The sequence below is a fragment of the Halictus rubicundus genome, chromosome 6, assembly GCF_050948215.1.
Source record: "Halictus rubicundus isolate RS-2024b chromosome 6, iyHalRubi1_principal, whole genome shotgun sequence".
In the NCBI taxonomy this organism is placed as follows: domain Eukaryota; kingdom Metazoa; phylum Arthropoda; class Insecta; order Hymenoptera; family Halictidae; genus Halictus; species Halictus rubicundus.
Genome location: NC_135154.1, coordinates 18,362,353 through 19,230,651, shown reverse-complemented (window position 1 = coordinate 19,230,651; position 868,299 = coordinate 18,362,353). Strand labels below are relative to the sequence as shown.

At 41.4% G+C, this 868,299-nt stretch overlaps 20 protein-coding genes and 1 long non-coding RNA gene across 65 annotated transcripts; 9 read left to right on the top strand and 12 right to left on the bottom strand.

The window, feature by feature from the left end:
- Positions 1-30,869: 30,869 nt before the first annotated feature.
- Positions 30,870-35,222, top strand: LOC143354801 (sorting nexin-29). Of its 3 annotated transcripts, XM_076789142.1 has the most exons (13): positions 30,870-31,215; positions 31,665-31,927; positions 32,164-32,306; positions 32,409-32,465; positions 32,546-32,671; positions 32,862-33,120; positions 33,225-33,354; positions 33,539-33,780; positions 33,860-34,075; positions 34,146-34,302; positions 34,551-34,691; positions 34,761-34,900; positions 35,009-35,222. In XM_076789142.1, the coding sequence occupies exons 1-13, from the start codon at positions 31,213-31,215 to the stop codon at positions 35,091-35,093; spliced, it is 1,962 nt and encodes a 653-aa protein (XP_076645257.1). In that variant the 5' UTR covers positions 30,870-31,212; the 3' UTR covers positions 35,094-35,222. The 3 variants fall into 3 exon arrangements, with proteins under 3 accessions (XP_076645257.1, XP_076645255.1, XP_076645256.1); XM_076789140.1 differs by having other exon boundaries at positions 32,164-32,465; XM_076789141.1 differs by having other exon boundaries at positions 30,871-31,215; positions 32,164-32,465; positions 32,865-33,120.
- A 462-nt stretch (positions 35,223-35,684) lies between these two features.
- On the top strand, positions 35,685-39,709 carry LOC143354814 (uncharacterized). The gene is made up of 2 exons (XR_013082389.1): positions 35,685-37,985; positions 38,270-39,709. It is a non-coding gene; the product is annotated as an uncharacterized LOC143354814 (long non-coding RNA).
- A 514-nt stretch (positions 39,710-40,223) lies between these two features.
- Positions 40,224-49,113, bottom strand: LOC143354804 (glucocorticoid-induced transcript 1 protein). Of its 2 annotated transcripts, XM_076789146.1 has the most exons (9): positions 48,763-49,113; positions 46,844-47,004; positions 46,663-46,760; positions 46,328-46,470; positions 45,670-45,836; positions 45,448-45,577; positions 45,011-45,091; positions 43,827-43,962; positions 40,224-43,205 (listed from the first exon to the last, which is right to left on the bottom strand). In XM_076789146.1, exons 1-9 carry the CDS (start codon positions 49,001-49,003, stop codon positions 43,025-43,027), a joined length of 1,338 nt encoding a protein of 445 aa, XP_076645261.1. In that variant the 5' UTR covers positions 49,004-49,113; the 3' UTR covers positions 40,224-43,024. The 2 variants fall into 2 exon arrangements, with proteins under 2 accessions (XP_076645261.1, XP_076645262.1); XM_076789147.1 differs by lacking the exon at positions 45,011-45,091.
- A 2,970-nt stretch (positions 49,114-52,083) lies between these two features.
- Positions 52,084-62,867, bottom strand: LOC143354799 (tripartite motif-containing protein 2). Of its 2 annotated transcripts, none has more exons than XM_076789139.1 (11): positions 62,728-62,867; positions 56,902-57,064; positions 56,659-56,832; positions 56,374-56,577; positions 55,755-56,003; positions 55,486-55,672; positions 54,911-55,347; positions 54,500-54,682; positions 54,200-54,307; positions 53,987-54,125; positions 52,084-53,519 (listed from the first exon to the last, which is right to left on the bottom strand). In XM_076789139.1, the coding sequence occupies exons 1-11, from the start codon at positions 62,745-62,747 to the stop codon at positions 53,281-53,283; spliced, it is 2,103 nt and encodes a 700-aa protein (XP_076645254.1). In that variant the 5' UTR covers positions 62,748-62,867; the 3' UTR covers positions 52,084-53,280. The 2 variants fall into 2 exon arrangements, with proteins under 2 accessions (XP_076645254.1, XP_076645253.1); XM_076789138.1 differs by lacking the exon at positions 62,728-62,867 and adding an exon at positions 57,615-58,458.
- A 2,133-nt stretch (positions 62,868-65,000) lies between these two features.
- On the bottom strand, positions 65,001-67,058 carry LOC143354876 (chymotrypsin-1-like). The gene is made up of 6 exons (XM_076789251.1): positions 67,044-67,058; positions 66,903-66,975; positions 66,653-66,812; positions 66,333-66,582; positions 66,045-66,182; positions 65,001-65,153 (listed from the first exon to the last, which is right to left on the bottom strand). Exons 1-6 carry the CDS (start codon positions 67,056-67,058, stop codon positions 65,001-65,003), a joined length of 789 nt encoding a protein of 262 aa, XP_076645366.1.
- A 2,165-nt stretch (positions 67,059-69,223) lies between these two features.
- On the bottom strand, positions 69,224-73,060 carry Poli (DNA polymerase iota). 3 transcript variants are annotated; one of them, XM_076789110.1, is made up of 3 exons: positions 72,543-73,060; positions 72,295-72,473; positions 69,224-72,175 (listed from the first exon to the last, which is right to left on the bottom strand). In XM_076789110.1, the coding sequence occupies exon 3, from the start codon at positions 72,082-72,084 to the stop codon at positions 70,387-70,389; it is 1,698 nt and encodes a 565-aa protein (XP_076645225.1). In that variant the 5' UTR covers positions 72,085-72,175; positions 72,295-72,473; positions 72,543-73,060; the 3' UTR covers positions 69,224-70,386. The 3 variants fall into 3 exon arrangements, with proteins under 3 accessions (XP_076645225.1, XP_076645224.1, XP_076645226.1); XM_076789109.1 differs by having other exon boundaries at positions 72,674-73,060; XM_076789111.1 differs by lacking the exon at positions 72,295-72,473 and having other exon boundaries at positions 72,674-73,060.
- A 545-nt stretch (positions 73,061-73,605) lies between these two features.
- Su(var)2-10 (E3 SUMO-protein ligase Su(var)2-10) lies at positions 73,606-78,503 on the top strand. 7 transcript variants are annotated; one of them, XM_076789100.1, is made up of 10 exons: positions 73,606-73,922; positions 74,253-74,400; positions 75,243-75,409; positions 75,630-75,728; positions 75,809-75,947; positions 75,998-76,312; positions 76,405-76,506; positions 76,758-76,998; positions 77,443-77,859; positions 78,281-78,503. In XM_076789100.1, the coding sequence occupies exons 2-10, from the start codon at positions 74,377-74,379 to the stop codon at positions 78,487-78,489; spliced, it is 1,713 nt and encodes a 570-aa protein (XP_076645215.1). In that variant the 5' UTR covers positions 73,606-73,922; positions 74,253-74,376; the 3' UTR covers positions 78,490-78,503. The 7 variants fall into 7 exon arrangements, with proteins under 7 accessions (XP_076645215.1, XP_076645218.1, XP_076645214.1 ...); XM_076789101.1 differs by having other exon boundaries at positions 73,703-73,722; XM_076789103.1 differs by lacking the exon at positions 74,253-74,400.
- Positions 78,504-78,805: 302 nt separating this feature from the next.
- Nachrbeta2 (nicotinic acetylcholine receptor beta2) lies at positions 78,806-83,878 on the bottom strand. Of its 4 annotated transcripts, none has more exons than XM_076789106.1 (12): positions 83,088-83,858; positions 82,822-82,979; positions 82,688-82,732; positions 82,481-82,590; positions 82,100-82,280; positions 81,794-81,950; positions 81,603-81,730; positions 81,355-81,530; positions 81,017-81,169; positions 80,557-80,669; positions 80,023-80,135; positions 78,806-79,318 (listed from the first exon to the last, which is right to left on the bottom strand). In XM_076789106.1, the coding sequence occupies exons 1-12, from the start codon at positions 83,137-83,139 to the stop codon at positions 79,103-79,105; spliced, it is 1,602 nt and encodes a 533-aa protein (XP_076645221.1). In that variant the 5' UTR covers positions 83,140-83,858; the 3' UTR covers positions 78,806-79,102. The 4 variants fall into 4 exon arrangements, 3 of the variants coding, with proteins under 3 accessions (XP_076645221.1, XP_076645222.1, XP_076645223.1); XM_076789107.1 differs by having other exon boundaries at positions 82,822-82,976; positions 83,088-83,851; XM_076789108.1 differs by lacking the exon at positions 78,806-79,318 and having other exon boundaries at positions 79,658-80,174; positions 83,088-83,873.
- A 161,209-nt stretch (positions 83,879-245,087) lies between these two features.
- Positions 245,088-717,639, top strand: LOC143354794 (neural cell adhesion molecule 2). Of its 3 annotated transcripts, none has more exons than XM_076789121.1 (16): positions 245,088-245,211; positions 611,437-611,569; positions 626,692-626,900; positions 631,323-631,439; positions 642,523-642,726; positions 643,255-643,406; positions 644,457-644,601; positions 651,812-651,942; positions 656,814-656,973; positions 680,463-680,756; positions 686,518-686,844; positions 696,033-696,347; positions 710,039-710,326; positions 713,073-713,167; positions 714,673-714,945; positions 716,293-717,639. In XM_076789121.1, exons 1-16 carry the CDS (start codon positions 245,109-245,111, stop codon positions 716,368-716,370), a joined length of 3,024 nt encoding a protein of 1,007 aa, XP_076645236.1. In that variant the 5' UTR covers positions 245,088-245,108; the 3' UTR covers positions 716,371-717,639. The 3 variants fall into 3 exon arrangements, with proteins under 3 accessions (XP_076645236.1, XP_076645235.1, XP_076645237.1); XM_076789120.1 differs by having other exon boundaries at positions 696,033-696,377; XM_076789122.1 differs by lacking the exon at positions 696,033-696,347.
- A 5,654-nt stretch (positions 717,640-723,293) lies between these two features.
- Cysrs-m (cysteine--tRNA ligase-like protein, mitochondrial) lies at positions 723,294-726,156 on the top strand. 3 transcript variants are annotated; one of them, XR_013082387.1, is made up of 9 exons: positions 723,294-723,756; positions 723,835-724,130; positions 724,205-724,403; positions 724,501-724,763; positions 724,833-724,969; positions 725,043-725,165; positions 725,229-725,483; positions 725,760-725,852; positions 726,139-726,156. XR_013082387.1 is itself a non-coding variant. In XM_076789145.1 (8 exons), exons 1-8 carry the CDS (start codon positions 723,515-723,517, stop codon positions 725,799-725,801), a joined length of 1,554 nt encoding a protein of 517 aa, XP_076645260.1. In that variant the 5' UTR covers positions 723,294-723,514; the 3' UTR covers positions 725,802-725,867. The 3 variants fall into 3 exon arrangements, 2 of the variants coding, with proteins under 2 accessions (XP_076645260.1, XP_076645259.1); XM_076789145.1 differs by lacking the exon at positions 726,139-726,156 and having other exon boundaries at positions 725,232-725,483; positions 725,760-725,867; XM_076789144.1 differs by lacking the exon at positions 726,139-726,156 and having other exon boundaries at positions 725,760-725,867.
- Positions 725,858-727,585, bottom strand: Non3 (Ribosome production factor 2-like protein Non3). The gene is made up of 4 exons (XM_076789150.1): positions 727,249-727,585; positions 726,873-727,005; positions 726,335-726,774; positions 725,858-726,258 (listed from the first exon to the last, which is right to left on the bottom strand). Exons 1-4 carry the CDS (start codon positions 727,269-727,271, stop codon positions 725,892-725,894), a joined length of 963 nt encoding a protein of 320 aa, XP_076645265.1. The 5' UTR covers positions 727,272-727,585; the 3' UTR covers positions 725,858-725,891.
- Positions 727,586-727,724: 139 nt separating this feature from the next.
- On the bottom strand, positions 727,725-730,829 carry LOC143354805 (uncharacterized). 3 transcript variants are annotated; one of them, XR_013082388.1, is made up of 8 exons: positions 730,655-730,829; positions 730,441-730,591; positions 730,206-730,354; positions 729,904-730,126; positions 729,691-729,837; positions 729,514-729,633; positions 728,896-729,010; positions 728,673-728,808 (listed from the first exon to the last, which is right to left on the bottom strand). XR_013082388.1 is itself a non-coding variant. In XM_076789149.1 (4 exons), the coding sequence occupies exons 2-4, from the start codon at positions 728,996-728,998 to the stop codon at positions 727,856-727,858; spliced, it is 978 nt and encodes a 325-aa protein (XP_076645264.1). In that variant the 5' UTR covers positions 728,999-729,010; positions 729,514-729,635; the 3' UTR covers positions 727,725-727,855. The 3 variants fall into 3 exon arrangements, 2 of the variants coding, with proteins under 2 accessions (XP_076645264.1, XP_076645263.1); XM_076789149.1 differs by lacking the exons at positions 729,691-729,837; positions 729,904-730,126; positions 730,206-730,354; positions 730,441-730,591; positions 730,655-730,829 and adding an exon at positions 727,725-728,363 and having other exon boundaries at positions 728,442-728,808; positions 729,514-729,635; XM_076789148.1 differs by lacking the exons at positions 729,514-729,633; positions 729,691-729,837; positions 729,904-730,126; ... (1 more) ...; positions 730,441-730,591; positions 730,655-730,829 and adding exons at positions 727,725-728,363; positions 729,080-729,500 and having other exon boundaries at positions 728,442-728,808.
- A 350-nt stretch (positions 730,830-731,179) lies between these two features.
- Positions 731,180-813,245, bottom strand: LOC143354797 (low-density lipoprotein receptor 2). 9 transcript variants are annotated; one of them, XM_076789126.1, is made up of 14 exons: positions 812,507-813,242; positions 800,032-800,154; positions 770,310-770,432; positions 752,052-752,171; positions 748,986-749,108; positions 738,629-738,864; positions 737,428-737,632; positions 736,849-737,160; positions 736,146-736,446; positions 735,779-736,070; positions 734,965-735,445; positions 734,552-734,638; positions 733,573-733,841; positions 731,180-733,262 (listed from the first exon to the last, which is right to left on the bottom strand). In XM_076789126.1, exons 1-14 carry the CDS (start codon positions 812,598-812,600, stop codon positions 733,218-733,220), a joined length of 2,811 nt encoding a protein of 936 aa, XP_076645241.1. In that variant the 5' UTR covers positions 812,601-813,242; the 3' UTR covers positions 731,180-733,217. The 9 variants fall into 9 exon arrangements, with proteins under 9 accessions (XP_076645241.1, XP_076645242.1, XP_076645246.1 ...); XM_076789127.1 differs by lacking the exon at positions 734,552-734,638 and having other exon boundaries at positions 812,507-813,245; XM_076789131.1 differs by lacking the exon at positions 800,032-800,154.
- A 1,085-nt stretch (positions 813,246-814,330) lies between these two features.
- LOC143354808 (WD repeat domain-containing protein 83) lies at positions 814,331-819,644 on the bottom strand. 2 transcript variants are annotated; one of them, XM_076789151.1, is made up of 6 exons: positions 819,609-819,644; positions 815,724-815,776; positions 815,475-815,631; positions 815,154-815,397; positions 814,856-815,082; positions 814,331-814,778 (listed from the first exon to the last, which is right to left on the bottom strand). In XM_076789151.1, the coding sequence occupies exons 3-6, from the start codon at positions 815,569-815,571 to the stop codon at positions 814,408-814,410; spliced, it is 939 nt and encodes a 312-aa protein (XP_076645266.1). In that variant the 5' UTR covers positions 815,572-815,631; positions 815,724-815,776; positions 819,609-819,644; the 3' UTR covers positions 814,331-814,407. The 2 variants fall into 2 exon arrangements, with proteins under 2 accessions (XP_076645266.1, XP_076645267.1); XM_076789152.1 differs by lacking the exon at positions 819,609-819,644 and having other exon boundaries at positions 815,475-815,610; positions 815,724-815,880.
- Josd (Josephin domain containing) lies at positions 816,009-817,840 on the top strand. Of its 3 annotated transcripts, none has more exons than XM_076789156.1 (6): positions 816,009-816,183; positions 816,271-816,468; positions 816,540-816,754; positions 816,918-817,098; positions 817,359-817,609; positions 817,708-817,840. In XM_076789156.1, the coding sequence occupies exons 2-6, from the start codon at positions 816,415-816,417 to the stop codon at positions 817,715-817,717; spliced, it is 711 nt and encodes a 236-aa protein (XP_076645271.1). In that variant the 5' UTR covers positions 816,009-816,183; positions 816,271-816,414; the 3' UTR covers positions 817,718-817,840. The 3 variants fall into 3 exon arrangements, with proteins under 3 accessions (XP_076645271.1, XP_076645272.1, XP_076645273.1); XM_076789157.1 differs by having other exon boundaries at positions 816,009-816,198; XM_076789158.1 differs by having other exon boundaries at positions 816,016-816,183; positions 817,359-817,840.
- Mrpl28 (mitochondrial ribosomal protein L28) lies at positions 819,200-820,923 on the top strand. Its single transcript, XM_076789153.1, has 6 exons — positions 819,200-819,379; positions 819,593-819,759; positions 819,834-820,092; positions 820,163-820,306; positions 820,479-820,660; positions 820,728-820,923. Exons 1-6 carry the CDS (start codon positions 819,356-819,358, stop codon positions 820,783-820,785), a joined length of 834 nt encoding a protein of 277 aa, XP_076645268.1. The 5' UTR covers positions 819,200-819,355; the 3' UTR covers positions 820,786-820,923.
- On the bottom strand, positions 820,844-827,324 carry LOC143354793 (putative phosphorylase b kinase regulatory subunit alpha). Of its 4 annotated transcripts, none has more exons than XM_076789116.1 (16): positions 827,148-827,324; positions 826,512-827,016; positions 825,745-826,190; positions 825,344-825,659; positions 825,067-825,280; positions 824,876-824,985; positions 824,636-824,783; positions 823,536-823,714; positions 823,249-823,399; positions 823,104-823,130; positions 822,677-822,969; positions 822,049-822,604; positions 821,922-821,974; positions 821,690-821,848; positions 821,360-821,617; positions 820,844-821,300 (listed from the first exon to the last, which is right to left on the bottom strand). In XM_076789116.1, exons 2-16 carry the CDS (start codon positions 826,992-826,994, stop codon positions 821,073-821,075), a joined length of 3,621 nt encoding a protein of 1,206 aa, XP_076645231.1. In that variant the 5' UTR covers positions 826,995-827,016; positions 827,148-827,324; the 3' UTR covers positions 820,844-821,072. The 4 variants fall into 4 exon arrangements, with proteins under 4 accessions (XP_076645231.1, XP_076645232.1, XP_076645233.1 ...); XM_076789117.1 differs by lacking the exon at positions 824,636-824,783 and adding an exon at positions 823,905-824,052; XM_076789118.1 differs by lacking the exon at positions 823,104-823,130.
- Positions 827,325-827,471: 147 nt separating this feature from the next.
- Positions 827,472-830,259, bottom strand: Ns2 (nucleostemin 2). 2 transcript variants are annotated; one of them, XM_076789136.1, is made up of 2 exons: positions 829,879-830,259; positions 827,472-829,743 (listed from the first exon to the last, which is right to left on the bottom strand). In XM_076789136.1, exon 2 carries the CDS (start codon positions 829,736-829,738, stop codon positions 827,612-827,614), a length of 2,127 nt encoding a protein of 708 aa, XP_076645251.1. In that variant the 5' UTR covers positions 829,739-829,743; positions 829,879-830,259; the 3' UTR covers positions 827,472-827,611. The 2 variants fall into 2 exon arrangements, with proteins under 2 accessions (XP_076645251.1, XP_076645252.1); XM_076789137.1 differs by lacking the exon at positions 829,879-830,259 and having other exon boundaries at positions 827,472-829,429; positions 829,513-829,639.
- A 188-nt stretch (positions 830,260-830,447) lies between these two features.
- Positions 830,448-832,124, bottom strand: Rps6 (ribosomal protein S6). Its single transcript, XM_076789154.1, has 5 exons — positions 832,033-832,124; positions 831,435-831,639; positions 831,217-831,362; positions 830,773-830,973; positions 830,448-830,693 (listed from the first exon to the last, which is right to left on the bottom strand). Exons 1-5 carry the CDS (start codon positions 832,036-832,038, stop codon positions 830,496-830,498), a joined length of 756 nt encoding a protein of 251 aa, XP_076645269.1. The 5' UTR covers positions 832,039-832,124; the 3' UTR covers positions 830,448-830,495.
- Positions 832,125-833,371: 1,247 nt separating this feature from the next.
- Impbeta11 (importin beta11) lies at positions 833,372-838,853 on the top strand. 3 transcript variants are annotated; one of them, XM_076789124.1, is made up of 17 exons: positions 833,372-833,548; positions 833,896-834,024; positions 834,539-834,639; positions 834,719-834,832; positions 834,908-835,314; positions 835,392-835,802; positions 835,880-835,920; positions 836,020-836,202; positions 836,279-836,390; positions 836,697-836,917; positions 836,982-837,146; positions 837,228-837,420; positions 837,498-837,735; positions 837,812-837,908; positions 837,989-838,266; positions 838,530-838,656; positions 838,745-838,853. In XM_076789124.1, exons 1-17 carry the CDS (start codon positions 833,504-833,506, stop codon positions 838,847-838,849), a joined length of 2,967 nt encoding a protein of 988 aa, XP_076645239.1. In that variant the 5' UTR covers positions 833,372-833,503; the 3' UTR covers positions 838,850-838,853. The 3 variants fall into 3 exon arrangements, with proteins under 3 accessions (XP_076645239.1, XP_076645238.1, XP_076645240.1); XM_076789123.1 differs by having other exon boundaries at positions 838,515-838,656; XM_076789125.1 differs by having other exon boundaries at positions 833,389-833,548; positions 833,893-834,024; positions 838,515-838,656.
- Positions 838,854-839,691: 838 nt separating this feature from the next.
- Endoa (SH3 domain containing GRB2 like, endophilin-A) lies at positions 839,692-867,111 on the top strand. 7 transcript variants are annotated; one of them, XM_076789094.1, is made up of 13 exons: positions 839,692-839,789; positions 845,743-845,827; positions 852,341-852,409; positions 852,681-852,897; positions 853,612-853,745; positions 853,881-853,947; positions 855,303-855,368; positions 856,596-856,681; positions 856,907-857,010; positions 857,085-857,182; positions 858,519-858,611; positions 859,080-859,195; positions 860,570-867,111. In XM_076789094.1, exons 2-13 carry the CDS (start codon positions 845,783-845,785, stop codon positions 860,687-860,689), a joined length of 1,215 nt encoding a protein of 404 aa, XP_076645209.1. In that variant the 5' UTR covers positions 839,692-839,789; positions 845,743-845,782; the 3' UTR covers positions 860,690-867,111. The 7 variants fall into 7 exon arrangements, with proteins under 7 accessions (XP_076645209.1, XP_076645206.1, XP_076645211.1 ...); XM_076789091.1 differs by having other exon boundaries at positions 857,085-857,203; XM_076789092.1 differs by lacking the exon at positions 839,692-839,789 and adding an exon at positions 843,382-843,569 and having other exon boundaries at positions 857,085-857,203.
- Positions 867,112-868,299: the final 1,188 nt, after the last annotated feature.

The following is an 868,299-nucleotide window of genomic DNA, read 5'->3' as shown; positions in this document are numbered from 1 at the left end:
CCCCAGGGAGTCGGGGTATGCGTAAAGTCATTTTCCCCACGAAAAAAAAAAAAAAAAAAAGCCACAGTACCTTGTCTAATCATCACGGGGGGATTCGAACTACACTTGCATCGTCGATGATGTCAATTGCTTTTGGTCCTTTTTGTACCTTTCGTAATTGATTTAATTCCACTCGCTCGATTATTATACCTCTCTATCGAGCGTCCGGAGGCATTGTGCACTTTTTTTCCTTTTTTGTACCATATTTTAATTTTATTATGCCGAGGGCGGTCTTCGAGACGTGCTCCGTCGAGTTCTTAATCCCAAAACGATAAAAAAAAATGTCATACATATTAATATATAATAGATATTTGTTGCGAACTCTTCGGATCTTTCACGGTGCTGAAAGATTTCCGTCAGTTCGCAGAAACGGGGTGGCAGGAAAAAGTCCGACGAAACGAGGATCGCAAGGAATACAGAGAGAAACACGCTTGAGACCTGTCGATTGTCGATAATACAGAAGACTGCGTCGATCGGCCGTTAGATCGATCGCTCCTGACGCCCGTCCCCCGCGCGGCCCGCGAGGGCCGTCGAGCTGCTCGATCCATCCGGGACTCGCGGGGCGCGGGAGGGGACGCAGGAACGACCCAGCAAACGCCGCAAGTTAGACACCGGTGTACTAACGGAACTGGCGCGAAGTTTGAAAGATTGAATTTACAAGAAAGGCGTATTAATATAGCAGAATAATACGAACTACTTGTATGAACGTTAAAATTAAAAAAAATTGGTTGCAAAAAATGATATTCATGAAAATAGTGAAATAAATATATAAATATAATGTAAAAGAAACAGAAGCAATGATTATTGAGGTTCGCAGAAAGTGAATAGTAATTTTAAAAATGTTTCTAAACATTATTAACATTTACTTCACTGTTATAAATAAAGGAAGTGGGGGTATGTATTTTTTACGTTTTAAGAGAAGCAGTAAATGAAATTAAATTCATAATAATACTGAAAGAAATTTATTAATTACTTTATAAACAAGTAATACATACGATATAGATTTCTTTTATGTACAATTATATGTTATAATAATATATAAAGTATAAATGTATGTACAATTGAACAGAATGTATTCAATGTTATTCTTTTATGTCCGATCATGAACCTTTGTGAATCTTTGTGATCCAAGAAGCTGGCCATAATAGTTTCCTTGCTATTTATCATACTTTTCTTTCTAATATTCAATACATACCTGCTAACTCCGAAAGTTCACTAAATATCAAAAAAGACGATCATAGAATACGCCAAAACACGCTATAAAACAAACTGCTCCCTAACGCGCAACTGTGTAGGGATATTGACGCTGCCGCGCCATTCCCCTAGGCACGCGCCTAGAGAATATGCTCCGACGAGGTTGGCACTGTCAACCTCGGGCAATGCAGGCGAGAGAACCGCCTATGTGCTCTCTCGCTGCCTGACTCTCGATCGAGACAGACGTCTCGATCCAACGCTCTCGAACCAGAGTCGTGTAGCGTGGCCAGTTGACCACGCGAACATAGCTAGATATATATATATAGCATCGATTAATGGCGCGGAGAGGGAAATTTAAATATAAGATGTAATCGCGTATTTCATACATACGTATTTTATTTGGGCGCGATAGTTTAGAGTAGGTAAAGAAAGACCGGGAGAGTTCCATAGAGATCCTTGACGAAATTCGAGTCGGCGAGACTAATTGAGGAATTTAGAGAAAGTCACGCAGCCTCTTAGAGTAGCTTCTCCAATTCTACATAAATTAGGGATAGTCGAAGTCCGGAATCAGTTAAGGACAAGAGGTCATAAATTCCGAGTCAAGGACCTCTTGGAACTCCCTCGGACCTCTCGCTCGTTCGGTCCCACATGGCCCCACGTCCCTTGTTTTGGCGGGGGTTCACCCTCATGCGTACCCCACTCCGTGAGCTCGGCAATATGGAGCTCGCGCGCGCCAGTCTTGAACACACGTGTTAGTCACTATTGGTAGAAAGTCTCCGGAAATTCCGCGTCATTATTGTAAACGAACGCGACCACCGCGCGGTACCTCGTAGCGAAAATAACGACGAAGCCATTTTCGTATGCCAGTTGATTCGACCGCATCGCGACCTTCGCGTAGTTGTGTTTATGCCGTGTCGATCCCCCCGTCGAGTCGCGTGGCCGCTACGATACCGGGTAGTTCGTGTTTACCGCGTCGCGCCGTGCCTTTGCGAAACTGCGTACATCTGCGCAGAGCGCGCGTTACGAATAATTCGCGGCCGGTTCGAACACACGCGTGTTTGCAAAATCGCGCAATATGACTATCCCCGCGTCGCTCACTCAGGATGAACTCCTTCAGGCGTTGTTACAGGGTCGCGTCGATTCATACCGGCAACCAAAGGTGCCCGATTTCTTCAAAGAAGATCCGGCACTTTGGTTCGCCCAAGTCGAGTCATCCTTCTCCGCGGCAAGGATTCACAATAAAAAAACAATGGCTGATATATTGGGTGGCCACGTTAAAGTACGACGTTTGTTCAGGATTCAAGCTGTAAAATTCGGTGTCTATTGTCTTTACTGGCGACCGCTGTTTCATACGGTTTTTGTCGCGTATGTCAACACGCGGCAAGAGCGCGTGTCGCCGTTGCTCGACACCGCGTAGCAACAGTTTTCGCTCTCATTCGCCGAATTTCACCGCTTGAATCCTTCAAATCATGACAAACAAGGATCATCCTATTCGCGAGCTCCAATCACGGTGCTCCAAATTCGACGGTCTTTGTTATTCAAGGCACCTGCGCGTGCCTTCTCGTTCTCTTAACGCTCTTAACGGAAACTATTAATAGGAAAGGAATGCACAGAAATTTGGATCTACAATTTGTAAAAATCAGCTTCACTGTATTTCACAAGAATTTCTCAGAAGAATATAACTATTGAAATGTACAGTTAATAAAACCGTTAGATGAACAAGATAAGAGCTGTTTGACACGTCCTTTCTAGGAAACGGTTGTACACAGAGAGAGAGAGAGAGAGAGAGAGAGAGAGAGCGCCGTCGGTTGTCTCTCTCTTTTATTGTTTCGATCCTTCTGGAACGTTCGACACGCACCGGGGCTTCCGTTTGTCGAATCGAGAGTGTTCCAGAAGGATCGAGACGCATCGCGACCAATTACGTGGTCGATCGGTTGCCCGCGTAATTTTCGGTGACGCTGATTGCTCGCGTTTTGGCGAGATCGCACCGCGTGAGCTCGGCAATATGGCGCTCGCACGCGCCAGTCTTGAACACACATGTTAGTCATTATTGGTAGAAAGTCTCCGGAAATTCCGCGTCATTATTGTAAACGAACGCGATCACCGCACGGTACCTCGTAGCGAAAGTAACGACGAAGCCGTTTTCGTATGCCAGTTGATTCGACCGCATCGCGACCTTCGCGTAGTTGTGTTTATGCCGTGTCGATCCCCCCGACGACTCGCGTGGCCGCTACGATACCGGCTGTTTCTCGAACAGCTGCCGTCGCATGTCCGTGCCGTCCTGGCCAAGGCGAACGTTTCCGAGCCACGGAAGCTTGCCGAATTAACCGACAAAATGTCTGCGGAGAAAGTTATCATTTTCGGAGGGGAACAAGCCTTTGTAAATGAAAGTCATCTCAAGGTCATACTTTCCGAGATCTTACGAACAGTAATGTTTTCTCAAGTGATCTTTTTTGTCGTGAATCGATAGCAAATTCTGTGTACAAACATACTTCATATGTCCTAATAAAAGAAGAATGTAAAGAATGTCAGTTTAAAATAGTGGAAATTATTGAGAGCGAGAAAAGGTTGAAAATAATTTCCAATATCGATAAAGCCCATTTCACCGGAGACGCAAAAAATTCTGCAGTGTACTTGTCCGTCGAAAAATGCGAGTATAGCATTGTGTGCATTGAAACGTGAACGTTGTCGCAGCGTTATCCTATAACTATATTATAACGATAATATTTCGCTGAACCGGGTACACCGGAAGTGCGCCGGGCCACGTTCGAAGGGAGAGAAAGTCATCTATTGAACGGTCCCTGGTGCCGACGCGGGGAAACTTTCGAGATAGGGGGGACGATCGGGATCGTGTTTGTTGCGCCGCGTTCAGGTAAGTGGAACGGCACTGCGTTTTTACAGAATATACATATTTACAACTTAATGCTAATTAAATCTAACTTACAACTAAACGCGGTATGTACAATTATACAGGAGGCACGTGGCGTCACGTGCTAGTCGAGGCTCTTCGCTCGCCTCGTTTATCGCGACCGGGAGGAAACAGAGTTTCGAGATCGGGCGTTTGAATTCGGCATGGGCTGTTTTCACGGTGACGACCCGAACCAGCCCATCGTCGCCCGGATGGCACCCTACGATCCTGCCCAGTCCCCACGTGCTCGGAGGAGTGTTGGCGTTGCGTACCAGGACGATCTGGCCGACTCTGGTAAGTTTTTGCTTGGCCTTCGATTTGGGACGCTGGTGAAGTGTCTGCAGGTAGTCGTTTGTCCAGGCTCTCGAGAAGGTCTCCGTGAGTCGTTGGATGAGCTGCTATCGGGACAGCCGATTCTCCGCCAGGTGAAGGACGCTGGGTTCCGGACTCGCGACGAGGGCGGCACCGATTAAGAAATGCCCCGGTGTAAGGACGGAATAATCGTCGAAGCGATCGGGCGGGAGTTGAGGCAGGCCTCGACGCGGCAGAGGAACGTCGACAACACCTCGAAGGTGAGAGTATGTGCACCGATGCACCGGTTTAAGTGGTGCTTGACACTTTTGACCGCTGCCTCCCACAGTCCTCCAAAGTGAGGGGCTGTGGGGGGTAGAAAGTGCCAAGATACACCGTCGATCGCGAGTTTATATTGTAATTCGGTATCGCGAGTGGCGGTACGGTATGCGGTGGTTAATTCGCGGTTCGCCCCGTGGGAGGTGCTGCCGTTATCGGAGGTCATAGAGCGCGGTAGGCCTCTTCGGGAGACAAACCGGTGATAAGCGGCGAGAAATGCTGCGGATAAGTAATCCGAGACAACTTCTAAGTGAATTGCCTTCGTGGTGAGGCATACGAACACGGCTATGTACGCCTTCTGCGCTTTATGTCCCCTTCCACGAACGGTACGAACCTGGATCGGGCCTGCGTAGTCGACGCCGGTGTGTATGAACGCTCTTTCGGTCCTAGTGGTGCGAGAGGCCGGCAGGTGCCCCATGAGCTGGTGTGGGATGGCGGCCTGCTCCCGGGTGTATGGAACGCACCCATACAAGACAGCTCGTACTTTCGCACGTGCTCGCAGAATCCAGTATTCATGTCGAAGGCATGCGAGGGTGAGCTGAGGGCCTGCATCAAGGTGAGTGTGGTGGATGTGGTGTATGAGGAGGGACAGGAGAGGATGGGAGCGGAGGATGATGGGTTCTTTTGTGGTTGTAGGGAGCTGCGCTTTCGACAGCCGTCCTTTGGCTCGGATGAGACCGTGAGAAGCGAGGTACGGGTTCAGTAAGGACAACGGACTCCATTTTGGAACGGTCCCGTGAGCTGCGAGTATGCGCAGTTCCTGAGGAGACGTGTCGGCTTGAATGCGCTTTAGCCAGTGGATTTTTGCGCTTGCGACCTCGTTCGGAAGAAGCGCCGTCGTTGTGCAGCCGCGGGGTGGTGACCGCAGCCTCTTGATGATCCTTCGGCCACGAGGAGTAGCGCGATGCCACATCGAATTGGTCGGGAACCGAGACCAGGCTGGTGTCGGAGACGGGTCGCGCTTCGCATTGTGGTTGGGAGTGTGGGTCGAAGGTGCGACTCGGCCAAACCTCGGGGGTTTCTTCAAGCCATGCTGGCCCGTGCCACCAGAGAGTGTGAGTCTGGAGTTGGCGTGGGGAGATACCTTTTGACGCACAATCGGCGGGCTTGTCCTGCGTTGGAACATGGTGCCAGTGCGCGTCAGGAAGAGTCGTTTGAATTTTGGCGACTCGGTTGGCGACGAAAGTCTTCCATTTCGCCGGAGACTGGCTGAGCCAGGTGAGTACGATGCTCGAATCGGTCCAGCAGACAGGACCGCTCTCTTTGTATTGGTCGGCTCGATGGGGTTATGGAGCCGAATCTGGAAGCGGTCGAGCACGGGGATCCACGCTATCCCGAGGATCGGGATCGTGTCGGCGACCGAGATTGGTTTGGTCGATGCCAGGCCGTGATCGGAGGGGTCGATGTCGTCGAGCAGGGACGGTGTATTACTCGCCCACTTCCGCAGACGAAACCCGCCTGCTTGGAGCAGCGCGATCAGCTGATCGCGAATTCGTCGCAGAAGATCAGGGATGTCGGCACCGAACAGGCAGTCGTCGACATATGTTTGGTCTTGCAAGACCGGAGCAGCGAGAGGGTCAGCTGCTTGATGACTCGCAGCGCTTGGAAGGGAGCTGAGGATGTCCCGTAAGTAACGGTTCGGAGCTGGTATTCTGTGACCGGTTCGGTTGGCGAAGTGCGCCACAAGATCCGTTGATAATTTAGATCATGTTCATTGACTTGGATTTGTCTGTACATTTTAGCGATGTCGGCCGCGTAAACGTACGGGGATTGCCTCTAGCGAAGCAGGATGGCGATCAAATCGCCTTGGAGTTTCGGCCCTGATGAAAGGTGGTCGTTCAGAGACTGGCCATTGGTGGTTCGACAGGACGCGTTGAAGACCACGCGGAGACTCGTCGTGGAGCTACTCTCTCGGAAGACCGCGTGATGCGGAATGTAGTACGACTGGCCGGAGGAATGAAGTTGTTCCGCCGGGAGTTTCCTCATGTGACCTAGGACTTCATACTCGAGCATGGAGAGGATGCGATGGGACCGGATAGGATCCACCCGAGAGTGGTATTCTGGGCAACCGGAGTTGCAGGTAAGCCCCTTCGTATGCCTCCGACGATGAATTGGCTATATAAATCGGTCGCGATGATCAGGTCGATCGGCTCCGAGCTCATGGGGTTTCTGTCGGCCAACTCCAGGTCTGAAATATGAGACCAATTATTTTCTGCTCGTTTCCTAGGTGGGACGTAATTTGTGAGCGTTTTTAATATCACCGCCGTCGTCGAGTACGCAGGAAGCGCGGGAAGCGCGGTACGGTTCGGAAACACGGCTCAACGAAAGAGGGTTTGGTGTTACGTGGTGTGACTCAGACAGTTCGCGGAAAAAGAAGAAGGATTCCGGGAATCGCACGCGAATGTTGGTGGCTCGCGAGCGCGGTAATTGGTTCACGTGCTGTGGGCCGATTCGCGGAGAGGTACGTGCTCGTCAACTAATTAACGCAGCGCTTGAGCGCGCGCTGGTTTAAATGTTGCGAAACCGCGGGATCGGCGCGCTGCGCGTACAGCTCGGAGCGAATCGTCGCCGATTCCGGAACAGTGGTTGTCGCGAACAACGATTCTAAGGCAAACGGTGCGCCGTCATTACCGCGGAGCGGTTTTTAGCACGCACGAACAGTTTCGCGAGTGAGCATCGGAATACCGAATTCTTGAGAGGCCACGGCCGAGGCAAAAGTATTTATTAACGCTCCGGATGGTTCCGTTCGGTGGAAATTATCTTGCGGAACGGTCGGCGCATAAATATTGAAGCTATATGAAGCTTCTACTTACACAATTTTTCTAATCTTTTCGCAGACGATAGAAATTGCAATTACAGCTTAACAAATCGACGGCGAAAGCAATCAAGTTGATCAAGTTTCGGGGGATCGTTGTAAAGAGGAAACCTCGATCTCTAAATCTATGGTGGACTCGCGAAAACCGCAAGACACTCGCGGAATCGTGGAGAAACTCGACGCTCGCATAAGAATATTCATCATTCCCGAATGGCAGCGGTGGATTTCCGGTTTATCCGGCTCGATGTAGTACACGGGATACAATTTTTATTTTTATCACTCGGCAACCGTGTTATACTTGTTCCCGTTCGTCTTAGCTTCTCGACACGGCGGCGTTTCTGTTCGATGGGATTTATGCGAGCGCCGCAATGGCGGCCGATCGCGGCGAAGACGCCCGATTTAATTTACTGTCGGTGTATCTACCGGCGGGGTGGGTTTCCTTCCTGTAACTATGTCGTTTTCGGAAATTGACGTCGCAAGATAACCGGGGGAGGGGGGGGGGAATAAAGGGAAAATGAGGAAATATAACGGCGAAACCGAGGGAATAATGTCGTCGCGGCTCGAGGAGGCCACCGACGATTTTTCTCACTCCTCCGCTGAGATATCGCCCGATTTATGGTGTTCCCTCGCGGACTCTGTGATCGAGGGCCTCGATCCTACGTCCCCAGATCGTCCTCGAAATATTACACCAGAGAATAACGATATTTATACAGCGACGAGCCCGGCAATTGGCTCCGACAACTTCCCCTTTGGTGAAACACCTTGGAAAAAACTTCAGGTGGTTTCATTCTGGTCATCAGTGGATCTCATTCTATGAAAATGGCGAATCCATTATAATATCCATAATAATATATATTACTATAATATATTACTACAATATATTATTATATTAATAATTAACATTAATATGCAGCATGGTATTCAGAAAGTTTACAATTTTCTGTGACAATATCTTTTGTCATATTTTATAAGAAGATACACTGCATTTAATCAAATATTGTAATAGCTATTGCTGAAATGAATGCTGATAGCAAACGTGTTGATGCTCTCATGATTAAATGTTTCGCCTCGGGTTTCTAGATCACATCGTATTTCATGAAAATTGCGTTTTGTTGGAAATTTTGTTGCCGGACCATTCGAGCAGAATTTTGGAGTAGATGCGTGTACCGGGACTCCCGTGCTTTTAATTCTCGTAAATGGACCGCGGATGTTCATGCATTCGTTATTAGAATCACAAAAGCAGGGTGGGATAGAGTTAAAACGAAATTTGCTGCAGCTTTTTCGGTATCCTTGATATTCGGAAATTTTGCGGGAGGCGAATTTGTGTCTGGCACCGAAGAATCTAATTATTTGTTTTTCGAAAACGAAAAGTTTACTTTCATCTGTGCTGTTGATCTCTCCAGAGAACTGTCTGTCTGAATTGTTTTTAGTTTGTGAGAATTTACATTTTAGTATGAAATGGAAAGGAGTGCTTTATTGTCGAATATCAGTACCAATTTCGTTACGTTTTCATAAATTTCGCAATATGAACATAAAATTGTACACACGCACACATTAAGTATTTATAACGCAGCTGACATTTCCCGAAGCCATTGTTATCGCTTTTAATTAACCAAACAGTACACACATTTGCCCACGTTCGCCTGTTACACGTTCGCTCGGGCTTTTTTCCGTGATTAAATTTTTATGTGAAACAGCGAACAAACGAAACGTTTCGTCGAAATGGTTTTCATTTAACAATCTCGATGACCTCCAATCTGCAGCGGCCATGTTAATATACCGTGATCAATAGAAATTGTATATTCTTGAGAACGTCGATATTCTGGTTTATTTTTCGATTGAATCGCGATCAAAGATGTAATCATCACAGTTGCAAAAAAAAATGAAAAAATCATAAAACAACGGAGTTGAAGGATGAAACAATTTTGACTGACCGGTGACATTAAGTATCGTGACCCGAAAGGAACAGTCGAAACTTTCGGAACCATTTAATCGCACTTCCGCCAACACAGTGCTATCGCTGCCAAAGAGACGAGTAGCATAAAGTTGGCGCTCGCTCTTCAGGATCGCCTCTCAACGGTGAACCTTCCGGAAAATCTGGTAAATGGATTCTTTTGGTTACAGGTGCCATTGTTCAATGGATCCTCGTACCTCGCCTACCCGGGTTTGGGAGACACATCCATTGACTTCCTCGAATTTTCCATGGTATTTAAAGCAACTTCGCCGGAGGGTGTAATCCTCTATAACGGCGATCATGACGATGGCACCGGCGACTTCGTCGCCCTATATCTTCACAGATCATTCCTATTCTTTACATTTGACCTGGGAACCGGATCAGCCAGTGTAAGGTAAGACAAATTCCTTCAAATGTTAGCCTCAAAACACTGCTAAACTCTTAAGCACGGCGCGCTCGTCCGCAACTCTGTCTCCCAGGGACGGCGCGCCTGGTCGCCAAAGGCACAAAAGCCACTATAGTGGTTCATACCGTTGAAACTGATGCTTTCCACGAAAGCCACTATAGTGGTGTACAGTGCTAGGTCACTGTAGTGGCGTACAGGTTAACATCCCAGTTCGACATGTATATTTTAAGCCTTTGCAGATGGCCATTTTCTCAGGGTCATTTATCGGCAGACTGTGGATCTTTATGCAAAATTAAAAAAAATATGAGCTAAAGAAAAATTTGTCTCTTCTTCTACTAAACATGTATGTCATTAATTGTCTGTAAATAGAAATAAAATTCTATTTTATAAACGAACGATGAACGACAAAGAAATAAAAAGAATAAATCGTAGTGGGGTTATTTTCATTCTTTGCATTCGAGTCGAATTTTGACTCCAACTCGGACACTTCTTTCGTTTTTATATTTCCACGAGTATCGGACAAGCTGAAAAGTTGTGTTGATTTGCACGGATTCTAGTCACTTTTATCTCGATACCTGGACTTTTCGCACCTAGGTCCGCGATCGCGAAATTTCGCGAATCAAACTGTAAACAGTCCGCCATAATATTCTCGAGCAAGAACCATCCCCGCAAGGGGTATAGGTGTTCCCTGCCCTCTTCCTTTCAATTTCCTCGTTAATCCTTTCGAGCCGGAGCCTCTATTTGATTCGTTTGCATGCCGGCCCCTGGCGAACGGATAAGAGACGTGAACGGATATTGTAATTTTATTGGGAACGCGCATACGGCAACTGAGGTGGAAAAGGGAAGGGTGGGTCGGTCGGATTATGCCTGCTTCGTTTGCGCTTGATTAAACGGGGAAATGTTTTTTAATTCGTTGAAAGTTCAGGGGGGTCTGATCAAGTTCACCGTCGGGTTCGGCCGGGGTACGTGAAACCGAAATCACCCTTTGTCCCCTTTTTAAGAGGGAGAATCAAGATTTCTATGGGTTCACCCTTTGAGCCCGTTCCTGGGATTATTATTCGACAGGGGTTTTTTTAAACGGACACTGGGGGATGAATGTGAACGTTTGTTCTTCTAGGCTGAGACTGTTGCAGAATGTTGCGAGTGTTTCTTATGTTTAGGTAATTTACAATGCAGAAGGTTAGTGAAGTGAGTACTTGTTAGAAGATAGGAGATATTGTACAATCGAACATCGAAACTGCTTACTTTTTAGAATATTTATGACTAATCAATGGAGTTTGTGTATTTACGACAAAAATGAGTAGGTGTAAATTAAAACAGTAACGACTTGAGAAGAATTTAAAAATACTGTAATATTATTTTCAACTTATTAAGTATATTAAGAAGTAACCATAGAAAAACGACTGAAGCTGTCAAAATAATAATAAACCACAGTAAGTAAAAGTAAAATTTTCTTAAAAACCTGAGAGTAGTGCTAACAAAAGGAAACCAATGGCTTCTTGCGAGGGCTATTCAAGAAAATAAAAAATTGAATGAAACTTTCACAATGGACAGACGAGATTCGACCACAAAGTAAAATCAAATATTTAAAAAAAAAAAACTTTAGGGTAGCTCACCGGAAAAAAACGGGCAGTGCACAGTGAGGTTCGGTTCAATATCGGAAAAATGTTCCGAGCCGACGCGACACGACGCGCGGTACGTGATCCCGTTGATTACGTCTCTTGTTACGCGTTGTAACGAGTTTATGCGGGGTGCGATCGATTAACGATCGGGGCGTCGAAAGAACCAGGCCCGATCGTTTAATCCGTGCGATCGCCGGTAACGATGTATCGGCGTCGATCGGTCTCATCGTGAATTAAGCCTTTGAATATTCATGACGGAAAATCAGTAGGTGCGTCCTCGAGGAAGAAGAGCACGGGTCTCCCTCGAGCCGAGATGTGATGTGGCTCTCTCCTCCAGCTCTCTCTCTCTCTCTCTCTCTCTCTCTCTCTCTCTCTCTCTCTCTCTCTCTCTCTCTCTCTCTCTCTCTCTCCCTCCCTCCCTCCCTCCCTCCCTCACTGTTCCGATCGGCTCCCTCCAATTTGTTCTCCCCATTTTCGATCGCCAGGATTAACCCTTTGCCCAAGGGAAATGCATGCTGCAGCCGTGGGAAACCTTTGAGAATATTCTGACGCGGTTTTCTTCTTGTTTGCTTGATAATTTGACGAGACTCACGTTGTCGTGTTTCGGTTTCCTGCGATCAAGTGCAAAATTGAACAACGAGACTGTTAGAAAAATCCTGAGTATGTTGAAAAATCAGTTTCCTGTTGTTTTATTGTCTCTAACTTCTTGATGCAACAATCCCAATTTTCGAATTTTTTTCTTCATGCAGAGCAAAAATTTTCTGCAGCAATTGCGAAACAGAAGAGCCGAATAAAAAATTCTTTTCTTCAATGATTCTAAAAATGATGCTCCTAAATTTTCACAATATTCTTATTTTAAATTGCACCCAAAAAATGTTTGTCATACATGCATAAAATCCAGTAATGGAAATTGGCGGAGACTGTTTTTATTTTTGCATAGAAATCCGCAATCTAACCATAATATACACGTTGTTGCTTCCACGATCTTTTTCCTTCCATTTTCAAAGTCCCTCACTATCACATTTTGGATTGTCCTAATTTCATATCTGTTTCCTCTTTCTTTATCTATCCACATAAACATTGAAAACACACACACACACACACACACTCTCTCTCTCTCTCTCTCTCTCGCTCTAGTTCTTGTTCTTTGGTTTCGTTTTTTCTGATATTCCACCGTTTACAGTTTTTGTTTTTCATTTCCCCGGACGAGTTTTCCCAGCGTTCTCTCCTCCTTTGTGCATTGTGTATCCCCACCGGTGTTTACACAGTCGCCTCGGAAAGTAAGTTAACGGATCTCCAAACATATCGCCGTCTATTATTACTGAAAATTTCGAATTTTCTTTCGGCCACCGCTCGGCATAACGAAGTTTCGCGCTTCCGCGGATTCTCGTTTGCATGTTCGTATCGGAACTTTAATCGTGGCTCCGCGTTAATTTTTCAAAGAGTTTGTTGGGAACTTTCACCCCCCCCCCCCCTCTCTCTCTCTCTTTCTCTACCTCCGATTTTTCTTCTTCCGATATTTATCTTTGCCGTAGTTTTAAGCGAAAATTCCTCGAGGCAGACTAACTATTCTTTTGCTCCCGGAAGCTCGATAAAAAACAGTTGGACAATTTTATGAAGCAAATTATTCGATATAAGTTGATCGAATGCTTTCAGAGTTAGCGTGCTTGAAATTTTCGATATAAATTGCGGTCGTTCGTTAGAAATATGTAAAATAGGTAAAGCATGCATGCACGAACAAATTTAAGGGCTGCCGAAAATCGAACGTTGGAATAATTATGTGTACAACATTCGGTGCCACTATTTATTCCTTTAAAATCGTAAATCAAAGTTTGAAGAAGATTGCTGTCGTTTGAAGAAGACTAATAGAGAGAAATTGCTGAATAAATATGTTTCTTTTAAAGATCTCTAAAAGACACGTGCAATTTCACAAATTTTCAAAAACCTCGCATTTCCAGTACTCCAAGCGAATTTCGCTATCCAAAGATGTGAAACAGAAATCGCAATTAGCGACGGACGCGATTATCGATTGTCTTGGGGTTTTGCTGACTAGATGTAGAGGAGGGTTTTGTTATTAGTGATCGAAGCAAGGTTGTTTCGTGGAAGTTTCGTGCAATCCGATAGGTGACGTTATCGATCGTTGTTGCAGAAGCCAGCGTCGAGTTCGACTCGACAAATGGCAAGAAGTCCGGGTTTCGAGAACCGGACGCATGGCTACGTTACACCTGGAACAGGAAGGAACTGAAGAAATATTGACACCTGGCGCATTCACGAACCTGGTGGTATCCCTAGACCTTTACGTGGGCGGCGCACCGTCCACTGTTGAATACACTCCTAAAATACGAACGACCACAGGATTTGTTGGATGCGTCCAACAATTCATACTAAATGGACGTGAGGTGAGAAACTCGCATAATTCATGAAATTAAATCCCCGTACGCTGGGCGGCGCGAGCTTTCGCGCGGCGACCCCGGGAACGATAAATTTAATTATGCTAATTCCCGGACGAATCAAAATTAAATTGCATGGATTTGTTCGTTTTCCCTCGGAAAAAATGATACTGTACCGACGAATCTTTTTCCATTGGAAATACGCGTCAATGTACATACGATACAATGAAAAGGTATCATACACACGTGTGCATGAACTGGAACTGGACTGGGCTTGGAAAAACCCCTACTTCACCGCTTAAGAGGGCCGGCAGGAATTTGGCCTTGACTGTCACGCTATGTTATCCTGTGCCTTTTTTCTAGACATTTTACGTCTTAAATAAGTAAGTAATCAATTAAAAATGCATACCACCGTGTTTGTACATGTCTTTGCTACGTCTGTATAGAGCCCAAATTGCGAATTTCTACCTCATCGTGGAGTAATTTGTAATATTCGGCAGAAAATTCGAATTCTGAAGCAAGTATGACGTCACAAGATGGCTGCCGCTGAGAGATTCTCTTAATTTCGAGAGATTTAGTGTTCGTATCGAAAAAAGGCTCTATACAGACGTAGCAAAGACATGTACAAACACGGTGGTATGCATTTTTAATTGATTACTTACTTATTTAAGACGTAAAATGTCTAGAAAAAAAAGGCATAGCGTAACATAGCGTGACAGTCAAGGCCAAATGCCTGCCGGCCCTCTTAAGGATCATCAGAAGGGTAGACCGTCCCGTGCGGGAAGTAACTCACTTAGCCGTTTCTCCGTCGGTGTGGTTCGAGAAGCCACATCGCCGTAGAAACGTTTCCTGCGGGGGCCACGGGGAGGCGGAGTTACCAGCTTGTCGCTCGGTCTCTTGCAGGCTTGCGCAGCGTGCTGCACAAGAGTTCGACGGCTGTTATAATATAACCGTCCCCCGTCGCAACACACTTCCACCCTGAGGTAGTCGTGCCTGCGAGGTTGCGGCGGGGTATGTTTGACTTCTGTTGTACTTAACTTTGATTGTTGTTTTCAAGTCTTCGACTCCTCCTGAAGACTTGCTGCTGGTTGTCTCTGGTGTTTGGCGTTTGTTGTTGTTCTTGGTTGCTTGTTGTTGCAGTCCTGGTTTGGTTCGGAATCTCGTTGTCCTCTCGTTCTTTGAGTGATATTGTCGTGTAATCGTGTAGTATTTCATTGGATTTTTCTTGCACTGGGTCGCTTAGTTGGCACGGCCATCTAATTCCCAGTGCCTGCAGTTTCTGTATCATCTGTTGCCGAGCTTCTTGTGTTCGAGGGCAGCTGTACACTACATGTTTTACTGTGTCCATTGCTCCGCATTGGCATTTGTCTGTTTCTTTCAGTCCGAGAGAGGCAAGTTTCTCGTTGAAGTTTCCGTGTACTCTCAGAGTCTGTGATGTGTAATAGTTGGACCTGATCCATGTTGCCTTTCTTCTGTCTTCTACGTTTCTGAAGAAGCAGATGGTCAGTCGTCCTTTGGTTGAGTTTGTCCACTGTTCCTGCCATGTCCTCATGGTTGATTCCTTTATGCGCACTCCTATTTCTATCAGTTGCTCTTCGTCGATTTCTTCTTGTGGAAGGTGGCTGAGTTCTCCGATTTGGAATGGGAGTGTTGGAGAATGTGTATAATACATTTGTATTTGGCGGTCTGAAGGTGGCGGACTCTGGTGAGTGAGGAAAGTATTGTGTGTGAAACCGAACTTGTACAAGATGAGTTTTTTTGGTATATGGCAGATTGTTACAAGGCGTGAATGCGAGACCAAAGATTATTTAGAATAAAAATATTAAAGGTTGTTTATTAATAAGTGAAGACTTGATAGTTATTTTTCCCACATGGTAGCAGAGCGTGGTTCAGTAATCCGGAAAGAGGTAAAGAGAAAAGAACTGAAAAAGAAAATTCAAGCACGTGGAAAGAGAACAAAGGAAAAATGATGAAGAACGAAGATATTAAAATACCCATATTTGATGGATCTGAATATTGCAATTGGAAGAGACGAATGCTGAAGTTCTTGGAATTTAAGAAATGCAAATGTGCTGTATCGCGAGAAAGAACACAACTGGATGGGCAAGAGGAATGGCAAGAAATGGACGTAAAGGCAGTTAACTATATCTATAGTGCAATAACAAATAGACAACTGGAATATATCAGTGAGTTGGATACAGCTTATGAAATTATTAAAAAGTTTGATAAGATGTACCTAAATGAATCGACAGCACTGCAAATTATATGTAGAAGTAGCCTGGATAATATAAAGCTTCAGAATTATAAGGATGTTACGACCTTTTTCGATGCGTTTGAAAAAGCAGTGAACGATCTGAAGGCGTCTGGTGCAAAAGTGTCAGAACAAGAGAAATTAAATTATATGATCAAAGCCCTACCGAGATCATATAGTTATATAGGAGATTTGGTTGATGTACTACCTGAAATTGAAAGAACGGTGGAGTATTTAAAAGGAAAAATAAAGATAAAGACAATGGAAGGAAATATTGATGGGGAAACGAGTGAAGAAGTACCTTCAAAAACACATGCATTTGCTGCTATGGGGTCAGCGTCAACAGAAAGAAAATATCCTATAAAATGTTATAGCTGTGGTAGAATTGGACATGTAAAAAGTCAATGTCGACTAGGAAACATGAATAGCGAATGTCAAGGAGGTGGACAGTATCCTCCTGGTAGAGGTAGATTTCAAACTAGTAGAGGACGTCAGTATGGAAATAGAGCTAATTATCATCAAGGGATACGATGGAATAGAAATGGGCCCGATAGGGAAACCAAAGAAGGAAATTGTTTCAGTGCAATGATATCAGAATCAAAAATGGACAGTAATACGCAACTAAACGAAGGTGAAATAGTGTGGTTATTGGACAGCGGGTGTACTAACCACATTGTCAATAGTGACAAGATATTTCACAAGAGCGTAACATTAAAGAAACCAGTATGTGTCAAAGTAGGAGATGGTCGCAAGTTGTTAGCGACAAAAGTTGGTGATATTAGAGCATTATTTCAAAACATTCAAGGGAAATCAGAAGTGATGTTGAAAAATGTGTTTTATGTTGAAGACATGGAAATGAATTTAATTAGTTACACCAAGATAACAGACAATAATAAAATTGTGTCAGTAGGAAATTGTACGCGAATATACAACAAGTACAATGAAGTGATTGCTATAGCTAATAAGGTAGGCAATTTACTAAAAATGAGAAGTTATATTAATACTGAGGAGAGTGGAATATGTGCGAATGTAACTAATAACGATGTGGAACGCAAAATCAGGGACACATTAATTTTCATTATTTGGACACCCTGTGCAAAGAAGAATTGTTGGATGGTATACCCAAGGAAATAGAAAGAGAGTATTACAAATGTGCTCTCTGTATTGAAAACAAGATGCACAATGTGCCTTTCAAGAACAACAGGGCTCGAGCAAAGGAAGTTTTAGAGATCATCCATACAGATGTCAATGGTCCCCACAGAACAGTTGGCAGTAGAGGTGAGAAATATTTTATGTCTGTTATCGATGACTATAGCAGATTGTCTAAAGTATACTGTATTAGGTCTAAAGAAGAAGTTTATGATTGTCTCTGTGAATATATAAATGAAGTAGAAAATATAACAGGGAAGAAAGTTAAGAAAATTAGATGTGACAATGGAAAAGAATATCTAAACTCTAGAATTTATCAGTTCACAAGAAGCAAGGGAATTCAGATAAATGCATGTCCACCATATGTGCATGAATTAAATGGAGTAGCAGAAAGGTTCAATCGAACAATAATGGATATGGCCAGGTGTCTATTGGCAGAAGCAAATATGTCTTTCATCTGTTCACGGGGTAGTTTCACCACGCGAAGATATACCCTGGCCAGAATAGGTGATCTTCGTGTGGAAGACCACTTTTCATTTATTTTTTCCATTAATTTAAATGGCCTTGCTCGCTTTTAATATGTAATTAATCTTGTACATAATTTCCGTAGGATTAGAATTCTTATTTGATTCGATTAGCGAGAAGGCCAAGTTAATCGTGTAATATAGTTTTTCGATAAATGTTTTTAGATAAATGTCTATTACTAAATGTTATTTAATGTACTATAGATATATTTATTCGAACATAAATTTTAAATAGCACACAGAGTCTCATTTTCTTTGATCCCTCCAGATTTCCTTATTAGTTTCAGACTGAAAAGTAACGAAAGTCTCTCTGTTATACAGAAAGAAAATTCTTCGGTCTATTCAAAGCGAAACTTCATCCCTTAAAAACGTTCTACAGCAAGAAAAAAAGATAAGGTAGTAAAGACGAAGTAATCTACCTGAACGCGAAAAGGTTAGGACACACGAAGATCTCTCAGTCTTGCTATGGTATGTCTATTGTTCAATGTCACTCGCTGTGTAACAGGTAAATTCATTCAAAGATAAATCTCTACTCTACCCCACCCCACCACCCAGCCCACCGCCACACCCACGCCACCCGAGACCACCACCACCCCCACCCCACGCTAACTTTTTCCCGAAATTCGAGCGAAATGGCCGCGTGAAAGATCAACCGTTTTCCAGGCGAGACGGCTTGAAAAGCGTAGATCCCGCGTGAAAGGGCGTTTATATCGTAGCGACGCGGCGATTCCGGCCGCAAGGATGAACATGTAATCCGTGAATCGAAATTGTCAATTAAAACCGTCAATTTCCCCCTCTACAGATTGGAATCCTTGTCGAAGCGGTAAGCGGCTCTAATGTCGCTAACTGCGGACATGCCTGTGAAGCGAGGCCTTGCGGCGACGCGGAGTGTCGTCCGCACGGGGACCGCTTCACGTGCCGGTGCCAAGCGGGTGGGCAGCACCCGTGCCCGGCACCCGACCGCACGAAAACATCCGACCCCTCGGCCGGGATGGCCAATCCCGCATCGAAAATTACAAGATCCGTGCAGGCGTTCGCAGGTAGCGAAAGCTACCTGCATTTCAACGATGCAGATACAATGAAAAGGTATCATACACACGTGTGCATGAACTGGAACTGGACTGGGCTTGGAAAAACCCCTACTTCACCGCTTAAGAGGGCCGGCAGGAATTTGGCCTTGACTGTCACGCTATGTTATCCTGTGCCTTTTTTCTAGACATTTTACGTCTTAAATAAGTAAGTAATCAATTAAAAATGCATACCACCGTGTTTGTACATGTCTTTGCTACGTCTGTATAGAGCCCAAATTGCGAATTTCTACCTCATCGTGGAGTAATTTGTAATATTCGGCAGAAAATTCGAATTCTGAAGCAAGTATGACGTCACAAGATGGCTGCCGCTGAGAGATTCTCTTAATTTCGAGAGATTTAGTGTTCGTATCGAAAAAAGGCTCTATACAGACGTAGCAAAGACATGTACAAACACGGTGGTATGCATTTTTAATTGATTACTTACTTATTTAAGACGTAAAATGTCTAGAAAAAAAAGGCATAGCGTAACATAGCGTGACAGTCAAGGCCAAATGCCTGCCGGCCCTCTTAAGGATCATCAGAAGGGTAGACCGTCCCGTGCGGGAAGTAACTCACTTAGCCGTTTCTCCGTCGGTGTGGTTCGAGAAGCCACATCGCCGTAGAAACGTTTCCTGCGGGGGCCACGGGGAGGCGGAGTTACCAGCTTGTCGCTCGGTCTCTTGCAGGCTTGCGCAGCGTGCTGCACAAGAGTTCGACGGCTGTTATAATATAACCGTCCCCCGTCGCAACACACTTCCACCCTGAGGTAGTCGTGCCTGCGAGGTTGCGGCGGGGTATGTTTGACTTCTGTTGTACTTAACTTTGATTGTTGTTTTCAAGTCTTCGACTCCTCCTGAAGACTTGCTGCTGGTTGTCTCTGGTGTTTGGCGTTTGTTGTTGTTCTTGGTTGCTTGTTGTTGCAGTCCTGGTTTGGTTCGGAATCTCGTTGTCCTCTCGTTCTTTGAGTGATATTGTCGTGTAATCGTGTAGTATTTCATTGGATTTTTCTTGCACTGGGTCGCTTAGTTGGCACGGCCATCTAATTCCCAGTGCCTGCAGTTTCTGTATCATCTGTTGCCGAGCTTCTTGTGTTCGAGGGCAGCTGTACACTACATGTTTTACTGTGTCCATTGCTCCGCATTGGCATTTGTCTGTTTCTTTCAGTCCGAGAGAGGCAAGTTTCTCGTTGAAGTTTCCGTGTACTCTCAGAGTCTGTGATGTGTAATAGTTGGACCTGATCCATGTTGCCTTTCTTCTGTCTTCTACGTTTCTGAAGAAGCAGATGGTCAGTCGTCCTTTGGTTGAGTTTGTCCACTGTTCCTGCCATGTCCTCATGGTTGATTCCTTTATGCGCACTCCTATTTCTATCAGTTGCTCTTCGTCGATTTCTTCTTGTGGAAGGTGGCTGAGTTCTCCGATTTGGAATGGGAGTGTTGGAGAATGTGTATAATACATTTGTATTTGGCGGTCTGAAGGTGGCGGACTCTGGTGAGTGAGGAAAGTATTGTGTGTGAAACCGAACTTGTACAAGATGAGTTTTTTTGGTATATGGCAGATTGTTACAAGGCGTGAATGCGAGACCAAAGATTATTTAGAATAAAAATATTAAAGGTTGTTTATTAATAAGTGAAGACTTGATAGTTATTTTTCCCACATGGTAGCAGAGCGTGGTTCAGTAATCCGGAAAGAGGTAAAGAGAAAAGAACTGAAAAAGAAAATTCAAGCACGTGGAAAGAGAACAAAGGAAAAATGATGAAGAACGAAGATATTAAAATACCCATATTTGATGGATCTGAATATTGCAATTGGAAGAGACGAATGCTGAAGTTCTTGGAATTTAAGAAATGCAAATGTGCTGTATCGCGAGAAAGAACACAACTGGATGGGCAAGAGGAATGGCAAGAAATGGACGTAAAGGCAGTTAACTATATCTATAGTGCAATAACAAATAGACAACTGGAATATATCAGTGAGTTGGATACAGCTTATGAAATTATTAAAAAGTTTGATAAGATGTACCTAAAAGAATCGACAGCACTGCAAATTATATGTAGAAGTAGCCTGGATAATATAAAGCTTCAGAATTATAAGGATGTTACGACCTTTTTCGATGCGTTTGAAAAAGCAGTGAACGATCTGAAGGCGTCTGGTGCAAAAGTGTCAGAACAAGAGAAATTAAATTATATGATCAAAGCCCTACCGAGATCATGTAGTTATATAGGAGATTTGGTTGATGTACTACCTGAAATTGAAAGAACGGTGGAGTATTTAAAAGGAAAAATAAAGATAAAGACAATGGAAGGAAATATTGATGGGGAAACGAGTGAAGAAGTACCTTCAAAAACACATGCATTTGCTGCTATAGGGTCAGCGTCAACAGAAAGAAAATATCCTATAAAATGTTGTAGCTGTGGTAGAATTGGACATGTAAAAAGTCAATGTCGACTAGGAAACATGAATAGCGAATGTCAAAGAGGTGGACAGTATCCTCCTGGTAGAGGTAGATTTCAAACTAGTAGAGGACGTCAGTATGGAAATAGAGCTAATTATCATCAAGGGATACGATGGAATAGAAATGGGCCCGATAGGGAAACCAAAGAAGGAAATTGTTTCAGTGCAATGATATCAGAATCAAAAATGGACAGTAATACGCAACTAAACGAAGGTGAAATAGTGTGGTTATTGGACAGCGGGTGTACTAACCACATTGTTAATAGTGACAAGATATTTCACAAGAGCGTAACATTAAAGAAACCAGTATGTGTCAAAGTAGGAGATGGTCGCAAGTTGTTAGCGACAAAAGTTGGTGATATTAGAGCATTATTTCAAAACATTCAAGGGAAATCAGAAGTGATGTTGAAAAATGTGTTTTATGTTGAAGACATGGAAATGAATTTAATTAGTTACACCAAGATAACAGACAATAATAAAATTGTGTCAGTAGGAAATTGTACGCGAATATACAACAAGTACAATGAAGTGATTGCTATAGCTAATAAGGTAGGCAATTTACTAAAAATGAGAAGTTATATTAATACTGAGGAGAGTGGAATATGTGCGAATGTAACTAATAACGATGTGGAACGCAAAATCAGGGACACATTAATTTTCATTATTTGGACACCCTGTGCAAAGAAGAATTGTTGGATGGTATACCCAAGGAAATAGAAAGAGAGTATTACAAATGTGCTCTCTGTATTGAAAACAAGATGCACAATGTGCCTTTCAAGAACAACAGGGCTCGAGCAAAGGAAGTTTTAGAGATCATCCATACAGATGTCAATGGTCCCCACAGAACAGTTGGCAGTAGAGGTGAGAAATATTTTATGTCTGTTATCGATGACTATAGCAGATTGTCTAAAGTATACTGTATTAGGTCTAAAGAAGAAGTTTATGATTGTCTCTGTGAATATATAAATGAAGTAGAAAATATAACAGGGAAGAAAGTTAAGAAAATTAGATGTGACAATGGAAAAGAATATCTAAACTCTAGAATTTATCAGTTCACAAGAAGCAAGGGAATTCAGATAAATGCATGTCCACCATATGTGCATGAATTAAATGGAGTAGCAGAAAGGTTCAATCGAACAATAATGGATATGGCCAGGTGTCTATTGGCAGAAGCAAATATGTCTTTCATCTGTTCACGGGGTAGTTTCACCACGCGAAGATATACCCTGGCCAGAATAGGTGATCTTCGTGTGGAAGACCACTTTTCATTTATTTTTTCCGTTAATTTAAATGGCCTTGCTCGCTTTTAATATGTAATTAATCTTGTACATAATTTCCGTAGGATTAGAATTCTTATTTGATTCGATTAGCGAGAAGGCCAAGTTAATCGTGTAATATAGTTTTTCGATAAATGTTTTTAGATAAATGTCTATTACTAAATGTTATTTAATGTACTATAGATATATTTATTCGAACATAAATTTTAAATAGCACACAGAGTCTCATTTTCTTTGATCCCTCCAGATTTCCTTATTAGTTTCAGACTGAAAAGTAACGAAAGTCTCTCTGTTATACAGAAAGAAAATTCTTCGGTCTATTCAAAGCGAAACTTCATCCCTTAAAAACGTTCTACAGCAAGAAAAAAAGATAAGGTAGTAAAGACGAAGTAATCTACCTGAACGCGAAAAGGTTAGGACACACGAAGATCTCTCAGTCTTGCTATGGTATGTCTATTGTTCAATGTCACTCGCTGTGTAACAGGTAAATTCATTCAAAGATAAATCTCTACTCTACCCCACCCCACCACCCAGCCCACCGCCACACCCACGCCACCCGAGACCACCACCACCCCCACCCCACGCTAACTTTTTCCCGAAATTCGAGCGAAATGGCCGCGTGAAAGATCAACCGTTTTCCAGGCGAGACGGCTTGAAAAGCGTAGATCCCGCGTGAAAGGGCGTTTATATCGTAGCGACGCGGCGATTCCGGCCGCAAGGATGAACATGTAATCCGTGAATCGAAATTGTCAATTAAAACCGTCAATTTCCCCCTCTACAGATTGGAATCCTTGTCGAAGCGGTAAGCGGCTCTAATGTCGCTAACTGCGGACATGCCTGTGAAGCGAGGCCTTGCGGCGACGCGGAGTGTCGTCCGCACGGGGACCGCTTCACGTGCCGGTGCCAAGCGGGTGGGCAGCACCCGTGCCCGGCACCCGACCGCACGAAAACATCCGACCCCTCGGCCGGGATGGCCAATCCCGCATCGAAAATTACAAGATCCGTGCAGGCGTTCGCAGGTAGCGAAAGCTACCTGCATTTCAACGATGCAGATACAATGAAAAGGTATCATACACACGTGTGCATGAACTGGAACTGGACTGGGCTTGGAAAAACCCCTACTTCACCGCTTAAGAGGGCCGGCAGGAATTTGGCCTTGACTGTCACGCTATGTTATCCTGTGCCTTTTTTCTAGACATTTTACGTCTTAAATAAGTAAGTAATCAATTAAAAATGCATACCACCGTGTTTGTACATGTCTTTGCTACGTCTGTATAGAGCCCAAATTGCGAATTTCTACCTCATCGTGGAGTAATTTGTAATATTCGGCAGAAAATTCGAATTCTGAAGCAAGTATGACGTCACAAGATGGCTGCCGCTGAGAGATTCTCTTAATTTCGAGAGATTTAGTGTTCGTATCGAAAAAAGGCTCTATACAGACGTAGCAAAGACATGTACAAACACGGTGGTATGCATTTTTAATTGATTACTTACTTATTTAAGACGTAAAATGTCTAGAAAAAAAAGGCATAGCGTAACATAGCGTGACAGTCAAGGCCAAATGCCTGCCGGCCCTCTTAAGGATCATCAGAAGGGTAGACCGTCCCGTGCGGGAAGTAACTCACTTAGCCGTTTCTCCGTCGGTGTGGTTCGAGAAGCCACATCGCCGTAGAAACGTTTCCTGCGGGGGCCACGGGGAGGCGGAGTTACCAGCTTGTCGCTCGGTCTCTTGCAGGCTTGCGCAGCGTGCTGCACAAGAGTTCGACGGCTGTTATAATATAACCGTCCCCCGTCGCAACACACTTCCACCCTGAGGTAGTCGTGCCTGCGAGGTTGCGGCGGGGTATGTTTGACTTCTGTTGTACTTAACTTTGATTGTTGTTTTCAAGTCTTCGACTCCTCCTGAAGACTTGCTGCTGGTTGTCTCTGGTGTTTGGCGTTTGTTGTTGTTCTTGGTTGCTTGTTGTTGCAGTCCTGGTTTGGTTCGGAATCTCGTTGTCCTCTCGTTCTTTGAGTGATATTGTCGTGTAATCGTGTAGTATTTCATTGGATTTTTCTTGCACTGGGTCGCTTAGTTGGCACGGCCATCTAATTCCCAGTGCCTGCAGTTTCTGTATCATCTGTTGCCGGGCTTCTTGTGTTGGCAACGGCGACCACGATGACGGCACCGGCGACTTCGTCGCCCTCTCTCTATTTCGATCATTTCTATTTTTCACGTTCGACCTAGGAACTGGCTCTGCCAGCGTAAGGTAAGACAAAAACAACGTGTACATGAACCTCGAACTCCGAAATTTCCCTCCTACATTTTAAACTGCGAATCAGTTTTCCATCAATCATTTTCAACACCACCCCCAGCCCACCCCACCCCACCCCACAACACCCCCCACCGCAGACCACCCCCACCCCACCCCATACTAACTTTTTCCCGAAATTCGAGCGAAAAGGCCGCGTGAAAGATCAACCGTTTTCCAGGCGAGACGGCTTGGAAAGCGTAGATCCCGCGTGAAAGGGCGTTTTTGTGGCAGCGGCGCACAGTAGGCAATTTGGACAAAATCGGATTCAAAATCAAAGAACTTTCGATAGAAATGAGGTAGAGCGATGACATTTTTTTTTAAATTAAAGCTGAAACTTTGTAGATCGTTGTTGCAGAAGCAAGCGTCGAGTTCGACTCGGCAAGTGGTCAGAAGTCCGGGTATCCAGAACCGGACGAATGGCTTCTTTGGAAATCGAACATGACCGACCACAACAAATTCTAACACCGGGCGCATTCACGAACCTGGTAGTATCTCTGGACCTCTACTTGGGCGGCGCACCGTCCACGGTCCAATACACCTCGAAGATACGGACCACCGAAGGATTTGTGGGATGCGTCCAGAAATTCGTACTAAATGGACGTGAGGTGAGAAACTCGCATAATTCATGAAATTAAATCCCCGTACGCTGGGCGGCGCGAGCTTTCGCGCGGCGACCCCGGGAACGATAAATTTAATTATGCTAATTCCCGGACGAATCAAAATTAAATTGCATGGATTTGTTCGTTTTCCCTCGGAAAAAATGATACTGTACCGACGAATCTTTTTCCATTGGAAAGTACGATTCCAGAATTTTGTGTAAGCGTGCTCACTCAACCGCCCCCCCCCCCGCCGTTAACCACCCCACCTCCCACCCCCGCCGCCACGCCCCGGCCCACCACCAACCCCACCCCACCCAACCCCCAGCCCACCGCCACCCCCCCAAACCCCAGCCCACCACCAACCCCACCCCACCCAAACCCCAGCCCCCATCCCACCCCCACCCCACCCGAGCACACCACCACCTACACCCCCACACTAACTTTTTCCCGAAATTCCGGAGTGCCGCATCCTTGTCCAGCACCCGATGATAATACGATTCTCGACTCCTCGCCGGCGAAATCGAACGTTGGGACGCGATACGAGTGATCCGTGCCGAGCTTTTCTGGCAACGAGAGCTACCTTCATTACAACGACGCTGACACGATGAAAAGGTTTCATACACACGTGTACAGGGTAGTTTCACCACGCGAAGATATACTATGGCAACAATGAGTGATCTTCTCGCCCAGGATTTGAATACTGCCGATTCAAACTGTCGGCCCTGATCGATGGTTGCCCCGAGGGGTAGCCGTACCGCGCAATCCAGCCCGCGAACAGCGTTCGCGCGACGGTCTCCGCGGTGATGTCCTGTACTGGGAGGACCTCCGGCCATCTGGAGAAACGGTCCACGACGGTTATACAACGCGCGTACGCTCTGGAGTGCGGCAGCGGTCTAACGATGTCCACGAGTATGTGGTAGAAACGCGCGGTGGGAGTCACGAACTCCCCGACCGGCGTCGACACGTGTCGTGTGATTTTGGCTCGTTGGCACAGCAGGCAACACTTTGCCCAGATTCGGCAGTCCCTCTTGACTGACGGCCAAACAAAGCGCTGGGTGATTAATTTCACCGTCGCCTTGGGTCCGGCGGGCGCCAGGTTGTGCAGGCTGTCGAACACGGCCTTCCGGAAGTCCGGTGGTATCAGCGGGCGAGCGTGGCCAGTGGAGATGTTACGAAACACGTCCACGCTGGGCTGCAGGAGAAACTGGGCTTTCTGATGACCATACCCCTGGGACCTGCGATCATCCGACGAAGCTCGTCATCCGACTTCTGTGCCTCGGCAAGCGCCTGGTAGTCCACCGGCGCGATCACCTCCTCAATGCGTGACAGGGCGTCGGCGGTGGAGTTGTCCTTGCCCTTGACGTGTCGTATGTCCGACGAAAACTACGCAATGTAATTCACGTCCTCGGGCTTCTACTGGAGGGCGAAGGTGAGCGGCCTGTGATCTCTAAATATGGTAAACGCTCTCCCTTCGACGGCATACCGAAAGTACTTAACCGCCGAGTACATTGCGTCGTAGGCGCTGTACTTTTGCTGGGCCGCACTGAGCTTCTTCGAGAAGAAGGCTAGCCGGTCTGTAGTCAGGCGTCGCGGTTTCTGCGAAACTGGAGGGCCGGGTGTCGTGAGGATATGGTGTTTCACGTTGTGTTTGACCGCGCCACCGCACGCCGCGGGTCGCGCGATGCACTCGTACCGCTTGAGCAGAGCATAGACCGCACCGTCTGCCGCCGGCGCCACGCACTAAGCCGATTCGACCCCGCCCGTAATGGGTAATGTTCCAGGCACTGAAAGTCCGGTGACCTTGTCGATCAGTCGGCGCTCCTGAACATCGGGCAGGAGGCCGAATCGCGCGAGAAAGTCCGCACCGATAACCGGACGCTCAATGTCCGCGATGATAAATGTCCACGGGAATGCCCGGCGTAACCTTAAATCTACACTTATCACTATTTGTCCATACGTGTTGACGAACGACCCGTTCGCCGCCGCTAGTAGAAAAGTCGACTTCGACTCACTAACCGTCGCGGGTACACGCTTACCTCAGCCCCGGTGTCGACCAGGTACTGGGTTTTTGTTGTCGCGTCGATCACGAAAAGGCGACGTACTTGTTGTCTAGGGCCGCTTGCCGCCATCAGCGACTCTATTTGCCGTTTCCCGGTGTGTAAGAGCACGGCTGGGTGCATTTTCTGGCTTTGTGGTTGAACCGCCAGTGGTACCAGCAGACGCCTTTCGGGCGCTCCTGTGACCGCGCCCTGGATCGCTTACGGTACCGGTCGCCGGATGCGCTTCGCCCCCTGCCTTCTAGCTTGGTTGTTACCAATGCCGCGATCTGTTCTACGAGGGTGTTGATGTCGCCGACCGCCGCGACATTGTTCACCGACGCCGTTGGGTGGGCCTGTGCCGGCGCGACCTCGCTGATCCTGTCCGCTAGGACCGCCATTTTTTCAAGCTCGACGCCATCTTGTGTGGCCAGCACCGACTGCATGGCTACCGGCAAGCTGCTCGTCCACAGGGTTCGGATGTATAGATATTTGTACAGAAATTATATCTATAATACGGTTCCATTAACTGTTGTATATGTATCTCGTTACATTGTATCTCGCGGTGTCTTTAGGTATCGAATCAAAGACAGAGCCGCGCATCTTTTTGGTCCGCCGACGTGTCCCATTCAGATGTTTTATTTTTCTCCAACGTATCGACGAGCTGCCGAAGTCGTTCAGTAAAAGCCTAGCCTTAGTAGAGGAAACATCGATCAAATATCGTTCATGATCATATCTGTGTTTTTTTTTTATTCTTTCTAAATAAGTAAATACCTTGCTTCCCAAAACCAACAGGATGAAATCTTCCGGCACATCGTTGCCCGCTAGGCTCCTCATGTGCCGCAAGAGCTGCGACGGCGTCCTGTCTCCTCTTTTCCCGTGTTCGAGGAGTTGCTTAATCTTCCTTTGTTCAGAAGTGGAAAGCCGCGCGATCAACTCCTCCTGGAGCCTCGTGTACTTATTCTCCGCTGGCGGGTTCAGCAAGATGTCTTCCACCTCTTGCGCGGATTTGGCGTCGAGTTGCGCCACAACGTGGTGGAACTTTGTATCTTCCTGCGTTATCCCACGCAAACTGAACTGGGCGTCCAACTGCGTAAACCATAGCGCTGGTTTTTCCGGCCAGAATTTTGCCACGGGCACGGCTACGGCCCAGTTTTGCGCGATCGCTTCCATTTCAAATGACGTAGGGGTCACCAAATGTAGCGAGGACGCGAGGGAACTAGAGAAAATGGTTGCACACGTAGTTGGCGTTATAACTCTCTTTATGGCTCAGACACGACTGCCGCTCTGGTGAGGACGCCGAGAGTGCCTCGCACTGATATATATACTATGGATACGAGATTCCCATAAGCCAGCCGTACAGCGGTTGAAACGAATCGATACTGGCTTTACCAGCAAACGCCGCAAGTTAGACACCGGTGTACTAACGGAACTGGCGCGAAGTTTGAAAGATTGAATTTACAAGAAAGGCGTATTAATATAGCAGAATAATACGAACTACTTGTATGAACGTTAAAATTAAAAAAAATTGGTTGCAAAAAATTATATTCATGAAAATAGTGAAATAAATATATAAATATAATGTAAAAGAAACAGAAGCAATGATTATTGAGGTTCGCAGAAAGTGAATAGTAATTTTAAAAATGTTTCTAAACATTATTATCATTTACTTCACTGTTATAAATAAAGGAAGTGGGGGTATGTATTTTTTACGTTTTAAGAGAAGCAGTAAATGAAATTAGATTCATAATAATACTGAAAGAAATTTATTAATTACTTTATAAACAAGTAATACATACGATATAGATTTCTTTTATGTACAATTATATGTTATAATAATATATAAAGTATAAATGTAAGTACAATTGAACAGAATGTATTCAATGTTATTCTTTTATGTCCGATCATGAACCTTTGTGAATCTTTGTGATCCAAGAAGCTGTCCATAATAGTTTCCTTGCAATTTATCATACTTTTCTTTCTAATATTCAATACATACCTGCTAACTCCGAAAGTTCACTAAATATCAAAAAAGACGATCATAGAATACGCAAAAACACGCTATAAAACTGTAGCGTGGCCAGTTGACCACGCGAACATAGCTAGATACATATATATAGCATCGATTAATGGCGCGGAGAGGGAAATTTAAATATAAGATGCAATCGCGTATTTAATACATATGTATTCTATTTGGACGCGATAGTTTAGAGTAGGTAAAGAAAGACCGGGGGAGTTCCATAGAGATCCTTGACGAAATTCGAGTCGGCGAGACTAATTGAGGAATTTAGAGAAAGTCACGCAGCCTCTTAGAGTAGCTTCTCCAATTCAACATAAATTAGGGATAGTCGAAGTCCGGAATCAGTTAAGGACAAGAGGTCATAAATTCTCAGTCAAGGACCTCTTGGAACTCCCTCGGACCTCTCGCTCGTTCGGTCCCACATGGCCCCACGTCCCTTGTTTTGGCGGGGCTTCACCCTCATGCGTAACCCACTCCCGTGCGTGCGCTATTAAGATCCATCCACTGCCAATCACCATCAAGCAGCAACCGGAAGACGAGTGATCCGACGAATCAACGCCTAGCCAGAAGATCCCAATTTTCCTATTGGCTAAGGAAGCGAGAAGGAAGAAGCTAAAAAAGGGATTCGAAGCTCCAGGACGACACAGAACTCATTATAGAACCGAGGGAGTTACATCTCCAAGAATTTCCAAATAAATCTTTAACAATTATTTTCTCCATTTTACTCTGTGTACGAAGTTATTTGTGAACCTGCACGAGCAGAGCGCTTCAGCGCTCCACGGGCACCCGAACCCACAACAAAAATCCCCATCCCACCACACTGCGACGCAATAAAACAAACTGCTCCCTAACGCGCAACTGTGTAGGGATATTGACGCTGCCGTGCCATTCCCCTAGGCACGCGCCTAGAGAATATGCTCCGACGAGGTTGGCACTGCCAACCTCGGGCAACGCAGGCGAGAGAACCGCCATGTACTCTCTCACTGTCTGACTCTCGCTCGAGACAGACGTCTCGATCCAACGCTCTCGAACCAGAGTCGAATAAAGTTGTTTCGTTACATACACGTGTTAGTCATTATTGGTAGAAATAAGAGAGCACTCATGCTCCCTACACATCTGCTAGCAGAGAGCTGCTAGCTTTGTTGCTCTACTTAATCTATGGCCAAATTACCACCGATGGTAAAAGCAAACGAATGCGTTCCTAAATAAATCAAATTAGTGTGCGACATCAACGCGCCTAAGTTGCGCCGCGAACAACGGCATTTTTTCTATGCCTGTTTTGTATCACTCTTATGACAGATCTGTGATCGAGGAAAAGCATCGAGGATGGAGGAGGCCAAGTTCCGCCCCTGAATTTTTCCTGCTATGTAAATTCATTTACCAGTTTGTCAGGGAGGACTAACAGTCTGGTTTTCACTTGTCATGGAGCAGCCACAATGTTGCTACGTTCTCGATGAAAAACCTTCTACATATAACAATTGCTAGAAGTGATTGTATATTTATGTACGTCTTTTGTACGACTTTTTTTAATGACGGCCGTAATTTGAAAGGAAATAGACGGTGATCATCACTGATTCGTATCCATGGTGTGTATCTCGATTTTACACGACAGAAGTCGCTGTGTTGCTTGAACTTCTCATTGCCAGTGTCAACCTACATATATATCCTGTTAATGAGGAACTTGTTACATGACAGGCCTAACAAAGTACATAATACAAGCGATAATTAAACGTCTCGTTGACCGCCGAAAGAAGATGTAAACTCTGCTTCCTATACCGGAACAGATCACATAGAAATTGCGCATTAGAAAGCGTTTAATACATACACTGTTTTTGTACACTCGAGAATTACACGCGTCTAGCTTTACAAACAAAGAAATGACTGTTCTCGTGTTTGTACATATGCCGCGAATGAAGTCATTGAAAATATGTAATACGTCTTTATCAGATTAATGTTCAGACACGAATTTATCATTACATAATTATTTTTTAAACGATATTTTAATATTTACATTATTAACACGTATACGTTTCAGGCTTTGCGTATGATGTCAGCAATAGTGCCAGGCACGCATAATGTAATCGATGCTAATCATACTTATGATCATGCAATCGAGAGACAGAAACTATTGGAGGATTTATTGGCAACCGCTAAAAAGTGTCATGTTAGGTTCGGTGGGCGTACAGAATTGGCAACTGAGTCAGACATATGCGTGAAACAGCTGTGCCAAATATTCGAATCGATCTTCAGTCATGGATTACGTGTAAATTACATAGAGAAACTGAACTCGGCTCTAAGGTATTGCAGAACAATTATACTCCCACTTCACTGTACACATTTCACATTTATTTTTATTCCAAAATTGTAACAATAAATTTTATTTGTTTCCACATTATTCAAAATATTGCATAATACATAGAAAGTATTTATCAACAGCTTCTTTTATCAACTTGAGTGATAATACAATGGCATGACTAATAGGTTTGTCATTTTGCAGATCACGGTATTGACTCATGTTTCCTTTGTTTTTACAGGCATGTGTCCGACATAGTGTCCGGTGCCAATTTAAAATCAGGCAACACGTCCGACGTAGCATTTTGGCCATGTATAAAGGAGCAATTAACATGGCACGAACAAGAACGTTTTAGCATACTACAGAAAGTTCACACAGATTATGGTAGGGGCAGAGCATGGCTAAGAGCTGTTTTAAATGAACGTTCTCTCGAACGTCATTTACATGCTATACTTGACCCTAACATATTATCTTCTTTTTACGAAGATTGGGCATTTTTACTTGACCAAGAACGAAGTGCAGTATTGCCAAATGTAGCTGCAGGTATACATAAAAGTGGTAAATGTGCTTTGTACTTTGTATTTGATCTCTTCAAATTAATCAAACGTTATCTTTATTCTTAGGACTTGGTAGCATTTTATTCGCCATTAGGGTAGATAATGAAGAATTAGATAACAATTCCAGAGGAAAAGAAGCTGATAGTCAAAAAGTTTCACTGTCTGAACCAATCATATCGACCACAATACCAGGTAATTAAATATTTAACACTGGGTTTACAGAGCACTAAAAGTGACTATTTTCTATTACTTTATAAAAATACCATGAATGTGTCTATCCAAATTTTTAAACTATGAAAAATAATAGAACGTCTCCCTAAAACCTAGTGTTAATAGCCGAATATAAATTTGTACACCATAGTAATTGCTACACTGTTGAAAGTAGGGCCTATTTCGAACCAGTCGAAACAGAGAAAGAAAGTACCAACTATAATTTCGTTTGATAATGAAACTGACGAGCAAGAGACCATGGAAGTGAACGTTTCAGTCAGCGCTCCTCCAACATGTTTGAATTCTCCCGTAGTAACTTCCACGAAGGATACCCCGTCGTCTTCTTTATCGGTATCTGAAACTCAGACAAATAACGTATCAAACGATGAGAACGTAGAAGTCAGTAAAGAAGGTTCGGAATGGGAGAAATGGTAGGTAAATATAGTGGTAGGTGAATATAGTAAATATAGTTCCAGTTATGAAATCAATTAATCTCCCGATTTATATTTCGTACTAATACCTTTTAAATTTTCAGCGAACCTTTCGAAGAGGAGAAAGTATTAACTCCGGTCACAGATTCCGGTAACATGGGTGGTCTTGTTCCTGTTTCGCCTTTAGATCGAACGTTAGACGATATGTTAATAGCGTTGCCAAACTACTTAGATGTATGTACTGTATATTCAGGTAATTAACTGTCCGATCGAGACGAGAAGTTTGCGTTGGACAGTGTAATTAATTAGTCAAAAGTTAATACCTTATCTACCTGAAGTCGAAAATTATGAAATAATCGCTGGTAGATAATGTGTTAAAACCATTAAATATTTATGTAAGTTGATTTGTTTCTCTCAGAATTCATCCGAAATCACGGAAGCTGCAATGGAAGCCACAGAACCGTTAGTAGGCTTGGATGCTCACGTAGACGATGAAAGTTTAGATGTAGAAACACTGAGAGTGAAAATGTTAGCAATGAATGAGATACTAGAACAAGCTAGGGAGGATGCTGTGGCTAGTAGATCCCAGCTTGCTCGGTTGCAAAGACAGCACCAAAACTATCTCGAGAGACACGAATTGCAGATACAAGCATTGAACAGGTAATACTTTTCTGATATTTATTTTGTGCTACTTATCTACAGGAAGTAATTAATATTCAGTGTGTTAATATAAATATAGAGAGAATGAACTATTGAGGCAACAGTTACGCAAATATGTAACAGCAGTACAAATGTTAAGAAGAGATTCGGATGCTACCACAGTGTCAGAAGAGGATCCGTCATTAGATTACCATAACGAAGCTCAGCTATACGAAGAGAAATTAATACAGGTTGCAGACATGCATGCAGAGCTGATGGAATTTAATGCTAGATTAACTCTTCAATTAACTGATAGGTATGACTAATTTACCTGTGTACAGATCATATAGACGGATTATGTCAATGTTGAAAATTAAAATATTTAGGGACAGACTAGTGAAGTTATTGCAAGCAGAATTAGAGTGTCTTCGTGGCCCCATAAATGAGGATGACTTACCATCGGAACCACCATGCCTCATACACATTTGGATTCCATCCGCGTTCCTTACTGGCCAATCTTCCGATATACATCACGTCTATCAGGTACTCTAAACTGACTCATAAATGATCATTTTGAACCCTTGGAAGGCGAACATTTTCAACCATTTCAATTCACGAGCAATTGTTTTAAATATATTTCTAAAAGCTTCTTTGAAAAATAATTCCGAAAGAAATTCTTACACTATGTTACACAGTGTTAAGTATAAAATACTTGCAAACACCGCTGTCCAATGGTTAAAAAATAAATGTACAATAATGTAAGAAATTATAAATTATATTACTCGTTGCAGATATATGTGCGCATTAGAGACACTGAATGGAATATTTATAGGCGTTACGCGCAATTTTACGCGCTTTATAGGGAACTGAAGAAACATGACACCGTGGTTACTACTTTTGATTTTCCGCCAAAGAAAACGATAGGCAATAAGGTATTTATAGACAGCGGTAAACGCTTCGAAATTGCAACTCGTTATTAAATTTTTATCTTTCGTTTTTAGGACGCTAAGTTTGTTGAAGAGAGACGGCAAAAGTTACAGCAATGGTTGAGGAGAGTTGTCGGGAGATTAGCTCAATGTTCACCCGCATTCTCATCCAGACCAAGCAGGCAGACGCTTATATCTCTGATGCCGTTCTTCGGGTAAATAGTCGAAACATTATAATTCGCAGCTGGAATACGCGAATTTTGTTTTGAAAGATTAAAGATAAAATTTATTTCGATTAAAATAGATAATGGTTTTGTTTTTAGCGATAACCCTAACACTGAGGATTCGAGGAAAAATAATTCTACAAGAAACACATTTTCTTCTTCCCCTCAATACATGGGTTTATAATTATTAACGTTTTTATAGACAATTTGTACATACATGAAGCCTTTTTAGTTTAATGTATAAAATACTTATGTTGTTCTATATATGTATATAGAACATATATATATATATATATATATGTGTGTTTATATACATAATTGTTAATTATATATATATATATATATATATAATTATTATCATTATTATATGTATATATAATAATATGTATGTATGTATGTATGTATATATATATATATTGTTGACAATTAAAGAGGTGAGCATATGCCTGTATGTAAACAGCCATAATTAACATACATCCACACATATGCTGTTTATATATGATAATCTGTATAAAAATTAATATGTAGCCAAAATAATTAAAAGTTATTCCTTTTTTTTTACAAAAGTATGCATTATTTTTTTACAAATGTCTATGTATATGTAATTATCGTTTAAAAGTCTAATTCATGCTCAGAGAGAAATTCTAATCCTACCTCCAACCTTTCAGTCAGTTAAAAAAATATATTTCTTATATACTATATAAATTTGTTGTATATATATATATATATATATATATATATATATATATATATTATAATATATATTGAAATAGTTTATAATAAACATACGAAAAATAATTTTTAATGTAGTTCGTAAAAATGAAAAAAAGATTGTAACGAATCGAATTGTGTGTACGCACAAACGAAAAATAGAGATTGTGAAACGGAATACAAAGAACAAAACGAAAGTATTGTAAAATATCTGTTACACCATTAAATTGTACGATATCAAGTTAAATCTCATTTTCTAAAAATTTTATTCATATAAGGCGCCTTAACAGTAATATAAAAAGGTACACTTTTCCATTTATACTTTATGATAAAAATAAAAGTGCATATTGTTATTGGAACAAGTACATACAGTATTATGCTGGTAAATAATACAACTAATTCGCATATAAGATTCACAGGTTTAACAAGTTTGCATAGGAGTCTCACTATGGAGAGGTAAGACAAGAAAGAATTCCCCAAGCCAACCAATTTGTCGAAGAACGAGTCTTACACGTCGATCATTGTCCCTCAAGTCTATCGGAACTTGCTCGAACAATGGTACGCGCGCGCGTCTTTCAAGTATAATTTCACAAAATTGTTAATTCGAATTAGTTATTTGTACTGACCAATAAACACACGGGCCGCGTTCGCTCTTTTACCTTTCCATATTGAGATGTAAAAGTTTCTTGTAATAGCAAAGTTTATCGAGTCATTAATGATAATCATCGTTAATACCTTGACCGCCGAGAGTGTGTGGAACCGTAATGCATTTCTCTGTTACAAAGGAACCAACGGTATTATTATTGTTAATGTAGGTGTGTGTTCGACGATGGCGCGTGACGAACCTCATCTGTTTTGTATTTATTTATTTATTTTTTGCCCCGGCAGAGCAACAAAGCAGACGACAAACCTCGACAGATCGACATTTGTCTGTTTGACAGAGTTTAAAAACGTCGCTTACGTTTCATTCAATACGGACGTATCGAAATAAGTAAGACTGCGTGGCAGTCAATGTATTAATTGTAATTACATACGCTTTAAACGAATCTATGGAATCTATGTTATTAGCGCGTCGCAATCATAGCATCATAATCATAGTAAGTCCCGTAACGTAACCATACGCGTTTACATTACTTAGAAAATCGATTACAAATCAGACACATTCATTGCCAAATATTATACAATACAAGATGTCTCAATATTTATGGTACAATTAGAAAGACAATTTTTTTTTAAATGGCGCCTAATTCATTACATACTTCAGTTTCATTTTTGAAATTTCAAATACTAGTCATAAATTACAGGGTTGCAATTTAGAGCTCTTATTATTGCACGGATCTACTCAAGTACTGACATACTCATTCCATAGGGATCCGAGTCCTTGAATACTTACTCAATTTAAATACAAGTAGTCAAATACATCCAAGAACTTGAATACTCCCTCAATTCCAAATTGAGTGCCTCCGAGAACCTCTTAAATTAGGGAGAATAGATATATTTTTACAGAAACATTTACTCATTAACGATTTTAATCTACTTAAAAATATTGCTCTTCTTTTCTAAGTACTTGTTGAATATATGTTTAAATATTTTATCCCATCTCCGGTGAACGAACAAAGCCAACAATACAGAACAAAATTTTATCATATTTCGTTTTCGAGAAGATCAAAGATTTAAAGATTCTTACACGAGCAAGTAGAAACAGTTAACCATGGTCAGAATTCATATTTTTTCAAATTCATTTTTCTCGACAACGAAGGCTCGTACCTAAAAATTTCGTCCTACATTTTCGATTTGTTTTGTTTTTTTCACGTTGAATACATAAACCTTTCCGATTGTACCATAATTATTGGTCACGCTGTATAATAGGTTGTCCTGCGAGAGGGTGAGAAAATCATCGAACGAATCCGTTGTTCAATCAGTTCGTTATGGTGAATCGATACTTAACGATCGATAGAAACAAGGAGACACTAATACAAAATTATTTTCTTTTCTAAAAAAGAACGTAAAAAAACAGGAGAATGGTAAGGAAAAAGTCAGAGTAGATTAAACGTATTTTAAAAATATTTCTAAATATACGAATCGTTAAAACATTTGAATATCAAATATAAATAATGTATAATAAATGATAAGAATACTCGAAAATAAGGCAATAATATTCGTACGTACTAAACCTTACACTTTAATCTGCCTTTATATTTCGAGATTCGATAATGCATGAAAAAATACAATGTATAAACTTATCGCTTAAAAAACAAGAGAAAAATAGATAGACAGATAGATAGATAGATAGATAGATAGATAGATAGATAGATAGAGAGAGAGAGAGAGAGAGAGAGAGAGAGAGAGAGAGAGAGAGAGAGAAGTAAAAGAGTATTTTTAAACCACAGAAAAATATGAGTTTATCTACATAAAAATGTTCGACGTTTCATGAAAAAATCCATTCGGATCGAAGTGAAAATGAAGTCTCGACCGTGTGAAAATTAGGATACTTTACAATACTGATACATAAACGACCCGTCCGTTGAAACGTATCGATCTAAATTCAATACCAACGTCGTCCAAAATACGAATACAAATACGAAATACAAAATTTAAGAAATACGAGAGAGAGAGAGAGAGAGAGAGAGAGAGAGAGGGAGGGAGAAGAAAAAAACAAAACTCCACGTCCATAAAATTTCGACTGCGAATAAAAAAGATAACAAAAATGACCTTAGGACTTCGAATTAATATGTACAGAATTAGAAAGGAAAAAAGCCAACGCTTTACTATGATTTTGATAATTGCATTGTGCTGTTCGGAAAAAGGAGTCTAATCTCAGTTGACTATGGACAGGCCAGTGTTTCGTGATAATATCTTTGTTTGTTTGTTTGTTTGTTTGTTTTTATACACATTCTTAAAAGTTCGCATTGATCCACAAGTTTGCCTTTCCTATCGTTCAACGAACTTCCGCGAGAGACACACGAAAAGTACAGAATTCGTTGGCCTTAGTCACTACGTTCCGTACAAAGGTTTCATCGTCAAACGGCGTTAAATTATTATTTACATTCACCAGCTCACTTCGCTGACTAATTTTGATTTAGCCCTAGGACAGATTCGAGATAGATCCTTATAATGTATTTATTTAAGTTTATTGATTTTCGATGTACCGTTGCGAATCTTCTAGCAGCATTGCCTTTTTCTATCGCTATACATTGTAAGATACTCCGCGTCGCAATTAACAAATAAAACAATTCGGATCAACCAAGAAAACTCTTGTCTCCCCCCCCCCCCACCGCTCCAATAAACATCCGAAAATCAGCTATAAAAAATTCTTTCCCCTCTCGTCATAAAGCATTAAAAAAAAAATAGAAAAACAATCGAACGTTAACATATAATATATATAAAATCCTTAATTAATAATCGAATCCCCACCACGTTTTGTCAATTTTCTATGTACAACGTCATTTACATGAAATCGTTAAACTCGATAGAAAAAGGTTGAGTCAGCCAGAATAAAGAAAACAATAAATAATAATTTCATATATTTATTATAAAAACAATTGGATAAAAGCTGCGTTTAACTTCACCAAATATATAAAAATCTGTACTCGTTTTTTTTTCGTTTCCCTTTCGTTTGTCATATATTTTTTTCTTTCTTTTGTCTTTTCGTTTCTTCCGCGCGATATCATTCACTGTACAACGTGTTATGTGTACGTGTTGTCTTTATGCACTAAAAAACGTTTGCACAAGTGTCATTCATGAGCATCTTACAAATTACAATGTACAATCCCAAACAATCGGTTTGTTGTTTGTTGCGTTCTTTTTTTTTTCTTTTGGTGGTTTTAGGAGAGACACTACAACGATACGTTTGGACAGTCCTAGGGATAAATGAACTCGTAATTGACATAATCATTTTGCCATTTCTGAAGCCTGCTCAGATTTTAGATATGTAGAAAGAATGTACCGAACAGTAGTCACGTAAGGATTATTTAGTTAACGAATCGTTTTTTTTTAGAGTAATTATCCCCTATATCGTTTCATAAGTAACCGGAGAGAGATAGAGAGAAAGAGAGAGAGAGAGAAAGAAAGAGAGATTACGAATTTGAGCCTAATTCCCCGAATTTCGCATTAATTTTTTTTTTTTCGTCAATTTTCGGTTCCTATATCCAAACAACAGGTAATCTTTAGTGTTAGCAGTCTTTACACGCATTCCTCTCTGTTTTCTTTTCTTTCCTTTTTTTCCCAGGAGAACTCACAACAAAAGCTTAACAATGATAACACATTACGCAAGTATATGAAGGTTAAAAAGTGGAGCCTTACGAGTGTAGTTAAAAAATAATAAGGCTAGCCTTTCTCTCTAAAGTAATTCTTTTTTTTCCTCCTCTGCTTATTTAGTAAAAGTATGAAACGTTCTTTTTCCTTTTATTCACTATGATTAATACAATGTCTGTTTACGTGTTAAAACATCCTCCTTTGTTATCGCCACTTGGTTTCTTTATCTTTTCTTGTTTTTTTTTCTTTTTACATACTCGTTTTCCTCCGTTGAAGTGAAAATATGCCAACAGATGAAACGCGTGATCGATAAGTTTTTCTTTTCTTCTCTTCTTCTATAATCTGTCGGTTTCCTTTCTTTTTTTTCTATTTCCTGGAGCACTTTGTAAACTCGACGACGCGTTTACAAATTTCACGTAATAATCCTTACAGCGATGAGATAATGTCATTTAGGTCCATAGCGAAAATAAATAGAAAAAAAAAAGGATTCTTCTTAAGCTAGTAGATAGCAGATTAGTTTTTTTTCTTGTATTGTATACTCGTTAACTAGCCAGTGCATATTTCTTTTTTTTTTTTTCTTTATATATCCTGACTCTCTGATTAACCTTCCTGTCTATTTAGCACACTTTGCCACGCATTCTAAGGCATGAACTTCCTAGTGAGCTGGATAAAAGACAGCATAGACCAGTGTGCCAGGTACTTTATGTGTTAACATCTCATTTTTTTTCCTTGCCTTCCACTTCCCTTCACTGTCGTAGCTAGATACATTACAATATTAGAAAGTATATTACTATTGTATTTAAGAAAAAAAAAAAACTTGTTCTTCCCTGCTCTCGATCTTATATTTTTTTTCATTTCAAGATCCTTATCCGTCGGACTGTAACTATTAAATTCGTCGCAGGAAACCGTTTCCTTTCTGCGCGCGTTTAGTCAAAGCAAAAAAAAAAAAATAAATTGAACTTCTTGAGTGGCTATGTTCTGCGTATACTAAACAATAAAGTTAAACCCATCGCACGAATAACTCTCTCTCTTCCGTCTTTTCGCTTCTCTCGCATCTTCTTCTCGTTCTCTTCTTCGTCACACTTCGTTTCTTTCTTTCTTCTTTTTTCTTTTTGTCGTTTTTCTTTGTTCTTTTTTTTTTTAAATAGAGAGTATAGTAGTTCATATCAAAATATCTCCTACAATATTTGATATTCCTTTGATTATTCTTATCCATAAGAAAGAAATTTAAAAAGTCGCTTGCTAATCCGTTGTCGGTAGATTTTTTATTCGGAGTAAAATCGTTTCTACAGGCCGCGCGCGTTAAAAATATTTTTAAAATGCTATAGCGTTAGTTTGAGTGGTTAAATTAGTTCCTAAGTTTCCATCGTGTCTGTTCGTTACGTTCGTACAAAATCGGTATTATTCTTTTTTTCTTCTTCTCTTTGTCTCTCGGTATGTTAGTTACGACGAGTCTCCGTATTTGTGTGTTATTCGTGGATGGTTTAAACAGGATTCTGATATTACGCAACACATGCATACTGTCATTTGTATAGAACGTAGATTGATAAAACCTTTTCTCTCAATCATTTCTTCGCTTCCGCGTTTAATACAAAAACCTACAGTCACACCAATACTGTGCCAAATTAGGGAGCCATTCCGTTCTGCACATCTGATACACCGCACTGGCTTTAAAGCACGCGTCGTCCACTTGTTGCCTCAATCAAAAATTGTTTAAATCTTACCGCTCTCCATATTATTACTCATTACATTTCCACCTTGTATCGTTTAGGTTCACTCTTATTTATCATATATCCGTCAACCTGTCATTACATGTTGTATTGGTTGTACATATTCAGATAGTCAACTAACATAATACAAGTTAAACCAAAAATCTTGTAGCCCTATGGTATAGTCCCTATAAACGTTATCGATTAATAAAATATACTCTTGCTTGATTAACTTAAGTTCCATAAGTTTGCTTTTTTATGACACTGAACACTATAGTCTCGAGTAAAGTGTTCTTCTTTTTTCCGTTCTTTTACCAGTCGAAAAAAAGTAGAAATCTTACGGCCTAAGAGAAATCACTATAAAAGGAAGGAGAAGAAGCTATGCGAGAAAAAAAAAGTAGTGCACGGTTGTGTACACGTAATACAAAATAAAAACTATTGTGACAATTAATTTATGCCTTTATCTTACATATGCGACGTTAAAAAAAAAACGAAATGAAAAGACGGGTAAAGAATGTGTCTGTGTGTGTGTGTATGTATGTATGTATCAATGTGTGTACATATATAAATCTAGAGAACGTAATTCTAAAAGAAAAAAAAATGAAACGAAATAATGCACCATAGGGATACACTATTTTCGAGCTCTTCGTGTAATAATAACTTGAATATTCTCAACGTACGAGTAATAATACAAAACAATACAAAATTCTAACAGGTGCTTCGTTTCCTTTTCCTTCCTCATTTCGCTATGCAAAAATCGAATCATCTCGAAAGTGATAAAGATCTAATGAGAATATTATAGAGGGGGGCACATAATGTACATAAATCCAGGCACATGTACCCATTCGTTTCTTCTTCTTTTCTTTTCTCTTTGTATCAGTAGAATTTTGCCTTTCCCAACAATCAAATTTAATACTTTTTTCGACATTTTGAATATTTCTTTTTATCCCTGTATACAAAACTAAAGTCGTTTAGCACACTTTTAGCACTAAATTTAGAATACACAATTTTTATTAGTCTTTTTCCCTGTAGAACACAATGTTCATTCCTAAATGTCGTTTTTTTCCTCTTTCGTCATCGTTTTTTCCCCTTTTTAGTTTATCACAAATTATTGTTTCTCGTATTTTTTTTTATTTATTGTTTCGAACGTTTTAAAAGGAGCTCGCTCGGGTGCCATTCGATATATTCTCGTGTGTATGTCGACGTAATTATTAGAACTTCCATTTAATTACACAATCACGAACTACCCGAAAGTTGGGGAGTGTGTGTCTGTCGCACTGAAAACAGGCTGCTTTTCGGTAACTTTTTTTCTTCTCTCATTGTCGGTGTATATGCTTTCGTGTCAAAGTAAACCACTTTCTACCCATCAGGTCGGTAAAAAAAAATATATATATATACCAATCGGGTTTATAAACATTACTCCGTAAGGTGGAGAGCAGGACTATGGATTTGGAGGAGGTGTAGTTGGTGTTGTATGCGAAGAGGGTGATGCACTTGCAACCATCGTTGGACTGGCTGGCTGTTGTAATGGCAGGAACGCTGATCCCAAGCTAGGTTTTAACTGGAATGCTACACACGGCTTTGGGCAATAGTCTAGTTTGCTCAAGTCTATCATGGGTCGCCTATGCATAGAAATATTATTGCTTCAGTGACGCTGAAGTGCATCTGCAGACACTTATTACAGTATATTCCAAAATTCTAATCACAGCCACGCACACGAAACACACTCGGTCTCAATTGAAATCAATTTACGTTGTCCCTACTCGACTCAAAGAACGTGTGGAACTTGCACGCACGTGCTCAATAGATTAATTCAAGACACGACGTTTAGATTCGTGTTCAGCGCATCAAATTAAAATTTGTTGGACAGTACGAATACACCGAGTCAAGAAGAATTTCCATCATTCTGTTTTATCTTAATGCGGTAATGTACACCTGTTCCCCGATCTACACGGTTTTCAAAATAAAATTGGTTAAAAACGAAAATCTGGTAATAATTTCCTATAAAATGACTCCAATGTTGAACGGGCTCTCTGGTCCCAACGAAATATTATACCTTCGCACTCGCAGCTACTTTAGCCAAATAATGAATTGAATAGAATTTTTAGCTAAGAGTGCATCCAAACAAAACATCTACACGGTATTCTTCGTAAATCGATGGATAGTATTTTAATTTATTATTTTAAATGGAAATTCTTGTCGAATCATCTCGTACGTGAAAATGAACATGCAAATGAAATTACCTGGCATCCTCTACAAATTTGAGATTGACTTTCTCACAGCCATCAGGTGGTTCTCTTGCTAGGAACCTGTTAATGTGAGGAGAGGTGCCGAGACGTCCTTCTCTATCTTGTTCAGGGGTTGAACCACGACTTCCACCTTAAAGATGAATCACAACAACGAGATTAGTGGTTTAGTAAAAGCAACGTGTAATTATACTGTTTACATCGATTGAAAAACAAAATCTCGTAAGCTCATGCTAACAAAAATCACTCAATGCATCGATATGAACGTACGTTTGTGTAAAATAGAAATAAATTCATACACCAAAATGAAACTTCATTCCACTTCACTAAAAATACAAATATGTATAAATAAATATAAGCATGTACACTTATCGTTCTAAGAAAATTATATGTATCATGTATGAACAATGATGATAAAACGAGATGAGATTAATTCAGCAGTTGTGTAATAATTTACAGTGTTTCGACATGCAAATTTGAAATATCTCAATCGCAGTAATGTTTCTCAATCGTAATCGAAGTTTATTACATTCTAGTGAATAAAATATGTTAAGTGAAGTTATTCGGTGGTGGACTACATTGATAATGATTGAACAAAGAAAAAAAGAATTCGTAAAATATATAATAGTATATAAACAAAGCTATACAAAATAAAGCCTGCATGCAGCCACGAATGTATTAATAAACGATAATATTAATATACATCGTAATTGATAAAGAACAGATTAATTTACCATGTAATGTCATAATGTATAGTGTACATTCAATTTGGCATTTAGTATTCCATGAAAAGATAAAATCTTTTAGTCAGTGTGATATGCTACGATTTACTATGTAAAATTAGAAAATAATTCCAGATGTATATAATCGATAGAAAATTGAAACTTTCACCGTCCATAAAACGTATACACCTTTTATATTCTCAATGAAAACAGTGCATGCACATACTTCAGAATTAAATATACATGTATTCACGTGTAGATATTTTGCAAAAAATATATATATATATATTTACGAAAGAGATAAAATATTTGTGGATAGACGTATATAAGATATCCCATTTAAACTATCTGGACAAAGGGCATTCAGTGAAAATAAGTTCGATAAGAAACAAATTCGATCGAATGAATCTCAGAAACAAAAAACAGACAAAAGCAACATTTCCGCAAATATGAGCCAACCTTGTAAGAGATCGCTAGGCGGACGGGAGGCATCCATAAGACCAGGAATCAGCGGAGACTCAGAATTCCTAGATGGAGGGCCTGTCTCAACAGGCACACACCATAGTTAGTCTGTTATTTATAGTATTTCCAGTAACCAGAAATAATTCACACACACACACACACACACGCGCGCGCGCGTATATATATATACACTCCTAATTAATATGTACATTTAAATAATTATATATTCACCAAAGAAATTATCTTGTTACGAAGTTATTAAGAAGATACGGAGATTATCTTGCTATCTTGTTACGTAAAATTATCATTTTGATTAGAAACCTCGCACAACTTAAACATAAAGTTTCCGTAAGTACAAGTGGTGTGAAAGAACATTGGCAACTAGCTCACGTGTCTAGAAACTCTTCGCGGATTAATAAGCAGCTTGAAATTACCTGAAGAATAAGAACTGGATGGAAGGTCTGTAGCTGGTGTTTGTGTATTAACGCTGCGAGTAGCCCTCAGTAAGTCTGCTAACGGCGCACGATGTCCTTCCGGCGTAATTTGTTCACGATACCGTGCATACTGAAACGAAAAATAAATGTTTCAATAAAATCAACTTTCCACTGTACATACATTAAATATTCCACTGCTTGGGCGTTAAATATATCGCATACTTTGTCTTCCACTGGGTGATCAGGATCACTAGGGTTTGTTGCAGATTTAAGAACAAGTCCTTCGATTTCTTGGTTTAATCCTTCGATAGAAGAACGCATCGGGGGCCTCATTGGTTTCATAGGGATGTTCATAGGACTTGCCTTTGTACTCATGCTAAATTGATTGTCTAACGAAACAAGACAAATAATATGTATACCGAGGTTCGCAAAGAGAAATACTTTGCACACATTATTGTGAATAGAGCTCTTACTGATCGGATATTCGAATAAATAAATGTACTATTTCTCACATTCTTTGATCGCGATCCTTCTTCGAAATTTTATTTTTATAATAACTAGACTGCGGATTTTATGCATTTATAATAAATAGATGAAACACAAAACTGTGAAAACATTTGAGTAATCTAAAAATCTTACTGTATTGCTTCCAGCTCGTTAAAATTATTGGAAAAAGAAATGAATGCGTAACTCCTGTGTCTTGCAATTAATGCAGGCAATTTTTATTTTGCATAAAAATCCGCAGTCTAACACTGACTACTTCGAGTACTCGGATATCCAGAGAGAAAAGGCTTGCCGACTATTCGGACTTGAATTACATAATCATCCAAATACTCAAGCTTGGTAAGAGCCCTAACTATAAGGCAATACATGAACTTACGTATTGATGTTTGTGAAGCAATACTGGGTAGATGTACTGTGTGGTCTGCAGGAAAAGCCGGTGGTGGTGCACCAGGCATTATGAGTCCAAATGCAGCTGTCCTCTCTCTACTACTAGTGCCTTCCTTATTTGTACGCTGTAACCTGTATAATTACTTTAATAAATCATTGTGTGCATATTAAGTCTTATATTATATGTTAACATACAATGTTCATTGCACAAATTTGAAAATTTCAATCCTAAGTTGAGCTATAGCATTTTTATACGTTAATGTCCCTCGTGGAAATTATTTAAAAAATTCCTAAATATAGATGTATGAGAAAATGTCTATGTACCGATGCCTAAAGTACTTTTCCAACTTCTCATCTGTGGTGGTTTGTTCCGTAGGATGACGTGTATGTAATTTCCTTGGTTCGTTGGACCATTCTTCTGTCTGTAAATAAAAATATGTTAAAATAAACATCTTGGAAAGTTTGTCATTGGAGATTAGAGTACTGAAAAGAGTGCCATAGCTACCTGTGTAGATTTATCAACCAAAAGGAGACTGGAATGAATATAGTATGAATCGCGGGGCCATTGTCCTTTTAAGTAGATAGTATCTAACGATGCTGTCCTCCGGATATTTTGGTTTCCGCTTAAACTTTCGCTGCATCTTCCGCTTAATGTTTTTGATTTTGCTGTAGAGAACAATATTTATAAATAGAAATACAGCTATAGAAAAACGAAATTAGCTTGTGATATTGTGTAGATGTCAACCAGAACCGGACTACTAAAAATATTTTCGGTTGCTGGATAAAATGAACAGATCAAATAAAAATCGAACTAAACAATAGTGTGAAAGGGTCAAGGATGAAAAGTCAATTTTGTAATTGTTTCTTGTGGAACCGATCTAATAATGAGTGTTCGGTTACCGAGTTGATTGATCCAAGAGATTACAGAGTGCTAGAGAGAAGATATTACAAGAGAATGATTATCAACTATCTTTAGATAATAATATAGAAATCCATGATATGTCACCTTTAATGAAACATTTACTGTTAAACACACTAAAAGCATATGTAACATTGACAACAGCTAGAAACCGAATAAATTTACAACATCCACAGTATACAAGAAAGAACATTACTCTTCAATCTTCAACTCTCTCACGAGAATCATCATGTTTATGTCTGATAGAAGACGCTACAGCTCGCATTCATTGACAACAGTGACAATTCAACGACAAGTGACTTTTATTAGACTTTTAAATCAATTCCCATTCCAAACATTGACAAATACAGATGACAACGATACAATTACAAACATGAGGTAACAGATTCATGAAAAACAAATGAAAGAGGAAAGAGGAAAGGAAACCTTCGACACTGGACCATTCTGGTCCAGTGATTTCTCAAACTACATCATCATCATCATCATCATCATCATCATCATCATCATCATCATCATCATCATCACCACCACTGTATTATCTGACAAATAATTTCAATTGCTAGCTGTTCGATTAAATACAGTGGAAAGATCAAGAAATACTTTCAAGAAAAATTGATCGGCCACGGATAAGAGCAACAGCAACACGTAAACATGTTACTCGTAAAAACACTAAAAGCACGGTAAGTAACATTTACGACCAGAAGCCCAATAAAAACATAACATCCAGAGTATACAAAACTTGTGCTTACGTAGAAACGAGATATACTTAATTGTTCTTCCATTGATCATCGAGTTCTAAAGAAATATCAGGTCGGTGCAAAAGTTGTAACCCGATTTCATCTTAAAACACGACGAGGAATCGGGCATAAACTTTCAGGCACTGGCCCAATATATACCAAGTAACAATAATATTTATCAACAACGATTTTCGCGAAACGTTCACCGAAAACTCGGATTTCTGTAGATTGACAAACAACAGGACCGCCGATATACAAACGGGACAAACAAACATAATACGAGATCCACAAGACAGATAGAGAGATAGAGAGAGAGAGAGAGAGAGAGAGAGAGAGAGAGAGAGAGAGAGAGAGAGAGCCGAGCGAGTAAGCATCCGTACGTCGCTGTGTACACCAGCGTCGTGGAAAACGAAAGGAAAGAGGGGGAGGAAGGAAGGAGTACGTATCTGCTGTTAGTCGAGGATCCGAGCGAACGGTTTGGAAAACGAAAAATGACAGACACAACAAAGAAGTCGATTGGGAGATAAAACAGTGTGTATGGAGCGAGCACGACAGCGTGTACGGGACATGTAAACGACATGTACACACAGAGTCGTATAGTAATCTCTCTCTCTCTCTCTCTCTCTCGTGCGCGAGAGAGAGAGAGAGAGAGAGAGAGATGGGAAAACAGAAGGGGGTTTGAAAGAGAGAGGAGGGTGATGGAGGAGGGGGAGCTCGGAAGGCAAAGGGTAGGGGGAGGGACATAGTAGTAGCAGCAGCAGTAAATACCTTTGTAAGAGAGAGAGCCGGGGCTTCGTTGTCCCGAGGAAGAGGTCTCCGGCGAGATGCGGGCCCGCCACGCACTCGCGTTTGTAGGGGACACGGTGGGACTGTTGCTGTTGCTTTTCCTGAGGCTGCTGCCTTGCCGGCCCTGTCGTAACAGCGAACTTACAGGCAGGGTCGCGCGCATTGGGCCTTGCTTCGACGTCGAGCATGGCGAGGACTTTCGCATCCGCTGTGATCCCGACATTTTCTCATGTAGACGGTCGCCGCTCGGGCTCGCGTGTACGTTGCCTCGGTCGGCAGAGAGCGACGACGCGGCTGCACCTCGTATCCGAACGATAGGAACGAGGTGGGGGGAGGGGGAGGATAACGGTGTGTGTGTGTGTGTGGTGTTGCACTAAAAGGACGGGGCGCCGCGGGCACCGTTCAGGGCACGAGGCCTCCGAGCACCCGCGACTTTGTCGCGCACACGCGCCGACAGTGGCGATAGTGCCGACACTAACCCAACCAAACCGAGGACAGACTCCCGAATCCGTTCTCAGGCGTTGAGCCCTATTCAGGTGTCTCTGTCGCGCGTCTCACGGCGACGGCGGCGGCCGAGATCTCATCAACGACGGCTGCGACGACGACGACGACGACGACGATAACGACGACGACGACGACGACAACGCGACGACGGTTTCACCAACAACGACGGGAACTGTGGCAGCGGCGGCGCGACGACAATGCCCTACGCGTCTTGTCATTTGCAATGTTCTGCTGCTGGCTCGGCACGCACGTCACGTGACCGGCCGTCCCGGCTGGTCATTGGTGCAACGCTGGCCCGTGGAGCGTCGTACTACGCTCACCCGTGGGGGCCGCGTTCCATTCACTACCACCGTAGCACCGTAGCTAGCGTCCTATCGTTCTCTCCGTCTCTCCACTAAAGATTCTCTCTCTCCTCTTCGCGCTTGTGCAGTGACACTCAAATTCACCCTTTTTTTCCCGGAATATCACCGTGTCGACGATTATCTACCGAACACCGCTTTTACAACGGTTTGTTTATCGAGCACTAACCGTTTCACCGTTCCGTAACCCCGAATCCGAATATATATATATATATATATTATATATATGTATAGATATATGTACACGTATATCCGATGTAGACTTTGTACGTTTTCTCTGTTAAGTCTCTTCCAGCTCGTTCCTCGCGAGGAAACAACACGCGGGCCGATCTCTTGTGATCTGGTTCGTTAGTAGCCTCTCTCTCTTCGGGTTTTCCGATGCAGCTCACAGCCCGGACCGTTTCAATCGAAAGTATGTTTTGGTATACGTGTACTATACACCGTCGACGTTCTCGTGTGCAACGACGCTTGTGTATACACCTGGCACCGCCGCGACACACGTACAGGCCAGTATGTAGCGTCTTACGTTTCACGTTATGTACGTACGTAATGGAGGAGCACAAGCCGATGAATAGCGTGCGTGAATAACTTTCGTGTACGGGGGCACGTACTAGCACAGGCGTAGTATTCGCGAGCTTACGTTTCCCAGCCACGGCGCGTGCACGCTATATACTCGTTCATTCGATACTCTCGCGAGGAGAAATCTCGAACGGCGTATACGATCGGTTGAATTGCCGCGGATCGAGTCAATATTACGCGCGAGCTTGATTTCGATAGTATTGACGCCGAGGAATTTTTATGGGTATTTCGATCCGCCTCTAAACGCCCGCCGATTTCACTGCTTCCCATGGGGGAATCCTCTTAATTTCTTTTCTTTCTTTCTTTCCTTCTTTCTTTTCTCCTGTGCAATCTCATTTACCTATGAGAATTTTCGTGAGATTTTTTTTTTTTTATAGAATTGAGAAGAATTTTGTGTATATATATATACAAATAGTACATAGTGTGTATATATATATATATATATATAAATTAAGCTCGTATATTTATTTACAATTTTATGTTACACTGTTTCGTTACATTACAATATTCCGTTCTGCATATGTAGTATCGATAACGTACGACTAGATTTGAATTCGCTTTGCTTTGCGTTCGAAATGTTCAAATTATGTATTATATCGTGTAGTACAAATTTTGAGCATCGAGTAATTTGTAAAGTATGACGAACGTGGCATTAATTGTGTTACACTCTAAATCTTATCGCGAAACTTTATGTTAATGTATAAACAATAAAACCAGGTCTTGATAACATCGATACATTATTTGCTCTTATTGAGTTAATAATATTTAATTCCTGTTTTGTAAAGGCACTGGTGCCCTTTCCATAAAAGGCTAATTCAGTGGTGTAAGTATTGTTTGCGTAACTTATCTACTCGCGCGATTATACGTGTGTTTATAATCGCATTTTTGTTAGGTATTGATGAGTTATTGTATCAAGCATTTTATAAGGAATGTTCTGTGTTAATTAAGGAACTAGGGTAAGAGACCCAATTACTGTTCCTATATATATTAATTATGCTTATTTTTAAAGCATAATTGGGCGTCGCTTACCCTTATTTAATGCTTATGGTTCTTCGGCCTTTTTTAACAATTTCTATTATTGCTGTTTACAATAGTACTTGCTACTATGTAAATCTAAACTTATGAACATTATTTTGTAACCACAAGTTCTCGTATCTCGGTTTATTTTTGAGGGTGTGAACACAACACTGAGCATATACTTTACCTAGTAATATATATATCTAATTTTTGTATATTGTAATTTTCCCTCCTATCCGCTCAAATTGTCGAGCATGTTATTATGTAATCATAAATAAGTAGAAAACGGGACTCCATCAACTGGGAAATATTATGAATGAACACAATTAGTATACACCTGGAACTAATACGTTTCTATAGGCAATAACAGTTGTGTAACAGATAAAATGTAAATGCTAAAAGTATCTAGAATTATTTCTCTATACATGAATAAAAAAAGAAATATGTTAACGACATAGACACAATAGAAGATTATTGCACAAACTACAATCGAGCTTTCTGCATATGCGAACATTTGTTTACAATACAATCATAATTTATGCATAGAAAAATTGAATAGCAAACAAAATATATTATAACATCGATCTGCACTGACACAAGACAAATATTAGCACAAACTTTAATTTATTTTTTATTTTACGTATTTACAATACACTAGTTATAGTTTGCATTTACGAATGAAATCGCAACTAAAAACTGTAATGAGTATGTGATGGAAATACAAAATGCTTTGTATGACAATTAAAAATAGTCAACATGTTGAGAATTTTTATAATAAAATGAACTCCGAAAACGTTCTCGAAATGTTCATAGAAAGCATTTTAAATTAATTCTAGGATCAAAATAAGTACAGAAGTATTTATTTTTAACATTTTAATGTCCACAAATGAAAATTTCTGCGTTTTTTGTTGTGGAAACGTATTCGAGTACCACAAAAAAGATATAAAATGTGAAAACACGATGATATGTTACCTAAGAACGTTTGTCGATAAAAAAGAAATGAGAAGACTGTACATAAGAACACAAAACGTTTTCGATCAAATTCCTTTGGTAATCGTAGTCGAATCCTTTGATGCAACATATGTATCTCTACGAGCTTCTTTTGTGGAAAGAAAATATTAAGTATCATGTTTATAACATAACTTGATATTATACTTAATATTTAAAGTATTTGCTTTACACACAATATTTGTTTACAGGACAAAAACAATTACAAAAATTTCATTAAGTCATTGTAATTATGAAACTAGTCCATTATAATTTTGTTAGTGCGAAATAATGACACTAATAAGCATAAAATAGTCCATTACGTCAATAGCAATCGAGTATAATAAAGATACCAAAAATGTATTGACTATAACATTTACGACATGTTTATCGGGGGTCTTGTAAACTTGGAATTCTGTGACCCCAACACGTTCCAGTGAAAATTTGATTGTAAAATAAACCTCTCGTATGAACTTTCATCTTTCAACTATGAGATATGTAGGTAGGATCTCAGTATAACTGTTCTGATCTTTACGTATCGGACTATGGCAATTCGAAATGCTTATTATAGTACATTTGGACAACAATCAAGATAAGTAGTAAGAAATTAAAGGATCACTTTTACTGGATTTAAGTAATAAATTAAATTAACGAACGATGACACAAAATACTATAAATTACATTATACTAATCAAGTCTCTTCCGTTTTTTAGGAGCGCGACGCGCACGTCGCTAAGTCTAGCACATAAATAAACTTACACACCGTTTTCTTTTCTATAAGTATTACACATACGTATACACGTGTTACATATATATATATATATATATATGTATATGTTGCACTTATAATGTCAAATACGATCAACACCATTCTCTACACCAATAAAATTATTTTGATTGATCCTAAAGCTTGTAAGTCGTAAAAATTGCATATAAAAAATTTATATAAACATAGACACGGTTAAAATTATGCGTAGGATTATAACAAAAGTTTCATGAAAGCAAGTAATTCAAGCTACATCCAACTCTGCTTTTCTTTTCTTTTTTTCTTTTTTTACCAATATCTATATTTTTTTGTACAATCGTTTCCCAGATCTACAACTACCAAGTGATTGTCAGGTAGTACTGCAATACCTGAAGGACGTCGTAATTTTGAACTATGCGAGTCGATTTCAGTCAAAATATTACCCCCACCTAATTTCAACACTTGGATCGTACTGCGACCTTTATCGGTGCGTGTACCAATTATTCTACCTTCTGCGTCGACAGCTAAACCTCCGTAAGCGCCTTTACCTATAAACAAATTACGCTTAATATCCGCACAGGCAAAGTAGCAGCCACTTTACGTACAATCGCTGGCACTAATATTCGGACACTGTTAAAAAGTCGATAACTTTTTTAATACTGGACCGTACGACTTGAATTTTTTGTAGTGTACTACACGAAAAAATTTTTACAAAGATTGCACTCGGTCCAAATACATAAATTTAAGAATTCAAAATTTAAATTTAAATTTAAAAAATTCTTAGTTCTAAAATTTTTTTAAATACGTTTCGTGCTAATTCTCAGGATATGCATAATACACAAATCTACAAAATGTACTTTTTAAATTTTCGACATAGACTCGCATGAAAAAGTTGTAAAAAGCAACTTTTAGTATTTTCTCTGCAATTTGGACCAATTGCAATCTTTCGTCCGACATTAAAAGAGTTATCCCGAATATTAATGGCAGTGATTGTACACGCAAAACGAGAATTTACCTTTGCCTTCTGAATATATCTCCTCGGAGAAGTCTCCTTTAGCAGTGAACACTAGAATATGATCATCGGCAACTACAATTTCACCGTTACGCCCAACAGTAACGGCTCTAATTAGTTTTAACGTTACCATTTTTCCGACCTTGATAATCATTAACAGAATTTTAGAACGATTCACCATGTATAAAGTATTAATGACTGTAAATATTATCCAACCTGGAAGAGCAATTTGCCGTCAGAATCGAATACAAAAACACAATTTTCACCGTTGTCGGCCACAAGTATATGTCCGTAATTTCTATCTACTGCGACATCGATTGGCTCCTGAATATCAAAATGGTAAACATGATTAATAAAAGCGACACTCCATTGTACAATTTTTAAACTATGTCCACACTGAAGCTACATCGAGCAACTTTTTCTCCCCTCTTGTTGCCTTCTTCTTTTTTTTTTTACTGAATCATTTGCTCAATGTTGCTACAGCGTGGGCATAGCTGTAGAATGAGAAATACTAACTCGAAACGCGTAATGAGTGAAGGACTTAATTGTATCGCCTAAAGAGCTCATTTCCGTAATTTTTCGTGTTCTCCAATTGACGACAACGATACCTTGCTGCGATATACTTATTCCTGTACAACTACGGCCTTCCAGACCTTCGTTAGTTAAATGCCTTTGAAATTCTAAATCACAATTGAGTACCTAGGAACACAATATTATCTATAAATATGATCGTCACTTGAATGCTTCGACGATGGTCGTTTTCTTTAATACTAGGTTTACGGGACGCGTTCTAATATTGTCCATGAGAAATTATTCAACAAATTTATTTCTTTGGGTATATGCAATGACACATTCTTGTTATTTTTAAAGTCGTCACTTTCAGGGCTCTGTGAACCTAGTGTCAAGAAATTCGTGAATTCGTTGTACCTTTACTCGGGAGTTCCCGGTATCTAGAACGTAAATCATGCCGTCGTCGTCGACGGCAACTGCAACTGGCTGGTGAAACTCGTCCTTTCCGCTTCCTCGGCTCCCATATACTTTAACTGGCTCATTATGTACAGTCGCGTCAAAAAATAAAGGATAATCTTTAATAGGCCGCTCGAAAACTGATAATTTCAGGACGAAGCGTGTCGCAACCGGAGGTCTGAACAGTATCTCGTATGTACCGTTCTCTAAATCTACTATTTCAGTTTCGACTCTGGAACTTTGGTTGTCTGAGTGGATACTATCCGCTAACGTTAATTCGGCAGTGATAAGATCTCCTCCAACGTTTCTAGGATGCCCATGGTAATCGACGGTCTCTAGTACGACGGTCGCTTGTAACTTAACTATTGCAGGATCCTTTAACCTGGCTCTGCACAAACCTATTCGCAAAACGTGATTGATTACGCTAAATATCGTACATCTTTTTTTAAGACGATAACGTGAACGAGTAAAGCAATCGAACGATTAATAACAATGTTAAAGCAGGTACTTTACTGTATTATCAATCCTCAGGATACCTGGCAATGTTGTACTAGAACGTACTCGTCCCAAATTATGAATAGCTTCCTCTAATTGAGAAAGAGCATGATTGTGGTTAAATTCGAATGTAATGAAGGCATTTTCTTTAGGTTCACTAAGTGCTGATGCCGCGTCTAGTTGATCAGATAAACTACCAATCCTCTGCGTGATGTTCCGTACTTCGACCTTGAATCAGAATAACTAGTTATCTACGGCATAAACAGGAAGCATAGAAATTTAGTATTAAAAGATATCGTGAATTATATACTTGATATTGTAAGCCTTCGCATTCTTGTTGCACTTTATTTTTCTCGGCTTCTATGAGAGCGTGTTGCTCTTCTAACACGTGCTTCTTGTCTCTCGCAGCTGCAGTTACCGCTGCTTGCAATTCCGAACGTCTCATCTCGAACTTTGCGATAATTTCTGCAAACTCGTTGTCCACAGCGTTCAAACACCTCTCTTTAGAAGCTTCCAAACGTTGCAGCTCTGTACTCACAGAATCCTGGGCCTGTGTCAACTAGAACCACAGTTAGATGAATTTACGTCGATTACTACAAACTAATGAAAAATGTTTTCTTGAAATATACTAATAACTTTGTCGTTTGGACAGACACAAAAAATCTCAAGGTCATATGTTTCAAGATTTTACGAAAAGTAATGTTTTTTTTCAATGGAATTAACCAGCTTTTGTATTGTCAATTGATAAAATATCAAATTCTGCGTAAAAATGTATTGACCTCCATATGTCCTGAACCTACTACTAAAATAAATAAAAAAACTTTCTCTCCGGACATTTTTTTATATCTGTATAAACAACAAAGTTATTAGGGGTGGCAAAGTTAAATGAGGCAGCCTGTACACCATAATGCGGGCAGGGGGATTGTTACCTTGGATATACATTCATTGGCTTTGTAGAGTAAAATTTCAGACATTCTTTTAATCGCAATGCTGAAAGGTATGATGGTGTGCTCTGTACAACCCGGTGATGTCCCAGCATGATTCCCACCCATGCATACTGTACAAAAGACTGTATCGCACGTTTCACAGAACAATAGCTCCTGGTTTATGTGAACCGAACATTTTGGAATCACCTGCAGTGAAAACAAATATTTAGTATATTACATTTAATGGCACATATGTAGAGAAATATTGTAAGAAGCATTAGTTCGAACCTCTCTTCTCTGTCTGGACATAAGATCAAGAAGTTGGTTCACGAGGAAGCTAGGTGGTAATGCAGGAACGCCACCGCGAGGAATTGTTATTAGTTCTCTGCAAATAGGACAACGAAAGGCACCAGGTTCGCGGGTTTCGGATGCAGCAATCCTTGTTAAACAATGTAAACATACCTGCGAACATGAAATTAATTAATCATACATTTAATCATTTTATATGAAGTATTTATACGAAATACTCACTGTGTGCGAACACGGTAGTAACTTAGGAGTGTGTTCCCCACCATCATAAACAAAAAGACAAGTACCACACGTTAGAAAGCTCTCGTTAAAATCTTCATAGTTTATACTGACTGTCTCCACGAGCCTTGAGCTCATGCTGACCATCCTCTCCCCTAGCCGTGTCCTGAAAAAAATTAATAACAAACACGTTACTGTCTGTAATGTATATTAAAAAATATTTCTCTTAAAAATACTGACTATAAAGCAATAACATTCATAAGAAACATTGATACATTTATTCAATTATAGATAATATTCTTTGTAAATACATAGATAAAACTTGCAACGGCTAACTGTTATTTAATTATGCGAACAGTAATTAAACCAAGATTATCTGTATAATAATTTGCTTCATTATTATTTAATTATTACGATAACATTCTCACAGATCTGTACATTCTTTCAATTAGTAATTACATTTTCGACGATTATTAATATTCGTTTTCGATTTTTTATTTTTTATTTTTTATTTTTTATTTGCGATTTTCCCGATTAATTCCTCCCAATCACTCAACCGATCAAATTAAAATTTGTAATCGCGCAATTCTGAACTTATCTGCCGCGATACCGCAAGCGTGACAAGTGAACGTACCCTAACAATAGCCTGTAACAATGCGCGCGTTGCTAAGCACAGAGGTGTTCGCGTAGTAATATTTATGAATTAATAAACTCACTGTATAGCCAAACGCAGTGCCTCCATAATGAATCTAGCCCCGCTGTACTTTTCAGAAACGTATACATCCGTTACATCGCACAGGCTTTATCGGGGCATCTACACGAGCGTGGAGCATCATACCTCGGTTCTTTCGCATAAATTTTCATCACGGTATAAGCTGGGCCGACACTAACGGGTTCGTCGGATAACTTCCCCCTAAATCGCATCTCCTAATGCCACGCGGTACCGAACCACCAAACACAAACATCCAGTTGCATCGCATACAAACAATCAAAACATCAAAAATTCTCACGCACCGTGCGGCCGAGTAACTTTCTATTTACAATTCTTTTGTCATACATCCGCGTATGAAATCACCCGACGCATTTTATACATTCCCGGCAATCGATCACCTATCGCAACCAACAACGTTCACTATATCAATTTTTACGATACTTTCGAACGTTTAATAGACGACGACGACTGTTTCGAAGGAGGATCGACGCGTCCGAGAAAGTCACGATCGCGAATATAAATAAAGGAATCAAGATGAGGCAAAGCTTCAGTCCTGGGAAACTCGCGTCCCGAGAGGAAGGTTTAGATGTTCCCGTCGCCGCAGAAGCCACCGCGAACACAAAGCATATGCCGACTCTTTGTCTATCTTTCCTCCTTCGTTTCCTAGGACGAGCCTGTGCGCTTCGCGGCGTCCGCTTGGCATAGTTCTCGCATCGTCTGCGAAGTCGAAAAAAGAAGAGCAAGCGTTTATCAACCGTTCAGGACTGTCTCCGTTTCACTTTCGAGGCTGCGCGTGTCTTCGGGTATCTCTTGGTTGTCATTTTTCGAACCTGTTCCCGTCCCTGTCCCGTCTCGTACTTTAGTGTCACTATCACTCGCGATATAATTGCGGATATTCACCAGCGGATGGACAAGCGATACCGTTGCCTCGACACTGTCGAAATTCCGCGTGGCGTTGTCGCATTTTTCCAAAGAAAACACAGACCGACGGATCACGACGGGCCGCATCAGCTGCGGAGCGCGGCGACTCACGTTTTACAGCTGCGCACGTTCTCGCCTGCATCCGCAGCCGGCACCACTGCCAGGGACGAAATGAATAGGCGCACTATGCGGGCGCCCGCGGCCACGATTCGCTACGATGCATCATATCATCTCTTCCCTCGATCCAACTCGTCGCGGCGCATAGTGGACAATTTCGACGAAATCGGATTCGAAATTAAAGAACTTTCGATAGAAATCAGGTAGAGCGATGAAATTTTTTTTAAATTAAAGCTGAAACTTTGTAGAATATAGGAAAAATAGGGAGATTATGGTACGAACGGTTTTTAACCTTGAGAAAATTTGTTAAACTTGTACAATTTCAAGAAAATTGTGGTTTTTCCAATACCACGCGCGGAAAACATTTTTTTTTAACATGCTATGCATCAATTTCCATAGATTTTTGCACGCTGATTTCAAATCTGGTCTCAAAATTTGTCTACCCCCTCAGGATTTTGCAAAAAATAGATTTTTATGAGAAAAACTAATGAAATCGTTTATTCGTTGAAATGATTGGATGGTAATAATCGCCCTATTTTTCCCATATTCTACAAAGTTTCAGCTTTAATTTAAACAGAATTTCATCGCTCTACCTCCTTTCTATCGAAAGTTCTTTGATTTTGAATCCGATTTCGTTCAAATTGCCCACTGTGCGTCGCACAAATGCATTGTGCGTTGCCAAATGGCCAAAAAGCGGCAAAAAATCTGTAAAAACGAAGCTATCCAACGAATTTGTTTGAAAATTTGTGGAGAGATTGCCACAGGTACAACGCTTATTTGGCAAACAAAATTTTTGTAAAAAGTTGTTAACATTAAGCAATATGGGCTAATCAAAAATCTCTGTTTTCTGCCCATTTTTTATTTATGGAAGCATACAACAGATCCTTTAATAGATTTTGGTCTGGAACTAATCGTTTTGGCAAGGTGTAATATTGATCTAACTTTGTGCAAAAAATCATGAAACCCTTCGAGACCCTTTCGCCACAATTTAAGTTTAAATATCAACTTTCAGAATTTCCAAGAGTGAATCGTGCGGAAGTTACGATTATTTGATGTTCCAGGTGAAATTTTTTAGGAATATTTCTAAATAATACAGAAAAATGTGAAGTGCATCTGATTTATTTATTTTTTATGTATAAAAAAATATTTAATAACAATTTTTTTTAGCTTACATAAATTATTTTTATAGCGTTCATTGGAGCACTACCAAAAAATACCTGTTGCATTTTTGCGACAGTGGTCCAGTGAACGAAAACTTTGTTTATTTAACATCAAAAATTGTTATTAAATATTTTTTTATATGTATGAATGTCACATTTTTTTTTATTATCTTATATGTATCCCTTAAAAATTTCACCTGAAACATCAAATAATCGTGACTTCCGCGCGATTCATTCTTGGAAATTCCGAAAGTTGATATTTAAACTTAAATTGCGGCGAAAGCATCTGGAAGTATCTCATGAAATTTTAACAAAGCTGGATCAATATTATAACTTGCCAAAACGATTAGTTCCAGATCGAAGCTATTCAAAGGATTTCTTTTGGAAAATTTTTTTGCCAGTTAATAGTTGAAGCCATTTGCAATAACCCATATGATTTGTAGACCCCTAAGTATTCAATTATAGGCGGAGTAATTACATAACTATCGCACTGAAAACTGATGAATTCCCAGGAGCGAGGAAATGGTTGTTTACCATGCGTATATCTCCGTAAAAAAATGTTTTTTCAAAAATCTGACTTTGGCACACCATGCACGCACTATTAGGCTATACAAAAATAATTTTTTTTTTATAAAAATCGAAAATTTATAAAAAGGATTTTTTGCCGCCTTGGCACCACTGTGCGTCGCGCTGCTGCACACCAAATCTCGGAATTCGCAGCGGAACTCTCTTTGATCCATTTTCATTCCAGAATTTGAACATTTCATTTAGAATATTTTCGTCACGTTGTGTGGCTCCCATATGATCTGTTTCACTTTGTCGAGATGAAATCGAGCATGTCTCGTACTCACACTTGAACGTTTAACAATTGATCAAATACAAAGCAGGAGTTTTTTTTTGAATAATAGTAATTTTTAGTGACGCCTCAAAGGTTACAGTCGAATGCAAAGGGTTCAACGATTATTGCCAGAGTCGAGTAGTTAATTGTTAACTCTTAACTGCACGACTCAAAAATATCGATAGGCTGACCACTAGGGTCCAAAACAAGATACATTTACTCTACCGTTCGTGTAAACATAAAATACAATGTAATCCACTGTTACGCGAATTTGCATAGATTAGAAGATAAGAATTAATACCGCAAAATACCGGTTTGACTTAACTCAAATTAAAGCCTAGCAATTGACGATTTAGGATCAACCCTTTGAACTAGCAATTTCCGATCAAGATGTACCAGCCAATTCTTTTCAACCGTAAAAATCAATGATGTGATCAAAATTAAACTGAATCGATTAATTCTAGTACTTGGTTAAAAATAATCGAGGGTACTTCGAGTTTGGTGTGAACGATAAGCCGATTTTTGCGGAGAGTGTCGTGCATCGTATGCATAGATAAGAGAGACGCGTCATGTTTTGCGTGGAAAATTTTATTATGTTGTTATTTAGCATCAAGATTCCATATACGAATGGAGCAAGGTAGTGCGAGGTTTAGCGTTTCGGTTGTTTGTTGGACGCGAGATGTTTGTAACAGTTTCGGTGGAGCGGCGTGTAATACGTCCCTGAGTATTGGCGCACCGTCAAGCGTTTGCCAGGAGAGCGAGAGGCAAGACAGCGGGTAAATCGATGTTGAAGAAAGAGGGACGGTAGAGCCCGCCGAAGGGTAAGGAGACGAGGAACACCAACGCCGGTACAAAGACGGAGAAATGCCTGGTATGCTTGCGCGAGGTATACCGCCATATAGACGGCTGAATTGTCTACTGCGCAGTCGCCCGTTAAAAGGTGTAGCGCCTGATATGTGTACGCTTTGCTTACTTCCATGCACTTGCTACAGCCGGCCCTACGGACAGCTGTACATTTCCTATAGTCACGAATTTCATGTTTCCATCAGGCTCTCTCATCTGTATGCCGTACACTGTACACCTTACTCTACAGAGAACCTGTTTTTTCCTCGACCACTTTTCCGGTGTACAATCATTACTAAACAAACTTTGCCGCGGAAGGAATCGTGCGGTGTTCGCGCCGATAAAAGTGAAACTTTATTGTCGAGCGTAAACTTTGCTTGAGAATTAACGCTGCTCTCGTGCGTATCGATAAAAGCGAGGCACTTTAATTATCTTTATCGTATGAGGTATAAATATAGCGATTATAATCGATATAAAATGAAAATGTCTTGTCTTCCTAAACTTATTAAATCAAAACATATTCGAGTCTTAAAAATAACTCCCATCCTTTACCGTACAGTTACACCACTTTACAAGTGGCTGATGAACCGAGTAAAATGTTTGGACATAAAACAAAGTCACGCGTAGTTGATTGCCAGGGTCGCGAAATAATTTGTACACTTAATAATATACTAAACGTACTATGAAATGCAAAGGGACAAAAATAGCAATGATAAACCTTGTTCCCTTGGATTTCAGTCTGTTAAATTTAGGTGAATTTCAGTCCAACCACATTGACCTATTTTTATCAGCTAAAAATCTGTCGATATATTGAATGTTTAAAATTGTATAAAATCCTGTGAAACATAAAGACACGAACATAGCGATAACTATGATAAATCTCGTTTCCTTAATTCTCAGCGTGTCAATTTCATTGAATCTAAGCCCAACCACACTGACCCATTTTCATCACCCGAAACTCCAGTAGTAATTAAAGAAAGGATTACAGAAAGATAACATTTATATACGAGATGATATAACAAAAATTATTATATGTTTCCTATTCGCGAGAAGAGCCGAAAAAAGCGTGCCATTACACCAAGTCCCCTCAGATCGAGCAAATACACATTTTTATCGCCATTTTTATCAACCCCTAAAATGCGAGTCACGTATCGCTGTGTAAACCGCGTAAGCGTTCCATTGAACGTGCGTGTATGTGTACGGTGGGTGTCTGTTAGGAAAGCTTGTCACATACTCACATGAATGGACAGCAGCTCATGAAGGTTCCTTTGATAAATTCAGACGATAACTTATTTTTATACAGGCAATGTGTCGGCGCGTTATATTATTTATGGCGTTGCAAGGATCTCAACTGGGCGTGATGCGCACACTAACAAGGCACCATGATGCATCGAGCCGACTGCGACAGGATCGACGTGGTATACCATACGACTGTTTACAACATCATCTTCCAGCGGACAATCTTCAAACACCGTGCACAAGATTCTTTCCCACGAGCCCGAAACGTTGAGGTATGATAGAGCATGTGTGTATGCGTGTTCCCCTTGATTATTGTAAACACCTTGCGGAAAGGGGCGAGAGAGCTGCGTGCATCGACGTAAACAGGTGTATCTTCAGCGTTGTCACGATCCTCGGACGTAAACAATGGCCTGGATGCACACGAATGCAACCCCGACGTATGCCATGGGTCGGAACTCGAGTTTTTCTCTTGCTACGCCCACGCTGATAACGTATAGCGCGTTTGTCGGTGCGTTAAGGCTGCGGATGGCTTGGTCGACGGGCACACCAACATTCCGTGCGCACGAACTTCCTCGAAGTTTGCGACGAAGTTTTAGGTTGGGGACGTTGCTCAAATGGTCTTCCTCAACGGCGATCTATCCAGAAAGGGGGATGGACTGGTAGCAAAAATCCAATAAAACAATGGCAGGTGAATCGCTCGGTGTTTTCTCGCGGCGCGACGCACAAAAGAACTACCACTCCGAATACAATCCCCCGTGTACAGTTTCCATCGCGCTCGTATTTCACCCCTAAGCTGCTAGAGCGACTATGCCGAAGACGAGGAACAAGGACGGCGATATCGATTTCAGACGATGTGCGTTAAGCTCCAGCAGGTGGCACGGCCACCGCACCGGTCCTCATCTTTCACGACACGCTGCATTTTCCCGCAAAACGACGAAGAGAGAGCGAGAGAGAGAGAGAGAGAGAGAGAGAGAGAGAGAGAGAGAGAGAGTGTGGCCCTGCAACGGTGCTGAGAAATTCGCGACACGGCCAGAAACAGGGGATGAAAACACACCCTCGAAACTGGCCTTGCCCGAGCCGAGCATGCGCGTCCCGGATTTAGGTCATGCGTTGCTTGACAAATGAATAGTTGTCCCGTGCACCGCGGGCTTCTTCTTGTTGTTCCCCGGTTCTCGATTCGGATCCGATTCCCGTTCTAATTTCAGGACACGTTGATACGCTCCTGGGGATCGTGTATGATATTTTTTCGGTATGCTGCGAGCTACCATGATCGATCCGCAGAACGATTTTTCAGACGTTGACGAGGTCGGGGTAGCTGCGTGCATCCTTGGCCCCGTTGCACGCAATCTTCGAATAAGTGCCCGCTGCACCACAGCCAGGAGGGTTTGCATAGGTGTCGTAATCTTTGCGAGATTCGAATCGCAAATAACCGTCTGCCATCTTGATTAACTACCTCTGCTCTTTTGCCCGGTTTTTTGGAACGATGGTTGGAGGAGGTTTTCGGTGGTCTAATTTTAGAGGGATTGCCCGAGGTCCTCGGCCCTTTGTCCTGGGACGCATTACTAGGGCTTGCATCCTTCTTACACCCGAAACGATTTTCGATGCACGTGATCCGAGCATGCGCCATCGAATTCGGGTCGTCTGCCACTTGACCGAAACCGCAATTGAGGATTTTTTAAAAAGACGTGATCGCGATCCGCTGTCGGTAAATAATTAATACAAAATGAACAAAGGATATTTATCACAAATGATTACAATCTTTTAAACGTTGATTTCTGCTTTTTATAGTACTGTTTAAGATTTTACAAAGACAGTTACACGTTAACAGAGCGCGCAGTTAAGCGCTATTGAACTGGTGCTCGCAGCACAAATTACTTTATTTATCTCTGGAGATAATGTTACCCACCACCTAAATGTTCTATCTAATTTAGCGCATTAGGCGCGTGTGGCATTAATTCGCGAATATGAGCCGTAAAATTGGTGTCACCTTAAAGTGCATTTGCATAAGCGTAGGTCGCTTTGTTACGTGTGCAACTAAACGTGCAACGAGGAGAAGTTGCAACACCGGGTTCGAGGAAAAATAAAATTATTCATATTTTGGTCGAACCTCGGAACTGGGTGTCGGATTCAGGCACGTTTGTTTTGTCTTGTTTGGCGAGTTCCGTTTTAATGGTTCTTTCGGTGCCGTTTCTTTTGCCGTGTCGGGTTTTAAGATTGAAAGTTGAATACGCGAAGCAGAAGATTTATTTAGTAAGAATTCGAAGTACATTGTTTAAATGCTCTGGTCTTCGAACTGCTGGTTTATCCACGAAGTGTAGCTGTAGACACGAGTAAAGACGTCCGGACGTCCTCTGGCACACGGTATTCCCCAGGAGACCACTCCGATTTGCTTCGAATCGGCAACCAAGGGACCTCCAGAATCACCCTGTGTAATCATCATTAATTAAATAGCTTTAATCGGTAAAGCATTGAACGGCACGGTGGTCACCAGTGACCACTGGCACCATTGTATTCCTTAAGAATGATTACCATAAAAGCAATAGCATCGAATATCCATTTTTCACTGCCGAAATCAACTAGATTACAGTGTAAGGTCATTACCCGGTAACTAACAACTGTCCTTAACATTAGGTTTACGGAGTATTAAAAGTGAGTATTTTACATTACTTTATAAAAATAAGAGGAATGTGTCTATCCAAGTTTTCAGCCATTTTTTAAATAACATATACCTAAGGAAATAAGTTTGTTGAGTAATTCCACGTAGATAGATCTTCACAATCTCAATAATCGTGAATTAAAAATATTAGAACCCGTCATTTTCACGGGTCCCGTAAACCTAGTGTTAATAACGTTGATCACTTCTATGAACGAAGTAAATGAAACTTGTACGTAAACCACGCAAAATTCGCGCGGTATTCGACGTGTTAATGATTTGCCGAAGACCCTGTACAGCTAATTGTAAAAGGATGTGACGGAGTTTATAGCCGGGCTAAACGTGCTCCAATATCGCAATCTCGGGTCGGCACTTCGTAAATTGGATTATCCGCGGCTCGATAAGAAAGTGGAAGCCAAACCGTGCGCGCGCGGTGGAGCAATTCTTTCGATCTAGCATAAGTGAGGCTGAATGGCGTTCATTGTCACGCACTTGCCGGCACGATTTCCTCGGACTACAAATAAGAAAAAAGAGCGAGAGAGAGAGAGAGAGAGAGAGAGAGAGAGAGAGAGGGAGAAGAGAGAGGTGCTGCTTTCGCTGAGGGTCCCTTTGACGCGAAAGGGCCCTCTTCTCGAGCACTCGACTAGACCTGAATGCACTTACGTGACAAGCGCCTTCGCCCCTCTTGTTAAGTGTGCAGATATTGTCGTTGGTGATACGAAAGCTGGCATTTAAACATTGTTTTTGATCGATCACGCTCAGCTCGATGTGCTGCAGCTCGTTCGGGGCCTCTCCCGGGTACTTAACACGATTTAGGGTAGTACGCGCGGGCCGTTGTTGTGCCCAATTAAGGGCATATGGAACAGAGAGATAACCAGACAGAAATAAATGAAAAAGAACATATGTACGTGGAATTAATTGTTACTCGGCTATTTCGTTTGAAATACTCACGCTGGTGGTTCCCCAGCCGGACAACGTGGCCGGGTAATCAATTTTGCTGAAGTTCTCGTTTGGCAGTTCGACGGGCATCACTTTGTCCCCGAAGACGATCTTCTTGGACACTTTGATCACCCCGATGTCGTTTCTGATCAACGCTGAACTGTATTTAGGATGGACGACTATCTTTTCGGATTGGTACATGTCACCGCCGTCGTCTAACTTGTTGGTGCCCAGCACGACGGTAATTCCATTGTCGTTAAAGCTAAAAGAACCATCGTGATAGCTGACAAAATACAGAGAATTTTTTAAGAAAAATAATTCTAATAAGAAACCCTGATAAACAGTGGGCCGCAGTTAGTATCCATCTCTCGTTTAGGACAGATCCTCCGCAAAAATGGCGGCCCCTGTAGCGCAGAGAAGCTTGGTACGGATACTGTCCCTCTTCAGCTGGACTACCTCCGACGATTTTTGGAATTTCATTTATGCTGGCCGCTGTATTTATTAATTGTTTTAATATATTAGTCAACATTGAATCATAATGTTCAGTGATTACTGTTCAAACAGGATAGGTAGGATAATTACCGGATGCTCGCAGCACCGTAACAATGGCGAACGTCAAGACCAACAACAGCATTTTAGAAGATTGTTCCTGGTGCTAACTATCACGAGTGAAGTATCAATCTGACATTCCCGAAACATTCGAAGTGTATTTATACCAAGTACCTTCCCAATGTCCATGGGAATTAAACGTACACCTGGTCTCGATTTAAATTTGGGTCGGATATTACCTATGAAAAGGCTGGTTTCGATGTATCTCACGTGCGCAGTGATAGGGCCTAAGAAAAACCCTGGCCGAACAAGTACCCTTATCGTTCAAGAGCCGAACGATGCTAGACTAACAATTCAGCCGTTTGCAAATACTTGACTATCCTGGGAATTTCGATCACTATGCACGAAGAAAACAAGGTGTTTAAAATTCGTATAGTTGAAAATATCGATTCTTCTTAACAAATTGATGTTCAAAACTCTACTTCGTATCCGAATCGTTGTTTCGCGTACTACATACATGTATACCTTCATTTACGTGCGCGCAAACGAAATACACCGCGAAACACCGAATCGCTACGCGAAAACGCGAGTTAGAAGAGTTTTTATTGGAGATTCTTCGTGCCAAAACTCTATTCCGTATCCGGATGGTTGTTTCGCGTGCTAGATCCCTTCATTCGCATGCATACAGACGAAATACACCGTGAAACACCGAATCCCGGGGCTGTTGTTCAAGCCCCCTATGGTAACGTTCCGAAGTCATGGCTTTGGCTAGACGTATATTTCACAATCTAAAAACGCGTAACCGATTATTGGACGATCAGATTAGCGTCGTCTTGTCGATCAGTGACTCGAAGAAGATTATTCGGGAGGAGGCTTATTAAACGAGGGCGCAGGACAATTTAAAAAGTCACAAAGCTGCACAATTCATTCCATTATAACGTGACTCACCCTGATTATGTCCCATTCAGAGACGGTGGCTGGGTGATTGGCCTCATTCAAATTGTATAGTAGTGGCAAGGGTCTAATTCTGGCGTCATGCTTGAACGCGCTGCGCTTTCTGATATTGCTCTGAAATATCGCTTTGCGAAGATTCGGGTGCAACGATTCGGTGCAATCAATCGGACACAAAGAGACCAATTCTTTTTACGATTTATTGAAACATGACCAATTTGTTGCGCACGCTCTCTATTTAATTATTGAGAATGACTCGAGCTGTGCGAGGATCATTGTGCTGCATTAAAATCATTTCAGCGCAGCCATTTTGTAAATAAAAAGAAAAATACACGAACATTCTTTAAGACTTGCGTAATGAAGGCTGTACCCTAAATTTTTCCTTAAATTTATTATTTGATAAGAAAAATTTGCAGAAGATCGCTATGAGTTTAACATATGTAGAATGGTCCAATTTCACCATTTGCCAATAAGAATGTAGACAAATTGAAAATAGATAGAATTTTGAAAATTGAACAATAATCCACGCTTTCGAAAATTCTTTTTCAGGAAGGATGGAGCACACAGGATTGTAATTGAGAAAGGAAGGGGGCAAGAAAATAACGCATAGCGTACAACTCGAACTTTCTTTATTTAAACGGGTCGGGGACAGTATGCGCCGTTGATGGCGCATAGCTTGTACAAAGTCAAAGTCAATTTGGTCACGCGTCCCCACGGTTGATTCACGCGCGAAATATCAACACAATTATCTGAAGAAGCGCTGCATGTTATTCTAATTAATCGGAACTTGGACGACGACAAGCGCTCGTATTTCGCAACCGCTCATACCATCCCCAACGTCGTGTGTGTGTGTATACGTATAAAATATTCATATTCTCACAACCAGAAGTTAATAGTCAAAATGGTCGCCGCTTCTCCCATGCAGTACGGTAAATAAATAAACATAGACAGAGAGGGCTATAAAATAAAAGGAAGAGAAGAGAAGGAAAGAAAACTCGCTCTTTAACTAATCTCCGATTTTCCCGCCTTGGTCGTTAATTAACGCTTAACGTATAAATCTTCCGTACCCTTATATATATACACACATACACATGGATATGTATATATATATACACATACGTATATACATGTGTGTGTATATATATATATATAAGTATTTTTTTATTGTTTACAAAAGCTACTGTTTCAGTATCACTTGCCGCTGGCCACGCTGTAATGTACGTACGTTCTCATTTACCATTAATTGTTTTGTTTCTTAAGTAACCGTGTAGACGCGCACATATATGTGCATGCATGTCGTATGTGTGTTTTTATGCGTGACAGAAATAATTTCGAAATCGCGTGGATCGTTGGCTCATATTCTTATCTCATGTATGCTTAACGGATACATATATTTATATATATATATATATATATATATATATATATATATAAATATATATATAAATTTATATATATATATAATATATTATAATTATTCACCTTGTACCGTATCGAACCAATAAAGTTTTTATGATTGTCTAATAGTCTAGATAATTATACAATGTACATATAGAGACTGTTCGTCATAATTCGTGTGAAGCTCCATATCAGTTGCACGGTAGGGTCGATCGAGTATTTTCCGTTTCGGTGTATAGTTATGCGCAACACCCGTTACATTCGTAGCATAAGATCGTCGGTACTAAAAATATAAACACTTCCCACCATTTTTTTCCTTCGGTTTCAAATCAATACAACCACGAATCAGCCGTTGGAGTATACGTACAAAATCAAATGCCAGCACACCATTAAAAAAGAAAAGGAAACGACAGTGTCCTCTCTATCCTCCGCAAAATGCTTACTGAACCAGCTTTCCCATCGAACGCAAATGGAAACGCTTTGTGTAGCGAATGATCTTTTTGTTTTGCAATGAAGATGGAAACGATCGTGATAACATAATTTTATTCTGAACATCTTTTCGTTTACTATTTTACGTAGATATTTCTATATTCTATGCATTCGTAGCTTGTTTGCTCGCCTCAGAATCATGGTGCTAGACGCGCGCGTTCGATGCATCGTGAGAAACTTATTTTTAAAACTCTCCGGAATACTTGTTCTCGTTGATCGTCTTAATACATTCTCTCGAACGCCTCTTCAAAAATACAACGATAATACATAGCTTTTGTAAATGCAGGGTCCAACCAAACGTCCGTCTACCCTAAACGCTCAAAAATAAAAAAAAAAAGAAAATACAAACGATGCTCTCGGATATCATTTAAGATAAATAAATAAGGTATATGTATTTATGCGAATTTATTCATAGACTCTGGTAGAGATTTATACGGTGACGTCACCTCACGTGTTTAACAAATTCAATCGATGTAAATGCCGTAGAAAATATATATATATATATGTATATGTGTATGCGTAGAAGAAGTTTTAATACCCAAAAACGATTGCAAATGAGCTCGCGGCATCTGTAACTTAAAGTCATAATATCACATGGTGCTGCCATCCAATATTGTAACCCGCGGAGATGTGTACAGAAAAGTGATGGCTATGTTGCGATCTAAGCCACGGAACTCCGTCACTTATTAGCTATGAAGTATTTCAATATATTATTCGGTTTTGGTTTACTAGTCGTCGGCCAGGAGCGGGTCACTTCCCTTTGAATGTCGATGGGTAGGGACTTGAGGACCGCCGCGTCTATTTTCGGTGACAACTGCATTGGTGACGAAGGACTGAGTCGAAGATCGGCCATCTCGTTGCTGGGAGATTCTCTGCGACCGTTCAGCCACACCTCCAGCCTGGTCTTCTTCGGCAGAGGCTCTATCTCGCTCAGCAAATCATCTTCAATTCCCGGATTCGCAGGTCCCACCGCTTTTGAAATAGGGGAGGACGTGGTGCTCATCGCAGAGCCATCGTTGCTGTCCTGGTTGACGCTCATGGGCGACCCGAGGCTCACATCCGAAATACCTTCCTCGGAGCTGATGTCTAGAACAGACTGAACGGCGACTTGTTTTCGCAAGAAAGATGTAATACTATTTTTCCCGGAGGACCTCTCCTCGAACTTCGTGAAAGCGACTCCCAGTAGAGTCAAGTGGAATGGTTTGGACACATCAACGGTTCGGTGGAACAGTTTCATAGCTAGCGACAGCATCTTAGCGTGGTCATAAACGCCGCACTTCGTGGAGGGCAGTAAATGTTTTGGTAATGCGCATTGCCGAGTCTCTCTCTTGCCGGAGGCTGGCTTGTTGAAATCGTGCTTCCTCACTGTTATTCTCATCGCGATGGGGATCCTCCCATCCTCCATCGCCAGCTCTGTTAGTCGTCTTAACAGCGCGCCGAGTCTTGATTCTACTTCAGCTACCAGAGAGACACTTTTGAAACCGTCCTCCAAGCCGATGGACTGCTTCTTGCCTGTGGGCTTCACGATCGTCTCGTCGATGCCTTCGGCATTGTCTTTTAATTTCCTTGCCAGGTCGATGCCTATCTTCATCTCCAGAGTCTCCAGAGATGTCTTGCGCAGATCGTCCACCGTTTTTATGTTGTTCGACATTAGCAGCTGCGTGGTTTTCTGACCAACACCTGGGATTTTTGTTACAGACTTTATCGTAGACAAGAGCATTGGTCCGCTGCATGGAAAGATCACTGTCTGCTGATTTGGTTTGTGCAATGACCCGGCTAGTTTTGCTAGAAGCTTGTTGTGTGCTATGCCAGCGCTGCAGGTAACGCGCAACTCTTTGTGAATTCGTTTTCTTATTTCAGCTGCTATTTTGGAAGCAATGACTAACCGAGCATGACAGCCGCATGGACATTCCTCGTCCGAGGTGCCGAATATCTCGCCAATTGGGTTTTGATCCTCCATCGAAATGTCTATATTCGATTCGGAATCATTGCCAGAGTTCATGCATTTCTGCACAAGAGATGTGACATCCATGAAATTGTCGTCGAAGCCCAATCTTTCGACTAAAGGTGTGAACTGATGTAGTATCTCTAATATTTTGGCAGAAAAATGACGGTAATTTGTTAGGTCTTCCCCGTTTACCAAGGCCAGCTCTGGACACAACTGTAAAGCTTCTTGGACAGGCATACATTTTTTAATTCCATATTCTCTGGCCAGATAGTTGCTCGTCACCACTATATTCTTTTGCTTTACTCCGAGCGGCTTGCCTTCCAACTCTGGATGCCTCAGCATCTCCACTTGAGCGTAAAAACAATCCACATCTACGTGAATGATAGTTCGTGGATGTCGTATAATTGTATCAAAATCAATGGAATCCATTGATGTCAGTTTATAAATAATGCAGCACAGTATTATACATAGATTCTTTATTGTACAAGTTGTCTTGCTTAATGTCTTAACATATTATAATCTGCAACAATAATAACACACACACATATATATATATATATAACAATGCACTCAGAGTACAATAAAATGATTTTATGCAAAGACATATCTAAAAATTTCAGTCTACTAAAAGTATATTACCTTTTTAGAGAATAGATTTATTTAAAAACAAACTTTCGAATGAATCACGTTTAGCGGTCGTGCATGTTAATAAAGTACAAGTTTCTTCATGGCATTAACAGATTTTAACATAGCATCTCTTAACTCATGGATATACAATTATATACTTGTTGATATGTTTAATTGTAAATATAGTGTATCTAAAAAATAGGTTAAGTTATATACACACATGAAATGTACGGATAGTACGCCGATCCTAAATTACGTACAGCTATTTACAATCGTGTAATCGATTATTGTGGTTTTCTTTCGTAATGAGTGAAACTAATACACATTTGTAAAATTCTATCGTTTCCTTATGAGATATTCGAAGTTTCTCCAGATTAAAAAGTAAGGTTACCAGTATTCAACACTCCTTCGTGAAATCTATTGCCACGGAATCGTGCGGAATATTCGAACGCAGATGAATTTGTATCCCTCATAAATCCGTTAGGTCATTCGATAGACATTAAAAATGCAGCCGTAACTGTTAAAAACACTAATGTTTCACTCGTTGAATCCGCGCCAACACTTTGCAAGTTTTCATCAAAGCTGCGTACTCTTTACGACTAACTAGTTTCGCTGGTACCGTGAAACAAAATTATCGTAAAAACTAAACAAAGTCTTGTTTGTAGACGGTAATGCGACCAATTTATTTTTCACATGGTAGCCATGTTTTTAAATTGTCATAGATATGTCCATATATACATACATATTTATAATTACACTCGAAATTTTAGTGGTTACTAATGTCTTAAGATGGACGCACGCATATCCTATTTACTTCGTGATGCGTGCTAACAGATTTTTCCACTAGTAGATAACACAATTTTCATAACAGTAGCTCATAACATCTGCAACGCCATTGGAGAATTACCAAGACGAAAAGATAGTAATCTAAAAGTAGATCATTACTAGTCGTGATCCAATCTTCCGATCGAACGCCTAGAAAAATTTTCACATTTATATAACGAAAATGAACTGGGACTATTATAAACAGTTTTAAACGCTGTAAATATTAGTAATTCGTGTTGATACATTTTTCCAACAGAAAATAACATAATCGTTTATTTTTATGACATTTTTATGACAGAAACTAGTGAACTTTGTAACATCACTGGGAAATTACCAGAACGAAAAGATAATAATCTAAAATGTGTTTTTCCCCTAGGTGTGAACCAATAGCTTGACTGAACACCTAGTAAACTTATCACATTGATATAGTGGAGATTATCTATTATCTAGTTTTGCAAAGATAAGGCCGCCATAAAGGGTTATAGAGGTTGATGTTGCATTGTATATTCGTGTTTCCAATATACGACCGTGCTATATTATTGTAAGATACATTTAAATAAAACATTATTGCAATATTTAAATGCAACTTTGTGTTTTCAAAAGTGAATAGTCGAGGTATAGAACGGATAATATTTTATATTTGTAATATAGTCCTCATAGATATAGCGGGATGTAAATTGTTTAGTACGATACATGCAATCTAATAGATGAAACATAACCAGTATGTGTACGTAAAGATTTTCCATTATCGTGTAGATTTGTTAAAACGGTGAAAAATATAGAGCGAATTTAAACAAACGACCTTAATGTAAGATGTGAGTATCTTATTTTGCGCATGTTTAAGAAAGTAAACGTCACACCACGAACGATTTTGCTCAGTTCCTTCAAAATTACCGAATTTACAAATTAAGCTGCAATTCAGTGCAGGCGGCCATCTTGGAAAATCCCTTTTCGTATTTCGAACGAACGAAGTGTTCAATATCGATATTTGCTTCGTCTTTATGCCGTTGAATAGAAAATTTTTCAGAGGAACTGAGCTGTCCGAGAAAAGCCACATTTTTCGCAGCTACCGCAAAATTAGAACATAAAAAATCGATTTCGCGCCCTTTAAACGATATTATTTAATAGCTACATTTAAACTCAAGAAAACTATAGAAACGGGTTGCGATTGAAACAGCTTGTATAAGAACCGGGTAGGAGAATTTTTCTGTCAAAACGGTTGGAAATAATATAAGCAAAACGGCTTCGCAAAAAAAATCGTCTAAGAAGATGGCGGAGACCAAAGAATTAGAGGTGAGTGAAGTATTAAAAGTGGTGCAGTGCAGGTAGATTGCGTGTGAAATTTTAAAGAAATGTCGGCGGGTCTGCATTGTGAATTTATCGTGGTTATATCCGGGTTATTAGCGATTTACGATTCGTGTCAGTAAATTGTATTAACAGACGTTTAGTGCACCGCCGTACAAGTTTGTACACCATTGTTGCAATCATTGTTTTACTATCTCAGTGAGATATCAGGATAATTATTACGTTTTTTTTTTCAATTACATTCGTACCGTTAATCATGTTCTATCAGCCGCACAGTGCTACGAAAGACAGGCAATATCCACCTAATTATAGGTAACCTTAATTTTTACCTCGTTCCCTTTAAAAACATTTTGTAAATGTTTGTGATCATTTCGACTCCATTTTCGAAAATCAAGTGTCATTAAAAACGTACGTGTTTTGTCATAAGTATATCATGAAATACATAATGTTCATTTCAATCGTAAAAGAAAAAAATGTGTTATCATACTTTATTGTATTTGTCCTAATACAGTATGGGTACTGGTTAAAAAAAAAGTTCGATGTTAATTTTTTGTAGAATAGAAAAACTTGAAGTATGATTTTTATGCCTAGTATTTTCAAATTTCATTTCGTATTTCTGCGATTACGTTTGTATACTTTGAAGCAGTAAATGGAACATATGTATATATAAATCAGTTGTCTGATAAAGGCTGACAATGTATTTGAGGCATCAACTTTCGATTACTTTTTGTTTTATATATATATTTTTTTTCTAATATAGGTAAACATTTTTAGGAAAGTTGCATGTACAGTAGCTAAAATACATGAATATTTTCATTGTGTGATTACAGAATATGGTATTGAGTTTTCGAGTATCTGAACTTCAGATGCTTCTTGGTTTTGCTGGTAGAAATAAATCCGGTAGAAAAACAGAGTTACAAACACGTGCGCTAGAATTGTTACGTTTGAGATCCCATCCTGTACAGCTCAAAATACGTGAACTATATAAAACCATACAGTGAGTATAATATTAATGTGAATACAAGTATACGTTCGAAATTCTGTTAATTTCTAAAAATTATTACTATCATTTAACAAATACATAAATATATTATTTCAACCATGTATGTTCTTTTATATGTACTATGGCATACTATTATACTTTAAGTATACTATACACATTAAAGTATATCACTATGAAGCACAAGTACCATTATTCTTTTCACTACTTTGTTTAGAGCTGATCAACTTGCCGCACACCAAATGTACGGTCAAACAGGTGGTTCTGGGGAACCACAAATTGATCAAAACATGCATTCCAGAAATTATTACACAAGGTAAATCTATTTAACTTTCAGCCATACATTAAAGTAAATAATTATATTTCATGGTATTATTATCTGTATTTAATTCAAAGGCAGATCAGCCAGCAACAGCAGTCACAATCCGCAGTTTCCAGCGGGAAAGAACTTCCCCCAGCACATCAGGCATCGCTACCAACACCTAGAACTAATCCAGTTTATCAGACCACAGGATACACTAGCGTAACACCACAAGTTAGTTCAAGAATTTCAATGCAGAACATTTGGAAACTTTTATTCATTAGCTTACATATGATTTACAATTTCAGCAGACAACAAGTGCCGCCTATAATCCCTACCCGTATCCTCCGAAAGTTTTGCCATCTCCGTTACAAATACAACCTAGAAGTCAGTATCCTGTTCATCCGGATGTTAGACTCAAAAAGCTCCCATTTTACGACTTACTAGCAGAATTATTGAAGCCATCTAGCTTGATGCCTCAGGGAACTATGAGACTTCAGGAGAATACGTTTATGTTTCATTTAACTCCGCAACAGTCCACAGACATAGCTAGTTCACGGGATTGTCGGGCGGGAAGTAAAATCGACTATAGTGTACAGGTATCATTGGTTAATTCGGTTCTTGGCCGATTTGCATTCTTTTAATTTACACCTCGCGACGATTAAAATGCATTTTACATTGTGCATCGCAGGTACAAATGCGATTTTGTTTACAAGAAACGTCGTGTGAACAAGAAGACTGTTTTCCACCCAGTATTGCAGTGAAAGTTAATGGAAAACTGTGTCCTCTACCTGTGAGTAAACCAACGATAATATATTACTAGAGATGCACGAGAACCTGAAAATGTCGGACACCTGATGGTCGTGACGGGTTGGGGTATTCCCGGGAATATTCGAGAATCCCGAAATTTTCAAAAACTCGTCCCGATCCCGAACAAAATTCTCAATCCGTCTCGACCCACTTTCGGGTTCTGGTACACCTCTGTATATCACTCTTTCGAAATAAAATGTAGGACTATCGTTTCATTGAATTTGTTTCGAACAGAATCCAATACCTACGAACAAACCAGGAGTAGAACCAAAGAGGCCGCCGAGGCCTGTGCAGATTAGCGCTTTAGTTAAGTTATCCCCAACAGTAGCGAACCATATACAGGTTACATGGTCGGCCGACTATGGAAGACGCTACGCAATCGCGGTATACCTCGTTAGAAAACTATCAAGTGCCGAGCTCTTATCAAGATTAAAAAGTAGAGGCGTGCGACACTCGGATTACACGAGGGGCTTGAGTAAGTAGCGGGGGTTCATCTTCAGAATCTCCGACAATCTTTAACTTCAACGAGCTTTTGTACGATACATATCTCTTTATTCATTACGAGTGTCAACTTCGACAACTGAAGTGCGAAGAGAGCACTCTAACACTGTGCGATAAAAAATAGGATGTTCTGCTTATCTAAATCAGGTTGACCATGGCGCGATTTTCACCATTTACCCAAGGTCAAACAAATATGATCGCCAAATCTGAATGGAATATGATTATCCGTGTACAAAAGCCCGTTCGGGAGGAGGGGTATTCTTATTTTCGAGGCCGTATTCTTGTACTTAAAGAAAATGCGAAAAACAAAAACGATTTTTGAAGAGACGAAAAACCAGAATACCCTTTAAATCGAACTGGAACAATTGGGTGTACGTCTTGCGAAAGTTATTGTTACGAGAATTATTTCCTTGTGCAGTTAAGGAGAAACTCAACGAGGACGCGGACAGTGAAATAGCAACGACGTCGCTTAGAGTGTCGTTAGCGTGTCCATTAGGGAAAATGCGGATGGCCACACCTTGCCGCGCGTCCACGTGCTCACACTTGCAATGCTTTGACGCGTCGCTGTTCCTGCAAATGAACGAGAGGAAGCCTACGTGGAGTTGTCCGGTTTGTGACAAGCCGGCGTTGTACGATAATCTCGTTATCGACGGCTATTTCCAAGAGGTTCTCAATTCCAAGAAGCTGCTGCCGGACGTGAACGAAATTCAGCTTCTGCAAGACGGTTCCTGGGAAAATCTGGTCTTGAAGAAAGAGAAGGACAAGGACAAAACGGAATCGAAAGTGGTCACCAACTCGCAAGATCGCAAAATCGACGTGGATACGGTGGACCTCGGTGAGATACTTTTCTTATCAATAACATGTCTCTTTCAGATTTTCACCGAAGACTTCATTGGTTTTCTTAATCACGTCTGTTTTGAGTTGGTTTTGATGCTTCAGGTCACATGAAGGTCATGGTATTATAGATCATTGGATTCGATTTGTCCTTGGCTAGTAAAAATATACAGGGTGGTCTGTTTCAAGTGCTCCACCCAGTACCGTTCCAAAAAGTCAATGTTTATGAACAGAGACATCGATGACCTTAGAATGTGACCTTCAGAGAAATTGTTTACTTACCGCAACGTTTTCTAATCACGTTCATCTGTTTCATTTCTTTTGCGTCATCAACAATGAGATATTTAAGGTGCACAAGTTAGGCATAAAAAGCGCTCGATTATTTTTGTCTAATATATATATATTGGTTTGCAATGGTTTAGACGAAAGCAACCCAGCACCGCCGAAAGAAAAGAAACGAGCCGTTGTAATCGACTTGATATCAGACAGCGACGACGACGACGAACACAGTACACCGACACAGAGTACAAAGAAGCTAGCTTGCGGTACATCCTCGCCAAAAAAATCGCAGACCAGCTCCATTAGCAGTACTAGCGATTCGCCAGAGTTGATGATTATTGATTTAGAATAAAGGACAATTTTTTTTATATTTATCTTTGTAAACATACTGCCAAACTTTTAATTGATCGTACGAGTCGTCTGCAGAACAAATGAGAACCAAACACGTGGATTAGTTCTGCGATTAGATGACGTAAAACCGTTGTTGTTAGGGACTAACGTATACTGCGTGCCTTACAAGAAGTACCCTGGCTGGATCGCGGATGCAAGCCGTCCCGCCTAACTACTTGCGAGGCACGAAGAGTATGTAGGACGTAGGTGTATCGTCACGATGTTTTTACTTTTGGTACTGAAAGAGAACAAGCGGCTAGCAAGCGGGAATCCGAACGTTCTTTTCTTTTCTAGACTATTGACCCTTTATTGATTTTCGTTTGGCTGATCAGGGTTAATAAAACCGCTTAGACTATGTTTATTATTAGATTTTCGTTTCTTATAAAATCAACATCGATTTACGGAATAAAATGAGGGAGAGAGAGAGAGAGAGAGAGAGAGAGAGAGAGAGAGAGAGAGAGAGAGAGAGAGAGAGAGAGAGAGAGAGAGAGAGAGAGAGAGAGAGAGAGAGAGAGAAAGTCGATGTAAATATAATTTGAACGGTCTCTGGAGCTCGATGGGTTCCTAGTGTGTGTTTACTCTTTCGTCATGTTCTCTTGATTGTCTAAATTCGGATACATGAAAGTACGAAATGATATTCCAGAGAGTTGTTGGTCCACGGGTTCTCTTGTATCATATAGACTAGGTGCCTGGAATATTATACCGAGCGTTCCTCCGATACACGCAAAAGTGAAAACCCAAAGAAACAATCTGTCCAACACCATAGCTACGAACTTCCAATCTTCTATCACCTGGAAGACGTTAGAAACCCGTTAGTCGTGATAGTTGTGATTTTATTTATTAGTTCGTCGACTGCCTGGTCTGAATTCTCAAAAATTAACGTATCGAATCAATTTAATCCTCGTACGTTCCTCAGTGTGAAAAGCCCTTTTTGCGTTCTAAAATTCGTGATTCCGTAACACCAACTTTATGGGACCCATCAATATGAATTTAATTTCCGATTATTGTGTAATTGCATTCGTGACGAATTACTCAACTAATTTATTTCTTTGAGCGTATGTTATGAAAAAAATGACGAAACATTTGGATAACAAGTTCTCGTTATTTTTATAAAACAACGTAAAATCCGCGAGCCTAGTGTTAAAATGTGGAATTATCATGGTATTTACTTTTACGAATACGATCTTGGAGAATTATTAATTAGAATTATTGATTATTGATTGCATAGCAATGCTGCAATGATGCAACTATGAAGTCTAACAACTACAATGTAGAAGATTTGGGGTATTTGGAGAGAGTAGGCTCTTTTTTGTTGCAGCAGGTGTATGTAATTTTAATTTTGCATTAAAATTCGCGGTCTAACGACCTGGCAGTCAACGTACGGAGCACAACATCGGTTCTAATCGATTCCGATGGTTACTGTCGGAATGAGATAGCAGAGGTGAAACAGGAACTGTGTGCTGTGGGAGAAATCAAATCAATAATTTTAGCTCACCTCGTTATCTTTGTCTGCGTCTTTTATATGTTGAGCAATGAAACGCACACCCTTCAGGGCTGATATGACGTCCGGAGACAAGTGTCTTGGCATCGTATTCTCACTGTCAGTAACTGTAAATCACATCTCTCATTGTTAGCGCATCGTTTCGCCTAAACAGCATTACACGATGTTGTCTCACTGCGCGAGTCACTATTTTTTTTTTTTATGTACCCGCGGATCGCGAGGAATGACAGTGTTAATTCTGATATTCGTTTAGCTGTTTGCGATGTTCACGCGTGAATGAATTGTATTGTCGTATTTTCGAGAGAAATCAAAGTATATTGCGAACTTGAGGATTTGTTTGTAACTGCTCTCGTGGACGCCGGGAGAGAGAGAGAGAGAGAGAGAGAGAGAGAGAGAGAGAGAGAGAGAGAGAGAGAGAGAGAGATAGATAGATAGATAGATAGATCGATAGATAGAGAGAGAGAGATAGAGAGATGATAAAGATGACAAATAAAAACTTTTATACAGAGTACGGGGACGATGATTTACCTGATGCGTGCGGAAAGTGGCGAGCGTCGTCCTCACGGATATTTTTGAACGGGGAGGTGATGCTCTCGAAACCGTCAGGACTTGCTTTCAGTTCCAGTGGATAATCGCTTACGCTGTGAAAAATAGCGATTAGGCGCCTCTGGATTGCAGATAAATTTTTGTGATATTACATTGAATTGATACAGCGCTGTAAATAGGGGATGCAGAGTTGATTTAATTCTGTAAATGAGGCATACGGAGTTGATAAAATTTTATTCAACTCTGAATTTGATCTACTTAACACTTTATTTTCTGGCTAAGTGTTGTAATAGTCTTTTCAGACTCACGCATTGATTGAAGGCTTCTTAATTAGTTTTTGAACAGCGATTTTATTTGTAAATCAAAAAACTATTTCAACACTACTCGGTTTGATTCCCAGAGGTTTAATAATGGTAACAGAATATTTTATTGAAGTACTTACCTAAAATCTATTTCATTAGTATAACCGCTGTCCATGTAAGTGTCGTCGTATTCAGGGGTTGAGTATGGCGTCCGACGCATCATCAACATGCGAGGCATCCAATTTAAAAATACTTGTCTGACCCATGCAGACATATTGTGCGTGGACGGAGATCTATGAAAGAACAGCACGGATTTCAGAATTTTCTCGATATCAGTCTTACGTCGATTGGTCTATCTTGTGAATATTAAAAGGGGACGATTAGGTCAAGAAACCAGGTGAACTGTTGCTTAAAATCTGTCAGAATCTTAAGAAAGATATTTAAGCCACTATAAATTGTTAATCGAGGTTGAGATTACCGGAAATGGACGTTCAGAACGCATACGGTGATCCATATTGACAGAGTGACCAATATCATAGTGAACAGTAAGTATTTCCCTAAAAGTGGTATGGCCAGCGACGTCGGTGGTATAATTTCGGCTAATAGTAAAAAGAACACCGTAAGCGAGAGCAGAATCGAGGAACACAGTGAGACCTAGGAACAATAAATATTTAATAAAATACACAAAAAGAGGAAATTATGAAATTAGTATTTTTTAGTATTTACTTTTTCGCCCGAGTCACTTGGCAGGTAAAAAACGAGTACAGTGAGGAAGGTGATGCCCACGCAGGGGATGATTAGGTTGACCGTGTAGAACAATGTCTTCCTTCGCATTGTGATGTTGAATGTGATATCTGCATCAAATTTAATCGACAAGGTTCAAAGAAAGTATTTGATTGAATTAATTGGTGACTTACCAGAATATGGTTCTGTGCAGCAAGGATAATACTCCTCGTTTCTGGACGCCGGCACTTCCAGAATGTCCCATTCTACTGACAAATAGAAGTCGCTTAAATCGATCCCTGTTTGCACTAAATTGTTCCCTTGTATTTGTTTCATGTGCTTGAGGTCTACCTGTTGGGAAAAGTCTTTACAAAGCATTTTTTCGAAGGACTCTATTGACACTAATTATTTGGACCTTTCTGCGGCGACAAACACGAACTATCTTCAGCTTATCATTAGCACAGTAGTTATTGGTTAAGGTATCATTTTGGAGTTATCACCTGAGCGCCGTTGTACGTCCAAGATCCGAATTTCATGATGCACGATTGCTCGTCGAAGGGGAAATACTCCACGTTGATCTCGCAGGACGATTTATAGATCGCAGGTGGCTTCCAAGACACTTCGCCATTGTACCTCAACGTCGCCTTCGTCATCAGCGTTACTTCATAATTGCCGTCTGCACTGGTGAACGAGATGGCGAACGTAGAAATAAAATTAAAACTTTTACTTGATCAATAGTGAGTTCTAATTTTACTTTTGGTTTGGAGAAGAAACATGATCTTATGATCGTATGATTTTCATATGGAACTTTATACGAAAGTTGAATTGTTATGTCTGAATTACTAAAATGCTTCGACGTAGCTATTTTAATTGTAATTTACTTATTATACAACACGATGTCTGGCAGCCAAATGTTCTCAGAAGGCACGTAAAGCATCTCCACGCCGCCATACTCGTCTGGATCCCATCGCAATTTGTAATCAAACCATTTCTGCGAAATACGAATATAACATTGCGTAAAGTACAACAACGTAAAGGACACTCATACGAATAATTAATGGGAGAAAGACTCTCTAAGTAGATTGTACCTGTTCCACCCAGACATTCGTGGTCATCACCTGGTTTTTCAAGTTCTGCAAAAATTTCAACACCATTATTCAAACAATTCTATCGACGCTTTAAAAAAAAAAAAAAACAAATAATAGACTGAATCATTTGCTACCATTTCGATTAACTGCGACAATTTTAGACCGAGCCGAACGGTCAACGTTTCGGTGTTATTAATAACAGGGCGGATGAGTCTGTTGTAATTAGACAGTAAGTCATCGTAAAGCCTCTTCGTATCAGGATTTGCTTCGAATGTACTCGATCCCGCGGCTACTAGAATCGAAAAGACAAGTTGAGATAACAACACACCCTCTCAGGGTGGCAACAGAGTTCGACACGAGTGATGGTGACGATACACAGAGAATTATAGATCAGACTCACCGTAAACGATGCTAACGTAATTCAGAATTATCCCGAGCACAGATATTCGCATTTTAATCCCAACTATTTACAAACGTGCGTAGGGGCGTGATGGCAGGCGACCACTCCCAGTGCGATAATCACGCGTGTTCACTTGCTGACACCGCACACCACGATTCCGCGACTTGACATTATCACGGCGAGAGAGTGTTTAGCGCGAGAGAACGGTTCCCTGCTGTAAAATAACAGTGAGAATCGCGATTAATAGCACGCGACCGTTCTGCATCCCACTGGACCAAAATCGATATCCGAAGTTAGCGCCATCGTATCCCCTGGTTTTAGCGTCTCATCGACCCCTGTGCGCTTGCGTGGATTCCCAGCGCGGAAATGCATTTTCAAATTCCTCAGCTAGCTGTAATAATCATCGATCAAAACTTTCAGAGACTCTAGTTGCCTCTAAAAATGATTAAGCATCGTTAAAATCGATTAAACGAAGTTGAATCTTTTCGAGGCTCGATTATTGATTAGTGTCACAGGTTCCGATGACGAGGGTAGTTTCCAAGGGGTTGAAATTCACGCTTTACCATCGGGGAATTCGGGGTCGGCAGCTGGCGCACTCTGCGTTAGGTTTACATCAACTGTACGTTCGCACCCCCTTCATTATTCTGCAGGAATTAATTAAAAAATTTCTACTTGAAAACATTAAATTTTCGTTACAAAGTTAAAGAGGCTCTTTACGAATTAGTGTAACTTCGAAGTCACATACTGATGTGCCGATGTTATATCCAATGTGAGTCTACTTCTATGGTTAGCCAATAAGAAAAGAAAATAAGGTAAGAAAAGAAAAGAAAATAAGGTAAGAAAAGAAAAGAAAATAAGAAGCCAAGAAAAGCATCTTATTCTGTTATGTCTCCGTCATAACCAAGGGAGTTCTACATCGCTATCATCAACTCTTACGCATCGGAGATCCAATTATCTAGTATCCAAGTACGTAGAGGATGTTTTGACCTAGCGTTAGTGGATGCTTCAATCTACCGTTTAATCTAATGTGTGTATCTAGAGGATGTTGCAAGTTACACCAATTTTTCTTCTTTCACGGTAAAAATTCAGGGGAGCGTCAAACAATCCTTTTTCTCAAAGGAACCACCCCTTCAGGTATTATTTAATTTGTATCTAGACGATGTTACAAGTTGCATACATTTTTCACATTCACAGTAAAGACTCGAGCTAATATCAGGCTACCGTCGAACAATTCTTTCCCTCGCGAAGAACCAGCCGTTCAGGGTGCGCTATAGTGAGCGCATTGGAATTTCTCGCAACGAGCGCTCACGCGATAGGATGTGCGGCGTGTCGGCTCGTTCCGAAAGCGTGGTAATTATGTCAAACGAGTGACGTCGGTGGAAGTGCAAAGCACACGGGATAGTTTGTATTCGGAAGCACCCCCGGAACGGAGATATATTCGGAAAAGTGGCGGGTCGTCGGTCGTAGACGGGGCCCGAGGAACGATCGATCCGTTGTCACACGATGTTTCGCGCACGATTATCGATCAAGGATACGTAAACAGTGAAAGAGAGAGCCAGAAAGTGGGAGAGAGAGAGAGAGTGAGATAGATAGACAGATAGATAGATAGAGAAAGATGGAGGATGGTTACGCGCGCACACGCGCCGGCCACTTAGCGTATGTTTGTTTAGTACCTTTTACGACTATATTGTGCGGGGCATGTGTTAGGTTACCGAGAGGAGCCAGTGTCTGGCGCATAGTTGAGGGTTGGGTGGCGCGGCGCCGCACTTCGAGAGGGTCATTTATAACTGTTATCGCGAGACTTACTAGCCCACTTACTACCCTACGCTGTCTATTCTCCGCCCGCACTTCTATTTCGCCTTTCTAAGAAACGCCGGAGAAAGGAAGAGAAAGGAGGACAAAGAGAGAGAGAGAGAGAGAGAGAGAGAGAGAGAGAGAGAGAGAGGGAGAGGGAGAGATTGTCTTCCACTGGTCCACTAGATCCCGCTGGTCATTCTGTCACGGTTTTTCACCCGGTCCGTACTGTGTATCGCCACCAGCCCAGACAGCCCTTTGAGTAACGACACCTCTGAAACCGATAGATTCCGAATGGATATCGTGTTTTCGCGCGTCGAACTTTGGCGCCACTCGATGAGAACAATTTAGCTACCCCTTCGCAGTCCTTTCGTCCAAGAACGTATTTTACCCCCTGACAAATTTAGATATTGTTGCGCCGGGAAGAGACCCGGACCTCCTTTACGGCACACTGGATTCGCTAGCGTGAAATATGGGGCTTGCTCTTCTCGGTACTGACCGCGTATGGTCCCTTTATCTTCTTTCCTGTCGTTTCTTCGGATCTGCAATCTTAACACTTCAAACTTGCTACAACATGAGTCAATTCTATTACCGTACAGTGGTTTGATATCTGTGAAAACTTCTGGACCAAATTGTCACATCAATTGATCTCTTGTCGCCAGCCTTAAACCAGCTTATCGGCGAAGACGATACTAACTCGGCGACAGAACCTTTTTATTTTTCATCACTTTTTCCGAGACTTTTGCCAACATATTCGTAACACTTTCCCGATTAAAATGACACCCAACGCGACACAGTTTGGATCGTATTTACTCGTTTAATCGACCAAACAGCAGAACCTCGGTTATCCGAACTAGTCCGGGCATGTATGTAGACGTTCAGATGAGTTACCTAGCTATTCTGTTAGACGAAAGCTTCAGGATTCGTTGTACGTGGTTTGCTTTAAATTGAACGGTGAACACAAATGATTAAAATTGCACCGTGTTCGGTCCCGTTGCAATCAGAAAAATTTGGCCTCAATTCCAAGACACCGTAGACATTTCAAATGAAATGGTTGTCCAACAGTTTCTACAGGCTGTTGTTCAGTAATAGAACAGCTTTCAGGGACTCTGCCTGGAAAAGCTCGTAGGAGTTTCATTAATCGCTGTGCTAGACAGCGTCGCGACAGTGTTACCACCAGTCGGGTTTTTGTCTGTTGTTGATAGATAGAGAAAGAACACTTAATCCTAATATGGAAATATGTCGGCCGATTCCGCGGGCCGACGATTAATGCGAGCGAATCGATTTTTGGCGTACGCGGGGCGCCACGGTTTGCCGCCAAATCCTGGAAGCCACGCCAAGTGGCGGAAACACGGGAATTCCATCTGGATTTACTAAGATCAGTGCCATTTAATGTGGAGCTCGATAAATCCCTTAAAAGCTGCCCCGGCCCGCAAGAAGACGGCGCATTACAATTTTCTGAGAGCGAGAGGAGAAAAGAGAGAGGAAGAGAGACAGACAGAGAGAGAGAGAGAGAGAGAGAGAGAGAGAGAGAGAGAGAGAGAGAGAGAGAGAGAGAGAGAGAGAGAGAGAGAGAGAGAGAGAGAGAGAGATAGGTCGAACGTCTAGAAGAGACGGGGACAAATCTGCAAATGCGAGGCTTCAGGTGCCAAATGCTTTCGTCGTATAACGTGAGCAACCGCCTTCCTGGCTTTCTATTCAACATTGATCACGATCTATGGCCAGACGCGGAAACCACTCGCACTCCCAGGATGCACCGTCGAGAGTGGCCTTCCACGCGACGCCATTTTGGTAACCGCTGATGCATCTCCTTAAGAGGCCACCCTCGGCAAAATAAAATGATCCAATTTTCGAAATTGGACCCTAAAGTTTCATTTGGAAGTTTCCAAAACTGACGGATTTATCACTCGGATTGTGCAGTCACGTTGCACAATGGTTACAGATACAGGGATTTCTCTATATATGTCGCAAATGCCTGGCCGGTAAACGTCGCGGAACTATCCCCACTACCGCGGAGTATACACCATGGGGGGCCTCGAAGCTCGAGAGGCCTCTAACAAAACTGTTTTATTTTTTATGGGACTTTCACCAACATATTTTTGATATGCATGGTGTAAGACAGGTATGTTTGCATTCCTCTGTTGTTGACATATATCGAGAATTCGCTGTAATTGAAACTTGAAAGTTTTAGGAAAATAACGCGTCCTAGTTTCTGATTCTTAGCTCAATTTTTCAGCAAATACTAGTTAAACGTGACACAATAGTATGTGCATATTGATTTTTTAAAGAGAAATAATTTTATATATATATGTTACAGTGAAACACCGAAATCTGGAGAATGTCGACTTTCACCGGTGAATGTCAACATTCACATAGTCGCTTGGTGTATGTCCGAAATATTTGCTAAATACCCTTATTTCTGACTTACACCGGTAAATGTTGACATTCACCATGCACTAATGGTGAATGTTGAACATGTTGGAGATTTATATTTTCTTCTCCGTAATTCAGTCGCTATAAAACGTCACGCCAAGTCGTGATTAATTTCGGGTTATGTGCGTTACGTTACATTTCCTCATAAAAAAGGTTTAGGGTTAGGGTTAGGGTTAGGATTAGGGAATCACTTGGGGGAAGAAGGGGGTGAATCGACTTTCGTTTTTTTGACTCTTCTGTTTTGGACCTCCACCAGAGCATATCTGTGATTGTCGACATACACCGGACAGGGTCCGAATATACAACAATGTAATAAAATATTCGATCTTTCACGGACGTATTTGGTATCTGTTGACATTCACCGGTGAAAGTCGACATTCTCCAATTTCGGTCATTCACGGTAACATATATATAAAGACTGGTTAAACTTCTCGAGTCTTGCAACCATTCGTAAAAATGCGTCCAACTAACGTCTAGCAACAACTCGGAATCTAATCGAGATTTGCGATAACTACGAACGTAATCGTAATCAACGTTTAAATGAGGTGTATTTGTGAAACAATAAATGAACGGTTCGGTGCGTTCTTCGCGAGGATCGTGACGCGTGCTGGTTCGAGCCGAACCAGAAACAATTTGCAGGTGCGCAGGTGTATCCGGAATACTGCAGATTATTATTGTTATTCCCTGGCAAAATCCGCGCTGGTTATAGTATTAAACGCGAAAGTTTACCCATAGTTATCACGCAGATTTATGTAATGCCGCCATATTACCGTCCGTAAACACGGTATGTCTAAAGTTCGCATTCAGTTGAGTCAGTCCACCGCTCAAAGTGGCTTTGCGAGAACAAAGGATTAGAACTATGTGCACGGCTATTACAGTTACAAGTCCCGAAGCTAATGAAAACAGAATTGTAATTGACGTCGCGACAATTACACGTTTTACGTAAAATACCTTCCACGGTTTCGCTGCGGTCGCGCAACTACGAACTCCGCTGTGCAGCGTGCAGCGAAGAAGATTTAGGATCGAATTGCATTCTTGTAACGAAATACACTTCGTTGTTGCAATCAATGATTAACCCTTTGTTTTATAATGTTGAGTCGAACTCGCGACGTCCTGCAGAATTTATTAAATATACAATTCGGTTTAGACGATGATTCGACCGCGGATCTTTATGCATTTGTATACCTATGATTAAAAATTAATAACACTTTTATTCCATTTAAATTAATAACACTTTTATTTTTACCAAGAAGACGTTTTTACTCGATAAACAAAGTATTTCATTTATTGTAATCTCCATAAAATTAGACACAAAGATGGCAATTTTATTTTTGTGTTGATAATATTTAGCTATTGGAGAAAATAGTTAGTTTCAATCCATCCTATAACAAACTCCGAGAAGCGCAGTTAATTTTCCTTGTTTCTGGGTTAATCTAAAATGTTTGTAGATCCTAAAATTTTTCGGAAGGCTCCATAAAATCTTTCACCGACTCCAGACGTAACGCCTAACGTGCTCGATGGATGAAAAGTGTTCGGCTGCACTAAATAGGACTATAAAAGAATCTGCTCCGCGAAGAGTTAACCTAAAACGTTTATAGGATCTAAAATTTTTGCTGGGGACTCCATCAAATGTTCTCAGGGCCCAGACAGTGTGCAGCTAACGCGTTCAACGCATTGGACGTATTTCGCCTGCACCGGGTAAAACTGTAAAACAATCTAGTCCGTAAACGGTGAATACAAACTGTCTCGCAGATTCTAAAATTCCTCTTGTATCCCCATAACATTTTCTCAGTGTTTCGCGACAGGAGACAAACGTACAGGATGATATGGTGTCCAGGCGATTCCTAAAAGGAATTCGCACATGTTGGGTCCGCGGAAATCCTCTTGTAGCCAATCTCGGTCGTCCAAGGACGTCCACGATTCGCGGATTGTGCCGGCGCAACTGTTAAACGTCGTTGCTTGCTTATGATTTCCATAATTCCGCGTACTTCGTGCGTAGTCCGGGGCTCTAAAGAGCCAATATCGAGCAAAGTAGGTGTGTACTTTAATTACTAGAGATAATTACGTCGTCACCGGGTTCGGTGAGGGGTGGAGGTTTACTATGATAACAGAGTATCCAATATCCTGCTGAGTTACGTACCGGGCAGGGGCATGGGCGCAACGGTGCGACGGTGCAATGGTGCACCGATGTGCATGTATATTCCGCACGTACGCATCTCCCTTACGTCGTAACCCCCCTCGATGTATTTACCAGGCGCATGCACGCCGGGCACATGCCGAGCGGTCGCGTTTGACCTCCATCCGTTATTAATATAATTATCCTCCCGATTATTGTCTTACGGTTGCTGCATTTAACTGCGGCCGCTGCGCTCGCTACATCCCGCCGGCGATTCGTGCCACTTCGCGATGGGATTGCATACCGTTTCCGGTAACCATCAAAGCCCCGCATCTCTCCGGACCTCTGCGATGCTCCGCGGAATCGTTTGTTTAAACATCTAGCGCCAATCTTGCCCAATGGTTCTTATCCCATCTTCGCACCCTTCTGCAGTCCGGAGTCTGTGAACTTTGATTCAGCCGACTGTTACAATGGGTTGACGTCGATTGTGCACAGCGACCTGGTTCGGTATCTGTTTGTTTATTTAATTATGTTAATGGGCCGACAGCGAGATGTCTCTTCTCTTGGTCTGTCCGTTGGTTAACGCGTGCGGTACCATGTTTAGAGCTTGAGGAAATTCTCTACGGCCTCCTGAACAAATTTTTAACACCTTCAGGAGTTGCCGGACACTGCCATTTTTCCAGGTTAGACTGTTTTTGATAGTTCCGCTTCGAACAATGTTTGTAGTTTGCGAGTGGATTTAATGGTATTGCCCTCAAATCGATACACGAGTTCTTCGTGATCGTTATTAACAGTGAATTGTAATTGATTCTGACGATTAATTCCTGCCTCCAGCCACGATGCACTGCTGTGTTTAGAATCCATATTATCGAGTTTAGTAATTTATCGTAATCAATGGTTTATGCTCATTTATGCTTATGGACAAGTAAATCTCTTGAACGTGGCGTGGTTGTGTTGCTGTGGCCAGTAAATTCTCGAAAATACGGTGCAATTGATGTCCTGGGCGAGCCATTAAAAGTCGCAATTCAAATGGCAACCCCTAACACTACTTTTGCGTTTCACACCTTCAATGACAATAATAACCCTACTAGCTATTGTTGTTTAATTCATCATATTCGATCTACGACGATTTTCCCTTCATACTTCATTCATTCTTCATCCTCCCGATTTTTGTAGTTTGCTCTGGTCCGTGGTTGAACAACGCATTTGAAATATTGTTGACTAGAGGAGGTGTTAGACCAACAAGTAGACCGCGGATCTTTATGCAAGATAACAATCGTCTGCGGAAATTTCACGCGGCTGGAGCGAAATAAGCACTTCGTTCTTACTTGCACGATCCTGGGAGTTCAGAAATCGCCTGACCGGGGGCAATAATGACGTCAACGTGGAAGGATCATGCGTCCCGGTAACGTTCCGGGCCTGATACAGTTTCCGCGCGTGCGGCGATAGGACGAAAGCCACGGGGTGGCAGGCCGGAATAATTTATTTAGCTCGAGCAATGTAATAATGGCGGGGTTGCGCCGAGTGCAAACTGCAGAACGCGTTCATTACTACTTTAGTTGAAAGTGTATGGTGTGGACAAACCGGAGGTCGGCCGGCCGTGCGCGCGGATACACGGGGGTTGGTCGTGGGTGTTTCGGGGGCTGCTGTTTGCGGGGGTGGTGTCGGAGAGCTCGCCGCGGGTGGAGACACATATATACAGGGTGGTTAACATCGTACTGGATCGGCGAGTCGCAATGTGCGGTTCACCAGACGGCGATATTACCAACGTTAGGTACACTGCCCTCTCCACCCTCGAAACTCGACGGGGGATGGGCGCGGGGACGACCATAATTTTCGATTCCTGTTACCCCGTTTTCAACTATTTTCACTGTTTCCCCGACGCAACCCACACCCCCACGAAACGTTGTTTCATAGGAGCGAGTAAGTAAAAGGATCCCGTACACTCGACCAGAATTGTTCGTTGTAAATACCGGCTCCTGGAAGATGCAGTTTTATTTCTGCAACGTGTAGAACGTGTTAACACGTTGCTTCCTAACTGCTATTTAACACTTTGTACTCGTTGAGGGTCGATCGGCATTTTTAAATCGACAGTTTAAATGTTCATTGTATTTTGTAATATTAATTTTTCTTTTTATTTGGACAAGCACTTGTATTTAGTGGGTTGCTGCGTATGAAATGTCTGATTTCAGAAAGCAAACTTTATGAAGCATTTGAATTAAGAAATAAAGTGATTTCTCTATTATCCCCCCACTACCGCGGGGTATACCCCGTGAGGGGCCTAGAAGCTCGAGAGACCTCGGACGCCGAGCAGTGTAAACATAACACTCCTCGACGATAAATGACGCTCGCAAGACCCGTGGTGTTGACATATACCGAGAATTCACTGTACTATTATAGCCTGCAGGTTTCTCAACACTAGATTTACCGGACCCGTCAAAATGACGGGTTTTGTGTTCTTTAATTTACAATTATCATGATTGTAAAAATGCATTTATAGGAAATTTATTTAACACATTTATTCCTTGGAACGTATATTATAGTAAAAGCCTGCTAAAAAGCTGCCTGAATATATTCTTGGTATTTTTATAAAATAATCCAAACTAGCCACTTTCGGTGCTCCGTAAATCTAGTGTTAAGTACCATTTTAAGCTACGAAGCTGAACCTTTAGGGTTTAACATTTAGGTTTTATTTAGATATCTAATTTCACTAAAAATTTCACTAAAAATTGCCATGCCATTATTTAAAGCAGTTTTAATATTACTAAAGAGAAAAGAGGTTCAATTTGATGTGCATAATGTAGAAAAGATTATATAGAATGAAAATGTTCTGGGTTGAAGGAAATATCTTGATTTTGCAATGAAAATTGCTTCGAGCGCAAAGGGTTAATATCATCGTTGAACATCTTTTCCAGTATTTTCCAGTGAATTTATTTCAGAAGACTAGAAATCAGAGCTCACGAGTCCGGTTAAGGGTTGAACTGAAATTAGTGGTTCACTGCGTTCGACATATCGGAATTAGCTAGTGACGAGTGACTGGCTCGTTGTTTTTTCGTGGAACTAAAGTAAAACATCGGGGGGAAACGGATCGACTGCGATTGTTAGTTATGAGTACACAGACCGGGATGAGGTCGTCTCTCGGGAGTCGCGTCTGAAAATTGGAGAGCAATGGTTGTCGAGCTGGTTCACATCCCGGGGACGAGAGCCCTTCGATCAATTTACTTTTTGCGGGAATTAGTACCTGTCATCGGGATACCGTCCGTTTCTTTCGATTGCGCCGACGACGACGACGACACGGGGAACGATATTTTTAATCGTTAAACGCTGCCATCTTGAAGTCCCGCCGACATGTTAGGTAAGCTTCTTACGCGGAAAAAAAGCATAAATTTTTCTCGCCCGTGGAATTTAAGTTAAATACGTTTTCCACCCGGGAAAATCTAGGAACGTTCTCAGTTGTAAAAACAAATCGAAAATTAATTCATGCGTGGATAAAATTGTTGGCACGTTAAAGTCATAGGGATCTTCTGGAACGTTTTCTCACAAAAGCATGAAGTTGAAGGTAAAATTTAGAACATGACCTTAATCGCACAAGCCTTGAGCAGTATTTGTGTAATTTTCTTTTTAAAAATTGGCTGGACTGTTCTGAATGCAGTAGTGATGCAGTGGTCTTGGTGCAGCTCGAGTCTATTAATTCTCGATAATTGAATAAAAGTGTGTGTTGAGTTCATGACAGGCTTTGCAAGTTTTTCTCATAAAAGAATGAAGGTTAAGGAAAAATTTGGAACATGACAGTAATTACTAGACTGCGGATGTTTGGAATTTCTGTTGGAATTTTCAATTTTTGTAGGAAAATTTTAGGAAAGTGGAAACCAATAAAATCTAATTTTTAGTGGTAGTAGCCTTCGTCGATCTGGAATACATAAAAATAGTACTAAATTCTGTGGAATTTTATATTATAACATTTTTTGAAAATTTTCAGAACCCATGAATGCATCAAGATCCGCAGTCTAGTAATTACACAAGCCTTAAACAACATTCGTACATTTTTGTTTTAAACAGTGACTGAAGCAGTACGAATTCAATACAAATTTTTCTTAAAGCAGTACAAATTATAAATGCTCAATAATTAAATAGAAAGTGTGCCCCCACAAATTAACCCTTTGCCTCATACAATACTTACATATTCAATAATTGATTAAATATACAGAAACTTAATATTCTGAAGAATATTTTGACTAATGCTATAGTAATTTTTAGTGGCGCCTCAGAGTCGTCATTCGAGTGGTAAGGGTTAATTACGTTTCAGGCCCGTTAACTTACGGTTCGACCCAGTAAATACAAAATCGTCCAAAGGATTTTACTGCAACTAAAAAACTAAACGAACACAAGATCAACGTTCACGAAACGTACCGGAAGTATAGTGAAGTCCTCCTTTAACCGTTCCAACAACCCCCAAACAAACATCCAAATCGTATATAACAGTGGCAGTTCGGTTCGGTTTTTTCGTTAAATCCACTTAGTCTGCGGGTGTCTTTGCCTACCCTCCGTGCAATTTGTACGGTTTCACCCGGGGGGGGGGGGGGAGGTTCCCCACAATAAACCTTCGGTTAAAAAACAATTATTTATCCGGTGCGCCGGTTGCTCCGTGGGGGTGAGGGTAAAATGAGTCGAAGTTATAAATAGCAGCGCGGCGGGCAGCGGCGACCGTATTTCTGGCCGGTGTGTACGAAGGATAAAGGGGGAAGATCTATGAGAGAAGAGGAGTCCACGGACACGGAAAGAAAAATAAATCTGTTTTTTCAGTTTCTACCGTGAACCATCCCCGCGCCGGCTTTTGTCTCGGCGAGCGGTCGCGTTGCCGGAAGAGTTACAGGCTCGCTCCTAAGTTACCGGATGTGATTAGAGGGAGACTCGCAGAAACGCGATCCTCTCGTGATCTACCCTTCTGGACAACAGCGACAGCACGCCTGATCCATTTCCATCGGACTTTAAACGCCGCCTCTTCCTCCTCCTCGTTCCCCTCCCCCTGTGTTTGTCCGCGAGGAATTTTTGCATTACGACCGGTTTTCTTGCAGCTTTTAGCTCGTCGAAATTTATCGTTGCTCTACGCTCTGTTTCAGTTCTACAACTTCGTTTGCACATGGAGATGGAAAGGAATTAATTTTGACGCACATGGATTTCGACCCTTCCAGGACTATGATATTTTTGCAATTTTTTCTGTGCTACATTCTGTGCGGTTTCTCAGGGAAACGAGTAGAAGGGTAATTTTAATTACCATTGTGTTCGTGTTAACTCTGCCCTAAGTATTTCCTTCCATATTTCAATGTACAGGATAAAATATGGGAGGCCAATGATCGCAATCTCATTTAAAAAGCAAAGAGTCGATGTTCTTAGGGGAACGTGCAGAAGCGGTTCAATTAGCTCTGTTTTCGATGCCGCACTCGTTTCCCCGTAAGTCGAAGTATTACCATAAATTAGCGGAGCGGCGGACCCATTTGCGCGCCCGTTGTTCCTTGAAAAATAAATCCGACTGTCGAATGTCTGAAGCGGGCCTCGTAACAACGAGCAACGGGTATTAACGATGTAAACGATAATGTAGAACATTGTCCTCTGATTCTGTTCCGTGCCCATTTGCATGCAGCTTAATGCGGCCCCGCCGATCGTTGTTTTACTGCAGACAATGAATTTCAAATCAATTTATGCGAGTACAATCGCAACCTTCGTGTAACCCATTGACGGCTGCTCAATAAACCATCGATGTTTATCGGGCTAATGACAACAACTATCGCACAATTTTAGCCAACTAATGTACTGTTTGCCGAACGGCATACACAATATCATAGTAATCGCTCTGCTGTCCAACACGTTCCGTTTTCCCAGACGATTACCTCATTTTCCCAGACGATACTTCATTCCTACAAACTTTCTGTTGTCAGACATTGTTGAAAACGTTTATGCAAGTTTTATGGGGTAACTAACAGCTTATAAAGATTTTAAAACTTACAAGGGAACATATTCAGTTGATACAAGCCGATTTTGATGAAACTTATGTGAAATATAGTTCTTCGAAAAATATTTGACACCTGTTTCTTTTTTATCGGCAACTATTAACTTTGAAGGGGTGAAAACAGCCCTCGAATTTGGGGGTCAGAACCACATTTTTTGAGACATCTTGGAAACCAGATGTCGAAAAAACTAAATTTTTGTTAAATTCTGTGTTTCCTAATGGGAGAAAATTTTGACAAAAGTTTTTCGTTTAAACAATATATTGAAAATTCAATTTTTTTTCCGCAGTCTCTCTTATTTATTGTTAGTTCAGTTTAACGTAAACTCGGGTGTGTGATCTGTTACAGAGTTAGAGTATATCGAGTATAGACCCATGTTAGAGTATATCGAATAAGATGAAATAAAATTTTTCAAAATTACATTTTGACGAAGCACTGTCAGTGAAAAATTAATTTGTATACGTTCCACTGAATACTTTCCCAAAAGAATGGGAAGAGGAATTACTATGACGAACGCCAAGCCTTGATCGAATAAGTCGCGGAATATTTCGCGACGTTGGCCCGGCAGCCGCGTTAATTATGAATACGGGTTGTCCTCGTTCGAAAACACTCTTGTGTGCAGTATCACCGGGATTTGGCTTGACGGTGGCATGAAAATTCAAGGCGATCGGAGAAGCGGTCGTTACCGGGAGTCTGTTGGTAGCGCGACGAAAGTTACATAAACGGACTGGTCCGACACGACTTTGTACTTGTGCAGTAGGGGCTGACGGTAAAGAGTCGCCTGCCAAATCTTTCCGATCGTGCACAGGCAAATTTTTGCCCCCTGCTCCCTCCGATCATAACGGGTTCGGAATATGGAGCGAATGCGAACGATCACGCGGAAACTTATGCAGTTCAGCGGGCGGATGGCCGGGCGGAATTTTTGGCATCGTGAACGTGATGCTCACGACGTGTGTACATACATATGTATGTCTGCGAGGGTGTTCGACGCGATCCCATCCGCCATTCTACTACGTCTCGCGATCATTTTACTCGGAAATCTTCCGTTACCGTGTAATACTAATGCCCCTTGAAAGGTTCGTGTCAATTAATCTTCGTACGGCGTCCGTCTGCAATCTTTGCCGCAAGATTGAATTTTTAGTTGAGGAAGAACTATGAGAATGATTCGAGATTCGTTCCCTTTGATTGACAATAGAAGAACGAATTTTATGCGTGTGCTCAAGAATTGTTTGACAGTATGTGTTACGCTAATGTTCTTTCAAGGTTCGATGTCTTGTATTTAAACATCGAATTTTCATATGGGAGAAACTATCAGAATAATTTGATCGAATATTTATTTTGATTTTGAAGAGATTATGAAACAAGTTCTAGAAAGCTAAAGCGTTATTTCGACTTTTAGATGCACAGAATATAAACATGCCTGTGACCATAAGAATGCTAAGTAGAAACGGTACGCAATGGACAGACACCGTCAGTCGAGTCCTATACAGCAGCCACGTCCATCAGACTTTCAAAACCTATTTTCTCGGAAACTTCATCCCGAACGAAAAATTTCAATCTAAACTTCCTATCGACTTTTTTTTTGTTGCAAGAAATAACCCGCACACGATGTACACCAAAAATTTCAATATATTTTTACTGAAGTGTCTTTTTTAAACCATCGCTCTTTCACTTTTTGGAGACCATCCAAAAATCGAGATACGATTTATCCTTTTGGGATGAGTGAACAAATAAATACTCGTATCGCCAAGCAATAAAGTGTACCCTTTCTATAGAAACAGGGGAAACAAGATAAATATTCTTCATCTGCCTGTCGTATTAATTTGATGCACGCTACACTAATTTCCAACAAATGCTTTGTGCATACTATGTTGTGCACATCGTTTCATTTGTCGTAGCAAAACAATTTTAATCCTTGACAGAAGTTAAATTTTGGAACTTTCTTTTTAGCAGCAAGTAGAGGGAAACAAAAAATTAGAAAAACCTTTTAACCCTATATGACTTTTTTCATTTTATGCGTATGGAACTTTTGACATTTACTCGTACAATATTCGAATGTTTAGTAATTTATTAAATATGAATAAATTGATGTATAAAATATTTTGAACAATAATATAGCAATTTTTAGTGGCGCTTCAGAGTCGCCACTCGGGGGCTAAGGGTTAATAATAATAACAATAATAATATTGCTTTATTCAGCCTTACGGCCAAGAATTGGACTCGGTTTACAATAACCTATGATTACAAAAAATAACTATCTTATCCACGCATTAATTATCTCTCTCTCTCTCTCTCTCCCCTTCTCTCTTCGACTCACCCATCCCTACCCTGACTACTCTACCTATATTCTGCCTGTTCCTATTCTTATTCCGATTATTGCACCATTTCCTACTCTGTTATCTTTGGGCTAAGGGTTAATCAGTTCCTTCCTCACAGTAGAATTTGGAACCACAAAGCTTGCAAATGAAACAGTCTTCAAAATAACAGAGAAACTGTTCGTTTAATCAATATAGTGCTGCACTTATCGTAAAATCGTATAAATAAGGAACGATAAAGGGTAAGAGTTCTTGTGACGAAAGAAGCTGATACCGGCGTAAATATAAAATCGAGGTCCCAGAAGAACTTAAGAACATCGATACCCGATCCGTACGTTTCCACGTGGCGTCCTGTGTTCCCAGCGGCCTCTTTAGGATGCCTCCCGCAGTAAATGTTACATCGGGGGTAACATTCTTAAGCGTCGCTTTGCATCGAACGTGTGCCGTGTGTTCGAGGGACACGGACACGAAACGGGATGAAACGGGACGGGGAATCCTTCTCAGGGATCACGGTTTGCGCATTCGGAAAGGTATCCCTCCGTCGAGTCGAAAAATCTCAGTCGCGGCCGCGTCATCGGCACAAGGAATCCTCGAATTTCATTATTCAGATGAGCATCGTTCCGTGACTGATCGATCGCGAGGCAAAGTGAGTGCAGAATTACATGAATAATCTATGTCACCCTGAGTGCCGGATCCTCCTCTTTCGGGCTTTCAGACCATATCGCCTTTGAGCCAATTCATCCACTTCCGGTGGAGCGCGGCGAAGCTTCCTTGCACACCTTTACCTCGATGCCTTTTCCCTTTTTCAAGGCCCTTTTTCGGCTCGCCCCTTTGCCAGTAGCTACGCCACCCTGCACATGCACAATCACGCCGGCGAACGAAACTTCCGATACGCTTATTAACGAGCACGGATACCCTAAATCGTTTCAGTCCCCTCTATCATGCTCCGGAGCCGAGCGAGAGTTCAACGTTCCTGGATTTCTGCCGATAATTTATACTTTACTTCGTGATTCGCGTTTGTACTCGCTCGTGGAAATGTTTGTATCAAGGAGACGTGATCCATTAATCTGAAGTTCGAGTAAAAATATTGATTATCGTCAGACTTTGGTTCTTTATGCAAAATAAACATTCTATAGAACACTCGCAAGAAACTAGACCCGGATAGACATTTATTTCTTCTTTTAATCATTTTTACGAGTCAGGATATAATCGTGTTCTTAAAATTGTCTGACTATAATTCTACTATTACGTTTACACGTTTTATTAGAATTGCATCAATCTATTAAAATTATTAAGGGAAGAAAGAACGGTTAGGTGAATGAAGGTAGCTCGAGGTAGCCCTAGATACTTATCACAGTTAGGGTTACCTTCAGGCTGTCCAAGAGTGATCTAAATCTTCTAAAGGGTGGTCTAAAACTATTCACCCTTCGGTAGCTCGAGGTAGCTCAAGGTAGCCCTAGCTAGTTATTATAATTAGGGCTACCTCGAGGTACCTAGGTCTACCTTCAGCTAGCTTAAGATGGTCCAAGGATGATCTAAAACTACTTCACCTTGCGGTCATTCAAGGTAACTCGAGGTAGCCGTAACTGCAATATCGGGACTGCCGATCTTTATGCAATTTCTAAATTTCCAGGTTGAGGAACAAGTTCAATTTGTCAATTAAAAATTTCCTTACGATGAGCATAGAGCATTTTAAAAATATGTGCATGCTATAAATGCATAAAGACCCGCAATCTAGTAACAACCACCTAGGGCTATCTTGAGCTACCTTGAGCCACCTTGATCTCCTGAAGGCTGAAGTAGTTGTTATAGTTAAGAAATTATTGCAGAAGGGAGCCGACCGAAAAAGTATAATGTTCGCATACGTAATATGCGACTTTTTCTTAGCAGAATTTTTGGCTAATCACCGAGTTCATTCTTGAACGACACAGAGGCGTCGAGGGTCAAATGTCTGGGCAATGACTTACAGAGCGCAGACCGGCCAATGCATTCGCCTAAGTCGGAGTATCGCGAATTCGGCTCGCAGCTCGTCAGCGGTAATGTCGTTTCCCAAGGAAATGAGCCCATCATTTCGGTTGTATTCCGCCGATACGCTTACTTTATCCGTGTACGTTCTAACGTTCCATCAGCGTCCTCCGTTCTCTGCGGCTCCGGAATTAAGTTTACCCCGCACTTTGATGTTGCCCCTTAACAAGGTTCGGTGCCGGGCGCGCTTTTGTTAGGCGACCGACGTTCGCACGATTGCACCCGCGCAGCCGGACGCTCGAGAACTTTTCTTTGTCTCGGCATCCACCCCCCCCCCTCCACGCTAACAAAGAGAATCTCTGGCCCGGGGAGAGAGAGAAAAAAAAAGAAGTGAAAACCCGCCACATACCGGGAACATGATCGATCGTACGTGTGCCGATCGAATAAATGATACCGATTCCTCTTCCAAACGTCCCTCCACGGCTATGCAGCGTGAAAACGCGGTTACACACCTGCTTCCCCGGGAACCATACGTGACCATCCTCCTATCGGTGCCGCCATTTCTCTTGGTGCACCCCTACTTCACTCTAAACAAGGGAAATTTGATCAAATTTGAAACTCCAGATCAATGGGACTGTCTTTTTCACGTTAGAATCAGCGAGAAGAAGAATTAATTATGTTACCCTGATCTCATTAAAACTGTTACGGAGAAGAAATACATTCTCACTGAATCTTAGCTTCGCGTGATCGATGCAGACAATTTTTATTTTACAGATCCACTTGTAATCACCAGATTGCGGATTTCATTAAATTGTATAAGGAATACATTGATATTCTTCGATTCTCGCGTACAAAATTACTCCTACCGATTTTTGCCATGAACGCACAAAATCCTTATCGAAGTCCAGGGATCGCGAAACGGGGCGTAAATTATTTCAATAAAGGGGACATTGTTGTAATTCAGCGAGCACCATGGCGGATTAAGCCGGCGCTAAAGTTTTTTTCTTAATTAGAACAATTAGCCCACGTCTTGCTAAACACGTTAAATAAGGGATTAGGAGCAATTACGCTCGGGAGACCGGAGGACAAAGAGAAAAGGAGGAAGGCGGTTCTCCATTGTGTCGTCTACCTGTATTCAAGGCATTGGTGGGACAACGTTGGAGGTGACTCGCGAAGCTACCGGGTGCTAGCAAAAATCGTGACGGGGCCGCGTTCAGCAACGTTTTTCCTCGAGTTCCTCGCCACGCGGAACCTTGCAGACGGACTCCGGGGCTCGAGGAATTTCATTGGCTCCTGGGACACCTGGCTATAAAACCTTGTTGCTACTTCGTCCTTGGAAACGGGCGCCGGCCAAGAACTGAGCAAACGGTTATTACACCGTGAAACAGTCCTCCGTGAGCCGGGAGGACTTATCATACCGAGGGGAGTCGCGGAATAAGTTGAACCCGGGGCCACGGTAGTCGGACACCTTGGGATTTTGCGTGAAGAAATAAGCTTTCTCCGTTACATCCGCTTTCCCCTTTTAATTACGCACCTGATCCGTTTAGGGAATATGTCTCTCGGCTTGCTTGCTTGCGAGGACGTCCACTGCGAAAGAGAATCAAGTTTAATTCTGAAGTAGACGTTGGAACACCTGGGATAACGTTGCCAGCATCGATCCTTCCATGTAATAATTCTTAGTATTTTTGTAGCCATCCTTAATGAAATATTGTAGGATCAAATAGTCCAGAGAGTGCTCGTCAACATTGGTTACAAAAGGAATTGCGATGCATTGAACAGCTACGGATAATAAATTTATTAATGAAATCTTGTTCGTTCATTAACGGAACGTGATTTAAGGGTATTGGGATAACTTCCGGTGAAACAAACGTTCTTCTATACCACCAGAACTTACCATGGCTCGTTTGAATATGTTCATATGTATGAAGAACTAATCCAACGCGAAATTTCTGTTTCAGAAAACCTGTTCATTCGATGAACATTCAATAATGTTTATATCCTCGATCGACTTCCTTCTACGATAACTTAATTTTGGGTCTCTCGTGCAGCAACCTCCTCGTGGTGAGACCCGGGCAATCGGTATGATCCTCGACCTATGAAATAACTATCTATGTAGATTTTATGCATTTGTAACGAAAGTGGCTAGAAAAAATATGAAACGATGATAGGATTAAAAGAATTCACATCAATATGTTATCATTAACTTATTAAAATTTTTAGAGAAAGAAACAAATGTTTACTTGGCCCCAGTACCTTGCAATCGATGCGAACATTTTTTATTTTGCATACAAATACGCAGTCACAAGTCATAAGTAGACTGCGGATCTTTATGCATTTAACACTAGGTTTACGGAGCACTAAAAGTGAGTATTTTACATTACTTTATAAAAATAAAAAGAATGTGCCTATTCAAGTTTTTGGCCATTTTTAAAATAATATATACCCAAAGAAATAGATTTCTGAATAATTCCACGTAGATGGATCTTCGCAATTTCAATAACCGTAAATTAAAAATATTAGAACCCGTCATTTTGACGGGTCCCGTAAACCTAGTGTCAAAGCTTATGAAAATTTTCGAAAAATGCTATAATACAAGATTCGATGGAATTTAGTACGATTTTTATTTGTTTCGCATCTAAAGAGGCTGTTCCTCTGAAAAATAAGATTCCATTTCGCTTCTCTTTCTTAAAATTTGTCTACGAAAATTGGAAATTGCATAAACATCCGCAGCCTAGTGACAAGTCACAATATCCAATGGATCGAGGATCATATCGAGCTGATAGCTGCACAGTCGGAATTCTTAGAACACGAAGACTACGAAGACGAAGGACTGCAAGGACTCGAAACCAATCCGACTCGACTGAAGTCAACCCTGCCCAATTTCGGAAAGCAGAAGTAGCTTTGCACCGAGAACTCTCGCAACGGTGTACCCCTCGCGTTATCGGATTTCGGAACCTGGCACTGTACACAGCCCACCATCGTATCGAAGTATCGTGTTATGGCTGGAGCTCTTTTTCCCGGAGTTCCATCAGAACCGCGGCCAGGGCTGTCGGTCGAGGCCCCGACTGTGTAAATGACAAGAGAGCGACGGACATTAATCTTTCGCACTATCCAGCTGATGAAGTGGCAATTTCCTCCTGATAGTAAGAGGAAATAGGGTCTGCAGACCAGTTGATCAAACCCTGAACAGTAACCTCTCGGCTCCTCTCCTGTTCCGTACCGGCGGCGCCTCAGTTATCCAATGGCTATACTGCATCCACCAATCGATGGTGTGCACTGTATGCACCCTCAACCCCATCTCCCAACTCTCTCCCCCTCCTCTTTCCACCCCGTTCCAACCCCCCAGAGTCAGAGGAGTGTATAGCTGCGGGATGGAAAGTGCTCTCGGAGTGGATTCGGTTCTCTGTCTGTTCTCTCCCACCCCTCCCGTTTCTGCACCCTTCTCTCTCACCCCTTCTCGGAGTTCCCAGCCCTGCTATCAACCCCGGATCCCGCGTTTCGGCTAAGAAGCTGCGCCAACCTCATCCCGCCCCGAAAGAAGATGATCGTTTAGAAGATACTCAGGCGCCGGCTAATGGTCGCCTTTTATTAGCGTCGATTGGCATTAAGCGAACCCCCTGCTACTCACCCGACATCGTCTCGCTACGTAAGGAACCGGGAACGCGCGAGGAAACAAGCGAGAACCCCGAAGATATAGGGGATAGGGCGCACAGAAAAGAGCACCGCGAAATTTCCAGTCCACGGGCCATCCGGTTATTACACGACCCCGCCAGCCTTCGGTTCTTTAGGGGCACGGTTTTTATAACTTGTTTAAGATTATGGCACGCTGCGGGGTGTAACTGAACCACTCGATCCGTGAACAACCGTGCCAAGTTGTAATTTTGCGTTCCCAGTCGCTTTTTGTTTGGGGCGTTGGTGGTGATGGTGAGGGGGGTGAGGAGAGAGTTGTAATTTTGTGGAGAGGTAGTGTTTTTGGCTCCGGGGGTCTTTAGGATCCGGAGTTATGGTCCGTCGTGGTTTATTTCGGTTTCCGAGAGCTGCGAGTACTCGGAGGGCCCAAGATGCAAATTGTGCAGAGGTGTGTTTACAATTTGGATGTTTTGGTTCTTTGCAAACGAATCGTATCGACGTTTAACCCTTTGCACACGGCGCTAATTTCAATCTGAAACTAAATTTGTCTTCCGTCTTACAATATTTTCATTTTATTCGTACGAAACTGATCCGATTTCTACATATAATATTTAAATGTTTAGTAATCTATTAAATACAAATTTTGTAATATTTTTTGTAATTTCTTCGAAATAATGCCACAACAATTTCTAGTGATGCTTCAGAGTCGCCACTCGAGTGCAAAGGGTTGATATTGGGCCCGATACGGAAGTCCCATGTCTGAAATCTGAATAAATTCAACCCTGTTACGAACGTGTAGGTTCTGTGAAAGAGTCAAGTTCCAAATGATTGAGCGATATAGCATAGATCGTCGAACACAGTTCGTAGCTCTGGCGAGACAGGTGCCGGTCGTAATATATTAATGTTGTTAAGCCGTATTAAAAGCCATATTTTATTACGAGCATTCCGCGGCCGTCGCCGTGCGCCATCGAAACTTCTCCCCTTGATTTACACGCTGCCAATAACTGTTCGCGATACCGCCGGTCGTGTCATAAAGATTATAATATAATCGCTCAAAAAAGTTCCTCGGGGAAACGAATGATCATTCTCGAGCAGAAGTGATATCCGGCAATCTGATATATACATATATATATATTATCGGTGGGGCACAAGCTAACGCGCCTCAATTTTTGTGATCGATGGGGTCGTTTACATATTAAACGCGCAATTTACGTGGGCGGCTCGTATTTCTGACTCTTGATATCGCGATATACCAGTCACCTCGTAATTTGCACGCAGGTGCTTTTGATTCTTGCGGCGTGAACACACGAGGCACTGTTGTGCTACGGCTGTAGAGTACGCTAGCTATTCCATAGTTTATGCTTTTTCTACTTGCGTATATCGGATTTTATTTTGGCGTGTTTACACCGTTCCACTTGTCTAAACGCGATAAAAACCCTTTCCATGGTCGCGTCGCGCCGCTGCACTATGTTGAAAGCCTGACGTACTCGGAAGCCATGGGACTGAGAGCGTAACAGAGTTGGCAAACGCCGGCTAACTTATGGCTGCGACCCGGCACAAAGCAGTACGAGATGTTACAGTGGTTAATTATGACTGCTGTTTATGGGACAGACAATCCCTCGCAGGTTAAAACTGGTTAAAACTGCTTCGCGAATCTTCCGATGGAAACGCCACGAGGAAGTTTTCGTCTGTCACGAAGAATCGAAATTTCCGATTACAGTAACACCTCGATCTGTGTCAAAGAGATGCGCGTGATACTTGTTCAACATTTGCCCCCATTATCTCAGTCTAAGTGACGGATACTATTTTCAATTCACGATTATTTATGTTGTACAGACGCATTCGTGAGGAATTATTCAACGGAGTCTAGCTGGATTAAGATAAGAAATGCCCTTGAGCCGATTTTGACCTGAGATGGCTCGTTCGATAGCTTATCATGGAAGAACCCTTACCGTCAAGTTTCAGCCCTACACCTCGTCTGTAAGGGTAGTTACAGGGAGCAAAGAAACTCCAGTTTTTGCTTCATTTTAAAAATTCTTAAAAAAGTCTGGCATATTTGGCATATCAAACCACATACTCGAGAATTTTTCACGATTTTTTAGTTGCAAACTCTGGTTGTAAGAAATGAGAAACCAGAATATCTCCTGAACATGTTCGCTACCAGCAATTTTTCGTTTTGCTCAGCTTCAATCTAAAAATATTTTAATAAAATGCAACGTCCTCCCTTCATAAAATATTGAACCAGTTTAGCAGGAGATAGATTATGCTATGCGCTATGACTTTCAATACATAAGCGGATCAAATTAATTTGACTATGTTTGAGCAAACTGTAGTTCAGTGAATTCTTTATGTCGCCAAGGCCTGGATGATAAACGTCGCAGAATTATCGCCATTACCGCGGAGTGTACCACGAGAGGCCTCGGACGCCGAGGAGTGTAAACATAACATGACGCTGGCAAGACCCGTGTTGTTGACATATATCGAGAAGATTCACTGTATTGTGAACGTCGCATATCTGTGACGCTGGTAGCGAACGTGTTGAGTGTTACGGGGTAACGTGGATTTTGGTGGAGTCTGTAACCTGTACACAGGACGGCGATAATTTAGGAGGCATCCGAACGAGATTCCTCTAGATATCGAGGGTCCGTGAGCGAAGATCGATGAAAGCAAAACACGCCGTTCGCTGGAGAGCCGATTTTTTCTCAGCTTCCTTCCCCCCCTCCTGGCTTCCTTCCTGGTGGCGAACGTGTCGGTGGTGCTTAAAGAACAATATTTTCACTGGATCTATATAACCGGAGGAATACGTTTATCGAATTCCCGTACTCCATTTTCCGGGTTTCGTTTGAAGTTTCACCGCCGTCGCCGCTGCCGCCTTCTCGGCATAGTGCTGCGTCCGAAGAAATAACTTTCCTGTTTTCTTGGACGATGCCGGAAAACACGAGCCCTCCTGAAACGGATGCCAACGGGTCTCTTCTATTAAAAAGCCGTCCTCGTGCTAAGCCTTCGAAGCTCTCCTTGCACCAGCCACCCAATTACGGCCACTTCCGTCCGCCATTATACCCCCTCGGTTGTCCTCGAAGAAATCGCTTATCCCCTGCCGACCCTGCGGACGATAATGCTCGCGATACTCTTTTATTAAGACGGTCACCAATCGGTTATCCCCGATTCCAGATGTTATTCCGTTCGTTTGTGAATCCGGGGGTCCCCGTTATTACGGACTTCGTCAATGCACGCTTAGCAGCAACTAAACAGCGAGCTTAATGTTTAATTGAGGGGAGCATTGTTGTTTGTCCGACAAGGAGAATATCAATGCAGTTCCTTCTGTTGTATTATTCAGTCGGAACGGAGAGCAGGTCTTTGGGCTTCCAGCCGCTTTGGTACGCCTTCAAGGCTCCGTTACACTTTTTAAGATAATTGGCGTGGTTCAAGAATTAAAGGTATGCAAACGCTCGCTTTACTTAATTCGGTGATCTCGATTTGCTCGAAGATCCCCGAGTCGACGAAGTTCTTCCATCTTGTGTTTGCTGGGAAAATCGTGTGAAAATTGCGGATAATGAGAAAAACATTTTATCAACCCCTAGAGAGCCTTTAATCTGTCGTTTCTTATTATTTACACTGATAAGGGAGAATTAACTTTTTCTGTTTCATTAAGGGGGAAACCTTGTGTAAATGGCCAGTTTTCAAGAATTTATTTTGAAAAATGTAATGCGTTCATTGATTTAAAATTTGAGGTATCGTTTATTAATGTTATAATGTAAACAAAAGTATTTTTTATAAATTTGAATTGTTAATATCAATGGTGCTGTGGCGGCTTGTAAATGGCATCCAGCACATGCGCTGAAACAGAAAAATCAAAATGGAATCGTTAGTTTATGCAACAACCCATGACGTTCCTCTTTTATTAAATTTTGCAAAATTGAAAAAATGGCGAAGTTTTGATAAAAAAAAAACGGATTTTCTGTTACGAAAAGTTCTGTTATGACAATGTTCTAAATAAAAAATTAAAAAATCGGAGCTCGTCGTGTTGTGGCCAATTATTTATAGAATATATGAACCAACTTTCGTGACGATCAAGTAATCGGGTTTTGAGCTAGGTTGCACACAGCGTGCGAAATTTTGCGTTTCGAGAAAAATGCGTTGAAAGTTTGAGTAACAGAAAAATCGTGAGAAAATCTTAATTTATTTTAACTTAACGCGGTCTTTTGCTAATATGCGATTCCAAGGCCACAGAACAGATCTTCCTCTTCCACAAAAAGTTGTTCTCTCGTTGATAACTGTATGAGCGATCGAAACAGTTTTTCTTCATCGATAACAGTTATCGAGGAGGATCCAATTTTTTGGATCCTAATAACTGTTATTTGCAACCAAAAAGTATAAAAATCGGTATTTTTTAATAATTTTGTTCATCGAATTTGTTTCTTTGTATTCTGTGTAGATTATCTTAAATTTCAGTCACAATCAACTTTTTATTAATGACCTTTATCATAGAAAATTATATCGAGCTAACGTCTGCTCAGGCAGAATCAATTTTTCAAGACAACCTTAACAATTTCTTCAAAAAATATTTTCGAAACTTACAGAACCACTAGTTAAGGATAGAAGGTAATACGGTAATAATTTGCAAAACTTTATCAAGCAAAACTGCACAGAACAAACACGTCCCTATAAATTCCTACAAAATTCCCAGCAGAGGAAAGCGAGTAAAAATCGCGACGCTACAAGGCTATCGTTCGATTTCCCGCGGAAAACCCGGCGTAGGTGAAATTATACGGCTAGCGGTTTTATTTATACGGCTGGCAACTATTTGATTTTTAATGTCAATCTCGCGTAACGCGACTTCGTTGCATGCTGTGTTTCATTAGACCGCGTTGTGCAGCAGCGTTTCGGTATTTCCCGAAACGCGAGCGTAATAGGAAACCGGGGGTCCTGGAAGTATCGCGCCCATTCAAAAAGTAGCCGGACCGAGTCGAAATTAAAAACATGTTTTACAAAGGGGGCGGAATCGGGAACACGTAACGAAATCGATCGAGCCTCGCGGTATTGCTTGGCGTACCGGCCGAGGGCGAACGCGGATGAACAAAAAAATAAAAAGATTCGACGCAGCGTGCTATGAATTATCGGTGCGCGGGGACGCAACGAAAGCCAAAGAGAAGAACAACGTCCACCGTGATCTACAGAGACGAAAAATCGTTCTGGTTCCTATCGAAGAGATCTAACTTCTGCTCACTTTGGACGAGCGTGGCTTACAATCGAATAGCGAACGAGTCGCTGCACACAGTTTCGTTGGAATAAATAATTAAAAGGAAGAGAAGTGCGCGCACTGCGATCTACGAAAAATCCGATTCCGGTCGACGATCCGACGAGCATTGTTCAGATGGAATAGTGAACGTTGCGTGCAGTCGGATCGCGTCGCAGTTGCGTTAGATTTGCGTGCGGTCGCAGTTGCAGTTGCAGCGGCATGGCGGTGTGCACGGGCCGCGCGATTCAAATATTTATTCGGGGTAGTGGCGTTGTGGGCCGCGTCTGGAAAAATGAGTTCATCGACACTGACGAGCGATAGCTTTTAATCTCGCGTTGTAGCCACGGCCGTTTTTCTGCCGGTTCGATGTAATATCCGTTGTAAATGCACTCCCGGGAAAATGTTACTCGATGAGCACTCGCGCGCACGCTCCGCACACGCGTCCCGTGTACACTGTAATTTAGTATCCGCCGGTATGAACGCCGTTGCCATTCGCCTGCACACACACCGGGCCCCAACGGTGTTGTCCCGGCCGATAAAACTTTTTCAGAGCAATCCTAAAACGCAGGGCCGGCCGCGACGACAAGAAAATTCTTTTACCGCGATGAGAGGACTCCGAACGATTTCGGTGGCAGCTCGTTTGTCTTGTCAACGGCGATTGCCGATCAGATTTGTATCCCGTATTTTCTGGTCTGTACATTTTCCGAACAGCGGCGTCACTGCGAATTAACCAAATTCATGCTTCTATTTGCTTGCGTTACATTTTGAAATTTGTCTTTACCCTGTGTAAATGAAATTTTCATGAAAGTTTGTGTATATATTCTATAAATAATTGGCCACAACACGACGAGCTCCGATTTTTAAATCTTTTATTTAGAACATTGCCATAACAGAACTTTTCATAACAGAAAATCCGTTTATTTTCAAAGCTTCGCCATTTTAGCAATTTTTCAAATTTCAATAAAAGAAGAATGTCATGTTGTGCTTTTTGGCATAAGCTAACGATTCCATTGTGATTTTTCTGTTTCAGATCATTTTTGTGCATTGCACGCTGCACGGCGCATGTACTGGATGCCATTTTCAAGCCGCCATTGCACCATTAATATTAACAATTAAAATTTATAAAGAATAAGTTTGTTTACATTATAACATTAATAAACGATACCTCAAATTTGAAATCAATCTACGTATTACACTAAAAAAAAAAGTTCTTAAAAAACAGGCCATTTACACAAGATTCCCCCCTTAACGTGGAGGAAAAAATTCGAAAAAATTATTCAGAGGTTCATGAATGGGTTTTGGCCTTGCGGATGGTATGGATTTATAGTAAGTAATTGCCCAATGAAAATCATTCGCAAGTTCAAAATCTCACCTGGCCGTGTTGTTGTCATCGTAGTCATTCTCCACAGAAATCAGCGAAGGGTTAATAACAAGACAAAGGAGTTGACTTGAAATCCAATGACAAAAACAAAAATACATACTCAGACCCACGAAACTACTCTCAATCCATTCCTCACCTTCTCCAGCATTAGCACTCCTCCGAAAAGCAAGCACCTCCGCGCGAGTCTAGAAACCACCCTAAAAATCGCAGGGGATCAACTGGCAGGGGTTAAAGGTAGCAATCGCGGGAAGTCCCCGCAGCCTGGTCTCTGGTATAATAAATTGCGCCCTCAGGGTGACGCCGAGTATACTATCCCGCGCGTACGCAGACTATCCTCCGATCGCGGGTACGCGTTCTCTGTTAGGGGTTGAAAACGCGTCGGGCCCTCGACTGGCGCATTAGCGTGGGCGTAGTAACGGCGTTATAACAGGTATAGCTGCTCCCCGGGCGTGTCCCCCTGTTCGAGGTTGTTCCTCGGCGTCGCGTGAACGAGCTCCGCGAACCGTTTTATCCCTGTCTGGCATTCAATGGAACCCGTACGCGCTATAGATTTCATGCTGCCGCACGAATGTCGGCCTCGAAGCCGCAGACTCGTGCTCGTTAATTGCGATCTTTTTATTCCCACTTGTCCCGGGACGCGTCTTCGTCGGCTGTGCACGTACAGGTGGGTGTGCACTTGTGTCAGAACCCGGTAGAAAGAGAGAAAGAGAGAGAGAGAGAGAGAGGGAGAGAGGGAGAAGCTCTTCTGTGGCTTTTTGTTCCGCGTCGCGGCGAAGACACGGACACACAGCATTAGGAGCGAGCACGACGACGACGACGAAGCTTTTCGCGGCAAGTGGTATGTGAAAGACCACGCGTCCGCGCTCCTCGAAAAAAGCGAGTCGTTCGTTAGGGATTCTGAGCGTTCAACGAGTTGAAACGAAATTAATGCTCTCTCGTGCCGAGCGGAACACGGCCGAGTGCCGGCTCGGCGCGCGCTTATCGGCATCGGGTCTCGAGTCCTCGGTTATACACACCCGCCCGAAAATATACGGACTGTTGTTATTTCGTCAGAGTCGATGACGGGAGTCTTTATCATTAACATTCTTCATTGATTTTACCGTGAGTTTTACAATATGCGGATCCAACTTGACCCGAGTATCCAACGCATGCAACTTTTATTTCGCATTACAACCCGCAGTATAATTATTATACGAAACTAGGAAATTACCTGTACATTTGCGGAGAACGATGGAATACATTTCCTCGTCCAAGCCTCTACCGTATTGAAAGTCACGGACACTCTGAGTAAATGTAGCGTTGCCATTTTTGTAAGGCAACGTTTACCAGACTTTTACGTTCCCCGCCGGGTGTACAAACAGAGTGGGACTCGATAGCTCACCGAAAAACTACTGCGCCCCGAAAAGATCGTTCCACGATTCAGATTCACCGAAGCATCGCCATAAATTAGCCTTGGACCGTTTCCCCAACAAATTCTAGGTCCTCGATTCCAACTCACCCGTTACATCGCACCCCCGGATGGGTTCTATAGCTCGGCCGCTATATCACGTTCGCGATTATAAATCGACGCGGCGGCCACTAAAAGTTCAAGTGAAGCAATCTGAAACAAGTAACGTTTCCACGTTCGCAATAAGTACAAGTATAATACAGCCGTAGAGGATCGTATTTCAGAAAGCGGCCAGATCGCTGGTGTAGAGAGAGAGAGAGAGAGAGAGAGAGAGAGAGAGAGGGAGGAAGAGGGAGTGAAACGAGTATAAAAGAGAGGGGAGAAGGAAACAAGTAAAAAGAGAGTCGGTGGGAAGGAAACGTCGAAAAACGAGAGATTCAACGCGCCAGAAGAAGAGAAGAGAACCGAGGGAGGAAAACCTGTAGAGAGACACGGCGATGTATACGAAAGAGAGAGAAAGAGGGAGAGAGAGAGATTGAGAGACAGGGGTTGGACGTGGGAAAAAGGGTGTAGGTGAAAAACAGAAACTATATACACCTGGTACGTACATCGCCGCTCAAAAGTATGTGGACACATTCTTAATTGCGATCAAACAAAAATAACCAGGAACTGTAACTGTTATAACCAAGAAAAAAGTCATGGAATAACAAGTATTCCATCGACTAAAATCGTATTGGTCACAAATAAGGATTATAAGTAACCGAAAAATTTTTCTCTTGTATGTTACCGTTGAGAGAAATTCACTTCGATCACTTATAACAGTTATCAACGAGAGAAATTTATTTCGATCGCTCATAATAGTTCGATCGAAATGAACTCCTCTCATCGATAACTGCTTTGAGCAATCGAAACAGTTTTTCTTCATCGAAAAACAGCTATAGATAACAGTTGTCGAGGAGGATCCAATTTTTTGGACCCTAATAACTGTTATTTGTAACCAAAAAGTATAAAAATCGGAATTTTTTAATCATTTTGTTCATCGAATTTGTTTCTTTGTATTCTGTGTAGATCGTCTTAAATTTCAATAAGAATCAACTTTTTATTCATGACTTTTATCGTAGAGAATTTTAGAATAACTGTTGTTTTTGGTCCCTGAAAATAACGAATGCAAAAATTGTCTACATCGATTGCAAGTCGCACGAGTCGCTTAGGAATTGTTTCTTTCTGCAACAATTTTAATACTCATCAACGTTATACTCATTTTCAACGCAGTTTAATGACCACCTTATGGTTTCTTTATGGATTTATTTTACCTCGGGGATTTTTATTTGTAATATATAAGCCGTTGGTTTGCCCAATCCGATTAACTGCGCCAGATCAAAAGCAGAGAAAATCGATGAAATTGTATGCGTTCTTTCAACTGTTTCAGGCTTTCAGAATATCTAAAAAAATTCTGAAATACGCATTGAAGCCTCTATTTTAATATGTTGGAACGCCAAACGTTTGAAGGGTTAGTGGAAGAAAATAAATATTGGAAAGAAAGAAATTCAAGGGTGAAATTTCACTCCGGACGGAAAGGGTGTAGGAGAGTTGTGTGCGGAGCTCGGAAAATGCCACGAACCGGTTCGAAAAATTCAAAGTCCAGGTGAAAAGTTGTAATCCGTGTGATCGACGGAAGATGGAAAGCGTCGGGAAAAAAGAAGGGGACGCAGGATTTGAGGAACGGTCGGCATTAATTTGGCGAGACGTGGTAGCGCTCGATCGGTCGCGATATTTTATTAAATCCCGTGCCGGGCGTAGGAGGCACTAAATTTCCTTATTAAATGTAAATACCGATGCAAGATAAATTCTGTAACGTAATGGGGCGCCGCGATTTTCAGAGAACGCCTGAATGTGATTTATCTGCCGGCCGGGGGCCAATAAATTCCGCGGGGCGAACGCGTCCGATCAGCGGATAGGCCGAAATAACTAATCAAGATGTCGGTTTCATTAACAAAGGCCTTCATCGCCGTATCGGAAGGGCCGAATTACCCCCACCCCGCTCCTCCCGGGTTGAAATACAGCTGCGCCGATCGTAAAACAATTTACACGTTATAAAACGCGCGGCCAGTTTTATATTCGCCCGGGGAATAAATTAGCGACGAGAGAATGTATCGATTGCTACGGCTAGAAATTCTACATATTAAATTGTTAATGCCTCGATATAAATCTTCTAGCGGCTTATCCCTCCGTACGTCGTGCCGCCCGAGCGAAAACAACGCGTCAGTTTTATAGCGCGACGGATTTTTGAATATTCAATTATTTATGCATTAGATCGTCGCGAGCGCGCCGCCGCGAATTTACGGCCGATTCTTTATGCACAAGGATTAATAACGATGCTCGTTATCTGCGTGAGTGTCTTGGCAAAATTGCTCCGTTCTTGAATTTTATCTCCCTCGGAGTTTAACTGGTTGCTCCTGATGAATTCGATTTTCGGATTGATCCGATTACGCTGTGGCGTGGCGAAACGAGCTTTAATATTTTTAATCTGATTCTCAAATGGATGTGCTAGAGATTTAAGGATTTATTTAGTTTAACGTCGATTCTATCTCGCGAAGTTTGTTTAACGCGTGAGAATATACAGGGCACAGTGATTTAATTTGAAAAACCTCTGACCTCTCGGATCAGACTCAGTATGTCGTTAATAAACCGTGGATTTTATGTATTTATGATACAGAACACGAGAACCATTAGCGAACACAGTCATAATTTCTGTCGGCTTGTTAAAATGGTCGAAACGACAAATAAATCTGTATTTAATCCTCGATTCTTGAAATGAACGGAGATTTTATCGTCTCCATTTTTTAGACAGTAAAAAAGATCCGATTAAATTCATCAGGAATTGTACTGGCATTGTCGCGTCAATTTTTCGTCTAATCAGATATCGAGGAGATTTTGATTATTTTTAATGGATTGGTTTAAAAACAGCGTATTTATTGTGCTAGGAAAACAATAATAAAATTCGACGCACGAATTCGCAGCACCGATTGCACGCTTGTAATCCCTTTCTCTGTTCTTTCGGTTGCAGCGAGATAGGTCAGACGGCCAGGCCGCTCGAATCCGCAGGGTGCATTCATGGTCACGATTAATCATCGATATTTATAACGGATATAAATTTTGCCGCGATTTCAGCCAGCGGCGTTCAACCATCGTTGAAGAAAGGGATGACAGTCCCGCGAGTGGAGGAGAACGTAGAATATAAAGTAAATGGAAAAACGCGGATAGGAGATCGTATTGTGCGATTCGATATTTTCTACACCCCTGACTTTTGCAAATCACCTAACAATTTTACTTTGTCTGTTACGCTGTTCACCTCCGTTTCGGAACGGAACTTGTCAGGAACGTGGTTTCGAGAATCGTCACCAATTTTCAGCTAATTTTCGCACGGTTTTCCGGTGGCACTCTAAATTGCGAGATACTTCGAAGCTCGCTAATCAATTATCATTAGCGGCTCCGTTAATAATCGAAAACGAACGAAAGTCGGACAGGCGACACCGTCGGCTGCCGGACGTCGCGCTATGCGGAAAGTTATGGTTGGCGAATACTTCTGACAGTCGACGCAACGTGTCCACGACAGCCCACGGGCCCCACGAATGATCGTTCTGTTGTCGCGAACTTTAGCTCCTTGAACGATGTTAATGTGTTCCCGCGCGCTTTTAATGAGAAAACGACGGAAACCTGAACTTAATGTTTCCTTTCCCATTCTTTCCCGATTGTTCCCTTTAACTTTAATGACTTTCTTTTGTTTCGCTTTCACGCGCAAATTCATATTTTCGCGGACACGCGTTTAATCTTGCGAGAATTACTTAACTCTTTTGCTTAACTTTGCTGAATCGCGTTATAATGAATACTGCGACCCTTCCATCCGGCCGTACCAAAAATGAATTTACAATCACATAAATTTATTCAATTTTCGCCTTTCATGGCACTTTCATCCCTTTGCAACGGCAAAAAATGCTGAGTAAAAATTACTATTCAAAATATTTTTTACATTATTAAATTTGTATGTAACCCCTTGCCTTGCAATTCAACCCCACGGCTTCAGATTAAAATATACTGTATCATGTCGCTTCTATGATTTTTATTAATAAATCGTACAATATTCGTTTGTAGAACTAATTGGTAAAAGTAATGGTCACCCGTCCTAAGGGTGAATCTACGCCTCTGGATCGGTGGACGTTTGTGAAAGAAATTTGCCGCAAAATTGTTTATAACAAAGAAAATTGTTAAAGTTTTTTATCAACACCTTCTACTCGTCGAGAAGAGAAGAAGCTTGAAACGAACCATGTGTCGCAAACAAATAGTTATTGAGATATAAGCTGTTCAAATTTTTGGTTTCGTAAGGGTTTAATAAATTGCTAAACTCTTAAATATTAAATGTCACGAGGGAAAAATCGTACAGGATGGAAACGTTTTAGATCGGAAAGAATGTTTGCAGAGCGAAAACCGTTCCAAGTGCAAAGGGTAAAAAAATAGATAATAATCCAACAATGAAAAGGCGATTTATCAGCCGAGGAAAATCGGGAAGAAGACGGAAGCGAGAGATTAATTTTGCGACTCAACTGCGCATCAGGATGACAAAGATTTCCGGTGCACGCGGGGTCGCTGGCGAAACTGTCGCGAATCACGTTACGCCACCTGTGCAATCGTCTCTGTGAGGTATCTCATCTCGTAAATACATGGAATCGCGTCGGCAAGCAATCAATTTTATCCTCGGTGTCTCGAGAGTGCGGCCCTCGGAGTCGTTCGCCGGGAAAGGAATAAAATGGAGACTCTCCTCCGCGTCGATGGGACGCCGGCATGCTGCGCGAATCACCTGGCGCCTTATTTACCTGGCTGCGTCGCGCGTCACCTCGGGTAATTACAGGTGGTTCGATAAGCCGGTGCCGCGAGAGCTGTTCACCTGTCAAACTAATCGGTGCGTCCCGGAACAAAACCGACCGAGCAAACCGCACCGCTGGGAGACATACGTTTTTTCCCCATCTAGCTTTTTCGAAAACCGGTGACTGGCGGAAACGATTGTTTCCCCGGCCGGTGCGAAACATCGTTTTGAAATTTCGAAGCTGGAACTGACACTGGCCGGCCAGCAGCAAACGCTATAAAAATCTTTTATGTGACGCGCGAGACTTTTTCCTCACGAAACGTTGACGAATACCGGAACGAAAATAAAAGGGATAGAGGTTTCCGTGGATCATGGCTTCTCCTGGGGGAAACCTTGTGGTTATTTATGCTGAAAAGCACGAGGCGGTGAAATGGAACAGGGACTCGCACTACGTCCGCGAAAGACTCACGGTCCCGTTCCGTACACGACATCCCGTTTTAGGGACACCGGTTTTCATAGTGAAACTGATAAAACCGAAATTTCAGCCGTCGCTCTTTCTCTCTCTCCCGAGCGCCGGGACATTGCCGAATCAAATATTTCTGAAGAAGGTCGTACCCAGGTGTGAAAGAGGTCTCCGCGGTCGCAAAAAAAATTTTACGAGTTCACTATACCTTGTCCGCGAGCAGTATGCGACCGGGATTGCTTGAGGGTTGTTCGTAAACTGGAATCCGCCTAACACCGTCGACCCTTCTCCTCTCGCAACTTCCTCGATGATGCGGCCAAATTTATTGCAATCTGCTCAAACGCCTCCTGCGAGACTCTTTCACTTTTCCGCGAGATTTTCGGCAGACGGAAACTATTCCGGAACGGGGACGAGAGAACCAGACTTTTTCAATTTTTTTTTCTCCTGACGCGAAGTTTACAACAACGTAACGCGATCATATTCGATGCAATCTGCTCAGGATTTTCTTCCCGTGCAGGTTTCTTTCACTTCTCTGCAAGATTTTTGGTGAAATAAAATTACTTATAGGCGTTTTTCAATTATTTCCTAACACGAAGGATTGTGCGGTGGAATTGCATTAACAATTACTCCACAGACCAAATAGCTAGGACAGAGTATCGTCGACACAATTTCCTGTCGAATCAGTAATTATTATGCAATCCACTTAGGGTATTAATCGCATCGCATGGGATCGCGGGGGATATAATTGACCCGAGGCGAAAGAGTTGAAGAGTCGCAAAGAAAGAGAAAGGGCTGATAGGAAATAATACGAGGAAACGAAATGCGTCCGCGTGAATGCGAAGTTTCAGGCGGTTCGCGGATCAATTTCGGCTCGCGCACCGTTGTACATATGTGTACGTATGACGCAGTACTTTTCTAGTTTCCCATCGTTACTATCACGCTCTCCATTAGCATGCATCAGTATTATTACTTTAGCGGGCATTATCCACGGCGGCGTTACCAGCGCAACGGGCATACAGACCGAAATACGTAAAGCAGCGAACGAAGGAACAGAGTCTGGATCATGGATAAATGGAAGCGGAGCGATGCGAGGCTTTTGATGAATAACGCGGAGCCGAAAGGGCGGCAACCTAGGGGTCGACGATACGTGGGGGGGAGTTGAACCCCCATACTCGCCTGCACGAACCCATGCTCGCCTCTACGCTCATCGTTAACCGCTTTTCACGGCGATTAAGTAAATTGTCCTGATCGTGGCTCGCTATTCGCCGGCTGTCTAATGATCGAGCCGCTTCCCTTCCTCATACTTCGGCCGTCTGTCGATTAAACTACCGTTACCTTGACCCATTCATCGCGGCTACCAATGCGAATCGAAAACTTCGTTACCCCGCGAATCTACAAAGGGATCCGCAACCTTAACCGCGGTAACTTCGTTTTGTCCCGAGGCCATGCTACTGTCTAACGGCACGGGGAAGTTTTTACGCCACTTAACTGTCGCCAGGAGGATTTTGTGATGGCCGTGGATAGATCTAGACGTTTCTTTGACGCATACGTTTTAACGGATTTTTGAACCTATCTTTTCTAAGGGGAGACACTTTCCATGGTAGCTAGGTTAATTTTCTTCTTTGAGCCACCATCTTTCTTAATATACTTTTCAACCTACTGTTTTTAAGGGAAGACACTTTTAGCTGTGGATCATTCTATTCTTTGTCACAATTTTTCTTATTACACGATGGTGAACCTTCTTCTTAAAGGGAAGACATTTTTTGTTATAATCGGGGTCTATAGTGAATTCTCGATAATGTCGACAACACGGCTCTTGCCAGCGTCGTGTATCGTCCAGGAGAACTTTTTTGTAATTCGTAATTTCCTAAAAAACACGGGAAAATTTGTATCTATTGTATGGCTATATATTCTTCCAAATCTGTACATTAACAATGACAAAATAGAATTTTATTTCGGTTTAAATGAAATTAATAACATACATGTTTATTAGATTCTGTTCAGAATCTTAATCACTGACTCGATATTGTAGGGCAATTGCTCGTTGAAATTTTGCGTATCATCGATTTTGCAGACACACGTTTATGGCAATTCATTTTATAAGTCGTGTTTTTTTTTGGCGTTTTAAGTGTGGGATGTTTCTACGCGATATTAATGTGCAGGGAGTGGTTCATTCGGGATATAATCGAACAGAGGTGGTTCTGCGGGGTAAAATGAGTCGAAAATGTGAAGCAGCATTTTTTATTGTAGCGGGTTCCATTTTGTAGAAAAACGAGTTTGAAAATGCACGGAAGGTAGTGGCTAACGCGTCTGCTTACGGCGTACATTTTCTACTTATTGTGTGTACTAATGCAGGCGTGCTTTGCGAATCTTCAAACTCGATTTTCTCGAAAGCAGGGTTTCGTACGAGAACATTTTATTCTATATTTTTATGCTCTCGTCTTACCGCGGTTTTCCATTTTCGCGAAAGAAAGTTACAAATTTAATGATCAATGTTTTCATAATATTGACTTTTACCATCGTGTTAATCGGACATAGAAGAAAATGGGGAGCGAATGAGTGTTAAATAACGAACGATACATTAGAGACACTAGAGTCAATTAAAAGCAGATTCAAGTCTCACAGGATCTATTTTATCAGTGATAATTAAACCGTGGTGATCCTACAGGAAAAAATGAACTAAAAATTTTTCCGTGGCGAGGTTCATTTTTGAAAAAGAGAAAACGAAGTTGAAAATGCGGAAGGCAAGCTTTCTACTTCTTGTGTGCATAGACTAATGCAAGCGTGCTTCGCGAATTTTCAAACTCGATTTTCTTGAAAGCTTCCTACGAAAAAAATGTACACTATATGTATTTTCGGTTCACTTTTTCGCGGAGAACCACCCCATATCAATTTTATTTAATTCAATATTGGAATAACCTGTACTTCAATAATTTTTTAAAAATTGCATCATCACAGAATTGTACTTCATGTCAGCACGATTTAAATAAACTGCAATTTTTATACCACATCAATTATTTCACTGGTTGATAGTGAATAGAAACCTACGCTTTTACAAACAGAAAAGGTGAACAATTCTGGTAAAAATAAAGGTCTTCATGTAGTTGTCATATTAAAATAGATTCATCTTTGTTGTCAACACAATTGCAAAAGATGTTGATTGTTTAACCAACCTGTGATTGGTGTTACACAGAAATTGGTCCTTTTACAAACACAATGAAAGCAGCAATTTTACTAAAAGATAATTTTTGCACTCGTATTAAAAGAGTCTCACGAGCATGGTTCAAGTTTCAACGAATTGCAAACATTTATGCAGCGTCAGTTTTGAATTAGCACGTGATTCACATTAAATTGAACCTTGTTCTCTGAAAAAGCCCAGTGAAACGAACAACTTTCCCGAAACTGAATTCAATTTTTCACTGTCGTTGCAACAGAAAACCCAACAGAAGAAGTGCATTTTTATTCAGAGTTTGCGAACGCGGTGTGCAGAAAATTGCCATGTTCTTCCCGCGTGAACGGCGCGACGCGATCAAATAGTTTTATGCGCCGCGCATTTAGCGTGCACAACTGTTCCCGTTTTTGTCAGCATTTCGTTCGCAGCAGGACGAAACGAAAAGGTGGAAAATATTCCGTCGCAACGGATAACGCAGATGGGAGCGTAAGTAAGCTCGCGATTATGGAAGTAGTAACAGATTACACATGCCAGACTACTCGCTGGTCGGACGACCGGGCAGCGATAAGATCGCCGCGATTCTCGGCGAAGTCGGCGACTTGTAGCAAAAACACTTTCGCGGGGAATCTCTGCGCTCCGTGCCGGGCCGGGTCGGGCCGGGCCACCTGAAGTTTAAATCTTCTCGAGATGAAATTCAACGAATCCACCGATATAAGTAGAATTTATGTCCGCCGGTGTCTGACACGGCGAACGAGACCGGAGAATGAGCGTTGCGCATAACTTAGAACTTGTATAAGACATGCAATGTGCATACATTACCAATGAAAACGGGATAAACTTTGAATGTTCCATGAATAACGAGAGGGCCTCGCTTCCCACTTTTTGCGAATAAATTATCATTTCACTGACCAGACTTCTGTTCGCAAACGCCGCGAAAAATCTGACACACACTTTCGTTCGCATTAATGCGTGGAACAAGACACAATCTTAAAGTGTCCACTTTTTCGAAACTACATTCGCTGTCCATTCTTTAACACCAGGTTTACGGGGTACGAAGAGTGACCGTTTTACATTACTTTATAAATATAACAGGAATGTGTCTATCCAAATTATTGGTCGTTGTTTAAATAATATATACCCAAAGAAATAAATTTGTTAAATAATTCCTCATGGATGCATCATTACAATCTCAATAATGACGGGCCCCGTAAACCTAGTGTTAAGGGTCCAAGAGTTCATTCTTTAGGGTCCACTTTTCGAAGCCACATTCTTCAAGTGTTCATTTGTTGTCCATTCTTTAGTGTCCATTTTTTAAGTTACACTTATTGTCCATTACAGACTTACGTCAGTTCATTATTGACTAATTCAAACGATCAATTGAAGAAATACATTTTTATTTGGCTAATTTGGCTTTTATATCGTCCCCACGATAGACTTGAAAGTTTTGTATTTTGCGCAAAGATCCGCAGTTCGATAATAATGTAAACAATAGAAAAGGTGAATGTAAGTCCCGTCGAAGATTTTGTGAGCGGCCAGAACTTGTCCATCTGTGTAATAACAAAAATGCGCTCGCGTGAACTGGCAGCGATGATCGATTGCGTTGCATTTTAATTTCGCTCGGCGGCATTTCGCAAACAATGATAATAACACGGTCGACCGGTGCGGCGGCGCGCAAATAAGCACGGGACCACTTCAATCTACTTCTTCAGTGGCGGTCGAAAAACATTTTTCATGCGAATGATTCTCGCGGCGGACACGCTGGTTTGCACGGGCAAACAGTTTTTGCTGGGTTGTTTGGGCAAACAGCGGATCCATCCAACAATAATTAGCTGCAAGAACCCGTCGGGCAAGAAAATAGAGGATTAAACGGCGAGCAGAAAATCGATGGTAAGAAAATGTTAGCGGGCGCTAAAAAATGATACGACTGTAAACAAAACCGGGTAGAGAAGGTGGATGATTACGGGACGGTGTCTTCGGGGTGAACTGAGAAACTGAGGAAGAACGTAGATGCGTTGGAGGTTAGGGGTTGGAGGGCATCGGAGGTTGGCTTACGTGATCAGAATTAATCACGGTTATTTATTGGCCGAATAAATTTCCCAGTCGATCGGCGAATCTTGCGCGTCAGCCGCGCGCATTTCGATGCAGCTGCGCCACTAAAAATGAGGGGACGCAAGATGGCCGGAGCTAAGGGGGAAAACATTAATTTCATTCAGCCGGCTAAACGCGAGCAACGACGCGACGTCGCGTTCGTTCGTTCGTTCGTTCGTTTCTCGTGTCGTTAACATTCCATTCAACGCGAATCACGCAGCCAGGTTGAGATCGTCGAGGCTCATTTCGGATTCAAGACGGTGTGAAAAGAGACACGAGATGCTACACGCGTGGACAGCTGTTAATGGCCGCGGATTCACCCGGACCAAGAGCCGCGTTAACTTCTTCTTTTTGCTAATGAAAAGCTGTCTGCGAAAAACCGCGGAAGTTTACTACTCCCACCCTGCGCGGTTTTAATCTTGGCCACAGGATTTTTTGAGGTTTTTCTAGGATGGTCTGGGAACATTTTAGACTTTTACGACACCTTGTTGGTAGTCGTCATCCTTGTTACATTGTTGTTTAACTTAACCATCGGGCGCCGGTATTCAGGCCCATTTTCACTCGCTACTTTAACGCTAAACCTACCAAGCATTAAAAGCAGAGACCAAAAATAACAGTTATTCTAAAATTTTCTACGATAAGGATCATGAATAAAAAGTTGATTGTTATTGAGATTTAAGATAATCTACACGAAATACGAAGAACAAAATTTGAAAAACAAAATGACTGAAAAATATCAATTTTTATACTTAAGATCAAAAACTGTTTCGATTGCTCAAACCAGTTATCGATGAGAGAAGTTCATTTCGATCGTAATTTTCAATATATTAGATGCTTGGTCATTGAAATTTATTTATTTATTTATTATCTTCTATAAACGAATTTTTACAATTTCAATAATTCAATAATTGTTGTATTGTTGTTATAATATCGATTATTTGACCGTGGCAGGTTCAGTGTTAAGAACGTCTTAGCTTCTAGGATATAATTTAAATTGGTAGTAATACCGATCACGGACCAAGTCTAATTAATTTTTATGTGGCAAAGTTGTGTAGATTAAATCGGTTTAGGGTATGAAGGATGCAGAGTTAAGGGGGTATGACAAATTTTGTCTTTCGAATTTTGGCTTCATTAATTACATTCGTTTGATTTTGTGGTAGATTTTTAGGATCATGATCCGGCTGACAACGCGTTAACTAAGTGCAATAGGACGTATGTCTCAGAAAAGATGCATTTCTTACTTTTCAACGATTATGTGGTCATAATATTTTCTTGGTACGTTCTTTCTCCTTCCGCTCTTCTTGGGAAACCATAATTGAAGGCAGATGCCACAAACGAGACAGTTAGTGGGTAACGTCTCGTGTCCTCAATATAGAGACTTTATACGGCTGTTTAATTGGAAAAAACAGTCATCAAGCCTGCAATTTCCTTTGAAGTCTGGCGATCTCGAGGATTTATAGCTTTATAATGCCCCAATCACCATTAAGAGACGGAAATAAACTCTTTGGGTCCAGCTTTTCTAAGGCTGTCTCAGAATCACAGCTTTCGCGGGCCATAAACATTTTATTTAATAAGGTATTTAATTTTCTCCGACTTATTCCGTCGATTATGTGTTCAATTTACTTCCTCAAAAATTGTTTATTGCGTTGAGAATTTGTCCTCAATTGCTTTGTACATTAACCTTTAAGTGGACTGCTGCGACTCTTTTAAAATTTATTCTGACAATTTTTTAACCATATTTTAATACATTTCCCCGTGTTATCTTCACATTGTGAATTTTATAAAAATCATTAAAACAAATATTTTCATAGATACCACAGATTAAACACTCTGATCCTCACTTACTTCGCTTCTGGGCTAAACAATGGAAGGGTCGAAGTACATTTTGAATTGACGTATTGGAATCGGGATGTATTGAAAGTACGAAGCATTTAGCAGAGATTAACCTTAAACTCAAATTACCCGCGCTAATTGGGGAAGTTGGTACCCGCACTTTTCTGAACAACAATTCCACAGGGAAACCTATTGCATTATTTCGCATCAGAACCGCCGAAGTGAAAGCAACTCATCTTCAATCCTTTGTAAAAATTGCAAGAGTACATTAACAATAGACCACCAGCAATATCTGCGCAAGCGAACGAATTTATTTAACAATTTTCCGCAAAAATATGTTCACAATTCCGAACCCAATATAATAAAAAATCTAGAATGATTTCATTTCAACTCGTTCGGTAGTTCCTCCGATTGAGTGAAACATATAACAATTTTCAAAAAAAAAAAAAAATCCATAAATTTTCCATTCTATCGACAACCCACCTACCGTCCTCCCAATTCCCTAATTACTTTCGTCAGTGTATTAAAAATCAACCGCGTTCGAATCAAACATCCGTGGCTCGGTTTTCAACAATTTGTTAACGAATTCCCGGCCGGTTCAATTGCACCCAGCGCTAACCAGTAACAATTTCACGTCGGTCGAGATCGATATCGTCGTTTGAATAACACCTGTTCAATAGAGATATTTCGTCGTACAGGGTCGTTCATTAATTGCGACTCGCGGGAATAGCACTCCTTCGAGAAGGATTTAATGAGACGCCGGCTGTTTTTCAGGTTTACAACGGTTTACAATGGGACCGGGCTGATCTCGGGGTCGTGTCGCTCGTTAGTATAGCGTATTCGTGAAGAATTTACGGTCCCGTTTAATTACTGTCGCCGCGTTCTTCTTATAACGGTGTCTCGCGGTTCGAATCGGCGGGGTTTCCGTCGAATGAAGACATCAAGTCGGTTTCCAGTCGAAACACGCTCGTTCAAAATTTAAATAGTGATCTAACCTAACGAGAACCTCCATTGCCGTGCGCGCTCTTTTGTTGGAATGCTATAATACTCGGCCAGGAGCTAATAATTCCGCCATTTAGCGAATAATTACACGCGAGACGGCACGACCTCGTCTCCATCGGTGAATTAAGGCGTTCCACGGGTGGCTAGTTGCAATTTACATCGGTTATAAATAAAAAATAACGGCTCTGCAATTTACGGGCTCGCTGCAGGAAGTGCAATGAACACGATTTAGGTCTTCGTGCAAAATGAAAATTTTATGCACCGATCATACGGAACAGGAGTTAAGTAAACGATTCTTTCTTTCTTTAAACATTTCAGTAAGTTGAAAATAATACATCGGCATTTCTAAATTCTCTTAGTCTTTTAAATTGTACCTAAAAAAATAAATGCTTGCGGAAAATAAAATAAATAGAATAAATACCTGTTTTGTATTTTTGATCAGGTGTGTATGTATCTTGGAACATAAACAAATTGTAGGTTTTTTAAGTACCTGAATTCGTAATTTTGTAGGAGTTAAGGGGTTAAATTTTTACCTGTTCACATGGGGATCTAAAAAATACTGATCTAAAAAAAAATAGATTTATGAAGGAAGACTGATGCGTACGGATTTTAGTGGATTTAGCCCTGACTGCCATGCAACTTTAAAAATGTAATTCGAAATTACTGTTTTAAATTGTAGGCACTCATGTTCATTAAAAATGCACGAAATCCGCAGTCCATTTGTGTCACTGTGTGTATTTTGAAATTGCGCATGACTTTATTTTTTCGTCGATGTAATTATTTTTTAAAGTGTTTTTAGGTTCCTGGTGGAGAGTTCTTGAGATTTTGTAATTTTGGGTGCTGCATGTTCATTTTTTAAGAAGCGAAAACTCGCTCCTCCGTTTTCGTCGGCGATATTACTCTCATTAGTCGCCATTGCGCGAGTTGAATCCAGTAAATTACAATTTTATAACTTTAATCACTTACTGACCGAGCGAGCGCTGCGAGCGGCGCGCGTTTAATGCTCGTTCGTGTTTGGAACTGTGCAATTCGCAACGGAAACGATCGTTGCAACATTTCTGACAGAAAGATTACACATTGCTCTATTCTTTTCCCATTCCGTAGTTAGACGTCATCAAAAAGCAAGGAATGAGTTGCTCGTTGACCTTTCTAGTAATCGTCTTATGAATCATTCGATAGGGCGTCAAGGAGAAACATGTTCTGTTAAATTTTATCTTTATATCTCCACCGGAAGCGTAGTTATGGGATAAAATGGAAAAATTAGTTTTTGCCCTACTTTCTCTATTTGGTCATACGCGAGAATTCCGAAAAAGATACTACCAAGATACATATGTCCCAATTAATTCGGATTTTTAGCTTGAAAATCCTGCTTGAAAAAAATAGAAAATCTCAAAAAAAATGAGAAAAATGCAGATTTCGCGCTACAGTTTAACAGCGACAGCATTTATCTTTTCCACAGTGTCGCTGTATAGGTTTAAGCATTGTTCATGCATTTTTTCAGATTTTTTGGTGAGGTGGCGAAAAGAAATGAAAACTGCTTTCTGTCTCGAAAAACTAATGCAGAATTAAAGTTTTCAGATTACAAAATAAAAGCCACGTGCATTAATTGAGAAACTTCTTCTTTCGAACATTTGAATAAATTAGCGTCTTCAGTTGGACATTTAAACGCTGTTCTAGTATTTTAGATTAGTCAAAATTCTGGAATTCTGACTAATTCCCCTTTTCTCCGTATTTCACGTGACTTTTCAACCTTTGTGTCACTTATGCCGAACAAGGGTGCCCTAAACTCACCGACGCGGCGCGCGGCGAGTTGCAGATAGCGACATGAAGTATTCAAGAGCGGAGCGCACAAATTCCGTGACACGCGTGGCACACCGGCCACTCGAGGCTCAATTGTAAATTCTATTAAGTAACGTCCTTTACCGCGACGTAGCTCGATCGTGGTGGCGATCGGCCATCAAAAATTCAGCCTTCGATTCCGTCGAAGATCTCGTGATCCTGTTCGTGTTGTGCTGGAACACCGAACGCGTAGCCGAGCAACGGGCCAAATGAAAACAAGGCGTAATGAGAGGCGTTATCGATTCGCCGGTAATTTATAATTTACGAAATCGGTCTCGCCGGGCGAGATTCAAGCAGATCCTTTCGAACGAGCGAGAACCGGTCGGAGCCGGGCCGAGATCCGCGCGCGATAACGAATTTGCATGCATAATTGGATAACGCATAGTCATTTTTACGAACAAAACGAAGCAGGTGGCGAGAGCTGCCGCGTTCCTGCCACTTCTTTACAGCGAATAAACATTTTTGTATGCGCATCGTCGCGCTGCTGCTCGTCACCGTGATTATTCGATAACACGATTCAACGGGCTTCTAATTAACGAATTAGCCCGTCGACCGCAGCTGGGAAGATCACTTTGTCACGGGCCGCGATATCAGAGCACGCTTAGGTCTCCGGGTTTTAATCCGATTCGAATCCGCGGTCTAATTTGAATAGATGGCCCGCGATTGCATCTACGCGCTTGTCTAAACGCGACGTTCCGATACCACCGTACGCTAAATCGAGCAAATTAGGCGTGTGGGATCCAGAATTGAAACGCGAATCGAGGCTCACGTGTCGGCGCAATAAATTACCTGCATCGTGTTTTACATTGTGAACAAGACTCGTTGGTTCGACACAATCATTTCTCTGTATATGTCGCCAAGGCCTGGATGATAAATGTCAGGGAATTATCCCCACTACCGGGGCCATGAAGCTCGAGAGACCTCGGACGAGTGTAAACTTTTAACACGGCTCGAGTATGTCACCTGAACGATACACGTCGCTGACAAGACCCGTGTTGTTGACATATATCGAGAATGCAATGTATTGTTTTCTAGCACGTTGCTTAACCCTTCGTGGGAAATGCTGGGTCATTCATGTTCAAGATTGATTTATTTACTGTTCCAGGCTTTAAAAAAGCTAGAAAAGTTCTGGAACACATATTGAAACAGTAACGAGTTGTAGAAATTTTTTGGTGTACTTCTTTATTCAAATATGTACCATAAAAATTCGATGAAATCTGAATGAATTCAATTCTGTTATTACTATGGAGAATTATACGTTAGACTCGTTCAGGGCTCGGTAGCTGTTGTGTATATGTAAACTCTGTACATATGAAATTGATACATTACCCCATACAATATTTAAATCTTTAGTCATTTATTAAATACAAACAAATTTGACAATGCGAACAATATTTTGAATAATGGTACAGCAATTTTTAGTGGCGTCTCGGAGTCGCAATTCGAGTGCTAAGGGTTAAGTTCGAACTATTTCTTCTTCATTTGAGAAAACTAATGATTTGTCAGGGTATCAAGAGGAAGGGTAAGGAAAATGGTACCTGCGAAATGTCCGTCAACATAATTCGTTCTTGCTAGTAGCAAATTTGGTGAAATTTCGCTGCGATGTACACGCAGAAAGGAGCATAAATTCGGTAAAAATGAAAAGAATCGCTCTTTTAGCGAGCGAGCTAAAATTTCAGTTCACGTGACACGATGGACCGTGCCGTTCGCAAAGCGCGAAGATTCGTCACGGGGCTTTTCTTGTCGGCAGTTAGGCGAGTTCGTGGCTGGTTCGAAAAGTACCGTGTGTTACGGGGCATTATGAGTTTCGGATTCCATGGAAATTTCGCGGAAACGTCTACGGCGAAAGAGTGAGAGAGGGGGCGGGGAAGAGAGGGGAAGAGAGAGAGTGAGAGAGAGAGAGAGAGAGAGAGAGAGAGAGAGATATTTCTCTTGGGAGCCACGGTGTAACGAGCCGAGCTGTAAGAGGAAGCACTTCGGGGTCGATCGTGTTTCTAAGTTTACCCGCCTTCAATTATGTTCCCGCGGTCACCGCGTTTATCGGATTTGCGAATTCCGCGATGAGATTATACCGGGGGGTCGATAACTCGCGATTGTACGGGAATGTTGCACCATTGACTCTCCCTCGAAGCAAGTTGCGTTTACAATGCCGTTAAATGGTAACTTCAGACATTATCGCGTGCTCGTTGGATCCTCCACTGTTTTAGTGTTGCCGTTTACGTTCGCGAAAAACACAGATAGTCCATTGGAAATGATTAAGTTGCAAGAAACATTTTATGGGAAGTAGAAATTGCCTGTCTGCATTGTAACAAAATACAAACTTCTTTCTTTTCTCTTAAAATATTACACCTACTCATTTTTATTTTGTAAAATGCGCAGTCTGTCTATAAACATTTGTGACAAAAATGGAACAAAACAGTAAAAATATCTAAAGAATTTTAAATTCAATAGGTATACAATATATATAGCCACACAATAATTACAAAAAAGTTCTAATCACTGAAACCGTAAAATAAACCCTAATGCAAGGAGTTCAAATTCTCAAAAGATGAAACAGATTTGTAGGGATTCCAAATAAAAGCAGATTTGTAAATGAAACACAGTGTAGGGATTGCAAATGAAAGCAGATTTAGGATCATCGAGATCGTGGAACTTGATCCTAGTGTTATTCATTTCCTAGGATGAGAAACTACCCTAACAAGGGGCGTCAAAAGTTGTCCAATTTATTTGGAACGCAACTTTAAACACGCGACGAATATAATCGCAGAAATGTTTGTATTAATTTAGGCTGTTTGTTTCGAGCCATGTGGGTGGGAAAATGGGCCGTTGGATATTGTGGGAACGCGAGGGTATTCATTTTTATCGCTTATCGTCTGCTCGTCGTATGAAAAGAAGGATTAACGCATTCGCAGCCCGTGAGGTAATATTACTGGGTTTTTCTAGCCCGCGGCTGATTGTTGCTGACGCGATATTGTAGCGAGTATCTTTTTGTAGGCCGGCTGCCCTCGTTTCATGTCCTTTGCGACTGTGACGCCGGAGATCATGTCAAATGTGTGCGCTCCGTCTGGAATCCACGATCGCGGCTTGTCTGAATAGAAATAGCGCAGTTCGAATTAACCTTTCGCACAAACCTTTCGAATTTATGAAAATAGTTTCACACCTCTCAGCCCAGAAAATGTTCACAGACATCAGCACAGTTGCAGGTTGAACAATAGCCATTTCCAAGACGAAAGAAGCACAATTATTCGTTTCCTTCGTACGATGGAATCGACAATCTGCTCGGACAACTTCCCCGTCTCTCATTAACAAGCGGATCTGTACGCAAAATGAAAATTGTCTTCGTCAATGGTAATGTGCAGAATCTAAATACAAATTTCCTCTTTTCTTCAAGAATTGTATAAAGTTGGAAATATATCAACATCCTCAAATTGTTTTAATCTCTCGGTTGTGTTTTACCTTCTCTTTCCGCAAATGCGTAAAATCCGCAGTCTGCTTACCCATTAACAACTACCGCAATTTTCAATGGAACGTCTTATAAAAAATTGTGCTACCAGCCGAAACACGCGCGAACACACCCGCAAAATTGCTGCTTGCCAATCGCCACCATCTTCTCGATATTAATTCGCAAACATCATCGTTTCAGACAAGAATACTCTCTCGGGTATATGAGGTACCAACTCGCAGCGTGAAAAATGAATGAGTTGAAAGAATTCGGTGTTAAGTCTCGGTACGTTGTTTCCCAGGGGTGCTGAGGAGTTGGACGAACGGCACAGGCATTCCCTTCGACCGGTGTGCCACCGAAGGGAATTTGTAACTTTATAACCCGGGCCGGTCGTCGAGCGGTGCGCGAAAGTATTAAGTACGGTGATATATATCGGTAATACACTTTCCGGCGATGTCTGCCGGGATTTTAGGACCGACGATCGAATCAACGCCGGTCTCAAAGGGAAGGTTGCCGCCCTACTTACAGCCCTTGCTCGTCACCCCCGCGCAACTCCGCGCACACCCGCTAGGGGTTCAATCCCGACGGCACGCCGCCGTATGCCCGAAACTCAATATCATCCCGGGAAAGTAAAGTCGCGGCAGTTTGTAAACTCGATTATTCGAGCGCTTGGACATAATCGCGTCAAAATACACGATCCCTGACCTCGGACCTGGGAACAGCCCTTTATCCGTCCCTTCGATACCGCCTTCGGAACTACCGCGGTTCTTACGCACCCGCGAAACTGTTCTGCGAACCGCACGGTCCAACAGCGCCGAGAAGCTGAAGAGAACTCGGATTTCTCTTATTCATAGACATCCATCGCTTTTAACACGTTGACTGCCATGTCATCCATATGTGGGTGACGGAATTATTTTTCTAGATTTTAAAATGAATTTGTACGTTAATAGATTCATTGTACCAAATTCGATTAGGGTCTGTAAAATGCAAGAAAGTTGGAGGACTACTCAAGATCATGCATTTAATTTTTTTAATTTTTATTTTATCAAGTGGCTTACCTTGATTTTATGGAATTTTTGAGGTTTCTATTTTGCCAGTCAAAGTGTTAAGTACAGTGATTTCTTTATACTTGGTGGTCCCGTTATTGTGATGCAAATATTTGCTACGTAATGTGCATCGTGCCAATGGATCAAATATCTCGCAAGAATTTTTCGGAGTTATCAAGGTCATCGGTAAAATACATTCAGATATGTATAATAACATGACCCTGAGATGACCTTGATCTTCGAAAATTCAAGTTTTACCTAGAACCGATGTCTATCGAGATCGTAGGCTTTGACCAAAACTCTACAACCAAGAGAGTGAATGTAAATAAACATGTTTACTGTCGCAATACTGATGATACCTAACGGTTTGAACCACCGCGGAGTATACAAGGCTCGGGTATGTCACCTGGACGATACACGTCACTGACAAGACCCGTGTTGATGACATATATCGAGAAGTCGCTGTATTGACTTGATCGCGTCAATAATTTCGGAATAAGATGTCACCGAGGATGGAAGTGGTTGCTTAGCTAAATCGTTCAACGGACACTTTCTACCGATTTTAGAATATGATTTTTTCGATCGCATTTCCAGCCACACCTCGAAGGTCTCCATTTCTTCCCCGTCGCCTGAAATATGGACTACCGTACTTTAGTTGCCAGCCGATTCATTTTTCTCGAGCAACCGACCCGATTCCTTCTAGGATTTTACGAGCCGAACCTTTCGGTGGTAGCGGCTCGTTTCTGACCTTGCTCGTAAAGACTCGCGCGGAGTGTACAGGGTGGTGAGAACGTTCCGGTATATTTGTCGGTAGAATATCGGGGCTGTCGGACAGTTTTTCTGGAGCTTGATGTCCGGTGATATCGAGAAATGGGGGATGAACTCTTGGGGATTCGGGAAATCCTACGCAAACGGCACTGAAATTCTGTTCTCCTAACGATGAGAAATTGTTGACTCTATTCGGCGTCCAGAAAGCACAAAGGATTCTATAAACATTCAATCTGTGTACTTATAAACAGGAGAAAAGCATTAAAATATTTTCCTACCGTTCATAATGTTGCAATTTTTCAATTTAGTCGGATTCTCGATTCTTCAGAGATGGTTTTCTGCTTGAGAGAAGTAAGACTGTTGCTAATTATTTCAAAAGTACAGTTTATTCGGGACCACGGTTAGGAAAGATGGTTTCGTGTTCGAGGAAATCTGAAGAGATTGTTCCTGATCGTTTTACGAGTACAGTTCATTCGATAGCTGCACCAAGGATAGGAAATCGATGAAATGTTTCTTGATTTTAAGAAATTTTAAGTACCCCCAAAATGGCGACATCGATGCGGTTCTGTTGCACTAATTCGATCCCGTTCCACCGAAATGGAGCCACCAGAATGGTCGTCATGTGCATTTGCTAACAGCTACTGTTTCGATTTGCTGAACCTATTACAGATAACTACGCTACAGCGCACCCTTGCACGTATGCTCCTAATTAACCCTTTCGCGGTCAAATTATCTCCTTCAAAGGTCCGCTTTTTATCTGCTAATCATCCCATTAGTTCAAGTACTCGAGCGGAATCTAACCATTGTATTCATTACACTGTTAATCTTTTAACACCGTGCAGAAACTTTTCATCCGATAAAGCCTTCACTTTACTGCGCCATAGTGTCCATACATATCAAATTTTGTGAAAATGAAAAATAGGTTCTGGAAACCTTTTTGGGAGTCCAGATACTCGAATGCGTTGTCACCGACGAAGATTAGTTTATTAGACGAGGCGAAAACAATTTTTGAAAAAGAAATTTGAATCAGTCGGAATCACGAAAGAAACAGTACAAATTGATTTTTCCAACTTTTTTATCTGAGCCTGTGTTGAAAATTTAAAACGCGTGTTTTATTCACTCGAATAAATTATATCCATGCTGGAAATTTCACAAATTATTGATAACTCGTAAACGAATTAACCAGTGTCGGTGAAATTTTCAGCATGGATATAATTTATCCGAGTGAATAAAACACATTTTTCAAATTTTTAATACTGGCTCAGATAGAGAGGTGTAAAAAAGAACTTTTACTGTTCCTTTCGCGATTCCGACCAATTCAACATTGTTTACACCTCGTCTAATAAACTCAAGTAATTTGATCTAATTTTAAAAAAGTTAAAAAAGTCATGCCGATTCAATTCAGTTATGCTGATGAGTTATGCTGTTTTGATTGCAGCGAAATTTCAGCTGTCTCAACGTCAATCTCATTGTTCTGAGCGTAGGTCCGCAATTAAAAAGATACCGAGTGAGAGGGGTCAAACTCCGTGAGCTATGCGTCAGCTCATTCTCGACGCGAATCGGCCATATCGAAGCTCTTGAAAATAAGGGATAGGGTTGCGAAGGTGTCGCAATCGCAACGGGACAATCTTCATCCGGTAGTAAAGTCTTCCCGGAAGATCAAGCATCCGGACGCCGGGCGTTTCGTTTGAATCTTTCCACGGGGCAGTCGCGCTATTTCCTTAAAGCTTCAATTTATATAGTTTACAGTCTCGCCGGGCTAGTCGTTAGCTTCCATGTCGGCTCGTTTCCGTTTGTATTACTGTCCTCCACACGTACAGGGTGTCCCGTAACTTCAAAGGGCCACTTCGGTACTTGACGTTGACATTCAATCCTGGCACATATCTGTACGATGCTTCTTAACTCGCGTGCAATACAAACGTATAAACTGGCAACTAATGTCGTGTATTGTGCCTGCTTTTGTTCATAAAAACCACATTTGCAAGTTCTACCGAGCAATTGATAAATTGTCCGAATTGCAAAAAAGATTATCGTATCCAATGAAGCACGTTTCAATTGAAAATTGTTGACTGCCACTTTTTCGTGTACAGTGAATTCTCCGCGGTAGTGGGGATAATTCCGCGACGTTTATCGTCCAGGCCTTGACGACATATGTAGAGAAATCGCTGTACCTCCAAAAATTAATTTTATTCATAATACAGCTGGTCCAACCAAATTTCATTGAGATTTGCACGATCTGAAACAGTTCAAGAAACAATAAGCTTCTTAGCTTATCCGTGATAAGCTTTAGCTCAGTGTTAAATAATTTCGTTCAAGAAAATATGGTGAAGTTATACCGACGCAGTGACGTGGAACAAACTAGCCTGAACATCAGTGTTAAAACAAAAAATTGCGGATGAAACTTGTTTCGGGGTAAACACAGAGACGAACGAGCGATGCTCAACTACCGAATTTTACAGAGCATATGAAGATCAAAGACTAAATTTTCATGACTCGAGAGAGAGAGCAAGGTTCAACAGGGTTCACTTTTGCGCGATCATTCGCGAGTTTCCACGTGCGAAAATCCTCGTCCGAATCGGTTCCCCGAAGCTACGGGACACCCTGTACACATATATACATTTCACCCTCGATTCCTCCCTTTATGTACCCTACATGCTCGCCGCGCAGCTATCTCGTTCTGTCTCTGTGCGCGTGCACACACCGAGCACACACACGCGTGTTCCTTAGCCGGGCACACCATCTACCGTCGGCGTATTCCCAGTCACGGTCCTGATTAGCCTAATAGAAAACACAAACACAGCCTTAATGTATACCGTCGATATATCATCCTTACATTCACCACTCTGCAATCCGGCAGCAAGCGTTACTATACCGGCCGTTCTCTGCCATGCCACGCTATGCCGCGCGTTCGAAGCGCCAGCGCCGAGCTTCGCAAAAAGAAACGAAACGAAAGAAACACGAGTGTGGGGGAGGGGTGGCGGGGTGTGGGGTGGGGGGAAATCTACCGAAACTGGGTTAATACAGGATGAGACGTCCGTTCCTACCATTGACACGTATGGAGGCGCACGTTTCTACACATAGTCGTCGGTGAAAAAGTGTTGACTGCTGCGCGAAGCTCTGGAAAAGCGGTGTTATTCAACCCCCTCCCCTCCCCGAGAGGGAAAGAGATAGAACGGGGTAAAAACACCCGGGGAAACGAAGGTGCTTCGCGTGATTGTGAACCGTTTCGGGGGTGGCTGGATTCGACGGTTCCATGGATGCCCTTCTGCCATGATAGAATCGCCGGAACATTGATAGTTCAGCGCGGGATGGGGTAACAAGCTGCGCGACGACCAGTTTCCGATCGCCTTTGTAATGTCGATTTTTGAGGCTGGAAATAGGGCCAGTTTTTCGTTACTTTATTATGAACGTTGTTCTTCATCCTTGGATAGTGGGCCATGAGTCTATCTTGACCTTAAAGGTCAACTCCTCGGCAATTTAGGTAATTATTACAAAAACACTTGTGAAACATACTTTTCTATATTTTGCGTCGGGTGTGTAAATATTTCAGAACATGACGAAGTTGTAGATCTTTTGTTCAATACCCCAATTTGTAAATTGTGTGACCAAGTTTCAGCCCTACAGCTCGTCTGTAAGGGTAGTTACAGGGAGCAAAGAGAATCTAGTTTTTGCCCCATTTTCCCCATTCAGTCGCACCTAAAAATTTTTTTAAAAATCTGGTATAGTTAGCTTATCGAACCACATACTCGAGAATTTTTTCCGATTTTTTAGTTGCAAACTCTGGTTGTAGCAATGAAAAACCTGAATGCCTCTTGAACATGTTCGCTTTTTCGTTGCTCAGCTTCAATGTTAAAATATTTTAATAAAATATTGAACCAGTTTAGCAGGAGATGGATTATGCTATGCGCTATGACTTTCAATACATAAGTGGATCAAATTAATTTGACTATCTTTGAGCAAACTGTAGCTCAGTGAATTCTTTATACGCGTCGCCATGTTGTTGACATACATCGGGAATTCACTGTATAGCCAAGGGATAAATTGAGATGGCAAAATGGAGGATGAATTTTAACATTGACCATCAATATTTTTCTCTAGGATTACGCACAATTATTGTACATTGATTTATCGGTTACCTGTGCACAACACGATTCTTTCAATTTTTCCTTATCACAGCACAGTGACGTTTCCAAGGTACAAATTGAGACACGAAAATAAGGGACGGTCAAAGGGTTATCGCGATCTCCTTGCACCCAGAATTCTCCTCGAGAAAAACTCCAGCGAGCGGAGAAAGTTAGATCGTCGTCGGGCAGCAAAGGGGTTGCACTCTCGCGCCGATAATGTTTGAAACAGCGTAATTCACGCTTCCATCTATTATCATAGTAGTTCCTTCGGGATTCATATTTACGATACGAGCGTGCAGGTGGGTACAATGGTTTCGCCGGACCATTGTGACCAATTCTCTTTAGCACGCCGCCGTCGAAATAATTTCATACCTTCGGAGGGCGGTAAATTGTTACGATGTAGCATTATCCGTCCACGAGGATTATTATGATTATTATTATTATTATATTCGAATTATATACGCCTACCGCGGTGGTTCTTCCACCTTTTCTTTCCCTTATATCCGACCATTGTCTCGAGCCGGCCGGTCCCATTGTTTCGCAACAATGCCGGGGCTGTGTATTCGCGGAAAGTACGTAATGCATTTTTATTTCTCCGATATTACTCATTTTGAGGGGGTTGGAGGAGAGAGGGTCGTTTTGGAACGGGGTCAAAAGAGAGGGTGCCGGAGAAGGGTTGCAGGAGAGGGTGCGTTTCCAACCGGCGGCAAACAATTTATCATTCTGAAAAATCACGTAATGATGCTTTTATGCGGCACGTCGTGACCCGACCGGGCCCGCGGAACTAAATAAATATGTGCCGCGCGATATTAGCACGCGTTATTAAATAAAGCTGTAAATATTCACCGGAGCATTCACTATCCCGCAGAAGTTTACTTTAAACGCGGCTGCAGCGAGAAACTGCAACGCACGCTCTCCGCGAATCAGCAACTTAAATGTCTCCTTCAGTCGCGATCATTTCGAACATGTTTCGCATAGTTACAAAGATATTTCATATTTAATTGCACTTTTTATCTCTGCAAGATTGCCATTGATCCCTTTTGTCGTGTAATACTGTTAAATTATGTTCAACCAAAATTAAGTTCTATTTTCCCGTCCAGTCGTTGGAACGCAGATATGCAATAAGCACTAACACGTTCGCCACCAGCTATTATTTAATTGTTAAAATATTTCCTCCTGTGTGTCCTGTATGATGTGTCTCCTTTATGAAGTATTAAAACAATTAAGCAGAACAACGTCATGGATTTTCTGTGTACAATGACTGTAAACAAGAAAGTGTACAAAATTAATTTGTTACGAACGTGAACGTGTTAATATTATTTCGTTCTTCGAGGAAATCATCAAGTTCGGCTCAATACCAGAGAAAAAAATCAGTTTGGAAAAATCGACGCGTCCGGAGAATTGCTTCGCGGCGCTTTTGAAGAAGCAGAATATTTCTACCGGGCTGTTAATTAGTGGGAAAAATTGGTGCACCGATATTCCACGAAACGGAGCATCGTGCGTTGTGCATTCTTCGCAGTTTTATTTGACGGAACGTTCGACGGTCGAACATGGATGCTCGGTTAATCAGAGTTTCACTTCCGGTGGGAGCACGTTCGCGAAAATGACCGGTGGTCACCGATAAAGGGCGATGTAATGGTGCAACGGTGCAACGGTGCAACGGTAGAACGGTGCACACGCGATATTTTGTATTCTGGAGAGTAACGGGGAAACTTTTCGAAAATATTCCGAAACACATCCATTTCTCATTACAGTTCGGCCGGGGTTATTAACGACGGACTGTCGCGAAAGTCATAAAAACCGAAATTTCGTTGTATTTATTACAAACGAGCAGAACTTTCCCTCCCGCAATTTCGCGAATTCTTTGTCGCCACGTACTGCCACACGTGTACAGGCTACCATCTAAAGATGCCCTACGATCTCCTTCGATTCGGATATTATTTTTGTATTTGGCATTCGCACTGCACGAGCAATTAATATCTAAATTGAAACCTGGCTGCACCCGATATTAATTATTAGACTGCGGATTTTCTGTATTCGCAAGAACGAGTAGGTGAACATGGAGACGATGGTGGGATTCAAAGAATTTAAGAAATTATTTAAGTTACAATTAATAATTAATTAACTGTGAATCTTTGTGCAAAAGAAAAGTTATCTGTATAAATTGTACGGAACAGAAGCCAAACAGAAATTTCATTCCTTCTTTAATGATTTTAATCTGCTCGGACTAACACGTTGGTATTTTTAAATCTCTTTAATCCTGCATTAAATTGCATTCACTCGTGTTCGTCATAAATGCATAAAATCCTCAGCAGGTACAATGACCAATTTATTCAGATTACCAGAGGAGAAGAAACATTTTTACTCAGCTCCTGTTTTCATCCGAAACTTTTAAACAGACGTCTTCATCGAAGCACACATTACAATTTCTATAAATTCTGAACAGACGCAGGTTTATCATCCTCACAAAACACATCAATCATACTTATTACTGGACTGCGAGTTTTTGCATTGATATTAAAAATAGGTGGGCGCAATTCGAAACAGTGGAAAGAATTTCAGAATATCAACGGATTTCTTGTGCCCGAATAAAACTACAGAAGAGAAATAAATCTATATTGTAGGATGAACGTAAACAATTATCATTTAGCAAAAAACAGTCCACTGCTGTAGTATTAAACGTCACCGAAAATGATGAGCATCGGGGTTGGTCTAAACGAAGAAGAATAGCACGCGAACCTGGAAGTTGTGTTCGACCGTAATCCCAACAATGACGAGTTAAACGAACAGAAAAGAGGATTAGGCGATTCAGAATAGATTTTGGAAGCTGACGATAGGGTTATTTCCGTAGATCCTCGTGTTGTAGTAGGCGAGTGAGGTAATTTTGGAAAACGGCGCGGCGGTGTCCCTTTGACGCGTTTCCGAGGAAGGGTCAACTTGGACGGGCTCTGCCCACCACTTCGGGTCGCTTAGGCTAATAACAGAGGGCCGGGACGTCAGCGAAGGAAATGAAACTACCGGAGAGCTGTCGTCGCGGAAGAGGACGCCTGCAGATTTGGCCGGGGCTTGCGGGATTCTTGGACGAGCCCGTTGTTTTTACGCGTCCCGCGAGACTTTAAATGCGGCATTATTATGACACGGTACGGAAACGCTCGGGCGAGCCACTATGGCTTTAGTAAGATTTCACGAAGCGCGGCCGGTTCGCTGGTTTCGGAAGTTTAACCGCCGCTGTTTAGAACTTCCATGGAGTGTTGGACGGCTTGTCGCCGTTTGATTTGTGTGTAATGGGTTTATGATTGGTGGGAGACTGGTAAACGTTGCGCTCCGAGTTCAAGAGGACGCCGGCGAGATTGTCCTATGCGGATTATGCGAATTCATTGTAGACTATACTCCGTTTGTTACAAAATCGAGACGTTCATTTACAAGTATTACTAATTTTCGTCAGTGCGCAGTACAGTGATTTCTCTATATACAGCGTGTCCCACGAACTCTGTCCGCTTGAACAGAAGTTTTAGGGTTTAAGAAACTACGTAATATGGTATTGGGGGGGGGGGGGGGGAATCAATTATTTTGAAACCTAGAACAAACGTGGTAAATTATAAAGTAGTAAAAAAGTAGCAAATTCAGGTTTTTATTTCTTGATTTATTATATAATCTCCATCATTGTCAAGGGCAGTTTGCCATCTTTCCTGCAAATTTTCAATCCTCCTCTTATAGAAATTATTTTCGGTTTGTGAAGCAAAATATTAGTGACGAAGTTCTTGTATACTTAATTTTGGATCAGCTTCCACTAGAGATTTTAGGGTGTCATTATCAAATTCAACTGGTCTTCCACTTCGAGTCTGCTTGTCAGAGAGATCATAATCACCAGCAGCAAACCTTCTGAACCAACGTTGACACTTGTTGACCTTCGATACATCTCCGTAAACATCGCAAATTTTCTTTGTTGTTACCGTTGCATTAAATCCCGCATGAAAATGAAAAAGTATGCAATGACGAATATGATGAAGGTACGGACGCCGCTATTTTATTACAGGGTTGTAAAAAAAATTATACTTTATAGAATATTTTGAACACAGGCTGCTTTACCGAAAACTGTAAAAGAATACGCGTTTCCCACGATCGGTACAGAACTAAAGGCAAAACAAATTCTTTGCAAATAATTGATTACTTATGGGTAACCATAAATAAATGATATTCTTGCAAGTGGAGGCGTACAGAAAATATAGAGGTCAGCTTTGTTTTTTCTTTTTAATGGAATGTCCAATTTTTTATGCTCGATTTCGATAGATTGGCGTACTCTGAGTATAAAAGTACTAAAGCGTATTTGTCCTAAAACTTACCGTGGCTGAGATATTATTTGAATTTACTGAAACTTTGTACGATTTTCATTATAGTATATGCTTAACACTAGGTTTACGGAGCACTAAAAATTACTATTTTACATTACTTTATAAAAATAACATGAATGTATCGATCAAAGCTTGTAGCCATTGTTTAAAATAATACATACCCAAAGAAATCAATTTGTTGAATAATTGCTCACGGATGCATTTTTACAATCTCAATATTCGCAATTTAAGAATATTAGAATCCGTCATTTTGACGGGTCCCGTAAATCTAGTGTGAAATAAAGAAGTTAATTCAGTGGTTTCACATTTTCATAATTTCAACAATTGTGAAACAGAAAACCGGGCATTTTGACCGTGATAGGTTTAGTATTAAATTTCAAACAAACCAAGTCTGCGACAATGACACTGTTTCGCAACAATCTGAAGCGGACAGTGGTCCAGGTCGATCATGCGACGTCAGATCGGACCAATCACGCGTTCCATACTTCCGACAGTGGAGGTTCCGGCGAGAAAATCCACTTCCATCTGATTACGGGGTTGTTAAGAGTAGGGGGGTGGAATAATTTTTGCGGAACACGTGGTGAAACGCGATCGGTTTGCGATGGCAGGTTTACAGGGTTCCCGAGGGGGCACGAGGGGGTGGGGTTCCATAAACGGAGGGTAGCTTGTTCCTCATGCGGCGGCGATTGCAATCAGAGCTATGAGCGGCGTATATCAGGCGAGTTCGTTTCGCGCTGTTGCAATCGGACCAAAAAATCCGCGCGGCGAATTGCGGCGCGCCTTAAATTTCATCGGGAGCAAGGGAGAAGAAAAGACGTTCGCTTTTGTGTGCGCGTGTTCTCGGCACGCAGGAACACAGGATCGTGCGTGTGCACGTGTGTGTGTTGGGAATCGGTTCCGGTAGCGAAACGCGGCAGTGCCTCAGCCGAGAACTCGTCGATGCGGAAAAAGGAGTGGGACCGTGCTGGGACGCAGGGAAATAAAGGAAACGTAGACGGGGCGGTCCAGTGTTTTCCAGCACTCTTCGAAAATTGCATGGCAGAGCCAGCATAAGTATTTTATATCAAATAGTTCAATGTTTGCCGAGCAACCAGAGCCAATTCGCCCGATGGCCATTCGACGCCAAGTTCAAAAATTTATGGTAAAATTATTCCCGAATATTTGAATAGTAAGAAACGTATCGACGATGCGCCAGAGCGGGCGCGGGCAGGAGTGCACGATGGGAGAAGATCGTACCGCCGCGCCGTAATAATGCGCGCATCAAACTGGCTCCGCGGGGAACATGGCAGTGATTGATTAATGGAATTCTTTTGAATTCCGCCGGCATTCTTGCTCGTCAATTTTGACGTTCATTTGTTCCGCTTTCAATAAGAGTTACCCGACCGACGGGCCAAGATCGAGCGCTTTGTTGCACCGCCGAGGAAACGCGAGGATCCGTGTTTCCGATGCTGCTAATTGATGCATTATACCGTGTCTGCTCCGCTATCGAGTCGCGGAATACACCGCGCAAACTGACACACTCGACAGCGCGCGTTGTTTAACGATCGGGGAAAAATTCCGTGCATCATGGAAAAACCAATGGACCATTTCCGAACACGACTGACCCATTTAAAGCGTTACCAAACATTTCTATTTTCTAGCACTGTCTTCATCATAACAACAATGATTTACAACAAGTTTGGAAGCCAGTTCGAGTGGTGGAATCCAACAAGTTGACCGCGAGCGACGATTGCAGAACCGGACGCGCCTGCACGGCCAAAGTCGAGAATCGTTCCGGTGGCATAAGTGTTCTTATATCACCGTGGATAGCGTCATTAATAATATAGCAGTGGTACCCTCCGGGGAACAATGGGCATTCATTCTGTCGGGTTAGAGCGCGGCGGTGATAGAGAGGGACCGTTGCCAATAGTAATTAGGCGACAATTGTGTACACAAAGGCGCGGGAGTTACTTGCATACGAAAAAGACGAAACTGGATAAAAAATGACGGTCCGGGGAAAAAGTTTTTCAGTGGCCCGGTCTTATTTCAGCGCCCGGGTGTACCGGTTGCCTCACACTCGCCGGTTCGGTCCATTTTTATTGGCGCCCGGCCATGAATTTAAAATTACGCCAATGGGGTACATTTAGCTCTTTGCCAGGCCCCGCTAATTTACTTCATGACGGTGTCCCACCGCCGCCAAATATTCTTACGCATTCTGGTTAAGTGCAGTCGTTCGCGTGTCGAACCCCGAGCTCGGTGCGAATTTCTCGAGTTTACCGGTCATTCATTAATTTTCTTAAAGCACGCGCCTTTTGAAAATATGTGATGACCATTTAAGAAGCAACATACATTCGATAAACATCGATTAGAGCAAGTTGCATTTTTATAAAATGAACAGCCAATTCCTCGATCTGGACCACAGCGCGTCGCGTCGATCGGTGAAATCGATCGTCTAAATAGCGTTTTTCTAACCTTATGCAATTGCCATCCATCGGAATAATTTCGTTGTACAATCCTGCAGCGACATCGTTCCGGTATGATAACGGCGAGACATAATTAACGCTACACGGGCAATAACTCGGAGCGGTCATTTCTAATTTAACGATTCGCTGTGTCTGGACGCTGGCGTCGCGACGCCGGGCTTCATTCCGCTCGGGCCGATGTTTAATACGGCTGAAATTGCATTTAGCGTTAAGAATGGTCTCGCGCCGTTTCGAAATATCGTCTGACACCGAGCGTTTAATCCTTTTAATCCTCCCGGAGTCCTAATCTCCTTAGGACCGTCAAACTCCGACGGCGTTAATTTATGCATCCGGCTCGATTATCTACACCTCCCTTACTTCGCGACAACGAAATAATGAAAGCAACTACAGTACTGCACGATTAAATTTATACGAGTGATCCTTCTCCCACCACTCAGAAATTTTTCAAGCTTTTTCGGCAGACAAGTATAGAGAATTAATACAATATACAAAAAAGTCACGAAAAAGTAAACGTGGAATGAAATTTTATTTTCTATAATTGTCGTCTTACTTTCGTGATTGTAACACCAATGCGCGGCTGAGATTCTTCCGGTTAAAACGAGTATAAACACGAGGTAGGCAATTATTTACAAAAGTAGTAACTTACTGGGCGAATTCGTATTCCCCTTTCGAGCGGTGGTGGGGGTAGCTGCTCAAGCGTTGGCCCAATCAGTTGCTCAGGCCTGACATAAGTCTCAGCTATGCACCTAAATCGATAGAAACAGTGGGATTTACGTCGTGTTTGGACTCATTTGAATCGGAAGAATCTTGGCTATCTATTGGTACTGCAATTGTACAGGTGAAACGACAATTGCTGAAAGCAACATTTCATTTATTGTATATTTATTAGGTCAGTTGCGGCCTCCCTCTGAAGTACCACGTTTATCTCGCTTCCGCTAGATATACTGATTCTCTCGCTTCGGCGAGTACTTCGGAAAAAGATGTCTCGCTCGCGAGAATCCAACTGTTGTAAATTTAACCGTGCACCGCTGTATTCCGTTCGCTGTGTTCTCGTTCGTCCTCTAATTACGCGTTTTTTTTCCTGGCGCGGTCGGATTCGTTTTCAACTTTGAACTTTATTGGCGCGTTTATTGAACGGTAATGACGTTTAATTAAGGTTGCCGATAAATTCGCGGGAAAATAGGCGGCCCGGTGTTCGGTGAACCGTTTTATTCTCGCCGTTACGCTTCATTCCGACCAAAAAATACGACGGGGCGAGCATATTTCCGCGGGCTTGTTACAAATGCAAAGTGCCATTTGGACGCAACAGCGTCAATCGCGTGGCACTGCGCCGCAGAAAGCCAAATTGGCTTACTTAGGAATTCGCGGGAAACGAATACACGCGGCCCTTTCGCGCGTGACGCCACCAACTCGTTCGTAACTTCTGTTCCCTGCCATTCTGTCATTCTGTTTCGCTCGCACTTTACTGATAGTCAGCGGGCCGATTCCGGCAGTCTTGTCGCGACGGAATTCTCCCCGCAGACCCCTCGCGGACCTTGCCAATTTTTCATTAATATTCCCTCGTAATTCCCTCCCCGCCCCTCGTTAATCGCATTACTCTCCAACTTCCGCGACACCGTGAATAAAAACTGCCGCGAATCTGTCAGCCCCCGAAGTTCCCCTAAGCACAACACGCTTCCGGCCCGTTTTCACATCCAATTAAACGATCGTTGAAATCACCGTGGGATTCGCGACGCCTTTTTACCGCGATGTCGTCGACGACCGTGACGATTGGACAGAATTCTTATGCGTTTATGGCATTCCTACCGCCGCAGAACGTAATATGCAGTTTTGCATTCTTCGGGGAGACATTAAAATTCTTTTTCACCCTCTCTAACCCAATTTCCGTCGAGTCTGAACAAAATGTATTACTTGAAGAGGGGTTGAAAGATGTGGAACGTAATTGGAATCGTACAAATTGCGAAATTGCAAAATGCGGCAATTCTTTAGTTAGCTAGGGGTGGACGGACAATAAAATGTTTAGGGAAAAAACGAAATCGAGCTTGAAAAAAACGACATAATATTTTAGAGAATTAATTACATTTAATAACATTAAAAATGAATAGTCTATTAAAATTCATCTCCACAGCTGAGGATTTTTTAATTAATTTCTCAACAGTAATATAAGAAGTCGTTCCCAGTAATAATACTATGTTATAATTTGTTCTGGGATTATTGTTAGAAAATAAACTTTTAAAGTGGCTGTATTCTATCGACAAATCTGCTTTATCAAATTTACATTCGTTGCTTGATTAAAATTTCATTTACTAAAATGATAGTAAGAATATATTGAACATAGACATAGAGTACATATAATGAATTGCACATTTTACATATCACATTTGCAGTCGTAGCTTCATAAAAATTTTAATCAAATTCACTAAAAATCAGAGACTGCATAAATGAAATGAATTAAACATTTTTCGTGTCACATTGAAATTCATTGCTTCACATGCATTAAATAAATTGAATATTGTACGTACTTTTGGCTTCAACATCAACACACTAAATTCACAAACTGTGGAAACACAGACTTCACTGTAACCGGTCTTTCTACACCAAGAAAATATTGCACAAAGATCTGCGGTCGTATTATTACAATAAACCAAACGAGATGTAATTTCACTAGTCTGCAAGTTTGAAATAGAATATTATCACAGTCGGTGGTGGAGTTGAAATAGCATTATCGAACGATAATTACATTTTAGATGATTTTCCCGCGAGTCTACACCCTCGTGAATTCGATTTGTAGGAATTGTGAGCGTAAAAAAAAAGTGAATTGTTTGCGTTCATTTTTAGGTAAACTGTATATTCATTTCAGTATGCGGGAAAGTATTGAAGTTTAGTTGGAGTATTTTTTTTTCCAACTGTTTCCGAGTCAGCGCTTTGGGGGTTCGAATTTAGAGGGTGGTTTCATTCCTCGAACTACAGTTACCATTGCCAAATCTTTTATTTATTGTATTCTGTTAAACTTACCGCTATTCTGCGGAATTTTTCTACTAAACAAAACTGTTCAGATTGCAATTTACTGTAAAAATGTTTTTTAAATTATCCCCAAGTCTCCATAGGTTTTTATTTTAGTTACTTATAAATTCATAAAATTTGCCGTCAAATTATTAATTGTCAAACCATAAATTTAGTACCTCATTTAGTAACTCAAAATTTTATTTCCAAAATTTAGTTTTATGGAACTTTTACATTTTCGCATTAATTTTTTTACGAAGTATTGGCGTTAGCAAGTACACATTTAGCACCACCGTAGGCAACATTATTGATCATTAAACTGCGAACATTTTTCGGACTGTGATTTTAATAGTTCCGTTGCATTTCAACTCTGCTACTGTTCTTTCTGCAGATTTAAAAAGGTCCAAAACCACTTCCATGAGGATTTAATTTGATCCAAAGCCGTTATAAAATTGCGATATCATGTCTGTAGAATATCCGTAAAAATCGTAGCTAAGGCGCAGGTTATTTCGCTTTGAAGGAGAAAAGCGTCGTTATTCGCAAAATCTCGGGAACTTTCGCGTTCCGTTGATCAATGCGAAACTTTCGCGAGCAACAGCAGCAACGGTAGACGCGACGTTTCGAATTTCCAAGCATGTTCGACCAGAGATAGAACATCGGATGAATAGTCCGATCCCGGTGCGAATCGAATGGCAACGAGCATGAATAAACGCGAACGCGTGACGTAGAGAATAGAGAGTCGTGAAAAGTAGAGGAGAAGAAGAGCCACGAGAAAGCCAAAAAATCGTGGGATGTTGGTCGCGATGATTTAATTAACGTTTCCCCGCGAAATTGTTGTCGGTAAGAAAACCAACCAGACGTTGGACTCGTTTGTCGCCGAACGATGTTTTTGCTTGTTAACTGTGCAAACCAGCGGCAAGGTGCAGGCGTCTCGGGAACAACGGCCGGCCTTGTTAACCGGTTATGGTTGTAAATCTCACCCCGAGAAAGTCAGTTTACTGGTGGTCGGGGGAGCTGGCCGAACTCCGCAGTTCGGCCGGCCGAGCCCGCCGCCAGTATGCCCGCGCCCGTCGCCGCCATTTTCTGGGCGGCGACGCGGAGCCGAGGGTCGCCGAGCTGTACAGGGAGTACAGATCGGCGGCCGTGGCCCTCAAGCGTGCGATTGCCGCTGCTAAGGCCAAGGCCTGGGATGAGCTCCTGCTCACCCTCCGTGAGGATCCGTGGGGACGCCCGTATAAGGCGGTGCTTGGGAAGCTCCGCCCCTGGGCGTCCCCGGTCACGGAGCGGTTAGACCCGGAACTTCTGGGGCGCGTAGTGGATACCCTCTTCCCCCTGAGTGAGGGGGGGAGGGAACGCGCCCCGGGTCCGGCCATTGAATGGTCGGACGAATTCCGGGTCACCGAGTGGGAGCTGTACCAGGCCGTCCGGGAGCTCCGGGCCAGGGGCAAGAAGGCCCCTGGCCCCGATGGGGTTCCCGGTGGTATAATGGCCTTAGCTATGGAGGTCCTCGCCCCGGCGTTCAGGAGCGTCATGGACGCGAGCCTGCGCCGGGGAGTCTTCCCCACGGTGTGGAAAGAGGCGTGCCTGGTTCTCCTCCAAAAGGAGGGGAAACCCGCAGAGTCTCCCTCTGCATACCGGCCGGTTTGTTTACTCGACGAGGCGGGCAAACTATTCGAAAGGATAATTGCCGCCCGCCTCGTCGAGCACCTGTCGCGGGGTGGTCCCGACCTGAGCGACAGCCAGTATGGGTTCCGGAGGGGGCGCTCCACTATAGACGCCCTGGAGCGTCTGCGCCTCCTCCGTGAACGGGCTGTCGCTCGGGGCAGGGTGTTGATTGCGGTGTCGTTAGACATATCTAACGCCTTCAACGCCCTGCCCTGGTCGGAGATAATGGGGGCGCTGGACTATTTCCAGGTGCCCCCTTATCTCCGGGAGGTGGTCGGCGACTATCTCCGCGACAGAGAGGTGGTATTTACCGGCCGGTATGGTACTGTGCACTCGAGGGAGACGCACCGCGGCGTTCCACAGGGGTCGGTCCTCGGACCGCTCCTGTGGAACTTGGCGTACGACGCGGTGCTGCGGGTTGTCCTCCCCCCGGATACGGGTGTCATCTGCTATGCGGATGACACCCTGGTTTATGCCGAGGGGGAGGATTGGAGGAGGACCAGGCACCTCGGAGAGGCCGCCCTGGACTGCGTGATCGGGCGAATCCGGAGAATGGGGTTGACCGTGGCCGCCACAAAAACCGAGGCGATTTGGTTGCATTCGCCTCGGAAGTGGCGGCTACCCCGCGGTCAGGATCTCCGGATTCGCGTCGCTGAAACCTCCGTCGCGATCGGGCCCAGGATGAGGTACCTGGGCCTGATCATAGACGGCCGCTGGCGATTTGATGGACACTTCGAGCTCCTCGCCCCCCGACTAGAGAGGACGGCAGCCGCATTGGCGCGGCTGCTGCCGAATGTCGGGGGGCCGGATGTGAAAGTACGCCGCCTCTATGTGGAGGTGGTGCGGTCTATAGCCCTGTATGGGGCCCCCGTATGGCACCGCTCGCTCGAGGCCAGCACGCCTAGCCGCAAACTCTTAGAAAGAGTGCGGCGGCGGCTGGCCTTGCGGGTCATACGGGGGTACCGCACCATCTCCACCGAGGCGGCGGGACTCCTCGCCGTGATTCCACCCTTCACTGTGGTGGCGGCGGAGCGGGCGAAGCTATACCACATCGCCCGCTCCTTCCGCCGCCCGCCGGGGGTGGAACTCACGCGCGAGGAGGAGGAGGAGCTCGAGGGCCAGAATCGCCAGGCCCGGACGGAAAGTTTATCGGAGTGGAGGGCGCTGTTAACGCCCTCCACACGTCCGATTGTCCGGGCCCTCCTGCCCATATTTCATATATGGTGCGGGAGGCGGGGAAGGTTGACCTTCCGCCTCACGCAGGTGCTCTCCGGCCACGGTTGCTTCGGAGAGTACCTGCATAGAATGGGGCGGGAGCCGACTACGCAGTGCCACCACTGCGGCGAAGATGTGGACACGGCGCGGCACACTCTGGAGGAGTGCCCTGCTTGGGCCGGGCCGCGCCGTGTCCTGCGAGCCGCAGTGGGCGGGTGGGACCTCGCGCTGCCGACCGTGGTCGACCACATGGTCGGCAGCGTGGGGTCGTGGAAGGCGGTGGCCTCCTTCTGCGAGGATGTTATGAAGCAGAAGGAGGCCGCCGAGCGGGCCCGGGAGCGGGACCCGGGCTCCGCGAGGAGGGTGTGGGCGCGGGGACGACCCCCGCGCCGACGTGTGCCCCCCCGGATGGGGGCGGAGAGGGTAGGGAGGGCGCGGGGGTCTCCCCCGCGTCAACGTGTGCCCCCGGTTGTGGGGGGCGGAGTGGGGCTGGCGCGGGGAGTCTCCCCGCGCCCTGTTATGCCCCCACAACTGGGGGCGGTGAACTCGGGGGCCCGGGGTGTGAGCTGACCCGGGCCCCCGGGGGGAGCATAGCTCCCCCCGTGATAGGCCGACACCCCCCGGGTTAATTTCCCGGTTTGGGGGGGTGTCGGTCCGTCCCTCCCGTTAGGGGAGGGGGATTCGTGGGGGGATTTGGGAGAGGAAGGGTCGGGGCGTGCCGGATCGCGCCTCCGACGGCCCTTCCTTCCGGTGGCGGCGTCCTCTTGCTCTGGCCGGGGCTGGTTCCTTCGGGACACTGGCCCCGAGCGGGGCACGAGGACTCCGGGAGCTGTGGGTGGACCGAGCTGGGGCTCGGGAAGCCCAATCCGAAGGCTCCAGGGATGGGGACACCGGGCGGGTCCCTCCGCCCGGGGTCTTATAGCGTAGGCAGTGGGGGAGGCTAACCCCCTCCCCCGGGGTATGATGATAGCTGGGGGGTGTCCTGTTGAGTACTCGCGTGATCCAGGCACCTCCCGTGTAGCTTAGGTGGGCGTGAGGTTTTAGTGGGTAGTCTCCGGGGGCTCCGCCCCCCGGAGAGAATCCCACATAACCCCGGCTTCCCCCAGGGAGCCGGGGTATGTATAAAACATTTCCTCACGATAAAAAAAAAAAAAAAAAAATGGTTGTAAATCTCATCTGTTCTGCTTGGCTCACTAGTGCCAGTGTAGTCATGCAAAGCGGGCCTGTATCGATGAGTATCGACGGACTCGGGGCATCCGGTTCGAATACTTGTTTACAATCATTTTTACGATTCGGAGGCTTCCGAAGATTTTTCTGTGGACCGTTTCGAGGAAGCTTGGTTTCTTTGTGATAGGGGATTAGGCGGTGCGATTTATTTGCTTCGGGGAATGCTTGTTTATGGCGTGAGGGGCCCGGAGAGACATTGCTTTCGAGATTTTTGCGAGCAGTTTCATTCTTAGTATTAGGTTGTTGCAATTGAAATGACCATTCTTCACGTCTTTGTAGCTTAGTTTTTCCACGGCAGATACCGTTGAAGTTGTACAATATGAAAAGTACATATCTCGTACATGAATTTGCGTGTATAAGTTTATTGATATTGTAACAGTGCACGTGATTCCAAATCGATGTTCTTTCACCATGGATAAAAAGGAAATTCGGATAATTTACTTGTACGAGTTCAAACTTGGACATACTGCGACCGAAGCAGCGAAAGACATAAATGCTGCTATTGGTGAAGGTGTAGCAAGCGATCGGACCGTAAGGCGTTGGTTTGTAAAATAAAAGTTTATGTTAAGGATTCAATAACGGCCATTTCGTTTGCAACATAGATCTCTCTGTGTAGGTGTAAATTTGTAAGAAGTAAGTTTTCGAAGTAGATAGATGAATGACGAAGGAGTTTGTTCTAACGAACAGAATATAGTAAATTAAATAAACTAAAATTTGCTCTACGATTTCTTTTCGATCGCTTCACGGGGCAAATCTCCCAACATCCCCTAAGGGCTACTCGGCGGATAGCATCCTAGTCGAAATTTGACAATTTCCTCTGGTCTACGACCGATTTCACAACGAAATCAAGGTGTAGCCGTGTTGTTGAAGGCGTGGGCGTGATAAAAAATGGCGGACGTGTGGTATGGAGAGCGTTGAATGAGACCGTGGGTGTGCAACGGCGGGGGAAAAAAAAGCGGCAGCGGACCTGGTCGGGCAGCCCAGGGCCATTTCCTAGATGTCACGGAATTGTTTGGAGTCACGCGTGCTGCATATTGGCAGAGGCGTCGGCCGCCGGTAGCCGTCGAGTAAAATATAGCTGCAAATTGAAGCCGGCCGGACAATGAGGCACGGTTTAACAATGCGTTTGATTTGAATCGAAACGTCACGAAAATAATCACATCGACGCGGCCGGCCGTTTCTGACGATCGAGAGGAGGCGAGAGGTGTGTCCCGTCGAGGATGCAGGGGTGTCAGGAGGCGGAGGAGGACACTCCAATTAATAGCCGCGCGAGACCTGCACACCGTCCACGTTCGCTCGTTGCCCCTCTTTGTTCCCTTTCTGGCCTACCGTCCGTCCCTCTCCTCTCTTATCTTCGCGTTATCGGCCCGAACCCCGGCTTTCTCTTCCACTTGCGAACAGACGACGAATTTATCGGAGGTGGCCGTGCAGAATAGCCATGCAACCCAGGCCCCCGTTGCGTCCCCGTTGCATCCCCGTTGCATCCCCGTTGCACCATCGACAACGGCAGCGCCCGCGGCTTTTTGTTCAAAAGGCAAACACGGAAAATGAAGCGTTCATTCGACAAGCGCTACGAAAATTCTACACGCGTCCTTCCTCTGCCTCGATTCCTGCTCGATTTTCTGCTTCCCACCGCTGGCTCGCTTTTCTCACCCTCCTCGCTGCGCCGCTCTTCAACCCCCCCCCCCGAACTTCGGCCAAGTGTTTATCACAGTCGGAAAAGTTTGAAACGGTCGCGCGAGAGACCGACAGCCGAGACGGCCGCGAACAATGGCCCGATGCTCGGCCTTCGATCGCTGTTTCATCAAATGGCCATCCACTGCCTCTGCACCCCGACAATTTAGATGCTCGTCCGATGAAAGGTACGCTTCTTCGTTGCATGCTCGGCGTGCTTAGTTCGCCTGTTGAATCACTGACAATCGAAAACGAATTTCAGGTTTCGTTAATTGGTACCGTTTTTCAGCGCGAGAAGGTAACCCGAGCTGAAATTCACTGAACTTCCTACTTGGTTTCTGTCTCTTGCACAGTATAAAGAACAACGCTCGCTTTGCATAAAGATCCATAATCTGATAAATACAAAACTTCAATGTTCTTTATCATGCTGACAAGTTTGACATTGTTACTGAACGGCAGGTGATGGGATAAATATGGTACGACACTGTTATCATCATTTTTTATGTAGTATGTCACCGTGATAAACAAATTTTTGATCTCCAATTTGTTCAAGGTCATGCCAAGGTCATCTTGTGTTCTTCAGATGGAATGATACAGTTTTGTTTCGGTATTATGCAAGTACCGAGAAAAAAGGAGTTCGCGAGATTACCTTGAAATTACCTTCAGCTTTAAGGCAACACAAATCGAAGAAGGTTATGTACACGAACAACATATCACGTAAAATTCCCAAGTTTGACCCTGGCCACTATAGTCCAGGCACGGTAAAGGTTAACATAGCACCGAATTTATGAAGTCCAGCGATTCTGACATCGTCGAGCATTATAGGAAATTTGATGTATTTTAATGTGTGAGGGTTTGAAAGATTGATTAGTAGAGAGGGACAGCTCGCGGAGGGAAAAGGTTTGAACTCCCGTGAAGAGGGTCGCGGAGCACGAACCGAATGTTCGAATTGTCGGCTTCAAGTCGGCTGCATCCACCCTCCCTCGTTCGTTTTCCGGTTTACGGTCGTTATAACACTATACTCGGCGAGTCCTTTCAACGGAATCCAATTATTTCCCGGCCGGTTCTCTCTTCCGGCGTCCAACTGCCGCGAAGCCTTTTTTTAAAAGTGTCCCGTCTACCGATCGAAGGAGCAGAAACGATCGAGGATCTCTCGACGACGACAAACGACTCCGCGTCCACCGGAAACTCGATTACTCTTCGCCCGGTTAGTTCCTGAAGGTATCCGCCTGGCGCGCACAACGGCAACGGACTCATTACCGATGAGTTCAAGGGGCTATAAAAGGACTGAACGTTATGCAGAACGTCCGAGAATGTCTCTAATGCTCCGGTGGGGGGGGGGGGCGAAAGAAATTGGTGAAGCAGTCTGATTATAGCAACAAGCTGCGCGCTTCTGTTAATTTCCAACGAAACTGGAGCAGCTGCCCCTTCTTTTCGAGTCTTTCAAGTACTTTCAAGGAGACTCGACGTGTTTGACCCTATTTTCACGGTTCACGATCATTGGAGGTGCCCCAAAAAATCTAGCAAAAACATAACATCAGTGTTAACACTATTTTCACCGGAGGTGTCAAAAGACACCTTTCAAGCTATCGAGCTATTTTAATTTCAAAGTCAAAGTTCCGACCTAGAATATTTCCATTCTATATTTCTTTCATTTCATGGATACGAAACTGGTGCAATGTATTCGTAAAATACTGAAATGTTTGCTAATTTGATTCTGTAAATACTATTTCGAACGAGGGCCCTGAGAGATGCTTTTGCCTAGTTCCTTCGCGCGCAATTGTCGCAAGACGATAAATGCGATCATTCACAGCTCCTTCAGAGTGCAATTAGATGTGTAGAATTTTGAGACAGTTCCTTCGAAGAACTATGGATCCCTGTAAGACGAGCACGATCATGCTCCGTTCTATCGCGGCACGCACGCAGAACCCGTTCCAGGAGCGAGACAGCAGCAATCGATAAAAGTCGCAGCAGTTTCCGCTCGCGAGGATAATAACTCACATGGACCGCTCAATACGCTCGAGATCCGCTTCCCTACACTTTCAAATCTGTGTGCAATTTGATCGGTAGGTTCAGAGTTGAACAAAGACTGCGAGGAATTTGATGTAAAAATCGATGACAGAACAATTTGACAATTAACGCGTCGCTGGCCAAGGATTTCCATCGATCCGAGAATCCCACGGTCTTGATCCCCGCGTGTAAGGAATATCCCTGGTGATCTGGCGGATTCCGAGCCGCGGTTTTAAAACGCGATCCCGAAGAAGGAAGTGGGAATAAGCGGCTTTCGTCGTGACGAGACTTTAAGCCGCGTAGGATCAGTAATAGTGTCTTGTAAGTCGAGGAGGACTGCATTTTTGTTTCGTCGTTTATCGCTGCTCGTCACGGTCGTACAAACGATCGGGCATTTACAAGATTTCCGGTTGTCCGCGGACCCGGTCCCGTCGACAGGCGGGGAACGGGGATGAAAAGAAGCAAAAAGATCGGGAAAGGGGATGATACAGAGAACCCCCGATGGAATCGTCGAGCAGCGGTCTCGATTACGATCAGAATAAGAGGACACGCGGAACGGGGCGTTGATCACCGGTGAAGTCGTGGCCGAGCATCCTCGCCCCCTTGTCCCTAAGTACTACTGGCAGCTCGGACCAGTAACTAAGGCCACCTGACTACGCTGCCTGCAACCGACAGGTAAAAAAGGACGCGACCGGACCCCGAAGTCGACCAAAAACCGAGTCGCGGAACCCTCTCCTGGAAATAATTGGATTATCTTTGCAATCAGTGCTCTCCTAGCGTGATTGGTAGGGCGGCAGGAGGTTTTGCTGCCGAGGGCTATTCTACTAGTTTGATCGGGATCCCGGTGCCCCCTGTGCAACGAACTAATCGGTTTCGGAGCGTTTTACCCAAGGACCACGAAATACGGCGGAATCGGGCCGTCGCATTGTGGTCGCACCGTGACATTAATTTTTTGTTTGAAAATAGAATTTTTTGACATTTTTTATATTGAACTTTACAGAAGAGCAAAGTAATTGATTAATTTTTGTTAGGAACATTTTCTTGTCAAAGTTCTGGAAATGCCCGAAAAATTGCGATAACATGTGAATAATGAATGATAGTATATTATTGAAAGAAATAGTGATATTTGAAATCTGTCTGCGCAGGTGTGTTTCTTGTAAAAAGACACTCAATTTTGCCATGTACACCATTTTCCTATCTGCAGTAGTTTCCAAGATATTCGTGGAAAATGTTTTCTACCCTCGATTTTCAGTTTTTGACCTGTTATCAGGTTTTGAAATAACAAAATAATCTTTGGTTATGGAGATACTGTGTTTTTTTAATCTTAAATTGCGATTATTTGGCCATCTTATCTTAAAATCTGCGATCAATATCTGCGCCCCGCGCATTTCCGGTCACGGAGGCGCTCTAAACAATAATAACTTTTGTACCGGAATGGGATGTGAATCTTGCATGATTTTATATGGAACTCAAAAGATATCCTTTAACAATGATAGAAAACTTTGAAGATTCTCTTTAGCTCTCTAAGCATTGTTATTTCGATAAATTATAAATATTAAATCTGAGTACGCAAGATATGCTCTCAATATAGACAAATACTATTCATTTGAAACAAGAATGGACACACAATACTAAATAGATTCTTCAGGATATAAATAAGAAATGAGGTAATTTTTTCGCTGAAAAATTGGAGTCATAAAGTGTTGATTTTTAAATTTCTAATCACAATTTCTAATCACGAATTCATTCGTGAATGCTTTTGTTCGCAAACAGCGAGATTGCTTTAGGTTTCTACTTTCTTCGATAATTCGTAAATTGTTTTACTTCGAGGCACGAGACCACGTAGAGAATTTTGGATTTGAATTTCAAGAGCACCATAGGAATCAAAAAGGTTCAAAAAAGAAAATAGATGTTTGTGCAGCCCCTGTAGCCTGAAATGAATGCAGACAATTTTTATTTTACATAAAAATCGGCAGTCTCTTGGCAAAATTTTGACTTTACAGTTCGAGTCTCCTTAAATAAATTTCGTTAATTTTTCAGGATGCTTGATTGGCAGTTAACGTATCAGTGATCCTAATGTTCATGTCCGTTGAACTACGAACAATCTTAAGTTTGCTGAAGCTGCGTGTCCCATTGCATTTTTCAGGTACAGATTTATTTCAAATGTATACAATTCATAGTCTGATGGTAAAAATAGAGGATGCTCAGCGAAAAAAAAGGTTCGTACAGTGGTTCAGACAGTGATTCCTGTTTTCCCGGGGTGGTATAGCTTTAGCCGAGACAGCGGAGGTGAGATTGGACACCAAAAAATGGTGGGATTACGGGAGGAGTTCTCCCGGTCGACGATTCGAGAGGATTTAAAGGTCCTTTTAATTCACCGTAAAACACGACCGGGCGAAGTTGCCCTGTTCTTGATGTCAAACTCTTCAATCCCGAACTGATCGAAGGACGATGGGGGAGCGGACCCAATAACGAGGGAGGCGAGAAAAACAGGGATGAAAGAGTTCCCGAACGTTGATGCTCTAGTTTAAGGAATCTCGGGCACCTTTCATTGCGAGCGTCGCTATAGTTGTTCCACTATTTTGCAAATGAAGAGCCATCGAAGAATCGATTTACTCTTTTCCCGGGGACGCGGAACTTCCTCAACCTGAGCCTTCTCCTACCGTAAGCTCTTGGGAAGCGTCTCCTTCTTGTACAATTTATTATTTGTAGCAGAAATCGATCCACTACATCTAAAGCAAATGTCCACATTCAAATTCCTCGCTTTCCCCACCGCTTAAAAAATTTTTAACACCTGTACATTTTTTTTAATTTTTTCATCGTGCCGAAGACCGAACAATATAAGAAAAATCGGCAAATCGACTTGAAAATTCCGTCATTTTGTAAATAATCAGGATTTTCATATGGTTCGGAACATAACTACATTCGTACTGATTAATAAACAACTTCATTCTTTCGTTCCCGGTCAGTAGGAAGATCGGCATAATGGCAGGTGGACCTGTGTTTTTCGAAACATACTCGATAAAAAAGTATATAACTCTCGTAATTTTGAATATTTTCACTAGAAAATAATCGCACGTGTGCTTCAAATGCCAATGAACGTGGGTGAAAAATTTTAGTGTGAAAGGCTCGATAGGTTTCCCGAAGAAAATTCCTAAAGCTTCGTGGAAAATGGTTACGAAAACCCCAGAACACCCTCTTAACGGCGCATCGCGTGACTAGAAACAGAAACGTTGGTAATTGAAATCTCGAACCGCTTAATCCGATGTATCGCGAGTTATCGACATTATCCAGTGGGGATTAGGCGAAGCAACCCTCGTTTCCGTTCCACGCGAGAAGCCCCGTAGGATGCTGCGGCAGGCCGGTGTTCCTGTTCTTGTTCTTTTCTTCGGATTTTATTAGACGAGTTTTTCGAACTCGCCTCCTCCCACCTCGTAAACTCGCTTTATGAACTCAGGATCGACTGGTCGTTCGGGTTGTCGGGCCACCGCAAGGATTGCCGGGCCGATCCCGGGGCTTTAATCCATTCATTTCACGCCTCTTCCTCCGAGACGGTAACTTTCTCGATGATCGCGATCTTCTCGGAAGCGAAAAAGCCGTGTGCGCGAACCGCTCGCAAAACCGACGCGAGTTTCGAAACGATCGGCGTTCGCGAAATCGGATCTCGTTGGCTCCAAGACCTCCAGCCCGCCGTCGCGTCGAGGCACTTCATTAATCACCGATAAAAGGGAACCCGGCAGCTTTTCCGCGGAGCGTATTAAATATGTAACCGGGTAACTTCCTTTGAAACTCGCTGTACAACCATCCCCGCGCGCCCCCATAGCCGATACGCTCTCCGGACTCTTCGCCTAAACTCTCCAACTCTCTAAACTCGCCTGCTCCTCTCTCGAAAACCTCTCGGGAACGCTCGCTATCACTCGTCCCAACTACTTCTCGCTCTTTTCCCGGTCTGGATATCTCCTTAATGCTCGATCCGGACGCAATTTACAGACTTCTTCGCTGATTTTTAAACTAATAGCGAAAATTCCGCCATTTTTCCAGTGGCTCCAAGAATCTCTGCGTTCGGTTCTTCAATTTCTGTCTTCGCAAGAATTATTCGACTCGATAATTGCTATTCTACTGCAAGTCGAAAATGTGGAACAAAATTTTCGAGGAAATCGAGTTTGAAAATTCGGCGAACACGCGCGCTATTGAATAGGAATCGTCTGGCGCGTCTGTTCACGAACTACCGATTCCACTTCGTACGAATGCTGAGCACGCGAACTTGGCGGATCTCCAAAAACCATTTTCTCGAAGACAAAGCCTCGCATAAACAAATTGTATTCTATATTTTGCACTTTCAAGTTTTACGCAGAATCGCCCCCGTTCCGGTTGTACCACCAGTTACAGTCATTTCCTTATACAACATGGGAGTAGTAGTATACCCCGCAGTAGTGGGGATAATTCCGCGACGTTTATCACCCAGGCCTTGGCGACATATATAGAGAAATCGTTGTATCTAGGTAACATCTTTGAAATTCAGGGTCAGTATGGTCCCAAGGCTCTCCACCAAGAGTCAATAATCTTGAAATTCATCGAATACCTCCGAAAATTTCGGCACAAATTTATCGACACGACGCTGCTTCGATCGGATCGCGAAAAACGTTGATCGGCGAGAATAATTGGATTCCATCGGAGCGATAATAATTAGGGTGCCCGGAGGGGGTAGGATCAAACCAGAAGCAAGGGAATAAAGGACGGAAAGCTAGAATGAAAGAGAGAGAGAGAGAGAGAGAGAGAGAGAGAATGTCCATCCGAAAACAGTCGCTTACCTTTTCATTATCTCCGGTAAGAGCAAGCCGAGATAATCGAACCTGTTCGACGTCGCGTAATGGTTGCGGAACGATGCTGCGAGGGAACTGTACGGGTTCAAGATGGTCCTGGGATAGGAAGGGATAGGAGCTGTAAATAATTGGACTTAACCAGGCCGGAACCGGTACCCGCCGCGTAGTGTTATAATGATCGAGGGAAAAAGGAGAGAAAGAGGAGAACTGGTAGCTGGGTCTTGATTTCAGGCTGACGTCGCGGGACGATCGGGATAGACGGAGGAGGAACGGTAAGATAAGGGGTGGGGCGAGACGGTGAGGGGGAGGGGAGAGCGTAGAAAAGGAGGAAGAAGAGCCCCGAGGCGGTTCGGAACGCTGAATGCAACGCTCAGTCGACTGCACGCTCTCATTCGAGATTCTTCAGTGGTCGCTTTTTTCCCCACCTGTCCTTTTCCCCGTCGTCTCTCCCTTCCACGTCCGCTCGCCACTCTTCCTCTCTCCTTCTTTCTCTGAAATTCCTCTCTCCTCCCCTCTCTCACTCTTTCGTTTCTCCCCGCTTGTTTGCTCACGAGCCTTTTTTCTCACGCGGTAAACCCCGGCCGCTCCACCCCGTCAAATTAGTTGATTTTCTCGCGGCGATGGCGCCGGCCCCGCGGAAATCGGCCCATTACCATCCCCCACCCGCGCGTTTCATTCCCATTGCGAGATACAACAGGGGAATTACTCGCCTACTACTCCTTACTCCCTCCTCCCCCCCGTTACGTCTCGAGCCCGAACCAACCCGCGTTTCAATTTACCGGATGCCATTTATATTATATTTAAAGCGCGCGCAACAGCCGATTTTAATCGCTTGTTCCGAACGGACGTTTGATTACTCGCTGATGGCTCCGCTGTCGATGCGCCGTCCATTTTGCCAGTAATCGGGCATTTTCGTACCTCCGACACAAAGCCCCGATTCCTTGCTTTACCCGGCTATCGATAACCGAAATTCTGTGCCTGCCGGAAATTCGACGGGCTCGACACTTTTCGCGGGCATTTTTCCTGTGCACGGAAGAATTCGTCGGAAGTTGGCCACGTTGGGTTTCGAAAAGCTTTCTCAGAATTTTCTGCCTAACGAGCTTCGAATTTCTATACCTGAAATTGTAGGAATTTCTGTTTGTGCTGGACATGGGAATCCTTGAAGTGTCTGTCGAAAAATCGGGTTCCAAAATGGGTTTGCAAAGTGTTCCGCATTTAATAAATTCGCAGCCGCTAAAGTTGGCATAAAATAATTTCAGGCTCATATTTTTGCACCGCAGATAGAAATCCACGGAGGATGAACTGAAAAATGGAGAATCAGAGTGGTTTTGGAAAATTTTCAATTATTAATGAATTTGGAGCGGTCGTATTTTGGGCAATTTTAAAATTGAAGCTGGCATTGTCAGCGTTTTAGATCTCTGTCGGTAAAAGCACGAACATTTTGTCCGTTCGATAAACTCGAAACACATATTCGATTCGCTAACAATTTTCAGCAGAAATGTTCACGTTCGAAATATAAACCACTGCCACTGTTTATTTGAGTGAGCACCAAAAGCGGTTTGCAATTTTTCAACGGGAATATAAACAACATTTTATGCGCAAGTTGGAAGAGGATAGGTATCCGGTTATTGACACCAGGTTTAAATATTGGCTAACTTCTCGGCTGTTGGGTACGGTAAAGTGGGAAACGTGGAGTGTATTGGAAGAAACGTCAATAGACAGGTCACGATAATTTTTTTTCCTAGCTTTCGTAAGACTCGAGGTTTATGTCGAAAGAAAGCTTACAATTTGTCGTGGTTTTAGAACGGTAGAGAAGCTTCAGCAAAATATTCATGCACACAATAATTCTTCTAGCTTTTAATAGAAAATACTATATGGGGTCGCGACCGCCAATAACTGGTAGTCGTCTATTTATATTTATTCTCCTGATCAAAATTGAAACCTTTCAAATTTTATATTCGAACGTGTGCTTTGGTAGTGTCTGTTTGCTCTGTACATACAAAACGAGTTTCAACTATCTTTTTCCATAGAGCGATATGTTCAAACGAGTCCGAAATCATTTCCGCTGCAGTACGTTTTATTTATGTATAACACGATTTTGTTCAAGTATATCAACCCAATTTATCGGATAACTTGTTACCATTCATCAGATAGCTCTAGCATGATACTATCGCTAATCGTATGATGGTAAATGCATATTTTAGTTCCAGGACAAGATGTTAGTTGTGCATCGAGCTAAAATTTATACTGTTTTTAACACTAGGTTTACGGAGCATTAAAAGTGAGCATTTTACATTACATTATAAAAATAAGAAGAATGTGTCTACCCAAGTTTTCAGCCATTTTTTAAATAATATATACCTAAGGAAATAAGTATGTTGAAGTAATTCCACGTAGATGGATCTTCACAATCTCAATAATCGTAAATTAAAAATATTAGAACCCGTCATTTTCACGGTTCCCGTAAACCTAGTGTTAAACGTAGAACAATCTTGAAAAATGTAAGCATAACCAAACAAAAAGAAATATACAATCAATATTGTACGAAGAATTACAGTGTGCCTGAGAAGAATTCTTCTTTTTCTCAAAGCATAGCTACGTCAATCCACAAATCCACGATAAAACTATCCACGCGGTAAAAGAAATATACAATCAAGAAAATAACGTATGCCAGAAAAGGCCCCAAAGCGTAGAATATTTCTTCCGTCAATTGTCCTATCTTTCGGGACGCAGTCCCGTCGATTTCCAATTCCAAAACAAAAGTATCGATGAAAAATCGTGAATACTAAATCTTGAAGTTTGTGTATGCAGTTCGACGGTGCCCCAAAGGGTTCGGAATAAACAGCGAAATAAAGAGTATCGAGTGTCCCAGGAAAAAAAGCGAGCTAGACGAGGGCGTGTTTCATTCTTGCCGGGGTATTTTTTTTTTGGAACGATAAGAATCGCCGGTATAAAATGATACCACGATCGATACACCAATCAGACGTGTTTTTTTTCGGCGGGCTTTTTCGCCGGGCCGGTTTCCACCGGGCACGTTCGCAATTTCCAATTGAATGGGCGTCGCGTCGTCGTTCGCGTCGCCCTATAATTAATCGCATTCATCGGGAGTTTTTATACGGTCGCGACGTGACCCCGTCGGATTCCGCGCACAATACACGCGAATGGGCGAAGACCGACGGGCTGTATTATCGCAACAATGAACCCAACGCTCACCCCTTTTATTACAATAGATAATGAGTTTGATATAGGGACCCCCTTCTTCACCCCCCGAGAGAGAGAGAGAGAGGGAGAGAGAGAGAGAATCTTCCTTCCACGGTTTTTCTAAAATCCCGCCGGATTTTCTGCCGCGAGGGAGCAGAAAGGAAAAGAAACTTATGACCGCTATGAATACCAGCTGTGGGAATATCCTAAGGGTGGCCCGGGGGTGGTTAAGGGTTTGTATCGCGGTTGATGTAACCGCCCTCGCATTCATCAAGATTACAAGAGGTTTTAATGTTCCTTCCCGTCGAAATATCCGCTCCATTCCGAGCAACTGGCTTCTACACCCCGAAACTAGCAAGCGATTCAGTCACTTCAATTATCGACGAAACCTAGCAATTTATAATTTCATCCAACAAGGAAACATATTCAGTCGGTACAAGCCGATTTTGATGAAACTCATGTGAGATATAGTTCTTCGAAAAATATTCGACACGTGTTTTTTTTTATCGGCAACCATCCACTTTGAAGGGGTGAAAACAGCCCTCAAAGTTCCGGGACAAAACCATATTTTTTGATATCTCGGAAACCAGAGGTCGAAAAAATCAAATTTTTTTAAATTGCGTGTTTTCTAATGGGAAATGTAGTTTCTCTTATTTATTGTTAGTTCATTTGAATGTAAACTCGGGTACGTGATCTTTGATCCAAAATAGGGGATACGTGTTTTAGGATTTTTCTTCTTTTCACCATTTAACAATAATTATGCATAATGATAGATAGTCTTGCACCTGGCGCGCGGAGGAAGGAATTCTAGCCTGTTTTGTAGAAGTATAAGCATTTAGTATAAACGCGCATAGTATTTCGATTTCAAAATCGACCCCACCGACGTTAAAAATTTTTTTTGAGAATCGAAACCACCTTTAAAGATCAGAGTCCCCTCTCCACAATTTTTTGTCACCGTTTTATCGGACTTTGAATGAACAGACTACCGTAACTAAAAACATTATTCCACATGATATAGAATCGTTATTGAAAAAAAAACTAATTATGGCTCGGAAAGTAGAAGCTTTAAAACGAGCCCGGAATTATTGTCGCACGATTTTCGGTCACGAAGTTTCTACAAAAACTGTTCTCATTGAATTATTGAGGACGTTCGGGAAATTGGTGGTATCAAATGTTTATGGGTAAATAAATGCGCAAAGTTTCGTCATAATGCTGATGGACGCTTGGCCGGTGTTCCTTGTAGGTCAGACGTAAACCGGAAGAAAGATGATACTCCTTGCCGCCAATGATTCGAAACGACATAATAAATCAGCGCCGCGCTCTGGTGCCTCTTGAAAAGCCATACTCGCAGGAACACTGGTTGTTCAGAGTGAAACGAGTCGTTGTGAGATAGCTGTTACTACTCCGTTCTTGTTGGCCGCCGGGGAAGTATTGGCAGCTTCCAAGTTTTGACGGTAAGTCAATTCGCTCTATTGTTCCGTTTAATCAATGTGCGACGTCCGTTTCTTCTGCTCGGAAACTTGATTCATCTTAGCGTTTATTAGCCTGTCAAAACGTTACCCGGCGCTATTACCTTTCGCTTGGCAAGAAACGATTAGTAGATCGCGGATTCTTATGCGAAATAAAAATCGTCCTCATTCATTTCTATGCGCATACGTGAACTACATAAACGTTCATTTTCTGAATAATTTTCAATAATTCTTTAAATTCATTAAATGTTATCTATTCGTTTCTGTCGTACGTGCATAGGATGTGCAGTCTAATGCAATTTTTATTTTACACGAAGTCTAGAAATTAGCACCGTCGCCGCACCGCACGATAGCTCACTTATCAAGCTCGGTGCTCGTTTCGACTACATTTTGTCGTTCGAAATAATTAAGAGACATCAAATTAGGTAAACGTTTTTCTCTTTCGATATTTTATTCGTTCAACCCACCTACTTTTCGCACTCCGCAAACATTCGACGGCACCGGCATGGCAGCGTTCGCCGCGTTAATATTCGCAATCGGTTAGCACAATCGCGGATCGCTAATTATTCCGTCTGTCTGTGTTACAAATAGACCGGGGTACAATGCCTACACCCACGTTCCATCGTCAAAGACTAATTATTTGGCAGCACGGATCTTGAACAGCGAACGATTCCCGGGAGCGAGGCTGTGAATCAGGATGAATCCTGGTAGCATTAAGGGCCCTAAACAGTGGCAACAGCTGCGATTAATGAACACGGCAGCCTTCGAGGGATATTCAATAATTTATCTACCATGAAATGAAGTCCTGCCGGGGCCGATCCGGGGGCCGGGCCGATTAATATTCACCGACGTGTAAATAACTTGACAGACGGACACCTTAATTTCGGGGGTCGGGCGCCGTCAATCTGCTTGGTGAAAAAAAAAGAAGTTCGACTAAATCAATGCTCGGGGGGCTTCGTCTTGAACTTCCGAATATATGAAATATTCATTAACGTCGCGGAATCTGAGGAACCGCCTCGACTTTTCATCCTCGAAGCGCGTCCCGTTCCGCGGACCGTAATTTTCGTTCTGCCGTGAATTATATCCACGTCCCTAATGAGCCACGCATAATGGAATAACCAATCCGCCCTTGATATTTTTTCCTCCCCTCTCCCTCTCTCTCTCTCTGTCTCTCTCTCTCTTTCTCTTCCATTTGCTTCTTCTTTCTCTGTTTCGCCGCATCCTCTACTTTCTCAATCCTCATCCCACCCCGACGCTGAATCGCTCGACACAACTAATGAACATCCTTCTGTTTACTTTTTTACCGGCAACGATGAGCATTATACTTTGTCCGGTGCTCGAGAAACATTCTTGAAATTACACGTTGCACCGGACGGGCCGAAGATCCTGCTGCAGTGATGTATTGCGACTCCACTTTTTGCGTTTTGTTTCTTCTACCGTTGTTGGCCGGCGGAGGCTGCAACTCTAATATTCTTGACAGCAAGGTTGCCATTAGGCCTGGTCACGGTTCATCCTTCACTTTGTACGGAAAGTGTCCGACTGATTTAAACAGTTTCTTTTCCGCTGATGTGCAGGCGGAGCTTAAAGTTGAATTTTAAGAAGGCAACAGCTTAATTTGTTCAACCCTCCTTTTGTATGTACAATACACAGGGTGCCTCGCCTAACTCGTCGATAACATTAGTTGGTTCAGAGGGGCAAATATTATGATAGGCAAAAAAATTTGTTCAAGGTTACATTTCTTGAGATTTCAAGGTCGTCGAAGTTCTTTTAAATGGAATGATATATTTTTATTATCGCTGTACGATAGCCGAGGTCACGACGGATCCAACGACCTGCAATATTATAACCTTCGCGTGACCTTGAGTATGAAAAATTCATAAAAATGGGGCACTTGATGTAAATAGTGAAACAGACATGATGCTTTAATGTTTACGGTTATTTTCTACTTCATTGGATTGAAATAGATTAAATACAAGTCTTATCTATTCTACTTCAAGGACGTTCTGCAGTCTTGCAACGTCTTTATTTTGTTATCACTCGGTAGTGGATTTTTATGCAAAGTAAAAATTTCTTTTGCATCGAATACTATGAACTGGGGCCAAAGAAATATTACTTTGTTCCTCTAATAATTTTGAGAAGCTGGAACTAGTACATCGAAGCTCTTAAATTCTTTTTATCTATTTCCTGCTTTATGTTGCACCTATTTATTTTTACCATAAACTACGCAGTCTATATATAACATTTATTCTTTCAATCAATACCGTCAATATTTAAAAGTACTGTTGTATTGGTTTTAAATCGTTAAAATAATTGAAATTAATGCTCCCGTATCTTGCAATTAATGCAAACAATTTTGAAGTATCTCTTAACAATAAGAGCTACAATAATAATTCTGCACAAATAGGGCTGAATACGTTATGTTGAGGGTGAAGTACTGTACCAAGACACAATACGCGTATGAGCAAGGGTCTCCACAGACCCGGGCATCGTCGAAGAAAGGGTAATCCTCATTCGAACCAGGCCAGATCCAGCCAAGATCAATTTCTCCGACCTATAATTTAATTAGTGCTCCAAATCGGACCTCCTAGTTTCTTCCAACAGGTCCAACAGGGTAAACACAACCCACTCACCTCCGTTCCCCTAAACGCGTGGTGCCGGAGCAATCTCGTCCCGAAGACACCGCAACCCAACAAAGCGGAACTGTCGCGCAATTAAGTGCAGCCCCATGGCATCCTACGTGCTTCTCGGATCCATTTGTCCGCTTAATAATAAAGTACCAGACCCGGCATTGTCTTAGTTCGGCTAGGAACCGTTTAAATAGGTAATCGCAATAGCTATTGAATCTCGCGAACGTCGCCGGAAGATGGCTGCGGAAACATCGAACATCGGAAATCACCAAAATAATAATAACAACACGCGATACTTCCTCACAACCGAGATACGAACGGAAACGATGAGTTTCAAAGATACCATTAATTCCGTTCGTAATTCTTAGTTCTGTAATTCTACTGGACGTGTCTGGTCATGACACGCTGTTTCTACTTGTTCCTCACACTAAACTCTCACGAGCAGATTACAGACTAGACGGCGAATTTTCATGCGAAATAAGAATGCTCCAGATCCATTGTGAGAAACCAAAGTTCCATGAAAATGTATTTTCTCTTCCAAAAAAAAAACTGAAAGTAGAATAGCGTTCTTGATTTCTCCTAGTATCTTTTCAGTTTTCTATAAACGTATAAAACCTAACAGAGACCTACATTTATTTTTGTAACAAATGCATAAAATCCTCAGTCTAAATATGACTTTATTAAGTTATAAATAGATTGCGGATCTTCATGCAAAATAAAAACTTTCTGCCCGAATTGCAACAAGCTCGGGTAAAATAAATATTTCACTTCTCGCTAAATATGTTCGACAGATTGAAAATAATATGTTTTCACTGTCTCAAATTAGACCTATCCATTTTGATCATACACGCATAAAATCCGCAGTATAGTTACAAATCATTCTTTCAGATGAGACGCGTCTGATGATGACACAGCGTTTCTACTTGTCCGCGCTAAATCCTCGCACAAAAAAGTCCAAATACGCAATCGATCGTCGATCTTCGTAGAATCGCGTGTCCCCGACGCGCAAATGGCATCGCAGACGTCGATCCCAGAGAAACGTCCTAATCCCCGAGCGGGCCATCGCGGTGGTGGAGCGCGTGTGACGCGATAATGCGTCGCGGAGAGCCGTGGTCCGCAGCCATGAAATCGTTGGTCATTTAACGGGGTATCGTTATTGGCCAGCCCCGGGATTATAATGAGGTAGCATATCGAGATTAAACGTATTACCTTGCCGTGTAACTGTGTAATGCCTGAGGGGCGGGCCGCGAGGGGTTGGCGTGTCCGCCGCGTGCCGTTGGGGTGGAGAAGGGTGAAGAAGAGTAGCCGAAACACAAGCTGACAAACAACGGGAACAGGACCGAGCAACACGGTTCGGCAATCCGGTGCCGATAGAGCGCGCACGGGAGCCGGAACCGACGGACTTCCAACGGATTAATATAACGAACAATTTACCGTGAATTCGAGCCAGGTATGTAGAACAGGCTGACACGCGTGTACTATGTTAGCGGCGACGATAACGCCGCCACGGGGCTCGTTATCGCGACTTCAACGGTGACTTCGCCAAATAGACGGATATTCGCACGCGAGGCTACCTACACACTCCCCTGCAACCTTTGTTTACCCACGTAGGATCTCAACATTAACGTTCGCTTCCGGTTCGAAGACTTTTTCCGAGTTTCCTTGGCGATGCCAGTCTGTACTATTCTCGTTAACTGTCCAGTGATCGACGTGTGCTGTCAGTGGTCGGATGTACGATACATCCGTCCAGGCTGTGTTTCGTGACGATTGAATCCTGTCATGTTTCTGAATAATCTGAATGAACGCTTATAGCAGTATAGCTGGGAACTTTAGGCATTCGAGGCGTTGATCTTTTATTAGGTGGAGAAATTAATTCGAAGCTCTTTGTTCTTGAATTTATTGCTTGCTTATGAACAAGTAGAATATGCAGGATGTGTCACCTAATTCGACCACCTAAAATGTCTCGCTTGTTTTTTTTATGATAGAAGACAATTTCATTGGAAAGCATTAGCTGGTTCAGAGGGACAAATATTGTGACAGGCAACAAAATTTGTTCTGGGTTATATTTTTTGAGATATCTAGGTTATCGAAGTTTCTTTAAATGGAATGATGTATTTTTATTGAATGGCGACTGTAAGGCGCCACTAAAAATTGCTGTATCATTATTCAAAATATTTTTTACATTATTCATTTGTTTGTATTTAATACATTACTAAACTGGTAAATTGCACCATTTTCATATGTATAGCATGAAAAAATATATATAGAAGGGAAATATTCTAGGTCGGAAGAAATGTTTCGTTTTAGAGTTAAAATGGCTTCGAGTGCAAAGGGTTAATCCATCTTAGAAGTCTTATAAGTAGACTGCGTATGGATTTATGGCAAAAATTAGTGGATGAAATACAAAACAGTGAACATTTTATTCTTTTATCTTACTGATATTATTAACAGAGGAAATACATTTTTATTGAACCTTTGCTTGTAATAATTGAAGAAAACAATATTCTTTTTGTGGTTACATATACAACATGATGGTTGAAAACTTTGGATTAGAAATAAGGTTACAATTAATTCATTGAAAGATCACAATCTTTCCGATCACAATTTCTCTAGCTTAACATAAAAATGGTCGATCTTGTGGGGTTGGAGTCATCATCCATCAAAGCCCAATAGTATTTCCAACATTTCCATGGACCACCTCGAGACATACTAACAAAATTGTATTATCCCGAACGCCAGAGTTACAAAGCGGGCCCATTAACCACGAAACTCGTTCGACTGAGGATCTTCGATCAATTTCTCCCGTGTCATTTTGGAGAATTTTCACGTTGGCAGAGATGGGGCCTCGGGGGCTCGGGTTTGATCGTCGTCTGAACAGAACGGAAGCCCGTATATGCATATGAACTATCCATATCTCGATCTGAACAGGACGCTCATTGGACGGGAACTCATTTTCCTGATAAAGGCAGCGCCGCGCCGGCCACGGACAAGACGCCGTTTAATGTATCCATAAATAAAGCGATGACTGATCCGTTCACGATAACTTCGAACGTTGCTGCGCACACTGACGCGACGCGGCCCGATGCGATCGCCTCCAGCTTTTAATTTCGTCCGTGTCCAGCCGGCGAGCACGGATCGTTATTTATTTCGCGGGGGTGGATGGGGCCGGGGGCTTGGTCCACGGTAAATTATGTTGAAAAGCGGCACGCGATACGCCGCCCGCGCGGATACGTTTTAATCTACAGAGTAAACTGTAAAATGTGGCCGCAACTTTCGAAATAATTTCAACACCTCCTCCGACGCTGCAATGAAACTTCCCCAGCCTGGTAGATTGCGAAGGGTGGATTCATCCCTCCTTATGTTCGCCTGGAATTGCTTGTTATTGCTTTCTGCTTCGGTATAGGCTTGGGAGGGGAACGGGCCCGAGGTAAATTCCGTTGTTGCTGCTAGACGAAAATGGGTTAGTGAAATATTTGAGATACTGGAGACATTGTTTTTAGCTTAACGAAATTATTAATACATATTTCATTCGTGGAAGAGATCAGAGTTGTTAATAACAACCGTTGGTTACTTGATAATGAAGTTTCCATTCTACACTATAGTCTACTTAACCCCTTAAGTACCGTGCGTCACTGTAGCACTTGTAGCACTTTTCCGTGAAAAGCATCCGTTTGAACGGTACGAACCACTATAGTGGCTTTTGTGCCTTTGGCGACCAGGCTCGCCGTCCCTGGGAGACAGAGTCGCGGACGAGCTCGCCGTACTTAATTCCAACATTAATACATTGATATTAAGTGGCACTAATTTTATCGGTGACTACCGTGGCATTCAAAGTGTTAAATGAAGACACATACGGGTAAATGAAATACAATCCTGTGACGACATTATAAAACAGAATATAATTTTAGGACACTGATGTATTATTTTTAGGAAATTATTAAACGAAGACATATATGGGTAAATAAAGTACAATCCTGTGAAGACATTATAGAAGACTTCGAATAACCATATACCTCAATTGATTCGCACCGCTATATGCACAACCAACGATTTACAAAAATGCTCACGCCTAAGCCACATACTATTTGAACAATTACTTCCAACAAAAATGTCCCCAACTAGTGAAACTGACACGATTGCAGATACAAATGGTTCACCAGTCGCAAAGCATCTGAAATGGCCAGGAATAACGTAAACACACGGAACGAAGTCAGAAACAGTAAATTGCCATGCATTCGTTGCACCTGTTTGAACAGTGTGTTAAATAAGAACGGGTAGGTACAGGTACGCACGCAGGCGAACGCAAATTGTGCGGAAACGGGCCCGTATAATATCCGAAAGCGTTTCACACAGTCCCGGAGACAATTCTTTAATGGAGCTCCTCGATTTATTCGGGCAGTTTGACAGTTTCCATTTAAATCACGTTCGAATGGACGTACCTCTAATTACCTGACAGCGGCAGTAAAATTAGGTACACGTGGGTAGCGTGTGTGCGTCTGCGTCGCGCCAAACGAACCAACCGGTCAGCGTTGTTCTGCCACTGACAACGGAGCCGGTGAAAAAATGCGACCGAAAACAACGGGACCAGCGAGAAGAATAAAAGGGACGAGCAAATAGGGTTGCCGGACGAAAACTATGCGGATCCTGGCTCGCTAACTCCGTCGCATATTTCGTGAAAGGTCCACCTATGCTTAAACGACCGGCTCCGGACTTTTTATTTTACTGAAATCATAAGAACACATCCAGTAAAAATTAATAGACACACTTCCTTGTTAACAGTAGGTTTACGGTGCACTAAAAGTGACTATTTTACATGTTACATATATTTGTAACATGAATGTATCTATCAAAATTAGTAGCCCTTTCTTCAGTGATATATATCCAAAGAAATCAATTTATTAAATTCCTCACGGATGCATCTTTACAATCTGAATATTCACGTATTGGAATGAGGATAAAATTATCTGGAACTTTAAAAATGGTTAGAAACTTGCTGGATGTTGAACAATTTCTTCACTGCTTAAATATGTTCAGTTTATAATAACCCTTTGCAATATTTTCATCAGGAAAGAATGAAGTTAACGAATATCGTATAATATCATAAAATATAAATACGAAGTTAACGTTTTTCTTTTTCTTCGGTTTCACGAAACGGCTGGGCTTTCCTTTTTATTATACACGAGATTTTTATCAATTCCTTTCAAGAAGACAATTAACAATATTATAATAAAATTCCTTAGGGTGTATAGATAAATCCTTCGGCTACAAGAACATATTTTCTCCAGTCTCATTTGTCCATTTAATAGCAAGTGATTAATTGTCTCCAAAACGTGACATAATCTGTCGGAGGTAGTTGTCCACAGCAAGTGTGCTCGTCCGTTCACCTTGCGGTTTTCCCTCTCTGGCTGTGTCCAGCAACGATTTCGATTCGACATCGGTCGCTTGAAGCACTAATGCCGCCTCGCCTCGTAATATCGTAATTAGCGGGGCATTCTGGGCCGAGTCGTTTCAACTTCCAGGATCGTGGCCGGCTTTGTGCCCCGGAAACCGGCTGCAGCTCTCTGTCTCGCGCGCGCGGAATTGTCTACGCGGTGGGAAGTGGCTCGATAATTCTGTGAATGGATGTCGTGCGGCGCGGTATTATAATTTCTTTAATCCCCCGGGTCTCGTTTAGGGCGCAATTCAACCCCTGCGTAAGAGGATTTTGTTTCTCGGCCCCCGGAGTTACGCCGCGCCGGGGAGAGTTGGCCGGCGAATATTTGCTTATGAATGTTCTACGAAGTTTGCCGCGAAGATCCCCGGGAATTATCGGAAACGTTCGTTTTGCGCGGGGCTCGCCCTCCTCAAAATTCGCAACTCTTCGGTTCGTTGATTTTTTGAATTATTAGGCTTCATGCTCTTATAGTACAGCGATTGTTAGTTAATTTATAATCAGACTGCCGATTTTATCCACTTATGATAAGAATATTTATTCATGATACGATTGCAGATTTAAAGCGGTAGATTCAGCCTATTAAAAGTATAAGAGAACGAAACTACTATTTTCCTTCTGATTGTTGCAACTCGTGTAAGTAATTTTTATCCCCAGCCTGTTTACTGAAAAATAATACCTGACTCTCTGCGCAATCAGATTCGAAATAGCTAAAGGAAGCAGTTTAAAATCCCAGATTATTATTAAATCGCCAGTTCCAGCACGAGAAATGGCCACGGACCTAGAAGAACAGTAAACAGTACTCTCCGTGCAATCAGATTCAAACCAGCCACTTCGCACACTTTTCCGAGGCACATTTACGCATCGTTTATGGGAAAACCACAGCAGCGTTACGCAAGTATCGGTACCATTTGGCCCGGTCGTTGTATAATTGTCGCGTTACGCTGTCTCAGGATGGCGAGAACGTGCGCAGGGGGTTTCAGAGATTTGCGATTGGTCGCCGTCGAAAAGGAACCATTTTCATCGGGGGCACGAGGGGGCCGGGGGACTTCTAAAGAGAAGAATGTTGACTTTAAATGATCCTGGGGAACTGGATAGAGGTACGTGTAGATGGCGAGATAGCGGTACGCTTGATATACGCACACACGCGTGCAGGGAGGTTGCTGTACGTGTACCCCAACCCCCTACGAACTCGTCGGGTTCTTCTTCAGCTTCCTTTTCGTCTTGTCTTGTTCTTTCCATCGTTTCTTCCTGTCGTCGGATTCCCCCCTCTCTGCACCGTCGAATCTGCTGGAAATTTTCGCCGAAACCACCTTCACACCCTCCAAAATAAAATTTGTATTTTACACTTATCTTTAAACATTCGACCTAGAAATGATTCATGTGGTTGAGCAACATTTTTCTGTACGTTTTGTACTCTAGTAATAATTTGAATATGTTGAAACCGACAGAAAAGCGTTTTTGTACGTATTGTACTCTAGTAATAACTTGAATATGTTGAAACCGACAGAAAAGCGTTTTTGTACGTATTGTACTCTAGTAATAACTTGAATATGTTGAAACCGACACAGAAAAGCGTTTTTGTACGTTTTGTACTCTAGTAATAATTTGAATATGTTGAAACCGACAGAAAAGCGTTTTTGTACGTTTTGTACTCTAGTAAAAATTTGAATATGTTGAAACCGACAGAAAAGCGTTTAGAAATTGCTCTGAACTGTCCACTGTTTTGTATTTGATCCGCCCATTTTTGCCATAAATGCACAAGATCAGTCTAGTAATTAATCCAGTGAGATGATGATTCCTTAAAAAGGAGGCTGTTGTCTAGTTTCTTTTTTTCTCCGAATTCGCTTCTCTCATCGCTCTGTAGAGCGTCGATGGTCTCTCCGCAGGAAATTCCCAGCAAAACCAGCCCTGATCCCCAGCACCCTCCACTCTGTTCAACCCCGAATCTTTTCGCCCGTTCACGAGCGCGGGAAAGACCGTTTTCCTCGGTGCCGCTTGTACACACGGTCTGCGTAGCCGGATTCTTAGAGACGTCTTATCGGATTCCTAGCACGCTGAACGAAACGGCGCATCTCGTTCCACGTTTTCTCTATGACGATCCCCATCCCCGTCAAACCACCTCCCGCAAACCGCCGCGCAAGAATTCGAGCCGTTTCAGCGGTTGATCGCGCGCCGGTATCGATTCCGATGGAGTTCTTTGTTTCTATTTCTTTCCGACATTTTTTTGCCGACAGCCGTCGCCGCCACGACGCGTTCCTACGAACGTCTCCGCAATTTCTACCGTGTCTTCGTGGCTCGACTTCGCACACTGGCTCAGCGGATTTTGTGGACCATGGTTCGATCGATCCATGGGAAACTAATTTTCGATGGAAAAGTTCGAGACGATCAACTGGATCGTCTGTCCCTCCGATTTTTCTGGAAATTTTTTACAGTTTAACCCTTAAATGCATGAGTGGGGTCTGCAAAGGACCCCGGTGTTGGATTTTGTGTTAACATTTTTAGCCGCGCCATTTGTGAACTGAGAGTTCAACTATTTGCTTCTGTCAATATTTAGGTTATGTTTAATGTGTTTACAGAAATAAATTGTTGCTGTAATCAAAGTTAGCAAGGAATTAGGTAAGTGGGGTCCTCAATGGACCCCATGTATGCATTCATGTTCCTAATATTTAGTTTACCTATGCACTTAAGGGTTAATGGGATCAACACTTCCGGATATATGTTTTCAATATTTTTAGTTCTTTTTTCGAAATTGTGTTGCTTGATTGAAAAATAATTATTTTTCTTTGGTCGACCTGACCAAAGAGAGGAAAATGAGCGGGAATTTGATTCGAAGATGATTGTAAGATTATTCTGGTTCAGTTAAAATGTGGCTAAGATAAAAGAGTGTCTCAAAATGGACCCTGTTGCTTGTACGAAATATTTTGCTGATTCTTTTAGTGTTAGCTTTATGTACAAATGTCTAGAACGTTGTGTCGCAGCAGCTTGAGAATGTACAAAGCATTAGTTCGAAATCCTATAAAAGCACAGTTCAAAGTTAATAAGAGAGAATCGTATTATATGCATCACGATGTAATAAAACTTTTTCAGTCGGCGGTTATACGAGATATTTTCGTGTTCCATTGTGGTGCGCTGGTTTCGTTAAACTTTTGCAGAATAACATTTTTCTTCTTCGTTAGCGCACCTGGCAGACCGTACGCTAATGTGTCAACTAACAAACACTGGGTAAAAATATCTTTCTGCTTCCTCCGTATAGGAGTATCATAATCATGTTTCTGTGCGAGCTTGCTTTTAATTGGAACTATTTGCGTACGCGCTCTGAGAGTTCTCAAAAAGCTCGTAACCACCTTCTCTGCTAATAAAAATCTTCCCTTACATTTTCTAATGTGAACATTTCTCACAGTAGTACGTCATATAAATTATTTATAAGAAGTTTCTACAAAATATTTTCAAAATCAAGTGTATAAGAATCTAGGCTTCCGTAGAATGTTAAAATTGTGGTCAATTTTATGCATTCATGAAAAAATATCAGTAGAAGAAATACAGGGTGCCTCACCTAACACGACTATCTAAAATATCCCGCTTGTTTTTCATGGTAGAAGAAAATTTCAGAGGAAAACATTAGTTGGTTCGGAGGGGCAAATATTATGATAGGCAAAAAACTTTGTTCAAGGTTATATTTCTTGAGATTTCTTGAGTGTACTTTCATGATCTCGTATTTTCGAGAAATCCATCGAATTGCAAACACGACAGTACAGAAACGACTGCTAGAGTGAATTAAGACTATGCTGGAGCAGAACGTTCAGCATCAAAAATTGAATTTCTGTTTGACTCTCGCAGCCCGAGATCGCAGCAAAGGGGCCCAGCGATCGATATCGCTGCGAACGACAAGCAAATTGGGTATTTTCCCGTTTAATTCTGTGCTCCGCCTGCACCGTTTTCCCCGGTCATTCGAAACTGGAATGTATGCTACGATAAAGAGCACGAAACCCTCGCGGATGGACGATCGTTTCCAATTTCCGACGTAAACGGAGATCGGGACACAGTCTCGCATAACTCTCCCCCCCCCCTCCTCCACCCCAAGAAATGCTAGAACCCCGTTTGTTCGTGGCGAATTAAACGAATCCGCCGAAATCCTTTAACCATCCGCAGAATTACAATCGCCGTGCTCCTTTGAATTTCATCCCCCGGCCCGGCCAGCGAGTCTCTATCCGTTTCCGTTGTTACCGGCGAAATGTCGTAACTTGAAATAGATTAACAAACGAGGATGACGTTTTCCGTACCGTTGAAGTCTCCTAAAGGAGGATCCTCTCTGTCGCAAAAACTGTCGCGCTATTATCTCTATGACGATGGTCAAAAGGCTTTTGCGTTTCCGAACTAATAGCGTGCGCCGTGATTAAAGTTCTCAATGTTACTCTCCCCCGCGGTGATTAAAAACGAAATTTGTGTTCTGCCGGAGACAGAGTAGTCGCGCAGTCGGAAAACGGAATAAAACGGTCGCGTAATTTATTCGCGGCGATGAACACGCTCTCGCGAAAATATATAAGCCGGAGGAAAATTGCGACGACATACGAACGTCTAACAAAAAACCGCGAATTAATTCGTCTATCTGCTCGGTGAGAAAAACGGACTCACCTTCGTGCACATTTGCCGTGTGCGCAAACGTCTGATAAAGACGATACATTCGCTTATCGGGTCAGCGATGAAAATGGACTGCGACAGTCTTAGAAATGCCATTAAATTTTCTAAATTCCTTGTATCATTTGGCGCTTCTCCCAATCATTGAGCATCGCATGCACACAGATCATAAAACGTCTTTCCTCTTTTCCGACTCGTAAACGTCGTTTACATAAAGTCGAAGCACACGAAGTTGTCTGAAAAATTAAACAACAAGGATCGCGCGAGGTAATATTTAATTTAGCGGAACGCTGCTCGCTCGCGACCATCAGCGGTTAATTTATGCTATCTGAGCGCCGGATCGAAGACGTAGGACTATAATATCGGTCACGGGCTCAATGTAGCCTTTTCCGTCGACAATTGCGAAGTAAACGAGCGGAGGCTCGAATGCCGTGGTAAATCGAGTCGCAGGGGAACGCGGGGTATTTTAACGAAGTATTTATCGGCTGGATCGCGGCGATCGAGCGATTGCGTCCCGATTCTCTCGATCGTCGGGCCGTAAAACCGGAGGCTGTGCGTTGCTTCGCGCGCTCCCCGAATTACAGAGACTCGAGGAAATTAAGTAGTCTTGAGTGGGTATAATTTGCGCGGATTTTTTCGCGATAACAATGCCAACGTGGATGAAAGCGCAATTCCAAGATGGCGCGTGATCTACGCTAGCCGATTGGCAGTGTTTCGATTGTGCTTCTTATTTTTCGCCCGATATTCTGTCGCTCCTTTCTTCTTTGCCTCGTAATTATTGCACCGTTAATTCCGCGCATCCATAAAGGAGCACAAGCTCTCGCGAAGTTTAATACAACTTTTAATTCACATTAAGCTCACCGAGGCCATTAATTAGGCGGAATAAACTTCCGATTCAGAAAGCCGGAAAGAAATATGAAGAAACACGTCTCGAAAGTTTTTAATCAGCGTGTAATGAACCGAGGCGCGGGGAGATCCGCCATTATAGCGTTCGACGTTGTTCGAGGCTCCAATGTTATTCGTTATAATATTATTCCAAGATTTGCGCGCACTTATGCTCGCGACCGCCCATTTATCTCCGCGATATTATTATTCACTTCCGGAATTCATGCTATCCTAGCATTCATCGACTTCCGACGCTCGAAACTATCGCGCGCAATAAATTATTCATCCTATCCAAGATGGCTGACGCTGATCCTCGCCGGCTCGGTTTAATGTAATATAATATTAAGCTACAGTCTGTTTGGAATGCTTGTGGGGGACTTAGCACGTACACACAGTTGATCATATCATGTTTTAATGTTTCAATATTATACGAAGCTTGGCGTTAAATGTTTTAACCTAATGGCGACCCAAAGTGTCCCTATCTGTTTCTTCGGCACTTGCAACACGAATTCAATTTCACATCTGCAATTTTACTGACTTTAGAACGGCTGAGAAACAGTACAATTGTGCTTACAAGTAACTGTGCCGTTATGAATCAGTAAATCAGTAAAATAATGGTGCAAAAATTCATTCTTCAGAAAAGTGAATTCAGTCGGGCGGCGAAACTGTAAACATTTCTTTTAATTACAGGCGAAATTGATTTTCGTGCACAATAACTCGATTTGTGTCACATTTTCCGGGAACAAAGATGTCGAAAATGTGCAGCGACATTGTTCGCACAAAAATAAATTCCCAAACAAATTGGCGTCACGCATTTTTGCAGAGGTACAATCAATACACAGCGAACAACGCACAGCGCCATAATGTTAACGGTGAACGAGCCGTGAAAAGGACGTGGAACTTTTCTCGAAAGAAATTGAAAGGTTGTCCAGAGTAAAACTGGAGGACCCAGCACGCGAATCGCACGCGATCGAAGCCACTGGCTGCGAGCTACGCGAGAGGTTATATTCATCCCCTTGGAAAAGAAGAGAACAGCGTCAGCTCTGGCAAGAACGCCGGCCATAGTCGTGCAGATAAAAGTGAAACCTTCTGTCCCCCCCCCCCCGTTCTCCCCCTCTTTTATTTCCCTTCAGCTACCCTCCGACAATGTTTACGAGCAGATAAGCATTTACATTTCACCCCGGCGAATGCGATTTACTTATTGCGATGGTTCATCGCTGCTCAGTAGCCGCGCTTCGAGTCACTCGTAATCTCGCGCGGAAATATGGGCTGGTTACACCTGAAAGGGGCCGGATCTCCATGAAAAAGCGAGTCAATTCTAAAAGGAACTTCCTGGCAAGTGTCTGCGAGAAACGCCATTGTGAAGCCTTTCTGGATTCAACGGAGCCGAACAGTTTGCATCCTTGCAGATCGATGCAAACTGTTGTCTTCCGTTTTCGGAGAAACATTCTCCGTTCAGTGTTTAACGACTACGCAAGCGACACGATTATCAGTGTAGCTTGAAACGTTAATGTTTGTAGACTGCGGATTTTACGCGTTTCTGGCGCAAATCGATCAACGAAAACAAATCGGTGAATATATTGCAAGCGTTTAAGCATGATGTAACATTATTTTCGATTTATCAAGATTTAAAGAAGAAGTACATTACCATTTAGTTGTCAAAAAGTTTAGCTTACAAGGGAACGTGTTGAGTTTATGTGAGATACAATTCTTCGAAAAATAGTTGACACGTGTCTTTTTTTATCGGCAACCATCCACTTTGAACGGGTGAAAACAGCCCTCAAATTTGGGGGTCAAAACTACATTTTTTGAGATATCTCGGTCAAAACTACATTTTTTGAGATATCTCGGTCAAAACTACATTTTTTGAGATAAAAACTTTCGTCAAATTTTTCTTGCACAACTACATTTCTCATTACAAAACACACAATTTAACCAAAAAATGTGGTTTTCACCTCCAACTTTGAGGGCTGTTTTCAGCCATTCACAGTGGATGGTTGTCGATAAAATAAAAAATACGTGTCAAATATTTCTCGAAGAACTACATCTCACATAAGTTTGATCAAAATCGGCTAGTATCGACTATGTTCCCTTATGAAACTGAATAGTTCAAACAATTTTTGTGAAGTTGGCAGAACGTGTTCACCAGTCAATGTAAAACTAAACGGAACGGAGACGAAATTCTTCCGAAGTAAAAGGAACGGCTTGAAACCCCGTACAAAAATAAATAGAGCTGTTGAAAAACCGCGTCGAAGAACAATTTTTGCCATACAAAAGCGAACCCCGGTAGCTGACCGTTGACAGGCACCCGCGTAAAATGTATCGAGGAGGAATTTGCAAAATTGCGAGCCCGCGGCGAATAATTCAACGTTTCCCCAGTGTTAACTGCGATTCCGGCGACGGTCGCTGGGAAAGAATGGATCCGACGAGATTAACATAAGACGAGATAGCTCGGAGGTAAGAGGATTTCCAATTCGAGTAATGAAAGTACTCGATGCCAGATAAATAGACGTCAAAGCGGAGTGGGATGAGCACGAGGACGTAGAGGCAAGAGTCCTCGCGTATGTTCACCCGGTAACTGAATGTCAAAGGTTTCTTCGACGATCCATTGATACATTCGAAGATGAGCACACGGCAACGGGGGGACCGGCTTCCTCCTCCGTCTGAAACGTTATAGAAATACAGGGTCGGGGTGGGATAGTCATTTTTAGCGATTGGAAATCTTGAAATTGAGCCTGCATTCACCGGGATTCTATTCCGCGATTAGACTGTTTATCTTCCTGAGAGTTCCCGGGGAAAGGGGCATCCCGGCCCCCGCGTCGAAACGAGAAATATTTCCTCGGAGAATCGCGGCCAGAGGCAACCGTCTGGCTCTCCTTTGAACAATCATCCGCCGGCAACCGTTCTCTGTTCCATTCAAATATTATTTTGTTCCCGCCCGGTGAAAAATTCTTCTTCCGAGATTTCGCTCATTCGAGAACCTGCGAAACCAACTTTAAAAACTTCTCGCGAGTTTAACGAAGTCTACCGTTCTACTCGTGTTTGGTGTCTTTAATAAAGGTAACGGGAACTGTTCGGCGAAAGCAGCTTTTTGCAAATCGCGCATTGAAATTGAGCTTGGAAGTTACGCAATTTTCGGAATTAATCGAAGGAATTTTTTGAACGATACTAAACTTGACAAGATAAAACTTGAAACACTGAACATATTAGCACGGAAATTCATTTTATGCCTTTATTGATTTATTTCATGCACGTCTAATAGAAACAAATAAGCGAAGCCATTCAAAGAGCATTTAAGAATATTATTACATAATTTTCTTCCTAAAAGAAGAAAAATCGTTCTAACTCATCGTTAATAATCATCGTGACTGACTTAGAAACATAATTTTCTATCAATGTCCACAGTGGGTTATTAATTAAATATAATGTTGGTAGAGAAAAATGCGACGGTATGATTAATGCTGCAGTATTTTTTAATACAGTATCATTCTCGCAATTTTTGCCCCGACCATCGTCGCTTCGTGAAAATATAAATTTCCATAAATAGTCTCCGGGGGTCCGTCGGGTATCAGCGCTAAGAAGCATCGTTAAATAAATAAATGGCACAAAGAGATAAACGGCGCGAAATGCAGAGCAATAGAGTCCCCCAATATGAACAGTAACATAAATCCGCGCGAGCTCGCAACGCGTCCTGACGGATGAACACAATTCCGAGTCGTATAGATCCTGGCGGAGCGACGCGGTCAAATCTACATTCCGAAAGATTAAGCAAACACATTTCTCCCCGTGATCAAGACCGATCCACCTATTTTTTCATTTTGCCGTACGCTGGAAACACGGACCACAGTGATTCCCTTAAGTCGCTCACGAGTGTACACTACACTTAACAACCACCCGCTACCTTATTTTTGGCAAGAAAATGTCCAATCACCGAAATTTATAATTCATCTGAAAGATCCATTTATTCGTCTTTCTCAAACTTCACCTCCCGAGACCAAATTTTTTTAACTTTTTTAGATATAATCTTGTATGTCTTGATGAGAAAATGCCAAAAGTCGCAGTTTTAATGCGAGGAATTCACTGTTTCACAAGTTATGCGTGTTTGAAAATGAGCGATCTTAAGCTTTTTCGATAGACAAGGGCGTCGCACAGTGGGCAATTTGGACGAAATCGGATTCAAAATCAAAGAAATTTTTTTTAAATTAAAGCTGAAACTTTGTAGAATATAGGAAAAATAGGGAGATTATGGTACGAACGCTTTTTAACCTTCAGAAAATTGGTTGAACTTGCACAATTTCAAGAAAATTGTGGTTTTTCCCATACCACGCGCGGAAAAAATTTCTTTTTAAAATGCTATACATCATTTCCCATAGATTGTTTCACGCTGATTTCAAATCTGATCTCAAAATTTGTCTACGATCTCAGGATTTTGCAAAAAATAGATTTTTGTGACAAGAACTAATGAAATCATTTTTTCGTTGAAATGATTGGATGGTAATAATCTCCCTATTTTTCCCATGTTTTTCACTGTGCGTCGTCCGTAGAGTGGAGGCGCTGGAGGCAGCTTCGTCTTCAGCAACCAAACATAACAAACCTGTAATTTGTTGACAGAGTGCACTAATATTTTTGAACAAGTACATTTCAAAAGACTCGATCGTCTGATAATTTTCCGAAACTTACGTTAGCTGGTTTCTGTGTAATTATTTCTTCGACGAAAATTCGATTCGAATAACGCGCAACACGAGCAAAGTTGCATGACACTCGCATTATAGATAGGACTTTGCATTCGTGTGGCAACGGTGCCAGAACTATGTTGCGAGTTTTGCGAATGCGAACGCGCCCCGGAGGCTTCTAAGGTATCAGTTGGTAGCTGGTTCCATTATGTAGCCACGTCGTCTGAAACTTTTACGAATTAAACGGTTCTCGGCCCGGGCTTCTACTCGCGAGACAAGCACCGTGCGCTGATTGATTCTCGTCCGCGCGTCGATGACTCCGGCAAACATCAATTACCGATATGTGCACGTATACAGGGGCATATACCGGAGTCGGTGTCCTGCGGCGGAAGTTCCGCGACGCGGTGATTAAATCTCCCTTTCCACGGTGCCCGGCAACTATTTTCGGATACAATATGAATCCGCGAGATTTATATTCGAAACGCGGCCAGCCGCGCCGCACCGGTTAGTTTTATTTACCGCGCGCGTTGCCGATGAATATTGCCGGATAAACAACGGCACTGGGAAATGAGTGGTAATACCGTACAACAATTAAACGTCGCGGTAATCGCGCTGCGAGAAAAGCTGACACCGTCTTCTGTCTTCTCTCGAGATTTTCTATTTGTTCTGCTGATACGTTGTTATAAATATCTGTGGTATTTTTTGTCCGTTCGATTCGTGGTTATTGATCCTTCGATATTTATTGTGGCTGTGCGAATGAGTAATGTAAGTAACTGAACCGTGAAGGCGAATTCAATTTTTTGTAAGTTATTTTGTGAAGGGTGGAATGAGGGAAAATTTTTCTGAAACGATCGGAGAGTTTCGAACGGTTTAAGAATAACGTAGAAACGTTGCCGATGGTTCTGCTTCGTTTTTAACACATTTTTTATGCAAAATGAAAGCACTAACTTCCAGGTACAGGAGCAACGTAGGCATTTATTTCTGTTCTTAATTATTCTCACGAGTTGAAAACAAAAGTATTTTCAAATCCTTTAAATGCCTTCACAGTTTTGCTGGATCCGTTCATTTTTGTTACGAGTTCATTAAATTGGCAGTCTAGTTGACAGTCTACCAGCAGATTAAGTGTTAAGAGCCAAGGGTAGTCGCGTGACTTTTGCAGAGGCAGCAGATCGGTAACTGCTGTATAATTTCCGTTCACAGCCTTTAGCCATTGACTTAAGATCCGACGGGTCTTAAGTCTGTGACTAAACTTGTCACATTTTTTACTCTGTATTACCGACATTATGAATTCTGACGCCAGAAGCGTGCTTCAAATATTTGGCTTTATTTCGCAGAGAATCAAGACAAAATATAGCTCAATTTGTAGCTGGAAAACTCATCCAATGGTATAAAAATGCTTGGATTCCACGGCATGCACATCCTCAATTTTTGGCCTACTTCTACCTATTATATTACCAAATATCTGCATAATCTCGTCAGCTCACGATCAGCGCGCGCTAGACTGAACCTTCCTCTTTCGAATGAGCCCTTTCCCAGCGAAAAATATTCTCATATAATTAACGAAAAGTTAAGGCACGTAAAACCATTTTTCGCCGATTTTTGTCGGTAACGTGGTCACTCTACCTTATCGCGAATCTACGGAGTCTTGGCTTTTAGCTAGCCTTATCTACTGTAGCAATTTGAAAAAAGGGGGGAAAATGATTTGTTCGATTGAACAGATCGTATTCGGTAATTTCTGCTTCACGGTAGAACGGATAGTCAACTAGACAATAGCTAAACCTCGGGTCCTCGGATAAGCGAGCAGAATAGCGCGAACAAGTTCATAGATAGAGAGAGAGAGAGAGAGAGAGAGAGAGAGAGAGAGAGAGAGAGAGAGAGAGAGAGAGAGAGAGAAGGTAGAGAGATTGCAGAAGCGGCTGTATTTATCGTCGGGATGCTGTATGGTAACTGTGTCCCGTTCCACCAGCAAAAGGATTCGTCGCTGCAGGTATAACACTTGCGCAGAGCCGGCGCCGCGGGAATAGATGGTAGGTGATGATTACAGGTTTGAAAAGGAGAAGCGCGGCGGACGCATAACAACAAGCACCGGCATCGACACGCGCACGGGTTATAAAATATACGGAACGAGCTGTTATTCCTGACAGTTATCCCTCGTCGACGACCAGCAGGGGGAACAAGAATGCGGATCGGCGTGTATGTGTGCGTGGATTTTGAAAGGTGGACGCCGCCGAGCCGCTCGGCCCTAGCTTCCTCGCATAGCGCCGCATTGTCAGCCGACTATACTATTTACCTATTATCCTGTTGTCGAATTAATTAAACGTAATTCCTTCGCCTAATTGGGGAGTGGCCTGTTTGGCCGAGGATCTAGCGAGTCGACTCTCTAATGAGCTATGTGTTAATAATGGTTGTTGGATTTCTGATGTTTGCGCGAATGTTCCGAAGAGAGCTCCGAGGAACGCACCGAGCATTAGATTTGATTAGGGTAAGGAATCAATCACGTTTTTACCGAATTTAGGTCCCCTTTGTCCATTCCTCAAACCTTATTCTTTTATCTAATTTGAAATTCTGCGTTCATATGCAATAAATTCAGTTTTGCTACATTTTCGAATCTAGTGTAACTGGAATTTCAGTTCAGTATAATTTTGGAACGATTGTTACAGAGAGAAGAAAGTGTCGGGGTAATCTCATGGAATTCTTATATTGATCTTAATTAACCTCGCACAGTCTTTAGCCGCGGGTAATTAACCTGAACTTAAACTACTCTTACGCAGGCGAGGAACGAAGCTTCCATTAAACAGATTAATTTTATCCTGCAAATAACTTCAACACTCCCTTTGAAAAGTACCTCTATCCACTCTGGGATCTTAGAATCGTTTATGGAATACTATGTTTTAAAAATAATTCAACCCCTTTCCAATTTCTTTTTCTTCTGGAAAATTATGGACAACCAAGTTAAACCATACTTCGGTTTGAAGGAAATTAATAACATACATAGTTACTAGTGGATTACGGATCTTTAGGGAAAATAAAAATTTGCTGTATAAATTGCAAGAGATGGAGGCCAGATACTCATTTAATTCTTTTCTTTTGGACTTTTTTTTTAGCATTTAGAAGAATTGGTTTACCGAACGACGTGCAAAAAAGATTTTGAAAAAATTGCAATTGCTAGGAATGATAACGGCAAATAACAAAGGCTCTATCCAAAACTTTTTTATTTGAGCCTGTAATGAAAATTTAAAGTATACGTTGTGCATACTTTACTGAAAAAACCACGGTTTCCACCACTTTTAACTATTTGTAGCTCGCGTGTATATTAATCGATTTCGATGAAATTTTCATCACGCGTACAACTAACATAGGACTACGAAACGCAAGTATTTTAAACTTTCATTACAGGCTCGAATAAAAAGGTTGTAAAAAGTGCCATTTTTATTTTCCCATGTAATTCTGACCAATTGCAATTTTCTCAAAATCTTTCCTGCACATCATTTGGAAAACCAATTCTCCTAATCGCTCAAAAAAAGTCAGCTCCTTTGATGCAATTTTACAAAAGTTGTACTTTTCTATAGAGCGTTCGAATGCTTCGGTGGACCTGTGTATATGAATAAGTTTTCTCCCGCTGGGGAGTTATAAATAAAGAAGGAGATCACAGGACAAGTGGCTGGAGCGTCCAAGTTCCAGAGAGCCACTTCCCGATAAATCGGAAAAATTCATTTCTCCCCGTAGCGGTTCGTAATTACACGCGGTGTGAAAGCATGGTGCGAATCATTCGCGATCGTATCGATGCAACAGATATACTCGGCCGTAAACGCGCGGAAAAGGACGCGAATAGGATAATTCTTAAAGGAAGCGGGACCACGAGGGAGAACGGCAGACACACCGGGGGAAAAGCATTTTCCGCAAAGTCGTAAACTGCGAGCATAGAATGGACCGGTTTTTTCCCGGGAGATCTTCTTCTTCTTTTTTATTGACCCGGTTTGCTGGATCCACGACGGGTGGTGGTGGATGGGAGGCTGTATCTTCGCCTTCTTTTCGCCACTTTATTATTCCGAGATCGGTGTGGCTGTATTTATCGCTGACGGAAGTTCGACGAGGAGCGACGAGGCGCGAAGCTGAAACTGATTGCGTTGGCGAAACAAAACCGTGGGAAACAAAGAACATTGGTGGAGGGGGGTGGACGCCGCGAGAAGAGAGAGGGGAAACGGCAACAGAGGGAGAGATAGAGGGGGTGGGGGTGGGAGGGAGGTTGGATCGGCCAGAAAATTATCAGCCCGGAATCTAACGCGTTATGAAAGTCAGGTTAAATTCGGACGGGGACAATGAATCACCATCGAGGTGTTAAACTAATAGACTGGTCAAATGCACAGGACGCGCCCGGTGTCAAATAAATTTTCCTTTGGCGCACGGATACCTCTGTCAACTGGCAGAGGCGAACGTGCTCTGCACGGCAGCGTGCGCCATTATTCGAATCCTTTGGATACAAACGCGTCTAATATAACATTTCCACCGGTGCTCTGCACGCGGAGTGATTTATCGTCCGGTATTTATGCGTTTACGTTCCTTGGAAGTTTCGTTTACATCCACTGCGGATTAATGCAATCGTGATAACGTGATCGGAGAAGTAATGGACTCTGCGAGCTATGTTTTACGGGAACTCCGATTCTGTTTCTCTGTACAATAATTAGGTTCAACTTTGTCACTGGTCTGCGGATTTTATGCATTTATGACAAAAATGTGTTAATCGAGCACAGAACGGTATATTGGAAACGTTTAACACTTTCACTGCTAAACTGGAAACCTGAAAAATTCCCTGAAATCAAAGTAAGTGATTTGATGAAATAAAAATTGAAAAAATTAAATGTATGATATCGCGTGGTCCTCCAACTCTCTTGTATTTTACAGATCCTAATCACATTTGGTACGATGAATATATTAATGTACAAATTCATTTTAAAACCTGGACGAATAATTCCGTCACCCACATATGGATGGCAGTCAACGTGTTAAGAGAAAAGTTAGTTTATTTCCAGCTTATTAAAGTAATCGAAGGATGAAATCTTTTTATTCTGAACTCCTGTTTCCTGCAGACCATTGTTATTCCGCGTGAAGGTCCGTAACCTAGTTACCGCCAATCCCAATACCGACCCCTAAACAATCAGAAGGATAAATTGTACCGTTCTACAACATCGAGTGTTAGTTTTCGAGGCCCGAGGAGCCGTTAAACGTATCGATCTCGGTCGAGAGCGATCACCGATCCTCGCTGACGAGGATTAAGGAGCCGGCAACAGGATAGCGACAAAAACAGGCTGGCCCGGCGCGAACGTGCAATCATCTAGCGCCGCGAGTAGGCTGTCAAAAGCAGGGACCCGATGTAATCGAACGGTCGTCGGCCACGGTCGAAATTACACGCCAGATACCAAGAAGTAGTCAGCTCCGGATCGATGACGGGCATCAACGGGCAAAGAGAGAGAGAGAGAGAGAGAGAGAGAGAGAGAGAGAGAGAGAGAGAGAGAGAGAGAGAGAGAAAATGGGGGGGGGGGGGAGGGGTCGTTTCCGTTCCAAGGGATATCCGCCGATGTCTGACAACCTTTCATTCACGGGCCGCGTTTCCTTCGAGCTCGAAGAGATACGCTCTCGTTCCGTCCGTTGCGGCCATTTAGCCTATCAAACGGAACAGATCTGACCGCGTGACACGTAAACGATCCGGCAATTAGCGAGTATCAGCAGCGGTGGCCGCGAAGGCACGATCCACCACGATAATCCACCGTACCCGAAATTCCATTAGAACCCGGCCCACGGCCGTGATATTATCGTCGAGCTGCTCGTTCGACGGAAATTTCTTAGTGGCCGCTCATTAATAGGTGGCTCGCACCAACTTCAAGGACTGTCCGTCGAAACCATCTTTCTCTTTGGTGGTTGTCGCCAAACGGTCGATCGTCGTACATCCTGTATCGGTAACTGCTTAATTGCGCAAAAAAATTTGTTCAAGGTTGTATTTTTTGAGATTTCAAGGTCAACGAAGTTAATTTTGAATGGAATGATATATTCTTGTTATCGCTATATGATAGCCGAGGTGGAGAAGAATCCAGCGACCTGTAATATTATGACCTCGACGCGACCTTGAGTATGAAAACAACAAGAGCACCAAATTACGTAACATTTAGATGGAAGTAAAGAACTTTGTGAGATCTAAAACATAAAATGGACGTGTAAGCGTCAAATTACAATTTCTTGTAGAAGTGCAGTTAAAAACGACAAAATTCTTCTGGGTCCATTCACCCGTCTGCATCACGAGAAAAATGATCTCGGAGAGGTACTATCAGAAACAAAGAAAAGCAGATTCATTCGTGAGGACTTGAACGGTTTCATTCGTGCGAGGACTAACAATCACCCAACCAAGCGCTGGAAGTAAGTACGTTCAGTATTAATTAAATAAACCCCAGAGTCGATTTCCGAACGAATTTTCTTCCGAAACACAGAGTCCAATTTCTCGAATATCCTGTCATTTATCCGGACAATAATTTCCAGCAAAGTTTGAACCGATTTCCAGCAGTTCCCGCGACCAGATATTCGCAGAAATCATCGAGCGCGTCATTCCGTTCGAACAAACGGCATTACACCCGCTCCCTCTTCATCGCCTAATAGTTAGAATATCATCGGAGCTGAGGCAGCTCGCTCGCAGCCAGCTCATTCGCAGCGCTAAGGATCCGATTACAATTTCACACTCTCTCTCTCCCCCCCCCCCTCCCCCAATTTAAATTTACCATCAAGTTGCAAATTGTTCCAATTCCGGTGGATCCGCGGGAATGAAAACATCACGCGGCGGGCTACATAGAAATTCGCTGTATTACACGGCATTCGACAGGGGCGAGCATGGAGGATTGCCGGAGCGCGAGTGCTAACGAGCGGCCGATTGTTGCTCGCTCGTGATACATACACTCGCGAGCGTGTGGAGATAGTGGTTCGTTCCGTAACACTGTCAAAAAATTTCGCGTTCTAAAGTGACGGCGTACGAAGAAGCCTGCGGGACGAGTATGCTCGTCCGGTAAATACAGGTATCTCGTGTGGCTAGAAAGTGGGTGGAGAACAGATATCGCGTCAGCGTTTCATTCTTTTTTTTTTTTCACTGCCACGCGGAATTTACATCTCCGGCAGAAGCATTTAATCAGCTGGTGCCCAGGGCAAAATGGAATTTAGTGGTGCTTTAAAAGGCCGTTTTCGCTTGGAGGGGGCGAGGGAAGAGGGAGAGAGGAGCCAGTCGAAACGAGGCCGGGGCTGAATGAAGAGGAGAAGAGGGAATGCTTCGCCGCGCGAGAAGAGAGCCACGCCGGAGTTTCGAACACTGGCCTGTCGCTTGGCCACGGATATTCGTGATCGGCGGTAGCCAATGCCACTCAACAGCTTTGTTGAATTTCACGCCATTTGAGTAAATGGGGGAGCAGATCAAACAGTTCCCGATATTTTGTAGACCCATCCTCGCGCCGCTGCGCACACACACCCCCGGCCACCTGGAACGCAAATGACGACGGCATCAATGCCACCAGCTACAGCATCAACGACACAATGTGCAGCCCCCCCCCCCTCTTGTTGACGTTTTCCCTCTCGCGTGTGCTGCTCCCCCGACGGTACGCAATGCAACGCAACGCCACCCAACGCGACGCGATGCGACAGTATGCCTCGCACCATCGACACCTCGATAACCACATACCAATCGGTCCTCTTTTTATCTGGTTCGGTCCACTTTGTACCTGGAACCATCCACCAGCCTGACACTCCACGGCCAGTTTCACCGAGTCCAGTCATAATTACTAGTACCATCTCCTGCGTAGCCTTGGCCGATCCAGGCCAATCTGCAATCAACGCGTCGGCAAATAACGGAGACGCGATTTCGCGGACAAACGCGCCACCGATAGCGAGGCCGCTTTTTTCATCGGAAACTATCGGACTCGGTCGTGTTTCTTTTGATCCAGCCCATTTCTGATTGCCCGTTCTCCGCGTTCTGTGCAAAATGTAATTCCGTCATATGGTGTGCTTCCTGATAGAGGAGTGTCTCGCAGTGACAGTGGAAGCAGGAATAATTAGGTAGCGTAACTTTAGAATGGCGGAGAAAATGTTTCAGGGACTTGGAGACGACTGGTAGGATTTGGAGACGACTTGGAGGACCCTGGTGGACTTCGTTGGATTAGGTGAACAAGGGACCCAGTGGACCTTCACCCTTGCACTTCCTTCCCTTGGAGCACTTCCTTCCCTGGAACCTTCCTCTTCCAAGAAGCCTTCCTTCTACCTGGAACAGTCCCTGCTCTGAATCATCCCCTTCTCCTGGACCCCTCCCATCCTATGGACTCCACCCTACCCTGGATTTTTCCCCTCCCTGAATCCCTGCTTTCCCTACACCGTAGCCTAGTCCCTTCCCTAATCTCAAGACCCTTTCCCAGTCCCTGAAGCCTACTTTTCCCCGATACCTGCACCTCCCTGATTCACCCCCTTCTCCTGGACCCTTCCCATCGCATGGACTCCTCCCTGCCCTGCATTTTCCCTTTCCTGAATCCCTACTTTCCCTAAACCGTAGCCTAGTCCCTTCCCTAATCTCAAGACCCTTTCCCAGTCCCTGAAGCCTACTTTTCCCCGATACCTGCACCTCCCTGATTCACCCCCTTCTCCTGGACCCTTCCCATTCCATGGACTCCTACCTGCCCTGCATTTTCCCCTTCCTGAATCCCTGCTTTCCCTAAACCGTAGCCTAGTCCCTTCCCTAATCTCACGACCCTTTCCCAGTCCCTGAAGCCTACTTTTCCCCGATACCTCCACCTCCCTGATTCACCCCCTTCTCCTGGACCCTTCCCATCGCATGGACTCCACCCTGTCGTGGATTTTTCCCCTCCCTGATTCCCTGCTTTCCCTAAACCGTAGCCTAGTCCCTTCCCTAATCTCAAGACCCTTCCCCAGTCCTTGATTCCATCCCTGTCCGCTTCTTAGCTTCCTTCGGCATTTTATTCTCCAAGTTCATGGTCTTAATTCCTTCCCTAGTGCTTTCTGATCCCCTATGCCCTTATTCATCTACTCTTTCTGCTCCGCCTAGTCTTCCTGTCATTCTCTCTCGTGTACTCGATCATATCTTAGACAGATTACTTTATCTTCTAGCGTGTTCCTGCTAGCTTCCGCCTCGGAATACATCGGCTCTCCTTAAAAATTGAACTGAAAACATAAAAGAATGAAATAGAAAAGACAAGATCCGTACATCTGATGGCGCACCATCTATCCACTTGGTAGCTAAGTTTCTCCAGCTCGTTTTCTTTCGTGTTCCAGCAATAAGCGACGGCGGATCGTTATCAGGATAAACGGGGGGTCGCGAGCGTGACGCTGATCGAAGACCGATTTACGATCGACCGGTGATTAATACTCGTGGCGCGGCGCCTCCGCGTCGTGCCCGAGGTTCGAAACGGTTACCAAACCGCTTCGCGCCCCGGCTGTTGGACACGTAATATCCGGTGACCGGTGACACATTATACGTTTCCGCGTGATTTAAATAATGACAATAATGTCGACTAATTACGGCGCATAATTGCCGGGGCATTGTTCCGTTGATAATATAATAGAGGTGGCGCCCCCGGTGCCGTATGCCTCGAATCGGTACCGATTCGTTGTGATGTATTAGTTTTCATAAACACGTCGCAACGTGCTCGGTTATTGCGACGTTAAAGGAGGTCGTTCCGGATAAATCAGCCATAGGACATGATTTCATTTGTTTTGTGATCCATGGGACGCTGGGTACTCCTCCCCCCCCCATGTAACGGTATTGTAAAATACATATCTGGCTCGAGGATGGACGAGTCCGTTTCCTATTACCTCCATCGAACGGCAATACACTATTGCTTTGATGAATCGATAGCATAGTTTCACAGTGGAAATCTCCTGGAATTTTCACGTCCCTCAAATTATAATGATCATCAGACTGCACACATTTCTATGAATATTATACAGCAAGAAAACCTGTAATAGGTACATATATAGAATTAATCAAACATTTTGTCCAGATCCATCTCACTTCTCTCTGCAAAATGTTAATTTCGATTTGCCGAATTAGCAACGAATGTAAAGTTCTTCAAATTCGGCTACAAACATTTGCGTGAAATTGACGTATTTAAATTTCCAAAGGTACGAACACGGAATTTCACAGTCCACAACAGTACATCGGTAATTGGTACATTGAATTTCTAACAAGCTCTGAACAGCAACGGAATGAAAATATATTCCCCCACCCCCAGAAAAGCAGATTAAAAAATTAAACAGAGAAACAAACAGCGGAACTCTTGTAACTGGAATTAAACTCCATCTGTTCCCTCATGTTTTTCAACACTGGCGAATGGTGTTGCGGAATAAGGGCAAAAATTACTAAAGCTGCACGCTCCTGAAACGCAACGGAGTGTATATAATATATTGAACAATGCAGAATGTTGCTGATTAAATCTTAGTACCTCTGAACGAGATTACGTCCAACTAGTCATTCCATAAATTTTTGTACAGTGAATTCTTGATATATGTCAACAACACGGGTCTTGCCAGCGACATATGTCGTCCAGGAGACATAACCGAGCTGTGTTATATTTACCGATGCCTCTCGAGCTTCGCGGCCCCTCACGAGGAATACCCCGCGGTAGTGGGGATAATTCCGCGACGTTTATCATCTAGGCCATGGCGACATATATAGAGAAATGACTGTCGCCGATAGAAAAGAAATAACAGAAACTGCATATTTTTAATACGCGACAACAACCACACAATTTGTAAAAGAGTGTAAAACGCCGTCTACTTTATCGTAACATGTATCACTCGAATAAAATAACGTTCCCTGTTTGTCACCTATATTTTCGAGATGCAAAGAAAGTTACAAAAGCTGCATATTTTTAATACGCGACAACAACCACACAATTTGTAAAAGAGTGTAAAACGCCGCCTACTTTATCGTAACATGTATCACTCGAATAAAATAACGTTCCCTGTTTATCACCTATATTTTCGAGATGCAAAGAAAGTTACAAAAGCTGCATATTTTTAATACGCGACAACAACCACACAATTTGTAAAAGAGTGTAAAATGCCGTCTACTTTATCGTAACATGTATCACTCGAATAAAATAACGTTCACTGTTTATCACCTATTTTTTCGAGATGCAAAGAAAGTTACAAAAGCTGCATATTTTAAGAATGTAACGACGAGAACATGATTTGCAAAAGAGTGTTACACGCTGCTTATTAAATCGTAGCGCATATCACTCGAATAAAATAACGTGCACCGTTTATCATTGATCATGCCTGTCGTTCCGTAGATTTTTGCGGCCGATACCTTCGCCGGAGTATTTTCGCAGTAATTAACATGGACACGCTTATACAGATTTTATCGCGGACGCGACAGCGGTCTACGCGTTCCCGGCAAAGCTACATTTCACGATGATCTACGTTCCATTTAATCGAATTAAATAACGTTCGCGATTTCGTAGAGTGAGAGAGAGAGAGAGGGAGAGAGAGAGAGAGAGAGAGAGAGAGAGAAGAGAGAGAGAGAGGATAGTACGGGCAAATTTATCGAATTCGAATAAGCGAATCGATTAATTTCCATAATTATTTCTTCATTATGAAAACAGTTACGTTCACGGGGAAACGTAAACCTTTGCGTTCGATCGGCTGTACTTACATATTTCTCACCGTTTTGTATGAATCTAACATTTTAAGGTTATGTACAAAATACTGTACATATACTTACTTCGAGAATACACAGATGTCAGAAATAGACAGTATTGATTATAATTTACTATATAACATACTTCAAGATTTTTTAGTGAAAGCTTAAGAAATTCTTCAAAATTTGTTATAGATAGGACACATGTTTCAAAATAATAATTTTTAACTAATAAGTTTTAATTTTATATAATGATTATTTTAATTTATATTGATGAGTGTTTCTACTTTACGCTACTAATTTTTGTTTTTAATTATATTAACAAGTAAGGTAAACAAGAAATGAAACTTGTCAGTCACTGGGACGTTTACCTTAAATGTCTTGTTTAAATCCTGTTTCGATAGACCTGGATCTGATTTGTCTGGTTTTATTTTAACACGTTGATGGTTGTGATGATGGTAACCACAGAAATTAGATGAATTCAGGATTCAAAAGAGTTGATCAAACTTATCGGAATCGGAATTTATTAAAATTATTAAATTTCCACGAGGAGACATTAGAGTCACTGGTTGCAGCAACCTCTACGTGGTGTGACACGGGAAATTTGCATTGCTTTACACTTAAAGCGATGCAAATTTGCGATTAGCTGCAAGATTAATAGTATCCTTTAATATGTCGTATTATCTTAATATTTCACTGATGTTCGTGTTCACAACCTATGCAACGCTGACTCTTTTACAGTGTACTAAATCCTTCTAACAAAGTGGATTACAGAAAACAATCATTTTATTCTTTAACATCGAAAATATGCAATTCGTAACTGGCAGAAAGTAATAACCAGATCGTCGATATTGATACACTCGCAGTATGTTTAACTGCGTGAAACAAATTAAAAAGAATGTTTTTATTACTTCGAATATATCGATGTTATTTATATAAAAAAATAAATTTCCATTTGACGTCGACCTTTGGGAATTTATTTATTCAAACTAGACGCTGTGTCGGTATCAACGACTTTAATAATTCTGGCAAAAATGTTTATAAAAATCGTGTGACGGATGTCCGCACGATATATACTAGTATGCTATACAAGTTGCAAACGTAGTTAGTATACGAGCACTGTGTGTAATAAAATAAAAGTAGACGCAGCCGTACATTACGGTTTGTTGGCAGCTGTTACTTTAAAGTGTGTTGGAATTAGGAAAATAACCTTTTGGATTTTCACACACAGCGTTTATTTAACTAAGTTAATTTAAACACGACTCGACAGCACACACATAGAATAGACAGTGAGAGAGTACATAGAGTGTGAAAAATAGATAGGGGACCTTGTCCGTAGAAACGAAGAAAAGAAAAGAGCCCAAAAGAGCATCATCTCTTGGGTCATGAATAAAGTGGGGGGGATCGCGATTGCTATTCCAACAAAATGTAATCGCTTATGTTTTATTTACAAGTCGAACTTTTGCGATCATCCAATACTTATGTTACGACCAAATATTCTACGTAAAACGTGTTTTACAATATTTCAGAATCGAAAATCCAAAAAATTAAGGAGAAAAAGGCCGGTACATAAAGAACCATTCCAGAATGAGGCAATTCGTTTCAGTAGCTTCGAGAGAGATACCTGTTTTCCCATAGATTCTCCGCTCTAATGAGCCATCAGGTTCGTTCGAAGCCTAGGATTCGATGAAATGATGAATATTAACTCCAGACCGGATTCCACGGATCCATAGCAATTCGGTTCCAAACCGGCTGTCACGCATAAATCAGGAAAATCGTCGGGGTAAACCGCTCCTCCTTTCAGTTAGCCTAATAACGAACCACGTGTACAGTATACACTGTAAAGTAGCCAATAACAATCCGTCAAAGGCACCGACGCTTATAGGAAACACGAATAGTTCTCTTATCTGGCCGATGACTAGAAATCGACGTGGATCTCTCCTCTACATCACTTTTTATGGATCCCGAACGAGCCGGTTAAGATTCTTTAATTAAATCGTTCCACGTTTATACCGCTAATAGACTGACTAACCGATGGCCACGCTGATAATCACGGAATTAAATTGTCGTACATAATTATATACTAATTGCCGTGCCTTACCATTCGCCGCGCAATTGACATTATCGTAAACGTATGGTAATGCGTGTAATTCTGGCTGAACTGTTTCGTCTCGTTTATGGACGATTTTGGGATGCATTAATGCAATTATTGTTGTCATTGTAATTGATGAAGAGCCGTATATCTTCTCTGGTATCTTCATTCGATCGGTTCTAGTGTTGAAAATTGGGATCTCATGGTTTTCCATTGTTGAAATATTGTTTAATGCCTCTGTTGAATATTACGGAGCTGTAGAGAATTAATTTACATTTTTTTAATTATTCTCATTCAATCAGGTGTTTTATTAAAATTTTTCACCTGGTAGTTTGCAATTTCGTATTACGTTTTAAAGCCTTTGTCGATTATTATGGAGCTGTAGAGAATTAATTTATATTTTTTAATATTGCCATTCCATCAGGTGTTTTATTAAAATTTTTCACCCGGCGGGTCGTATGATATTTTAAATTATTTAGCGATCGTAATGAAGTTATTGAGAAACAGCTGCCTCTTTTAATATTGTCATTCGAGCAATTGTAATATTGAAATTTTTGATCTGATAGTTTATGATATTCGATTTAGAAGAATTTGATCACTCTGAGCAATTAAAAAAATACCTACCTTTCGAGATACTGCTTTGTTTAAACTTTAAAAAAATTGACACTCGTCACGATATCAATGAGAAACAACTACAGCAACTATCTTCGACGACGTCTTCGCTCAGTAATTTTTCTAAAATTACTGCTCTGGTGTCCATTACAGTGCATTTCATTCTGGATAATCGAGACTTCGAGAACAACGATCATTAGAAAAATGCCCGGCTCGGATATTTTCCAGTTAAAAAAGTCTGAAAGATCGACAGTAACAAATGGAACTGAAGATCGAGTCGTTTGTCTCTCGCTCTACCGTTCGAATCGATGGTCGATGGTACGTAAACTGCTAAACCGCTTACACTCAAGTCATTACAAAGGATAATAGCTGCCAGGCTGGAACAGTCAAAGCATGAATTATGGGTTATCCAGCGGAATCATTGATGCGATTACACCGGGCCTTTGCTAACCGGGCACGATACATCTGTGGCCCTTAGGTCGAAGTCTTCCGACTTGGTTACTTTGATGGAACCTCGGAGAATTTGGCAAGCAGTTAACCGCACTTAGTGTTCCCATCTTGTTCCTCCACGGCGATCCACTTAATTGTCGATTATAACATTACTGTGGATGCTTGACAAAAAAAAAAAAAAAAAAAAAATAAAACACACAGGCAATAATCCCGAGGACAAAAGACAAAGCTGTTGATAACTGTTGAGAAACGCATAATCGAGCCCATTAGAATATTTGTTGCTGGCGCGGATATGATTGATAGCTAGGAGCAAAGTTGGCCGATGGCACGCGACTAATCACCTCTTTCACGAACGTCGACCAAGACTTATGCCTGCGAGATTACTTTCGACACAGACGTCCTGTAAGATAGAGCAGCCATTCTGCGAGCTTCAGCACTCGATGGAATTTTGAAAATAGAGCGATCAAATTGATTGGCGCTTTGCCAGAACTTGCTTTGTTTTGCGTCGTTAGATAGGACGTGGGTTGACTTTAAGGCGTCTGCAACAAGCGCGAGTCACCCTGACGTAATCTCTTTTGCTCGAGTATGTCCTGAATACGTGTCCCAGCATTTTTACATATTGAGAATCAAGAGGCAAAGCTTACTAGCTTTTTAGGCTGCTAAAGCCTTCAAAATAATGAATTTAGGTGACCATCTAATGAAGAAAGAGACCCCCATCTAATGAGGGACTGATAGTACTAGATTGGTCCAGGTTGTGGTACCCAAGAATCATTGGACCATAAAGCTGGGAACTTAGGAATTCAAGTAGACTTGCGTCGGTGAGTCTCAGAGACAAGATTTCTTCTGATCAGTCTGTAACAAGTCATTCATTGAGTCACAAGAGGCAATGATGATGTAAATTGCAACAGTCTATGGCACCATGGTACTGACCTGTAGAAAATTAGTTTACGTCAGATTTTAGAGTTTTAGGCAGTAGGTCTCTATTAATTAGAACCTCTAGTGACCCAATACATGAAGAAAAAACGATATGAATGGTTCCAAATTGGTTCAGACTATGGTGGCAAGGTACCTATTAGTAGAAAGTTGGTTATTATTAATGTTTAAAGTTCTAGGGAGTAGGTCTCACTAGATTGAAGCCTCTAGTGAACCAACCAATGGAGTAAAAACGATATAGATGGTACCAAATTGGTCCAGACTATGGTACCAAGGCGCCCAATAGCAGAAACATCGTTAATGTTATAGTTTAGGATCTTAGGTACTAGGTCTCTCCTGATTGTAGCCTCTAGTGAACCAGCCAGTGGAGTAAAAACGATATAAATGGTACCAAATTGGTCCAGACTATGGTACCAAGACGCCCAATAGCAGAAAGATCGTTAATATTACAGCTTAGGATCTTAGGTACTAGGTCTCTCCTGATTGTAGCATCTAGTGAACCAGCCAGTGGAGTAAAAACGATATAGACGGTACCAAATTGGTCCAGACTATGATACCAAGGTTCCCAATAGTAGAAAGTTGGTTAACATTAAAATTTGAGGTTCTTGGTAGTAAATCTCTCTCGATTGAAGGTTCTAGTGAGTCACTCAATGAAGTAAACTGAATATTAATGGTACCAAACGGGCCCAGACTATGATACCAAGGTACTCAACAGCAAAAACTGAATATCCATTGGAGGATAGCTTCGATCTAGCTGTTTATCTAAAAGTATCTTAATGCTTCTTGCAGCTATTGACTTAATAATAATATAATAATAGTACTATTTTATTATTTTCGAAATTTATCAGCTACTTGGACCTAGCTAGATAATATAACTCTTCAGCAAACTCTTCAGCAAAGATTGGTAAGTTCCTCAGCCGATTCGGTGAAAAGACCGAAATATTCGATAAAAGCGTTAGGGGAAGAAAAGGGAACTAGGGACTAAAGTTCCTAGGGACTCCATTCTTTTGTCACCATCAGTAACACAGCCAGCAATTCTCCCGTGACACGCAAGTCCCGCGGAACGACTGTTTCAATGTCCAATCTTCCCGTAATCTGAAGCTGCACGTGTTGCAACGCGGCCGAAAGAAACGGCGAGTTTCTCGTTCGTTTATTAGCTGGCGCCGCGGCGCGGCGCGGCGCGGCGCGACGAAGCACCTCTTCGGGGTTATAAAGTGCTCCCTTGTCAGGGCGCAACGTGACTCCAATAAGTTCCGCGCGAGGCCCGCGGAATGAAACAAACGATCGCGGCCTTTATCGAGCGAGATAACAGCTCGCCACGCTCGCTGGCATCCCGCGTATTCTCGGAAAGTTACCGTCGCCGAGGAAAACGGTTCGAGCCTTCGGGACCCATGCGAGACAGGTGGTAATATGCTAATCAGCCTGCCGTCTAAACCTGTTTAAAGGCTATCGCGGCCCGAACTGATAAACAGATAGGGAACTTGTACGCTAACGATTCGGCCCCGTGGAAGAAAGGCGCCTCAGGAAAGCTTGCGCTTCGTGCTCGCCTTATTTTCTCTCCCCCATCCGCCCCGATGGACCGGTTCCCGGACCCACTGAAAAATATCCCTGCCTCGATTTAGATAATTTCGTAGATAGAACCAGCGATGCGGCCTAATGGCGCTAAGATTTTCATTACGGCGATCATTACCCGCGCGATTTTTCTCCTCGCGAAAACCGGCTAGGTCGCGTGGAAAACGCCTATCGTGAAACATCGAATTCACTTTTTGCGGATTTCGTTCAGCGTGGGACTGATCGTGCTCTGAGGAATTCTAATCGACGGCGATAATGGGCTTGAATTATCCCCCTCTGCTACAGGATTTTGTTACATGTCGTTCCCGATGTTGCGACAGGCTCGTAGTTCGCTTTCATATTCATGTTTTATGGGCGAAAGGTGTACTCGAGAATTTCTTAGTGGCGATATCGTGGCGAAAGAGGTTGAACAAACTTATTTTGAAAGACGCTGCTTAGAATGGATGTTTCATGTACGAAGAAACTTGTTCGCGCGATTCGAGAGCTTCTTAGGAGATCCTCGGCTGTTAATCATCGATTTTTTAAGAGATTAATGAACAAGTTCTGGTAGGGACCGTGTAGACGTGTAATTAGAAGAGGTTGGAAAAGGTGTAAATAAATCTATCACAGGAATTCTATTAATGAATTTATTTATGACTGTATTACATCGAAAAGGAACTTGATAATTTTTATTCTTGATCTGAAAAAAAAAATATCAGAGTTTGTTGTATAAGATGGTTGTCTGTGATTGGCGATTGAAGTCGTTACTGCAATTTTAAAGGATTAAAATTGTTACTGGAATTTGTGGAATTCGTAAGAAATACTCAGCTCCGAGGGATTTTTAGAAGATTGTTCAACATCTATCAGGAAAGTTGTCTTCCCGTTATGGAGGTTAATCTTACGTGCAATTATAGGCTGTTTATAATGGTCTATTTACGCACAGCAAGTGGTCCGAGTATCATTGCCAGACAGGATGCAAAGATACATGCTAAAGGAAGTCTATTAACGTGTCTCCTAACGACTCCATTATATCAAGAGGGAACCCTGAAACAAAGATAACAAAATATATTGCCGAGGACGACGTAATGGTTCATTAATGACGGAAGCTGCTGTTACAATTTTACAAGAAACTCTTTGCCATTAATTATAACCGGTGGGAAAATCGCTTGTGCCGTTTTATGTGCAAATAGAAGCACCTCGGACTAGTTTATTCGCAAACAGCAGGTGGCGCAAGTGTGCTCCTGCCCATAAAAATGTTTCTCAATGACTACAGTGAATTCTCGATATATGTCAACGACACGGGTCTAGCCAGCGTCGTTTATCGTCCAGAAGACATAACCGAGCAGTGTTATTCGCAGTCCCTCACGGGATATACCCCTCGATGATGGGGATAATTCCGCGACGTTTGTCATCCAGGCCTCGGCGACATATATAGAGAAATCACTGTATATCATTTCAAAAATCAGCACCAAGCTCTGTAATTTCAAAAATAGAATACTGAAGAACATTGCTACCACATAATCCCCGATTGAATTGATTGCAATTTTGGGCTTTCCTAAAAATTCGATTTCTAAAATGGCTTTGAACAGTCCATAGAAAACCACGGCCTCGCGTGCAACTGGGAGCCGTTCCTAATAGTCCCTTTACGAACGCATAGTCGAATGGGATGTAAAGAAGCCCATCAAAGGGTCCGACAGTCCCAGGACCGTCAGTAAAGGATTTGAAGTAGCAAGGACGAGGATGTTCTCGCGGTAGAATTGCTTGCTCACTGCGCAGCCGATTCACAGGAGGAAGAAAACAAGAAGAAGAAGAAGAAGAAGAAGAGGAAGAAGAAGAAAAGAAGGAGCAAAAGGCCATTTGAATGGTCCAAAGGGGGCCCGAACCTTTCTACCTCTCGGCAGATCGGACCCTAGATAGCCGGGATCTTAGTGATGTAGCTGTCAGATCGTTTAATTAAGGAATCTTAAGAGTATCGCTCGGTACTGGATCCGAGTGATAGGCTGACGTTTGGGGACTCGGCTTACAAACCGATCAGATCGACGACCTTCTGCCGGACCAGCCTGATGGGGAATTATGTCCGTTTCCCGTGATCACTTTCGGATCGGCGCGGCGGCTGCCCTACGCGGTACACGTGTAATTTATTGGCCGTATTCTCGACAATTAGGGCCGGGTACCCAACTCCATTCCGCGGGATCTCGAAATTACTGAGATGTCTGCGATCCTCAACCGAGAGACTCGTCGATCGAGTGGATCCAGCCCTCGATCCATGAAATCACCGGAACCTTTCGGACAGAGACGAACTCTGAGAAAGTAACGGATAATGGACACCAAGGGTGGTCTTCAATCGCTAAATTCTGTTTTATGCTCGCGATTGTAGATTCGTGATTATGCTAGGGGGTGAAACGATGTTAAACGTTTCAGCATTTTTTCATTTTCTTTTATGATCATGATCTTGAGTGGACTTGCACGACTATACTTGCTAGAATTAGGACTGGATTTTTCGAAATGTGTGGACACATACCTTCATTTTCTATATTTTTATAGAATTAATTTTTATAGATTAATGAACAAATGTTCATTAATCTATCGAAATGTGAAATTGATAATTTTTCAGGCACGCTTATGTTTGCGTCGAGGCCAAAGACATTGCACGATTTAAACAATTTCCACAGCTGATGACGTATAAATATATTTCACATCGCTTTTAACAGGAGAAAAGTATTCTTTAATTTTCACTGATTAGTTCCTTGTGCTTATCAAATAAGATTGCTGCCCAAAAGCATAGCAAAGAGGAAAATGATATGTTAAAAGAGTATTCAGTCAAACAGAGTCGTTCGCCTCGATTTACTCGCCCGTCCCGTCGTTGTGTCTGTGTAACAAGCAAAAACGGATTAATAAAGCGGGAAGCGCGCGAGCGTGCATCGACGCGAAGTATTTCTCGCGTCGTTCCCCGTTAATTATGCGAAATTAATTCCTTTCTAGCCTGACCGAGCACGCAGCCGTGTTGAATTATCGGCGGGGCGATTAACTCTTGTCGATTGCGTTACATGGTTCACGGTTTAGGCCAATTGTCACGGTAATGCGAATATCGTCGGGGATTTTATTCTCGCCGGCCGGCCGGCCCTGTCCTGGTACTATTCCAAAACGAAAACGTGCGCCGGTGAAAATGCAGTTAGCAGGCCACGGGTTTTCACTTTGCTCTGTCCCGAAACAATAGTTAGAAATAGAAAGGAGAGAGAGTGAGAGAGAGAGAGAGAGAGGCGGGGAATGAGAGATGGAGGAAGAAACAGACAGACGGACCGGAAGGGAAAAATGGAAAAAAGGAATTCGGTTTGCCTACCGTGTTTTGGTCAATAGCCGCCGACGCGGTCACCGGGCCAGATATACGGCCACGGTAACTGGCAGATTCATTGTTTCGACATTTTTCATCGCATATTTTAATTGACACTCCAGAATCGACGCTGCACAATAACTTCCTTTATTGTCGCCCCAGCGCCGGATGCGACACTGCTAGGGTTTGATTCGAATTCCGTGTTGTTTCACGAATCTGCTGCGATTTTCACATCTGAGCTACTCTTCGCTGGCCCGAAATTCCGTTCGGTTCAACCGAAGCGAATTTTTATTTTTTCGATTCGTATTCGGGCACAATATTGATCCTCGAACGAAGTGTTAAAAGTGATTGGTTTGTAAGCGAAGAGAAAGCAGAATTGATGTCGATTTCTCTACGGTTCTTATTATTTTTAATTTTATTCAATCCATTTTTCTTTCGGGGCGTCTCACTGTGTTCCGAAAGATTTTAGCATTGTTTCAAGACTTAAAGCCATAGTGAAGTAGACCATTGGATTCGTCTTGACGTGAATTATAACATTATTAAGTAAAAAATATATAGTGACGGTTAAAAAATCAAGGTGACATTACTTTTTTATTTAACAAAGAAATTTTTTTTCAATTTTTTACATTGAACTTTATAGAAGAGTAATTACTGATGTTTGAAACATTTTCTTGTCAGAACACCGAAAAATGCCCGAAAAATTGCGATAACATGTGAATAATGAATGATAGTATATTATTGAAAGAAATAGTGATATTTGAAATCTGTCTTCGCAGGTGTATTTTTTATTATCAATTTACCAGGTTTTGGAATAACAAATTTCAATTTACCAATTTAGTTACCAGGTTTTGAAATAACAAAATAATCTTTAATTCTGGAGATAATGCGTTTTTGTATCTTAAATTGCGATTATTTGGCGATTATTTTGAATTGTCATGTTAACTCACAAATTCGTATTATACCTTTAATAAATTCTACGGACAATACACGAGCTTTTATTTCATCTCCAGTTTTGTACATATTAACTGTTATATGCGTCTCTCATTTTCGAAAACAAGAAAATGAAATTTCTGTGCTTCCAGGTGTGAAATCTTTCACATTGTTTGCGCAAAAAATGAAGCGGATTCTGCACGGTGTATTGTTTTTTATCGCGTCACCGGTGCGACAAAGGGGTGGTAAATTGACAGTACGGACGAGCGAAGGTTTATCCAAAAAAATGCAAATTGCGAGAGTGTTCAAATCATTGCATTCTCTTATACGCGATACGCTTTTGTTAGAGTACTTCTCGGTCATAATTTTAGTTCACCCTTTATGTCTAGGTAGTTGGTTTATCAATATTTGACGAACGGAATTATATTGAAATTACCATACATACGGTTTTCATATATGCATGAAGTGATCAATCGATTCATACATGTTTATTAATTTTGGTGAAAATGTACATAATGTATACTTTACCCGAATAATTTTATTAATATACACTTTAGTCTAACCATTTTATTAATATACGCTTTTAGTCCAATAATTTCATTAATATACACTTTAGTTATATTACTAATATGTATCTTTCCCTAATAATTTTATTAATATACACTGTACTCTAGTAATTTTATTAATACATACCTTTCCCTAATAATTTTATTAGTATAAATTTTACCCTCATCATTTTATCAATATACACTTTACTCTATAGTCCTTTTTTAAATATACACCTTTGCCTAATAATTACATACGCTTTACCTCATTAATATTGTACATTATATTCTTCACATGTTATCATTCTGTGGCACCAATCATTTCGTCACCCAATATATGCATCTTGGAGAAGAAAAATCGTACTAATGCCACCAATTAATTATCGTTTAAAAAATTGTCCATCCTACAATCAGGTCTAAATACTCTCTCTACTTATTCTGATCCAACGAATAAGATGTTTAACACTAGGTTTACGGAGCACTAAAAGTGACTATTTTACTTTACAAAAATAACATGATTGTATCTATCAAAATTTGTGGCCATCTTTTTAATAATATCTACCCAAAAGAAATCAATTTGTTAAATAATTCCTCGTGGATGCATCTTTACAACCTCAATACTCGTAAATTAAAAATATTAGAATCCGTCATTTTGACGGGTCCCGTAAATCTAGTGTTAAAAATGTCACACGAAATTTATACTTGAAGAAGTAGTTGGTATGCGGTCGCGAGTAGTTAGTATGCGAATATTTCGCGCGAGGAATGAGAGCACGATGGTTTCTCCGACAGTAAAGGAGTGCAAACGTCGAACCTAATGATTCGATGTCGAGCGGATTCGGTCTAGATGTGTTCCGCACGAGAGGAAAGAATTGTTTACGCGTTACGAATTTTCACCGGGTTGCAGAGAAGGGAATGCAACCGGCGCGGCAGCGGTGGTAAGGATGCAGTCGCATGTGCATCGGCGATATGGCTCACATCCCACCAGCCAGATAGCGAGATCACGGAAGCGAAACCAGAAGAATGGAGTTCGAAAATAGTGTCGCGGATCTGTTTTCGTGCGAAACTAGCTGGCTCGGCAGATGCGTTCCCACCGCCCGGAACACACACACACACACACACACACACATACACACACGAACGGTGAATATGGTCGCGTGATAAGAAACGTGCTTCGATTTAATACCGGAAAGATTCTGCGATTTCCGCAGAAATCAGCGAAGTGGCCGATTCCGATATGACGCTTCGCTCCACCACCGCCGGGGCCACTATACTAACTCACCGAGTCGTACGCGAGTACTATCACGAAAAACACCGTGTCTCGAACGATCGTGCCATCAATTTTTAATATATTCTCGTCGGTGATAAATTTTACCGTGCGCCTTTTTTTTCTACAGCTTTGGCTACGCCGATTAAGTGGAATCGAAATTTTTTGATGGACCGAAACACTGTTTTAGAGGACCGTACACCCTTGGTGAAATAAAAAAGTCGATTTTTTAAAATTCATGTATCCGTTAGGACCGCCATAGCCGGTTCGTACTCTTTCAATAATCTTTTAATGATTTTAGTCGAAGATATTTATGGCTCAGAATAAAACTAAAAGAAAGAACACAGTGACTGCGGATTTGTATGCGAAATAAAAATTGTTTTGATTAATTGCAAGATATACGAACCACGTAGACATTTAGATCTCTTTTTAATAATTTTAAGGAGTTGAAAATGATGCAGAAATATATTTAAATTCTTTAAATGTATTCACCGTTTTGTATTTGGTCTACCCATTTTTCTTTTCATGATTGTTTTCAAGTGATTTTTTCCTGTTGATATTTGCGAGAACAATTTAAACAACTTTTGTGTATAAAAATGTCTCTTTCTGTGCATCGTTGACAATATAAAGAACCTAAACAATTATTCTACTGTAGACCGAATGGCTTTTTATGTTTTAGAAACCTCTAAAATCGCACTGCAAATGTCTATTCGAGTTTACTCTTTTGAAATTCCTTTTACCCGTTTATAAAACAAAGCCGTGCTTGCTATCATGGATCTCCGTAATTCAAAATTTTATGGAAGCTTTTATACGTTATAAACGTCCAAAGTTTTACAATTTACTTTTATAATATTCTCCTCGTTACACGCGATAGTTAGTCGTGTTTAATTTGAGTTACAAAGTTCAGGAAATTATAACACAGTCTCGTGCAGCTTACAGATTATTTCTACCGCCGTTTTAAAATAAATAGTTCTTTGGAAAGTTTCCGGATCGGTGTCAAAAGTTTTTCGACCATCAACGAATAAAAAAGCTGAATAATAACACCAACGCCAAAGTACTGTTTAAATGAAATATTTGACTATCTCAATTTCGTACGGGAAAAACGTTAATCCCTAAAAAAAAAAATATGGATTCGATTCTACACTAGAAATTCCGAGTTCTCAAATATTTGCTGGCCCTCCGATACTTTTTGCAAATACTGTCCACCCTTCTATTGAATTTCGCACGTTCAATACAATGTCCCCTACCATAAAAAAATACGTAGAAGTAATTCTCACTCAACTTAGGGCAACTTTTAAATAATTTCTCCAAGGGTTCAGTGCAAAAATGGTGCAAGTTAATCATTTGATAACGAGGAATTAAATTAAACTTCTGTGAAACACGATAATATCAAAGTCTGCCACGCCACAATTGTATCACAATTATTATTTTCAATGACGGTTAACCCCTTGAGATATGGTGTCAGACCAAACCACTTTTGGCCGAGATTAAAAATTGTTTATGCCATCCTCGCATTGCCCAACATCCCGAACCTGCTCCACGTGCCGGGGGCCATCTTACTCCAGAAAGCCAGCCTAGCCATTACCACACCTCTCGAAAATTCTCGAAAATCTCATTCTTCATCCCCAATTCACTAATTCCGTTCCGATGGCAAAGTGATTAAAACCCGTGGCAACCAATAATTTCAAACACGTCGACCCATGTAATTACCGAAGCTCGATAAATCATTCCGCTCGCGTCAGCGCCATTTCACCCGATAAACACACAAACCGTGCCCCTTAAAAAAAGAATTCGAGCATCTCTGGAACGGATTCACTGGCAATAATCTTACAGCTCCGAAGAAACCATAGTACCAACCTGGTGTTCACGGGCCCAAGAGTTAGGCCCCCCTAGGACTCGAGAGGGGCCCTGTGTTTTTCGGCGAATGCCCCGCGGAGAAATTTTCGAGGCAAGAGAGAGCTATTGTCGTCTATTGGCAGTGGCCACTCTAACACGCGATCGCACGTTAATCTCGGTCCCGTCTGGAAACCGGTCTAACGACCGCGTGTAAACATAATTGTCCAATGATTGCCGGCCGGCACGAGGTGTTCCAGGGTTCGCTCGTTTAGGATTCAGACGTGTTCCGCCCCCTGGTAACGTAAGTTGTACTCATGTATATCTTTATGCGGCCCCGTCGTCTACGTAAGTATATCTACGAGCTGAAGGGGGGAATAAAATTTCTGCCACGCCGAAAATATGCACGCCCACATCTTCTTCTCCTTCTTCTTCTCCTTCTTCAACCCCCTCTTGCACGACGGGCCTCGGCAACCCCTCGATTCGCTAATCCTCCCGGCTCGATCCCCAGTCATCGATAAAATAGCAGAATAATCCTGGATCGTTCGATCCCATGCTCCCCGTGCACCGTTCAATCCCGCGGAATTCGATGCATCCCTCTAGTGCATACCTTTATTGTTTGTTCTAGCTTGCAGCTGAATTTTTGCAGTTTAGAACTCGCTTTGGGGAGAGTATTAGCTGTTGTAATGGACGATTCAGAAATTTGAACCTTTCCAACGTAAATCCGTAGCTCCAAACTGTAGAGAGCGATTAAATTATTACGAGCATTTCGGAACTTCTACTTACTCGAAGTTTCACAACAAACGGAATATTGTGCTATGATTTTCCATTATTTGGGAGTTAAAAATACTACTGCAATCAAGAGGCAGCTCCACTTTTGAGTAATTCGAACAAACGAATAAAAGACGAACTGTAACAACTGTTTTGAACGTGCTGTGAATTTATGGTCAATTAATATTCGTATTTATTCATGTTCGGATATGGAAGTTACACCCTTTTCCCTGTTCCAGTTCATGCAGTTTAAACGCTGGAGCTTTTTATCCCCCAAAATAAAAATTGCGTGCGTCGACTGCAAAAAATAAGAACCGAGTAGAATATTCTTTCTTAACCCTTAAACTGTTTTAATTTTCCAGCTACTTTAAGTTGTACGTACTTAACTTTATCATGACTTCATAAAATCCACAGTCTAGTAATCACTAGTTAAACCGATTTAGAAGAGAGTATACTTTACTTTAATTATTGGATACTAAATATTACAGTACTGTAATGTTTTACTACAGTCTTTTGCACTATTATAATCCAACGATCCTAGACAATTTGTGCAATTTTTCCAACTGTCCAGAATAATTTGATCATCCATCGTAGACGATTTCTGGAAAATATCTGGAGTACAAAATCGATACAAAATCAACATAATTCAAATTATATCGTGTCTTCGAGCGTTTCGATGATCGATCGGTGGTTTTTTTGTTGAGGTGCAGAAAATAGTCAATAGCCCGGCGACATTGGAGGGTAAACGGATTACGTACACACGGCTCGCGGTATTTCCGCGGCGCGGAGAATCAGGAATAACAGAGAAATATGAAAGCCACTGACGCGCGGCACAATACACTCAAACGTATTTTTTCGCTTGTCCTTTTGCATACTATTACTCCCCGGGAGTTTTTATGAACATTCTCGCCGGAGTAAACATTATTTTAACGCTTGCATATAAACGATCCGTTCCTGTTTTATCAGTATTCCCGCGGAGCAGACGAGAAATGCTTGCTTTTATTTTGCGCGGGGCATGCTTTCACGCTGTGGGCTGTGCAGGACCGATGACTTTTATTTTGTTCCCTCGTGACGTTACATCTTCGAAAAGCACGATACCGCGAGAGAAAACCAGCGCACAATCGAGATGTTATTAAATTTAGGGGACGGAGAGTTTAAATGACGGACCTCATACATAAATATTAATAATTCCCGTGTTCCCTCCAGTTTCCACGATACATTTGGAGCCACGCGAGGATATAGCTGACCCCGAATATTTTTAAGCTTGTTTGCCGTTCCATCTTCCTGTTTCGCGCGATAACCATTTGACCAACGTCAAAGTTACATTTTCTAATAATTTAAAAACCCGCGCCGCGGGCTTTGATGAGAACGATTTTATGAGCTCTGTAACTCGCTGGGATCGCGAACCCGATTTTTACGAAGCTGCATACTACGGAATTAAGTGTTTGAACGTTTCTGACCTGAAGAACAAATCATCTTACTGAGATATATATAACCGTATAAAAATCAACGCTTAACTTACACTCAATGTAATTCCGCTCTTTCGATTCTACCTTCGGATTGTACACGTTAAAACATGGGATTCAAAGGGTTAATACGTTTCTTATTACTCAAAATTTCGTAACCTGGCAAGTCCGCGAATTCTTCGGGCATCAACGTCGAGGGGTAGTTCGACGTTTTATAGGCGACATTAACCCTTAAACTTGCTCACCGGTCTCCTTCCGTTTTACCACGTCGTTAAAACAAAAAAGTTCCTATAAAAATATAATAAAAGAAAAACTACCGGAGCATCAAATATTTCCAACGCCCCAACAGGAATCAGCAACAAACAACATGCATGTAACAAACATGTACGGAGACGCGTGCGCTACATTTTCGTTATCAAACCGTACCACTTCGTCCGCAAGATTTGTCCCCGGTCCCCTGAAGACGAAGCCGAAGACACTGAGGGATGCTGCAGGATTTTTCAGTCTATACGTCACGTATCGAGGATTAACGAAACCACGGATCATGGTTGTCAGTGGGACACGAGCGGCCAGGATCCGTAACAAGTGACCGGGTCTTCTTTTTATCGGGACTCGGCCCTTCCCACGTCCGAATGAACTTCTCGGCTCATTAGACGAGAAGACGCCGTGCTCCCGGATACTCTGCCCACCTTGTTCGGATCGTTTCCCTGATTTTCCGTCCACGATTCCTCGATTTCCTTCGTCCAGCAGTCTTGGGAAACCCTTGGGAGGTTTGCTAAGTTTGATCCAAAACGACAGTCTAAAATAATGTTTCCACTATTTTTATCTTTGGAATAGTAGAAGTACTATTAGGAAAATTGCACTTGAAATAAAATTCAGCTTCAATTTGTTTACACCGTTCGGTCGAATTAGAATGAAAAGAAGAAACGAGCGAAGGATGCATTGAAAGATCCACGCAACCTGTTTAATTACATATTTAGAAAAGACGGAACAAGCAAAAGCATTGAAAGAGCCAAACATTATACAGCGAATGCTCGACATACAGTCAGTCCCATAAGTATCCGTACGCTCTTAAAAATCGCATAACTTTGTCAATATTGGACTATACTACTTGAATTTGTTTAAGAAGTTAGAACAATTGGAACACTACATAAAGTGAAAACATTTTTTTACAAAAATTGCAATTGATCGAAAGTGCAGAGAAAATACTGAAAGTTGTACTTCGCAACTTTTTTACGTGGACTTACATTGAAAATTTAGAAAGTACGATTTGTAGATCTGTATGAATTATACATGTTCTGAGAATTTCATCAAAATCGGTGAACGTTGCAATCGGTTGCAGATGCTCCAAAATGATCACATAAGGGCGAAATTCCCTGAGAAGGCCATAATTCTGCGACTTTCGCCCTTAAGTTTTCATCGTTAAATGCTTGTAGCTCAGTGCAATGTTGACCGATTTAGATGAAATATTCACAATATGTATAATTGATACGGATGTACAAAACGTACTTTTTAAATTTTTAATATAAGCCCGCATAAAAAAGTTGCAAAATACAACTTTTAGTACTTCCTCTGTAATTTCGACCAATTGCAATTCTAATCAAACATTTTTCTCGCGTTATGTAGTGATCCAATTGTTCTAACTTCTCAAAAAAATTCATGTAGTACAGTCCAATATTGACAAAGTTATGCGATTTTTAAGAGCGTACGAATACTTATGGGACTGACTGTATGTCAAAAACACGGGTCTTGCCAGCGTCGTGTATCGTCCAGGAGACATACCCTAAGCCGTGTTACGTTTACACTCCTCGGCGACCGAGGCCTCTCGAGATTCGAGGCTCCTCACGGGGTATACCTCGCGGTAGTGGGGACAATTCCGCGACGTTTATCTTCCAGGCGTTCGCGACATATACAGAGAAATCACTGTATTTAGTCGGCCTGTTCGAACGAGCTAAAATGAAAAGAGATTGTAGCATCGATACCCACGCATTATTCATCGACAGATTCGCATCCTTTATGATTGTACAATCATCGTCGGCGTGATCGAAGCGATTTCCCTCGACGTCCATCGTGGCAGCCCGGGGCGCAGAAACGCGCAGGGTCCGAAGAAAAGGGAGCCGATTCTTCGTCAATAATCCGTCAACCGCCATTGGCACATTGAACGTCCCGCGGAATCTCGTACCATCTGATATACACTTAATCCCTCGAGTGGAACAGTAACTGAGCCACCGATTCCGTTGGATTGCGGTGAAAGAGAGAGAGAGAGAGAGAGAGAGAGAGAGAGAGAGAGAGAGAGAGAGAGAGGGCCAGAGAGTGGAAGAGGGAGAGACAAGGCTGAAGAGAGCAAGACATAGAGAAGAAGAAGAGAGAGGTCCTGGCAAGACAAAGACGGAGGAACGGGGAATCTGTAAGCGTGATCGAGGGACGTCTTCGGGGGATGAGGACGGAGGAATGTCGAGCCAGAGAGAAGACGATGGGCAGACTGCAAGCGTGAAGCTGGGGATGGTTGGGAGAGAGAGAGAGAGGGAGAGAGAGAGAATTATATATATCTATGCTCTGAGCGAGAAAGAGGGAGCGGAGATCTCCAATAACAGTCGCCCTCGTATTTCCTTCCATTCGAAGTCGAAGGAAACTCACGTCGCTGAAACGGAATCTCAATCCCGACTAGAGACCTGCCGGCTGATATTTGCACCGACGATATTCGCGAAGATTGTTTAACGATACTCGCGATTCGGCTTCGCCACTGCTCCGGCTCTGTTTCGGCTCGGTTCGGCTCGGCTCGGCTCGCCTAAACGTGTTATAGACCGATTCGAGGAGGCTGGGCTTTTAACCGGATTTATTCGTAACCGGGAGACCGGAAGAGGGACACGTATTCCAGAGGATTCCGGGGTTTCTCCGTTGGCTGCCGGTTCTTTTTGCCGGGAATAGAATCTCGACGGGACACGCTGGGATTAGATCCTCGGTTGCTATCGTGATGCGGTAAGATGAATGGTAGGGAGCCGGACGACTGGTCACGATTGTTTGCGATAGACGATGTCTGGAAAGCGTGTTTGGCGTTCTGGCTCGTGGAGGATGTGTGTCAGCTTTGATATTTGTTTGGTTAGTGTATGGAAATATAGTTGGTTTGGTACAGTCTCTAGTGAGAGTTCGGCATGTGTTGTAAATGTAAAGATCGGTATATTAAAAGTTTGGGAATACTTGTGTGAAACAGTTTGTAGCTTGTATCGGTATCTTCAAGAATTCTTCTTTTATCGATTGTTGTATTGGACTGTTCCTGGTCAATTCATAAGTTTTCTTGCTCTATGTATGTACCACAAGTTATCGTATTATTGTCGAGGAAGTTTGTGTGTGTCCTGGGAGGTAGCGGGAGGTTATGAGGTAGTTCAGGTTAAGCGAGCTAGGTTGCGGTGCTTGTCGGAATGGGTGACAGCGGGTTTTTCTTCGGAAATTAATTTCGAATGCATTTGCTCTGCATATTGTCCCTTTAACGTGGTTGGCAGTGAATTGTTGAAGGCGTTTTTGAAAAAGGGTCCAATTCATCTTCAAGGTCGATTTGTGAGAGGTCATTCCAGGGTCAAGTGGACAATGCAAAGGTGTTCTGTTCTTTATCCAAGGTTTATGGGAATACAAAGAATATGCATTCAAAGGGTTCTGGGAATGAAAAGCAACCGTACTCCAAAGGTTCCTGGTAATTTAAAGGGCACAATATCCAAGAGTATCTATAGATACTCCTGAGAAGTCTAGGGAATGAATGCAAGGTTCAAAAATATTAAAGGGCTACTAAGAATGCCAAGGGCACACACGATATTGCGGAATCGGTTCAGAAATACAACAATGTCATAATGTTAAACGCATACTTGATACCCTAGGAATACAAAGGGCGCAAATATCCTAGGATATAACAAGGAATGCAAAAAGGGTCAGTACTGCGAGGATCCTTAGAACGTAGAAGGGTTACAGTTACCTAAGCAACCTTAGGAATGCAAAGGACGACCACTCTCAAGGTTTTGAAAGAACGCAAAGGACCATCGTCCTAAAGGGTCTCTTAGAGAAGCAGGTGAGGATTTATAAGGGATCCTAGGAATGTCAAGGACGCCACAATCCTTGAAGATCCTAGGAATGCAGAGAACGAGCATTCCAAGCACAATGGAAATGCAAAAAAGAAAAGAACTAGAATTCCAGAGACTTTCACAATAGAAAAGTGACAAATACAAAGGTCGCAGGGAATGCAAAGGGACAAATAATTCTGGAACATCCCGAGGGACTACGAAAGGGTTCTCCCAGTATTCCCAAGTATACAAAGGACAAATAACATGTCAAAGGATTATTAATGTTCGATGAACAAGATGTAATATCTTGCATAACATCTGCGTGCTGCGCTACGTACAAAGTTCGAAGGCTGATCTGCCATTAATTACGAACGAAAATGAAGTTCCCGTTCGATTATTTAGTATCGGTGGCGATAATGGCGCTTAATTCACAATAAGCCGGGCAACCGGCGGCGATCAAATATTTACCGAAGCGGCCGGCGGGTCTGGAACTTTGGAAGAGAATTTCTTTTTCGCCTGGATATAAGTTCGCCGCGGCGCGGCGCTATGCGGCGCGAGCGGAGAACGGGGGTCGTAAGCACCCTCCGGGGTGTCTATATCTCTTGAGGTTAAGCAGGCGTAACGGTTAATTAGCTCTCGTGTTGGCCGCTCTCGATCCACAAGATCAACAACGCGGCGAAGAAAAAATCTCGCTCACGAGCGTCTATCGCGCCGCGGCCAATCCGCGTTGCCCCGCACACAAATCATCCAAAGATATCACTCTGACTTCAAACGTCACTTTAATTGCAATATTAGCTAATTCAATTTCATTGCATGCTATTTAATCCTGCAGTGATAAAATTGCTGGTATTCCTGTCCGTTGCAATTCTGAAATTATGGTATTTTTGAAAGGGCTTAATTTTGTACGAGGAAAGTTGAATAGAAAGAGATTCGGTGTGACATTTTTAGTTTTAAGCTGCCTGGTCTCCAATGTGAAACTAAAATGTGTACTACGTGGAATTGCTAGACTGAAGTCGTTCCTGCGAATTTAGCATTCTCTGTATATTAAATCCTTTTGAATAAAAACGGTACTCCGTTCGGCAGAAGCATACACTAGCGGCTTACCAAATAAAAGCTGTCGGACGGACGCACCTAACAAATAAAAACGCGAGACACTTGACCCACATCCCGATGCACAGATTCCCCCGCTGGTCGGGACTGCTCGTATTATGAAATAAGTTTCAAGTTTCAAGCGGTCTTCCCTCGCCCTCGCGCTACTTAAATTTCTTCCGAGGCGAGTTGTAACCGTTAATTAAGCCGAGCAATCTTCTTTCTCGCGTTCCTCGGCAGGCCACTAAACAGTTGAATATTCTCCGCGGATAGGATCCTAGATCTCGATCCCCCTCTCCGCAAACAACCTCGCAACTCGATGAATATAACAAATGAGAATCGTCGGACAAATAAAAGTTACGCTGCGTCCGGAAAATGTTCAAGAAACGAGGCAGACAGGGAAATACAAAAGGGAGAGATCCTTTATGAAAAATAATGTGTGCAATAATCTTTTTTAACACGTTGAACGCCACGTCGGCCATATGTGGCTGACGGAATTATTTGTGCAGAATTCATTGTACTAAACTTAATTAGGATCTGTAACATGCAAGAAAGTTGGAGGATTACTCAGTATCGTACATTTAATTTTTTGCAATTTTTATTTCATTAAATAACTCACTTTGATTTTATGGAATTTTTCGGGTTTCTAGTTTGGCGTTCAAAGTGTTAACTGATCGAATTCTATATCTAAACAAGTTTCGGTCAAAAGAGAGAACTTCAATGCACTCCTGTCAAAACAAAAATAAACAATGAACCGAAAGATGTGCTGTTGCCTATTGTGCCTGATCTTTAGTGTCCAGTGGCAGGCTATAAATTCTGACTCATCGTAAAGGGTTGATGATTCCGCCGGTCAATCCGATGTCCATCAACGTGAACCCGCCCCACGGATCATAACAGATTAATTCTAAGATCCGGGGCGAAAATACAGCGTTGATGGTTTGGTAACCGTCGGGATAGGTGTGATCCGATCGGCTGATTGACCCGGATAACTCTTCTATAGGTCCCACGGCGCGCCTAATGCGCTTAGACTGATCCCCACTATGTAGACAGAGGTATTACCTCTTGGAGGAACGACGCTACGATCGGAATCCAAGCGACACGCACTAGTTCCGTTCGATTGCCGTCGCACGGAAGACGTTTGATCGACGATTTACGTTTCGTGTCAGCCGCCCCGTCGAATTTCGAGCCGAACGTCATCCGGAGCGTTCCATACCGGCGAATTCAGATGTTCTTGCTGCTAATTAACCCTTCTACGGTTTAATACTCGAGCGGAACGCGACGATGCACCGCCGAGGCGGAGAGAGATTCGAGCAAGGTGAAACTGTTTGCTGGTTCATTGGGTCGTCACTGTTCCGGAACAATTATACCCTTGAGAAATTATCCTCTGCTTGATCTATCAAAAATAAAAGGAACGTCTGGTATTACAGTTATCACGTTTGCTTATTATTTTTCCATGCTCGAACAAAGTACAGACCAGTGGAAATTGTGTCGTAAAACGAAACACTTTCTACGAAAACAACACAGTGGAGTTTGTTTAGTAACACTAAATAAAACGGAAACAGACTGAAATTTGTCAGTATTGAATACAGCTGAAATGGAGAATCGAAACAGAAGACGCAAGAAGCCGTTGTTCATTTAACCTGGAGCAGTGAGTGCACGCTGCTACGAGTTCCAGGAGGACTATAGCTCACAGCAGGCCGAAATAGCGCAGCTTATCCTATTACCACTATCTCGCCGCGCTATTCGTAACGTTTCCCGGACCGGTTCCGTACAGAAAACAGCGTCGCGTTTAATTCTCGTCGTTAGTCTCCCCGAAACGACTGTTTTAACGGTGGAAATTTTTCTTGCGCCGGTTACATTCGGTCGTAAACGGGTTTGATGGATGCGGGGCGATCGGGTTCGACGATGAAGCTGAACTTCTTCGGTCCTGTGGAACCGTGGCCGAATGTGGGTAATCGGTAAGAGACCGTGTTACGCGTACCAACACGCTTAAGCGTGTCTACAACAATGGGAGATCATGCGTGGAGAATGTCCGTGGGCTTCTTACGGGGCACTTCGAGGGAGCGGGGTCGGCAAACCGTAGAGCGGCAGGGGTTGCAGCACACACCACGGTGCCTGCACGAGCTGGCACAATAGGGACAATGACATGCATTCTCATAAACTCCGAACCGACGAGGCTGCAGGATATCCCGGGGCACCGACTCTCCCGACTGCCGAAACCGTATTCCTAGAAGCCGGAAGAAAAGAATTTCTCGACTTATTCCGGAACGATCGAGCTCCCTTTTTTCCGTGCTCAGCCACCGACAAAAGAGCACGGGGGCCCTCCGACGACGACGACTTTTCCACGATTGTCCGCGTTACAGGTCGGCAAATCTTCCCGCGATCCGCTCGGAACCACCGCCGACCGGAATCCTTAATCGATCGCTTAAAATCATTCCTCCCCTTGACCGTCTAACTGCCTTGACAATGTTGCCGAAGAAGGAAACTGCGTCACATTCTTTATGCGAGATCTTTATACGCATTCTTGACAAACACGAGTAATTTAACAGTAGAACTAACGAGTCTTAACACTAGGTTTACGGGTCCCGTTAAAATGACGGATTCTAATATTTTTAATTCACGAATATTGAGATTGCAAACATGGATCCGCGAGGAATTATTCAGCACATTGATTTCTCTAGGTATATGTTATTTAGAAAATGGTTACAGGTTTTGATAGATATGTTCATGTTATTTTTATAAGGAAATGTAACATAAGTCATTTTTAGTGCTCCGTAAACCTAGTGTTAAACGTGACTTCGACTTATCCCTTTATAATAACAGCAAGATTGAGTTTACTCGGGTTTCATACGATTTTTATGGTAACATGTACTCCAAAGAAGAGATATATTGAAAAATTTCTCGCGAAAACGTTTTCATAGTCTCACTAATCGTGAAAGAAACAATCATCCACCAGTCATTCTGACTGGTTCGGTAGTTCTAGTGTTAAAGTAGTGAAGACATTAGAAAGGCAAAAAAATGCTATTGTATTATTAAAGACATTAGAAGAACAAAAAAAAATGCTATTGTATTACTATTAGTTTGTTGAACATATTGAAAAAGAAAATGACTTTCTATTCCACTCCAGTTTGTCACAGTTCATAGTAGAGGGTTTTTATTTTGCATAAAGCTTGTAAAGAAGACGTAACAAAATGAAGTAATTCAATACATAGGTAAATTAATAACAAATTTATGGATTTAGAACCCACAGCATAAAATGAAAATCATTGCACACATCACTATACAGCGAATTCTCGATATATGCCAAGGACACGGGTCTTGCCAGCGTCATGTATCGTCCAGGAGACATACCCTAAACTCTCGAGCTTCGTGACCCCTTGCGGGGTATACTCCGCGGTAGTGGGGATAATTCCGCGACGTTTATCATCCAGGCCTTGGCGATATATATAGAGATTTTATGAAACGGGTCCAGGAGGGTCTCGAATTTCCTTTGCCAGCGATTCGCAGTCTTCGATCATCCTTCCTGGTCGTTTAGGCGATCTCATTCAGAGGAGTGCATCGGAACGTGCCAATGGATGAAACAATGAATCGTAGGCGCTGTTAAAATGGCGGTATCAGTTTGCCGAGGACGCCGAGATTCCCAGCGGGACTTAGCATGATTTAATTACATCGTAAAATAGAAAAACGCTCCAACGGTGGTCCAGTTTTCCCTGATAAGCTGCCGGTCTTTTACTGGAACGATTTCGAGCGGATCTTTTTCAGGCAGGCGAGTAAGAGAGTAGAATCGCAGGTTTCTCGGTGGTACAGGGACAAGAAAGCCGACTTGGCGAATATATATCATCGTGGCCGGGGCCGGCCTCGGATCATCCGGCTTCCCGTGATTCTTTATGTATGTATTCAATTATATTTGAATAATTGGCCACCCCGGCTACACGCGGATTAACCGGACGAACCGTACCTCCCTCCCTCGCCTCTCTCGCTCGCATAAATGACAGGACGTGGCCGGTTCCCCGTGTAATTCCGTGCTGAATTTATTTATTCACCTGCGCGTAGAAACGGCCCATAGAAAGGGGGAATAAGATTCGTGGATGCGCGTGTGTTTGCGCGTGTTCGTGCGTGCTCGAAGAAACAACGTCCGTTCCTTCGATGATGAATCGCTGGTGGGGATGCTGGCCGGGCTCCTTCCGAAAGATTAATTAGCCGGCTAACCTGTGTAGACGACTTAACTCACCGGTAGTAATCGACTTCACGTTTCGCTCGGTTCCACCGTTTCTTATTTATTTCGCTCATGATTTATGCATTTCTGTAATTTATTCCGCATTAAGAGCGCTGTTTCTTCCTTTTGGCGGGAAAAGCGATTTTTTCGTTGCCGAAGCTTGCGCGCTCGGCTCTTTGCGAAATATTGAAATTGCGGCTCGACGCGCGGCGCACTGTGGTCCAGATCGAGAAATTAGCTGTTGGTTTGATAAAAAAGCAATTTGCTCATATCGATGTTTATCGAATGTATGTTGCTTCTTAAATATCCATGACATTCGGAAACGGTGAAATTAACGAGATATATTAAAAACTGTGGTTAGACCAACTCCACAACACATTATCTCCACAATTAAAGATTATTTTGTTATTTCAAAACCTGGTAATAGCTAAGGTCGAAATCTGAAAGTCGACGGTAAAAAATATATTCCACGAATATCTTGAAAACTACTGCAAACTACTGAAATTTTTACTGTACCTATTGTCATTCAATATTTAATAAAAAGATTGCTTAGATTTCTTTTAACATGAAAAATATATATCATTTTTTGTAGTAAAATTGACTATTTTGCTTGGATGTAGTGTACTCCTAGTTTTTCTCGTAAACGCATAAAATCCGAAGTCGATCAACGACCATCTATTTGTTCCTCAAGTTTATATAAATTTTGGAAAACGACTTTTCCCATGCCGTGCTCCCCCTGTTTAGTATGATAGGTTTTGTTTACACGAATTAATTGCAGATAACGCGCGGCATCTTATGCCGAGGTTAGAAGATTAAAGTAAACACGCCGAGAGCATACATATGGATAAGCAGAACAGCCCTAAATACACTTCACATTAAGCGGCAGCCGCTCTAATCTGTAGACTAATTAATTTCTCATCATAAGAGCCGGTAAAAATATAAGTTTGAAGCACCAACACGAGTATACAGACCGATTAAATTATCTTGTTATTACAATTTTCTTGCAACAGACGTGGGAAATGTTTGCTCCAATAAAGAACGAAAACGGAACGATGGAGAAACTAACTGTAAGAAAACACAGCTAAAAAAAGACAAATATTAAGCTTCTGCAAAAATTCCGTCCCCTAATTGTTTTATCAAAGGAACAGAAAAAACGTCTATAGTCCCAAAAAATAGGAGAACTACAATTTTCAGTAGAATTTCTATATTTATTTTGCCTAAAACCGATATTTTTTCCAAGCAAATTGTCTGTTGAAGAATTCTCATCAAAATTCTTCTATTGTGGACATTGCTCTGTTCCATTTATTTTAACACCTGTCTGGATCACGCCATCACGAAGCGCATCAATGCACAGGCAGATCTTTATTCAAACACTTTCTGAAACATCAGAAGGAAAGAACAATTTTTTCCAATTCTGTGAAAACAAAAACTATGTCAGTCTTTGGAAAGATGTGAAAAAATGCTGACGTACTCATTACGATCTCCGATATGAAAATTACTCTGTAATAAAAATAAAAACTCGACAGAAAGGTCCAAAGAAATATCAAATTGCCAAAGGATTAATATCCACGTTTCATTCTATCAGCTCAAAAATTCGTACGTCCCTCGAATGCATAAAAATCCTCAGTTTACACACCAGCGTCGCTATCTCAAAAGAATGCTGCCCCGTATCTCAAAATTATTACAAAATATCGGGAACTGCTCGATATTATTTATCAAGAGAGGAAGTCAGTTCTTAATTTATCCATCTATCTGCAAAAGATGCAGCCCCGTATCCCAAAAATTACTGCAAAATATCGGGAATGCATCAGGCATTTATTAAAAATTGTGGAATCGAAGCAAGATCCAGGTTACGGGGATGGATTTTCGATTTATCGCGAGCGTAGTCGACCGATGTGCTTCCGCTGTATTCTTTATTGCGAACGGCGGCCCATGGAATGTCAATACTCATAATATCGATATCTCTTCGGGGAAGAGAGAGAGAGAGAGAGAAAAAGGGAGAGAGAGAGAAAGAGAGAGGGAGAGAGAGAGAGAGAGAGAAAGTAGGCACGGGCTCATAAGAGCCCTACAAGGAAATCTCACGGGAGCACCTGCTGCGTTGACACTCCGGATCTCAGGGCCAGCTTCTCGATCCTCCATCGTCTAGATCCCAGCCCCCATAATCTTCGTAGACCCCCGTGCCACTTGCGGCGACTTGTGTTCGCCTTTATTCATGGGAGAAAAAACACTGGTCGCCAACTGCCTCCCGCAGTAGTTTTCTTTTCGCCGCCCCCGAGAACAAGGGAAAAGAAGGAGAGGAAGAAAGAAGTCCCCCTCGAAGGTTGTAAAACCCTCGGCGAATTTAGGGAACTTAAATCCGGCAGGTGAATTTCGAAACTTTAATGGCGGCAGTCTAACTCGCTACTATTTCAGTTACTTTTTATGCTTCCGCCCGTTTCGCGCCGGCTATTGAAAGAGAGAGAGAGAGAGAGAGAGAGAGAGAGAGAGAGAGAGAGAAAAATGAGATTATTTTTACGACGGAAATCGGCGGAAAGTTGTTAGCTTTCGACAACCTGATCGGTTTCGCGCGAGACGAAATGAATTCGAAAAGTTATTCACTCGGTTGCGGAATTTTGCAACGAGCCTGTCACATGGATGCTGCTCTTCGGTAAATAGATTTTTTATTAAATCTTGGAAGATGCGATTAACACATTAGTTGACTGTGGATTTTATTTAAAGCATTATATGAAAATGTTTTAAGCATTTAATAATACTGTGTTATTATTTCCTATCTATTAAAATTGTTAAAGGAAATATATAAATACCTGCGTAGCCCCTGTCTCTTGCGTTTATTCCAGACAATTTTTATTGTGTATAAAAATCCGCATTATCTATTGGAAATTATTCTGTAATGATATAATTCTCTGCTAAGTTCCCCAACATATTTTCACAGAGTCACCTCTATATATTATAAAAACGATAAAGAACGCACTATAAGGATTCAGGATTGGCAGAAATACGTTCCAGAATCGACAGCAAAGAATAGCGTACAATAATGTAATACATTTCTGTGAGCTATTATGCGGCTGTTTACGCTGCGAAGCAAACTCGCGTTCGACAGCGGTCAGCCATGTAAAATCGCGAATGTAGCTAGTTGAGAATGAACTGAAAATATTATTTCGCTCGTAGCCAGGCTGGCCGCATTAGCAGCGAGATAACCAGTTTGTTACATTTATTTTATTCAAGCTTTTATTGTACGAAGGGGTGCGTTGCAGCGATGCAGCGGCGCAGCATCCCCCGTTACAAATGCATAAAATCTGCAGTCCGGTTATTACCATTACATCGCAGAAATTCAGGCAGCATGAAAACGACAGCGGGCGGCCGCTTCTCTCTCTCTCTCTCTCTCTCTCTCTCTCTCTCTCTCTCTCTCTCTCTCTCTCTCTCGTCAAGCAACAAAATAACGCTCGCCCCGGCGCGTTTCAACATATCATTATCGCCGTTTCAACATCGTTTAAAATTCAGTACACAGTGTCATCCATATTTGAAAAACGCCCCCGCGATAATGGAAACGCCGTCGTTGGTCCCTATAATTTCAGAAATAAACGAGACATCATTGACTCGCCGTTGCGCACCATTACCCCCATTTGCGGCCGAGAACACGAGTGACAATTATTAAAACTGTTAATTGAGAACGTCAGTCGGCTAATTGCTTTCGGTTTCGCGATTGTGCTTTTTATGCTGGTTTTCGGTGAATCATTGTCCGCCGAGTACCAATTTTGTAAGTGGCCACGTCGAAAATATGTCTAGAACCCGCTATAATTATCGTCGGCGACATTGATGTAACGTGTGATCACGGTTAAATGTAGGTTCGCTTCGATAACTTGGATAAACACAGGGAGTAAGTGAAATTAGGGGAGGAATTATAATTAGAATAGAACGCGGACGTTCGTATTTGGATCGACTGGTTTACGGAAGTTATAATTGGATGGGGAAAGATGTTTTCTTGCTGCTATACTTTGTGAATCGCGGACCAAATAAAAACTTTATTAAATTAGCCTGGAAACGATCATTTCCCTGCACGTCAAACGCTCGTGCATTGATCTATAAGTAGATCGGTACGAGGATCAAAATTAATTCAGTCTCTTTAGTTCTCTAAGGCAAAATGCATCGGGCACCTGCTTCGTTGGGTTACTGTTAATTCATATGTAAAATTGGGAATTTGCATACACGTCCAAAGTACAATCATCACCTGACTCTAGACGTTCATAATCAATTTTCGAACCAATTCTTCCACAATATTTTGTTTCAAATCTGAAAATGCATGAACGTTTTCAGTCAACATTCTACAGGGTGTCTCACCTAACTCGACCATCTAAAATATCTCGCTTGTTTTGTATGATAGAAGAAAATTTCAGTGGAAAACTTTACCTGGTTCAGAGTCGTTAGATTCGTCTTGACCTCGGCTATCGTGTAGCGATGATAAAAATATATCATTCCGTTTAAAAAAACTTGGATGACCTTGAAATCTCAAAAAATATAACCTGGAATAAATTCTTTTTCCTATCATAATATTTGCCTCTCGGAACCAACTAATACTTTCCTCTGAAATTTTCTTCTATCATAAAAAACAAGCGAGATATTTTAGATGGTTGAGTTAGGTGAGACACCCTGTATACAGGGTGGACCACGCAATTGTTTCAAGTCATAACTCCGTCATTATTACATTTACGAAAAAATGGTAAAGGAGAAAGATAAATGGTTCGAAGAGCACTACATCTGTAGGCCTTTAAATTTTTTTTAGATGCAGCAGTGCACGTGCAACTAACAATTGCATCGTTTCTTTAAATAGAAATGCATATTTTTTGTTGCACAGATCGATTCTTCCTTTCATTCTACGTAAAAAATGATTAGGGTACCATGGCAAAAAAATTATTAGATCTCGAGATATTTTCAAAAAATGTCTTTATTGAAGAAGATACTCAAACAGTTCATGACTATGTTGTAAAGGTAAACACCGTTTCGACATTGTTATCATAACAGAAACCGATTTGTACGAGTAAGCATTTCATCATTCAGTAGCAATTCACGTATCGTAACTCGAGTACGAAAACTAAGATTTTGAAGAAGTGTAGCTGCATTTCACTAAATACAAGAAAACGTATGACATTTTCTTTTATCTAAAATTGAAGATCGACCAGAACGTGCGAAATAAAGTGATCATCGAGATCGATCGCCAAGAATCATGTCGAGAAACAATCGTTCAGATTGCAATGATTCGCGTAAATCGCGACTCGCTGGTCGATGCAGAGTGGTGCATCGGTGAGTGCACGGGAGAGGGATGGATCGCATGCATTCTCATAAGCCGCGACAACCGAATCACGGGCGTATCCGTCGCGACGGCTGCGTCGTCGTCGTCCCTCCGTACGTGCCCGGGATCTCGAGAGAAGTCGCGAGCCGTCACGGCCACTGATCATGATATTTCGTGACTCTGACACGTGTAATCCGAACGACGATTTATTTATACGTATACTTGGTTCGGCGAGTCGCACGCCGCGCTTCCTTCCTTTCACGCCCATATGAATCTGCCAGCCCATGAATAAAAACGAGACACTTGGACGCGTGTCGCGGAATCAGAGCAACTCCACTGACGTGATAGTACTTAGGGGTTCCGGGCTTGACGTTTCGCTCCGACACTCGTTTTTAACGGACCGCCGTTGACGCCCGCTGCCTTCGATAACACGGTCCATTGCCACTTTCAGAAATGTTACTGCATTCAACCGAAAACCGTAAATCGTTTGCCTCTATCAGCCTCGGTTCTCGAGTATTTTAATTTTCACGGGGAAGAGAGATGAAGTTTCAACTTTGAGAATTTTTTATGCTCCAATCGTAAGTTCTAGGCGAATGAATTTGCTGTCGAACAATTCGGTAGACTCTCCTGAATGTACCAGTATACTTTTTTATTTCATTACGACCATCCGAGTATGTTTAAATAATTTTTAAAGAGAGCGAAGCGCCTGCGACGCACCGATTTCCTTGGATATCTTTCTATCCATTTTAGAAAGGAAAGGACACATGCAATATCTGTTAGTAGTTGTTGAAACGCAACAAAAGGAAAAAGTTTTTGGACGGTATAATTTACGCGACGGACAGGCTGCGAATTAAAGCGCTCTTTTAAATCGTTTCGCGGTGGCTTGTCGCTGTTAGGCGTTCCTGGCCGCATTATAGGGGTGTGAAATTTATTCATTGCGGTCTTCGCACGGAAATTTGACGCTTTCACGGCTTGTCGTCGTGAAGTTGTCACGGGATAGACGGATGTTTATGTTGATGCCGATTTTTATGCACCGAGACTCGACTTATAACGGAAAGGAAATTATGCAGTTTATGATTTACTGTTTTATTTTACAGGATCGACACGTTGATCGTCCAATTACAATCCGCAAGCAATCCAACAAGATGAAAGTGATTTAATCAACGATATGGAAACTGTGAAGCTAAAATTAGTCTTATTTTATTTACTAATCTTTAAGTAATATGTGTTCTCAAATACATTACGATAAAAATTAATGTCTGAATCTGACTAAAACATACTGTCACTCCGTTAGAAATATTATAAATTGCATGCAGTCGAGTGTTTCAGGCCTACCACGAATTTTAAATGCTTTCAGAAAAATTATCTATGCATTTTCTAATATTCAAAATGTGTAAGGAAAGCTTAAATGTTACAAATTGACGTCTTGAAGAGAGAAAGAAATTTTGTTTCACCATTCGAGTGGCTAGTTCGCCATTGTTTAGGGAAGAACTCTCAAAATCTTCAGCAGCTAGAATAAACTCGCATATTCACGGTCGCAGTCATACAAAATGCTCCATAGAGGAAAATCGAAGTGAGATCTCCATGCAGTAAAGGCAGATAGGCGGGCTTCAAATATCGAAGTCACCCTAGCAATTGAACTTCGATAATCTAAAAGTTCCGATTACTTCTGTACTCCGCAGGGTTGCAGGAGATCACCTCAATCGAAGTATCCAATCCTTTTTTAACCTGCAATTCTGTTTCTCGGGGTGAAAACATCCCCTAAACGTAATCGTGAATATTCTTGTTATCCTGTGCAAGTGCATTAAGAAAACTACGGTGAGTATAGAACGATTTTGAGCGAACAAAACCCGAAAAGTTGTCAAAAAATTGCCAGGGACTTTTAACAAAGTCAGAAAGTTTTAAGTAACCGGGGGTTTTAAGAAAATCAGAATTCTCGGGCGGAGTTCCAGTTTCCTTATTTTGCAGCGAGAAGCAGTTTTCATTTCTGATTACATAATGTTCTTTTGTCGTTACAGTGGAATATTGATGGTTAGATTAATTTTTTTAAAGCAAACAGGATCGTTAAATCAATCTGTATAGAATTTAGATCAGAATAAGGGTTTTGGGGGGGGGGGGGTGGAGAATTCTCAGAGTACAAAAATCGTCAAATAGGTACCGACAGATTTAAAATGCGTACAAAATTCAGTAAATTCTAATTTATACTGTTCATTACTAATATGGTGGACTCTAATATAATGGTTCTAAAAATGGGGGTTGAAAAATTCCCGGAACACAAAACTCGTGAAATAGGTATTGGCAAATTAAAACAGTATACAAAATTGACTAAACACTAATTTATACTGTTCACTGAACTCTAATGTAGTGGACTAGTTATAAAAATTACACTACAATCTAATACAGGGCTACACGCTAATTTTCAATTAATTACTAGCATCGAAAGGAGTCAGCTCTGACCCAATTTCTGTTTCCCTATGCCTCCCTACGCAAATAAAATAATTTATATGACGTTCCACAGCCTGTTACACATTAAATTTCACGCGCAGCTAAATTTCTCAGCGAACGGTTCATGTTAAATTGATAAAGTTAATAGAATATGGCAGGAGAGTCGGGCTTCCCGTTTGCAGTGTAGGAAGCCGAGCAATTTCCGTTTCTTTACGCCTTCCTATAAAACTAAAAAATTGATATAAAGTTTCACCAGTCTATTACACAATGAATTTTACGCGGAGCTAAATTTTTCAGCGAAAGGTTCAATTGATAAATTCAATAGAGTATGGCAGGAGTGTCGCGCCTCTAGTTCGCGATGTGGGAAACCCAGCGTCCGAGGGGTAAATAAAAATACACTGTTCAATAAAGCGAATCAATCGGTGATCGAGAGCATTCGCGATCGCCTGGCAGGCCTCAGCAGTTCGTTGGGACTGTAATAATTTCCCTGGAAGGGTCTTTTATCGCCGATTCCGCGTTGCGACGCAATGGCGGCCGCGGCATTACGGCCGGCCGTTTTTGGTTTTCGCGTGCCGGCCCGCCGCGAATGATAAAATAAAACATTTTATGGTACTTCCGGCTCGCTGATGCGACCACTAAAAAAAGAGGGAAAGAAGAGAAAAAAACAACAAAACGTCCGTGAACGTGTACGTGTTTAAGCGTGCACACACGTATACTACGTACACGGTACGGCGGGCGCCATCGTGGAAATACATCCGCGTAAATCGAACACATGTTCTGCATTAGCGCCGCCATTTTCGGCGTACACAGCCTCGCCGAAAAACATACATAACCGTCCCGTCGATATATTACCGCCGCCGTCGGACCACGCGAAATTTTTATTCCGTGAAATATCGAACCGGCACGCCGCGCGTATCTAAACGCGCCGATCGATGATCCAGCGAGGCTTTACAAATGATTTCTAAACCGCGCGACGGGAAATCGACGCCCCCGACAAGACCCTTTATCGATCACGCGTCCTTTGAACGATTGCGGCGAGCTACGTGCTCCGCCTCGAAGAACGCGTCGAAAAAAGAAAAGAAAAAAATAATAAATTAGACTCGGAATCGGTCTGTCTAATCTCTTTCCGTTTTCTCGGGTTTATTTTCAGAATTTTTTATTTTCGCAGGATCAGTGTAGATTGAAGTGGATGGAGGAGAATTTGTTTGAACTGTTTCGATCTTTATTGCATACTTTTTCTGTCGTTTGATTTTTCAACTATTTCAGAAGAAATAGTATTATTATATTGCTCGGCATAATTTGTTGGTTCACAAGTGAATTTGATGTTGCTTTTCGGAAATTTATTGAAATAAATATTGAACTGTAAGTCACTGATTTTTAGGGAGTATTAGTATTAATATTAAGTTCTTAAAAAGTTCTTAAATGGTTGTTGTTTTATATGGATACGATCGAAGAATTGAGGGATCGAGAATTGCAAATGGAGGGCAGTCTTGTCGCTCAAAAATTATGCTATTACCAACAACGTTGACTGCATACAAAGGTTTGTACGGCGGTGTGCATGGTCCGTTGTGCTTGAGGGGTTAACACGTTCGCCACCAAGGTTATTTTACTTGGTCGTCCCAACTCCGTTGCGGCTAATTCAGCTTATTCGGGGCTTAGATAGGTTATTTCACTCAATTGTAATATCCAACCGAATGAAATTATATTTTCCACCCCCGTGTTAATGCATTCAGGATTTGCCAGTGCGTCTCAACAGGTTCTGTAACTGACATGGATAAGTTTGTTGCATTATGCTCTCTGATAAAGCGATGTGCGCGATAAACTGAAAGCAATATTGACGCTTAACAACTACCGCGTAAGCAACCAATGTCTTACTTAACTTTGAAAAATTTTAAAGATGCCTCTATGCCAAAAGAATAAAAAGTTTCCTTTTTCGAGCATGTAATATAATAAAAATTGCACAGGATTTTAATTAAATTTTGTCATTTTTTTGACAAGGGAATACCGGGGGGGGGGGGGGGGTTAAATACTCTATTTTACAAATAGTATAGAAACTTTGTCGATTCTATGTTTCACAGATTTTCGTACAGAACAACACCAACGAAATTAGTAATTTCAGATTCTGTTTTCGTTCGGAGGTGTACGGCTCCGTTCACAATACTAGTACTAAAAAAAAAAAAAAAATAATATAGAAATAAAGTTGCTCGACAATGGTACAGCATCACGTTCGTTACTACCTTTTGTTTTCGTAACACTTTTCATAGTTACAATGTTTCAACTTTTAACAATGCAACGTAGTATATTCTGTGTACGAAATATTAAAAAACATGACAGGGGAATCTCATTAACTTCCCGTATGTTATACTGTGCGTAACGGGTTTAAATAACAACGCACGTAAAATTCATTTAGCTTTCTTTACGCAAAACACGAAACGGTGCTCGTCACAAATGTGTGATGCCCGGCCCGGCCCGGCCCGGTTCGGACCGACCCGGCGCGGCGGACGTGCTGGGAAAACACACCCAGTCAAGAACAGTGAAAATATCGCCATACGTCACTCCGTTAATAAATCAAAAATATAAAACGCCAGTATTTTAAATAACCACAAACAAGTTACCCACGGCGAGGCATCGAAAAATGAAAATATTGATCGGCAACCCCATTGAAAACCAACTCTAGACACACGGATCCCGGCGCGGCGCGCGAGGCAACGAGATACTCCGCGTTTTGATCATAATGGAAAAACTACCCCCTTCGACGGATAGAAAATACAGTCTTTTGAAAAACCTGGGAAAAATATCTACAAGGAAGATGGGATACAACAGGGGTTTCAGGTCAGAATTTCTTAATCATAAATTAGAAATATGCTTCTCATGTTAGGGGTTGATAAATTTCTAAATATCTTTAATATATTAAAAGTGGAAATATTTGAATTAGATACAAATAAGTTATTACGGGGCATTCAAATTAAATATTTTCTCACTGTGAGCGGATGAAATATTCTGCATTTCTCAAGCACCGGGGGTTAAACCACCTCAAAATTTTACGTTGTTAGTAGATATAAAATAAACAAATTCATTATATTCAAAACTGCTCACAACAAGATTTTAACTAAAGAAGCATCTACAATGCAAGAGAACAACACACCTCCCATTTCAATCATACGAGACCGTTAGAAAGGAAAAACTACCCCATTACCATACCACAAAGCGCCTCGTGTATACCTAGAACCAAAATAACAGTGATGCCTGGACTGCGAATTTTTATGCATTTACGGCAGAAACTAGTAAGAAGAACATAAAATATTAGAAGATTTCAAACATATTGTTACAATATTTTCAATCTACTGAGTCTATTAACACTAAATCTATCAAGCACTAAAAGTATTATAAATGGTGTCTTATAAAAATGGCGACACGGAATTCATTGAAATTGTCCATAATTTTCAATACAATAGATGCTTGGACAAGGAAATTCCATTATGTTCCATAAATGGATTTTCATAATGTCAATAATTGGCAAATATTCAAGCGGTCATTTGACAGTGGTAGCTATAATGTAAGGCGTCACTAAAAATTGCTAAATCATTATTCAAAATATTTCCTTTACACTAATAACTTTTATTTGTAACCAAACAGTATAAAAATCGACATTTTTTAATCATGCTGTTCTTCGCATCTTATTCTTTATATTAGGTTGGGGAAAAAGAAATCCATCATTTTCACGTGAACTTCAAGACTTTATTTAACATGTTTCGGATTGCCCGATTTGGGTCAAATATGCACCGTTTTGTTCTATAATTTGTTGCCATTTTAAAGGTAGCTTCATAAAGCCTCTCTCGTAGAAGTCTTGGTCCCTATTGGCGAAAAACTCTAGTAATCGATTTTCACAATCTTCTCTTGACGCCAATTTCTTATCACTAAGGAAGTTTTGCAATGCGAGAAAAACATGGTAATCGCTTGGTGCCAGGTTCGGACTATATGGTAGATGCATATTTTGTGTAGAAAATCTTACATTTCAATAATACTTATTCATGATTTTTATCGTAGAAAATTTTAGAACAACTGTTATTTTTGGTCTCTGCCAATCGTACCTGAAAAACCATCCGAACCTTCCTAGATTCATCTACATCAAAGGTGCCTTATCGAGAATCCTCTAGAAACCTTGAACCTCGAAAAATTGAACCACTCGCATCGTATGGGGTTCGGGCCACCGGCCCGCATGATTTCCTGGTCCCGCGTTGTCGGCGTCGAAGAGAGCGGATTGCCGATAGATCGGACTGCAGCCCGATGCATCGGATGCACCGCTCGGCGCAGCGCGGCGCGGCGCGCCGTTGGAGAGAGTACGAGTACATGCATCCTCGAAAGCCGCGACAAGGAAATCTCGTGGCTGGAGGCGGTCTGTCTGGCCGGTGGCCCATCGGTCTCTCGAATACAGCTCTCGGGCTCCGGTCCTCTCTCGGGCTGCGCTCTCGCGGCCGGCTCGTGGCCGCTCGTGCGTCGTCGGCGTTCTCCGGGCGTGCTCCATCGGGAGAGCGGCGCGCGCCTCGTGTCTCGCGGAACGAGGCTCTCAGTGATTACCGTGCAGTCCTTGGGACACGACCTCTGGCTTCCTGTCCTGCCTCCCGTAGGAAGCTGAGAGCGGCGCGCGCGCGCGACACACGCTCCCTGCACGATCTGCGACTGTGGGAAGCCCGGCCCGCGCGAATACGCTTCGTCCTAACAGGATCCTCCGCCGCGTGCAGTGCTCCGCGTCTTCGACATCCTCTTCGTATTCTTCAGCATCCTATCCGTCGTCTTCGGCGTCGTTTTATTCTCGAGTTACCTTCGTTTTTATTTAAACCAGCAACATTCGTCGAACTTTCCAAATCTGGGCAACATCTTCGAGCAGATCTCTGCACCCCCTGGTGAAGGGGGTAAGCTTGATTCAGCTGATCAGGGAGCCTCGAGGATCTGGTTCCTTAATAGCAACACTTGTCAGTGTTGACTTTGCACCTACATTTTTGCACCCTCTGGCGGAGGGGGGTTTGTTTCAGCTTATCAGAGAAGCTTGGAGTCTTGGTTCCCAAATAGCAATACCTGTCGGACTTTGCTCCCCCCCTGGTGACGGAGCAGGTTTGTTTCAGTCGATCAGAAAGGCTGAAGGACCTAGTTCCTGAATAGCAACACCTGTCGAACTCGCCAGGCCCGGACATTGCATCAACATCTTTGCAGAGGGGGGCAAGTTCGGTTCCGTTGACAGGAGAGAAGATTCTCGGTTCCTCGAGGTGTCCCGTAGACCGGGTGCCGTCCCCTTCTGCCCAGGGGATAATGGATTGCTCGCGTGGCGAGGGTCGACGGACAATAGCGCCTGGCCAGGGTGCTTGACGTCTCGTCTCCCGTCTCTCATCCCCGTCCGTCGACGGACTATGCGGAACACGCGGAGCCGTTCGTCAGGACTTCTCAACAAGTTGGAGGAACCCACCCTCTAACCGGCTACACCGTCTCACCCCCGCCCGGGCGAACGATCGCGCGTGTGTCTGCTGTGTGGTCGCGTGTGTGCTAAACCGTGCCTAAGCCGAATCAGACGAATCGGGATCGGTGACACCCGGGTTACAACCGTAGTGCGATCCGTTTCCCCAGTGAGTATAGGCGGGCGACTATCCGCCCCGGGGTGCTACGCTGTGATTAACGGCCCGCTAATTGGCCCGGAAAACACCCCCCGATACCCACGGATACCGTTGCCGCCCTCTGCAGAATCTCGAGGAGACCCGCTCCGATAAGTCGACGGGATCCTCGACCCGGGGACCTGGACCTGAGGGAGAACAGGTGAGCGTCTTGTTTACCTGGAGAACTCTGCGCCGGACGATTCCTTTCCGACTGATTGGACTTTTTGCCGGGTAAACGCAGGAAAAGCGACCCGGTTTTTGCGATCAGATAATGCGTCGGGTCTGTCGCGAGTTGATCGTCACGCGATTGCTTCCAGGATCAGGGAAATGTTGAGGACCTTGACGGATGGCAGTGGTTTGAATTATGCGGACTGTTAGGTTATAGGTAGACTACGGATCTTGATGCAAAATAAACGTTTTCGAAGTCTGTTGCAAGAAACAGGAGCTGTATGGATTATTCCTTCCCTTCGGAACTTCAATGAGTTACGAATGATATTTGTATATAAATAGAATTTTCGTTGAACTTGTACGGCTTAATAAAGCGAAGCAGTCAATTCAGTCGTTTCCCATGAAAATGGTTTTGTAATAATTGTGGAATAGAAAACCGGTCGTTCGACCGTGCTCGAGTTGTCTAATATTTTCATTGCTTCGCGTGCCACTTTTTTGGTCATAAACGCAGTGAAGTGCAACACTGTGCATTGCAAGAATTTAAGAATATTGTTCATCTTCGATTTGCTATAATTATTTATATTCGTATTATGTTCATATTCGAGTTGAAGACTTTTATTTTGCTTAATGAACCGCAGTCTTGTTATGAGGAATTCCAATCTGTATGTTTGTGGGCCGAAGTATAGAAGTCAGGGTAACTGTTTCAGTAGTATTTTCGAAATGTTTGATTTGGTTCCACGAAGCTGCACGTTGTAAACGCTTAATTAACATCTCCTGTGCTACGGTTTATTTTGTGATTACAGTGATTCCAATTTCTCTGTCGTTCTTTATGCCCTAAAAGAAAACAGAAATTGCACTTGACAATAACAGAATAGAATTATGTTCTGATTTAAAAGAAATTAGTAACGTATTCATTAGACCTTCTACAGGAAACTTGTATCACGAGTCTGCCTCGATGTCATAGTGAAAGGGGTTAAATCATGGCATTCGCAACAGATAAAATGACGCTCGGAATGTACAACTTATTCTCCGAATAAATGGAGATTGATACGAGGGCTAAGTTATGTTTCGCATTTTATCTAGTTTCAGTCTGATGATCGCAAAGACGGTTTTCATCTTCGGCATCGTTAATCTTTGCTAGAGCCGCCGGGCCGTCGGTTTTTCCGTTGACGAGGCGCGAGGGAGAGGGTGGTTTTAGGGTGGTTTTATTCTTTCGGTTGAGATAGAGGAAGAGAGAGAGAGAGAGAGAGAGAGAGAGAGAGGCGCGAGGCGGTAGATTCATCATATCGTTGCGGGGATCGATAAGGTGACTTTCTCTTTCCACGGCGACAGAATTTAATGGCTGGGTCGGGTCGCACGTCCTCTTCGGGTACCAGCGGATCCGTTTGCTTTGCGAGAGGACGTGCCCCGACTCGGACGGGTATCGATGACGAGACCGGGGATAGTTAGAGGCTTCGTCGAGCAGAAAGCGCAGATGGAACAATCCGCTAAGTTATGCTGTTCGCTTTAGCTGTGGTTTCGGCTGCTTCGACGAGTGGAATTGCTATGCGCGCGATGAACAGGCTGCGGATCGTTATGCAAAGCAAAAATTGTCTGCATCAATTACATGAAAAGGGAGCTCAATCAAAGTTGACTTCTTCGCTTAACCCCTAGCACTCGAATATTAGGCGTCACTAAAAATTGCTATATCATTGTTCAAAATGTTTTTCACATTATCAAATTTGTTTGTATTTAGTAAATTACTAAACATTTCAGAATTGTACGAGTAAATTCCACCATTTTCGTATGTGTAACATGAAACAAATATATATATAGAAGGGAAATATTCTAGGTCGCAAGAAATGTTTCGTTTTGGAGTGGAAATAGCTTCGAGTGCAAAGGGTTAATAATTTTAACTTGTTGTGGATTATGTATCCGTGATATTAAATTCATCTTAAATTTCTTTTATTTTATTTTTCCGATGTGAGCATAAAATCCGCAGTCTAGTGACGAGTAGACAGTTAACGAAGAAAATTTTATTTTATTAGCTGTAGAATTTGATTCGATTTTATATCGTGGAATATTCTAGAGTCCTCGTCATTTGATGGCAATTTTGTGAATGATCTGAGTTAACAAATAGTTGATTTGGTCACGACCGACCGTGTCGAACAGAAGCCGAAAATGGTATAATAGATCCGGCCATAGTGGGTCATATAGAGTCGATCATGGCAGTAAGTGGCAGCTAGGTGTGCCAGGGACGTCAGTGGGTCCTTAGGCTAGATGATCGCAGCGTGTGGAATCTTCGATCCTACCAGTGATGCAACGAGATTAGGCGAATAGGTATCGATGACCGCATCTGACGCTGCCAATGGCTTTATCACGCGGATAATGCTTGTTCTGCTATTGTCATTTGGCTCGGATTGGCTTAGGGATTGGACAGGTGACTAGCTCCGGCATGAATAGGATCCTCCGGGATCGTGTAAGATAATTTCCATGCTGCATTTTCATATCTAGATCGTATAACGATTATTATACAAACGTAGATTCATCAGTTACATTTTTATTATAATACAGTGTTGCAGTTTCTTCTATCGAAAGAAAAGAATGATTGAAGGCATTGAAATTGATGAACTCCCGGTTGGAAAGCTCTCGAGCAAAGATTGGCGTACGAGTCATTTGAAGTCATCAAGCCGGGTGAATCATTCTGTGCATTTGATCTCGCGGCACACGCTAATCTAAGAAAATGCGTATGCACCGCGCTATTGTCAGCGACAGGATATTGCCAGCGGAGTTAAATGCTGAATACTGATAAGAACAATGGTACTGGCACACTCGGGGGAATCCTTTTCAATGAATCCCACTCGTTCTGTTTCGGTGATTTCATCTAATCCTCGACTGGAGAAAATAAGAAAGCATTTCTGAATACTTTTGTTTGCAAGATAATCTCTCTCTGACAATGTATAATAATCTTTCGTTGACATTCTGAGGGTATGCTGCTCAAACTTAACCAATAGTTTGCAAACATTTGTACAGATCTACCGTCATCATTTTACGAGAACAAACAGCTCGGTAGGAGATAAATTCTTCTATTTAGATCGTCGAGAGGTCAGAAGTGAGCTGAAACTTTTCATATGTCTTTATTGAAGTTTAAACTCGTGTAGACTGTTAGTACAGCGATTGCACAATGTGCGGCAGACCGAAGGCGAAGATTGCGTAACTATAGAGCGTGCAACAAAGGGAGCAAATTTTTATTTTGCTATTCGGACAGTTTTCGCTTGGAACATCGTGAAAAGCCAAGAATGTTCGCGAACAGGTTGCAATCAGGAGTGGTTAGCATTCAAAAGACTCGCGTTGGACCTTAATGGTGCCACCTTTCATGCTCACGCATATCTCAATGGCAACGCCAGACGTACCAACTGATTTTGTTACCCAGATGGTACTAATAGTTTCAGTCCAACCATTCAGCACAACTTGGCCGTGAATGGTGTTAAAGCTCGGCGTACAGACTCAGACCCCAAATGTTCTTGGCTTTAGCAGCTTCGTAACCCAAACACCACGAGTGCAATAGTACTTTTCATCGATCGTAAATTTCAGTAATCACTAGACGCGGTCTCTCTAGTCAATCACAAATTGACATAATTGCTACGAGACGAAACAGCTTGTCCCCACACGGTGAAAAATTTGAAATGTTTTAGTCGCAATGCGGAGAAACATAAATTATGAACAGTCACGTTTAAACGAAATAAACACTCGAATGAAAGAGATGCGCAAGATCCGCAAGCCACTCGATTTATATTTTCGACGCGACACGGAGAATAAATAAACGTTTGTTTATTTCATTATCGATGTAATTTATTTTATACGATCGACTCGAATTTATTGAACGGTCGCTAACACGCGTGCTCAATTATTTATGAACGCGCGACCGACGTGAATATATTACAAATCAAGCGAAAACGTGCATATCGGCAAAGAGTATTATGCTTATTATTTTCGGTAATTGGATGAAACTGGAGTTACTAAAACATGGAATACATTTTTCTTTGAGTCAGAATTTGTGAAGAAATCTGTCAAGATTAATCGACAAACAATTTATAAACAGTTCTTAATATTCAAGATCACGTTTTATGAAGACACTGCTCACAATTTAAGAAGCATTTGAACAAAAAAAAAAAAACTAAACTAAAAATTATCTGCTTTAATTGCAAGGGACTGGAGGCAGGTGACAGTTTATTCTTAGCTTAATCTTAGCCAATTCTAAAATAATAATCAAATAATAAAATTATTTTTGCTATAAATGCGTAAAAATTATGCAATCTAAAGATCACATTTTACGCATAAATTTTGCAATAGACCTAATGAATCGTTTTCTTAATTGTCCGCCGAGTTGATAATTTTCTGTGGGTGATCGGGTTTGACTAAAAATTTGACAAACACTCGAACTAAGAAATTGTACTGTTGAAGATCATATTTTATTGATACATTGTTCATGTCTACCAACTTGATAATCCAACGCAGGCATTCCAGCGTTCAAAGATCCGAAATAGCTCGGACAATTTAAGGTGCATTGACACGAGAAAATCCTCGGCATTCCCGGACCGCGTTTCACGAAAACATTGTTCGTTCGGTCGGATCATTTTTCCGATTTTCGTCGAAAAAAATCTGCAGCATGACGCGTGTCGCATCGCTGCTGGTGCAAGGTGGATGACCTCGGTGTCTCTCTCATTCTCACCCGCGGGTGGCAGAAAAGCGCGAGGCTGCTCCCCAGGTGGAAACAGGAATATTAAAATAAGCGAAGTTCAGAACTCGCGAATCACATTTTTATAATAATGTACCGAAAGAATACCATCGGAATAATAAACGATACGACGCGACGCGACGCGACGCGACGCGCGCACCGGTGTCGTGTGCGAGCAACAACGGGTTGTTCGTGCTCGACGCGAGGCATTTTTCCATTCTTGGTGTCTCTCGTTGGCGAAAGCGCGAGAAGAAAAAAATGAGGAGCGAGAAAAACAAAAGAGAAAAATGAGACAGAGAGAGAGAGAGGGGGGTGGGGGATGGAAACGGAAAGAGACTAAATCATAATTACATCGAGACGTCGCTCGACTCTTTTAAACTGGGTCGTGAACATCTTTGCGCCCGGGTATCGGACGCAACTGCTGTAAAAATGAATAAGCGCGACAGAAAAGCGGAAGCGACGTCAGAAAGACCGACGTGAATTACAGCCATTCTCTCCCTTATTCAATTCGCCGGGCGCCGCTGAATGGAACACGCTCTCTTCGCTCTCGCGCTGTTATTATTCGCGCTGATTGTTTCCGATTGATCGACACCTTATTGTGCGAACGAACCGGCACGCCAGCCTTACTCCATTAACGACACCCTAATCGAGAAAAGCCCCCTTGTTTCAGGCAGGTGTTTCTGGCCCCCGCCACGAATAATTCCGTAATTAAAGTTTTCCCGGCCGTCGCCGCGCCGCGGCGTTAGGCGAACACCGTTAGTCTCATTCAAACGACGACGATGTTGACACTCCATTATCCTGATCTGTCGGCTACCTTAAAACTCGTACTCGCCTGATACTGGATCTAACCTGAAGGTTACTGTTTTAGATTAGTCGGCGATTAAACAAATTCGCGCCCCATTTTTAAAGACCTCCAGACCTAGGAGGCACTAAAAATTTCTGTTTTATATTGGTCGATCATTAAAAAATTGGTGCCCTATTTTCTGGGACCTTGAGACCTAGAGAGCACTAAAAGCTACTGTTTTATATTTAAATCGGTGATTAAAAAATATTCGTGCCCCAGTTTAAGTAACCTTGAAACTTTTTTACGTGTGTCTGCTGTTAATCGGTATATCCTGATAATTCTCGATAAATGTCAAACAAATTCTTACCAAATACTACTACTTTTCCACTACTACTTTTTTCATTTGTTTAAAATTTCCATCTTTTTTTTAATTTTCGTTTTTCAGAGGGAATAGATACGACTCGTTGAAATGCGTGTTAAAAATGGTTCATGTCGGCAAACGGTTAAAAAGGAACTTCGAGAGGCGATCGTAGAAAATAGCGATGACTATGTAATCGATTAAACTTTTAAATGTTAGTTTAGATTGTAACTGCTTGCGTTTTGTTTTATCGAACATCGTACGGTGAATTGGCAATTAACATGGTTGCGAGTGGAAGTACGATGAAGTAACTTTGAGGATCAACTTTATCTCGAAATCAAAACGATCTACCTCTTTGCACAGTGGCGCCTTTCGAACCGAACAATTCCCAAAGCCCGATCCGTTTATTAAATACCATCTCGCCACTCCGATCCATTTATAAATCTCGCGTCAGAGATTCCAATTTTCGCAAAGGAGAAAAAGCCGGGCAAAATTGAAATTAAACAGACCCGGTGGCTGTGCGAAGGAACCTCGTTAAAAAATTCATCAAACTTTCCCGCCTGTCGCTGCAAATTTCACCGATACTTCGAGATCCACCGGACGGTAGAAAAAAAAAAGGAAAAGATTTTTCCTCGCGTAGATCCGGCTGTTGGAAGTTCTCGAAATTAGCGATCGTAGGAAACGATCGAAAGTTTTATAGTGTGTGGCGTTTACGCGTAACGAGATAAACCCGTGGAGCAATCGGCGAGTGAGATCGTGTCCATACAGACGGGTCGTTGTTTAAACAAGGCGGGAAATCATACAGATAATTCGGCCACTTTTAAATACGGGTCCAATTAATGAACGAACGGCAAGCACGTTGCGCCGAATATTCGATAACCCGGCCGCGTCAGGACCAATAAAACGCGTTCGAACGGCCACGCGTTCTCTCGAGCATGGTTGTAAGCACCTCCATTATCCGAACTTGTCGTATCTGAAATCTCCAAGTTCCCAACATGCTTCACATGCGAGTAGCTCAATCTGAGAAGTTTCTATTATTGATCTGTTGTTTGAATACTCTCAATCTTCAGTAGTTTCTCTATATCACAAATATTTTTAATACTACACCTACCTAAATTCTACTTTGGCATTGTTAATGTACAGCTATTGAAGAAAATATAGGCGTACAATAGATATAAATTTTCTCCTTATTTTTAGGAAATTACGAATTACGAAAAAGTTCTAGTCACTGAAACCGTCAAATAAATCGTAGTGCAAGGGGTTAATTAAACGTAGATAATAGTCAGTTTGTTGGTGAACGAATTAGCAGACGAACAACTTCCATAACATGACGACACAAATTTATTTTCATATAATGTCAATTATGTAAAAAATACTGCGACCCTCTCTGCTCGATTTACCAAATTGTAGTGTAGTATACATACTTTATGAAAAGTCGTAAAGATAATTAGCGATGTGATAGCGTTGTATGTACGAAATTGTACACAGAAGTTTGAAAAGGTCAATTAGACCGACCGTGGTAGGTTTAGCGTTAATGGCGTCTTTGGCTACATTGTTTTTGCTTTTTAAATTCATACAGCATGGAACGTCGAAAATGATTTTGTTAAGACTCGTGCTTCGACTCTTCTAAGATGGAAACTATCATTCAAAATTCTTTGAATTTAATTTCTATGACGAAGAGAATGATTACGATACGAGTACATAAATCTTATTCATTTTGAGTATCGAATATTAATCGAAACCCATGGAATCTTGAGTATTGATATGGTAGGTGGAAGAAGAATTGATTGGCTCTCGTCTAATTATACGTTGATCAATTCGTGGAGATTGTTCAGCTCTATGGCAGATTTGCACGGGTTGACCGACACGATACCAAGAACCGTCGCAGTCACGCTCTCCGGGGACCTAAATTAGACACTTGTCACTCGTTAACCGGTAATTTTCTCGAAAGAGGTCTCGCGGCCGAGAAAACAATTTCGACGCTCGTCGAAGCGCTCTCTTGCGAAGGACACCGATCCGTCCGTTTGTCGGTGATTTTATATACCTGGACCAGTCGAATCACCGGTTATTTTCGGGTTTGCTCTTCCCTTTCTTTTGGACGTGAAATTGGTAAACGGGTCTCCTGTTCCCACGTTTATTTGCATTTATTAATCGGCGCCCTTTGTTGCACCTTTCCGGGAAGATTTTGGTCCTTGAGGGCTGACGGTCGCTAGTTGTGGTTTTTCAATTGACTTCTTTGGAATATTTCGTAGTAGAAAGTGGTAAATTGTGGGGCAAATCCGAGGCAATTTTTTGGTATCCTGAAATGTGAAATTGGAGGGGTAATTTTTAATATAATAGAAGTAGATACGTTTGTTTGGCGAAATAGTTTTGATGTTTTCAATTTTACCACGTTTTCATCGACTCGTTTTCTTGACTGTCAAACTTTTTAATTGATTTTAAACTAACTTCCCGATGAGCTAGACTTCAAACATTAAACATAGCTCAGAACTGGACGACAACACACACAAGACTGAAAGTAGAAAATAATTATTCAAATAAAAATAATTTAATATACCACGTTTTTAAGACGGACTAGGAAGTATAAAATAATTTTTCTCAGCCCCATACAGATTCCTAACCCCGTACAGATAGTCCTGAAAATTTGTGATTTACAAAATTTAAATTTGTGAAAATACTTGTAAGATTGAAAACGAAAAACGTGGGGTGCCAGATAATGGTAAGGAGTGTAGAGAGTAGTATCATTCGCATTGCACAATAAAATTGTTAGTGACCTAGGTGAACTATTCATGCATCAATTATCTATTGCATGCGCCCCACGTTTCTCGTTTTAAATCTTACAAGTATTTTCGTGGCTATTAAAAATTCACAATCACAAATTTTCAGGACTATCTGTATGGTACTAGAAAAAATTATTTCATACTCTTTGTCCGTCTTAAGAAACGTGGTATGTTAAACATTTTTTGTTATTTAAATAATTATTTCTGTAATGGGTACGCAGCTCTACGATGTTCTCAAGAGTCCTCTTGCAATTTGCAGAAACGCGTACGATTTTGTCCGACGATAGAAACGTTTCTTTTCTGGCGATAATTTATTTTATCGTCGCAGTTGATGCGAGAATCGACACGGGTTGTCGAGTGACGAAATATTTGCGAGGTAGTTCCACGATGTCCAAACTTTCCTCGCGACTAAATCGAGCTACTTCAACCCTGCATCGGTTGTCAAGGAAACCATGACGCTAAGTAGGACGCTATCCGCTGCCATCTGCGTCGGGATGCGACAATCTGAATTCCTCCGTCTTTTAACACTGTCTCTGTCTTTTCTATACCATGCGCAACAATTCAAATCTATCACGGACAAACAAAAACCAATTCTATAAATCTAACAATACGCCGGGAATATCTTTCGGTAGAAACGTGTTCAATAGTATCTAGCTCTATTCACATCACCCACAACAAATAAATTTTGAATCGCGTTTTCAATTCCGCTCGCAAACAACGCAGAGTCGATTCATTCAATTCATTCATTCAAACAGGCCTTATTCTAGTCCTTTAAACAGTCTGTACAATATTGTTATATTAGGAAACCAAGTTCACGATAATTTCGAATAAATAACACTATTCTTGCTCGACTCGGTGAACAAAAAAATTTTTCAGTTGATGCGATGTAAAACTAAATAAAACAAAATTTTTAACGCAAAGACAATTCGTCCCCATGGTACACGCTAAACCACCACGAACCAAACAACTTCTATACCACAATAAAACTCGAAAAAATCGTGCACCCAGATGGGTCAACTTTTACCCACCCTCCCCGAGGTATTCCATAAACACGATGGCTTGTGCGTGGGTGGAAAATCCGTTGGGGGTTTCACGAATCGAGGGTTTGGGCGGGGGTTGGTTCCGGCAGTCATTTGTATTCGTTTTAATCTGTATTCGGCGAACGTGCCGGCGAATTTGAGGCACGTCCTGCGTGCGTGGTGGCGTGCCAAGGAGCGTACCGACGCCCAGCGTCCATGAAACGACGCCGCGCCGGGGAGGCGTCCCTCCAGGATCCGCGTGAATGCGGATCGTCAAAAAGCGCATTAAAATTCCAAGAATATTCATAAAGCGCCTCCAAAGGGGTTCTGCTTACGATGGCTCGGGGCTTTTCCTGCCACGGATGAAAGACTGACGTTGCACTTCGAGTGCATAAAGTGCATATCTCCTAGCGATCGGCCCGCCAATGTCCTTTCTCACCACCAGCAAACCTTTCTCCATTGTCGAGCGGTGCTCTTATTGCGAACGGGCCGCGTTTATGACCGGCATAGCGATCGGTGAAGAGAGGATCGTTAGGCCCCCACACGATCCTCGGGAGCTGCGAGCTGACCGGTACGGAATAGCTGCACGCAAGTGCACCCCCGTTGCATTTACATGGAAATCTCGGGTTACCTAGTCGATTACATTCCCGGCATTATGCCGTCTCCTACGGAGATTCCGGATACGGCGGATCACCCCCTGAAGAATCCCCGGCATTTTGTTCGGGAATCCTGTTCGCGACGACGACGTCATTGTTTTATCTGTTTCGTTGATCTGCCGCGACCTGGTAGACGACACTGTCGAGATAATTGCGAGACTCATGCAAATGAGACGGCTCCACTGAGGTTCGACTTCGGGAGCCTCTTCTTCAAGGAATCTAAATTTTTGCGTTTTGTTGGGACGGGTGCCCAGCTTGTTTAGCAACGTTGATTAGCTCGACGAGTTTCATAAATGATCATTGGAGTTCGAGGAATTTATTTATCTCTCGTGGGTCTTTTTCGCAACTATGAAATTCGTGTTGATTGTTCACAGCTTCTTATATTTCTTAGTAGTATCGATGCTGTTTATAATGTAAAATTTTATTTCATGTTCAATTTATTTGTCAGACATTGATCGGTTAAATGTGGGATTTAATACTCTGGGTCAGAATACACTCATGCTCCGTTGTCGAGAGGTTAATGAGGTGGACGACGGATTTATCGAAGCGAATTAGTTAAATAGTTTTTGAGAACAGTTATAGTGAGACACTAGTAATGATGTCTGGTTGACTGGCGAGTTTGTTAAAATTAGGAAACAATAGAGGGAAAACTGATAATTGTGTATGGGTTCCTATGAAATTGTATGGATTCCTATGAAATTGTATGGATTTCTATGCAATTGAACTGTATGATCGAATTTCAGTGTAGCACTTCTCTAACAATTTTTCTGCAACGAGTTTTTCTACAACAGCATAAATATTATATAAATATTGGAAAAATCTCTCTCTCGGTCCATAACAAACTAACTTCGACGTTTCACCACGTAAAAAAAAAAACAAACCTGTACAAAACTCGGTCTTCAAAAGTGGTGCTATAGAGTGCAAGAGAATTATTCGTGAACACTTAAGCCGATACAGAATTCCTCGTTGAGCGCCAAGTTTCTCGCTCCGAAACATAGCAATCTCGCATTTCAAAAAAGAAAAAAAAAGGAAAAAAAGTGGAAAAATAGTAGAAGCGTCCCTAAATTCGAGAACGTCTGGTCGAGCAGCGTCGTTTTCGAAAAAACTCGGCTCTCGAGGATTGGACAGAAAAATCGGGTACGCGATTACAACGACCGCATAACGTCAGCAGGGTACGATCGGGGGGGTTGTAGAGGGTTTGAGGGGGTTCGAGGGGGTTCGAGGGGGTGGTTTAGAGCTTTCCGGAGAGTTTCGAGCGGCAGCGATGGGCGTGGGGAACCGGTGTTGGAAGTGAATACGAGGCAACGGGAATCGGCAGTATAGAGTACAAGAGTCGAAGGGAGAGGGAGAAAGTGACACAGAGAGAGAGAGAGAGAGAGAGAGAGAGAGAGGGGGGGGGGCGGGGGGGGGGGTGGGCGCGAAACGACGCGACGTCGACGAAAGACCACAGAGAGTGGGAAACATGAATGGTGGGCGCGATCGACTGAAATTCATGTGTTAACGCTCGCAGACGGTGCCGCCGCGATATTTCGCGGAAGAACGCGATGCCCGATCGCTACATGCTCGTGATAACGGCCTCTCGATGTACAAGGGTGCCTTTATACATCGAGTATGCCGATTTTCTATTTTATGCGCTACCCCGGGATTTGTGGAGCTGTGCGACAATTTTTGGATCTCGGGTTTCCGATCTCCGGCTCGGAAACTACCCCTCTGAATGATCTCAGAAAGAAAGAGATATTTTTATCGGGCCAATTAAGAAGAATTAAAAAGGCGTTATTATGATAATTGAAAATGTTTTATCAAATGCAGTGAAACATTTTTATTAAGTTCTTTACTTTTCAATTTTAATACAGTCAAGAATTCTCTGAATATTTTGTTGTGTACTACGACTTCAAACAACAAAGTGTATGAAATTAATTCGTACTAAATTATTCTTATTTTCTTGTGAAATTAATTGTTAATTCTTGACTGTTCTTAAGCACACTGCGAGACTGTGCACGTCACGTATCTGCGGCATTGGTCGCGAACGTGTTAAAGTGGTTGCTTAATCTTTTGGCTTAACACTGACTCGATACCGACCCTTCTATTAAAGTACTCGCTTCAAGTCCTGAATATACAAGCGAGTGACTCGTGGATGGCATATGTGTCTGTTTGCGAATATGGTTGCGAATGAAAGAAAATATAACACGAAAAGAATGTTGAAAAAACGATATATCAAAACTCCCCACTTAATACTATCCCAGCAGAACTTACAACTAAAATAGTCACCAAGGTTCAGTGATTCTAGTTTGATGGTACAATTCGGCAAAAGTCTTGATCGATCCTGAATCTTTCGAAATTGTCCAGTGCTAGACGCGCTGGAGGATCGATGAGAGGCTTTTGTAATATTTTCCCCGAGGTCCCTAAAAAGGCTGCCCCGGGTTGCATTCAGGATCCAGAATCCTCTGACCGAGCCGATTTTCTGTTCGAAGGTGGCGCGGCGTGAAGGAGCACGAGAAAACAAGCGAAGGGTTGCTTCCCTGCGGTTCGCTCGAGAAATCCAGAGGGTTGTTGGAGCCCCGGGCTTCAGAACGAGAAGGAACAACCCAGAGGAGGAACTACGAAGCAGCGAGAGAGGGAGAGAGAGAGAGAAAGGGAGGGAGCGAGCGTCGACGACCGTTGACAGGTTGGCAGCTAGCTAGAGGGAGAGCGAAAAGCCCCAGCAATCGACAGATGAGAGTTCGAGTCGCAGAAAGTGGTTTCGAGGGAGCGAGAACGGACCAGGCGGTGCGAAAGAGAGGAAGGGAGAGGAGGAGAGAAAGAGGAAGCGTGCCGGCGCGAGTTAGCTCGGCGAAAAGAGCCGGAGGAGAGCATCAGAAGCCCCGAGCCGGCTAGAAGAGGAGAGAGAGAGAGGGAGAGAGAGAGAGAGAGAGAGAGCCTCCTCCACAGCTCTCTGTCTGCGCTGGAGAAAGAAGAGCACCGGCAGAAAGAGGGTCTCAGCCACCCTCGCCGAAACAGAAAAGGACACCCTAAGGGACTCGACGGTGTTGCGTCAGGACTACTCGCTGACGTGACTACCAGTGACGTGACGTGACGTGACGTGACATCCGGCCGTCGAGATGTCGCGGGAAGAGCTGTCTGTCTCGGTTCGCGCGATCCTGTCGCTGATCCTCGTCCTTGCTGTATCCAGATGCAGAGCCAGGATCACCAACCAGGAAATAGGTGAGTGAACCGAATCCACTCTTTTTCTTCGACGGTTCGGCATGTGTCCGGACACCTTGGGACTCCCTTCTCGGGCTGCGCACTGATCCAGAATGTAGGTGGATGAATTGGGATGGGAGATGGCCTGCGTGGCCACAATTAAAATTTTTTCGTGGATTCAAGCCGTGTTGTATTTGTTGTATTGCTTCTTCAAGGTTGCAACAAATGAGAGAAATTATCTGGCTGTGGTTCTGTTTATGTACAGGGTGTCTCACCTAACTCGACCATCTAAAATATCTCGTTTGTTGTTTATGATAGAAGACAATTTCAGAGGAAAACATTAGTTGGTTCAGTATAACGGTATAAGGTTATATTTCAAGGTCATCGAAGTTTTTTTTAAATGGAACAATATATTTTTATTATCGCTATATGATAGCCGAGGTCGAGACGAATCCAACGACCTGTAAGGTTATGACCTTCACGGGACCTTGAGTATGAAAAATTCATAAAAGTAGGGCACTTGTAAATAATGAAATAACGATGACATGATTTCCCTAGGGTTTCAAGAAATGTTCTTGAACCTTGACGAATGACTGTAAATATATGATAAATTGTAAATATTGATACAAATTCTTCTCCTTCCGGTGACTCTAATCAGTACGTTTAACAAATTCATCGAGATTTATTCGATTGTGAAAGATAACGTTAGCTCTCTGAAACGATGGTGTACAGTGATGCAGGAAAGATAGAAATGATTTTAGTTTATGGTTAGGCTCGAAATAACTCAGTACAAGTATGCCAACTGTACGCAGAAAGATAACCTGAGAGAAATCATCATCAAATTAGGCGAGACACTCTGTATTTCAGCTAATATTATCTTTATATGGAATATTTAGCTTTCTACAATTTTATTGCAAAAATGAATTAGGACAATAGAGTCATTAGACAGTGTCCATACCCACTAAGAATATAATAGAATTTCATTAAAAATTGTCGGCTTGAATTGACCATTAGAAATGTTAGATCTAAACTACTGAACTATCACAATAAAACTAGAAATGTGCAATGAAGAAAATAGTTTTGAGTGTACATACATAACACAGTCATAGTGTCCAAGACCTACGACAAATAAATATTGTCGAATAATAAAGTGCTACGGTCCCGCACGACAGTGGGAAGAGTTAATTACGTGAAAATGTATATTGCGGATGAATCAAGACGTTTGGGCTTGGTGTAGGTCCGGTAGCCGCCACCCAGGAAATTGGTAGGGGATACTCGACCGCTCGTTGAACATAAATCCTCTTCTCCTCGTTGAACATATTACACGGAACCGCCAGCATCGCGTGAACTGTCGGTTACACGCGATTCTTTGTCGGTGTCTCGAGCCGACACTTAGTAATTCCAAAAGCACACGAGGTTGACGCCGAGTTTATGATACGTTACGTGCTGCTTTGTTGCACGTTCTTCATTAACCGCCGCATAGTGGATACACTATGTATGTATCTCAAGAAGCAACTTCATCATTTTCTTTGTAGCGTATATTTTCGTTCAAATTTAATTTCATTTATAAAAATACGCGATCGAATGTAGACCGGTGATATTTGTCAGATTTTTCTGTTGAATTAATTGATCGATATAAATTCATGGAAAAATGATTTATCCCGCTGGGAAATGAAATTTGTTTGTAGCGAACGTTTAATTCTGCGTACAAAAATAACTGGAATTTCGTTCTACAGAGAACCAGTGTGCTGAATTAATCGAGAACCCGTTCGGTAGTCTCGCGTGTCTGATCACTGACGACCGTTTCTACTTTGCCATTCTAAAAAAATTATTAGATCCTCATCATAATTTTCAACCTTATTAGATTCGGTGCAGGTTTATAAATTTAAAGTTCACAACTTATTAATAAGATATTCTTTAAAATTATAACACATTTAAAAATATTGAACAACAACAGACACTTTAAGAAAATGTCACGATTAACAATTCATCCCTCCTAGAAAGTTGAACAATCAATTACAGTAGTATTGTAGCGTAGTGTAGCCGCGTTTACCGTAAGTAGAATCGGTTAGCCACGGTCAGACGTATCGTACGAATGTAATTCGAGGGCATCCACTCGACGAATTTTCACTATCTCATTTTTCCATCACAAATTATGTGCAATTTCAGCCTTCACGCAGTCGTACAAGAAATTTGCCCAGAATTTGTTGCCCAGCTATTAAAAATCCAAGTTCGACGGATCTTGTACTATACCAGCTTCAACGATTACGACTCCGGCTGTTGAAACTTTTTAAATGAAAATCATGCGATTATATTTACGATCTCGGACGAACAATGTACGCCGAGCGTGTGCCGAGAATTTTCTGAATTATGTTCCTCCGTATCCGAGCGAGATGAACAAGGATTTCGCGTGAACGCGTCGCGTTAGGTCCACGATACGTCTCGGGATCGATGGAGTTACAAGGGAATGTAAATCGCCGGCTACTTTGCTTGTTCGCTTCGAGTGAAATTATCAGCACGATTACACCACCTTTAACGTTACTCCGAGTAACGTTCCGTTCATAATTTACACGTAATCGTTGCTTATCGTTTCGAATTACGCCGAGAGCAACGCGCAGCTGTGAATTATGCGCGCAAAATCTTTTCGCGTATACGTGTTATTTCGAAATGATAAATGCCTGCGACGGTGCTTTCTAATTATTTCAGCCTGGAATTCGACGGAGAGTGGAACATTTTTAAAATAATCTACGGCTGCTCCAGGTGTCGTACGCGTCCCGAAATGAAATCCTGCGTTCGCACGTTTTTATTAGCATGTAAGCTCGAAACCGAGCGAATTTATGAAATGCGCATTCGGGCGGTCCAAGGTTGCCGGCTAGCGGAAGTTAGTTAAACAGACCTGGAGACCCAAGATGCTTAACTCCGCTGTTTATTTGCAGGAAGTTTGCACGTCTGGGCTCTAACGTGCTCATTCCATGGTTCGGAGCGACTCGAAATTTGAAATATTCCCGGGTGGGCGACCTTGGCTCCAAACGAATATTTACTCGCAGGTTCTCGTACTTGGCTTATTCATTTCACCTTCCGTCTTTCCGGAAAGGAACAAGAAATCTTTGCGTATAAATGTTTAATACGGCATCAGTGTTTATTCACAATTGTTGCATGAAGATCACTGTAATTTGTTTGCTCAATAATCAGATCGCTCAACAAACATTTCTGTTCTCATGCTTTGCTTATTCACTTTCGCCTCATAATAAATAACAAAGCAGTACAAGATTGTTCGTAATGGATTAAATTGAAATCGCATCGAGATTAACCTCTCTGTACACCACTATAGTGGTTTCCGTGGAAAGCACCAGTTTGAACGGTATAAACCACTATAGTGGCTTTGTGCCATCTGCGGTCAGGTGCGCTGTCCCTCGGAGACAGAATTCTCGATATATGTCAATAATACGGGTCTTGCCAGCGACAGTTATCGTGCTGTAGACATACCCGAGCTCTGTTATGTTTACACTCCCCGACATATATGGAGAAATCGCTGTATTTAAGAGGTTAAACAAAAATTGTGCACGCGTTTCAAGAATTGCAGAACGTTCGAGAAAATATTAACCCTTTGCACTCGGCACTATTTTCAATGTAAAATTAAATTTTTCTTTCGTCTTACAATATTTTCAATTTATTCAAACGAAACTGATCCGATTTCTACATATAGTATTTGAATGTTTAGTAATCTATTAAATACAAATATTGTAATGTAACAAATATTTTGTAATATTTTTTCTAATTTCTTTGAAATAATGCCACAACAATTTCTGGTGGTGCTTCAGAGTCACCATTCGAGTGCTAAGGGTTAATTCTTTGAGGAATTCGCTTCTTTCAAGGTTTTATCAATTATGCGAAACGATTATTCGTCGCAGACGTCGATAATCGTCCGAATAGGGGCGAAATCGATCGAAGAATCACGGCAGGGGGTAAACAATGAAGGGGATGGAGTCGGATCAGAAAGAATTCCGCAGAGGCTGGTTCGTTTGCAGTTCTGCGGGGACGCACGCGAATTTTTTCAGGCCTTTTGTGACGCCGGCGTCCGTTCCAGTTGGCATAATTGCACGCATTGCGCGCGGAATCGCCGGAGGAGAAACGATGATTGCGGACGGACGGCGCGCGTCACGCGATAATTAATTAGATTTCACGTGATCCGCGCGCACTAACCGATACGGCGACGGCTCGCGAAATTGATTTTTCGGCGGATTATTTGTTCGACGAAATTGTTCGAACCCTGCGCAGGGGCGGAGAGGGGAACACGCCGAGCCACAGGTTGACACCGATTTCCAATTTCGCCCGCCAATTTTATTTAAACGCGCGGAACGCTACCGGAATTATTCTCCGTCGATCGTTGCCCGAACAGAGTACTCTAATTTTCCGTGAACATTTTTTGCCCGTCTGCTGAACGGAATTTTTGTTCGGTATTTTTGGGGTAAATATTGTAATGTGCCCGTCTGTTTGGCTTTTGTTCAATTTCTTCGAATAATTTTTTGAAAGTTTTGTATAGACTGGTTTCATTAATTATTGCTCGGACGGTTTGCAATTCTTGCGATCTGAATTTCATTCAATGCGAATCTAGTATATCGTTTAGTGTATTTTGCTACAATTTTTTATTCAATGCTGTCTCGCTTCGCTCTGTCAAAGGATGTGAATGAATACGCTAATAGGATCGGAACGTACCAGCAAAGTATCCTGCGTCTTTAGTCTTCAATCGAAGAAGCTCGTATTCGCGATAGTTTTCGATCCACTTTCGAAATTGGTAATCGGTTTCTGTGACGTAATTCTCGGGGAAGTTAATTGGAAAGCGTTTTATCGGTTTTATAAACGATACACCATAACGCAGGATAGTACAGTGTATTGTGACCGACAAAAGGAGCATAACTATTTCAGAACCAATTTAGGGAATAGTAGAACGTCGAGACTCTATTTCGTTCGTACTCGATAATTTTCTGGATCATCCCCTGCCCTAGACTAACAATCTACGAAAACTTTCATTTAAAGTCTACACAATATACGACCCCGATTCTATACAAATGGAGCTCAGGGCTCTTCAGCTGGTTGCCAAAAAATCTCCCGATCCGAACACTGCACGGCTCCCTCAATGAACTCATTTTAAGAAAGTATTTCTATTCGGAATATCCAAACAGTGGATCCTTTTAACTGGATCTGCATATTATACGGCACGTCATGCCGCAACCTGCAAAAACCTGCAATTTCCACCAGCTACATTTTTTATCCACTTCGAAATCGAAAAGATTTACAGAGTGAAATAAAAAGTGACAATACTTCCCCAAGCCTTTTGCTTGTCGCAGAGATTTGGTACAGGAGACCTCAAATAAATTTAGTCTTACACTTAATAATAACGTAAAAATTATTTTTCCATTAGCTCACATGCCTTTTTTAATTTTTCAGTTCATGTAAAATCGTTTTAAAGGAACATTCTAACTAGAGTACTTTTTTAAATCTAACTTTTTCGTTCTTTTGAAATTGTAAAATACTTCTACATCAGATATCGGTGGACGTTTTGGTCTATCTTTCAGGAGCATCCTAAAATTTTTATAGAAAGGAAAGATCAATATTGTGACATACACCAATATACCAATTTTGTGTCCAATATTCTTCGAGAGAATACAAATAAATCGTCTTCGAGGTATCCACAAAATACCTGCTCAAAGACATTAAAAAGTGCCCGAATGACAAAAAGCTAGCAAAGAAAGAAATGCAACAGAGTTCAGAGGCAGCTAAAAAATCGACAGCCAACCATCGTGAATACAGCGATTTCTCTATATACGTCGCCAAGGCCTGGACGATACACGACGCAGGCAAGACCCGCGTTGTTGACATAATTCGAGAATATTCACTGTACGGTTCCGCGCCAGCATAGTCATTTCGAATTGTGCTTCTCCGAATTGATGGTCTCGCAGGTGGGCGGCCTGCTGATGTCGCCGTGTCCGTTGGCTGGCTCTAATTTCTTTTTGTTCCGGTTTATTTAGAAGGGAACGATCCATTGCGCCGCGTTGCAGCTAATGCACAAATTGAATCGGCTGGCGCCAAAAGCCGCAGAGTATACCGACCGCGTAATTTCGTTGCTCGCGAGCGAAAATGCCGGGGGTTTTTAACTCGTTTACCCATTGCGGTTCTAACGAGGCCTGTGGGCGTTCTGTTTCCCATGGAATCGGGGTGTGTGCCGGTCACTGGTGGCCGGCACGAGAAAGAGGACGGCAACGGCGGCGGGGCGGGGAGAGGGGAGGGGGGTCTCGATTGTTTGGCAAATGATGTTATAGCCGCGAATCGAGGCCTCTACCCCCAACGGGACACGCAAAACCGCCTTTGATCCGGGAAATTCGCAAGCCGCAAATGACCGCGAGTCGATTCAATCCGCTCTGCGACCCTTAAGACCGCGTGAAACGCGCTCGTTAATAAACCTGCGGCGCCGATCAGTCGTGATTGCGAATCCAACGTTTGCGCGCGGATCCACGTAACAAGGGAGCAACCCTCTCCTCTCCTCTCTTCTGGAGGATCTACACGCATCCGCACACACGCACACACACGATGCCAGACCCCGTGGCATCGATTGCTTCGCGGTAATAGACCTACAAATTTCCTCGGTACACGCGCGCGCAGCGGAAATATAAATAATTTCTCGTAGCCTGTTTAACGATGATCGCTCAAGTGCTCGTTTACGGGCTCGTCCTCGTTCAGTTTGCTCAGGTGAGAGATATGGGATTAGAGCCGTGGATAATAAAAGCGGTGATTAGATCCCGGGGACCATCGTTGATTTTAGTGGTCTTCGAATGGGTTAGGATGTTCGGAGTAATGCTCTCCTTGGGTTCGTGTAACTTTGTTGGGGATCTTGATAGCACCGTTTTGGAGAGTGAAGATTGTTCTTATAGATCGTTTTAGATTTTCTAAACGATTTTCAAAACGACTGTTGTGTATTGAGAGACGCGCATTGTGCAGGCTAGTTGTGACTGTTGTGACTTTCTGAAAACAAAATCGGACAGTGACCTGTCCAGGCTCATTTTAAAGAGGAAATTACGTGCTATTGTCAGTTTTAATGCGAAATTTTTAAGTACACTTTTACAGCAAAAATTTCTCCTCAAAGATTCATTTAATTAATTTGACGAATTTGAACGTATCTACGAGGTTTATGAAATTCAAGCTGTTGTAACTACGCGGGAAAAAATCGCAGAACGATCTACTTAGGCCCGTTTTAAAGATCGAATTATTTTCTTTCGATACTCTTAATTTAAATTTTTTAAGTATAGTTTTACTCCAAAAATCGCTCACCAAAACAAAAGTGGTTTATTTAATTAATTTTAACGTATCTACGAAGTTCATGAAAATTCAGGTTGCTATAACTTTGCGATAAAAAATCATAGAACAATCTTTCTATGCTCATTTTAAAGGGCCAAGTCTGTACTTTTATGTCCTCGAAGTTACATTCGTCTACAACCCTTCTGTACCAAGAGACGCGCACGACAGTAAACGCAGTTCTTTCGTTTAATTCGACAAATTTAAACGTACCCACACAGTCTAAGAAATCCAGGTTGCTGCAACTTGGCAAAAAAAAAAAAAAAATAAAAAATCGTACTATCCACTTAGGCTCCTTGCGAAGAACGAAGCTTCTACTTTTTCAACTCTCTTAAGTTGTCTTCTTTAAGGACACTTTTGCGCTGGAAAACAGGCGCGGCAAGTAAAGTTTTCTTTTAATTTGACACATCCAAAAAGTGGCTACACGTTACTAGAAAAATTCCAGCTATTGTAACTTTGTGGAAGAAATCTGACAGCGTTCTACCCGGGCCCGTTTTAAACAGCGAGCTTTCTATTTTTATTCCCCTCAATTGTTTCTGCTTCATGAAAATCCCATTTCCACTGTGGAACAGATGGAAAAGTGAGAGGTGGATTTCTGTCGAAAATTGTACAGTCTCGAACATCTCTGTGAAGCTTAAACATTTTTTTATCGCGGCTCGAAATGCTGTGAATTTATAGATTAAAGTATCCGCTTTGCAACGAGTCCAAAAAATTTAGTGCACGATTTTTCCTTGTCGATTTATGCCATTTTTACTGAACAGTATACCACAATGACATGCGTAATCAAAGTACAGTGAATCTTCTCGATATATGTCCACAACACGGGTCTTGCCAGCGTCATGTATCGTCCAGGATACATTCCTGAGCCGTGTTATGGTTACACTCGGCGTCCGAGGCCTCTCGAGTTATACTTTACGGGATATACTCAGTGGGGATAATTTCGCGACGTTTATCATCCAGGCCTTGGCGACATATATAAATCACTGTATACTGCTATATTATTATTTGTCGTTGTTCTATGGCTTCCTGAAGTTCAAGCTTTCTAAAGGATGTATTTCTTAAACATGAAAAATTTCTCGAAGGTTTAAAAAGGAAAGTTGAACGTCCCGGTCACAGATCTTCTCGGTCCCGAAGCAAAGCCGCATTTTCTTTCGCGCAAGCATTTTCCCAGCATTTTCCGAGGACACCAGAAGACTTCTCGACGGAGGGCGAGAGCCGGAGAAGAGAAAGATCGTGTCAGCGTTCAGTGGATCGTGATATTCGAGCCGACGCGATTAATCGTCGCGTGAAATCGAGCGCCGTCGAGGCGTGTTGCGTTTCCCGACCGCGACGACTGCCGTCGTCGGCTCCTTAATTATTAACGTTGGAAAGGGACGGTAAGGAGGGGGGAGTAGGTCGGTTGATGCGATTTTAATCGACCCTTTAATTACCGAAATGCTTTCGGTTTGTGTTCGCGCGGTCAAGTTGTCTAACCACCTGCTCAATCAAGCACCAGTTTCCCTTCTCTGTACCGCTGTTCGACTCCCTCGGTTTCTCGGGGGCTGAACCTCGTAACCGCACCCTCTCGACCCTCCCCGCGGCCGAACGGGACCTTCCTTTACGCTTCGAGGAACCGTAATTACTTCCGTTTCACCTTCAACATTAAATAAAACACTCCGCGCGACTCGGCTAGGCTCGCAGCAACGGCACCGAGCGGAGAGGCGACGCTTAATCGTCCGCTCGAGCGTGCATAACGCGTCGAATCGACGTCGGCCCCACGTATTTAGCCAGTCGCCGTTGCTTAATCGCATCGACCGCGAGAATTATTATGTCAACGACCGTGCAACCCTTGTCCGCGACAGAAACTACCCGCCCCGAGACCCCTTTGTTCAGTCCCGAGGCGGAATTCTGAGGCTCCGGAGTCAATAAGCGACTGTTTTGAAAGTTCCAGAGAAGCGGAAGAAGTTGGATGCCGGATTAAAGATTATTATGCTTGACGCATTTAGAATTAGCGTACCACGGACGGGTACAGTTCGTCGAAGAGGATTTGTTGACGTGCTCGCTCGATTTTTTAATTTTGCTTGAGTCTATTTGTTGCGGGTCCGTTGTACCTTGTGTAAAAAATTGTCATGATCAATTTTGAGAATCAGGGATCCAATAAAAATGGGTTTCCTCTTTTAACAATTTTAATAAGTTCGAAACAGCAGGACGGTGTTCATTAATTGCACTAAAATCTTCACTGTTGCGTATTTCCTAACAATTACACTGTTGTGTAATTTCCAGCAACCCTCGCATGAATTTATTTTTCCTTTATTCTTTAACGATGCTTTTTTAACATCCTCAACAGTTCAAGTGCTGCGCAAATATAGGGGACGGAATTATTTGCAAATGAATTTTTCCACCAATGTGTTGAGTGTAGCAAATTTAGTTAGGTTTTACAGCTGGTAAAAGGGTGAAAGGATATTCTTAGTGTACATCTTAACTGCTAAATTTTTATTTCACTCGATAAATTATTATCATTTTATGGAATTTTTACGCTGCTGGACGTACACGGAAAGTATTAATTATATTTATAACGAAAAGTTGGGTTGCGAAATTGAATTCTCGAACCGCTACAGCAACACGACCACAGTGGACCGCCCCGATAATTGGCCTAACTTCGTTCCCCAATCCGCTGAAATTTTTTTTCAGCTTGCCACGGCTCGTTGCCCGGGCCTCGACACACTGTGATTATGCCACCGATAATGTCCTTTCGACAATGATCCTCTGGGAGCTCGTTGCGTCGAAGAGCTGAAGGAGTTTGAGAGATTATTTTCTTAGAAGTTCGCAGGATAATTGTTGATAGTTTTCGAGAAGATCTTGTTAGTGGAGCTCTGGTAATTCTAGTGTATTATTCGGGGAGTGGGTGATTAAATTATACTTTTGTTTCTGGAGGTATGCATTAATGTTTGTAAGTAGACATTTAGGTCTCCGAGTTTGATCTTCAGATCTTCAATTTTTATACAAATTTATACACCGTGGACTGCATAAGGTATTTGCATTGTATAAATTGTTTTCTGATAAAGGTGGATTACAGGCAAAAATTGTTAGGCCTTGTTATTAATAGTGGAAGTTGTGAACTTCTGCACAGGGATACTCATAACCCAAGTCATTTGTATCTCGATGACAAGTTTCCAGGTGAAACCTGCGACCAGTTAAGTATTATTAAGTTCAACGAGTTTAGTAATGTTTGAATTCTCAAAAAGTTATTAAAAAGACCAACTTCCATCTGATATCCTCTGCCTTGACGAGGAGAATTTTTCCTTTTTTCTTGAGAACACTAGATTTAATGAGAAATTAAATTATTTAGAACTTTTTAGTACCACAACGTTCCTTAAGGATGCATATTCCAATTTTATTTTTTAATGAAGTAATAATTCTCTTTTCAATTTAATGCCTTTAAAGTGAAAAGTTTTAACAAACCATCCCCTGAAAATTCCAGTCGAACAACCCTCGACCCTTAAAATTTCCAACAATTAGTTAGTTCGGTACACTTGGAGTAATGTAATGATCGAAATTCTATAATTGGGAATCCTATGGTTTGGTGAGAATATAATAAGTAAATATATATGGAATATAGCAATAAAAATATATTATTAATAAAATACCGATCAGATAAATGAAGACGAACCAAAATGTTACTGTACTATATTTTATTAGTCATTCTAAAATCGGGCTTTCAGAGTGTCCCTTAAAAATTCAACAAGTCAAAAAAGATATTTGATAGTCACTCTTATTCGCACACATGAAGCTGAACTTGAATTTCTTGACGTTGCCTGAATATTTTCTTGTTCTTGCAGTTGCTCGTGTTGAAAATCTTTTCTGCACACGTATAACATTGGAACTAGTGATCTGCTAGGATTGAAACTTGGATTTACGGCATTTCCTCGCCAAGATCTACAGGATTACATAAAAAAAAGTTAAAAATTTCAGGTTTCCTCAGGTGAAGTTTAACCATAGATTTAGTGTTAACAACGTAGTGCCTTATATATACAGTAAAGATAAATAACGTTAGCACAGTGTGAAGAGTACACAAAACTCGAAGATCTACCTTCACAAAATCATCCACTCACCGCAAAAGGCCAAAAAAAAAAACAGCCATCCCCATAAAAGAATTAATTCTCCACAGCTTCTTCTCGAAGCCCAACCCTGCACCAAAATTTTCTCTCTCCACGTGGTCATTCGGTGGACCAACTTGCAAATTACTTCAACGCGACGTGCCACGGGCACAGTGTCACCGTAGTTAGGGGTGGGGGGTGGGGGGCACGTCGGCGTGGGGATCATCGGGGTCAGACGAGCGAAGCTTTTTGATCGTAATCTTTTAATTACGCCAAAAGAGGGAGAAAGAGGGCCACGTGCTTTTAATCCGGCAGTGGTAACAGCCCGGAGGTCGGCTGAGAGGAAAAAAAAAGAAGAGAGAGAGAAAGAGCGAACGAACACGTCGACGACCACGAAGAAGAGGAAGAAGAAGAAGAAGAAGAAGAAGCGATAAAAAGAAAAAAAAAAAGAAGAAAAGGGCGGGAACGACGTCCGCGAATATCCCGCTCTAATATCCCACTCTTGTCGCTCTAATAGAAACCGTGACTGCGTCGTGAAGACGTCGCTATCCCCGTCCCGATCTCGAAGACGAGATCCGCGTTTGTGGATTTCAACGGAATGGCGAAAGCGAGTCGCGCGAAACCTAATCGAATTAATTCCTGTGTCCGCGGAGCTCCTCGGAGTCGAATGGAGGGGCCAGGGATGCCCGCTGGGGCCCCGGGGCAAAAACTCGTTATTCCCATGCAACTTGAGTCGTTTGGCAAGCGGCGCGGCGCAACCCCTTGGCACCCACCTCGACGACTCGGCGCGGCGTGTCGCGATGCACTTATTTTCCCCGCGACGAAACACTTCGTTCGGCTTGTACGAAACTTCCTTCTTCCGACACCATCCTCGACCAACCCCTCCTCCCCGCACGACCCTGAGAACTCGCAAAAAAGCTGCCGCAGTCGCCTGAGTAAACAAACCCCCGTTTCTGCGTCGCTTCGTACCACGGTGATTAATCGTCCAGTTTCCAGCAATGCTACGCCCCTGCACGTCGAACTGGACCACCCTCAATGTCTCTCCGGTTTTGTGGAACCTGGAGTGTCGGGCAGTTGCTGGGGAATGAGGGTAGTTTCGAGCGTTGTTGGGGAATGGGAGGTTGCGAACGATTTTTGGGAGGATTTTTCGTAAGCTTTATTGACGGTTACCGATTTGCGGGTGGTGGAGTTGTTTTGCGAATGTCTGTATAAAGTCAATTTTGTCTGAAACATTTACATATAATTCTACGTCCTACCTCTAACAATCCTGTTGTCATTGTAAAGGAACCGTCTCGTTCAGGGCTCGGTAGTTCTAGTGTTAACCCTTCGCACTCGAACGAAACATTTTTTCCAGTCCAGAATATTTCCCTTCTAAACAGACAGACAACAAGCACCAATTAAAGGAGATATCATAACATGCAGCAATCAAAAATATCACACCAATCCCCGTTTTCGCGAATAAAGCATATAAATAGATGAACTCTAGTTGCCGGTGAACGTTTCGAGGAAAGTCTACCGGTGCAAAGACAGAGTCGAATCGAAGGATTTTTTTAGTGAAAAATTGCGCAGAGGGTTAAGTTTCGCGGAAAGGGAACGCGTCGTTCTCGTCGGGGGCTCTTCGAGCCCCGAACTTGGCCCATAAAACCCACCGAGAGTTCAGAGGGAGAATTTTTATCGTGTTCGCAATCACGGACCGCGTTCACTTGCGCCGCTATTAATGGGCAATTGAACGGGGTATACCGTCGGGGCCATAAAACGCAGCCCCTTTCGCGGCTCCTCCGTCTGCGACGACGTTTCTACGTCTTCCTCTTGGTCGACCTCGCCCACCGACCTCCCGGCAGCCTGTTTTCCAAGTGTAATTCCGTATCGTAAAATTTTTCGGCCGAGTGAACGGCCAGCCCCGGTCTTCCCGTTGACCACAATCGGATACAGCTGGATGTATAAGTCATTGTCGGCCGACTAGAGTTACAGTCGAGGGGTTCAGAGCCCGTTCGAATGGCGCAAGTAGTCGTGCTCGAGGGCACGGTTCGTTGATTCCAACGGAACACGGATCCTCCTTCGACGAAAAGTCGCTACGGGATCGGCGAACCTCGAGCAGACCGGGAAAAATAACTCGATTCCTATTGGTAACTATTCTAAACCAGGGACCATAACTGTTAGAACCGAAAAGAAAAAAGTTATGGAATAACAAGTATTTCATCGACTAATATCGTAATGGTTACAAATCAGGATTACAAGTAATCGAAAATTTGTTTTGTTCCCGGCAAATGTTGTGGTCGAGAGAAATTCAATTCTCTTCATTTCATTTATAAGTGATCGATAACTATTGTGAGTGATCAAAATGAACTTCTCTCGGACACTAATAACTGTTATTTGTAACCAAAAGGTATAAAAATCGATATTTTTTAATCGTTTTGTTCTGCGAATTTTTGTCTTTATGTTTTGTGTAGATTATCGTAAATTTAGATTTTATCAATGATTTTTATCGTTGGAAATCTTAGAATAACTGTTACTTTTGGTCCCTGTTTTAAACCATTTTGCGTTTACTGCCGAATTTTAATAACGCTGTCTTCTTTGATACGCTGGATAGAATCGTCTGAAATGTTTCTAAAGAAAATTGAAACATTGGATAGTTGGAACTATTAGGGGTGGCTTTAATGTGCGAATCTGTGTCGAACAATTTTACACTTGTAGAAAAATTCCATTGATGCTTTATAAGATTTTAATAGTTCTGTTTAGTAATGTACAATTTCAGTTTGAAGAAAGTCTGGAAGAAGATTGAATATATTGGAAACCACTACGACAATTAGGGGTTGATTAACCCCCCTCCCCCATATCATTTTACTAGTGCTATTTATTTTATTGTATATGATTAATTAATTCCATTTTATTGTACAAGATTACTTAATTCCATTTTATTGTACAAGATTAATTATTTCCATTGAATACAATCTTGTGTCGATGAGATCAATACTTAGAACAATTCAGAAACCTCTGCCTTTCATAAATCAATTTGCAATAGATCAATGGGATGCAGTCAGTAGTAACCCCGAGTTGTATCTTCTAAGAATATTTACTAAACGGTGCCGATAAAGAGTTCTTACAAAATTCTATCAACAATCAACGCTATCCAACAACAACAACCTTAATATCAATGTTGGCTAACCACAACGCGACGAACGTTTAATCCAAACATTTCAGAAGCTTGGCGCCATTAACCACGGAAGTATCGTAATTTACGTCCGGATTTTACCTTCGGTTATCTCTAGGTGGAATTGGCAAACGTATATTTAATTAGCCGGGACCCGAGGTAGGTTGTCCGTTTCAGGATCATCGATAATTCCCGCGGACTGTTCAAATAAATAGAAAAGGCGCGCGGTAACAGCGAGCTCTCGCACTTGGCTCGCAACAATCGCAGAAATATTCGGTCGGTAAATTTGCGTGTTATTAAATCGCGTTACGTTACCGTAAAATATGCACGCGGTATTTAGCCGCGGTTTATTGTCCGGTAGGATTCGTATTTCATGATCGGCGAATTTTCCCACGGTGTTCCGTTCGGAAAATGGATATTTCTTCGTCGACAGAGTCAAAATACGAGGGTAGAGGAACACTCGGACGGCGACAACAGCCATATGAAAGTTCTCCGTTCGATTCGGGACAAGGAATCCACCTCCGAGCACGAAGCAATAGCGCTCGAATCGCAGCGGAATATAAATCGACGGAGACCTGCTAACATTTTTCGATATATGGATGGCAAAATACGAAGCGACCATTGCAATAACTGCGACGCCGCGACGGACTCCCCGAGAAATGAATAATGATCGAACCGCTGCCTACCCGAGCTTGGCTGCTTCATCAAAGTTATTATTTCCCGGCTGTCGACGACCGGCGCAATTAAACGTCCCGGCAAATTTAATTCGATGTTTTATCGAGCAGATTCTAGACGGTTAATAACACTGTCCGACACCCATACTGCGTTCCGATGACCTTTTGACACGTTCCTCGCAGATTTTCATTTCGTTGATTTGTTTTTTACTTGACACGTTCAATTTTCAGACAGTTGTTGAAATTTTCCTACTTCAGAATCGTTCGCGAGAAACAGAAAAAATTCTTGTAGTTGTCTACGTTGATTTGCACCAAGCGAATAAGCCTTTCATAAATCTTTATACAGATGCATTTCTGTTGCATATTTTCCATCGAAAAAATTCTTGCATGTTCCTTAAACGTGTGACAAATTACCCGAAAAATTTCAAAAAGATTCCCCTCGCAGTTCCTTTAAAAAAAAATCTCAAAGGTCGCCTTATCTTCAAACCCTTTCCTTTAATTTACAAAATCTAAGCATCACATAAAACCATTTTCTTCGGCAATTTTATTAAAATGCACTTACAACGAGTTTACGAAATACTAGAAAATTCCTCGCGGATTAATTTACGAAATAGCGGTACTTGGCAACTTCACAATTCTCGCGAACAACCGACAACTTCATTAAAACCTCTACAAAGTTTTCCGTTCTACAAATTCGCATTATGAAATGCGTTCGGCTTTTCAATAAATTCAGCAATAATCGAGCTTGTCGAAGGGTCTGGTCCGGGCTTCCGAAAATGTTTAAGCTCCCTCTTCCGAGCTCCGGGATAGCATGTGAGCGATCCTACGCATCGCGATGCGTCTCGGGATTGCAATAAACTCTGCATACAGGTGCGATGCCGCGTTGCATTCCACGTGTGCCGTTCGGAAGATTTTATATTATATAGTATTGTAGGGACGGACGTTCCCGTCGTGTTCCATTCTGATTTACCGAAAAGGAAATAACTTCGTCGGCAGGAAATCGCGTTGGGTATTGCGTCTGCGCACAACCGAACGTGAAATACAATGAGCAATTCCGTGGTGGACCATACTAAAACAGCGGGGCCTTGTTTTGCTTCTGGTATTGGATCGGGCACCACAATTGTAACGTGCCATGAATTAATTTCTGTTGTTCCAATTCGGTTGTTTCGTCTATTTTAACCCTTTGCATTCGAAGGGCCACTGAAAATCACAATGATTGTTACAGTTTGAAACAATTAGGAATTTCGTTGAATTTATTTGTATTTAATATATATGATTCCCAGAAAATGACATTAAAATTGCTAATTAATTCATTTTCATTTCCTTGATTGAATTGCTCTATTAAGGACAAAATAGTAATTGTATTATTACCTATTATTCGCTAGAACACGCTATTTTGTAATATAGTACGATTGTTGGGAAAGATGTGTTTAATAGAGGACTACGACATTGATTGTTGAAGTGTTTTAACCTAATTTTTTTCCTGCCCACAGTTCCACTGTGTTATGAAATCGTCAAAAATGACAATTTAAAAAAGAAAAGAGTGAAATCAATATTTGGTATGTTTGTCAGAATTGTACCAAAGATACTAGGTCATGATTTACATTTTGCAACACAGAAAGAAGGGACTAAATCTATTCGCAGTATTCCAAAACAGAAAATGGGTTTTACTATGACAAACTCGCGAGAGTTAATTTTGGAGCAGGAAGTAAAATCCAGTGAAACAAAGCTTTCGATCAACATTGTGGGGAAATGTCTGTGTCGCCAGCAATGCAACGCGTCAAGTTATTCCGCGAATCAAAATGTCGACAGCGGCGCGAGCCGATCGCGGAGTTTCTCGAATACTATGCTCGATCGCGTTCAACGACGGATAGTTCTGTAATTAAATATCTGCATCAATCGAGAGTGAAAAGCGGTGACCGGAAACGAATCTACATCTGTTGGAAAAGCTGGTGTGCGCAGAAAACCCGAGACCTGTGATTTCACAAAAATTCTATTCAGCGCACTCTTCATTTTCCGAAGAGCTGGAGAGCTCGAAGACTGTGAGAGTGAAATAAAATGCATGAATCAAAATCGCCGTTGTAATGTTGACATTACCTGACCCGGATGTAACCTAAAGACACGACTCCGCAAGAAATCCTGTTCAACAAATCGGTATTTTATCGAATATTTTTATCGAAGCAGACGGAATGTTTGAATTGCGTTTCTTGGCGTTGAAACACGAAAATTAGTCGTACAATAATATTTAAGGAGTATTTTATTGGTAGCAGCGGTGCTACTGTCTTCTTTTTACTGCTACCGGGTCTCGGGCAAAGTTTCCTCATTTTTCTGTGCAGTGAAATGGTAATAAAATAGTTTTATAATTGAACCACTTAAATTGCGAAGAAATTACGTTCGAGGTGGATTAACAGGGGAGATCGGAACTTCGGAAAATTATGATACTTCCGGCACGTGTAGAGGATACATGTATATTACACATTTTCATCAATTGCATAAATTCACTCTAAGGGGTTCAAATTAGGTCTAAAAAAACCATGGAATATTCAGCTACTTTTCAATTAGTTATATCGAATTTCCAGGTTGGAGACCGACCCTAGTTAATACTGAAACAAAAATCTTAATTATCGACTGTTAGCCGATATTTATAACGAAACTTCAACTTAAAATTCGTTAATCAGTGCGACTATTTAAAAATTAATTCTATACTGACAGATTTCGCTCACAGTACCAATTTCCTCTAGAAGTTGCTCGAAAGTTAAATACTGACTGGTACAGTCTCCCTCACTGGAATAAAAATAAAAATAAAAATCCGTGATAGATAGACCTCCATTTCGAGACGATCGAGGCTCGGGAGAATTTTTTCGGCAGATTCCGCCGCGGTATCGAGCACCGGGCGAGCATGATCGGCTCGCTATCAATCACCGGTTCTTCCCCGGCGGCTCTCAGCGGCTCTGTTTCCGTAGTGTCGTCGAATTAACTCGTTAATCTTCCGAGAAACGGTTTCGGTGGGATCGTGTGCTCGAGTACAAGCGGCGGAATAAACACCGAAACAGTCGGCGGGTACGTAACGGAGACACGTAACGATCGTGATTGAGATCCAGTTCCCGCTAAAAACGGTTCCCGTTGAACTTATCGAGCGGGAAACTTTTTCAATCGACCCTCCACCCACGCCCTCTCCTCCGCCCCTCTCCTCCGTCCTTCTTTTCCTCGTTTTCTGCCGCGAGTTTAACGATACGATCCGTGTCGAATGCCCGGAAACAGCATGAGCGAGCTTCCGCGTCGTCGAAACGACACAGCCGAGCGGCTTCCTCGTTCTCAAAAGCGACCCGCTGCAGTTAACGCTGTCTGTTTGCTCTTTCGCATCGGCGAAACGGATATTTGCCTAGAAAAATTCGTCTGTTATCGAAAACCACGGATTCCGAATTGCGAACGTAATTTTTTGCATCTTTCTCCCCATCGTTTCCACCGGTTAATTAACCCCTGCGTCAATATCTAGGTGCTCACCAGTTTGCAAATTGGTTTCCAAAATTTACAGAACGCTCTTGTCGACGAATAGCAAAATCGTTCTTCCTTCCCGCGGGTTGATTGATCCTTACGGCAATTTTTAGAAGCCCAGGTATCTGTTTTCAATTAGTTACTAACATTTACAGAGTGCTGTCGTCGACGAATAGCAAAATTCCCCTTTCTAGGTTGCAAATGTAATTGTTAATATTTTTCTCCTTCCTGTCCGCGGGTTAAATAATCTTTATGTCATTACCCAAAAGCTCAGGTACCTGCTTCTAAATAGATTATAAAATTTGGTCGACAAGTAGTAAGATTGTTATAGCTCTCCCCGATCTTGAAGAAGTATACATTACTATAGTTTTTCTAGCTTGAACAATTATAAACTGCTCTAGCTCTCCTATATCTGGAATAATTATAAATTGCTATAGCTCTCCCCCATCTCGAAAAAATTGCGTCAAAGAAATTTGAGCTGAAACTATGAATTTTTGATCGTAACAGAAAATGTTCTTGAACAATTTTAAATTGCTTCGAAAAAAATGAAGCTTGAATTTTTCGACGTCGTCGAAAATTTTATGCTTCGATGCAAGGGTTAAATTTGATCAGTATCGGATCATTAAGGGAGCCCGTTTTTCGCGACCTCCGCGTTCTAAATTAAACGAACCCAATTAAACCGAAGCTTAAATTTCAGATTAACCTTCCGATGAAATTTCAGGTTAAATTTTAGATTAAATTGACTGAGATTTGTCCTCCATTCGCAGCGCAAATAATCATTTTCAGCTACGAGACAAAGGTGGAATAATGTGACAAGCTGGAAAACTAGTTCGATAAGTATGAAATTAGTTTGTTGAATCAGCGATGCCTGCGAATATCGCGGTAGCGGTCCAATCCCGGGTTGGGATTGTTAATTAGAAGGGAAAATTTGCGCACGTCGACCAGGCGGCGATACGATATTTTTATCGAATATTTTTCTACCGTTTCAACACTTTGGGAACAATCGAAAACTCGCGTTATCAAGGACACTGGTACACGGGTATGATACGAAAGTTCTGATAATCGATTATCGGATAATTGGAACTGTACAGTAAATAGACAACAATGCGGAACGAAGTGTACAATCCTGTTCACGTAAACATGGCACACATCGCAAACAGAATCTGACAAGCTCCATATCGATTAGCGATTCTGCTCGTCAAAAGCTAGTTTTTCATATTTCTCGATTATGCGTTATTTTGCTTCGAAATTAAAGTGCCGACCGAAATGTTGTTTTATTCATTTATAAAATGACAGGAGTGTTCGATTTATTTTATGTAATTACACCATGAAGTAGAAGTCTCTTGATGCAATTTACTATATTATTCAATGTCTTTCAATTCTCGTCAAAGATTATTCCAGTGAAATTATCTATTGAAAGGTTTTCTTTGACGCTACGTACGAAGCAGAATTATTTGAATTGTAAATAATAAGAAAATACTTCTAATCTGTTCCAGCAAATAAATTCAAAAATTCGCAAATAATAGTGTACATCCTTTTCGTTCTATTTTCATTTATTTTCGTCGTAGATGGATCCAGTGAAAACATATAGGAAAAGTCAAAGATTATTCCATAATGAAATTATCTATTGAAAGGTTTTCTTTGACGCTTCGTACGAAGCAGAATTATTAAAATCGTAAATAATAAGAAAATACTTCTAATCTGTTCTCGCAAATAAATTAAAAAATTCGCAAAGAATACTGTACATCCTTTTCGTTCTAGTTTCATTTATTTTCTTCACAGATGGATCTAACGAAAATGTATAGGAAAAGTCCGAAAAATTCGCCGACTAAAATCTCAACCGCAATTGAGGCAGATTAACGACAAGAACACATCTATAATTTCTCCTAAATAGATTGAAAACAAAGTGCAGAACGATCTTTCGTCAAAGACGATCCCAGCAAAGCAGTAGAAGCGAAAGTTCCCTCGGGTGTTCCCGAGTAAAATTCGTTGGAATCACGGTGAATTCCGACCGCGAACGGTCCGAGATGCACGTCCAGAGAAAGGTGGAAGCTTCATTGGCCATAGTATGAAGGTTAGAGTAGTGCAGGAAGCAACAATGGGCATCAGCGCCGAAGCTGGATTGGCATCTGCCGGCTGAGGCAACTGGAAAGCTCTACTGATCGTTGCACTTCGACAAAATCCGATCAATCCTTCAGCCCCCCCCCGTGTTCCGTGCACTCTGTTCTCTTGTAATTAGCTCAGGGTTGCAGCAACGAGACGGAGAGTGCGTTTATTGGATTCCTTTTGCTGCAATCGGCCATAGCTGCCCACCCACAATCGCGTTTTCACGGTGGATTCCGTTCTTAGACGGCGGAGCTTCGATGATCTCAAAGAAAAGATATCTGTCGAGATTTTTTTATTTAACCTCGTCCATCTTTTTCTCTCTTCCTCTGTTCTCCACCACCTCTTCCCCCCCCCCCCCACCGTTCTTCGTCCCGTTTGTCGACCGAAATTTTCATTGGCTTTCGATTAATGGAATGCACTCCGCCTCCAACTTTTTAGAGCGTTCGCAGCACCATGCTTTGAGCAGGATATTAACGAAACGAGAGTATAGAAGGAATAATGGTATCGATAAGACTCTTTTGTGGCCCGGAGTAATGGGGCCACGATCGAATTTATGGAACCGACCGGACGTGTTTAATCTGATGTGAGTGATGGAATTCTTGTTTTATTCGCAGCAAATTTTTATGGATTCTGCCCGACGGGCTTGTCAGAGCCACATTCATTTCGCTGGGGCACTGAGTCCTGGCCTCGAGACGATTGGATCCACTTTCCCCGATTATTTGTTATAAAATACCCTTGCGAGAAATATTTAGAAAATTATTTGTTGCTGCTTTTGCTCTCAAGATTGATATTAAACAGTGTCAAATGCGCTACACTTAATTTTTCGAAGCTTGGAAGTATCTTCGGCTTTTCATTTGCTACGAGATAAAAATTGTTTTGTAAAAAAAGGGTTAGGACTTGTAAAAGCAGAAGCTTTACACTTTAACTCTAAACCTACCGAACCTTAAAAATGACTAATATTGACATATTAGAATGGCGTATTATTATTTTTTTTTCTTTCAAAGTGACATATTGTCTTATAAAAATGACGAGATTGAATTTATTTGGATTTTGTGCTCTCCTAAATATATCCATATAATCCTTCCCCACGAAAGCATTTTTACAATTTCGGAAATTGTAAAATAAAAAATCTGGAACGGTCATTTTCACCGGCGGTGGTAGGTTTAGTGTTAAAATGAGCTAGGACGGACTGTCATACGATTTCTCTTCTCTATAACAATTTCAATATTAAAGACGATTCTCCACGCATTATTTCAACAATGCCCCCACCATTCACAATAACTGTGCACCAATGCACAATAACTCTAACCACCGTGGAGTGTGCAAATGGTGAAAATCATATACGACATTACACCGGCATCAAACAGCAACACCAAGAGAATCCCGTTCCCTTCCGGACGCTAATTATCAACAGTTGAAATTGCCGCGCGCAACTAGCCTAATTATGCGTCGTTTGCAACTCTCGATCGTGGGAAAATGGCGGTGACCGCATTCGGCATTTCGCCTGAGACGTTAAGACGTCACACGTTAGTCGGTGGACACATCAAACGAGTCTGCTTTAAAACAACCCTTGGAACTCGGCGACGTTGGTGGCAACGTGATTCCGCATTTAGGCGAACGCGACCCGTCTTGGGACTCTGTCAAAGAAGCCGATTCCGTCCGCAATTAGCCAAATGCTTCGTACAATTATCAAGTACATTTATTAGATTTCCCAATGAACACACAGCGGTTCATTTTCCAATTACAGTGATTTCTCTATATATGTCGCCAAGGTCTCGATGATAAACGTCGCGGAATTATCCCCACTCCCGCTGGGCATACCCCGTGAAGGGCCACGAAGCTATTGGACGATACAAGACGCTGACACGTGTCGTGTTGATGACATATATCGAGAATTCACTGCATAGGTGGAATTAATTCGAAAATTTTTGGTTCACGAAATAACTTAATATTGGTGTCCTTGACAAGCTTATACGTTCCTGATAAGGGACCGGATGGTTTTGAGTTTCGTTTGTTTTATAACGAATTTTTGTGTTTCTCGTTTATTAACAATACGCATCAGCCTGTCCCGATTTTGTCTCAAGTACCATGTTTGTTACTTAGCGATTTCTATCTAGTGAAAGTTAGTATGGATTCTTATGCTACAGGTATTTATCTATTATTGTTTAAAAATTCGGAATTTCCAATTTCATATTTGACATTTACACTATTAGGTAAGGATGGTAGATTCTATTTCTTATGTAGGCTCACGATAAAAATGTTATAACTTTTTCGGTATGAGTAGGTATATTAAAATTTTGATAGTATCGTATTCGGTAAACATTATAGTTATGATTAAGTGAAAACTTATCTGCAGCGGCTTGCAGCTGTGAACGTGGGACAGTTTTTGTTTCAGAAAATCATTTGGTAATAAGTAGAAGGTTCCTATTTCATGACTTACAATTCTCAATTATTTATTCATATTAAGTTATTATCTAGTAATATCTCATTATTATATTATTTAAAATTATTATATTTGGGATTAAACAATTACTTATTTATACACAAGCTGTTCTTAACTTATCATTACCAAAGTACGTAAACGTAAACAAGAACATTAATTAAAACTTCAATCGTTATAATTAATTCCACCTACAATCCTAAAACAGACCCCTGTGGAACCGTTAGAAAAAATGTAGAAACCGCTGTACACGGTATTTTCAAAAATTTTCCGGTATGATTTTTCTTTACCGTAAAATCACTGTATCAACGCGAAACACTAACCAATAACAATTTCTCAATCAACAGAACTGAATTTTTCACCGGTCTTCGCTGTACATCCATACGCATAAAAATCACATCGTAACAAGCACAGCAATGAGTCGAAAGTATTCACGCGTCTGCCGCCTATCAAAAATGGCATTTAGCATAAACGCACCCTCGCGATTTCCCCTCGGTTTCCTCTCGCGAGGATTTGCATCGTCGCTGGCGTTGCACCTCGCTGGATTATTGCGCGGACGGAACAAGTATTGCGCTCTGCAAATGACAATTTGTTAGAGTTCCCTTCATCCTCCACCCGTACCACCCTTAAACCAGCCCTCACCCCTGCTTTGTCTGCAGGGGTTCGTTCAGACGGCGGGACCTGCCTGGAAATATTTCAGGAGCACAACCCGCGGGTTCTTGGCAGCGCGCGTTTTCGCGAAACCGGTTATGTTGTCGCTGCGACGGTTCCAAGGGGTGGATATAGGGTGGTTAGAGGGTGGCCCGGGTCGGCTGAGTGAACGCGAAAGCCTGGAACAGCAGCGCCGCCCGTTCGAATTGCATTCTTTTGTCTCGTTCCCGCGAATTGTTCGCGAAAACGCGTCGACCGGGACCAGCGACCGTGGAAGAAACGATCGCGGGTAGGTCGGGTAGGTCGGGTACGGTTTCTCCCCCTTTCCTTCCCCAGGATTCGACCTAGACATCGCAGCACCCTGGCCAATATGATAAGGACGTATTTTAAGGTTCGACGAGCATCGGGTTTCCCTCCGTACGCCTTGTACCACCGATATATACCGCATTCCTACGCCCGGTACCTCTCAATATCGCCGAGTTCAATTGATCGTAACCCATTTTATATATTGCCGCGGTAAAAATGTCGCGTTTCCTTTTTTAACCCCCTCCATTCCGGTGATCCCCCAGCCTCGTTATTCCTCGATCCGATCGTTCTCTTCTTTCTGCTCCGTTTCTCTTGATTCGCTCTTCCTTTTTCTCACCGGGCCCTTTCTAGTCGATTCGACTGTGGTCCGCGGTGAGAAACGCTAAGCTCTACAGCTTCGGTGACATTCAACCGTTACATTGCGCGTAGAAATTAATTCTTTCAAATTTCGCGTAATCGATAGCTGACTCGCTTTATGTCGCTTTCCGAACACTGCTACACTGATTTCTCTATATATGTCGCGAAGGCCTCGATGATAAACGTCGCGGAATTGTCCCCACTACCGCGGGGTATACCCCGCGAGGGGCCTCGGACCCGGAGTGTAAACGTAACAGGTCTCAGACCCGTGTTGATGACATATATCGAGACTTCAGGTGTAATTGCACGTATTTATGTCAGTCCAGCCGATCCGTGGTCCTCGGAAAATTCGAAAAGCCAGCAGTATCTGCATAAGCTCTCTGTATGTCGATGACACTTTATCGCGTCCACTTTGTCCACATACACGGGCGGCAGTTAGCGATGAGAAATGCAGTTCGGGTCCCCGCGTTCGTTGCATCGCCTTATCAGAAACCGGTGGCGTAATTTCAGCTGAAAACGCAAGTTTCACGGCCAAATTAGATGTCGCTGCACTCGTGAGATATACTTAACCGAGGTACGGGACGGGGGTTCTAGGTGTGCGCGCATGTGCTTGTAAATACGCTGATATCCGATGGAGGATGTAGGAGGGTATATGGTGGAGCCACGATAGCACCGGTATCTTACGAATGCGAGTTGGATGCGCGAAGCTAGTGCGAGAGCCACTTCTAGCTGGCTGAAGAGAATGAGCTAGCAAGAGAAAGAGAAAGAGAGGGAGAGGGAGAGGAAGAGAGAGAGAGAGAGAGAGAGAGGAAGTCCTTGTTTGAAACCGCGATTGTCGTTCCGCCGTTCGACCCGAGCAGCTCCGGTTACGATGTAATAATCTGAAAGGGGTCTCGCGGTACGTTACCCCCGCAGATACGGTTAAATTAACGCCGGCAAGAATTTTCCAGAAATTAAACGCAACAACCCGCGCCAACGGGGATCCCTCTCCTCCTCTCGTCGAAGACGGTTTGCGAGAGCCCGTTTCCTTCCGCGAGAGAGGAGATTCGGATAAGCTCGGGGGACTCGATCCTCGCAAGAAAGCTGCCGATAAGCCTATGCTAGAGGATTTTTTGTTTAAACGGAGCGATGGTTTTTCCCGGAGTCCCCGGAATCGCGATGGCTTTCGCGGATCTTGACTGTTCGCCTTTGAAGTTCCGAGATTCAGAGAGTCGAGGTCTTGCGTGGATTTGTTGGTTCGTGGGATCGAGAGAACGATTTTCGAGATCCCTGATCTGTATAGATTGTTATTTAGGTACAAGTTCGATCTTTTTCAGTTCATTCGTGAAAATGAATTTTACTCTGTACGATTTTTGAGGAAAACATAATTTGTCGTTTTTACTGTACAAATTGTGCTGCGTTTGTCACGATTATTTGGAAAAAGCAATTGTTCAATGTTAAGTAACATTTTACCAGGAAATACTTGTCATGCTACTAATGAGCTTGCTAGAATCTTTACTTTCTTCTACTAGTACCCTGTCGTTACATGACCTACGTATGGAAAATATTTTCTCTTTATCTAAGCGTTAAAATCATTTTTACTTCCTGTAATCGTATATACTGTGCGATTCTGTAACCCTTATTCCAATAGAATTTGTTTATCTGTCCTCGTGTTTTCAAGAAAATCGAGTTTAACTACACAGTGTGTCTGGTCATGACCGACCAATTCTACTTCTCGCTCAACCTGCTTTATATAGAACAGTAATATTAAACATAAAGGTAAATAAGCAACTAAATAAAATTGACAGTAGCTACAGGGAACCATTTTGACATTATCTACTTCTATTGTAAGTGTAAATAATTTTCATATATTAAATATATATGTCGATGAAGAATATCATGGCTGGACTGTTGACTTTATACATTTAAAACACAAAATAGAAGATTTATGAGTATAACGCCCAATAAAGTATACGATTTCATTGAAGTTTAAACAAACAGATTCCTATTTATGTTCATCTCTTCTGAACTGACCATAAACATTTGCATTATGACATTAAAAAACCAGCATAACCATACATCGTATAAATTATTCCTGCCCTTCTGCAGCTTATCGGCAACGATCGGAATTAATGCGCGTTCTCTACCAGCATTACACGCACATACACCCATAACTACGAAGAAGCTAAATTAACTAAATACGCAATTGGACCATACCTAAAAATATTCTTCACTCGTTACTTCCGGCAGCTATCCATAAGCAGGAATAAAACAGAATTTTAAATTCATTTCTAAAAAATTCAGTAGAAAAGAGCTTCCATAAATTTTTAAGATCCTATTAAAGCCAATCTGTAACGGATACATGGTACATAAAAGGATCATATCAATTTTCTCTCGGAAATATCTGTAAATTAAATGTAGCCGGAGCTTTCCTTCTGGCCCGACTATGAACGAAACACTTTAAGTATAAAACCGATCGCGTATCGGTGCGGATAACGACGTAAAAAATTAATTTTTCACCGGGGCTTTAATATCCCCTGGAATCGCTGACTGCCGCCCGCTAATAACCCCGCGAGCAAGAGTTAATTGGTTCGGCAGAGCGGCCCTATTGCCGTTTAAATAACTTATTAATTAATTCTAATAGATTCGGCCTCGCGTGGAAATGATATTTGTGCGAGTGTGTAGTTTGTTTTTGGCGTAGTCGGCGGAGATTTGGTTTACACGGGACATTGAATTTTCACTGTCGTTGCTATAATGCTGCAAACAAGAAAGAGAAACAGAGAGAACAAGAGAGAGAGAGGGAGAGAGGAGAGCTTTCGAATTATTTACTTCTAATGGGAGCACAGCATTTTAACCGAACGATCCTTTATCTTCAAACCACTGTAACTTCGTGCGAAAAAATCTGAAAATGTTCTACCTGCGCTCATTCCCCCAAAGTCTCGTTTTTATTTTAAAATCGAGAGGAGAACTGAAGCGGTAATTCGAAAATTCTTTTCTCTACAGTTTTAACAAATTACAATTTTCCATAAATCTGTTTCGGTAGTAAACCGACACTTTTAAACTCTGAGGGAAAATTCACGTCGTTTGATTCACTTTTAGAAAAGTTATGACGTCAAGCGGACATTAATTCCGGGCAATGGAAAATGTTTTCCATCGCGTTCGCGGCTGAATCGGCGGCGGTTTGCGGCAGTTATCGACGATCGTTTTCAATGCAAAATCGCGATCAACGATATCCGGTAATTCCGAGCCGGGGATGCGCTCGAGCATCCCCTGTTCTCTCGGAATATCTATGGAGACGCGAGTTTGCCGTCTGACGGAGATGAACGGAACCGTGCGACGATTCGTTACGCGAAACTCTCTCGGCCCGCTCTATGAATCTTTGTTTGAGTCCCTCGCGTGACTTTCCATTCAGGACACCGGCTCCTCATGCAAGTATAATAATTGCGTAATTCGGTTGCGGAGCGAACCCTCGCCCGACACTGTCTCGTTCCTGCATGGTAACGAGATGCTCCCAAAAATCAGGCTTGTTATCGTATTCCTTCACGCTGAAAGAATGGAACACTGATTCATATGTGGCTCCGTTTATGACTGTTCCGCGACCGGGAAATTTGGTTTGCAACAAGCGAATTTTATGCGGGCATCGAATTGTTTTGTTTCATTTTGTAAGTTCTTTAGAATCTTTTCACGTAATCCTTTACTTCCCTTTCTTAATTTATTCTATTTCTTACTGCGGATATTTATGCAATTTCTAATTTTCATGGACAAATTTTATGAAAATGGAGTGAAGTAAAATCTTATTTTTCAATGGAACAGCCTTTCTAGATGCAAAACAAATAAAAATCGTACTGAATTCTATCGAATCTTATGTTATAGCATTTTTAAAGAATTTTCATAAACCCTAAATGCGCAAAGATCTGCAGTCCAGTTATAATTTTCCTGCAGTAGCCTCCATTACATTTTTCTGCATTTTTATTTTGTTTTCTAATTCGTTGAATCACTGCTTCATTTTATTATTCTAATTTATATTTACTAGGTTTTCGAGTCATTGAAATTAATATTAAAAACCAATATTTTCACATGGTGCACTTCATTTCCACTCCATCAAATCTGTGGTTGATTGATGGCTGAATATTCTTGTGACTCGATTTTACATTTATTGCATTCACGAAAACATTGTAGTCGACCGTTCTACGCGAACATTTATATTGATTGCTATCAGAGTAATTCCGTAAATTAAAAACATTGTTAACTGCTGTCACCATTTATTTATTTATACCTAGCGAATTGAGTGGAATTTGCAGAGAATTGTGAGGTGTAGTGCTGCGGCGCACGAGTTCGCTGCAAGTAGAAACAGCAAGCACAAGTCAGACACGGTATTACCTCGCGGCGTGATCGATGCGAGAATCAGATTTGCGAAACAATGGCTCACTCGAACAAACGTCGTTCTATATATTTTTATTCTTTATTCTCTATTGAGTGTAGAATCACTTGCCGTGCCAAAACGTGAATTGTTTCGCCAGTCCAAAGTTTTATGGGCCAATTTATAAAAACAAACACTACTGGGACAATTTATTGCTTCGGTGCATGCGTTCGCTCGGAAAAAAGGCTTTTATCTCCTGCTGCTTCCAATGCATTAATACACAGTTTAATTATCATTCTTTTCTTTTTTCAGAAGAATTGCGAAATCGAGGTAGAACAATTCTTTTCTGGACCTCGGTCGTTCTACATAAATACTTTATTTTTAAATGTTCCATACATTCACTGCTTTGCGAACCACTTTATAACGGCGTCCATTCAAAAATTTATTATTGTTCTTCCACGATAGAACAATGGTTTATTTTATCCTATTTTGAACATATTAAGTCTATAGTTTAATTATAATTATTCTGTTTCATCAGCTGAAGAAGAGATTGATGACTGGGTTGATCGTCATAAATTTTTAATCAAACTGTTCCACAAATCCAAATGCTCGTGGACCATTTTATAAAAACAAATCCGACCGAAAAATCTATTGCAGCAACAAGCAAGTTAAAGATCTTTCACGCCACTATATTTTAAACACATTGTACGTGCAGTTCGATTATAATGGTCTTCTTCTTCCACAAAAGAAGACATTGAAGCACAATTCTAAATGTACAGTGCAATTACGATGTTCCTCTTTCTCCGTAAGAAAGAACGAACTAGAATTCTGAATCCACAGTTTAATTACGGTTATTTTCTTTTTTCCCAAACGAAAACATTTGAAGTAGAATTCTGAAGGTGCAGTGTAATTTTCTTCTTCCACGATACTGTAGACTGAACCAGATTTCCGAATGTGCGCTTTAATCACGATGCTCTCCTCGGACAAAAGAGGATCTCAAAGTAGAATTCTTCGGGAACCAACGACGGGCGTAATCGTTTCAAATTTTTAATTGAATCATTGTCGCGAAAGCTGCGCGGCCTCAAAGACGCGAGTTAATTGAAGAGAATCTGGGATTGAAGCTGACTTTTTCCCACTGATCCGGAAACTTCGCAGAGAGAGAGAGAGAGAGAGAGAGAGAGAGAGAGAGAGAGAGAGAGAGAGAGAGAGAGAGAGAGACCGGAGGAGGGAGTAAATTATAATCGGCGTATTGTGTCGAGAAATGCGGGGGATCGAGCGAGGATTTTCCTTCTCGATCCTCTCGACTTTAAGCCAGTTGATTGCGACGTATTGGCGGGACCGGTTTTTTCGGCTTTTGTTCGAGCGATAATTCTCATCTCGGCTCGCCGAGAAACTGAATCTGTCGATAAAACGAACCGTCCAATTCATTAAGTAAAATCTAATCCCCCGGCGAACGGATAAACAGTTTATTCGTCAACCGTATCCTACTCTGCGCAGATTATATGAATAAAAAAGGTTCGCGTACGATTTGCAAGCCACTTGACTGCGTTTTAATCCGGTTCCCGTGAGTTCGCATCGATGGAGACGCGTATTCGAAAGAGAATGCGTGGCTGTTGTACAAATTTGCGCTCTGCAGAATTTGTTTCACCGGAAACTTTTTGCTGGAGCATTCGCTTGGATTAATTGACGGCGATTTAATAAATAAATGAGAGGATCCGCGACGCGTTGATTCGTCTTCTTCGTTGATTCCGTGTTTGTTGAACGTGGCTGTTACATATTTGTGTTTGCTCTCAGTTATTATACAGTTCTACGAACGCAGTAAAATATTTATTCATGTTTTCAGAGAGAGAGATTCTTTTATCGTTTAATCTTTTAATTTATCGTGAAGGTGAACGGTTATTTATAATTGATCATCTTTGTGCACTATATTTCTTAATTAACAGCTCGAGTCCTTTATAATTAATAGTTGATTAAATACAAGTCGATCTTGACCTGTTGGATTGTTTGTATCGGTGGAGTTGACATGAACGTAATGGGCAGATGAAGACTTGTTCCCCCACTCTAATTTCCCCTTCCACCACGGCCCGGTCACGTGACGTGTCCGTGTCACAATGTCACGTGACTACTGACAGAGAGAGCGTAACTTTTCCCCTTCGAGGCCCCTCACGGGCTATACCCCGCGGTACTAGGGATAATTCTACGACGTTTATCATCCAGGCTTCGGCGACATATATAGAGAAACCACTGTATTATTATTCTGGAACTTTTTGAGTCGGTGGAATGAAATTGCGGTTTGAACTACCAGAATTTTGTGATCTACGCTTTTAGCACAGGATGGAACACAGGATTTTTTGGGATTGCAGGATTTTAGTACCCCGTGTCTTTTGTAGTAGATAAAACCAAAAAGGTTGTTTCGGAGTCGTGGGAATTGTGTATGGTACACGATGTTTGCACAGGATGGCGTCCACACAGGATTTTATTAGGTACCTGCGTCCTTCGATCTGATAGAATCCAAAGAATTGCGTGAACACAAACGTTTGTACGCAATCCTTATACGGGACGACCGTCAGGATTTATGGATTCGTAAAGTTTTATTACTCCGCGTCATTTTGTGTCGGCAGTACAAAAAAAAATTCAATTTCGATTCGCAAGAATTGCATCTGCACGTGAATCTCCTGCAAGATGAACCTAAAGATTTTACGGATTTGCAGATTTTTATGATCCCACGCCTCTTTGCGAACTAACAGAACCGAAAAATTCGATTCGGAATCGCCGGAATTTCTGTCTGCGCGTGATTCGTCCGCAAGATGACGCGAATTCATGCAGCTACAGACCTAACTCAGACCTGCCAGGTGTTTACGAATTCCGTGTCGTTTTGATCCGACCGAATGGAAAAGTTTATTTTCGGTGTTCCAAGAATTTGTGGATTTCTGTGGATGCGTGGTGGATTTCGAGTTTGAATTTTCGGAGCACGCGGAGTAATAAAAGCCTGCCGGTTCGTAAAATCTTATACGCCGTGCTGTGTGCGGAACATGCACGGAATAGCTCGTTCGAAAGTACTAAAACGTCGTGATTGAAATGACCGTGTGTCAACGCAAGCGAAAAGGTCCTCGGAACCGTGCGACACCTCCCAGAATTTACCGGAGAGCTGATTTTTTGGGGATGAAATCGGGAACGAGCCACCGTCTTGCGGATGACGTGAATATTTTCGGCAAACATTTCCCGGAGACGTTTATCTGTCCGTGGGAAATTTTATAGTGATGCAAATGTGGCGATAAAACTGCTAAAAAAAATGAATAACTGACCGACGCTTGGAATTGTTCATTGAGTTCGACAGGAACGTATTCTTATAATACTCTGAGCCAGCTAATGTTTTTCTCTGACATTTTGTTCTATCATAAAAAACAAGCGAGATATTTTAGATGCTCGAGTTAGGTGAGACACCCTGTATATGCACAGAATTCAGTTAAAACAGAACCACAGCCCGTAGAAAGTCGGTCGGCAGATAATTGGTAAATCCGAAACGTCGTATCAGAAATAAAATTAGAAAATCCGACGGGAGTTGGGCGGAAAAGTTTGGGCAAACAGTTTCGGGGGGATGGTGACGCGTTAAGCGCGCCACTCTGTGTATCCGGGGGTACCTGAAAGTTGCGTCGCTCGTGAGGATAAAACCATGAACCGAAAGGTGAGCGGGGAGAGAGAAAGAGAAAGGCAGAGACGCATTCAACGTTCATGGGAGCCGCGGCGAAATTAGTTTCGACTTTTAAATAGGAGCAACCGGTTAAATTCGCGTCGGGTTAATACGTGGCGACGCGTACATCGAATTACGTGGAAACGCATTTGCCGCGGTATTACCTGTGAATCGGAATTAATTTCCGTTCCGGCGACAGGCCGATCGCGCGCGCGACGCAAGCACCACGTTGCAAGGGTCAAGCCAAACCCGCTTAAACTGGGAGCATGGGCTTTGCCATAAGTATAATAAGGACTTTTCTGCGAAATGGACAGTCCGCGAATCGATTCCGAGCTGCAGAAATGATATGAAAATTATTGCATTCCCCCTTTTAATTATTTGAACGGGTGGGAATAATTTTTTCGTGATTTCATCGATTATTTACGAACAACCGAAATACATTCTATTCTTCAAAATCATCTCCAACATTTTCTATGTAATTGTTACATCTTACAGTTACCTGTATTCTGTACGATTGTAAGAAACAGAAATTAAATGAAAAAAATAGGTTCTGAAACGTTTTGTAATAAAGAGACTGTGGAACTGTATGCAAAATAAAAATTGTTGCATCGACTGCAACAAACAAGGGCCAAATCAAAATTTCTTTCTATCTTTGATAATGTTCACAAACTGCAACTATATTTATGTGCTTAAATTTTTTAAATCTGCCTACTCACTTAAATTGCAATTACCCATTTTTGTGATAAATGCATAAAATCCGCAGTCCAGTAGTCAATATATTAAGAGCTCGTTAACTTCATTGTTCAACATTGTTCTCGTTCATTCGTTGTTCACGTACGAATATTCACACGGCTTTAATTTCGCCATTCATCGTCATAACTTGCAATCAAATAGTTTAATTACATTGAATTAAGTGTACATTTTCAGAAACGATTGAACAGGTGTGCTATAGTAGAAGATACGATTTTTGGAAAAGCAAAAAAGCTTTTTTTTCCCCGATGGATAAAACCACGATTAAACGACTGAATTTTTGTTATTTATCAGCGGGTTTTGCCCGTAACGAGCACGAGCGGCACTGTGTTTGTTAAACGAAATTAAAATGGAATAATCGCGGGTTTAAATTTCATACCGGAAACGGATTTACAGTCCCCGATAATAGATACACACCGAAATTCATTCCCACTTGACTGAACTAATCATTCTTCTGTGAATCGAAAGAGAGAGAGCGAGGGGCGGGGAGGGGGCGGAGAATTTATTCGTGCGCTAATTCCGCTGACGTTTATGACGCTCGTATTTCACTGGGAAACAACGCGGAAACAACGAATCATTTTTCCATCTTTCGTGCGGAGCTATTGTCTTTGGACCCTCGAGCGATTCACGTGTCATTGGAAATCGCTTTGTCCGCAATTTTTTAGCCGAGAGACGGTTAAACAATCGTCGGATGACGTATTGAATTCGAGACAATGTATTAAATGTCCACAAAATATATTGGAAAAAGACAGAAGCTCAGCCAAATCTTTTTTGAAACGGAATAATTTTTACGGTTATTGGTCGTTAAATTTATAATTAGACTGTGCATTTTTGTGCGAAATGGAAATTTTCGGAAATTGTCAGAAATGGGATTTCAATATAAAATGATTCCTCCACTCAATAAGTTTGATAACCACTAGACTGCGGATCTTCTATATATATCACAACATTGAGTAAGTAGAGTGTAAAACAGTAGAAATATTTAACGAATTTTCTAACATTATTTTCAACTCATTAGAATTATTAAGGAAAGAAGTAAATATCGATGTGGCTCCTATATCTTGCAATTTATGCAAGATAAAAATTATTCTGCATAAAATCCACAATAATCATGGACGAATTTCTTTGGCATTCGGTGTTCATTTTCATCTTAAATCGGACAGTTCCACTTTGTTGTTACCCGCTAACAAACATAATGGCTCTCAACGATTTGAGAAAATCGCCCTAACAAAAGTTTAACACAGAGCCCGTTAAAATCCCGAAGGAACGAGGAACAAACGATCTTAAACGATTCTTGACCCACATCGATAATTGCTGATTACGCGAATAAGTGGCAGAAAAATTCCGTTCGGGCGGAAGAAGGAACGAAGAAATTTTTAAGACGAAAACTAAGGGGTGGTTTATCCATCGGCGCGGAATTCGGCGGCGGAATCCCCGAAGAAATTGAAAAGTCAAGGAGAAGAGGGTCGAAACTTCGAGAGGGTGGCTAATTATGGCGGTCGTTAGCGTTGCCGGGGGTTGATTCGCCCTCCAACCCCCGTAACTTTTGTCGCCGGCAAGTTTTTCGCCCTGTTTTCCCTGGCAAGGCACCGCGGCAGTGTATAACCGCATTATCCGCCGCATCTGAGGGTTTCGCCGCGCCCGAGATTAACACTTAATCGCGCCAGGCAATTTTCTGACCGAGCTTCCTCGCGGAGAGGATCCGTTTCGGGGCCCCCCGTAATCGGCGAAACCTCCCCGCTTGTTTATCAACACCATCATCTCCCGTGGATGGGCCACCGTTGAGAAAAACGAGCGTCGCCGAAGGAAATTGTTTTCTGACGTCGCCAACCCCGAAACTACCCCCTCGAGACCCGACGCGGTTTAATTAAGCATTAACTGATCGACATCGAGAGTCGCCGAAGCGATTTTTGCACTAGACCACATTTCTTTGAAAGATGGGGGAGGATGTTGGCGAGGTTAGTTGATTCATTTTTCCGGGCGCACGAAGCTATTTATTATCAGTTTGGTGGTTTATTTAACCTCTTAACACTAGGTTTACGGAGCATTAAAAGTGAGTATTTTACATTACTTTATAAAAATAAGAGGAACGTGTCTATCCAAGTTTTCAGCCATTTTTCAAATAATATATACCTAAGGAAATAAGTATGTTGAGTAATTCCACGTAGATGGATCTTCACAATCTCAATAATCGTAAATTAAAAATATTAGAACGCGTCATTTTGACGCGTCCTGTAAACCTAGTGTTAAGCACGGCTCGCTCGTCCGCAACTCTGTCTTCCAGGGACGGCGCGCCTGGCCGCCAAAGGCACGAAAGCCACTATAGTGGTTCATACCGCTCAAACTGATGCTTTCCACGGAAGCCACTATAGTGGCGTACAGTGCTTACGAGGTTAACGCACGATGTTCACTGTTTCGTGTGATTTTGTTCTGTACAAGCTTCTTAACACTAGGTATACGGAGCACTAAAAGTGACTATTTTTTTATAAATAGCATATACCCAAAGAAATAAATGTGTTGAATAATTCCTCACGGATGTATCTTTAGAATCTTAATCATTGTAAATTAAATATACCGGAACCCGTTATTTTGACGGGTCCCGTAAATCTAGTGTTAATTAGTGATCCCGCAATTAATAGGAAATTTTGAACAAGAAAATATGAAATAGAATGTCTTTCTCACTAACTCAGTGAATATTTTAAAAATATTCTCGTTCTCTCGCGTAAGAGATGTGAATTTTACCGAGTAGATTTACTTACTAAGAGTGAAAAATTAAACTGTCCGGATACTAGAACGACAAATCAAATTTCTCGGCTCTATCTACTCCAAAAAGACACGGGGTACTAAAATCCCGCAAATCCAAAAACTCCTGTGCACCACCGCATCACGAATCGAAAATTCAATTCTCGCGTCTCAAGGCCGAATCGTCGCGATAATTTTCGGCAGGTTCCCGTGACAATTCCTTGCGATTCCGAAGCGGTTCGAGGGCGCGCGGAACCGCGGGCTAATTAAAATCCGGAGCGCAAGTCTCGGGCGGCGGTCTCCGCGCGCGCAGCGTATAATTTAAATTTAACCAACTGCCACTCTTCGTTCCCTCTTCTCTCCCTCGGCGAGTTTTTGCTAGTGCCGGCGTCCCGGCATAAAGTAGCGGGCGTTTCTGAAAGGCAATAAACACTATTTACTCGGCCCGGCTGTTTGCGCGTCCGCATATTCAGCTCGCTGCGTTTTCAACCCCCGCGCCGGTGCAAAGTGCACCTTTCTCGAGCGTCTCCGACTGCTGATCTACAGGATGGTCCCTTTAATCTTGGAGAACGACACCCATAGACCCCGTTGATCCCTTTACACTGTTTACGAGCCTCTTCATCACCCGCTTACGCGGAGCCGGTCCAAAGTAATATGAAATGTGCAGGCACGCTCGCACGGAGCTCCGAAGGGAAAAACAATTTTCGCAACGGTACACGCGAATCGTCGGCGGCTTCGCGCTTTATGGGAGGACCCGCAACGTACTCGCTTACCTTTGGGCCAATCCGACCTACATGCGAACCGACCGCTTCTTATATGCTCCCGTTTTTGTTGCTGAAACGTTGGAATTCGTTTAAATGCAACTCGGCTGCTGTCGGTGGGTTTTCCCTCGCTTTTGAACGCTTGCTTCGGGATAATTGGTTTTGCGATGTATTACGACGAATGTTGGTTAGTTCGTACACAAAGAGCCGGACCACAATGTTGCAGGGAATTATTAAAGGAGACTGATTTTAGCGACGTAGATTGTTGTCCAGTTCTTGCGTTGAGCTTGCAATATTCGCCTTTGTGTGCAATCGTTCGTTTGCTAATGTCTAAATTACGAACCTCGTTGGTCACGTACCTCGTATGTCGCGTACAAATAAAATAAAATGTGGCTATTATTTAAAAAAAAAAATTCGATTTCATTGGCAGAATGACTTCATCAGCATCCGTGAAAGCTGAGAAAGTAGCTGCAGTGATCGTCGCTTTGTCGAGGTCCCCGGAGGGCGAGTAGGTGCATAAGATTCACGATGCTAGCATAACAATGCTTGCGCAGGGGGGTGGGGGGAAACTGCGGAAAGTTTTCTGCGACCCTTATTGTGCCGTCAGACCTTGGTCATTCGTGTCGGTGCTCCCTTTAAAGGCATTACTTCCGTTAAAGAAGGTCCTAAGGAAAGTTTTAAGATACTCCGAATGAAGTAGAGTTAACGCGAGTGCCTCGTAACGTCACTTTAGGGTTAATAGACCGGACCGTAGTTCGTGCGCCGTCCATAACCGGAAATATGAATGTTAAACTTCATCTCTCATCCTCTTCATTCCCCTCGCCGTCGCCGGAGGGGGCAAACATAAATTTCGCTATCCAAGATTCTACTAAACGAGTCCGTGCGAGATCGAGGTCGGAACTATACCCCGGCAACTGGGGAAACTATCGTAGGAAGAAGAAGAAAATGCATTGGCTCGAGCATTGGTCACGTTCGTGGGGGCGCGAAGCTCCCTTCACGTATCGTCAAAATGAATTTTCGCGAGAACGAAGACTCTCCCGGCCCGCTTTGATTTATGTTTTCGGTGGAAATCAGTTCCGGCGGGGCTCGATCGTGAATATCGTACTGCTCGAACACGTTTCGCCGCGGTGATGTTAATGTAGATACCGGACCGTGCGGAATAGAATCCCTCGAAAATACCGAGACAAAGAGAACAATACCACGAGAGTACGAAGATATTTCTTGTAAGTGCACAAACTCACATATTTTACACTTACATAACGTTATTCTATGCATTTATTGGAAGAACGAATGAAGTAGAATTTAAGATAGTTGCGAAATTAAATGAGTAGGATTATCGATACATTCCCAACTTATTTAGATAAGAAATTTCTTGTCTCGTGCTATTGATGCAGACAATTTATTTATTTTTCACAAGGAATCGTAATTTGAGGCTTAAGTTGCGGTGTAAACATTGGCTTTGTAATTGACCATTTCAAAATATTTTTTATTCTTGAACTTGTCTCTTTTTTCCTTCAATTTAACGTCCAATCGTCGTTTCGTGAATTTATGTTTCATTTTATCAATATCGTTATTTCTTTAACACTAGAACTACCGAATAAGTCGAAATGACTTGCTCCTAATTTTTTATGAAATTATAAATATGTTTCCACGAGAAAATTTTTTAATACACTTCTCTATCGAAGTAGATATTTAACCAAAACTGGGACGAAATCTAAACAAATTTGCAATTTTTTTTTTGGAATTTTCTTATTATAAGGCAATGTATGCCAGTTGCATTTAGTGCTTGGTAGTTCTAGTATTAAGCTGCTCCTAAGATTTATGCATGTAAGGAGCAACCACGTCAGTATGCAGTAAAAACGATTCGCATTGCTGAAATGAAATAAATAAAAATGAAATCCAAGTGTCATTGACGAAGGAGGGTTCGTAAGAACAATGCCAGCGGTACAGAAGCATTTGAACATTTTTAATCTCGCTGGAAAAGAAAATCAAAATTGACCAAACTGCAGGCTCTACACGGCTGCGGAAGACCGTACCTGGGCCGACTATGAAGAACCGTCTAATTATGAAAACTCACCTGGGAGGTTGAAAAGTCTTTGTGGAAAGGATAGAACAATTGCGTGCAATTGTTGGAGTCGCGTACAGTGCGATTCCTCGTGTTCGCGAGACTTATGTGTCCGCGAGCAGTTAGCAGCAAGCTTTCCCAGGGTTTGGCTACGAAAAGGAAGAGGAGAAGCAAAAGCAGAAGAAGAAGAAGAAGAAGAAGAAGAAGAAGAAGAAGAAAGTAAAGGAAGAGTTGCGCAGGCAGAAGGGAAGCGAAGAAGCGTGCGGGGGTGGTGTCGGGGTGCTGGTTTAACACACCGGCCGGGTTTCAGTTGCCGGCAAGCCACTCGAAAGATAAAGTTTGCTCGAGGCCTCCCACTGGAAATCTTTAGGCGGAAACTTCCGCGGAGTTACACGCACGCATACTATCGTCGCGATACATAATAGGAGGGGGCTGTGCAGGTGGCATAAGGGGTGGTTCACAAGGCTCCTCGGCATCGCGTATCGCGTATCGCGCAGTCCTCGGTTACAATGCTCGCGCCGGTAAACCAACGTCGAAGTGTGTTTAACTCGGCCCCGGCGCAGAAACTTGTTTGAAAATGTCGAATTTCAATTCCCCGCTGCTACGGCTCGGCTGACACGATCCCATCGCCCCGTGAAAAATAACCGGTCCCAGCCACCGGGAAACCGTTTTTGATTGGATTAGATTTGAATTCTGATTTATTGCGACACGCCGAGAGGTTTCCCGATCGGGGATCGGTCACGATGAATGGCAGCTTTGCGGAAACTCGACTGCCTCCGTAGGCAGTGATCGCTGTAAGGGACCGCGAGCGAGCTTGTAGAGAGGCAGGGCTGCGAATTCGCCTGGCTCTGTTAGGTCCTCGCGCGATTTTGTACATTTTCTTCGAGGCAAGATTAATTTAGTTTGTTCGTGTTTTATATTTCTGAGCTTTGAGCATCTTACCAATTTGTGGGTATTTAACGCAATTGCCACTTTAAACAATTCAATTCCGCTTTCCGATATAATTTCACGCGAATGCTTGAAATTGACAATTTGTTCACCCTTAGCACTCGAATGGCGACTGTAAGGCGACCCTAAAAATTCCTGTATCATTACTCGAAATATTTTTTACGTTATTAACCCCTTGCACTACGACTTATTTTACGGTTTCAGTGATTAGAATTTTTTGCAATTCGTAATTTCCTAAAAAAAAGGGGGGAAAATTTATACCTATATGTTCTTCAATAGCTGGACATTAACAACGCCAAAATAGAATTTTATTTCGGTTTGAAGGAAATTAATAACATACATATTTAGTAGACTCTGTTCAGAATCTTCATCGCGAGTCTGACTCGATATTGTAAGGCAAAGGGTTCAATTTGTTTGTATTTAATAAATTACTAAACACTTCGGTATTGTACGAGTAAATTGCACCATTTTCGTATGTGGCAAGAAAAAATATATGTAGAAAGGAAATATTCTAGGTCGGAAGAAATGTTTCGTTTCGGAGTTAAAGTGGCTTCGAGTGCAAAGGGTTAATCACTTGAGTTCTGTCAAAGTTTTTACAATTTTGTGCGTTCGATCAGTTCGAAGGAGATATTTACAGAAAATTGCCAGCATGAACAACGCGATTCCGCGTTTCAGCGAAATGCGAAATGCTTATCGATTCCCCTTGCAAACCGCGATACATCGCGACGATAGCGGCGCGCTGATCGATAAATGAAGGTTGATGTTTCATTTTCGAGATTTCTATCGGTTCCCGGTGCAATGATCGTTTTTTGCGTTCCCCGCAGATAGATTGTCAGTTATGTCGCGCGCTGACATAATTGTTTCCGGTGTTGTTCGGGAATCGAATCGAGTTGGACGCGATTGGAAGAGCGTCAGGCGTATCCGGCGAAATGGGAAGAAACGCGGCCGCGAGCAAAAAGGAACCAGATCCAAGAAGAACGGAATCATCTGGACAAATCTAATTTCGACGTGGCTCGTCGGTTCTTTACCGTGTGCCACGAAGCCGCTGAAATGCGCACACGTATGCCGCCCGCCCCGGTACCGGAAAGAAAATATGTTACTCGATATCACTCGAGAATACGTCTCTATTTTCACGGGAAACGACAACACGGCGCGGGGAAACAGAAAAATATCCTTCATCGTTAATAGAATGCAGATTTCCGCGCTCTTGGCCCGTCTGCGAATATTCGCGAAGCTCCAGAAAATAACACTCCTGTTTCGCCGCTATCGCAAGAAACGTTATTAAAAGAAATTTCTACCTCGTACCGATTTTCATGGAGTTCTCTGGAAAAGTAGGAGTATTCAATTACAGGCTCGGACGAATATGAAATTTATACTGTCGATATTTGCGCACTTGTATACTTACACGAAAGTATTCGAATGCCTTTTAAAACTGTATAAACTTTTTGAAAATTGGACCAAACGATCTGGCAGTTTTTGAGCAATTAGAAGAACCGGTTTACCGACTGACATGCAAAATTGATTTTGAAAAAATTGCAATTGCTACGAGTTATAAGAGCAAATAAAAAAGGCACTTTGCAAACCTTTTTTACTCGAGTCTGTAATGAAAGATTAAAATATGCGTTTTGTAGATCTATGTTATAGATCTGAATATTTCATCGAAATCGGTTGACGCAGATAAATACGGCACACGTCGAAAGATGTTAGAATCTGTGGATTTTAAGCAAAAATTTACCAAAAGTTGTAAAAAACTACAATTTTCACCACTTCTAACTACTTGTAGCTCGTGTGTATATACAAAACGCATATTTTCAATTTTCATTACAGGCTCGAATAAAAAAGTTGTAAAAAGTGCCATTTTTATTTTCTCATGTAATTCTTGGCAGTTGCAATTTTTTCAAAATCTTTTTAATAATATTATACAATTTTTATTACAGACATTTATGTACTTACATATTTCTATCGACTAACGTGAGAAATATGAACTTGAAAATCAATGAAAATAGGAATTTGTGGAAAGGTCCACAGTCATTAATATGAAATTTATACTGTGAATATTTGTGCAAGCTCAAATTTCTGTCGACTAATGTGGCGAATAAGAATTTGTGCAAACGCCCACAGTCATGAATATATAATTTATACCTTGAACATTTGTGCACATTTCAGTCGACTAATGCGGCGAACAGAAATTTGGTTGGTCCTCAGACATTAATACAAAATTTTGTGCACGTGCGGAAAGTTCGTGCCTCACTTCGTGAATTGTCCTCGAATTTTAGAACTCATTACAGAAGTTTGACTGCTTCACCTCTTACTATTTCGTTCTCTTTAATTAATAAAGAATGAATTCTGTCAGCACGATGATGGATGGCCGCAAATCACCGTAGAGCCCGTAATGATTAAAGTCCTTTCATCTTGCGCCATGATTTGCAAAACTGGAGCTTCGCGAGCGAAATAAAAATGTTATTAGACTGGCTAGATTTTTATTCCGTTAACCCCGGCCCCGAGGAAATATTAAATTGTCACTTTAACGATATTTTCATAAGGACTCCATCGATGCAATTTTTCGATGTTTAAAAATAATCCCTCAGAGTCAGCTCTTAATTAATGCAAGCTTCCCGAAGAAACTTTTCGGATGAGAAGAATCCCCACAGTTCAAACAATTATTAAACTTTTTTATTAACCACCGTGCGGTGAATTTTTTCTTTCGCGTGTACACGACGCCGCGCCGTCATGCTCCCGTTTGCTTTTTGTCCGCGCAAATAAGAGGGAGTTTAGGCGAAAGCAACTTCGAATGCCAGGGAAAACCGGGAACATGTTCCTGTTAATTTGAAAACTAGTTCTTCCCGGCGGAACATCTAATTTTCTATTTTCGCGGAACTTCGAAAAATTTTCCGAAATTTCCACGGGAGCAACCCTTCCGTGTTTTGCGCAACTAACTGCCTGCAATTAGCTGAACATTCCGCTTATAAACATTTCTCTCGGCCAGAACTTTTTAGGGAAAGATGCTCCGAGCAGTTGTTGTCCCTTAAAAATTCTTTGGATGTTTCCAAAGTTACTTAACAATTTACAAATTTTCTATTTAGTGTCACTTGTATTATCACTGGACTATACATTTCATTCGCACTGTAGGTGATATAATTTGCAAGAGCTACATGGGCGTTTATTTATTTTGCTAATAATTTGAATCAGCTGAAAACAGTACAACAGAATTCTCAAATTCCTGAAATGCTTTTACTGTTTTGCATTTATGACAGAAACGAGTACGTGAAATACAAAAGAGTAAGAACATCAGAAAAATCCAAGACTATCATTACATTATTTCGGACACATCAAAATTAATTAGAGGAGAGACAAATAAATATCCGCAGTCTAAATAATTATTTTGAACGTGCCTCGGTCGTGTTCGCGAAGGAACAAGAAAACGGAGAGAGGCCATGAATTAATTTGTACAGCTAATATATGCGCGTCATTATGCAGATTGTCAAATTATCACGGGACAAAGTTTGAAGAACGTCAAGAATCCGTACGCGTCTCCGAGGGATCATCCTCGGGTAAAAAATGCGGTTAGGTTGCCAAACGGGACCAGTTGAGCAGCTTTATCGCTCGCTCATCGATCTTGATACCGCGTCAACGATCATCGTCCCGGTCGGTGGAAAAAGTCGACGGACACGAAGAAAAATAGACGCGGCGCATGATCGTCGACTACTTTTTTTCAATTAGCCGACCGATTACGTCGATCACGTCGCAGACGGACGTGCCCCGTCGCTCAAAACTATTCGCCCCGCGGCCGTGTGTCTGTTGCTTCGACAGCACCACGTCGAAGGAGGCGTTTCACTCAAAATTCCGAAAAGTTTTCGACCAACTTGTAATCCCCCGGAAATCCCCCGCTGGCTCGACGAATATTAAAAAAGTTCCCGGCCGATGGATGCGTGGTAATTAATTAGGACTTGATGCCGAACGTGTCGTCGTCGACCGGTCCCATCAAAGTGGACCGAGCGAACGAAGAGTCTAATGAAAAGATTGCTCAACTGTGCGGTGGTAATCAAACCCCATGGGCACACTTATTTCTCGCAGCTTCCGTATGTCCGGGCCAATTTGTTAACTGTTTTTGCCGTCACTAGTGTACATATTCAAGTCACTACCTTGATACTGTCATCGGTAAAAAATTGTACGGATTAAATTCGGAAAAATGAGAGCTCCCTTTCCGTTTCTCTGGAAGGATTCAAAACTGAAATTTTCGCCTAGACATAAAGGGCAAACCAGTATGCGAGTGAATTAAATTGATAATGCAGAAATTGCACAGCTAAGAATAACTAAATATTTTCGATTAATGAACACTTACTGAAATTATAAAGATGATTTCGTGGAGATGATTGAATGAATATATCTAGTATAGTAAATTCTCGATATATACGAGCCGTGTTATGATTACAGTCCTTGGCTTCCCCCTCACGGGGTATACCCCGCGGTAGTGGGGACAATTCCTCGACGTTTATCGTGCAGGCCTTGGCGACATATATAGAGAAATCACTGTATGAGTGACTTGTAAGGCTCGGTAGGTTTGGTGTTAATTAATCTGAGTGTGAAGCTGAATGTACTGTAGCGATGTCCCAAGCCAGAACACACCAGTAGCATATTGGGCACTATTGAGATGTCTACATCTAGGAAAGACAATGTGCCTCCAACGATATTCTGTAGAAGCAAATATCTCGAACTATCCGAACTGTAGAATACCCTGCTGACATGTAGTGGCAAGACGTCTATAATCAGAAGATCCTAACACCATCCAACAGCACCGAACATTATTGAGCTATCCTCGCTCAAGAGGCTCAAGGATCGAAGACATTATCAAGGTTTCTATCCCAAATTACTGAACCCGTAGCCAATAAACAACTTTCGGTCCGTAAACTTCAACCCCTAGATTATCTTAGCTACTTCCTGACTCCTGGAATCAATAACCCTAACATCAATTGGCGTTCATCGCACCGCGCCCTAGCTCCATTGTTAAAGTCACAACCTGCAGTTGGAAGACAGAGTTATGCAAGATCTTATTCATCAGTCAAGTGCAACAAGGCTTGAGAGGGCTCAGCTTCTTGACCTATCGAATCCAAGTAGCATCGTCAAGGAAGAGAGGTTTCCGTGTTCGACGGTTGAACGAGCTGCATTTTCCTTGGAACTGCATCAGCCAGAATGCACGTAGTGTCGCGTGCGCGGCTGGTCAACGATCCCTAGGGATCGACGTAGTCCAATGTGTATCGATTTGAAAGTTCCTACGACGTAGACTGCTAATTGTAAGCCTAATCCGACGAGGAATCGTTGCTTGTCGCACGCTACGTTCTTATCTGCAAGTTTCTTTGATGAGCGCTGTGCGCGGGCTCTTGTTAGGCGAGTTTCATTCTTTCTTTGAGGAACGAATTAAAATGGAACGCAAATTCGCTGGGTCTTTCAGTCGTTAGGTGTATCGTGCCTGACGCTGTTTCAACTTTCGAACTGATCTGAAAGATAAATTGCAATGTTTAATGGTTCGCTCGTTATTGCGACCATACATTCTATAATTCTTCATCTTAAAGATGAAGTACGTCAGATTCGTCCTTTCTGTAAAGAAACAATTAAAACCAGGCGATAAATGAAGTAAAAATCGAAAGAATAATCACAATTTAATGGTTGGTTCGTTAGTTTGACCACGCATTCTATCATTCTTATCAACAGTCTCAAAAATAAACTATGTCAGCTCCGTTCTTTCTTTAAAGGGAACATTAAAACGAGCAGATAACTGAATTAAAGTGGAAAGAATAATTACAATTTAATGGTTGGTTCGTTACTGTGACCATGCATCCTATCATTCTTATCAACAGTCTTAAAAATAAAGCATGTCAGTTACATTCTTTTTAAAAATTTCTTGACAGCATTTTAAAAAATATAACATTTTTGTGCCAGTATCGATGAAACAGCGGATGGAATGTAGTTTCCTTCGTGAACAATTTCGACGAATGAAATTAACATGGAGCTGTGCATTAAACTTCATCGGACATTGTGTTCCAGTTAAATTGTGCTATTAGATTGTCCTAAAAATTCGTATCATTGTCGACCGATGCGCAAATTCAGAAGTATGAGAAAACTTCGGTAACAATGAAACATTATCGAACACGATCAAGTAGTTCGTCCATAACAACATTAAACGCGCATATTACGAAAAGCGCATATTACAACCAATTTCATATCACAGAAGATTTCCGATCGACTGCAACACATGAGAAGGCACGATTCCACGATCGAGAGATACACAATTCCCTCGCATACCGCCGTTGCGGTATGCACATATTTCAATAAAAATGCCTCGGAGTTGCGTGTCACCGTTCGCTCGCAATATTTCCTCGAAAGAATCCGCGACGAATCTCGCTATGCGATATCTGACAAGAATCCATCAATTAGCATGGCGGTTCTAGGGCACGATTTTCGCGTGTGCAACATATCGCGTTTCCGTTTCACGTTCGCGGTCGGTTAAACGTAAAATATACGGCGAGAGAGAGGTGGGGGGGGGGGGAGGAGGAGGAAACAAAAGTGTTCGCGCATTTCATAGATTATACACTGCGCGATCGTACATTACGAGGCAGCCCGGTGTCATTAACTTTTGTCCCGGCGAACTTTTTATTGCCGGGCCGCGGACTTTTTACTGCCGAGGAAAAAACAATAGGACGTTACCTCCGGAATAAAGAACCGGCAAGACAATGCCGTAGAAAAAATCCTGACCAGGACAAGATACAATCTACAACGTTATGGCGCGGTTTTCGCTGGTTTCTTAAACTGTTATTGGAAGCGATTCGGAAGTTTTTCGACGACGTGATTACGCGATGGTTCCCTCTGAGGAGGCAAAAATTACTATATTGTTATTATTCTGCACCTCATTTTCACCCGTGCAACTAATCATTTCTACGTCGAATAAATTTGCACCGAGCCAGTATAAGATTGGTATTTCGCCCAGGCTGTCGGTAATTTTGCAAAAATCCACATGCAGCTTTTTTTGTTAATTTCTATCATTTCGCGTGACGCGTACTGCATCATTATTCGAGGTCGCAGGGCGAGAAGGATTTTTGCTGGTTCCCGAGGCGAAAGAAATCTGACAACCTAATATGCCAGTGTCAGCGGGCCTGTCACGCTCCTAATTTGACTGTTTACTGTTACCTTACCGGCCGCCTTCATACATGCGTTTGCATAATAATGCGACGCAGAGACATTCCCGGAGAACCAAAACAGGACACGGGTCGAAAATGGCTGCGGGATTCGTCCTGCGGAATATACCGGGCACACGGTAATTTATAAAATTTCCTGGACACTCGGTAAACTCTCGCTCGCCTACGAAAAAAAAAAAAAAAAATTAAAACCATGGTTTCGCTGAAAATGTACTGGTTATTCATTTTGCGAACTCATCCTGCAGATTATTTTTTCGGTACCACGAGGAACACAAACTATGAACATATCAATAAGAAACGCACGGTCTTCTTCGACACAACGCATTCCACTGTTGCATAAATATCCGCAGTTTAATAGTGAGCAAATTATCCGCAATTTGTTTGCAATTTTACCAGTTTTATAATCGCCTGCAGAATCAATACTAAACCTACCGAGCATTAAAAACAACTGACATGTGTTGCTGCATGGGAATGTTAAGATTAGGTTCATTAACACTAGATTTACGGGACCCGTCAAAATGACGGATTCTAATATTTTTAATTCACGAATATTCAGACTGCAAACATGGATCCATGAGGAATTATTTAAGAAATTGATTTCTCTAGGTATATATTATTAAAAAAATGCCTACAGATTTTGACAGATATATTCATGTTATTTTTAGAAGGAAATGTAAAATAGTCATTTTTAGTGCTTCGTAAACCTAGCGTTAAGATTATTTGAAAATCTGTTGAAAATTTCCCAAAGAAAACGTTCACAATTTCAATAATAGTACAGTGAATTCTATGAAACGAAATGATGAATCCCACTCGAATTACAATACTTTAATCATCTCTCGAATGAACCTACCGCCCACTGTCAATCCTAAACTGAACCAGCTGGTTCCCAAAAGGGGCCACGCAATTAGTCAAGTTTCCAAAAGCCTGTCTAACAATTTTAGACAAGCCATCGTCTCCGGGCTTGTTCACTTAGGCGGTCGCGACGAAAGAATTGAGCAGCGCGATACTCGGGCCTGCGTAATTGTCCCAGGGAGGCAACTGCCGGCGACAATTCCCAGGTGCATTAATAATTTCCCGGTGAATTAAGAGCTCGGTGTCCCGGACAGGGTCTCGTGTGTCGCGTCATCGCGAATTCTTCGCCGCAAACATCGTCCCATCCGAGTCGTGGGGGTTGCGAAACTGGCGACGGTGTTGGGGTGACAACGCTTGCCATTTGTCTGTCTGGTGGGCGCGGGTTCGCCCCGTTCGTCGCGACACGCCCGAAACAATTCGTTACACTTGAAATCAATTAGCGCAAAGTGGCGGTAAGTGGGTAAAAGGTCTTACGCCGGAGGGGAAACGCAGGCGTTTTGAGAAATGACGGCCAACGGGGGCTCGCGCGTCCTTCGCGGTGAACGACGATCTATAGCTTAGCTTCGAGATCTGGTCCCCGGAAACGCTTATGGCAACGGGCGAAGCCAAGAAAACGGAACCGCTCCTGACAGACACATTCCGGAACGTTTTATTACACACTCCCGTTGCTCTCGTGATTTTTTAATGGAATTATCCTGGTCCACACAAATCCCTCGAACTAAATTTCAAGTTGAGGATATTTTTCAATTAGGTGCAGAGGGTTTATGCTAGACAAGACTACCTAGAAGCCTGTCTCATTTATTGTTCACTTCTCTTCCATCCTGATTTTTAGAAATAATTTTGTGGTCTTCAAGTAGCCCCGACCATGTAACGTCTTCAACACCTTCTTCGAGAATGGGGATGTTTTTCAGTTGCATACAGTGTTCAATTTTGTGTTGCAATTTTGAATTAATTTTTGTTGATTTTCTTCCATTCGGTTTTTCATGAAACAATTTAATCACCTTCGAATGACCTCGGGTGGACAATTATTAAAAGATTTTATCCAGCTTCATTTTGCTGGAACGTTTAACATGAAAAATATCTGTGAATTATTTCAATATTTTTCGTAGAAGACGTTCACTGTGGTTTTTGACATTTTACGATCAAACCATTTAATTGGTGCTTAATCTTTTCCATTTAAAATAAATTCCCTTACTTACGGACTCGCAATTAGCCACCACTGTAGTATTAAATACGAAACGAAATACATTTTCTTTTTCCTCCAGAGAAATGCTAAATGAGAAAGATGTTCTAATTGTTGTATGTACATCTAAGAAATTTATAGTGCATTTAGTATTTCGTTAGAGTTGAGAGACCGGGTTCTGGTCTCAGGGAAGACGTTTTTAATGGTTTTTAGGTCGGGTAAGGTTAGAACCTATCGAGCAGATGTTCACGGTAGGATCCTACGACCCTCGCAGAGTCTCTCCATATCTGTATAACGGGTCGGTGGTGTCGTTTGGCTCGGGCACTCGTCATTTAGGGGTTCGTGCTCAGTTTTATGGAGCCACGGGACCACGACGTCTGCTCGTCGCCGTTTATGTAACGCTCTCGACCTGCTCGTTTTGTTACCTGCATTTAATCTATTTACGCCCGTGGCATGCATTACACCCTTTAAATAAAAACTGTACACCGTGCGCGACGTTACTCGGATCCGCGCTGCAATACTTAACGCGACTTTGCGACGTAACCTGACAAATACGCTGGAACTTGAGACATTTTTGCAGGAACCAGCTGTTTAATATATTTTATCATCTTTCAGTGCAATCTTAATTGTTCGAGTTTCACAAATTTTTTTTCGCGGACAATTTGCAGATCATTGATCTAGACGCATATTAATTGACATAGATTTGAACAATTACAGTTTACTATTTTCTCTTAAAATTCGTAAAGTTCTTTCTTACAAAATATACCAAGAAATAGTACAGTATTCTTTAAAGTGAATTCGCGATATACAGGGTGTTCATTTGATAACTTTCCAGGTGAGTATCTCGAAAAGTATGAAAGATATTAAAAAAAAGTGTGAAACACGTGTCCAGGGAATTCGAGCGTGAAAGAGGGGGGCAGTATCAGCTTTTTATTTGCGTGGCGTTTTCAAGGTCATTTGAAGGTCAACTTTGTCTTTTCAAATGGAAACCCATTAGAAAGTTTTCAAATGAACACCCTGTATGTTAGCAACACGGGTGATGTCGCGAATTCGCTGTATAAACCGAGAAAGCATTATACTATTTTCTGGAACAATTAGTTGTTGATTTATCACGTCGTACCAGTAGACATTATGTCATTTTATAAATTGCCCGTACAATACTTTTGCGAAAAATCTTTAACTGCCACAAGGTTTTTAATTTTGTAATTAGGTGACGAATTATGTTTTCTTTGATTCATTCAGTGGAATAGAATGCTCCTGATGGAAATGGCAGCCGGTTCGACTCTATTGTCTCCCACGCTAGCTGTCGTTTTATCGCGAAACGATCGGCATCGAACTTTCCGAAAGTGGTATCGACACCGGCCTGGATTTCTCGGCTTGCTCATCAAAAACACAACCGGAATCTTAATTGCTGTTTGAATTACATTGTTTTCCAAGCGGAACCGGCGCGGAAAGATATCCCCAGTCGACGTCCATTGCTACGAAAATAAAAGTTCTTCTGCCGACAAGAATATGAACCCGCTGCTGCAGGAGAACGGGGGGAAGTTCGTTTGCACTGTTAACGCGGGCTATCTTGTAATTGTTCGCCGATTAAGGCGGTGTCGTTCTCTGAGACACTTTTCCAGGTACTTTCGCAAACTTTCGTTTTGACTTTGGATGTGTCCCATCCGGTTAAAGAAAGAAATCGTACTGCAATGCACCTGGGCTTAAAAAATATCGACTGTTAAAATTCTTATTTTATAGGACCGACATTCAAAGATTTTTCACAATTTATTAGGACTGTTTCACGCTGGAACTACGAGACGGAAATGGCGAATCATAAATTCTTCATTTTACGGTTATGGTGATCATAAATATACACTTATGGGGGACTGCTCAAAACATTAATTTCTTTTAATATATACATGTTCAGATAAAAATCTCTAAAAATCGGAATTGGTACTTGCCAGTTTCGATTCCTTCGTCTTTCAATCGATGCACGCAAATAATGCATTCGAGTAATCGCCAGTGAATAATTTGTCGAGAGAGGAACGAAAATTTCTGTTTGCATTTTGCAAACGATAAGCCCAAACGGCGCGCTGAAATAGTTCCGGGTAGATAATGTGTTGAACAAGAAATAAATTCAACATTTGGTTCCCGCACCTCGCGATCGATGCGCCGAATTTTTATTTCACAGAAGGATCCGCAGCCCGGCAATAAACGCGCGTATGCTTCGCCAACGACACATGCACTTGTGCATCGGTGTGCGCACGAGTTTACCGGGATCCGTCGACGTGCACATTACGCGAGTGCCATCGCGGCGGGCGTATCGCGGTGCACGCGCATTCAATTGCAGCTGCACGCCGTTCAATTCGAGCGAAACATAATTCCCCTGACGGTATCGGTCGCATCTCAATTATCAACGCGAAGATGCTCGCCGGTCGTGTAATGCGACATTAACTATAAGCGCGGCCGCGCGTTTACCGGTCCCCCGCGATCTGTAACAGACGTCTAATTACACTAATGCGGTAACGAGGCCGCATTGCTTCAGCGATCGCATTCCACCGGTAATTCCGCGCGCCGTTTAGGCTTCGAAAACAATGCGTCCGATACTACACAACTTCCTCTCCCGCTATTCCGAATCTGTATATCAGTATACCGGACCGTGTGTCGCGTTTCTAATCAGCACTCGCCGCGGATTACGCCTGTTCTCCGATATAGTCCGCGGAATTATGGCCGCGCTGCCTGTACCTGCAGTCTTTAGAGACTGCTCACCAAGGGACAACGCATTGTCCGCCACGGAACATCGATTCAAGGTCGAATTGTCGCTATCATTTCGATGATACTGGCCGATGCACGGTCTGGCTGTCTCATGAAGTCTAATCGGAAGTCTGAAAAATTCATCGTGCACTCTATACATTCATGGCTCGTGCAGTTACGTAAATAAATTTTAAATATGCAGGCGGTATTGTGAAGAATTTTTAAGAAATTTTTAAACCTTGATTCCACGATTCATTTTTGAAAATAATTACATGTCCTGAAGTAGGCAAGGTTTGAAATTGTTTGGCATTTTCCGAAGCTGATACTTTTCAAACAATTGTTACGCCGTCAAATTAGGTAGTGTACTGTACACAGAAAACGATGGGAAGTCACGGAAAAATTATGTCCTCCAGTTTTGTAAAAATAATTATTGCATTATTCGTGACCTGTATTTTTCAAATATTTTTCTATATTTTATTTTATTTCCTTTTATTTTCTATGGCCGGTCTAGTGATCGATGCTTTAGATTGGGTCTTCTGGAGTTCTACGATTTTTCGTGGCGTAGAGTTTTGGAGCGGGCTCGCCTAATCGCAGTTTGTCGACCCACTCATTGATCTCATCAAAGAAATGATCGTTTCCACGAACTTTCGCCGTTTCGACTGGCAGGCTACGAGCACATTGAGCACACGTGGCGAGCACTGAAACAATCGAGTTGGCAGAATGACAACAAGCAAATCGACCGCAAAATATTTTTCAAGTGTATCACGGCCGCTGGAACGCTTCGAGAGGCGAGGAGACAAAACCGTGTCACCAACATTTGTGACGATACAACGAACCGGCGCGAAACCTGAAATTCTTAAACCATCCATTCCCATTCTACGTTCACCGCGGCTTTCGTTTCTCTTTTACATTGAACCAAACCGCACTTATTCCTGTTATGATCGATGAATTGATCGAGAATTTGATAAAATGTAAGATTTCAATAATACGTTACTCGTCGAATTTTTCACCGCTGCAGGGAGAACCAAAATTCGCGGACGATGACATGCAGTTTCATTATTCGAAGTAACAAGATTCGAAATTGAAGTGGTCTTTAGAAATTGAAAATCTTTTTACCAAATTTAATCCGGGGAGAGAGAATTAAAAGCAGCGGAATGAAAATTGAATTTTTCTTTAGCGGGTGCAGCGGGGATCGTGGGATCGATTCATCTTATCTGTCGAACCCTAAGTGCATCGTTTTATCATTTCAATTAAATTCAGGACGGTAGGAGGAACCAAGACCGGGGAAGAATAAGAAAAATTATTTAAAGAAAGCGTTTATTGATGATGTTCTCGAATAATTTAGTAGAGGAAAATGAAAAGCGTTACGAACTTAATGGTGAGGAAACAATTTCTGTTATTTTATCGTTATCGCAGGTTGAATCGATGATTGATTCTATTCGCGATTGTCTGGCAGCAATTCTTTACACATGTAAATGATTACAAAATTCTCAGTGAATTTTTTATTGATTCTGTGACTGTTTGAGAATTTAATCAGCTGATCTACTACTCAGTACTCGTTTCCACCTAAAAAGCACACATATATTCATACTTTATTAATTTTGAAAAATGGGTAACTGCAATTTAAAACAGTGGACATAAAATTTACAAAACATTTTTGCAGTGCAAATATTTTTCCTTTCGCGGAAAAATCCCTAGTGCAATTATAAACATGACTAGATTGCGGATCTCTGTGTAAAATAAAAATTTTTTCAAGAATTACAACAAAACAGAAAGCAAATTTACAGTTACAGTTGCAGTTGCAGTTTTGTCTTTCTTTGATAATTTGAGTAGATGGAAACAATGTATTGAAATTCTTCAATCCTTTTAATCTTCTGCCTATTTTGAACTAGTTATTTCTATTTTTGGAATTAACTATTTTTGATAAAATCCGCAGTATGCATACGACCATAAAAAAATATTATGCAGGCAGACACACAGTATTGTGTTTTCCGCAATCCAGCAATGAGCCGCAGTAATCTTTAGGCGTCGCGCGTCTCATAATTCGTGGATTGAACCGATTCACCGATGGTTTCGCGAAGAATTGGTGAAATATTGTTGCGCGAGGTCCACTGACGGTGGAAATCGATCGGTACCCTGTCGCGATCGCGAACATCGGAAAAGGGTTTATGACCGATAGGACCGTTGTTATTCGAAGTGTGTTTCGAAAATCGACGGACGAAATGGAAGCCCGTGGAACTCGGATATTCCATTCCTAAATGCGGTGACACCGGGAGTTACTCTCCGGGAACAGGCTGTTTGCCATCATTCGATGGAAAACGCGCGAAAAATATGGCGCAGTCGAGGGACGCTGACAAGATGGTCCGGATGATTCGCGATCCACGAATTTTTCTGCGCAAAACCGCCGCGCCGCGACGAGTGCCCGTGCGCAATTTCGTTTATCAAACACGCGAAATTAAAGGCCGTTCCGCCCGGGCAAATATCGAATATTGAATTCGAATTAATTTGGAATATGTTCGAGATTATCGCACGGCGGAAATTAGTGGATAGAATTAACCGGGATCCGGGGAATGAACGAGTTCATACATACACTTCGTTTAATATATTTGCGGTCTGCACCCGCGATCCCCGGCGATATTTTTTACGGAAATTAAATGTCCCGGGAAATTTGGCTCTGTGACGATTCCATGCTGTCTTGGGATGATTTGGAAATTTAATTGGTTCATGATTTTTTTTTATATCGAGATTTCGAGATATAATCAATTTTTCGGCATTTAGTCTCTTCAGGTTTTATTAATTAGTAATAGGGTAGGATTAAATGCAAAAGAGGATACACATTTAGAGAATATAAAAATACTGTTGCACCGTTTCGAAACGGTTAAAATTATCAGGACAAGAAATATGTCGATGCAACATCCGTTGCCGTACAATTAACGCAATTTTTATTTCGCATAAAAATTCGCAGTCCAACATAAATTTCACTCCATGCACCGTATCAAAATCGTGACCAAATTCGCACGATTTCGTCAGACTAAAAATGTACGGACCGGTTTATTTTTCAGCGAGTTGTTTAGAAAAATTTGGTCAGCAGTCGATCGTAGGAATTATTTGCAGCGATTCGAAAAAAAAAAAAAAATGAAAAACAACGATTCAACCCGAACGAGGGAAACAAAAAAAAAAGCGGGTCACAAATAACCGCGCGTGTCGCGTTCGCTTTGAAATGTATCGACAGCTCAACGCGATTTCGCGAATTACAAAAAGGAACCTAGGCGCGATTAGGACAGATTCCGCCGCGTCGGCTGGGGGATGGAACGAGTATGGACGAATTATGAGCGTTTAATGTAACCCCGAAGAGCGGTGCTCGTAATGGATAATCTTCGCTGTCGCATTTAGCTGAAATTACCGGGAACCGTCCCGCGAAGAGTTTGCATTATCTCTGTTTAATTCGCAACGCTGAATGCTTTGAAATTAACCAGAAAATTAGTGCAGTGCGCGCGCGCACGCGCGCTGTTTCTGGAGTGCATCAAGCATTTCGTTGGCAGTTTTCAAACGGGAAAATAGAGGAACGACGATGTATAGTCGAGCTGTGGTACAACTTAACCTTGATCCATTCGAGAGTTATTCGATCTGCTTCGGACACAATTGAACCGGTTAATCGAGATCCAATTGTACCGTGGTCAATTGCGAGATCAGCAGATCTGTGCTGTGAAAGGTTGACGACAAACAGATTCATCGGAAAGATTACCACTTTGAATTTACTTGCAAAATAAAAAGTGTGCGCCTCTGTTACAACATACAGCAGTCATTCAGGAGTTTTTTCCTTTTTTTTTTTTTGCTAATTTTAATAGGTCGAAAAAAATATGTCGACGGACTACAATTCTTTAAATATTTCTGTTTCAAGTTACTCTAATTGCAACCAGACTTTTATGCGTTTATGACAAAAATCAGTAGGTATATTATTTTCCACCTATCACGCACGATAAATAAAAAAATAAATTTCCCGCAGTCTCAATTTCTTCATTCAAAGTCTCAAATTATCGAATCTGAAGATAACTTATTGTTCAAATCAACTGAGAAATGTCAAGATTAAAAAATATTAAAAAGAAAAGAGAAAGATTCTCTTAAAATAAATTCCCAATAAATCTGGAACGAAATCAAAAATTCTAGCTCGCAAATTTTCTTTTTAAAATCGCTATTTGCACAACTTCTCACAACCTCGTGACTCGCGGGGTTTCCGGGAGAGTTTACCCCTTTCTTTGAGAACCCTTCGGGATCGTCTTAGGGAAATGTGGAGATTCCGTCGCGCGAGTTGCCCGACTAATTTCGGTCCGGTCGACGGAATGTTTCTGCGGAAAACGGCAACAATCCCGCAACAGATCGCTACAGTTCCTCGGGAAATAGTTACAGGTTACGAGCGCCGGTCAGCTCTCGGTATCGAGCGGCAGCCGCGATTGTTTCCGGACAGGTATAGTGTAAGTGTGCGTAGGTATAGTGGTACAGTCGTTAAAGACTGGAGTCACGAGCATTCAATGACTTCGGAATCAGTTAAATTCGGGCGCGTGCTAACTGTGAAGGAGCTCGTTACCCTGATGCCGCGGTTACGCTTCGGATACTGTAACGGGAGCCACCGGGTTCCGCTGACTTACGACAAACTTCGCTTCAACTACGAACGACAGTGGGCCCCGTGACCAAGATCACGTGGCACGTTCAATTTTCGCCGATTGCCCGCGCCGAACCCACGGAATTCGTGTTGCGAGCTGTTCTGAACAGGGACCAAAAATAACAGTCATTCTAAAATTTCCTACGATAAGAATCATTAATGAAAAGTTCATTATTATTGAAATTTAAGATAATCCACACAAAATATAAAGACAAAAATTCGACGAACAAAATGATTAAAAAATATCGATTTTTATACTGTTTGATTACAAATAACAGTGCCGAAAAAATTGGATCCTTCTCGATAACTGTTATCGATGAAGGAAAATTGTTTCTTAAAGCAGTTATCGATGAGAGAAGTTCATTTCGATCGCTCATGACACTTATCAATGAGAGCAGTTCATTTCAATAAAGTTATCTCATTGATAACTGTTATGAGCGACCGAAATAAATGTCTCCCATCGATAACTGTTATTAGAGATCGAAATAAATTTGTCTCGTTGATAACTGTTATAAGTGATGGAGGAAATGAATTTCTCTCAACGATAACATTCACCAACAAGAGAAAATGGTTACTTATAATCCATATTTGTAACCAATACGATTTTAGTCGATGAAGTACTTGTTATTCCATGACATTTTTCTTTTTCGTTATAACAGTTATGGTCCCTGGTTCTAAGGAGGCTATTTTGAACATTTTTCTTTGACAATGATATTCGACATTGATCAATGCTGTTGATAAAATGAAAAAAATCGTATAGAATGGAAATATTCTAAAGAAATGTTATGGAGTTAGACTAGCTCGGAGTTGCAAAGGGTTAATTTTGAAGGTCCGTCCACGAGCAGAACTATTTCGGACGAGATTGCCAGCGTCTGGATTTTTTCGTTGAATGCTGGGCTCCGCGGGATTTGCATAAAATTCAATTTCGAGTGGAGGTAAAAACGTCCGAACGCCTTGTAAACTGATTCGCTATCGCAACGGTGGATTCGGAGCGATATCGAGGAGAATCAGTTGACGTTGTAGCGACGATATCGGGGTCGTTGTAAACGGCGATACAACGTTGTAACAACGGCCTCGATTGGCCGCGCCGAGCCCGTAATGGATGTCTAATCGTAGCGCACGTTGCCGAGTGCTTTGCTCGTCGATTGGAAACGTTCAGCTCTCTTTTTTTTTCTACGTTTTCAATCCGTAGGGGCCACATGTTGCGAATGATCTGAATTGTAAAAACCTGCGATCCCGAGGGCCACGGGATTACACGAATTCGAGAACGAAAACGATCTCGAACGCCTTATTTATTTCATCATCGATCAATATCAACGGGAGAAAATGATTATTCGCGTATAACGCGCGCGTCCGCGAAATAGATTTTCTATGGTATTGATATCAATTACTGGATATTGATGTTTATTAAATATAATTTGAAGCGACGGTTCAAAGGCAAATGAAAACGTTTTCATCCGATACGTTTCGCGAGAAACGTGAATACAATGCTATAGACGTAAACACGGTTGTCGTTGTGTAATTAATTAGGGAAACAAATTCAGGGAAACCGTCGAGAGGCTTTGTCCGATCATTACCCGCTGTTTCCACTTGAGAACAACGCCTCTCCTCCAGCAATAAGGCAATTTATATTAAATTTAAACTGTACCGAACGCACACTACCCGTAAACTACAAGCACGCTAAGCTCTCGTGCTAATCGCAAACTATAAATCTAACAAAATCTAACTTGCTTTATCCGAGCGGAAAAAAATCGCACATCAATTTTTAACAGCTCGATATAAAAATTTAAACTTTAATCTTCAATCCCGAGAAAAAATGTTTTAATTCCAACAGACAGGCTTCACTTTCCGGATTCGTAATTTTCAAAGAATAAAAGTGCCACTACCTCCTCACTCGCTACACTATGTCAACATTTCTGAACAGAAAAACAACCTAAGGTATTCAGAGTTGAGATTTCACGCTTCCAAACAAGCCGTGGTAGGTTACCCTACGATTTTTTTTCACAATGTTATACCACTCGGAAGATCGTCAATTTCCATCGACGGTTTCAGCCCGCACAGAGTTGCGCAGCGCGGAGATAATGAAAGGTGCAGAGGCCAGAGTTGAGAGAACTATGCAGAAGTGGGTGAGACATCGTGCGTAATCCCCGATAAAGCGACTCGCTCGCGAAATTAGGCGGAAGAGGCGAGAAGATGTCATCGGCCTCGGGCGCGAAAGGCGGAAAGGCGGCGCGCGGAAGAAGAGGATTAAGTCTTCCGGCGGCCTAAGTTCACGAGCCGCCATAAAGAAGGCGAAAGGCGTTCGCGCGGCTCGAAAAAATAAACCGAGACGCAGTTTCCCTCGGTGGCCCGGCGAAACCGACATTAGTGCCGGCTCCGGGCTTAACGATCGAAAGTCTCGAAAGAAAACGCGGCCCGCGCCTTTTTCACCGTCACGTCCCGCGATTTCACCTTTTTTCCCCAGCGCCGACGTCCCGGGCTGCCTAGCTTTGCGTCCCGGTTAATTCGATTAGGGGATACGCCGGTGCCTAGGATCGTTTTCCCTGAAAAATCGGCCCTCCTTAGCCGCCCGCTATTTTTCTCGAATTTTTGAAAGCATATTGTTGGTCTGCTCAGTGTTCGGTGGGTGTTGAAACCGTCTTTGAATTTTCTGAGGAAAAGTTGTTCCATGATTTGGTCGTTTAATGTGTTTCTTACATTTTGTAGTCTATGTACAAAAGACGATCGATTGATTTAATTAATTTATTATTGATTATATTGCTTGCCGAAAGCGAAGAAATAGAATTAGGAGAAATAGAATTCGTTTCATATAAAAAATCTGTTTTTCCTAGTGGCTTATTATTTTTTTTTCTCCAAATTTTCTACGTACCTATAGTCTTTATAGCGTTTCGAAAATGTTGGTCGCGTCTTGCACGTTTCTAATGCGAATTTATTCACGATTTGATGCGCCCAACATATGTACGACACCTTATATTTTATGTGTAGCCTATTAAATTGATTAGGTTAATTTCATTGGCTCCGTTGTGAGATAAAAGTATGACACGTGGCACACGATTCAGGAAGTTGATGAAACTTCTTTATTACACTTTCTAGAATTTTTGCAGAATATGCTTCGCGTTCAAGGAAGTTTTATAACCATGAAAATTGCTTGTGAAACGAATGGCGGCAGTTAACGTGTTAATTACATGATTATTAATAACCTCGGTGAAACTGGACCTAGCTATGTCGTGTAAGAAAATGTTTCTGATAAAAATAAAATGGACACGACCTGTTCAACCTCGTTCGTACCGATTAATAATAGACTCGAAATAACCTAGAAGTCTTGTTCCAATCGCGCCAGGAGATTTTATATTATTTTTTCAGTGAAACAAGAATCACGGGGCCGAGCAATAATAAGTCAGAAAAAGAAGCAAGAATGTTTAGATTGAGGAGAATAGTTGTTCCGAGGTTTTCGTGGAATTTTTTTCAGCGATACGGATCGTGTGCGTCGGAAGTTGGCCGCGACGGAACGAGTTCAACGGGGAAACATTTCCTCTGAATTAATCTGGATTTTCTTGGGACGAATAGGAGAGGTTAAAGAATACGCGAAGTTTCTGTCTCGGGGGGGAAGAATCGTAAGAGAATCTTAATCCTTTAATACGTTACAATGGCTTAACTTGTGCTTTACGATGTTCGAGGGTCGAAAATTCCCACGACGTCACTTTAATTACGTCCCCCGTTAAAGTTCACGACGCTTGAAATTTTTCCACCCACGTCCTGGGGACAGAAGCCGTCGAAACAAATTCCTCCCTCCACTAATCGTCTATCCGATACCATTCGTAATTATTTCGGAAACATCAATTTTCCAATAACACTTTTACGGAATATATTTACCAAATTCAATAGAAGTCAATGGAAGGATGAACAATTTTATGAACCACCACATATCCTTCCAAAAAAAAAATTAACAAAACATTGTTCCCCTCGAAACAAGTCTTTTCTTCCTTACGTCTTTCGAAGTCTCAACTTCTTGATTTTTATCCCGTTATTCTTCTCACAAATAATTACACGGAATTACTAATTCAAGCTCGGTGAAAGTTCTATAAAGCTCACCCAGCAAAGAAAAGAACGCGAACACGAACAGCACGTAATTGAATAGAAACGAGAGCATCGCTCGTCCACGTAGTCCCCCATAAAAATCAGCTATAACACGATCACTATAACCACAGTAATTCCGAAGGAAGCCATCCGCCGTTTTATTTCATCGAGAGGGTAGGACTGCTCGCCCCTCGAACGGTCTCGGGTGACTATTAATATTTAAGAGCGCTAACGAGCAGTCGTCAACGGTTGTCAGGATTCATGCTGCGGGCGAGTCTAAGTCGTCCCGGCAGTTTCGCATAATGCCAGGCCGCACGGGGTCGGCGCGTCGCTGCGGTAGGTGTCGGGAGTCGAACGTTAGAGTAAATATTATTAATGGAACGAAATCGATTGTTCGAAATTCGCGTAGCGTAAGTACAAAATCCATGGAAACCGGCCATTCATCTAAGTTGCAAAGCGCCCAGGTGATTAATAGATATTCCCGGGGCCGCATAGAGAAATTCGGCGAGGGGGTGAAAGTGGGAGGAGGAGTAGGAGTAGGAGAGAGGGTTGAAAGGGGGTAGTAAAGGGGTAGAACGGGTTTATTGCCGAGAACACCTGCCATTTGATTATTCGGCGTCGAAGTAGAGTGCGGGGTCCGCCGTTTTCCAACGGTGGCAATAGTGTGTCGCCTGTATGGACGTGTCTGATCGCCGCTCGCTCGGTTTCTGTGCCTCGAATAAACCCACCGGGGAATATCGCTGCCATTACGCTAGCAGCTCGCGAAACCTGCGCGTGACGTTCCTCCCGCATTTTCACGATTTATCAGCCCGGTATTTTGTGCTCTTTCGAAAAATCACGTATAATGGAGCTCTCGGGAAAAAAGTAGGAAGGGGTGGGCGACGCCAACCCTGGAAAAACCACGTCGTTTGCCACCCCCAATCTACCTCCTCTTGATTGCTCTTGGTCGCTTCGGACGATTCGTCGTGGTTGCGAAGCCGAGAACTGCACCGTGGGACCTCGATTATCCGAACATCCGGTTTTTCAAGCATTGTTCCGAGAATCCTTTTTCACGGAAAGAAACCCTTTTCTTTCAACACTGGGTTCACGGAGCACTAAAAATGACTATTTTACGTTACTTTATAAAAATAACATGAATGTATCGATCAAAGTTTGTGGCCATTTTTTTAATAATATATATCCAAAGAAATGAATTTGTTAAATAATTGCTCATGGATGCATTCTTACAATCTCAATGTTCGCAATTTAAAAATATTAGAATCCGTCATTTTCACGGGTCCCGTAAATCTAGTGTTGAATTGAGAATGTTCGTTAGATGTACGCGTCGAGGTCGAGGTGCAGATTTTGTTCGGAGGTTTTATCATCGCTCCGGCTTCCGTCAATAACGTCAAGTTAATGATTCATTTTCCGTCCCAGTTGCTGCCCTTTCGACCCTCCGCGCGCTGATTTCTCGTACACCTGTACATGCCGCCTAGCTGGATCTAATTTTAGACACTTTCTCCCATCGGCTGTGCTAAATTGCTATACGCGCTATAGCTACAAGTGCTAAGAAGACGCGCTAGGCAGAAGACGGTATTTGTTCGCCGCGAACGCGGAAACCACCCTCGAAAATTTCATCTCATGGTTCATTATTGACCCACGAGAGGTTTCATAAACCTAAGGAGAAGGAGTAGAGAGAGAGAGAGAGAGAGAGACTGAGAGAGGGAGAAAGAGAGACAGGAAACAGAGGGAACGGGGTAACTGTCTTCTGCGTTCTTGGCAAAGGGACGAGTTCTCTTGGAACTACTTAGGCCACAGAAAAACTTAATTCACCTGTCCTGGTTTCATTCTTCTCCGGTCCGTTCTCTTGCTTCGTCAATTTTCTAGAATTTATTTTCGGCCCGGTATTAAACATGCTGGTTACTCGATGATGAAGCTTCTTGTGCACGTGCTGCAGCCGGCTACGAACTAAGATCTCCAGGCTAAAGTTGTTGCAGGTATACCAAAAGTTATCGTAATGTAGTTGTGACAGTCCGTGGCTGGTTCAGGATGTAGCTAGTTACATGGTACCCTCAGGTTAAGCGAGCGTCGTCACCGGTTACCACTGGGATGGGTGCACCGCCGGATTTTTCTCCGAAATTAGTTTACCAAATTTAATTAGTTCTGGTTCTTACATTTGGTCAATGGATTGTTGGATGTTCTAAAGGGTTTTCGAGGGCGGAGAGCGACTCTCCCACCCTTTTCAAGGTCATTGGGAAACAGGGTCAGGGATTCCAAAGAATTTAAAAATGTATTCTGGAGGTGCTAGGAATGTTTAAAAGTGTTGAGTATTCCCCAAGGGTTTCATTCAAGAAAAAGATTCTGGAGAGTCTTGGGAGTATAATGGACTAAATTCCCCATGGGTTTTCAATTGAGAAAAAATCCCAAGGGTCCTAAGGACTTTAGGAATACAAAGAGAGCCAGTATTCGAAGGATATTTAGGAATGCACAAAAGGGACCAGTGTTCTCCAGAGCTATGAATATTATTCCCACAGGACTTAAAAGTTTATAACATATATAAATAAATATAAGAAAGTGTTGTCTTACAAATTGATGGGACGAACATGTCTGGCTATGCCTTGAAGTCAAAGTGTATAACATTTTCCTACCATTTTATCGTCCACACGACGACCAACTTCAACTCGGACGCTGTTTGAATTAAAAAGAGGAATTCAGATTCGAAGCATTAACCGCCATGGCAGTCTCCACCGACGCATCGTTTCCGTTTCCGTCACTTGAGCCCGAGGCAGGGCTTTTATCACGAGCTCCATCCCTTTTAATTGCCCCTGTCCGCTGGTCGTTTGCATTTTATTACGCGATTCCAGTTTAATTGGATCTTTACCTTTCCCTATTGAACCGCGAGGAAGTGAATCCGTGTTAACGACTGCAGCGTTTAATCGACTGGGTGACGTTCCCTCGCAAGATCCAGCGAAGGGACGCGAAATTTATCGTGTTCTACGCAAAGATCGTCACAGGATGTTTCATCCTCCATGGAACGCTTTCAGACCCTTAAAACGATCCCTACGTCCAACACATTTTAAAGGTAAACGTAGCATTTGCGTCAGAGTAATATTTAGAATAATTGTCTGCCTTTATTTCTGCTAATTTTTCCATCACTCCTTTTTAATTATTCGAATTTTTCCCTGATTCCACATTGAATTCTCTTTCACTAGATCTCACTTTGGATCCTTCATTGGACCTTATCCGATATAAAATATAAAGACTCGGCGAAGTTTCTATTTCAAGCAGAATAAAACGCTCGCCGAGGATAATGCACTTTCGTTTCTATTTCCCGTTCCGGTAAATTAGATTAAATTATTTTTTACCCGTTAGAGATTACACGAGCAACCTGGGGGAGCAGCGCGGCAGTCTCGGTAGAAAAGGGTCGGCAAAAATTCCGTAGTCCGGCGTAGTCGCCGCTCCCGTATAACATCCGGCCACGTCGTGCAAAAAGTCCGAGAATTATGAAAAAAATTAGAGGCAAACTAAGTGTCCGGGACAGGCGTGCGCCGGGAACAAGATCCCCCGGAGTTGCTGGGTTCCGTGTGGAATTGCGTTAGACGGGGCCGGACAAGTTGCAATTGGAAAAGTTCCGGTCGCCTCGCAAATCTTCCCGAAAAATAATGCGAGGAACCGCTGCTCGTCACCGTCCTAGCAAATTGTTAATTTCCAAGATCCTCGGCTTCTCGGATGTCCCTCGGTTGCCACTGACATCTCAAACTTTTTATTTTCTCATCTGGTAACGCAGTCGTTCGCCTCAGGCATTACGTAACATGTTGTAAGTTGCTAATACCGAAATAAAAAATCTGAAGTCCTGATTTTTGACGTTCGAGGTGATCCCAGAGCGGTAATAGCGATTTTCTAGCGCAAATCACGCTAGTGTTCCGTACGCGTTAAAGCCAGAATAGGCTCGTTACCATGACAGGGTACAATTCAACGGGTCAAGGCACTCTCGAAATGCTCCTTGAGCTTTACGAGGGCCTTTATCGTTCCCGTTGCAAGACACGGTCCTCGCACACCGTTTATTTGTAAAACGGCTACGAGTGTGCGATGCGCACACACCGCGTTAGATTTAAGCGCGATGTATAACCGGGGCTCAGCCCGCATTTACGACGGGCCCTCGGGTATTAGCGGGACGTTTCTTGACAGGATTTCAAATATTTCCGTCGCCGGGCCGTTTCTCGGATGTTATCGCGCGATCGCTCGCATCGCGTTGCGCTGGGCGCAGCTGGTTTGCTTTATCTCGTTCTCTTGATTGGACAAAGGGAATATTAAATAAAGCAGTCGTCCTTGAAGGGAAATAAGATCTCGGGACGGTCGCCTAATTCTATCGAACTGGCTGTATCGATTTCTTGGATCTCCTTCGAACATCCAACTCCGATGATCAGATTACGTTTCTTAAATCAAGAGCGGGTTTATTGGGTTAAAATTGGAGATGAAGTTGTATTGATGTCTCTGTGTGTTCCGGAAATTATTGTACACTGTGGACGCGTGAGATCTGTGGTATAGCGATGATGGTACACTGGTAATAGTGGAGGCAGTCGATTGAAACTTATGGAAATTTATAATAATTCTGGGCTCTGATAATTTTTGAATGAAAAATCACAAGGGGTTAGGACAGAGGGACCTTTAGCTGCTTTCACCAGAAGAGGGAAAGAGCGTTTCCCGCGGGAGACAATTTCTCCTGCGATAAATAGAGGAACGACCTGGCCTGGCCGTCGAAGATGAAGAAAGTTAAGCTATTTTTAAGGGAAAGCGAAGAAGTCGCTGTTAAAGTTTTCCCGGGCTTCGACAGCGAAAGAGAAACGTTTCCTTGAAAGGCCTGGAATACCGGCGTGCAAGGTTCGACTCGGCTGCGACCGGGGAAGATGAGCGAAACAACGGGGGCGAGCAACTACGGCGCTGTCGGGTCAAATTAATTGTAAACAATCAAGGGAAACTGCAGGAGTGCAGCGGGAGACGGTCGCTGCACAGCTGCACGTACACCGGCCGCTAACAACTCGTCGTAAATCGCCGATTGCCATCGTCACCGGAGTTCCATCGACGAGATCTCGGCTCGTGTGTCTCCATGCGAACGTTCCACACTTCGCTCGCATGAGTTTCCGCCGCGCGAGGGGAGTACGGTTGCCCCACCAACATATTTCATAGCGTTCGCCAACGATGTAGGACTGAGAGATTCATTTCGGTCGCCATCTTCCTCTCCACAGCAATATTCTTTTTATCAAATCGGCTGCCATGTTGGTCGTACACGAGCGGCATAATTCTTCGGCTGTTTTTAAACATCTATTTTGTTCGTAGTTACTTGAACCGAATTTTATTTGGTTTTGGATGCAAAATAGTTCAGGAACAGCACTCATGCTACGATTCTGCAGGTTTTATCAGAATTAATTTGATTTTGTCGAATTTTTTGGTTGCTGTGTTACATGTTAATGTTAATGGGAAAGATGATGAGTATGATGACGAGACCGGGCAATTATTCGCGCGATCACCGGAGCCGAATTTATTTATAGACGAGCGAACGCAGCTTATAGCCGCGGGCCACGGGGATTAGTTTACAAGGGGATTAATTAACGATTAATGAAAATTTGCCTAACCGTTAAATGCACGAAGTTTATAAACTTCGTGCACGTTCGAAGTGGGTCGAGCTGTCCGTGTTTAAAAAGTTCTCCTCGCGTGCCGTGTCAAAGTAGCTCGCGTTTTTTATTGTCTCGCGCGGGGTTATGTTTGCGCGCCGGGTCTTTTCTGGTCCGAGTGAAATGATTAGTGTGATTCAATTTTCTGATGCAGGAAAAAATGTGGAGTGATTCTTTCGCCGTCAACTTTCATTTAGAGGATACTGTTCCTGATGTAGCACAGAAGCTTGATTAAAAAATACTGCCAACTCTAGTTGCATGTTTCCTCGCAGTCTGCAGAAAAATAGTTTCTATGCTCGATTCACTGCTGGAAAGATTGCATCAAAATTTAATTCTCTGGTATGCTGAATCCCAGAAATGCATCTTTTGCATTGAGTACGATCTTGCTCACGAATTTAAGCAATTTCAATAATAATTCGAGTACAGAATTTAGTTTGCTAGGATGCCAAATCTCACGAATAAAAAAATATGCAACTGGGTCTCCATCGTATTTAATATAACGTGGTTCGCGAATGAAATTTAATAATTTGAATATGACGTATTAATAAAACATTCTCTGATCTGTTCGTTCCACGATATTTACGTACGAATGAATTAATGATTCAATCACACCTCGCTCGAACGATCGCATTAATATTTTATCTTCCGGGACGTAGAATCTCACACTGAATCTGAAAAAATCTCACTTCGAAAAAATATTGAATACAGTAAAGATGCGCTCGGATCGAATAGTAATTTGATGGATGCAGGATTGAATCGACTCAAAGGAAGCTCCAGTGAAAAGCACGAAACGAATTAGTTTAATCCACGATCTCCAGCAGTTAAAGTTCTATATTTAAACGAAATATTATTCGAATAAATTCGGATGTTTTCTCGTGCATCGTTTCCGACGAACCTTAAACGCGAAACCCCGGGCCCGTAGAAAACAGAGAAAAAGGAGCGTGCGCGCACGCCGAAAACGCTTTTCACGAAAATTCGCGGACTTTTTCCAGCGCGAGAGAAAGTTCCGGGGAAAATTGATGGCACGGTGTACTGCGGCAATGAGAGGGCACCAATCGCTCTCGGGAAATCCGGATGAAATCTCGAAAGACTCGATCCCTTAAACTTAAGACGCTTCTCGAATTGCCGCTGAAACTTTCCGCGGTCATTTTAATAAAACATGTTCCGCACTCGCGATAATCAGACTGCGCTAATTACGGTACAAATACGCGATCCTTCGTGTTGGAGTTCGGAAAGTCTCTGAAGGATGTGCTATTTTCATTCTTATCTTTTTACAAAATTTCCTGCAATCATTTACATACTACTTGTGGATGTTTGTGCAAACCCATTATTTCTCTTATGTCTGGCATCAGAGTTCAGTGTTCTGTTAACTGTGTCACTCCACTGGCAGCTTCCACTGACTTTCTATCACTAAAAAAAGAAATTACAACGTTTTCAGAGGAGCTTCAACTTCGAAAGAATGCGAAGATGTTTGCACAAACTCGTTATTTTTCTTGCGTTAGGTCCAGTAACGATACTGATTCATTATGTGGTTTACTGTTTGTTTGTACAACCCCTGTGAAGATGTTTGTACAAACTCATGAATGTGAAGATGTTTGTACAAACTCATGAATGTGAAGATGTTTGTACAAACTCATTATTTGTGTTACGTCATATCTAGTGACAATAAAGTGTTTTGCTAACTGTGTTACCCCACTGGCAGCATCTACTGACATTCCACCATTAACGAATATTATAATGTTTCTACAAACTCGTTATTTATCTTGCGTTGGGTCCAGTAACGTTGGATACTGATTCATTATGTGGTTTACTGTTTGTTTGTACGACCCCTGTGAAGATGTTTGTACAAACTCATGAATGTGAAGATATTTGTACAAACTCATTATTTGTGTTACGTCAGATCTAGTGACAATAAAGTGTTTTGCTAACTGTGTTACCCCACTGGCAGCATCTACTGACCATTAACAAATATTATAATGTTTGTACAAACTGATAGACACCCAACATCAGAAGAATCTTCGAATTCAAAAGAATTCAAAATTCTTCTAAGACTAATGTCTCACAAGCAGCAGCTGATAAAAGTTTGCACAAACTCGCGTCCCCAAAAATCCACCGAAGGTTTGCCGATCTCGTGGAGTCTGCAGGCCAGGGAACACCGTTTAAACATCGAAAAACAACAGCGTCCTGGATCTGGTGGGCGGGAAACGGAGGCCAGGGGTGATCTGGGAAAATAGCGGGCGCGGGTACGTGTGTGTTCACGTGAAGACTACTTTTAGGATCGTCGGGTACCTTTGGGAAATTGGTTCCGCGCCTCTCCCGGGCCGTCTTCTAACTTTTATTCTCTCCGAGGGACCGACGACAAGAAAATAGCGCAAACTGAGAGCCCTCAGTCTTTCTTATCTCGGTACACTTGCTTCGCCCGGTTCTCTGTCTCCTTTTCCCCGAGCTTTTTTCCTTCTCCTTCGCCGTGAACCCGGGCAGCCGTCTCTTTCCGCCATCGACGACCTGTTCTCCACCTTTTCCACCCACGCACCCCTTCGTCCCCCTCCTCCAGAACCCTGTCTACCTTTCCGCGATGCTCCTCCGTTCGACCTTTTACCTTCTCATCGACGGATCCCGCGTAAATCCCCCGGCAGTCTGGTTAGGTGCCGGTCGAAGCTACTCGAAAAGATTTCATCGGTCCGATCGGCGGCAAGTGTTCCCGCCCTGCCCGTCCGAGGCTCTCCCCTGAAATCACTTCGGAACTTCTGATTTCAGAGGAAATTCCCTGATTACTACGGAAATGCGATGCACCCGTCCTTGTCCCGCCGGCCTTTTCACGATTTTCTATTTTTTTTTCTTCTTCTTTTCATCCTTGTCGTTCACCGTCGCGTTGCAAGATTCAACTTCGATCGAGAAACGCTCACGACAGACACACTCGTTCTGCGGCTACTCCTTTCGAAGCTACCGCTTCGCTCCACGAGTGCCTGCTCGGACCTCGGTAATCTTTGCCTCATCGTCCTCTTTGTGTACACTGTACCCCGACCTTAGACGCCGGAACAAATTGAATTGTTCTGTCAATTCGTCCTGCCTCCTCCGCCCGGCCCCTGATCTACACGCCGCTGGGAAACCTGCGGCTGAGACTCCTTCCGCAGATCAGCTCCCGACCTGCTGGTCATGCTGGCTGCTGGTCGATAATGTACACCAGCTAATACGGGGACAATCATTTTCGAGAGACTGAGGGAAAGTTCGATTCCAACCTCCCTTTGTCACGGGCGTCCACAGCTGTGGGTTTGCGCAAACATTGGAATTTTCGTTGGGGTTAGGACGTCAGTGGAAGCTGCCAATAGGGTAACAGTCGGTAAAGCACTGCTAATAAATCTGATCTAAGAGAAATATGGAGTTTGTGCAAACATCTTCGCATTCTCTTGAATCGTGAGCTTCTTTTAAAACGTTGCAATTTTTGTTCACACTAGGTTTTGGGACCTGTCAAAACGACGAGTTCTAGTATTTTTAATTTAAAATTATATAGATTCTAAGGATGCATACGTGAGAAATTATTTAGCCAATTTATTTCTTTGGGTATATGTAACTTTAAATATATTGCTAAAAATGTGGGTAGCCTGTTCTTGTTATTTTTATAAAGTAATAGAAAAATACTCACTTTTAGTGCTCCGTAAACCTAGTGTTAACGATAAGTTTGCAAACAACATCTGGCATGAAACATTGAATGAATTAATATGTGAGGTAGAATGAACTGTACGAACTCCTTCAATCAAATAAAATTTTATTTTTTGTCGAATTTTATATTCTAGTATTTGTTGAAACTTTACGGAAAGAAATTTCTTTTTTCCTCTCGCACGTTCAGCAGGACTGGTTAAAAAAATGTTCAGGATCGCTATAAAATGTTCTTTTTAATCAATTATTAACAGTAATCATTGATGGATCAAGCACCACCAAAAAGACCCTCACAATTTTATGATCACATTTTATGAACCTGCGGTCACCGTGAGAGCCAGCGCCGCAGCAGCCCTTAAAAAATTAATTAAAAATTGCATGCAGCGGTTCTTAATGACCGTAGCTAATTTAATTTTTTTTTTACTGCGAAAGCGACGCGATCTTTTTGCAGCTGACAAGGATCGGCAAGAACTCGAGGACCCGTCGCGAGGTGTGCATTTCGCGGTGTCGTTTGACGAGAAAGCGCGCGCCAGCACGGAGCCAGCACAGTTCTCGAATGGAAATCAATTTTCGCGAGAACGCTTTGAGGAATTCGCAAGTTCCTCGGGGCAAACGGGCAAGAAGCCTGCAGTCTTGCGCGAACTATTAGGAAACAGAAGGGGATTTGGTTCCTTTTGCGTTGGTTTCGGGGAGTTGCTCTTTTTCGCGGGTCTGTGGGAGGAGGCGCGTTCACGCGGGACCCGCAAAACGTTTTAATTACCCTTTTTATTTATGGGTAATTTTCTTTTCTGGCAATTAAGCCGACCATCTTGAGATTAAATCTCCGTTTCTTCGAGTCCTCCACGCCCTCGCCCGCCGGCGGAGTGTTTCACGTCGGGGGAGATCGTGCTCGTTATGCAATTTTCTTCCGTTTGTTTGAAAAACACGAACCTGCGGGACCATTTCCCTGTTTCCTGCAGCTCCGTTCTCTTAATTAAAATCGGCCTTGTCTCTCTTACAGATCGCAAAAATTATTTTACCGCGGCCGCGATTTTTCTGGGCACTGCGACTTCACTCGAAAGTTTCATTCGCGTACACTTTCTCTTTGCAATTTATTAACACATTTCGACACGTCAGGAGTTGTGTAATATCGTATTTTCGAACATTCGTTAGTTAAAAACATTGAAACATTTTCACACGTAAAAATGAATAAAAGATATTTGTGGAAACGAATGGAATTTATTCGCATACAGCTGCATTTTATGAAAAATGCTGTATAAAAATTCATCGACATGGTTTCATCTCACCGAACACATTTCCAAAGGAAAATTGAGTGTATGGATTCCAGAACGTTTTTGCATATAAAAATTAATAACTACTCTCTAGTGAAACAAATCAAATTTGTCCATATGGAGCAACATTTTGTAGAGAATAACATACAACGATACATTAATATGGATTTAATCCACTGTCTGTTGGTCTGTGTAAATTAATTTAATTTTCTAAATGTCCAAATGCTGAATAGAAAATAGTACTAATAAATTGCAATTAATTTTGACACATCAGATAAACTGAATTTCTTGGGAAACAACTTGTTACACTGTAACCAAAGAGTGTGCATGCACACGATTACGATTTTTCTCAAAGGATGACTCGATTGAGTTTGATCAGGGTAAATAACTTTTCCGTTCGGTGAATTTATTTGCTCGAGTCCCCCCCCCCCCCGGACGATTGTTTCCCCGTGAAATGAATTTAATCTGTCAGAAATGAATTTTCGCCTGATTCTTCGTTATCGCAATACTTTTCATTGATGGGGGTGCCGGTGGAATCACGGGTATCATTTAATTCTCATCGCCAATACGTATATATGTATTATACTCGGCCGCGTTCTTCGTTAAATTCGTTTCGTTTAATTGAATCGAGCGGATCGGTTCAATATGGAAAAGCGGACGAATATTGCGGAAGAAGCTCGGCAATGAATAGAATCGAACGAGCGTCTCTCCTTCGGGTTTTTATTGGCAGCAGTATTTGCACAAAATAAAAATCCTTTGTTGCGACGGTGTACGTCGCGAACGATAAGAGGAGAGAATACTTCGAGTACATAATTGTATTAATTGAAAATTTTCCTCTTGTTCCAGGTAAGTCGACGGCAGCGCACTCGTTCAAGCTGATTAACTGTGAGTTATTTATTCGACGAAATATGTACGTCCCTTATCCAACGTCCCGTGCAAAGGCAACTAATTCGTTCGATATCTTCAAGGTTTTTCCGTTGTCATGAATGGCAATTATATTTGATCTGCATAGCAAAATGCTTTTCAAATGGACATTTTTATTACTGGGATGCAAATATTACCTGTCGGAAAAGTTAATTTGTTACCAGTAAAGAGAGTGTTATTCGAGAAGGATAAATGTTTGTTCGAAATTTAGGTCAATATAAACATTATCTATATATCAACATTATCAGAGTAAACAAGCTGTTACAAATTTAACTTAATTTATGTTCGCGCTGGAATATTACATTTCAAACGTTCCTGCTCCTCGAGTTTCTTCTTGGAAATGAAAATGAAAATGCTGTGACCCTCGGTGCACGAGGAATGTGATTAAATTTAAGAATCAAAGAATTTTTATGAAACCACAAAATGTAATTTTTACATGCTTCTTGTGTAACTTGTACAGTAGAAAATGGCCCAGTTAGAAATATTTTTAAATTTCCCTAAATATCTCAGACAACGATAACTGAATTTTTTATTAAAAAAACATCATCTACCAAATTAAACACTGGATTAACTAAATGATGTTCTGGACCTCTCGACGGAGCAGATTTAATTTTTCCAGGGCCAGAAATGGCCCCAGGGGGCCATAGTCTTGCGAATGTGCATTGCCGAGGCTGTTTAAAATTCTCAGCAGCCGGCCCCACTTAATTTCCTTGCCTATTTCCCATCGATTGGCCGCCCAGTCGTCGGATAACATTGATAGTCATAATGATAATGTATAATAACGGGTTGCTGGGGGCCCTTTACGCGAGCTAAGTTCCCCGTAATTTGGCATTACCGCCGAATGGATGTGGCCCGAGTGCTCTGTAGTCGTGACGACGCGACGGTGTAAAGGAGTTATGGTAACGTTATTGCGAGTAAAGTGGCTTTTTTACGCTGATCGTATGTTACGTGTGCCGCCTCGTCATAAAAGTAATCAGCCATCGCATTGATACACTGTACGAAAATTGGAATACACTGAAAACCAGCTATAAAACTGAGCATAGCCGTTTCACTGCCTTATTATCCCGCTTTTAGTAGGCTCGAGCGAAAATCCGTCATAAAACTGTGCTTAATCGATTCACCGCCTTATTATGGCTAATTCAACACGTTCGACTGCTGGAAGAATATTAGATAGCGTATACAAAGCTTCGAAATACTTAAGCGTATTTTTTCGTCTATCAGAAAAATCAGATTACTATAAAATTAATTAGAAATCGACAGAAATTCACTTTGGAGACGAACAAAAATTTTAAATTACTCGAATAGATTAATCTATGAATGTATGCTGAGCGTAGAATATTTTGAGATTGTTTGCTTGCGTGTACGTATCATTTTTATATGTTTTTGAGAATACTTATCGTGCTCTGTTCGAAGATGTTCCGCTTCCATCTTCTTTATTTGAATTCTTAAATAATTCTTAAAAAATTCTTAAATAATTCTTAAAAAATATGTAGATTACTTCGAAAATAAAATAGGATTAAATCAATGGGGACTTTAAATACCGTAAGCCGACGAAATACTTTTACGCTCAAATGACTGCGAACGTGAATCGATAAAGCAGTTAGGGAACACTTAGGGGAACGCAGCATTGCAAAATATTCAGATCCACTAAATAGTCCATCCTACTTCTCCCCTCCATAATCACACCAACAATCGCATTTCAAATAATTGTTGTACAACTCTTTTGCCCATCCGCGAAAAAATTAATAAATATAAAGTTACGCATCGACAATAAAATTCCACAATTCTTGCATGCAGTGCATCGATAAAGACTTCGCTTCCGCGCGTTTGTATTCAATTATTATCTCCGGGACTTCTGTATTATATAAAACATGACGATTTACGCTGCATTACGCTGTAATTCCATTTGAGCTTTAAATCGACAAAGAAAATCTGTTTCGATGAGTTCGTGACCATTTCGGTGTCCACTTCGAACGCGTTTATCTGTCGAAGCATGTAATTCACAAATAATTTACTGTCCACATTTTTAAAGCACAATATTATAGAATTTGATTACAGAAATCCGCCTGGGCTTTCAATTTCACTAGGAACGTTCCGAAAGGAAACAATTCGATGTTCTCGCGCAACTGAATGGCAAATAATATTCAATAATTAACAGCAACAAATCGTACACAGCAAAATTCGTTTCGACGAATTCGCAGCCAGTTCAGTATCCGACCATAAGCCGAGAACGGTTCTCGCCGTCTCGGTTCCCGTTCGCCTAAGCGCTGGTGGTAAATAGCAAATGGCCGAGCATTTTTCGCGAGGCCTGTAGAAAAATTCCCTCATTTTTTCCGGCGTTCGGAGGCGCGAATTAAATTCATTGTAAAAATGATCGTCGTTGAACGGTTCGAAAAAGATATATAGACAGCTATCCGGCACTGGCATAGTGGCACCGGGCGCGCGGTTTTCGGGTTGCGGCTGCATTGTGAAGAAAGATGAAGTTTGTTATCTCTCATCAGGCTGCCTCCGGGATCCTCGAGGCTCCAACTTTACCCTTTCCATCATGGCCCGTCCAGATTTTTCGCAGCCCGGCCTGTTTTTCTCTGTTTTTCACGGCGAGACCCGTCAACACCGGCAACTTTCGCGCACATCCGCTGCCCCCCGCTTCCTGTCTCTGGATCTCTGGATCTCTGGATATCTCCTACCACTGCCACCCCCTGCAACCCCCGCGCACCCTGGCCGCAAAACTTTCGAAAGCCGTTCGGCCGGCAACGGGCTGCACATCGGCTCGCAAATATTTCGAGCGCGCAAACGAGTGGAAAGACACCCGTCTCGGACATCTTCCGAACACTTCCGGACAATCCTCGAACTTCCAACTACCTCTCACAGCTAGGGAACTCGATCTTTAACCTGATTAGCGGATCTTTATGCAAAATAGAAATTGTTTGCATCGATTGCAAGAAATGGGAACCGAGTAGAATATTCTTTCGTCCTCTAATAATTTTCTCAGATCGGCAAAAATATATTGTCATCGCGTTTACGTAGCACTAAAAGTCACTGTTTTACGACACTTTATGATAATAACAGAAACTTGTGTGCTGCTGACATATATCGAGAATTTACTGTACTCAGAGAAATAAATTTAAAATCTCAATATTCATACATTAAAAATACTCGTCATTTTGACGGGTCTTGTAATCGTGGAGTTAAATTCCTTTAATTTTACAGCCGTTTGAAGTTCCACCTACTCAATTTTGTCATAAATGCATAACATCCGTAGTCCAGTGATAAATAGTCTTGTATTTGATCAATAATTTGCTCTGTATATTTTGAGATCGCAACGTTATGCAATTTTAATATACATGCTCGATTAGGACGTCCAATTTTACTGAGAATGTTAAAAATGCATTCTATCGTACATATTTATTCGTTTCTGATACAATTACGGTAGAACATTTCCATTTTGCATGGAAAATGTCTCCTTTCAGCAGCATTGGAAAGATTACTTTTAAAATTCAATAAAATTATTTGCTGCCTTTCAGTATGTTTACCATAAAGGACCCTTCAGCTGCAGAAATAATTTTCTTATTCATTCCGGCTGCTAAAATTTATTTATAGGAAACAAAGTTTGATTTAATAAGATTGTTTGTTCCCTCACAGCATTTTAATCGTAAAGAACCTTTTTCTTCGATGAAACAATATTATTCTTCATTCTGGCTTTCATAAAACAATTTACAAAAGTAATACTTGACATTCGAGATGAACAACATTATTATTACGGGAACAGTTTAAGAACGATTTCAAAATTCAATAAAACATCCCCTTCCTTGGTCTTCAATAAGAATGTCTTAAAGCAGTCTCTGGTCTTATTCTTTTACAAGGCAACTTATAAAAGTGAAGAATATTATGTCCACGAATTGTATACATTCAATGTGTTGCGAGGAGAATCAGTTACGATACGAAACAGTAATAAATGTACTGCGGATTTTATGCATTTATGGTAAAAATGGGTGGATGTAATTTCCAAAAGTAAACAGATTACAAGAATTTAAGAGTATCAATACATTCTTTACAACATCGTGAAAGAACTAAAGAGAGAAATAAATTACTATTTTATTCCCATGTCTTGCAATTAATACCTTTCTATTTTGCCTGAATATCTATAACCTAGTATTAAATAACAAAAGCTGATTCTACAGGGAAAGGATTGCTTTCACAATCTATGTTGACTAGACATTTTTTACTCCTCACTCTGAGTACAATAGGGCCTGTAAGTATCGAACCTTTTTTCCAAATCACCCTGTATAAATCCGCAGTCTACTGATTAGACTGCGGATCTTTATGCGTTTATGGCTTCTGAAGATGTTAAAAAAAATGCTGTAATATAAAATTTCACAGAATTTAGTACAATTTTTATCTATTTCAGATCTGCAAAGGTCCCTACCACTGAAAATTAGATTTCATTTGTTTCCGCTTTCCTAATATTGGCCTACAAAAATTGAAAGTTGTACAAACATTCGCAGTGTAATAGTGATAGTCGAATTTGGATAGAATTTCGTGTATGGGAGACGTGGCGGGGGAGTAACGCGACAAATGCCGACTACTCGAGTGTCTTCGAATCGGACACCTGTTTCGAATAACATGGCGGTTCGTCATCCCGTTGATTCCGTCGTCGCGGCCGCTAATAGCTGAGGAGCCCAGGCCCTCAGGAGGCATAACCCCGGTGAATTATGTACGGCCTCAAAGGCAGGTGATAATCCGGAGGCAGGGAATGCTAAAAGGCACGCCATTAAGCGTCCGTGTAACTTCTCGCCACGCCAAGGGATGAAAAGGGCCTGTGTGCCGGTGAATCGGCGCCGGCCACCCCCCGAAACTCGATTCGAAGTTTCCCTCTCGGCGTGTGCACCCTCGGCAAAGTGTACCGACCGCACAAAGTGCCGGCCCACACCGCGAATAATAAATAAATTGTTCGAGTTTCCCGCGTTTTTCCAAAGCCCCGACCCGCTCCGCACGGACCGCGACCCGTTTCGCTTAGGGTCGTTAAGATTCACCGCTGTTCCTCGCAGATAAACTGTTCCGTGCAATTTTCGAATGACTGCTGGCTGCCTTGTTGGCGAGGTGGGACATTTGTAACCAGACCGGAATGCAAATTTTCATTCTTACAAATTGTTTCGTGAAAGCTAGAATCGGGGGAGAAAATTCTGTTGGTTCAACGATCCCTTAACCCTTAAGTGCATAGGTGAACTAAATATTAGGAACATGAATGCATACATGGGGTCCATTGAGGACCCCACTTACCTAATTCCTTGCTAACTTTGATTACAGCAACAATTTATTTCTGTAAACTTTCTGTAAAACTGTAAAATTTCTGTAAACTATTATAAAAATGGCGCGGCTGAAAATGTTAACACAAAATCCAACACTGGGGTCCTTTGCGGACCCCACTCATGCATTTAAGGGTTAAGATGAACATTATATACCAATGTATACAATTTTATGACATTTTGAAATGTTTTTTACACTGCTTTCGTGGTAAAGCCTCGTTTTCATAAATTATTTTGTGAAAGCCACAACGGGGAGGAATTGCGATTCCTTCTCAACGAAAATTGTAATTATAAAATATTGCTATCTGGAGGAAGCAAAAATTCACCTGAAAGGAATATGAACATTTTTAAGTTTAGAGAACCCCGTGTCTGTAAGCCAAAATAAATTCGGATCTTTGTCGATATTTCACAGATCTCGCAAATACAACGTCTGGAAAAGTTTAGCTAGAGTTAGGCCACCGGCTGGGAAAGAATTCGACTTGTGTGCAGCCCCGGGACGAATATATACGTCTCCCCAGAGCAGTCACCTGCAATTCCCCGCACCTTGAACCACGAGGCTGGTTGCGTTTTTTCAGAGATTTCTCATTCGGATTCGCGGAAGCGATGAAATCGTTGGAAAACAGTTGGCCAATCATTCGTTTCACCGCTGTTCAGTCGAGTGTACGCTCTCGTGGAGGCAACGTGCACCGAGGGGCAACGCATAAATGAATCTTAGGTATCGCTTCCGGTGGCGGGTCCCCGCGGCCTCGGCGCACCTTCTCAAATTCATCCATTAAATTTGCATTTTCCCCATTACACGTTGCTTCACGTGCACACGCGAGCGGCTCTGACGGGAATTCTTTGTGACGTGTACACAGGGTGTCTCGGACGAGTTGCACTTGAACGCCTCCATCATCCTAAACCACAAGATAATGTGACAACAATTTTTAATATCCAAAAAGCGTTCATATGAATCATGGAACATTACAAAATCGGACATTTTTTCGATCATCTAAAATTTAGCCAGCATTTTCATTCAGAAAAGCACAATTCTTTTATGAGGGTACAGTAAAAACACCTTCAATTACAAGAAAATCAAAAATTGTCTTTAACGGGGATGTATATTAATTGTTTCAATGAAGCCAGTAGTTTTAGTTATTAAAACTTTTTTATTTAATAACATGCAGTATAAAATAAATACATGTCTATAGTATTTATTTATGAGTGCCCATTAAATAAAACCGTCAATCCACGATTCGAACAAACCCCTTCGAAACTATTTAAAACATGCATCAAGCATTTTCCAAAATGATTAAGGAAAAATTCATTTTTTTCAGTTCTCCCAAAGAAGTAATTGTTTTCCAAGTATTTTCTTAGTCAGGCCACCCCGTATATCGCACGGCATTATCTATCGACATCTTCGAGTCGTTTGCAAAGGGTGGACGGGGGAGGAAGAATGAACTATAAGGGAAAAACCACCGGCGACTTCTTCGCGAGTTCTTCTTGTAAGAGGAAGACGTCAGAGCTTCTAAACTCGGCAGAGGGGCTCGTTAGATTTGATTATCGATAGCAGTGCCGTCGCATAATTTACCGGCACGCTCCATGGCGGCTTATGATCGATCGGGCCAGCTATCTTCGTAACCCTGCGCGCAATTAAATTCCCTGAACGATACACCGTAAACGCGACACTAATTTCCTTGAGAACACCACTCCCCTAGATTATTTATAGAGCGATTCGGTCGCTGAACTCCGTACATTAGAGACGCTGCCGTCTGGTTAAGTCGGAAATCGCGAAATCGTTCTGAACCATTATTTCCGACGAGACGTGTGTGACTGACGTTAGGGAGAACGGTAGTGATATTGCCATATTTTCGCAGGCTGACATTTTGCCTGTGCTACGATTAAACTCTGTTGTTCAAGACCTAGAACAGTATTAGAGAAAATTTTAATCGACACAGTGGGTACATAATTGTGTAAATGTATAAAACTGTAAATATACAGGGTGTCTCACCTAACTCGACCATCGAAAATATCTCGCTTGATTTCTATGATAGAAGAAAATTTCAGCGGAAAACATTAGTTGGTTCAGAGGAGCAAACATTATGGTAATCAAAAAAATTTGTTCACTGTTATATTTTTTGAGATTTCAAGGTCACCGAAGTTTTTTTAAATGGAATGATATATTTTTTATTATCGCTATATGATAGCCGAGGATTATGACCTTCACGTGGTCTTGCGAACGAAAGATTCATATGTTATCACCAACGATTCCACACCATATATTTATACGCCATTTCGGGTTTTCAGTGCACCAATCTTCTATGATAGAAATCAAGCGAGACATTTTAGACGGTCGTGTTAGGTGAGACACCCTGTATATGTGTGTTCAATTTTGACGATTTTTCCTGAGCAGATATTAACTCGTTCGCTACCAGCATTTATTTCACTGGCCATGTGCAGAGGTGAATGTTTTTCACGGGTCCCCGAGGCGATCGGCGGTGAATCGGCACGATCTCAAACATAATTTCGTCCTGGTGGAGCAACGTTATTGCCACGGACATTGTTCATACACAATCGTGCGTCGCGTTACGGAACGCGGGAGCGTATCCATCAAGTGGCTGGTCCAGAGAGAAAGAGAAAGAGAGAGAGAGAGAGAGAGAGAGAGAGAGAGAGAGAGAGAGAGAGAAAGTGTGTGTGTTCGCGAATTGCGTGAACCGTATTTCCAGGCGGATTTTCTCTTGCCGATCTCCGTTCGCGCGTAAAACTGCGTGCGAGATCGTTTCACGATCGAGCACCTCCGGAAACCGTTGCTCGAATCAGTTTTTTCCCCTATCTCGCGACTACTTTCGCCGAAGCATATTTAACGGCAAATGAACTATTCACCGGTAACCAGCCCTCCCACGGGCGCACACGCACACGACCCCCTTTTCGCTTCTGTATGCGAGCCGAATTGGATATCGGATTCCTATTCAGCCCTTTTTCAGTAAACGATTCCATAATCAGCCGGAGCCGGTGTATCGGCTACGTGTACGGAATAATATCTAGTGTATTTCAATAACGCGCGCTCGACGCGACAACCGGGAATTAAACGGAAAATTAGCGCTTTTACGCTGCCGACAATGCCCGGGGCCAGCGGATCCGATGCATAAAGGTCTGTCCGACTCCCTTTCAAGGCAGGAGAGGTTAAATACTGGCAGACAGAGTGCTCGATAGATTGTGATCGCGTTTCGAAGCTGAATTACGCGTGTACAGGGTGGGCCGGAAATCTATAGCACAACCTGGTTGATGCCACGCGTAAAAATAACTTGAAAAAAACGAATAACATTTTCTCGTTCGACGCTTCGTTCTCGAGAAAGTCGAGTTTAGCCCGCAATCGCAGACGCCGAAATATTACGACGTTACCGCTGACGTGCGGTCTCAAAGATTATATATTAACTTCACAATTAACACTATTAACACGTTCCCGCCGGCGGTCTTATTTGTAGTTCTCGGCATCTGACGGCTATATATATATTTGTATGTTAAAATCGTTTAAATTTAAAGAATTGTTTTGATTCAGCTCATTTGCAAATTTTTTTTCTTTTTATTAAGGAAAAAGACACAAAATTGATTGCTTCATTTGTACCACTGGTGGTACATGCCGGCGGGAATGTGTTAAACTATTTTTTTTTACCATGTTTTCAATCTCTTCCACAATATAAATAGAAGTTTCAATGTACTCCAAATCAGAGTTACTCGTGTTTACATATTGACGTATTGTACGTTTACGTCAGTGTCAGTCTAGTAGAAACATTTATTGCTAAACGCGGTTAGTTTACGAAAATTCGAACGGACAAAGTTCAGCGAACTCTCGACTACAAAATTGTGAATCTCTTTCGCGTAATAAAATCGCGCGCACATTATAATCAAAAGGTTTCATAAAATTTGCTACGGGTTCGGCGAGGCTCGTAAAATATTATAGCGCGTTTGATGAACAACGCGATTTGCCAGTTAGCGAGGATCGTCGGAAAGTCGATAAGTAGCCTGGAATTCTGCGGAGACAATGGCCGACGTATTTTCTTGGGAATGCGAGCGGCGTCGAATGCCACGGATCCGCGAATGAATTATTGTTACATCGGACGATACCCGGCTGGTATTTGGAAGACAACTACAGCGGGTTTGAACGACGCTAGGTATACCGCTGAGAGTCGTACAATTATTTGAGGTTAAAGGACGACGCTGATATATTAGGGCGAGGTCTCCCGAGGAGACTGTCATCTACAGTAAGCCGGCAGTCGTCGAGCCATTATGTCTTCCAGATTATTGGACGCTGTTACGTTTCGTACGATTGCAGCGGCACTTTGTCCCGCCGGCGTGCCGCTGTTCGCAAATTTCATCAGCTTCTTGTTAACAAGCGAATTCTCCATTGCAACCGCAAAAATCATTTTCTACGTCGCTCGCCAATTTAACAAAAACGGTAATTTCGTGCAGTTCGTGACGGGAACAAATCAAAATTTTAAAAATCTTTTTTAAAAGAATAAACAAAATGGTAAAATCATTTTCAATACTCAGGAAAAATCGTCGGGATTAACCCTTCGCGAACCAGCTGGAATTAAATTAACCCCAGAGGTTTTAAAAGTGCTATTTTGAAATATACTAACCCATTTACTTCAGAGCTTGTTACAAAATTATATAGATTATTCATATTCGACATATATCGTCCAGGAGATACTATTATTCTTTCATACACGTGAACGTCGTACCCGACCCGCGGTAGTGGGGATAGTACTACGACTTTTATCAGCCAAATATTTGCGACATATATCGAGAAGTGACCGTACTCTCCTGTCCTGCTGAAAAATGTATTTTTATCGAAAAATATTCTTGCAAAATGAATTTTATTAAGATTTGCAATACGGAGAAGGTTCAAAGAAGATGTTGGAGTAATAAATGTTAAATTTCCCGTCTCAGTAACATTAATTAAATTACTATCACACCGCTGGAATTTTTTCAGCTATAATTCGCAACGTGTTAAGCATCCTCTTTAAACTATCAGGAATCGAACCTCGGTACCCGGGCATCAGTTTGATTAGGAAGTCTATAATCTAGACTCTAGAATTAGTATGATCAACCCGAAACATAGTAAGCGCTCGAGGGGGGTCCGCCATAAAAGTGCACGCTGCGGAAACGGCTTTATAAACTCAAAACCGGAGCATGAAAGATGGAGCATAAGGAAGCACGGGAATACGGTGAAGCTTTTTATGAAAGGAACGACGAGATTTTTGCACGGGGTGGACGGGGGAGGGGGGAAGAATCGTTTCGTACAGGACACCGGTAAACTGAAACGGTCGATGGAAAAACAGCGGCGGCCATATTCCATCATTTAGGACATGGTCGGGGAAAACAACAGCCGCCAACCGCTTTTTAAGCGTTGCTCTCCGACCACCAACCGATAATCTCAAGATGCTCATAAACCGAGTCCGCGGGGAAACCCTAGAGAAATCCGATAACCCATTCGAGACATACACAACCGTATCTCGAGACACGGAGAGTACTTCATCCGATTCTGTATATACCGGAATCCACTATAAAAAAAAAAAAAAAGAAGAAGGGGAGGAGGAAGAGAGGAGAAAAAGGGTAGAGGAAAAAGTAACCGATAAAACTTTACCGACTGCTCGAGTCGTAAAACAATGCAATTTTCAGGTGGATATCGGGTATTAATAACAAGAAACGAACGTACCTAACCGCATCCAGACGAGCAACGAGACGAGATCGATTTTTAATTATTTACAAAGTTGTTTTATGGATTGTTAGTTTTGTTTTAATTCGATTGTTGCCGAGGGTTGTTGTAGATTTTTTTCTTCAGAGCCATTTGTGCTTGAGATTTATGGCACTCGAGAAGGTAAAATGGTGCTTGGGGAACGTTTTATCGGGGACGTTGCACTTGTCTGATCAAGCGCGGACCTATTCTACTCAGAACTCGACGCGGTGAAATATGAACATGTTCATTGTGTTCTTGAGATAAAGTGGTTTGTACGTAGATGAGGAAGAATTAAGTGGCTCTAGGTTGATTGTCTCTGTGTGTATTTGTCGATCATAAATTGTGGACGGTTACTCAAATTGACAATTTTTTAGATTGACTTCAATATAGAATTGATTCAAGTATGCCTGCAATAATAACTTCTGGTAGGTAAAAAGTATCTCGATACAGGATTAAGTGTGTAATTTTGAATTGTGATATTGGTTATATATGTAAAATAACAATGCACTAAAGTCTACAGTCTAAGTTAATTGAATATGATTGAATAGCATTTTTCTTATCCAACAACGCATCGTGTTACCGTGTATAAATTGAACAATTTACAAAACATTTATCATTTTCCCGGTTACATATAGTTGTAATTTATTAATTTGATCAAGAATGCTATCAAATTTTACTTTGACTGTCTGTATTAATTTTGGCCATATTACTGTTGCATATTGATTTCGCTGTGTTAATTTGACCGAAAATAGTCGTAGAATGTTTTTAATTTTGTAGAAGTGCGTAGTGTTGCGGTTGAGTTAATTTTAGGTTTCTAATTGCCATCAATGGCAGTACTATATTACAAGGCAATTAGGTTACGAACCCCATTAAGTTTGCCGGGAATGCACGGAATGCATTTGCTTAGTAGAGTCAAATTCGATTCTACTTGACCGACGAAGGTACAGCTTGATTATGTGAACAGTAATGACTTTATTCTTCTGATCTGCACAATTACAATTGTATATTGTCATCCGATCTGTCTGATTACCAAAACTACACCTATGATCCTTTATAAATAAAGTATAAATCATTAATGGATTGTAAAAGATCATTGCACTTCAATATGCACGATCATTATTACTATCTCATTAATTTATATAATTTACGTGATTATACGCTATCAGTTCCATTTCAGTTTTACACAAAATCACAGTCATTTGATCCATCATCGAATTCGCATAATGTCATTCACTCCGTTATTTAATTCATTATTACTTTCGGTTCGAACGTCTGACCAGTGACAGGTACGTTCTACTGGTCCGTTCTCTAAACCAACAGTAATTCATCATAACCCTATTCCCAACGCTATAATCAATTTAATATCCTGAAATTCATACTTCAATCCGAGCAATTTGTATTTCAATCCCCTTGGCACATTCCCACACATCACAAAGCTAATCAAAATCACATTAAATTTTCCACAGAAAACTCATTTACTCGATCAAATATAATTCTGTTCCCTCCTGCATAAAACACTACTGTAAACAGCTGTTCTCTCGACCCACCGGTTATGCAAAATCAATACTGATCTAATTAAAATCAAATCAAGCTTCAACCGCAACCCCTTTGCTTCGTTAGGTTCATTGTTTTATTCTTTGGCTGCAATGTTGCATCTCCGAAGCCACCTCGACGTTTAATCTTTACTATAATCTAAATCAAACCTTCGTCGATCTCAACTCAAAAGCAAGATCTACGTTTTCAAATAACTATAAAAAATACTACAGCTACCACGTATCTAATTAAAATAATACGAAATATTCTACGTTCGCGAAATCAAAGAAGAATGATAATAGATAAATATATATAATTCTTAAAGGATCACACAAAATCAATGCTTTCTCGTCTAATTAAGCGCAGAACAAGGGTCCTAAACCGACAAAGATCAAAGAAAAATATAGCTCGGAGCTCTGATTAATTGGATCCCATTGAAAGCCTTATCAGTCGTACTTAACGAACAAGATCCACATCTCAGGGCCAATTCGCGAGCAGAAAAATCGCGGCGGTTTATCACAGCGACTGAAACCTTGCGCGGGTTGTTCCTGCCGTCGATCAGCCTCAAAAGCAGAGAAATTGGCCGCGTTAGTCCCGTGCAGCAGTTCACAAAAGGGGAGTCGCTCGTGGAAAGAGATCCCGTCGGTTTTTCTTTTTGTTTCCGGTCCTTCTTGGGGACACGCGCCTAGGAATCGAACGTTCGCCGCGCTTTCATCGTTCCCATCTCATTTCCGTGGGGGCCTATCCGATCGAGGGGCCATGGTCGCCAGGAAAGAATCGTTGCCATAAACCTCGTGTTTCTCTTCATTGTTGAGCGCACTACTCGACGTTCCACACAGTAGTAGCACACTCTTAACCCTTAGCACTCGAGTGGTGACTCTGAAGCACCACTAGAAATTGTTGTGGCAATATTTCAAGGAAATTACAAAAAATATTAGAAAATATTTGTTACATTACAAAATGTGTATTCAATAGATTACTAAACATTTAAATATTATATGTGGAAATCGAATCAGTTTCGTATGAATAAAACGAAAATATTCTAAGACGGAAGAAAAATTTAGTTTTAGAATGAAAATAGCGCCGAGTGCAAAAGGTTAATCCATCTACTTCATCAATTACACTTCCACTAATGAAGAATCGACAATTTGGTAAAATCTTCGAGGCATAAGGGGCAATGTATAATTTATTGAAATTTTTCAGAATAATAAAAATCCGATATTTTGCGTTTGAAAATTCGGGGATGGATCCCGGTACTTGCACTAGGGTTGAAAATTAAATCTTTACTTTTATAATATTTAAACTTCATTGTTCAAAGCTGTTCTAATATCCTATTTCATTACTTGAATAAATGACAAATTGCATTTATTTCAAAATCCTATTTATTTATCTATTTCGATTAATATTTTACGATTCTTTATTTTAGAATTATTGGCATTGTGAAGACGTTTTTCTGGACGCTGAGTACACTTATTCACTCAGACGATTTTTATGAAAAAATTGTGCAATGTCTTGATGAATGCAGTCTTCTCATTTTTAAAAAACAGTACAAAATCAATTTATCGCTCGGTAGTGTTAATAGAAATACAAGCTTGAAACTTTCGTATGGTTTTTAAAAGAATGTTGCATGTTAGGCATACGAAATTCAAGACGTTACCTCGCACTGTTTCTTGTGCGAGAATGATGGAACACACACTAAATGTATTCCACGGGAAGTTTACCTTGCAACGGCAGGTGTATGTTTTCTGACCCAGCAGCGTTTTTATATTTTCAACGTTACAGTTTGTTCCGACCTAACTGTTTGTTTATTGATTTATTTCTGCGCGGGCGGAGACCCATTGAAATACAACAATAACACGAAAAGTACGGGATACGAGAAACATCGAAAACCAACACGAGTGAAAGAAACGCTCGTTTCACTGTAATAATATGTCCCGTTCCTTTTTTCTGTGAACCGAGTGACGCACTACTTACTACATCACTAAAATTACCTATCGAAACTCATTGAAATAGTAATTGTAAAGAGATAGAAAGATTAAAATAATTCAAGAAATAATGTATCGCTCATAATTTAATAAACCCACCGAGCGAAAAAATAAATTCCTATTTGATTCCTATGTTTCGCAATCAACGGAAACAATTTTTACTTTGCATAAAATATTTCTGTAAATAACAAACAAATAAATGCGGTCGGATTGCTAGCAAGTTATAAGAATTTTAGTGCGACAGGGGTTGAAAGATGCTTTCTGAGCTTCTCAGCAAATATTTAAGAAGCTGTAAAAATTAGAAAAAAATTTATTTCGGCAAGATTGCAATGGCGACGATAGCTACGTGTATATTGAAGAAGCGTGCAAAATTTCAGTTCGATTGGCACAGTACTTTTTCAGATACCATGACAACCCTCTAAAAAAGCATTAAATCCTCCCCGGGACAGGCCTCCGAGACGTCAAACAAAATGATCTATAATTCCGTGAATATCTGAGGTACGATGATCAGATTTTGGGAGCATATTTTTCAAAATCTCCGCTTTCGATGCGGATGGTTAATTTCAGTCGATCCTGGTAGTTTTCGGGTTGAAAATCCTCGCGGAACGACTCGCTCGCGGGTACGGTGCCGCTCCGGATGCGCGCCACCATCGAAAACACGGTCCGCCGTGAAACGGGGGTTGCTCGCCGTGAAAACCGGAAGAGGGGGCGGGAGCAGAGTGGCGGCGGGGGGTTGGTACAGAGCGAGTCGGCCGGTATTAAAGATCCGAATCTTGCCGCAGTAAACCAGCGAAGAGTTAAACGGATCGAGGGGAATCCTCTCGGGTGGAATTTACCGGCGCGGCTGTTATTCGAATTTTCACCGGTATCGATTTATCAGGGCACGACGGGGGAGGGGAGGGATGGGTGGAGAGAAGATCGCAGGACATGGGACGAGTCCAGGGGGCTGATGGGAAACGGGGGTGTGTAACAGGGGGTTGGAACCGCGCGCGTATTCAGCCGGATCGCGCCGGCCGCTCGTGGTAAATCGGATGGATCGTGGCGGTGAGGCGATCCGGGCCGAAAGGTCATAATTTCTTTTAAAACCCTGCTTCCCTGCCGATAGCGGTGGCCATTCGCCGAAAGGAGAGTAAGGGAAAAAGTCGCAAGTCGGGAGGGTGTAACAGAGCCGAGGCTTTATTTACCGCCGCGAGGCGCACTCGGTCCAGATCAGCATTTCACAGGTCAGAATCGGTACATGTAACTTACTGCTAGACTGCGGATCTTTATGCAAAATAAAAATTGTCTGCATCGATTACCAACCGTAGAAACCATATAGAAAGTTCTTCATTTTTTAGTGATTTTAACCGCCGGTCAAAATGAAAGGTTCCAGATTTTTCACTGTACAATTACTGAAATTATAAAGGAGCTTTCGTGGGAAATGATTAATAAATATGTTTAGGAGAGCATGTATTATAATACGAACCGCTCAAACTCCAAGTAAATTCAATCTCGTCATTTTTATAAGACAACATGTATCAGTTGCTTTTAAGGCTCGGTAGGTTTAGTGTTAAAAGTAAAAAAACATTGGGGTGATTTCTCGTTTGTCCCGTTTTAAATTGCGCCGGTTCATTTTCATCATAAGTGCCTAAAATCCGCAGTCTAGCACTAAACTATATGAACGCTAGATTTACAATTTAGAATTACAATTTACAGCTTACGATTTACAATGTACAATTTAGAATTAAATTGCGAATATTAAGATTGTAAAAATGCATCCATGAGCAAGTATTTAACAAATTGATTTCTTTGGGTATGTATTATTTAAAAAATGGCTACAAATTTTCATAGATTCATTCGTGTTATTTTTATAAAGTAATGTAAAATAGTCATTTTTAGCGCTCCGTGAACCTAGTGTTACATTCGTTCATGTTTAATTGACTAAAGATTTCAGTATTGTCCGAGTACGTTGCATCAGTTTCATATGCATGAAATGGAACAAAAAATCGTACAGAATGGAAACGTTCTGGGTCGTACGAGATGTTGGGTTTTCGAGTTGAAAATTCGCGAGAAACAAACGAGTCTTCCCAGATCCTCGCGCGTCTCGCAAGAAAAATTTGCAAATCATTTGCATCCCCGCAGATGCTACGGTATCATTCGCAGCGTCGTTTTACATCGTTAGTTCGCTAAAAAAAAACTCGCTGCCGGGTTGTAATTTGTGTAACAATGCCGGCGGACGCCGGATATCCAAGGGGCGTGGGAACAATACCAGTACGGGTTGCCGATCAAGAGAAACTTTAATGCAGTTGACAGAACGGAACGGATTCGCCGTTTTATGTTGCCCGGATAATGGGTATTGTTCGTGTTCGGCTATTAGAAGGCCGACGTCTTCGCCAAGAGTCGAGAAACCCCCATGAACGAGGGTGGGGGGGGGGGGGGGAGGGGTCGCTCATCGATTCGCCGTGGAAACTTTTCGTTGATTTGCATCGGCCGACGGGGCGGGCCCCGTGTTTTCCCATGATTACCATCCTGTCGTGTGTACCTGTCATCCCGCAGGACGCGGCGCGCGGCGTCCCGACTTGTTTCCTTTGTTATTCTTGCGTCTTGCCTCCGCGAAACTTTCCTTCGAACAAAGTCTCTGGTACTGATCCCTCGACTTCGCGGGACGTCGCGCGCACGCCATCTTCCCGGAAATTTCAATGATTCCACGTTTCTGTTTTACGCGTTCTTCTTTTCGTCAAATTAGGCTGGCCGGGTTATCGAAATACGGTGGGCTGAGGATTTTATGCAAGCGTGGCAAAATTAAATAGGGCAATTCCGGGAGAGACGCATTTTGTTTTCCGTTTAACGCGTTAAGTGCCAAATATCAACCCCAGAGATTCTTACAAAATCAGAGTAATTTAATTAATGAAACCAAAACTAGACATTTAGAATGTATTATAGGGGACGCAGGCTTAACCCTTTTGAATTCGAAAGACTCGAGTAAAATTCGGTTTATCTGGATATCTTATAATGAAAATGAATTTCTAAACCCAGTGAAAAATTGCTGTCAGTCGTATGTGACTGACGTGGCGGTTAACGTGTTAATGAAAATTTTATTGCAAATAATTGAAGAAATAGGCAGGCATAGTTCAATTGTTTATTTCAATCTCGTTGAGAAAATATGTCGTAAGATGAGTAGAACTTTTATATTAATACATTAATATGCTGTTTAAAAATGTTCGAAAAAGTGCATCTCTCCCTGGGGCTAGATGCACTCCTCATTGGGTATGGATGCACTCCTTTCGTTTACACCTTCTGTTCCCTACTTGTATTCTTTTTTTTTTTCTCTACCACATATTACACAAAGGAGAATTCACTGTACATGTTTCATGGAGCCATTTGAGGCATTCTAAACAAGAAATCCAATCTGCTTTAGATGTGGTTGAAAATTGAACTGTTTAAAAAATTCGACTTATACAGGGAGTTAGGTGGTTCTCGTTTCAGACTGTGGATTTCATGTAACAGATTAGCAACGCAGTGACCGACGTTACGTGACCTTGCTCGACACAAAATCGATCACGAGACCAGTAACAAGACCGATAATAAAATATCGAGAAGATCCGTGCCTTCAATCTCCAAGTCCAAGGAGGAAGACCAAAGTATTTCACGGTAGCGTAAAAATAATGATCAGGCTCGCAATTTAAAAAAAAAAGAAAAAGAAAAGAAATCCCGTTGGAAATGGAAGTTCTCGAGCGAATCGGTCTGTGTCCTTTCAGTCGGGTGAAAAACAATCGGTTCAACGGTCGATGGGTTCCATCATCGAACAAACCGAGACCAACCATCGATCCTCCGACGAATGAAAGCTGCCGATCGATCGTTCGGCAACCCGACTCTGCGATTCAGCGAGTCGCCGCCGCCGCGCCGCGCCGCGCCGCGCCGCCGGGCAAACAGACGCGCCGCGGAATTACACCGGTCGTCGTTCCGCTAATTCGAGCTAAGGACATTAGCCGGGGCGAATTGGCTGTAAAATATGAAAATCATCTGGTTATACAGAGACGGAACGGGGGCGTGCAGGGGCTCGGGGACCGATCTTGGACGGCCGTTAAGCCGGCAACACGCGACACGCCAACATTATCGTGGCGGACGCGCACGCTAATTTCAGGCGGCCGGCAATCTGCATAATTCGGTTAGAGCAAACATCCAGCCAGCTTGGTGCCCGGCACCGGGACTCGCACCGATGCGATGCGTTATCTCTGACCGGGCGGAACAACCTGGTCAGAGGCGTTCTTATCGACTGATTGCTGGTCGATCGCCACGTCCCGATAAATTTCCGCGGTCCCGATCGAAACCCGGCGTCAGCCGATTTTTTTTTCGTTCCCCGAAATCGACACGGGCTAATGCCGCCCACCGCGCCCGCTCTCGATTTGTGGTTCGTTACCTGAACCGAATCGGCTGACCCGCAAACGCCAGAAAGGTGCGAGCCTCCTCTGCGATTCGCTGATGGACAATGGCTATTTAACGTGACGGCTAACGCTGCGAATAAATTCAATTTATCGTTGTATCTCCCTCGCGAAGAGCATAACAAAATGTAGACTGAAATTCAGTATGAATTACCGATCAGACATTGTTGATTGAAAGTTTTCGCGCAGAGGATTCCGATCACTTTTCAGCTTCGATACTATTTTTCCCGGTACGGTGCTGCCGTATGAGAACGTCGGGGTTAAATGACTCCACATATTTTTGCGAAAAGTGTGTCCGAGCAATGTTTCCGAGCGTGGACAAATTAATATCGCAATCAGAGCGGTAGAAGCTAATTCATTACCGCGAGAGGTAATACGGAACCGTAATATGAAACCGGCTATTATTTCCGAAATTCCGTGTAACATCTATCCGCAATAGCAGCAGCTATGACTATTAGGCTCCATTGCTGCTCATTTGTCGCAGTGCAGTCTGTATCAACTGTTTGCGGTCTGATGCAATTTTTCAGCCGGGAAATTCCGGGTCGAAATTAATACTGAACTCGCAAGAGCCCGTTTTACAAGACCATTACATCATTATGTGAAACACCAAAATATTTTAACCCTTAGCACTCGAATGGAGACTGTGAGGGGACACTAAAAATTTCTGTATCGTTGTTCAAAATATTTTTTACATTATTAAATTTGTTTGGATTTAACACTAGAACCGACCGAGCAATAAATGCGACTGACGTGTACTGCTTTGTGACAAGACTGTGCCCATTCAGACTTCGTACAACTTTGATTGTAATATGTGCTTCAATGAAGAGGTTCATTAAAAAATTTCCGATGAAAACATGTTTACAATTTCAGTAATTGTAAAAGAAAAAATTCGGAAGCAGTCATTTTGACTGCTCCGGTCGTTCTGGTGTTAATAAATTACTAAACATTTCAGTATTGTACGAGTAAATTGCACCATTTTCCTATGTATAACATGAAAAATATGTATATGGAAGGGAAATATTCTAGGTCGGAAGAAATGTTTCGTTTTGGTGTTAAAATAGCTTCGAGTGTAAAGGGTTAATAATAGTGGAGCTATTTTAAACCACTTTTAAAATGGGAAAGAAATTGCTATGAGTAGAAACAAAAGTTACATTTATTCATAGAAAGGAACCAGAGATACGTCTTTTCAAGGGGGGAACCTTGTGTAAAATGAAATTTTTTAGCAATTCGAAATCACCGCGAACGAACCGCTCTCGCGCAAAGATCGACGTTTCCGTGTCAAAAATCGATCTTGCCTCGCTGAACAGGATGACGGAGCGCATTTTGGAGGGAAAATCGCGATTACGCGAGCGCAAACACGTGTCTCGTCGTCGGACAGCCTCGTTTCGTTTCATTATCCGCAGGAACACGAACTTCCGAACATTTTCCGCGGCGAAACACGAGGAATTCGCCGTCGCGTGTCTGCGTTATTAATTATACTGGTCGGGAAATTGGCTTCCACCTCGATTAGAGGACTGGCTTGGTTCTATTAATTATGCCATTCTTTTTTCTCTGTCCCCTCCGCCGCGCCGGTCGACCCGGCATTTTCCGTCTAACTACATCCGGAATAATTATGCTTGACATCGAGCACGTGCGAACCTATTCGGGTTAGCTGGCGAAGTTATGACGCTTGTTAGACACGGTCCTCGGCGCTTCGGAAAATCGGATTGGTTGCACGTTGTTGGAGGAGAAATTCCCTACCGTCCAGACCAGACACTGATCAAATCGACTAATTAGGAGATATGGTTCGTAACGAACGGCCACGTTTTCGAGACCCGAAGAAATTGATTAGAATGATCTCGCGACATTGCGATCTTCGGTTCTATAGGAAATTGGCGTCTGTACAGTTTGCTGACCTTACATGATCTTGTGTGTTTCGTTACATGTTCATTGTGGTCCACCTAATTCGTGCACCTCGATTGTCTCGTTTACTAATCACAATAGAGTAAAATGTCATAAGAATACGTGTTTGTGAGAAAAGACGTGTTTGTAAACATCCCTATTTTTCAAGGTCATATTCTTCGTAGTTTTAAGGTTATTCACGCTTTTTGAAGGAAATGGTACATACCACAATAATGGTACTTTGAAATGGAATTTTATGGCGGATACAGTTATTCGATTTATTTGTTTAATGCATCATTATCACTAACAGAATTCCTTTCTTCATTTTTCAAACACTTTCTATTGCATTACGATTGATACGTGAATTTTCGTGTAGGTTGAAGACACGCAATCGATTCATTTCAAATCGACGGATTAATACGTCGAGTTCATTTCCAATGTACGAAGCATTATCCTGAACAATTGATCACCAATTTCAGTCATCTGGTAAGTGGAAAGTATCCTGTGGCTAATCCGACTTGCATTTTAATTCGCCGGTCGGAAACGATCGACGCTGGAGCGGGGACCGAGTAGTAACGTTAATAATAGCCGCATCGTAAATGAATGATAATTGCAGTCGGTGTGTAACGTGGTATTAATTGCAATCAAAATGCAATTTGACGGGAGTTGTTAGTCTCCGAGAGCCTGGAATGATAGTTCCATTCTCGCGATTGTAATTCGACGACATTTACTCTGGGCAAACCCGGTTGTAATTTAGCGCGTTGTCGGTCCGTTGCTGTTTCGACCGTCGCCGCCGCCGCAGCCGCGTTACATTTATATATTAATTATTATCGAGATTCGATCCGAGTGCGCTAAATGCTCGTTTACCGAGACGTTGAATTAATTACTTGCGCCGGGCAACGTCGGCTCGCGACGATATCAAAAAACGGCACATTACTCGCCAGAATGTCACTCTGAATACACCGAATTCTCGATATATGTCAACAACACGGGTCTTGCCAACGACATATATCCAGATCGTATCGAACCGTGTTATGTTTACACTTCTAATTCCTTACGGGGTATGCCCCGCGGTAGTGGATATAATTCCGCGACATTTATCGTGGAGGTCTTGGCGACATGTATAGAGAAATCACTGAATCACTATTAGGCTAGCTATACAAATTGACTTTTCCTTCAGGATTTCCATGTACGCGGTGCCGGGTCAATTTCAACTAAGACCATCAAAGTAGCTATTCAGCGCCTCATTTAATTAACTTGAATCGGTCTTGTCAGTAGCAGTACCAAAATTACTTCTCCCCAGAGGAAAGCCTTCGCAGATACGTTTAAAAAGTCGACAAATGAAGCTGTATGTCCATTACATTCATCAATAATGTCGTAATTACATGGTACCGAAGTAGCAGTGTTCCTCGTTTGCTATAAATAAGTCAACAGAGCCAGCAATGGGAATAATCGAACTATTTCGTAGCAAGTCCTAAAGTGAAACAGAGGGAATACAGTGAATTCTCGATATATGTCAACAAAACGGGTCTTGCCAGCGACATATGTCGTCGAGGTCGTATCGAACCGTGTTTTGTTTACACTCCTCGGCGTCCGGGGCCTCACGAGCTCATTGGCCCCTCACGGGGTATGCCCCGCGGTAATGGGGATAATTCCGCGACATTTATCATGGAGGTCGTGGCGACATATATAGAGAAAACACAAAAATCGAACACGTCTAAAAAATGGTTACTGGCAGAATCTACTGCAAGACACCCACATCCTGTCGCAGAATATCCGCGCTAACGAATCCCATCTAATTCAGTAAATTCCCATCGCGAGCACGGTCGCTGTTCCCCGTCTGTCGAACGAAGTAAGAGAAGCGCTAACAAGATTTCCGAAAGGAATTACGCGATAAGAAGGTAATCCTCGTTAAACCGTGTAACGTCTTCCGTGAATTTTTCCATCTCGCGAGCAAGGGAGAGAGAGAGAGAGAGAGAGAAAGAAAAAGGGTGAGAGAGAGAGAGAGAGAGAGAGAGAGAGACCGAAAAAATAGAGAAAGACGCGAGGGTAGAAAACGGGCGCCCCAGTTTCCCGCGCCATCGCTGTCCATTACAGTTTTGACGTCGTTTCGCGGGCAGAAAACAATCTCGCGATACCCGGCGTAGAAAGGAAAGTTGGCTCGATTTTTCTTCGGTCTTTGTACGCCGGGGATACGGTCGCCGGGGATCGGATATGATTTCGCGATGGAGCTGCACGTTAATAAGTATTGTTTGGCCGTTCCCCGGTGCACGGGGGAGGGGGGAGGAGGGCTGGTTCCAAGAACAAAGGCTGAGTCGCGAGATAGATGGATCGCGGCGAGTCACGGATCGAACAAAGATCCGTTGACGTTGATGAATTCCCTGGCTCCCCTCGATATGCGCCATTTCCATAAAAGTCGGAATCCATCGCCAAAATTTCCCTGTCGCGAAATAACACCACCCCCTAAACGCAATTATCCGAGTATCGGTGTCGTTAGGCTCGTCCATCCAACTCCTGATATGGCAAACAAATCGGTCAATTATTCGAGGGACGAGAGGTCTGTTTATATTTTTCTGCGTTCACTCGTTTCTTTACAAATAACCTTTTATTGATAATCCAACCCTTTGCACTATGATTTATTTTACGGTTTCAGTGACTAGGATATTTTTGTAACTCGTAATTTCTTAAAACAAAAAGGAGAAAATTTATATCCATTGTATGCCTGTATGTTCGTCAATAGCTGTACATTAATAACGGCAAAATAGATTTTTACTTCGGTTTAAAGGAAAAGTGTTTAACACTCTGATGTACAATTGAATTCTATGGTAAAACTATTTCTGATATTTTAACCCTTGAATGTTACCATGTAGCGCAATGCAAATAGCACGTATAATTGCAATGGAATGTTATAACAAAATTCAAATAACCGCCAAATAGAAATCATATTTGAAAATCCACAAATAAAAATCATACCCAGGAATTCTCGAATATAAATCGTATGCGAGAATTCGCGAATCGAGATCATATTTAAAAGTCCGGAAACGAGAAGCATGTACGAAAATGTCGAAATAAAAATCGCACGTGAAAGTACGTCAATAAAAATTGTGTTAAAAAGCCGGTTGAAATAAAAATCGCATGTGAAACCTCCGAAGTAAAAATCATATGCAAATAAGCGAATGAAAATTTTATGGGAAAGTCTGCAAACAAAAATCATGTGCAAGAGGATGCAAATAAGAATCACATTTGTACGTTCATACACAAAAATCATATAGCTCTATAAATAAAAGCATTTGCAGGAACATACAAATAAAATGCGTGCGTAAAAATAAAATTGGTAGTTTGAAAATGCACAAAGAAAAATTGCATTTAAAAACACACAGTGTGCCAATGAGTCGACGTGTCAAAAAGATAATATCCAGACTGACCGGCATCGTATACTGTTTATTAGGCTGCGATAATTTATACAATATTTTCGCAGAGAAATTTAAGAAAACAAAACTAGGAATAAAATCGTATTTTCTTTACGAATGGAGTCGGTTAATGAAAAATAAACTGAGGCTCCAGTAAATTTTAATTCAGTTTACATTCCATAAAGATATTCTGTCCGATAGCTACGAACGTTTATATATTTATATAAAATACGAACACAAATAGAAAACACAAAAGTAGGAACATTTTAAATTACAATTAAATTCAACGCTGTTCGTTCTATCATATCGCTGCTATTCATTGCAATTACCATCAGCTGTTACAATACATGCAAACGTACAATCAAGGTATACAGTGAATTCTCGATATATGTCCAAAACACGGGTCTTGCCAGCGTCATGTATCGTCCAGGAGACATACCCTAAGCCGTGTTATGTTTACACTCCTAGGCGTCCGAGGCCTCTCGAGCTTCGCGGGCCCTCACGGGGTATACCCCGCGTTAGTGGGGATAATTCCGCGACGTTTATCATGCAGACCTTGGCGACATATATAGAGAAATCACAGTACTTTCTTTCTCTTGCACGAAATTATTAACGATAACAAATTTCTAATAGTTCTCACTGCGGAATGAATTGTAGAAGAAGCGGGTTTGGAAATCATACAGATTTGTCTCTCTAAAAGCTAAACAACTTTTTGTTATTCTCTTTCGGAGACGAAAATTGCTTCTCCGCGAGGTAAACCGGAAGACAGAGGCAGCCTGTCGGCCGACAGTCGAGTCAGAATGCAAAATCGGAAGTCGGGAAGACAATTGATACCTTTCTGCCTCGATAAGGTCCCTCCTCGACCCCATGGAAACTCGTGCGATTCTGTTTCCCCGTTTTCGCTAAAAGGTTTATGGAAATCGTTCCTCCTCGCCGGGGGAAACCGGATTTCAGGGGATTACGTTGTCACGGAAGCAACGTCGGCCACGAAGACGTCCGACGAGGGAAAAAGAGAGGGCGAGAGAGAGAGAGAGAGAGAAAGAGAGAGAGAGAGAGAGAGAGAGAGAGAGAGAGAGAGAGGGAAAGAGGGGTTTGTGTTTCTCGAGGCAATCGCTTCATTCGTTATGAATTATTGTCGTCCGCCTTGATAGGCTTTTCATTTGTAACTGTCGCCAGCCGTGAAACTTTCCGCTCGAACGTTCCTCGCGACGTCGCGCGCGGATTATGTTAATAAACTGACGAAGCGAATCGGAATCTCCGATTGATAATTCGTTGTCAGTGATATTGTTAAACGAGGCTCGATCCTGTCGTCAAGTTAATAGGAACCGTAAAAAGCGGTTTCTTTCAACGCTGAGACAATGCTGAACTATGCTGGAATCTACTCGGTTTTCATTTTAATTGCATTCTTCGTTAGTCGAAGATCATGTTTCGCTGCGATGCTGTTGGCAATTTGCTCCGAACGAAACCTATGAAATTGTCGAATTGCAATTTCTGTTGAAAATAGAATTCGTACAGATGGTATTGTTGATATAATATTATTGTTTCATTTTTCGATGATAAAAATTGTCTACCGTAGACGAAAATGGTTTTAAAAATTGTCTAACGAATTGTTATAAATAAATAGCTGGAATGTTTACACTGTGGTGGTAGATTTACGATCGATTCGCCTATATTCGCATACATTTTGTGTTGTTACAATGAAAACCGTTCCGTGTATCAATATGGGCGTTATAAAATTTGTTTTATGAATATGAAATTGATGCTTCCATGAAATTTATGAAATTGCATGCAGCAAACGAGATTTTATATTTATACGTGCAACATTCAAAGAAACTAAAATTTCATATGATTTATAACGTTTGAATGCTTCAAGGGATAATTAATAAGCTGAAGAGTGGAGACAGCGATTTATAAGTACAATTATTTATTCGTTCATACCATGCTTTACATTGTTTATTTAGAATTAAATTTTCGTCGCGTATCCCCCGATTAGCGTACCGATTTGTCCCAAAACTGTGGCATTGAAAAAATGTTTAGAATGTGGGTTTAATATAAATTCACATTGCATTCAATGTTAACCGTGTCTCGTTGCTTTCTCAATATATTTATTTGTTCTGAATAAAATTCGGACTTCCCATGAATGAATAAATTGGATATACATTTTATGTTCATATTGCATGCGCTTTTCATTCTACACGAAACTATGCACAACTGTACGTAATAAAACGAATGAATAAAAATCCACAATATTAAATCAGCTTTTTGGTCAAAAGCACTGCTCATCGGAAAATAATTCGACCAAGAATCCGCGAAATGTTCGTATCGTAATTCAACAAAACAGCTGATCAAACAATCAATGAAAGGGTATCCTGCAAGTACAAAGGGCGAATTTTTCGAAACACGAGGCCGTAGCTCTCCCGCGCATTTAATTCACAATATTAAACGTATTGCTTCCCAAAAATTCGCAAATCAATCCAATCATAATTCAACAAAACTGAATGTGGATCACAGAGGAACAATGGGGAATTTTTCAGACCACGCGGCCAGAAGTTGTTCTTTGTCCCTAGAACGGCGATATTAGCAGTTAAATTTACGGTGCTCTTTGTAAAAGGAATAATCCGTAACTCTCTCTCTCTCTCACGCGCACGCGCGCATTTAATTTGCGAATTTACGTCGCGACATTACGTTAGCAGATCCAATTTGTCGAGGTACAAATTCGAGAGCCGGTTGGTTGCGCTAGCTGTCTGTGCCTCGGTTGTTTTCTTCATCCGCTCGGTCCCGGCGCGTTTCTGTTTCCGTTAAAACAATTTCCGCGGCCCTCGTATGCATAATAGGAGGCAGAAAGCGGGTGCAAGAACTGCCGAGAGAGAGAGAGAGAGAGAGAGAGAGAGAGAGAGAGAGAGAGAGGGCAGGGTTGAAAATAGCCGCGAAACCGAGTATATTTTCAACGGCTCGGAATCATGGGGGTCATTTTCGTTGCGAGAGAACTGCTAAACGGCCCATCGGCCATTCCGATGGCCGGACGTTCGTTCGTCGCTCGCTAATAAATTACAGGGTAATTCGTGAATAATCGCTTATTTCGCGCGAACATTTTCAGGCCGCGGACACTGGCCGCTCTGTTGCCACGCATTTAATTTGCATAATTCACTTACGGCCCGCGGAACACGACTCTTTCGCAAATATTCGCCGATACACCGAGCTCGCGCCCCGTGATTTCGCCCATCGTACCTCTCTCACCCTCTCTCCCTCTCTCTCTCTCTCTCTCTCTCTCTCTCTCTCTGCACCATTTTGTTCCGTTTTACAACGACCAGATTCCTTACCGGGAACACTAATTTAACTGCACGAGCAGGTGTACCCGACGCGACATTATCCTGTTGAATTTTGCACGGACAGTCTGCTAAATCTGCCTCCTAAACTGCAATGCCCGGAATTTATCGGCTACAGAAATTTGTTCTTTTCGATTAACTCGGAACGACCGATACATTTATCCAAATGAAAATGTTTTCCTGTTATTTCTCAGTTTTAAAGCATCATTGTATCGTTAAATAAAACCCCGATGAACAGTAAAATTCCCTAACATATTTATTGCGCTAGATCCACGCAAGCCCTTAGGTATCAATTTTCCTTTACGTATTTTTCAACGTTCTTTTTCGAGATTAATTCTCTTATTAGGTTTAATTTGGTTAGCAATGTAAATTTGGCTGGTAGAAAATGAGAATTTAGCACGTTGGCTGCCATTTCATCCATATATAGGTGACAGAATTATTTATTCAGATTTCAAAATGAATTTTTATGGTAATATATTCGTTAGACCAAAGGTCAACATCTGAAAAATGCAAAAAGGTTGAAGGATTCCACAGTATCATACTTTTCGTGTTATGGAACTTTTGAGGTTGCTGGATCGCCAGTGAAAATGTTAAATTTGTCTTAATTAGAAAAATCTGAGAGGCTACGGAAAACTATTTCAAGGAACGATATCATATTTCTTGCAACATTGAAAGTGCATCTTCACTCATTCAATGCAAGGTATATTAGGTCAAGATTTTCCAGAAATAATTAAAATAATAACAGTTTCATTTTTCCGTATTTTACGTTCAAACAGTTCTTTCCCGGCTAATTGCTAATTAAGAGAAACCATCAAGGAAGCAATAATATAACAACGTACCATAAAAAGCTCTTCTTCTGTCTACATTCCGACACAAATGAATTATTGCACCTCCCAAGTAAACATTTTACAATAATTTTAATGATCTAGTTTCGCGAAACTCTTCGAGCAATCACAGTTACATAAAAATACACAATGAACAATCAAAAAGAAGACCTCATTTTTTAAAACGATCACTGTATTACTAAAACATTCGCGTTAAATTCCAATGACTCTGGAACATCGTTAAAGTGTAAGTTGAATTAATTAGCAGTATGTCGGGAATGATTTTTTAATCCAATCAAACCGCGTTTCAGTATCTGAAGAGCAATCGAAGAGAGCCCATTGTGCTTTCGTTTCTGAGCCATCAAGCGTTAAATCGAAACCTCTTAATTTCCCGATTCCACGTTCCCGATCATTTTTTTCCCCCGGCCGTTCGGAAACAAATGTTCGCGAATAATTAATCGCCGGCGCGAAGTTGTTGAGCACATAAGAACTCGATGTTGCGAGCAGTTAATTATATCAACATCTCTCCGTGGCCGCAAGTACGGCTTTTGTCCGGGAAATGGATGGACCTGCGGCGTAGCACCATAGAAAAAACCATGGGGTTGTCAGTCGCGTTTCATATCGCGTTTCGTTTCCCTCTGGAAACACGTGGGGTTAGGCTCCTTCTGCTCCTGCGTTCCATTGATCTGTTTAATTTATTGCCACAACGTTTCCGAGAATAGGAAAATCTTTTCATCGCGAACGAAGAGCGCACGATGCTGGGAAATTGCTTCCATGTTTAATGAGTGCAGAATATCCGCGTTGAAAATTACCGCTTTTGTCCCTTGAATGTTTACAGAATGCATTACAAAATAATATCCCGTAATTCGCTTGTCAAATATTTGCGTACTGCAAATTTAACGGGCTTTGGGCTCAACGGATTAGGAAAAACGAGGGTAGGTCGACGGTGTAAAACATTGCATAGAATTTCTATTTATGAGATCCTTATTTATACTGTTCATTAAATGATTCTTTCTTAATCTCTTAAAAATTGAAGAGGAGAATATATTTATAAAATTCTCCATCTCTTATAATCAGTATGGATCAAACATTTATAATATTCATTAAACAATTCTTTCTTAATCTTTTAAAAATTGAAGAGGAGAATATATTTATAAAATTCTCCATCTCTTATAATCAGTATGGATCAAACATTTATAATATTCATTAAACAATTCTTTCTTAATTTTTTATTAATTGGAGAAAAGAACGTATTTCTAGGATCCATCCCTTAGAATTAAAATCAACTGATTGAAGAGTAGAATACATTTGCAATATTCTCCATCCTTTATGATCACTATGAATCAACCATTTATAATATTTATTATAAGATCCTTCATCCCTTACAATAAAAATGTGTAAATTGAAGAAAATATATCGTCCGTCCCTTATAGTAAATATAAATGAACCATTTTCATTGCATCAAACAGAAGCTCGTCCAATTTTTCGAAGACCAAAGTAGCGAACGAATGAAATACCGTGAATTCTCGATATATGTCAACAACACGGGTCTTGCCAGCGTCTTGTATCGTCCAGGAGACATACCCGAGCCGTGTTATGTTTACACTCCTCGGCGTCCGAGGCCTTTCGAGCTTCACGGCCCCTCACGCGGTATACCCCGCGGTAGCGACGTTTATCATCCAGGCCTTGGCGACATATATACAGAAGTCACTGTAATTCTTTTCCGAGGGAAGAAAAATTTGGTCGCATCGAACGGAAACTTTCCGAAGGCTTTCCGTCCACAAAAAATTTCCATGCGTCTAGTTTCATCCTGTCGGCGGAAAAATTTTCTTGGTGGAGAATTGAGAGAGTAGAAGGGAGAGAGGGAGAGAGAGAGAGAGAGAGGTATCTCGGGTCAAAGTGGACGCGGAAGATAAGAGGCCGTCGAGAAGGGAGCACGTACGATATACAGATAGAACGGGGCCAAGGAGAGAGCCCTGTCGATGGGACCGGATCGATGGGAACCAATTACCAGATTGAATTAATTGAATTAATCGACTCTTCTGGGCTGATGAACTGGACCCGTGCCTGCGATCGGCCGGCCGTATTGTTGGGGTTTTCGTGGGAAAGTTTCGCGGGGGTCAATCGAGGCTTAAAGTCTTAAGGTTTTCCCGGGGACGGACTGCCGATCGAGGAAACCTCGTCCACGGCCCGTTGGACCTTCGATCGAACTTTTTCCAACCGGGGGGATATTTAAACTATGCGCGGTTACTTCCACCACGACGGCCCGATAACTTGAATTGATGAACCCACCGGCTCCGCCGATAGAGCGAAGTGTTTCGCGCGAAACTCCGAACTTTCTGTCCCCCCTGCTCCGACGCGACGGCAACCACGAAAACTTTGATCTAAGTAGATGAGATGGCTTTTGACTTAATAAATCGAGAGGTTCACCGAGTTGAGTCATTGACACCTCCTGCTTGCGGGCGCATTGATTTTCCCGGGTGCCTGCTTTTTAACCGATGCGCCACCTTCTGTCTCTCATTCTAGAGTCTTCGAGTTTCTATACAGGCTGTCCCATTTGAAGTGTCGGGCGCAATTATTTACCAAACTTACTCTGTTTCGGGGGAGACATGTTGTGCTGGTCACAAACCTTCTCTAGGTGCCTCCGAGATTTCAAGGTGACCCCTCTTGTTTTATACGGTAATGTATGTTTTTATTAAGCCTGACCCGAGACGAATTCAATGACCTGTAACACTTTCGGCTCCCAAGGTCATTCAAGGTCATTTAGTGGGGTTCGAAATTCACCTTGAAATCTCGCAAGCGCGTCCACCTAGAGAAGATTTCTGAGTACCATTAGAGATCTCCCCCGAAACAGAGTAAATTTTATTTCAAATTTTTTTTATACAGCCACGGCCACCCTATATGGTTCAGAGTCTTCTTAAGAGTCTGCTTAAAATAGAACGATTTGATCAACGGAATGTCTAAAATAGTGTATTTCGGATGTAATATCTGAAATAACATTTAGAATAGAACAGATCAATCAAAATAGTTCATATAGAACGTGTCAAATAAAATACTTCGAGTGGAATATTTATAGTTCGATTTCTCAATTGAGGATTCCAAACAAAACGTTTCGAGTAGAATATCGCAAATAGATAGTTAGGAGAGGACATTTGCAATTAGCCGGTTGAAATGATATTCTCTGGGGGCGTAAATGAAACGGGGATCGGGATGAAAAAGTTTTCTCGTTGGTACGCGGGCAATTCGCGGGGCAAAATGCGGAGGATCCTCGAGCCGGTTGATTTACGAGACAAAACGCGGCCCGCGAAGAGTTTAATAGAGTGCCAAATGGGTTACAAGGACTCAATAATGGCGGTTTCTCGAATTCCATTTCGAGTCGCCGGGATCGATCGACCGGTTCCCGGTCCCGGCTGGTTTGCCCGATGAAAAAAGAGAACGAAACACTATGGCATCGAGTGGGGGGGGGGGGGCTGGAGAGGAGAGGAGAGGAGAAAGGTAATGCCGCCCACATCCAGCGAATTTGCAGGGACGCGCTTAATATCCTGTCCCGGGGCGAGTTCGCCATTTAGCGAAGCCGATTCCGATACCGGTGCGCGAAAACGTGCAAAGTAGCGTGCAAAATAATGACCGGTCGTTTGGATCGAGCCGCCCTGGGAATTCGGGGGATAAATCATCAGGGGTCTACGCGATCTACCTTCCAACTTTGTCGAATTCGCAACACGATTTTTCCTCGTCGTCGTTTTTTAAGATTGTTTATCGCCAGTTGGTTACTCATTTGCTGGTACACCGATGGGAGCTGAATTTATGCGATTAGAAATCGACGCTGGGATAATGAAAGCGATTATTTACTTTGAAAAATTGGGACACAGAACACCCCATTGGTGGTCTAATTGCAGAGGGTCGTGGCCGCCATTTTTAAAAATTGGAAATATATACACTAACGATCAAAACTGAGTCTACACTATTTGAAGCAACATAACTTTTTAAAAATTAGATCAAATGACTTGAATTTTATTTAGAAGTTAGAAGGATTAGTTTATTAGACGAGGTGTAAAAAATTTTTGAGAAAAGTTTGACGATTAAAAGTGCGATTTTAAGTCGAAAATCGTGAAAAAACGGCCATTTTTCCACTTTTAAGCGTTTATAACTCGTAAACGAATTAACCAATATCGGTGAAATTTTCAGCATGGATAGAATTTATTCAAGCAAATCAAACACATTTTTTAAATTTTCGATACAGGCTCAGATAAAAAAGCTACAAAAAAACCAACTTTTACTATATCTCTTTTGCGATTCCGACGAATACAAACTTTTTTCAAACATCTTTTAAACCTCGTCCAATAAACTAATCCTTCTAACTTCTCAATAAAATTCAAGTCATTTGATCTAATTTTTAAAAAGTTATGTTGCTTCAAATAGTGTAGACTCAGTTTTGCTCGTTAGTGTGAGTAAGAAGTAAGAAAATATAAAAGTAGATTATAGATTTCTTTGAAATCTTCGGAAATTAAAAGTACTGCAGAATTTGACTGTAGGAGAATTGCGAGATTGAGAATGAAGTAGATGAAAATTTTGATGACCCGTTTAAATTGCAATTTTCTTTGTTCGGAGTACTATTTAGAGTTGGTATTTTAATGGACGTCGTTTATTGGATTGAGAAAGGATTGCGTTTGGTAAAGTCGTTTCAGTTTTGACATAGGCTGATTCAGTGTTTGAAGATGCCGAGAGACGATCAAGCATCGCGGGCGGGCCATCGAATAACGAAGTCGATCTAATTATTTTAATTGAATCGCGCGTCGTTAGCCGCGAAACAAGTCCGGCGCAGCGCCGCTCAAACTTCTGATAGAATTTAAAACAGCTCTCTGATCAAATTTTCGAAGTTCCCCACCGCGAATATCCAAGTAGGTCTAGCCTTGTTACCTGGCAACTTATTTACAAAGGCGTTCGATAATCGGATCGAAATCACGGCCGCTTCGTGCCGCTTTCAGAATATCTCGATCCACCTTAAGATCATGATCCAATCAACATCCATTTCTTAAAAAAAAAGGACGACACATAGAAAAATCTAAAAAATTGTACCTAAAATTCAGACAATAAACTTGCGACATAATCTATATCACTTAGTTATTCATCCGTTTATCATAAATATATCATCAATTTACATATTTCTCCAGACAATTAACCCTTTCAAAATAAACGCTGACACATTGGCAAATCTATGTACTCTATGTTCCTGAAGTTGCCAACAAATAGTTCAACCACTTAAATTACAAAAGATCACTTCAAACCAGGGACCAAAAATAACAGTTGTAAAATTTTCTACGATAAAAATCATTAATAAAAAGTTGATTATTATTGAAATTTAAGGTAATCAAAGCAAAATATATAGAAAAGAATTGATTGAAATAAATTTCCCTCATTGATAACTGTTATAAGTGATCGAAATGAATTTCCCTCAACGTTAACGTTTACCAACAAGAGACAAAATTTTCGGTTACTTATAATCCTTATTTGCAACCAATACGATTTTAGTCGACGAAACACTTGTCATTCCATGACGTGTTTTCTTTTTCGTTATAACAGTTATGGTCCCTGTTTCTATTTTTCGCGTGTTTAACCCTTTTATTTAGTTCGTCGAGGGGAAAATGTTTGATATTTTGAAAAATCCTCTGGTGCAAAGGGTGTTGAGCGAGATGCAACGGACAGTGAGCAGAGCCTTATTATCGATCCCTCGGGGAAGACACCGTCAGAAGCCAGTTTTGCCGCGTGACGCGACGGTTCGAACGGTTCCCAATGATTGGCGATGGAAGACTTAATTGACGACGAAGGCGCGAAACGCAAACTGCGCTCTTTAATTGCCAACATCGGTAATTACGGCACTCGAGGGGATCGTGGGCATTTGCCAAGCCTCCGAGGGCTTTTATTCTCTTCAAATTCAACGTCGTCGTCGTTGTCGTCGACGTCGACGCCGGCGTCGCAGGCAACGGCAGTGTAGTCGACTCGTTGGAGATGATAGCTCCGTTGAATCCCCTTTCTCGGACCAATAGAACCCAGCACTCGAGGAGTAACCTAGATTTCAATGAAGCTCGCCTTAAAACAACTTTCACCGCATTCAACGGGAACGATTTCTTAATCGGATGGGTCGCGTTTCTTCTAATTACGTGGATCAAGAACGGAGACGAAGCTGCCAGCGATGGCACCAGCTATACCACCCCTAACAAATTTTCACAAACCTCAAAGAACTCGTTCTTACTCGAGAAATAAATACGAACAGCTTCAATCATTTCTGAAAAATTGTGTCGGATAATCCGCCTATTAACAGACGTCATTACATGTTGTCATTTTTTAAAAGCTGCGACCTTGGTATATAAGTGTTTGGCCTATGATGTGTTTAGTATTCATGTTTTCATTATAATGTTTATGTACCTTCAGTTTTCTATTCTGTAAAAATTTGTCTCTTGTTTGTAATCTTTGTATTGTATTCTTCCTCATGTTGAAATAAATCTCGTATGAGATTTTATAATAATAACAAAAAAGATATTAACAGATGTAATCAATTGACGGGTTGTAATATTTTTCATTTATAATTATTGAGATCCTAAAGATACATCCGTGATGAAATTATTAAACAAATTTATTTCTTTGAGTATATGCTATTTAAAGAAATGGCTAAAAATATGGGAAGCACATTCTTGTTATTTTTATAAAGTAATGTGAAATAGTCACTTCTAGTGCTCCGTAAACCTTATGTTAAAAATGGTTGTACGAAAGAACCTGTGATAGTACTTCATCAATTTTTGTGTCTTCTTACTGGGTTACGAGCTAACATATTTATTAGAATCACACGTTCATGCATAAATTCATGTATTAAACAAACGGTACAATCATGTAGGAAACCACGATACAATTGACAGAAAAATTCAACATTTTCGAATATTCTCTCAGAAACAAACATTTTTTCTCGAAGATCGTATGAGAAACTGGAGAGCAACGGTATAGAATGCTTCGATAAATGTTACGTTAAGAAATTAATGTTTAGAAGCCAATGAACCGTGTGTACCGAATTGATTGACGCCCGGTGTATATTATGCTTGGCGCCATCGCTAGCGGGAGGAACGACGACGCTGGCTTCTCGTCGCGTCGCGACGCCGCTTGTCGTCAAATGAAAAACCGTGGCACTCGTCGCCCCCCGTTCAGTTTGCCGAGCGTTTTTCAGGTTAAATTGCCGCGTAATTAAGCCGCCCCGGAGTCTTACGAGAAGTGCTCCCCAAGTGTTACGCTGACTTTTTAATGAGCCTTTGAAAGATTGTGGTACTCGTCAACCCGAGTACGAGCCGGTGCCCCCTTCTCGTCGCCAATGGCTAATAATTTAGAATTTATTTACAATGAATGGCGCGCCGTTCCTACCAGACGGTGATTTTCCCCGGGGGTTTCAATTCCTTCGAACGTTCCACCCCTTCTTTCCCACTCAACTTTTCAACCCCTAACGTTCGGAGCAACATACAACAAGTGACATCTCATTTGTCTGTCCCCACTCTGAAACCACAATACCAATATTGTTTTTCTGTGTCTAATTACAGTCAATTCTCGACATATGTCAACAACACATGTTATGTTTACACTCCTCGGCGTCCAACGCCGCTCGAGTTTCGCGGCCCCTCACGGGATACACCTCGCGGTAGTGGGGATAATTCCGCGACGTTTGTCATCTAGGTCTTGGCGACATATACAGAGAAGTCACTGTATTTCCAAGCAAATGCTATTCAGTGTTTCAGTTTCAAAGAACAGTTTCGGCTCTCGAAACTAGCTTGAGAAAAATTCTTGACTACTATTTTCGACTGGTGACATCCAGTTTGAAGCCGTCACGTATCGGTTGCAGCGTCCGTCCGTTGAAAGCTTGGTCACCGCGTAAATCCGCGAACCCCTAACTAACGGCGGTCACTTTGACGCAGCGAGCGCGATATCAGCGAAAGGCTGATTAAAAACTCGGAGCAACGGTCTCGCAAGCCCCTCTCTCGTTAGCGGGAACGAAACGATTCGGAGTCCTTCAGGGATTCGCGAGAGCAGGGGAATGGCCTGTTATTCAACTGGAACAACGTCGGATCACCGGCCGAACCGGAGAACAAGTACGTCTCACGGATTGTCTAACGACGTTAATCCGATTGCAGGTGGCTCGTTCCCTGCCTTCGGCGAAAGTAAAACGTCCTGCCCTCTCTCCTTCTCCTCCCTCCCCTTTCTCTTCTCCCCACCCTCCGGCCATCAGGAACCGTGTGTTTACGTCAGCCGGACTTTCGGCCTTTTAATTGGAAACGAAAGCGGACGGATATTAAACCTGGCAATCCTCTTTGTCAGCCGAGATTGTTATTCCGTCCAGGAGAGAGCTCTTCCGTGCAGCTTCTACTCTTCTCTCTGCCTGATCTCTTTCTCTCTTTCTCTTTCGCCCTATTCTTCTCCCGTCCCTCTATCTCTTCTTCTCGGGGGTTTTTTTTTGCCCCCGTTGTTGCGATAGCAGCCGGGAAATTGCAGAAAACCGGAAACGTTCGGTCTTTAATTCGAACGGGACGTATTTGTTAAGTTTCCCCCGTTTGCCTTGATCAGATTTACTCTCTCTCTGGCCCGCCAGGAAATGCCGGTTAATACGTATCCTTTTGTTTTATTCTTCTTTCTGTTCTGGTTTTTCTATTTTTTCTTTCTTTCTTTCTTTGTAGTTAGGAAGAATTGATTTATTTTTTTTCTGTTTTGTTTATACCACTGTCGGAGAATTCTTTTTAGGTTTTTTCATTTGTCGCTATTGTCAGGGACTTCTGGAATCAATTGATGTTTCGTTCCATTTAGCGCGACGCCCGCCGACACAATGGCGGGTGAATCGTTCGCGGATCGAGCAAGCGAGAAAATAATATTCCGTGTCGGTTTCGACGATAAACGAAACAACAGTTTACACGGTTTACACGGTGGAGGTACGCGTTCGAAATGGTATCAGAACAAGAACAATACGTTGGTTAATATGTTCACAAAATTTTCGAAAATATTCGACGTGACTAGGTAAAACATACGTTATACAATCATGATATTCGTGATGCTGACGAAGCCATACAAATGTGAATGGATCAAAGAAGATTCGAAAAACGCAACTCGTGTAACACTTACGTTGACCTTCAAAGTGTGCTTTCAAAATGCAGTGTGAAATAGTAAAATTTCATCTAAATCGACAAATAGTTATATTAGTAATAGTTACACTTTATGTAATTGCAGTGTCTACTCGATACATGTCCAAAACACGTGATGGGACTGTGAACTTCTAAAATAATTTATTCAATGCAACTGAAGATATTTACGAGGAAAATACCATTTTAATCGTGTCTCATCCAATGAATTCATTTGGGAGTGTTTCTGAAAGGAGCGTTCGTCATATTAAATAGAATACTAATAATGATGAGCTTCAAGCGAGCAAAGTGTCACTAATAGATCTCCTCGCAGTGCAACGAGTCACCGAACGAACGCGTAATATCAAGTTCCGTTGTCTCCAGAATTTTCGTTTATCTTATCTTCCGCAACGCTCGCTATTTACACAAGACGCCGAAGTTCCACGCTACTCAATATTCTACGTTCATGTCTAGTCCACCCAACATTCCCCCGGACTCGTAAAAATGCAATTCCATCGCGAAAGAGATGCAATTCTTCGGCGAGACAATCGTCGCCGAGGAAACTGGGCCACTCTATGCGTGCAATCTTAATTGCATAATCTGCGAACGTGAAGAATGAGAGCTGAAGCATCAGCGGGTCGAAGAAAAGAAAGAGGAGCACATCCATTCGAAATGGAATGCAGCTGAAGTTTCTCTCAAGATAGGGAATATTCTGATACATTCTGCAAAAATGTGCTTGGGCAATCCACAGTTCGAATAATTCACTTATGTTTCTCTTATGGTACTCCCATCGGACCTCCTTTAACACTTTGACTGCCAAACCTCACAAATTCCATAAAATCGAAGTAAGTTATTTAATGAAATAAAAATTGAAAAAAATTAAATGTACGATATTGAGTAGTGCTCCAACTTTCTTGCATTTTACAGATCCTAATTAAATTTGGTAGAATGAATATATTAACGTAAAAATTAATTTTCACCCACATATGGGTGACACGGCAGTCAACGTGTTAATAAACGTTCTGAAATAATTTGTTGGAAAAATTCTTGTTATGATAAACTTTTCGGCGTGGCGCTCGACGTGTTAAATGACAAATCAATTTTTACGTAACTCGTACATGCAGTTGCTAAAAAAATGTTTATTTTGCACAAAGATCTGCAGGCTAGTCTGCCATCGTTCTCTCTTTATCGTTCGCACAAGAGTTGTAGCTGTAATAAACTTTAATCGAGGTTTCATAAACTAGCCAAAAAACGAAAAAGGAAAAACAGAAAGAATAAGGACGATTTCCCAGATAGTATCATGGATCGCAATCGTGGGACAATACTTTTCAGCGGGACACCTTCGGTAAATCTCACTTGAAACAGTTCTCGGGGAAAAAAAGGGCGGGGTTGGCAGTCTGGTAATTGCCCGGAATTAGATCGCCTTCGCGTTGTCGGAGGAGAAACGAGAAACTGAGAAGGAAAAAAAGGGGCCGTGGGGAAAAGAAGAAGAAGAAGAAGAAGAAGAAGAGGAGAAGAAGAAAAAGTCACCGGCACACGTCCTCCCGCGTCGGCCGCGCGGCTTGAATGAACTTGTTAGCTCGTCGTTTCGACTGATTAAGCGTAATTAAGCCTATAATACGGTCGGACACGAAAGCGGCGCGGTGGAACGGCCGTCACTTTCATTCACACGAGACCGTTGGTCGCCGTTGTCGTCGTCGTCGTCGTCGTCGTCGTCGTCCGAACGGATTAAGAATTATTTCAAGTGACGTTCACTTAAGGCTCGTCGCCGCGGGGGACGAATTTCGCGTTGCCGCAATTATCGCAGCAAGTGGCGAAACGTATCGACCCGAGCGAAATTATCGCACACGGTCCGACGCGGTTCAAGGATTGAATGCGATCGAACGAGCCGTTGCACTGATCGACGAAAATTTTGGACGGATTTAACTCAGCTTTGTTTCGCTTCGTTGCAATTTTTGGTGCACAGTGAATTCTCGATACATGTCGACAACACGGATCATGCCGGCGTCGTGTTATGTTTACACTCCTCGGACCTTCCTACACCAGGAATTAACCAATATCGGTGAAATGTTCAGCATGGATATAATTTATTCAAGCGAATCAAACACATTTTTTAAATTTTCAATACAGGCTCGGATAAAAAAGCTGAAAAAACCAACTTTTACTATTTCTTTTGCGATTCCGACCAATTCAAACTTTTTTCAACAATTTTTTACACCTCGTCTAATAAACTAATCCTTCTAACTTCTCAATAACATTCAAGTCATTTGATCTAATTTTTAAAAAGTTATGTTGCTTCAAATAGTGTAGACTCAGTTTTGCTCGTTACTGTATATATATATATATCACTGTATCGACAATGTGCTTGGGAAGTGGTAAAATTGGTAGTCAATATGCCCTGAAATTAGTAGGGATAGATCTGGAATGCGATTTAGAATTTTACCATTTAGAATTTAGATCTTGTGTAATGTGCACAGTGGGCTGTCGAAGAAGAAAGAAAAATCTTTCCTTGCCACGACGAAAGTTTTAGTCGAATTTCACTGGACTTCATTTTGCTTCGTTGCAATTTTTGGTAAATCGACACTGTGATTTCGAATTTATATTCAGTATGCTCTGGAATTAGTAGGAACAGATTTGCACAGTGGACTGTTGGACAAGAATGAAGAATCTTCGTCCGCCATGACAGATAAAGATCCATCGCACTGTGTTCACGACTCCCGTCTAGATATACAATTATAACGAGCCGTAATTAGGGCACATTAAGGAACGAAGGTAAAAAACCAAACACCGCCGTGAAGTTTCTCGTGCAAAGTTCCACGATCTAAGAAATTTCGTCTCCCGGACGGAGACGTTAATTGCTTAATAAGGGGGACAAAGAAGATCGAGCTTTTGTCCTTCGCGGAGTTATACTTAACCCGGCGACGATGCTCAGTTTATTTAAGATGATCTTGTTGGGCTAACGACGTGGCCATTCATTTGTTGAACACTTACGTTCAACCCCGACTTCAATCGTCAACAATAATGTCATTTTAGATGATTATTTTGTAGGAATAGACAAATACTACGTCATTCGTTTGCGGCACGCCGCACTGTGGTCCAGATCGAGGAATTAGCTGTTCGCAAAGATTTTCAAGACTTAAAGCTATAGCAAAGGAGGTCATTGTATTCGTCTTAACGTTCCGCGCACAGTTCTGGTCACAGTGGCGCTTTAAACAATAATAACTTTTGTACCGCGACCGAATGAGATGTGAATCTTGCATGATTTTACAGAGAAAAATATACCGAAAATAATGCACTTTGATACGATGCGAAACAATAGAATTCTTTCAAGATTCTCTTTACTTCACCAGGCACTGTTATTTCAATAAATTATGAATATTAAATCTTAGTACACAAGATATACTCCCTACATAGACAAACACTATTCACTTGAAACAAAAGTGGACACACGATATTAAATAGATTCTCCAGGATATCAATGAGAAATGAGGTAATTCTTTCGGTGAAGAATAAATTAAAAAGTTCCGAAGCCCCTAGCACAAGCATTAAAATCCACTAAAATTTCCACGTCCACCAGGACTCCTAAGTAAACTAAAACCAGAAAAATTAAAAGGCTATCTCACGCCGGCTCGCCGATACGCGGCCAAACATCGCTCCCGAACAAAAATGCAACAGTGGCCTGTGACGCAAAAACTAGACGGATCGAATGGTTCGCATCCTAATTTCGCGCGGGGCATCCAGCTGGCCCCGGGGGCATAAATAAATCCGGTCGCAGCGTGTTTCGCTTCCTTTTCACTGGCTGCACAATGGCCGTGTGTCGGCGCGTAGCAAAACCACGCGGCTGATCTGCATCCAACGGCGTTCCTCTAATCTTCGCGCGCTTGTTCAAACGTTTTGCCTCGCTCTCCACCTTACAAACGCTCCAATTACAAGCGCGTCACCCAGCGACGAGGTTAAATGAACCACGCCGGCTGTCGGGTGAAATATTCAACGGGGGAACAGAGAGGGAGAGAGAAAGAGAGAGAGAGAGAGAGAGAGAGAGAAAGAGAGAGAGAGAGAGAGAAAGAGAGTGGAAAAAGGGAAAGACAGGAAAAAGGAAAGAAAAGCATGCCCTCCCCGCTGTTCCCCAGTTATGAGCTGGAACGACAGAACCCCGACCTCTCTCACCCCCGTCACGCTGAGCCGGTCGGAAAATTAACGGCGAACACCGGGGCAGAAAGGATTCGCGTAGGGTTAACCCAGATTTCAATGAAGCCCGCTTAAAGCCACCGTTTCAGCGTCCTCGTTCCCCGGTTTAGACGAACGGCGAACTTCTTCTAATTGCCGCGGATCCTGTTCGAGGATCAAAAACCGTGTTGCCATCGCGCGCCATCCACTCGTCCTTCCCGTTTCTTTGTCTCTCAGACCCTGGTAAACTCGCTGAGAGTCGCCTGGGAAGAGAGAAGCTCGTCACTTGGAATATTGATGCAACCTTTGCGCTCTGACTTCGTTTTACACTGAACCCACCGGCGTCGATCAAATGACCGATCCCGGATTTTTTATCGATGCAACTTTTGCGCTCTGATTTCGTTTTACACTGAACCTACCGGGGTCGATCAAATTACTGATCTCAGATTTTCTATTTTAGAATTATTGAGATTATTAAGATCTTTTCTGAGGAAATAATTCTGACATATTATAATCAAATCTTGACGATAAAATGTAACATGAAAGTCAGGTTTAATGCTCGGTGGGTTTACTGTTGATCCGAGGGTTCTTTGGGTCATGCTTTGAAGCTGATTTCTGGGTAATGGAAGCTGGAGGAGTTTAACCTCTTGCCCTACAATATCGAGTCATGCTCGTGATGAAGATTCTGAACAGAGTCTAACAAATCTGTATGTTATTAATTTCCTTTAAACCGAAATAAAATTCTATTTTGGCGTTGTTAATGTACAGCTATCGAAGAACATATAGGCATACGATGCATATAAATTTTCTCCTTTGTTTAGGAAATTACTGAAATCGTAAAATGAATCGTAGTGCAAGGGGTTAAGTTGATTTTAGTGAAGTGGTATTTGTGTGGAGGGTTGACAAGATTTTGTGTTGTCGAGGCTGAAAAGCTTGGTAATTGTCTTGCTGAAATTATGGGAGAGTTGGAAATTGTAGAAGTTGTACAGAAGTATGTTTGTGAAGATAGATGAAGTTGGGGAAGCTTGTTGCTTAGAATGTTGACGCATTCCTTTTATTCATAATTAGCTGAGACTCGACTATGGAAAGTACAGTGACCAGTTATATACGAGGAGTTCAAATAAACCATTCAATATTTATATGGTACATAGACACACACTGTGCTGAGTAAAAATGCCTTAGCAAACATAGGTCAGAAGGTCAACCGTTTCTGAGATATAAACATTTTTGTTTGCTAACATTATGACTCACTTTGCTACTGGCCTTTCGATATTTACTTGTTGATCATAATGCTAGCAAACAGAAATGTTCATACCTCAGAAACGTTTGACCTTTTGACCTATGTTTACTGAGGCTCTTTTACTCAGCACAGTGTGTTCTATATCCCATATAAATATTGAATGGTTTTTTTTAACACCCTGTATATGCCTCGGAAGAAAATGAAATTGAAAAATACCAATTTATAAGCCTCGGAAGACAATCTAATTCCGTGCATTTGAAATATTAACAGTACCGTTAACTAAAATCTTCTAAAAATACTAAACAAATTGAAAATATATCGTTCAAAATTTTTCTATGGATTTGAGCGATTTCCATTTAAGTTTTGCACGGATTCGAGCGGTGGCTTTTCCCAGATGCTTACCCAGTAAACGGCTTTCCCCCGGCTCAGGAATCCTGGACAGTCAAAAGCGAGGTAAGATCGCGTTTCTCGGCCACTGTCATTTCATTTCCCCATAAATCCCGCACGAATACCTTGATCCTTGGCCGCGGATCGTTTCAAAGCGTTCTCGGAACAATCAGGTTGAATCCGAAACCCGTCGCGACAATGCCGCTCGAGTTTTCTATTTAACAATCGATCGGCGATACACAGCGATCGGTTCAAAGGGCGATCGCGGGGCGCAAAGGATCGTTCAATTAGCCCAGAATCTTCCGATCGCAATGGCGCCGGGTCCCCTGGTTCCTTTGCCGCGACGACGAGGAAGCGGAGCCTCGATAAAGGGCGTCGTTCATGCAAATAACATTTCCTTTGCTCGTTGATCTCTTTTATCTGCGTCGGGACAGGCGCTCAATTAAAATGGAAACTCATAGCGGGAAACGAGGAACGATGGTGCCCCGTGCCTCCCGATACAAACGAGCCACTCTTTTCAACCCCTCCCCCATTTTCAAACCCCCACCCCCAGACTGTTCGACGAAATTTATATTCATGAAGTCTAAATTCGATGCAATACGAGGAACCAGTGAAGTTTCCCGATTGTTTGACAACGGAGACGAGGCAAAAGTGGGCTCGGGGGATGAACAGGGGGTGAAACGACTGTAGGGGTGAAGAAGGATCGCTGTGGCTCGAAAGACAACCGTTGCGAAAGGTAAGTTTTCCGTTTAAAGAGAACGGAAGGCTCGATCGTGCCGCAAAAATGGCTGTTGCTGTTATTTCTACGTTTCGGACTATTGCGCGTTTAGGGTACTTTCCTGGACACTAACGCCCGCTCGTTCCCTTTAACACCCGCGAAATTGACGGGATTGCTGGCCGAATTGGCTTGCGAACTTCCTCCGGTTCACTTCCTCTCGTTAAAAATATTAGGTGACGCAATTTTCAGTATTTTAGGGATGTTGATACGTTCATTGTGTCGACCTTGAAAATGTCGATCAATTTCTGAAGCGCTAATTAGCATTTTTATACGTTCAGTATCGTGTCTTTTAATGCGACAAATTCAGTTCGTATCTACAAAATGCAAGAGAGTGAAAAGTCTTAACTTTTCAATTTTTATTTTACCGAATGAACCATTTTTTGATTTTTTATAAACGTTCAGAATCATATTGTACTAAATTCTTAAGCCATACAGTGTTCCTATAATTCTGCATAAATTTTCTAAGATATCTTTAAGTATATAATTTCGAAGATATTTTCAATTTGCAAAACAGCAGCGAAAGCTAGTGTACAGAAATGTTGTTTCAATCGACACGAACCAGCGCTACTGTGGAATCTCTCAAATTCGATCCGAGTTTAGCATAACGGCCGAGCTAAATAGAAAATAACGGGACGATTAGCATCGTTTAATTGGCGCCACCGCAATTAAAGATTTGAACGTGCAAGGTCTCTATCGCAGCCGTTTTTCTTGAAGCTCCCATCGGTCCTCGTGTCCCGATAGGTGGCCCGGTTATTTCGTCATTTCGGCTAATTGTAAGCGATTAAGTTCTCGCGACTAACGAGCACGCCACTTTGAGCTGTTGTCGCCGCTCAGGCTTAAATAGCGTTAAGACTTCCTTGAATCGTGACCAGCCCGGCTGAACGAACGGTCGCGTTGCAATTCCAATGGCTGATCTGAAATTGAGATTAAGGACAGGTTTGCAGGGCTACATCGATTCGCTGTTGTCGTCCCGTGATCGAATCCCCGCATCTTTATTCCAATTGGGACCACTTGGCCCTCTGCTGGCCATTTGCATGCTATTAATCTATAAGCCGCCACGAAAAATCGCTCTTTAATGCGACGTCGGTTTCGGTGCGGACGCCAATTGGCCTGACACTCGCCAATTATGTCAACGCCGATACTGTAAACGTTCCATCAAATATTTCCCCTTCGACTTTCATTCACAATTTATTTTTATTCCGAGTTGGTCCCTGTTTCTACTATGATTCTGAATTAATTAGGTTAATTCCGGGAGAGACGCACTGTAGAGTGAGATGCACCAGTTAGTATTGTGGCAATACTGGACGATTCTCAACTGTTTTTCTGTTGTCATTTATAACATTTTAACATTTGTAAATAACCTCGAAACGAAGTACACGAGTACTATATTGTTTACGTGTAACAGAAGTATAATAACTTCTTAGTGCTCCAAACTTCAGATGAAATATTTTTGTAAGTGATCAGTACAAATGTTATTACCTTCTCACAGTATGGTTTCAAGTATCAGTATAGCTTTGAATAGTGACAATGGTTTCTCTTTTACGATTTTTCATCGTGTTTTCACAACATTTTTGTACCGGTCCTTGCTTTTGTATAGTGCTCCCTCAATTTAGGGAGAGACGCACCATTAATGTATGTAAATGTACCAGGCAGTCGTTTTTATAAAACATGAAGCACCCTTTTTTTTTTTAATTAATTAGAAAGCGATAAGTTGAACCTGAGACTTGTCCTTTATCACACTATTTGTTAACATCTTACACTTTAATTAATTAGAATCGATTAATTTATATTTATTGCTCTGTAATTAGGTAATTAAAAAGGAGATGCTTAATTTTTGGCAAAAACGACTGGCTAGTAGATTCTAATAATTATTGTACTGAATGTTTAGAAGATTATTATTCAACCACATCTAAAGTATCTAATGTACATCTAATGTACAGTGAATTCTTTTTTGTGTAAAATGTAGTGCGTCTCTCCCGGAATTATCCTACTGGGTACTAATTGTGGATTGAAACCAATTCGAAAAATCTTATTCAACTTCCACAAGAAATTTACTACTATTAATTAGGTTGAAATTGTACCGCGTTGCAAACGACCTCTGCAATTGTTGCATGGATCAATCATGGACCACGACGCGAAAGGAAGTCCTCGGATCGAGATCGCGATAAAAATGGCCAGTGATCGTTCCAGCGTCGAAATTAAAATCGAACGGAAATTTCGTCGGGCCCTTCATTTCCCGTGCAAGGGAAAAAAGCGTTTTCAAACAATCCGCGATGCGCGAGCAGGAACAACGCGCTGCTAATCGCCGCGCCGTACGAAATATTACCTTCGCTCATTTCCCAAGCGTACGCGGGGATCGCTGAACGTTAAAGGACTCGTTCCTGGGCTCATCGCTCAAGCGTGCTCGCAGAAAATTCGCAGACGATTTTCGCAGCCGGAAAATTCACGGCGGCCGGCGAGCGAGCCCGATATTTCCCGGCCCGTTCCGAGCGGAGTCGAATGAATATTCCGGTCCGCATTCGCGAGTTACTCGAGCATCTAAAGCATCGAGGATCTTAGCTCGACAATTAAAACGATCCCTTCGCGAAATACCGATACGAAAATGCCTTGATCGAATCGCTATCGCGCACGAGATTATCAGCCTGATTTCTCACATTATTTTAGCCACAGTGTGAAACGTTTTGGCGGAAATTGAATAACTTATGGGATTTCGTGCATTTCAGACAAAAATTAGTAGACGTAACATAAAACGATGAAAGGAAAATTAAAAAATACTGTTGTATTATTTTTAAATGTCCATTTCGCTCCAGTTTGGTGTAATGTAGGTACCAAATTTTTATTTGCAGAAAGATCCGCTGTCTACTTATGGAGGTCAATTTTGATTTTTTTTTTAAATAGAATTATGTAGCTTTTTACTGGGCTGATCGATGTAGTTCCCTACGAAAATGCAGATTTTTCAAGAATAATTTAGGAGAGTGAACTGTTGCACAGTTTTATGTTTAGTAAATGAATAAAGGTGTAAAAATATATAAATGCATAAACCCCACAACAAAATGGCGAAACAGGTGACGGTTATTATAGATTCCCGGGTCACAAAAGTGTCGCGGCGTCGGCTACGTTCCAAAACTTCAGAGTCAGGTCTAATGACCCAAACGGTAGTAATGGACTTCCCAAACAAAGTCGTAATGGTCCCTGTTTGGCTTACAAAGTTCTGATCAAACCTGTCTAAATCCGCTGGTGGGTTGTAAACTTCTCGGTTAACATAGTTCCCCGACACGCGTATGAGCCTTTCAGAAGACAAGCCTGATCAGCTCCGCGAACCGAACAGCTGAGAAAATTGATTATGCCATCACCTCTGGCCCCCATTACACTTCCATCACAAATATTGCAACATCGTCGCGCACCGGTGTTCTGTAAATTAACATCAAACTTCGCAGGAACACGTTTTTCACTGTGAAAGACTCCGAACTTCGTATAATAATATTTTAGCGGTCACAAGGACACTCGAAGGTCACTGTTTTCCAAAAATTCGTGGACCTTCCAAAAGCCGGTAGCGTTAATACAAAATATTTGTTGATCATGTCCTTCGTTACCGGACATCAAATTCTCGATCGCAACTGCTCGAAATTGTTGCCGGCACTCTGTACCGTGAAATTCCGCCGAGACCGGGGACAATTCCGCCGAAGTGTAACAGCATCGGCCATAAACGTTTATCCGGTCATCGAGCTTCGCGGAGCCGGTCTCAAAGAAGTCGTTTAATTAACAGTGTCTTTCCGGAAACAAGTTCCGGTCTTTGCTCGCGGCTTCCCGGGCGGTCAAAGCGCACCGGGACGGAGAAAAAGTGCCTGGAAACTGGAGAAGCCAGGAGAGAAACTAAAAGCCCAAGAAAAATAAGAACAAGTCGGAATTATTCATCTGTGTGATCCTTCGCGGAACTTCCCTTCGAGTATCATTCCTCTGTTCGACAAATATCACGGGGTAGATTCTAAACGGATTAAATGCACGAAAATAGACGATTCGAAATAGACACTTCGCATATAAAACTGGATTCCAAGTAGACTTTGTATATAAAAATATACCCTATTTCTTAAAATAAAATATTCGTTCACTTCACTGCTATGTTCAAAATCTGAACAAACGAGGTGGACAGCTATTTACACACACAGTGATATCTCTATACATGTTGCCTGCATGATAAACATCGCGGAAGTATCCCTGCCACCACGAGGTATACTGCGTGGGGAGTAAACATAACACGGCTGGACGATACATGACGCTGGCAAGACCCGTGTCGTTGACATGTATCGAGAAGATTCGCTGTATCTCTTTTGGGAAAATTGCAAGGTTCAGCGGGTTCGCCCGGTCATCGCCCAGGTGAAATAAAATAACGTCGACCGAAGGACGACACGGATGAAAGACAAGATCCTGAAAGTCCTCGAAGAGGAGACTGCGGTGACATCCGGACGCAGGTGCAGCGCGCTAAAGACGTGCGGGAAGAACTGCAGCAAAAACTTCGACCGGCTTGTGGCCGGGATAAAATCAAAGTTGAAAAAGAACCTGGAGGCTAGTCGCAAGTCGTGAGCAAGACGACGACGCGGAGCGGTTGAGAAGGGTAGCAAGGGCGGGTGACTTCACGGTAGAAAAGAGATCCGCTTTTCCGAGCGGCACGCTTAATCCGCAGCTAGGCAGCGTCTTAATTGGGGCTTAAGGGCAAAAGAAACCGCCGGTGACTGCATTACAATCGGACCCAGCTACACAATCGTCGTCGGTTTCATTAAACCGACCCGCCCCCCGCCTTTCCCGCTGGAAACCGACTGCGGGGGAGGGGGATGGAGGACGTTAGGGGGGGCGGGCGTAGAAAAGCGGGAAGAATGGAACCGTGCCCGCTCATAAATACCGCGTCTTCGAATTCTCGGGCAACGCAGGCCACTTCTCTGGTCCCTCTGTCCAGGTAACAATGCGCCCATTCATTCGGTGAATGGAGCTGGAAAGGGGGACGCAAAGGGGGGACGACAGTCTTCCTTTTTCGCGAACCGACACGGCCTGCCAAGTGGCGAGTTGGCACAGGTGTACCGGGGGGAGCTGCTATCCCCCGTGTCCCACAGGATGATGCACGGGCTCGCGGGGATCCGGCAATATCTCGCGGACCCCCTGTCTCCCCTTTCTCTCTTTCTCTCTTTCTCTCTCTCTCTCTCTTTACAGTCGTCTGACAACCGTGAATGGCCGAGCGAAATAGTGGAACGCTGCAATCCTCCGTACCGAGTCTCCCGGATTCTGATTCTTTCAGATGGATTCACCTCTTTCGATCTGCCGGGTTTTGTAGTTATTGTTTAGTAGCTGGTTGCGTTGTCTTAGGGTAGTTTGGAACGTGATGATTGGGGCAAGAGGGTATTTCTTGATGTAGAAGGGTTGCAGGATTATGATATGGGTTCCTAGAGAATTGACGGCCTGATCAGAAGGGGAGTTTCTTGATGAAGAGGGATTTTGCGAGTGAGGTGAATTTTCTTCCGGGTTTCTGCTAAATTAAATCGGAAATGTAGACACTATGTCCTTTTTTCCTATTTGTCGTGTTACCACGGTGTTAATCGCTATTTCATTTCTGTCACGAAACGTCTTTCATGCTGCAAACGTATTTGCTTATTTCGAGATTTGCGGAATGATGCAGGAGAGCGAGGATTCGCACAAAGATCAGCAGTCCATTTACATCATCTCGATCAGCGACGAGGGTCAGATTGACCCTTCGACGTTCGGTTATACCCTAATTCAAATGCTCGCTGCTACCGGCTCGGATATCTCAGAGGATGGATATATGGCTCGACCAAAGACGTATGAATATTCATTGTCGAACCGCAGACGTTCCAGCCGAACCGTAAATCTGCAAATGCCCTGCCGAGATGTGTTTGTTCGATTTTCCTTCCCCAAAAATGTTCCTATCAATCCACCACGCCAATACATCCCCACTGCGTACTTTAATAATCAACCGTCCGTCGTTTAACGCGCCGGCCCATTTTATCTCCGTCGATATTCATTAGAGTGATATTATACAATATCTATTCATCAGGTACATCACGATAAAGGGTAATTAAGGGCTATTAAACTGTCCTCTGTCAAATTCTCGCACTACACAAAATGAATTTCTCAATATGGAATCTGATGGCCTGTAAAGTTCAGCTACAAATTTGATTAGCCTCGTTACGGAGTTGTCTTTGTTCGGTAATAACTAAACATCAATTATATCGCACTATTCTGTCCCGTATATTTTGGAAATTTATCGGAACCCTGTCTGAGAAAGAACTTTCGACACTACACTGTTTTCTCTATATGTGTCGTCAAGACCTGGATGATAAATGTCGCGGAATGATCCCTACTACTGTTTTATAAGGGAACGGTTGAGTTGCGACCTACGGTTCCTTTGACAAGTTTGGTCCCCATGGCGAGTAGAATGCGATACAAGCATAAGAAAATTTGACCTTCAATTTCAAGGTCAAAGTCAATTTTGCGGCAATTTCTTTCAACAAATCTCCACCGATCCGAAGGTGTACAACCATCTGCCAAAACCATGACACTAAATTTTGTTACACCCTGTACCTAGGACCGATGCGTACACGCGTCGAAAATGATCAAGAGGCCGCACAAAGGTGCCAAAGAATTTTTCCCACTGGGCCAAGATGATCGAGTCGATTGTTTCGCTTCACAGTGCTGGTCAGTTAGAAAAGAATGAGCTGGCAATCAGCAGAACAGATCAGAGGGGCACAAAGGGGTGCCGATGAATCGATCAACGGCGAAACAGGACTCTCCCGAAGACCCGGGCCGAGTCGGTCGCCGAAGATACACCGGAGTATTCGGTCTCACGCGTTCCCTCCGATCCTCTTTCCCTTTTCTTTCTATCGGTTGGTGAGAAATTCTGTCCAGGACACCAAGGAAAGGATGCGGGTAGAGGATAGAATGAAAAGGGGAGTGTGACTGGTCAGGAGGAAGAGGAGCCAGAGGGGGGAAGATGAAGCGGTAGATCGAGAGATCGCGCAGGATCCGAGGAAGTTGTGAACTGAAGTTTGCGGGATAGGAACACGGGTGTTGGAGGAAGATGAGTTTAAGAAGGAGACAGGTTGTTCGGGGTGACGGAATATTGGAAAGGAGGGGAACCGGGAGCGTGGAGGGGAACGACACCGGAAGTCGATCGGCGCTGGGCAATATATCAAGGACGAAGGGAGCAACTGAATACTTAAGTGGGATGGGGACCGAGGGCTGGATGAGTGTGGGGAAAATGTGGGAGATTAACGATTCGGTGATTAAAAACTGATGGATTAACCCTTTCGTCCCGGGAAGCCGTGAAGGATGGGAGGCGTCGAAAAGGGGCGTGGCTAATTTCGAGGACGGCGGTAGCTCGAAAATTAGCGACTCGTTATTGAAAGATTAAAAAGGAAATTAAGAGATCGCCATATTGGCTTGTTTACCGTTTGTCCAATTTAAAATGCATTTTACATAGAGGTAGGCGTGCTGTGGTAATGTCGGAGCTGTTGAAAAGGGGCGGGGCTAATTTTGAACGTGGTACTTGACAGTTTTGAAATTGCCGCGTCGTTATTAACAGAATAAAAAGGGAAGGAATAATATTTTCTGCAATCAAGGTGTATTGTGTGTTAACGGTGTTGGAAAGGGGCGTGGCTAATTTTGTTGTGGACATTTGTCAATATTGAAACTGGTATCTACCTGTTAACAGAGACCGAGCATCGTACTTCCTACCTTATCTGTCCAGCAGAAAATGATTTTCCATCAGGAAGTACAATCTTCTATCATAGGGGTGTGGCTAATTTCATTCGTCCTGAGTGCAAAATTGAGCTACTTTCAAGATCAGGACTTGCTAGATGACGACCCCAAGGTTATCAATTACGCTTTCGCGAACGATCCTCGGGAAAATCGTAGTTCCCACGGACTCGTCCAGCGATAGGGGCAATAATATTTTTATGGGATAATCGGGGGGTGTATTACAGGAAATCCCGGGGGAATGAAACGCCGTGGAGAGTCGGTTGATGTATGAAGGCAACTTATCGTCGTTCCGTGAGAGTTCCTGATTGATTCCTACGCGTCGTACGTTTCCGGGGAAAGCTGGGCACGTTTGATCAAGGTACTCCGCCGCAGAAGTTCCGCGAGGGATGGGGATTATGGTCTGGGCTAGACGAGGGGTTCAAGGGGGTTTCCCCGAGGGATTTGAACGCGACTCGCCTGTACACGAGTCCAGGATTAATATGGATCGGCCGACACGGGACAGGAAAAATAACTTAGAGACCCTGGCACCCGTTGACACACATACGCCCCGTCACTGTCACGATTCACCCGACCGGGGGTGGGGGGAGGGCTCCCCATTATCAAGGGTTGACCTTTGTCGCTGGGATCGTTTTATTGTATCCGTTATATCGGCCGGTCTAGTTTCCCCGAAGTTCATAGATAGAGAAAATGATTTGTTCCCGGGATACGTCGATTATCGAGGCTCCCGTATCGCGCGAGGGCTGAAAAAGGGAGGAGACCGTCGTAAGTCGAGCAATATAGCACCCGCGGGAATTTTCGTCCCTCCGTACGTGCGCCGTCTGAATTTTAAGCTGTGCAATCCTGCCAGCACGTACGAACCTACTAGCGTCTACGGGAAATCCTCCTTGACAACTGGTAAGTAAGCAGGTAACGTGTATTCGCCTTTTCTCGAGCCTCTAATCATCGGTTTTTACTTATTTCTGTAACAGACACGCCCCTTATTCCACGCCCATGCCGTGGAGGAACGTACTTTTTCAGTGATAATCATTTTCTGGTGGATATTTGATAAGTCAGCGAGTGAGACATTCTGTCAGAGCTCATAGACAGTCACTTGTTTTCGTATTCATCGCTATCTACAGTGAATTTAGTCACGCCCCTTTTCCACGCCTCTTTTTCACGCCCTTTGGTACGAAATAATTTTGTGCTAGACAATTTTGATAAGGTAGTGAGAATGATAGCCTCTGTTAATAGTCACTTGCATATACTGGTTTTAACAATGGCAATTATCCTCAGTGAAATTAGTCACGCCCCTTTCCACGTCCTTGGATTGTAAGAATGTATTTTAGGTCGCACAAGAATCTTCTTTTTCAACTAGGAAGCACATAAAGAGCCAATACTCTGTATTAGTAGATAGTTATTATGTACTTTCAACGATTAGTAGAAGTATCACAATTCCAATTAGTAACGCCCATTTGCCCCGCCTCTGCTACGGAAGAATGCATCGTCCCATAGAAAAACCTCTTTGTTTTTATGTAAGTAATTATGTAATAAAAATTATTGACATCCTGAATAAAGGCACATCTGTAATATTTATAAAATAATGGAAAACAGTCGCTTTTATAGTGCTCCGTAGATCTGGTGTTAATGCAGGATTTTCTGATTCAGACTGAATCTAACGATGATAATTCAGCATCCCTTTGCCTCCAGGAAATTCCGTGTCTCGTCGACTGTTGCAACGCTGTAAACCACTTAATAAGTTGCATCAAGTTTGCGCGCGAAAGAGCTAAATTTCATTTTAGAACGGAATCCCCCGCGAAGTTTTAAACAAACCTATGCTATAACTTCTTACTTTGCTGCCAGAAAGCGGACGGGAAGTATGAAACGAAAAAACGGCGAACGAGCTCGGGCATTTTAAGTTGGTGCTAACTTGGACGTCGTTTCTGGAATCCCAGGTATAAATGCGTTAATATGCATATATTACTGTTACCAAGGCTACATGATTTTAGCAGTCCAGCTTGGATCCTTTGTGACCCTTTAAATTTTGTCTGTGCAGAAAATTGCTATGAACAATGTGCCCTAATATTTTCTCTGCGTTGAATACCGTGTAATGTCTATGAAACACGATGCAATTAATCATTTTTCTATGAACGATACTCTCCAATATTTTCAATGCAATGAATATCGTGTAACGTCTACGAAACGCGATGCAATTAATCATTTTTCTACGAACGATATTCCCTAATGTTTTATATGCAATAAATACCGGGTCGTGAAACATATTGTAATTAATCATTTTTCTATCAACGATTTTCCCCAATGTGTTCAATGCGATAAATATCGTGTAACGTGTACGAAACAAGATGCAATTAATCATTTTTCTATGAACGACTGTCCCTAAAATGTTCTTCGTGATAATATTTTCAGTGATGTCTTGCAAATCGAAACAAAAGTCGAAAAGCAACCAACCCGAAAATCTTATTTCTAGACTGCGGATCAAAGTAGAAATTTTCTTCATTAATTGCAACGAACAGGAGCAAGATTAAAAAGTGTCATTCTTTAATAATTTCGGTAAGTTGAAAATAATGTACGCATATTCTTAAATGCTCTCAATCTTTACAGCGTTTTAATTTCTATCATAAATGCATAAAATTCGCAGTAGACAAAACGTTCTTCGCAGTATTGTTAAAAATCGTCAGTGTCGAATCATCAACGTGCACCGAATTCCTCGAAACTCCAGCAAAAGTAATCTGGCATCCAAATCATCTTGATTTCCATGTCACCCGTTACACGCGTCGCCCAATTAACCAGAAGGCAGTCGGAGCTCATCAGTAACAAAACGGGAATGTTTAAAGGACCATTAAATCGTGCTGAACGGGATCAGGCTCGCCCATGCAAATCATATCACCTGTTTATCGGCGTCGGATCTCTGGCTCCTTAGAAGCTGTATCGCGGCGGGATGATCGAGCAATTAAGTAGCGGCCGGTTGGTCGGCAGACAGCCATAAATCTCTGTTGGACCCGTCGGAGTTAGGTTCGGGGGGCATTTCAATCGAAAGTTTCGCGTCGGTTGCGCGCTTGCTCTCCTATCAGATACTTCATAAATCGAGGCGGCAGCGTGGATCCTGATCCCGCGTCGGCCAAGATCGAGAGCGGGGGCTTGTATTCTCATGCTAAACAAAGTAATCATGCGAGCCATTCGTCAAGTACGAACAACAGCCCGCCGTCGAATTCCAAAAACAGCAGGCGACCACATTGGCCGGAATTCAACTCGGCAACCATCCAACCGAAGAAGTGAGATTGTAATGAGACTGAGAGAGGACGAGAGAGAGAGAGAGAGAGAGAGAGAGAGAGAGAGAGAGAGAGAGAGGAGAGAGTACAGAGGACGCGCGTGGAATGGCGGAGAAGAGGATTGCAGGATGGTGTACACGTCGATAGGAAAGCTCTCCAGGCTTCTTTGATTCATACCAACCGTCCCGCCCCGGTGTATTCGCGGCGAACGTTAACGTCGATGCAAACGAATAGCTAGTTGTTAATTAACCGGGTTAACGACCTCCTACGCTGGCTCTTTGTGGATCGTTATTCAGCCGGCGCTAAGGACGGTCACTGGCGAATCCTCCCTGCGAACCAGGGGGTTTACTGTTAGATCCGCCAATGAGTAATTAGGTTGATCCCTCCACCCCCCCCCTTTTTTTCAAATGCTACCGATCCCTTCGTTGTGCCCGGGCGTTTCCAGATTTTTCTGCAGCTCTGAGAGCTAGGCTCATGCGCTGCTTAGATCCATTGTACAACGTTTTGGGACAAAATGTTCTATTATGAAATCTAGATCATTTAATGCGATTAAAATGAAATTAGCTGTCTGGCCATATCAAAAAAGAAAATCCATATATAAAGAAAAAATGTCTTCTAAGATATAATTATGAGTACATCAGAACAGTCGGAAACTTGAGGAATGATGTTCTTAAATTGTTGAGATAAAAGAAATTTTTCTCTGATTCTAATCGGGCTGTAAATTTTTCTATGCATTTACAACAACGATTAATACTGTTTTCCTTTTATTTCAATATTGAGTAACTTCTCAGTCAGTGTTGCAGAAGAGACGGCTTTTCATATTCATACCGGAGCACGAAGTTCAAGACGATCGTATTCAACATATGTACGTCTATGCGCACATTTAAAACAAAAAAAAGATGGAATTTATCAACTACATATACGCAACTCCTCGTACATCTGCAATCCTCAGCAGACTAGGAAATGAGCGAGCACCGTGTAGCTCTAGAGAGTACGGGCCAGAACTGACGTTCGAACAAGTATGAACTTCGTACATGAACAAAATAGGTCTCCTCTAGGGGATCGACGAGAACTTTCAAACATTCGAACTGCTTGGTCTTCTTGAGTTCGCTTAATTCCTTCTTGATTTCGTTACACCGGTGCTTCGTAACCTCGTAACCCCTGATCCTGTCGAATTCGCGACCCTTCTCGACCCCTATTTCTAGCACAAACCTTACTTGCCTTGAACGGTCGTACAAGATCGTATTCGAACAAATGTATGAGAAAACGTATTTAAAAGTATTTAATGTCTAAAAAATTGAAAAATCAACTTGCCTCTTTTTACACTTGAATTTTAGCACCACTAGTTCAAGAAGAAAAATGAAACCCCCATCATTCCACCGTGGAAAATTGTGCAAATTTACAGTCTCGTGGGAAAGTGTACAGAAGGAGGTGAACATTTTGTTTCCAACAGGAATCGTAACAAAAAATTTCTATTAGAGCATTGGTTTTGAGAATGTTTTGAGACCCGTGTACCGTACACGTATAAAATTATGCATGCAAAAATAATTATGCATAAAATCCAATAATCTATGTTTTCATTTTCCTTTTCGTTATCTTTCTAATTTTTCTTGCTGAGATGTATCGATTAATTGAACGCTAACGCTTCGTATAAATTCCATGCAATGTTTTCACAGGTCAATATTAATCATACCTCAATTTAATTTTCAAAATATAGATGTTAAAATTCCTAACATAAATGCACATTAAAGTCTGTCAATAATTAGAAGTAAGTGTGGTGTATCATCCCCCCGTCTGGTTTTCATCGAACTAATAAATGGATAAATAATTACGCCCATGCGTCGAGAGCAGTATCGCCGACATAAGAAAATTAACGAGTGAAATTAAAAGGCGCCGAGCGAAGGGTGAAATTACGGATATCGCGTTCGTACGCTCAATTTCCCCCAATTTACATCGTTCTGGAGATAAACGCCATTTCCGTACCGGCTGAAAATAATTCGACAGGAAACCGTCGCGTCGGGTCCGCGATTTATCTTATCCGAGACATCATTAAGTTCGCCGGGCTTATCATCTCAATTAAACCCGTCGCCGATAGTGGCTGCGACGTTTCAATCAATAAACTATGCGACGCTCGAATTTATTCGTTTGGACGCCGCTGGAAAATGTTTCCTGCAAAATAATTGTCTATACAATTGTTTGGAAACAGGAGCGAGATAAAAATTGACTTTGTTGTTTACATCGGATAAACACAGTTTGAACATATACGATTTTTCTGAAACCAAAAATTTAACTCTCCGTCGACTAATTTTGTTACTGTTCTAGGCTCTCGAAAAAATCTGAAAAAGTTGTACATTATGTATTGAAGCCCATATTTTAATATTCGCTGGTGCGTCGAATGTCTAAAACGCTAATGAGAAAAAATCAATAAAGTAAATAAACGAGCCAGGTTACTCAGGGAGGGTTAAACATTGACAATTTTTCTGAAATCAGAGACACAGTGTTCGACCGTTCCTCGGAGCCAGTGTTTAGCAAAATATGTGCAAAAAGCGGAGCCGTGTTCTTATCGCGAGCCCTTCAATTGGAGATGCCGGCGTCCAATCGGCTCTCGCGCGACCATAAATTTATTAAGACGCGACAGCGCGTAATATCGACGAAGGACTGGGGATGAAATAGTCCGAATAAACGCGGAGAGGGATGGACAAATTTTCCGGAGGCTTTTCGCGAATGGCCCAGCAAGATATACAAGCTTTGTCCCTCCCTATTTTCGAGGCTCTTCTAACCCGAATATTTCTGGTCCACCCCTGTTTTTTATTTTCGTTTTTTGTCCGCCCGTTCTGTTTGCCGGTCCTGCGTGGATACTTGTAAATTTTTCCCGGGGATTTGTACACTCTTTTGATACGGTTGTGGGGGACGGTGGAGAAACGATGGCGGTGTGTGATATTTATTCAAATCAAAGGACGCGCGCACCCTTCGGACGCGAACGCTGCCTTTTGTAATCACAATTTTCGGGAGGGTTTTTCTGTTTACGGAGTCGTCGGGCTGTCACGATAACACTGGATTGGTCGGCGTGTTTTTCTTGTCCTTTTCCGAATCAACGGGAACGGCTCGAAGTGTTTTTCTTATCTGCGGATTGTGAATTTTGTGCAGCCGGGGATCAAGGGAGCAGGAAGTCGCTCCGACCTGCTGCTTCGAGTATCCACGTTCGAATTATTCTTGTAGTTGTCTTTTATGGAGGATTTCTAATCTTGCGTGGGCCTTTTCCCGTTCTGAAGACACGAGTTATAGTCGCATGTTCTCTATCCTGATGATTACACTGCAGATTTTACACGTTTATGAGAAAAGTAGTAAAAATGAAATATTTTCAACTTTTTAAAATTACTGAAGAATGAAGAAACTTTTCTAATAATGATATTTTCTCGTCGATTATTTGCATTCTTTAAAAATTGATTTTCCCTGTTGCTCTGCTTATTGTAAATGTAGAAAATATTTAATAGTATTTCTAGGGGGCTCATAGTGATTCTGAATTTTTTAACACTAGTACTACCGAGCAATAAATGCGACTGACGTATATTGCTTTGTAACAGTGACAAGACCGTGCCCATTCAGACTTCATACAACTTTCACAGTAATATGTGCTTCAATGAATTCAAAAATTTCCGACGAAAATATTTTTACAATTTCAGTCATTGTAAAAGAAAAAATTAGGAACCAGTCATTTTGAGTGGTCCGGTAGTTCCAGTGTTAATATAAACCAAAACCGAAGGGCGACTTAGGGAGGTTCCAGTGATTGCGCAGACTATTCTGGTTATCTACCTGGATGGCATCCTGGACAATGCAGCGGAGGTGCATTCGGTTCCGGTGCAGTGTGCCGGGACACGCGCCGCCGCTTTTTACGCACTAATCTACCGCGATCGATCGTTTAATCCGGATTAGAGTTACGAGTGACACGGCCAGAATAAGTAATCGAGCGCAAGCCCGCCAGCTGCAATTTAATTCGTACGGACCGTCTTCCCCGCCGCGGTCCAGGCCCTCCCCCCTCTTCCGACCTCCTAAAACTCACCCCCTTCTCTTGGCCGTTACCTTTCGCCCTTCCAACCATTTGCCCTTCCCTCCTTTCAACCCCATTCTTCGACCATGTCCGTATCAGACCACCCCTTGCCAAGGTTACAGCTCTCCCCACCGCGAAACGTCAAAAGGTTAATTAGATCGGTCTAATTCGTACAGGGGCCGGGGATACTTCTGGAAATCGTCTTGCAGATCGACGGATCTGCTGGATCTGGTGGGGTGGTTTTATTTCAGTTTTTTTTTTGTCTTTGCGGTTGTCCTCCTTTTGTTGGAATTTTTTTCGGAGAGTTTGTTTCTGTGAGGTTTTGTTTGAGAGAAAAGACTAAGGGATGATTCTAGAAAGAGGTTCACGTCAGTCTTTGAGAAAATAGCCTTTTGGTGAGTGTGATCTTTTTCTTGCGGGCTAAATATTTGTTTCTTTAAATTTTGTTTATTGGAGGATTCTTACTGATTTATTGTTTTGTGGTTCGCGAAGGAGTTTATACGTTCCATATTTATTTTTTGGTTATTCTGTTTTGGAATTTTAGGGAATTTGTTGGTTGAGGCTGTTTGATTGAATTTTTTATTTTCAGAGTAAATACTGCCGATTTTTGTAAAAATAGCTTCGCAGCGAAGGGTGTTCCGAAAAGTTTATCTTCTTTTTTGGAATTTTTTTATGATTTTCTAGATTGAGTTTTTCAATTCATTTTTTTTTTTTTATTATTATTTTGGGAGTGTGCGTCGACGATGTTTCGGGAAATAGTTTCACACCAATCCACTGAAAAACGATGCTTGCGAGAGTGATTTTTCCGCTGTTTTTTATTTTTTGGGAATTTCGCTTTTTCCTTGACAGGTTTTTTTTTAACCGGTTCCTTATTTTGAGAGTGAATACCGCTGGTATTTTGGCAAATCGTTTTACACAAATCTGCTGGAAAAAACGGGGGTTACTAAAAGTTGATTGATCTGTACTTCTATATTGTTTTTATAACTTTCCTTTTTCATTGATTGAGAGTGTTAAACTGGCATTTTGTTCTCACACTGTGCACCGACAACACTTTGAAAAATCGCCGTATACCACACAATGGATCTATTGAATTCACTAAAAAATCTTTAGTGTTTTTAGAATTGCCTTCCTATATTTTTTCAGAATTTTGCATTTTCGTCGACTGGAAATTATGAAATATTTGGCAGCTATTAAAACAGATTCGATGATATTTTTAGGTTGTGACTTACGAAGATTATTTTAACAATTTTTCTTTCTTGAGAATTTTCGTTTGACGTTGATTGGAGGTTATGATTTTGATTTTTGCTTTCTCTTTGATTGGAGGGTTCCGACTGATTTTTGGTTCTGGAGGTGCAATGGAGATTCGCCATGTACCTATGGATTTTGTGTGTTAGTCGAATGTTCAAAGGTAGAATAGATGACGTTCCATGTTGACTTCAATTTTTTAATCTAAAGCCCTCAGTCAAAGAATCTGAAAGCCAGATTGAATATTTTTTATATCAAAGTGCAGTGGTGAATTGACTAAAAATATGTTAGATTAAAATTCTCACGGTTATAGAAATTTCTTTTCATACCTCAGGGTTTCAACTTTTACATTTTCGAATAGAATATTATTTTTGTCTCCGATCGTCAGTTCAATTTTTATTTGTCCATTTCGCGATCGCAATTCGTAAGCCTGAAATTCGCCAGCTATTCTGTAAGCTATTCAAATTAATATCACACTTATTGTATATTACAGTTTAATAACTCCGTTAATAACGTCTTAATAACTCTTGTTCCAGGTAAGTCAAAGAGGCATCCACTTTCACCCCGTCATCCGGCCGTGAGTACAAAGTCGCCTTTTATTATCTCCGCGAGAGGCGAGCATAGTTAATTAATATTTTGCCCCGTGCAATCTATGGCTCCCCCACTCCCGGAAAACGTTTCGTACCCGGACGAGATAATTTAGGAATTTTCGTTCGCGAGGTTCGCTTTCTTCGTTCTACCGACGACAGGGACTGCTTAAAATCACAGACGAGAGAATTAATTAAGCACATTCTGTTGAACGCATCAATTACCCACTTCTGACCTGACGTGGAAAGAATCTTGGGAATTCTTGCTCGAAGATATTTCCCTCAGATCTCTTCAATTCCCCTCCCATCTAACGAATCCATTAATTCTCGAGCACAATATTAACGCGGGACGACACTTGTCGCGAATTCACTTTTATAATTTCATGTCGTTATATGCTACGTTTCTGTACGTACATTTCTATCATTGCTTTTTATCCGTGCAACGTGAAAATGCAACTTAGAACGCGACTTAAACATTATTTAAACAATGAGACCGAAAGAAATGATCTTGGAGTGGATTTATTTGTTCAACGACTGAAATTGCGATTTTTATCGAAGCATATATTAACATTTCAGCCACCGAAAGTCGATTATTAAAATGATCAACAGGCATACTGCATTAAAATCCGGATTGAAAATCTTTTAAATAGTGAGACGAACGAAATTCTTTGGGGATCCCATATTAGTTCACAATTGAAATTGCGATTAAAAAATTGCATAATATTTTAATTGAAGCAGACTTGTTACTAACATCTAGGTTTAATAGTTTCCTTTTAAATGACAATTTCGAAACAAATTATTAGATTGTATCATTCATGGCGATGTTGAGTTGCTTCACGAATTAAATTGCCACGAAACAATTGTTGTTCCCTGCGAAGTGCCCATCAAACAATCGATTAAGAAACTTTCAATTAATTTTGTTTCACGAGCAAGATAAATACTCCTTTAATATTGGAGTCAAGTGTTAGGGACCAGTTTGTAGATCTGTGAATGAAGGACAGGCGATTTCTAATTAAACCGGATGTTTTAAGGGGATGACGTGACAGGCTGTTGACGCTGAAGCACCGGTGGCGCTAAACTGATTTGCGGATTAATTCGGCTAGTTAGTTATTTGAGCAAACAGTTTGGGAAACAACACGTTCCACGGCTCCCTGATAATTACCGGATCCATCGAACGACATGTTACCAAGTAAATGAACGTCGCCACGGTATTTGACGGTGATGATAGCACGCGTAAAACGAGAGCGAGACAGAGAGAGAGAGAGAGGGGGGGGGGGGGGTTTTCTCTTAGGGGTAGTTACTCCAACCGTGGCAAAAGGGTTCAAACGTCGCGTTGAACGTTCCGAACGGTCGACGCGGCTGAAATTTTCATGAAATTTGCCAGCGGAAGGAACTATTAGCGAAATCACATTTTCGCCCACATTTATGCGGCCGCGATTTTTCCGCGCCGGTTAAATTATCTAATGCAATTAATCCCGCGGCCCCTCTCTCCCTTTCTCTCTCTCTCTCTCTCCGATTCCGAGTAATTCCCCCGGCCAGAAAAGAGGAAACGATTCTCTCGCGGAAATTACCGAGGTATCTCTGCCCCGGGAACACCTCGAAAAATCTTCGAAAACTTTGCAGCAAAGGGAATTTTTTATTTCTTCATCCAATCATAAAACAGTCCTTTTTTGTCATTAATTTTACACACCGTTTCATGTGGCTAAACAACGTTATTCGCGAGAAGTGAATGTGATGTTGCTTTGATCGATGAAAGTGCTTAAAACGATCCTGTTTCACGTTAGACTCTTATGAGTTTTTTTTTGTTTCTTTAATAGTGCCTACTCTTTTGAAAATTTTCGGGTAGTTTGTTTTTAAAAAGGATCATAAATAGACAACTGCAAGAGACAGGAGTCAAGTACATATTTTATTCTTTCAAGCCTTTTGAAAAAATACGGTAGAAACCATTGGATATTATTACGAAGTGAATGTGGAATGTGGAGCGAAACTACCCCTTTGCTAAAACTACTTGAAAATCATTAGAAATTGCTGTTAAACGATCACGGAATCAAAAAATCGGCATGACAAAATGGAATAACAAAACTACCCCTATAAAAAGACAGTCGTGCAACTTCATTAAGAAACGAACAGCAGGTCATAAACTACCCCCTCAAAAAACTCTGAAAAGTACTTGAAAATCATTAGAAATTGTTGTTAAACGAACGTCGAATCGGTCGTCGTTCATCGGTGTGATGAAATGGGAAACGAAACTGCCCGTATAAAAAGATAATCGCACAACTTTATTAAAAACTGAACCAGACCCACCCCTCTAAAAACCGTAAAAGATGATAAGAAATTGAAATGAGTATGAGATGGAAAGGAGGGTCGTCCTGTAGGCAAAAACAGAGGAGGAGAGAGATCGTAAGAAGTTATTACGAAGCGGCTGTCAATTAACTGTCAAGGCGGTGGAGGGTCGTGGCCTGGCGACCTCATAAATTGATCAGGGGTGGCACTGTCGAACAGTCTCGGGTTCCTGTTCGGTAACGCGACGATGTCGATGAAAAGACAACGTCTGGTTGGGGCAAGATAAATTTGTTCACGGTTGACGCGTTAATACGGTACGGTCCGACTCGATGCCGGCTCAATGCTGCATGCAACGCGATACGGGTCGACTGGCAGAGAGGAAAAAAAATAGAGAGAGAGAGAGAGAGAGAGAGAGAGAGAGAGAGAGAGAGAGAGAGAGAGAGAGAAAGGGAAAGGGAAAGAGATCCCACAGATCAATGTACCGTGATGACCGTCACTGTACCAAAACAGCCCTCTTCACGGTGATATTACGCGGAAAGGCGAGGGCCAACGACGGGATCCGGTTCGATGTACGCTCACCGATGTCAATCAGGTCAATATCTGAGACTCGTGTCGTTGGGCTCGATCGACACTCGTGAAAACAGCTTCGTGTATCTCGTGAGATCAGGTTCTGGCAGAGTTTTTCCGTAAAATCAACCCTGCAGTGTTCATTTCCATCAATGAACAGCCCCGACAGTGTTACAAAATATTTATTACCTTGTGAATGTAGAGAGTCGACGGTTAAAACTGAGTACTGAGTAAAAGATAAAATTAACCCCCCACTGAAAATACGTCAAAATTATTCATCAGAAATGAAATGTGAAGTACGAAGAATATTGAATCATTCATTGTGAGAACAGTTCTTAAACGGAAAGCATTCTATTATTTTGATGCTGTTCCTTTCATGTTTCTTCTTGAGTGAATGTATAGCAACCCTTGAGATGATCTATAGGTAATGTTTTATAAAATAAAATTTAGATGCACGAAGTCGTGAATTTTTTTGCTAGAAACAATCTTTTAAATCGCTGCAGTAGCTATGGAATGGATAAAAACTTTCGAAAGTCGTCGCAGCGGTGGCTCGCAGCGATGAATTTTAAAATTCGATTTTCCCGTAAACGAAGCCCCATACGAGCAAATGCCTCCGGACAATTTTGTTCTTCGGTTTCTGCATGAAAATTCATTTGTTTTCCGGTTTACAGACGACGATTTACCATGCACTCCGCGTATATGCAGGTTGAGGTCCTGATCTCTCTCTCTCTCTCTCTCTCTATCTCTCTCTCTCTCTCCTCCTATCACTGGTCTCTAGCCGCTGACTGTTAGCAGAACTCAACGCGTCAGCGGTGTGCATTTGCGCGATGAGCAATTAACGTGAGAGAAGCTGGAACCCCGGACCGAATGCATTTTTCGTCGGATTGCAGAAAAGAGAGAGAGAAAGATAGAGACAGAGAGAGAGGGAGAAGGGGACAATGCCACGAGGCGTTTGGATTAGGTGGGAAGGGTTTTAAAAATTAATTGAAAAACGGCCTCGGATAATAGGCTTTCGGATTGTTGTTTTTTCTTTCAATTTTCTTCTTTTTTTATAGGTTTATTAAGCATTCCGCACCCCCGATTATGAAAGATAGCGTTCGTGGATGGGGAGGCAGGGGGAATTAATAGGGGTGGTTGAAATTGTTTCGAAGAGGTCCGGAGGTGTGTCTCGTGAACGCCGTGCCTGAGATCCTCTTCCGGGTTTTAATTAAAATTTTTATCGCCGTATTTTTTTATTGTTTCGGCCGAAAGTGCGGTGCGAATTACTTTTTAGGCTGCGAATGACAAAATAATGTTGCGCTATGCGTTCCTCGCCTATTCTGCCTCTCTGGCTGTGCGAGTTAGCTCGATAAATGATTTAGTCGCGCAATGATCATAATTAGATACAGACAACATTTCTTTTGTAATAATTTCTGTCATTCGAAATTTTTTGGCACCGAGTTCTGGGCTTTAAGGGTCCCCCATATCTGTCACTCAACACTTTCTTAGGCTCAATTCCTAGCTTCCAAAATTTTCTTTGACTCAAATTTTCTCGCTTAACATTTTCTTACCCTCAAATTTTATCAATTAAATTTCTTAAGCATCAGATTCTATCACTCAAATTTTTTTAGCATCAAATTCTATCCGAATTTTCCTAGACTCAAATTTTCTTAGACTTAGTGCTTAGCTCTAAAAATGTTCTTACCCCCAATGTCTATAACTGAACATTTTCTCAGACCCAATTTCCATTCCTCGACATTCTCTCACCCACAACTTCCGCCTCGCAAAAATGTCTCTCATCAATTCCCACCAGCCTAAATCACCTCAGTAACTCCCATCACCTAAAATCACCTCATCGCCAATTTCCACCACCCTCGACTACCAGATCGTCGACTCTCATCTCCAAGAAACAAAAGCACAACGCACCGTCAACGTTCCCCGAGCGCCTTTCGTTCCCAAGTTCCATAGCTAGCATGCGAAATAAAGTCTTCAAAGCGATCCGGTGTTTCTCGGATCATGTTAAAACTCCTGCTGCCAACGGGAACCACCTGTCTGCGAGCGGTATCTCGGCGAGAGGGAGCTCGAAGCGTCTCAATTCCCAGCGCGCTACGTGTACCGTCGAAAAACCTGTGTCGCAGTGTTTCCGAACCGCTTCGCAATCAATTCCACGTGTTTACCTTCGTCACCTGTTGTACATCGTCTTACACGTGCTTCGAATACACGGTGGGTGGGATTGCAGCTTACCGGGGGACCAAAAGGAGGAGGAGTTCACAAAAAGAGACAGAAGGAAAGAGACTGAGACAGAGGAGTCTCGGACAGAATGAAACGGGGAGAAAGAAAAGAAAGGGTCAGAAAGAAAATGAGAACGACAGAGTCGGAGAGAAAATCAGCCGGAAAGAAAGGGAAAGGGTCATAGGGGGGACGAGACAGAGAGAAAGGGAAAAGGAGAGAGAGAGAGAAGGGTGGTTTTCTCAGCTCGCAGACAAAGGTAGTTGATCCAGCGTGTGTCGTCGCCCCGGAAAAATTGATGGCCGGCCCGTAAATTACGTCGGTACGTCCCCGCGGGTTACACTCGAGAAGCGGCTTTTGTCGAATGGGAAAGCGGACAAATCATGTTGTCGATAGGGACAGCTAGGTAGGTGGTGGTCTATCCCCCTGGCCGATGCGATGTCGCGAGCACCCTGTCGCTGGCACGAAACCTATAAAAGCAGTTGGCCTAAGTCCAGACGGGTCCCGGCGACGGCTACGTGCGAACTTATTGTCGGAAGGAGACGGAACGTGCTGGAGAGAGAACCCTGGTTCCACGGAAGTTGACCGTTCCGGGGGACGCGAGAGAAACGGAAACCGGGACACGCCGATACGCTCTTCGCCTCGTACCCTCTCCCGTACCCTTCCTTCGTGCTTTTCTGACGAGTTACGACCCGACTAAGTACGACCATCCTGCACCGGTTCCACCACCGAGAAACCCCCGGAAACGATATTTACAATCGTCGGGAAAAGATTGAGCTTCCCGCTCGAATCGGGACAGAAATATAATAGGCGAACGGTTCGCGGAAATTTTTTCTTTTGCGGAACGATGCGGGTGTGTGACTAAACACGCTTTCGAATGCAACTAGATTTTTTTAGTCAATTTTTGGTGGTCATAGCGACGAGAAAAATTAGGGGTATGTCGTAATTGAATCGTGCAAGGCGTATGATCGGTACTTGGTCCTTTGGGATTTTTTTGAAGAAGACTATCTGGCGTGTGATTGGAAATATTTTCTACAGTGATTGTACTACTAGTGTAGAATGTAACAAGATTTTTTAATTTAATTTTTTATGGTCGTGGTGACGAGGAAAATTAGGGGCACGTCCTAATTGTATCATGCAAGCAATAAGCGGGCACTTGGTTCTTTGGGATTTTTTTGGAGAAGATTATGCGGCGTGTGATTAGAAATATTTGCTAGGGCGATTGTACTACTAGTGTGGAATGTGACAAGATTTTTTAATTTAATTTTTTATGGTCGTGGTGACGAGGAAAATTAGGGGCACGTCCTAATTGTATCATGCAAGCAATAAGCGGGCACTTGGTTCTTTGGGATTTTTTTGGAGAAGATTATGTGGTGTGTGATTAGAAATATTTTCTATAGTGATTGTACTACTAGTGTAGAATGTAACAAGATTTTTTAATTTAATTTTTGATAGTCGTGGTGACGAGGAAAATTAGGGGCACGTCCTAATTGCGCCATGCAAGCAATAAGAAGGTACTTGGTTCTTCAGGATTTTTTTTTGGAGAGAGAATAGTGTAGTGTACGACCAAAAATGTGCATTAGGATGATTGTACTACTAGTGTAGAATGTAACAAGATTTTTGAATACCATTTTTAATGTTCGTAATAACGAAAAGAATTTTATGGAATTTAAAAGAAATGATTCGGAGATGTCTTTTTTAGGGGCGCATTGTAGAAGAACGTGTATTATACAGTGGCTTTAAATCTAACATTTTAGTCGAAGTACAGGAACGAATGTTCGATTTGGTCGAGGCTGTATTCGTTCGAGCATGAATTTTTTTACCCGAAGTTATTTCACGTCGATACAACGGCCAGGGGGTTGTTTCTGAGGATCGTTTTGAAGAAGTTGACAATTCCGAAGACGAATGTCCCGGGTCATGAATACGATTTTACGAATCGTTACCGATTTCCGGATAATGGGTTTGTTTTAATAACTCCTCTCCCGAGTCTCGTTTCGATCTAGAAATGCGTCGGAGTTATGCATAACTTCGCCGAGACGCAACGCGAACAGGAAACCCTCACGCCGTGCCAATTCCATAAAAGGAAATTTATGTTTAACTTGGCCGCGGGTCGTAAGGTGCTACGGTATACTCGATAAAAAGAAATGTATGCGCTCTGGGAGAGTCTTGAGTCTCTCCCTAACCCCCACCCCTCGCGATCTCAAAGTTCGACCTTAAAAAAGTATCGAAAAAATGTTCTTTACAGAAGTCATTCCAGATACCTGTAAAAGTAAATAGGACTTTCCGAACGATCGCTTTCGGAAGTATGCTGTGCACCCTGCGACTGCAGTAATGATGTAACTTCAAGAGCAATGAGACTTTCGTTATACTGATTAATCCTCCAGAATCTAATTTTTCGTTTACATGTTTCTTAAAAACTCTGAGCTTTTCATACGTTGAAATTAATCTTAGTAGAACAAGAATTCGTTACGGAATTATAAGGTAATCTAAAGAAAACTCAAACAGCATAAATTCATGGAACTCGGACGGAATCAGTACACTGGAGGATTAAACAGGGTAGTTTTAAATAAATACAATTTTAAGATGAATGCTTAAAAAGCTAGTCTCACAGTCAGACTATAAGAAAAGATTTGACTGCAATCCATTCTTAGAAAAGAGTAAATTAAACATTTTTTTTCTTAGAGTCTGTAAGGTGTCTTCGGGGTAGGTTTCGGTGAAAACAAGCAATGAGAGTATAAAATAAAAATTCGTTACTGTGCTTCGCTTAAAAAGCCAGATTCAGAGCCAGAATATAAAGAACAATTCCCTGGTGTCCCATCTTTAAAATAGAGGGGAATTAAAAACCTTTTATGCGGTGCAATCAAGTGTCCCCGAATTTTTCCCCAAAATTGTCTGTCGCGTGCATTAACAGGAAACCACCCTGGGAGAAATCGCAGGCTGGATCGAATGGCGGCTCGATCCCACACTAATTTCGCGTCGGTATCGTAAAAAGGAGTCGCCTAAAACGGAGAAACAGACAGAGACGTGTCGAATGATGTTCACGAGAGAATTTGATTGGAACACGACGAGAATCGTGGCACAGACTGTGCACAGAGAAACAAGCCGGTCGGCCAATCGACTGCGTCGATTCCGAATCGCAATCCCCGTTGAAATTAGGTTCCCGTCGTAGAATCGATGACGTCTACGCCGACAAAGAGGAAAAAGGGTGACGCGCGCGTGGGGGATGGAAAGGAACTGTGGACGGACAGTTCTAACAGACGTTTCGGGGGTGGCCGCATTGGAAAAAAGGGGTCCACGGATATAGAGAAAGGACGGAAAAACTCAATCTAGGCATAAATCATGCGATATCGATTCCGCTGCCAACTTTCCTCGCTCTGCCACTCCCCCCCTGCCACCCCGCTCGCCGTCTCGTATCAGAGATTCATCCTGTGACGCGGCAATAACATCTCTCGCCGGCATAAAAATTCAACTATACATCAAACTGTCATATATAGCGTCGTATTTGTACCTATCGCGCTGATATTTCCTCCGTTCGCCCCTCTCGATCCGTCTATCGGGAATCTTTCACCCCCGTTCCCCGTTTCTCTTCTTCTGCTCTCGATTGCCTCTCTCGATCTTCTACTCGCTTCCCGACTGCGATCCCAGTGTGCATGGTCATCCCGTTATGATCCTGGAACGGTATGCTACTGTTCAAAAGTGTACGTTGAATATTGTTAAAAAATTGGCGAGCAACTTCTCTGAACTTTTCGCACTACATTTTTCAAGTATTTAATGCACACGCTTCGATGATAATTTCATGGTACAATTATTGGTAACAGTGGAAGTCTTCTTGTTCGATCACTGTTGTTCAATATCACAATTTTTAATTATATTTCTAGGTACTGCCAACGCAGATACAGTCACTAAAGAAGCAACCCTCAAAAACTGCACGTTTTCAATTTTTAATCGTTTAAAGGGTCCATAGGATTCATTTTTTGGATATTACACTACTACATGATACCGTTAAATATTCGATGAATCCAATGAATTAATTTACTGAATGGATATAGTACCGTCGCATTGGTTGTATTGAACGAAATTGAGAAAAGAATTATCGAATGCCACTTCACCAACCTTGAACTACTTGGAATATTGTTATCAAGAGAATTAAAGAATCGAATGACCGAATTTAATATTATTACGCTAACAATATGAGTCAAAGATATGAATTGAATTATTGAACGTGATACTACTGGAATAGTATAGTAAATATTGTTTAGTGCTAGTAATTAATATTCTGCGTGTCATGGTTAAGAATTGCAATAGTCCGCACATTTTTCCGCAGCAGTGTACGACCGTCTGTGTACAGAGAAATATGTCTTGGTTCGTGTATTTGTTTCTGTGCGGGGGTGGATTCGTATATGCGCGATCCAGCCGCAGTCAACCCCCGGGCACACAGAACGTCTTTTCTCTCTTCGAGCAAACATCGCAACACCACCCCCGCCTCCATAGCTTCGACAACCCCTCTGCTCGTCAAACGCCGCGGGTTTCCTTTCCTCTAGGCAAGCTTTTGAATCCTCTTCGAATTGCGCGAATGAAGAAAACATTTTCGGGGGAGGGGAGTTGCGAAAATAAAACCGGGAAGATTTGAGAAATTGCGAAAATGCTAAAGTCTCAGAAAACTACAGGAGTGTAGAGAGTGAGGTTGGAAAAACTGTGAGAACGGTAGAATTTGCGACAATTGTGAAAATAGAAAGAGGCAAGCTGGAAAAATTGTGAAATGCTGGGAAAGCACTTGTAAAATGGACGGGGAGGGTTTGAAGAAATTCTGAACACGGATAGCAGAGAATTTGAGAGAATTGTGAAAACAAAGAAGTTGAAAAAATTGAGAAAATTGAAGTACTTGGAGAATGGAAGAGAAAGGTGGGAATTGGGAAAATTGTAAAAGTGGAGAAGCGAAAAGTAGTAAAAATTTGGAAAATGTTACCGGAGAGTTTAGGAAAATTGTGAGGATGTAGCAACCTCGGAAAAAGTTGTGAAAATGGAGTTTGGGAAAATTGAGAGAGTGCAAGAGAATGGTCTAGAAAATTTGTTAAATCTAGAGAATAGAGCGCGTAAAAGGAACAAAAATTGTGAGAATAATAGTAAATCAAAATCTAACCAAATTGTGAAAATAAAGACAGTAAAGCTTGGAAAAATTCTGAGAATGGTAGCAGAGATTTTTTTCGAGAAAATATCGTGCATCGGGAAAGAGAAGAATCGAAGAAATCGCGAAGCGGTAGAAAACAGTTGAAAAAATCCCAGATACGGAAGAACCTCGAACAAAAAAATAGTGAAAACGATCCTAGAGAGTTCGAGAAAACGACGAAAGTAGTAGCAGAAAAGTTCTGAAGCAAAACCCTCGAATTCCCCGAGATCGGTGCAGAACTTCGCGCATTTCCCGCAGCGAAACGGCTCGAAAAAATGCTCGCGAACAAACTCCATCGCCATCAATCACCCCGGCAGACTCTCCTCAATTAAAACCATTAATGTTTCATCTGAAATCATTAATCAAACAAGCAGGATGTCTGCAGCTCGGTACCTATCCAGAAATAGGAGCATCGAAGCGTGAATGCGCATGAACTTCTGCCGTTCGTCTACACTTGAACTTTCCGGCAGACCTGACATAACTATGTTTGCACTTTCGGTAATGACACCTATGCGCCTTTGTGGCGGTGCTCGGTTCGGCAACCTGTACAGCGAAACTAAGCGTGTCTCGTTAACTGCGCCAAACAGGAAAACAACCGCCTAATTCCCAGTTTTCGCGTTCTCCGGTTCGCTGGTCGTTCGATTCTGCGAATCCAAAAACCCCAAAACTGGCCGTTTCATGGTGGACTGCAGAATCCATTCGCGTTTCCTATGGCTTTAGGTAGCTGCACAATCGTTGGCATTAAGTCCCCGCGCATTGTCATGCTTATTTGCTGGTCAAACTTCCCCACTTACCTCTGCATCCTCACACCGCGCGCCGACCTGAAAGGGCTCGAATTCCTCAGTTTCCAATTGCTATTCAAACTATCAATAGCATTGATTCGACAATATTTACAAGGGTAACTGTCGGTTATGCGTCGGGGGAAGGTATCGAGATCGGTTTACGCGGTGAAACCGATTCGATCGATCGACGTCTCGTCCTTCGTTGGATACTCGAGCCTCGACTTGCGTGCTCGTCGATTTACATGCCGGAGATGCTCCTAATGCTTCAGAAATAACTGTCACATTGATAAGCAAATTTTTTGGCTTACTGAGTTTGCAGAAATCGACTCACTTTCGTCATAGTGAAGTTCACGAGAATTTTAAATAAAATCTAATCTAATTTATGAATATTATTGGTTTCCGTTCAATGAAGATGGACATTCCGCTATACGTACATCTACGAGCAAGATGAAAATTTTTTAAATATTTATTAAAGGTTGTAATTGTAAATACGTAACATCCATAAGCAATTAAGAAAATCTAACGCAAAGAAGATAGTTCCTACTATAATCAAATCTAACAGAGATTCGTATAAATTGAACATTATGATCCATGATAAACTGAAACTAAGAAATTTGTTAACTCTTTGCACTTAACTTCAAAATGAAACATTTCTTCCTACCTAGAATATTGCCCTTCTATATATTCTTTTTTATGTTATACATACGAAAATGGTGCAACTTACTCGTAAAATACCGAAATGTTTAGTAATTTATTAAATACAAACGAATGCAATAATGTACAAAATATTTTGAATAATATTTTCGAGTGCTAAGGGTTAATACTTGATCTTCATACCAGTATACGACAAAAATAGCAGACCAATTTTATCGTGTGAGCAACCAAATAACGTTTTTGAAATGATTGGTCTAACGTGACTCATCCTCCAATGTGCTTCTTTAAATTGTGGAATTATAAATTTACAATTTTCAACTGTAGAAATAAAACGAATGAAGTATTATCATTTCGTAGAATTAAAAGATCGTACATTGACGAAACATATTCGGTGAAAGAAGAAGAACACGAAATTCAGAATACCCACGAACGCAGATTCGCTCGATCAGGAAATGATTGTAGCAGTTTCTATGCTTCGGAAACGTTCTGGTGGTGGAGATCGAAATTTGGTAACTGTTGTGTTCACCGACGCATTCGCGAGGTCCATTCGCCGAGACTGTAGCGAACCTATAGCCAAGGCCGAAAGTTGGTGATTTACGCGATTATCCCGGGTGAGTCAATGGTCCGAAGAGGATCTGATAAGTTCTCAACACTTGCTGGGAAGAGGCTCGTTCCGGCGGCGATGCTGTTTCCTACTGTAAAAGATAAATTAAAAATTAGAGAACAGCCCCAGGGATAAATAGGTTACGGTTCTTGGCTTGGTCTCCCGTTGGTCTCTGGTAACTGCGCAAAAGTTTTCTCGGAGACCGATGCCCGGTGCCACAACAGAACCCGGCTCGACCAGAGATTTGGGAAATCGAGCGGACCAGCGCCGGTGTCCCTTTCGATTGTTTCCCGTTAAACAACTGCGAAACTTTTTCTTGCGTTTTTCAACCCCTCCGGCAGAATTGATTTCTCGAAGCAGATCTCGTCGATTACTCTTATACTGTTCGACGTTAATTATTTAGCGGGGAGAAGTGGAATTCTTTGCCGAGTATCTTCGCGACCATTACTTTCAAGATTAAATATTGATACTTCGAGTTCCGTGTCCTTCAGATATAGAAGACGGAATTACCTGTGCAGATTTAAGAACGAATTTTTGCGTTTATGCATTCTGTGTATCCAACTTGGAGTCTGAAAAATGCAAGGTGGAAAAAGTACTCAGAATTATATTTTTGTTTTGCTTGTGAAATTAGAAACTTTTTTCTAAAATTGTAACAGGTGTTCAAATAAGTATAGGCATCATCATACAATTCATGAAAGAAGTAAAACTAGGAATACATTTTTTTTAATTTCACCAGGCATTTAAAAATTTATAGACATTATTACACAGTAAAATGAAAATGATGCAAAAAGGGGTAGCTTGCAATCAAAATTCGCAACCAATATTAAAAATGAAAATTCGTTGGCGTGCTTCGCTCGAACAGCTATTTTTAAATCCGTAATATACCACATGATTTTTTTTTCCTAATGCATCCATTAAAGGTAAAAGCAAAAACCTACTTTCAAATATTTTGAGTTTAAATGTACAGAAACGTTAACAAACATTCAAATCTATTACACGCCCACAAGATAGTTAGATGGATTAATATAAAGAGTGTCATCGTACATCGTACAAATTGAGCATTCCACAATTCTCCCATGGAAAAATTCAGCTAAAAAATTTTTCATCGACACCGCAAAGTGTGCGTACACGAATCAACAATAATGTGCATTAAAAATTTCATCGAACCACGATAGGAAACTGAATGAAGAATCCAGAAATTAGCCACGAAGTCGCCGGCATGCTCTCCGAGTTATTAAAAAATATTCACCTAAATCGGAGACAGCCGGCAATATTTTTCCATTATACCGTGGCCATGATCGAGTTATTTTTCCAGACGAAGGTGCGCAGGTGCGAGGAATTAAGCCAATAACGACGGAATTACTTTTTCCCGCGAGTCTTCATCGTCGGGCCGTCACCGAAGCGGCGCGTTTTCGGAATGAAATTTCCACGGTAGGATTATTTTCAGGCAGGCTCTCTCGCAAGACTGGCCGCGCTGCCAGTACGTCGACGAATATAACGAAAGCCCTGGCAGTCACCGCTCTTCTACTCTGTCGATTCGTCGATATGATCAATGCGCGCAGCACCGGCTGCCTGTTTCGCTCCGGACAAAACACACACACGCTGCCGCTACCCGTTGTTCGTAATTTAATTCGGAAAATAGTACGTTTCCGCGGCGAACGGAAAAGCACGACGCATCACGCCCCCCCCCTTCGTTTTTTCCTCCCTTCTACTCATTTTGTTTTTATTCTCTTTCTCGTTCCCTCTCTCTCTCTCCGCACTATATTTTTTTTTAGTTTTTTTATTTCGGCGTAGCAGTTGAGAGAATTTTTTTCGCTCGTTGTGCACATTGCTCGCGCGACACAGGAACAGTTTCGAGACGCGGAAAAATTACAAGTCGGTTTATCCGGTTTTAGCCAGCATCCCCTGCTACACCCCCAACCCCCCACCCCGTCATGCTACGCGTTTCTCGTCCTGTTTTTTCGGCACTGCTGTAACGAAGGCGATGCCCGCAGCCATTTTTCCGCGCGAAATATCGCACGCTTTTGACGGATCCGCTTGTTTGTAAGATGGGTAGACTTTAATGTTCGATGAAACGAGATTGGTAGAGACGAATTTTTTTTAACCCCTGCAATGTGAAGGGTTTTTACGATTTTAGTGTAGCCTTCGTTAGATCTGTTTGGATTCTTAAGTAGCAATTTCATGTATTTATATATTTATTTTATGTATTTATATATTTATTTTATGTACTTATATATTTATTGTATATTTTTATACATTTATTTTATATTTCTGTATCCATTTTTCCGAGATTGACGTGGATCTCCTTACCGAACCTATCGATTCTGATCGGAAACATTGAAATGCTGTAATTTGACTGACATCTAATTTTAATCACGCATTAATTTTTTCACCATCGTCGCATATATGTATGTATACGACATTAACAATCTCGCAATCTACTTAAAAATAGTCGAATGATTTTCATACACTTTCCTATTTAAAGTGGTAGCATGACATTCAGAGACTCCATGACTTTCTCCTGTTAAATTGTTTTAATATTTCCAGAAGGAGGTGTGTTGCAAAAATAAAATATTTTAACAGTGAAGGTAGACGGCGAAACAAATGAATAGACATTTTACAAAATGTGTGTTAGGAAATAGCAAATACAAAGTAATATCCGTAACAGGAAACTGCATTACCAACCTGGTTACAAAGGATCTAATTACTAATTACCGTAACGATCAGCAGATGGATGGATGGCGTGTAAATAGACGCGCTCTTTTTCACTTTTATGATTGTTCCTTCTGTGTCCTTCCGCGGAGCTGTAAACAGCTTGTCTGTCGTGTGCTATCGTTGCAAAACTATTACGAGTTTGTTTAAATATACGTCTTATAGTCAATTGGCATTGTTCGCGAGTGCGTCAAATTATTTAATTACCCCTGCCACAATGTGGAATAGAATATATTACGAAAAATTGAATTTAAAAATTCGTCGAGAGATATTGAATACGACAATCGTCTGACGCGTCTGACCAAGGTTAACCAATTCTACTGCGCGCAACACTGCGTGCGAACTAGATGAATTTCCAAAATATATATTCTAGCTAACGAAGACAGATTTTAAAATATTGTATGCTATATATATTCAACATGCTTCTACCCGTAGAATGATTTATATGCACATTTACATGTAATAACTAGAATGCGGATTTTATGCATTTATGGTAAAAATGAGTAGGAGCAATTTAAAGCAGGCGACAGATGAAAAGAATTTGAAGCTTTCGAGTATTAATCCAAGCTTATAAAAATGATTAAAGGCAGACAAAAATTTCTGCTCGGCTCCTGTGCATTGTAATAATAACAAACAATTTTTATTTTGCATAAAAATTGGCAGTCTAATCGTGATATCAGCATACTAAAAATAAAATTAACAAGATCTCTATCAGTCGATGGTACTGAGCCTAGTTGATAAAGGGAGTGACTTTTTGTTCCTGTTCTGTGCAAACGCTGAAAGCACTTTTACAAATGAGTATCCACTATTTCGTCGTTTCTCTCTGCTTTTTATATTGCGGAGTGATTCGATTTGGCAAATGAGCAGCTCGTGTTCGGTAGAATGTTAAGTTAAGCACAAAAGTAAGCATGCTTGATTCGTCTGGGAGTGCGCTATGAATTCTCCAAATATGAGACATCAATTTCGAAGTGAACGATACGTCCAATTAGACGATTCGGGACGAGAGAAACGTTTCAAACAAAGTTTCCCGTGATTCGGAAGAGACTCGGTCGCTTCGGAGCCGGCATCCGCTCGAATAAATGGTTCCGTCGAGCGAAAACCGGTCTCGTTACCGTTCCCGCCGGTCGTTTCCCGATCGAACGAATTTCATCGGAGAGAAAATATCGCAAATACCGCGAATATCGCGAGGGGAGCGTCGCGTCCCGTGGTCGGATCGATGAATGCCGGTCGCGTGGACGCGTGGACGCGTGGGCGGCTCAAGGGTTGCTCGCCCGTTTATGAGAAGCCATTTACGCGATGACGGACGCGCTCGCGCGAGTTCGAAGCGGATCCGCTCGGGCCGATTGATTTATTTTTCACTCGTACACCGGGCCGGCTCGATATTTGCAATTTAACTTGATGCATCGCGCGCAATTCCCAGGACAGAGACGCGACGTGATCGTATCACCGGCGACAAAACTCCTCGGGATCATCCTCCGTGCTCTCCTTATTCTTCCTATCTCCCCTCTACTCGCTATCTCTCTCTCTATCTCTCTCTCTCTCTCACACACACACACGCTCACAAACTCTTTCTCCTTTTCTCTCTTGCTCTCTTTTCTCCCATCGGTATCGGCGGTCCGTTTCCTGCCCGCTTCCCGGAAATCGTTTCCCCGAGATGCCACTGGAAGATTCATGCGTTCGAAGTGGATCGATCGATCCCGCGATTTATCTAACCGAGATACCGGATTCCTGGCCTCTCGACGCCGCCGCCATCGTCCCGCCGAGGGACCAACGATGATCCTCTCTTCCACCTTCGCGCACAACCCCCCCACCCCTGATCCGTAGCCTCGTGCCACCATCATTGCTTTATTAATTTTTGCGCCGCTCGATTTTTACTTCCACGCGACGTTTTATCTCTTTCGTCTCGAGCACCGGGGAAATGGATTGCGTCCCGCTGTACAGGCGAGTGCTTTGTAAGTATAGCGTAATCCGTGTTAAGGGTTATAGGGCGTTTTATAGGGGTTATAGAACAGCGGTTTTACAAAACATTAAAAATATTTATTCCGGATAAATGTAGCGAAAAACCAAGTATACACGTTTAAATTTTCCAAGGAATTCAACGGAATTCTTTTGAGGACTAACTGTAACATCAGGATAAGCAGGATAGGCTCAAAATGGATTAAGAATAAAAATCACAGAGTCAAGGAAGTACCTTTACATTTTCGAAGAAATTGATTCGAATTCGTTTCAGAGCTGATTAAATCAGCAACGGTACAAGATTAGATCAAAATTAAGGATAAAAAACACAGAGTCAAGTAAGTACCTTTATATTTTCGATGAAATTTTCAAAGCTGATTGAATCAGCAATGGTACAAGATCAGCTCAAAATTGATTAGGAATGAAAGGCAAAGAGCGACGGTAAGTGCCTTTAAATTTGAGGAGGAATTGAATCGAATTCTTTTAAGATCCAAATGAATCAGCAATGGTGCAAGATCAGCCCAAAATTAAGTATAAAAATCACAGAGTCAAGTAAGTATCTATATATTTTCGATGAAATTTTCAAATCTGTTTGAATCAGCAATGGTACAAGATCAGCTCAAAATTAAGTATAAAATCACAGAGTCAAGTAAGTATCTATATATTTTCGATGAAATTTTCAAAGCTGTTTGAATCAGCAATGGTACAAGATCAGCTCAAAATTGATTAGGAATGAAAGGCAAAGAGCGACGGTAAGTGCCTTTAAATTCGAGGAGGAATTGAATCGAATTCTTTTAAGAGGCAATTGAATCAGCAACGGTACAAGATTAGCTCAAAATTGATGAAGAATAAAAAGCAAAGAGCGAGGTAAGTGCCTTTAAATTTCCGACGGAATTGAACGGAACTCTTTTAAGCGCGGGGAAATAATTAAAACGAAACACCGACTTTTATTCCCGGGGCTGGAACGCGATACACGTGCGACGGCGGCGGTGGCGGCGATGGCGGCGGCTAGAAAGTTTTTTTTACAGTCGGTCTTTTCCAGTTGTTTTCTTTGTTGGAGGCGGCGCTGGCTCGTCTTTTTGCGTTCCTCGATTCTCCCCACTCGATATTCGCGGACTCGAATTCAACCGAGAGACACAATTCTCTGATACGGTATCCGCGGAAACTTCGACGTCGCTTCGACCGTGTTCACTCTGTCGGCTTTGTACGCTATTATCACCGTTGCCGTTGTCAATCGAAGGAAAAATGCATCGGAGCGACGGCCGGACCGATCGGAATGCGTATTTCGTTCAAATTCATGATGACGTTTTTAAATCGGCGGCGAAATCGAATGGCTATCGATCATATCGACGTTCTAGGGACTTCCACGCATATATCGTCGCGGGACGCTCCCCTACGCGTTTCCCCGTTGTTTCCCTAACTCGTAAACACATGTTTTTATTCATGTTCTTGATAGCCCCGGATCTCGCTGACCGAAAAGTATTAATCTTTCGCAGTCCTGCGAATATTTTTTAACACGAGGCGCGACTCCACAGTGCAATTACAAACGTCCGAAAAAAGATTTACAACTCCTTTGTACTCTCATTCTGTTCGACACTCGAATCCACGTGAAATACAATTTTTATTCCATATAATTCACAGAGATTTTTATCAAAAATGAACTTGACATAAAAACAACGGCAGAACAAACGGAATCATAATCGAATGAAGCGACCTTTTACAACCGTACATAATCAGACGTTAATAAATTTTTAATTTAGCAGCAACATTCAATTTGAATCCGGAAGCTTGGAGTCTAATATTAAAATTACAGGCAGTACTAATTTCAGCAGTAATGAATGTCTATTAAATAAATTATGGCAGGACGAATTTCATTCACAGAACCATCAAAGTTATTTAATTTGATTTCGATCTACCTTTCGACGTGAACAATTTTGTACACGGTGGTATGTTGAATTTGATATTTTTTGTGAAAGTTGCAAGCAAAAATACACCCTCCACCTCGACAGCTTTGCAATTTTCCCATAGTTTCGTTAGAATTTTCGCTGATCCTTTTTCGCAGTTAAACATTTTAATCGCATGGCAGCCATTTCGCGGCGAATTTTCCGCTGAATCTCTGCAGGTTGCACCTACGTGCACTGCAGGGTCTAGAATGATTCAGAAATCGCGTCTCCGAGAGCGGAAGCGGATGTCGCAGGGTGCCGATTTTCGCAAAGAAGATTCGCGATCTTGTCCTAGGTGACGCGTCCGCATCAATCTTCTCGGTGTTCGTATTGCGTGCATCCGTTCGGTTTGCACCTTACTTCACCGTGGGAGATTATGTGCCCGACGATCGACGTCCTGGGCGCGTTTAGGCTGAATAGAAGTTTAAAGTAAAATTCAAAAATTCGAAATGCATTTAAAAGAGCCGTTTCGAATGCAGAGATTTAAACGGGTCTTAAGCAATTTTTAACGTCAAGAAATAATTCAAAGTTAACAATTCTACCTAGTCATGCAATTTTCCATTTTTGCTGCCAAATTTTAGAATAGTAGAATGTTATAAAATCTTGTTTTTAATGACATTTTCATGGATTCAATTTTTAAAGCAGAGATCTGGAGAGCCAGGCTGAGACAAAAGTTCAAAGTAAAATTGAAAATTTTAAAACGCGTTTAGAACAGAGATTTTAATGCATAAGCTCACAAGCAATTGTTAAAGACGTAGATTTTAAGCATTTCGACAGCAACCACAAGAAATAAGAATATTTTAGTGGTCCTGTTATCACGCTGTCACCGTTGCCCTGATCGTTTATCGCAGCTCGAACATAAACGCACCCTTCGAAGCTAGCGAAGCCGCGCAAGATGCTTCTCCCGTGTTTCTCCTCGCTCGCAAACCTCGTCCACGGTAATATAAAAAATAATGGGGTCCCCGGATGACGAAATTGAGGCAGCTCGTCCTCGCTAGGATATCGAACGGGAACGCTTCCCGTCGAGCAAAGTAAGGAACGAGCTGCAGAATGCGCCGGCTTTCCGACTGTCCGCTCATTCCGCTCCGCCGGGGATGGAAACTGCAATCGCCCACGGTATTTTCCGACTAGTTTAGCCGTCGCGCCTTTTACACGGAAAATTAGAATTTCTGGTCGAACGGGAAGCCATGACCTGACCGTCTTCCCCAGCAAAAAATCTTGCGCTCCGACGAGAAATCGAAGGAGATTGCCACTGTCTTTTTATTTCAGCTCCTTTCTTCAGGCTCCTTGTTTCTGGTCGCACAAATATTATCCGAATTTTTAGAAATCAATAGTTACTGCTAGCCGCCTGCAGACTGTACATTTGTATGCGAATTTCTATTCTTAAAGACGGCTTGGTCAATCTTTTAATAATTAGAATGGAGGAGAAGAATTTGTTTGGTGACCTGAAATTAAGAGTACTGATAAAATAGGAAATGCTACCAAATTTTTATTGTGACTATGTAAAATACTATTTCGAAGTTCTTGGGAATCAATAGAAACGTAAAGCATTGGATTCTCTGTGAAGAGAAGCTTAATAGGAATTTAATTTAGACTTTATTTTTCTCACGGGAATCTTAGAATTAGACTGCCATTAATCATATTTAGCAAGAAATTAAATATTTATTTCACCCAAGCTTGTTGCAATTCAGGCAGAAAGTTCTTAATTTGCACAAAGATAAAATAAAAAGGACTCTACTGAGCAAACGTCAATAATAATTTGTGTTTAGATGAACACTAACACTGCGTTCGTTATATTATTTTTACTGAATTAAAAGTTATCCTATTGGGAGGCTAAGAATTAGTATTTTGGAGGTACGAAGGTATGGTTCAAGGTCCAATATTTTTACCAAATTTTATACATTCGAAGTTTTATTACAATGGAATTTTTCAAGCATCCCGCTGCTTGATTTCAAGCGACACGTCAAGCAGATTAGAAATTGATGAAACCCTCCTGTCCATAAAGTCAATATGGCGCCCCTTCTTGCAGTCCAAGTAGAACGGCACCAGAAGAAAGAAATTTATGAGACTTCTTTCCCTGAATATTACTGCTCCTTCCTTAAAAATCATTGGAACTTCGATTTCTGCAGAGTATTTCGCATAAGAAACCCTTATTAAAAGTGCCAATTAAATAAAATCACCTGAAACGTTAAATAAAAATTCAGAAAACATCTTGCGAGAAATTCTCAAATCGATAAATTCTCTGACATCTGATTTTCATCTGAAAAGGAAATCCAATTTACAATTTTGCATACGGGAAGTCAAATGATAAACTAACACACAGGTTATCAACGTAGTTCGATCATTCTAATGTCAGTTCATTAAGTATAACAAATCCCCATACAGAAAATTACACGATAAAACAGAACACGATATAAACTATTGAAATTTCGAAAGAGCAGTGCAGATAACAACTTTCATTGGCAAGTAACGGGCGTCCGTGGCTCAAATCTTGGTGGCCGGCCCGATTGTATTGAAATCAGCGCGCAGTCGGCATAAATTTTTATGGATCAGTTTGCGGAAATTGGAATCCGACGGAAATATCTTTATTATACAAGTTCTGCCGATGAGGGCCTCCTTAAACTTTATTAAACTTTTCTCCGGTACAGGCTATTAGGCGATCGCGTATTACGCTACACGCGAGCATAAAACCGGCGCGGCGTGGCGTTGTTTTGGGAGCCAGAAATTAATTTCCAGGGAAACTTCACGAAAACAACGATTTAACGACTTAACGATTTTCCGATCGGTTCTGTTCGGTTTGTGGAAATAAAAATGACCGAAGACGTCGCGTTGCAGTATTGCCGACTCTCGTCCTCGGAAAATGATCTTTCGGGAACTGATTGCGTCACAACGGAGCCGTGTAACGTCCATAACAGAATGGCTAATTTTACTGCGTAATCGTCGCGCTCAAACGAGTTAAGTTGCGAACAAGTTCCCGCGAAAACGGACGGGATATAAAACTCGGCCGTTCCCCGGCCCGATAAATCATGTTGTTTTAGCGGAGTTCCTCGAGAACGTAAAACACGATCCGCGGCAACGACTCGGCTACCAAAGGAACGAATAAAATCTGCTAATTTGTGTACTTTATGCGCAGGCTTGTGTTTCGCAGCCGAAATTTGATTTCCGGTTTAGCGTTTTGCGAACGTCCAGCGCGTTTACTCCGTGCTAAACGTACAATCGAATTTGGATAGTCTGTGTGCTAATTTGCTCGCGAAATACAATTAATTTCTGTAGCATTGCAAAACGATTGCTTGTTAAGGAATCGTGAAAAAATTCGAAAACCCAAAAACTTCCAATACATTCAGAAATCTTGCTCGACAAGATATTTCTTTTAGTGGTTGCCTAAAAAGTAACTTCAACGGTTGAAGTTCCAATTCCACGAAAATTCAATCAACGTGTTCGTACATTCCTCCCCTACCGCGTCTAATCATTATTTACCGCTTCTACTTGCAACTAACAGTTTGTACCGCCGACTATTAATCGGTATGAAGTCGCGCGTAGAGTAATTAGAACTTCAAACTTAACTAATCTTCTCTGTTGCGAAGTTTTAAACAATGTACGTAATAGTAGAAAACCCTGTTGTCAATCCTTGGAACTGTGGACGGCGAAAATTAACCCCTTTCTATTTATATACAGAAGCTAATGTTTCACCCTGATCATGCAATTCTCCATTTTCGCGGAACAATTTTAAAATAGTCGAATGTAACGGAATCTTGTTACCAATGATAATAGCTTTTACGGACATGGAAATGGATCAAAATTGCATTACATTCTACCGAATTTGGTTAAATTCCACCCAATTTTTAAAGCAGAGCTTTCGAGAGTATAAGTAGCTTTTTCTCAGAATAGAAAATTGAAAATAATTGTGAAATGTCTGCTTTAATTTTTTTTTTAATCAATTTGTGTGATTGTAATTAACCCTTAATAGTAACCCTTACGGTTGCCCCTAGTAATATTATTACTTTCATCGATCAACAAACTATATGGATGTAATTTTTAAGAGCATTAAAAGCAATGTCAGGGTAAGAAGTATAAATGAATCACTGAACTCCAATTCGTTAAACGAAACACATTTCCAGGATCGTTCGGAGAGCCATTTCCGAGCACCGGACGAGAGTTAATTTTATCCGTCATAAACCGGAGCACACACGGGGACAAATAAATAATCCGCGGACAAACTGTAGAAGCGGGAACGATAGAAAGAGGATCTCTCGGCGCAGGGAAAAACCCGTGGTCGTTCCACTTTCCGGATCTTCTTCAAAATCGCTTATCGATTCTCGCGAACAGTTGGGGTGACACCCTATATCCGTAGCGGCCATTTATTTTATTACATTACGCGGCCGTAAAAGCGACATTACACGGTACCATTCCATCAGACTTTACGCCGCTTTATCACGCAACGGCCAGCAAGAGCAACACGGTCCCATCGCTAAAAAATCGTTAAAAAGTTATTTTATCATCGGCTGCCGCGGGGCCGTAAAGGAGCACCACGTAGAAGAATGGGAAAGGTACCGGTCACCCGGACGAGTTTTCACTTCCGGCAATCGCAAGATCGTCGGGCGATCTCGAAATCGACTACGGATCGACTAGAAATCGCAGTTACGCTGCGAGGTGTCGTTCGACGGCGGTGCACGGTTTTATGAAGAAAATGGAATTGGCAATATCAATAAAGCCGTGCACTGGCGCAGGTACGTTCTCACCTTAAGCGGGTCCATTTAATTTCGAGCGAGTACGAAAATACCCGGCAGATGCCGGCGATCGAGGCGGAATTGTTTCCATCATGCGACCCGCGAAGAACCAGGATGATCCTCCGGATCGAATCGCTATATCGAACTTCTCGCGCAGCACAGTGCGGAGCCTGAATGCACCAAACATCTTTGGGATAAGTTTTTCAGTATTCATAGAAATTTTTTTTCGGGAAAAATATTCAATCCCTTGCGTTAGATTTTTACACATGTATTTACTGGTGATTGAAGTACGTCTGTGATTTTTTAACAGTAATAATAATCAAAATCACCCGAGTTGTATATTTTTTTATTGAGTATGTTACAAAGCTAATTTTAGGGGTTGATTTTTAGTATTAACACTAGGTTTACGGGACCCGTCATAATGACGGGTTCTAATATTTTTAATTTACGGTTATTGAGATTGTGAAGATCCATCTACGTGGAATTACTCGACAAATTTATTTCTGTGGGTATATATTATTTTAAAAATGGCTAAAAACTTGAATAGACACATTCTGAAATTTTTATTTTTATAAAGTAATGTAAAATACTCACTTTTAGTGCTCCGTAAACCTAGTGTTAAAATCGCAATAGAACGGTTACAAAAAATCGTACAGCGACATCCAAGGGGTCATTTTAAAGAAAAATCTTCACTGTTCAAATCTACGTTGATTTCATCCGTGAGAACAATTTTCCTCGGAGAGACGTTTGAATTCCCAAAATCCTCCCCCTTTCTTCTCTACAATATTTCCTCAACCACTTAATGCGCAAACCTCACAGAAAAATGCTAGACGTTATGAAAGTATGTACACACAATCGTCAATGTTTAAAACAAGCCTAAGTACATACGACCATTTTTCGCAAACCACGTCAAACATCAACAATTTCCAATCAAGATTCCGCAATAGAAAAATGACTGGTACCGCAGCAACTAATATTCCGGGTCAGAACGCAGCCGATAACCTGTTGTTCGGGGCACGTTATCGGCAGGAGAAAAAATCAGCGTGGCGTTGGTCGGATCACAATCTGTCGCATCGCATCAAATGTTAACGGCGATTGAACGTAGGCGGATGCGCCGCAGCCAGAAGCACTATATCCCGACGGAGGCGATGGAAAACTGGGAGCGCGACAGAAAACCAAAAACCGTTATGTACACTTTCCTCGAGGCTTTTTGGTTTTCTATGCTGGGGTCCTGGCCAGTTCCGTTCCATCGGTTTGATTACATTTTCCTACCCTCGCTTAAACTCTTCCAAACCGCTCGGCTCGGCTCGGCTCTGCTCGGCTCTGCTCGCGACATCGCCGATTCGTGGCACGTTGAAATCTCCGATGATATATGTATATAATAGAATCGGTTTCGGGCACCGATGGCAGACGTGTTTTCCAGAACAAACCAGATGAAATATAGATTCGGGGAATGACCGAACACGCGGCTGTGCTTTCAGCGTTGTCAGGAAGGTTAATTTTTTAACGAGCGCGACCCCGTCTGCGAGACCGCCGTTGAAAAATGGCTCTCAGGTGTCATTCCACGACGATCAGAGGACTCTGATCGCACCGTTCACTCTGCGCGAGGATTTCCTTCCACACAGAAGGCTCTTTGCACTGTTAACCCTTTCGGTATCATCTACAGGCTGTTCCAATTCAAAGAACGCACTTAAATGCAGCAGGTGATCGAACTTGCCAGAGTCACGGAATTAATTTGTACAATTAGTATAATATTTTTTGTAGTAATATAAGACCAATATAAAATAAAACCAAATATAGATCAGATATAATATTGTATAGACCAGATACAAAATAAAATTCCCAAAGAGAATTTGTACAATTAGTATAATATTTTTGATAGTAATATAAGACCAATATAAAATAAGACCAAATATAGACCAGATATAATATAGTATAGACCAGACACAAAATAAAATTCCCAAAGAGAATTTTTATTAATGTGATTTTTTATTGGTTTCTTTAAGGGTTTAAATTTAGTGATAATTAAATATTTCTCACTTATATGTATTTAATTTTTTTATTACTGTATGCTATTGTAAATATTATTATGCATTTATTCATCTGTGAGTGTATGACCTCGAAATGACGTTGAACTCTAGAATATTTAAATTATCGTGCAACTTTCAATACGAAATATAAATACGTACGTATGGGATCCTTTTAAATTGCAATAAATGAATGCAGCAATTGTAATCTGGAATTTTTGAATTCGCGTTTACAAATGATTCAGGACAATCGTATTACCGATTCAATATAAATTGAATACGTATCAATCAGTCTTTTATATAGCCATAAATGGATCGGTACACTGTATCTGATCGATCCTCGCAAATGCCATTTAGCAAATTAAACACGCATTACTCCCGGTATTTTTAAACAAGTCTTCGTTAGTTCAATAAACGAGTTTGAAGTTCGAAATTATTTGTTGATGTCATCGTCGACGATCTCCGCACTATGGAAACAAGTTTTATTAAATCCAGATTGTCCACCGGATCGTAGAACATTCGCTCCCGCTAATCAGACCGTAATTATAAATTTCATGCAGTCGTTAATTCCTATCAATTCTCTTCGAACGGGGACGCGACAACGTGGCGATTTATTAAATTATTAAATTTATTTCATTGTCCGACGATCAAATGATCGTTTTTGTTGGCTCTGTTCTTCGGTTCGATTGATCCTTTGTCTTTATCTCTCGCCCCTTTAGCTTCTTTCATTCTGTCGTCGAACTCCGATTGATTCACAGATTGCGTTGTACGCGTATGAAACGAAAATAGAAAAACCAATTTCCCTGCTGGTGCTAATGGATCTTCACAGGTTGTTTTGAGTTAGGGTTGAAAAGCAGCTTTGTGAACGAACGGTCGAGCTTCGGCTGGAAGTTGCACGAATCTCAAAGTAGGAATTTTATTGTGAAAGGTGTGCACTGAGAATAATTACGGTTGTTGCACTGAAAAAATTCACATTTTTAATAAAATGCATTATTGAAAACACACCCTATATTTAATATTGACACTGTTTTCTTTTCTTCATTTTCTTAAGGTATCATATTGTTTTTTAAAGAATAACGAGACTGGGAAAGATGTTTGACTTTTTTCGAGAAAAATGAGATTCATACACTGTTTGATATCATCTTTTTCACGCTGTTATGGTTGTTAGTTTCGATTTAAATTTTTTAATAGGACAGTTTCAATACTCAGCTACATGTAAACAAATTTTGGACAACATTCTTCCATTGATAATCTGTTTAAAAATTGTCCAACTCAATTTCTCCAGGTGTTTATACTTGTTTAACATTTGACTCGCATTTGATTACTCTACACTTATTAGTGTCCTTGGGTACATGGGGTAGAACTCACCGTGGGAGGAGTAAAGATCATCAAGATTGGTACAGTGTTTAATTTCTATTTAAAAAATGGCGCGAAGAATTTATTTTGTCGAATAAAATAAATTAGATTACGTTAATCTGGATGAGCACATCGCAGAATCGGTTGCACCCCGAGCCGAGAGGCTCGCAAAAATCGCGATCCGAAAAGAGGACAGTCAAAAAGCTGAAATTGTAACAGGCTCCGTTCGTGACACCGCGTAAATTCCGCGGCGTGCGTAGATGGCAGCAGAATAACACTTAAACATGCATCAAGCGCACTCGACGAAACGTCCCGACCGCGTATTTATATTTTATCTGCGTATCACCAAGAACGAAAGAGAGAGAGAGAGAGAGAGAACACTCACTCATATTTTATGTATGGCAACGCACAACGTCGCGTGTGCGTTACGATGTCAGCGTGAAATTTCGCGGCCAACCTATTCGTTCCCCCTCTCCTATTTTTTTTTTTCGATTTTCTGGGATCCTCTTCGGAAATTTCGATAATCGACTTCTGCCCCCGTGCGCTCGAATTCGCCGATATTTCTCCTTTTGTGTTCGAGAAAATTGCTGTTTGACCGTAGTAATCAATGGTCAGGGTTTTCGCGTTATGTCCGGACAAAGGGTGCGATGGTGTTTGCGGCTCGTTTTTGTTTGATCTGGCTTAATTCGCCGATATTCCGGGACTTTGCCGGGCCGGGCCGGGTCGGGCCGGGCCGGGCCGGGGCGCCGTTTCTATTTGGCGGCCAGTCAGTTTTTGGCATAGCGGATCGGACAAAGCGACAGCCCGACCGAGGCAGGTTGATTTCGGTTGGTTGGCCGGAGTTTGAACAATCAACCGGCGCGGTCTCGAAAGTCTTTTATTAGTCCAGATTACAGTGCGGCCCGCTCCATCGACGTTTTCTAATATTGCGGCAAGCGACCGTGCATCTGCCGTTCCGGTTTGCTCTGGTTTGCCTCGGCTTCAGATTTATTTCCCACGGCTCTGCGACCCATCGAACCACCAACGAGTTGCTGAAACGCTTCCTCGCGCCACCACCGCAAATTTGATAAAAAATTTTGTGCTCGAATCGATTACCAATGGCTAATGTGCCTGGCGATTGTTGCGCATTATTGGGAGGCAGTTGAGAATTGTGTGAGACTGACGTTGTACCGATATCTAATTTGCCAGAGTTTTAATAGTGATGCAATCTCGTTTGTTCTCGTTTGTAAGAGTCGTGTTTGAACAAACGAGGGAAATAAGCTAGTGACAAATCTTGGTAATTTTATAGTCTCTCTGTCCCATAATAATAGCAGCAAGTGAATATTTAAACGGGAATTATTGGCGAATGCAGCTGCAAGTTGTGTTGTAGCGACTTTATAACTTAAATAATTTTAAGTTCAGCGAAGGGATCCTACCTACAAGTTTAAAATGCAGTAACGAAATTATTGAACAATCCGGAAACTATCTGAACACTCAAAATAAAAATTAGGAGTAATATTTTTAATTTAATCTAGTCTCTTGATAATAAATGTTCTGTATGTATTTTATTTTGCTACTATTATTGTGGGACAGAGGAAGTATCACAATTTTAAGAATTTTTCTTTTAATGCTTGTGGTTTGTAAGCTGTTGTTTGCAATGTGCAGTGGACTTGCAAATACAACAAATAGCATAAGTATTATGTTGTTCTGTGACAGGTCGAACGAACAGTAAATAAGAACGAATAATTGAATTGGCACTGTGAATATTTTCTGACGGTATCACAAGTGAAACTAGTACATAATTGATCAGACCAAGAAGTGTGAGGCATTTTGTTTGCATTAGGATATTTCATTTGACATCACAGATTAGTATGTGGTTGAAGATTGAATGAAAAGTTCGAACATTGCACACTGATCGAACAGCGAACAAAAGTGAAAAAGAGTGAATAAATACGCGGAATTACGCTCGGTCTCTATTTTTTCAACAGTATTGTAATCGGAACGGTATAATAGGTACCGGAATTTCCGCTGTAAACCATTGATATCGATATTGGAAATATTTTTATATGCTTTATTTGTGCCGACGATGTGCAATAACATTTGAATGGAATACGTCACTAAAAAAAAAAGAAAAAATTACAATTTCACCGTTCCTCGCAAATTACGGGTCGGCCACCGAACATTCTTTAAACTGCGCTATTGTGTGCCCGCCGAAAGGGAATGGAGAATATAATGAACAAAAAGGAGAAACATAACGAGCAAAGGCGAAAATATAAAAGCAGAGTAATAATAACGGCCACATTATATTATAATAAGGCAAGAGCCATTAAAGAAACGTAAGAACGAGAAGAAAGGAGGCGAATTTCTGAAAGGTAGAGAAAAGGTAGCGATCGTTGTAGTCTCTCTCTCTCTCTCTTTCTCTCTCTTTCTCTCTCTCATTTATATTCTTCGAGAGGTAGACAATCATTTGTGGCAACAAACTCGCGGCGAATGAATTCAATATAATGGGAGAAAATAAATTGTACGTGTGCACGGAAAAACCAATTAGACGTGTTCCCAAATCTAGCGGGGGCGTGAGGAATAATCGATTTTTCGCTGACGAATAATTATTTTCGACAGGTTTCCGACATCATTTTGTCAAGTAATTCCCAAATTGTTTGCTAAAAGAATAATCTATATTCAGAATAATTGTCATCTGTAAAATATTCTGCTGCCACAACACCCCTATGAATCAAATAGCAACGTTCGCAGTTCACAAGACTCGAAAATTCCACAAATATAGTATTCATACATTTTTAGAAATTCTACTGTCTAAAAACTCAATGCAGATAAAAATGATTTGAAGGTTGCAATATTTAAATTCACAATGCACCCGAAGTTCTACAAATAACGTATGTGCCTTTTTTAAAATTCTGCATATGCAAAATAGAATGAAACGAAATAGAGGTTGCAATATTTAGATACACAACGTCGCCAAAAATTGTACAAATAATATTTTTACTTTTTCCAAAAATTCTATGGCACGAAAACTAGATAAAATTGAATGGGGGTGGCAGTATTTAGATACACAAAGCCACCAAAATTCTACAAATAATATTTTTACTTTTTTCAAAAATTCTATGGCACGAAAACTAGATAAAATTGAATGGGGGTGGCAGTATTTAGATACACAAAGCCACCAAAATTCTACAAATAATATTTGTACTTTTCCTAAAATTCGGGGACTCTAAAATTAAATAAAATTAAATACGAGTGGCAATATTTCGCTACACCACGTCCCCAAAATTCTAGAAATAATATCTGTGCCTTTTTAAAAAATGTGCAGCTCAAAAATGAAACAAAATTAAATAAGGGGGTAGCAATATTCGACTGCCCAACGCACGCAGAATTCAGACAAAGGACATTTTGTTTCCATTGGAAAGCTGGTGGCTAGCTCGAAACGAAATCAGGAAGAGACAGTCTGCTCGTAGAAGAGCGAAATCGAATAAACAGGTTGCGTGGGAGGTCAGAAGGTGGCGTTCCACCGTGGAAGCGGCTGAAACAAGGGAGAAAAGGGTAAAAAAGAGACGTACGGGAAGGAATTTCGAGGAGACGGTAAAGAGAGCGTATAAAACGCAATCGAAAACGGAAACGCGAGAGGAGGGTGGTAATAAAAAGAAATAGGGATGAGTGAAAAGGGAGAAGCCGGCGAGACGGGGAGAGGGTCAGATGAGAGGGAACACTGCTCAATTGATTTTTCTGTCAGGAGTAATATCGAGAGAGCGTGTGCTGCACGACGCCCTTTCTATTATCGGGAGTTACGGAGTGCCTCTATCCTCTCGCTCTCTCTCCCTCTTTCTCCTCCCTCTCTCTCTCTCTCTCTCTCTCTCTCGGATGCATGGTCGATAGGTAACGCGATAACTCTAGCGATCGGCGTCCGCGTTACATAATATCGCAAGGGGTAACGCGGCTGCTGCATCCGTTGCATCCGCATGCAACGCGCCGATATTTTTCGCGAGCAGATGGGATTAAACGCGCGCGCGTCTCGCAGCGCCACTTTTAAATTTCCCGCTATCGCCGGCGAACAGCGCGGTCGGAGGGGCTGTTTATGCGCGAGCGAAAATTAACGGGGCTCCTCGATCGCTTAGGAAATCGAACTTTCGGAAACGAACCCTCCGCCCCCCCCCCCCCACCCACCGACAGCTTTGCGATCCCGCCTAAAACCGAAACCCCATTCCCCTTTTTTCCGTTCTTTATTGAACCCTGAAAAATGGAACCCTCGAGCCGTCGGAAACTTTCGAGAGGATGCTGATATTGCTCGCGAAACTTTTAGCACCCCCAGAATTTAAACACTCCTTTCCCTATCTAATTTCTATAGCGTGGAATTCTCATAGAGATGCAGGCTTCGTTTATACAATTTTGAGGAACAAAATCCACGAAATTAACTAAAAAATTCCTTACGGTGAGCATAGAGTACAGATGTCGTTAATGTTTATACGTGTCTCCTTCTATTTTAACCCTTTGCACTCGAGTGGTGATTCTGAAGCACCACTAGGAATTGTTGTGGCATTATTTCAAGGAAGTTACAGAAAATATTACAAAATATTTGTTACATTGCGAAATTTGTATTGAATAGATTACTAAACATTCGGATCAGTTTCGTATGAATGAAATGAAAATATTGTAAGACGAAAGAAAAATCTAGTTTTAGAATGAAAATAGCGCCGAGTGCGAAGGGTTAAAAATGCGCAAAGCTCTGCTGTCTAGTAGCTATGAATTAATTAAGAAAATGTACAAATCACTGATTGGTACGCCTACAGGATAAGATTTTCAATTTTAATAGCAGTAGGATATTTCAGATTTTGTGTTTTTTTTTAAGTGTTCAGTTGATTCAGAAAATACATGATGCACTCACTAGTACAGCTGGTGCAAATTTCCTGTGCCGAGTACCCAGAAAATTAAAGAACGCTTTCGCGTCCGTTTCCGGGCAATTACGAACGAATTAAGGAAATATATGAATCACCTCTCGGCCGGGTCAGAGGGTAAGTCTTTGGTTTCGGGTCTGTTTGTTCGGTTTCTCTCTCGATTCCTCTCGATTTGCCATTCCCCAGCCGGTCATTCCTCTCGAGGACTCCTTTTAGTGTCTCGTCAACGCCAACCCTCGCTCGGCACGTCTCCCCCTCGTCACAGCCTTTTCCCCATCGTCGGTTTTTGTTAGTCTGGAGAGCGTCTCTTTCGCTCGGACGAGCGCGTTTCAATTATGAACCGGAGCTCCGCCGTGCCACGGCACGGTAAACTCGCGGAATCATTCACGCGACATTTCCGTCGGGCGAAGCGACATCGACCCTGAAATCTCCAACGCAAATACATCGTATTAACGACATTAAGCTTCCGCAAACTGATTCATTTTTCTAATATACACACGATCCGGAATCGATTTCCGTCTCTGCAATCGAATCGATTTTTCGATCGCCCCGATTCTGTCGGCGTGGAATCTAATTAGACGAGAAATACTCGGCGAAATATTAATGGAGATTCACGGTTGAAACCTTAGTAATTGGACGTGTGTTGTTTTAATTGGCGGTATTTATCCTCCCGTGTATATTCTTCAATTTTAATGAGCCCTGAAAAATTGGAATGAGTGGCGAAAGAAGGAAAAGTAATTTAGTTTTGTCTGGGAATGGAGCACTTGTTAATTGAAATAGTTTATTCACTGCAACGGAAGTTGTTTAGTTCGTTCATATTATTAGTTAAACTATGTATAAATGTCCGACTACTGTTCATGTTTTCTTGAAGGATAAAGTTTGTAATTAGTAGACTATGGACTTTCGTACGTTTACGTCGGATACAAATGTGAGAAGCATAATAGAATTTCTATTGACAGAGAAAACAAGCTCGAAGTTCAATGTGAATTGCACATGGAAAATCTCGTCTCGCGAGGAAGACCCGATAATTAGTCTAATAATTAATGAGTGCCGAGTCTAGACGCTTTTAGACAACCTTTTAGTCACTCACAATTAGCCAGAGCCAGGGGAATCTAATTACGAATGATCGATCTGTCGAAACACGAGTCAAAGTTTCTTTGATTTTTAATTTAGTCGAGGAAGCTTGGAAACCATTAATCATCGGTGAAGTAATCTGTGTTTAACAGTCTTCTGCTTCTTGTTGTTTTATGTTTAACAAGTACGATGAACTGTAAAGGGTTGAAGCAAGGAGATGAAAAATAAATTGAGTGTCTCTTGATAAAAATGAGTTTCATTCATTTAGATCTGTCGCGCAGTAGAATTGGTCTGTATGTGGTCAGACATGCTATTACATCCCACGATTTTAACTGTATTAAAGACAATCTTGACTATATCAAATGTTTTATAATAATATCAAAATTAAAATACAATAATAGAATTATTTTTGACTGGGAATTGTTGTTAAAAAAAAATTAAAATTATTGGCGGTAAAAATCATTAATGTTTTAAAAAAATTCTCGCACTCGCATCATTTCAAATACTAACATCACACAACTAAAATCAAATAAAACAACTCTAAAGCTGTCAAAAATCAACGATGAAAGAATTATTTCCATAAAGATATCAATTCGCACCGACGGTTTCCATTGACAGTCCAGTTTCCGTAAATCAGCCATAAAAATTCAAGCGGGTGTAAACTCGCAGATTTTTGTGGCCGATGATTAAGTAACTGGTTTGCCCCGGTAGAACATAAATTCCTTAGATCGATGCGGTAACACACCACGGTCCATTGATCCCGGGTACACGCGACACAAGAAGCACGCCGTAAAATTGGTCAGGACGATCGTTTAGAGGAGTCGATCGTAAAATCCCATGGAAATCGTGCATCGACGGTCGTCACAACAAAAACGCATTAGGGGTGTGCGTGGGTGAGTTAATGCGAGGTAACAGCCCATTAAAGGATCGCCGACGTCGTTGCATTGATTTGCAAATATAAAACAGCGTCTCGCAATGAACCGCGGCGACCTCTAACCCGGTTTTTTCCGCTTTGCTTTTGTGCTGTATGCGATTTCGCTACGATGACCTCGCAAAACAAAAAAGAGCGGAGAGTCTACGGTTTCATCTTTGCGGCTTAATTGCACGGAAACATAATACGTTCGGATATTTTGGAAGCCTCAGCCGCGACACTGATATTTTGCTGTCCGCAGACAGCGAGTGCAGCGAGTGCAATTGCACGTTTCCCATGAAAAATGCAGATTCAGTGAAGCGTGTAATCAGGGAAATATCAGAGATTCAAGAAACTATAACATTAATAATATTAAAATTAAATCAATTTCTCTAAAGAGAAATAGAAGTAGCATGTGTGATTTTTATGCACGATAAAAATTGTATTAATTGCGAGATGGGCGGGCTACGTGTGCGTTTATTTTCTTGACAAAATGATGCAATAATTCAATTGGACAGTGTTTTTATTATCTCTTATCATTACAACCGTATATTAATTATCAAACGTTTTATGGAATATCAAATATTTTAATTGGCGTCGAAACAGATCACTGTGTTCGGCGTAAAACAACAAATGTGTCAATGTTAACGAGATTGTTATTGACCGTAAATATCACCGGGATTTCCGGAACAAATACGGTTCAATACGTAATTTGAACTGCACTGAATCGAATTGAAGGCCCTGGCCAGAGAATAATATTTAATTCTTGAAAAATCGAAGCATAGAACGACGCACAGTTGCATAAATATCAGAGTGGAGCGGCAGTTTCGCGAGCACCGTTTGTAAGCTGGTGCAGATCGATCATCGGGAGGATCGCGATCCTTTGCAGAAGATGTATTCCAGCTTGGCAGGACGTCCCGGGGGCGAGACACCATTAATATCGTGTACACGCGCAGTTAGTTTCGGCTCCGGGTAAAATGAGGCAATCGGAGTGCAGCGAGCTGCATAATTCCTTTTTTCTTTATCTTCCTCCTCCGCGGTCGCCGCTTCTATTTCGATTTTTTCACTTTCTTATCTATCTCTGCTCTTCCATATATTTTTCTCTTTTTTTTTTTCTTTTTATCTCTCGAGCTTCGCCCCGACTCAGATGGCCCGTGAAATATGTCTTTGTTCTCTTCCGCTGCCCCGGAATAAATTCGACGATCGCGTCAACGAGGAGGCGGCCCGGAGCTTTTATCTCGGTTCAGCCGCCATTAACCAGTCGCGAGTATTCTGCACGGTGTGCTTTATTTGCGCCGAATATTTAAAACGCCCGATGCACCTGCGCTGGATAACGAGCGTGCATCATCTTGCGGCCGCTTTTTCATCGGCCCCATCGCCGATAAACGTGTGTTTCATTAGCGATGGGAAAACCGATCGAACTATTCCCGATTTTCTTTCGTCGGCCACGGGCCGCGATCGGCGTCACGTTTCGCCGGGAAATAGATTCGATTCATTCGACGATTGAGACGACGGGTTTTCCGAACAGAGTAATTAACGGGTTTTCCAGCGAAATTAACCCTTTCCACTCTCGGAGCAAGTTTAACATCGAAGACCAGATGGATCTTTCGATTTGGAATATTTACATTCTAAATGATTTTTTTTATACATATGAAATCGACCCTAGTTTCATTCGCGAATTCGATATTTGAATTTTGAGCAATCTATTGAATAAGAAAATGTAGTAACGCAAATAGTGGTTTGAATATTGGTGTGGCAATTTTTCGAACTCTGTCAAAATCAGATTTCTACTGTTTTAAATGGCATCTACTCGTTTTTGTCATAAATCCATGAAATCTACTAAGAGTGCTCCAGACGTTTCTTCTTTTAATCCTTTGCACTACTATTTATTTTGTGATTATAATGATTAGAAATTCTGGATCGTTCAGAATTTCATAGAAAATACGTTCTTCAATAGTTGCACATTAACGACGCCAGAATAGAATTTTATTTCGGTTCAAAGAAAATTAATAGCATACATATTTATTAGAGTCTGTTCAGAATCTTCATCACGAGTCTGATTCGATTTCGTAGGGCAAAGGGTTAAACGAGTAGTGAGGACTTTTTCAGTATTGTAATATTTCATTAGCTGGTTTACCTAATTTCTAATAACTGTACTGTTTCTGAACGAGGCTCAATAATTTTCTTTTAAACGATCGGTTCGAGAAAAAGTATTACTAGACTACGAATTTTATAAATTTAATAAAAATTGAATAACCAATACGCGGGGGCTCGTAAGTCCCGTTCAGAACGACCACAAAATCAAAGATGAGATTACTCAGGGTCCTCGCAGGCCGATCATAGTGATTCACAAGCCCGCCAGTGTTACGGGGGTTAAACCTAATGCGCTCCGCGATCGAGCGAGCGTCAATTAATTAACCGAAACCGTTCGCGGATTCTCTTTAAGCGGCTGCAGTTTCACATTCGCGCTAATGAGAGCACGCGTAACAATCCTCAATGCGTTGCATAGTAGGTTGATCCGTGCCGTTCCGTTCCGCGTGTGCGGTTTTCCACGGTGTATAATCTGCTTTCGTTATCAATGTCTACACCGTGCTTCTTAATATTTCCCTCAAGTCCCTTCGCCGTGTCCGCGAGGAGGAGATCATGCAAATTTCTATTTTCCTAATTCGAGTCTAATTATTCACAGTCAATTTCGTCGGGGCCGAGTAGATTTTAATTACGATAACAGCGCCTTGTCACGGAATCCTTCCTGCCCCAAGAATGATGGGGTGCAGAGAACAGGGGGTGGGCATGGGGGTGAACAGCGGCACGGAATTTAAATAGTTCAAATTTTCCAGAGCTTCCCCCCCACTTCCCTCTCCCCACCCTCTCTTATTTACGGAATATTCATGACGGCCAATTGAAATTCCGCCGGATGTAAACTTCGCAGTGGGAAGGTGTAACTGCGACTGCAAACTGCATTATTTATAAACGGGACACACTTAATCCGCGAAGTGGGTACAGGTGACGCTAGGAAGGAAGGTCGCGATTTTGTTTGCGAAAATCGCTGCCATCCAAGAATCCTGTATCTTGACCGACTTCCGGTTTAGATTGGAGAGAAACGTGTTTTGTCATGGTGATGTTTCGATCCTTGGAGAAATGATTTTTATAATCGCTCGTCAAGTGAAGAAGCTAATTCACCGCTGTACATTTAAATTGAGACTATTAGTTTCAACTAGAATGGCAATTTCATGCAACTACGACAAACACGAGTTCGTGCAATTTAAAACAGCAAGGAAATTAATAATATCTAACGCCGGTATATTATTTTCAATTTATCAAGATTATTAAAGAAAAAATTTCAATATATTTTCTGCTTCTTCCAATCAATCCGAACAATTTTTATTTTGCATGAATAATTATTACTATTTTAAGGATTGCATCAGCTACTTCATGATATTGGATTTAATTTGGCAGGTGTAACGTGTAATATGCAGGTACGCACAGTGACCATGTCAATTATACGGAATTAAACATTCACCTCAATATCGACCTTTCACTACGAATTCAAAATATTTTCCGTAAAAATATAAAGTTATAACGTGAAGTAAATCCACATTCATATGAAAAATCGTAATCCTTTCGTTTTAATATAAATCAAGTAATTAAAAGTGCAGAGCAAGATACAGCAGAGATAAAATTAATCTCGAGAGCGGCGGCCATATCGTTGATGAACGCGTTATCTCGCTTTAGGAGCACTGATTTTTAAATCAAAATTAATGGAAAGCGAATTCGAAATGAGACAGTTCTTATGAGTCCGGGTTCTAGCACCGCGGACATTTTCTCTTTTAAATTTTCTGCGAGCAGGTCCAGACCGACACGTGTGGAAAAGTTTCTTGCGGTTTCTGAAAAAGATTTCACGAGCTCAGTGTACCTTGTTTCAGGGTCCAGGATCTATGAAGTTAATCACATTTAATCTGCTAATCCCGTTTAACCCTTCAATTAAGTGCAATCAGTCCCAATGGACAATTTCAAACACCCTGCAAACACAGCCAACGTACACATTAAGTTTCCATGGAGAAACTCGAGCTTCGAAAGAAAATGATCGTTTTTTAAGACGTTTTATTCAATCGTCTTGCGAATACCAACAATATTAACAGTATTTTATTCAACGGAATTCATTTTATTACATTCGTTTCTTAAAAAGTTCCTTCATTATATTTTCAATAAATTGCTTCAGTTTCGGGATATTTTTCTCCATCAAATTCTTTAAAAAACCGAACATAAAGCAATAACTAAATAATAATAATAATAACAGTGCCTACTTTGATTTCTAAAAAAACTTCCAATCTTGTAGATCCGGATTTAAAAAATCTACTAAACAGCTTCCAGACGAACTTACAAGTTTATACACTTTTAAACTATACTTAAAAAACTGGAATCTTTCATTTTTAATAATAATGTACCTCCACTTTTCGGTCCGTGTCCAAACAGCTTCCACACGAACTTACAAGTTTATACTCCTTTAAGCTAGAATTAAAGAACTGAAATCCTTCATTTTAAATAATAATGTACCTCCACTTTTCGGTGCATGTCGGGACGAATAAATTGAAGTAAATAGTTGCGGAGGACAACCGGCGCGAAAAGACGATCGATATGAAATAAAACGAGTAGGCGTTCAGCGGCCATTAATCCGGCGCGAAAAGCGTGTATTAATCCGCGGACAGCTGTAACGGAAAGCGCAAAAATTCGCGACGGAAGGCGGCGGAACAATGGGATCGTGTACAGCCGAGTGTCAACGTCGATGCGATGTATAATACGATTTTTAATGGAAACAGTAACGGCCGCGGGTTCGGATCGGCTCGGCTCGTCGGAGTTTAATAATATTCACATTTTCCCCGATGGCGTTTAGATACGTGTCACGTTGAATGTGGCCACAGGACTTAATCGTTTCAATGTGCTCTCTCTCTCCCTCTCTCCCTCCCCGCCGTGGGGAAAAAGGTGGATCACGTCGATCAAATAGCGCTGACGCGCGAACCCGCGAAAATGACGGCGGTCAAACACGTATTCGAGAGCCCCGGTTGCGAAACGTTTCGTTGAATCAACAGAATAATCCAACCCCGTCGACCATCGACAGCGAATCATGCACCCCCCGGTGTGCCCGCTCGATCGTGTGATCGATCATCGATCCGCGGATTTCCGACCCTCTTCGAACGATCTCTTTAATTCTTTTCTTGTCGAGCTATCGTCATGTATCGACGCCCGCAGCTGCGTCTGTCGAGCACGGAAATGATTTTCTGTTGCGATAATCATGCTGAAATGTTCGGAATGAATCTTACCGATGGAAACCAGGTGGTCGGCGCATTTTTCGAAAGTTTATTTCTGCTTGGTTTTTATTGTTCTAATTCATTGCGATGGACGGATTTGGTGGTGAGAAGTTGCGAGAAATGAGGGTGGTTTTTATTTATTTATTGAGAACGTGAACGAGGGACGTGGATGTTATACTTTGTAAAACATTTTACCATTTCGCTTAATTAATTTTGCTGTAAACGCATAAAATACACAGTTCAGTGATCGGAGTAATATTGTTGATTCCATGTACATTTATTGAAAGTTTGAATGTTTAAATTAGTTTCAGAAAACAGTGAAACACTGCGACACACTTGTGTCGTGTGACATGTGCTTGTGTAGTGTGTTTTATTTATGTAGGGAGTGAGGCAATTCATTTAAATAGGACAGACATGACAGACCACAGATTCGCCCTTCTCGTTTGAAGATCGATTCCCTCTGCCATTGGTAACAGCAACGACATAACGAGAGTGTCTACATGTAGTTCGAATTCTTCAGGAAACGATCGGTCATTTTTTACGATTTTTCCGAGAGCGACCCGACCCCTCTGTCTCTTTCTCTCTCGAGTAATCGCGATACCTTGTCGGAGGGTCGATTTTTCACGGCGTTCTACGTGTTTCTCGTGAACCCGCTATTTATACGCCCTTCTTTTTGACGCGTCTATCGAATTCCGGGGCGGGTCCAATTTTTCCACCGATATTGTACCCACGTTCCGCGCATTTGTAATCGAGGCTTCCACGTTGTCATGTGTCAACCAGATAAAATCGAGGCTGCGTCCGATCCTGAAGGGGTAATCATTCAGAAAGACTGCGTTACCGATCCTTCATACTACCCGCATAATGAGCAAACCTTTACGTTGCTCTTCTATCCACGGAACTGTTCTATCAAACGTATTTATCAAAATATTTACCCCCGCGAAATTTGATGACAGATGGCTCCTTTTATGACTGTAATTAATCTTTCTTTTTTCGATACTTTTATTTTTATTATTAGCTGAGACACTGATGACACGTACATACTGTAAATTAATAATTTCTTAAGTTCTTTCGCTTCGTATAACTCAGTCGAGCCCTATTCAACCACTGTTTTGTCATCTATGGAGGGAAATTTTTCCGAGCCTGGTAAAACAACCATAACTTTGGACTAGGTCGGTATCTCTACTTGAAAAAAATACTGTACCTTCACGAAATATGCATTGACAAACCCATAAAATTTCGACTTGATATATCCAACAGTCTTCGCTATAAAAACTCCCAAAAAATCAACCCCTATTTTATCATAAGAGGAGAACAATTTTTCCGGGTCTGATAAAATAACTGCAACTTTGGACTATATCAATATTTCTTCTCGAAAAAAAAACTGTATATTCTTGAAACATGCATTGACAAACCAGTCAATTTTCAAATCGATACATCCCGCAGCCATCGTTTAAAAAATTCCCAAATGTAACCGATCCATGTTCCATCTATGGACATCAGGTCCGACTCCAAAGAGAAACGTTCCTTCGAAGCAACAAAATAACAAGAATAAAAATTCAACAATAAAAATAAAAAAGAGCGCTGTCGCTCAGACAGGCGTCGCGACGCCCTCGGTCATCAGCACACGTGCTCCCTGCACAGCAAACAGTGAATTTGTTTGCAGTCCACCCCCGGTAACTCGTTTTTTCGATAAAGAAAGAGAGAGAGAGAGAGAGAGAGAGAGATTGTTCAAGTCGACCCGGTTTTGTATTCCGCTTGCGGCGTCGCGGAATGTCTTGATCGTGACCCGGTTCGGCGACTGATTGGAAAAGAAAATCGCACCGCGGTTCCGGATGATTTGGGAACAGTGGGGGATTGATTTTGTCAGTGGGGTGTTTTTATGTCGATTTTTCTGCGCAACCCCCGCCCCACCCCGTCCATCCCCCGAATCTTTCTCGCTCGACGGAGCACGCCGGACAAGCGGCGTTTCGTGCGGATTTGAGGTATTGTCGCGGGACAATGGGACCGAGGGACATCGTTAGTCGCCGGTAGATTGATAGAGAGGAGTTTGAGGATTTATTAGATGGTAATTTGAAGGGCGATTCGTTTTTACGGGTCTGGGGACTCGGTCGCGATGGGTTACACGGGTTAAAGGTTGTGAAAATGTATGGGCACCCGTGGAGAATAATACGAGGCCCGTGATGGATGCTGTTTCGAGTTATGGTTGGGTCGTGTTTGCGGAAATGGGGACACTGTGGAGTTTTACGAATGATTATTGCTGTTTGCGAAAGTTCCTCGAGCACGAATAATAATAGAAATTTATATTAGCTGTTTTATTAGTGAACTGTGTTTATAATGTGCGTAGCAGCTTCAATGGTAGGTAGAAATTGAGAAAATTGAAGTTGGAGGAGAAAGAGGATTGGGCAGGAAATAATTTTAGAAGAAACATTTATTTAGACAAAGAAAATAGAAGGAATGGAAAGAATTTGTTTAAACTTCCATAAGAAAAATAAATATCAGATTAAGTACTGCATTGTGAGCGTATAAATTTGAAAAATTAAGAAGTCGAAGAATGAAAATAAAAGACCAGAAAAGAACTTTGAGCTTTCTTAACGCTAGGTTTACTAGGTTTAGAATTATTCAACCAATTTATTCCTTAAAAAATTAATGGCTAAAAATTTGGGCAGCACATTCTTGTTATTTTTATCAAGTAAAATAAGATTGTTTCACAGATTAGTGCAGTGTAAATATATAAAATTGAGAGAATAAAGATATAATAAAGATAGTAAATGATGTGCAAATAATAGTAACCTCGTTCCATTAATATTTTTATTTATAGCGTAAGTAATGTACTGTTGACTGGTTGACAGGCGCTAATAAAAAATGGAGGAAGGAATAAGGGCAAGGGAAGAAAGGGAATTTTTCACGTGCCAAAAATGAGCAGATTTCCGACTGATTGCCCCGCCTCTAATACTTTATACGCATCTATACTGTAGCCGGGGTTTATCAGTGCAGTCTTCTGGCAAAATTGACTTTCAAAAATGAGGGTCATTTGTCTCGTGTCGTTTCGATAAGGAAGTACATTAATATCCTCGAGAGTAATGTTACGGTGGAGTTGCAAAATTGATCGATAGTCTTCAAAGAATTGTAATAATCTCCGATGCTATATTTTTATAAGAAGAGAACGTGATCGGGCGTACAATATTCTTAATCGATTCATTAATGACGTTGACGAAGCTGGCTTCTCGCTTTTTCAAAAGCCACCACTATATGTGGATAATGATAACATAATATTTATTTTGCGAGTATAATTTCGCAAGAGTTATTTGACAGTAATTTCGTTCGGTAATTATTTGCGCGTATTAAACCAGCGGCGATTTGGAAAATGGTCGCATTTTCTCATTAAATAATTATCGTTCATTAAACTAATTTAAAGGACGATGGCGGAGAACGTGCGGACAGTCGTGAAACTCAAAAATTACATAAAGAAATAATTAAATAATTTTGTAAAGGAAACAATGACCAGCGGATTTTACGGTGGCAGCAAATTTTCTTCGTTAGTGACGTAATAACCGAGGTAATTAAACGGACCGGTCTTTTCTGGGGTCGTCGACATTTCTATTATCCTCTCTTAACTTGTTCCAGAAAATAAACATTCCCACCCACGCCACGTGCATAAAAATATTTCAACCATTTTCACCAGACAGGTTCACTCAAGCTTATTCTCCCAGCTTTCGCGTAAAAATTTAAGAAAAACACACACACAGCGAATCGTTTATTAATGAACATGCAAAAAAAAGACAGTGATGCTTTCAATGAAACAATTGTTGAACGAAGTAATACTGATTTTGTTTTCAGTGCTGGGAAATGAAATAAACTGAATAGATCATTGTCTCTCGCGAGTATCGAATTGAATAATAAAAGAATATTGGAAAAAGATACTGATCAATAACCAAACACTCGGATTAAAAACGACTATGATTTTATAAACAGTGTTCGAAAATCGATATTACCAGCACAAACCGGCAGAAACGTAATAAAACTAATTGCTATTAAAGAATACACACTGTGCATATTTTTGCAATTGATGCGATTTTAAATACACTGTGTAATCGTGTTACGTGAACTAGTTTAATGATTCCCGCTGGTGAACCAGTAGCAAGATTTTTATTTAAAAGCGTATCGTTTTAATGTATTAGTTTCACAAAAAAAAAATTCGTATTAAACTCGCAACCAATTATTTTAGCTTTGTTTGGCAGTGTAATTTGTAACTTCGTCAACTATTTCTAAAATACAGTAAACATATTAGAAAATCATAAGCATTTTATTTTAAAATTTCTCGTTTAATTTACAAGGTGTACAAAATTAATTCGTAACCATCGCAAATGAATCATTTGAACTTTGTAATTTGTTACTTCTTCAAATGTGTGCAAGATGCAGAAAGTAATATTGTTGCCAAGATTTCAACGCATTTTTTGACCCAACGAATTAATCTGAAAATTCGAGTTCTTCAAAACGTCACCCGCTGCGTACGATGCATTTTTGAAATGTAGGAAATGTTTACCGAACAATTAGTGGTACAATTGTTGAGAAGAGGCTTGCACGGAACAGATATATGCAAAAATGGATAGGCTCGATTAGCGGCCGAAAACCGGAACCAATCAAACGGATCACTTTCACTTGCACCGCTAAATGCACTCGAGTGCAATGGCAACATCAAATCGGACAGTGTCGGTCGCAGAACGTCGGCCATCGCGACCGACCCATCGGGATTGTCTCTATCAATGCGAAATGTAAATTCACTGTAAATGACAGAAGCCCCGATAGTCAGTCAATGATAATTATATCGATCACGGGCCCCGTCCGTCGCAATTTCACTCCCCCTGCAATCCATTAAAATTATCCGTCGCTGCAATCAGCCACGTCCACCCCCGCGAAGGCGGCCGTTTCTTTGGTCACAGGCCGATCGCATGTGAAACGAACGCAATTAAACCGTGCACCTCTTTTATCTGATAACGAATTAACTCGGATGATACGCTTCCGATTGCCCCGCGAGTCTTAATAATTTGTTTATGACCGACAGAAATGGATCGCCTTCGTCCGATGCAATTCCGATCTTCATCCTTTAAGTGCCATTATGCTGCCCCGATGCACATTTGCAATTGAGATTGAATAATTCAAAGATGCAGTTCGTGCGAGGCTCGCGTTGTTGTAAATTTTGTTATTGTTGCCATTAATAAGAGCAAATAGCAGCTTTTATCTTGGGAAATTGCTTAGAAAGTGTGTAATGAATTTTTTAATATTTATGAGCTAGTAGATGTACAACTGTTATTATTTTTCTTGATGGTATTACTATTTATTAGATAGCAGCTATCAGTGTTGAGAATTGTTAAGAAAATGTGTAATGAATTTTTTAATATTTATGAGCTAGCATGTATTCAGAAATTATTATTGACTCTTATCGTCGTATCTTCGAATATTATTTATTATGAACCGTGTGCGGTGAATAATTTATTCTTGTGGGACAAGTGGACTGAAACAGTTAATTACCGAGGAAAAAAGCTTCACCTCGCGTATTCCTTTCAGGGAAATTCGCAACGAGAATGGCAACGTAACGAATATGGGATTGAAGTGGTGCTGAACGTTTCCATGTATATTTTTTTTTCAAATTCTTCTTACATGCCACAAGAGTTTTGCACATACCTCCTTCTAACAGAGTACGAGCACTCCTCCTGCTGCATTTAAGTGCACACTGCTTCGAGGATGCTTGCTGTTCAAGCCACATACTGCTCGACTTTGAGCAACACGAATCACAAGAGCACTGTGCAGATTTTCTATATTTTTTTCTTTCCGGTTCTTGCACGCATAAAATATATTCTCCCTGCTCTCGCATTTTATACGTATCGTGCAGACACTTGACGCGTGCCATTCCATTTCATAACCGTACAGACATTTCGCATGGGAGAAACTAAATTAAAAAATTGCCTTTTATACTCCTTTATAATATCTCCGATTTAAAACGTGTGTGTTCAAACCATCGATCATGTAAAATCTTCTGTATTTAAAACTCCAATGATTTAACGTTTTGTGCGTTTAAGACATTAAAATTTGGCGTGTTTAAAATATTAATGATTTAAAATTTGGCGCGTTTAAAACATTAAAGATTTAAAATTTGGTGCGCCGAAAAAATTAATGATTCGAAATCTCGTGTGTTTAAAACGTGAACGATGTGAATTCTTTCGTTTCTAAAATTTAATTTTCCAATTTGAGAATTTGCGTTGTTAGGTCTGTGTTATTAAATTGATAAAAATTGCAGTATTGTTTAAGGCTACGGGAACAGGAACAGCGTACAGCTTTCGAAAAGTATTATGGAATTCCGTCCACGGATTCTACTTCTACCCGCCACCTCCATTCTCAGTCTGACCGGTGATTTTAATCTCGCGGAAAATCTTATCTAACTTTTTAATGGTATATCGATGTTAGATACAGCAAAAACTTTGAAATTAAGACGAAGATTTTCTTCGCTCTTGTAATTTAGGAAAAGTTCCAGCGTCTTAAAGCAACCTAGCCGCGATCTGGCTCCCCGTCGCTGATAACAAAAGTGTCTTAACAAAAATTACTCCGGAAACGGTAAAACCTAGCAGGGTCCAACATTTATTTTAAATAATAAATTCTTAACAACGATTAACCAATTGAATGAATTCTTCCTTTAAAAGAAACCATGCATTGAGACGAGAGATGAAAGAATTACAAATTCTATTAAAGTTAATACAAGGAGAATTGATAGAAATTTTCTGTGTAACGTGTGGCACGGTATTTTCCATGGAATTGAGCACAGTTTCCACTAAACGATTCACAAAGAGACTAAAAACTCACGTAATTACAGTTTAATTTTTGAGTAACCAGGAGTAATATACCTAAGTATGAGTTCAGCGGGCTTGTTAAATAATGCCCTTTGAATGGAATTTCTCTTCGAGAAGTTTCAGATTTCTGCAGTTTTTCCTGAGGATAATACGCGGGTGTCATCCCCCAAGTTTACAAATGCTTTCCTCGATTACCGCCTGAGACGCGTGACATATTAAACAAGTTAAAAAAGTCTACAAACTTGGAGTAACAAAACTAGGAGTAACTAATTCATTTCAATGTCTATAGTTTCTGATGATCAACATACAATTATCTGCAACCCAAAATAATTCAACAAAAATTCAGTTCCAAAAAATCACAAAACATTCGTTCTAAACCAAGCAAGCGTTTCAACTAATTAAATATTTTCACAGCAGATTATGCTAAGCAGTAGACCGCAGATCTCCATGCGAAATAAACATTTTCCACACCGATTGTGCGAAGCAGAGAATAAATAGATTTCTAACATTAACTGTCTAGAATCTAGAATCTAGACTCTAGATAAATAAGAAATAAATAATAGCGATCTTTATATTAATCTTTGTATTAGCGATTGAACTTTATATTAATGATTTTTATCGTAGAAAATTTTAGAATGTCTGCTATTTTTGGTGCCTGGTTCTAATAAATGCATGAGATCCGCAGCCCGCTGATCAGACCCGGATCTTTTCAGAATATTGCCGCACTAATGAGCAAGAACGAATAAACGATCAACAGGCACCGCGTCCCGGCAGTTCGCCGATGAATAATTGAGAACGATTCATTCCCGAAAGCCGAGGTTCTGCGAGCCACTCGAGCGAAAACGCAGATATCACGAGTCGTCTGTTTGCGAGATCGTCTGGGAGCCGATCTTAATCTGCATTCGGGGCCGACTAGACTGTTCGGCCGGGGATGTTTTGATGCCACTCGAACGGCTGAAAATATTCGGAGCTCGGCCCGCTTGCTCTCGCGTTTACACGAATACTTTCAAAGTCCGCCGCCGCGCCGTATATCAGCCGCCTTCTAATTGAGCTGTAAACAAGCAACGGCGACATTCACATCGGAACCACCTGGGCTCGAGTGGTTCGGCCACTTTCTGCACCGCTCTGCCACTCCGGGAACCGTGATAGTTGAATAATAAGCCTACGCCGACGCCACTTCAGCTAGTCTCGGAGTTATTAGACCCACTCGAGGCTAGACTAAACGAAGACTAAATACACGGGAGGCCGTTTCAATGGGCTCCCGTGGAAACGATCCCTGGGTAATCCTTTTCTCAATTGTGCTGATTTGAAAGTTCCTTTCCTCATCGTTAGTAGACAGCTTTCTCATCAACGTGTGGCTTATCAATCATTTTTTCCTTTTTTCATTCAAGACGGGAAATTTCAGGAAGTGGAAAGAACCTGCATCTTTATTCGATCGATTTTTATCAACGTTGTCCACCGACTCCTTTATTCTTCTTTTCCTAGGAAACATATTCTGCGTGTAATATTTAATGCTTGATTTTCTTGAATGTTTAAAATGACAACTGTGGAGTTTGTATGGTGAGAAATTTGATTGTATTATTAAGAAATGCTGTATCTTAACATTCGATTAAACGAAGAACGAGAATATTATTGCTGGAATAATATTTTTATTTGGAACTGCTCATGCTCTACAGAATTATTTAACCATTGAGGAACGAACTCCTCATAGAAAAATTTCTATTAAATCAATCCATTATCATTGTTACTATCCACGAGAGAATTAAAATAAGCTTTAACCCTGCCGCTAAACTATTACACAGTTATAGTAATGTTAAAGGACTTTCAACGTGATTGGAACAAGAATGTCAAGAAACATATTTAAATAATTATGTGCAACAATGAAGGATGATCGACGGTCGCCAGTTAGAATGGACGTGAAAGGAGGGCAATTGGCTGATTTATAAAATATAGATTCCGAGAACCGGCACAGGGCATAGTCATTAATCTAGAAAATGGAAACGGCGAGGGTGGCGGGAAGAAGACGAACCGCTCGAGATTGCTTCATCTTTGAAATTGTTGATCGTAACGAGCCACTTTGAAAGTAAAATCGGTATCCCATGGAACATCATGTGGAACGCTTTTGATATGGTTGATATGCATAATCCAACCGCGGATCGTTCGACCGTGCACCGTGAGCGGGTTTTGGCGAATCGTTGCGAAACCTGACTCTGCTGTGGTCCCGCACGACTAGACCAAATTTCTCTACCCCTAAATTAACTACCGTTAATTATATCGATGCGCGCATCTTCGGGCGAGGTCCACGATTAAACCGTGAACTTGCCCAATTTGCAAATAAAAATAATCCTCTCGCAATGTTCCAGTCCACTGTTGTAATTCGATCTTTAGCCTTGATGTTTACAAAGTTCCTTATAAAGTGGAAAAATTATTGGTTTGCAACGTATTGATCCAGAATATTTAAATTTCGACCTGTAGCTTTGGTCTTTGCAAGATTCCTTATAAATTTGCAGAAACAAAATTATTGGCTTGCAACGTATTGATCTGGAATAATTAAACTTCGACCTTTAGCTTTGATCTGTACAAAATTCCTTATAAATTTACGGGAACAAAATTATTTGTTTGCAACGTATTGGTCCGGAATATTTAAATTTCGACCTGTAGCCTTGGTATTTGCAAAATTCCTTATAAATTTGCAGAAACAAAATTATTGGCTTGCAACGTATTGACCTGGAATAATTAAACTTCGACCTTTAGCTTTGATCTGTACAAAATTCTTCATAAATTTGTAAATAAAAATTATCGTCTCGCAACCTATCAGTTCAGAAATATTGAACTTCAATCTTCAACTTTCATGTTTGAAAATGATTCGGTCACCTTTTACATTCTCAACTATAACATTTTTCTTTTCCGTTGCTCCTTCTTACAGATGTAGTATACTGAGAGAATCTATCATGGCAGTACTCGGGTTTCCATTTAGAATTTGTCTATATAAAATGTTTTCTATACTGTATCGGCACAAATGTACAGTATGATTTAATTGAATTTTCGTATATAGGTATTGCGAAAATAATTGCAGTTTACGCATTGACAGTACAGTAACAAAGATTCCATTAGCTTGTTTCAATAAATTCTAATGAATTGTGTTTGAATGAACTGTTTCAGCATTGAATAAATTTTCGAATTAGATGGAATGAAGTGCATAATGAGGGAGAGTAAAACAATTACTTTTAACCAATTTTCCATTACCACTGTTACACCTCTATTAAACTACAATTCCCGATGTTAATGCAATTATTAACGATAATGGACCCGCGCGGCAGAATCTGATAATCAATGCTGTTTTGTACCCAAGCCCCTTTATTAGCAGTACTAACAATTCAAATAACATGTTCTAATCATCACTAAATCACCATTATGTAATACAAATCAAATACATAGAATGTATATCTGCTTCGAACGGTTTAGATCTAAAATACGTGCTCGATAATTACCACAACTGTAACGTAATTAACCATGCTAAATCGAATGTTTATGCATTCCCTAATCGTTTCCAATTCTTCTCATTGTCTACTGTCAACCAGGAATCGTTGAAAATGAATTGCAAGTCAGTTCTGGACTAATTAGGAAAGAGAATTATTACGCTTTACAATGAAACAGTTAATTAAATATTAGAAATTAAATCTAGTGAACCAGATAAAAAATATCGCAATACCACAGAATCAAACACAAGTAAAGGAGTGAATCATTTTTCCTGTCAAAGAATTTTAGATACAACGCAATTCTGAAGAAATTAAGAAAATCTTAAAAAAAGCATAATTAATAAAAGGTGAAATTTAATCATCTCGATAAAAAAATACTGTGATACCATCTATAGGATTTATGTCTCTCGACGAAGGGACGAACGTCCCGAAAAAATTAATTTTCCAGCCCTACGTGAAATTGTTAATTAAATTTCAACGAAATTCTTAATTTTTCTCATTCACAATCGATCGGAAATCACAGATAAATCGTCGACCACTGTCGTCGTCCGATATCGGAATCGCCGGCACCGATTGGTCTTTCGACCACCTGTTTTAATTAATAGTATCACGAAATTATCCGTAATACGAGATCGCGCGAGTTTCCGACTCACGTAATTAACGTAGTGCGCGGGATCCAGTGTGTGAAATGAAGCAGGGGGTCACGCGATTATGAATCTCGAGTCGAAATTCTAGGAAATTCGGCCTTCAGATCGTTTCAATTTGCACGCTATAAAACTATTCGCCAGCCGTATTATACGCCCATGCAAATTCGCATCGAAGCAATTGCTTGCGCGCATTGATGGAATAATTAACCTACGTGGCAACACTAACGTACCTGTAAGTACCACACACCTTCAAATTTACACGATCACTGCACACATATCAAAATTGATTTCAGTGCAATAATTCAACTCTCGTTTTGTATGTTAACAAATAAGCTGCAGATTTTATACTATTACACATACGAACTCTTTGAATGCCAATATTTTTTTGGAAACTTTGTGAATTTTTCTTAAACCTTCATACTCTCCAGTTTTCTCTAAAAAAAAATGTATAAAAGAGCTTTGACATTCAGTTACGTACAAAAAATTTTCAACAGTATCCTTCCACTAACAATGTTAAAAGAAAATTGTCCAATACCCTCATTGACTAAAAATCGCATTCACAGACGAAGCGATGTTGGACCGGTTGTAAAAATTATAACGGTAAACCAACGAATGTACTCACTTAACAAATTCTCACGGAGGTGCCGTCGTAATTCCAGCAACGTCAACTAAATAACAAACGGGTCGCAAAATTCGCTAGATCACGCCGTCTGAAATTGCGAAAAGAAATTCGCGGGTGGTTCGACGCAATCTTGGCTGTCGCGGCACGCCGAGGAGCGTGTAACAGGAATATCAATTAAGTTATGACGAATAAACTTTTCTAATTACGCAGGCGGACCGCAAGGGCGAGGCTGATGGGGAACGCCGGCCGTGGAGCTAATTGCAGGCCTCTGTTTCTGCACCTGTACGGGTGCAGGTATCTTGCATCCCAAACTAATCTGCTTTGCATGTTGCATCAGAGAGATGCCGGGCCAGGGCCAGCTCGAGGCGGCCTGGAGTCGAGGAGAGTGGCTGAATAGTGGCATGAATGAGAGAATGAGTAAGTGAGCGAATGAACCGGAGGCGATGGGGCAGAGTCGGTAAGCGAATGACTGGACCTGGGACGACGGTGAGAAAGCGAATCGGCTGGAGTAACGACCGAGATAAAAACTGGACGACGAAGAATGGCTGCGAGGACACGGGGAAACATAATTGACGTGTTCATCCGATCCAGGCGACATTGAAAAATTTTGCTATTGCTGGAACAGCTGCTTTCGAGATAGTTTCGAGCTTCCTTAAAAGACTGGATGGACGACTTAATTGTTTGGACTGGTTGTGGATCCTACTCGGTCGAGCGTTTGTATTAAAATAGTCATTCTTCGTCCCTATTTTCGTGATTAAAGCCAGGTGTAGTGCAGTCAGTGCAAAATATTCACAGTAATTAATTTGTATTTTTATGATATCGAATGATTAAACATTGGCGAAGTCATTTAAGTTAAACGATAAATATTGATCTTTTAACTGAGCGAGTTTTCAAGTAAAATTAATACTACAAATATTGTACCATAATTAACATAAATACTACGATACGATGAAGTTTAATCATCCCTCCCCCTCCAATTAAAAGGTGTTTGTCCATGGAACTATGCTTGAGGGAACAAACTTGCTCGCAATTAAAAAACGAACGAAAAGATCTTCCGCTGAAGATCGGACGTTATTTATACCATTTTTGCGATTCGAGGAGAAACAAAAGACACCAATTCCTCCGTAGAAATTATGCGGCCGGTTTCTGTCGCGAACAATGATCGCGAGTTTTCAATGGGAGATTCTAATTAGCGACGATCGAAATTTTTGCCCGCGGTGTTTGCGGAGCCCTCGAACCAGCGGTAACAATATTTCACGGTGAATTTGCCGCAGCGTGAAATACAATCGAGTAATTCGCGATAAGTGTGTTTGTCTCGGAAACACTCGAGACTTCCGGCCCGGGGGATCGTAACGAGAAACGCTTTCGTGGATTTTTAATTGCGCGCGGCCACTCCACCGGTAAATAAGCAAAATTATACTCGAAACGAGCACGTTGCGGAACATCAACGACCGACACAGTCCCCGCGAGTGCAATTCCGGATCGAGCCTCTGCTCAGAGGCGAATCAATATTCGCGGTAACCGAGTGCCAAGCTGATGGCGAATTCACAATTCAATCGCTCAGAAAACAGCTCTTTAATAAATATCACCTGTACCACCTCCAGCAATTACGTCTTTGCCGCCCAACAATTTTTTAATTTATTTTTCCTCGAAAACAACGAGCTCGAGAAAACTTACATTTTCCTATTTCAGAATTGTTTAATCTTGTGCGCAAAGTTATTCGTGCACGGCGTGCAACAATTTATGTTCTTATGATCTACAAAGAGAAGATTGACGGTGTTCTATGAATTTTTATTTTTATGGTAAATTGGTCCCCCCGTGTTTTATAGATCTTAATTTTTAAGTGAAATTCGTGCTTCGAAAGGTTAAAAGAAAATGCCAAAAGATTCATAATATAATTTCTAAACGATTTGCGAGAGTTAGAAGCAATTTCTCTTCGATTTAAATTTACCGAGGCCCTTTTGCTCTTGGAAAGAAAATCTCATTTAACTTCTATTTCTTCAAATTGCTTTTTAAAAGTTTAAGTTTGTAATATTTTGTAACTTTGTGCAATGCTACCCCCAAGGAAGTGGAAACTTGCATCAGACGTTTCTAAATCGTAGAATTTCAATTGTGAGATCATATGTGGTTGGATCGAAGGAATTTATTCGTTCGTCGTGTAGAAGAACTTTATAAGATACACAATGTAATTCGTAAATACTTGATTAAAATCTGCAAAGGTAAAAACTAGAGTGGCTTGAAAAAGTATTTAGTAATAAAATTGTAGAATACATTACGCATAATACATTATACATTTTTTTCGAAAATATTTTTGCACCATCTCGTAGGGGTAGGAAACCGATCACACACTTTCTCTAAAAAATACTAAAACTTCAAATGTCTCTCAATTGAACAAAAAATTTTTTTCACGACTGGATCCACCGGAGATTTGAAGATTGAAGTTTCCCCTTTACAACGAATTTAAAAAATTTGATATACGATTTTTTTAACTGTTTCACGGAACAGAAACTATGAACAGGCTTGATCATGCGAAGCCCCCATGTATGGCGATCTACCTTTCATTCAGAGCTTCATGAAACAGCTAAAAAAGTCGTACGTCAAGTTTTCTGAAGTCGTTGTAAAGGGGAAACTTCAATCTTCGAATCCGTGGTGGATTCAGTGGTGAAAAAATTTTTTTGATGATTTGAGGGACGTTTCAATTTGCTCATGTTCTGCCAGAAATGAACGCCGGGTTACGAAAGTGGAGTTTTCAAATTTTAAAATGAACTAAAGTTTGTTGCCATACGATATTTTTCACGAAGTTATAACAATTCATACGTTGACAATTTTTGAAAAAATCGGAAGCGTTCGTACAGTTCCCTGAGCTGCTGCATATTCAATTTATATTGGTAAGTATAGTAATTGGAACATTTTTCTCTTGTTTTAGCATGTATCCGTTGTCACCACTTGCCCAAGGTAATGAGCAATTATTCGACAGGATGAGCAATTACAAATTTCAACTCAATTTCCAAAATTAAAAATAAAAATTGAACAAACGCGTGGAACAAGAGAGCTGATTTTTCGATGGTTCTCGCGGCTCGTTAGCCTCATTATGATCAGGAGAGCCGTCGGGTCCGCAGCGACCCGTTTTTCCGGCGCATTCGGGTTCGTTAGCAGGCGCTTTTCATAACTTCGTTAATGTCGGTTTATTTACTTGCCGCGTTAAGTGATGGACGAGCTCGCAACGGCGAACAAAAGGCGGACAACGGGGCTCTCGGGTTCGGGTTCGGGCTCGGGCTCGGGCTCGGGCTCGGGCTCGGGCTCGGGCTCGGGTTCGACCGGTAAATTGGGTTGCGCGTCGCGCTCGTGTCCATTGTGTGGACCGCTGCGCGCCGTCACACGGAAAATCTGGGGGCACTTCGCAGCCGATTTTCAACGCGTCGCGACTCTGACCGGTCCATTTTCCACGGTTGCCCACCCTTTACCATTCTTAGCCGCTTTCTCATTTCACTTTGGAGATTTCACCCTTTACGTGGCGCGACAACGGAATTTTTCCCCTGATACACCTCAACCCTCGTCGAACGATTCCGTCGCGAAACAGCCGCTAGCCGGGGAGTTTAAATGGAACTCACACGTGGCCGAAAAATTTCCACCGAAATGTAGATTGTATTTTTGTGGGGAATGGAGCATGTCGACAAATTGATCAAAACTTGAACTTGAAACTTGAAACTTGAATTGAAGGCTGTGAATGGAACTTGAAATTAAGTTGATTTTGTTATAGTTCCCGTAGCAATTTTTAAACTTTCCAAGGCTTATATTAAAGGGGTGGGACAGATTTTATGACAGGTCTATTTAGATTTTTGGAGAAAATTCGAAATCACACGGAGAAATAAAAAAATCTCGACCGCTTCCTCCGAGAAAATGTGTCTGTTTTAAGTGGTTGCTCCGTCACCATTTTCAAATGTGTTCCTCCGGGAATTTTCGAATGTTCCAGGGCTTAAATTAAAGCGGAAGAAATGCACTTTGTGCTAGGAATACTTAGGTTTTAAAATAATCCCGAAATCAAATCGAGAAATCAGTACAAAATGAGAGGATCTTGAGATCTTAAATGAAATCGATTTCAAAATGTATTTTAAATGAAACATAATAAAATGGACATTTTCATTATACGTAAAACTTGCTGTCTAATAATAGACAGTATTCTCATTTGCAGACAAAGTTCAGTAAAATGGAGGTACAATGAAAATTAGCATCGAAAAAGTTTTAATAAAATGCAGCCCTTATTATGTCGAATCTAGGAACATCAAAAATATTGTAAGTATATGAATTTCACAGTCTAGTGGTTTTTGGTACACATGAAAAATTCAGAAAGGGGTACATTCACTAAAATCCAGCTCCGTTAGAATTTCTATAAAATGGAGAATTCTAAAAGTAGACACGTGGTATTAAAATGGTCAAAGTAAAAATTAAGAATTTTTTTAATTCTCTTTAATAAAATAAATCCTCTGATTCACAGCCAAAGAAATAGAGTCATTAATAGAATTATTTTCGTCCCCCTCTCGTTGACAGAGCAAATTATTCAGACTCGAATTGAAAAGTAGTTAATCCGTGGAAAGTATAGGGAACAAAGGGAAGAAGTAAATCATGATTTTCCGAGGAAAACGGGTTCCGATAAAGAAGGTCGAGCATCCATCGAGATAGAATCGCGTTGAAACGATTAACGACAAAATTGAGCACTCGATCGTCCGCGATCTTGGTGGATCGCGAGGGTTTTAAACGATCGTCCGCGTTTGCCAGTGACACCTTGTCATCGGACAAGCGCGTGAAATTTATTAAATTGCTTTCGGATCGTACGTCACGCCGGCACACGCGTCGCACACCGTTTACGCGAAGTGTGTTCGCGTGTCATATAATTCAACCGGGCTGCAGGACGACTTTTATGCACCTCTCAATTCCCGTCGTCCTTTTCGAGCCGATTTATTCCTTCCCGACGAATCGTTTCGTCCTTCGTTCTACAATGATTCCCTTCACTTGGCCCTTAGACACCCTAATCCCTGAAAAATCGTTCAATTCCAGTTTTAGTAGATTTTAACGCTGGCTCATTTTATGTTCTATTCGCTGAAAGTATTACCGAAAGGAGGAAAATTCATTATAATGTTTAGGAAATGATTGTCTTTATTTATTGGAAACCCAATGCAATCGAAGTTAAAAACGGACGTTTTCAAATTAATAGTATTATAAAATGAGAAAGGTGCGCATCCACTAATTGTACAAATTAATATTAATACGGTTCCATTATCCGCTTGAACATGTAAATGCATTATACAATTACACACTGCTAATTTAATGCTATCATGTTCGAGGTTTGGCAGCTGGGCTGTTATTTTAATCTGACGCCATAAATCATTTCTGTAACATTAATTTTTAGTTCATTGGCTTCATTAAATTCTCATGGGGTGACATGTGTACCACCGTTATTAATTTTCGTTTATTAGATCGTGCAACAATTGAGTAATAATTATTTACTTACAACGTTCCGTCCTAGTCAAGGTAGAGCAGGTGTTGCCTTTTTAAAATCATGTTTCAGTATTAGTGTCGCCACACAATTTAGGAAATCATTCCAACATGAAAATTGCTATACGATTCATACAATCATATTCTGATATTAGAATTGCTAGACAATTTATGAAATCGTATTTTGACGTTAAAATTGCTATACTATTTATGAAATCATACATTGGTATTAAAATTGCTATACAATTTAGGAAAGCATAGGGGAATCCCTTCGAAATTTTTAAAATCATTCAAGCACAAAATTGCATATGCTCACCACCTATAAACATGATTGCCAGCATCCTATGAAATGTATTTTAGTAACTCTTGCATTTTAAAATTCTCAAAAATCCGCATGAATTCCCCAAAAAGGTCTTTAATTTAATGACTGCATAGGATTCGGTGCAGCTGGGGAACTCGATGCATCTCTCGATCGCTACGTATGGCAACGCAACAGTCCTACAGGATCCGGCCAAGAATGTTTCGCTGCCATAATCCCCGGGCATCCCGAAAATCAAATTTCACGGGTTCCTTCGCCGGAAGCTTTATCGGGCAGCGGCGGTTCCGGATTCCGCGGGACGAATTAAACGGCGAACGTACCGCACCGGGGATGATTTACAAAATGCATTCCCGGGACCGAACTCCCTTGCATCCTGCCCTCCCCGCTGCCAGCAACCCCTTCGAAATTTCGCGTATCGATCGCGGAGCCACGGATTTATAGCGCAGCATTTTCGAAACCAAGCTGTTGCATTATTGCGCAATTTGCCGCGGTATAATTTACGACCGACGGCCGAGGCGCCTCAAAAAATCGAGAAATATCGACGACGGAAACCCCGACTGCCGATTGGGCGACGGAATCCGCGAGATATATTTTTCAATTCCTTCGGAAACCTGACTTTAAAACCACAGATCCGATGGCTGTGCTTTAAGACGTGTTTGGCTGGTGGTCTGTAAACGGTGTGACTTCTGGATTTTTTTCCATGAAATTTAATGGAGCTTTTTAAAAAACGGCTGGATTGTTTATAAGTATATATTTCGCAGTACTTGTAGCAATTTTCTGGTTGCGAAATCTCTAAAAATGTCTGCGTGGCAGCGTCTTTCTCAGGAGCTGTGACGGATCATCAGAAATAATTAGTTCATGAAGATAGTGTCAATATAATATAATTTTTTTTTCTAGCACGAAGAATTTTGTTGATACATAATTGTACCTAGCACACATACAAAGGATTTATCTTATCTACAACCATGCATTAACGTAATCTTCGCGAAATTTTTCTCTGTGATGATTCCAAAACGGTTTCTGGGGAAAAGCCTGTTGTTCGGTCATTTTTAAACATTTTCCGATAAAAAAAATTACCACAAGTTGCACAATACGTGCACTTTCGAACCAGCTAATTGTTGAAAAAAATATCCCCCTAAGTTTTTCCATAAAAAATTCCTGAAAATCACGTTGATCGAAAGAGTTGAACTACTTGCACTGAGATCGCGTTATGAGCTCGGGATATAAATTATGCGATCACCGGCGATTAGGGGTTAAAAACTGAGGAGTTATTGGCTGCGAAAGTGGTGTTATCTATGAAGACAAAGGAGGGGGGTGGGGGGAGGGGATTTACGGTCGTCGAGAAAAACCGGATGGGAATAGGAAAACGGGAAGTAACAATAACCGTGTTAATGGCGGGAACAAAACGCAATAACGTCGGACGTTGAACGGAAAATAAGAAAAGTTGGCCGACGTAGAAGATATCAGGATAATAACGAAGCTAACGAAGTTACCGGTGAGCGTCGTTAAGGCGACGATACGCTATTAAAATCCCATCACCGGCGCTAAGGATATTTTTAAGGAAAATGATAGCCTACTTTTTCGGCGGTCTAGCGGCCGATATTAGCCGGGCAAATTCACTGAATTTTTGAGAGAGACCGCTTCTCCGTTCTCGTAATTGGAGCAATTATAACAACAATAATTACACGATAGAATAGAGAGATTCGCTTGCTCGAGGTGACCAGGGAAAATGAATACGTTATTTGAAATAACTTAACTATCATCCCCCTTCTCGGATATCTTCATCAACAAAATTACTATAGTCCGGAGTTTCTCGATCGTCTTTTAATTGATCTTAATTCTGCGATCCTCAGATTTTTGGGCGATCAAGGAATTTCACTGGACACAAATTTAAGCATCATTACTTTCACCATTATTGGAGATCATGGGTGGCTTAACAGGAAATTAAATACTTCAGCTTGAAGTATACTTGTTAAACATTAATTACTCGCAGGAGGTCGACACGATTTTAAGACTTCGGGTTCCTCGTTTAAACTTGCGAATAATGATTTCAGGCGAGTAAATAAATGTTTATTGTGCTGAAACAGCCGCTTTATTGTATGAAAAATAGATTGTAGTTGACTGGAGGTTAAGATATATTCACAAATCACGAATCCACAAAATTTACAATCTTGATGTTAACTCCGCAAAATCAAAGTGGTTTATTCAATATAAAAATTGAAAAAATAATATGTATGTATGACACTGGTCCTGTAGCATTTTGCAAAAGGCCAAAAGTTTGATACACTGTCTACACTAGCACAAAACTTAGTTTCTAAATCTGCGCAAATAACTTCCGAGGGACCGCGCAAATAATTTCCGATGTGTTAATCATTTGTATCGTGGAATTTGAAGCGCGTCGACGTTTTCCGATGAAACACCATAATGTAAGACAATGTACAGGGCAACCCTGAAGCCAGAAATATGCCCGCCAGTGAATACAACGGAAGGAAGTGTTTCGTCGTTCTTGCGGCATAGAGCGCCGGTTAAAATTACTTACGCTTCGGCCCGGCCAGCCTGTTCCCTTTCATGTTCCATCTTTGACGATGGCGGGGAACGCGTTGTTCCGGAAGTTTAGCGAAATTCGGTTGCGCGCAATGTAACCGGCGCGGCGAACGAATGCTAAATCGGCGAAATAACCGCGGCCCCATGAAACGCGGCCGGGAAACTGGAACGATCGCGCCGCCGAATTAAACATTCAATAAACTGGGACCTTTGAAGCCCGACATTACCTCGGTTCCGATCCCCGTCGCGATAAAGACCGCGTTTTAATTTGTTTGCAACGGCTTGTCCATTAATCTCTGTCGATGCACCAAACAATTTGCAGTTTGAAAAAGCGGTACAAATTTTTTGAAATTATTCTTCCTCGCACGTTCGTTTCAAAACGCAAAACCGAGTCTGCTCGCAGACCCAAGCGAACGATCAAACGAATCAGCAAGCAACCTATGCTTGAAACGAGTCTCGTCAAAGATTCGATCTACTTAACAAATAAAGGAGAGAGGACAACAAAGTCTGCGGCAGGACAATGTCCGCTGAAAATAGCAAGCAGAACGACACAGGGACAATTTATCGCGGTCCCGGGCACAAAGCAGGAAACAAAGGTATCCGCGTAGCGTTCGTACTCGCGAATTATTTCAGAGGGGTTCTCGAGGCAAGAAAAATCCGTTTCGCGCTTCCTGGTAAACGTTCAACCTCCCAGGCTCACCCTGTTTTCCGTGGGGGACGTAAACCTCGCACATAAAGAAGAAGAAGAAGAAGAAGAAGAAGAAGAAGCAAGCAGCACAACAGCAGCTCGCCGCTTACATCGTTCTTAATACATATCTATAACGCGAGGTGGGAGCGGGGAGGGGAGGGTGGCTCGTAGACACAGAGTCGAGGAGAGTTTCTTCTGGCGAAAGCGAAAAACCGGGTTCAGAGAGCTCGAGAGAGACTCTGGCATCCAGAAACTCGGCTGAGAGATGGAAAAACTCGAGAGGGATGGGCGGGGATGAACCGGGAAACACGAAAAATATAAGGAGGAGGGTCGGTGGTTGGTGTATGCGAGTTTCAGGGTGCAACTCCGGGGGTTGAAGAGGATGGGGGCGGGGAGGGAAAAACGTTCGGACAAAGGGGTGGAGAAATGCGAGGAAGGGTGGGAGTCAAAGGGCATCGGCAGGGAAAACTGGTGAAACTGAAAGTAAGACGCGGTGGATCTTAAATGTACAAACACGGCAGAGGTAGGGTAAGTCAAAGGGAGAAGGGATTTGAGAGATCCGAGGAGGGGGGAGGATCGTGGAAAACCTGGGGACCTAGAAATCGGGTTGGAAATCTGAGAAAATGGCGGGAAATTGAAAACGCAGCCGCCAATGAGATTCGAATATTTTTTAGCCTGGTGTTCCTCAGTTTGTTTCCTGGGAAAATGTTTTTTTTTATCGTTTGACTTTAATGTTGAATCTGTAGGATTTTCTGAAGGGCTATTCGAAGATACGAATTAATTGAATAATTTTACGTCAATGTATCTGGGCGATTTTAATAGTCGTAAATTAAAATGTTTGGCAACAGAAATATCCCATAACGAAATTTATAAAATTTATGAAATAAACTATTTAGAACGGAATCTAGTGATCCGGAAAATAAATTGTACTGTATGATCGATAATTGTAGGACCAGTGCCAGAATTGCTTTTAAAGAGTGATATCAACGAATGTATGAAATAAATAGTCTGGAACAAAATCCAACAGTCCAATTGTACCTATGCTCGTATGGTTGTCAACAGAATTATTTTGAAGCACTGAGAGCAATGTGGTTCAGCCCAAAATTTGGTGAGCCAGTCCTGAAAATTACTTTCTCTACACTACACATGATTATCCATCCAGCATCAAAATTATTTTTAACCGATAAAACCATGAAATCACGCAAATAAATTATTTAGACCAAAATCTACTGATCTATTTTGGAAAATAAAATACTGTATTAGACACAAGCTCCTCGGACCAGCATCAAAATGAATTGAAACCCCCAGGGGCATTAATTCTACGGAACGACTGGTTCAAAACGCAGCAGAGAATAATTTGTTGAAATTCCGGTAGAAAAGGGGCGACACTGAAATTGTTAAAATACCTAATGACGAGGAACGGTCGCGCAGCTGTAAAGGACCGGCTCGAAACGAAAAATGGACGTGGAGCTGCGGAGAGTTCTGCGACAGAGAAACTATGGTCGTCGGATATAGAGGGTCGGGGGCGGGTGTGGGTGCCGCGCGAAGAGGAAAATAAATTGCGACCAACATCTGGTGATAACTGGAAAAGTTATCACACGTGCCGGCTCCACTCGAGGCGCCACGTATCCACCGAATTCCTCGGCTCCTCGCCCCCGGAAGTTTCCTTTGCTGCCGTTTTCGTCCGGTTGACATTGGTCACTGGCCTAGGCTAAGGATGTGGGGCGGGAGGGGTGGAAGAGCCGAGGGGTGGTTCTCGAGTGCCGAACAAATCCTCCGCGGGATGAGAATAGTTCGATTCCAGGGAAGAAAAACCGCCCGCACCCGAGGCACCCCGGACCCGGTTTTCACGGGAAAGAGGATTCCGACGGTCGAGGAATGTGTTTCGTGAAACACGTGGTTCCGTCAGGATTGCGGTCAGGATTGGTGATTAGAAAAACGATCGAAATCTGTCTCGACTCTGGAACTCCCCTCCCCGAGCACATTCTCCTCCATTCTTCCTCCTCTTTACAGAACTTCTTATTTGTTTTTTGAGAATCTTTTCTGAGAGGAAATATTCGCTGCAGAAATAAATTAGGATGAAGATTTATTGGAAATTAATGACAAGAACAGTGGGGTCATTCCATGCTAAAGCGATCACTTTTTGACTTCACCATCGGCGATTTTATTCCAATTGAAATATGTTGTAGTCCATATGAAATTAGGGGGACTCATCATTACAGGTCTTCGAAGTTTGCAATTTTTGCCCATTTTGGCGAAAATGGGCTTCACTTACGAATTTTTTTATCTTAGGAACTATTCGTCTGATCGAGCTAATTTTTTTTGTTTTATTCAAAAAGGATTGGGCTATTTTGAAGTAATTTAAAACTTTTTTGCGTTTTTTCGACGGGGGGCCAAGATTTCTCAAATTTTGAAAAATATATGATCATATTCCTTGAGGTTTTCCCATCAAAATGAGCCGCCCAAAAAGATGGAGACTTGAGAATTGATGTTACAATTTTGAAAAACCTTGGCCCCTTATCGAATTTCACATGGAATACAACATATTTCAATTAGAACAGAATCGTCGATGGTGAAGTCAAATAGTGATCGATTTGGCATGGACTGACCTATTGTGCAATTAATTTTGTGGATTGGATCTCTAGATTTTGTTCTAAACCATTTATTTTACGATGGCTTCAGGGCTTCAAAACAATTTTGCTGTTCGTTTCACATTACATACACAGTGTAATGAATTTTAAGGGGAGGATTGTTGGCTCTTGTTCCGAACTATTTATTTTACGCTAGTTTCAATATTTACAAATGATTTTGCTGTTGATTTGACGATCTCGTATGACTGGGGTAATCACTTAATTTATGAATTTATTAGTATCTGTTTTCAGTTTATTTAGTAATTAATTTTTTGGTCTAGTTAAGAAAGTTCCGTTCAATATTTTATTACAGAAAAAAAAATCATTTACTACAAAAGCTGTATCAAATTTTATTCGCAATGTTGCTTACTAAAATCCAGAAAAGTGTAGCTATTAATCACCCTATTGCACCTCCCGCGATCATAACATTCCATTTAATCATTTTCCCGGATTCTTTGAGCCCCATTTCGAGGCTCCTTTCAGTTTCTATAACCCTTTGACCCGCTTTATGATGGCTACCATGTACTTCCTCTTCTTTATGACTTCACCGGCTTTACTTTCTCTGCACCTACGCCACTGACTTCTCCCCCTCCCCTCTCTCTTCCCCCCTCTCTCTCACTTTCTGCTCTTTTTCTCTGTCTATCTTCTTTTTTGTTAGCCACAGGCTTCCAGCTTTACTTTTACAACAATCATCCGCTTTTCCCTCTCGATGCTTTTGCTTCACCACATTTTTAACCCTTTGATTCTTCCGTCTCCTCACTTTGTTTAATCCATCGTATCCCCGCGGTCCAGCACTCCGCAATTAAACTGGTTGCAATTAAACCGCACTCTCCTCGACCTTAATTATATGTGTAACGCGAGCTTTTCACTGCGTCAATTTTTGACATCCGCCTCTTTAATTCCGACGGTGGTTTCTGATCGACCACTGAACAAATTATCTTTGGCAATTCTTGCTACGGAAAAGGGAAAAGATTAAATTTCTACATCGGCCGATATCAATCGGCAATATTAACACTAGATTTACGGGACCCGTCAAAATGACGGATTCTAATATTTTTAATTCAGGAATATTGAGATTGCAAACATGGATCCATGAGGAATTATTTAACAAATTGATTTCTCTAGGTATACATTATTAAAAAAATGGCTACAGATTTTGATAGATATATTCATGGTATTTTTATAAGGAAATGTAAAATAGTCATTTTTAGTGCTCCGTAAACCTAGTGTTAAGCTCTGTCGACACTGTTTCTCTGGAAAATTAAATTGTTGGATTCCCCAACAAATTATTCTCGTCAAATCTTCTCAAGATAACGTTCTACTTCGTTATCCTTCAGTGCAAAACTAATCCAAACATTTTCTCGTTGTATTATTGAGTGGCTCAACAAATCCAGCGGAAGTGATGCATTTATGACAAAAATGTGTGGATCAAATGCAAAAGAGTAAAATCGTTAAAAAATTCAGTAATAATTTTAACGTCAATATTTTCAACTTTATACAATGATTCAGAAGAGGAATTTAGCTTCCTGTTTATTATATTCACCGAATAGACTATACTCGCTTCGATATCAGTCTATGTCAATGGCCCAACAACTTGCAACGTAGACGAACAAGTATGTTAGTAGAAATTTTCTGTACCAATTGTTTCTCCCCTTGAAACCGCATTTCCGGAATTTATTGTCAAGCGCACTTGGCACTCAACGACTGTTCCAATCCTTGTATGCATTTATAAAATCCTCTCGTTGCGAAACATCGAGTGGTAGCGTTTTCATGCCGCTCGCCAGCTGAAATTAAAAATAGGTTCAACAAATAAAAGCAACATGCTAGTTGCAAAATGTGTTGTATAATCTATTACAACGGAACGAGTGTTCCGTCGATGTCACAACTCTCACATTTCGTGGCTGATAATTTAAAGAAGATCAGATAGCAAGTTCGCCACCGATCATGTAACAGGTCCCGCGGGTTAAGAACGGATGAACGTGTTGGTAGCCATTGAAGGAATGTTTATACTTTTTGTGACGTTAATGGAAGCAGCAGGATGATTTATGAATGCGGTTCAACAGGGGGATGTTTCTTCGTTGTAAGGGGGCGAGTTAGGTTCGCGGAGGTCGATGTCGGCCGGATGAATGAAAGTTCGCGGAAAGTTTGAAGCATCGGGGATAATGGATAAGCGATGGAGTAATGAATCGGTTGCTTGGGACGCGCGGTTTGTTTTAGAAAATTGAGCGGAGGGCTGCTGCTGAAAATAAGCTGATGAAGCGTTGACGAAGCAGATACGGCCTGCTAATAAACTGCGAGAAGATGCCGCCGGGATCCTATTACTTTCCCATAATCATTTACCCTTACATTCACCCGATACTCCGACTATTATAATATCCCGTAGAGTGTCGCTATTTTAATCACCGAACACTTGAAACGTCGTTATCTCCTGAACTCTACTGCCCAAGACACTGGATTAACAAACACATAATAATTAATTTTTTAACCATGCTCAGGTACCCTGGTCTCTCAGGGTTTTAAAATTAATGCAATTTTCTTGACTTCTTTCGACACATTCAGATTTTGTGTTCTCAACACCTAGAAGCATTTTAGTTAATTTGTACGGAATGCTCGGGAAGCTTTCAGTGCAGCGCGTTATAGTCTAGGCGGTATACTATTCCAGGGATTTTTGGAATAGAAATTGAAAGCTTTAAAATATTTCTATTAAGTTTTCAAAAATAATCTCGAATTGGAGAGTTTTAATATAAAAATTTCGTTCTAGTGAAATTTATTGTTAGATTTCGCTCCTGTTCCTTGCAAACCATTTTTATTTTGCGCGTAGATCCGCAGTCTAAGTATTAGTCGAGGAAAATCTTCTCATTTGTTTCCATCGTTTTCCTCGATTTTCTTCTGAATTTTCACGATTACGTTAACAACTCCCAACTGTAATTCTAATTTCGACTCACCGTTGCTATAATAACTCTATTTTTTCTCTTGTTCCAGGTAAGTCCGCAGCCCAGCGATGCTCTGCTTTCATCCCCGGTAACGTAAACAATGCTTCAATTACGGCTCGGCTCAGATTTCTCATTCTTCTCCGTGTTTTTCTGCAAACCGAGAAGAAATGGTAAAAATTCGAGATCGCCGCTTCACTCTTCCATAAAACGACGAAAACTATTCCACATAGAAAACGGTTAGGTCGAACCACAGCGGCGAACAAGAATTTTTTAGAAACAACGTGTTGTTTTTGCGTCATTAAACCGCAGTTTCCAGTCGCAATGTTTCAAATGTCACAAAACAGTCGTTTTTTTTCTTTTTTTTTTTTTGGTTTTTCAGAATACAAGATACTCGCGCGCGCGTCAAAACGAGCATACACGCATCGGTCCCGTGGCCGAAGCAATAAAAGAGCGCAGCCGAAAGCACAAAAACAAAACCGGTGAAAAAGTTCTCGCTTTCGGTAATTCATAAAACAGTGCCGCCGCGTACGCCATTAAATAACAAAAAATCCCGATGTTTGAAGTTGAATATTCGGGAACGGCGAAACATTGCGTCGTTTACGACGCGAGCCGCTTCCCGGATAAATTTATTTCTCGCGTCGTCTCGTCGAGTCTCCTCGACGAGGATTTGCCCGGCCTGAATCGTGGGAAAATTTATCGAATATGGAAAAGCGACGCATTCGGTGCGAAACAGTGAATATTTAAAATGTATACAAATTTCTTAATTTAAAAAAACTGATCACAATAATTTCCCTTTCGAGGATGCGAAAATTGATCCAGTATTACAGGGTCTATTTGATTACATAATTATATAATATGTTCGTGGTTTAATACAATTTTATGTCATCTTTCTGTAAAACAACTTTTTAAACAAATCTTTAAACGAATTACAATTTTCGCGTATAATTTTTAACGAAAAAGTAATATCGTCGACCAAAATGTTCCTTCCGTTGAAAATGAATTCTAAATATTTGCAATTATCTTTCACGCGAATGTTTTGTCGTAGTTTACAAATATACAGGTCCCGATTGATCCAACAAATGATGGGAATGTTCGCTTTTTGGACGGATATTTCGCAGGCATGAAAAGTGAGTGTTTTACATTACTGTATAAAAATAAGAAGAATGTGTCTATCCAAGTTTTCAGCCATTTTTTAAATAATATATACCCAAGGAAATAAGTTTGTTGAGTAATTCCACGTAGATGGATCTTCACAATCGCAATAATCGTAACTTAAAAATATTAGAACCCGTCATTTTGACGGGTCCAGTAAACCTAGTGTTAAGAGGGGTGGTTTCTCTAAAGATTCAGCAAGGGTGGCTCGCACACGTGGGACAGCCATGATCTCGGGTATCAAATAAAAATAGCCGGCGATAAGTGGAAGCCTAGGCTGGTCACCGGGCTCGTAAAATAATCATTGATATCGGACGACAAACCGGTTGTTCCTTCGCCCCTTTTTACGAGCCGATTATGTCCGGATCAAGGCGGAGCTTTTACGCCTGTCGTTCGCTCCCCTGTCGATGGCTAACAGAGATTTGTCGGAAGTCCGTCGGCCCGACCGCTTTTATGATTGAAGTCTGCCCAACTGGTTAGGGGCGAGGAGCTCGGACCTTGCATAACGATCTTATCGTCCAATTATTCGCGAAACTGCCTCGGTACCCTCCATTTTACTCTTGGATCTCGAATTCCGGTGGTAGACATTTTTTTTTAATTTTTATCAATAATAAAATTTGTATTGATAATAAATTATAGCTTCAGTTACTTAACTAACGAAAGAACAACATATATCTTTTAATCATGATTCAAGCCATAGTAAAATTAGTTCACTCGAACAGTAGAATACAAGATGATCTTGAATTTCAACCCCTTCGACCATTTCAGAATCCAAAGATCCTCCTAGGTAGCAAAAAAATCAATAGAAAAAAAAAGACGAGAGGACACCGAAACCTCTATTGCTGACATCTTTTTTCAATTTTACATTGCATCCTACATGTTCCTCCAACTCTCATAACCTTCCCAATACCCACAACATCTTCCCGAAGCCCCGCATACCCCAAAGATCCAGCCAGACGACAAAGAAGAAAGTTAAACAAGACCGAAAGAAGAGAGCCGAAAGTTCGACTGCCAAAATTTTTGTCTACCTCTCCCTCGCGTTCTACAGCTGTCCCAACCCTTAGAATGTCCTCTATACACACGACTACCCCTCTCGGATCGTCGCAGATGGCAAAGAAAGTCATGCAAGAAAGCGAGGAGAAAAGAAGTGCGCGCAAGAAGTCCGGGAAGAGAGAGAACAGAGTAGAACACACTCGAGTAGCGACTGGTTGTTTGAAGGGTACGTGGTACGTGGTGTGAGGTATGGGGTGTGGGTAGGCATGGCAAGTTTATGGGGGGAAGCTGGCACGAGGCGGCAGTTGCCGGGGGTAATTGATGGTTTAGCATCAATGGGGGTCGATTCGCAAAGAACAGAAGTTTTTCGGCAGATCCATTGACTGCTTTCATCCCCTTTCCGCACAGCATCCTCCAACCCCCGTAAGAAAAATTCCCCGTCGTAAGAAACCTCTCAAGATTATGGGACTCGGTTTTTTTCTATGTCGCGGGCGCCAGGCCCTGTGCATTAATTTTCCTCCGCGCCCGTCCGGGATTTAGTTTTCGCGGTTTCCCGTCCTAAGGGAGGTGCAGGGGTGTCTCTAGGATAATTCGAACCCCTACTCTCTCGCTCAGGCGATCGGGACGGGGATAGGGGTGAGGATTTCTTCCATCCGGCCAGAAACTCCGGCCCTTTTTTCTCGCTGACTTTCGTCCAGCCCGCTTTGTTTCGCGGCTCCAGCAAAAAACCTCTCAGGAGTATGAAACCGACTTTTTCTCCGGTAAGAGGCACGCATTAATTTTACTCCCACGCTATGCCGAGCACGCCGGTCGACGAACGTCGATGAAACCGGCAATTTTTTACAACGGCAACGGGATTTATGAGCGGCAAATTTGTCCCAGTTTCTTGCGCACGGTCTGCACCCCCTCTTCGATCGGTTTTCTACCCCTCCACTTTCGCTTTTGCGGATGGAGATCCGTAAAATTGGTAGATCCGTATTTGGAATCATGCAGGTGGATCGAACTAAGGGATGGCATGAAAAAATACTAAACACATTCCAAGCGCTGCAATCCCCAAATGGAAATATTTTTCCAATTTATCGCAGCGGTAATTAATTTTTCAAATTTAACTTCACTGTTGGCGTAAATCGTCTGAAATACAGTGACTCCCACTAATATTCGGACGCTTTTAAAAATCGTATATCTTTGCCGATATTAGACCATACGACTTCGATTTTTTTCACAAGTTAGCACAATTGGTTGCTACATAAAGTGAACAAAAATTTTTACGAAAATTGCAATTGGTCGAAATTGCAGAGAAAATACTAAAAGTTATATTTTACAACTCTTTTATGTGGACTTACATTGAAAAGTTAGAAAGTATGATTTGTCGATCTGTATGAATTATACATATTCTGAGAATTTCATCGAAATGAGTCAACCTTGCAACAGATGTTTCAAAATGATCACACAAGGGCGAAATTCCCTGACGAGGCCAAAATTCGGCGACTTTCGCCCTTAAGCTCTCATCTTTGAACGTTTCTAGTTCATTGGAACGTTGATCGATTTAGATGAAATATTCAGAATATGTATAATTGATACAGATGTACAAAACGTACTTTATACATTTTCAATACAAGCCCGCACAAAAAAGTTGAAAAATATAATTTTTAGTACTTTCTTCATAATTTCGACCAGTTGCAATTTCAATCAAACATTTTTTCTTCACGTTATGTAGCGATCCAATTGTTCTAACTTCTCAAAAAAATTCAATTGGTATAGTCCAATATTGACAAAGTTATGCGATTTTTAAGAGCGTCAGAATATTAGTGGGAGTCACGGTATATAGATACTAATCATTTGGAGGAAAAATTTAAAAATAAAAATTTGGTACTTCATGAGTTACACAGTTTCGGAAGTTTGTTAGAAATTCGTCGGAGTTTGGCATAATTCGCAAATCTAGGAAATTACGAGGGGAAAAACGAGAGAGTGAGAGGGGGGGGGGGGATCTAATGGGAAATAAAAGCGACGCGTCCGTGTTCGTGTTCGGTTCCGGACGTTTCTCCTGGCCGAGCGTTTTTACGGCAGGTGAGTTGTTCCAGGTGGCCGTCGCGTCGGGCTGTTTTTCCTCGTCGGGGTTCTCGCCGTCGTCTGGACGTAAATAAAACGAACTTTCCGCGATCCTTATCCCTGTCCGCTGTGCCACCCCTTCTCGCAAGGGTGAAAGCTACCCTCTCGGTTTCTTTTCCGGCCGGTCAGGAACGCGGGTTAATTCCCTGTTCACAGAGAGAGAGAGAGGGAGAGAGCGAGAGCCTGTCCTGGATATCGAGTTTTACGATTCGTTAGCGCGAGTTTTTCCACCCCCTCACCGCGCCGCGACACCGCCGACCTCCATCGACTTCCGTTTTCCGTTTTATTTCCGTCATTTCAACCGTGTCTCTCGTCTTTCTGTCCGGTGAAACTGATGCCCCGTTCAATGCTGTGGAATTATTCTTCAATTTTTGTTTTCCGGTGGTCCCGGGGATCTCTCTGCAAAATCAACATTGCCTGTGACGTGTCTGCGATGATTTTTCTGCGAAGTCAAAATTCTCTGTGTGGGTCGTAGGACGTGGAAATCTGCAGATTTTTGTGCACAATAAAAATTGTCTGTATGTTTGCATGCTCGCTTTGAAAGTTCGATTTTTGGTATTTTCTCATCAAGATGTACATGGTTATATAGTGAAAAGTTAAAAATTTCTGGGCTGACAAGGTGTAAAAGAAATTTTGTATTTCACAATTATTGAAATTATAAAGGTGCTTTCACGGTCTCGAATAATAAAACAGCGTTTAGGAATTAAGTAAGAGTAAGTATTTTACATTACTTTATAAACGTAACGAGACTACTGTGCGTATCCAATTCTCAGCCATTTTATTATAATATATACACAAAGATATAAAATTGTTGAATAATTCCTCATGGATGCATGTTTAAAACCTCCATTTTCCAATAAAACATGAATTTTCTATTAACTATCTGCACACTGGCGCATTTACAGCTCAATGAAGAAGTAAAATAGACTCTAATTATGAGGAAGGTCTACTAGATTTTTCTGAAGCGAAAATATATTTCCAATTAAAAACTATTTCCCACTGTCTGGGGAGAACGGTGTAGAATTTTAATTTGCACAGAAATCCATCGTCGAGCAATGAATAAGTTTAATGAGCTTCGACGAAGTTCTCTTTTTGTTCCTTGTTGAATAAAGAAATTCCATAGCTTCCAAGAGGAGATTATTCTTTGTTATACGAGAAAGTTCGTTGTTCTTCTTGTACGTAATTTACAGCGCCAGTTGTGAACATTATTATGCGTACATTTGTTTACACCACCCATCGTATAATGATTTGTACGAATTCGACGTGTTTCCTTTGCGCATGCAGCAAGACAATCGTCTTCCTTTTATAAAGGCGTCTTTACATTTCATATTTTCCAGCTGGAAAGCGATATAACGTTTGAACTTCGCGGAACTTGTGCATGGAATAGCAATTTGTTCGAAAGTCGATATCGTACTTGTGTCAAAGGGAAATAAAAACTTTATTTCAAATCAAATGCAAGAGAAACATAAAAGAGGGTACGTCAAACCCGGGGATGTAGCGTGGAATAATAAATATCAGTCAAACATAAAAATAAGCAGGATGCATGCTGCAACGCCATCTCGTGCGTATCTTATTCACGGTGACACGGTTCGCGTTCGCGAAACGAGAAATAGCGAAACTGTTCATACGTTAAATTTTCTTCAACAAAACTATCGACGCATTAACTATTCATACAATAAATGTAAAAAATATTCTTCTGTACCTCGATTTATATTAATGAACTTCAAATAAGAAAAAATCTGTTCATATTTTTAAATAACTTTAAATTGAACACCGTGTGAAAAGAGGGAGACTATAAAATATCATGTTTAAAATTGTAGCAACAGTTGAGAATCATCAATGTACTTTTTCCAAGTTTCTAAAATTATTTTGCTCCTATCTTTTGTAGTGGCTGCAGAACATTTTTATTTTGCATAAAGATCCGCGGTCTGCTTATCATAATAAGAATTGATTTGAAAATTAGTCAAAATTAACGACACTGCTATTGTCTTTTCAATGCAAACAACTTTTGGAAGCGATTAAGCGAACGTGTCTCTTTTCTATTCTATTATAAAATAATTTATGAACCGCTGTTAAGGTTGCCACCCTACTTCAACGACCTTCCAGTGCATTCTCAGTGGTCACGCGAGCAGGTCATGCCAACTAGTCTCAGACTTGCTCGTGCCCGTTACTTTCCAGGCGTTTGTGGACAGTTCGAGGGGGTCATTCAGGTCATGGAGCATCGTGTCTCCGGTTTCCGTCCTCCGTCAGTCTCTATATATTTCCCGGTGACGTCGAGTGACATAATTCATGGTAAATAAACCCAGCAACCTCGCTCTTGACACCGAGGAAAGGGGAAAGTAGTATCACCGCGCACGTTCGAACGACCTCTGCATCCCTTCCACCAACTATCGCCGTGGAAAAAGGGTTCTCGCAGAATCGAAAGCCCCTTCCCTAAGTAACCAGAAAACACGGTTTAATTTCGGTAGAGGGTGAGCGTGTTCCGGTCATTAAGCGAGACGATAGGCGACGTACGATCGCTTTTTCCAACCTGTACACGCGGAAAACTCTATCGACCTTTTTCCCCCCATTCTCTCCCACCCCCGTTTTAGATCTTCTCCCACAGTGGCTTGCTACCCCTATTCTCCGTCTGCCTCTTTCTCGTTTCTACGGGCTTTCTTTCGCCCTCGGTCTCCGATTTCTGTCTATTCACTCGCGGCCCTGCATTGTTTTTCTACCACTCATCTATCTTCCTTACCAACTTCCCCATCTTCCCGGCCTCTCAATTTCCCTCGGCCTGGACCCGACACACTAACGTTGCAATCCTGATCAAAAGTTCCGACCAACCATCGCTCTGCCCCTAATCGCGCCCCGACGCCCCGGAAAATTTCGATCGATCTGCGAATTTTCTTTGACACAACGTATTCTGCCCTTTGTTACAAGTTCGCCATTTTCGATGATCATTTCACTGCTTTGTTGCACAAAATCTGTGAATTCTCGGCAGTGTAGACAAGTTTGCTAGATAACAGTTTCTGCAATTTGTTGTTCGACGATCGTTTATAAACGAAAATGGAACGGCGCGGAAATGATTTTGAGGTGCTTGTGAATATTGAACAATGCGAAAGAGGCTAAGAGTTTGCCCGAAACTCGTTACAAGGTACTTTGTACAATGAAAAATTAAACATCGTGTTCCAAGCTTCTGTTAAGACCGTATTTTATGATTTATCTCGTGACTAAGCTAGTAGAGGTAGCATTATCCTCAATCATTTTAAAGCAGGGATTTATACATTTAATATGAACATATGTTCAATATGAAAGTTCAATATTCATGAACACCGAATAATGTTTACTTTTAATTGACAAGAGGAATCATAATAATATTTATTTGATCCAGATCGAAGCCTTTCAAAATGGAAATGCCCTTAATAACCATTTGAATCATTTAAACATTTATTTTAGCATGTTTCGACATATTTAACATGCACAGAGGTGGGCTATAAATGTGGTAAACATTCACATTTTATCACTGTTACTAATCGTTTTTTTAATTGACGTTGATCTGGGACTGTTTCCTTCTGTTTGCCATTCGCTCGGTGATGGTATGCTATCTCTTTGCGCCATTTTCGCACACTTAGGGTACTGGAAAAATTCTGAAAAAATTCACTGGAATACTTTCGGGTACACTCTTTAACCCCGGCAAATTCAAAACTGTAACAAGAGCTGCGTACTCGCAATTATTAAAAGTGAAACTCGAATTCTCGAATGCTCCTCGATGCAACTCGATATTCCTGCGCGTAATTTTCGGTGAAACGGGGGTCGATCGAAAACGCTATTGTTTTACGATCGTCGCGCTGTGACAAAGAAAAATCGTGGATACCAAAAAAAAAAAAAAAAAAAAAAACAGGCAACACCGCAGGCACGCGTTCGACCGATTGGAAACCCGCTTAAAAACCGGGCGCGGAAAAGCTGTCCGCGCTTAGGTATATCGAGCCGTTTAATTCCGTTTCCGGTTTTTTAGTTGTGTGCACGAGAGAGATCGTTTCTTTCACGCTTCCGCGGGCCGAAAACAGGATTCGCGGGAATTTCTCGGCCGGGAATCTGCTAAACAAACATTCGGAAAGCCGCGGACAGAATAAATCGCGCGCGCGCGTTCATCTCGCTCGAGCGGATCGGCGCGCGTGACCGTTTCGCGAGAGATGCAACGCGATGCAACGCGCGAGCGCATACAGAAATGTTTATTTTACTCGACCCCGCGGGGAATGGTAATAACTCCGATCTGAATAATGCCCGGGCAATCGGCCGATATTTAGGGAATCGTTTGATATCGATCCTGGAAAGAGTACACTCCGTTCCAAAAATCCGCACGCTCTCCCGAAAATGTTGAACATTTCAAACGAGAATTCTGTGAAACGTTCTTCGCGTTCTACGAACCACAAACGAATTTTCTAGTTGAATTTAAACAGCCTCTGAAAAATGGTGCTGTTTAAAAAAAAAATTGAAACAAACGCGACTCTGAAAACATGACAATTCATGCACAGTCCGGGATGTATCAAAATGAATGACATTTCTTATTCCAATGAAGATAATAATCACACCAACGAATATTAGTGTGTAGGAATGTTAATATAATTCTCCTAACTGCGTAACAAGTAAACTTCGTGGTTTGTTCACATTGCCAGCCGAATAAACCTAAATTCTATCATCGTGACGTGTGTAATTTGATTTAACAAGGTTCGTTTGTACTGCAAACATTTTTATTTTCGTCCTTTTCGAGCGCACATAACTCGCAGACATTTTTATCACTGACATCTTTGCACAAATAATAAAGTTAGACGATTAAATATAATTAATTAAGTTTAAATATTATTAATTTCCGTGTCTCGGAAAAAATTGCCTTTAAAAATCGATTGGACAAATTTTATGTGTACTTGTGAAGTTCAAGGTCGAAACGTTAATATTAATACGTTTTTGCATGAAACGTACAGAATCATTTAAAATATCGGATACTATTACAGATTAAATAACGCTTTAACGATATCACGTCGCTAACCTGTGATGTACAATAAAGGATTTGATTGTTCCGAACGCGCGCTCGAAAATAATAATTTCCACACGAAATAAAGCAAACCGCTCGCTATTTGCTAATTGAAATAACATTTTACTGTTCATTGAGATTTATTAGCGCGTGCGGGTTTATTAGCGCTGTAACGATACTTGTAGCAGTAACAGTAACTGTTGAATTGCAGTCATTCGATCCTCCCCGGGTCTGGTTGTTCACTAAACAATGTCATTAGCGGCTCTCTCGGCAGCTCGCTTTTGCATCGATTTATTAATATAACAGGTGACTTTTTGGCGCAACGAGGAGATTCGACTAAACGATCTTTTTCGTTTGTATGTACGGAGTGTTTCGCGTGTTGCAATTGCGGCGCAATTATTTGTGGAACGGCCTGTACAAATTTACGATTTCCGGTGCGGCCGTGGACGAGGCTCGTAAAATCGAACGTCCGCGTAATAGTTCGTCGCGAATGTTCTCTCGGAAAACGCCGAATTGACACGTCGCTCAAGTTTTACACGTTGTACGCGACCGCGCAGCAACTCGCCGGCACGGTCATTCTTTTAATTAAACGCAATTTAATTAATTAAAGGGAGAGGCGCGAAGGCGGCCAAGCTCGGCTATAATTAACAGCCGCGGAACTGTTTCGGTTGTGTTTCAACGGGGAACTAACAATGATACGAGGGACCCTGGAGTGTATATGTGTGTGTGTATCGTCGAGAGCCGAGGTTTTACTTTGGAGAAAGATTTTTGACAATGTCCCGCGGCCTCAAACGCGGATCAAAAATGAAATTCGCGCCGCTATCTGTGCGCGATGCTCTCGCGTTATCCGGGCTCAAAGGATTAATTAACGCGCTGGCCACCGACGTTTGATCACAAAAATTTTATTGCGGATCGGTGGCCGACACCCGGAGGTTCTATTTAACACGTTGTCTGGGGGAAACGGGATTACAATTCTCGGTTAAAAATATGCTAACTATTGTTCGATGTAATAGGCGCAGGAGAAGGTGCAAGTGTTCTTCATTTTATATCGATTTTACAGTGATATTCGAATAGTTTAAACTCTCTGGATTTCCGGCATAATTATCTTGATACTGTGTACATCAAGATTTTAATACTGCAAGATCGGAAAGCTCAATAATTTGAGGACGATGTTGGTGGTTTCTTGAGGGGTGACTGACAAGGGTTTATTCGGTTACCCTGGCCACAATTTTCAAATTAACGCAAATTAATTAAACGCGAATGAAAGAGGCAGCCTCATAGAGTACGTGCATATTTTTTAAAAAATTTTATCTTCGGAAGCTTGATTTCCCAAAAAACCTGATTTGATTGCCATAAGGGTAGCTCTATGGAGCTTGGAGCAGCGTGTTACTAAGTGTCTTTGTCGGGTCTCAAATTAACTAAATGCACACGAAAGAAGACACTTCGTAGAGTATGAACAGATTTTTAAAAAATGTTTATCTTGCACGTTTAAATCAAGGAAAATCCGAGACCTGCACTGATAATCAGCAGGGTGTTTATGAGGGTATTTTAAATTAAATGAAAATCAATCAACTGCATTCGAAAGAACAAGGCTTCACAGACTAACATTTTTTGGAAACTTATTTGAGACACGCCCTTCTTCTGGAAATTATATTATCTATCACACGTGCATGATAAATCACGAGTTTCGAGGCACAGTCTAAATCCACAAACCAGCGTAATTTTGCGCTCGCAAATTGTCCCCTGCAATCAGCTAAAATCTTCAGCGGAAGAAACGAACGTTCCTCCCATTGTTGTCGAATATATGCTACTTCATGGATAATATATTACTTTATGAATATACTTTATTCGGGTAAAGCATTAAGCTCGCGGACACGGGGGCTGCAACAACGATGCGAATCGAGTTATTTGCTAATTAAATGATCAAAGAGTGTTTCCAGCAGGAAATGGCGAAAGGATCCGGGCGTTTTTGCCCCGCGACTTTTAAGGGGCATCGGGGACGCAGCAGGAGGACAAACGTTTTTTGCTGAGCGCCGCGCGAAAAGCACCATTCATCCCCGCGCTTTGTTTTCGCCGTCGTTACTCTCTTTCACTCTCGCCCGTGACAAGCTTTCCCCCGTGTAACCCGCGAAAACAAAAAAGAAAAAAGAAAAAGGAAAACTGCCACCGGTTACAGATTCTTTCTCCGGCTGGAACTGACTCAGACAATTCCATTCCTCGCCGCTAACACACTTCTGTCAAGCGGCCCTCCGCCAGATAGGAAAATTATCGTGTGAAACGAAGCTCGGTTATTGTCTTCGCCCGGGAAAAACCTCTAATCGATTTTCCGCGGAGGAGATTTTCCCCGGCGAAATACCGCGAACCGTTACTCCCCGAAAATCCCACCGGTATAATCCGGTATTAGATGGAAACCAATTGCAATTTTTTTCTCGACGACGTTGTACCGCGAAATCAGAAGTCAGTGTTCACCGTGATCGACCAGATTTCATTTAAAGCCATGAATCAATTTTTTCCGAGGTACACAATTTTCGAAAATGTGAAATTATTCGTTACATTTTTGGTGACAGTCAGAAGAGGAGAAGAAAGAATAAAAATTATCAGTCCCGACTTTTTAACAATTTTAGAACGATATCGGGCTAGGGCTAGGGCTAGGGCTTATGAAGCCAATTTTTAACGAACGTTTTACAACGAACAACTTCAGCCTATCGTCTTAGAAATAAGAATCCTTAGATACGGGATATTGTTGGCAAAACGATTCTAACGGGAGAATTGATCGGTGCATAGGGTGATTCACAGAATACACAAATGGCGTCCAATCGGGGACAACAGTGGGGGATAAAGATCCAGATTGATGTTGTCTGGCACAGAGAGAATCGAAATTTCTCGCGTCTCACGCACTAAGTAGAATCGGCCATCTCTCACCGCAGAAACCACGGGAAAGCTTTCACCGTGCCAGAATTTTCTCCGATGGCGTAGGTTAATCTTACTTCCATCGTGGGAAAACCCGCCGGATTCACGGAGTGACGCGTCAGAACGCGAGGAACGCCTTTTTTCGAAGCATCCCCTGTCAGCGCTGCCATTGTCTCACCGCATTTTTGCTTTTCCTTCTGCTTACTCCCAGACGCCTTTGATTCCTCTCGTCTTTCCTTTGTGTTTCCACCGGGAACAGGTATTCGAACGGTTTCAGGCTTGGGAATAACACTCTGCTCAGTTGAAAGACTGCTTTCGAGAATGCTATTTATTATCGTTTACTCTCCGACTTCGTTGTTCAGGCTAGCCAAACAGCCCTGAAATTAAAATATAAATATTGAGACTTCACTAGGCACATTATCTGTATTATCATCCGAGTTCAATATCTTTCCGACACCAACTCATCTTACAAAATTTTGTTCAAGGATGATTTCAAATAACACGTGTAATATGTTAATTGTGGGAGAAATATTTTCAAATAGAGTTTTAATCGTGCAAGAGATCTCTCGCAGCAAAATGTTAGCAATTGTGCTACCAAAGAGTCACAAACAAATCTCCTAAAAATAATAATAGTTGTAAAAGATCCTCCCAAATCGTTCTACGCGAAACAGAAAATAGAAGAGCGACGTATGAATATAAATTTGCCGAGAATATCAAGGAAAATGGTTGGAAAAGTTTCGGGCGCTGCTGGTGGAAAATCGCGTGTACGATTTCGATCATGTTGCCGAATCAACGGCGGGTATTTTCATATTTTCTCATGCTGTTGCGAGTTTCGCGGTGTATCCGGTTCGCCGGTTTCTCATGGGAAAACTTAGGAGTAGCCCGTTTGTCCCCGGGTTCGATTTTCGGTGGTCGCCTTGGTCCCCCGGGCTCGATTTTCGAAAATCCGTCGTGAGTCACCCGGCGTCGTGACCCGCGAAACTCTTCGACAACTATTTGGAACGAATTCCGAAACTGTCCGATTAACCGGAAGGACGTGCCGGAAGTACATTTCTGGGGAACTGATGCAGCGATCGTAACCCGTGCCCGGTATTCGTTCTGCGGTTTTGCGCGGAGAACTATTCAGAACTGGCGGCCACCGCGGCCGAAACTGTCAATTTGCCCGGAACAGTCAGTCTACCGTCAAAAATAGATCGAACTCCGCATACTCCGATCGCAGTCTTATCCGAGACACTGCAGGAAATCGACCGGCGCGCCGCACCGCCCCCCTTGGAATCGACTAACCATTTGTTTATACCTACCGTCTCGAGAAATGACCGTTCAGACGTTCGGTTTGCTGCATTCGAACAAAAACGTGCAGGCTGTATAAAAGTAATGCCTGTATAAATAAAGTTTGAAAACGTTTGAAAAGTTTGAAAAGTTTGAAAGGATCCGTATGTCGCAAACAAATAGTTATCGAGAGATAAGCCGTTAAAGTTTTTGCAAAATTTGATTGTGTGGAGTTATACGGGCACGGGCCTTACGACGAATGTCCCTTTAAACTTCGTTTGGCTCGAGGCACACGCACGATTATGTTCCATAGTAGGCTTTTGTCTATACGTATAACTCCACACAATGAAATTTTGCAAAAACTTTAACGGCTTATATCTCGATACCTATTTGTTTGCGACATATGGTTCCTTCCAAACTTTTCCATTTCTCCACGTATAGAAAATGTTGATATAAAAAAAACTTTCACAACAATTTTCTATGTTATAAACAATTTTGCGGCAAGTTTCTTTGACAAATGTCCACCGATCCAAAGGTGTATACTCACCCTTAGGGCGGATGACCATTGCTTTTTATACACCCTGTACAATAATAATTGCAACGCGGGGCACGCGATACACCATCCATTCTGACGAACAATTAAAATCGTCAGACGCGAAATAAAGTACTCGAAGCTATTTGCCGCCGATATTCACGTAGAAACGCGTAACAGGAAGCTATCAAACCACCGGCGAACAATTTTTCGCGTTTGATTCCCTCGACACGCTCGCAAAATATCGCATCCGCGTATCGAATAAATTTTCGAGACACGATACGCGCATTTTTTTTCTCGGGCTTAATCGAACGGTTCATTTGCGATGCTCGGTAAAACGGGTCAGGAGCGACCCGTGCGAAATATTTCCGTTCGCAGTTGCCTCGTTCGATCGAGTGTTGACCAACAAACGATTTATTTCGAGCAAACACTTGTGTCCTCGGTAACAATTTCATTCCTAAACTGTGCAAGACTGTGGATTTTGTGCATTTCTGACAAAAATAAGTAGGTGCAATTTAAAACAGTAGAGAGGTTAAAAGTGATTTAAAAATGCCGATCTATTATTTTCAGCTTGTAGAATGATTACAGTTAGAATGAAATGTCTCGCTCAAATTATGTAGCAACAAATTACCACATATTCTTTGTACAGAACAATCAATATTACAGAATGATTTGTACCGTATTTTTAAAATTTCGTTTTAAAGAAGACGAACAGTTTATAAATTGGAAATACAAAATTATGCGTACCATTGATTAAATAACCGCAAAAAAGGCGAGAGATACACACACAGCCTAATTTTTTATTTTCCAAGTAGTAATTTAGAAATTACATTATTGGATAATAAGATAAACATTCAATAATTTTTAAAATTTTTGTCCACTGCATGCGGCACGGTTACGGGCTGATGTACGAATGGTTCGTTTGCGCAGCAGAAAAGCGGGTCAGGGATGACCCGTGCGAATTAGGATGGCAGGGGGTGAACCTGGAATGTGAAGGGGGTTGCTGGAAATATTTCCGTTCGCAGGCCGAGCGGCAATTGTCCAAACAGGAGACACCGATCGGCGAGGCCGAAGTGGCCCCATCGAAAAACGAGTTTCCATCAAAACGGTCGTCGAGCCGGAAACGCGCAGCGCCGCTTGTATTTTTCCCATTTTGTCGCAGAGCAGGCGCGTTGTATCGCGACGGGCCGACACGAGGATCGTTTAGCAGTCCCCATTTTCACGCGATCCCCGTGGAAAAAGCAGCGATTCGCCGTTTTTCTCTCGTTCGAAACGCATCGACTGGGACGCGGGACACGACGACGGAAGGAATGGAAATTCCGCGGATCCCAAAAGCCGGCCAATTTGATCGGCACGAGCGGCCGGGATTAAAACGCGTTGATGAGGCGACGTCGGATGCACTTAAAAAAATTCCGACGATTCCGTCGGCCGTCATACCGGGCGTCGAACAAAAGCCCGAAATGTCGGCACCGCCGGATCGTCGGAAATGTCGGATCGTAAACGACTGGGATCGCGTAAATATTCGTTTGATCAGCCCCCTCCACCCCCCCCCCCCCCCCCACCACCGCCGCTTCTTTTTTCAGCGTGCCGTATCCCATCGGTAATCGACGATGAATCTCGATCCCGAACGTCGATCCTCGTTCCACCGCGTTTCTGTATTTAATTTTTTCCCGAAATTCCGCGATCGCCCCCGATCATTTCTCGCCCGTTATAAATGCAGAATTCCGCTTGTTCGCGCTGGCCGATCGGTCACGATTAAATCGACAAACGCTCGATTCCTGTTTTCATGGACTGGTAATTAGATTGCGCATTTTTCGCGAGTCGCGCCGATTTGTTCAGGGGAGGGTCAATTTTCATGAAGGGGTCTTTAGAATTTTTGTAATTGTAAAATAAAAAGTTTCGTGTTGAAGATCAACTTCCGTGTTTTTCGACGCGTAAAAATTACTGAAAACTCGAACAATATTTTTAGAACAATTTCGGGCTGTTGGTCTTTGGTATCTCGAGAAGTGACTAACAAACGTGTCTTTTTTCGGTTGCCCTGGTCACAACTTTAGAGCTAACACGAATTAATTAAACGCAAATAAAAGTGAACGCTTCCTAGAATATGCACACATTTTTTTTTAAATTTTTAACTTCAGAAGCTCGAAACACGAATTTGAGACCTGTTTTGGTCACCAAAAGACTGTTAACCCCAGATCAGTGGTGACCTTCATCTGACTATAATTTTAAACTGACTGTAGTTTAACCAACTGCATCTGATAAAGCAGGCTTCACAAAATACACATGATATAATTTTTAAGAAATGTATACTCTATATCATACTCATACTCTCGAAACACAATACAGTGTTTACTCGATTCTTGTCCAAAACATGGGTCCAGCCAGGGACATATATCGACCAGGAGATACTATTCTTTGATCCACGCCGAACGTAGAAAAGGATCCCTCACGGCAGTGGGGATAGTTCTGGGACTTTTATCGGCTAGGCATTTTTGACATATATAGAATAAACGGTGTACATAATCGCGAAATTGTTGTCAATTCGAATGATCAGGCTCGCGAATCCCATGGAAGGATAGTTTCTATCGAAGTACCGTAATTAGTTCATCTTCGAGAATGATATTAATTACGACGTTATGCCGCGTGATTCAACAACAAACCTCGACATGTTATTTTGATACATCATTAGAGGAGAAACGCTCGCGAATGATTCAAATTATTTTCATTTGGAGGACAATATAATTCGGTCGGCATGCGTGTATGAACGATAAACAATAAAGGAACAATATTCGATATCGTCGAGCAAAGAGGCGGGCCCTGCAACATTATACATTTAATTAAACTCGAACACAACGTGGTTGTTGTCGTGTCCGAAAGGGGTGGCCGAAAATTATGATCTCGTTTTATCATTAAATCAACCTTTTTAGAAGTCCCCGGTCCTCGGTGATTGATTTCATTGTAAAACGGAGCGGTCGCGCCATTTACCCGCGCCTCTTTCAGCGGGAAAATCGAGATTAATAATTGTTTACGTTTGTTACGTATCGATACGCTCATTTGTATTGCTCGTGCCACCAATATTAATGTAGCTTCCGTGAATTGCTTCTATATTCATACGTAAATATTAATAATAGCGGAATATTCATTTCGACTGTTTACGTTCAATTGATTGTTACCCGGTAAGAGAGTTATTTATTTCCAGTGCAAATATATTTCGGTTACTTTCGACGGCGTTCTATCAAATTTTCGGTCGCTGCGTTGCGCGCACGTTTCAGTCGTGTCTGCCCAGTTATTGGGTATTCTACTGGCTTGATTGTTTACACTCTCTTTAACGTAGCGCATGCTGTTATAATCATAGCCTGTGTATAATTAATTTCGTTCGACACTGGGCAATACGTGTGCCACGTGGAGTGGTTTAGAGACACATATAATACGGCAAACATCCCATTTGTAATTAAAAATGAACAGAAGTGTTTCAGGAAAATAAGCTAAACACTGCATTATGCAAGCGATTCTTCGCAACGTTACATTTCTTAAAATTACAAAATCAAGATCATCGATATTCTTCTTTTTAAAATGGGACCACATACTTGTACTACTGTCACGTGACAGCCAAGAACGACACACTGACAGGAACAATCATCTACATCATTTCCAGTAAGTAGAACCGGCATGTCATAGCCAGACGTTTCAGTAAATTTCTATTCAGTACCGCTGTATGTCAGCCGTCAACATCCTACAATGATTTTGCGATTTAAGTAATAACAAATGGAAGCAAGGTCGTCTCAACACGAAATTACTTTGCGAACAATCTATTAGATTTTCTCTGGAAACGGATTGCCAAATGAAAAATTGAACCATTTCATCTTCGATCGAATTCTTCAATTTCGCGACAACGAACCGGAAGATCAGCTTCAGCGAGTGTCCCGCGATTTTCTGCTCGAAGAAACCGAAGTCGAGGATTCTCGGTGTCAGGAGAAGAGTATGAATCATTCCCCTAGCCTCTCCGTCGTATCGACAGCGAAGGGACGTCACCGTCGGAATCCGGTTTTCACGTTTTATCGCGACTTCAATTAACAGCGGGCTCTTTGATAAGCGGCAAATAGCCGGTGCCCGGTCACGGGGCCGGTTCTCTGGATCCAAGGGGAGGTTGGTTTGTTCCGTTGCTTGCGAACGGTTAATCTCGTCCATGATCCGCGGCCGGGAATCCCGCTTCGCAAAAAGAGAGCCAGACGAGGGAGTAGCGTTTCGCAACCGAGGATTCGCGCGCGTGGAACAAGGCTTCCTCGACGGGGGGATGGGAGGGGGTCGGAAGAGAAGAAGCATTATTCCCCCGGCGGATCCCGGCCCCGGTTTTCCGTTAGTTAAGATCACAAAGTTGATTCTGGGATTAGCATGAAGTCCGGCTAGATCCCGCGGCTCTCCCGGTCTCGTGAAAACTGAACAAGCACGCTAATCCGCCGGATGAGTCCGCTTCTGAATGCATTACGGGGATCGATCCGCGACTTCCGGAGACTTTAATGCCCGACACGCGGTCCCCGAGCTCCCCTGCGATTGTTGATTCACCGAGGGGGAGCTGATTTTTCCGTCCTTAACGCGTTTTGATTTTTACTTCGATTTAGACCATTTCTTCGAGGATAATAAATCATTTTTTGAATAATTTTAACCAGAGACCACAACTGTTATAACAAAAGAAAAGGATTTCATCCATTAAAATCGTGTTGGTTACGAATAAGGATTATAAGTAATCGCAAATTTTTTCTCTTGTTGGTAAATGTTATCGTTGAGAGAAATTCATTTCGATCACTTATGACAGTTATCAATGAGAGAAATTGATTTCGATTGCCAATAACAGTTATCGATGACAGAAGTTCATTTCGATCGCTCATAACAGTTATTGATGAAGGACATTTGTAATAGTTATTATTAAACAGTACAACTTTCAAACGGTAGGCAATCAATTATTTAATTAATTCTTTATTAATAAAGTTAATTGCTACAATCACAATTTAATGTGAGAAACATGAGTTTTTCCAAATTTTCTCCTGACAAATTACATCGCAAATCATCTAAAGTTAATTTTAGACCAGAAAAAGTTCGTTCAACGTTGACCCGAGTTGCGGGCACAGTGCAAATTATGCACGCTAGTTTTAATAAATCCGGTTTAGTCTATATTTCTGATTTTCCCAGTTGAAAAAATTTTGAAAACTTTTTTTTCTTGTCTTATTGTACGAAAACTTCACAATGAATTTCACAGGTTTGTTCCATCCGAAAAAGAGTGGACAACTCAGTAATTAAATAAGCAACTGAAATGAATTTTCTCATCAATAATTATTATGAACAAGTGAAAAGAAATTTGATCATCGATAACTGTTATGTACAAATAAAACTCGTTCATTGCTAACTGTTATGAGTGATCGATATGAGCTTCTCTCATCGAAAACTGCTTTGAGCAATCGAAATAGTTTTTCTTCATCGATAACAGGTATCGAGGAGGATCCAATTTTTTGGACGTTAATAACTGTTATTTGTAACCGAAAAGTATAAAAATCGATATTTTATAATCATTTTGTTCTTCGAATTTTTTTCTTTATAGTGTAGATTACCTTAAATTTCAATATTATTCGACTTTTTATTAATGATTTTTATCGTAGACAATTTTAGAATAACTTTTATTTTTGTTCCCTGATTTTAACCTTTCATGGACGTTTTTATTACAAATGCATCAACATCCGTAGTCCAGTGATAAGTATTACAGTGATTTCTCTATATATGTCGTCAAGGTCTGGATGATAAACGTCGCGAAATTATCCCTCGAGGCCACTGTATACTAATGTAGTTAACGGTGACCTTGCGCGCAATCAAGTTTGAAACATTTTGTAGTACATTTTTCTAATTGTAACAGAGTAATCGAGCAATGCGATCCTGTGCAATAAATGAAATATTTTCGAGTCAGTGCATTTCTCTGATTGCACTAGAGTGACGTGTTAAAATGAATGTTCTTTGGATTATTGGAACGAGGGAATTGGAAAAATGTTTAAAAATTGATCGACTAAATTAAGTTTCAGCTGGTTGTCGCGTCTAGCATTTTAGAACATCCTGGTCCAGTTAGGTTACAGTTTGACCGTTGGATCGGATCGATTTCTTTCGGATGTCACGGTTCGTTAATCGTAGTCAGTTGCCTGGCAGTTACATCCAGCACGGAAACTTCGATCCGAGAACTGTGCCATGAATGCGCTATATCTGCGAGTAGGAGGGGGTCCTATAAAATTCAGCATCTGCTCTGCATTCGCCGCAGCGTTTTATCGCGACGGACAGGTGTAGTATTCCAGGGAGTTGTCATAAGTTGTCGTAAGTTGTTGGCAATTTCGTTTCCGCCACCTGACTGCCTCTCTCCTTCCTCGCCGAACGAACAAACGCACGAACATAGGAAACAGCGAGACGGAGAAGGAGAAAAAGGAGGAACCGAGAATGATGCGGAGACATTGATAGCTGGGTGGATATTCAGATGGCTAAAGTGGTAAGTAAAGAAACAGGGGAGCAGGATAAAATAGTTTGTAAGTTATGACAGCGTTCGAGGAACACGGTATTCCCCACTGTCACGCGAGATTCTCGTAACTGCAATTTTCTTTCTTAACCCTTCGTGGATCTTGCCTTCTTACTTCGTGGAGCGGCGACAAAATGGCGGACCAACAGATTGTTGGGGAGAGAAGAGGTAAAATGAGGAGCACGGTAATAGAAAGATGAAAAGTGGTGTGCAAATTAAATTAGGGATTAAAGAGGATTCTTGTAGATTTGAAATTTGCTCTTTGGAGCAAGTTGATGCAGTTGGAAACTCTTTCTCGCTGCTGCTAATTATTTTGTTGGCAATTGGGAAGCTGCGGTTGAGAAATTTCTCTTTGCGGTGCAATTATAAAATATGCGAAATAAATTTCGCAATTTATTAGCAGAATTGTATTCGTAATATTTGTACTTGCAAGATTATGCTTCAAAAATGCTCGTCGGGAATCGATGAAATCGATGTAGAAAAATTGTGAAATTCTATTATTGACAAAATTCTCATTGGACACTACGAGAGATTTAGTCTACCACCGTGGATTAAACGGACGTTCTCAGATTATTCATTTTACAATCACTGAAGCTATAAAGATGTTATAAGTTCATTCTTGTTATTTTTATGAGGCAACACACGGCACTTTAAATGCTCGATAGATGCTGAAAAATTCCCGAGGTAATTCTGTCCGCGATTTATAATCTGCAATAATTTTCTTACCATTCCGGAAATTAGAGTGCATTTCAATATCCTCTAGAAATCGGAAAGTATAGAAAGCACGTTTGAAAGTAAATTGAGAGTACAAAGAATTCCTCGATCGGTTTTACAGTTGTTTAAAATGTGCGCCGTCAGCGCGCAAAAGCTAATTAGATTGATCACTGCGCAGCGAGAGACTCGCGTCCGATTAGCCGGCAATTTGCTCGTCGAGCCAGGTCAATTAGAAGTGATCGAATCTGTCGTCGCGTCCAAAAAGGTCCATGTCCTTTTACTTTGCAGCCTCGGGAGGCACCCAAACTCGTTTGTACAGGTGACACAAGCGGGACTGACGCTAATATCACACTTGAGCCGATCATTCTACACGGGTATCAGTTTCTTGGACAACCGGTCGATATATTAACATCATCGCTGCCAAAGAACAACCTTCTGCGTGTACAGGGTGTTTCACTTATCTTGATCACGTAATAATGGACCAGAATGTCCTACGAAAACGTTGTGGCAAGCAAGCGCCTTTTCTTGGTATAAAATTTTTGGAAATTGCAAGGTCGAGACCATCGATATGTTTCTTTTTTTAAATGGGACTACATACTTTTATTATGGACATATGATAGCCAAGATAAGCAAAACGAATCATCTACATCATGACCTTCGTTTAACTTTCAGCACCAAAAATAAATGGAAAAGGACTGCAATATAAAAGACGATAAAACATATTTATTTTAGTATCGTCTGCAACAGTGTATCTAGAATAATGTAACGACAGTATTTTTGGTACTCAAGGTCGTATGAAGGTCATTATATAAACTGATGGATTCCTCTTGACTTTGGCTATTGCTTTAAATTAATGAATATGTACAGTCGCATTAAAAAAATAGTTACTGACCTTAGAAAATTAAAGAATGCTGAACGAGATTCGTCTTAACCGTGTCTACTATTTTACACTGTATAAGAAATATATAGTGCCACTGAGAAAATAAATGAGGACCTTCAACTTCGAAGAAGGCTTTAACTACCGCACCGCGTTGTTGTAAAATGTACAGTCTCATTAAAAAATTATTGAAGACTATGAAATCTGAAAGAGTGTAAACTTGATTAGCGTCCGTCACAACAATTTCCCCTTGAAAATTGATTGTACATTTCTGTGATAATCTTTTCTAGTGCCAATAACGTATCGCTGATGGCCGATCGAGGTGAAACAGTCTGTACTTACGTGGCATAATGGTCGATCGGTGTTCCGACTCGTTAGGAATTCAGCCGTACTGTTTCGCTTATGGTGAGAGTCCGTATCGCTGATCCAGCGTAGATCAGTTCTCCCTTTTTCCTTGTTTTCCCGTCGATCCTATAATCGGCAGGCTGATGGCGTCCGACAGCTGCGAATGGCGTCGCGCGTGTCCCCCTGGCGCCAGTTACCGGTTCTCAGGTGCGAAGAACGAGGTTTCACCACCGATGGATTTCCTCCTGCGCTTTCCCCCACCCCCACTTTTCCTCCTATCTTTTCATTCACTCGCCATCGAACATTTCTTCCGTGTTCCCGCGGTTCGATTGCTCGATGATTAGCAAAATAGAGGATCGAGCAAACGATCCACGAGCGAAACGCGCGGCAGGTTCGTTTGTCAGGTAATTTTCTTCGCGGATTGATTTATTCGATCCGATATACCGGCTCGACAGCTTCTCTCCCGGCATGGCTAATATTGGGAAATACCAGCTTTGGACGGATAATTGCAGTTTATGCGGATCGTCGAGCGCGGACGCCGATAGAGACCATCGCTATATATTTATTACGCCATGCTGCAACGTAAAATGACGAGCTGCAAAGGAAGCCGGGATATCCGAGGATCTTGATCATTCCGGGGGATGGTAATTAGGAAGTTCGTAAATGAGCACGATGACAGTGCCGGACAGTCCTCGGTGAGCACGCTGATTAGATGGGAAGAGACGTCAATTAGCCGAACGAGCATAAATTGGAATATCTATCAATGAATTTCAAATGTGGCGAGAGCCGACGCAAGTATAAATCAAACTCTGCTGGTCTTGTAGTCGGAAAATTGAAACCAAAATTTTAGGCTTACGAACCTAAAACTTTGAGTCCAAAATCCGAAATCTTAAACCCAGAACACGCAGTGGTTCCAAAAAATTTTTGAACACTGAGCTTCCAATCCTCGAAAAATTTTTGACATTTAACCTTCTAAGCACGGCGCACCTGACCGCGAATGACACAAAAGTCACTATAGTGGTTCGCAGCGTTCAAACTGATGCTTTCCACGGAAGCCACTATAGTGGCGCACAGTGCTCAAGAGGCTAAACAGAAAAATTTGTTCACTCTACAGACGTTTGAATTTGCAACATTTTCGACCAAAAAAGTGTGTTCAGTTTCTCAGTCGCTGTATCGTATCAAAGTCTTTTTAAAGTAGAGGCTTCAAGCTTTAAAAAGAGTTCAGGTATATCGTTGTACTATTTTTTCTAACGCAATGATCAAATATGCAATGTTCAAATATTGAACTGTGAATGCGCGCTCGCAATTCTTGAGGTGCGATTTCGAAAATTACGTACGCGTATCGCGATTCACCCTCGCTCGGTCTCTGTCTATATAATCACGCCCCCATTGTCCCTGTCCGTTCTCGATATTCAATTCCACGGTCTTCGGAGGCACGCTGCCATTGTAAATTCGATTTAGCGACGGTGACGCGGACCGATTCCCCTCGTCTAATTGCGTAATAAGGAACAATGCGTCGCGTAAATTAGGATCATAAAGCGGATACCTGGCAGGATGCTCGGCCGGCAATTACACGGGACCAGACGGCGATTTCTGAATTACACCTGGGAATTCGACGGCCGGTTGGCAGAGGAGCCAGGGAGTGGAGAGAGAAACGTTTAGCGAGAACGTGTGCTACCTAGCTTATGAATTACAGAGCGGCACGGTTGTCCGGTTAGATGGAATTTCGTCGTGACCGTTAACGGTCATCGATAGCCGGACACAGAAATTGGATCGCTTGTAAAAAAATCACCACTGTCCAACACCGAAAACGACTTTATCTCGGCTGGGCTACAAAACGGCCCCCACCGTTAATTTATATTCTCCGTCCACGGAGTGGTTTTGCGATTTTTTAATTCGATTTTCACCGCCTCAAGAATATCTTCGATGATACCGGACCTGTTAAAAGGGTTCCAGATTTTTTAATTTATGGTTATTGAGACAGGCGCGTTTGCGGAGAATTCAGTTCGTATTTATTTGGATTTGTGTGTTGTAAAAATGTCTCAGTTCTAAATAACAATCTAATATTTTGGTAAACGCGCTTGTCGGAATTAGTCGATCGAAACGAATAGCAATAGTAATTGGCTGGCGCGTCTGACCATGGCACGTTAATTCTACTTGCTGCAAACACTAGTGCGCACGAACGATCCCATCAAATTTTCATATTACATATTTAAATATATCGAAATATTTTATCTAAACGAAATAGATACTGCAAAAATATTCAGATCACGTTCGCGAAAAATCGGCCAACGAAAAGATAAATACACTCGGTCGCGCGGTGAAAAAAGCAGGAGAGAGTAGAATATCCTCTGGTGGAATAAAGAGGCGAATGACTCGCGGAAGGGAGGGGCCAGAGTGCATAAAATATCGTGGACGCATTCGAATCCATCAGCTCGGTAACCGTATCGCCGGTGGGATCATCGAAATCTCTCGAACACGGCTTAATCCCGGGGTGATCCACGATGCCGGTCACGCAACCGTTGCACGGCGTAAAATACTATCGCGACCCGTAATTCACAGGAGCAGGATAGTTGTAAGGTTCCGGGCAGGGCGGATTAAAAAATATAAATCGCGCGGACCCGCCTTGAAGCGCAGTCTCTATTTCGTTCCGTACTCGAACGTATTTCAAGGGGGAACCTGCGGCCGAATAAGAATTTCGTACGACTGCGATACGTATATTTTCCTCTCTCTTCTCCCCCCTCCATTTCGCTCCACATCTCTCGGTATAGAGCTGTCTTCTTCTTTCTATATCGCTCTCCCTGTAGAGCTTTCTCTCCATGGGGGGGGGGGGGGCTCTCTATCTGTCTTTCCATACCTCTCTATGGAGCTCTGTCACCATGTCCCTAATATCCCACCCTATATCTTTCTCCCCTTCTCTCAGCATCTCTGTTTTTACCTTTTCCCCTTTCGCTCTGTACCTCTTTCTACATCTTCCTCCCTTTCTCTCTGTATCTCCCTCTCTCTCTCTCTCTCTTTCTCTGTCTATTTCTCTCTCTCTCTCTCTCTCTCTCTCTCTCTCTCTCTCTCTCTCTCTCTCTCTGCTTCCCTGTTTTTCAGTTTGGTTTCGTCGCGTCCACAGCGTCTACGAGATTAAAACGGGACCGTGTTTACGGGCGATATCTGTTCCCCCGAAGTCTGGTTTTTTGCCGCATTTAAATTCGCCCTTAATGGCCCGCCAAAAACGATTGCGTTCGTGCTCCGCCATATTTTCGCGGAATCGCCGTTAATATTGTTAAGAGAATTGTGGGACCGTCGGCAAATTGGGCGCGCCGCGCCGCGCCGTGGCGAACTTCGGCTCGCAAAAGAAAAAAAACTGAAAAAGAGGTTTTAATACGGACCGGGTCGTGTTCAGGGAAATTACAAGCTACTGGCCTTTTATAGGCGGCGTTTATGATATCATTACCTGCAATCTTTATTCCGTGTCGCACTTCGTTCAGGGTCTGCCGGGGCTCGCTTCGCCCGTGGAATGAAAACGTGGACGAAATTCGGAAACAGTCTGCGAGATTGTTTCTTTCGGGGAGGTTCGCGAGGGTTGACATAATTTTGCGAGTTATTGTTCAGGATTGTAGCGCTGATTGTATATTTTTCGTAACCGTACTACAGCTGGCAGAATTTTTGTCTCGCCTCTATTGTGCTCGAACGGCGCAGCCGCATCAGCTGCAAGCTTTTAGAAAATCAGAAGCTGTAGAGATAGCACGCAATTAAAATTCTTTTTGCAGATTGTACTGCGAACCGGCTGCCGGAGCTTGGCCGTGTCAAGCTTCGCGCGGCCATCCAACGCATAAAAACTGTATTAATTTATTTGGAACAAAAAGCGAACGAACCGTATTTACAAGCCAAAGGGAGTCTCGCAGTTTTCACTCGAAAAAGTTCGCTCTCCGTTTGTGCTGGAACTACGTCCCATTAGGAGATTCATTCGAATTTCTATAGTTCATCCGCATTCTTGATACCACTTTTCAATTCTCTCGTTCATCCTCCTCATTGAAAATTACAACAATTACAGCTGCGTGTGTATTTTAATTCAGACTGCCACAATCTTCACTTGCTGCTCGAATGTTGAAAAATAAAAAGCGAAATAAAAGTTTCCTACCCCGGCAGCAACAGACTGTATAAATATTATTTTGAAAATATTATAACTCTCCCAAAACAAATTTTGCTATTCAATTATTTCAAGAACAGTGTACAACAGTGTTTCGTTTTTCCCAATTGGTTTGGCCATCGATGTACAATCTAGGTCTTTCATGTTTAATATTTTCGATTAATGTGGAGCTCGGGGCAATCTGTATAGGAAAAGCAAATAGATAAAAATAGGATCAAATCTCGACAGAACTCGATGGAACTGTATCTTCCGAATCCGGCGAGCCAGCCGCAGTCATCTGGACAGGATAACGAAGTTCCCGGTGCGCATTGCGAACAATGGGAAGCGCCGCCGTTACGTCTCTCCGGGTAGCGGGAATCGAATTCCGAAAAAAAATCTGCTCGCAGTCAGATTCAATAATAGAGGGAAAAGCAACGCGGAGCCACGCGCAGTATTGTATCGACAGAGAGGACTGTCTATTTCGTAAGAAGCTAGAGAGCGCGGAGGACTTCCCGTTGATCGTTGAATATACAGAGCGATTTCGCGATTCGCGCACGATCTTCTCGCGATAGAATTTCAATGAGGCCTGGGAACCGCTTCGACCCGGGCATATACGGGGTGGTTCGCCTAAACGTGTTCGTCTAAACATTTCCCACAGTCGAGATCGAGGAAAAATATTTTTTCCACAGCTGGGCTTTTACCTTAAAAATCATTTAGCTGATATCAATATTCTTGGCTTGTAATATCGACTCAGACTCGTGGTGAAAACTTTGAACACACTACATTAACAATAGGTTTACGAAGCACTAAAAGTGACTATTTTGCATTACTTTATAACAATAACAAGAACGTGCTACCCACATTTTTAGCAATACTTTTGAATAATATATACTCAAAGAAATAAATTTGCTAGATAATTTCTCATGTATGCATCCTTAGAATCTTCATAATATTAAATTAAAAATACTAGGACCCGTCATTTTGACGGGTCCCGTAAACCTAGTGTTAAATATGAGATAGAACATCACCTTAGTAGGCTGAGATTCTTCTGTCCCACTCTTCTACATTTTTCTCTCTCACTCTTTTACATTTATTCTTAAATATTTAAATTAATCGCATTCACGAACCAACAAGAAGTGCGTCTATGTAAGGATTTTTATGACTATATTAAATATATGGACCATTTATTTTGAAAGTGGTCTGAGTCCATTTTTTTTTTAATGAAATATCACACAATTTGCATATTTGTATTTTTTTATCAACAAAAATAGGATTTGCACCACTTTCAAAATAAACGGTCCATATATGTCATTAGTAGGCTGCTGATTTTATGCACTTATGACAAAAATGAATACATGAAATACAAAACATTAAAGTTATCAGAAGAATCATCATTGTTTTGCACACATTAATGTCCTTAGAGAATTCATAAAGAAACTCTTCGAGAAAATATAAGCGTAACATAAATATCAATTTTGGCTTTATTACAGATAATTCTGAACGACTAGGAAGTTCTAATTAGAGCCTAATCAGAAGCCTGAAAAAGAAGTTCTGTGTAATGAATGAAATAAAACCGAATTATTTAAAAATTCATTTATAAAAACGAAGAAGTTCCATAAAATGTTTTCAAAATCGTCGGAACCGAGGAAGATATTTTGTTGGTGCGTTTTCGAAGGAGCACCCAGTATATCGAAGTGGTTTCGTCGATGGAAAAGCTCGCGGAAATCGTTCGATGAGCAGCTCGACCTACTGGAAACGCGCTTGGAAAAAATCGGCCAGGTTCGTTTCTTTAATTCTGGAGTGGACCGATGTCGTGTCGCGTCGCTGCGGAACGAGTGGTTCTCCGGCGAATACTTAATTCGGCCTGGAAAAATTTCGGGGGGACGACCGAGGCGTCGGAGCAAACGATAATTAGGCTTTTTGCAGCAGCTTCTTGCCGCTTTGATATCCGGCGGCCCCCGGGAAACGCGAGCTTTTTATTGGAGGCGCGCCTTGCTCGCCGAATAATCCTCGGAATTCGTTAACACTGGAACTACGCCGTTCTGACGCGTTCCAAATTTTTTAATTTACGATTGTTGGGATCTCCGCGACGCTCACGCTGCGAGTTATTCGATAAATTATTCAAAAGAACGCACAAAGATTTTACCGGCGATTCTGCAGAGATGTCCCTGCAGAGCGTCAACAATTTTCTCGAATCCTTTCAAAGGACAACCCTTGTTTTTTCCAATTTAATTCGTAGCATTTTTAGTTTTTCTGATACCAGTATTACTTTAAGCGTCAGTATTAAACCAGAATTTTTCAGATTTTTGAAAGCCGAGAACAGTAAAAAAATAACCTCCGACGTGAACGACCCAGAGCGAAAAATAAATGTGTCCATTAACATATTAATTAAATAGCTGGCACTAAATACCAATTTATAAATGCAGAAATTAACTAGATGATAACGTAAGTTGCGAGCTCCACTATCAAGGAACCAGCAATTGTTATCAATAACGTTGACCGCTAGAATGATTGAAAGCTTAACACTGTGTTCACGGGACCCGACAAAATGACGGGTTCTAATATTTTTAATTTACAATTATTAATATTCTAAAGATACATCCATGAGGAATTATTCAACAAATTTATTTCTTTGGGTATATGTTATTTAAAAAAGTGGCTAAAAATTTGGGCAGCACATGCTCTTATTATTTTTATAAAGTAACGTAAAATAATCACTTTTAGTTCCCCGTAAACCTAAATATAGAATTTTTTCAAGAAAATGCTCAGAAAATCGTCGGAAGAGGGATCTTGAAGGGAACAGGACGGCTTTAAAGGGTTTGTAGCGCCCCGTTCGAGAACTATAGTTGCGTCTATAGTTGGCGCGAGCATGGCACCGCAGGATGGACTCGCGGGCAGCTCGATGGCGTTTCGTTGGGCCGAGGGTTGGTCGGTTTAACGACATTGTCGCGACAGAAACCAAAGCGCGACTAGCCTGTCGGACACAGCAGCCTTGATCTACGCGGCCCGGTCAGCCCCGGGAACCTAACAAAAACATTCTCCGTGTTTGGCGTGAACGCCGGCCACCCCCGCGGTTTTGTCGGCACGTATCAATGCCCGTGGAAATCCCGCGAACACGTATTTCAGCGGTCGTCCGGTCCGCGCCAGCCAAAAGGAGCGGCCAGGCTTCGCTTAGCCCGTTTCCGGATGCATTTCCCAGCAGTCGCTGCGAGAAATACATGGAAATGTTGCTGCACACCCCTTCCCGAGACTGCAGGTTATTTACGCGGAACGGGAGTAAGATTGCGGGATGGGAAAGTGCGGGGAAACACTGGGAAAATAGGAGATCCTCTAGCGTCTTGATCCAGGTCTAAAGGAAACTAGAAGCTGGTGGAACCAGAGACTTTTAGCGTTGCTGCTGCGATTTTGTTCTGCGATGTTTTCGGCGAGAACGTTCTCCTTTAACATTTCCTTTAACGAACATTCGCGAGATAAGGCTTTAGAGGCTCTAAGATTTTTCAGAAAATGGAGTACCTACAATTTTGTGTTCCAATGATGTTTCACAATGATGTGAAAGTAGAAGTGCCAGTCTGTAAAATGAGCCTAGGTAGACTGTTCTACGATCTTTCTTCGTTGAGTTACAACAGAATACATTAACAAAACATACCGGAAAAATCGTGCATCGAATTTTGTGACCTCGTTGTAAAGAGGAGGCATCAGTCGACAAATCCACGGAAATTTGAGTCGCGAGAAAAATTTGTCAAGCCGTGTACAGATATTCGAATCTATAGAATCCTCGAAAGAAAGACCAATTTTAACAAGTTCACCACCATGCAATGTTCCACCATCTCTGAATAAAAAAGTGTCTGCCCAAAAAGCAAGTAGAGTTTTCACGGTGTCAAACGAGCCGAGGTGGATCGTTATCCGATATCGTTTCGGACAGTGGCAATAACCCGAGCAGAGTCAACCCGTTATTATCGGTCCTCGAGTTTTGACGAACATATAACAAGACCGAAAGCTTTTACCTCGGCGAAAGAACAATGGGGTGTATCCGTTACATAATCCGGGAATAACCGAGCCAATCCCCGTCGTCGAATTAACAATTCCCTCGCAGTTTACAGGGGATTGGCCCCGTCGTGCGCTCTCCTCCTCGGCGAAGTTGTAACACGACTCGGTTTCCGCGTCGTTCCCGGCCGCTCTCGATACTAGTTGCCGCTAAAGTTTCGCTCAGCTGGTTCCGCGTGTGCACTCGGCAACCGAATCGCGAAAGTTTTCGCGTCAGACGTGTCCGCGGCCCTTTTGTCGCCGCGTTTCGAAACGAGCCGTTCCCCTATTCGCCGCCGGAAAATCATCCTGAACGGTTTATTAAATCGAGTACACGGTTTCCGAGCGGTGGAGACGTCCCGGGTCAGAGAAGCGTGCCGTGGACACGACGAGCCTAATCACGATGTGTGTGCTGCCACCCCTTAGCGAATCCATGCGCCTTCAACTATTCCCAGACACAGCCCTCGAACGTCCATTGGGGATCGGTAAAATATACTACTTGGGGCTAAACTTCGTCTTGGCAACCCAGAAATTTTTTAGCTTTTACTATAGAATCCTGTCCGTCTTGGCGAGAAAATTCGAAAAATCGAAGTTTTAAGGCGAGGAATTCACTGGTTGAAAAGTTATGCGTGATTGAATATTGATTGAAAATAATAATATTGATGTTGAAAATCAAGAGGATGCTGTCAGGATAGTTGTCAGACGATAATTATTGAGGGGATTACACGTCGGTACGAGGGATGCCATTAAAGTTTTAGGGTTGAACGAAAATGATCGTTGCCGATCTGCCGCTCGCATAAATTACGGCTTCGATTTTCGTAGCAGCCGGCGAAATTCTTGAACCGAACGACGACGATAAATTCCGAAGGTTCGACTAGGGAGCCGCATGGTTTCAGAACTCGCGAAGGTTCCTCGGTAATTTGTAATCTTCGATTTCCCCCGGTTCGCTTCGCTTCGACATTGTTTGCGAAAGTTATTTGTATTACATTGTTTTCTTTTTGATCCTGGAATTACACTGACAAGCCGTTATCGAGATTTGAATGAAGAGATAATTACTAGCTTCTGACTGCTGCGCGCTGCATAAATATTTATGTTATATAAATGTATGATAATTAAATATATAATATATTTATGTCACAACGTGGACAACACGAGCTTTCACTCATTCGTAGATTGTAACTTTATATTTTCAGAAAGTTAATTATGGAATTGAAAGCGGCTCGTATTGAATGCAACTTCCTTGATCATTTCACTCTTACAATTTTACAATACCCAGAACGATGAATGTGCAGAGAACCGTGGTGCACAACAATTGCAACCTCCATCAGCTTCGAAACATTAATCTATAGAAGGAACTTTTTAAATTACGTTCTACCGATGTTATTGAAATTAAAAATTACATTTGTCGATCAAACTCCGCGTTTTCTCGGGAAGTCTCTTATGAAAATAGCGGTGCAAAGAACCGGAAAATATAATTAACAATGCTAATTTACTTGCCGTCTTACATTCGTCCCACAAATATTTAAATATTTTCTTAAATTTCACCGCAAAGAATTTAATAGAATTCTCTATGAAAATCTGAATGAGGTTAGAATATTAATTCAATCATTTTTTGAAGGAGGTTTGGGCGTTAATTGAAAATCGTTTCAGATACGAGTTTAGGGAGTCGAGGAAGCAGGAGATGGTCACGTGCACTTGTTCGAAGTTTGCAAGCTCGGTTGCTCGAACCAAACCGCCAACCATAATTCAATTTTCCGCACTCGACCGTCTGTTTGAGTTCCTTAGGACTGGAAGTTTCTCTTTTCAGGGCTGTTGCTATACACATAATTTCCTTTAATCATATGTAAGCGATTTCTATGTCGCCCGATAGGCAACCGGAAGTTAGCACTCGAAACTTCCCGTCGACGTGAAACAGCTTCTCGAATTGGATTCGATCTTCGCAGACAGTTTCAGTTTCTCGAGAACAGTCCAAATTCAATTACTCAATTACTAAATATATTTAAGGCTGATCGATCTATTTGCGCCGTAACTCCTCCATGAATATACTAAAATCATTCCGAGTCTAACGAAGAATTATTCTGTAATTTAGAAACGCATTTTGTTAATTATTTGGTATTTTTACTTGTTGCAGTCGTCATTTAAAATATGTATTTTTCTACTCGTTTCAAAAATGAATCCGAGTGTGATGAAGAATTATTCCATCATTTATAAATGCGTTTTATTAATTATTCAATATTTATGCTCGTTGCGTTTATTATTTAACACCTGTATCTGTTGTCTTCTCTGGCATTGACATTTAATTTCTGGTTGAATTTTAATAACGATCGTGACAAAGAAACACTTTTTCGTATTATTATGTTGCAGCGTGTACCATTTGCGAAATAGCGTTCAATCCGAAACGAAGGAAAATTAATGAAATAATGCATTTGAACGGCCATAATTTTGCGAAATTTATTTTTCCGTAATGAATAAAACATTTACCGAATTCAAAATTTCATACCGTTCATAAATGCATTATGAAAAACAAAACGCGACTGTGTCAGTTTTTAATTAATTATTTCCGTAATACTGCGCGCGTGATGTAATATTTTCGAAGTTTGCTTGCGTATTTGTAATATCCGAACCAATTAAGAAGTGTCGTTTAATATTTCAGCGTTTCATTTTCACATTCACAATACCGAAATACGTCAACTGGCTGAATTAAAATTAAAGTATGAGTCAGACAGCAACAACGAAAATAAACGATACAATTCTACGATTATTTGAGATGTAACTATCACTCAACAGGTAGAATTAAAATTAAAAAATGTTGCCAGGTGTGTGTGAAACAATAGCAACAAAAATATGTAATACAGTTCTACCACTTCAATATTAATTGTTGCACTTTTATATTGATAATATTGAAACATTAACAGCTGTGCAAATAAAATATTAAAAAATTTCCATACCTAACAATTCAGTTGCACAAAGTTAATTTTGATATTTTAATTTCATTTAATCTTAATTTTAATGAATTAAGAAATGAATTGCTGCGTCAGCAATGGTTGATGGAAGACTGCCGAAGAAACGCTAATTAACACGTAAGTTATGGCAAATTTTTTAGCATAAGGTCCCAGAAGGATAATCTTCTCGAAGGTGGATGTTTAGCCTGCACCCCGATGCGTTCCCCTGTTTCTTATTTAACCGGGGCGAACGGGAACGCCGCCGTCTGAAATGGATCGCTCATGAATAAAACAAATCATCACGTTCAAATTGCCGAGCCAATAGGATCGTGGGACGCGCACGCGGCCTCCGCCATAAATTTTCATAAGCTCATCTTTATTAAACCGTGCACGAGCTGCGTCACCGACGACAAAGTGGCTTATACCATGCGACGACGACGACTTTCCCGTGGAATTGTCGCACGCGTCCCAGACTTTTCCAAAATTTCCCGGTGTCACTTTCCGTTCCGACCGGCTGCCAGATGCCACGGTAAAATATGTTTCCCGGTCATAACTAGGCTCTTGCAATATTCAATGTTTCTTCGAGCCGTGAAACTAACAGAAAATTGTTCTTCCTTCAAATTTACTAGGACAAAAAAGATTTCAGAAAAGGATTTCTCCTAGCGAGTTTTCTTGCAGGATTGAATATATTTTTCAAAAATTGAAAGATCGATATAAAAAATTTTTTATTTTCTGCCTTTATGGTACGGTAACGTAAAGATGATTTTAGAGAGCATTTTTCATAGCGGTGTATAGGGTTTCCTTGCAGAATAGGATATATTAGATCAAGAATTGAAGAATTTGAATAAAACTATTTTTTATTTTATGCACTAATGGCTCAATCACTTAAAAATCATTTTAGAAAGCATTTCTCCTAATAAGATGAAGGTTTACGTACAAAATTCTGTTTTGGCAAGAGTCGCACACTCTCAAATGACATTTTCATTCAGACATTGATCACTTTAATAGGTTAAGAACGATGTAAAAAGATAGTTTAAACATCTGTAACATACATAGTGACCAACAGATACAAAATTCTTTATGCATTCAAGTAAATTTAAAACAATCGTTATATCATTTAATTTTCCATCCTCCGAATTTATTTATGAAACGAATAATATACGTAAAGACTTCGTTAATCAGTGAAAATATTTGGATAAGCAGCGAAATCCTTTCGCCTCGTGTCACAAAACCATGCTGCCACTTTCGAACAACCGTGATTAACCTAATTTCACTAAAATATTTTCAGATTTAACCTGAAATTTTCATTCGAATCCAGTGAACGTTCCCACTCAGCCCGGGCGAATATTGTAAAAGAAAAAACACGGGTTCCCCTGTGTAAAACCCGATAAAATGCTGAAACAGATTAAAAACATTTCCGTCGTTGTTCCGGTAACGAAAAACAGAAAAATCGCGACGATTGCACAAAGATTGGCGCAGCAATAATGGCGCAGGACGTGCACGCGTCACCGGGGCCATTTCGAAGACGGGAAAGGGGATGAAAATCCTGGCTTACAGTCGGTCCGGGCTACAAGCGACGAAAACCGCTTACACAGATTCGTTACAATCCCCGCGTTATCGGTTTAATGCGTTTCGTTATTCAGCCTTTTAATTGCCCTGGCGCGGCCAAATGAAATTCCAGACGGGACAACCGGTGGGGGAAAGAGAGGGAGAGAGAGAGAGAGAAAGGGGGATGAAAAAGGGGTTGAGGGAGAGAACTCGATGGCTGAAAATTGAGTTTTACATGTTGAAATCTGTTAACACGAGAGGGAGGCTTGTGTCCCGTGAATTTTCATCGGTGACGCGCCGCGTTGTCGTCCCTCTTTTGTCCGATATTCTCGTACTTTCTCGCTCACCTACACTACCAACCAACATTTTAGCCCGCGCGCGTATATCGTATATTACGGTTTATCAATCGACAGGCTCGCGGATTAAGTATCCGGATCCCGGGATTTTTCGAATTTTTATCAGGACACCGCAGTCACGCGTCGGTTTTTACAAATATCTGCTCTTTGTGGCCAGCGCGATCCAACAGATCCGAATCACGCCAACGAAATTATTAGCTGGAATGCGAAACTCGGCACGCGTCGCGCATAGATACAAAGACCGTGGTTTGATTTACAGGCGGAAATGAACTGCGTGTGTAACGAATTTTTCGGGAGAACGGCCGCAAATAAACTCTGCGAATTTTCGGACTTTCATAAACCACGATATTACAATGTGACAAATTGTTAAGAATTGCTGTTCACTTTGCATTTCATTTAATTTGCTCATTTATTTCAATCTCTTTGAGCTTGCAATTTTTGAAAAATTTCAAGAAAATTACATTTTGAGTTGAGGATTTAACATTGAGCGAGCCAGAAAATTGATTAAAATAGTCTTTAATAATATTCAATTTAATGTGCTCGTTTCTTTCACTTCACCTCCTTCGAATTTGCAATTTTAAATTCTTCAATCGACCACTTGTTGCTTGTCAAAAATTAAAAATTCATATTTTGCCTACTTTAAACGAGCTAAAAAATTGGTTAAAACGTTTCTCACATATTATATAAAATCGACAGTGTAATCTTCGTTATCACTTTACACTAGTTCTCTAAAATAATAAATATATCATGACAGCATGCAGCTTACGGTTTTATGTACAATTTTTGCTATTTAAATTCTAAGAATTTTGATGAAGAGAGAATTATTGAAGAATAGTTGAAAATTTGTTGAAATCGATGACACGGAACGAACAATCGCTACAACCGGAGCGAAATCCGGTATCATTCTCCGACACGGTGCACCAGGAAATGGATCAATGTAATCGCGAAATGTTTCGCGAAGTTTCTTTCCCTTTGACGACAGATTCAAAGTTCTGGATCGCTTGGAACTCACGCAATTGTCTTTATTGTCTTTCTTCGACTTCGCGATCCTCAGATGAAAGTGCCCACAATCTGAATGGTTGACAACAGACTGATAAAACCTAATTGCAATTATATTTGTGTACAAAACATGCAGCAACATTAAAACAACTTGCATTTATACTCACCACAGAATTCCTCTTTTAATACATTTTTGGAGATCAAAGTAACTGTAACGTGCGCGGATATTTCTGTGTAAAGTTGAATGAAATTTTATTTCACTCGTGAATGATAAAACTGCGTTAAATATTATTAAAGCTTTTATTTCGTGATATTTGGACACGTTTTGCACGTCATAAATGTGTAAAACTTTTCGCAGTTTGCTCAATATTTATCCGAAAGATCCGATGTTGTATAAATTGTATAGCCCCTTTGAAATATTATATTAAATTTTAACTTAAAGACAGAAGCGTGTTCAATTTTGTCAACGTTTGTATTGCTTATCTGAAGTATTGCTTATCTCAACTATTACTTATCTGAAGAGCCTAAAACAAAAATGGTACTTTCCTCTTAAATTGCTACAGTAAATCTCGAAACAAAAATAAAGCTACCTTAAATACTGTCGAAGCTTCTATTGTCTTTACTCGAGCCATTTATACACCACGAATACATAGAGCTTGACAATTTTACTATTATTTACTCAAGGAACCTAAAATCAAATAAAAATGGTAACTTTCTCAAAACTGACTGGAATAAATTCCAAAATAAAACTAAATCCGGATCAAATATTAACAAGCTCTGCAGTTTATAATTCTCTAAAGCTGTTTCAATTTTATAAACACATGGCAATACCTTTAATACCGAATTCCCAACGACAAATCTTTTTAAAAAATTTTCAAGAGCCTGGAATTAAGATGGCGCGCCATCGAACAGATCGGATGACGCCGACCATGTTCAAACACGGTAGCAATCACGCGATCAGCCCGTCGCCATGATCTCGAGCAGCAGATTTCCTTTAGCTTGAAATTTTTATATTCGTCGATCGAACGTCGGCGCGTTGATACGTAGATCGACGTGCTCAAACATGAAAAAACTTTCTCCCCAAACAGCTTCGGCACACGATCGGGTTCTTCTCATCCAAATCAAGATTCTGCCGGCCCCCCGGCCCGGCCCGATTAAATTTTCGTTCTCATTGTGCTAGCACTTTTCAGCCAGCCGGCCTCCATCAAAATTCGCGAAAGTTTTGCGCGCAGACGGCGGCGTGGCGTGGCGGCGCGAAGGAAACCGGGCTCTCTGATTCGCCTAATGAAAGTCCGGGACCAAGGATCGGGACAGCGTCAAACTTCCGAGCCGGCTCCTCTTTTATTTCCTGTCGGAAGACTTTTTTCATTTCTTCTTCGTTTCCCAGCTCGCTCTTTCCCCTTCCCACCCCCTTTTTTAACGAAGGAGAGCCGCGTCTTCTTTGACGCCGTGATTGCATTTACCGGCGAGTGGAATCGGTGTTCCCTGCTCCCAGCAGGAATTGAAATTACAACGAGTTCAACCCTTGTGGATCATCCTCTGTCCTTGACACTCGCCGAATCTGCGATCGCGATTTCACGCGTGCGGGTATCGCGAGCGGAAACGTGCACTTTGCGTCAGACTGGAGGCCTCGGACTGGGTCCGTAACCCGTGATTATGGTCGGGGATTTTCGCTTCCTTGATTTTTACGTATCGGAGTCGTCGGCGACAACTCGTGATTAATTCGAAGCGATTGTTCGGACCGGTTGCTCGTTGGTGAAGGTTCTCCAGGTGTTTCGACGTAATTTCTACCTTCGGAGAGAGTTACAGTGATCGTTCGTGCTTGATCTAACGTTCGAGTCAGTGGAAAGTGGTGTGCAAGTTAATTCGATTCAATACGATTTTCTAGAATAAATAGCATGGTTCCGACATTCCCATAACCGGAGTGTAAATCCATTTTTATGTTCCATCGATGGAGCGAAACTTTGATCCTCCCTGTAACGTCAATTTTACAGGGGCTTCGACCCTTAACTAGTCGGACAGATTCTGACGTACCTCAATTCTTCTTTTTTTCTTCATTTCTTCCTTTTTAGTACAATTTTTACAACTCCTGCAGAAAATCAAACCGATTTAGCTTGTACAAGCTTTTACAAAGTCCCCGAGTCAGTTCAACGTGTGCAATAAATTGAGACCACTAAAATTCTATTTTTTAATAGTCTTGAGAACGAATACAAACTCAAATTTTTATCAACGAATAAGGAACAGTCGGAATTTGTTCTTAAGAGCTCCGTCGAGTGAAAGAACACAAGAAAATAATTAAATGTTGCTGCAGTACATCGTACATTCTATTTTTTATTTTATAGATACGATAAAATTGCAACATTTGCCATCCAGTTCTAATGCAATAACGCGGTATTTGGAATGGAAATGTTTTGACACGCAAGTTTGCGCTTAATGTTTGACATATCAAGAGAAATATTTGAGTATGTTTAGCGGTAGCACAGAGTTTACATATAATAATTGTTATGTAGATATATTCACTGTTTTTCGACGTCGCGGCGGCGGCGGCTGGTTATTGATCTGCAAAAGCCTCGATGAAATGTATCTACAGGCCGATCGATCGAGCGGATAGACAAATGCCTGCGGTTAACCGTGGTTCGGTGAGTCCGCGAACGCTGTTCTGGTCGCGATTTAAGGCGGATTTGCATAATGAGGTATTCGTGTCGGCCGCGGTCCCTCGTATGCGAGGATAACGAGACGGAATAGCGTGTCTCGAACGATTTTTGAACGCGTCCGATCTGTTTTCAGCTACCAGTGTCGCCGATAATATCGCAAATTATACCTGAACATTACACTTCGGTCTTTCGGACTAAAAATAGCTGGAAACCATCGCGGAAAAAGAACAGAAAAAGAAACAGACCTCGGATCATGTGAATTCTTATCGATCCCTTTATCTCTTGCACACTGTTCAGGATATTTTGACACTTGTATTTCCCAGTTAAATTGCAATATATGCGAACTGTTCTTGTTCGATGTTAAATTGACCACTAAACTTACCACCACCGATCAAATGACCGGTTTAAAATTGTTCACAGTTATTACAATTATACAGATGCTCCTATTGCAAGTAATTATACACCTCTCTTTATTGAAGTGTATACTATAATACAAATCTATTTCTATTCGATTATTTCTATTTCTAAGCTATTTCTGGTACTTGGTAGGTTTAGTGTTAATTAATGAACACGAATAAACACTCTAATCAAATATACAGATACGCTAAAAGGTAGCAGAACGAGGTCACTACACTGCGGATCTGTATGCTCTAATGGCTTCTGAAAATTTTCAAAAAATGCTAAAATATAACACTCGACAGAATTTAGCAGAATTTTTATTTATTTCGCAGAGGCTGCTACCGCTGAAAATAAACTCTTATTTGACTCCGCTTTCTTAAAATGCTTCTAAAAAGATTGCAAATGCGCAGTCCAGTGATCACATAAATCAAATCTTACATTTTTCAAAATCTGTCTCAACCAAGCAGGAACGTAGTATATAAACATTAAAAGATAGTGCCAAACACTTCACCCCGCTCGGAGAATAAAACAAACGGAAGTGCAGTATAAAAATCGTAGCCTGTCATCCACAACACGAATATTTCAGAGTCGATGGACTTCTGCGTATTGCGGACAGACTATAGGCAGAGTCCTCAGGAATCCTCGGAGCATATGACAGTCATCAAAGGGCCGCACTACCATGATTACAGGAGTGATCCAGTCGCACCTCGGGGGATCGATATTGTCATTTCATATCTCGGCGGCCGTGAATTTTTCATCGTTGCTTAAGCATTCCACAGACGGTACAATGGCCCCGCAAACCCGCAATCGTCCGCGATATTGGACGTCCACCAGGACGTCTTCGGACGTCTTCGGACGCAGGGTGCGATATATACATACGGCCGAATGACCAAATTACGACGACAAAAGTGGATTTAAAAATTTTCTCTAAACTAATGACAAATACCACCATAACGTACTCTAAAAAACGGCCTACAATATAGCGTGAGAATTTTTGTTGTTAACGCAACATAGTAGTTGGTGCGCATGCGCAAAGTGAGGTTATGGTTCGGACGGCGAATCTCAGTTGTTTGCGCCAGTATTGTTGACGACGTAATTGCGTACATCCTATTTTCTCCAATTTAAATTCGCCAAGTTTCCTACATGGATATTGAAGCGTCAGGTACGTACTTTCATCTGCGATTATTGCTAACACAAAGATAAGTTGTAGATACTGTTAATATAGTATGTTCCATCATATACTATTTTTGGTTGAAAAATATTGATATGCTTACTTTAGCTAGAGTTATAAAAAAAGTTCCAAATAGTACGCCGATTTTTCTTTAGTAGTTCGAAAAAATGGCTTATAACTAATATAAAAAATTTAAAAATGAGTCCCCATCTTTGCCCTATCGATCGATAGATCGGATTGTTTACAGGTAGTCGCGTCGACCGCGCTGTAAAGGAAGTGAAGATTACGAGAAAAGAACTATTTGATGCGTTAAAAAGTGAACAGTTTTCAAGTTTTCGTCATTTCAGTGTAATGAACGATTGTTAAAGTATATATTCGACAAGTTTGCTGTTAGTGAACTTTCGAAACATTGTATAATACAAATGAAACGTATAGTGAAAGTGTTTGTTTCGAAACTTTTGATGAAATGGCGTGGTTGTAAATATATGTACGATCGTTTTAACAACGAACACGTGAAATGGCTTCACGAAGCATTGAATCTTCCGCAAACACAGCCAACTTTAGAGTAAAAGAAGCTGGGAAGGCCAAGAAAATTATTTGAAGACGTGTATGCTAAGAATGCCTACTTTCTATAGTAATGGTAATGAAAGCAACGATGATGAGCTTGATGATGCTACTGACGATGCTTATGATAATGATGAAAATAACAATGAGGTTGTAAAATAATATTCTTATTGCATATTATATCTCACTAAAACCTACAGAAATAATTTAGTGTTTTAATTTATGTAATTTTTTTTTTTAATTAACATACTATGGACCCTTGACCCTTTTCTATGACCCCAATTAACCCTAAGTAGCTACTTTTCCGAAGATAATTATTAAGCAGTCTTGTTATGAGCATTTCTAACCAGAATTTCAAATAAAATCTCATTTTATATTTTTGTCGTCGTAATTTGGTCGTTCGGCCGTATGCGGGCCGATGCGTAAAACTTTCATAGAATTTATAGACGCGAGCCACGCGGCCAAAGCCAACGGCAGATAGAGAAAGAGGGGAGAAGAGAAAAGGGCGTCGGGAAGCCGGGACGCGGAGGATTCGTGGAAGAAAGGGCCCGGGATTACGAAGACACCTTACTTTACAGTTCCGCCACCTGGGATTTCGCGACTGCGAAGGCAGCACGTTCCCTCCCTCAAACAGTGGGAATAACCGGCTGGGGAAGTTGATTGAACCAGACTTCTTAAGGAACCTCTCGGCCATTCAGCGTTCCGATACCTATCCCACGATCCGCGAACCGCGTCGACAAAATTTGCCCGATTCCCTCGAATCTGCTACCGGCAGCTTTGCCCCTCGATCCGCGAAAAATCCCGCCGATTTTTTACGATGTCTGACAGCGCGGAAAACTCACGAATTAGCTGCCGTCGCGACGTCTGGTCCACGCTATTGGATTTTGTCGAATTCTTTCTCGGGAGGTCGCACAGTTCTTAACCAGTCATTTCTTTAATATATTTGGCTGTTCGATACATTTTTTCCGAAATTTGTAAAAATGACTACGCACCTTTCTCCAAAGTCGGCGATTTCTCCGGGTTGAATAAACGAAAACAAAGAAGTTGTAAAGATTCTGTTGGACGGTTTCGAGAATAAATGTTTGCAACATTAAAATTCATGTATCAAGAAAGAAACTAATTTTGTAATTTGAAATTAGCATCGAGAAAACATCAGCATCAGCGTTGAGAATGTGTTTGAAATCAGCATCGTCGTTTTAAATCCGCATCGGTAAAAATATAACGAATATCTAGAATCGTTTGAAATCGACATCATGAAAATACAGTCAGCATTCAGAATAGTCTCGAATCAGAATTTAAAATCGTTCGATGTCAGCGTTGCAAGGATATAATAATTTCAAGTTAAAATCAGCATCGTCGTTTTAAATCCGCATCAGTAAAAGTATAACGAATATCTAGAATCGTTTGAAATCGACATCATGAAAACACAGTCATCATTCAGAATAGTCTCGAATCAGAATTTAAAATCGTTCGATGTCAGCGTTGCAAAGATATAATAATTTCAAGTTAAAAGCATCGTGGAAGTGTAACCATTTAAAATCGTTTTGAATTCGGCGCCGTGGAAATATAATCGGTATTTAGATCGGGTAAACAGTGTTCCATGGAAATCCTTCCGGATTGGTCCACTTTAAGCGGAACAGCGCGGCAAAAGGGGAAGAAAGAAGACCGCCGGAACTTGTTCGAAGTGTCGATTTTGTTCTAGACGGCGGCGGGTCAGTGGATAAAGGCTGGTTTCACAAAGAGCGACGCAACAAAGGGGACCGGTTCGAATTTTCAAGAATGATCATTCCCGGAAGTTTCTCGATATCCCCGGCGTTTCTACCTCGGGCACGAGCGAGACTCGAAGTTTTCACGAGCGAACACGTCGAGTTCGAATTCGAATTTCGAGCGGAACGCTCGCGCGAAATTACGCCGCGTGATTGCACGATTCCGATCGGATTGATCTGTCGTTAAAGAATGCACCGTTAATTGAAAATAAACTCGCGCGGAGTGGCTTCCCCGGTTTTGTCCCGGCCCTGGTCCCGATTCCGACATTTTTCGATTTATTATTCCAGCGGAAGATGGAACGCCGAAACGGATTCGATTTTTAAATTAAAATAATTTTTCAATTCAAACCTTCAGACGCGCTTCATTGGCAATGAACGAATTGGGCACGGTAGAATTAAAAGAACGATTGATATTCGTTTTTATAATAGGTTCTATCTTTTTAAAAATATTTTCAACTTGATTAGCTGACCCAGTACGTCTTGAATTCGTAAATTCACTGTACGGAAAATGGCAGATTTCAGGAGTACCCAAATTACAAAACGACAAAGCAAACAAGGCAATGCAACAGAAAAAATTTTAATTCATAGTGTAATACATTCTTTAATAAGAAAATAATTTTTATTGGGGAGCAAATAGGAAAGAAATGCTTTTTCGCAAGCAAGCAATTTTGTGGAAAAAGACAGATCAATCGAAAGCTAAGAGTATTGTTCAGAAAAATGGACTTAAGAAATATGAATATTGTCAGAGAAATATGACTTAAAAAATATGAATATTGTCAGAGAAGTTTGACTTGAAAAATACAAATATTACGGAAGCTTTTAGTAGGTAGCTCGTGGAAGCTCAAAGTTCATGGATGCGGCGTCGAATAAATTTGCTCAGAAGCTGGATGCGCGTAAAAAATTAATTTATTTAAAAACTGCAAGAAGGAATGTCGAGCTTGTTGGAGTCGCATCCGTTTCCCGGTTCAATTAGCGCTCGTCTGCTCTGGGAAATTTCGAACGCTCCTCCGAGAGCTCTCTAGGAAGCGATAAAATTAGAGGCGGGAGCCATGAACGTTGTTACTCGACGGAGGAATTTAAAAGTTACATTAAAAGAATTAATATCCGAAGAATCCTGGAGTGTTCGAGTTTCACGAGACTTTTGCCTGCGACGCGTGGAGAGACCGGGACAAGTGTCTTCGAACTTTTCACGGGGACAATTGTAACATCGTTTCGGGGCCATTGGCGACCCTTTCGAAGGTCCCGCTTTGATAACCTCTTCCTAGTGTTCCTTTCATTCGTTCCTGCTTTCCCTAAAAAAAAAAATAGTTACAACAATTTGAATAGAAATACTATTCGAACGTTTCACATTTTTATTCGACCAGTCAAAAATGAACAAGAGATAGAATACAAGAGACAAAAATGAGACACAAATGGACCAGAGATGAAACAAGAGAGAGAAAAATGGACAGCAGAGAAAAATGAGCAAGGGACAGGAGACAAAAGACAAAAATGAACAGGAGGCAAAACAGAGAACTAAAAACGAACAAGAGAGACAAAAATTAACAAAATTGTGTAAATTGCAGCATAGTTTGAGCGGAAGTGTTCGAGATCGCAGGCCCGTATTGTCAGTAGATGTTCAATGAATTTTTCATCGCAGATTTCTAGAGCTGGCCTTTGCACTCTTTAAGTGCGTCGCTGTTCGATGGCAGAGTGCTTACCTTGGTCCGCGAGGACAAGGCGAGATGTATTTCTAGTGTCAGCCAGTGCTGTCAGTGGCCACTACTCAAATTTGTTAACATTGCGCGACGAGGAGGATGAACGGGACGCATCGGGAGAGAGAGAGAGAGAGCAACGGCGAACGATTTCATTTGTCATCGGTCTCTAGCCGGCAAAGCCGGAGTGCAGCAGCCGCTGCAGCTCTGCCTCGCTTATTCTTCATGCCCCTGTTTACGTTCCTCGCCGCGCAGAAGCGTTTTCTAAACACAAATAACGAAGATAAACGCTGCCCTTGCCTCCGCGTCCATCCTTAAGACAGCTGGCCGGCTTTGTACAGTAGATCTGTCAAGGTCTCAAAGGTTCGGGCAGGAATAAACCTGGAAATCTGGTCACGTGAACCTAATATGGACCAGGATGGGATGACTGAAATAGGTTTTCGACTGTTCTGAGGACTCGAGTTTGAGGAATTCGAATTTGAGCTAGAGGCACGGAGGATTGATCTAATCGGGAAATAGGATGTATAGGACATCAGATGAAGTGGCTAAACACGAGGTTCCTCAAAATTGCATTCGAATACCTCAGAAAATCTCAGCTCATTCTCAGTTCCTCAATATTCCACTTGAATTTTTACATCTGTAAACTGGGACCCTTGGATTTTGGGTTTTCCAGTCAGAGAATCCTTGAATCTAGAGCCCTGGAAGTTTGCGCCCTTGTCAATAGGGCTCGCAGCTCAGGTCGCAAAATCTCAGTTCCTTAAAATTGCGTTAGCCTACCTGAGAAACTCTCAGCTCATTCCCAGTTCCTCAATATTCCACTTGAATCTTTACATCTGTAAACTGGGACCCTTGGATTTTGGGTCCTCCAGTCAGAGAATCCTTGAATCTAGAGCCCCGGAAGTTTGCGCCCTTATCAATAGGGCTCGGAGCTCGAGCCGCAAAATCTCAGTTCCTCAAAATTGCGTTAGGCTACCTGAGAAACCCTCAGCCCCCTTCCGAGCCTCCAGTTCACCAAGCACCGCTAATATTTAATCGCTAAAACTCGGCCCGTATAATTCCCCACCGCAAAAAAGAAAATCCCGCACTGATTAAACCCGCAGATTAACTTCGCGAGAAACTCTCGACCTAGCGGAAAGTAGCAAAACTGATGGCCCGATACTTGCGCAAGGTGCAACGATCCAGCAGGGAAGAGAGTTTCCGAAGGAACCAGGATTTTCGGAGCGCGAAACAAAGGACCGAAAATAAAAGTTTAACGACGAGGAAGCGAAGCTGGAAGACGAAGTTAATTTGAAATCAGCCGGAAACGAAGTTTAGCTCGCGAAGGATTTCAAGTTTCTGGCCGAACCGCCCACGCGCCGCAAAAATCCGCGGCGCTGAATCGGCCATAATTGCCGCGGAATGAATTAACCGGGCCGAATTAGCGGCCCCGGCGACAATCGACGGATAATAGGCGGCGATATAGCAAAACCGAATGACTCGCCGGCTAATTGGACAGCAGGAAAATTCGCGGCTCGATGTGCACCACCGACGAAAGCGTGGGCGGGCCTCTTCTTTCGCGTTGCACCGTCGATAATTAACCGGACCGATCGCGCGTAACAAGTTCATTTTATTAGACGGTCACTCGGAAAAAAATTGAATGGCGGACCCTTCGATCGGCAAATTGAAACGGCCAGGGCTCTCGATTCCTCCCAGCGAAACCTACAGAGCTGGATATAGTTCGAAAGTATCGGAAATAGTAATTGAAGCACTCTTATTTAAATATATGGTATTTCGAGATTTATTCGATTGTAATATAGACGTTCGATGGGAAATGTAAATATGTTCTAATTTTTACGATATAGTTGTGACCCGCTGTATATGCAGATGACTGTGATTAAATAGAGCATTTACACTTGACGATTCTTTACTTTGTTAATAAACGAAAAGAAGATATTGTGAAGATAACAGAACGAATTTGTGTTAGGACACGATAGCTACAAGAATGTTTAGGAATGAATATTTATTACATATGAATTGGAATTATTAATTGAAATAACATTTTTAGAATGTACTAGAAGTAATTGCTGCATAGGAAATAGGAAATGATTATTTTGATATTGATCATTTTGAAATAAATAGAATAAATAATACTCAAGGGGAAACTGAGTCTTCATAGCCATTTTTAGGAAACTGCTTTTGATGCAGTTTCTCTGTCACAATTTCATCAGTTAAAACCACTGTTTCGTACGGGTTCACATGGAAGGATATTAATTAATTCGGAGCTTTGAGCGGAAGACGAGTTTTATCAGCCGGCTGTGTATAATAAAGTAGTGACGACAGGGGCTGCAGAAAATGTCGGGTAGTAATTATGTAATTTTAAATACACGGAATTAATGAAGCTCAAAGGGAGCAAAATTAAATGTAGGATGGCTCTGGATTAATATTGCGGAATTCGCAATATTGCGCTTCCGTAACGAAATAATATTTAACATTTTACTACACAGGATCTGGTGATACATCACCATTGCAACGTTCTTTGATAAAAGAAAGTTTAAAATGTTCTCGTAATGCTTGAACACAAAAAAAATATTTTTCGCGATTAATATTAATCTCGAAGTCTCATTATATTCTTCTATATTTCGGGTTAATCTTCTGTAAGATCATCTGTAAGGTAGAAATAAAATTGGTTTTTAAACAACAAGGAATCGCACACAACACAGCCAAGAAATTGAACCCAATTAAATTGTGAATGCCTTTTCCCCTTGAAAATAATGATTAAATCCAATAATTGTCAATGCTTTTCCATTCCAATCGTAAATTCAATAATAATTCTCTGCCGATTTTTCCGGAAAAGTCAAACTTTCTTTGAAATGTTCTCTCTTATTGCCTAAAAAATATATTAAATGAAAAACGAGTTTCTCAGATTTAAAGAAAAAGGTGACATCAATTCCGCTAAAAATAACACATGATTCTCTGTTGATTTTTCCTGGAAAGTCAAAATTGCTTTGGAATGTTCTTCCTTACTGCCTAATAAAAGATATATTAAATTAAAAAGGAGTTTCTCAGATTTAAAGAAAAGGTGACATTAATTCCACTAAAAATAATACATGATTCTCCGTTGATTTTTCCTGAAAAGTCAAAATTGCTTTGGAATGTTTTTCCTTACTGCCTAAAAAACATATTAAATTAAAAACGAGTTTCTCAGATTTAAAGAAAAGGTGACATTAATTCCACTAAAAATAATACACGATTCTCCGTTGATTTTTCCTGAAAAGTCAAAATTGCTTTGGAATGTTCTTCCTTAATGCCTAAAAAAAGATATATTAAATTAAAAAGGAGTTTCTCAGATTTAAAGGAAAGATGACATTAATTCCGACACAGTAACCATAGTGCTAGTGAGATACAGAATGTAGTCGCGTAAGAAAACATGCGAGTTATCTGTCCAAAGAATATTTAAAAGAACGCGGTACGAGAGAATGAGACATATTCGTGGCACCGGGATTCGGAACAGTCGAACGGCATTGAGGACGACATCGATCTTGGCCGGGGGCCGGTCGATCATAATTGCGGCGAATGAACTAACCGGCAAATTAGTCGGCTGACAAGCGTTGGGTAATAGACGCAGGAGGAAACTGAAACCGGATTATTCATGCTTGATTGGACAGCGCGAGACGCTTCGTTGCTCCGACTTCAACAATAGACTGCATAATTCCGTCGAATGAGATACGCCGTGTCTGAACGGATTGGAAGGCTTCGTTCCAGTCCGCGAGGATATCATACGCTGCTGACCGGCCGCCATTCACCCGCAGTATTATTACGAAAGAATCGAAACCTGTATCCCTGGCCTACTGGCGACTAATGACGGACATTGTTCGACCATCGCGCCGATCCCAAGCTTTCCGATCCTAAAGCCGCTCATGGGCTCTCCAGGGCCGCTGTCGCTTCACGACTCAGTGTCGCCAGGTGAGGGGAGAGAGCACGAATTGAGGGGAAAAATTACCCTCTCTCTCTCTCTCTGCCACTACCAAAGTATGCACGACAGAGACTCGTCACGTGAATAGCGCGGAAGAAAGGGAAATTAGAGTGGGGGAAGAAGTCTTGATCTGGCGACACTGCTCCCACTACAGGTATATATGCAGTACATCTACACACTCGAAGCATTCTCATTCTTTTACATATTTAATATACATGTGTGTCAATTTTCAAAAATATAATATGTCACTTTAGAAAAATTGTCTGTCTAAAATTCAGAAAACAATCTGTGGATCGGGAAAATAGCAGTTTTAATTTAGGAAATGATCTATTGGTGCAGGAAGTAATGTTCAAAATTCAGGAAATAATTTACGATTGTGCCGAGAGGAATCGAGAAGGTAAAAAGACGAAAGAGGATGGAGTAGCATAACTGGGAATGGCGAATTAGCGAAGTGGTGGGGTCGAGGGGTCAAGAACGAAACACTGCGAGCCAAAAAGCGCATTGTTTGGTGTGCCGGCATTGGATTGGCCCCGCGTTTTAAATAAAGCACCGGGCACAGAGCACTCGAGCTTTGAAGACCGGTTAGTTTTTGTTGGTTACACCCTCTAACCATCCGGCAGGGAACGAGCATCGAGTAAACTAGGGCCAAAGGGCTCCCGATAGGCCCTTCTGTCGCGTTTTCGATCCACGTGTATCGACTCCACCGAACCTTCTCTTCGTTCTCCCTCTCCCTCTCTCTCTCTCTTTCCGTCCCTTGTCCTCTCTTTTTCTGCTCGATCCAATTTCAGCTCGTCCCAGCTACCGGATGAGAGAGAGAGAGAGAGAGAGAGAGAGAGAGAGAGAGAGAGAGAGAGAAAAGAAAGCGGTCAATGCGAGTTACACGGCGGAAGATGCGATTCCCTGTGAGCTTGCGCTAAGAATTGTAATAACGCTTCTTCCGGAGACCGTCGAAACCGTTGTCCTTCCACCTGGACCGTTTTCTTAATCGAATGTAGCCCCGAGCACGTGGGAACTCGAGGAACGAGGCACATTCTACTCCAGTGGACAGGAAAATCTTGGAAATATAGGGAACTGCCGTTCCATTATCAAACTAACTCGAGGATTATTGTTCTGTACGGTGGTCCGCCGAGGGTTGGACCGTTGAAATTGACTCTGGCTGTACAGGGCCCACCAAAAGTCCTGGCCAACTTGCAGTAACCCTCGAGTATATCTACTTGGATCTACCACAATATCATCCTATCTTCCTTTATTTTATGGGCGTTGTGCGAATAGTTTGCCCTCTTGCACTTTCAACCCCATGGTTCTTGATCCATTCTGAAATTTTTAGAATTTAGAATTAGATCAAAATACATTTCCAACCCCTGATTGCCGAGATTAATTTCGACATATGTTCTTTTCTACACACACCAATATTTCCTCTATTTCTTCGAAATTATTATCCTCGTTGTTCCCGATTCCCCCATCAGTTTTTATAATTTTATCCAAATTGATTGGTGCAGGGTGTTCTTGAGCATCAACATCTTAATTGTATTACTTTATTCGAGTATCATAAAATAGACATAATCTAAAAGAGAAATGATAAATAGTAAATGATTTCAGGACACTCAAAATGTTCAGGATCTGGGACGCGACAAAACAATTCGAACAAATTCAGAGGACTTTACAGAACAATTGTTTCCGAACATAAAATTCAATTTCCCGGTGTTCTAAACGCTGTAAAGAACGAGGTTTGTCTTCCCGACAAACAACATCTGTTTCTTTGCCGAAAACCATAAAGGAGAACCAACATCCGTTGCTCCAAACGAAACTTAAACGAAAACAATGTTTCTTTCTTAAAAGGACACTTGGAAGAAAGTAATGTCCATTTTCCGAAGACGAGTAGCTTAGACGAGCATTATTTTAGTCAGTTTGATAAATGTTAATTACATCGTTGCTGGAGCTAAGCTCCCGGAGAAAAACCGCAGGAAAACCGTGCAAGCTCGTGGAATTTTTTCCGCGTGTTTGAACGCGCTGGCTCTCACCACCGGATCCCAACAGAATCGAAAAAAATACGCTCCCTCGTTCGTTCGGCACGGTTTTTCGGATGCCGAAGACCTTTCCTGACCAGTTGCGAGGAAAAAGAAAGCCGCTGAAAGAAGGACAAAAGTAACAGGGACGCCCTCGCATCGGATAATCTTCCATTTCGCGGCAGGCACTCGGGCAAAGGCAAACTTCATCTCCTCGACTAATCCGGGGAAAACTTGGCCGTGGTGTAGGCCGCTAGCAATCTGCTTGCAGCTTTACGCAGCGAGAACTTTCGGGCTGTGGGAAGACATTAATGTTGGCAGACTTGCGTTCGCATGAAGATGCGAATAGTTCTTGAGCGGCGAACAGAATCGATGACGACGCACATGCTTGTATACAATTATTTTTTCTTGGACGAACCGGTGATCTGATCTTCATTTCCACTTGTTCGTCCGTTAGCGTGAACTCTTTGCCACCATCTGAAATGATTTTATGGAACTCCTTGAAGCATTACTAACACTGTTTCATATTTAAAGTTTTATTCGTGTTTGGCTGATGGTGTTTAAATTAATATTGAATATTATACACAGTGGTACAGGTATTTTTTAATAGTTCAAAAGGTGACTATGCATCTATGGAAAACGTGGGGACATTTGTTAATTTATTTGAAGCTGTGGAAAATATGGTGTAAAGAAAATATTATGCAAATCGTATAATATTTACTTGCTCGGTGAATATCTATCGCAATTTTAACGATAACAGTGTATAAGAAGTCATGAACATAGTTCAACCATATGTTGATATATCTGTCAACTTTCATAAAAATGTATTGCCCAGTTTTCCAGAAAAAAATTCCCAAAGAACACCTGTAGTTGAAGGTAGCGATGAATAAGGTCCTCACAACTTCGTAATTGGTAAATATGTTACACGAAAAAATTATAAGATATTCTCCACGACAGCCTACTTTAAACCCGCAGAAAATTGTTTCACAAAGTCTTATGATCTCTTAAAAAATAAATTCCCAAAAATCACCTTCTCCTGGCATCTTGATCTGGCGCGAGCCCTTACGGGGGGAATAGCTTTTTCCGCAGAAGAGCGTCGATTTCTGCCGTGATTTTTGAAAATAAGAAATTCCCCTTAATTAGCGACATTCTGTAGGATACGGTGGAACGGTGGAGAACACCTTGGAACGAGTGTAATTAAAAAAATGAAGGGTAAAAGACATTCCAGCGTGGAGGACGGCACAAAGGGGAACGAGCGGCGTGGGTCTCGAGATAAAGACAATAATCGTAGACAAGAAGCCGCGTCGCTTGTGTACCGGCGGATAAAGGAAAGGATTGAGGCTGGCAGAGGATGGGCGGCAAACAAAAAATCGTTGGAAACAAGCTAACGCGACGGAGACCCCGGTGGAGGTTAGGGGTCAGGGAGTTGGGGTCGGATGGGAACGAGCCAAGGATATGCTAGGGAAAAGAGAGAGAGAGAGAGATGGTCCTTGCTAAAAAAAAACGTAGAGGAAAAGGGGTGGAAGGTCCGAGAGATAAAGATAACCAGCGCGGAGAGACGGGTTACACCGCAGGGTAGTTAGGTATGTATAAAGCGGCGTCTCCATGGGACGCCTCGGTCACATTAAGTACCGGCGACAATGCGTGCACACGGACCACCCTGTCTCTCGTCCTAGCATCCCTCTATTCCACCCAGGTTCCCACCCCTGCACGAGCAGAGGGTTTGTCATGCTATAAAGAATGCAAAAAGTTTTATTAGACTTTCTAAATGTTTTCTCTGACGATTTGGAGAACCCCACCATTTTTTAGAAATGTACTTTTATTCTCTTACAAGCAAATTTGAATTTTAAATGGTCCAGCGACTTTCGGACCACCCTGTATTTCGTCCTAGCATCCCTATCTTGCACCGCGAGGGTTTGCCAGGCTATAAAGCTACGACACAAAGTATTTAAAATAGGCAAATACTTAGACAATACTAATATAATGTAATACTTCACATAAATACTAAAATCCTAAAAGCTCAAATTTTTTCGTGAAATATCCCATCTTCGCAATAATCTCCGCTAAAAAGATTGGTATTATAAGTAGACTGCGGATTTTATGCATTCATAAGAAATGTGAGTAACGGAAAGCAGCAAAAAACGTTAGAGAAACTATAGTTCACAGTTCTATTATACATCACGATCACGGATGTAAATAAATTTCTATTTTCTGCTTCTCGCAATTTTGCATAAAGGTCCACGGTTCAATTGCAAGTCCCGAATTCGTCCAAAAAGTGAAAAAGTTCGACCCCGCAAGAAAACACCCAGCGCAGAACAAGGTGCAATGTGCATCGGTGCTTCCCCTGTTTATTTGCGGGGGTGGGATATGCATCTCGGGGGTTGCAGCCGTTTCGGCTTTCTTCGTCGAAGAAAAGCAGCTCGAGAAATCTTTAGCAGGCTCTCCCGGAGTCGCGCAGCCCGCACGCAGGTCCATTTTAATTTCCTCTCCTGGTCACTTCACGCGTCTTGCTCCAGTTTCCCGGGGCGGCATCGTCTATTCAGGTCCCGGGCTCTCTTTATTGTCGCGTCTATCGCGTTTCCCTCCCTATCCTCGCCTGCACAATTTTTCTCGACATTTTTACGCTCCGCCCTCCCTCCCACCTCCCCACCCGGCAACCCCTTTTTTCGTCGAGCACTTTCCGGGCTGCGTCACGCAATCCCGGGTCTTCTCCACTTTTTAGCCTTATATAATATTAGCGACGCGAGTTGGATACGCTACGTCACGAGAATGAAACATGCCGATGGCTATGGTGTTCGCTATAGCGCGGTCTGGCGAAAACAATACGAGCTGCCAAATTACGGAGTTGGCTCGATTTTTAGAAATTAAAATATTTATACAGTCTCTAAAAAGTACGCAATGAAGTAGGGATAGCATGTTTGTCGAATAAAAAAATTCGACGGTCACACGTTCTTGTTGTCTGACCATGACCGACCAATTCTACTTCTCGTGAACAGACCACGTAATTTCTCTGCAGCTTAGACCATTAATGCAACAGTTCCAGAAAAAGTGTAATAGTTTATACTAATGTCAGTGCCTTCTGACTACTGTACAATAAATATTAATGTAAGAAATGTCTGTCAGAATGAAATATTTCTAATTGGGAAAATGAAGACAATATACCAAGGATCCTTGCATAGATAAGAAGAACGAGAATTGGAAAGAAACTGAAATGGAACTCGAGTTTCACGTGTGAAATAAAAAGTCGAGTGGGTGTACGAAATGGCGGAATTTCGCCGATTCCGTCACGGTGGTGCATAATGGATGTTTGCTCACGCCGGAAGGTAGCTGTCGCTGCTTTCGCGCTCGAGAAACGTTCCCGAGAGGCGGACAAGAAAAAAATCGCACGAATCGAATTACAAAACACGAGAGAGAAAAATAGAAGATAAAGAAGGGCAAGGGGGAACGATAAGCGTGAGGATACAGCGCCGCGGGAAGAAACAAAGCAGCCGACTAGCCCGAAGGAACGGAAGCGAATTAAAACGGGCATAAAGCAGGGAGGATGACGCGGGCGAAAGTAATTTAGGGCCGTAAAAAGAAAGTGATATATGTCGTATATATGTATATACGTACTATATCGAGGTGAATGGGAAAGAATGGATCTGTAGATAATGCTGGAAATATGAGGGAGGAATAATATGGGAGAAGGCCGGAGCACAATGGGAACACGCCGGCGTATATACAAAATATTCGATTCTTCGAATAGTAAGGAGGATGCCTGGATATGGAATGACTCGCTGATCTGCCTGTAAGCTGAATAAAGTAACGAATTTCGCTGAACCGCATTCTGAAACATAATGCCGAACTACCGGTACGGAAAAAATGTCTTTTTCCTAGTCGCGATGCGTCCCCAATAAACATCTGAGCAAACTAAAACAGAAAACAATTAAATTCTTTGAGAGAAATCCAATGCTCTGACGGTGTATTAACTATAGACCAAAGCATCAGAACCGACATTTAATTATTCAAACTCTGGCGATCAAATTAAATGAATTTTTCGACTGCATTTGGAGCGACGGGGAGACTAACTAATCCACAAGAAGTATCTGCATACATATATATTAAAAAAAATTGATACACAATACTGTGCACGGTCCTGAACATTGACAATTGTTGCAAAATTGAATTCGTTCAATTTTTATAGTAACATATGCTTGAGTGTATAGGAAAGTATAGAATAATGATGCAAAAAGAGTAATAGTAGAAGAATTATAGAGAATAGTAACAGAATAATATTTGGGAATTATAGTAGAAGAATTATAGAGAATTATTAGAGAAGTAATAACAGAAGAATACTAGAGAATGATAGTAAAAGAGTAATAAAAAAATAATAGAAAACAATAGTAAAAGAAGAAGTCAGTTTCCTTCGTCCAGTACTTTTAAGCTAAATTATGCATTTGAATAAATAAAGGTAGATCGATTTTCCGCATCATAGAATATGCATTCCGATGCATTCCGATGCACCAGAAAGACCACAAACGGGATCCTCGATTTTCCTTACCGTGTGCTGTGTTTCTGTCTTGTTATACTCGGAGAAGTTGTACCATGGAAACGAGTTCTCTATAAAACCATTAAATTCGTCCCATAGAAGATTTCTCTTACTTTCGAAACAAGCTGCACGCACAGTTCCAGTTCCACTGAGTCAACGAAGGACATGAATGAGACATTTCATAGGGATAAAACAAAGACGTGCACAATTAAATATTTGATGTGCAATTTTCAGAGAAGAGCATTATCCCACGATTTTTTAAAAATTTATTTACTGTCCCATTCGTGGAAGTCAATTCTACAGAATGGGGCACTGTAACTAATTTATAGAATGTTTCCTATTTAAACAAAATAATAAAATTGTTTGATTTAGAGGCTGTGGGAAGAAAATCATTCTTTAAGAATTAACTACAATAAATATGTTGTCGAAATATTGAACTCTGAATTATGAATGTTTAGGTTGTATAAATTGCACAATGGAACCATCCCCTAACCATTGTAATGCAATTAATTCCTATCTACTGAAGATGTTACAGAAATATAGAAACTCCTAAGTAGCTCCTGTTCTAAACAATCGACGCAGACAATTTTTATTTTGCATAAAAATCCGCTAGTAGCATTATTTCCAGCTCATAAAAATGAATGAGAAGCGGAACCGTCCTGTGATAAACTCCAGTCTCTCGCAAATCGAAACAGAAAATGCTGCGCGAGGATCCTCGGTCTAGTGATCACCCTCTAACAAAGTCTGAAGGAGGTAATTTTCGGATTACACAAATTACAGAATGAACAGAACCGCCGCATCCATTGTAACGCCAGCAATTTACAGAGCTTGTTTACCAGCTCCTCGCGGCCCATCCCGTTTTCTTTTAGCGAGTCCCATGGGTGTCCGTGTTTCCAGAAAACCCCGTGGCCGTTTTGTTTTTCGTCGCCGACGTATAAATCGCTCCTGCGTATCCCAGCCTTTGCTCGCGAATCCACCCTCACTCGTCCCAGCCACTCGACTCTCTCTCTCTCTCTCTCTCTGTCTCTCTGCTCTCTCTCTCTCCATGTGTATCTTTTTATTTCTTCGATCAATCTTCGTTTTTGTGCCGCCCACCCGGTACCGGTCTCTTTCTGTTTGGAGAACCGACTCTCTCCCCCTTTTTTCCCCAACCCTTTCTCTCTCTTTCCTGCTCTCTCTCTCTCTCTCTCTCTCTCTCTCTCTCTCTCTCTCGCTCTCCGTTCATCCGATTCGCCGTCCTGGACCCGCACTATGCGTGCAGAAGCGTCTATCTGGCTCTCGATCGTAAATCCGCAGGGTTTTTTTCGAAAGTCACATTGATTACACGTTCGAGTGCCGTAAGGAAGCCATCCCTCTTCAAGGATGGCCACGGTTTCTCAACTATTTACTCGCTTTAGGCTGTTCGTCGTGCTGCGTTTATGCGATCGAACGCGCGGTTACAGTGTGCGAACATGATTAAAGAGGTTGAGCTCGTTAATTTACGATCTCGTTGTCGGGAACCGTGAGAGAAACTCTGTGAAGATCGCAGGGAGAGCAAGAAGGCCAAAGGTCGTTTAAAAAATGATTTGAACGATGTCGTGTAACACAAGAGAATACGAACAAAGCAGAAATGCTGGAAATGTAGCGCACGATCCCAGAACGAACGAACATTAACTTATCTTTCGTTGCGAGCATGTTTGAGAAGCGTGCGAAGATTAAAAGCCATCACGTCGCTGAAACGCGACCTCTGTTGCCGCCATTAGCCAAGTCTCGATTTCATTTTGCATGAGTCCCGAAAGCGAGCATACGCGCGCACACCAGAACCGGATTATATCATTCCGATGGTGCTTGTAAATACGACGCCGGCGAAGGATCCGTATAAGCTGCACGGGTAGCGTTTAATGTGGTTGAGACGCCCTAGGGAGACAGCGCTTTATACATACCTAACTATCCACCTATACGGTGTAACGCAAGCACTGAAACACCCCGCACACCCTCCCCCTCCCACCCCCCACCCCACGCCTTTATTTTCCCCGGTTTTCCAACCACTTCGCTCGTTCTTTTTCGCAGCGAACCATTTTCGTTTTTCCGCCCGTTCGCTTTTTTTCTCTGTCTCTTCGCGCGACCAACCCTTCCCCGCGGTCCTCATCTCTTTTATTCAACGGCGCAACTCTCATCCTCGACCTTATACGCTTTTACGGACCCTCCGTTCCCGTACGGATGCGTCTGTTTCTGATTCCGGGATTTATTCGCCGGCTTTTATTTTCTGAATTCAGCAACACGCTGACTGCTGCCCGATCCCGTGTCCGGAACAGCAAAGTAGCGTAATTAGGCTGCGCATGTTCGCGCGGTGTAGCGGTTCTGTCGGGAAGGACGGTTGCATTAGTTTCGTTCGCTGCGTTCAGGATTTTAGTGTGATTGGGACAATTTTTCTAGAAAGCCAGGCGTTGGAATTTTTGTTCCATCGTGTGGATGATACTCTTGCTCTTCCTAATAATAAGAATTCTCCGAGGAAGAGGAGAGTGGGGAGGAAAACGTGTGTGGAAAAAGAAATAACAGTAAAATCTCTATGCGGTACAAATTTTGCAATTGATTTTAGACTTCCCGATGCGCTAGTAACTTGAAACTTTAAACATAGCTCAGAACTGGATGACAACGTGCACAAGTCTAAAAAGCAGAAAATAATTTTTTAAATGAAAAAAAGTTCTTAATATACCGCATTTTTAAGACAGACTAGAAAGTAAAAAATAATTTCCCTCTAGGGTCAGATTATACTGGGCAGGTCTATAAACACTAGATACAAAAACAGGGTGAACAAATTCTGTCGGTAAAATTAGCGTTTATAGACCCTCGGCGACTTACTTGCCTTATATAATCTGATCCTAGAGGGAAATTATTCTTTATTTTTTAGTCCGCCTTAAAAACGTGATATATTAAAAATTACTTTTTACTTAAATATTTATTTTACCATTGCGTCAAAATTCTCTAAGAAATCATTTCAAACAGTGAGAATAAATTACAAAGTTCCCTTGTGCTTCCCAATAATTTTCTGAAGAATGTCGATAACGAGGAAAAAATCACAAAACCGCACAATCAATTATTTCATCACTTCACGACGAATTTGTGAAAAATCATTTCAAGCAATGAGAATAAACTACAAAATGCTCTTGTTTTTCCTAACAATAGCCTTTTTAACACGTTGACTGCCATGTCACCCATATGTGGGTGACGGAATTATTTGCCCAGGTTTTAAAGTGAATTTGTATGTTAATACATTCATTGTACCAAATTCGATTAGGATCTGTAAAATGCAAGAAATTTGGAGGATTAAATAGCATACATTTAATGTTTTTCAATTTTTATTTCATCGGATAACTTTAAGTTTGTGCAATTTTTGAGGTCCCTGGTTTGGCAGTCAGGGTGTTCAAGAGAAGTGCAATTTGAGGGGTAAACTAATGAACGAACAGAAAGAAACGCCATGAAACAGTGCCGAACTCGAGAAATTCCATCGTCTCGCGAAACGCCATTGGAAAATCGCTTCTGCGAAAATGTTCGTTTTCTTATTATTTATCCCGGTAGGTTTGTGTACACCCCGGGACTTCCGGGTGTGTACACTAGTGTTCCGGCGTGGCTGGCTGGTTCGGCGCCGAATTATTGTTCGTCGATCTTCTTCTTTTTTTTCCCCTCTGCTCCGTGTGTTCCCGCGCCGGTGTTCCTTCGGCCCCTTTTTCCCTTATTGTGTTTTACTGGCAGTTTACGAGCCGCCTCGCCGTAACTCTCTCTCCCCGGTTGAAGTTCTTTCCCGTGTGCGACGCTCTCGAACGTGTTTGTCCTGCCGTATCGCGGCGTAGTCTCTCTATTGGGAGCGTTTCTTTCCCTCGAACACGGCGCGTAAAGTCCCTTTCCCGGCGTCGACTATCCTTTTTTTATTCCGCCCTGTGCGACGCCGCGACGCTCCCACGTGACGTATTTTCTTGTTCGCGCCGTTTTCAACGGCTGTCGCGTTTCCCTGGCCGTTGCTCGGCCCGATTATTTTCCCTTTCGCTGTCGAGCCTCTCATTTCACAATCCCGTCCTGTCAAATTAACGAGCCTTGGTTCGCTTGCTTGATTATTCGAGAATTATACTACGTTTCGATATAGTAGAAACTCAGCACCGAGATGTCACTTGTACCGTGTAGAAACATTATTCCTTGATCGCTGATCGGTAAGACGATATTAATTTGTTGACAATACTTTGTTGTTTGTAATTATTTCTTGATGACACTTGCATCGACACGTTCGCGACATCTTTCTGAATAAAACGAGCCCAAACACGATGCAGTTTGGATCACCTTTAAGCATTTAATCCACGATACAGTAGAATCTCTCTTATCCGAACTATTCAGAAGAAAATAGTCTAGAGTGCTGGACTAAATCTTTACTGATTTGTACAGCGAATCATGCTGTATATAGATCGCTTTGAATCTTAAATATGTACAACCTGAACAATTGTGGATTCAAACATATCACCGGTTCGGATAATAGAGGTTCTATTCAGTCGTGGATTAAACAAGCAAATATGCACTAAATTGTATCGTGTTTGGGCTCATTTTAATCGGAAAAATGTCACAAATGAACCAGTAGAAGTTTCACAAGAAAACTAATTGAAAACATAGCACTACGATCGAAATAAAAATGTCTCTTTCGTTCGAACATACTGTCAAGCGGCGTTTCCAATTTCTTTTTTCGCTCCCGGTGCCACGTGGTCGTATTTTCTTGTCCGTGCCGTTTCCAACGGCTGTTTCTCCGGTCTCACCTCGTATTTTCTCGATTCGATCATTTCCCGTTTCGCGCAAGCCGTGGTCCCCGGCCCGCGAATTTATTCGCCGGCTCGATCGCTTAATCGCCCGCGTAATTTTTGACCTCGACCAGCTTCTCAATATGTCGTTAACAAGCCCCGGTATCTATCGGCCCGATTATTCGTCCGGAGTCCCTACGACTCGGCTTGAAATTCTTGCGCTAAGTAAATCGCCCGATAACTCCGATCGATTTTTTATTCATTCGTTCATGAATCATTCATCCGCCGCTTTCACGTTTTATTGCCTCTGTCTTTTTATTCAGGCTTTAATGCACTTATTACCGATTCCCTGTGCTCCCGGTAATTAATTCTTTCAGGGATTTTATTCGCCGATTAATTCAGCCCCGGCCCGGCCTGCCGATTCGCTTTTTGACTCGCCGTAACGCCCTCCTTGCTGATGGACTTATTAATTACTCTAAGGATGTCGCGCTACAGACCGGGGCTAACGTTTAATAATTTAGAGGGTGAAAATATCAAAGCTCGAGGAAAAAATTATTCGACGAGACTGTGCGAGATACCTTTTACCTTCTTTCCGTGAAATAATTTTAGAGCGATTTTGGCCGTGATAAACATTTTCGATAAATAATCGTGACGGGGTTTAATTCGATTCGTCTCATTTGTTCGCACTAAATAGATTTTCCTGGTTTAACTATTTAAAATGCAGTAATGCACTGCTGCAGATGAGGGTCTCATTAAAATCAAAAGCAATGGGCATTTAGCAAAATTACATTCGTTTTTACAACCATCATTGAAACCTTCAGAATATCCGCTGAAATGTTGAATTGTTTAAAGTGCATGTTCGAAAAAGTCGATTTAAAATCATCACTGGTTTCTCTATCTCGCAAAGTTTATAATCAATTTATAATCCTTATCTGTATCGTATTTTTGCGAGTCCATTTTCCCCTGCATTGTCAAATTGACACAACATCAATTCATGAAACCTCTATTACATTTTTGCAATTTTTATAAATGGCTTTATCACGTTCTGATTAAAGTAGACAATTCATTTATCAAATTTTCTTATATTATATTAATATTCATTTTAGATAATGAAGTATTCACTGAAATTCGAGCACGTATAACTCCATAATAATGTTTTCAATTAACTAATTTTGGATTATACTGTATAATACAGTAACCACTGGTGATTGCATGAATTTTAATGTTCTATGTAATTGGATATTTCAGGTCGACTTTAATCCCACTGTTTTTAATATTGCATTTCTTACAATTTCTAAAAATATTCCCTCCTTTCAGTAGACAAATAAATAATTCTCGCCAAAAAATGAACGTGTCACACATTCAGCCGATTTAATCAAGGTGTCTATTCTCGTCAAATTTTCTAAAACAAAACCATCGAGCACATTAATTTGAAACTCTGTGGTAATATCAAGCAATCCGTGTAGAATACAGAAAGAATTTTAGCGCGCGAAAGTAGTGACTCTGTCCAGAACTATTAATTATTCAAACTGTACACTACTTCAACCAGGGAGGAGGAAAGGAAAAATCGCGTCAGCGTGTAAAATATGTAAATGCAAATGGTTTTGGCACGCGACGACAGGGATGATCGATGACCGAACGTAATTAGAAATCAAGTGTTTGATATCACGTCGGCCTAATCTCCATAGTGACCACCGCGGGCCCGCAGAGAATTCAAGCTTGCACCGGCGCGGCGACACCAGAGCAACTTAAAGCGTGTTAAGCACACAATTCATTACCCTCTAAAAAATGTATCTCTCAAGCCTCGGCGTTGTTCCGTAAAGTGTTCTGTCATTAGGGCGTCCCTCGCGAGCACAATGGTAAAGAGCAAAGGAAAAAAGTAGAACAAATACACAGAGAGTAAGTCGGGCCTGGCTGTGAAACGCGCGCGAAATACGGGCGGAGCATGCTGTTCCACGACAGGAATTAACTTTTCGTCCCGTGTACAATGAAGACATTTACCTCATTGCGTCAAATAGTTCGCGTATTTAACCGTGAACCCCCTACACCTCGTTCAATATTTAACATCCCTCACGTTGAAACAATGAATCAATGTGGTACTTACTTCCTGGTATTTAAAGAGAGGATATTATGACATTTTTAAAGGATCATTTGCAACATTTTATTCATTGGGTTAAAGTTTGAAAATAGTCAGACTTCAACAGGAAGACAGAAGAAGAAAAGAACTTTTTTATGTACTAAATTGTGGGAGTCTGCATATTAAGTAATATTTCTTCATGTGATATATACTATGTAATGAAATAGTTTCACAACGGTGAATAAACATATACTTTTTCATTCGGTGTTACAACCATTTCTACGTGGTCTGCGTTTGTCTGCTTAGTCCACTTAAACGAATTCTTATTTTACTTAAAAATATACAAACGTTTGAACTCGTTCGAAGTTTGAGATTATCCACAATATTAACATTAGGTTTACGGAGCACTAAAAATTACAATTTTATATTACTTTATAAAAATAACATGAATGTATCCGTCAAAGTTTGTAGCCATTTTTTTAATAATATTTTTATTAATAAGCATTCTTACAATCTCAATATTCGCAATTTAAAAATATTAGAATCCGTTATTTTGACGGGTCCCGTAAATCTAGTGTTAAAAGACTGCACGTTTTGATATAGCCAAGAGAAAAATGAACATCCATAATTGAAGAACTGTTTGTATAGTTCAATTTCAATTAAGAGGTATTCCCAGTAGGAGGATTTTATTTTTGAAAACCGGAGAGTAAGAAATGTAAAATTGCTTGCCATATTAAAATCTGAACATTCAAAATTTTATCCAACCAAGCGAAACAGGAATTTACAATTGAAGAAATATCTGTACAATTTCATTTCAATCGGGAGGTTTCTATTTTCTACGGGCAGTGGACTAAAAATACAACATTGTCTGCCATAACCGAGCATTCTGAATTCAGTGGGTCCGTAAGAAAACTGAGTACCTCTGTTTGAAGGGTGGCAGCATCGAACACAGGGCCGGTAAATACAAAAGGAGCCCGTTTGTATCAAAATTTGAACGGTCGCGCGAGACAGAGGATTAAAAAGCGACTCAGGGAACGGGATGTCCGCGGAAGAGGGTTGAAAAGGGGGGCGAAGAAGAGAGGACGGAGAGAAAGGAGAACGAAACGGTCGGGAAAGCTCCGGTGGCAACGAGGTGACGAAAGAGATGGAAATGAAACGGGCGTCGGGAAAAGCTAGCCGGAACGAGGGCAAGGAGAGGCGTGGACAAAAGTAGACATCGTAAAGGGACAGGTTACGCCGGAGAATACGGCGCTGTTTCGCATAATGTACCATCTTCCCGAGAAACCTCGGCTACATTAAGTATTACGCACAATGGCGTCCCGGAGAACGATGCTGAGGGGGCTGAATGGTTCACTGAATCGGGAAGAGTATCAAAAGATGGTTAGGAGAAAGACTGAAAGGCTCGCCGAGGTTTCCGAAGGGATTGTTTGCCGGGAAAGTGGTTGGAAATAACTCGGTTGCACTTTTAGCTAATTTATTCCACGTGCATCAACCCTGCAGGATTTTTATCGAGTCGTAATATTCGTTGGATTGCGAATGCAAGTACGTTCCAATTTTCACGATTTAACTGAGAAATATGTGACTAAGAATGGTCCACTCGCTGTCAGGAATTTCATTAACGAATGGAAACAGAGAATTAACATGTCTTTGAATGCATAATATTCAGCAGCAACATGTACAATGTCCAGTGTCGAGTGTCGTGTCTATATATGTCGCCAAGGCCTGGATGATAAAAGTCACTCTCCAAGAGGAGTGTAAGCATAACTCGTGTATGTCTCCTGGACGATACACGACACTAGCAAGACCCGTGTTGTTGACATATATCGAGAATTTACTGTATAGCAACGCGAACTAAAACAAATCGATTTAACCCACAGAGCGAACTTCTATAGGCCAAAGAAACCGCAAGGAAAATGTTTTTAGGAAATCCGGAAAAAGTAAAGCTTGAGAGAAATTAATTTTTCAAAATGCAGGCAAGAGGACTCGGAAAGGCATCGACACGCGCGAGAGCCGCGACCGAGGCTCCATTAATTACTCAAAACCAGGGCTCGCGCTGATCAACAGCGTTCTTTCGGGGTCGGGGGAATCGCATTGATTAATTAAAAAGAAAGTCATTACTTTGCAGCGGTAGAAGGCAGAGTGACACTCGTCGAGAGTGATCGATCATTCGCTACGGCGACCGTAAGGGATGAAACTCTGGGGGCGAGGAGAGGGGGGGGGTGGAAGCCTAATACGTCACGGTTTAGTAAATTGTCTCGAGAGGAATCGAACGCTGGGATGAGTTTTACGAGAAAGAAACGGAAAAAATCGAGCCGTTCGAGAATTTCTAGGCGGTAATGAAGGGCAGAAGCTCGAGGGGGTTGGGGGGTTGGTCGGGGGATCGGTGTTGGCGATAAGTCGTGGAAAACGAACTAATCAAGGTATTAATCTCGTTTACGCGCGATGCGGCGCGTGCGCGTATATATGGAAATCAGGCTAATTCCTATTCTCGTCGGTGCCTTCGGCGGAAAACGGGTGGCGTCGTAAAAATGTAAATCTTGCTTTGAATAATATTTCCCTGGGCCCCCCTTTTCCTCGAGCCCCCCCCCCTTGATTCACTGCTACGCCCACGATCTTGGGTTACAGGAAACACCGATGCATATGTACGAGCACGGGAGACAGAGACGGACGAACACCGGACGGATAAGTGAATTAGCGGGGGCGAAAGGGGTTGAAACGCGAAGAAAAATGGTGGGGGAGTGGAGAGACCGAGAGCGAAAGTGAAGAAGAGCCGAAGGGATTCAGGAGTAAATTCTTGCAAATTTTAAGCTGAATTTTTCGTGGAAATTTTTGTTGGCGGAGAAGGGTGGAAGTGAAAGTCAGGGTAGGATCTGCGAAGCAGTGAACAGAAATTTTTAAAGCGGCAGGAATATCGAATACTAGACGCGCAAAGGGAGAATAAAAAATTGGAATAGACTGTGGATCGCGGAATAAAAATTGTTTTGCTAAAATTTCTTTTTTTTTCCCTGTAATGATTTTGATCAATTGAAAATAATACGCCAAAGTCGCATCAACTCGATTCTGTCATAAATGCCTGAAATCCGCTAGAAATAAATAAAACGGTTGGGGGGATTGTCAAGTCTGTGGAATTTAATTAACAGGGAGAGGTAGGTTCTGGGATTACGTTTCCGCGGTTGGTCCTCGAACGACGATGACTGGTGGATGACTAGCGAAACAAAAAGGCGCTCTCACCATCGCGCGGCGTTTAAGTTCTGCTCGGCTAGGTTTTGCAGGCTGCAGAAACGGAAACGACCGCCTTCTGTGCCGAGCTTCTGATTGATTTACCAGAGCTTTTCTGCATCAAAGGTTCCCGATAACTCGGCCGCCGGTAAAGCTCCGCGGCCGCGTACCACTTCTTCGTCTTGCGTCGGTTGCCGATCCTCTTACCCGCCCCTTTTTCTACCGATACGCGAATATTCCTCTGATACAGAGAACGTCGACGCCGATTGTCGCGGAGGGCCGGAGAACCCCGGGAAAAATAAAAGGAGGTTCGTTCGATCGATCAGGCTTCTATCGTTCCCGACACGCCGCCCTGCAATCTCGGACTGTTGATTTTTCCGCGCCCCGGTTCACCGCCTAACCGCTGACAAATGTTATGCGTGTCGGCTTCGCGGTCTCTCTCGATTCAGATAAGCGCTAAAATACGATCTCTTACTGTTACTGCAACAGGAGACTGGATTTGTTCGGAAACTTTATAATTTATTCATGTTACGGGAAGAAATTATTTTTTTTTGTCGTGCCAAAGAACGAAAAATTTGACTTGGAAATGTAACAATTCTAGAATAAATTATCTGGCATCGGTCAATTTTTATAGACATATATTTTTCGAATTACCACTCACTCGAAAAATTCGACTAAATTCCCGGCTCGGGGGTCACGGAAAAATGATGAATTTACATTATGCAAGGTAAAGGACGAGCTAAACGGCTACGCTGCGTTAAGAGGTTTTAATGTATTTATAGCGCATCAAAATCATTAAGAGCGTGTAACGCGCAACGTCGAGTGCAGGGCGGATGCATTTTATTTGCCATCTGAAACGAATAAAATAAAATCTCACTCGACGCGGTTCTTTGAATGTTTTTGTAAATGTGCATAAAGTTCCAGCAGTTTATTACAAATGAAATCGGAATGGCGTCAGCGGCGCATATCTCGAGTTACTCGTGCTCGTTTGAAGAACGTCCAGTGAATTTCATTGACAACTTATAAACAGAACGACGAACACGCGTGCGTACGTGTGCGCTCTTGTATATAATGCGCGATCGAGTTTAACGAAAAAATAGCGATCCCCGTTGATAATATTCATTGGCGAGAACCGGAGTTTTAAATTCCAATCTGCGTTATCCACTTGGCGCACGGATGAATGCATCGAAAACAGTATGGAAAAAGCGGGGACAGGATTGAATATTTCGCAAAATCGCTGACCAAAATCGCCAGTCGACCAAATTACTCCGAAAAATGGAACTTCCGCTCTGGCTGGCTAATGCTATTCAAAAGTCCCCGGAGGAACGGGGTTACAAGCTTACCCGGGGCTTTCGGCCGTTTAGTAAGACCATAATCCCCGGGCCCCGCTCGTTTAATATAATTTTAATGAACGCGAATTTTTAGGGATCCCTGTTTTGCGCGGCGAACGCCGGGCGCGCTCGTTAAACCGAAAAATTGCGACACCAAAAATTCCCCAGCGATACCTCCCCCATTTCAATCTGCCATTCGACCGTGCTTCACTCGCAATTTCGTTTTCTGCACAGCGAAATTCACGAATTAATTTTAAGTCGTTTATTGCCCCAAAAGTTCGTTTCGTGGTTTACCTGTGCAATTATAGCTTCTTAAGTAAGCAAGTAGTATGATGAAATAAATGCGAGCTTGGAAAACGATAAAACATTGACAGTAATATGCTTTGTTTACGTGTGCTATTTTTGTTAAGCAATATCAAATGAACATGTCACGAAAAGAATTTCTGATAGAATCAGAAAATAGTAAGAGAGAGTATCTCAATTTGGACTAGCAAGTAAGTCACTATATATCGTGGGAAATAAATATTTTTCTAGCGTTGTCAATGGTGTTAATTGGCCACTAATTTCGCTTTCAGTTCGACTCAGCTATGTACGAAAAGAAATATCTGCAGCGTGATTATTGGAGTTAATTATTGCCGAGTAAAAGAACAGGGACGATGTCGTGTAAAAGTCGGACTAGAACGGCGCGAGAAGGATTCGCCAAGTCAAATAAATTCCGCGAGATTGTCCAGGAAGAAGTAATTAAGTGGGTCAGAAACAAAAATTCCGTGGAACGTAAATTATCTCGTGCTGGTGCCCCGACGCTTGCGATAAATAATGCAAGCAACCACCGTCCCGAAGGGTGGCGAACTTTTCCTAGGAGATGGCGAGCTGAAAGTAGCCAACCGCAGGCCGCGGCTTGAATATTCAAGGCTGTGTTTAAATCATGCTTACCCCGAGATGCTTACGATTCAATACAAACATTATTATAAAATACCCTGGGGGCGACACGCGAGACGGATTCGGAAAACCGTATCTCAGGCTGTGTATCCAGACGGTTTATTCTGCGCGGAGATTCGTTTAACCGTGTCGAATAACTACCGCGAATCTTCCCTTCTGCGAAACAGGTATACTTATTATTTGTTCGAAAGGCTACGGCCGTTTTTTTTTTTTTCAAACAATCAACAGGCTCACATATTCTATATTCTATATTTTCTACGTTCCATATACTCTCTATATTTTATGTATTCTATATTCTATATTCTACATACTCTATATTCTATATATTCTACATATTTTATAATTCTATATTCTACCTATTCTATATATTTTATATATCCTACATATTCTATACATACTATACATTCTATAAAATTTTATATATTCCATATTCTAAAAATTCTATATGCTACATACTCTATATACTATATATTCTACGTACTATTTATTATATTTTATAGATTCTATATTTTTATATTATTTAAATTTTATGTATTCTATATTCTACATATTCTAAATTCTATATTCTATACATTCTATACATTTCATGTATTCTATATTCTATATTCTATATTTTATATTTTCTATATTCTATATATTCTACATTCTATATATTCTATATTCTATAAATTCTATATTCTATGAGTTCTACATATTATATAATTCTATATTCTACATATACTATATTTTCTATATATTCTATATTCTATAAATTCTATATGTTACATACTCTGCATACTATATATTCTATACATTCTAAACTTTTTACTAGGACAAATATTTACATAGAGGGTAAAAAACAAAGGTGTGCTGGGGTATTATAAATTTATAAAAAATAAAGATATATTAAAGAAAAGCGTGTTTCCCCTTTCACAAATTTCTAATGGCTGAATGTAATGCCGGAACGGCCTTAACTTTCTCTGCAATGAGTACTACTGTACAGTTTACTGGAACCAATAAATTCGAGTTGTTAAGCAGTTACTTTACAGCGTGCACTAAAATCGAACAAAACACACAATGAGCCTGATTAGATTATCTCTGTGCCATGAAATTCCTCCACCAAGCTCCACTAACGTTTGTAATCTAGACTTGAAGTGCCTGTTGAAATTTACAGGTTTCTGGAACAGTTCTGTAAAGCTGTCGTTGGATGGAGACCTTATCGTCTTCAAACAGTTCCATTGGACAGAGACGGGAATAAGATTAACCTAGAATTCAACTGTCCAATTATTTAATTCTTTTCTTCTACCACAATATTCTCAACGCTTCCATTAGCATTACCTTTCCATGTGACATTAAAATACTTTCTATTAAACCAACTGGAATTATACAACAACGATCTGGCAACGTCAAATAACATTTCTCTGCAAGAATTAATTACTGCACGGAATCTGTAACGATTACGTTCATAATTACAGAAAACAATGCCCCGAGCTAGCAAACTTGAAACGCCAAGCAAACTGGCGTATCAACGCGTGCACCGGTCAAATAGTTAATAAAGAAACAACATGGTAATTACCTGCAGTTTCTCGCAGCTGCTGTTAGTATCGCGTGCATTCGGAACGTCGGCCATGAATCATTCAACCCCCGTCCGAAGTATCAACAATGAATATTTTAAGAGAACATCAAACGGCGCATCAACCGTTTAGCCGTAAAACGAAATTCCAGCGAAAACTTCGGTCGGCCGTTCAAACTGAGCTGTAAGTTATTAATTACCTAAAACCAACGACGGACAGCGGCGGCAACGGTGAAAACGTACCTAATCAGCTTGGCTCGAACAACGGCTTATTAAGGGCGTCACTTCAAAGTTTCTCCGGCTGGAATTACTACTCTAATGGACACGGAGCAGGAGAGAGCTGCTCTCTCGGACTGCTCTCGAGCGTCTGTTGCTTTTACCCCGAAAAGTAACAATGGCGGTATGCTGCTGCGAAGTGGACACAATTCGAGGAGCTGGCACGGACACACACACCGAAAGTCAACTCTGAACAACGCTCCGAGCAGTTTCCATCGTTTTACGCCAATGTACAGCCTTGGAACTCCGAAAAATCGATGTGCTCCCTCACTGTACATCTTCGGGAACGCATTTGCAAAAGAATTTACTTCGATCAGCAAAAATAACGAAATTATACACGTTTGAAGCGAGTACATGCATTTCTAGCCATGCCTCACTTTCCGACACGATATCTGAGGATCTGGTTGTTGAGCTGGCCTCAAATTTTGAGAGAATATAAAGTAGGCTTATTACTTTCGTATGAATAAACAATTTTTAGTAGATCTTGATTTTTTCTAATTTTTGAACATGTCGCAAGAGAAAGAAAATGTAGAAAATCATTGTGTGAACTTTAAAGTTCTGCCATTTTTATAAACAATAAAATAATTTATGTTTGATCACAATGTAGCTACGTTCATACCAAACAAGACAGTCCGACACTTTTTTGTTTCAAATTATCAGCACTTTCAGGGTCGTGTCTTGGAGCAGGATATTTCCTTTTTTCGGAAGGATCCTGTTCAAGTAATTACAGCTCCCACAATTTTCAGTATTTTGGCTTGCACAAAATGTGCTATACACTTCAAGTATCGGCGAATACACGTGCGAAATATCAATACACGATAATGTCCCGATCCCTGCAAAAAAAAAAATCGCAAACAGGACCATGTATAAAATGACCGTGTAGAGCGTAGCGGTGGCTTAATTGAAACCGTGCAGAAGTGGAATAAGCGATCGCTTGATCAAACTGTAGCACACTCGCGGAGTGCTAATGCCCGTGGTGGTGTGCGTCATAATTTCGAGGGCCTCGTGCATCATTCCGGTGGCCGACACGCGATCGTCGAGAATTAATCGCAACGCGGAATTTCATGGTTCCGCAGCGGGTCGCTTCTTCGAAGCGAATCGGCTCTCGGGAGAGGATCCCGAGAGTGGCGCGCGGATCGATCAAATCGCCGCCGGGTGTTTCGCCGCTGTACAATCTACGTGGAAATTAGTCCGTGACTCGTAATTAACGTCTGAACCAGTTCGTTTCCCGCCGACGACCGAGACAGAGAGAGAGAGAGATCGCTCGACCGACCCCGACCGACCATGGAACTTTATTTATGGGGCTCCTTGGCTGGCCGACGGTCGTTAGAAGCCGTAATATCGGCGGGAGAACACGCGCGTGTCGCGGAAATTGTATGCACCTCCGTTGGCTACGGGTATCCTCCATTCGTCGGAATTAATTCCGCGTGGCTGTAACCACGGGAACCACCTACGGGCACGCGGAATGGAAACGCGATACGATTTCGAGGCAGCATGATAAGGGAGAGAGAGAGAGAGAGAGAAAACCCGTGTCTGTGGACGATCGAGTTCGAGGCTAGAATGATTAGTCGAGGGAACGAGACGCGCGTTTTTTCCGCCGTTACAGGGGACTTTCTAGGGGGAGGGAGCCCTTTCTCGTCAATGATCACCGTCATGTTCACGGTACTTTTAATCAAGTTTTGCGTGAGCTTTATTACCAGCTTCTTGGATGAACTCTGCTTACTTTTTTATAGTCTTATGTTTTATATATTTTTATATTGATGCCTGGAAGACGATTAGAAATACATACATTTCTATTGTGCTCTTAGAGAATCTTTTCTTTTCCATAACACTTCTTGGGATATTGGACCTTCGAATTCCCAGAAACTTGGGAATTCTGATCCCTTGTATTCCCAAGACACTTAAGTATTTTTGTTTTAATACTGGTCCTTCTTCGACTGTCCTTGGAATGCAAGCCCTTCTTCTCTATTTTCCAAACGTAACATTAAAGTATTTGTTGTGGCACTTAACATTCCTAGAAACGTATTCCTGTATTCCCAATTACCTTGAACAGATCCTTAAAGGATGAAGGGTATAGACCCTTAAAGAAACGCCCTTTGTTAGATGTTAAAAAGCAATCGACCATGTTCAAGCAAATTCAGTCGACTGACTATATCTATCAGTATTGCTAGGAAAATCCGACGAATGCGGTCACCCATCCTAGTCAGTACCGCGATGACGTTTACTTAACCTGAGTTACCACACAACCAACACACAAACTTATCGACCCCCTGACTGTCACAAGTACAATACCACAACTGTTGGTATACCTTCAGCAACATGTCCCAAAAATCATCTCTAAATGTTTAAAAATTATCATATTAAAAATAAACGAACACAATTCGACATCCCAATTGTATAAAAATTTAGGCACCGATAAAAATCAGAAAGTGTATGAAATAGCGTTTCCATGAATGACAAAGATCACCCAATCTCTAGATTTCATTTATGTCTGTATGCGTCCATCGACTCCATTGTCTCGGTTTCCACAGATTCGCCTATTCTTCTCGCAGAACGAACTCCGCCGGCTCGTTTGCATACATCCCACATCCTTGGCCACGCGTTTCCCGTGCGGACGTCACACGGGCTCCTTTCATAATGAATTACGACAAACATCATCGTCGCGCCGCGAATCCCAAAGAGACACTCCCGCTCTCCCATAAAAATCTTCCTACGGTATTTTTCCCTTCGGACAAACAACGAGAGTTAATTGCGCTCTTTCAGCGGCGGCCGAGCGTCGATTGAAATTTAGCGGGCGATTCAACGAACGAAACACCGAGAATCCCGGCCGCCTCGTCGTTTACATACATTATGAACTTTTTCACGTCTTTGTGACAAGATTTTCCTCTGACAACGTGATCCTTGTACATCCTGATAAAAATATTGACGAACCACCCTTTTTCCCTTGTCTTGAACACAGACCCTTTGGAGATGATCCAAGGCGCGAAAAAATACTAGTTCTTTCTTAAAGACTAAGATCAAATTTTAAATCAAATGTACAACACAATTTTTAATTTGTGGGGCTCGAAGAAGGAGTAACGAAAAATTCCCGTTTTAACATGATAAAAATATTATTTATACTAGGAAAGGGTTACAAGTAAAAAAATCAATAGAACCTATGTACAATTTCTTCAAACATAAAATAATCCTCAAAGATTTTGCAATGGTAACTAAAAATTCCTGTTTTATTTCCAGTCGCGTTAAAAAATCTAACGATTTGCAAATCGTTACCCCCCGAAATTGGAGGTGATAATTGCGAAGATTTTGCAGATCGTGACACGATTTCACCCCCGGTGGCAGAGGGGGTGTTCCGATAAAAGAAGCGGCGGCGTCGTTCCGAGCCCTCGCCCTTCCCCTTTGGCCAGGCCCTTCAACTCGAGTGTCAGTGGGAGAGAGAAAAGAGCCGAGGATAAGAGGTAAACGTTTTTCGGAGTCTTCCAGCCCTTGTTCGCCGAGGTGAGAAGCACAGCCCCTCATCCACGGTTCTCTTCAGAAAGCGAGGCCAACGTGACGGAAACATAAATTTCAGATTTCGCCGGGGCGAGACTCTTTCTCGGAGATGGCCCCCTGAACGAGAAAGTCCAGACACCCCCGCGCCACCCCGGACGGTTGGCCGGCGACGCATTGTCCAACCCCGCGACCCGGAATCGACCCCTGATTTACGGCCTCGTTCGCCACTTCGAATCCTCGATTCCCCAACCCGCGACACGGTCGTTTGAACAGCTCCCGCGGAGCTTTTAGATACACCCTGTCGCCGTGAATACGACACAGTGACGTACACACACCCCCCGATCCTAAGTATCGTCCCGAAGATCATGCGGAGCTTGCTCGCTTGGTTTTATTCCAGACAAACAGCCCTCTAAAAAGTCGATTTTGTTCTAAGTAATTCCTGCGATGTCGAAAATCTGTTTCGAGCGTTATTCGATCGAGGAAAATAGAATTTTTATTTTTTAACGCTGGTTCAGCATGCCAGGAACCGGTGAGATTTAATTTCCTTGGTCATCTGTTTTTGTTGAATGAGAATAGAATTTCATTTGAATTTTTATTGTCGTCTTTACCAGTTTTAATGTTGAGAATTTTTGTATTTGTAGATTTTAATTTACATTTAATGTTGTAGATTTTTATCAAGAAAGTGGAATTTAAATTTTTAACCCCTCGGTCTTACAAAAATGGGTTGAAAGTACCACACCTTGGTTCTAGTATCCCCAAGAAGTAGAATAGGCTGGCTATGATCAGACGCGTAATAGCACTCGTGAGGAAGAAGTTGTCGCAACAATTCTTAGAGAAAATAAAATGAATTTCAGACGGAGAATAAATTATTTCGAGACGATTGTGTTTTGAAAATTAATGTAACAGTATTGCACCAAATTAACGTACGTTGTGTGGTTATTGTAAACACTTAGAGCTAACGTTTCAGTGACAGTTTCAGCAGCCCTGCTAAACGATTCTTTATGTAAAAGTGGCATTTAGCAGAAACTGAAATGAACTTTCGCAAAGTTTAATTTGAAGTTTGACTTACAGTTTTAGTTTCGTCCAGAGTACGAAGTTTGTACGTCCAATAAAGGATGACTCCTTTGAAATGGAAAGTTTCATCTGGGACATTCTGTTACACTTGAACATTTGTTTGCATCGGAATTTATTTCAGGACTCCTGCTACGAAATAAATTAACAATCCCAAACACACGAAACAAAAATTTTATGCATCGTACGAAAATACCGCTCGCGACAGACGACATTCACACGAATATGTTTACTAGCAAAAATATAAATCAATCGCTATTGCTTCACCGTTCCGAAAATGCTTGAAAATCCGTAGTACTATGGTACAATAAATAATTAAAGCGAAATGTAATTCACGCGTAAAAATCAAGCGCCGCGTTAATTTCGTTTCGATTATCGTGTGGAACGTAAAAGCCTCGAGTTTCCGCAGTGTGGAAAATTTTCAGGATCCGCGCCCGCAGACTTGAAAATTTGCAATTCGATGGTAGGATTCATGGTAATGCGAACGGACGATTCAATTTTTCATAACTCGTCACTAAAGCGTAAACACTACGCGAATAAATTGCCGCGCGAATTTTAAGCAGAATAAATATTTAGCGAGGCTGAGATTTTATGCAAACGGTCCGGGGCCGGAATGTAAAACTGCAAACGAGCAGTACTTCGTACTTATCCGGCATGTTTGGCCCGCTGGAACAAAGCTTGAAAAATTTTTGGACGTTCATTAGCCTGCTACCAAACACCGAAAAATATCAGACTTCCCTAATTGTTTGTTACATCGCTTCATTTACCTCTGTAACCTATTCCCCTTACCTTTCTCACATACTTATACATCTAGCAAATCAAAGCAAAAATATATTTCTACGTTTGTCGGTTAATCGTGCGTACAATTAACAAACACAATTTCTTTAACAAAATTCTATCGGATGCTCCTCTCTTCCATCTCTGTAATTTCTTGCATATAACAATATAAATTTAATTTTTTACCAAGTTTTTTATCAAATAAAATGTTTCTGCATCGACTGCAAGAAAGAAAATTTCTGTCGTCTGCAAACAATTTTAACAAGTTCAAAATTATGTACTGTTGAATATTCTTAGTGCCCACGCATCGTTTTAAATTTCACCTGGTCACTTTCGCGTAAACGTACAAAATCCGCAGTCCATTAATTACAGTCTCGGGAAAGAGGATGGGACGCACGCGTGTAAGATTGCAGCCGACGAATGCACCCGCGAATGCAGTGCACAGTGCGCGAGACGGGGTCGCGGGACAACGATAAACGGGTGGCCACCTGTTTCATTCGAGTGTGCCGTCCATTTTTTCGCGTTACGGCTTTCACCTAGATTATGAACAGCCCCCGCTTTACATCACGGTGCATGCTTAACGCTTCTCTCCTGCCGTGGCAAAGAGAAGAGAAGAGAAGAGAAGCCCTAGGGCACAAGAGGCGGATACTCTCTCTAAGATTTCTTCGCGAGGCTGCCTCTGAAGTAACTCGCGTTACGAAATGATGCTCGCGATATCGTAACTAAGCTGAGAGTACCGACCGAGGATCCTCGACTACTGCGTTCTCTACCCGGGAGTTAGGCAACGCGAAGAAAAGTGCAAGAACGATGCACCCGGCCCTGGACATCGCAGGAAAATGTTCGTTGCATTCCCGACTAATAAGGGGTCGCGGTTACCTTGGGCTATTATTTCAGAGTTCGCGGAATATGTTACTAGCAGCGTTGAGTTAACTTTATATTTCTCTAAGTCCGTTAAAAGTTCATCTGTATTTTTCTGTACGTTCATGTAAGTTAGGTACATCTCTCCACAATTTAGGATTCGTCGGATATGATATAATAGAAAATAGTAGTCATGTAATTTTAGTCTACAATTTGCAGCACTAGTGTTCGGTGAAACTTTACCTCAGGAAACCAGAAATTTTTAACTTTTTTCAATGTAGGCCTGTAGATTTTGACGAGAAAATGCCGAAAATCCCAGTTTTAACGTTAGGAATTCTCTGGTTTCAAAATTATGCGTGTTTAAAGTTGAGCGATTTTAAGCGTTTTTGGGTAAGGGCAACGTCGTGTTGGTATGTACTCAGTGTCGTGCGTCCTCTAACAAGCGAAGCCGCTAGATGAGAGCATAAGCACACGGTGATGTCGATAACGTAAATTTGCAAGCGCAAAGCTTCCCTCCCCCTCCCGCGAACCTAACCGCGACCAACATTCTGACGGCTCTACTCATTGGACGATATCTGAGTACCAATACGGTGACCCCTTAGTAGTAAAAATCGCTGTAAATCGCACAACTATACACACGCATAACTTTTGAACTACTGATCTCCTAGGATCAAAACTTGGATTTCCGACATTCTCTTGCAAAAATTTACAGGATTACATAAGAAAAAGTTAAAAATGTTTGGTTTCCTCAAGTAAAGTTTAGCCCTACTGCAAAAGATAAAATAAATGCTGGATACTTCCACAACTTCGGTATTTTCTACTAGACATACACATTTCAATGTTGCATATTCTATTGAATTTTTCATTTTCATGATGACAATTATAACGAACAGCATAAAATATATTTGAAATTTAGGTCTGGTAGCTTCAAAAATTAGAAAGAGGTGGTTCCACCCTCTCAAACCAAATGATAATAAAAAGGAAAAGAAAGATGTATGAATTTACCAATGTTCAATCGTTTCTAACTTGCAACAAAATTAATTCTCTGAACGAAAATGCTAGAAATAAATCCCCTCGGTCAGAGGCGTCAAAAAACTAGTCGACCCAGGAAATAATTAATTCGCCCATAATTTGTCCGACGAGGTGAGAAGACCGGGGTTCCGTGATTTTTACACAATTCTTATCTCTGTTCGCAGGTACGTCCAATAATTTATCGCAGTCCGCAGGGTTGAATAACGAGACCGCCGACGGACCGTGAGTACATTTTCCCAAGCAAAGGATTTTCTCTTCGCAATCATCAAAATCGTTAACGAAGTTCCTGCTCCTTATGCTCCCTCCCCGGTTTCTTTTTTTCTCTCCCGTGATTTAGCCCGGCGAATGTTTATTCAAATCGCGAGAGAGTAAAAGGGGGAATAAAACGCTATAAAACAGACACAAAAGCGAATGGAACATTAGGATCAGATTAAAGTTATTTCCTAGACAGTCTACTTTCTACTTTGAACGCCGGAACCCCGGGAACTCAATCCCCGGATCAACGTAGACTCTGAAATCCGTATACGAGCACCTGTTTCGACTGTATTATCCTTCTCTAGTATTTTCCTATCGTTATTGTTCCCCTCCCGCGTCTTTTCATCACCTTTTACAGTCTCTTGAATACCACTCCCTATTTTTATTTCTATTTACACGTCTACCAGATTCTCTCTATTTTCCTCCGCACTCAATTTTCTTATTCTTTATTTATGTTTCCGCCCGATGGGGCGTTCCCTACTTCGATTGTTCACTCTCCGTTGTTATCGATTCAAAAGCGTATCTTTGATTCTCGCGAAGCCTGCTATGTTCTGTGCAGTACTTGTTAAACACGAGCACGTGCAAACAATGCGATTGTTTGTTAACATAGCTGTATAATTTGCTTTCTGATAAACAGACTGCGGGTTTGATGCTTCCATAAAAAAAAATGGACAGATCAAAATTAAAATAGTAAAAATATTGCAAGAATGTAAAAATACTTATTAAAATTATTAGAAAAAGAAATAAATGTACATGCAGCTCCTGTATGTTGGAATGGAGACAATTTTTTTATTTTGCATATAAATCCACAGTCTACTTGTAAAACCAGGTCGAATTTGTTTCGTGTGCATTAATAAAAAATTAGACGAATATTTAGCACAGCCTACAGTGATTTCTCGATATATGTCGCCAAGACCTGGATGATAAACGTCGCGTAATTCTCCCCACTACTGCGGGGTATACTCCTGGAGCAAGACCCGTGCTGTTGACATATATCGAGGATTCACTGTAATTCATTCTCTCTTTGTCTATTCATTGTCTATATTGTTTCCCATCATTTCTCAAGTTCTTTCTCGGCGCAATTATCTCTTTTCGATATCAAATGAGACTTATTCCTGCAACTATTTTCCTCTTTACTTTTCAACGAGTCTTCACCATCCCATCATGATTTTATACGTTCACTTTCCGAACATCGATCACCATCGAATCCATCATTCCCTTGTTCCATAAAACATCTCATTCTTCCAGCCACTTATTCGTGCGTCCTCCGTTTTATTTCTTTTTCATTGCTCAGTTTTCGTGCGCTTCTCTTCCTTCCGCTGTTCCCCCACCCTGTTCCACCCCCACCCCCAGTATCCGTCACGATTTTCATCCATCGGTGGTTCTCCATTCCCCGTCGTCCGTGTTCTGCCTTAACCGTCGTCCCCGTCGCCCCTGAAAACAGTCCCAAAATTAAGTCGTAGACATGCAAATTGACTGATTCGATTCGATCGGTCAATTCATCGATCCTACCCGGCCGCGGAACATGCAAATGAGCACGTCGAGCTCGACGGAACACCGAAACACCACCCGACGGAAAGAAAACGATCGACGAACCCTCCAACCCCATCCACCCCAACCCCCTGGATTTCCGCGCGACTGCCAGGAATTCCTCTGCTTTTGTTTCGTTCCTGCGAAACCGGTCCAGCCATTCCCGAGTGAGTTTTCTGCCCCCCCCCCCCCCCCCCCCCCGGCGCAGCGCCATAATAATAGAAATCACTATTTCAACTCGAATCTTACAATTTTTATTTATCTACACTGGTCCGGTTATCTATTTCTGCTCAAGGCGGCAGACATTTTGCGCAAATTGGAATAGGATGGTTTTCGAATTGGGCCTGTGGAAATTTTGGGGGATGCTTTTTGAAACCTGCAGGTACAGTCAAACCTGTTTCTGTGCGGTAGATAGAGACCGCATAAAAGAAATCGCACAAAAAACAATATTCAGAAACTTCATAAATAGCTATAACAAATAATTTTTTACAACACATTAAAGAACATTTTTTTATGCGGTGGAGAGGGACCGCATAAAAAAAGTCTCACTTAGAAAATATGTCAAAGATTTATGAAATAGGGAGAAAGTGCTTTCCAAACAGATTAGTAATTAAATTACACATGGAAACATTTAAAAAAAATTTAATTTCTCACTTTAAACGGGGAGAAATTTTCAAAATGCACATCATTTAATACTACTCGTCGTAGTCCAAAACGCGCATCTTCTTGTGATGAAAAGGATCGCACAAAAACAGGTTTGACTGTATATTCAAAGGATTTGGAGTTTCTTATAGTGATCGAAATCACCCCAATGATCGAAATCACTATTTTAGATTGAATCATGAATCCTTGATATTCTTATATTCTTTTGTTTATCTACATCCGCAGTGTTTAAATTAAATTAAATTTACAAGGCAGTTTTTCAGTTAGATTAACTCTATAGAAACCCTAAGGGGTGATTTTAAATTTTAGGGTTTTTTTTTAATTTAAAATAATGGAAACATTTTTTATTGGTTTCCTAATGTGATTTGACGATAAAGATTACTATTTAAAGTTGAATTTAAAATTCTTAATTTTGTAGTATTTATTTATTGTTTTTCTCCATCTAATGACAATAACATCGATGAAATTGATAATAACAATTACTGAATTAATCCCGCAGATATTGTAAGAGGTGGCTTTTTGAAGCCAGGAATTATATAAACAATATCTGTATAGGGTATATTATGTCTACTGAATAGTATAGAAATATTCAGAATTTTGTGAATATATGATATAACAAAAAATATTGGGTGGCAGTTATAAAAGGTGTATATAAAAGTCCCCATTAATAATACGCAAAATGTTATGGATGATTTTTAAGCTTCCAAAAATGGTAAAAGTCCGTTTCTATTAAAAAATGTTTGCCTTCCAACTTCGACTTTAGTTTATTTATACAAAGGAACATTTAATATCACAAATTACAGCACCACTTTCATTAATTATTCAAAGAAGTACAATAGGATAAAAAGCCGCACGAGGTGAAAAGGAGCAAGAAGAACAGTCGAATGACATTCCCATTGCTGGACAAAGTTCAAAATGGCGGATTAAAAATGAATGTCGGGGTTATTTTTTCGCCGTTCCAGCAGTGAATCGCACGAGATAAAGTTAATACTCTCTTTCATTTTTAATTGTCAGTCTGCATGCTAAATAGACGGTAGCTCTCTACCGAGAGGACAGTGAGAATGAATCCACAAAAATAACTTATTAACCATACAAAACTTTTGCAGTCCTGTACCTTGTAAAAAGTACTTTCGTTCTTCCGAGCAAAAATTATTATCAAAAATTTTTAAATGATTCTCGCTGCATGAAAATCATAATAAAGTTCTCGTAATCGAATTACGACCGTGCCGCGAATTTTATGCGTTTACAGCATGCGTTGCCGGGCAGGATATAATAAAAATGCTTCATTAATGTTCGGCACAGTTTTCGAAATGTTTTTAGTAGATATTTCAACTTCGGAAACCGGACGAAATAAATTAGCATTTAATTCTCGCTGTACGTCGTAAAAGCGCGGATTTGCATAAACATTATACCTGGAGAAACAACTGTAATTACGAAGCAGTGTTTGTTTGAGTCGTGTCTTGAAGCGGCTGGGAAATAAGAGACATTCAACAATTTTTTTTGTGCTTGAAATTATGGTTCCTTAAAAAAGCAATATGTACGTCTTATTTTTGTGGTGTATAAGCAGTATTTACTCACAACTTCAGCTAAATATCTTCAACTACCAGAACCTGGCAGCCATTTTTCCGATACCATTTCAACTTTCAACTTCCTTTGTTTCTAAAAAAAAAAAAGAAAAAATACGAATTAAAAATCTACTGTGTCAAGCACTAGATAATAGTCTGGAGACTATTACTGCAAAATTGTCTCCAAATTGGTCGAGCAGTCTTTCAGATATTTAAAGTTTCAATTATCCGTTATCACTGTGCAACACGACTGAAGTTTCAAAGCGATAAATTCTGCAGTTTCGCGAAATTTTGCAAGAGCTTGCATTCGGGAAGGATCGTACTAAAAGACTGGGCAACATTGAGAAATCGATCTTTTTTTCTATTACCAGAGGCGTGAGTTTTTTAAGAGCCCTCGCTGTTCAATTATGCGTCGAATAAACGTCTCGATCGTCGCAGCTCGCGCGAGTTTCTCGCTCGGCCTCGTGTAAACCACTTTTTCACCGGGGCCTCGTTGGCTTTCTTTGCCGCTTGTCTCTCTCTTCCTTGTCCCGTTTCTTATTCCCGTCCGGCGTTCAACACGACGCCGGCATAAATTCCGAATTTCTTATGCGGACGTACGGTCCGCCGGCCGACGATTTCTCATTTTATTAGGAGAATCGCGTACCGGCCGCGGAAGCTGTGTGTAAAGTTAACTCGGCGCTCGTAACTTTTGCACAACCCCCGGCCCGCCAACCCCCGTACCGGCGTCCTTTGTTGCGCGCCGAGAATTCGAGGGAGAACATTTTTAATGGACCAATTTAGGGACGCGCCGCCGCGAATGCTAATACACCGGCGATCGACCACTTTCCAAAGTATCCATTGTCCCTGCTGGGTTTCTCGCAATCCCGATTCGCGAAGAAATAAATAATGCCCTACATTTTTTAGTCTCTCAACACACCCTCAGAGAAAAATCCAGTGTCCCAGATAGTAGAATTTGTTGGCACGTCAATGTACCATTCAATTGAACAAAAGCAAATTGCTCCATTTAAATGCCGTTTCCTAAATTTGGTATTTATAACAGAACGAATAATACGCTAAATTTCTTTAACAGTTGAAATAATCCTTCTAGTTCCCTTTCTCCGATTTACCATTCACAACTAATTCACCCACTAATGTATCATTAATTTAGAAAAGGGTACATTGTTCCATTTAGTTCCCTGTCTCTAGTTTACCATTCGCAAACAAGTATATATTATACTAAATTTGTTGACCCCTAGCATTGGATTCAAGAATAACGGATTGATTCGTCAAATTCTCTTCTTCGAAATTGGTATTTATGAGTCAGTGGGTACCGTGCAGAATCTGCACAGTAAATTTGTGCACCACAAGTGGTCCCGGAAAAAATTCGTAATTTATGCTCCTTCTGCGTTGAATACTGACGAGGCCGAGGTGAGATAGAGAACCGGAGGGGTTAGATAAACCGTGGGAGGTCAAGGTGGAAGGATTCAAGTCATATTTTCCCGGAGAACCGGGTTAAATTTATCGGCGATTTTTTCCGTCCTGATTTCCCCGAGAACGAGATTTCTGGACGAGACACGCTACGAGTTTCAGTGACATTCGACAAAAATGTGGCCACCCTATTGTTGTTAGAATCTCAAAATTATCGTCCTTAATAACTCGATTTTTTGAAGATTTGATGTGATTTTATAGGCTTTGGATGACAAGCAAGCAACATTGATTTAATATCGTAAAGACTAATGCTAGTGTTTGAGTGCGTATTTAAGTACGTTCCAAATTTTGTGGAAATTGAACTATAATTTTCCTATGTGGAGATTTTATTGGAGACAACCTGCAACCGATGTAAGTTTAACTCCACTTTCGTTGAGGCTACGGTTTTAATGAATTCGAAATCCGCTTTCGTAGAACGAGAACAATCTTCGCCGGAAGGGCGGCAATGCGCGAATAATTAAATGCTTCCTCGAAGTTACTATAATTCTTCCCTTTAATAATCGATGATCATCGAACTACGAACATTCTTTAGATTAGCAGCCTGTTCAGTAACTTTTCGTACTTTCCCAAATTTCTTATTACTGCTGCTCCAAAAACAACTTCTCTAAAAGAAATTGTCACTCAGCCATTCTCAAGATTTCACTGTAAAACGATTCTACAAGTAGCTCAATATATGTACTTTAACGTAAAAAAAAAACATCCACTAATTTTGTCCGAAAAAATTCTCAAAAATTCCGGTTTTTCCGATCGTTACTGCGCACGATCACGCAAAGAAACAGATCACCAAAGACTCGGGGGAGTCTCATTCCGTTAATTCCTCGTGGGTCGCATCCTCGCCTATTTTCCCGTCAATTATCATTAGGGAGGAATCAATTCGGCGAGGGTTTTCATTGGAAAATTGATTGGACAGTGATCCGTGGGCCGATCGGTCCCGGCTCAATCTCCGATTAAACCTACGGGAAAGAGAAAAAGGGGGATCGATAGGTGGCATGGGTCTCCTCAAACTTACGGTCAATTTTCCGAGAGAAAGAGAGAGAGAGAGTGAGAGAGACTGCGTACAACCGGAAGCTCGGTCGCGCCGCTAAATCCCATCATTATCTCGCGTTACGTTCCAGCGACGTTGTAACGGCCGATTACACCTTGTCCCGTCCCGTCGATTCTGCGCCATGCGATTTCCATTCAATACCGGATAATGAATTTAAAGGCTGGCAAACCGGATTTTCGATGCCGACGCCGGCAGCGTTCACCAGATGGAATTTCATCGGTGAATAATACGTTGCAGCCGTAGAACAAGTGCCATAAGAACGGGCACCGTTGAAACAGACCCAATAAACATTTCTGTTATTCCCTTAACCCTTTGAGTGTCGCGTTCCATAGAAATGCGAGACAGAATTATTTGGATTCATTTGAAAGTCAAGTTCTGCGATGGTGTATCATTGTGCTTGTATTCTGTGTTTCCATCAACTTTTATTAAGATGTATGCAGTGGAAGGAGGCTGAATAACGGTATGCGCTCGTGGTAACACAGTGAAACGTAGATTTTAATTTTTCTATTTTTTGTTCATTTACCTACGTGGAAAACATCTCAACGATCGGAAACTTATTTTTTTTACGATAATCTTCCATACTGCGTAAAAAGCAATCTGCCTCGATTACGAGTCACATTTTACGATAGCCTTTCTCTATATCTTACAATTGTTTGCCTTAGTTCATAACACGCTAAAACAGAGTGCAAGCTCGAGACCCAATCAAATACTCAGTGTTTCTATATTCATCGCCCAAAAAGGGCTTCTTTCCTTCTTTCTGTCGTCGGAGACGTACTCGGTCATCGAAGGTCCTCAGCAATCCGGAAGTGGACATTTTTCAGATCCTTAGCAAACCGGAAGTGGATATTTTGCAAATCCTCAACATACCATCAATGGACCTTATACGGATCCCCGGCAGTCCGGAAGTGGATTCTAGGCAGATCCGCAGCAAACCGGAAGTGGATTCTTTGCAGTTCCTCAGAAAACCGGAAATGGATTTTTTCAGTTGCCCAGCAACCAGGAAATGGATCTTTCTCAGATCCCCAGCAATCCGGAAGTGGATTCTTGGCAGATCCCCAGCTAACCGGAAGTGGATTCTTTGCAGTTCCTCAGCAAACCGGAAATTGATCTTTTTTAGATCCCCAGCAACCCGGAAGTGAATCCGTTGCAGATCCTCAGAACATCAGAAGAGGATATTTTGCAGATCCTCGGCAAACCATCAGTGGACCTTATACGGATCCCCAGCGAACCGGAAGTGGATTCTTTGTAGTTCCTCAGCAAATCGGAAATGGATCTTCTTCAGTTCCCCAGCAACCCGGAAATGGATCTTTTTCAGATCCCCAGCAAGCCGGAAGTGAATCCGTTGCAGACCCTCAGAAAATCAGAAGTGGATATTTTGCAGATCCTCGGCAAACCATCGGTGGATATTTTACGGATCCCCAGCAAACCGGAAGCGGCACGTTCACGCGTTTACCTGAACGGGATTCTGAAGCTGCGTGAACAGCCTCGTAAAAGTCGGCCGTCGTTTACGACGATCGGACCGAAATATCAGCGTCTTTCCTTTCCTCGTTCGAGTCGACGGAACGATGGTGAGGGATAAGGGGGTCGGTGGGAAATATGGGGAGTTGCAGCGAGAGCAGCGAGTAATTAGTTTCCTTTTACGAGGGCCCCGGCGATGTCGTTATTGCCCGCGCACGCTTCGTTTCTGCGCACGTATCCGCTGTTTCTCGCTGCGGGGACGCTCGTCGCGAGATGTAATAAACCGAAGGGACTCGAGGAGGAATTAGGTCGCCGGATACTGCGGAGGTTGCTGCTTCTTCCTCGTCGCGTGTTGCGCTTCGAACGATTTATGGGATGTTGCGTCGGTGGCGCAGCCCCCGCTAAAAGTAATTGAAGGGATGCGGAGAAAAATCGTCCCGGAGCCTGCACTCCGGTCAGCCGTCCGATGGTGTCACGATGAAGACGTTCTAATGCGCCCGATTGGGGATCATCGGATACCAAGCGAGCACACGTTGCCTGGAAAATGTGTAAAATAGTGACCGATGCCTAGAAAAAATGTTATTAGGCCATGGCGAAAGTTCATCAAAAAGGTACATCAATTGTGTAACCGAATCCTTACTCTCGTAAACATTTTCTCGGCGTCCTCGAACAATATGGTCGTTTGTGTACGACGTACTTTTCAAATTTTCGAGAATTGACATTAGAAGAAAACTTATTACGTCTTATTAACTATTAGGTCTTGTCAAGTTATTAACCCTTTGCTTGCAACCTTATTTCTACTGGCGTCGTCTGACCAGTGGATTGTCGAAGTTCGTGTAATTTTTTCTCAGCTTTCCGGGCCTCAAAAAATTCTCTAAAAATTCCTGAGTACTCTTCCACGTTTCTAGAATATTATCCAATTATTTTTAATGTCACATGTTACCTTAATTCCTTCGCGCACAGCAAATCTAAGGACATGTATGGAGAGAATGAAATAACTTGCAAATAGTTGCCAGGATATCCGAGTACTGAAACAAGGATTAAATTAGTTCGTGTATTTCTCGCAGAGAAATTACAAATAAGAGCTTCCGCCTGGAATTACTGCAAAGGGTGCACGATGGTTAAAAGCGGCCACATCAGAACAATAATCATCAGAAATTGAATTCCTCGGTCGAGGTCCCGAGTATTTTTCGACAGGAGGTCAGTTTTCGCAGGAATTCGTCGAAACCGCGTAATTAACCGGGCACTTGAAGCAATTTCTCTGCATCGCCGGCCAAAGAATAATACAGTTCACGGACGCCGCAAAGGCGGGGGTGGTTCCGTGGAATGTTCTCCGGGTACCCGCGGGATGCTGTCGAAATTACGAATAAACAAACATTCCGTAGCAAAAGAGGTACGTCGGGGTAAAAAGAATCGCTCGAGCTCAGGGAAAGAGAGAGAGAGAGAGAGAGAGAGAGAGAGACGAAGAGAAAAAGGCAAACACGCGTTGCGAAAAAAAGAGGATGGAAAATAACAGAGGCGGGGCAGAGGGAAGAGGGAGGTTGGAAAAACGGGGGGAAAGGGGGTGGTGGAAAAGGGGGGAAAATATCGTGGAGCCGAAGCACGCGATCGGGCTGCGAAGCGTATTGTTTGCCGGCGGGCCTGGAACAATTCAGCGGCGGAAAAAGCGGCACGCCACTCGCCGGTCTTCTGTTTCGTCGCGCTGGCGAAACGCGAAAACGCCCGGTATTAAACCGCAAGTGCTCTGTGTATCGTTATGTCGCCCGGCCAGCATACGGCCATTGTTATGCACGGGAACACCAGTATCGAGGATTCCCGCTGACTGAAAAGACGAAGGGGGTCAGAAGGTCGCCGGCACGATCGTCTCTCTATGTTGCTGTTTGCGCGTTCCCCGTTCCCTTTCACTGGATGCTCGATAGATGCGCTGTGTCGCTCCGGTCTGTGCTAATCTGACCATTTATCTGTCGCCGTTCATTTTTGTCTGCCTGTTTCTCCCTCTATATGCCTTTGTTTCCATAAATTTATTCGTCCACCTTCATCTGGACACTTGAATCACCATACCGATCATCTACTTTAATCTATCTGTCTGTATCTGTGTGTTCTTGCTTCTTCTGATCTCTACATGCATCTATTTCTTCCTTCGTTGATTTCTACATCTGTCTACATCTCTTTGTCTGATCATCTACTTTAATCTATTTATGTGTATCTGTGTATTCTTCTTCCTTTCAATCTCTATACGCATCTATTTTTATTGACATATCATTTCCTCCATCGATGCCTGTATCTATCTGCATCTTCCCCTCTAATCTGTCTGTTTGACTATCTCTCTGCAATCTATCTATTTAGTAACGTCTATCAATGTATGTCCTGTCCACATTACATCTATTTACATTTATCCAGCTAATTGTATGCGTCTATCAATTCTTATCTATCAGAGCAGATCATGTATCCATCTATGTATCCCTAATCATCCATCTCTTCATATCAATCGAGCAATATCTACTTATGTGTATCTACCTCCACCTATTAATTTCTACACACCCATCTATTTTTTAAACATCTATCCACCTATCTACTTTAATCTACCTATTTAACTCTATACATCCATCTATCTTGTAAACATCTATCCACGCATCTACTGTAATCTGCCTATCCATTTCTACACAACATCTATCTAAATGCATCTATCAATATCAATGCCTCTCCATCAGTGCATATCATGTGTCCATCTCTCTGTCTATTTATTTCTATGCGTGCATCCATCTTCACATCAATCTAACAATATCTGTTAGTGTGTATCCATCTATTTTTTCTTACACGTCCACCTATCTCACATACGATCTATCCACTCATCTCCTTTAATCTATTTTTTTTTCGACACGGCCATCGAATTTTAATCAGCGCAGCAATCTACATTAACGCGTGCTCGCTCATCTGTATTTATCTATTTATTCCAGCGTATTCGCCTATCTCCGCTAATCCATCGCTATCTATCTATCTCTATCTATCTATCTATCTATCTAGCTCTCTTCCATGGTCCCCTACCAGCGTAGCGAATGTAATCCGCCGGTGCAAACTCTCTGTCGTCTATTACGCTGACGTAGTTTGAATTTTCATAGTTACCCTTTCGCGTGATTCCGCTACCCTACGGGAAGCCTGTATCCGATGGTCCACATAATCTAAAGTTTCGGGAAATTGTGAAAATCCCCACACCCCCTCCGCCACGGGGCGCCCACCCCCCTTTCCCAAGCAAATTGAATGCTCCCGATATTGTTCGTTCGATCCCGGTACCGATAATTAAACTCGATTTTTTCGACTAACTTCCTTTTTTTGCCCTTCTATTCGGCTAGATTGAACAGGTTCGTTTCGGCGTTCACCGTCGTTCGGGTATTTTAGGTTTGTTAAACGATCGCGATTCACATTTCTCTCTCTCTCTCTCTCTCTCTCTCTCTCTCTCTCTCTTTCTATTTTTCAATCTCTCGTTCTCTTTCGATCGTGGAACGCGATGCGTTTGGAACTCGAGATGAGATGTGGAGGTTCCGACAGATGAGGTTGAATTCTTAATTAGCGCTTCGGCGAGGTTAAGGGATTCAATTTAACTCCGCCGCGACTTCTGTGGCCCTGCGTAATTATGCTCGTTCAATAATTTATTTTTCAACGGTTTTGGCAGCTCGCACGGAATAATGCTTCAGGCCCAGTTTAGATCATACGTGCTACCAAAAGAGAGTAATTATATGTGATTTCATTTTTAAATGATCCTTTTTGTACGATGTTTTTCACTCTCCCTCTTTCTCTCCTCGGGACATGTAATTCCCTAGTCGTTCCAATTTTGTGATGAAAACATGAAAGCAGTATCATTACCGTCATTAGCACTGTTTATACCAGCACTTATTCGTAACAGCACGCAGAATAAATACCATCAAGTTTGATGGGCACACAGAATTATTGCAGTATCGAACGCGTAGTTTGCTGCCTAATGATTTGTCATCAAACGACCGCGCGAAACTGGCCCGGTTTTCTAAATTAACCTGGAATCGAATCGCGTTCTTCTTTAGATTGACAATATTCCGTACAGATGCGTTATGATTTATTGAAAATGCGTTGATCGGAATCAAAGGTGGATGAAATCTAACTATCATAGCTTATAGATTAACACTTTCTCAAGACTTTGCAAAGATACGTTATTTTTAAGTAGTTACGCACAATCGTAAACAATCAATTAAAACATCTGTTGTAACATATCTCAAAATAAAGTGAACCATTAATAAGAACCATTATTTATCCGTTTATTTGATCCGTTTCCACAAATTTGAAGAATCTAAAAATGTATGTATGCAGCATTCGGTCCGAATGTGTTAAACACAGTTCAGTCTTTTGTGAATGTTAGCGAAAAGTTCGCTGTTTTTCTGGGTTCAAAGAATTTGTCGAGGAAGGGAATGTCGGTAGAAAATGAAGGGAATAGAATTTACGAGGAACGGGCACACCGACGTATTTATACGCGAGAAAATATTCGCTCGCCCGTAGGACAGGCCGTGTGAATGGATGCCCAGCGTTCTAGGGCGGCGAGCAGCCCTTAACAAATTACCAAAGGGCGCTGCACGAGGCTACCGATGAATTCTGTCGTCCTGGATTTATGCTGGTGTCGTTTACGGCTCCTGTGGACGAACACAAAAACCTGAAAACCTAACGCACCCCCTCCCCCGCCGAAAACAACCAACCAACGTACAGGAAAATACTATTAAAAAAATCTGAAGAAACACAAGCATACAAATACATAAAATGAGCGCACGTGATTAAACTAATTCAGAGGAACAAATCAGTGTAATGAAATTAATACTGCATACAAGGGTAACATGTAGAAGATCAGAGAGAGAGAGAGAGAGAGAGAGAGAGAGAGAGAGAGAGAGAAGATTAACAATAGAGACACGATTATAAATGTAGTAAATATTAAAATAGGAAAATAATGCAGAAGGATTTTCTCCACAATAGATATTACACACGAACACCAAAAAGTCAAGAAAATAAAAAAGAAGGAGAGGAGGAGGAGATGAAAATAAATGTATTGAATAAATACACATGTAGAAAAATAACGCAGTACAAGGGACAAGTATTATGCAGTACACAGAGTCTACAAAAAAAAAATAGAATGTAGAGAAACAGAGTATGAAAAAAAAACGAATCTGCGAAATAAATCCCTGGATAGAGAAACAAACTGGAAGACCGGTGGAAAAAGACAGAAAGGGCTAGATATAAAAAGTAATAGAGAACAGAAAGCATAATAAATGCAAGGATATGCAGCATGAATTTCCGAGGCAGTCAAGTCAATGGAACGAGAAAGCCATGACGAGGGGGTGGCGTGTACGGAAAACACTGGGGAAAAACAGAGGAGACGAAAGGTAGACAAAACAAAAAAAGGAAAAAGGAGAAACGACAGGGATCTATGGGGTGGGTGAAGGGTGGTGGTGAATATCAGCGATGGTGACGATCTATTCGTCTCTGTTCTGGAGCGGTTGATTGATTGGGCCTTCAATATTGAAGGCACGAGCCGGGAATCGGATCCCGGAGAGCGTGAGGAAGCGGGCCACTTCGTATTAATCTCGGCCAATTATCGATAAACGGCTGCAGGCTAATTATCCGTGATTCATCATTTCGGATTCCATCCGTTGGGGAAAGGCGGAGAGAGAAAAATATCGATAGTCCGTTCGACTGGCGTTTTGATAACGACGCCGATGATATATCGCGTGCGCGCCACACCCCTCTCGGTTCTACACGTAGAATGGCGAGAGTGCGTGTCGTTGGCGTCGCAAACAAAGGGTAGATAATCGACCGGTATCTAAATACCCCCAAAATCCCTCGGCCGGAACGTAGAACACCGTTCTGGTCCGCTCGATCGTGTAGAACCATTGTTGGAACGTCCATCTTGATTGAGATACACAAATTTGTGACTTGAACCGAGTTCCTTAAATTCGCTTTCATAAAACGTGGGACGTCGTTTTTGATATCCTAATCGTGTAGAATGGTTTTTGAAACGTGCATGAAAATTCTCTGTCTTCAATATTCTACTACCCCTTGTCATTTTAAATATACAAAATCTGCAGCCTAACAACTACTTATGTATGTTGCACTAGAGTGTTAATATTGTTCAAAATTTGTTATCTTCGTCGATTAACAGTCTCCTGGAGAATATTGCGAATTTTCCACTGTTCAATGTCACATTCCGAACGAAATTCAGTGAAATTGTTTGAATTTGCTTTCTGTCATCTGTTCCCAACAGCGACAAAGAAACAGCAGAAACCATTGGAAGCAAAACGTGGTGGAAACGTTGTAAAATCCAGTAGGATAAATTCTGTGTTTTCAAATACTACATTGTACATATTTTAGTACAACGTATGTATTTACAAAACAATTTCTTTCAAAACGTGTCTCCAGATCAAAACGGACGAAACCAAGTTTCTTCTAAAATGCGTATCCCGCTCAAATTCAACGAAAATCGCAATTATCGATTCACCCAACAAACGCCCAACAACAGAAGCGATTTCGACATACGCACTGGCAACAGTCAGAGAAACGATCATGGTAACAAGAATGCAACTATGGGGGAAATTCAAAAGTTAAATTCAAATTTCTCCGTTGCCCAGAAATACCATCCTGGTTTTAATTACACGAGTTTTTATGATTTCCGCGGGAATATAAATTCTTCGCGTTGATGTTTCACGGACCGGAGGTGGGGGAATTTATCGCGTAATTCGCGTTCGCGCGCGCGCAAGGGAGAGAGAGAGAGAGAGGGTGAAGAGGAAAATTGCGCGAACAGAGAAAAAAACGAGAAAAATATTATCGTCCACCCTTCCGCTGACGAAAAACTCGATACAATTGGACCGAGGCCAGGATGACATTTCAGCTCAATTAGTTAATTATTTCCCGGACCGGACGACGTCCGGTTCGATTCCCAGTTGAATTACCGACCCTTTGAAATACGACGCGTTGCGTGTGTACGCTGCCGCCCCCCTGTCACGCTGACGTTTTGCCTCTTTTTTTTTCTCGAAATTCGAATTTTTCCCGACGGTAGACGGGCACCCGGTGAATTTACGAGGGCGGCTAAAACGACGAAAAAAATGTGTGCACACGCACGAAGTCGTATTTCGTAAGTTACTACGCGCTTTGACGTCGAATCGGCCTCGTATGGAGTTCCACGTCTACGTAAAATACAGCCAATCTACGCCGTTACGTCTACCTCTGTCTCTGTCCGTCGGTTTCCCTCGTTTAATCGACGTGACGGCGCGTTCTCGGGCCTTCTCTTCATTTTATTGTTTATTTACGCGCCGTCAAAACGCGTTCCAGCGCCGAGAATGATCTCTGCCGATTTCGATAAAGCGTTCGACTACGAGCGGTCAGATATTTTCAACGGAGAATAAAAGGAACGATTTTCCTTCGGTTTTAAAACGAATTTATATATTCTAGATTATCGTGTCATGACTCTACATTAGTTAATTGCGACTTGCTTTGCGAGTAGACTGCGGATTCGATGCACTTATGAGCGAGCCGACAAAATACAAAACAGTTGGCGAAAAGATACTGTTGCATTATTGTCGACTTATGAAAATTATTACAGAATTTCTGTTTAAATTCTGCTTTGCTTCGATGTAGACAATTTTTAGTTTGCATACTTTATGCACATTCCGCGATCTACTCCTGAAACTGAGTTACTCCACAGTGTCTTATATATTTACTATACACTGAGTGTGCATAAAATATATAACGTGTCAGATAATACAAGTTCAACAAAAATTGTGTACGAATTCAATCATTTTAGATTTATCTTAGCTCACTTTTATCCTTCAATAACATTTTTCCCTCGACTCTTAAGTAATACCAAATATATTTAATCTCCAATCAACGTGTCAAATAATTCAAGTTCAACAAAAATTGCATAAAAAATATATATATATATTTATTTATTTATTCGTAAATTAAAAATGCTATAATCCGTCATTTTGTCTGGTAAATCTAGTGTTAAAATAACCATCGACCATTAACGAATGAAGATAATTAAAAAAAAAGAAGAGGTACCAAACAAAGCTTAGATGTAAGAGGGAAATCAAGAGCAACGATTGGACAGTAATCGCGAGGGTCCCAAATTAATTAGTACACTTACTGCTTTCTCTTCGGTCGGGTGTTCTGGAAGCGTCGAAAATTCATACATAATTCTATCGGAAAGATAACCGACTGCTGCTCAAAGCAATTCCACTCACGTTCCACGGAATCGCGCCGTTACTCGAAACATAACCGTGTTCGCTCGACACCGTTAACGATCTCCGTATCTTTCGGGAGCCGCTAACGGGTTCATTTGAAAGCCATATCTGCCCAAGAATTATTGCTATCTTGCGGATCAGAGAGGGCTCGTATAACCAAGACAGGCAGAGAGAGAGAGGGGGGGTGGGATGTTAATAAACACGTAGAATTGCACGGGTCTACCCGTTTCCGGTCGGAGGAAATTCCTAACCCGACCTGGCGGAAATTTTATCGTCTACGATCTATATTTCGAAGCCTTTGAAGAAACTGGTGACTCCGTCTAACCAATATCATTGATAAATCCAATCTTTTTTGAACATATCTCGTTTCGGAATGACTGTCGATTTTACAAACTTCGAGAAGCAGCCTTTACGTTGATTAATTTTTAAATGACTGAAATTCGCCAATTTTTAAATCGATACGTGACCCTTAACAATGTTACCCTTAGAAATGTTCTTTTGATTTTATTTTAAAGTTGTCTCATTTTTACCCGAGATTTTCATCTTCAAAGGAGGACTATACAAACTCAATTATTTATTTGTCCGTCACTTTGATTTTTTACGGTCTTCATGGATGAGGGTTAAAGGGCATCTAAAATTCGTGTTGAAGCGAACCGAACGGAAAATAAATCCTTCAAAAAGAGGACGTTATTGACACGAAAAAAAGGCAGCGACATTTTTGCAAAACGTAAAAGCCAGGGAAACAAATGGAGCCACAATTCAACCAACGCGAAACGAAATTCGCCGAAAAGGGAAAAACGAAGTGCCGTCCAAACGAAACCACCGTGCCCAAGAATATAATTCCTGAACGATCGCAAATTCAAAGGCAGGCCGGGAAAATCGGTTTCAGTCCGTTCATCAGGGAAACTGCTCAAAGAATTTCCTCGTCCGCTCCGAGACGGCGGTGGAAAATTCACTTTCCTCGACGCCGAAAAATTGTGTCCTCGCCGCTTTGCGTTCTCGATTGCCACGGGGCTGAGGGGGGATGCGAAGGGGGTGAGAAGGGGGATAGAACAGAGTTACAGTGGCACGTCGCGCGAGCTTCATCCCTTGTTAAAACCGCACGTGCCTGCAGTGCAGAAGCCGGACGCATGCGCTCGCCGGAAGTTGAGGCGTTTGCAACCGCCCCCCTCCCCCTCCCCCTTGCTCAACGTATTTCTGCGTAAGTGTGCCGGTGTATGTGCCTCTCTATCGCTATGTGTGCTTTCGGATTAGGCCGGCCACATACTGGTTAGCGAAGACGAGGCACAATCAGCTGGGAATACAATCGGACAAAGTCGAATCAGTGTTTGCGGACAAGGGCAAGGGTAATCGCCCAGTTTCGCCGATTATTCGCAACAAAGAACGTCCTGTGGCTGCCTTCTTTCTTCGCGGTCTTTCGGGACGCTCTGTATGCAGATGAACTTGCCAACAGCTTCATACGGTACTTTGAAGTCTAGTATATTTTTTAAATATTTTTCCACTTGACCGAAGTGGTTCGGCACGTGTAGAATAATTTTATCAAAGGCAGATAATATAATTTTCGTAGCCAACGATTCTAGAGATCGAACGTCGTTTAATTCCCAGAGATTCTTACAAAATCGGAGTAATTTAATTAACGAAAGCGAAACTAGAAATTTCAAGTGTATTGTAGGGGACGCTGTCTTAACCCTTTTGAATTCTAAAGATCTGAATAAAATTCAATAAAAATGACTGTCTAAACCTAGTCAAAAATCACTGTCAGTCGAACAGAAATTGTTTACTTTCTCTCAGAAAAATGGTCCAGCAGGGTTCTATAATTACCGCTTCAGAAACTAATCTATTTTTCCATTTAGGTGTTCTCGTAGACAGTCGTTCGGGGAGGACAATAAACGAACGCCAGTTAATTAAATCTTTTCGTGCGGACATAAAAATAAATATTTACTTAGCACCCAGCCGCGGGCACAAAAGAGCATAAAAGTCTGAATGAACACAGAGCGGAGTTTCCGAGCCGTAAAAGTCGAGAGCGTTCTTTTTATCCGGCGGTTCACGCATCCGGTCGGCGGGGGAGCCAGTATCTTAATTGACACAATTTTCCGTCCCTCGAAAGCTCAATTACTTCTTGCGAATAAATGTCTACAGTTAATCATACGCGTTGAAAATGCATTTAATGTCTGCGGCCGGTCGGTTAAATAGACGTTCCTCTTGAAGTGGACACCCAGTGGTGCTTTACCGTCCGCCTCAAAGACCGGCGAACACAAACAAACGCGAATCCACCGTTGCCCTCTCATAGGAGTTAATGCGTTAATTGCGTTTGGTTTAGATTCGCGTCTATCTAACCCCGAGACCTAACCGCCGGGTTCTTACTTATTCACATGGTCTCCATTAACGCCGTTCACTCGCGCAGCCGTTTGTCCGGATTTCGAAATTAATTTTCCTGGTGACGTACCTCGGAACACTGATTTTCATTACGCCACTCAAAACCCGGGAACATGGACGCATCCTAGTGTTTGCATCGTTCAACGAATTCGATTTTATGCTAATTTTGCAACCTCTGAATCGGCGGTTTTAATCAATTAAATATTAATTGTAGTAAATATCGTCTCGATGTATTCAACTTTATTCGAGAACACTAATCTTATTTTCTCCGAAATTCATTCGACGCTGGTACCACGATTTTTATGACACCCTGTATACCCTGTTTATTTCGGGACTATTAACATTACCGCTGTTTTGATATCATCGATCACCATTATTTCGTATCCTTCGCCTCTCTGCAAAAATGTGAACAGCTACAAATATTTGTTGATCTCTTCGGACGCTAAATATTTTCGGGCTTGAAAGTGCATAACGACGTGAAAATATTATGGCACGTATAATTGGATAAACGTCGCTTGTAATGATCGGACGCGTAAAAGTCGCGTGATGGCGCCATTCCGGTTACATTCGCGTTTAAACGTAGCACCGTATAATCCGATCGCTTCGAACGGATAATGTAAAATTAAAGGACACCTATCCGAAGGACCCGTAAAATTTCGAAGGATCTCAATTCGCAAATGCGAATACCTTCTCGACCATCTTTCCGAATAATCATAAAAATTGAAATAAAATTTTTACGAACCGCAGCGGACCGGATTAAAGCTATCCGAAAGACTCGGACCATTGACAGGCGAAACAGAACACTATTTCACCGGGTTAGTGTTCCGTGTATTTTTTTTTTCCGCATCCACCCTCTCCCCACGAAAATTGCCCGGGTGTATTCTTCCGTGATACTTCGCAAACTGTGCGTTCAAATGACCAGCAAGAACTTCAATGAATTTCTGAAACTTCCTGCGCTAGGTTCGTCGAACGCGCGCCGGCAACTTTTCCGGGATTCCATAAATGCATGCAACGTTTCGTCTTTTTCTATAAATTGGAAAGGAGTCTTGGCACCCGCGCCGGTAATAACACGGACGCAGTATGTCGGACGCATAAAGCCGGGAAACGGAAGTTTCCCCTGAGAAAATAGCCTGCACGAAGATGAAGTAAACACATTTCCTTTTCAATTCAATCATCTAACGTCTGCATTTGCGACAATTCGTTCGGGACGCGCGAAGCATTCGCGGAAACTCAACGAAATCGGTACGGGGCCGTTTGGTGACACTAAAACGATGCCGCGTAATCATCTCATCAAATTAATTTCTAATACTCTGGCCCCCGATTAGGCTCAACAAATTCTGCACAGTTGAATCGGTCTATTCAAACGCTTTCATTACAAAGCATTGAGAATGCAACGTCTAGAATATTCTTAAAAAATTTTATTTTCATTATTTGCCTGTTCAATAATGCAGTATTTACTGAAACTCGCTCGAGACGCGCGAAACAATCTCGGAAAATCACTAAGACACGAAAACGATGCCTTGTAATTAATATTTAAGAAAATTCATTCTTAATACTCTGGCCCTCGTGTAACAGTTTCGTAAAATTCTACAAAGTTGGAACAGTTTATTCAATGACCTAAAACAGTTTAATTAAAAGGTATTAAAGATTGAACGCCTAGAATTTTTTTGTGAGCATTACCGGGAATATGAACAATATTTAAAAATTTTTGCAAGAACAGCTCATGCAAGTTTGAATAAAAGAATGCAATTTTCAGTTACTGTTTTATCCCAGCAACAACTTTTCCCGCGTTCCAAAAATTGCAGATTTAATAAAATCAGTGTACCAACGCCCGTAATTTTTATAGGCGCGCGGATTCACGTAGAACGTCAATAGTCATTAGCGGAGTGTGCACACACAATTAGCACTGCTTAGCGCGTAATGACAGGAAAAAATTGGTCGCCGAGGCCAATTAATCAGCATTTCCGCATCGTCGGGGTATTACAGGCCGATTACAGATGTTCATACAAATTCATGGCTTCTGGGATCAATTAGCAGAAATGGGATTTAAGCGGGTATCGTTTCGATTTCATTCGGCTGGATATTTTATTCATCATCGATCGATCAATATCGAGTTTCGAATTCGCAGGAATTTATTCGCCCTTTTTCAGCCCCGTTGATTTGCATCTCGCGGATGGCATAAAATCAACGGGACCAATTACAACTTTAAATGCGTTTGATTTTTTTTTTTTTTTCATCGGATAAAGTTCACCGTAATTCGCCGAAAGCTCCGGCTCGTTTCGCCAGTTATCCTACTTGCGAAGAGTTAATGAATGTCGAGGGCGAAATTGTACACGAGTCGTGTAGGCATCGCGCGTACATTATAATCCACTTTTGCGCCGGGAAATGCCCGATTAATTTCGCTGATATGCAATTTTCTCTGATTTCTAATTTAGTGGAACCGTTGGTACGGTGCACGTGCGTGGTTTACAGTAACAAACAAATAGGTGAATGGAACAATGAACTTCGCTCGGTTCCCGAATAAGTGGTTCCCGAACTTTCCCGTGTGTTGGAGCGTGCGTGTATTATCTACGTCAGTTCGCAAACTCACCCCCTACCATTTCTCGGCGATAAGTATATATCTGTATCGAGGCAAAATGAATTCCAACGTTTACTATTCGCCGCACAGAAACAGAAAAGAAACCACGACAACGTTCACCCCCTCCCCCACAGCCATTGTCGAGACACAATGGAACGTGCACCCCCACCCCCTCCCTTCGTCTCTCGTATTTAGCCAGATACGGCGATGGCCGTCGCGCTGAGAGGGTGGCGATAGGATTTGCGAATTTCCAAGCATACTAACGCCGCCATTGCATCATCGGGGACCCAACCCTCGGCGAAATCTACGGAACTCTCAATCGTGGGGGCTGATCCCAAGCATATGCGATTAACCGTACTATGATTACAAGTTTAAAACGATGTCAAAACAAACACATATTTCCATAAATATTTCTAATTATTTTTATGTGTACTGCCCACTTCTTAAATGAGCCCCACATATTACACCCTTCACTACTTCATTGAAGATATCCCAAAAAATAGAAGCAACTATATTTATAGGACAACGTAAGAAAATGCTCTGAAACATGAATTGTCACGTAACCCACATTCGAATTCCGGAATTATTTCCCCATAGAAATTCGCTTTCGCGTTGGTAAATCAAGCTTGCTACATTTTCTTAGGTAAAGTACAGAAAGATCAAAATATGAAGAAAAATCTTCGTAAATAAACGGCTCCGATACAAAACATTTGCTACAGGATTTTCCACTGAATATTAATTTCCCGCTAAACGCGTAAACCTCTTGGAAACATTAAAAACCTGAAGACAATGCTGTGCGTCCCCGTCGGATCGAAGCGAAACCGCGATATTATCGCTAAACGTCCGATTTAAGAACGGTCCCGGGCAGGGGAACGTGTCGCCGGATGATATCGCATTGTCTCGCGCCGGTGTTCTCTTTCCCGACGAATTTTCCCCATTTTCCCGCGGACTCGGTCGCCCGGTCGCATTTGAATTATGAACGCGTCTCGAATCTGGCGCGCATCGGTTGTTGAACCCTCCGCAACGGGTATCAATTGCGATCCCCCTCCGGCGATGCTATTTTCTGTGTTTCATGCCGCGCAGATGCCGGTAATCGGGCCTGAGATTCGTTATTCCAAGAGACCCGGATGATGTTTTCCGCCTGCCGGATAATGGAATCGGCGGATAATGCAAGCATGCATCTTGCATTCGGCGTGTAGACGTCGGCTACGGAGGATGCGACCAACAAAAGCGCGCGATCCTCGCTTCTCGAACGAGAGACTTTTCGTTTTAAACGTTTCAACGGAAACCCTGTACTCGTACCGGATTGCGTCGCGCAACGAAGCTGCTGTTCTTTTTTTTTTTCCACCGTTTGTAATTGGACGCATTGTTCGCGGATCGCCGATGTTTATGCAAACCGGACTAATTAGCTAGTGTTGTCGCCCGGTTTTGTTAGTTTCTTGTAATTTTCGTTCTGCCAGGTTTCCGCGGCCGCATGGAAATTGCTGTTCAATTTTCGCGGCGTAAGCCCGAGTTCTATAAATTCTATGAACTCCGGCTCGCATTGTTTCCCGATCGGGGAGGCTGGTTTTTGCGATAATGCTTGCGGAAACTCGTTCAGAGCAGTTTTTTCGCATTCTTCAACGGGATCTGGATTTTCCGGAATTTGCGATGGTTTTGTTTGTTGAATTTTATGCGAATTGATATTGCGATTCAGTCATACGGCGGGGAAGAAATTGCAGTTTCCGATCCAGAGGTTCTTCACCCTTAAACTATACATGGAGGCAATTCCTGTCCAATATACTTACCAAATAAAATAATTCAAGAAATTATTTATCGAACTGATTAATACTCTATTGTTCACTGAGGACTGCATCGAACATGAAAGATCCAACATTGCGATTTGAGGGTACTGTAAAAATGTTTACAGTCCGAGGGTGAAAATACGAGAAAACACTTAACACTAGGTTTACGGAGCACTAAAAATTACTAATTTACATTACTTTATAGAAATAACATGAATGTACCTGTCAACATTTGCAGCTATTTTTCAAATAATATATACCCAAAGAAATTAATTCGTTAAATAATTGGATGCATCTTCGCGATCTCAATATTCGTACATTAAAAATATTAGAATCCGACACTTTCCGACGGGTCCCGTACATCTAGTGTTAATAAACATTTACCCATTCACTCTTCTTTCGTAGAATTTCCATGCTTGCTGGTTCTACAATGATTAGACTGCGGATTTTATGCGTATAATGTTTAAAGCGTTGGAAAATACTGTAGCTTTATTGCTTACTAAAATTGTTAAGGAAGGAGACGAATGTCTACATAGTCGCTGTATTTTGCAATTAATTCGGACAAATTTTATTTCGCATAAAAATCCGCAGAGAATATTTTGCTTAAAAATGAAAGGTGTAGCTCGTCGCTCGTCCCACGATGAGAACGCAAATGTGGGGTTGCAGGAAATGGTTTCGAGGGCCGAAAATCATAGATCCGATGAAAGATCATTGGCAGAAGCGGTGGTGGATGGTCTGCTCGATCGGGGGTCCATTTTTCGCGCGTGTTCCCTTGCCCCGGGCTCGATTGTGGTGCCCGAAAGTGAGTACAAATGATGAACGAGCCGCGGCCGGTTCACGTCAGCCTCTAAACAGGCGTGACAATGGTTCCCGGGTCCCCTGTCATCATACGTTATTACGCATAAAGGTGACACGCATTCACGGCGCCGTTGAGAAGAATTCGTCGGAAACTACCCGCCGCGCGGACACCCTCCGATTCCCCTTCGACTATTATTAAATTATAAACGCGTTTCGACCTATCGTCGTTCCATCTCCTTTCCGTCACCGAATAATCCGATGAATAGGACATCCCGATGCGTGGCTGGCCATCACCGGAAAGACCGCTCTCTCCCAGCCATCTCTCGATCTCTTAATTCTCAGCGCATTCTTCTCTTTGCTCCGTCGAGTTAGGCTCGTGGCACAAGATTCGATAATAAACATGGACCCTCAGAAATTAGGGAATGTTAGGGAGTGTTGACTTCCAGCAGAATTTCCATTCTGGAAAATAATGTAGAAAGTTATATTTGCACAGTGCTGATCGAAAGGCAATGTGATTGAAAAATTTCAGCGGATTTAGTTCCTAAAAGTTTAATCTCTTGCTGGCAATTTTATATTTGCACAGGTATGTACTGATCGAAAGGCGATGTAATTGAAAAATTAGAGTGAATTTCATTCCTAAAAATTTGGTCTCTCGCTGGGCGATTTCATGTTTGCACAGGGACGTACCGATTGAAGGGCAATGTAATTGAAAAATTGTAGTGAATGTAATTTTGAAAAATTCGATTCGACCGTTGAAGCTTCGAAACGGGAACTTCGGTGAAGGGGGATAGATTGTCAGGGCGGCGAAGAATTGTTGTCTGCCGATAAAAATATGAAAACCGATGGCAATCGATACGAAAATAATGAAGGGCGACCGAGGCTGATCCACTCGGTGTTGCGTCAGTCAAATTTCGACTAAACGCGGAGCAATTTACCCGGTACAATACTCCTGTCCGATGTTCGTCGCACTTCGGCGCAACGCCTGCGGGTTACAAGCATGCGTTACAAAGCAGCTCTCAATAATTGCGCATCGACCAAATAATTTCATCTCGCCCCCTGTTCAAGCGACCCATTGTTGGCCATGCCGGGAGCTGTAGCGGTCTCCATAATGCTCCTTCTCCCGTGACCTCGAGCACTTGTTCAATCACGCTCGGCCGACGCTTAATTAATCATGTAAGATCGAAGTTTATGGCCGGCGTCGTCTCCGATGACCCCCTTATCTGTGTAATTACGCATAATCGCGGCCGTTTCGCCTATCGTAACGCCGACCGACGATAAAACACGCTGTTGACACCCTGCCCTAATGGTCGCCCGCTTATGGTTCATCCTAACCACCCTAAATGGACGTACTCTCCTCCTCGTGAATTTAAAATACAAACTTGCTTTCGTCTTCGTGGAACGATGTTTACAAAAATTTGTATTTTTGTACTTCAGGGTTTTCTTGATTTTATTGAGAAATTTGTTTTGAAACAAGTAAGATGATGGTGTATCGATTGTATTTTCTAATTGCGAAACGTGTTGCAGAAACTTATTTTTATATGTTGGCGGCACTTTGTCAAAATTGGTAATTGGTAGACTGAGGATTTTATGCATTTATGACAAAAACGGGTAGGCGTATTTTAAAACAGTTACATTATTTTCAAAATATTAAACAAATTAACACAGAAAATAAATTTCTATTTCACTCGAGTTTGTTGCAATGCAGGTGGAAAATTTTTATTTTGCATTAAGATCCGCAGTCTAGTAATTGGTTCTGACTTCCGCGTGTTCATTATTCAGCATAGTTGTTAGGTTCTTGTGGCTTGTAATTAAAATATGTTATTATTACAAGTTCAAAATTTCACGCGACAGAATATGGAATATTTGATATACTTGGCAGAGAATCTCAAGAAAAAAATCTGTTTACCCTATTTAACAAATCAACTTTAACAACGACGCTCAATAGATCGATTTACTTGCATCACTGGGTTGGAAAAGATTCCCTAACACGCACAAGGTGCAAGGATATTAAAAAACCATTACGTAGCACCTCTGTCGAACAAACCTCGACCTGTCGGTTCACCCTTCACTGAACAAGGTAAACATATTTTCTGGGACTCTTCTGTCGACCAACGCAACAGTGATTCTAACAGGCAAAATGGTAAAAAGTCAAATTTCAAATGTAATTTCGACATCCGCGAATTTGTGGGCGGATCTTTCTCACATTGTCTTGTGAGTGATGAAATTTTCAGGTCTAACTGCTATCCAAATATCGAGCTAAGGCCACTTTATACTGCAATGTCGATATAGTCTCCGGAGCTCACTTTGCTCCGGTCAAAGGACCGTCAGCCTCGGGAGCGCGATGCACCGGGCAAATAATTCGCCTCTCAAACGATTTCATCGATCGTCCAGCAATCCCCTAACCACCCTCTCCGCTCCCCCCGGCTCTATCGGGATCCTTTCTCCATCTTTTTCAATCGGTTCTCACCTCCGCCTTTCTTTTCCTCCCTTCCACCACCTGGAATAGCCCACGTAATCGCTTCCACGTTCTCCCGCAAAGCGGCCAATAAATCAACGAACAACGATCCCCCGTTCGTTGGCTCATTCGTTCGTTCGTGAGTTCGTTCGTTCGTGAGTTCGTTCGTCCGCTCGCTCGTTCGCTCGTTCGTTCAATCAACAGGACCAACGGCGTGCTACAGAGCCGGAATAGTTTCGATGTTTTTGAGCAGCGCTAGCTTCTCGCAGTCGTCGTCGTTTCCTGGCCGATTAACTCCACGATTGAGATGCTTGCACGATTTACGCGCGGTTCTGCTCGTCTCTATATAAGCTCGCTTTCAGGACCCCGGTGTAATCGCGTTAGCACGGCATCGTTTCGCTTTTGTACAATTTTGAATGATGAGGGGGGATGAAGGAAATGACGGACCAAAATAAAATAGCGAGACGAGAAGGAAAAATTTGTTGTCTGTTTGTCTTCCTGTAATCTGTCAATATTGTACCGTTTCGCTTTTGTACAATTTTGAATTTTTGATGGGGGGTGAAGAAAATGATGGACCAAAATAAAATAGAGACAGAGAGATGGAAAAATTTGTTGCCCCTCTATAACCTCGCTGTACGAACCTTCTTGTAATCTGTCAATATTGTACCGTTTCGCTTTTGTACAATTTTGAATGATGAGAGAGGATGAAGGAAATGATAGACAAAAATAAAATAGAGACAGAGATGGAAAAATTTGTTGCCCCTCTATAAGCTCGCTGTACGAACCTTCTTGTAATCTGTCAATATTGTACCGTTTCGCTTTTGTGTTATTTTGAATGATGAGAGAGAATGAAGAAAATGTTGGACAAAAATAAAATAGAGACAGAGATGGAAAAATTTGTTGCCCCTCTATAAGCTCGCCGCACGAACCTTCTTGTAATCATGTGAATATTTGTACCGTTTCGCTTTTCTGTTATTTTATGTGATGAGGAAATGAGATGAAGAAAATGATAAGCAAAGTATAAGGGGGAGAGAGAAATTTGTTGTCTCGCTAAAAGAAGAAGAGATAGACGGAAAAATGGTGGCAGAAAAATAAACCGAAATGGGAAAAAATAGGAATAAACAGGTCGCGGATTTCGCCAGAAAGGTGAATGCACTTTTACGTTTTATTTTTAATCGAGGACCTCTGTCAACAGATGTATTATATGTCCTGTAATTTTGCTTTTTGTAAAATCCACTCCGACAATGTAAATTTGCACAAACATACGCAGTTTAATGGCGCACGAATGACAAGGGTCGTGACAAAGGCGAGTCATTAGCTAATTAAATTATCCTAGGAATGTGTCCACTGGTCCCTATAATTATTGCGTCTCTATTAAAAGGAAAATCCTCTGTGCAGGTTTTAGTGTCGTTTGAAAATACGCCAACTGCATATTCTTTCATCAAAGTGATTTTATCCAACGCGCATCCTTCGAAATATTCTGCTTAACTAAATATCAATTGCTCCTTTCGATTTTGTCATTAGTGTATTTGTAGTACGACATTCCGAAGAAGATTACAAAATTGTTACTGAACATCTACGGTGTAAACCAATCATTTCAAAAATAAAAATATTCCCATTTTCATTAAGAAGCTCATTATTGTAGCAATAATTTGATGTACTCTTAATAAAAATGAGTAAAACTCAAACAAAACTGTAAACGTATAAGAAAACTTTGCTTCTCAGTACAAACCTCAATTAACCCCTTAACGCACAGTTAAAAAAAAACCGGCCAAAAAAAAATCAATTTTTGATATACTGCGCTTTTGTTCCATGGAAAAAGGCTATATTTTATTCTTGAATAAATAAGTGTTATAGCTTACAATCCCATTTAAATGATAAATATCAATAAAACGATTTTTTTTCTTTGCTTTCACATTGTTATTTTCAATTCTCGATTATATTCGGGTGTGAAAAATTATAGCAGCATAAAATACAACGCCGCTCGAATTATCTCGAGTGTGCAAGTAAAGGAGTTAAAAAATGTGGAAAATACCTAAAATAAACAAATCGTGAGAAAAACCCCCGCGCAACATTACGTTTTCCAACAATGTCTCCACCCTGATCGTCTGAAAGTGCTCATCAGCCAGTACCCAAATTTTCAAAAACAATCGGACTAGATCAGAAATAACGAACTAGAAAAATAAATAGAGCGTGCGTCGAAATTCCTCCAGCGCGCAACAATGAAGCTTTCAGCTGACAATTCCGACACTTTCACTGGTCGGCGAGTCCATATCGAGAGTTCTCGACCAGCAAACGAGCATAGAAGCACGCTAATGCCTCGTGTCCCGGTTTTCGCAACAGCTTCCGGTTGGTGGGTGACCGTCGAGCGGTGTAATAAGACGCGGGTTGTCGCCGGCACGGCTCGAAATTGGCACTTTTGGCGAACACTTCAGCCCTTCCGGTGTGTGGCGGGGCGGGCCACCCCTTTTGCACGTGCATAAAGGCGAAATGAGCGAGCACCACCAGATCCGTCAAGTATATGGCCGCCGCGCTACATACATATGCCGGCTCTTTCTCTTTCCGCTTGTTTCATCCCCCCACCCCTTTCTCTCTCTCTCTCTCTCGCCCCTTCGTTTCCATTCACCGAGCCTTTACACCCCCTCCGCGACACATTCACTCGTTTCTTTCTTCATCAAACGACGCGGGGTGGCCTAACTCACGGGCACTAACCTACTCGCGCCAGCTATCGCGGAAATTGAAAAGCCCTCGGCTTTCCGGAACCAGCCAGGTGTTGCTCGGAGGAGCGACAATGCCACTCGACAATTGTAAAATCGAAACACGCGGAACCCCATTCATCCCCTAGGAGGCTTGCCCTCTCTTTCTCGCGCCCCACGACACCCCCCGCGCCGAAACCCTTTCGACGTGTGGTCCACGGATTGTTGACATAAACGTCAATGCTACCCTGACGCACCCCTTCGCCACGTGGCCGGCCACCGGGACGTCGGATTCCTCAACTTTGACGGCTCGGCTAATCGAATGGCAAGCGGTTGTGCGAATTTTCATTTTTATAGGGAAACCTGACACTTCGTTTATAATCCTCCTTCATATAAGGAATTTAATTTTTCCCGTGGAACCGAGCGTTGATCATTCGGCCGAATCGCTGGAATGCTGAATTTCTCGAGTTTGACAGTCTGGTCTAATTGAACTGCGAGTATTTGTGCGAATTTTTATTTTCATGGACAAATTTATCCCTTGATGTGTGTGTGTGTGTGTGTGTGTGTGTGTGTACGTTCTTTTCTTTTTCACATCTTAGAATTTTTATTTCTGGGACCAAGCATTTCTGAGAATTCACCCCCTATTTTAAACTATCGGTATTTTCTGTAGAAAAATTGGTGGCAGACAGATTCTGTCGGGAACATGGGGGAAATCGTCACATTAACATTCCATGTTGTGGAAAATGAAGTTTAGTACGACGAGAAGTTGCTGCGTTATTTTTCGAAACACTTTTGCGCCACAATATCTTCGTTGTTCTCTCGCATCGTGATTTATAGCCCGCCGGGTATAACTTCGGGGATATTGCATTGCCAAGAGACGCACTTTTGAGAAGATATAAGGTTTAATAAACACGTCGTTACAGGGACTAGCGCATTCTGCGGATCTCCGAGCATATATATATATATATAGCTCGTAAAAGTGTTCAAAACACAGTAAAGCAAAGAGGTCGATGACATTTAACAAGGTAGTATTCAACTTCTCGAGCCTGATAATATTTAACACTTCTTATCTATTGAAACTAGTACTACTTACGGGAAATAAAGGATTGCTTAACTTCATCTTAAAATTCGTCCACGAAATTGCACACTTGCGTTCGTGGTCTAGACTGTACATAACATTCAGCGGGAAAAATACATTATCAGGGCTATCTACGAGTCATCCTCGATTGCAGTTTCACTCAGGCACACAAGATTTAATTATACAAGCCTCGCTCAATTTTATTCGCCAACTCTAAGCCTCGGAATACAATTTCTAACACAATCTAGTGCAACAGCGGGGTTATCGGAGCTGATCCAAAAAATTCTTCAAGCCTATCAAGCCTGTCGAAATTTCGCCATACTTCAGCAACATTTCAAGGCCGGACAGAATGACTGGCGGCGTGTTCGCAGACGAATTTCGCGAAATTCCTGGATCGCCCTCGCGAATCCAGGTGGATCCCGAGGTGGAACGAGGGAGCGTTCGTGCTGAATGAACTCGTCGTTAGCGCCGTTCCTCGGAGCGATCAGCGTCTAACAAGCGAGGAGGACGAGCCGGAGGACGCAAACTTTGGGGAGAGAGCCTGGTAGACGGGAATTAGCTGGAAAGTGTGACTGTTCTCGACGCGCGTGCTAATCTTTCCGGTTGTGTCGGTGCAACAAGCGTCGCCGTTGCTGCAGCGGGTCGCGTCTCATCCGTGCAACGCATCGCATCCCATCGGCGTGCATGCACGCGTGCAACCAGCAGGGCTGGAGAGGTGGCAGAGGGGGGAGGGAAAGGGTGAACCGCGCACCGGGCCGGAAGGGGCGTCGGTTAGAGGGTGCGGAATGCGCGAATTCGAATGCACTCCAATCGAGTTACGGGCCAAGAGTTTCCTAATTCCGGGAATTGCAGGCGGTGTTGAGATTCTAAGTGCAGGTACAAGGTAAGTTACGAGGCCATGAGACATCGAGGGGTGGGCTCTGCCTCTGCTCGTGGGGTGGCGAAGACGACACCCGCATCCCACCCCCCACCCCCACCCCATCCCTCCTCGCAAGGGGAGGACAAGATACGCCTTGATTTCGCCGGAATTGTGCCGAGGAAACCGAGAGGCGTTTAAGCACGCGTCCGTAATGAGACGAGGAAATTCCTAATAACGGCGAGCACCCACCCTGAGGCATCCAGAAAATTTTCACCGGCCACGTTTCACCTGAGACGCCCCCGAAACGAATTATTTGAGAATGCGTTTTAATTGCCTGATCTCCGAGCGACGTTCCTCGGAGACGCTTCTCGATTTTTAATCTACGATGATTTGCATTGAAGTGTTGCATTTTTAAATAGCTGTACACAAAGGGGGGTAAACGCAGAATTTATAATATATGAATATATGAAAGCTGTATTTTCCAATTTAAGTATCGCAATTTAACTTGAAGCCTCAACTTCCGTTGAAATGTGATTTTAAAGCGACCGGAGTCTCTATATTTTTATTTAACAATTATTTAAGTGCGGAAAATTGCGATTGGGTCACCGAAGGGTAGAAAATAGTTTCGTTCAAATACCACAGCGCTCTAATCGTTAATAAAATAAAACGATCAACCCCCACCCGCTGTTAACAATTCAGTGCTCCCATAAGAAATTGTACCTATGATCAAGGGACAGCTTCGACTAGATTGAATCGAGAATTTCAATTATCTTTTTCTGGGACAAGTTGGAAAGTGCCGAAGAAAGATGTTCGGGAAGTGAAGTAAAATATAATAGTCGGTGAAATATTTTCTATACATTGTAATACAGATAGGAGACGTTACCTGCACCGTTGCATTCTCCCGTAGGTAAAATGGGAAGAGTAACCGTTCCGGCGATAAATGCAATATGATCTTCGAACGCAATATAAAATGCAACGGTTCGGTGTACCATTCAAACTACTCGAGAGTCGCATAAAGAATGAGCGATAAATTCTACGTGTAGATCGGAGAGGGAGTTCTTTAAAGCCGTTCAGGTTCATTTTAGCATTTTACGTTCTGCATTTGCGACGGAACGATACCCTTGTAGCCTACAGCAATCAATAGGATACAGAAATGTATTGCTATTCCATCGGTTCTACTTGAAATATTGTTACTTTTTCACTCGACTGTCGACAGAAGCGTTTCCAATCGACAAAGAATGAATGCTATGAAGGATTAATAAGTGGATGTATATTCCCTTCGCTGTACGGAAACAACAGTGCGGTGTGAAATTGTGTTAATCCGCGAATAGAGTTTTATTTCACTGCATTTTTCGGAGCGTTACCGTTCGCGGTCTATCGGTGGGTATGCGGCTCTGAAAAATCATTTAGCTACCACAAAACCCCATAATTTCATTCACAAATCCAATTAATTCTCGAAACTCCAAGAGTCAACGAACCGTGAGAGCCACGGTTCTATCAACCCCTACCGAGGGGAGCGAGACGAGCGCTCACGTACCGTGTTACAGTCACAGTCGATCGTCTGTGACTGTATAGTTCTCGTCATAGTCCACCGGCTCCGAAATCTATCTATTTCACACGGACTATTTTGTAGACAGCGCCTGCCACCCTGTACAAATTGGCTTCGACCACCCTTAATCGTTCTAAAACCTCCAATCACCACCCTCAATGAACAATTTTATTCGTGGTTCTAGAACAAACGAAGAGTTCAAAAAATGTCTCGATACATTTGTTCACGTTAACACTAGTTCACTTATAAAAATAACAAGAATGCGTCTATTCAAATTTTTAGCCACTCTTTTTATAACATACACCCAAAGGAATAAATTGCTCGAATAATTTCTCATGGGTGTATATTTGCCATCTCAATAATCGTGAATTAAAAACATTAGAACATTAATTTTGAACGAAATACATGGATTTTTGCAAAGCGTGATTTCATAAATCCGAAGATAACAGCGCTAATCAATCAAGCTGCTGGTGGATGAGAATTAATAGGACATTCATCATACGTAATACGCGATGTACAATTTGTTATACAAATTTTCCTGCTCTTCCAATTTAAATCAATTAATTTTTTACCCCCCACCCCAATCCATCTTCTTATCCATTCGCTGGCTTATCCAACCGGCTCAGCATTTCGAGACCACCGTAATTAATTTGTGGGGATAAAATTTAGTTGATAGCTATTGAACATATCAACAGCATCAATACACAGTGAGAACATTTCTTTAAAAATATGCTTTGTACCATTTAAATAACGTACACTCTATTTAGAATCGAAGCATCGACAACTGTGCAAAAACCGAGAAAGCAATGTTGAAACAAAATCTGCTAAATATGAAGACAATGAAGACTTCAATCAGAATCTGCTGAATATGAATGATACATTTTCCCTCTGCATCGAAATAAAATTATAATCTCCTGTTGTTATTATTCCAGCATTGAAGCAAATATCGACATACCAATAATAAATATAAATCCTCTTTTACCATCAGGAAACCATCAAGGCCAAAGATCCGTGAAAAGAACAGCCGGCAAAGGGTCGATTACAACATCTCGTTGAAATGGCATGCTCATCGGCTCGATGTAATTGAACTGCAGAAAGAGAAAAAGCAATTGAATATCGGAAGAAGAGATCACTAAATTAAAGCTTATTGCAGACACGCGTCGTTGGAGGCTAAATAATTATTACGGGAGCACGGTGCTTATTAATGGTGGGGCTCGTTCGCGAAACGTCACAGATAGATAGCGTATTTACGCAAAATAAAAATCTTGCACATCGATTGCGAGAAGCAGGAGATAAATACAAATTTGTTCTACGACTTTGCTGATGTTTGTGGATCTTTATGCAGAATAAATATTTTTATTAATTGCAGGATGCAGGAACCATGAAGGAGTTTGTTCCTCTGCTTTACAATTTACAAATTCTTTCGCTTTTCCTTATGAATGCATAAAATCAGTCTAGTCATCGAGACGGGACCGACAAACGTAAAATCGATCCGTTTGTCCCCGCTTTGTCAACAGACAAGAATTTATCGGTGGAAATCCGGCGACTTTTGCCAGGAGATTCCTCTCGAAAGGCTCACACGCGAAGAGAGGCTTTAAATAAATCACGATCTTTCAATTCTCCTCTGTCGCGAGGGCTTGTCACTTGTCAGCCCGCGGTATGGTCACCGGGAGAGAGAGAGAGAGACGACCGCTTTTTGTCTCGATTTATTTTTCTTCCACGTTCTTTCCATTTTTTCCCCCCCGTCGCTGTGTTTTCAACAGCTTTTTATTTTGTCGCGGAATCCTACATCGCGCCACTATATATTCATAACGGCCCCGTGTATATGGCCGCGTCAGTTATTGTAACGTCTGTCATGCAGTTTGAAACGTGTTATTAAAAAGCACCAGGATGGACCGGATTTAATCTTGAAAGATATTAAGCTGCGGTCCGCCAGCCTTTTTTCCCCCGGCGGTTTCGTCGCCGCGGTTGCCATTATCCTGGTTATTAAAAGCGGGAACTGATATCTCGATCACTATAACGCTGAATTTCTGACCAATCCACTGTGTTATCGACGAATTCATCATCCGTGTACGTATCGGGACGTTTGTACCTTTTATTCCACTATTAGCGACATTCTAAACACGATTTCGAGGAAAATTGTTGCACAATTTTCTTCACACACGCTGTTATTACAACCAAAATTGTGGAAAACATCAATTTTGCCATTTTTTGGGGGCGACAAGTTCCAGGGAGTTTCTGTGTTTCGAGAAAATCATAACAAATTCTCGAATACTCTACAACACCCCTAAAAGTATCATCTCGTAATTTTTAATGTGTTCTATAAAGCTACACATTACATTTCAGTACAATACAGCCAGTTTTAGTGTTGAACTCATTTACCCTCCCGTCTACGAAATTTTTTTTCAGGTTTCTGAATTTCGGAAAAATCCTAAAAAATTCTCGAATACTCTACAATGTTCCAAGAACATGACCTAATAATTTTTAATGCGTTCCATAAAGCCACACACGACGTTCCAGTACAATACAGCCAGTTTTAGTGTTGAACTCATTTACCCTCCCGTCTACGCAATTTTTTTTTCGGGTTTCTGAATTTCGGAAAAATCCTAAAAAATTCTCGAATACTCTACAATGTTCCAAGAACATGACCTAATAATTTTTAATGCGTTCCATAAAGCCACACGCGACGTTTCAGTACAATACAGCCAGTTTTAGTGTTGAACTCATTTACCCTCCCGTCCACGCAATTTTTTTCAGGTTTCTGAATTTCGGAAAAATCCTAAAAAATTCTCGAATACTCTACAATGTTCCAAGAACATGATCTAATAATTTTTAATGGGTTCCATAAAGCCACACACGACGTTTCAGTACAATACAGCCAGTATAGTGTTGAACACATTTACCCTCCCGTCCACGCAATTTTTTTCAGGTTTCTGAATTTCGGAAAAATCCTAAAAAATTCTCGAATACTCTACAATATTCCAAGAATATCGAGCAAAAATTTGTATTCCCTTCGCCGACCAGAACGAATGATTTCAATGACGAGACGTGCATTGCACTGTAGAATTACATATACTGCAAAAGATTTGGTCCTGTAACGAGACAGTTTCATCGCTCTAAGAGTACCGCCATCCGAAACTTGGCTAATTGAATATTTGTTGGAATGAATGATTCGACGAATGACGAAAAATAGGTTCCACCAGTGTGTTAATGGGTCGTCAGTTCCCAGGCCGAGTTCCAGGGGAACTGCGGGCGAACAACGTACGAGTCGTGCGCCGGGTTAATTTGTTATTGTGAGATGCGCGGCGAAAGTATCAGAAGCGGGACTTTGGAAGCAAAGTTAACGGAGTTAGGTGAATTTCCGGGTCCCCGGGAGAAGTTGATATTCAGAGCCGCCACCCCCCGTGCAACCCCTCGCCCCGTTTCTTGGTAATTCTGTTAACCGTAGTTGAAGGCGCAGCCGAGCGCTTTAATTAAAAATTGCGCACTTCCAAAGACGTAACGGCTCGGAGAGGTTATTCCCGTGAACGTTCCAAACCAAACCCGTTCGCACGATTATAATTAACTGAGAACTACACCAACTTAAAAAAAAAAAAATAACTCGTAATATAAACAGAAACCCACTCGTTGCGCTAGAGAAATTTGATATTCTATCAAACTGTTTCATTGGTTAAGAAAAGTGCGGTAACCTGCGTCAATAAAAATTGCTGGAAGACGTTTTAGGATCGTTGTAAAGTATCTGAGAATTTTGTAGGATTTCTTCGAAATACAGAAACCTAAAAAAAAAAATTACCAAAGACTTGCATTTATTTATCCACCGAAGAAGCTGGTAGAATGAATGCAGTCAAAATTAATCCAGATAAGTATTTGTATTAAAATGTTCTTCTTTGCTTTGTTCCCAAAGAGAAATCCTAATTGCACAGTATCGATTATGAATTATATAAATACACATACTCGTGTTTCATTTCGATGCGCCGAAGAAGCTCGTAAAATGAAATCCGCTGCGTTCGAGGATGAAGAAGGATTTCGGAGATGGTGAGCGTTAAAAAGAGCGCCCAGACAAGGTCCGTATCTCCTCGGACCGGTTCGTGACCGGTCGGCATCCCGCTGTTTTCTGATAACTCCGTTCAGGCGAGTTAAGAGAACACGCCGGCACCGGGAAGAGCAATTAAACTAGTCAGTCGGAGGGTGCGGATTTCAACCCCCACCGTGTCTGAATTCGTTTAACGGCTGTCGGGAGATGTTTACCGTGAAGCAGAAAACATAGCGAGTTTAGCTGCGGACTATCTTTCCCGCCTGGCTTTCTTTCAAACTGTCTGCTCGATGTTTACAGGCGGGGAAATCTTGTTAGCTTCTGACTCGGGGAAACTTCTGATCAAAAGTTCCTCCCCGCCATCCGCCCCTAACCCCCGGAAAAGTTGCGTGATAATTTTTCGAAATTCGGTGCTGTATGAAGTGAGCACAGCGTCGGATCAACTTGCGGCGGTTGCTGTCCAAACTGCGAACAGATAAACCCCTGGCCGGTAACAAGAGTGATGAACGAGCTTGTTACGCGACGATCGATCGATTTTTTAAAAGAGCACAGGGGATAATCAATTTCCTTATCGGCTGTTGTCGAACGTTTCAATAAAGATTCGAGTTTGCATCGATCGATCAAATTACGGCTTAATAGGGTTCCTCGATCTCGAGACTAGGCGCAAAGTGTACTCAACAGAGCTGTCTTCGCCCCCACAAATCTAATGGCTTTGCTAATTTACAGATATATTTAATATACCGATAACTAAATTCTCTTCACGCTTCTTCCGGTTTGTTCCAGGTAATTGTCTAAATGATCTAACTTGAATCTCGACCACCAGGCTGCGGATCTTTATGGAAAATAAAAATGTGTACTAATTGGTATGTAGGAACTAAAATTTATTTCTCTGTTTAATAGGTTTATTAAGTCGTCAGAAATGTGCTGACATTTAAAAAATCTGTTTAATCGTTCCGCTGCTTGAGATCACACTCATTTTTACTATAGATGTGTAAAATCTAGATTAATTGCCAAAGAACGTCGCGTGCTGAAACTTGACATGATAATGAAGCTGGGTCGTGCGTGGTACAGCGTAAACAATTTCTCCGACGATGAACGAATAAATGAACGCCACGTCTTCCCGGGAAAGATCTAATTCATGACAGGCCCGAGTGTCTATCGTTTTCGCTCGCCATTTCCCACGTTGCCGATAGCAATGCGACTGTCAAGGAACTCTTTTGAGAAATATACAAAGTTTCTTGATCTCCCTGCGGTACGCGGTACCTGGAAAATCGATTTCGAGTTCGAAATAAATAAGTTCCCTTTTTCACTGAACGCTCCGGCTTCCGGGGCAGGTCGATAGGTCACACAGAGTGCTGCCAGGGATTTGCATAGGAGAAGCTCACAAGCCGATGATGAAGTACAATGAAGACTGGGATTACAGAGCAGGCTGGCACTGCTCGTGGATTAGATGGGATGATTGGGCCGACGTTCGTACTCATTTAGCCGACAATTAGCCGAGTATGGCTTCTCTATGTCGCCGACTAGCTTCGGAGAAAATAGTCCTAGATCCAGACCTATTTGTCAGACTATGAATCATTCTGCTGTCTGCATTAGAGGGTCCCCGAAGACATTGTTGAAACAATGATTGGAGGGGTGTTCGTGGTGTTCCACTTAAAATGAGTGATAATCCTGTCCTATAGGAGGTGTATGAATTTTCTAGGTCCTTTGATCATTCGTTACGTTTAGGCGAAAGAAACTACAGCTGGAGCTAAGTGTGAATATGATAATCGATTGTAGTATAATGGAATACAGGAGACAGCCTATGGTCCAAAAAGAAAAACAGTGCCGGTCCCAGCTCGTGCAAAGTGACCATATACTTTTCAGTTCGAAAATCATGCCTGACGATATTTGTACAGAAGAATCTATAGCTGAAATTAGAGTTCTAGGATTTCCATCAACTTCTAGGTCCACAAGTCACACACGCGGGTACCTGTGAAGAGCAAAATTCTCGAGTCGATGGAAATCATTATGCAGCGAGTCCACGCATGGGCGGAGCAAAAATTCTCAAGTCGATGGATATCATTATGTCATGGGAGGGAGGCTCTCGAGATTGAAATTCCCGGGCCGACAGATATCATTACGCTAGGTAGCCATGTGCGAGAGAACCTATCCCTGTGAAATTAAGATTCTGCTTCGGACACTTGTTATCCGAGGGTCGCTAAAACCTTATCCAACTGTCATTGGAACAGTGGAGGCTCCCTTGGAAGCACAGTGCGATTGGTTCCTAACATTAACCCCTTAACATACAAGAATTTTGTTCTTTAAACAAATGACGTTTCCTGAAATTTGCTTACCCAACTAAATTCTCCACTCGAGAACACACAATTGAAAAAAACTGTCAGCGTCGTACACCTTCCAATTCCTGAGTTATCTCAAGAAAGATTTCTCACCCTTGTTTGGAGGTTGTTTTCACCCTTACAAGGACAACGTCCGACAACTTAAAGAAAATGCATCCAATATTTTTGCGAGACCTATTTCTCACTAAGATCGACTTGCGAGAATCAGACATGTGTCTGACGAATACAATTTGCGTATTTCCTGTCGGAGCACAAGGTGCTCATCTTTCGCGGATCGCATCATCCCCGTGGGGCTGGATTGTTAGGACTGCGCGAAGGAATTTTATTTAGTGCCCGGCACTGAACTCGCCAAAGACATGGTTGCTTTGTCCCGGCCCCCCTGAAGACGGGGGCGGCTTCTTCCTAGCTTCTCGAACTACAATATCCGAGTAAACGTTTCGAATGCCGGTCAACCCCCACCCCCTTCCCGGACGTCCTCATCCCCTGGTGTCACTGACCGCCCGGCGTTCGACGGGGAATCGTTTACGACTTTTCCACGGATTTTCCAACCCCCCGGAACTACCACCCCCTGCCCCTCTTCTTCTTTTCCTGTAACGGGGACGGCGCTCGGATTCGCCAAAGGCGGACGAATTTATTCTGGAAGAATTGGTTCCCGTCGTTCCTTTGGACCCGCGCGCCGGAGATCTTCGATTGAAACGGAGGAACGGGACGACGCATTCCTGCGACGTCCGCTTTGATCAGTAGATTGCGATTTTACCGTGGATTATTAGTTTCGCCGATTTTTACTGATTGCCGTCCGCGATCGTACCGGTTCCGCATCGCCACGTGATTCCCAATCGGATCCTTGGGTGCCGTTTTCCAGAAATGGTAAAATCTGTTCGAATGAACTAACCAAATGTATATTGCTTTAATCATTTATATGGAGTCGATCGGAAAGTGTCCATGCGCCGCTTAAAATTGCAGTGATTTTTTAAAGTTTTCGAAACGACTGGGATTCCTTCGAGAATCGGCAATTCATAAGAAAATATTAATATGAACATGAATATATTTGTATTCTTATAGAGAGCAGAATGATTAAGTCTCCCATTATGCACGAGTGAGTCTTAACATTTCATTAATCTCCAATAACCATTGTTGCGCGATTATCACAGATTCGATCCATCAATATTTCTACAATAATTCCAAAAGGAGTTATTAGATTCATCTTGGGTTGATTACCGGCCCAGGACAATTTACCGCAGCGCTTCGACGAGATGATAAAAAACGGTAAAAATTTCAGCATTTTGAAACAGGATACGTTTCAACGGAACGAACGGAGATCCAACACACCGAAAAAGAACCGTGTGTTCGCACGCGCATCATTAAAATTCGCGCTGCGGCGGTCGAACAATTTATCAATCGCGCTCTTTATTTTCGCGGCCGGGAATAAAACTGCGAATAGATCCGCAGCTGAAAAATCCGCGGGTATGTTTTGCTCGGGAGTCACCAGTCGGCCGACTAATTACGCGGGCGTGATCACGTTGAACGCGCGTTACCGCGCGAAAGGCGATTAAAATCTATCCTCGATGCGCTCGTTTGGAGTGGGTAATTGGCACAAAGATAGAGGCGGGATACGCGATCCAATTAAACCTGACACGTCACAAAGGGGAAGAAATTAAATCGTTGGGTCCCCCGGGCTTCCTGCCATCCCTCCCTCCTCGCCTCTCACTCTAACAAATCCACCACCGAACCAGGGGAAAACTCACAATCATCCCTCCTCCCCCTCCCCTCTCCGAACCCGCCCTTATCCTACGGTATCGATGATAACAAACGAAACGTCTGCAGTTCCCGTTTTGGCCTGGCGTTATCAAGCGAAGCCGGGGCCGGGGTCACTGCGATAACTCGTTTCTGCCCCCGCTAGGCCAATTATCGGTTTCGCGAAACTGATTATGCACGCGTGTAGCCCGATAATTCGACTTACTCGGCGCTTATTCGGCCCCGGCTTCCGGGGACCAACGAGCCGTCAGCGTTTATTCCATTATTCAGCTCGCGACTTCCGGTGCGCGATTTTTTCCGCGAATTTTCTCCTCGAAGAATAATCATCTTTCAAAAATAAATATGTTGCGAAATTTGACGATCTTCATGAATTTTTTTGGAACTGGCGCTACGTCTAATGTTAAAATTTTGTTGTGATTCATCGAATTACTTTTCGGCTAAGCGAAATAATTTTTTGTACAGTTTTAGATACTTTTCTCTTTGTTCTATGTTCCCCAGGTTTCAACCACCAACTTGTAGGGCTGTTATCACGCCTCCAAAGTGGATTACGGCTCCAATACCATAATCGCGAACTATAATACTGTGTTAAATAGTAACTGTTTTTCCACTACTCGAAAGAAGTACTACAGGTTTGAACTCCGACTTTCTAGAGAAATTTTCATCCCTCTAACGAGGACCAATAGAAGAAAATTTGTGGAATATTTATATTCAATCGCTCACACTTTCCTCAAGATTGTCTTGCAGAAGTCGAATATATTCTGCCGCGAGCCCTGCAAATGAAACATCTTCAAGTACAAATCATCGAACCCCTAAAGGCCCCTCGAACAAAATGCCCCGATGGAAAAATCAGGCAATCCATCGAATCCAGAAAATCGTGGAGCACATTTCGCCTGATTCACGGCCACAAGCATCGACCTTGAACGTCCAATATTTCCTCCCCGGGGGTTTAGGTGTCCCCATTCAATCTGAGCGCGATGTATCACAGAGCTCGTGCATCTTATAGCCGAGGGGGTGGTGTATTTGCCGAGGATCGAGTGTCTCGAACAAGAGATTTATGCACGAGCGGACACGGATCTGAGCCGAGGGTCGAGCACAGGGGGTGTCGAGACAGAAAACCACACAGGGTACACAGAAAATGTCTAGATCTCAGTGTGCCGATGGCACACGGAGTTCAGCGTCGATCCAAAACCGTCAGCCGTCTGCACCTTCGATCACAATGGCCTCTCGTCCCGGTTCTTGCACTCGGATGATTGATGAGCCCTTGTTTACGTTCACGAACTTCATTCACCGTCGCTTCCGGTTCCTCCGACATCTCTTCATTGAATCGACGTGGCCCTGCACACCGATGCGCGCACAAAGAACGCCGGGGGTGGTGACGAGCAAACGCCACCCTGCTCTTTCGATCCGCGGATCAACAGACTACTCGAGGATCCTTCTGGCTCTCCTTCGTTGCCCGACCTCGATTTCTCGATCCTTTTTTCTTCCCCGCCTCCTTACACTCGCACCCTCCACCCCCACCCCCATCGTCTGGCATTCTTCACCCTGTCGATTCTTCTCGCCGAATCTTACTTTTCTCCTGCGTGTGTTCTACATCGAATGCATAATTAATTCCTTGAACGTTCTTCCTGCCACCCCCTGACTCCCTACGAACCCCTGGGATCTGTCTGTGGGGGGTGAATCGATCGTTTGCGTCGATTACACTGAACCCCTTTACTTCTTTAACCTCGCATCGCCATCTTGGTCGTTAGCGACGACTGTGTGTTTCGCTGTTTAGATTTCATCCCACGTGTCCGTGGCTTTTATGAATTTTGCCAGATTTTTCTGTTCCGTTAAAACTTATACAGGGTGTCCCGAGCTTAAACGGTCGAATTGGTTTGATCTACACATGGGAAGAAGACAAAAATATTGTATAAAGTTCGTCAAGAAACGGTTTGTTCCCGAGTTATGAACATATAAATATTGTACGTATGAAACGGGCAACAACATTTTGAAACGGGGGTTTAAAAATACTTGGTAATCATTTTTTATTACATCTTATTAGTTTATAACTGTTTATCGATGACCGTAACTGTTACTACACAGATGTGCTCTAACAAAACATACGTAGTTTCGTGCATACAACATTTCTTTGTTTATAATTCTGTAAGAAAGCGTTTTCTGACAAACTTTATATAAGATTTTTCCTTCTCTTTATATGTAGATTGAATCCTACCAGTTTGGCCGTTTAAGTTCGGGACACCCTGTATATTCCGTCGATTTCTTTAGAAATTTTACATCTATTGCGAGGCTCGTCTGATTTGACGTATTTTAAAATTATGCGTTGGACAGTTAGCGGTAGACCAATCGTAAATACGGTGGAACCTCGATTGTCCAGACTAGACAAGGACACCTGACAGCTCGTATAACAGTACTGTAATTAAATTGCTAGCTTCAATACGTATTGATTTGCACAATAAACATTGTTACACATCGATCGGCTTAGGTTGTGCTATTTCAATTTGAAGTTTGCTGGGATAATAGGGACTTCGAGGGTCCACTGTAATTATCGGACTGCAGATTTTCTGCATTTCTGGCAAAAATAAGTGGAACAGAAAATAGAAGAAACATCGAATGAATTTAATGTTGCTGATACATGATTTCCAATCTATTAAAATTATTAACCCTTTGCACTCGAAGCTATTTCGACTCCAAAACGAAATATTTCTTCCGACCTAGAATATTTCCCCTGTATATAATTCTTTTCATGTTGTACATACGAAAATGGTGGAATTTACTCGTACAATACTGAAATGTTTAGTAATTTATTAAATACAAACCAATTTAATAATGTAAAAAATATTTTGAATAATGATATTGCAAATTTTAGTGGCGCCTCGTAGTCGTCATTCGAGTGCTAAGGGTTAAACCCAAATCTTTTCTTATAATTGACGCAGACAATTTTTATTTTGCACAAAAATCCACAGTCTGGAAATTATAAATTATATTGAGGTCCCTAAAAACCACAGTGTCCCCTACACCAGAAGATACCGTTTTAAAAATTGAATCTGAGAAATTTCAAATTCCTCGTTCATGGACCTCCTTATCCCGTTCGAGCCGCAAACAGTGCTCGGCAAGTTCGGTTAGGGAATTAATTTCGAATGATCCGGCTCTGTTTGATCGTCCTGAATGGAAGCAAAACAACGGCGTCGTTTTCCAACAGGACATAATGCGGTGCTCTCATCTATTAACAGGAAGTCGGTTTTCCTCGGGGGTGTCTGGGGTCGTTCCAAAACGCGAGCCGGGATTGTTCCGTAAACGCATGTGCCGGCAGGAAAGTTGAAACAGCAACATAAACACTCGCGGCCTCCGGAGCAACCCGGCCGTAACAACCGCCTAATTTAATTGGAGTAATTAAGACGCGGCCCATCCCGGCGATTCAAGCGACACACCACCGCCCCAAGCGCCGCCATTCTTTTCGCAACCGGAAGTCTTGGCACCAGCTCCCTTCTCTATCGGGCTCTCTTTTTAGTCTCTCACCCCTCGTCTTCCCGCTTCGTTCAATAGAATGCATAATTAATTCCCCTCTGGTCGAGTGTCAAGCTTTTCCTACATTTTCCTACATTTTCCTACATTTTCGCGCACACTGGAATCGTCGCGATCAGAATTCGCGGATTACGCTACCGCTCGAGAGATAAAAGTGCTACCACTTGCTCCGTGGATGATTCTTGAGGCTTTCTTAGCTGGTTTGCGAATTTATGTGGGCTTAGTAGCCTGTGGACATTTTTACAAGTCGGCCTGTTCTGATTCACAAGACTCTGTTCGCTCTTTTCTTTCAGGAATTGATGTCTACAATTATTTAACGTTCGAGAGTATCGCTAATGTTCTCAAGGCTTAACGTTTGTCCGACTAATGTTTGACTGTGGACCCTTATGCAAAACAATTTACCAGAAAAAGGGGTTAAATAGAGAATTCTTTCTTTTTCTAGTGATTTTCAGATTCTTACATTCTTCACTGCTTTGTGTTTTTCCTTTTTGCAGGAATTTTAAACTGTCTTAATAGGAATTTTTATTCTATTGAAATCCTAAAGGTTGTCTTTAGGATACATTCGAACAAATTTTAATCAGTTCCACGCTTCCAGGCTTCAAAAGCTTCGAGTCACCGAGGAATTGAATTAATATTTTTATACGAGGCAGCTGTAGTCGTTGAATTTTTAAATCTTTGAATGTTGTCCCGAAAGTTTGAAATTGCCAAATAACGTTTGCCATCGAAAGAAACCGTAGCATGGAATTTCTACGTTCCGAATTTACGCGATTCCTAATTACATTAATGGAGAGAATTATTGCAATATTTACCAACGCAGTCGATTGGCCCCGCTGTCCGCCATTTTGTACGATTAAACGATCGTTCGAAATGTTCCGCATGTTATTTCTATACCGTTGCCCATGTACACACGGAAAGATAGCATGACGTGGACCGACCGAATTAATTAATTAACACTCATCAGAGAGAGAAGAATCATTCGAACATACTTGACTATCGTAATATCCATTTAGCTTTCAATAATCGACTGCATTAATATCGCTTCGGAGTCGGGAGCGAACGAAATTCGATGCAAATGCGACAATCTCCAAAGTTCTGTCCCCGGTTCTCTTCTTCTTTTTAATTCCGTAATCATTCGCAATTAAATCGGGGAACATTGATATTCATTTCAAACGAGAATTATTAACCCCTCGGAAACTTTCCGAATAAAGGAATAAAGAAATCGATTCTTCGTCGATTCCGCTACTTAAGGGATTGTACACGACAAATGCGATTGGAATTCTGATGCAGAACAACTTTAGACAATTAATTATACTTTCTTGATCAAGACAATGTAAATTACTCTAAATAGCTATCAACTGTAGACGGTCCCTTTTATCGATTGGACTTTCTTTAAGAAAAGGGTCTCTCAAATTATCTCTCAGCACATTGAATGAAAGGAAGACATTTTTAGAAAACACTCGAAACAATTAAACAATTCTTCATTGATTCTACTAACAGAAAATTTTTAAAGGGCAGGTACAATCGACGGACTGATTAAAAATTTTGTGCATACTGAATAGTACATTCACGAAAAAGGCAAAATAAATTATAGAATACTGATTAAATGTGGGTGTGTGCTCTTCTACAAATTAGCCACAGCTATTACTTGCAAAAAATATTAATGGTCTCAAAAAATGATTTTTTAGTGCTAGGAATGGAAGAAAAAGAAATTGATTCTTCACCGCCTTGACTGCCTACAGAAATTGTAAACGACAAATGCAATCAAAATTGAATTCCCACAAGTATACGTGCATGAATAATCATGAATAATCTCTTCAATAAGCATAAGTCATCTCAAGAGGGAAGAATATTAATAAATACTAAGTGTATCCAATTAAAAAGAAAAAAATTGGTCGAAGGACTTAAAAATTAAAAAAATTAAACATCCGTTTTAGTGCAACGAAAAATCTACAGCGTAATTTTGAGCAGTCTAGGAGCCCGGTTGTTATCTCTCAAAATTCTCGCCGATTAAAAACGGCCCGATTTAGATAACCGCGTTAGATCTGCGAAGCGAGGCGGCGAAAGTTTCGGAACACCTTTAAAGCTGCTCGAAAAATGTTCGGTGGCTCCGGCATCGTGCGAGAGAATCTTAGGAGCCCCGGAACTCATTAAGGAAGTTAGAGTCTTCAGCGGCGACAGAGGCCACGTTAATTCTTGTACAGCCGACGAAAGTTTTAATTCACGCGGCGAAGTAATTTTAATACAATCTCGATATTTCGATCGGTTTTTAAGCCTCGGAGACGAGGGGCTCTCTCCCGGCGCTTCTAATTTCGGACTTTCTATCGAATCTATTAGCCCTAGGATCAATCTATCGACTGTCCCGAGACTTTCGAACTCCGCAAAGTCTTTGGAATTCATTAATATTCCCGAGCATTCCGCCACTTTTCCGCCGCGTGGAAAATCAATGTACCCTGTGGGCCATTATGTCAGGCGAAAACCGAGTAATAGAGTCGATTTTATCGAATCAAACTTAACCCCTACAATTAATTTTATGATGATTTTTATCTATTCTTTCTTTGTCGTTAATTGCTCAGAAGAACCAGGAGGTTTAGGTGGAGTCTAATCGCCATATATCGATAACAACAATTGTCTCGGTTTGAAGAAGTTAATAATATACGTATTTATTAGATTCTGAGTCGATGTTACAGTGGGTTAAGAGTATGCGAAGTTTGGAGTTGGCTTAAGGATCCTGTATCGTGTGCAGACAAAGAACAGATAATATATGACACGGTAAATCTGCCTGCGTTGTGTGGGAAACGCAGGAACACTGGGAAAACAGGAAAATATATTTCTCTCACTGTGGATCACTAAAATATTTTCTGGTAGGATGTTCTGAAAAATATTTTGCAGTTTGTGCAGTAGCCAAAGCACAGTATTAAGCCTTAAGTGAACTATTTATAGGACTCCTCTAAAATTTATGCTACATACTGTTTAACGGATAGCTAGTAACAGTACGGATTAGATAAACCACGTTTCTATTTACCATTTCTTATTTCCATTTCGTATATCCATAATTTATTTGTACCGTTTAAAGCATTTAAGGGTTGTTGAATGAAAAGAACTTTTAGAGGATGAAAATTTGGTCGTGGGAATTTTAAATATTTTGGTTCCTGGGTTAAAATGATTACAGGACTTTTTCCGGTGGTTATGGGAGCGTTGAGAAGCATTTTACCAAGAACTCGAACCGATGGGAGTTCTCAGAGGAATTCGCGAGGATGTTTGAATATCTGACGTCAGCCTGACAAAGGCTAAAGGAATTAGTGGACCCACATAAGTATACTAGAGAACGCATCTCAAGGTGGTGTATTCTGAATGGGCCCCACAAGGTACGCCACGGGGTACAATGATCATGTGGGCCCCCCTTTTCATCGGTCCGACCACGTGCAACATGAATATCGCTGCGTGCAGAAATACTGGGGAGCAAAAATCACACTCTCGTCGACCGTATCCTGTTTAACTGGTTCCCCTGGCAATTTATAAGTCACTTGCACAATAATGCGTCCATTAATTTCTAAAGAACACAACCCCCGGATGCTGTTCAAAAATATTCCTGGTAGCTACATCATAAAACAAACTGCGACAATCGTGATCCAAAAAAGAAAAAGAATATTCCCTTACGCGGAAATGCAAGATGTTTTGTTAATGTTTGTATTAAAGACTGGCTACTCAAACGTGTTTGTCGTTGCGTTTGATTTCTACCTCGTTAACCAAGTGACTCTTTCATTCTGACCATTTGCAGTGACGTAACGCCGGGGGTATAATTAGTGCCCTAATTGGTTCGTTGCAATCAATGTAAATATAACACGGTTCGTATTAACGTGTACACTGCGGTACAATAAAACTGTGGAGGTATTGTTGAGTGGATTTTGAATAAAATAAAATCATCACGAGATCATCAAAACGTAAAACAGATTTTAAAAAATACGTACAAATTTCCAATGCATAATTTACGATTGTCTACGAAAATTCGCGAGAGCAAGTCGGCATTGCGATGCACAGGGTCATTTTCACGCGCCCCGATGCATTTTATAAGCGGATGTACGCCCAATTAGCGCAACTCGCGTCTTTCCCTAAACGTTCGTTAATTTCCCTCTTCCGTCCGGGGCCAAGAATATCGAAAGGCGCTTAACAAAATTCTGTTGCCGTTTTCCGGCGAGCAGACTTCTTCCGGTCTCGCGTCCCGTTCGCGGCGAGATCTTGTTACGACGCATCAAACAGCGCACCCCCTCCCCACCCCCTTCCCCGGGGGCGCACTAATTAAAAGATTTGCGATCTGTCGAGGAGCGCGTCCCCGGATGGGAAGCACTCGGGCCTCCTCTCCCCAAGACTAACACGTTTTCAGCTGCAGGGAAAAGTTTCTTGCGAGACTTCGTAATGAAGTTCCCCGGGAAACTTCGTGCGAGAGATCGAAAGACGGCAAAAATTCGAGACCGCCCGAGAAGTATGTTACCGCGAGCCGCCTCCGCGATTAAATTGTTGATTATTATTATCGATAATCGTGGAACTTCCAGCTGATAATCATGAAATTCTCCGGAACACTTTTTCAACGATCGATTTATCGATCTTTTCGTGCATCGTGTCGCGAATGTCTATCGAGATCGTCGAAACGCGAAGAGCTTCAGTTATACTAGGTTGTAACACGCATCAGCTTGGTGACTGTGATTTGCAAGAAGCCACTGGTTGTGTTTCAAATAAGGGAGGAACTATTAGTTTAATGCTAATTATCGAAGGAGCTATTTTTTAATTAACGCGTTCGCCACGAGGATTTTTGTTTACTTTCATGCAACGTACCTCCTTTATGGAATATAAAAACAATTTGCTGTGAACTATGGCTTCGAACAACGAAGGGTGCAAGTTGACTGTGAGATTGTGGGCGTCATATGTTTGTCACGGCGACTATAAACGTCGCAAGATACATAAATGAGTATAAACAAACTTGTTTATTCGAAATGAAATGAAACGGTTCATTTGCAATATGAAAATGTTATGATACTAATTTGTAAATATGTTTGGTTTATAATGTGTGCTGGGATAGTTTAGAATAAACGATTAATTGGAGTTTATCCATGTATATATCGCTGCCACGAATTTTCGGAGCGAATATCCGCTATAGTTAGGGAAGCCGAGCCTTTATCAATAGGTTCTTGAAATATTTCCAAGCCATAGAGGCAACTTCCCTTCCGTACCTTGATCCTTTGTGGATGCGATCAGAACCCACGGACAAAGACCGATAACTGACAAAGCACCATAAGCTAGCATAATAGGGTTACGAGTCTCGAGTAAATATTTCCTTCTCCCTCACAGATCAAAACCGATCAAACCGATCATTTCCAGCTTTCCCCGAGCGACCAGAAATCTGATCCCAGAATCCCCCGGTCTATACGATATTATCCTTATTCGCTGAATCATTAACGCATTCGTGAATGCGCATATACCTGCGCATCATCGATTTCAAAGTGTAGGAATAGTTTATGAAATTCCGTCGATTTAATCGTGTCTTTTATTCCCGCAATATTAAAAATTGTTTTTGCCATTTTCACTAAGAAAATGTTCGTTGCAGCGTCAGTGGCATGTGTGACAACTATGATTTTTATTTGTTACGTAAATAAAAATTGCAGTGAATATTCGGCGAACGATGAAACAATTTTTTCCCCCATATTTTATATGAAGATACGTTGCTTTTAATAGAACGTTATAATTTTTTTATATGAAAAAGTAAAAATTGCATCCATTAACTACAGAACCAAATATGAACTCCAATTGTTCCATCAATTATTTAATAAATTGTTACATTGGAATTATCCGAATCGTTGCACTGTTTCAAATTGCACCCATTCATTTTTGTCATAAATTGATAACTGTTATGAGTAATTAAAATGAAACAGTTCTTTTTTTCATCGATAACAGTTATCGAAGAGGATCCAATTTTTTGGGCACTAATAACTGTTTTTTAATCATTTCGTCCTTCGAATTGTTTTCTTCATATTTTGTGTAGATTATCTTGAGTTTCAATAATAATCGACTTTTCATTAATGATTTCTATCGTAGAAAATTTTATTTTTGGTCGCCGATGTAGATGCAAGTAGAATACGTAACACAGAGCAAAATTTCGATTATAGCACGAATTTCCCGCTAAGTAGGGCTCGCTAAATCCGATTCGTTGGAAAGAGTAACACGGGGCATTCAGCATAAAATGAAACTTCCATTTGTCCCGTTTACTGTGTTTCCTTGGCTTTTCAGAATGCTCCGGCCATACATCGCGTGTCTCATTTACTTCATTTCACGCGTCACCGTCCTTTTATTTCGCGCCGCTCCGTTTCGATCTTAACCAGGCTGGATCGCGCGTATACCTCGTATTCCACTTCATCCGATCCGGCTCTTCAATTTAAACAAATTAAACGTCTGATGAGCTTTACCGCGCATTCGAACGGCTCTTTTTACGATATAATCCGTCCGCTCGCCGATATATTCCGGCTCCAATTTTAAAATAATTTCCAATTAAACGACCCGGCGAACACTAAACCGAACATCGCGCGCTATTGACTTTGGAAAGCCACATTTTGTGTCGGACAGATACACATCGAGCGTATCAGAAATCGTACGGTGCAGCAAAAATTATATTAACGTGGAAAAATTGCCTAGCAAAATTATTTTCATGATTAATGCTGCTCAGAAATTCGGGAGGTATTTTTTAATTTCCAGATAGGTCGAAAATATGTTGGAAACATGATGGAGTATTTAAAAGAAATAAAATTGATATTGGAGAGTATCTTCATTTAAAATTATTTCTATATTAAAAATCGTTTCGAAAATGCAAGGCGTATTTTCATACGTTCTCCAAGTAACATACAATTGCGAACAATGAAAAGGACATATTGAAATATTCAATTGACATTAAAATGTTCATCGCTGACATTACCTAAAAATTATGAATTATTAAAAAACTCGGGACATTCTTCCGAACTCTGTCAAAGTGACGAAAAGTACAAACAAGGAAGCATATTAAAAATATCATCGAAAATTGCACAAATTGGAAGAAATAAAATTGACGTTACACACTCTTCCTCTTTCAAATGATTTCTAACCTAGAAATTGTATGAAAACATTCAGAAAATCCTGCCAAGTCCCAAATATATAAAAATACAATAAAAAATTACGCGATCTAGATGAAATTATTATTTTGCAGTAAAGAATTCTGAAGAAATTTGTAGAGCCAAACTCACCGTTGCCGAGCATTATGGGATGCCTAATACAGTGTATCGAATATCGGTACAGTTTGCAAGTCGATCAAGATCTACGGTAACGCGGGACTGGAATTTCGCGAAAATGTATTCGCGCTAATTGGTAATTACCGAATCGGCGCGTCCATAACTCGATACACCGGCGGCCGATATATTTTGAGAAGGGAGCCTCGGACCTGTCGATGATTGGATAATAGCCAAGCGAGACCGATCAATTCATTAAAACCGGTCTGCAGGACAATGAACGTAGCGAGCGTCGCGTCGCCGATAAAAAATTCAAACCACCGAACACGTCCCTGCGGATTCTTAGGCTTCTAATCGCGAAACAACGGGGAGAGGAAGTTTTTAAGAAGGATTTCCAGGAGTTCCTCAAGGTGTTCCTTTCTTCCTTAAGGTCTGGCCGATTTTCGCCGTCCCGAGTTTTCCACGAGATAGATGTTAACAACGCTGTCTCTTCGATGATCCCGCGGTGTCCTCGAGTTCCTCTCTCGGGGATAGAAGTAATTCTCCTCGTGCTCCTTCCGATTTCTTCGAGAGGAAATACGGCTGGCCGCCATGACTTTCAGACAATGGAGTTTTCGACGTACTCGAAACGTTCGAGTCCCTTTATCGGGAATTTATCGGCGCTCTGGAGATGATTCGAAGACGGTTAAGAAATTAAACAATGCGATCGCCCGGCTCGACGATGAAGAGCCTGTACGTCCTTATTTTCCTCAGCGAGAAATGTCTTTGAAAATTAGTTTTATTTTCAGCACGGTTAGAATGAAGAAGAAATTCGTCTTAGAATTTTAGCCTTGCGCGATGTACGATCATTATATTCGAACTATTAATTTTCTTTTCAATTCGATGAATTTCTCCGATACATTCTCTCATGACATGCATGGGAGCACGAACAAAGTTATATTTACCTTGATTGTAGCAAAAGTGTGATCTGAAACGTTTCGTTTCTTCTTTAAATTAAGTGATGCACGTGGAAGATTAAAAATCGATGCTATAAGACCCATTAGACAATCGCCAGAAGGCAAATGCTTAAACACTGGACACAGTGTGCACAGCGAAAGTCCCATGAACGACTGTCAGCCGTTTTGGAAGAGCAGCATCGTCTCAGCGGCTGAAACAAGCGCTGGTTCTCGCGCGGACGGAGATAATCGCGTTCGGACCGGCTTAAAATTTCCCCATTAACACACGGCCGATCTTGGTTATTTAATTCCCGGCTGTGAAAATTTGTAAGGGAGCCGCGCGGGCCGTTTGCGACGACGGGGCGATTATCGTCGGCGTTTGTTGTTCTTCCATTAACGGCGGGGGCGGGTTTAAACGCGTCGCGAAATTAACGTCGGCGGAAAAAAGAAAAGAAACTGGCTCGAGGGATGATACATCCCCTTGTCTCGCTCGTCTTCCCGGGATCGAACGCCGCGTCGGAGCTTAATGAATTTTAATATCCGAATTATCCGGAGACCGGAATTTATTGCTCCATCAGAAAGATAAACAACGCGGGATTTATTAGCGTCACGTCGATCGCCGCCGCCCCGCTCCAATTTCGTTCCGCGCGTTTTTCTTCCGTGTTCTGCTATTTTTAATCCTCCCGACAACCCCCGCAGCCTTTTTTTCCAATGGATCGGGGGACGAGAGAGTCTCTCCCTCTCTCTCTCTCTCTCTCTCTCGCTCTCTTGCTCCCGTTGTTGTTTCGAATCCGGCGAAATTGGCCGGGCCGATAGGGACGCAATTTATTGTCGCATCGAAGGTAACGGGATCCGAATTTTTCATCGACACGGCGCGCCGCGATTCCGACGGTGCCGCGCGATTTACGAATTCCTTCCCCCTAAACGGGCATTGATGGCCCGTCACGTCGCCTGTCTGTCATCGGGACCCCGACAACATTATTTACGGCCGGACCGACTCGCCGATCTTCCGATTTTTACCGGAAACGAGCGCTCCAAGTCGCGTTTTTGCACGGCGATCGACGCCAAAGTTGATTACGGCACCATTGCGAAAAATAATTGTAACGAGAATAAAATTAAATAATTAATTACACTGTGGATCTTTGTTGGGAAACTGGAGATTCGATTGAAATGTACTCCCTCTGTCCCATAACAGCAGCAAGGAATCAAAATCAATGTTTCATGACATCTGACATCTTTCAACTTTTAGATCAACCTAATTATTTAGAATTATAACTGTTTTTCTAATTTCATCCGCTGATCGAAATCAATTGCTTTATTTCAGTTGAATATCAACCCATTGTAAAAGTAAGATGAAAAAAAGAGTGTTCGCAGTCAAGATCCTACCTACAAGTTTAAAATGCAGTGACGAAATTATTGAAAGATCCAGAAACTATCTGAACACTAAAAATAAAAATTAGGAGTAACATTTTTCATTTATTGTTTAATTGAACCTAGTTTTTTTTTATATTAAATGTTGCGTTCTATATTTTTCTCTCTTGCTACTATTATTATGGGACAAATTCAATTCATCAACTGTTACTATTGTTTGGGACAGAGGGAGATTACAGCAACTTGAATAAACTGCGAAGAATGTAACAGGATTCTTTATTTCTTCTAATGTCTTCAAAGTTCAGTATGTTACCTAGTCTTTGTGTTATAAGCGCATAAGTGCTATTTATGTCAAAATTGAATAGTTACATTTTCTAGCGGATACATAACCGAAGCGAATTTGATGAATTTATTACACTCTTCTATTATTTTGTGACGCGGTAAAATTATTTCAAAAAGAGTTTAATGTATCGTATCTTGCAATTAACCGCAGTCTACACATAACAAAACATCCTCAACCTATTAAACTGATTAACACTAGGTTTACAGGCCCCTTCAAAATGACGGAATTCTAATATTTTTAATGTACAAATATTAAAATTCTAATGATACAGAGGAATTATTCACCTTTATTTCTTCGGGTATATGTTATTAAAATAAAAATGGCTAAAAATTTGGGCAGCACCTTCTTGTTATTTTTATAAAGTAATGTAAAATAGTCAGTTTTAGTGCTCCGTAAACCTAGTGTTGAAGAATGAGTTTTCTATCCTGCTTTCTGGCTCGACTACTTTGCACAGAGAGCGTGATGTTGCACATGAATAATGACGCATTGAATAATTGATCGAACCGTCATTTCAGGAACAGTCTGCCATAATCTAGGAATGGTAGACAACGCGATCGTAACGTGGCGGGAGAGAGATAGAGAGAGAGGAAAAAATATCGACTTGCGGGACAACGTAAAACGTTCGAGATATCCGCAGTCCCGGGCGATTTACATTCTATCGGCCGTAATCGATTTATAGTCTCGCAGAAAATAACTATGGAAATGCCGGACGAGCTGGTCCAACAGTCGCTAAATTACCGTCACCATGAATTAAACATTTCTTTTTACTTAGCCGGCCGGAAGTAAATCTTTCACTCGTTCGGAGACGTCCCGGATGAAATACGTCCCGCTGATTACCGGTTCGCTTTCGATCCTTCGCAGCGCGAGTCCAGCATTCGAATTCTCCCGAATATATATATGTCTATATATCGCAGCAACGGCAGTAGCGTAGTAATTGGGTTAACGCGTCCGTTCGCCGCACAAAGAAACGAGAGACTGCGGCTGATAAGTAGCGGAAATCGAGCCCCGGAAATGCATCGTTTCTGAAGTGCAGCTGAGGAGCACGAATTTTTTAATTCGATTGCTCCGTTCGACTGGTGTTTACAGGATATCGGAATTTTGTCACCGCGAATTGTACATGCGCGAGAAATGCGTGAAATCTCGTCCGGATTGTTCAATAAAACGGTTGCTGATTATTTCGTCAATGCTCTCGAATATTTTCCTGCTGATGCAAATAAACCAACCCCGCCACAGCTGCCCGTTTCAAATCATTTTTCCGCAGTTGAAAATTCAATATCAAATTGTAAACAAATATATCACTGAATATTTTCGTTCTCGCGCTAACAAAAAATTCACCAATTTCCTATCTCTAGATATTAAAAACCACGCGATTTCTTCTCGATGGTATCCAAAATTAAACTATAAAATTCTGAATAAAATACATTTTTTGAACAGACGGAATTCTCTCTCTTCTTAACGCTCTCATAAATTAAATATGCCAAGCTTACAAAACGCAGCCCATTTGCAGGAGTAATTAATGTCGCCAAATCTCAACGCCTCAGGTTCCGATTTGTTGAATAAAATGTTGTGGTTCTCATAGAATGTTGGTGGGCACCGATCGACGCATTAATAACAAAAATATAATTGTACACTACACCCACGTATGTATATTATCCAAGAATAATATAAGGCTTGATCGTGAAACGATACTTAAACCGAATGCATTAATTTTGCCTTGTTCAGGTGAAAGTGTGGAATGGTTTGTCGCACAAGCGGAGAAAGTGTGCGCGGAACGCGATTTTCTTCGAAGAGATTGCGAGAGCCGAGATAGTTGTTCAGTTTCACTCTAGCGAAGACTTAGGATCCGACTGAAGATTTCCTTATTACAAGGGCGGACGTCTCGTGAATCATGAAGTCTTAATTACAACGCGGAACTCCGTACTGATTCGTCACCCCTCGCGGGGCTGCGTTGAGTGATTGTTAAACCCCCGCGAGGAAACTTTGCACGGTTCTTATTCAACGATCCGGGAGAGAGTTTCCCCGGGTCGCCACGCTTCCTCGAACGAACAGCTACAGACAAATCGGGGACGGAAATCAACGGAATAAAAGAAACGGAAACCACCCTGTACCTTTGTGCTCCGCTATCAGGATCTTCGATATCAACGAGGAAGTTAATTTTGTCAAGAGCTTCGGCATCTCGGGATTTTTCTGTCCTCGAGCGGAGGTGGAAGCACCCAAATTATTTTAATATTACTTCTGTCCTCATCTTGAAAATCCAGGCTTCCTGAATTCGATCGAGACGTTGCTTCTGCGATACAAGACGATTTTTTGTGTCACAATCACCGAGGAATAATATAATTGTGCACTGTCTTATTGGACACTAGAAAGTCTTATCTGGACATACAATTTATATTACAATTAATATTATTCTTAATATTATTGTTACAGTTTAATATTACCTTTGTTTCATTTGCAGAAATAATTTTGAATTTCGTGAAAGAGTATTTTCGTCTCTATACGAATAAAATGCAATTCTAATTTACATATGATAGTTAATACATACTGCTTGCACACAGACTCGCTGAATACTAAAATGTCTTATCTTAACATGAATTTCGTAATGACTAATAAGTAGTGTACGCAGTCTTATTGGATACCGGAAGGTACATTTGTAAATTGCGATGCGATAAGACGTCGAGCGAGCGGTATGAAATCATTTATATTTCTTCTTTGCTGTTTTTATCTTGCGAAAAAGAATTTGTGTTCATGAACGTTCTTCTTTGGAAGTGCTCCGTTATGAAATATTTGTGTCTGAGAGCGGAGATATTGCTTCTGGACAAATGAAGCTCCAGAAACGGAAGGGAAATTCTTAGAATTGCGGATAGACAAGGCGGGTTTTCTTTGACATTTTTCCCTTTTTTACCTCGCGAACAGTCATCTTAAGAAACTTGCTTATTAAAACGGGACAACCCCCCCCCCGCCAGGTTGGTTTTAACCATTCATTCAAGACGTACTAAATCCTCCTGTTAATTAATTCTCCAACAATTCTATTAAAAACTCCAGTTCTCTCAATTTATTAAAAATATTATAAAAATATCCTCCACCGATTCTTCTGAGCGAAGTGGTGTCAAATTCTTCCGTTAATTAATTCCCCGAGAATTTCAATAAAAATTCTGCTTCCACCAGCTGTGGAAAAATTATAAACAATATTTTCGACCGATTCTTCAATCTTTTCCGCGTTTCGCTCATACATCTTTGCGTCAGAAGCATTTATCACAATTCTGTACAAAGAATTACTTTCAACGAACAGAGAACAGAGAATTTTACTTTCTCGAAGTTTCGCGGTCTTTCATAAAAGTTGTACGAGTCCGGCCATTCCGCCATTTTGTTTTCTTCCGCGAGCTTCCGCTTCCTCCATCCCGGACGCCGCATCCCGGAAAAACTTGGAACAATTGCGAGAGCTTAATAAATGTTTCAACAAATTCGTCTCTTCCACAGTCTCGTGTCTAATTTTTTGCGATCGACCGCAAAATTCGAATTTCGAAACTCGACATCCGGCGAGACGGGGTCCTGCGACAGAGACCGCTCGTATAACGATTCGAATTAATCCGTTCTAGAGCCGAGCGAACTAATTGCGAGACCTAATGACCGAACTTTGCACAATTATTCAGAAACCTATGCTACGTTTAAACCGAAATGTCACGGGCTCCATTTCGCCGGAAAATATGTGCGGTCTGGATCGTTACAGCTTCTTTGAGTCCAAAAATCGGTCCAAAAATTCCCAGAATCAAACGGAACAGATGGAAGTTCAAATACAGCATTCGTCGTGCTTTCAGAATGAAGTGGCACGGAAAATTTTCCGTTCCCCGAAGCAAAGATGGCCGACCGGAACGTGTCTAAAAATCCCCAAAATTTAAATAAATTCCGAAAAGTGGAAACACTGCATTTATTGTGCTTTTAGGAATGAATGGGACAGTAAAAATGGAATTTCTTCGCGATGCAAAAGAATATGAATCTCCTGAAAGAAAGATGGCCGACCAGGCCGATCTGCCGAGACCTGGCGCGTCGAATGAAAAATTCAGACCGAAGGAAAAGAATTCTTTGTCTTTTTAGAAAAGTTTACCGGTGAGAGACAGCCAGGCGGCGTTTTCTTCTAAAAAATTTGTTGCGCGGTTTCTTTCGGGATTATACATTATTTCCAACGGAGGAAACGGGGCTGAGGGCTCGCGGGACTTCGGGTAAACGAAGCGAAAAACAGCCTCGGAAAACTGATGTTGCCATTTTAATTGCAGTTCGCTTTTGCCGAAGTTGTTTGCAAAACGGAGCTCCGGACGGAACCGGGGGATGGAACGTGATATCGTGGGGGAAAAAGAAAAAAGATTTCCGGAATCTCGCGGCTTTGTTAAGTCAATGGGAGAGAGATTCGGGGCGAGATGGAGATTCTAGCGTTAATCCACTCGAGGCCCGGACGTTTATCTCTCGACGGCCAACGAAAGATTTTAGGCCGGCTCTAATTTCTTCGCGTAATAAACAAAGTTTACGAGACAGCTGCGTCCAGAGATCCGCGTTATAGTTGAACCACCGCGCCACGACTCCTCCCTGAATCACGAGCTATGCAAATATGGCGAAGGAACGACGACCGACTGCGACAGAGTTAGTGGTACTTAATTAAGCACTGTGCTGCTGATTTTTGTCTCGCTTTCGGGGACCGCCTATTAGCTAAAAACCCAAATCGCCTTCCTCTTCCCGCGAAAACATAAATGATAAGTAGACTGCGGATGTTTATGCAGTTTTCAATTTTTATAGACAAGCTTTAAGAAAGTGGAATGAAATGGAATCCTATTTTTAACGGGAACAGCCATTGTAGATCCAACACAAATAAAAATCTTACTAGATTCTATAAAATTTTGTATTCTAGCATTTTTACAAATTTTCGCAGAAACAGATCCGCAGTCTGACGATAAGCTTTTAAATCATTTTCTCAATGTTTTTTAACATGTGATCAATATAGTTGTGTTTCAATAACTCGTGTTAATTGAGAAACATTTTTTGTAGATGAAAAAATGTATTCTATAGTCCTTCAAGTATTACTGTTGTAAGACAAAGTAATTACTACTCGAATATTAAGGGTTTGAAAGCTGCGATGCACTAACTATAAGCCCGATTACTTAAGAAAAGTTTTCAAACGTTGAATGAAAATGTTTAAAGAAGATTGGCAGACACGTGACAGTTTATTACTGAAAAAACGATTTTTAACCCCACATTTTCTGCACATCTCTCTTCCAGAAAGATTTTTTAATTACTTCTCAGTGGAGGAGACGAGCAAACCTTGTTCGTTAAAAATATTTAAATAACAGACATTTCTTTACATCAGGAAAACCATTAAGCATGCTTGTATCGTTCCAGGCATGCGCCATTAAGCGGACGGATAGGCAGACAAATGAATTAAAAGTATACTTAAAGAAATGTTCCAGCAGAGATGTTATCATTCACATTCTTCTGCACGAGACAGACTCCCGCAGCATCAGATTTGCTGCTCTGAATTTTCTACTTTTCGAGGTGCTGTCAAAATTAATATTATAATTTTAACATGCAGATTTTTACCGTTAAATTGGAAAAAATGTCTCTAACACTACTTCGTTTCCTTGGGCACAATAAAAACAGATCGCACCGAACCCATGCCACAACGGGGTTGATATTGATGAAATTTACATGGGAGATAGTTCTCGGGGAAAAATACATTTGACACGTGTTTTTTTCCTATCGGCCATCGTTCATGTTGACAGGGTGAAAACAGCCCTCAAAGGTAGAGGATCAAAATATATTTTGTTTGAAGTTCCCCGAGATATTCAGAAATTTATATACATGTATATAAAACAAATCTCGATCCTCGAACTTTCAGGGCTGTTCCCACGCCCCCCCTGACGTCACGATGTCCGGTAAAAAAATACACTTGTCAAATATTTTCTCCGATCACTATCTTCTCTGCGAATTTCAACGGATTCGCCATCCGCTGTTTCGACGTTTTACCTTGTGAATCTTTACCAGTAGAAACTGCACAGTACGATGTCTACGAAATATGGTCCAAAAATCGCATAAGAGGTTCCCACAAATTCTAATAATTATCCAACAATCGTCCACATCCAGTTCATCCCCTATTTGTGTCGCAGTACTTTTAAACGCCATTACACGCGATTCCGCTGGAACAGCAAGGAGTACAGGGTGAAAATGAAACCGTACACCCTGTATGAGCGCACCAGTCCGCCACATCGCCAAAAATTCGAGAGAAAAGCAGGAATCACGCGTTACGCGACGACACCCCACGAGCTGAGCCGTGCGCGTGAAGTGCAGTCGGCTCCGTGTCGCAGCGTTAACGAAGATGCGTTTTGAAAAAGGAGACTCGTCGAGGGTGACGGGTTACGGGGTGTCGTCGGAAAGAGACGTATTTTACGGGGCGATCGTCGCCAGGGGATAGGGAAAGCAAACGGTGCGACGAAATAAAGCGTCGTCGAGGATCCGGAACGAGTCGCGTTTCCTCCGCGAGCACTCAGAACCCTGTCAGCCGCCTCGCCTCGCCTCGCCTCGCCTCGCCTCGCCGGTCTCCCAACCCTCTCGCCCACTCTCTTTCATTTGTCTCGTGCCGAGTAGCTGGCAAGTTGATCCCAATTAAAGCAAGTAGATATGCCCCGACGTGGATGAGGCGACACTGTTCGAAAAGGGGGCGGTTTCTCGAGGTCGAGGCTTTATGAAGGAACGACGGATCCATGCGATCGTCGCGTTAGATAGACGCTTTGAACGCTCGCCGAGATGTTGTGACGCTGATTTCGAGTCGTTGAATACCCCTTGGGAATATTCTTCGTCTGAAAGAAGAGGGAAGAAAAGGAAGGCTTTGTGAGCTTCGAATTCTTGCCTGGTGAACGTCCGGGGTCGGTTAGAGTACTCGGAGATGGACAGATGATTTTGTGTTTTGTTTAATTTGTAGTGGGTTTGATAAATCCGGATAGAGGTTTATATATGTTCTACACTCTTCGTTTTGTGATAGAGGGAAGAGGGTGTGTGGTAGGTAGACTGCGGATCTTTATGCAATTATGGCTTCTGAAAATTTAAAAAAAATGCTAGAATATGAAATTCGACAGAATTAAGTACGACCTTAATTTATTTCCGTTTCATTTCCTTTTCTAAAAAGGGTGCTACCACCTACAAAAATTGAATCTTGCAGAAATATCCGCAGTCTAGTAAAAGGTAATTATTGCGAGCCAGCTGAAAATTGTATTTAATGCTCGTTGTAGAGGAATGTAGTGCATGGGTGCAAATAATTTCTAACTGGACTGTCTCATGAAGAGGAAGATTTTTTATATTTAGACAGCATTTTATGTGGCTTCTATTTTATAATTCTTTTTGTGATAGAGTCCTACAAAAAGGGGGTGTGTTACTAGGTAATTATTGTGGGCTAGTTAATAATGATTAGACTGCGGATCTTTATGCGAAATAAAAACTTTTAACCTGAATTGTAACGAACTGATGTGAAATAGACATTTATTTTCTTTCTTATCATGTTTAGCAGATTGAAAATAATATAATAGTATGTTGAAATTTCTGTAATATTTTTGCTACTTAAAATTACACCTACTAATTTTTGTCACAAAATGCATAAAATCTGCAGTCTACTGTTTCGATGTTCGTTGTAATACAGTACATGGGTTGAAATAATTTTTAACTGTACTGTGCAATTAAAAGAGAGATTTTCGTACATCAGCATTTTATATGGCTTCTATTTTATTATTCGTTTTTTTTAATTGCCTTTTAAAAGAGGACAAATTCCTGGTCCATTATTCTGGTCTAAAACCAATGTGAAATTTATCGTGCAGAAATGTATTGACAGAGGCGAATCATTTTTAGAGGCGGTAAAGTGATCGAGATAGTGGAAGAAGGAAGATGTTGCCCTTACTGGTGGTTATTGGCGAGACAGTGACGAACGTTCAATCATTTCCGTGGCCATTCGGTTGCGTCGAAACTTCATCAAGAGATGATTCAAATCAAACGCGACGAACATACAGACGGCCGGATCACCAGTCACGGTATCAACGTCGCATCGGTTGACTGATTTCGAGTAGATGAACCAATAGATCGATTAATAACCATGCGGACCGATACCGATAGGGATGGGTAACAGAGGAAGGAGGGATTCTGGGACGCGACGTGAGTCGATTGACTAACTGAAGACGCGGATGCGTGATGCACCCTCCGAATTGAACGTTGTTACAATAAACCACTAGAAAATCACTCGTCATAATTGAAAGAGCAGAAATTCAATAAAAACTTATCTAAAGAAGTTTAATAAATTGAAAATAAAATAGTACTATTCTGAAGATTTTCAGAAATTTTCACCGTGTTATCCTTCGCACACTAATTTTTGTTGTTGGTGCGTAAAATTGGCAACGCTAGCAGCAGTGATGAAGAAGTAACTAATTAGCCATTGTAATGCAATCCTAGCTTATATTATAGTATGATGCTAGTCATTAATCTATAATATAGACTAGTACGCTATACTCGACTCTAGTCTATGCAGCAGGCTCCAATTAGTACGAGTAATGACTAGATTAGGATCTTTATTGGAGTGTATATTAACCTCTGCTCTATATTTAATGCCGGCTTCAGCTGGATATTAATAACACGCATAATGCCTGCGCACTACACTGCTATTAAAAGAAAATCTAAGACTACCAATTCATAAACAATAGTCACACAAACCAGCACAAATATTTCACCAATGTTACTCTTCACTTTCAGCCGAAGAATCCAAACTCTAAATTCCCAACTATGTAATAATAACATATCGAGTTTTCACGCTCTGTAACATTATCAAAAGACACTCCAGGGCTATCACCTAGTAAATAACACTCCCGCAAAACAATAAAAAATGTTTCATCAACGTAAACGCTCGTTTTCTTCATAAAAGTCGCAGCAGCAGAGAAACTGGATTTATACGAGCGTTTCCAGCGTGATTTTCGCGCAATAAAAAGTGACGGGAATAAAAGTCGACGCTTCAACAAGTTTTATAGTGCGTAAGTATCGCGACACGCACCCTGATGAACCCCTTTCACGGCGAAGTCGGCTTCTATGGTCTTTATTAACGGACCCCGAAGAAGAGGGTGGGGGATACTCGCAGCGGGACCGGAAACGAATCGAGATTTTTCATTGTACCGGCGACGGGTGACCGACAATTTGCCATTTCTGGTGTTCTATAAGGTCCCGCGAGAAATCAATTTGCGGTGTCGCACAAAAGAGAGCCCGAAGAGGCTCGATGCACGAGCGAATGGGTTCTTAAGAAGAATTGTTTCGAGCGAGCGGATCGGCACAATGGAACTCGTATCTGGCCTTCTTACAGTCGCCGTGTTAATTATCAGGCTGCCATTTTAAACCGCATCGTCCAGTGAGCCGTTCAAAATGTATGAAATTAGAAAATACTCACGAAAAGAAAAATAACCAAAAATACTCAAATGCCCACTATTTTTCAAAGCGTCAGATGTGAAAAAAAAAGAAGAATGTGAAAATAAATACACGTACATTCTAGACAATATTGTGCAGGGGAAATTTTAAACACTGAACGAATTGAAAAAATTTAATTCTGAATTTGTCTATAACATAGTCAGAGGGAGTCGTCTTACCTGTAATAGTCGTACCTAACCAGGATTGCTTGTCACGTGGTTGTAGATACTTTGGGGGATGATTTTACAACGTAAGAATATTAATGTACTGTTCCTCCCATTGGTCAGACCACGATCCGTGTCTGGCTCCCGCTGCTCATTATCCTCTAATCGGATTAGCTTAACAAGATCGCACGCCGACAGCCATGATTAGAAATCACGCTTCGAAGGATTAATGCGCACCGGTGCGTATTATCTGTACAGTTCGTGTCTGCTAGCTAACCGGTACTGATTAAATTCGATAATCTATAAACCACCATCCCTGGTTAAGGATACTTTGATGCCCTGCACGACGGTTGCAGTTGTCGGACGCTCCGCGCGACTGTTGGCTCGATTTTCGCGAAGATATCTGCGCAAGTTCGGAACGGGTTAGTTACACGAGTTACTATCGCTAGTATCCTTTGTTATACTGCAACGAAGCCGAAACCCATGGAAAATCAATAATTATAACTGAATAAATGCAGATGTAATATCTGAAATGAACTTTGCTAATAAAAGGTTGAAATTATAGGGGTGGAAAATATTCTGTTCTGTTTTTATCCTTCTATATTTTCTTACGAACTTTGCTAATAAAAGGTTGAAATTACAGGGGTGGAAAATATTCTGTTCTGTTTTTACTCTTCTATATTTTCTGCTACTTTGTATGTTCCAATAAAAATAGGATGGCAATAAAATATGTTGTAATAAAACCCTTACATGCTTTTTTAGTAATCCTGTAAAGTGTTAGCTAATATTTGCTTAATATGCTCCTATTTATTAATAATACTAAACGGACAGGTTTAATTAGTACATTTATTGCACACTAATTTTTGTTCTTCGTTTCTATTTTATTTTAACGTTGTCATATATTTATTTCCTTTAAAATATGATAAAAATAAAATGGTAAATAAAAGAGGAAGAATGATGTATATTCTTGCCTATTATTTATTTAGTATGCTTCTATTTATTTATAATATTCAATAGAGAGATTTAGTCGCTACAACGTCCCCCGTTTATTTTAATGATCTTTATTCTGTTTTTTTTTTATTTCAGTTCTGTTGTTCCCTCTAATGATTTCTTGCGGGACGACATAAAAATACAACATTGAGCTATAATAAAATCCTTACAAGTTCTCATATATGTGCGAACGTGGTTTTTTAAATATTTATTTGGATATTCATATTTATCAGTAATATTGTAAAGAAATTGAATAACTGACTTGTTTCTCATTGGTTTTATCTTTCAATGAGGAGTTCGGCTCGGAACAAAACACTGTGATAATAAAGATAACAATAGTGGAATATATTATTTACAAACAAAACACGGGTGAAATTTTTCGGTAATGGATATACGGGTTCTCGGGGCACGGAAAATAACGGCAGAAAGGCAAAGATATTTTAATCAGTGAATTTCGAGGGACCAACACGGATCCGAGCGAAATAAAATTAAACTAATCCACGGTTATTCGTTGCGCACCGTGCCGTGCCGAGCCGAAGGGCGTATGAATTATGTTCAACGTTCGGCGCGAGATCGGGCTGAATTTTATTATTAATGCGAAGCTACACGCGGCTCTGCAATATTTGCAGTGGCGTCGCTTTCGACGTAAAATATCGTCGAAATTTATGAAAACGACTGTAATTACGACGGAAGGTGTATTAACGTTATTGACGTATTATGAAATTACAATACGGGCATTATTAATTTCGCGTTTGATCGGAGCCGTTCGGGCTACTCGGTTTCGATCAGTTCCATTTTGTTCATCTAGGACGACCTCAAAATTTATGAAAATAAGACTGCGGAACTTCATGCTAAACAAAAATTTATTTCTTCAACTGTAGGACAAGGGAACCATATAGAAATTACTTTGTTTCCTTAACAATATTTTTGAAAAATTTCAACCAGTTATTGTTCCTATAAATGCAAAAAATTCGCAGGCATACAGTTACACTTTGTTAAATTTAATAGACTACTAGATATTTTTAATTTACGATTACTGAGTGTCAAGATCAACCCATGACAAATTTATTTCTTTGAGTTTACATTATTTAAAAACGGCTAAACATTTGGATGAGTACATTCTTGTTATTTTTATAAAGTAATGTAAAATAGTCATTTATGGTGTTCCGTAAACCTAAGGGTGTAGAATGTTAACAATTTCCAATCTTCTTACATCAAAACCGAGGAAAATCATATCCTAGGATTGAAATAAGTATTAGTCGAAGCTCGAGTACAATCACATTCAACAATTTTATCCAAACCAACAATTATCCACTCCCCTGAGAATCCTGGGAAGACTGGATTTTTACACGTTTCCCTTTCTCATTCTTCTCGCGCTCGAGCTTGAAATGAACAAGATTAAAATAAATACAACAGCGTAGGAACGTTAAACATTGTTGCAAGTCCTGTACAATTGCAAATCCAATGTATCAAACTTAAGATTCCCGGAATTGTTCCTGGAATGACGTTTCTCTTTAACAATATCTCTGACAGCAGAAAAGAATGATGTCGCAGGATTAAAACGACTGTGAAACAAAACGCGCGCGCACCATTAACACATTGAACGCCAAACTAGAAACCCGAAAAATTCCATAAAATCAAAGTAAGTTATTTCATGAAATAAAAATTGCAAAAAATTAAATGTACGATACCGAGTAATCCTCCAACTTTCTTGCATGTTACAGATCCTAATTAAGTTTAGTACAATGTATATATATGAACGTAAAAATTCTTTTTAAAACCTGCACAAATAATTCCGTCAGCCACATATGGCTGACGTGGCGTTCAACGTGTTAAAAACTGCAACAACGGTATAAATAATCGGAGTATCGTGCGCGCAGTGTACTCGCAGCAGGCGAAGGTACCTGTCGCGTTAATTAAGGCATCTGTTGCTAGGAGACGCACACTGTCCCGATATTAGGCTATTTGGATACGGACTGCTCTACTGCATTTCGTTACACTCCGCAGCTTTTCGTTCCGTTTACCCTTGTTTCCATCTGTTTTCGTTGAGATATTCCAGGACCGATTCTCTCTCCGTTCTCCTCTCTACTTTCACAGTTCAGTTCTCGTATCTGGTCCTCACCCCCATCTCTCTCTCTCTCTCTCTCTCTCTCTCTCTCTCTCTCTCTCTCTCTCTCTCGCTCTCTCTTCGTCTTGATTTTCTCGCGTAACCAAGGGGGATGAAACGGCGAGGTTGGGAGGGGAGTGGAAGCGTAGGAGGAGCACGCATGCATGGACCAGAGGTAGAGAGTGAGAGCAAGCGCATAGGTGGTACAATAATCAACACGCAGGCCCCGTGAATAACGGATGTACGAAGGAGTGCACACGAATACCGGGAGCCGGGGTTTGTCACGTTCAGAATTGTAGATCTCGGGATCAGCGGTTCTCCGTCACCGTTTGCGGCACACTTCCGTGATTCCTGGCCCCGGCTACGCGTTATCCGGGGTAATTGTGATTTATGTCTGCCACGCATTTAGGCTTCCGCCGCGGTTCCCGCGACGACTTTTCGCATCGCGGATTCAATATTCCCGAGCCGTGCGGTTTTCTCGGTCTTCGGATCGGCGTACTCCATCCGATCCGTACATGCGCCACTTGCAAAGACTTTGGGAGACCACGGAACTGTTACATTGTCAATATGTATAATCTTCAATATTCCTCTTCTGTTCGATGTCTGTCGCATTGTATTGCGCTAGGAAAATATAAATTCGCGTCGATACTTTTATTTCTAAATGTTGCACATCATCCAGATATCTCCAGAATTTTTATCGCCAGCCAGAAGTCATCTCCTATATCGCAATCTAATCACTTCGTTTGGAATTATTATGGAAAGAAAGATTTTTATATTCACAGGCTTCCAGTAGACAAAGTGAAAAATAGTCTACTTGGATCTACGAAGTTGATTTAAGAACAAATAACTTCGAAGAGAACATGTTACCGTTGTCAATGAATCATTAAATATTCGCGTGTGTCGAGTCGACACTGTCGACACATCTGCCTAAACATTTCATGTCAAATTTTGTGACGTCTCTCGGTATCCTTCTGTCCCAGACCTCGGAAATTCAGCTCGAAACGAAAACCGACTTCAACGAGCACCTTCGCCTTCTACTTTCCAACAATTCCCGAATCAAACACGTCCTGTCCCCGGAGTTAAACACTGGCACCATCCGAGCATGGTCCTGAAAGGAGCCAGCGTCCCGTCATCAGTTCGGGAATGTTAATCCGAAACGCGGAGCAAGCTTCGCAGATTCCGTTAGCATGGACTCTATGCACCGAAAACTGTGCAGAGAGAAAGAGCGGAAGAAAGAGAGAGAGAGAGAGAGAGAGAGAGAGAGAGAGAGAGAGAGAAGCCAAGAATAGCCGGATAGCTGACGGAGGGTGGCGCGAAAACTGAGACAAAAGGGGGCGACTGAAATACCAAAGGAGCCGGGGACAGGAGAGCCTCGGTGTAGGTGGAGCTGGCAGAGAGATATGCAACGATACGGTAAGGTCGCCGGATGTGGAGGGCGAAATGAATTCATATTTACGGAAGCTGCATGCATATGCGGAGCTTTAAGGCGAGTTTGCGACACGAGATACCGCGAGGTTACAGCCTGACGCCATATTCGAGGGCGGTGTTACCCCGTAGGTAACCGGAGCCGGGACACCCTGATGCTGTGTTGGACCAATTTCACGGGGCTCTCTCGTTTTACCGCGCAAATTAGGCCGAGGAATAAGGCTAGCCCTAACGCGACGCGGCCAGCTCAGTTGCTCAGAGATACGGATTCCACGCTGATGCACGCGAAACAACAACGGAATTGCCCGAGAAGAGATGCCTGGAAACGTAGAACTTCAGCGTCAGTGCATGGTCCAACAAATACGATTTAGGAAGAACATTTCAAACTTCGAGTATTTAGAATTTACTCGTAGAGGTTTTTCTGATTTTACGTGGCAATTCTGTATTTTAAATGTAAATAATTATGCGTTTGTTTCAATCCGATGCTTGTTGGGATATCATTGGGAAGCTTGTATGATTGCTGAAGGGTAGCTAAGAGCTTGCGAAGTAGGTTCATTCGGATCTTGTATTTAATTCAGAACTTAAGAAAAAAGTAAAAGTCTGGGCACCTTCTGTGTCTAGCAGGGACCAAAACTGTTATAACCAGAAAGAAAAAAATGTCATGGAATAACAAGTATTTCGTCGCCTAAAATCGTATTGGTTACAAGCAAGGATTTTTTCTCTGGTTGGTAAATGTTATCGTTGAGAGATATTCATTTAACAGTTACAACTGCTTTGAGCAATCGAAACAGTTTTTTTTTCATCGATAACAGTTATCGAAGAGGATCCAATTTTTTGGGCACTAATAACTGTTATTTGTAACCAAAAAAGTATAAAAATCGGTATTTTTTAATCATTTTGTTCTGTATATTTTGTGTAGATTATCTTAAATTTCAATAATAACCAACTTTTTATTCACGATTTTCATCGTAGAAAATTTTAGAATAACTGTTATTTTTGGTCCCCGGTATCTAGCAATGAACACAAACAATTTTGATTCTTCGTGAAAGTCTACGGTCTAGGTCAGTGTCTAGTGTTTAGTATCTTCTGTGAAAGTATGTCTTCGACACGACGTCTATTAATTTTCATCTCGGTTCTAAGGAAAGAAATAATCGTCTAGGTGGCTTCTGTATCTAGCAATGAACACTGAAAAGGTCAGCGGCCTCGTGGCCGGTGGTTTGGTAGTCAGTGATTTAGTAGTCAGCTAGCCATCACGATTCCAAGCGCCGACACGCTGAGTTCGTGTTCGCAACAGTTTAAGAACATTATGGTAGGGGTAAATTAGTTTACTTGAAAAGTCAAGAGCACAGTATTAAGATCGAGATGAAGTAGAAGTTCCGAGAACTCCATATTAACGTACTTAAACTTGCCGGAATTTCTACTGACGATCCTCTGCAGTCCCTCGGAATCCTAGGAAAGCGCTCGAATCGCGTACAAGAGCATGCCAAGACTTAACTTCGGTCCTGATCTCCACGCGCCATCATCGTCTCCCTTAAGTCTCTTGATACTGTTAAATGTTTGCTTTCAACTTGCCGCCCGAAATCAATTTACCGTCTTCTTACTTACACGCAGAATGCGCTCGTAGAATCACGTAATCCTGCGGACGCAATAGTACGACTTGCGGCCCTGCCAACCGTTCCCAAACAATTGCTAACGAATCCATTAAGAGGTCCAACAGAAATCGATTTACAGAGAATTTCAAAAATACACTTTGTATGTTTCATCACTGATGTTCCTTTAAATTCAAATAAATCTTAAACGTCATGAGAACTAGGTTAATTCCTTGTCGTCGGTGTCGAGGATCTTCAAAATGATCTGCGGTATAGTTCATATGAAATTAGGGAGGGTTTAAGTCATCACTTTCCAGAAATCCCATTTCCTTATGAACTACTGTCTACTTAATATTACCAAATTAGGGGAGGTTTAAGTCGTCATTTTCCTGGTTTCTCATTTGTATATAAAATGCGGACTGTTTCCCAGTATGTATAGAATCTTTAGATATACATTCCAGCGTTACCCTAAACTGGCTTAAATAAATCAATTTTTTTAGGCTTGAAAAAATACAGTAACGATGGCAAAATGTCCGAAGAAACAGATACTGATGTGCAATCTTTAGATTCCCCAGACGAATATCTGACTTTCAATAAGACCTGACAGTTTGACTGAAGACATTTCGCAGCTTCATAGCAACGGCGTGATCGTCTGGCGATTTAGCCGAGCGAAATATGCAATGAAAGCGCAAACATCCGCAGCCTGGCAATCATAACCGTCGAGTAAAACGCCACCCTCGCGTGCACGGTGAAAGGCGTAGCGTTAACTGCCGATAGTCACCCTCGCTGCGACAAAGTCGGGGCAAAGTAGTCTCATTGTCTGGTACGTCCGATTGTTCGCGGGCTGCGCGTGCTCGCCCCCTTGTCTCTTTCTCTCTTTCGTTTCTCCGCCCTTCCTACCCCTTTCTTCTTCCCTTTCCAGTTTTCTCCCCTTGTTTTCTCGCGTCCGGTGAAACACCGTGCCGGGGCACGCGACAACGCATCCTTCTATGCCCGAACACGCATATGGTGTCTGGGCCCCAACACCGGTCACGCGGCAAACGCACGGCCTGTTTATTCTGCGAGAAATTTTTCTACGCGATATTGCACGCCATATGCCATTAATTTGACCCATTCATCAGCATCACCCCAGGTGTGTCGCGCGCGCCGATGCAATAGCGAATTGTTCCCGGTGCACACCGGCGCGGCGCAGCGTGGCTGCAACGCGAATCTGCGAACGCGTGCCGATCTTCTGTTCCCTGAATTCCGCGAGACCGAATCGCGGAATCGCTATTGTCTGTTAACGCAAATGTTGCGTACTCAAATTTTTCCGGAGCGATTATTACCATCTTATCAATTGTTGACAATTATTTTGTGGGTTGGTCACTTTAAGAGAAGTTGGTTCCCTGAAGATCTTGTTTAAAATTAACTGTGGCATAGTTTATACGGTATTAGGGAGGGTTTAGGTCATCATTTTCCTGGTTTCGTATTGGTTTATAAAATACGGACCTGTGGATTTTACAAATTTTTGCCTCCACGAAAAATCAATCGATTATTTATGTACCAGGTTAGGCCCCTTATTCAAAATTAAGGCTTAATGTAGTCCATATCAAATTAGGGGTTGTTTAAGTCATCAGTTTTGCACTGTAGCATTCGTTTATAAACTACAGACGTTCGAAGTTTGTAATCTTTACGATTTGAAATGATTCTTATGGTTGGTTCGTTCTACAACAAACAGTAGATTTCCTATTCTCTACGTCAGAGACCTTGCTTAACAATAGTATAGTGTTCACCAAATTAGAATAGGTTTAATTCATCATTTCACTAATTTCCCATTTGTTCATACAACGCAGGCCTTTGAATAATACCGTCTCTGTCACCTTAACCAGTTAACTGTGTTTAACGAGTATACTCGTCACGAAGAAATGGCAATATTTTGTGTCATGACGAGTACACTCGTCAAAACAGCTATAAATTCAAACAGCGGTTAATTTTTGCGACGCAACTTAGGTACACATTTTTCAAAGAGGTCGCAACAGCTAACTGGTTGAAATAAACAGACTGTACTAAAAAAATGTTATCTCGGAAACTACCAATCCGATTTCCGCGATTCTCGTTTCATTTTAATCAGAAAAGCGTATTCTACGATACAAATGTAAGTTCTAATCGAAAAATTAAGTCTGCATATTTTTGATTCTGCAAGGAAGCAAGTCTGGAAATCCAGCCTAGAGCTGAATCATAAAGCAAGTGGTTAGCGCAGGTAACGGAGCACTCGTGCATGACAAGGCGACACGGAAACAACAAATTGGTGGATCGTTACATTCATCACGGAGTCCCATTCGGCGAAACTATCACCTCGTTCCCTAAACTCGTTTAATGAAACGCTACATCTCACGATACGGTTAGGCATGGATAAGTTGAGCGGCGCATTCAAGAGCGCCGACAACAGGATTACATGTACCGCCGCGGAAGAGTACTTAAACTGATTAAAACAAACTATCAACGTTTTCCGCCACGGAAATTCACCTGGTTCGTGACGCACGCGGTGTTTCGGAAACTCCTTGCGACCGATTGGTCAAACACTCGACCTAAGATCATTTTATTTCGTAATTATCACAATCCTGCAGCTCATTTTACAAAAAATTCAAGGAATGGCCTGTTACAATATTTATAAGAAAATGCAGACAAGTCGCTTTCAATATCACAATTTATTACAATTTTCGTCGGATCCTATCTGGCAACCATGCTCTACCGTTCCAGAACCCGTTAATAAAATTCGTACGACTCACCGCCAACATCCCAATGACTCTAGATCATCGTACCCTATAATTTCAGCGTCGGTCACTTAACACTGACGCGTGGCTGACGGAATTATTCGTGCAGGTTTTAAAATGAATTTTTACGTTGATATATTCATTGTACTAAACTTAATTGGGATCTGTAACACGCAAGAAAGTTGGAGGATTCCTCAGTTTCGTACATTTAATTTTTTGCAATTTTTATTTCATTGAATAATTTACTTCGATTTTATGGAATTTTTGGGGTTTCTAGTTTGGCGTTCAAAGTGTTAAAAATAGCTGCCACTGTCTTCGCATTTCAAAGCGCCGAAGAACTCCTTCGAACTTCACCGGGAAGGTTTGAGGCCCGGTAAAAATGGATCCCGAGGAATTAGGGTACCAGTTAACCAGGGAGTTAATTAACCAGTTAACCGCGGAGTTGAATTTTAAACATCCCTCACGGGCGCGTAATTAAAATCAAGCAATGACGAGTATACGCGTCGAACGCCCTGTTTAGGTCTCTGGCACGGTTGAAAGTCGACGATAGTCTCGTCTAGCAAAACGTCCTGCACATCGTGGCATATTGTTTGTTAAACAATTAACCGAATGAAAATTCGTTGTTCCAGTCCAGGTCTGTCGTTTCCTCCCTCTGCGGGGGTGGAGGAAGGGTTAGACGCGACTAATGGGAACGAGGATCCCTTTCCGCGGTGACTAAGGGCGGGTTTTCATCCATCGGCACAAAGTGCGCAGCGAGAACAAGCCCGGGACACATCATCCGGAGATTAATCCGGCTCTGGGCACCGTGCGATCGCATTACGTCAATGACGCACTCGCGAGAAAGTGTGCGTTTTTCTTCTTCTGTCGACTTCCCCCGGTCTCGTCTTTGCGATTCCTACTGAATTGTCATCCTGCGCGACTTTGATGACGCGCGCCGGCACAGGCTAACGGAGGAGCGGGATTTTTGCGAGTTTCGGTCGGAGATGAATTTTTATGTCGAGTGTATGGGGTGTCTGAAGCGGTTCCATGTTGGTGGTAATGTTAAACTACGGGTTTTATACATTTACAATAAAAGTTCCTAAAAGTTTTGTAACGAAAGTTTCTTACGTTCCCTTCGCCTTGCATCTCTGCCCTTTTCCTAGATCCCCTCAGAAGCCTTTCCATCAGCATCCCCCATCTACCCTAGATCCCCTTTCCTTTCCCTTCCCTAGATCTCCCCCTTGCCTTCTTTTGCCAAGGTCCCCAATTTCCCCTTCTACCCCATCCCTCCAGGGCACCACCGGAAGTCTAAAATAATTTCGAAATTACAGCACGATCAACGAACTCCGTCCCGACGCGAATAAATGTCGGCCGAAATCTCATTTGGCTCGTAAACGAAACGAATTAATACCGCAAGTCGCGTGTTCGCATTACAGACAATAAAGATCCAGAGGCAGAGAACAGCGCGATAAAACAGAACGTTATTCATTACCGTTCATACGGACGATAAAAGTTGCTCTCAGGCACAACACCGTCGGAATACAAAATGAGCCTCTCCGTGGCTTTGGTGGAACGCATACCCCCAGCCACTATTTATGAAATCAACTGTGTATCCAGAACGCGGGGGGAAAAAAAGAGCGACGAGCATGACGGCGGCGACGAGGAGGAAAAATGAAACCGACACTCGGGCCCGTGTATCGTCCTTTGTGTACCGTTCCACGGTGGCTGTCGTTGGCGACGACGCGTAAGACATTCGCGGATTACCGGGAATGACAGCGCAGCTCTACCCGTCACTTTTACGACGATAATATTTCAGCGAGACGTCACTGGTCTTCCTGTCTCGCGTATCGTTCCGCGGATAAGTAGTGGTGCGCCGGAACATTTCTCTCGCCGCGAGCTAGATCCCGCCCCCGTGATCTCTGAACGCAAGAATCCGACGATCATTCCCGTCGTCATTCGGTTTTAGTGGCGCGCGTTCGTCGCTGAATATTGCAGACGCGTTGCGCCGCTCCGATGAAAGTCGGCTTTGCTAAATTATGCGAATTCGAAGCCCCTCGACGACACGGATTCGTCGACGAGAGCATCGAACGAGAATTTATTGTTTTTCATCGAGACGATACCGCGGCACAAATGCTTTCAATCGATGTCTTGGATCGTTAAGCGCGTGGCACAGGACATTTTTAATCACTCGTCGAACAGAAGAAACTTGATTCTGTCCGGTACGAAAGAGTTCTTCGACGACACGGAATTACTAAGGGGAGCACTAGATGGGAATTTCTTTTTCTAGCAAGATCATACTGCTGTACGAATGATTTTGATCGATGTTTCTAGATGTTGAGGACGCGTAGCGTCGACAGGAAATTTTGTATTCATCGCAGAAACTATTTCTAGTTTCGGAATTTCACGTTAAATCGCCATTTAGAAATTCCGGATAAAAATGCGTAAATGATATAGCTTCATCTGCGGACGTGAAAACGAATCTAAAAGCAATTACGAACAGATTGATTGCTGCCAGATTGCCCGAGAGAATAAGCAGTCGTCCACTTAAAATTTTCTTTCTTCCGTCTAATAGAGGCAGAGATTAGAGTCATTAGCCTCGTAGTACAGCCTCATAATGACGAAGTAGAATTGTACGACCAGTTTTTCTAAGCGCCACGCCGCCGCGATAATTGCGCGGCTCTCTGGTTAAAGATAATAAAATAACAACCACGCCGAGGGTACCAGTGGAATTTGAATGAACAGCGGCCGTGGCATCCTGATCAACGAGTTTTTGCTCTTGTCCAGATGAGTCTTGGGCGGCACCGCGTTCATTGAGGAAGCAGCACTATAATGATTTTTATCCCCGCTATGGCCGCCGCCGGCAACTCGTTGTTCTCGCACGAACACCTCTACACAGCTCCATAAATCAACGGGTATATGCAAACACGGGATCGCTTTTACACGATATTAACCGAACAGGCCGATTAACTAAAATGTCACATATGCGATTAAAGGTTCTGTGTTCGACCGGTGGAAAATCGATGGTGAAGGGAACGAGTTTCGATTTGTGTTCGTGACCATTCAAAAGTGTAATAGCAAAAACAGGTGGGAAAACATTAACGTTCTGCCAGTCTAATAACTCGCGATTTTCGAGGAAAATTCCCATTTCTCCATGGCTTTCCGTCGAATTTTTATTTGGAAAAATTTAAACATTTGGCTGAAGCATCAATTTTACATTAAATTAGAGACTATAATGAGCATCTCTGAATTTTTTCACGCTTCCCTGAGACCTAGAACAAAATCGGGCAACTGTCTTTTGCAGATGAAGGGCTCAATCTTAAATATAGTTCTAAAAACTGTACGTCTTAGAAGTTTAAACATTTGGCCATAACATAACTTGTACAATAAATAAGAGATTATAATAAATGTCTGAGAATTTTTTCAGCCTTCTTTGATGCCTAGAACATAAAAGAGATCGGGCAAATATTTTGCAGACGAAGGGTTGAATTTTAGACAACGTCTTGGAAATAAATTTCTGGTCTTCGAGGCATTGCGAAATTTAAAACCTCGATCAATTTTGATTTTTTAGGATTTTTATACGGATCTTGAAAGTCTGAGCAATTAAATATATGCCTGTCTCACCCCCTCTCTTTGAGTTCACGTCTCCCCAAGCTTCGCTTTCGAGTCATCCCCGCGGAAGTACTTCACCAACCCCTATTTCTCACCCTCGTTTTTCTCCGGCTTGGTGCGCTTCTTCTTTTGTTTTCACCCGTCATCCCCACCCGTGCGACCCTCACCTTGAATCCGACCACACGCGCGCCTGCTTATTAAATTTGATATCGGACCGGTTTCGTGGATCGTGGATCAAGAGTTTCTGTGTTTCTGTTTTTGTGATCCTCTTGTTAATGACTCCAGGGTTTATGAACCGAGACCGGGAGTCAAGAAGGGGTGCGAGGACACGCCTCTACAGGGTGTGCGCAGAAGAATTAATTTGTTACCACGAATTTATAGCGTGTGTTCTTTAATCTGCTGCTTATTTTATTTTTACATGCGAAGAGCAACTATAAAATACAACGTAATCATCTCAATTTGATTAATCCTGCTGTGGCACCCCGGGGACTTGTCCGAGCTTGTAGAAATTTTCTGCGTGCATTTTTTGATAGTATTGCCAAATAATTGCAAGTACGAATTTTCATTAAGTTTGCTTCAATATTAAAATTTTTTAATAATATCGTAATTTTTCATTCTATACTTTTGGAAGGTTGTCGTTGTGACATTTTGTTAGATTTGAATTTATCTTGTGTATTGTTGAAGTCACATATTTGTTATTTGCATTTTTCAAGTCCTGTTTGATTTTACTGCTAAAACAGAGAGCATTTCTTTATTGCAACTCCAACCATTTTATAATATATAGTTTCCAACTCCTTTTCAAGTTAGATACATTTTATTCAGTTTAGAAACAAATTAAATTATGGAGGATCGAGTCGAATAGAAATTTATATTCGGTTCCAATATTTCTGAAAGTAGATTTTTAGAAGCCCCTGAAGGTTTAAGATCTCCCATGAAATGATTGAAATTTATGTCGACAAGAAAGCGTGAAAGGCAGAATGGAGATTTCCGCCGGCAACATTTCTACATCTATGTTCTACACGTATGTAGATTCATGTTGAAGGGGGGTGCTCGAGCATAATATTTTTTCGATGACGCGGGAATGCCTCGCAGAACACGTTTCAGCAGTTTACGATAAAGTCATGAATCTATTCACACGGTAGTCATAAACGGAGAGACGAGGTTTCTAACAATACACGTGTCTTCGGCCATATGGTGAATACACGCGGAGGCTTAGAGGATATTTGAAAAGGATCGCTTTAGGGGATGTCGAGGAGGTTTTTTTTCACTGCTTATGGTATTTTAATACTGGCACGGTGACGGGGCGCAAGTGCACAATGTCGTTTCGTGCACAGAATCTTGACAATTTCATCCTAACTATTTCAATACGATCTTCAGAATTCTTTGCCCGGAACAACATTAAAATATTATCAAATCCTTAAATTCGCCGGACATTACGAAAATCTCAATATCATACAAATCTCAGCACTACAAAATTCTCGACAGTTTAAACATTTCAGCATTACAAAAATCTCAGCACTACAAAATTCTCAACAGTTTCCAAATTTCAGCATTACAAAAATCTCAGCGCTACAAAAATCTCAGTACTACAAAAATCTCAATTGCATAAAAATCTCAGCACTACAAAAATCTCAATTGCATAAAAATCTCATCACCACAAAATTCTCAACTCTATGAAAATTTCAGCACTAAAAAATTCTCAACAGTTTAAACATTTCAGCATTACAAAAATCTCAGCACTACAAAAATCTCATCACGACAAAATCTCAATTTCACAAAAATCTCAACACTACAAAAATCTCAGCGCTATAAAAATTTCAGCGCTGCAAAAATTCGACGCTGCTGAACGCTTTATTATATTCAATTGTCAGCAAGCTTCATCGCAAAATAAGCATTTTTGCGAATCAGAGACGATACCTACAGTCCACTGAGAGGAACCGCTAAATCAACCGTCAATTATCAACCCCCAAAGCAATCACACCATAAATATACATTTTTTTGAACACATTTTTCAGGACACCAAAAATTGAATGATAAAACAACTTCGCCTCGGTCACTGATCAATTTAACAGTTAAAAAATAAAATGGACACTGAGTTTGCAGTTAAACTCACATTTTCTGTGCTCCCAACTTGTCAACCCCCTGCTACGCGAAGTATCGCGATCAAATCGCCTGAAAATGCAGCAAACCCATCGGCAATTTTTCCCATCGTCTCAAATTTCTTCGCGACAGCGAATCGCGGGGGTAGCGTGCAGAAAGCAAAAAGGAAGGCTCCTGAAAGATGGAGCGGCCGCAAAACCGTTGAAAAACGAGGGTGAGAAACAGGGGTTGGAGAAGTGCTTCCACAGGGATGACTCGAAAGCCTGTAGCGAGGGAAAGAGCCTGAGCCGAGAACATAGAGAGAGAGAGAGAGAGAGAGGGGGGGGAGGAAAGCAAGGGCGACAACAGGACGAGGATAAGACGAGAGGGAGGTAGAGCCGCGGTGACAAGGGGTGGTCGAGGGTAGGGGAATGAGACAGCCATACATTAATTACTCGGATGTTATATGCATGTTGATGGGATACATATGTATGAGCACTTGTAAGTAAGTTGCGTGCTGGTTGTGCCAAGAGAATATTCCCCGGGGAGGCCCGGCGACGGTCTGGCATCGAGATTTCAAGCGGGACGAGGCGGGGAGGGGCGGAATCAAGCGGAGAGGAAGCGGAGCCGTTGTCTCGCCCCATTTAAAAACGCGAAAAATTTTCCTGCGCTCTGTTCCTAACCGGCCAGACGAGCAGACAGACTCCGAGCACCGTAGAAAGGGGTGGTCTTCGATTCCGAGGAACTTTATTCGCGCTCGGCGAGACGAGTCCCGAGGGGTGTGCACGTTCCTAGCAGCCGGGGGTTGAAAAACGACGTCCCCAGTCCCAGAGCCGCGAAAATTCGCTGCGATTTGCTTACGATTCACTGCTGCGAGCCTCGACCCTCCTGCGGGCCACGTCTGAGCACCGTTCGAACGTGTATTCGCTCGGTTCTGGACCAACGGCACCGTGTCGCACGCGTTCCAATTGCTCGAGAACCTAATCTTGCGCGAACGATCCGAAATACTGGCTCGAAGTTACGAAGCGCAACGCTCTCGAACGTCTTCAACCGTGCGCGAGTCGAAAGCATTCTTTCGTGGACATTTCTTCCAAAAACTCTTAGACAGCGGAGTTTATATGACAAAAACGAGCTGTCAATCCATCCTTTGAATAATTTACGTTTTCTCGCGCAACAAGGCTCGTCTTTCGGGAAGATCGATTCCGTTCGGTCGCTGCCGGGGGATTTAACGCGCTTCTCCGGAAAGTGAAATAGCAAAAGATCGCTCGGGATTCGCGGCGGAGGCCGGAGTTCCTCGTAAACGCGTTTTACAGCGCCGGAATAATTATTCGGGCCATAGTAACGGGGCCATGCTCGCAGCAACTTGCGGCACAACGGCGAACTAAGTTCATCAAAACAGACAAGTAGCTGAAAAACCCTCGCCACTGTTTCGTTTCAAGTGGCGAGCGGTTGAAATAGTGGCGAACTTGTTGCTATTTTTCTCAGTCCACGCTCCACTTTGTCGATCCTGTTCCCCACCGCCCCCCATTTCGCTCGCCGCCACGCCTCCTTCTCACTCTCGTCGGGACGCCGCCATCTTTCTTTCGCTCCTTGATATAATTATGCCGCGGTTTTTTACTCGCGGTGTTTGGTTACCGCTGCGGTTCCCGGGCGGTACAGACGGATGAAAAGCAGCTTCCCGTCGCTTTTCTCCATTTTTCTCTCTCTCTCTCTCTTTCTCTTCCCCCTCTACACCCCTTCCCAACCCCCTCGCGTTCCCTCTTTTCTACCCCTCCTTTTGAAACACGTTCCCGAAGAACTCGGCCTCTGGACGGAAGCGGGAGAATCCCGTGGCTGTTTAAATGCGCCGGTGGATGTTTAGCGTCGTCTCCAGGAGTTTCTTCTTTCCCCGGTGGAGAGAGGAATATTTAAATGGAAACATGGATTTTTCAAAATGAAACATTACGCTGCGACGAGCCGGTGACAATTAAAAGCGCGGAGATTAATTCCGCGGAATGGGGCCACTTTGCGCGCACTGTCCGGCTGTTCGCTCTGGGGAGCGCGAGAAATGAATGCACTGCTATTGTTAACAAGGCAGGATTTACGCTTGTTATAAGATCTTACTGCAAGATATTTGGTTGAATATATGTACGGTTAAAATAAACCAAGACAGAGCTCCCCGGAAACATTGAATTAAATCGTCTGGTACTCGACACGAAAATAGCAAGGAGAAAAGGACGGATAAGTATTAACAAAAAAAATGTTTCAACAATGACGGAATAGAAATAACACTGTCTATGTAACAGTAAGTGCTGACAGTCTATAAACAGCTCAGCCAAAAATGTGCACGCTTAAATTACATCTAGAAATCACCTAAAAATGTTCAATTAAATCCCAAGAAACTTGGTACCAGAAATGACCAAAATGGACGAAAAATGTTCGAACACAGATGTATTAAAAATAATACTGTCTATGTAACAGTAAGTGCTGGCAGTCTATAAACAGCTCAGCCAAAAATGTGCATGCTTAAATTACATCTAGAAATCCCCTAAAAATGTTCAATTAAATCCCAAGAAACTTGATACAAGAAATACGAAATGACCAAAATGGACGAAAAATGTTTGAACACAGATGCAGTAAAAATAACACTGTCTGTGTAACAGTAAGTGCTGGCAGTCTATAAACAGCTCAGCCAAAAATGTGCATGCTTAAATTACATCTAGAAATCACCTAAAAATGTTCAATTAAATCCCAAGAAACTTGGTACCAGAAATACGAAATCACCAAAATGGAAGAAAAATGTTTGGACACAGATGCATTAAAAATAACACTGTCTATGTAACAGTAAGTGCTGACAGTCTATAAACAGCTCAGCCAAAAATGTGCATGCTTAAATTACATCTAGAAATCCCCTAAAAATGTTCAATTAAATCCCAAGAAACTTGGTACCAGAAATACGAAAAGGCCAAAATGGAAGAAATATGTTTGAACAAAGCTGCATTAAAAATTACACTGTCAACGTAACAAGTGCTGACAGCTCCAGCAAGAGTGTATAATCTGGAAATAAATCAAGAAAGAGCTCATGGTATCCAGATAGTAGCTCCCCTCCACAAATCACCGGTCCCCTATAAAGAGAATAAAATCCATTATGAAACATTCTAAATAAAATTCCCGATTTATAAAGGAGGTGCTCGATCAACGGTCCGCGGTGGATCCCCATAGGTCACGGGAAACGAGCTCGGGGAGAACAATCCGGGAAAATTCCGCGAGCCTCGTTATTTTTCCGCTCGTGTCCCCGTAAATCTCGAGGAAATCGGTAACCGATCACAAATGCACCTATCCCCCGGATGTCCCTTGCGCCCCCTCGCCTATCCACGGTGCAGCGGAACGCTTATTGACTCTGCAAATTAGTAAGAAGCGGCACTTTACGACCTTGCCGACGGCAAATGAAGGCATTAAGCTCTCGGAGCCAGGGCGTTTGCATAAAATTTCCGCGGGCGCACTTAGAACGGTTACACCGCGGCCCGCGATAGATCGATCGATCGACGTCGATTAATGCAAAGTGGATTAACGATCCACGGGCAACCGGCGTCGCTCAAGTATTAGTTATGCCACCATAAATACACACGGCCGCGCGTGATTTCAATTTTAGACCGTTAATGGACGCGGACGCCGACCCTGGATCATTTCCCCCCCCCCCCACCCCCCCTCACTCTCTCGCGCTCTCTGGATCGTTCTCTTTCTGCCCTATCCCCTTTCGGAAACAAACACACTCGTAATTAGTCGACGTCGAACAACATCCGAGTGAATTAAGATGCGGCTTACGACAGCGCAAATATTTGCATCGCGCGCAGCTGCTCGGTTTGAAATTTAGCGGGAACCGCAGCGACGCCTGACCACTGCACCGATGCCCAGGAATTCGACGAGATGAAGTTACCAGTGGTTGGAATCCACCGGGTGGGCCAAAAGAATTGTCGAGAATCTAATGGACCAGTCAGCATAATTTTCTTCCGATCTTTAAACTCCCGGTTCTTTAGGTTCTTAAAATTTCTTTGTCTAACGCCTTCCGTCGCAATTGTATCTTTAGTGGAGAATTGATTGAACATTTCGTTTAGGCAACACTTATACGGTGAATCAGGGACTTTGATATGTATATCGGAATTTTTTCAGATTTTTATACAGCCTGGAACAATAAAAATTTAGGCGCGAGAGTAGAAGACTTGTAATGTGGGTGACGGTAATTGAATTGTTTAACGCTACACCTACCATCCATTAAAAGTAACTGACATGTGTTGCTTTATAAAGATTACAAGATTAAGTTTGTATTGAAATTATGCTATTTTTATAATAATATATGTTTGATTTAAGAAATTTATTCCACCATTTCTTACGATAGTCTTCATTATTTCAACAATTCCAGGCTAAATAATCCGAGTCAATTCAGCAAGTAGGTACAGTGTTTTCTCGATATTTGTCAGCGACATATATCGTCCAGGAGATACTGTTACTCTTTGATCCACGTGAACGACGTACCCAAGCAGTATTATATTTACACTCCTCGGCGTTCGAGGCCCTTCGAGCTTCGTGGGTATAGTTCTGCGACTTTTATCGCCCAGGTATTTGCGACATATATCGAGAGAGGACTGTAGTTTGGCTAGTAGGTTTAATGTTAATAAAGTCCACATGAAAGTGAACATAAATTTGCATAGAATCTGCTGTCACTTAAAATTAATTCACAAAATCATCTATCAAATACAAAATTGTATTTTTAATATCCAGAGGAGCAGAATAAAAACGACCCAAAATTTTAATAGAAGCTTTTCATTATACCGTGTTTTTAAGGCCTGGTATTTTGCCAGGAAGCCCGAAGGGTTGCAAGAAATTTCCCCGGTATTGTAGTATCAACTCTCCCGTATCAGCAATCGGAAAAAAAAAACGTTACTTTGCCGTTTATTTTTAAAGAAGTTAATAGAGCTACGCGAGCAACGGAAACGCCGGGACGAGAAACAAAATATGGAACGGTGGATAGGGGGGCTCGATAGCGAGGGTAACGAACGAACCGGGGGGAAAAAAATTTGCCAATCATATATTCAAATGCAGAGCTCGAGTCCCGCGGTATCGACGGATCGACGGACACGGCTGGCAAAAAAAAATAGAAATTCCATTTAGAACGTTTTCCGCCAACAATATCCGTGACGTGTAACCCGTCCCGCACGAGCGACATCGATTTTATTAATTCGGACGTCCTCCGTGTGACATTGAGCCAGCGGCACAAAAAAAAAGAATTTTTCACCCTTGGTAAATCTTCGGACATTTTGAAACCCTACCTCATCCTCGAAAAAACATTTTTGATCGAAACACAACGCGAACGTTCGGGTTTTTTCTGATTCAAAAGAGAGGAGTAGTTACGAGAAGAAAACTTTTAATATTTTTTGTTCAAATTTTTCTCTTGCATATACCTTTTTTTTTGGAAAGATTAATTTTATAAATCAGTAACGATCAACATATTTGTAAATTCCACGCAACTTTTCTTTCTCTGAATTGAAGAAAACTTCTTTGTTCGGACACTGAAAACAAATAATGACAAAGGCTCACGGTAACAATTGGAGAATATATTGATTCACTTTGAGACAATGAAAATATTTTCTCATGAGACCACACTGTATTTTCCGTGAAATAACAATGATGTACATGCGAGTGACACTAATTTGAAGAATTGATGGAAATATTTTTTAATCACAGAAAAGAACATAAAAATATAAGCTAGCAGTAGAAAAGCAGAAAACACAAGTGACTCCGTACGAAATAGAAGACAAGGAGGAAAGAGACGATCAAAGGAAAACAGAAGAAGACAAGAAAAGCGATGCAAGGCAAAGAGAAAAAATAATAGGCCGTTAAGAAAAGAGGATAAGAAAGATGAAACGTGTTGAAGGAAAATCGATTCGGATGAAGGGGTCGGGGGAGGGGGGGGGCGAAAAAAGAACAGCCGAACAAGAGGAAGAGAACAAGGGATTGCGAGTAGGAGATTTTTATGAAAAGCAAGGATTAGATTTACCAAACAGGCTCGGGTCTGCGTTCGGAATGAAAGGGGGAACGGAATGGAAGTGGCCAGTAAAATTCACTTAACGCATCGAGCGGATGAAAAGAAAACTAAATGAAAATGGCTGTTTGCGGTAGTAAAAGCGCCTGAAAGTTGCCGCAAACAATGCTAGGGAGCATTTAAAACAGGCTTTCGTCCGGGGCAGAGGAGACCGGGCAGGTGGCGAGATAAAGGTATCACGGTGCCGCGATTTCCCGAGGACCAACGCTTTTTGTTTCTACCCTCGATCGCGAGAGACCTTTCTCTACATACACACACACACACATACACACATACACGCACTCCTCACCCCCGGAAAACCAACTTCATCCGTGAAAACCCTCGTTCGAAATCCGACACGCGGGTTATTGAAATCAGGCAATCTGTTATTCTTGCGTCCCGCGAAAGTTCCACGCGATTCCGAACGATAGACCGGGAACAAAAGCTTTCGCCTGTTTTGCACAATAGTCCGCTGTGTTTTCCCGCCGACGAAAGCCGGTTCATTCGATCGCTCCCGTAAATAGTAAATTATTAGTCGAAACAGGCGTTTCATTAACGCGTTGACTGCACCTAAAAATGCACGGTCGATCCAAAAACGATTTGTATAACCGATTCTCGGAAAATCGTCGACATTTAAATTGTGATAATTTCGTAGAAACAAACAGCACAACCACGAGCCCCGGAGGAAAAATACATAAAAATTTTCTGTTAGAATTCTGACTGGGAAAATAATGAACGAAATGGCAAATGAGAGTGAATAAATTCTAATATAATTAAAAGATTGTGCTCCACTAATACGACATTTTAAGGTTGTAGAAAAATCGAAGGATAAACATTGTCACCGATACAGTGACGCGGAATTCGAGCGGAATTTTCAGTTTCGCGGCGAAATTCCGTAAGTGAAAAGTTCCGAATGAAATTTCGCCCCGCAGTTCTCCGTCTTCAAGAAAATCGACTTTGAAGACCCGTCCGACATGTACACGCATACGCGCGCGCGCGCACACACACACGCGCGCGCATACATGGGCTTATAGCAAATAGAAAACGGGTGCGTCGTGAAACGGCACGTTAGCCATTTTTTATTCAGCAGCACGTCCACCCTGCTCGAAAATTCGGATTCAATTTTTTTTAAAGCGAACACAGAGAGGCCGCGAGAGAAATTTCAGCCTTTTGCTTTTCTCGTTTTACACTCTTTTTCCGCACGGACAGAATTCCACGGTCGAACGGACACTTCGCGTCCGAGAATTGTTTTCGCGCGTATGCTGTCGCTCAGAAAGTTTCGTTCGATTTATCATTAGACCGCGGACTTCGAGCGTAATGCTCGCGTCAATGATAACTTTGGCGAAACGCCGGGAATTTCGGGAAGTTCACGATCGCTCGAAAATATTTTCAGTTTATTTTACGGCGCTGTCGAGGACCGGAGTCGTGACTTCGTGGAAACTGTGGTTATCGAGCGACGCGTCAAGAGAGTATAACTTTACTCGCGATGGGAACGATGGAAACTTGCCTTGGGTTGATTTGTGCGTGATTTGGGGAAATAAATAGACGATTCATATGAACGCACGATTTTTCATATTATTTTATTCCACTGTATCATAACTTAAATTAGTTTTCATAGAAATGCTCAGAACGTTAGCAATCGGGTAACGATGTTATTAAATTTCTAACAAACCTATGCTCCTTTCATGCATAAATAATTTACACAAATTGTATCGCTATTATGTTTGCATAGATAAACTACCAAAATTGTCACATATTTCGTCGTCGTAGAATTTAACGAGACCGAAGAGAACTAATAAATTGAAATTAAAACAGCACTAGAAACGCATTTGCCAATTTTTCCAAAGTCCCCGCGCTTTACCAGGCACAAATTTCGCGTTCGAAGGGACAAGTAGAAATAAATAAATAAAACTCGCACAAAAGGGAGCGCGTGGGTGCGGCACGCGCTGTTCGACAGCGGAAGAATGTTTTCCCGCGAGAAGCGGGACCGTCAAAGTGTTAAACGCGCATTGTACTGGAGAGGCAAACCCTAACGATATTAGGTTATCAGCGAGAGAGAGCGTCGGTGCAGAACAGGATTGTTCGGAGCAGCCATTGATGACACTGGTCCGTAACAAACGCTCATTGTTCCCTTTGTTCCGTCTGCGTAATGCTGGCCCCGAAACGATTTTTCACACTCCGGGACGGGTAAATTAAAATCAGTGCCGCATAAAACCTGCCCCCCTCCCACCCTTCACCACCTCCCACCTTCCCCTCTTCCACCCCCTCGTCAACCGTTGTTCTTCGATTTCTCCGGGCGTGGGCGGAAGCGATGGCGCCCGAAAACATTTGTCCCCTTTGATTGCGCGGCGCTGGCATGGCGCTAGAACGTCCGCGCGTTTTCATCGAAATGTTAAATGGGTCGTAAGTCGTCCCGCTGCCATTTACAATATTCCGAATATTCGGCCGTGTGGCACGCGATAATTAACGCACCGTCAATTAATTGCTCCTCCGTTTCGCCCCGTCAACGACAAATTCGCCCTCGAGTCATTCTAAAACAGCGTCGCTCTCTCTCTCTCTCTCTCTCTCTCTCTCTCTCTCTCTCTCTCTCTCTCTCACGTTTCGATCGTTTTCGACGGAGGAACAAAAAATACCGTGCATGATTTCGCATTCCCTTTTTCACTCTTAACTTGGGCTTTTTTAACCGGTGCGGCAACGCGACGGCGTGCGAGATTAATTTCGAAATCGCACTACCACGGCCTTCGCTCGATAATTTCTCGCTCTGTGTTCTCTGCTCGCATACGTTTTTCTTTCGCGGTTAGTTCTCTTTTTTCACGCGGCGCGCGAAACAAGCTTCGCGCAATTTTTAATTAATCTCCGCCGATCGTTGACAATTACAGCCATTTTCAACGACTTCGTATCGTGGAGACGTAATTTTTTTAACTTCACTAGCTGCGCTTCTGCGTGAACATTATTTTGACTGTGGGAAATTTTTAGGGATTATAATGAACTTTTATTCATCGCGAAATGTCGCGCTGTTAGTCGAACGACCGGTGACAGATTTTTCATTTTTCGATTATTGTACGTTCAGTGATCGATCGAATTGTCAGAGCCACGATATGAAAAATATTTGTTTTCAATCCACGCACGTAGACTCTCCTTTGAAAATTGATTGTTTAATGCAACGCTGTCAACTTATGCAAGATGGTTCTCAGAATTTGTTCACACACTGTGGACGTATAAAAATGCGTTTATGGAAAATGATTTTATAGGGAGAATCTTTCGTGAGATGATAGTTTGCGGAGACACTTAACCCTTTGCACTCGAAGCTATTTTAACTCCAAAACGAAACATTTCTTCCGACCTAGAATATTTCCCATCTATATATTTTTTTTTCATGCTATACATACGGAAATGGTGCAATTTACTCGTACAATACTGGAATGTTTAGTAATTTATTGGATACAAACAAATTTAATAACGTAAAAAATATTTTGAATAATGATGCAGCAATTTTTAGTGGCGCCTTACAGTCGCCATTCGAGTGCTAAGGGTTAACACTCTACTCAGAGCTCAGTACACTTGGTATTAAATTGACAAATTACTTTGAACAATTACCATCAACTTTCCCGAGTCCCGAATTTCCCATTCAAAAGTCGAAAAGAAAATAAATTTTCGGCACGAAGAAAATCAATTTTTGATAGAAAGTAGAAGATTAGATCGCTGAGATAACTGTCACCCTGCAGCAGCATGCTTGCTGGCTCGATTTCCGAGGCTAGAGCCGCCTCTATCGGCCCGACAGCCTGTTAATTAAACGGAAACAATTTTTCGATGATGCTACAGGCCAATTACTCGACCAGCAGACCGCCGCGACGTCAACAATGATTTGCATCGTCGATTAAAACGCAAAACGATGCCGGCTCGCGTGGCTGTCAAGAATATTCAGCGCTCGTTGAGTCGTTAACTCGCTTAAATGCGTTCCTTCTCTTATGAATATGCAAACGGGTTATAATGCGTGGGTTATTTGTCCGCGTGGCTCGCGATAGTACGGGAAACACATCGGCTCCCACGGGTGCGGGATTCAGTTAATGGATTAATAACTTGATCACCGGCGTGTCCTTTTATTAAACAATCATCTGGAGATCGAGTCCTTGTTAAGCGTGGCACGCAGGGAGATTCTAATCGCCGTGTGATTGAATAATCTCGAGTTCACAGATGCGAATGAATCTTGTCACCGCCTGATAGTGATCGCGGGAACGTCATGAGATTAACGAAATCTGAGGGGTCCTGACGACTTTACGACTTCGAGGATTTTTAGTTTTCGTTATTGAGAAGTTGGAGAGATGTGTAATCCAAATGTTAGATAAATAGGGCCTGGAATCCTTGGTGCTAGGGCTCTACTTGAGCTAAGCTACTAGGACCCTAAGGGTTCAGTCAGTTTAGGGGCCCAATAATTCATCATATTCAATACTGAGCACCTAAACTAATACTAGGCCTTGGAGACCTCAATTTTAGGACCCTATCAATGCTAAGCAGCTAAGATCCCGGGGTCCCAGAAATGATACTTTATTCCCAGAATGATATTTTATTGAGTATTGGTTATTTTTAAGAATTGAGCACTTAGACCGAGTATGGCTTTCAAATATTAGATAAATAGGGCCCAGGAACCTCGGTTCTAGAGCTCTATTTGTGCTAAGCTACCGAGGCCTTCAGGATTCAGTCACTGACTTAATCACAGGCTTAATAGTTTATTCTTCTCATTACTGAGCACTTGGACTAGCTTCCTACTTCATATATTGTACTACTAGGCCTTGGAGAGCTCAATTCTAGGACCTTATCTATCCGTGCCAGGCAGCTAAGATCCTTGGACCAAGTATTTATTTCAAATATTAAATAAATAGGGCTTGGAGAACTACATTTTAGGGCCCTTCGAAAGCTCCAGCTTTCTAAGTTTTCAGTGACTTTAAGACACTTGGATCAAGCATCTACTTCAAATAGCAAGCAAACAGTCTACATGACAACTTGATTCGAGAATCCTGTCAGTGCTAAGCTATCAGGCTATCAACGTCCCAGAGACCATCTTAATTACTATGTATCTGAGATCAATCAGTCAGGATGTGCACTAAATAAAATAGAAAATCTATTTGCGGATTAACTTGAGCGTAACCTGTATCTTGCGATGAACGTGCAAATGAGGAGTTTTCGCGAGACAGTTTGCTAACCTCACTAATTATAACGAGCAATGAGACGGCACAGTAGGCGCACTTTCTTTGCTAACTAGACATTCTTGGCAACCGTTCGCAGACGGAACCAACTACTACGGGGAATATATGAACCGTCTAATTGTCATTAACGGGGCATCTTCGTCGGTGTAGCGTTACACTTAGCGTCTATTTGTCCGTAGTTTAATTATTAACGAAAATTATGTATTCACCGTGCAGCTTAGAGAGTAACCGAGACAGAAAGAGAGGGGGGGGGGGGAGAGATGGAAAGAGCGAGTTACTTCAGGCCGGTCCGGTTAATTGCCACAATTAGATTTGATTAATGCTTCTAATTACACTTTCTTTTTTCATCGCGTAACGAGCCCTGGGTATCGCTGCCAGTGAATCACCGCGGTTAGGGCTGATATATGCAATGAAAATTAATATTTGACGTAACCGAGCAATCAACGAAATTTATTTAACGCGGTCCCCCCTTGACAAGAAACTTCCGCCGTGCGAATTTGCAATTTCCATTTTTTTATTTTATTTTTTTGACACGAACTTCCTGCAGGGTCTCCATTAAACTACGCAATTTATTTTCACTAGTTGACTGTTATCGAGTCATTTAAATACTTAATGACGTCATAATTAGAATGTTGCAAACAGTGTATCCTGAACGGGACACCAAAGTAATTGCTATTCGATTAGGAGCGAATTTGATTACTATACTCGATATTAATCAATAGAATACACCGGCACAATTCAAAATTAATTGTCTCGCTATTTAACAACTAGTCCGCTATGATACAGATGCTCGACGAAAGTGTTTTAATTATTCGATAATAATTTATACATTGTAACTCCAAATTGAATGTCACTGCATAAAGTTATTTCATTGCACAGGTGTTTAGATAGCAATCACGATAAGACAAACAGTCGTCACTGGCAATTAATAACGCTCCATGCTTTTATTTATGTTAGCCGATCTTAACTCAAACGGCAAGAGTAAAATCTGAAATTACCACACTTAATTAACGAAGTTTCACCCGCTTACGTAATACATTCCGACATAATTAGCAATGTACGCAAAATGCTACTCGTAACTAATGCAATTTTGTGCTGGAAACCGGAGCGACTGAACTTCATTAATTGAAATACGTACTTGCAGTATTAATGATTCAAGAAAACGAGGAGAAACATGAAATTCCAGTCACGATTCTGATTGAGCAGCTGCGAACTGTAATTGAAAGCTTAATGTATTTAATCAGCTCATCAATTTATAAAAAAAGCAATAATAGCTTCATTTACAAAGACAATAAAATTTGTCCAAAAAATGAGGCTCATTCGCAACTGTGATTATGCAAAATTACATAGACTATTATACAATTTTACTGAAATTATTGTAAGAGAATAATATTGAGTGAGATGCAATTGCAAACTGAGATCGAAGAAAGTAAAGAGAGGTGCATTTTTATATAGCAGGGAGATATAATGACGTGAACATGGAATATAGTACTTTCACGATTCTAATCATGCAAAATCGGTTCAGTTTGCAGTTGCAACGCTCATTTCGCTGGCCGAAGGAAATGATTATCGTGCAAGAAGCAGTTGCAAACTTTGATGGAACGAAATGATTACAGTGCAACGTGTAACTGAGAACTAGATAATTTCACGGCAGCATCGATAACGTCCTAGGAAAGCGGGGTAGATGCATCCTGTCGCATGAAAACGTGCGAATAGCATTCCGCGAAACCGTTTAAGCCGGAATGCCTGATACAAATTCCAGCCACCGTCGTTTTCTTATTATATGATGTACCTTGACTCACGGCTTGTCTTTGTCATTACAGTGACAATGATAGATGCGAAGGCAGTGGCAGGTGGAATTGCTCAGTTACCGTGCGACGTGGAACCGCCGGTCTCCGGAGACAAGCTACATCTAGTTATTTGGTACAAGGGGGACGCAGACACACCGATATACAGGTAAATTTATACTTGCACCACTTCTATCCAGCAGACTACGAACGTTTACGCAAATTCACATCTCGCTGGCTGAACACTGCGAAAAACTCCCACTGAAATTCCATCTGTTCGCAAAATTCTGTCTCACAGAAATTTCATTTCATATCGCCGGCACTGTACGACGCTGCACAACTTTTTAGTCCATTTGTTTGTAATTTATCTGCAGCTTTCTATACGTTTGTACACCACAAACGTCTTCGAAATTCGGTAGAGTCTGAAATAGATTAATGTTGCTGTTCCTTGAATTTTCTTCACACGAAGTACATGGAAATTTGCATGAACGTTCGTAGGCTACATTTATGCATGTGTTGCGAAGCAATCGAGACCGAAAATCCCGATTAAAAAATACGGATCTGTATCGAGAAGGATATTACACCGTTTCACTGCATTGTATTTCAGCCCATGACTGTTTTCACCATAACTTTGTTAATACTTATAACTTGTAAAAATCGTTTGGCAAGAATGGACTAAAGACTGCAAAGATTGAAATCGACTAAAAAATTTCGGACCAAAAATCTCTTTCAAAGAATAAAAAATTAAATAGTTATTCTATTGCATCCTATCGCGCTCACTACGCATGCCACGAGTATAACTCTGTAAATACTTCGAATTTTAATAACTCGTTCGGCAAGAATATTCCAAACACTCCAAAGATTGAAATCAACCAAAAAATTTCGGACCACAAATCTATTTCAAAAAATGAAAAATTAAATAGTTATTCTATTGCATCCTATCACGCACGCGTGTGCCGGACACGCATTTGTCCCTTATCATAACTTTGTTAATACTTAAAACTTTTGAAAATCGTGTGGCAAGAATGATCTAAAGACTGCAAAGAATGGAATCAGCTAAAAAATTTCGGACCGAAAATTTCTCTCAAGAAATGAAAAATTAAACAATTATTCTACTGCGTCCTATCACTACGCGTGCGCCAGTACAACTTGTCCCCAGTACAACTCTGTGAATATGTTAAATTCTGATGAACCTCTTTGCAAGGACATTCAAGGAGGTACAAAGATTGAAACGAGGCGAAAGAGTGCAGTCCAAAAATGTCTCGTAAAAAATGCAGACCACAATCCAGACCGGTATCTGGAACGAAGAAGAACCGCGTTGTTTCGGAGCGCGACCGCAGAGAGATGTATCCGGTAGAATACTTTGACCGTTTGAGGGGTACACGGTAACCGTGATGCAGGATGCTCCAGTTTTCCGAGTATACCTAAGGCGTGGCGAATGATATTTACCGTGGGCAAACATTTTCAGAAAGTGAAACTGGTAGGGCCCGGTGTGCCCGAGGAATAAAAGACAGCTCGGCGACCCTGGACCACAACGGTGAATCGCGCGATCTTTCATCGGTTCCAAGAGCAATCGGAATAGTTTTCGGCCTTTCGTCGCGTTAAGGGAGCCACTTTGAAATTCTCCGGATAAATGCTGCATTGCGGGCAATCCACTTTCTCGCGGCATTCTTCCCATAAATTCATTTCCGCCGAGCGAATTTTACGTCTGAAATGTTGCCAGTTCGCTCCCCCCTCCCCTCTTTCTATTTCTCTCTCTCTCTCTCTTCTCATGTTGCTCGTTCTCTCTGTTTGTATTTCATTATCCACGCTCCACGGTCTTACTATATTTTGCTAATTACACTGTCGAACGTGTGTTGTAAGTAGACTACGAATTTTAATGGGAACCCACGTTCCTCGCAGCCTGGACGAAGATTAAACGGAAACGTATTTTCTTCCAGCGACGCTCCGCCATCGGCTTAACAACGGAATAAAAGTTAACGTTCGACGGTGCTCGCGTTTTACCGTGCTTCGTTCACCGGTGTTTTCAATAACTAATTGGCGGATTCAGTTTTTTACTTCTTTCAGAAACGCTGTGAAATTCGATGAAAAGATAATTGAAACGCCGACTACCGTACGCGGGCTTTTTAATAAGTAGACTGCGCGTTTCGTGCGTTCGTGGCGAACACGAGGGAGCGAAGTTTAAAGCAACGAACAGATAACAAATATTCGAGGATAGCAGTGTATTATATCAGCTTTGTGAAATCATGATGACCAGGTTTACGAGAAGCGTTCTAATGTTTCTAATTTGCTATTGTTGAGATCGTAAAGATGCATCCGCGAGGAATTATTCAACAAATTTATTTCTTTGGGGACATATTGTTACAAAAATTACTTTTGGTTCGAATGGCCACTTTTGGTGCTCCGTAAACTCAGTGTGAAAAGAAGAAAAGATTTTCTGCTCTCTCTTGCTACAATGTTTCTTTTCCATAAAGATGTTAACCCTTTCCACTCGAGTGGTGACTCTGAAGCACCACTAGAAATTATTGTGGCATTATTTCAAAGAAATGACGAGAAATTTTACAAAATATTTGTTACATTACAAAATTTGTATTTAACAGATCACTAAACATTTAAATAAATCGTGGTGGAAATCGGATCAGTTTCGTATGAATAAAATGAAAATATTCCAAGACGGAAGAAAAATTTAGTTTTAGAATGAATATAGCGCCGAGTGCAAAGGGTTAATAATCTATCTTCGGTTTTATTCCTATATTTCTGTTTGCGAATAATCGCCACGATTTTAAGTAAAAATCGTGGATCCGTATTTCATTAAAATTAAATCGACGACGTTCCGAATTTTAGAATGATTATGTCTTATTTTTTATGCAAAGTTTTACGTCGAATTTGCAGTCTGAAAGGCGGTCGTATAGAAAAGAAACACTGCGACACGTTTTCGCCGGTAACACGTTAAAACGTCGTCGATTCGCGTCGCAAATCCACTCAGTCGGGAAAATTCCAAAGAAAGTAGAACGAAGGAAACCCGTTCACACGATGTCAGAACCTCTGACGATCTCGAACGATCCGTGGCATTATGCTACGTGTCCACGTGATGCAGCTCTTGAGAATTATACCAGTTTTACGTGCCGGAACTAGTTTCAGACATCCACTCGTGTTCTCGTTTACAATTTTTTGGGACTACTGCACCTGGCACAAGGATTTAATTTATTCCTAGGTGGCTGTCATGTCTGATATCAAGCTTCATGTAACCAGGAATGATAGGTCTTCTTGCTGAGCTCCTTTTGTAATATTCCGCACGAAAACATTGAAACAGTCTTGAAGCAATGCTATTCCCCGGAACGCTATCTGCTAGAGGGTGGAATTATCGTGTTGGGATAGAGTAAATCATTATGTCCATGTTCAAAGATAATTCTCAAACATGAATGACTTTGAAAGACCGACATATCAGGCTAATGAATTCGTTATGGAATAGGCTACACATCTACATAAATGAAAGCATACAGTTCCATATAAACAGAGATCTCATTGAAATCAACGAGATCTGTCGAAACGATGTAGATTTTCTTTTGTAATTAAAAGTCTAACGACGACTCATGGATGGTAAAGGTAAATTATGCAAACGAACTTGTTAACCTACCTAATACACTTGTAGAAGATACCTTTTAAAATTTTATATAAAAATTTATTGAGACTGCAATGATGCATTAACACATTGACTGCCAAACAAACTATAAACCTCAAAAATTCCATAAAATCAAAGTAAGTTATTTAAGGAAATAAAAATTGAAAAAAATTAAATCAAATGAAGTCTAATCTGGTACAATGAATATATTAACGTAAAAATTCATTTTAAAACCTGGACAAATAATTCCGTCACCCACGTATGGGTGACATGGCAGTCAACGTGTTAAAGGGAAATTATGCGATAAATCTTTGAATAATTCTTTGAATATACAGGAAAGCTGACGGTACAACCGAAAAGTTGACGATTCTACCTTCAAAAAAATAAGTCAGAATGGTATACATGAAACCACAGTAGAAACAATGTTAATGTCACCGGAGCCATTTGTCGTTACCTTTTCTCCTTATGCTGAGATCGAATTAATCGCCGGCTAATCATCGTCAAAAAAAAAAAAGTAAGATAATAACCAGCCGGCAGTCGAAACTGGACATAATAGGGAACGAATGAAATTGTCAGGAGTGAAATCATCAAGTCGACACGAAGCATAAGTCCAGGGACGTCCTCGAAGACCGGTTCCCGGGTCGCCACAAGCCTCTCGGTGCCCGCGGCGTTCCCTGCTACCGTGCAAAGAGAAAAAGGCGTGGAACACCTGCCCAGACACGGCGTATAATCGTGAATCGCTCGATCCGATCGCCCGTAGATCGTTTCGATCCCTTCCCCCTCTCCATCCCTTGTAGCCGAGATTTTCTCCCGGTTTGACCGGGGATTTCGGGGGCGAGCTAGTTTTTCGATCACTCCGGATCGGTAAATATTTGCGCGGAGAGTTTCATCGCGGCCGCCGACGCCGACGCCGCGCCGGTTCACCCGGATTGATATTAACCGCTTTGAGCCCCGAGGAGAGAGAGAGGACACCGATCGATTTCGTTGTAATAATACTGCCAAGCAAATACGAGATTTTGATTATACGGGGTCGAGCGGGGCCTGAAAGAAAAATACAACGTTCGTTTGGGAGCGAACGGAACAAACGCGTGACGTCATACAGTCGAAGCGTTACATCTGATCTCGGTCATGCGTGAGGTGACAGTAATCTTCGATCTTGGTTAGAAATTGATTTTTAGTGCGGCCCGATTCAGTGAACCGTGTTTCATTGCGATCTTTAGAAAGGAACGAGGAACGAGCTGTGATAAATTGTAACTTTCGGTTCTTGGCAATTGATAACCAACCTCTTAAATAAAAAGAGAACACAATGGTGTGCATGAATTTTTAATTCTTTGGACCGCTGATTTCAAACTTTCAGAACTGTATGGATTTTTGCGTTTGTACCGAAATTGAGAAACCGAGACACTTTCGAAATAGTGAAAACATTGCAAGAATTTAAAAATATTGTTGTATTATTTTAAACCTGTACACTCTTGCCAACTAAGCAACCTGAAAATCCAAATACAATTGAAGTTGTTTTGTTTCACAGCAAAGATATCAATCGAAGCGGATAAATTTTTTAGTTGAAGCACGTATGATCGCCATTTTTGCGATAAATTAGCTACTCAGGATTAAAATGACTCAAGCGAATTTTCTGTTTGCCTGCTTATACTGTCAGGTATATTACATTGGTCACAAGATACAGGAGCGAGGTAAACATTTATTTCCCTCATCGATAATTATAATATGTTAACAATAATATATCGACGTTGTTGAACTTGTTTTATATCTTTAGACTGTTTTAAATTGCACCAACTCATTTTCATCGCGAATGCATAAAATCCGCAGTCTTGTGACGAGGATCGAACGAAGGCGAAAAAGAATGCAACATTCATTTAAGAACGATTGGAACGTATGCGAATCGTATCGTATAAAGGGGAGAGCAGGTCAACGACAACGCAGTTGTCAAATGAATGGATTTATTAGTAACAGTAAACCAACTCGCGGATACACGTGACGTTGTACAATCTACGGGACAATATGATTCAGTGTCGCCGCGGACAATGTGTAATACAGAAGCCGTGGCGCAGTCAGTTTGTTCCGCGTTGAAATGGCAAAGTGAGAGTAATGCGGCCGGTTCTTTTTGTATTGAGATATATAGAAATATAAATTAGAACGGGAATTACGGGACACCGGGTCTCGGGAAAGATTTATAAGAGCGCCGGAGAGGTCTGGATCGTGTAAATTCGACGGTGTGGAACTGAACGACCGTGAATCCTGCCGGATTTCGAGTTCTCGAGCCGCTGCTTCCGCGAGGTTTTGATTTCGAATGTAGAAATCGCTAGAACTTTAAATTTATTGTTCTTGGAAACGGTAGATCCGACCAGATTTGGTTCCCCGGTCTCTAAGAATCCTTGGGAAATTGGATCTATGGATCGGCAAAGCCTTCGAACCCCAAACGTAGAAACTGAAGTATTCCAGAACCTCTACAGCTTCTAGAATCCCTCAAAATAAAATTTGGAACACAAGCAGCTCACAACCTCTTAATCTCCATAACTTCAAATCTTGAAAACTGTAGACTTGATCGAACGTGATCTTTAAGAATTTTTAGGAAAATATGTAGTAGTGTAGTAATTTTTTTGTAACGATACCCTGAAAAATTCCCGAGTAATAAACAACAATCCCAGAAACTGTATTACGTCTGGATTCTTCAAAACGACTTCTGGGAATGTGGCTGCCACTCAGCCAATTTTTGAGATTTTCCTACGAAAAGATACTATAAACTGCACAACATTTGTGCTGTTAAATAACCTACTCGTTATATAAAAAACAACCATTAATTTCCTCAGAAAAAATTCCTAAAGATCGCGTTCTTTTCAGATCGCTAACTAGGCGCGCCGCCCGTAAGTTTGACCAATTGACGAATTTATTTCTAACATTATGGAAAAAATACATAAGATTGCAACAGAACCATAGAAAAATATAAGGTTTCCTTAAGATAGAAATTTCGCGAACTGTCAGCCAAGGGGCGTACGGGGGTGAAACGTCCATAAAACGCCCACTCTCACCCCGTGCAACCCCCTGATCATCGAATCGCGACCCGGGAAATTATGGTCGCGATATTGCCGCGCGTTCATGTACATAAGTATAATACGTCCGTCACGACGCGGCAGGACTTTACAATCCGCTGTTTTATTAACACTAGGTTTACGGGACCCGTCAAAATGACGGATTCTAATATTTTTGAATTGCGAATACTGAGATTGTAAAAATACATCCATGAGCAATTATTTAACAAATTGATTTCTTTGAGTATATATTATTTAAAAAATTGCTACAAACTTTCATAGATTCATTCGTGTTATTTTTATAAAGTTATGTAAAATAGTCATTTTTAGTGCTCCGTAAACCTAGTGTTAAAACCGAGAACTCAAGGTTTCCGGGAGTCGAGTTTATTTTCCTCCGAGCCCACAGACGGTGTTTTCATGCCACCTCCTGGAGCACAACCTCCCCCCTCCCTCCCCTGGTTATGTACGAAAAGAATAAAGAGATGTCTTATATCTCTTCTGCCCGCGTTTTTATTTCCCTTCCTCCGCGGAGAAAGCACGGGGATGAAAGCTTCGGAGTTGTTTGCAACGAGGCTCTGGGTGTCTTAAGCATTTTAGTGATCTCTTCATACGCCGCTTCGTGGTTTAGAGCTGCCTTTCGGTGGTTAGGGGCCGCCTGTGATACTTTTTCGTGTGGTTGAATCGCGATCTAGCGCCATCGCAGAGGAACAGAGTACATTTTTAAAGCTCCTCTTGTCGAGCGAGCTTCGAGAACAGCTTTATTGGTGTCTCTCGATTGTGTTTTTCATTTTTAATATACTGCCGGTGCTGATCAAAGGCTCAGGTTCTCTTGTGAACACGCTGGGCGAGCGTTTTTGTTGAGAGTTTATTTGATTTTTGCCGTACTGTGCGCCTGAATAAATTAATTTATTTAGCGACCTTGAATTCTTATTGCCGATAGCAATCCCCGTGGGACAAATTTATTTTTTTAGAAAAATTCGATACAAATCGTGTTAGTCTGTCTGATAAGTATGGACAGTAACAATGATATCATTATTAAGAATATATGCAGAAAAAGGACGGGTATTATTAACAACGATGATCGAAGAAATGAAAATTGCTTTTTGTACGATTTACATCGTAGAATTGCCTGTATTACGAATTTTTATCTGCTTCTGGGGACAATATATTAAGCACGCCGAGGGACAAATTACTTCCTGATGTGCATGCTACAATGCTACTTGAGAAAAATGAGCGCGCACTCCTTGGTCTAATTGTATAGTTCCAATTGGGCCGTTTTCTTCCCCTGTACCGCCGCCACAGGCAGTTTCTCTGTCCCGCAAGCTGATATATGAATTGCACCGAGCTTAAAGGTATCCCACGTTGAAATTATGAACGCGGCAGTATTTCTCGCGGTGCATAAGTAACTTGGCTGCAGTATTACATCCGCGAATTTACGACTCCCGATTGCTCAGCGCTGTGAAAAGCACCGGGAACAAAAATTGTTGCCTTCAAATACCCATAAATTAATCTTAACGCCTAGACGCATCACCAATCCCTCGATTACAAATACCATAATTTGTGATACCAACGGTACCATAAAATATGACAGCATCAAAAATTCGGCGAATAATCCGCCCATTTTTGTGCTACACTTGAAATCAACAAATTACGTTTCATTTGTAACGTCACGTTTTAAAGAAATACATCTCGCAACACAAAAGAGGGAATTTTCACTCCGAGGAATATACGAGACTTTTTTTGTTTTTATTAAGCATTTGAAACCCTTCTGCGTTTATTTAGCTTAGGAATAATATAAGTGGGTACAATAATATAGAATACAGAAATAAAACAAGAAGAATACAATTATAATACAAGTGAATACAATAACAATGTCCGTTCATACTAAATATGTAGTTTGCAATTTCTGAAAAAAGAACGAATACTAAGACAAGCTTCAATATTTGACATGCACGAGACTCAAGTTAAATTCGAAAAGGTAAGAACCAGAAATAAATGTCCCCAGTAAACATTCTATCAATTTTAATAATTAACTTGCTAAATCAGGGGACGATTTCTTACAGAAATTTTGTAAAATAATTTCCCTAAAAATCGACAGGTGGTTCGAATCTTTCAGCTCTCGCAGTATTGAAATATAGTACTTGCAGTACTCACAAGCAATTCGAACAATTTCCAGAACAAGCAGTGAAATTTCTTAACAATCACACTGCGAAACTCACCTCACCTCTGACACGCCATAAAATCAAAGTAATTCATTACGTGGATTTACAGTGATTTCTCCATATAAGTCGTCAAGGTCAGGATGATAAACGTCGCAGAATCATCCCCACTACCGCGGTGTATACCCCGCGAGGGGCCACTTCACTGTACTCCATCTTGCAAATGATTACTAAATCGTCACTTTGCTGGATGAAAATTGTGGATCCAAAATAAAGTCATTGATCGATTGCGCCTGATATTTACCGAAATAAAAATCGAAAAGCTAAAATCTGCACGCACTGAGCACTTCGTGCAATCTCCAGATCAGGTGGTTGGTGTTCGCGTGTTCCGTTTGACAGAAACGGCAAAGATATGGCGAACGTTGAACGGGTTGCAGAGTCGACTTCCGGTCGGCACCCGTTTGTCGTACGCGTGATTTCGGTTGTTCAAAGCGGCCGTTTGCCGGCCGGGATCTAATTAACCGTGAACTTTAGCGCGTAACAGCGAAATAATTGGTTTGCACGACGAAATCAGGCCGTGGGATCGATCTCTCGGGGCGAAACGATGTGGCCGAGCGGCCAACCCCCGGAAAAATCAAAGCTCGAGCCTCGGTCCAGGCACGGTTCATTTTACCGGATTGATAATCCTGCTGGTTTCCCAGGCAAACGGTGTAACTTCATTATGAACGGCGATTCGATGGGATTAACGGGCGCGAATGTTTATCCTGACTCGAGTTTAATCGCCGAGACCCGTTGTTTGTTGATTAAACCACTTCGGGCCAGTTTCTCCGAAATCCCTTTCCGGAAGTCTTCCTCCAATCCACTCGCTTCGCACTCTCCAAATTGCGGTCTAAAAATGTCCAGACTTTTGTCGTACTCTTCAGAAAATTATTGGGAGAATTTGATCAACACTAGATTTACGGGACCCGCCAAAATGACGGATTCTAATATTTTTAAATTGCGAATATTCAGATTGTAAAAATGCATCCATGAGCAATTATTTAACAAATTTATTTCTTTGGGTATATATTATTTAAAAAATTGCTACAAACTTTGATCGATACATTTATGTTATTTTTATATAGTAAAATAGTCATTCTTAGTGCTCCGTAAACCTAGTGTTAAAAAAGCAGAGTACAGAAGAAAATTGTTTTAATACTTGACTGCTCTGTCACTCTGGTACAAACAAGAGCGACAGGATTTTTTTTAATTGAGCTAAAAATTAATTTTTGCAAGATTACATTCAGTCTACCAAATTTATTTTATTCATTCTATTATTCATTCGTTTATTTTATTTTATTAATTTTATTAAGTATATTCTCAAGTTACTAATTGTCCAGAAACAACTAAAATATATATTTACATTTACAAGAAATATACATTTATTTCATCTCGCAAATAATTAATGCACTTTCGGTATGATTGGAAGACTTACATTAGAAATGCAACTGCAAATGATTAGACGAGCCACGAATGAGTTTGCACGCCTAACATTACTATTTTCGTTCGCACGTCCACATACACGCGAAACTTGCCAGATTACTCGAGTACTGAAGAACGAGCGTTCAATCTCAGTGGACGGTCGCATCAGCGGCATCGCAAGGATATTTTCATTTTAGAGATGCAGGTGGTTAGCGTGCCATCATTTGGCCCCGTTTACAAAAACTGAATGGCATGAAAGGGATTCGCAATGAGGCGGATAAAGGGAAAATGGCAGCGCATTCCGGGAACGAGAGCGTAACGCACGGTGGCGCGTTAGCGCTCGTAAACATTTTGAAAAAAATCCCGTGATAACCGGCCCGGTAACAAATAGCTGGCTATAATAACGCCGACAGAATATGGTAGCACGTTGATTGCGCAGCTCGGCGCGGAATGCTCGCGGGAAATGTCGCGCCTCGCGAGACAACCGTATGCGAGAGATAAGAAAAACGGTTGCGGTTAATTATTAGGGGTTGCAGAATTTCCCTCGCCGCGTTACGTCGTCAATAACAGCCAACACGCGAAATTATGGCGGATATTGCAATTCACTGTCTCTGTACTCCTATTTTGGCTGTGAAATCGAAGTGATCGTCATTGCGAACTGTGTTTGCAAAGTGTAAATTGTTTTGCGATTCCTAGAATTGCGTACAATTGCGTGGGAATTGTATTTAGTATGTTGTCAATTTTAAAATAGCTGGGAATAATTGAAACTTTTTCGCGGTTTTACTGTTTGTTGGAATTTATTATTAGGAGACTCGCGTTTCACATACTTGAATTTATTGGCCTTCCAGGTGGAGGTTATTCATGTATTCGAGCATTGACAATACAGTGTTTTCTCTACATATGTCGCCAAGGTCTGGATGATAAACGTCGCGAGGTATACTCGAATGACCTCGGTCGCCGAGAACCATAACACGGCTCGGGTATGTCTCCTGGGCGATACACGACGCTGGCAAGACCCGTGTTGTTGACATGTATCGAGAAGATTAACTGTAGTTGCAATTTATTTGAGAAATATAAAAACTCTATACCAAAGTTTACTTTCTATATTCAATTTTACATAAAACGTGCTGCAAAGGATTAAAGGAATTGCTCTGATTTTGTACGATTTTATTTATTGACGGTTCGGTGGCCAATCTATCAATTATCGTACGTAAAATATAAAATGAGAGGACTGCAAATTTTTGGTACAAGCAATCTTCCAATCGATAGAACTTTTTGGGGGTTCCGTGAAATTGAATATGAATATGAATATGACGCATGAAGATCGCTTATAGATCGAATATGAGAGTTAAAAAGTAGAAAGCTTTTTATTCTTACGTGAGAGCTGGGATTAAACGTCAGAGCTTGGCCAGAGCTGGAGATAGACGCCGCATAAATTACGGTGAACAGTGAATTCGCATAAACATTGCCGGTCGCGTGATCGATAATCGCTCGTAAAAGGGAGCCGTCGTCCCGTGGAAGATTCAATCGCTGTATTTATAGCGTCTCTGGCAGGGAGGCGAAGGGCTGGAGGCAGGATAGAGCAAGAAAATGTAAATAACTCGTTGGGAGAAAATTTCTTCAGAGGTAGATGGCGCTTTGATCTCTTTAAGAAAGCTCTCGCGCCATCGATACGCCATAAATTTAGTTAGATCCTGTTGCCGGCGCAACCAACGGGCCCCGGTAATAAAAGTACCGTCGCGTAAAAGCCAGATATTAGACGGTAAAGTGGCTCGGGAATCTCGCGTGACTCTCTCTCTTCCTCCCTCGCATCTCTTTATCTCTCTTCTCAGCTGTCTCTCTCCTCTCTCTCTCTCGCTCTCTCCCTCCCCACGTTTCCTTGCACTGTCTCTCCGCTTTTCCTTGATAACCGGACGTGTTTTCCCCGATTGATCGTTCCGCATGAGTTTAGCGGAGGCAATATGAAAGTTTCGCTTGCATTTCCTCCACCCACGCCTCGTCCTGATTCCGAAAAGACACTTCGACGTGCACTTCCGCGTATCTGCGCGAATATGCCAGCCTTTCTGCATGATTCCCCCGGAATTCCGAAACCCTCGCTTCGAGATTGGTAATCTTCTTAACGGAATTGTCAGCGTATGTCTTTCCCACGAAACCCGGGGGCGTCTAATTGGATAATAATTGAGATCGCAAGTACTAGACATTTTATTCGGCCTTTACAGCGAGCTCAAAGAAATTCCGCAATCGCTGGAACTCGATTCATATTTTTCGAATTTTACCTTAGAGCATTGGAAACGTGGTAAGACGGGTTAATCGATAGACTGTGGATTTTATACAGTTGATATCAAAATGTAAGACAAGTTAGACGAGTTTAGGAATATCTGTACACTATTTTCAACTCGCGAAAATGATTAAAGAAAGGAAGACATTGTTATCTGACTTCTGCTCGTTGCGATCGATGAAGAAAATTTTCATTTTGCAGAAAGATTCGTAGTCGAGTAATCAACTTTCATCTACATCCATAAACAGTATCACATTTAATAAAATTGCATGTGTTAAACACTGCAGTCAACTCAATAATTAATTAGATACTTCTGCCGTGAATAATTGAACTACTTCAACCTCAATTTAATATTAAAATGATAACTGGACTGCGGATCTTTAGGCAAAATAAAAATGTTTTACATTGATTGCGGGAAGCAGAAATTAGATAACAATTAATTTCGTCCCTCAACAATTTTTATACATGGACAATAACATACCAATGTTCATAGATTTTTCGAATCTTTTATTGTCTTATACTTCATTTTGAAAATTTCTTCAAAAATGCATAAAAATCCGCAGTCTAATGATAAAAAACCTAACAATTCACATATCGCAATTTTAATAGACTTTGTTTCCTGTCAAATCAAATGAGAAAAGAATTGAATAAAATTGCATTTCCTGATCGACCACAAAAAACCAAAAAATGATGCATCGTTAAAGTTTCTATTTCATAATGTTTGAAAGATTCCCATAAGCCGCATCTATCAAAGCGTTCGTCATGTACAGATTGGCTATCGTTTTAATGGTAAATAAAAGCACGGTATAATTTCACCTGTTTCTCGTTATCGATATCAGCACAAAAAAGGTGAACGAATTTTGTTGCTCCCACCGGCATTCATTAATTACACCATCTACGATCAAACGTGTTTAATGCAATATTAATTCGAACAAGGCACCGAGTTTCCTTATCCGCTCTTTTATTAGTCATTTACTTCGACGTTACGACCAGTTAATCGGTCTATTAATCTTAGAATGATTTATGATGTATCACGATCGCCAGCTTAGCTGCCGTCGATGACTGAGTGTGCCTGGTCACGAATAAATCAGAGTAACATGCACTTACCAGAGGAATTACGAGTAAACGACCGGCATTCGTGAAAACATGGAGATTTATAGATCGATTTCAAGAGACTCTAATTAAATATTACGCTTACCTCCGGGCCCTTTACAATCTCGCAGACCGTGTCCAAGATTAATCATATTTACCATTTTATTACCCTATAAATATTTCAGCCTCTCATTATCAGCTTCTCGTAACATTTAATGCAGTTAAAATTCTACATCTTCAATAATATAAATTTTTATTAACGTAGATCCTTTCACGTTTAAACGTGTTTTCTGTATCGCATGGACTAATAAATTTCAGAATTTTAAAAAATTCTCATCCTATGCAATGCACGTTTAGTACAAAAATTAGTATAATAATCATTTTTCTCCTATTTCCACAAAACTATAAAAGGTTTCGCTTCGAAAAGTGAACAGTACTTTCCAGTGAATTCGACATAATTTTCTTATAGTATCAAGATTTCTCTGTGTTTCTACCACTAGTGAAATAAACGCAACTTTATGGGAACAAAGCTACAAGTTAGTGAAACAATAGCGTTAGGCCGTCGAGCATGATTTGAGTACGTTCAGCGTCCGAAACGGGAAGCACAGAAAACCGAAAAGTCGCAATTAAAACGATTCAGACTCGCGAAATTATTTGCTGAAAAGCTCTCTTCGCCTTTCTAAAGATAATCCGGCGGTGACGAACGTCGTATAATTACGCTGAAATCTTTCTTTGCTCGCGCAATGTTACATAGTGTGAATCCGCCGGGTCTCGGCCGAGGTATTCTTAAATATGGAACCTTCGTACTTCGCGTTACAGAAGAAAACCGGGAGAAAGCCCTGCAACTGGTTTGGCTCGGTGAAATGTACGGCGGAACGAATTTCTTTCCTTTTCTCGTTTATTCGGCGGCACAATGTTGCCGTGCACTGTTTAAAATCTTTGGAAACTGCCTCGAATAAATCTTGCCGGACATTTAATTTCAAATACGAATTCCGTGCTTCGTCGACGCTTTGAGTGGCACGCAGCAACTACAAAAAAATCTACAAAATTAGAGGAATTTATCTAAATTGAAAATTCAACCTCTATGATACCGGGGACTCTTCAATAATTTTTGTGATTCGGTACTTGCATTTTCCAGAGTGTTATGAGCATACTTCAAAGAAGTGAGCTCTCAAATAAATGATTAAAATTCAATGGGCGATCTCTCGCAGGCTTGGTCGCCATTTATGGCAGCCATATTGCGAGTCAACATCCTCCGCTCTTTTAAAAGTTTTACAAACAAATTATGAACTCCAAAATGGAGGGAATCATTTTATATTTACGTTGATAATAATATCCAGACAAGTTGAATAATTGTAAACTAATGAGTTCAGAACCGAATGATCGACAGGTGATGGTAGGTTCGGTATTGATCGGTTCGAGATCGGTATAAATCGGCGTCGACGTCGTGTTGTGTTTCTTGTACCGGTTTATGAGGTTGTGTGTGGTCCTAGTGAAACGCGGGAAACAATTTGCTCGCGAGCAAACCGAGCCGGCATTAGTTATTCCGGCATGGCTAACGAAAAGCGTTTGCATCTTGTTCCTCGAACTCTGTGTCCCGCTGCCTATACACGGCCGCCCGAATGTTTGCAGTTTCGACTCGAGAGGACAAACCAACGTGGAACAGGGAAAACACTGGCAGAATATCAGCCTCGACAATCGTGCCTTCTTCAGATACAACGACCAACCGGCGAAACTCACCCTCGGCAACGTCTATGAGAGCGACGCAGCCGTTTACAGATGCCGGGTCGATTTCAAGCAGTCGCCGACCAGGAACAGCAAAGTCAATCTCACAGTGATCAGTAAGTGTTCATCTGATTTTTCATCGATCCCCCATTGGCCCCCTCGCCATTTTTCATTCTGCTCGAAAGCCACCCCCTGCAGAACGATTAAACCAACCCCGTAATTACACTGTGGATTTTTATACTTTACGCTTTCGTGCTTGACATTTTACCTACCAACGATTACAGTGATCAGTAAGTGTTCATCTGATTTTTCATCGATCCACCATTGGCCCCCTTCTCCCCCCTCCCCGCCATTTTTCATTCTGCTCGAAAACCACCCCCTGCAGAACGATTAAACCAACCCCTAATTACACTGTGGATTTTTATACTTTACGCTTTCGTGCTTGACATTTTACCTACCAACGACGCAGTGTCTTCGTATAACACGCTCGTTAAACTAGGCTTCAAAAATATTTTGATTAATCTACAGATTTCTACGAGTACGTTTAAATTAGTATTTCATACGCGAAATATTTGCATAGGCCGTTAATAGGCATAAAAGATATTTTGATCAATCTACAGATTTCTACGAGTACGTTTAAATTAGTATTTCATATGCAAAATATTTTTACCAAATATATATAAATTTACAAAAGTGTCCAAGGCCAAGTTTTTGAACGTGTCCATTTTTGGAGAATTGCAAAGAAACTACGAACAGAAAATCGTGAAGTGTGTCGTGTGCTTCAAGGGACGATCGAAGTGTTCGGAATTCATCTACACGATTACTATAACGGTTACATTATGTTCTTCGTTTCGAAATTTTCAGTGCATCTTGGAGCAATTCAGCAATTTTTTTCGAAGCAAACTTCGCGACGCATCTCGACGAAAGTTCGCGGACTTATTTACATGCGTTTAAAGCACGCTCATGAATTTGTATACGTTATTATCATCAAGACTGCAGTAATTATTCACCGAGGAAGCGGACCGTTCCTACCGGACGGTTCTTTCGACCTCTTACCAGGACTTCCTTTGATCCTTTCCTTTTTTTTTTCTTGTATCCTCGACTCAATGTGCCACTCCATTCGTCCCTTGTGTCCGTCTGTTTCATTCTCCATTAATCTTTCCGTCCTCCCGTTTCCTATCCTTTGAACCTACTGCGTCCATTACTTTCCCTTGACGTGATAATGCAATATTTTTAAATTTGCCTTTACTTAGTAATTTACTGCTCCTTTCTCCACGATTCTAGCCTCCTTCCCTCCAGAGTTCTGCCGTCGTTCCATTTCATCAAGTCTCATCGTCGTTCCCCGTTTCTTATCTTTTCCCAAGATAAATATGCTTATTTCTTATTTATCTTATTAACGGCGCCGGTGAATCCGCTGGTTCCTCGATCAGATATTCCGATTCCAAATAAATTAATCTTTTCTGGCTTCTTACTCTCAAAAATGGATGCTGCAGGGTCTCCGGCACTTTTAAAAAATCATACAAGATGCTGGAGATATGGAATAAACGGATAGCGTCGTTCTAAATGCATCTTTTCGCGCTTTGGCTTCAGAGAAATCTCACAAGATGCTGCAAGACCTTTGGCACTTTTCAAAAATGACATCAGACGCTGGAAATATCGAGCAAATGGGTAGCATCATTCTAAATGGATGTTTCCGCGCTTTGGATTCAGAAAAATGGTACATGCTGAAGAATATTCGATTTCCTTGAAAGAAAATATCAGATATAGGAGATACTTTATTAATCAGATCACAGATTAAAAATGGTACTTGATGCTGAATAATCTTCGATATTTCCAATCAGACAGCAGTTCAGCCAAATAAAATTTAATTCAGATTAAATGGACCTTCCAATGTTCTTGCTTCTGTAAAATGGCACAAGATTCTGGAACTCTTGTGATGCTGTTGGGGAAAAAAATCGGATCTAAGAAATACATAATATTAATAATAATAGAATGGTTTATCTATATGACGGTATAGTTTCGGTCAAATAAAATTCCATTTAAATTAAATGGAACTTCCAGCGTTCTTGCTACTTAAAAACGTCTCGAAATTGCAGAATTCGTCTGGCTTTCCAAAAATACAGCACGGAGCATAAGAAATACAGTTCGCAGAATCATCTAGCAATAATAGACGAAACACATATCCAATATTCCCAAGTAAAGCTCGTGTTCTCGTTCCTCTCGGTACGCTTCCTCCGTTATTCCTCCGTGTCTTTATGCAAACACAGTAGAACCACCGAAAGATTCTACACATCGGAGAAAGCAGAAACGCCAGAAACCGCCGATTCTTATTCTTGTCCGTCCTCTTCTACGCCATTGCACGATGGAGCCTCTCGCGTTTTCCATTTCTCCCGTGTCCCCTCCTCCTCTTTCGGCGATTACACATTTTCCCAGCTGGCCGAAGGAAAAAATCCTCGGCAAATTACGCTTTTAAACTCGGACTACATTCTCGTATTTATTCGTCGCTGGGAGATACAGTTATACCTATAAATTCGTGGCCGAGTGGAGTTCCGCGCGCGGATTAACCGCCGCGACTACGTCCGCAAATATTTCGCGAGGCAAACATCGTTCTAATTAGAAAAAGAAAAAAGAAAAACATAACTCGGTCGACGGCCGGGTGTTCTTCTTCTCGTTGTTGAGGAATTTATCGCTTTTCTCGTTTTCGTCTGAAATTTTTGTCCCCGACTGTATGCCTCCGCGATTCTTTTTCGTGTTTCCTCCGGGCACTCGCTCCATTTTCTCCCCCCTCTTGTTCCCGACACTCTCGCTAATTTTTTTCCCTCCTAATTCCTTCGACGTCTCTGCTATGTTCGCCATTTTCACTTCCTTTTCCCCCTATTTTCTCTCTCTCTCTCTCTCTTTCGTTCTCTCAATTTATCCCGTTTGTTTTCCTCGTCTCGCCCTCGATATCCGGCACCCTTTGATTTTCTCGGAGTTGATCGAGGCTTTCCGCGATTAGCCTGAACAAACAGAGATCCCCCAGCCTTCTTGACCCGGATCCACGGTTCGCCGAGCGACGATTAAGAGCAGTTTTATCTGGAAAGTCGTCGCTGGATCACGGGAAACACGAAATTCCGAGCGGCATGGCAATCTCGACGCGATCGACGTCGCCGATCCACAAGCGATATCGATAAGGAAATTCTGGTCCGCGAGGATCCGGTCGCAGAGCGTCGTTCCATCCTGATCGTTTCGGGACCTTCTGTTCCGACTGGATCCGAACGAATATAAAACTGGAACTGTCGAAATAGAACGATCCGAATTTGATATCGCAGTCACCAGAACTTCTGAAGTTAGAGTCACCGGAGTGTTGGATCTTCGGGTCCATCATCGGCGAAATTGCGGAGGCTTTTACGGGGAAATACCGGACGAATTCGTGCCCGATGTCGCGCAGAATGAAAATCATAGTCGGTCACTTCGGGACAATAAATGAGTCCTGTTTTAATTTCATACGATTCCTCTTTACGAAATTGCGACAATTTAGTGCCGACGATTTCCCAAGAATCGTAAATTTGGCGTTCGAGTACTTCCTGGAGCCTCCAACAATTTCAATTTACAATGAATTCTCGGTATACGATAATAAAAATATATGATTCCATTTAGAAAAATATCGATGACCTTGAAATCTTGTAAAAAAATAACCTTGAGAAAAAATTTTTACCATCATCAAATTCGCCCCTTGAAACAGTACAACTTTATTCTGCGGAGATTTTTTGTATCACTAATAATAACCGAGATATTTAGGTGTTCCCATTTAAATGCCCCACCCTGTATGTCAACAACACGGATCTCTTGCCAGTGTCATATATAGAGAAATCACTGTATTTTATTGACTATCCCTTTGTTTAAAAATCTGAAATTAAGCGTTCGAATACTATCGAAGTATTTTTAACAATTTACTTTATGCCTACCACTTCGATTTTATCGAAGATGTGCCGAGAGACACGTGGCTGCGACCCAGAGAAGGAGCCACAGGTGAAAGGTCAATTGCTTAAAATGCCCCGGTGGTCCAGGATCTCCGAATTCCCCTCAGAAAAGAAGAGAAAGCCGTCGAGATCGGAGATCCTCTCGAAATCGTGGCTGGACCGTTGGAAGGATCACCGTGTCCCCTATCGACGCGATCAATTCCATTCGCGGAGGATTTAATCGGTCCGCAAGGCCGAAGAGGCGAACACCGTCGTCCATTTCAATTCCGCTTGTCTAGCACGAAAACAATTTGCATATCATAAGCGGCGGCGGGTTCTTAAGTGTGCTGCGGGGGTGGCTGGCAGGGGGTGAGAAGAGGGAGTTAGGGGGATGACGGTAACGGCTAGCTAGATAAGAATACCAGCCAAAGTGTCTGGCGGGTGACACACCGGCGATGGTAATTCATCGTCCTGCGAATTGATTCGCTCTGCCGCACGACCGACCCCTCCCTCTCCTCCCACTATTCGCGAAAATTATGGTACTCTTTCGCGAAGGGTAAAAAGAGGACGGTCCTTATTGTTGTGAAATGATTTCAGTACCACCGGAGCGGCTTAGCATACTGGACGAGGACGAGAAGTCGCATATTCCTCACTATATCCTGGGCCCGTACAGTGAGGGGGCTTCGCTTAATATCACCTGTGTTGCTGCTGGAGGTGAGTACTATACTTTATACCGGTTCTCATTATATTATTATATATTCGCAATGAATTAATGCCGTGTATCAGACGGTTCAAGTATGAGAAGACGGTAGAACGCTTTTGGAAATTGGATTTGATACGATTGAAGTATATTTAGTTCGCCTGCTCTTTCATTTCCTTCCATCGAAAGATTAGAAAAATGAAAGCTAAGCGGAATAGAGTACGTGGAACGTTTTCGAAAGACTGCCAGCTCCCGAAGGAGATTTTATTTCTTAGGATGAAAGGATAATAAAGACACTGCGCAGGAAACGGCACGAACTTTCCGGGCGACCTAATATTTAGCCACGATTTCCATTCCTCCCTGTATTTTCGTATATTCTTTCTCTTTTCATCATAATCCTTTTGCGGCCATCGCTTTCGAGTCCCATCGTTGCGAACGACTGGATTTTTCACACCTCTTCGCTCTGTTGGTCTCCGATGCTTTCCTTTCGGGCTCCTTTTGTTGCACCACGGCAAGTTTTCGAATCGGTGAAATGAATTGAACTCGATTTTCTGACGAATTTTTCTCCAATCGTAACCCCTCGTTTCCAAAATGATCTACCGAACCACTTCAATCGTGAATTTTTTCTCTAGAATTCTCTATTAATAATAGAAATACGTTCATAGCAAATTTGTAGTCTTAAAAGTTCTTAGAACGATCATTATTTCATTCGCTGAAATTTCTGAAATGGAGTGGTGAAATTTTAACTGTTTAATTCGTGGTTTGGTAAAATTCTCTATTAATATTAGAAATACATCTAAGTTCGTATAGCCTTGAAATTTCTTAGAACTATGATTATTTCATCCGCTGAAATTTCTGAAATGGAATGGTGAAATTTTCCTGTTAAAATTTCAGTTTGTGTTGCAAAATTAAATTTCTCAGGAGAAATTCGCAAACAGTACTTGAACGAAACATTATTTCTCCCCTCGAAGACACTGCGCCGTTATGCAGAAAATATTACGCGCTGGATAGCTTCAGTTCATTAAATTATAAATATACTGCGGATGTTTATGCAGCGGCGCACCGTGTTCAGAGCAATTTAAGCGTAAACAGTAATTTACATTCAAATTGTAGTCGAAAATTTTATCTTGTTACATCTCGCGTAATATCGATCGCCGGAATATGTTCCACAACAATTTTACATCCGCTATCAACGCTCTTCAAACAATGCCCGAGAACAACATAACTCGGAACAAGCCGATTAAATTAATTATACATCCATTGAATTGCATCAGCGTATGTCACAAATAACACGGACTACTTTTATATTTTTGAGAAATTAAATATTAAAGCGCAAATAGAATCATTATTCTACTGTATGTGCCAAAAAGAACGTGATTTTTTAATCATCACGGTTTCTTTATCAATTTTTTTTTTATATATCGTTCATTTTAAAGTGATCGCGTTTTATCCTATCCTATAATTTTTATCGATTTTTTGTTTCAATTCGATTCAGAGTTGTTAGATTAATTTTAAAAAATGAGGAAAAACGGATATTAAAAAATATATTTTCCAATTAACCAAATGAAAAGGGAAAATTGAGATTCAAAAATATATTTTTCGCTGAGAGATTTCGTTGTATTTATAGTTCGGTAACCATTCGTAGCTTTAAATTGATTAAATGGAAAATAAGAGGAAATCGAGATTACAAATGTGTTTTTGAATTTGCAAATTAAGAGAGAAAACGAGGATTACACTATGCTTTTTCGTTGGTACTTTTTATCCTCTAGTTGCAACACGTTGAATTTTTACAGTGCGCGACAGAAATTTCTGGTACTGCAGCCATTTGTATCTTTAGGATTGTTGAACCTTAAAAATGTAAATAAAACATAGTTGTCTGTATCGATGCCTGTTGTTTATTTAGTCGAGACAAATATCGAACCTTGCTAGAATTTTAGAAAAAAAGGCTTCTGTATTCAATAGTTAAAAAATAGTTAGAACTAGTTAAAAAAATATTTAAAAATCAACCTCGACCTCTCATTTTCAATTGAATGCTACGTATTCTAATATCAAAAATTGAAGACAGTCAATTGATTTTTAAAACAACCTCGAGACATTGAACCCACATACTTCTCTCTTTCAATAACACTTTCTATTTATGCACCCTTAAGGGCGACCTCCATAACGCAAGTGTTCTTATGGGTTCGCGCTTTCTCGAGAGGTAATCGGTCTGCTGAGACTCTTGCGTGTACGATAAACTACAAAAATTGGCTCTGAGGGATTCCAAGCAAAAATGGTTCCGAGACCGAAGTGCACGAAACTTTGAAATTACGAGCTTTAAGAAAGTGCGGTCGAATTGGATACTATTTTCTTGACTATTTAAACACTTGGGAAACCCAGCATACAAACATTTGGAAACGTTTGAACATTCTATATATGGCACGAAAAAATCCAATCCCGGAGATAGCAAATAAAAATATTTTCAAACGAAAATAAAATCGATGGAAAAAGTGCTCGGTCAAAATACTGCCGGAAATTTTTAGAAACGTCTCCTGAAGGTGAAATCAAATAGAAATGTTTATAGTTTCTGTTTGTTTATTGTTGGAAATTATACGATAATTACTTCTCAAAAGATCCCAACTAATCTTGTCTCAATAAATATTTACAAAAGTATTTGTAGAAAAGTGACAGTCCGAAAAGTCAGAAAAACCATAAAGTAACACACGGTCACTAATCAAACAAATTTTGTACACCAGGAGCCACAAGGAAATATTTTTAAATAGGAAGTTAAAAAACATTCTACTAAGCACAATCAAGTACAATCAAATGCACACAAGTGCACTCAAGTGCAATCAATTAAAATCAAGCACATTCAAGTACAATCAAGTGTAATCAAGCACGATCAAGTACAACTAAGTGCAATCAAGTGCAATCCAGTACAATCAAGCGCAATCAAGCACAATCAAATACACTCAAGTGCACTCAAGTACAATCAATTAAAATCAAGCACATTCAAGTACAATCAAGGGTAATCAAGCACAGTCAAGCACAACTAACTGCAATCAAGTACAATCAAGTACAATCAAGCACCATCAAGTACAATTAAGCACAATCAAGCACTATAAAGTACAATCAAGTGCACTCAAGTACAATCAATTAAAGTCAAGCAGAATCAATCACGGTCAAGCACAGTCAAGCACAGTCAAGCACAGTCAAGCACAGTCAAGCACAGTCAAGCACAGTCAAGCACAGTCAAGCACAGTCAAGCACAGTTAAGCATAGTCAAACATAGTCAAACATAGTCAAACACAGTCAAACACAGTCAAACACAGTCAAACACAGTCAAACACAGTCAAACACAGTCAAGCACATTCAAGTACAATCAAGTGTAATCCAGCACGATCAAGTACAACCAAGTCCAATCAAGCCCAATCAAGCACAATCAAGGCACAAACCAGGAAAAATCTATCCCCACGAACATCTTTCGGTAACACTACTTCTCGAGGAACAACGCGATGCATGTTTGCATCCAACTCGATGCAGATTTATTTAGTCGCGTCAGTCATGATCTCTCGTTTGTTTATCAATCAGTATGGTGCTTTTGCTTAAAAGTGGGGGGCAAGAGATGCGAACGCAGGAGGCGTCGCAAGATAAACGCGAGCTCGCAGCGGCTGGGAATGCGGGCCACGATACACGGGGAGCCGCGTGCTTCATCTTCTTTACCGTATCCGGCACTATTAAATTTTCATTTTAATCATACTTCGCGCACCCGAAGCGATACCAACTTCCGGGGTTGTTTCGCTGATGGGAAATTCCTGGCGGGCACGCGTATACTCGCGCGAGCGGTCGCGATCTCCGGCAGCAGCCCGCGCTGCATGTCGTTCGTTCCGCGAAAATTTATCAGTCGAATATAAATAACCAGACGCCGCGGAAATACCTGCGGAAATTTCAATTTTTCTTGAATATCTTCGCTGACGCTAGAATCCCCACTTTTTTGCGCGCGGAATTTGCGAACGTGCGGATTCGACGTTTGAATGGAAATTCTATCAGGATTAGCTATGTTATGTCGTCTTCTCTTGAACGCGAGTAATATTTCATGGACTGTGAAGAACGAGACAAAATATGTAGAACAGAAATTGTTGTGATACGTTTATATTTTATGCTTGATGACTAGACTGCGGATTTTATTCATTTATGACAAGAATGAGTGGATCAAGTACAAACCAGTGTTATTAAGGAAAGAAACGAATGTCAATGCAGCTAATGTATCGTGAGATTAATTCAGACTTATTTTAATTTTCATAAAGATCCGCAGTCAAATTATGTACAATATCGTCATCCACCAACAGGAAAGAAACAAAAGCTCTCTTTTTTAAGGAACGATTGAGATATTTCAAACCCGGTACTTCTCCGTCGAATGCCTGCCCCGCATCTCCGCTATCGCGATCGTCCCCGTTCCCATGAAGTTAGGCTCTTTGACACGCGACACCCGGCGAGACGAGATTGGCAGTTTGCTCTTTCGAAGTAAAGATTCAGTGCACAAAGGTCCCCGGTGCATTCGCTCGCAGTATTTTCCTCTCTCTCTCCCCCCCTTTATTTCACTCCCTCTCTTGTCCTGTCGCGAGGCTCCTCGAATTTTCGTTTCTTCGGCATCGTCCTCTCGTCTCCTCCTTCGTCTCCTTCAGCTTCGAGGCCGCCATGTCGGCGAGTTTATTAGCCGCGCGTTTTAAGGCGGTAACCTTATATCTCTTCGGATTTGCATGCGAAAAAGCTTCCCGCGTCCGCTTCCCTCTTTTTTAAGGAGCTGCCGCGAGATTACGAGCTCCAGTATCTCTCTTAAAGTAGAATTCACGGGCGGGAGCCTCTAAATTGATTAATCTAATAAAAAAAAAAGAAGAGAGAGAGAGAACGACCCAGCCGCGAGACCTCGTACATTTCGCATTTCGCGACCGCAAGCGATCTTCATTTGTCCGTGCGAAAATCGTTCGATCGCGCAAAAAATAGTTGCGAACGAAAAGCTGCACGATCGCGAATAAAAATATTGGCACAGCCATCGTTATCACTAATATACTACACTGCTTGACTTGTAGTGTCAAGCTGGCTCCTATCATATTTATATTATATTCTAAAATATTTAAACACTACATAGCATTGTTCACTCTCCTCTAAGATATTCTCACATAATGTAGCAGGTGGGAAACCGTAGATTTTTCGTAAAAATACAGCAAATTTGAACGCCTCCAGAATCTTTCAAAAAGTCTTACGCGGGGCGTATCTCTTGCACGGCTATTGTGCAACGAGATCCGTCTCTATTCAAATGTAAATCTCGTGCAAGATTCAAAATCTCGGTTCTAATTTTTCCAGGCGTCGCGAGCACCGAATAAAATTCAAACACGTCTCTCACGTTGATAATAATTCGGTTTTTACGCACACGCTAATTAAAGGAAGTTTGTAACTGGTTTTCGTGTAACGCAGGGATGAAAGTGATACTTGTTAACGTTCCGCGCCCGGCGTAATTACACGAAGTTGCGTTAATCCCGGCCGTCGAATACAAAAGAATCCGGCCGATTTTATTTTTTCTTGTTCTGTTAAATTAAAACGAAAGTCCGTGATAAATTTCACAAAAGACACTTCTCGCCGGATGGCGGTTCAGCGAATCTGCTGCAAATTGCGTTCTTGATTACGGTTCCCCACCGCGGGCGGGAATATTTTTTAATGCGGAATTAGGATGGGCCGGTTTTATCTTTGCTCGGACAACGCGTCCACGAACATTCCACGTTGTGTTTTTGTTTCCTCAATTTTGCGAGGATTAAAAAGCGTTTTAGCGAGTATCGATTTTTCATGCTAGAATATTTACCATTCAATTCGCTGCCATAAACGGAAAAAAATGGCTGATCGACGTGGATTTCGACGACACAAGTATTTGTTTAGCCGGGCCATTGAACGCAACTTTTTTCGAAACAATCCAATTCGCCGAAATGCGTAGTTTCCACTCTTGGTCCACCAACTTTGAAAGAGTGAATTTTAACAACTACTATTTTCCTCGGCAGAAATTGAATGAGTCGCAACTACAGACTAGAAACGACAAAATCTACGAGACTGCATTTCTTAAAATTCGAAATTAACTGAACTTTCATGCATCAATTTTTTAATTTTAAATTAAATAGAAAAGGATGTCGGTCCAAGCTCAGGGGGGCTGACTTGACGAATGATTCCACGACGGTGGAAATAAATGTTCTCGTTTCGTTTCGTGAGTAACAAGCTCTGTTAATTGGTATCTGGCTCTAAAGCTGTGGAAAATAGCGAAGGAAATATCGAGGTAGATGGGTAGCTAGTCTGATTACCGTGAGTTGTCTGACTACGTACCGAGACGTACTACTTAAAGGGGTCCTACACCAGTGGAAACACTGGGTCTCTGAGCGGCTGAGTAATTCCATTGTTCTCGAAAACTATCTTTTGCCGTTGAGCTTGCGTTATACTACGTGTAAACTTTTCCTCTGGCTCGTCGAATGAAATGTGATCGAGTTTATCCGTACACATTATTCTATACGAATTAATTAATTATCGCTCAAGACGATGTTTGTCACTAAATGTCTTCAGTTGTAAATCCTGAGATTGCTACATAATATAGAAAATATCTTGTGAACTATTATTGCGTGCTTTCAGTCGGAAAAATTGTTACGGTAATAATATAGAGATTTTCAAGTGCTACGCAAGAAGGCGTTGGAGTGATGTCTGATCACAGTCGGCCATTTCCACTCTACTTTAGCCGAATGCATTTCGTGTCTACTACGATCTTATTGTGCACCATAAAAATATTTACGAGCCAGGAGGCAAATTTTTTAGCAGAATGAAGCGCAGAACTCGCGAACTTTCGTCGTTTAGGTTTTATTGAGTCGTACACTGAAGGAAGACGGTTTTACATTATACTTATTACTATCTTTCATAACCTACTCACTTCTTCAAGACGAAACAATGAATTCATTCAATTTTTAATTGACATGTACCTAGTCGAATGTTCTTCACATTATTCTAGCAAACGATAAATCAATGGATGCAACACGATTCTTAGAAACCATTCAAATTCTGTCAAAAATAGTGTAAGTTCTGAACTATTTAAAACAAAAATGTTAATTTTTGCTGATTTTGTACAGATCGAAGTTAAAAATGTGTCCAATGTGCAAATAAATGTCGAGTTACTTTTGCGTTTCTATTGGGATCGAATAATGCTTCCATTGGGAAAATGCAGCCAATTTACGGGCCGATGCGGGATCTACTACATTTTAACACTATTTCCTTCAGTATAGAAGATAGCCTATAAACCTTATCCGCCTCAAGGCCGTTTCACTTAATGTACCGCCTTACTCCAGACATTAACGTACTATCTCACTCCGCAGTTCTCCCCTGCACATACATTTTTACGGGTCGCCAGCTGCACGAAGCAACCTGTGTACAGTGTGCCATCCATAATTATTTCAACGACAGAGATTTCATACTTTATTTCTCTCTCGAAAGACAATTTCAAATTTGATGATTATTCTCGCCGTGCACTTTATTACAGTAATTAACGATTTTATTAGCATGCACAACGTGGCATTGCATTTGTCCTACATCTCGATCGCTGGTCCCTTATCTCTAATAAACTTTTACGAAGCGAAAATTCTTTGGAACATACTGGCAAAATAGACCCACTCACGATTGCAGGAAAATTCAAAATTATGAGATCGATAAATCTGGTCTGGGAGCTCGGGGAGAATTCAATGGATTTTAAGGGGCACATTTGAGGCCGGTTTAAAATGCTCTCCCGTAGGAATTTTTTAATGTTTGTTGGCTTAAATTGAAGCTGGAAGAACGCACTTGGTGATAGGCGCACTTGGGTTTCAAAGGAAATGCAATACCACGTCTAAAAATCGACTTGACCCGAGAACTAGGTCGAAGTTTAAATCGTGCAACATGCAGCTCGTGAAAAGTTCTGAGAGAGCATCGAACGATTTCGAGATCGGCAAAAATTTCGCGAGAAAAGTTCTCCGTCGATTTCCGCGACGCGTTAGGCGTTTCGCGGTGTATTTTAACGACACACCAGGTATGCAGAAACGTTCATCACTCGACCGCCGTATACTGGCTGGCGTGTTCACACCTCGGCGGCGTTAAAGCGTGCCGCAAACCGCATCGCGGCTCACGGAGAATTTCCACCGTTTATTATTTGCGAGGGTGTATTTATTTATAGGGAATTGCAGGCGGACGGCTTACGTGCCATAATCTGAAATGTCTCGTGCTCTTTCCGCGGCAGAAGACGTTATTGCGCTCACGGGCTCTCCCGCCCCTGGCTAAATATTTTCCCGTTTCGCCGAGGAATTGCTTCCCGCGTAAAGCCGCACGGTGCCCCGGAAATACGGGAATTCAATTAGATGTATCGATGAATTATTCACGATTTTGTTCATGGACGAATGTTTCTCTCTAAACACAGGCGAACGCATAATCCAACGATTAATGCTACCTCTGGCAGAAAATGGCCTGAACGTGAGCGCCGAAAGAATTCTTTAACAGTTTATTAAACATGAAAAAGAATATCGCGTTTATTTAACCCTTAGCGTCACTAAAAATTGTTATATCATTATTCAAAATATTTTTTAAATTATTAAATTTTTTCGTATTTAATAAATTACAAAACGTTTCAGTATTGTACGAGTAAATTCCACCATTTTCATATGTATAACATAAAAAAGAATATGTAAAAGGAAAATATTCTGGATTGGAAGAAATGTTTCGTTTTGGAGTTAAAATAGTTTCGAGTGCAAAGGGTTAAAAATATATTAACTCTCATTTTTATTGCTTAACAGATTTTATTTCAGCAATAGCCTCCATAGTTACGTTATTCCATTGAACGCAATTTATCCTCTCGTAAAATCAGAAAAAAGATACTGTAAAGATGTTGAGAAAAGTCTAATTGAGTATAAACGAAGATTAATAAAACGAGCTTGCCTACAGACGAGAGTTTATTTCTTCTTTGTAATATAAAATAACTGTTGTTACGTGAACGTTGTAAGAACATTGAAATAATTGAACCCTTCCTCGAATCATTCTGTACCTCATCAAAAATAAAAAGAATGTACAGTAGTTTCACTACTGAAATTGTCAGCAGTACTGAAATTGTTGGCAGCCGTAAATAAAAGGCAAAAGGCAAATAAAATACACAAAAATCAGACGCGGCGGCGGGGGGACAGCACGCGTAAAAAATATCGAAATGGACATTCGAAATTCGTATTTCCGTGCGACGTTGATTCCCCTATTTAAATATTTGTATCATCGTGCACACCACCCCCTCTTTCGCGATGTTCATCAACCAAAAAAAAAAACCGCGTAGCCACAAGCGAAACCGCGATCGACGTTGGTTTTCGCCTGCTGCTATTCGCAACGGGAAATGATGGTGATACCGTTGATCCTGCGAGAATCGTTTCGTGCGAGCTGGAACGTTTAAAAATGTTTTTATGGCGTGGTATAGGCGATGGACACCTATTTCGCGAGAGCGAGCGACGCGTCGGCGGTTTTTGCACTGTGATCGGGCGACTACTCTAACGTTTCAGAATGATTTTATGGGGATCCGCCGAAAGGGTTAACCCCCTCATGGAACTTTTAATTCCACGGGGAACGTGCGAGTTTGTTTGTCTTTTGCATGAGAGGAATTGGTGTTGCGTGGTTGACTTAGTCCACTGTTTCTATGGAAAAATGCAGAGTGCCGAAACAGCGAGTCCAGTTGATTTGATTTTAATTTTTTACATTTCTATAAAGTTCCAGTCGACGAGTACATTTTTTTTTTTTTTAATGAAATACGATGGGCAGGAAAATATACGTATTTTATGAAATATTACTAATTTTTTAAGATGGTGGTTCGCTTTTTAATCTTCGGATTTGTTCGTCTATTTCTCGATGATTTTCCTCTGTTCTTCTTTAATTTATGCTTAAAAACGATTTGCTCGTTTTCGTACTAAGGTTGATGTTAAAATTGATAAAATCGATAATTATAGAAGGGTACATGAACGACTAGACAGTGGATCTTTGTAGAGATACAAATTATGATTCTTAAGAATTTTGTATCTTTATAATTGAATTGGAAGGAAAATAGTTTGTTGTTTTTCGTTCCGAGGAATATGATGAGCTGAGTAAAATCTTTAGGGTATTTGGAAGTTCGAGAGTGCCGAATATGATTCTATAATATTCATAGGTTTGGAATTTAGGTCGTTCCCTCGCAAGTTATGTTTTCCTGCCATCTCGGTGTTTTGAATTACGACACGTTTCGCTGGCGATAACCAGAGCGCGTCCTGCGAAGGAAGTTGCAATAGGGCAAATGCGTGTTTCCACCTGAGCAGAGTATTGCAATCGATCACCTGGGCAACGGATATTGGAGTTCGGATACTTATTGAACCTTACCCGGTTCCTGATAACCGCTGGAAATCTTCCCTCTCGTCAGGAGGACCCCGCTCTTATTACTTCTTCCCATTTCGACCATCCAATCTTGAGAATGGCCCTGGTTTATTAAAATAGTTAACATCTGACGCCGAAACAAATCAGAAATCATGTAACTTCTAATTTTCTATTTTTCTACTTTTCTTAATTTGAAAATTCTAAACAAGACACCGCAATTTCCATTTAGCTTCCGTCTCTTGAAATTAATTCAAGAATCCTTCGTTTTACGTAATAACCAGCAATCTGGCCACGACTGTTGTCCACGAGAACTTTGAAAATATCATGCAAAATTGTCAACCGCTGCCCCTGTCAGAACGTTAACAAATTTGTTTCAATAAATGCTCCTCGATAGAAATTAATTTTTCACTCGGGACAATGTATTGAAACAGCCAAAGAGTTGAAAGACTTTTCAATTTGTTACGATGTATAAAAATCGTACGTTGCACACCAACAAGAACTTGATATAGGAGAACGTGTCTGGGTATAAGACGTGGATGCGCATGTATCGAGAAGGAAGGGAAATAAAAATAGAAGGACAGGTCGGTCTTTTATTGAGTTTCTTTTAACGTTGAAAAGGGGTCGACCGTAAGAATCGCAGCCGGAAACGAGAGGATCGCTCTAACTGACTTCCGTCTTTTTGATCGGTTTCCGCAGGTCGGCCGCAACCGAGGGTCACATGGTGGCAGGAGAATGCACTTCTGGACGACACCTACGAAATCGTCAGCACAAAAACCGTGCGCAACGTCCTGCGACTGGAGAAACTTGGCCGTGAACACCTGAACGCAATTCTCACCTGCCAGGCCTCCAATAACGACATGGTGGCACCTATATCGAGCTCTGTCAGTCTGAACATGAACCGTGAGTATCCCAGAAAGCATCAAATATTGTCGGAAAAATTCTAGACCTGCCTCATCATCAATCAAAATTTCAACTTTTATAAAATCGTTTAAATAATATCGGAAATACAAAAATAAATTTCTATCTTGGCTGTTTGATCTTGATAACGATAGTTAGTGAGCATAGTTTCTTGTAAATAATTTTAGTAATAATAATTATTAATAATCGCTTGTAAAATTCGAAAGAGTAGAAAAACTAAAAAAAAGAGTAAGAAAGAATAAAGAAAGAATAACAAATCAGATTTATTTATTCTGCAGCTTTATGTTGCAATGGATGAAGCTAAATTTTCTTTTGCACAAAGATCCGCAGTCTAATTAGGAATATAAGAGCTTCATGTCGGATACAACTTGGAATGATTATGCAAACACTTATTCGCGGCGGAGAATCTTCTCCGCCACGTCGTACTTCTTCTCGGGTAGCTAACAGCGGCGGCTATGGCAACGAGGAAGAGAGATAGAGAGAGACTAATGGATGGTACGCGTGTTTTAGTGAAGCCATTGTGGGTCCGCATGCAAGCAGAGAACCGTCCATTTAGCGCTGGCTCCACGTACGAAATAGGTTGCGAAGTTGTTGGGGCTATACCGACGCCAAAAATTATCTGGTCGAAGGGGAGCACGACGCTGACAAACGCACGGCAGACGGTAAATCTTTGTTAAATTGTCATTACCGGGGGAACCCATACTGAGCGACCCGTGAAAACTCCGTGAAAACCCCGTGGAACCCGCGCCTTATTTCAACTCGGTCCACCGTGATAACGAGGACTCTTCGTAAAGAGCTCGGATCACGTTTTTACCACCTTGGAAAAATAATTGACAGATCCTTCCAGCGTAATTCGCAAAACTGTCCCGGACTCGAAGATGCAAAATTAAATCATTCGAAGAAGCTCTTGCTCGATTTGTTTCGAAAAGTTGGTGTTGGGCCTTTCTTTACGAGCTTAGAGTCACAGAAGCTCATGAAAATTATTTTTTCCTGTTTCTTGCATTCTTTGAAACAGATATTCTTACTGACCTCTGTTGTTTTTATAGTCTCGTTTTATTTACTAGAACAATTGGTCCGTGTGTCTTCAATAACAAACAGAAACAGAATCTTGACAGTGGGCACCATTATAAAAGTAGAGGTCTCTGTATTTAAATAAAGTAAATATTATATAAAATATTGAACACAGACGTGACATGTAAATTGTTCACTTTATATATCCTTCTGGATACTTTTATTTAAAATGCTTAACCATAGAAAGAATAGAAAAGTAAGGACAAATCAGCTGTAGAAATTATAGCTGCACACGTCGCTCTCGATTCTCCTCTAAAAAAAAAAACAATAGCTTGGCCGTTCGAATAAAGATAATTAATAACAGCGCAAAAATATTCATACCACACAACTCTAAAAAAAGAAACCGTTAGTGTCAATTGTTTTCACGAAGGCGGAGGTTGTTCACCACGTTTCCATTTTCGGCGAAAGCATGAAAGCATAGAGCTCTGGCGAATATCTCGGTGAGATCGAGCTGAATCTCGGAAGTCGATCTCCTCCGATCGACTTCCGGTAGAGCTGCTAGCACGGTAGCAAAGCTAGCCAGGGGGCCTGGCAGAGAGGTTCACGGGGGACACCGGCATTGTTTTTTCTGTGCTTTCCCCCGGTCAGATTACCGAACCGTTCGGTAAACTGTTTGAAATTCATGAAAGCTATACTCGTAGATGAGCCCCGACAACAACGTCACCACCAGTATTCTCACCTTCGTGCCGAGTATCGAGGACGCCGGGAAGTTCCTCTCCTGCCACGGCAGCGTGCCGGATATCCCGGATTCCGAGATGGAGGACGGATGGAAGCTCGACATATACCGTAAGTGTTCTACCCACAGGAAGTTTCATATAAATGGAAAGCTGCGACGCGAGCATGTCGCCGCACGACACGTGGCCGACATCCTCCCGGGAACTAAATAAAACGAACACACGCGCCCGTACTTCCCCGGTAGGGCGATTTTGCGAGGTCGTAATCAGCTTCTTCGGCAAACCGAAATCTGCTTGGTCCTCGGACTCTCCACCGAATCCTGAATCATTTTCTGTCCCCAGTACGTCGGCTTTGAAACGTGCCATGCCCGGAACAGGAGTAAACAGTTTTGTCTTAATTGTAAATGCAAAAGAGAAGTTAGATTAAAGATACTATCGCTTTTGATCTTCTGAGTTCTTGATAAAGGGTACAGCTGAATAAGGTGGTCAAATCTGCCCCCGAACCACATCGATCCATACAGAGAAATCCCTTTGTGGCAAGTTTCAAGTCCGTACCCCTATCACAAGGGTAGTTACAGGGTGAGCACGGTTTAATGAATTATGCTCTATTTCTTTCGTTCTGCATGACGAAAAAATTCACGAACATTCTGTCTAATAGCACACACGACTGTGAGTTTTCCCGGAATTTGTGTACTATTTTTATTTTTTATTTTAAAAAATCGGTGAAAATAATTCCGGGAACTTAAAGTCCACAATTGTATATTGACGTTATCAGATGATCACGGTTAGATTATTACTCTAGTTATATTATTAGATCTCTAAACAGCAGTTTTAAAGATACCAGTTTTATAAAAATTCTTAACTTTTAAATGTTCTTAACTTTTGTTCCGATTTTTTTGCAAAGTGCGTCAACTATCGCAGCGCGAGTTGCTTTTTTCGAACGCCTGTAAATACGTTAATTTCACGGATCGGAACAAATCCATCTGCACAGATTTTCTACAACGCTTATGGTTAAAGGAAGTGCGAAGAGATCAATTTTTTAGGAATGAAAAGCCAGGACGAGTTGAGTTTCGTGTGGTGGGAACCAATTTTAGACGGTGCCCGCGAAACTAATCGCCCCGTGGACGCGGTAGAGCGAGATAGAGCGCGTTTCTATCGATTACGCGAATTAAATTACGTGCCGTGCCGCGGTGTAATAAATCGGTCATCAGCCATATTTCATTTTTATTGGACAGCGGCGGAGGGCGGACGGGTTTTTCCGGCGGACGGATCCGCTCGCAAAAACCTGGGGCCGGACAACGCGGTTCCCGAAAATTCCGCTTCCCACGTTCCCGGAAACCGATCGACCCCGATTCCCCGAACGGGGTTTTGCAAAATCGACCGGATCCCGTAATCTTCTCCTTCCTATCCACATACACACACGCAACACCCCCCCGCTGACCGGAACTTTGAAATTAGTTTGGAATTTGAACTTCACACTAGAACTATCAAACTCGTTATAATGACGGATATCAGATGTCTTGGTTTACGATTACTGTACGCCGCGCCGGGGAACGTGCTTTTGTGGCCGACCGGTTATTAAGTCAATTAATTTGTTCGCTTACTTAATAAACGACCCACGAAATCCGCCGGACATTCGTCTTTAGCGTGTCCGTGCGACCAATTAATTCGGCGTGATTTTGATCGAGAGATCTACTGCGGTGTCGATCGGAACAATGTCTGCGAATAGGATTGTAAGATTGTGCTGGTTGAGATTGAGTTGCTTAACAATTTATTGGAAAAATGTTTTTGGAATTTGGAACCTTGTGTAAATGGCTTATGCTTTTACGATTTTTTCTTTTTTGTTGAAAAATGTATTGCGTAGATTGATTTAAAATTTGAGGTATCATTTATTAACGTTATGATGTAAACAAAAATATTTTTTATTAATTTTAATCGTTAATATCAATGGTGCAATGGCGGCTTGAAAATGGCATCCCGGAAATGCATCGTGCAGCTTACATTGCACAAAAATGATCTCGAACAAAAAAATCAATATTGGAATACAAAAGGAATACAAAAAGTATTCCTGAAGAAATTTCCTATCGATTTCAAAACAAAAAGCTCAAAAATTAAATTTTGCACAAGGTCCCCCCCTAAATGCAAACATCGTCTCACAAATTTCTCCGGTAATTCGATCATCCCTAGTACACACGTGGGAATCGAATTGACTTGCATGATGTTGCAGCAAGTTCCGAAGCGAAAGAGAGGGAACCTCGAGGGCTACACAGGGCTAAGGGATAGCTCAACTGGGGTGTCACGCGATCGCGGTGTCGGGCTCGCAAAAATCGCGAAAAATCGTCGCGGATCTTTAGGATCCTCAAGATTCCGGGGTGCGGATCGTTGCGGGGTGGAATGGGGGGTTGGAAATTTTTGCCGGGCATATTACGTCAGGCCAGGACCGCTCGTATCGGCTTCAAGCTCGATCTCCGGTCTCGCTATTAGCAAGAAATCCTCTCTCTCTCCCCGGTATGGCCGTTCGATATCGCTTCGCCCGCTGAAAACCGAACGGCTAGACGAGGCCGAGGGGGTGAGCAGCAGCGGGACACAGAAGAAAAACGAGGGTAGAGAGGAGAAAAAGAAAGGAAAAGAAGCGGAAAAAGAGGGAACGAGAGAGGGAAAGCGAGGGATTGAGAGAGGAAGAGAGAGAGAGAGAGAGAGAGAGAGAGAGAGAGAGGAGAGGAGAGCCGCGAAAGAGCAGCCGCAATATCGATTCACGACGTTCACCGGCCGGGTCTTGCTTATGATTTCTCTCGCCCTCGGAACGCTCCTGGTAATACGAGTCCGCCGAACAAATCCGATAATTTCGCCGCAAGATTCGTGCCTGCAATAACGAGTAAATTTTTCCCTATTTCCCTCCGTCGCCTTCTTTCTCTCCATCCTCCTCCACCCCCTTCTTGCTTTCTCTCGAACCAGCCAGACCCGTAACCGCAGCCTCTTCTTTCGTCCCTTTCTATCTGAAATTACCGCTCGACGTGGCTAATGGAAAAAAAAGCGAGGAGAACCGTGGCGCAGTGGGTTTGAGAGAGAATGAGTGCGAGACAAAGAGAAGAGAGAGAGAGAGGGAGAGAGTGAACGGTGGGGAATCGTGACATAGAGTCACTGGGAAGAGAGGGGAAGAGTATTAGGGGTTGTCTCAAAAGTTTCTTTCGCAGTGCGCACGTTTGATATTGTTCAATATCGAGAACACATGCAAACGATACGATCATCTGTTCCTTAATGTTTTTTTTTCAACCCCTTTCGCTGTAATAGCAGGTCAGACTCGTGACGAGGATTCCGAACGGAATCTACTAAATGTTGTTAGTTTCCTTTGAACTGAAAGAAATGGCGAATATACGTGCATATAATAAATAAAAATTTTCTTCTTCTTGTATCATGAACGACAAGGTAACCGACCACTGTAATCGTGAAATAAATCATAGCGCCAAGGGCTGAAGGTGAGAATTAATTTTCGGGACAAGCTAATAGAAAGAAGAAACTAGGGGGTGAGATCGGAAGTAGAAGAAAGAGAGAAGTAGGGTAAGAATGTATACAGAAGTGGCCAAGAACGAAAAAGATGATGGAATGTATAGAGAATGAAGTTAGAGAAACAGAACGAAAGAGAAATTCAGTAGAATACTGAGAAAAAGGCCAGACTGAGAGAGTGACAAGGAGAATGAGAACGATTTCAGAGGGACAGAATTATAAGAGCGCTGCAGCGAGCAATTGTAGAAAGAAAAATCCAAGAAACTGATGGAGTAGAATATAGAAAGATCAGTAGACCTGAAAAGTGGGAAAAAGAGGGTAGATACACAACCAGAGTATATAGAGAAAGAAGGAAATTGGGAGTGAGAGGGAGTATTATGTAGAACGAGGGGATCTAGAGAAGGAGAGGGAGAGAGTAAAATGTAGAGAAAAAGAATTCCTAGAAATAGAACGATACAGAGAGAAATGGTCAAAAGAGAGATCGATAAAAGTATTTGGAAAAGTCGTGAGAGTAAAAAGGGGGGAAATACAGAAAGAGTATGTCCAACCAGACGATCTAAAGAGGAGAAAGGAATTGAGAGAGCGAGAGAAGGAATAAAATATATATAGAATCCCGAGAGATAGAAGGAAACAGAGCGCAGCGATCAAAAGGGAGATCGAAAACGGATATAGAAAGAAAGAACCGAAAGCAGAACGAGAGAGAGACAGAGACACAGAGAGAGAGAGAGAGAGCGGGAGAGCAGAACGTCCATAGAAGGGTCAACAGAGGCAAAGGTGGAGGGCGAAAGGGCAGGCTCGGACGAATAGAAAGAAGAAAATCCAGAAAACGAGGGAATCTTTAGCCGCGGATCGGCATGTACCATTAATTTCAGTGGAGCCGAGCTGATCTCCTCTGCTGCTCGCTTCTACGCCCCCCCCCCTCTCTCTCTCTCTCTGTTTCTCTCTTTGTCGATCGCGTTCGTTCTCCGCGTGGCGTGGCTTTCTTCCTTTCGTTCTACGTCCCTTTAGCCTGTGTGCTCCGGCCCGGGGAAAAACTTTTATATTGGACAGTGAAATCACGGCGTTAATCTCCAGCGAGCGTGGCGGGAATGGGCGGTCTGCATAACACCGGGTTCGTTATACGGCTTCTGTATGGGCTGGGTGTCACGGGATTTATGGGTATATTCCGCGCGTGGACGTAAGAAAAATGGTCTATCGGACGTACGGATATTTTCTCCCCGCCTTTGAAATACCGTTTCCCAGCGCTACGAATGATGTTCAATGTACCAATATTAATTTTCCATTCTAGTTCGCGCGTACGATGCTGTTTTCGCGAGGGTAACACAGCGGCGATGACACTTCCGGTCTCGGTTTCTTCGTTAGTGAATGCATTCGGTGCTCAATGATAGCGGTAGAATTTACATGGATTACTGCAGTGCGTTTATTGAGAATACAGTGAATTCTCGATATATGTCATCAACACGGGTCGCGTCAGCGACATATATGGGCCAGGAGACATACCTCGAGCCGTGTTATGTTTGCTCTTCGTGGCCCCTGACGGGGTATACTCCGCGATAGTGGGGTTAATTCCGCGACGTTTATTATCCAGGCCTTGGCGACATATATAGAGAAATCACTGTATTTCTTTCGTAAATTCCCACAAATGCAATTTTGTATCGTCGGTCAAACGAAAAATCCTTTTACAACTAAATCAACACAGAAATGAAATTGTAGCTTTCCTTGGCCCAATTTTTCCATTTCCATTTTAACAGAAGGAGTCTGAAAATTATTTGCTAGCCAACTGGCACTGTATCAATAGAAAAAATGGAACTCTAGGCCCGGAAAAATTAATTTTCATCTCTGAACGAACAATAATTATTCTCCTAGGATAAATAATGTGACAGCACCTGTGTTGAACTTCCTAATATGTTCGAACAACTATTAAAATGGACAAAAAATATCCTGAGTGATCCCAAATATCATTCATCTTTCAGTTCTGGCTCTGAATCAATAGAACAGTGAAGCTCCAGGATTTATAAAATTAATTTCCTCCTCTGACCGAATAGTTAAAGCTCTAATCTTTGCAAAAAAATTAATTGTGCATTGTAAATTAGTAGAAGCTGTCCCGAAAAATGAACTAACGTGACAGTAAACGTGCTGATCCGTTAGATATCGTCGAAACAATATTTCCTCTAAACTATCGGCAAGATTATAACTTGTTTCCGCGATACGGATGATCCGATACGGTTCGCCAGGTCTCGAAAGCAAAGTTTCCCGAATAGGACCGAGTACAGGTGGAACTGATAACAAAATTATTCATGTCCCATCGGCTCCGTGGCATCGAGGCATTCGATTCTTGCACCGAAACGAGAACGGTCCTCGACCCGGTTGCCAGTGGATGCGCCCGTGTGATTAAGCAGGAAACGTTGGTCCGGTTTTGGTTTAGCTTTCTGATCCCCGGCAGACTGCCCCAGGGCGCCGACCAAGGAGGATTAACCGGGGAAAATTGATTTTGTTGTTGCCGGGCCGGTGGCCGGCGCAGTATTGTATCGGCCGGAAGTGGGAATTTAATTTGTTTGTGCTGAAAACGCTGGATAGGAACACGGCTTGTTTGCTGCATCAACGATGTTTATTCTATAAACACATAATCGCCGGGATTCATCCTGTGCACACCGCTGGCCGGGCCCTTATTGCTACGTTCGCGAAACCGGGTTCAGAATGCCGGACATTGTTTACACCTCAGTGAGAAGATCCGTGTTCCCAGTGTCCGGTGAGAAATTTTAGAACCGGTGGCGATCAATTAGTTGACTTGAGAGATCAGGATGTCCGAGGGTTTGGTCCTAAAAGATTTTCTTGGGATTTTGTTATTTATACAGTGTTGTTTTGCCTTTTTAGAATCTTTCTATTTTGGGAACTGTTCACCTTTTTAACTGCGCTCCAATTGTTATAGACTATTTTTAGCTGAGCTTTTCACTATTTATATACTATTTCCTTTTTAGCATTGTTCTCTTTTCCTAGTTCCTATTTCTCTCTTTCCTGTTCCCTTTTTAAAACTGCTCCATTCATACAGAATTTTCTGTTTCCCCTTTTCCTATCTCTACACTATTTTCTTTCCAGCATTCCTCTGTTTATGCAGTATTTTCTTTTTCCCATTTTCCTATCTGTACACCATTTCCCTATTTGTCCATTGTCATTTTGAAAGTCCACTGAAAAACCACCTTGTCTTCTGCCCTCTGTCCAAATCATTTAAATAAATTTTCCAATCAGACTCACCACCAGAAATTATTATGGTTCAGAGGAAACACATTTCTAAACCTCTTTGTGTTTGTGAGCGTGGTACAGGCAAATAAATTCAGTTTCGCAAGGAGAATATGAAAAAGGACTTAACCAATGAAAATATTCTAGATCGTGTGAAATGGAGTCGGATTCTGGAATCGAAGTAGCTTCGTGTGCAAAGGGTTAAGGCGACTATACAGAAGCAAGACGAACGTAGCAATAGCAAGGAGGAGAGTAGTAGTTACAGGATTGGCCACCGCTGCAGTCCCAAATTCGCGAGACCGGCTTCCGAAATGCGCAAAATCGCCCTAAACACGCATCCTAAACCCCACCGAAATTCCACCTAGCACACAAATCATTTCCATACGACCGGTTGCCCGGCATCCTACGCGCGATAACTCTCCGCTTTCTTGCGGCTCGTTGGCGCGCCACGTCGAAAACGCGGAACGTCGTCGTCGTCGTCGCCTCCGTCGTCGTCGTCGAGGTTCCCTGTACTTGCTTCGCTGGCTAACAGCAAAACATCGGAACCATTTCTTACATGAACCTAACCGTTGAACTTTCAGACCAACCAGTGGTTACGCTGGAGCTTGGCAGCAATTTGAACCTGAGCGCAATCCGCGAGGGTATCGACGTCTACTTCGAGTGCAACATCAAATCCAATCCGTGGGTTTACAAGGTCTCCTGGCGACATAATGTGAGTCCATGTACACTTGTATACACGGTAGCATGTAAACACTGTTGGAGAGGAAATTCTCGCTAATAGAAAGTGGGGAACTCCTCGAGGTAGAAAAAAATTTGCTGAGGGAGCTCGAAAATATTCTTCGTCAAGTTTTGGCAAAACTGGACAATTTTTCGGAAATTTTTTCGTTTTTGTGAATTGGGAACCTTCCTGTGATATTAATTTTAATGACGAAAGTGGGAAATTTACTGTTTAAATATGTACCCTGAGGATTGCATTGATGTCAAAAATAAGAAGGTGACACACAAAATAGAAAAAACATCAAATGAGTTTAAATTATTAAAATTATTAACAGAGGAAATCAATTTGTATGCAAGTTCTTTTTCTTGTAACCGATGCAGGCAATTTTTATTGTGCATAAAAATCCGCAGTCAACTGATATACCCCATTTTCTAAGTGAAAAGAACTTCTAAATAAAGAGATATAAAATTGTAGCTGCTCCGAAAAATTAAGATACACAAAATTGGCTGAAAAAAGACTCAAAGAACACAGCAGGGTCAAAAGAAACACGACCCCACACTGCTATAAAATCTGCGATCCTGATTCACCACAATCCTTCATTTTTTCCAATTTCTTTCACGGAACTCCAATCACCAACGAAACAGTGTTACCACTACCTCAAAAGTTCTCATTCGAGCTCGAAAAAGGAGCAGAAAATTGACAGCGAAAATAACACGGAAGTAACGCGAATGAATCCAGTGGATTTTCGGGAGAGCTTGGCAAAACGGCAAACTTTTTGAAAACGTGACTCGTGTCGTTTTACGTCGCCATCCCTTTTGGTATGGTTGCGGGATGGGGGGGGAGTGGCGAGAGAGTGTATCGAGAAGAGGAGGATGGAAACGTTCGCCACGGGCCGGGCTAACGAATCTTCGACGCAGTTCCGGAATCGATAAATTAGAACCGGTCCGGGTCGAGTTCGGGCCGGGTCGGGCCGGGCTTGAAGCTTAATCGGGAGACGAGATAAGGGGAGACGGGCTGCGCACCTGCGACGCGAACTTTCCGTTTAAAATTTACATGCTGATACCGGCCGACCGGGAACTGGCGCGTAAGCGTTCTTTGAACTAATAGCTGCCGGTTACCGTCAATAAGAAATTTATCGGCGAATTTCGAAACTGTTGACGTAACCCTAAGCGCGGCCCTAGCGCGCGTTCAAACTTACGCGAAGGGCGGACCGAGCACCAGATTATCCGCGGTATCGAAATCTCGCGAGATTTTCGCACTGTTCATTCGTAAACTCTTTACTACTATACTTAAGCTAGCCTTGAGAGGAATATAGTGCATTCTCGATATATGTCAACAACATATGCCAGCGACATATATCGTCCAGGAGACATACCTCGAGCCGTGTTATGTTTGCACTCTTCGCGGTCCCTCACGCGGTATACCCCGCGGTAGTGGGGATAAGTCCGCGTCGTTTATCACCTTGGCCTTGGCGACATATATAGAGACATCACTGTATAGTGATCTATTATTTCGTTTCTTCTGAAAGTTTGCAGTTTTGTGAAATATTTCCACGAAACCATTAGATGAAATCAAGTTTTAGTTCATCGGGGTAAAAACAACCCTTAAAGATTAAATACATTTGTTAGTCCTGAAAGAAGCACAGAGATCAGAGACTTTTGAAAAGTATGATACGTTTGAGGTTAATCAGAAATCCTTCTTAAATCGTTAAATAATTAAACAGTACTTGGAGTTAAAGAAGAAAGTGTAGAAAGAGAAGCTATCCTAAATTAACAAAATTGATACACGTACCTGTACATGACGTTAGTAGTTCATAAAAATAACTATTAGACATCATACGGGCTTTAAAATTTACGAAAAATATTGACAATTTTAACCGTGCCCTAATTTTTTGGGCGGAAGATATACAAGGAATCAGTCCTAAAGAGTTAATGAGAACTCTGTCTATTGAGGGAGTTAATTAGAGTTGTTCCCCGCTATAGTGTCGCGGAGTACGACGCGATTCTAGAGAGGAAATTCGACAACCGATTGATTGTCAACCAGACTGGCATCGAGGCGTTGTTGTGTGGCAGAGCCTTAAGACGCGGGGGCGGTAATACGATTATAAGGAAGCTGGCAAAGCGCGATTAGAGTCACGGGAAAATGTATATCCGCGGTTAATGAGATCCACCAATCGACTCGGTTACCAGCTCTGACACAAGCTCGCCGCCACCGGATTTGTTTAATGATTAGTTCCGTCGATCGGGGCCGCCCCGATCAATATTAATCTGTTTGATGTTTATGAGCCGACGCGAGTCAATTCCACGACAAATATTGACGCCAACCCGTTTGTCCTCTGTCCAGGATTTGTTTATACAAATTATGTCCCCTTCAGAGATTTTAGGATACGAAAGACGCAATTTTCTGGTATCGACCACTGAATTCATTTACTCTTATCAGTAGACTACTACTACTAAACATATGCGCTACATAGACATTGCATTTCGTTGATTACTAATTTTATTCAGTTAAAAGCAACGAAACAGTATTTCTAAATTTTTTATATGTTTCTGCTCCTTTCCTTTTGATCCACTTATTTTTGTCATAAGCGCATAAAATTCACAAAATATATATATCAGACTTGTTCCATTTAGAGTTGATATAGTGATCAATTTGCAATCCATGGACGTTTCATATTTTGCATAAATAATTTTTCCTGCCTCGATTTTTAGATTAAAAATTGCAAACACTTTCTTGTTGTCATCTCCTAAACTGATGAGACAAAATTATAGAAAACAATTTGATACTTTTATTTCTTTGTCATTCTTCAGAAAATTGAAACAAAAATGAAAGAAGTAATTTATTCGTAGTTGATCTAAGGATTCAATATCCAAGTACAAAACACTTCCAATGGCATTTGCATGCCAAAAAATTGTAATAGATTAAATAATATGAAGAGAATCGTGAAATACAAAATATAAAAAAATACATATACAAAAAGGTCGACGGAGTGTAGCTCACCTAAAACGCTGGAAAAATGTCTACCGCCCGGGGGTAAATAAAATTGTCCTTCATTCCTGAACAGAATATTGAAATAAAATTCCAACGGTTCGAAAAGTCATCTCCTATCCAGGATTTCAAAGGAATATAATTTCACGCGGAACGATTACGATCCCCCCGCCATAGTTCGCCGGGAGGGGGATTTATTTTAAACGAACGCAGACGCCGGGGCCCTTTGTGCCCGGTATATTATTCGAGTTTTCATAAATATTAACCTGCCCGCGCCACGGATCATGTTGTCATTGTACTCGCGGAAACGTCCGAGACACGAGTCTTTGTCGATTCTTCGTTTGATTCGGTAGGGACACGGCCGGTGGTGAGTTGCAGAGGGTCGACGGGAAGGGCGAAGGGCGAGGTCTGAGGATTTCTCATCCCCCACTCCTAGTCCCAGTGTGTTTCGCGGAAATTCAAAGGAGCTTTCCGACACTCGAAAAAGAAGAAAACGGAGGACATTGTCGCGCCAGGGCGCATCGTTGAGAAATTGAAAAACTGTCGGCGACCTTTCATCCCCTTTTTTTTCTGTCTCTCTTTTCTTTCGCGCGTTTTTTTCCCCACGCCTTCCGTTTGTTTCGCGAGGAAACATTCACGCGCGCGCGCGCGCGCGCACGTGAGTGTCTTCTCGGATCTCGCAAATCTGCAATATCAACACGTTGTTCGCTGCCATTTGCAACGCACGCCTGTCTCGTAAATTTCGCTCTTGCTAGTGAAAGTTTGCAATTTTGTGAGTATTTTGCATTTTGAAGACGCGCAACCGATCCGAATATCTTGGTCCTTGCCATAATTCCCGGTTCTATACGGTATTTTCGTTGTCAATTTTTTCAGATATTTCACAATCAGTTGTCAGTCCCGAATAAAGCACACCGACTGCAATTTTTCTGAAAGTCAGTTGCTTTGCGAAATATTGAAATTCCGGTTTGCCAGAGTGAAAAGCAACCCTCAAAGATTAATTTATACTCCCTCGCTACTCCAATGACATTTGCAAAATAAACTCGATCGAATGTAAACAATTTTGTACATTTTTATATACACGTAATATACACGATCGTAATATACACAATATGTGGTAGTTCTCCACACTCCTTGAAAATTATTTCATCCTTTTTTACCCTTCCAATCAATCTTGAAGACTGTAAAGAACAATACTGTAATACTGTAATTTGTTATTACAATACTGTAATAATGTGTCTCTGGAAATAATCACAAAAAATTAGTTCTTCAGGGTGAGAAACAATCCTAAAAGCTTAACTTATGCTTTCCTACCCTTCCAATAAATCGTGATGACTGCAGAGTTTACCAATGAACGTTATAACCATAAAATTTGTTGCGCTTTTATATTTATTTCGAAGATACAAGCTGCACTATATAATATATATTTCATATTCATTTTTCGCATAATTATTTCAGGCCTGTTGGCCAACTCTGCTAGACCGTGGATTTGACGCATTTATGAGAAAATAATGGAATATGAAACAGTGATAACATTTCAAGAATTTAGAAATGGCGTTGCATTATTTCCAGCTTTGTTAGAATCGTCAACACAGGAAACAAATCTCTAGCTATTGTACATTGCAATTAATGCCGAGAAATTTTATTTCGCATAAAAATCCGCTGTCTAATAACGAACAAAACGACGATAGCATTTAAAACTTCGACAGTTGTATACACGGCTCGAACAAAGCGCACGGTAAAAGCGTTTTGTTTCGTCTAAAAAGAGAACGTTTCGTTTCGCATAAAAAGAAGAACGTTTCCATCCGGCGTGGTCGGGGCCGGGGCTTATGATGTTCGTTTGCGAACGAAGAGATATATTTTGACGTTGCGTTTCACAGGGGAATCCATTGTATCATAATCCAGCGACCGGCACGATAATCAGCAACCAAAGCCTGGTGTTGCAAAGCGTGACTCGCAGCCGAGCCGGTATCTACACCTGCATTGGCAGCAATCAGGAAGGCGACGGAGAGAGCAATCCCCTGAATCTGGACATCAAATGTGAGTACAACGCCTCTCTGTGTATGTTTGTTTCGAAATCGATTCGTATCCATCGTTGCGAAATACGGATACAAGGATTATATTTATTTATTCGATTTAAGTCCCGACGTTGCACGTTTTCCAACGAGATGATATTTGCACGAGCGACGATCCGGTTATGACACGCCGTCTCGTTTCGACGAACCCGCCAATGGTTTTCAAACTGTCGCCACAGTGCGCGTATTCGAAATCGTTTTCACTATTCTTTCGCCTCGATTGTACTCTAATCTCTGCCCCCCACGTAATAAGAGTACAACTTCGGGACAGTGACTTCTCTATATATGTCACCAAGGCCTGAATGATAAACGTCGCGGAATTATCCCCACTGCCGCGAGATATACATCGTGAGGGGCCACGAAGCTCCTGGACCCGTGTTGGTGACATATATCGAGAGTTCACTGTAATCATTCTTTTACTCTTTTCATTGTCACTCTTCATCGAACCTGGTTTCTTTCTGATTTTCTGCGCTGGTTTTCGACAACCTTCTTTTTTTATCGATTCTTTCCTGTACTTTCGAACAAGTTTCGCGTAAACGTGGCGAACGTTAGGACACAACAGGATTGAAATGAACGACGAGCGAACAGAATGCAATTGCATGGAATTCGGGGGACGCATTTTGCATCGAAACGTTTCAGGAACGAATTTCTTTCGGCTCTTCGAGCAGCTGGGGATTGTTGCAATCTTCAGGTTCGAGGTACTTGTAATTGTCCAGGTGGTGTAGATCGAAGGATAGAGATAACAAGAAAGGGGTATTCTCAGCAACTACCCTTACGCAAACAGACTCAACTTACTCTCCCAATAAAACACGAACCCTGAAGTTCAATATCGTTCGAATAATGTGATTTTTACAAAACCCCTCGAGCTCCGATTACTTTCGTTCTTCAGGGTACGGAAAGCTCATGCTGTACTGACAGCGCCGTGGTAATATCGCTTTCAGGGCGGAAAAATTCTGTCCAGTACGGTAATTTCAGTTCCGATGCGTGAAAATAGACTGGCGCCAATTAATTTAATTTTCCGCGGACCAGCATGGCCGACGAATCCGCGAAAAATTTAATTAGTGGCCTCGGACCGACGTGATTTCGCGATGATGTTCACTCGATGGAATCATTTTCGGAATTCGGGCCCATGATTTCCGACAATATTCGATTTACTGACCATATTTGAGCGATGACTGACATTCGCGAGTATTTTATTCGGTGACAAATTATGATGTACCTGAAAAGAAACCGTTCTAGTAATCACAATTTACGTGAAATTTCTGAATATTCATCAATAATTTCCAAAGGTACGTTCCACGTAAAATAATTAATTTTTGTCTCTCTTATTTCTGTTTGGTCCTTTATTGCATTTACGACGAACTGTAAAGATTGTTAATGTACGTAAATTATTTCATTATGACTAGGCTGCAGAGTATTATGCATCTATGACGAAATTGGTCAAGTGAAATATGAAACGCTAGAAAATCGGACAAATCTAAGAATATTGTTAAAAATCTATTAAGGGATGAAGAGAATTTTTATCTAACTCCTGCTGCCCACATTATGTATAGCCAATAGTGGGCACAAATCTATTTTTATTTTTAACAGTCCAAAAAATGTGCTGTAAATCGGTCTTTATGTAGAGTTTCATTATCGTGTTCGCACGTTCGCAACAAACTGCGACGATTGTTGAAAGGTGTGAAAAGATTCGTTTCGCCGCATTTCGCAGTCGATCGATAACGAATAGCCGAGAAATCAGCTTGTCTACCAAACTTCGATCGGGGGAGTCGCGCGAAACGTTCCCGGGAAGGTTATCCGCGCTGACTCAGATTTTATCAAATCCACTCAAAGACCAAATAGTAGCGCGTTCTCCGGTCCACCGTCGATTTCGCTTTCAATTTACAGCACTCGAATCCCGAATTTCTCGGAGCCCGCGAGAACACGTCTCGGATTCCGTGTTGGAGACCGGTCTGTTCAAGAACGAATTCCAAGAAGCGAGTTCAAGAGACGCTCGCCGAAATTTTCCTCGCGTTGCCCCTGATTTTATGTCGTCTACGTTCGGGAATCTCGGGAACTTTGAATTAACCACTTGCTGAGACGTGTTCGCGGAATGTAAAGATCTCTGTATTCATTTTGCGGTCGTGGTCGCGTGCCATCGACCGACACGTTTTTCGGAACATGCTCGAGCTCCGCGTTGTCTGTTTCTCCGAGAATTTGTACTTCTTTCGCATTTTTATTCTGTCGGGTTCCTATCGACGATTTGAATCAGTTTCTGCAAATCTGGAAGATGGATTTTTCTTCCGTGTGCCACAGGGATTACATTTCGAATCTTTTTTAAAATCCTCATCCTCGTTCCTTTCTCATTTAGAAGTTCTCCATTCTCGTTGCTCCTCGGTGAAAGATTGCCAATGTAAACGCAAATTTGAATCAGTTTCTCTTCCGTGTGCCGGAGGCATTAAATTTGAAATGTTTTTTGTCTGCATTCGTTTTTTATTTTAAGGTTCTCCGTTCCCGTTGCTCCTCGGTGAAAGATTGCCAATGTAAAAGCAGATTCTTTCTGGACGAAAATCTTTGAAAATTAAAAAATGATTTGCTTCAAATATGACGATTTTGTCACAGTTTCTCTCCATTCAGACATAACATAGAGCACACTACGTTCACCCATAACAAATTCATTAGTAAATACAATTGAAAAGTGGACGATTCTACTTTTGCACGAGACTATCCTTTTTTTGCACGAGATTACGCGTTTGAGAAACACGAGTTTTAACATTCGTGAGGCACACGAACGATAGAATAGGTAACAGCTAGAGCGTCTGACCACGACTTACCATTTCTACTGCGAGCCTGGTCGCCAGCCTGAATCTGCTATCTCTGGCACGTAGTTGACAATCACGTTCGTATCGACTACCTTGTTCCCACTACACTCACCCCAACCATCTATTAACACGTTCACTGCCCAACAATTATCCTAAAAGAACCCACCAAAACAAAATAATTTAATCATTGCAATAAAATCTACAGAGTTAAACCTTGTCATATTCCTCCTTATTACTCCTTAAATTCATCTAGATCGTACAAATCCCAATGACGATCGGTCCAAGCAAGTGCATTACAAACAGAATTAACCCTTTGTACTCGAACCTACTTTGCCTTTAGTATTCGGACATTTTACGTGACATAAAATATTTTTTGTTGCACATGACATTCTCCTCTCGTTACAATATAGAAATTGCTGTTAATCACATTATATTAACACTAGAACTACCGGACCAGTCAAAATGACTGGTTCTTAACTGTTTTCTTTTACAATTACTGAAATTGTAAAAATGTTTTCATCGGAAATTTTTGAATGTACTTCCCCATAGAAGCACTCATTACAATAAAAGTTGTGTGCGAAGTCTAAATGGACACAGTCTTGTCACAGTCACAAAGCGATACACGTCAGTCGCATTTATTGCTCGGTAGTTCTACTGTTAATTTGTAGTTGTGCCTCGGAGGAGACATTCGACTGCAAAGTGTTGCAAATAAAGAATTAAAAACTTTATAGAAATGAAGTTACTAAAATGATTTAAAAAATAAACAAATGCCTGCAGATACCCATCGTGCAACTAACGAAGACCATTTTTATTTAGCACGAGAATCCCCAGTCTAATCACAGGGTAATGGAAACACCTTGCTTAGATGAAGTTTAGCATGAGAAGGATTTATTTGTCTGACAACAGCTAGATTTCGGCTAGCATCCACAAGCAAACAAGTAGAACACACAGCCTGTTATAGACACCAGGGAGCTTTCTGGACCTATCGGGGATGCGAGGTCCGTCGAAGGAGCATGATCGATGAACGAACGACGAGGACTGGACTGCGTTTGTAGGTGTTACAGGCGTAATCCGGTGTCTCAAGTCCCGGTGTAACTTACGATCGGTCTGACAGTCGGTCTCGCCTCGCGCGTCCATATGCTCGGCCACGGTAGATCGGTGTGTAATGGTCTTAACGGCCGTAAACTGCCGCGACTAATCCGCCGGACCTTGCGCGCCTGGCACGCCGTAGAGTAGGCAGCCTCTGACACATGCCGGAATTCAATGCCGACAAGCAACGACCCGTGCCTTGTACCCGACCCATCGGCCATGTTTGTCGGGCTAAATAGCCGTCTCAACGGGTCCAAGGCGATCGTTTGATCACTCGGCAGCTTCAAGCGTTTCGATCTGCGCATTGGTCATAATTGGGGATCTCACGGTCTGGCCTCATGAAGTTTTCACTACTGGAAATCTTACGAGCTGTGTTGTCCTTTTCGAGTTGTTTATCCAATGTTTAGCTAGCTCTGTGATCAGTAGACTGTAGATTTTCACGCATTCATAAAGAAATTGGAATATAGAACTGTAAAAGATTCGAAAAGTTCGAGAATATTGTTGGTTTTAATGTAAAAAGTCTATTAAGGGGTGAAGTGAATTTTTACTTCACTGCTGCTACCGACGGTCAATGTAGAATATTTTTATTTTGCATTAAGATCCACTGATCTGAGGATGACAAGCACAGTGAAGCTGTATGCTGTTTAACCACGGGGATAAACTCTCAGATTCTATTTAGAACGATTAGGCAAAGAAGTAGTACCGCCGAATTTTCAGGGTGCAAACGCAAAATCGCGGGTGCGTCGCTTGATATTTCCAACAAACAGAGTTAACCAGCGTCTCGGCAAACACGGGGCTTAATAAACTTTCGAACTGGTCCCACGGGCGACTCGGTGAATGGAATTTATCATTTAGCGGGGACGACCGGCCGATCGCTCGTCTTCTCGAAACAATTAACGGGGGGGCCGAGCTCGGCCAGTTACCGGCGGTTCGTTACCGTGTCGTAATTCAATGTAACAATTACCGAACAAAATTGATACGGTGGACCGGGGCGGCGGGAAAGGGTGCATAGTTCTCTGCCGGATGGCCCAGATCCAGCCAGTGGCACCATCGAAAAACAAATCATTCCGCTCGGAATTCCGAGTGCGGATTCTCTGTGAGTGAGTGAGAGAGAGAGAGAGAGAGAGAGAGAGAGAGAGTGAGAGAGTGAGAGAGTGAGAGAGTGAGGGGGGAGAGGACACACGCCGCTCGAGAGAACCGGTCGATTCGGTGCACGCTGCATATACGTGTGCACACGCGTCCGCACATATGGCGCCTATGCAAATTCGGCCGCGCCAAAACCGACCGTAATGATTTAGAGAGGCCCTTAATGTCGCCGAAGGAAACTGACGAGCTGCGCGACGCCCACACATGTCTTACTGCCAACGATTGTTCCCCCGATTAGGGGATTGGCCCTCAATTATCACTTTGTCTACCGAAAATCCATTAACAGACTCCTGGGACACTATGTCGTATTTTAAATGAACCTGCGATCTCTTCTTTTGGATGATAATCCCCAGGAAAATATTCCAGATTGTGTTACTGGACGTGGTTTGTTGGTTTACGGCTGAAATTGCTATTGCTATCGAAAAATTTACTTCGTTATTAAGCTCAGTATTAAATTTGTCGGTGCTTCAGTTCGTTGTTTACTGGAAAAGGTCGGTGACTGGTCAGACATTGGCTCTGAGTAACAAAAACATTGAAATGACGGGTTCTAATATTTTTAACATCCATGAGGAATTGTTGAACAAATTTATTTCTTTATGCGTGTATTATAAAAAGAAGAGCTAAGAATTTATATACATGCATTCTTTTAATTTTTATAAAGTAATTTAAACGCCTGTAGTGCTGCGTAAAGCTTGTGTTCAGTGAAACAAGTCAGCTACTGGTCTGACACGGGCACACATCAACATTAAAATTGTCGAAACTTAAGTTTCCTTTGACTTAAGTAGGAGTAAGTCAATAATTGGCATAGGCTCAAATCAATATTAAAATTGTCCAAAAGTAAATTTCTCCGCCACTAAGTAGAATAAGCCTGTCATTGGTGAGACGTAATCCAATAGCACAGTTTCAGAAGTCTATTAATTTTTCTATATCAATCGTCGGTACCGGTAAATATTAATTCTATTATTAACACGAACAATTCTACTTTTGCGATGCTGAACAATTTTGATATCAATTCTAGTATGAACAATTCTATTCCACGTGGATGCAACAATATTTCTCAGACTTTATTCGATCTAAGACATTTTGGTGGAACATTTGAGAAAAGTTGCCGAAGTGTTCGGTCCCCGGAAGCAGCCACGGGAAAAATTGCGCCCTCCCGCTCCGTGCAATTAGTCTACTTTAATCAACGGCCCCAATTTGTTTAATTAAACGAAACCGAGCGTCGTGTCCACATGGCCGACGTTTCGCCGACAGGCGGCTACCAGGGAATCCTGTCCGATCGTTCCATCCCAGAAATCCAACAAAGTCTCTCGATCATTCAAACCAAGTTTCCTCAATTAACCCTCAATTCAATTACCTCCAGGACGATTCCACGGATCAACCAATAAAAACCGACCCTTTTGCGTTCGCTCTGGCATTCGCGATTTCGACAATTCACGCTCGCGTGGATCAAGCTGAACCATGTCCCTTATCCGATTCCGGGATAACGGTGGGGGGGGGGGGGGGGGGGGATTAGCTTGTCGCAATCAGCTGTTGGAAAACTAATTCCATATTCCTGAATAACAATTACAATTTTCGAAATTCAATTTCTGTAGTCGGCAATCACGGGCACCGAGAGAGAGAGAGAGCGACAGAGAATAAAATTTAATTTTTTTATTCATTCGTCGGTGGACTGTGAATTTTGATGAGACGTCTCATTTTTTGTAGTCAAAAATCACGTGACGGAGGTAAATCCTATTTTTTATGCGGATGGTTTTAACGCAAAACTGGTTAAAAAATTAATCGAACTCTGGAAAAGTTTTGTGTGCAATTTTTGTTCGAAGCGAATCCAAGCATCAATCAATACATGGACCATTAAACACGTCACGCGAATCAAGTATTTACTGTCAATATTAAACGCTTCTACTTTTTGAAACAACATTGGACAGCGTATAATCAGCGAATGAAAATCGCAACATCCAGGGAACATTGCGCAAAGATAAACGATTAACGGTTCGCGGCCCGCAAACTGGAAACTAACTATTGTCTCAAAAATCCTTTGTCGCCGCAGTTATTGCTTCCCTCTGCGCCGTTTCGCCCGGCAAAAAGCTAGCGAATTCAATTTAGATATTCCCGTTGTCGGGAGTTTTACGCGCAGCGGCGTACAATTATCAAGTTACACGGTATCCGCGTTTCTTGCGCGGCAAAGCAGGCGGAATTGCGTTTCCGTTCGCGCCTAATTGTACTCACGCGAGCATTGAAATTTCTGAAGTTAGCCGGCGAAAGTACCGAAACCTCTGGAGCTATCATTTTCGCAGGGCCGGCAACAACGCTGGGCATAATCCTCGGAACGAAGACATTCTACCAGCTCGCTCGCGAATTTTCGAGTGAGGTCACTCGCGTCGCTTTGTATTTCGTCTGATAATAATTTATATGCGAATTTTCGGTCGCTGAGACGAAGCATACTGTGTACAGTTCCGCGAGAGAAAGTGGGGATAAGAAGAAGAACACGAGGACGAAACAGGGCGGAGTTTTCTAGGTCCGTTTATAGCGGTAACGAGGCTTAAGATTTCAATTCTGTTTCGGGACACGTAATTATGCGCCGGGGAGGGGGAAGGCGGAGGAGGAGTGGGCAAGGAGTCTCGGTTTCCTTCGGGCCGGCGATCTTAAGCCGCTTAGTTGCCTGTAAAATAGCGAGACTGCGAAATACCGCCCCTTCCACGAGAGCCAGACGGGACAAAGAACGCGCGCGCGGATTAAACGCGGAGCCGGAGCCGGGGCCGTTTACCGCGCCCCGAAAACGGGTTATTAAAACGAAAATAATTGCCGGATGACCGGCAGGAGTATTTCGCGCGGCCCGACCCAGCCCGCCAGCGTTAATGCGCCGTTAATTTACGCGAGCAGCCACCTACCCCCGGCCACGAAAAAGTTCCTCCGCCGCTGCTAAATGCCGCAGTCTTGGCCCGCGGGCGAGAAAGACCCCGGTCAACAGCTTGTTGCGCTGGAATAATGCCGATTGTTCACCTGTCTGAAAGAGTTCACCTCCTGCGGGACATTTTTGCAAAATTTTTATGGTTCCGGGGGCGTTAACCCCTTACTTCGCGATTTTTCTTCGTCGTTGATTAAAAGTTCTCTGACATTGAGTAAAATAAGTCAGTTGCTGGCCGGACATGAGCACAAAATCAACATTAACCTTGTCGAAACTTAAGTTTCTCTTCAATCTAGTAGGATAAGTCGATCATTGGTCAGACGTAGTCTATTAGCACAGTTTCAGTGGTCCATTAATTCATTCCGATTCTAACACGAAGAGTTTCTATTATATTTTTGTGATGCTAAACAATATTAATATCGATTCGAGTACGAATAGTTCTATTCCACAGGGTGGGGCATTTAAATGAGAATAATGCCGATTGTTCACCTGTCTGAAAGTCCGAGCGCCTCCTACGGGACATTTTTGGAAAATGTTTACAGTTCCGGGAGCATTAACTCCTTACCTCGCAATTTTACTATACAGATACAGTGATTAGAAGTTCTTTGTCTTCAATTGTTTCCCGATAGACGAAAATTGATTCCTAAATATTGCTAATAAGAATTTTATTTCGATGTGGAAGATATAAATGACGTTCTTTGTTCACGAAAAAATTGAATGAGCCTGTTGGAGTAATAAGTGGAGAATTTGTATAAAGATATCTAGCTACAAGGATCACATCAATGGGACAGTTAAAGATGGAAATGGACGTTTAAGAAAAGTGTAAAAGTAGTATTAATATTTCGCGAGCGCTGGCCGAGACGGCTCGCTATCGCACACCTCCGCAAAACGAACGAAAAAGCTCCAAGCAATAAGTTCTTCGCGCACGATACAGGTAGACCGCAATAACAGCGTTCCCGCAGAAGTTTACAAACTAAATGGAACACGATTCCCGCGGTCAGAGGGTTGAAACGCTCTCTCGCGCACCAAAAACGAGAACCGCGTTGAACACGTCAGCGTTTCCCAGCTAAAAATCCAGTAAATTACGCCGCGGTATCCCCTATTTTTCAATGAATCTTTAGATTCCGTGAATTTCTGCCATTAGGATGCGTTCATGTCGGAGTTTCCAAGGAACGAACAACGTGAAGACAACAACGATATTTAGAAATGCATTCTGTTGTATAATGGTTCGCATCTTTATAATTATTTGTATTCTGGTCATTATTTGATAGCGTTACCGATGATAAATTATAAACATATAATCAAATTCTTCATATTAAAATTAACGTTGCAATTGTTCACAGTCACGATTCTCTGCCACTAAGTAGAATAAATCAATTCCTAGTCAGACACAAACACAATACAACCTTCTAACTACCTCTTCAATTAAGTAAAACAAGCCAGTGACTGGTCAGACACAATCTCCAACAAGATTAGCGAAACAAGTCAACGAGCGATCCGAATTGAACGTAAATATAAATCGTTTGAATTCCGACGTTTCCCTCGCAATCATTAATCAAGCAAACTTCCCACCACTCAATCGCAGCTCCGAAACTTGACCTCTCGCAGCCCTAAGAGCCTGAACTTCTCCTATTCAAGTGAAGGAGGTCAAAGAATAGTCAGACTGCCTCACACCGTCGCTATGTTTGCCCATCAAAAACTTCCTGTTGCGAAATTTTTCGCATTTTCACTCGCTCCAGCAACCCCTACGATCATTCTTCTTTATTATCCTCAAAACTTAATCTATTAGGCCCTCGATCTTAAACCTCGAAGTAAAACCAGTTGAAAACTTGCCAGACCTCTCGGAAAATTCGAACAAGGACAAATGACTGAAAAAATTAATGGAGAGAGATTCTCTGCGTATTTCACTTTATCCTCGGTGGAAACATGATTTACAACATTAGATTAACCCCTTGCACTACTATTTATTTTGTGATTATAGTGATTAGAAATTCTTCATCGTTCAAAAAAAAAGATTGTTTATATTTATTTTATGCCTATGTTTTCTCCAAAGGATATCAATGAACTAAAACAAAATAGAATTTTATTTCGGTTTAAAGAAAATTAATAACACACATATTTATTAAACACTGTTCAGAATCCTCATCACGAGTCTGACTCGATATTGTAGGGCAAAAGGTTAATGCAACCATGAGAGATCCTGAAATATGTGTACAATAAAAAATTACTTACACTATTTACTTACTTACACTTACATTATTTTAAAAATTGAAATCTCGATTGAAACAGATCTTAATCCTTCACTCGAACAATTCAGAGCTAGTAGAGCAAGATTAAAACTAGCCAGACTGCTTGAAAAATTCGCACAATTCCAAAATACTCAATAAACCATTGTGGAAGGTATTTTTACCCGTTCCATATTATTATGCTCCAAATCATTTTAAAAATTCATTGAATAAAATCTCGATTGAAACAGATCTTAATCCTTCAGTCGAACAATTCAGAGTTAGTAGAGCAAGATTAAAACTGGTCAGACAACTAAACAAACTCTCGCAGCTTCAAATGACTTAAAAACACCCCAGTAGAAATCCCTCCGCACGTTCCGCTTTATTATCTACAGGTCTCAGACGGTTCTTGAAGATCGAAGTGCTTACCGTCGGAAGTAGAATAGGTCGTCGCCCGATCAGACCTCGGGAACAAAGTCAATAAAAATTTCTCGGCCTGCCCGCATTCTCTCTCCTTTCGCGTTCGCTCATCAAAACCACAATTCCCTTCGAAGTGAAACGAAGTCAGTCTCGGGGGCGACGGGCTCTAGAGAGAGAGAAGGGAATGGGCGTGGAAGGGAGAGCGAAAGAGAGAGAGAGAGAGGGAGAAAGGGAAAAGGGAATCAGTGTTGCGATCATCGGGAAAGGTTTCCCGCGTACCAATGGCGGTCTGTCAATAACTGAGTCGGGCCACGCAAGCTGCGGAATGTGACGGCCCTTAAAAATTCACGGAGCCGCATTGCGCCGCCATGTCTAACACGATCACGTCCCCTAACGCCTTCAGACACCCGGACCCCGGATCGATGTCTGTGCCCGTGGATCGGGAGAAGGCCGAGATCGTGTACTCAGCCGTCGTTCGATTTCCCTGTAATCGCGTTCCTCCACCCCCGCCCTAAAATCGGCAAAAAATTCCGCCGGCAATGACGTATTTACGTCCCCCTCCCTCCTCTCTGTCTACCTTATCCGCAAGTTGCTGCGCCAAAATGAAACGAAATTCGACGAGTAACGTCCATTTTTATGAATCTTGAGTTACTGTATCTTACAAGGATTTTATCTTATTTCGATTTTACGCATTTATAGTAAAAAAGGAGAAGGTGCAACTAAAAGCTTAAATGTATTATTCCCAGAATTGTTAACCCTCAGACGACAGACCTTTCTAACAACTGTAAAATTGATGTTGCTTAGGACCGTGCACAGCTAAAAATTCGTTCTCCATTTTTTCTAGCGCACTTTGCTTTGAATGTTTTTATTTCAAATGATGCAGTAAAACGATACAATACTTTCTCTGTTTACTTGTCTACTTTTCCATTTCGTCGAGCACTTAGAAACAATAATAATTTCAGAACTGAAATTGTGGATGTTTTTTGGTGGAATCTGTAGAGCGTGTTCGATCATAAATAACGCGTTTTAAACGACGCGAAAATTGAATAATAAATGTTTGGACGATCGTGTTGACTGGATGCTAAAAAAATGGTACTATGCGCGAAAAAAAAAAGAAATGTTTAAAAACAAAATTGCTATATGAAGCAATTAATTACTAACCATTTACTAATATCGCTTATTCATCCATAAAGCGCGAATTGTAGAAAACCGTGTATAAAATATAGTACTGCCTATGAATTCCTCGAGTCTGCGAATATAAAATTTTCCAACGCATCAATAACGTCACTCTGTGACGAACATCGATCTAAACTAAAAAAAACCGTGTTGAAGAGTCACCAAAGTGCAGTGCTGCAACAAACATTTCAAAACATGGTTGACTTTATGGAAATTTGGTGTAGCGGACACAGTCGTGCGTGTAAAATAAATCTAACAGAAATAAACACAACGTTGAAATTCATCAGCAAACACGCGCAAACGAGATTCCTCGACATCGACAGACCACCCTGAAGGACGGCCGCTGTCAAATTGTGCGCGACACGAATAAGAAAAAATTCGAATCGATTCGCCGCGAAGTGGCTTCGACCTAATTCGCGAACTATTCAGTCCTGCGGAATTTCCGAGAGTTCCCCCGTCGTGACGGCCATTATTCGAAGATGTTGTCCCCTTTCGCCGAAGGTGACCCTCGATTGGCGTTCTTTGCGAACGGTCGGAGAAGCAACGCGTGCGCCGATTGGTTCGATTCTTCACGGGCGATGATCGCGGCTCGCTCATTAACCCCTCGATTGCTATTGCGGGCGGTCTGAAATTTCTCTCTCGCGCAATCAGCGATCCGAAGGACCGGTAAAAGAATTTCCTCTGAGAAAATGGGATGTATTATGGTAATCGTCGGCACTCCGGGAAAATACGGCCGCGGCTGAATTCAATGATCCTCGACTCGGTTGCTGCTCGCGTTGCGCATATTGCACACATCGCGCACATCGCGCACGCGTCCTCTTTGCGCGCGTGTTTGCCTATGCTCGATCGGACTTTACCGCTTTAACTGCACCGTTGTACAGGGTGTAACAAAATTTAGTGTCATGGTTTTGGCAGATGGTTGTGCTCCTTCGGATCGGTGGAGATTTGTTGAAAGAAATTGCCCTTTACCTTGAAATTCAAGGTCAAATCTTTTTATGCTTGTATCGCATTCTACTCGCCATGGGGACCAAACTTGTCAAAGGAACCGTAGGTCGTAACTCAACCGTTCTCTTATAAAACAATGTTAAATATTTCAACTCAAATATTAAATATTTAATATTAAATGTTAAATATTTTTTGTGTCTTCCGTTCCTCGGGTTTCTCGTTCTTTGCCATAGAATAGAACCATCAAGGTTTATCGCTCTGAATAGTCGTGCTTGATCACCGGCTTCGATATGGCCACCATTATTACGCAAACAGGTCCGTAGTCTTTCTTCCAAATTTTTGCGAACTTTTTCGTAAATGTTCGGTATAACCTGCACACGGTGAAAAGCGTGTTCGATTCGTGATTTCAATTGCTGCGTAGTTTGCGAGCTAAGGTATAATTTCCAAATGCTTCATCAACAGCATGACGCATCTGACGCACGTTGTAATTTCTTCCTCTCCTTTGCATACCTGACGCCTAACACTCACTGCACAAGAGAGCAGAAAAGATTGCGATTGTTGGCAGTGGTTATCTGAAAGTTATGATGCTTACTGTCCTCTATTTGTTTACATCCGTTCTGTTTACGAAATAATGGTGGCCAAATCGAAGCCGGTGATCAAGCACGACTATTAAGAGCGATAAACCTTGACAGTTCTATTCTGTGGCAAAGAATGAGAAACCCGAGGACCGGAAGACGACGGTGAAATATTTAACATTGTTTTATGAGAGAACGGTTGAGTTGCGACCTACGGTTCCTTTGACAAGTTTGGTCCTTGAATTTCAAGGTCAAAGTCAATTTTGCGGCAATTTCTTTTAACAAATCTCCACCGATCCGAAGGTGTACAACCATCTGCCAAAACCATGACACTGAATTTTGTTACAGCCTGTACTGTCCTTCTTTCTTTCAGAACGTTCCCTCTTTGTCGAATTCCGCGCACGTATGTACTTCCCGCGTAGTTCGTACCTTTTACGCGTCGATTAAACGTAGTGCCTCGCCTATCTCCAGACTGTTACGCTTAGGTGTCCACGGTAATAGACCCTTTTCTCTTTGAACTAATTGCCGGGAATCCACGACCCTTTCGCAGGGGTGCGAGGCTCCGTTCGGTTTACGGATCGTTCTGCCTCTTAACTTCTTCGAGAAACAACGTATCCCTGTACTGGCTAATTAATTATATTCTCTGGCTGCGACAGCTTCGGAAACGTTTCTGATACCTAGAAGCATGTCCTTTGTCCATTCAACCCTTGCGTGAACGCTCAGGATTTTGTGCGAGTTATGGCTCGCATACTTGTTCCCGCTGTACGAACTGACTCACGCGTTTGTCATTTGTACGTTCGCGCGATAATTACGCTCAGGCTCTCGCTGTGTCTCCAGGTAGATGTCCTCCGCGTTAGAACCTTTGCTCTTCTTCCGGCTAATTCCCGGGAATTGCCTGCCGTGACCCGGCAGTCTGATCCTATCGTATTACTCGACTCTTGCGTTAGTCATCGCGTAAGTAGTCAAGATTTCTGTTAGGATAGCGTTGAGAGAGTTATTCCACCGTGCCGCACCCCTTTCCGTAATTTTAATAAAATATTAATCCGGGCGAACTCTTTGGAAATGATTAGAAGTAAAATAGCAATTTGAATTGGACAGAAGTGTGTATTTCTGCTTGGGTAGCTTGTAATAAGGAAACTGTGGATTTTTATGGAAAATACAAATTTTCAACGGTAAGCAACAGAAATTAAATGGAAGTATACTTTTTCTTTTAAGAATTTTAACCAGTCGAAAATAGCATCGCACTGCTCGTAGATTTTTCTTTTCGCAATTTTCTATTTTACCAATTTAGTCTCCAAAGTACTCCAGTCTTCCTTGACCTACTATCTTCATTCTAAGACGAAATTTCTAGACAATTAAGTGAAAATTCCTAGGCTGTTTCAAAGCTAAAACTGTATTCGATTATTTTCTCTGTCAAAGTTCATCAGAATGTTGAAAAGAAAACGAACAGCCGAGGCTCGTTAGAATCGATAAGTTATCTTAGCTCGGACGAAACGCTTGTCGGGCAGCAGCCATTAATAATTAATTAATGTAACTGATTAGCAGCCGCCGGTGTATCAATGTTCATGCATCATCTCAAGTCAGAAACAGCCGTAATGCGTTCGATATCTGCGTATGCATAATTCACTGATAAGTTATTGTTTCCCGGCGGTAAATCAACCCGGCCTGGCAAACTTTCAGGAAACGGTTGATTGACAACTGCAATCTTGCTTAAAATTCCACCAGGACACTTTATTTTATCCACTCGCAACAACACTCCAAGTACCATTTTAGACAACTCTCATGGCTAGTTAATTACATTTTTCCTAAATCCATCTTACGCGTTTTGTAATATCTAGACTAGAATAGTAACGACGATCAAACACAAAACAATGACAATATCGAAAGCATTTATCGGTCATCAATTAAAATGATTAAGAAAAAGAAATAAATGTCTATGTAGCCCCTCTATCTTGCAATTAACTAAGAAGTCCGCAGTCTAGATACTACACACTGATTAAACGACATCGTTTCCATGAATAGTTTCATTATAGAGGTCCGTAGCACATTCCAAGCTGCACATTCGTGCACACCATAAAGATCCGGCTTAATCGTCGTTCGCGGAACCGTTGCATGATCAAACATAATCCTCCGGGCCAATAAAACTTTGGAATAGCGTCTCTCATTTCAGTTAATCCACAATACACAGAACCATTTTGTCAGATGTGGTTAGAAGTTTGATAGTAATGTGCTGCTCTATATTCTTGCCGCACATTTTCCTACGGGGAATTATAAAGCTAGCCTTACTTGAACGGCCGCGGTATTCATGCGGCTCGATTCGAACGCGCAGAAGAACTTTCGGAATCGGAAAAGTTTCCCCCGGCCTGTTCTTGGATACAGAGCAAGTTAATTGTCCCGTCTCGTTTCTTTTCCGACGATTATTTTACCGGCCACCGAGTACATAATTTAACGGGACGTCCTCGATAAAGGCGGAATGTTTAAAACCACCGTTGGCGTTCGAACAGGCTCCGTAGAAACGCAAAAGTTAGTTAACGCATCTTACAAAAATATTCGTCTTAAGCTGTTCGTAATTTTTTTTTTCTAGGTCTCAACAAACACTCGATCACAATTTATTTCTGTTAAGATTTTATTTACTGTCCGCAATATATAAGTTTATGATTAATCAATTTTTTATTATTTTGTAAATTCTGCAGTTTTGATGTCAAAAATGCTGAAACACGAAAATGCTTTTTTAGAATACAGTACATCTTCTATATTTATATTTCAGGAGAGGAAATACTCTATAAATCGCACTACAAACAACAGTAATTTATCGCGAGCTTTAAAATTACTTATTTGCAACAAATGTTCAGCGTCCCATTTTCATCATTTAAATATACCATTGAACCACCACGTATTTAAACTTACAAAATTAATTTACCTGTAGGAATACAATTATTTACATGTCCAAGAAAATCATCATCTCACAATGTTTCCGATAAAATAAATGTTTCCGGAAAATAAAAATGATCATTGAATAAATTGAACGAGCTACGGCCCTTTCAAAATTACTTTTAAAGATCCGTATAATAACTACAGCACGCACAGAATGATTGTTGTTCGCTCGAGATACGTCCACGAAGAAACTGTTTAGGTTCGCGGTACGGATTCCGCCGGCCATTTCGTGCACAGCTTCCCTTTGTAATAATATTGTGCCAGTGACGACTGAATTATGCATTCGGGTAACATAAATCGCTCCCGATAGTTAGCAGAGACACTTGGCACGTAGCGGGGCCATAGGCGATGCGTCATTAATGCTTAATGGACAGACATTAATTCGTTATTGTCAGTGGAGGGAGCAATCGATAGTAACTTCCGGCGTGGCTCCATGCGAGACCGCGCGGACGTTCGAAACGACACGATACGTCCCAGCGAGGCGGAGGACGTTCGGATAAAAACGGATACCTGGCGCGATGACATCAAATGCTCGACGGTCACTTTGACACACCTCTGGGGAAGAGCTCTACTTCCCAGCTGGAGAGCGCCGGAAAATAAAGAGAGCTGTCGAGGACAAACGCGCGAGAGACTCTCCTCTCCTAAATAATTCTGCTTCTCCAAAAACTTGCGCTGCCCGGCCAAAACCGCTTGGAATAGACGACTGCGTCAATAATCGTTACAGCGATTTCTCTGTCTATGTCGCCGAGGCCTGGATGATAAACGTCGCGGAATTATCCCCACTACCTCGGCCCCGTGAGGGGCCACAAAGCTCGAGAGGCCTCGGACGCTGAGGAATGTAAGCATAACACGGGATATGTCTCCTGGACGATATATGTCGCTGGCGAGACCCGTCTTGTTGACACATATCGCGAATTTCTGACTGGGAAATATGTGGGTGAAAAGCTACTTTTGTTTTCGTGCCACGAGAAAGCTTCTTAACCAATAATCCCAGAAAAATTGCTAGATTGTGTCAGCGTAAGTGTCTTTTCGATGCAGATTTTTATTTTCAATTTATCAAACCCAGAATAAGAGGGAAATGTCTTTTATCGCCGGAAGACTCTTTGTGGAAGAACTGAAATTAACATACTACTATTTTTTGTGAATACGCACATCTTCCTATATATTATAGTTCCCGACGTGTACCGCAAATGCATAAAAATTCAAAGTGTCATTGTCACTGCTACGGCAAGCTGCGTTCAGCTAATTTCCGGGAAGTTGGTCAACGAGAAAAGTGATGTTCACGAATTAACTATGAAAAATAGAATTTGCAGTTAAAAATCAGGGAGAATGGGTTCGATTATTTCGTCGAGGAAAAGGAGACGCAATGCGAACTGGGATCGCACTGAAACGTTACAGGCGGCAGACACAGGCATCGACTCTTGCGTGGATGTCGTTCAATATTTAAAAAACCGCCTCGATCCGAGAATCTGCCCCCGGGGGCTGTCAATAAGCGTCGCATCGGCGAAAATTGGCGAAAACGCTCGCAGCACGCATCTCAGGGGCGCGCGTCAAAATTAAATAGAACGGAACGATGGGCGGGAGACGCGATATTCGCGTCAATCGACCGTTCACGATGGCAAATAAAGGCGCAATAATCCCGAAGGCATCCTCGCCGGTTTACGAGAGAGTCAGTCCATGGGCCGTTCGGGAAAAAGGCTGCCGGGGAACAAGCGTGACAAGGAGGATTTGCGTGGCGGGAGCAGAAACGGCCCGGTAAACGGTCAATTTTTATTGCAAATATCCCCGGAGGACGTGACGATTCCCCGATTTATCGTTCTCATAATGCAGCGAATATATTCGTACCCAGGCAGTGTGTGTAACGAGCCCGAACCAATAACCCCGGTAAAGAAAAAAGAGAATTTAGGTGTTCCTCGTCTGAGGCGTGGCTTTTTAACGATGATCGTCAAAAGAGGAAATGGAAATGCTCACCGTTTTATGGATAGGACGTTATTGAACACCAACAGGTATTTTTTTAGTATGTGTTATTAGGGTGTAGATTAGAAACACCGTTTAAATAATATGCAGCCTACAAATGACAATTCGTTCATACATCAAATGCCGTTAAAAAATACAGCACATCAATAAACTTGGACTCATTTTAAAGCTTGAATCCTCTATTTTCTCAGCCAATCGTTCATTTCTTCCGACAAAAATTTTTTATGACACAGCACGTGAAAAACTGAGGACACATTTCCTGGAAAATGCTGCAAGTCTGTAGAAATATTTAAAAATTTTCCCATGGATCAATCTATCATAGATTTGAAGATTGAAGCTTCCCCTTTCCAACGAGACCTCAAAATTTGATGCATCATTTTTTTTTTTTGGTCGATCTATTCAGTTTTGAGTGAAGGGTGTACCGCAAAATTTACACGACCAAACTTGTTCCTCGTTTTTGTGCCATAAAACGGTAAAAAAAAATCGTACTTCAAATTGTGAGGTCTCGTTGGAAAGGGGAAGCTTCAATCTTCAAATCTATGATAGATTCATCCACGGGAAAAATTTTTTCAAGTTTCTACAGACAATTGAATTTGTACGTGCGATGCAAAGTTTTCCCAGGAAAAAATGAACGACTGGTTGAGTGAACAGAGGACCCCATCTTTAAAATAAGCCCACATTTATTATCGAACTATTTCTTTTTTTAACGAAACTACTGCTGTTTGACCGTCCCGAACTTTTCGAGAATTTAAATTTTCGAGACTGAAAATGCGCAGGGTGCACAGTGCATTAAATAATAAGTCGCAAACGGAAATTCTAAAATAATGGCAGTATGAAACGAGAAGTAAGATGCTAGTTCCGCGAGGGTCCCAACGGGGTTCAGTTTTGACAAACGATCGGCCAGCGATACGGTCGCGATTCGCGAAGAAGTTGGCCATTATTTCGAGCAGTCTCCTACGATTTTTATTCGACTAAGACAGCGGACGGGGAAAGTAGGAGAGCGTAACCCGGTATGTTCTGACAAAAGATCCCATGCGACCCCGCGCTCGGGACGGAAGTCTCTATCGGGACGGTTCTTCTAGAAATTCAATAATACTTTGTACATAGTGGCGGAAAGTAAGAGAACGTGTACGTACATAGAGAGTAGACCGAGGAAGACGAAAGGCGGAACAGAGGAGAACAGGGGCTAACCTTTCATTGATTAGATCACTCAGGAAATTCTATGCGATATCCGGCACTCGGGGCTACGGGAACGTCAGAAACTTTTCTGAGAGACTCGGACATACTTCTACCGTCGCGACATGTGCGAAATGTTTAAAAAAAAACCCCGTGAAGCTCTAGTTGTCGTCGGACTGCGAGTTCTTGGAAGAATTTACATTTTCGTAGGTACAATTCAATTTCACGCTTGTCAAGATCCTATTTATTCCTTAACATGTTTGTCTTACTAACAAAATACATTGTTCCATTATTTTTGTTTAAATCGTAACCAGTGTTACTCTTTTACCACTATTTTGAAATCGATAAAATTCATTTGCTTAAAGAAACAGATTCGGCAAACCTTGTTGAACGTTTCTATTTTATTTTTTGGAAATCTTTGAATGCCACAGTGACTTACACGGTTATTTATATATTTTTTAATTCGAAGTTGAGTACAAAAGTATTTCATTTTTTTTTTTAGAAATTTACGAATGATACCATGAGTCCTACGTGTATTTGTATATTTTTTATTTTACAGTTAAAATGCATTTATACCATTTTTGTCGTAATGTTAGCATAACTGATTTATATGCAATTCTGACAAATAAATGCGGCCTCTCTTTATGAATGAATGTATGAGCCACTGTATGAATGCATAAAGATCGTATATTTTTATTTCACGTATATTTTTATTCGCATCACCGTACTTGAATCGTTTCCGTAAAAATTCTTATCGAAAAGAAAATTATTAAGTATTATTGCTATCATTCAACTGGTTGTCACAGAGTTATATTTTTGTCCACTACTTTCAGCACAGTCGGGTTAATAATAAAACTCTTTACACCGAAAGGATAAATGAAAATAAAAGTGATAATTCTTTCGATAAAATGGCTAGTAAATTAGGGTCGAACCAGCCAGTAAATTATGCGACCAGCGACCCAGCGATTACACCGGGCGTCAACGGTTAATTGCCGGCCAACATTTCATCAATAAGTTGCGATTCTGTAACAATAATAACAGCGCCGGCACGGCTCGTTTCATATAGTAATCATAATAAAGTTACGATCTCCATATTGGTGTACCAGAGGCAATCCAGCTGCGGCCTTTGTGCGCACGAAAATTATTCAGGCCCTATGGAAAATGCAAATCGAACAGAGCCTATTATCGATGATTATTACTCTCGTCGCGATAACAGAATTTTGATCTCGGTCGCTTAGAACAAGACCTCCGTGAATCGTCCATAATTATTCGAACGACGCCGCTCTCGTAATCCTGAACGGAACCTACCGGCTTGCTGAATGGAATTCGCAAAACGCTGACGCGTGTCGTGCCCGCAAAATCACGCGCGCGGACGCATACCGCAAATTGCTCGCGTCCAAGGCACGTGGACCCCGCGAAATTTCCTTCGAATTTCACATTGCAAAATGAAACACTGACCCACCGAAATTTTAATCTTTCTGTTCGGCCGATCCGCTTGCCGTCATTCGCGGTTTTCGAGATTCACGAAACCCTCCAAATACCATCAACTGCGCGCGCAGAATCTTGGAGAACGCAAAATGGAGTGAGCCATTTTGATTTTGTAAGATAAATAATAACAAGACCTTCCTTCAATACATTGAATAAGCTAGCAGAAGATTCATAGATATTCTTAATGCTAGAACTACCAAGCCTTACAATAACAACAAAATTGCATTTGTTTAGATCCCGTACCAGTTCTGTATAAATATCTACTTCGATAGAGAAGTTTATTAGAAAATTTTCTCATGAAAACGTATTTATAATTTCATTATTTCTAAAAGAACAAATTAGGAGCAAGTCATTTCGACTCATTCGGTACATCTAGTGTTAAATTAATGTTATCTTTCTATTGTTTTAAATAACCTATCTATTTTTGTCGTTATACATAAAATCCACAGTCGACAGAACATTATACGTTCCAGTTTCCGTTCATACTTTCGTTGTAACAACACGTGAATAATACATAGGATATGATGTATTATTGGCAACATGTTTGTATATTATGCATCCCAGTTCATATTTTAGAAATAATATGCACGGATGCACTAATAACACGCTAGTCAATCAACAAAGTGTTCTAACTAGTTTTGCAACATTATGATACATCAACTTAGACTTTAATTAATGCAAAAACTGCTCCACTGTTCGTGAAGCACAAAAATGTGCACAGTTGCGAAATTAGATGCTCCATTCATTATTTTATTAGACTAGTATTATGAATTAAACTACAAGTTGTTGGAAACGTATGTATATATCTGCAACATTAATATTTCATAAACGAGGCTCGCCAACGTATTAATATACTAGACCGACAATAAAATATTCTAACTATATTTGAACACTATGTTCCAATAACAATTTGAACCAAGCAGAAGCTGCTTCCTTATTTATTGAACATAAAAACATGAACTAGTGCGAAATTGTGGGTTCACCAGTAACGACACACAAATATTTCCTTCCTGATTAATAGTCGCTCGCATAAAATATTTCTTGGTTTCTGTTAATTATCGATGCTCCGCGAGAGAATCTCCTTTTTCATGGGCATCAAGGCGGTAATGAAGAACTCCTCCGAAGTTAATTTCGCGAATATTTCCCGTTCATACCGGTAATAAAGATGCAGCCTCTCGATGATGCACAGCTATGATAGTACGATAGCTTCCTGCACATGCTCCCCGCACTCTATGTATATTCTATGTACATACACAGACGCGCGCACGCACGCACGGATACACACACGTATATTATTATGTATTATATATCGTCGTGAAATCCGACGCTGCCTATGCTGCGGTTGACAAGGACTTGGGAATGACGCAGGCACATCGATTGTATCATTAATGCTTAATCACGGATAGTGCACCGTAATCGTGTTACCTTTGTCCTGTACGAATATTAGATACCCCGGTCGATCACTCATCGTCAAAGTCGGCCCCGAAAAGCTCGAACTTATGGCAAAGCTAGGCTGAGAGGATGCATTCCGATCGAAAACTTTCCTCGGTTAGGCCAGTCCGAGGAGAAACGCAGAGAAATTAACAAGTATAGAATAATTCCAGATTTAAACAATTATTTTCGAGATCAGTATCCGAGTATTCTTTATATTTCTCACGAAGAATGGCTTGGAAGCTTCGTTAGAAAGGATGATTGAATTATGAGACAAGCTTGCCGGCATCTGTGATCATGCGGGGACCTTAATGAGGTCAGCTTGACAAGGTGCAGTGACAGCGTGCAGAATGTTCGGAACGCTTCGGCACACTGATTCATCTTTCCTGAAATTGTCTGTATATCGATACTGATAGATAAGAATTTTTTGGAAGATTAGATTTATTCGATTATATATTTATTAATGCTAGGTTTACGGGATCCGTCGAAATGAGGCGTTCTGATATTTTTCATTTACAATTGTTGAGATTGTGAACTAAGGCCCCACTAAAAATTGCCTATTGTTTAACACAATTTTTACATCGCTGTGCTTGTCTCTAAGAAATTTATAAAAATTCAACTGTACGAGTTACAGTGATAAACGTCGTACGTATAAAAGGAAATAAATCATGTTTTCTGCTTTAAAATTAACGTTAGACGATTTGCGGTGTAACTTGTCAGGAGAAAATTTGAAAAAACTCATGTTTGTCACATTAAATTTTCATTGTAACGATTAATTGCATGAATAAAAAATTTGGTAAATAATTGGTTGTCTACCATTTTACAGGTGTACTATTTAATAATAACTATTACAAATTTCCTTCATCAGTCCTTATCGATAACTGTTATTAGCAATCGAAATAAGTTTCTCTCATCGATAACTGTCATAAGTGATCAAAATGAATTTCTCTCAACGATAACATTTACCAAGAAGAGACAAAATTTTCGGTTACTTCTAATCCTTATTCGCAACCAATACGATTTTAGTCGATGAAATACTTGTTATTCCATGACTTTTTGTTCTTTTTGGTTATAACAGTTATGGTCCCTGGTCGAAACAGTTTCGAGTGCGAAGGGTTGAAATTATGAGTTAATTGACAGAAACGCGTATGTTTGTTTTTCAGTCAGCCCGGTCTGTCACCATGGACAGATGAAGGTCTTCGGGGTGGCCCGGCAGGAGACCGCACGGATACCATGCGAGCTTGTGGCGAATCCACCGGAAGTGTCGTTCACTTGGAGGTTTAATAACACAATGGAGGCTGTGGACATACCCCAGGCGCACGTCACCAGCGAACGGACCCGTTCAACAGCGTCTTACACCCCCATGACGGAGTTGGATTATGGGACTCTACTTTGCTGGGGCACGAACGATCAGGGTACTCAGCTCGAGCCTTGCGTTTACCACATCGTCCCAGCCGGTGAGTAACGATCAATTATACACGATCCTCGTCACATTTTATCTTGGCCTGCAACGATTCATTCAATTAACGTAATCTGGATCGTTCCGTTCGGAGTTATTGTGTAAAAGAAGATTTTTCATTATTAACACGTTCGTCGCCGCGTTACCCATATGTGGGTGACGGAATTATTTGTGCAGGTTTTAAAATGAATTTTTACGTTGATATATTCATTGTACTAAACTTGATTAGAATCTGTAACATGCAAGAAAGTTGGAGGATTACTCAGTATCATACATTTAATTTTTTGCAATTTTTATTTCATTGGAGAACTTGCTTTGATTTGAAATCTTTGTTATGAAATCTTTGGGGTTTCTAGTTGGGCGTTCAAAGTGTTAATCATTCAACTATTAACAGGCTTCCGGTAGATAAACCGTGAACAATTCATTAATCTTCGTAACAATCGAAGCATTTCCAGTTCAGTTATCATAGAAATAATGTATCGAAATCTGAACGGGAACAGACCACTGAATTTCCTCCCGACAGACGTAAAATGAAAGAGAAATGAACTAAAGCTGGTAGACTCGGAGAAAATCTACACAGGCCCTGTCTACGCTTTATTCTCTCCAGTTTCAACGTCACGTCATCGACCGTTCTCGAATGCGACGGGAAACGGCGCGAATCCCAGTCGATTTCGAATTCTCTCCTACCGGAGGAACACGCGAAAACAATTTCGACGTTAATTCGACACCGAAAAATTCGCTCTTCACCACCACCACCACCACCCCCCCCCCCCTCTCTCTTGGCGCATCCCGTTGTCCGTTCGGCTTCAGCCGAAGAAAAACTGCATAAGAGGGAGCATCTCCCTCGCGGTGGAGAAATAATGCGGCGTTGAAATTGTGTCCGCGGGAGATCTACCGCTGGCCCGGTACTTTATGGAAAAACTTGCTTTTTAATTATGTAACAGTCCGCGCGCAACGGAGGAAATTAAGATTTTAGTAAATATAAATCGCCGGGATTTATGGCGGAGAGACGCGCGCAAAGTAATCCGCGTAGAAGTGTCTCTCTCTCTCTCTCTCTCTCTCTCTTTCTCTCTCTATCTCTCTCTCCCTCTCGCTCTCTCTCTCAAGAGAAGAGGAAAAAGAGGCTTGATAGACGTAAATTAGATTTAAAAAGTTTCCTCATTATGCAGATTAGAAACAACGACGTCCGTTGCCGCCGAGGCAGCTGGACGTCGTCGACTGTTCCTTTTTGGTGCCGTCCTGCTTCTCTGACCTCTTAACGAGACGTAACTCGACAGAGATGAAGAGAGGACGAGAAAGAGAGAAAAGAGAGAGAGAGAGAGAGAGAGAGAGAGAGAGAGAGAGAGAGAGAGTAAGTGCTCGTTCCATTCGAAACGGCTGAATTACAGGCGCCATTTCTCCCGGACGAACGATCACCAGTAAATAAGATCCCCGTATACGCGCGCGTCATGGCGCTGATATAGAGCCTTTCCCCCGAACCTTGGTCCTCGGACTAGCTGTTCCCCCCTTTGCGGCGCACGTGCGCTTCCACCGGGTTCCCGTTCTTCTACGGTGTTATCTGTGATCATTGGACGATTCCTGATGATAGGGAATACGCTCGCTCGCCTTCGACTCGAAAATGGATTCGAGGAAATCCGAGAACTTTGCCACCGACTTCAAATGCACCGACTTCAGCATGCTTCGAATGCTGACTCTTAGCATTCGCATGACGGCTCTGTGCGATTTACTGTACACTCGTAAATAATGCCACAATTTCATGCTGTACAAAAATTTCTATTAACTTTTCATTTCTACAATTTCTTTTCTTTTTTTTTTTCTATTTCGCAGCTATTTTACTCGGGCTAGCAAGCCTAATGACGGGAATAGAATTGAATTGTATGACGTTGAAGCAAGTTCTGAAATAAAATAGAGATAATACTTCGAACTGCAGTTGATTCGTCCATTTTTATTATAAATACATAAAATCTGCAGACTAGTTGTAATCTATTCATTAGTAGCAAGTGGACAGTTTCTGAGGAGTCGACTACGTTCTCACCTGTGTTCGTGAGAAAACATACACACAACGTGCACACCTGAATAACTTTTACATTTTTTGATATAAGAAGAAACGTTTCAGACAAAAGTTGTCTGGTTTCGAGGGGTTCATTATGTGGTGTACATTAACATTTCTTCAGATGGAGATGCTTAGGAGATTTGAAGGTGAACATTATTTTTTTAAATAGAACCACATATTTTTGAACTCCTACGATTGTAGACCTTCTCGAGACAATTTCAACGATATAGTCGTTCAAGGTCATTTAAGGTCATAAACGGGAAAAAGGATGGAGAATATAAATTCACTGTGACGTAGTGGGATGTTTTCAGCTTTATTCATGAAATCAAGCTGAAAATGTAAACGAAGTGCTTAAATCCAAAATAATCTGCTACGGTAGATGCTCAAAATGGTGACCAGCCACAGAAAGACAGCGTCCGAATCACTTTGTTTATACATTTCGAATTGACTCAGTTTGATTTCATTAATAAAGCTGAAAATATCGACACTGTGCATTTCTGTTTTTCATCCTTTTTTACGTTTATAACCTTGAATGACCTTGAATGACTATATCGTTGAAATTGTCTCAAGAAGGGGAGTTCAAAATATATGTTGACCAAGTTGACCTTCAGATCTCATGAGCACCTCCATCTGAAATAGGTTGTTAACTTTTGTCTGAACAATTTCTTCCCCTACATCAAAAAATCTAGAAGTTATTCGGTTTGCTTGTCTTGGGTGCCGCACCCAATATTTGAAAAACGTCATGGGGAACGTCATCCAGAGCAAGCAGGAGTCTCTATCGAATCACTGCGGTATGCTGCAACGCCGCTAGAAACCGGTGCATCGAGGTTGCAACTGAAGAAGGTCTTGCTCCGCTGTTCTCGGGATCTCCTCGGTGATCTTCGGTTTGCAGCTGACTTGGTCGGGCAGGTTTGATCCTAAGAGGGTCTAAAAAGACGGGCGAATGAGCTGCAGGCAGAAAGCGCGAAGCGCGTAACAGCCGGCGAAAGGCAGTCAGCTCGTATAAAGGCGCGTCAATACGTCACAAATGCGGTTCAGTGCCGGGCGAGAGCTCTAAACCGTCGGGATGGGCCAATAAAAACCGCCCATTAAGGAGAACCGTTGCATATAAAACCCAGTTCGGCTGAGTTCGGTTCGATTCGATACGGGGCGGAGCCCTGGGTCCGGGGGAATGCCCGCGCAAAACCTAAACCTCGTTAGCTCGTGCCGGTTGATTAAAGACGACGAAACGCCGCCGTTTCTTAGATAGCGAGCAGCATTTTGGCCGGGGAACGCGCGTCCCCGACGATCCCCCCCGCCATCTTTGTATTCCGTTCTCGTAGTTGGTGAACGTTTGTCGCGACAGTTTTCTCGAACCTTTCACCAGCTACTACCGTACCCGACGCCTTCGACGCGAGCCAATCACGCTGACCTATCTCCTCTCGACGGGAGGACACGAGATTCGGTTTCGTTTATTCCGGGGGAAACCAGGGAATCTTTACGGCGACTTTAACTGCTGATTGTTAAACCCGACCCTCTCCGCCCGCCGGATGACGAAAACAAAATAGTGGACGGCCAGCGTCGTCTCTCGGACTGTTCTCGGCCCTAAAACCCCTTAATAGGGGAGGTTTCGACCCCCAGTCTGACGCTAACGGAACGTTCATCTCGCCGCTGAAACGTTTTCTTATCTTATCTACACTCGAATCGAGTTCGTTCAGAATTTTGGAAGATTTTTCCTAAAAATCACTAATCACTGTATATTAGACTGCGAATGTTATGGAGCGTGTACTATTTGCAATTTTTTAATATCATTAAAGAGAGAACGAACTTTTCATTCGGCCCTTATCTTTCGTAATTAACGCAGAACATTTTCATTTTGCGTAAAAGTACGCAGTCTAGTAATTCAGTTTTAAATTCTCTGGAGGATACAACAAATTTTTTTCATCAGCTGGACCGTATATGTGGCGAGTTAAAGATGTCTCCGTGAGACCCATGGTTTTCCATAAATGTTTGCCTTAAGAGGTTACTTATTTACTTTCGAACGATAGAAAAATAAGAGACATTTGATAATTTATTTTGTACGCGAATTTATATTTTATTAAGAAATCAATATGTACACCTTATTGTGTGGAGTTTGGATAGTATTTCCTGAAAAATTCAGATAAATATCTTTAACTGAAACGACGTGGCAGCCATTTCTGCGAAACATCGTTTGTACTATCACTATCACAATAGTTAAATTTTATCTTGAAATAAAAAAACCAGGCGAATCCTCAATTTTTAAAGTAATTGAAGCTATTTAACGCACAACAACATTGATTTATGAAACAATAAAAATTGATATTTTTTTGACACATTAATTTAGTCTCTTCTATGGAGGTACTTGTTTTGGACAGTGAAATGACATCGTATACGTGTGTTTGAGAGGACGATGGTGAATTGCATCGTTGCCATAAGGGGTTTATGCGGCAAAGCTAGGGTGAAGGTAGCTTGACTCTTCTGACCGCTAGGATGTTGTCTCTTGGGCACATTTTGGCTGTGTGGTTGTGAGAAACCCATTAGCGGGATTGCACCCTTTCCAATCAAATACTAGCTTAAGGCTAGACAATGCAGAGTGTACAATCTTCCCACAATTCCTTGATCCGTTATACCATCGCTGGGACTTGATCCTCGGTAAAAGGGTACTAACGTCTGTAGCTAATCTAACTCTTAAATTCAATAGCACTTGGGAACAATTGGCTTAATTGTTTCCTCTGAAAAGCGAAATATTGCGAAGTGTACTCTTCCACAAATTCTTCATTTAACAGAGAAGATTTCCAATCTGGAAATTCACAGCCATTTTTGTGCAAATTTACTCCAAATGATTAAAATAATAAATCAATTTTACTTGATAGATAAAAATTACAAAAGAAAATCTTAGAACTACTGTTCTATTTTCTCTCCGAGTTAAAAAATAAAAGAAGCCCAAGATTCATTATAATGCTTTCACAGACGTTCGGACTTGTAGCATTTTTTGGGAGTGAACGATCAATTGAAACAAAAAAGTATTAAAATCAGTCCGAGTTTATTATTCTTCTTTTTTTAACGAAATTATAGGTTTTGAGACTTCCGCAATTATTTTCGAGAACAGGAATCAAATTCAATTGCTCCTGGAACAGCCTTAAAAGTTCTAATTATTTATTTCTACAAAGCTAGACAAAACAGTAAACTTGTAAAGTATGCCGCGAACCAATCGATTAAATATCAAAGACTGGTCCACCCTAGAAGCTAACTGAGACACTTAGCCCTTTGCACTCGAAGCTATTTTAACTCCAAAACGAAGCATTTCTTCCGACCTAAAATATTTCCACATATTTTTGGTCATGTTATACATACAAACATGGCACAATTTACTCGTACAATAATAACATGTTTAGTCATTTATTAAATAGAAAGAAACTTAATAATGTGAAAAATATTTTGAATAACGATACAGCAATCTTTAGTGGTGCCTTATAGGCACCATTCGAGTGGTAAGGGTTAGAACGTCCTACAACAGAGGAACCAAATCTTCCAATTATCTACATCTACAAAGCCAGACTTGTAGAGACAGACAGTCTCGAACCCAGTGATCAACCGATAAAAGACCAGACCCTGAAAGACCACGAAACGAAGCGAAGCGAAGTCATAGCGTCCCCAGTCGAGAATCTCGAGTCTCAGAGATCGTACAAATGATTTACTTTTCCAGGTCACCCGGACACGCCGCACAATTGCTCTCTTCAGAACCAGACGACGGACTCTCTGTACATGGAGTGCACGGAGGGTTTCGACGGTGGTCTGCCGCAGAATTTCACGATCCAGGTGGACCGTGAGGCGGGTAGCGCGCGTAGCAACGGCCCGGCGAAGCCCAGCAGAACGGTGTACAACCAGACGAGCAAAGTTCCGTCGTTCTCGGTGAGCAACCTGGAGCCCGGGACCAGCTACGACGTCTACATATACGCGAGCAACAGCAAGGGTCGCAGCGAGACGGTCCGGTTCCGTGCCACCACCCTGAACCTGCCCGAAAGGCGAACAGGTGAGTTAGTCCCTCCTTTGAGAGAGCGAGGCCGAAGGACACCCGTGTAGATCGGCCGCCAGAGATCGATCGATCGATCGGACGACGACGATCTCCGTCGGTGAATCGTCGACGGCGCCGGATCCGGATCTGACGATGCACAACACTCTCTTGCGATTTCCTTTGAGCACTGTCTGCTACGCTGCACGGCCTTGCATCGTAGAGCTCACGTGATTATCTATATTTCTTCTTAGTACTGCTCCTTGATCCTCTGTCTCCCTCTATTCGACCCTTCTCCCTTCTCTCTCTGTGTGTCTCTCTTTCTCTTTCTCTCTCTTCAACGCGCGCGCGATACCTTGTCCTTCTTAGACTACCACCCTTATCCCTTTATTTACGATCCGACGGGGGTTGAGAACGAGCGAACGCTGCAATACGCGTATCGATCAGCCTTCCGTGGACGGACTTGAGCAAAAAGGATCCAGCAGTTTTTCTTGAGAACCACTCTGCTGGATCAACGATCGTTTCGACGAACGTGTCGCCGATGCAGTTAGCGGATCGATTGCACGGGAAAGTGTTTGCCTTCCGTTTAGTACTCGTTTTTCTGACGTTTGTCTTCTTAGCTTGACTTCGCGGCGGCTGCGTGGACTTTTTAGAGCCCTCCTTGGACATTTGTACCGGAGTTTCTGGATCGTGAGGACTTGACTGATCTGACCTGAGCTTTTTCGAATTGCAACAATTCTGCATTTTATAATCCATTCTGCTCAAGCGTTATCCTACGACTCGACGATTAACACTAGGTTTACGGGGTACTAAGAGTGATCGTTTTAAATTATCAGTTGTTTTTTAAATATTGTATAGCCAGAGAAATGAATTTGTTGAATAATTCTCAATAATCTCAATAATAGTGAATTAAAAATAGTCGAATCCGTCCTTTTTTCCGGGCCCCCGTAAACCTAGTGTTAATCATGCTGGATCTGACTAATCCGAGATTCGAGTGTCTAGAATCCAATTACAATGAAGTGGATCTACATCTTATCGTTCTACGACTCGGCTAATCATTCAGGACCTAGTACATCCCAGCTTCCAGTCTCCATAATCGAATTAGTATACGGACAATCCAAACTTCATTCTGTAAGGATATGACTAATCATGTTGAACTTCACTACTCATAAGTTCCAGTCTCCAGAATCCAATTGATATCAAGAAAACCCCAACTTCATCGTATAAAGACGTGACCGATCATTATACTGCGGATTTTATACATTTACGGAAAAAATGAATTGGTGAAATTAAAAACAGTGAAAAATTATAAAATATTTAAGGATGTCGGCTTAAAGATAAATTCCAGTCTCTAGAATCCCATGACATCGAAGTATACCTACATCTGATCGTTCTACGACTTGAAACCTAACAAACTCTAGATGCCGGTCGCAAAAATCCAATTAAAGCAGACTAGCTCTACATTTCATCGTTCTACAATCTGCCTAATCATCTTCGACCCAACCGATCCTCCAATCCGGTCTCTACAATCCAATTACAACAAGATAAACATACATTGTCGTCACTCTACGGTCAAAGTGATCATCCGGAAGCAAACCAATCCATTTCCCAGCCTTCAGCACCCAATTACATCGGAGAAAAATTGAAGCTCAGCATTCTAGGACTCAATCGATCAACCTCGAACCCAGTCCCGAACCTTGGAACGTAGATTCTAGAACCGACGTTGGAAAATTGGAATATCTGAAGTGATATTTGCAAGTAGCGACGCGCAGGTCCTTGAGCTTCAGGCGCCCCGATAGCTCTCCGAACGACATGAACGTCATGTTGCAGCGTTTACTCGTGCTCGTATCGTAGACCAGCGATTAGGCGCTTGATACCGGTAGCTCCGCAGGTGTCCCGGCGAGTTCCAGGTCCCCGTCGAACTCGATTACCGGTTTCCGTGTTCCGCGACCCGTGCTGCATCGTTAGCTGCACCGAAAACTGCATCCGCGCGAGCATCCGACACCGTGTGCAAGCGAAATACTTGGCGGTACATGTGGAGCCTCGGTTATCCGAACTTTCGAATTTTAATTTCAAATATTTCTCATGAATCTTCCTTATCAAAACAAAACGTGAAAGGGATCAATTGACTTCTGGTTGAATCGTACGCAACATGATAGAACTTCACTCCTGTCATCTTTATCGTTGACTTGTACTACTTGATTTTCTTCCCCAGCATCTACAAGCTGCACAATAAATTCTTTTCTAAATATTTGCTAAAATTGACCGTTGTCGTGAATATCATTGAGTAATATCACTTATTTTTGATACACAGGTCGATCTAGAAACATATCTTTCCTGGATCGTCTTGATTCACCAAATAAAACTTTTGGAATTTGGTTGCATTGTGAATGTAATTTTTTTTTTGTAATAGAAATTCATCCCAGCGAGCAATATCGTTGACTAGTACTACTTAACTTCCTTCTCGACCGTCTACAAGCTGCACAAAAATTTCGTTCTAACGCTAAAGCTAAATATTAGGATTTGTATGCCCCTTGAATAAAATTTTTTGTTAATAAGACAATAAAAATTGAAACACTCGCGTTTCCCTGCGCAGTGCGGATAATCGAGGTTCCACTGTATCGCGAAATTCGACACCAAAAAACAGGTCCGGCAACCTGATCCGTTGCCAATCGAGTTTCTTTTCTGTTGAAAATCGATGCCAGCAGCCGAAGTCAAAATTAATCGGCATAATTAGCCGCGTGATTTATTCCGGTGATCGATGGTGTCGGATTTAATTAACGAGGGCCGATTGTGGCAATTAATTTCATGACTTTCGCCGGGGATTTAATCGAAACCGGATCCGCGAGCAAACATCATCCCCAAAAATCGAGATTCTTTGATGGATTTTGGAATCTATCCGCGGATAAATCGGAGGGTTTTCGAGCCGTTTGCTCCGAAATTAATGAAGGGAACCGTAACGCGATCGTCATCGGCTCTGATGGAATTGCCGGTTAGGTAGGTTCGAAAAAAGAAGAACGATTTTCTATATACTATGTCTATATATATATGGAACATCTTCCGGTTGACGGTGATTGAAGATTTAGGGAGCGGTATTACCCTTAATAAATCTTGGCCAAATGACTGCGCCTTTCAGCAGGAGGAAAATTGGATCGCCGGCGGGTCGTATTATTCGAAAGTTCTTAGAAAATCCCGGGGACGAGGGTCCGCATTGGGGAAAAAAGGCACGTTAAGAACCGATTCCGATGAATTCTCCCGCGAGTCCTGTCCCGGAGCCGGTGCTCTCGCTCGGATTAGTCCTGGCGAAATGCTGGACAAATGTTCAGCCTCGAACGCGGCCTGTTCCTCTTAACCTTTGTTTGTTCGAACAACTTGAACCCAGCTTTTTCTCGGGGACTTTTCCCCTTTCATCGATTGTAGAACAGTTTCTAGACAAATCGAACGTTTGTGTACGAGTACACAAAGTTTCGAGACTCGTTCATTGTTGGGTACACTTTTTCTACTAGACATTATCTCCTGCAGTCCCTGTCATTGACTTGCACTACTTAATTTTCTTATCGATACAGTTCGCACAATAAATTCTTTTCAACTCTGTAGCTAAGTATTCGCTAAAATTGAACATTGTCGCAGTTATCATTGATCACGTTGATTTATTCTGTGCCGTGCTTGCGACAATTTTTTCTTTAAACACTATCATCACTATGTCGCTCCTTATAGTGAAGTTAATCTTATCTAACTTGAACATTCATAGAAACCATATTTTTTATTGGAATTCATTCCTGTCGTCTCTGCCACTGACTCGCACTACTTAATTTTCTGCTCCATCGTCTACAATCTGCACGATGTACTCTATTTAAAATCCTAGAATAATATTTCTGAAAATTGACCACAGCTGCAAATATTATTGTCCGGTAGCGCTTAATTCCTAGGCATATGATTTTCCATAAAGCACTTCTGCTTAAAAAAAATTTATTTCTCAAAGTATGCAATAATGCATCATTTTTTATCATTAAATCAATCTGTTACAATTTGAATGTCCTCGGACATAATTTTTTCAATGAAAACGTACGCCTGTGGTCAATATCGTTGACCTGCACTACATAGTTCTCTCCACTATTCACAATGGGCGTAGACAATTCCTCTTGTCCTGTTCGAACAATTTGAAAAAAATGATGAAACACAAATCTCAGTAGGATATATTAACCCTTGATTTTCCATATTCTGAACCGACTTATTTTCCTGGAATATCGATTAGCACAAAGTTCCCAGATTGGTCTTCTCCGGTGTCGCCCAGTGAAAAACTAGTAACAACTAGGAGGAACTAGTAGTACAACCAGTTAATTGAAGATTAAATTGGCGACCCGTGTGCAAAGACGGAACGAATTCCATCGGGCAGAAATAAAGGGGTTGCAAAGTCGGACGCGTCCCCTTTTTTTCCCTCGGAGAAATAGTGGTACGGAGGTTCCGTCGAAAGGGATTCCACTTCCAGGCTGCCAAAATAATTTTGTTCCTGCGACTCTGCCAGATTGCGAGCTCATTCTTCCTGCTAATTGCTAACAATTAACTCTGGAACGCCGGGGCCGCGTCGGGGGGGACCGGACCGGCTTTCTCCGTAAACGGCCTGTGTACAGTACGCGTTAATAATGCGTGGCTAATTGGGATGCGAGGGGGTGGGCTCGCGGCCGTCCTCCTCATCGTTGACTCTGCCTATTCTGCCCGTTGGCTAACTGGGATCGGTGTGTTTCATGCGACTGTTGGCTCGCGCTCTAATTGTCCGGCTGTCTTTTATTACCAGCCAACGCCGGGAACTCAGTCGCAAAGCAGAATTTCCTGCGAGCAGGGGGGAAAATTCCCAGATTCGAACTCGATATCGCCCCTTGCCAATGGCTGCGATAGCTTCTGCGAAGACGATTAGGCTAGCTGCACTTGGACCTTGTTCGAACTGCAAGCTCTCGAATCGTTGATTCTTCAGAAACATTACGAGTTCCCCAAAACTTTCGACAGTTAAAGATTTTTTTAAATGATTTTTGGAGCCTTTCTTTCCGTCAAATTGCATTTATTATTTCTCTAATGTAGATCTTCAACCTTTGTAAGACTTTGTACAATGTAGATTACATCTTTCTTTTTACCAAAAATTTGGAAGATATTCTTCTAGGAAATTACTAAATAAATTTATCTCTACGTACACGTACAGAAATATAAATCATCCTAGATCCTAATGAACACGTGCCTGCAATTTTTTAAAGGAAGTTAAAAAATAATTAGTTTTAGTGCTCGCTTCTTTCTTAGTGTTCTTCACGATAATTACCCTTCAATTGTTTAATAAGTTGCTAATGTACAGTGTTGAGTGTAGACCGGCGTTATGTGTGTTTTGAATGATTTTAATGATGTTCAAGATGCGGTCTTGACAATTTGAAACGCGTATTTGATTCACGTATTCGAGTGTCCCCTGTCAAAGCGGTTTGTACGTATTTCGACGGATCGAAGAAAAATGGGATTAAATGTCGTTTAAATGACGTGGAAATGCTCGATAAAGGTAACGCGAGATTGTAAACCCGATAATTCTGTTTGTTTTCGGAATACTGACTAGGGGTGGGACCCGCGCGCAGTGGTATGTGTCAATAAACCGGCTGGCAGAGTATCAAGTAGTACGAATCAATGATATTTACCCTCTGGTCGATAAAACGTGCAATCCTATATTTTTTTCAGGTAAATAACCCCAGATTTTCTCTCGGTTTGGTAATAGTACGCCCTCGCGATCAGCCCGCTGCTACGGTAATTCGTTAAATGCTTTCATTCAAGCGAAATTTCCAAAAGGAAAACAACGCGTTCCAAACAACAAATTTGTTTTGACATTATCGCTGGCCAGTATCGTTGACCAGCATCGCTTTATTCCGCGTTTGTAAAGCTTATTCTACGAAAATCTCCCTAAAAAAATCCACCGTAAATTCCAAAATAACGTGCAACAAATATTAGACACATCAGTGCCATAGAGAATTGTACAGGACCACTAAATCAAATTTTTCGAACACATATACCTCTCGAGCGCTGCAATTTCCCATAAAAATTTGTTACCGTGGTGAATATGATTGACTTGCACTACTTAATTCTATTGTGTCCTTTTCCATAAGGATTCGTTCTTTTTATTACCTTACATAAATATTTGAAGTCCTCGACTAATTTTAAAATAATTTTGATTCAAAATTGAGCATTGTCGTGCCTATCATTGACTTACACTACCTAATTTTCTTATACACCATCTACAATCAGTATAAAAATTTCTGTTCAACACTCCAGCTAAATATTTGCTAAAATTGAGCATCGACGCAGTTATCATTGACCTATACCACTTAATTCCTGCACTTAACTTCCTTCTCGGTGATTTCTCACGGAATAAATTCTTCCTAAAATCCGAGAAGACTGCTCGAGATTCCGAATCTGTTTAGAAACAATACTCCGCGAGAGAAAGTAGCTCGCAACGGTGGATATCATTGAGCAGCGCCACTTGATCCGCTTGTCCGCGAGTTTATTGACTCGCGCTGCTGTCCGAGCCGCCCAAGTCCACCTCGGCAAAAGGATCAGCAGGGAAAAAAAAGAGGGCTGTCCTGACTGGTGTTCAGTCGCCCGTGTGATTCTTCTTCTGTCAGGCTCGCGAATATTTCGGCCGATAAAGCGGTCGTTCCGGCGAACTTCCGGCACGGACTTAGTTTTCGAACGAAAGTCAGATACGCTTGTTATGCGACGTACAAATGACGAAATCGAGCTGCTCGATCGGCGACCAGTCCTCCTATCGGGTAACAGCGTGTCCAGCCAATGGCAGATATCGATTGCGCCCATGACGTTTATATTAAAACATGTTCGAGCGATTCTGCTCGATGAGAAACGAGGCACTGCCGGGTTTCGGCAGAAATCTATTGTCACTCGCGAACTGGTTTACGGGTCGGGGAAAAGAAATTTACGGCACCTGCACCCACCTTTTATAAAATATATTTTCTGTCCACTCTGACTGTTCGCGAAATGTTCTCAGAAAATGATTTCCATTCTTCAACCCCTTGCACTACGACGTTGCGCCAGACTCGTGACGAATATTTCGAACAGAGTCTACTAAACATGTCTGTTATTAATTTCCTTTAAACTGAAACAAAATTCTATTTTCTTGTTGCCGATACATAGCCATTGGAAAATGCATGACCATGCGATGAATATAAACTTAATCCTAGTAGAATAAATCATGGTGCGAACGGTCAATTCAGTTCGTCGAAAATGGATTTCAAAAATTTGAATAAAATGCTGGTAAATGTCTGTGTTGTCGAACTTTCGTGACTAGACTGCAAATTTGCATGCATTTACTCTAGAGCCTATTAATGACACTTCAATTTTATTCTTGAAAGGCTTTATTTCAGAAAGAATTTTTTATCGTACGCGTCCGATCCTTTTGATAGTGAATAATAAATTGTCCTATTTTTTAGAAGATTGTTTCTCTTAAATTTCGAATAAAGCCGCTGTAGTGAGCAAAACTGCTATCCATTGAATGGGGGTGCTTAACATCTGTGCATACACAATGGGAAACGGCGATATGTGCATGAGGGCAGTGATATACCTTAAGCCGGCCCTTTCGGAATCACATCGATATGACTGGATACCTTCGACATAATCTTTCAGTGATTACAAATTGAACTGGTCGCTCAACGCCGATGAGGGATTAACGTGAGCATACTGACTCAAACAACCGGGGACACATAGCGAAACCGCCGGGAGATGAACCAACCTATTCATCATGCGGTTCCAAAGGCGGTCAGATCAATTTGATTTCGCTCTAATATTCCCGGCTAACTATTGAAAGGGTCCGCGATCACTCTAGAAACCAATTTTTCAAAACAGAGAAAAAGCATACGCATTGCTTACTTAAACTTGGAAACACAAATCATTTTCTGAAATGAAAACGCAGTCTATTGATCCTTTATCCCAAGGATAATTTTCACGATTGTCAAGTTCAAACTATCCGGTAGTGAAACAGCTTCGAGCGAGGACCACTATATGCAATATTTTTATTCCAAATTCCCGCACGAGCGGCACAAACACTGGCGAATACAGAAACTTTCGCTCGTAAAACTTCCGATCATAAAATCCCAGCGACGCGACCGTTTTCCATTGCGAACGACTCTGACGCAAAAATTGTCGACTAATTCCACCGAAACCGGAAACTCGATCATTTCAAAACACGCAACTCTCTTCGTCCAAACGAAAGCATAACACAAAAACGAGACTTCGATATCCACGGAATCCTTCTTCAAAAAACTACTCTCTACCTGCCGTTGCTAAAACTGGACAGGCTGTATCCAACTGAAAAAGACAGCCAATAAACATAGGCCACCCTGAAGTCCACTAAACCATTCTGACATCTAAATTCAAAAAGCGTGACGTTTTAAAGGTCCCCCGACTGTGCCAAAGAAAGTCGACAGAAAAGCCTAAGCTTCTCCAGCTAGTATAAAGTCCAGGGAGAAAGACTATATCCCCAACCAACACAATTTCTTTAATAGAAATTCACCCCCGTGAGCAATATCGTTGACCAGTACTACTTAATTTTCTTCTCCGGCATCTACGAGCTGCACAATATATACTGCTTCAACCTTAGAAGGATATTTGCAAAAATTGACCACAGCTGGAGGTATCATTGACCTATATCACTTAATCTCAAGTACGCAACGTATTTAAGAGAAATATATCATTAACGTCCACGAAACAGCGAACGTTCATCGATCCGCAAACCGAGCACTATAACTCCCTTGATCTTGACCAACCCGAACCTAAAAGACGCCAACCCCTTTGTCATCAATCTTGCCAGTATCAATCTGAGAAAGACAAAACGAGAGAAGCCTGAGCTTCTCTGTCCACTCTAAGTCCACGGAATCGTAATCCTTGGAACACAGAGACCAACCCCCTAAAACGCAAATCTGCCTAAGAGAGACAAAACAGAAAAACGTAACGAGGGAAGCGTAAGCTTCTCTATCTAGTCGAACGTCCACGGAAAAGCGAACACAGGTCCACCGATCCGCAAACCGAGAACTATGATTCCCTTGACCAACCAGAACCCAAGAGAGACCGAACCCCTTAGAAAACCGAAAGCGCGCGTCCCATAAAGAAATGTACCCTTCCGAAAAGTAGCAGTAGAAGAAGGCTGAGGCTGGTGTGTTGTGCGGGTGTGGTAGCAGGTGAAAGGCTGGCGCAACCTCCGCCCCCGGAGAATTGTACGATCAGGGAAGAGAGTCGGACAACGGTCAGGGTGAGCTGCGCCGAGAGCGAGTACATCGATTCGCGCACTGCCACCTATGTGCTGCAGGTCTTCGAAGCGGACACCAGGCGTCTGCTGGCCTCCACGACCAGCATGACGCCTAGCATGCTCGAGATCACCGATCTGCCCACGGAGAGGAGTTACTCGGGCCTGGTGCTATCCCTGAGGATCGTGACGGAGCACGCGATAAGCGACGCCACCGTTCTACACAGCCCACACTTTATTCAGGAGGGTAAGACACCGGAGCATCAACGATACCCAGGTAGGGGCCAGCTAGTGTTCGATTTCGAGTCATCGTGCGCCATCGCGGACTGTCCACTAACACCACAACCACCACCCCCCTCCCACCCCCAGTATCACCTGCATCCAAAAATAATATTCTCTATTGTTCGTTTCATTCTCGTGGGACCCTCTTTGCTCGCTGCTCGCGTTAGCTCCCTAGATAATTAATCGAGTTGGGGACTCGCAGGGCCTGAGTCCCTTTGGGAGTCCCGTTAACACTCAACTTAATGTTTTGTTAGCTTCGTTAGTTGTAAACGATGAGAAAAATCTTATTTGCGTACTTACTTTGCTTGAATCTTACTCGAGTACTGAAACCATATGAATGATCCTAAAACTCGCTAATTAACACTAGGTTTACGGAGCATTAAAAGTGAGTATTTTGCATTACTTTATGAAAGTAAGAAGAACGTGTCTATCCAAGTTTTCAGCCATTTTTTAGATAATATATACCTAAGGAAATAAGTTTGTCGAGTAATTCCACGTAGATGGATCTTCAGAATCCCAATGATCGGAAATTAAAAACATTAGAATCCGTCATTGTGACGGGTCCCGTAAACCTAGTGTTAAACAAATTTATAGTCCTTGCGAAACAATAAGGAACATATGAGGGTTAAATTGATTATTAAGAGATAGATTACGCGGTTGAACGTGAAGCTAGCTAATCGTTAAAATTGGGTAGAATATTCGTTGTCGAGCCATTCGATGGTAATATCCTTCGGGAAGAATTGTCTTCAGACCGATTAAAATTTTTAATGGCGATCTTTAATCCTTTCGTCGTGTCAAGAAACTGTGGAATTCTAAGGGAGAGCTGGAACGCGAGATTGCAATTTGCAGCGAACCGAGCGCAACATCTGCTTCGTATTATGCAAATTATGGGCTTTTTATTCTAGATATCTCGAATTAACGTGTCGGCCAGCGCTACTTGTGTTTGGATAACAGTCTCAGCGGTCGGAATATTTCATTATAAATGTGATGCTTTTGTGAAATATCAGAATAATTTAGCAGGACAAGTGAATTCGTTGAATTTCACGTTATCTATGAACATTTTGAATACTAACGACGTTGAATTTTAAAATTAGTATTTTTAAGTAAGATGAAATTTCATCTAATTATCGCGATCACCTTTGGGAGCCTGGACCGGCTCAGAAGTGGACGACTGAAGTCGTCTTTAGTAACGAAAGGGTTAAAAGTGAACCTCTATAAGGGTATTAGTATCAATCGACCCTTTGACGAAGATTTCTGCAGTGTAAAGCGACACTCGTCGGATAATTATCTCGAAAGGACGCGGCTCATAGCTGGGGAGTCAAAGGAGTGGCCTGTAAAAGCCTCAAATCTCCGATAAAACAACTGACACGCTTTCAGCAATGAAATAGAAGAACAATGAGACTCAAAAATCGTTCGCAACTTTAAAATATAGCGTACCGATTTTTCTTTCTTTTGGACACAAACACAAAATTAAACTTTTTACAATCGAGTAGCGAGCAAACAATCAAAGATAGACCAACAAAATTTCAGAATCCGATTTTTTTTTTTTTGTAATCCGAGAGCATTTCCTAATATTTGCCAAGCCCTACGAAAAGTATTTGGTACGAACATTAAATTGCAATTATGGATCAATCTCTTTAATACGAACGAACAACAGAAACCAGTCCCCAGAATCTTGTGGAAGGCAGCCATAGTTGCGTGTACGAGCGCCATCTTGTGGACCAGTGAACCGGTCGTAGAGTATTTGAGTTATTCTGGCTCTGGAATTCTAAAGCGATAGATTCCCGATGGACACAGCTTGCTCCCGGGATATTAAATCTGGTTCAAAACTGCGCAACGGAATTAACTGTTCGATTTCGAGCTGGCCGAGTCCGACCGAACTAATCGCAAATTGAAGTCCGATCGGAATTACGTTCGAACTTAGTTAGCCGTCCGGTTTGAGCTCGGTTACCCTATCGCCTGAAAATTTTTAATTAGCTGATATTTAGAGCCCTGATCATCCTTGCTGCCCAATCCGAAACCGACGATCAACTGACACGCCACAATCCGAAATTATTTTCAATCCTTTCGCGGACTCGTCAATTATAGTAGTCGAACTGCAATCTAGGGTTTATTCTGGATTTTCGAAAGAATTGTTTATCAACGGCGGGAACGATTTCTGTGAAGTATACGTGCCCCCATCCATCGATCCCCTTGATCCCGTTCCACCGCAAAAGGGCTAATCTTCCGGTAGCGGCAGAATTTTGCCATGGACACGGTTGAAATCTGCGCGCCGCGGCATTATGCAAATCGGGATCCGATCTTGAATTAGCCAGTGCGCTATCGGGATGTCAAATTACACTGTCAAACGTGTCGGGCGATACCTGAATCCAGAATTCACGATCGCCGCGCATAATCTAGACTTAATCCAGGATCGTGTAGAGATCAATTGGCTCGCCGGTTTAATCATTAAATCATTGGATCATCCCGGTGAATCCGACTGAAAACCTGATCGAAAATTAACGTTCACCCGCCGCCGGAAATTAACCGGCGGCCAATTCGGAGCCGCGTAAACACGGGACTGGACGGTATGATCATGGGCCGCTGCTAGCATGATCGGGGTTCGTCAGTCTCGTCAAAGCTTCCCGGACTCTCTCTCTCTCTCTCTCTCTCTCTCTCTCTCTCTCTCTCTCTCTCTCTCTCCCTCTCTGCCGAAGCTCGCACGGTGTACCGGCATCTAAAACTAATCCGAAAGCAAGTAGCGGCCTGAATAGAATTCAATTTTCCCGCTAAACCGTCGGATCACCTTATCGGATCTATCTATCAGCATATCCGGCGACACAATCCACGTTTAATCTACCGGGGCGATCGTCGGTGTCTTGATCGATGCTGGATTATTCTGCCTTGAGGCCGAAACCTGGATTTTGGCTCCACGAACAGCCGTGACTGTTCATTACGCGACTCGGTTCGATTGCTATTCAATACACCAAGTTTTTAGCCAACTGTGATCCGAGTATTCTCCGAATTGCATCCGTGGACACTTTCTGAACGCAACTCCCCTCGATCGTGAGATTTTTGGGAAAATATTTCGTGGATTCGTAGAAATAAAAACACTGTCTTCATACCTTCATATTAGAATTTGAAACAAGCTCTCATAATTACATTACCGGCGATTCTACGTGTAGAAATAAATCGGAACAAAAGGAATAACATTTTATGGCCGCATTAACACGTTGACTGCCGTGTCACCAATATGTGCGTGACGGAATTATTTATTCAGGTTTTAAAATGAATTTTCACGTTAATATATTCGTCGTGCCAAATTTTATTAGGATCTGTAAAACGCAAGAAAGTTGGAGGACTACTCGATATCATACATTTAACCCTTTGCACTCGGCGCTATTTTCAATCTGAAACTAAATTTTTCTTCCGTCTTACAATATTTTCATTTTATTCATACGAAACTGATCCGATTTCTACGTATAATATTTAAATTTTTAGTAATCTATTAAATACAAATTTTGTAATGTAACAAATATTTTGTAATATTTTCTGTAATTTCTTTGAAATAATGCCACAACAATTTCTAGTGGTGTTTCTAAAGGGTTAACTTTTTTCAATTTTTATTTCATTAAATGACTTCGATTTTACGGGATTTTTGAAGTTTCTAGTTTGCCAGTCAAAGTGTCAACTCGATTGTCTCGGAAACGAAGCTTCGGGCGAAAGAATTTTATTTAAACAATTCTTTCACAAGGAATCGCCCCGTGCTCCTTCGTTCGTGTTACTCGGCCGCATCCTGAGCAGCGATTGGAGACCACATGCGACAAACGTAAACTTGATTTTCCTTCTAACGAATTCCGAAGTTAATTAACGAACGAAGAAGTTCTAATCGCCAGCGGTGCGAGGGGTTCGGCTTCTTTCTTTCGCGCGTCCGAATTTCCAATTGCACCTGGTCAGTTATCCGCGAGCCAGCCGGACGTTTCAAGAATGGTGGTGTCGGTGCCAGCGCAATCGGCAGCGGGAAGTCATCGAGCATCATTAGCCGGGAAGAATTCTTCTGGCCCTGAGCTCTCGCGTCTCCCAAAAACACTCAGCCCGGTCCGTCGAACGGACTCGTTTCGAGTCGGTCGAGCGTAATCCCCGGTGGATTAAACGATCAGCTCGGTTCGGCATCGGAACGACCCCCGTGCTGATTAAATTTGTAGAGGGACATTACCCCGGCTCGTGTAACGTGTCGGCGGTTATTAAACGTCCGTTGCCGCGTTAACGGTTAAAGTGAACCATAAACGGGCCGCAGAACCTGATTACAAAACGTCTTTCAGCTAACCGCCGCGAATATGTAAATGGACGGCCCCTCCGTGAATTCGTGGCGAAAGGTCCCCGCGTATACATCCTGTAAACGGTAGCTAGCTACACTGGGTACACTGAGCAGGAGACGCGCGGACAGATAAAGACAGCGAGACAGAGAGAGAGAGAGAGGGAGAGGGAGAGAGAGATGGAGAGGACGACAGAGAGAAGTCCGGGTTCCAAGGGACACCACCAAGACAACCGCTTGCACGTGCAAACCTGCTCGAGGACGTTCAGCCGAAATTGGTCTGCGGCTGAACCCGATCTTCCGCCGTAGTCAACTGAGAGAGGACAGAAGTTCGATAAACGTGCCTCCACCCGCACCCAGAACCGGATGCTCGAATTGTCTGCAAGCCCTCCCGACGAGGTCCCCGTAAATCCTGGACTTGATTAGTCTTATAAATAAATGAATACGCTGATTGGAATCCGATTAAACGGCTGCACCCCCGCTCCGCGCAAAACCGATTCGACGCGAGACACCTTCCGTTAACTAACTAACCCCCTAAGCCAGCACCATTCCCCGTGACCGGACCGACGTCATCGATATTGTTCGTGCTCATGATGTTCTGATTTAGACGGCCGGACCTCGCTGAATATGCATTCTTGAATATCGGACGATTTAATGGCGTACACCCGCTGCACTCTGGTGCTCTTTGTCGTATGGTCTTAGAGTCCCTTGGTGGGGATTTTAGCGGTGAGCTCGAAATTAGGTTTGATCGCGGGCATCTTCTGATCTTGTATTTTTCGAGACAATTGTGAGGAATGAAGGGTTTAACGTTTTGTGCCGGGGATTCTGAAGGTGAAGCGAGTCTTCTTTCTTCGAGATATTTTTGCTTCTGATTCGATAAGAAAATAATTTATCACGACGACGTGTAATACGTAATATGCAATATATAATATATATTTTTTCACTGGATCACAGTCGGGGACGATATTAAGTAGACACTCTTAAAAATCGCATAACTCTTTCAAAATTGGTCCAAATGACCTGAATCTTTTTTTTTAGATGTTGGACCGACTAGTTCGCTAAACAATGAATGAATGGAATGATAAAACAATTTTTTAAATCATGATGCATGTAAGTTACCGGAATCTGCAAAACACATTTCTTAAATTATCGTTGAAGCTCAGGTAAAAAAGTTGAAAAATCATCATTTTTTTTTGTCATTCCGACCAATTGTCATCTAAAGAAATTTTTGTTTACTCATTGTCCAGCGAACTAGTCGGTCTAACATTTAAAAAATATTCAAGTCATTTGGACCAATTTTAAAAACGTTAAGCGAGTTTTAAGAATGTCCACTTAATATTGTCCCTGACTGTATATAATGATTCTACTGGTAAATTCAATCGACCCAATACATAATAAGCGAAAAGATCATTTCGTTTGGAATTTTGACTCACACCGCTTTCATAATCACCGGCATAATTCGAGGACTTGTAGGGGATGGTTTTGAAATTCGATTTAGCCGAGCATTACACATTTCCGGCGAGTTTATTATTGTAATTAATCATTTCACCAGGTATTTGCAACGAACGGTGAATTTAATGCGTTTCATATGAATTACTAGCAATTACATTATTTAAGGGTGGTTTTAAACGATAGTAGAATTGCTGAACCCTGCCCTTTGAACTCGTTTGTCACTATTAATACGTAGACTGGAGCATCGATCATGCATGCGTGACATGCACACATGTCACATTTAAAAATTAATTTTTCAATTTATCACCATCCGCTTTTGACTGTTATTTTAGTTTCTGTCTGCAACACCCCACAGAAATTTCTTAATTTAAATTCAAATGTCTCAATTTGATTATTTGTCTTCCAGCAAAAATGTTCTTTTTCACCCTCGCGTTAATTTGACGGTAAGAATTGAATAAAATTTCATAGATTCGATAGACCAAGGGACAAATGAGTACGGAATTGAAATTTCTTAATTTAAATTCAAATGTCTCAATTTGATTATTTGTCTTGCAGCAAAAATGTTCTTTTTCACCCTCGCGTTAATTTGACGGTAAGAATTGAATAAAATTTCATAGATTCGATAGACCAAGGGACAAATGAGTACGGAATTGAAATTTCTTAATTTAAATTCAAATGTCTCAATTTGATTATTTGTCTTGCAGCAAAAATGTTCTTTTTCACCCTCGCGTTAATTTGACGGTAAGAATTGAATAAAATTTCATAGATTCGGGAGACTAAGGGACAAATGAGACAAATGAGTACGGAATTGAATTTTTATTTTTGGCAGACACCACGATGAAACAACTGAAACGCCATCAGGGCCGAGACGACGAACGCCGAGGGGATTATAAAATTGCTTTCGAATTAACTCGCTGCCGTCCGGGGAATTGTCGGGAAGTGTCAAGCGTCCCTGTATCCGACGACATCCTTCCGCGTTTAATATCAACTTAGAATCACGGGAGCAGAATAAGAGGTCTACTCGTTTCGAGGAGTTCGCGAATTTAAGCGGATTTTGATTAATCTCGAACTTGAGTGCCGGCACAGTTCTGGACGACGGTGCATCTGAATCCCAGATTTATTGCCGGCCTAACGATGATCCGCGATGCTCCGCGTGCATATTGCACACCCGGAACGATCACGTGTTAGGCGAAATCACGAGAAAATCATTTTGGGATCATTATACTCCACTCGTCCGTCCTTCTGATCCTCAATCTACAATTACTCACACGTACTTTCGCTAACAGTCGAAATTTTAACCGCCCACCGTCTTTGATTAAAATCAGGAAAAGATTTCCGGGTTTTACTCTTTTTCTTTTTATTATTGAGACATTCCTAAGAACTTGTTTTGTCTTAATTTTAAATATTTTTTTATTATAGCATCAATTAATTCAACCCTTAAATCTGTTAATTTCAGCTGATTAACACTAGGTTAACACATTTTGAGCAATATTTTAAAAATAATATATACCCAAAGAAATAAATTTGCTAAATAATTTCTCACGTATGCATCCTTGGAATCTTAAGAATTTTGAATGAAAAATATTAGAACCCATGATTTTGACGGGTCCCGTAAACCTAGTGTTAAAATCATTGAAGCGAGAATGAAATTTCTATTCAGCTCTTGTTCGGTACAATTTTTATTTTGCATAAAGATCCGCGATCTGTCCGGTAAATGCCAACTTCATAAAATAACATTGATATAATAACTACGGTGCAGTGGGTTTAAGCGACGAAATCATAAAAGTCAGTAAAAGTGAGGGAACGTTAGAGTTCACACGATTGTAGTTTCCCCGCAGATTCGCGAACCGACAAGTGCCCACGAATCGCATCCACGACGAACATACTCGGAATCGGGATCCTGAAAAGTTAGGATAAACCGCGAAAGTAGCGTATGCAAATTATACCGGGTGAATTCGACCCACCTGGCCTATCTTCCAGGTGTTCCCTGTCGGCAATCGTCCCGAACAAACTGTGCAGCTAATTGGCGGTCAGTTGCCGCTAACACGGATCAATCCTTGCGCGCAAACGCGCCGTTACAGGCGAGTCGCGAGAATATGGAATCGATTAATCCGAAATTAGCCGGTTCGGTTAATCCGCGAGACAGTGAGCGTCCGAACATGATCAGACACCATCAAACCCCCTCTGTCGAAAACAGACGACATTAGGGGGTGAGTTCGGAGGGTTGAAATACCATAGTCCGGAACGTCGCACGGTGAGCCAAAATGTTCGCGTTAACCCCTTGCACCACGGCTAATTTTACGATTTCAGTGATTAGAACTTTTTCATAATTCGTGATTTCCGAAAAAGGGAGAATATCTATTGTATCCCTATAGGTTCTTCGATAGCTGTACATTAACGACGCCGGAATAGAATTTTATTTCGGTTTTAAGGAAAGTAATAACGTATGTATTTATTAGACTCTGTTCAGAATCTTTTCATTTTTCGGTACAGACAGAATAGTTTTTGGAATTTTCGGGGGTGGTAGAATTTTGTTGTAGCGTTACTTCTCTTCTATTAGGATGAAAATCTACCCTTATAAAATTGTCTTTTCGAGATTCTTTACGAGGTGTTTCAGTTTGAAGCGTTGAGACCTTTGCTGGCTCGTTCAGAATGTGATTTTAAGAAGTATTAATTACTCCCTCTGTCCCATAATAATGGTAGCAAGTGAATATTTAAAAGGAAATTATTGGCGAATGCCAAAATCAATGTTTCATATCTGTCATTCGTTTTGACACATCTTTCAATTTTTAGGCTAACCTAATTATAACGATTTTTCTAACTTCGTCCGCTGATTGAAATCAATTGTTTTATTTCAGTTGAATATCAACCCATTGTAAAAGTAAGATGAAAAAAAGAGAGTTTGAAGAACGATGGTTCCAATAATTTTAAGCTCACGCATATAGGGAAAGCAAAGCTTCGCAGCCAAGGGATCTTACCTACAAGTTTAAAATGCAGTAACGAAATTACTGAAAAATCCCGAAACTATCTGAACACTCAAAATAAAAACACTGAAACTAAAAATTAAGAATAATACTTTTTAATTTATTGTTAAATTTAATCTAGTTTTTTTTTTTTGTATTAAATGTTGCGTTCTATATTTTTCTCTTTTGCTGCTATTATTGTGGGACAGGTTAAATTCATCAACTGCAACTATTATTATGGGACAGAAGGGAGTAATATTTAAGGTCGTTCATGAACTCCTTTTCGTGTCTCCTTTTTCGTGAAATCAAAATTTTCGGAGTAATTCCGGCTACTTTGTCCCAACGTGCTCAAAATATGTTTCGGAAACAGGAATAATAAAAGGAAGGGGGCAGCAAAGGGAAGGAAGAAAGTGGCAGCCGAGGAAAGGATTGAAGCGGAACTGCCTTTACGATCGCGTCCCCGGAAACGTACATTTTTACGAGCTGCTTTTTACGAGCGACTCAACCCCCGTTGCCCTTTCTCAAGGGACGTGCCCCTACAGAGAGAACCACGTAGAAATCTCCGCGCGCTTTTAGAATGTCATCATTTATTTGACGCGTTCGTTCACTCATTTGGCGGAGGCCGCGAGGTCTCTATCTCTTTCTCTCTCTCTCTCTCTCACTCTCTCTTTCTCTCTCTCCCCATTATCTACGAAAACTGTTCGCCCACCGACAGCAAGAGCGTTTTCCCGGCGACACTTTGAGTTGTGTTGCATTTTTTCCCACTACTTTCTCTCCACCCAGGCGATCCGCCCGGATGCACCTTTATTATAATTGGACGCCGGAATTTTGTACTGATTGGTAATTGAATGGGGACATAGCTTGGCAGAGGTTTGACAAATTTTGATTTCGTTCACAAAAGGTACATGCGGTGGAATTTTTTAAATATAGAGTCGATTAATGTTGATTTGAATAGTTATTCAACTACGAATAGTTATTCAACTACCGGGAATTGTTGTTCCTGCACTTTTGTACATGCAGTTATCATCGTGTAGATACATTTCGCAGAACAAGGAAATCACTTCACGCGTTTTTACGAGCGGGAAACATAAAAGTTGTAGCACCTTTGGGGATGGCAACTCATTTTTGTGAATAATTGTTAATAATCGTTGGGTGTTGAATTGTTTCCCTATCCACATTCCTCTCGGATTATATTTCTTTTGATCTTGATACAACCACAAAATAAATCAAACTATTCTTTGCACTGTTAAATTACAAATTTTGGGTATTTTATTAGAAATGAGCACATGAAGCACGAAATAAAAAAGATGTATCCGAAGAATTTGAAAATTTAGTTACAAGTTACATTATACTCGACTTATTCAAATTTTTCGAAAAAGAAATCAATTTCTACCAAACTCCTGTGTCTTGCCAATCAAAGAGGAACCTTTTTATTTAACGTAAAAATTCACAATCTAAAGAATCAATTCCTATTCAACTCCTGCTGCTCACAAACGAATTAGAAATATTTTTATTTTGCACAAACGTCCCTAATCTACGTATTACACAGTTCATACCTCGTCTTGCCGAACATTGTACAATTTCATCCCAAAGAATATCTTTTTCGGCAAAATGTCGTCGTCGGACCTCTCTCACCCAAGGAACCTAATCGATTCTCGTTCGTAGCGACTAATTAGTGAAATATTGGGGCGGAAAGATGCACATTATCCAACAGACGCGTCCCATAATGGAATAATTCTGCGTACACGGTGACTCGTCTGCGTAGAGCGTGTCAGATCGAACCGGAAGCGTCACTGGACACGATACTATAATTTTGCTTGCAACGACGCGCTTTCTCGCTTCTGATCGTAGATTTAATGTTTCACTTGTTATCTCTGTAGACCTTGTCATTGCATGCGAATGATGGTCTTGCTTCGGTAATTTTCGAACGTAGTGTGGAACATGCCTAGATGACGCACAGCTTCTTTTCACTGTCACCGATGACGACATTTGTCGCGGCCGTGATGACCGGCGTTGACCGAGGTACTAAAATCCCTAAAAGATTTATTGAACAACTAACAAACCGGCACCAACATCATAATACGTCATACTCTCCTCTTAAATACTTGTAGATTATTTATTTTCAATTTTTTAACAATCCCTTCCGGTCACTTAAAAATATTGATAGAAAGAACGTTTGCGATGTCTTGCGCCTTTCACTGTCCGTCATTTCTGAAAGATTCGAATAATATAAAATACAACAAAAATCGTTTTAGTAGTAAGGAAAGAATGTTTTAAAAATAACAAAGAAAAATTCGATTTGCTTGTTATTCGCGTATTATTTCGAAATTCCGTTTCGTCCGATAGAATTCAAAGACATGAAAGAGAGCTCTGACAAAGCAGTAAAAATAAATACCATTCGCTATCACGGTAAAGCTTTTAAAAACATTTGCTGAGCATTTTTATCGATTTTGCGACGGGAAGATCGCGACGTTGATTTAGTATCGCGGAATTAAATGGCACGACACGGAAACCAAGGTGCTGCAAGTTTAAAAGACAACTTAATGTTAACGGGAATTTTATGCTAGCGCCGGGCCACAAGATATAAAACTAGAAGCCACGTGCACGATTGAAAAATTTATGTCCCACGTGTGGAAGTCGCCCGATACATTCTGAACAGGCCGTTAAACGTCCTTGCCGCGATATTTATACGATAGCACGCGATAAAGTTCAACTTTTCCAGCCCCCTCTTCTTGTTTTCTTCGCGAGGAATCACTATGAATCCGCGGTCTGCGGTAACACGACGATTTCATTTACATAATTGTCGTCGGCTAAATACGAAACTCACTGGGCCGTAGTTAATCAGCCGGCGCTCGTTTATTATCGAGATATTAATCCATTATTACCAACAATGCGCCCGCGAGCGTAAATCAAGTTGCCAGTCGAAATTACGCGCGCGAATAAATCATGCTCGCGCGATACGTTGTTTGAATTCCTTACGTCAGCGGGTCGCGACCATCATGTCCTTTGCGAATTAATTTTCGTATCGTTTCCTGTTCGAACAACAATTAATTGCTTGTTCGCTCATCCCCTAACCCTTCAGGTTTCTTTTCCTAAGATGAACGTTCTACAATACCATAGACATCATTCGCTAATAATCCGTTTTTCCTAACAATCTGGCCTCGAAAAGTTAACCCTTCCTCGGAACCATTTTAACCAAACATTTCTTCAAACGGAGAATGTTCCTGTTCCAAGTTTTACATTTTGTAACGGACGCAATTTAATAATGGAAAAAATATTTCGAATAACGATGAATTTTTAGTGCACTCCGAGAGTGCTAAGGGTCAAACATTTTTAACGCTCCCGTGCCAAGCTAATTACAGTTTTCTCTCGATACAAGACGACGACGTTCTCTTCGCAACAAGAAAATCTCTACCCCCTCTTCTTCTTTTGAAGTTGTCCGCTCGACGCCGCTCAAAACGAGAGAGTATGCGCATAAACTCAAGAACCATGTCAAGCCGAATAGGTGTACCCTCATCCGCAACACGTCGAAAACCGTCCCGGAGCCACCGCCTTATATCGAAGGAAAACTGTACCTGTCAATTACCGGCGCACAGTGGGCAATTTGGACGAAATCGGATTCAAAATCAAAGAACTTTCGATAGAAATGAGGTAGAGCGATGAAATTTTTTTAAAATTAAAGCTGAAACTTTGTAGAATATGGGAAAAATAGGGAGATTATGGTACGAACGCTTTTTAACCCTTTGCACTCGGCGCTATTTTCATTCTAAAACTAAATTTTTCTTCCGTCTTAGAATATTTTCATTTTATTCATACGAAACTGATCCGATTTACACATGTAATGTTTAAATGTTTAGTAATCTATTGAATAAATATTTTGTAATGTTACAAATATTTTGTAATATTTTTTGTAATTTCTTTGAAATAATGACACAACAATTTCTAGTGGTGCTTCAGAGTCACCATTCGAGTGCAAAGGGTTAACCTCGAGAAAATTCGTTAAACTTGCGCAATTTCAAGAAAATTGTAGTGTTTCCAATACCTCGCGCGGAAAAATTTTTTTTTAACATGCTATACATCATTTCCCATAGATTTTTTCACGCTGATTTCAAATCTGGTCTCAAAATTTGTCTAGGACCTCAGGATTTTGCAAAAAATAGATTTTTGTAAGAAAAACTAATGAAATCATTTTTTCGTTGAGATGATTGGATGGTTATAATCTCCCTACTTTTTCCCTATTCTACAAAGTTTCTCATTTCTATCGAAAGGTCTTTGATTTTGAATCCGATTTCGTCCAAATTGCCCACTGTGCGCCGTAGCGAGATACAGTGATTTCTCTATATATGTCGCCAAGGCCTGGATGGTAAACGTCGCGGAATTATCCCCACTACCGCTGGGTATACCCCGTGAGGGGTCACGGAGTTCGAGAGGCCGAGGAGTGTAAACATAACACGGCTCGGGTAAGACGCTGAGAAGATCAGTGTCGTTGACATATATCGAGAATTCACTGTACGTATATTAGTCTCCAATCGGACCGTCAAGTGTCCTGAACGAGGAAAAGCCAGACGAAAACCAAAGTTCGCATCGCGATTAAACTATCCCGCAATTAGACAAGAGCGTGTATCGGACATCGAATTGCGATCGAGGAGCGCGATTAGAAATCCAGAGCCTGTAGTCCCGGGCGAAACACAATGCAAAGACAAGAAATCAAGCCTCGCGACCCCTTTTATCCCTCCTCGAGGTGATCCCTCCTCGCCGAGTATGCAAGCCTCCCAGAGGAAATCCCGGCGAGATCGGCGCGAGGTCCTTCCTTCGCAACGATCGAATCCCAAATCTCGTGCCGGGAGGGTTGCCGTTGAAATGGAGGTGGAGGGTTCTCCTGTGCAAGTATGTTGTAGGGTGGGGGAACGCCGGTTTCTGAGAAGTGGTGTTTGCTGGGATTTCCAGCGCTGACGCCGGTGATGCTGTCGTTGTCCGGGCCGCTGTTAGGCGCTGTCGTCGGCGCGACGGCGGGTCTTCTGTTGGTGATCTTCGTGATAGTGCTGGCGGTGAGGCTGCGCTATCGACCAAGGCCGCAGGAGGACAAGGACTCTCACGACGACGGGGGCATGGCGAACCTGGCCGCGTCCGGCACCGGCAGCTCCTCTCCACGTGATAAATCGTCCACCTTGCCTCTCAACTCCGACAGCATCGAGAGCTTCGAGAAGGACCCCGATATAATTCCTCACGCTAATGGTGGGTAATTTAACGACCATCTGGCGGGTGTTGCGACCATCGTTCAACGCCGATCGGCCACCTAACCCCTTCAGGGTTGCTCTCTTCCACACACACACACACACACACGCGCGCGTACACCACGTTTCAGTTTTGCTACACTTTGCCGCCGCTTATCGAACCACGATTCGATAGCGTGCTGAAGATGTTGACGGCGTCGTCAGCAAGTGACGCGTGATATTCTTCGGGGTGATCAGCTGTTGGTCACTTCGGTCGTCCTCGCTCGCTTCGCCAGCATAATGATCGCCGGTGAAGTTACGCTGGCCTAGTTGGTCTCGTTAGGTTCGGCGAGATATCTTAACACGCTGAAAGGCAAGAACTTTTTTAGAAGCAATCATTTCTTACCGTGTTACTGCAGATGACTCGCAATTGTAATCGCTATTACTGTAGAAAAATTAGTTGGGAAATCCTCGATTTGATAAGGTTCTTGATTATTGATTTTTAAGGGGCCAGTAATTCTGTGCTGGAAAATAAAATGTATTAGCACAAACTTGATTTTGAACGCTAGAACGACCGGAGCAGTCAGGATGACTGGTTCCTAATTTTTCCTTTTAGAATTAGTGAAATTGTAAAAATGTTTTCATCGGAAATTTTTTAATGAACCTCTTCATTGGAGCACATATTACAATAAAAGTTGTATGAAGTCTGAATGGGCACTAGTGTTCTAGTGTGAAACGTAGACAGATAACTGTACGGCTTGTACATAATTGTCAAAGTGTTCAATTTTATAGTATTTCGCTGATGGAATCAGAATGGAAAGAACTGATCAATTCCCAGTTAGCAGATCGAACGATGAAAATGAAAATGTTTTGATACTAACGATTCCTTTCAGATGGACGCTCGGAGAACATGCAAGATTCACAATTCTTCTTCTCCCATATTTATTGACGATATTCAACCAACCATGCCATTCGATGTTCCTTGCAAAAGCAGTATTAACATATTCAATCCCTAAAAACAAACATCCTAGATCGTGTCTAACCAATTACATCTCCGATTGCCAAGAAGTATTCGCACAGCAATTATCATCGGGCGTTGTTAATTATTTCGTTCCTCGCGAGTCGGTAGAAACATCCTCGGCATTATTCGCACGCGATACAAGCATGATCGTTGAGCATCCTACGCGCTCGGCGAACAGTGAAGTAACTCGAATAACCTCGTACAAGTTCACCGGTAATGGGACACCTCGAACATTCTGCAGCGAAAGAATTACCGTAACGCGTTTCACGGTAGCTGATAACTCGACGAACCGTGGCAGAAGCCCGGTAAAAAGAAATGGCAGCAATTAGCTCGTTACGGGGAATAACGTTCTCGCTAAAAAGAAATTCCGCTCCACCTTCGGGTTTCTTGCCTCGATGCTCGGGGAACTTCCACCGGCGACTTTGGAACGGGATACCGATGAATTATCGATCAATTTTATTATCAAAGTCAATAGTTTATTCAGTGCCACGGTTATTGGAAGCTCGCCGTGAGCGGAGGAGGAATCATCTGGAAATAATGAAACGTTTCTGATCGTTGTTTCCTTTGTTCCTCTGCCCTACGGATCCCAATTAAACGGCTAGAAAACGGCGTTGCCAGAATCTTTCTGTTCCAATCTTTTTACTGTGACAAAATAATCTTTGAATCTTCCCAGTCAAATTCTGTCCTTAATCCTTCGCAAATGAGGATTGTTCGAAAGCGAACTGAGAAATGCGTGGAATTCTTAGCTGTTTTAATTTTGTTTTCCATGTGGGAAACTGATCGTGGATCTTTCAAGTGAAATTATATCTTTCATTTTCACTGTAAACCTCTGCAAATCAAGATTGTTCGAAAGAGAACTGAGAAATGCGTGGAATTCGTAGCTGTTTTAATTTTGTTTTCGCTGTGGGAAACTGATCTTGGAATCTCTTAAAAGAAATTCTATTTTCCATTTTTATTGTCACTCTTTAGGATTAAAGATTGTTTAAAAAGGAACCGAGTTATACTTGGAATAATTACTTATTTTAATTTCGTTGTCACTGTGGGCAACTGATCTTGGAATCTTTTAAAAGAAATTGTAATTTCCATTTTTATCGTCACCCTTTGGAAATGAAGATTGTTTAAAAGAGAGCGAGATTGTATATGGAAGTGTTAAATATTTCAATCTTGTCCTTACCGTGGGAAACTGATCTTGGAATCTCTTGAATAAATTGTAACCCTTTGCGAATGAATATTGCGTGAAAGAGTTTGTGCTTAGAAGTCTCAAACAATGGGAAAAAGAAAACTGTGCACTGATCTAATGCTATTTAGACAGTTCAATTGTGTGCAATTTTAGGAATGAATCGAACAACCCTGCTCTGGCCAGTAAATCAGAATTCGTGCTCACGAAGTTAAAGTCAAAGTTCCTTCCTGTGACACTTAGCTCAAAGGTTGCAAGAACCTTCATCGTCTACGCAAAGAAATGGTTTATTGTTTAAATACAGGTTTGGAAAGCTTTGAAAAGAATGGAAGACGGAAAGTTGATGAGCATCGGACCGCGCAGTGCGCTCATTTGTTAGAAACGAGGCTTCGGCAATAAAAACAGAAGCGACGCCCATAATTATACTCGGTCGAGAGCCTCGGTCGGAGAATGGTTAAAAAGAAGAAGCGGTTTTCTTTTGAAGTTCGCCGGGCTCGAACGAGAGCGGTGAAAAGTTCTCGCCGGTAGCCGTGAAACAGTTAACAATCATCTTGAACTGTTTTTCCACAGAAAATTCTTACGCGGAGCTGTGCAAGGGCACTTCTCCCCGCTACGTTCTGCACCAGCCACGAACAGACGCGAGCACTTTCGCCAATGTCAATAACGTGAGTACAAATTGCATTAATTGAACTCCCGGAGGGGTGGGGGGGGGGAGGGGCACCGTCAGCGTTCCGTACGTGTCACGTGCCGAAAATAAAGGGAAATGGCTCCGATAAAGCACGAAAACTTTGAGTGGTGGCTCTCGTAACTTTTAAAATAGCGCGCCCGCCAACCTGCCATTTCATTTCTCGTTCAAGTCTTGGCCCGTCAAGCATGCTTGGCCGCTCGGAAATGACCAGTTCACCTATCCGTTTCTCGAATATTAACGTTGAACGATTGTCCGAACTTCCGCTAAATTCCGTCCGAAGTTAACAGTTGTAAAAATGGAAATTTCCCGACGGTTCACGCGCGGAGCCATTTCAAGGTGCTGGGATAACGTTCAAGCAAGAAATTCTGCAGAGAGCTCGATTTATTAAGATCTCAGTAGATTTTTCCTTGATTCTAATTTTTGTAAAAAGCAGCAACCAAGAATGCTACGGCCGATTTAATCGGTGGAGCCAAATGACACACAATGTGCGCAGATAAGTACGTCGCGTGCCCCTTTCATCAACACTAGCAGCGAACAGTTGTAAAAATGGAAATCTTCATGGAAAGCTAACAATTGAAATGAATTATTATTGTTGGAATGCACTCGAAGCTATTTTAACTCCAAAACGAAACATTTCTTCCGACCTAGAATATTTCCCTTTTGTGTATATTCTTTTCATGTTATACATACGAATATGGTGCTAATACTGAAGTGTTTAGTACTTTATTAAATACAAACAAATTCAATAATGAAAAAAATATTTTGAATAATTACAGTCGCCATTCGAGTGCTAAGCGTTAAGTCCTCAGTCAACAGGCCGCCATTTAAGCACACAGAATCCTATTTTTATTTGTGAAATTAACTAAAGTACAATTTAACCTTTCGCGTACAATTTAACCTATTTACTAAATTCGTTTTTATGCAATACATTGCTAAGATTGTTGAGCGAACAGAATAGTGTGTGGTCGGGGTCGATTTCATTATAAAACGAGGAGGATCGTTTAGTAGATATATTCTAGATCGGAAGAACAATCCTGAAACAGCTTCGAGCGCGAAGAGTTACTAATGTCAAGAAAATCGGTAACCTTTGTTGCTTGGTGACGTCGTCTCCGATCGATCGTAATCGAGTATCGAAAATTGAATAAAGTTTGCGAGGTTTTTGGATCGTCGGTGGTGGCCAGAGCCAGAGAGAAGCGTGGCGACTGATCTCCAGTTTCCGCGAATTAGTGCAGAAAAATCGATATCAGACGGGACAAAGGTGATCCGATGGCAAATGAACCGATCTCGGGAATCGTGTGCACTGTTCTCTATAATCACCTTACCGGTTCCCGGGGGTCGATGCAATTATAGGGAAAGGGAGCACACAGAGGTACGGGCACAGGCACAGGCACAGGCACAGGCACAGGCAGAGCATTAGATTTCCGGGTGTTGCTAGTCCGGCCGCGTAATCGGTAACAAATCGCACATTCTCCGATTTTCCAGGGATCAGAGCTAACGTACGCCGAGCTGTCGCTCCGGGGCAACCGACGAATACCGCCTAATTGTTATCAGCCGGTACAGGTGTCCAATATTCAGCGACCTCAACTGCTACCCATGTCGACCCTGACGCGCAGGCAGCCAATCCAGGAACCGACGATTTACGCGCAAGTCGCCAGTCATTCCAAGCCGATTTATGTGCCACCCCCGCATCCGTACATGAGTCGCGCCAGCGACGAAACCACGGCAGAAACTCCATTAATCGGACACGACAATAAGGTGACAATTAATTGACGACCCCGTGGGCAGCGCGGACAAGCGAGCGATCCGCGTTCGTTCCGTAACTCTCGCGATTTAGAATCTCGTTCGAATCGGTAATTGCTCGACTCTCGCAGAACACGAACGCCATGCTCGCGTTTCCCGAGCATTCAGCAAGCTTCTAATATCTGATTATTGATTCAGATCAAAGTGTTCCCGTCCTTTCATACCTATCTTGAATTCCGGGAACCGTAACTATTATAACCAAAAAGAAAAAAAGCCACGGAATAAGAAGCAACTCATCGACTAAAATTCGTATTGGCTACAAGTATGGATTATAAGTAACCGAAAATATTTTCTCTTGTCGGAAAATGTTATCGTTGAGAGAAATCCATTTCGATCACTTATAAGTTATAACAGTTATCAATGAGAGAAATTTGTTTCGATTGCTAATAACAGTTATCGATAGGAGAAATGTATTTCGATCGCTCATAACAGTTATTGATGAAGGAAATTTGTAATAGTTATTATTGAATAGTACAACTTTCAAATAGTAGACAATCAATTGTTTCATACATTTTTTATTCATGAAATTAATTGCTGCAATCAAAATTTAATGTGAGAAACATGAGTTTTTTCAAATTTTCTCCTGACAAATTACACCGCAAATCATGTAACGTTAATTTTAGAGCAGAAAAGGTGTGTTCAAGGCTAACCTGAGTTGCGAGCAGAGCGTGAATTATGCACGCTAGTTTTGATAAATACGGGATGTCTACAGTAAGGAGCAAAACTGATTACACGCTTTAAGTTTACACACAAATAACTATTAACTATTACACAAATAACTATTACACACTAATAACATTTCACCGATATTGGTTACTTCGTTTACGAGTTATAAACGATTAAGTCGAAAATCGTGAACAATGGCAATTTTCCCACTTTTAATACTAAAGTTGCCTAATAATATGGAATAATAATATGCAGTAGAATAGCACAGTTGAAGCAGTAGCAAGATTTAATGAACGCATAGGATTCCCGTTCGAGTCTTTCAGCAATCAATGAAACATAATTTGTATACAGAGTGTTCGACTACATGTGGGAGAAAATTTAAGGGGTGGTTTTCCAAGATAATATAACACGAAAATGAAATGTTTTTATTTATTATCAATTAAAAAATCCTCATAAAAATCGTCATAAAGGCGCGCGTCAATAGCTAAAAAATGAAGCCGAAATCACAATTTTTTACTCCTCATTTTCGTCTTACATTATATTGGAAAACCACCTTAGTCGAACACCCTGTATTATGGGATTTTCTAATTTCATTAATGATCTCGCAGGGGATATACAAACGGATTTTGTTCGCAGATCACCACGATCAGCCAATCAGGCAGCTCGTTATGGCGCACCGACACGCCGCCATCTTCGAACACGCCGACCACATGATTCTAAGCAAGCTCGATCTCGATCGACGCGACACTTCGCCCTTGAACGTTTCACGACGCACCGGTTATTAAGAAATTAATAAGCTCCTGGATACTGGAGGGAAGGGAACTAACGCTACACCGCAGAACATAGAGAAATAATTATAATACGCGAACGACGTTCCCCGTTCAATTGTTCGCGAGGAACGTCGCCCGGTATCGTTAGGATTCTCGGTAACGGAACGTTGCGGAGATGGTTCACGAGGACGGCGAACGATGAAAGTAATTTAAAACATGAAGAAGAAGAAAAAAGAAAAGAAAACAGATGAAAATGTTTCTTGCGCGAATTATAGTATGAAATATATAATATATGCTTTCCGAACGATTCGTGATAGGGTTGTTATCGTGGTGAACGGAATGATTCAGCCTCGTTTAGAGGATCACGATTTTCGAGTAGAGTGTTTCTGTTCTCGCAGGTGAAACGACCGATGGGCCATCGGCGGTAATGGCTCTAAACACTATGAAACGAACAACGTCAAATTACTATAGCGGGCCCTATTCAGCCGTCCGTTAAGAATGATGGAGAACGACGACGATACACAACAGATCTCGAGGGACTAGAGTTTCTCTTCTACGGCGGTTCGGCCGATCGAAAATTATGCTCGCGAATCCGGCTTGATTGCACGTCGAAAATTAAGCTATAGGCGCATACATTCGTTCAGAATCGTCGCTCAAACTCTCTGCTAGGCGAATTTAAAACCTGCGACGCGTTGCAACTCCGAGAGCGCTGTATTACGAATTTTGAATTAACAACGAAATTATGCTTCTTTTATATTTGGCTAGTCTATTCTGTGGTTCCGTGTGTATAGAAAAATGTAATTTTGTTCGGCGATGTTCGGCGATGCTCGGCCCATTGTCCTCAACTTCGTTTTCGAATCAATTTTGCACCGCCGTGGATATTCCGCTCGAGGCGATTCGAGAAGAAGGAAAAAAGATGGTAATCCGTCGAAGCATAGTCCAGTGCGAGTAGGGAGGCTGCTGGAGCACCCATCTAACATCTTGAAGAATTTTTATTAAGTTTGCCGCGTGGGCCGGAGCGTTATCAGAGATCTCGCTTTTATTCCTCTGGGACTCTATAGTTTTTAACCGGAAGCTGTTATTAACCGGGGAAGAGGAACTTCCGGAACAATTCTCAACTTCAGATCAATTGCACGGAACAAATTATCCTGCGATATTTACTCCACCAACTATGAAGCACCAACATTTACCGAACAATTGCTCAATGGGCAAAATCAATTTCAGTTCGGGGAATTTTTCATTTGTGTCCGCCTGAATGTTTCTGAAAAGATTTCTTGTTTTTTTTTTCTTCTAAATAGAGAGACAGGGAAGTTCTTTAATTTGAATGAAGTCTCTGCGACTGGGAACTTTTATGGAAAAATTATCCGCGTTGGTTTCAAGACGCACGAACTAGACGTCCGTTCCTCTTCTCAATTTGAATACCAGCCTTTCTAAATTCTTTAAACGTTTTCGCCGTATCGCGTTTGATCTACTCGTTCTCGTCGCAAATGCATGAAATCCGCGGTCCAGCGGTTCCCTCAATTTGCCACGCGAGTTTTTCGGTCTCCCCGACAGAATGCGTTCTAACTATGATTTTATTCGTTTGTTCGAAGCTTTTATTCTGCGGACAAAATGTTGTTACTTCTCTTCATTTTTTTTCTTTTTTCTAGTCGAATCTGAATGAATAACAGAGACGCAATCAAGCCGACGAGTCCGCGATCGTTTGATTCGGTATCGAGGTATCGCAGAGTCTAATCATAGTTACGGTGGGAGGGGAGGGGGCGAGGATAGTTCTACGACGGTGATCGGGATAGGTATACTGTATTGTATTGTATAAATAAGCGCGCGTCGAAAAAGTGGACACAGACACAGACACAGACACGTGTCTCGTGTTGTTTCTCTGCAGCTGAATTATTTATTGTTGGACGTAGGCGACGCGAAAAAGAAAAGAAAAATTTCCGTGTACAGTACGGGTCTAGATAAATGCGGTGTTATTATAACGATGTTACGTAACCGTGGATAGAGTTTTAAAGAAGAAGAATAAGAAGGGGGGGGAAGAAAAGAAGATTTTTTAACGATTTTCGAAGTGATATAAATATATAAATATATACATACATATATATATATATATATAAATATACACACACATATACGCGTCTGTTGGTTATCTTAGACTCATTCTGTATGTATGTTGCTCATTTCGAAGCTTTAACCGCCCCGAGGGAGGACATGGTTCGTTTATGTTCATTCTTGAATCGTCTAGTTACCCGCTGTTTGCGCGAAAACAAATCTTTATTTAGCCCTTAGGTCGTTTAAGTCGCGATTGTTGTTTGTAAGGTGATCGTATCGACGAGATCGGCGAGAATGATCGTTGAATCAGATCATCCGGAGCGAGAGACTCTTTTCCGAACGGAGACTCTTTTTGATTGTTAGGATTTCTTGTATAGAAACTCCACCGCAGCCAAAGTATCATTTTTTCTTTCCGCTTACGAGTTGCATTGTCTACACGGTTTTTATGCTAATTATAATTGATAGTCTTAGAGCAGTTTTGTAAGAGCGTTCGTCGAGTTGGGAAAGATCCTTGGAACGGTGGTTCTGATAGTTGATCGTACGCGAAGTATATTGTTAGAAATTTTACAAATGTACATTGCGGGGAAATTATTTAAACGTTTATAGAAAGTGTTTCCGTTGGACTAGATAAGATTAATCGACCACTCGGATGTCTTTCCTAACTCATTGTACATTAATTTTCTGTCAACCTGTACTTTAAGTTGCGATTTAACACTTCGTTTTGTAAGAGGATTTTCGCGCGACCTATTTTATAGGATTCCGTTTGTACTCTATATTTATTATCGCAAATATACAAGGTCTATCCAATAGTTACAAAATTTACATTAAAACCTCCGTGCGAGCTTTTTAATATTAACAATCCACAAGCTTCTTGTTTTCTTTTTTTTGCATAGTTTACAATTATACTCGCGGGACATTTTTGATACTTCCTCGAGATTGGAGAAGCCTCTCCAGAGTTTGTCGCTTTAACAGAAGAAAAAAGAAAGAAAAAAAACGAAGTAACATGGTCGACAAGCTACAGAGAATTAGCAATTTTAATGTAAATTCGAAGACTCTTGGAGCGAACCGTGTGCGTTTATTGTATCATAAGCTAAGCAACATGATTTATAGTACTTGTTAGGCGCGCGAGATATGATCACCCTACGTTATTAACGAGTTACCAAGATTGCAGAATCCGCGGGGCAAAGAGCCGCGAAGCGTGTCGGGAGACGAAGCTTCGACAAAGCTTTCGCAAAGCTTGCGACAAAGGTCTCGGCTCGCTTCGTCGCGTTTCGAAGAGTGTGAAAGGGCGAAGGGAATGGAAAGGGTAGGCGAAGGGTGCGAGAAACTTCTGTTATACCGGTCCGAAAAGATGCAGCAATGTTCCGAAATTCCCACCGTAAATATTCACCCTGATAATCAGCATTCAGTCACTCGATCAGAACGAAATCCATTTAACTCGCCAATAATAATCAGAATCTTCACTATATCTCCTGACACCGTGTCTAAAAGAATTCATCTCTTAGTCCCAATTCTTCTGAAACATACTTCTAACCTTGTGCTTCGTGTGATCTCCAGAAGTAGCTACACGAAGGATTAAAAAAAATTACTACAGCAAATGACTCAAGATAACCGTTTAGTCTACGAATAAAATTTCCGTTGCTCTAAAGCTATTCATTAACACTAGGTTCACGGAGCATTAAAAGCGAGTATTTTACATTACTTTATAAAAATAAGAAGAATGTGTCTATCCAAGTTTTCAGCCATTTTTTAAATAATATATACCCAAGGAAATAAGTTTGTCGAGTAATTCCACGTAGATGGACCTTCGCAATCTCAATAATCGTAAATTAAAAATATTAGAACCCGTCATTTTGACGGGTCCCGTAAACCTAGCGTTAAAAAATCCTAAACTAATCTATCCTTGATTTACAAAGGTAGAATAACCGACAGTTGGCAAACTCTTAACAGATTCTCTGTAAATTCAATTAAAACGAGTAGCATTATTTTGAGCACTATTGGAGTCCATAAGAAATACTGTGCACATTTTCCCGGGCCACCGAAAGAGAGATGGCCTGTCAAAAATATATCTATTTTTATTAATATCTATCATAAATATTTTCGGAGGGGTGTCGATTGCACGGCAAAGAAATTCGCAACATCGTTGCGCCTCTTTTCGGGCGGGTGTACGTAACACGTGCCATATGAAATTGCAACGCTGCAGAGCGGCGCGGCCCGAGGCGAATATCGGGTCTGTCGCGGCTCGAGGGTGTAACGCAAGAGGGTACCTTTCGCGGACGTTATTCCGGCTCGTTTCACTTATCGCTGCGGCGCGTTTCTTCCGTCGAAAGAAAGGAAAGAACGTTCGAAAGGAAAGAGAAACGCGGAGAACACAGCAGACGAAACGAGCCGCGAAACGTTAACAGGTCGTTAAACTTCGAGTCTTCGGCGCAGACGCGTTCCCCGCGAGTGGATTCGCAACGATTCGCAACGCGGAATTTCGCGGAAACCGATGGAATTCCATTGTTTGCGCACAAGTCGAAATCGCGAACAAGTATTTTCCATCCCCTCGAGCTCGCCGATCCGAAACGACGACGCTAGGAAGAAAGAGAACGAGAAAAAGCGAAAGAAAGAGGGACACGGTCGTTCGAGCCACGGGATACATGCCGAATTCGAATATTTTTAAGCTCGCGTAACGATAGTATTGTAGCTCCACGTACCATTTTCCATTACTTTAGATTACGACGACGCTGCTGCGACACACCCCCTTTTCACCCCTTAACCATCCACCGCCCACGCAACTTACTCAAACCGCTTCACGTCCTACACATTCCCCCTAAGAGAAAGCAAAACTAAAAAACGTTTCTTCGCGTTCGAATCGATTCCGAACTTTTCTCGTAAGCTCGATTAACACAGTACGAATTTTATACCGTTTTTATAATCGACAGCCACAGCCGCGACGATAATTAGCGCGGCTGGGGAACAGCGTTCAATGGACGTCCGCGATCACGAAGAACCGCGGGGCTCCGTCTTCATTCTCGAATAAGAGACAGGAGAATTTGACCGTTCGAGGCGTTCTCGAGTTTAATTATCAGAGGATGTTCACTGTTTATCGTTCTGTACATTTGTTCTTCATTTTGGTGTGCCCGAGTGCGGGAACCCTTCTGCAGGCAACCGGATAGACTTCTGTTCAGCCCGGTCCCTTCGATAGACAACCAAATATCATTCGAATGGCTACCGGCCACGCTAGCGCCTTTGCGTAGGCAACCAGTTAGGCTGATACCCTTGCGCAGGCAACCAGACATACAGGACCCCTTCTACAGGCAACCAGGCATACAGGCCCCCTTCTACAGGCAACCAAATACCTATGCTCCCTTCTATAGGCAACCAGATACCCTTTTGTAGGCAACCAAATACACCGATACATACTTTCTGCACCGTATTTAACAATTTTATAAGTTCTTCAGAAAATGATCAGCAACGCAATATCTGTTTTACTACTGTCCTGCAAAACAACTCTGAATCTTTACTCTCTAGGCAACGTTACATTGATTTATATGTTTAAAGTAAAACTGTATGTAAAAAGAATGGAACAAAGTAATGTTACAGATTTAAACAGTGGAGGAAGTGAAAAATTAGAACATGTGTGTAATGTATGAATACGGTCTTGAACGGCCAGAATCTGCTGCCTCGATCACAGTGTCATTATAAAGTGAACGATTTGTCGCGTCGAGGGTTGACAACGAAGAACTCGATACTGAGAGGAGATACAACCCTTTGACAGATGGCAAACGATCTGTTTACCATGCCGAACACTCCTTTAATAATCACGAATTGATCAGGGTTCTCGATTAAGCACGCGTGACACAAAACTAAAATGCGAAAATTTACACTTTCGAACGTTCGACGAAGGTGCAGTCTGATGAATTTTTTGCGCGAGATGAGGACTGCCGTGAACATTCACATACACATACTGCCGTATAAAAAGCAGTGACGAAAACGGAAATGACAACGGGGATGAACGAACGGAAGGTGGAAGTGGAGAGAAGAAGAAGAAGAAGAAGAAATATTCAGTATTTTGTCAAAAATTCGTATTACCAGTGTAATAAAATAAAAAAAAAGACTTTGATATATTGTTAGTATGCGTTGTAGGTATTACAGAATGAATTTAAATATAAATATACACAATATACGAAGAGGCACGCGCATCTGTAAACGTGCGTGTGTGCTAATAAGAGATAATTAAGATCTTATAATTTTAAATGACTTTTAATATAGGTTTACTTGTGTAAAATAAGACAAAAAAATAATTGTGCTCAATAAATTTCAATAAATAACGATTTTGCCTATGCCAATAACAATTAATTATTGTAATTATTTTTGTATAGAGACGTAAGATGATATTATCTGATTATTATAAATACATTATAAATAATGATATAGTAATCGCAGCATATGTGTAATAAAAGTATTTAACATTGCACGTTACGTGTCTGTAATGTCCCAAAACGTAATTTTTTTGCTCGCATAACGTTCTGTTATTTTTACTGCATGTGATAATGTGCATAAAATCATTTATTTCTCTTAACTTTCACCGAATCATATTTAGCGTGAAATAACACTTAACCTCATTTCAAATTTCGCTCCTAATTCGGCACAACTTGCGCGCGCACGCGCACTGTACAGAAGTGAAACGTAAGGGAAACCTATTTTCTTTACTTAATGTTTTATGATCTAAATTTACTAATATTAGCATTAGAGTTAATAAAAAAACAACCTACCTATCAAGCAGCCGAATTCGCAATCATTTACGTACCCATTTTTAATTCTGCGTAGTAATAGAAATTCGTCTTCAAAAATTCAAATTCTACTCCCAAAGTCCCGCGCATCGAGTACGCATGCGTTTACCTAACCTAAACTTAAATGATACACATGACGAAGATTGAATAGTTTTTAAGGTTATTTTACGGCTGTCAGTTAACGCCGCCAAAATTGATTAATACTAATCATGAAATAAGTAAATAAATATTCATTGACATTAGGCGTCCAACATAACCAGAATGCATTTAATCACCAGGAATTTGAAACACAAGTTGCGTACAATGTGTCATCGTTCTTTGCATGACACAAAACAGAAACAGAAGCCGCAATGGGTGAAACCGGTCGGTTATGAGACAAACATTAAAGTGTATAACACTGCAACAAAGTGTACAGTACCGCTAATTTTAAAAAATAAGAATTATCTAACCTGGTACGTCTGTGGTCCAACTGTTTATGATTCCGCGCACATCGGACACGCAGCGTAAGACACACTTCATTTCATTCATTCATTCCAGTATTAATTGAAACATCTTTATTAAATATAACTCACTTTGTACAGCACTTACGTGAAGACGGATATCATCAGAAGAATATTGACAGATCATTTTAACATAAACGTTGTAATGGCCATGTCTGTCACGAACATAGACGACAAAATAATAAATCGCGCGAACGCGACCAGTCGAAACTTTGAGGAACTATCGCAACATTTCGAGACAGAATTCATGGAAGATATGCAAATGTTAAATGTATGGAAACCTAATTTATATTGTCGAGTTACTGATTTCATCCCACAAATTATTGATTTTATTAATAACATTGTGAACAAGGAAGGAGCATATGTAGGAAAAGATGGTAAAATCATTTAATACTGTATTTGTATGTTCAATTATTTTTAATAATTTTTTACAATTGATTATTATTTATAGGATCAGTATACTTTGATGTAAACAAGCATGGCATTTATGGCAAGTTATCGACTCCATTTCAGGACAGTAGTCATCCCCATAAAAAGTCGGCGTTAGATTTTACTCTGTGGAAGGCGTCTAAGAAAGGAGAACCGTTTTGGGAATCCCCATGGGGTAATGGGAGGCCAGGGTGGCACATAGAATGTAGCACTATTGCAAGGTAATTGTTTCCTAGCAAATAAAATTCTTCTAGTTTCCTAAAAGTATAGGCAATATATTGTCTATTTTATACAAATTAATATTTCTATTTTAAATAGCACAGTTTTTGGAAATTCCATAGACATTCACAGTGGTGCGATAGACCTTGTTTTTCCACACCATGAAAATGAGGAGGCACAATCGTGTTCTTACCATGAAGTGGACCAATGGGTAAATTATTGGTTGCACTGTGGACATCTGCTTCTGAAAGATGTTAAAATGTCGAAAAGCCTCCAAAACACTATCAGTATAAGAAAACTCCTTCAAAGATATACTGCGAATCAATTCAGAATGCTTTGCTTGCTTTCTAATTATGACAATGGTACATTTCATTCATATACAAAATATTACACTTAAATACGGATGATCAAATTATCACATCATTTTTCAGATATCGAATTCTGCGACGATGTAATGAATAATGCAGTAAACATAATGAATAAAGTTGAACATTTCATTGCTACTTGCGACAATTACGTCGTTGGAAAATGGACCACTGGCAATGTGGACGAAGTTGCATTGCTTCGTGTGAGTTATTATTTATCCGACTATCCGCGTCTCTCTAATTTGCAAAAATAACGAATATGCAATTTTATTTTAGTGCTTGGAGGAAACCAAGAATAATGTTGATGCAGCGTTCGCAAATAATTTTAATACCGCACAAGCAACACATACAATACTGAACCTGGTTGATATAGGGAATAAAATGTTACATGATTCCTCTGTAAGTATAAAATTGTATTTAATGTTAATGTCATTTAAACAATTTCATTTTATTCCATGAAAGAAGCCTTCTATAAACAGGAGTATACCTGCAGTAACTACAGTCTCGAATTATGTATCTACAATGTTCTCGAAACTGGGAATCGGTCGCTCAGAAGTGGCAGATGAATACAAAGTGAACAATCTCATCGAGTACTTTATAAAGTTTAGAAAACGTGTCAGAAACAGGATCAAAGAACAGGGTGCACCAGATAACGTTATGCTGACTGCTTGCGACGAAGCACGAGCCGATCTTTTGAAGTGTGGAGTGATCGTGAAGGTACTTATCTTAACGATGGCATACTTCTTATAGTATTTCTTTAGCTCTGCAGTGGAAAGTAGAGACGGTGGTTGAAAGAACTGTCACTCGATTGTATGGTGAGCGATACAATTTATTAAGAGACTGTGTCATAAATACACGACAATTATAAAATTATTTACAATGTTCTCGCGCGATGTATCAAACGTGCTCGGTACGTGCGTTCACCAACGCTCAGTCGCAGCTCAACGTAATTCTGTGTTCAAAAAAACCATAATTTTGTTTTCTTGTTTTCAGGATTCTAAGACTGACACTACTTGGAGTATAAAGTCATATTGAATTGAAAATACCAGAGATATTATATTGTAAATAGCGCCTTAATAAAACAAAGTTACTATATATTTACATTGAAAGTTGTATTTACTCATTTTAATCGGCTGAATCTATAACATTTTTCGATTTTTTTGGACTATCATCAGCAGCAGCAGCATCTGGACCTTTCCGTTTCATACCAGCCTTCTTCTCCGCTATTGTTTTCTTCAAACCCTTCATTTTTCTTGTCTGAATACTATTAAGATTCTGTGCTCCAACGTGCACGCGACCGAAGGTTGTTCCAAGATTGTCTTTGGAAATATTCTTCTTCTTTTTGACCTTCAATTCTTTCGGTTTCTTGCAGGCTTGTTTAAAGAGATCCGCGGAAGCAAGTTTCGTTCGCCTACATATTAAATCTGCTCTCGGGCCAATTTCCTCTAATTCTATCCTCGGTGTTCTGCTGTTAGACTTCTTCAGAAGTACTCTAGAATATGAGTTCGTTGAAAAGATAAGTATATACCACAATACTATTTAACAAAGTTATTCGACAGTAAATTTACCTATAACTCCTTAGAAGAATTTTATTTTCTACAGCAGTGAAACTTAAAACATGTTCAATACCCTGTAGTCTGATATTCTCAACAACTTCTCTTTGGAACATGTCTACAAACAAATTCTTTATCCTGTCAAGCTCGTAATTGTTCTCAAAAAGCTCTCCATTGAACACCAACAGAGGTTTTAACCCCTCAGATACTTTTGGTACTTTAAAATCTTTCAAGCTCTTGTAATTTTCTATACCAAACTCTGCCATGTCCAACAATGTATTTTCGTACATTCTACCCATTACAATATTATGGGGTCGTTTTTTATTGTGCAATGCAAGCATGAAAAGAGGTGCATTATACTTGGTAACAAACTTCTCAATAGGGGTGACATCTTCAAACGGCAAGACATCATTTTTCTTTTGCATCATCTGTGCATTGGGCTTTTTAAGATTATACTGTAAGAAATAAACAATAAAAAATTTTTCAATAATTATACTATTAAATTGATAAATCTGTTGCTTTTCCCGACTAAAAATTTTGAAGTTCCACTTACCAGATCTTTCATAAAATCAACAACAACCTGAGAAGTGTTTTTTCCTTTGAAGCACAAAGTCTCTTTGACATCCTCTATCAATTTCGGTTCCTTTTTCAAGATAGCTCTTTTGCCTCTGTGAGTAGTTGGTTTTCTGCAATAACAATTCGAATATTAATCAGCGCTTGAAATAAACAGGTACCTTCCGGTTTTAAAAAATTCTGTTCGAACTTATGCGTTTCGTTCAACAATGTATCTGTTCCTGCGGAATTTTTACGAAAAGAATTGTTACCCTTTGGAACTTTTTCGAACTCTGATATTAATTTATAAAAGAACATACACGGATCAAAACGTAACCAAAAACGTTACAATAAAATCGTAAGTTGAAAATACTTACACTACTCTGCTTATTACCGGCATTCTGTCTTAAATATTGTAAGTAACTTATTCTTAAATTATTTGAAATATTTAATTCCGTGGGTATCCAATGTCTACATACATAAAGCGTCCTTAGCCCACGTGTATCGAAGAAATCATAACCTCAGATGACATATATTGATACATTTAGCAACACTATAATGGCGCCATCTATGACGGCAGGATTTTTCAACTCTCCCGTCCCGTTTACGGAGCACGAAGACTATGTGACTATTTTACATTACTTTGCAAAAATAACAAGAATATGCCTATCCAAATTTTTGGCCATTTTTTAAATAATATATGCCCAAAGAAAGTTGAATAATTCTTCATGGATGTGTCTTTACGATTTCAATAATCGTAAATTAAAAAATTAGAACGCGTACCGTAAACCTACTAATAATTAAAATTGATGTTTCAAGGGAATAAAATAAATATTTAAAAACATCTTTATACAAATTACACTTACACTTTATTGAAGACCTTCAGAAACAAATGTTCATGTATTGTACAAAAACTTACTTTTACATACAGTGTTAAAATATTTTATATAAACCTTTCTTGTACCCAATAAAAGCATAGTAGAATCACTTATTCGTTCCATCATCATTTGCTTGCTCTTCTATATAAGCTTTCATCACTATACATTTCGTCATGTAACAATTACAAGGAACCTCGTGGTCCACCTCTGCTGCATCCAACAACTCTAACTCCATGTTATACTGCCTAGGTTTAATAGAGTTTCTTCTCAGCTCTAATTTAAACGCAATAGGCTCGCCTTTTGTTACTTCTACGTCTGTAGGCAAAACGATAGCAGTTTGTTTCCAGTGAGTAGCTTCACTGGAGGGACTCGTAGATAATTCCGAACCACCCGGGAACTCTGCATCGAACCAAATGCAAATTCCCTGATATTTTCCGTCTTTCTTACAAACAGAAACATAATCTTCTCCTCCAAGCAGATCTAATTCTTTAATGTCAATGCACTGTAGATCCAACCATGCCAATAACTTCCCTTCAGCCAAAAGGTCTTTGTCATCTACAAATAATACTTCTGGTTTCATTGATTTCATTTCCCTGTACTTCTGTCCAATGCATCTACAAAAAACATAAAATTAATAAATACTATGACATAGTAAAATTATTCACTTATGTTAATGAACTATTTGTTATTACTTCATACTGACTCCATAAATGTCATCCCAAAAATTGTACATGGATGGCAATTGACACGGCGATGCGTATAGTTTAGCAACAGATGGAAAGAGGATGCCATCTTCCTTCAGAAAATTGTCTCTTGCAAAGAGAACAGAATCCAACATTCCTTCGTGTACTAAATAAAAGCCCATCCACTCTGAGATAATTATATCAACTTTTTCAATTGAATTTGCATCAATGTCCTCCACTTTGCTATGGATCACAGTAATCTTATTATCCAGTTTGTTCTCCTTTACAACTTCTTCAGTAAGTTTTGCTAACTCACTTGCTTCGACTGCATAAACTTTTTGTGCACCAGCTTGTACACAAAAAGCTGACAGTATTCCTGGAAATAAATCAATATATGCATCAGTACTGCTCTTTCGATTAAAAAAATTCATATTGCTCTTCACAACATATTATAAAATAATACCTGTTCCTGCACCGACATCCATAACAATTTTATTCTCGAATAATTGTTTAGAATCAATAATTGCATTCTTGTAAGTAAGAGTCCTTGACTTGTCGCTTAACATTAATTGATGCACCTGTAAATAGGGTTAAACAAGATAACACATTTGAAATTAAAAATGCATAATATATGTTTGTATACACACATCAAGTTCTTCATAACTCTTAAAATACTGATCCATGCTTTCACTTTCCATGATAGTAGAAAATATATCTGAATTTTATGTGCACGTATATATATATTTTTTTTTTACAAAAAGTAACCATACAATTATAAAAATTAAGTATTTTCCTTTTGGATAAATTACATATTCAATAATACTTAATACAATCTATGTACATATGTATGTACTCTTCATAGAATTCCTAACCTTAACATACAGTGAACAGATAACACGTGGTCGACATAATACATACATATGTCAGTCACATACGATTACATTATTGGTACATAAATAAAATAAATTTTACAAAAATGTACATGATTTACGCTCTTACAAATCGATCTAAGCTAAATTTACATTCGCGTATTTTTTACTCTGCAATATACAGAAATATTTATATTAATATTTAGGATTACGTTTTTTGCTTTCTACACCCTTTTGCTGTTCTTTCTCCTTCATTAATCTTTTGAATTCGGCCTGCTTCTCCATTTGCTTCCGTTTTCGCTCCATTCGTAAAAGTTCTTCCTCATTCAATGCTGCAATCATTTGCATGTAATTTAACATCAATTTACATCAATCATTGATTAACGTACCTTTTTTCTGTTCCTGTTCATTTTGATTAACTTCTTGCTCGTTTCTGGAACTTGTACCATTGGACTGCAACTGACCTTTTACATCATCTATACTCTTTGTGTCATTAGGTTTGCTTGTACTTCCTATTGGACTTTTTGGTTGTGCTTCTAAAAAATACCAAACAATAAGAACTATTCTCCCAAAGCTTCAGTTATAACAAATTTTGTGTGAACCTGGCCTGTCCTCTTCCTTGTTGGTTTTTCGGTTTCTAAGTGGACTTGCTGGAACACAAGCCTCAATCACATCGCTATGAAAACTAGATACGGAGCATTGTAAATTCTCTTTCTGACTATTATTGTCATGTGAATTAGATTTTGTTAGTAGCTTCTCTATATCGTGCTCTACAAAATAACTAAAGCACGATAATACCTTTTTGAAGGCCTCTGTAAGAGAAACCTGAATAAGAAAATCAAAAATTAATTTTGCCTATGTGCAAAAATATGAAACATCAAAATACAAACATATAGTATCATACAATTCTTGCAGAATGCACTGCTAAACCTTTTGTAGCTCCTTCTGCATGAAAATAAGCCATATCCTCGTGGTATGTTCCATCATGTAATTGAATCTTAACGAATGTCACACAGCCACAAACGTATTTGCCCATAAAAGGCTCTACAAAATCTAAAACAGTACCATAGTAATAGTAATAATACGTTTTCAATGTACTTCGAATAGTTTGTAACAATTAATAAATATAAGTTACCTACCAACTGTTTGATTTGTCACACTGTGGTTCCATTTTCCTTCTCCAAACACTCGATTAGCTAAAGTTATTAATTCTTTATTAAGTGCTAATACTTCGTTTAAATCTGATTTCTGAGGAACCATTGTATTATTCTGTTTTGAATTAGTGAGCGGCTAGAAGTATTAATTTACGTCAAGATTTTTATTATTAGTGTTTATGAAAAGCGAAATACTTACAATTTTTATACAAGACGGATAATTATTCGCATTACTCATAGTATCAGTTTCCAATAGTTTTATGTGAAGACTGATAAAACCGTTGTATCAACTGGTTTCAAAATGAACGTCATATGCGAGATATCGTTTTAACGAGAGTTTATTTTCGATGTATCGATACGCGCCCATTTGAAATTATGCTAATTGAAACGTTTCTTGATATATAATTAATAAAAAATAAATTATTTCAGATGACAGAGAAAGATGCGATTACTTTTTGTTATTATTAATGAAATGTAAATGAATCAATGCGGTAGAATAGAATCCTTAAAATTTAGCAAACTGATTAATGACTATTTTTGGTTTCAGTTATTATAACTAGAAAAAGTGATTCTACACTTTTGAACGGTAATGTATAAATTTATGCGCTACATTCGATGCATAACGCAGGAAAGAAATTAATTGCTATTCTATATTTCCAAAGTACATTTTTACAAATTATACATTTTACACTTCTTAATAGGTATGATAATGATGAGGGTAGTGTGATTTATTTTGTATATTTATTTATACAATAATCATTATAATAAATTATATATATAATATATATTTATATTATGCGTGTGTAGTGATAATATATATTGCATAGAAATAATGTTTGACACGATTTTGGCGAATAGATCGGCTAAATTATGCCGTGTGACTCACATAATTTATTGCAACTGATACTCACCACACTCTTGCTATCTTTTGATTAAAATCACCACAGAGCCTCTATTATTTTAATTTTGGACTTTGCTTTCTTGCACTCGCAGACAAGGACGTATGCTCGATTAAAAAGTAGCAAACATTAGTTTTCAACTTCGTCGGTCGGTTAGATCGAATAAATTATCTTTGTAAAATCCTTTGAAAATGTTCCAGACGCAGTCTTCGAGGTAATTTCTTGAAACGAAATCGTCCGGGACAAATCGTTTTGCGAGAATATGGCGATCGGAAAAAAATAATTTTGCTACTGATTAATGTACACAGCTCCTGGTTTCGCTCTAATATTATTATACTTTTTAGTAATTTTATCTAGAAGAACGTCTGTCTCACATTTAATTATATTAATACAGTAATCATAAAGTATGTAATAAGTAAAACTCTTAAGCCGGAGGCGATAATTCTATACATATACACTGATTTTTGTTTTTAGTGGGCTGAAATACCTAAACAACAGTTTTACTTTAACACACAGTCCACTTAGTGTCATTGAGCTGATCTTATTACATCTAATTTGTGTCGAAACTATTCCGTTACAATCATAAATGTTAACAGAACATCCGTGAGAGAACTGATGTCACCGTGATATGAGCCACCCACGTAAAACACAGGTCGCTGTTAAAAAATGTTTCTGTGAACGTGCTCGAAGCACCGGTTTTGTCTCGTGTCTCGCCTAACTGACATAAAAGGAGAAATCTGCTTTTTTCTTTTACTTTTCTTCATGTACAAAAATCAGATACACATTATGCATGCTAAAACGCCATCCTTTTGAGCTATTTTACTGGGTTTTCGAACACAAGTATGTATTGCTATCCTTAAGACCTATTATACGATACCGGAAAAAAGTTTACAGACTGGTTTCACGAAAAGATGTCCGATCGCTATTATATATCAATAACCGTTTAGATTCGAGATTTCTTGGGACGTTTTCTTTTTCTTCTTCTTTTGGCACGACGAAGTACTTTACGATGTACACGTTAAAACGTATTATAAATAATTCAACAAACTCGCAAAGAACTATACGGTAAAGGTTCTCAATAATTCAATATTGTTGCTAATGACCTTTAAAATTATCTCTATGATACACTTCGAGTTTGTGTGTTATATACATGTGATTCTCAATAATGCAACAGTATCATCTATGTATTCTAACTGAAAGGTTTATGCTTAAGAACGTACATATACTCTTACAGAATAAATAGTGAAACAATAACAAGTTAAAGATCTTACGATGTAGATAAAAATATTCTATGTATTTATAATATATATATATATATATTTATATATATATTTATTTATTTATATATAAATTTAAACGTAGATGCGACGTGTGACCCACACATTAGTGTGTGTGTGTGACAATTAGCGCTATATATTACACGTTACGCATTGTAAAACCGAGGAGAGAACGTTTACAAAGTAGGAATTCCTGATACCTTATTGAACTACTTGGAAATGGGCGCTCGTACGACACGCTTATTTGGCAGCAATTTCACTTAGACATTTCTCCCTTTATGCCTTGGAGCAAATCCCAATGTTGCACGCGCGAGCGCGTGCGCACGCACGCACATATACAGTATAGTTTGAATGACGAGATGCTTAAATTTGTAAACAAATAGGCACAGTACAAAAACAAAAAGGTAAACATAATCACAGCTGAGTTGGCAGGCAGGCGGGCAAACGCAGGCGTACTATTGGACAGGCTCGCTCGACTTGTCAGTGCGCTTCATCGTCTTTTACACAGGATTTCTCATTCTTTCTGTTACTTGGTCGACATTGTTTTCAACAGCCTGCTAAGCCCGTTTTATTGCCAGAGTGAGTCTTAAACGTAATCGTTAGTTCCAGGACTCGTTAAAGGCTCCTGAGCCTGTGGAAATAAAAATATTTAAATAGGTCTACGAACAAAATTATACAGGAGGATTTACAGATATTTCGGTGATCCTATTCGACTAACAAGGAATGATCTGTATTACGCGATCTTAGCCAATAAGATAGTCAAATTGTCAAGGATCAATTTCAGCCCCTTAAAGTGAATATGGGCAGTAAAAAAATCACGCAATACTTGCCTACACGTGCACTACGTATGCGTAAAGTTTCATAATTTTTTCAAATTTCGGGATCACTCCTTGTAAGACACCTTGTAGGAAGTGATATATGACGCTAATTATTATAACTACCTCTTCTCCAACAGTAGCAGTGGGGAGTGGAAACCTATTCTTCTCAAGACTGAATTGATCTTCGGTGGTTTTCCTGTACACAGGATTGTCGAAATTCATACTCGTGACGTTACGGTGAAGATAATGCCTGTAGCATAATACTGCGACCAAAGCGAGGAGCAACAGCACAAATGACGCGACCCCTATCGCTATACCAGCAACCGAACCAGCATCTGTCAATTCGGTCGCAAGGCTACCCTTGTCATCTGCATCGGTCGACTGTGGCGGATCTGAAATCAAACATCAATTTGTAATACAAATAAAATATACCCCTGGCAGAGAAGTATTCGATTAATCATCTATTATTACTAGACTGTGGATGCAGTAGACTTTCTATACATTTATGACAACAATGACCAGATGAAATAGAAAACTGTGAAAACATTTAAAGAAATTAAAAATCTTACTGCTTTCAGTTCATTAAAATTATTCGAAAAAGAAATCAATTTGTATTTTGCATAAAATCCGAAGTCTAGTCGTACCAGCTATTCGTGTATTTAATTTTCGTTTGTAATGAACACTTAAACGATTCATTCAACAATCATTTTCACGATTTTGATCGAATATTTTCTGTCAGGGGTAGTACAGTAGAAATAGCTTCTCATCGGTTGCTTTCAGGAATTAATTAAAAATTTTAGAAAGTCGTTAAGCTTAAACTACGCATAACACAAATCCCACGTTCCGATTACGCAGACCTTTATGCACTCGTGACGTTTGCAAATTTTGAAACGACAGGTAAACGTTTGCATCAAACGGTAAAAAAAAAAATGATCTATGAAAACGAGAGTCTGCATAAAAGATCCGCAGAGGCCAGTTATTATCATCACTAATGCGACCGTGGTAATTATATGCTCAACAGAATAAGCTAAAGCCGAGCATCTACGATCGTAAACAACGCGTGTATATTTAGCTACACCGGTAGGCGTGCAGTTATACTTACGAACGGTGCTGGTGGTAACGTTGAACGGTTTGAGCCTCTTGAACGGCTTACTCCTTTCTTGCGTGGTGGGCTCTACGGTTGTCGTTACTGGAATATTCATACAACACCGATGCAAAATAACATAAGTAACAAAGTAATAAATCGTACGCCGAAATAATAATCGACTAAACAATCAATTCTGCTGCTATAGATTCATAGAGTAATCGTATGCATGCCGTTCTCGAGAAGAATCTCGGCGAGGTTTGTACCATAAGCGTTAAATTATTCCAGCGACATGCAAGACGTACCATTTTACGTTATTCATTCGATGCTATATATATATATATATATATAATGCTACATATTATATTATAAACCAATGCACGCAGCTCGGTTAGAAGAAACGATACACTACTGTTTCCCGATCAGCTCACCTTTTTCCACGCACATCAAACCATCGGGCAACAATTCTAGGCCGTCCGGACAGGCGCAGCTAAGAACAGGCGATTTTGAGTTGATTTTCGGCGCAGGCAGACACAAATGACTGCAATGTCCGTTCACAGCTTGACAATGGTTTGCCCCGTCCGGTTGCCTGTACGGATGGTACACGTGGACCACCATCGGGTGCTGCAGAGTTTGATGGGACGTCACCGCTTCCACTTCCTTACCGGTGAACTTGTTCGCTTTGAATATCGTTTCCTTGTCCCAATCGGTCCAATAGACGTAGTCCTCGAACGTCGTGATGCTGAACGGATGCCTCAGCGAATCAAGGGAAAACAGGACCGTCCGTTTACCGGAACCATCGTAATTACACGATCCAATTATGTACAATTTCGCGTCCACCCAGTACACCTTCTTACCCACCAGGTCCAGGGTCAAACCGTTCGGCCAGGTCACGTCGTTGTCCACTATTACCTGCAATAATATACTTGTCAATGATCTTTCATCTCTATAGAACTGACTTTTTAAACGCATTACTATCGCGTCACGTGAAATCACGTGCTGTCGCGTTACACACGGAGAAAATAATAATACATATATTCGGGAATCTGTTGGCTCACACTCTAACAACGTCACGTGAAATTACTTGTTTTCGTGCGACGCGATAGTAGTGTATCCGTACCTTACATCGCATGGAAACATTTTGAAAGAATTCTGACGTGCTCTGGCTATCAAGATGCAACGTGGGTAATGTTTTTGCAAATTTTTCGATCGAAAATTCAGATCAAAAGAGATTGATGAGGTTACCGTTCGATGGGATCCGTCCATGCCCGCTTTCTCGATGCGAGCCTCGTCGCTCCAGTCGGTCCAGAACATCCACCCTTCCAGAGGGTTCAGAGCAATAGCCCTCGGCTCCTGTATGCGATCCTGTATAAGTGTCTTCCTCATGTTGCCCTCGAAGTTGGCCAGCTCTATGGTGTTCTTCTCGGAATCGGTCCAATAAATGTGACTGTAAATCCAGTCGACGGCCAGCCCGTCGGACGTCGTTAAGCCATCATCGATGACGACCGTGCGCTCGTTTCCTTCGTCTATCGGAGCCCTGTAAGGTCGCAACGATCCATAAGAACTTTTGCGAAGAAAGAATCGACATTTGACGAGAGGAATCAGCGCTCACTTGTAGATCTTCTTTTCGCTCATGTCGCTCCAGAAGATCATACCCGTGCGGAATACAAAATCCAAGGCTGCTGCCATCTTTGTGTTGTTTACTATCTCAGTCATCTCTTGCCGATCCAATGCTACTTTTCTGATGTCATGCCGCCTGGTGAAGAGAAGGCTCGCGTGGCCTTCTGCTGCCTTGCAACGATTATGGTTCTTCGGGTCCCTCAGGTAACCGGGGGAGCAGTAGCACTTGAAGCTGCCCTTTTGATTCAGGCAGAGTTGGGAACAGCTGCCCGGCTCCAGGCATTCGTTTATATCTAAAGACATGAATTACAGGGTTGCGTTATTTATTGGTAGATTTGGGATTAAGGGACACCCCTAAAAATACGATAATTTTGTTCATATCAGACCGTGAAACTTGGATTTCTCTTCAAGATGTTAGAACAATATATCAAATAAGTAGACATTTGAAGCTGCTGGATCTTGCAGTGAATGTACACAAGTTTTATTTTACAAAACCGCATTCTAGTTATTAGATTCTGTGTTACTAGGCAGATCGTTGTTTCAACGGTAGACGACTAACTTGATGGATTACTAATTTATTAAAGAGGCCTCGATCATCTCTTTGTGATTTTTAAGAGTTGTTAAGTAGTTAGCAAGAGAGTTCTATTTCGGACTTATGGTACAGCTCGATGCGTTGCGTTCAGTGTGTGTCTTACCGTCGCATGTTTGGTTATCAATTAATCTATAACCGGGGTGGCAGTCACATCGGAAACCAATGGGCAGGTCGACGCAAATTTGAGAACACCCGCCATTGTTGTTCAGACATTCGTTTAGACCGCAAAGCTCGTGGCTCTCGTCTTCCCAGCCGATGCAATCCCGATTCTTATTGCACACCTTGTGAAGAGGTATACACGAACCCTCGCTACATTCGAACTGGGTCAGAGGATCGCAGGAGGCCGTTTTGCTTGTGCAATTCTTCTCGTCGCTTCCGTCCGGACACTCCACGTCCCCGTTGCAGTACAGATGGCCTACAATATTTTAATAATTTAGAGTAAATTCAGAAAATTAAATTTAAATTTAATGCAGAAAATTCTATTGCGCTGTCGACTTGAGAAACTGAATGGTCGAGGGGATACACGGTGGGTAAGGAGAATCGATTTGTTTCAAATATTTTTATTCAATTTTGTAGAACATTTGAACTATACTCTCCCAAATTCGTAAAATTGACGAAGTTACTAGAGGTCTTGTAAAATTGCCTCCTCAAACATAATTCAAGCAATAGATTGTCCCGGTACCTGAGATACAAGTGTGATGATCCTCGCATTGGAACTGATCAGGTCTGCAAGTGCTATTGTGACATCGTTCCGGTGATTCGTCTTCACCGTTCGGACAATCCTTTCCCCCGTCGCATAACCATTCCGGTCTAATGCATGTGAAATCGTCGCCGCAGTCGAAGAATTTTTTATCGCAGGGACTGGCAGGCCGGATTTTCGGGTTGTCCTAGAAGACGCAAAATTATATTAACAAAACATCCAGAGAGAAACTCAATTTCCAAATGAAATCGTCCACCTTCTAGTCGCAACTAATACTGCGTGATTTAATCCGAACTCGACACAGCAATTTTCACCGATGAAACTTTGTATATGGCTCAATTAGATTTGCAAAGTGCACGTTTGGAGTTTGTCGTTACGGGCAAAGAGTTGGATATCATGACCTTTACAATTCCGACCAATAGTAATTTTCAAATGGTTTTTTTACGCATTATCCGGTAAACTAATCCTTCTAACACCTCAAAAGTCAAGTTATTCGCTTTTAACCCTTAGCACTCGAATGGCGACTGTAAGGCGCCACTAAAAATTGCTGTATCCTTATTCAAAATATTTTTTACTTTATTAAATTTTGTGTATTGTACGAGTAAATTGCACCATTTCCATATATATAACATAAAAAAAATATATATACAATGGACATATTCTAGGTCATAAGAAATGTTTCGTTTTCGAGTTAAAATAGCTTCGAGTGCAAAGGGATAACACTAGGTTTACGGGACTCGTCGAAATGACGGGTTCTAATATTTTTAATTCAAGATTATTAAGATTCTAAGGATGCATACATGAGAAATAATTTAGCAAATTTATTTCTTCTGGTATACATTATTTTAAAAATATTGCTAAAAATGTGAGTAGCGCGTTCTTGTTGTGATGCAAAATAGTCACTTTTAGTGCTCCGTAAACCTAGTGTTAACGATGTCCTGATACTTATGGGCGGGGGTATGTGTGCTTTGTTCTAAAGTTGTGCTTACAGTACGTAAAGAGGGAGGTTCGAAGAATATTTTAGCATACTTTTTCGTATATAATTCATTGAAAGTAAACTGAAAAATGCATCAGCTTGCCCGGGTCTGCCCTAAGCGATTCAAGGAAAACTTGTAGAAATGAAAAACTGAAAGATTGATCAGCTTGAGCCCGGAGGATCATGGACTAAGGATCGTTTACGAACCGAGCATCCAATTTCGTCGGCCCGATTCGGACAATCGGCGTCCCCGTCGCACCTCCATCTCGACGTGATGCAACGATGATCGGAGCAGGCGAATTCGGTCCTGGGATCACAGGTGACCAGCTTGCAGTTCGTCTCGTCGCTGCCATCCTCGCAGTCGTCGTCGCTATCGCAGACCCAGAATTGCGGTATGCAACGCTTGTTCGTGCACGTGAACTCGTCGGATCGACAGGTGTCGTCTAAGAGAAACGCGCGTTTCAGGAACGGAAGAATCGAACGGCATTAGAAACGATCCCCACGATCACGGTTTCATTAACTCTTTGAGTGCCCGATCAACCGTGTACGATCTCTAATTGCATCCCGACGCATCGACGAACCGAGGGAAACCCGTCGTCAACCTGTTCGTCATAGTCCTTTTATCTCCGCGACGTTTCCTCGCTTCGAACGGTCTACGTTCGAGGCATTTAATTAGCAAAGCCACGTATAATTTGATGCGGCACTCAAAGACACAATTCGCTGATTAAAACTCGGAGACGCACTGTCCGATTCCTTTCGCTCGCGAAATCCTTCACGAGCGACAGGAATTCGTTCGGAAGAAGCACGATCTCAAGCTAGATCATTTTGAATCTGATTTTCTTGCGGGATATTCGTCGAATGTTGTGTTGAAACGATTGTACTAAAAAAATAGTTTGCCAGAGCAACAACCGATGCGCATCGTTTATCAACGACTGGACGAATTAAATCCATCGGGGTTTACCGCGCTTCGCATGTACGATACAGGATTAACCGGAGTGAATAGCACAGGAATGGCGAATAACCAATATCGCGTGCTTTTATAAATCAACTATACCGCGTAAATATTGTTTCTGTAACTGAAAAATAGATCCTGCGAACCAATCGGTTCCAATTATCGCTTCGGGTCTTTACAGAAATGCGAAACGTTTAATTGACTGATTTGTAAAAATTCGAAACGAGACATCTGGCTACCACAGTTAACACTTTAGGCCATATACGACACAATTTTTTCCTAAACTTGACAATTTTTACTACAATCTAATTATTTTTCTTTTCAAATTATTGTATAGAGACTTAAGGTCTCTTGACTCGAAGTTAGGCTGTAAGTGTTAGGAAAGACTAAGATGGCGGAAAGTTTCTTTTGACCTTCACTCGCGCGCGTATAGTAACTTTCTCTTTTCTACTGCAATCTAATTAAGTAAACCAAATTTTATTACGGAGGTCTTTTCTATTCTTGCATTATTAAATAAGTTCTGTTGATTTTGCGTGACTTTGCGTGCCAACCGTGCTTTCCAAAGGTGCCAATCGTGCTTCTTCCGTTCGACCCTGAAGACAACTTATTTCTTCCGTGCCGAATCATTCGGAAATACGCGTCGACATTCGCGAACGCTCGTTAAAGCGCATGGAAACGAATGGCGCCGGTAAAATCATCCGAGCAGAAATTCTTCGTCGAAGTTTCCGTTTTGAGGGGGAAACATGAAGTTGCTCGGAATTGAACCTAAACGAGAGGCTCGTCGACTTTCTCCGAGAGCTGCGTTTAAACGATAGGAAGAATAGTTTGCGGCCCGGCGAGACCATGTCGCGCTCCGGAAGAAATAAGTTCCTTAGCACGGTCCTGTAATTAAGCGTGGCAATTAATCGGTGCTTGATCAACGACAAGCGCGGTCTGGCGCGCTGTTGCGACGACATTAACTCTTGTCACACACGGTAAAAAGCTACTTGCTCGTCTACGAAACTACAACAGGCTGGATCGTTCTCACGGGAAACGCGTGCACCGCACTGGCTGTTCACAAGGAGAACCGAAAATTCTCTTCGCTCTGCCCTAATTTTGTTATATTGCCATTAGGCCGCGCGTTTTACGCGTTCTGCGCATTCTCTTGCTAATGGAAGACCACTTTGCCACATAGAGACACGCACTCTGGGGATCGTCGAAATTTTTACTTCGCCTCTTTACGCAACCTTCGGCTTCTTTAGTTTGTTTAATTGGACTCGGTCACGCTCTGCGAAACCGAGACGCGCTCTGGTCTTCCTTAAAATTGTCTAGCTCATCTCTCACGCAACTTTTAATTTCTCTAATTCGTACGATTAAATTTTTCTCACATTTTCTGCACAGAGACGCGCTCTACGTCAAACGTTTCAGCCAACTTTGTGCACAATTTTTATGTTCTTCACTTTGTTTAATTAGTCTCTGCCATACTGGATAAAAACACACTCCGGTGCTCGTCGAAATTTTTAGTTCACTTCCTGTCCAATTACTAGCTCTTTTAATTGGACTGGGGATATACCTAATAATATTATTCTTAACTTAGGAAAATGATTGAGAGACAAAGGAAATTTCTGTTTGACCATTTCAAAAGAAAAATAGATGGAATTTGAAGCAGTGAATACATTAGAAGAATTCAAGGATAATATTATTTTTAATTTACTAAAATCGTTAAAAAACATGGTCAATTTCTGCTGGACTTTAAGACAAAAGTTTAAGAAAACAGTTTTTGAAACAATGATATATCAGAAGAACAGAGGAATAATATTATTTTCAGTTTGTTTTCAATTTATTGGGTTGAGAGTGCGTTTCGCGTGTGACTTCGAATTTGTATTTTGCAGAATGCTCAATTCGCTGACATTTTAAAAATGGTCCCTGCCACAGCCAGGCACAGTGCGCCGTTTTCGATCACGATCAAGCGGACACAAGCTAACCACTACCTTGCAACACTCGGGTAACATTAAACACTAGAATTCGATAGAAACGTATAATTGCATAGGTTCGCAACAAGCTTTGGATTAGCACGCCTCAATAGAGACTTTGAAAAGGTTCAAGCCTGCTGGTAACAGGAAGCGAAATCGAATATGATCCAGAAGTTGATTAAACCACGCACGTCTCTGTTCGATAGGAACACGTTGATAATTCCAATAAAAGCTACTTGCATTGAATTCTATATAGATAACGAGTGTGGTTCCTGAGGAATCCAATTATCGAATAATTCGTTACACAATAATAACCACAATCACGCATTAATGGCGAAATAATTACACTGTGGCCGGCGAACTCGAAACCGGCATTACAAAGCGTGCTAATCTAAACCTTACTGCTAGTTGAAACATTTTAATGTTCTCAAAACATGATTATCCTTTCGGAGAAATATTAATTAACAGCAGACACATTGTACGCACGGGGTCCTGGTTAAAAGGTATAACATATCGACTGCAATAAACGAAGGGTCAAGGGTCACTGCAAGCTGGATAAGGAAGTTCAGAAAATAACAGAGAAATACTACGGAAACACCATTCACATAAAACACGTTTATTGCCGCGGCGGCGAACAAATCATCGGTCACTTAATAACGAAAAATCGACGTGCTGCGAATTGCTTTAACCTTTCTACTAGAGCAGCGTACGAGGGTGGTTCGAATGTGCCGAATTTATTAACAATTTACCCGCCATTGACGTGTTAAAATGAAGCTCGAAAATATTCTACCCAACAACAAAACCAAAGGAAGTCAATAGACAATGTTAATTGAGTCGCTGTTGAAAAATTGGCTCGGAAAAATTGACCCAGAGATCCTTAAAAGACTTATGTGAATCTTATACGCGATAAAACATTATTAAATAACCGACAGGTAATGTGTTAGTGGTTGTAAAATTGCACTGCGTTGGGGAAATTAATGTGTTAGAACCAGTAAGCCTTGAATAATGAATCTTGCAAAATACACATTTCTCTTGGTAATTTTTATAAATAATATTTTCGTGTCAGAATTCTTAAAATCTGATATTCTCGCTGTAAATGCATAAAATCCGCAGTCTAATGATGAAATACTGAATGATTGCGTGTGCTGTACCGAAGGGAAGGTGTAGGGAACTATTATTATTATACGGGATAAGATTATTAGTAAAAATTGGGACCGTGTGAGACGAAGTTTGCAAAAATTCAGCAAGCATGCACCATGCGCTGCACAAGCTATTGTTGAACACCGACGTGTTTTACGCATTGCCAAGTAATTACGGCTTAACCCGTTTCCCCGGTCGGTTTTAATTCCGACATACATATCAATTACGCGAGCACAGCGCGAGGATCAAGAAGACCATTTATTTCCGGCCCCGATACTTCCGGTTCATAAATCATCACGAAGCAGCACCGATGCATCAAAAAACGGAGGCCGTCTTCGAACAAGAAGAAACTACGTCACGGCGCTACGGAATCTCGAAATAATCTCCAAAAGGGAAACAGATGCACGCGAAAAAAAGTCAGGCGAATGCAATTCCATTAGACGCACCGCCAAGGGAAAAAGCGCACTGACGTCGAAATAAAAATAGACACGAAATAACACTTCAAATTCAAATACCTTTTTATACAAAAAAAAGTACCTTCTTGCCAAATACAAAATTTCATTCTTTAACGAGTTTGATCAGCTCGAACATATTTTCAAATTCCATTAATCTATTCGCTGCTTTAAATTGCAGTTACTGCAGTTAACGCGTAAAATCCGAGATCTAATTGTTTCTTCAGTATAATTTTTGCAAACCGGTAATTGTTTGGTAAGTATTTTATGTACACTGCATGGACCTTCAAGCGTTCCAGATATCCACACAATGTTTAGTACAAGTCCGGATTTTTAAATTAATTTTCATTCTTTTCGTGGTTTACTTTTGCTTAAAGGGAATTGAAGGAACACGAGGCAACGAACATAATTGGACGCTATTCCGCAAACATGGAAGGGCATACAACAATTTTGTGGCACAAGGACTTGCAAAAAGATTGCAGAAACTTAGGCGACCCAGTATGCAGACGACGTCAGTAAGAATAGGGTCGCAGGACGAAGGGTGAAGGGCCTTTGGGGATTTAGAAACTCGAGGGAACTATATGCGCCGGAAACGTAGAATTTGGATTCCGTAGGATATTTTTTTCTTTTTTTTTTTTTGCGGTCAGGCAGCCGTTTCAAAGCAGAGTGCATCGTTGGGAATCAGTGACGATGTTAAAATCGGCGCTGGTGCATTAAAAAGCGTGGCGGAGATGCAACTGAAAATAGGATGCACCGGAAACAAAGGGTGTCGGGTGCGTGGAAATGGAGGTCGGCCGGATATTACCGCGAAGAAGCGAATGTTACTTATGGCTGTCGCGGTCTCCGGCGATGAAACTAATTAAGGGACGGGGGATGGCAACGATAATCGTAATAATTATATCTGGAGCGTAATAAAAAGGACAACGGGGGGTCCGCGCGACGCTCGGGACCGGCGTACGTGCAACAATTATTAATTAGAGGCGTGCGGGTCGGTGCAGCGTGCAACGATTACAGGAGAGCACACGGTGTTCCCGATTAATCCCTGAAATACGAAGTGAACCGGCCGTTTTCAGCTGGTTCTGCTTGTATATTACGTCGCGGGCCCTCCACGACGACGCCCAACTTTTAATATCCACCGTAATAAGCAGCCGACGCCGACGCCGACGCCAGCCCCCGTCGCGATATTAACAGTCCATCAGCTCCCCTTTTGTTTAATAATTCTCGCCGGGGAACCAATAAATCCCAACTTTTCCACACCTCGCGGCTTGCCAATTTATCACACCAACTTCTCCTCAACAATTCTTCCTGAAGCAAATAATCGCGATCTTAGAAAATTGAATCAATTAATTACTCCCAACAAAAGATCAAACAAATTTAATTTTTGTAATTAATTCTTCAGTACGCAATTCGTCTCACCAGGAAAACAGATACATTCAAAAAGTATGCTGAAAATAATTCCCCTCCGCAAAGAATTGAAATTCTGAACAAAGTAACCAATCCTCTTTTTCGATTTTTAAAAATATGCCTCCTAAAATAAAAATTTGACAACCCCAGTTTAATTTAAGATCTCGAAAATGTCAAAGTTCTTTATAGGTTAACAATTTTCTACTTTGATCTTCAGAAATTTGACACAAAAAATATTTAGAAGTTGCCCGATTAATCCGAATTCGTTAAAGTACCTTAAACCTTGTAAAAAAGAACAATTTTCTACTTTGGTATTAGCTTTCCATCAGCTCTCTCTTTGTTTAATAATTCTCGTCGAGACTCGCTCGAATAAATCGCAACTTCTCGACCGTCTCGAAATGAATTCAACTTTCCGAAATTCTTTTTTTTCCATGTGCCAGTTCGCACACTCTTCCACTTCCGACTTTTTCGGACTTTGCTAGTCCTACATATTTTTCGAATTTCCGATTCCCCGAGGCTTTTACTATACAATTTATATTCTCTTCTTCGGTCCTGTAATTTTTCGCTCCCTTTTGACATTCTAGTTCGCGCTCTTCTGCTTTCGCTCGAATTTCTAGCAGTTTTTCTTTCGACGCTTCTGATTCACACGGTTTTCCAAAGTTCCGATTTGTTCGCTTTTAATTTATATTCTCTTTCTTTTAGCCGTGTGATTTTTTGCTCCTTTTCGGACGTCCCAGTTTGCACTTTTCTTCACCCGCTGTTTAATGTACAGCCTTTTCACGTTTTTAGTTCGCACGTTTTTGGAAGTTTTGATTTGTACGCTTTTTAGTTTCTAATTTATGTTCGCTTCCTCTTGGCCTTGTGATTCTTATTCTTCCTTGGAAACTTTTCAGTCCGCGTTTTTCTTCTTTCGCTCTCTAATGTGCAGTTTCCGTGCTTTACGTTTTTTAATCACACTAATTTCTAATTTATGTTCACATCCTTTCGGTTTCGCGATTGTTATGCACCTTTTTGAACGTTCTAGTTTCACTTCGTCATCTTTCAGGTTTTTCTTCTGACGCGTCTGATTCAAAAGAATTTTTCAGAGTCTTTACACTTTTTAGCTTCTAATTTATATTCTTTTTTTTTCGGCCCTCTAATTTTGACCAACCCTTTTTGTCGTTCTAATTTGTACTTTGCTTCCCGAAGCTTTCTGACTTTCGTATATTTTTTGGATTTTCTTATTCTATATATCCTTTTTTAACGTTCTAATTTGCTCCTCTCTTCTTTCAACGTTCCACTTTGTACATTCTAATTAGAATTGTTCTTTCTCGGAAAGTACAAAATTGTATTTTCCCCTCTCTCTCTCTCTCAGCATCCTCATTTTCCTCTTTTGGCTTCCTAATTTACGTTTACTTTCTTCCAACATTCTAATTTGCACATTTCCTCGGGAATTTGTAATTTATACTATTCCCTTCTAACGTTCTAATATATATATATAATTTCATTCTAAACATACCAGCTACTATTTGTGCAACACACTAATTGAAACTCGCAGCAAAACTTTCACGACACTCGTGCTTCCTTCTCAACAAATGAGCTGTTTAATTAATTTCACAAAGTTCCGTTGTCAAACAATTAATATTTTCGCGTCGTTAAAACTCGACAAAATTTTGCGACGTGTGTCTCTTTTCACGTTGCGATGGCGGCGCAGCCTCGACGAGAAGTATTACCATCCTTTCCGCGTTTTCTGCGACAAAAGCGTTGTTTCGCGAACAATTTGCCGCCGCGCAATCGATAATAACGCGTCGAACTTTATAATTGAAACCGTAACGAGGTTGCAGGCATGCTTTTTAAATAGTTGTAATCACGTTTCGGCTGGAAATGTTTTGGAAAGGAACAAGTAGGTGCTCGAAGCTTTTTGATTAACGGCTAGCGTGTCCATTATTAAACCGATCGTGTATTAACTCTTAACTAACGGAGCCCGAAGGCCTGACTACATAATTAACAAAGTGGAATAGAGCGCCGATAAATGGCGAATTTCGCTTGTTATTGGCTATTCAACTTTTTTACGGGCTTCGGGCCCGAGTTTTAACGATACATCGAGAATAGATTGGACGGAGAGTTTCGGTCGCGGTATTAAAATAATTCATAAAACTCGACGCTCTGGAACTGTCGAAGTCTTTATTTTTACCGTTCCTTTTATCGTTCAACGGTGTGTTTCGTCAGCCAATCTACGAGAAATACAGAGAGAGATAGAGAGAGAGAGTTAATACACTGTCGCGCTGATGGCCGAGCATAATTGATAACGTCGATGCGATTGTACGCGATTCCCAAGCGGAAAAATGCGTTGCAAACTTTCGAGCACGCGCGCTCTCCCGCGAGCGCATAAAACGAATAGTTGAAAGTTCAAGGCGCGACAAATGTTTTCGTAAATTACAGCAAGTTTTAATGAGCACTTCTGAAACGCGACGCGGCAGACTCGGCGACAGTAAAACCACTAAAAAATTCGGAGATTGCAAAAATATATTCCCAGAATGGGGGAAACCCGAAAATGTTTACTGTCGAGACACGATAACAGAAATAAATATGCTGTTTGGTACAATCGTAAAAACACTAGCTTTACCAATTTTTCTAGATAATTAAAAGTATAATTTTAAGAGAAACTTTTACTGGAAATTAAGAATTGTACTGTTCAAGGCAATTGCAAAGGCTCTACAAACTGTTATGCTAATTTTTCTAGATGATCAATGGAGCTTCTTCGCCATCAGAAAAATATAGTTTTTAATAAATTGTAGGTCAGGAACTGGAATTTCAAGGGGAGTGGGCAATTGTTGGTTTTCACGTTCTGTTGGAAAAATTCCAGCTGTTTCGTTAGTTCCCTGGAATTGTTGAAAGCAAGCTTGACATCAGCTGATTACTTGGCAATCAACGTATTATGGCGACGGAAAGCGAAACTACTGTAACTGCAGTTCGTTCAACGAGTCGAGTCGCTAGCTGAAAACAAATGCACGTGACGACCTGTTAAATGGGACAGATTTCGATTCACGTTCTTCAGATTGCGAACGCATTACGGATAACGAGATGCCGTGAGTTTAGAGCGCAGCTTTAATTCGTACTGATTCGTAATTAATCTGGATTTGATGTGTTTCGAATTGGAAAATGTTTCTGTTAGGAGTTAAATGCATTGAGTATCGAAAACTGAAGAAACAAAAAGATCAAATGAACGAATAGCTGGTGTAAATAGCTTTATGGATTTATAGTTTATCGAACCGTTAAAACACAATGAAATACGAAGCTTGAGAACATTTATTATAATTTTAGGTCAGTTTTTATTACTGTGAGAAATAAAATTTTACTCAACACCTATCTCTCTCTCTCTCCCTCCCTCTATCTCTCTTAAAACTTCCCTATAAAAGTGAGAATTTGCATAAACGTCGGCAGTCTACTGATAACATTAAGGTCATCCTAGTTGGGAGGACAGTTATTATGGTTGGAGTATGTATAGTCGCGCAAATTACTGAAGTACAAGAGAACGTGCCACAGAAATTAACATTTTTTTGATACTACGAATGTTGTTCTCATTACGATTTTTGTAACAACGAGAATCTGCTATATAGATCCAAAATTGTACAAGAATTAATTATTAGACTGGGGAGGTTCGTGCATTTGCAGCATCTTTTAAATAAAATATATCTCGCAAGAAAATTGATTAGAATTGTTATTGTACTACACTTTGAGCATGAAAAATTCTTTATAAAGAATAATAATTTGATGTCGATCCTGGGGAAATCTGTTTACTTCGATTCCATCGAACTGATTAAAATCCTTCACAAAGTAAACAATCTTCTGCTTCGTTTTTCAAAAGTGTGCCTTCAAAAATTGAAAAATTAATGTTCCTCATGAAGTAAACAATTTTCTGCTTTGATTAAAAAAATTTTTTTAAATTATCCAATCAATCCCAGAACAAATTTGTCGTAAATAAAACACTACTGAATGCATTACAATTCTTTACAAAGAGGAGAATTTTCCAAATCTACCTTTAAAGATTAAAAAATTGTCTAATCAACCCCAAACACAATTTTTATCAACATAGCTCACATATTCTTTGAGAAACCAGATAGTACTGTCGAACACATTCAAATTCTACTTAAAGAAATCGTCTTAAATTGTCAGACAAATTAAAAAAAATTTGTTTAAATTGTCTAATCAATCCCAGTCGAATTGTGATCGAAGTATCTCACATTACGTGTAAGAAACCAAATTCTTTATTAGGGAAACAATGTTCTGCCGCGGTCTACATAAAAATGCCTTCAGAAATCGCAGAATAGTCCAACCAACTCCAGATTAACTATGATAATAATGAAAGTATCTCAGGAATGTTGCATAATATTTACAGCTCGACGGGTAAGCACGATCCGCAATGCGTCCGAGTGAAACGCAGGCCGACATTTCATTTATTTGCGTCGAGTCGACTCGTCGAGCATCTTCGAGGAGACAAAGCAAGATAAAGCAATACAAGGCAAGACAAGGCAAGACAAAGCAAGACAAAGCAAGACAAAGCAAGACAAGACAAGACAAAGCAAGACAAGGCAAGACAAAGCAAGAAAAGGCAAGGCAAAGCAAGAGAGGACAAAAAGAGAATCTCGATAGAGCTTCGCGAGGAGCCCCATCCAGAAGCTTACTGCACTCAGCCTCGTCTGAGCCGTCCGTACAGTCCAGGTTGCCGTCGCACATCCATGACAGTGTCACGCACTCGCCGTTCCCCGAGTGACAGGTGAACTGTTCCGCCGTGCAATTCTTCACCCCTATAAGATAGATGACAATCGAATCCGATAGATGAGAATTGATCCGTGCGAAGGATCCCTCCTCTCGATGACATCGAGAGAGACCAAGCGCAACCCCCGGGTGCGTGCTCGCGAACTCTCTGCGCGAGTGTTTCATCCGTGCAGCACCGACGACATTGTTCGCGGTCTATTTCCGTCGAGAGCCGTCTCGAGACCCGCGAATTGCATCCCCCAGGGTCAATTGCACTCCGAGGCATTTTTTTATTCCGCCGCCGACGGCTTTCAACGCGACCCCGCGACCTTACCCATCTCGCCCCGGGAATAATTATCGTGTAATGTAAAATCTCGGACGGCGCGGCGCGCTGTTACACTTTTCGCGTTTCAGAATAAAACGCCGTTTAATGCAGCTGCCGCGGCGCATAGGACACGGTGTCGAATTTTTACCGACTTTCAGGACTCGACGCAACGAGGACACTGGAGCTTTTCAACCCTCGTTTCCTCCCACGTGACAATTTCGTGCGACTCTTACCGAAATTGTTTTAATGTTGCTCCCGTTTACGATTTTCGATGGAACTTACGAATTTCATTCCATTGCACCGGGAACGTTTCCGAATTTCGACCGATTTCCAAGGGTTGCCGGAGTGAAAAAAATAGAGATTTTTAACCCTTGTTACGTCTCTTGTAAAAATTTCTTATATTTGTTAGTGGAATGTTCTTCCATTTTGATACGGTTTTTGATTTCGGAAGAGGGGGCTTACATATTTAATTATTTGTTGTTTTGTAAGTATCATTTTGTCAGCACTGTGCCAACTCGACACCAGAATATTACAGCACGTTCATCAATCAGACGAAATTCATAAATAACGTATAAATTCAGTTATTGTAGACTGAAAATTTTCATTTTTACCGATTATTCGTTAAACTCTGGAATGAGGAGAAATGTTCATTTTTACCGATTATTCGTTAAACTCTGGAATGAGGAGATATTTTCATTTTTACCGATTACTCGTTAAACTCTGGAATGAGGAGAAATTTTCATTCGCCAACTAAATGATTCCTCGAGGTTGAACTAAAATAATTTTGGTTAATGTACGCGGTTGCTCGCGTTTCAGGAACTTGCACATGACACGAATTCATACAGGTCTGCAGTCTAGTTATCACACATTAAAGCCTGTAAAAATTCTGACAATATTGTCGGCGGGAATGTTAATTAGACTAATTAATGCAGATTTTGCAATATGTAAATTAGTTTCTGCCTCTATAAAAGTATTATTCTGATAATTCCGCATGCCAGCAAGATTACAAACAGAGCGAAAGAAGATTTCACCCCAGTGTTAGTTAAAACATTAACGCAGCGGTCTCTGAAACCGCGGGTTACTGCGATTACAGGATAAAAGATGGAACAATGTAATTTAACACTCGCCCGCTTTTAAATAGTAATAAAAATTAGCTCAGCTAAGTAGAAAATCATATTTGAAACCAGCGGGATTTTTCAATGTTACACGAATCAGTTAGATCAATTAGCTAGATTGAATCGCTACCTTGGAAAAGAGCAATGGCGGCAGAGGCGGCGGACGGTATTAATTAATTGTCAATTATAAATCAACTCCAATCCAGAAAGCGGTCGAAATTAGGTTGCTTTCCTCTATTCATTGGCCCATTTCTTTTTATGACTGTGTGCTTTACGTATTGCTTACTTTATTTGCAAATTGCACTGTTGCTTTGGGAGCTCGTGGACTGAAAGTTCGGAGAACATGAAATTGAGTATGTTGCAAAATGTACAGCACGTGGAAAAATATGTTCTATTGAAACATGAACTGTATCTCATTCCGAAAAAAAGTATGATTTTTCTGGAGTAGACTTCACGTAGAATTTTCCAATATCATTTTAAGAAAATAAGAATATTGCATATATTTATTTATCGATTGAAAATATCTTCCAATGAAAGAAGAAGAAGCATACTATCAATTCGTGTTAATATGCAAATTATACTTTAGTTGTTTGCAGTTACCATTAAGTCATAAAAATTCAGTCCAGGAACGTACAGACAGAAAGTACTTGGACAGAACGAATTTATGCATCAAGAAACAATGGAAAAAATAATATAAATCATTCATAAGATGTTGAATCAAGGGGTGTAAGAGAATAATTTTAAAAAATCCGTACCAGATTTTCAAATACAGTTATTTTGGATCAAGGAAATTACGAAATTTCGCGTCTTTTCTTCGCCAAATTTTTCGTACTCGCTGCAACAAACCCAGCAATTCCAACTATGTGAATAAAGCCACTATGCATTCGAGGACAGAACTGCCTGGACCCCGAACAAATTGAGAAGTCCACGAGCAATTCCACTTAAAAAGACTTCCAATTTCGCCGTCGCGAAACGGTACACATCGGCACGGTTGCAGCAGAGTTCCAAAGGGGAGTCATAAATCCCGCGAACATTAATATCGGCGAGTAACTCGAAACGCGTTCCGGTCGCGGTAATCGGTCTAACAAAACAGTTTTCAAATCGTCGGTTCGCGAGGCGTGTGCATTACCTGATAATTTTCCTTCAAAAACGAGAAAGAGAGAGAGAGAGAGAGAGAGAGCGAGAAAAAATGATTCCAAGTTCTTTCGTTCTGGAGGCCGGTCGCGGGGGTTTCGAGGGCTGATATTTACTTTCCCGGTAATTTATTTTCTTCCGGTGGCCGACTCGCAATTCCGCACCGATGGGAAACGAGTTCACCGGTTAGGGGGATGCAATTTGCGATTCGAAGAGGCGAGAGCGTCCCCACCCCCACCCCCCAACCCCCTCCCTAATAATCCGCCGTCTGTGTCGGCTGTTTCCGTAGTTTTCAGGGCTTTGCCACGGCGTGCCCTCTTCTCAGTCCTGCCTCGGTCTGCCTCGCCTCGCCCTTGGCCCTTCCTGACCCAGGAAGCCGTGCATCCAACGATCGACCTACAGACTTATCGATAACTTACTGCCGCAATTTTTCTCGTCCAGCCCACTCGCGCAGTCGAGATGATGGTCGCAGAGCCAGCTCCTCGGTATGCACTCCCCCGAGTCGCACTTGAAAGCCCTTTCGCTGCACGTTTCCAAACCTTTTCATCGCAATCGTTCCGTCATCATTCCTTTCTTTCTTTCCCGGTCCCCCCCCCCCTTAGGTCGCAAATGCCGCGCGAAAACGCCCAACGCCACCCACACCCACGCGAAACCCTGCGTAGGACGATATACCGTCCAACAACGATTTTCCGTTTTCGTAATCCTCAAATCATTTCATTTCGCCGACAATGTTTATTTACCGTTGAAATATCGTCGATAATTGTTTCACCGATCTGGTCTTTTCACTTGCAAAAATCCGTGGACACTCTAACCAGTGGATCTTTATGCAAAATAAAAATTGTCTGCACAAATTGCAATAGGAACGAATGTAGAAATATACTTCTTTCTCAAATGACTCGAATAAGTTAGAGATCTATACTTTAAAATTTGTTTAATCCTACTGTTCTTTCGAATTGCAATTACTCGTTTATGGCATAAATGCATAAAATCCGCAGTCCACCGAGTAATTATTTCGAACATCTCCGTTTGTATCGATGGCGAATAATGTAAAGCTTAAAAGATTTCGGATCGAATAACGAACAGCTCGGTCAACAAATAACCGAATGACGACTAATTATTTATTCATTATTCGTATTTGTATAATGTCCAGCACTGCGCCCCATCGATCCAGCAATCCTGTCGGCGTTAATGCGTCGCTAATGCGAGCTCGCGAACGTTATGAACGATTTAACGGTGCGCGCGTTACCCGCGGACTAATTGAGTTCTCTCCGCAGGCGGATTTTTTTGGTTTTTGATAACAAGCTGCGAACGATATCCTCGATTAACCGAACGACCTCGCGATTTTTCTGGGTCGAAAGGGCAACTTTTCTTCTGCGGTGGAATTTCTGTTTGGCGATCACTGTTTAGGGGTTGAAATTAAAATTCTTGACGTGCCGGACTCCGAGGACTTCCGGTCAGCTTTCTTTTTGGTCTGCTGAGTCGGAAATATAATTTTCTTTTGGGAGGACATCGTTTCTGGGGGAGTAAAATTCTTTTTTAAATGGAAAATCCCGTTTGGAGAACCCTATTTTGGGGGTGAAAACTAAAATTCGGCGGTCGATTCGAGGGTAGTTTGGGAAGCTTGATGCAGTAGACTCCGAGGACTTCCGATTAGCTTTCTTTTTGGTCTCCTGTGCCGAAAATATAATTTTCTTTTGGGAGGAAATCGTTTTTGAGGGTGTAAAATTCTTTTTTAAATGGAAAATCCTTTTTTGGAGAACCCTATTTTAGGGGTGAAAACTGAAATTCGTCGGTCGATTCGATTGTATTTTGGGAAGCTTGACGCACTAGACTCCGAGGACTTCCGTTTACCTTGTTTTTCAGTCTTTCGGGTTAAAAATTCAATTTTCTTTTGGCGTAGAAAATTCTTTTTTCGGATTAGATTTTCTTTTTCAGGTGAAAATTGCTTTTTTGGAAGTGGAGAACGCTATTTTGGGATTGAAACAGAAACTTGACGATTGGCGCGATTGTATTTTGAGATGTTGACGTGCTAAAGATTGAAGGCACTTCCGGCTAGCTCGTTTTTCCGCCGGTTGGGTGAAAAATGCAATTTTTTTACGTAGAATTCCTTTTTGGTGTGGAAATTCAAACTTGTGAGTAGATTGAAATGTTTTCTGGGGAGTTTAAAATGTACCCTTTGTATCGAAAATTTTAGAAGAATTATGTAACATGGCCTGAAATTTGAATTTACAAACATGTAGCAGGACATATAATTTTCTGCGAATTATTGTATTTCAGTAGGCAGCGGGAGTATTTCTTTCTCAAGGTTTCCTCGACTTAGGGTGTCATCCCTGAGGAACTTCAGTGTGAATATTTTAGCGAAGCTTTTTGCACTGACATTTTTCGGCGCAGTAGCTCTCGGTCCTCGAATATGCGAGCACACGTGTATGTTTGAACAGTTTTGCAGGTTTCAGAAGTTCAAGAAAGCAACTCGATTTACAGAGTACTTCAAGTAGTTCAATAAGCTACGTTTTGTTTTTGCATTTACAGAGATTCTTTATTCTCAATGCGACGTAGAGAAGGTAGAAATTTTGTAAAAACATCCAGACTTAATATAAACCACAATCGACGTTCCTGCATTCCCGAAACAAACCTGAACACACACGATAAATATTTGAAAGATCCCCAAGCCAGAAATCCCGAATTTCATCAATCCCGACGGACCGGTATTCACAGTATTTTTAATATTTACGCAAACAGGGGGGAGGGACTTTCTAAAGAAACACAATCTGACCAACAATGGCGGTAATCTGTTCCCACGATAAAAAAATCCCCTCAAATTCGTCTACCGGTAGCGCGCAATCGATTTCGAAGCGGGGCGAGAGTCCGTGCTACAATTTCAAAAGGGAAAAAAACTGCAGTAATTTCCAATTCCGTGAGATCTTAAGTAGAACGTACCGGCGAAAGGATTCTTTTCATTAATCGAGAGCCTCGGCGAAGTTCAACGATACAACGTCGGAGAAACGACGGGGACGAGGAAAATGGAACTTTTTAACCTTTGTTCTGTCGCTCGTGATAATTTCATACATTTTTCTACAAGCGACAGTGGTAGCGAACGTATTAAAGCCCTAAACGTTTTTCTGTGCGATATTCAATCGTTGTGGCTAGCTAAAATAATTCATATATTATTGCTGTACCGAAACTAAGAATCGCATTGTTCAGAACAAGAAAGCATCGAAACTGTTCTGGACAATTAAAATTCAGTAATTTTGCTGTAGCCTCTTGTGCTACGATATTTTATGATTCTAGTGATCCGAATTTCTTCGTCGTTTGTTATTTCCTAGCAGAATAATAAAATTGATATTTGTTACTTTCTAATGGTTATTTTTTATAATTTTTATAATAGTTACTTGATCTAACCCCGTACAGGGATTTCTCTATATATGTCGCCAAGGCTTGGATGGTAAACATAACGCGACTCGGGTATGTCTCCTGGACGATATATGTCGCTGGCAAAACTCGTGTTGTTGACATATATCGAGAATTCACTGTATCGTGTTTAGTGTCGTTTTAATGAAGAAAATGCCACGAATGTGTCGATGAAAGACCTATAAAAAGATGAGGAAAAATAAAGAAGTTTTGAGGCAGCTCGAGCTTCTTCTTTCCAGTGGAGGGGATAGGCGAACTGACTATGATCGTGTAGCTCCGTTCGGCTTGGATCAAGACTATACTGTACATTGCGTATCACAAGCCTGATTCGATATTGCGGTCGAAGGGGTTAATAGAAGAATGAATGTGCGTATTAATAACTGTTCGCAATGAAAGAGTTAATTTTGTTCCATTCGAACGCATTTCCGGAGAGGCATGGAAACGAAAAAACGAAAAATCAACTGCAGTAATTTCCAATTCCGCGAGATCTTAGGAGGAATGTACCCGGTGAGAGGATTTTTTTCATTAATCGAGAGCCTCGGCGAAATTCAACGATACGACGAGGTTCGAGAAACGCCGAGGACGAGGACGACGGTAATATTTCATAGCTTGTTACTCGACCTCTTCACCGATCGCATTTGCAAACAGTACCGTCAACGCGATTGCATTTACCTTAGCGATATCGAGGACCCCGTTCAATTTACATAACTCCTCGTCGCGCGGTGTCTTCGGCGATCCACCGTGGCTCGTATACATAGATCGTCGGCGTAGATCGTCGTTCTCTTTGAACGGCGATCGTTCCGAGGACGCAGGATCGAGCGCCGGCCATTATGTACGCGAGCGCGCTTTTAATATTAATTACTCCACCCCTTGCCCCTCCACGGAACCCTCTCGACCGATTTAAAAAAAGAGAGGGGGGGGGGAAGATCAGAAAAAATAAGAATTGGAAAGTTCGACGGTATTCGATATCGCAATTAAACTGGGGCGACTATTAAGAGAAGAAAATCGGTGGCTGCAGCCCCACAGAAATAAAAATATTAATCTGGAACAGGGATTGGTCCAATTGCGCTCGCTGGTTAATCGCGAATATTTATTTATCAAAATGAGTGCTTTAGCCTATCAGAAACTACCGGATTTAATCCTTTAATTTAAACCCACTCTGTCGTTTCTTATGTTCACGTTTGTAAAGCATAGACTGAGTCAAATGTGGGACACACACAACATTAAATATTTTTGTGGGAAATGAGCAATATTTAATTCTTCTTTTTATTCTTTTCTATTGATTAACCTATAAAACGCTGCAATAGTTGAACGTCCAAGTGTCGAACACTGCACCAGCAGAAGGTTCTCCTGTTTTGCAGTCTAATTTTATTTTCGTTGCTATTATTCTCTAATTGGTTTCTATTTATTGCTGCACCATTCCTTAATGAAAGAGTTCGTTCGTGGCGATTTATGGTTTTTCTTTCTCATTGTAGAGTGTACTTTTTTCAAAATTTGTTTGAAAACAATTCGAACTGTAAATTGCATCATGAATTTTCGCATATAAATTGTGTTGTCCAGCTTGTAATTACAAAGTTGAAATCCGTTTTTCTTTTTAATAAAAACCATAAAAATTGCAAATTAACTGTTCGTTTATAACTAGCAGGTCAATATTTGCTAATTTCGCACCGCGCTATATTTTCCCAAACACGACCAAAATTGTGTTACAGGGGATTAATAAAAAATATTCATCCGGGAGGTGAAATGAAAATATTCCTGGAGAAAACGGACTGGCGGAGCGCCGCTTTTGTTTTAATACTAAACCAACCTCAACAATTTTTATCTCGCAATCATCGAAATTCTAAAGAAGCTTTCGTTGGAAATGGATGAATCCCTTTATTCAGGCTCCTATTGTAATAAAAATCGCAGGAAACCCAAACATGTTCAAGTTTCTCTGTTTTGATAAAGCAACACGTATCAACTAATGTATAACACTAGAGTCGTTAGAATGCAAATGAAGAGTGCACATACAAAACAAACATGTTTTCGAGTGCTCCTATATTTGCTTTTTATCACTAACGGTGACGTTGCAATACGTAGGAGAGGTACTGAGTAATTAAATTCCGATTCACAACAGTATGAAACAATTAGACTTTTATGCGAAATAAAAATTGCATCGATTGCAAATACTAAAAACTCAATAGCGTGTTATCTCCAAATGTTGGAGATAAATTTCTAAAATAAATAATAAAATAAATCTCCAAATTTTGTTAGTCTTCCCGCAAATTAGAATTTCATCAATTAATAGACAAATTTCCATTTTCCGAGATGAAGTTTACCGTTCCCCTACATTTCTTAAAATATAACCAGACAATATAAAATCGGAAACAATAGCCTCCGATCCATGAATCGCGCAGCGTCAGAGGCTAACGAACAGCAGGAGTGAATAGCATGATCAAACGCGCGCTGCGCGGCGAGTAAACAGCTCCGGGCTGATGTCGATCGATCAATAGATCGATGAAGAGATCTACTACGCGATTCTCGGAGTCGTGCACTTGTTTCGCCGAGGATGCTCCGAAAGAAATTGCCGTTCGACGAAACGAATTCCACTCGCGGAGAGCGTAATTTCTTGCTCGAAATGTTTGGCGATGTAAAGCAGTCTCTTAACAATGCACTGAATGCAAATGACGGAATCGGAAGCAGATTCATCGGGACCGGGGATTGTCTTCCTTTCATTTCAAAACTACACTCGCATACTAACAAGGAAAGGCTCTCCCGGCCCCGGCATTTTGAATCCAATAAAACTCCGCGCTGAAGGGGTGGAATGAACCCTTAAAGTTCCCCGAGGTTTTTTTCCTGACCCCCTCCCCCCGGATTTGCAACTTTGCCATTCCCCGTGGAACTGAAAATTCGAATGAAAGTATTTTTCGGTCTTTCACTATGCTTTTATGGGGGAGGGGAATCTTGATTTGCAATTGAGAAGAGGGAGACTAGAATCGAACATCGAATTCTGTTTTTTTTTTTTTTGTTGAACTTCTTTCGCGAAGAAAATGAAATCTTATTGTGACTCGCGACTTTTCTAATATTACTAAGCGACTGAGAATTAGAGGTTCATGATTTTTTATTTTGTAATTGTTGCAATTGTGAAGACATTTTTTTTTTAATCCTGTGGTCTATCTATTGACCGTTAAGATAAAAATATTCATTCTACTGTATAATTTGAAAACTACAGATTTTTATACAAAATATAAATTTTTTGGGCGACTGCAAGATGCAATTTTTTTTTTTGTTCAAAGAATTTCAACAAATCAGTGTTTGCAAATTCTTCTATAGCTTTTCTCGTTTTATATTTTGCAGGCTCATTTATGTGACGAATGGATGCAGTCTGCAGTTTAGTAATTAATTAATATGTGAATTGATGCAACTATGGTAAACGAACCAGTGCTGGCCGACTCCGTTAAACGAGCGAATCCAACGGCATGCTCATTGAACAGCACAATTGATTTCATTACTATAATTCCCCAGCGGTTTATTTATCATACATCGCATTACCACAAAATATACAGGATGTCCCAGATTTAAGTGGCAAACAGTAGATTCTGAATAAGATAAAAATGTTACGTAAACATAGATTGTTTACCACTTTATTAAAAAGTTCTAAACAAAAATATGGAATCTTATGCCAGTTGACTTTTATGCGTTAAAGGAGAAAGTTTGTGAAGCAACAACAAATAATGATTCGTTCAGTGAGATGAAACAAAATACAAGTAGGTTTTAAAAAATATTCTAACCTGGAATTTTAGGAAAACTGATTCTTTTTTATTGCGCATACTTAAAGCATACGTTCCAAGAAATATGTATGCGAAAGGAGTTACGTCAATTCATAAAAATAATGAGATTATGCACGTTTGAAGTAACTGTACTATATCTTAATATAACTGATAGAACAAACTTTAAACGCGCGTTTCTCGAAACCTCATTTTCTGATATGGCTGGCATTATATCTCGAGATCTAGTTGTCCGATATACTTCAAATTTGAAGTGAAGCAGACTTCCCACTATCACTTGCACCAAAATGATCAGCCAACCTTTACTAATTTGTTACTATACCAAAAACGAAAAAAGTCCATGAAATGCGAACTGTACATCCGATCTTCAAAGTGCTGCGATTTTTTAAAATAATAAGATACTTCATTAATTTTTTCTCACAATGTAGCCTCATTAGTTACCGAATTTTTCATAAAAATACCGTAAAAGCTTCCTCATTTCTTCGCTGAAAATTATTCAAAAAACTGGAATCAGGTGTCAGACAGTAAAACAGGTAGTTTCAATAAGACCTACTTTTTAAAAATCCAGCTCACACAATTTTGAATATTTTGACTCGAAAAAAATACAGTATATTCTCCAAGTAATAGTGAACAATTGTGCAAAAAATCGCTGCAATAGCATCTTCCGATTTCTCTAAAAAAAAAAAAAAAAAACGCGGAGGTCGAGTGGATGACAGTGCTGACCAGAATATTGCCATAAGCGATCAGGCCAGAGTGAAACATTATTATGAAACTACTCGATTAACGGTAACACGCGTCCACCGGTGATCGTCGAATAGGAATCCGGGAAATTGGTTTGCACGCGCGCGCGTTTAGGTCACGTTGCTGAACATATCGATAACGGGAGGCAACGTCAATAACGGGGTTATTTAATTATACTGATAAAAGCGGCTCAAGCGTGGGTCAGGCGTGTCGCGGCGATTAGAATTTCCGTGTGTCGAGTAGCCTGATTACAGAGAGACGGCCGTCGAGAGTGTTGTGTTCCGTGTCGAAATCGTCGCAAAATTATTTTTAGAATTCGCAAATCCACTACACCGACTCGACGTTCGAGGCGAAACGTTCCGTTCCGTTTCGTTTCAGAAAACACAAGGAATGGCGTTTAATTTCAGTCCGCGAATTGTTGTCTACCCGGCGAGCTTAACTTGCATTCGCGCACGATGCGATCCGCGAATCGATGAACTTCATTTCGCGATCCCCGGTAACATTTCCCTGCTTTTAATCTTGCCGCCAGCCAATAAATCTAATGGAAAACCCTTGTTCCTTCAAATTAATTCTGGTCTTATTGTTACTCCTCTGACGATCGGACTTTCCCCGAAATCGCCTAAATCCCATTTCGCACCAATTTGCGAGGCTACATTCTGTTTAGATATTCTGGTTAAACGTGTGTTCGACTGTTTGCGAATTTTCAGAGAACATTTGTTTACGCTGCAATGATCTGTAGACCAGATTTTTATAGTCTACTTCTTGCTCCATTTGACAGTCAAATTTTCCTGTTCGAGAATTTTTTGTGCCGCAATCGTGAGAGCTATGCAGATGATTCTTGCAGATAACGATTCCGTAGACTCAGCCTTGTACAACACTACGCTTTTCCATAACATTATGCACGTTTAGATACGTTTGCGCAATGATTAAAGAGACTCTTTTAACGCTTTCTTGGACATTTCAGGCAAAATCTAACTATACCGTACAAAAGAGCGCACTGGTTTCTTTCGTTGGAAACGATCAAGAAAATTTGGAATGCAAATCCCGTGCTCGGTCGAGAAAATAGAATAGGCCACGAGAACGAGATTTCGTCAGTATGTTATTGGTGGCGATTTTCGGCGGAATAAATGAATTGGAGAAATCGGTATCGGTGAAAACAGAGTTCATTCGATTTGCGAACGTCTATTTTGCCCGAGACACTCCAAAATTGTCTCGCAGATTGAATCTCCTGTCTCTGGGATGATTGACGCATAATGTCTGTCTGCTAGATCGGCCTGATTATTATTCAATTCGATCACCGTCGTGTTCGAGAATATTTAATACAGCTGTTTTTAATCATGACAGACGCGCATATCTAAATTTAACGGAATTTCCTGAAAATTTGTAACTTTTTATTGGAAACTTCCTGTCGGTAATGAGGAAACCTTAACAAAGTCCATCTTAATTATTCTTCGATTGGCACGTAAAAACGAACAACATATTTGTATTTACCACGAATGAAATTTTAGTTGCGCTACTTATTTTGCTGAACCTCTGACAACAGTTTAATCATTTAAAGAAAGACATTAACACATTCGACGCGGAGCTGATTTTGCTTAGCTTCCCACCCAACGTTCCCAAATATAAATTTCCTGTTTAATCTAACGGGATGAATAAATAAAGAAAGAACAAAGAGCTCGTAAACCTGATTTTCGCGCAGATCGTTCCAACTAAACCCATTTGAAAAATGTAGGAACGCTCCCCGATGTTACAGAAATTACAAAAAAAAAAAAAAGAGAAAAAAACAAGTTAAACTTGATACGGTCCGTCGTGTCCCGTTCCAAGTTAGATACAGAAAGTTTAATGTCCTCGGAGCCCGGGCGCAGCGTTTAACTTCTCCAAACGCGTCATAAACCGCCCCACCAATTAAGAGTTACACAAGATTAATAGCGGCAATGGAAGATGAACTGACGGGGAATCTAATTAAATCAAAAATTGCTTCCTCTATCAAGGGTTCCGTCAAGGTCCAAACGAAAGAAAAATCTCGCGACTCCAGCCCCGGCTTTAATGCATAAATGCATGAGTCTCCGCCGTGCCGTCTACTTCTGCGAGAGGGGGGAGAGGTCGGTCCCTCACCTTCGGCCGACAAGTTATTAATTGAAGAAAGATTTAATATTTATGTCCGACTGTAAACGAGGTAAATTCCGCGAGGCTGATAATTAGTGATTCATAGAATGCCCATCGTCCGCGACTGGAGTTATTTCCGGCCGGATAGTAATGGAGTCTAGCATCCGACTCGAGAGTGGCCTTTCTAATTCATCTGATCCGATTCATTCATTTGATTCATTTGATTCATTTGATTCATTTTGCTCTCGCGGAGCAGCCGGGGATCGCCGATGAAATTTTTTAATAGGGTCATCGGATCCACGACAGGGTCTGAATTCGGACGGATCTGAACACGTTGCTCGAGGCGACGGTATATACCTAGCAACGGTAGCTTTCGTGCATGCATGCATCAATCCGTCTCACCTGCACGGAAACCGGTCCGAAAAGTTGCACTTTCACAAGCCAGCATCTGCGCCGTAGAAAATCGCTCCGAGCAAAGCGATCGAGGATATATGGCTCTGCTCGATCCTCCCGTTTCCCCGAAAATCGTTTACAGACTTCCCACCCCGTCCTCCCCTCCCCGCCCCTCCCGGAACGCGAAAAAAGAAATTTCGGTTTTTATCGGAGAAGTTGGGAAACGAAGAATTTGTGCAATGATACCGTTGCAAATACCAAATACAACATATGACGTGATCCCGTTCGTTTTTTTAATAAATAAATGTAACGTTCCAAGCACAGAATTTGTTAAAAGAAAAAAAGAAATTTTGCGTCGATTTTCTCGAAAAAGTTCGGGGACGAATTGTTTTTGCAGAATCGTGCGAATTTGTTCGACGCTATGCAATGGTACGTTTTCAAATGGCAAACATACATTTTAAGTACAGAATTTGTTGGAAGATTACAGACCGAGAGTGAATGGAGCTGTGTTTAAACAAAATTGTTTTCCGGTTGCTGAAAGGGTATTTGATAAAAAATCGCCACAAACAAGGTACGATACATATGGGCGCTGTGCATTGAATTCCGGATAATCCTTTGAAGCATTATCGAATGCGTACGAGTATAAATAATATAGAAAATAATGGGAAACATAAGAATAAAATTATTCTGATGCGATTCATTCTCTGGAAGAATAATATTTGGCGAATCGAGTGTTGTTCGTTTCGAGTGTCTGACCAGTAACGATTACCTCTACTTGCGCCGTTTTGTGCAAATATCGACGGTGATATGTTATTATCAGGGGATCAAAGAGTTATACATGAATTGTTAATAGGGTGTATTTCAAACACGGACTGTGGGATGTTTTCAAAAAATACCCGGATGTTATACATTCAGATGAGAAGGGATGAAGCAACGGTTTTTGAAAGTAAAATTTGTTAAAAGTTATTTCGAGTAGAACTTAGAATATCGATACTCTGTTCATCAATATTAAAAGAAGTCTTGAATCCTTGTAACAAATTCTGACTACTGTTCTATGTATAATACTGCGTTATAATACAATGTATAATATACAATGTATAATACTGTTCAATGTAAATGCGTTTATTCGTGACATTTATGTACATAATTCACAATTTAAGGAGAGGTTTCAAATGCTGCTATGGAACCATTTTTCATAAACATTCTAAAATCATTTATTTCCTTTTATTATCCAAATTCCATGAGAAGATTTTATAAACTACAGTCTCAGGAGCAGCATTCCTTTGCTTTAAAAAATCCTATGAAAACAAATGTTTTCTCAAACAAAATATATAAGTACGAACAAAATTTGTTTAAAAATGCAGCATGATTGTTTACTTCGATTTCCAATTACAATTCGTCTTTCAAGTTAATTTTCTCAGAAGTCGAGAGATGGAAATTAATAAGATCGATGGGTAGCAGATAATAAGACGTGCCAGCGATCCTTTCGCTTAAGTAGAAGCAGTCAGCGATGGTCAGACGTTCTTGCCAGTCTCATTTAGGAGCGCACGTGCTCGACGAATTTTGAAATTCAATTTTCTCCGGTCCGAAGATCCAACCGGAAGAGTCTCATTTTACATTTTCGATTTATTTTTCTCGCAGAATCGATTTCCTTTCTAAGAAACTCTTAATACTGTGCTCGAAACGATTAATAACGTAATCGTTTAACATAATAATCAACCCCCAACTGGTGAGCACATATTCTAGATTGTAACATTTTTACATTCTTTCTTCATTTTTATATTTCTTTGCAAGAAATATCGCCAAATTCGTCTGAATCCATCAAAATAATTCGTATAAAAATTTCAATAAGACCCCGAGACTCGTTTTCAAATATTTCAGAGGCATTTTCATATTTTTCTTAAAACAGAGCATCAATCCTGCCGTGTCAACAATAAAACGAACTGATTAATATCTCGTTTACAATAAAAATAACCGTACCATCGCTCATTTAAAAAATTCCAACTCGGAGACTCCACCTCATCAGTCACGGGCTAATAAGCAATAGCAAAATTTTTCCATCGACTAAAAAATATCGAAAAATTCCCTAGAGTATCTACACAAATGAACAACCTAAACCAGACCAGAATCCCATAATTTCCAGCCCATGAATCGCGAGAGGGCAGTTCCGGGGTGGACGGAACGCAACCGAAAATCGCAGAAAACGTGGTCGGTGCGTCGGCGGATTAATTAATTAAATAACGAGGCTCTGTCAGTTGATATTATAGTTCGCCGGGATGTTTTACTTGGTGTTTGCGATGCGCGCGCGCTGGTAAAACGAGGTCGAATAATGGTAGCAGTGTCGTCGTCCAGCAGGGTAAATAATTTGCCGCGTTCATGAAAGAACGATCCATTTCCCAACTTTCCGTCAGCGACCGGTTAGGTATCGTTGAAAACGATGTCGTCGGCCGTGTAATCCGCGGCGGTAAATAATCGTTAACCGAGTAGAACGACGATGGGGTGTCGGGACAATTAGCGAAACGCGAAAGTAATCAGCGTGTGCCGGCCTGTCCTGCCCTGCCACGCGCATATTTGTATATACGAGCGAGTCCCCATTATAATTGAATATTAATTACGAGAGAGCCGATCGTGTGTGCGTGCGCGCGCTTGCGGAAAATACGCGCGCATGAATATTAATGCGTGGATCCCGGCTCCGTCGAATTCGGGACAAGCCCGGGACGTTGTTATTAATAACAACCGGGTATCGCGAGAACGTTTACGATTTACCAACGGTAATATAACAATATAGATGGAAGCGATAAGAATAATATCGAGGCCACTAATCACCGCCGACGCGTATCGTTTATCCCGTGTTTCGGGAACCGAGCCCTCTCGATTGGCTTTTCGCCATCGGATCATACGAATTGCCCGATTTCGATCGATTCCGACCGCGAACAACCGGGCTTTATAAATGTTATCGATTTTGCAGCGAAGCGCGTTCGTATTTCGAGTGGATCAAGCTTAATCTCCTGGAGGCTGCTTAGTGAATCATTCGTTGGGGCTGTTTTAGTAACCGTGGTATGAATGTGTGTTTTGTTTTCTGAGAAAAACGAATTTAATGCGTTGCCTAGCAGTTGCTACTCTTAATTCTTTCCAGATGATATCAGAAAAATTTTTATGGGACACAACACCTTTTCATTCATTAAGTTCTTATTGTATTCTTATTCTTATGAAAAAGGGTTTTCATTGGATACATCAGAAAGTTCGCAAAGGGCGAATTGCACACCGTGACTAAGGATTAATAATTTAGAATTTTGGGTTGAATTGTCGAATGGCGACAATAATTTCAATCGCAAATTTACGAGTAATATAACGTAATCATGTTTCAGATTTTTGATAGATTTCACATGAATTACTACAATTGTACGATTTTATATAGAAATTATTATACTTCTTTTAATATTAAATTTCTCACCGCCGGAAAAATGGCTGGTTAAAATTTTATAACTTTATTATCATGTGAATTATGAAGGTGAATTTATGGGAGATAATTAAAAATGCATTTCTGAATTCAAGCACGTATTGTAATAAGAAATTTTGCAATGTTTAAATAAATTTAATTTGGATAATTTTATAAGGCTGCACGTTCAACGTTCAATTTTAAAACGTGATTAAAAGTCTGTTTCAAAGGCTCCCTGTAATTAAATTAATAAAGACTCGATGAGCAATCGTCAGTAGATTCAGTCAGCCATGGACAGACAATGCATATACAATAGAATACTTCACACATTTATTAAAGTCGTTTCCCTCAGAAATAAACAAAGCTTATTTCTTTCTATTCCACCTTTCTAAAATATAAAACAAAATTCTACAGTCTCCTAGCATTAAACCATACTGTTTACTATCATTTTATTTATAGTTTACACTTTAGCAATCTAACACCAATTTTTTTTGATCACAGAACTTTTCAGTAAACTGCTCAATAAAAACTAAATAAAAGCCCGACCAGAGATCATATAGAAACCAAATAAAACACCAATTGACGCTCGCCCCTATCGTTTTATTTATAATTCGCACGCCTGCATTCTAACACGAGTTTAATTTTCATCGCCGAATTTTTCGGCAAATTGCTCAACGGCCAGTAAACAAAAACTGGCCAAAAATCGAATGAATTTAAATGAAAACTCGATATGCTATGTTCTGTCATTTTATTTATATACCACACTCTTGCGTATCAAACGTGAATTTAATCGTTATCATTGAATTTTTCAGTGAACTTCTCAAGAGAAAATAAATAAGAACTCCGATTAAACATCCAACGGATTTAAACGAAGAATTAATCGACCGCACCTTCTATCATTATAGTTACAATTTACACTCTTGAATTCTAACATGGATTTCGATCTCTCATTAAATCCTTCAATACGCTGCTGAATAGAAAACGAATAAAAATTAGCTAAAACTCGAAACGCTGTCTTCTATCATTTTAATAATAATTCCCACTCTCACTCTCTAGCTAAAAATTCAATTTTAATCATTGGAATTTAGCTAAACCTCCCAACATAGTTCAACTAAAAACTCACTAGAAACCAAACCGAAGGAAAACCGTTGCAAAATGTATTTTTATCAGCGTTACCGTAATCCGGAGCGATTAGAGTGTCCAGCGGTAAAAGATCGTTTGAAAAAAAGAGATATTTTGTTTGGGAGCGACTCGATCCCATCGCTATCGAGGCGTTCAGGCTCGTTTCGCTCTAGGCACGCGTGCGCGCACATGTCCGGACGGACGGACTGACTCGGTCTGTTTGCCGGTTCGATTTGTCCCCGCGCAAATAATTTAGCTGTTAAACGTAACAAACGAACCGTTTACGGGCCGTTTCTTTCTCTATCCGGCCGGTTGCGAGAGAGCGAATAACTTTCACGGCTACTTTATACAGAATAAAATCGATTGTTTCGCGCGCGGCTCTTCGCCCGTTTTGCATCCTTTATTTCGCCGGGATATCGAAAATTAAATCTGCACGGACGCCCGTGCGCGAAAATATGGAAATTCGGGGCTCTTCTCTGTCAACTGTCCCGTTCGAGTGCCCTCGGTTCCCGGACTCAGTATGATTCTAGCTCGCGTGTAAACTATGTACGCGCATCGGAAATGCGAAATACGCAAAACTGTTTCCGTTTACGCGACCATTACCGAAACAAAATCGCGTATTCTGCTGCGCACTCGCTGGTTTATGCTAGGCTCTCGTTAGCCTTCACGATTTCTGCTCGGACTCCATTTTTAGGTGATCCAATATCTTACTTTTTCATTCGAAACCACAAAAATTTATCGAGAATCACATAAGAAAAATGGTGGTCGATACTTATTAACACTAGAACTACCGAACCAGTCAAAATGACTGGTGGATGATTTCTTCTTTCACGATTACTGAAACTATGAAAACGTTTTCACGAGAAATTTTTTAACATATCCCTTCTTTGGAGTACATGTTACCATAAAAATCGTATGAAACCTGAGCAAATTCAATTTTCCTGTTATTATAAAGGGATAAGTCTAAGTCACTTTTAGGGCTCGGTAGTTCTAGTGTTAAGAATAAACGTAAGCACATTAACTTTCTGGTTGAGCAACAAAACAATTACTCAGGGGACTGTTATAAATACTCGACGTTCATACCGTTACAATTTACTTGAAAATAGTCAAATTCGAACATATATTTTTAACAGTGAAGGTGGCCAGCAAAACAAACGGTAGCGCACGAGTTAAATTGTATGATAAAATTAAGAAAAACGCGTCGTGACAGAGTGTCAAATGAAAATGAAATATAAAAATGGTTCTGCGGCGCTTTTATCTCGGTTATCTTTCCTTTCATGTTATTTTTGCTTGGAAAGTGTGAGAGCGAAAAACGAACTGAAAGAATTACTCGTTGAATTAACATGAAAATGAAAAGTTTCTCAAGGATGATGATCTCCGGCTGAAAGGCTAATTTTTCTTAATCGAAAAAGTCATTCGATCTCGAGGGCAATCGAACGGGTGAATAAATTCGCAGATTAGTTTCATTAATCCTTTCACTGCTAACTAATCATTGCACAGCCATTCGCTTCCGATGGGAAATTTAAAGAAGTATGAAATCAGAACTTCTCTTGCTTCTCTGAATCAGTATCGCCAGATCAAGACTTACTCCCCCACTCTAATTTCCCCTTCTACCGCGCTATTCCCCACGCTTAGTACTGGCAGAAAGAGAGAGAGAGAGAGAGAGAGAGAGAGAGAGAGAGAGAGAGACTTTTTCCCCTCGATTCGTGCTCCCTCCCCTCATCTGGCGACACTGGTCTGAACTCTTCCCAGAAGAGCGACTTAATGTCCACAGTGACGTAAGATTCGACTTTCCCGGAAGTGGAAAAATAGCAAAATAAAGTTCTCTAGTGTTGTGTCCCAAGCATGGTCTGCCAAGAACGGCGTTAATCGGAATAAAAATGAATAAAATCAATAGAACGATAAACGCTTGGCGAAACAGCTATGGAAAAACCGTAGATAGCAACGCTGGAGCGTGAAGGAGGGAACAAGTTCGCAATATTTATCTAATCTGTTTACATAAGCTGCGTGTACCAACTAAGGTCGGTGTGGGTTATGTTTACCAACTCCGATAGTCAACGTCAATCGTTTGCGAGACTTAATTTTAGAGCAGAAGGAAAAAAGAATTTCGAATGCACCCGCTTTCGGAGAACCGAAAGGGAATCGGCAAGAGACGCGCGAAAAACAAATTCCGTTTTTCTATATTTCCACGGCTGTCGTCGAAAGCGTTCATCCGCTGTGTTTACACGTTTCTGTCTTATTTATAAAAGTGCCCGATTTCAGTAGCACTGAAAGGATTAATCGTTAATTCTTGATTGGGCGCACGAGGTCAGCGTGACTTTTAATAGGAAATGTCCTGCGGCGCATGAACAACTTGGTTGACGCTCTGCCGAAACGACGGTCTTCAATATTTCACTAAATTTGTTTAATGAGAGAGAGAGAGAGAGAGAGAGAGAGAGAGAGACCCGAAAGCTAACATGGTACACCGTAAAATATATATTGATTAATAATGATAGTAATAATTGTATTCCAGATCGTCGTGCTTTCACAACATATGAATATGTTCAAAACGCGGTGAAAGATTTTATAATATGGAGCGCAGTTTCGTATCATTTTAATCGAACGAAGTTAACAATATAGGCAACAAAATGTTATTACATTCGATGTTCCGTATTTTAAATATTGGAAATTTGATCACCCTCGTAACACGACCAGCGTGAGTATAGATCAAAAATTGTATTTACGTTTATAAAATAGTTACGTTTATAAAGTAATATATCGATATTCGCCAATTCTTTTAACCCTCTGCACTCTATTGGCGCCATTCCGGTGACAGTTTCAATTTACTGATAATAAATATTTCGAAGAAAAAGGAAAGAATTGAAACACTGCATTCTGCGATTAAACATAATTTTCTTAATTTCGAATGAGCCCATTTTTGGAAGAGCTCAAACTACATCGACAGTTACATTAATTAATCTCGTGTATTTATTTACTACAATTCTTCTGAACCAATTGTTATATTGTTCGGTAAGCATCGCAGAATCTCTCTCTCTCTCTCTCTCTCTCTCTCTCTCTCTCGGAATATCCGTGGACATTATTACAACGATTTACAACTTGCAAAATGGAAATTTATGGAAGGAAATCTTAAATATAGGTCAAGCAAGAAGCAATGCGAATTTCTCTTCGTAGGATGACTAATGAACAGCTTGCGGATCTTTGCGCGAAATAAAAATTGTCTGCATTCGTTGCAAACTACTGGAGTATTTCTCTAAACCGTGTATTTCTCTTCTTCATCGTCCTAATAACTCAAAAATAACACAATACTTTTAAATTCTTCGAATATTGCCACTGTTTTGAATTCGATCTACTCATCTCTACTACGAACGCATCAAACTCGCGTTATGACTAATGTTCTTTCTTTCTAAAAAGCACGAAGGAAAATTCGCATTACTCGAAGCACGACCCGGACAAACCAAACTACAACGTAACAATTATTAATCTTCAGCACTCACTGATTTTCAGCAGGCTCGATGAAACAATTTCTAAATGCACCAACTGCATCATTTCAGATACTTTCAGATGCTACAAGTGCATTATTTCAGATACTAGATTTCGCGCTGATCCCGCGCGCCCAACTTCCACCGACGCATCAATCGCGAGGAACGAACCAAGCAGCAGATACACATAAATAAACAAGTGAAAAAGACAGATGCGCTTACCGCAAGTCGCCTCATCCTCGTCAGCACCATCTGAGCAGTCCTTCTCCCCGTCGCACTGCCACGTCGTGGGTATGCACCTGCCGATGGTGCACTGGAACTCGGTCTCGGTGCACGTGTGTATATCTGCAAGTGGATCGTCGACGTATCGATGAAAGAAGTCGATTTGCGCGATCGCGGGGATGCAAGCGATGCAAGCGATGCAGACGAGCTGCAGCATCTGCGCGCACACGTGTCGGGCTGGATTCGGAGGCCTCATCGCGTGTGTCAGGTGTCCCCAGCGCCCACGCGAGTTACTTTCACCGATAAACGATGCACCGGGCTCGAGCAAGCCGTACAAGCACAAGACGGCGCACAAAGTGGTGCACAAGACGGTGCACAAGACGGTGCACAAGGCGATTCGCAAAGCTGCCTCTGTGGTCGTGCAGGAAATGCGCTCCAGGCGCTTCTTATGCAACGGACGAGCTTTGAGCCGTGCTCCGCAGCTTCCGAAGGTATCGGTTCGTCGTTGCAACCGGGTACTGCGACGAGCCTGCACCGGCGGAACTGCACCGGCTTTCAGAGAACCAGATAGCACCGAAAACAACACCGAAGTGTACCGTCTATTCAGAGCATCCTTCGAGGTTCATCGGGTCTCGTATCGCGCCGAATAAAATCCTCGATCCACTCTAAATCGACCCTGCTCTCCTCTCTTTCTCTCTCTCTCTGCTTTTCTACCCTCTTTCGGATCACAATTGCTCCCTTCTCGAGATTACCGGGAACACTCTCCTGGCCAAACAAAAGATTCCCCGATAAGCGCCAGGGACACTCCTCTCCCCCAGGCTCACCCTGGGTCGAGACTAGGTGAAATCACTGAGATTCGGGATCGAAACTGGAGAGCCCGCGGACCAGTTCCCCGTCAGATATGGGAGACCCTTCTTTCTCCAGGAGGACACCGGTTCCAACGGAGAGCCGAGCTATACTGAACGCGAAAACCGAACACGGTTTCGTTGCCGGAGGAGGTTCGCCCCGCTGCTGCTGCTGCTGCTGCACCGACCGATCTTCGATGCACTCGCGCCCGCTGCAGGATGCTGTGAGCCCGATGCAGCTCACACCGGGCCCCTTTATAAGGGCCCCGCCGCGCGTGCAGACTGAGGGGAAAGGGAACCCGGACAAGATTGCGACGAGAATCCTCCCTACTCGCGTTTCCGATCGCTGCACGGTCAAAGCTGCCGACACACTAAATCGTTTTCCAACGGGAGAACTGTTTTTGTGTTTATGTGTATACATATGCAACCAACAATACTCCCACGTTTATGCCAACCCCCGGCGGCTCTCCGGAAGATTCAACGCATCCAATCGCTTAACCCTTAGCACTCGAATGGCGACTGTATGGCGCCACTAAAAATTCCTGTATCATTATTCAAAATATTTTGTACATTATTAAATTTGTTTGTATTTAATGAATTACTAAACTTTTCGGCACTGTACGAGTAAATTGCACCATTTTCGTATGTATAGCATGAAAAAATAGATGTAGAAGGGAAATATTCTAGGTCGGAAGAAGTGTTTCGAGTTAAAATGGCTCCGAGTGCAAAGGGTTAATTGAAACGATTGAACCAAATTGTAAATACGTATACTCGAGCATTAGAACGGCCGGTGGCGAAGGAGAAGGGCGAATAATTTTTGTTCGCGTCGAAAGCGTGATTCAGACCATAGTGCGCCGTTTTGATCCAGGAAGTACGATCGCCGCTTGTTATGATCAAGGTCCCATGATAAGTGGCAATGAAACGGTTATCATGCCCACGCGAGCCCCGTCGTCGTTTAGACCGGCAAAAATCGCGTTTGTTCCACGGTTAGGGTAGCCGGGATGGAGAATGATTCGGAGAATACGGCTGCTTTGTTTCCGCGAAGCGAAACTTGGAGACTATCGGTCGTCGATCACTGGGCCGACGCGACGGTGGATCTTCTTCACGGGAAGTTCAAAGTGTAGACGATTCTTCCTTATTCTTTATGGCTGCCGTAGATCTCAGAGCTTACCGCTTGAGCTTAGATCAGTCCTAAACGACGGAGACGCGTTTCAGACGTTTCAAGCGTCGAACTCATTTTTAACTGGGGCAAGTGTGTCTTATAGAAGTTATTGAGTGGGAATATTGTGTCAGGGTGATTAACCCTGATTGTCTTTGCAGACGAGAGGGAGCGATTGCGTATTGTGTTTTTCAAAAATAAAATAAAATAAAAATATTGCGTTTTGTGCAAAATAAAAATGGTCCAAATCATTTCTGAGAAACCGAAGTTAAATGAAAATGTGTTTTCTCTTTCAATAATCTCAAAATCCAAATAAATAAAATCTTCTATTGTGTTTTCAGTTTTGTATTTGACTTCTTCGTTTTCGTTACAAACGCGTAAAAACCGCAGTCTAATATGGATCCATAAAAATTAATCGGAGGCAAAATGAATATTGTTGAATCGAATGTAATAAAATGTAAATGTTGTCTTTCGTATTTGAGAACATTTCGTGATCGCCCGGCGCGTCTGTTTGGTTTTAATATTTGTTTTCCGCGTTAATAAAAAGAGAAATGTGGCCTTTGTAGCCCATTCAATATTTAACTCTTCGCACTCGAATTTCCCAGTGACTGTGAATTCTGGTATTGCTGAATTTGCTGAAAATTGAAGTGTAATATGCGGGTAAACCCGCTGAATTAAAACACGTAGCTCGGAGGGGAAAAATTTTAAAGAATCCGAGCAAGCTTTAATTTCGACGGGGCGAAGTATTTTGACAATGTGAATTGAATTGTTCGCCGGAAATCAGCAAACCATTCGCATTCGTCATATCCCGCAAAAATGGAATTGCTGTTATCCAATTTGTAACACGTTTACGCTCTACTTAAAAAGTTCGATATGCCATTAATTTTGGCGGTGCATGCTCGTAAAGATCGTTCCGGGATCGCCGGTTGAATTAGTAATTAATAATTTGTATGACATTTCCCCTATACGAAGAGATTTATCGGCCTCGGCGGTAGTCGCATGTGGAATCGATCGCAAACGTCGAGGCAACTGCACCGGAAACGGGAATTTACGGTAACCGGCGCACAAGACGGACAATCTCTGTTTTAAATAACATTTCCAATATTTTTCCGTTTTTCTCGTGCCGGTGCGGCGCGTCGGCCTGTTGTATTAAGTCGCGCCAAAAGTTTTCCCGGGTTTTTCCTCGGGCTCTGCTCGATATTCCAGATTAAGCTCCGCTCTCGGTGCTCCTCCGATTCGTTTTACAAAGCATAAAAAGCATTAATAGCGAAAAATAAAGAGTTAGAGGCAGAACCTGATACCGTTCTAATCTTTTCCCTCCCGCTAATATACATGCTTCCTCGTTCCGGTGAATATTTCTGCGAGATTACCCCCGGGCCGAGCGATTTTTCCACGCGTATTTGTTGTAATAAATACCGCCGAGTTGTGCAACTGCGCGCAATTACACGAAATCTGTTGATATTCTTCCTGAACCAGGGTTTCAGGTCTCCGTTATCGTCGATCAATCTGCAAAAATACTTATTTGTAGGAAAACCTGCAGGATGATTGCCTTCCACAGGAAAATTACGTTTCATTACGTTGCACGAATTTGCATAGTGCAACCGCCCGGAAAATCCACAATCCGAAAATCGCAGACAAACCGTGGAAAATGTTGTACAAACAAAGAACTTAAACAAACCAAACAATTGAAATCGCGCCGCGAGAAAAACGTACAAAAAATATGGAAAGCGCAAAACATTCTATTCACGGAATTTCCTTCCGCTAAAAATTTACTTTTTTTTATTACTATTGCAGAAAGTCTCATAAGAGATTTATTACAACATTAAACAGAGAAAAATCTATTTTCGCAGTACCTTTCGATAAGGAGTATTCGTATTTGTTAGAAAAGTGTTCTGAATTTTCTAAACTTTCATCCTGTTACAGAACAGCAAGAATTTTCTGATCGAATGACGACAGGGGTGTCTATAAATTTTTCTGTGATGCACCCAATGCACCCTGCACCTCAGCCACTGTTCCCAAGATCCACAGGAATCCCATTTCCCCCGATCTCAATTTTAAAAGACCATCTCACCTCGTCACCGAAGCAGCAAAAAGCTTGCAAACCAACCGACGATACTCCCACCGATTTCCCTAGGATGCGCTGAGATGCACCGGGATGCACCGTATAATGCACTCATCTTTGGCATCGAGTCTCGCGACACTCGAGCCGGTAGGGAGGTTGAATTGCCTATTTAGACCGAGCCCGGATACCCTAAGCCAACTTCTCGGTTAACCCGACACGCCGTTGCAGCCGCGATGCAACGATGCAACGATGCAACGATGCAACGCAAACACAGCGGCGCGCACGCGACCTCGAACCGAACAGGGTTTCTCTCCTGCGAGGGAACGTAACCGGGCCAAACAAAAAAGGAGAGACAAGCAAACCAGAACCGGGGGAGAGAAAAAAAGGGGAGGAAGACAAAATTCCAATATCGAAATTCCGATATTGAACTCTCGGGGGGCCAAAAGATCGAGAAAGATCGAGAGAGAGAGAGAGAAGACAAACTTCTTCCGTGAAACCTGGAGAAAGCGGGGGCGGACGAAGACATTCGGACTCATTGAATTTTAAACGCGCAATACCACGTTCCAATTAAACTGCGATCCGATCAAGGGCCACCGAGCAGTAATCTCCGTAATGTCGCGTAACGTGTCTTCATGCTATCGGACAGTTCATCAAACTGAAACGGACATTTTATGCAAAATAAAAAATGCATCGATTGCAAGACACAGGAACTGAATAATGATGTCTTTCCATTATTCTGTCAAGCTGAAACTAACACGTTGATGTTCTTGCATTTCTTTTTTAATCGTTAGCACTCGAATGGCGACTGTAAGGCGTCATTAAAAATTGCTGTACCATTATTCAAAATATTCTTTACATTCTTAAATTTTGTTTGTATTTAATAAATTACTAAACATTTCAGTATTGTACGAGAAAATTGCATATAGAAGGGAAATATTCTAAGTCGGAAGAAGTGTTTCGTTTTGCAGTTAAAATAGCTTCGAGTGAAAAGGGTTAATATGCTCACTTCAATCGTACGCACTCGTTTTTGTTATAAATAGATACAATCCGCGGTCTATTGATCTATCTATTTTTGCTATATATGTCTACTTATCAGTGTGGTACTAGGTTGATTGGAAGGAGGTCGGAGAGCATTTTTGCACGTTTTAATATTAACAGGCAAGTTCTACATCGGCAACGCGTCCGATGCTAATGAAATAGCACGTAACAGCGCCATTTTGTCGGATCGTTGAACGAGTTCCTTGAAAAGCAACGATGAGAAAGATTTCAAATGTGGAATGATCAGTGCCGATCAGTATGACTGTCAAACAGAAAGTTGCTAACCATGGATAAAAGTGTTTCACCCTTTGCACTCCTATATCAAGTTGACTCGACATGAATTTTATTCGCAGCACTCGACGTTCGTCGTTATCGTTAAATTGCTAGTTTGATCTTGCATCAATTTCCTCAATACTGAATTTGCTATTGCTTACAATAACTATATATATATATATATATATATATATATATATATATATATATATTTAGGCGTTTCCAAATACAATTACCGAAAGGTATTATTTCAAATTAGCACATTTATATAGAGGTGCATTTCAACCAAAACGCCTCGAACAAGAATTATTGGGACCAAGATGGTAGAAAAATTCGAAGTGTAAGGGGTTGATTTTTCATTGAGTTATGGCGATTTTGTCAAGGGGCTTTGTGGCCGGATAACGACGTCGGTTTTGAGAGAAGACGGTCTCGATCGGGTTGCACAATCGAGCATCGGTGCACTGGTCCAGATCGAACCGGAATCCAGGAGCTCGAGCAAAAGTAACGGCGTAATTGACCACGCGGGAAATCGCGTTGCATCGCGTTGCACCGGGGCCCGCGTGACCCCTGCAGCTCGCCCGATAGCGGAAACAGGCTGACGGCTGAAGATTCTCGAACGAAAATTTTCGTTAATCGAGTCTCGCCCCGCGCCAGGAGAATCGGGGCTGGCAATCGAAGCAAACGCCTCTGGGAATCCGAAACCAATCGAGAACGATCACGCTCTTTTTTAATCGTCCACGGAGAGAAATACTCTGCGTGTGCTAGCTGTTTCTTTGCTCTTAACTATGCCGCATTTATTCATACGATTTCTTTAGATTTTTTCATTCCTCGTGCAAGCAAAAATTGTGATCAGACCATTTGTGATGAAATCTGCAATTTTTAATTTAACACGTTGATTGCCCAAATTATAAGCTCCGGAGAATGTGTGTAGAACAATGAGTGAACTGTCCATACGAAGGGTGTACGATCCACACAGACCATAAATTGCATCTATTTGCTGTAAAGTGCTCTCGTATCTTGTTTCACACGCAAAACCTTTGTCTAAGAATTAACTCGTGGCTGGCGCCATTGGCGAGATTACTTACGGGAAGATAACTCGTAGTAGGCAGTAAATGTTCTAATGCGTTCACTCTTCTCTTTGATCGCACAGTTTTCAAATAATAATTAAGTGGAGCAATTGTTGCGCGACGACTACGGGCTTATCTCCGTTGCTTGTTGGTTTTGTACTCTTCCGTAACACAGTTTCATTCATTTTAATACAGAGTTCGTCATTTCTTGTCTGATTCACTGCGCTTTCTGTAATCCAGTATCCAGTATTAAATATTGAATCAATTAATAAATACTTTTTGACTTAATATTCTTCAACAGCGCAATTCATTTTAAGGCGAAGCTTGTAATTTCTCATTTAATTCACTGTACTGCATGCAATCACAAAATGCAGTACGCACTTAGCTTAAACAGAGGAAAATATTGAATAAATGTCTACTAAAAGTTTTTCTCATAAAAAGGACACATATTTACTACATTTTTAAAGTAACAGTTTTCGGTAGGTTATAATAAGCGATTTCTTTGTTGACACGAATTTTTAGCGCTTCCATTCGCAAATGTACTTTGCGATCTGTAACACCTGTAACCGATCCCTCGATTTTTCGCGTTTCCGCCGTGCAAACACCGAAATCAGGCTTGAATGGGGCACCGAACGAACTTCGCGTCTCGCTCGTAATCAGATTGAACGCTCGACGGAGAGTATAAGCTGCCGCCTAATTTCCATTACTGAAAAAAAAAGCGGCTCGAAAAACTGTCGATTCAATAAACTGCTCTCGAAAGAGTAATAAAATAGCGGAAGGTGGAAAGGCGAGCTGGAGCCGAGCAGTTTTTCAAGCCGAGCCGAGTCCGACGACTACGAAAGCTGGGTCATCGATTAATTAATTTAATTACTTTCGCAAAAAAGGAAGCTGCATCTCCGGCTGGTATTTAAATCTCCCCTAATCAAGACTCGCGCTGAAGCGCCCGCGGACGGGGTGTGTAACATTCATTTTCGAAACGGCGGACGTTTTAAACGGAAGGGGCCCCCGGCTTTCCTGGCGAAGACAAAATGATGAAAACAATGGACTGTTGGGTTTTTTCCTAATTAAAAACGGGCCGGAACAATTAACTAGACCTCCGCGCCGCGAACGAAGAGAAACGAACGCGTTTCGCCGTTCATGTTTCTGCCGCGACGCGACGCGTGACGAGTTAAAAACGAATTTATCAGATACGACTGACCGGCGGGCAGGAGAGAGAGAGAGAGAGAGAGAGAGAGAGAGAGAGAGAGAGAGAGAGAGAGAGAAACCATGTCAAATTCGTTCCACGGCCACGGGCGCAATGTTCCCCGAGAAATCAAGATGAACAGCAACGAATCTACTACTCAGGAGCAGCTTCGTTCTTCCTCTTCGACGTATCCTGGACACGAATCATCATCTTCTTCCACCGGAATCACGTCGCGGCGAGTGAACGTGCGCCGAATAACTTTTCCTCGCCGTTCGCTCTCCCAATTAAATCAACTCCGCTATGGGAGGGGAAGAAAAATTGAAAAATCGAAACGCCCCGGCCGGAAGTGTCGCAGTGGCGGATCGAATGAGCGAAATGGAAAAAAGACCATCTTCCTCTTTTCGCGCAGATATTCGATGAAATTGAAATGGATACAGTGAGTTCCCGATACATGTCAACAACACGGGTCTTGCCAGCGTCATGTATCGTCCAGGAGACATGCCCGAGCCGTGTTATGTTTACACTCCTCGGCGTCCGAGACCTCACGAGCTTCGCGGGCCCTCACGGGGTATACCCCGCGGTAGTGGGGATAATTCCGCGACGTTTATCGTCCAGACCTTCGCGACATATATAGAGAAATCGCTGTATTAAGAGATGAGCAGGTGAGGCTCAAAGGTAATACTTAGAAACTTAACACTAGATTTACGGGACTCGTCAAAATGACGGACTCTAATATTCTTAAATTGCGAATATTGAGATTGTAAAAATGCATCCGTGAGCAATTATTTAACAAATTGATTTCTTTGGGTATATATTATTTAAAAAATGGCTACAAACTTTGATCGATACGTTCACGTTACTTTTACAAAGTAATGTAAAATAATTATTTTTAGTGCTCGGTAAACCTAGTGTTAATAGATGGACGAATATGATTATTTACACCTCGCAACGGATTTGAAACGTATTATCGGACCGACATTTTCACGGACCGTCGCGCAGAGTGCATGTAGATGAAATGGCGAGGCCAGCGAATTCCGTAGCGTTGCAGGTGCGACAAAGAAATCGCAGTTTCGGCGGACAGATTCGCGGAAAATGGCGGAACGACGAATCGGGAATGCGGACAACCGAGTGGAAGGCAGTGGCCGATAGGTGACACGGTTCTATCGGATCTCGATCGCAGACGGAACGAGATTCCTGCGGACAGAAACTCGCCTCGCCTCGGCGTGTCCCGCCTTTAACAGGTCGCCCCCTCAGCTTCCACCAGTGCACACGCGAGAGTGCATGTGTGTCGCGAACTGCAGGAATGCACATGCTCACGGTACGTGTTACGCGAATCGGGGATCCGTGGCGTCGAGGATTGTTGTTCCGGCTGTCGCCTCGATATTAGCCCGAATGGGACTCCGAGTGGAAGCGCAGCACCGTTTCTCAAGAAACACACGATCTTTCCACTGGAGAACCCGCTGCACCGAGCTGCATTATGGGAGATGCACATAGGGCGCGGCCCGGAAGCTGGAAGCGTTTGCTCCCGCGGAAATTAATACAAATGCGCAGGTAGTAACTGTTTCTGAGACACGGAAAAATTTCGTCTCTAACGAAACTGGGAATTTTTGTTGACTTGTAAATGGAGAATTTGATACATTTATATATGGCAAAACAAAAGTACAGAGTGGGAGAGGAACGTTAAATGCATTTAACTCGTACATCAGTTAGAACGTGTTACAATTATTGAGAGAAGAAATGAATTTTTGTGGACGTTAAAAATGTAATAACTCGGTTGATTTATTTAACAGGTTTGCCTCGGCAACCGGCTTCGCACTTTGTGCAATGAATTTTCTTGTGAAATACGGACCTGTATATCGAAAGTTATAAATTCCACGAATGCACTGCTGTCGGTTTTAATTAGTCTGCGGATTTTTATGCAGAACAAAAGTTGTCTGCGTCAATTGTGGTAGGAAGCCGTATTAAAGTTTATTTTAATGATCCGAATAAGTTCAAAATATCTCGATATTTTTTAATTGTTTGAAACTGTCCCAAATTGCATGTAAATGCAATGCATTGTTAAACGCCGATCGATTTTTCTTCGCAATATTAGAAACGCTGTCATGTGATGCAGGATTGCCTACATTTCTAAACAGTTAAATTAAGCTTTATAATTGCATTAATGAATCGACAAATGCACGTGAGATAATAGAGGGTTACCTAGATTCTTCAGGCAGTCCCATTAGAGAGGCTTTGCAGCTGCAACCCTTTGAATTTTTTATTCAAACGCAACGTTTGCAACACTTGTAAACCAGCCAAAGAGAAGCTTATATTTACGCCAAAATCCAAAGCGTACAAAATATTCCGAGAAGTCGCACGCGTTTCGCCCGCGATCTCGTTTGCGCGTATGTTAAAGCACACAATTTGCCAACTGTATTTGCCAACAGAGTTACACGGACGGCTGTAATTCATCTTCCCGGGGTTAATTTGTAAGTCCTGGATTTTTTTTCGAGCCTGGTATAACACGGAGCTGGAAGAGCTGGACAAAGATGTAGGGATGTGTGTACATGTACTACGAAAGAGCTCGCGGCCTCATCTTTGACTCGATCTCGCGATGTTGGCAGCAACCGAGGATTTTCGAGTGTCCTTTTACAAAAATTGGCTAGCTTCCGCCGGTCAGGTCGAGATATCCCTGTTGTGTGTCGCGGGGATGGTTTCACTATTAAACCCGTAACCCGTTCACGTTCCGGATCAATGGCAACCGGTCCGGAGGTTTTAATTGGTCAGCTGACCAGTCGTTCAACCCCCCGGCGAACCTCGTCGCTTTGCAACGTTTGCGAAACGTTGGTCTAATGTTTCCGGCAGACACGGTTCACACCTCGACGGTGCCCCAGTCGAGCGAGATTGCTATAGCTGCTCCGGGGAGCTCCAACGTTTTGCACTGCGGCTCCGGAACTTGGTTCCTGCATCGACCAGCTTCCCGGAAACTAGGATTCACAGTAATTTCTTGGCGAATCATCGTTTTGTCGGCTTCCATCAAAATCTTTTGCACTTCGTGACGTCGTCAGTAGACTATGGATTTTACGCGCTTATGACAAAAATAACACGAGAAATTAAAAAATTAATTGATATTGTCGGTTTGTACTTAACCTATTGGACCTGTTAAAAAATATATATAAGTTTGACCATTTTTATTTCGCGTAATAGTCCACTGATGACAGGACAAGAAACGAACAAAATAAAAATCGTCAGAAATAGAAGCGACGCGAAAATTTATTTCTTCTCGCGGTAATTTCAATGTGTTCAAGATAATCCTCAGCGTAATGGTAGCATCGCTTTAAAATTCTGTAGAATTATTTTTTTTCAGAAAAATGTGTCAATAAATGGCAGAATGTAGAACAGAAATAAAGCACTCTATAAAATAGCCTTTGAAAATAGGAACTTGAAGATCGTCAGTACAATCGGTACTACTTATCACCGAAGTTCCATCGGGTCATTTTCGTAGAAAAACGTGCTAACGAAGAATGAGTAAAATAAATGACGGGAACGTATGACTTCTCATTTTCATCGACTAAACCAACCAAAAAGGTAAAGATTATCGCTCGAGCGAAGCTTTCGCGGCAGTCGTGTCATTAATCTGGTCGCGGCTCGACTAATGCATTCGTTATTCGCGACACTATTACCGCGGACTGATTAAAAGCAGAAATAATAATCCACGGCTTCGTTATTTAAAATCCGGCCTCTGTTAAAGTACGGAAAATAGAAAGCGGCGCCGGAAGAGGTGGAGCGAGCGAGGCAAAAAGATCCATTCGTTAACCGGTACATAAAAAATGACGGGGACAATGTGATTCGTTTTTTCCCCCTCCCTTTTTTCCTATTCGTCGGAGAGCGAAGTGAATATTTTTCTTTTTTTTTTTGTGGAACCGTAGAAATTCGTCTTGAGGGAGGGAAAGAGGGGAGGAGAGGGGAGGGGGAGCAGAGAAAAAAGCAACACGACCGGGGAATCCATTGTGCGCCGTATAACCCGAATTTAATTGTTATAACATTTCGAGAGAAGCCCGGATTTCATTCGGGCTGAAAATTAGAAGCGCGACCGAATCGAAACGGAATTAACGTTCGTATGAACACGACCGGCGAATGGAGGACGGGGAGAGTTTTTAATAAAAAAATATTTCTGAAATCTCTTATCGTGATCCATGCTGTCGCGCGAGAGCACGCGAGAAATTAAATAACGATGGCCAGCAGCGGGAAACACAATGCGCCCAGTTCCCCGGGAAAACGGTATCCGTAACAAACGTCCAATCTCTCTCGCGCTGCCCCTTTTTTATTTCCGTTTTAAATGGAGATTAGTCGTTATTGCGTTTTATGCAACAACACGCATTCCCGGGCACACGCGACCTGCGAATCGAACGCGGCAAGGGACGGCCGGATTTAATATCAGATTTAATGATTTTCGCGTAACGACGAATCCGCGTTTCGCGAAATATTGCGCAACGGGGCCAGGCGGGCGGAAGATAAACCGTGGAAAGTAAAACGCCGAAGAGAAAAGATGGAGAAGATATTACCGATTCAACGAATCCGTGAAATCTGGTTGGACAATGCGCGGATCCTTTCGGCCGATGATACCGCTGAATTATTTGTCCTTTTCAATTCCCCATTTGCCCGCCGCCGTTGACGTCAGCAATTACCGCTTCATTGCCCTGCGTACTTTACTATAGTAGTATAATTATTACTTCCCAATTTATTTACACTCTACCCGTGTGCCGCGTGCCGCACAGTGGGCAATTTGGACAAAATCGGATTCAAAATCAAAGAACTTTCGATAGAAATGAGGTAGAGCGACGAAATTTTTTTTAAATTAAAGCTGAAACTTTGTAGAATATGGGAAAAATAGGGAGATTATGGTATGAACGCTTTTTAACCTTGAGAAAATTCGTTACACTTGCACAATTTCTGCGACCCGACGAGTATCGTTGTACCCCCACGATTTCTCGAAATGGCGGGCCGGCCTTTTGTTAGACGAACTTCCAAATCGAAGACGGTTTCCTTTCTTTGGCTACTGGCATAAAGGACTTCGCGGCCCGTGTGCCGGGAGACTTCATACGTTTCCCGTATGTAGACTGTAGGCCAACAAACGACTATACTTTGCCGCGTCCTATCTTCGCAATCGCGATCGATCGTTCAATACTCTTGGCAGGGTCGGGGATGCTAGATAAAACCCCGGGAAATTTGTGGCTCAGACGGAGTTCGAATTTTAACGTGACAAATACGGTAACTGGGTTGCTCGGATGCTGCAACAAAGAGGCTGCGAGTTTTATTGACAGTTCTCCCTTGTTAGGGGAGCGCTGCGAGACCTTCTCGCGTAGCAGACGCCATTTCTGAACTTCAAATTGTAATGTGGCATCGCGGTCATTTGGCTGCACAAACGTGCTAATAAAAATGAAAGAGCAAGGCTTTAACGGTAAACCTTCCGAGCATTACGGTTGAAAGCGACCGGCTTTCTGAAAATGACAAAATTAAGTCATATTTATTGTATATACAGGGTGTTTGCGATAATTTGTACCAGCGTTTTCTTTTTTTAGTTGATAGTTGTAGTATATTTTACTAGAAATATGATAGCGTATCTCAATTTCGTTTTGTTTTTAATATCTCTCTAGAAACAAAGGTGACCTTCATTACATATTTGTTCACGTCAAATGAAAACGAACACTGAGACGAGTTCAACCATGTATTATACTACAGTCTTCAGGGTCACACAAGGGCAGAAATAAAATAAATACATTTAACATTTCGTAGTATTGTAGTCACTAGTATGTTGTAGTGATAAGACTACATCTTGTGTGCTACAAATATGTAGCATTCTATATAAAAAAAAAAGAAGGTCACCTTTGTTTCTAGAGAAATATTAAAAACAAAACAGAAATTGAGATACGCTATCATATTGCTAGTAAAATACAACTATCTCCTCTTCGGTTTTTTTTTTCTAATGTTCACCTTGTCGCGAAGACCCTGTATATGATTTAAGAAATTTATTAAATCGTTTCCTATGGAAGAGTCCTAATAATTTCAACAATTTTAAAATACCCTAGGACATAGGTGTTCGTGGTTTTAATAAACGAAGCGTGGCAGCATTGTATTTCCGCTTCTGAGAATTCAGTTCTGCCTGTTTAAATAATGGACGGCAAAATTGATTAGGGATTTAGAGATCACGGTAACGATTATTTTCGTGAAACCACGCATGCGTGTAGCTGAAGAAACAGTTTCATCGCCGGCAGGTTAATACGAAATAGCAGAGCGGCGGACGGCCTTTTATTTCGCGGCGAGCCGGCAATATCATTATTACTATTTCCAGAGATTAATAACCGAGGGAAGATAATATCCGACGGTCTTATTTCATTCACGAGCTAACGAGGTATTATCTCGCCGGCGTGTATCCCGAGACTTTCGCACAATGCAGCCCCGACGAGCGTCGTCGTCCGGAATCATCGGAAACGGTGAATTAGCGTGTTTCTCGAACTGCAGACAATTCGAGCAGTCGATATAAAGCTTTACCGTCGAATTACATATTTCACGAAAATCATGGTCCCCTCCCACGCCCTCTTTTTCACTATCTGTCTCCCGTTCACGCGACGAACGAAATCCTCCAAAGTTCCCTTTGACCCCCGAAGAGACTCTCGCCTTTAAAGCCACTGCCGTACCAAAGGCGCACGAGGATCTCGAACTACTTTTTCATAGCGTTCGCGTGTAGGCACTTGTAAAACGCTCGCTATAAAACGCGCCGCGTAATATCCGAGCCCTTCCGGCGCTGCGCAATTGCCGCTTGAAATTTACCGATCCAAGATACGCGAAAACCCGTGTAACGACGGTTACGTCCGAGTCGTTAAACGCGTCGACGAGGATGGTCCAACTCGTTGTCCTTCCCCGCCTTCCGCGATTAATCAATCGCACGGTCGCGGGACCGGAAACGCGTCGCGAATTAGTCGCGATGAAATATGAACTGGTACACGATTTTCTTTATCCTCGATTTCACGGAAGAGGAAAGAAAATTTATATTTACCGCTACATTTAGGTCACCGTTGCTTACTTAAATGTTGGTCGAAGAAAAAGTGGAATTTTATTTCGCACTGAAATAAAGGCGCATTCGCGTTTGGTAGAATTCTGTTTGAGATATTCATCCGACTCCTCGTTATACGGCAAGAGGTCAAGCCCTTCGGAGCCTCGTGCAAAGAAATCGATTTGACGATGACCTGTAGATACCCTTAAACTACATTCCCTCGGAAATTTCGTTTAAATATTTGCAGAATTAACAAAGTTATGGCCAAGAGTAAATACTAGCTGAAACGTGCTTACGGCAGCGTTTCGAGCTTTGAACTTGAACCGTTGTTCTCGAAAGTGCTTCCACGAAATTGCTCGGAATTGTTCGATTTACTCGAGACTTGGCGGACGCGTGCGCTACGTATGTAGAAGCTTCAGCAGAAATAATACATACGTTTCAGTCGAGTTGTTTTTACCGAATAATAGAGAATTTTTCGTAACATCTACAAGCCTCGTTTTCCGGAGACGCAACTTTTTTCAATTCCACGCTATTTACAGTAGAACCGGGTTCGATCTCGGCCGTTAAAAAAAACCAACATCATTTCGAATTGTCATTTTCAAGTGAATACGGGCTGCGTTGCACGCCGATGGACAGCCTCGTCGCGCGGACCAGCGGAACAAATATTGTTGTTATATCGCAACAACGAATATCTTTCGCCGCGAAAAAAAAAAATGTGTTCGCATTCCGTTCCGATCGGTCGACAGAAAACTCGTAGAAAGTTGTTGTCGGGGAAAAGGGCCGAACGGTCGCCTAATTTGTGTCGGGAGCGAGCCCTTTGTTAAGCGGATTAGGATGTTTGACGACCTCAGAGACATTTGGAATATCCCTGTCCTACGGGAGTATCCTTTTCATAGCGTTTGCTCTCTTAATATCCGTATCTCGAATAAATCGCGAGATTCTGCTCGCAGATGTTTTTCCGGGCGTGTAATAATACGTCCTGCTAAATCTCGACCTTGTTATTTATCCAAGCTGTTTTTGCCAATGGCACCCGTAGCTACGCGCGGAGTAACGTACTCGAGCGAAAATACGTCTTTATTATATTCTGGTCGCAGAGAACACGACCGACTGGTCATCAAACTGGATGCTCCTATTTCAAGACAAACAATAACATAAATAGTCGAACCTATCGAGTTGTTACATCACTTCTATCGACCTCCGCGATAAAACGCTTCCTCTGATAAAGACTGTTGACCGTTAATGATACAGCGGAAAACTCTTCGCGGAAAAATATTTTCCAGGAACCGTAACTGTTGTAACCAAAAAGAAAAGAGTCGTGGAATAACAAGTATTTCATCGACTAGTATTGGTCGCAAATAAAGATTACAAGTGACCGAAATTTTTTTCTCTTGTTGGAACTTCCCTCGTCGATGACTGCTTTGAGCAATCGAAACGGTTTTCCTTCATCGAACACAGTTATCGAGGAGGGTCCAATTTTTTGGGCACTAATAACTGTTATTTGTAACCAAATAGTATAAAAATCGACATGTTGTGTGGATTATCTTAAATTTCAATAATAATAAACTTTTTATTAGTGGTTTTTATCGTAGAAAATGTTAGAATAACTGTTCATCATTTATTTCTGCTTTATTTTACGACGATAACTTTCGGATATAATTTGAACGAACATCTCTGGCAACCTGCTGCGAACAAATATGTGACCGAGAGTACTTTATAAGGCATTTCCTTAGCTCCTTTCTGCGCAGAAGTTGTCTCGGTAATTGCCAGCCGTAGCGCACACAATTAGAGGCCCGGAAGAGCGGCGATATCAAAGTTTCTCGCGAAAAGAGCCATTCCGTTCTCTTCCACCGTCTATTTCCGGCACCGTGACCCCTGAACCGGCTTAGATGGAATCAGAAGATGCTGCTCGCGAAGAAGCCCCCGGTGCGGCGTCGTGGGAAAGTGAACGACAAAACAGTCTCGGCTGTTCTTTTGTGTCGAATGCAGACCAATCAGACTCCGTTAACGATTTCTAACTCAATTGAGATCAATCGAAGGCCGGGTTACCCTCTTGCTCGCGGAGCGTGCAGAAACAGCGCCGATATACGCCGCCTGCCGGCCCGAAAGTAGCTGACAAAGGAGTAGAGAACACCCTGGAGGAGACCTGACCGGGGAAGGAGCCAGCAATCGATGCGAATGTGTCGACCGCTTGACTTACCCAGAAGATGCCCGATCTGGACATGGATGATAGCGATGGGCCCGAAGACGAAAGGTCGCAAACGCGGCCCAACCTTCACCAAAGTGGATGGAAACGCAACGACTCGATTCTAACCCCCTTGTTTCAGCTCTGGGGGCAATTGTCTTTGCTAAAGTTTGGATCCGGTAGGTCCCAAACGCCTTATCTTTGCTATCTAGTGACGGGTCCATAGTCGAACGGACTCGAACAACTTCAAACATTCACGGTCCACGTACAACTACAAAATTTCTTCTCAAACCCCCTCGTATCACGCTTGCGTGAAACTGAAGCAATTAGAAACGTTGCACCCTAAGGTTGATGTTGTTAAATCCAAGAATTCTAGGACCACTCCGATAACATGATTTCTCACCTTGTTCAGCTACTTTCAATCATCAGCTTGTACCAGCAACTCTTAGAAGGTAACCGACACAGTCTGAAGAAGAGTAGTTGAGGACAACTAAAAGATTAGCTGAAAAGATTGAAAACGAGGAATAGTCCTAGATAAACAATGCAACCTATGCTCTTTGCCTATTAGCAATCACGAAGTCTCGTTCACCTAAGTGCGAAGTCTACCAAAACCTCTACCAAATTCTGAGAAAGAATAGTAGAAGAGATACCTCCAAAGATTCAGATCTGGGAATCCGTATACAAAATCAAACGCCATTATCCTCAGAAGATAAATCTCCCTTTAAAGATTTCTACCGCCGAAATGGCTCACCGTGCACCCTCCCGATCCCAAAGATATCAAAATCTCGCCTAATCTCACGGGCTCAGTAATCCATATCAGAAAACAAACAGCCCCGAGTGGAATCCTCCATCCTGAAGGAAGCGGAATCCTTATCCCCGAACACCTTAAGCCTTCTTTTTCCAGATGCTAGTCATTCTAGCGCACTCGAAAGCTGATCCATCATCCCTCATCCGAAGGTACAGACCAGCCATGAACGCACTATTAAGCAGCTATAGACTCGTTATGCTCGGAGAGTCATAATAAACCAGTTAGACCGAAAATGGAGGGGTTGGGGGGGCGGCGGCGTCTTATCAACGCAACCAGTCCTCGGCTAATTAAACGAGGTCGCTGTATTTCATCCGCCGAATGAGGTAGGTGTTGACCCAGCCGTTTCGCAGCAGCCAAGAGCGTCTTGGTGTGTTCCTTAAAATCCTCACGGACGACGTAGAAGTATTAAATGGATGGGGATTATACCCCATTCGGTTAGAGACTTTTTAGAAGCCGATGGCGAACGGGGCTTGTCCTCTATCCGGCGGGAGCATATTTTAGCCGAACACAGACGGATATATACTGTTTCTTTCGGGGAAGCTTTATGGCAGGGTCGGGGGTTCAATGGCGCTCGTCGAACGCCACGTGCACTGCTATGCGGAAATCGGTAACTGGGTCATTCGGAGCTGGTGATTACGCGGCGGCTCCTCTATTTTGTATTCGTGAATGCGAGCTAACATCCTCGCTCCTCCGAGCATCCAGTCGAGCTTTATTCTACGGCCGGAACATTGAAAACGGGGTAGAACGAACCGAACGGGGCAAACTACTGAAGATTCGCGGACGTTATCAAATTATAGGGACACTTTACTGCGCTATTGGAGACACTAACAAAATTTTTTTAGTTCACAAGGGCTCTGAATAACGGGTTTGTGGTGGCTTACATTATTGAAGATTGGTGAACTTTATGAATTTTTGTGGTGGCTTATATTATTGAAGATTGGTGAACTTTGTGAATTTATTCTACACAATCTACCGGATCAATCTTATTAAAATTGTAGGGATACTTTACTGCGCTATTGGAGTCACTAACAAAATTTTTTTAGTTCACAAGGGCTCTGAATAACGGTTTTGTGGTGGCTTAAATTATTGAAGATTGGTGAACTTTGTGAATTTATTCTACACAATCTACCGGATCAATCTTATTAAAATTGTAGGGATACTTTACTGCGCTATTGGAGTCACTAACAAAATTTTTTTAGTTCACAAGGGCTCTGAATAACGGTTTTGTGGTGGCTTAAATTATTGAAGATTGGTGAACTTTGTGAATTTATTCTACACAATCTACCGGATCAATCTTATTAAAATTGTAGGGATACTTTACTGCGCTATTGGAGTCACTAACAAAATTTTTTTAGTTCACAAGGGCTCTGAATAACGGTTTTGTGGTGGCTTAAATTATTGAAGATTGGTGAACTTTGTGAATTTTTGTGGTGGCTTACATTATTGAAGATTGGTGAACTTTACGAATTTATTCTACACAATCTACTGGTCCAATCTTATTAAAATTATAGGGACACTTCACTGTGCTATTGGAGTCACTAACAAAATTTTTGTTACCTCACAAGGGCTCTGAATAACGTTTTTGTGGTGGCTTACATTATTGAAGATTGGTGAACTTTATGAATTTATTCTACACAATCTACCGGATCAATCTTATTAAAATTGTAGGGATGCTTTACTACACTATGGAAGTAAGCAACAACATTTTTCTGATTTAAAAGAGCTATAAATTACGTTACTATACTAGCTCATGTCTAGCTCGTCGTTCAAAAGAAATTGTATCGCCTTGTGCAATACAGCGCCTACTGTACACATCATATACTCAGAATCTACAGATATTTCCTTCGTTTATGATCATGCCAACAGCATGAACATACGTTTAACTTAAAAAATAAGACGTTGAAGAAATGGTTCTACGTTTTAAAGAACAAGTTCGTGTCCCCCAACCGCTCGATAGAAAAATGCACCGAAATCCACGCGAACTTGTCGAATATCATTAAACTTCTTCTGGAGAATATCTCCGCAGGATTACGCTATCGATTATTTCGACCCACTATTTTATGCTCCGTCCTGAAGCATTTCCCCCCACGCTGCTTCAGATAGTAACCGCAAAATCGCATGGTTTTGCAAGCCTGCGACTCCTTCGAGACAGTGACAGATGCAAACATTATAAGAAATGCAACATCATTTTTTAAGAGAACGGTTGAGATGCGACCCATGGTTTCTTTCACAAAGTTGATCCTTATGACCCAGTAGAACACGATTAAAACCAAAAATTTTTGTTTTTTTTTTTTACCTAGATTTTCAAGGTCAAGGACAATTTTGCGGGGAGTTTTTTATGTCAATTTCCACCAAATCGTAGGTATAGAATCACGCAATGGTGGCGATGACATATAATTTTTTGACACCCCGTACAATCTATTCGAACCGCGAAAATTCGTCCGCAGCATCCGTTATGCACGGAAAAGCGTAAATTCCGCGTTAAAAATTCAGTCGATGTAAAACGGAGCGGCAGTTCGAAAAGTCACGGGCACCAAAGCCCGCGCGAGCATGCTAAATATGTAATTGCGAAACGTTAGGCGACGTTTCCCCCGCGGTTCCCGAACAATCGACTTTGAGAACTCATGCGACGCACGTGCATTCGCGTGGAGAGCACAAGCGAGAGAGCAGCGTGTAATAACCACGCCGGAAGCACAGCTTATGCAAATACGAATTTTAACAGAGCGGCTAAAAGAAACCGACGCGGCTAAATAAAATTTAATTTCCTTTATGAATGGGCTCCGGGTAAATAAAGCCGTGGAGGGATTTTATTAAAGCCCCGCGTTATATGAATTTTTGCGAGGGACGAGCCTCTCTCTCTCGTACGGAGCTGGGGACGCGTAAAGTTCCGCAGTCCAGCGGCGACACTTTGGTCAGGTGCTAATCAATATCGCACGTGCCCGACCGCAATTAAAGTAGCGGTGGTCGCGCCGAAAACGAACCTCCGCCGATATTCCCAATCGCATTTTTACGCCGCTGCACTTCGAACCGAGCCGCGCTGGCGAAAATTGGCAAAAGCATTAATGAACTCAATATATAAAAAAAAAATGAAATTCTCCTAGACCGACCACTACTCTGTGACTGACTGAACAGTTTTAAGACTTGGATCACATTCATTTCGAAAACGTAGCAATTTATACCGAATTTTGATGGACTATTCAATGATCAACGCGTTCAGGATTAGGCAAATTATTTTTGCCTGTGATAGCTTATCTGGTACCTAGACGTTAAAACGGGTTTCATTAACACGAATTAATTTTTAAGCCAGCAGTAAGCAAAAATCCCAGAGCCATAATGAGCATTTCATGATCTCCCGGAGCTCAGCATCGCCTAATAAAAATTCAGACTCCGAGCAACGAAATTGCTCTGTTACCTTCCCAGAGGTATTTCACGGTGCCTTAATAATTTACTTTAGAAGCTGTAATTTTGGGCATTTTGGCGATTTTCGCCATTCTAAGAGGCCATAGTCATCGCCACGCGTATCACGAACGGCAAGACTGGCTTTCACCATAATTATATGGTGCACGGAGCAGGTTCCCCTTCTTGTAAGCTCGTTCTTTAGACCACAGAATCGATTCGAGATCTCGGACTCTGATGCAATTGGCGCAGGCCTTGCGCTACAAATTGCAATCGCCCTAGGCGAAAAGGTAGAGAGAAGAGCAGGAAAAACTGGCCGACAGGGTAGACGACCAAGTTTGGGACACCTAAACCCTGCCGGCCAGGCTCCTCCTCGTTTGGAGCCTTATTGCGACGCAAACAGGTCCATTCTTATGGAACTGATGAAATTCCCTCTACATCTTGAACCACAGTGAACTACTTCGCGCAGGCTTCACGAATAATAGATGCATTTTATTTTCGTACATTTTCCGAAATGGGACTGTCTGTGGTTATCTGTGCTGGGTCTCTGGAGGAAAATTTTAAAAATAGCAGTGATACGAAGCTTTTTCCGTTCGTAATAAAAATACCTGCTACTATCTTCAATAGTTAATTCTGTTGGACGAGGTATGCTGCATGCAGGCTCGAATCTGACAATGAGTAAATAATTTCAAGTAATGTTCCATGTGAGCGAGGTTTGAGTATTTTTAATCTTTCTCTTGACGAGTATTTTGAGAAATGTAAACGGTATTTTTAACACTAGTCAAAATGACGGATTCTACTATTTTTAACTTACGATTATTGAGATTGTAATGATGCATCCATGAGGAATTATTCAACTTTATTTCTTTGCGTATATATTGTTAAAAAACCGACTAATATGGATAGACACATTCTTGTTATATTTATAAAGTAATGTAAAACGGTCACTCTTAGTACCCGGTAAGCATAGTGTTCAGTAAAATTGAACCCTGACTAGATTCAACCCTTTTACCACCACTTACACTTGTGTTCTGCTCTGTGTGATCTTCTGTACATATAAGATCTTGAACAATTCATTCAGCTATTTTATACTTGTATGTATGGAAAAAGAATATTTGGTTGACAACTTGTATATGCTCTTTACTGCTACAGAGATAATTATCTAAAGCTATAATGTATATAATCACATGTCATTCTTTCACAGCTTATTTGCCACACGTTTATAGAAAAGTCTCCTTGCAGAAAAGCCTGCCGGCAAATTTACAAACCCCGAGCGAAAATTTGGAGATGCCACGAATTTTCTGCTCCCATTTTGAAAACCGCCCTCGAGCAGAACTTCTCTATTCCGCAACGTATAAAACTGTTACAGTGAAAGTGTAATGGCCCTTTTATGCTGTACAAAAACCGCGTGCACGAACTTGGCGTTTTAAGTAGAAAATGTTCCCGACTTCCTTGAAAAAACAGTCCGCAAAGTTTTACAACAGAAGTTCCTCTCTCTTCCTCTCTCTCTCTCCCTCTCGATTTAATAAATACCAGAGCAGAACTTTCTCTCGCTTTGGGTAAAAAGTTTGGTTAATCTTTGGCAACGAAGAAATTGAGGGAAAGTATGTATCTTAGACGGTTCTGTCTGTGTGCAATCGATACCCATTTAATTCGCCTCGATTGAGGTGCTTTCCAAAGAGCATGATCGAAGCCGACTTTGCGGTGCTCGCGGAACGCTGGGAAAGGGAGCTGAAGAATTACAGAATAAAAAAGAAAGAGAGAAGGTCGAACGAAACAGAGAACGAAAAGCCACAAAGAGGAGTCTGGCGTGGTGAAGAGATCGAGAAGCGACTCTGACAGCTTATAAAGTAAGATTGGTTAATTTTGAGTCAAACGTCACGTCGCGGCTTTATTTACAGCGGCGAATCAAAGGGGACCGAAGGAATATTCGCAGCTCATTTTGCCGATGGAAGCGGCCACGGCGATGCCCGGACGACCTAATTACGAATTACGGTGTCGCGAATTTTCTGTGCCTCGCGTAGCTGAGAAATTGTTTTTTCGAAAGACACGGAAAAACGGAACAACAAAATCGAATTGTTCAACGTGCCTTTTTTAAACGTTTAGAAACGTGCTCCCACAATTTTACGTTTTCACTTGCGAAAGCGACTAAATTGCAGCAATTTTACCAAAGCGTTTTTCTCAGTATTCTGTGGAAATTGTCTCCTATGAATTATCCAAACACTGCGTTAACTAATTTCTTTTACACATTCCGTACGTACACAATAAACATATCTCCATCTCGAGGCGAATTATTTAAATATTTCTGGCAGATTAAACGCAGTACTTCCATTACAACAATATTTGTCTTTTGACATACGCAGTTCAAACATAGAGAAACAAATTTCGATGTTGCACAAAGATCGACAGTCAAATACTTACACACAAAAATTACTGTGTCTTCTCGAGGGATAACCAAACATGTGCACAAAATCCTAAGTTGCTCGATCAACAATAATCCGATAATTCTTCGTGCTAAAAGGAGAAACGTCTTCAAAGGAATGAATCCGGATTAAAAGTTGCAGTTCCAAAGGTAGAAGAACCGCCGGGGGAAAAACTGGCATAAACGCCGATGAATACGTAACAGATGTAAATTCCATTACGCGACGCAGCGACGAAACGAGCGCCGGAGAAATAATCCGTGGAAACGGACAGAGAGTTTTTCGCCGGTGTAAATGATCGACGCTGGAGAAAAAAATGGAACAGAGAGTGAACAGAGAGTGAACAGAGTGAACAGAGAGTGAACAGAGTGAACAGAGTGAACAGAGAGTGAGCAGAGTGTTTCGCTTCCACGGCTGTCGTCCGGCTCCTTAAACGACGTTACTCTTCGCTGCTCTTTTTACTCGCACAGTCTCCGCAGACTTCGCCCGAGGGCGACGCTCGGCGTCGCGGCAGCGTCCTGATGCTCGAGTGCGTTACTTGATAAATATAAGCACGTTTTCGTATTACCCTATTTCTGATCTCGCGACGAGGTTCCGCGACGAGAGACGTCGGAATCGCGGCTATCACATTCGACCGAAGAGATTCGCTGAAAAAATGCCTCTTGAAAATCGGTAACTGCGTGATCGGTCATACGGTATCGATCACCGATGGTTAAAAAGTCGATTGGAAATCGTTGAACCTACGTGTATCCGACTCCCATAACGGGCGAATTCGCACGAGCAACAAAGGCGTTTTTCCCGGTATCACGAGCATGTCCGTGTTACACGCGCGCGAGGAATTCCGTCGGCAAGGCGTATAATCGGTCGCCTATGCAATTATGAGAATTACCATCCCTGGTAATTGCTATCTCCCGATTCTTTCGCCGATCGGATTCGGTGGTTTTGTAGAAAAACGAACGCGAACGTCGAAAGCAGGCGCCGTTATCGCGGCCGCGTGGTTTCTTGATCTTTAAACCCGACCAATTACTGTTGATTCTGTAAAATCGATGAATGGCGACGCGCTCGGCGCGGCAGACGATCGCGCGCGCGCAAATTAATGAGCCGGGATCAATCGCAGCGAATCGAACAGATACACACTGCCAATAATGGGTCAGTCGAGATACCGAGTGCAATTTTTCCCTTGATAGCGCGAGGTCGCGGCGCCCTACGTCTGCCACGAGATGTCCCACTCGAAAATGATCTGCGCTCGAACACCGCACTACACTGAAAATATTAGGTCGTGAATAAGTTTGGTTATATTCGATATTAGTTTTGCGGTTATTCGGAAACTACAAAATTGCATTCAGTCAATCATATAATCTGATGAAAATCGATGAATTCCGACCGTCAGCTTGGCCAAAAGTGACTCTTTCTTCAAGTCAATTTTAGAATGTATTTCCGTATGGAATTTTGGAACGTTTCAAAGCTTAAACTGGTTGTGGTGGATGCCAGTTTGTGGTAGTGCCATCAATGTTTAAAAAGAATCACAAGGGCATAGTGAAAAATCGAGAAGGCCCGACTAGATCGGTCAAAATTGACCTGATTTTGAGGGGATTCTTCAAGGCAAGTATAGAATGTATTCCGGCGTGGATTTTCGAACGTTTGGATACTTAAATTGAAGGTGAAGGAGGCGAAGTTAAAACAGGATCGCTATGATTCCAAAAAAAGACGGAGTCTTGTCGAAAAATTGAAGAGATCCGACAGCCAGCTTGGACTAAATTGACGCCATTTTAAGAACACTTTCTTGAAGACGATTTTAGAATGTATTCCCCTTGCGAATTTTTCAGCATTTCAGTGCTCAAATTAGAGATGGATGTTGCTACTTTAAAATAAGGTCACTAAAGTTTGGCTCGATGCGATACAAAATTCTGAGGACTAAGAAAATAAAATTAGTGAGAGGAAGGTCTAGGACAATTGCAATCTCACATCGTACTGAGAGGGATGAAAAGATATAAGTGCAGTTCTGATGTAAAAATGCTTGGAACCCAGCCATAATCTAGAACCTAAGAACACTTTGGAACCCTCAAAAATGTGCTTAGAAATTATGAAAAAAGTGTGAAGCCCAAGAAAATAAAATGAATGAAAGAAAAGGTCTAGGGACCAGTGAATCTCTCGTGGTACCGAGAGGGATGCAGAGACATAAATGCAGTTTTAATGTAAAAATGCTTGGAACCCAGCCATAATCTAGAACCTAAGAACACTTTGGAACCCTCAAAAATGTGTTTAGAAATTATGAAAAAATTGTGAAGCCCAAGAAAATAAAATGAATGAAAGAAAGGTCTAGGGACCATTTAATCTCTCGTCGTACCGAGAGGGATGAAGAGACATAAATGCAGTTTTAATGTAAAAATGCTTGGAACTCAGCCATAATGTAGAACCTAAGAACACTCTGGAACCCTCAAAAATGTGTTTAGAAATTATGAAAAAATTGTGAAGCCCAAGAAAATAAAATGAATGAAAGAAAAGGTCTAGGGACCAGTGAATCTCTCGTGGTACCGAGAGGGATGCAGAGACAGAAATGCAGTTTTAATGTAAAAATGCTTGGAACCCAGCCATAATCTAGAACCTAAGAACGCTTGGGAGCTTCCAAAAATATGTTCGAAATAATCAAAAAATTGTGAAACCTAAAAACCGAAAATCGGTGAAAGAAAAGGTCGCTAAAATGTCTGCTCAAATCTGTGGTAGGTCTGATGGCAGACAACACTCAGGACTGGACAGGCCGACGTGTCTCGGATTTTCAACGGTAAAGAATTTGCGCAGGCAGTTGCACAGCTGATAAAAGCGAGTCAAGCGATTTCCTCTTCGATTTGGTCGGTGCGTTCGCCATCGACGAGGAAAACGCCGGCTAACGACGCGAGCGTTCAGAGGGACGGTGGATCACGCAGCTGCTCGAACAAATTGATCGAAATGCACAGGGATCGGTTAAACGAATCTGTGAGATTGAGTAACTGCTGTGATAAAGTTGCCGCTGCCCGAGAGAAAGTTCTATAATTGCGTTGCATCGAATCTCCAGCATGCGCTGGCCGGCGATCGGAAGGCGATTATGAGCTTCGTAAGATCAATACATATATACGGCAACACGGGGGCAACGTGATCGTCTCGGGGATAACTTTAATAATAAATAACAGACGGAATAATATTGCCCAACACGCGAACGCCTCCGCGCGCCCGACACCCCGGGATTCCGAGAATAGTTTCCCCGGGAACATTAAACAATTCAACGATTCAAATATTCAAAACTTCCAAGTCCAGAAACGCCCGGCTAAGTTGCGCTCGAACAATCTGTTTAAGTGCATCTACTCGGCTATACTTCCGCCTACCACTCCCCGGAACGGATTTGCCCGAATTTTTTCGCGATATACCCAGCTCGCCGCGATTTTCCACGGAATAACGCTCCTCGCGCGAAACTTTCCTCGATCTTGCGAATCCACCCCGCTCGGCCGCTCGACTGTTAATATTTCACGAATTAAACCGGATCGACGGCCAATCGAGGAGAAAAGTTTATCTGCTGCTCGATCGCGGCGCACAGTGACCCACATAAATGCTCTCCAACTAGAATGAAGTTGATAGGATTTTTCAAAAATTATTCGAGCGGGACATGTGGCACCAATCGCACGCCGTGTGATTTTCCTCACAGCCACAATAATTCGGACTCGGTCTTCCTAGATTCGCGATAAGGTAGAGTGACTACATTACCGTCAAAAAATGGTTTCACGTGCCTCAAGTTTTCGTCCTTATATGAGAATATTTTGTCGCTGGTAAAGGGCTCATTCGAAAGAGGAAGGTTCGATCTAGTACGCGCTGGTCAGGAGCTGCCGAGATTATGCAGATATTTGGTGATATAAGCGTTAGAAGTAGGCCTAAAATTGACGATGTGCGTGCCGTGGAATCCAAGCATTTTCCTGCCATTGGATGAGTTTTCTGGATGAAATCGAGAGCAGCGCGCACTGGGAAATATCTCCAGGTACAAATTGAGCTATATTTTGTCTTGATTCTCTGCGAAATAAAATCAAAAACTTGAATACAGAGCAAAAAATGTGACAAGTTTAGATCAAGACCAAGCCGGATCTTAAGTCTGTGCCTGAAGGCTGTGAATGGAAATTATTAATTAAACAGTCACGTCATCCAGATAGTCATCCCGGGCCCTTAAAAGCTAATTTATATCTATTCCGTAGCTATGTTTCCTCCAATGCTGGACCACTAATTATAAAAGAATAGCGTTTCGCTTCATCCTAAAGGAATCGTATCTAGTAGATTCTGTTTGAAATCTTCATCGCAAGACGTAAAGAAGTTAATTACCTCGGGAAGGGTTTAAATTAACCCTTCGAAGACGATGGTGGAATAGCTTGACGACATCACGCTCATACACCCAATTCCTCAAGTTCTACGCAGATTATTTAATTACTCAAATAACATGAGATCAATATATATTTTTTCTGTGTCACAGTGTCTGTGACTTTGATAATCCAGTTTTCTGAGGACAATATTTTTAACATTTTAAAAAATCCCTTTCCTCAAAGGAAGATTCGTACAAATGACACGCATTTCTGGGGATGTCAATTGGGGTGTTTGAAAAATCCTCGTCCACGGGATCGTACAAATTACATGCATTTTTTGAACCTCCAGTTGCAGAGTGCACGCGCATGGATTAATCTACTTTTATGTCTTCAATCATCGTGAAATCTCCGGCAGTTCCAGCGTTAATTATCAAATTTTATTGTCTGGGAACTTTGCTTGAATCCAGCACGACTATCGCGAAAGTCGATAAAAGTGCATCGGATGAGTTATATCTCTATGCGCGAGGACTTTCGAGGACCATTGTATACGAGCCACTAATATTAAATTACTGCGCTTCATAACACCAAGTTTAATCCTCCGACACTAAAACGGCTTTATTATTTTTAATCAAAAGACGAGGGGTGAAAAACGATCCACAATTTGTTATTATCTTATCGGTGACCCGCCGGAGTCGCTGGGTTTATCAACGCTCGGGCGGGTCAATTGCATAAATGACAGTTAATTTCTAAATCAGCGTTCGATTCGCGCAACTGCGCAGCGTTGTTAAACACGATGCTGGTAATTTATTGGCTGACCTTCGTATAACGATCGCGCAGCTTCGCGATCTCTTTTATGAATCGAGATATTCGCGTAGAAGACGACGCCGACGACGACGACGACGAGGGCTTCAGTTTTATTTGCTAGCGTTATAATTAGCAGCGACATTTTCGCGTCGATAATCACAGGTTGTACAGAATTTTCAATCGGGCTCCTCCGGCGTTACAACATCGTTTCTATTTATTTTGCACAATTACGTTCGTTACTTCGATTCTGTAAAGGCACTTGCATCCTCGGAGGATACAAGCCGCGGTTCCCGAGGAGCTTCAGAATTTTTCCCGGAGCAATAGCTACTTAAAAAAGGGGGAGTAGAACCCGCAGGCATTCAGGGATCCATATTTATAAAGACCGAGCCCAAGATCTTCTCCCTGCATAGCTATAGCAGTCGCTCCTTTCGTATGAAATGATTTCAGTCAATAAAACGAAAATAATTGCTCCGGGTCCCCTATCTCCGGATTTTCTCTTGCTTCCTCCCTGCCACGAAACTGGAATATTTATTGTACAGCTAGGTTTCTTCTCTCTTTGCACGCACGAAATAACTTTACCCAATAAAACGAAAATGTCGCACGTGAAAATTGACTCGTAGCTTTTACAACGTATCATTTTATATTTCGATATTCTACTCGTTATATTCGAATTACATTGATGATACTAGGCGGCGGAAAGTAATAATCTTTAAAATCGCCGGATATTTTCGCTGTATTTTGTTTCACCAAATTTTTCTGGTAAATGCATAAAAACCGCAATCTGTTAATTGCCCACAAGCGATGGAGATTATTTCGGGGAGAGTAGAACGTATTTTGTTCGCAAATAATCAACAAATTCTCAAAGACAAGGCTACGAAATAATATTTGCACACAATAATTGCCCCGCCGAGGTTTCTTGTTTTTTCCCCCAGGATTTCCTCTTGCTTTCCTCTTCCCTCGGAACTCGAATATCGATCATACAGCGCGGTTTTTGCTCCCTTTTCCACCGGGTAGAACAGGAAGAGAGGTACACGGACGCCCGTATTTTATTCGATCTTTTATAGCGGGGGTTCGGCATCGTTCCGAACCCGTACAAAGTGCGCACGATACATTTGAATAACCGTCTCATCGCTCACCTTTGCATGCCTCCTCGGCTTCATCGGAATTGTCTTCGCAGTCGGTTTCTCTGTCGCAGACCCACGAGATCGGTATGAATCTATTATTCGCGCATCGGAATAACTTCGGAGTACGAGGCTTGCCTAAAACCAAATAACAAAAAGCAGAAATGAAATGACACGTGCTCGGGCCAACCCTTTCCCTGCAGGACAATTAGTCGCAGGTTCGAATCAAGCGATCAACGTTGTCGTTTAACCCTCCAACGAACGGAAGACTCATCATTTGAATTAATCTTCCTTTTCTTTTTAACACTAGGTTTACGGGACCCGTGAAAATGACGGGTTCTAATATTTTTAATTTACGATTATTGAGATTCTGAAGATCCATCTACGTGGAATTATTCAACAAACTGATTTCCTTAGGTATAGATTATTTAAAAAATGGCTGAAGACTTGGATAGACACATTCTTCTTATTTCGATAAAGTAATGTAAAATACTCACTTTTAATGCTCCGTAAACCTAGTGTTAATTTTCTCTGAATTATCTCTGATACATTAGGAAGAGTTTCATACAGCAACTACATAATGTAAGAAAAGCTCTTCTTGATTTTTCACCTGTGCATTGGAGGGTTACAACGATTCTAAGTTCCTCAGATTCTTCGATCCCACTTCTTTGAGAGTGAATTTTCCCGTTGGATACAGCATGAATGCTGATAAATTCAACTGACCGCTGAAAAAGTATTTGCCGCCGTCCGAGGGCTAAATCATTTAACTGGATTTTCTGAAATCGACAGTTACCGTTGCAAGGATATTTTCACATTTCGTAATCTTATCAGTGAAATACTTTTCAACGAACCGCAACCAGTTTTAACCCTTTGCACTCGAGTGGTGACTCTGAAGCACCGCTAGAAATTGTTGTGGCATTGTTTCAAAGAAATTACAAAAAATATTACAAAATATTTGTAACATTACAAAATTTGTATTTAATAGATTACTAAACATTTAAATATTATATGTACAAATCGAATCAGTTTCGTATGAATAAAATGAAAATATTGTAAGACGGAAGAAAAATTTAGTTTCAGATTGAAAATAGCGCCAAGTGCAAAGGGTTAAATATTATATGTGGAAATCGGATCAGTTTCGTACGAATAAGATGAAAATATTCCAAGACGGAAGAAAAATTTAGTTTTACAATGAAAATAGCGCCGAGTGCAAAGGGTTAACCTTTCGACTGCGGCGCATTCTCGGTGAGAACCATCAATGCAGACGGCGCTATATTCGCATATCAGTCGCTGCGACTGGTTGTCCACTGATTATTTACCAAAACGGTACCCGGAGATTTGAACTAAACAATACGAAGACAAATCACCGAACACAATTGCCGATATTCAGTTGATACGTTACATAGAACGATACGTTCCATGCTGAAACAATTGGTAAAACGGTGAAGGTGTTACAGTAAGAAAAACGTAGGGGGCGTATATTTTATGTCTTTTGTATATATTGACAGACGTATATATGCGCCTTTCGTAGTCAAAGGGTTAACCATCGGACGACATCAAACGTTGCCTAAACATAGTCATTGTCAGTAATCGAAGGGTTAACGAGATTTCGGTGTACGCTGTGGCAACAGAACAAAATCGTGAAAAATGAGAAAGATTACCGAAACGAAGGGACGGAGAGAAAAAAAAAAGAGGGTAAAAGCGGAAAATTAACCGGAGAGAAAGAAAGACATTTGAACCCCGATTGCGCGGAGAGGCCGCCATTCAACGCCGCTTCGTTATGTACGCATTGTATGGACGCGAAAGTAATAACCGACGTATGAACCTTTTCGCTGCGAACGCTGTGGATGCGGGGTGCGGGAAGACTGCTGGTGAAATCGGACATGGGATGATTACCCGAGCAAAAAGGGACCGAAGGTGGAGAATAGAATTACCTCCCGGGGATTTGCGATCATCCTCGTGGATCGAAGAAATTCATTTCTCAAAAATATGCTGTACGCGGGACCGTTTAATCCGTGAGCCGCGTAAGTCAATTTTCTGCGAGTCGATTTTAGGATTCTTTCCCGTTGGAATTTTCGAATGTCTGAAGGCTTCGATTTAGGGAGGAGGATGACACCTTATGATAGGGGTACACCGGTTTAAAAAGAATCACGAGAATCGTGTCGGAAAATCGAGAAAACCCGACCAGATCGGTCGAAATTGACCCGATTTCCAAGGGACTCTTTGAAGCTAGTTTGGACTGTGTTCCTTTAGGGATTTTTTAACGTTTCAGGGCTTAAATTGAAGGCGGAGAATCCCACTTTGTGATAGGGCTGATAACGTTTCAAAAGAATCACGAGATTGTGTCAAAAAATCAATTAGATCGCGGATAAAATTGACTCAATTTTAAGAGGATTCTCTCCAAGCAAATGTTAGAATGTATTCACGTAGGAATTTTCGATCCTTCAAGGACTCAAATATAGCTGAAATGATACTAAGAATACCGAGAGATATCAGCTTATGATAGACACCCTTGCGTTTGGCTAAACTACGGAATTTTCGAAAATAATTCTCCCCAATTTTGCGAACAATTTTTCTTTAAACCTTTCTCTGACACTTCGCATGGTTCTCGAGATATTCCAAGAAAATATTCCACCTCCTAAAACCATACCATACCGCAAACGCAAAATAAATAAATTACTCGAAGTACTGCACAAAGTTTCGTTGAATCTTTTTTCCGAAAGCAACGTCAAAACTATTTCGGAGATTAATGAATCAACTGCAATTTCGTCTAAGCATTTTTATGTCGTGACAATGTAAAAGTGTACAACTTTCGAATGATGGAATACATAGTGTAATTTTATACATAGAACAAATTCTCAAATAGGATCGTACTTTTCCCGCTGCCGGATGTATGGCAACACCTAACTCAGAAAACCGCGCGCGACAGGACAAACACGATCAGCAATATCGCGTCAAATATATTACCACTATATCCGTGCAACCGCATCTTTCTCATAGTCGAATTGCTGAAACAAAATTCGCTGGTCAACTCTCTCGGCATTGCACACGAAAACTTTCGTTTTGTATCGATTGGTGCTCGTCACATAATATTGGCACAGAACAGGTGAATAATACGAGGAATTTATAAAAAGAAAAATTAACGATAGAACTACCAGACGGGTCAAATCGATTTGTTTCTTAAAATTATAAAAATGTCGTCACGATTTTTCTGCATAAACTTCTTCATTTAACCCGTTGCGCTACTTTTTATTTAGTGATTATTAGACTGTGGGTTTTATGCATTTATGACAAAAATGTGCAGGCGTATTTTAAAACAGTAAAAACGTTAGAAAAATGTTTAAATGCTGTTACATTATTTTCAACCTATTAAACATATTAAGAAAGAAAATAAATTTCTATTTCACTCCAGTCTGTTGCAATTCAGGTAGACAATTTTCCAGTGTCCAGTGATTATGATTATAAATTCTTCATCGTTCAGAATTTCTTAGAAAAAAAAAGATAGTACAACTACACCAAAATAGAATTTTATTTCGGTTTAAAGGAAATTAACAACATACATATTTATTAGTCTGACTCGATATTGTAGGACAATGGGTTAAGTGCATACTGCACGATCCAATTTTGCCATCGTCATAAAAATATACATCAGTCTGGGTAATTCTAGCGTAAATATACATAGTAATCGAGTTTTTGCTTGACTCTCAAACCACAGTGACCGACTAAAGAATGAAACCGCTATCTTATTTATGCTGATCAAACGTCTAGCTTTTAAATTAACTTTGGCTATGCTTTGCTCGCTCTATAGTGTATTTTGCTTCTTCGCTTTTGTACACCGTTCATATTACTTGAATCAGTTCTAACAAACGCCGTTCTACAGTCTGTTATTTCGACGGGTCCGTGTTCCCAGCGTTAAAAAAGAATTTCTCGCGCGTTAATTCACGTTTCGTTATTTAGTAACAATGATTTAAACGCGATTTCATTTTGCCCGCGGGGGGGAACGTTAATCTTTTTCGCGGAAAATCCGCAGACACGGAACCGGCCGTGATAACTCGTATCAATTTCGCATGGTTGCAGTGTCGCCGGAAAAAATATGACCAAGGATGACCAATAATCCGTCGGCCATTTTAATTCGGTCCCTATCGGGTCACCGGCCAAAAATTCGTCGGAACAAAAAAAAACAATTAAATCAACGACCTCCGCGGAACCTTATTACATTCGATTTAATTTCGACCATCGACCCTGTTCAAGTGACATAATTTCCGTGCTATTTATAAGATCCGACGGAATAATTAAGTGGACTTTGTTAACCGATTCCTGACGGGGGATCGGAATAATTTCAGGGTCGGCAAAAATTCCTGAATGGAAGAACTTTTTAAGAATTCTTGTAGTTCCGGAGGAAATTTGATTGAATGAATGATGAGAAAAGCTTGGGAATAGGCAGATTAATGATCGGCGTAAGAGAATGTGGGCCGAAGTCTCTGATTAAAATTCAATCGAGTCTTTCACTTTAATTTAAACCTGCTGGTATTTACATAATCCGGCAAATGTTTAAACCGAAAACGACGGGGATCGACCTTTTTTAATCTGGTAGTTAAATTATTTTTTAAAAATGTAGTCTGACTCTTCTGTGGACGAAATACTTTAACAAGTTTTATTCATTCTACAGCGCATTTTACTTCTTTACTTTTGTACAATTTTTCTGCTACAAAAAAACTTTAGACCTTCCGCAACAAATTACTGAAGAAATTCATCCGTTTGCATGTGCATTATGGTAAAACTTGAACAGAACATTTTTTTATTTCAGAGAAAAATGAACAAATTGCTGGCTTCTAACGTGGTAAGACTTTAGTTACCAAAAGCCTATCAGTAGGTTCTGTAATAATTTGAAACAAGTTTAACAATTTTTTATTTTTTTTTGGCAATCTCAAGAGCCATTGTTAGAGTGAATTACTGAAAACAAATATTGTTGCTTTGCAAGTGAAATTTTTATCGCTATTAAGCAATTTATTAACCCTTTCGATGTTTAGGTACTGGCGTTTATCTCGATGTTTAATTTGTAAAAAAATCGAATGAATTAAAATGTGGATTAAACATTTGAAAATACGAGTGATACGAAAACTAGATTACTCTCCTTATTTTATCGAGCACCAGAAGGGTTAAGGATTAGTAAAATGTGGGCTTCATGCATACATGACAAAAATTATCGTTTAAATTAGTTAAAGTTAGAATTTACTGATACTGTTTTACCGCGTTCGATTCGATCGAATTGTTCAGGAAAGTAATAAACGTTCGCATTTCGACGATTAGTCTTCGATTTTTGGGGGTGGTTTGTGTAATTACAGGCAGGTAAAGTGTTAATAATAGGGGCTTGACAAATTGAATTGCGGCTGCAATGATTTCTACCGCATTAGCCGGGCGGCATATGGTGAAACGACAAGAATTATTGCGCATTTCGAGCACAATATCCCTATATAGTTCGAGGAGAGATGGTCGGCCGTGTAATGCTCTGGTATGCTAACCTCCGCGGCACATAATTGTGTACGGTAATCCCACGCTGAATACACTTTCAAAGATAATCCGCGAGCGCCATAATTCAATAGAAAAATGAATGACCCCATAGATTCAAACCCAGACCCTCCCCGCTGGGTTCAAGAATATGGCTGTTCGCGACGCTATCTACAGTTATCGTAACTCTTCTCTCTCATTCGCAGTTCTAAAAGTTTAACCGGATGCAACCGGGGGGGGGGGGCGCCTCCCATGATTTTCCAGAATAACCGGAATACACAGGAAATAAGGACAACTCGGTCCGAATAAACTTTTATTCTATCTTGAAAATGGATTTTGTTTGTTCGTCGAAAGTAACGAAGCGGCTCTGTCTCGATTCGTTTAAACTTCCGAGGCGTCGGCCTCTCAGCTCATGCGAAAAACCACTTATCCGTCTTCCTTACTCCGGCAATCTTTACCGAGTGACAAACGACCATAGAATAACTAACTATTCCATCGTGCGATTCCCGACATCGCTACCGACATTCTATCGTCTCGAACTTTTGCGAAAGCCCCGCTGTTACTTAACTTCCGAAAGACGTCGAGTTTTCAGAAGACATTCCCTCGGTGAGCATCATCTTCTCGAGACGATTCGCATTAACCCTTTGAGAACAAATGTCGGCATATTGGCGACATCGGGTTCGTGTATTCCTCGGGCTCCAAACTAATTATTTAATCATCTAAACAATAGCAGATTTCTCCACGGTTTCCTTTTTTCCTGGGGTGTTGGTCTGGTCCAAACTAATTATTTAATCATCTAAACAATAGCAGATTTCTCCACGGTTTCCTTTTTTCCTGGGGTGTTGGTCTGGTCCAAACTAATTATTTAATCATCTAAACAATAGAAGATTTCTCCACGGTTTCCTTTTTTCCTGGGATGTTGGTCTGGTCCATTGAGGATAGTATTTCTAACATCTTAAAAAATCCTCGTCCGAAGTGTTATAGTGCTAGTCACTTTATTTCAAACCCCTGTGCCTCATTAGAGGTAAATTATCGAATTAGAAAATGTAGGATTAGTGCACAGTTGACTTTTACCAGCATGGATTTTGATGTACAGTTTCATCCCTTAAGAGAAGTATTTCTAACATTTTAAAAAATCCTCTTGCACAAAGGGTTAATTCCCAGTTCTAGCCTTTTCATTTCAATCCTCAGTGCGTCAGTGGATGCAGATTAACAAATTAGAAAACGTGGGAAACTAAATATTATAACACTAAAGTTACTTAGCTCTAAAAACGACTGGCACGCTTGTAAAATAAATAAAATCGAACTTTACTGAGAATATTTGTTCGATCAATTTGCATGAACCTAACTTCATAAATTCGATAACAGTGAAATACAAAATCAAAACCGGTTATTCGATTGTTTTTGGTAGAATGATAGTTGACATCACTTGAGGACATTGAAAATAGAAAAAACACTGAAGAAGACAACCTTGGGTTAAAAGAATCTCTGCAAAAGCAACGAAACGTTAAAATTCGCACGAGTGTGAAACATAATTGATCTATGGCTATGGAAGCTGAAACTATGGGAAGCTCGGACCACATTATTTTCCATTTCATCCGGATGTTATTAGCTTCGCGTGTACGCAGATTTGTAGCTTTTATATTGCAAATATCGACGAGATTCACAGTGCCTGCTCTGTGATTTTCCTAAAGACACGAAATTTCCGATGATTTTGAAAAATTCGATCACATTCCGCACATCAATCGCACGTTACCAATTTGATCCACGTAGACCCATGAAATCCGCCTTAAACCCCGTGCGCATTACGCTCGGTGTAATCGTTATTTGAACAATGGGTAACATGCGGCGCGATGAATCAAACTTAAATTGTGTTTCTCTGTTGCGTCGGGGGAGACGAACGAGATACATGATAAAGAAATCGTGTAGGATCATTTTTCGGAGATGCAAAGCTAGAAAAATTCTAGAGAATTTATTATTTTTCTAGAAAAATAAATTTTTCTAGATTTCTACGAAAATTTAGAGTCCAGCAGTTGTTTCGCTAAAAGTGCAACGTTTGCGCGTCAGTAGTGCCATCTGCGTAAGAATCTTAATTGCCAGCGTTAATGCGTTTGCGTGCTCGCGAATTGTGTCACAGTACTGTTGAAAAAAGTTCGCATGTTTTTTTTTCCTCGCCTTTTGAAATTATATAAGAGGCGATACTTCAGCATCCGCGAAGCTCGCGAGCATAGCTTTTCAGAGAATGAATACATTAATCAAGCGAATTCTATGATCTAATCAGACCATCAGCAGAGGAGGTATGTATATGTGCACGATATGCGACACCGAATAATTTAAGCTTCCTCGAATCTTGTAACGGAGAACAAAGGCGTCCTTGAACCGAATTATTGAATAATTTACAGTGAATACATTTTTATTTCCTTACTAGTTAACAATGTTCCAATCAGAGAACGGAAGGATTAAATTTCCAATGCAGCTACAACGTGAAATTTTATTAAAACTCGTTCTTGCATTGCAAGCTTCAATGAGAAGAAATAAAGAATAATTGTTGCAGCTTATAAAACGAAAATACCGAACGGTATTCGATAAACAATGGTATGTATTAAGTGCCAGCCACAGTTAGATTGAAATCCCGAATGCGTTGTTTAATTGCAATATTTACCTAGTTAATTTGCCGTGCAACGCTTGTTTGCCTCTCGTTTTGAAATGAACAGAAGGGCTAAGGGCTTTTTTAATAAACGCTTCACAACAACTTGCTTCCGTGGAACTTTTATTATACAGATGCTAAAATACCTGTTCCGTGATAAGACTTTTCAAAGAAGTTCCCAGGGGTAACGTTTCTTTCAATAAAAATTCAACGGGAAATCTTGTTAGATAAAACACACTTACAAAATTAAAAAAAAAGAGAGATAACTAGTATTATTCGATACATAAAAGTAATTTCGCCTTTAGAATACTTCTGTACAAATTGCTGTTGAATTCATACACGTTTAATTCTGTTTCTCTATAGAATCAACGAAAGAAAATGGACCGAAAAGTATAATTCAATTTTTTCAAATGTAATGTATTTTTTTAAAGGTACTTTACATTTCAAAAAATTGAATTGAAAATGAACAATTGAAAATGTATTTTTTTAAAGGTACTTTTTCAATGTTTAGCTGTGTAATGTAATGTGTTGGTCTACTTGATTAAGCTAAAGGGTTGGAATTTCAGGGAAAAACGTGTTTTCTTGATAAGCTGTTGAAAGCTACTTGACTCCGGCCGTTCCATTCGGTTCGAAGACATTATTGACTCCCTTCTCCACATCCTTTTAGCCAGCAACTTGTCAAATGGCAAAGAAGAAAATCGTAGAGTGGCTTTTCGCGTCAGTTTCGACGTTGCACTGACAAAAATAGAGATGCTGGATAAGAGGATCAATATTGCCATACCGATGTGCACGTGTGCACACAAAAATGTCGTTTTCGCAATGCCGCACGGAACAGGTAAAATATACGGCGTTTATCATATTTAAATAGAAGCGCTCTCGAGCCGGTAGCCGTTCGAAAATCAGCGCCCGGAAACATGGAGTGCAATTAACGAGCCGCGATTACAATCGAAACACTTGATTACCAGACGCAATTAACGGTTAAAGTTTCTCGTTCGCCTGATGTATAACCGCGGTTAAAGGAAGTACTCAATCATCGATCGGAGCCGATGATTAATTATTTTATCGCCGGACCGGATTGACGGTCAATTACCCTGTTCTTCGGCACTTGTAAATCAATCGGCGAAATTGAGATTCGATTAATACCCTCCGAACGAGACTCTCCAGGTAATCGTGTAAAGATGCGGTGAAAATAAATGCCGCTATAGTGAACAAGTGACAAACATAATTTGGCAAAGGAAATAATCAAATTCCCGATCCGCGCGCACTGTCCTCGCGCGTTCGAACTAAACTTTGTACAAAGGGAACGTAATAAATGAGAAATTGAAGTGATTTCGTAGCTTTGAGGCACCGCGAAACTAGGAACGAGAATTTAATCCCGCTTTAGGAATTATTATGATTCGACGATCCTGTGTAACAGTGCACACGCTGATATGAATTTGTTCCGCTTGTCCCCGGTACTTCATCGAAAATAATTCGCGCGGCGATAAGGTGCATTCGGTTAACCTCCGCTGCTCGCGCACCGTATCAGCCGATAAATATCGCGAAAATTGTGAATCGGTTACGTTCGAATATAATATCGAACCGTTATCATAATTTATCCAGATTTTTCCATTCGGTCATTGTCGCCACACGGCTGCCGGCGATCGTGTGTCGAAAATATTAATTTATCCGACGAGTAACACACGTTTCGACTTCGAGTTACAATTTACACATCCTTTGGGTCGGGCATTTCAGATTATCATTTAAATTTTAACGACAGCTACAAAAGTTATACGACTGTGACGCACAGAATGTTTGTGCGTACACGTACACCGTGCATATGTGTGTGCACCACGGGTGACGGGGAAATTATTTCGAATTTTCGTTGAGCCGCGAATAAATGAAACGCGAATTGCTTTATACAGTTTTATCCGTTTATAAAATAATTTTGTACCGCTTCAATATTACCCGATTGCCAAGAATATTAAATATACACTCGAATATCGATCTCGACCGAGGCGCTTTACTTCGCACGTGACATTAAAGGTCAATGAAAAAACGTGATTAGACTGTAAAATGAGACGTGCACAATCGGATAAAACGTAATGGTATGGCGCTGTGGTGACGCGCGTGCGAGAAGTTCAAAATTAGAGTATCCATTGTCTTTGAAAACATACGAACAAGTCGTACATGGACATCTCTAAAGGTTCGTGGAAAATAGAACATTGATGAATGAAAAATTGAGGGGAAATCCATGTACAGCGACGATATTGCTGCAAATCTCGAGTTTCAACTGTTTGTTATGCAGACTGGATGACTCGAATGGGAAGACCTAAATACCTTCGTTATTTATGGTATCATTAAACAAATACTCAGAACAAAGTTATACTATTACGAAAGACACATGTGTAGTAGTAAGATGATTTTTTCCAGTCATTTTTTAAACGGATTGATATATTTTTCTTTGTATATTCTTTCAGACCATAACAGGACAAAATCGTCGATCTGTATAATAATGCGGTTTCAACCATAGTACTTCGAGAAATTTGCATCAATATTTCCTGACTTTATCGAACTGTTATTGCTCCATGTATACCCATTGAAACATATATTGAGTATACGATGTAGTAAAGCATAATAGCAGTACATGTACAAGAAGCTTGAGGATAAAAGATCCAATTTCTTCGACAATATTGTATATAAATACATATTGTGTGTTTTTAGAATATACAAAATTGATGAATGAAAATCCGTGTACAGAGGACCGAATCGTAATTCCACTTTGATTTTCTATGGTCATGTACCTAAAACAAGCCTCGTATTACCATAATCTAGATCTCGAATTCTTAACAATCTACTGAAACACGATAGCAGTATATGTAGAAAAAAATATATGAATGAAAAATCCAATATCTTGAAAAATATATCAAGAAATTGGACAGGAATATTTTTAATCCTTTGCACTCGAAGCTATTTTAACTCGAAAACCAAACATTTTTTCTGACTTGGAATATTTCCATTCTATGTACACAAGAGCCGTCGGAACAATACACCCAGTGGAACTGAATTTTTTCTTTTTCAGTAGGACTTTGAAATTTTGAATTTTTTTTTTCATTTTATAATATACAAACAAATTTAATACTGTAAACGATATTTTTAATGGCGCCTCAGAGTCGCCGCTCGAGCGCTAAGGGTTAATATTTGTGGAAAATATAAAATTGATGAATGAAAATCCGCGTGAAGTGGACAGAATCGTAATTCCATTTGATTTTCTATGGTCATGTGCCTAAAACAAGCCTCGTATTACCATAATCTAGATCTTGAATTCTTAACAATCTACAGGAACACCGTAGCAGTATATGTAGAAAAGAATATACAAATGAAAACCCCAATATCTTGAAAAATATATCAAGAAATTGTACAGGAATATTTACAATATTTGTGGAAAATATAAAATTCAATGAAAATCCGCGTGAAGTGGACCGAATCGTAATTCCATTTGATTTTCTATGGTCATGTGCCTAAAACAAGCCTCGTATTACCATAATCTAGATCTTGAATTCTTAACAATCTACAGGAACACGATAGCAGTATATGTAGAAAAGAATATACAAATGAAAACCCCAATATCTTGAAAAATATATCAAGAAATTGTACAGGAATATTTACAATATTTGTGGAAAATATAAAATTGAATGGAAATCCGCGTGAAGTGGATCGAAGCGTATTTGTACGATGTTTGCGGTAACTGGAACAAGTGTAGTATAGCCATGAACTAGACTGTCGATTTGCATATGTCAATAATATGCTGGTTCGGTATCGTTGATAATTTCCTGTGAATAAATTTGTACAGAAAATCGCGCAACGTCTCCCCCACCAGGTTGTCAAGACCACCCTAAACCAGCAGATGAGGAGGGCCAGTGTAGCAAGATGTTCACGTGCTTCCATCTACCGCGTTGTTCCCCCATTTACAGAGGACCAACGCACCACCACACCACTGGCAGCATCCCCCTCACAGAGATCGCGTTGATATTGAGCCCGTAGGTCGGATATTCTTTTCCTATCTGTCCTAATTTCCCGCGTCGACGGATTCGTAAGGGACGTGCCTCGTCGGAAATGCACGCGAAAGGTCGGTTATGTAAGCGAGAGAAACCGGCGCATCCCATACACGTATTCCAACAACATGACACGATAACAACGTTACTCTACGGTGGTGTCGTGCGTCTACATTCTCGAATGGCAACACACCGTCTTTCCCTCCCCAATGTTCCCCCCTTTCTCGCTTTCTATCTCCGTTCGGTACGCTACGTACGGATAAAATGGGAGGGGGGGAAAAAAGGAAAAAATGCTGCTTACTGTCGATGGAGAAAGCCTCAGCCGCCGCTAGGAAGCCGAGTATAGTCAGCAAATACAGCGGCGATAGTACCAGCAGCCGACAGCTTCGCCCCATAACAACCCTCTTTCGGTCGCACTATACCCGTCGTCTCCTTTGTATCTTCCTCCACCACCACCACTCTCTCTCTCTCTCTTCTTCACCACTTGTCACTGACACCCGAGAGCGAGAGATTTCGGACAAACACTCGCCTAGTTTTTCTCCGGTCCGCGAGAAAAACTGTCTCAATGTTTCCGGTGACTTTGACAGCCGGCGAGCCGGGAGGGATCGATCATCGACAACAACAACATCAACAATCCTCACTCACGGTGCGGCGAGACTGGCTGCCAGCAGAGTCTTGCGAGAGAGACCACGCGGTCGAACGGCATACGGGGGCTCTCCGCATTAGGCGAGTCGCACGGGCTCCTCTCGATTGTTGTTGCGCGCAGAGGTGCGAACCAGCCCAACAATATTCAGAAGTGGCTGCGTGCTCGAATAACAGAGAATAAAAAGTGTACTCCACGAAGTGGTTGAGACTGGCAGGCCCGCCCCGTGTGCGAGCACCTCCGGTGTGTGTCTCTCGCCTCGCTCTCTGCTGTTTCTCTCTCTCGCTCCCTCTCCTCTGCCGTCCGTCTTTTTCGTCCGACGTGCCGGAGTCCGTCGTCCTTTCTTACTCCTGCGCGCAGGCCATTCTATTTCTCTTCGCTGCACGGGAACCGTTCCCTCTTTCTCTCTTTTTCTTTCCCTCACCCGGGCGAGACGGTGGCGACCACTGATTCTGACGCACCGATATCGCGCCACCTGCGCACGCAGGTATTCCCTCTCGCTCCCGCCAACCAAGGTGAATCTCTCTCTTCCTCTCGCGATCCCATTCGTGCTAAAGTTACGCTACGCGCGTACTCCTAGCCTGCTTCTTTAACTGTATGCCCAGCTTAGCCTAACCCATATTCTATTTCTTTCATACGCGGCAGACGGGCCCCGTCAACGTTTCACCCGAGATTAACTACCCGGGTGACTCGTTGGACATGGTGACCAGTCTCGGTACTCGCCGAGGTTAGGCCACTGCGATGCATGCTGCTATGTCTGAGATACTCGAGTACCCATTGAACATTCCAGCTTATATGATAATCGCAATTTAGTTGACGAATACTATGTATGCTAGAATTGCGTAAAAGAATCTGTCCCATTATGCTGAGATAATTATTTGGGTACACAGGTACCTCGTTGAACATACTAATTTGTAAGATCAACGAAAGCTGTTTGTTTCCGAATCTGTTGGAACTCCGTTTTAATTCGAGAATTATCCAGGTAGCCGGCTTGTTACTTTTGTTTACCCAAATGCAAGCTTGCCAGTTATAAAATCTCTAATCTAAAATACACAGCTTTCAAATATCGGACTTTTCCATTTGTAGCCCGAATGTTTCTAAATATCTTTTAAATTGTGTCCGAGATAAAGCTTCTGTAAATCATAGACTGCAATAAGTAAAGAAAGTATGAGTAGGTACTTCAGGTACAAAAATAAAGTATTACTGGATCTATTCCTGGATCTATTTCGACCCAGAGTATCAAAATCGACGTTCAATTGCTCGGTTTCTAGCGATTAAATTAAACGAACAGCAGCTATATTAGGATCAACAGAATGTGTCTACAAGAATTACTAAATATATGTTTGCGAATCATCATCAATTGTGAACATGGTCCGCCGTCCGAGTGTCAACTATTTGAATAAAGGAAATTCAAGAAACGCTTACGAACGCCTCAAAAACAAGGAATTTCCAGCCAGCATTCTTCCCCATTAACAGACTCTGTTTGATGTAAAGAAATATGAACTTTATTACAAGATTGGCTTTATGACTAATTGACATCGAGGTTTCTTTGTAAAGTACTATTCTTGTTCCAAAGATGCAGTGCTCCACATCAAAATGTTTGATCCATTACTAGCCAAGAAGCAATTAACTTTCGGATGAACACTCAAGGACACCAAAGGATGCTTCGTAGGTTTAAAGCCTGAAAGCTTCGCGACTACTTTCTGAGAAACCAAGTCCCATATCCATAATTTCCCATCGGCTGAACCAGAAAGGATGCGAGTGTCTTGAACGTCGACGCTCGATTCTAGACATAAATTGTCTGCCACGTGTCCTGTAAACTCTCCAAGCAGTTCTCCCGAGTCTTTGTCCATTAATCTGATCGCGGCATCCGCGCAACTGACTACAATGCACTGGCCATCTCTTGTGAAGCTTGCACATGTTACTGCATCTACAATGTATTTGTTATATATTTAATTGCAGTTCATATTTCTGTCTTTTTCATAAGAATACTATATTATTTAGTACCTCCCATGTAATCGGCATACATTTCACCAACACGAATATCGTATCTACGTATCTTGCCATCGAACGAAGCTGATAGAATTTCATGATCAGATACTCTGATGCTGGAAATAGAGTCCTTAGCTTCACCTAGACATTGCACAGGATCTACGGCTTTGGAACGCACGTCCCAACACATGACTGAGTTGTCTCTTGATCCAGAAATAGCCATAGTTGACTCTTCATTGAATCTAACATGTGGAAGAGGCTTTATTTTACTATACTTGAGGTAAATAAATATATGTGTAAAATGTATACAAACTTTACTGTGTTAACAGGACCTGCATGACCTCTCAGACGACGAACCAGAGCTCCAGTTGCTACATCCCAGAGGATAACAGATTTATCTAATCCACAAGAAACAATTTGACTACTATCGCAAGATGCACAAGCATCCATTACTTCGTCTCCATGTCCTCCGTACGTTTTTAAAACAACCCCTCTGTGCGGATTCCATAATTTCAACTTTCTGTCCGATCCGCATGTTAAACAATAAGTGCCATCAACTAAAAAATACGCATTCCTTTTAAATTCGTATTATCCATTAAATAAACATGAAAAATTGACTTATAACTACACGTACCGCTAAATCGAACAGCTCGAACAGCACCTTGTTTACAATCGATCTCTCTGTTGAATTTGTATTGAATATCCATCTCGAGTGCAATTGAAAATGTCATTCAACAATAAAATTCTTTATGGATAGTGGGAACTCCAACCTTTCCGACAATGCAATTTTCCTAAAATATTGTGGCGTCATTTTTGTAAATATTCAAATTCAAAACATGAATATATATAAGGGTTTTTAACTTAACCAAAGTAGTGTACTAACATTGTACAGGATGGCCAATATCGATACAATGACAACGTTCATGCTTGCATGCACTGTTTATAGTTAAAATACGATAATATTGTAATTGAACGAGATGTACAGCAGGGACTCAATGAATTCGATTATAAATTGCAGCATAGCCTGTGCTTATAACTGTTGTAATATCATATTTAATCAAAGACTCAATGATATCCAATCAGTAATGCCATCATCTAAAGTGGCGCCAATAGGCTGAAACTATTTTTCTATGAACTGCGTATTGTCATTGACTACGTATACTTGCATTTACGAATTATAACAGCGAATGTATATATAATCGTCTCGCGATATCTAACAAACTGTAATTATGAATGAACGTAAAGGAGTATCGTGCATATTACATCAACGTTTGTTAGTTTTCATCGATCTGTTGTGAAGTTATAGTGTATTCCGTGGCGTCAGTATTTGTTTTTCCGATGTAGTACGTGTTTCGATTGTAATTATTTCATGAATAATGACACAGTCTTCTATTAAATCCCAGTAAATAATCGTTTGATTCTGTTGACAGAGTCGCCGAGTGTTGAATGTTATTAATAAATGCTACTGTGAACCGTTCGAGACTTCATTGTTCGATAAACAATTCGGCGAGCAATGCGATTGATTGACTAATGAAATTTCCGATCTAATAGCCAAGAAAAATTATGCAGATAAAATGGTTGCAAATACAGCAGCTGATATGAATGAGTCCATTTACCATGAAAGACAAGTAATTCACCGATATTTTTATTTGGAAATTTATAATGTATACAATTGTAATTACCTTTCCTTTCTGTGTAGGTAAAAGAACTTTGTGCTTTGCACGCGTTAAACAACCTGTTCCAAGAAAGAGGATTCAGCAAACAGGAATTGGACAAGATTTGTTATAATCTAAGTCCAGATGTGTGGATCAATCCTCATAAATCGTTGTTAGGACTTGGTAATTATGATATTAATGTTATCATGGCAGCGTTGCAACAAAAAGGACGTGAAGCTGTTTGGTTTGACAAACGCAGGCATGTAAAAAAATATAAACAGTACAGTATTATGAATCTTTATGCATTGATGGCTCTGGTTTCCATGAAATAATTTACAAGGAATTTGCACAAAGATTCACGGACTAACTGATACATTGAATTTTAAAGAAATTTTAATTTGCGTGTTCACTGAATTTTATAGAGATCCTACATGTCTATGTTTAGACAACATAGAGGGCTTTATATTGAATGTACCAACAGAATATAAATTAGGTTTTGTGTTGCTCCCTTTAAAAAGACGTCATTGGATTGCTGTGAAGAAAATTCATGGTGCCTTTTATAATCTTGACTCGAAACTGGACTCTCCCCAACTTATAGGAAAGGTCAGCAAAAGATGATTCACTAATTTCTTAACGAAGAATGGCATGGTGGAAATAATATACTATTTCGCTGCTGGTCTTTATGCATTCATGGCATATGCAAATTTCTACAGACTTTTTACTCTAATAAAGTGAAATACAAAAAAGGGAATTTTACATTTTTTACAAGGGACCTAACATTTTTTCTCGCATACCTCTAGAATTTGCATAAAGATTTGCAGTCTACATATTATTGTACTAATTCAAAGTTATTGTGGTGCTAGGACCATGATTTGCTCGTGTATCTAAAGGACCAGATAGACAGTAAGGAGAAAGAGTTGTTTGTTGTTGTATCAACAGAAATAGGCAGTAAACAAGGATGGTTGATGAACACATATGTAAACAATGAAGGGATTAGTGCAGATCACAATTCAATAACATACATTGAAGATGTTTACACTGACGTAGACTTAATAAAAGAGGAGTCTAAAGAAATGAATGAGAACGAAGAGTCTCTAGATAATAAAAATTCTAGGTAATTGAGGTTCTTCAACACGTTCCCTGTTTTCTATGTCGTATGCGATGCACGATCATTTTTATGTATAATGTTCTTACTTTTCATACGATGCATAGTATGAGTTAAATTTTGTGCTTTGTAAAAAAAAAACTGGGACAGTACACGTGTTCTTTACGTTTTACATTTTATGCTTCAGGCCAAATAAATTTAGAATGGGAACGACAGTAAATCAGGTAATTCTGATTCCAGGGAATTAAAAAAAGAAGCAAAAAAATTGAAAATAACTTGAGCATTGCATTTAAGATTTTGTGCATCAAAGAGTAAAGCATAATAATTTCTTTTCTGTTTCTGTTAATATATTGTGCTAATAAGTTGACATTTGTTAAAAATATATTTATGTTTCATGTTATAATTATCGTTATATTTTTCAATTAAATTTTAAAGAGACAAAGAAAAGAGAAGATTTTAACGTTCGAATATATATATAAGACATAAAATTATATGTCGCTAATTGTTGATTTCAATATGAAGTTATGACAAGACTTTTACATGTTATTTTTATTATAACTATAAAGATAAGTTAATACTTGTAATATATAATCGTCTAAGCAAAATTTAAATACATATTTATTTAAACATAAGAATGTTTAAAGAATTGTCTATAGTAACTGTGTAGTAAGCTCTTGTTTAAAATGAATGTCGTAATATTATATGCAACTACTTTAAAAAATTTATATTTATAATGTTTCCGTTTTCGTGTCTACATTATTTGTAATACTGCTTTATCAGTATTATTAGTTACAAATGCAGTATTTTAAGTCGTCAATTCACCTGCACAATTTTACGAAAATAAAGTTCAAACGTTATTTTATTTATATAAATTGCAGGATGTTAATTCATACTATGTTGCACTGATACTGCATTACTTGGTAATCAAGAACTGTATTACTTTCCCCCGAAACAATAATTGTTTTCTTTAATATTTATTACTACTCACGTGAGATTATTGCATAAAAAGAATACGAGATACTATAAAAGACAATCTTTTGCACTTCAAACAAATATACTACTGTGTAAATGTGATAAACAAATAATTGGTATGTAAACGATGTACCATTTTATATTTCCTGTACATTCTAGCATTATAGTAGAAAAAACTTATTTATAAGACGATTGTTTTATAAAAGAAAAAACGTATTATTTATGTTCGTCGACCTACAGTCGACCGCGTAAGTGTTCGTCCACCTATCGCACTTGGCGTATGTAGATATATGTAAATAAACGAAAATACATACATAATCTTTAAAATGAGAATACAGGAATAAGTCTTTATTAATATATAATAAGATAACCCTCTCAGAAATATTTGTTATACAACAGAAAAATATAAATTAAGACTTTGTAACTTGAAAAGAAAATCGGAAGGAAACGCGTTCAATCATTCATAGATTATTTAAATTTTATGACTTTATTCCATGAAAACAAAAATTATCTAATTTAATTGGGAAAGGTGCTAAGTAGATCAAATTTTTATGATAATGATGTTCGGATAATCGAGGTGTTTGAATAAACTATATTTATGAAACACTATGCATGCGCGCTAGAAGTTGACTCTCGAATAACACCAGAGTTTCGCTTCTGGTTAAATAGCTCCATGTTCATTGTGGTTACGAATTTTTGTTATGTGCACACAGTTCTTAAATTTTATTAGTAAAACATCTGACTCCATATAAACGTTGTTACTGCATTAAAAAATTAACAAAAATGTCGACAAAACATCTTGCTCAAGTAATTATTTTATATTTTATCAAACGTAAAGTTATTTAAGCCGTTAACCTAAAATAACAAAGAACATGTATCATTCAATGATTTAGTTAATGAATAATTTCGTGTATAACACGATGATTTAATGTATAGAAAGAGCGTGGTACTACGATCTTGTATCGTTTTCACGTGTGTTCGAAATAATTAAAAACCATTTATAAAAATGATAAATTTTAGAAATTGTATTACATGCCAAGAATAACTCGATGGTCGAAGGGAGTCGGTGCGGCATTACCGGAAGAGTATAAGAAATTTTGGAGAGAATGGAAACTGCAAGAACCCACGGCTGTCCATTACATAAAACAAGAAGGCAAATACTACAAAGATGAAAAAACAGGAGTTGTGTACGTGGTTTGTAGTTAACATGTTTTGTTTCTTCAATGATTTATAGTCTAAGTTAATTCATATAAATCTGTAGACAAGAAGTTCAAAATATACCAATTCCATTGCTGTGTCCCAAAGAATTACATAGCGGTATTTGGGGTGGCGAAGCGATAATACAAGGCTTTCTAAGGAAAGGCAGACGAACCCGGAGAGTTCCAAAATTTTGGTTTCCTGCTCTGAAGAAGTCTGTAGTGTACAGCGAAGTTCTAGATACACATATGAGACTCGTTGTCACTAATAGGACTATTCAATTAATTCATGAACATTATGGTTTCGATCATTACTTATTGAAGGTAATTATACTAGTTGTAAAACACTTATATATAATATTTCTTAATATGGAAACATTTTTATTATTTGCAGACTCCAGCCTGTGATTTAAAATCTGAGCTTGCACTGAAAATAAAACGGCAAATACTACTAGCATTAATTGACAAAACATTATATCCAAATGATTCGGAAAAGAAGGAAGAAATTTTTAATAAATACAAGGAATATTTAACTGCGGTGAGACACTGATCCCTTCCCATACAGGAATGAATTAAAATTATTAAATCAGTCAGATTTAAATTGAGTAAACGCCTGAGTACTGGAGTACTCAAGTTCAATATGTAGTGCTAGATCTAAAATTAGGTCTACTAGAAAATAATCACAATTATATTTGTTTATTCATTTTTAGTATACACGAGAAGAAATCGAGTGGTACGGACTAACATTTAAAGATGCGGTTCAGAAATTTCTTAAGCAGCAAGAGAAGCTGAAAATAACGCAACCCTTGAAAGTACAATACAGGGCTGAACTAATCGAGAAACTTAAAGAGGGTAAAGCCAATGAAACAGATGCAGATGATTCATCAGTGGAGTATGTAAATATTCTATCAATGTTTCGTTGAAAACTTCAGTTATTTTAATTCACATTATTATTGCAGACTTTCCTCTTGGATGTCGAAATTGAATCCATTCGCCAAGAATGCCAAAACCAAGTGAAAGATTTTGATATTGTGGTGGAGTGTCGTAAATTAGGGAAAATAAACTTCATAACGAGTAATTGTTCTTTTCCTTTATATTTAACACGTTACAAAGACTTCTGTATAGAAAATTAAAGTCTTCAAAATCTTTGTTGAATTCCATTTGATCGTTAATATCGGAACTTTCGAATTTGCGTCAACTTATACTTCACACGAAAGCTAAACAATGATTAACTATTAAATCATTTGTGAAAAGACGTTTTGATGCAATTGACTAAAACTTTTTTATCTATAAGAAATAAATAACTATGATATTGAACACTCAAATTCGCCATCCTTCGGTAAACAATTCAACGAGGAGGCTATGGCCCTCGTGATGTACGTCATTGTTCCGAAACTGCCACTTGGAGCACTATCGTAAAAGTGTTGGCAAACGTACGCTGCTCCGCCGCAAAGCAGATTTCCCAATGCATTTGTTTCCCGTTGGTCTTTTGGTTTGGCACAACACAAAGTAGCATCTCCATCGATCTTCATCTAATTGCATCAAATATATTTAATTCCGTATATGCGACGTTAGACAGTGATAAACGTACCTGGTCATCTAAGAAGATAGCGTTAGCCTTGTGAACTAATTGCTCAACGGTAATCAATCCGCCCAGCGACGATACCACGTTATACTCAGTTACCAAAGTTAATACCATTAAAGCTTCAACCACTAATTGACGATACTCTGGTTGGGGTATAGTGTTTAAAACAGTTTCCACAGCCAAAGCAAACTTTAGTTCCCCAGGTGTCATTTCCTGGGTAAGATTTTGAGGTAGGACTCTGCCTTCGATTGCTAAACCTTGGCACTGTCGAGAGTGAAAGTTTTAATTTAATTTTAAGACCACAGAATCGTTTATGCAAAGTTTAGCGATACTTACTCGTTCGAGAACTTGCCATACACGAGGATAAAAATCTCGTGGCACTCTGTTCAATGCTCCGTCAAGTCTTCGTCGTCGTAACCATTGACCCTGTCTGTCAGGCTCAGTTTCACTGCCATCGGTCTGATCAGCACTCAAGAAACCTCCAATTTGTGATTTCTGGATCGATTCAACAACGAAATCATGAACTATAGAATACCGGAATTATTTTTCCAATTTTTACAATTATTACCTTGCTGACTCTGCTAGACTTGCAACTGATAACAGAGAAGTTACCTCGGCCGACTAAACGCACAAATCAATTTTTCTTGGATTAATTATTCCTCGGAGAATCTGGCAATATGAAAGAAAAAACGTACCGCTACTTATCGCAAATTCTTTGCCGCTCATAATGTGATGCAAAAGATTCTTCATTTCGAACGGTGATAAGTTCAACAGATGTTCCGATGCTTCTTCTCCGGTGCATATCAGAGTCCTGGATAATTCGGTGGCCATCACTTGGATAATTAAACCTACCCGAAGCCTGAGCATTTCATGAAATAGTTGCGGTTCCGTTCTAATAAACATTGCTAGGTAAACAAGTAATTCCTGCGTTAACATGGCAGTGGATTCGTCGTCTCCATATGCCTGATGGATTAATACTCGTAACTCGTTTTCAGGCAATGGCGCTACAATGGTATGCTCATTGGTGGGTGGCATTCCGACTGTAACCTGTTTTTGTCGGACCAACAAATCCGTTACCGCTTTAGCTAAATCTTCAACCCTTTTTCCTAACATTCCAGCGGTGTGACGTACTATTCCCCACATCTTTTGTTGACAAGCTTTCTCGTAAAGATCTTTCAGTAGATCTTTGATTAAAACAGGATGACCTTCCTCCAACATACCGGTGTTGAAGTATAGACCTTGCGAATCCACCTAAACATTCGAATTAATAATTGTTTTACGTGAAACAAGTCGGGTTTCAGAGATTTAGCAATAGCAACTTACGAGATACTGTAGAATGTCTCCTTGTTCCTCCAAGCTTTCAGTTTCTCTGAGCATAGACAACAACTCTTCAACTTCTGTGTCCGCATACTGAGTCTCACCTAAGGCTCTGTGTCTGTGTAGCCTTGTGCTATTCGCCCAAGACAGAATCTCATCGGTGGGCGACGGTGTACGGTCAACGGGAGCTGATTGTGTGGAAGTAGGGGATAATGTTGTATCTGTCACTTCAATAAACGGATTCGTATTTAAAATAGCTGAGGGCCTTCGTTCCTCTCCTGCCATTCCAAGAATTTCAGCTACAAATCATAGTTCGATTTTTGCAAATTACATTTAACGATCGAATGAACCGGACTCTCAAGTTTGTTAATCTTTGTCTCTGGTAAGTTCACTTTTTGGGTAATTAGTTACGATTAGTTAGTTATACACTTACATTCTTGGAGGATGGTAGGAATCATAGCTGTAGGGATATATTGCGCAAACACTTAGCATCCACTTTTATAGAACATGCAATCGGAGTTCTAAGAATTTAAATAGTTCATGAAATTAATTCTACTGTTGTATTAAGCGTGACTCACGTTCCACGGCAATCGATCTTGTTTTCTTTATGGCACCTTTCACCGACATTTTACGCTTTAAGTTCTTTGCGCTTTTAATTATCGGCCTGTTAAGGAGACCGGTGCGATGTGGGAATGCGCGCATCAAATGTTCCTCCAAATATTGCTGGACCTAATCAAATGTAATGGGAAAGTACAATATTTTTAGACATCGCTAACTCTTCTACTATACTTGTCTCACATATGTGCCGGTGATTATGAAACTGGTGTAATCACCGGCATGTATCTCTTTCAACAATTTGTTTTACCTGTGGATTCAACTTGTCCGGTTTCCCATCTTCGGAACTTCCTAAGAAACTTAAATTCGTGATGCAGGAAGTACTCAAGAAATCATTCATTTGTCCCAACGAAACTCGCGTGCCATTAATGTAGCCGCTCTTTAGCTTTTTCATAGTAGTTATCATCGCCAACGGTATCTTTCCCTGATCTGAAAATCATAAAGCATGTAAAAATACAATTGTGAATCGAGTTTGTTTGTCAGAAGAACAAAGAAAGCAATATATTCTATGTTATTTCTTGATTGTTCTACTTATGGGATAATCTTATCCGATTTATTAGCACGTTCTGATCAAGTACGTATTATCGGGAATGATGATCTAATGGTGCCTATGGCGTACCTAGATGATTATGAGTAGCGACAAGTGTTATAGTTGGCCTGCCGAGCATTTGCTTCCAGTTGATGGTGAGGAATGCCATATTCGTGGTAAAATTGTTGGCAAGGAGGGCTGCATCGTTTGTCGTGTAGTACTCCTCCGCGTCAAAGTTCTAAACATGCAACAAACGCGCACACCATAGCATACATAAGCTGTTTCCACAGACTTGTTAGATGGTATATTCTCAGAGAGCAAAACAGAGTCTCTCTCCTCAAGAAATTGTTTTTTCTTTCTTTCTTCTCTTCATTTCATTTCGCACTTGTGTCTCCGTTGACTTTAACACATTAACTGATGTCGCTCATGACAAATGGGATGATATTGACAACACTTGGGTATATAATCACGGGATGAGATTCGATAGCTAGTGAAATACTAAGATCAGCCGATATTCAGATTCACATCGAGACGTTCCATATACACTAAGCAAAATTTAAAACGAAAAAAAAAAAAACAGATGCACGCATGCAGGCAGACATGTTAGATGTTCTTTAGATAGTGTGTATTTACATAATAAATTTCAATAAGAGAACAGACGGAGTTCCAGAAAAATCATCTCTATTTAAAAACCATAGATTTTATCTCTGTTACTCGGTAAGCTTAATATTCCGAACATTCAGCGTGATCGCTTCTCCCATGCGTCCAAGAAGAAGTAACACAGATGAAAATTATGGTTCTGAAACATTGAATTACTGTACCTAGATGAATGTTCTTGAGGGGCATGACCACAAGAGGACGGCCTAACATGTTCTGCCAGCTAGACTTCAAGAAATTAATTTCGCCTTTGAATATGTCAATCATGAGCTCATAGTCCGATGCGATGTAGAAGCGGGTCATGTCTGTCAACTAATGTTCGATGCAAGAACAAGAGGCAACATAAGAAAAGAAATAAAAGTATAGAAGAGCTGAAGGTTCGATGAGTATGTGGCGATACTTACCTGCGGCGTGAACGCAAATATTTTATCGTTCAGCGAATATAATTTACTGGTGCTCAAAATTCCGACGTCTCTTGACTTACGCCCGGACAAACCTAATTTCTTATTTCGGCCTACGAACAAGCAATTTTCATTTGCATAATAAAAGAAAATAGAACATTATGCATCATAAAAATATTACAATTTCAGCATACCTAAATAAGTATACAAATGACTGAGTACTTTTGCAGGCTGCACTTCTATAGGAGCCACTTCCGCAATCGTTTGCACGTGGATGTCATGTTGAGCGATTTTTTCCCTAATTTCTGCATCCTCCGCCAATATTACAACTTGCACCACAACATCCGGTTTCTTTTCACTACATAAACGTCTGTTTAATGGGTCTAACTCTCCTATGGCTAGGAAACCCTATTATCGAAGAAGACAAATTTAGTTTCTATTAATATAGGCTTCCTATGTCCGCATACTTACTTCTTGCAGTAATTTCCCTAATATGTAAAGAGATTGGGCCCACATAAATGGACATCTACCTAACGCGATTCGTTTTTGACTACCCGGTTCAGCATATTCTGCCGACACATTCCCAGCTTCCACAGAGTATAATTCAGGTACTAATTTTATTCCATCATCACCCTTGATCATTATATCTTCTAACAGCTTTGTGTAATCTTCTACTGCCTCTTTATTTCCTTGGAAGCAGTAATCGACGATTAAATAACAAAAGAATAGAGGCCATTCGCATTCTATGTTTTCAAACATACGCAGCTCCCATGGTTCATAATAAAGCCTGTCACAAAGACAATAAATTAAAAAATGTCCGAAAAAATTGTCGTATTAAATATTTAAAATATTTCTTAATTTGTTTTATCCACCTGTTGGGATCCTCCTTTGCAGTTTTGTATCCATCTCTTAAAAACCTTTTGCAGCCATAATGACCTTGCAGTTTCCTAGTTATAGCGTCTCTTGTTAATTGAATTAGATTAGGTTCATCCACAGCAAATGCTGGGAAGCTTATAACAGGTAACAATCCACTGTCCAATTCTTTGGAGTTCGATTCACGTGGTAACATGGACTGTAAAACTGCCTGACATTTTTGTGCCTCATCAGCTAATACATGAATTACAGAGGTTGCTCCACCTCTTGCACCGAACAAATCTAGTTCATTCATTGCTTCCATTGCTGCCTTAGCCATTCCAATACTGCTAGCGTTTAGTTCAGGTAAACCATGATTTGTTTTATCTCCTCTCTCCCAGATTCCATAGTCAGGAGTGCAATAGGCCGACTCAATATAAAATACTAGATTCTGGATAAATGCTACCTGAAGATGGATTGCAGAAATTTATTATAATTGTTAGAGGTATGCGAGAACCCGAAAATGGCGGGTCGGGGAGAGTAGAGAATTTGATTTGGGATCACAACGGGTTCTCAAAAATTTTGGGATTTCCCAGTATATTTGGGTTTCTGAATATACATCGGAAATCCGGAAATTTTTGAGAACCCAACTCTTCTCAACCCGTCCCTACTATTGGGTACTCAACATTTTCTTGTTCTCGCACGTCTCTAGTAATCATGTTACAAGTCAATGCATCTTAAGTCAAATCAACCCGAATAGTGCGAAAAGGATTGAATTGCTATTTACCTCATCTAAATTGAAAACAATTTGTAAACCGGAAGCTGTCATTTGTGCTAAAACAAGTAAATAAAGAGAAATGGCATCGATTTGAAGATGTCCCCATTCCGTATCACCTACAACACTTTGCCCATTGACAGAACTATACTTGGCATGCAAAGCATCGTGTGGGTTTTGAGTGGACTTAAACTTTTCAACTTTCTCCTTCTGCTGCATCATTGCCATTAACAAGCCTCTCATTAACTTCACACAGCTCTGTTCCAGCTCGTATGTTTTAGCTCTATCTTCATCTGCGTCAGCTATTTTTTTATATGCCATTGAAAGGCCCCATACAGCGAGAATGCAATATATATTGTCACGCACCCAGGCATGATCGTTTTCAGGACTTGCAGGAAAAAGACCTGTGACTGCATTCTGATGATCCATAATAATTTTATGGACAATTCGTTGGTAATAGTCCAAACGGACTCCGGAATTGCTACGGCTCCTCATTTTGAATGAGTTAAAGTCACTTCTGAAAATGTTTTTATCGTTCTGTTATTAAAAAAAGCACGATTATCGTGATTTCATAATGTATTTACACGACATATTTATGTACGTTTATACTATATCAGTAGGTTAAGCAGAAACTGTTTCCTTAAATACCTTTGCGACGCCGTCTTGAGGCTTTTATATAACAATCAACAAGTAATGTTTATTCTATTTAAATAGAAAAATATACTGTCACATAAAAAATATAAAATTTCGTTGTGTGCACATTTTTTAAAACATTTAGAAACGCACATACATACATATACTTTATATACAATGTGAAACGAATGTCAAACACAATAGACCTCTGCAGTATCAAAGAGGAACTATTTATATCATTTTTTACTATGTTCATATCCACGTGAATCGCAATTTCAAAAATTTCAAAATAACCATTTGTTTTCGTAAATTTATTTATTTTGTAAAATACATATTTTCTTACAGTTTATTTAATATTATACATTCGATAAATGATCATACCTTTATACAAACACGTCGGTCATAGAAAACTAAGACCACAAGAATAAAATTAAATACACTATTGTAAATTTCGTTAATCTATCCTAGTTACCTATGAATTATTTTCTCTTAACTTTAGGAACCCTTCTATTCCTATTTCTATTTTTAACATTAGTAACTTCATAGAAGTTGCTGCCAATCTTTTTCCGTTTGTTAGCTCTGTCTATAGCTCGCCGCTGTTTACTTGTTAATTTTTTCTTAGCCTCTGTTACTTTCTCCGTTGCAGTAGATACAGTGGAAACTTTGAATGCACCGCTGCCCGATTTAGCCTTCGTATCAGGCATCTCACTATCGCTGGAATCATACTCATTTTCTACCGCTTCATACGCGTTTTGCAACAAGGTGTCTTTTTCTAAAGGAAGACGAAGTTCTCCATCACAATAATCGTTATCTGCTGTTTCATCATCTTCATCCTCTGAATTGTGATTGCTTTCTTCATTTTCCTTCGATCCTTCTTCTTCTTCTTCAAACTCTATAGTAGATTTCTCCTGACTTTCATCAGTATCGCTGTCACCCATGTCTGACACGTTCGAGCTATTCTCTTCGGTATTCGTGCTGTATAAATCATTTTTAAGATCATCTCTCGAATACGGCAAACCAACTCGAATTTTTCTAAAATCTTGAATCACAGCTAAATCGAGCTTCGGTTGTTCACTCGCCTCTTTATTTTCTGTTTCTGTTGCATCAACACCTTCACTTTCTTCTTGGGTATCGTTCTTTTCTGTAGAGGATTCGTTACTGGCTGTTGTCCTCGATAAGGGTTCTTCAAACCCAGGAGGGGGTACATAGAATGGTAATTTACCACGTTGCCAATCGTTCAAAACCATCCGCGAAACTATAGTAATATCCGGTTCCCCTTTCTTCAATAATTTTCCGCTTTTACGAGCTAATTTCTCCAGAAAGTCTATATGATCGCTCCATTCTGTTATTTTATAGGTTTTCTGTATGTATTCGGGCTTTACCCGCGACAATACATGGGAAACATAATCGTCTGGATCCTGAACAAGTTCAACTCTTACTACACCCTTTAAAACTTTCTCTACATCAGTTTCTGCTGATGGATACACTACACCTGGACAATCTATTAAATAAATACGGCGCATGAGAGTAATATATTGCCATACTTTCGTTTCACCCGCTATTGGTGCAACACTACATACTTTCTTTGATCTTAAAGTATTTATAATCGAGCTTTTTCCTGTGTTGGGATACCCTATGAAACCTACACTGATTTGTTTCTTGTCAATATGTAATTTTGCAAATTGTCTCAACAGATTTATTAATGAACCTTTACCAAATGGGTGAGTCATTGAAGCATGGAACGCTATTGTTGGGTATTCTGCGCTCAAAATCGCAACCCATCTTTGCGTAACCCACGTCGGTACAAGGTCTACTTTGTTTAAAATAAACATTAAATGCTTGTGAGGCTTATCTTTCTTGAGGAATTTTTCTACTGGAGGAGATCTGGTTCCTAAAGGATCTCTGGCATCTAAGACCTGTAAGATAACATCGGATGAATCTATGACCTTATACAATTCATTCCAAATCCTTCTACTTTGTCCAGCTGCCATCACCCAGTCTCTTTGCGCATCTTTCGTGCCAGTATCAGGACGCACAAGATCTACATCCTTTGTGTCTTTCTCTTTGTTGTATGTCTCCTCTTTTTCCTCTGCTAATTTCTGTAATTCGTCATAGGACGATATCGTTAAATTGGGCCTTTTCCTTAGTTTCTTAGGGCCAAAAACACTTTCGAAACTTTCTGTGTCTAACAAGTGTACTCTCGCATTCACAGCTTTCTGTTGGAGAAGAGTTACTGGCAGTTGCGTAGGCTTCATAATAACATTATAAGGATCTTTCATAGCTTTTCCTAGTTCATCCTGAAATTTTTGTAAGGCATTTTGGGATATTACTCTCGAATTACCGAACCATCTTTGCGAAGGTTCTACACGAGACATAGTACCAGAAGGCTGCCATCCTTGGAACGGTGCTGGGCTAATTATTTTTCCAGTACGATCACGCTTCGGCTTTTGGTTACGGTACATTTGCAACCTTTTAATTGTCGCTTTCGTTCGTACTTTCGCTACACCTTTCAATCCTTCTGTGGGTCGTTCTGGGTTCATGCTGTGCTTAGAACGATTAAATCCCTCCTTGCGAGGAGGCTTATTCGTAACCCCTGATTTCGCCATCTTATCTAAAAAAAGAGCGTATTTTGTAGGTGTATATGTTAATTCGTTGATAAATTAATTGAAATTATACATATTGTGAATAGAGCGATAGACAGAATGACATAAAAATAAAGACGATGACATGAATAAGTGTCACTTACCTTTATTGTAATGTACTTATATTTTGTAATAACAGTTATAGAGTTTTTCTTTTCATAAAATTCAAAATTCTAAATGGATTTCAAGCCCAATTTTTCAACATAAATTGCATGTGCATTATAACCACTTCTGTCGAATGTTTTGATAATTGGTTAGGTTCACACGTGCGTTTCTTTTGGAGAAAGGAGCGTTTTTATGTAACGATGTGTTTCCATGGTAAGACTAGGAATTTTTTATTTTCTTTTCACAATAATACACATTGTTTATTAACATACTTGCTCAAATTGAATGATAGCAATTTTAGTACATTTATTTACTTATATTTGAGTAAATCATCAGTAGTTATAGCTCATAAAAATGTTTTAAAAATTTCCCTAGACAAAGACAGAAACTAGGGATACAGTTCTATGTAGTGTTGCCGAATGAATTGCCTATCAATTGTATGTTCTACTTTAATAATTTAAAAATATAAATACATCCGTTCCCACTCGCGTGCATTGCTCAACGTGATCGTTTGTTGCTATTTGTCTTTTATTATAATTCAACGACAAAAGAAGAAAACGAATACAAATAGGTGAAAGTATTTTTATTAAATTGTAAATACAACACTGCAGTCATTTTATTTTTGTGTGGTGGGCGCCGACTGATTGGACGATTTGGAGTCCCGCATGGAAGCGCTACGCCTTCGTTTCAATTCTTCCTGGCGTTTGTTCTTTGCTTCCTTTTGTCTTTGTGCTAACAATTTCGCGTAGTCAGCTGCTTGCTGTTTGCGAGCCAAGCAACGCCTCTTCTTCAGTGCTAATCTATGCCGTTTACGCTGTGGAAACAACATTAATTTATTTAATACACTGTGCCATCGACAATTTTCAGGAAACTATAATTGAGATAATATATACCTGTAGAGTAAGTGGAGTAATGAGACGTTGAATTTTGGGAGCCTTGAAGCGTTCCTTCTTGCCTTCCTTCTGAATCGGTCGTTTTACAACGAACTGACGCACATCGTCTTCTTTTGCTAAATTGAAGAGTTTGCGAATCTTGCTCGCTCTCTTAGGACCTAAACGACGTGGTACATTGGTGTCGGTCAGACCCGGAATTTCCTACAAAAAGGGTTTTCAGTTAATTTACTTAAATAAAATATTCTTAGAAAGAAAAGTTTAGAATGTCTCGTTCGTACACTGAGAAAAAGTACAAAGTAACGTATACTTTCTCTCAAATCTCAAACGAAATTTAATCTCCCATGTATACGATAGTATCTTAAGACACAATAACAAAGTTCTTAGATACACCCTGAACAACATGGGTGAAATTGTGTTCATAACAATTCTCATAGTAATTAATACCTTTTCTCCCTTCTTGACAATAACCAGGGCAAGTACAGACAAGTTTGCATCTACAACACATCCACGAACGGATTTACGTTTACGTTCACCGTCACGCCTTGGTCGGTAGCAAGATTGTCCCTTCGAGAGCAGTAAACGCACACGTCCTGTTCACGGTTATACAAAATTATAACAAGTCCGAGCATTGTAATAACAAAACAATTATTCTGATAATTTACCATTGGTCAGGACACCCTGTTTCATAGGAAAACCTTGTTTGTCATTGCCACCAGAAATGCGGACAACGTATCCTTTCCACTCGTCGCCTAAAGCATCAGCTTCAACTTCAGCGCCCATGCGCCTTTCAAAAAATATCCTGAGCTTATGTTCATCTGAAATCTCGAACAGTTTCTGACATCCTGTCGCCGGATAGGATACGTTCAGCTGAAAGATAGAAAATATAAACGTTAGATTGCAAAATAAAAGATAACATCAGTGGTTACGGAGCTTTTTTGAGGTTAAGAAGCATTCCGATATATTGATGACAATTAAGTAATATATTAATTATTTTTATGTATGGTCATATTGATGACCTTTAGTTGCATTCTTTAGAAGTTTCAACAGTTAAACTGAATACAATGATTACATTTAAGTTGAACAGCATTCATGTTTCGTATCAATGTTCCCTGCCAAAACATGCACACGTAAAACTGCAAGTAAAGGAATAATTGCGAAAATATGTATATGAAAAAATACACACTGTTATCTACTGTACAAATCTTATGTTTACTTGTTCCTAATTTTTCTAAGATGCTCGAAATATTCATGGATTCGTACCTTCATCGTGACAACTATGAAACAGTCCCGAGAGCCATGAACGGAAAGAAAGTCGTCGATTCGTGCGGTCGCTAGAGTGCGCGCACCGGATATCCGTTACAAATGAAATGAAATTTCGAATCAAAAGTAAAAATAAATAAACTGGTCATCGCTTTATTAATAGTAGAGTCCAAATTATTCAAGCGAGTATTAAATATTTAACGTAACTAAAAATACAATGCTCTGTGCCAATGTGTTAACAAGTTATACTTGTTCTACACGCTTATCCACAATCGTTAGATTACACTTCCATAAATTCAATTACAACTCTAATGCAATGTATACAATTACATTATACAGAAAAACAAATTGATATATGAAACTCGTATTCCACATAAACAAATATGAAACTATTGAATTCCGACTGCTTCGTACGTGATTCTCTTTTAAACGAAGCGCTTATTTTTCTGTATTGTTTTTCAAAAAATTAAACAGAAATGAATAGGTTTTAATGAAATAAATATAATTAAGTAGACGGCTTTATTATTGAAAACACGAAGTTGAATATAATAGGTAACGACATAGTTGTCGAGTGAATGTACAAAGTAAATACAATTCAAGGATTGTGTCCGACAAGATGATTCAGAATTTGACAATAAAGTGTTCCCTCCTCAATGTCGCGTTTGGCGATTTCTATCGCGACGTGTTATCCATCCCCACCATTCTGTTGCGCATCCAGGAATGCGCAGGTCTTCACAAAAAGAAGAAGCTACGACACAGAGGATTAAATTTTAATTATTATCGACAATTATTATAAGTGGTTCTTTAAATTTAAATAACAAGCGTGCAATCACTATAGCAATGATTTCCAACGGTAACATTAATGAACATTACCAACTGTTTATGAGCGTCGTGTTCTATAAAAATCAATAGGTACATTATCAGTTCAATCATCTTTTGTCATTGCTTCAGTTGTACAATTTGAACTTAGCGCCATTCTAAAATCGTACCAAGCCATCTATATTTAATATGGTAAACTAAATGTTAAGGCCAATTCGTAATGAATTTATAGGTTCATAACAGTTCTTATACAATTTAAAAAGGAAAATTTATAAGAAATATTCATGGATTATTTATGGACGCATGCGCACTGAAAATTGAAAACCGAAAAACGCGGGAATTTCGCCTCCGTGTGAATGCTCTTTGACTTTTTTTACGATGGCAGCACTATAGCAGCGGCGAGCCGATAGCTAATCAGGTCGAAGGGAAACTTTTGTCCGTCCTCCATAATGTCGCGCTCTATCAGTGGAATTGCGCGACGCTACGAAGGGACTATTGCAACTGTTACCAGTGAATTTTATAGAAATCGAAAGACAGAAGAGGGAGGCAGCGTTCTGAAATGCCGACTTGCGGGCGTGTGTGACATTTTGATGTAGTGTGTCTTCAATAATTTTCGTTATGTATCGATTTAATACATAGATATTTGTGATAAATGGAGTTTACCGAAAATAATTCTACGAACCCTGGTATAAGCGAGGTAATATTTCGGCATGTACAACGTATTTCTTTATAGGTTAGGGACTGATCACCCGGAACAAGGGAAACGAACGTTTCTTAAACAGAAGTAGTATAACAACAGGAAATATTCGATTCTCTGCGGTCTTCGTAACACGCAGATGTACCGCGAAAATACATTTTCAAACTTCGTGTTAGGGTTACACGTTCACGAAAGCAAGTATCTTTAACACATGTTTGTTAATAATGTAGAGCAGTTTTAAAGCAATGCGAGCGAAGTGTGTGGTTGTTTAGGTTTAGTATAAGAATAGAATGTAAGTTTCTGGTCATTTATTTAAATGGTGTGATGGTATATTGTTTGTTTAGTAGAAAGATATGGATGCCTCAGTGATAGAAGTGCTTCAACAAGCAGGTAGCCAAGATCCAAATGTTTTAAAGCCTGCTGAACAAACATTAGAACAGTGGGAAACTGAAAGAGGGTTCTATACTACATTATTTGTAAGTCATTCACGTAAATAAATCAGTGGAAATTGTATGATTATGTGCATGAGGCATAATCTATGATTGTATTAATATTGCAGAACGTATCATAGAATATGTACGGTTGAACCTCAGTATTATTGAGAGCTGAAAAGAAATCTCTTGGAAGGAATGTGGGAAAGGCATGCCCGAGTCATACATATTTTTGGCTCTAGCAAAATATTGGCGAAGCAGTCACATATAGACTAAACGTTAGGACTATGGAAGTATCAATGGTGGCGATAGTCATGCCTAGCAAGAGATTCATCTTGCCTCTGTGCTATCTGAGGAGACTTCTTTTCAGCTCCCAATAATTCCTAGAACCTCAAGGGAACAGCTTTGAGTTACAGGGGTTAACTCGCTGAGGTTCACCTATATGTGTATAACAAAAATATTAGTATTATGTAATTTCTTACTATAACATTATTTTTATACAGTAATATTATATAAAGCATAACAAGTGTAATATTAATAAAACTGTTTTTTTTTTCAGAATGTATTCTCTAATCATTCCTTGACTGTTAATATTAGATGGATGGCAATTTTGTGTTTTAAGAATGGCGTTGATAGATATTGGAGAAAAAATGCACCGAAGTAAGTATCATTTTAATCATTCATACTGTATTGAAGTATTTAATTATGGATTGTGTAACATACGTTTTTGTTATTTTAGTGCAATTGCAGAGGATGAGAAAGAATTCCTTAGGCAATGTTTAATATCAAATTTCGAAGAACCTGTAAATCAATTAGCTGTACAATTGGCAGCTCTTATTGCTAAAATTGCAAGGTAACAATTTGTTAGACGAATTAGTTATTCCTTCTTTCGGCAAAGCAAACAATTAAATGGATTGATGTTGTACAGATACGATTGTCCTAGAGAATGGGGTACATTAATTCCAACGTTACTGGACGTTGTAAGAGGGCAGAATCCGTTGGCCCAGCACAGGGCACTGTTAACATTACGTCATGTTATTAAGGCTTTAGCTTCTAAATGTTTGGCACCGGACAGGCGACTCTTCATAGAACTAACCGCTAATGTGTTCAGTTTTATTTTGAATTTATGGAATACTTATACCGAATCATTTTTCATACTGGCATCGAACGGAGCGGACACAAATCAGATACAGGAAGCTTTAGAGAAAGCGTTACTTTTATTACGAATACTTCGAAAACTTATTGTACATGGGTTCGAAACAGGATCCATATCGCAAGAAGCTACGTTATTCTTAGAAGTTGTTTTCGAACGTGCGCAAACCTGCCTCGAGTGTCGTTAGTATATTTTGTCCCCGATACGATTCATGCAGCAAGTAAAACCTCAGTTGATTTGATGATGTCTGTAATTCTAGGAAAGACCTTAATCTCGAGGGGAGTACAACTGGAGGCGTGCGACAAATTTACAATTCTCTTGGTTAAAGTGTTGATAGGGGTCCACGAAATGCATTGGTCATATGGGCAGACTGAACTGATGCCAACCTCCGTGAAGTTCTCCGTATTTTACTGTTTTACAGATGCCGGTCAAAATTTAACTTTCGAGAGATTTACTATTCAATGTTTAAATTTGTTAAAACGCGTATTAACACAACCACCTCTAAGACTCTTTAAGAGAAGGGACTTGGAACCGCCTGGAAGATTCAAATTGAGACAAGAGCTTTTCACCCCTGAAACATTGACTGAAATCTGTTCGAAACTAGTGACACATTATTTCCTCTTAACTCCAGCTGATTTGGAGTTATGGGACACAGATCCAGAAAACTACTGTAAGTATTTATTTACGAGTTCATATATGTATAGATCTTTAACGATTGTTACTAACTCTTTACAACATTGATTACAGTTTTCGATGAAGTTGGAGAAGTATCAAAATACAGCTTAAGGGTAAATGCACAAATCATTTGTAATCGGATACACTCTTATAACGCTAATGACACAATCATTAGGTATTCAGTTATTTTATGATTAATATTCTATTTTTAGCCATGTTCGGAATCTGTGTTTTCCAATATTATTCGTCAGTTTAGCGAGGTTCTTGCACCAGTTTTGGTCAATTTAATGCAAAGGCACCACCAACCTGTTGATCCAAACAATTTACATGCCATTTTATTAAAAGATGCAGTGTATAATGCTGTTGGTCTGGCTGCTTTTCACTTATACGATGAGGTAAGACCAACAATTATATGTTTCAATTAATACTTCCTAATTTTGAGTGAGATTTCAAAGTGTTTTTATGGTTTAGGTAAATTTTGATCAATGGTTCTCAACCACTTTGATAGAAGAGCTAAAGATTCGGAATAACAATTATAGAATTATTAGAAGACGAGTATGCTGGCTCATTGGACGGTGGTCGAGTGAGTAAATTCGTTAATTATTACTAGAGGTGTGCAGGAACCCGAAAATGTTGAGTCGGGATGGTTCGAGAATTTTATTTGAAATTGGGATGAGTTCTCGAAAATTTCAGGATTCTCGAGAATATTTGGGATTTCCAAGCATATTAGGGGAATATTCTCGGGAATCTCGAAATTTTCGAAAACTGGTCCCGATCTCAAATAAAATTCTCAACGCGTTTCGACCCAACATTTTCGGGTTCTCGCACAACTCTAATTATTACTCTAGAAAAGTATTCGTTAGATGTAAACGTCTAATTAATATTGCAGGTATCAAACTAAGCAGAGCATTGAGACCAAAGGTGTACGAACTTATGGTCGAAGTTCTAAGCTCGGAAGAGGATTTGGGGGTCCGTTTGGCAGCTAGCGATGCCTTGAAACTTGTAATAGACGATTTTCAATTTAACCCAGAAGAATTCTCTCCTTATTTGGAACCAGCGTGTACATTATTGTTTTCTCTCTTGAAAGAAGTGACGGAGTGTGATACTAAGGTATGGAGATACATCTTCGATATAAATTACGTTTAACGAATGTAACACGTTATTATTTGTCCAGATGCGTGTTTTGTATGTGTTATCATTCATAATCGAACGCGTAGGCAGCGAAATAAACCCATACATTGGAGTTCTTAATTCATATCTACCAATCCTCTGGCAACAATCTGATCAGCATACTATGCTGCGATGTGCTATCATCACGGCACTTGTACATTTGGAGAAGGTGGTACACGCTCTTGAATTTTTTTCACCGATTCTGTTCAACGTTTCGACTTACGTGTTTTAATATCTTTATCAAAAACAGGCTTTAGGTCCTGAAAGTGTTATAGTACAACCGCTGGTGATAGGAGTTGTCGCGTTCAGTTGCGACGTCAATCAGGATGAACATGTTTATTTGTTAGAAGACGGATTACGATTATGGTCAGCTTTACTGGAGAATACACCTGCACCGACACCAGCCATAATGGATTTGGCTAGGAATCTATGCGCATTGTTAGGTTGGTAAATATTTCTGTGTTTTTCTCGAATGACTATTCAGCTTCGAAATATTGTACGACTGTGAATATTTTTACAGATCAATCCGGGGAGAATCTAGAATCATGTTTGTACATAGTTGAAGCATACGCAATACTAAGCCCACAAGAATTTTTAAGTCAAAGAGGGGTATTGATAGTTGAAACACTTAGATCGATCATGAGTGATTTGAGATCAGAAGGAGTATACATGGTTTTCATGGTGTTCGAAACGTTTATGTGTGCAGCCGCTCGACAAGGTGCAGAAATAATTAAGCCTGCTTTGGTGACTGTATTCGAGTGAGTATAGAGAGACGAGAAACAACGGGACAAAACAACAACAAATCAATTGCATTAAATCATTTCACTTTGGTAGGAACGTGTATAGGGAAGAGGACTCTATACAAGTGATGATTATATGTCTAATAATCGTGGCAAGAGTTTTGTGGTTTTATAAAGATATTTTTATACAGGTACAAAAACTTTTATATATGTTCAATGTTGTTACGTTTCGAAATCTATTTGATTGTAATCGATGAAACTGTTGGATTAGGTAATAAGCGAATTAACCAGAAAGATAGGTGTAAACGAAACGCGCGAAGAGGAAGTTCTTGGGAAGATCATACGCGTGTGGGTTAATCAAATGCAAGTCGTCTTCCAACCGGAGAGACGCAAATTATTAGCACTCGCACTCTGTTCGCTTCTTGGGGCCAACAGTCCTCCGAGTGTGCTTGAACATTTCCCACAAATAATATCTAACATTGTCGAGACTCTTAACGATCTAACCAAATTGGATAACTTAGAATATGATTACATAGGATTCGGTATTGAGTAAGTTGGCCATAATTACGCTCGATAATCATATAGGGTGAGTCAATAAGAGCCTAGTGCTCGTTTCTTATCGGTTGTATTCAGAAATGTTTGAAATTAATTATCAAGCCGATGTAATTCAATTTATTTGAAGTCAATGTATTTTTTTCAATGCTACATGATAGTCTGTAAACTGTAACAAAATCTGTATTGACTCACCCTATATGATAGACGACCTAGCGAAGATGAGACATTATTTCAATTCTTAGCTCTTTAACAATTAGTGGACAATCCAACTTACCGGAACATGTGGACGAGGACTATGGCAACGGACATGAACAGCGGAAAAGAAGATTAGCCCTTGGAGATGTCATCACCTCAATATCATTAAAAGATACATTTCAAAATCAGGTAAATTTTAAGTTTCTCTTTGTGGATAATTCTATTATTGGATATATGTATATATACCATATATGTTTATACCATATTTGCGTTACAGTTACTTACATTAAGAGGCATAGTTGGGGAGAACCAGTTTAATCAAATGATGTCAACTCTTAATCCAGCAATAGATAAACAACTCAAGTTTTATATAACCCTATGAAAAAGGAGTAAGTTGAACTGAAACGAAAGAAAGGACGAATCCATTCAGTCAAACGCTATACTACGTGTAAAAAAAAGCTTTACAGCGATCTACTGTAAAACGGCACTATTTTATTGTATAATATTAGCTGTTTCACTGTACTAATAATGTTGATAATAAAAAAAAAAGAGAAAGGAATGTCATTTCGAACTTATTTTTTTTTTAGCGAAAATTGTTTTCAATGTGTACGAGTAGCAACCACTTGATAAATCCTATTGTTATTAGGGCTCGATAGTATCCTTGTAAATATACACTCTGTAATGATAAATTATGTAACATTTATATTACATTGCATAACAAATACTGCAATTAAAGATAGTACGCACTTACACAAATTGTTATAATATAAGGATACAACTTCGTAAAGTTAAGGAAAGTGAGTGTATGTAAATATTTGTTGTAACCAGTGTATATATAATCATAATAAAGCATATATGTCAGATTTGGTCAATACTTAAGGCAATCGACGATTAACGATTACAATATTTGATTATCAATTGCAATTAACAATTCAATTTTTTATTGAACTGATATAGTCGTAATCAGTCACGGTCATTGTAAAATGAGACCGTAAATGTCGTATAGGTGCATTCCTTGCAAGGTATTGTAAATATTACAAAGGATAGGTAACAATTATTTCTTCAGACAGGAACCAAAAGTTTATAAGCGTTTGATGTGCCTTAAAAATTACTAGTTATTAGATATTGCAATCTTTCGTTATGGATAAATCGGAATGGATATAATAAATATTCAAATTAGCCGCCACAATGAGAAGTTGGGAGAGCTATCTATCGTCGAAAATGGAAACTTCAAACAGCTGTCGTCTGTGTCAAACCCGTGGCAGGGGGTTAGCTTGATTCTTCTCCGAAATATTGTGCTGTTCTCACTAAATTTGAGTGCGGTGAGTGCATTAACGTCAACTACAATTTGTTAATTAAATCCTAAGCGTCGTAGTTAATTAATCGGCTCGAAAAATGTTTGAATTAGTTGGTTTTCAATCGATTGCTGCTGTATGAGTAAGTCTGATTGATTAGTTGGTACACTTGACTGGCATGCTCGTCGATTTTTCGATTATCCCGTACACACTGTAACCCAATGCATTTGTTTTAATATTAGAATCGCTGAATAAACAGAGCATATTAGATCGAAACAAATATCGGAAAGACGCCATGTTTATCGTTAGTCGATGCACAGACGCATCGGTGATTGGTCGTATGCTATTGCTTTTGCTATCGTAATTTCAAATTTCGGTGCATCGGTGCACATAACGCAACAACGTGCATAATTCATTCGAAGAGATTATCATTTTTTTAATTGCACGGTGCGTGTTTCTCTTGCAACTATTTTTTCGGTTTGTTACGTGCAACGAGTACTCGCGCGTAAAGGGATCATTTATATGTCGCTAATAACAGTTTAATTGGGAGTAATTTAATATTCGCCGATGAACGCAATTACGAAAGCGTAATGTGCACGGATGCTGCGCACACTTTTCGAGTTCTTGGGAAAGTACGGGGATCGTTGAGTTTCATTCGAAATCTATATCCACCGTGAATCTACGGCCTTATCGAATTCTCTCTTTTAATCTAATTAAACCACGAATCGTTGATGCTCTCTTTACTCGACCGTTCCCATTTCTTTCGTTTTCATATCGATCGATATTCCAGAGCAGTAAATTGTCCTTTCATTGCTTGCGACAATTTTGAAACGAACGTGTTCCTAGTTGTCGCGAATCAATAGTACTAAATAAAAAGAACTAGGTTAGCAGGGGGGCCAACCGATTTCGATAGCGGAGCAACTTTATCGACTGATAATATGATAAACAAAATTGCGATTAATCGGATATACGCTTCCGAATGAAAATGCGGAAACGAAAAGAGTTCTCTGCGTTACTGCTTAGCCTCGAGTAAACATCTGAAACGGCAACTTGTGTCCTTTTTGGCCAATTGATGGCCTCCTGCCGGAGTGGCATATATTTATAGAAATATTTTCTCGGCGCGTGGGAGTGAATTCTACAGCGGATGTACACTCATTGTCAAACGCATGGGGGGCGTACAAAACGACAGAATGATATCGGTTGATAGTAACGTCGTGAGTAAACGCCGGGCGAACTATTTCGGGTGTCCTAAAGAATTATTGTTTCAGCCTGCGGGCAATTATGTTACACAGGAGCGTGTATAGAGGATCCTTGGGGTGTTAAAATGTAGCGAGTATTTTTTCCAAGTTCGTTACCTCGACATCATTAACATCTCGAATTTTTCTATTGCTCCCTGCCACTCGGAAGCTTCACCCCCTTTTCGAGGGTGAGGGTTGCTATTCTCCACAGAGCTGAACGCAGAAATTTCCCCCAAGTTTTACACAATCCCCTAGACAAAATTTACTGAAATACTTAACGCAGTAATTAATTTACTTAAATACTTAACACATTTCTATATTTTCTAAGAATATAATCTAGGGATCTTTTAATCAATTGTTGGCATTTTCCGCTCTTATTTTCTGCTGCTCCCAAGGGGCTCGGAACCCCACGAACCCAGTAATTTTGAATCTCTCGATCACTTTCGGACCGTACTAAAACATCGATAAGTGGGTCATAAAAATATTCGAACCCCAACTTTCGCACCAAATTCCATATTTCCACTGAAAGTATCGCAGTGTGTGTACACAGTTCCAGACAATAAAAGAGAACTATCGATTCGTCGTACAGGGTTGTTGAAACGTTCCAAGAAAACTTGAACACACCTTCGGAGGGTGGAAACCACGGATTAATATATTTCACCCTCGAAATGGTACACAGCATTGATTTCTGGGGTTTCATTCTTCGCGTTCAACTGCTCTACTTTATTCACCCCTCCTGTTCCCAAAACCTCCCCAAATTTTCTCCAACTGGCCATCGCTGTCCAGACATCCCAGAAAACGTGTAGAACTACCGTACGATCGCGTGTACTGTACAGAGATCGTAAGTTGCCGAGGATCTACAAAATGAACAGCAAAAAGGGGACTGGGATATCAGGGAGCTCCATTTACTAGATCATTTGTAGTAACTAGACTGCGGATTTTATGCATTTATGATGAAAATGGATAGGTCAAACACAAAAGACTGTAGAACAGAAAATACATTTTCATTTAATTTAATTTTAATGCTTGCGGATATTGCGCATTTACGATAAAAATGGATAGGCGAAACACAAAAGACTGTAGAACAGAAAATACATTTTCATTGAATTTAATTTTAATGCTTGCGGATATTGCGCATTTACGATAAAAATGAGTAGGTGCGATTAAAAACAACAGATCACAAGACTTTGGGACTATTAGAAAGATATACAGTTCTATTTAACTCCTGTATGTTTGCAACTGATAAGCAAACTTTTTATTTCGCATATAGATCCACAGATTAATAATAACAGCACAGTTTAAAAAATCGGTACTCAATTACTCATTTTCTGGCGAACTAGTGCCGTATTAGAGCCGCTAGAAAGATGAACGTGTGGACAAGAGTTACCTCCAAAAATATATTCTAAAATATTGGTAAATAAGACATCGATTGCTCTCAAACACAATTATAACACAATTAAAAGAGTGGACCGCTGTTCGAGGGTTAATACAATTTGTGGTCGCTCGGCAACTCGCTCTGCACTATAACGTCATACTTTCCGCGAACGGCAAGAAGCTTCGATTGCCTCCCTAAAACAATATTCATCAGAAAGCCGAGAGCAGATCCCTCAAAGGGGCCTTTAATCCCGCGGAGAAACATCTTCCCCGGACGATCAGAGTCTCGGTTCGTTCTCGGCGAGAGCACCTTCGCGCGAATAAGTTCGCTCGGGGGTTGTTTCCGGCGCCGTTTAACGCGGGAGGGTACGCGATTAGGTGTCTGCGTGGACGTAGGGGCTTCAACGGCGTAAAAAGCAAAAAGAAAAGAAAAGAAAAGAAAAGAAAGAGAAAAACCGGGGCGAACTAGCAGAAACGCGACATTCTGTGTCGGTGGGCCGAAGAAAGCGTGGACGGATGAGCACACACAGGTACACACTGGGAAAGGGAGCGATGAAAGGGAAGAAGGGAAAGTGGAGGGACTTGGCGAAAGAAAGGGAGAGGGAGAAGGAGGGAGGACATCGGGAAGGATGGACTTCCCAGGACGTAGGCGGTGTTGGAGGGAGGGTAGGGGGTAGATAAGGGGTAGCAGAGGCGTGGAAGGTGGGGGGGAAAGATTGAATCGAGAGGCAGAAGGAAGTGGCTGGCGAGCAAGAAGGAAAGGAAGAAAGGAGAAAGGAGAAACGAGAAAGAAGGTCGGAGCCGAGTTGTTCCGAGCTGTGGAGGGAGGGAGGGAGGTAGAGAGAGAGAGAGATAGAGGAAGAGGTGGGGGGAGTAGGAGAGCAAAGGGCTAGATGGTGGGAGAGCGAGAGAGAGAGAGAGAGAGAGAGAGAGAGAGGGAAAGGCTGACTCGTAGCCGGGCTATCGATCGTCAGCTAGAAAACTACCCCTTGAGGAAGAGGCGCAGTGTGCAAAACCGACCACGTACGAGTCGGTGGTGTTTCGCGGTGCTCGTGGTCCACGCGGCTGGCTCTGTAGACGGTCCGGAGTACATTGGCGAGAGCACCCTGGTCGCTAGCATTCTCCCTGGACGAGCATCTCATCGCTCCCTCTACGTGACGAGGGTCTCGCGAATCCTGCCGTTCGCACGCACGAGGTGAGAACACAGATACAAGGCCGATTTCGCTCTCCGACTCTCGTATCCCCTACGGAAATCCTTGAGGATCTCGCACGATTTGTCACCGGTGCTCGGCAACCTCCACACGGGGGAACCTTCCAGGGTACCTTCCTTTTAGGGTACACCGTGTCCATCAAAGCCTGTTACACAATTCGCCAGCTCCGTGTCGCCTTCGTTGCCTCGCACAGTGATTGAACGTTTCAAGGTGAAACCACGCTCCCGGGTTACGCGTATCGACAACCCGGACCAACCCGCGTTCGATTCTTCAGGGATTCGCAGAGAACCGCGTGTTATTGTGCCAACATACCATATCCCGATCGCACGGCCTGCCGTTCGCGATGACGTTCACGAGATCCCTGACGAATTCGTGTCACCTTTCACCTTTCACCGCCCAACCCGGGAATTCTGCTTTCCCACGAAATTTTAACATTTTCGTTTCCGGAATTGTACGATGGTAGTCGTTCCTGGGGAGCTTCTGAAGATTCGAACGCAATTTTTTGATCTTTCGAGATTCCCAAACTCTTTTTCGTCCATTCCCTTTCCGGTTCCCTAGGAATTTTACCATTTTTGTTTGCGGAAATGTCGCTTGCATGGTCGTTCTTCAAGAGCTTCCGTCTTCTGAGATTCTGACTCTGTTCGAACTCGTCCCTTCCACCTGGACAGCTTTGAATAATTTTGCTCATGCAAAAGTAATTTCTGCATTGATAGTCATTCTTGGAGATCCTCCCGAGATTAAAACGCAAATTGGTCTCTTGAGATTCTTTGACTTCGGTTGCCTTTTCGTCCTCGTACCCCAGATACCTTCTAACTAGGCGAATTCTGCTTTTCCTTATTTCATCATTCTTGCCAGAGTAAATCTAGTTTGTCGTTCTTCAAGAGCTTCTAGATATCGTCGTTGTTTCGGTCCTGTAAGGTCCTCCCATACTGTCAGAGGTCGTCCTGTTGTCCTTTTACCTCGAACAACTTCGTATCAGTAAAACTCTGCTTTTGCCCCGAATTTCATCATTGCCTAAATCTAGTTGATACGTCCGTGGTGGATTTAGAAGAGGTTCTACGATATCGAGCCCTATATTTTTTGGCCCTGTAAGGTCTTTTCATTCTGTCAGAGGTTGTCCTGTTGCCCTTTTACCTCGAACAACTTCGTATCAGTAAAACTCTGCTTTTGCCCCGAATTTCATCATTCGCTAAATCTAGTTGATACGTCCGTGGTGGATTTAGAAGAGGTTCTACGATATCGAGCCCTATATTTTTTGGCCCTGTAAGGTCTTTTCATTCTGTCAGAGGTCGTCCTGTTGTCCTTTTACCTCGAACAACTTCGTATCAGTAAAACTCTGCTTTTGCCCCGAATTTCATCATTGCCTAAATCTAGTTGATACGTCCGTGGTGGATTTAGAAGAGGTTCTACGATATCGAGCCCTATATTTTTTGGCCCTGTAAGGTCCTCCCATTCTGTCAGAGGTCGTCCTGTTGTCCTTACGATCCCAGCGTACACGCTTCGCGTTAGGGGTTGTCTTTGATGAGGGTGCTGTCGAAGGGGGTTGAAGGTGTCGCACCGGCACAGAAAGATTATAGGTGAACCCCCGTTTTACGTGCAACTTTTGCCCTTATTTGTGCTGTACACACCGTCCTCGTCGTCGTGGTCGTCGTTCTAAGAAGCTTGTTAAGGGGGAGGTCGGCCCCGGTTAATTCCTCTACGTTGTCGAGCGTGTGCGACACTCTATTTTTGGTGTATATCGCGCGTCGAGAGAACGGTTGCTCGGGAGAAAAAGGATGACTCGTTCGGGAATAATGAGACCCGTAACGGGGACTGCGTGTGATGCAATTCGCGGCGACATCATCGCCGATATCCTTGTTCGCTGTTTTAGAAATGATGATCGTTGGTCGCGCAGCACCGCGCTGCCATGCCGGTGTGTCCGCGTGATATTCGAGAGGATTACGGGCACGCTTACCGTGCCGTGTCGGTGATTATTACATCAGAAGTAAGTGATGATGCTGGAAAGCTTGGTCGATCAATAACATTGAAAATCATCCGTCCGTGGACGAGCGGGCCTGGCGTGCAGCCAACCGGCCAGTCATAAATTTCAACCCTTCCCCCTTTGTTTCCCGAAAATTTCGTACCCGCAGACCCGTGAACCCGGTTTCTCTGTTGCAGATTCTCTTTCGGCCAGTGAATAGAAAGAGCGGTCTTCACCATGGCGTTCGCGGGGCTGAAGAAACAGATCAACAAGGCCAACCAGGTGAGCAAACGACAAAGCTGCCGATGATCAATTTGGCAAGCATGCATGCCCTTTGTGTCTCCGATCGATTCTGTTCTTTTTTTAAATGCTAGAACTCGAAAGAGCTCGATCGGAAGAGATAGACGAGAAATTAGTTACCACTTCTACGAGACGCCGTCGCTAGACTGCGCATGTTTATGCATTAGCGGCATTCGTTGACACGTAAAATGCAGTACAATAAAGATCCAAATCGAGTTTAGCACTGCATATGTACCGTTCGAACCCCGAGGGGGTTCGAGCAACGATCACGGGTTGCGTTTTGTTAATTGGCGTGGTGGAATTCGCGAATTTGCATAAATATCTAAAACATTTTATTCGTGTCGTACTGGCATTTATGTTTCATTTCTGTTCGCGATCTAGTTCACGATGACTTCTGTTTAATTCTCGGTCGAGAGAATTGTTCGGAGGTATGAAGCACTTATGAAGAAACCGCATATGAAGAAAATATTTTGAACCTCTCTTCGCGCGCAGTAATGAAATATTCCGCGTTCCTCGGGCACACCGGTGTGTTCGTTGCACATTCAACAGAGCCCGCGCCTTATATAATTATCGAACTCGGTACAGATTGATCGGAATGCGGTAACAAATGACGGGGCTGCTTTTTGAGGAGCACTGCTGAGGTTTCGAGCCGCGTTTCACGCGAAATTTTCACATTGAACTCAACAGAATTTCATTGAAAATAACGACAATCATTTCATCTTCATAGTACATTGATCAAATTATTTCTATCTTCAGAAATAGTTGTAGAAAAGATCCTCCGGTATCGTTCCACCCGTTTCTGCCGTGCTCTCCGATTCAATCGATAATGCTCCATCAAACATTATACATTTTACATGCACGGATCGGGTTACAGAACGCTCGCGGAGAAACGATGGATTTCATACTACACATTTCGAGACGCAAGAGCGAGTTTCGTCGAAGGAAAGCGAGGGTTAATCATTTTAATTGCTGGTGGCAATTTTGGGAAACGCTTCCGAGTCGTCGGACGTGCTCGCCGCTGAGTCACGAACAATTACGGAGTCATTAATGACCAGATTTCGTATTGACCGACGTTCCAGACGCTTGTGCAGCCAGTCCTGACCTGGGAACAGAGGTCTCCGCTCGCCTCAATGCGACTTGAGTGGAACAATTAATTCTTATTTAAGGCCGACACTTATTAAATTCGTCCTGGGAAACGAACCTCGGCCGGCTCGCGGAGGCGTTTTTATCAGGTTTCCATGTTGGAATTCCTAACAATAATAGCGGCGAGATTGCGGCGCGGATCGATTGAAATCGCTCGTTGCATTTCTGTGCACGCATCGCGATTGTAATGTCGGCCTACAATATAAAGAGTTATGGAAATAATTTCGAGGCGGCGGCGCTGCCGGGTAGTCTATTTCACGGCGACCGGTTTAATTCAAGTTAACCGGCGCGGCGGTCTCTAATGAATCACGATACTCTCGAGTCGTCGAGTGGCTTCGACTTCGATCATCCCGAGGCAATGTCTTATTCATGAAAATTTATATCCGGATCCCGGGGATTTATTCCCGGAGACGGTGTTGTTCCACTATTCGAATTGTTACGGGGCCGGAAGCAAGAGCACCTTTTGCTATTCGAACGAGAAACCACTTCGCTGTTCTTCTCGGAAATTAACCGTTCGATCAAACGTTCATTTGCGAACGCAACCTCCTCGATGATTCGTTGGCTCTAATATCGAGTCCCTTATTATCAACCACTTCGCTTCCCAAAGACCCAGGCACGCGTTCACTGTTTCGATTGAGCAAGAGAATCTGCTAATTGGATCGAAATTGGGTTCTTTCGAGCTTTCGCGTTCTTCTGTGACACGTGACACATTAAACCGAATACATACGTACTGGGGTTTTTGAATTTTTTCGGATTTTCAAATCCATTCTTTCCTCTGGAATTACAACGGGTTTTGCCTGTGGACTGTTTATATTAAATAACAGGTTATTAGGTCCATTCAGATGCTTCTTTATTTCATTAATTTGACTATCCTACGTGACTTTTTATGGGCCATGAGATGTTAAATATCTTGCAAGGAAACGTTGCAAGAAAGTATCCGCAAGTCGCGTTTGGTTTTTCATTTGGGCCAGACGCCATGTTTATGTTCAACTGGACATCTACATGGATCGAGGACGTTCTCAATTTTTTAAGAATTTTTCAACCATTCTTTCTTGTGAAAACAGGTGGTCCTTGTCCCAGTAGCATTTAAATTAAATAAACAGCATTATTAGACACTGTTAAATCCGCATCCTCTTTCAGGTAACTCTTTCACAGGCTTCTTTTCTCTTTGATTCGTCAATTTAATTATCCCAAGTGAAACTGTATGGTCCAGAAGATTTGAAATGTCTCTTATAACGTGATTACGAGGAAGCTCTGGAACAAAAGCATAAAATATCTTTTATTCGAGCTCGGATTCTTGTCGGGGCCACTTCGGTCGCCATTTTCCCCGCCTCTGTCCTCTCATCGAGCAATCCAAATCCACTTGATCCAAGCAGATCGATCGATCCGTATTTACGGTCTCGTGGCGGAAAAGTAGAAACAATTCGACCGGGACGCACATAAATGTGCATAAATCCGAGTGAAACGGTACGTGACATTGCATCGGACCGGATGTGGGTCAGATTTACTCTAGGACGACGTTTAATTGGCAATGGTACGCTACCTATGCTCCTGCGTGTAGTATTGTACAAGTGGGTCAACGTTAAATATGGGTCAGGGTCGTGCGGAAGCTTCGTGAAATAATCGTGTTGCTTGGCTTTTACGCTTCCCGGCTATCACCGCATATTGTTCCCTCGATTTGCAACGTTCACTAGTCAGCGTCGACGTTCGCGGCGATCATGCGGAGGTAATGCGTCGTGAATGAGAGTTAATTAACCGCGTTGTTCTGGCTGTGCAAACTCACTTTCCCTTCGTCTTCAATGAAACGAACCTTACGCCGGCAACGAACCCTCGCGCGTGCCGAAAAAATAGCTATAGTAAAGGTCGTCATGTAATTTTCGCACATTTTCGTCTCACAGTTCAATTGGAGCAGTCTTCGTAATTTATTACACCCATATTTCATATTTTTACGCTGAACCAACCGGCGCACCGACTGATATACGAGCCGTTCACAGTTTCTCGACATTTTACTGGCGAAGCACTTGATTGATGCTCAACACACTACACGTAGAATACATTTCCTTAATAAGTAGCAGATCTCTATGCATTTGTGGCACGTGCAAGTTTGCAAAATGAAAGAGGACGAGCGAGCATATTGATAAAAATTATTTGCTATTTTATGTTTACCACAAGCAATGTTCTGGTCGATGCAATACGTATTTAGTTCTTTCAGATTTTTAAAAGATAATTCATAAAAGTGAAAACAATTATCAGGCTCAAAGAATGACAAAGGTTTACACAACTTTTAGAAATGAATATATTTTATTTTTGTTCTTATTCATAGTTTATCGATTTGGAAAGCGAGCGGCTCGTACGATGCTCCACAAAAATTGAAAGGTACAATTTATTTAGACTTCGTGAGATTTTTGTTACAATACACGCACGAATAAGAAAATGTATTCATCATTTTCCATGCAAGCATATATTATAAGAACGAGTAGGCGTAATTTAAAGCAGTAGACAGATCGAACGATATCAATATATTCCGTTGTAAAATTTGTAAAATTATTAAAAGAGGAAATAAGTTACTATTCGGTTTCTGTTTTCTGCAATTGATGCGAACAATTCGCAGCCTATTTACGACATAATTGCAATACGAAAGATCTAAAACAGGTCATTTGACATTACTTTATACAAATAAGAGGAATGTGTCTATCCAAGTTTTCATCCATTTTTTAAATAATATATACCTAAGGAAATAAGTTTGTTGAGTAATTCCACGTAGATGGATCTTCGCAATCTCAGTAATCGTAAATTAAAAATATTAGAACCCGTCATTTTGACGGGTCCCGCAAACCTAGTGTTAAATTGCTCCTCGAATTGTGTTTTCGGTCGGAACACGTGTTTTCATTCAGACTCGAGAGAAGATAGATCCATTTTGATATCGATCGCTTCCTCTAGCTTGTTCCACTAAAAATCGCTGAATTCCGTAGCCAGGAGGCAATTAACTGTACCGCGCCGGCAGTGCAAATTCGCGCTTCCTCCCTTTTGTGGAGTACATAGATTTCCGCGGGCAGGGATGAGCAAAAAAAAATCGATGAATGAAACATTTTCTCGGCCATTAAGGGGTGCGACGCCCCGGGAAAATTGCATTCAGCCCTAGAAACGGGTACATCGGAGTAAAAAACTGATTGTTGTTCCACGAGATGAATTGTTTTCATTTGGTATTACGAGCGCGTAGTATCTCCCCCCCCCCCTGAAGGAAAAACGAGCGAAATTGCACTGGCAAATGTCGCAACTGTCGTCGTCGGTAATCGAGGATGTTCAATCGTGCACTTTGATTAAACCGAGAACTTCTTTTTCAAATCTTTTTCCCTCGAATAGATTTTATACATATATGTATATTTCGCGGGGCTGATTTGAATAACCGTCGTCCTCGAGGACAGAAAGTTTTTCTCCGTAAATGATCTAGAACTGTGTTCAACTGTATATTTCGGATTGAATCTTTTGTCAGTTTTTGCCGCGGTTGGCAAAATTTCAAAGGCGCCTCGCTTCAGATCAATCGACTGCGGATATTATTGATCCGGTAGTGCCTATCCTTTCTGCCGCTGACGGTTTTCTCGCAAAACTTCTTGCCACTGTATCTCTGGCACCCACACACACCCCCCTGCCGTTATCTGGCATTTAGGAGAAATCCAGTTTCGTCTTTCAGGATGATCTCGGTTTACGATCAATTAACTGACACCGGTCCGCTTTTATGCGCCCCCGAAATTCCTCGGGCGCCCTCGCTCCGGATAGGTCGCGATAGTGTTTCGCTTAGGGTTCCACCCCTTGCAGCGACGAATACGAGCCGATAAAATCAAAATCAAAATACGCGAAACGGTGTCGGTTTCAAATTGACTTTCTTCTCATAAATATATACAATTCAGTCTCTGCATTCTATTAACCCTTTGCACTCGGCGCTATTTTCATTCTAAAACTAAATTTTTCTTCCGTCTTGGAATATTTTCATTTTATTCGTACGAAACTGATCTGATTTCCACATATAATATTTAAATGTTTAGTAATCTATTAAATACAAATTTTGTAATGTAACAAATATTTTGTAATATTTGTTGTAATTTCTTTGAAATAATGCCACAACAATTTCTAGTGGTGCTTTAGAGTCACCACTCGAGTGCAAAGGGTTAAGTTTCAGTCTTATCTAGCTACGCACGTGTTTATTAAGTCGAATAATATATATTTTTTATACGAATATTCCTTGGTGAAATTTTCTTTTGAATAATTTCGTAGATCCACTTGTATGAACGCCGCTGTTTAATAGAAATACAGTATTCCTTGTATTTCATAGATTGTTATACAATTTTTTTATAAAAATCAGTCGTTCTTTCTTTATTCTAATGCGTGACGCCTTCTCGAATACTTCAATGAACGATTCAATTGATTTTCGGTCAACTCGAATGAATGATAATCCAATTTTCAAACCCAGTAATCCTCCAACGTTTAATCGCATCTTGATTGCGTCAGCGTCTTAGGCGAATATACCCACAAAGTACAGTTCCAGTTTCTTTAGAAAGTGATCGGTATTTTTAGCAATTTTTTTGAGGAAGCTCATTCCAATCCTGACTCATTCTCTGCATCGATTTTCCACTGTAGTTTGTTCTCCATGTAGTTTCATCTGACTTTACCGTAATCCTTGCATTTTCAATTGATGTAATTTTCAAAGCCAGTTATTTGTCCTCGCATCGTATCGATTTTCCACGATTGCGTTAACCGGACACCATGGGACAGATGAAATTGGAAAAACAACGGACAGCTGAGAGTATTACACTTTTGCAACGACTGCGCCGTATTTCAAAGGAATACAATCATTAATTTTTTTATACTTTTTGCTAGGTATTAACCCTGCCGTGTTCTTCGGGTCCCTTTGATCCATTGAAATTTTAATTTGTTCAATATTACTGGATTGCTTTCGAATTTGTCTTCCAAATGCATAGCTTCCTTTACCTCGCATGAAATGACTGCACTGAATTACTCGACAGAGCTCGTCGCTGTAAAACCGAGCTTGCAACTGCAATTGAAAAGTTTATCAGAAAGCCCTCACCCTTCGATGATCGATCGTTTAAGGGCTGCGAGCCCTTCAAAGCTCAACGGGCAGAGGTACGTCCCCTTAAAAAAGGCTGACAAATAAAACAGAGAAGTGAGCTCAAAGCAATTTCCAACGTTCGATCTTGTTCCTCTCGTCACGAAAGGGTTGAGCATTTCTAACGGGCACTAAATAATTTCCTTCGATTGGCAATCGTCTCGTAGAAAGCGTAACGGAACGGTTTCTCGGTCTGATGCAACCCCTAATCGAACTATGATTTTTTCAAGTACATGACGGAGAAGATGGGCGGCGCCGAAGGAACTAAGCTCGACGTGGACTTCATGGACATGGAGAGGGTGAGTACGCGTATCTATGTTTTTAAGGTTTCCTCTCGACGCACGCTCGTGCTCAGGTACTCGGCTTGACCTTGGATCGATTTCCTCCCCCTCGGTTCAAGGCGGGAATCATTCGTTGTTAGTTTCCGAGATTACGGCCGCGAGCTCCTCGCGAGCGAAGATAATCGAGCGCGCGGAGAATGAGAGAATGAGAAAGAGCTTTTCTATGAGTGATAGACGAGAATGATGCTCGGCTGGAGAAGATTCAGAACGGCGGCGAATTTGATCGTAGAAAACGGATGTGACGTACGAGCTCGTCGAGGAGCTGCAACTGAAAACGAAAGAGTTCCTGCAGCCGAACCCGACCGCGAGGGCAAAGATGGCGGCGGTCAAGGGCATCAGCAAGCTCAGCGGTCAAGCGAAAGCTTCGACCTATCCGCAACCGGAAGGCGTCCTCGGTGATTGTATGCTCACCTATGGCAAGAAGCTCGGAGAAGACAGTATCTTTGGTACGACACCTTGCAACCCTTAACCACCCTCCTCCGAAAATTAGGGCTTCAGCTTTCACCCGACATATTGCCGAGGAACAATTTCAAATTTGATTCTAGTCAAGCGAGATTATTTCTTCCTGCACGTGGCTAGATTTTAAATGCACTCGTCCATTTATTATTTTTATCATTGTTTCTAATATGTCCGTGATATACCCGAATCACCCCAAAAATTGTTCTTTGAATTTTCGCTTCAACTGCACTCCGGGGAATACTTTCAAATTCCATTTTGGTCAAGCAAAATTATTTCTTCCTATATTGTGTCCCTTGTTCATTCATGATGTACCTGAACCACCCCTAGAAAATTCTTTGAATTTTTACTCGAACGCTTCGCCGAGGGACAATTTAAAATTTGATTCCAGCCAAGCGAAATTGTTTCTTTCTGTACGCGCGCGGATCGTAAAAATAGTTATTCATAGATTGCGTTACTGTTCCTTTGTTCGCAACAATTTCAGGCAGTAGCGCAAAGAGAGGAACATTGTAGAATCTGAAAATAATAGAATTTCGCATCCGTGTTCCGGTGTTGCGAATTTGTCGCTGCTCGAAAACTTTGAACAGCGTATTCGCGTTTAAAAACCCCACTTCGCACGATCGCGAAACTTCACCGGAAGCACTCGAGTTGTTCGGCCGCATAAATACGAGCTTTAACCCATCCGTCTTTTCTAATTCCCGTAGCTCAGGCTCTCATTGAAATGGGCGAGGCGATGAAGCAGATGGCGGACGTGAAATATTCGCTGGACGACAACATTAAGCAGAACTTCCTGGAGCCGTTGCACCACTTGCAGACCAAAGATCTGAAGGAAGTGATGGTAAGGTGGTTTATTGGAAAAGTTGTTCGCCTCGTTGAGACCGCGAACAACATCGAATATATCTAACGAGAAGCACCATACGCGCGATGCGTTGTCCCAGTTTGTTCAACGGCCGGCGCTCGCCTTTTGTTTCAGCACCACCGGAAAAAACTTCAGGGACGAAGGCTCGACTTCGATTGCAAGCGAAGACGCCAAGCGAAAGGTACACTCGTCGCCCGTGTGTTCACACTTTATCTCCGCGTATCTTTATTGATTTATTTAAGCAGCACACGTCAGGGCTGCTGCCGCGCGCGGCCTTGCGACACGAAAACTTGACGCGTTTGCAATTATAATTCGTATTTACCGATAAACGACCCACCCCCCGACCGGTCCACGGCTGCCGAACAACGGGAAATACCTGCCGGCCTCACGATTAGGCGAGCGTTTCTCTATCGCACAGCTGAACCTCGATTCCAGCTGATAAAAACTCATTCTCCTCGGGGGTTGCCTGCCATCGCAATTCTCATATGGTCCTTGTCAAGGGAACGTTTCAATCTTCGTAATCATAGTGATCTGGATCTGGATGGTTATGTGGCATTCATCTCGATAAACACTTCGTTCGTTAATACTAGGTTTACGGAGGACTAACTCCTGACTATTTTACATTACTTTATGAAAATAACAAGAATGTGTCTATCCAAATTTGTTGAATGTGGATGCATCTTTACAACCCCAATAATCGTAAATTAAAAATACCTATACTTTTCTTCTACTGTTTCATAGGGGTTGCTCGTGACAGGGTAGTTTTACATTAAACATGTCGCCACAACAATTCGTAGCCCGTTTTCTATAATTAAAATATATTCTACTCCCTGAAATAATCTCCATCATTCTCTATGCATTTAGTCCATTTTACAAGTGACTAATGCATCTCATTAAATCAATGAAGTTTCAGTTGATTAGAAGAGCCACGAATTAATTTATACGCCTAATAATTCTAACTAACTTTGACTAATTTTACCTAACTTTTTTCACTCTGAGACGTTCCCCAGATCAATGACCATAATCTTGCGACAGAGAAGTGAATTTTTATCAGCTAGAATCGCAGTTTGGGCTACAATGCGTCACACTAGATGTACAATTGCAGTCATGGCTGTGGCGAGCAACTTGAACCAGAAATCTGTTTTGCTCTTTTCCTCGTTTCGATGGCCATTCAATATGGCGCCCAGAGGATCGCAACCCTCTGCCACGACTGTCGGCACAGCCCTGGTTGCATTACACCAGGGGTGAAGCACGACCAAACAAATACCATCGTTAAACAACAATTTAGATAACGATGTTTGCGCTCGAAGGTGCGTTTCACGTGCCACTCTCGGTCTAAAGAAAGACTACCCGTTCACTGTAGATACACTGCACTCGCATGTACTGGTGCATGTGCACGTTTCGATCGTGATCGTTAATCGTTGCCCCACACCAATGATCACCGGCGTGTCCAGTCGGTCCCAGTGTCCTTTCGTTTACCTTGTTTACAAACCGGAGGAATTTTTGTTTCTTTGACGCATCCTTGCTCACTAGCAGCCGGGAAAAGATCCGGCAGCCCGCATTGTGGAAGTCCTGTAAAGACTTCTGCGTCACCTTACACCGGTACGTGGCAATCAAATGAACGGTCGTTTTCTGAACCCGTTGAAATTACACTCTTGTAGGACCTCGAGCTTTCAAACTTGAACTCTTAAGCTATGTCCACGCTGAAGCATCATCGAACAACGTTTTGTCACCTATTGTTGCCTTTTTTTCTTTTTTTTTATCGAATAAAAGAAGAAGAAGAAGAAGAAAGAGGCAACAAGACTGATAAAAAGTTTACTTGATGTTACTTCAGTGTGGATATGGCTTTAGATACTTTTGCGTATCTTGAGTTAGATACTTTTTCGTATCTGTATGTAGCACAGTACTGTTCGACCTAATGCGTACACCTGTTTCAAACAGTTTCAAAGGGGAACGTTATGAAAAGCTCATTAGGGTTGCCAGACCTCCAGAATTGAAAAACAATTATTCTGATTAAGTAGACTTTGTTCATTGTTATTTTTTTATTTGTCACGAGGTGTCCTGGATTACTTTTTCTAAAACATGGTAACCCTAACTGTAAATAGACATACGCACACGCATATGCAGGGTGGTTCACGGAGGGTGGTTCGTTTCCCGGAATTTTTACGAATTTTTTCCCGAAAAACTATTTAACCCATCCCATTGCGATTTTGCACACATATTCCTTGACATTTGAAGTACATGTGCGGGTTTTTTAAGAGTAAAGAAAATCAAAACTACATTAGCTGTATATTCTTTTATAGAGTATGTTTTGGAAAACATGGGTCGACGGTTGCCATGATTCTTTTTCCAAAAGAATGAAGTTATTTATTAATCAGTATGAATATAGTTATGTGCCAAACTAAAAGAAATTAAAAAAATTTCTTTTTCACGGTAAACAATATTCGAGGAGTTTTTTTATTGAATAGAAACACGTACATTTTGGACACTTTGTATAATGTAAGAATGGACCATCCTGCACATGATAATGAAGTATCTGCGAGTGCACCGAATGCCGAATGCAGAATGCATCACTTGGTAAATCTCGTGGGCGAACTTTGATATCTGCACCAGCTTATGTTAGCAAGCAAAAGATGTACGCGATCGAGGTCCTTAGAGGTCACTCCGTTTCCGGTTCCACTTTCGCTAGCGTTCTGTTCCCCTTTCTGGTTCTTTCTCCCCCCCGTATCTTATATATATATATCTATCCTAGGCAATGATGCAACCCAGTAGTGCAACTTTTAATATCTGTGCTGGCGCAAATTTTGCGAGCAGGGTCTCACTTTTCAGACGACGAAATACGTCAGGCTGAGGAAAAGTTCGCGGAGAGCCTGCACCTCGCGCAGTTGGGCATGTTCAATTTGCTGGAGAACGATGTGAGTTGAGTCCTGCTGATGCTTCAGGCTCTGTCGACGGTGCCTGGGTCCATTCCGATTCGGTTCAGAATACCATAAGTTCATTTAACACTTTACCTACACCCTGGCGATAGGAAAAAGTGTAGTAGTATAGAAGAATTGAGTGTATCGGGGCATCGTCGCCTACAAAATAGCTGAAAATAGAGCTTGAACAGTGTCCTAATCATTTTGAATATTTTTCTGTAGGTGGAACAAGTGGCGCAGCTGGCAACCTTCAGCGAAGCCCTCTTGGACTACCACCAGCAGTGTACTGAGGTCTTGAAAGCCCTAACAGAGACCCTTCTGGAGAAGTACGTGCTTCTGTTCAAGATTCCTGAAGTTAGCGATCAGTATTGATTTTTAATTCCCGGTTTGGTAATTACAGGAAAGACGAGGCTGCAGTCAAACCGAAATTGGAATTCGTGCCGAAGACTCTGGCCGACCTGCACGTCGACGCAATACCCACATCAGATGCTATGAACGGTGGGAACTTCTCCCTTCACGGTAAAACAGATTTTACACGTACACATAGAAACGCGATGATACTTCTGGGTGGATTGGCTGTTTGTTTCTTATCTCCTCTGTCCTGCAACGATTCTACGTGTCCTATAGCTATATATACTCTGGCCATATACTATGATACATTGTTGTACTCTCTCCTCGTTGAATTTTCCTCTCACTTATCTTGTCTGTTGCCGGATGGTCATTGAACTTTATCGTATCGTCGCACCCGAAGGAAAATGTGACGTGCATACATGGTGTATGATGATCTGGCTAATGTTATCTGCCGTGGTATTTCAGGATCGAGTATTAACTAACCAAAAACATTGCGCGGAATCACGGAAATCATGTTTTACCACCTCTTACTTCTCAAATATTCAACAGACAGATACATGCGTATTTTGTGAGGCAAATGTCATTCATTTTAATTAACTCACACGTTTCCGTGTTTTACAAATTCGCATATGTTATAAATACATACAGTAGTTTGTATATTTCCTAGAGCAGTATTCCTAATTTGGTCAGTAATGTGTAAAATAAATTTATCGCACACAGGAAAAGAGAAAGCATTCTTGATAACTGAGCAGATAAGGTTCGTAGCTATGTTCATAAATTTTTTGCTGGTCGTATCGTTGGTATCCTCGAAGCAATTCTAGCTGTTTCCAAGTGAAAGGTGGTACAAAATGAGTTTTACAATTTTTGTGCACCATGTTTTACAACGCTCGAATCAATATTGTCATTTGGGATGTATTATCAGGTGATCTCATAATTAATGCGAATTCCCATTTATGTTTTTGGATGCTGAAGTACAAAAATTTAATTACAACCACTAGTGTTTTCTATATATTTTTCTACAGGAAAGATCACTAATATACACGGTGTGTTATATAAAATGTTACAAGCTGTTTGGTTCTCTCAGTAATGAATAGATTTCATGCATTTATGCCAGAAACAAGAAACAAGTGTCTGTTTGGTTTCTGTTCTTGCAATTAATGGAAACAATTTTTATTTTACACGAAGATCGGCAATCTAGTAATGAAGATGTCGACTTCATTTTTTTTTAATTAAGTGGTACACGAGGACTAATTTCTTAGAATAAGAGAATTTGAATGTTTTGTCTAATGATTGAGATTGTGTCTTTGTGTTTGATCTTCAAAGAGTATAAGGAAAAATTCGCGTTTGTTGTGGAGCCATTTAATACGTTCAGCTACTACATGACCTTGTCTGACATTTACCAACACTTCTACCATACACTCTTCGCCTCTTCTGCGTGTATACTCTCGCATACTTGAATGTCTGTCCTTTTGACACGATTTAGGGGCAAGTCGAGCCGGGTCTCCAGTCCCTGCGGACGGGAAGCGCTCACAGCTCGAGCTATTTCCGGCCGGAAACCCGCCACAATCTGCCAATGGTAAATTTTGCATGGGTTTGCGTTCTCTCGGCGTAATTAATCGATCGAAATCTTCTCCGCTTTCGGTGGGCATTGCGACAAAAGAGGCTCTAGAATGATTCATGTTCTAACTTTTTTCTGTACTGTCGTTAACGCACGCATCTCTTCAGTAACTGTAACCTCTTCTGTCACCGCTAATTGCTGTGCTTGTCTTTTTACTTTAATTTTTTTTTACAGGCAACCGATGAATTAAAACTTGCATAAATATTAGCGAAGGATTTGCTATTTGTTTCCAGCGTTCATTGCGCGACGTGTTTCATTTGATAGAGTAGCTGATTCAAGATATTATAAAACAGATTGTATTTAGCTTATTGTAACCACATGTTTCAGATCGTTAAAGCAACATCATTGTAGTATATAGTATTGTATATTTTTATAGAGATTTTGTTTTTGTTTTCTCGAGACAATAGAAGCTGCTCTATTTTTCAGCGTCTCCCTTGCCATCTCCAAGCAAATCACCGGCAAGGACTCCGATGCCAAGACAACCTTGCTGCACAGCTCTGTACGATTTCGAGCCAGAGAATTCTGGGGAGCTCGGGTTCAAAGTAAATATCAGAGTTTGTTAAGAGTAACTATAACCTCATCGTAATCGTTAACACTTTGACTGCTGCCACCAACTGCTTAAAATTAAAACTATTGAGAGCTGAAAGTAAGTAATTCGTAACACTCCGTGGGAGTCTAAATAATTGATTCAGCAATTTCTCACCGAATAATTTGTATAAACTCAATAATCGTGGAACAAAAAATTTGAATTTCAAGGTCACGGTACAGTATACTCGACTGGGTACACATGTTGACATTACGAGGTTAAAAATACATGTTGCCATTTAGAATGGAAAACCTGATGACCTTCAAATCACCTTGAAAATAACATGAAAGAAAAAATTCATTGTTAACTCACCCTACAAGTTGAGCATCATAATAGCAGTGATACTGAATTGATTTACAAAGTAATTATCTATACAATTGATTTGATAATAATTTCAGCTGGCAGTCAAGGTGTTAATTAATATGTAGTTATTACAGAGTTATCCAAAGGAAGTGCCACATCTTTGGATTAATATAAAACAAATTATTTGAGATTTGTCTGGTTTCTGTATATTAATATAAAGTTTATTTCATGATGTCGATTATGTGATAGACTTCGCGTTAAGATAAAGAAACCGGACGAATCTCAAGCAATCTGTATATCATTTCAATTTGAAGATGTGACATTTCATTTAGATGACTCTGTACCGCGATTATTAGATGGGAAGAGATAAAAGACTTAACAGTTTACTTACCGGAAGCTCATCAATAAATTTTTTAACGACTGTGATATATCAGAAGGAAGCTTAATTTTTTCCAAACAACTAGATCATGCGGATCTTTATGCATTCACGACAAATACAAACTTCTAAAATACAAGGAAACGTGTATACGAATAAGAAAGCAACAACTAGACTGCGGATTTTATGTATTTATGGCAAAAATGGATCAGTGAAAAACAAAACTGTACATACATTAGATGAATTTCAGAATGTTGTTGCATTGTTCACAATCAAGTTAGAACATTTTTATTTTGCATAAAAATTCGCAGTCTGGTAATATCGCTTTGCCACGAGGAATCTTCCGAAAGAAATTTCTTCAAACAAAATTCAACATAAAAATGGTAAGTTGCATAAAGATTTGCAATCTGTAAACAACAAACCCAAAAATTAATAAATCATGTTATCTAACGTAATTATTGGTTCGCGGATATAATTGCTGTTGCCATTGGAAAAATTGATCAAGGATCACCGAGTTGTTAACTTTTGGAAGAATATGAAGTCACCGCCGGTAGGCAAAGTGTTAACACTATCGCTAAACCATAAGTGTACGTAGCTGTAGCGATTCTGGAGCTTCGGATGTGGTTCAACCGGCAAAATGTGTGTTTCCAGGAGAACGATATGATCACTCTGATCCAAAAAATCGACGAGAACTGGTACGAGGGCAGCCTGAACGGTCGCACGGGTTTCTTCCCAGTCACTTACGTGCAAGTCGTAGTGCCATTACCTTAAGAGAACATGCTACGCCCCTCAAACCAAAGACCCTGCATTCGTTCATCAGCGTCTACCACGAAAAAAATTATCTTATCGCCTCCAATTAGCCTAACTATCTCTCTCTCTCTCTCTCTCTCTCTCTCTCTCTCTCTCTCTCTCTCTAACTCTCTCTATTCAAAGATTTCTCTATTGTCACTTACGTTCTATGGTCCCGAGGCTTGTTCGTATTGACGGATTTCAAAGATTTTCTCTGTCTCGTTTCGATTGTTTTTCCATTTTCTCTATCTCTATCTCTCTTGTCCCAGAAATAGCTGTATACGCATGTTAATGTACATATATAATGTTATAGTGTCTTTTATCAACGTAAGGACCCTCGCGCGCGCATATACAATACATACATACATGCATACACGCACACACACACACAGACACGCACACGAACACATATATGTATACATATTATACATACACTTGTGTACACACAGTCAAACAAACAGAGAGAGAAAGCATATACCCAATATGTACACGTATACATACAATACGACGAAGAACCACACTGATATATATACCGAGACACTAAAGTACCTACGATGGCAGTCCACTGTCAAACGGCGGCTCATTTTTCACGTTCGATGTCGTCTCATAGTCATGATGTAACATCCTCGTTAGTTTCTCACCAAAGGTTCAATTGCACAAAGATATCAGACCGCCAAGACTGCATTGAAATTCGAGTTAGAGCAACAACATTTCGAATACTCTTGTACCAACGAGCATGTTGATTTCCATCATTCGTATCGTTCAAGAGAAATCATATTATTTCATTCGATCGTTTCTATCATTTCTCCGGTCTTATCGTTTTCGTTGATCATCGTTCGTTTGTTTTATTTTTCTATAAATTTCGTTAACGTGTCGAAAGGAGTCCATCGAATCATACGGAGTGCGTTTTTTTTTTCGGTTGGTTCGCAGGTCGAGAACGCGTTATAGTATTCGCTCCACCATTCCCCCGCCCCCCCCCCCGTGGGTAGTGTTAACGTTTTAGCCTTGATCGTGTTTGGCTGTTCCGTTTAACCATTTAGGACCTAAAGTTTAGGTGACACCGAGTTTGCGAACGGTTTCTAGTTGTTTAGTTCGAAGAAGCGATCTTTAAACGTGGCGGCGAGCGGCTAGATCCTCCGGTTCGTGATCGAGATCGTGAGAGGCCACGAAAGCTAGCAATTCGTAGACGCTCGTCGACTAATTGACCGTTGTCCGCTGTCAACGAAGTTAGCGCGACCATCACACATACACATACACACAAACACGCGAACTTTTCTTCCACGATTCTGCTGATCCCATTCCACACCTGTTCTGAAACAGAGAATCTTTGTCTGAATTAGAGTGTTATATTCGTTCGTTCGTTCGTTCGTTCGTGTCCCCCCCCCCCCTCCCTGCCCCCCTTCATTGACTTTGTACGAGAGTTCAACCGCCAGAACAATGAAAGTAATTAAGGAAATTGGTTATTTGTTGCCACATGGATTTTAGGTAAATCTTCAACAAATATTTGCTAAGCATAATATAGTAATGTTAGAGTATATATATATAAAAAAATATATATATATATATATGTATATACACACATATATACTTATACTTGAGCGCAGCACGTGAACCAATTAAAAAACAACCGACGGTAATTGCTTTCCGAGCGACGAAACTTCGAGAACAAATTATCGGCTGCGAATTGCACCGTGAAAGCGATTATACGGCGATCAGAATTTTTTTTTTTATATCGCTTCGGACGTTCGAAGGTCATACCACAAGTTCGCTCGAGGTCGCGAGAGTTTGTGGGAAGTATTTTTTAAATACACGTTCGAGGAAACACGAACTTCCAGAAATTCGAGTTTACCGTGTTGTGTAAATATAATCGAAGGAAAGTGGATCTTCGAATGTCCGAAGCGACTGTCCCGAAAGAATTGTAATTGTCATGCAATCGACTTTTTTTCCACAGTGTTTCGTTTCATAGTTTGTTTTCTAATTTTCGTAGACCTGAGGACATTTCATGTGTTTTCATTGGTTCGCTCTGCGCGTGTGTATACTTACGTATATGTTGCGGATGACAGCGACAACGCTGATGGCTATAACAATGGCATTATTATTATCGACATTTGCATACTTTTCCATTACTGTTAAATACACGCGCGATGCGAAAGTAAAAAAAAAAAACGTTCTCGAATCGCAGCAAACGCAGTTTTGCAATAGCGTTTGTTCACGCGGTCGTTTCGGTAACGTTTCGATGTGACCAGGACTAGCGACATCATGATAACCGAGGTAGCTGTATCGACTAGGGATAATAACGATACTATAACGCGGTCGAACGATATTATTAAATAGTTTTACTCGTTAATGTTACATTAGTTGTATGCGTAGCGTTTTTTATGAGTTAGTCGCATCAATACTGATCTCTAGCAGCGAGTACGTCAGCGAGTTACGATGTATTTTCATTTACGTGCGTCATCGGAACGTTGCTCGAACCACCAAAAACTTGGCGATTCATTTCGCGGGAACGATAAAATAATCAGCAGACTATTACGAACCATTGGCTGACACCCCTTATATCACTGCTGCTGCTACCGTCATCAGCGTTCGGTCACCACAAGCAAAAACATAAAAACAAAACTGCAAAAACATGAAAAAAAGGAAGATGAAGAAGAAGAAGAAGAAGAAGAAGAAGAAAGGAAGAAAGCAGAGAAATACAAACGGGAGAAAAAAAGACATTGATAATTCCATCTGTTGTAATGATCGTGGAAGTCACGAAACTTTTTTTCCTGAGACAAACTCGAAGTGTTATCGATGTTGTGCAATATTAAAGTTTAACATCACGGTGTTTAAATGCCTGTTTTGTCGTGATCACCGGACCCAGTGTTTCTCAAAGCCCCGTGGTCGACGAAGAGGCACGTGTCAATTGATGAAAATAAACTGTTAGTGTCCTTCCGTCAGGCTCCAACGACGAGAACGCTTTCGGGTACCAATTTTCGCCTAATCTGCGTAGAATTAACCCTGGGATGGTATACTAGTCGCGTTGGAGTCCTCTTAAAAAATCCGTAAGAACTTACCGAGGCACTTCGAAGTATACATATACTTCCGAGTTACAAAATCGAGACGTGGAAAAGATGCTGATGAAAAATTTGTATTTGCAATTGTCGTGTAATACATCGGTGAAAAGAATTATACAGAAAATTTTGCAAGGTACCGTTCGAGGGTTAACGCGAAATTCTACCTCTGCGAGCATGTTGAAGCATGCGGGGCCTGATCGGAGACTTCGACGCGCGATTAGGCGATGTCACCGTGTCGGCAGCGTTGCGTGCTCGTCGTTTCTCGCTTGAAGCAACAGAGGAGGCTGTCGTTCTCGTGATTTTGCCTCCATTTTGAGCGTCGCGCACCCGGAGAACGCAACTTTAGCGAACCTAGGTGCCATACATGCGTTTTTTCGTAATTTATCGACGTTTGAACAGACGAGAAACGTTAGAGCGTAGCCGCTAGCGATGTAAAGACGATTTTGAATCGGTAGCTGTTCGTTCTCCTGGCCGCGATCGCTCGTAAGAAAGTTCGTCAATTAATAAGAATACGAGAATCGGCGGGTCGCGGGTTCCATCTTGCCAATGATGGCGGGTAAAAAGTCTGGGAAAAGGCGGGAAGCTTGTGCGAAGCGGACTTGGGGTCTGATTAGACGATCTGTGAGATACAAATGGTCTTTTGAGCGCTATTCGGAGATACAGACCAGCTAAAACTGTATTGTTGGTAAATTGATTAATTCTCTCGACCCTTGAGTGGGCTACACAAATCTATATTGTCAATTAGACTGTGGATCTTTACGTAAAACAAACATTCTCTGAATTATGTCGCAGGATATAGGAGCAACTTGCTTAGATATTTGTTTAATGATTTTAGTGAGTTGGTTATGATACATCGATACTCTTAAGCTCTTTTAATGTACCCTGGTAATTTATTTAACTGTGCTGTGTTTTTAGGGGCTGTTTGACTCAATCATATTTTTATTCCTTCAGTATTATATCGATTGTATAACATTTTTTTAAGTCTGATCGTTTGATCATTTCGCTGGAATTGTGATCTCGTAGTTCCCTCAATTTTAATCACGTTGTATATATATTCCTTCAACCCTCTTCAAGTTCTCCACCCTTGTTCGGACTTGAAAAGGTGTATAGTAAAGGGTTGAAGTTGATTTTATATTTTATAAAAAGTAGAAGCGTACTAGCAAAATTGTTGCTTGTATACTTATAGTCTCTTTCTTTGGCGGCGTTTTTTGAACATAAAGCTAAATGAAGAACCACGGCAGGTTTAATGCGCATCAATGTACTTATTCAAAGATTCAGATGAACTTTTATCATCTGATTGTACGGAAATGAATGTTACCAAAAATTGTTCGGCTTGTTACACCTTTGAGGTCCACTTTGAAAGCTCGTTTGAGGGTCGGAATCGTTTTAAGAGACCGAAAAATCAATTTCGAACAGCTCAAACGCAACGAAACTAGCCGCGAAATCTCACTTTTCGATCACTGTACGCTCACGTCTGGTTTGAACGGGAGTCCAGCAATTTGCGTCCAACGTGAAAACGATAGCAATATAACTATAAGAGCGGAGAATATTTTCCTCGAGCCGGGGATCGTGTCTCGATCGTTTGAGAAACACTGCGCCCGTGATCGAGGGAGGGTGAAAGAAGAAAAACAATAACGAAATAATGAAAAAACTACAAAAAATCGGAGGGAGGACAATTCAGCCGCGTGATACGTTTATTTCCGAAGCGACTCCCCTACCGGAATAATGAAAAACTGGCGATCGACGATCGTGGAGTAAAAGAGCTGACGAACACAAAACAGAAAACTCGAAAAACCCGTAAAAAAAAAGGAAAACAGAAAAATAAACACAGGATGAGATGAAATCTATAAAGAACAGAAAAAAAAAAATACTAAATCGGTATCTTACTCTATAAATGTTGGCTATTGTTAAATGTTGAATATTGTTCTGCGGAGGGCTTGCCTCCTTTCGAGCGACGAGCCAGCTTCCGGATCGATCCATCATTGATTTCCGTAGATCACCATCGGAGACTGTTCGTGTTCGACGATTCTACTTTGTGCGTTTTTTCGTTGACGGACGAGCTTCTTTTGTTTCTGCAAAAGGATCGCGCGCGCGGCGTATCTCTCTGTTTTTTCTTTTTTTTTTTTTTCGTATTAGTCGTTTAAGTGTTCGATTAGGTATTGTTTCGGACGCGTTAGGGTTTTAGCGATTAGGCGAGCGCCGTCCGAGGGCAGGATGCGAGTTCGAAGCGACAAGCTCTCCGCATTTTAATTGTAATCTAACTATTTGGGGCTCGAGCGGATATCGAATCTCTCTCGTTCCCCGCTAAGTCACTGAGCATCCTTGGTCTGGAGAATCGGATCACAGACACACGGCCCCCTCCCCCAGGTTGTTTGCCATCCCCTAAACATGCTAGCTTACTATACCTGCCTCGATTTTCGTAGCGGAACGACGAAACCTCGCTCGTCCCCGCGTTTCACGGTCTACTTATATTTTGTAAGCGTCAGATTGTTCCGCGTCACGCGGCGAACAACGGGGTCTCGTCGTTTGGATTATTAATAATTATACTTCGTTTGTAAGGCTTCTTCTTCGACGGTGTCTCGTTCCGTTTTACCCCCGAACCGCCAACCCCCGTATTGCTACTGTTATTTGTCGAAGCGAAGAGACGACCAGTGGATGCGACGCAGTGATACTTTCAGACAATACATTACAATTAATTACACTTATATTAATAAATTAATCTATTATGATTATTGAGCTCCGATTGAAGAGGATTATACGACATGTACTCGATTTCGGTCAATGCTAAATAATTATTAACACTAACTAAGAAATAAAGTGTGCTCTATGTCATGCTACCATCTGACTTTTCAATCCAAGACTCGATCTCGCTTCCGTTGCTGTTTACGTTCCGTCGATCTGTCGCGGTTTGGTTTGTACACGTTTTTACGGTCGTCCTGTAAGTTATGTCATTTATCACACTTTATGCTTGAAAATATTCTTATTTCGTTCGGGCGAGATTAACTTCTGCCTACGATTTTTAACAAGCGTTCTCGTGTTAGTCTGAAATGTGTGTTCAGAACGATTCGTTCTACTTAATGAAAATGGAAGAATGAGAGTTGACGAAGTACATTATCTGTGCGCTGTATGAACTCAGAAATCAAAAATAGCCATACCAATTTAAGAATTACACGAAACGAAGTTTTTTACGGTTCCAATCAATCGAAATCCGATAAGTCAAAATTTTCTAGAAAATTGAATCGAGAAATTGATGAAAAGAGGGCATCGGAAACGTTTGTTAATACGTCAACGATTAAAATTAAGTGAAAATATAATTTGGCACTGCAAGCTGGAGTAAAAAAGCGACAAGACTTATGGGATGACCTAACAGTTTGTTCTCAGTGCGTCCTCCTTCGTTAGACATTCCTTTATCCGCTGGAAACGATTGATTTTCGTATTACTTTTTCATTGACTTCGTTTTTATATTTTACATTGTCGTTCGTAATTACGATTAATTTATACCTTCCAAGCTGTAACCTCCGATCTATGTTAGTTTGTACGGATGATATCTTTAATTGAAGTATCTACACTGTTGAGTATTAATAAATGAACGATCCTTTGTGTATTTGCTAGTCGATGTTCATTCTATGAATAATACTAACAAAGAACTGACTTCTGTTAACTAGTAAGTTTAATTTTCGTTCAATACTAAGAAACAATTCCGTGTTTAACAACTCCGTTTTGTCTTCATAATTATCCTTAATGAGCCTCTGAATATACATACTGATTTATGGGTTACTTATGTAGCACTTAATTAATATCGAAATAGTATCGTTCCTCTAGGAAATATTACATTTTTTATTGATGTATTTCACATAAATAAAAGTGGTAAAGTGGTAAAAGTGGTAGTCGAATTTATTGAATTTGTTGCAAGTTCCAAGTGAAACTATACAGCTGGGCTGAGTACGCACAGGTTTATACTACTGGGTGCATTATAAACTGGCTATCTACTGCATTTTCAGTATAAAAATCTAAAGAAACGTATTTAAAAAATGGTAGCGAGTAAATTATTTGAGAGTAAGTAAAATTTCATAGAGTTGGGCTGACTATGCACAGATTTATACTACTTATGGATTTAGCAACTGGCTATCTACTGTATTTCCAGTATAAAAAACGTAAAGAAACGTATTGAAAAAATGGTAGCGAGTAAATTATTTGAGAGTAAGTAAAATTTCATAGAGTTGGGCTGACTATGCACAGATTGATACTACTTAGCGATTTATCAACTAGTTATCTACTGTACTTCCAGTATAAAAATGTAAGAAATATCTTTAGAAAAAGATAACAAGTATAATTTTATAGAGCTGGGCCGACTATGTACAGGCTTATACTACTGGTCGCATTATCAACTGTTCGTATTTTTATAAAGAGCGCCTTTACAAAAATATAGGGATAGTAAATAAACCATTAAATAGTATGTTCAAAGTAAAGTCAAATTTGAAAAGATGTCAGGCCATGCAGACCCAGTTACAGACCAGTTGTACAATTGAAAATTCC

Bases quoted from the DNA above. Each gene is read 5' to 3' on its own strand.
- LOC143354794 (XM_076789120.1), top strand. From the start codon at position 245,109: ATGTCGCGGGAAGAGCTGTCTGTCTCGGTTCGCGCGATCCTGTCGCTG. The intron at 245,212-611,436 runs GTGAGTGAACCG...TTGTCATTACAG, and splicing joins GATCACCAACCAGGAAATAG to TGACAATGATAGATGCGAAG. The intron at 642,727-643,254 runs GTGAGTATCCCA...CGCGTGTTTTAG, and splicing joins TGTCAGTCTGAACATGAACC to TGAAGCCATTGTGGGTCCGC.
- Josd (XM_076789156.1), top strand. From the start codon at position 816,415: ATGGTTGCAAATACAGCAGCTGATATGAATGAGTCCATTTACCATGAA. The intron at 816,755-816,917 runs GCATGTAAAAAA...TGAATTTTATAG, and splicing joins GTTTGGTTTGACAAACGCAG to AGATCCTACATGTCTATGTT. The intron at 817,099-817,358 runs GTCAGCAAAAGA...TTGTGGTGCTAG, and splicing joins CTCCCCAACTTATAGGAAAG to GACCATGATTTGCTCGTGTA.
- Endoa (XM_076789091.1), top strand. From the start codon at position 845,783: ATGGCGTTCGCGGGGCTGAAGAAACAGATCAACAAGGCCAACCAG. The intron at 845,828-852,340 runs GTGAGCAAACGA...GATTTTTTCAAG, and splicing joins AGATCAACAAGGCCAACCAG to TACATGACGGAGAAGATGGG. The intron at 856,682-856,906 runs GTGAGTTGAGTC...ATTTTTCTGTAG, and splicing joins TCAATTTGCTGGAGAACGAT to GTGGAACAAGTGGCGCAGCT.
- Non3 (XM_076789150.1), bottom strand. From the start codon at position 727,271: ATGCCGGTAATAAGCAGAGTAGT. The intron at 727,006-727,248 runs GTAAGTATTTTC...TTGTTATTGCAG, and splicing joins CCGGTAATAAGCAGAGTAGT to AAAACCAACTACTCACAGAG. The intron at 726,775-726,872 runs GTAAGTGGAACT...TATTTCTTACAG, and splicing joins TTGATTTTATGAAAGATCTG to TATAATCTTAAAAAGCCCAA.
- LOC143354801 (XM_076789140.1), top strand. The intron at 32,466-32,545 runs GTATACATAAAA...CTTTATTCTTAG, and splicing joins ATTGCCAAATGTAGCTGCAG to GACTTGGTAGCATTTTATTC. The intron at 33,121-33,224 runs GTAGGTAAATAT...TTAAATTTTCAG, and splicing joins GGTTCGGAATGGGAGAAATG to CGAACCTTTCGAAGAGGAGA.
- LOC143354808 (XM_076789151.1), bottom strand. From the start codon at position 815,571: ATGACATTTTCAATTGCACTCGAGATGGATATTCAATACAAATTCAAC. The intron at 815,083-815,153 runs GTTTGTATACAT...TCCACATGTTAG, and splicing joins GGTCCTGTTAACACAGTAAA to ATTCAATGAAGAGTCAACTA. The intron at 814,779-814,855 runs GTACTAAATAAT...AATACATTGTAG, and splicing joins GTATGCCGATTACATGGGAG to ATGCAGTAACATGTGCAAGC.
- Poli (XM_076789110.1), bottom strand. From the start codon at position 72,084: ATGGATTCCATTGATTTTGATACAATTATACGACATCCACGAACTATC.
- Cysrs-m (XM_076789144.1), top strand. From the start codon at position 723,515: ATGCATTTAATCACCAGGAATTTGAAACACAAGTTGCGTACAATGTGT. The intron at 724,404-724,500 runs GTAATTGTTTCC...TATTTTAAATAG, and splicing joins GAATGTAGCACTATTGCAAG to CACAGTTTTTGGAAATTCCA. The intron at 724,764-724,832 runs GTACATTTCATT...ATCATTTTTCAG, and splicing joins GCTTTCTAATTATGACAATG to ATATCGAATTCTGCGACGAT.
- LOC143354799 (XM_076789138.1), bottom strand. From the start codon at position 57,640: ATGGAGGCACTGCGTTTGGCTATACA. The intron at 56,833-56,901 runs GTGAGTATTTCG...TCATGTTCGCAG, and splicing joins TACTACCGTGTTCGCACACA to GTATGTTTACATTGTTTAAC. The intron at 56,578-56,658 runs GTTCGAACTAAT...TTTTCACTGCAG, and splicing joins TGTCCAGACAGAGAAGAGAG to GTGATTCCAAAATGTTCGGT.
- Ns2 (XM_076789136.1), bottom strand. From the start codon at position 829,738: ATGGCGAAATCAGGGGTTACGAATAAGCCTCCTCGCAAGGAGGGATTT.
- Nachrbeta2 (XM_076789106.1), bottom strand. From the start codon at position 83,139: ATGCGAATATCTGTGCTCGGGATAATTCTGAATTACGTTAGCATCGTT. The intron at 82,733-82,821 runs GTAGCAAATGAT...AAATTTTTGCAG, and splicing joins TGTCGCAGTTAATCGAAATG to AACTTGAAAAACCAGGTGAT. The intron at 81,170-81,354 runs GTAATCTCAACC...GTTCTTTCATAG, and splicing joins GTTCTGAACGTCCATTTCCG to ATCTCCGTCCACGCACAATA.
- Mrpl28 (XM_076789153.1), top strand. From the start codon at position 819,356: ATGTCGACAAAACATCTTGCTCAA. The intron at 819,380-819,592 runs GTAATTATTTTA...GATAAATTTTAG, and splicing joins CGACAAAACATCTTGCTCAA to AAATTGTATTACATGCCAAG. The intron at 820,307-820,478 runs GTGAGACACTGA...ATTCATTTTTAG, and splicing joins ACAAGGAATATTTAACTGCG to TATACACGAGAAGAAATCGA.
- LOC143354797 (XM_076789126.1), bottom strand. From the start codon at position 812,600: ATGGGGCGAAGCTGTCGGCTGCTGGTACTATCGCCGCTGTATTTGCTG. The intron at 736,447-736,848 runs GTAAGACACACA...TCATGTCTTTAG, and splicing joins TGATAACCAAACATGCGACG to ATATAAACGAATGCCTGGAG. The intron at 733,263-733,572 runs GTAGTTATAATA...TTATTTCCACAG, and splicing joins CTGCTACTGTTGGAGAAGAG to GCTCAGGAGCCTTTAACGAG.
- LOC143354793 (XM_076789116.1), bottom strand. From the start codon at position 826,994: ATGAGGAGCCGTAGCAATTCCGGAGTCCGTTTGGACTATTACCAACGA. The intron at 825,660-825,744 runs GTGGATAAAACA...TCTTTGTGACAG, and splicing joins GCAAAGGAGGATCCCAACAG to GCTTTATTATGAACCATGGG. The intron at 823,715-824,635 runs GTACAGTAATTC...TATGATTTTCAG, and splicing joins CCTCAAGAACATTCATCTAG to ATCAGGGAAAGATACCGTTG.
- LOC143354805 (XM_076789148.1), bottom strand. From the start codon at position 729,130: ATGGAAAGTGAAAGCATGGATCAGTATTTTAAGAGTTATGAAGAACTT. The intron at 729,011-729,079 runs GTGTGTATACAA...CCCTATTTACAG, and splicing joins AGAGTTATGAAGAACTTGAT to GTGCATCAATTAATGTTAAG. The intron at 728,364-728,441 runs GTAATAACAAAT...TGTTTTTTGTAG, and splicing joins ATTTATGGAGTCAGTATGAA to ATGCATTGGACAGAAGTACA.
- Impbeta11 (XM_076789123.1), top strand. From the start codon at position 833,504: ATGGAGTTTACCGAAAATAATTCTACGAACCCTGGTATAAGCGAG. The intron at 834,025-834,538 runs GTAAGTCATTCA...TTTTTTTTTCAG, and splicing joins GGTTCTATACTACATTATTT to AATGTATTCTCTAATCATTC. The intron at 837,421-837,497 runs GTTGGTAAATAT...ATATTTTTACAG, and splicing joins GAATCTATGCGCATTGTTAG to ATCAATCCGGGGAGAATCTA.
- Rps6 (XM_076789154.1), bottom strand. The intron at 830,974-831,216 runs GTATTAATTACT...CCCTTTTTGTAG, and splicing joins TTGTCAAGAAGGGAGAAAAG to GAAATTCCGGGTCTGACCGA. The intron at 830,694-830,772 runs GTATATATTATC...TTGTTTCCACAG, and splicing joins TTACTCCACTTACTCTACAG to CGTAAACGGCATAGATTAGC.
- LOC143354804 (XM_076789146.1), bottom strand. From the start codon at position 49,003: ATGTCGGGATCACAGCGGATGCGAAAGTCCTCGCCATGCTCGACGTCG. The intron at 46,761-46,843 runs GTAGCTATGGCA...TTTTATTTACAG, and splicing joins TGGTTGATAAATCTACACAG to ACAGAAGAATGGTCCAACGA. The intron at 45,837-46,327 runs GTAAGTTCATGT...TTGTTTCGTTAG, and splicing joins TGCTTCACAAACATCAATAC to ACAATCAATTTAGCATGAGT.
- LOC143354876 (XM_076789251.1), bottom strand. The intron at 66,183-66,332 runs GTGAGTATTTCA...AATCGTGTTAAG, and splicing joins CCGGCTGGGGAACCACCAGC to TACCCGGGAGAGGCCCCGAA. The intron at 65,154-66,044 runs GTAAGTGCATTC...ATGATTACACAG, and splicing joins GGGGCGAAGGCGCTTGTCAC to GGTGATTCTGGAGGTCCCTT.